This window comes from Pararge aegeria, chromosome 10, assembly GCF_905163445.1.
Source record: "Pararge aegeria chromosome 10, ilParAegt1.1, whole genome shotgun sequence".
NCBI classification, from domain to species: Eukaryota; Metazoa; Arthropoda; class Insecta; order Lepidoptera; family Nymphalidae; genus Pararge; species Pararge aegeria.
The window spans coordinates 6,269,026-7,422,458 of record NC_053189.1 but is presented as its reverse complement, the minus strand read 5'-3'; the positions used below and the strand labels follow the sequence as shown (position 1 = coordinate 7,422,458).

Genomic DNA, 1,153,433 nt, shown 5'->3' with positions numbered 1-1,153,433 from the left:
GCGACGGCGTATAATCTAGTTAGAATTAGTTGCAACAAATTTATAGGCTCGAAAACCTAATGTTATGATTATAATAATCCGAAACTCGTTTAGAAAATTCCACATTATTCCAAATATATTGAAGAACCTATTTCCACATTATAACTGCTAAATTTACAATTCATAAATACATTTACAATTCAAAAATATATAAATACATTTACAATTCAAAAATATATAAATACATTTACCTATTTCAAATAGGTTTAAAGTATATTGTGACGATACGATACGATATTACTTTATTAATATTGAGAAAAAATGTATGCATTTTAGTTATAAATACTGTATAAAGAATCTTGATTAGCCTATATTTATATTGTATCTCGTCATTTCTAAATGTGAAGTCAGTTTGATATGCTTTTCTATATTAATATGCGATTAATTGTGAAATATTGTACTGTAGTGTAGTAGTGTAGTGTTATCATGTGGAAATTACTTCATTCATGCAAAAGTAATTTTTACATGATAATGAAACGTCGGTCACATCCCAAAACTGTGCCATCTTCAACGGAAACAAGATTGGGTCTGAAATTCTAAAGCTAAGCGAAAATTCATTGCAATTTTTATGTATGTAGCAGGTTATGACTATGTACCTACTCTCAGCGTATGTTATTAGTGCGCTTGGCTAAACGAGAAAATACCTTGTGAAATTCGCTCAGCACTTGAAATCGCTTTTTTATGTAGTCATGCAAGTTTGCTACCTAAAGCTGCATATTCCACCACGCTTCATCAGCAAAATTGCAATTATTTTTGGAATAAATAAAGCGAGGTGTGAGGTTGATGTAGAGGTATTACTGGCGCTTATGAACTTCTACAATACCTACCATAGGAACTGAACAAACTTTTCAAAAAAAAAAATGCGCCCTTCGCACTGCTGAAGGCAAAGGTTTTCAGATCCAAAATAAAAATATCAAACAACGTGTTACCTACCTATGTAATTTATGAAATGACCTTCACATATACATACTCTTTTATAAGAGAACAAAATACTCTTACCGGGGAAGAGTAACTTGTATTTTAATAAAAAACAAAGCCCAGAAAAAACTGACTGAATTTGAGTTTTGCGATCTTTTATATAACATATTGTGTTGTCTAAGAAAGACTTTTTGACGTTGGTATATTGATAGAATTAATGTAATTACGAGTATAATAATAATAATTAATAAAAGTCATCAATTGGGTCTATAAATGCCGAAAAATATCAATCGCAAGATTACCTAAAATGAACTAAAACAATTTCGAATGTGCGAACAAACCTATTTTGTTTTTACTTCATAGTAACATTTGAAGTCGGTTTCTTATAAGAAATTTATAAAGAAATCTATTTTAATTTATTATGTGAGAAAATTATGTGCGTAAATAACAATTAAAATTAATATATTTTATTTATACAGATAATATTTAATGCAATGCAAAAGTAATTGACGATATTCGCTATAAAAAATATCGAGTACCATTTCACATTATTGAGTTATAAGAAGAGTTTTGTTTGTAATCCATTGATAAAAAGGGAAACAGCAGCAAAGTAAAAAGATGAGTGTGCACGGTTTAATCTCCTTTTGCCGTCTCACCGCTCAACTATCGAGCTAATGGACCGGCGAAGTAGACTAACGGCTTAAAAACTCTTTTGAAGTAGATTTTTATTATCAACCGGCCGCAGACAATGAGTGATGGAGTTTTCTATTTTTAATTTCAGACCTGAAGGGCCTTTCAAACTATGTAGCTAGATTCTACTTGTATAGACAGGGTGTTAGATTTTCTTGAAGTGAAAATTCTTCATCGAAGTATGGGAGAAATTTAATAGCAACGTAAAGTTTTTCTGCCATCTTGTAACATTTATGTGTGACGCGCTATCTTCATTTCTGAGTCACATTTTTCGATTACACGCCATATTTATTTGTAATATATTCAACACGTGGTATTTTTTTTTTAAGTTATTTCAGGTTAACCTTAATTTTTGATTGTATATATCAGTGAATGTTAATATTTGTTGTTACAGTTTTATCAACTGACTCCAAAATATGAGGCGGTTTTTAATTCGTTGGATTAATTATTTTTTATTTGCCACAACCGAATTCCTCTCGTTTTGTAAAAGAAAGCACTCATTTATAAACAAATTTATAATATTCTTTCTTTTTATTTAAAACAAATTCTAAGTCCATGAGAAATTTCATCACATTGTCTGTTTAACTGCTTGTTACAGCTTTCTCATTAAGAAATATTAACAACCCAAACATCAATAATGCATAATTAAAAACCCTTAGTTAACACAATACCGTTAAAGATAAAGTATGGCAAAACAAGTGTTTAAAAGCCTGGCATTAAAACAGCGGGCAAGAGCTTGGCATCTTCAAAAAGGTCTACACTCGTAGTACTTCACGTCGGAACAGCTTCACACCTTGTACCAAGCTCAGATTCGATCGTGCATAGAGTTGGTATGTACTCCTTGCATTTGTAATAAAGATCTGCTAAGATCTGTCTTTGACCATTGAACTGCGAGGCATCGTCATCGTGACCGCTAAGTCCTTTAATTTCTCAGTTCTAATACGCACAGCAAAGGTCTGGCTTTTTTTCGAATCGACTTAATGCTAAAACATTTCCTCGTGCGAGAAAAACGAGTACGGGTGTGGCCAAAAAAAATTTTTACAATTATGTATAGCGCATGCAACTAAATTCATGTATAACGTAATGGTACTTTAATCTCTCAAAAAAAATAAAAAAAACAGAACACATAATATAGTGGTAAGTGAGGGACAAGGAGACAAAAATACTTACTCCGCGGGGCATGTCACTCAAACTTTTTCACGCGATACTCCTTGACCAGTCTCTTAAACGACGGAATAGATAAAGCTCCTTTGCCCGACTCCGGTAACTCGTGCCGCATCCTAGGCTTTCGTTTTCCCCATCATCTATGAAATGAATGTCTTAAAATCAAACCCTGAGCCATTAATTTTGATAGCTCTTTGTTATTATAATGACGTTTTACGCCAAAATAAAATAAACAGAACACGTTCCAAAAAATTCAACTTCGAATTATTTAATAAAACAAAACGGACGTGACTATCGGATTTCATATTCAGTTCAACAAAAGTTTAACAAACTTTTACATACCCGACTTTCAGAAGCGGTCATATAAAATTCCTTTTTTTCTCGTTTTCCTTTGCTTGATGAAAGTACAGTTTAAATACATCAGCATATTGTATGCGGCTTCAACTTCGGTTATGAATATTTATTTGGCCGTATTAACGTTGCCATATAATGAGTCATTTTGCGCCAGTAGTAGAAGCAAATATGACGTAACAAAGTGAAAATTCGTTATTTAGAGCACTGTTTGATTTTGCAGTATCATTATACTACTAATAGCTGTTGCCCGCGTTCTTCACAAATCCAAAAAAAGAGATAAAAAGTAGCCTACGTTACACTCCGTCCTTTTTACTAACTCTATGCCAAATATCAAGTTTATTGGTTTCTAATTATTATATATATTTTCTTATTCTTATGCCCTAAGCATTAAGGAAGGGCAAACAAACGAACAAACAATCTAGCTTTTGCATTTGTTATATTAAGTAAGCATTTGAAGTGTGAATTTTGTGAAAAATCCAATAATTTCATATTACAATCGCAAACATTTAAATTGCTGCACCAACCCGTTCCTTCGTCTTTCCTAACGTCAAAAGTTGTTTGGAAGAGATCGCATTAGTGATAAGACCGCCAAAGTGTCTTCTGTATGTTGTACCTATGTGCTAACTTTGTATAAAATGTGTGTGTGCAATAAAGCTTTCAAGCAAAACAACATTGTGCGTGTATAATTCTTAAAAATATTTAAAAAATCACTCAGCGCGAGAAAATTTTCCCAAACATTTAGGAAATTCTGAATTCAGAGAAAATAAAAAGTTAGATGGGTACAGGTTGCAAGTGGCTTTAGTAAAGGCTTGGGCACCGTATTTTTCCCTATCTTTTATGGTCGCAATACCTATCTAGAACTTCAATTCATTTACTGCATAGTGAAGCACAGTTGCCGAGGGTAAAGGACCAAGTGGTTCGATCTGTCTACCGGAAATTAGGTAGTTTTTTAATATATTACCTCAAAAAAGGAACTCTTTTCTTAGAATCTCGAAGGCTTGAATACAGTTTGTTGTACTTAGATCGGGCACGATTGCAACCCTTATAGCAGTAGTTTTATATTGGCTAATGTAGATATATCACTATCATTTCACAACAATATTATATATTAACGCAAAAAAAATCTAACATCTTATTTAAATAGAGAGAGTTTTGATTTGATTTGAATACGTACTGTTGCAAGGCACGAACTTCATTGATCCAGAATATTGTTATATCAAAAATGAGAAAGTTCCTTTGTGCTCGAGACTTTTACCTAACTAACACGGGTTTTCCCCAGGGAAATTATAGAATTAAATAAAGACGAGCAATATACAAATGCTGTTATCATTAATTTAGTCATTCGGAGAAATTAAAATGTTAATAAAAAATATTTTTAATTTACTGGAGAATAACAAAGAGAGTATTTTTCTTTACCTTTTTTTAACCTTAAAATGAGGTCGTTTATTTGATACCAAATCGTTTTATATTTGTATTTTTTATCCAACTTATAAAACAGCAGCGCCTAAAATATCGATCATATCTCAGCCATATGATTCGTCATGACCTTATTTATTATCAAGTTGGGTATTACGTTTGAATAGATTGTTGTCATCATCATCATAATTTAATTCATTTAATATCTCCTCTTTATTTGTACACGACATCGAGTTCAGAAAAACAAAAAAAAACAGACACTTCAAATACGTAGTACGATACAAAAAGCGGAATTATCGCTAAGTAGCGATCTCTGCCAGGTAACTTTAAGACTAGGAAAACTAAAAATAAAAACGATAAAGTGGCTCATCCAAATGCTAAGCGCAAAACCGTCGCATATAAAGAGGACCAAAACAGAGCATGCAAGGATCGAATACTACAATGTGTCCATCAACCTGAGATGTAGGTGTTAAGCCTCGTATGCCTGTAAATACATCCACAGCCACCCCGTTCAGACTGAAACCAAGCATTGCAACAATACTGCTTTGAAGCAAAAACAAGCATAGCCGTAGTACTTCCCCGGATAGACCGGACGATCTTAACAATTGAAGTTCAGACTAATAAATACAGAAACAAAAATATACGGCAGCTGCATAGCCTTTCCTTTAAAAATAATAACACTGCTGCCACGTTGGTCTAGTGGTTAGCACGGATCCCAAGATCCTGGGTTACATTCCTAAGTAGGGCACAGAACACTTGGGTATTGGGTTTAAGCATTCTCAATACCAGCCCGAAGTCGTGCTTTGAAGAGCACGCTATGCCGGCGATCTCGGTTATTTATTAATAATAACAATAATAAAGTGTTTTATTAATGGCATATCAACCCAAATATCAACTTTTATATAGGGACAATACAAACAAATCTATAATTAAATGTACCCTACACATTAAAAGTTACATCTAACTGAAATAGTTTATAAACTTACTAGCCGTTTCCAGCCCGCTTCGCTGGGCGAATTGAAAAAGGAAATAAATTACATTTTATGTTTCATTTTTATTTATTTTTTTCATATTTTTATTATTCTCCTTTTTTTTATTTTTGTATGAACATAAATAGGCCCCGCGGATAGAACTGTAAGCATCGATATTGTTTAGACTTACTCAAATTCCAAATTCCATCGATTTAGCCTGTATCTTTCATCCAGGTGATTTTTCTCACTAATATTCATTGTAACTTTCAATGTGCAATCATTATAACATTTCCGTGCCTTTCTTCCAAAAATTAATAATAATTGACATGAAGAAAAAAATTTGAAATGAGCATTGAAAGTTTAAGTTAAAGTCATTGCAAGTCTCATATGTGAAGTTGAAATCTGTCTAGGTTCAAGTGCGACGAATTTTCTGTTAACTAAAATTTTCTCCGTAACATCAATTTTTTATAGAAAATTAATTGTGCATGTTTTTTATGAATTCTATTGGAATAAGTAACTAAATTTCTTTTCCACATCTCATGTGCTTGGAAAATGCATTCATTTTAATCTGTTACATTTCCGCGATCCCGCAATAAAAGAATTCGTCGGTTATGTAGTCTGCAAAAGTAAAATGAATGTAAAATTCTTAGTCCGTTGATTGGATAGCTACATGTAAAGTTAAGTTTTTGAAACCTCTCAATGACTTTTTCTCCGCTGCCAAAAAGACGATTGTTGTAAGGAAATACACGAATATCCCTACATACACGAAGATCCCCACCAAATTTGGAGTCTGTAGAAGTTACAGGTTATAAATAAAAATTTTAGATTTTAACACCCACCCCCGCAATTCCTGTCGGAAGTAGACTTTATTGAAATCCATTTTGAGATGTTTTTGTTTTATGTGAATAATAAAAGATTTAGAAAGAAGAAGATATTTAGAATTTTTAGAAGCTATATTTCGAAATTGAATTTTTTTATTGTTAACACCCACCCCCGCGAACCTAATTGGAGGTGATTCATTGTAAAATCCGCTCGAAGATCATTTTTATATTACATATAGAATACTCTCACTAAATTTGGAGTCTATAGGAGCTATCGCTTGGAAATTGAAAATTTTTATTGTTAACGCCCCCGCAATCTTCTTTGGGGTGGGATATCGTAAAATTTGTTCATAAATCATTTTTACATCACTTATAGAAAATTCCTACAAAATTTGGAGCTTGTAGGAGCTTTAGCTGGAAAATTAAAAATATTAATTATTAATACCCACCCCTGCAACCCCCTGTGGGGTGAGCTATCGTAAAATTCGTTCATAGCCTATTTTTACACCTCTTACAGAAGATTCCTACCAAATTTGAAGTCTATAGGAGCTATAGTTTAAAAACGGGAATTGTTCATTGTTAACGCCCCCGCAATCCCCTTTGGGGAATGAATTTCTTGAAATCTATTCATAGCTGACCTCTACATAGCAAAAGTAATATTCCTACCAAGTTTCACGTCTCTAAGTCTTATGGTTCCCGAGATTTCGTGGTGAGTGACTATATAGATGGGAATTCTTCGATTATCATCGAAATTTTTAACTTTTTATCGGGCTTTTTTAAAATTTTCTTACATACAAAACTTTCTCCTGACAATTCTCAAGATAAAAAAAAGCCCAATTGGTCCAGCCGTTCTCCACTACCGTGAGTAGATTCTTAGCTGAATGTAAAAAACCATAATCCGTTTAATACACTCTGTTGAAATCCATGAAAACAAAATAATCAAGAGAAAATGCTTATCTTTTGTTTTTATTAGCGGGATAAATGTTCATAAAAGTAAAACAGCAATAAAAAAATGAAGGAATGTTGGAATTCAAAAAATAGATAGCCATAAACCATCTAGGAAAAATTTCGCATCGAATGGTGGTAGTTTCATGTCGATACGATCAGTGGTTTAGGCGTGATTGAGCCTCAAACGAAGACCATTTTCATTATATATATATAGATTTCAGATGTCAAAGAATCTTAGTTTATTTTCTGTTCCAGTCTCTATGAACAGAAAATGAAATTGACATATAAAGTAACACATGATAAGTCATTGCAGCAACCCCCATTTGAGCAGTATGGTGGGTCTATGCTCTAACGCTCTGTAAACGAACTTGCGGGACATATTTATGCTTAACATGATATAACACCACATCCTGATATTAATATGATTTCACGGTTATTAGATCGCGTAAACTGTGCTGCCTCGATCATACCAAAATTACATTAGCTTCATCTATTATTATCGATTCTGTGCACTGTAGCCTTTAGAGACTTAACTAACGTGCTGGAGCGGTGACATTTAATATTCATAGTGTTTGTCTTCGCTATATGTTAATGTTACCTGCATAAACTTATGAATACCTAGTAGTATTATGTATATATATGAAGCGATGAGAGCCTAGTGGTTAGAGCTTTAGCTTTACTTTCGGGAGGCCGAGAAACCCCTAATTTTTCTGTTATGTGTTTTTATTAAATGCCTTAATGTTGAACAAAAATATCTTTAAGAAACCGTCATGCCTGAGATTTCTCCATAATGTTCTTTAAGGCATCTGAAGTCTATAGCATTCTCATGCTGGAAGAAGTCCCGCGTGCTGTAATGGGCCGGTATAATGGGTTTTTAATGATGATAATTATAAATAGCTAGCTGATGCCCGTTTTTCGGTTTTTTAATAAATCCCTACTGCAATCTTATGCTTAGTGATTATGTGTCTAAGATGGTAGCTGGCCAACTTATAAAAAAAAAAAAAAAAAGAACAGACCGCTGTTGCCGCACGCGGCAGTGAATCAATGACTTCTTGTTTAAGAAAAGGTTCTAGGCGACATCATACCGGAACTCTATGTCGCTTGAGGGCACGTCTTTATCAGTAGGGTACCTAGCCCCGGCTGACCAGACCAGAAAAATTCGAAAATTATAAATTCAAAATTGCCCCCGTTGGGTATCGAACCCGGAACTTCCATTCATAAGACCATAACGCTCACCACCGGAGAAATCGTGTCCGCGTTTTAGCGTTAAGTCTAAGGTGGTAAATAGCCACTTCTGAAGCCCACTAGACAATATTAGTTGACTTACTGGTAACAAATATTGTGTAAGTTGATTAGATTTCAACCACGTAAGGATGCCACCGCTCACGGACGCCCTTGGTAAGTAGGTACTGCAAACGTGATGGATAACATTTTGCTGCTCGCCTGCCAATTGCCGTCTTCCTGCAGTCTAGTCTAGTTACTATTATAGAAAAGCCAGTAGAAACTGTGTTCATTTCAATTCAATTGCGCATAACAAGAGAGTATAATCACTAACAGCAGTGCTTTAATTTTCTACTGCACGTCTGCACTAAACCTAGGAATGCTTAAGTCAGATTCCTAATGATTTGGGTGATGTTTCAGCCACTCTTAGAATATGTCTAACGACATTAGGTAGACTCAAAAGTTACGAGACCGATTCGGTGGTGCGTAATGTTGAGGGAACTCGTAAACTTAACATTTGAAAAAAAAAAAATTTTTAATAACCTGCTCACAAGAATCACAGAAAACTTAGGTTATATGAGTTGCTTAGTGAAAATCGATTAGTGTAAGGTAAATGTATCCCAGGAATCTTCTTTTATTAGGCGTTACTTACTAAGGCATTGCCTTATTCGTCGCTAGTGAAAACATAACATTGTCATAATTACCATACAGTAGTACCATTACATTTAAACGCTTATAACTCTATTATAAAAATTAGGCTTTATTTGCTATACTTGTTGCTTCACAATTATTCATTGTAAAGTCAACATCTCCTTCACGAGCGAAACGTTGGTAGATGGTATATTGCCCAAGATCTATTTGGTGTGGAGTATAAAGTTAGCCGCCATAATTTTTTGTCAAATTAAGTTTACATGACACTTTGTCAATGCTATGTGCACTTGTAATTGACGTGCATATCAGTCCATACTTTTGTGTGTGTGGTATGTTTAAAAAAGTGTAATATGCATGTTGTTAGTGCTCTTAATAAATAAATAAATAAAAAAGAATTGAAGGAATTATAAATTACACCATACAGATTCTCCTGCTTCTCGCGGAGTATAGCAAATTAAGGTTAATTTTTATAATATATGATATATTCCGCAAAGTAACGCCTGCTTCTATCCAATGCTTATAACTTTTACTTTTCAGAGTGATGTGATTTTTTAATTTAAGACATTAAATATAACTTGCTTTAACGGCGAAGGAAAACATCATGAGGAATCGTTCAAGCCTGAGAGTTTTTCATTATGTTCTTAAGGGCATGGTATGGCATGAAATGTTCTTCTCAAGTGCGGAGATCCGAGACCTGAATTAGGGTAATGCAATGGAAAAATAATGATAATATACCACAAAAATTATCCATTCCATAGAAATATATTTTTCCTAAGTTACAAAGATACAGACAAACGGACAGAATATACATATAAATAAGTGGTAAGTAAATATGCGACATATTATTTAAGAAATATATAGTAAATAATATACTACGACAATACACACATCGCAATCTAGCCCCAAAGTAAGCGTAGCTTATGTTATGAGTACTGTAGTGGACCAGTAAGATGGCTGATAAATATTTTTATGATATACACAAATACTTATAATATACTAGCTGTTGCCCGCGACTTCGTCTGCGTTTGATTTTGTTTTTAAAGTATTCAGTATCGCTAAGCTTTTAATGAGTATAGTAGTATATTTATATATCATGTGACTGCCAATAAATTATAGACTAATAATTTGAAATAAAATAAAATTGCGACTATAATTAAAGATCTAAGCTATCCTATCTCTTAAGTTGGACCAGACTGCTCACGGTGTACCAATTTAATTTTAAATCGGTTAAGTAGTTTAGGAGTCCATCGCGGACAAACATCGTGACAGGAGATTTATATATATTAAGATAGATAAACACCCACTGAAAAATATAAATGTACATCACACTAACATTGTTCCAGTTGTGGGAATCGAACTCACAGTCTTGGACTTAGAAAGCAGGGTCGCTGCCCACTACGCCAATTGGCCGTTAAAACGTGATAAAAGTACCATTAGTGTCATGTTATTATACCTACCATTGAGCTTTTATCTGTTGAAGTTGGTTCAAAGCGGCAGCGTTATTACTTTATTAGAAAGCAGGATACCTTACATAGAGAAATATTCGACTGTTGATCAAAGAGCTTTGATATTACCCATGTCGGTTTCATTACATTAAGAGTAACCTTGCGTTGTATTTACCATCTGCTCTCTCAGATCTCTTTGTGGTTTATTCAACACACATTGTTATTTATCTGCGAACTCAATAAAAAGTTTACATGATAAAGAGGTGATTTTTTTACAATTAAGTATTTTTTATTCACACTATTATTAACTGAAATATAATAATAAATGATAATTTATATTTATTGAAATTTTTAACACTATTCTTAATTTAAATTTATTAAAATTTATTTTAAGCGTGTTTTCTAGTTTTTTTAAACTATTATTTTTATACTATAAGATAAATTGCATGCCTTAGAGCTAGCTAAAATGATCTCAAAGGCGTATCAAGTCTACCAATCCACTGTCAGCCAGCTTAAGGACTTCTCATTCAAAAAGCCCAAGAGCCCTAGCCTGTAGTGGACCGGTAAAGGGTTAAAATTTTATATTATAAATCAATTTTGTGTTATATAAAATGGATTCAAAAATATAAAATGTTTCCATTTTATAGCTTACCACTGCCTTTATAAGTGAAACAGCATTGCATGCACAAATGACGTAATATGTAATCTCTGCGATCAAACGTTTCGCTTAGCAGTTAACACTGGTATTCATAGTGTTCGCCGTAAAGCATGAATCATTCTATATGCGTTGGTAATTCCGTTTTGCGCGGCTAACAACAAAATGGTGCCTAGAGATAAAAGCCCCGTGAAAATAGGGGCTTACGTTCACTGCGCTGCATTTTCCGCCGTTTTGCCAAATCTTTTATGCACTTCGCACATATACTGTAATGGTTCCAGGTATCTATGGGTAATTAGCTGAACTCCGTGAGAGCTTGTGGACATTTTAACTTGATATACCTACCTACCTTTTTTTTTCTTTGTGTCTTTATTCAACTACAAGTTAGCCTTTAAGTGCAATCTCACCTACTTGTTAGAATTACTATCACCAAAGGAGAGATCGCATAAGCGATAAAACCGCCTTGGCACACTTAAACCAGTTTTTATGTTTCTCTATTGTTTCTTCTAGTATTTTGTTTATGTGTGTGCAATAGAAGAATTTAAAAATAATAATAATTTCACTTGCTTTTACGATGAAAGAAAACAACTTTGTCTCCATCAACTTATTGGTGTGTGAAGTCCAATAATCAGCATTTTGCGAGCATGGTAGAATACAGTCTGAACCCGTGCCAGGCTGGTATTTGGTTAATAATTATGGACATACTCGAATGAAAAACTATTCAATTCTTTAGTGTTATAGCGAAAAAAAAAGTTCAATATAGGAATATGGAAAAGAGCAACTGCTGAGATTCTTGCCGGCTTCTTCTATCTGCCTTCTGAACCGATGGTAGAGTCACTACAACCTTGACTTGACGTTTCAAAAGTTTTTATATTAGGCCTACTTCAAATAAATGAATTTTGAATATTTTGAAGTTGTTGAAGAATTAACCTTCATGTTGGCTTGATATTTTAAGCATCAACAAAATGATATTAACTGATAGTATATATTAAACAAATCAAATAATTATGCAAGGAAGGAATTATTATACGTCAGTTTTTTTTTTTCTTATCCACATTTGCCGTGAACGTTGACCTAATGACTGTTCCGGGGACCCATTTATGAAGTTTTACTTATTATTATAAAAAAAATGATATTATAGTTATCCCGTGCCAAAATATCAAAAATATATTTCGTGTACAGAAATCGTCCAGTCACGAATTGAAATATACAATTGTGTTATGACATGAAGCTAATAAAGAATAAAGGGCATGCATATTATTATCTGAGAAGAAATTCAATCGGTAGGTACTACTTAATTTTGTAGTTTTCCAAACGAGAAAGCATTTTCATCATTTATTGATGCATTGGCAAAAAGAACGAGGTCCGGGATCAGCAATTTCTTACTTGATTTGGCCGCCTGATGGCTTTCCGAACAAAGGAGTAAAAGAAAATCGAGACACAAAACCGAGTTCCGATAATCCCTGTTTCCATTGAATACAGGCACGATATTCTCAAGTTAACAATCTATAAGCTTTAAAAAATTAAGCATTATTAAAAAAAACCATGAAAGGGTTAACGAGGCTACCGGTGATCCTAGAGCTGGCAATTTAAACGCTTTAAATTTTACTTAGTTTTATTTTGGTACATTAGCCAATTTTAGGTTATTTTTGTATATAAATTTAAGACATTTTTTTTTCAAATTCCATTTTAATATATTCATTTGGTTTTCTACACATGCATCGTCATTATTTGCTACGATGTTTAAAATGTCATAGACCTTTTTTAGTCACAAACTTAATATTTGTCGGGCATTGTATGAAGTTAAAAACTACGGAACAAAATATATTTCGCGATGGATACTGTTACATGATAGATTATCGGATCTTTTAGAAACGTGATTATTTAATATTATGATAAAATAAGCAAAAGTCTTTCATCAAATAAATGAATATACTACGACAATACACACATCGCCATCTAGCCCCAAAGTAAGCGCAGCTTGTGTTATGGGTACTAAGATGACTGATGTATATTTTTATGAATAATATACATAAAAACTTATAATGTACTGATAAATGCCCAGACACTGAAAAACATTGATGTTCATCACACAAACATTTTCCAGTTGTTGGAAACGAACCCACGGCATTGGACTCGGAAAACAAAGTTGCTGCCCACTGCGCCAGTCGGCCGTCATTAAATATTATGACTGTTTGTTGTGTTTTTGCCTTATAATGCGCAGGCCACGTTCTACCTGTGTCCTTAGTGACGTTCAAGTTTGAGTCCAACTTGTGTTCAATATGAATAGGGAGGTAAAATAGATGACCAAAATTTTAAAAGATTTTTAGATTTTAAGTTTGAGTCCAACTTGTGTTCAATATGAATAGGGAGATAAAATAGATGACCAAAATTTTGAAAGATTTTGAGTTTTAGTAGTAGCAATTACTAGTTACTTTTGTAGATCTTAGAACCAAACCCATAAGACCCTGCCATGAAAAAAATCGTATGGAATAACTCAAAAGGACATTGATAGTATTTACGATACCACCATGCTTTTCACTAATGTTGGACGATTTAATTTGAATGACTTCATGATATCAACCCACTACCGTCCTGCGACAATGAGAAGGGGTTAAGACCGTAGTCCACCACGCTGGCCCAGTGCGGATTGGTTGACTCCACACACCTTTGACAATTTGGAGAACTCTCAGGTATGCAGGTTTTACGATGTTTTCCTTCACCGTTGAAGCAAGTGATATTTTAATTGCTTAAAACGCACATAAATAAGAAAAGTTGGAGGTGGTAAATTCAAACTCGCCACCATACGAAAGTGAAGTCGAAGTCCTACCAACTGGGCTATCGCCGCTTTTTACCGCCATGTATTCACATGGCACTTTTACCACCATAATAAATGACGGGCCGTGACTTAATAACGGGAACACGCCACTATACAAAGTGTACGGTAGCGGCAATGGGCAGCACTTTCGAGCAGTCATATGGAAGTTTTAATTTAGATCCTCATTCTATTAACGGTGTTCGTTGATAGAAATAATTGATTTGAAATGAAAATAAACTATTTATAAAGTCTTCTGTTGATATTGGTTAGGTATATGATATTTCGCAGAAACAGCTAACATAAGGACAAGAGCAATTAAGCATTTATCGGTGAAAAAAAACCAAATTAAGAAACTACAACACTGCAGTATTAACCGGTGGGCAACTGTTGGAGTTGGATATAGGTATTGTGTAGGGATTCCCTTTTTTTAGGATTTACCCCAACGTCTATCTGCCCTGCGAGGGAAGCTGGGGTTGCGAGCCCTGGGAGCCACATATTGCGCGTAGCTACTTTAACTAAGCCGCTACATTTAAATCAGCCTACCTGTTTGAGCATTACACCGGCACACATACAGACAAACTAACTTATACGTGTCATTGACTTATGAATGAATTAATGAATGAATACACTTTTATTGTACTCCACATAAAAATACAGGAAAAATTATTAAAAAAACTAGTTTACACGATGTTTACAAGATTGCTACAGTGATCTCTTTCAGGCAACCGATGGTGTAAAACACTGCTCAAGACTAGTGTCAGTGTGGTGGTGCATATAAATATATTTATAAATTTGTACATAAATACTATATATATATATTTATAATAAACTTTTCTCAATATTATATATACATACTAATAATTAACATAAATCTATACGATGAATATCAATAAATAGGAACAATATCGTCAATTTCCGAAGATTCGCACAAAAAATGATTTTTAAGAAGTTTTTTGAAGACGCTAATCGACTGTGCCTCTCGGATTTCAAGAGGCAAGGCATTCCAAAGCTTAACAGCTTGGATAGTGAAAGACTGGTGGCAGATTGATGAATTATGTCGATGCACCCTTCAAATCAGTTTCCTTGCAGTGCGGAGAACTTCACGCGGGTAAGCCACAAATTCAAATTTTTCTTTTAAATAAGGTGGAGAAGAAGGAAAAAACAACACACAGGCTTATTATATTAATCACATTTCGATCTGACATCATTTAATGATAAGAATCTACTTTTTGTGTCGCGGGTTAAAACTATCTCTAATTAATCGTGTCGCAGAGTTAATTAAAGGAGCGGAGACAGCAGTATAATTATAATTGGTCGCTTTGCGCCACTCGAACTTTTGTGAAAGCAGAAAATTCCTACCTCTTAATTTTACGAAGACATTTTCAGTTCTGCAATTTTTTTCCTATTTTCACATTAATGTATACAAATGAATAAAGTTAATAGTTATTATTAAGTATTTGAACAATGAGCATCCTCTTTGCTACTGCTACCATTTACTGCGATTACCAACCCGTCTGCCAGTGGCGTGCATTGGGTTCCTTACCAGGGTATGCATACACCAGGAAAATTGCATAAAACGGCTCAAACTCTCCTCTTATTCGAGTTATAATATCAATGTTAGGGTATGCAGTGCTTATGTGCCTGTATGGAGTGCACGCCACTGCCGTCTGCCCAACGTGGTCATTATGGGAAAACCCTCCCATTGGAAGAAGCCTTTAGTCCAGCTGTTATAGGCTATAAATAATTATTTGATCAATGGCATAATGGAAAACATCGTTTTTAGTTCTGATATTACAATTAATTCGACTCACGGCATTGACACGGTTTGAGATAGGATAGTGGATCTTGAAGCCGGTGGGACCTAGGACCGTAAATGCAAAACCTTGGCTAGTACTGATAATTTCTTGACATGGAATCCTAGCTTTGACGAACCAGAAATTAAGCCACTTAACAACCAGCCACTTAAGTTTAAAGACTTTATTCTACAAAGAACAATCTGATCAAGAGAACTTATAACTAATCACATAATTTTTTTTTATTTAGATCGGTGGCTCGAATACAAATACGAAATATATAATTAATTAGCTAACTACAAATTTTGAAAATGATTTTTAATTTTCTAAGAAACCTCCTCTTATTTCTCCCAGTCTAGTTCTTGATCTTGTATATGATCTAGTTTTTAAATTGATTTGAGTGTTACTTTGATACTTTATATGATATTCTGTAGTTAAACGTACAGATCACTAGAACAAAGAGACAGTATTTCCCTTGCTTCTAATAAAAATAGAATAAACGAAGTAAATCAAATAGAATCGACAGATACCGCTGATTATTGCGAAAGTTCTGACAACTTGATAATAGAATATCCTTCGAGAACGAGCGGCGGTACATTCATCTTGTACCTATGTAGAGAACTGATGGAGGTGTCGGAGCATTTCAGACGGTATTGATGAGATATAAACTAACAGTATGGAGTTGAAAAGTTTGCGCCAAGCGGTCTACAGTTTTCCACCTACTACACAGAAAAAGTCATTGAAATTCGATTTTATCTGTTTCCAATATCTTATATAGTACAGTTTTTAATAAATTTAAAATGCATATACAAATTTTCGCAACCGACAGGATTCGACGACTCTCTGGATATCGCGGCCTGAGCTTTTTACCAACTAAGCTACGGTTCTCTAACAATTAATATATGGTTTTAATATGAAATTAAATTGACGGTAAATTTTAAAATGTTGGTAAATCCCCTGACTGGGTTTCTTTTCAGCTTCTTTACAGTAGAATCCACCTTGAAAATGTTGGTAGAGACACGATATAAACGAATTCTTATTTGCCGAAAATGGGTCTAAAATAAATGGACTTCAATAATAAAAATCTCAGCGTAACACAGCAAGCGATGAATGAAACCATGGCCCTATTCAGCGTATCTTTTAATGATCTAAATATGTATGAGAAAATATGACCGCAACTTAAAAAAATGCAAAATTAAGTGGTAAACGTTCTAAACAAAGCAATTACAAAATAATGTATTTTTTTTATATTTTCAGTTACTTAAATTCAAAATTCATTTATTTCAAGTAGGCCTAATATAAGCACTTTTGAAACGTCAAGTCTGTCTGTGTGTAGTGACTCTACCACCGGTTGGGAAGGCAGATTCTACCGAGAAGAAGCCGGCAAGAAACTCAGCAGGTGCTCTTTTCCAACATTAACAATTTACATTTTACATTTCAAAATTCATTTTTCTATCTTGTGAGAGATGAAAGCGGAGCCAGATGCTTCCAAGCAACCTTGTCATTAAGAAATTTATCAATTGTATAATAACCTTGCTGTAATAAATGTGTTTCAACACATTCTTTAAACTTATGCATTGGTAGGTCCAAAATTACCTTAGGAATCATATTATAAAAGCGTATACTCAGTCCCACAAATGACTTCTGCACCTTTCGCAGACGATATGCAGATGTCACTAATTTATGACCATTTCTTGTAAATCGACTGTTTATATCCACTTTTTGTTTATAAAGACTAATATGTTGTCTTACAAATACTATATTGTTATAAATATATCGTGAGGATACTTATTTCTGTAAATTTTTCACGGAGGGATTCACGTGATTTAAGTTTATATATTGACCGTACAGCTCTTTTCTGCAATATGAATATAGTTTCAATATCAGCAGCTTTGCCCCATAATAAGATCCCCTAAGACATCACACTATGAAAGTACGCAAAGTAAACAAGTCTTGCTGTTTCTACGTCAGTAATCTGTCTAATTTTCCTGATGGCGTAGGCAGCCGAGCTTAGTTTACCTGCTAGTGTATCTATATGGGTACCCCACTGAAGCTTACAATCTAAGGTCATGCCCAGAAAAACTGTGAAATCTTCCATTTTTAGTGATTCTCCATTTATTATTATATTTTTATTAACTTTCTTTACATTTGGTAAAATAAATTCCACACACTTAGTTTTTTTTTGCATTTAAAAGTAAATTATTGACAGTAAACCAGTGCGACACATGCGACATAGCACGGCTTACATCGTCAGAGTTATCTCTACCTCTATCAGTTTTAAAAATTAGAGATGTATCATCTGCAAACAGTACAATGTCACAGGTTTCACTGACATGGTGTGGTAGATCATTTATATACACCCAACTTCGTTCCGCTTTGCAGTTCCAATGCCTAAAAAGAACATGCTTGATATTTTTTATATTATTTATGTTTACTTTTATTTTATTTTATTTATAATTATTAATTTCGTGAAATATATGAATTTTGAATTTGAACCAACAAAATACCCCACAGTTAGTTTTCTCTATACCTAAGAAACGCTTACATCGGATGGCCAATAATTTGGGTGATGCGTAGAAAAAAAATTCATTCGAAAAATTAAAAATATGATAATTCAAACACAAAATATATATATATATTTATCCATACCTTGGATCTAGCATCATAAACGAGGTAGGTTAAATAATTAGCCTAAAAAAATCGATTCGTAAAAGGTAAATATATGAATGAATTAATGAATATACTTTTATTACACATCACAAAAAGTACATAAAAAAAGAAAAGTGTAACAAAACAACGTATATAATTTGACGGCCTTATCGCTTTATAGCGATATCTTTCAGGCAAACAAAGGCCAAGATAAATGTATGCCCAGTAATCTACTTTAATTTGCCGTTACTTATTTACGCATTGCCTTGGTTGTCGTTAGTGAATAAATGCATTACAGTTGAAGACACCAGCGTAGTCTAGTAAGCGTATACTTTAACGGTTCTCATATTAAACTTCGAGTACGTTTCTGAGTAGAGCATAATGCGTATCACGTATACAATAAAAGTCTTAGTTCGTGTTCGTTATGATCTTAAAGTTATGATCAACTAACTTTACTAACACAATTACTTTATATGGATTTTGTTCAGATAACACTTACTATAAAAATATAACTTACTTTATGTAGTTTATTAATAAATATACTGTATATTATCAAAATTTTCGGAGCGAAACGTGCGTAGAGGGTATATTGCCCAAGATCTGTTTGGTGTGGAGTATAAGGATTGAAGAAATTATAAATTACACCACACAGATTCTCCTGCTTTTCGCGGAGTATAGCAAATTAAGCTTAATTTTGATAATATATCATGGATTTCCGCAAAGTAACGCCTGCTTCTATCCAATAAATATACTGTATACCTACTACTAAAATACACACATCGCCAACTAGCACCAAACTAAGCGTAGCTTGTTATGGGTACTAAGATAACTGATGAATATTTTTTATGAATAAAATACATAAATAATTATAATCTACACATCTAACCAGACGCTGAAAACCATTCATGTTTGTCACACAATTATTCTCAAGTTGTTCGAACCCACAGCCTTGGACTCCCACTCCGCCAATCGGCTGTCAAAATAAAATTAGCCGGTGCCCGGTTTAATTTATTTTTTTTAATCTCGCGAAAACCGTTTCTTATTGGGGATAAAAATTATGCAAGCTATCGCCAAATTTCGACAAGATCCTAGCAAACGCATGTCAATTATTACTATCCGTTAAAATTGCTGAAATCCTTAATTCCGAAAGGGATATTCCGAAATAAACTTCTGTCGAAAAGAGGCTTAATGTCCATCGAATGGGTATAGGTTATTAAACTCTTAATAAATGCGGGGTGCACGTTTTTGCAAGTAGAATAAGTTGGTTGGTTGGTTGGTTGGTTGGTTGCTGGTTAGTGGTTGGTTAAGTAGCCCCTAAAAAGATCTAGAATGATAGTCCACATTCAGATCCTTCAGAAAGTTTACATTATATTTTTTACTAACTACCCAAACATAGATCATCATCATGGGTTGGTATACCTATTACTGGCCCACTACAGGGCACGGGTTACGATGAGAAAGGTTTAGGCCAGAGTACACCATGCTGGCCCAGTGCGGATTGGTGGCCAACATAGATATGTAAGGATAAAATTGTTATTAACGCGTACTAACAAAAAAACACTTGTATATGTCTGCATTAAATTAATACATATTAAATTTATTTATTTTTAGTAAAAAAAAAGGACGATAAGTAGTAGGTTTTTTTTTTTAACGTTTTGTAAAAAAAACTGCTAAGTTTCTTGCTGCATTCTTTAACCGTAACGTAATTAAAACATACAGACCAGACTTTTCAACAGTGCTTGAAATTAAGTAAAATTTTGATTTTTAGAACTTCCTATTTTGACCTCAACAAGGAATCGAGCCCAGGATTGCTTCGGTCTCGACACTCTTCGCCGCGCCATGAACAACGTCCCTTCTAATGTAACCTCGGATTGTAATGAAGTTTATTACGAGATAAAGTATGAAATACTCTCATAATAAAGAGCGATTGCCTGTCTATAATATCCGACGGAAGTAATTTAACGCCCATGGTTCAGCAAAGATCGCTCTTTTGTTCAGAGAACAGGATTTCCGGTCTCGAGATTACAGGAAAAGTAGCCGCGCACAGCTAGCGAGATTTAATACTACAAATTTTTTTTTTAACCTTATTATGATATAAACAGGTTCTCAAGAGAAGGTGTTATTGTATATAAGATTCCTGCGGGATTTTTAAAACCCAAAATACTCATGGACGTAGTCACGGTTTATTAATATAATATTTTATTTCATTACATAGCACCGATCAAATACATCAAAAGCTGTGTAAAACGATATGATAACAATTTTCATTCCAGCCACTCGCTTCTCGTCTCTATACCTCGAATACATTGTTGAACCGCGTAATTACATAAGTGGGCCTATTCTTTGTAATTTATGTAGGAGCAGAGATTTTTGCGACAGAGCTCGTCCGGGTAAGTACTACTACCATGCTTATTTCTGCCGCTAAGCTACATTGTTGCATTGCTGTGCTACAGTCTGATGGGCGTGGTTGCCATTGTTATTAAAGACACATGAGGTTCCTTGCATGCCCTGCGAAATGTTGCTCTGTTTATAAGCGATGTCTTTCCACTTACAATCAGCAGGGCCATCAGCTTGTTCCGTCATATATTATTATTACTATTTATAATTCCGTCAATTATTTTATTAGTTCCTGCGGGATTCTGTATTTGTGTGTGTGTGCTTGTGTGAGAGTGTGTATGTGTGTGAGTGGGGGTTTCTGTAAGTCTGTCTATCTGGCTGTGTGTCTGTCGGTCAGTCTGCGTGTCTGTATATGTGTATGTTTGGCTGTATATCTACCTGTCTGCATGCTGTCTGTCTGCATGTCTGTCTGTCCGTGTGTCTGTGTGTCTGTCTGTCTGTATATCTATATGTCTGCGTGTCTGTCTGTCTACATGTCTGTTCGTCCGTGTGTCTGTGTGTCTGTCTGCCTGCGTGTCTGTCTGTTTGTATATCTGTCTGTCAGGCTGTATGTATGTCTGTCTGTCTGTTTGTCTGTATATCTATCTGTCTGCATGTCTGTCTATCTGTCTGTGTCTCTGTCTGTCTACATGTCTGTCTGTGTGTCTGTCTCTCTGTCCGTCTGTCTGTGTGTCTATCTGTCTGCGTGTCTGTCTGTGTGTCTATCTCTCTGTCTGTCTGTCTGTGTGTTAGTCTGTCTGGGTGATTGGGTGTCAGTGTGTCTGTGTGAATATATGTATGTACGTATTAATAATGAAAACATACTAACTCTGTATACCACGTAAACGTTTGAACCACGTAGATACATAGCTAAGCACTAGGGACCTCTCCGTATAGCAGTCAATCAAATACGTAATGTTTCAACTCAAGTTTTACACTAGGTAAGTATTATTAGTTGTTAGTATGGGATAGTAATCGAGACCGTGCAAACCTCTTTTCTTCGAAGTCCCATCAATATACCGGCTTGGGTATATGTTGATTGCCTAGCGTTGTCGACTAATATTTTCGTGTCGTTAAAATTTGGTATTAGTGGTAATTTTAATAGGTATAGGAATTAATGAAAGGACTGTAATTTTTGTAGTTGTAACTCCATACTATTACTTCTAAATAAACAAACTTATATAAATAACTATGAAAAATAATATGGAAAAGTTAAAATAGTATATAAATGAATAATAATAATCATGAATAATAATAATTCTTCGCTTGATGGTGCCGAGGCCAATAGTTACAAAACTTTGTTTCGGGTTTTAAAGATAAGTATAAAACCCGAAACCAAATCTGCATAGGTAACCAATATTGTTTTTAAAATATCTAAATCTATGCGAATGAAGTCGCGGCTTCAGCTAGTTTAATAATATGACTAGGTATTTCTTCAACACATTTCATACATCGCTAGACATTTATGCGACACTTTTAGAAGGTTATCTCTTGAAACAGCTTTAGGTATAAGGGACACAGTTTGGGTAACCAATTTCCTACTTGATTGGGTCACTTGATGGCTTACGTACCATAGATGCGTAAAAAGGAAAATACAAATAATATTGCCATAGTTTCAAAGTAAAACTAATAAAAATAAAAAAAGTTTTAATACGTTTTATTATATTTGTATTTCACTGTATGACTATACTCGTATTATAGTTGATATATAACGCGTAACAAATTAAGTGGTTGTAGTAGTAGAATGTGAGCAACCTGACACTACAAGACTAGAGGAAGATTAGGCGTTTTCACGTTGCTTTAGCAAATTATAATTTCAAAAAAATGCTTGAAAAATAAGCACTTCGTGACGTTTTGGTAGAAAGTTATGTGCACCGAAGGCCATCTCAAGCCACTAACTTTGTGTCCATATTCAGATGCTTTCATCTTTACATTGCGTCCGAAACTCCTAAATTCCCGAAAAACATATTTTACGGATATGCTTAAAATGTTGAGAAGTCATTGTTCTTAAAGGGGGCTTGGAATACCAGTCACACTAGCCCAAGCAAATTTAATTACTCGTAAGTTACTACAAATAGTGTAATAATTATTAATATTCCAACACAAGGTTAATAAAGTAGGTCTCACTTTCTAAGATCTAGTAGATTCTCGCTTAAAATCGAATAGTAAAAAATTAAGCTGACGTATGCTGGCGACATAATATCGCGTCCCAAATTACAAACTGCAATGATACTTCGCCATTTTTTCCGTTATGACAGTAAAAAATGAAAAAAACAAAGCAATGGGAAAATAACAAATCATACCGATATCGATAACAATTTTTTTTAACTATAAGAGACTAGCGCTTGAGACCACAGTCTCACCTGATGGAAAGTGTAGATGTGGCCTAGAAGATGCCTATTCACTCTTCTTTTAAAGAAACCCAAGCTGTAAGAAGTAGGAAACACAGAACTCAATAAGGAAGGAAGGGTTCAATTCAATTCAATTCGTTTATTTGCTGATTGGATTTACATTGTTGGTCGATGAAATATAAGGACAAACAATCCGCCTTAGTTTGCATTAAAAAATATATATATTCTTACACTAATTCCTACTTACTATAATAATACTATCTTAAATCAGTCGACATTATTATTAAAATACAAATCAAATTTAAGACTTACACAAAAATTACAAATATCTAATCTATGTCTATTCATGTCAAATTTAAATATCACTGTATTGTCTGTTAAATATTATTAGTTTTTATAATAACATTTCCCAATAAGCAATTTTTTTATCTTGTCTTTAAAATCCAAACTCCAGCCATGCAAAGAAAAGAAGATGCAAATCGCTTCGTGCAAATTTTTGGGATATTAACAACATTGGGGTGAAAACCCACCCGGTACCTCACAGTGCGATGGTAGAACGTTGAGGAGGGGATGAGATCGAGTAGTTCCTAAGCACACTCTTTAAAGTATATCCTATAAAACACCGACAGACCGGCTTCCTTACGACGATGATCAAGACTGGAATAAGCCTACCTAATCGACCTATATATAATAAGTCTCTGACAACTGGGCACTTAATTTCCTTATTTCTTATCGTGATGTAACTCTCGTGCATATAGACTAGCGTCGATATTACACGCTAATCCAACTTAAACCAAATAACAAAAGAAAAAGATTCGATTACGTTGACAAAATTTTGATTATCCCTTTTCACGATGTAACTGGAAGTTTCGATTAACGCGAAGCCATACGAAGGCTATTGTTTCCAGCCACTTATCGAGATAAGAAGAGGCTTATCCCTCTATCTATGTCTCTATCTATACGCGGTAGGCATTATGAGGAATAATAGAGAGAGGGCTTTTGTAAGGGGCCGGGCACGGAACCTTCATTAGTCCGAAATTGTATTCATATCTTGATTTAAGGGTTATTATTATGGGTACGCTGTTATGTTCATCAACAGTGATGTATGTTATGATATTGTTATATATTAAAGTTACGTCCCTTTATTCTGTATTCATAAGCCACATACTCTGTTATACTCAGCGTTTTTATTATATCTTACGTCGCCTACCCACATTTTTAATAAAGCAGGGGGTTTACTACCGTCGACCGTAATTAAATTTTAATATAGTTGACGCTTTTGTTTCAGCCTTATCTATACTTATAATAAAACTGTAACTGGGAGATTTCTGTACATTTAATATATTTTGAAATTTTTACCGGGGGATGCTTTATAATTGATACAGAGAACAAAACATATTTTTATTTAATTTTTGTCTGTCTGTATGTCTATCTGTCTGTCTGTCTGTCTGTAAGTCTATCTGTCTGTCTGTCTGTCCGGGCATCACGTGAAAACTACTGTACGGATTTAAATAAAATTCGGTATAGTGGTAGCTGATATTCCGGGTCAACATATAGGACATATCCCGATAAACAATAAGTTTTCTCCGGGAAACAGAATGAAATTTTTTATCAATGTTACTTCATAGCTCCGTTAGATTTGAACCGTAAAAATGTAATTTTAAGAATGCTGCTTAATACTCCTTTCTTTTGTGAAAGAGCTCGTCCGGTGGAGTACTGCCGCCATGCTTATTTCTGCCGCAAAGAATTGTTGCAATGTGTTCCAGTCCGAAAGGCATGGTTGCCGATGTCATTATAGGCACATGGGGTATAACACGTACGCCTCAGGTTAAAGGACACAAGGCAGCACGTTTTCCTGCTCTACGAAGTGTTACTCTATTTATGACCGAAGATTTTTCACTTTCCATCAAAAAAAATAATTAAAAAGTACACTGTTCCCCCAGTACACTTTATCATAAAAGCGTACCTGTACGAATGTGTCACATCTGAGTGTGCGCATGCTTCTGTGTACATAATCCCTATCCCTATCCCTATCCCTATCCCTATCCCTATCCCTATCCCTATCCCTATCCCTATCCCTATCCCTATCCCTATCCCTATCCCTATCCCTACTAATATTATATATGTCAATGAAAGTTTGTTTGTTACGCTTCCTAAAACTACTTAACCGATCCTCATGAAACTTATACACATATTCTTGGAAGTGTTAGAAGTAGTATAGGATACTTTTTATCCCGACATTAAGCTCGGTTTCTTTGGGAGAGGGGATGAAAGTGTTTGAAGATGTTACACCATAACCCTGACTAATTATAACCGATTTAAATAATTATTTTTGTACTATAGAGGTTGTAATATGTGTTTAATTTTGCGTTAACTTTATGTAGATCTGATGAATGAATGTTGGAGATAGAGGACAGAACTCCTCAGCGGACTGCAGCAAACCCCTCATTTAAGGCTTGGCGATACTGAATACTTTAATTTTTTTTAGAACTACAACTAAATTGAACGCCACATCAAAAACAAAATCAAACGCAGACGAAGTCGCGGGCAATAGCTAGTAATGTTATAAATTAGTTTAACAGTAATTGATTTAATGTATCTTTTGAAGCTGGAAACAGCGATATAACACATAACCGCACAGCGCACAACCTCTCTAGGAAGCAAAGGGTTTATTAATTATCAAATAAAGTGTTTATTATTATTAATTATTTTCGCCATCAAGACTTGTTACTTAATAGTTCCACTGATTTTTATCGAAAAAGTCACTTTATATCACTGAATCTTAGTGCTCTGGAAAAAGTCTGAAAACGTCTAATCTATAATTTATAATGTCGAATCTGTTTAAATGCATAAAATGGTCTATTTCGTAAATTTCCAACGATTTCCACGCACCGCTCACGTAATCAGCATTTAAATTGAAATCAAACGCTGAAAGTTTGCTAACTTGCAACTCGAGCCCATCGGCTCCTGATGCCAATTAACGTTGTTGACCTGCACTTCGACGCTCCTTGATTGAGCGAGAATTTGTGTTGAATACTTGCATGTTGAATTACAGAGTAGGGCATGCTTACATGCGTCCGCGATTAAAGCAAAACAGTGTTTATGCAAATAGCGTAAGGTCTAAACTGCAGTCAGCGATTGTAACTTCACAGCAAATTAGCTCGTAGTAGCTAATTGCACGAAAAATCTTTATTTTTCAGTTTATTAGCCTTTTATTAAAACTTCGTTGCACCGTAGCTTGTAGGTATGTGGAAACGTAGCAGTATTTACATGGTAAGTAGACAGGTAGGTATTTAAAATAAGGCATAAAAACCCTTACTAATATTAAAAATGTGTGTTGTTTTTTTAGTTAGTTTATCCGTCATTTACGCCGTAGCAAACCAATCAACTGATTTTTGCCATAGAGTTAGTTAAAAAGATGGAGAGTAACATAGGCGACCCTTACTCCCCAAACGTTTGTACACATACTTAAAATGTATGTGTACAAACTGTGGTTTCATTAATATTATTGGTTTTGACCTAAGAAGAAAAAAAAATTAAAACCTACAACCCAGAAGAAATATAACACAAAGAGGCCTCGCAACAAAAGGGAATTTACGATTGGAAGAGTCGAAATAAATTTGTAGGACAAAAGGAAAAATTATATTAATGCGTAACCAGCCGTAACTCCCATTGCGACCTTCATTGCCAAAAGAACGCTAAGAGCCTTTTGTGACTGGCTGTAATGTTTTTTATTATTTCCCTTTGTGTCCGACCCCTCAGAAAGATCCGTCAGTTTAAATAAAATATTCGAGAGGTAAAATAATAACCCGCGTAATTTTTAATAGACCTTCATAGTTGGCGGCAGAAAGATTTAAATGGACAAAATTGTAAATAACATGTACCTACGTTTACACTCCAGCCAAAACTCACCATTACATCAGTGGCACGGGTATGAAGGCCCTGCTCTTTGATTAACTACCGTGCCATTGAAATCGTATGTACAAACTGAAGAAGAAGAAGAAACACTTTATTGCACTATAACATACAGGAAAAGAAACAGTAAAGAGTATACAGGAAACAATGTAGACATGCAAAAGCAGCCTTATTACTGCAAGCAATCTCTTACAGGCAACCTTTGTAGACAGGAATTACAGCAAGAGAACGGGATAGTGCCAAGAGTGTTGCTATATGTACATAAATACCAAAAATGTATTTCGTGACGTCAAATTTGACAGTTATTAACGTTTTTACGAGATTATTGGTTATTCGGTTTATTAATCCGTTTATAAATTTTCGTTCATCTAGTCTTTATTCGAGATTCTTAGTCAAAGTACTGATATTTATATCATATTTAGCGTAATTTTTAGCGCCATTCAAAATTCAAATTCACAATCCAAAATTAATTTATTTCAAGTAGGCCTAATATTGGCACTTTTGAAACGTCAAGTCAGTCTGTTTGTATTGTCTCTACCACCGGTTAGGAAGGCAGATTCCACCGAGAAGACGATCAAGCTTTCCAAATCAGTATTTTAACGAAAACGCTACGTATCTTTTATTATCTTTCAGTGAGCTGTTTTTCAAACCTCTTTATTGAAACCCTCATTAGGAAGGCCTTATTAATTATCGTTGAAGAAAAAAGTCATTAATTTAACGCATTCTTTGCCCTTGTTTTTAAGCTATAATTAATGGTTTCGTCTGCCTTCTTGTAATTTAGGGCCTAGAGGGCTTACCACCAACGCTTAAAACAATATAGTATTGATGTTATTTTTATAGTAATAAATACGGAGCAAGCAGATGGTAACTGACCAGGGCGTGCAAGGAACACGTCCTGCAAGATGTCACCTTGTATCCATCAACCTGAGGCTGTAAAACCTCATGAATCTGTAATCACACCCGCAACCACGCCCTTCAGACCGGAACACAGCATTGAAACAAAACATTTATAATAATAATAAAAATCATTTATTCACACGATTATTACATAATGACAGAAAATATCATAGCTTAATACTATTTTTGGTTGAATCACTGATACCTAAACTGAGTAAAAACTCGTACTACATTGTTTGGTTTTAGAATTAAAATCCTTATTTTAAGAACGTCAAAATATATCTACTAATTAAAAAACAATATATTACTATACGTTACAAGATAATTTTTGGATGTTTTTCTTACTAAGAAATGGCAGTGCCTAAGATTTGGCAACGTGTAATCAACCTTGTTCTGCGAACAGAGTACTCACTCAGAATACTAATGTAATGGTTAATAATTCGGCAGTTATCCTACAACTTTTTAAAAAGTACCCTAAAAAGTCCATTTCTAAGATGCAATCTCTGTGCCAAAAATTTATCAATATCGGTATATCATAGTTGAGTCGAATATGAGTAGCTAGAACTACAGACCCAATGAACCAAAATAATAATGTAAACACAGTTCAATAAAAGAACACCAATACAAAATCGGTCTTTTTTTTTAAATTGCTACTATATAAAATTCACCTCGCTACAAAAAGATTCCGGTTAACTCAATTAACGCTGGTTGCCTTTTATCACTAAACCGACAGCACGTGGAGGTTATTTCTTACTGAATTCAAGTTCCAAAGTTCACTGATGAAACACGGATTGATATCTATTTGTAATACTGAAATATGCAAACACATCCCGTGGGAGCAACTCGTGAAAACCATTTTATGGAAAACACTAATATTACAAATGCGACATCATATAACACAAATAATATTATATATATGAAATTGTTTATTTGTCCTTCCTTTGTGCCCTGAAATCAAAGAATCTAGTTGATTTCCGGCATAGAGTTAGTTGTAAAGACGGAGACGAACATAAACCGTAATAAACGGACGAAGAACGCGGGCAAAACCTAGTTACTTTAATAAATGCCCTCTTCATAAAATAACTTGAACTTCGTTAACAGTTACTAAGAAAACCACGAAGCGATCAGAGACATCTGTGAATATGTCCTGAAACATTCAAGCTAGTCTGCTAAATACTCTCGACATATTTACGAGTACTCCGCCTAGTCAAACAACTGAAGCGACATTCATGAACAGAACCTGAAACGTTCAAGGTACTTTCAATGCTCATCACTAGATGGCACTCGTCTCACTAGATTGCAAAACATGAGCTCTATGTAAAGGACTATACACTGGTGTGAACATCTGGAAACCTATGCAACTGTATTGCAGAGGGCGCTACATTTATTATTGTAAAGTATTTCACGATATTCCAGACAATTATACTAGTACTACATTACATATTTGAGAATTCTTTCATACCAAAACTATGTAGTTTTGTGATGAAATAATTTTCAATAAGATAGCTTTAATGTTGAGGGAAAAACTCGAAGGATCTCCACGTGATGAAATCAGAAATGAGGAAATCCATAGAAGAAACCAGAGTTACCGACTAAGCTCAACGAATGATAAAAAGGCAAGTAGCTCGTAAACTGACTGACGTTGAAGTACCGAGATGCTAAAATGGCGACTGACGACGACGACGAATCTGTCGCAGAGAGTTGCTGGAGGCAAGCAGCCTAAAACTCAGAATTTGGAGGTCACTATATAAGCCCTATTTTTCGCAGTGGGTTTCAAGCGATCTGTCTTGAACCTACAAACTTAATAAATTCAAATTAATTTATTGCATATTACAGGTCAGGTTAGATATAATTACATGTTATGGGCGTGCAAGAAATACCAACCATTATTTACTGACTAAACATATTTTTTTAAATTTATGTCGTATTTAAACCTAATTATAAAATTCATAAATATTTTTGTCTCTAAGATCTTTGGCAACTTATTGTATGTTTGTATAGCCATCACGCAGATACTTTAAGTTTTTTTTTTTATTCATTTATTTGCAAGAACTTTTGTACAATATAAAGATGTTGGTAAACAATATAGTTATTTTAGAGAGCATAACATTCTACTAAACTAATAGTGTGCAAATTTGGTTCATTGGATATTAAAAAGATCAACCTTAATTAAATGTCAAATTAAATTAAAATAAACACTACAAACACATGATAAAATTAAAAATGACAGTAAATCACTAAATAAATACCCAAATAATGATCCATAATTTATATTTAAAATTATTTAGTTTTTAATAAATATTCTTTTACATCATAATAACATTTTTCGAGAAGCATTATTATTCTCAAAGTCCTGCTAATTCCACCAATCCGCACTTTTCCAGCGTGGAGTACGGCTTCTCATTCTGGGATGAGACCCGTGCCCTGGAATGCGGTGCTAGGTTGATAGTGATGATGATAATAAAAAAATACATGAATTTTGAATTCAACTTAGAGTCATGGTAATGTAGGTACACTGTAAACACAGTATTGCGGTCTGTTAACAGTGCCAGCAACAACAACAATACAGCCAGTGCGTTGTTCACTCAGATTACACACTAATCCCTAAACAAATTATATCAGCAATTAGTATTCACGCAAGCGCTACGAGCCTTATAGCCGTAGCCATAGTAAAATATACGGTCGACTAGACATGATACCACCAAAATCATCAGTCTAATTTACTTCCCACTGCTGGACATAGTTTTAGTCTTTTAGTTTATGGAACTTTGATCCACCGCGCTTCTGCATTACGAATTGGCGTGCATAGGTCACTATAAATAATTGAATAAATGAATAAATACAATTAAATGATATGAAAAAATTATTGTATACCACAGAGAAAAAATATACAAATAGAATAGAGCGTTAAGGTAGAAGGTACCATTTGGCGGGGTTATGGCTATACAGCGAACTCTTTCAGCCAACCAAAGGAAGGTAAAAGGAAAATGCTTTGAATGTTTGGTAGGTGGTACTTCATATATATATGACATAATAAATATTTATGATAGAAATACATAAAGTAACTATCGCTGACTGGCAGGTGAAGATTATTGTTAATGCAGTTATTATCTTGCGCAATAAGACGACTGGTTTTTATTTTAATTTCATCTATTTATTAATATAGCTTATCATAATATATATGTATACATGATTTTATTTTTTTAAATAATTGCTTTATAAATATAAACTAAAATAAACTAAGTATTTAAAACTAAATAAAATCTAAAACGTCTTCGAAACCACCGCAGCAAGGCACAGTTCCTAAGATGCTGGCAGCATTGCCCCTTTGGATGGCCAAACTAATTCGTTGGCCAAGGTAACTGCCCGCTCTAGGATCACCGGTAGACTCGATAACCCTTTTCGATAGTTCTTTGAAAAGAGCTCGTGCCTCCGGACCCCACGGTCCCAAAGTCTCTACTCCAAAAGGCACAAAAATGAAGCTAATATATATATTAGTTTATTATTTTAATATTAAATTTTATTTCTGTATATTTTGTTTATGTATTCGTATGTAGTTATTTGAATGTAGGTTTATAATAATTTTACACCACCTATTTGTTCTCGCTCTTCTTGTCCTAATCCTAAGGTTGCCTGGCAGACATCGCTTTTAAGCGATAAGGCCGCCTTTTGTATTCTACTCCAGTTTTTGTGTTTCTCTCTATTCGTCCTTTATTTTCCTAACTGGGTAGTGGTGTACAAATAAAGAGTTTAAATAAGTAAATAAATGCGGTCATCAAGTCCAGATGTTTGGTAACCATTGCTTATGAAGATCGAAGCCCATCGAATCCTTTGAATCTCTTCTACGCTAGCTCTGAATGGAATAAATATAAATTATTATAAGAGTTACAGAGTTTTCACTATCTTTTCAACTGCAGAAAACTAATAAACTTTAATCAAACTGTAGAAGCATTATGTTTGCATTGCCGCAACTGTCGCCATTCTTGGTACGTCTCTTTGATAAATCAAGCGCTTTGTGAGCTAATCTTCTTATACCTTTTACTTGGGAGTAGTTTTATTGTAATGTTAAAATAGAAATTTGGTATCTCAAGCCAGTCTGCCTCGAATTCAAAAGATCTGAAATTGGAAGAAATCAAGTGAATATCATATTATATTATTATCTGTATATATTTAAACGAACAATTATTGTTGGTAAATTTGTTGTTTGTATCTAAGTAACGTTTAATCTATCTTATTTAAAGGGGATGGGTCACAAGATTTTGCATGAAATAAGCGTTTTATTTGTAGAGGTCTATGTGTGCTTACTGAGAAAAATAGATTTTACGTAAATAATGTATTTTCTAGCAAATCTCTTAAAACAAAGTGTTAAGAATCGCCGATCACTATTAGGATACGCCAATTCATATTGACGATACTTTGTAAATTATTTATTTTAAGTAGTTAAGGTACTATAATTATTAATTGTAATTTAGCAAATATCTATATTATTTACTTATTAATAGTAGGTATAGAATTCTTAATCGCTGATCTAACATTTATTTTATAAATAGTATAGTAGTTAAAAGAATTATATAGTAGTAAATTAAATAGAACCAAGAAGTAGTAGTACATTGTAATATAATATTTGATTGGTATTATTCGATACGGTAAATAATAAGCCACTACGTTTACAGTTCGTGATATCGCATAATGCCTTAGATTCTTTTAATTTAATATTAATTACTTTGATTGAGTTGCAGATTGGTTTGTGACCGTGTGAATTACTGCATAATAAATAGTGATGTTTTATAAGCAAACCCTAGTTTAAGTTTATTACTATAGAAATAATAATTATTGACACTTACTTACGATTTTAAATATGCTTATACATAAATCTTAACATACTTACATAGTTCTAAACTTCGGCTTAGCTACATAACTACCTGCCTTTCCTCTCATTTCACTGTACTTTGTATCCCCCAATATTATTATTATCTTTATCATATTGTTATTTTAATGTGTCTCTTTCAAAATGTTATTCGTTCTCTTTCTAACTGTGATTTTGCCTCTGTCTTATTTTGTTATCTTATACTATACATATTTCTTATTCATAAATAAAGACTGCGTTTTGCGCCCGCTTCAAAGGCAATAAAAACCGGCTTCCCCTGGTCAAAAGCACGTAGTGGATTTTTTTTTCCCAACGGTCCCACCCAGTGGGACCACGTCTGTAGTTGCAGACGGCGTTGCCACCACCGAAAAGGGAAATTGCCCTGAACGGTTACCCCAGGCCTCCAATTGGGACTCCGAGGAAGACTGTAGTAAAACGTACGCACTTCAACCACTGACTCAGAAGTGAACGTATCTCCAGTAAAACGACTACACCTTGTTGTTATATTTTCGCCACTGTGGACTGGACCCTCTACAATCCTCCCCACAAAATATTGAAAATATTATTCATAATATTATTTTATTTTATTTAAATAACATTATAAAAGCATCTTCCCTGAAAAACACGGTGTTCCAAAAAAAAGGCCGAACAAAACTCGAACAATATATAGATGAGTTTCAGTGCAATTTTAAGTTAAAACACACTAGCCTTATAGAATGTCTCCCTAAGTTTAATGACAACAAACAGAGGCGTAAACTCAACAAAACCTAGCCTTGAGTGTCTACGGAATGGGTTTGAAATTCAGATGCAACTTTGATTGAGTTGCAGATTGGTTTGTGACCGTGTGAATTTTATACGCTTCAATTATAGTACCGTTCAACTTTTCACACGTCAAAATTTGGCAATAGTTGAGGAGTGTGTGATCCAGAACCAATAATTTCATTTTCAAAATAAAAGTCTTTATTTTTATCTTTTGTTTTCGTTTATAAAAAAAAAAATTGTCACTTCAAAATTAGAATTCGGATAGCAATAGTAATTTTTTCTCGAATACTGTGCATAAGGAAGCACATTTCTTATTATAAATTTTTGCTTTTTCCTTCCAATTACTATTAATGGAATTATTGGTTTTTGCTCACAGCACGTCCTGTTTATTTCCATAGAGAAAAAGAGTGAATAAGTCGTTTAGTTGCATTATTGGGACGTGAAGGAAGAACGATATTTGGTGCTAAAATACGAATGTTCCTGTAAACCATCCTTGGGAATTTGATAATTTTCCAGGAAGAAAAGTAGCCTATATAACTCTCCGTCCTTTCAACTAAATCTAAAAAAAATTGTCGATTGTTTTTTTATTTAGGTTGTAAGATGAAGACAAACAAACCATATTCGCATTTACAAGCCGTTTATTAAGGTCTTTTACAAATTCCCTGGAAACCATTTGTATTCCTGGGTTAAAAAGAACCCTTACTCTCCTTCCTTTCAACTAATTGTATACCAAAAATCAAGTTGATTGTTTGTAGTTAGGGTGTGAAGCAAGGGCAAACAAACAAACACAGAAACACATTTTCGCATCTTTAATTATAAATAAGGATTGACGGATATCTATGGATAGAAAATCGGCGCTAAGTTAAGGCTCTCAAAAAAGGATTTAAACACTCAATTTTCATCTAGCACGTCCATATATTCAGGTCTTCGTGCAAACAAATTGCATAGACTGCAAGTAGCTGCCGGCGACCGACGATTTTCGTCAATCGCCCGGAACAAAGCGGAGGGTGAATACTAAAGGCACCGGTAACACTCGAGCAGGTTTTTCATCAGGCGACACACCGTATGCCTCTTTCATACCAACCTTTTGAGATCCCGCGGAAGATTAGGCACTAGTTCTTACGTTGTGACCTTAGTGATGTGCAACTGAGTGATCTAATTTTCAAGTTTTAATAGTGACTATAAAAAAATATCCATAAATATATCTATACTAACAATAAAGCAATAAAATTACATTCTGACACATATATCTCTCGAACGACACGTTATTCAGTATCTCAATAAAATCTGAATTTAACTTTTATAGAAATCTAGAACGGGCTTGATAAATGATAATTCTGTTCAGGTTAAAGTTTTATACCCTGATGACAAAAACCTTATGTTTAAGAAAAGGCGTAGTCTGTTGGTGGTGCAATGGAATTTTATTTAATATTTTTGGAATGTACCATTAAAATCTCTCATTTGATGAGTACTAAATCATATATTTTTTCTTGGCGTAATTTGGTCGTACTATCTTCCAATTCTGAAATATATTCCCTAATTTATAATTCGCACCGGGAATCCCCCCCACTTCAAACTCCAAAATATGCTAGAACAAAAGTATGTCGAAAAAAGTGTGTGCGTGTAACCTTTACGCGCGATTGAAGTAAAACTTTTATTGTTATTTATTGTTGAAAGAGTAAAATGTTCCTGGGACTCTTTAAAATTTATTAATAACACTTTCACATTGTAGAAATATTTTTATTTAGGATACTTGAGAGTAGGAACTTCAAGGTTAGATCAGCACATGTCAATATAACCTTGTCTTTCACAATTGATCCGTTTGAAAATATTGGAAATAAAGAATCCTAATTGATTATGATATTTGCAACTAGCTGGCGTATAAGTCAAGTAGCGTGGAGTATATAACGTATACTTACGACCAATCCAAATTATTATTTTTAAATAGCGGAAACCAGACAGACGCCTGACGTAAGCATTATTTCCGTCAAAAAAAATCTGAGTAACTCCCTTGTCGCGCCTAAAGAAGTTTTACTTCAAAAATAAATCGCAGAAAACACATTATTGAGTACGTTACATCACTAGCTCGTTATTGCACGTCATCAGTAGTGTAACTTGTGACGCCCCGGCACTCCAGTGCGATGATTCAGCATTCTTTAGTCCGAAAGCCTTTTACGATTCCACTCTTTCATACTTGGCTTCGACAATTCCACTCTTAGTGCTCACGTGGTTTAAGATAATGTGTGAAACTATCCCAGTTCGTGTCAATTCACCCTTCTTCAATTACTCATTTTTAGGTATCGGTTTCTAAGAGGCTACCTTTATGTGTATGTGTGATTTATTTATACGATTTATTTATTTTCAAAAAGTAAGAAGTCTTTCGGGATTCTACAAGATATATTTCGGAGGGTGTGCTGAGGAACTATTCAATGTCCTTCCATATGTACCATCGAACTTTTTATTTTTATCGTATAGTAATAATTGTTAACATAATAGTAATTTGTAATTGTGACGACCACCTTGGCGCAATGGTGAAGGCTGAGAATTTAAGTAGGAGGTCCCGAGTTCGATTCCCGGCAGAGGCAATTTGGGAATTTATAATTTCTTAATTTTCTCTGGTCTGATCTGGTGGTAGGCTTTTGCCGTGGCTAGTTACCAACCTACCGCGTAGAAACCTATTTGGGGTATGACTACTATACTCCCTAACAGGTTAGCCCGCTACCATCTGATACTGCATCATCGTTTACAACCAGGTGAGATTGCAGACAAGTGCTAACTTATATTCGAATAAAAAAAAAATTGAGACCACCTCAGAGCCAGTGGAAAACCATCGTCTATAAATAGATCATCATTTCGCATGGCATCCCGCGTAGATGTTAAGTCTCATATCCCTGTTATTAAATCTGCAACCTCAGACCGGAAGGCAATGCTGCTTAGCAGCAGAAATAAGCATGGCGTTAGTACTTCCCCGGACGAGATATGGCACAAAAAGCTCTATTAAAAATAAGCGTTTAATAGGTATGGCGAGCGCACGAACGTTTACCTAGTTCCTCGCCTTATTAATGAATTACCCACTGATGTACGAGACAATATTTATCCTCGTAATATTAAGAAAAAACTGAAGTCCTTCTTTTTAAGTAACTCATGATCATTTTTATACATAACATGGTAAACTGGCAATAATGTTCCGTAGTTAACGTACCTAGACTTAATTCTCTGTTAGCATATATTACAAACCTGGGTGGTTTTCTGAGGCTAGCTATAATTATTTTTTATTTTTTTGGAAACTTTATGTAAATAAATAAATAAATAAAATAAAGTTCATTGATAACTGCGAGGCATCGGTTTAGTACTTAACTTTATTTTTCACAGTCAAAATCAAAAACTTTCATGCATCATGAAAAGAAAATAAAGTTCATTGATAACTGCGAGGCATCGGTTTAATACTTAACTTTATTTTTCGCAGTCAAAATCAAAAACTTTCATGCATCATGAAAAGATAGAACAAGAAGAAATACTTTATTGCACACAAACATCGAAATATACATAAAAACCCTATCCCTACTAATATTATAAATGTGAATGTAAGTTTGTTTGTTACGCTTTCACGCAAAAACTACCTAACCAATCTTAATGAAACTCTTTATACATATTCTTGAAGGTATTAGAAATAATTAAGTTATCTTTTCATTGAAAAAAATATATTATGTAAAATAAAAAAATGTTTGTGAAAAAATCAAAAAATCTCATATATGACTATATGTGTATACTATGTAGCAGAACGCTGCCTCCCAAAATTACGCGGGCGAAGCCGCAGGGCACATCTAGTATAGAATAAACAAAAGAATAAAAATTGTAGGCATGCAAAGACGGCCTTAATGCTGCAACCAATCTCTTACTGGCAACCTCTGGCAGAAGGAAAGATGTGTGATATCCTGGGATCAATGGGTGCCACGGTTTCCAAGACCACCAGTTCTGTAGCCCCCTATTCGATTACTTCCCCTGCTTGACATAGCGTATTTGTAAAGCGATATTTACATTATAATTGCCAGTATACTTAATGTATCCGCAAATATCCCAAATGTACTTTTTTCACAAATCGTATTTAATTAATATAAATTGCCAAATAAACAGTCTTTTGATTTGTCGTTTCTATGCTACGAGTATAAGATTCTTGATTTATTCGTACAAATAAACTAAATATAGCTAATGTCTACACTTTACCATTTTTAGGCAAAACCATCGGTAGCGGTGATAGCCCAGTGGGTAAGCTTGACCTCACTTTCGGGAGGCCGAGTTCGAATCCCAGGCACCTTTAACTTTTCTAAGTTATGTGCGTTTTTAAGTAATTAAAATATCACTTGCTTCGACGGTGAAGGAAACCTGCATGCCTGACAATTCTTGATGATGTTCTCAAAGGCGTGTGGAGTCCTATTATGTCCACTACGGCGTTAACCCCTTCTCATTGTGGCGGAAAACCGTCTTCTGTAGTGGGCCAGTAATGAGTAGATATGATGATGATTACCATTTTTAGGCAAGTATAACGAAAATTTGATTCTCTTCTCTTCTTCGTCGTTTACTTCATTACTGAAGGTCGTGTCCGGATTCAAGTTCCTTCGTAGCGAATTTTACTACTTCCATCCTGTTCTATCCTCGGCCTTTTTGATAGCTTATGTGATAGGGAGGCCTGTAAGCGACTTTACCTGGTCAGACCAGCGACGAGGTGTTCGGCCACGTGGTCTTTTACCCTCCACCTCACCTACAAGTATTCTGGGATACAAAATTTCATTAATACCAATAAAAAAATCTCGAGGTTTATTTTCGTCTTCATCCGCGTTGATAATTTATTTTTGCTACTACGTTCCTCTCCGGCAATTCAACAAACTCCGTGCCAAAAATCAAATTGTTGCTTAGATAGGGCGTAATGAAATGACAAACAAACATACATACATCGCATTTATAATTTTAGTAAGGATATCACTATAAGTTAGCCCTTGACTTGTAACTCAGTAAATGATGATGCAATCTAAAATGATAAAGGGGTAACCTGCAAGGAGCATGGCATTTATACTGAACCGATACACCCCCATCATAAACCCTTCTGATAATAATAATAGCAAAATTGAGAAATATTTCCTTACACTGTCATTAAATAAACGCTGGCTTGTTAAAACTAATGTGTTAAAATTGGGTAGTGTTACAGGATTCAGTAACTTTGTTAAATTATGAAAGTTTCGCTGCGGACCTGTAGTTTAAGTTTTATTCAGACAGTTTATAACAGTTAAACATTATATCAACTTAAAATTGGATTTTTAAACAAAACAAACCGATTCGACAGAACGACCAATTCCGTGGTTATTCGGATTATCATCATCATCCGGCCTGTGAATATCCCACAGCTGGGCACAGACAAAGTTAATTAAACTAACTGGAGATATATGGAAAACAAAAATTGCTTTTATAATGAGCAATTTAGGATAAAATAAGTGCTATATATTTTTGGATGGATGCAATTTCGAAAAGTGATTTATTTAATTAAATGACTCTCTTGCGTTTATTCACAAATGTATTAACATTTGCGAATAAACGCAAGCTTTTGTTCATAAAGTATTATCAATGATCGTACAGAAGGACCCTGTTAGTGCTAGAAAGCACTTGTGTTAAAATTTCAACTTTCCGCACGATACAGCTACAGTTTTTTTCACTTTTAACACTCTTTGAGCAACTTTATTAAAAAAAGACATATATAGGTATTTCCCCCGAAAAATGAAAGCAAGTGGCTGACCTCATAACTCTCTATAAATTTCTTCGTAATACTTTGGATTCCCCTGACATGCTTTATCAGATAAGTATCAATGTCCCCGTCGTATTCCGAGATACCGTGCGATAAAAAGCTTCGTTTCCAAATGTTCCAATAGTAAACCTAGGCAATTTTCGTCAAGTAATAACATGATTAATGTTTATGACCTAAGAACAATGAAATAACAATCGATAAAACCCTGGCATTGAGATCTTTCATGACTATTTAGTTTTAGGACTAATTTAATTATAAAGAATACTATTTTTACAATTGTTTCTTAATTCTTATAATTATTTAATGTATTTTTATTTTTTGCTTTCGATTTTATTTTAATTAATTTTAATTTTATCTTTAATGCTGTGAATATCTGTTAGGATAACTGTACTCGGAATTCGAATATAACATAAGATTGATAATGACTTAATACAATGTATGTTATGAAATAAATAAATAAACATTAATGACGCGCTTTATGTTCGAAAACTAATTCAACATTAATACTAAGAAATATGAATATTTCCACGTATTCATTGAAAAATATATTTTAAAATATTACCTTGAAAGTTCTACACATACCTGGTTTCTTTTCTCTATCTTTATCTAGTCTCTTAGTTTTGTGTTCGCTATAATATATAGACCATAACTTAAGTCCGTAACTTATAACTTATATGTAACCTTAGGGCGCAAGTAAATCATTTCCAATAACGACGTTACACAGTTCTTCGCGAAGGTAGATGCTGAAAAATGTTTTATACAAACCTTCAGGGGTGTTTCTTTATGAAAGCCGAAACATAAAAATGCGTACAATATAAATATATGGCGACGGTGAATGAAAATGTAAAAAGGGCGTAAAAGATCTTATGATTATTTCCACTTTCAAAGTTTTACGTTTATTAAACATGCTGCGATCTCCTTTCATTTTTATGAAGAATCATAGTAACAAAATATATGTCAATCTTACCTCCCTAGTCTCTAGTTTCGATTTCATGTACACCTGAATGACAATAACTTCGTCGCGTCGTAGAACCAAGCGATGGAACCGGGACATAATAGAGTATATTGTGGGGATTCCCACATGGTGCTGCTTTTGTACAGTAGTTCTCTCGAACTCGTTTATTTTCATATGCTCGCCTTGTGGAGATCTAAGGTATGTACTATGTACCTAAATAATAATGTGTTGTGCGTTTTATAAGCCTTTTCTTTCATGCATAGAAGTTTCAGTAAAAGTATAATAATCGATCTATACTATTATAGATAAGTGTACGGGATCTATGGTGATACGGTCGACGTAACAATAGGAAGATTTTCCTCCGAGCGAGTTATGGTGCGCGGGACCGAAGTCAACCATTCATCTTTGGAAGTTGTATATATTGTAATTTTTGTGTGAACATTTCTTTAGCGCGATGCAGGATCATTTTGGCGCCATCTAGTTTAGTAATGTGGAGACCGTTACATAAGAATGCAGCTGTCACCACCCCTTCTCTTTCAGCGGGTGCCGTACGAAGGTCTAATGCGTTGACCCACCCTGACCAGTGAGGTGATTATGGGCTAACGCTTCCGTTAGAAGAGGCCTTTAGTCTAGCAGTGGAGTGTTATAAGCTGTTGATGATGATAAAAGATTCTACGGTTGATATATCTTCATCAGCATCAGACGAAGCTTTTTCAGATGAAATATGACATACATATTCATTTGACATAAAGGAAAAGCTTTTTTTTTCCTCCTGCTTATAGACGAGCGCTTGACTGCAATCACACCTGATGGTAAGCGATGACGCAGCCTAAGGTGGAGCGCGCTTGCCTAGAAGATGCCTATTCACTCTTGATTTTAAGGTTCTCATATTGTAGAATCTGGGAAAAATGGAAGCTGGAAGAGCATTCCAGATCCTAGCGGTGCGGATCAGAAACGAAGATGCGAAGCGCTTCGTACGCGTCCGCGGTATATCGACCACGTAGGGATGCAGATCCTTACTGTGCCTCGCGGTTCGATGGTAAAAAGGCGTCGGGGGGAACTAGATCAATTCAATTCAGTTCAATTCAATTCAATTTTATTTATTTGCTGATACAGGTAAATAGGTGTTACAGGAAAAAATATATATGCAGATCTTAACTGTACCACGCCAAATTGGCATGCAAATTGTTTTCAGGGTAGTGTTTAAAATTTTAATTTGTTACTACTAGGTACAATTAAAATATTGGCAATTACAAATAGTTCTTGTGTGCTTTTCCTTTAGCTATACATATTTCACGTGTGCCATGGAGACCCCGGAGCCACAGGGTCTTAAGGTGCTGAGTACTGATCAATTTATCTGTGTTTTTTTGCGAACTGGTTTTTTTATACGAATATTATTAATAGTTTATATAATACTAAATGTTTATATGTGGTTACACCTATCAATGTGATTTGAAAAATAAAAGGTAATTTAATCACACAATACTAAATAATAATTATTACTATGTTTATTTCGGCAACTAGGACCCAATTTCAGTTTCCGCTCTATTGCTGAATAAAATAAAATATTATATTCCAATAATCAAAAAACTTATACTAGATTTTAATAATGAATATAAAAAAACGTTATATATCAGCAAATTTTATAGTATTTCAGATATTTTATTACAAATTAACGCGATTAAAACTAATATCAGCTTTCATATAATATATTCAGATTGTTTCTAAGTTCGATTAAGGCAATTATTTTGTCAGAGTGAATAGCGAATAAAAAATCGGCCAAATGATTGATGTAAGCTAAGTGCTCTAATTACAGGCAGACGTCGCGTGCGATAGAATAATTGTGCGTTACTTTTAATGGTGTCGGCCATTTTTCATTTGTTGTGGCTGTGATTGATGTTGTAACTTATTGAGATTTTTTTGTGACGGTTTTAGTATAAGCTCCGCCCTTGTATCGAGGGCTCGAAATATAACGGAATATTTCTGTAACATCGTGTTATAAAAACGAGTTTTCACATTTATTGAATCAGAGTTTCGTTTCATTATTTCGGTTAGCTGTGTAAAAGTGTATATTTCGATTATTTTTGTAAATTAATTAAAAAGTTTCCTGGTTTCTATGCATTAAAACGTCTTAAGCGCTTAAAAAATGATATATTGCTAACGACATACGCACTAACACAAGTGCACTTTACTATGAATTTGTAATACATATAATAAATATAATACGCTAGTAATCGGAGCATCACATTCACTGGAATGCGATACTCTGATTGCGAGCGTATCAAATCAATCCTCTATCAAAAAGCTGGACTGTCCGACTAAAATGGAATCCATCCTTATTGTTTAGAAACCAAAATTAAACAATTCTAACTAGTGGCTTAGGCGGAACGTGTGTAAAATAAAAATCTGTAGTACAGAATAAGTGACTCTAAACCTAGTGGATTTAAGTCAATTTTGCTGTGATGGTGTAATGTTTCGATTTGCGAAAGCGGCAGCGGCTCCGTGTCCACCCATACATACAAGATTGCTACCTGGTGATGTAAAGCGTGCCGTATATACCTTAAACGTGGCTACACCACGTTTAAGGTATATACGGCACGCTATACGTTGAAGTAGCTACGCAGTGTTTTGTCACATTCTGACATTTGAAAGGTGCTGTCATTTGAAGTGTGGCAAACTACTGCGTAACTATTTCGAGGTTATGCACCGTTTATTAATAAGGTAAGACCTTATTAATAAACGCTGCGTGTTTACCAGAAAAACTTACATCATAGAAAGATTTTACTCTAGACTATTTTGTCCACTAAGTTGTGTGCGTCGGGACAGCGGTTGGTAAGTATTGGAATCAAATGAAACATGATCTGTTATTTAGTAGTATTTGATAAATATGCAAAAACATTTAAAAACGAGTTTAAAAATAGAGGGTACTGCCAAACTGACATTAGGTTGGCGTGTGGCGTCTAATCGACGTATTTCACTTGGTGTGTATACATCAGATATCAGTAGTCTTTTATCATCAGATACCTGACAAAAAAATGCATTCAATCAATTCCACCCCTTTCATTAAAAAGGGAAAAATGGTTAATTTGTTTAATCCGAAACGCCTACGGATATTATCATAGCAATGTTACTAATAAGTATAAATCCGATCCTCCGTAAGATTGCTGTGATAATATCCGTAGGCACAAGTAAAGCATTTTTCCGTGTTTATTACTAAAACAATACTAAATAATAGATCATGTTTTATTTGATTTCAATTCTTACCACACGCGATTCTTACGTACACGACTCAGTTTTACACCGAAATTAACGAGCGCTATAGGTAATGAAAATATTTATATAGCCTCTGTTTTTACAGTTTGAAGCATTTAAATATTATTTCTTAACGCATATAAACAAATTTTCTGCTTCGTGAGAAACTTATACTTCCTTTAATTTCTTTGAGTTTTTTCCAAGGCGTTTGCAGAATTTTAATTTATTTATTACATTAATGTTTAATAAGTACTTTATTTAACGAATATTACCAGCCCTCTACGGAGTACGGGTCTCCTCCCACAATGATGGTTGTTTAGGCCGTAGTCCACCACGCTGGCCCAGTGCAGATTGGTGGACTCCACACACCTTTGAAAACATTGTGTAGAACTCTCAGGCACAAATAGCTTTTCTCCTGGAATACTTTACACACTAGTTGATATTTTGCTTTACAATGATTCGTTTAGTTTGTTATCACATTTCGAATTATCAAACATTTTGATCCATTCCCTGCATAAGATTTGTTGAAACCTGTCCAACAATATATCAGTAAGTAACACAATAGCATAGACGGAAAGCACAGTTAACCTAACTGTCCGCAATTTGGACTCCCATGAAATAGGATAAATCAGCCCTGCACATTTCTAATTGTATGCATTACACAATATACTCTATAACAAGGCTGATACGTTTCAAAATAGTACTTTTTACAGATTTACTTTGTTCCATTATGGATCTAACTACGTAAGCTACTTAGAATTATACTCATTCGAATATATTCTTTATCCGAAAGTATTAAAGTCGTAATTTGCATGCGGTAATTGTAGCACATTACGTAGTTGTCTAAATGTCTATTGCGGGTACATGGTAGAGTTAATGGAGCAAGTGTTATTGAAGCCAGATATTACACAAATTCTGTACCGCGTACAGGTTACAAAAGCACAAACAGTGCGGTCGTGATAATATGAGTTAATGCGCACACTAAATACATTTATGCTGAACAATCCAGTTCGGGTCGACGCGATAACCCTTTAAATCGGATTATGAGTTCACTTGATTAAAATTTATTAATATACAAAGTACATTAGGCTTAAATGTTGAGACCAGTAGCATGTTATTACCGCTAGAGTCTGCGATGTTACCCAAATATTTAGAAGTGGTCAGAGAATCAATACGAATTATTGAACCGGTAGTACTTCCCCGAGCGAACTGTGTTACAAAACGATCTACTTAATACTCCATTCATAGTTTGAGACCTTAAAATTCACTTATTTATAACTATTATAAGATAAGTAGTTGTTACCCATAAAAACTTTTACCCGCTTTTCTATATTTTATAACCCGACCTACCGCGTCGCACCGTCCTCCGCCGTCCTTCTTTACCTCGTCATCTTATACTTTTAGGATATATTTTTTTTAGCAGGTAAATCTAGCATAAGAACAACAAAATTGTTCTTTGTTAATATTATGAACTCGCTTGAAGTTTATTTTTTGTAATAATTGCTATTTTATTTTACTGAAATAAAGTGTTAGGTAACTTTAGGTGAAAACAAAAGCCTGTTCTCATAAACTCCAGCTTACAGGGTCCTTTTGTATTCTCTCACGGCTAAGAAGGTAAGTGCTTTGTAACATTACACTTGACATTTTGGTCAAGTCGGTTCTTTTTCTCTAGAAACCGCGTTAGCCGTCACATTCATGCAAAATTTCTTTGAATGAGCTATGAAAAAAAGTTACTAATTGTAATTTTTACCCTTCCGAAAAACAAGTTCTAAGTATAATTTCTCTGGACGAGAATTATCGAGAGAGGGATTACAGGTAGTTATTTCTTTACATGAAAGAGAAGGAGGGAATCGGAGACAGCTGTATATTGTATAACTAAATAGTTACAACAATACGTCAACGTCAGATGCAGAAGTGAATGATTTTATTTTATCTATTAAAAAAACACTTCTGCCTGAACTTTTTGTGACAGAGCTTGTCTGGGGAGGTAGTACCCACAATGCATTGTTGCACTGCTGTGTTCCGGTCAAAACGTGTGGTTGGCGGGGAAATTACAGATACATGACCTACCTGGCATATCACCTAGGCCTCAGATGGAAATAGATTGATCAATGAGCATGCAATGTTTTTCGCCCACCATCAGGTGATCTGCCTGGTCCGTCAATTACTGTAAAAAAAGCAAACAGCGGCTCAGTTATTGCAATAACCCAAAATTATTGGCCCGACCCGGGATCGAACCCAGAACCACGTAATTTATACTAAGTAATAAAAGTAAAGTAGTAGTAAAGTAAATGTGATGAACATGAATGTTTTTCAATAACACAAGCTTTGGGGCTAGATGGCGATGTGTGTATTGTCGCAGTATATTTATTTATAAACTAGCTGACCTGCGCAACTTTGTCTGCATAAAATCAGTTATTATCTGATGTAATATCTTTAAAAAACGAAGAACCTAAGTGCAGCGCTACCTACGGGGTCCAGTTTTATTATACTCGTAGCTTATAACTATTTAATACGCGGCCGGGCGGCCCTCTGCATTTTTCTTGCTTTTAGCATTTCTATACCCGTTGTAACTTCTAAACATAGGTCTAATTTGAATAATTTAAAGAGGAATTTGCAATATAAAACTATTTATTTGGATAAGGATTAAATTCATGATAGCAATGCCACCATCATTGGATTTTATCAGTGTTTTGATTGACAAATTATAACAAAAAGTGGTTATTGTGACCTAACAGTTAGACATATAGCCTCCCAGACATTTTATAGGTAATAATTATGACTTTAAACATAAAGCACATTATTTTTATGGATTATCAATCATTTTCGAGGCGTACTCCAGTAAAGCTCCAAGTCAGTATGACATCTTTAACAAACATCGTTATATTTCAGCCAACAATTTACAGAAACCCATACTAAAATAAACTTAAACCTTCCGCATGAGTCACTCTGTACATTAGTAGTAGTATAGTACAAAAATCCGTTCGGTAGTTTTTCGCTAAGACACACAGACAGAAAAGTAGCCTTTGTCACTTTTCAGGTTCTCAACTAAGCCTATCCAAAAAACCACGATTATCTAAAACGCAACTTGCGCGGATTTTGAAAACAATTGCGGAAAAATTGTGATGCTATCCTGTTGAAGCTGTTTGCTTTTCCGGGATAAAAAGAAGCCTATGAGTTATTCCAGACTATATTGTATGTCTCTACCAAAATTTAGCGGATCATCCGATGTGGCGTTAAAGTGAAACAAACAAGCATCCATCCATCCATACATACACCCATCCATACATCTATTCTCACAAACTTTCGCATTTATAATATAAGTAGGGCGGTACGCATGCATTCGTTGTTTCATATGCCTTGCGACTTGCTGTTATCAGTGAAGAGTTATGCCCTTTATCTCTGAGAATATTTATCAGATCTTCATAAAAATCAGAGAATACATGCTTGATACACTTTCAAATAAAAAAGAATTATTAAAATCGGTTAAAATTGAACTTAGCTATGAAGTATAATTGATAAAAACTTCCATTCCATTTCCCGGAGGTAACTTATTGTTTATCGTGATAAAAAGTAGCCTATTGACCCGGAATATCAGCTACAACTATATTAAATTGTGTCTAAATCCGTTCAGTAGTTTTCACGTGATGCCCGGACAGACAGACAGACAAACAGACAGACAGACAGAAAAAATTAAATAAAAATCTGTTTTGGACTCAGTATCGATTATAAAGCAGCCCCCTGTAAAATTTTTCAAAATATATGAAATGTACAGAAATCTTCCAGTTACAGTTTTATTATAAGTATAAACAGATAAATATTTTGAAATAGAATAGAATAAAAAAAGTTTATTGCAACATAACACAAGGGGAAAACACAAGGAAAACATTAATAGCACTTTGCTTGATTGCAAAGGCGGCCTTATCCCTATATGCAACAGTTTTTTTTTACATATTTAAAAATCTATAGCCGCTTCCCCCACCGATGTAAAGGTATATATCATATAACATTTTTTTCTTCTTATCATCTAAGCTTTGCATCCCAATAGGTCTCTACGACGCTCGAGTAAATCCCCATTTAGCATCGTGGGCTCCCCTACTACTAAAAGTGATCTTTTTATTTATTTTCAAGGTGTGTATCATAACTCTGAAAGGCCACAAACTTAAAAGTGAGGGAGTGATGATCAAAGGTTACATCTTACTGTAAGATACCTAGGTTTAATATTTTAATTTCTTTACGATCATATCTTTTACGCTGTTATAGAATATTGACGCGAACCGCAAGCCTTTCAAGCCGAGCCCTTTCCCTTGATCACCAAGTGTAGTAGTAGCACTAAAGTACACTGCTGCCCACTCTCCGTTATACTCCCCTACTCTTAGTCGCCTCATACGACACTTGCGAGAAGACGAGGGGTAGGAACAGCAGTATTCTGATCTCCTACCACCACATGGGACCCACATAAGATAAGACTAATGTGGCATCTCGCATAAGGGGACTTACAGCGAATGTTGTTCGAAATTTCAAGACTTACAGCGTTAATTTTTTCATTACATCTCTTTCATCTTCAACAAAAATGCATCAAAATGAAATACGGGCGCACGTTCTAATTAATCTCCTTTTCATATTGCACCACAAATTGTATATTGTGGCGTTTAATTTAAGAGGGCCCTGTCTGTGAAATAATATTAAAAGAGGTTGCTTTGTGAGGCGCCAACAAATTGGCGGAAACACGGTGCGGCGGCCTTCGGTCTGTGCGATGTAAAATATGGTTTTGTTTATTTAACAGCAGTAGTAGCCCAGTGGATAGGACCTCGAATTCACTTTCGGGGGTCGAGTTTGAACACCAGCCTGTAACTTTTCTAAGTTAAGTTAAGTTATGTGCGTTTTAATCGATTTAAATAACACTTGCTTCAACGCCACAACAAACTTAGCTGGGTATTTTTTTTTGTTATCACCATCTCACAGTAAATTAATATTAAGCAATGAAGTTAGATGAATTCACACCCAAAATTTTTTTTTCGATCAAGTAATCCTTAACATTATAATAGAATTGTTCTGTAAGCTTACGTTTTATATAAACTTTGAACTAATTGGGAGAAATCTCGAAGATTTCATTTGTTAATTTGTAAAAAAATATTATACAATTGCCCTTGAATTTATTAGCAATTATATGTAGCCTAGTAAACTGCAAAACGAATTTATTTCTTTTTAATTTTTTTATATTTTTATGGACATAAATTAAATTTTCAATGATGTACTGACTATGCACCGTAATTATTTTAAATATGTTTTTGTTTTTGTTCGCAAAACTGACAATCAACTGCTTACTCTAATATAAACTATAGCACTATTTGGCATGTGTATACAATTGTGTAGCTTCTTTAAATTTATCCTTTAATGACTCTCTTCTATACAAAACAAACTTAACCAAGTTAATAGAGACCACAAGGTGTTAACAATTTTGGAAGCTAAACAGAATTGCGTATAAGAGTAAACGCTAGACAGCGCAGTCTCAAAGGAACACCTAACTTTGCTAGAGCGATGATTTCCGACGTCTTGTTATGATAAATAATACTAGTTTGTGCATGCTACTTCTTCCCAGAGGAAAAACTGGACTTTCTGGTGACTTTTCTGATGTTAAAGATGTTCAATAGTGGCATTAATGGCTTGACATTAGGTAACCTGCTTGCATGTTAAAGCATACGTATATCTACTGCAAGCTTATTGCAAACTCAATAGAACTTATTTTTCTTTGGGGTTAGGTCGGTCTCATACCGAATAAAACCCCACGGAGCAACCAGTCGCCTAATGGCTGAGCCACAGGAACGCTTTCAAACATTTCCGCAAACCTAATGTTATCCCTAATTTGACCCTACCATTGGTGTTTTCCACCCGTTTGATTTTGAAAAGCTCTTTACTATTCTTGTGTCTTCATAATTCTTTATTTCAAATGAAATTTAAATGGTTTATAGTAAACAAAAATGTTCCAACAAAAAAAAACGATTCTACTGTACAAATAAAAAACAAATAAATATATTTTACTTGACACCGACTTGATAATGTTGTACAACTTCAAGTCGGTGCCAAGTAAAATGTAGAAAAAAACTACTTACTTTGTATTCCCTTCTATATGGAGGCTAGGAAAGTACCTACCTATAATTTTCTACATAAAACTTTGAACCGACTTAAAAATGATGAAGAAAATATTTATATCCTGCTTTTTAATTGTATGAAAGTCGGTTTTTTTTATTAAAAAAAAAATCTTTTTTACGCTTTTTAGTGGCTAGATTTGCAATTATCTAAGTTATAATAGTCAAATAACCTTTAGAAAATATATTTTTCCCGAACCTGGGGCGTTAATAATACTACAGAATTATGTATAAGTTGGTTAAAAAAATGCTAACCTTTGTTTTATTTCTTTATTAATCGCTATACTTTGGATTACGTTGTCTAAATTATGTGTCTCTGTGTTAACAGATTTTGAGTGTACGTTGTCTGTTAGTAATTAACAGTATTGTTGTATAGTTTAAGACGAATGTGAAAGAAGAAAGGAGTAAAGAAAAACCAAATAAGAGATTTATAGATTAAAGGAGTAGATGAGACGGGTAATAAAAGTAAGTGGAACAAAAATACATATTTTAGGGTTTACCCCAGAGTATGAGAGCAAAATAAAACAAAACGAAACTTATCGGTGTCACTAGGTGATTATTTCCTGTATTCGATTATTTGATATGCAGTCTGTCAGTCAGTCAGTTGAATTTTGAATTTGAATTTGAAGAATCTATCAAAATAGTATTGTATAAATAATAAAAAAGCTAGTAAAAGTTAGTGGAACAAAAATACATATTGCTGTGCTGACCCCACAGTGTGATACTAAGAGCAAGGGAAGCTATGAGAAACATAAGTGTCGTTAATAATTTTCTTTATTTGATTGTTTCCTTGAACAGAAAATAATCAAATCTTGGTGTTTAAACTTGTTAGAAAAACCATAGCACGTGATATTAAATTTTAAATTTTCCTATACTAATATAAAATAATAAATAAATATTCTATAACAATACACGCATCGCCATCTAGCCCCAAAGTAAGCGTAGCTTGTGTTTTGGATACTAAAATGACTGATGAATATTTTTTATAAATAATTAACATAAATACTTATAATATAAGAATAAACACCGAGACAATAAAAAAAATCCATGTTCATCATACAAACATTGTCCAGTTGTTTCAATCGAACCCACGGCTTTGGACTCAGAAAGCAGTGTCGCTGCCCACTGCGCCAATCGGTCGTCGAATAATTAAATATCGTTGCATCCTGTGTTATATTTGATGGAAAAGTAGCAAAAGCCGTTTTGATACCGATACCATTGTTGAAGCATTCATATACAAAGATCCAAGATTGTATTATCTTAGAACCAAATACCACACTATCTAGATACAGAACAGTATGTCTCGAGTGCAAGTGAAATATTTGAAAGGAGAGCGAGTTGCCGTGAAGCTCTTTGTTTACAAATCGCGGGCCAACAACTTTGCTTTGTGCTTTAACAGATTGTGTCTGATTATATATTTACCAGTCTTGGCATCTATGGAGAGGTTCAGTTCCTTATTCTACAACTGAATTTATACAAAGTCACAACAAAGTGCATTCAGTTAATTTCAACCGTTATTCTGACCTCCGTTTGCACTGTTGCTTTTAATGGAAGATGTTGGGTTCGATTCCTGGCATGAGAGGCGTCTAGAGTTTAGTATTGGAACTGTTCATCGGTATGACTAGAAAAACTCTCTAAGCCGTTGATCATCAATGAGATTGTGGTCAAAAGCTAATTTGTAGAGGAATAAATAAAGTACAGCGTGTTATTTGAATGCACAGTTTAGACGATAACCAAAAACATGCACGTTAAATCTGCGAATGTCTCTTTATGAGCATAGTTTATGCGCAGCGCATAGTATAATGCTATGCATTATATCAACACAGTTAAAACCGCGAGGAATAGCTAGTGTTAGAGAATGTGGGGATAGGACCTAAATAATACTAGTTTTCACTTATTACATTTGGCATATAATCGAATATAGTTTTCCCCTACAATTGCTTGATACAGAATGAATGCATGAAAAAGTAATGCTTCTACTTTTATACGGCTCAGGTACCATTTACAATGTTGACAACAAGACAAACCAATAATAATATTATATGATATTAGTTTCCGGTAAGTTATTTCAGAAACTATTATAATTAATCTATTTGGAAAAATATTAAATATTTAGATTTTTAAGCAAAAGCAAATTTTAACTATTTAAGCTATTCCATATTAAAGAATCATCTAGTGATGTCAAATGCAATATGGCGTAGCGTTCATTCACGTAGCAAAAGAACAAGTTTATTATAAATTGGTTGGTATTGACCTACGAGTATGTCATTATGTTTTTGCTATGAGTTCTATAAACTGTGGCATTAGTCTCAGATCCCAAGTCGGATCGACTTTCCTAGTATAAAATAAAAATAAATAAAATAAAATCATTTTATTTCAGGTCGGGGACCCATATACAAAATTTAACACAAAAAATATACATATAAGACAGATTTTAAAAATAAACACAAAATAAATATAAGACCAATTTTAAAAATAAATAAATAAAGAGAAAAAAAAAACAATAATTAATTAAAATCTACAATTAAAAATTACAATAAATTAAATTGTAATATATTTCATTAAACCTACCTACCTAGTATTTCATTAAACCTACCTACCTAGTATTTCAATATACTAGGAAAAGGTCTGTTGGTTATTAGTTTTACAAAACCAGTACCAAAAGCTAAAAGCTAGACAGGACAACGACAGATTTTGATATAAATTTTTCAACGGTCGTGCTCCATTTTGGTCCAATACTGAAGCTTAAATAAATGAACATACAACCTGCTTGAAATTTTGTTGTGATCTTCCATAATGTAACATTTTAAGACACTATTCTGTATTTTTACCACAAACATTATTTACCTATGTACGGTCATAACGGTACCTATCACCGTACCACCGGAAAATAATACTAAAAAAAAAAACTAAGGTGGCTAACGGTTTTTTTTTTTACTAGAAGTTGACTGCCCTAGCCCTTGGCTGTAATCTTACCTGATGGTAAATAATGATGCAGTCTAAGATAATAGCGGCTAACCTGGCAGGGAGTAAGCCATGTTGTATTTAAACCAAAACATCTTATCGGTTTCTTCGCGACATCGTACCGGAACGCTAAATCGCTTAGCGCTCGTTTTCACGTCTTTCTCGGTAGGGTGGTAACTAGCCACTTAACCATCCATTGGACAACCATCGGGCGTTGAGTACTGTAATTGTTATGTATTAGCTTCTGCCTTTGACTGTGTTTGATTATTCCTGCGGAAACTTGAATGACTGAATGGATCGCTATTTTAATAAGCAATATGGCCGCCTTTTCGTGTCTACATTGTTTAATATATACTCCTTACTTTTTCCTGTATGCTATACGTGCAATAAAGTGTTTCTTCGTCTTCTTAATTTAGGGCATAGGCTATGCATTTTAAATTACTCTCATTTCTCGTTCTGGCGTAAAAGAGTAACGAACATACAAACTTTTACATTTATAATATTACGATATGATGACATTGCTACTTAGAATTAAAAGGCATAAAACAGTAGGTCGTAGTGCAAAGTAGGTACACAGCATAAATGGTCCGAGCAAATGGAGGGTACTTCACATTCGGGCTCGACAGACTATGGTCGATGGAGCGGTTTACACAACGATCTTGTTACTAGTATTCACGTTACCCGATATTAGATTACATTTGAGCCTTTAGGTGCTATTATTGCACAGTTCTTAGTTAAAATTTGCCTTCAGAATTCGTTATGTTTACCTATCTACTACGTCAAAGTTTTCAGTACGTTTTTTATATTTACAACTTCAGAACTCCATCATTTTCAAACCGATTAAGATGTTCTTAAATTTCTGGTTGGTTCCATAGAAATTTCATTTTAAATCTGTTTGGTTTTTAAATAAAATTAACTAACATAAAAATATCGTCTGTAAACACTGAATGACTATTCTGACGCTATTCAATGTTTAGTTGTATGCACAATTTAAACCCTGTCATGCCTCTGAATTGCAGCAAAATGATACTGAAATTTTTCGCAAATGTCTCAAACATTTAACTTTAATTTTTCATCGCCCTACATCAGTGTGCTAAGTGCGAGATTTTTTATCAATTAGATCCCGTAAAAGTTAACTATGATTTGTATGGCGTCGAAAGAGCGTCCATCTCTGGACCCTAGATGGCGTTCTTTCAACGCCATACAAATCATAGCTAACTTTTGAGCGATCGAATTGATAAAAAATCTCGCACTCAGCACACAGTACCATTGAATTATTGGCGTGCACTTCATACACGCACAATAGCACTGCTTACCCTAAAATTGATATATAACTTGTATATGAAGGAGATTTTGATGTTTTATGCAATTATCCTACTTCCACTGCATGGAATGTACTCCAGGAATGTACTATGCATTACAAACGAAACTATCCGTAATGTATAAATACGATGAATTATGGGTCTTGAAATGCTTTTAATTTAACATCCGAAATTATGTATCGTTGTTATTATAAAGCAGGTAGGTAGTTTTCCTATTCGATTATGCCACCAGGGAGGGCAATATAAAGCTACCGAGTAGATGACTATTCGAGTTTGTTCGGCAAACGTTGAATAAAGTTTTGATTATAAAGTCCACTAAAGCACTTTCAACAAATCACGGGACTCCTCGAACCAGTGCGAATTATAATTTGTCGTAATTATGCTGTGTTGTTTCATAACTTTAACCATGCATAGATAAACCTACTTAATAGTAACTTACGTATTTTTTTACAAACATAGCAAAAAAAAAACTATACTACTATTAAGATTATAAATTTTAATTTAATATTACTAATCAATCTGTTATAATAGCTTAATTCATATTTATATTATTATTTTTAATAATCTTTAGTTAAATACTTATTTAAGTTTTTAATTTTTTTTTTAATTGTGACCGGAGATAACAACGATAATGCTGTATACACATTTAATGGATTATTGTAATGGCACTAGACAGAATTTGTAATTCTAAAACATTTTTTTTTTTTTTATGAAACAGTAACAATTAATTGCTGGGGATGTCTTAAGAATAAATAAATAAATAAATATTGACGACCTCTGTTGCGCAGTAGTATCTGGTGGTCTTATATGTGGGAACTTCCAGGTTCGATCCCCAGCAGGGGTAACTTAGAATATAATTTTTAAATTTCCTCCGGTCTAGTCTGGTGGGAGGCTTCAACCGTACCACCCTACTGACAAAGACGTGCCGCTCAGCTTAATCGGGTGTTTTTTCATGTGTCATATGAATTACTGAAGAAACTCCGAATGTAAGGTATATATGTAATTCAATGTACCAGCCAAAGATCCGTGGCATATGGGCGAACTACAGACAGACCAGAGCAGAGCGACCGTGTTTGCTCATAAGGTTCGGAAACTAAAAAATCTAATATAAGAAATACTTATCATTCATGAACGAATGAATAAGTACAATTAATTGTACTCCAAATTGTACTTATTTTTTTTATTTAGGAAAATAGTTATACATAATTATAATAATAATAATAATAATAATAAATCCTTTATTGCCAAACTCTATTGTTAATACAAGATTTTTAACTAAATGTTTATCAATCAATATTAACAATATGGCAAATGGCCGCAAACTCAGCCTTATGCTGTGCATTAGCAACAATGCTCAGTGCTGATTTTCAGTCTGCTCCAGTATCAAACTGAGCAAACAACCGCGTCGTCCGGTGCGTTATTACTATAACAAGAGTTAATTTTAATAAAAAATTGAAAATTAAAATTAAATCAATTGTAAAAAAGAGCAAATGTAACTAACACAAACAGTACAGTATTTAACAGTATAAAGTAAACAAGTAAAAATAATGTGTAGTACATAGAGCATCTCGCATTGAACGACAGAAATTACCCATATCAACCCATTACCGGCCTTCTACCTGCTACTGTGGTTTAAGCCATAATTCCCCACCCTGGCCAAATGCAAATAAATATTGAGAAATCTTTGTCGTGCAGGCTTCCTCACGACGTTTACCTTACCTGAAACGCACATAACTTAGTAAGGTGAAGCTGAAGTCCATACCACTTAGGTCTAGGCTACCACTGCTTAGAAATTAACGTGCATGAGTGCAACATTTCAATACGTTAAAGAGAGTGTGGATGGTGGTGTTCTAAATTCAAAATAGGAAATACTATAATGTGGAGTAGCCGCTAAGCATGCTCAATATTAAACTACCAATTCTCATAAATTTTCCGAACAGATACCCCGTTTATGGTGCAGTATCCGATGAGAATCAATAAAATATCGCTGGTTTACGTCTTAGTTTATGAGTCTATATTTTATAAAAATAGGATACGTGGGAAAGTGCACTGAATAGCGACTGTACAATGGATCTGCCTTGTTTGTTTTACGTTTATAGCGGAGCGTTGCTCTCCTATAAATGGAAAATTCTCCTCATTGTATTATTGTTGTATCCAGCGGTTGTTACACTTTGCTGAAGACACAGCAGATTTCAGGTAATTATTATATAACCATGCTATGACCGTCTACAAAAAATAATTTGTTAGTAAGCGTATATTATTTTGTATATATTCAGTATGCAAAATCATCCCTTCAGTGCGGCACGATTGGTTTAGCTTGGAATTTAACTGCTTCCTTCAGTTTAACAGTAATGGGTTAAAATCGACGTAAACGAATTCATCTATAGAACGTTCGTAAACCACTAGTATATTAAAGACTATATACTATATAACACTATATATATAGTATAGATCAGACTAGAAATGAAAATAATTGCTTTTTTATTTGAGCACCACAAAAAAATCATTTTTTTAATGGAACAAAATATATCATTATATATTTTGTTCCATTAAAAAAATGATTTTTTAGTTACATTTGCTCTTTTTTACAATTGATTTAATTTTTATTTTCAATTTTTTATTAAAATTAACTCTTGTTATAGTAATAACGCACCGGACGACGCGGTTGTTTGCTCAGTTTGATACTGGAGTAGACTGAAAATCAGCACTGAGCATTATTGCTAATGCACAGCATAAGGCTGAGTTTGCGGCCATTTGCCATATTGTTAATATTGATTGATAAACATTTAGTTAAAAATCTTGTATTAACAATAGAGTTTGGCAATAAAGGATTTATTATTATTGTTATTATTATTATTATTATGTATAACTATTTTCCTTAATAAAAAAAATTAGTACAATTTGGAGTACAATTAATTGTACTTATTCATTCGTTCATGAATGATAAGTATTTCTTATATTAGATTTTTTAGTTTCCGAACCTTATGAGCAAACACGGTCGCTCTGCTCTGGTCTGTCTGTAGTTCGCCCATATGCCACGGATCTTTGGCTGGTACATTGAATTACATATATACCTTACATTCGGAGTTTCTTCAGTAATTCATATGACACATGAAAAAACACCCGATTAAGCTGAGCGGCACGTCTTTGTCAGTAGGGTGGTACGGTTGAAGCCTCCCACCAGACTAGACCGGAGGACATTTAAAAATTATATTCTAAGTTACCCCTGCTGGGGATCGAACCTGGAAGTTCCCACATATATGTGGGAACTTCCAGGTTCACTTATAAGACCACCAGATACTACTGCGCAACAGAGGTCGTCAATATTTATTTATTTATTTATTTATTCTTAAGACACCCCAGCAATTAATTGTTACTGTTTCAAAAAAAAACAAATGTTTTAGAATTACAAATTCTGTCTAGTGCCATGACAATAATCCATTAAATCAGGTGTATACAGCATTATCATTGTTATCTCCGGTCACAATTAAAAAAAAAATTAAAAACTTAAATAAGTATTTAACTAAAGATTATTAAAAATAATAATATAAATATGAATTAAGCTATTATAACAGATTGATTAGTAATATTAAATTAAAATTTATAATCTTAATAGTAGTATAGTTTTTTTTTTGCTATGTTTGTAAAAAAATACGTGAAAACATATGGCTGCCTAAATGTTCGTACCAACCGCCAACCTGTAGTTGTCAGAGTATGTTATTTATCCATACACTGTCTATTGCTCGCCCACGCATCAGTCCCATAATTTTTTTTAGTCCACTACAATTTAGCACATGACTGCAATCCAGTTGATGGCAGCAGGCTAACCAGTTAGGGTTATAGCAGATATTTGAAATATACACTTGCTCGGTTTCTACCGGTGTTACTGAAATCCTTAAATCGCTTGGCACGTCTTTCTCGTTAGAGCGGTAACTAGCCAGTAAGGTCATTATTTAGTAGTAGAAGTGGCATAGGGGTTTACCAGGGTAGGCAGGAAACAGGATCTTCCTGTATAAAATTGAAAAATTCTCCTTCTCAAAATTCAAAATTCATTTATTTCAAGTACGCCTAGTTTATAAGCACTGAGTCTGTTTGTAGTGACTCTACCACCGGTTCAGAAGGCAGAATCCACTGAGAAGGGTCGGCAAGAAACTCAACAGATTGCTCTTTTCCAACATCATTTTATAGTTAAACAATCTTTAGAATTTCGTCTGTTTTGTGAGAGATGAGAACGGAGTCCACTCCGCTCCAAAGAGAGAGTCCAGAGTTCTATGTAAGTTGTATGAAAATTTAGGGTGGCAGTGCATTTGTTAATATATGAAGTGCACGCCCACTGAGTAGTAGTAGACCTTTTTGTGTCAGACCTTGTCCCTGCAAGTACTACCACCATGCTTCTTTCTGAACCAAGCAGCATTGCCGTGTTCAGGTTAAATGGTTGCCCATGCCTCAGATTGAGGGACTGACGGTGGTATTTTTACGGCGTGTTCCTTGCATGCCCTTGCGGGGTTCCTCTAATTATAGATGATGGTACCCATTTACCATCTGCTTAGCTCTTCATTATACCCATAAAAAATATTACAAATGTTACCCAAGATTTATATTTTAACCTATAGCTACCTAGAATCTAAACTAAACCAACCTACGTAACCTTCTAAACTTACTGCACCTTATTAGGTTTTTAATCGTAGGTACCGTAAAAAATAATTCCAGATTGAATGCTTTAGCATTCGTTATAGAGAAGCGATATGAGAGGCTTAAAATAGCTTAGGTATGTACCTATCCATGAAGCATAATATCAGACAGCTTATCGAAAGCTCTCCGCGCTAATTGAACAGTGACGCAGTACACAAAACTGGATAGGAATTTATAATGCACTGAGTTGTAGCTCGTTAATCGAGTAGTTAGCGTGTTCGAATGCAGATCCTACCGGATAATGTCCTACGGGATCTTGTTTTGGGCAAAGCTGCGGATATAGAAACTGTAGTTATGCTACATAAAATAACTGTATGCATGAGCTGAGATGAAAACATCGCATGCGTTCTTGAAAAGTTCAATAGATGTGCAGAAGCTTCGCAAAATATCTGACTTCCACGCATTATATTATAATGCATATATTATACGTACATTATAAAAAAAATTATTCATTACAGATTAACATTAAAATATTTATAAACAAAGATAACCCAAAACAATTTTACTAAAATAAATGATATCTTTCGTTCGTGTGTCTCGTGAAATCTTGTTTAATTCGCCTCAATACAACAGATATTACAGAAAAAGATAATCAGTAAAACCCCAAAAAAATTGTTAAAAAAGCGATAAAATTATGTAATTTCGCATGTTAATTAAAACTTGGCATTGCTTTAAAAACCTCTTTGGTAACAGCAAGCTCAGTTTTGGGCTTCCGCCCTGCCCTGCACAATGAGACATAAAAAAAATCAGTTCATAAAAGTTCTGTTTTTTGTAGTGTTTATGGTAAAAAGACGTAAAATTTAGTGTTTATTACGCGCTGCGCACACTACGGATTTTATTCTTTTGCGCGGACCGACCGAAAAGAGAATTATTTATTTTCTAACGAAACAAACCCGCATAGAAAGCGAATGATTAAGTGATGCGCGTAAAAAAATCACGATCAAATTATGTATCGTGCTAATACAAATCATCATTACGATATGAACGTCGGTACTGAGATTTTGCCCAATACAAATTTATGCCCGGGAATCACACCCAAGACCGTCTGAACGTAACCACTATACACGCCACTAAATCTCGTTTTTTTACGGATTGAGAATACTTTTTAACGCAAGATTGGTAATTAGTTTCCTGTTTTACGTAGGTAGTACTTTTAGTTTACTCTAAACCTAAATACCTGTACAAAATACCGTTCAGTTAAGTTAATGTTATAAAATAAAACGATTGCTTATAAAACGATTTGTATTATCACTCGCTAACTTTTTCTTTAACCACCCGCAAATTTTTTTACCTCTAAATAATATGGTACTACTCTATTTAAAAATACTATTGTACTCTCGATGTAAGTGAACTTCAAACCGAAATATTCTACCAATATACATTAATGTATAACAATACACAAAATACTTGTTAAAATAAATAGGGACGATAGCAAAAAAATTGTACACCATCTGCGGTAAAGTTTTTGATATAAAGCCAATTTAGCAAACAATAGTGGGGTATGGCACGTCATATCTAAGCGCATTGTAGTGCACAGAGCAAGTTCTAAAGAGAAAGCCACACAACATAGTATGTAACACTTGCATACCAGATCCTCAGAAAACCTAAGAACTGTCTCAAAACAAAAAAAAATTTATTAGCTTCAATATTTTTTTTAGTTTTTTTAGAATACTTATTATGTTTGCAAAAATCACAGTGGTTAGTTATTAAGTATTCCAGAAGACCTGACTGATTCATTCAGTTGATGTCACAAAGTAATTGATCCCTTGTTGGACTTAAAAAAAAATCACTCTTCACACTTATCCCAGCTCAGCTCTCTGAATAATATTACATATATATAAATATTTGCACAAATTTTTAATTTTTTTTTTTTATGTGTAAAAATACTAAATCAAAAGAAGCTTATTTATTATTATTCATACAAACTAATGCAAATCCCTTTTACTTTTGTTTATGACAACCCTATTGAAGTTAAATGACCAACACGCGCATAATACCTACGAGTATGCGTACCTAATAAAGTGACAGGAGTCACTTGCTTTTAATTTTGCATGTGGAATTAGGGTTGTATCTATTTTCTTTCAGTAAAAATTATGGCAGTGGTTTACTCAAAAGACTATAAGCATTTCCGTTTCTCAGAGACTGTAAATTATGTAAAAAGAAAGCCTCCAAAGCCTCTAAAGCCTGTGAAGTAATATTTCAGTTATTATTTACACATTGTTTTCTAAGTAACATTGTGAAGAATTAAAAAAAAAACAAGTTGATAAATGATAGAGAATTAACCGAATATGATAAAATATATAACAATAATCTATATAAATATATAATAAAAAAAAAAAATAATAATCGTTTTTATTAGTAAATTTTTTACTTATATTACCCACAAACTAGGATCACACTTTTTGGGAAATAGTTAATTTATTACCCCTTATAAAGGCCAACAAACGATAATCGTAAACACAGGAAATAATTTAAAATCATTTTAATTTATGAATATTTGAAACATGTACTCTGAACGATGCTTTGAGAAACCGTTTACTGTAAGTATTGCAACGTTTGGCACGCTGTTAAGCGTGGTTAGTAGTAACATATTAAATCAATGGGCGTGATTATGAACTATAAGTTACTAATAATAAGGTTCTCTTTAACAGTAATCTGGCACAACCAAACTTTACCTGCATTTTTACCAGTCATGTTTTCGTTGGGATCAAAAGTTTACGCAACTCCGCCGCGAGCGCTGCAATGAAGCGTCGCGCTTTTGTCATTTTGCATGCTAATACAATTTGTATGGGAATATAGCCTATCTTTTTTGATGCGTATTCATACTGAAACTACGGCTTTAACTTTGCTGAATGCTTCATAGTCAGTTGAGTTGTTTTTGTATTACTTTTGTACTGTTTGAAAAATATGATTTATTTTGCTGAGTAACAGTGTAGGTTTATTAGCTTTGCCGACTAAAAGATTACTCTCGTCCAGGTTGATCTCCATGGCGCATTGGTGGGCGTTGTGGTCTTATAGGTAGGGAGGTCCCGGATTCGATCACATACAGCCGCAAATTTGACACTTAAAATTTTCTTTTTCTCTATTATAGGCACACTACATAGCACGGGTTGCCTCTCAGATTAAGAAAGGTATAGGCCGTAGTCTACCATGCTGGCCAAGGAATTTCGGCACCGGCATTTGAAAACATTCTGGAGAACTCTCAGGCATGCAGGTTTTCTTGCGATATTTTGAGAACGTGACATTTAAGAAACCTTAAACGTTGACACATACACGTAGTGAAAATATATTATCAAATCACTATTAGTAGGGGACTTTTATATTTTGACTATTATACGTAGTGTAATAGAGGTCAGTAGGTACCTAATTGGCAGTGGCGCGCACTGGGTTTCTTACCAGGGTATGCATATAGCAGGAAAATTGCATAAAATGGAAAAATCCTTCCCCTATACGAGCTATATTTCAATTTTAGGGTATGCAGTGCTTTTGTGCATGTATGAAATGCACGCCACTGCTAATTGGGGTTGGCTTTTAGTTATTACTTTTGTTCAAGGTTACTTTTTTATAATAACTAAAATATTTATTATTTCATTCATTTTCTATATAACATTAAGATCGTGACATGACCGGATTCGATTTTTTACTTTTTAAGTCCTAGGATCCATATAAATTAAATTATAAATCTATTTACGTACTGATTTATGTAGAGCGAAAAACCACCTAGTCAAAAAACGGCCAAAGTGGTTGTTCGCCGTACTTGATTGTTTAGGTGTATCTATCAACGAATGAATCGCTCAGTCAAACAATTTCACCCAATGAAGCATTAAGAGAAATTCATTTCCTTTTCTTTACTGACAATACAGATGATATTGCAAAGCGCCGCTAGAAGCACTGATTATTGCGACCAAGCATTTGTTATTTATTTATTTATTATTATTATTAGCGAATATGCCCTTCTAGATATTAACCAAATGAGTTTTTCGTACTTATCTGGTAACACGCTAGGGCTATAGCTAGTTCATAGTTAGATTAAAGATTCACAGTTGCGTTCTGCTCGTTAAAATATACAAACAACCCGCTTCACATATCATATTACTCCAAAGAAACATGCCGTTAAAAAATTACTATAGTGAAGAAAATACCGATACCAATATACCGATTACACGAGCACCGTCTCCCGCATATATTAATAGCTTAGTACCTACAGGTGCTAACATACATTCCAAAGGCAAATCGAGGAAAACCTTTGAATTATGCACTGCTACGTCAAAGGGAACCTCGCCTCTGACGTAACTAATAGAGCCAATCTATTTCCCTTTACTACGCATTTGTTACTAACTAGCAGTTAACCGCGAGTTTGTCGACGTGAAACTTTAGTAAGAATATATTGTTGTAGACAAAAGCACCTGCGTCTAACGATATACATCGCGAAAAGTTTTTCTGAAGGCAGATGATAATGTTAACCGATATCATGGCAATCGCTAAATAAGTTTTTTCTGACTTTATTAGCCTGTTTTACATTGACCCCTATTGAATAAGTAACACGTAAGTACCAACTTAATACATCATACTCAATTTAAAAAAGTCTAGCTTGATTTATTCAACTACAAATTAGGTTTAAACCAGCATTTGAGTAATATCGGGATATTTAAGGCCTAACATTTGCAAATCCCTAAATTTGGGCCTTAAAAAAATGCAGTGTATTTTAACTCTCTGACATTCAAAAGGTGCTGTCACTTAAGTGTGACAAAATACTGCATGGCTATTTCAACTTTATGCCTCATTTTCATAATGTCTTAAAACTATGTCAATGTCGTTTGATCCTTCTCATTTAACTACTTCGAATTATTATTCTTCTTAATCTTGTCTTCACCTTGTTAAAAATAAATATTTCAATTAAAAATTTCAAAAACCACCAACTATCTATAGTAAACATAACATTATTCTACTAGTCAAGCCCTTTCATTTGACACTCATATTGAGGGAGTTGTTTAAAAATATGAAATCCGCCATTTTGTGGTGGCGTCTATCTTGAACCAATTTTAAACAAACATCTAAGAACGCTGACGGCTAATTCACATTTCAAACAAAAAAAAGACAAAATCGAAATCGGATCATCCGTTCAGGAGGCACGATGCCACGAAGACAAACACTCAAACACACAGCAATTCAAATTTGTAACACCCCGTCGTTTTTGCGTCGGGGGATAAAAATAAAACAAACAGTATTGCTTCAAAGCAACCTTGTCATTTTGTCGATAGCGAATTCTCCCAGGTTTCCAAATTCAAATACTTCTAAATTCTAATGGCTCTAACAAATATTGCAGAGTCAATCTTCAAAACCAAAAGTAAGTAAACTCATGCACTCTGAATGCCGAAATACCAAACTCCGTTAAGCACTCCTCAAACTTGATCCTTACTTATTCAGTATTTGGTGAACGAGCGAGACACGTTCAACTTCATAATATCGCCGGGGACATGAAGATGGTTTACTTTTGATAAATTATGAATAACTGTTAGTGAAGTTATGAAACTACTGTCTTTTGTGCATAGCTTAGAAGTTTAGTGTTTGAAATGGTCTTTGAACTCCACTCCACGTAGAACGATATATGTAGGTTTAAAACATCTGGTAATCGGTAATATTTCATCAAAGTGAACTACACTATGTTATATTTGTTTGCTGAGTTTAAAATAAACATGTATTCCTTTCGGGCTATTTAAAAAAAAAACTGCGTAAAAGAATAACAAAGAAATATTTCTATTCATTACTCTAGTAATGATTTATTTAATAGCTGCAGCAAAATAATTATTAGTTTTGCTTATAAATAAAACTTTTAAGGTGGATTTTTGTAATGATTTTTATATCAATATGAAAAAACAATAACTCGAATAGTTATTATTAATATCCTAATGTGATATAGATAGATGTTGAACAGTTTTAATAAAAATCCTTGAAATTAAATATAATTAAAATTTAAATTGTGAAATATAAGTTTCATTAAAATTATTGTGATATTCAAAACAAATTAAATAGACTCGTAGTCCGGTGCTCTATTCCCAGGTCGGACCAAGAATTGTTAGGTATCCAATTTTCTGTTGTAAACTCTCCGCACCGGCCCAAACTTAAGAAATTAGTGTCTTCCCCGTGTCTTGGAAAGGACGTTATTACCACGTTATACCTGCATTGAAGCAGCGCAGGGGGTTTATACTTAGTAATCCTTACAGCCAACCCGGCAGTGGAGCGTGGAACTGGTAATCATATCCATTAATACAAAAACAGAACATACGGAATAAACAAAACTATCATAGATTAACTGATTTATCATCATCAACCCACTATCGGCCAACTACACTCAGACTCAGAAGAAGTAGGGTTTAGGCCGCAGTCTACCACGCAGGCCAAGTGCGGATGGGTAGACTTCACACGCCGTTGAGAACATTATGGAGAACTCTCAGGCATGCAGATTTCCTCATGATAAAACATCATCCCTCACAGCTTAAAGCAAGAGATATTTAAATTGCTTACATTTCAAAAAAAACCTGCTTTAACTGATTACCAGTTCATAAACAAACGTAGGGCGGTTAGGTATATAAATCAAAATGTTTATTAATAATAAACATTTTGATTTATATACCTAACCTAAAATTATTTCTCTCTGGAGGGAAATAAACTTTCGGGTACAAACATAACACACAAAAGTTCAAACGACATAATCCGTACAGCAGGAGCACTTCACATTCGGGATCGATTGAGCACGTTTACGTGACGGTCGCGTTATCCGTCTGTACGCAAATAAACCCGACGACTAGATTAGTTTTAATGGGGATCCAAATGTTTACTATTTATATTCGATCTCAGAAACCGATTTTAAAAGGTATCATCATCATCATATCATCCCATTACTGGCCCACTACAGGGCACGGGTCTCCTCCCACAATGAGATGGGGTTAAGGCCGTAGGTTAAGGGATATAATATATATATATATATATATATATATTTATATATATATATATACATATATATATATATATTTATATATATATATACATATATATATATATATATATATTATACATTATACATACATCCATAAAGGCGGATGGGTAGACGTTACATGTCTTTTAAACTCTCAGTCATACAGGTGTCGTCATTTTTCACAGTTAAAACAATTGATATTTTAATTGCTTAAATTATAACTTTATTTATACACATTTATACCATGAAAGAAATTTAAATATTACTTGCTTTAAACGGTGTAGGACAACATCGTGAGGAAACCTGCACGCCTGAGAGTTCTCCATAATGTTCTCAACGGCGTGTGAAGTCTTCCCATACACTTGGCCTGCGTGGTGAACTACGGTCTAAGCCATTTTCATTATAATGGCCGGTCATTGGTTGATGATGTTGATGAAAATGGCATGATGGTAAACAAAACAAGAGCCTTCAATATTACAGTACAATAGCGTCATCTCTGTTCAAGATAACATGCTCATAACAAGCACTAGAAGTTTAAGCATATCGATAACTTGAAAATGCTATTTGTATTATGTAAACTAGTTGCTAAGTAATGCAATAGTGTTGTGTGTTATGCACGTGATGCCACGTTGAATGGGCTAAGTTTAATTGAAGTCCGCCGCTGATTCTACCTTTGTTGATAAGGGTGCGTTCGTATTGTTCACATTACGATTTAAAATATAATCCTTACTAATACTATATATTTTTTTATTAAAAATAGCTCAAGAAAACGAGCAAGCGAGTCACTTGATGATATCTAATGCCAGAAAAACAAGAAGGTTTTTTTAAGATATTTGTTTGTCCGTCCTTTAAATAATCCCAAATTGTAATTAAGTTTTAATACCGCGGTTGCATCGTGAAATCCACATTTTGCATGTGTGTGGAAGATAAGAATGTTACGAATGCAAAAGTTTTTTTTTTATTTATCCTTTCTTCACGCCTAACCACCGAATCAACTTGATTTTAGCATAGAGTTAGTCAACAGTACGGAGAGTAACATACTCTTTTTCCCAGCAAAAGAGGAAAAGAGTCAAACTTTTAACACAGCATTTATAAAAAAACTGGACAAAAAACGTGGGCAACAGCTGGTGAAGTTCATATCTACTTTTTTTTTATTATTATACTACGGCAATACACACAGTTGTGGTAATCGAAACCACAGCCTTGTACTCAGAAGGCAGGGTCGCTACCCACTGCGCCAATAGGCGAAAAGTATTCTATATTACTTAACATCCTTTTAACTGACCTTTTATATTTTAAAAATCAGAATTTCAAATTTTTTTTTTTTTTGTATTTTGAATAATCATCGGCCAATTGGCACAGTGGGCAGCAACCCTGCTTTCTGAGTTCAAGGCTGTTGGTTCCATTTCCACAACTGGAAAACGTTTGTGTGATGAACATGGATGTCTGTTCCATTTGTATATTATAAGTATTTTTTTATATAATTCATTAAAATATTAATCAGTCATCTTAGTACCCTCCCATAACATAAGCTACGCTTACTTAGGGGCTAGATGGCGATGTGATTATTGCCGTATTATTTATTTATTAATTTGTTTAATAATATGTAAAAACACATTAAAATATAAATAAACTAATAATGTAAAGACTGTGTGAAAAGCCCAATGCCATTGGTTGGATACACTTGGAATTCTTGCACAATGTGAATGAAGGTTTACTACTTTGCAACTAACAAGTACGGTGAACCAATCCAGTGGCCCTTGTTTACTCTCGCGACTTCAAGTAGGAACGACTTATTTAACTGCATTGCACCCAATAAGCCAGCAGTTCATAAGTTACAACAATTTATCGCTGATATCCCTTCTAAGATTCTCACTGGAAATTACCTGATTCGCCCGTAACTTTTTCTGCTAGTTAATATTGACAAAGCGATTTAGGGTTCCGGTAGGATGCCGTGCAGAAACCATAGGGGCATGGCTTTAATATAATTGTTATACCTCTAACAGGTTAGCCCGCTACCTTCTTAGCCTATATAATCACTGGTTACAGGTGAGATTGTCAAGGGCTAACTTGTAGTAGTAATATATACATTAAAAATTTACAAAACCCCGCCTTTTATTATAGTTTACATTACTCTTTTATTTGATACCCATATTGAGGGATTTGTGGAAAAAATATGTAATGGGATATTTTGTGTCGGCGGCCATCTTGGATTGATTTTCATCAAACATAGCTAAGAACACTCCCGACACACACATACATAGACACGTCAAACTTATTACACCCCGTCGTTTACGTAGTGTCAAATAAGAGGTGAACCACAAACTAGCACTTTTATCCATTAGATGCAACCTATAGTACCTATATAGAAATAATATATAAGTATAATCTCCCCCAACTCTAATTCACAACCAGTAACACTAACATTGGCTTCGAATTTATTTTAGCGGATTTGATTTCGGCCGAAAATGCTGGAAACATGGATTAACATACTGCGGAATTTACATCCCAATCAACTGGGGATGAAGCTAGGTAAAACAGATCAAACATTGGTATTGCGTTATATGAAATACCAGCTAAATAAAGTTTGTTTGTCCAGTGAACGGTAAGCATGTTAATTTAATATAAATAATTGTGTAGGAGTAGCATCTCACAATGTATATACTCACGAGTAAACTAAGTTTGAAGTGCAAGTTGTCATAAGGGGCTGTATTTAAAAAAATGGAGTCAGTTCATTCATTGTGATTGCACTGCGGTACACTGACCATGTCTTCCTTCACCACTATCTTCCTGATGTGGTGTTCTCATTTCTAAATTTCAAATAGTTAGCATGTGTATAAGTAGTGAGAAAAGTTGTCCCTTGTTGGTTAGTCGGATAATGGAAGTTATATTAGTTATTCCAAAAAAAACTTTTCTCCGAGGTTGTTATGGTGTGGTATAATGGTTTTGTTTCGCGATTATGTATCATTGTGGATTGTGGATTGTGTTGCTAAAGAAATATGTACGTTTCAGTAGTACCGTTTCAATGTAGCTGAAACCTAACTCGGCTCAGATATCAAATACCATATAATGCGCCTTCATTAAAAGGAGAATTAAGAATCAGAGCCGATATCACATTTTATATACGAGATCTTTTAAAGATTGTAACTTTTTTATGGTTCTCTCCTTAATCTAGTGACATGGGTTCAAATTTCTATGGACGATCAAATGCCATGACAACCCAACAAGATATTTGGAAAAAAGGACTCTTCTAGTGCAAAGGTTGTACTGAAAATCTACTCTTAAGGGGATGAATGATTGAAGAAGGGTTGAGTGAAATTCCTAAACCAATCTTGCTACAATTTCAAGTAGATTTAGTTATGCCTACTGGAAATTAACTCTAGCCCGATTATTAAGATTTAAAAACAAGAAGTTTATCTAGGGACAATGTCCATTTTCGTTCCACGCCTAATAACAAAAAATCATAAAGACAAAGCTCGATGCAAAAGGATAATTGGATACTGACCAAAACTTATGAACTTAACCGTTTGTCAAATTATAATTATTAGTTCATCTAGTCACATAATAGTAAGTGACTAGATGAACGAAAATGATAAAATTATTTAGTTAAAAATAGCAGTTCACAGTTCCCATAAAGCGAACTGCAGAAGATGCGAAATACGTTCCTTTGTAGCCGATACAAAGGAGCTTATTGAGACGAGACAAACGTCTGTTATCGAATACTAAGACGACGTGGACTTTGAAAGAAAATTATTAACATTTAGATTACTTCTTTGCGCCTGAATAGCATGCCAATATCGTGTTTGGTTCGTAAATTTAAAACGGCATTAAGTGCGTTAGTTCGTAACACTAATTTTCGATTTAGTGAAATAATTATCACAGCATCGAAATAGCGCTGAGGGTCTACGTATGTTTTATCATTCATTTATAGCAGACCGAACATGAGCGCATTGGCGTCTTGAGGCGGTGTAAAAAGTAAATAAATTTTTGATTGTTTCAATCAAAACTAAAACTAAATAATTCATAACTAGGAATTAAATTGGCGGCCTCGAAAACCACGTTAAGCCATTATATAATATTCATTAAAATCTGCCAACCCGCGTAGGAACAGCATGGAGTCTTTAGTCTACATCTCAACCCAACAATTAAAAAAATCCAAAAAAATAAAAATTCATTTATTTCAAGTAGGTTTACTTTAAAAAGCACTTTTGAAGTTCGGTAGATTCTACTGAGAAGAAGCTGGTGAGGAACTCGTGTAAAACTTGGAAAAGAGCAACTGCAGACTCTTCTCCAACATCAACAATTGCAACAATTGCAATTGCAATCAAAAATTTTGGTTCTTAAATCCAAAGTAAGTTTGGATTTAAGAACCAAATTAAACAATATTTATTGGCCAAACAGGTGGAATTCCAAGAACATATGGCGGAGTCATCTTTTCTCTAGAGACAGTCTGTATACTTTACTATACTTTACTTTACCACTTAATAATTTTATCACTATTATATTACACTGTGTATCTTAATAAGTTTATGATATATGTACGTTTTTATTTCCAAGTTTATATAAATATATGTTACTTTAGTTTATTATTATTATTGTTGTGGATTTATTTAGTTAGTTTTTTTTTTATTAAACTAAGCTTAAAATGTGGTCAGTAGATGGCTACGTATTTCCGTGGTGTTACCTGGTACAAGGTGCCAACTGAAAATCAGCGCTGTATGCTCCCACTGGCGCATGCAGCACAATGCTGAGCTGGCACCTTTTTTCTAGGTTGTGCCACACATAACATATGTGGTGTTGTGAATATTGTAATGTGTGGCGCAATGTAAAAAATAAATGTTTCTTTCTTTCTTTCTTTCAACTTTAGACTGTAACATTCATTTTTCTATCTTGTGATAGATGAAAGCGGAGCAGGATGCTTCCAAGCAACCTTTTCATTAAGAAATTCATCAATTGTATAGTAGCTCTAGCAAGCTAACTGGCTAAAGGTGATGATATGGAAAGACGCTCCTATTTGACAAAAGCCATACAATTCCGAGGCAGCGCATAATGAGTTATTCACGCAAATCTGGCTTCCGATGAATGCGTAATGTAATCAGCACCATACAGTATTATGTGACCTGGCGTCACATTAAATGATAATTGCTTACATTCAGAAACTATTTAGGGTTGACAAGACGTTTACACATATTGGCATATTTTATTGGGAATAATGTTTAAAATGATAATATTGAGAGCGCGAGCTAGTTGCGACTGGGAAAATTAATAGACCGCTTTTTGGTGCAATTTTTTTTTTTATGACTATGACGGCCGAGTTGCCCTGCTTTCTCTGTACAAGGGTTCGATTCGCACAACTGGGATAAAATATGTTTGTCTGATGAACATGAATGTTTTTCAGTGTCTGGATGTTTATCTGTATATAACAATTTACAAGTATTTATGTATATTATTCATAAAAAATATTCATCAGTTATTCTGATACCCATACAACAAGCTACGCTTGCTACGCTGCTTGCTTTGGGGCTAGATGGTGAGATGTGTGTAATATATTTATATATTTACTACATAAAAGAGCGATGCAGCTTAGGATGGTTACAGGCTAAGCTGTTATTGGTATGGGAGTTATATTAAACCTATACGCCTAATTGGTTTTGTACCGGAACGCTAAATCACTTAACGGCATGTCTTTGTAGGGTGGTGACTAGCCGCGGCTAAAGCCTCCTACCTGATCGGACAAGAGAAAACTAAGAATTTATAAATTTTGCCCCTGCTAAAATGAAATCCGGGACCTCCCTCTTAAAACGCCAGCGCGTTAAGTGTACGAATTCAGGTATTTTAATTTGACACTAAGAGCACGTTGAGCCGTCATTTCCGGTCATTTTCACTAGCGAGTGATAAAAATTGTTGAGTTGTACGTTGTGGGAATCAAAGTTATAGCCTTGATTCAGAAAGCAGGGTCGCTGCCCACTGCGCCAATCGGCCGTCAAAGAAGAAGGAGAAGAGAAGCAAGATATATTACAGGCATATGAGGATTAATAAGATATTACTTATACCTGAGGTTAACTTAAGGCGTGAGTAATATACCTGAGGTTCACTTTAGACGTGTTCATTGCAAAAGTTCAAAAAGCGACGTCATCATTTTTAAACTTAAAACTAAAATAATTGAAATAACAGTCGTACCTACGTGTAAATGATTTGGTTAAGTTTAAGATAGTATTATGTACTATAAATACTATCGGCACTATACGGTAGATCAGAATACAGTTGTCTCTTCGTCTCGTGGGTGTCGTAAGACGCTACTAGGGGAATATAACAGAGAACGAGCAGCATTGTCTTCTGTTCTACTATCTTCAGCGATCACTAACCAGTCTACCCAGAGTGGTAATTATAAGCAAATCTACCCGATGATTGATGATAAACAATATAATAGCTCTATCTGAAAAACGTTTAAAAAATACAGTTCATCGCGAGATACGTTTTTGAATTGATTAATTAAAATGACTATAGAAAAGAGCTGTGCGATCGATATATAAACTTAGATCACGCGAATCACTTCGTATCAAATTTAAAGAAATAGGTATACTTGCAGTAGCCTCGCAATATATTTAAATTAATATTATCTTTATTAAACAAAACATAAGTAATTATAGACAAAAAGTTGATAGTCGACTAACTAGAAACGGACATAAATTAGTGATATCTGCATATCGTCTGAGAAAAGTACAGAAATACTTTGTGGGGATGGGTATATGTTTTTATAACATATACCCATCCGTATCGAAGGTAATATTAGATCTACCTTTAGGTACCTAAGTTTAAACAATATATTAAAACACATTTAACAAATCGTGGTTACTACACGATTGATGAATTCCTTAACGACAAGGCTACTTGGAAGCAGGCCACTCCGCTCTCAAATCTCACAAAACAGAAAAATTCTAAAGATTGTTAAATTTTAAAATGCTGTTGAAAAAGAGCAATCTGCTGAGTTTCTTGCCGGCTCTTCTCAGTGGAATCTGCCTTCCGAACCGGTGGTAGAGTCACTACAAACAGACTGACTTGACGTTTCAAAACTGCTTATTAATTAGGCCTACTTGAAATAAATGAATTTTGGCTTTAGAAATAAAAAATCTACCATAAACATGTATCAGGGTAGCTCCTGTTAATAATTTGAACACCGAACATAAATTTAAATTTATTGAAAAACGGAAAAATAATCATGCCGTGTACATGAAAATACTGGCTAGATAATATTTTAATTAAACATTAATTCGGTTTTAATAAAGCGAAGGATAAACATAATTAAAAATGCCAGCGGCAGCGCTCGCCATTTTTCCATAATATGATTAAACATAAGTAGGTATAATATTGGAGGGATTGGTTCTTAGGATCCCTTACGTACGTATTGATCCTAATTAGATACTAATAGAGACGCTCACGTCTCAAAGAAGTTTTCTTAAATAAATGTTTTTACCATGAAAAATACCTTTCATGGTAAAAACATTTATTTTCTTCTCTTTTTGCTTTCTTTCCTTTTCCTTTTGAAGAGTCTGGACCTTTGTTTGATTAATTATTAAAATATATTTTAATTCTAGATCCATTTCCAACGCCAGCCTGGGTGTAAGAAATTGGTTTTGTCACCCGTTTTGTCACAAGTTTTTTTTTCAGAAAAAGCTGAAATATTCTGTTCAACGTACAAAATATGTACCTAGGCATTTTCTCCTTCAATCAACTTCGACTAATTTTGTTTTATATTAAAAAGGATATTTCTTTGAATGATAAGATCTACAAAATTATGCAAAAGATATCCGCAGAAGGCGTTATCACCGGGTTCAAAGGAAATTCTCAATGCCAATAAATTCAAAATGAAACTCTATGACTTTTCCCAATGGCAACGGCGGGGAATATTATTAATGTAGACAGAACCGAGCGACATATTTTTTTTGTAAAGGTAAAATATTATCATTGTACAAAATACGTACGGCTCCGGTTACGTGTAAATAGAAAAACAACTCTACTGTTCTCACAATAATTGCATATGTCTTCGTAGGTTTAATATACAACATAGTATTATACCTACTAAGGCTTTTTTGTATGTGTTTGTGCACTGTGATCTTTTTTACAATATTTTTCTCTTTTTATTACGGTATCACTTTTTTGACAATGCCTGTTCATCTAGAAGATTGTAGTTGCTTATCTTACAATCAGGTTACAATTAACTTTTATGTGTCAATATTTCGCTGTTAGTTCCGCAATTATTGATAAATAAATAAAAAAATAATTTACGATCAGCTCTGATTAATATTGTAATATCAATAAGAAAGAGTATAACAAGTATGACATAAAAAACTGAAAACACAATGACTCCAAACGAATTGTCACAATTGAAAATGGTGTCTTATAGCCGCCATCTTGTTTTCTTCTACCATCTCTGCATCCGAGAAGCTAGATATTATTACTGTCGTAAGCGAACGCAATATTTTTTTTGTTTGCTGATTGCAATTGACAAGATTGGAAACAACATGTAAAAAGTTCAGCACTGAGGTTAAGGAAATTAATGAATCAAATAAAAACAAAAGAGAAAAAATAAAAGTTAATTCAAATTTGTGTAACAAAGACGGACTTTAATTAAATTTCATTCTACATCTACATATTATAATTACACTATTAATGATGCTGATTCTAAACGAAATGACAGTTGAATTCAGTGTGAAAAGGACGGCATTACTTTCACATCTGTCGCTTTAGTTTAGAGGTTTGAGCAAAACTTAATTGGCACTAATAGGAAGAAATTAATGAGAAATATCTAAAAATAGACATACAAATTCCATAAGATATGAAGAAATATGAACGCGTATTTTTTTTTTGCGTTTATCGGAAAGTGGGAAGCAGTAGAACATAAAGTCTGACCGGCTACGGACTGTTTTATAACAGTATCATTTTAATTGGTTCTGGTTTCGATGCAATTTCCGTACGGTCATTACAACCCCAAATTGAACTGTGGCTGATATAATTGGTACCTATCGCTACTTTATGGGTTATGAGAGAAATAAAACTCCAGAATTAGCCGGAATTATGTGATTTTTTTACGATCTATTTGTTGCAAATGCAATACATGAACGAAAAATATTTAAAAAGGTGAATTTAAGAAAGTTTCCGCTATATATAAGTTTCAGACCATTAGGTAGTTAAAATACCACTTTCTTCAACGGTGACGAAAAACATCGTGAGGAAACCTGCATGCCTGAGATTTCTCCATAATGTTCACAAAGGTGTGTGGAGTCCACCAATCCGCAATGGGCCAGCGTGTTCGACCTAAACCCTTCTCATTATGGTGGGGACCCGTACCCTGTAGTGATCGGATAATGGGTAGATATGATGATGATGATGAAAGATTAACGCGTCGTGTCGTTTATGAGCACTAACAGGTTAAAATTATCGTTAAAGCTCGCCAACCCGCATTGGAACAGCGTGGAGGGTTTGAGCTGAAATCCTTCTGTTCTATCAAACAAGACTATACCTAGCAAAAAACGTCAGTATGATTGAAAGAATGGTGATTATTACTATTTAATAATAATTAATAGAATTTATTCACTAAATATAGAAAAATTATATCAAGTCAAAAAGCCCAGCTGGGTAGCTACCATTCTGGACACAGATCCCGATTGGAAGTGTAAACTAAAAAGCTTATTATCGTCTCATCCGGAGTCATCACGTGTCCTTATTCCAATTCCTCAAAGCAAGTAAAGATAATTTATAAGTAAATTATGTCAGAAACGTGTCGGGTGCAGTGGAAACCGCGCGCACACCATTAGCGAATTACCTATTTATTAAATCCCCGCACTAATCCGCGAGGCCAACGCTTTGATACACCGACGTTACTAATGCGACGCCGAATGAATCTGCCTAATACCGCATATTTATTTTCATTCCATTTTATTTGCGAGCCGCAAAGGAAAAATAAAACACCGTTGCTGACTAATAACCGCAAGGATATAAATTACACATTTACTCGTAATTAGGTGTGTTGGTCTCCTCTCTGGCGCAGTGGTGAGTATTTTAGTATAGGTGAGAGGTTGACGTTTAACGCTTACTTCTTAACGATTACTTATGAACAATTACTTCTTAACACTTTCTCCTTAACGCTTACTTTTAAACACTTACTTCTTAATGATTACTCCTTAACGCTTACTTCTTGAAGATTACTTCTTGACGCTTACTTCTGAGACTTACTTCTTAATAAGAAAATAATTCTTGTTTGATCTGAAGGCTACAGCTGTGTGACTTACATCGTTACCGACAAAGATGTGTCAAGCTATTTAGCGTTTGTTTTTTAAACGTTGTTATAATCGACGTACCAAGCATATGGCCCCTAATAAATGTTATTTGAAAATCATCGCCCATAGACAGAGCAACACTCTCCAGACGTACAAAGAGCACGTAATACAAAGAAACACCCTACCATTATTAACATGAGGCGTAGGTGTTTCTCATATGCCTGTAATTTCACTGGTTAGGACGCTTTTAAGATCGAAACACAGCAATAATGCTGCAGCCAAAAGCTCCAAAGAAAAAAAAATCAAGAAAAGTGAATAAAGGTTTAAAACGTATGTTGTGGTAACGCAAGATACCTCAAGATTTCAAAAGCTTGTGATAATTAGTAGTTATTTCAAAATCATAAGCAAACATTTCCATTTTATTTATTTGTACAGATTTCGATATTATGCCACCCTCACAATACAAAATAAACTCTGCACTCGGAGATGCCACCTTTGCTTTTGATAGAACCTACACTGTTGGAAGGCAATATGAAAATTCATTTTAATATGTGACATAGTTGTCACGTATTGATACGAATCTACACAGTTGTCAGTGTGGGCTAAGTTCAGAGAGACCCAATTAGTTAGTTTATTTTTATAGGTGAAACATGAAAGAAACCGATCCCTTGCAGCTTTGTGTAGCGTACTGTGTAGCGAATTGCGGTGTACCAAATGGCAAGTACTCGTAGATGCCTGTAGCAACAGTTAGTTGTCTACGAAGCGCGCTACGCTTCGCTCGCCTTTCCGTTTTTCACTGACGAAATGAATCGCGAAGTTATGTTTTATCGCGGGAAATTTAAACTTTAACAAATGACAAATGAACATTGCATACAATAGTGGTTTGTTTAAGTAACTAAATGTGACTTTAGTGTTATAAATTAACTAAATTAATTATGATTCTACGCTGTAATGCGATACATATGAGCGCGAAAGTGAAATAGAACAAAAAATGTGGAGATTTATTATTTTTCTTTATTACATTCTTTTCGTGTTTCCGAAAGGTAATGTTTTGCGTTCTTACGTATTTAAAGCAATTATTTCTCGTGTATGCTTCAAGAATGTTAAACAAGAGAAGAAATCGTAGAGAGTTTTTAAACAAAATAATACCATACCGTACCATTTGAAATTCAAAAATGACCTCAAACGAATTCTAAAACATAAATTTATCTAATCAAATTGAAAGTATTACCTTTATAATACAGTTGGTTGCTTTTAGTTTATTGTTGTTTGTCTAGTTTACTATGTTCTTATATCATTAAACTCAGTATCAGGAAATTTATAAACGGATACTAGCTATTTTCCACGAGTTCGTCCAGTTCGTAGGTAGTCAAGGATGCGAGCTACATATGTGTCAAATTTTATCAAGATACTCGTAGGTGCATAAGCTGTGCCCAACATATATAAATCAACACACTTACCAGTTTTAGACTGTATAAAATAACTTTTCCTGTTAATCAGATATAAGACTTCTCAGGTTCATTATCATAACCAACATCTGAAACACAGGATGTCAACTGCTAAATCTTTTGAGTCATAGATATTTTGTAGAGATTTCCACTTGCTACAGTTTTGTGCCGCTTATATCCAGCGACTCATTTCGTCTCCTTGCGACTCGTTTTATGTCGTCTGTCCACCTCGTGGGTTCTACCAATACACTCCTGCATCTTGAGAACCCGACGTCCATGGATGCTTCGAGCCACTTGCCCCGCCTATTACCACTTCGACTCTATGCGGTACATCAGATTCTTCTGAGGATCGCCTCATTTCTGATTTGACTACCCATAGTTTTCTTCTTTTGTCCGCTGAATGACCCTAAGCCGATCCTGCGCGTCGCATTTCCCGCCTGTGCTATTAATTATTACTTTTCGCGATTACCTTGTCCTCTCAGGGTCCCAGGAGGTTTCAGCCGTAGTCCGGCATGCTGGCCCAGTGCGGATTGGTGGACTTCACACGCTTTTGAGAACATTATGGTGACATGCAGGTTTCCTGGTGATATCTTTGCAAATTTGTCAAATTTTTTTTATGCTTCATAAAAGAATGTTCATCAGTGATTTTAGTACCCATAACACAAGCTATGCTTACTTTGGGGCTAGATGGCGATATGTGTATTGTGGTAATATATTTATTTATTTATTATTTTATTGGTAAAAAGCACATAACTTAGAAAAGTCAGAGATGGGCTGGTATTCGAACTAGGCCTCCCAAAGTTGAAACCAAAGTCCTAACCATGGGCTTTCATCCTGCTTTCGTCCTAACCGCTTTTTTGATTTTTATGATTTTGGCATTGAGTGTTAATAGGATGTAGAGTAACATACGCCACTTTTGGTCCTGGAAATACATCTACAATTCCCAAGAGTGATTTACAGGAACATTTGTATTTTTCCAAACGTCGTCCTTCCTTCACGTCCTAACAAAGCAACCTAACTTGTTCACGGCGGGTAATACCGCGCAGCGCAGCCAGTGAAAACATAAAATGTTTGTTTTTTTTTCAGTGTCAATTAGTCTCCGCGTAGTCGGCATATCGGTACCAAGCCTCAAGCAACGAGGTGAATCGGTAACTCTAACATGCGATTACGATCTCGAAGGGGGTAAACTTTACTCAGTGAAATGGTACCGGGATAACGAAGAGTTCTACCGGTACATGCCTCGACTGAGACCGCCACAGCATGCGCACAAACTTGACGGTGTTAAAGTGGATGTAAGTATGTTTGAGTAACTCTTTATTTGTTTTTTTTCTTCACCGATGTGGACTGTATCCCCACTTATGCGACATTATCTCAAAAAGCATAACAAAACTTACTTACATATTAATAAAATTAGTAGCAATAGGTAAAGTCCTCCAACAGACAGGTTGGAGGTTTCGGCCGTGGCTAGTTACTATCCTAAAGACGTGTTATTGAATTTACCTAGTCATATCGCGTAAAGTTAATATAACTGCTATACAACTATAACAGGTTAGGTACGCATACTAGGTGAGATTTCGATTAAGGGCTAACTTTGTTTCACATTTCACCACACGATTAGCAGCCTAAAAAGCCTAGTAGTATACTCTTAATTGGTTTCTACCTGCCATCGTACCGGAACGCTAAATTGCTTCGCGGCAACTCCGGTACAATATCGGTAGGGCGGATAGACCTTCAGACCAGAACAAAAACATTTAGATATGATACATTTCCAAATTACCCCCGCCGGAAATTGAACACGGGACCTACCACTTAAAACATATTTAGAAGCATAACACTTATACGAGCTTCTCTATGATACTGAACGCTCTATTTTTACTTTTATTTGTATTTTCTTAACCCTACAAGTCTATTAATAGCAAATCTATATCTTTTTCTACGAACTATACACTGAGTAATAAATCATTGAATTTACGGTGTTGTCTGAGATTTGTGGGCGTTTTGTTTACAAATTGATAAGAGGATATGACTGAGGAGAACGCCGTTTTGCTTTCAATTCAACTTGCTTTGTTATTTAAATTTCCGTTATTATTACTTAATAACGGAAATTTAAGTTTGTGATTTGTGTGATTTTTTAAATGCATTTTAAAATTTATATAATTTATATTTCCTCCAGGTGAAGGTAAAAACACTTTAATAATAAATATTAAAGAACAATCTAGCAATCTAGGTACTTCAAAGTTTTAGTTGCATTCCTTAGTCTTTAGTTATACTTAGGGCGATTTACATTTACCCTAGCTACCGAAACATTGTTTTCTTAGAAATTATACCACCCCAGCGTCATGAAGAGAACGTTAAGCCGTTCGAAATAATCATTAAAGCTTGCCAACCCTAATTGGAGAAGCTCGAGTAGTCTAAGATCAAATTCCCTCTCTTATAGAAAGGACCCTGCCCGATAGTAAGATATTACTAAGCTATAACGTGTGGTGACGGCCGATCATCATTCTCCGGGTGTCGTACGAGGTAACTAAGGGCAGTAGAGTCCTATGTGCTACCACTATATGTTGCTGCGGTCACCAACTCGTCTGCCCAATGTGGTGATTAAGGGCAAACCCTTTTATTGGGAGCGGCCTTTAGTCCAGCAGTAAACTGTTACAAGCTATTGATGAAGCGTGAAGTGGTTTTAAAGTAGCCAAGTCCGCCAACGCATTATGCATGGTGGATTTTTCTAAACCTAATTTTGTAATTTGTAGTGTAAACTATTTAACGAGAACTATAATAAGCATTCAGCTTAGTCTTCTCATTATTATAAACTAGCTGTTTCCCGCAGTTTCCTCAACGTTAACTAAGAATGCGTCCAAAGACGTAATGTTAAATTGGCCACACGGATACCTTACTCACAGGCCCCTCCCGTACATCGCGTTTTATATAAAAATGTATTTTTCCAACCAAATAACATGCTGTAATGGGCAAGATACTCCTATATCTACACAATATTGTCTAGGCAACAAAACATTTTTGTTATGTTTAGTAATCTCTATGCCTAAAATTGATGAATCTAAATAACATTTTTTTTTAAATTTTTGCCCGTTTTCTCTAATCGCCTTAATCGGATGCAAGTATTCGCAAGTTTTGCGTGCAGTAATTTAGTTGATTACTAGTGAAAAAAACGGCCTCTTCTGATATCTAACGACGGTAAGGTATAAATTCGTTTTATTATTTAATAAACTCAAATCCATTCAAAAAATGAAAAATATGATAATACAAACTCAAAATACCACACCTTGTGGCAAGAACCATAGGCAAGTGAGATTATATGAGTTGCCTAGAGAAAATCGATTGGTGAAAGGTAAATGCATGCCTAGTGAAAACGGGAGTTAATGTCGCTTAGTTATAACATATAAGAGTTAAGCACATCGTTTTTTCGACTTTTTTACTAAAGGGACCAGTATATTTGTGGCACGTATACGATACCGACAGCTCGGTACCGTTTTTTCTCCTGGTTTGAATAATTAGCATTCTAACACTGAGAGATTTATTAAAATCTACTCAATACTAAACAAACAAACAAAGTAATCTTTCCGCATATTTCAAAAAAACATTGTTTAACATGGACTTTATGTAATTGCTTCTATTCAACATAAATATGAACTAGATTGTAACTTTTTGAGTTTCATTTCAAATATTGAAAATGAATTGCAGTTGGAAAAGTCAAGCGCTCGGCGCGTTCATCTTCGAGAATTGACCCTTAAGTCCAGAGGAATATATCGATGCGAGGTGTCCGAAGAAGCACCTTCCTTCCACTCGGCGCAGGCGGAAACTTTTATGGAAATTTACTGTAAGTGATTTTACGACGTTTTTATTTATATTGTTTAATCACGTTTTTAATAACATGCTTTGGTTTTCTCTATTCGTGTTGACTGATTTTAAACCACTTGCCTTGCGGCGACTAGATTAAATAGAGTTTTAACAAAGCAAAGAACGAAAATAATGATTAAAAAAGTGTGTGCGTACGTAACGTTTACGCGCGATTGAAGTAATACTTTTATCATTAATTATTGAAAAAAGAGTAAAATGTTCCTGGGACTCCACCATTTAATTTAATATTCACTATTTTATTTTATATTCTACTTAATTGATTAATATCACTTTCATATTTTATAAACATTTTCATTATTTGTTAAATAGAATAATTGAATCAGAAGATTTATTAATAATATAGTATATTTAGAGATTTTCAAAAAAATTTGCAATTTAAATTTTTTTTTTAAAAACCGTTGAATTTTTATTCACTTTGCTATTCACAATTGATCCGTTTCATAATATTGGAAATAAATAATCCTTATTGATTATGTAATTTGCCACTAGCTGGCGTATAAGTCAAAAAGCGTGGAGTATATAACATATACTTACGACCAATCCAAATTATTATTTTAAATAGCGGAAACTACAAAGTTGTCTGACGTAAGTGTTACTTCCGTCAGAAAGAAATCAGAGTTTCTCCCTAGCCGCGCCTAAAGAATTTTTACTTTAACAATGTTTTAATTTTTTTTCTTACTTAATATATACATTAAATACTTATCAGCAGTTGAACATCTATATCAAATATTAAAACTTTACACAGTAGGTATCTAATCGTAATTTAAAATTATAACTTCTATATTATTTTCTTTTATTCATTCATTGTGAGATGATTGTTTATAGAAGTACGCGTGTAATTCTATTTCTATTGGGTCATTGCCTGATGATTGCATTAGTATGATGATTGTAGTGCGGTATGTAGAATGCTATGTACAGTAATTTTACGTTTTGTGATATTTGCCTCACATAATAACGTTTAGCGAAGACCGGGTAACGTTGTAACATGGTTGATTGCCACAGAGTCAATAATTTTATACTGAACTAGTTAATAAGTTTATAAATCTAAGGACGACATCACCCTCTCTGTGTCGAATGACATATAATTGTATATATACTGAATTTTTACATAATACTTTGTCTCGTGGTGTATTTAAGATTAATTAAATTTAACAATGATACAAGTTTATTGTCTGCAGCAGATTGTCTCCGGTTGATGGGGGCGGGTTTCAGTTTTCACATAAAATTCCAGTTCCAGTAGCCATAAAAATGACTGCACAAGTTATCAGCATGAACATATAATGTACCTATATATTCTTATCGTTTCCAGAAGTTTAATTAGATACAAATAATCCGAATGCCATGACATTCTTATGATTTGAAATAGGCATGTTTTGTGTTTCTGCTATTGATTTTTACGAAGTGACTTACTTTACTAGATACTGTAACAACTATCCCGGATAAAGCGTTAATCACACATCATTTACAAATAATTTGTAATATTTTGTAAAGAGATAACGTTAGATAGAGCACTTTATTTCTATTGAAATTGCTAAACTAAGAACACGGATTTTAAAAATATGCTAAAGTGTCTTCTAACCACGGCCTTTCTGTACCTACATATTACGTATATGCTTATAAAATTTACTGCTGTAATTTTACTTGTGATTTAGGTATTTTTGTTTGCGTACAAACCTATGAACCTAATAAGTAGTCAGGGTCTAAAAGTTAATAAACTTTAATTACGGCTAACCGTCCCTAATTAGGAGTAACACACTAAATTTCTAACGATCAAAACTTGTGCCACTTTTGCAACTAAAGTTTAACTGCAGTCATTTGCGTTGGGAGGTGGAAGGTACGGTTTTAGGTACGCTTACAAATTTTGCTACAAAATAAAAAGAAGTTAATTTACGGTTACCATTAGGGATTTCGCCTCGCTACTCCGTCAGAACGTGGACAATTTTCACCTATTTCAGAGCTTATTTAAAACTTTTTCGTCAACATAAACATTCCCGCTTTATAATTTCGTTAGCGGATTATTTTATTTTTAGGCAGCTACCTAAATAACAAAAGATAAAAGATTTACGGAATATTTTCTGTATAGTACGTAGTTCTATCTTTCGAAGTAGTTACTAGCTCGGAGTTTTTAATCCCCGTGCCACAGACAGCACGTTAAGTCGTCGATCCCAAATATAATCACAAGTATGATATAATAATCGTAAATGCCCGCTTTTAAGCAGTACGGTTAAACGCCCCTCCCACACAGGGCACAGAGGATTCCCGAAATTGGCTATCTCTGTTATAGGAGGGAGAGAGGCAGTGGAAGGTTTATAGGCTTGGATGAGGATGGTGAATCAAAAAATCATTACCAACCATCACTTGTAGATCCCGCATAGTGAGCGTCTAGGCGTTGTGACATACGGCTGAACAAAGTCCTAGTATTCTCTATATATTACAGCCTTATGACTATAGACTGACCACGCTAAAGTAAGGCTTTACATACACCTTTGCCTGGTCCCACCTACTTCACAAATTCATCGTGTAGGCTAAAAAAGTATATCGAAATACATGTACATAAATTAGTAGTAGTAAAGCTTTATGTGCCAGAGCTCGTCCTAGTAAGTACAACCGCCTTAGTATTTTAGCCCGCTAAGCAGCATAGTTAGGTTCGGGCCTGAACGGCGTGGTTGCTGATGTAATTACAAGACTACAAGTAATGTGTTGATATGATGATATTGATGATGAGGCTTTACACCTACGCCTCAGGTTGCTGTACCCAGAGGTTGTTTGTACTTGCAAGCTTTGTGAAGTGTTACTCTGTAACTACGCGTTGATTTTCCATTTACGTCCGTCAATCATTACTAATAAAAATTATTATTTATGCTTTTTGCAGATTTCCCTCGAGAAAATCCTCGTATAGTCGGTCATGAGCGACCTTACTTCCCGCATGAACCACTCGACGTGAACTGCTCCTCTGCTAAAGCGTTCCCACCTCCGGAGCTGCAATGGCATATAAATGGACAAAAGGTGACAGAATGTCGGAGGTCGTAACCATTAATTCACTAATCTACAAGATATATTTTGGAATGGGTGCTCAATTTTTTGCTTTTGACACTATTAGTAGTTGATATCTGTTAAAGTAGGTAAGTAGGTTCTTTGTTTCTTCGCTTCGTACGCACCCCGCTCACATCCAGAACCACCTTTGGTCATTTTAAATTTTCCCACCACCATTTTATGATATGAGAACCCAAAACCACCCCTGGTTTTAGGTTGGTAGCAATCTTCTAGGTGAGTGTGCCATGATGCCTTCCTCAATTCAAGCTTGTGATATTTTATGGAATATGTGAGTGCGTTCTTAAACTTAGTCAACCTTAGAATCGGGTATAATCACAGCCGATAGGTAGATATGTATACTTGTGCAAAGAAATAAAATTAAAATAAATAATAGGTAGGTACACGTTTATTCTGTTTGTCAAAGTAGATCATTCAGATTACCTTTGAAGGTATTATTTGGTCAAGAATTAATTTGAGAATACGATATCAAAAATTGCTTTGTAGGTACCTATAAACTTATAAGTAATATTAGGTAGGTATATGAAGGTATTATTAGGTATTAGATTTTTTGTTAATAAGACTAAACTACACTTTTTTTTTATTTCACTGCAAGTTATCCCTTCACTGCAATTTCACTTGGGGATAGGTAATGATGCAGTCTAAGATGGTACCGGACTACACTGTTATACGGCTAATACCTCTCTAAGCGGCATCGTACCTTCACATGCCACGATCTAGCCATGTCCGAAACCAGACCATAGATCTCTCACTATCTCCGCCGTGGTTCAATCCCGGGACTTCTCAGTCATAGAGCTAGAACGCTTACCCTGCGCCATGGGGGTTGTCGAAAAGACTAAAGTCGTGCAACATGTCTTCTTAACTTAACGCTTTACTTAACACAGGTAACCGAAACGTCGTGGTTAACAAACTTCGAGGCTAAAACTGCGTCACAAGGTCTGATGGTCTCCACCCTGGGTCTGCGAGCACCAGCTAAACCTCTTATGAAGATTCGTTGCATTGCTACAATCGGGAACCACAGGCGTGAAAAAACTGTTTCAATAGGTAGGAAAAAAACCTTAAAGACCTTCAAGTAATTTGATCAAACACGCTTTTTCCAACGGTTTTATCAAATTGGCATTAATGTCTGTGGAAAAATTTGATCAAAGTAAGTGGTCTAAGGGCATGAAGAAATATGAATTTTTCGAATTTCTATTTGACCAGTTTAGAGAATACGATATCAAAAATTGCTTTGTAGGTACCTATAAACTTATAAGTAATATTAGGTAGGTATATGAAGGTATTATTAGGTATTAGATTTTTTGTTAATAAGACTTTAACTACACTTTTTTTTTATTTCACTACAAGTTATCCCTTCACTGCAATTTCACAGATTCGTTGCATTGTTCGTTCGTTGCAACGCGATGTTTCAAAAGAATAATTATGGTTATTTTTTTTATGATTGATAGACTGAGTGACGATAGAAGTTTAAATCCGTTTCCTCATGCGAAAATAATTATTATTTAAAAAAATTATAGGCGCATACTCTTTATTTTAGCCTCTTATTACGTTTTATACGTACGTTACGTTTTTTTATGTTATTACCTAAAAATGTTAGTTAAGTTTTCTGTTCCTTCATAACAGATACTAAACCGACTAAGGCTAAAACTTTGCCATTAGAAATAAATTAACACAACTACTCTTGCCCGCTTCTACGCAGAACTGACGCCACTTCAAGCCCACATTCACGTGTGTAGTCGTGCTTCAGATCATGTCAATTTTATAAAACTGTTCGAACAAATTACTTGAATCTTTATGGTCCGGAATTTTCCTAGTAAGAAAGAGGATTCCTTTTAAGACAATAGTATTCAGATAATTGCTTAGACAAATAGAAAGCAGGTATCTAGATGGATGATATAAAAAATGCACACTAAGTTCACAAATACACGTGCAATTTCAGGTCTCCACAATTTTATTAACCGTGAAAATTTCGGACGTGAATTTTATTCAAATAAATAAATACAGTACGACAATACACATCGCCATCCAGCCCCAAAGTAAGCGTAGCATGCTGCATGTGTTATGTGCAATAAGACAACTGAATATAGGTACATAAATATTTATAATATACTCTTACGATAAACACCCAACCAATGAAAAACATTCATGTTCATCACACAAACAATTTCCAGTTGTGGGAATTGAACCCAGAGCCTTGGACTCGTAAAGCAGAGTCGCTGCCAACTGCGCCAATCTACTGTCGATTAATAGATTAACATGACGTACATTTCAGTTTTCACGAGAATTTACTTTCAAATTTTGACTACCTTTAGAATTGTAATAATGATTAGAAAAAAATAATTAGAATTTATGAAATGAGTACACCTACTTAGCATTTTTTTTGTTTCAGTTACAAATTCTGCTGATCGAAGAAAAGCGTCAAATTTTAATCTTACCTTAGTAATAATTATCTGTATTTTTAAGGTGATAAATCTTGAAATGATATCGTGATATTCTTGACTGTTAATAAATTATTGTTTTCAATATGTGTTTCATTACCAAAATTATAAACTAGTGCATACTGTTAATTAGACTTTATTTTATCCACTTATGTAACAATACAAAATGAAAAATACATTTTACGTATATCTAGTTTGTAACACAATATACTATTCCTGCTCCGAGATACATTATAATAACATGGAAAAGGGTTAAAAATCAGAGAAACGATCATAAAAATGGTGTTTACCAAGAATAATTATATTCACGGTGACTTTTCTTCCACGTACAACAGTGATACAGTTGCTCCTTTCAATGTCTACTATCCATCAATAAAAAAAATGTAAGAAAATTTAATTAATTGTTTTGAGTATAAAAAGCATCCTATACCGAGATTCAGAGGCGTGTACTGGCAGTCGAATATATTCAATCAATCGCGGTGATTTCGTGCAACAGAAAAAAAAATAGAATAGGTACTTGATTTGATTAGCCTGCATTTTCTTTTTTTTTTTACCACTTGTGTAGTAGACTTGAATTATTTTCAGTATTGCTTCGTTACTGGAGATTAGATAGATTAAAGGATTTGTACGACGAAAAAAAAGATCACTGTGTATATACAATACATAATGTGAATATATAATATATTAATATAACTAAATACAAGGCTACTTGAAAAGGGGATACAGATTGAAGGTATGAATTATTTTTATTCTTATATTATCTAGAACCATAACCTTTTTCGTGTTGCATAGTTATGTGTGATCCCACCTGTAACCTTAATGTAAACTCATATTGTTCAAACGTTTTTTACGACAATGTTGTACAGCTACTTCTCTAGAAGTATTGATCTCAGATAAAGTTGTGAAACATAAGTTGTCCATTGTGCTGGATACAGGGATACCCAATGGCCTTTCAAAGTAGCCTTGTACATTAGTCCAGAAAATTCACATTTGAATTTTTTGAATTTACCAATTAATTTCACAAAGGCATTTTAATTTTACTCATATTTACATAACTAAAATGTTTATAACTTAATCAAACAATCAATTTTATAATATTTAAAATTAAATGTCAAAACCCTGTTGTTTTGAAGAAGATAATCTATAAAAAAATATAGTAATTAATATTAAAGTTAAATGAAGTTAAACAAGAATGATCCAACTCACATTGAGGTAGTTTTGGCACTGGACTCTTATGGCCTAACAAATAAATGTGGCATAAGCATAAATATAGTTAGTGTTTTGTCACTTTCTGATATTGGAAAGTAACATAATTCAGTGCTTTCTGTTGAAGTGTGACAAAATACTGCCTAGTTATATGTTATTCAACATTAATTTACAAGCCATTCAAGTGTTTCAAAAATATTTCAATGCAGGTTGGGTCCTTTTAAATTAATGAAAAGACAAATCCATACAATTTATCCAGACTATATTTTTGCATACAACACGGAATTGTGATGAAATATTATGTAAGATTTTATTTTATATTTGACATCACATAACATGTGTATATTTCTGTTACAAATAAAGTATTATAATTATAATATTTCCTTTATCAACAAACATTTAATTTTTTATTAATTCCCATAACTTTTCACTTAGCTAGTAGCATTTATAATCTAATATCAATGAAGTGCTCTGTATGGTAATTAATTATGTGAAAAGCAGGTAAAACATAATTACATTATATAACAGAATAATTACAATAAGCTCTCGCAAAAATATAGGCACTATACTTCTATGACATTTTCAAAAAGAGGTAAATGGGGCAGATAAATTTAACCTTCTTGGCCAAAATCTTCCATAAATTTCTTTAGTTTTACCATGTCATCATCATTGACTGTAGGTTTAGATGTGGCTAGAGATCTAAGCATATCAGACATTGTAACAGGAGGCTCTCCAAGTTTATCACTTGGTACGTCCATCCAAGTCATTTCCATTGCACCAGGTTCGCCAGGTGAACATGGAGTCAATAAATCATTAACAATGACATCTGGGTCTGTAGGACTAGGCCCGGTAACCTTTTTAAAGTGTGTTGCAGACTGCACTTTCCTCACAGGTTGCATCAATGCATCTCGTACTACAATACTTATGTCAGCTCCTGAATATCCATCCGTTTTTGCTGCCAACACTTTAATATCTGTCTCACTCAACTGGTGTCTTGTATTACCAAGATGCAATTTAAACATATCCAACCGAGCATGCTCTTCAGGCAAAGCTATGTAGATACGTTTCTCAAATCTTCTCCTTATGGCAGCATCAAGTACCCATGGTATATTTGTAGCTCCTAGCACAAGAATGCCATCCATATCATTTCCTACACCTTGCATCTGTACAAGGAACTCAGTTTTAATCCTCCTGGCAGACTCAGATTCGTTATCAGAACGCGATGAGCACAAAGAGTCAATTTCATCAATGAAAATTATACTTGGTTTGTGTTGACGAGCAAGTTCAAATAAATTTTTTACAAGCTTCTCAGACTCACCAAGCCATTTTGATACAAGATCAGAAGATGATACAGAAAAGAATGTTGAATTATTTGCTTCTGTAGCTACAGCTTTAGCTAAATAAGATTTACCAGTACCAGGGGGGCCAAAGAGTAAAATACCCTTCCAAGGAATTCTTTTACCAGTAAACAGATGTGGAAATTTTATAGGTAAGATTACAGCCTCTTTTAAGGCTTCCTTAGCTGCTTCAAGTCCAGCAACATCGCTCCATTTGACATGAGGTTTTTCTACCACTATTGCTCCTTCTAGCTTTCCTTGCAATTTTTTCTTCTCTGGATCATCAGAGTCACTGTCACTATCACTCTTCTTGTCTTCACTCTTTGAGTTGGAATCACCGTCTTTCACTGGTTTTTTCTTACGATCTTTCTTCAGATATTCCTTAAGTTTCTCAGCTCTGTCCAAGTACTGTAAACACTTTGCTCTTATACTCTCCTTGGCCCTTTCTCCCTGTGCCTCGTATTTCACTGCGTGCAAAAAATATTCAACACCATGCTCATAGAGTCGTAAGGCTTCTTCATAATTCTTGTTTTTATCTTCCTCAGTAGCTTTAGTAACGAGATCGATAGCTTTCTGTAGGGTGTTAGATGAAGCCATCCTGGATTATATCAACAGCTGAAACAATGCAAACACATCTATTCAAAATCTGTGCACCGTCAAAAGCATTAACAAAATACGTGACATGGAATTTTGATAGCCCAACTTAAAAACAATTAAGGAAACAACTATAATTAGTCACTGCTTGGTCAGTTCTCACTAGATGTCAAAGTTTTTAATACATACAATAACAATGTAACTTGTTCCACCATAGCATATGTCACTTTAAATAATGAGAAAACAACTATTAATAAGCCTAAAAAGATAATTTTAGCGATCGTAGGGATCTTTTTTTATATATTTCCATAAAACAGAAGTATGACAAATCGACTTTGCGTAAGTCTAATAAACGTCAACGAATAGTGTTTATTTCAAATTCATCCGGTTTTTGTCGTACGATTTGTAATTACCATTCAGAACACAAAATAACTTGCACACTAGAAATTCAAAGCCCAAGTTGACAATAAGACACTCAATGTTAAAGCAAAAATCGTTTTGGAAGTAGTTAGAAATACCTACTTTTAGTAGATAGGTTGTATAGGTAGGTACAAAGATGACAACATCTCCAATGTTGCCATATATTTTAAAAATTAAGGATGTTAGATGGGCACCCAGAAAATCACTACGGTAAACTGATATAGACTCCAAAAATAAAAAAAAATTACATAGACTCCTCGCTGAGCCTCCTCGCTACCCATTAGTAAGGGGTAAAGTCACAGGCACACTAAATTAGCGCTGTAGCCCCGGTAAGAACCTATGAATAGATCGTGCCAGTAAGATTAGATTTATTGAAGACGACCGATGTCATGCTTTTTCGTCCGCATGATTTATAAGCACGCCAGTAAATTGTGCGGCCTATTGTTTATTGTATGGTCCCAGTAGTAACCTGTAAGATATTGATTAATAAATAAAATAAATATATTCTACGTCAATACACACAGCGCCATCTATCCCCAAAGTAAGCGTAGCTTGTGGTATGGGTACTATGATAGCTGATGAATATTTTTATAAATATATTACACATAAATACTTATAATATACAGATAAACACCCAGACACTGTAAAACTTTCATGTTCATCACACAAACATTTTTCTAGTTGTGGGAATCGAACCCACGGCCTTGGACGCAGAAAGTACGGTCGCTTGTTATAGTAATTTGTAATTTAAACTCAAAATATGTATGAAAATTGTACGCCAGAATGTGGCAAACTGTTGGAACTATTCCCACATACAACACCAAAAAATTTACACGGTTGAAGCAATAAAATTTATTCTATTCTATTCTTTTGCTGCCCATTGCACGTCTAAACTTAATCGATGTATGGTTAGTCCAGCTTAACTTGACGCCCGAATGATTGGTAGGATAGGATATTATTTTATTTTTTAATTGGTTGATTAGTGATAACGTATATCGCGACAGGCTTGGGACAGGCGTAAATCTTGCGATCGCTGCTGTCAAACGTGACTTTTGTTTATTTATTGTATGGAAAAGGTAAGTTTCACAGCAGTGTTCGCAAGATTTACCCAAACCTGTTGCAATCACCCTGCCGATTGCTACTTCTGCGTTTTTTAAAGTACAGACTTATACGATACGATATTTTCAAGGTACCTACTAAAATACTTTAGTCTTCCTGTGAAGGTATGCTTTTTGAAAAAAAAAGGCTGAAAACAAGCTTAATTATTTTAACATTATCACAAACTAGCCCTTCCATGTTGTTTCAACCGCGATAACAGCTGACGATCGTAACAGATATTGATATTATATTGACAACGAGAAATGCGAATAGTAGGCCCTTCAAGGGATTTAGCGTTCCAATACGCACATAGAACAGATTATGAGTAGGTATGGGCTTGATGTTACTGCGATTCACTTAACCGGTTAGTCTACTACCATCTTACACTGCAGAATCACTTACCACTTACGTGAGATTGCAGTCAGAAGTAAAGAGAAATATGCCCAAAATCTGTATCCAAATTAATGTCCTACTATTTGGGTTCCTAGATTTCTGTCAGTGAATTCAAGCAATGAGCTATTATAATACATGCCTACCTTATTTAGCCTCCTAGAATGATTAAACATTATTGATCATCTCATAAAAAAATATAAAATTTTTAATCACTTATTATTATAAATATGTATAATGAAACCAAGTGCTGACAAGTTAATCTTTTGTAATAATTGTTTAGTCTTACAATTATTTATATATTCAAGGTATCTTTATATAATTTAAATTTTCCCACATACTTTTTCACTTCATCTTTAGAGTAAGGTTTCAGTGCTAGGCATGTTGGAATATTCTCTGGCTGTTCAATCCATAATTTGTGGTCAATTGAATTTTCTTTTAGTTTTTCTGCTACTTTCTTCAATGATTCTTCATTAGGAACCTGTCAATAAGGTTTTGCTTTAAATCTGTTTTAACTATAGATACTCCATTAGAACTAAACTAATTTAAGCAATTGTGTGTATTAAAAGTAACTAATTAAAAAGATTTATGGATTAATGAAATATCAATAGATTTTAGGTTGATCTATATTTTTTTATTTTACTAGGGAACTCCAGCATCTTTGAGAAGTAGCTATGCAGGGCAGGGCTTGACATTCCAGAATCACTGTGACAATGATTTCTCAGTTCTTGTTTAGATCTAAGATCTTATGATCTTACAGCTCATTGAACTAATTTCTCATTTTTATGTGTGAATATTACACATATCAAACACATCATATTAATTATTTATATGCGCTGGATATCATAATTAATATAGAAACAAATGTGCTATATGTGTTATATAGATCCAACTGGGGAATATTAACAACCCCCTGTTGCTCACAAAGCATTCCTGTTATGGCTATAATAAATATAATTTGAATCTAAATACCGACTAAATAACTATCGTCTGGTATTTGATATAAAAAAGGCCTTTTATTTACCTCTAAAACAACTTTATGCATATTTTCCAAATCACGTAAATACTTTATTGTGTTTTCATCTTCCTTGTATAAATGTAACACAGCTGTAGATGCATGACACGCTTGAGCCACCAAAGCACCTATGGACCAGCCTAATTCTTTCATTAAATCGCTTCGTAGAAGAACATATTGAACGATTACGTTGCTCATGGTTATTTTAGAATTTTGATGTAATCTTAATACTTTAATTATTTATGACAGCTTGCCTACCAACTCATGTTTGAATTATTAAATTGATTTGTAGGGCATCTACTTTTCAGCATTTATAACAAATTGTCTATTTTATTTTAGACGACTTAACTATCAAATTCAACAGAAATACTTTTTACTGACAGTTGACTCTGACACACACTTGACACCTGTGTCACAAACAGCCACAGAGTCATAGACATAATCTTCAATGATCAATCCCGCGTGACATTGACTATACTTGTTCACTGGTTGTAAGTTTTGTATGCTCATTGAACCGAAAGCTGTAATGTTTTTTTATCTGTGTACATATTATTATAGAGAAACATAGAATAAGCATTTTCAGGTTACATAAGGTTTCTAAAACTGAGATAAATTGCCAATGTACGATAATTTGCAGCTTGAGGCTTTAAATAATATTCTGTGGTTATCTGTCACTTATTTATCGCTCTATGGTCACCGACCAGTTGAAAATAAATGTTACCGCCGCCGAAACTGAAATAAAGTTAAATAAATCAATTTCATTAGGTACCTGACTAAGTAGTGATAAAGTTTGTACACTATGGCGTCTGGACTAGAAAGCTATATAAACCAAACAGTGTCAGTAATAACTTCAGATGGAAGAAATTTTATCGGCACCTTGAAGGGATTTGATCAAACTATAAACGTTATTTTAGATGAATCCCATGAACGAGTGTTTTCATCATCCACAGGAGTGGCGCAAGTAGTTCTAGGCCTTCACATAATACGAGGAGATAACATAGCTATTGTTGGACAAATCGACGAATCAATAGACAGCCGATTAGACCTGGGTAACATTAGAGCTGAACCATTAGGACCTATTGTACACTAGTAATAAATTTAATATTTTTTTAAATATTGTTGGTTTTCATTTAAACGTTATTCAGTCATCAGTTTCATCCAGCTACTTAAGAACAGATGTTGATTTGGTTTCCAGTTAGCTTAGCTAAGTTAAACGAGCTAACAACCTGGAACATGAAATTAAAAAAAATCCAAAGGTTTTTTAATCCAATAGGCACAACTGTAACCTATGAAGTATAAATAAATATGCTTTGCATTATTTTGATGTGGTAATAATAATTACATTTGTAAACTTAAAAATAAAACTGAGAGTTCCTCATGCATACACGCCTAAGAAGAAACCCATAACAATCTCAACTGGGTTCTTTTTAAATATGCATGATTTCAGAGATTTATTTATAGATTAGCTAGTTCCTTGTGATTACTACATTCAGACAAACTAGCTTGCTAATATAGTATATACAGAAGGGTTGTGTAGGACAATAATATTATAAGCTTAGGGTAGTTATATGTTCTTGACTGGTTTCTGTCTTGAAACACTGAAATGTGGTAGGTTTGAGGGCAAATATTAAAACAAATTGAGTTAATACAATATTTTCAATATATTTAACTAATACTAATAAACAATTAATGTATATTTACAAAAACCTTAATATATACAGACAGCCATGAACGAATCACTATTCTGATACTATTCAGAAACATCATTTGATAATGCATTTAACATTATAATTTTATAGACGTAAAGACTACAGTAAATTTGCATTAAGAAAATAGTTAATTGTCACACACACCATTACATAAGTGGAGTAAAGACCAGATGTATATTTAAAGAGATATTTAGTTGATAAAAATAAATTTCATCATAAAAAAAAAAACTTTATCAAAAACTAAACTAAAAACTAAACTAAAGGTTTGCCCATAAACAGCAGTGGATTGCAGCACAGAGTACTGCTATCTGTTCTCTGTTATAGTTAAAATGAAGTAATTGTTAATGCATCTTGCATGGTTAGGCAGATAACTTACTATTTTCTAAATGCAAATGAACTAAAGACATTAGTTGAAATAATAATTACCTGAGTAATACATGTTACATTATCACAACAATATTATATAATCAAGGCCTGCTATTCTATAAGAAACTTTTTGATATTATATTTTGTTGTTAGTCAAAATCGTACCAGATTGATTCTAAGGTAAGATCTGAATTGTTTGTTCCACTGCTTTGTATAGAATGCCTCACTCATAGAAAAGGCATTTTGAGCTGAGACTTTGCTGTTTTTTTGGTTGGCATCCGCAGGCTATTAACATCCCACTAGAAGGCACAGGCCAGTTTTAGAACACAGACCCACCATACTGCTCCTATGCGGTTTGGTAAGTTTACTAATATTTATCACATAAATAATACAAAACCAGGATTGATGGATTAACTTGCTTGTTGAGGATCGAAAACTGAGAATTCAGAAATTAAAATTCCAAAATTGAGCTAACAACTGACAGTAATGTTGGAAGAAACCGAGCCAGAAGAAAGACTGAAATCACAACACCATCAGATTGTCAAAAACTATTACTACTATATAATTTTGATGATGTATTCTAATGCAATTCAAGTGCAACTACGAGTTCTTACTGTTTTTATTATTTTTTAGTATAAACATACAAATTTACATAAAACAACCAAATATTAACCAAACTTCTATTTTATTAGTTTCTACAAGGATGTGTACTCCTGATTACTTGATGCCTGACCCACAAGAAGTATTTCTTGATGCCTGTAACAAAAAAAACTTTATTTTACAGTACAACTAGTTGATAACATTATTAATAATTGTGCATATGACACATAAATAAACATGGAACAGATGAGTGTGTGTAATACAGGATCTACTATAAAATGTAGATAAAATGATTGATTCCTACTATTCTAGTTTATTATTTTTCTTCAATATAATATTATAGTTTAATACTGTGGCTTAAATACTGTAAAACATTTTTTTCAAAAACATAATAGTATAATTAATATGAATTAATGTGAATGTATGAATTAACAGACATCATATTGTTATTAGTGCCAGCTATCATTAAAATAGGTTTTAGTCACACAGGCTGTTGCTTTGGAAAATAAATTTGCTGACAAGTATTCAAATCTTTTAAACTATATAAATTATGTGCATTGTTTATCTTATCTATTAACTTAACTTCTTGTACAGAATAAGAAAGAAATGTATTAGTCTCAATTAAATAAAACTTAACTATTAAAATAAAAAAGAAATTGTACCTAATAAGATCATGAAAACACTTTATAACAGTTAATCGCTTTTGATTATTTCAATATCAATACCACGGCTGAAATTAAAATAACAATTATAAAAATGCCCAAAATAATCATAATGTTATCAATATTTTACTATACAAGCGTTATTCTTGCGTTTTATTTCTTCTAGTAAAAAAAATAAAAACCGTTCATGAACACACTTTTAGGTACTAGGTCACATGCAAGCTCGCCATATTTTGATATTATGTGGTCTCTATTGATAAATTATAAAAAGAGAAATTAAAGGAAACAAATAAATTAAGCATTTCAATTCAAAATTTATATTTGTAAATTATACCTTTGCATTTTTTCCTTATATTTCTGAGTGTTGTATTTCCGGAAAAATTGTTTTCCGTATTCGAATGTTGCGATCATTATGGCACACGCTGGCGCCACTTTGAATATTCGTGGCAAGAAGCCGGTGAACAAGCCTCTTATGCCATGATTATTATAAATATTTCTAGCTATATCTTTCATATTTGACGCTCTCTGATGACCTCTGCCATCTATAAACAAAAAAAAAAAGGATTATCGAAATTAGGTCAGAATATTTTATGGTGAACAGAATATGTTTTGAAGAAGCGGTGAGAGCCTAGTGTTTGGACCTTTGGGGGACATGCTGGGGGACAGACAGTTCCGAACAACTTAGGTTGAGAATGGTTTTTGAAATTTTTTTCTTAAATTTTTCAGTCATCAATAATCCACGATGAAATTTCATCCATCTCGTTCTCCATGGGTAGTACTTTAATGATAAATAAAACATGTAAAACATGTAAGTAAATTCTTACCTGTGTAAATTTCTTTTTCGCCTAATTCTATTTGTTGATGTGTTTTAACGACGTCAAAGGGTAGAGTTACAAATGCAGCAATCTGAAAAAAAAGTATTTTTTTCAACAACAAATTTACTATATCAAATCCAAAATATTAAATAAAGTAAGCAAATAATAATATAATATATTATTTGCTTACTTTTATTCTTGTTGAATATCCTACTGCTGAACAAAGATTTTCCCACACATAGGAGAAAAGTCCGACAAACCCATACTGCCCAATTAAGCTAATAAAAAAAAAATATATTTTTAACTTATAAACTTACACTGCCTGCCACAGATCCACAGAAAAAATTAAATAGAAACGAATTCTTTTCAGAATCTGGTTTATTGAAGAAACTCTTAGTAGATTCAAATGTGGTCCAATATATTCCTGCAAAGTAAAAGCAAGTTTTAGCAATCAGTATAAAGAAATACATATCAGAAAAAACAAATATCATCATCACCTCACTTTAATGGAAACATAATGTGTAAACTATGAAAATCTTCATAAGAGCCTGTTATAGGCCTACATGAATGAAGAATTTCTAAATTTGAATATAATAGAATTAAAAATAAAAAACAGTATTGTTTTACTTTAAAATAAGCTTAATTATTTTAATATATAAGTTCAAATTCCAGCACGCACGTCTAACTTTTTTCAGTTACGTACTTTATTAGCTATAAAAATATCACTTGCTTCAACGGTGAAGGAAAGCATCGTGAGGAAAGCAGCATGCCTGAGAGCTCTCCATAGTGTTCTCAAAAGTGTGTGGAGTCCACCAATCCGCTCCCTTACCCCTTCTCATTGCGGGAGGAGCCCAGTGCCCTGTGGTTGGTTGGTAATGGGTTGGTAAGATGACGATGAAAGCCTGCTTCTTTTCAGTACTTTTATATAGTTAAAAATTGTTAGTTTTAATGCCTGAGATCTTTATTTATCATCATCCTCAGCTTATTAATGTAACAATGCTGGGTACAGGTGTTTTTACATGACTAGCATAGGTAGAAGACAAAAAAAATTATCCACCGATTATAACCACTATCGAGGGATTAAAATATACATGTCCACCTGCCAAAGCACAGTATGAGAGAAATTGAGAAGTAATAATAATGGCCAACTTTTAGTGGAACAAAAAAAATTACCCTAGGCAAGTTTGGTTTTCACCAGACAATAAACAAAAACTGGAAACTTTCGTAAAATTCTGTATGGGGTGAAATCTAGTGCATTATTGAATGAAGCAATAATTTACACTATGTTAGCTGGGCCATATCTTGTAAATATTGAAATGTACTTTACCTGAGAATGGCACATCTCTGAGCAATGTTGAACCTAATCCTCTGAATAAACCTCTATATCCCTCGTACTTTAAGACCCGTCGTAATGCAAAATCAATTTCTGTCAATGAAAAATTGATTAGTATTTTTTTACATTTCTGCTGGGATGATAGTCAAATGTGTTACATAGTGTAATAGTTTCTTTATGATTGGTGCTTGCTTTGCTCCAATCATAGTTTTCAAAAATTACACAGTAAACCAGTGTAATTTTTGAAAACTATGTATATAATTTTGTAAATCAACAGCGCAAAGCTGAAGTTTGAAATATACTTTTGTAATTTAAAAATGAACGAATGAGACTATTGCATAAAAGAAATATAAGATGTCGACTTCATGTACGCCGGGTAATATTTGAGAATGATAATTACTACCTGAATATGTCAGTTTCTTGGATTGCATTTTTGTTCTAATTAATTCTAAAGGGCTGACAATAGTCACTGCTATTGTTCTTGCTGTAGCACCAGCTGTTAAGGGTATCCACATTGGTTGTCCCGCTGGAAAAAGAATCTTATTAGTACCTACCTAATTTTTTTTTTTAATTTGGTGGTAAGTGATATGATGAAGTCTGAGACAGATAGGGGCTAGCTAACCAGTTTGGGACAGCAGTCAAAACCTTCGGTTCCATCTGCAACAATTCTACATGGAGGTATATATTTATGCTTCCATAATTGTTTCAACGGATGGTTGTCAGAAATAAAAAATATTAATAACTTCATAACAAAATGGGAGAATGGATATTTAAACATGGACTTAATAGATTCAGGAATTAAAATACCATTATTTCTCAAGGCAGCCAGTATTCATAATCTCATGAAATCATAAGCAAAAATCCATAAGAAAAACGGTATCTAGAGGAATTAACTTGTTTAAAACCCAACCCTGAATAATTTTTACTTAAAGCAAAACTATTCAAAATGGTATAAGCATTAGCACATGGATAACAACCTTGTACACAAGGTCAGCTCACTAATCATGGCATTGTTGTTATTCTAATACCATGTACATTAGCAAAAAACAAACATAACACATCTACCTACCGTGATTGTAAAGTACCTACTTCACTGATGTTATCCATCTATATATTTTATATTACACACTAAATAAGATCAACGTAACAAATTAATGTTAAACTTGCTGACTATATATATAAAAAAAATGTATCATAAATACATTTATCATAAATTGTTGGGATGTTTCTATTTTTACACTTTAGTATTATTTGGTTCAAGATTGACCAGTGGATAATGCAAGTATGTACAATTTTATTGACAAAAAAATATATACTATCTAAAGCATCTAGAGATAAGTAGAGAGAGCTCTCTCTAGAGGTAGGTAGAGATGTACTACCAGTGGCAGAATGCAAGGATTGTCTTTAAAACTGAATAAGCATCAGATCTTAGATAACCAAATGAATGGACCAATTTTTGGGATGGTTATGTTTAAAGGCATATTATACATGTGTGACACTACAAAGTCACCCAAATTCTCAAAAGCATAAATCCACAAATATTGACACATTTAAATCATATGAATAAGTGTGATATCTAACTTCAGTTGTAATTAAATCTGATTTTTAGTAAAAAATTTAAAACATTAGTAAAAAAACTGATAATATAGAACAAAACAATTAGAATACTTACATTTGCCAGTCATGTTGTTATAAGAAGTTTTCATTCTATACCTAAGTTGTTCGTAGGATACAAAGTATATAACAGTACATGGTAGAGCCAAAACAAGGGTGGGACTCAGTCCCGACCATAGAGCTGGGATCCCTTCTAACTTTGCTATCTTGTAGAATGCATCCTGTAATTGAAATGTTTACCATAAAGAGAATTTTAGATGACAATAAAACCTAAAGGTTCTTTAAGGTGTAACCTAACTGAGAAAAAAAATAGCAAATTGATTACGTTAGCAGTGTTCTGCACTCCTGCATTCCCTTTCCTAAGCCAGTATGTCATGTTATAATACCACTGTGTTTTTAAAATAAACTATTACATTTATTTTTGAACAGCTAGATTGAAGCAACTGATTCTGTGAAAATGTATCTCTACTTTAAGTTATCTTCATTACCCTTTAACAGTCTACTACAGGGCACAAGTCTCCACCCACAATGAAGCAAAATGAAGGTCTTAGGCTGTAGTCCATCATGCTGGCCCAGTGGGGATTTGTGGAATTTATGAACATAATGGAGAACGCTCAGGCATGCAGGCATTAATACAAGTGATATTTCAATTACTTAAATCTTATAAGAAGAAGAGCTCAGGTTTGTTTTGAGTAAGAAATTAGAGGTACCAGCAATCAAGTAGATATCTACTCAATTGGCACTTTTTCAGGGATTATTAAATCCAACCTACATGCTTTGAAGCAGTGCAGTAGGATTAAGCTTTTTCTCTCTTCTTTTAGATAGGAGGCCTGGGCTTGTGCCAGGCAGATAACCTTATATATAGAGCAGTGAGACATTATTAGGCTGAGAAAAAGGAAGTTAATTATATTTCAATGAACTTACCATTGTTCCATGAAAATGTACTCGTCTGGGTATCCAAGCAGATTCGCCACAAGGGCACAGGTGTTCCATCAAGCCATTACAATATAAATAACATTTGTTTGACATCAAAGCCTTTTGTTGTGCTTGAAGTCTGATTTTCACAACATCTAATGGCGTCACTGCAAAAAAATACATTAAATTAATTCCATCAGTTTTATGGAGTGAATGTTAAGAGTTGTTGTTTATCAGTCTAAACATTGATATCGGTTTTAGCTTTGCCATCATTAATATAATCAACACTAAATCAACGACGAGAGCATGATAAAGTCAACAAGTTACTATAAATGATTTGCTATCCATCATTCTTGTTTATAGTTCAAGTACGTATATACTTACGTACGTAAGTATCATACATCTTTATAGATACTTTTCTTCAAGTGTAAAAAGATCTGTTTCATTGGTCATAGATTTGGTGGTACAAATATAAATAAAATCAGCTTATTAAAACATTACGAGAACACCGGAAACTTACTGAATAAAGAGGTTATTAGGGCACCAGAACATGCTGATGCCATCTGTTGGAACGGAGTTATTCGAAACTGAGGATCGTCTTCTCGAATCATGGCATTTAAATTCTATGAATTAATTTGATAGTGGAAAACACTCGATGAGTAAATTATTATAGTACACGCGATCATCTGTTTTTCTGTTTTCACTTTTCACTGTCAGGTGTCAATGTCAAATGTTAACTATAGAAAAAATATAAATTTTTATTTTATCTGTTTTATTGTATCGAACGATAGTGGTGATTACGTCTCTATGTCTATGTATGCTTCAGTTCATCTTAACTTGGCTCGTAAACCTAGCTTTTATATTACCGGGTCATTCAGTGTTGCATGTTTCTAAAAATTTGTTTGTTTTTTTTATTGTAGAGTGAAAAAATGCATGTAATGAAAAATAACATCAGGTGCTAATGTAGGTACTATTTAATAAGTACCTACTTCCCTTTATAAATAAGCAGGTATGTATTTTAAAGTGGCTTTATACTACTGAAAACTTTTGTGGAATGGTAAATCAAATCGTAATTCAGTGTTGGCTTACCGTCTATGTTTGTACTTAATGGCAGCACATCTGGCGGTAAACAATTTGATAGTTTGGCAGAACTTCGTCAACTAGTTTTTTAGCTTTTGTTACTTAGGTACTACTAAGTTGTGTATGTATGAAGCCAAGGTGTGGTGGTCTATTTAGAGCAAAACCTAAAGAGGATAGCTAAGTTATTATTTAATGCAGGACCTCAAGGTGTACCGGTCCATTCAAAATTATATGATATTGGGGATGATATTAAACAACATGTCAGCAAAGTGTGAGTTTATAGGCATAATGATATGGATGATATGATATGGACTACGTATAGTACATATGGCGTAGCGAGGCGTCGCCACGGCATGTATCGCCACGCCAACCATCAGGTTTACCCTCGCCTATAAATATTTCACAACAAAATAGTGCTACTTTCTATTATTTTACAACGAGATAATAAATGAAATGTCTAAATGGTTTTCTTGAGGATAGCGTAATATTAACAATGTAATTGCGAAACTACTTTTCCAGTCCTACTACAATCGTTGTTTTAGAATATTTCATGGTATTTTTACAAGTGATGAAATTTACTGACATCACTAGCAACATTTTACGTTTCGTTATTATGTAACAACCTACATAATAACGAAAAAAAACATTTTACTATATAGAATTTTTTATAAAACGTATTTTTGCAATGGAAATCAGTTTGTATCCTCATTGTAATGAGTATTAAGAATTTTACTCTATACGCTGCGCGTCTTAACTGTCAGTCTTTTCAATTCCGATATTTCCGACAGCCGTCAATGGGCAGCCGTGCGTCAGCCAGTCAAATATAATCAGGCTGCGAAATTCACGTAAAGTGGCTCAATACACATGGAGTACGATAAAACATTATAAAAATAAGTTTTTGCCAGTGAATTGTTTATCTTTCGGCTCGTGATTACGTAGATGAAAAATATTTAAAATGTTTTCCAGTATTCCCAGGTCATTGATGTAAGTAACATTTCGTTTATTTTTGGAGTTTACATAACGTGTCACCTGTGTTTTATTCAATTTGAAAAGAAATTCTAGGCTGCCGCTCGCACAGAGTTGTAGTACGTCGATATTGAGGCATGTTTCCATATTTAATTAAACATTTAATATTTCTATCCCGTTATTATTTTCCCATAGGTAAAAAGAGATAGGTATAATTTTAGAAAAAAAACACTTTCCACGCTTTTCATGAATAACAATAAGTGAGATATTCCTCTGAACAGTATCCAGTATTATAACGCTAAGGTTTCTCGGAAGCGTAACATCTTTCTCAGGTGAACTCCAAACTTTCGGCGTATTCTATTGATCTCGTGCGTTCAGAAATTATATCAGGATTCTGCGAAAATTGACGCATTCATATTCGTAATTTATGTATTATAGGTAGCTTTAATTCATCGCTCACAATTTCCTGACGAAAGTATAAATTAAAGTTACCTCATCATTAGTTAGAAGTTAAAATTGAAATACTGAGTTTTAGTAAAACATTTGTTAGTTAATAAGTATAGTTTATAGTTTAAATAATAACACAGTCCTGTAAATATTAGCTTGGTTTATATATTGGTTATTAAATAATGTTACAGCAGGCATTGGCTGGCTTTTGTAAGTATGACCTACTTTTGAGATGACCTAATTTACTTTATTTTGGCAGCAAATCTGAAAATAACTACTTGTGTTAGTCAAATAACTTAATATAAGTAGTCATAATAAAGTTCATTAACTAAGGTGAGATTAATATGTGTGGAATTTATTTAGGTTAACTTTGTTTGTTTAATAGTTAAAGTAAAATTATAATATTATGTATAAATAACAATTCCAAATTACACTGTATTTGTTTGTGTTGTATACTGAAGTCTATTTAAGTATATAACAATATGTAATACTATAATGCTATAAATGTAATGAAAGTATGTATTTACAACTACATTGGTGTGACCAATGACCCAGTTTTGGATTGACCTGATACTTGTAGATGCTGTTTCTTGGCAAGGAGTTATTCAATGAATTATTAGGTATATAATGTATGAAGGCAATGTTGAGTAAATAATGTATTAAATATTAATCAATGTCAAATAACAAATTAATCAAGAAAGAATAGATAGATTCAAAATAGGAGATAGAACTTCTAGACTTTTATTAAAAATAATATCTTGTAAGGTAGCTAATGAATGTTTCTGTGCTTTAAACATCATGTACAGATTTCTTGACATGTCAGCTATTGATATAAGTTACCATTAACAATATTCTCTTGTCTATTAATTACCAACTTCAGGGGATCTAACAGGCATCCTCTAGCAAAGAAGAGAGGGTTTGCCACACTGCTCCAATGCAAGTTTGTGTGGGATGCAACCGGTCACTCATATACAAAATCAATAAAAATAATAATGTAAAAATGTTTAAATTTTAAGATTGTTTTCTGGCTTGTAACTAAGTATTTTAAAATAATATCCTAAATTACATTTAAATTACCTTAGCTAATAATTTAATTTATTTAAGAGTGGTCAATCCAATTTTTTTAATATGATGCAAGATCTATTTCTAGAACAGTATGCAAATAAAATTAACCATCTTTTGTGTGATAAATATAATTATCAAAGATATATTTAACAAACAGCTTGCAACTGTGGCTGCCAACCACCATCTTATGGGTGTAAGCATGGCAAGGTGCAGAAGTTGAGCTACAATAAATGAGTTGGTACTATTTGAGACACGTAATAAGATAAGAATAAGATTTTTCCGACTTTATTTTGCTTTACATAAAAACTCTGCATTAGCTGTGAATAATTAATAACTTTTCGTCTAAGACAAAACATCAGGCTTATTTGAATATTATTAATTTGCTGGGCGTTTTTCAATAAACATTGGAAGCCTGGAGACATTTTGATTCATAGGAATGCTGAAACTAATACCCCATATCTATTGGCATGAACCATAAAGAAGTAGGTACAGCTACTTCTATATGTACATAATTTCACAAGTATTTTAAATTCATATATTGACTATTACTGGACAACTGACTATAGAAGATAGAAAACACGTAAATTTATTTTATATTTATGCAAGAAGAAGACCCCTTAACTCTTTTTGGACGTCGCGAATAGTCAGTTAAACATAAACTCCATATAAAAAATAGTGCGTTTCCTATGACGCGAAACATTTTCATACTCTAGGTCATGATTTATGTAGCTCATGTATTCAATAGTCTGCTGATTATATCTAATTACATATGAATAGTATAACTATTTGCATATTTTCTGCATAGTGTAACATTATGCCTCATGCTTGCATAAAGTTGCTCTCTCGGACATTATTCTATATGGCTGAACAATCAATTTTGACACAAACAATAACTCACGTTTGACGTCACAAATTGCAGTCACAAGGCTCAATTCGTTCATCATCAATAGCCTACAAGTGTCTAATGCTGAACATAACGTGCGTTGCTACATTCTGCCTTTCTCACCCGGTCCGCGGCTCCACTCCAGAACGCGTCTGCCTAAATGTCCAGCGGTCGTGTGACAGACCCTTGTTCTCCTACGGACATTGCTTTTTTTATTTTATCAAATGGTTTGTTCAATAGTGAACATGTCAACCTCAATGTCTTTCTCCTACGGACTCTGACTAACGGTCCCCTAGAGATAATTCCAACATAGCGCTTCTATTTTGCGTTCAGTGAATTTGAATTTCTGATGAGACAAACTGTCTCATTCGTACATACGCGAATGTATTATTTTACAATTATCTCAATTAAAGAAGTAGAAACTTGTATCGATGTTGAGATAAGTATTTATTTAAGCTTAGGTGCGTGGATTGCTTCAAACATAAAGTAGGAACTATACTTACCCTCTAGTCTGGGGGATATTTTTAACTTTACTCTGTGCCTTCGAGTAGGAACTCTCAAGGTTAGATGGGCAATAACTTAAAACAGTTGATAATGTTGTATACATTTTAAGTAGATAGCAAATGTAAGCCGTATCTTTAGATCGAGCTACGAAAACGAAAATTAATGTAGTGAATATCGTCTTTGAGACCTACAAACCTACCTACTAATTCCAAGCATTGTTAAAAATAAAGAAAATATCCCGATTATGTTCCTTGCAATCGTTGAATTTTGATCCCACTTCTGAGTTCTATTGAAGGTGTGGTGCACTCCTCTATTTCGCAAATATAGTTATTCATTGCTTACGTACTTCATTATTTAATTGCAATTCCAAATAGCACTTCGTTTAAACGAATGTCGACACATTGAAATAAAACGGGTGCTCTAATTTAAATGAAAACAGTTACGGAAACGCCACTTTATCGTAGGTAATATCGCATTAGTTATGACGGCTATAGCTAACGTAGTTACGAAGGTCAATACTGCAAATATAGGTTTGAATACTTTGTCATTGAATGGGGTATTGATTTTCATTCTTGTACGTCGCGTGTTGGTATCATTTGATATCGATTCCGGCTTCCACATCATCCATCTTTGTGATTCCAATTCAGATCTGGTTGTTACGGTCCGTTATCAAATAAGATGGAAACTATAAAGTATCCAAAATATTAAAGTAACTTAAAACAACGGAAAGTTCCTGTAATCTGCGACCACATGACTAGCCTGTACCTTTCATTCTTCGAATTACAATAATACAGAGATCCTCCAATATAAGTTCCTTCCGCGTTTTAGCTTGAGTTTCTCAGGAGATTTAGAATTTGCAATGAACTATACTAAATGAGTCCGGTTATCTGCGTGGTTTTGCGTCTAAAATTGAAAAAAAAAAATATATTTTTCTGCTAAACGTTCATTGAACGTCATGAACCTAAGAAAAGTAACGCCGATTTGTAATGTAATCTAAACTAATATGCATACATTTTCATCTATAATACAATTCCCAGAAATTATAGCTTCGTCATGAAGGTCGCAAATTCAAGCAAGAATTGGGTCGAAAATTTTACCGCGCAGATTCAACCTGCGCGGGGTGGGATGGCCTGTGCTGAAAGTATGCGTTTATTCGCCGATTAGGTAGCTGATATCCTAAAATCGCCTTGCTACATAACATAGCTTTTCTTCTAAATGATTTAGTAAATTGGCTAGCTGCGATTTATCATAGATAGGATTAAAACTGCGAATGTCATCATAAAGTATAAATTAATTATTTTGTGCTTGCATTATTTTGGAATCGTGCTGACGTAAGAAACCACAGAATTAACGATTGCCCATCTTCAAAATACGTGTAGGGCCGTCATAGTAGTGTCCAAGGCTAGGGGTTACGTTATTTTATTATCAGCATTGCAAGAACACTCAATATTGTACACCCCGATTAGGTTTCAGTACCTTATATTGATGAAGAGCGTGATAACTGGTTCTAATCTAACAAATTTTTAGCTTGACGTATATTTTGAGTATATATTTGAATATATAGCACAGCGTATTTTGTTCTCAATCTCCTAACTCTCATTGTTAGTGACAACAGAACCGAGGTAGATAATCCTTAAATTAGTAGCCGAACACAATTTTTTCGTTGCTTCTTGTTGATTGTTTAATTATTTGTTTCTTATCAACTAAAAACTATGCATTGATCAATATTACGATTGATTGAGTCTATGAATTCTATGCATTCTATGCTATCGTTTGAGGAATTCCCCTACTTCAGCGTAGCAGAGATTTGTAATCACTTGTTCCCCTATTGAAACTTCTTCAGCCAATTTGGATTTCGCAAGTGAGTGAGATATAGGACAACCTTGGCTACGTTATAGCATCAGCTTGAGTCTTAAAAGCTTGTTGAATAAACTATAAAACGGAAGGGGTAAAATCAAAATAAGAACTTCTGCGTTTTTGGTGGACTAAGATAATTTATAGGAAATTAATTTTTTAACACTTTAGATTAACAGTCAGGTTATAGATGCACGAAACTCTTCATATTGTCTTCTCATATCGCTCGGTTAGAACCGGTCGTTGGTATTCTATGACAGGTTACTTGGGTATTTGCCAGTTTACTATGTAGCGCGCTAGACGTAATGACAGTTTGGAGGTTATTGCTCTTAATCTACATAATATTATACAGCTTAAAAGATTGTTGAATCGTATATTTGAAGTTAAAGACTGAAATCTGACCTGCAATCATTTTCTCAAAAGCTTCAAAAATATTAAAAAACATGATTCAAATTAAAAATAAAGCCCTTAATGAAATGATAAGTTTTTGCCTGCGCCAAGTCATTAGTAATCAAGGACTGCATAAACTTATTATTTCTAATAAACTTTTACCACACAACTTTTGTGGATGCCAAGAATTCTACATAAAACACTACTTTACTCATAAAATAAGCCAGGACTTATGCACTAGATAAATCTTCTGTAATCAACCGTGGTGTAATGATCTAGTCATTTTGCATTGAGCATTATACGATGTTACATTATAGTCACCTATTTAGAAATTTTATAAAACGTGTCAATAGGGAATACTTTACCTAAGCATTCAAGATTGGCACTAGACAACTTTGAGGTAGGTAATAGTCAAAGTCACGTGCGACTTGCTAATTGCGATTCCGGTTTAGACTGCTTTGCTGAACTAAAAAACTAATTTTAAAGTTAAATTACCTTGTTGGATTCCTACCGCGAGAGAAAGACTGAACAAATTAAATTGTAATGCCAAGTGGACACCACCATTATTAAGGCGATTGTTTACACGTTCTGTCTGTATCGATTACCGATCACGAGAAACTTATTGGCATTCGTATGAACGCTATAAAGATGTTATAGATGACAAGGTTAGTTGTAAGCAGTTCCGTTGTCATCTGACACGAGACAAAATAACTAAAAAAATGTTGGAAAGAGGACCTGCTTATTTCCTTGTTTGCTTCTTCTCGGTAGAATCTTTACCCTCCGCACACAGTAAAAGACAGAATTTATAATTCAAAAGAGCTTCTAAAGTAGCTCTTTTTATGGTAACAATTAATCAGGTGGCCCACCTGATGTTGAGTAGAAAACCATCGACTATTTACAAACCAACACTTCGCAGGGCATGCCCGGAATATGTCCTAGAAATTACCGCCCATTGTCGATCAACCTCTAGCCTCAAGGGCGTGTAAAAATCAGGAACAAAAATAAAATCGCGTTTGAGTCAGTTGTATCCTTTGTTACAGATGTTCCAACGCTTTACCCCCTAATCGGGCGCTAGCGTATGCATTAACGAAATGTCCCGCGCTCCTAGAGCCCTCATCGCAATGTCGAAACTACCACGAAGTCACCGGGAATATCATTTGCCCCAACATGGTGCGGGGTATCGACCATCTCAGGGACCCTCGCCTTAACAAGGTACGGCTTAATTATCAACATGATCAAATTAAAAGTAAATTTCTACAGCCAGGTACTTAAATAAAACGAACACAACACAAAGATATCTGAAATTAGATATCGCCGTTTTTCAGAAGCCTGTACCTACTGCAATTTTAGTGTGAGTTGTAATTTTATGGTGGAGTGTTCAAAGGAAAGTGGAATTTGTTTTGTTATGGTTGCCAATTATAAGTGTGATGGATTAATATAGTCCTGGAATAGATCGTAAATTCTAAAAATATACATGAACGCCAGTAATATTTTTCATTTTACGTCATAGTAAAATTGGGAATGATATTAAAGCAGCATTTTCGAAATTTTTCTCTAGTTATTTTCAGCTACATATACTATGTGCGACGTAAGTGCTAAGCTGAAATAAGTAAAATTCGCTTTTGGGAATTTTGATCTTTTGTATAAGTCTTCGAGAGCTCATTTCGGGTCGTGTGATCTTCAATTAATATTATTAATCAGCTTTAAATTTTTAGGGTCTCGCATTTACATTAGAAGAACGACAAGCGCTTGGCATTCACGGGCTTTTGGCGGCCAAGTTCAAATCACAAGAAGAGCAGCTCGATATATGCAGAATATCAATAGATAGATACGAGGACAATCTCAACAAATACCTTTACCTCGTCGAGTTACAGGTGACTAACCAGCCTAAAGGTACCATTTGATTTAATGAATTTAGTTTTTTTCTCTTCGGTACTCAAGTTTCGATAAGAGAACAGATGTGGGGTGCATGCGGTGATGCGGTTTTTTCCTTTATTTATTAAGCTTGGGAAATACTGATAAGTCTTGTCTTCCGTCTAAATCACTAAGTAAGTACCAGCTCTAAATTACAATTGCGACCCTCCATCCGGCTATATGCGACGTATACAGTGATATATTTAGTTAATCGATTGCATGAGTGTCTGTTGCATGCCTTTGCGGGGTATTTCTTCTTTGCATGGAACGGGACAAAGAAGGATAAAGGTTGCTCAGTTCTGATAGAAATAGCTTGAAATGATATCCCAGCATAGCGTCAAAAAAATAATGCTTTAACTAAATGATGCAGATAACTTCGTCATCAATAAATTAAAGAATGTTTTTATGTATAATATCGGTTCATTTCCCATATGCTTTGAGGTTTTATTACGCAAATTCTATCCTCCATTTAACGAGTCATTCTTAGTTTTGTTTTATCCTTCTTTCCCGTTCGAATTAATTTTATGTATATTATTCATAAAGGACTTATGTACAGAAAGATTAACCTAGTAGTACATTCATATGTGCGTTCGATGTCTGTATATATTTAAATACAGACACAGTTTCAGTTTGATATTTTAAATTAACTCACTAATCAGCAGCATAATTTGACATTAAGACCTAACTTTATAAAAAGGTTATATCGCACTTGTTAAGTGTATAGTACACGCTAAACACAAAACTATAGTTATTAAAAAAAACTTATAGAAGACTAGCGATCTTTACTAAGTTTTGTACTTTGCGTTAGGCGATGTAACAATAAATATTAAATTTAAAATTAAAGCTATGCTAAGTTCAAACTAAAGCTACCAGGGTTTCAGTCGCGCTATAAAAATATTTTTTTGCAGTATTACTACTTGAAAATGGTGCAAAAGTTGCCACATTTAAACATAATAATAATTCTTCTTTCTTTCTATAGCCATGACATAGATATTACTTATTGTCGACCGCTTGAATACGTGCACATGCCAATACATATACAGGGTGTCGCACATATGGTGGAATTAATTTACTGTTTTAATTTTGATTTTATTCTGATTTTGTTTAAAATTTTATTTTTATATTAAATTTTCAATTATGCAATACAGATACTTGATTTTATCTATAGCTGATTCGTTTATTTGCAGGACAGAAATGAGAAGCTGTTCTTCCGCCTGTTGTCCGAGAATGTGGAGAAGTATTTGCCCATTGTTTACACACCCACCGTAGGCCTGGCCTGCCAAAGATTCGGTCTCATCTACAGAAGGCCTAGAGGTCTCTTTATCACTATCAATGATAAAGGGCATATATTTAACATTCTCAAAAACTGGTGAGTTATCTTTTTAAAATTATTTATAATATTTTATCTTTTTAAAATATAATGATTTCATACATCTGAGGAATAAAAGTGACGTTTTGACAATTTTACTAGAAAAAAGGCAACTGTATTTGTCAGTTTGTATATCTTCTATGTGGCGTGGAATAGGGTTTTTGAACACAACGCAGAAATATGACAAAAAGTGGAAAAATCTTCCTATCGTAGGTCTTGAAACAGTTAGGGTAGGCATTGGTTCTGCGCACGTATGAAGTGCTTCTATCGATTGGAAAATTAACTGTACATGCCATATTATAATATTGTACATGCAAATGTGCTTATTATTCCAAAGACGTCACTCTTATATGCTTATTTAAATGTTATTTCTGTACTTGTAAACAACCTATATAATCCTTATAGTAAGTGAAACTTTTTAGGCCCGAACCAGACGTCCGTGCGATAGTATTCACAGACGGTGAACGTATTCTCGGTCTGGGTGACCTGGGTGCGTACGGTATGGGCATACCCGTAGGAAAGCTGTCTTTGTACACCGCACTGGCGGGTATAAAGCCACATCAATGTTTACCCATCACTTTGGACGTTGGGACTGAGAATCAGGTATTAGTTCTTATTTTTATATTGTTACAAGCGAATTTATAATATATTTCAGAGTATTAACATTGCCTTGACAGTCTATTCCGGCTACATGTTGCAAATTATAGCCCGTGCGCTAGGAAACTCATTATAAAATGGACATTGACTTTGTGCAAAACTAAACTATTGTTTGTTTCCTCTTTGGTCTAGCGGTTATGTTCAATTACGCATGAACTGATTCGAATACAGAGTCAGGTCAAAAAATTACTGTGTTTTTGGTTATAAAAATCTCAGTATCACAGCGGAGTTAGGAATTGGCGGTGTCTGACGGGCGATTGGCGCAGTGGGCCGCGACCCTGCTTTCTGAGCCAGGGCCGTGGGTTCGATTCCCACAACTGGACAATGTTTGTGTGATGAACATGAATGTTTTTCAGTGTCTAGGTGTTTATCTATATATAATAAGTATTTATGTATATTATTCGTATAATTATTCATCAGCCATCTTAGTATCCATAACACAAGCTATGCTTACTTTGGGGCTAGATGGCGATTTGTGTATTGTCGTAGTATATTTATTTATTTATTTATTATTTATTATCCCCGTGCCTTGAAGCGCACGTTTGGCCATCAGCCTCGGTTATGATCAATAACACTTGATTAAAATCGTCAAAAGAACGTACATAACTCGATGACCAAAAGTGGCAGGATGCGCGCCACGACAGAGTTATGTCTACAAATTATCTCGTCAATCCGTGTATCTCCACCAGGTGACATTGTCAGTAAGAAGAACTTCATTCTTCATGTCCTTCCTACTCTTATCTGTGACGAGTTCTGGAGGCGGTCATAGATATGAAGAAGGGCATTGTTGGATGGTGTGGCCGTAGGCTTTTCTTATTAGATAAAATAGAATTAATTAGCTTCAACGAGTTTTACAGTACTTGGCAGTCACATATAACTCTTAACCACATTAAAGTTGAAATATCTTTGATGCAAATTGGCATGAAAATGAATCTGGAGCGACCTTTTTATATGCTGACGTATCGTTTCGATGTCCCAAAGAATTTAGCTTACGGAAAATTTCGGTCATTTATTTTTATTCAATGACCATTCTAGTGCCGCCCGTGTATTGCATATCGATTTACTTTGGTGGTAAATGGTAGTAGGTATACATCAAAAATACAAATGTACAGTTTTGAATTGGCAGAAACGATGTTAATATTGCCAATCTAGTTAGATGGACTGAGACACGTGAAAAGTATTGATGAGTATACGAAGATAAAAACATTCTGTTAGAATTGATTGGCTCACTAAATAAAGTATGCGTAATGATATGCAAATTAGGTAATGGAATATGGCCAAAAACTATCCAAGAAATTGAAAGAATTTATTATTCTCTTTAGTTTTATTTCACAGGATTTGCTGGAAGATCCACTTTATATTGGTTTGCGCCAAAAACGAGTGAGAGGCAAGGAGTATGACGAGTTTATCGACGAATTTATGGAGGCATGTGTTCAGAGATACGGACAGAATACACTTTTGCAGGTTAGTTCTAATCACACTTTATTATTAATGATTCTTTCAGACTTCGAAGAACAAGAAGCCCAGTGTTCTAATTGCATTTTATTTGTATGAGGTATTTGAGATCGCAATGCATTCCTTTTTACTATGAATATTATCTCCTTTGAAATGGTACGTTCTATAGCTTAAGAACCATATACTAATTTTAACTAGACAACGTGTAAATGAAAACCGAAATAATACTTTACAGGCCTTAGAGGAACATTATGTACTGTCTCTGAGGATTATCTGTGATATTGAAAACCTAATTGTTTTTGAGTAATCCACTGCCATAGATGTTACTGAAAGAAATCAGATACAGCCCGTAACATTGCATGCAAAATAATAAATCATGTGACTCCTGTCACTTTATCAGGTACGCGTCGCGTAGCGTGGGTACTATGCGTGTGTCGGTCTTTTATTTTCAACCGGGTTTTTATACATGTCAACTTCTTTTTTTTTATCACTTTATTGCACAATGAAATAAAACGGTTTACAAAAGGCGGACTTAATGCTAAAGTATTTTCTACCAGCTAATCTTTGGACGTGCGAGAAAAACGAGTGAGGGTGTGGCCAAAAACATTAGGAAGTGAGCAAAAAAAAAATATATGTATAGTATGTATTTTAATATATACAATTTATAGACATACGTGCGAACGTGTATTTACAAATGAAAATATATAAATAAAGGCGTGCAAAGAAAACGTGGAGACAAGAGTGCTTACGCTGCGGAAAACTGTGTCACTCAAACCTTTTTAAGAGGTTTCCATGACCAGTCTCTTAAACGAGGGTCTAGAAGGGGCTCTTTTCGGTTGTCGTTGTCGTTGTTCTTCTTATCGACTACTGTAACTCGTTCCACAGCCGAACTGCTTCTAAAATAAAAGAGACTGACATAAAACCATTGTAAGCAGGCACAGACAGTAGCAAACTATTAAAGCAGCGCAGACTGGGATCACAGGCTACAGCCTTCCACATAAATTGGCTTTTAAGGTACACACATAGGTGTGAGAGGATCAGTCAGAACCGCAAACAGGGTGGATAAAGTCCTATTTTGCCTGCGGGCCCGTATAGGGAGCCACTTGAACTGAGAGCGATGCTGCCGATGAACCGTATACACGTGATCAGCAGTCGCTCAAGTTTATTGAGCAGCTCCTCATTCAGGTCCGGATAACAAGTGTCACCATAATCCAGCATAGGCAGAAATATCAAGTTCATTAAGTGAACTTTGGTATTGACTGGTAAAACAGTGTTTGAGCCGCATCATAGAATGGAGAGTTCCGTAAGACGTAATATTTCGTTGGCCTGATTGCACCAATTGAGAGAGCTGTCTATAGTTAGACCTAAATCCTTAACGCTAGGGGTAAAATGTATAACACTGTTATCGACACGCAAATTGGGGAGAGAGTTGACGTTGACTCTGCAAGACGCGAAAACTGCCAACAATAATCGCATGACATTTCGACGTATTTATTAAGATTCCGTGCTAGCTAGATCATAAAGCAATCCTAGTTAATTGATCATTAAGCGACCTAATGGCTAGATCTAAGTTGTCAACTTCCGTTTGCGTGTAAAGTCATCGGCGCAAAGGGGTAAACTTGGAATGTTTTTAATTCGTTTGTGTGGAAAAATAATTACGCTTTTTTTTATTTAATATTTTAACAGGGTGTGAACCTTATGAAATATACTCCAATGAAAATACCTTAACAATGATTTCTTTCGTTTTGGTTTTGTGCAAGAACTACCACTCTTTAGATATTTAATCCATACCCCACGCTAAAAATTGTCATTTTAACATTTATGTTGGCAATCGTAATATTTATTTGCTTCACAAATTGCTCCACAAAACTCTTCTTCTCTCTTTGCGGCCTTCAGCTGTATTAGGGTTCAAAGCCTTCTTATCACTGCTTTTCATCTGTCATAAATTGTGAGTGTAGATCGCGGGCCATTTTAAAGTATGACATCATTTAAACTTTATCACTGAGACCAATGTAACCGTTTGATAAGGTGCCATTTGATCGTAAGAAAGGTTTTTTCCGTATTGGATCGAGTAATGTCTATTGATTCGATGAAGGAAATGCCGCGCATACTTGAGTTTGCGTGCTGTTTTTATTGCCTTATTAAATCTTAACTTAGAAAACTGGCGCTAGTGTGCAATAGTATCTGCTATAATTTAATATAATATATATAACAATGCGCGGGGCACACAGCTCAATGAACCTGAAAATGGTTATATAGATAGAGTCCTAAGATGCTAAAGTGGTGGAAAATGCTGGTATAGACCCCACTCCAGTTATTTTACAGACACTGTAGGAAACTGACATCAAGCAACTAGAAGAACACCGCTGGCCACTAGTGACATATGACCTTGGAATTTTGAAATCCCTATCCAATCTATCGCCTGTTTGGAACTTTACTGGAATAATTGAAACATCTTTTTAGTTAAATTGCAGCGCTAAACTTCCAGCAGTAATTAATTCTGAAGCTAGGATTCGCATGATTAGCAGAATTATAAATATTTTTTTATTATACGTTCCAACACTCATTGTGCTTTTCACGCACATTTTTCCATATATACTTGGGTCAACGGGATCTGAGTATAAAATGTTATTGGTTATATAACAAGTTATTTTTGAAGTAAATAGAAGGTGACATTGGTATAGATATGAAAGACAAGATCCCCTTATCACCTGTAGTAGCATATCTTAGATTATGATATGTGATAATGGCAACATTATTCAATGCTATTTAGCGCTGTTGAATATGCGCTATTATTATCTGCACTATTATCTTTGGCACACTTCAAATTTTAAATACCTTTAAGCGTATCTAATCATCATATGCGTAATCATATGAAACTCGAATATCGTAATGGTATTTGCAACGGGTCGAGGATTAGTCCTAGCCAGACGTCTCTTAGCCGAGCGGGTTATCTATGAAACCTAATGCTTTATTATCATATAACTAATCCATTTTCAGTGCATGCATATAATACTAGAAGAAACTTTTATGTTGGCTCGAGAGGAATTTTTTGCTATACTAGATGAAAAAAATACTTAAAAAACGATCTACTTCAGTATACCTTAAAAACTAGGTAATTTATTAAAGTAAGGCTTCAAATAATTTCTAGTCTATTTCTGACACGCTACCTATTAGTTTAAAGTGACAATAGATTCGGTAAATGACAACAATTTTAACTGTCACTCTAAATTATCTTTAATGGACGCAAACGTGAGTTAATGGTAGATTACACCAGTTTTAATATGGTCCTCGACATAATTTGTCTCTCTGGGTTTTATCCCCGGTATTCCGGATTATTTTGTAGCTATGCATATTAAGAGATGATATCGCCGAGCGTTCATTATTTTCTATAACTTCATATTTATCAAATTTTTAACATTGTTTCAAATCCAACTTACGTTTCAACGTTATAAGTATAATTCTTTCTTTTCTTCAGTTCCCACATTACACTTTTATGTTATTTTCTATGTACGTCAACACTTTGTTCATTCTTTTTAACAAACAAAGAATGATTATATTAGCGTGTCATTCGTGTACCTATTATCGCTTCTTTAATAGATTCGTGACTTGGCATCTGTTGAAACAGTGGAGAATGTAGGTAGACACGTACCTATAGGTACAAGGAAAAGCTGCAACTACGTTAACAGCTCTCAACTATTACATCCAAACTAATATTATCACTAGTTTTCACTCTTAGGAGTTTCTTTTTTTTAATTTATATTTGAATCATTCACCTCGACGGTCTTAACTAAATTTGGCATAGAGAATGCATTCCGGAGACGTACTCTAAATGGTGTTTACTTCGGGAAAATAACCTACCTCAATTTGCCTCAGGTGAATGAGGCATAGTTAGATTGCGATTGAATGCGTAATTACAACCGAGCCCTTAAGACTGGTCTTACCACACCTTCGAATACATTATGGAGGGCACTCGGGCATGCAGGTTTCCTGCTCCGTTAAAGCAAGTGATATTTAATTGCTCAAAATGCAAATAACTTCGAAAATTCTAGGTGCGTTCCGGGGTATTGAACTCTACCTCCTCAAAGGTGAAGCTGAAGTCCTAACCAGTAGGCTATCATGGCTTTTTTTCGTCACGAGTGGTGGTGCAGATAAAAAGTTTTCATAATTCCAATCGCCCAACTTCAGCACTGCGACGGTTGTGCGGACTGCTATTAGTTAATTTTTTCCTTATTTCTACTTCTCTTCGACAGTTCGAGGACTTCGCGCTGTTAAATGCTGGTCGCCTCCTCGCGAAGTACCGCTACAAGTATTGCACGTTCAACGATGACATCCAGGGCACAGCCAGTGTGGCAGTTGCGGGTATGATGGCCGCCGTCAGGGTCACTAAGAGGAAGCTCAGTGAAAACATCTATTTCTTCCTTGGCGCTGGATCGGTAAGAGTGAAATTTAAATTAAAACTTCATTTATTTCAAGCTGACCTAATATGTACGTCAAGTGTGTCTGTTAGGAGTGACTCTACCACCGGTTCGGAAGGTGCCGGCAAGGAATTCAGCAGTTGCTATTATTACAAAATTATTTTACAATTTAACAATTACTAGTTAGTCAGTATCATCACAAATCATCAATATCCAAATGTACTCTCCGGGAGGTCTGGGAAGACAGACGGGTTGGTAATCGCAGTAAGTATATGGTGGTAGTAGCGCAGAGGACGCGTATGTCCGGAAAGGGGGGGGGGGGGGGGGGGGCAACTGTATTCTGATCTGCCGTCAACACTCGTCACAGTATAATGTCTCTGTTTAGTTGTCATCCTCAGCCTATTTATTTCCCACCGCTGGAACTCTCATATAAGAGACATTTAGGACTTACTTTATTCCGGGATAAAAAGCAGGACGGCTTAACGTGCTCTCCCAAAAATGGAGATAGGTAACGCCAATTTCCAATCTCCGGCACTCTAAATTACATCCTGTATGAACGTAAACAGTAAATAAAAATGTACACCAGTCGGACCAACTAGCTCGATATTCGAAATTAATGGAAGTGTGTGTCCCCAGTAAACCTATAAGAACCGCTTACAGCAATAGAAATAAATACTTCTTAAGAATAGGTTTAGTTTTAGGGTTTAAAACCTCATTCTGAAGATACGTAGCCCATTAAGCATCACTTTGCTGTATGTGCTTACTTGTGTCAATGCTCTTTAATTCAGTAACGCCGTTATTTTTATATTGCTTTTATCTATTTTAATCTCTAGCTTACGGAATATAACACGAGTTCAATGTAACTAAAATTAATTAAGGAGTTAATTTTGTTCATTTGCTATGATGGATAAGTTACAAGATTAGATAACGAATATTTTCAAGTAACACGCATTGACGCACATTACGGTGTTTTATTCATAAAAACTGCAAGGAAACTCACCTAATAGTATTTTATTTAAAAAACAAAACAAATGGTATTGGTACTGGTCAATTGTATAACCCTTTACGGATGGACTTTCAATAAATCCTTTATGATTCCTCGCCTCTCGAACTCTCATGTATTGCGCTCACCTAAAGTCAAGGTAGATAATCGTACTATGTAGTATAGCAGTTATTCATCATATTAAAAACTTTTGTCTTACCACTTGTTATTGATACTAATAATAATATTATCTCTATTTACAGACATAACATCAATTTCCAAAAAAATAATATAAAATTTAAATTAAAATAATTATAAATTGCATTACTTCAAAAATACCTTTAAGCCTTGATCAGTATGCTATATTTGGCAAACTTTCCATTTCCTTTACATTTACCTTCCTCTTTTACAAAAAATAAATACTTTTACAAAAAATAACTGTTCATATAATGCATATAACAAATAAAAGTTAAAAAGGAAATAATAAGTTAAAAAAAATACGCAGTGACAACCAAAATGTCAGCTGTGTTGAGTTGAGTCTAAGGTCAAATTAGTTCACAGTAACAAGTGAAAAAAAATCAAGTTCCCAGATAATATTATAACAATTTTAATAACTGGCACTCACAACAAATGCTATGATGTGAACTTATTACAATCAGTTAAGTTAGATTTTTTTTTTGTTTTATCACATAAAATGCTATAGGACCGTTTAACAAATTTATTAGGTATCCGACCTCTAAATTAAGTATAAGTGATAATTCATATAGGCCTTGTATAAGAATTATTTCTCCAAAATACCATGCCTAGGGTCTAGACGTATGAATTGCAAAAGGTGGGTCTATAGGGATGTAGGTCTGTTTGTCGGTGGTTGCTATTGCTAGACACACATCACTAGTAGAAGTAGAACATTAATATGCTGAAGATGATGAAGATGAAAATGATATTGAAATGAATAGGGAGCGTTAATGATTTCAACTCGTTCCACAGGCAGCCAACGGAATTGCAACTTTAACAGTTGCTGCAATGGTCGCCGAAGGTCTAACAGAAAAGCAAGCTCAGGAACGAGTATACATGTTCGATGTAGACGGTCTGCTATCTACTAGGAGAGAAGGCGGTGTTCCCGCCCATGCGAAGGCCTTCGGAAAGGATATCGAACCAGAGAAAGACTTTGAAACTTGCATTGCGAAGATTAAACCTAGTTGTCTTATTGGTAAGTAAAAATAATATCAGAATCTGAGAATTTTGTCACAGGCAACTATTTGCATATTCTTTTTTACATTTCAAAGACCTCACTGGTAATTTGGGAATTGAAAAAAAAACGAATTTTCTCTAGTCTAGTCTCGTTTTGGTCGTAGCTAGTTACCTTCCTACCGTCAAAGCAATTTAGCGTTCCGATACGATGTCGCGTAAAAGCCCGATTAAGGGTATGGGTTTAATATAACTGCCAAACGCCCTAACAGGCTGGTCCGTTACCATCTTAGACAGCATACTCGGGCATACTTGTAGCGGAATTAAAAACTTGTAACGGAATAAAAAGAGAATTTGGATAAATTATAATACGACTACGCTTAACTACCAGACAACTACGTGAGTGTAGAGTTCTTCATGTCTCGAACATCAAGGTCAAGGTCTTTTGTAAAGAATACATTGTAAAACATTTTAAATAAATGGCTTTTGTAAAACTTTATCGTTTAACTATGCGGTTTTCCGAACGTTTTCAACCCTCGATAATAAAATGTAAAAGTACATTCAAATTGAAGAACATTTCTCATATACTAACCGAGCAATAAATATAACATTGTCTATACAATAACTGTTAAAATGTCGCATTTATCTAAGTACATTCTTTGGTATTTGAATGTTCTGCGGTAAATTTATAAGTGTAGCAAATATTCAATTTTAAATATCATATCTAGGTTGCTCTACTGTCGGCGGTGCATTTACTCCCGCTGTGCTGAAGCAAATGGCAAAGAACATCGAGAGGCCAGTAATATTTGCCCTCTCTAACCCAACAAGCAAAGCCGAGTGCACCGCACAAGCCGCTTATGATCATACCGAGGTGAGTTTACTTAATTTGGCTTTAGGATTTCGTTATGATTCGGGATTAGTACCTATTTAACAAAAGCACATGTAGAATACTTACACAAAACACTCTTAAACAAATTCTTTCATATTCGACCGTCTATCTTTCGGAATCGCAACGGAACATATAATAGAAAAGTTTTAGATCCCTTTTACTGAAAATTAATCTCATCTTCTCGGATTACTTGACGTAGGAACGTTGAGGAAATAATGGTCCATTTACGACAAATTTCGCGGTTACAATGGAGTCAGCACCCATCTTTTAGTGAGCTTATTTTGTCGTACTATACATTTGTCTAGTTACGGAACTGATTTTTAAAAATAAATATTTCTTCTTTTTGAACGTTTGAACCAATCTATCATACAGAATATTGTTATCTTCAATCACCCGAGACTATTGGATAATCGTTTAATACTATACGGTTTAATGATAATCAAATCTACTCATCAATACTTTGAATCGTTTGAATTGCTTCTATTTAGATAAGATTAACATTGTTTTAACGGATTAACCGTGACTTAAACGCGGTTACATTAAACAAAGATATTTTTTTAATGCTTTCAAACAGTTTGTCCTTATCAATTATTTCGGTCGAGTTCATCTTGTGGTTGTATGTAACTCAAGGTCTAGGTTACCCGCGTGACTTGCGTAAGACACACGTAACATGCCCGTTAATATGATTGTAAGAAGCGACGTGGGACTCTATACTATAACGATTGTTGTAAATAAAAGTATCAATAAATTCACATGACATCTCATTAATGATTTTTTAATATTTAAAATGAAATATATCGACTTAAATAATAGTTATTCCAATTTTTTGTCTGTTGGATGTCTTGGTAAATTCCATGGTCTCGGAATTATTGTCATACCGTCAATTGAACAGAGTTTTTATGTGTAGGTACGTCCTCATATAGTACACTAGTTTGTAACAAATTTTATAACTTATCAACAGGGTCGTTGTATCTTCGCGTCCGGATCTCCATTCCCGCCAGTACAATACGACGGCAAGGAGTACCATCCGGGACAGGGGAACAATTCCTACATATTCCCCGGAGTGGCTCTGGGAGTTATAGCTACTGCCACCCATCATATACCTGAAACTATGTTCTTGACCGCTGCCAGGGTACGTTTTTTTATTCTCTAGTAAAAATTATTTAGCGGTTCTTATAAGTTTAGTCACGGACAACTATATCTTACTCACAACCGTATAATGGTAGATTTGGAGGAACCATTACTATTTTTTTTATTAATTTTTATTTATTCATACATTTTGTAGCACAAGTGTCTTTACATTTAATATCTCGCCAAACTAGATAGCCAGTTTGATAGCGAGTTGGCGCTCTTATCATTGAAATTAAACCTCATTAAACCTTATTTTTAAACATCTTGAACAATATAGAATAAGAAAAACAGAGAAAAATACATAAACATAAAAAAAATACTAAATACACACTGCCAGTCAGTGAACAAGTCCTGAAGAAATGCCTTGCATTAAAGTGAAGATAACAGCTTTCAACTTGAGTTCTTAATAAGAAATGGTGATCAAGCTTGTGTCCTACATGTACCCAATCACAAGACACTTTTAACCATAAGCGTGTTTTGTGATTGGTCGCTAGGTCGCTAGGCTTATACGTAGGCTGGGCACCTCGGTTCAGCCTTTAATTCTTAAATTTTTTTCTGTGTTATTATCCTATTTTTAATTCATTCCGCAGTTTCTGCGTGTTGGGGTAACTTTCCACACATTCAAATGTCCAAACTTCACATTTGTTATTGTAATATAAGTTGACGAGTAGCAAGCATCAACACATCGCAAATCAAAACAACTTCACTTCACTTCCCACACAAGTGATTGTGTTATTTATTGATTGCTTGTCGATAAGATTAAGAATAGTCTATATAACTATTTCACTAATATACGACATTTGATATGCATGTGGATTTAAATAATTCCCACATATAGCGACATTATATATAAAAGTAACTATGACTACAATGTAGTTACACCGGACGATATTCTGGGAGTGGAATAAAGATAATTTTTGGATGATGTGCAATATATTGATTTGAATAATAGCCTTTATTCCAAATAAAATAAGGCCTTCAATGCAATGGAGTTTTTCAGCGGAAGTTGATTGTTTATCTGGTCTATTTTTTTTTTAAATCTTTTGGCAATGACTATAGTGTTTTGCTGCCAACGGTTGACTACTATGTATTACATAGTTGTCATGTTTGTACACAAAACATTCTTCATGACTGATGAGTTGAAGGTTATCGCCATGCAGACATTGTAATCGTCTATTGCTTTTATGTGTGTTCGCGTTTTGAAATATATTTTTAATCCTTGACAATAAAATATACACTCTAAAGCTGATGGGAGAATTTTAGAAGTTTTACTCAAAAGTTTATTATGGTGGACAAAATTTCGTATGAAGTTATCAGTAAAGTGAAAAAATATCTAAAATTATATCTATTTTCCTTCGGTATCGTATCGTTCCGACATCCGAGGGTATGTTACTCTAAAGTTTTTTCGTCCGAAGGGTATATAAATACATGTGTGGATGTGTGTAAATATGTTGCATATAATTATTGGATTAATCGATTCTTTGCGAAAAACCCCTAGGATGATTGCAAAGATGCGTTAAATCGGGAAGATTTCGCATTACATTTTAAAGTTAGTTAGCAGAATCTAGAGTCATTGCGTATTGCGGAAAACTGTGTTTGTTTCCTATTATCCTTTGTAACTGTCCTAAGATTTTGTAAAAAAGATCCATGTTTCCATATTGCCCTGCTAATTATACATCCACATCCATAACTATTTATTTGTTTGACAATGAATTAGTATGAACTAAATTTTTTATTGCCTTGTGGAGTTGACACCTGATGATCATGATGATATCGAGTTTAGATTAAAAGACACGAAGACATAAAAAAAATTATTACACATATTTCTACTTAGGGACTATTCCTAAGTAGAAATATGTGTATCGTACATATAATCATACTTCAATATTACAATTGCCATACAAACCATTCTTTGTTATTTGTAGTTTGGGAAGAAGAAAAATGAAGATATTTTTTTAATTTGTTTTCAGACTCTCGCTAACTTCGTAAGCCAGGAAGATTTGAATATCGGCCGCATTTATCCACCACTATCTGACGTGAAGGAGGCATCGCTTGCCATAGCTATTGAAGTAGCTAAGATGGCTTATGATGAAGGTATGTTATCATTTTGTCATCATTTTTCTTTTAGTGTAGTCATTAAAGTCCATTATTACGACAACAAATGCACATTCGAGCGATTTGCTCAGTAAGTGTTATTCCGGCGCTCGGTTTTGTCTGGGTGAGAAAAGTTTTTTTTATTGACTTCCTAAATTCCTTGCAATCAGTGCGGTCACTTTGATTTTATAACAGACTTCAGAGATCAGTGCGGACACTTTGATATAATTTAGCAACATATTGCAAGCTAAAGAATTGAAATTAAAGAAAGCTAGAGTTATGAATGCCACGAACTACGAAGGTGACAGGTGTACAATTCAGTGGGTTCTTCCCATTATCCATCCTAGAATAGTTACCTAAGCTGTGGGGTGCACAGGGTTTCCTACCAGGGTATGCATACAGCAGGAAAATTGCATAAAACGACAAAAATCCTCCTCCCATACGAGTTATATATCAATTTTAGGGTAGGCAGTGCTTTTGTGCATGTATGAAGTGCACGCCACTGTACCTAAGAAATATACTCCGTAACTTGTGTTCATCCCCGGACGGGGTTGATTAACGAATTTTTTTTATTATTATTGTTCACATTCTCTTCTCTTTCCGACTTCTCCGTGAGCTAAGTAAAAATATAGACAAGATTGGCCTAAGGTACATTTCCGAGTAGGGTGGTTCTGTTTTAGGGTTCATAAACGAAATAACCTACTGAACTCGGCCAAGAAATCTTTTAGGTTTGCATGTTACGTGCTGGACGTTGAACACTTGACGAAAATTATATTCCTTTACATGTAGCGAAAGATTTGTTTGAATTTCTCTTACGTCATATTATCTGTTCCCTGCGGTTTCACTCGCCATGATTAAAGACACATGGATATTTTACTCAAAGAGACCTAATTACATGCTCTGAAGAACGAGGTTTACCGTAGCTACATAAGATTGTCTTAAAAATTACTCTTTTTTTTGTATTTATTCATATTTTATGAAAATAATGATTATGTAGGTATAAATACGCGGACTTAAAATGTAATTAATAAAAACCAGTATTTTTAGAGCATATTATTTCTGTGCGAACTGGCCTGAAGGACCTTCTTAGTTCTTTCTTCTGGCTTGGTTTACAAATACCATTATTTCAGGCTGAAATCCTATTATTACTGTGATGAAATATAGCCGATGCTACTTCTGAATAAAATAGCTTTATAATGATGAATTATTAAGTGTTTGAGTATTATCGAGTTTATCGATTAAAAATAAGCAAACTAACAAACAAATCTTTCTTATTTATTGCATTACTGTAGACGAGGCTAGTCAGATCACCTCAAAAGCGTTTTGTTGATATGAAATTCTAATATATTTCTCTTGATAGGTTGTGGTTCAGTGTATCCAAAGCCAAAAGATTTCAAAAAGCATATACAGATGTGTCAGTACAATTTTTGTTACGAATCCCAATTGCCGGACAGTTTTTGCTGGCCGCAATATCCACCAGTCAATTACAAAGAGTTAGAAGGAAGAACGCCACCAGTATTACTTTAATTTTGTTCACAACCTAGCGAAGAGGTTTTGTTTTAATTGAAGAGTCAAGTTTATTAGAACGGTATCTGTAAGTCGATGGTGTGAAGTCCGTATGTCGCTAGAAAGTAGGACAATAATGGAAAAATAAATTAGATCTAATTTGGCTGTAGGAATAAGTAGTCCCAAGTTGTTAGATTGACCATCATTTTCAAGTATTTGTAGCTTTGTCGTAGTATATTTATATAATACAAACTTTGCAAAATAATTATTGAGAACGAATCACTATATTATATATGACTTGGTCTTACATAGTCATTTTGCCAGTAACAAATTGATATGATAATTAATTATTATTCGTGTACAAAAAGCATTCACTAACATTGTTAATTATTCCTCCTATGGAAGTGAAGGCCCTCAGATCCTGCTATGTGCATTTTCACGTAAATATTTCCTTACAGACTTGTTTAAGAGTCAGTAACTATCTAGATTCAGGAAACGAAGTGAGAAATGACTTTCAAAGTTTCATAAAGTACCCTTTAATCCCAATATAATAACGTATATTTTACGGAATGATCTTTATTCTTACGCTTTTTGAAATTGATTCATGTTTCACTTGAAAGCGGGCCAAGGGCACTGAACGTACCGTACGCACTTAATGGTGCAAGTTAATCTGTCGTCCATCTATAAAACTCTTAAATCGGGATTTTAAGTACCCGTTTTCTATTGGAAACCTTCAGGAAATGCTCCGTTTTTTCTTTGTTTATTAATCTTTGGAAAAGATGCAGTTCATGTAAGCAAATTCAAGTATCTGTTCGTTTAAAAGCGCCAGTCCATCGCCAATAATATAAACTTTTGTTTTGCATTAAAAGGGTAGTCACGTAATTTTATATTTGAATTGTCGTATTGTATCTTTCATTTTATTAAATACACATCCCAATACACAATAATCCATTAAGTAGTTTAGAAGTATCATTCGCATATTATTTAGTAACATATATATATTAAATTACAGGTCTTGCGTCTGTGTACCCCGAGCCAAAGGATCTGGCTAAGCACATCGCGAATCAAATGTACAGCTACCACTACGATAGCTCCATGCCCGTTGTGTGGGATTGGAAGCCCGAAGAGAAGTTCAACGTTAGGCCCATCCAACCTGTACCGAAGAACATTTAAAGTATTATTTTTTCACTTTATTTATTTATTTATTAAACAGACGCCATAGCCCCATGCCTGCTATTGTAATTATGTCTCAGTGATCGATAGATGACTCAAATTGAGGGAGAAAACAAAGAAATAAATATTTAATATATAAGCAACATATAGTTTAAAAAGCTCGTTTGCAATCAGTAGTGCACGCTTTTCTCTTAGATCATTCCTTATGAATAAACTTACGGTAACCAAGCGAAAAGTAAACGAAATTTGAATAAGCATCCACGATACAGGCCACGATATTGTCTTGTTGGTGTAAAGTTGTTTAGTATTTATAAACGTATATTTGTAAGTATTTTTTTGTCGTACGACTACTGGGACAGAACTGTAATAACGGACTTGGGGTCCAGTTTCACAAGAGAGTATATTGCGGCGATAAATCAGTGATGCTATTTTAAATGGGTAAAGGTCAATCTTCATATGGCCATATGATTGCAGTCTTATGCCATTTCTTGCTCGGGATTTTAATTCAATTTCAATAAAAATCTAACTACAATGAGTAAATTTATTTTAAACCATCGACGCACAGATTGCGAATCAGATTAAATATCGTTCGAAGCGCCTTCACCAATTGGTCACCGTGACCTTGACTTATTTTTGGCTTTCTGATTGGCCGGGGGGCGCGGCTAGGCCGGTGGACAAAGATAACTGACAACTTTCTTGAACGATAATCGACTAAAGTGCGGACAAATTAGTTTAACTTTTCTTCTTTGTGCCAACTGACAAGTGGACAACAGGTTGCTTAATGTTATATGATATAAACCTCATTTTTCAATGCTTGATTTGAGTCGAGTTAGTGTTGAGTCGATAAGGTATGGGACGGCCATAAGTTATCGACTCAACGTAGTAAAGTTTACGATAGGCGGAATCGACGCGATAACTTCCTTCTGGAATGTCTACCGTTTAAGAAATAGACGTATAATAAATTGGCTCTTTCTTGTGACTTATATTTTATGAATAATATACATAAATACTTATAATATCTGTATATTATAAGTATTTATGTATATTATTCATAAAAATATCAGTCATCTTAGTACCCATAACACAAGCTACGCTTACGTTCGGACTAGATGGTGGTGTGTGTATTGTCGTAGTATATTTATTTATATATTAGGATTACTGTTATTGACATGATCAATTATGATTAATGCTCAGGTTTCGGCTAATTTTTTACGACCGACCGCATGCCTGACTTCAATCGTCCTTCATAATGTTTTTGTGGATTTAATAACGTTAAATGATTAATAATCTGGTAATTTTTATGGACAATATTTAGATAAAAAGAAGTTGAGTCCATAGGAAATACATAACATAATATATTTAGCTAATCTATTGTACGTTTATTAATAAACGGTATGTATAAGTTTGAAGTCATAAAATGGATTGCAGATATTTTATTATTTAATTTTTTTTTTTAATTAAACAAAGTATTATTACCTCCATATTATTTGTATTTGCACTAATATGTCGCAAGAAAACTGCAAAGTTCAAAACGTTTGAATAATAATAGGTAAATTTACGATAATAGAATTATCGGTTGTAGTTTAAAATATCTAGATCTGTTAAGTCTGTTGCTATGCACATAAGTTTAATTATATAAGTGATATATTTATTTAAAATAAAAGCATTTATAATGATATACACGCTGTTGTATTTTGCAATTAATATTATATTATTTTATTAAGGGAACTACTAACTTATTCTGTCTCCTCCTACCTTTATTTATGAGTTGATTTATGAATAACTTTCAAATCGGTTAGTCATTATTTTTGACCTCATTAAATTGTGTATTAATATGTATGCATAGAATAAAGGGTAAATCTTACTCAAGTAATAATCTACATAACTGGTGGAGGTGGTTCAAATACAAAAAAAGGAATAAGCAATATTCATTAATAACTTGCCGATTTACTTTTTAATCTTGATGTTTTTATAGAAAGGTTTCTGTTTAATAGTAGGTAATTTTGATTTGGCTTATGAAGCTATTATTTTAATGTTTTGATCTTGACTTCTTGCGATATAAAATATCGTAACTATATATGATTTTGACCAAGAAAAGGTTAACCTTATAAAATAATTGACCCAAGTGCAGTATGTCATCAATTTTTTGTCTCAAATATAAAAAAGTCAGTTAAAATGACTACGAGACTACGTAGTATTATATAGTAGTTGTTAATCGTAATACTATGATGTAATATTTATTATAATTGGCTTTCTATTAATTAAGTGAGGTGTTTAGAGGGTTGTCTCGCCAAATATAACGTAATTTATTAAGCAAAAAAACAGTGTTATATTAAACTTGTTTTACTACCAAAATATGGCTAGATCCTACAAAATACTATTTGATTTAACGACACAAAAGAGGGGTTGAAAAAACGCCCAAATAAACTCACGTAATTAATAAATGCGCCCTAATATATATGCGTCGGTAGATGTAGTAGCTAATGGTGTGAAATTGTAGAATTTGTAACGTGAAGCCCAAATTCGTGTGTTGATGTAATAAAACTAATGTAGTATTAGTTAAGTGTATTTTTGGCGAGGAATTAATTAAAAGTAGCACTTTTTACATACACTATTTACATACAATTTTTTGTTAAAAAATTGTATGTAAATAGTGTATAACAATGATAGCAAGACAAGATAAAGAATATAAACAAAAACAAGAACTATATTGTGTGTGAAAGTATAAGACAATTGTTATATCAGTCCTTTTCTTTGACAATAAGGGTGAAATTAAATATCACTGCCATTATCCCTCGGACGATAAATTTGAAGGACTGTATTTTACTCTCATGCTCTATAAATTCGTAGTTTGTTTCCATTCTTTAGAAAGTTGTGCGGATTTCGCTTTAGTGTACGAAGTTACATTTTTAAACTTTTGCAAAAACAGTATTTTATTTCGGTATGTTTATAACAGCTATACATATATATTTTAGTAAGAAAAAAATCCTTATCTCATCAATCAACAAGTATTATATCGCAGTTTTATGTATTTATATTTGTTTAATTCTAACGTCTAGTCACCGCAGCATTAATATGTAAACAGCAAATAATTATATTATGTTATACTTAAAATAACGAGTTAAAAAAAAAGTTCATAAAAGACATGTAGGAAACTATTTTTTAAGAGATAAGCCACAAATCGAAATTTTTTGCCCATCTATTGGCTATAATCAAATATGATGCATATTTATATCAATAATACTAAAGTGGTGAACAGACAGACTATCTTATTGATGTAAAACGCATCAAATGAACGTAGGTCAGATACGTAGGCAAATCCTGTTAAACTTACTGAATTTGTCTATTACTGTCTCTGCGGTCTATAGAGCTATCATATATTATACGAAAATTATAGTAACTATGACCAAAGTCATAACGGAAAAGATTGTCCTAATCGCTACTAATGTTATGCTTCTAGGTGTTTTATTAGAGTAGCGAAAAATAACAATAACGTTATTAATCTGAGATATAAAAAATCTCATAATAAATTAAATGCTTAATAGAATGTAACTATATACTTTAACTCGGTATTAAGTATACGTTTTGCGTTCAGTATTTTTTAAGATAGTGAGACATTATTTTCGCCGGGCGAAAAGTAATTACGTTTATAATGATGTCGTGTTTATGTTATACCTGTGAGTATCTATTGATACGATGTGATTATGTTGCTGTGACGTAAAGGGATTGTGGTTTTGAACTAACTGCCCTTACTACATTTTCGCGGGTTGCACTGTAAGTGCATTTTTGATTCGGTAATTGTGTGTGCGTGGGTGAAACTTGGGGCTTGGGACCGAATTATTGGTAAATAACTTGTTTTATTACTGTTCTACGGTTGACCGATTTTTGAGTAATCGGACGATGTTTAAGAAACCGAACTGAATCAAAGAACTTTATATCGATAACAGTTATACACAAACAAACTATTCGTTCAATAAACCGACTGTTCGGTTTAAGTAAGGAAAGTAAAAAATATTGCAGCGGTTAAGCAATAGCTAGACATAAACGGATGGGTATTGAAAGCTTATTCCCGCTTCTGCTGATCGTAGTAAGGACGATAAATATGATTATTGCTTCTAATTGAGTGATATAAGCAACGGTTTCTTTCTATCGGTAAGCAACTTAATTCTAACCGGTTAAACAACGAAACCGAAACATTCAACCGAAATGGTAACCGGTATTACAATTTTTTTGGTTTCCAAGCCATGGTTAAAATGTGTCTACAAACTCACGCGCACATCGCCACATACACAATCGAGTGGTACATTTCTATACTCGTTTTGGAATAATTTGTTTGTCCTATTTAGTTTTATCTGCTGCCTACTAATATATTTATTGAATTGCATTACTTGTACATGTCGAATCAACGCTTGCTTTAATAATGTGTGAGGAATGTTTTATTTGAATTTGTATAGCACACTGATGCTTATTTGCAATTCTTAAACTTTTATGTATCAAAAATTAACACGTGCTTAATTTTTTCCCTTCATTTTATATTGTCATTATTCTGGTACAAAATCGGAAGCCATAAAAGGGGAATTATAAAATCGTTGACGCGTAGTAGTCCCGACTTTACTACAGTTGCTTACTTTATACCTAACACTGTCCGGCAACGTACTTTAATCATCCATTATGTAGCATATAGACTTACAGACGACCTATTTTCAGAAGCGTGCATGGAGTTTTCATTGTCATTAAGTTTGATAACGCTATAAAAACAGACAAAAATCCTTATCCATTACTAGTTATACATTTTACGGTAGACGTTTTTATTGATGTATAAACTGTTCGCCACTCAATTTATACCAAAAAAGTACAGCAAAAGATACTTTCTTCTGTAATCCTGCCTAAAACCGGCTGGGTATAAAAGAAACACGCTATGATAGATATTTTCAGCAGTGGGATAGCCTTATCCTTATCCTTATGGTAAGCTAAGGTATGACCTTATTTATCCCAATCGGGATTATGCATCCATATTCCAGATTACCACATAAATACTACTAAATTTATGATAACTTTTTAATTATAAAAGCACTGCGGTAAGTTTTGTATAACTTTGAGAAGGATTTTTCTGTTTGAAATTTTCTAACCTGCTTATTATGCCAATCCTGATCTGAAATCTTACGCACGCCACTAGCCATTGTAATTGTATAAGGCGTCACAAAGCATTTAAAATATGGGCTAGGGAGTCAATTGCTTAGCCTAACAAACGTATCGCACACCCTTAATTTATCCTTGTATTTATTTATAAATAAATTTAAAACTATCGCCTTTGTTATTTACTGTCTAGTTCTGAGTACGTTGTCCCATCTTAATTTTCCTCGTTATTTAAGACCCGTATAATAAACTGGTTTTGAGTTAGTAACAGCTTCTAAAGTATATTATCATCTATGCTTAAGACCGAATTCGAAAACTTCTTGTTGGTTTATTACAAGAACGTGCCTAAGTTTTAAGGAATAAAGTATAAAAAATCTAGCACTGTTAAAAGTTCACTCTTATTTCGTAAATAGTTACTTTGGTCGTTCTTTTGTCACTTCATTGAAATTATTCACGGTTTTTTACTTTGATTTCTTACCAAACGCCTACTTAGGAAATTGTTCAGTTATTGTTCTATCATATAAAAATAACGTTATGGAATGCAAGATGTTGCGTTTGTTTCTTATACATTGTTCAATTATAATAATTATAATGAATGTATGTTATTAATTAAACTTGTTCAAAACCTAAGGATCTTTTGTTTTATTTTATAGAAATTAGTTATAATTATACCCCTTCCAATCTGTCTTTTTGTTATTAATTAATTATTCATGTTTGGCTTAACCAATGCACCGATCGTGATCAATGGATTGTAACATAACTCTGAATATGATGGATGATATCACAGATTATATCAATAATACCACATTTCTAAAATTTTATTTAAATATTATTTTTCATAAAAATGTAGTTTATTTACGTATTCCTACGTAAATAAAATTTTATTTTAGGAATACGCAATAAAATAAAATAAAAATATAGAAAAAATTGAGATTGATATCCGTAGGAGGTACCTTATCTTAAGCAGTGCGTGCATTGGGTTTCTTACCAGGGTATGCATACACCAGAAAAATTGCGTAAAACGGCACAAATTCTCCTCCTATTCGAGTTATATATCAATGTTAGGGTATGCAGTGCTTTTGTACATGTATGGAGTGCACGCCACTGATCTTAAGCCACCCTGCACTCGTACTACTCGTAACTTGCAGGATCAGAAATTCAAGATTTTCAAAGGATTCTTATTCATAAAAGTGATCTCATTTGAGATACTCCGGGCACTCTCCATCATCCGTTGAAACTTATTTTACAGGTTTCGGAAATGCTTTTCTGTTGGTTGATTTGTGTTTCTTAAACCGCATTTGAGCCACAGATAAAAGAGCATTTTTGCATTTGTTCTGAATTCTATGTTTTGCATTGAGCTTAAATTTTTCCAAAAGGATTATATAAACTGCTTTCTAAATACCTATGCTTAAAATTTTAAAGATCATATTTAGATGAGCGAAATTCGTAACGTCTTAATGACAGACAATTATATCCAGATATAGATATATTGTCAATTCCTTAGAAAATGTAAATAAATTTCTACAAATGTAGTTTCAGGTTAATGTCTAAATTTTGAAATGTTTTCTGTATTTCAAAAAGAAATTCTGTGAGTTTCCTTTAGTATAACTCCATGTTTTATATAATTTATGCAAACGTGATATTTTAACTAGGTACTCTTGACTCGCGTAGGTATTATTATTCCGCATCGGACTTTGAAGTCGTCGTTATTTCGTAAACTACCATCGTACTACGTAGGTATTTAATTTCTGAGAAAGACATTCCGTTAAGAAATTCGTTGGGGTATGATGCCACGTAGAAACTGATAACGGTATGGATAGGTAATTTTAAAGCCTAGGTACAGTAAAGATTTTAAGCCTTAGATTTCAGCGCCACGCTCCGGTTTTAGTCATTTTTACCAACAAGTTAACAACGAATTGTCTTCATACAAATACAACTTTAAACCAATTTTACATCGAAATGACTGGTTAGCAACCGTCCGCATCAGGAAAAAAGAGGGTTTGGAGGTTATCTACCCCGAACGCTAAATCGTTTAGCTGCATGTCTTTGCCAGTAGGGTGGAAACTAGTCACGGTAGGAGCCTCTCCGCAGATCAGACCAGAGAAAAATCGGAAATTATAAATTCCCAAATTACCCCTGCAAGGGATCAAACCCGGGACCTCCCACTTAAAGCTCTCACCGCTGCGCCAGGGAGGAATATGTAATGATTTAGGAGATGTCTATAGAAGGAAACGTTTCACCAAGTCTTAGGCGATAGTACTGGTGAATGGTTGATGTTTGCCTAGGACTCTTAGATTAGGTTAGTAGTTACTTATTTAGGCATTGCCTTGTTCGGCGTTCGTGAAAACGGGCATTAAAGAAATAAATAGATAGCTTTCCATGTATTTTTTTAACCTTGCATTATTTTACAGTTATAGAAATGTACTAGGGAAAACTCGCGTAGGTTGGTTTTCCTTAAAAAAATACCTAGTCCTTCTGAAAGTTCAATATGATCTAATACGTAGAATAACATCGGTCGACTTGAAGAGCCCGAACATGTTACGAGGCATAGACTACGTACGAGACCCCCGCCTGTGTAAGGTAAACTTAATTATATTCGTCTAATATTAATGCGTGTGGATCGACTTTTCGATTCACTAAATTTTCCAACAATAATTGCTAATGGGTGGCCACCAGTGCCCAAACAAAATATGCCAAGAGTTGTCAAATGACGCTATCAAATTGTGCGTTTTGTATGAAGACAAGTTTGCTACTTGTTGGAAAAGTTAGTGAATCGGGCAGCGTGTTATTTACTTAACAAAATAGCACCAATTAATTGTTGCTGAAACGTTAAAAAAGCACTCTGGCAAGAAGCTACCTTGTACTGCTGACATATCAGGATATCACTACATCATGCACCTGTCGGAAGTTATTTTCGTAAAACAGCTGTTCTTACAAGGTTATCTTGAGTAACTTCATTGACAAAAATACACCCTAGTTCTTTGTTTTAGTACGGTCATCAAGGCTTTGCCTCTAAATCGGGATCTTCATGAAATTTTGCACATTGTAGTTTGCAACCTGGAGTTGAACAAAGTACCTTTAGGTACCTACTTTATCCCGAAAACATTTCGCACGGGACTTAAATCTTGTTAAAACCCAATAAAAAATGGCGGGCAACAGCTAGCCTTAAATAAAGTCAAGACAAAGGTGTACCTAAAGATTATTGTTTGGGCCGCCGTACACGGACTGCTCGAGCAGTTAGCGGCTGAGTGAAATACACGGACCGCTCGAGCGGTCGGCGTCGACTGCTTGAGCTGTCGGTTGTTGACTGCTCGAGCTACGACTCAACTGCTCGAGCAGTTGATTTTCTACCACAGTCGAGTCATGGATTCTGACGAGGAAGCACTGCTTTTGCTGCTCCTGCTCAGGCGGAGACGACGGCGGCGACGTCAAAAGAGAAAATTTTGGGTTCATCCAATTTTGCAATTAAGAGAACAACGTGGACAATTCCATCATTTGTTTATGGAACTTAGAAGTGATGAAGAAAAATTTTTCAACTATTTTAGAATGTCAAAGTCTTCGTTTGATGAATTGTATAATATACTAAAGTCTCACATTAAACGGGAAGACACAATTATGAGGAGAAGTATCGAACCTGAAGAAAGACTAGCAGTAACATTGAGGTAAGAAAAATATATAGTAATTATTAAAATTTTTATTCATTAAAAATATTGGAAATTACATCATCGGACATTACAGAACATGATGAAAGGTCTTCAAATTGAGAATTTTGGTCATCAGCCATTGATGTAGAGGGGCCGGTTGCTGATCTAGAGGGACCAGGCACTGATGTAGAGGTAGAGGGGCCAGTATTATAACCCCATGGTCCACGATAATCATTAAACGATGAATATCCCCTGTCACCATAACTCGAAGGATATGTGTGATTTGTCATCCCTTTAAAGTATTTCACTACGTTAAGTATTTCGGTCTTAGCATCTAATTTATAATGCTCATTAATTTTTTTGAATTCGCCAACTAATGATAGTAAAAACAATTTATCTTCATCTTCATTATCAATGCGCGAATTCTGCGTTTTTTCATCTAAACGTTTGGATAATTTTTCAATTAAGACGTTCTCATCTGTGATTTTAGTAGTTAATTTTCTTTTGTTTCTTTCTCTGGGTATTTTATTTTGACCATTTTCGGTTTCTCCGGACGTAATTTCAGTGTGCTCACTCTCTTGTAAACTATTTGTTTTGTCGGGTCTATCTTCTATTATTGCCTTTAAAAAAGACATCTGCTGATAATATGCATATGGCCGAATGTTGAGGGCTGCTGAACCACTCTTTGGTTTAATTTTTTTAGCATATCTGGTGTATCCATCTCTTAATGTTTTCCATTTTTTCTGTATTAACATGGCTGTAACAACAAAAAAATATAAGTTAGTATAATTGATTGATTTATAAATATGTTTTACAGGTATTTGGCAACTGGATGTACATTTATGGATTTGCAATATAGTTTTAGAATAGCATCAACAACAATAGGTAAGATAGTGAGGGATGTTTGCAGAAATATATGGATACATATGAAGGATATGTGTATGGAACAACTAACTAAAGATAAATGGAAAGACATAATAAATGGTTTCAAAAAAAATGCTCAGTTTCCGAACTGCCTCGGTGCCGTTGATGGCAAACATATTAGAATAATACAACCCGCGCAAAGTGGATCGTCATATTATAACTATAAAAATTATTTTTCGATAATACTTCTAGCAGTATGTGATAGTAATCATATGTTCACTTTCGTGGATATAGGCTCATATGGAAGGCACGCTGACTCGACTATTTTCGAAGAGAGTTGTCTATATAAAATGTTACAAGAAAAAAAGTTAAATATACCTCCACCTTCTGCAATATCACAAAATGGACCGTTATTACCGAATGTGTTTATTGGGGATGAAGCGTTTAGCTTGCAGGAAAATTTAATGCGTCCATATGGTGGCAAGAATTTACCAGAGAAAAAAAAAATTTTTAACTATCGGTTATCACGTGCGAGGCGATATATTGAATGCACGTTTGGCATATTAGCTAATAAATGGCGGATCTTTCATAGACCACTCAACGTCAACGTTGATTTCGCAGTGGATATAGTAAAATCATCGTGTGTTCTTCACAACTACGTAAAACAACGAGATGGAAATAAATTTGAGGATACGTTTGAGGGTCTTCCTTATTCTATAATACATTCAACCCAGCAAGTTCGTCCAGGTGGACCTATGTTAACAACAATCCGTGAAGAATTTGCTAATTACTTTGTGAGCGAAGAAGGCAAACTAGATTGGCAATGGAATATGATATAAATCAAAAGGGCGCCGTCCGTATAACATAGCCTCTGTATTCTTTTAAATATTAAAAATATAATAAGAAGCAAAACAACTATTATATTGTTACCAGTCTGTTTTTTAATAATAAATAAAATAATAAATGTGTGTGTTAAATGACTGACTTTTTTACTTACCGATTTGATTTTTTTCTTCAACTGGTTTTTCATCAAAGTTCTCAATTACTTGGGCACAAATAATTGCCCATGCATTGTTCTTCTTTATTTTGTCGCTGTGTTCCTTAAGTTTATAGTTCCAAATAAGTTCTTGCGTTTTAATTGCGCTAATAAGGGCATCACTATCGCACACGCCCTCCATGTTCAAAAAACAGCCGGCAAATGAGAAAACAGACGCCGCGAGGCCGCAAAGGGCGGGGGGGAGAGGGAAGTCGGAGAGCTGTCGACTGCTCTAGCGCAGTCAACGGCTCGAGCAGTCGGTGTATGCCTCGCAACCGCTCGCGAGCGGTCGACGGCACGATGGAATTTCATCATGCAGTTGACGGCTTGAAGCGGTCGCGACTGCTCGAGCAGTCGTGTGTACGGCAGCGAATGAATGACTATAGTTCACTGCGCGGTCGCGGCTTTAAGCAGTCGGTCTCAACTGCTTGAAGCAGTCCGTGTACGGCGGCCCTTTAATTTCTTTTTATCAATATGTTATCATAAATTTTTAGGGTTTAGGATTTACATTGGAAGAGAGACAAGCACTAGGGATACAAGGTCTCATACCAGCGGGCTATAAAAGTCAAGAGGAGCAACTTAACATTTGCAGAATTTCCATAGAAAGATACAAGGATCCCTTGAATAAATACATCTATTTGGTCGAATTGCTGGTAGGTACTTGCCTTATTGTTTTATTCTTATTTTTTGAGGGAATTAACGCAGTAAAGTTGCGAATCCTTTAATGTTTGTCCAGCGATGCTAGGTTGGCATGCCAGCAAACTTTGTTAATTTAAGGATCATTGTTATGATATCTGACTGGACAAGTACATAGTTCTTTGCCGCCTGTTGAGAACTCAGGGTTTTATTTAATTCGTAACTATTAGTTTATTCTTCAGGAATTTAAAATTCGTTAAGAACTTCAGCCCCATTGCTTTGTCTAGACAGTTGTAGGATTATGAACTATCCATAGGTACTCTTTGGTAATTGTATTGATAATTTACCATTTCCGACTTTTACTTCATTAAATAAAATATTTGTTTAAGGAACGGAACGAAAGGCTGTTCTTTACTCTCCTATCAACGGATATCGAACGCTATTTGCCAATCGTGTACACTCCTACTGTGGGTCTGGCTTGTCAAAAGTTTGGTTTCATTTATAGAAGACCACGAGGTCTCTTTGTGACTATTGCCGATAAAGGGCATGTTTATGACATCCTCTGTAACTGGTACGTAATCATTTTAGTTCGAGATCTTAATAATCTGCATATTGAGTCAACGGCGGATCCAGGGGGGGGGGGGGCATGGGGGTCATGAGGGTTACTAGGTAACGTCTAACTAGACCTAACCTCAATCGAAATCGGAACGACTAAACTTCAACATATCATAACATAGTTCTAAGTTAAAAAACTTAAATCTCTTTCTACCTTAATGTGTTTATAAGTGTACCTTTATAAGTATTCTTAAACCTTATTGCTGCAAATTCTCTAATTACAAGAAATGGAAAGTATTCACTTTTTCATTATTCCAGTGCGTGTGTTTTAACTTAAATGTTATTTTTGTTAGTTCTCTGTATTATTTTATTTCTTATTGTTTGGCAATTGAACCTATACGAGTATACTAAACCTACTTTAAAATTATGTTGTTGTTTTGTTAATATTTTATGCTACGAGTATATACCGTTTATACTAAGTTATAAATTCTTAGTTTATGCACTACACACTTGTTGAACCCACCCCTTCACTCTAGCGGAGTTTTGCGTCATCTAGCTGTTATGGCAAATCATTCACCACGGTTATGGAATATAAATTGGCTGCCCCATTCCGTGAGTGATAATACTTCTCTGGATGTCCTCAAGATAAGATGGCATTATGTACGTGTATAATAAAGAATACATTTTTTTAAGTACAGTACTTAGTTACATTAATAAAATACCTACTTTTTACTTCTATCTATTGTCATCAAAATTAAATTAGAAGTTCTCGACTTGACCACGACTATGTAACCCCCCCCTGGCGCCAAAGCTGAATCCGCCCCTGTATTGAGTGGACTTGGGTGGCGACGGGTGGGTCCAGGGTCGTAGATGCTAAAGCTTTTATTTTTGGCAAGAACCACTTTATAGTGTCTTAAATATCACATTCATAAAAAGTACGTAAAGAGGTATATATATGAAATGCATGAAAACATTTTTTTGCGACATAAGTAGGTATGTTATTTGAATTTACGTAATGCTGTTTTAACGATATTGAGATGCAAAATTTGTGATCTAATGAAAACATACGATGTCTTCATGAGTGAAGTGAACTAAAAAAGTAAGTATGTATTATTAATTATTGCACTTGATAATGACGAGTTTTCTCGCTAGGTTTATTTTAATGCTTAGTATCCAATCGGACTTTGTCCGGAGTTCCCTAACATCCCAAACATTTTCAGAAGCTTCGCTTCAATAATCCAGTAATCCTTTATTTCAGGCCAGAACAAGACGTTAGAGCTATAGTGTTCACAGATGGCGAACGAATCCTCGGTTTAGGAGATTTAGGCGCTTACGGAATGGGTATACCAGTGGGCAAGCTGGCTTTGTACACGGCACTAGCACATATCCATCCGCATCAGTGTTTACCGATCACGTTGGATTGTGGCACTGATAACCAGGTTAGGCGTGATTTGTAGTGATAGTGGTATTGGAGCGATTTTAGTATCTAGTAAAAAGCTCTATAGGGCTTTTGTCATGCTTGTGACTTTCGGGCAAGTACTAACGCTATGCGTATTTCTGCCGCGAAGCAGCATTGTTGCAATATTGTGTTCCGGTCTGAAGGTCGAGTTTGCGAGCGTTATAACCGGCACATCAGGCTTAGCACCTATTATTTATTATTATTATTTATTATTTATGTACCATAAATTGTGATTGTGAACATAAGATACATTACGTGTACAAAGGAAAGCTTATCTCTATAAGAGATCTCTTCCAGCTACCCCAGGATGTGAGTAAGATGATTTTATTATGGTATAGGTCAAATAAAGGTACAATATACTTCATAATAACTACTAAGGATATTTAATATATCTAAATAATAACAAAATTCTACATACTAATACAATAAAATTTGAAAATACTATTTACATACGTCTCCTGTAAATGGGCATAGGGCGGCATTGCATGATGTGTTCCTTGCATGCCCTGCGAAGCGTTGCTCTGGTTATAGATGATGGTTTTCCAATAACCATCAAGTGAACCATCAGCTTTGTTAGTCAAAAATTATAACTAAGAAACCATCAACTGGGAGGTACAGTAAGGTTCTCCACCGTTACATACTTAGTTGATATCCCAATTCCCTTTACGACGTGTTTTCATCGATTTTAATAACTAAGTAACTGCTATGCAAAGTATGGATTGCCTTCCCGGCTTCCGGCTTTAGCCAATACCTATAATTTGTCTAATCATATCAACGTGTTGACGTGTCCGTCAACGGCGGACCAGACTTATGCCGGACTTGTGAGCAAATGTGACTGCCAAATCCAAATTTGGTTTTGAATATCCGGTTGCATGGGGCACAGGGGGCTGGCTACAATTGTCCCCATTCATAAATCTAGGGACACTTGTATGTGACGTGATGTGATGGAGAGCTTATCGAAAATGCTAAAAAAGCATGCCCTAATTTGTCAATTTTAGTTGCTAATTATGATTTTCAGACCCTTTTAGAAGATCCTCTGTATTTAGGCCTACGACAAAAAAGGGTTCGCGGCAAAGAGTATGATGATTTCGTTGATGAGTTCATGATTGCTTGTATTGAACGTTTCGGACCTAATACACTGTTGCAGGTAATTCGTTACAAACTTCTTCTTTCAGGAGGTACATTTATTGTAATTTTTATAAGTCATAGTGATAGTTAGATATTTCTGTTATTTGTTTTATAAATAAATAAATAAATAAATATACTACGACAATACACACATCGCCACCTAGCCCCAAAGTAAGCGTAGCTTGTGTTATGGGTACTAAGATGACTGATGAATTTTTTATGAATTATATATACATAAATACTTAGAAAATACATATAAACACCCAGACACTGAAAAACACTTAATGCTCATCACACAAACATTTTCCAGTTGTGGGAATCGAACCCACGGCCTTAGACTCAGAAAGCAGGGTCGCTGCCCACTGCGCCAGTCGGCCGTCAAAGTACTAGTTTTAAGTACTAGTAATAATCCAAACTAATATTATTAATGCAAAAGTGTGTTTGTTCGTTCTTACTTTACGTCCGAACTGAACAACCGGTCGACCTGATATTTGGCATATAGTTATTTGGAAGGACGGAGAATAAAGTAGGGTACTTTCTATCCCAGGAAAACAAACGATTTCCACAGTTTCTGTAAAAGAAACAGCTAGTTTCGTAAATAAATTTAATCTAGAATAGAGAATATGTCTGCCCAATATATTTATATTGCAGTTCGAAGACTTTGCCCTAGTAAACGCTACTCGGCTCCTCCAGAAATACATCAATGATTATTGCACTTTCAACGACGATATTCAGGGCACGGCCAGCGTGGCCGTGGCAGGACTTTTCGCCGCCACAAGAATAACTAAAAAGAAGGTCCAAGAAAATGTTTTTATGTTCCTCGGGGCTGGATCAGTAAGCGGAGTATTTTATTGATTTATGTAAATACGTTTTTATTCTTTAGTTCGATGGTGATCTTGATTCGACTTCCGTTTTCCTATGTGAGGGTAATTCCACGTATTCTGCATATAGGTTGTATCTGACTAACTTATTGTAATTGAATGATATTTTATTATGTCACGGAGTTGGGCAATTTAAAAACACTTGCTTTAACGTTCAAGGAAAGCATCGTGAGGTGCCAGGCCGTGTGAAGTCTACCAATCTGCACTTGGTAAAAAGCGGGGTAGATCTCTGTTTAAACCAATTATAAGACAAGACTCGTGCGTGTAGTGGGAAGGTCATACTATATCCATCCGGTCATGGTACGACACCCGCGGGGAGAAGAGGGATATTGACAACTGTATTATGCTCTGCCGTCACCACACCATGTTAATAAAATATTAAAAGTTTTTCTTTATCAGGCTGCAACAGGCATTGCCAATTTGATAGTAGCGCATATGGTAGACGAAGGCATGAAGAGAGAAGATGCCCAGAAGCTTATATACATGTTCGATGTAGATGGTCTTTTAACTATGAAGCGCCAAGGCGGCGTTCCAGATCATGCTAAGCATTTTGGAAAAGATTCAGAACCTGAGAAAAACTTTGAGAAGTGCGTGGCTACAATCAAACCTACTTGTCTTATAGGTTATTGTTTTGATGACTTCTTTATAGAACAAACTTGGCAAAATAATACCAAGAGTATACCTTCTATACTACAACGAGGAACTACTGGCGACGACTGCCTTCACCCGCGTTTATTTGGGTATTTGAGAAAGCCTGCGGGAACCTTTTGTTTTCCGGGCTAAAAAGTATCCTATGATCATCACCAAAATGTAAGGAATACCTATACATATATTTCGCCAAGGTCTATATGCTAGTAAAGCCTACGTAGTAGGCAGTGGCGTGCACTTACCAGGATATGCATGCAGCAGGAAAATGACATAAAACGGCAAAAATCCTCCTGCTCTACGAGATATATATCAATTTTAGGGTATGCAGTGCTTTTGTGCATGTATGAAGTGTACGCAACTGGTATTAAATTAACGCCTGCAAAAACGGTTTCGATGTTATTTTCCGTTATAAGGAGCATTCTATTTCCTTCTTTAGTATGTCAGCCAGCTCTGTATCAAATTTCATCAAGATTGGTGCAGCGGTTGAGCCAAATATAGAAAACAAACAAACACACACTTTCACAATCGCAATAGTAGTATGAACGAAAAATAATTCAGACTGTTCTGTTCTGTTTAGTTCCTGTGTTAAAAATGTGCTATTAATTGGTTGTAAAATACAGGTTTTCGTGTACTCAATATTTAGAAAGCGGTGGACCTTTCGACAGTATAGTTTCGGCAATAACTTAGAGCTGCACATCTGCACCTGGTTCAGAGATATTTTTCCGTTAGACAGTTAGATAAATGATCGTGCATTGCGAATAACAACAGTTAGCGTAATAAAAGGTATATATTGATTTGACCATAATCGATGTTTTCGATATATTTGAGTTTTGTGCAGCGTGATCGAGTAATAGATATACACACTATTAATATAATATAAGTAGGATTTTATTGTTTAAGGCTGTTCAACAGTCGGCGGGGCTTTCAATGAAAATATTCTAAAGCAAATGGCGCAGAATGCAGAAAGACCGATAATATTTGCTCTTTCCAACCCGACCAGCAAAGCGGAGTGTACAGCACAAGCTGCGTATGATCACACGGGGGTAATATTTATAATGCTTCTATTTTTTGGTCGCTTATCTTTCTCCCAATGTCATCGAGCCACTAGGCTACTGAAGAAGTTTTCAACTGATGGTTTGATGACTAGCTATCCCAATTAAGACTCCTTTGTTTTCCGCTGTTATGACGTGACCAGTCTGTGTCTGGCATTCGAGCATGTAAGACTTGTTTTTTGTCAGTCTAAATGCAGTGTTAGTGTTAAAAGCAGTTGCACTAAAACATTTTCTATTAATAAGCCGACTTTATTTTGCATAGTAAGAAAAGAGCATCTTCAATATTAAGAGGGACTTTCGTTTTAATTGACGTGGTTTTAACGTAAAGTCCATAAGAAACCTGGACACACAAGATTGTCCACATAAATGTTTTTGTAACAGAGCTCGTCCGGGGAAGTTTGGCCACCATGCTTATTTCTGCGACCAAACAGCATTGCTGTGTTCCAGCTGGCGCGGATGCCGGTGTGATTACAGGAACATAATTCTTCCTAGTAAGACACCTACGCCTCAGTTTAATGGACACAGGGCAGAACACTGCAAGACGTGGCCCTGCGAGCTGTCGCCAAGTTTAAAGGCGGAACGTAAATGGATTTGCCATTTGCCATCAGGTGGACCATCTTTGTCCTCCAATTTTTATCATCTAGTCCCAAAGAACGCTTTGCTTGTGTTGTAGGTACTAAGATGACTGATGAATATTATTATGAATATTATACATAAAAACTTATAATACACAGATAAATACCCAAAAACTGAAGAACTTTCATGTTCATCACACAATCATTTTTAAATTGTGGGGATTGAACCCGCGGCCTTGCACTCAGAAAGCAGGGTCAATTATAAATGCAAAATAAAAACTATTTTTGACTTTTCAGTCTTATAAACTGAAAAAGTAAATATTTCATTGAATCCAATGGAAAATTTAAATCGTAACAGGGTAAATGTGTCTTCGCATCCGGATCACCTTTCCCTCCGGTTAATTACAATGGCAAGGAGTATCGCACAGGGCAGGGTAACAATTCCTATATCTTCCCGGGACTAGCATTGGGAGTGATTGAATCCCGGTCGCGGCATATCACGGAAATGATGTTCTTGATTGCTGCTAGAGTAAGTAAAAAAATTTTGACTTCAGGGAGGTAGAAGTTGAACTGTAATTTGTGTTACGACTGGTGCGAGTTGCAATAAAGATCGTGAAGTGAATTTGAGCTAGACACAGGTCCAAAATAATAGGATCAGTTAAGGTGTAATAATACTTATGTTTTCTTTAGCACTTGCTTTTTAATAGTTTCAGATACATAATTAGATTATTTACACGAAGGAGAACTGAGTATTAAAGATGTCACCCATATAGACAATCTGTTTCCGCAAAAGCGTAAAGCCAAAAAGACAATGCAGCATTGCGGCTTCTATTTTGAACTAATGCAAGGAACTGTATGCAACATTGCGAGGTTGTGTAGTGAATGACCCACCATTAAGAGTTAAACTAACATTAGTTAAGTCCTTTAAAAAAAACACAACTGGAGTTTTGTGATCTCTTTCTCGAAAGTTCAGTAAAAGCAAGAAAGAAGCTAGCAAGATTCAATAAAATCCAGAATTTAGGTTATTTTAAATTATAACAGAGAAATAAAAGTTTGTACTTATTCATCAAAAAATGTATGCATGTGCACTTTTACATAACCAAGCCGTATTTCAGCATCGGTAATACATTTAAAAACAGTTTGTAAATTTCAGACTCTGGCAAACTTTGTAAGCGAATCGGACTTGAATATAGGCCGAATATATCCACCGCTCAATGATACGACGAAAGTATCCCTCAAAATCGCGGTAGAGGTCGCTAAATACGCTTATGATGAAGGTAAATTATCATTTTTGGAAATGGTTTTAATCAGATCGATCGATAGGCTCGTCGGCTTCAAGTGATAGGCTGCACGGATTTCCACCAATTGCAAAATGAGTGTACTTTCATAGATTTTTTTACACCCGCCTCAAAAATAATGTTGTTATAAGACGAAGTATGTGTGTGGTTAAAGACTGTCAACTCTGTTCAGCCATATATCTGATGTTTTTTTTTTATTTCAATTAATTTCTTATAACTTTTGTCGATTTCCGGGACGCGGTGAGGAGTTCCCGGTTTTGTTCACGGGCAGGGGCCGATTTAGAAATTAATAGTTACTGAATTTACTGCGGTTTCGTCTCGTGGAAGGATACGGAATTAGCGAGCTAGTTATGACAATAACTTGCCGCGATTTAAAGTTCCTGAATGATGATAAGCCCGCTGTCAGCATAAACTGAATTACCTAAACTAACTAAAAACCAGGTGGTCACTTACTACCAGGTGATATTGCAGACAAGGTGATATTATATTTTTGTAGAATAAGAAAGCATGAAATGTAGCACACTTCACCTTTGAACCGGAGAAGTCAGCTGACCGTCTAACTATTGGACTATCTACAGCAGTTATGTCTTATTAAGATTTATTTGGCCTCGATAAATATGTTTTAAGATTAAACGTCACCACGGGGATCTGTGGAAGTCTATTAAGGGCTTTTTAAATTATTAATGTTATTATTGAATTCACAGAATTGGCTACAATGTTTCCTAAGCCAAAGGATATGAAATGTTACATTCAATCCCGGTTATATAATCTAAAGTATCATTCATACTTGCCAAAATTTTACGAATATCCAAAACCACCGGATATCAAAATAAAATCAGTGGAGGAAGCTTACCAAGGCATCATGTTAGTATTTTGCATTTAATAATATTCAACTATATAGCACATCTCGGAGATCTGATGGACGTGGTTTTTCCAAGTAGCTGGAGTGGGAATCCCTCACCAGAAAATGCAGCATCGGTCGACCCTCAACGAATTGGGCAGACAACATCAAGCGACTCGCTGGGAGCCGCTGAAAACAAGCAACCCCAGGATCTTGTATTTTGGAACTTCCTACAAAAGACTAACAGTTCCTATACCCACCATTGGTTGGATGTTATGTTTGAGACAGATAACAATCTTAACTCAAATTATTTATTGCAAGTCCTACCTAGTGGTTGAGATGATTAAAGAAACGTTTCACGAACTCTTATGTGATGTCTAACGAAGTTAGGTGCCGACACCGATTCAGCGGATCGTTAAGTTTAGGGCATACGTAAACTGACATTTAACAGATTTTAAAAATATTTTTTTTAATAGCCATCCATACGAATAATAAAATATAGGATAATATAAACAAGATACCACACCTCGTGGCAAGAAACTAAGTGAAAACGGACATGAGTACCTATCCTAAAAATAAGCCATAAACTGAATTATTAACTCCGACTTCAATAACGACAAGGATATTTTCAAGGTCAAAGGATCCTGCTTTGTGTTGCAGTAATTTCTATCCGCAACTTACTGTATCCACACATTATTTTTTTCTTTTCCAGGAAACCATCAAGTACCTCGGGCTAATAGTTATACAGTTAAGTTGTGAATAAGTTGTGTTTTTAGATCCTGTTTCATATTATTGAAGTGAACATGTTTAGCAGATGTTTAACACAGAATTTTTTATTGTATTTGATCGTTTTTATTGTTAATAAATAGCATTAGAAACTGCTTTACCTATTTTGGGTTAGTAGCGCCAACTAGGTTCTAATCATCATCAGTCTAATAATCTCTAATAGCAGACATGGTTTTTAGTGCTTAGACTCACCACGCTGATCCGATTTGAATTTGGCGGTGGCACGAGGTTGGATCCCGGCGATTTCCTTACTTCGAGCTCGTACTGAAAATTAACGACTCGAACCGGGAGTTGAATCCGGGACCACGCTATCCGTAGTTGAAAATGTTAACAACTACTAAACTATCAAGACAAGCAACTCGGCTATTTATATCAATAACTTAGCATTTCACATGAAACGACGTTCCATGCGTTCATTTTTTTTCTAACTACCCTATCTTTGTACTACTGTTTCTACACCTTTGATTTAATATGTTACTGGATTTTACTACTCACAAGTGTTATTTTAGACTATCGAAATAAAAAAAACGTCAGAGTGAAATAGATCTAACTATATTTGTTTTAAAGCTCCAATTCGTTCATATAATGAACTATATATAATCGGAATAACAAGCGGAAACTTTTTGAAATCAAAATTGATAGTATGGCATGTACGACGGACGACGTGACGCCGTGACGTGAAGCCACTTCAAGTTAAGCAAAATAAATTATTGCGACTCGTACATCCGGATAACAAAACTTAGATCATCACTATAATCCTTACTTCCTTATTCATTCACTCAACATAAGTACAACGGATAGGTGCAATTTTGTCATAGAATCTGGTATCAGTTCAGTCCATGATTGATAACAGAATCGCGGGAAGATTGTATGCGCGTACACTGATAGTATGATGGCCCGAAGAAATGAAGGTAATTTAACTTTGTCAGTAGAGATTCACTGAACGTGTGTTTAATTGCCATCAGTTTGATGTCAGTTACCTCTTAGCCAGCGCTGGAGTCGTATGGCGTGAATTAAGTGAGAGAAATAGTTTATGGGAATAATAAAGGCTTTTGCGGAGAAAGCAATCGAGAAAATGCAATGTATTTTGGGATAGATGATCTATTTATTAAAACATCGATGATTAGTTAGTTGGTAAGACTTTGGCACACTGGGGGAGACCGAGTTCAATTCCCGGAGTGCACCACCAACTTTTCGGAGTTGTGTGCGTTTTGAGGAAGGAAACCTTCATCCATGAGAGTTCGCCATTATGTTTTAAAGGCACCAATCTGCACTTGGCCAGCATAGCAGCCTAGATCCTGCTCATTTTGAGAGGAGACCTGTGTACTGTAGTGAGCCCGTAATGGGTAAATGATAACGGTCTATATTGAATGGAATATACAATATTACATGAATGATGTATTCAAAACGTGATCCGGTCCATGCAATGCTGCTTTATGTCCACCAACAAAAGGCGAAGGGGTTAAGCCTCAAGTGCCTCTAATTACACGGGCTACCATGCCCTTCAGACCGGAACACAGCAATGCTACTTTGCGGATAAAACAAGCTTGGTGGTAATACTTCTCTAGACGAGCTCTGTCACAAAAAGCTCTTCTACTGCTACTCTCGAATTTATAACATAAGTAGGAAGTAAAACAAGGATCGTACGATGGCGAACGTCACGTGTGGTGATGGCAGATGAATACAGTTGTAAGTTGGCAACACTTCTCTTCTTTCCACGGTGTCGTACGAGGGATTATGGGAATATAGTTAGCGGAGAACGGGTAGCAGCGTCCCCTGTGCTACAACTACCATGTACTGCGATCACCAACTCTTCTAACCAGCGTTTTGATTTTGGGACCCTCCCGTTGGGACAAGCCTTAAGTCCAGCAGAAAACTGTTATTGGTTATTCATCATCATCATTCTGTTAACCAATGGACGACCAAATACCACAGTCTTGTAGGGTCCGGACCAACGGCTCCCTGCGACTCGCTTGATATCATCCGTCCACCTCTACGGGTGTCTGCCAACGCAGCCTTAATCGGTACGAGGTCGCCATTCCAGTACCTTAGGACCCCAATGTTCGGATCTTCGGCCTATGTGCTCACCCATTACCACTGTATATATTAGGCTATTGGTGAACTCGAAACCATCTGCGAGTCGCCCAATCTCACACTCAGAATTCTGTATGCGTGTGACATCATTGGAACCAGCTCCACACTCTAGTTAACTTGACCGCATAACGCTATCTAGTATAACACATTTACAAACTGGAACATTGCCACGGAAAATTGCAACCGAAAAACCGTTGCAGCGTTGTAGCACGCGTAATACAACTGTGACGACGCATGCAGGCTTCAATTCGAAAATTGGCTTGCATGTCGACGGCGTATGGGAACACAGATTAAAAAAGTTTCGATGAAAAGCGTACACAATTTCCCGAATGACTTGTATGATTGCCCTCTCGTATATTCTACGCGTAGTACCTTTTCCTGTACCTTTATCTTACGCTTCGAAAATTATAAATGTTTTTTTTTTTAAATCGAACCTTTAGTTGTTATCTTTGCAGTCCATGTTCTCTATACATGTAAAAACTAGTAAGGCGCCTTGGTGCGTTTTTTTAAATCGGTTTTATTTGGTAACAGTGGATTTAGGCTCTCAATAAGACTGTCAACATCCTTGGAGTGGTTGACATCAACTATGTCAACCGTGTAAGCCCTCTAATATTTATAGTGTTCTGTGTTTCTGTGTCTAAGTCAAAATGTGTATTCTGTCACATATGCTTAACTTACTTATGATATGTCAGGCTAACTACTTAGGCCGTATAAATAAACGTGGCATAGCGTCGGAATACCAATACACGTAGATACGACAGATGGTGCAGAGTACCAACCAAGTACGGAGACTGAAGAAGAAGAAGAACGTCGGAATAGTTATGCAGTGTTTTTTCTCACTTCAACCGTCAGCACCTCCGAAGTTACAGAACTCCGACGCTATGCCACGTTTGATAATAAAAGCCCTAGAGTATATAGATGTGTACTTTTCACCTCGACAATCAAGTAGTTATTAGTAGTAGTGGTTTGTCGCAATTTTCTCATTATTATATTAATAAGAAAGTATGGACACAAAAGGTATAGGTACCTACGGAAGGGAAGTTTTAGTTAAAGGTAAATATAGTATACAGTATTCAACTACTGCCTAGGTGTCTATAAATAGCCTTTTATGCGATGACAATATAAAAAATAAATAATAAAGTCATGTGTAGGAAAACAGTTAAACCTCCTCGTATAAAACGCCTCTGTAAAAGATTATTTACTGAGATAAATTCTACCGTTCTTACCTTATAGGAGAATGTCTATTTTTGTTTTCTATTACACAAAAGCAGGCTTCGGGACATAAGTAAAATTAAGATATACGGCACTGAGCTTCGAAACTTCTGCTCAGCACGGCTTAGGGCGGCTCATGTCAAAACTTCTTAATCATGTTTATAGCAGAATTTTCCTGCAAAGCGCTAAATCCTTTGTTTTGTTGTTTGATGTTATGATTCATTCAGAGCACTGCGTTAAGGCGCTATCAAGTTAATTATACTAAATGTATCACGCGAATTTCCCAAGGTTAAAGATCTCATAAGCTGCATGTAAATTTACGTGAGGCCCACAAAAATGGGCACGATTTCCTGTGTTTGATTTAAAAAGCTCTCACTATACTACTCCTTTCACGCTTTTCATCACTTGACATGTAGGTAGGCTAGTATGGACAGGAGACATTTTGCTCAACTAGGAAAGGACAAAATGTTTATTTTCTCCCACAGATTCAAAAGCCTAATGGTTAGAGCTTCGGCCTCCCTTTTGGGGTACGGTCGACGACTCCTCGCCCCGACCTCTAACTTTTCGGAGCTATGTGCGTTTTAATTCAAGCTAATAAATTATCACTTGCTTAAACAGTTAAGAGGAAATATCGTAAGGATACCTGCATGTTTCAGAGTTCTTTATAATGTTTTCTTCTTAACACACCTACAACTGAAGTCTACCAATCCACACTTGGCCAGCGTGGTGGGCGGAAACCTTTCTAATTCTTAGAGACGATGGTGATGATGAATATAAAAAAAATCTTTTGTCTTGATACTATCCCATGGCAGCTGGACTTATCCTTCGTCTGTGGATATTCTTAGGGTATAACATTTTCTCCTTATGAAAATTACGCAACTTAACAATTATTCATTGTAAAGTCAACATCTCCTGAGGATGCTCCGGTTTCGCAGCGAAACGTGCGTACAGGGTACATTGATGAGGATCTGTTTGGTGTGGAGTATACGCATTGAAGTAATTATAAATTACACCATACAGATTCTCCTGCTGTTCGAGGAGTATAGCAAATTAAGCTTAATTTTCATAATATATTATGGATTTCCGCAACGCCTGCTTCTATCAAATTTTTTCTCCTGACTTTTTTACTGAAACGATCAAAATTCTCTTATGTTGAAGTATTTTAAATACGATTCGATTTCATGAGCTAACGTTCTCTGCTGTATCTGTGCTTAGGCCAATCACGTTCAGACAGTGATAATAAATGTTAGTGACTGCTTAAAAGGCTCACCAACAACACTCAACAACTTAATGACAGAAACACAAAACCTAAAAATTTTCGGCGCGAACCAGGAATCGAACTCACGAATTGATGATGCAAATTGAAACATGCTTCCTGCTAGATTAACGAGGGATATCGACATGCCAAGCAAATAATAGAAACAGTTATGTTATACCCAGTGGCGTGCATAAGAGTTTTAGCGAGGGCAGACCTTAAAGTAGGAAGATAGCATAACATTGAAAAATTCCTCTATAAAAAATTGTTTAGGGCATTTGCGCATATATGAAGTGCATGCCACTGGCTGTGAAATGGTAGGCGTAGAAAAACATTTCAAGATCTCGTAAGTTTCCATGTATGGTATCAAAAAAATAAGATAACTTAAAGCATACTATATTAATGACACTTCGACGGCTATGGTTAGTCTGTTTAACTACTGATCACGAGAACTTGTGTTCGAACTCTGGGTCGGACCCAAATTTGTTAGGTATAAGGATTTTGGTACAAAGCTCTCAGTACCAGCGTTAGGGAATTACCTTACCTCCGTGCTGCGGAACGTGCACGTTAACCGTCTGCCATGGAGAGCCTGTAGAGCAATCTCGATTATTACCACGAACTTAATTAGTCAAAGTCCACCAACCCGCATTAGATCAGCGTGGTGGGCTTAAACCATAGAAACTTCCTTGCTATGAAATAGGAAGGACAGCTTATCGTAATACCTAGACAAACATTAAAAATACAAAAGCGTGAGTTCGTGAGAGGTGATGTTATAATGTTTGACACCATTGTTTTTTTCTCATTTGTTACGATTTGTAAGATAAGTACCTATTTTTTTCCTAAAACATACATTACTGCAAGAACTTGCAAAATAATGAGATTTTGTGCATATCAAATTACAATTATAATATTTCCACCACTTTAAACTGAGTGTGAACATAATTATGAATTTAAAAGCGAATTTCTATTTCCATAAATGCTTAGCCAATTAGCATTTGAATATTATGCAAATGCCCAATGGGAATAAAATTGCAACGGAGGCGGTTTCCTAATTGTTGTCCCGAGTTCCACCAACTCTAAATGAATTAATGGAACAACTTTCATTATTCGCAGTTGCAATTCGATTGTTAAATAACTCGCCAGTTTGCTTGTTAATATAACTTTTTAGAGGTCCGTACCTCAAACGGCAAAAATACCTCGATAGTTAATAGCAAATTCCTAAAGATGTGAATGAAGTCTGCGAAACATGAACGTGAAACGCAATCCTATATCAATCAAAAGGTTATATAAAGCAGGTATTTACTATTTATCGGCTATCGATTCGGCCTTTCTTACTGTATTTATTAAAACGGAGTAATATTTGAATAAAAGGCTGCTCCTAGCTCTTGTTTTGAGTTGAATGTTGCTATCACCATCACCTCAGAATAATTGAAACATATATGTATGAGGCAGTCATCATACGTCTAATATAAAAAATAATAAAATTAAATAAAAACTCCATATGTTCGTTCGAATTTTTGCTCTTAGATAATTGTAAACGTGGAGAAATGGTGCTTTATATTACTGAAGTTACGCGGCACCTTTTTGTTGGTAGGGTAGTAACTACCCAAAGCCCACAGACCAAACCAAAGAAAATTCAGAAATTATAAATTATCTAATCGCACACGCCGAGGACCGAATCCCGCTAATAAGATTACAGCACTCACCAGGTCGTCAACATTGTAAATTGTTGTAAACAATGTAAATATAATCATAGACGTTTACATTTACATTGTTTACAACGTTACTTATAAAAACTAAAGTAACTTAATACTGTGCTGTCATTTTAAAAACCTTTTATAAAGTAAGTACCTATTTACTCTCTCAGAATTTTCCACAGCACCCAGGCCAGTACTTCATTGGGACTAAATATCCCAGCGGTGCAATGCCAGTAATGTGTGATTCAAAGCCTTTCAGAAGGCTGTAATATTTGGGAGTGTAGGTACTCGCTGGAGGTGAGCTCGTGTCTTTATACCTATTCGGAAATCCAACGGACCTTTTCAAATGCAGATTTGCCTTAAAAGCTGTAAGCTTCGAACTTAGGAATCAAGCCACCGTACTAAATCAGAAAAGTTTCATCAAGGAAATTTAAGTGCGATTGCTTACTTTGCTTAAATATTTGCCAGGCGACATTTAAGCTTCGAGTTATGGTCAAGAAAGAGTATTCAATTAATAACATTGTTTTCTATAGTAACAAATCATGTTTACGCCATGACTTTCAAAGTCCCATTGCCGAAACGCTATTCAAAATAGTGCCAACATACCCGTTATGCAAACTCTTATGCATAAGTTATATTATGTGTATGCTGTGAATTTATGACGAAGCTACTATTTACAAAGACAGTAGTAGCATTTATAGCAGAGCTTTTCGTTAAGTTTTATCGCCATGCTTATTTCAGCTGCTAAGTAGCATTGTTGCATTATGGTTTTCCGGTGTGAAGGGCACACCGGAAAGCACACCTCACCTCACACCTCTTGTGCCAGGCTTAAAACCTACGCCTCAAAAAGATGGACACAGGGTGCAGGAAGTGCTCCTTGCATGCCCTGTGAATTGTTTTCTGTTTATAGGCGCAGGTTTTCACTTACCATTTTTATTTGTTTATTTTTACTGTTTATAGACGAGCGCTTGACTGCAACCACACCTGATGGTAAGCGATGATGCAGCCTAAGGTGGAGCGCACTTGCCTAGAAGATGCCTACCATCAGGTGAGGAAAATAAAAAAAAATCTCTTTTAATTCGACATCGCTAAAAGTAGTCCAGTTCCAAAGAAGATGTAATTTTATACAATCTTTAATTCAGTTTCTAATAAATATCAGTTTATATAGTTTGGTAGAAAGAACTAAATCCCATTAATTAAGTGTTAACTACTGGTTCATCTACTCAAAGTTACTTTTGAGTTTAAGACACATTAATTTTATTTGTTACTTTTGTGATTCACGTAGGTCAAAAATAACTACCTTTTATCTATCTTAACATAAACAGGTGCAGGGTTTCCTTAGTTTATTCTTGGATTTATTTTGCTAAATAAAAAGCTCTTCTAACTCATCCACTTTTAACTTATTTTTATTTTGTGGATTGAATTCTTTGATGACCATTTTAAGTTCAAAAATCAGTTTGATTGAGAGCATGTTGATTGGTTTTGTTTAAAGCGCGGCAATTGACTATTGTTGTACAAAATTCTAACCCTTTATTGTTCTAGTTTCGATTGTTCCGAAAACAAGGCCAGTTTATTTCTGTTGTGTTATAGAGAAAACTTTCGAGACAGCCTTCAGTTTTATTCCTCAAAGAAACTGTAACACTAACAAGTTTATACTCTACTGTAAATTATATATTTTAGAATGAGTACACGAAAACGGCATGAAATATGTTCATCTTTCTGTAGAGTATCGTTTTTTTGTCGCAAGCACATTATCGAATGTGTTTCCTTCGTTGGTCTTATGTTAGCTTGGTCTGTTACGGAGTATGAGGGCCTTCGATTTCCGGGACAGGCCATAGTTCAGGCGAATATGATAGGTATTGTCGATAGAGATTCGTGAAATAACACAACTAATGTACCTACCTATCATCATCACGCATACAAATAAATAAATCTGACTTGTTGGGAATTTTCTTTTCCCAGCCGGACACACCTGTTACCCGTTGCAAGTTTTTTTTTCATTTCGGTTCCCAACGAGCCAAAATTATATTTTTTTTTATTATTTTAAAGCTACTAAGTCACGGAACGTTAATAAACATAGGCCCATAATAGTTTGCCCTTACATATGTAGGTACTTTACTTTGCCCATAATAGCTTACTCATAGATACCAGTTTTCAAAGTTAGATACTTACTGTTGGTACCTACACTCTCAGCAAGTTCCAGAACGTTTCAAGCATCTAAGTAGTTTGTTACGTTTGTAAAGTAGGGGTAATACTGCACCGTTGAAAGTCAACCCGTTAACTTTGAGGTTTGTTATTCAACTGTTCAACTTAGTCAACATGAACATACCGACCGAATAAATAAGTATTTGTAAGTTTGAAATTATAAACAAGAAATGTGTCTAGTAGATTATTGTAGGCTATTGATGAATTGTTTACTGAAGACTTTATATAACCGATCTGTATTGGTTTTTACTATACATTTTAATAAAAACTTTCATATCTGCCGGGTGCCCTTTAACCGCCAATTTTTTATCATTTGTAAGTGTGTATGTCTTGATTAGTTCTAAATAAGCTTGTTCTTACCAAGCAAAAGCATCTTTTGAAATCCTTTAGGATTGAGGATGGAATGTTTTTTAATTAAAAACAATTCTTTTTCTTAAAAATAATCTCCATCCAAGAATAATTTAACAGAGTGACAGATTGAGATAACGGACAGTTTTGACCCTTCAAAAGAGGCTGTAAGCTACTTGAAATCCTTATTAATATTTATAAATGCCTAAGAGTTTCTTGGTTTATCCTTGACGAAATAATATAACAACGGTTTGACGTTTTTTTTTATAGAGATAGTTTATGGATCTGAGAGTGATTATTTAACTCTTTATAAGACACCGATATTGATGAAATTGGTACTCATTTCTTACAAGAATACTTTTTATACCTAAAACCTATTAACATTATTTATCCGACTGTTTGGTTTGTATGCCTTTTAGGCAGGACGCATTTACATTATAAGGTAAGTATAGAACGATAGTAAATGAGAGCAACGTCGTAGTATATTTTAGTTTAGTTTTTTACATTTTTATTTTCATTCCTTTCTTATTTTAGTCGTCTTTATGAATTCTTATAACAATATTTTCTATTTGGGGAACACGTTTAATAGAATAAAATATACTTTATCGGTGTGCTATTGCAGTACAGTTTCTATTGCTGTTTGCTGTAACGCCCAATAAGTGTCATGGGCGGCGACACATGTGCCTTTGCAGGCGATAGTTAATCTCCTTAATGAATTCCCATGGACAGTTCTCGGCCACACTCTGTAACTATGACACCATACTGAAATTGAAACGTGGATATTCTAATGGATATTGTTAATAGTGAACAAAGTGTATCCAAATCGTAACTTCTAATATAAACTAGCACGTTTTTAGGATATAAGCAATAAATCTTTACAAACAAACATAGGTAGCTATTGAAAACTATAGGAATATTTTATATGTTGTTTTGTGAAGCGGTTATTTCAATAGTATCGATAGACTTATCGGATTGCCAGTCCAATATAGCTTCTATTGCTGGTGTAGTTGCGCGCAATAAGTGTCACGCGCGGCGACACATGTGCCTGTACAGGCGATAGTTAATCTCCTTAATGAATTCCCATGGACAGTTCTGGGTCACACTGTATCTGTGATATCATATCGAAACTAAGAAATTGAAACGTAAATATTGTAACGGATATTATATATAGTGAAGAGAGAGTATGAACATCATGATTTCTTTAGTGGGTTCGTAAGATGGTGTTGCAGTCTTGCTAATGAACAGCTTTTTATGTTAAGTGCATGACTACTGGAACAGTTCTCTGTTATCTATTTCTTAAACTATAATATAATTAGAGTAGAAGGAGGGAAGACTTTCTTAATGACAAGATTACTTGCGGAATTATTGTTATACATTTTCATCATCATAATAACCTATTATCGGCCCATGACAGGGCATGGGTCTCCTACAACAATGAAAAGGAATCCTCGCACCTTTGGGACATTATGGAGAATTCTCAGGCATGCAGGTTTTCTGTTTGTTTTCCTCCACCGTTGAAGCAAGTGATATTTTAATTACTTAAAACGCACATATGAAAAGTTAGAGGTGCGTGCTGGGATTCGAACTCGGCCCCCGAAAGTCAAGTCGAGCTCCTACCAACTGGACTATCACCGCTTCATATTTATATAATAATAAAATAATAAATAAATATACTACGACCATGCACACATCGCCATCAAGCCCCAAAGTAAGCGTAGCTTGTGTTGTGGGTAATTAGATGAATGTTTATTATTTTTATGAATAATATACATAAAAACCTATGATATACACATAAACACACAGAAACTGAAAAAAAATCATGTTCATCACACAAACATTTCCCAGTTGTGGGAATCGAACCCACGGCCTTGGACTTAGAAAGCAGCCCACTGCGCCACTCGGACGTCACTAACAACATTATTTTAATTTGATAATATCACTATACAAACATTACATAACTTACATTTTATTTATAACATTATTTTAATTTTTATAATATGACTATACAAATGAAGACTTGTTTAATGACAAGATTGATAGTGGAATTATTGTTATTATAAATGAATAATTCTAAAATGGCTTTTTCTCAGCAAAGTCTACCTTCCGTACTTAAGAGTGTGTGTCTAAATACATTACAAAAGGCAGAATTGGCAACTCAAAAGTGTTTTTTTTAGGCCTACTTGAAATAAATGAATTTGGAGAGTACTCCACAATAAGTATATTGTAATGGATAGTGAACAAAGTTTATCAACATCAACTAGTTGAGAAGACTTAAGGTTGCGAAGATCCTTTATACTATGTTGTGACTGTACTTTATATGTTTGACAGCCGCAGTGGGCAGCGACCCTGCTTTCTGAGTGCATCGTGGGTTTAATTCCCACAACTGGAAAATGTTTGTGTGATGAACATGAGTATTTTAGTGTCTGGATGTTTATATATATATTTTAAGTATTTATGTATATATATTATTTATTAAAATATTCATATGTCAGCTTAGTACTAATAACACAAGCTACGCTTACTTTGGGGCTAGATGGCGATGTGTGTATTGTTGTAGTATATTTATTTATTGATTATTCTATTTATTATGTAATAACTTGTATGAATAAATAAACCATAACTTCTATAGTAAGTTACTTCTAAATCTGTAATAATGACAGTATGTCACATGTGCTTGTAGAGGCGATAGTTAATCTCTTTAATGAATTCATATGGACCGTTCTGAGTCACACTGTACCATCTGTGGTGCATTATCTGTGAAACATTGAAACTAGAACAAAAATACAGTAAGTTACTTTAAACTAGCTGTATTTTTGTTCTAATGGTTAGGTTTCACTACAGCGCACTAAGTCCAGAATTCGATTCCCAGTTTTAATTGGAATATCCTCATTCTCTTGGCTCAGTTGGTCCGGTAACAAATACCATACATATACTAAACTTGTGATAATAATCGTCAAACCTGCGAAACCTGCAAAAATATTTAAAAGTTTAAAAGGCACCTTTCAATCGTAGTTATTATTTCTAGCAAAAGTACTTTTATTACCAAGACATTATTTGTATTACTGTATTTTACTTGTATAATAAGCGGTGTTAGCGAAGAGTAGGCCGAGTTCGAATCCCAGTACGGACCTCTAACTTTTCTAAGTTAATCAATCATTCAATCAAAAAAACTTTTTTACAAAACAGAAATAAATAAAAGAGAACAAAGGTCATTTCGATTTGTGCAACAAAGGCGGCCTTATCACTTCTAGTGATTTCTTCCTGGCAACCATTATAAGGAATTCCAGGAATCCTGGTAACCCTCATATGAATCCTTATAGCGGTGCGCAAAGCTCTAAGAATATACAATAAGTGCGTTTTAAGCAATTAAAATTTTGTCACTTGCTTCAACGGTGAGGAAACCTGAATGCCTTAGAGTTCTCTATAATATTCTTAAAGGTTTATGAAGTCTACCGATCCGCACTGGGCCATCGTGGTGGACTACGGCCTAAGCCATTCTCATTGTGGTAGGAGACTTTTGCCCTGTAGTGCCCGGTAATCGGTTATTAATGAGATAATTATGAATCAAAATAAGTTCGTATTAAATCTGTAGCGCTCGATCGCGTAGTTTCCACTAGGCATCCCTGAGGTCTAAGTGGTAAGTTTACGTCTACGAGTACGCGGTTCTCATAGTATGATGTTAAAACCTTACGTTACGACCCTCAGTTGATGCGCGTGAAATCGCGGGAAACAACTCGTTTCAATAAATGTAATGGTTGTATATAACTTATGTAGTAATTTTACTTACGTACACAGGCCGAAATGAATTATTCGAATCCCCTGTGACGACAATTATGCGGTAACTAATCTAAAAGCCGCAATATTAATCGTCCACGGACAACCCAAAACCACTATTAACATGAAAATAATTCATTTTGTGAATTTAATTGCTTTGTTATTGCTTTGTAGCCACATATTTCATAGAGGCCAGGCGACTATGATTGCGACTAGATTAAATTTATTACCATAAAGGAAAAATTGTTTTATTATAATATACAATGCCTCACTGCAGAACTATTTAACGTTTTGGTACACTGCTTCATTTACGAAATGCTTCGGACACGTTTTCCGTTGAGACACGCTGATAGGCTAAGATTTCTGGTCTGGAGAGCGCGGCAGATACGACGTGCAGAATCAGAAAAATTTCGGTTTCAAGCGAGGAAGCAATTGTTTTGTGTTTTACGTTTACTTGGAGGAAGTATCAATATAGATAATTAAATCGGAATACTCAACGATGTTTACACATTATATTCCAAACCCGATTTGCTAAGGGTCAGCAGAAAAGTACCAACAACTCCGTTTTGAAATCCTTTGATACTCATATATTACAAATGATTTAAAACTAAAATGTTGATCTTTATTTGGTTGGGTCCACAAATTCAAATATTTTGAGATGTATGAAACCGTTACTTTACCATAGAAAAACTCGTTTACTTCTATAAATTGAACAAATATAAAGTTACTTAACTGTTATTTAACTTTTATTCTTCACGCATGAATCGGCATTACTTCGGAGAAAGGGGGAAAAAATGAAGATTTATTTATGAGGGCGAAGTTAAGGCTTTGTAACTTTTGCCCTGCTCTGGCTTGGTTTCAGATGGCCCATATCGGAACTTCTTAATCATGTTATGATTGAATATTCGTAGGATCTTTTCCTCCTTTCGATCATACATTGTTTTGGTTTTTGATTATTTTTCATTAAACGCAAAGTTTATTGCTTTTGCTATTATTATTTATTAATTTTATATTCTAAGTTAGCTCTTGACTGCAATCTCACCTGCTGGTAAGTGATAATGCAGTCTAAGATGGTAAGGGCTCACCTACCCATAATTGGATAAGAATAAAATTTGTTCGAATTAAAGCACTAGTGCATATTGTTTTATTCACCATTTCAAAGGAAATAAAAAATGTGTCACCATCGGTTTTCATCTGAAGAAGTTATGAAGTTACAGTTACATACAAATAAGTCGCACCCATTAGAATTATTTAGGTAAGCCTTATAAATAAATATACTACGACAATACACAACACACATCGCCATCTAGCCCCAAAGTAAGCGTAGCTTGTGTTATGCTACTAAGGTGACTGATGAATATTTTTATGAATAATATACATAAATACTTATAATATACATATAAGCACCCAGACACTGAAAAACATTCATGTTCATCACACAAACATTTTCCAGTTGTGGGAATCGAACCCACGGCCTTGGACTCAGAAAGCAGGGTCGCTGCCCACTGCGCCAATCGGCCGCCTTGGAAGGAAAGGTACTTAAATATTTTACATGTTGTTCGTAAAATGTATAAAATGGGCCCAAGTTAAGAGATAGTTTTGAAGAAGTTGTGATTATGACGGTGTATAATCAAAGTAGGTATATTGGGAAATTTAATTTTTGTACATAAAAATATAACTTTATTTAAAAACAAAGTGGACTAACAATTTATATATATATATATATATATTTTATTTATATTTATATATTTGTATAATTTTTAAATCTTATTTATTGCACCACCTACCTCTTTTCTACGTTTTTTCCTTTTACGCCATTGGTTGCCTGGAAGAAATCGCTATGTAGCGATAAGGCCACCAAATTGTACTCTCTTGATTGTATTTATATCTTTGTAACTACTTTTTGTTTCTTTGGTGTACAATAAAAGTGTATTCATTCATTCATTCATTAAGTATCAGAAGTTAAAATAAACTTGTAGTGCAGTTTACTAGGCTACATACAATTTAGGTGAGATTGCTGATAAGGGCTTACTTGTAGTAAAATAAAAAAAAAAAATATAACTCTAGTCTCTTTTTTCAGATAATTTTAAACAAATGCAAACAGAAATAAAAAGTTGTGAGAAGCAAACAGACATGCTAATGAAGACTGACGAAGTCACACCAAAAGGGTTAATTTTATACCATTTTGGTAAAGACCCTTTTCAAGCGAACCACACAAAAAATCGTCTTATATAACCTGCTTGTCGAAGTTGAAAGGGGAAAAGGAATTTTATTTTATTTATTTAGGTGGAATTTTTGTTAAACCCATTGTAAAATGTTGTTTAAGTAGGTAAGACATATTATGGCGGCAAGCCGTAGTGTAAAACATCAGAGAGATTTTCGCTTAGCTTGAGCTAACATTTTTCCATCGCATTTCCAATTTCCGGTTATCTTGGGCCTTATATAAACAATCCCTGATGTTTACTTATCCAGAGGACATTCGGTGACTTAATTCAACTTGTGGCATAAGTTGTATGCTTGTCTTTGTTATCTTCTATTAAATTATAGTAATGATCATCAAAAATGTTATAAAGGATTCCTATATAACATTTTTGATGATAATTTGCCTGACCGGGAACTTAACAAAAAAACGCTGAAATATTCATTCTGAAGTATTCTTGCTGTACAAACTCTATAGTGTTAGTTTATTTTCAACTGGAATATAAACTTTCCTTCTTTTAACGTCCAGAATTGTTAATAGGTGTATTCTTGTTTAAAAGTACTTCGTCTTATAGAGTGATGACAGTTCAAAGCGTGCAAGGATATGTGTAAGAATTGAAAATTTTCCAGTTGTGGGAATCGAACCCACGGCCTTGGACTCAGAAAGCAGGGTCGCTGCCCACTGCGCCAATCGGCCGCCTTGGAAGGAAAGGTACTTAAATATTTTACATGTTGTTCGTAAAATGTATAAAATGGGCCCAAGTTAAGAGATAGTTTTGAAGAAGTTGTGATTATGACGGTGTATAATCAAAGTAGGTATATTGGGAAATTTAATTTTTGTACATAAAAATATAACTTTATTTAAAAACAAAGTGGACTAACAATTTATATATATATATATATATATTTTATTTATATTTATATATTTGTATAATTTTTAAATCTTATTTATTGCACCACCTACCTCTTTTCTACGTTTTTTCCTTTTACGCCATTGGTTGCCTGGAAGAAATCGCTATGTAGCGATAAGGCCACCAAATTGTACTCTCTTGATTGTATTTATATCTTTGTAACTACTTTTTGTTTCTTTGGTGTACAATAAAAGTGTATTCATTCATTCATTCATTAAGTATCAGAAGTTAAAATAAACTTGTAGTGCAGTTTACTAGGCTACATACAATTTAGGTGAGATTGCTGATAAGGGCTTACTTGTAGTAAAATAAAAAAAAAAAATATAACTCTAGTCTCTTTTTTCAGATAATTTTAAACAAATGCAAACAGAAATAAAAAGTTGTGAGAAGCAAACAGACATGCTAATGAAGACTGACGAAGTCACACCAAAAGGGTTAATTTTATACCATTTTGGTAAAGACCCTTTTCAAGCGAACCACACAAAAAATCGTCTTATATAACCTGCTTGTCGAAGTTGAAAGGGGAAAAGGAATTTTATTTTATTTATTTAGGTGGAATTTTTGTTAAACCCATTGTAAAATGTTGTTTAAGTAGGTAAGACATATTATGGCGGCAAGCCGTAGTGTAAAACATCAGAGAGATTTTCGCTTAGCTTGAGCTAACATTTTTCCATCGCATTTCCAATTTCCGGTTATCTTGGGCCTTATATAAACAATCCCTGATGTTTACTTATCCAGAGGACATTCGGTGACTTAATTCAACTTGTGGCATAAGTTGTATGCTTGTCTTTGTTATCTTCTATTAAATTATAGTAATGATCATCAAAAATGTTATAAAGGATTCCTATATAACATTTTTGATGATAATTTGCCTGACCGGGAACTTAACAAAAAAACGCTGAAATATTCATTCTGAAGTATTCTTGCTGTACAAACTCTATAGTGTTAGTTTATTTTCAACTGGAATATAAACTTTCCTTCTTTTAACGTCCAGAATTGTTAATAGGTGTATTCTTGTTTAAAAGTACTTCGTCTTATAGAGTGATGACAGTTCAAAGCGTGCAAGGATATGTGTAAGAATTGAAAATTCCGGTAGGTAATTTAGGAAAGTGTCAAATTTATTTCTAAGGTCTGTAAAATTATTCTGCAAACTCTAATTAACTTCTTAATAATCTTCATTAGGTACTTAATTGTACTGTAGTTTTGTGCTGAAGGTAATGTTTTTAGTGTTTCGTAGACAAAAAGGGATCCTTATAGTTTTGAAATGTTCGTCTCTATGTCCGACCATCTATCTGCTCATCTACGACTTAGCTCAAAGTACTACGCTGTGACTTGGCGTGGCGTGGATTAAATTGTGTTAGGTTATCGTTACGTCTTTCTTATGCTAAAGTATTGCATGTGTCTGAATTTTGACAAAACACATTCGGTGCTAATTTCAAATCATTACCTATGCATGCAGGAGACATTGCGCTGAAAGACAGACGGACCAACGGTCTTATAGAGGGATCCTTCGGGTACCGAACCAAAAAAACAGAACCAAGTAGGGGGAAAGTCACAGTCAGCAGCTAATCTAAACTTAATATTATAAAGATGAATGATTTATTAATTTTTCATCGATTCCATTTAAAACAACAGGAGTGCTAGTAAAAAAATATTTTAACGTCAGATTTTTTCTATCCTGAAGTAAAATGGAGTAAAGACTAAGAAATTAAATAAAGTAATAATACGATTTTAGCCCGGTATAATGGTATTCGTAAACCAAGCCAGAAGAAAAACGTTAACCGAGCTGTACGCTTCCACTGACTTAATGGCCAAAAATTCAAAAAATCAAAAGAATACCAAACCATATGTAGTCATTCATACTTTATGAATAATCCACAACTAAAAATTTGATATTGACAATCCTTTTTGTGAGATTGTGATTTTCAACCGTCATTTTAACGCGGGAAAAACCGTTAGAAAAAGCACTAATAAAGTGTCTATTTCTGCTCTTAAAGATCCTTCTAATTTGCAAAGTAAAGAAGCCTATATCTACTCTTTCTGGGAGTACGATAAAACACATAATCGCATTCAAATTCACAGGTTGACTTTCATTCAAAGCTTTTCAATTAACGACCTTTCGTATAATTGGGAGTGTACGTACTCGCTGAAGACACGCTCGTGTCTTTATATTCGAAATTGAATGAGCTGATTCAATTTCTGAGTCAGGGAGTTACTTTGGAAAATACTTGAAAAACATAGAGGATTTATTTATTGCACCCAAAGAGAAATTATACACAAGCTTGCATTTGACGGCCGATTGGCGCAGTTTGCAGCGACCCTGCTTTCTGAGCCCGAGGCCGTGGGTTCGATTCCCACTACTGGAAAATGTTTGTGTGATGAGCATGAATGTTTTTCAGTGTCTGGGTGTTTATACGTATATTCTAAGTATTTATGTATATTATTCATAAAACTATTCATCAGTCATCTTAGTACCCATAACACAAGCTACGCTTACTTTGGGGCTAGAAGGCGATGTGTGTATTGTCGTAGTATATTTATTTATTTATTTATTTATTTATTAACAGATAACATTAATTGTTGAGATAGATGTTATCTATCAAGTTTTTATTATTACCCAGTAAGTAGCCGATTAGATTCAGTCAAAGAATATTTTCGTATAAAGGGCATGATGAGGCCATCAGAGATGGCAATCCAATCATAACAGAGAATCGCTAAGATAATAATAAATAAATATATTACGACAATACAGACATCGCCATCTAGCCCCAAAGTAATTGTGTTATGGGCACTAAAATGACTAATAATTTTTTTATAATGTTTATAATATACATACGGAAGGATTTCTAAGCCTAAATTTTTTTTTTAAATAATTTAATACGATATCCATCTCAAAATCTCTCTCTTTATCTTATGGATACACGTAATGTGCGACGATCCTTAATGTCTTTGATCATATGCGATGGCTTATGTTAAAAGACGAGCGGAGTGTGGGAGTGAGATCATCAATCATAGGACAATGTTAGGGATAATATGTGATAGAAAATAAGTATTCCAGGATCATGTATTTATATGGAAGAGCGGTATTTGTATGGTTGTTAACATTGATTGGTGAAGATCATATATTTGGTATAAGATAATGAGAAAATTGGTTCACAGTAAGTGTTACTTTGTACAGTGTTCTTATTATTGAATCCAAAAGAGAGCCAGACCTCAAGTTCAATTATTATTGCAACTGATAAGTAAATAAAAAGTTTTTATAAGGCAGATGACACAAATAAAATATCTGTTACTTTCACAATATAAAAAATTAAAAATAAATGTTTTAAATATGTGTAATAATAATATTTTTCGGGTTCAATTCGGGCCCTTAATTCTATAATACTATAACCGTACGTTATCCATATTGTATTGAAGCGGTGATAGCGCATTGGTAGGAGCTCAACTTCACTTCCAGGGGGCCGAGTTCGAATCTCTGCTGACACCTCTAACTTTTCTAAATTATGTGTGTTTTAAATAATTTAAATATCGAGAATTGCTTTAACGGCGAAGGAAAATATCGTGAGGAAACCTGCATGCCTGAGAGTTCTTCATAATGTTCTCAAAGGTGTGTGTATAGTCCACCGAATACAATAAATTAACTCTGAATATTATTAGCGAAATCAATATAATATTTAATGAAATATGACCATACTCCAATAAGTAGTGTGTCGTTAAGATATAACTTAGCTTCTAAACAAATAGAATATAAAATTGCAGATTTATGATAAGGGCTCAATTTGGACCGTGAAATAATAAGGCTCGTAATTAACCGTAATTTGCTAGCCTCTATATTTATAACACATACTAGCTGTTTCCCGCGTCCGCATTTATTACGGTTTTTTACAAATTCAGTGGAAATCGTTTCGTTTTTCCGGGATTAAAATGAGCTTATGATACTCTCCATCCTTTTAACTAACTCTGTACCAAAAACGAAGATGATTGGATGCTTAGTTAGGGCATGAAGGATGGACAAACAAACACACGTCTGCATTCATAATATAAGTTAGGATTAGGGACCAAATATATAAAACAAATAGACTAATATCTTTATTTGCTGGAATATGGTCAAACTAAGTTTTTAATTAACGTCATTAAAAGCATTTCGCAGGTAATTAAGATTTCAATGCAATACAGAACGTGCAAGCTGGTATGTTTAACCGCATCCAATATACAGAAATTAAAATAAGCCGGACCGAATATTACAGGGTGAGTTCGGAGCGTGCATAATATTTTGTGCCTTCACAAACAGGGTCCTGAATTCTAAAAGAGGGGCCTCCATGTCGCATATAAGCGTTATTAGCGCATTTGGCTCCTAACCAGGGAACGAACGATGCAACTGGGAAATTTGCTTTCTGTTGAAATCCAAAGCAAAGTATAAGAATTTCTTTGTAAAAAATCTGAATGATTAATTAAGTTTTATTTCCTAAACTTAAGTAAGTAGTCATAGAGCTTTTTGTGAGAGAGCTCGTCCGGGGTATTACTATTGCCAACTAATTATTTGTGTCACCAACCAGCTTTCCTGTTTTCCAGTCTGTTGTTTTTCTGGTCATGGTTGTCGGTGTAATTACAGGCACATACGGCACATAACATCAGGTTGATGGACACAGGGTAGCAATTTGTAGGACGTATTACTTGTATGCCCTGCGAAGTGTTGATCTGTAAATCAGTTATGGTTTTACGCTTCAACTCAGTCGGGCCTTCTGCTTAATGCGTCAACTACTATGAAATAAAATCATTTATCTTATTCTTCAGAGCGGAGTACTTTCCCAGACGAGCTCGGTCTCAAAATAAATCAAAAAAGTAATCTTTAAGATACTTATTATTTTAAGAAAAAAAAAGACTTCATTCGCGAGAATATCTTTGTATGTCTGATGTCTGTAATGAGTTTAATTCTTTTCCTACTTAAAAGAGGTTTTTAATGTCCAGACCCTTTTGGGATCACTCTTTAAACACGAGTCCTATTCACGTTTCTTAATTAATTAAATAAATGAATGCAGATTTTCGCATAAGAGCGTTATAATAAAGCCATGCAATAGACATTTCACACTACGTTTTATACTTGTGATATCTTAAGATATTGTAGGTACCTCTCCATTTACCATTGTGATAAATTGGCTTACATTATGATATCAGTGTTTAGAGGTAGGTTCACTGTTATCAATGTTGTGACATCATTTATATACCCCTAAACATTCTTAATATATTATTTAAAAGCAAAAAAGCACCGACTGGTTATATAAATCTCCTGAGGCGTTTATGTGAGGGTTCGAACAGTATACACATAATAAAGTCCTATGTTTTCGAAGCTAGAGATACAAAAAACCGGCATTAAACTATATAAATGTCTGTGCATATATTAGTATTTTTTTTTCAGAAATAATTAAAAAAATACATTTGAATTATTTAAAAAAAAATGAGACTTAACCATTCTTGTTCCTTTTACTATTCCGTCACAATAAACCAGGATTTTCTTCAATAGTTAGAACGGAACCAAGAATGGTCTAAAAAGTTTAATATAGAGTCTTCGCATTTAAATCCCCCATTTAACTTTGTCGCGGGATAAGTCCTTGGATTAATGGAGAGACACTAGCGGTAGTCGTGACACTTTTAATCTTTTTAATCAGCTTTAGTTTAAACGGAGCCGGAATGACGTAAGTGATAATAGGCTCCAGAACTGACGACTTTTTTATAGCTGGATGGAAGTTTTCCGACACTTTTCCACGTAAGTAAATTTTTTTCATACATCACAATGACACCGACCCACCGCGACGCGTCACCTGCGTTATTTCTTATCATCGCTTGGTCCCTAAGCATTGTAGAAGGCTGTGTTATAATGTTGAAAAGGTTTCTTTAAAAATTGCAAATGCCAAAAGCATTTTCAAATCGGACAGCAACTACTAGTCGGATTAGAAACTCTCTGGAGAGTTCAAACAAACGAAAAACAAGCTCTTCAGATTTTTTATTAGTGAAGTTAGGCTTGCACTTTACGGCAATCATGTTATGGAGTAGTTTTGAATGCAACAAATGAGTTACTTTTTTTAATGTCGCTTATTTAAAATTTTCTTTTTTATTGCAATGTCGAGTTATTTTTACTACTAGTTAGTGAGGTGGTAAGTGTTGATGCGGTCTAAGTTAGCGGGCTAACCTGCTAGGGGTATATTAAACTCATACCCCTAATCGTTTTCTATGCGACATCGTACCTTATTCTGACCAAGACCACCGACAACCGATTTAGTGTTTCCCGCGATTTAAGTTATCCAGATTAGTCTATGTATATAATTTATAGTTATATATAAGTCATCTTTCTGTCTCTGAAGGTCCCGTCAAAATCAGTTTAGCCGTCTCATTATAGGCTGACCCAACTATCAGAAAAATAGAGAAAATATGTTTTGTTCAAGTAACGCTTTTTTCATTGGAAGTTATTTGAAAATCAAAAAAGGAGACTTTATTTGCATGTCAGTATAAGAGTTTGAGTGGATATCTAAGAAACATTTTAATTTAAAAAAACCACCCTATTGTTCCAAGAAATACAGAAAAATATTTTTGCTTTCAATTGAACGGAACGGCGTTCAAGGAAATTAATATTTCTCGAGAGGTCAATTAAAAAAAAAAATAATGCAGTTTTTAATAATACAACTGGGTACTTGTAATGTTTTCTTTTCTTCTTGAAATAAGCAATTATGCCTGTACTCGGAGGCATTGAGAAAATGGTGGCATCTGGCATTGAACATTTTTTTTCGGATTAAATTACGTCAGTGGATGAAATATAATATTATATGAAGGTTGACACTCATCAAATTGTTGTCTTTTTACGTTAATTTCTGCAAATATTAGTTTAAGTTAATAAGATAATTTTTACTACTCTTAAAAAGTTAATAAGATAATATTTACAACTTAATTTTTTTTAACATTATTGCGCTTATCTAACTAATATTTTAATTGGTAAAGTAGTAAGAAGTTCAGACGTTATAAATTTCCAGAATTTGGACCTCCCAGTCCACTCTATAGTCCTTGTCACTGCGCAAGAGGGACGACAAGCTCTGTCTAGCTAGTTACATAGGAAAGAAAATTAAAATCCAACACTAAAGAATATTGGTCTAAATTATTATTATTTCACTACAAGTTAGCTCTGGTGGTAAGTGCAGATGCAGTATAAGATAGTAGCCTGGTAGATGATGGTAGATAGATGATGGTAGATGGTAATTAGCCATCTACCATCATCTATCTACTGATGCATCATCATCAGCTGGTAAATTTATGGCAGTTTTAAATCCATCCTCCTAATCGGTGTCTACGCGGCATCTTACCGCTGCACGGTGCGGCTTTGTTCGTAGGGTGATAACAAGCTATGGCGAAAACCCACCAGACCAGAACAGAGAAAATTCAGAAGCTATAAATTCCCAGAATTCGGACCTCCCACTCCACTCCACAGGTTAGCCGGCTACCACTTTATACTGCATCTGCACTTACCAACAGGGTTAACTTATAGTGGAATAAAAATAAAGGTATTTAATAAAAATCATATTAAAATAAGCATGATTTACCTGCGTTCTACACTGAACTAGTTAAGGCGAGATTTAATTACGCTTTTTTATTGTGTATATCGGTGGACTAAAGTAATAATATTAATAGGCTTCATTCGCTTCTACCACACGCGATTTTCCCACTAGCACAGAAATTTGTGGTCAAAAATTTGTAATACTTATCACCTATGAAATAAAGGCTAGTTTAGCCCAAAAAGTTGTATATTGTGGGTGTGGGACTATGTAGTGCGTGATTACTGCATAGAGTGGGCGCGGAAAGGTGAATTTTCACGTATCTTGGTATAATGAAACCTTGCACGCAACTATTCATCGTTATTGGTGTGCCCTACTTGTTCATAAATGCTCCATAATGATTGATGAATTATCATCAATTAGCCCCTGTCTCAATAGTGTAGTGGTTAGCGTGTTTGTTTTTGGATCCCGAGGTTTCGGGTTCAATTTCAATTTATTTATTCAGCACGATTCATACCGTTACCTACATTTATAAGGCAAGATTAAAAATGTATACTTATATTATAAATAAGTTAGATTTGTTTGTTTGTTTGTTGTGTTTTAGAAAGCTAAACTATCATATTTAAAAACATATACAAATGGAGATTCTTAAGAAATTTGCAATAATGTAACCGAAAGTAGCAACATTTTGTCGATAAAATGTATTACTTGGCGTGCGCTAAAAAACTATCGGTGATACATAAAAGTAAACAAACAAATAAATAAATACCCTACGACAATATACAAATCGCCATCTAACCCCAAAGTAAGCGTTGCTTGTGTTATGGGTACTAAGATAGCTGATGAATAATATACAGATAAACACCCAGACACAAATATAGATAAAGATAAAGAACAAAGAACAACATGATTAGAGTACTTATTATAACTTTTAAAAGTCCGGTAGAGAATATATCAAACTACCATAGTTAGTGGCACAGCAGCTTTTTTGTTCTAAAATTTGATTAGTTCGCAGGTAGGAACTAAAGTGGGTTACATAGTATCGCAGTATGGATTCTTATTAAAATAAATAGTTTTACCAAAAGGGGTATTTATATAGCAGTTTGATTAATTCCAATAGAATATTTGATTTAAAAGTTATCGCGAGTTCAAAAAATTTAAGGACCATACCTAAACAAAACAGTTGTTTTTAGAGATACACTTAATTGGAAAAGTTCTTTTTAAAAACTACACACGATAGTTTTTACAAGATTACATAACTTAAAATTTCTGTAGAACTACACCGGAATTGTCCGGACACACATCTCTCAAATAAACTGTTCCTACGGGATGCTTTGAAAACAAAAACAAACGCGGACGACGTCGCGGGCAATAGCTTGTTTTAAGTACAATTTTTAAAATAAATACATAAATTACCAAGAAATAGTATAGAGAAACCGATTCTATTGAGGATGGTCTATAATATCAATCTATTAGGTACTAAACAAAAATATGGCTCAATCAGGTATCTGTATATATATTTTTTAATTCATTTTTATTTTAGGTAAGACTCAAATATTATTAAGTATTGTTTTTCTGCCAAGATATTCTAAATACCAGTCACGAGTTAATTTGGCGTATTCCATCCTTGTATAATTGTCACAGATTCAAAGTGCTATTAATCGTTTAAGCCCGCCTATAGCATGCTGGACGGAGTAGCTTTAAATCCTGAATACCTACTTATGAGTGATAGTATCGTGCACCATAAGGCCCTGTGATATTTTCACCTGCTTTGCATTCAGAGTGATCGCGGGGTTTAGGGAGGAGACAGGTGTGTGCTGTTGTATGAAAACTGCACTCTCTTGGTTCCCTATTCGTGCGAAATCACTACTCAATTTCCCAGTCATCCAGAGCTGAATGAATTCGGAGTGAGCGAATGATTATGCAAGCAAAATTACAAATCCGCAATTCTATTCGGTACTGGTTTTAGGAACGTACTGACGTTACTAAAATCGGATTCTCGGCTACTAAATCAACGTTACTATTATTCTGTTGTAACATTACAGGCAAGCTAAAGCAAGCCAAACGCATTGAATTTCAAACAGAGTTAGTAGAATTGGCTAAACAAATGCAAATTAAATCATAAACACGCAGTTTAAGGTCGTTTAAGTATGAATAAACGCGTTGCATTTTTAAATCAGATTCAGACTGCAACAGATATCATATTAGCATAGAATAAAAAATCAATGATCAAAAATCCACATGCAGAATGTCATACACACAGTACCTAGCTGTAAATAGTTTTACCAGTGTTGTTTTTAGAGTGTGTAAACACACCGGCAACTTCGCCTTTTAGACCGGAACAGAGCAATGCTAATGAATTAGAATTGGCTAAACAAATACAAATTAAATCGCAAACACGCAATTTAAAGACAATTAAGTATGAAAAAATGTGTTGAATCTTTTAATCAATGAGTTTTAGACTGCAACTGCTACCATAACAGCATAGACTAAAATCAATGACCAAAAATCCACCTGCCTAAAATTACAAGAAACAAGGAGTAAATAGTTTTACGTGTGATAATATCGTGAACCACCCAGTGATATTTTCACCTGCTTTGTATTCAGAGAGATTGCGTGTGTGCTGAACCATGACTACAGCACGCTCTTTGTTCCCAAATCGTGCAAAATCACTACTCAATTTCCCAGTGATCCAGAGCGGGTGAATTCGGGATAAGCATATACAATCAAAATTACACCCGCAATTCTATTCGATACTAGTTTTAGGAACGTACTGACGTTACTGAAATCGGGTTCTGGGCTATTAAATCAACATTAATATTATGCTGATTTAACATAACTGGCTAATTTAAGCAAGCCAAACAAAGCTAAATTTAAACAGAGTTAGTAGAATTGGCTAATACAATGCAAATTAAATCATAAACACGCAGTTTAAGGCCGTTTAGGTATGAATAAACGCGTTGCATCTTTAAATCAGTTTCAGACTGCAACAGATATCATGTTAGCATCAACTAAAAATTAATGGTCAAAAATCCACATTCATAATGTCATACACACAGTACCTAGCTGTAAATAGTTTTACGAGTGTTGTTTTTAGCGTGTTTATACACACCGGCAACTACACATTTTAAAAGAACAGAGCAATGATGCTCGGCTACTTAAAGATTTGCCACGAAAAGGTCTACTACCACTAAAAAGCAACCTACGTGTGGTAATATTGTGTAGCATCCAGTGATATTTTCACTTGCTTTTGGAGTGATTGTGTGTTTGGGGGAGTAGACAGGTGTGTGCTGATGTATGACTACTGCACGCTCTTTGTTCCCAAATCGTGCAAAATCACTACTCAATTTCCCAACGATCCAGTGCGCGCTGTTCTGAATTCAGGATGAGCGTATGATTATGCAATCAAAAGTACATTCACGGTTGCGTTGGACTTCTAGATACATTTCTACAGTTAGATCCAATGTTTTACATGGCTTGGAACCTATAATAACTCCTTGAAGTGGTGATAGCCTAGTAGTTAGGACTTCGGATTCACTTTCGGGGGCAGATTTTTAACCCCGGCACTCGTCTCTAACTTTTCTGAGTTATGTGCGTTTTAAGGAATATCGCGTAGTGATACTCCTAACATAGTAACTCCTCTCTCTATTGCCCGCTGTGTCACTCTGAGCCTTCTTATGGGGCCCATAGTAAGCGACCACGTTTCAGTTCCGTAAGTCATCACTGGCAACACGCACATCTAGGATAGTAAGGTTTAATGCCCATTATCGTTTGTTAATTATAATTACTACATTGGAGAAACGCCTGGATTGTATGGAGTAGGATTTATTGTCAAAAAACATCTAAAACGATACATCATAAGCTTCACAGGACTATCAGAAAGAGTAGCGTTGTTAAGGATGAATATCAATAACTTAAAATTAAGTATCATTCAAGTCTACGCTCCAACAGAGGCGTCGAGCGACGAGGTGTTGGAATTTTTCTACAATACTGTCGACAAAGCTATACAACTCTCAGATAACAATATCATAGTCATGGGAGATTTTAACGCCAAAATAGGACAAACCAATCCTAATGAAACCGCTACTGGCAACCACGGCTACGGAGATAGAAACAGTAGAGGAATAGACTCATTGAGTTTGCGCACGAGAATAACCTATCTATCATGAACACCTTCTTCAAAAAAAATAGTAAACAAAGATGGACTTGGAGATCTCCAAATGGCAAAATAAAAAACGAAATAGACTATATCTTGACAACTTTACACAAAAACATATGCAATATACAGTCTTTAAACATCACTTACCCCTCGGATCACAGACCTGTGAGAGCGACACTTAACATTCTTCCCATAACAAAAAGCCGGTGTATGTTTGGCCAATGCTCCAGATCCCAATTAAAAAAAGAAGAAGAAATACAAGCCTACAAACAAACGCTGAAAAGTTGCACAACTAACTTACTTATGAACTGGAGAGACGAGGACTCCGTTCAACATCACTACGATAATATTATAAACGCAATAGACACCAGCCTAAAAAAAGCTTACGAGGTTACACCTAGAACAAATCCAGGAAAAAACCCGACACTATCAGCACGCACAAAGGCGTTAATTTGCAGAAGACAAGAATTACAAAAGACTAAACCAAAATCAAGAGCCATGAAAAATGAACTAAAAGCACTCTACAAACTCATTAGTAAATGTACCTACTTAGACTACAAGGCGCACCGCACAAGAACCTTCGAAAAACACCTTAATACCACAAACAGTGTCAAGAAGGCATACAAGGAACTGAGAACACATAAACTATGGATTGAAGAGTTGAAAGACAAAACAAATAATACCCAAAATAGATCCGAAATACTGAAAATAGCAACAAAATTCTATAAGCAACTATACAGCACACCGAGCCAATATGGATACGAACTACCGGACACAAATAGAGGAGAGACGAGAGCAAGCATAGATGATTCTGAAGTGATTAAAGGGATTAAAACACTAAAAACAGAGAAAAGCCCAGGCCCCGACGGTATCACCAATGAAATCATAACAACTGGTTGTGAGTTCCTAGCAAAACCACTAACTCTACTGTTTAATCAGATACTGAACAGCTCATATACACCACGTCAATGGTCAGAGTCAAACATTATATTGCTTTACAAAAAAGGAGACCCTAACAACATAAATAACTACAGACCGATAAGCCTACTACCTTCACTATATAAACTGTTTTCCTCAATAATCGAGAAAAAGATAAAAGAAAGCACAGAAAAATACCAACCTATTGAACAGGCCGGCTTCAGAAGAAATTTTTCAACAGTGGATCACATACACTCGCTAGAGATGCTGATAGAAAAATACCAAGAGTTCAAGAGACCACTCTATATTGCATTTATCGACTACCAAAAAGCATTTGACTCTCTGTTCCATTCATCAATTTGGGATACGCTACTCTCTCAAGAAGTACCACTAGACTACATAAAAACCATAAAAAATATCTATGATAACAGTACTAGTAGAGTGAAGCTAGAGACTACAGGACCACCCATACAAATGGGCAGAGGTGTACGGCAGGGAGACCCACTCTCTCCAACTATCTTCATAGCAGTGCTACAGGCCATTATTGGCAAACTAAATTGGGAAAAAGTTGGCATAAATATAAAAGGACGTTACTTGAGTCATTTGAGATTTGCTGACGACATAGTCTTGCTCTCAGAAAATACAAACCAACTACAAGAAATGATAAACGATCTATACCAAGAAAGTCGTAAAGTGGGCTTGGAAATCAACCTAACAAAAACAAATGTCATGACGAACCATACTGAAAGACCAATATACCTGGAAAAATCACCCCTAACATATGTAAAAGCCTACATTTACCTGGGAAAGCAAATTTCATTTAGCCAAGAAAATAACGAACAAGAAGTAGAGAGAAGAGTCAACATCACATGGAAAAAGTTCTGGAGCTTCAAAGAAATACTCAAAAGTAAAATGTCCATACGAATGAAGACGAGAGTCATGAACACCTGCCTACTGCCCTCATTAACATACGCCTGCCAAACTTGGAAATTTACCAGAAAAGTAAAAAACAAAATTATATCCAGCCAAAGGAGTATGGAGAGGAGCATTATGAAAATAAGGAAAATCCAAAAGATCCGCCACACTCATATAAGACAGAAAACTCAAGCCATTGACGCTCTCAATTATTCACAAAAGCTCAAATGGCGATGGGCTGGTCACGTAGCGAGGCTAAGCGACGACAGATGGACAAGAAAGACAACACAATGGACAGGCCCACTAGGACAGAGAAAGAGAGGAAGACCAAATGCACGCTGGGTAGACGATATCATAAAAGTAGCAGGTCCTCATTGGTTACGAGCGGCAGAGAATAGAGAGTACTGGTCTTCTCTGGAGGAGGCCTTTACCTTTCATGGAGAGGGTTCTTGCTAAAAAAACATTAAATTGATTACTGCGAAGATGATATGCAAATTATAACACTAACTTAAATCGACAACTAATGAATTTACTTATACATTTTTAAATGAAACTACAAAAATAAAATGGATTTTAATATATTATTATTATATTGTAATTATTTGCTAATCATAATCACATTAATTTTAATTTATTTATTTCTAATCTATTCTATATGCACACTGTAAATGAAATTGTACGGAATGCAAGAAATAAAAGGCTTTTTATTTTATTTTATTTATTTATTTAATTATAATTACTGAGACGGACGTTATAACTTAGTAATGACGTGGTCTAGTGGTCAGCATTAGCATATTCAAATAAGGATGCTGATGTCGACATCCGGTTCTGTTCGGAAATTGCTTGTCAAGTAAGGATATGAGACCGAAATTGTTGGCAAGCTGTTACTGAGAATCTGTTTATAGAACACAGACAATTTTATTTTTCTTCGAGAATTTATTTACCTAATAACATAATTTTCCGTGTTCTTTAAAGACATTTTCAGTATCAGTCTAAGTAGGATTTCTAAGCCGTATTTGTAGCACATTTGGGTGAAACCGTGGGCAGAGCTAGTTTTTTGCTAAGGCACCAGTTTGATTTTGCCATGGCAGTACCATCAACGGCTTGCCCATTACTTACACCTATTATAGTATAAAGGACTACGTAATCGATAAAAAAGCTTGGGTGTGAATTATTGCTCTAACCAGGTTGCTCTTCTAATAAGTTTAATGTGAGATAGTGATAACAATAAGAAACACCAGGCTAAGTTTGTTGTGAGCTTTTTCTTAGACCAGGACGCCTCCTAAAGCTACGACGATGGAATCCGCGTAACTGTAGTTTTAAGCTTAAGAATATGGTTATCGCCATCATCTCACTACCGTGTAATACTCATGTAATGTACGCATCAAAAGTGCCGACCATGGGCCTACTTGAATAAAGATATTTTTGACTTTGACTTTGACTCGTTTCACTACTAGCTTTTTGTGGCGAAGCTTCAAAATTCAAATGAATAAATTCAAAATTTAATTATTTCAAGTAGGCCTAGTTTAAAAGCACTTTTGAAATGTCTAGTCGTTCTGAAAATGACTCTACTACCGGTTCGGAAGGCAGATTCTACTGAGAAGGGCCGGTAAGAAACTCAGCAGTTGGCGCTTTTTCAACAACATTTTATGGTTTAACAATCTTAATTTTTTTTCTTTCTTGTATGAGGTGAGAGCGGAGCAGCCTTCTCGTTAAGGAATTCATCAACCGCGATTGATTAACTCGTTCGGTTAACATGTACCTACTGCCGTATTTGGTTTTGCAAAATGTTACTCGGTTTTAGGCGATTGTTTTCCACTGACGATCATTTGGGCCAGCTGATCAACCAGTTATAACTATAAAACAACGTAAGTTTTGTCTCAATAAAGTAAATAACGAGCTGCGCGGACGTGCTTTAGAAATCGTATACTTTTAAAAAATGGAACTGCGTTACGCAAGTTAGTATACGCAGCAATGGTTACAGCAAAATTTGCAAGCACTTTGTATTCAGACTTCAGGCTGATTGCGGAAGGGTAGCGGGAGGAGATGACAGGTGTGCGATGATGTATGACTTACACGCTCTTTGTTGAATCATGGAAATTCACTATTCAATTTCCTCTGCAGCAAAGTTTCACCCATATCCTGAGACTGTTACCTAGCTGCATAATATGAATTGAATAGTCACGATTTGCGGTGTAAGATATATTACGATTGTAAGACAATTCAAAATTGTACGTAGTTGGGGTTCCTAAATTGGTCTGATATATAAATTGCGGAAACAATTCGACATCTCTTTGGCTATAGCCGCCGAAATCGGTTGACTATTTCGGCAACGGTTCTATTAGAGAGTGATATGTAATCCGCCATTTTGTGGCGGTGTCCATAATATTTCGATTTTCATCAAACATAGCTAATAATACTCCCGACTAATTCATCTTACAAACAAAAAAAACTGAACACGATTACGATTCCACAGACAGACCTATACTCACACAGACACATCTAACTCCGCATCTCGTCGTTTTTGTAGTGGGGGTTAAAAAGTATATAAAAATAAGAAAAAAAAATGGCGTGGTCAGTCTATGCCCTAATACGGGGTCTTTGATGAAAAGGGTATATATCCGGTAGTGGGACGTTAACGATCTTATAGCGGTCTAATGTGCTCTATAGTAGACCTTCTTCTTTCAATGTTTTTACACGTGTAAATAAAACTCAAACTTACTATAGCTTCCGCTTATGAAATTCATTGCTCAACTGAAATCGTGATGTTCAACATAACATTACAGACTACAGTGATTGGATTATTTAACGTATTCATATTCGCAAAGTCGCTAAACTTCTAAAACGCACATACAGGGCTATGGACTACAAATGGGTTTCCCGTCGTAAATCTGAAGCGCTTTTCATAGAGTATAAATCAAGTCACCAACGCGAGTATTAATAACCGTGGCCCGTGGGCGCCCTCGTCGTGTTGACTTGCCTCCTACCACACGACAACAAACTGAGAGACCTTCATACAAATTTAGACTTTATTTCATTAACAATAAGGTCCTAATTCAGGTAAAATATCAAGCAATTTTAACTGAGATAAATCTAAGGAACTTCAGACCCTATTGCTAAAGTAATAAGAGTCAATGTAAATGCGTTACAAATGTATCTAGATTTAAATTCTCATGCAATTTTAAAGTGGGATTCGACTTTTTACTGCAAATATTATCCGATAAACAACTAGAATGAAAGGCGAACTTACATGTAGTATAAAATATATCCTTCGCGTAAGCACCTAAGCTCAATATAAGGTATGTGAAAGCACGTCAAAATTCTCTAATTTGTATCTATAGTAATGTTCTTATTAAGTAATATTATAAGTATAGTTATCATCCACTATTTGATTAATGGCAATTGATCTTCTAACACTGTGACATAACATTTAAAAGTTTTATTTTCTTTTTAATCATAATTATCTTTTGAATTCTTTGAATGAAGAAACAATTTATTTTTTTAGGAAGTAAGGACAGTAGGTAAGTAAGAAATATAAGATGCGCTAGCGATACCCGCATGTGTCGAATGAACCATACAAAAATATACCATCGATGATTCTGTGGAAAAACTAATATAAACAATAAAAAAACGCTGTGACATAAAGGGATTTGTGCACTCAAATTATATTTTTGAGTACAACAACCGGACTATGTGAAAATATATATTTTTTCTTATTTAATAATTTAAATTTAGGAATCGGTGATAGCTCAGTGCGCATGACTTTGACTTCTCTTTCGGGGGGCCGAGTTCGAATCCCAGCACGCACCTCTAACTTTTCTAAGTCATGTGCGTTTTAAGTAATTAAAATATCACTAGCCTCATTGTGGGAGGAGACCTGTGGCCGAGGGTCGGTAATGGGTTGATATAATGATGATGATTTAATAATTTTAAAACCTTATTTATTTCAATTTTTTTTACATTAAAATTAATGTAAATGCCTTTTATGCACCTCTTCATATAAAGATTATCTATTGCTACCTTCCAAAGAGTAAGAGTATGTTATGATTAGAATCTACCTAATCGGAAATTTGGCTACTGGTCAAACTCCTGTGCACTCCAATGATTACAGCATCTAAAAGGTATGTTTTTCGTAGAGATCGATCCTTTCGTCGATTGCAGGTATAAATTCTAAGCTCAAGTTCACTTTGATCTCTCGCAAATTCGGATCCTTTTATAAGACGAAGTGCTCTCAGGAATGGAGAGCATTTATTAGGTACCTGCCAGGATTTATTTCTAGAAGGAAATTTTTGAGTGCACTGCAGGAATTTTATAGTTTCTTTTTCAGTAAGTTTTTGTTTTTTATATAATTTTAATCGCATTTATTCGGAATTTAGTGTTTTGAGGGTTGTTATATTTTAAAGAAAGTCGACTGTATTGATAGGCGAAAAAGAAAGATGTATAGAGATTAGGAAAACACGTGAAGGACAAATCTGGATAAAAAGGAATCAATTCACGGTACCCCTTCGTGAATCCAGCGTGTCACTTATTTTCACTAACACACAATAAACTCACCACCACAATATTCAATAAGGCGTCATGCGAAACGAGTTTAATTTATATATTTTTTGTAACTTTATGCAATGCTTTATGTTCTTGCGAATAGTACGTGCGCGCGCGGCGGTATTTGGAGGTCAATTTTTTGTTCATAAATTTGCGAAACAATTTCCGTAGGACGGGTAGGAAGGAAATAAAGATAGGAGTTTTAATGAGAGGGAAAGAGAAAGTGTCTAATTAGTCATTTTTAATAGAAGCGATTTGTTTTGGTACATAGTTTTGTTGCCATATTAAAATTGAGGTTCAAATAATTACCAGCCTTTGTACGAAATCGTAATTTTAATCGTGTTAAAAACGATTTCCTGAAAAAGAGGAGGTTATCATTACGGTTGTTTTTTTTGTATGTATGTTCGGGCGTAACTCCGTCGATAATTGACGGATTACCGGTAAAATCTGCATTCCGAACCGGTGGTAGATTCACTACAAACAGAATTACTTAACGTTTCATAAGAGCTTATGAACTAGGCCTAGTTGAAATAAATAATTTTTTGGAGACGGGAGTCGAACCTCTGGTCAAATTGGTCAGTCGCGCACAGCAGCAGAGTGGGCTTAAAAAAATAATCTACATGCATCAAATATAAGCTAAGCAAGTACTAGAAAAAAGTACTATTAACTTCGAAAAAAAATTCACCGCAAGACTATAAATCACTTTTTAATTAGTGAATGCGACCATCATCGGGGTATATTTTAATTATGTAAAAACAAGGTTTGTTCCAATTGTTGTCTGAATGAGGTTGGAAAGTTGATAAAAAGGGACCCTCTCGAGTGGAACCTGACTGAGTGACACCAATCGCAATTATTTCTTTTTATACTAATGGAATTATTTTGAGGAAAGTGGATTTGAGTTGGAGAAAAAATGGTTTAAGAATTTACTTGCTATAGGTGTTAGGAATTTACTAATGTAAATAGTGAGTAAATGCATGTCTCTCGCACCAGTAGCTTGCACAAGTAACATGTGCAATATGATAACAAACGATATGTAAACAGTGGATCAAGAAACTCGTGCAAGACTACCGCGAGTGTACTTGCATGTTAAAACGCGCCCGATGCATGCGATCGCCAAAATAGGAAGGTGTATAAACATACGCGTGCAATCTGTCGCTTGCGATCCTGCTAACGAAGGATTGCCCCGTGTATCGACCTCTTAATCTAGCTAGTATCACGTTTATAAATATTTATTTAGTCGAGTGGGTACTGAGGGATATGAATAAATCTAGTTTATGTAAAGAGTAGTAGATTCAGTTTATACCTACCTTAGTTTCCAAACGCTATACTGTGGTAAGAATATTATTTTCACAAAAAAAACAAACGCTTCATGACTTTATCCGGATTAAATCCCATTAGAATATCCCTAGGTACAAACAAATATGAAATAGGATTTGTTTATATAACATGCGTTCTATTTCAACAAATTGGTAGGGCGGTCGAAAAATGTTGGCCATTTGTTGTGTTAAACTAACCGAGAAGCCTCGTTCCGTCTGAAGAGGAACAGGTTTGCGTTCGTATAATTTCTGTGTTACGTAGATTACTCCTGACTTAGGTTTGAAGCTAGATCTCCCCTCTCGACGATGTAGAGTGTAATCAATTTCGACTCGCCTCAGTTCCTCTACGATCCATAGCGGCATTTTATTATTTATTTTTGATAAACGATATTGCAATAAACGTGTGGTCTTCAACCGATTAAAAAACTTTCTCTTCGAACTTTTTTTGAGATTTTTTGGAGCTTTAGACGACCTAAGATTTCAATTATTACTTCACAAGCAAGAAAACACTTTACTCGGAATTAGTTGTCATATATAACCGTTAATACACAAGAGTGTCCTAAAATGTAAGGTAAGAGTCTTCTGTTTTCGGAATGGTTGGCCACCGACAACAAAATTTTTGTAATAAAAATGTCCTTAAAAATTAAATAAAATATAATAAAAAAATTGTTTAATTTTTATTATGATTTTAAACCCCACTTTAAGGTTCAATTTCATTACAAAATTTCATCATTTGTCTTTCTTTGGTTCTTAATGTTTTTCGGTAAATAATTTATTGTAATCGGGGTTTTAAAGGTGTTAGATACTGGTATTCGAATCGACATTCTTCTTCTTCTTTTATCTATATCTCTTGTTGGTATAAAAACAATTCCAACTAGTGAAGATTTTCTGTCATTTTTTTAAACTTCGCCTTGTCTCTCGCGAGGCTAAACAGCTGGGCGGCACACGCTATTCACTCACTAATATTGCGCAATCAAGACTTCCTTTTGCGACCGATGCGCCTCTTCCCAGCAACTTTGCCCATCATTATCAGTTGCAGTAACCCGTACCTATATGTCTAGCACATGCCCTAGATAAGCAACTTTTTTCTTTTTGACGGTCTTCCAAAGTTCGCTCTGACAACCAAATCGTCGCACTTCCTCATTGGTAACCTTTTGAGTCCAGCAGATTTTTAGCATGCGTCGATAGGCCCAAATTTTGAATACTTCTAGACGTTCCTGAGGTCCCCTTTGATGGTCTAGGATTTGCATCCGTAAAGAAGTATTGGCCATACGTAAAAATGTCGAAGGCGTTTAGGTAATACGATGTTTATGCGGCGGCAAATGGTTATTAGGGTTTAATCAATCGCAGACACGTTAATATATTTCCAGCGACCCGCCACAAGGGTGCTACGGCATCTGGGGCGGTTAGAAACATGTAACATCGGGGACTTTTTGGTCGATCTTTGTAAGATATTAAATTCCGAAGTACATTAATTTTAATCTCCACAGTTTAGCAAGTATTTGCAATGTAAGTGCACAAAAGTATGATTTTACTACACCAGTGTGGTTTTGAATTTTCTCTACCATTACATAACTGTATACTACATATTATTAAACATGTACTTATTTCATATTAAACCAGATTTCTGTTACAAAAAATTCACTCTGTAAAACAAAACTAATAAATAAATCACTGTATGTAGGTATGTATACATTTTATTCCATAAACTTTCCGATACGAAATACTGAAACTGCTCGCACAAAGTTTTTCACTTTGTCAAACACACTGGGAACGAGGAAAATGCATTTCTTTCGCACATTTAAAAATTTTTCTTCAGAACAATCCTCGTTGAAAACTGGAAATAATTTTCTTAACAACGATTGTTTCGTTAAAAATGCTAAGTTTCATAATGAGCGCTCGAAAAGTACTACACCTCGAAACTGTACTGGATTGCTCAAAGTTTTCTCTTAAGTTTACGTCACGCCAGCTTTGAACTTTTGAAATAAGAACCGGCTTGCCCGATAAAGTGCTGTGGGTTAAGGGAGATTATTATAGAAATGGTATTAAAAAAGTATGAAGCTCTTTTGATCTTCGATCTATTATCATGATAAAAAGCAGTTCGTACCAGTGTTCAGTTTGCAAGCCTTTTGCAAGTTTGGTGTAGTTATGTACGGAAACTGTGGTAAAGCGTTTTGCTGTAACACTAGGAACATCAGGGACCAAGGTCCAACGAAGTTACATATATGTTTCTCATTTGTTAAAACTTCGATAGCGTGATGTAGGATCTTGTGGCGCTATCTAGTTTGATAACATGGCGACCACCACATTTACAAAAGATTTTTTTATCTCATGAGAACAATTCCTTTTTCCATCTCAGTCAAAATGGATGGATGAAGCCTATATATTATATGCTTAGGCAAATGAGTATATATATATGTGTTTTTTGTTATCTATGTCCAGCTCGAACACAGAATCGATTTCGACAAAATTTGGCACAAAGATAGCTTGTATCCGAAACCTAAGAGGTGTGATGAATTATGTTTTAAGGAGCTGTTGCCCGCGGCTTCGTACGCGTTTTTTTGGGTTTTCATGAATCCTGCGGTAACTGTACAGTTCCCGGGATAAAAAGCAACCTTGTGTTAATGTGTTAATCCAGTGTATAATATATCTCCATTCCTAAATTCAGTCAAATTGGCTCAGTAGTTTTTACTTGAAAGACTAACAAACTTCCATCCATCCATACAAACAAACTTTATATTATGATAAAAAACAAAATACATTGTGTAACACCAGACATAAAGGCTGTGCAGCTCAGCATATGCCATGCATTTTAGATGCTGCTGATTTTCAGCTGAGAATGAACTTAAGATAGTTTAAACTTAGAATAGTTTCCGCTCCACTCTAAGCCAGCTAAGTTAGCAGTCTCACATATGTAGAAAATATATCTATTTGAGGGGCTGTGCCCTGTTATTAGTCCAACCACCTTCCGGAGTTCCTCTGTCAAGGCGAAGTCGTTTGTTTGTCGCCCACTGGAAATTGTAACCTTAGTCTGTCCACCTATTCAGTTGTATTCACCCATATGTGGTAATTTTGTACACCGAATTTAATATCACCGAAATATCAAATGATATCGAATTTAATTTAAATCAATCTAACTATTTTCGCATGAAAGAGACGATAATAACGTTTTTGAGCTGTCCCAAAAGGAACCATACATTTTTCTGTAATGTAAAGTAGCCCATAAACTATCTCCAGCCAAAAAATAACCCAATCCATTGCTTCGTTGCTGCATCAAAGTAGAGCAAACATAACCATTTATACCCGTTATATTAGTAGGGATTGAATACAACAAATCCATTCGTCTCCAAAATAAATTCCATTTGCCGCTCTCCTATAAATATCTACGAGTGTTTGTCTCAAAACTTGTAGCATTGGGGAATCCCGACGACAACAGTGCGAATTTAAATTGTACAGATAAGAGCACGGATCATTTCAGGCGCTGGCAAACTTTGTAAGCGACGGGACTTGGCACCCCGCCGAATATATCTGAATATAACCTCCGCTCACTGACGTGGCAAGGCTATCGCTCACTGAATTACGATAGCATATAAATGATATTGATTGGTAAGTGAATATCAAGTTTCATAGAACGAGGGGACTTTTACAAAGTCAAAGTCAAAAATATAAATATCAGTATGCATGTGCACAGATGTACATAATAGTGGGGTGATGATGATGATGGCGATAACTACATTTGTAAACTACCAAATGCGTCCCGGTCAAAAAAAAAGCCAACTAAAAACGTAGCCGAGTGTTCTTTTTGTTATCACCATTTCACATTGTTATTTAAAATGATAGATAGATAGATACATTCTTTATTACACACAACTAAGGGATAAAGATAATAAATATTGTACATTTAACTAATAATTTCATCAATTATGCAGCTCTGTTTCTGTTCAACTGTTCAAATGTAAGACTTGCGAAATAACTTTTATTATAGTTTGACTAACAGACAATGTAAGTTAGAGTTGCTTAGCGATTAAAATGTTTTAATTTTTATGTAATGTGCCATCTATGAGCCTACTTGTATAAAGATAATTTGACTTTGACTTACTACTAAGTATACGGTTAGCTTACCATCGTCGGTGTAACGTCGCGCGACGTCGCTTCATAATATACAATATATACCAAACACTCGACAAAGAGCGAGTAAAAGCCGCTAACCTAGTTAGCACAATACTGCCTCCATTATTTTAAAAGCCCATACTGGTGAGAGCATAATAGTGCCTATCAAAGAAACAACGGGTCGTTCGCTATGTAGTCGTAAAATCGTTTGCGGCCATTAGAAGCACTGAAGTACTGAACCTAGACCTCGCAGTATGTAGATGACTTTATTGTCTGTGTGATTTATTTCGTGGTCTTAATGAAGTTTTGGATTTTGGATAGAACGCACGCGATTCTTTGCGGAAGTCCATGATATTCATTCAACATTATAAGCCTATTAAGCCAGCCAACTAAAGGACCCGGGTCTCCTCTCAGAGCTTTGATAGTAGTATACTAAGCTGGCCAAGTGCGGATTGGAAGACTTTATACACTATTGGTTAAATTTAAATTTTTCCATAGGACTATTTCCAATATTTGCAAAAAACATATTAATCTGCCCTCAAATCAGATTAATCATATTTGTAATTTACATTATTATGTAAAATCATATACAATGTCACTTTGAATAATAAGACGACCTTTATTACTGCTATTATCAAAAATAATATAATATAATATATTATGTGCATTGTACAGATATACTTATAGTTTTATTGTTAAGTCATCTTTAATATTTTAAAATCATTGTATAATATATCTAAACACGACTAAGTCAACAACTTGAATTCCACTTAACTAAGACTGACGTCAAAATTTCTTGAACATGTTGGAGTATAATAGAATTTTCTTGGTGATGACATTAACCCTTATTTCGTAATTTTCATTTTCATTATGAATTAGGAGCTTATTTATCGGGCTTTGTTTTTGATAAACTCAGGACTCCTGGTCTATTTTAATTATATCGTTACATAGAATAAAACAAAAACACTTTCTCCAACACGCTTAGATTTTTTAAACCACAAAACGGATTCTAAAGCAGTTTTCAAGTGCTGCTAAGAATAACGGACACGTTCGATCGAGTGATAGAAAACGACGGCTACCGTTCCCATGTGGTCTACTGGTGCTACTGACGTCATTCGATTTTTCAGTACTGAAAAATGCATTGTAGACGAGTTTGGCCGCTCTTGGGGAAATGTGCGATCTACTTCTGCAGAAATAGGACACGCTATCTTGGAATTGAGCTAGTTACAGTCTAATATCTGAATTGATCAAAATAATATGTTAATCAAAAGAATTAAACTAACTTTATTTCATGTGTTATGTACAAGTATAATATATTTTTTTTTCAATTAAGTATTTATAGTAGCGTATTTGTATGTTTATATGTTTGTATATATGTATGGAATATATTTTATATTTTTGTACATATCTTTAATATGTTATGTTTAGTATATACTATGTTTTATGTTTTTTTTTTAATGTTAATTTAGTTTTAAATCCTAATATTTAATTTTGTTTGTTGCACCACCTACTTATTTCTTATAACATTTTCTTGTATGCCTTTGGTTGCCTGGATCGCTATTTAGCGATAAGGCCGCCAAATTGTACGTTCTACCTTATTGTGCTGTTGTACTTGTATCTCTGTAAATTTTCTCTGTGGTGTACAATAAAAGTGTATTCATTCATTCATTCATATTGTTAAAAAGTGTAAGTTATGGTGAAGTCTAAGATGGTAGCGGGCTAACCTATTAGGGAGTATGGTACTCATACCTCTGATAGGTTTCTACTCGACAACGCACCGGAACACTTAATCACTCAGATGCAAATCTTTTTCGGTAGGGTGGTAATTAGCCGCGGCCAAAGACCAGAGAAAATTCGGAAATTATGAATTCCCAAATTGCACCAGCCGGAAATCGAGCTCGGGGCCTTCTGCTTAAATTCACAGCGCTCACCGTTGCGACAGGGAAGCAGTCAAAAAAAAATTGTCAATATATACTGTTACCACTTCAAGATTGATTTGCTATACGTGAACTTCCAAAGATCTTCTTCGGGTAGTGTTGAGTTCTGAAGGAGACAGAGTTACATCTTCTTATAAGTAATATTTACGTTGTATTGAAAATCTACGACCATACCTACACCGAATCGACCCGAAAGTCGAAGAATAAGAGGCAATATAAAGTCAGTGCTGTCTATCTTAATTTCCTCTCCCTCCCCATATATTTGCGGCTTGACCGAGTAATGAAAACAGAAATAGCGTGGCCACTTTTATATTTCATGAACATAAGTTACCGAATTAGAGCGGTTTCACGTCAGTGAATACGTGACGGGGCTTCTTATAAAATAACCTAGGGATAATCTTTCTTAGAACATGTCGGGACGATATTTTCTTTACCCTTAGTATAACATCATCATCATCATATCAAACGATAGACATCCACTGCTGGACATAGGTCTTTTGTAGGGAGGGGTTCGACTAACGCTGCGGTTACCGAATGAAATCTTTGTGATGTCTGATCTGTGTGATGTGATGAGAAAGTTCCTATTATAATGTTAAGGACTCCTTAAAGTATAAACAGATGGGTGTGAATTGCTCTAACTTCATAGCTTAATATTAATTTACTGTGATATGGCGATAACAAAAAAAAATACCCAGCTAAGTTTTTTGAGGGCTCATCTTAGACCATGGCGCGTTTGGAACCTCCGAAGCTTTAGGTTTAAGTTGGCGAACCACCCCTTACTATTATGTAAACATATATATATGAACGTTTCATGAGTGCCTGTGATAAGCCTACATGAATTAAGTTTTTAAAAATACCATGGTTAAACCTCAGAGATAGACATAAAGTGGAAAGGGGAAATTAAGATATACGGCACTGAGCTCGGGAACATCTGCCCTGCTCGACTTTGGACGGCTCATGTCAAAACTTCTTAATCATGTTGATAATAGAATTTTCCTGTACTAAATCCCTTGTTTTCAAGTTCAATCTGTGCTTGTAATTAAATTTGTATAAGCCGGTACTAAATCCGTGGTGTAACTCTAACGAGAAGTTGTAATTCAATTAAGAGGGTTAATGATTATTTGTAATTAGAAATTTTTTAATAATGAAAGAACTTTAATTATTAAAAAAAAATATGTAGGTTAAAGAAAAGTCAAAGTCAAAACTATATTTATTCAAGTAGGCTCATAGGTGGCACTTTTGATGCGTACATTACATGAGAATTGTGTTGTGAGATGATGGCGATAACCATGTTTGTAAACTTAAAAAGAAGCTACGAGGGTTCCAAACGCGTCCTGGTCTAAGAAGAAGCCCACAACAAACTTAGCCGGGTGTTTTTTTTTGTTATCACCATCTCGCATTGTCATTTAAAATTATTAGAAGAGCAACCTGGTTAGAGCAATAACACCCAAGCTTTTTCATCGATTACGTAGTCCTTTATACTATAACTAGCGGACCCGCGCGACTTCGTCCGCGTATGAGTCGACATAAAAAAATAGTCTTATGTTGTCGCGGAGTGTTTTATAGAACTTTAAAGAAACAACAATTCGGACAATTCCGATATACTTACTAAGTACATACTTCCGTTTGGCGTAACGTTTACCGTTCACGCATCGCACGCATCAGAAGCTCTCAAAAAGGATATTTTTTGCAGTTTTTGCAACATTTCTCATTAATGATAGTAGCCATTAGTCGTAGCGTGATGTTATATAGCCATATCTGTTATTACCTATCCAAAAAATTATGTCTATCCAAAAAACCACGTCAATGTAGAACTCCGTTGCGCGGATTTGTATTTTTTTTTTGTTTTTTGAAAGACAAATGCGGAAAAAATAGCGATGCTATCCTGTAGAAGCCGTTTGCTATTCCGGAATAAAAAGAAGCCTATGAGCTATTCCAGACTATATTGTAGGTATCTCTGCCAAATTTTAGCCAAATCGGTTCATTCGTTGTTGGTTCATCTATCCATCCATACATACAACCATCTATCCATTCTCACAAACTTTCGAACTTATAATATAAGCACGATGGTACGCAAGCATTCGATCGCTGTCGCTGTTGACCATTTTTCAAGTTGCAAGGGTTATCCAATTTACACGATTCGTTATAATTTTCTTGATATAATAAAATATCTAACTTATCTCTACGAACGTAGCTAACGAAACATTAGATAAATATAAAATGTTATTTATAAAAGTATATTTTTTAAATAAATATATCTTGCAAGTTATTTGTCACGCATTCATTTCTGTTTATTTCTTTTACAATTCCTTATTTTAATTTCACTATGAGTTAGTCAATATGAAATAGATCATCACCAGCCCACGTCTCACTGCTAGCAAGTCTACTTGGAGGCTTTCTACTCGTAGCTTTAGCCAGTATTAGTAGTAGTATTAGGTACAAATCGGGAATAAACACGGCTGTGGGTTAGAAACCGGAACGTGTTGGCAAACCGACGAAGTCAACAGACTGTGCGTTTGATCACCGCTTGCAATGAATGCATATTAATGAGGTTTGGATACCTACACCACCCTTGCAATAATCTGTACAATATTTAAGAGGACAGAGGTATTTTGTCAATCTCTTTAAACTATTAAATTCAAAATTAATAAATTTTAAGGATATATATAACGTGTAAATGTTTCAACGTTTTGTTATCATGTCGCTTAGAAACAGATAAGAGTTATGGGTTTAACCCCTAACAGGTTAGCCCACTTTTAACTTAGACTGCCCAATCACTTAACACCCCGTGAGAGTTCAGTCAACTTGTAAAGGATGATAACAAATAATATTGAAAATAAATCCATATTGTATACATACTATTTGTTAAAGATCATTTTTTGTCTGAATCTTCGGAACTTTAACATGCCTATTTATTCCCTTCTGTTTTATTTGGGGTTTGACAATATTGTATATATTTATGTATTATTGGTATTAATTATATAGGTATATATTAATTATCAGTATCTATATATTATATTGTAAGTTTATTATATGTTTATATTATATATTTATTTATAGGTATATATGCAAATATATATGTTTATTTATATGCACCACCTACCTCTCTTCTTAAGCTGTGTTTAACGTCTTTGGTTGCCTGGAAGAGATCGCTATGTAGCGATAAGGCCGCCAAATTGTATACTTTTTGTTAAATTTTTATTTATAATTTTATTATATGTTTATGTGGTGTACAATAAAAGTGTATTCATTCATTCATTGATACTACCAATGCCCACGTCGTAGGTTATAAACCTGGCTTAATCGGAAATTGCGAGAGAGTTTCACTTATACGTGCTTCCCATTTAGTTGCATAAGCCTTTGAGTGAACTTAGGAGTAGATAGTGTGTTAACACCCTAATACCTTAATGCAACACTTCAAACTGTCTGTTGCACACTGAAGCAAATTAAATTACACTTGCCAACATCACCTCTCTCTGTCACCTCTACATATTAACAAGATAGGATAATATTATAATGCATCCACTATATGGCGAGAATATTATTTCAATATAATTTTTACAAAGATTTTTTTCTTCTTCTAGCTTTTCGTTTAAAGTTTAAGAAGTTTTAGTTATCTCCATCACCTCACAATATTCGGAACATAATGCTTCGAAAAGCTTCGTAAGTCCCTAAAGGCCAATATGAATAAAGAATTGTTGAATTCATCTTATACTATCATAGATTATATTATGTCGATAGAGGTCTAATGCTACACATAGATACGCGTGTTTTGTTAGGATGTCGTCCGTTTAAAAAGTCGAGATCAACGTCTATTGGTCTTTCGACCTGGTTCCTGCCCGTTTAGGCACTTTATCTTAACAATTTAGCTAAACCGACAGATCTGGTAGGTCTTGATGTACAGATATTTTCTTTTTTTTAATTTTATCACGTTAGAGGTACGCTCTCTCTATCTACGTGATAAAGAGATGGAGAGAGCGCAAGTTCGTTTTGAGGTATCATTATGAAAATGTTTTTAGGAGTATTCAAACATTTGATTATTAGATAAGAAAATGTTCTTTAAACAAATTTCGTTTAAATTTTTGTATCCCTCTGATTGAAAACTCTGCGGCAATTCTTGCATTTTCATTCATTTAAAAGTAGTCAAAAGTCCAGTTTCACATACATACATACATACATACATTAGGTTATAAAAACACCCAACATTTCCATTTCATTGTCTTTGCTTACTTCTCTCTATCTGATGTTATAGAGGAAACACTTTAAATTTGTTTAAGTTTTTTTTTTTGTATTAATAATTATCGAACCTAGTAGATGGCAAAACCTTCGCCAATAAACTGAGTAACACTTTGCAGGGCATGCAAAGTACGTGCAACGTGCCTCTACCTCAATCTTTTTCTAAGAATTATCTACTTGATATTCGTAAACAATTGTGATGTCAAACTTAATAGGATGTCCTCGAAAATTCCTTGTTCTAAATCTGATAAGAACATAAGTGAATAAAAAAAATTGCAGTGCTGCAGTGATTATACTGTTTAACATTATTTCAACAAATAGTGAACACCACAGTACGTGCAGTTCCGCATGTACATACAGGTTAGACATGGGTTTATTGTAGGGAGTTCGAAATTCAATGGCTTAGTGCCGATTGTGTCCAGCAGCTCCCTGCGACGTGCTTAATGTCATCTGTCCACCACGTTGGGGGTCGAAAAACGCTGCGCTTACTTAAAAGCGGGGTCGCTATTCCAGCATTCTATGTCTTTTATGATCTTTAGTAACGTGCATATTACCAGTTTACTCATATCGCAAACCACGTTAAGGATCCTCGTTTCCACCAAATACTCGTAGGATATGAGTACTTCCCAAAAGTAATTTAAATTACGATCCTTAAACTGTGTCTTTTAATCTCCTAAATTATTAAGAAAATTCATAAATTTTAGACGAAACAATGCGGATTTTACGTTATCAATTTGTAATCCTCTAAAAGAGAGCGGGCGACTCCTACAGAATTATAATAAAAGGGTTAGAAATTGCTTCCTATTTATTAAATTGTCATGACAAAGTGTATCCGTCGCTTTTGTTTATGAAATTCTTTTCGTAATTTATGAAACAGGAACTGTATAGAGAGAGATATTTCATCATTACCAATTACTTCATCTTGTATTTTTGTGCCTTACAATTTGAACAATTCCTTACCTACTATTAGTATTTTACTTGAATTATTTTCATTACCATTATGATACACGCTTGTAAATAAGCGTGTAATGTGAATATGGGCCACACCGTCGCCTAAGGTTCCCAACTAGCCGCTTCGGCGCTTCCAGCTACCTTTTTGCGGTGGTTTATCAAGCGACTTGTAGTCGACAACACTCTGCCTGCGGATACGCGATTTCCACTCTTGAAAACTCACACCAATTCCAATATGTGGACAAACTCCACTGTCCGTGTTAACGTTTCCGCTCTTTAAGTTGTGGATGTAGAATAAACTTGTTGAAAATTTTCGTTTTTAGGCATTGAGGTATTGAGGCCAATGTGAAGACCCGACTAAGTTTTCGAATACTACCCAGCTTAACTGTATAAGATGTTCTGTTGGCTTGTTCATAAAAAAAATGAAATATAGTGTCTCTATTATTTATTTGATACAAAACCCAAGCCCGTAGGACGCCAAGCGTGTTAAGTGAAATTCAATCTAAGTATTATGTATGCCCAAAAATACATTACCAACACATGATAACACGTAGCCGTGATACGGTTGTGCGAAATTTTTTCCTGGGTGACTTCAAAGGCTCCATACAATAACTGCTAAGTCTGAAATTGAGATGGGTATTTCGTATATTATATTAATTATCATCTATAAATTTTCTTGGTCCCACTGCTCACCGAGCGAAATTATTCAATGAACTTTTATAGCTTTCGTGGCAAATTTTAAGTCCCGGGAGAATGTTTGTAACGCTTTATTATTCCGCTGAATAAATGTTTTAAAATGAACTGAATGCTTTAATGGTGATAATATTACGTAAAATTGTTTTTAAATTCGTGGAAATAAATCAAGTTTTTAATGTGTGTAAGGAAAGAAAAATTATAGAGAACAATTTTGATATAATTCGCGATATACTCATTAAATTTAATGAACGAACGAATGAATGAATATTCTTTTTTTGTAAACGACAAAAAGTACATAAAACAAAAGAACGTACACGGTTTGGCAACCAATGGCGAATTAAAACAAATCCAGAAAATATACAGGTGGTGCATTTATACAAAAACAAATAATAGTAAATGAGAACATATATTATAGGTTAGCATGCGTGTATACGTACTTGTACCTAAGGGTGCGTGAGTGCATGGGTGCGCTTAATCGATTAAGAACTTTTGCAAAACTTTCGATACGAATGTGTTGGTAACGGGATCAAACCCCCTTTACACCAATATAATTAATGTAAATTGGCAAATGCGCTACGTTTGTAACCGCTATCCGTGGACTAGCATAAGCGTTCAACGCTTTGAGTTCACACCGCGCGTTTATTTCGTTCGTAGGATTGTTCAAATGCGTAGTCTTAGCTCTGCATGTATCTGAGATTTAACATTACCTATATATGAATTTCCCGTTACACTTATTAGATCAATGTTCATTAACAATTCGCATGAACACAAAGTTAAAGTTAAAGAAAGTAGGTATAATAAATATATTAAAATTGACATCATGCGAAGTTGGACGTCTTGTGACTTTAATTTTATTTACAGTACTCTCTCTCTACGCCATTTTTTCACGCATTTTTACGAGCACAGACCGAAGTAACATTTTATGAGGACGGCCATATATACCTAGTGACACGTGTGTTGCTCTCCTCATTAATAAATTGTGACCTACGCGAGTTTTTAGTACATGTTTTTATATACTCGACTCGGCTTTGCATGTACGTAATAAGCGAGAGTGGATCAAATCTAAAATATGAATGTGAGGTGAGGCCGATACAGACATAAGACGCGACAATTTTATGGTCATAAACTCGTGCGACATGATGACGACAAAAATCAGCCTATACTCAAACACACTCGTCAACGCGTACTCAGACACGCAACAAACTCACACTAATTATGCTTTACTCATTAGTAGATACAAATAAATATGAATAATTTGTTGGTTAATTAATTTTTTGTAAGTCTTTGTTTATTTAATAATGGTGGTAAGTGATAATTTTATTATTTTAAGTCATAATAGACTTATAACAACAATACTTTATTAACAGTGACTAGGTACATATTTTCAAGTAATACATAAAATGAACTCAAAATAACTGTATCACATGTTGGCTAGGTACATGAATGGGATATTTTTTTGTTATTATGGAAAAATATTGCTTTTAATATAGATTATTCTCATAGCAGCTAACGTGGTTAGTGTGTATTAAAAAAAAATACAAGACAATATTATCTGATGACTACTTCTAAGCTAATGTTTTCCTACTAAAATATAAAGATTTTAAAGGCACGTGTCATGGAGATTATTCCGTTAAAGCAACACCTTGTAACGTTACTTTTCTCATAATATGATTATGATTTTAGGTACCTATATTATCTGGATGGGAAAACATTTAGTAAAATAAAAATATGGAGATCGTCTTTAATTAAGGTTTTATTAAGTACTAGCTGTTGTAAACGTTTATTACGGTTTTTTACAAATCCCGTGAGCACTTTGAGGAATCCTTCCTACTAACTTTATGCCAAAAATCAAGTTGAACGGTTGTTTGGTTAGGGCGTGAAAGAAGTGTCCTTCTTTACGAACTAACTCACTTTCGAATTTATAAAATTAGTAAGGTTAGGTGAGAGTGTTGCCAGTAATGTGGCCATAAGGCATTTACTTAATACTACGAAATCAAAATATATTTATTTCTGTTGGGCCTCTTACTTTTGAAACGTCAAGTAAGTCTGTTTGTAGTGACTCTACCACCGTAACTTATAACTTATAATAAAATATATGCAAGCGTAAGTTTGTTTATGACGCTGCGAGCCTAACTCCTCATTCAATAATTTTGCATCCATCTTATCAGAAATATACCTAGGGAAACATTCTACAAGGAAAAAGTACTTTCTGTTCTAAGGGATTGAAAAATAACATTTAGAAAAGGAGAACCCGAATGGACTGAAAAATCTATATTGACGCTGGGGAATGCTAGTCAAATTATATATATGGCAGTTATATACGAGTATTATAAAACAAATAAACCATTTAGTAATAAAGAAGTATAATGACAACTGACAAAGAAGATCCAGTTCTGTTAAATTATTAAGTTTTCAAGAGAACAGAAAAATATTCCGTCAGGTTCTCAAACGACGGACATCGAGATGCAGGAGTTTTAATTAATGATAATTTTCGATGACTTTCGTCACTGATTGGTGTTCAGGTGTCTGTATGTGTGTGCGTGTGTGTATGTGAGTGCAACATTTATAACATCATAAACTAAACTGCCTCTCAATTTTCAGCTTTGTACCGAGGAGTGGGGAAATCCCTACAATAGATTTATATCAAGCAGTGGATGTGGGGTTGCAACGAGGACCGATTACAGGATCAGTACTAATGCTTTAAATCGTCCGAAATAAGCCCGATGCCTTAGCAAAGTAGTAGTCTAAGTTAATGACTATGTGTTTATTTGTTTAAACTATAGTAAGTAAAGTTAATTTTAACTGAATTCAAATAAATTTTCGTCGAAAAACATTAACAGCCCCGGATGGGTTAGAAACTAGTCGGGAAATCTCCGACTAAACTTCACGCAAGTTTATAACAATAACAAAGTTTAAAGGCCTATGTTCTCTTCATCATCATATCAATCCATTACCGGCCCACTATAGGGCACGGGTCTCCTCCCACAATGAGAAGGGGCAGTGTATAAGGCCGTAGTCCACCACGCCGGCCCCGGATTGGTGGCCTTCACACACCCTTGAGAGCATTATGGAGAACTCTCAGGTATGCAGGTTTCCTCACGATGTTTTCCTTCACCGTTGAGACATGCTATATTTTAATGACTTAAAACGCACATAACTTAAAAAAGTTAGAGGTGCGTGCTGGGATACGAACCCCCCTTCCCCCCACCCGCTGGGCTATCACCGCTTCCTTTCAGAGGTAACTTATGAAATCATAAAATCATCTAAGGATTTTTTTAAATAATAGATTTTGCTAAGCTCAAACGCAATTTAACTTTAAGTTAGTAAACAATCTTACAAGTTTAAACAAGGAAGTTGTTGAACAGCGTTAACGAACCTCGGCCAGTTGTTGTGACGTGTTAACTAACGTTAACATTTAATAAAATTAACTGGTACATTTTGAATTTTTCCACATGTACACTTTATTGTTCGTTCACGTGAAGCGTTACGAAGAGATAAGGTTTTCGCTGCAATTTTCACGCAGAAAATAGAATCAATATATTTGGAATACGATTTTAATTAATAATCAAAAAAATATAAACATTTCATAAAGCTTATAGTTTTGTTAGATATAGAGAACAAATATAAAAATTTGGTAACATTACTTGAAACAGCTGTAAAAGTGTGTTGAGTTTAATTTCCATACCATAGTTAGTATAAATAATTGATTGAATGCTTTTGTAATTAATTTATGTTACACATTATCACATTATGTTTATCTGTATTTTATTAGTATGTATGTATATTATTGATAAAAATATTCATCAGTTAATAGTTATGTTAGTACTCATAACACAAGCTGAGCATACTTTGGGGCTAGATGGCGATGTAGGTGTTTAGTCGTAGTTTATTTATTTATTGATTTATTTATTACTAGCTGTTTCCCGCGACTTCGTCTGCGTTTGATTTTGTTTTTTGATGTGGCATTAAATTTAGTTGTAGATCTAAAAAAAAATCAAGTATTCAGCATCGCCTTGAATGAGGGGTTTGCTGCTGTCCGCTGAGGAGTTCTGTCCTCCATCTCCAACCACAGTTTGGGCTAAATTATACACATATTATAACCTCTTTAGTTTGAACCAACCTTCCATAAAAAATTAAGAAAAAAATAAAATATTTAAATCGGTTATAATTTGTCGGAGTTATGGTGTAAAATCGTCAAACACTCATTCCCTCTCCCAAAGGAACTGAGCTTAATGTCGGGATAAAACAGCGTAACAAACAAACTTACATTGATATTTATAATATTAGTAGGGAAGTAGGGAATGTATACGTAAATTATGACATCCGTATCCCTAATACGGAAGTCATGATTTAGGTACACATTTTCATTAATTTGTTTTAAATGTTGGCCAAAAAGCAACTGCTGAGTATCTAGCCGGCTTCTTCTTAGTTGAATCTTACTATACTTTCAATAGATAGCGTTAATTTAGTTGTTCATAAAAAAACTTCCGAAAGATAGAACAGGTGTAATAATGTGACAATCCGATTTTCATGGCAATTGTGAGTGTAATAAATGCCAGTGAAAAGAGTTATCGCGGGTAAAAAGGTTTGTATGTAAATGTAAATCAGCTTTTTTAGCACCTAACTTTTTATTAATTAAAAATAAATGTTCACATGGGTCTGATAACAAAACTGTTTTTTTTTAAATATTTTGTTATGATATAAAATTGATGGTCAAGGCTAACGGACAGCAATGATTATGCCTTTTCTCTCTTACCTGAAAGGTACTCAAGTTATAGGAACGTATTATAACGCGTATAAAAACAATTCCTTTTTAATTAAATAAAACCCCTTATGAATGCCATCGCTCACAGCATCTCACTATTCTGTGTTAAGAAGCCAGTCCCTAAAAAGTACTGTATAAAATCAGGGTGTTAAATTAATGACTAAAGCTCAAATTCAGAAATTGTATTCATGAAAAGCTATAAATCACGAATCAAACGTACCAGTAGGTAGTAAATTCCCCCGAGTCATACCAACATGAATAAACAACGCTTGATCTGCACTTAGTTGTGCTTAGGAATTTAATCATGTAAAAGCAACGCCGTTAGTGCTTTATCTGGTCATCGTCTAGACGTCATAACGCTGAAAAATAGGTCAAACGAAGCGTCACAGCTTAGCAATTATACAGTTTGGCAAATAAATTTATCCTGCTCATTACATCCGGGTTCAGATTCCGTGTCATCCGTACTGATGCCATATTCCAGTTGTTCCTACCTCTATACTTATCCCAATATAAATAATTCTTCTAAAAAACGGAATATTTAAGGGTTTTTTTTTTTTTTTTTAAACGAAACTATTGCTTGAAATTATCGAAAAAAGAAAAACAATTTTTTTTTAGCTTTATAATATTCACATAGTATAGAGTAATACTACTGCTTGTGGGTCTAAACTCCAAAACCATCTCACCTATGAGAGAGGAGGCAAGCAGTGGGATGTTCATAGGCAGATGATAATATAACTCCATAAACTCTGTGACGTGTTCGTATAAACGACCTCCCTAGATTTGTTGTTGTCCTTCACTGACCAAAATAAGCCAGTCTTAGTAATCATCCAATTTCTAACTAATCAATTAAAAAGGCATAGAAAGAAAAAGAAGAATAACGTAACGGACAAGTGTCATTTAGACGCAATCGAGTCAGTGACGTCCCCTAGCCAGCTATTAGATTGGTAATCTGTGTGAGTGTACCCAGTCAGGTATTTCATACGCTCCAGTGACTTTTGTGCTTTAATTTTTTATTATTCAGACGAGGGCGTGTTCATAGTTAAAATAGTTTGCGGCCGCCTGGTAACACAGTTTTGGTGTTTGCGGCTGACCCGGTTTTTGTTCATATTATACGTACGTATTAATTGCATCTCTTAAAGTTGTGACCTGCATTAGCATCGGAATATTATAGATTTTGTGCGAATTAGAATTTGCTAAAACTTACCTTGAATCAATATCATTAGCCTTATGAAGGTACTGCTTTGTACTATATATTATGCTTCCTACCTCATAGTAAGAGAGATAGTAGGAAACAAGTACCATATGAATGTTCCATAGCTGCTCGAGCGCGAGTAGGAATAGGAGTCTTTTAATATTATTATGACATTAGTGATTTTAACGTGATTGACAACCGACTAGCTCACCTAGGTAAGGAGGTAGTCAATGTCAATTTCCTAACCCCGGTCCGATATTCAGAAGTTAAATTTGTGGCCCAATCCAGGATCGAACCCAGGACCTAGTAATCCGCAAACGACCGTTAACAGTGGTAAGGTGGCGTACCTTACCACTAGACCAACAAATGTTGTTAACCAACAGGGCTGAGTAGGACCACATTATATCAAAATGGGTTCGTGGGCTACCGATAAGATCCTTAAAATTTGTTACACAGTAGCACCGCTTCAATTTCCACGCATACCCTGTAGTAAAAGTATTATGATGAAAATAAAAAAAATGGAATGGGAAAATGGGAACTAAAAGGGCATTCAATTTTATTGCTATTTATTTTTGAACTGGATAAATTAAGTGAAAGTTTGGAAGCGGTGATAGCGCAGTGGGTAGGAGCTCGACTTCACTTTCGAGGGACCAAGTTCGAATCCCATCAAGCACCTCTAACTATATTAAGTTATGCGTTTCAAATGCGTTCTGAATGCGTTTTAAGTATGGCTTAAGATCTTAATATCTCAAAAGAATTACAAAAAAAAATCGCTTAGTAGAGAAAACATTAAACTTAAAACTAAAACATGTTGTGAGCGTACACTATACAAGGCATACACAAAGCATTATAATTTATAGATTTATATGTAATAAAGCATAACTTAATGCTGCCAAAAAGATAATGTTCGTACGTAGTTCCACAAATATTACTGAGCAAAAACATACGACTAAAACAAAGGTCTAAAAGTAAATGATCACTTGCTCCGACGGTGAGTTCTACATATTGTTCTCAAAGGTATGTGGAGTCCACCAAACTGCACTGGGCCAGCGTAGGGGACTACGGCCTTAACCCCTTCTCATTGTGGGAGGAGACACGTGCCTTGTAGTGGTCTGGTAATGGGTTGACATGATGAAATTAATTAAATAAATTGACCTGTACCTGTGGACTATAATTATTATAAAGTCAAAGTCAAAGTCAAAAATATCTTTATTCAAGTAGGCCCACAGGTGGCACTTTGATGCGTAAATAAGAACCACACGGTAGTGAGATGATGGCGATAACCACATTCGTAAACTTAAAACTAAAGCTACGAGGATTCCAAACGCGTCCTGGTCTAAGAAGAAGCCCACAACAAACTTAGCCGGGTGTTTTTTTTTGTTATCACCATCTCACAATGTCATTTTAAATTATTAGAAGAGCAACGTGGTTAGAGTAATAATTTACACCCAAGCTTTTTTATCGTTTACGTAGTCCTTTATAATATAATAGGACTTTTCTATAAGCTTACGTTTAATACAAACTTTGAACTTTTTAAGAGACATCTCCAAGATGGCAATTGGTAGTTTATTGTAGAATTGTATGCAATTTCCTTTAAACGAATTATGAATTTTATATAACCTAGTATATTGCACTGTAAGTTTATTCTTACTTCTAATGTTTAAATTATTGCAGTCACATTTTTTTTTAAATTATTAATGTTTTTATGAACGTACATTAAATTTTCAAATATATACTGACTATACACTGTCATTATTTTAAAATCTTTAAATATATCTCTCAATGACTCTCTCGGACCCATTTATTATATTTATCATATATACATCTATTTTCCTTACAAATTTGCAAAGGGTTTTTAAAGAAACGTTATTCCAAAAGTAAATAGATAGCCTTCATCGATGCAGGTGGATTCCATTCCAAATGTTTTTCACCAATAATACCTCACATGGTGGTAACCGATGATACAGTCTAAAATGGAATTGCACATTCCTAGAATGATGATGCAATCTAAAATGGAACTGCACTATCCTAGAACGCATCGCATTGGAACGATAAATCATTTGGCGATACGAATTTGCCAGTACATTGATAACTAGCCGGTAGTCGGGCAAAAAATCTCCCGGTAGACCAAACTGCAGCTAATTTGGAAAATACAAACATGCTATATATTTTGAGTAAGATTATTAATTTGATAATTAAATTTTTTGAACGTTCATTAATTGTTGTCGGTTTGAAATTTGGTTGAAGTTAAAACGTGTGTGTTATTTTGGTGTAATACGACTATATCTAGTTTCCGAAGAGCCCGAAGCTGTAACAAGCAAATATTGAATACCTTGGAGTCCGAATGTTATTTTGACAAGTGTTGACGCTGCCGTCGTATTGCATCGATAACTTTCTATTGCGCCAAATCAAATATTACTTTAGAATAATTAGTGTTATTTAATGTTCTTTGTTTTGGTAGATATTCACCATTTTGAATATTAGTAACGAATATCAGTTTCGATTTAATATTGAGTTTATGTTTTATTTGCACGAGTAATATGACAGTTTAGTTAAATACTAATATAACGATAAATTGAAATTGTGCAGTTAAAACGAAGTATGTGAAGTTGAATATTAAATATAATAATGTTTATAATATTCCCTTCAATAGGTAGTTGAAATAAAGATGAAATTGCGCCTTTGTGAAAATACAAGAAACAACATTTAAAGCCCTTACTTCGGGTCTTTAAAATCAAATAATTTCTTCTTAACCTCTTAAATATCTTTTTGAATGTCACTTATCACTGTAAAAAACATTAGTGACTTTAAGAAAAGGTTCGATATATGAACTCGAGAAAATAGTTCTTTACATATTCAATCATAATAATACTACTTGTTTCTGAAATTTGGTTTAATATTTGAGAGTGTGATAACTGTAAAAGTTTTGGAATTCAATGCACTCCAATCTAAATCTGCGAGCTTTAATAGACCAACCAATCCAAGTCGTTACTGCTAACAGGGTCAATCGTTAGCAACTTGGGTACGATTAATGCAATCTAACTCGCTTTAATGACTGCAGAGATGAATCTCTGCAGATCTCCATTAAAGGTTGCTAATTACTTTCCATACACAAATAAAAATGCTACATTCCAGACTATATTACTACGTTAAGATAAATACTTAGATATCTGATGTGAAATGAGGTAAAAGCGGTTCTTTAGAGAGTGGTATGGTATGAAGCGGTGCACGTATTTTTTATATATACTACATTCAAACTCCTGACTAGCTGATATACCTGGAGTTAGAAACTTACAATTTTAACACTAGGTTTATTTTATGACATTAACACGCACTAAGAAAGCATTTTTTGAAGTACCCAATACCAATGGGTTTAAATAGGCGTTGAAAGTTTGCATTAAAACGTCATTTTTCATGTTATATCCACGAAACCTGGTATTTTGGCTCTTAAATTAAAATAAACGTGTTTTCAAGTGGATAGCGCAGTGGTTAGGACTTCAACGTCAAATTCGAGGAGCGAGTTTGATTCCCGGCATGCACCTCTAACTTTTTTAAGTTATGTGCTAGGTTTTTAAGCAATTAAAATATCACTTGCTTTAACGGTGAAGGAAAACATCGTGAGGAAACCTGCATACCGACGTGCCGTGCCACCAATCCGTACTGGGCCAGCGTGGTGGATTAAAGCCTTAACCCCTTCTAATTGTAGGAGGGAACCCGTGCCCTGTAGTGGGCCGGTAATGGGTTGGTATGATGATAATGTGTTTTACACTTTATGGAAATTTTACCTCTTTAATTCTAATCACGGGAAATTAAATATCTATTAATTACACAATTAAGTGCGAAAGTTTTTTCGTGGTAATAAAAATGGTAGGGATGACAAAGGTAAACAAAACCTAATATTCATGATACATGCTTGCTTAGTGTGGGTACTACATGTAATACCTAATAAACGATTTTTTTAATTTTCAGTTTTTTATAAATCGTTTATTTTTCCAGTCATCGTTAATATTAGTTGCTCATTTAGGGCGTGAAGGAAGTACAAACAAAAAAACTCATTTTATATTAAACACTTAGATATTAGTAAGGATGAATACTTTTCCTCACTGATCGACTCAATCACAATTGTAATAGAATACTTGGGCACCAGAAATATGTTAGAGCGTTACTAAATCAAATCTTACTGAGCAAAATGGCCAAGACAATTGACAATGTTGCGCTCATTCGTATATTTTGTAGTAAGACAGTTTGGTGTGGTCTCGTTGATTGGTCTCTGGCGGCGATGATTGTACGCTGTACCTTATTGGCAAACATTTTGGAACAAAGCTTTGTTGACTGGATAAATTAGCATAACCAACTGGCTGTAATGTGCAAACTGACGTGAATAACTAAGGCGCAGCTTGGTTGTGTTCGCTACGTAGATAGTTTAGTAACTCGGCATTTGTTGAATAAGAGACTTGTGAGTACATTTACCTAAATACTCGTAAGTGCGTATAATCCTAATATTCAAAGGTGACTGACTGCCTGACTAACCTTACCACTTGACGGATAGGGCTAAAGTTTTGCACACAGATATTTGCCTGCCCATATGACTGCCCGCCTGCCTGCACGCCTGACTACCCGCCTGTCTGCCCACCTACCTGGCCACCTGTCTGCCCGCCTGTTCGCCCGCCTGCCTGTCCGCCTGTCTACCCACCTGACTCTAAACCTATCTGCCTGTCATACTACAGACACTACTCCTTGAAAATTTTTTTCTTACCTTCCTAAGCCTGCAGGACCTGGCCATAGTGTCAGCCTTTTAGTAGATCTATACCTAGATCATCGTAGCTACATGACTTAATTATTTATTTAGTTGTATGTAATTTTTTGGAAATAATCAATTTTTATAATATTGATTATAAATGTTTACAGGTTGAAGATAAGATTAAAATATTGTTTAGTAGTGTAGTGTAATTCTAATAATAGATTCGTCCCACGAGGATTAACAAAGTATTTCTGCCATAGAGGTCGGTCATTTGGGACGTAAGAAAAACTCCTTTATTTAATTTAAGTGTTTCTATTTTTTAATATAAAAAAAAAAAAAACTAGTAAACCCTAGAGTAATTCATGTATAGATTTGTCCCACATGGATCAAAGTATTTCTGCCCTAGAGGTCTGTTAATTTAAACGAAAAAGTACATAATACAAACTTTCGGTCATTTGGGACGTGAGAAAACACTCCATTAAGCTTCAAGCTGCGGCGTATATTTTACCCGCTCGTTCTCCACCGCGTTAGTTTTCAACAAACTTCTAAAATGTTTGGCCGGACTTCGGTTGAAACTCAACGCAGCTGCCGGTTGAAATTCCACTTTTATTTTGTTGTAAACAATATTTGGTTTGGTTTACTTTTAAAGAGAAATTTCTGTTGGCTATAAAAATTGGATACAATTTTATGATTTTAAATTTTATGTTTTTTTTAATATATAAGCCCGTAGGTGTAGCCAGCGTTCTTTGTTCCGCGTTTCAGATTGCCTGTTGGCAAAGGCCTCCTCTAGCTCCCGCCATTTCTTCCTGTCGTGCGCTACTCGGCGCCAGTTTGGTCCCATGGTCTGTTTAATGTCGTCTTTCCACCTCCTTAAACTAACTCTATGTCAAAAATAAAGATCATTGATTGATTAGTTAGGGCGTAAAGGAAGGACAACCATACTTTCCCATTTAGGTTATTGCTGCTATTTTCAGTTTTCCGAAATATATAGCTAGTACTCGCAGTTGTTGCCAGTGTTTTCCGTCTGCTTTTTGCGGTATTTAACAAATCCCATGGGAACCATTTGATTTTCTGGGATAAGAATAAATTAAAAATTTAAAGCACCCCCGACACACAATGTTGATATAAATTAAATTCTATAGTTTTAATTTCGTTAGTTCATATTCCTTTTCAATACAGTTTACATTATTCTAATAGTCAGCCTTTCATTTAATACCCATATTGATGTTACTCTCCGTTATTTCAACTAAAACTGAAAATCAAGTCGAATGGTTGCTTAGTTTAGGCATGAAGGAAGGATCAACAAACGATCAATCATACAAACACTTTTACATGTATAATATTAGGTGTTTGTAGGGCGAGGTTTTTACGCGTATAGACTGAACGAAGTGCGTACACAGCTCGAGCCAGATTTGTGAAATGGTGTAAAGTAAACAGTGCGACTGACATGTAACTTTAAACGCAAGTGAAAATGTCACCATGTGCAAATACTGCAGTTAATGGTTCCATAAATAAAGTTTTATAAAAGCGAAGAGTTTTCTACTCAAGAATCCAAAGGAAGTCAACTAAAACCTCGCTTTTCCGTTAATTTTCCAAGATAAAAGTTCTTAAGCCGAAGAGTAACTGAAACGACTTAACTAAGGACTAACTCCCTTACAGCGCATAATAACAACTAAGCCTTAACTGCGCCTATGCAACTTCTGATCTTACGCATAACAGTTATCTAGAAGAGATTGCTATCAGTGATAAGGCCACCTCCATTACACCATTACCCGTTGTTTTTGTTTGTTTTTTTTGTTTAGACTTCGATTTATCCGTCTACGAAATATATTTAAATTGGTTATATTTTCTTTTATTTTTGAAGTGAAACTTCTTTAGAATCGTTGTGATTTCAAACTCGATGAAACGTAAAAATAAGTGTAATTATTTAATATAAGATACACAAACACATAAATGTATAGGATTCAGCCGGTGGGAGATTGAGATAGAAAACTTTACACATTTTGTTTCCTATTTAAGTTACCAAGGAAACGAATAATATCTATATAAAGAAACAAACTTTAAATTGTATCAATAAAGAAACACAAGGGTATACAATAATAGATTTGTCAAATTATCTTTAATTTCCAGTAAAGTCATCTTTTTATAACAATACATTATATTATTATGTTGTCAATATTTAATGATTATATTTGAATATTCGATCTATACTATATAGTGAGATATAATACTATATAAGTTAGATACTTTTTTGTGATCTTCTTTTGTATTGGTTGTTTGTGATACAACATGATATGTGAAAGAAACACACGCGTTTCAGTCTCCTTGGTCACACAGATTTTTAGCATTTGCGATCACTCTGCATTCTATTTCGACGACTAGGTCGAAAATATGTGGTCATTCACTGTACTGAAATCGAGCGTTTTAGTGATTTGGGTCACTTGCTGTGAAATATTGAACGAGGTATGTTTGACGCCTTCCACTTCTAATATTCGCGAGTTTAAGCGACGCTGGCGATACTGCATCGTCTTATGGAGGGGTTAAGCAAGGGGAATGGAAGCACGTGCTATACAGTAATGGGATATTTTCCGTGAGCCACGGATACCAACATCTTAGTAACTCGCGATTGCATGTCTGAGAAGTGTTGCGTTTAGTCATCGAGCTTCCCAAAATAGTTTTGATCGCTGCGATTAGTGGCTATACATGTGCGGATTGAAGTTTTTTTGTCTTAGAGGTCTGGCATCCAACTTCTGAAAAACTACTTGATCGCTTCGACTGGAGGTTCTATATGTGCGCATAACAGTGATAAAACGTGGCATCGAGCTTCCGAAAAGCAAAAATCGTCAATCGCTGATTCTATCAGTATCGTGTAATCTAAAACTCTTATTTATTTATTGAAACAAGATATAACATATTTTGTAGGTTCTGAGCACTTTTAAGCCTTGCCTTTTAAATACTAAAATAAAAAGAAACAACAGTCATCATGCTCGCAATGTAGGTATGCGAGAAAACATATTGTTAGTAGGGCATTTTGCAACCTTAACAGTATCAAAACACATTGCGTAGTTGGAAGAAGTAAGCGAATGAAATGCCATATACAGGCTGTTCCGTATATGAACGTATCACGTTATAAATTTGTAATTTTCTTAGGTGTTTGTTATAGATTGTAAGCACAGTTAATAAAGGAAGTCTCTTAAAAAGGAGTAAAAGTGACTATTTCTAGTTTATATTCAAATAATTATGGTGTTTTGGAGTGTTTTTTTTGTAACTTACTTAGTTTCGAATTTGTGATAATGTAGTCACGAAGCCTATTGTTACGAAGTCCCATTGTTGCTGAATAAACTAGTCCGCGAAACTGATTTACGGATGAAGTTGGGTGTTGCTTGTTTCCACAACTTGAAGGAGCGATATAACATTGTCTTTTAAACACACCGCGTTGGAATTTGCTTTGACAATGTTGTCAGGACCAGATGCACTCGACGATATTTACGAGAGGTAAGATGTTTGGAAAACAAAGTATAGATAGCGTCTTTATTACATTCATTCGAAGGTTTACATTTATTGAAACAGTCCTTTGCGTAATTTAAAAGTCTGTAAATAACATATTTTATTTGGTAAGAATGTTCGTGTTTTTGATATTAACGTAGTTAGCTTTATAGGGGGGGCTATTAGATATATATATATATATATTTAAAAAAGAGTCTATAGCTAGAGATAGAGACTAGATCGAAAAGTCAAATGTTTTGACTTTTGTGCAGTTTTTCAAGTTATTTATTGATTTGTACTTTTATTTTGCATTCGAGCAGGCATAAAAATTCTGTAAAGTTTTTTGATGGATAGTGATGACGCGGCTTAAAATAGAGCAGGCTTACCAGGAAGATGCCTTCCGACGCCTCGGTTTGGTGGTGGAAAGGATATAGATGGAACGAAATTGAATAGTTCGTAAACATTTTCTCGAAATATATCTCGTAGAATAAAAAAATACGGGCAAGTTACGGCAGCAAAATACGGGCAGCTGTCGTAAGCTGGTCCAAAATTTGAAGTCAGATAGATGTTTAAAAATATTAATTTCAAGTTTTAATGTATATCTAAGTTATGCTCTGTTACCTTATGTCTTCAAATTCTTACATATTTATTTTTGACTTATTCGAGACCCAAAATGTGTTCTGGGTCAGGTCCCAGGAGCTCTGCAGCTACAAACATACGTACACAGAAATACGTGCTCATAACAAAGGTATGCTGAAATAAAAGCACGACAAGAAACTAGGTCAGAGTAGTTTATCAATGAAGTTGCTCGTGCATGCAGAATTCGTAACTCCAAACCGCTCAAGCTAACCACTTATTACAGGTGAGTATTCTCCGGAAACGTTTATAATTCCGTTTTGGAGTTGTTATTCTCTTGTTGCGTATTAATAATGTATGAAACATTGGCGCCAATTTTGTTATACATAAATCGCTCAATATAGCCCTGCGTTTAACGGCCAAGGAAGGACTTTTGAGCTAGTGTAGTGCAGCACAGTGCACTATATTTCACAAGCTCAAAAGGCAGTAATTTTAAAACTTCTTAATTCCCATATATTTACTATATTGGATTGATGCTTATTTCACGATGAAGCTTAGTTTATTTGCCCAAATTCTTAGATATTAATTAAATATTTGATTGTAATATTAATAAAGTATTGTAAGGTCATATATAAAAAAAATAAGTAGCTTAACACGACACAGATATATTTACCAATTTTTAATAAGACTAACTTAAAATTACTACTTTTCAAGTTAATATTATTATAGTAGAAATCGTATCTCGTCACTTACTGTGGGCCTCGTAAGTAGGCTTAGAGTCACTCAGCGGGCGATGAGAAAACTATGTTCGGAGTATCTCTACGTGATCAAATCTGAAGTGACGAGATCCCTAGAAGAACCAAAGTTACCGACATAGCTCAGCGAGTCGCGAAGCTGAACTGGAAATTGGCGTGGCACGTAGCTCGAAGAACCGATGGACTTTGGGGTTCCAAGGTGCTGGAATGGCAACTCCGCATAGGCAACGTTGGTAAGCCCCCGACGAGGTAGACAGACGAGATCAAACGAGTCGCTGGGAGCCACTGGAAACAAGCGGCCCAGGACAGTAGATTTTGGACTACCTACATAAGACCTATGTCCAGCAGTGGACTTCAATCGATTGAAGTGATGACGATAATGATGAATCTCATGAGGCGGATGTATCGAGTAGGCCCCTTATTCGAGAAAGTACCCGTCCAATCAAAAATATCAGCTGATAACAAATAAGTTATATAAGTAAATAAAGTTTTGTCAAGATCGGTTATAGAAAAATGACCTGAAGAGTTGTAGAGGAGTACCTACAAATAAACTGATAGAGTAAAGCGAATTTTGCACTTTGCTCGCTCGGTCAATTAATTTATTTTTCAATAAGTCTTTTATTTAATAGTATTCTTTTTTAAAGTATAAAACATGAATAAAAAACCTAAGCGTATAGTAAAGAACGCTATTACGTAGTTTTAATGAACCAAAATACTTGAAAGCGTAGTTTCTCTTGCCGTTGTAGTGTGTATAGTAATATAGCGTCAAAGTATACTAAACACTCAACAAAGAGCGAGTAAAAGCTGCTAACCTAGTTAGCACAATACTGCCACCATTACTTTAAAAGCCCATACTGGCGAGAGCATAATAGTGCCTATCAAAGAAATAAGGGGTCTCTATGAAGCAGTAAAATCGTTTGTGGCGATTAACAACATTGACTTTAGCGAAGCCAGAAGTCAGAAGTCGAGTTAGTTCTAATGACTTTATGCTATCTTTAATTGTTGGGCTTTCTGTTTGAGACTTTAATCTAACGAAGGCAAATTGTGCTTCTATACGTTTAGTACTGTTGCGTTTCTGCCTTCCCTACGAGCCTGGTAGATTGGATTTTTGACGAACTCCCTGGTGCAACGATTAGCGCTGTGAAATTAAGTACAATGTTCCGGGTTCGATTCCCGGCAGAGGTATTTTGGTATTTATAATTTCTGAATTTTCTCTGGTCTGGTGGGAGGCCTTGACCGGGGCTAGTTACCACCCTACCGATAAAGACGAGCCGCTAAGCGATTTAGTGATCCGATGCGAAACCTTTTAGGGGTATAACTACCGTACTCCCTAACAGGTTACCCCGCTACCATCTTAGACTGCATCATCACTTACCACCATGTAAGATTGCAGTCAAGGAGTAACTTTTAGTGGAATTAAAAAAAAACAATGTCCATAGACATCCAAGTTTCTCTTTATGATAGTAATATTTTATTACTATAATACAAGATGAGGAATGATGATTTAACGCGTTATTGTTTCCACTCTTGATTATTTTCCTTTGTTCTGCGGTTGCATATACAACGCATAACCGAATTACGAAATAATGTTGATGGATGCATAAGTTTATTTCATAAGGAATCACCCTGTAAAAATAATACATAAAAAGAAGCATATTAATTTTTTCATACAAACAAATTCATAACATTCTAAGTGTTTAGTTATGACAACCCTATTGAAGATAAAAGACCGACACGCACATAGCACTTACGCTTAGATTTTAATATTGCATGTGATGTTAGGGCTGTATCTGATTTCTTTCAGTAAAAACCATGGCAGTTGTTAAGCCAAAAACTATTAGGTTTTCGGTTTTACAGATAAGTCGCAGTACATAATGTACCTCTTAAGCCTGTGAAGTATTATTTCGGTTTTTATTTACACTTTGTATAATCAAAGTAAAAAAAATTAATAATTCACATAGGCATAAAGATGGCATTTTGATTGCCATGCCGTGACGGTAGATCAGAATACAGTCCTCACCCTTCCTCTTCTCGTTGGTGTCGTACATGGCGACTAAGGGAAAATAACTAAAATAAATAAATAAATAAATAAATATACTACGACGATACACACATCGCCATCTAGTCCCAAAGTAAGCGTAGCTTGTGTTATGGGTACTAAGATAGCTGATGAATATTTTTATGAATATAATACCCATGAATACTTATAATATAAACACCCAGACACGGAAAAACATTCATGTTCATCACACAAACATTTTTCACTTGTGGGAATGGAACCCACGGCCTTGGACTCAGAAAGCAAGGTCGTTGCCCGCTGCGAAAAAAGCAGGCAGCTTCCACTGTCCATCCACATCACCAAAGGTCTGTCCAGTATATTGATGCCAGGCAAACCCTCAAGTTGGAAGCCATCCAATGGCCAATCCAGTGAATACCACTGAATAGCGGTTCATACAAAACACTCCTTCCAAATTTCCATATATTTCTCATCATCATCATGTCAACCAATCGACGTCCACTGCTGGAGATAGGTCTTTTGTAGGGAGTTCCACAATACACGGGCCTGGGCCGCTTGCCTCCAGCGACTCGCCTGATGTCATCTGTCCACCTCGTTGGGGGCCGACCTACGCTGCGCTTACCGGTGCGGAACACATATTTCTATATGGTTCCAATGGACTCGTACGTGGTGACTAAGGAAATATACCGTAGGACGGGAAGTAGCGTCGTCTGTGCGACTACTACTGTCTGTTGCGTTCACCATACACACACACAGCCTCCCTTTGTGAGAGGCCTTTAATCCAGTAGTGGACTGTATAGGCTATGATGACTGTATCAGAAGTTACATTACAAAATGGATTTCGTATGCAGTTAGGGTTTTGATGCAAAAAGGAATCTGCGCTGATTTAAACAAGAAACTATTTGGTATAGCGATATTAACGGCGTAGAGTAATAAAAACGTAACCCTTCTGCAGCACGATAATAATGGGTATTTTAAACTCGATTCGGAACAGTAAACGAGTCGGGTTAAACATTGGTAGTTATGAAACCGTACATAAACCGCGTCCGGTGATTTACGACCGAATAAAACAAAATAAAATAACAATAGCCAACAACGAGATAAAAATATTTAATGTAGAGATGATTAATACACAAGATAAAGTTAATGTGATTCATTGAGTTTTTTAATTTTAAATTGTTTCAGAGGCTCTTGTACGGATCCAAGTAATTTATGAACTGTATATATAAGAAAAAGCTGTAGGGTGATTTTCTGTAAGTTTCTTCTTGCCTTATACCTTTTTAACAGTGTATTTTTAAAACGCCAGCTCAAGACTGACCAATTTTCTATACTAAGAAATCATAGGAATAAACTAGTTTTTTCTGGACCTACTATTAATTAATTGTATCTGTACCGTCTAGAAACTGATTGCATGGTTTTAGCATCTCTTGGCGGCATGGCTTTATCGGTGGAATGGTAACTAGCCAAGGCCGAAGCCTCCCACCAGACCATGTATTTCTGCTGCACAAGCTGTTAAGGTCTGCTCTCTCCTCTCGTAGTATCTCTCTTGTCCGCGTGATGCGAGAGTCCCTCGCGTGCCTTGACATTCCTGGATGTGCTCTAGAAAGTAATTTTCTTACTGGCATATCCAATTTTTTTAGTGCATGCCAACAGTTTTTAATCTGTGTCAGACAACAAACCAATTTTCCAATTGAAGTTTGCCCGAGTCGTACACGCTGTATCCTTTGAACATACACGGGAGCGTTGCAAACATATTCTGTGGCAATGTTCCAGATTGTAGATATGTGTTATAGTAGATACCCGAACATCTGGCGCCTAACGTGATAACATTGGGATATTGCGCTAATACCAAACTTAGGGCACACTTGTATTTGTTCGGTAGAATACAAGGTTATCTGATCCAGTCCTAAGTTGAAATTTTTTCCATGTCAAGCTTACCTTTAATAGCGATATTACCCCAATTTTCTATCCTCATATATATGTTGCGGTGATACTCGTAGCTCAGTGGGTAGGACTTCAACTTCAATTTCAAATCTCAGCACAAAATTCTAACTTTTCAAAGTTATGCACGTTTTAAGTAATTAAAATATCGCTTCAACGGTGAAGGAAAACTTCGTGAGGAAACTGCCTGAGAGTTCCACATAATGTTCTCAAAGGTGTGACCAATCTACACTGGGCCAGCGTGTTAGACTACGGCCTTAACTCCTTCTCATTGTGGGAGTATAAGGATTGAAGAAGTTGTCGTATAGTGTAGATATTAATGGCATTATATCCCAATTGAATTATATTTTGAAGAATTTCTGTGTAGTTGTAATTGGATTGGCGACGATACGAATAATTCAACTATAATGCGACCACGTACGTTGAAACATCATAGAGGGGAATTTGCTGGTACTTTGTATTCAGTGTGACGGAGGCGCAGGATGAGACAGGTGTGCGGAGATGAACGACTGTTACGTTCTTTGGTATATAGGTATAACTGCCTCGTTGGTATAGTGGTTATTGTATTCGATTGCGAATCACGAGGTCCTAGGTTTGACCCCCGGGTCGGTACAATGAATAGTATTAGGTTTTTCTATACAAAATTATGAGTACCATAACCGGAGTTTGGGAATTGGCGGTGATTCCTACGCCTGAACTTTTTCCGGTCATGTCGGATCTGCATAGAGTGAAGGAACCGAGAGTGCACTCGAGTTTGTGCATTATAATATCTCTCGCGTAGTAGGAAAATAACGGTAAAAATAGTTGGTAAATAATTCTTGGCCACTTATTAAGACATGATGAATTTCGTGAATATAATTGAAGGAAAAGTAGATGGACAGAGTGAACAAAGATGTCCGAAGCTGGCTTTTGTAGGAAAAATAACACGAAAGGTTGGGGTGGAGACTCATAAAGATGTAAAAGAGAGGGCCCTGGATAAAAGGTTGGAAAAGGCTATACCAACAAGAGCTTAGCTCTTAATTAAGTTATAGAAGAAAAAGAAGTTCGAAAATCCGAATGGAGAATGACCACCGTGGCCATGCATACAATACATAATAAATCCATTTATTGGTAAAGTAAACAGCAATTAATCACAAGCACAGGAGTAACACAGATAGAAATGTTAAACTATGGTAAAGAAGAAGTCGCGAATCACAGTTTCCAAGTAAGCGGGAATATCGTATGAGCAGAGCGGCAGTCCAGTGACTGAGGTGTTGCGTGAACATCCGAAGGTTATAGCTAAGTTTAAGCAGTACACGGTGCATGCACGTGTATTCATATTCAAAACAAGTTGTCGATGTGACCGAGCGTTTTGGTACGGAGGGTAAACCTGATTTTTGGCGTGGTGAAACTTTGCCATGCTATATGTATACAGTATTGTTTACTACGTTATACATGTGGGGATAGGCTGTGTTTTACTTAAAAAACTATTTTAAACAATAAAATATAATCCTACAGCGATAATTCTGGAAGTGAAAGTGTGCAGCTTACTACAAAGAAAGCAAATTCACATTATGATTGTAATTCTTTATCTTTTCAGTAGCCACGTCTGATTTCGGTCGTAATCTGTTAATTTACGCATATAACTTGTATAAAACAGTTTGAATGTTTCACATCGGCCAGGCGTCCCGTGACGGCTCACACATTTTATTACATTGCACGATTCGGATGACATGAAATAATTTTGCTTACCGACTGGTATAACGGATATTACACTTTAATTTTTAATTAATATTATATGTAGGTATGTGTAAGTAAGTAGGCTACAGGTGTTTTTGAAAATTTTAATTAAATTTTTTATAACGTAAAAGAGGTCACTTTTTAAAAGCAGGATGAGTTGCACCAGGAAGTTAACCTAGTTTTCTGTAATAATAAAAAATTCTAAAGTCAGCCAGGCATAACGCTGATGGAAGCTACGATCGCTCGAATTAAAAATATGTTTACAAATTAAACTTATTTTTTTTACTTTCGGCTTACAGACATTTATAACTCAAAAAGAACACAATAGTTCACTTACATCGAGAATACAATAATAGTTTAAAATTAGTACTAGATACAAAATCTCAAAGTGCTTTACAATTTGCTTTACCATATTATTTAAAACTAAAAATTTTTGTGGGTGGTTAAAGAAAAAGTTAGCGAGCGATAATACAAATCGTTTTATAGGAAAGAGGTCACATTAACTTAACTGAACGGTATTTTGTACATGTTCAATAACAAGCTTTTTAAACATTGGTAAACTTTTAGTGTTAATTATTATCTCAGGTAAATTATTGTACAGCAGCACTCCCTCACACAGTATGCTTTTCTTTCCATAATTGGTTCTAGTTTTAGATAGTAAAAATTTTACTATCTTTACATTTGTTTTATATCTTTACATTTGTTTTATATCTCCGAAAAGTTGGCAGTCGCGTAATGCCTGGAAAATTCCTGGTATATGTGAAACATCAACACACAAGTGAGCCAAAAATCATTGCATACAGCATCGTCATTTCTAACCCATTACCGGTACAATACAAACCATGGCATGGTGATTACGTATCTCGCGACAGGCTTGCGACAGGCGTGAATCCTGAAATTGCTGCTGTCAAACGTCACTTTTCCATACAATAAATAAACAAAAGTGACGTTTGGCAGAAGTGATTGCAAGATTTACGCCTGTCGCATTACTGTCGCGAGATACGTAATCACCCTGCGGGTCTCATCTCATAATAAAAAGGATTTAGGCCGCATTCCACCATACTGTTCTAGTGCTGATTGATAGACACGCCTTTGAGAAGTCTTAGTCTCAGGCATGCAGGTTTCCTCTCACTAGTGATATTTAATTGTTTAAATGAAAAAGAACATAACTCAGAAAAGTTAAAGGAATCGAACTCTACGGTCTACCCCATCAAAATTTTGGTCGAAACCCACTAGGCTATCGACTCTCTAATCTCCCGTTAAAATCTTAATTTATTTTGCTCTTTTATTTAACTATAAAATTTACTGATAAAAGGTTTTAACCAGCTATCTAATTATTTGAAAAAATATAGCATGGTTTCTGCAGCAATAGTTTGACATTTTGTATAAAAGCTTAACTGAGAACATGAACCCTTATCATAAGTTTGACGTTGTGTGCGACTGGCGATGTAGCAAAGAGAACCTTCTGAATTTATACCTAACCACTATGAAATAACCTTTATCAAATACAATCAAGTTCGGTTCTTCTGTCAATGTGTATAAGGTCTAAATGAAATTAGTAGGTGTGCCCACTCTGCAAGTTATCATAGCTGAATGTTTCAAGCGGTTTGTCGTGTTTGTAAGTGAAGGTTCTACACTACGGTTGTATGTCAATGCTTTAGGGGTGGTATATTTGTGCAGACGACTAGCCTCATACCAATTTGAATAAAAACAGGGATAATTGTTATTATAGCTAGGTATCAAATGGCGTGGCGTCATGGAATATGTATTCTTCAAACTTTGATACCCATTGCCTGCTGAGCTTTGTTTATTTGGTTTTAGCATAATTTTGTCGACCGCTCGAACAACTAATAGGTAAAAGGTTTTGAAAATAACTTAAAACTTGGCTGGACTGCGATGAGCGTCATCTTAACGTCCAAAAAAACTCAGTATACATTTTTTTTTCTCAGAGGGGTGTACTTTGACAAGGAAGCCCGAGCTAAAATATACGTATATTAAAAGTGTAAGGAAGTAAGTTTGTAAGGAGTAAAGCAAGCTTGTAAGGTAATAATTGTTAATTCGTATTGAAAATTCATTTAAATATTATATTACCGTTATTTTGTATCAAAACATTGATGAAATACGTGATGGAATTTATACATTTTCCCAATATTATTAGTATATACGATTAATCTAAACCTCTGTACTTTATGCCACTGTTCTCTTCATAACACTGCTTGTAACTAACTACTACGATTCAATATAAACCAGTAAATAGTCCGTATCTACATTATTTATTATCTCTACCTACTTCGACGTAGGTACGTAAAACTAACCAACAACAGTAAATACTAGCCAGAGACTCCAAACCGTGCTTGTAGGTAATATACTAGTCATGATGGCTTAGAACGAAAAGGAAGCTCAATAAAAAAACTCAAAGTTATCAAGCTGGCGATAAAGAAATCCATCGTCGGAGTATAGTTTCGTGATCAGAAAGAATATCTGCAGCACATTAAATATAAATTCATAGAGGATCGGAGTGATTATCAAAGAACAACCAGTTATGAAGCCAAAGTGACAATAATTGAGACTGGGATGGCTACTGCGAATTGGAAGCCAACCGAGTATATAGACCATGGCAATAGACGTGAAAATCCAAGAGAACTTCGTGGTCATCTTCCAGTTAAGAATACAAAGTCTTGTATCTAAAAAAAAGGTGATTAAAGTCAGGTTACATAGTATTTATTCCCGTTTTAATTTCTTCGATAATTTCTTACTATTTTATTCATTGCCCATTGCACTTTTTATGTAGGTATACATTTGTGTGTAGTATTAAGTTAGTATTTAATAACTGTACAGTGTTACACATTTTATAGCTGAGCAATTAATTATGAATTCGATGTGCACTTAAATACATGTCGTTTAATTTTGTCAATTTAATTATTGTTTGACAGCAATTTGTACAATTATTTCTGCGGAATTAGTGTTCGTTACAGAATTTAATTAACGTTGCAGCATTTTCAAAATTTTACATCTGCCAATGTGATGGAAAATTTATAACAAAGGGAAATGTTTGCAGTATTTGGTAAAAGCTGTGTGCTGATATTTGACGACCTTCTTATCATTGTGGTGAGCGCTGTGGTGTTATAAGTGGAAAGTCCCGGGTTCGAACTTGGGATGGGCAATTTAGAAATTCATCACTTCTGAGTTTTCTTTGGTCTAGTCCGGTTTGAGAATTCGGCTGTGGCTAGTTACCAGCCTACCGATCAAGACGTGCCAAACAATTTAGCGGTATGGACATAGATTAGGAGCGTAGGTTAATTGTAACTGACATAAACCTAAGAGCGCTACTACTTAACTGCATTTTCCCGACTAAATGAGATTGCATTCAAGAGATTGCTAACTTTGAGTGAAGTAAAAAAAAATATACCTATTGTTAAAATATTGCCCTTCTTGCCATAATAAGGCAATCTATCTCGCTGAGTAAAGACATCTTTGCTGGTACTAACAAATATAACGAATTCCTAGTTAAAACACCTGTGAACCTAAGTAAACTTCAAACGCAAGTTTTCACGCTGCAATACAAAGTGATGCAGTACACTAGCTGTCTGTCTGTCTACACATTTTAACTACGCCGCTCCACCGAAAATGCATTGTAGAGAAATTCAAAGAACAAAGAGAGAAGAATAATAGTTTCAAGCGGTCTCAAAGGATTTTCGGAATGAGTGTAAATACACTGCATTGTCTGTACTACACAAATTTACTCGCTACATTTAATTTCTTTTATACTAGATACCTATTTCATATTTAGAGCACGTGCTGATGTTATTGAAATGTTAAGACCAGTCCAATCAAACTCCATAGTCCAAGTTTACGTTTATCAATAAAAATGTTATAGACCTTCTTTTTACTTTAGTGGGTAAAAAAATTAAACAGTGATATTGTAAGTATTTTTGGATTCTTAAAAAAACAAGGCTTTGTTTGGTTTTGGCGTTTTTCACGGAAAATGTTGGTAGAATATCCAATTTTCTTTTTGGTTTTATAGAAGCATTAAACGCAGTTTTAGTATACCATAATATACTTAATAAACTTAGAGGAGCATTACTGATGCAAGATATTCTAGTCGTTAACTTGTAAACTGGCCCCGCAGGGATTCGCAACCAAGCCCTCTTACTAACAGAACCACAGTGCACGTCACTGAGAAAGAGCTTAGAACGACACGTAATTAACACGTGTGAAACCGCGGGGCACAGCTAACAACTTGCTATAGTCGATGACAGGTCGTTAGAACTAGGTGTTTTCCTTAGTATAACGTAGAAGTCCATTGTTACGAAGCGTTCAAGAAACGACGGTAGAAATTACATGCGCAGCACTGGATATCGACGGAGATGTAGCAAATCGTTCGGCGCAAATAGGCGGCGAGTCAACAACGTTAGGGCGGGATGCCGTGCGTGTCATATCGTGATGCAGAATAACTAGACAATCAGCTTAACCACGGGCTTGTTTTCCAGAATTGAATACTCCGTTTGTTTACGAAACGAATGTTTCACACTTTTGCCTACTATATACTTATATTGAGGGTCGTAGTAGGGTGCATAATAAAAGGATGTTGAGACTAATATAAATTTATTGTTCCAAGAATCACATTAATAATTATTATAATATTAAAACTAAACTTAACTAACTATGCTCGGCTGATTTGTGGCAAGAGCTCCGTAGCCTAGGTCTTACAATTAATTCCCATAGCGTGGTAGAAAAGCTATCGCATCACGATTACGTCACGTCATAACTTGAACATGATCAGTGGCGTGCACTAGGTTTCTTACCAGGGTATGCATACAGCAGGAAAATTGCATAAAATAGCAAAAATCATATCAAGCATCAATAGATAAGCTATATTTAAATTTTAGGGTAAGCAGCGCTTTTGTGCATGTATGAAGTGCATGCCACTGAACATGATGCCACGATACGATACGGCCGCTTCTTGGTTAGCAGGCAGGCTATCCCGTGGGCATGCCTAACAACAGGCAATTTTGTTTAGACACATTACATACCAAGGTGAACAGATGACATCAAACGAGTCGCTAGGTGCCGTTGGAAACACTCAAACAAATACAAATTTGGGATCTCCCTACCTACAAATGATCTACGTCCAGCAGTGGATACGACCAATCTGCAGGGTGATTACGTATCTCGCGACAGGCTTGCGACAACCGTAAATCTTGCAATCACTGCTGTCAAACGTCACTTTTGTTTATTTATTGCATGGAAAAGTGACGTTTGAGACGTGTGTTTTGTGACGTGCGAGATACATTTTGCGTGCTCAATTTGGATTTCCCTGAACACTCCTTGTTACGGTTTGCGAATCACACACCTCCACTACGTGTAACGGCTGCGATGACCTCGAGCTTGCGCGCTTCACTCAACTTGGTTTCGGCAGAATTTCAGCACTCCGGTTTTTATTGAATAAATCCGCAGCAATATGCTGAGTCAAAGGAAGGCTTAAATGTAAAAAAATAGCTTGTAATACGATGAACTTAGGTTTTGTGATTCACTTTAGCATTTAACTCCATAAATTAGTTGTAGATATTCTTTATCTTATTTAATTATTGTTATAGCTTCATCCGGTTTTATGTTGAGTTTTAAAAAAATCTCGCAGGGACCTTTATTTTACCGGTATAAAGTGAATTCTATGGCTTCTAAAGTTTTTGACTGAAGCTAACAGATAAATAATAAAACTATGAACGAATAAAATGTAGCGAGGTAATTTTATTCCTAGAAAACTGACGCGCAGTGAATAGGTCTATTAAATACGCAACATTTGAAGCATCGACTTCTAACGATGCGATGCACTCTAATGAGCACTATTTCATTTGAATCGTCATGTGAAATACTGCTATTCAGTTAATACTAGCTGTTGATCGCGTTTTTCGTTCGCGTTTAGTACGGTTTTTACGAAACCCTTATTTCCCAAGGGAAACGTTTGTTTTACCTGGAATAAAAAGTAGCCTATAATACTGGGGTGAAGGCACCGAAGCTGAAATACATGGTTTCTTAGTTTAGCTTCAGAAGCTTGTAGTAAAATAATTATTTATGGTGTCATTGATGCCCCACCCTATAAAATAAGAACACCTTTTGCTACATTGATTTGACATAAGATTTTTTGAAAATAAACATTATTATTATTATTATTATTCATCACATTAAACGCCCACTACAGAGCACAGGTCTCCTCCCACAGTGAGAAAGGGTTAAGGCCGTAGTCCACCACGTAGAACATCACCACCACCACCACCTTTTAGAACATTATGTAGTTCTCTCAGGCATGCAGGTTTCCTCACGATGTTTTCCTTCACCGTTGAAGCCAGTGATATTGTTTACACTCTTGAATTTCCCTGCCGCTATCCCGTCGATGGGTGCTTACCCTAAGAGCTACCCTACACAACATATAAACCTAAATCCGAACCTCTTGAGCACTAAGTAAATTTGATCAAAAGCCCGCCAGAGGTATCTTTTGAGTCTAGTGGCTTCGTATTTTTGTGATGTTTCTATACAATATCCATACAAATCTTACAATGGACAGCACGGAAACAAAATGTTCTTGATTTAAGGGTTTTTTTACTCACTCAAAACTTTTTTGTACTCACCAGTGAGTGAGACAAAAAACCCCTAAAATCAGAACATTTTATTGAGAGAGTGAGATTCCAAATAAAAGTATTCGATAAAACTATATCAAATACTAGTTTCGACTGCCTTAATTGTTCCTTCTTCCTTCAATATAATTATATAAATTTATTATATATTAATCCTTGTATACAAAAGCTCAAAAATGGCTGAAAAAAATTATATTCTTCGCTAGGAAAGGAGGACTTAAAGATTTCTTCTTTATATTACCAGCTAAGCTATTTTCGATGTAGCTGTTTTCAACCTTCTCCATCCATGGCCCTTTCTTAATTTTATTTATACGTCTATAATATGGAGTATATGCTTAAATAACGTCTAGATCCTAATGGTATAGTGGTAAGTATGTTTAACTAGGGATTATGAGATTCGATTCTCAAGGATTTGTATTCTGTAAAAGAAGTCTCACTACTCAGAAAAGGTCGAGGGTAGGTCAAATAAAAACAAGCGAGTAGTTCAGCCATACAAAATTTATGATACTTACCTTGCCCTTTTATTGTTAGAATCACGGGGCTAATTTTCACAGCGGGCAAACTTCTAGCAACGAAAATTGCCCATAAAATAAGAGAATTTTCTCCTCAGCTTGATTGGATTCTTGTTTGTTTGCAACGACAGCTATCTTTAGGGGTAATTTGTGGGAAGCAGGAACAATGAAATAGTTGTTTATAGTAAATTGTTAAGTCTAATATTATAAAGAGGTTCCATGAAATGATAAAATATAAACGAAATCGTACGCCTTAATAACGCATGCCTAGCGTATCTAGAAATAAAGCCGACTGCCACAGTATTGAATTAAATAAAAAGGTACCCTATTTAGATAGATTTCTTGAAGATTATTTATATATTTATTTCATTTATAAAATTTAAGTTTGGTATTTTTTTATTTGTTTCGTAATAAAGACTGAAAGTAGTTATATAAATTTCTTTATGTAAATAAAATTGACTAGGAATGATGTTCGGTATTCTAAAGAATTATCTTTAAATGACTGCTCATAAAAGGAGAAAGAAGAAAAGTAATAAGTACGAGTAAAAATCTTTCACCAAGGCAGACATACATTTAAATCTCACAGCTTTGACATTGTTTAAACTTTGTCGCTATTTCTTTCTTTACCTTTGTTGTAAGTTTATATTCAATAATAAAATATCCAGCCAAACGGAAGTAAGACTCGCGCACTGAAGATTACGTGCCTTGGAAGTATACTTAAATTTCTTATTTGCTAGCTTTACACCCGCGTCTTTTTGCGTGGGAAAAAATTCCCTTGGGATCCGTTAACTTTTCCGTTAGATACAAGTACCCAATGGGCTTGCCCAGGATGTACGCTCAATGCAAACTTTCCTCAAGATCTGAATTGTTGTAAAACTGTGCATAGGAAATTTAATATTACGGACATAAAATAGGTATAGCATATGTTACTCGCTGAAAATAAAGTGGTCATAAAATAAAATGTTTTCTTTTTATAATATTATCCTTATGATCCTCATGCGCCGCTGTGAACTTGTGGCAGTTTCCAGGTTCGATTCCCGGCTAGGAGTTCATAATTAACGAATATTGAAGTCTTGTTTTCTATTCTCTATAGTAAGTTCAAGTAGCCTATAAAGCAAAAGCAAGTAATATATTGTACAAATAATTAGCATGATATAATTGATATATATAAAATTGATAGATATAAAAAACGTGTAAAAAAGATGTTGCACTATAAAAGCAACAGTATCCGCGGGGTTTTAGTGGGAGTCTGGCATACCAGGAGTCCCACACACTCTTTCGTAAGCGGAGAAAGTTTTTCTTTATTTCAGAAATAGTACAGTGCGTCAACGCATTACGCATAACGCACAAACAAAAAAATAATAGCAGTAAAAATAGCGAATATTATCTGGTATCGGGCTCAACAAGATCAGATAATATTCATAATTTTTTTTATATTATATGCGATGCGATTGGGACCGCGGTGCGATTTAGCGCGGGGATTTGGCGTTCCGGTACGAACGTTTAATAAAACTGTCGGACCTTTAACTGGTAAGCCCGGTACTGTCTTATCTTGACTTACCATCAAGTGAGATTGAGAGAGTAGAGTACGTACATATCACAGTCTTACTTTTGATTTTCTTTCAAAGTATTAATCTAACATTTAATTAAAATCAGTGTACCTTCAAAATTCTGAGTAGACACACCGTAACGTAACTGTTTAACCGTGACGTGATGGAATAAAAGCCGCTTTGAATGGACCTTTTACCTAAAAGGGACTAAGTAAACTTTTTCTTTATAATAAACCTTGTTTTCTGGTTTAATTAATTTGCTTTTTAGGCTTGCTGGCTCCGATGAAAAATACTTTCTAGGTTCACGCAAAACTAGCTACCGTCTACGTCACTGCTTACATGGAAAAATTTACGGTTTAAAGCACATACCGTGTCTATTACTCAGTATATTTGCATGGTAGCGTACAATATAGAGCAATTAGGATGTATTTCCAGATAAAAAACCATATCCGAATAGTTGCAGAGTTTTTTGGATATCCAGCAATAAACATCGAATACTCTACTTTCTATTCCATTTAATGTTAAAAGGTTTTGTATGTTTAGTTCTTTATTGCAAATTTATACATTAATATATACATAGGCGAAACTTAATGCCTATAGGCATTTTCCACCAGTCTAACTTTTGGTAAAGTGGGCAGGGTTCTAATTATTGTGATGGGAAGAATTAAAAACTAAAAATGCCAAAAAAGGACGGAAGAGATAACAGATTTTAAAGTACGTAAATACAAAAAAAAAAAGAAATTTCTATTAGGAAACATCATATTTAACGCATAAAAACACATACAAAAAAATATTAAATAAAGCACTAATAAATAAAATAAAAATAAGCTCTTCTAAGTTATGTGTGTTTTAAGTAAAATAAAAAGTAAAAAAATCACTTGCTTCAACGGTGAAGGAAACCTGCATATGCCTGAGAGTTCTCCATAATGTTCTCAAAGGCGTGTGAAGTCCCCCAATCTGCCAGCGTGGTGGTTCTAAAGCCTTCTCATTTTGGGAGAAGACCCGAGCCCCGTAGTGGTTGATATGATGAACTGGCTTTATAGTTATGTTTGTCGAGACTTTACAACCGATTCGGAAGTCAGAGCCGACAAGAAACTCAACAAAATGTCCTTTTCCAACATAATAAATAGATAGATAGATAAAAGAGAACGCTATACAATGCTTAGAGGGAGTGGAGTCCAAATTGAATTAGATCGCCACTAATTGGGTGCTAAAGTAAATATTTAAAGACGAGAGTAAACGTGGGCTTTACATTTTTAATAAGCCACTCAGGAATGGTTTGTGAAAAATTCTCCCTTATATAAAAGTTCTTGTAATAAGTCAATTTATTCGGCGTTTGTGTAAAATTATGGGAATTGAGTGTTGGTAAATCTTTCAAATATCTACACAGTAGGAATTTTAACATTGAGGATTGGGAAGTGATTTCACTTTGACATTTCACTTACTTTACCTTAACTTTGTATCCACACATATTAGGTACTATTTGACAGAAGTTATCATTCTACATTGACACGTGGTTCGACCCCTGGTGGGGAAAGTCTGAGAATTTATCATTTCTCAATTACCTCTTATCATGTCTGGTGGGAGGCTTAGACCGTTTGCTAGTTACCACCCTACCGTTGCCAAGCTATTTAGCGTGTATGTACAATGCCGTTTAGAAATCGACTGGGATATGGGTTTAATATAACTGACACCTAACCGCGTACCCCACTGATATCATATACGGCATCAAAACTTACGAGCAGGTAAGATTGCAGTCAAAGGCTTACTTTGTTCGATGGTAGCTAGCTTCTAATTCCAACTGCAATTTCAAAAAATCTTTATCGTTTTGGAGATCGCTGGCATTTATGAAGCGATACCGATTTTATCATTATCAATTCAAATATCATAAGAATATGAATACTCAAATAAATCTGGCGGAAAATCAAATCTTGGACGCCTGGCCAGCCAAGCGATTGTGCATCTGTGTGCCACATCGGTGAAATAATGTAGTAATTTACTTTAATATTTTCGTACTAAAATTATTTTGTACTCGCTACATTGTAAGATTTATAACAAGTCTAGATATGATTAAATTTTGTAATACAATACTCTACTTTCCTCAAGGGATAGAACGCTGGAACATTAATCAAGATTTAAACAAGTTCACCCTTGGGCTAAAACTTAAAAATATGTGGAATTACAAAATGGTTTTGAATTTGTAGCACGTTATACGAAGAATTTAGGTTCTTGTAAGGATTCTTACTCTTTAGAAAATTAATGCTTTTGATTCGATTTATATTCAAATAAGGTCAGTTTTTTTTTAAGAAATTTCCGCTACTTACACAAACTTTTTCGTTTTGATTTTTTCCTGATTTATTTTAGATACGGTCCATCGTAACATTATTTTATTTATATATTATACTAGCGGATGCCAGCAACTTCATCTGCATGGATTTCTGATATCCCGTGAGATTAGAAATTCCCCGGTGTGCCTATGCCCGTCCCCAGAAAGCGGATGAATGATGAAAAATGTCTTAAAAATGATGAGGTTTCTAAACTTTCATCCTCCATTTCAACTGTTTTTTGGTAGTACCTTCTTCGTAAAACTGTGGAATTCCTTCATGTTTTTTAGTTTTTAACCAAAGGCCCAAATACTATATAATCGTTGTCTGTCTGTCAGTCAGTCAGCACCAAGCCTTCTACACTTATTGATGGTTTGTCATGCTTTCAGTCAGGCGATACAATAAAGGATTATTATTATACATAATATACTTATTAATACTGAAATATTTATTGAAAAACGTAGAATAAGCTGGTTTGTAAGGTAGTAGTTATATACCCACAAGAGCTACATAGTCACTTTAGTGACTCAGCTCTATAAAATAGATTTAAAAAATAATCTACTTATAAACCCTTCTCGTGGAAGGAGACCTGTGCTCTGTAGTTGGCCGGTAACGCGTTAATATGATGATATTTATATCCACAAAAATAGCTCTAAATCTACTCCTAAAAATTAGAAGAAAAATTAAAAAAAACCGCCGACTTTTTATATTGTGTACATGTACTGTCATTCGGAGTTGTGATAATAAAAATGTAATTTTCCATTTTGTGATGGCGCCCATCTTGGTTTTAAAATTTGTCATAGTGTATAGTATTCTATATACTAGTAAAGTCTTTTAAATTTATACTCATAATGTGGGAGTTGTTGACCTATTTTCATTAAAAAAAACAACAAGGAAATCATATGATCTATCCACTCGGGTAATATGACGCCACGTAAGACACACACACGCATAGACAGACACGTCCAACTTTTTATGCTCCGATGTTTTTGTGTCGGGGGTTTAAAATACACAAAAAACATACTTGTCCAAAGAAAGACCAATAACTATTTTCGAAAGCACTAGTAATATAAATCTATAAGTTATTCGTTTTGTTTGCCCTATCTTCATGCAACAACATTTATATCTATTAAAGTAGGTATATATTCTCACTTCCAAAAATAATTAAACACGTTTGGATAATAAAAAGTAACAATTATTAACTCCTTAAATCTTAATTAATAAATATCGTAAGTTATATTCAATTATAAGGAAAACTACATTAAAACTTTTGCTCGGTGTAGTTTCGCAACTAGTCTAGAGGATTCACCGACAACCGTCGCTTGCAATGCTCCTTTATTTTGCTGAGTTTTGGAGCTATTCGTTCTCCTACTTGTTCACTTCTTGCTTAAATTTGGAGGCTTTAATATATATGGACTTCGTTTTGTACGCATGTAAAAAACAATGTTTATTTAAAAAGCAAACAAGTAGCCCACCCGATGGCAAATGGAAAGTCTTGGATATAAGCAGGCGTTACTTTGCGGAAATCCATGATATAATATTATGAAAATTAAGCTTAATTTTCTATAGTGTTATTTATAATTTCTTCAATCCTTTATACTTCACACCAAACAAATCTTCGGCAATGTAGGGTACATTGCCGAAGATCTGTTTGGTGTGAAGTATACTACGCACGTTTCGCTCCGAAACCGGAGCACCCTCAGGAGACAACGCTCCGGTGAAGGGATTGAAGAAATTACAAATTACACCATACCGATTTTCCCGCTTTTCGCGGACTATAGCAAATTAAGCTCAATTTCATAATATAAGTGGAAAGTCATCACCCGACATTTCGCAGGGTAAGCAAGGAACTCACTTCCTACAGAGTACCGTTCTGCGTCCATTAAACTGAGGCGTAGGTTTTAATCCACATGTGCCTGTTATTACAGCGATGTTAATAATATGTATCAACATAAAAATATGTATTAGTAATGTATACTTGGGTATGGAGAGAGAGAGAGCTATGCTTGTAGTATCCCTTAGCGTAACTCAGGGTCATCATCACTTGAACCGATTGACGTTCACTGCTGGAGATAGGTATTTTGTAGGGAGTTCCAAAATCTGTGCCGCTTGTTTGAGGTCGTCCAATGCTACGTTTACCGGTGCGGGGTCGCTATTCCAGCACCTCGGAGTCCCAACTTCCTTCGGTTCTCCAAGCTTTGTTGATTTGGCTCGCTTATTGCCAATATTACTTGTATATACTCAACGAATTGTAGAGCTAAAGTGATTTGGCCGTGGCATTATTTTATTTATTGTTTATATATTTTGCTATTTTTTAGTGAACAATAAGTGTTATATCATTTCAATATTCAATGTGTTAAGTTGCCTATTATATAATATATATAAATCTCCTGTCACGATGTTTGTCCGCGATGGACTTCTAAACTACTGAACCGATTTTAAAATAAATTGCCACACCGTGAGCAGTCTGGTCCAACTTAAGAGATAGAATAGCTTAGATCTTTAATTATAGTCGCAATTTTATTTTATTGCAAATGATTTGTCTATAATTAATTGACAGTAACATGCTATATAAATATATATTCTACTATACTCATTTATGGCTTAGCGATACTGAATACTTTAAAAACAAAGTCAAACGCAGACGAAGTCGCGGGCAACAGCTAGTACTAATAAGAAAAATAAACCGTCGGTCAAGGTTATTGTCACTAGCGTATTGTGGTAATAATCGTTAAACCCACCAACTCGCATTGAAGCAGCGAGGTGGGATGTACTAAAACTATCTTTCCTATGAGACTGTGTCCAGTCGGCGGAGGGCCATCAATGGCCTCTGGCCTCCGTGAGCTGCAGGCCTGCGGGTGCTGAATTTAAGGGAAACTTTAAGCCTCACAGAGTTTTTAGTTCCAGTTTAGGGCTTCCCAATCCCACATAACTACTCCGTTTTCCCCAACAGAGTGGTATGAGTCAGACATTTTCTCTGTATACAAAAAAGGCCTGTGCCCAGTTGCGTGCACTTCATACATGCACAAAAGCACTGCCTACCCTAAAATTTACATGTAACTCGTATACGAGGAGGATTTTTGCCGTTTTATGCAATTTTTCTGCTGTATACTGGTAAGAAACTCAGTGCACGCCCCTGCCTTAGCCCAATAGTGAAATGTAAATAGACTAATAATGATAATGATGATTGATAATAATCCGTACCGATAGCTTAACGTGCTCTCCTAAGTACGGGTTGGAGACATCACCAACTACCTAATTTCATGCTGATAATGAGAATTTTCCTACAAATCACACAATTTATAACTCAGATCTGTTTCACGAATCGAACACCCGCTGGACCTAGAGATTAAAATCAAATCTGCTAACCACTACACTGGTGGGTCAGTTCGTATATGCAAGTAAGATTAAGTATTAGATACGTACATTAGGTATGTAGATATGCTCCAAAGCTCCATAAAAACAAGTCGTAGTTTTCCTTATTCCGGGAAATAAACTTTATCCAGTGGGAGAGTTGAATCGGGAAGCCTTTGGGTGGGTAATTAAAAAAAAACTTCTTTAATGTTACCTGTTATTTTTGCAAGATTTTTTTTAAATTTATAAATGGTTTACGTAAACTTTAAGGTAGTCTTATCTTTTATTTATTTAATTGTAGTGGTAACCCGATTGAATTAGTTTTTCAGCCGCGTTTGATAGCCGGTTGGAATCCCGGCCGTTTTGTTCCATATTTATTTAATTGAATAAGCAAGCTTAAGAGTTCGGTTTATATTTATGTATGCAGTTTTTTTGTTTTCAATCAATAGTCAAATTGAAAAAGGTTATATAGGCTATTTTACATCATGCTATAACTCTTATGTGTCTATCCTGGCGCAGCTAGGAGTTAGTGTTCGACTTTCCTCTATATGTTTGGTTTCGTATTTCGGGCACATAATGATTCGGGGGAATGATAGCCTTGAAAAAATATAATTACGGGCAATATTGAAGGTAAAGACCTAGAGGCCGGGAGAACAAGATGGGCAGACCAGCTGAAAAAATCAAAGTCGTGCAGCTTCTATAAAATCGCCAAAATGGCCTCCAACATTAGCCAATGGAGACAGTTTACCAGCACGAAGTTAAGATCTCACCAGGATCACAATCTTCAGTGATGAAGGAACGACTAGAGAGAGAGAGATAGTAAGATAACTCTTAGGAGCTCTTTGCTCTTTGCTATAATGACAGACCTACAAGTCTATTAAACCCCTTAGTTAGTGACCGTTGTTAAAAAAGTTTACGTAAGGTATAGTATAAGTACAAGATTTTAAACATAGATAGCGACCTCTATTTCGTATACTCTTTGTGTTCGCTTAAAAAGGTTTTTAAGCTACGGAACCCGACGGAGTATCTTTTAAATTACGTTCCGCGTTGTGACACGTTTTATACGACGGCTACAGTGTCCAGGTTAAAATAAAACGCGACATGCTCTTAAGAAAAATGCCCGCACTAAATTGCATTAAAGTATAATAGTGTCGTACCACTCTTTTGTTTTGTTTAAGAGTTGACTTAAAACGCTTCTCCGGGAAGTTAGTCAGTTTTCTATGAACAGAATGGAAATTAAAAAATTAACAAGATTTTGCCTTTTTCGGTTATGCTATGTTTTTTTTACAAACTCTAGCCACAAAAAGGTAGGGGTGTTATAAATTTGACGTTGAAATTGAACTGTTTTTTTTTTAATTGTGAGACTTTTCATGAAATAACATCGTCTGCTTTAGATCAGCAATTATGTAAAGGTTAGCCGATCCTTATATCTACCACTTAATACCATCACAGAGCTTAATGTGTTAAGAAAGTTTGGTACATCTTTAAGCCTGTGCCATGTATTTTTCTTATTTTTATTAAAAAAACTGTGGTACCCACTGCAACTACGTTTCTAGTTTTTATACTATATGTACTGCTTACTAAATTATTGCATTCAAATTATTGACGTATTACGGTGATGATTATGATTTATTTGCTTTGTTGCGTTAATAGACCTCCGTTTATTAGGAGTCCTTTAAAACTCCTTATCAAATTAAACTGTCGACGTGAATTACTTACGACAGCAAAGGACAAAGTTTACCTCTGTCAAATTCTAGATAAAAGTATTTAATTAAATGTAAAATGTAGCAAATAATAATAAAATACCTGGCAAATTGAAAACATTCTGCTATTTGCTTAGAGTCGGTGAGTGAAAAAATATCACAATATATTTCCTTTTTTAAATATGTCAAACGCATCAGGTGCAAAAAAACGTAAGGGACATTTTCATATGATAAAGATAAATTAGGGTAACCAAGGGACACCCCTGGTCCCTGTTTGGCCGTTTTCCGTAACAATGACCCGAATCTTAATTAACGCACAAAAACATAAAATTATACATAACTATCTGTAGGCCGCGACTTTACCTGCTTTTCGGTTTATTTCATACCGCCGAACTAGTTTGGACAAAAAATCATCCTATGTACATCTTACAGTATGCAAGCTATTTTTTTTTATCGATTGTAAAAGGTTGTAAAGGGTTTCTTTAGCCCGTACACAGCACATAGGTAGCTGAAGCTGAGCTGAAATTTTTCTCCGGGCTCCGGTTACCTTCCCGGGATAAAAGTTCTATGTCCATCTCCTGGGTACTACCTATTTCTTTTCATAATTTGGTCATGATCGGTGCCAGTGATTATGCCCATCATAGGTAACAAACAACCAAACAACAAACAGACACACGCATGTTGAAAAGTATGGATATTCAAAATAAATTGTAAATTCTATATAGCTGATGCCTTTTTCATATTATAAATTACCGGGCGGGCGGTCATATGATAGGAGGAAATGAAGAATAGGCTGATTTCATAATATCTACTTTTAGAATCATTTTATTATAATTATGAAGATTCCTTTTTTTGTTGCTTTTGGTATCGGTCTTTTTATTTTGTCTGGTGGGAGGCTGTGGCCGTGGCTAGTTAACTCCCTACTGACAAAGACCGCTAAGCGATTTAGTGTTCCGGTGCGATGTTGCGTAGAAACCGATTAGGGGAGTGACTACCATTGTCCCTAACAGTTTAGCCCGCTACCATCTTAGATTAAATCATCATTTACTACCAGGTGAGATGGCAGTCAAGGGCTAACTTGTAGTGGAATAAAAAACCATGAAAGTGACGGAAAATTATTGGCCGCATTCAAGACGCGAACTTGAACGCCGGTAAGACTATGGTACAGGTGGTACAAATTGGATGAATAGGTATTTGAAAAAACTATTGCAGCCGCGTTTAGCCTGTCTTCCCCCGTAGAGTGCGAAAGGGACAGCTATAGCTCTGTTTTTGACCCCCGACGCAAAAACGACGGTCATAAATTTGACGTGACTGTGGCGTCGTAGCTCCCGAACGGATGAATCGATTTTGATTTGTTTTTCTTTGTTTCAAAGGCTAATAAGTCGGGAGTGCTCTTAGCTATACTTGATGAAAATCAGTTCATGTCTGCCGCTACAAAATTTCGGATTCCATATATTTTCACAACTCCCTCAATATGGGTATCAAATGAAAAGGCTTGGCTAGTAGAATACTATGCACAGTGATACATTTTAAATCCAAGATGGCTGCCACAATAAAATGGCGAATCACATTTATTGACGGCCGACTGGCGCAGTGCGCAGCGACCCTGATTCTGAGTCCTAGGCCGTGGGTTCGATTCCCACAACTGGAAAATGTTTGTGTAATGAACATGATTGTTTTTCAGTGTCAAGATATTTATCTGTATATTATAAGTATTTATGTGTATTGTATTCATAAAAATTTTCAACAGCTATCTTAGTACACATAACAATATTGTCGTAGTATATTTATTTATTATTTTACTTTTTGCATGAGCATTTTAAGAAACATTACATCTAGGTCTCTGTTTCATTTTTTCATGATATTTTTTTTTTCAAATTTGTTTTCGAGTCCTCTGGTCCATTTTAATTATCTATCATTTAAATTATCTTAAGTACTTAGCTTTTCAATAAAAGTAAATTATAGTGCAGTGTTTACACTAGACTTGAATTTAACAAAAAAAAAACGATTGCTCCAGTGACCTGGGAGGTAATATGGGAATTCATTTGTATGGAGAATTCCGCCTATACTTTCATAAAGGCTTTAAACTCTGAAAGACGCAGTAATAAATGTATAAAAATTATAAAGGCTCCATGAAAATAATGGCAGATTGAAGAAGCATCACAGATTTGTAACTTACTCTAAGTTACAAATCTGGAAAATCTCTAGAGAGTAAAATGTTATACGGTGAGGTTGAGCGTTATTAATACCTGCGATGTTATCCTTAGATTTATGTTAAGCGAATTCCTTGTCTGATTTATAAAGGAAAATCCATTCGCTCCGTCATGAATAGTTAAAATTCTAAATTTAATAGTGTTCAATTAACTAAAATATGTAGAATTTTAGGCTTTAAGACGTGTTACATTATATCTACTAACATATACTAACATAATAATTGCGATAGTGATTTTGTTTGTTTGGCCTACCTTAACACGGTATCCTAGCAACCAATCAAAACGTTTTTTGTCATAGAGTTATGTGAAGGTACTGAGTACTGGAAAAACATCAAACTTCAAAAGGTGGTTTACAAGAACATCAGTATTTTTATATAACCATTGCCTACAGTACCGTGATAAATGTAATGTTTTTAACTTAACTTGATTTTGATGTTATACCTATTTATGTTTTTTGTTTTATTTTTTCTTTTTTAATATTGTTCTCTATTCAAATTGTATGATTTAATTTACTATGTATACAATTAATGTAATTGGTGTCAATCGCACCTTTTATTTTTAATTTTTTAATTCTGTTCTCTTTTCAATTTGTATGATTTAATTTACTATGTATTTAATAAGTGTAATTGGTGTCAATCATACCTACTGTTGAATTAAAAAAAAAAGAAAATATTGTCCTCCCTTCACGTCCTCATAAAGCCAGCAAACGATGTTTCGGGATACCTCGGGAAGCAGTTAGCAAATTAATAACTGTTGTGTTAAAATTGTGATTTTATGTTTGAACCAAATAAGCCGTATATTTACCTATTTTGTTTAATAAAGTCGGTAGTATTTTATCCCGTCAGCAATTAAGCAGGTATTTTGCGATGGTTTTCACTTACTTTTTATCACTAGGGACATACGCTTGGTCCATCAATTATTACTATGATATAAATAATAAATGAAATGAAATAAATAAGCTGATTATTAACATCGGGAAAATGTCTCTCTTATCGTAGGAACAATTTATTTGACTGAGCGCGATTGCTATTTCGACACTTATCAAAATAACAACCTTGAAACTAAATGTATCATAGTAATAGCTAGCCTAATATTTTCAGACGAATAATGAATTTTATACCATAGCTGTAATTTTCCGAATTCTTCGTCCGCATTTATTACGGTTATTTACAAATCCAGTTGAAACCGCTGGTTTTTCAGAGATAAAAAGTAGCATATGTTACTCTGCGTCTTTTCAACTAACTGTCAAAAATCAAGTCAATTAGTGGCGCAGTTAGGGCACAAGGTAATGACAAACAAACAAACAACCAAACAAACACACTTTCGCATTTATAATATTATGGATCACGCCAATAATTATACAATTTTATACTGATGTAGTGAAGTGGGTAATCAATAATAGCTAATATATAGTTGCCATGGTTCATTTGAAGGCTATAGGCTTTTGACCTTGCCACATAATATGTTCATTGTAACATAACAATCATGGCGATATAAAAGGCAAACGCAAGTATAATGGAAAGCTTTCATATTATTGTTTCCTTGAACTTGATTTCAAGGATCTCGGCAAATGTCTTTGCTAATGTTGGTATAGACACTTAAGAAATAATAAGTAACTGGTACTAAGTAATCTTAGATAGTAGGCTATTGGTAAGTTCTTTCATTTGGCAGCACCTTGGCGGGCATCTAAAGAACACGTTCTACAATATGGATGATGTTCACAGGGCGGCTCTTATCAACCTGAGACGTAGGTGTTAAGCATCTCCCTGTATTTACACAGGCAACAACGTTCTTCGGCACGTTACAGAGCCATGTGGCTTGACGGTAGAACTAAGGATGGCGGTAATACTTTCCCAAACGAGCTGTGTAAAAAAAACTCTATTACGACTAAATATACGACGGTTTGCAATGATAATTACGACACCTGTAGTTTTAGCTTGAGGGCCTCAATGGACATAATTATTGGCAACTCCGTTACCAGAACTTTGGGATGTGATCTTCTCAGGTCACCGTCTTCCAGGTCCCAGTCCAAATAACAACCCTGAAACATTAATAATTTTTAGGTTAGATAGGTCCAATTTCGAGAAGGAGGTGAACCGCTGAATCCAACTCGGTTGGGCAGCGTTCGGGACACCGAACCTGAAGTATCCTTCAAGACATCTTTTCGCCCAAAACCCTCGTTGGGACAAAACTTGGGACGTTGAGGTCCCAAGGTGCTGGAATTGTTGCAGAATGGCGTAGAGTTGGTTGACCCCCAACGTGGACAGACACAAGTGGCACAAAACCGTGGAATTTAGAACTCCCTTCAAAAGAACTATGTCCAGCAGTGGACATATCAGTTGATATGATGATGATGACTAAGTAAAGCCAAATTTAGCTTACTTAAGTACATATCGAATGCCTTTATATTTTCTTTTCATCCATCTAAAGCTAGAAAAAGAAGGGTAATGTATTGAACAGCCTTTTATATGTCGGGTATATTGTATACTGTTTTCGGAGAGCGTTGCCGCTATAGCGTCGATTCTGACAAAAACTATGCTATTAGTTTATTCAAACCTGCTGACGAATCGCTCATAATTTGGCGCGATGTGAATAAATGTATGGGTAGACGCATCGCGTGCCGCCGCTCGCCGCTACCCGTGGCACGCTTATTATATTTCCATTCATTTGTTTCAGTCATTAGACGCATCGTGGGTCGCGCCGCGCGCCAATTCACGTAGCACAAATGTCCCGTGGCCAGCACGGAATAATCCAAAATATGACGTCAAGAAAAAACACGAAATAAATAAAAGAATAAGTTGTGATAAATATATTCAATAAGTTCGCTATCAAATGAAAAGCCTCGTTTTGTTGAGATTATTTATTAATATTATTAGCATAGGGAGAAACATTACAATTGGCCCTGGTAATAAAGAAGTTGGGGTTTTACCTTTTTCTGGTTTTTAAATGGCTTTTAGGCCAAATAAGTCCATTAGTTAGTATACTAAGCATACCTATACCATAAATCTACGTTTTCTATTACGCAGTCAAGCAAGTCGAACTCCCATTTAGCCGGTGTATTTATAAATACTGGGAATGGAGTATTTATAAATTCAATGTTAAACTGATAGCAGTTTAAAGAAACCAATAATAAAATTTTTCCAATAAGTACTTATTGGAAAAATTGAGATCTAATTCTATAGCATAGTTCAATTACTTAAATTCAAGGAACAACTATAAAGTTTCAAACAAATCAAAAACTACTCCTCTATCGAAACATAATCTGCGATACATAAGCCCCGCAGTTTGACAAAGGCCAAATAAAATAAAAGCCAAAATAGAATGTCTCTTAAAATGTCCTTAATACTGGTTGCCTGGAATTCTATGCCGTAAGACCGCCGTTTTTTCTACTTATATATTTCTGTTATAATAATTACCTTTGTTTGTGTGTCTTGTTTATTTCCTTATTTTGTAGGGGTTAGGGGTTTAAGTGCCTCGTTGGTCTAGTGGTGAGCATGTTCGACTATAGATCACGAGGTCCTATGCTCGATCTGAGAGTCGGGCCAATGAAGTATTGGGGTTTTTTGTCAAAAAATTCTTGGTACCCTGAGATGAAATTGGCGATGATCCACCCCCGTGCTTCGGAGAACACGTTAAGGTGCTGCCCCTGATCGCTTTTCAGTTTTTTCGGAGCTACCATCCCAGTGGACTGTGAGAGTGAGAAAATAAAGTGCACATGGGTTTTCGCGCACACATTTGTGCACTACAATATCTCCCTCGAAACGCTGGCCGAAATCGTTCAGGAAACTGTTTTTTTTTCGGTGTACAAATTAAGAGTATCCTCATGAAACTTTGTACACATATTCTCGGAAGTGTTCCTTTGGGAGAGGGGATGAAAGTGTCTGACGATTTTACACCATAACTCCGACAAATTATAACCGACTTAAATAATTATTTTTTTACTATTGAGGTTATAATATGTGTTTAATTTTGCCCAAACTTTGTGTAGATCTAATCAATGTGGTTGGAGAGCAGCAGCAAACCCCTCATTTAGGCTTAGCGATACTGAATACTTTATATACTAAATTTAATGCCATATCAAAAAACAAAATCAAACGCGGACGAAGTCGCAGCCAACAGCTAGTAAATTTATAAAACACTATTTGGCAATACAATGCGATAATATTGCTATTGTTTTTGAGACGCTCCTTTTTTGGAAACGTCCATCTAAGTAATTCCTTGAACTGTTTTCCAACCAAATTCGATAAATGCAGTCTTTCGATAGCAGGAAAACATATTATATACTTTTCGCACTCTTATCAAATTAAGCTTAATGTATATTGTATATCATGTATTATATTTTTAATAACATTCTTTCATTCATGTCAGTAAGTACATAGAGAATATAACAGTTTAGAAAAGGGTTTTGCTGAGCATAAAGTAACAAGAGTACTGGAAAGAACATATGTACGAGTACATTAACAGTTACATACATAAATCTTCCGTAGTCGGATCATAAAGATCGCGCGACACCCGTTTAATTCCATTGCATTAACTGAACAGTAACCGCAACGTTCGGAGTTGATTAAAAAACCACTTTTCACTCCTGAATGTACATTCAGGAACGTGCTGGACCTGTACCTGTACCTGTACCTGCTGAACTGTACTATTGAGATCGGATTGCTGGAACTGAATGTTATCTCACTGATCTATTTCATAGTGAGGGAATTCATTCAGAGATAACAATCAAATTAATTTAATTACAGTGAGAGAAGTTTGTGAGTAAAATTTTAATATTGCTAAGTACCTAAACTATCACGATAATGAGATCTTCTTTGAAAATACTGACTTATTGCGAGTGGCACTCACTGAGTAATTCGTACCACCGTACAATATGCAGCGCTTCAGAGTATCATCATCGTATCAACTCATTACTGGCCTACATTGCACGGTTCTCCTCCCACAATGAAAAGGGATTAAGGCCGTAGTCCACCACGCTGGCCTAATGCGGATTGGTGGATTCCAAACACCTTTGAGAACATCATAGAAAACTCTCAGTCATGCAGGTTTCCTTACGATGTTTTTTCTTCACCGTTGAAGTAAGCGATATTTTAATTGCTAAAAACGCACTTAAAAGTTCGAGGTTTGCGCGGGGATTCGAACTCACCCCCCCGAAATTAATGTCAAAGTCCTATCCACAGGGCCATCACCGCTTCCTTCAGAGTATGGTCACCCCACGGAAAACACGTTTCTTGGATTTTTAGTTTCTAATTATATTTTTGATTTTTGTTGCAGAGGCAATATACAAGAAACGTAAGTACGTATGTTTTATTACATTAAAATATAATACAATAAAAATATAATGGTAAAACATATACATTCGGGACCCGCGGACACCCTGTGTGGAACCAGAAAAGGAATTTAGATTCTATACAAAATTATTTTCATCATGTTCTCAATGGTTCCGGATTATTAATAGGTAATATACTGGTATAATAATGTAAGTATTACTGTTTTTAGTAGTAGTATAGTAATAATTGCCCGGCCGAGAAGATGGCCAACCTAAACAGTAAGTCGATACAATGATATCTCTCTTTCTGTCTTTAGAAAATTGACATTCGAAGAAAGGAGACAAAACATTACTTGATGACGTAACTATAAAACAGGAAAGGGGAAAGATATAACTTAACTACATCGGTAAATAGTTCAACACCTATTGCTTAATTAAATTACTAGGTATATATTTATCGAAATACTACATAGATCTAAAAAATCAAAGAGAAATAATAAAGTAAATCAGACCAGAAATTATAAAGAAATTCTACTCCTTTTTGTTTTCAATAATTATAAAGCGTATGTAATTAGAGCAGGAAACAGTAAATTCAGCAACAAAGAGTTTTTATTACTTTTATATTTCCAACGAGACTTATTGCTTCATCATTTCTATGAATTCTCAAAATGTAATCTGTGGCGGAGATGAGGTGCATAATCGCTTGGAGACGGTGAGAGGAAATGAGTCCGGCTAAGCCAAACTGTATCGATGGTGTTGTGCTAAACGCTTCAGCTATTAGCTATATTCATTTCCTATTTGATTTTGTTTAAATCCGAAGATTAGCTAGATCGCACGGTCCTGACCCCTAGGGATAAAATTTAAAGTAGGTACCAGAATGGACTAACTCAATAAGTGTGCATCTTAAACACTAACTAAATATCATAGAAATATACTATGTGTAGAAAGTTACTTTGTTTAGATCAAATACTTTGTATTCTTATCTACATAGATAAGAATACAAAGTATTTGATTTTCCCGAAGCCGGGAAAAGCAATATTTTGTAAAATGTTGACGTTAATTCGTGAGGAGTTCGCCCGGCACTTCACAAAACAAAACAAAAAATTTCAAATCTATTTTTAAATGATCGAGTTATACTTGTAAGAAAAAAAAAAACCGAATTGGGAACCTCCTCCTTTTTTTAGGTCAGTTAAACTTAAAACTGTCGGTCGGGCTCGAAAGCGTATATATACCTGCGTGGTTGCGTGTAGATTGAACGGTTTACAAAATATTGTTGGTATCAGCACGAATGCTATGTTGAAACGAATAAACAAAATTACTATATGCTGGATTATTTAAGTGGTATGAACGCTAACGTATTTATTTGTTGCATTTTATAAGTTCCTAACTATTTTGCATTACAATAAAATGACACCAAAACTGAAGATCATCATCATATCAACCCATTCTGGGCTACTACAGGGCACGGGTCTTTTCCCATAATGAAACGGGTTAAAACCACAGTCCACCACGCTGGCCTAGTGCGAAGTGGTAGACTAATGAAGAATAGCTAGTTGTATCACTTACAATTTGGTTGGCATCTGAGTATTCTGGGTATCCAGTTTAATTATTTGTATGCATAGATCGGTTGTACCATTTCCGCGTGGAAGAGGGCGAACCAAATAAGTTGTCTCCACATCTCTCTTCACCCGGCTGGCGTACGAGGCGACTGAGAGAATACAGCGATAGACAGTTGAAGGATATCGATTTATTGATTGATTGACTTATAACAAGGTAACTAGCTATGTCCACGTTCTAATCTTGGATAGCACGATCATAGGCACGGTTATACTCAGCGTAGCAACGAGTAAACCATCCTTCCAATGTCGAGAAGTGGCCTGCGCTCAGCAGTGGGAATCTAGCTGACGCTGCTACTACGTATATTATGATGATAATAATAACTATTCAAGTCTATATTCGGCTATTAACAAAGTGCTAAAAATAATTGTACATAGATAAACTGAATGTTTATCGGGCATCCAAAACGAGCTCTGACAGTATATCATCTCGGAATCGTCCGTCTAGACAGTCGTTATGTTAGGAAATAGGTCGAGGATTCGTGCCGGGTCAAGATTGTACACCAAAACGACCTTTGCCCTTTAAATTTTTCAGTATTTCTAGTTCTCTGTATTCGACATATGTGTTAATCATTTATGATGTTTATATCGTGCTGTGGTGACGGCGGATCAGAATACAGTTGTCACCTCACTTCTCCCGCGGGTGTCGTACGAGCTGACTAAGGGAACTTAATGGACAGCGGGCAGCAGCGTCTTCTGTGATACTAATAGCATCTACAGCGATCACCAACCCCAACCCAGCGTGGTGATTACGGGCAAATCCTCCCGGGAGATGCCGTTGGTCAGCAGTGGACTGTAATGGGCTGGTGATGATGATCTCATCATCATCATCACAATTGACATCATCATTGATGTTTATACAAAGATCATCTAGGCACGGTCATCTAAGAATATGTGTTTATCCCTTATATTCTAGCATTCTACTAAAGCTTATGTGGCTCCCTATTTGCCGTCGCCGGGATCTGCACGTTTTGTCGCTTTTGTACTGTGTGTTATTTAATCCAAATGTTTTTGGGTGGCTTACCAAAAGGAGAAATTTAATTTTCTTGGAGTGCGTTTACGTTCTAGTCGTACGCCGACTTTGGGCATGCCGTTTCATAAAACTAAGTTTTATAAGCATTCGTTCATTGTATAAGCTACTGAACTGTGGAATGCACTACCAATAAGCATACGACAGTCAAGGTCACTAGACATATTCAAACATGCTGTCAAAGTCCATTATCTTGAGCAATAAAGACAGCGACAGTGTTTAACTCTTACTCATATTTAAGTATGTATCGTATGTTATTGTATATAATATTAGTTTATTATTTTTTATATTTATTATAATTAGTATTTTATGCGTGTAATCTGGATAAGTATTAGTGTGTAATTGTTCGTAAGTATGTCTATAATAATAATACACGCCACCAATCGGATTCCCTTGGTTTTCCTAATCCTAAGGTTGCCTGGAAGAGATCGCTACCGTCCTTTGTATCCTACTTTTGAAGTTTAGTTTCGTTGTGTCCATTGTTTTTAATTATATTTGTGGTGTACAAATGAAGTGTATAAATAAAAAAAATAATAATAAAAGCATTCGCGTCGAATTATTTAAAAAGTAGTCGTTTCATTTACTTGTTTTTTTGTTTTCTAGTAATAATAAACGCACCAAGTAGAAGGCCCACCTGATGGTAAGTAGAAACCATAGCCTTTAAAATGAGTAACACATCGTAGATTATGCAAGGAACACGTCCTGCAACGTGTCACTCAGTGTCCATCGAACTGATGCGTAGTTGTTAATCGTTAAGTGCATGTAACTACTCCGGCTACCACGCCCTTTATATCGGACCGAAGCTTCGCAACAATACTGCTTGGCGGCAGAAATAAACATGGCTGTAGTACTTCCCACCACGCTGGCCAAGATCGGATTGATGGACATAACACGCCCTTAAGATCATTGTGGAGAAATCTCAGGCATTCCACGTTTCCTCATGATGTTTTCCTTCACTGTTAAAGTGCGTGACATTTAATCGCTAAAATAAAAAACTTACACATTATATCTATTTAGTATTTTTGATGAAAAAAACATTTTAAAAATTTAGTAGTGTTCTTTTTTGCAACTTTATTTTTACGATAAATATCGGAACAAATATTTTTATCTCATAAAGTCCTTCGTACCGCAGTCATTTAAGATAATCCTCTAATATATTTTCCTTTGAAATGGCCGCCACTATTCTAGCGCCGCGTGAAATTATTTAATGATCTCCGTTTTATGGGGCGCTGCAGGCTTTCGCGGTGAATTTTTATCCCCTACAGAATATCTGCAACGCTCTTTTTGATTATGTTCCTGAAGAAATAAAAACACAATTTTAAATTACACAGCTACACGCGCTGGTACATTCGAGTATTTCCTGTGCGTATTTGTAGGTTTGTATGGGGCCTTTTTTACTATTTTTAGATAAGTGCAGAATAGCTAGCTTATTTACATATTTATTTTTTGTCACTTAACATAGGTATACCTAGTAACAAAGTGACAAAATTTACTTGTTGTCTTTCTGAAACAGTCCAACAATATATTAGTCATTATGTAAGGATGATAATAGAGGATAAAACGCCAAAGTTTACCAACTACATAATTACCACTTAAACCGATTGAAGTCCACCGCTGGACATAGGTCTTTTGTAGGGCATTCCAAACTCCACGATTCTTGGCCGCTGGTTTCCAGCGGCTCCCCGGTGCGGGGTTGCCAATCCAACACCTTAGGACCCCAACGTCCATCAGTTTCTGAGCTATGTGCCCCGCTCATTGCCACTTCAGCTTTGCGACTAGTTGAGCTATGCCGATAACTCTAGTTCTTCTACGGATCTCCTTGTTTCTGATATGATCACGCAGAGATACTCCTAACATACTCTTTCCATCGCTCATACAACTAAATACGAACTGGTAATATGACATTACTTCAAAGTTAAACTCTATTACTTGGTAATAGAGGCTAAGGCTTTGGTTTTTAAGAAATGTAATGATAAATTTTTTGATGTGATAAATTTAAGCCGCTTCTTCGAAATCATATACATGTCTCTATGATTTGAAGCCTCTTAATTATTAACTAGCTGACCCGTGCAGCTTCGTCTGCACCAAATCGATTATTAACTGGAATGGAATCGCGAGTGCAGCAGAATTATTTCGCTTCGCGAAAGATAGACAAGAGTTTACGAAGCTTACTGCCAACCTTCGCTAGTCGGAGAGGTGCCGTAAGAAGAAGACCGGAAAACACGAATAAAATTACTATTCTAAAAATAAATCCTAGCTAGATCGATTTATCGCCCACGAAATCCCCTGTATACTAAATTTCATGAAAATCGTTGGGGCCGATTCTGAGATTCCAATTATATAAATATAAGTATTGCTCATTTAAAGATATAACAGAGAATTGCTCATTTAAAGATATATAATTTTATAACTGTGTAAGGTTCTAATCTGGCTGACAGACATACCACCCTAGGGACTAAACGAAGATAGAACAATGGCAAAATCCTAGTTGACTATAATTTAAGCGTCTAGAAAACCCAGATATACCAACTTTACCTGTCTACCTATCCTGGAGTATTAATAAGATTTTTCTTTTCATTCAACCCCTAAGATGGTAAAACAGGGGAGGAAATTTGGTATGGAAGGTATTGTCAGCCATATTATTTGGTATTTCGACAAAATAAGAAACATATTCGTATGTATTCTTTTAAATTATGCACAATCTGCAGTCTACTATCCTCATGTTTTCCTAATTCTAAGGTTGCCTGGCAGAGATCGCTTCTAATTGATAAGGCCGCAACTTGTTTACTGCTTTTTTATATTCTTCTTTTGTTTTTTTTTTAACTTGTAGTGTGCAAATAAATAAAGTAAATAGGGCATGAAATTAATCATTTTTTCAAGTTTTATCCACAAAATTTTTATTTAGGCTTTTTTTGACTTTAGAGTGAATTCGAAAATATATTTTGGAATATATTATACTAAATACGGCAGTTGAATAAATGCCTGTGCTATTTTATAAATATGTACTACGAGTATATTCAAACTTTATTAACATTGTTCCGAAACAAATTAAGACAATTTGCCGAAAAGCAGTGAGATTCGCCACTGTTTTTGTCTAGTTTTGGAGCACTTTGTTGTTAGTTCTAATATAATTTATTTTCTGCTCTTATCTTATTGTGTTAACAATAATATTACAATGAAAATTTCCTTTCCTATGTCACGGAAAAGGAACAAAAGGTATTAAGTATCAACTTAACTTTGTTAACTTTGTTAACGCAACCAATAATTGCGTTAACAAAGGTATTAAGAAAACCTTTGTTAACGCAATTATTGGTTGTTATTGGAAATAATATAACGTTCGCTTGTCCACATTATTAACCAACTACCCTCCTATTCCTTATAAATTTTTGCCTTTATTCGCGATGCGATGTGACGGCCGCATAAAATTGGTACTCGACCGTTTCGCGAACTGACATAATATAACGATTGTGTGTGTCTACGCATAACCGCACCCTGGAATGTTGTGACGTGGTGAGTGCTGTTGTTAAACTCGGCAGATCCTGCGATGTACTGTATTGCCAGTGAATGTGTGGCATGCCGGTGCCCCTAACTGCTCGTCGCTTAAGTATAGGATGCGAACCTGTTCAGGTAAGTGCACGATCCTGAATTCCTCTACGTAAAGCCTAAATTAAATTATCTTCATCTGTAAAAGCTTGCCTTTTGAAAATGGATTGTGTGTCAGTTTCGTTTTCATTCGTTAATATGAAATTTAAATTGGCCAATCCTCATGGGGCAAGTATGGAGACTAAACTATAAAACCCTCTTTCCTTAGTTAGTTATGAGAAATGGCTCTGGTCCAGTAGTATTTTGAAATTAATTGGCTGAGGATGTTGACTATGGAACTAAGTTTTTCCGATCCGTAATCAATTTAGATTCGATAGAGCTATGGAAGTTAGTGATAGATATTCATTTAAAAGCAATGTTATGTGCGAATGTTTTGAAATTTAAAGAATGTTTGTGTGTATGTATGAATGTAAATAAAATGAGTGTGAATAAGGTTGCGCCAATTTAAATTTCATGATGATTTGATACAGTAATCTGAAACTTTAATCAATAATATACTTATACAATTCTGAGAGAGTAAAATGTCCATTCATATATAAATACTATGTAGGTACTACAATAATATGGTCTTTATTAGATCTAAAAAAGGTCGATCATTGTTTTATATCAGACCTTAATATTTTTCTGTTTTCTAAGTTAGTTTGATCTTAAATGTAAATATAGCTGTCAACGCGTATTTTTTATATAAACTGTTTTAATTAATTTCTCCAAAAGGGAAATAAGTGCAAAGAGAAAATATGATACGGAAAGATGTGAAATTAAGTTTTTTACTATAATACTGTAATACCCCATCAGTATAGTCATTATCATCATTACTCGTCCACTGCAAAGTACGGGTCTCCTTTCAGACTGAGAAGGCCAAGTGTGGACTGTTTGACATCACACGCCTTCGGAAACGTAATGACAGACATGTCGGTTGCCTCATGATGTGCCTCCTTTCTTAAGCATGTGATATTTAATTGTATAAATTTAAAATGTAGACAGAACTCCGAAAATTTAATGGTGCGTGCTAGGTATCTAACTCAGTCCCCACGAAAAGGAGGCCGAGACGGAAAAAAAACAAATTCAAATTCAAAAATTGAAAATTAATTTATTTCAAGTAGGCCTAATATAAGCACTTTTGAAACTTCAAGTATGTCTGTTTGTAGTGAGTCTACCACCGGTTCGGAAGGCAGATCCTACCGAGAAGAAGCTGGCAAGAAACTTAACAGCAAAACAAATATATATAAAAAATAAAAAATATATAAATAATTTAAGACATTTTTCAAAGTAGCTTTTTGAAAGCCAATGCGATCGTATATGTTAAAATATATAGTAGCAGTAGTATACTGTGTATGTATCTACAAATCTAATATAGGCCTGGGATTTGGTACTACATAATATAGAAGATTAGACTATAAGCAGTAACTATGAAGATATGGAACAATTAACTGGCGTTACATAATAGCCTGTCAATTAAGATCCCTACTCACTTGAGCTTAGTATTTGACTATTATATTAAACCTAACACTTCCATTATTATATATCACCATGTTACTCAACAGTCTATATTTGCAATAAGAGTATAGTAGGTAGGGCATTATAGTATTTTACGTATTTATGAGCTGTTGAAGTTTGTAATAAAATTTACTACAATAGGCCAATCGATGGGCATTTATGAGTACATACCAATTTGAAGGGGTAGAAATAATATAACTGTGATAGCTACAAGACTTTCAGCAATGTGATACTGACGTTAAGAGGGTTAAAGATGCACGTTGGTCAAGAAGAAGTGAACAATAAATTTAGCCGGTTTAATTGTGCTATACACTCTCCGATAATTATATGCCCTTAAATAATAACAAACTATTTATTAGAGAGACATTTGTAAACAAGAGCCTTAAGTTGTAACGAAACGGTGATATAGGAAAAAAACTACGCTCCATTATTATATATTATGATGCTATTTACGGTATATTATAGTTTTAGTGTCCACACAAGGTTTCCTTTTAATTTTTTTTATATTTTTTTTTGGTTTTTACCAACACTGGGAGGAACTATCAATTCTATAAATTTAAAACGCATATAAAATTTTCCGGAACCGACAGGATTTGAACCTGGGACTCTTTGGCAATCGCGGCCTGAGCGTTTTCCCCAATTAAGCTACGGCTCTCCTACCATCGATGCCGAATTTAGTATATACCTTTCACATCAGTAAAATAGTAAGTACGTCATCTAGTAGGAAACGATGCAGTTTCGATCTACTTTTTCAAAGGTCCATATTACAATGAGACTCGTTTGAAACAAGAGATGACACATTGCTTTTTTTTATAATTTTATAAATTTAAAAAATCCGAAAATTTTTATATGCATTTTAAATTTATAAAAAGGAGTCCTTAGTTGACTAGACCAAAGTATATCATGGTCGAAGTCCACGAAGTAACTAACACGTGACCTAAATATTCGTTGCCGTTAAATTGAGCGGGAGCTGAAATGTTTCGGTGTAGAACTAAACACAATGTGAGAGCCCACTTAAGCGAGTCGGAAAGAAAATCTTTCAGGGTAGTTAAACATAGTTTATTCGTTACCTTAAGTGATGTGTATATAATTAATGTATTGAAGAATTTGGTAAAATAAGGTATTAGTCTACTTTTATTGGATAACCTGCCAGGCGCAGTGCTAAGCGCTTGCAGAGGTTTATAAGTGGTAGGTGGTCTGTGGTCTTCGGTAGGTTTCGACCATGGCTAGTGCAATTGCAGTCAAGGACCAACTTGAACTGGTAAATAAAAACCTGCAAGCTGTAAGTATCTGCATATGCAAACCACAGTAAAATCGGGCTAGTATTTTTCAGGAAAATGGTAAAACAGCAAAGCCAATTTGGAAAGCATCATGCCCTACTGGTCTATATTTTCTAAAACTAACTAAGAATAATCCCACAAAATAATACGTATCTACTTTTAAAAATATTTTTGGTTAAACTGACTGCAGAAGCATCTTGTGAACCATCAAAAGATGTTCTCATGTAGTGCAAATACTGCATTTGAACAGATCCAACCTTTAGGTTATATTATGGCTTATGACTATGTCTGTTTTTTCATCACGGCACGGCTCTCCTCTCAGAATGAGGAGGGATTTAGGCCAAAGCACCATGGTAGCCAAGTGCGGATTGGTAGCTTCACACTCCTTTGAGAATGTTATGGAGAACTCTCAGTCAAGCACGTTTCCTCACGATGTTTTCACACTTAAATTAAAAACGCACATAACTGTGATAATTTAGAGGTATGTTTATATGCCATAAATAGATGTAGCAATCAAACTAATCCTATCCCCCTTACAGGGTGTTTTAGCTTGTTTGTCGTTTTCTTACGAGACATGCATAATGTTTCAAAATATAAATATAAATATAACAATACTTGAATTTAAGTAGGTTTAACCGGCTGACTATGCTGTGGAGTTTTCCTAGACCAGAGTACGTTTGGAATTGTCTAGTTATATTTTTAAGTTGACAACTGTTAGATAATGTGAATGCTTCGTCGTTCACTTTGATTAAGTTTGCATAAATGAAGAATTTCTGAATTTGAATTTAAATTTCTCGTTACTAGGCGCTCATAGAATGCGAATTCATATAAAATAGTGTTCAATTACGAGTTTGAAGTGTTTTCGAAAACGGAGTCAAGCGCGACTCATCTGACTACGAACCACAACTGCACTTACAAGAATTTAAATACATAAGCTCTGATGTTTACGACCCTTGCACAACACTTCGTATAGGATTGCCTTGTCATATAACCTAAATCCACATAAAACAGCATCGTAGTTTTATATTCCTTTTGTACTGTTCTTTATCAAAGAGGATTTTATCGAGAAAGTCAAGGAAATATCTTTTAAATTACCTCCTTGCTGTGGCACGTTTTATACGACAGGCGCTGTGTCCAGGTTAAAATACTAAGCTACAAGCTCTCGAGAAATTGCTACTACTAAATTACTTTGAAACCACATTAAAGGCCTTATAAAATACTTAAAACAATAATGTCATGCACCTTATTTAACACTGTTATTTATTGTATAACAAATTAAATATTATACTTATAATAATTATCTTTCGAACGTTATTTCTGAATGGGTATATTGCAAATCACTTCAACTTTTCTTAAATTTATTTTTGACAGTGTTTACAGTAGGGTTCAACAGCATCCTGAGCATATATTTTATTTCGTTATTTTTCTAAAGGATTTTGTACTCGTTTATTTAAATTGATGCGTATATTGGGTACTTTTCGCAAAACCCGAGAATTGGTCGATTGATGATTACAATTATTTATACAAAAATCCATCTACATCCATACTAATGGTATAAATGCGAAATGCTGGCTGTTTGCTTCTTTGTCTACCTCAACCATCGTTGCATCAATCTGGATTTAACACAGAAATAGCTGGCAACCTGGAGAAGGACGTAATAAATCTAGCGGTTCCCGAAACACTCGCAGGAAGATACGGGCTGCAGCTTACGTATAAAAATAAATGCTTCAAGTTCATAGATTTTATCCCTCCGTTTTCATGGGAACTGGAAATAATATAAAGACTGGAAATAAAATGAAGTTAATGAATTCAACTTAAATTCAGTTTCTGTCCATTATAAATGCATTAGAAGTAGGAGTTATTCGTGTATTAAATGTACAAGCGTAGTTACATTATTCAAAACTCTGTCAGCTGGTCTGCCAGGTGCGAGTTGGCTGCCAAAAGTTTAAGTACGCCAGACTGCCTGAGGTAAAACTTTTCTAGCAATTTTTATACAGTAATCAAAGTGAACATGTTCTTGTGATACAACGAGTAAGAATTTCAGATAAATTTTGCAAGAAACGAAGGTACAAAAGCAGAGGTCTAGAGGTTAGAGCTTTTACACCGGAGTAGGTACTTACTTTTCAAAGGTCGCGGATTCTAATTACGCGAAAGTGCGACGCTAAAGACAGACTTCGTAAAAATAAAACAGATGGCTTTTTGCCTCGTTTTTCAACGATAAAAACTTAGCGAGTGTTAACGAGTGTAAACCTTTAGTGTCAGCGAATATCGTGCTATAACGCGCCGTACCTCACAATTTTGGATTTCTGGAATTTGAACTCTCAAACTCTATAAAAATTCTTTAATAAGATATTATAATTTCATTTAATATTTTTGAAATTTTTATTTTCCTATGTAGCTAATTAATTATAGTTTGTTGTTGTATTTTTGCCAAGTTAGTTTTTCAAACGAGTGTAGTTTTCACTGTCACTTCACAATAAAAATTATATGCTAACGATTCGTGAACGTCTCATTGAAAACTCTAGTTTTCATTCTATATCTGCTCTGATGCTTTTGCCCAGCAGTGGGAATTTTTAGGCAATAACTTTTATTTAACGTTTTAACAATTACTCCAAACTAATGATCTTGTTGACGTCCAATTATACTATTTCCTTCAAAAGATTTAATTTCAGTCGACTTAAAACTAAAGTTGATTAAAAAGATTAAAAGAGTCGCGACTACCGACAGTGTCTCTCCATTAATCCAGGGATTTATGCCGAGACAAAGTTAATTGGGGGATCTAAATGCGACGGCTGTCTTCGTTTTACTTCCTAGAACATTCCTGCCTTCCGTTGTAACTGTAATAGAGTTGTTACTGACTTGACGTGAGACTATTTCGGAAAGTCGCTGTGAATCTTTTTCAAAAAAAAAAATTAACCAATGCTAAATCCAAAAAAAAATATTCCCTATTTAAATATCCTATGAAAAGAAAGGTCGCAAAAATTTTGTGCATATCGCGCATCATGTTGCCTTCCGCTAGTCGTACCCATTAGATGCCATCACATCAAACTATTACAGTGTTTATAAAAAAGCAGCAATTTTAAGCTGTCACATAAATGATTACCGCCGAAGAAGCGTCGAGTACTGGCGACCGACTCTCATGATCTGCAAAGCAGCAAAATAATACCTACCAGTACCAATCTGATGTAAATCACCACATGAGTAAAGCAGCGCGACGGTAACGTGCCATACTGCAGACGTGTTTTCCACAAACTCCCATTGTGATCCATACAACACTGATGATCATGCCAACACACGGCAATTCAACCGTAGTTTTCACTTCAAAGTAAAAAGATGCAAAGATTAAAACTTGTCACGTATTGCAACTATAGCGAAAATCTACCTGATTCAGCCTTTTATTTATTTTAATTAAATTTTAATAAATAAACAATGTTATTTGGAAAATTCTACCCATGTAATCAAATTTCAATAATGTCTACCGTGTATTAATTTCGCGTTATCTGATATTAATATTGTGTTTACCGCAAGCTTTGTCCGAGGTCCGAGCCACATGCCGCGCCGGACTTAACGAAGATTTACCGACTTAGACCTGGTTTACATTCTATTATAACTATGGTTAGGTATACGTTATCTAAGTTGTGTTGTTGTTTATTTTGCTTTATAGGAATATTCTATACACGTGAGAGCTTATTTAAAGTACCTAGTAACATAATATACAATTTAGGGGTAATTGTGACTGATGTAGTGAATTTTTAAACTACTCGTAGTTGGAATTTTTTTGATGCCAGCTAGTTGGTTGTTGTTGTGTGTGCGTATGAAAGTTCGTGTGAATTACTGTTTTAATATTTTCAAATACTATAACCATTTTCTGTTGCCATATCCGTAACCACATAAGGTCACTGTGTTTTTTATAATAATTTCGTAATTTATTTTAGAGATATAACTGGTACAGGTGTACTTGTTATTTCTCTAAAATAAATGATCCCAGGTAAATGTTGTGAAATAAAAGTATCCCCAGCAAAGTAGGCCAAAGTACTAAGTTCTAGGCGTTCACTGTTGTTCAATCATGCTTAGATTCCACTTAGAGAAGTAGAGATCGTTTCACTGAGGTTTAATTCCATTGCATTCACGGTAATACACAAATCGCTGCAGCTCCGAGTTGATTAAAAAACCACTTTTCTCGCCTTGGATAAGTATATTGAGATAGGATAGCTGTATTTAATCTTGGATCCGATGGCATTATCCTATATTTTATCGTGTGATTTCATTTAAGCGATTCTTTACCAAAAAATATCTTATACTGTTTTAGGTTGAGATATAAAGACTAGCATTAGATATTTTCTCGAGTATTATTGTAACGGTAATAGCTGATTTTCCCAGATTATAAAGAAAATTGTCAGGACTATTGAGAGAACAGTAACTATACGAGATTAATTCAACCAATACATATGTGAATTCTTTACGGCGTCTGTGCTTCCAAAACGCTATCTATATACCTAGAGGAAAAAGGTCGAATTTGATAATCTTTTGATTTTCTTTAAATTTAATGACATGATTTTTAATCTATACTTACTCGTATAATAAAACTGTAATTGGAAGATTTCTGTACATTTAATATATTTTGAAAATTTTGACCGGGGAATGCTTTATTATCGATACTGAGTCCAAAACAGATTATTAATTAATTTTTGTCTGTCTGTCTGTCTGTCCGGGTATCACGTGAAAACTACTGAACGGATTTAAATACAATTTGGTACAGTGGTAGCTAATATTCCTGGTATACAAAAAGTTTCCTCCGGGAAATGGGGTGAAAGTTTTACCAATTTTACTTCATATCTCCGTTAAATTTGCACCGATTTTAATCATTCTTTTGTTTATTTGACAGTGTGTACTACCAAAAATGTATCGTCTAATTTTAATAAATATCTGATGAATACTGTCGGAGATCAAGGACATAATTCTTTACAGATAACAGCAAGGTGCATATACCTTGCTGTTATCTGTAAGGACAACGATCGAATGCATGCGTACCATCCTATTTATATGATAAATGCTAAAGTTTGTGAGAATAGATGTGTGGATGGATGGATGTATGTATGGATAGATGTTTGTTACGCTTTAACGCCACATCGAATGAACCGATTTGGCTAAAATTTAACAGAGATACCAACAATATAGTCTGGCATAGCTCATAGGCTTCTTTTTATCCCGGAAAAGCAAACAGCTTCTACAGGATAGCATCGCTATTTTCTCCCCATTGGTCTTTCAAAATCCGCGTAACGGAGTTTTCGATTGATTGAGATTTTTTTTTGGATAGGCATAATTGACGTGGTTTTTTTTAAGTCGTCTTATTCGCGGGCGAAGTCGGGTCCGCTAGTATAGTAATAATTGACGGAACAAGAATATGGGCCACCAAACGGTAAGTGGAAAACTAACTTGATGAATTAACTTTTGAATATTGGATTGGAAGCAGGTGTTACGTTTTCTTATATTTATTCCATGATATAAAATGATTGCTATTAACCGCGACAACAGGAAAATCTGTATGGTAAATCGGTCAATCCAGCAAACAGAACATCAAAAAAGTAGACTAACAATGTAACTCTTAGAAGTAGGCACTAACCTAAACTTAAATATTCAAACCAGTTTTTTTGATTTTGGAAATTTTAGCTTAAGGTTCATTAAAATGTCTATTGAGTGATAACAATGTTTATGATATATAAAGTAAGTAGAATGTATATTGTCACGATTAATGTTTTCGCTCATCTTTTCTAACACATTCATATTTTTGGCTGGATACACTCTCGCTTATTACATCGGGAATATAAAAAGTCACCGTGAGCAACAAGCGCGTGTGATAATTTATTAATACCAACGGAAAAATACACCTGCGTCTGTACATGACCCACTTCATAAAAATGTTTTCCGACTGTGACTGTTTGAGGTAAAATTAATGTACTTCTATAAGTATTACGTGGGTACTAGAAATGTTGTTATCACAGGCTCTCATCTCGGATATTTCTAGAAAGAAAAATATAGTATCTCCTCCTGAGCCTATGTGATAAGTGTAAATGAGTTATTTATTACACACTGAGATAAGATATATTTTTCGCGGGGGCTGCTGTTGCCAAAGAAAATGTATCATCGTCAACCAAGACCTATAACAGTCTACTGCTGGACTAACGGCATCTTCCATCGGGAGGGTCTGTCCATCACCACGCTGAGCAGATGGGTTGGTGATCGAAGTGGTTGGTAGAAGTACCACAGAGGATGCTGCTGCCCATTCTCGGTTGTTTTCTCTTAGTCGCCTCGTACGATACCCGCGGGAAAAGGAGGGGTAGTGACAACAGTATTCTGATTTATCGTCACCACGCGGCAGAGATTATAAAGTACACGAATCATAATTTTATGTTACTAACTTAGCGCAGGCTACAGTAAAGTTACGGTACGGTAGTTACGGTAAGCAAATACAAGTCTATGGTTTATAAAGTCATGTCAAAACGTTTCTAACTTTGTTCACGGTAAGCGACCTTGTTATTTCTCGAATTATTAAACAGATGAATATTTAAACAGCATTTGACAAACAAAGAACATAAATAACCATAATTTGAGTGGTAGCCTCCTATTACCGCACGTGACTCCTCTCTCATAGGAGGGATGGTTTAAAAACATAGGCCCACCAAGCTGCTCCGATGCGGGTTCATTGGCATTATCGAATATTGTCCCATTTTAGAGAAAAAAAAACTACAAATTTAACGTGTTCCCCGAGGCTTAGTGGTGGACCACGCCAATCTTCAGATACCGGGCTAGTATTGGTAATTTTAAACAAAATATGCGGCTTACAGGTTTTACATACATTAGCTCTATAGCTTTTTAACAGCTATACCTTGCTTATTTTTCATCAGTAGGTCAAAAAGTGCAGAATTGTATAAATTGCGGAATTTATTTAGGCCCTAATATTCTTAATGTGTGGTTTCCCTATCTTGGAATAAAGATAGACGTAGACAGTTTCAGGCAGAGCAATAGTAAAAAATATGTAAAAGTATATTTATTATTAAAACATACCAAGTACCACACGAAGTAAATTAAAAGTACGGACAAAACGTGGATCAAAAATGTGAAGGGTAAAATATCAGTTTACATTGACGATCTAAAGATAGTTCTCCGAAGAAAGGAGCCGAGACAGGTTTCTAATTATTACATAATATTGCGCTGGAATTAAATTACTTGGCTTAATGGGACTTTTCTAGAACTGTAAATACAGTTTCGCCAATATCCTTACAATAGAAAATGTGCAATTGGCTCACGTTTCAACAAGACGATAGCAATATAAGGAATTACACGCGTCACTAGTCCAATACAAAATTTATTGAGTGCCCAATAACTTTGTAATTGAATTCAAAGAATATATACATTGAATATTCAACAACACATTTACAAAATCCATAGTTCCATACTTATATTATAAATGTGAAAGTGTATGTGTTTGTTTGTTACCTATTTTCGACTCACCCGTTGCAACGATCTTAATGAAAGCCACAGATATATCCCGCATCCCGGAGAGACGGACATAGCATACTTTATATTCCAGAAAAATAAAATGTTCCTACGGGTTTTATAGCAAATTTTTTTTTTTTGTTACCTATGTTTGGCTAAACCGCTGAACAAATGTTGACGTAATTTGGTACAGAGATAAATTGAATCCTAGAGTAGGTACAATGAATACTTTAAAATACGAGAACATTAAAAAAAATCTGATACATTCCTGTGATAGCGTCACTGAAATAACGGAAGGACGGACGGGCGGACACATAAACAAGCGCGATGAAGGCTTAGTAATAGGATTAAAAACACTGAAATTGGCTGAACTCACGTGGCAGTTTGTTTAAAACCACTTCGCGACGAACAAGCTCATGAATAGGAACCCCAAATGGGTTTAACTAGTCGGACCTAATTGAGCAAAATCCATGTGTGTTCAGCCGTATCAAATAATATTATGACATGTAACAATCGTGTAGCAAGTAACATCAAATAAACAAAGAAATGAATACAACGACCTCTGTTAAGTGATCGCCGTTTTTATTTCTTCAATACGGCCAAAATCTCATGTTCGACAACAAACATTAGCCATGAGCGGTTCATGTCCCAATTTTCGGGATTTTGTTCCGATCTCTTTGTTCCCAGTTTCGTATTAGTTTGCTCGTTTTACTAGTTTTGTACGCTTTAAGTGCTTTTAAAGAGTTTTTTTTACTTTGTTTTATCCAATCAATAACTATAAAAGGCTTTGTCCTGACTGCCAGTCACTTACAGCCCAAACAGCTGAACGTAGAAATTTTGAAATTCGGAAAGAATATTCTCTGAGAAAAGTTATTTTTTAATCCTGGGAACGTGAGTTTGTATGAATGTCTTTGGCTAGACATTCAGTTAAAAAATGGTTTCTAAGTTTTAAAACTACCCGCAAGAAGGTTACGTGTGAACAAGGGGGTCGATGGTTTATATGAAAGTTCGTTCTTTTCAAGATATTTCTTAAGTTATATAGCTTTGCTTGTAGTTTGCTTTCTGGAGTTCAACATATGCATCTTCACTATTATCTCACGGAATTTCAGAAATGTTATAATTTACATTTTGGCATCCACTAGTAGAATAAAATGAAATTAAAAAACCATAACACTGTGACTAATGGATACTTTAGTATTTGGTCATCATCATCATCATCTTTATCACCATTACCAGCACACTACAGGGCACGGGTCTTCTCCTACAATGAGACGGGGCAAAACCGTAGTCCACCTCATGGAGTGTGGATTGGTGGACTTCATACACCTTTGAGAACATTATGGAAAACTCTCAGACATGCAGGTTTCCTCACGATGTATTCCTTCACCGTTGAAGCAAGAGATACTTTAATTTCTTAAAACGCCCGTAACTTAAAAGTTAGAGGCTGGGATTCGAACTTGCCAGCCCCGAAATTGAAGTCGAAGTCCTACCCACTGGGCTCTCACAGCAGTATTTGATAGTTACTAGTAATGAAGAGTACCTATACCTATACCTACTACACATTATTAAACTGATTCATTTTCCAGAATCTACACAAGATTGGGTAACTTAAAAAGCTAGATAAACCGTCCAAATGATTAAATAATCAGAATCGTTTAACAGTTGACCGATAAATAGAGTTACATCACATCAAAATATATTATTAAATATTGGTCGGAAGTAAGAAAGAGATCCTTGCAATCGGTGCCTATAGTCACCACAATTCACATGAGTAGGTAATAGAGTCTAGTGATAACACTACATAACAAAGTTCGGGAAAGTAACATAAAGTAGTCAATTAGAAGTAAAACTCCACAACTTTTCGTTGAACTTCTCATATTTAAACTGTTCTTCTTTTCTTCTCTTCCTTGCTCTTGCACATTCGTATTCGAATTATAAGGAATTTAAAAGATGTTTACAATAAGAACATTTTATTTTGGTGAGGTGGGTCATCTATCCCTTTCTTACACGAGAAATATCATCCTTTTTCTTCATCAATGCAAGCAAAACATTAGCTTAGCAATACAATTATAAATCTAGATGATTGAATTAAGAAAATACAGAATCCTCATTCAGCCATTATTGTATGAAGCTAATGTGCATCTATTGCATTGTGTTCAAAAACCGTGAAAACGCTCTGCGCACGTCTCACTTTTCAGAATGATCTGATGATGAATGAATGATTCCACACAATAACTAATATCTAATCAGCTCACAATTTTTTTCCTTGTTCCCGAAAATGGTGAACGCTTAGAATAATAAAGGTAAAATTATACTGTCAACTGCTAAATGGAATGAAGTGACTAACTGTTAGTTCGAGAAACCATTCATTCTAAAATGGAGTAGTTTTTTTATGCTTCAATATTAGTCGGGTATCTAATGTTTCTGTGTCATCTAAATATATTTAAAGAATCCGACATGACACTTTAATTAGTAATTCGTAATTCAAAATATGAAAATGAAATGAAATATAATAAACTAAATCGAAGCTCAAAACATTAATATTCACTAAGAAAGTTCTCTAGAATAATTATTCAGATTTGTGTGGCGTAAGATTCTTATGTTTGCATTCGAATACTAGTAGTAAGCGAATTTCGCAGTGGCATTGTTTGTTCTCTGGTTAGCAGCCAAATGCTCCCATAACATTTACGTGACACTGCAGCTCCCTTTTAGAATTCAAAGCCCTTTTGGGTGTGGACTTTATACTTTATGTACACTGAACTATCGCTCGTAATTTGTCTCACTTTGTTTTGACCGCAGAAAATTTAAATTCACACTATTGTAATATTTTTTTATTTGTGTGTTCTCTCTTTACTTACTTTTGTTATTTATTTTCTAACCAAAATGTTCAAGTTGCCTTAAAACTATAATGTTGTAATTATAAAGTCTTACAAATTTTTCCCTACACAACAGTGCCGTCGACATTAGGCATTAGGTATATAGATTTTGTCGGTCCATTATCTACAGCTTTGCAATACTCAGATATATAACTTATCCCTTATTTTCTTTCTCCTTGTCATAAATTAACAGTAGTAAATAGCTGGTACAGCCTGAAGATGAAAGGTAGATAGCTATAAATAGCTTTATTTGGAGGGAGCGCTCGTACAATTAAAAGAGGTCAAAAATGGTTTACCTTATAAGCATACGCTTGTTAGTAATATTATATCAATTTAAAACATAATCTACTTCGTCATATTGACGGTTTGGGTAAAAGAGTCGCCTTTTTTGGAGATATCGTTTTGTATCTCAAAAGCGGCTCGACCATTTAATTATTTATCTAATCCCAAAACGAAAATCGAATATCTATGCGCCAGAAACCCTTTACCGATTTAGAATGGCGCATTTTCTAAATTAACAAATTGGCTAATTTTGAGAATTTAGTATTGATACTTCTGTAAGATTCATTAGTTACTCAAGTACATACCTATAACTATAATCAAAATCGAGGCAGATGAAGTCGTGAATCTATATATAGTAAACTAGCTGTACCCTGCCACGCTTCGCTGTGGCACATTGTGATTGAATGGTTGAAAAAAATAGATAAAAATAGTCATTGATGCGTATTATATATCATGCTAAAATATCATGCTAAAATTTCAGATCGATCGGTGCCGAACTTTTTGAATTTTTGAAGAGTACACAAACCAACATAACATTTTTATATATATAGACTACATGACTAGTAAAATCCTATTTTGTCCAATAAGCCTCGCTTAATGTGGTCAACTAAATAGTAAAAAGTCATGCCGCTCTTGTATAATTCCAGTTTGCTTTACTTTAGTAAAAATACAAATAATACTTAAAAAAACAAATTACTGTCCCACTCAATGCCCACCATTTGCTTGTAATGTTTGTACTTTTGTATTTGCCGTCTCTCTTATACCCCTGGGCAAACAAATTTCACGGCTACAAGTGTGCAAACGGAACGTGTAGAAACTTTGTTAAATTCTAGCTTTAGCCCGCGCGAAACTCATTTGCTAAGATTGTAATAGCGAAGTATTATTGAGGTTAACGTATGAAGCAGAATTAGCAACAATTTCGTGATAACTTAGCATTGTATTCGCTAACTTTCTAAGATCACTCGCTAAGCTGCGCCAAGATGTATAACAAAGAGCATTATAAACAGATGATCTTACGTCTTTGTAATCAAAACTGACACTTATGTCTGGTGTAGACGCATGACTGAGAATATATTTAACTAGCTGTGCGGTGTGCCGCGGCTGCGCTCGTATATTGCAGTATATAACCGTACTCTTAATTAAATATTTTTTTTTGTAATTGCTTGGATTTAAAATTGTATTTTTCTGTTTCCAAAATACGTACAGCGATAACTACGTACGCCAACTTAAACCTAAAGCTTAGCGGTTCCAACGCGACCAAGAAGATCCCACACAAACTTAGGTGGGTAATTTTTTTGGTATCACCATCTCACAGTCAATTAATATTTAACTATGAAGCTATAATAATGAAATAGTGATGCTTATCACTATCCTGAACTGAAGTAAAAAAAAAGAAAAAAAAAAATATATATATATATATATATATATATTTATATCTTTTTTCATTGCATGTTATTTAGACGCACATTATAGAATATAATCTTAACTTATATTATAATTGCGAAGAGAATAATTGAGACTCTTCTCAATTATTCTCTTCCTTGCCTTGTTTGCTTGTCCTTTTTTAGCAACCAATCAATTTGATTTTGACATATAGTTAGATGAAAGGACGGAGATTAGCATAGGCTACTTTTCCCAGGAGACCAAACGGTTCCAGCGGGATTTGTATAAACCATAATAAGCGCAGACGAAGAAAGAGACTAACGGCTAGTATTAGTATAAATTAGTTCAAATGTCGTATATTCGATACTAGCGGATACTCAATACTCGCGAACCAAATAAACAATTCCATCTGCTGCTGCGATACTCCGTAGGTATCCCGGGACACACACAAATACAGTTCCAGTGGATTTGAAACGCGCGGTACAACTGTGCATTGAAATTTGGCAACCAGACAACAGTTACTAACAGATTGCCTTATTGGCTTTCTGCTTCTGGAATATATTAATTCAAACTTTTTTAGGGTTCCCTAAAAGTAGGTACCAGAGTATGCGGAAAATCATCGTGAGATGGACGGATCAAAGAACTTCTTAGATTAGAGCCCCACAATAAATATACACTAGTGATGATCACTATTGTATTATATATATATATATATATATTTTAAAATTGAATTGCTACACCAACCCGTTTCTTTGTCTTTCCAAACGTCAAAGGTTGTCTGGAAGAGATCGCCTAAGCGATAAGACAGCCTTTGCACGTCCCATTTTCAATTCTGTTTCTTCTGAATTATATGTGTTTACTTTGTGCAAATTGTGTGTGTAATAAAGTTTTCAATCAATCTATCAGTATTGATTGAATGCACCGTAAAATATGGTTATTTAGGGAAATCGAAGGTAGAAAGGGTTTCCATCTTTGCTTATTAGAAAGGAGGAAGCCAAGCAGTTGGTACGTGTTGATGATATATCAACTATGTAATCATGTGGACTGCTTCGGTGCCTCGCTGTTCAATTGTAGAAAGGTCGAACCAGATCGAATATTTCCTGAGCACACTCGTAGAAATGTATCGTGTAGAATATCGTGACGTGTTCAAGAGTTTGAAGTACTGACTGTCGTCTCGCTGCCAGGGAGACTCTCCTTGTACGACGTATCCACATAATCCAAAGCATTAAGCTCGTCCTTTACAGAGCCTTCGCCCAGCTGTGCAGTCTGCCTTTTTAGCTACAAGAAAATAAGATGGCAGTTATAGCATTTTGGGTACCTATAATGAATTATTCTCCTAATCTAAACATAAGTTTTGTATTATGAAAATTAAGCTTAATTTGCTATACTCCGCGAACAGCAGGATAATCTGTATAGTGTAATTTATAATTTCTTCAATCCGTATACTTCACACATCGGCAATGTACCCTCTACGCACGTTTCGTTCCGAAACCGGAGCATCCTTAGGAGATGTTGACTTTACATTGAATTATTGTTAAGTGACCATCTTTTAACAATTATTCATAGTCAATTCAACATCTACGTGCGTAGAGGGAACATTACCGAAGATCTGTTGTGTGTGGAGTGTAAGGATTGAAGAAATAATAAATTACAACATACAGATTCTCCCTTACAGCGAGGTTACTATACATACATCCGGCTCCGCTTTCAGCTCTCACAAGATAGAAAAATGAATGTTAAAATGCAAAATGTAAATTGTTGATGTTGGAAAAGAGCAACTGCTGAGTTTCTTGCCGGCTTCTTCTCGGTAGAATCTGCCTTTCATACCGGTGGTAGAATCACTACAAACAGACAGACTTGACGTTTCAAAAGTGCTTATTATAGTAGACCCAATGGTCTACTTGAAATAAATGAATTTTGAATTTGAATTTAATATATCATGGAATTCTGCAAGGTAACACTTTTTAATTCTGCTTCTATCCTATAGAAACCTGCATGCCTAAGAGTTCTTCATCATGTTCTTAAAGTAAGCGTGTGAAGTGGGTACTTATAATGCAAGTGGCCAGCGTGGTAGATTGCAGTCTATGTCATTCCCATTCTGAGAGGAGACCCTGAAGTGGGTCGATGATTGAAGAAGAAGAAGAAGAAGAAATACTTTATTGCACACAAACATCAGAATATACATAAAATATAGAATAAACAACAACAAGAATTATAGGCATGCAAAGGCGGCCTTATTGATTGGTTGATAATGATGATGCTAATGAACCAGCTGACACCTAAATGTTGGTTATTTCAATTCTTTGACAAAAAAAACGTATAAAAGCGTGAAAGACTTTTTAAATATTCACTTTCGTTTATTTTGTAAGTTAGAAGTAAGCGGGCGTCGCCGGCCATATTTTAGTGTGCGGAAATTTAATTATGTCGAGGGACTCGTGAATGGCCCCTTGGAGACAACTAGCGTGCGAAAGTGCTAACATTATTTCCGAGAATAAACAATTTTTTAAGCCTTTACAGGCTTTCTTCTGACTATGTTTTCCCCGATTTAAACCTTCAATTATATTTATACACACATTAGAAATAATTGAAAATGAAAACATATTATAGGTACAGTAAGAATAAATCAGTATAGAGAAAAATATGTGTCACCGTTATTATTATTACTAGATGAATTTATCATGAACTAGCTATTACGATTTCGTTTTAGATCTGACAATATTTCTGTAGCATTACTTACAGTTTATTTAGTCAGCGCAGCAGGTTGGTACCTACAGTTATTTCAGATTTCTGAAATCTTACTTTTACTTAAATTAATCATAGCCTATATTATTTCTGTATTAAACATCTTGTATTTTTATGGATAAAAAAATATTTTAAATCGGTCCAGTAGTTAAGGAGCCTAGTAGGCACAACCAAAAATATATTTTTGTTTGAGGAAAGTAGGACGGAAAGAGGGGAAGAGCACAACCAATATTGGATTATTTTGCTCAAAAAATTTGGCTTACTGCTTACTGCTTAGCTGCTACAGTGGCACTGGGTTCTTGATGTAAGAAAAACAAATGCTAAAAAACTAGCAGGCTTCAGTCGCGGTTAGTCCATACTAAAAATACCGCCAGTATCTTGGTACTTAAAACCCATTACTTAATTGTGATTTAATTGTACTTAACTTAACAACGTCATTTATCATTGGGTGAGATCGCAGCCAAGCGTTTGTCACAGAAAAGAAAAAAAAAACATAAACAATCTTTGTTGAATAGCTGATACTAATCTTGTTTAGTTCACTCTACCATTCAACGTGATAAATAAATAATTGAAGATCGTACCCCGCAGTTCATAAGCCCGGCTTATATGGAAATTGACACGGGTTTCCACTTAAATGTAAGAGCTTGCTATTTAGTTGCATAACCCCTATTGAGTAAACTAAGATGGTGTGTTAATTACGTTAATATCTTATACAACACTTCAAAGTATTTGAGGAGCATGTCAACTAATTGGATATACAATATTATGGCTTTAATATAGTCAAATGCATTAGCGTCTCATTGGTTTAGTAGCAAGCATTTCCAATTCAGGAGCATGCGTTTCTGAGTTACGAGTGGAAATTCTATTTTTTTTTTGTAACCTTGCAGTCAAGGGCTAAATTGTAATATAATAAAAAATGAAATAAAAGAAAAATAGTTTTAGGATAAAAAAGTGTCGTGTCGTGCCTTCTTGAACACCGCCTTCAGCACATTGTTATATTGCAACATTAATGACTCGTATATTTTCTCTATTGAATTTAACAAATAAGTGGAATTTAGTTTGATAGATTTTCGCGTGAATAAACTGAATGTGTGTAGGTTAATTAGTTTCGTATGTGTAGACTATGGACGTAAAACATATCAGTGTTTTACGTGATCTTATAATATATGTTGATAACTGATCAAGGATTTATCAGAGTGTACACTTAGATTTAATTCGGCTTTCAACCTTAGTTTAGTCAATTATAGTTAGGTTAGGTTAGTGGTTAACTATATATAGGTAGGTACCTAATGTAATGTTCTTGTATTAATTAATGCGGTTTGCGGAACTAGGTGATCAAACCACTGCAATGACGCAAAATACGGACTGCTACCCTAATTTCAAATGACTGACTGTAAATTGACCATGTATATTGACACAATAATTACTGACTGAGTTTACTAGGATGAATTTGCATATTGTCTAGTCGTCTCTTAGAGCACTATAGATTCTTAAATTATAGGACAAGTTTATTTATATTTTATTTATTATCGTTTTTGTTATTTAGAAGCAACTAAATTTGCGTGGATATATCTAGGGGTAAAAAGGGATCACTAATTATATACATGTAAAAAACCCCCTCAAATATAATATATAAGTAAGCATGATATTATAAAATATTGTTTATAACTGATTGGTATAAATTTACAGCTCATAATAATTAATAAAAGATAAAAAATATAGTGTTTCTTACTCCTTTGATAGTTCTCGTTTTCGTTAAGTCCTTTTCCCTCTAAAATGGCCGTCCAAAAAGCGTTAAAATTTTATGAAATTATGTACTCATACATGACAATAATTTCAAAAAGACCGTTAAGATATAAGTTTTTCATTAGCACATGACGTATCATCATTCTTTTTCATGAATGAATGAATATACTTTTATTGCACACCATAAAAAGTACAAAGAAAAAAAATAAAGTATAAGTCTTTGTAAATGCTATGTTACTATAGGTTGATATATACTCGAATCTTAGTGTATTGAGCATAGATATTATTCGAGTAATTAATGCATGCTGTGGAATGGAATATGGGTATTTGCAATGTGCAAGATGTAGTGCTTAAGGCATTGAGATGTGTTAGACGCTTTGACATATTGAGTTAGCGTGAAGTTACAGGTTGCATTTAAATTAGATGCCATTTCATGACTAACCGATAGGACCGTAGCCGAAACTTCTACAGTTAAACACCCAATTAGTTTTAAGCAGTGTTGATATCAATAAAACAAAGCTTAGCTAAGTGTAGATAATAGTAACAAGTTGGGGTGAAAAAAAAAAATTACACAGATTTGTAGGCTTTTTAAAATATTTTATCTCTTCGTTAGGAGGTTTACGCTTATTTAGGTAGGAGGTCCAAATCGGCAGGTGAGAGTTATTTCCGCGTGGCGATGCACATCGTGTGTAAAACAGAACCTCCTTTTTATATGATTTTTAAAAAAAGAAATTTGGTTTTCCTTATACGTGATTTATATGTATATTTATTTCATATACAATTATCATATTTTTACCGGAGTGTTGTGGGAGTTTTATTATCATAAACTCTTATTTTTGCGTACATAACAATGCCATATAATATATGTTTAATGATTTTATTAGTACACGGCTGTTTACCTTTACGGCAACATGAAGGCTAGGAACGTCGGCATGGTAATAGTGTATTAATTAGTAATCGGTCGCATATCGCGGGTTAACTGTACGAGGTCACATGACATTTACCACACTTTTACTAAGTATTGGTACTAAGTACCAATACTTAGGGGCTAAGGTGTATATACTATAGCAATAATACTCAGCAGCAAGCGACAAGAGAGAACTGTTTCGACAATGTTTTATCGGTAGACTGTCATTACATGTATTAAGGCTATGTCTATGTGTAATGAATATTTTTGCCAGAATAAAAAAAAAACAATAAAATAGAAATCACTCTTTGATTTTCAATTTAACTTAAAGTAGTACCACTACTTAATCCTTTCGAGTTTATGTTCCTCTACGTTAGGATGTGAATTTATTGCATGGGAAAATTTCATTGATGTAAACGGAGTGGTGAGAGAATACAAGAAAGATGTTTGCAATAGGAAAGTACTCTATATATTTTTTTAGAAGTAATACGTAAAAAAAATGCGTCATCCACAAGAAATTCATGAAGCTGAAAACAAAAAATAAAATGTTATTACTAATGCCAAAAATCCCGGACTTGTTTAAAGAAAAACAACTGCCGAAACTGTACGATTTCTTACATTTCAAAATGGTTAAATTTATACCCACTCATTCATTCAGATTTTATAGAGGACTGAAAAAACTCGCATAATTTGAACCCTGACAAAATTACACTCCGTTTTTGGTTAGTCGCGTAATAAATATGCATCCTTTATCATAAAAATGGTCACAGCTCAATGTACTCTATAATATTATATTATTGTCCCTTCAAGTAAATATACGAGTATGGCGGGCTAAAACAATATTTATATCTACCGTTATTCACTCCCACATAATGTATTGTATGAATAATACGTTAGGTTTGAGGCTTGACAAGTGGGTAATCCAAGCGACCTTTTGGTTGCAAGCGTGGTAAGACCTGACCGTAGCCTTCAGTGCCACGCGCTCTACGAAACCGAGCGACCGTCTACGCCGTAGCTGTAGGACGCTGCGTTTCGCTATGGTATAACTTTGTTTCGTAGAACGAAAAAATAGAGTTTCGTTGTTTCAATAAATAATTCAAACGTGGACTGCTTCTGTGGGGCAATTGGTGGGGGTTAATTAAATATCATCGATCCAGTGAGTACGTTTAAACAGTGTCTAGTGATTACGGAAATTTATTGTTTGTTTAGATGTGTGTGTCGCTTTGAGGCTATTTCCAAAACTCATTAAAGGTGAGTAGAATCTAGTTTTGTTGTGATTTGTGATTTGTAATTTTTTTTTCTCAAGATAGCCCTTAACTGCAATCTCCTGGGGCTAAATGTCTTAGTTAGTTAGTCTTTGATGGTAGCGGGGTAACCTGTCAGGTATATGGGCAGTTATGTTAAACTCATACCTCTAATCGGTTTCTACGCAGTATGCATATTACCGGAACGCTAAATCGTTTCGTGTTACGTCTTTTCCTGTAGGCTGGTAATAAGCCACAGCCGAAGCCTTCCATCAGTTACTAAACTATTTAAGCTTAATTCACATAAGCTGAAATTAGTAATATCGTGTGGTTAGCTAGTTATTAAGTGACAATTTCTATGATAAACCTTATATTAATTAAATTAATGATCAGCGTAGACCGAGCGTCTGAGTCTGCTGGCATGCTGACATGAAATTCCCAATGATATTTATCTTCCTTTATATTGCATGACTTATCTTTTGGGCTAAATGAGCACCAGTTCCCGAGGGACTTGGGTCACTAGAAATTGTGACCCATGGGATTTTTTTTTTCGTACGAATAACTAAGCCCTTAAACCCTTTAGTAATACTTCTGTAGCATTTATACATCGTCGGTAAATATCTTCCTTGTTTATATTAAGTAGATTTAATAAAAAGTATAATATGTTTAATTATTTATACATTCTTCACTATCTTGTATACTATTTACATTTGTACTTACGAGTAAGTTGGATAAGAACAACATCAAATATAGATAAAAAAAATCCAGAGCATGCTCTCGTAATTTATCAATCAGTCTGCGCTGACTCTTGTGCGGTTAAAAATGCTGTTTTACACAAAATGCAAAAAGAAATTACTGACGTTACAACTTTGTCGTCCTAGCTCGTTCTAGTAATTAAATTGAGTGCTTTATGCAGATTTTTATAAGCTGCATTATGCAATCAGTTTCCTAAAAGTTTAGAAAGCACTTTAAGGCCTTACAATTTTTTGATCCCTTAGTGATTATAAATGTAATATATGTAATTATAACAATCCCCATTCAACCCCTATTGGGGAATCCCTCTTTTTTTTCCTTTTAACCTATTTTCACGGAAGAAATTTGAGTTTTTTTTAGTGGCTTTTACTTATAAATAAACTTAAAACCGTATGGCTATAATCCATATCCATGTAGAGTACAATATGTTATGATATGTAATTATCTAACCAACTTACCACATTAATTGTTCACAGTTAATTACTTTGCATCAGCACCAGCCATTAACATCCCACTGCTGAATAATTATCCACGTGCTCCAATGTAGGTTAGAAATTCAAATTAGAAATAAAATTTAAATTATAGTCAACGAGATTTTTACCACAAAGACTCCACTAAAGATTTTATTTAAATTCTAAGTAATTCTGTTTATTTAATTAAGTATATATTCAGTTTTTGAAAAGCAGCCCTTCGTTAGGTACAAAGGGACAAAACACTTAACGAGGTAGACCATCGCGAAATCACGACGTCGTGTCGTAAAAACTGTCGATATAATCTTCCATATTCGTAGCTGCTGCATTAACTAATGTCCAATAGACAAAGATGACAAACTATATTGATTTAAACCAATTAACTGCCACAGTGAAAAGGTCCTTTATACTGTGGGCCCAAACAGAAGGTGACCTAGACACAAAATATGATGAAATTACAAAGATATCATATTGGAAGCCCCAAAGATTAGATGTTAAATATCGAGACTCGATATATCAATTATCAACGTGCCACAAAACAACGCGGTGTAATTATTTTCTTCTTATTCATGTTATTACCACAATACTATATCGCTTCTTGGTACGCAGAAGTAATGTGCCGGGATGAGAAATCGTATCGTGTGTGTGTTTTGGAGCTACGCTGTAAATCACAACCCAAGCTAGAATTCAGTTGTAAGCAGTACGGTAAATATCCAGCACGTATCGCGTTACTGAGAGATAATATCTGACAAGTAAGCTATTACGAGACTGCATTTTAGTATGATCACTATAATATAACATTTTGCACAAGATATGATCGCTTAAGTGTAGGAACGGGGTCTGCTATGAAATAATAGTGAATTTATATAGTGTGAGTGTCTGTTATATTGAAAACTATCAGGCTGTTTGCACGTTGCGACGTTTTTGTTCTACGATACTAATCGTAGATTTTGACATACAATATAGCATCGTCAACCTCTCAACATGCCACGATGCGATGATCTGCAATGGTTTTCTGATTCATTTTCGACTATTCGATATTGCATCATGATACAAAGTCGCAACTTGTCGCTATGCTATGTGTGTTTTTCACCCTAAGTTAGATGGCTTATTTTGGCCATAACTGTTCTGGATTAACAGTGTACTTATTACAGTGTACTTGTGAGTGTGTATTATATTGAAAACTAGCAGGCTCTCTGCACGTTTCCACGTTGTGTTCTGATTTCTACGATGCTCGTCGTAGATTTCAACACAGCATGGCTACACGACCTGTTAACCTGTCAACATGCGAAGCACTCTAATTAGTTTTCTGATTCATGTTCCGATATCGCATCGTGATAAGAAGACGCAACTTGTCGCGATGCTACATCGTATAGCATGTGTGTTTTTCACCCTAGGTTAGATGACTTATTTTGACCGTAATTGCGGTATAAATCACTAACCAAATCGTTTACTTTAGTTGTATACAGTACGTATCGCGTTACTGACTGATAATATATAATATAAGCCAAGTAGGCTTTTACGTGACTGCATTTTAGTAACTAGGAGATACCCCGTGCACCCGTCATGATCGTTTAAACTTTTTTATATAGTGTAGTGAGCAGTGGCGTGCACTTCGTGCATGCACAAAAGCACTGCCTACCCAAATTATTTTATAAAACTCGCATTGGAAATGAATTTTTCCATTTTATGCCATGTACCTGCTTTATGCATACCCTGGTCGAAGACCCTGTGGGCGCCACTGAGTGTGAGTGTGCATTATGTTAAAAACTAGCGGGTTGCTCGCGACTTAGTGCGTTTATAATTTCTGAGGAGTAAAATTTTCCCAATCAAACATTTATTGTAAACACAGATTTCCTTAAAAAAATCTCATAGAGATATTACTTTAAAGGTATTAACTAATCTGAATGCAAAGCATTCCAAATCCACACCGAGTGTCCGCATATTGTGAAGTTGTAGGATGTTCGCCGTAGATTTCCATACTATATAGTATGAGGACACGACATCTCAACGCGCCTTGGAATAGTATGACAATGTTTTTATGATGCACGTCCTACGACACGATATCGCAATTACGTTGCAACGTAGACTTTGCTGTTTTAGCCCCAAGTTGGATATTTATTTTGACGGAACCAAGCTGTGGCACAATTCACTACCCATATCGTTTACTTCAGTTGTACGCAGCACAGTAAATATTCAGCACGTATCGTGTTACTGAGTGATAAGATCTAAGCCAAGTAAGCTATTACGTGACTGCATTTTAGTATTATGACCATAAAACTTATAATATAGTGTGGTGTAGTTGAGTTGATATGCTCTGTGCACAAGTTATGATCGTTTAAGTTTAGGAACGAGGACTGTTTTGAAATAATAGTGAATTTATATAGTGTGAGTGTGATATTTAAAAGTAATGGGTGGCCGGCGACTTTGTCCGCTTAAAATTATTTATGAGAAAAATTTTCCCAAACCGACTTTTATCCCCTATTAACACAGATTTCTTGAAAAAAAAAACTCATAAAAGTACTAACACTAAAACTCAGTAACATAACTTTAAAACAATTTGTCTCACAATGTTCCTTCTCCACTTAACGCAAAGGTTTGTTTTTAAATTTAGTTGGTACAACTCTTTCTCAGAAAATACAGAAACTTACATTTTAATGGCCCTTTCTTTGAGTAATACGAGTCACAGATTTTTATATCACTGTACTGTACCCTGTGTTCCAGTAACACGTCAATTCAGGCATTTTTAAGAACTAGCCCGAACAAACAGACAAACAAACGTTCACAACCGCCTAACACCTTTCGTTTAAATAATCATGTTTTGCTTAGCATGGATGAATCTCTTAATAGTTGTGGCTCTTGTACTTGACTGCCTCCCGGAAACAAGTAAGAAAAACGATTTTTAAACTGTATTTTTTTTTATATAAGTATAAGACAGTCTTATTGTTATTTGTGATGCAGCCTAAGATGAACATGCCAATTAACTGTAATTCATATATCAATTATTCAAAAAAGACAATGATGAATTTGATGCCGGCTTCTTTTCGGTAGAATCTAGAATCTGCCTTCCAATCCGGTAGAAGAGACATTAAACGGCCTTGACGTTTTTATTATTATTATTAAATCCTACTATCCTACTATCCCTTTCCCTATTAATATTATAAATATTATTGTAAGTTTGTTTGTTACGCTTTCACGAGAGAACTACTTAACCGATCATCATGAAACTTTGCACACATATACCAGGAGGTATCAGAAAAAATATAAAATACTTATTATTAAAAAAATTTTTTTTTACAAAAGATAAAAAAATGTTTGTCAAAAATCTCATGTAAGACTACGACGGTGTAGACTATGTAGACAGCTGCGTCCCGAAATTTACGCGGGCGAAGCCGCAGGGCATATCTAGTATCTAATAAATAATATCATAAATGTGAAAGTGTGGATCTTTGTTACTCAATCACGCAAAAACGGCTCAACGGATTTGAATTAAATTTGGCATGCATGTAGCATTTGACATGGAAAAGAACATAGGCTAGCTTTTATCGATTCCTCAAGAAGTTCCCTAGGGAAAATTGAAAATTGTTTACGAGCTCAGTCGCGGGCAGACAGCTTTGAAGTTTCGTACGCATATCACCTATGCTATGAAACAGGACATGTACTTTCTATACCTATCTCTTAAATAGTTTCCGTGGTATGATTAAAAATTGTTAACGAACGAAGCTTTAGAAACAATTCTGAAGTCCACGCAGACGAAGTCGCGAGCAGAAGTTAGTTTGTAATAACAATATGTTATTCGTAAATCATCAATTTAAGTTCATTATTTGTAGTGTTGATAACTCGTTTTTTTGCGATTGTTGGTTTTGGAGCAGAGTCCTTTGCTTTGTTATCTTATATAGCGGCACAACAAAAGCCTGATGGAGCCTGAAAGCCTGATGAATGCAACCTTGGGTATTAGCATAAAGTTATTTCAAGGATTATTGCAAGTTAATTATATTCCTAGCACGTCAGAGATTGCCACACTGTAATCCCTGCGTCTATCAACAGTAATGTAGCAGTTCTCAAAGACATCTTGCGTGAATCTGAATAGCAAAATCGATTCCTTCAAGCGACGGTCGCGTGTCGGGAGAGGTTATTAATGGATTTTAAATTGCCCTTTTATAATACTTCCGTTGACGCCCTGTGTCAACGTTTTTATATTCCTATACACTCCTTTAAGTTTGTGTTAACTTTAATATTTAACTTAAAGGTGCACCTATCTATCTTGATATTTCCACACGATAAGGTATTGTAACAAAAAAAAAAATCTTATATCGTTTTTACCATACTTTATAAGTATAGTAAATATCATTAGTATTTAAATATCTTTAAAACAGATTTTTCATGTTTTTGTATTTTATAATAATTTAAAAGAATAACGAGGCTAAGCTTCAAGAAGCCTTAATAATAATAAGTTTATTTTTAAACAAAGTTACATGGACTTACAAAATGATTCCCCTCCCTGTGCGCTAGGACTGTGTTGCAGAAGTTGGTTCCTAATAATAAGTGTTAGGAGCCCTTCCTACTAATAATACACTTTAATGATTTAAAATGACTCATCATCATATCAACCGACAGACGTCCACTGCTGGACATAGGGAGGACATGTAGGGGGTTCCAAATTCCACGGTTCTGTGCCGCTTGGATCCAGCGGCTAACTGCGACGCGCTTAATGTGGTCTGTCCACCTTGTTGGGGGTCGACCAACGCTGCGCTTACCTGTTCGGGGCTGAAATTCCAGTACCTTGGGACCCCAACGTCCATCCTTTCTCCGAACTATGTGCCTATTATGATAAAAAGAAAAAAATACAAAAGCGAAAAATATAGGTACGTAATAAACAAATAAATACACGTGTATTATGTGAGCCTAGTTAATGTATAAACCATTAATTTAATATTCATTCAATCGTACCACTCTCGCTATAACACGAATAATTCAATTATTTGAAATGCCTTTGTTCTAGATTTAATTAAATAGCTAATTGAAGTATAAATTCGCGTACAAAATATCATCTATCATGAAATCTATTTGTTGGGCCCGTTAATTCTAACAAATGGTTTCAAAATAACCATTTAGACTTAAGGGGGTTTAAGTCGGTATATATTAACTACATTTAAAACAAATTTCTTTCGTCGGTATTCGTAATAAAATCGGAAATAATGTTTTTAAGGTTACACTGGCATTGTTTTTATTTCATATCGGTGCAATAACTATTATATTATTGCTTTCTATTCATCCATAATAATATTATAAAAGTGAAAATGTGTCTGTTTGTCTGTCTTTTTGTTTGAGGCCTTGCCGGCTCAACGACTGCACTGATCCTGCGCTAATTAAATTTTGCACAGAGATAGATCGCATTACGGAAACGGATACAGGATACTTTTTATCCCGGGAAAATAGAACGTACTTAGATTTCTAAACGTCCAAAATAACTGACGGAATCACCGGCCACATTTTTCTTTGCTATAAAAAAAGAATAACGCTGAAATAGTTAGCCATACAATTTTCCGTCTACCCCGCAAACTTTTTATGTTCGAAACTTTTGGGAGCGATACAGACAGTTTCAAGTGATAGAATTTATACCGTAGCAGTGCGACGAGCGCCGTGAGTTGCAGGCAAATCTGTGAAATATGACAACATTTCGGCAGTCAGTGAGAACTGAGAATGTTATGCTATCTCAATTTGACAAACTTCAACGAACATTGCTCGGGTTAAATACCGGAAATGCAGGTCTGTATTGCGAGGCTCTAGAATATTATCTGTCAAATGGAGTTTTTTTTTGCCCAAATGATTCAAAATTTCATTATTTGACTTCATCAGCAGCAAACTTCATCAGCTGTTGCGTTTTACATCCGCGTTTATTACAGTTTTTTATATTTAGAAATCCCGTAGGAAGCGTTAGTTTTCATGAAATAAAAAGTAGCCTGTTCCATCCTTTTAACTAACTCTGTCAAAAATCAATTAGATTGGTTGCTAAGTTACGGCGTAAAGGAAGGATAAACAAACGGAGCAACTTTTGAAATTTTTAATATTAGTTAGGATTGATTAATTATTAAGTTCCACCAATAAAGTGTATGAATTAATTACATTGAATAAGTAGATTAGAAAAAAAAAACTTAAATTCCAGAACATGCCTTTGACTGCAATCTTGCCTGGTGGTGATGTGATGTGACGGGTAGAAATAGTATAGTAGTAGGAATAGTAATGGGGAAACCTGTTAGGGGTATGGCAGTTACTTTAAATACATAACCCTTATCGATTTTAACGCGACTCTTAATCTCTTGGTGGCACGTCGTTGTCGTTAAAGTGATAAATTGTCATTGCAAAGCTCAGAAATTAAAAATTCCCAAATTGCCCTTGCTGAAGATCGAACCCCAGACCTCGCATTTATGAGAACACAGCGTTAACCACTAAGCCAGGGAAGTCTTCATAACTAGTTTTTTCGCATAGCATATTGTATGTAGGATTTTCCATTGTAAAGCCACCGACTACATTAAACTAATTTCTTATTCCCGAATGAAAAATCTTAACATACTCAATATTGTTATTGAGATAGCACGTGGCGTAGTGGGAATAATGTCAAATCTGATAGGGGCATTTTCCATCGTGGGAAGCTGCCTAGTGTAAATAATTAAGTATTGGATAGAAGCAGGCGTTACTTTGCGGAAATACATGAAATATTATAAAAATTAAGCTTAATTTGTTATACTACGCGAAAACCAGGAGAATCTGTATGGTGTAATTTATAACTTCTTCAATCCTTATACTCCACACCAAACAGATCTTCGGCAAGGTACCCTCTACGCCGTTTGGCTCCGGAACCGGAGCATCCTCAGGAGATGTTGACTTTACAATAAATAATTGTTACTTGACAATAATATATGTCAAGCACCTGTTTGGTTATAACACGATTTCACAACATTGAAACTGGATTAAAAATTTAAAAACTTTTAACAAATGATTGCTTAGGTGTAAAGTTAAAACCTTAGTGTTTAACTGAAGAGATTTTATTTCAATTTTGGTTAACCAAATCTCCTTTCTGAATTGTCGTGTGCTATTAAAAACAAATTAGTTACGATTATTTAGATTTAGTGCTATTTAGATCTTTCATCGTTGTCTTGAACTTGATTAATTATTTTATAAGGGACACTGGCACAATTCATCATTTATTCCAACTAAGTTTGGATGGAATACCGCCGCAGCGTTAAATGACAAATTATTTCTAAATGCTTGCATTTAGTTTTTTTTTTATCATTTTATCAGCTCATAGCAAATTTTCGCATTTTGTTAACCCGAACGAATGCCCAAAACAGTGTCCTACGTCTCTTGTAAGTACTTATCTGGGTCTATAGTCCATCGACTCACATGACGATTTCTGCATCTAACGGAGGGTACAATGCTTCATCTTTGAGTGCAAGTATCTATACCACCAACTTTGAATGCCAAGGTTAGTTAATTTGATTATATACCTATCTTATATGCGATTTAGTTTTTAGTAACACTTTCCTGCCTCAACTTTTAAACAATCATCATGACATCTAGCATAGTCAAGGGTAGAGCAATAGCTTAAAGCTTTCATCCAGAAAAATAGGATTCTTGGATGGAAAAGTTACTTTTATAAAAAACTCTACAGGCCCGAGAAAAAAATGGTTTATTACATTTTCAAATAAAAAGTATATGAAATTAAAAGTAATATCAAATTCAAATTCAAAATTCAAATTTTCTTATTCATGTAGGCCTATCATACAGATTTGTTTACATAATTATAAGGGGATGGTGATAAATTCGTTCGCCAACTTAAATCTAAAGCTACGAGGGTTCCAAACGCGCCCTGGTCTAAGAAGAGCCCACAACAAACTTAGCCGGGTACATTTTTCATATATCATATGCGACATATTCTTTCTATTAAATTATTATAATAAAATCATATAAGCATTATCTTTTAATATATGTTTTACTTTATTACTATAAAGGATAAAATTCTCAGTTTTGCTTGCTTGAGGTTTAGTGGTTTAAGCATGATGCGCACTTAAACAAATAAACCCTCCAATATTTTATTATTTTACTTTGATATTTGTTTAGTAAAGTAGCTTAATGAAAAGGATAATAAAAGAGCCATTTATAAAGTAACTAGATGTTGCCCGCGACTTCGTCTGCCTTTGATTTTGTTGTTTGTTGTTGCTCTAAAAAAATTTAAAGTATTCAATATCGCTAAGCCTTAAATAAGGATAGTTGCTGCTGTCCGCTGAGGAGTTCTGTCCTCTATCTCCAACCACAGTTTGGTCAAAATTAAACACAAATTATAACCTCTATAGTACAAAGATAATTGTTTAAGTCGGTTATAATTTTTCGGAGTTATGGTGTAAAATCGTCAAACACTCATCCCCTCTCCCAAAGGAACCGAGCTTAATGTCGAGATAAAAAGTATCCTATATTACTTCTAACACTTCCAAAAATATGTGTACAAAGTTTCATGAGGATCGGTTAAATAGTTTTAACGCGAAAGCGTAACAAACAAACTTACATTGACATTTATAATATTAGTAGGGATAGGGATTTAAATAAGAGGTCTCGATCTATTATTTAGAAAGCTAGTCAGGATCTGTCGCAAAATAAGAAGTTTCTAGACAGTTTAATATTCAATTCGAAAAGTAGAAATCAATCTAATGTTAAACTAGAATTTCTAGACAGTTAAATATTCAATTTGTAAAGTGGATGTCGAGACCGACTATAAATTGATTTATAATATAGCATCGCGAGACCGGTGCAATCAAATTAGGGTATCTACGTGACTAAAAGTGACGACAAATTCAATTTTGTAATCAATACCTCTTGACTGCTAAGCTATCCGTGACTTTTTTTAGTAAAATGCTTGCATGGAAACCATATCAGTAACCTAAACATGTTATTACGATCTTAACGTAACTCTAAAACTTTACTAGTTTTTATTGGCAGCAGATGCTTTATCTTTACGCCTGCATATCTGATAGGTTATACCTTTAACATATCTTTGTTTATAAAGTTTGATTATTACTTTGCATTTAACGTCTTGTTATTGTGGGAGTTTTAAATCCTTAGAGTAGGTACTTAACAGGGTAGGAAATTGATTTTTTGATAAACGTATTAATTTCATCCACTAATAAACCAAAAATATAATTTGATTACAAAGTGTAATATCCCACAATATTATTGTGTTACAAAGTGGTCAATGTATTATTACAAGCAGATATTTCAAAATGTTGACTAACTCTGGTAATAAATATATCAATTAACTACACTAGTTTAATAATATAAAACGTATTGCTATTGATTATTTTTAAAGTTCAACCTCTATTTTAGTACACTTTTAAGAATAAGCTACTTGTTTCAAGTTTGGATTCCGTTGACCTCTCAACTTGAGATTCTTCTGTCTTCAAGTACATACTTCTAATGGTTTGAAGACCGCTTTATAGAATAGGCTAACTTTAAAAGGCACGTTTAGAGTGTTCGAAGTATGTAGTCTTTTTTGGACTTAGTGTAGGAAAACAGTTTTTGACAAACGCACTTGTTTTCCATACAAACTTTCATCCACTGATAAACCAAAAATATAATTTGATTACAAAGTGAAAACTCCCACAATATTATTTTATTACAAAGTGGTTAATGCATTATTACAGGCGGATATTTCAAAATGTTGACTAGTTCTGTTAATAAATATATCAATTAACTACACTAGTTTAATGATATAAAACGTATTCCTATTGATTATTTTCAAAGTTCAACCTCTATTTAAGTACGATTTTTAAAAATTAGACATTTGTTTCAATAGCGTGGATGATTTAAAGAATAAGCTACTTATTTCAAGTGTGGATTCCGTTGTCCTCTCAACTTGAGATTCTTATGTCTTCAAGTACCTACTTCTAGTAGTTTGAAGACCGCTTTACTGAATAGGTTAACTTTAAAAGGCAAGTTTAGAGTGTTTGTAGCATCTTTTTTTTGCCTTTGTCAGTGGAACATTTTCTCATCAGAATATGACTACCCGGTATCGGTAGGACACCGGTAATTTTGCTTAATATTTTTTAATAAATTTTTTCTAGTAACACTTTATATATATATGAGCGGTGAATAGGAAGAAAAGCCTTGAGAGCTCATTTACTTCATTAAAACAAGGTATTTAGGTAATAATGTATAATGTACTCGTACTTATAGAAAGAATAATTCTGTCGACGTGGGCCAAGGCCTCTGGGTTTTCTGTTAATAAAATCTCAGTACCAGCCCGGAGTTTCAAAATACGTGGTGCAATGTGCATTATATCGTGATTAATTTAATATTTGGTGAAATACTTTGTCAAGAGGCTAAATTAGCGTTGGGTTACTGCGTTAGCCTGAACTGAATTGAACTTTGCGATGGATAAACCAGTGAATAAAAATAACAAAAGTGAAAATTTCCAGCCAGCAGAAAAGCTCAGTTGACGTTCTAACAAAATAGCAAAAGGCTAGCACAGCACGATCGCCAATTACAAAACGTTTAATGGCATTGTATTGTAATCAAAGAAACGACCCATTGGATTGAATAGAATTTAAATCGAGAGTTTCAAATAAAAAAGTTCTGCGAATGTAAGGTTCACTAACGTTTTCCGTACGCTTTATGACAGATCGATAGATGAAAATATATATAAGCGATATAAGTTTTAGATCTAAATAACATTCTAGCAATAAAATTAATGATGATTTATGTTAACCAAATCAACATTTTTTGGAATTTAATTTAAATAGTTGAATTAAATGGGAAAATTATATTTATTAGCAAGTTGACTTGTTTATTTTTCATGACTGTACTTAAGTAGGGCATTTAAATTAACGTAATTTTTAATTGTTAAAATTATTTTAGAGTTACCTAAGGTTTCTTAGCTACTATTTAGCAATATAGAAAGTCGTATCATAATCAACATAATATATATCTATAAACAGATATAGATACGTGAAGCAATTACTGTGTACCGCTTTTTACGAAAATTGCGCGCACGGAGGAGTATGACATTTCCGATTTTTATAGTTTATATAGAGAAGGAGTGCATAATGCTCATTTTTAATTATTTAATTATTCATAAAACATTCATGAAATTTACACATTACACATACAACCATTTATTTGATGCATACACGCATATATACTCTTTTTTTAATATTTTTTTAGGATTAAAATTAATGTAGAAACTTATAATTTCAATTTATGGCAGGTGACCACTAGTATTAAATATTAATTGCTGTAATTTAATATTAATTAAGTTTTTAGTTATTTTTATTTGTGTCAAAATATTTTCCATACTTGAAATTAATGATCGTAGATGACTCGATAACGGACGTAACTATAGCGTAAATAACCGGAACTTTTTTGTATACAGTCTAAGATGGCTACCATCTTAACCTGTATACTAAACACTAGTTGAAATTGCAGACATGTTGATTTGTAAACTTTTCAAGTTGGCCGATAAGGCTGTCCTTTTTATTCTTCTTATGAAATGAAGCGTATAAAGATTACTTTGTAATGTATCAAACAAATAGGCACGTTTAATAGGATACCAATTATAAATTTAAAAAAAATTAAGAATAAATATTAGCTTACATAACTTTAACATCCGACGTTTCTTACTTTTAAGTTTATGCGCTCATCATCATCATAATTCTCATATCCATCCATTACCGGCCCACTTCAGGGCACGGCTTAAGGCTATAGTCCATACATCGGCCCAGTAGATTGGTAGACTCCACACGCCTTTGAGAATATTATGGAGAAATCTCAGGCATGCAGGTTTCCTCAAGATTTTTTTAAGCCATTATAAGCCATTACAGGGCACGGGTCTCCTCAAGGATGAGAAGGGTTTTTCCCGTAGCCCACACTACACTAACCAAGTTTTGATAAGCGGAACTATCGCGCCTTCGAGAACATTATAGAGAACTCCCAGGCATGCAGGTTTCCGTCGCCGTTAAAGCAAGTTATATTAAATTCTTTAAAACGCACGTAACTTAGAAAAGTTGGAGGTGGATATAACATGGTCCTCCCAAAATTGAAGCCGCAGTCCCTAGCTGTCATTCTAAGCTCTGCCGCTAAGCTATAATTACTTAATAGTTAAGTTTAGTTAAGTGGATTAGTTTTATAATACAGATGTTCAGAGTTAAACACATAAATCCCTTTTTTGACGCCGCTATCTAAAGAATGCGGTACTAATTAAATCTAAGGGTCCTTAACGCTTCTCTTAATAAACGTGAAGTTGCGGCTGAATTCTTACTCTCATTTGCATTTCCTTTAGCTCGAGCTTAATTAGTATGATTTAAGAATAAAGATTTCGTCTTTACTAACTTTATATTAAGAAAAACTTTCCATTAGAATCGTCTTACAAGGGGCCTGATTAATTAAAGTATGTTTAATAATGACTAAAAAGGTTGTAAATATTAGGCTTCTTTTATTTATTTAAAGACTGAAGGTTATTTCACTCTATCTAAAATATCTGCCTCTATAGACAATATAGAGACAGAGCAGTGACAAGTCTGATAGCCGTTCCTGCCCAATAGAAGTCCTTAGGACATTTTTTATCAGTTATAAAAAAAAATGCTTTTTGGATTTTGTCATTTCTGGAGTGAAAACTCTGTAAGCACACAGTTTTTTATATGTTTTTTTTTCCGTGAAGCACTAGATTGAGAGACATTGTGACGGCCGATTAACGATTCCCACAACTGGAAAATGTTTGTGTGAGTAGCATGAATGTTTTTCAGTGTTTGTGTGAAATATTCATCAGTCGTCTTAGTACCCATAACACAAGCTCCGCTTACTTTGGGGCTTGACGGCGATGTGTGCATTGTCGTAGTATATTTATTTTAATATTATTTATTAATAAATTTATTATTTATTGTTATAACATTTTACTAATTTTTGCTTACATAAGTTAGGAACCTCTATAGTTCGGTGGCCCCGTATCATTGACGTGGCTGATACTGCGGTAGCTACGCCCCGTATGTCACGTTTAATTTTGCACCTTATTTCTATTAAATACATCGCATGGAGGTATAATAATTTATAACAGTTATTGTTAAAAACTAATTCCGATATTATTTGGTTACAGCTTTATAATATTACCCTCCGCAAATGGGTTCGGAGGGTTAAATTATTCAACGAAATTACTTTGTTTTCCCGTTCACTAGACGCGATAGTCGTTCCAAGGAAACTCAATTTGTTTTGTTTGTTTCATTTAACACCACGGCGTTGCGTATTGACGTCGTGAGTGATCGAACTTCTCATATGAAATAATAGATTTTTCCTGTAAATCTCTTCAAATCATGAATTAAATTTTACTGTTCAATTATTTTTTCCTGTTATATTCTTTGCATGGGGCTTTAATGTTGCACGCCATGTATGGCAATACGCTGTTAATATTTTTTTCAAATATGTAACAGCTTTACAATTATATTTTGCAAATAAAGATATTATATTCTATTCTATTCTAATCATCTTTGTCAATGGTTTATTGCTGCAATATACCACTACAGTTTCCCTGACCGAATTCACGGTGCTCAATATATTTTTATTCCTCTACAAGTTATCCTTTGAGGGCAATCTCACCAGATGGTAAGTGATAATACAGTCTAAGATTATGCCAGTTATATTTAAACCATAACCCTAATAGTTTTCGCGACATCGTACCGGAACGGTAAATTGCTTAGCAGCACGTCTTTGTTGGTAGGTGGTATCTAGTCACGGCGGAAGCCTCCCACCAGACCAGACCAGAGAAATTCTGAAAGTATAAATTCCCAAATTGCCTGCCGGGAATCGAACCCGGAACCTCTAGCTTAAATCCACAGCGCTCGCCGCTGCGCCAGGGAGGTGATCAGAAATCTCCATTATCCCAATAAGTGCTAGATGCACTCTCCATTCTCTCACTTTTATAGTCCGATGAGACGGCAGCTCAAGTATTAGATTTTCTTCCCACGTTTACTAATTCGATCGCATTGATTACTATGATAATTTGATCGATTATGGTTTATATGGTATCGAAAGAGCACCATCTAGTGACAATATAGATTTCCAGTAAAGTTACTAGATGGCACTTTTTCGATACCATATAAACCATAATCGATCAAATTAGTAAACGTAGGTAGGAGATCTCAAACTAGACACTCAGACGCAGAACCGTTAGCTTAACGTGCTAAAAATACTGTTCATTGGCCTGACCAGAGGATCGAATCCTGGAACCCAGAAATATTCTGCTAATGAGACTCTGAGTACCTAAAAATACTTTACTTGGGTATCCTAATATCTGGCTTCGGCTCTATAACTGTAAAATAAGGATCTATTCCCTTTCACCCATATCCAAATCGGTTATTTACATGATATTCATCTAGAGAATATATAATACATACGATTAATCTATCCGAACAACATATGTTGTCAGTAATTCGATTTGCATACTGAGTACTGTTATGATAATGAGAATTATAGTACCACATTTAATTAATATAATCGTGGACGTTATATTGTCGTTATAAATGCGTAATCGTTCTATGTAAAAAGTTTTATTTTATCCGCACATGCTCATTACCAATAACTTATATTTACTTTTACAAATCAAACGCAAGAAAACCATCACCGCCATTTTTACGTGACGTGACTAATACGCTTTTCGTCTCGCAATAAATAGTATCCTGAATGCAGCGTTTCGCTTTTCTCATCAAAAGCGTCCGTGAAACATGCTTGTTCTTTATTTCTCGTGTGAGCTTGGGAATACTCCAAGCTTTTTTTGAAATTTGCTTTAATGTCAAGAAATTTCTTGATACTCTAAGAGTTTTTAAGAGGGAATTGGGGTTTGTACATGAAGCCTTCAAGGTTCAGTTGTCCATCTCGGTTAGCATTAAATATTTGGCGGGATTAACCGATTATTAGACGGGATTTGGCGGCCGATTGGCGCAGTTTGCAGCGACCCTGCTTTCTGAGTCCAAGGCCGTGGGTTCGATTCCCACAACTGGAAAATGTTTGTGTGATGAGCATGAATGTTTTTCAGTGTCTGGGTGTTTATATGCATATTCTAAGTATTTATGTATATTATTCATAAAAATATTCATCAGTCATCTTAGTACCCATAACACAAGCTACGCTTACTTTGGGGCTAGATGGCGATGTGTGCGTTATCGTAATATATTTATTTACCTTGTAAGTAAATAATTAATCAGACAAAATATACGATATACGATAACCTGTATCGTGTTCACGGCAGAAAATCCCAATACAAAACATTTTGTAGCCATGGACGTGACCCGTAGTCGAACTTGCTAAACACTATATCAATCAGGCATTAAAGGATTTAGACAATACCAGCATTATAGGCCCAGTAAATAGATTTCAGGAATTACATCCGCATTGGTTTCGGATATAAATATACTGAAAAATATACTATATAATTCAGAATCAGCAAAAGTTTTATCAAAATCTAATTTTTTTTACAGCATGTTAAAACGTCTACATTACGCAAGCTAGCGATCTTTGTACTGAACTTTATTAAAATCATTTTGGTTCGTTGAATACCCATTATTCATCCATATTTTTCCAGAAGAGTTAATTGATATAACTATTCTTTGGGTCGACTGTCTACATTATGGCGAAATCACTACAGTATCCACTTTAGAATATTATGCACTGCATAGTGCGAAGTTCATGCCACTGACTACAAAGTTTAACTCTGAGCCAATTTCCACGAATGCAAACCGAAACCTATTTTACAGTTTAACGATATTATAAACAGCCTTTCTAGAGCCGAAGAAGTTTCAACCAATAAAATGTAAATATCCACAAAAGTGTTACAGAAGCCTCGGTAAAAGTTCGACTCACAAACTTAGCACTCCGTAACAATTTTCAACTTTGAAAGAGTGTAAGAAACACTAATAATATTTGGGAAAGTTGCCGCTTACGTGGTGGGAGTAAGGAATGTTATAATGTACTGGAGGAGTGTATTTCGTGCAACATAATTTCGCGTGCCGCCACAACATGACTAATGGGGAACGGGATTTCTGTTACCTTTACGAGCTTTACACTTAGCTTGGAGTATTCCCAAGCTCTCACGAGAAATAAAGAACAAGCATGTTTCACGGACGCTTTTGATGAGAAAAGCGAAACGCTGCATTCAGGATACTGTTTATTGCGAGACGAAAAGCGTATTAGTCACGTCACGTAAAAATGGCGGTGATGGTTTTCTTGCGTTTGATTTGTAAAATTAAATGCTAATATGTGTTATTATTTATTGTTGTTTATTGTTTTATTTTAGACTCTGTATGCGTGAAATTTTATTTTGCCCGAGGGACTAAACTTACTCTTTATTATAATAAATAAGGTATGTAACAATAAATGGTTTAGTATAATTATTATACCACGTAAAAAAAATAAAATAAATTAAAATGAACCCCAATTTTTTAAATTAATTATTATATAATCATCGATTATTAAACTAGAGCAAATAAGCCAGTAAACATTTTTCTAAAAATAGTACCTAGTGGACAACTCACGAATGTTTATTGCACGAAATAAATGTAAATAAAGTAATAATATTTGAATCCCTTTCACATAACATGTAATTATGCACGAATGTAACGCTTAGGCATCTATAAGAACATAATATTATTTAAGCATCCTACTTAGATAACAGTCTTTATGTTAGGTCAAACCTTATACACACTTTATACTTTCAAAAAACACTGCTTTATAATGGAAAAAGTGAAACTTCTATCTTGATAACAATTTCAAGTTAACAGCAGCAAACACAGTTATATAATAATACTGTCAAGAGTTGTAGAACATGGCTTTGCAGAAGCGAACGTCTATTTTGAACAAATGCGAAAAAGAAATAAAGAAAAACGTGACTGTATCGGGGATTATCTATCGCTTGTCAATTTCTCGGTACGTGTCGAGATGAGGCTTGGGAGAATTAACAAGAATTTAACTGTCAATACAGAGGAGATTTGTCAAACACAAAGTCAAAAATATCTTTATTTAAGTAGGCTCATAGGTGGCACTTTTGATGCGTACATAAGAACTACACGGTAGTGAGATGATGGCGATAACCACATTCGTAAAATTAAAACTAAAGCTACGAGGGTTCCAAACGCGCACAACAAACTTAGCCGGTTGTTTTTTTTTGTTATCACCATCTCACAATATCATTTAAAATTTATTAAAACAGCAATCTGGTTAGAGCAATAATTCACACCCAACCTTTTTTATCGATTATGTAGTCCTTTATACTATAACTAGCTGTTGCCCGCGACTTCGTCTGCGTTTGTTTTTTGATGTGACATTATATTTAGTTGTATTTCTAAAAAAAAATTAAGTTTTCAGTATCGCTAAGCCTTAAATAAGTTGTTTGCTGCTGTCCGCTGAGGAGTTCTGTCCCGTATCTCCAATCACAATTTGGGCAAAATTAAACACATATTCCTCTATAGTACAAAAATAATTATTTAACTCGGTTATAATTTGTCGGAGTTATGGTATAAAATCATCAAACACTCATCCCCTCTCCCAAAGGAACATAGCTTAATTTTGGAATAAAAAAATATCGTGTATTACTTCTAACACTTCTAAGAGTATGTTTACAAAGTTTTATGAGGATCGGTTAAGTCGTTTTTACGTGAAAGCGTAACAAACAAACTTACATTGACATTTATAATATTAGTACGGATAGGACTTTTCTATAAGCTTACGTTTAGTAAGCTTCAAGGCTGTTTTTGTGATTGCCACTAGTCCTAGTGTTGTTGTGTTTGAGGAGGCTTTCATGCCATTTGATGATTAATTTGATATATTTGCCTGTTTTATTCCGGTTTTTTTTTAAATAATATTTACTGGAATCCATGCATTTAAGCGTACCATCGATGATTATTTTGCCATGCTTGATAGGTCTGCTTTTTAGTCCCCGAATGTTTCGTTCTAGTCACGATTAAGGTTTTAGTGGGGTTTGGTTAATCGCAATGCAAATGACCTAGTTTCTTAGAGTGGTGCATGCATGATGAAAAAAAATTAAACAACTTGAAAACTGGGAAAATTATAGAACTTGCTTAAAATATTAAAAGTAGTTTTGATGGGTCTACTAACAATCTATGGATGGAAACGTCTGAAATAATTGATAACACTTTTCTTTTTAAAAATACATAGTGTCAGCTCGGAGTTCAGTGTCCAAATTTAGGAAGTAAAATATTCACGAAATATTGTATATCGCGTATTTTTGAGTTTATGTGTGTTTGTGTCTGTGGGTCTGTGTGTGTTTGTTTCGGTGAGTACGTCTGTGGAATCGTATTTTCCTAAGGGATCAATCGATTTTTTTTTTGGATATTGGATAGAAGCAGGCGTTACTTTGCGAAAATCCATGATATATACCGCTCCGCTCCGCTTTTCGCGGAGTATAGCAAATTAAGCTTAATTTTGATAATAGATTTTTTTTTTGTTTCAAAGTTGAACTAGTCGAGAGTGTTCTTAGCAATGCTTGGTGAAAAAACGTTTATGTAAATTGTCAAAGATGGCCAAAATATGTAATCCGCCACAAAATCGCGGATTACATATTTTGGCTTGACTAGTACAAAATGTACACCATATTAAAACTGGGGAGTTATTAAAGTTTAAATTTATAATATATTATGGTACCTACTTGTTAGCTACATTTGCTCAGTTGCTAATGATCATTATTTTATAACATTCTGTGGCTCTTGCTCCTAATAAGGCTAATAATATATTTACTCTCCTAATAAACGTAATATTTTATTAATGGCACTGCAATATAAATGCAAACCTTAGTTCGAATTGAAAAAAATTGGTATTACAATGGGAAAATATTACTGTTTTAATGCATAGTCATTGGTTTCAGCGTTTGGGATTCAGGTTTACATTCACAAAATACTTTATTTGGACTTTATTTTTAAATAAATTGTTAGAGACTTGTACAAGCAATTTAATTAACGTCTACTTTATTTAATCACCGATCAAAACTCATTAGACAGTTTTATTTAATGGTGCTTTAATATAATTATGCGGTAAAATTATACCGAAGTTCTAGTAATTACTGAACATATTTTTACAGCAGAACTAGCCGTTGCCTACTTACTTCGTCTGCGTTTATTACGGCTTTTAATCATAAAATATGAAAAAATCTATGTTGACTTACATCAGGTTGGAACTCCTGAAGGACAGTTTGATATTTTGGTACCAAATAATAACATTATATCGAATATAGTATATAGAGTAGTTTTCAACAATAAAAATAAACATTACTTGATTCACTCATTTGAAATCCAGTTCATTTGGAAGTCAGGAAATAATCCATAGCACTCAGTACTAACTAACTAACCGGTCAGCTATAAAGTTTTTGCGTTAATCTCAGTAATTTCTGGTTCGAATTGGATAGTCTATTTATCGGCTTGAAGCTACAAAACATCACGCTACGCTATTATAATGTAATCAGACTCTGAACGTTCCTTGTGATTGCAGTTCATTAATGCAAGCTAACACAGCTAAATACCTTGGCGTAACAATTGACGACAACACGACTTGGGCTTCACATATATCTAACACCAGTATGCGTATTAGGAGACTCATATACATATTTAAAACCTTACGTACCGTTTGCAATACTGATATGCTAATTAAACTATATAAAACCCTCGGTGAATGTTTTCTTAGTTACTGTATCTGCGTATGGGGTTGTGCCTCTACAACTTGAATGCTGGAGGTTGACCGTCTCAACGCGCTTTACTTAATGTTATTATGTGCTATCCATTTACCTTTCCCACGACTCGCTTATATGAAAAATGTGATGTGCTGTCAGTAAGGAAATTGTATATTTTTCAAACATTGCGAAGATACTATAGCAAAACGGTTCCTTTTCTACCCACCTGTACAAAGAGAATTGATAGATGCCCAATTCCTATTATAAAAAGTAGTTTTGCATGTAAACACTATAACTTCCTTGCACCCTGCCTATACAACCTTTTAAAAAAAGGTACCTTAAAAGACATGACCAATAGAGAAATTAAGACATACATTAAATCTTGGCTAAAAGATTACGATTATGAGGGTACAGAGAAAATATTTCATAAGAATATCTAATTTAAATAAAACAAATTACAAATTAAACACAAACACACACACACTCGCATATAAACACGCGCACACATACAGATGTAAACACGCGCCAACCCACAAACAAATCAAATGTACCTACCTAAGCACCCGCCTCAAAGATTTATATAATTCTCTTTTTTTTTCATTTATTTATTTCTTTTTTTCCTTTATATAATTTTTCCTGTAAAATTGTCAAACGTTTGTTAATAAGACCATAGATATAGGGAAGACACTGTCTCCTGTAACACTGTTTTAACTAACGCAGGAGACAGGGCTTCACACTCATGAAATGTATACGCTTATTTTGATAAAATAAAGATATTATTATTATTATTATTATTATTATTATTATTATTATTGGTAGCTATCACGACCAAGCTATCTTTGATGAGAAATACTGCAAAAACTGGAAAAACTGAAATATCCTTTTTGAGAGATTCCAATGCGTGCTATGCGTAAACGGTAAACGTTATGCCGACGACAAAATTCAAAACGACGGAAGTGTGTAGTAATCATATCATGAAATTGTTTCTCTTTAAAAGTGCTAAAAACCGTTCCCCACATGTAGCCAACCTTTAACATGGAGTCAACCTCAAAACATAGCGTATTGCTATGTTTTGAGTGGCTTTTAAGGCGGATGAAGTCGCGAGGGACCGCTATTTAATTACAATATTGGTAAGTCAAAGTCAAAGTCAAATATTTCTTTATTCAAATAGGCACATAGGTGGCACTTTTGATGCGTACATTACATCTAAAATATGACATACAAGTGAGTTGATGGCGATAACTAGATTCGTCAACTTAAAACTAAAGCTACTAGGGTACTAGGTAGGGCAAACGCGCCCTGGTCTAAATAAGCCCACCACAAATTTCGCCGTTTGTTATTTTTTTTGTTATCACCATCTCACATTATCATTTAAAACTATTGAAGAAGCAACCTGGTTAGAGCAATAATTTACACCCAAGCATTTTTATCGTTGACGTAGTGCATAATATATGTAACTTATATAAGGATATGCTATTTCTACGAAATAGCTTTATAATGGTGAAAGATTTGTTAACTATTGTTCAGTAGTTTTAGAGGCAAATGATTACCTACAAATAAACAAACACATTAATCTTTCCTTTTTATAATTTTAGTATAGATAAACCAAACATAATTGTCATCTAAAAACCAATTTGTAAGATGATAAAGCAATTACAGTTTAAATACCGAAATAATTTAATGTCATTTACTTTAATCGCTTACAAATTGCATTTAATCGGGGCAATTAAATGAATTATAGCTGGTAATAAAGAGGATATGAAGACTGCGCAGCACATCTCTCATTTTTTCCGTTAAAATTGTAATTATTTTCCGTGGCTAAATGCGTTTAATTTTTAATTACACTGCTAAATGTGATATTTTCTTGAGTGCAGATGATGCGTATCACCAGATTCATATTGATTTTATTGTCACGACCATTGGATAAGTCGATATAGAAAGTAAATATCGATTTACGTATATACGATAAAAACAAAGTTTTTGGTTGTAAATGTAAACCCAATTAATTGCATTTTCATGTATTAAAAAGTAATATAAAACGAGCAGCTATTTGTCAGTCCTGTGGAACTGAATTATCGTTCTCATTAATACAATAAAGATCGTATATATTATGCACTCATTATTATGTGCAGTTTCCAGTGGCCTCCAGCGACTCACTCGACTTGGTCTGCCCACCGACTCACTTGATGTGGTCTGGGAGATGTCTCTTAAAAAGATCAAAGATTGAATTAAACGTAAGCTTATAGAAAAGTCCTATTATAGTATGTTATCGATAAAAAAGCTGAGTTGTGAATTACTGCTCTAACCAGGTTGATTTTTTAAATGACAATGTGAGATGGTGATAACAAAAAAAACACCCGGCTAAGTTTGTTGTGGGCTTCTTCTTACATCAGGACGCGTATTTTTAGTTTTAAGTTTACGAATATGGTTATCGCCATCATCTCACTATCGTGTAATTCTCATGTAATGTACGCATCAAAAGTGCCACCTATGGGCCTACTTGAATATAGATATTTTTAACTTTGACTTTGACTTTGACACCTCGTTGGGTGTCAACAAACGCTTCTTTTACCAGTGTGAGGTCGCCATTCCAGCACCTTGGGACCCCAACTAAAAATACTACCTTTTAAATAAATTTTATTACTACATTTTTACCTAAACATTAAAAATTTAGTTCGTGCCTCTGATGGTTTTTGTCCTACCAAAGCATTACATACATCATAGGCACATAATTTCCTAATATTATGCAAGTAGATGATACTAATTTCGTACACCTCTGAAACTTGGAATGCAGCCATATTTAATATTCTCCGTATGTGAGGAGTTGGCAACAGCAAGATTGGCACGATTCTGTTCATTGGCCAATGAATAGAATCTTGCATGTTGAACTTAAGTGCAATGTTGGTATCTTTACTTTCGTGACTATATTATATGTTATTGGTGTATATATGGGTCGCAGGGAAAAGAAAATACGTGTGCACTGTTCGACTGTCTGCTTTATATTGAATAAATTAAAAAAAACATTGTTCAAGAAACGAACAGAAAACAATGAGAAAGTGAATGACATAAACGGTTAGGAGTGAGTGTTGGAATGAATCATAGCCACGGACAACACAGACTATTGCACCAAAGACTTGTAATTTTGGTATTTTCCAACAAATGTTATAGAACTTCTTGTTATTCTTTTAAATGATCAAACCTCATGGTCAAGATAAAGTTATTATCTTGGCCATGAGGTTTGCTTATAAAAATTATTCATTGTTGAGCTCTAACCTCTTTTATTATAGGTATGAGAGATGAGTCTATAGCATATACCGATCACGCTATTCCAATTTATATTATCGTCTATAATGATTATATACTGTAAAAGGACCGAAGGCTATTTAATTGCTGCAGTGGTTTTGTTCTTTTTTTCTTTATTGTACTATCATAACTGACGTACAAAACGTAAACTTATGCTAAAATATCCTCTAACCATCAGATGTGCAAGAAACCACCGTCGAGGTTTTGGTCAAAAACCTTACAATACCTTACATATTTATATACTTATGGATACTTAATGTATTAACTTTTAATATGTCTATATCGGGTCTATTACCAAATGGCCAACCAGGGCTACGGATCTCCTCATTGCTCTTTTATTAATATAATTGTAAAACTTTCTACAATTACAAGAGAACTTACGTCTACTGCCTTGGCCTTGGAACCGGTTGCCTTCGGATTAACCTGTTAGTAAAGTTTTCGCAGTCCCGCATAATATTGTTGTCATATCCGGTGTTTTTCCCCAAACTGTCGCAGAGGTTGTGATTACAGAAGCTTTCAAAGTAATATTCCTTTACGATGTTGATGTTAGCGTCACAGTGAATAGCGTATTGTTCGACGTACATCAGGGCTCCTACTACAAGGTCTTCTTCTATGAGGACATCATGTCATCAAGCGGCGGAGCGGATGAGAGAGAAGGGCGTGAAATGTCATCCGGTCTGCCGCAGAAGAGTCAGACCCAGTTTGCTGGTGTACGACCGCCGTTGGCCTACTAGAAAAGGATCTCCCGGAACACCGTGGGGCTTTAGTTGGTAAAAGTCCAACATAACAACTGCGTGTTCTTACCGTGGCGCGGTGCCTTTACTACGTAGATCATTTTAATTTCAGCTGAACCTGTAGCCGGCTGGCTCCTCGCCTGATCTTATTGATAGCCATGCAGGTAGTAACAATACCTAACTGCTGTTCTTACATGAGCTTCTATGTATCTCAGTTGACGGCACTGTTTCATAATAAAAGCTCACTCTTATTAACAAAGTATGCAACATCTGGCAATCATTATGTAATATCAGTGGAACATTTTTTTTTGTTCTAGTTTTACGGCAGTTCGTGCGGTCAAGTGGTTTTTTTTTTGTATTGCATCCGATTTACCTAATTGAGGGATTAGGAATGCGATTTAAGTTTTACTGCACTCTGTGTTATTAAGATAAATATCAAACGCCTTGGGACATTACAACAATGTAGGAATTTATGAAATTATTGCACGCGATCGTTGTAAGTGCGTGTTAATTACGAAGTAAGTACAAAGTAGCAAATTAGGACTTTGATTAAAGGAGGTCAGGTAACGTTGTAACGTTATTTAATTAAAAACCATACCTATTTGTATGACTTATTGTAAGTATTTACTAGCTAGGTCACATCGTCAACGATTGAAATTTTACCTAACTAACTTAACGAGATTCAGCTTTGGGATATTTTACATGTGTTTAGAAAATATGACTGTGGTAATAAAGTCAAAGTTAAAAATATCTTTATTCAAGTAGGCCCATAGGTGGCACTTTTGATGCGTACATGAGAATTACACGGTAGTGAGATGATGGCGATAACCACATTCTTAAATTTAAAACTAAAGCTACGAGGGTTCCAAACGCATCCTGGTCTAAGAAGAAGCCCACAACAAACTTAGCCGGGTGTTTTTTTTTCTCTCACCATCCCACATTGTCATTTAAAATTATTAGAAGAGCAACCTGGTTAGAGCAATAATTCACAGTTAAGTTTTTTTAGCGATTACGTAGTCCTTTAATCTATAATAGGACTTTTCTATAAGCTTACGTTTAATACAAACTTTGAACTTTTTAAGAAACATCTCCAAGATGTCAATGGGTAGTTTATTGTAGAATTATATGCAATTTGCTTTAAACAAATTTTGAATTTTATGTTAGATAGTAAAAATAGATTCGATACATCCGCATTCGGCATCATTTTGTAACATTTGACAGTAAAGACGAGCAGTAGGTGTATGGAAAATTGGGTCAGACAACACATTGCAGCCAGTCAGCCGAGTTTCAAACCAACTCGCTCTTCAAAATATATTCTTAGGAAAGTGTATTTTGATCTTTTAAATGACATTTCTTAGAAGTGTCATTTTCCTGCAAGTTAATATTTTCATTGCGTTGAATCACTCTCATGAATATGAATAGTAGGTTTAGAGAGCACAAAACGGACTTGCAGTGTGCTGGTATACCTAATAACCACTAAGTTTTTATTTTTTTTATACTTGATAGACTTGCGCTTGACAACTATCATGCCTGATGTAAAGCAATGATGCGGTCTACTTGGTGTGGTTTAATTACAAATTCACGCGGATGGTTGGTGTAAAACAGATAACCATTTTGACTTCTTACCACCCGGTAATATTGCAGTCAAGATTGGGCTATCTAAAATGATAAAAAACACAGTTAAGTAACACACACACAGTATATTATAATAAAATTATAGTGTTTGTGTTTTTTTAAGGTGTGGGCAGAGGTTAAAAGGTTACTGTTTTAAAATTATTTTTCAATAATATTCTTTTGACCTCTACAGTATAAATGTAATATGAATTGTAATCGAAATCTTAACCTTTTTTAAAAGTTGCTAAAAATACTTCTTAAAAAGAAAAGATATTTTAACAATTCAGAAAAAAATTACAATATGTGTAATCGCCTTAGTTAGTGCATCAAGAATACATGATTTACTTATTAAGAATATATTATCTGCCGTAATGTCAGGGTAAAAGAGAACTTATTTTCTTAATTATAGAACGAAATTTTTCACTTTTAGAGCTTTACACTCTTGGTGGAAAAACAAACGAACTTACGACTCTAAAGAGTGTTCAATTAGGTCCATTTTACTCTTATCAAGATAAGATCTCGAAAACAACGTCACGAATGCGTGCCTTCAAATCTTTTATTAAAGGTACAATAAGAGCTGTAGACGCAGAAGCGTTACTGCTATGAGTTACTCATCGGCCTTGTATGAAATTATAATGTCATTCAACTACAGTGTTGCGACTGTTATGTTTCAGAAGTATATTGGCACCCAAAACGGCTTATCAAATTGTACTTCATCTTATAAAACCACAGCGCCCATTGTCCTTTAGGGTAGGTTATATTTTATTGAGTGGCCGCGATTCAAAATAACAATCTAAATACAAAAGTATTAAATAGTTGTTTTGGCTCCCTTTCTACGTACTACGCAAAATACATTTTTAATAGTAATAACACAAAGTCGGACTTATCGGATTATTTGACGGAATTTATGAGTTCGATTCCCACAATTGGTAAATGTTATACTATGTGTACACATTCACACACTCACAGACACATTCTTGATGCACTAAGGCATGCATGTTTTTCAGTGTCTGGGTGTTTATCTGTATACTAGCGTTCCCTCGCGACTTCTTCATGAACCTTAAAAGATAGACATATGCTGTATTGAACTTTTTTTTAGAACTTTTGAATGGGAACCACTTTGTAATACATGATTATATCGAAGTTGTAAAGGTATACACAGCGCACGTATGGGAGCTTTCCAAAGGAAAAAAAACCCCGATTTTGAAACATTCTGCATTGGTTCTTTGGTCCTATTGGTGGCGTGTTGATATATAACCTATAACCTTCTTAGATAATAGGGCTATTAACAATGAAATAAATTATCAAATTGGACCAGTAGTTCCTGAGATCATCGCGTTCAAGTAAACAAACAAACAAACTTTCGCTTTTTAGTACTATAAAATAACACCAAATAACCATAACAGTGTTAAGAATCTCTGGAAGAGATTCCGATGGAGACATGGTCGCTAACTATGGGTCTCATAAGAATGCTCAGAGTCACTCAGCGGGCGATGGAGGGAGCTATGTTAGGAATATCTCTCCGTGATCAAATCAGAAATGAGGCGACCCGTAGAAGAACTAGATTTACCGACATAGCTCGGAGAACCGATGGACGTTGGGGTCTTAAGGTGCTGGTAAAAGCAACGTTGGCCAGCCCCTAACAAGGTGGACAGATGACATCAGGCGAGTAGCTAGGAGCCGCTGGAGGCAAGCGGCCTAGGACCGTGTATTGTGGAACTCCCTACAAAAGACCTATCCAGCTGTGGAAGTCAATTGGTTGAGGTGATGATGCTGAACCATAACACAAGCTACGCTTACTTTGGGTCTAGAGGCCGACGTTGTCGTAGTATATTCATTTTTTTTATGTTAGCCTACCCTACATGTAAAAATATTCATGATATGAAATTTTGAGACTTACGAATAATAAAGCCGTGCTGCTTGCTGAATAGTCGCACATAACGAAAGTTGTAGCAAGAATGTCTAATAAAAATTATAATTGGTTATTTAAATTTTCTTCAGCATAAATATTGTAAAGTCTGCTTTTATTATCATTAGCATTTATAATGTTAACATAGCGGAACAACAAAAAAACCTTATCCCCTCTCAAGTTTAACCTTAATTGGTCAAAAAGGTTATTTTAACAAACCTCTGCCTTCCGCTCTTAATTGCAGTAATTTGGAACACAAAGCTCTACGTTTTCCTTGCCTTTTAAAATATTTACCTTTGCATCCAATTAGTGCGAAGCTAATATAATTTTATTCGCTGTACTCGTAAAATTATAACGCCATCTCTCCTTTACTGTGGTAGAATATTCTCATTATATTTTTTTAATAATGGAATTAAATTCTTCGATTTTCTGTCATGAATTTATGGAGTTAGGAAGTTGGTATAGTCCATCCCCATGCTTCGGCGAGAATGTTAAAAGTTGGTTGTAACAGGTGATAGTCGTTTAAGCCCACTATCCTGCATGGGAGCAGCGTTGTGGCTCTCAGCTAAAATTAGAGGGCTCTGCTTAAGCGTAGGGCATTAATAGCATATTATGGACGAAGATTGATGATTGTATTTATAGAACTAAGTGCTTGCGAGGTTAGCATTTTCGACTTTAAATCACGTGGTACTGAGTTTGGCTCCCGGATTGGTCCAAAGTTGTATATAAGTATTGGGTATTTGAAGCGGTGATAGCCCATCGGGTAGCATGTCGACTTCACTTTCGGTGGAGTTCGAAACTCAGCACGCATCTCTAACTTTTCTAAGTTATGCGCGTTTTTCTTCATGTTTTTATCAATTAAAATATCACTTGCTTCAACGGCGAAGGAAAACATCGTAAGGAAACCTGCATGCCTGCATGCATAATGCTCTCAAGAAGTGAGGAATCAACCATTTCGCACTGAGCCAGCGTGGTGGACTATGGCCTTAACCCTCCTCATAGTGGGAGGAGACCCGTGCTCTGTAGTGGGCCGGTAATGGATTGATGTGCCGGTAACGGCCCACTAAAGGGCACGGGTCTCCTCCCTTTAAGATTTGGTTTTTGTTAACTCTTACGAACTTTTGACTTTGGCCAAATTATCGTTAATATGGCTTTACGTTTGTCAACTGGTATACTTTATATATTTACGGTACTTACTATACCCGACCCCTTAATTAATTACCGCTGGTGTTGTTTGCGGTGGTGCTATTCGAGCGAATCCCGGACAGATGAGCTTTTTTATATATGATACAAAAATATCGTCGACGTAATCCACTTTATTATATTGCCATCCATAAAAAGGTACAACGATGAAATTGCTTTTTGTTGTTTTATTGACTGAATTATTGCTTTCATTATTACAATCAAGTTGGGATATTTAACCTTCGTGATTGCCGCGGCAATTGTTTATAAGTGTGACACGCCGTTAATGAGGTCGATAATTCATTGTCGCTTGTTAAGAGGGAAACCGACTCAATTAATGTGTTATTATAAACATTTCATGAATAATAAATAAATATACTACAACAATACACACATCGCCATCTAGCCCTAAAGTAAGCGTAGCTTGTGTTATGGATACTAAGATGACTGTTGAATATTTTTATGAAAATATACATAAATACTTATAATATACATTCATGTTATTCACGGAGTCGAACACACCGCCTTGGATTCAAAAAGCAGGGTCACTGCCCTCTGCGCAAATCGGCTGCCTATTTGAAGCCTGATGTGTCGCACTGTAAGCAAAGGACTCCCTCAAGTTCTTCCACTTATGACTTTAGCTGCATATTTGTCGCCAGTATTCGTTGCGTCGGCCACGCCTTGACCCCAGCGTCTTTTTTCATTTTGTGAGATCCATTGCGAATGTATTAAAATTATCAAAATAAGAAACAAACTTTACAGCCAAAACATTGCATGCAATGCGGGTTGGTAAACTGGCTTTTGAGAACCTTAGGATGAACTCTTATTTATAAACGCACCTATCATCGCAATGTTTTCCCTTCGATTTTGTCTTTGAAGTGTGATATCACGAATAGCAGTTTTTACATTTATTTAGCTTATAAAAGACATGGCTGCTACAGGTTATTTTCTCATTTTTCCTCTACAAGTTAGCCCTTGAATATAATCTCAGCTAGTAAGTGATGAAACGGTGATAGCCTAGTAGTAGTGGGTAAGACTTCGGCTTTCCTTCCGTGGAGACCGAGTTTGAGGCACGTTTTGCTCCAAAACCGGAATATGGGGGTATGTACAATGAATAATTGATAAGTAAAAATTCGCCAGATGTGTCACCTTTTATACTTTTCTTATCCCCGCCTTATTTATCTAAGCCCCTCCCACCTCATTAGTGCCTCTGAATATGTATACTTATAATAAAATTGAAACTAAAAGATTTCTGTACATTCAATATATGTTGAAAATTATGTTGCTTTATAATCGATACTGAAAACAGATTTTTCTGTAAATAAAATAAGTCCTCTTTAAATTATTAAAATTGGGCCTATCGTTTAGAAGTTACGACGGGTATAGAAATGCTAAAAGCAAGATAAATGCCAAGGGGCCGCCTGGCCGCGTATTATATAGTTTGGAAATAAAACTGGACCCGATAGGTGGCGCGAAGACCGCAATTCAAGAAATACGGTGGTTAATCTGCTAGTCAACGCTACATTTAAGTAGTTACGCCTGAAATATTTGATTTAATTGTCACTAGCCTTGTATTAAGTAGATGGCATCATTCACCATTAACGAGGTTTGAGATGTTAAACTCTCTTTATTTATGTATTTTTGGTTGGTTTTGGATTTAGTGCTGCCGTTGTTTTAGCGTATTATTATATATTTAAGAATAATGATTATTTATTGTTCGCAGCTTACGAACAATAAATAATCGTTATTCTTAAATAAAGGTTAGTAAGTACGTTTTGGCGACAAGTTGACACAAGAAACATTATACCTAGGCAATCAAGTTTGAGCTAGTAAAGGTCATTTTATCATAGATCTACTTATTTTATATCATTACAGAATAATTTCAAAAAGCAATTTTATCAACATACATTTGTAAAGTACGAAAGGCTTTATAATATTTATAGTCTATTTTTCCTGAATTAAATAATTAAAGTTAATCATATTATTAGGTCGTAAAAAGTTGCTTTGCCTTACTGCAAATAAACAAAGCAACATCTTACTTTAAGAAAAAACTAGAGTATTCACGTGCTCCAAAAGTACTGTATAATATATATTATGACGATAATAGTAAGTTGATATCAGAGTTAAATACATCTTGTAGCTAGATCAGTTGCTGTAACCTAAAAAGAGACATACAAGTTTTTATTTTATGTCACGTTGGTATTATAATTACCTTCACAAATCCATTAATTTGGGACAGCCCTGAATACAGAAAGGGGTTCACGAAATCTTTTCGTACCTACGCCTCGCTGACTCTTTGATCTTTCGCTCACCTGAACAGCAATCCCGCTTTCTTGTAGGTAAGCTCAGTATTTAATCAAATAGAGATTAAGTAGGGCGTTAACCCGCGGTCAAAGGTTTTACCAATATCACTTTAGTGGTAAGCGAATAAATAAGAAATATTACTCCATAATACGAGTAAAATTAGGAGAGTGGTCTTGTTGATCTTATAATAAAATGGCGCTACCAGCGACGAGCCTTTTAATGAAATAAAAGAAAAACACCTTTTACTTGTTAGTGGATAAACGAAATCTTCTGGTTTTATTACACGTACAAGCTTGCTCGACGTTTTTACGTTCATTTGAACAATTACAAACGTAGAAAAAGGCAGGTGTGTATAAGATCATTAAGTTCTCTCTTAATATTTCGGTATGTCGCGGCCTATGATATGCACAATTTGACTTTATTCCGTGCTTATGACTTAGAATAGACTGCTATATGACTTAGAATAGACTGGCCCATATTGTATCCTTTGCCAAAAGGACGATCACTGCTAAACCTACGTATGTGGTACCTTGTAGGATTTCCAAACTAGTGTTACAAATATAACAAAATTTAAAAAGAAAGTAGACTGTAAAAATATTAGAAGTTAAAATAAACTTATAGTGCAATTTTCTAAACTGCATAAAATTAGTTATTCATTTAAGGGTAATTGTATATCATTTTATAATAAATTACCCGATGAAATCCTTGAGATGTCTCTCAATAAGTTCAAAGTTTATATAATACGTAAGCTTTTAGAAAATTCCTATTATAATATTAAGGATTTAAGAAGCTTGGGTATGTTATTAGCTCTTACTTCATAGCTCAACATTTACTCGACTGTGAGATATTGATAACAAAAATAAAAACCTGACTAAATTTGTTGTGGGCTCTTCTTAGACCAGAGCGTGTTTGGAACCCTCCTAGCTTTAGTTTTACCCAAGCTTTTTAATCGTTTAAGTAATCCTTAACATTATAATAGGATTTTATTGTAAGCTTACATTTTATATAAACTTTGAACTTATGAGCGAACTCTCTAAGATTTCATTCGGTAATTTATTATAAAATGATATACCCTTAAATGAATTACAAATTTTATGCAGCCTAGTAAACTGCATTACAAGTTTATTTTAACTTCTTACATTTTTACAGTCCACTTTCTTTTTAAATTTTGTTATATTTGTAACTTTGTGGAAATCCTACAAGGTACCACATATGCAGTAATATAGCAATATAGCAATAATATAAAATTGCCGTTGAATGAATTAGCAATTTTATAAAGCCTAGTAAACTAAACTAACTACTAACTGTCAGTATATCTAGGGTAGGGTATACTGAACAGAAACCTAGATATACTGAACAGTTCCAAGACCTAAGTAGTCAGCCCAAGCCTATTAGTATCTATGTAAATGGAAAACTTGGTAACTAATTATGAGGAGCTTACAACTTCGTGCACACTGACCTATTCATTGTTTGGTGGAGTTGGAGATTCGTGTCGAGTGCATCAAATTACGGGAACTTGTGCCTCATCTCTAAGTTGTTCTGAACAATGGCGGGTGCACCGTAGAGACCGGAAAACAGTGCCTACTCTACTAATACCAGAAAGGTTTAAAAATAAATGTGTAGGTATGTTTTGTTTTGCCTTAAATGATTATTGCCTGGTCGAGAAGTGTTTCCGCAGTTTAGGACAAACCGTTGGCAAACCGATTATTATCCACGATAACGATTGTATTTTATTTTATTTGTAACAATAATGCTGTCCAGCACCTTGCTCACGAGATTACCGCCATGTGGAGTATTGAGTCAACAGTTATTGTTCCGATAGTTGTTTCAGTCTTCTCGCGAAAGCTTCGACCAACATCGTAAGAAGCTTTCGCTTGGTTGTTGGATAAAGGGAGAGTCGTATACAGAAGTTCTTGAAACGGCGCGAACTGTGAGAATGTTCCTAACTCTGGAGCCCTGCCAGTTGCTTGGGTACTCAAAAGCCCACAAGCGGATGACTGGACTTTTTTATTTATTTTTGAGAGTTTTTTTTATATATAATTTAATAACATTATTGAAATTTAAAAAAAAAAATGTTTGATCTCGTAGCCCCTAATAGGAGGAAAATGATCTAATCGAGTCAAAGAGAGTATTTCCAACCTAGGACTATAGAGATGTAACCTCGAAAATCCAAAATAGCTATCAATATTTATGCTCCGACATCCGATAGTCTATCATTTGTAGTACCTAATAGAACTGTTTATCACTGAGTTTGTCCTGGGAAGTTCTACCATCGGTTATTTTTGAAAATACACTTTATTGTACACCTAACAGAATGGAATTATAAAACACAGGCGTAATGGGCGGCCTCATCTCTAAAAAGGAATGGATGGAATGGAATAACCTGTATAAAAATTCTATTGTTTGTGGCTTATGGAATGAAAACACTAGTGTGGAAATCCCAAAAAGGCAGGTAGCACTGATCGTCATTTTGTTGAGAGTAAAGAAGTGATTTGAAACGAAAGAAAACATTTTTAAGGAAACCTAAACTACATAGGGAATTTTGTTTAACTCCTTGTGTCTTTTCCCAATTAACAAATATGGCCATAAGCATTAAAATTTTAATTGGGTGCTGCTTCAAGACGTAATAAAAAATGAAAATAAAAGTATAGTAATTATTTTTACGTTCTTTGTTACGATGATAGGCTGCGGGGCAGTTTTCACAAAATGGCATTCCCGTTAAATGTTTAAATGCAAATTGGAAACAGTTTAGGTTGAGCGAAATTGTAGACAGTTAATTTCTTAGTTTCAGTATTATTCAGGTTCAGCTCTGAAATGAAATTGGAAAACTATACAACGAAACTAAAATAAAATTGGGTTAATTATATGAAGTATTTTAAATTTAGTAAAAGTTTCTTTAACCTTTTTAATAAAAACATGTTATTAATTATAGGCGTGTTTTTTTATTCTACTACAAGTTAGCCCTTTATTGCTATTGAGTAATTTAAAATAATTGGCTTGATTTTATTTTTTAATGATGTAAGAGCAAAATGTGCATAAAATTTGTTGTTGTTAGAAAATAACTTGTCGTTTTTTTACTATTTAAAAAATGTATTCACGTTTTGGCTTATAAGATCGCCTATTCTTATTTTTATTTACATCATTAGCACTCGTAAACAACGTGTATAGTTGGGCATGCTATTAGGATTGTTTTACTGGAAAGCTAATGTACCTAATATAACCGGTTCCTTTCACTATATCTACTCACGTAAACTCTGTTTCAAGTGCGTGTTAATTATTCCTATTCTTAACAGAATTAATTCTTCGTTACAATGGTTATCTTTATTACGAGTTATATTTCTTTACAAAACTGGTCAATGTTTACTAGGTTTTTTTTTAAGTATCAAATAGTAGAAAGCGTTGTTAGCCTGGTGGCTTGGACTTTGGCTACACCTTCGGAGGCCGTCAAAAGCGGTTCAGCCATTTCGGAGGTTAACTAGAACAAACAGACGAGAAAAAAAAAGTACCATAAATACTTTCACAACAATTGGTTAATATGACCTTACAAACAGATTTTGCAATTTTAATTATTAATTAGAATCTGCCAGAGCCTAGCAGTGAATTGCAGATATAGCAAATATCCAATGTGTGAACAAAGAGTAACTCGAGTTTAAAATTTGCCTGACTGGGTACAACGTGTCGCCTGACCCATTTTTCCACATAATGCTCGCCGACGGTAGTCGAACACTAGAAAATAGCGTTCAAAGCAATCTCTATGATGTGACGTTTCTGTCTACTCAATGTAAATAAATCTCGGGAGAGTAAATTTAACTCACTGACTGACTTATTTCATTGGACCGTACCTTCACTGTCTTGTTCATCTTAGATTAAGCTTTCGACCTTGATTATTATCACTAACCTTTTAGATCCTTTAAAGGTAATTTTTTGTTAAAGGAGGTGTATTTTGCCAACTTAATACTTATAGTTGTTAAGATCCCGCGCGCCCGCACCCTCTTGACTCCGGCGCCGCCGCCGTGGCGCCGCTTACGTCATCGGGGTTGCCAACACACCATGCACCTGCACCGTGCATGTCCCCAGGCACGTAGTAAAGTCCAGTAGGTTCCCATCACTTATTTGTACTATGAAGAACGTATCTGCAATTAAACATTGAATATTACATAGCAGTATAACAATTACATTTTACACCTATTTATATTCCTTTAGTCTTAGGAATATTTGCTCTATTCTTTGCATCCTATAACAGCATCCTTTTCAAAGTTCTTTTATGCTTAAGTAACTTTATGAAATCCGCTGTTTTCTTATGCACTGAACTGCCTGACTCAGAAACATTGTCTTTATGCTTAGACAAGCTGTACAGATACTGTTCACTCCTTTAGTCCGAAGCAGTGCCTGTTCCAGTTTATCCCTTTATACTTAGGGAGTGACTGCTTCAGCTCACTACTCCTACCTTGGAAAATGAACTGAACCTGCATAAACATGCATTGAGACAGATCAGCACACTCTATGGTATAAGTATATAAAAACTATAAATAGCGACTCATTAGACTATTCAAGAGATCAAACTAGTTTGCAATGAATTTAATAAAATGCCTTACTCAATTTTGCCAACACGCATGTTCCTTGTTTAGGATCCATTTTAATCAATGCACCAATCATCAATTCTGATCCACGGTTTAATATTTTCCGCAGCGGCCACTCCATCATATTTCTTATTGCATCTCTCACTGCCTCTCAAGTCACTGATTTGATACCTATCTCGCCACAAACACTTTCCTATTTGGAACAGACCCTTGAATGCTGGTAGTATCCGCTTCGTAAAAACGTACACCCATGGAGCCGATCAATTAGGTCTTCAATTCGTGATATTGAGTACTTATCTTTAATCGTTAGTTTATTAAGTGCCCGATAATCAATGCAAAGTCTCTTTTCTCCATTTTTTTTATCTACAAGCAGAGCCGGACTCGCATATACCGATTTACATTATTGGATTATCTGAGCTTCTAAAGGTTCGTTAACCATTTGCCTAACAATTATTTTATGAGCATTACAAGATCTGTACGGTCTTAAATGTACTGGCTTATCACTGTTCAAATTGATAACCATCTCATGACCCTCGACTTTACCTAACTGTTCTATATATGAGGGTATACATTGTTTATGTTTATTAAGGAGAGATGTTAATTCGTCTCGATGCGAGTCAGTGTTGAAACATAAAGGCGCATCGTTCACCATATTGCAAAATTGATCAAAATTAGTAACGCTTTGAAAAGTCAACGTTACCTATTCGTGTGTACATCAAATCAGATCGTTCTGTTACGTTATGACCAATCAATATGTCGCATCCAGATAATTCGTTAAGGATAAAGACTTCAACGTCACTGACACAAGCAGTATCTAACTTGATGTTCACTCGAACTGTCTGATTCTCTATTGAACGGTCTGATTTTTCACCCTTTGAATTTTTCTTCTGAAAACATACGGATTCTGAGTGCCCTCTTTTCCCGCAAAATTCACATTTTACGTCGCACTGTACTCTTTTATGATTGCCACCGCAATTGTAGCATTCTAACGCCTTACGCATTGGGTTCGCGTTAGTTTTGTTAGATACATTCGGAGTTACCAAAGCGGAAATTACGGCGGGAGGTATTTGACTTTGAAGAGGTGTTATTACCTTGTTGTTCACCTCACGACTACCTACCCTGATTGACCGTCTGTCTACTCTGTTTTGGTTTATAAATGCGGCTATGCAAAAACCCAGCTAAACTATCACATGATTTTAATTCGCTAGCTTCGACAAACGCCGTTATATATTACTATCACCTATGTTACCAAATATGATACAGATAATGTTACTTTCTGAAAATTTTAAGCATAAATTATCAATTTTATCTTTTTGTTCAAACAAAAAATCATATAATGACTGATTTTCGATGGGTTTCCGATCAATAATATCGCGTAATAATTCAAACATATTTCTTTTGACTTTGAAAGTATTTAGAATTCTATTTTTCCAGTCTTTCCACAACCAAGCCGTCCACAGGTGATCATTCCGTAAAATAGACTCGTACCAGGTTTTAGCGGAACCCTTAAGCTTTTTAAGAGCTTGATAACGTACAATACTATCGGACCACCTAAACGTCGATGCATAAGATTCTATTATATTTAGCCAGGCAGTAACATTATCGGTTAACGGATCAATAAAGTATTCGTATTTGTACTTGCGGTTCCAGCATTGTGTAGTTTTACCCTTTTTCGCACTCGTGGTGTCATCGGCGGAGTCTTTGTGACCACTACTTGAGCTGCTCTCCGTCGAACTGCCACTACTTGACGAAGATTCGAAGATTTCTTGCCCATTTTGTAGGCTAACTGTTACACTAGGATGCGAGAAACGTATGCCACTTCTGATGTTAAGATATTATGTCGTAAGACTACAACACGCAAACTCAAATATAAATTAATTAGGCAGTTAAATGAGACAACGTGTGAAATACTTAATCACTCATTTAAATGAAACAAATACAGTTAAACAAATTCAATATGTAACAAAACTATCGACATTAAAAATAAAACACTGCGCTTGCGCCGGAATCTACCCCACAATAAACCTTTTTCTTCAACTTCAACTTTTGTTTATGGCAACCGGGTCACTTTTAAGATAGCGACCATTACTGCCAATGACTCCTGAAAATAGCACAGTATATTATGGTGAGATTGATCGGTTATAAAAATGAACCCGTACGGACTCTACAGAGTGGTTTTGATGTGCACGATGGGAAAAACAACACAAGACATATAAACATCACAAAACAGTACAAAACATACAGGTTACATCTATAAACACAGACTATAAAAAACAAAGGGAAAAAACAGAAGCGGAGCAAGCAATCGGCAGTTTAGAGTTTAATTTTTTGTGAATGAATAAATTTAATTAAGGAATTTAGAACTTTTTTGTTGATTGATGAAAGGAACAGAAGAGATTTAAGATCTATGGGTTTGGGCACACAGGAAGGCAGAATGTTGTACAGGGAAACTGATCTGTTTGGGCAATTGAAAAGAATGTGGTCTTCGGTGCCTTCCTCAAGGCCACATACACAGATGGGGGATTGGATAATACCCCATCTGTGCAGGCGTGAGGGTGTACATGTGTGACCAATACGAAGTCTGCAGATGACCGACGTCGTCTGTTTGTCGACAAGGCGGTAGCGGAAGAACCATGGCTTAGTTGGGATGGAGGGTTGGATGTCACTGTAATAGCGACCTTTAATTAATTTCGAACGGTCGTAATGGCGCTGCCAGCCCGAATCAAGTTCGGATTTGGCCAAGGAAAAAAGATCGTAAAAGAAGCAGTGGTAATGTTCCAGACTGCCTGTTTCTACGGCTTCTTTAGCATAAGAGTCGACAGTCTCATTGCCTTGGATCCCCGAGTGGCCGGGGATCCAAGCCAACGTGACCTTAATGTTGCGAAGATGGCAATCTAAAAGAGACTGCCTGATAAGCAGAACAAGGGGGTAAGTGTTTTTAGATGCAAACTGATTGGAGTTAATGGTCTGAAGGCCACTCAGTGAATCCGAGAAAATAATTGCTCTGTTTATCCCGTGAGAGACTACATACTTTATAGCTTCTAGAATAGCCACCAACTCTCCAGTGAATACCGATGTATGAGGGGGGCATTTGAAGTTCAGAATATTGGAGTCCTTAGGAATCCATACTGCCGAGCCTACAGCGCCACTTATCGTGAGCTTAGAAGAATCGGTGAATATCATCGTCCATTCACGCCAAAACCTGTCGATGATACTGTAGAAAAGTTCATTGGCCCCGGGTTGTTTTTTTGCAATTCCGAAATCAAGAACAATATTCGGTTGAAAAATTAAGGCGTCATAGGGAGTGCAATAAAGAGGACACATTGAGCCAGAGAAAGTTGGATCAGGTAGATTGTTGTATTTGCGGAAGCTATTTATTAGACACGGTACAGGCTTGTTTGACCAGAATCCATTACCAGGAATCAAAGAGGAGAGTTCACAAAGTTTGGGTATCAGAGGATGGCCAGAGAGTGAAGCTAATCTGTAAAAGAAACGATCAGCCAAGTATTGTCTACGAAGAAAAAGGGGAGAGTCCACTGCTTCTACTTGAAGAGAGTTAGTTGGAGATGATTTCATAGCTCCCAGGATAGTTCTAAGAGACTGATACTGAATTTTGTCCATTTTGCCTATTGCAACCTTGCTGCAGGGTTCCAAGATAAAGGCACCATAATCCAGTACACTGCGAACAATGGAATTATATAGCAGTTTCTGGGAGTATGGGTGGGCCCCCCACCACACCCCTGATAGGCATCTCAGGATATTAATGTTTGATTGACATTTATGAACTGTATAATTTATGTGATGGGTCCCGGAAAGACGCGAGTCCAAGATAACTCCCAAAAATGTAACTTTGTTGCTAGTGGGGATCAGTTCATTGTTAAAGGCTATTTCTATAGGGGGAATGACTCTCTTCCTAGTAAAAATTACCACAATGCTTTTGGGAATCGATAATGATAGCCCATGTGAAGATAGCCACTCTCCTAAATAAAAAAGAGCTTGGTTGAGACTGTTAGAAGCAACCTCGACCGAGAGGGAAGAGGAGTAGAGGGCTAAGTCATCAGCATATTGTAAGACATTGCAGAACGGGATGACGGACTCTTCAAGGTCGTGAGTATAAAGACTATATAGTAGAGGGCTTAACACAGAACCCTGAGGGAGTCCTTTCCAAATAAGTCTTGGGCGAGAATGAGAGTCACCGTGCCGTACCTCTATAGTTCTTTCCATCAAGAAGTTGCATATAAAATGAGTCAACTTCTCAGGCAAACTCAGCTTAGATAGTTTATCTCTGAGTAAGGAGAGTATCACATTGTCATACGCCGAAGATATGTCGAGAAACACCCCAACAAGAAACTCATTCTTAGACAGAGCGATCCTGATATCAGTGGTCAAAATAGACAAGCTATCCATAGTACCCATTCCTTTGCGGAATCCAAATTGGCTTCTGGCCAATAACTTTTTGGACTCTACAAACCATTCCAACCGTTTCTTTATCATGTGTTCCATTATTTTTAATAAACAGCAAGACAAAGCAATGGGACGATAGGAGGAAGGAGAAAGAGGATCTTTTCCAGGTTTTCGAATGGGGAGAACAATTTGTTTTTTCCATGAATCCGGAACAAATCCCCGATCAAAAAAGCTATTAACCATGTCTAAAAACATTTTTTTAGTGAGTGGCCCGGAGTTAGATAGAAGTGAGTAGGGGATATTATCTGGACCAGGGGAGGAATGTCTCAAGTGGTTCAGAGAAGCCAGGAGTTCCGACCATGAAAATGGTTCGTCGAATCTATTAGGACGGCTATTAGCATAAGAGGAGGGAAGAGAATTTAAGCAAGGGACGGAAGAAGGAGCCAGGTTATCAATAAATGTCTTAAGCCAAACAGACGTATCATTACTGGAATAGTCGCAGGGAAGGAAGGATCCTCGAAAGCGTTTAATAGCTTTCCATAATAAAGTCGCAGGAGTCCGGGGAGATAAGTTTTGGCAAAATCGAATCCATCCTTTCCTCTTTTTTTTTTTGAACATTCGCTTAGCTAAAGCCGAGATTCTTTTATATAGGAGGAAATTATCGATGGTCATACAGTTACAATAATCTTTTTCGGCTTCTTTTCTGCGGCGGATCATGTCCGAACATTCCGAATCCCACCAGGGGGGAGAGGGTTTAGACGATTTACCCCTTTGTCTAATAGGGATGTTTTTGTCAGCGGCAGCTTTGAGGGAGGTCACCAATTTCTCGTGACAATCTAGTGCATTATCCTGCGACAATACAGGGAATTTATTGACAAAAGCGTCACAATCTTTGGCAAATTGTTCCCAATCTGCCTTAGAAAGGAGGTAACTACGAGAACTTAATTGGGATTTGGGTTGAGTAAAAGAGGTGGGACAGGAAATTAGTATAGGGAGGTGATCACTACCGTAGGAGTCGTGCAAAACAGACCAAGAAAGAAGAGTACCTAAATTGGGGGAGCAAAGGGAAAGATCAACCGCACTGGCATTCTTTCCTGGGGCAGTCCTGCGAGTTGGGGAGCCATCATTGAGGAGACAGATATTTTTATCCTCCATAAGGTCCACTAAATCACAAGCAAGGATGTCATAATCTGCGCTTCCCCACATAAGGTGGTGGCAGTTGAAGTCGCCTAAGATAAGAAAAGAGCCGGAAAGAGAGGATAATATGGGTTCAAGATCAGATATATGAACAGCGTGAGAGTCCGAAATGTAGATAGAAAGAACAGATATATCCCTGATTTTGGCAGCAACAGCGTTGATGCTCGTCGGAAAGGGAGGAAGAGAAAGACGGGTAAATGTGACAGAAGATTTAATAAGAAGAGCTGCTCCAGCATATCCATCGCCTCTGTCATCCCGGAGACATGAGTACCCAGAAACCCGAAACCGTGATCCCGGGACTAACCAAGTCTCCGAAATAGCAAAGGCAACAGGATCATACGAGGCAATCATATGTAAAATTTCATGTTTTTTTGGGCGTAGACTGTGGCTATTCCATTGGATGAAGTGGAATTTTAATAATATTTAGGAATTCAGACAGTTTATTGGCGACGTTGGGCGGTAGAGGGAAGTCATTCATCTTGCTAAACATATTAATCAAAAGGGTCAGCAAAACATCCAACAGATTGTCACTAGATGAAGGAAGAGAGAAAGTAGGGAGAGCGGGACCCTGGGGCTGAAGAACGGTTCCATTACTCGAGGGAGGAGGGTCACGGTCGGCGATGATTGACTGGTGAGCCAAACGGTCGTAACCTTGTGGTGACGGGCGACGGGGAGATCTTGGAGTTGTTGTAGTTTTCCTATAGGAATGAGTGGAAGGGGGAGCTGGGGAAGAAACTGTTAGATTTTGAGATGGATTACTTCGGGCAGCATCTGAGTAGGTTCTTGAGACAGGGGGATATCTTTCACAGGCTTCCGAGTAGGAGATATTTTCTTGCGACATAGTACTTTTGATGGACTTCTGCCGGGTTTGCTCGGGGCAGGACTGACTCGTGGCAAAGTGCTTACCCGAGCAAAACAGGCACCGAGCTAACGACTCTGTGGTAGAGCAATTTTTGCCAACGTGTTCTTGGGCACATTTGTAACATTTCGGCTTAGAACGACACTGATCTGCGACATGTCCAAATCTGCAGCAACTATGGCATTGGATAGTAGGGAGCTGGTATATTTCCACAGACATGGCAGTGTAACAACAAAATATTCTATGCGGCAGAACTTGGCCACTAAAAGTTATCACCACCGTCCCCGTAGGGACCCATTCTACACGACCTTCTTTGGAAACCTTCCGGTTCAGTCGTCTAGCTTTGAGTATCTCCCCACAACCGGATGGAACCTCAGCATCCTTGACGAAGTCCGCCAGGGAGAGGTCAGAGGGAACTCCCCTCACAATACCCATACGCGTGATGTTGAAAGAGGGGATCACAGCCTCATACTGATTAGCGGCCAGAAGTGGGTTGTTCAAAAATGAATTAGCTGCTGCTGGTGAGTTAAATTCGACACATATCCGATTTCTACCCACTTTCTTGATTCCTCCGCGTAAAATATCTTGCACCCTGGAATTTACCATGACCTGGCCGAACTTAATTGGATTTAGGGTAGTGCCGGCAGAAGGGGCAGACTCGACGCGCGAAACGTGAACAAGAAACGGGCCCTCATCCTTGTTGGAGTATTTTCTGCCTTCTTTAAGGTTGGGATGGATGTACAACGAATTAATGGGATCAGATGGTGCCCTGTTTGATAATTTAGCCGGTGGCTGAGCGTCCACCTGCTCTGAGGATCTTTTGTTGGCTCTGCGGGAAGGGTCGGAGGTATCCATCGATTCCCCAGCCACCGCGTCTTGCGACCCAGAAGCCTGAGAGCCCATAGCAAAGCCCACATTGCTACTCAGGTCAGGGGGCTTAGGCGGGATAGGAGGCATTGCAGGATTGTTAGCGGCGTACAAGATAGGTTAAAACACTTACTGTCGACCGATGTACCGAGTTACACAACAAACCACAAAAACTTTGCAATCAAAATCGAAAATTCGTATTATATAGTTTGGAAATAAAACTGGACCCGATAGGTGGCGCGAAGACCGCAATTCAAGAAATACGGTGGTTAATCTGCTAGTCAACGCTACATTTAAGTAGTTACGCCTGAAATATTTGATTTAATTGTCTCTAGCCTTGTATTAAGTAGATGGCATCATTCACCATTAACGAGGTTTGAGATGTTAAACTCTCTTTATTTATGTATTTTTGGTTGGTTTTGGATTTAGTGCTGCCGTTGTTTTAGCGTATTATTATATATTTAAGAATAATGATTATTTATTGTTCGCAGCTTACGAACAATAAATAATCGTTATTCTTAAATAAAGGTTAGTAAGTACGTTTTGGCGACAAGTTGACACAAGAAACATTATACCTAGGCAATCAAGTTTGAGCTAGTAAAGGTCATTTTATCATAGATCTACTTATTTTATATCATTACAGAATAATTTCAAAAAGCAATTTTATCAACATACATTTGTAAAGTACGAAAGGCTTTATAATATTTATAGTCTATTTTTCCTGAATTAAATAATTAAAGTTAATCATATTATTAGGTCGTAAAAAGTTGCTTTGCCTTACTGCAAATAAACAAAGCAACATCTTACTTTAAGAAAAAACTAGAGTATTCACGTGCTCCAAAAGTACTGTATAATATATATTATGACGATAATAGTAAGTTGATATCAGAGTTAAATACATCTTGTAGCTAGATCAGTTGCTGTAACCTAAAAAGAGACATACAAGTTTTTATTTTATGTCACGTTGGTATTATAATTACCTTCACAAATCCATTAATTTGGGACAGCCCTGAATACCGAAAGGGGTTCACGAAATCTTTTCGTACCTACGCCTCGCTGACTCTTTGATCTTTCGCTCACCTGAACAGCAATCCCGCTTTCTTGTAGGTAAGCTCAGTATTTAATCAAATAGAGATTAAGTAGGGCGTTAACCCGCGGTCAAAGGTTTTACCAATATCACTTTAGTGGTAAGCGAATAAATAAGAAATATTACTCCATAATACGAGTAAAATTAGGAGAGTGGGCAGTCTTGTTGATCTTATAATAATATGGCGCTACCAGCGACGAGCCTTTTAATCAAATAGAAGAAAAACACCTTTTACTTGTTAGTGGATAAACGAAATCTTCTGGTTTTATTACACGTACAAGCTTGCTCGACGTTTTTACGTTCATTTGAACAATTACAAACGTAGAAAAAGGCAGGTGTGTATAAGATCATTAAGTTGTCTCTTAATATGTTGTATGTCGCGGCCTATGATATGCACAATTTGACTTTATTCCGTGCTCAGAATAACTCAACCTGCGATCAAGATAAGTACAAGCATGCACTAAAATAATATGACAGGCCTATAAATATCCATGACTTAGAATAGACTGGCCCATATTCTATCCTATGCCAAAATGACGATCACTGCTAAACCTACGTATGTGGTACCTTGTAGGATTTCCAAACTAGTGTTACAAATATAACAAAATTTAAAAAGAAAGTAGACTGTAAAAATATTAGAAGTTAAAATAAACTTATAGTGCAATTTTCTAAACTGCATAAAATTAGTTATTCATTTAAGGGTAATTGTATATCATTTTATAATAAATTACCAGATGAAATCCTTGAGATGTCTCTCAATAAGTTCAAAGTTTATATAATACGTAAGCTTTTAGAAAATTCCTATTATAATATTAAGGATTTAAGAAGCTTGGGTATGTTATTAGCTCTTACTTCATAGCTCAACATTTACTCGACTGTGAGATATTGATAACAAAAATAAAAACCTGACTAAATTTGTTGTGGGCTCTTCTTAGACCAGAGCGTGTTTGGAACCCTCCTAGCTTTAGTTTTACCCAAGCTTTTTAATCGTTTAAGTAATCCTTAACATTATAATAGGATTTTATTGTAAGCTTACATTTTATATAAACTTTGAACTTATGAGCGACCTCTCTAAGATTTCATTCGGTAATTTATTATAAAATGATATACCCTTAAATGAATTACAAATTTTATGCAGCCTAGTAAACTGCATTACAAGTTTATTTTAACTTCTTACATTTTTACAGTCCACTTTCTTTTTAAATTTTGTTATATTTGTAACTTTGTGGAAATCCTACAAGGTACCACATATGCAGTAATATAGCAATATAGCAATAATATAAAATTGCCGTTGAATGAATTAGCAATTTTATAAAGCCTAGTAAACTAAACTAACTACTAACTGTCAGTATATCTAGGGTAGGGTATACTGAACAGAAACCTAGATATACTGAACAGTTCCAAGACCTAAGTAGTCAGCCCAAGCCTATTAGTATCTATGTAAATGGAAAACTTGGTAACTAATTATGAGGAGCTTACAACTTCGTGCACACTGACCTATTCATTGTTTGGTGGAGTTGGAGATTCGTGTCGAGTGCATCAAATTACGGGAACTTGTGCCTCATCTCTAAGTTGTTCTGAACAATGGCGGGTGCACCGTAGAGACCGGAAAACAGTGCCTACTCTACTAATACCAGAAAGGTTTAAAAATAAATGTGTAGGTATGTTTTGTTTTGCCTTAAATGATTATTGCCTGGTCAAGAAGTGTTTCCGCAGTTTAGGACAAACCGTTGGCAAACCGATTATTATCCACGATAACGATTGTATTTTATTTTATTTGTAACAATAATGCTGTCCAGCACCTTGCTCACGAGATTACCGCCATGTGGAGTATTGAGTCAACAGTTATTGTTCCGATAGTTGTTTCAGTCTTCTCGCGAAAGCTTCGACCAACATCGTAAGAAGCTTTCGCTTGGTTGTTGGATAAAGGGAGAGTCGTATACAGAAGTTCTTGAAACGGCGCGAACTGTGAGAATGTTCCTAACTCTGGAGCCCTGCCAGTTGCTTGGGTACTCAAAAGCCCACAAGCGGATGACTGGACTTTTTTATTTATTTTTGAGAGTTTTTTTTATATATAATTTAATAACATTATTGAAATTTAAAAAAAAAAATGTTTGATCTCGTAGCCCCTAATAGGAGGAAAATGATCTAATCGAGTCAAAGAGAGTATTTCCAACCTAGGACTATAGAGATGTAACCTCGAAAATCCAAAATAGCTATCAATATTTATGCTCCGACATCCGATAGTCTATCATTTGTAGTACCTAATAGAACTGTTTATCACTGAGTTTGTCCTGGGAAGTTCTACCATCGGTTATTTTTGAAAATACACTTTATTGTACACCTAACAGAATGGAATTATAAACAAATAAAAACAATAAATATAAAACACAGGCGTAATGGGCGGCCTCATCTCTAAAAAGCGATCTCTGCCAGGCAGCTGAACAATGGAATCGCAATAACCTGTATAAAAATTCTATTGTTTGTGGCTTATGGAATGAAAACACTAGTGTGGAAATCCCAAAAAGGCAGGTAGCACTGATCGTCATTTTGTTGAGAGTAAAGAAGTGATTTGAAACGAAAGAAAACATTTTTAAGGAAACCTAAACTACATAGGGAATTTTGTTTAACTCCTTGTGTCTTTTCCCAATTAACAAATATGGCCATAAGCATTAAAACTTTAATTGGGTGCTGCTCCAAGACGTAATAAAAAATGAAAATAAAAGTATAGTAATTATTTTTACGTTCTTTGTTACGATGATAGGCTGCGGGGCAGTTTTCACAAAATGGCATTCCCGTTAAATGTTTAAATGCAAATTGGAAACAGTTTAGGTTGAGCGAAATTGTAGACAGTTAATTTCTTAGTTTCAGTATTATTCAGGTTCAGCTCTGAAATGAAATTGGAAAACTATACAACGAAACTAAAATAAAATTGGGTTAATTATATGAAGTATTTTAAATTTAGTAAAAGTTTCTTTAACCTTTTTAATAAAAACATGTTATTAATTATAGGCGTGTTTTTTTATTCTACTACAAGTTAGCCCTTTATTGCTATTGAGTAATTTAAAATAATTGGCTTGATTTTATTTTTTAATGATGTAAGAGCAAAATGTGCATGAAATTTGTTGTTGTTAGAAAATAACTTGTCGTTTTTTTACAATTTAAAAAATGTATTCACGTTTTGGCTTATAAGATCGCCTTTTCTTATTTTTATTTACATCATTAGCACTCGTAAACAACGTGTATAGTTGGGCATGCTATTAGGATTGTTTTACTGGAAAGCTAATGTACCTAATATAACCGGTTCCTTTCACTATATCTACTCACGCAAACTCTGTTTCAAGTGCGTGTTAATTATTCCTATTCTTAACAGAATTAATTCTTCGTTACAATGGTTATCTTTATTACGAGTTATATTTCTTTACAAAACTGGTCAATGTTTACTAGGTTTTTTTTTAAGTATCAAATAGTAGAAAGCGTTGTTAGCCTGGTGGCTTGGACTTTGGCTACACCTTCGGAGGCCGTCAAAAGCGGTTCAGCCATTTCGGAGGTTAACTAGAACAAACAGACGAGAAAAAAAAAGTACCATAAATACTTTCACAACAATTGGTTAATATGACCTTACAAACAGATTTTGCAATTTTAATTATTAATTAGAATCTGCCAGAGCCTAGCAGTGAATTGCAGATATAGCAAATATCCAATGTGTGAACAAAGAGTAACTCGAGTTTAAAATTTGCCTGACTGGGTACAACGTGTCGCCTGACCCATTTTTCCACATAATGCTCGCCGACGGTAGTCGAACACTAGAAAATAGCGTTCAAAGCAATCTCTATGATGTGACGTTTCTGTCTACTCAATGTAAATAAATCTCGGGAGAGTAAATTTAACTCACTGACTGACTTATTTCATTGGACCGTACCTTCACTGTCTTGTTCATCTTAGATTAAGCTTTCGACCTTGATTATTATCACTAACCTTTTAGATCCTTTAAAAGTAATTTTTTGTTAAAGGAGGTGTATTTTGCCAACTTAATACTTATAGTTGTTAAGATCCCGCGCGCCCGCACCCTCTTGACTCCGGCGCCGCCGCCGTGGCGCCGCTTACGTCATCGGGGTTGCCAACACACCATGCACCTGCACCGTGCATGTCCCCAGGCACGTAGTAAAGTCCAGTAGGTTCCCATCACTTATTTGTACTATGAAGAACGTATCTGCAATTAAACATTGAATATTACATAGCAGTATAACAATTACATTTTACACCTATTTATATTCCTTTAGTCTTAGGAATATTTGCTCTATTCTTTGCATCCTATAACAGCATCCTTTTCAAAGTTCTTTTATGCTTAAGTAACTTTATGAAATCCGCTGTTTTCTTATGCACTGAACTGCCTGACTCAGAAACATTGTCTTTATGCTTAGACAAGCTGTACAGATACTGTTCACTCCTTTAGTCCGAAGCAGTGCCTGTTCCAGTTTATCCCTTTATACTTAGGGAGTGACTGCTTCAGCTCACTACTCCTACCTTGGAAAATGAACTGAACCTGCATAAACATGCATTGAGACAGATCAGCACACTCTATGGTATAAGTATATAAAAACTATAAATAGCGACTCATTAGACTATTCAAGAGATCAAACTAGTTTGCAATGAATTTAATAAAATGCCTTACTCAATTTTGCCAACACGCATGTTCCTTGTTTAGGATCCATTTTAATCAATGCACCAATCATCAATTCTGATCCACGGTTTAATATTTTCCGCAGCGGCCACTCCATCATATTTCTTATTGCATCTCTCACTGCCTCTCAAGTCACTGATTTGATACCTATCTCGCCACAAACACTTTCCTATTTGGAACAGACCCTTGAATGCTGGTAGTATCCGCTTCGTAAAAACGTACACCCATGGAGCCGATCAATTAGGTCTTCAATTCGTGATATTGAGTACTTATCTTTAATCGTTAGTTTATTAAGTGCCCGATAATCAATGCAAAGTCTCTTTTCTCCATTTTTTTTATCTACAAGCAGAGCCGGACTCGCATATACCGATTTACATTATTGGATTATCTGAGCTTCTAAAGGTTCGTTAACCATTTGCCTAACAATTATTTTATGAGCATTACAAGATCTGTACGGTCTTAAATGTACTGGCTTATCACTGTTCAAATTGATAACCATCTCATGACCCTCGACTTTACCTAACTGTTCTATATATGAGGGTATACATTGTTTATGTTTATTAAGGAGAGATGTTAATTCGTCTCGATGCGAGTCAGTGTTGAAACATAAAGGCGCATCGTTCACCATATTGCAAAATTGATCAAAATTAGTAACGCTTTGAAAAGTCAACGTCACCTATTCGTGTGTACATCAAATCAGATCGTTCTGTTACGTTATGACCAATCAATATGTCGCATCCAGATAATTCGTTAAGGATAAAGACTTCAACGTCACTGACACAAGCAGTATCTAACTTGATGTTCACTCGAACTGTCTGATTCTCTATTGAACGGTCTGATTTTTCACCCTTTGAATTTTTCTTCTGAAAACATACGGATTCTGAGTGCCCTCTTTTCCCGCAAAATTCACATTTTACGTCGCACTGTACTCTTTTATGATTGCCACCGCAATTGTAGCATTCTAACGCCTTACGCATTGGGTTCGCGTTAGTTTTGTTAGATACATTCGGAGTTACCAAAGCGGAAATTACGGCGGGAGGTATTTGACTTTGAAGAGGTGTTATTACCTTGTTGTTCACCTCACGACTACCTACCCTGATTGACCGTCTGTCTACTCTGTTTTGGTTTATAAATGCGGCTATGCAAAAACCCAGCTAAACTATCACATGATTTTAATTCGCTAGCTTCGACAAACGCCGTTATATATTACTATCACCTATGTTACCAAATATGATACAGATAATGTTACTTTCTGAAAATTTTAAGCATAAATTATCAATTTTATCTTTTTGTTCAAACAAAAAATCATATAATGACTGATTTTCGATGGGTTTCCGATCAATAATATCGCGTAATAATTCAAACATATTTCTTTTGACTTTGAAAGTATTTAGAATTCTATTTTTCCAGTCTTTCCACAACCAAGCCGTCCACAGGTGATCATTCCGTAAAATAGACTCGTACCAGGTTTTAGCGGAACCCTTAAGCTTTTTAAGAGCTTGATAACGTACAATACTATCGGACCACCTAAACGTCGATGCATAAGATTCTATTATATTTAGCCAGGCAGTAACATTATCGGTTAACGGATCAATAAAGTATTCGTATTTGTACTTGCGGTTCCAGCATTGTGTAGTTTTACCCTTTTTCGCACTCGTGGTGTCATCGGCGGAGTCTTTGTGACCACTACTTGAGCTGCTCTCCGTCGAACTGCCACTACTTGACGAAGATTCGAAGATTTCTTGCCCATTTTGTAGGCTAACTGTTACACTAGGATGCGAGAAACGTATGCCACTTCTGATGTTAAGATATTATGTCGTAAGACTACAACACGCAAACTCAAATATAAATTAATTAGGCAGTTAAATGAGACAACGTGTGAAATACTTAATCACTCATTTAAATGAAACAAATACAGTTAAACAAATTCAATATGTAACAAAACTATCGACATTAAAAATAAAACACTGCGCTTGCGCCGGAATCTACCCCACAATAAACCTTTTTCTTCGCGCCCGCGCCCTCTTGACTCCGGCACCGCCGCCGTGGCGCCGCTTACGTCATCGGGGTTGCCAACATAGTTATGTTTTTTCTTGGAAAGTACCAAAGCAAAATGATGAAAACCTTTATAAACAACCCTTTTGCAGATAGTTTATTTGTGTATTCAATTAAGTAAATATATATACTGTACTACAAGTATAAATGTTTAAAAATGAATGTCACAAATATCATTTATAGGATTCTTAGAAAAACCTTATATACCTTCCTTTAAAGATAGGTTCAACTTTAATTAAACCATAGTACCTACGTGCGCCATAACTTAGTATGTTATAAGGATAAAGATACCTTATTTCAAATAACACTTTAGAGATAGCTACGTAGTTTTTTTGAAAAAAAAAGTTTGTGACAGACATACTGAGTTACGAACGTAAAATAGTAATGTAATATAGGTTTTAAATGACTTTTTTTAATAAGGCTTAAAAATTAAATAATATTCGTAATGTGAAATACCTTTACGTAAATATAGGTTTAATCAACCTGGGAAACAGTTGTATTAAAACAGTATGTATCCAGTAATTTGATTTGCATATTAAATACTGCCATGGTAATCGAAATTACACTCCACCATTACCGGGCTAATACAATCAGTTGTGTCGTTTAAACGTTATCTACTGCATTACCCGTTCACAAAATCAAATTTTTATCCAAAGCTGTATTATTTACTGAATGTAAGAGTGATATTACAATGGCAGCAGGATGGATGGTTAAATAAAATAACGGTGATTTTATACTAAATATATAATTAATTATTTAATTCTTAATTGCACACACAAAAACAAAATACAAAGAAACACATTTACAAATATAAAAATAATAAAAAACTAGTTTAGGTGTGCAAAGGCGGTATTATGGCTAAAGCGATCTCTCCCATACAACCTTTGGCGATAGTAGTTTATGTAAGGAACGGGTTCGTGCGGCAATTAATATTTCTACCTACATAAAAATATTGCAAACTAAACTACATACATGGTATAAATTCTAATACTACGCATATAATTATTATATGTAATATATATTATTCATACATATAATTATAATAAACTACATACTATAACGTACATACATAAAAAATAGTTTTTCAAACGACTTTTAAAAAGAGGCAAGGATTTTGCCTGATGTATGTCATCAGGTAGGGAATTCCAGAGTCTGACACAATTAACTGTAAGAGAATTACTATAATATTTCGTGCGACTGTACGGAACCTGTAGTTTGCTGTTTGTGCAGGAACGTAGCCTGTTATTATCGAAAAAGGTAAAACGTTCTTTTAAAAATGGCGGAGTCTGAGGAAGAAACAGGATACGATACAACAGAGACAAGGCATGCATCTCTCTCCGCTGACTGACCGACAACCATTTTAGTTCAACCATTTCATTAATAAACAACATTTCGTTCCGTTTGGTGACGGCAGATCAAAATAAAACTGTGAGCTTAGGTACTCTTTTCGCGAGTGTCGTACGAGGCAACTAAGAGAATATAAGCGGGCAGCAGCGTTCTCTGTGTTACTACTACCAACTACGGCGATCACCAACACGACTGCTCAGCGTGGTGTATATGGACAAACACTCTCATTGGGATTGCTCCCAATGAGAGTGTTGTAGGCATGCAATGAACACATTGTGTAACCTATCGCCCTTTGTCTATCAACCTGTGGTGTAGGTGTCCTCATGAGAAGCAGGTGATAACAGGATGGATTTTCAATCAAAATAGCGCGTTTCTTCCTATCATTGATTTAATGAATTAAATTAAAGTTTTTAAAATATTGGCTATCTTACTATCCTAAGCTAAGGAATATCTTATTCAATCTAGCCGGCAGTTGCATGCCTGCTTCACGGTTCCTTCAGATTACATGTCAGTCAATGTTTTCAGCGTTGTTTTTCCTTGGAACCGCGAAGGAGAATGAGAACGTGTGCACACTTGTCTATTGCGGGACTGGTAAAAATGATAACTGTCATTTTTGTTTTTTTAAAGTATTAATCATTAATTAGAATCATATTGCGCTTTCTTTTTGTTAAATCTTACTATAAAGACGCTATGTTATAATTTTTTTTTAGTTTTGAGTTGAGTAGAGTTTATCAGGTTTGAGGTTTATTTTACATGTTTAAATCCGGTGTTAAACTAATAGATGACTTTTATTTGTTTCAGATATTGTGAGATTATGGCGATTAAAATTCGCTATGGGACAAAGTGGTAGTGCAATGCAGGTGTGTATAAAATATATATTGTTATTAAATATCTTATAGATGTGTGTATTAAATAGATACACATATAAACCTAACTATATTTTGATGCTGACGTGATAAAAATCTTCTAACTATGGCCTTAAAGGTTCGGTTTATGAAAAAAAAAACACTTATGAGATATTCTTACTCACTCGGAGTTATATGAATTTTCTAAAATTATTTATTTCAATGCTGATTTACATGCCTTCACATACAAACTATTACATTTTATTACGCGTGGATTTCCACAATCAAAAGAATCTTATGTCACTCTATTTCAGGTGCTTTAAATGTCAAAAAAAAGTCATTATAAACCTTGCAAACCTCTACTATGTACTCAAAGGAGTGAAAACTCTGCCAATCCACACTTGGCCAGCGTGGTGGACGGCCTCAGTCCTTCTCATTCTGAGAGGAAATCTGCGCGCTGTAGAGGGCCGGTATTGGATCCTTAATCGTCATGGTACAGAAAAGTTAATAAATAACTCGATTTTTTTTATTCCATCCATTCCATATTATCACGGATTGGACCGTGATAATATTATAAATGCGATATTCTTTTTTTGTTTATTTGTTATCTATAGGCGATGAAATTTGGCTTACATTTAGCTTGCATCCTGGAGAGAATTAATACTTTTTATCTGATAAAGTACCGACGTAATTATCCGGGAGGATTGCAAAAAAATGTCTTTGTTACCTTTGCACTATCTTTGTTACATTTTAGTTATGTACAAAAAAAAAGTTAAGAAAACTAAAGTTCCCGCGTGGATTTAAAATTATTTGAACGGGCTAAGTAAGAGGATATATACACACAGAAATATTTTTTTTAGATATATAAATATAATACGACGATACACACATCGCCATCTAGCCCCGAAGTAAGCGTAGCTTGTGGTATGGGTTCTATATAGCTGATGAATATTTTTATGAATATAATATACAGATAAACACCCAAACAATGGAAAACCCACGTTCTTGCACTCAGAAGCAGGGTCGCTGCCCACAGGGCTAACTGGCTATCGATATAAGTATATTATCAATTTTAACTTTACCCACGATATTTTGAACTAATAACCTATATTACTGCTAAACGGTGTCAACTTTTACACTAAAAGTCACAAGTAAATGAATCTAAAGACTAGATTAAATAATAGTAAAAAAAATACATAACTAAAACACAAAGTTACAATCGCAAACCCCATGTTTCTCATTTAGGTTCCAATCCCGTCACGGTATTTAAGCTAATTACTAACTGGCACTTTTCCAGAATAAACAAAAGTGAGTTATTTATTTTTTTTGCTAACTCTAACCCATTACGTCGTCCGCTTATATGTTTTCCCGGTATAAAAATACAACGTGCAAAACATTGCTCACATTAAATTTGTACCTACTTATTACTAAACTGCCTTGAAGGTCTGTTGATAAGTTCTTTATCTTCACTTTCTGCCTCCGCGACACCGCAACGCACAGTAGTTGTCGTAGCGTGATGTTAAAAATTTTAATCACACTTGCTCGTATTATGGATCTTATCTCATCGTTATAAGGCTCATAATCCAAAATATTAAACTCGGACATTATAAAATTCAATTTACCATTCTTATTTCTTACTATTTCGTTGTCTACACAAATACTGTATAATATTGTAATATTAAATGCAAACGATTTTTCAAATCCAACAAGTAGTTTTAGAAATCTAATATTCAAACAAACCAGAACAGCAAACAAAAAACTAATTATATGTTAATCCGATTTAATGTACGCCAAGAATTGCAACATTCGTTTGCGGAATACAATTTTACATAATATAAAGTTGAACGCTCACTGTGGTTTCCATCGCACACAGCAAATATTGCCTAATTAAATACTAAGTTACTTACTAGCCTTTACCCTCATTGTGAGGGTTGTGTATCTCATAATCGGAACCCTTAAGCTGTGTTCACATTAGTCTTGCATTAGGCTCATTGTAAAACGAGGATTAGTATCTAGTACAGATTTAACCGACTTTCAAACAGTGAACAACGCGTGTGCTTGTGAATAAAAAATTTAACGTTGAAAATTCAGCATCCTGTTACGATGTGTTGAGTACACATCGTAACAGGATGGTGGTTTATTTTTTATTTTTACTTAAATATCTTAGGCCAGATATAAATAAGCCGTTAGTTTTTATTAAAAGGAGTGGAATTAAAGAAAATAATAAAACTTTATAACAGACAACTAGATGTGCCCAGCGGCTTCGCCCGCCTAAATTAAGGGACGCAGTGTACTGCTTCATGGTCTAACCTATCTCAATAAATCAGATACCGAACGTACCTTTTTCAGCAGTACTGGAAGTGCAAAATATACAAACCTATGATATTCAGTGAAGATAGTATTTTAATATATTTAAACGAACGAACGTGGGCAATTATAAGTTCTTGCTCTTGAAGGTTTAACTCACTTATTAAAATCTACAATTACGTGGACATTCCTAATCGCAAATGCCTGGCCGAAGACTTACTTTCGTTTTGTATATTTAAAATACTTTGAATATTATTAATAATTAGCATTAATAATGTATTTTGTTGCATTAAACCCAACCAATGGGTAAGCAACGTTGACCTAAATCAGTAAATGGATGCGTCCGTCTTTGGAAAGTTGAAACATAATTTGGTATCTATCAGGCTTTACTCGTATCAATAAGAAAGAAAAGTGTTAGTTGATTCGTATGCTAGTCAAGAAAATTTCTACCATTTTTATTTAGTCCTAACATGGAAGTTCTCATATATGTGGCAGTACTTCATGTATTCAGTATCATTATGCCTTAAATGAGAGGTTTGCTGCTGGCCACTGCGGAGGTCTGTCCTCTTCTTTTATATATCTTCAATTATATTAATCAGATCTACACGAAATTTGGGCTGATTTGGCATAACATATCCAATAGAAAATTATTTAAATCGGTAACATTTGACGGAGTTGTAGGGTAAAATCTCAAACACTTTCAACCCCCTCCCAAGGGAATTAAACTGAATTTTGGGATTAAAACTATCCTACCTAATAATACCTAATTAAGTAGGACTTTTCTATGTGCTCTTTAAAGGCATTTTAACGGCGTCAACCGGTAATATATTGTTTAATTGTATACCATTACCTTTAAACGAATAACTAATTCCATATAGCCATGTATATTGAACTACAATTTAATATCTTTTTTATTACCTGTTGCCCGCATTCCTGGGATAAAACGCCTTTGTTACTCTCCGTCCTTTCAACTAACTCTATGCCAAAAATCAAGTTCATTGCTGGAAGACCCAAGAGCTGGCGCAATTCAAAGGGGCAATAGCGCCAGCATTTTGGGTACCATGCCCATAAGTGAACAGTTAGACGGCTTATATTTATTGTTAATATTAATTATTTTAGTTTGTGATTACAAACTTATTTGAACCATATAAAAATATATTTTTATATGGTTCAAATAAAAATAAAAATAAATTTTGATAATGACATTATTATTTAAATTTAAAAAAGTTCATTGGTTGCTTAGTTAGGGTGTGAAGGAAGGACAAAAAACAAAAAAAACGTGCTAACACACTTTTGATATAATATTAGTAGTAATAGTAAGGATTACTCTATCCGACACGTCCGCAAAAAGACGCCCTGTGTGCTATGCCTCATGTTCCTGTAATTACACTGGCAACCATGCCTTTCAGACCGGAACACAGCAATGCATCTTGACCGCAGAAATAAATATGGCGTAGTACTCCCCCGGAGTATCTCTATGCGATCAAATCAGAAATGTGGGGATTCGTAGCAGAACCAGAGTTACCGACATAGCTCAACGAGTCGCAAAGCTAAGGTGGCAATGGGCCGAGTATATAGTTCGGTGAAAGGATGGACCTTGGGGTCCCACGGTGCTGGAATGGCAGCCCCGAACTGGTAAGCGCAGCGTTGGTCGACCCCAAACGAGGTGGACAGACGACGTTAAGCGCGTCGCAGGTAGCCGCTGAATCCAAGCGGCACAGAACCGTGGAATTTGGAACTCCCTACGAAGACCTATGTCCAGCAGTGGACGTCTATCGGTTGATGTGATGATGATGTTGATGAGTATTTCCCTGGACGAGATCTGTCACAACTCTACTACTTCTAATAAGCTTAGCAGTTTCTAAATCTGTCAGATGACGTATCTTTTTATCGTTAGATTCATGGACGATCATTGGCATTTTAGAAATAATTCTAAAAGCGTTCTAACCCACATCATATCTTGTCATGTCCGGATTGGACTGAGTCCCTTTGTCTTTATTTCTTTGTGTCACACTAACAATTCGCGAACTGACCTTTACATAGGGGTAAATGGGTTACTAAATAATTCGAACAAAGCACTTCGCATAATTAATATGATTTGACCCCCCCAGGGCTGCGTTGAGCGCTGTGGCTTTCGGTGGGAGGTCCCAAGTTTGTTCCCCATCAGCGACAATTTGGGAAATTATATTTTCTGAATTTGCCCTTGTCTGGTCTGGTGGGATTCCTCGGCCGTAGCTAGTTGCCATCCTACGAACAAAGACGTGCCGTCAAGCGATTTAGCGTTCCGGTATGATGTCGCGTAGAAATATCGGTTTAATACACCTATCATATCCATATGTAAAAGGTTATCCCATTACCATCTTGCTTTATTTAATAATTTATTTATAAAACATGCAGTCTAAGATGTTTGTGGGATAGCCTATTATCACATACCACCAGGTGATATCGATCGTGGAAAAAAAACAAACATTTCGTTTCGGTTTGTTCACAAACTATATTTCGTTGATATGTCGGAAAAAACCAGTGCGATGAGATTAATTTTTTTTTTTGAAAACTTCACCGGAAACGTGGCGTGTCAGTTGGTTTTGCAACAACAATTTTTTCGTGGCAACTGTATTTTAACAATGATTGGTTTTTTAACCCCCGATGCAAAAACGACGGGGTGTTATAAGTTTGACGAGTCTGTGTGTGATTGTGTGTCTGTCTGTGGCATCGTATTTCTCGATCGGATTAATCGAATTCGGTGTTGTATTTTTTTTGAAAGGTAAATAAATAAGTCGGTACTGTTAGCTCAGCTACGTTCAACGACACTCTGTCAAAGATGGCCGCCGTCACAAAATGGCGCATTACATATTTTTACACAACTCCCTCAATATGTAATTACAGGTGCATGAGACTTAACAACTACGCCTTCGGTTGAACACGCAGGGCGATACGTTGCAGGAAATCTCCCTTGCATGCCCTGTGGAGTTATGCTCTGTTTACAGGCAACTTATCGTCATCTGCTTGGTCCGTCCATTATTATTTTTAAAAAAAAAACAGCGATAAAATATGGTACAGACATAAATGTTGGTTAGAAGATGGACATGGGATACTTTCATCCCTTAAAATGACTTCCATGGGCTCGTGGCCCAGTGAAATCAAAACCTACACCAACCAACATATCAAAAGTTGTATTATCGTATTCGTATACTATTATCGAAATGGGAAATATTATAGAATGTAATAAAACTAAAATCACGCTTCTAGTAGGCATACGAGTTGTTATGTTACTAAGCTAATAAAAGCAGCAATTTCGCAAGCCCCAAAAGTACACATGTAAAATTTATAGAACACGTTAAGGATTCCTTTAACACATTTGGTTCTGCTTTTACGAGAAACATTTGCGAGACCAGTTTACTTGATCAAAGGATCAGTTGATGTAAACAACGAACACATTTTTACTTTTTAATGTATGCTTAAGTGCAAATCTGTATTATATATTTAATTGACTTTCTCTGCAGTAAATAATTTACCGCCTGATTTGATCAAATATGATCAAATATGATCAAATATGATCAAATATGTTCTTAAATATTAGGTCGGGAAAAAGGTTCTTCGCATTTTTTTACAAAAATCCTAACCTTTTTTTTTATAGTTTATTTACATTAGAGTAGGTATGTAGGTACCATTTTGTTAGATAACTTTTTGCCATCTTGTAAGTAAAGTCATAATCCCATTGCTATAGAAATTTTGGAGCTTCTGATCAAAAAACCGCAACAAGTAGTTTTGTCAGTCCTCTCGTGATGTTAACCTGATACTGCCTAAAGAATTCTGAAGAGACAGAAACACGTGGAAAGCTGAAGGTGCAAGGTCAGGATTATATGGCGGATGCATTAACACCTTCAGGCCAAACTCTCTTAATTTTTGCTGAGAGGCTAAAGATGTGTGAGGTCTAGAGTTATCATGATGAAAAATCACACCCCTGTTGTTTAATTCCGGCCGCTTTCTCTCAACTTCTTGTTTTAATCTCATCAGTTGTCGCAGAGTTCAGAAACGATGGTCCTGCCTGGTGGTAACAGCTCATAATTAATAATGCCCTTTCAATCCCACCACGCACACAGTATCACCTTGTTGCGACTTAACCCGGGTTTCGCCACAGTCTGTGAAGCCTGACCGGCCTTTGACCATGACCTTTTTCACACGTTCTTGCCGTACATGATTCACTTCTCATCACCAGTCATCAGCTTGTTCAAAAATGGTTCGGATTCATTATGTCTTAATAAAGATTCACAAATGAGTACACGGTTCTTTAGGTTTCTTTTAGTGAGCGCGTGAGGTCCCCAAATATCCAGCTTTTTTGTGTACCCAGTTTTTGTCAAATGCGCCAAAACTGTTTTGTGGTCGATTTCCAGTTATTCAGCTAAGTTGTAACTACTGATATGCCAATCTTGCTCCACTTTTTCAAAAATGGCATCCATTTTATCCGTAATAGGGCGACCAGAGCGAGGTGCATCTTGACATCAAAATTTCCGGATTGAAAACACTTAAACCAAATTTGTGCTACTCTCACAGACGCTGCACTAGGTCCATAACCATTGCGGCTTGCGTTGCATTTTACCTTTTTTGTACTAAAATTTTAAAATGTGTCGAATTTCTATAAAGAAATTAAATTATAGATTAATCTTCAAAGTATGAAAAACAAATAAAAATCACACATTTTCCTAATTTGAACTTGGAATTATTTTCTTTAAAATGTAAACTTTTTATGATACCAAAACCAGCCAGATACATATAGTATAAATAGTATAAAATTTCACTGTAATAAATTTCCGCATATTTGAGATATAGTTTTTTACTTAATAAGTTATATATTTTAGAATTGAATATTACGTAATAGTCTTAACTAAAACACATTGCTGTCAGCCGGTCCCAGCTATATCCATTAAAATGTAACGTAATGATAGACGTTAGCCCTTTTTGGAAAACTTATTTCCTATCTTTTAAATTTAAGTGGGGTAGGGTCAGTTTAATAGATCAAATTAAAAGAAAGATTAATGCTTGCCCGTAGGTGTTGAGAATGAGAAGGCTAGCAATGGAACATCGTATATGGAGACACAACAAGAGTAGAGTGCTTAAGTTTAATGAGTGGCTAATCTAAAAAGTGGCTGGATCTAACTATTGGGATCTCGTAACTATGCTGTAATCATCTACATCGTTACTCCTTAATTATTTGCCTAAGAGATTTATGATGAAAAGAAAAATAAGCCCTTGTTTTGTAAATAATAAATAATGCGCATTGATTTGTAAGTTTCACAAATGAGTACCCATTGGTTAATTAATCGCAACACTTCTCTCTTTCAATTATTGTTCATAAAATTATATGGTGAAAAAATACATTATTTTACAGTAATGAAAATAAATATAAATTAAAAATTTAATAAGCCTTGTAACATAGTGTACATTATGCTACTAGTCGTCTTGGATTTAAATTTGTCATAGTATCGTACTCTACTAGCCAAGCCTTTTCGTTTGACCCATAATGAGGAAGTTGTAAAAATGTGTAGTCCGCCAATTTTTCCGCTGATTTTCATCAAACATAGCTATATACACACTTACTATAACATAGCTAAGAACACTCCGGACTAATTCATTCTTTAGAACATTAAAATAAGACACACACTCAGACACACACAAACACACAAACACACACACACACACACACACACAAACACAACACGTTAACACAGCAGCTCAGCTTGAACGCAGCATTCATGTATTTAGGTTGAAGAGCGTGGTTGCTGGTTATAGACTGGTTTGGTTTAACACCTACATCTCAGGTTGATGGACAAAGGCGTGTTCCTGGCATGCCCTGTGAAGGTTTAACCTGTTTATAGGCGATGGTTTTCCACCTACCATCAGGTGTGCCATCGTCTTGGTCTGTCAATGGTCAATTTTAGCTACAAAAAAGCTTAGCAACATACGAGCCAGTTGCATCCATCATCACCATCATATCAACCCATTGCCGGCCCACCACAGGGCACGAGTCTGCTCCCTCTTGAGAAGTGTTTAGGCCGTGGACCCCACACACCTTTGAGAACTCTTAGGCATGCAGGTTCATCACGATGTTTTTCTTCACCGTTGCAGCAAGTGATATTTTAATTGCTTAAAACGCACATAACTTAATATAGTATGTTATGGTGCCTATATATAAGTTTAATACTTTTTTTAAATATTATTTTATGTGTGTAGTCAGGATAAGTATTATATGTAATTATTCGCGTGTATGTAATTATTATACGCCCTACCAATCCGTTTCTCTTGTTTTTTTGAATCCTAAGGTTGCCTGGAAGAGATCGCTACTAAGCGATAAGTTTTAGTTTCCTCTTGAACCGTCTTGAAATTTTTTTTCCTGGTGTACAAATAAAGTGTATAAATAACTTGGAAAAGTTAGAGGTGCGTGCTGGAATTCGAACTGGGGCTTTATTATCCTATCATAATGGATAATGTACGTCTAAGAGCGTAGTTACTTTTATTACAGTAACATATTAAATCAATGATTGTTTATAGATGTAAATCACAAATTAGTTTAACTTGGTGTCGAAGCTTGGCGATAAATCATATCATGGCATGAGTATCTAACTAAGTACCATTAAAATATCTCGGCCTAAACTTAAAGCGCACACTAGATTATGCATTTGGAGAGCAAATATGGAATTGGAATTTGGTGGAAAATTCTTTCCCTAAAACAAGATTTGTCTGTAATAGCACGTATAATGAGAACGACACTGTCCATACTTCGACTAATACATAATGTGTGTATAAGTCCGAATTAATAAACACTGTTTATAAAAAAAAATACAATTCAACTGGAATCACTGTTGCCATCGTTTTCATTTTTCTTCTAGATTATGACAAAGCATCACCTTCAAGTATCTTGTGATTTTCGTAATAAATAAAAAGCTCTACAGAAATGAAAATAATTATTATATTTGTGTTTTTGCACCAACATAATAATAAAGTTTCATTTCGTTCTTGGGCAACTTTAAAACTGAATTCTGTGAGCTCCATTATAATTATTATGGAAGATTAGAAGGATACAAGTATTTTAGTATTCTAGTATAGTATGCGGAAGAAGTCCACTTCCAGTTACTTTAGTTTCAAAGTTAAAAGCCTACAACGCCAAGAAGCGACGTTATCGCCTTGTAAACCGGAAATTTAACGACGACTCCGAAGGTATTGCCGAATATTGCAGCCATTAGGACGGTTTAGGGTTGTTTCAAGGCGACACTTCCATTTCTGGCTGTTATTCGTCTCTTTCCTTTTAACGTTAACCTTTTTTATCTGGATTACAATTTTATACCTGAAAAGACTACAGTGCTATAACCTAGAAAATACATATTTAAAACAAGATTGCAATACGTTAGCAAAAGTGTCTTTATCGTTGATAAGATTTTGGTATCATAATTTGGTTTTGACTACTTTGATTCACGCACGCACAATCCAGTACATTTTATTTCCTCCAGGGTGTAAGCTGTCTCAATATGAAATTTCGAAAAGATAAGTACACTGTGAGTCGTGTTTTTAAAATTTTGTATAACATTAGAGGATTGTGCAATGTCCATACAAACTCAATGGAGTTTCAGGACATCAAGTCACCTATGTATACTTATCTACTTATGATTGTAAGACACGACCACGGGTGCTTTTCCCAAACCAAAAGTAGCTATCTATTATCCTATTCCAGGATGCCAGCTATCTAATAAAATATGTTCTAAGTCTCCTCACAAACAATGTAGTGGTTGAGCGGATAAAAATTACGAATTAAAAACACAATTTATAAAATTAAGTATAGATTGATATGGATTAAACTCCAGTCTGTTACTTACGGTTCACCATGAGTTTTGCTATGAAACGAAAGAAAAGTTATTTGCATTTTTGTTACACTACGTAACTTTCACATAACTGTGGCCCGCGATGCAAAAACTCCCACAAATCTCGTGCAATGGAATAAAAACATTATTTTTAAAGCGCTGGGCGCACTGGTTGTCAACTGGCTTCTCTCTATTATTTTTAGGAACAACTATTTTGCGTGAGCCTTGTTTGTTTTTAATTGATGAATATGGAATTCCTAAATCAATAAATTCCTTTCTCATTTGTTCAGTCTAGCATAGTAATATTTATATTAAATAGTGTTCGAAAAAGTTTTTCATGTTCTTAGCAATGCTTATGTAACAAATGTTATTATTTAAATCCCGCGGGTTTATTTTTACCGCAGCTTTTCCGGGATAATTATTATCCTTTGTCCATCTCCAGGACGTAAGTTCCATAACTGTGTATAAAATTACATACAAACAGGCATACATTAGCATTTAGTAGCAGATGTTTTCCTAGGATGAAAATCAGCTGATGTATTGTTTCCTACATTTCAACTAACTCTATATATGGCAAATATCAAGTCGAATGATTTCTTATTTAGAGCGTAAAGTAAGGACAAACAAACAATCAATCCAACACACTTTCCCATTTATAATATTAAATATGGAATTAGTAATTGGTATGGGAATATGGGACCACAGGCTTACAGTGTTATCTTACGTAGCATCATCATTATGATTCGCTATTAACGTTCCAATGCTGGGACACCTACCTCACCTCTTATAGGAGAGACAGTGTTAGAGCATATATTATAGACGCTGTTCCAATGTGGATTAAATATTAAATAATAAATAAATAAATATACTACGACAATACACAAATCGCCATCCAGCCCAAAAGTAAGCGTAGCTTGTGTTATGGGTACTAAGATGACTGATGAATATTTTTGTATGAATAATATACATAAATACTTGTATATATATAAACAGCCAGACACTGAAAAACATTCATGTTCATCGCACAAACATTTTCCAGCTGTGGGAATCGAACCCACGGCCTAGGACTCAGAAAGCAGGGTCGCTGCCCACTGCGTCAATCGGGTGTCAAATTTGTGTATGCCGGATTGTAGGTGGGTATCTGAGGCATGTGATTGGATAACATCCGCGTTTGTACTACTACTACGTGGTACACATTTTGATACCCAAAATACACAATTTCTTTATTCATACAATAAACTACACAATACGCACTGTAGAAAGTATTTTGCTTAACCAAAGCTGGAAAGATAGTAGGAGAAATGTGCTACCTGCTTAATTAATTAATGTTCCTTACTATAGAGTAGTTAAAACGTTGAGACTGTAGATTTAGACATGCTACACTAATTGGCAATCCTCCAGTGCATGCACATAAGAGAAATGTATTCTATTACTTCTTATTTAAACTCAACAATGAGACAAACTACGCCAAAGTTATATGGTAATTCGATTAAACGCAAGTCAAGTGTAATTTCACATACTGCCTTTGGGAATGAATCTTTCTCGGGTGTTTTTTTGTATATTAGTTTAACATGTGTGTTTGTGTGTTTGTATGTGTGTCTGTTTGTGAGTCTGTGGCATTGTAGGACCCGAACAGATGAACCGATTTTGTTAATGCTTTATTGTTTGTACGGTGAATTAGTATGGAGTATTCTAAGCTATGTTTGATGAATGTCGGTCCAAGATGGCCACCGCTACAAAATGGCGGTTTGCATATTTTTTCAGAACTCCCTCACTATGGGTGGCAAAAATTTTAAGTACAAGATGGCTGTCATCACAAAATTGCGAATTAATTTTTTTCACACTTCCTTGGTGGATTCCGATGGATATCAAGTGACAGGGCCTATCTGGACAAGAAGAGTAACGTATCGTGTACATTATTCCACTAGTATATACAGAAAGTCGTGGGTTTTAAAATTTAAAATTTATATATTACCGATAGTAATAATATGTGTAGTAGTTGTATAAAGTGCGTAAATAATTCAACTTTTGTACTGTACAACTATAGGTAACTTAATATTACCCAGATATTTTATTCGATTGATCAGTATTTTAACAAATGTGCTAATAATTCGTATTTCATTATCATAAAAAATCATCTAATAAATTGAGAATATTATGGAAAACCCATGCTGGTGCTGTTTTAGTTCGTTTAATACAACATAATTTAGAAAAGTTAGAGGTATGTGCTCGGATTCGAACTCGGCCCCCCGAAATTACAAGCTGAAATAACTAACCACTAGGCTACCACTGCTTCGTTTAAATCACGAGAAATCATACAAAACACAACGATTATACTTAATCAGAATACGCCATATAATGTCGGGTGCGAAGACGTTGTTATTAGTGTGCTGGTATCTTTATAATTCACGCAATAATTCGCTAACTTTAGTTAGTCAAGAAATAACAGTCGTTATTTTCGTACTACGTGTATATACCGATCGTAAAGACGTTTATGTTGGCCGTAAAGGAACCGTTTATCTCATACCGTTCATATGAGAAACATTTGTTAGAACAATTTCCCAAGACACACAAGAGATATTATACATTTGCACGGGGTGAATTTAATACGTGGCAGTTGGTGTTAACTTCAGAAGTTAGATATTTCTCTTAGTGTATCTTATTTTGTACTCTCCATCTTATTGGGTGGATATTAATGGATATGTTTTTTTGAATAGGTATGTGTATACATTTTGAATATTTATTCTGGCAAATTACGCTGTAAGACACAGGTTTTCCAGGTTAATCAACATTTCTTAAATAAAGTTCAAAAATATTATCGTGGTATGTACCCATTGAACTATATTTATAAAACGCTGTAAGATATTTCATAAACTTGGTGGTAACAAAATACCAGTAAAAGCGCCACGTAAGACTACCAGACACACTGCCCCTATATCTAATGGCAGCCATACAAAGTAGGCACACGTATCGAAAAGTGATATACTTAATATTTCCCTTCCATACGTAGCGGCTTTCACGAAACACTTAACGAAATGAGGCGTATATTCCTACAAATCCTGTTATATGATCGTAGATGAACGTTAAGTAAAGTTGAATGGAAATGGAACCGGAAATGATGGACCGTGCTATATCTGAGTTAAGGACTACCTTGAAAACGCCGCATTTCGAGCTTAATGCTCAGTCGCTTAATTAAACCAAATTCCATTTACCTACATTAAATTAATTATATAAATAAAATAGGAAACTATTGGTTGCGTTCGAAATTTAATCAAGGCCTATTTAGTTTACTGTTAAGTGATCGATATCGGAATTTGTAAGAGGTCGCTTGAATCACTTGAAATGATTTAATTAATTAATCTATTGTTACCAATAACTCCTTTCGGGAGCCGAATGAATTTTCTCTCTATATATACCAGTATTAGAACATTGATTGCCGTATATAACTTAGTCACACAAAGCTTTAAAATGGTGATTTAAATCTATTATTTTAAAATATTAATAATAAAATAATTAAAAAAAAAACTTTAAATATAGTCAAAAATATTCTACTAGTCCAGCACTTTTATTTGATATTCATATTGAGCGAGTGGGGAGAAAATATGTAATCCGCCATTTTGTTACACAACTTTCACAGCTAAGAATACTCCCGAAGATGTTATTCCCCCTTTAAACAAAATCATTTGAAAAAATATATTTGCTTTTTGAGGAAGATATAATATACTTAAATATAATTTAATGTGTATAAAATTATTATCTTATATATTAAATTATATTTCACAACATCTCGATACCAACGCGGTTGAATTCAAATTCAAACAGTCTGTTTATAATTTTGTAAATAAAATTCCGTTAAAATATTCCTTTTTTTTTTCTTAGTCTAATAAATCTGTTAAAAAGTCTAATTTTGTTAAAAAAGTGATCAGTTATTTGTACGTAGAGTAATTTATTAACAATACACACAAAATAAACGCAACACATATTTTTTTTATTAATTGCTGGTGTGTCTTATGAATAAATAAATCAAAATTGGATCATCCGTTCGAGAGCCACGAATCCTCAGACAGACACACACAGGCACATCAAACCTATAACATCGCTACGTTTTTTCGTCGGGGGTTAAATACAGAAAATTAGGAAAACCTCAAAATAATAGCTAAAAGATCAAAACAATCGCTATTAATAATTTTGTACGGGAATTACAATTCTGATTATGTTCAATTTAAAGCATTCGATTAGGATTCATCATCACCATCATATACACCCATTACCGTAATCCACTACACTGGCCCAGTGAGGATAGATTGATTAGGATTTACAAATAATTATTGGCTTTTAAATAGTTTCAATTAAATTAATATTAGATGGTAGAAAATCAAATATAGGATTTAAATAAACTTGATTAGAACTTCATCCTACATAGACTACTTTTATGTTAGTCCATGTCATGTCAATTGATCCTACAATTTGGATGAATAAAAAAGTTAGCAAAAATTCAATAGTAATTCTTTTCAATCGGCATTTGAGCGGTTTTCACCTTTATATTATTTGTAGTATTAATTTTTCGATTGGAAGCCGCTTAATAAAGCCGTACTATGAAAGGATTACTGACATGGGCATGTGACAATTTAAAATTTTATTCCATATTTCATTTGCGAAAGTATAGTTGTAGGTTAACATCCGTATTCACTGAGGAGGTTGCATATATCAATTATATACCTACGCTATATTAACGTTATCAAGTAGTAACATTATTCAAAATTGTCCATTGCACTAAACCGTTTCCTAATGCCAACGTTTGTAAGGATGGATATTCCATACATCCATATTTTTTACTCTTTCACACAAAACCACTGAACGGATTTTGATAAAATTTTACAAAAATATAGGTTATAACATCGGACACGAAAAATTATACTAATATCGTGTCCAAAAACTGGTCTTGACGTCTGGTGACCCAAGAGTTGGCCGTTATTTAGCCAATAAATAAGCGCCAGGCCTAAACTGGGCAATAGCGCCAGCATTTTGGGTACTATGCCCATAAGTGAACAGTTAGACGGCTTATATTTATTGTAAATATAAATTGTAGTCTGTAATTACTGTTACTTATAACTTAAAGTCTGATCTGTGACTATATTTTGACTTGAATATTTATATGGTAAAAAAAAACTTATACATCCGAATAGCACATAATTTATACAGCTATTGCGTAACTTGGTCTATGTATAATAAGGTACAAGTAAGACGGTAAAAAAACTGCTATCTGAGAGCTATCTTGGCGGGCGCTGCATAAGCTGTTAGAGCTATCAACGAGCTATGAAGATGTCATTGACATAGCCCAAACTATCACCAAATTGATACAGCAATAGTAAGGCCATGTTAGTTGTAGGTGTGATGGCCGTTGGATCAGGAAACTTCTAGAGTAGAACTACTAACAAGCAAGCGTATTGTGGGACGCTTAGCATCAGCACGTTGGACCGAGGGCATAAAGAGAGTGACGGGGAGAGGGTGAATGAGGAAGACTGAGGAACGGGTATGGCGCAGCTTTTTTTGGCAAAGGCCTATGTTCAGCAGCATCCGCAGGGTGAAATAACGATGATGATTACCTTATTAACAAACGTTATAAAATCACGTTAAATGAGTGGTTAGTGCGGAAGATAGGTATTTTGCATAGATTTCCATCACGGTCTTGTGCGGCTTGATGGTAGAAGGCTAAAATTTTAAGGGTAAGGCAGTTATATAAAGCCCATACTTCTATTCAGTTTCTTCAAAGATATTAATCCCACTCTCCCACCCTGCAGTGGGATATACTTTTTGACGACCTTCCTAGCGCAGTGATTTATTTATGAGTCCTGGGGTTCGATTCGGAACATGAGGACCAATTTTCTCTGGTCAGGTCTAGTGGGAGGCTTCGGCCGTGGCTAGTTATTACCATATCGACAAAGATATGCCATCAAGCTCTCAGGTCCGGTACGACGTTGCGTAGAGACCAATTAGGATATGGCTCTCATATAACTACCATAAAACTAACAGGTTAGCCCTTTACCAACTTAGACTGCATGAACCCTTACCATCAGGTTGGGTTGTCAAGGGCTTACTTGTATACGAATAAAAAAAGGTACACTGATGCGCTATATAATGCTGATCTTAAATAAATATCACAAAAGCTTTATCAGACCCTTTCAAGTGTAAACAGTGAGAAGTCTCTTTGTGAGGCAATGCGTGATAATTGTTTACGCAGTCAGCCACTGTCGAGAGTTCGCGATTCCGCTCATTAACTCATACCCGATGGTATCTCATTTGTTTTGATGTCATGACATCGCCGCACTCCCGCCATATTAAAGTTGATGAGTTTATAGGAATATTGTATATTTAAGTAAGTACAACCTGAAATAATTGTTTCCTCTACCTTAGAGCATTTGTATTTGATAATTTTATATTTGATTTTGTTATTTTTTTCTGTGGTGTGTATTATTTTCTCTTTATTTATTTTGTTACTTAAACAATAATTCCATACTCCTGTTCTTCTTTCATTAAGGGTTGTCTGGAGGAGATCGCTTAAAGCGATAAGACCGCCTTTGCGCATTTTTTATTCTTCTTATATTTATGTTTTCAATTTATATTATAAATTGTGTGCAATAAAGAATTTATCTATCTATCTATCTATCTATCAATAATGGTCAAATTACATTTATTTAAGTAGGCCTTATTAATAAGCACTTTTGGAACGTCAAGTCAGTCTGTTTGTAGTGACTCTACCACCGGTTCGGAAGGCAGATTCCACTGAGAAGAGCCGGCATTTATATCTGTATATAATATAAGAGAACTTGTTTGTTTAAATATTATGCGTTGTGTCTTATATCTACACTTGAATGAACAGTATTTTTTGACCCACCCAATTTTAAGATGCTTTCGACCGTTAGGGGTGCAAGTGTTTATTCCAACAAATATTATATATACGAAAGTGAGGTTGTCAGATTGTACTTCATTTAGATTTAAACCAATATTTTCTACTAATAAAATATAATTTTACTAATATTATAAATGCGAAAGTGTGTTTGTTTGTTTGCCTTCCTTCACCCTAACTTACCAAATAAACAACTTGATTTTTGGTATAGAGTAAGTTGATAGGACGGAGAGTAACATCAGTATATGATACACTTCGTCCTTTAAACTTTTAATCTCAGGAAATAAGACGGTTCCCACGATATTTGTAAAAAAACTGTAATAACGCTGACGAAGAACGCGCACAACAGCTTCTACTTAATAAACTCTTAAACCAGCTAATAATATCGCTTTTAAATATCAGACGGTACACCTTTAAGATGTTCATCATACATAGATAAGAAATATGTACTTCATAGGCAGCTTCATAGCAAACTAAAAGCATTCAAATCGGTTCATATGTTTGAGTGATATCATAACACAGATAACATAATTTTTGAGCATCAGGATTAACCCAGAAACACTTTATATCTATTGGAAATTGAGAATTCATTATTTATTTATTCAATTAATAGCCTATAATAGCCCACTGCTGGACTAAAGGCCTCTCTCAATGAGTTTACCCATAATCACCACGCTGGGCCCATAATCACCACGCTGGCCAGACGTGTTTGTGATCGCAGTAGATGTCAGTTCTAGCATAGAGGACGCTGATGCCCGTTCTATATTCGTATTCCCGTATACTGTTATATTCCCAAACTCACCTCATACGACATCGGTGGGAGGAGAGAGGAGCGGTGATGACAACTGTTTTCTGATCTGTCGCCACCACACCACACTATTATATTTTAATCTTTAAGGCATTTCCAAGAGCGTGCGCACACGCTTCTCCGCCTTTCAAACCCAGCCGCTTCCAGGCACCTTTTTAAGGTCATCTGTCCAGCGGGCTTGAGTTCGTCCCACACTGCGCTTACCTATTTGCGGTCTCCACTACAGCACACGTCTGCCCCACGGCCCACGGTCCTACGACAGACATGTCCCGCCCACTGCCACTTCAACTTGCTTATCCTTTGAGCTATGTCGGTGACCTTAGTTCTTCTACTTTATTACTGTTATTATATTTTAATACTCGTCCATATTTATTAAAATTTCCTTGCATTTCATATACCTACTACGTGCCTTATTTATATTATTGCATTGTGATATTTGAGCCGAAGAGTGCTTATCCATCAACTATTTTATTACAAAGACAAGTAAAAATAATAGGTTTCTCAGACAAAAGCGACGAAGAAATGTCGAAGAGAACAACAGTGTCTTAGAACACCGTCATTCGGATTACAGAACAATAGATGCTCTTTACGCTTCTTTTATTTTTGTAAAACGATATAATGTTACACGCTGTCATTCAAGGGATTCAATCAACCTAGTGCGATAATTTCTACCTACGGTTACTTACTCGATCGCGTAAAAGTTAACTACGATTTGTATGGAATCGGAAGATCGCCATCTAGCAACTGATAATACTGGGAAACATTATTCTCATTAGATGACGCTCTTTAAATGTAGGTTGAGAATCTCACACTAGGCATCCTGGTGCCTCCATTTTAACGTCGCGCTACGTAAACTATTGAAAATTCATTTTCTATAGATGATATCTGATACAATATAAATTTATGTCTTAAATTGATGTTAGAAAATATCAAATCGGTCACTACGTCACAACTTAATTGTGTAGAAATGCTGAGGTATTTTTGTCGCACCATACTCTACCTACACGATATATACGAGTATATCCGTATTACTTTTCTGTGTCTATGAAAATCTTTGGTTATAGAATTTGCGCGTCAACACATTCATACAGACACATTATACTGTTTCAATCAATAGTGCTAAAATCCAATATTTTGTATGAAAGCATTTCAAATTACCCGCAGAAATTCATGTAACGTTTCATGTACTCTAAGACATCTTTGGGCTCTGAATGTGATCGTTGCATTGAGGCCATTGATTCGTGAGTTAGCTCATTCAATTGGTAGTGCTTTATGCATGAATATTGGTAGTGCTTTGAAGTACTTCAGTTGAATTCTTGCACCATTCTGATTCGTATAGCAATCAAATGTAGCTCATACTTGTGGTAATATCATTTATTCATTCATACTAAATATTTGGTGGAATTTATATGAAAACAAGCCAGTGGAATGCACTTTTTAGAACTCAAACAAACAATTCTAATAAACTATCAGTTCCAACGCGAATCATAACACGTATGAAGTAGTTTAAATTCGGTCGCTAGTCATCTGTGTGAACTTTACAAAATACTAGTATTGATAGTTACTATTAGGAGTTTTAGTAGCTTTTAAATTATGCAAAAGACGAAAGAAAAAGATATGAAAATCAATCCCACTTCTGATTTTCAGTGATCTCTCTATAGAACACTATGTAACGACAGTAGCATTATGTAAGTTAGCATGGGTAACCGGCATTACCCAGTCACTAAATCTTCGTTAAGCGCGGCTCGGCATATGGTTTCGACCCACGTTCTGCGGCCGCTCGCTAGATTCATAATACATGTGTGATGGGACCATATTGCATTAATAGCCATAGATCTGTTACACGATATGAAATTTTATCAGTTATTTGTTTTTGACGTAAATATAATTGTTATTAAAGTTTCCTTTGATTTATTTTGCGTATTACTCACGTTCGAATCGCAATTTCGTTTTTGTTAACTTTATTGCTTTTTATACAGTTGTAGCATTCAGGAAGTTTTAGTTTTTTTATCGTATTATTTTCTTAGGCATATTCGTAGTTAGTAATGAACGACATAACTTACCTCCACGTTGGTGTAGTTATTAACATGTTTGGCTGCAGATCACGAAGTCCTGGGCTCAATCCCCTGGGGATCAGGCCAGTATATAAACATTGCAGTTTTCTATCAAGAAATTCTTAATACCGGTCCGAAGTTCTAATTTGGGGGTGACTCACCAACGTGCCTTGGAGACTTTGCCCGGGTTTTTTGCACACATCATTCTGAAAATAGACCACAGTGGCCAAAATTGGTCAGGTAAAGTGTTTCTTAATGACTAAATGACTGTTTATAAATGCATTAATATACAATAAATGGTTATGCTGAATGCAGGCTTATATTTTTAAAATACGCTTGCTGTATTAGTAGGTATAACAATAACGACAGGCCTGCGAAGGCGGCGTCCGGTAAAGCAGGCGCCTCTCTGGAGGATTCGGCAGCGACCAGGGGACGATGGCACAATCCATGCATTAGGGGGTCAAAAAACTTTAAGGATGGATATAGCCATTTCATTTTTTAATAGACCATACTTATATATAAATACATTTTGCAAATTCAGTGTGATTAAAAAGAACCTTGGCTATTTTAAAGGATAACTGTCTCTGTTTAGCTTCATCAGTTAACGAATCGGTAAATGAAATCAAAGCAAAACTCGTCTTTTATTTAAATAAGTTCTGAAAAACTTGAACGACAAACTCTTTTACGTGATATCTATGTAAGTTACTAGGTACTATTCACTGGATTAGTATAGCCCTATTGTATGTAAGAATTTGGTGTTGTGTGAGTTTATGAAACAAATTTTATTTCTCTGCATATCCATGTAGTGTGAAATGCTATGAGGATTATAAATAATGGCGAAAACTTACTCTTATAATGCGTTTTTGAATGATTGTTTAAGAATTTATTTATAATTTTTAATAGTGTTTCTACCTACACTTGAAGACATATCAATTGTATAAATTTAAAATGCTTATAAAACTTTTCAGAACCGACAGGATGCAATCGTAGCCTGAGCGCTATTACCACTAAGTTACGGTTAAGACTGTTTAAGAAATTCACACCACTGTTTTATCAATCCTAACTAATAATCTGTCAAATATCCTCACTAATAATATGCCAAAATGTGTTTGTTTGTTTGAGATCTTTCACGCTCTAACTAAGCAACCAATCACTTGAGTTTTTTGCATATTATTATTTAAATGGACGGAGAATAACATATATTTTTAATCCCAGGAAAGCATCAAATTCCCAAGGCTGGTTTAAAGCAAAATTCGTATATTTACGGGCGTTTTTTCGGAGTTATGTGCGTTTTAAGCAATCGAATTTCCTAACAGAAGAACCTTCAAGAATAGAGAGTTCTTATTAATCTTCAAAATTTCAACAGATGTCTACACATGGCCAGTATGGTGGACTACGGTCTAAACTCTAGACATTCTGATGATGATGATTATATGACAAAGTCGTGCCGCCAAGTGATTTAACGTTCCGGTGTGACACATCATAAAAACTTTTAAAGTATCTTATCTTCAAGAAATGAGAGTTCTTTTTAATCTTCAAAATTACGACAGAAGTCTACACATAGCCAGTGTGGTGGACTACGATCTGAACTCTAGACATTCTGATGATGATGATTATATGACAAAGTCGTGCCGCCAAGTGATTTAGCGTTCCGGTGTGATACAACATAAAAACTTATAAAGTATCTTATCTTCAAGAAATGAGAGTTCTTTTTAATCTTCAAAATTACAACAGAATTCCACACATAGGCAGTGTGGTGGACTGCGGTCTAAACTCTAAACATTCTGATGATGATGAATATATGACAAAGTCGCAATCTGTGAGTATAAAAAAACTACATGGCGGGCTTAATGATTAGAGTTACGTTATTGAAAATAAGACGGCTTAGCATGCTCTTCGAGGCACGGGGATCGATATTGCCAATTTCCTTACGCCACAATGAAAAAGCCAATGCATCATTCGTGACCTACCCTAGAGTCGAACCAAGGAGCTCGGTATATAGTTCCAACCACCCAAAGTAGACTATTAATGCGTATTGGTAAAGAATCCCTAAAGATTACATTTGTAATCTATGTAGAATATAAACTAAAAGAATAAGAATAGTAAAACACAATAGGTCGTACAAATAAACCACTGGAGAATACACAAAAGATAAAGAAATACGAGGTAACGTATCGCATTAAGTAAGTACGAGTACTAAAAGGATACGTCTTATTCAATCGTTTTCATACACCCTCATTATTTGATCTACTTAAGAAAACATGCACTGAATTGCAATAAAAAAAGGTTTTGCCATAATAGAACTGAACTCAATATTTACTAAGCAAAAATTTTAATTAAGTTGAACATTATTATATTCTGAAAGGAAAATATTTTCTGAGTAATTTACGATCGTAGTTTTATGTCATACGTTAAATATTACAAAAATTACTTTTGTATTAAAGTGACCCTGTTTTAAAGTAATATATCATGTGTGCATATAAAATGGAGATTAAAAATTGTATACGCATCCAATGTCTCGTATTAAAACAAGTTAAGTAATTAAATTATAACAGATTGCAAAAGTTATTCTGTTTTGATATAACATTCGCATTTTGCATACACTTAAGTTAGTCCTTCATTAAATTAAGTTAGGAATTTCTAGTGGGACTGAAAAAGTTGTTTTGTCTGTGAGAAACAGCACGCCTGTGAGTTTTCCATAAAGTTCTCAATGGCTTGTGTAGTCTACCAATCTAGACTTAGTTATGGTGGAGAAGACCCTTGCCCTGTAATGGTCTGGTGATGATGATTATCTAAAAAGCATTCATAAAACTGTAGAAAAAAGAATATTTCGTCATTTTTTCATTAAATTTCAAAGTAAAATAGGAACTTTACCGTTTCGAGATTTTTGAAAAGCTCCTATTGAAGTTCACTTGGGCAAATAGAAGGCATTTCCACCGTGCTATCAATTTACGGAAATAGTGCGGTTGTTTGAACAAACAAGCCTAGATGCCCGCCCATTGCTGGATATCCGATCTCGTTACTGCGATTCAAGGAAATTCCGCTCCTTTTGAGACTGCGTCTTTACAGGGACATTTTATTTATTTATTTTTGTGTTGGTCTTTCGCAGATTTTCGTTTGCCTGAGATTGCGTTTGATGGTAAACGATAAGGTGGTTCTAACCTGTGGTTTATTTTTCTTTGACAAGATAAAAGATTAAAAAAATATTGCAGCAATGTCATGATACATTAGTCAGACATATGTCAGTACATATTTGAAAATTTAATGTACGTTCATAAAAACATTTCAAAATTTAAGAAAAAATGTGATTGCAATAATTTAAACATTAGAAGTAAGAATAAACTTACAGTGCAATATACTAGGTCACATAAAATTCATAATTCGTTTAAAGGAAATTGCATACAATTCTACAATAAACTACCAATTGACATCTTGGAGATGTCTCTTAAAAAGTTCAAAGTTTGTATTAAACGTAAGCTTATAGAAAAGTCCTATTATAGTATAAAGGACTACGTAAACCTACCTACGTAAAGGACTAACCTAACCTAACCAGGTTGCTCTTCTAATAATTTAAAATGACATTGTGAGATGGTGATAACAACAAAAAAAACACCCGGCTAAGTTTGTTGTGGGCTTCTTCCTAGACCAGGACGCTTTTGGAACCCTCGTAGCTTTAGTTTTAAGTTTACGAATGTGTTTATCGCCATCATCTCACTACCGTGTAATTCTTATGTACGCATCAAAAGTGCCACCTATGGGCCGGGCCTACTTGAATAAAGATATTTTTGACTTTGACTTTTTGACTTTGATATTCAAATTATGTAAGTGACACGTTGTCTACGACATTCTCCCCTCGTAAAAAAAAAACCGTAAAAGTAAAATTGAGCACAAAATTAGAAAGAAAAATTAAAGAAGTATTATGTAGATTATCTAAAATATACGCAATTAAAATATCACTTGCTTCAACGGTGAAGGGAAACATTGTGAGGAAACTTGCATGACTGAGAGTTTTTCACAAGATTTTCAAAGGTGTATGGAGTCTACCAATTTGCACTGGACCTTAATCCTTTCTCATTGTGGTAGGAGACCCTATAGTGGGTCGGTAATGGGTTGATATGATGATTTAGAGTATCTACAAAAGCCATCTTAAATTTGTGATTTATGGTGGGTAATCAGCAGTGATCGGAATGGAAAGTTAAACGAAAGAGCTATTGTAAATCAACCGCAAAAATTAGTAACATTTATTGAATATTAGATCGATATTATCATGTTTCTATTTTACATACTAAGCCGAGAAAAACCATATCATAAATAATCAAATACCACTATTAGTAAGAAAAAAAACAATAAATGGTCGTAGCGATATGTTGTAGTACTTAATATTTTTTTCAAATTAGATTGAAATAATTTGTTGATCAAATAATATTATAATTAAAAATAAACGTTTACTAAAAACCTTAGTGGCACGTCGTTGTCGGGACTAGCTAGAGCAAATGCCTCCCACCAGACCAGACCAGAGAAAATTTAGAGATTATAAATTCCCAATTTGTCCCTGTCGGGAATAGAACCCGGAACCTTCTACTTAAATTCATAGTGCTCACCGCTGCGCCAGGGAGGTCGTCAGAATTCATTATATTTAATGGTAACATACACTACATAAATGTCATTTTTAAATTAAATTTGAATGATGCCCATCAATTATATTTCGGGAGAAACAGTTTTAAAAATTTTAACTACTGTAGACCCAATGCAGTGTAAAAATAATTGACGTCAAGTTTCGACCGCTGATTGGGGCGCCTGAAACAAGCTCACGGTTTGTTCACTACAAAATAAAACTTCAAACCAAGCCTTGTTGAATTTGCTACCAGGTCATACATTTTGGTTGTTTGCCGGAAAGTAGAACCAGCGCGGGGAATTAAAAACAAGCAAGTAGCGATCAAAAACGTAATAGAATCTTCATTTAACAGGATCATTATGTATTTACGATTAATTACTAATTAATGTATATATTTCGGACGTGTCAGTGTGAGTAGACAGCACTTCATGGAGAGATTTTGTGCCGTATGGTGTCGGCAAGTCAGAATACAGTTTTCACCTCACCTTGTCTTCTCGCGGGTGTCGTTCGACGCGACTTAGGCAAGGCTAAGTATAACGGAGTACTGTCAACTGCGATCACCAACTCGTCTTCCCAGCCTAGTGAATATGGGCAAAACCTCCCTGGAACAGACCTTGACGCCAATGGTGGACTGTTGATGTAAATATTGGCTTAAATATCATGTTTATCTTTAATTAATTTTGTACTGCCAGTGTTGGTACGGTCGTACGGTGCCAGTATGTCAAAATTTTAATACTTTTGGACTTTATCTTCCTTGGACAGTTCTCTAACCAATTCGCACTGGGCTAGCGTAAAACCCGGACTAAGGCCTAAAACCTTCTTATATTGAGAGTTATCCCGTGTCCGGTGGGCCTGTAATGGGTTGATATGATGATGAAGATGACTAACATCGTTCAAAGAGCAGCGGCCCTGAAATGGAACTGGGCGGGTCACATATATCGAAGGGAGGACGGGCGGTGGAGCCAAGTGATTCTGGATTGGCAACCATGCACTGGACACAGAAGCATTGGCCGACCACCAGCTCGATGGAGAGATGATATTGTAAAGGCAGTAGGGAAGAACTAGATGCAGCTAACCAGCAATAGACCGAGATGGCGTGCAAATGAAGAGGCCTTAGTCAAAAAATGGAGATACTAAGACAGGTGGCAGTTTCTATAAAGCGATTATTTATTGAATCAAAGTATCAATAATGTAAACATTGCCAATCGCAAATGCCCTTCCCGAGGACCCATTCCAGTTTGTCTTATTTCAAATACTTCGAATTATTTATAAAAAATTACTGCATTAATAAGGTTTGGCTTAGCAGCAGTTTACATATAAGTTGATAGCAGTGGGTAAGCAACTGTGACCCAAATCAGTAAATGGATGGTGCCCGTCTTCAAAGGTTGAAAGATAATTTGGTCTCAGCTCCTATCACCTACAACGAATAGTAATCGTTAAGGAAGAATCAGAATCGTATTGTTAGTTGATTCAAATGCGAAAGGTTAACCAAGAAAATTTATAAAAAAAAATTATTAGTCCTAGTACTGAACTCCTCATAAATGTTGTAACACTATGTATTCAGTATCGTTAAGCGTTAATTAAAAGGTTTGCTGCCGTCCGCTGAGGAGTTCTGTCCTCTACCTCAAATCATACTCATCAGATCTACACAGAATTTGAGCAAAGCTAAAGTGATAGTATAACCTATCCAACACAAAAAGATTTTTTTAAACCAGTTTACATTCGACTAAGTTATAGTGATAAATCAAATACTTTCATCACCTCCTGAAGAAACTGAGCTGAATTTACAAATAAAAAGTATTCTATGTCCTACCTCGTCGTTTGAACTCTAATCGTGCAAAGTTTCCTTTGAATTTATTCAGTAGTTTTAGCGTGATGCGCGGCCCAGATAGGTATAGACAGACAGACACGAATGAAAAAAAATTACAGTTATGGGTTCAGTACCTATCGGTAATATAATGCACTCCTAAAATTATTTTTTAATTATCTTCGATATTATGTACTTTATCTGTTTTATTATAAGTATGGCAGGTTAAAAAAAGACATATTTACTACAAAAACTGTAATGAAGAAAACGTAGTTAGAAATAATAACGTACTTTATTGAGATAAGTAAAGAGATTTTCAGAAAAACTTCGCACTCAAATGCAATAACGAGATCGGATGTCCTACAAAGACTGGACATCAAGGCTTGTTTATCCAAACAGCCTTACCATTGCCGAAAATTTATATCGCGACGAAAAAACGCCGTTTATTTGTTTATCCGCCATCCGGGCTTCGACGGGAACCTTTTAAACACTTGAAAGGGAAAAGAAACTAATTTTCTTTTCATCATTGCACACTTTTGCGGCTTAGTATTTTATTAGTACTACTACCTGTAATTGAGTTTTTTGTAGGATTATCGTTTTGAGTCTTTCATTTTAATCTACTACATAATTACCAACTTACGCTATTAATTCGCACTATAACTGCTTCAGTAATCTATTATTTAATCTTATTATCTTAACAATAAAATAGTTAGTTTAAGTTAGCTAGGAAGTGCCTCATTGGTCTAGTGGTGAGCATGTTCGACTGCAGATCTAGGTTCGAGCTCCGGATCGGGCTAGTGGGTTTTTTTAATAAGAATATCTGTCCTGATCCTGTCAGTCCTGCGTCGAATCTTTTTCCGGTCGAGTCAGAGCTGCCGTCTCATCGGACTATAAAAGTGAGTGAATTGAGAGTGCACCTGTTTACGCCCACATTTGTGCACTTAGTATAATAGTCTCACGCGTACTTGGAAAATCTCTCTGGAGATTGACCACCACGGCTAACATTTCTTAAACATAGTTCAACGGGACATACCACGATAATATTTTGGATTAAAATCTTTCATCGAGATTTTTTTTATTTTCATCTAATTCTTTTGACACGTACAAATGTCACGTATGGCGTAATAAAATTTATTTTCTTAAATATCTTACAATACACATAATTTATATGTAGTTGTGTACTTAAGTGCAGCGATTTATTTAAAAATGTTTTGCATTTTCTAATGTAGCTGCCATAAAAATTGTGAAAATAAATTACTGGAAAGGGACGGTGTGAACTAAAGACCGCATTAAGTATCTAGAAACGGGATACAATTTATCTTGCTCGTTTTTCCTTCCTCTTAATTCTACTTCAAATAAATAAAATGTGCGGCGAAGATGCAGGTCAAATTAAACTTTAGAAAAATCAGTTTTGTTTATGTTACATAAATTATCGAGATGACTGGACCGATTCCATATGTTTGGGCTAGATTTGTATCAGAGAAGGCCCTTGTACTAAAAAGCTTAAAAATGAAGCAAGTAAAAAGTCGTGCTCGGAGTATCTCGACGTAATTTTAGAAACCAGATGTATACCATTCATAACACCCTCATTGTCATGGGTGGACAGACGGTGTCTGGATTGTTATAGGAGGCGGGAGATTAAATTAAAATATTAAAAAATTAAAAATATTTATTTCGTTTCGTACAGCAAAGTAATATATTGAAATTGGGGTCATCCTAGTAAGTTACTAGTATTACTACTAGCACTTGTGGCAGACGGCCCCGCTCTTCCATAACATAATATACAAATTGAAATAAATAAGTAGATCAAAGTTATATAAATCAAAATTAAGTATAATTTAAAGTTATAAGGTTAACCAAAGATAATTACTCGTACAACATGTGTGTCTACTTGAGGTGCGTTTGTGTGTGTGTGTGTGTGTGTGTGTGTGTGTGTGTGTGTGTGTGTGTGTGGGTGTGTGTGTGGTCGTGTGTGATCGTGTGCGTGTGTTTGTGTGCGTATGTGTGTAAGTGAGTGTATGTGTAAACGAATGGATATATAAGTGTGCTTTTGTGTCTTTTCGTGACAATGTATGGGATGCAAAATTCATACGTACATTTGTTGCATCAAATCCTCCGTTTCATAATAGTTTAATTTATGTAACCACTCAGTAAGCACTTTTTTGCAATTATGAAGTGCTAATGGATAAATATTTAACTTACTGTTAATTATGTTGTAGAGAAGTCGATTTTCTGGTAAATTGTTGGGAAGCAAATTCAGTCCTACTTGGAATTGAATGTAAAACCATATTTCTTCTCCTCGTTTTAAGTTTGCCAGTATTGTAAGGTAAATTTTTATGTACTCTGTAATGATGAAAGTAAATATAATTTTCTTACCGTTAGTAACTCACAATGGTTATATAGTTCTACAGTTGAAAATCTGTATGGTTTGAAAAACATAACTTTTAGTAAAGATCTTGGACCTCTTTCCACTTCTAGAAACTTTGAGATTGAACACTGCAAACACCTATAAGGATCATCAGGGGTGTGCGGACTAAACTATTCCCCTTCTGGTCCACAAGCTCACACCGAGCGTACGTCACCCTTAGCCAAGGTCCGTGCATCACCCCCTACTGTCGTCGAAACCTAAGACTTAGCGCCTGAAGAGCTATCACGCTCGCGCCATCAACTTTCGGTAACGCTGTTAAGTTGCTAACGGTTGCAAACGTTAAGGGCGTTATCAGCTTATCAGTCCATCCGAAAAATGATCAAAATACTTTTTTACTTAAAGAAATTTTGAGTCCGAATTATTGCAACAACACTTGCCTAATAAAAACAACTAGTTAGTGTACTTACAAAATGACCTAGTCCTATGAGTTACCATAAGCAATTTTTTTTATATACAAAATTTGTTCCAATAGGTACTATAATCTCACTGATATTACAAAAAATCATATCTACCAGTTACAAAATAATTCAATGAATCGTGAACTTTACACGCGCTCATTTATTTTATAGTTAAAAAATGATGGCAACCATTTTCAGCGTGTTTCTTTGTACGGATTTTACCAGTGAATAATTTTTGTGGATTCACGGTATTATGATTTCACGATGAATTCTGAAACTAGAGTATATTTAATACAAGCGGAAACCTATCATCGGTGATAAATATATATTCATTTTAATATAGATACCGGCGCAAAAATGTATGTATTTTTTAGTTTACTCCGTGTACGAAGTCCAGACGAAGACAGCTCATTAATGATATAGATCTATTCTTACCTGTGAACCCTCTGGATATACTGGAGTAACATGGAGGGTCTAAGTTTTATTATTCTCTACTATCAGACAGGTGACCTTCGCCCTGAGATGTTCTTATATGCTTCAGCATATTAATCTCACAGGTGGTGATAATCCCGTATAATGGGACAGTATATGTTTGAATGTCCAAGGACTGCAGAGAATATCTCAAATAATCTATTCATCCTTATGATCATGATCAAACCAATAGGACCTCTTCATTCTATCTAAAGGAGATGGGTTTATGAGGCCCTAGTCCACCACGCTGGCTAAGTGCATTTTGGAACACCTACCATGCCTTTGAGAAAATTATGAAGAACACTCAGGTTTGCTCACGCTTCACCATCGTACCAACATTGAAAAGTTAAAACTGCTTGCCGGGGATTGAATTTCGTCCCTCGGGAAATAAGACCGAAAACTGACCTATAAACTATCACCCCTTTAAAAAATCTAATATGAATTATCTACATATATATATATTTTTATTATATATTTTTTTTATATACCTACACACATCGTCACTTATCCACAAAGTAAGCGTAGCTTTTGTTATGGGTACTAAAATGACCGATGAATATTTTTATGAATAATATACATTTATACTTTTAATACACATATAAACACCCAGCGTCTAAAAAACATTAATGTTCATCACACAAACATTTTCCAGCTGTGGGAATCGAACCCACGGCCTCAGAAAGCAGGGTCGGCCGTCGAATACTTTATCCTTTTAAGCGATAAGTTCGTATGTTGAGTGTTAATCACAAGGGATATCTCTGACCACGAGTGCGACAAAACAAATGTAGTTTTAATTAGTTAGAGCGTTTATTGAACAAGTTTATAATCCTGAGAGTATATTCTTAAAATTTGTACTGGAATGGCAACTATTCGTACAGTCGAAATCACACGACTCCGGGTCACTGGACGCAAGCACAAGACCGTAGAATTTAGAACTACGTACAAAAGAGCTATGTCTAGTAGTGCACGTCCATTGATTGTCTTGATGATGATATACTTATAAGCTGCAATATTACTGGTCGATCAATTACTAAATTTGAGCAACTGTTAAGTTTAGAGCACTGATAGACTAATGGGTAAGGCTTCAACGGACGTTTCGAGAGGACCGAGTTGAAACCCGGCTCGAACTACGGTCTAAACTCTTCTCATTCTGCTGGAGCGGTAATAGTTTTATGTGACGATTATGATTAACTTTACAAAAATTAACCCCTTAGGGGTAAAATGGAGTTTGATAGTTTCGAATCAAGTAGGTACTGTTTATGACGTTGCAATTACAAAATTTGTGACACTTTCAAAACACTTTTGCGCCTTATTTATTTATGCCCCTATTACGAGTACAATGTGTTGTGAATTTAGCGGTCGCAAGGGGTCGACACCATATGTCGTTCCGCGCTTAAGGAAGATTTAGTGACTTAGTAATGACGCTAGACCACTACGTAAATACCCAATACCTATGTTGTAGCTTGTAAGACGACTGTTAGGTTTTACGTGGGAACTATTTTTATTTACAAGAGTGTATTTTAAATTATTAAAAGTGATGATAGCACAGTAGTTAAGGCTACAGCCTCATTTTTCGGGATCAAGTTTTTCCACGGCACGCACCTTTAATATTTGGAGTTATGTGCGTTTTTAATTTAAGCAATTTGAATATGCTTGCTTTAACTGTGAGCCAAATTATTGTATGCATGCCTGAATGTTCTTCATGATGTTCCCAAAGCAAAGATCAACCAAAAAGCAATCGAAAAATAATAAACACGACTGATGACCGCTGTACCAAGTTCTCATATAAAAATTGCTACAGCACTACCGTATTTATTGTTTTACCTAATAATTCTAGCTCGTATCACTCAAGACGATGTAAAGGTTGTAACGGTATTCCATACATGTAAATTTCGTCTAGTATTTAGAAGTTATGGTATTTGTATAATATAGAAAAATGTCAACAACTTTAACCACTCGTGTTGCACAATGTACCTTTTGATAGGTTACATTTTCTCGAAGCTGAGTTTCGAATGGTGATTAATCTTTAATCGTAGAATCCTATGTCGTCAATTCAAAACACAGCTACCAACTTGAATAACCAACGGTATTTTCGGTAATATGACATCTTGCCACTTCCATTAATGTGCCGCTGCTGATGCCGATAAAAAGTATGAGAATAGAATATAAATACTGTATCGAGCTAAGACTCTTGGATTGGAATAAGAACACGAATTTAAATGTAGATATCTCCTCGAGGCCGCCTATTTATAACTAGCGACGTCAAATCATTCGGAATTAAATAGCAGAAAAACTAAATAACTGTTCTAAATTTAATCTGTTACTGAACATTCTCTGAGGTTCTTAGAAAAATCTCAATGAACTCAGTTATAGACCCTCCGTCCGCTGTCAGAATAACACTAAGCATTTCTATTTAAATGAATATACATTGTTTTAAGGCTTTTTCTATAAAAATATTAACATCGACATTTCCTATCCGTTAGGCAATTACCGACATACTCGTAAGTTAAGTAATCTGTAATACTGTAGATGCGGTGTAGACGAAGGATATTTTTTGTCTGTCTTGGATATCTCTTTACTCTACAATCTGAAACATGCAGAACATGTCTATGAACAGCAATAACGTAGTAAAAATTCATTAACCACATAATAAAATGTACCGAGGTTCATTCAATAAAAAACAAAGAAATTCAAGTAGTTATTTACACCTATCAAAAGATAGATAATAAATAAAAACCCATTTGTATACGTTGGCAAACCAAAAACAACATTATTCGGACAGAAAAGATAAAATATTATTCTGACAATATAAAGTAGTTGGCTTTATACCATTTCCATGGAAACCATGATGGCTGGATAGTGAATGGATAGTTAGGTCACGGGTTTTAATCTGGATCAAGCACCTGAGTTCACTTGAAAAACATATACTCAGTCGTGATGATAATATAATAGCGGCTAAAACGGAAAATCGGGGCTGCCGATCTCTTTGCAACGAGAACTGATTACGCGTATTTTAGCAAATTATCACGCGGTATACGCTGGAGGAAAATTTATTGAAGATAGCAGCATGACTTGTTAGTGTAATTTGTCATTCACGTACCTAATTTGTATTTCACCTTACACTCGAAAAGTGTGGTTTGTTTAAATCCCTCATATTTTAACCCCCTTCCAAATAAAAGAATACTAACGTCAACATACTTATGAAGTGTTTGACACAATTTAACAAATAACACCTTTCATAAGCCAGAGCCTCTTATTAATAAAGTTTTTAAAACGTTGCGTAATTTCACGCTCTATGATTTGGTGCACGCATGTGAGAACATTATGGAGAACTCTCAGGATATGCAGGTTTGCTCACAATGTTTTACTTCACCGTTGAAGTGAGTGATATTTTGATTGCTTAAGACGCACATATTTTAGAATTACAAAACTTAGAACTTCGTGCTATGATTCGAACTCGCCCACCCCGAAGCCGAAGTCCTAACCACTGAGCTATCACTGCATTATTTGTTATTCAGACATTATGTCATGTTTATTAATATAGGCATAAGAGAAGAGAAATATATAATAATAATAATAATAATATTGATATTAACTTTGACGGCCGATTGGCGCAGTTTGCAGCGACCCTGCTTTCTGATCCCAAGGCCGTGGGTTCGATTCCCATTACTGGAAAATATTTGTGTGATGAGCATGACTGTTTTTCAGTGTCTGGGTGTTTATATATATTTTCTAAGTATTTATGTATAAAATTCATAAAAATATTCATCAGGCATCTTAGTACCCATATCACAAGCTACGCTTACTTTGGGGCTAGATGGCGATGTGTGTAGTATATTTATTTATTATTTATTAACTTTATTGGCCAAAAACGATCCACACATGCAGAGTAGTATCTGCATAATATGCAGGAGTAGATCTTAAAAGAACAAGCAATAATAGTTTGGATGGTCTTTGGTTACTAAAATAGATTATCTATATATATGCTGACAGTGCAGTAAGTACTGTCAGCATAAATAAGGTACTTATGTCTAAACCAGGACGCACATTGATTTTTATAATTTATATTTGGTTTCAGTTTGGACATTTATTTATATACAAAAATTATTGCTCATATTTCGATGAATATAAATATTTACGCAATCGAAAGATATAAATGGTTTATGTGGTGGCATAAAAGTACGGAGGAATGATTTTTTAAAAAAGCAAATAAAAATGAAGAAATCCATTGAGTTAAAAGGAAAGCTCCGTAAAGATAATGTACCTAAAGGGCTAAAAGTTAGCGAAAATACAAAAGCCCTTGCCATTGTTCTATAAATGTGACGACGCATTAAGACGTGATACTCTTCGGCGTCTTTATGCGCCTTTTGTGTCGGAGACATTTTGTCATAGGCCTTTGTTTAGTTAGTAATGTGTCTCGAGAATGCCGGATATTACTTGTCATGATGTTCGAACATAATACTTACATTAATCTGATACATTTTCACCATAATTAGCTATAGAAAGGTATGAAATACTCTTCTTATAAAGAAACTGAAAAAAAACTTTTATAGGTACGTACATTATTCATCTTTATGAATATACCTTACGTCGAGTTTCGTCTTCCATTTAACCTAACTTTTGCGGCTTCAAATAATTAATTAATTTTCCATTCATAAAGGCTAAGTCAAAACAATAATTGACCTTCAAGCGTCGATTCACAAACTCACTTAAAGCTCATAAATGCCATAGAAAATAGTTAGAGCATGAATTTACTTCGTCTAAAATTTTCATCAATGTGCAAAACAGAACTAAACTTTCCCCTAAACCAATTTTCCGGGCCAATCGCTTATTTAACAGAATTAATTAAATGCAATTGGGATTTGATAAGTCAAAACAGTTTTCCGATTTAAGTTCGGAATCAAGTAGTTTTGGATTTAGTGCTCGACCCAGAAATGAGGCGAGCCGTCGTTTTCATCTCCATTAAACTTTGCTAATGTCCATCGATGGCTGTAGATAAGCGGGTCCGGAGAGCAATACTGATAGTTTTGGTGAGTGCCGGGTAAAAGTCACTTCATCCCAAGGACTTAAATAATAGCTTTTGTTTTGCTTTCACTACAAGTTAGCCCTTGACTGCAATATCACCTTGGAGAAAGTGATAATACAGTCTAAGATGGTAGTTAGTTAACCAGTTAGGCGTATAGCAGTTATAATATACCTGTTTGTACGCGGCTTTGTACTTTAACTATTAAATCGCTTCACGGCACGACTTTGTCTGTAGGGTGGTAACTGGCCACGACCCAGGCCTCCAACCAGACCAGAAAATTCATAAATTTTCAATTCCCAAATTGCTTGAAACTGTTTGAACCCAGGACTGGTGAGCGTTGCGACCTTAAGCGTGGAGCTCACCATTGCGCAAGACAGGTCACCATAATCTCAATCAAAAGCACCATATTAGACTCGAAGTAAACATTTTATGTACTTATATTACTAATGCATTTTCTAATAAAGTCTGCCGTCATAAGTAATCTCATTTTAGCAAAATGACATTTTTAATTATGTAAAAGAGTTTGCAAGATTATTTTTTAGGACAGGAGAAGATCCATTTTGCAAGTTGCAAGTTACTCGGTAAGCGTTAAATTTACACTTGCCAACTAGACTTTTTCTGTGGAAGCGGAGTTACGTGTCCCATATAATGGTATGCATATACTCTAAGGTATAGAGCCATCATCCTAATAATTTTATTTTTTGTTCCAGTTATCGGCGACATTGCTGGTGTTGCTTCACTTATCAATGCACGTTGTGGATGAAGGACAGGCTGTAAATCCTAGTGAGTATCTAAAGCGATTATATAACACTTTTAGAAACCAAGAGCTCAGATACTAATAAAAATGCAGCTAGTTTGAATCAAAATTAAGCAGTTTCCCTGAAACAAAACGAGTTATAGTCAAACAATTAACTATTATAGAGTTGAGTTTTATAACTGCGGCTTTCCATAGTTTTTAAGTCTTTGGGGAGCTGCAATGAATTCTTTATAACGCTGCGCCAGCCGCATTTTAGATTTTTAGCCGTTTGCGTGCAACGAAAGTACCTACCTAAAACCTTTTAACGATCACCTCAGTGCACGAAGAACAAGGAAATGGCGTGGCCTATTAAGTATTTATTACTGGGGATTAATTACATTACATGAACCGTTACATTCGAATAGCAACAAATTAAAATTAATACCTCTACACAAACCAGTTAGGTTTCAATCGCAAACCGCATTGAAATACAGCTACGGCCTTGAGTATTCTTAAAACTTAATCTCAGTAAAATATTTACAGGGGAATATTTATAGCGTAAAATTGCAGTTAAACATAATGTTTCGCAAATCTAAAATCAAGTGGTATTTTCATCAGCTTTTCGCTTTATGGATTACAACCAGTTACGTGCATAGAGGGAATGCACAGGGTATGCAGATGATATAAAATAAAGAAAATCTCCAGTAAGTACGAGCTATAAATACTTGAGGGTAGGCTTTTTATAACTCTTACAATGCCTATCCTTAAGTTTTATACAACTCGTACCGGAGATTTTCTTCATTTTATATCATCTGCATACCCTGTGCATACCCTCTATGCACGCCACTGATTACAACTACAGGTTAGTGCAGATAGGGGCAGGGGTACATTAGGTGTGTGTGGACCATCGTGCACAATAGGGCAGTTGTTCCCTTCACGCTAACAGTCTAATGCGGCACCCATAGTTCTTCTTCTTCTTCTTCTTCTGGGCAGTTTCCGCACGTAAGCGCTTCGCTTGTTGTACGTGAAATTTCCCAATGTTGCTCGCTACTCCAGCCATCCAAGCTCGTTCCAGAATCCCAGCATGCCTACTTTATGCATGCACCCATAGTTATCATTGATGAAAATATATGTAGTACTTCTACCGTACACCACAAATAATAAACGTTCTAACAGCAGATGAAGTAGAAATCACAAAAGTTTAACTTGTGTATGTAACAATACTTGTAACAAGAGGTGTCAAAATTTACGTTATAAAATGATCGGTATACTCAGTTGAGATTTCAATGACAGTGAAGCAGTTTCCAACCGCTTTGTTAGCGACAGCTGCATGCTGTACTCACACAAACTTGCTATGGAGTACTATATGCTATGAAAAAATGGGGAAAATTGTATAAAATACCTACACAAATACTTGCAGTTATACGCCAGTAACGAATTAATACTTCTCTGTCATATAAGAAACACATTTTAGGCCCTGTAGACACCCGCGATAGGAGAAAATTAGCGAGTGATGAAAGTTTCAAACTAAATCAACTCGGCGGTACTAGCTCCAGAGTTTTTCCATTAAAAAGCTTCAACTTCAGTTCTTACCTAATTAACGCTTTATCACGTGTTCGGAAATGAAAGTAAATTTAGAAATTTTCTACTCGAAGTTAAAGATAATTTTAGGAGTTATTTATAATTAAATATGTTGTTTTTTGGAATTGTTCTTGTTTTGTTTTTATTGGAGATTTATATAGGAGTATTTCTTATTCTTGCTTGATGATGGTAATTCTAGTTTTCTATTTGTTATTTTATTTGTCCCACTTTATCTTTTGATGCCCCTACTAGCAAAGTTCAGCGATCATTAGAGCAACGTAAAGTTTTAACTGTTCTCTAATCAGACTACTTTTATTTAACTTAGATTGTAAGGTTAAATAAAAGAACTAGTCCTTCTACTTCTCATACTAGTTCACTGAATTTATTTTTGAAATTACTAGTAGCCTCTAATTTATTTGGGTAGATTAGATACCACCTAGCTACAGTAAGAAGGTATAGGAGTTATATTGATATCAGACTCTTAACGGCTAAGACCCACGAAGTTTCAACTCATTGCCTGACGACGGGGCCGCCAAATCGCTTTCGTATGTGACCACAGCAGTGCATATCTGTTAAGACAATCAACTTTTCCGGGACCACAAATCTCTGACTTCACCGTCTAAGTTGCGCTGAAAATACTGATTGCGTTTTCAAGCTAAAGGACTTTTCAATACGTGACAAAATACCTGGAACTAATTTCCAGAAATCCTTCTCCAAACAGCAGACACCGATAATTCACTAGTCTCTTCATCGCCATCTCTCATCTCTGCATGCTCCATCACATCCTATCGCCCATCTGGTGATCGGTTGCCCCGGATGAGCGCCCCTATCTTCGTTTTACCTAGACATCATCTCTGACATTGAATACGCAATCTTTAACTTTGTATAACTACTATAACTAGTATTCATTTAGAGACAGTCCCGTTCTAAGCTGCCCCGTAGTGCGGGTGTACGTTACGGTTAAAGTTCCGTAGTTTCCCCATTCAGCCCAATTCAACCGTCATTAAGGGCCGAGCTCAACAATAACATCACCTATACAAGAACAACACTATCCTACGAATTAATTGCAAACATGCTCAATTTAAGATTGTACTCGTATTACTTACTTAACCGAGCAGTGAGAGACGTCGCCTTAATTAAGTATAACCGTTACACAAGATATATGAGACGTGGCCATTAATAAATTTATCCAATTAAAATGTATGCGAAGTCCCTTTGGTGTATCTAATGATGTCAAAATGTTGGCACGGATGGATTAATTTCATTAGTGAGATTATTGTAATTTTTATTTTTCTTACATTGCTGATACTCTATCTCTTGTCTAGTACACAGTTGGTCACTCTGTATATTATAGTTTATTTTTTACGAGCTAAATAAATGATCGCATTAAGTCATTTTAAAATGTACCTATGTGCAAAATTGATATGATTTCTGTATGGAAGTAGTCGCAAAATCCTTTCAGATAATCACAATAACTTCAACTTCGTACGTACGAGTACAACAAAAACCACGCGTCTTTACACGGGCCACCATAGTTTGTCCGTTTTTCCGCCGGCGGACATATTGCGTTGTAGACTCCATCGAGCACCGCTTCATGGCTTTTACGTTTACATTACTTATCTATACATAACTGGACTCTTTACTTTAATCCGACATATATCTAGTCTAACTGCAGTTCCCCGCGAATTACACGCAGTTGTAATATTAGAACAAAATATAATATTAAATATAAAAATATTGAAATATTGAAATTGAGCTTGGCCTGTCCGAAAACTGATTTAGTAAAAATTACTTTTGACGAAAAATGTAATCTACTTTTTTAAAATTATATTTACCTGGTGGAAAGTGTTGATGCATTCTAAGATGGTAACATAATGGCGGGCAAACCAGTAAAGGGTCATCATTCCATCCCATTACCGGCCCACTACAGGGCACGGGTCACGCTGGCCAAGTGTAGATTAGTAGACTTCACAGGCCCTTGAGAATATTATGGAAAACGTGCAGCTAATGCCCTAACCCTCACAGGTTTCTTCACGACATTGCACCAGAATGCTCTGAATCACTTGACAGCACGTGTTTGTCGGTAGGGTGGTATCTAGCCACGGTCCGAGCCAGAACGGACCGTAGAAAATTCAGAAATTATAATTCTTAAACTGCCACGGGGCTCATCACTCCGGAAGGTCGTAAACTCCTTAGAATTACCTAGACAAATGTTACCTACATTGTAACCGATGCTTCTATTTTTCCTGCAACATACAGATAGGTAATTGCATTCAGAGTGTAACGACAAAGTTTTCCCATAATATAAAAACTAGGATCTACGATAAACTAAAAACTCAGCAGCTATTTTCCGTTGCTGTAAAAAATTTGCACGACAAATAATAATGTTTTTCAGATCTCCTTTCGAAGTAGCTTAAAAGTTTACGCAACTTTACGATGGAAATGCAAGAAGCAATCTTTTATGAGTAGGCACGTGGAATAACGTAGGTGTTTTTATTTTAGTAATGTGTGTTTGTAGTATATTATAAATAAAAATATAAATATACTACAACAATACACATATTCGCATCTAGCCCCAAAGTTGGGGTAGCTTGTGTTACGGGTAGTAAGATGACTGATGAATATTTTGATGAATAATATACAAAAATACTTATAATTTAATAAGAAACACCCAGATTAAAAAAATAGACATAAACATATACACATATATACAGTCAGAAAAAAAAATCATGTTCATCAAACAAAAATTTTCCCGCTGTAGGAATCGAATCTACAGTCTTGGACTCAGAAAGCAGGGTCGCTGCCCACTGCGTAAATCGGCCGTCAAATAATTTATGTCTTCAACAATTATTACTCGCAATCAGTGGATAGTTTGGTTAAATGTTATTATTTTTTTTCAAACTTCTTAGTAACTAGCTGTTGCATGCGCGTTTGCGTTTTTCTTTTTTTTTTAAACTGATTGAAACCGTTTACTTTTATGAGCAAGCACAAGATGTATATCGGTGTTAATCTATAGAAAAAAATATAATTCCTAAACGCGTGGGTACAGCCACCGCTTGCTTTGCCTTCTTAGAAAGAATCTGGCTCTACTATAACCTATAATGCTAAATTTTGGTAGCGTCGGTGCAGTACCAAAGGTTACTAACTAAGCAGACAAAGTTTTTGTGACGGCAAATCAGGGATCAGAATAAAGATAAATTTATAAAATATTTGAATTCATACTAAAACGTGAACCTATTACAAAAATGTGGGAAACGAATCATAAATATAAATCAGCTGAACCTTAAAAATGCTTTATAGGCTTACTCATTTTATTAGCATATTATTTAAGTCACGTTTCATCTTTAACCCATATCACCTTAGCATTCAAGTAAAGTGACGGCCTTAATTGTATGCTTACTCTAGATGTGAAAACATATTCGATTCTCGGCTCGTTTTGCCAGATAGCCATAAATGCGTATTTATATATCGAAACGATTATTTAGAAATCTACTATATATATATATATATATATGTAAGTAGTTATACATATATATCAAGTAATATATTTATATATATAATAATCTCAGGCTATTGCCAGTTATTTTTCGAATGACACATTCTCAAAAAATCTTCTGAAGTCTAAAGAAGGTATTGAGCATCTGTCAAGGAAATAATTAAAAATACCAACAGTTAATGTATTAACCGATATATTATATTAATGTATTAACTTAATAGTCAATCTTTTTGTCCGGGAAGTACTACAGCCATGCTTATTTTTGCCGCCAAGAATTATTGCTGTGTACCAGTTCTTTCCGGTTCCGGGCGGCACCCTTCGCCTCAGGTTGCTGGTCACGGGGCAGCACTTTGCAGGACATGTTCCTTGTAAGCCTTAATGCAAAGTGTTGTTATAGGAGATGGTTTTCCTCCTACCATTAATTTGGTCCGTAAATTATTACTATATAAAATAAAAACAACAAAACAAAAAGGAAGCGGCGATAGCGCAGTGGGTAGGAGCTCGACTTCACTTTCGCATGGCCGAGTTTGAATCCCAGCACGCTACTGACTTTTCTAAATAATGTGCGTTTTAGGTAATTAACAATATCACTTGCTTTGACGGTGAAAGAAAACATCGTGAGGAAACTACGTGGAGCATCAAAGCTACGTGGAGTCCACCAATCCACACTGGCTGGCCCAGTAATGTTGTGGACTACGGCCTTAATTTCTCACTGTGGGAGGAGAACCGTGTCCTGTAGTCGGCCGGTAATGGGCCAATATGATAATGATGACGATTATGAAAATATAAACAAACGAAAGAATACATTCGATTTTATCTGTTAGCGGTACGAGTGCAAAAATAAGTAATGCGAATATGGAGAAGAATGTGCAGAACAAAAAGGTATTACATTGAAATACTGTGGGAGTAGCGGAATCATAAAGAAGTCTATGTGCAAATAAATAAATATAAATAAATAAAAAATAAATATACTACGACAATACACACATCGCCATCTAGCCCCAAAGTAAGTGTAGCTTGTGTTATGGGTACTGAGATAGCTGATGAATATTTTTTTATGAATATAATACACATAAATACTTATAATATACAGACACTGAAAAATATTCATGTTCATTACACAAACATTTTTCAGTTGTGGGAGTCGAACCCACGACCTTGGACTCAGAAAGCAGGGTCGCTGCCCACTGCGCCACTCGGCCGTCAAATAGTTGTTGTCGAGATTAATTTTACCTTCGGTGGTAAGCCACCAGATCATTCCTGTTATTATCTCACTCCCCCACCATGAAACAATTTATTATTATGCTTTCATAAGTGACAGGCTGAATAATAACAAAGCTTCTCGGCTGATAAAAATGATTGTGAATGGAACGGAAATGAATTTTTCAGCTGCATTCTTATCTGATTGATTCGATTAAACCCATAACACATTCGATATTTTTTAGTTTAACGAAATATATTTAAAGTGGACACGCTGATATTTCATGAATTTAACGATTTTATTTCATTGAGATTGAACCAATTCGTATAAATAATCTATTTCGAGGTTTTTTAGTTTCCCTTTTTATTTCATGCTGTTAATTTAGCCGCCATAGAGAGATTTGAAATGTTCCATTTGACTTTTTAATTCTAGTTCCCGCAACTACGTTTGCGTCGAAATTTTAGCGTGTATATTCTCTGAGCTCTGATCTACCACTTTTCAAAAACGTGCACTATGAAATTCAAAAGCAAACCTACTCCACAGATAACGTATATTTTTTTCAGCATTATAAGCAGCCTAAGTGCTATTCTAGACTATAATCTATCTCTGTGCTCATTTTCGTCCAGATCATATAATATCGTTTTATCGCCCTAATCCAACATTTGTAACTAAACGCAATTGCAATGCAGCTAAGGCCACATAATTTTTCGGTAATAAAGTTACCAAGGCTTTAAACCCTCCATTTGGCAAGACCATTAGAATATAATAGAATAGAATAGAATTTGTTTATTTATCAGAACAACACAATCAGACTTACATACGGAGTAACTTAAACATTTAGGTAGTACTTATTTAATAATAGCTTAAGTCTAAGATTTGTGTCGTGCCAATAAAAAGGTTCTGACTCAGCTTAATGTTCCGGATACTAATGTACCCACAACGCTGGTATTCTGTCAGTACCTATTTAGTTGAGGGAAGTCCGGTTATGAAATCACATATAAAAAAAATAAAAAATAAATAAATAAATAAAAAATATATAAACTTGATAAAAGAAAGTAAACTTCATTATGGAAAGGAGATGAAAATTCATTTTTGTTTAAGTAGTAATGGAAAAGTATGTAAGTCAGATAATAATTTTTAGTTTTTTTAGTAGTTACTATTGTAAGATAGTGCCACATTAGATTTTTGAATGTTCAGTAGATAATAGCGATATAATTTCTTAAAGCAAAACTTTGATTTGGCATTTCTAAAAGGCGGTGGGATGTCGTTCCAGCATTTGGTGGCAAGATATTTAAAACTGCCACGAAATGCTGCAGACCTGTGGCGTGGCATCGATAGTGGTGGCGCTGTAGTTCTTTTACCGTAGCTAGGGTCGCGCCAAACTAATTTCCTATACAGGTATGGTGGTTCTTTTGTTTTAACAACACCAAAAAGAAGAGTGCCTACTAGCAGATTATATCTATTTTTCATGTTTAGTAGGTCATGATCATTTAAAAAATGACTGATGTGAGATCTGGGCGGAATAGTAAAGCAAAATCGGGCGCAAGCATTTTGTATGCGCTGAATTAATCGCCACGATTTACCTAAAAGACATGGACCATAAACAGTAAAACAATAATTTAGTTTCGAAAGTACCAGCGTGTCACAAAGTTTCATTCGAAGATTGATGTTAATGTAAGGTCTAATCCTGTACAGTACTTTTAGTCTATAAAAACAGTTTCGTACTAGATCCACTACATGTTTTTCGAAACGTAAGTTTTCATCCATTCGAAGTCCTAGATTACGAGCATCACTTACATGTTCAAGGCATATTCCATTGATATTCAACTTTGGCTGGTAAGTTAAAATTTTACTAACTTGCTTTTTAGATCCTATTACCATAAATTTAGACTTAATAGGGTTCAGAATAAGAGCATTATGTTGACACCACAGTGAAATTTTATCAAGGACTTTATTCAATTGTCCGATTCATTAGAATTAAACAATTTTATCTTAACATAGGAGATACGTATTAAAAATACTTGTCGCACCAAAAACGAAATATTACAGAATCACGAACGTTACAAAGCTACGTTGTCCTTAAATCGTGCCTAAAGCCTTTGCCCCAAATTCCACGAGAGATCAAAGTAGAGCCAGAGATCGTTCGGGAAATAGTTTCAATTAACCGCAATTTGTGCGTCGCAGAAGCGTAAGATTACAATCTCAACGCTTGCCCCGAGATTAGGTTTACAGATAAAACAAACTGGAATTCAGATAAACTCAACTTAATTCAAATCAAAGTTATTAAGTTTTGCCTTTATAAAGCCGTTTACCAAAGTAAGAAAGCCACTTCAGTTGAATTTAATGGGTCGTTTGAAAAGTTCACAAAGAAGCACTTTTATGACATATATTTTAACTGCGTGAGTCTGTTTTTATCATTAATTTATCAAGACACACGAATTAGTGACTAAAAATTGGAGCAGTACTTTAATTTTTTACCAAGTGACCATAAAATCGATAGAGGTAGGTATACCTGTGGTCCTACTAATGTTTAAAATTAGGCTAGGTTAGAACATTGCACTGAAGCTTTATTGGGTAAGCATAATGCCCGTTGTAAATTATTGTAGTCACATTCGCTAACTTAGCATTATAGTAAGTAAGTAATAGACATTCATATTCGCAATTTATCAATAGTCATAACTTAATACCCAGATTTATAAGTTAAAGAGAAAAAATATATATATATATATATATATATATATACTAGCGGACCCTCGCGACTTCGTCCGCGTATGTGTCAATCGAAAATTTAGAATAGATGTTATGCTAAAATCATAATCATCGTGGCTAGCTATGTACCTACTGTTATTTTACTATAAAAAAAAAAAAAAAAAAAACACCCGGCTAAGTTTGTTGTGGGCTTCTTCTTAGACCAGGACGCGTTTGGAACCCTCGTAGCTTTAGTTTTAAGTTTACGAATGTGGTTATCGCCATCATCTCACTACCGTGTGGTTCTTATGTACGCATCAAAAGTGCCACCTGTGGGCCTACTTGAATAAAGATATTTTTGACTTTGACTTTGACTATATACTGAGTTAGTAAGTTGCCATTATTTTAGTTTAGTAAACGATCGGATACATGCGTACCATACGCATGTATCCGATCGTTGCACCTACCATATGCCATGCTACTTGCTGTTATTTGTGAAGACTTATGTATTATATCTCCAACAATATTTACCAGATCTTCATTTAAATTATACATGTAGTGTCTAATTTTTAAACTTTAAAAAAAAATAAAAAAACCGGTTCAAATTCAACGGAGCTAAGAAGTAAAATTGATAAAAATTTTCATCCCGTTTTCAGGAAGAAACATATTGTTTATCGCGATAAAGGTATTTTACATGTTGACCCGGAATATCAGCTACCACTATACCAAATTTTATTTTATTCCTTTTAGTAGTTTTCGCGTGATATCCGGACAGACAGACAGAACGACAGACAGCCAGACAAACAGACGGACAAACAGACAGACAGACAGACAAAAATTAAATAAAAAACTGTTTTGGACTCAGTATCGATTATTAAGCATCCCCCTGTCAAAATTTTCAAAATATATTAAATGTACAGAAATCTTCCAGTTCCAGTTTTATTATAAGCATAGATATTGCTATTTATCTTTCTGTCATTTTTAAATATTATTTTAATGTATAATTATTTGTGTGCGCATTTTCGGCCTTTTCTATTTGATTTAAAGATTTAAATCAAATAGAAAATGCACAGAACATTAATTAAATTGCAAATCCTTACTAATATTACAAATGCAGAAGTATGTTTGTTTATCCATTTTACACCAATCGAATCAATCAATAAACTTCATTTTTGGTAAAGAGTTCGTTGAAAGGACATAAAATAACCTAGGCTACTTTCTATCCAAGGAAAGCCCAAGGTTCCCACGGGGTTTGTAAAAACCATAATAAACGTGGACAAAGAACAAGCACAAACAACGTATAAGCAACACCTACTACGTAATATATTAAAGGATAATTTAATAAAAAAGTAAACGACTTTAGATAAAATAAGAAAACATATTCATGCAGTTAAAATGTAGAAGTCATAAAAATGTTACTTTGTCACAGTCTCAACCGACCCATTTAATTCAATTGAAGTAGCTCTCTTTCTTTAGTGCTATTTTAATTTATACAATGAACTTTGTTGGCAGCTAACGTAAGAAAGCCCTTAGGATGCAATTCAGTGCCAAACGACTGCTTAAGAGTTCAAAGAAAATCTCGGAAAATATTCAATCAGTAAACCATAATGTATGGTGAATAGTTACACATTTCTGTTATTGAAGATAAAAAAACAAACTATCTCGTATTTTGTGATAATATAATATCGTAAGCACTTCACGTGTTTGCGAAAACGTTGGATGTGATTGCAGTTTATGAATATTTGAACATTCGTATGTACGGATACTGTAATCTAGTAATAACTCAGAACCGCTTTAATTAATTTTAATTAAATGTTCCATTATGTCACGGATTTTATTTTTCCAGTATAATATTTTAGCTTAGCCGGTAAACAAAAATTCCCCCTAGCCGGGGTCGTAGGTAAAATGGGCATTTTTATTAATATGCCTATGCTATTTTAGATATTTAGATAATAGGTACGATAAAGCATCGTGCCCAACATCATATATATTTACATATACAGAATATATTATATAATGTTATTGATAGAAGGTTCCTTTTTTAAAAACATATGCAGTTTAAAATTTGAATTATTTATGTTATGTTGTTGAAACCTTCACTGGAATTGAAGTAATAAGATTGATCGTATACCTATTGGGAATATACCATAATAAATTAAGCGGTGCAGCCATCTTAAATGTTGAGATGTTAGCTACGATTGTTGCTTAGGCAATGATGGAAATTTTGCATATTAAACGCGATACACTTTGTTTGTTTATTGTTAAGTAAATAGTAGCGAATACTGGATTACATTAGTTCAGTCGATTTCAGTGCGAAAAGGCTATAAAAAGGAAATAAAATATATGATAAAGTGTACTCAGATAAAACATAGTTTTATTACACAGATTACAACTTTTGCGTATTATGATTCTAATACGTTCCGACCTAAAATTCTAAATATAAAATTTAAGTTTTCTTTGAATGCTGTTTTGTCATTACAATTAGGTGTGTCAATGTATTTTAGTTTACTTTCATACGATAATTGAAATAAAGGCTGTTTTAAATTATAATCACATCTGTCAATTGAGTATAACTGATATTTTTATTGCTGATGTATTATTACCCCTCTTTTTAGTTTGCCTTATATAAGGTTCTACAAATTATGTTTTGGAAATCGCTTCGCTCTATGTTTATGAATTCATGATGATGTGGTTAGTTCTGGCGAATCTATAGATAATCTTGCCAAAGTTTTACCCTTGAAGCTACATTTATTATTCACAAAATGGAATACCCTGTTTTTCGTATATTGTAGCTGTAACCTGTGGTTTCGCTCTTGTTAATTGTCACTTGTTATTTTATTAATTTTTAATTTAACCCTGTCATATAGATGTTAGGTATGTCGTCGTAAGCTTTTTATTAACCTCTCGCTTACGTAGTTTCTACATTGTAAAATCTATCTTCACATGAATACGAGTATCGTTTAATTTATAGAGATAAGAGCCTATTCTACTCTGAAGATCCATTTAAAATATTGGTGATGTTTAATTTTTATACTTATTTTGAAATCGGTTTATATTACTTTCTCCTTAAGCTATTTAAATTATCACTTGCTATAGCAGTAGCAGAAAAGATCGTGTGCCACACTGTCTGAGGGTGTTCCTAAAGCCTACCAATCGTCACATGGCCAGCGTGGTAACTACGCCCAAAAACCCTTCCCATTCTAAAAGGAGATCCATGCTTACTACTAGATAGTAAACTGGATTGATCACTATGGTATATCAATATAATGATAGTTTTTCCTTCATTCCACTATACGTTAGCCCTTGGCTGCAAACTCACGTGCTGGTAAGTGATAATGCAGTCTAGAATGGTAACGGGCTTACCTGCTATGTATGGCAGATTTGTTATTAATTTATTTATCAAATAAAAACAAACGCATCAAAATGGTAAGTATTAAAGCACCGAAAAACCCGCAGAGGTTTGTCCTCGATGCCGATCTGCAACGATTACCTTAGGTGTTTAAATAGAAAGAATAAAACAAACAGCTGTGAGAAAAACATCCTGCTAAATTGTAGAACAATGGGTACTAAGTAAACTTGTAAATCCATACCCCTGATCGGTTTTTTTCGCGACAGCGTACAAGAACGCTAAATCACTTAGTAGCACGACTTTGAAGGTAGGGCGGTGACTAGCCATGGTTATTCTCCCACCATACCAACCCAGAGAAAAATTAAAATTACGCTCACCGCTGCGCTGCAAGTTCGCCAAAATCACGATGATACTACAGAAGTGATTCATATGCAAAGAACTAGTAATTCTAAGTAGACAAAATTTATAATGAACTATTAAATTATTATAATTACAGATTCATAATCATTGATTGAGATTCGTTCTCATTGTGGGACCACTGTCCACCACGCTGGCCCAGTGCTAATTGGTGGTATCTACACATCTTTGAGAACTCTCAGGCATGCAGGTTCTCTCACGATGTTTTCCTTCACCGTTGAAGCAAGTGATATTAAATTGGGTATAATGCACATAACTTACAAAAGATAGAAGTTCGTGCTGGGATTCGAACTCGGCCCTCCCGAATGTGAAGTAGAAGTCTTACCCACTGGACTATTACCGCTTTAGAACTACGCACAATTACAATAGGACTATTAAATAATAATTCAAAGTTCAAAATTCAACATTCATTTATTTCAAGTAGGCCTAATATAAGAACTTTTGAAACGTCAAGTCTGTCTGTTTGTAGTGATTCTACCACCAGTTCGGAAGGCAGATTCTACCGAGAAGAAGCCGGAAAGAAACTCAGCAGTTGCTCTTTTCCAACAATTATTCTGACAATGCCTAGAACTGCGGTTTATATCTAATTACTTAGGTGAATATTGTGCTTATTCACATATTCAAGTTGCAGCTGCTAGATCACGAATGCCGGAATTTGAGGTTGGGCATCAATTTGAGAGCAATTACCAAATTTCGAGCCCAATAAATACGGTGCTAAATTTAGACGGATGGCATAATAAATTCGCTTTAAATTTATTGCGGCTAAGCCCAGCGGTAGCGCAAAGTAACCGTAAAGTAAAGGCTGCATAGAGAACAAAATAAAACTTAAATAAAAATGAAGCTTTTAAGTTTTATTTTAAGAGATTCAGTTACGCGTATACAACGCTTAAATGAAAACCGAAATATTACGTCACAGGCTTTATAGGTAACCGAAGAAAATCGAAACGTTTATAGTTTCGAGTATTCCACTGCCATAGTTATTCTTCTTCTTGCTTGCAAATTATTGAACAATCTCCCATCTGGTGTGTTTCGTCGAAAATACAAACTAGGGTTATTCAAGGGGCGGATAAACAAATTCCTTAAAAGCCGGCAACGCATCGGTGGCTCCTCTGGTGCTGCAGATGGTTATGGGCGGCGGTGATCACTTACCATCAGGTGACCCACTTGCTCGTTTGCCCGCTACTAATATATAAAAAAAAAAAATAGTTTTTGCTGAAATAAATAATATACAGCCCTAACATCACATGGAAAATTAAAATCAAGTGACTCCTGTCACTTTATTATGTACGCGTTGCGTAGCGTAGGTACCATGCGCGTGTCGGTCTTTTATCTTCAATAGGGTTGCCAATTGTTTTGATTAAATATTTTTACAGGGTTATGCATTATTATACTTATTCCTTCAACAGTATTTCGTTATTCGATTACACGTATACATTTTAGTTATTCTTATTTGCAACTGCTTTTTATTATTTTTATCCCCTAGACGGAAATTATAGAGACCAAGAGTGCTGGACCTTTTGATTGACAGCGTTTCTTATTTAATTATTAAAACACCCACGAGCTTCACTGAGAAATATTGACATAGACTCTCAGGTTATGTCAGGCTACGACTCTCAGCTTTAAAGTCACAACGAAGAATAATAAGACTATGCAACTAGTGAGATATTTCGTGGATAACTCTCATATCCGATAAGAAGAAATTTTCCCACGGTAACATACTATGAAGCGGTGCTAACCAACCAAGGCTTGGCCTTCGACCTCCTTTTCGAGGGAACCGAGTTTGATCCCTGGGCGTACCTGTAACGTTTCGGAGTTATGTGCGTTTTCTATTTACAGCAATATGTCTTACTTTAATGGTCAAAAAAAATATCGTGAGGAAACTTACATGCGTTCTCGAAGGCGTGTGAATTCTACCGTACATGGCCAGCGTGGTGGCTAAACTATTGAGAAAGCACAAAACTGTGTGGAAGAGAGCCTGCCCATATTACACATCCACTATAAAGAATTATGAAAGTCTTCAAGACACTTTACGGAAAATAACCTTACTGAAAATTTGTCTTCCGTAAAGTTTTCCTATGCCATTTCAAATAATCACCTGTAAATAATTCAATCTTTTTCCGGCATCCATCTTCCTTGCCACTAATAACAAGAGGGAATAGGCAAAATACCGTACACCTTATAGGCGAAGTTATTAGGTATGAATGTACTCGTAAAATTTCTGATTTTCTATTAGAAGAAACTTTCCCACGGTAGCATAATATCATTATGAAACGGTGACAGCCCAGTGGGTAGAGTACACTTTCGGGGGCTGGGCTCGAATCCCACCACACACCTCTATCCTTTCAAAGTAATGTGCGTTTTAAGCAATAAAAATATCACTTGCTTCAACGGTGAAGGAAAACATAGTGAGAAAACCTACATGCCTGAGAGCTCTCTATGAAATTCTCACAGGAGCGTGGAGTCCACCAATTCCAACTAGGCCAGCGTGGTGAACTGCGGCCTTAACCCCTTCTTATTGTGGATTGCCCCTCAGTGAGCCGGAAATGGGTTGATATGATGATGATGATGATGATGATACACAGTGGCGTGCATAGAGATTATGCACACTTTATGCAGATGATATAAAATGAAGAACATCTCCAGTACGAGTTATAAAAAACTTAAGGATAGTCATTGTAAGAGTTATAAAAAGCCTATCCTTAAGTATTTATAACTAGTACTAGAGATTTGCTTCATTTTATATCATCTGCATACCCTGTGCATATCCTCTATGCACGCCACTGATGATACACATGGTGTGGGCATAATGTAAATTCATACATTTGTTATTTTCTTCCTGCGAGTTGCGAGTTTGATTTCTCGGAACCAAAAGTATATCCGCCAAGAAGCGAAGCCTTACATAGGTAACAAATAATCTCGTAATGTAAGTAAAACTAAGTTTATAATCCTATGCCAATCTACAAAATCCAAACTGTGTGGGCTAGTCGAGGAAAGTTAAAATAAATAATGAATTCATAAGGAACCAAAACCTACGTTAAAAAAGTTCACATTAGACTAATGGATTATTCTTTAAGCATTCAACTCAAAACTTATTTCATTAAATAAATACATTTACACGATGTTCACAATTAAGTAACATTATACTTCTATTTCTATAGACTAAGAATCAATAATAAAATACTACAAAGGCAAAAAAAAACAATATAAAAAATCAATTGTGGCTCGATTTAGTTACTTGCTTTTACAATTCTGGTCCGAAAGGCGTACTAGCGCAAGTTTATTTCTACGATTTCCACGTAATATTACTTGTGATATTATATTTAACCTCAATGCTATATCTGTTTGCTCGGCTCCGGATGGTGTGGTCAAGCCGACTCAATTTCCGGATTCTGCTCGCAGCGCCGATTATATTCCGAATAATCTCCCACAGCTTTGAGATTGTCTATCCACCACGAAGTGTAAGGTAGCTTAATGCTGGAAGAGCAATGCTAAGCCGTACAACGATGCGTAATTTGCACCAAACACATAATATGTGAGTGATTCCTTCGCTTAATGTATTAAGCGGATCACTCACATCGCTTGGTTATGTCCCTGAGGTATAAGTTTATACTCAGGACCTAGTTACTGATAATTCGTAAGCAGTAGCGTGCATACAGGGCATACACAGAGTATGCCCAGCTGGCAGATGATACAAAATTATCTCCAGTACGATTTATAAAAAAACCTTAAGAGTCGGCATTGTATGACATGTTATACAAAGCCTACAGTAAAGTTTTTATAACTCGTACTGGAGATTTCCCCATTTGCTCGTAAGTAATAATCGTAATAATACGAAACGTTGTGTACCGTGGGCCTAGTAAGAAAACTCAGAGTCACACAGCGGGCACTGCAGAGAGCTTCGCTCGTAGTATCTCTACGTGTTAAAATCATAAATTTAGGCATCGGTAGAAGAACCAGAGTTTGGTAGCCATGGTTCAACAAAGTTTAACGAGTTGTGAAGTTAAAGTGACCAATGGCGAAGCATGTAGCACGGAAGGCCCGTAGATGTTCGGGTACTTATTTTTTTCTTACCAAGTGGTGATCCGCCTACAAAGTAAAAAGGGTATTTTAATTATTATATGTGAGTTTTAAAGAAATCATAATATGATGATCTTAACAAGAGTTATTTCAATATTAATCACGTAGTATTTCGACATAATTTTTTTTGTGACGTAATTTTTATTTGTTTTACGTAACTTTTGATATTGGTGGATTTTGCGCAATCCTAGATAAGTACGCATCATCGCACATTTGGGATGGAAATGCATCATAATGCCGAACCGGGCGTCGGGCCCGGGGCGTTACTCAAATATTTAAGAGCAGGCTTAAATTCAGTTCCCCTTTGTTTTAACCTTTTAAAAACAGGAATGGCCTGTGAAAAGAAATAAAATTGTAGGCTCTCGAAAATTCGTAACCTCCTTTAATAATTAATGCCGTAGTAATTTCGTTTCGGGAAATAAATATAATTGGTGAGTTTAAATTCGTATTGAACAGATTTTAAAGTGTTTATAGTTATTTTATTTTTGGTTAATGATCAATACCTTCTGTGAATATTAAAAAGGAATATTGTGTTATACCTACGTTCTGATATCAATTTCAATAATATTTTTTTCATTTCAAAGCAAACTATAAATAAGACGTTTATGTTTAAACACATAGAGACTAAAATGGAAATTTCACTACAAAAATGTTTACAAAAAATCGTCATCCAAACGACATAATTACATTGGTCATGTGCAATTACTAAGTTTACGATTATTATCGTATGGGAGTGTCAGTTTCTTTTAAACGTGCCCTCCGAGGTACGGGAGTGGAAACGCCAATTTTCTTACTTCAAGCTGACGCTAAGGGCTAGACTTTGATTTGTCAAACAAAACCCAATACCTAAATGAAAAAATATAAACGTGTAGCTTGCGTTATGGGTCCTAAGATAACTGATGAATAATTGTATGAATAATATACATAAATCCTTAGAAACAATAGAATTAATTATTTTTCTTTCCTCTAGGTTGCTCCTGTATCCGTTTCACATCGACGCACGGCAAGGAGCGCGGTACATTCAGTAGCCCCGATTACCCGCTACCCTACCCGCGAGGTATCTGCCTTCTGTATACCTTCGTCGCCGCCCCCCACCAGATTGTGGAGCTGATGTTTACAGACTTCGACGTTTTTAAGGATGATCTTGAGTAAGTTGTTTTAATATAACTTGATTCTTATCATACAGAGTTTAATAATAGGTATAATCAAGATAAATCTTGATAATTATTTTCTCCACAATTAAATAATAAAATGTACCTCTTCTTTCTTCCCGATGTTCTTTCCAAGGTTTTCTTACACTGGATTTAATGCGTTATTACAAATCTTTTAAACTTCTTCCGGGACTTCTATATAGATTTCACTTGATTCTTATAAGAAAAAAATTAATAAAAATAAAACATTTATTTCAAGTAGGCCTAGTTTATAAGCACTTTTATGAGCATTTTTACAATCTGGTAGATATACCGATATACGTCACAATAATAATTAATTTTAGCCTTTCTTAACATATTTTTACTTTACTCATTTGCAAATAATAATTCGAATAGTTGAGATAATTTTTAAAAGTTATTTTAACGAATGCATAATTACTGGAAAAAAAATTGTAAGCTAAAGAAATCAATTTCATTACTCTTTTATAAACAGAAAGTAAACCAAAGCAACTAGAACTTGAATGAAATGAATGGAAATTGTAATAAAAATATAGTTTAGACTTCTAAAGCTTTCTTATTAGGCTTTCTCAGTCCCGAGAGCGTGGTGCAAAATTGCTTGTAGTCTATGAAGTTGTACCCATTCTTCTTGATTACAGGAGCTTCATCTAGGGCGTAGTCGGCTTCTTTTTCAGTAAAACGATCACCCCATGTCATTAAGTCGTGGCGAATTCTGTGAAGAGAGTCTAGTTAAATTCATCATCATCATCATTTTCACTTCAATTTTATAATTTAAAAATGCATATAAAAATTTTCGGAACTGACAGAATTTGAACCTGCGACTCTCTGGGAATCGCACCTCGAGCGCTTTAACCAATTAAGCTACGGCTCTCCTATCGTGGATGCCGAAATAAGTATATTATGCCTTTTACATCAGTCTTATAGTGACCGTAGCACCATCTAGTAGGAAACATTGCAGTTTCGATCTACTTTTTCAAAGATCCATACAATGAGACACGTTTGAAACAAGAGATAACACATTCCTTTTTTATAATTTTTATAGATTTTATTAGTGTTATTACCTACACTTGGAGGTATATAGTATACAGTCGCCATAAGACTGATGTAAACTCTCGATCTCTCGAGCTGCACGACTCGTTGAGCTATTTTGGTAACTCTAGCTCTTCTATACGACTCTCCTTATTTTTGATTTGATCACGGAGAGCTCCTAACATAGATCTCATCCCCATCGCCCACTGAATGACTCGGAGCCCTTTCATGAGGCCCAAGTTAGCGAATACTAGTCAAATTACTAAGCAATAATTTCTTGGTCAGGTTGTAATCTTTCCAGAGAGGGCTGCATTGACGGGTTTTTTATTCGACTACAAAATACCCCTCAACTGCAATCTAACCTGCTATTAAATGATGACGCAGTCTTAGATTGTAACGGGCTAACCTGTTAGCGGTATGGCAGTTATAGTAAACCTATTACCCCTAAGCAGTTCATACGCGACATCGAACCGGAACGCTAAGTCTTAAGGAACGTCTTCGTTGACTCACGTTTGGAGGGTATGGCGAGATTGTAATTTGTCACTATAGATATAAGCGAGTGAATGAATTAATGAATGAATGGAATACATGACACGATATAATACACATGCAACGATGCATAAGTTAGATCTTATGAAGATGCTTTAACTTAACATCAACAAAGGTGATTCTTAGAAGGTGGAATAGAATAATAAGTATTCAATAGAGTGAATGTTACCTACTAAGACTTTTCTTTTTCTCTACAAGCTAGCCCTTGACTGCAATCTCTGTCTAAATCTGTGTCTGTAATCTACTAATAAGTGATTATACAGTCTAAGATGGTAACGGGCTAGTTAGTTAAGATTAAAAAAATTATATTAAGCTTATACCTCTAATCGGTAACTAACGCAGAATTGTACCGGAACTCTAAGTCGCTTAGCGTCACTCTGACTTAGTCATCATCATCATCATATCAACCCATTACTGGCCCACTATAGGGCAGGGTCTCCTCTCTTAATAAAAAGGGGTTAAGGCCGTAGTCCACCACACACCCAGTCTGACTTAGTAACTTTTGAATGATGTATTTGAAAATGTGCTAAAATATTTGTAATCCTTTAAGTTACCTGATACCGATATTCACACAAGAAAAAATTCCAGACAAATTGACTACTATGAAAGAAATAAAACGGTCATAAATCATGAAAGCAAAAAAACCTGTAAGAAACTCAATGGCGAAGACAATAAATTTAATCCCATTTGTATCTACGTTTAAAATTCAGGGAAAACATCAAAATGATTTATAAAACATTTTTAAACCTTTGTTTATTACTGAACAATCATTTTTAAAGCTCAACGAATAAATTTATTGAAAATTCATGAAAATACGGTTGGAAGCCTCAATGGCAACCAAAAAATTATTTTATCCCCTTCAGAAATTATTTTCATTTAAGTACAAAATAAATTCATCAACAAGTTGTGGTGGTTTTCCAGATTGCGTAATAAGTTGGCGATTAAATCAATTAAAATTTTACAAAATCATCATCACAATCAAAAAGATATTATAAACGTTGGATGGACCTGAAAACTTTGTTAAATCCGGTTATTTATGCTCTGATACAAAAGATTTTTTTGTAAAAATACCCTTGTCGTGTACATCGTCCCAGTGGCTTTCACCAAAGCATATTTCATAGGATGAGCATGAAAAAGTTTTCTCTGAATATGTTATCCTATTTGTCCTCTTCATTTCTGACAAAACACTACTCCCCGAGGAATGATCACGCCAACATCGTCCCACGGGGCAAGCTTATCACGATGTGTACAGAAATGAGGAATGACGTATCTTGACATTTGATAAATTGCGTCTGCATTATATTGTATCATTTTGTATAGGCTACAACTCTGATTTATTGTGTTTAATACACAAAGTAATAAAGTAATGATAGAAGGCTTAGGGTTTTTTTGCTAGCAGATGAAGTTATAAGCGTAAGTTTAACTCGATTTTCTAACTTGATTCCTGGAAGAGCCCGATAGTCGAAAAAGCAAAGTTAGACGCCGTTAATAATTATTAATACGACGTCGCCGCGTAAGTAATAAGCAAGTTAGCGGGAACTATGCGCCAACCAGACGCTAAGTTATCCAATCTCTAGAGTATTGAGGCTTCCGAACTTTGGTCAGATGAAGATACATACATTTAATAGTATGACCTTTTTAGCGCACAGTTATGATAAGTGGATTTGATAGAAAAATAGGTCCCGTTGTTTTATAGCTTTAAAGTTTAGAATTTTTTGACATCTAAATCTTAATATATATAAATCTCCTGTCACGATGTTTGTCCGCGATGGACTCCTAAACTACTAAACCGATTTTGAATTAAATTGACACACCGTGAGCAGTCTGGTCCAACTTAAGAGATAGGATAGCTTAGATCTTAAATTAAAGTCGCAATTTTATTTTATTGCAAATTATTTGTCTATAATTAATTGACAGTCACATGTTATATATATATATACTACTATACTCATTTAAGGCTTAGCGATACTGAATACTTTACTTTAAAACAAAATCAAACGCAGACGAAGTCGCGGGCAACAGCTAGTTATATTATATAGACTAGTTTTAAAACATAAGCTTAGAAAATCTCCACGAGTAAAATGATTAAATACATTAGTGTAAATATAAGAAGGGTTTTGCTATGGGTTATTTCTGTTAAATCAAGCAACTCTAAGCAAACAAATACAATTATTTACATCGAATCGATAATCTTTTACTTTAGGTAGTCGGTTGAAACGGCAAACACAAATTTTACCGATTATGAATCTAATGAATTCTATTAAGAGTGTACTCTACCTTTCTTCAGAAATGTAGCCTGTGTTGTCCGTATCCCAGCGGGAGAGAGCTGCGATGAGAGTCTCTTCAGAGTCAAGTTCTAGAGTCTTATACCCGAGTAGATTGACAAACGCGTCGAAATCTAGAGGGTTTGAGGCCTGCAATAATTTTGATAGTTTATCATCATCATTATTCACCCATTGAAGGCCGATTGGCGCAGGTTGCAGCGACCCTGCTTTCTAAAGTCAAAGGTCATGGGTTCGAATCCCTCTACTGGAAACTGTTTGTGTGATGAGCATGATTGTTATCCAGTGTCTGGGTGCTTATATGTATATTCTAAGTATTTATGTATATTATTCATAAAATATTCATCAGGCATCTTAGTGTCTATAACACAAGCTACGCTTACTTTGGCGCTAGATGGCGATGTGTGTATTGTTGTAGTATATTTATTTATTCATTATCGGCCCACTACAGGGCACGGGTCTCCTCAGAACCACCACGCTGGCCAAGTGCGGTTTGGTAGTTGGTAAGCCGAATCCTTAATCACTAGGCTATCACCGCTTTTTTGATAATTGGAAGTAGGTTATTACTATTACAGTTATTAATAATAATAATAATAAAAATCTTTATTACACACCAAAACATAGATAAGACATAAATAACTTGTGAACTAAACTAGGGTGTAATGGCGGCCTTATCACTGATAGTGATCTCTTCCAGGCAATCATTTAGTAGATTTTAACTCGATCCCCTAAGTAGATCATCGACTACCAGAGCCAGCTCCATTCTGTTCCAGATGTTACGTCATTCAAACCCCTCCGTTCTTACTCATATCTTGTTTTAATAATTCAGAGTTTTTGACTTCGTTACTGATAAAGGTTATATACTGAACTATATTATTAATTGACGCTACGATCATTTACTAACGCGGGTGAAACCAAGGAGCGCGGTTAAAATTATATTAAGATAACCGAGATAGCCTTTGTGTTACGAAGTGTATTTTATTGAAGGGTTGAAATCCATGTAAAGAACCTTTTCGACCTTTTTAATATAGACGTGCCATAACGACTACATAGTTATGCAGTGTTTTTCACGCTCTAGTATTTGAAAGGTGGTGTCAGTAGTCTGTTAAAGTGCGAGAAAACACTGCTTATTTTCTGGCATGTTTGCCGAGGCGGGGTTGCCCGATATTAAGTAATTTTTATTTATTACCTAATGTTATATGGTTCATTATTTACTTTTGTGCTTTTTGGGTTTTTACGACATTAAACGTTATGACGACGCTATGTAACGACAGACGTTATGCCACGTCATGGTCCTTTAAGATCTAAATTAATGTTTATGATTTGTATATGAACTAAGCAAGATCGGACTTTACTAAAAATGAAAGCAGACGATTTGAAATGAAAACAGGTGATGCGTAGAGTTATACAATGTTGTCTGTCATCAGTTATTCGACCTTCTAAAATAGGAAACATTGCAAAACTATGCAACCACTTTACGTATTAATATACGGTAGGTAAATAAAAGTAAGGGGAGTATTGTATACAGTTTTTAGGTTATTTATTGAAGCGGGAAAAGAACACTTGCTCGTAAAGCTGGAAATCCACCGTGATTGAGATTAACGAAATTTTACTTTGCCTTATCATAATAAAATATATTGGTGCTAAGTAATGTTAAAATATAGTTTGTTATTAATCGACCCTTAACTATAAACCTTTTGTATAAAAAGGTTCTAATAAAAACAATTGGTAATCATAACAAACATTTACCTATACCCTTTGTGACGTCCGATTTATATTTTAAAATCAACAGGTCTAATTTAGTTTGATTATGGTATGGCCACAGTCGTTAACAAAATTATAATTCAAAAGTTCATTGTCAATGGAGAAATAAAAGGGCTGAAATATTGGCCAGCAGAAGCTGTTAGTGAAACTAACGAAATCCCTGGCGCAACGGTGAGCGCTATGAATTTAAGTAGGAGGTCCTGGGGCAATCAGCAGGGGCAATTTGGGAATTTATTATTTCTGAATTTTCTTTGGTCTAGTCTGGTATAAATAATAATAATAAATAATAATAAATATACTACGACAATACACACATCGCCATCTAGCCCCAAAGTAAGCGTAGCTTGTGTTATGGGTACTGAGATAGCTGATGAATATTTTTTTATGAATATAATACACATAAATACTTATAATATACAGATAAACACCCAGACACTGAAAAACATTCATGTTCATCACACCAACATTTTCCAGTTGTGGGAATCGAACCCACGGCCTTGGACTCAGAAAGCAGGGTCGCTGCCCACTGCGCCACTCGGCCGCCAAATTGTATTGGCAAGTTACTACCCTACCGACAAAGACGTACCGCGATGCGATTTAGTGTTCCGGAGCGATGTTGTGTAGAAACCGATTAAGGGGTATAACTGCCATACTCCTGGGCAGGTTAGCTCGATACCATCTTAGACTGCATCATCCCTTACGAAGGTGACCCAACCAAGAGCTGTTCCACTAGCCTTTAGTGGCATAAAAAAACAAATAAAAATAAAAAGCGGATACTATACACAATCGACTATGGACACAAATAAATGATAGCTGCATATCGTTCATGTGTTTGAGTATAATATTATATGCTTTTGTATAGGTAATTTTGGATTTACTAATACATAAGTTTAAACAATGTGTTAAAAACCATTTATTACATTAAGGTTATTATAAACATGGCTACTATCTTAATATATATAAATCTCCTGTCACGATGTTTGTCCGCGATGGACTCCTAAACTACTGAACCGATTTTAAATTAAATTGGCACACCGTGAGCAGTCTGGTCCAACTTAAGAGATAGGATAGCATAGATCTTTAATTATAGTCGCAATTTTATTTTATTGCAAATTATTTGTCTATAATTAATTGACAGTCACATTTTATATATATATATATATATATATATATATATATATATATATATATATGTATATATACTACTATACTCATTTAAGGCTTAGCGATACTGAATACGGTCACTCCGTACACATAAGCAATAAAGAAAACATATTGTTAAATTGCTAGCACAAAGCGTTTCAAAAGGTAAATTATTTATCCAAATAACTAACGTAATTGCATAATACATTTTACTTAAGGAGCTGTTTGATTTTACAATTATAGTAAGTACTGGTACCCGAAGTAAATAACTTGTGTTTCAAGGTTTTATTTTTTTTATTTTTTTATTTTTACGGCAATAGAGTTAAATTTCATAATTGCGTAGCACAAACATTTTCTGATGATAAACTTACCTCGGAAAGCATAGTTTTGATCATTTGTTCATCGATATTCTCTCCAAGACTAACTAGCGTTCCCCGCAGATCGGTTTGGTCGATACAACCATCTCCATCCAAGTCGAACAAAAGGAATGCCTGTTAATAACTATCAAAATTAAATCATCATCATAATCATATTAATTCATCACAAGCCCACTACAGGGCACTGGTCTCCTTCAACAATGAGAAGGGGTTAACGCCGTAGTCCACCACGCTGGCCCAGTGCGGATTGGTGGTCTCCACACACCTTTGCTAACATTATGCAGAACTCTCAGGCATACCGGGTTTTCTCACGATGTTTTCCTTCACCGTCAAAGCAAGTGCTATTGTTTATTACTTAAAACGCACATTACTTATAAAAGTTAGAGGTACATGCTGGGATTCAAACTCGGCCACCCGAAAGGCCACTTGCTTCCAAGTGATATTTTAATTACTTAAAAGATACAGGGCATTATTTTTGTGTTTAATTTGTGATAAGTCTTTGGTTTCCCTTTCGGGGATAACGATTTCGATCACGGTGCATACCTCTACCTTTACAATTAAATATCACTTGCTTCAACGGTAAATGGAAACATCCTGATCAAAACCTTTTTTCTGGGAGTTTAGCATATATAGGAAATTTTCTCAAGGCCGTATGACGTTTACCAACGCATTGGCAAGCGTGTTGCACTACCGCCTAAACGTTTCTCACTGGACCCTTGCCCTGTGATGGGCCGGTAATGACAAAGAATTCTCAAGGAGGTTGACTTGAGAACGTTGAAGTTTCTTGCGTTTAGATTTATCTAGTTGTCACGGATAGTAGCAAACGTAAGGCCTACATATTATCAAGCCAAAGTGATATTACAAATGCCGTAAGTGAACGTAACCTATTTTTGGTATTCTGGTATCCTGGAAATAGGTATGAGATATTTTTATACCGGAAAAGTTCCCTTGGAATTTAAATAAATTAATTTGTTACCTAAACAAAGTTAACCTAAACAGTTTTTTTTGTATTTTTATTTGTATTAGTTGCTAAAACACACAGTAATTTAGATATGAATTTGTTTCGGATAACATCAAATTGAGCTTGTTGTTCATTCTTATCCGTCCTTTAAATATACGCTTGTATTATAAAAATGCCTACTTGAAAAAGACATTGTGTGTTGTTCTTAGAATTACAATATAGAGGTAACGTTTGTGGCGCAATTTACACGGGAAAAAGCAATAGAATTCGTATAAAGAAACGGGTAAAATGTACGGCATCGAAGAACGTAAAAGTCAACATACCTCTTTCAACTCGAATATTTTATTTTCGTCGAGCTCCGCTAATACATTGGCGGGTACGGATAAAGATTCCCTGGCTTTGGAAAGGTTGTAAGACCTCGGCTCCTCGTAGATAATGTCGCTGTTTTCTGATAGTATTGATCTAAAAGTTACAATTTTGTTAATATATCTCTCATCTTGGCTGTCGTACGAGGCAACTAAGGAATTATATTATACAGACACGTATACTACACATGACTACTTTTCATACTACAACTTAGCCATCCTCATATGGTAGTGATGATAAGTAATGAAGCAGTATGAGATGGTATGGTAAATATACCCCATATTTACCCTAAAAGGTTTCTACGCGGCATCGTACTCTACATCGTTTAGCACTGATTTGTCCGTGGTAACTAGCCACGGCCGAAGCCTCTCATAAAAGATGAAATTTCCTTTCGCACTCACCATCGGTCCACTCCAATTTTTTAAATCTTGTTTGGCATACATAAAAACAAATAATAATGTTAGGCCCGACCTTGGAGTCAAACCCAAGGCCTCGTAATTTATAGTACTACTACTGTTCATGTAGTATACGATAAATTAAAACAATAAAATGTATTTCAGTTAATACTCACTCGCCAGCCGGAGCAGATTGCAAGAGATTTTCCTTAAACTTCTTTATTTCATCTTGGGCTGAATCCGAGTCTTTTCTTCGACTTTTCTCGCTCTTGTTTTTCTTTTAAAAGCAAAGAATTTGTTTATATCGTTTGCCTAAACTTAAGGGTTTCGTCTTGTTTATTAAATGAAGCAACTTAATATTATTGTTGCAAAAGAAGAGTGCCTAGATTTTTCGGCTAGTTTCATAACAAAAACATGGAAGTTGAATCACTTGAATGTACGTATTTAAACTTATTTTTTGTTTAAATAAGAATTTATCCACATAAACTATAAACAAGCAGATGCCTGTGGTTTTTTTAGTTTTTTTTTTTTAATTTTGTGGGGGCCGTTTTTGTTCCCGGGATACGCTTTGTGTTTTTGATGGACGAACATAAGAGAGAACCCGGGAAATGTTAATGCGGGATTAAGTAAAAAAACCTTTGTTACCAAAAACGACGAATGTAAACTGATCTTCACGATATTTGCATTGTTAACTCTTTAGTTTTTATACCCGATATAAACTCGGATAAACAGCTAGTAAATCATTTAAAAATAAAACTTACTTCGGAATTCAATTCATCCCAGAGATCTTGAGCCGGTTAAAACTTCACTCGTAACTATTTAATATCATACTTAAAGAGAACTTTCATTTTATATTAATAATTTTTTAAAGACTATATGTTATAAACAAATAGGTAATCATGAAAAATAATTAAAGCACTCAAATTTATTAAACCACTAATGAATTATCTCCTCTCTAATGATAACTATACAAAATCGATAAACAACTTACTTTAGACTTTGTCTTGACTTCTTCTGGTTCGTCTGCCATCTTATTTTTTACCCTCGGACGTGTGAACAGCTTTCAGCTGCTGTTCAAACTAAACTGTGCAAACAAATTCGTACAGATGAAATAGAAATTCATATTGCAATTCCAGAGGTTGAGATTATCATTTATTACGCTTGGCTTCACGCAGATTCGCGATAAGTGTTTACGTCCACTAATTAATCTTTGGGCGGAAACTGCTCTTAAATTTTTAGGTCGCTGGACGCCGCATTCTCACTTTATGATTTTGCTGGATTAACCAGGCAAATTCTTGCATGCTTCAAAGTTCTCACACGGTATTACGGCCGTAAAGGTAATTATTTCAATCATAAACTCTCAGTGCTTGAAAGCCTGAGAGCCTTCTGGTGGGGAGGTAAAGGGTTGATAATGAAAAAGACCTAACGTTGATAAAAACTTTGATGGTTCAAATTACTATGACAGTAAGACAGACAAATTGTGGCCCTGAACGCGGTGTATAACCATGGGTCTCGAAATAGAGCACGTCAGGATTCTTCGGACTGCGGAGAGAGAGAGAGCTTAGCTTGGAGTACCGTGGTGATAGATGAATCGTCAATAAAGAAATGGCACGAAAGTAACCAACAAAGTGCAAGGAGATTTGATGCTTGAGTAGAATAAATATTAGGGATAGGCGGAATATCACTCGATCTCTGTTGTTGTACAGTTGTTGCTTTATTATTGTTTCTAAATTATGTTTTAAAATCTACTTTTATATATTATGTATGTTATATATTTATATATATTATGTTTATTTTATATTTATATATTACGTTTATTTATTTAAATTATCTATGTATTTGTATACAATATACATTTTTGGTATTTATGTATACCTATATTAAACACTCTCGCACTATCCCGTTCTCTTGCTGTAAGTCCTTTCTACAAAGGTTGCCTGTAAGAGATTGCTTACAGCAATAAGGCCGCCTTTGCATGTCTACATTGTTTACTATATACTCCTTAATGTTTCTTTTCCTGTGTGTTTTTGTGCAATAATTGTTTCTTCTTCTTCAATTTGTCAGTAATGACATTAACGCCCAATATACATAACCACCGTATCTTTATCAGATTACTACTAGCTACTATACTAGACTGCATCATACTAGTTACCACCAGAAAATAATCACTGCTAGATATCTCTTAGCTTTAGACTACGACCTCCTTCCAGTATATTAAAGTCGATGGTCCGAAACAAAGTTTCGCCTGTCATCAATAATATCGTATAATGTATTCATATTTAATCGTTAATATGAAATTAATATAATTTATGTATTCGTTCGAAAATAGCCGAGCGATGTGTCATACCATACCGGATGCGTATCTGTTCCAGATGAGAGATCTTGTTTATTAATTATTACAACTGCGAAACATATTACATAACAAAAATTTACAACGTTGTCCACGTTAACTTTTCCTTCTACATTCTAATGTGAATCTGAGAATCGAAAAATCAACTAAAAATGTTTATTGTCTATAACACATAACTTCTGCTTGAGGGCATTGTTTCCTATACTATCAAAACCAAAGTGCGTAATCTCCAAGTTTCAGAAATAATTACATCCTGTAGTGTAAATCCTGTAACCTACAGAAAAAATAAAAATTGCTTAGTTTTCGTTGAGGAGTTTTGAGATAAATATAATAAACATGGAATAACCAGAGTTATCAATATACTCGTAGCCGAATGAATTACTGAAAGGTACATAGGGTACAAGAGAATGGAGCGTGGAAGTTCTCACATAAGACTGATGCCCAGCCGAAAAAAGGAAAGATCAGTTAGTGAAGTAAATATAGTTAAAAAGAATACATTTTCGATGGCTGAAGAACTCCTAGTTCTTTTATAATTCTGTAGCTCCATAATTAAGAGATTTTGTACAGTTAATGTAAAAAACTAAAAACGGCGTCAGTTCTCTTTACCTTGAAATTTCTGAAAGTTTGTAAATTCTCATTTCATTGAGACTTTTTCGGTTGTGAACGCATCCTGAAACAATTTGAAAGCTCCAGTGGCTCCATACTTTTCCAACTGTACTGTGTAGGATTAAGATACATCACGTGTTAGTTTTGTCAACCTACCTAGCACAGTGGTGGTGTGATCTTATAAGAGGAGTAGAAGGGTTCGATTCCCGGCAGGAGCTATCTGGAATATATCAATTCTGAATTTTCTCTGGGATTGTCTGATGGGAGGCTTGTGCTATGGCTAGTTATCACACTACCGACAAAGATGTGTCGTCAAGCGACTTAGCGTTTCGTTAACAAAGAAACCAACGATTACAGGTGTAACTGCTATACCAGACACGAAGTCAGAAAATGCTATTTAAAATTTTGATTTTTTTCTCCAGTGTAGTTACGAGTACATCATATGTATTTAAATGAAAATCCGTATTTCTGTATTTAAAATGTATACTGGAAGCTGCTCGAGAGTTGTGACTTAGTTGTTACAATTAAGCTCATTAGTTCTAATGTCTACGAGTGGCTTTCAAGACGACAGTGCAAGTAAATCTAGACTTTCTTGTAACAAGACACTAAGTACGTCTATGAGACAGGAACTACAATTTCCTTTAAAGAAATACGTTAAGAATGAAATAGAAATACAGTATTTTTTTCCAATATGCGGGTGTATATGAACTATGAAGTAAACCGTCAATAAAAACGCGATTTTTGAATATGTTTTTTTTAAATTATATGTTTAAGAAAAACTAATGGTTTATTAATCTAGTAACGCGAATTACATATTTTGATTCGCCTGTTTTTTCCTTCCCCTAAAGATTTTTTTTTTTGTTTTAGCTTTTCGCAATCGGGTCAAACAAGCATTATCTAAATCTGTTCTAAAATCAAAGTCTATAACTTAATACAAGTCAAGCAAACATAATATCCTATCCCTCTATACATACGGAGTTGTAGCAGACGGAACGAGGCGCAATATAAGCGTTCGTTAAAAAAAAGTAGTTCGTTTCGTAAAATGGAACTCCATTACTATTAAAAACTTAACGTGTATTATTTTATTATAAGCACAATAAAAGTAAGCTGTGCTCAGCACAGCTTACAAATTAGTAACATATTAAATCAATGGCACAACCTGTGCCCTTGTTATTATTATGACAATAAGCCTTATGACGCTGTTATAACCTTTAAAGTACCAAACAGCCACAGTACATCCAATAACTGAAACTGAATTTCAGCAGCGATACTTATGTAGATTCCATAATATTTATTTTGATAGGTACTGCAGACGAGCGCAAGTCACTTGAGAAGTGTTTTAAGTTTTATGTGCAAACAGAAATTCTGCGTAGACCAGTCATCAGCGAGCGTTGTCATAAAGATTACAAAAAAAGGACCGTTTAAAAAAAACGATAACGTAAAAATTCCAATTAATAGGTCAAAAATATAAAGCTCAGCTCGAATACAAAAAGTTCCTCACGTCAATTAAACGACTCGTGAAACGTTTTTAAATAAAAGAAATGTAAAGAATTTTAATCAAAAGAGGCATAAAAGCTGAGAGTACGCGCAGTTTTAACATTTCCAATTACCGTACAATTAAATATACGAATCAGGGATAATAACAATTGGAAGTAACAAGCTGGATATGCGATACGAGTACACGCCGAATTGTCCAATTTGATCAAACCATCCTTTTACTGAGTGTTAAATTGACAAAAAAAAGAACTGAGGATTTTTCTATATTTTCATTTTCATTTAATAGGTTTTATACAGGAGTTTTAAGAGCCTCGTCCTTTATTCTCTTCGGAGTTATTATTATTTTATGATGTATTGTTTCAACAACTATGCCAATATAAAACACATAAAATGCTATACAAAATAAGATTCAACATAATAACTATAAACAAAAACGACAATCTTTTAAATGCTATACATAATTAATTAATTGTCTCGCTTCCCTATAGCGACGTTACACTAAACCCTTAGGCCTAAAGTCCGAACTGAAGAACACGTCCTTGTACAGAGCTAGAGCTATAAGCACGTAGGAATTAAAGTAGGTTGTCCTCCGTGACAAACTCAGCTTCTCCCAGTTCAGCTGGACTTCGACCATGCTAGCGCCTTCGACGTATTTTGCGCGTGTCGTGGATGTATCAAATGATTCTCTCTGATCTGCGGTTTTTATTGAAGCAATTAAAATATAAATCGCTTTAACAATAAAATGATAAACATCGTGAGGAAACTTGCATGCCCGATGATTCTCCATGACTGCACTTGTCGCCAAAGTTCTGGACTATGGCCTTAACTCTTTTTATGCTGCGAGGAGATCCGTAGAGTAGTGCCTGTATGCACATACAGGGTGTGCAGATGATATAAAATGAAGAAAATCTCCTTTACGAACTATTAAAAACTTAAGGCTTAGTCTTAGGCAAAATAAAGGATAAGCTTTGTAAGAGTTATAAAAAGCCTACCCTTAAGTATTTAAGATTCACTTCATTTTATATCATCTGCACACCCTGTACATGCTCTCTATGCACGCCACTGCCGTACAGAGATGGTAATGGGTTGATAATGACAATGATGACGATGTAGAAGATTTTAATTCCTTTTGTTTTCAAAAATAGTACTTTTATGTTTTCCAAATAATACACTCAAGATTTAACCAACTAAATTGTGGTACAAAAAGACACTAGTTGGAATCAATAGACTTTTAAAAGTAATTTGTATGTTATATCTTCCCTCTTACTCGTGTTACGTCATCCTTAGATTAGTGTCATTTGATAACTATTAATACCTTGTCAAAACAGGTCTTATGATTACAGGCCTTCCTAACCCTTTTATCAGGACATTAGACTCTAGAGATAATAATGTCAAACTGAGCTTCAATCAATTAGAATTGTATTTGCTTTGGTCGTAGGTCGTATCAAATCAATATAGCAAAGCCATATATTGGTTCCAATTCAGTTGTAGACATATCTCCAAACTAAACTAAATAACTTCTTTTTGACTTGTTAAGTTTTTAAGTTGAGTTCATGGTTCATAGCTTTGAATGATAAGGTTGCTTGGAAGCATCCGGCTCCGCTTTCAGCTCTCACAAGATAGAAAAATGAATGTTAAAATACAAAATGTAAATTGTTGATGTTGGAAAAGAGCAACTGCTGAGTTTCTTGCCGGCTTCTTCTCGGTAGAATCTGCCTTCCGAACCGGTGGTAGAATCACTACAAACAGACAGACTTGACGTTTCAAAAGTGCTTATATTAGGCCTACTTGAAATAAATGAATTTTGAATTTTGAATTTTTTGAATTTTATACAACAGAATTGACATCAATACTGAGTGTATGAATCGATTTATATTAAACTTATCTTTTGCACTTTAGTGTAGTAGTAGTTATACTATTTTGTATATTATTGCATTAAAATTAAAATAAAGTTTTCACATGCCCCATTTATTTAGTTCTTTTTATATCAGAACACTTTCTCTCATACAGCACTCCTTTGAATTTACGTTCGAAAAAGAACATGGAAGCGTTCATAATTATGGAGATTGTAAAACAAAAGACCGGGACGCGTCGAATTGCCTTTACGAAATATCTAGCAATTCAAAATAAAAGCGACATAATTCCGAAAGAGTTATATACTTACCAACGCTTCAAAGGAAATGATACGAGAGTTGGTAAGAGTAACATATGAAAGTGTTGTTTCAAAATATTAAAGCCGGTAAAACCAGTGCGGAATATCAGTGTAACTTATCATATATTATGAGCATAAAACTGAAAGGCTTATAAAAACTACTTTAAATAGTGTTGCATGATAGGAGTTTCTCTATCACATGAGTGAGTTTAAATTATTTTATTATTATGAGTAGTGTTGCCCAAATGCAAGAACAAGACGAGACTTAGCCAGTCTTGGTCTTGGTCTTGCGCCAATACACCTGGTCTTGGTCTTGGTCTTGGTCTTGCGCTCCCAGTCTTGGTCTCTTGTTAAGAGACGCTTTAAGTAGTCGAATAAATTGAAATAATTGTATACCTACTAACCGAGGACTTGCCTGTGTTCAATTCAAGTTGGAAATCGGATCAAGATCTCTTTCCGTTATACTCGTACGTCACAAAGAACGACGTAAAACCTCGTTGGTTTATTATTTAACATTGTTTGCCATTATTGTTCATTATACTTTACGTCAGTCATATAATATTAAATCAATGCTTTGCGTTATAAAACGTTTTGATAGGCTTTCTGACCGTAGGCAAAAACTGTTAGTTTAGGTTTCGGTAATGGATTTATTGTGTAAGAATTTCTTAACCCAGCCCGGAGTCGTTCGTTGTCCACCTTTATTGCTTAGACAGCATGACGTTTGTCGATCCAAGTTAGTATCGTAAACTTGTGAGAACAATCGCTAAAAGTCGATCAACTCTGGTCTGTGGATGATGATGATGATGATAAATTAATATTTAAACTCTACCTTGATAAAACTTACTTAAAAAACTTACTATAAATTATATTAGATAGGTATAAAAATATATATTTAGTTTCCTTAAATAGTTGTCGAACTATGAAAGCGGCCACCACCTCACTCCGAAAGGCTGGCGTCGGCTACTGTAAAGATGCAGTATGTTATTTATGTACAGCCACAGTATGCATCACGATTTGGATGCTTGTAACTAATACTACTTTGATTTTCCGTTGTTTAATAATACCTATTGTAATAATTAAAATATTTATTAATATTCAAATTTCCAATTTAGAGCAGATCAATTCTGCCGGAAACAAAAATTTTTAGTTTGAGCAAAAAAAATATATTAGATTTTATATGTAAGAAGGTAAAATACAAGTGCTAGCTAATAATAGATTTTCGCCCCCGTTTATTACAGTTTTTTAATAACCCCGTGGGAACCGTTTGTTTTACTGGAATAAAATGTAGGCTATGTAACTCTCCGTCCTTTCAAGTAACTCTATGTCAAAAATTAAGATTGGTTGCTAAATCAGGGCGTAAAGTAAGGTTAAATAAACAAACATATTTTTTCTCTTATAATATTAGTATGGATTCTCTTTATTGTTTCACTTTTCGTGAAAATATCAATATGATATCAATTTCGAATTGAAAACTAAATTACGAATTCATTTCGTTTACATACAATTGGAATTTGATGTACGCCTATATAAGTATTAAGAGATAATGAAAGAACAATATGGAGGGAAAAGTTGGTATTGTGGTGAATATACGTTTTATGTCTCATTCAGTTATGAAATATTTGGGGCGCGATGGAAATATATTCAAAAGTCAAGTCACGTTTAATTTACAAATCGTTATTTTTTTATCATTTGTGCTATGCTTATGTTATAACCATCTACTGCGATCCACAACCCGTCTGTCCAGCGTGTTGATTATAAGCATACCTACCCTTTCGTAGACTGTTTTAGGCGAATTATGATGACGATGATTTTAGGTAACATTTGTTTAAAAAACTGAAATATGGTAATTAATACTTTTTATCACTGGTGTTCAAGTTCCCCTTTTTTAACCAAATACCAGCCAACTATAGGGCACGGATCTCCAGATAAAATTTAAAAAAGTTTTGCCAGATAAAATTTAAAAAGGGTAATCTTTACACTAGCTACTATTATGGTACTTGAAGTGGCGTGCATAGAGAGTATGCACATGATATAAAATGAAGAAAATTTCCAGTACGAGTTATAAGTACTTAAGGCTAGGCTTTTCATAACGTATCCCTAAGTTTTTTATAACCCATACTGGAGATTTTATATCATCTGCATACCCTGTGCATACCCTCTATGCATAGCACTGTACTTCCTAAACGCATGGCTCTTAACTTAACGGCTCGTCTCGTTGTTGTCGCTTCATAAGTACATTATACCACTCACCACTGGCTAAGTGCGGAGTGGGGGAATTATACGTATACTACGACAATACACACATCGCAACCTAGCCCCAAAGTAAGCGTAGCTTGTGTTATGGGTACTAAGATGACTGATGAATTTTTTTTTTTTTTTTTATATATATATATACATGAATACTTAGAAAATACATATAAGCACCCAGACACTGAAAAACACTTATTGCTCATCACACAAACATTTTTCCAGTTGTGGGAATCGAACCCACGGCCTTGGACTCAGAAAGCAGGGTTGCTGCCCACTGCGCCAGTCGGCCGTCAAATTCAGACGCCATTGAGAAAATTACGGTTAACTTTCCACCATGCATTTTACTTTACGATGTTTTCCATCACTGTTGAAGCAAGTTATTTTGCTTGAAAGCAAATAACACTAAAAAGTTCGAGGTGTGCGCCGGGGATCGAACTCACCCCGGACGAGAGGGTGAAGGCATGACCTCAAGGCTATCACCGGGTCCTGTATCAAGCGCATCACCATCATCATCATAAACCCATGACAGACCCACTAGAGGGCACGGGTCTCCTCCCACGAAGAACAAGGCCGTAGTCCACAACACTGGTCCAGTGCGGATGGTGAAATCCACACGCCTTTGAGAACATAATGGAGAACTCTCAGGCATGCAGGTTTCCTGGCGATGTTTTCCTTCACCGTTAAAGCAAGTGATATTTTAATTGTTGAAAACGCACATAACTTAGCAATGGGATTCGAACTTGGCCTACTGAAAGTGAAACCTAAGTCCTAATTACTGAGCTATCACCGCTACTATTGATAGTATATTCGTAGCTTAATGTTAATCAATGAAAGCATTAATGCAAAATTAGGATTTTATTGCATAAATATTTCGTTTAAATAAAATACCTAGTAGCATAGTATCGGGTTACTTGGAGTAAATCGATGTTCAGCGTTGACGTTATTCAAACGTCACGTATCCGCGCTGAGTTTATCCATCGCCGTGACGCGGAGATTGATATCTTACGTGGCAAACTAATACCTGGGGTTATTTTATTGCGGAGCGAATTTTTATCGATATTATTCAAGCTTACCAACAAACAAAAATCCTTTTAACAAGTTGTTAAGAGGATTTTTATGGATGGAAAGGCACCGTTTCTATTCCAATAGCGTAGTTTTAAATCAGGAGCCTTAGTTAAACTGAATATATGGATAGGAATTTCGTTATGTATATCGAGCGATTACTGTAGACTAGTGTAACCGATAAGAACTGTACTTATACAAAATTAAATCATTTTTTTTCTCATCTCAATTTTTAGTCAGTGAAAATGTAGTTCGTGTTGATAGCACCTAACAAACCGTTAAGAGGTATGGCACTTATATTAAAACCACTCAATTAATGTTTAAATGGGTGTTCATAATACATTAAAAAGGTATCAACGGGTACGCTAAATAGTTTTTAGGCGGCCGGTCTTTGTAAATGTGGTTGTAACTAGCCAATTTCTTGAAAGAAAAAAAGGCGGCTATGAGAAAGCAATCGAGTGATCGCAGCTATCGGTCGCATATTCCATTCCCCATCTTTCCTTTAGTAGACGAGGCATATGCTCAACATTGGGATATTAATATTAATAGACTTAGGATCGTCACTATATTAGTAACACTTTATCGGAATACTGCAGGGCACGGGTGTCAAAATGAGAACGTTCCAGGCCGTGGTCACTTTGGTAAACTATTGGTAAACTTCACTCATCTTTGAGAACATTGTAGAGAACTCTCGGATACGCAGGTGTCAAAACGATATTTACCCTCACCGTTTAAAGCAAGTGATATTTCATTGCTTGAAGTAAAAACGCACATAACTCTGAAATTTTACTGGTCAGTCGACGTAGCAACCCAAAGTGTTACCTCAGGCTCGGGATAGTGAAATCTAAATCAACTCGTGGTATCGTGAGTCACCAGAAAAGAATGCAGTTCCTTTTTACCTAAATAGTAATTTTAAGTTCTAGACGAGGTACAAAATTCGAGTATACAATTTTTATTACGATTTTTTTATCGATACAAATTAAAAACTAAAAGAAAAAATAATATAAAATGGGAATCCGCAAACTGTGTGGCTATAAATATAAATATAACTCCATGCAATTTCGTTACCGACGTTTTGTTCCGGCTAGGGTACGTACCCCTCAGCATTGTCGTAAGGAACTTCATTGCAAAAATTATATTATAATGAATATAATACGACAATACACACAGCACCATTTAGCCCCAAAGGCAGCGCAGTTTGTGTTATATGTACTAAAATGACCGATGAATATCTAAATGAATAATATACAGATAAACACCCAGACAGGAAAAACATTCATGTTCATCACACAATACATTTTCCAGTAGTGGGAATCTAACCCACAGCCTTGGACACAGAAGTCACGGTCACTGCACCATTTGGCCGTCAAAAGAATACTTATAACAGACAATACTATATGATATTTTAAGGTGCTTAATTGGTTAAACGAACTGCACCTAATAGCCCTACGCTGTAATTTTGTTTTGAATTAGTACATCGTTTTCTTTATGTTAAATTCATAAGTCATAGAATATTAAGAATTTTAAATTTCTCTTCCAAGCTAACGAAGTCTATTATGAGGAATTGCACTGCACGGTAATTCCTAACAAAACTTCGCAATTACCATATGAAAGAATAATTTCGTTTATGCTTTCAAATGTATTCAAAAGCGAGCGTAGAAAATATTGTTATCCTGTATGATAATTTCCATGAAAATTCATTTCTGTGGGTCATTATAAAGTGTACGTAGAATGTCAAAAAATATAATGACAAAAATTACTCATGATTATTTTGCTTGGTAAATTCTTCACGGCTAGCATGGGCAGGAGACAATTATATACCCGGGGAAAGGATATAAATTTATCTTATATATGTTTATAGTATATGTGTATTAAAAAACGTGGGTACACTTCTCCTATTCCATATTCCAGTGATATAAATAATATTATAATAAATATAAATAAATATACTACGACAATACACACATCGCCACCTAGCCCCAAAGTAAGCGTAGCTTGTGTTATGGGTACTAAGATGATTGATGAATATTTTTATGAATTATATATACATAAATACTTAGAATATACATATAAACACCCAGATACTGAAAAACACTTATATGCTCATCACACAAACATTTTCCAGTTGTGGGAATCGAACCCACGGCCTTGGACTCAGAAAGCAGGGTCGCTGCCCACTGCGCCAGTCGGCCGTCAATAGATATAGCAGGTGGGGACGTTAATTTTATCCCTTGTCAGGGGATATAGTCGGGGGATATAATTTTTATCTTCCGCCCGTGCTAGCCCTGCTAAAGTCCTTAGTCATGGTTCACGTGATGCGTTAAGCAAACCGGTGTTTTTGACGATCTTGCTCATAGTTTGGGCTATTTCATTGACTTTGATTCTCTGAGGAGCTCTTCATTTCTATCAGGGAAACACCCAACATAGCCCTCTCCATAGTTCGTTAGGCGACTATAAATTTGTGGATCAGTCCGTTTGTAAGCGTCCAAATTCAGCATCATAAGTGAGGATGGGAAGGATACATAGTTGAAATCTTTAGTTTACAAGAACTGGGGTTTCGAGAACATACAATGGGATAAAAAAGTGACCCATTCATTTTAAGTTAAAGATCTTCACTTATTTTAAGACATTCATTTTAAGACATAGGATCATTAGTCCAACTGAACATGGCATGCAACATAAAAATTTAGTAGGACAGAAAGTTTCTCACACTTAATTCCAGCAAAGCACAAGTTTACAAGTAGGTATGTTCACATTAATGTCTCTAAGGTGTTTCACGTCTGAGTTTTCGCCCATAAAACTTGATATCACGCACAATGTGCGACTTTAACTATCATATAAGTTGAAACTTGATTTATTACATGAGTTTAGACAAAAGGACGTGGGACCGAAGTTTATAAATAAAAAACTTATTGTCTTGGAAACTGAGAATTTTGTATACCTACTTTTTTATATGGTACTCTATATCTTTTTTTAATTCATCTCTCTTAAATTAATTCTAGCGTTGGTAGATTCTAATCGGGTTCTGCCCGCCATCTTACCGGAACGCTGAATCGCTAAGCGGCAGGTCTTTGTTAGTAGAACGGCAGCCACGACCGAAGCCATCCACTAGACCAGTGCAGATAAATTTCAGGAATTATAAATTCCTAAATTGCCCCCGCTAGGGTTCGAACGCGGGATCTGCCATTTAAAACCACAGCGCGCTAGGGAAATCGGCAGTTTTTAGTTTACGCTAAGTTCTTCAGGTTTTCTAACTCCGTATTCTTGTTATTTAATAGAAAGCTGGCTTTTAAAGAATTTGTTTACTCGCCTCTTGTATAACGCAATATCATAGTTTATGGAAACATTTTAGATGGGGACTGGTTCCTAAGTTTGCGTGTTTACGTCAGTATTGCTTCGCCCCCTTCTTTATTCGCTACAGTTGATATAAGATTGATGTCTTATTCAAATTGAATCTCGTGGCGCTGGGTTTGATTCTCGATTCAAGCCAAAACTTAACATTCTATTTTAAGAAACTCACAGCCTTTGACTGGTTCAATAAAATTGGCATCGTTCATCACAAATCCCTGGAAGCTATTTAAGCCCGCGGTTGTGGAAAGTGTTATGCGATTGAAATGTGATGGCTGCGGAGAGCACGTTTAGTTGTCGTAAATTTAAAATTACAGCTATACTTAACTAAGCTATGTACTAAAGAGTAGTTTACTACATAGTAAGGAGACTAATTTTGATAAAATAAACAATGATTTAGAAATAGAAGTAACTAAAATATAAAATAACAGAAAGTAGCGTATCAAACTCAGGATGACTGACTGATTCGGTTACTTATCATAACTTTATGAAAAGTGCTATGCGAATTTGCAGCGGAGAGCACGCTAAGGACGCCTCGAGAGCCTTCAGAGTTGCATCGGCAATGTTTCCATTCGCCAAAACATAAGACTTTTATGTATCATCATAATAATCATCAGACTATTTACGGCACACAACAGGGCGTGGCTCTCCTCCCACAATCACAAGGGGTTAAGGCCGTAGTCCACCACGCTGACCGAGTCTAGATGGGTGGACTGCACACACCTTTGTTTACTGGTATGTTCGAAGTCTTTATTGCACACACACATTTTATACATAAAATAGAGCGCGCTAAGGCGGTCTTATCACTAAAGCTTATCTTATCTTCTTTGTGAACATTATGGAGAATTTACAGGCAGGTTTCCTCATGATGTTTTCCTTCAACGTTGAAGCAAGTGATATTTTAATTGCTTAAAACGCACATAACTTCGAAAAGTTAGAGGTGCGTAATGGAACTCGACCTCGGCCCCCCGAATGTGAAGTCGAAGACCTACCCACTGGGCTTCCTCCGCTTTGGACTTCTATGCGGTCATGCGCAAAAGAATCGCTTCGCTGATGCGCAGGGTGAGGAAGAGCACAACACTATTCTGAGTTTCATTGGTTACACACACATGTATGTGTATCAAGTGCGACAGTATAAAAAGGCAAGTAGTTTGACGTTACCTACTCTGTCTACTTAAACCAACAATGCAAGGTTGACCTGGGTTTGAGCGAGTTTACCGGAATTCTATTATTTTAATTTTTATCACTAGCTTGAATAGCTTGTAAACTACGCGTATAATAAATAAATATACTACGACAATTCACACAACGCCATCTATTTAGATGAATGATGAATATTTTTATGAATAATATACATAAATACTTATAATATACATATTAACACCCAGACACTGAAAAATATTTATTTTCATCACACAAGCATTTTCCAGTTGTGGGAATCAAACCCACGGCCTTAGACTCAGTGCGCCAATCGGCCGTCAATATTGTAGAATGAAACCTTACTCTTCGTAAATTGTAAATCGTAATATTTATTAATATATTTTGGATTTGAAAGTATTCTTTGTTAAAACAGCAATTCTAATCCTAATTCATTCCCAAACCCCCAAACTAGTAACCCAACCAAAGATCTCCAATATAAAAGACATTGAGAAGGTGATACGACACTGTGCCAGGTAATGACGCAATAACCGGATTATCACCGGTGATGACGTAGGAAATGTGTGTAAATCAAAAGCTCAGTTCCGTTCCGAATTGCCGCATATTCAACACCGCTGAATAATCGCCGTTAGTCCTGGCGAGATTTCTGTATTTACATAATTTATAGAAGCAGGTGCGTCTTTGACACGTCCATGTTGTGCAAGAAGATACAATTTTAATTTATAGCCTATTTACGAGTCAAATTGAAATCTGCCACATTGGTCTAGTTGTTAGCACGCTCAACTACAAATAAAGAGGGCCTGGGTTAGTGGAGAGGTATTTAAAAAAAATATGACGGCCGATTGGCGTAGTGACCCTGCTTTTTCAGTTCAAGACCGTGGGCTCGACACCTCGGCACGCTCACCCAAGTGAAGTTTTTTTGTGGGATGAACATGAATGTTATCCGTGTCTGGGTGCTCATCTGTTTGTTAAAATGTTTTATTTATATTATTCATAAAAATATTTAACAGTCATCTTAGTATCCATAACACAATCTATGCTAATTTGGGGCTCGATGGCGATGTGTGTATTGTAAAAAAAATAGTCATCTTAGTACCCATAACTCACACTACGCTTACTTTGGGGCTAGATGGCCATGTAAGTATTGTAAAAAAATCTCAGCACCATCCACAATGTATAAAAAATTTATTATAATTTATTTATTTATAGTTTATTGTAGTAGCCCACTAATACGCATCCACCGTAGACAAATGGTAATGATGCGATAAGCCTTACAGAAAAAATGATTTTAATGAAGTTGATCGAAATTTTGGGTGGTTTACATGGAGCAAACAGTAATGAATTTTATTTTTTTAATTTTTATCATTATTATTTGTAATTTTTTCTTTATTTTTTTTATTTTTACTGTCAATATTCATCACATGCCATCTTAATAAATTTATATTGCATTTTAATTTTTACTTTTAATTTGAGATTGTATATTGCTAATAATTTATTTATTTTGTAATTTTTAAATGTACAAGTATGGGCTATGGCTGAAATAAAGAGATTATTAAGTACATATTGTGTTGTATTAAGATGTCATTGTAAACGTCTCCATCTAAAACAAGAATAAGAACATACCAACAAAGTAATGTTTAGAAAATAGAATTGACCCTACCCATTCACAATTAATTGTGGTTTATAAAAAAACCTTGGCATGTCGCTTAATGAACACTACACCTTGACAAAGCGGCCTTTCAACTTTGAGTACTACGCTTTAGTTTTTTTTTTTTTTTAATATATTATAAAAATCTAGAGCGTTAGATCTTACGTTATAAATTCTTAAAGCCCGATTTAAATTCAAACGGATTCCAGAACAGCAGAAACTTGTTAATCTATATGGAGTGCGGTCCCAACTTCAAAACTCGCTTTATATGCACAACTATTAATCCACTATTATTAAGCTAGAACCAAACAGAAATTCAACTAGTACAGAAGTTTCGAGTATCCCATATTAGCTCTGAAGTTCGCCTTTCGACTGCACATGACATGGCTGTTATTTTACTAGTCGGTATTATTATGGTTTTGTTGTAGTTAGAGTGCTGTGGCCCAATTGCGATCCCGCAAAGTACTCACTTGTGACTAAACTGTTAGTAAATTGAGCCCACGAACTCGCACGAATTGGAGCAGCGCGGTGGTCTATGCTGTAAAAACATTTCTGCTATGATAGAGGAGGCCTGTGTCCAGCTATGTAAGGTTCATAGATGATTGATGTCCTCCATGACGTATCCGTCAACGGCGACACCTTGGCTTTATCGTCTCGAGTGTGCACGGATATGACTAGCGTAGCCAAATTTAGTTTTGAAGGTTCATAGACGAAGGTGATGATAATGTGATGAAATTAAATTTATCACAAAGGCACGGATCTTCTCTCACAATGAGAATGGGGTTAAGGCCGTAGTCCACCACGCTGGCCCAGTTTGAGAACATTATAGAGAACTCTCCGGCATGCATGTTTCCTCACGATGTTTACCTTCACCGTTAAAGGATATATTAATTGCTTAAAACGCACGTAACTTAGAAAAGTTAGAGATTCGTGTTGGGATTCGAACTCGGCCCCCCGAAAGTGAAGTCGAAGTCCTACCCACTGAGCAATCATCGCTTTGTCGGAATGTCGGAAAAGTATCATTTAATTTTGTCGAGCTCGACAGGTTGGTAACGCAGTGATGAAAACTGTGTAATACCGACTAGTAAGTGGGAGGTTCCCGGTTCGATCTCCAGAAATGACCTTTCAATAATTTTCTGGTCTCATCTAGCTCAGGCCAGTTACTAGCGTTTCAGTACGATACCTCGTGAAAAATGATTAAATAAATAAATACACACACTTAACACAGACTTTAAGCACATCGCCATCTCTCCCCAAAAGTAAGTGGACAAAGGTTACTGATGAATATTGTTATGGATTCATACTTTTAATATACCCACAGATAAACACCCAGATACTGAAAAACATTCATATTTATCACACAAACATTTTGCAGTTGCGGCAATCGAACCAACAGCCTTGGACTCAGAAACTGCGCCAATGGCCGTTATACTTAGACTTCATCACTTACCAAATGAGATTGCATACCAAATGGGATAACTAGTAGAGTAAACAAAAGCCTTTAGCATCCATCTGTTATGTTATGATCACTAAGATATTGATTGACTAAAAATTTTGTTTGGAAAAAAAATCAGACTATGTTAAGCAACTTAAAAGCAAGAAATAAATATTTTCTACAACATTTTTAATTCGGTGTCGGTGCGCCTTTTTAGTGAGACGAACATACTGTTAAATTGTTTAGCAGCTATATACCATAATCGAAGCGCAACCCGTGTAATACGAAGTATTGTATCTAACCAATATTAGAGCACAGGTTGGTTACATTATATGAACGGGACAATTACAGGAACCGACCTGCTTAACGCTTTCCAATGCTTACCAAACTCCGGGCTTAACAATTTTGCACAGAAATCAAACGCAATACCTCGTGATATAACCAAAATACAAGACGCCTTATAGCCTTTTTTTTTTAAGTGGGGAAATCCTCATGGATACCACTGCGCCACGGGGAGGCCCGGTGATTATGTCGGACTCGTATCGGCTAAAACCCCACAGTGTCCTACCTACCAGCCGCCTGGTGGCTGGGCCACGGGAACGCTTTCCAACCGCGACAATTTATTACCAAACCTAACCTAACTAGGAAATGACGAACTCATACTCGCATTGCCTTTCATCGGTCATTTACATACTGGGTCGCTGAATTGATCAATGTTCATTTAGACTGGGAATTAAGCTTATTCTATTTAGATAAAGTCTGACACTTATACTCAGTTTACACACATACAACTATTTTAAATGTATAAAATGAGCACTAACATCCGATCGTAAATTAAAAGATTAGACCATTGACCTATTTTTATGACACATTTAGTTTAATTAGGTATGTAATTAAGACTGAGCTGAAAAGGGGATATGTGTGAGCCTTTATGGGACGCCTGGCACATGTGAAACATCGAAATTGTCTAATATAAGTTATATGAACAGATTACGACAGGAATCATATATTAATGAAAAGATAAAGCGTTTATAAAAAAATAAAACAAAACAACCGAATTGAGAACCTCTCCTTTTTTTAAGTCGGTTATTAATGACTGTTATTACAAAATTAATATATATTTTTTTTATTAAATACGAAATGCAAAAATTCAATCATACAGCATGGCGATGCTACGCCACGGCCGGCGGCCTGTGTCGCCACGCCAAAAATCAGGTTTACCCTCCGCCTATAGATGTTTCACATCAAACAAATCATTTGGACTCGAAACGTGGTCTTCTGGTTTTGTGACCATCCGATTGCTCACCTGAGCTACCTAACCTTGTAGATGATGACAAAGTTATGAAACTTAAATAGATCGATTTATTGTCCTCGAATCTCCCTGCATACTAAATTTCATGATAATCATTGGGGCAGTTTCCGAAATGCTACCTGCATTATAACCTATATACAATTATAAAATAATTGCTTATATTAAAGCATTTTATATATATTTATAAAATGATTTACTAAATCTTTTACAGATTAATTATACGATTCTACTTTATGATAAAATAAACAAAAAAATAAGCGTAGCTTGTGTTATGGGTACTAAGATGACTGATGAATAATTTTATGAATAACTAGCTGACCCGCGCAACTTCGTCTGCACGAAATCGTTTTATTATCTTAAAAAATCCTAGAAACTAATTGCAGCGCTACCTACCAGGTCCAGTTTTATTTCCAAACTATGTTATTCTCGGTCCTTCGTCGCCATACGTGTTATTATCTCCGACAATATTTATCAGATCCCCATTAAAATTAGACAATGCAAGCTTAATAGTATACATTTTCAAATAAAAAAAGTATTATTTAAATCGGTTAAAATTTAACGGAGCTATGAAGTAAAATTGGTAAAAATTTTCATCCCGTTTCCCGGAGGGAACTTATTGTTTATCGGGATAAAAAGTATCCTATATGTTGACCCGGAACACCAGCTACCACTATGCCAAATTTTATTTTATTCCGTTCCGCAGTTTTCACGTGATGCCCGGCCAGACAGACAGACAAAATTAAATAAAAATCCATAAATATTAAATGTACAGAAATCTTCCAGTTGCAGTTTTATTATAAGTATAGATATAGATAATAATATGTTATAAGCAAAGTTTTAAAAAATTTGGAAAATCCAAAAGTGCACGCCTCATAATCTCATTTTTTTCACAATAAAATTGAAATTTTTTTAACTGATCTTTCAATGCTCATTACAATTTTTTTTTTTTCATATTAATTATTATTCATCATTTCATATTAATGTAAACAAGACACGGGAATGTCATAATGATTGCACATTGAAAGTTACAATTAATATTAGCTAGAATAATTACATGGAAATTTAACGACAGTGAATTGAACGCTCATATTAACTAAGAAATTATGTCGTGTGTTACTTTAGATAATTAAAAAAAAATTATTCCGATACGATCATTTTTTCGACCAATTTTGATGCCACATACACCCGTCCATACACGGACGTCCAGAAAAGATTATGTTTAATGTTATTATTTACTATGTCAAACAAAAAAATTGTTATTGAAATGTATTTTATGTGCCTGACAAATTATTTGACTTGATATTAGTGTACTCAAATTAACCTGTAAGTGCAATATAAATAACAAAAAATCAATTTCAGTTTCGAGAAAACTGCTTTTTTGAAATGTCGAGAGTAGAGCACAACCTCAACGCTTCGCTTATGAGGCGTGCAAGATAACTTGTCATTATAGTTGTAAGCTATTCGCCAATTGCACACAATTTTGCCATTTTCTCAACCGCATATAATAAAATAATAATAAACTTTCTCATTTCCTAAAGCAATATCGTCAATATGTTAAGTCAAGTTTTAAGGATCTTTTATACGAAAAAGTTACGACACCGCATTAATGTTAAAATTGAATAAAAATCCACCTTGCTTCTCTTGCCTCGCTTCTATCAGACTCATAAAAGTCGCTTAATATTTCGCAATTTACGCTCTTTATAACGAAAGAGCACCATAACTTTAATACGTTTACCAGCGAATATTGTATGGAATTTTCATGAAAATATATAAACCGCTTAAAGGTGGTCTCACATATAGCAGCATTAGCTGTACGATGCTACTGTATATACTAATATATATAGCTGTATAATTGCATAACTAACGTATATTTTGGTAAGTACCTACCGAATATGCCATGACTTCGAGGGCGTCATAAGCTCCAAGGTATTTATCATTTCTTTGGCAAGTCTGTTTCAATTTTGTTCCTGCGCCTCTTTATTTATTCAATTAAAATATTATTTAAACTATTATATAAAGCTGAAAAGTTTGTATGTTTATTTGAACGCGATGATCTCCGGAACCACTTACCCGATTAAAAAAAATCTTTAAGTGTTGGATAGCCCATTTATTGAGGAAGGCCAAACGATATATAGCATCACGCTAAAATCAATTGGAGCACTTAGCATAGTACTAGTGAAGAATGTTTCAAAATCGGGTTTTTTTTCTCTTTGAGAGCTTCCTCTGAGTAAAAAGTTAAAGTTACGAAAAAAACATGTATGACAAAGTTGTTCCCCTTTAAAAGTTCTTAAAAAAGCATATGTTTATCTTTTAAGGTTGACTTATACGTGACCAAAGTCGCGAGGGACTACTAGTATATGATGAATTGCTCGTACTGCGAGGGTTACAATGACCATATTATATCAATAGCCGGTTCGTCTAATTTAGTGGTAACTAGCCGTGTCTTAAGACATTGATGAAACAGCCGAAGCCTATTAGTAAAATATAATTTTCCCACCATTAGCCCCCTCAGGAAAAGAAACCAAATCTCTCATTCTTATTCTATGTGTATCCGATAAACCGCTACTGATAAGTAAATAACGGAAAACAGAAAAATAGCCCTTTTAAGAAGATCTCCATCTCGAAGCTCGTACAACCTCATCAAGCAGACATTGATTTCAGATGAAATACCACTCTGTTGTGTATTAACTAAATTTCTACGAGAATCTAATTAATAACTAAAAACCCTAAACTTTTTCACCGCAAACGTCCAGTTAAAAGGAAAAAAAATCATAAAGTTGTACCCATAAATCGTAATTTGCCGCCTGCCTTAGGGAAGTAATCCGTATTTATTTTCCACTAAGTCTTTTAAAGTCTGATAGAGCGTCCCGAGGTTTAGACGTTATCCCTACTCACTGACAGGATTTACTTTGATTTACTAACGTGTGACAATTTATACTTAGTGCAGATCTTAAGGATTAGCGCCCGCAGCGTAATGCTTGCACTGAAAAATAATAAAAGCACGATAAAAGTTGTTTGAAGTGGGAAAGTACACTTATTTTGATGCCGATTAATAATTTGTGCGGTGTTGAAATTAAATAATAATGAAATTCAAAATTCATTTATTAGTTATTCATTATTATTAATAGTTAATTGTATTATTTGGCAAGTCCCACGTTATCTACTTTGAACACTTACACATTATTAACGAAAGTAAAATATATATGAATTAATACATTTTTATTGCATACAAATTCCGCTTGCAAATTACGACTTCTAGGACCTAATACAATGAGGTTGGCACATAAAAAGGATGCAACGATTGAGAGCAGATTTTAATTTAAGAGAAATAAAAATATGAAATCCTACGATAGACAGCAATTCGTCAATACCCACTCGGCTGCATTCAGTGCACCGACGTCAGTTGATTGAAATAAAATACAAAAATAATTAACGGTTTCCTTTCCTTAATTATAAATTCATACCTGTTAAACACAAACTAATAGGAGGAAATAATATAATCTTAGATAAAATATTATCTTAAATATTAAAAAAAACCAAACTAACTAACTAATACAGCGATTGTTTAATGGCTTTTTATGGTAAATGTCGAAATATATTGTAAACCTTTTTTTCAGTCTTTTAGTGTGTAGGTTTTGAATTATATCTAAGTTATAATAGCCAAATGTCAACTGCTCATAACCTTCTACAAAATATTGCTTTTCCCGAAGCTATAAATGGCTTGCCTACTATATGACATAAAGGTAGCGCATCTAACATCCGTGACCCTCATCATGAGTTTCATGACACCAAAAGATGCTTATCAAAATAAAATTCTCAAGTTAAATAAAAAAAATACTCAAAACGGTGTAGATTTGCCTATAAAATTTCAATTAGATTTTTCCTTCCTATTCATTCTTCACGAAATTAAAATGGGACTATCTCTGAGGTAGGCACATGCCAAACTAAAAAAGAATCATCAAAATCGGGGATCAATAATTGGCGGAGTAATCACGTAATAAATAAACAAAAAGAAAATACAGTTGAAAACCTCCTCCTTTTTTGAGTCAGTTAAAAAAATACTATAACTAGAAAGAATACTTTGTTATATTGATTGAAGTTCTAATAGCAAAGTAATTTAACCAAAAATCCTTATCAGGTCGATAAATTACGGTAGAAAGTTTGAGAAAATCACAAATCATGATCGTGATTCGATATCGATCGTCGCGCGAACGTCTCAATATTTTCACCCCAATCTCTCTAATCACGATGATTAATCGAAAAACGCTTCGCTTTCGCCCTTTTAATTGGTTGGTCGGGATAAGTATTACTTTTTTTTTTAGAAACTCCTATTATCCACTCAAATTAGTTCCCCGGGGAAGTCATTAATATCAATCAATGTTTGAAAGACTCGGGTCGATTAAGTAACAAATTGCAAATGAATTCGGTTGTTTTATTTTTTTTGTTTTAGAATTTGATGAATTATTTCAGAATTGTAAAACTCTTGGGATATACGAGTACATTACCATTTTGTTTTATTATACTCTGGTATCTTATTGAATTACCTCAATGTTAAATTATTGGTCTCATTTGGTAGGTAGTGCCTGAATGAGCATATTGCAATAGTTAAGTAACATGTACCGATGTCAGTGAATGGGTGACTGACTTATGCCATAACATTAATCTTGTCTTATAAAGCACGTTTAATATCGGTACCTGTATAATCACTAATAATGCTTACGTAACTTAATTAACGTATGTCTTTAAGACATACGTTAACTAAGTTAAGTCAGTGATAAAGGTTAAGTAAAACTTTCTAAGATTTTAGAAGAAGAAAGAAGAAGACCCGCAGAAGTTAACCGCAGACAAATTCGTTGGCAACCAGTAGTCTATATACTCATATGTAAAAGGCAAATGTGACTCACTCACTGACTGACTGATCTATCAACGCACAGCTCTATCCACTTGACGGATCGGGCTGAAATTTTGCACACAGATAGTTATTACAGCGTAGACATCTGATAAGAAAGGATTTTTATAAACTCCAACCCTAAGAGGGTTAAATGGTGGATGAAAGTTTGTATAAAATCAAGATTAGCAGACATTTTTTTAAACTTTTGTAGTTAAAATTTACGAAATCAAAAATTTAACTTAACGTGAACTAAACCGCGGGCCATAGCTAGTTTTGAACTACAACTTTAGAACTCAAGATCGATCTTAAAAATAATTAGATGACCATTCATTACGCGATTCCAATCCTTGATTTTCTACTCCATTAAAAGATCTGGCAAATCGCCTTAATTCAAAAACTGTCTACAAAGCATTTGAAGAATTCCCTTTGTTCCACAACTCGGCTATCCCATCCCATTTTCAATAAGTATCCTGAGGCACATTGTGAAAGTGATTGCCTCCCTTGAAAAATATCTCATTTCTTTTTAATATATTGTGATACGAATATCAAATTCTTTATTCGAAGGATAATTTACTGCGACATAAAGGTCCCAGTCGTAAAGTCACATATTGAATAACCAACCAATACTCCTATAAATTTAACTACCTCGTTAGTCTATTCGTTAGTGTTTCCCACTATAGGTAACACATCACGAAGTTCTGGTTTCGGTAGGAAATCTACTAGGGCCTAATAAAATAAAAGCTGTATCATCATCTTCCTATCAACCCATCATCGGCCCCCTACAGGGCACGGGTCTCCTCCCATAATTTGAAGATTTTAAGGCCGTGTTCCACCACGCTGGCCCAGTGCGGATCGGTGTACTCCACACACCTTTGAGAACATTATGCAGAACTCTCAGGCATGCAGTTTCCCTCACGATGTTTTTCTTTTCACTGTTGAAGCAAGTGACATTTAATTACTTAAAACACTTGGAAAACTTAGAGGTAAGTCGTGCCGCGAAATGTAAGTCGAGCTCCTACCCACTGGGCTATCACCGCTTCAAAAGCTGTATAGTTGGAATTAAATTTAAAAAAAAAAAAAATGTTTCCTAACAGACGTTGAAATGCGGTGATAGCCTAAAAGCTTCGATAGCCTAGTGGTTAGACCTTCGCCTTCCGTGACCGAGTTCCGGCACGCACCTCTAACTTGCCGAAATGCGCGTTTTAATTTAAAATATCACTTGCTTTAACGACATCGTGAGCATACCTGCATAACCAGAGTGGAACCTCAGAGTTCTCCATATGTTTTTCGAAGGTGTGTGAAGTCTTCCAATCCGCACTTGGCAATTGGTGGACTGCGGCCTAAACCCTCGTAATTCTGAAAAGAGACCTGTGTCCTATAGTGGCAGTGGGTTGATCAGGATAAATGACATAACCTCGTAAAGCAAGAAATAATTGGTTGCTTATAGAGCTAAGATTCGAAAATCATATAATATTTAATGGGTTGGTACTAATGTCAGTATTGAATATGCAACATTTGAACACTCGTACGAGATAATACGCTATGCAAAGCTCTTACTACAATATTCGAAAGCCTATATCTCGCCGCGGGAATGTAGGTACAGTCGCACAAAACATTCATTCTTCCGAATGTAATCATCTAAAAGCCGAAGAAAGAGGAAAGTAATTTTATTGAAAGTAAAAAAAATATGAATAGTAAATTCCACTTACAATAATATTTTCTAAAAATACATTCCTGTTACAAAAATGAAGCTTAAAATTTAATAAAGCTGTTTCTTTTTTATAATAATTTCAAAATTACCTGAGTTATAGCATCCCTTAGACGTTTTACTAAGATAGATGAAACGCAAGATGCGTTTGTGCGAAAGTTGAAGATTAAGGTAAGAAACGTAAAATTTTGAACATAGATGTTATCTTAAACCAATTGTTGATCAACAATTGTATAATGTGTATTTTTATAAAAGACATACGAAGGATGAGCCATGTTACGTAGGCATACCCACGGGATAGCCATACTATGCCTGCTAATCAAGAAGCGGCCGTATTGCATCATGTTCAAGTTACGTCAGCGCGACGAATTTCGACGGCTAGTATTGAATCTTGAGGCAATACCTTTTTTACATCGCTTCCTATAGGAATAATTGTACTAGGGAGCTCGTGCCTCAAATAGGCCGAGCAAAGTTAGTAAATTTAGTTTTAATATTATAATAATTAATGATGTAACTCTTAGACTAGGAAATTTATATTAGTCTTAACATCTTTTTATTCTGCACCCTGCTGCGACCCTAAATATAAGAGCATTGAACATAATAATAGTAAATTGTATAGTAAATATATTGATACGTCATATTCGTAATATCACAATAAATTTCATATAAAATGCAACTGAAGTTGTACTTAATATAGGAACTCTTTTCTGCATGGCTGTATGCCTGTCAAGATATGCGACTCGCGTCAATGGGTGCAACCAATCGGAATATTCGAAGCGTCTTGCGAATTTAGATACACCGACATTCCGGACGCTCTTCGCTACCTGAAGATACATGTACAGCATGAAATATGAGTGCTAAGATGTGCAGTAATGCACGTGCCGGCACTTTAGCGCAATCCGCATAACGTCAAGACTTTAGTTCTTAAGTGTTCTAGGAAGTGCTGAACAATTTACTTTAGTATATACAGCATAACACTTGCAGGTAGAACAATTTTGTCGTGGTTTTGTTACTGCGCGAGTATAAACTACTCTGACACTATGTTCTTATCAAATAATCGTGTTTTAGAGTCTCGAATGTCATATACCCTTTCGGTGCCTGTAAGTCGCTCTTACTGTCTTACTGTTTTTTGAATTTATTGTAAATAAAGATACTGAGGCCATGGAAGCAATGTTAAGTTTAGCTTTTCATTAAACATTACTATAACATTGTCATTTATTTCAAATGCACCTGCTTTTTAATACTAATTAGCGAGTTATTTAATATATGCAGTTAATAAATAAACTTTTATTCACTGTATAGCGAAACTACGTAACTTTCCAAAGTATGGACAACTTTACAAATTCTTAACGAGTATGTTTGCCGCACATACTTCTGGCATACACTTTGGCCAACGACAACACACACATTGCCAACGAGCCCCAATGTAAGCGTAGCTTGTACTATGGGTACTAAGATGTCTGATGAATATTTTTATGAATAATATACATAAATAATTATAATATACATATAAAAACCCAGACACTGAAAAGCATTCATGTTTATCACAAAAGTAATTGCTGAAGTGGCAATGGTCGGGGCACATAGCTCGGAGAAAGGATGGGCGTTGAGGTCCCAAGGTGCTGGAATGGCAGCCCCACAACCCAACGAGGTGGTTAATTAATGAAGCGGTCATAACCTATTGAATGTAGCCCAGTGGGTAAATAAATAAATATACTACGACAATACACACATCGCCATCTAGCCCCAAAGTAAGCGAAGCTTGTGTTATGGGTACTAAGATGACTGATGAATATTTTTTTTATGAATAACATACATAAATATTTAGAATATACATATAAACACCCAGACACTGAAAAACATTCATTCATTTCATTCTCATCACACAGACATTTTCCAGTAGTGGGAATCGAACCCACGGCCTTGGGCTCAGAAAGCAGGGTCGCTACAAACTGCGCCAATCGGCCGTAAAGCTTCGGCTTTCCTTTCGTGAAGACTGAGTTCGATCCGCGGCACGCACCACTGACTTTTCGGAGTTATGTGAGCTTTTAGTTTAAGCAATTTAAATATCACTTGCTTTAAACGGTGAATGAAAACATGTTAAGGAAACCATCATGTTCTCCATAATTTTCTCGACGGCCTGTGAAGTCTACCAATCCGCACTTGGCCAGCTTAGTAGACTACGGTCTAAAACCCTGCCCTGTAATTATTTCCTGGGTACCCTAAATGACAACTATTTTCTAGACTGTGCTCAAGATCATTCAGATTAATGAATAGGTACTAAAGTCCTAACCCTATTCCCTTGAAGCCAATATATGAACATAACTGCCCTAGGCGGCAAAAGGCACACCATAAATTGAGGAAAATATTCGATAGACCCTTGATAAAGTCACATTGTCATGGATGAATATTATGGCTATTCATACCATTGGTGGATATTTATTGAAAGTTGGCTCAATTGTGGGCCTGATTGGGTTCTTGATAGATGGTTTGGGTTGATAAGGAGTCCGGTGTAATTTTCCTCACTGTAAATGGGATGCTTGGGTATATTTATGATCTTTGCACGCACATTCCAGTATTATGGCACTGGCCGACCGCCTTTTATAATATGTGCGCGCAGGGGACAATGTTGGGGGAAATGAGGGGAAGCGAAACATGCCAGTTGTCACACAGTTCTTAAGTATGTTCGTATAAAATCTGTACACATTTTTTGTGCAAAAGTATGAGATAATGGACCAAGCACGTGGCCCGCCAGATGGTAAGAGAAACACTTAAACAGAGAAACACTTTGCAGGGAATGGAAGGTACACGTCCTACAAAGCCCTGTGTCCATCAATCTAAGGCGAAGGTGCCTGTAATAACCACCCATTTCAGACCGGAACACAGCATTGTTAACAAATAACTAGGTACAGTTAACCTTATAACCTTTTTTATTTGGCGTGGTGGAAGAGCTTGCATAGCTACCTCCGACCCTTGGGCAGGACGGAGCAGTGGCGTGCATAGAAGGTATGCACAAGGTAAGCAGATGATATAAAGTGAACTATATATGACTCTATGTATAACTCGTACTAGAGTTTTTTTTCATTTTATGTCATCTACCCGCTTAGTGCATACCCTGTATGCACGCTATTGGGACGGCATGTCCCAATAGCGTGCATACAGTTTGTTGGCTTTGTTAGACGCCCGGAGAAACCGTTGTGGTATACAACGGTTCCCGGACGTCTAACAGACCAGTCCGATTGTTGGGGCTCCCGCGCTAACGTGGAGGGATCAGGACATCTTGACCCCCCCCCCCCCCCCCCCCTCAGACCGTAGAGAGCGTTGTGTAAAATGTATTTACCTAAAAGTACCCATGCATTGATAATTCACGTTGCACGAATTTTAAGGGCTACGCGATTTGGCTTGTGGCCAGCATGCCTGCCACGATATAATTATGGCTGTTAACTGTTATGGAAGAGAGAGAGAATCATTTATTATGTCTTTCATAATCTCGACTTACCTTATACAAATAAGGGGAGAAACAGATAGACAAAATTATTATTATCTCGTGGCTTGTATATACTTTAGTGCTAGCACTACAGTTGCACATTATCTCCGTGCCAAGCGGTTAACTCGAATTATGTTAAAAGGTTTATTAAAAATAAATAAGTAAAGAAAGAAACCAACACGCTTTCATATTCAAAGTATTAATATGCATTTTTATTAGGGGCTAAAAGCCAAATCAAAATCGCAAATAACAATATAAGAGCAAAAGTAGGAAAATAAAAAGGTTTCATATAACGGGTCTAATAAAAATGGCCTAGCCAGCTGACGTGAGTTAGATCCATGCAATAAAAACAATGCCGAAAGCCGAAAGCGAAAGAAATTATTTAGCTCTATTGAAATTGGTCCAAACCACAATGGCATTTTGAGCCTTATTGCTTTAAAATACGCGTCACAATGAATGTATTTTTTGCACAGAATCACGGTTTGTAATCTTAAATGGATTCAGAAATTTGTTAGACTTCATATTGCTTTCGAATTTAATGCCTGAATGTAATGAATTGAACAAATAAACTACAAAGAGCGTTCCTTAATTTAAGTGCATAGAAAATGTCTTTATACACGTAGGCACGTAGATGGCACTGCCGTACATTACATAAAAAATGTATACATGGTTGTGAGGTTATGCCAATATATTTGTGAACTTAAAAATAACGCTACGGGTGTTCCAAACGCACCCGGTCTAAGAATAAGCTAACAAATAACTTAGCCGGGAGTGCTTTTTGTTATCACCATCCCATAATTTCATTTGATATTTATTTAATGACAATGTACAAACATACATAATAATTATGCGCTTTGTCTTTCATCTTGTGAACACTTTTTGTATCTATATAGTCTCAACTAACAAATTGATGCTAAGCAAGTAAGCACCAACAATATATTTATATATATATATATATTTTAATATACTATGACAATACATATCGCCATCTAGCCACAAAGTAGGCGTAGCCGGTTTTTGGCAATTAGCATGACTGATGTATTTTTTTATGAATAGTATACAAAAACACTTATAATTACAAATAAACACCTACACTCTGAAAAGCATTCATGTTCATCACACAAACATTTTGAAGTTATGAGAGTCAAACGGTGTGTTAATCGGTCGTCAAAATAAACTGCTTAACGGATAGCTAGCTGACTTGCATAATGCCCCCTGTGTTTAATTCTTTACGTAAAAATAGTATAAATAAAAATAAGCAAAATTGCTTTGATTAAATATCTTACAACAAAGCAATTTTGTACATAAGTTTGTTATTTTCGTTTCTTAGCCAAACGGGGTAGTAAATTTGACAGATATTTAACCACTGTCAAACGTCAAATCATTTTTAGATAATACGAGATAAACATTGATACTTCCAGATGTATTTGTTTTTATTAAGATTTCCGATGGATCGTTTGTTATTTTAGTTTGAGTTAGATAACCAAAAAATGTAAATTTGACAGATTTCCTGCAATTCATACCATTGTATAGGTACCCATTGCTAGTTAAGTTAATACATTTTTTTTAATGTATTAATCGACATACCAAGCAGATTGTACGACTGATGATAAGTGGAAAATCATCGCCTGTACACAGAGCAACACTTTGCAGGGCATGCAAGGAACATGTCCCGCAACATGCCGCCCTGTGTCGATCAATTTGAGGCAAAAGCATTTAGCCTTATGTGCCTGTAATTACACCGACAACCACGCCCTTCAGACCGGAACATAACATTGGAACAATGCTGCTTAGCGGCAAAAATAAGCATGGCGATAGTATCCCGATCAGCTTTGTCACAAAAAAACTTTACTACCAATATTACTAAACAAACTTTTTTTTATATTTTTCTACAAATGACTTAAGGTCTATTAAGTTTTTGATCGAAGATATCCTGCTCGCTTGCGTATATTCTGACTGTATGCTGTCAATCCTAGAACAAAAATTTTAGGGTATGCAGTGCTTTTGTGCATGTATGAAGTGCACGCCACTGCATCAATGTGTCAATAACATTATGGCTACTTAAATAAGAAACACGGTGTGTTTTTTAGATATGTAGTGTGTTGTTTTAATATATGTTTTTGTCATAATATAAGCGCAAAAACAAAAATTTCCATTGTAAATTTTAATTAAAATCTACAAATTCGAAATCTCTGAAATTCTTTAAACCCTCTTTAAAAGACTTTATTGAAAATTGTTGCGTTGTTGACGACGACTAATAATGCTTCCAAAAAACTTTATACTGTACATAAATTTACAAAGAATGCAAAAGGATGATAAAAAGAATGCAAAAGGAATAAAACCCACGGGTTTTATTATTGCTTATGGTATTAAATGAATTACGAAATCTTTATCTGTTCTCGTCTTATAGCATGTCATATTTTGGTAGAAAGTATCCTTTGTACTATATAAGACGTTAACGATCTTTATGCAAAAATTTGACAAATTTGTTTATTTAGGCTGCCTTCAGGCGGGCAATTTAGGCATTTATAATTTCTAAATTATCCCTGGTCTCGTCTGGTCTGGTTAGACCCTGCCGACAAAGACAGGTCGCCAAGTGATTAAGTATACAACGTTACGGGAGGGGAGTTAACAGCCATGAGTAAGATGGATACACGGCACGGCACATATCAAATGTATAAACTCTAAACTAATGCGAGTGTAACCGCATAGAACAGCTAGTTAAAAAAACAACAATGCTAGATAACATTAGAGAATATACGTGCAGGATGCGTTAAAATACAAACACAATATAGATACACAGTTTGCGCTAAATTTGGAATTCAGAGAGTATTGCGCGCTTGGTAACCTAAAGAACAAACAGACGTGAGGCAACATTTGTGTTGATTACGTGTTAAAGTACCCTATGTAGCGCTTGCTAAATAACACTTCCAGTTCGCGGCAATAAAAGAATTTCTCCATAATACGTGTGAGTGTGTATACTCACACATAAAGTCATCCTTGGACTGATTAACCTTCCTCTCATGGAAGAGAGTACAGTAGAAGTTACGGTTCTCCTATGAATGGTTTAAAGTTTTTTGTCTAACACAAAATGTGCGGCCAAATTAAATATTTGCATCAGAGTAATAAAATGACAACATTGTAAGACGTTTTAATTTGACAAACGTATGTGCGTGCGATCTATCGCAATAATATGAAATATTAAATATATTTCATATTTTTGAAATAGGATTTCAGTGTGGACAGTCTTTGTGCATCGTGGATCGTAATATTTAATGTCGTTTAACATTTACCTTAGTTCTTATGTGAATGTTTACAAAAAATCTATTGTGAATACGGCAAGGAGTATTATAACATCGTACGTGCGTACATGAGTAGCAACATACACGATTGTTTGCGGGTTTCAGATATTAGACATCTCATATTGGGATAATAACCGGCAGTTCAACGTATTATCTGAATGACTGGGGTAAATAACGTAAATTAAAAACGTTTAATTACTTTATCACGACTTGGAACTCGAACGCAGGACCTCGTGAATCATTAAAGGTAAATAACCAATGGATTAACGAACCAGGTCTAGAGCAAACATATGTTGAGTAATTAGATAAACAGAGACATACAATATTATATTTTACGTACAGTAGAATGCAAATGTTAGTTTGATGCTTAGTATCCTTGCTTGTTGATATTGATATATCCTTTATTGACTATGAAATATTTTGGAAGCATTGCTCTTTTCACACGAATCAGATATATGTATATAATGCGGCATTTCGAAAAATACGGACGTCACAGGACGACTTCTCTGTATTTATGCTTCCATACTAACGTGTGAAAATATTTATGTTTGTCTATTTGTTTGTGTTACAGTAGGTTCGGCGTGACAGGTACACCGAAATTTATTTTATTAATGTACAAGATCGATAAAAGATATATCTCACACACCTCAGTAGTTTGTTTAAATATTTTGAAATACTACCTGTATTTTATATCGTAGATTTGTATATTTGGCACTACCAGCACGATTGAAAAAACTACGTTACCTATCTGATTTACTGAGGTAGGTGTACCTATAACTATCAACGCAAGAATTAGCAGGGATTTTCGCCGTCTATCTTTAGTGAATTTAATAAAATGGATGTCAACAGATTCATTTCGGCGTCAACAAACTATTTCAGCTGTATAAACATAGTAATGTCCTCGCACATATTTCAAGATCAAACCCGTTTATTTAGGACGCACGCAACTATTACCATACTAATTATACGAGTCATATAAATCAAATGTGATCTCGATAATTCGCATTTCTTGCTATAATTTCTCTAGGAGTTAGTCATCAGTTTTTGTAATACAAAGTTGCCTTAAAATTGCCGCTGTTTTGAAATAGATCATGCTAATCATAAAGATTATTTTTAACTTGACTCAAGAAAGGTGTGTCTTAAATTTGACCATTTTTTTTTGGCTGTTTGCCTTCGTTAGTCTAGTGCTAGTTGGCCCCAAGTAAAGAATTAGGCATTCTACCTACTGTACTACTGAGTTGGTATTCTACCCACTTCAGATTCGTTTATGTTTACGGTATCATCGTCATGATTATCAACCTCTGCCACTTCCAGGCACAGGTTTCCTATATATATCATAGTGAGTAGAGTTAAGGTCAAACCAACCACACTGTTCAAGTGCGGGCGGGCAGGCTTCAAAAGCCTTTGATAATGTTATTTTTAGTGAATTTCCAGGCACGCAGGTTTCCTCAACCTTTTCACCTTTACCTTTAAACCATAGATATTTTAAAAGCACGTAAATCAATGTGCATCTGAAATATGGAGATCAACTCGGTTCTTCCGAAAGAGAGGCTACCACTTAAAAGCAATAAAATATATTATTATTGTCTTCGTTTTGAGAAGTTGTTCCTCAATTTTCATGGTTACTTCGAAGTTAAACCTTTCATTTACTTTTTTTAGAAACAAATATTATCTTTACCGTTTATATATTTAAATTTCAAATACTATCAATCATTTAACAAAATTATATAAACTAAACAAATAATTATAAATACACCAAAAAGATAAAAACAAAAAATTTTTTGGTTGCACACTTTTTTAGACTTTTTTTAAAGTCTGGCCTTAAGTTTCCGGTACATTTATACAGGAACTTATTTCCTCGAAAAGTTAATTTCACAGAGATAAGTTTCGAAATTGCAGCAGCTATTAAAAGCTCGTTCATACAATGTACCAGATTATTTCACAGTAAAGTATTAGGCAAAAGATAATGGCCATAGTTTCAAACTTATCTGGACTACAGCATGGCTAATGCATTATGTATTGTGTATAATTTACGATGTTTTTGGAACAAATCTTTACATTTTGTGCCACTGTATTTAGCAATGTCTTAAAATTAAATAATTATTATGTTTAAAGTTTACTGACGGGGCTTTTAAATGTTGAAAACATTCAATTTATTTTTATTTAATTTACTAACCCTTTAAATAATGCAAGCGGCACAAGACCGGGGATTTAGAACTTCCAACAAGAGACCTGTAACGAGCCGCGGACTTCCACTGGTTGAAATGATGATGATAAGATTGCTTTCAGTTTAAGCAGTCAGCTCCGATCAGCTTGATTGATTGATTAATGAGTTATTGCAAAATGAGAAGAAGCTGGCGAGAAATTCTGCAGTTGCTCTGCAGAATTTCTTGCCAGCTTCTTCTCGATTAAATCTGCTTTCCGAACCGGTGGTAAAGTCACTACAATCACTTCAAAAGTGCCCATGAATTTTGAATAATTAATTTTAAATTTTGATGATGATTAGTGGTTGATATAGTCCGCTAGATAGCTGTAAAAAATAGACTCTTTCTGCTAGCCCAGGACATGGTCAATACTTTGCTTAATTTCAGTAATTTGATTGACAGCCTGTTTTGGTCCCACTTCTGTGCATAGGTCTCTCCTATTATGGCAGAGGGGATAAACGCTTAGAATTAATGATTATAATCACATGTCACCGACGTCTTAACATGCTATCTAAGGTTAGGGATGGAACCACACCAACTCTGGGCTGTCACTGATACTTTCCTATCCGGAAAAATATAAAAACCTACAACAAAACCTTTCACTGTAAACACAAAAAAGTGTCAATAAAGCTTTCCTTGACCTTTGTACACACGCTCACGAAACTTCCTAACATTCGAGTTATTTACAATGTACCTATGTTTTATTTACTTATCTTAAAAACAAACATGACTGAATTTGTATCCCTGACACAAAAGTTTAACAATTTTGTCTTTTTTTTTTATCTTTTGAATTTTTTAAATGCGTCGTTTATACTATGTATATTTTGTAATAGGAGTTAGTACATTTAGATAATATTATGTTCTTGGTAATAATGAACGGGAACGAGGATGGCACGGAGGAAATCTAAAGGCCGAATTTGGACCTCCAAAGTCCATTCATTTGAGTAAACATTGTTTAACCAGGTTGATTTGTGCTAAGCAAATAGGCCAAACAAGCTAGGACTTCATTAACTTGAAACAAGAGAGAGTATGTATTAAAAGCATTCCCTTTTATAATTATTTGCATCTCTTCCTTACCTGAATATTGGATTACCAATAGATAAAATTAATACCTATGTATAATTTCGATATGATGATATTTTAAAAACACAAGTATTTAAAAAATATATTTAGTTCTTTAAACTTTAGCATAACCAATACATTAGTTTTTTTATTTTGGTCTGTTCTCCAGGTTTATATTTAAAACCGTTAAACTGATTTGGACGGCACTTCCAAATCTAACTAGAGAATTTAACAAGCAGTTACTGATTACGACGGGTAAAAAAATTAAAAAAAAGAGAATATTGCACTGAGTGTTCGAGGCTAAAACAGCAAACATAAAATCTGTGTAGATGTAGCACTAGTATAAAATGCGCAAATCAGGGCAGAAAATACTATTCCTTAAGGTTGTTAAAAGTAAGTTACGGGATACTAGAGTTGACAACACTCCAAACTCCGCATCACAACCCAAAGAAACTAACTTATGATAATACATTCGAGAACACCAAGATTGGTGTTCCAAATTCTCGTTACCAGCTAATTAGGTCAGTGGAGATCAACATGGAACGGTTAGCCCTGCAGCTTTTAGTAGTTATTAAAGACAAATATTTACTTGGAATTCGTTTATTATACATCTTAAGCTGAGTTTCCTTTCTCATGAGAGAGTGAGAGAGATTAAGAGCTTAGATGCAGTCACCACGCTGCTTTAATGTGGGTTGACGGACTTGATGCGCCTGTTTAGAATTCCAAAAGTTGTAGATCCACCCAATTTCATTTCTTTGTCCGAATAAAACATTCCATTATTTTTTTCGACGACCCCTGGCACATTGGTGAGGGCTGTGTTATTATAATAAGGAGGACCCAGGTTCGGGCAGGGGTAGGTAATTGGAAATGAATAATTTCGTAATTTCATCTGGTCTAGCCTGGTAAGATGCATCGACCGTTATTAGTTACGATAGCAATCCAACGTTCCGGTACGTTTTAGTGTAGATACAGATTAAGGATAAATAACTGCCATGCCTCTAACAAGTTAGCCCGCTCCTATTTGAAACTCAATCCAGCTTATGTCGCCCTCAAGGACTAATTTGTACAGTTAAATTTTAATCATTCATATTTTAAAGCCTAGTCGACTGGTTATTCGACGGCCGATTGGCGCAGTGGCCAGCGACCCTGCTTTCTGAGTCCCAGGCAGAGGGGTCGATTGCTTCAACTGGACAATATTTGTGTGATGAACATTAATGTTTTTCAGTGTCTGGGTGTTTATCTATATATTATAGGTATTTATGTATATTATTCATAAAAAATATTCATTAGTTATCTTAGTACCCATAACACAAGCTACGCTTACTTTGGGACTAGATGGCAATGTGTGTATTGTTATAGTATATTTATTTATTATTACTTGCTGTTGCCCGCGACTTCGTCTGCGTTTGATTTTGTTTTTAAAGTATTCAGTATCGCTAAGTCTGAAATGAGGGGTTTGCTGCTGTCGCTGATGAGTTCTGTCCTCTATCTCCAACCACATTCATCAGATCTACACAAAGTTTGGGCAAAATTAAACACATATTACAACCTCTATAGTAGAAAAGTAATTATTTAAATCGGTTATAATTTGTCGGAGTAATGGTGTAAAATCGGGAAACACTTTAATCCCCTCTCCCAAAGGAACCGAGCTTAATGTCGGGATAAAAAGTATCTTATTTACTTCTAACACTTCCAAGAATATGTGTACAACGTTTCATCAGGATCGGTTTAGTATTTTTTGCGTAAAAGCGTAACAAACAAACTTACATTGGCATTTATAATATTAGTAGGGATAGGGATAGGGATTTATTTATTGCACATCCCTAATAATCATTAATTTATTTTATTATAGTACAAACGTAACTACTAGTATAAAATAACCTTATTCTTGGCTGGATCTTGGCTGACACACTATCTTGTGTCTCGATACTCGCAACAATAATAATATGTATGCGTAGAAAGAAAATAAATTGGTGGTTGTATTTTTTCTCTTCAAAGAAATATCAGTATAATAAAGATGAAACGATATCAGTGGTCAGTACATGAAATCGCACATCGCACAGACATGTCATTTCTGTCCGATTGAGTTGGGTCGGTGCTTTTAATAATGGCCTGTCATCACCAACGCGAAAGATGGCTGGATGAGATTAAAGTGATGTAGGTTTTCCCTTTGCCTTAGTAATTAGCACAGATCATGAGCTTCTGAGAACGGTGATAGCGCATTGGGTAGGAGCTGGACTTCACCTTAGGGGGCCGAGTTCGAATACCAGCACGCACCTATAACTTATGTGTGTAAAAGTTATGTGCGTTTTGAGTCACTTTAAACTGACTTTTTTAAAGTGCTTATACACTGATCCTACTTAGAATAAATGTTTTTTTTTAATTAATTAAAATATCAATTGTTTCAACGGTGAAGGAAAACATCGTGAGGAAACCTGCATGCCTGTGAGTTCTGCATAAGGCACCCCAATGTGCGTGGAGTCCACCAATTCGCACTTGGCCAGCGTGGTGGACTACGGCCTTAACCCCGTTCTCATTGTGGGAGGAGTCACGTACTCTGTAGTGGGCCGCTAATCCGTTGATGTGATGATGATGATGATAAGTTTCTGGGTTTGGTTTGTAGACCAAAACAGTTTCGCAATAAGTCAAAAAATTGCGCGGATTAAAATTACATTACAAAGAAACGCATAGGAACTAACGGAACTCTGAAAACATTTGAATTATGGCAGTTTGCTGAGACGCGATCACAAGAGAAAAACCAGATGCGATGTTTAGGGAGAGTCGAATGCGAAGCAAATTTTTTGAATTGATTGCTTCCAGCTTCGTTTTTCTTCATGAAAACCGAAAATATATAAGTAGAAATCCTAATCCATAAATAGTCAACAGGCAGATTATACAGACTCTACCTAACCTAATTTGTCTGTTTTCCTAATTGTCATCATAAAATAAGACTTGTACCATAAAGGGAGCGTTAATATTATTATTAATTTACCAATTATTACAACCAACAAGTGATATTAAGTGCGATTAACCATATTTTAAAATTAACAGGCTCCGAATCAGTCCTACTTTGTTAAAAACTGTGTTGGTATATATATATACCCATATCAACTCTATTTGCATACACAGTTCTTTCGAAGTCACGGTTATAAGCTAGTACTTCTGCCCACGATTCTTTGGTTTTCTAATAATATCACAATAATCGTTTTCCCAAACGAAAAAGCACTATGTTTCGATAACTCTAGTAAGAAAACTATATAGTAAGTTTCGACAATATCAGTGAAGATTTACCAAATCGTCGGTTAGCTAACAATACCACAGATCACAAATCAAATAAGCAAAGTTTTAAAAGATACATTAAACCACACTCTCATGTGTCACAAAAATCCCTCGATACACTATGTTAAATTAAAAAAAAGGTTCTAAGCAATATAGCAAGTTTTTTATGTGTCCTGAAACCTTGATAATCTGAGTTGCGCAGTATAGTAAGCAATGGGATAAAATGATACTTTTTAAATTCCGCTGCAACAATTCTGAGGCAAAACACTCAGTAAAATCGAGGTAAAATATTCTATATATACATTTCCAAATCCTTGCTATCTCTGTGGCAAAATTTCATCAATTTCGGTGCAACGGTAACAAATGGAAGAAAAAAACGAAAACAAGGAGACTTTCAAATTAACATCTTAGTATGGATTAGCGTTTCAGAAACTGGGGGTAAAAGACAGTAATTCTTAAAATTATTATGGAATTTCCGTATCTCCTCCACTAATCTCTTTACAGAGTAATTAGGTCAGCAGAGGAGCACCGCAGTTCTAATAGGAATGCCATTCGTTACTTTTACAGCGGAATAAATTACACTGAGTCGGCCCGTAGCTTGCCGGAAATAGTCGTAAATCCACGGATTAGATACTTTTCATTTTTACTTTTCTTCTTATAAAATAGGATGTAAATAAGTGACTATATTATTAAAAAAAAATATAGTGCCCGCGACTTAGTCCCCGTTTGGTTCGGTTATTTCTTGGGCTAACAAGTATGTTTTTTTTGGCCACCTAACGAAAGCTATCTCTATGCAAAATTACGTCAAGATGGGTATCATATATATCATATAATAGCTTAGGCGAACCCCGGTAACAAGACTACATTAAAAATCGCTTGGGAACTTTTCCCATAGTTATATACTACTTTCCTTTCAAAAAGAGAGTCCTTTTGGGGATGAAATGTATACTATGTCTATTTTCGGGGTATAGGGTATGGTATATATTTGGGATGAATATTATCAAGATATTGGTGGGTTAACCGAAAAGACACACTTTTGCATTTAAATATTAAGAATAAATTTATAAAATATACTATGCAATGTAGACTTTAATTTTTTTTTGTAATTGTAATATTTTTAACCATTCCAAAAGCGTCAAATATGTCTTTGTTTACTGAAACATGTTACAAATAAAAAAAACTTCTTCAGCAGCGCCTTCTTGTCGCATGTAGTAAAAACATTCAACAACAATCGTCATGTCTGACCATAGCTTTATTACAATACGTCCAGAAATTCAAGGCAAATCGGTAACAATAATACATACATAAAGAACTTTTTACGTCAAACTCACACTCTGTTTCAGCTTCATCGTGGATTAAAAATGTCGCTAGAAAAGATGAAAACCCACAATTAAAGTGGTCTCGTTGATATTCAAGCAATGGTTGATCGGAGAAAAATATTTATTGTGAATATTTTCCACGTGTCTATGACATACGTGAAGCATAATTATTTGACCTGAAAAACTAAAGAGAATATAGCAGTGACCGAATGAACTAAAATCATGTGTTTTCTCCCCAAATAGGTAGTTTTGTTAGTATCCCCAAGTAGTAGTATTTAAAACATACAAACAACTAATCTTAAGTTTATTGTTTGTTAGGTTGTATGCCAATCTTTGAAGATGTAGGATTGAACTCTTTAATAGAAAATATTAAATCAACAACAATCACTATTACGCTTATATAAATCGTAAACGCAATCTTGATCATTTTTGGTTTCATTTTAATCATTTAAAATTAAAATTCTTTATCGTGTTTATCGTATTCGCGTTCATACATATGTTTTCATTATAGTGTTTTCATATGTTTTCATACGATAACTATATTATTAATTTAAAACAAAAGCTGGGGAGCTGCGATTGGAAAGATGCCTGGCTGTCCAATAGTCAAACATTGGATAGCATTGGCTACGGGACTCCATAGATAGAATAATGTGAGGTCAGGACCTCGTGTTCTATCTAAAGCATGGTATTTCAAGATTTTCCTAATAATACTAACACAGTACCATAGTAATAACGTAAGGAAAAAATTGTCACTAATACTAGTCCTATGTGGACTTAAAATGGTTTGAAATAAATTTAAAACAAAAGTTATTTTATTTTTATTAACACGTAAACCATCCTCATTTTCATTTGGTTAATTTTATAAATCTAAAACCAATTTCTAAACGTTCCGAACTTGTCAAATGTTTGTAAATGGAACATTCAGAAGCCCGCAGCTTTAATTCGGAACATCTCTACTCTAGTCTTTACCTATTTAAGGTAAGCCTCGTTTCACTATAGTTATAGAATCCCTGCTTAGTTTTACAGTAGAATAAACAACGGTGAGCCAGACCGAGTACCGTCGTAAATAGCCTGCTCCGAGAATAGAACCACCCTGAGCTGAGAGTCATACTGAAATAACTTTGTTTTTATAATACCTATCCTGGTGTAGCGTGTCATAAAATCAGTTTTAGGATTTTTACTCATCATTACCATTATAAAACCATTGATCACCGGCCTACAATTTGCCATTTATTATTTACTACAATAAGTAAATTCAAGCTTGCCTCACGTTGTTTCCTTACAAGATTTCTACTCTTACGTTATAATGGATAGAAGCAGGCGTTACTTTGCGGAATTCCGTGAAATATTACGAAAATTAAGCTTAAAATGATCTACACCGCAAAAAGCAGGAGAATCTGTTTGGTATAATATCTAAAGTTATGTTAATCATTATATTATATACATACACTCCTTTTATAGCGTCGCAATATATACTACAGAACATGGACCCCGTAACGAGAGGCCGAAATGTTAACCACTAGGCTATCAACGCTCTTTATTATTTACTACAGTTAGTAAATTAAAGCTTGGCTCACGTTGTTTCCATACAAGATTTCGACTCTTACGTCATAATGGATAGAAGCAGGCGTTACTTTGCGGAATTCCATGAAATATTACGAAAATTAAGCTTAATTTGCTATACACCCAGAAAAGCAGGAGAATTCGTAATATCTAAAGTCATGTTAATCATTATATTATATACATACACTTCTTTTATAGCTGTCGCAATATATACTACTTTATACATATGCTATAGAGCCCAGGGTTTCGGAGCAAATCGTGTTGAGGGTACATTGCCGAAGATCTTTTTGGTGTGGAGTGTAACGATTGAAAAAATTATAAATTATACCATACAGACTCTCCTGCTTTTTTGATAATGTGTAACGTCATGTTAATCATTATATTATATATATATACACTCCTTTAATAGCTGTCACAATATATACTACTTTATATATATGCTATAGAGCCCAGCTAAGTTGCAATGTTATTGATAAACCGTTTTCTTTTGTTACAGTTGCATACGCGGCGACTACATAAAGGTGTACTGGGAAGTCCAAGGCCCTGGACCTCCTGGGGCCATCAATGAACGCTCAGCATGGGCAAGAGCTCTATGTGGAAGCAGGGCTGATGTTCCGCCGGCTCTGTACTCCCCTGGACCATCCATGGTGTTGGAGTTTCATACCAGCTCAAAGATCAACAACGCTACGGGATTTCTTGGAACTTACAGCTTTATTGACAAACGTAAGTGTTTTGAATTGTATATTTATGGTAAGATATAATTTATTTACTACCGTCGTACAGTATCGTACCTACTAGTCGACTAGGAAATATACGGATACGTAAGGATATTAAGCCAACGGAAAAGCGAGTCCTGTGAGCCATCACCAACCCTTCTGCCCAGCTTGGTGATTATGGAAAAACCCTCCCGTCAGGACAACCTTTATCTATAGAAGACTACTTTTATGACTTCCACACACTATACATCGACCCGGCATGAATAAATGTTAATTCAGTTACTCATGCAGCTTTACCACCCAAAATTCAGAACTTTCTCTTTTCCAAGATCAAAATTTCACAATGTAACAATCAAACCTTGTAAGAAATGAGCCTGCCAATTTCTTGGAAGTTGTCAAATAACGCATTTGATTACCTATCAAAGTATCGTAGATAACAGCACGATTTTTATCACACCATCCTACATTGGAACAGTGAGGTGGATCTATTCTTTGAAGCCCCTTACTTCTATGAGAGATCACTTCTGGCTTCGAATCTAAATGCCAATGTATCAAAGATATTGTTTTACTAAAAATCAAGTGTTCTTAAAGGAGTAAGTCTGACTGAACCTTTGTTTACAACACAAAATAAAACCTAAATATAAAGTAAAACTTGATACAATAAAACTACTAGTCGTTCAAATAAAACATTTTTTTTATCAACAAATAAGACAACATCTATAGGTACGTATTTTGTCCAAATACAATAAAAATAATTTGTTATTGCCAGCATATTTCAATAAATATAATACAAACACACAGGCCTGCCTCTATAAAGTGAAATAATACACCCTATTCTAGAATTTCTTAGTCATTCAAAAGCTTTGGCTATAAAAGCGACGCATATTGGAGCCAAATGGGTTAACTCCAGATGCCTCGAGTCAATTTGACTTGGCATCTATCCTATTTTGCTTTGCAAGAAATGCATTGTTTCACCTGATTAGTGTATTTTTGTTGGTTCCTAGTGTGTGTTAAATATTGTAAAGGTAAGCGTCCACAGTTCCCGGTAGACTCCGCTTTGTGTTAGTACACGTTACATATTAAGCGAAACCGAAATGAATGTAACACCATTTTCTGACACCGTACAACGTCCAATGACGTCGTACGTTCACAGTAATTCACAGTAATTTTAATTGATAGTAAATGATTTTATAATGTCTATATATCTATCTATACTATCGATTCAACCTTGTATTTGATTTAAACCTCAAGAAACACTTTTACGAGGCTTGGACAAGAAATGGTTTGGTGTAAACGTGTTTTCTGCAATTTGATACTTTGTAAACTTAAAAAAAAAAAAAGAATGAATAGATCATCAACCTCGTCTTTCATCAATCTAGTCAAGTATTAAAAAAATGCAAGGAACACATCCTGCACAGTGTTGCCCTGTGTCCATCAATCTGAGACTTTAGGACCGGAACACGCGACGATGCGGCAATGTAGAAATAAGAATGGTTGTAATCGTATATAGACGATTTATGAATGAATGAATGAATGAATACACTTTTATTGTACACCACAGAGAAAATTCACAGACATAAATGTACAATAGCACAATAAGGTAGAAGGTACAATTTTGCGGCCTTTAAAGAAATCTCTTTCGAGCATACGAGAAAATGCTATAGGTACTTGGTAGGTGGTACTATATATATACATATATATTATATAAGTAATATATTATGATTTAACTAAATAAACATAAAATGAATATATAACGTAATAAAGTAACGAATGTTTACGATTCACTTGTGAGAGACCCTGCTGGCACCATTCAATGAATCGCGCAAGCTGTTACATAGTTGCTAGTTAGATATTTTGTTGTCAACCATACAAAAACCACTAACAAGAGAACACTTAAGATGAATGAACAAAGCACTACTTAAAAAGCAAAGCCAAAATGCAGTGTCTCACAAGCAACCTTAGTGGCGTTCTAGTTTGCATGAACCTTTGCGACAAGCTTGGGACAAATCATAAGTCTTTCAGGAGTATTCTGGCTAATCACGCACAAGACACAATCTCAAACGCCGCTAAGGATGCAGGTTTGACGCTGTTATGTGTTCCTTTCAGTATTCGAATCAAAAAAATTAAAAGGTATAGGTAAAGATTCTGTCTAAAGTATTAATGTATAGCAGGTTTAGTAGAACCTAAGTCTCTATAGTAAGAACTTTTACGAACGATAAATATAGGCGGGTTCATGTGTAAACTTGATCAATAAAATTTATGACGCAATAAGACGCAACGGTTCTGAGGCTAGATAGCTTACGAAGTATATAGTTAAGATTTATAAATCCGGGCAATATATTTTGTAGGTTTACCGAAAAACTTTAAAGAGCAGAGAAGTACTTGGGTGCTTTGATTAATTTTCCGCCTGTTACTCCAATTTGAACTACCTTAATTTGATTTAACTTTTTAAACTTGATGATAAGTTTTCGGTAAAAAAGCTTAGTAATTTAAATTATATATTTTCGATCCATATTAATATATGCCACTAAAGTGGTGATGGCCTATTGCGTAAGGCTTCGGCCTTCCTGTCAGGGACCAAGTTCGATGGTACCTCCTAAGCACTTCTAACTTTTTGAAATTGTATGCGTTTTCAATTAATCCAATCTTGCTTTTACCTTACATGCCTGAGTGTTCTCATTAAGGTTTTCAAAGAGTGATGTATCAATTGCTAAAAATAAAAACGCACATAGCTCTGAAAAATAAGAGCTACGTGCCCGTACGAAGCCCTGCACACTAGGCTATCCCTGTTGTTTAATAGATACTACCCCAACCTAATTTAGTGATAAATCCGCGGTGTCACCAGCGTAACTAAACGTAACGTAATTTTATATAGACCGCCTCTTAAAGCTGCTTTGGAGTAAAGAAACTCAACCTAACTATCCTAAGTAAGGTATATTTCTTCATAAATATTTGTAGGTACCTAATTATGAGTACTCTAGTTATGTTGTACATATTTATTATCTGTCATCAATAGCTTTCACACCGCATGCACAAGCCCCAGAAATAATAGATTCTATATACAAATTTTATCACTTTGGGTTATACTATGGCAATATTTATATTAGACGGCCGATTGGCGCAGTTTGCAGCCACCCTAATTTCTGAGCCCAAGGCCGTGGGTTCGATTCCCACAACTGGAAAATGTTTGTGTGATGAGCATGAATGTTTTTCAGTGTCTGGGTGTTTATATGTATATTCTAAGTATTTATTTATAAAAATATTCGTCAGTCATTTAAGTAACCATAACACAAGCTACGCGTACTTTGGGGCTAGATGGCGATGTGTGTATTGTCGTAGTATATTTATTATTTATTATTATTATTTTTGAGGATCTCTAACTTTTTTTTATAAATAAATCATATGTATTTCCTAATAATTTAATTTTGCTATTGGTAAAGAAATTGTTAATGTCGGTCCAATATATGTATCTTCTTATCTTTGTGTTAGCTTTCAGTAAGCGAAATGATATCATGCGGGTAGAATTAATCCTTACACGATCTTAGAGGAAAGGAAACACCCGTTGTTTCCTTTCATCTAAGATCTAAGAACTTCCTCTTAGTATAGATGCAGTGAGGAACCGCAGATAATTAATAACGTCATTATTCTCTTAGAACGGAATGTGCCCAGCGTGGGAACACTTTGCTATAGTACTAGAAATACTGACCACTATTTTTCAGAAGAGTGCCCAATTGCGTTAAGCCCCAAAAGGGGCGTGTTATTGTTTATCACTGAGATTAAATGTTTTTTTTAAAATGTTTATAGACGAGTGCTTTACTGCGATCACACCTGATGGTGATGATGCAGCCTCAGGCCGATGCTATGTTATGACAGCAAATGAACGAGTTATAGTTATAATATCCCTCAGGCTTCACCATCATCATCATCCGAAGCCTATTAACCTCCCCTTGCTGGGCACGGGCCTATAACATAGCAGTGACAGTTCAAGAACATAGACCCGCTGATTCAATCCGGGTAGGCTTTTAAAACTATTATTACAACATAGTGATAATCTCTCCAATTTACCCCGTTACTAAAAATTGTTTAACACAAAAAAAAAGATACCTAACAATTTTTTGTTCGAACCGGTATTCGAACCTAAGAGCTTGTGATTGAATTGTTTATTACTAGGACAACTAGGCAGATAGTACAAGGTTATTCTCTCCTTAAAGAACATTTATAGCTAAGCAAAATCCACACCCCTCTTATGCGGTTTAACGAGTTTTAACGATAATAACCGCAATCGACGGCTTCACTTGCTCCAAAGTTATTAGACAAGATATGTATCATACTCCGCCCTTGTGTTAAGATTTTGATGATGGAAAACCCGAAACCATAAAATTTTAGCAAATTCTAACCCCTCGACCAGTTACCTACGAGTAGTGCATTGTGTTGCAGAACTAAGCTCAGATTTTGATTGCCAACTGCGACCATTGATCGCTTTACCACGATTTTAATGATAACCCCTCTAATCGAATTTAACTCACACCAATATACACTTTATTCTCACGTTTTACGGTGTATTTCTACGTGCATAACACAAGCGCATTGTTATCTGGTTTTAGAATATACTCTAGACTTTGATGGTTTTTGATCCACGTTTTATCGGCTTTGGCGTTCGGAACAAAGGGTATAGGATAAAATCAAGCTTGCAAAGACACGTGAAATGTTGATCATAGCCTTCAAAGCGATTCCGCTCATCAATAGACCTTAAGTATATTTAGTTGCAAGCGGTGATAGCTCAGTGGGTAGGACTTCGACTTCACTTTCGGGGGGCGAGTTCGAATCCCAGCATGCACCTCTAACTTTTCTAAGTTATGTGCGTTTTAAGCAATTAAAATATCGCTTGCTGAAACGGTAAAGAAAAACATCGTGCGGAAACCTGCATACCTGAACATTCTCCACAATTTTATCAAACGTGATTGAAGTCCACCAATCCGCGTTGGGCCAGCGTGGTGGACTTCAGCCTTAACCCCTTCTCACTGTGGGAGGAGACCCGTGCCCTCTAGTGGGCCGGTAATGGGTTGATATGATGATGATGATGTTGATCTTTAGTTGAAACCAGCCCAAAAACGAGCAATTAAAATTAACTATTGTAACGTAGCGAAAGGTTATGGATACATTAGCACTACATTTTAATCCTCCACGGAAAAACGACGGGGTTTTATAAGCTTGACGTATATGTGTGTGTGACTGTCTCGGGCATCGTATATACGGATGAACCGATTTTGATTTTGCTTCTTTTGTTTGAAAAGTGAATGAGTCGAGATTGCCCGCCGCCACGAGATGGCAGATTAAGTATGTTTCACAGAATTAAGGATTTACAGAATCACCATTCAACCATAATTGTATGTAGTGCTTTGTGTACAAAAACAGGGAAAACGCCGGCGCACGTCTCACTAAACACACACGGAATGTTGATAACTCACAAACTTTCTCTCATTATTCCATTTTATGGTAAACGTTTAGAACATTAGAGGTTACCAATTACTTTAAATTGCGAAATGGTATGAAGTGACTTACCATTTGTTCGATTAACACTACTAAAGTGGAGTACTTTTTGATGCATTTATTTGATATTAGTCGTGTACACGGATTCTGTATGTTTTCAATTCTGTGATATATTTTCCACAATTCCCACAATATGGGTAGCAAATGAAAGGGCTTGACTTTTAGAATACATTATGACAAATTTCAAATCTAATATGGCCGCCACAACAAAATTGCGAATTACATTTTTTCTTCACAACTCCCTCAATATGGGTCAAAGACAGGGGTTTTTAAATTTTTAATTTATTTATTACCTTTAATAATAACTATCTGTTGCCGCCGTTGTTCGTCCACATGTATTACGGTTTTATAGTATTATTTACAAATACCGTGGGAACCTCTGTTTTCCAGGAATAAAAAGTATCGTATGTTACTAATACAAAACGACTCTTTGTTACTCTTCGTCCTTTCGACTAACTCTATGCCAAGAGTCATGTTTAGTGGTTGCTTAATTAGGACGTTAAGCAAGAACAAACAAACAAACACTTTCGCATTTATAATATATGTAAGGATTGAAGGACCAATCAGAGGGATCACCAGGTGGGAAATGGAAAAACCTTGCCTATAAACACAGTAACGCTTCCGCAGGGCAATGTGTCACTCTGACCATATAGCTCTGACCGGTAATATCCGAGTTAGTGCAGACGATGTTACGCGGGTCAGCGAGTAAGTATTAATAAATAAAAATATACATAAACTTGTCAGGATGCTTCTGCTGTGGCTTTACCACCCTACCTACAAACAAGTGCCGCTTAGCGATTTAGCTTTCCGGATCGATATCGCATGGAACCCGATTAGGGGGATGGGTTTTATAAAACCCTACCAGGTTAGCCCGTTACTTAAAATTTACCAACAGGTGAGATCGCAGTCAAGGGCTAACTTGTAGTGGAATAAAAAACAAGCTTTATTTAAATTATAATCATGGCTTACTCGGGCTCGTTTGAATCGTTTTCTCGCGTCATTTCATCAGAATTTTTTTTCGCATTATTCTGAGTATTAGAATCAGCATACAAACACTGCTTTTACCGCTGCGGTGTTGGGATTCCCGCACCTTGAGACTTCAACGTCCAGCGGCTCTTCTAGCTATGTGCTCTGCGCATTGATACTTCAGCTTCAGCTTCATTGATGCTTAAGCTTTTTACTGGTTGAGTTATGTGGCAAATCTAGTTCTTCTACGGATCCCCTTATTTATACATCATGTCATCATCTCCATCAACCTGAGCACCTTATGACGTCAACGTCCAGCGGTTCCTCTAGCTATGTGCTCTGCTCATTGCCACTTCAGCTTCTTGACTGATTGAGCTATGTCGGTAACTCTAGTTCTTCTACGGATCTCCTCATTTATAGATCATGTCATCATGTCCATCAACCTGAGCACCTTATGACGTCAACGTCCAGCGGTTCCTCTAGCTATGTGCTCTGCTCATTGCCACTTCAGTTTCTTGACTGATTGAGCTATGTCGGTAACTCTAGTTCTTCTACGGATCTCCTCATTTATACATCATGTCATCATGTACATCAACCTGAAATGTTAAAACTTACGTGCCTGTAATTACTCTAACAACCATGCCCTTTAGTCCGAAGCACAGCGATGCTGCTTGGCGCGAGAAATAAACATAACTATAACACTTCCCGAATAAGCTCTGCCACTAAAATCTCTTCAACTATTTGAATTAATAGCAGAAGAACTAGTAGTTTTGCTGACATTTTTGTTCACTGCATTACAGTAAGGCTTAATTTGTGTAATTGAATAACATATTATCTAGATAATACACAGTTGAACGTGTTGTATATCATTCATCCATTAATATGATCATCTGTCACTGTCCGTACGCCACACTCTGTGGAGTTGAAAATGCCGAAAATTACCACATTATGCAGTGATCAATCTCACAGAGACAAATTATTATACTAGCAGATAATATGACTTTGAAATTAAATATGACTGAAGACTGAAATCTTGCGTGACTTCGAATCATAAGATCTTTGATTGAATAGTTTTGCGTCGGTGTATCTATGACAATTAAGTGAATCAATCTGAGAAAGAAACGTCAATTTTTAGATCAAGCCTCCTTAAGGAAGTCTTAAGACTGATGTGATCGACGCGATATATGTATACCTATTGTGTAGATTAGCGAACGAAGTAACAGGGTTCAAATAGTCTATCTCATATAACATAAATAATAAATTTCAGAGGCATCATCCTTATTCTTACGCTCCGAAACATAATTCTTTTACCTAGATCATATATCAATCTAACAAACGCAACTGTTAAGGCAAAAAGCTTGACATTGTGATAACCAACGTTTACAAATAATATAATTTAAAGTAAGCCTTAATAGAAGAATTTTCGAAACAAAAAGTAAGTGTGCTTATAGTGACTCGACCACAAGTACGAAAGGCAGATTATGAAAAGAAGAAACTGGCAAGAAACTCATCCGTTACTGTTTTCCGTATTTCAGTTAACATTAATTGTTCTATTCTTGTGACTTGTGAGAGATGAAAGCGGAACCGGCTGCTTCCATGCTACTAAAAGTTTGTTAGATGCAGTACAAATACATCTTCGACAAAGGCAATACAAATACAAATTTTAAGCATTAATTAATCTAAGAGGAATACAATATCGTTCTTCATTTAATTTTAAAGCTATTGGACGTTTAAAATGAAATGTCCTCATATTTTATTAAACTATAAATAAAAGATATATAACTTAGCAATTTGTCTAGATAAATGGCAGCATCAAAGCTTCAGACGCAAATTCTGATATACCTACAAATAGTAACGATTAAACATTAATATCTTCCAAATTCATTAACATTTTAACGATTACTGTCTACAATTAAAGCGTTTGCGATGGATATATTTTAATTGAAATTTTTGTAATGATAATTTTTTTAGTATATTCTCCTTCAAATTAAAAGTAATTGGCTATTCCAGAGCGCACTTGCAAGTCTAGAACAATTTCTTGGATTCATTAATATTCTTTGTCATTATGCCGTTCCTTACTTTCAACTAAGATTCAATAAAGAGAACAAAATCTATTTCAGCGGAATAATTATTTTAAATTCCGTAATTTTTCTAGATAACGGTCCATTTAATATCTTATCTAGATACCTTAGAGAGTTACGCTAAATGCTTCGGGATACCAGGGTACGCTTTGGTTATATGTTCTTTTATTGGAGTGGTCATATCCAATGAAATGTCCCATTCGAAACCTGATTCTGATGCCTGTGAGTTCTCCAAGATGTGTGAAGTCTACCGATTCACACTTGCCCAGTGGTGCACTATAATGGCCTAAAGCCTAAATTCTGATTGATAGACTTAACATGCCTTTGAAAACATTTTGAAAAGCTTTCAGGCCTATGCATTTTCCTTCAAGGCAGTAATATTTAGTCGTTTAAATAAAAGTAATAATAAAAAGGATTATTATTAACTTTTAATATGGTAAACGAATTGAAATGAAATATTTTCTTCTGAAACTTCGAAGAGTTTGTGAATTATCAAAGAAGAAAAAGGTCTGATGGTAATGCAAAGTGCGCGAATGCAATTACTTGTCGAAGAATAATCTCTAAGATCTTAGGTAGCAGGCACTAAAGTAGAAGAAATTGCGCGCCTCTGCTACTTTATGAAAGTTTCAGTATTTTATCTTTCCAACTAATAGACAAATCCAAGAGAATCGTTCCTTTTCAATATTCCTTCATTTTGAATAGAGCAGACTGCTCATGAATAACAATCGCTAACTTAAAATTTGTAAATTTGTAACAAAAAGATAAAATTGTAAGGAGCCTAATGGAATTAAATTAATTATTTGAATAAGAATAATTATTCTCCCTCAGGTAAAACGTGATCAAATTTCATGGCCGCGACGTTGACGCTATTATTTTAAGATCAACTTTCTGCATTAGTAATGGGTAAGAGCTGACATTTCTCGAGTTACCTCTCTCAGTAAATGAGGAAAAATCTGGGAAAATATATGGTGACATACCCACTTCGATTATTGATGGCGGCGTGCAGTTTTCCCAAACACCTGAGAGCGTGACTTGACCGGATTTTATTTCAAAACGTAACATACTAAAACGTGACCTAAAATGCTTCTTGGCCATTCCATGCAGATTTCAATTTCTTTGCACAACTTTTAATTAACTAAATAAAATGACACATGACTACAAATGAATTATCTTTACATATTGTTTGGTATTTTGTTATTTTTTTATAAAAAAGCTTTTTTTGTTAGTCCAAAATTAAAAAATCTTTATTGCATTAAATAGACTAATTCTTGAAGAAGATGCAATAAGTCCCCTATGTTGTGGATACCGGAAGAAATTTTGTTTAGGAAATTAATCATAAATTTATGCGGACGAAGTCATAGAAGACAGAGATTATAATACTGTATCTGATGACAGAAAAAAAATTGTAACGCATTACATCGTATGCAAACGGCGTTTTTTTCCGACGACGCACGTTTTATGAACACACGCTAACGGCGCTGTAGACGATTAAATAGCAGATTATCGAAAATTGTTGCTGCGCGTTCAAAGCTCATCTGTATCTCCATGAGGTTTCTATACTACTGTAGAGGTTTCTGTTGAAATCGCAGGGATTTCTGTAAATCTATACTTATAATAAATCTGTAACTGGAAGATTTCTGTACATTAATACATTTTGAGTCAAAAACAGATTTTTATTTAATTTTTGTGCGCGTCTGTCTGTCGGGGCATCGCGTGAAAACTACTAAACGGATTTAAATAAAATTTGGTATAGTTGTAGCTGATATTCCGGGTCAACATACAGAATACTTTTTATCCCGATAAACAGTAAGTTGAATCTATTTTAATAATTCTTTTTTTATTTGAAAGTGCATACTATTAAGCATGTATAGTCTAATTTTAATGAGGATCTGATAAACTTTTTCGGAGATAAAGGACATAACTCTTCACAGATAACAGCACGTTGCAAGGCATATGGGACAACGATCGAATGCATGCGTACCATACTGGAATAGCTCATAGGCTTATTTTTATCCCGGAAAATAAAACAGCTCCTACAGGATAGCATCGCAATTTTTTCCGTATTTCTCTTTCAAAATCCGCGCAACGGAGTTTTAGATTGACATGATTTTTTTAGATAGGCATTGTTGAAATATTATCAAGCTTTTGAGTTTGTTTGGTTAAACGCGCTAATCTCAGAAAATGCTATTTCGATTTAGATTTTTTTTTGGATTTGTTAGTATCAATTAAGGCTATATAACATCACGCTACGACCAATGGCTACCATCATTAATGAGAAATGTTGCAAAAACTATTCTTATAAGAGATCAGTCTGCGCCTGAATTTCGTTTAAAGCGCGTTAAGGCGCAAAAGCTGCACGTCGTCGGTGCGTTAAAAATACACCGCGGGCATGCACAATTGTCTAAGGGAACACTTTATTTTAGCACAATATTTATTATAACCCTGATTAATTTACCAAAGGTTAGACTAGTAGAAACAAAACACTGGTTCGATTTAACAGTTTTCTTAGGACATTGCGATTCCAGAGGTCATCTCACTTACCGTAGCATTATCAAGCTACACAATTCCAATGACAATAAGGAAACGAGAAAATTGTACGAATCCCTATCAACCGAGGACGGTACGCAAATGCAGAATGTAAACTATATTTCCGGGGCAATTCGAATGCATTGCAGTGACGGTCTCCTGAAATTTTCATACAAATGGCTCAAAGTGATTGTTCGATTATCATATAGATAGATAGCTCCTTTGGCAAACGGCTCCGTTTGCTCTGTAAAAATAAAACGTGTTGAATAAAAGTGGCATGCTTCTGTTATGCATACCTAGAGTAGGTATTTTGACTTTATTTTGATTGTCGCACTATAACTATTCATTTGTACCCAACCAGTAGTAATTTTTTATATACTTAACCTTAGCAATCCTTCCTCCTTTCCCGTTCTACCACAGAACAGCGAGACACTGTGAGCGGGGGCGTACTTTTTTTTTTTTTTTTTAATAATATACCATGACAATAAGCCATAATAAATAAGGTAAGCGTAGCTTGTGTTATGGGTACTAAGAAACCTGATGAATATTTTGATGAATAACATACATAAATACTTAAAATATACATATATATACCCAGACACTGAAAAACATTCATGCTTATCACACAGACATTTTCCAGTAGTGGGAATCGAACCCACGACCTGGGGCTCAGAAAGGAGGATCACTGCAAACTGCGCCAATCGGCCGTCCTTATGTGGTTATTCCATCAACACGCACGAAATGTTTTTTATCCACAGTTTTGATACGCAACGCTAAGATGTGGAACACCTTCCCGGCAACGGTGTTTCCTGCCACGAATAATTTGGGTAAAGGCTAGAGTGAATAGGCTTCTAGGCAAGCGTGCTCCAACCTGGACCTCACCATTGCTTTCTAACGGGCATGATTATAATGGGTGGGTAATGATAAAGATGTTGGGATGAACCAAAGAAGCAAAACCATATATAGGTAAATACGATTACAATATGAGATAAATAGATTCTGGTGGAAGACATAAAACTATTGATCTATGCATGTTAAATTAAAGCTGTGCTTAAAGTTAAAACTTATTCAAAGAGTATCGGTAATTTCCATAATTGTTTCCTTGCGTAAGCTTTCTCAGACTAATAACTTATATTAGTCTGAGATAACGCATAAGTTTAACTTTACAAAGGGAATACGTACTAACTTCCCAAAGCAATTTCTGTTCACAGGAACTTATACGAAATAAGGAAAGGATAAAGCTCGTAAGTCATTAAAGTCGAAATTGAAGAGATCAAGTAACTTAGCAATAGGAACCATGAAAGTTTTGTTTTATACGGGCCAAGTACATTCGTCTAACACACGTTCGTAGTACGTGGGGAATCCTCAACGATACCACTGTGAAACGGAGAACCGTATTGGTTTTGCCGAAATCGTTCCGAATAAAATACACTTTTCATTGGTTCTGGACTGCTTTTACATAATATGAGTTGCCGCCGCCACAGACCGGTTACCAGCAGGTCCTCTTAAAAAAACATAATATGAAGAATATAAAAGCGTTGATAGCGTAGGGTTAGGACGTCCCTTTGGGGAAGCCCAGTTCAAATTCCAGCATGCACCTCGACAAAACTTTCACTTGCTTCAACGGATAAGAAAAACATCGTGCCTGAGAGTTCCCCATAATGTTCTTAAAGGTGTGTGGAGTCCACCAACCTGCACTGGGCCAGCGTGGTGGTCTACCTTCTCAATGTAGGAGGAGACCCGTGTCCTGTGGTGGGATGTTAATAGCTTCATGTGATGATGATGATGATGTTGACTCATCGTAAGAAATGTTACGGCAGAAAGAATTTGAAAGGGCTTTGTCCGTTTGTCAATCTGCTCGTCTGTCCATCTGTCGATAGCTCACATCAGTATACATATAGGTAGGTATAACCTACGAAGAATAACATTTCGTCGGAGTATGCCTCACAAGCTTGAAAGCCTTTCACCCACTTTATTCCCCAACCCAATTTATTTGACGGCCAAGTGGCGCAGTGGGCAGCGAACCTGCTTTCTAAGTCCAAGGCCGTGGTTTCGATTCCTACAACTGGAAAATGTTTGTGTGATGAACATGAATATTTTACAGTGTGTGGGTGTTTATCTGTATATTATAAGTATTTATGTGTATTATATGCATAAAAATATTCATCAGCTATCTCAGTACCCATAACACAAGCTACGCTTACTTTAAGGCTAAATGGCGATGGGTGTATTGTAGTAGTATATTTATTTATTTATTCATGAATACATTCGCAGTGAGCCGTCTAAACTACTGATGACTATCATTTTATTATAGTTATAATTTACGGAGAGCAGATGGAAGGAGTCCATTAACCTGACACATAGGTTTTAAGCCTCATGTGTCTGCGATTACACTAGAAATGCTGCTTTGCTGCTGAAATAAGCATGGCGGTATAAATGAATGAATTAATATACTTTTATTACCACACCACAAAAAGTACATGAAAAAAGAAAAGTATTACCAAACAACGTGTAAAATTTGGCGGTAGCGCTTCCCCGGACGAACACAAAAAGCTCAACTAGGTACAACTGATAACCGCAAGTGCTATAAAATTAAATTGATACCAATTTATGTTTCGTACCTAAACTTATTACGTGCACAATTTTCATGTATTCGAATATCCCACGCTATTTTATTATCTAATAAAATATTCTCGCCGGTCGCCAAAGTGGGCAGGTGGCTTTAATATGCAAGGAGGGTGCCGATAAGCCAGCCTTACAAAGCCAGGTTTGATCCCATTTGAGCTACTCAGTCCGTTTCTAGCTTTTCGCAGATTTACACTTTGCGCCACGCCTTTGTTCTCCACGTCCAAAACCGTTACAAGTGACGTCGTGGTGATTATTTTTTATCGCCTTGCTTTATTGAGTCAGATACATTTTGGCGTTGCCAAAAAATGAAAATATATAATAAAAAATGTTAAATTCTCTCTAAATTTATAGGTTTCTAGAAGACATTTCAAGAAGGCCCACTTTATAAGCACTTTTGAAACCTCAAGTCTCTTTGTAAGTGGGTGGTCCGTAGTGTGGTAGACTCCACAGAAAAGAAGCGGCCAAGAAACTCAGCTTTCTTTCAACATTTTACAATCAATTCCCATCATGCGAGAGATGAGAGCGGAGCCCGTTTTGCTAAGCGATTTCTCCGTGACATACGCACTGTGGTACGCTAAATAGCTTGGCAACAGTGCTGTGTCGATAAGGCGCGAACAAGCCACGGCTACAAGACCAAAACTGAGACACGTAGGTGGTAGGAATAAAACTCGTGGATAAAGCAAGGGTAGAGCTAGTTTTTTTATATTATTTTATAACAAATTACCGGATGAAATCGTTGAAAGTTTATATAAAACGTAAACTTATAGAAAAATAATAAATAAACGATCACAAAGTTTGCTATTAATTATTGCTCTAACTCCATATCTAAAGATGATTAATATTCTGTGAGATGGTGTTAGAAAAAGAATACCCGGCTAAAATAGTTTTGGTTTAGCTTACCCTTCAGCTTACTACCCAGCTTTACTTTTAATTTAACGCAAACTTAGTTATCACCTCACAATGACAGATTCATAATGGCCATTTTAATTTTGTATTTGAGTTATTAAATATTAATAAGAAAACATACGAATGTAATTAACGTTTATTTAATACTCTGTTTATTATACCATCCATAATTTATGTGTCATTAGGATAGTTAGATATAGCTTTAATCTTGTAATATAAACAGTATATGTCATCGTATTGAATTGCCCTTTACTCTGTGACCTAATCTCCTAACTTATCACTAATTTATGTTAATAAGCAAGTTCAAGCTAGTGTCACAAACAGTATAACTCCAAGTTATCCATATTTTATCAACTTATCGCATCTTATCGCATTTTAAGTTCAAGGTATTTGAGAAACTTGCCTATTTGTAAAGCAATGAGCGAGGTGAATTTTCTTTTTTAAATCTCCAACGCAAAAACGACCGACAGGGTGATTACGTATCAAGCGACAGCAATGCGACAGGCGTATTTCTTGCAATCACTGCTTTCAAACGTCACTTTTGTTTATTTATTGTATGGTAAAGTGACGTTTGACACCAGTGATTGCAAGATTTACGCCTGTCGCATTGCTGTCGAGAGATACGTAATCACCCTGCGAGTCTTATAAGTTTGACGTATGTGTGTGTTTTTGTCTGTGGCATCGTATTTCCTGAACGGATAAACCGATTTTGATATCGTTTTTTTTGTTTGAAAGGTGTATTCGTTGGTAATTATGTAAACATACATATATATGAATGCTTCTTTCGTACCAGTGATAGGCCTACATATACAACATTGGATCAAATGAATGGATTTGACTAGTAGAATAATGTAAATTCTATTGAAAACGGTGATTTCTTTTTATTTTGAATTTATATATTATCGTTATCTCAATTTATGTTAAAACAACTATCACAGTCTGTTGATTAGCGTTTTACGGTCTTGCGTTCACGAGGTCGTAGATTCGATAGCCGAGTCGCATAAAAGATTTAGTATTTTTTTTAATTCCACTAAGTTAGCCCTTGACTGCAGTCTCACCCGGTGGTACACTCAAAGTCAAATCCCCCTCACGTATGTAGGTTTTAGGTTTTTAGTCAGTTAATTCACTATACTAACCAGGATGGTACCCGGATAGTACCCGGATTCACCTCTCTGGATGCACATTGAAGCGATACCAACGTTGGTTTTACTTCTTCTTCTTTGTCGTAACACTCTTGTCAGAGTGGTCGTGGTCATCATGAAGCGTCTTTGAGGGCAGATGTCACACGCCCCACAAGCATCCGCCACTTCTTTCGGCTGGCCGAAAGCCTGTCGCACTCGTGCAAAGGGCCACCCACAGCAGACTTAATCTGATCGGTCCATCGCATGAGTGACCTTCCTCGACCTCTAGTGCCCTCCACCTTGCCCTGCACGACAAGACGCTCTATGGAGTCACTCTCAAGCCGGGAGACGTGCCCGAAGAATTTTAAGATGCGACTCTGTACTAACGCTGAAAGACGTTTTTCAATGTCGATTTCTTGGAGTATAGAGATGTTGGTACGAAATTCGGTCCATGTCACTTCTATTCGTCTCCACCACCCACATCTCCAGAGCATCAATTTGGTTTTACACAACCCGCCAAATTGGAGCAGCGTAGTGGGCTTAACCTCTATAACCTTCGCCACCTTTGAGAGCGAAAGTCTGTATGCAGTATTAAGCATTGATCAGGCTAAATACGATTACATGATTTAAGAACTATGAAAACTAAGTTAGAGTTTGAATTTTTTTTCTTAAATTAAAAATAAAACAAAATTTAAATAATTTTATAATTTATTAATCTCGATTTTATTGTAACCAATTCCGTATATATGGGTAGGAATTATACAGCTTTATTTATTTTGAAATTTATGCCTTAGGAGCATCTGGTTTTTGTTGTGCCTGAAAAAAAAAAAAAAAATCAGACCTCTCCAATTAAATGTAAAAAAAAGGAGAATGTTCCAAAGGGGCTTTGAATATTTAAACTTAGCTATTCAATTGACACTGTTATTTTCACCGGGGTTTTAGAGCAAAGGTATACCACCAGAGAATTGCCATGGAAATATATTATAGTTCTAATTCGTAAGCTTAATTAATTTTTAAGTAAGTAAGTTTTGTTTACTGAAGTCTACCGGTGAACGATACATAAATTATTACCTCTGAAACTTCACTTTAGAAGATTAATTATCATATAATACCTATTTGTATGGATGCCATACAAATAGGTATGATTAATATAAATCTGAAAATGGCGGATAGTATAGGAAAGCCAAGCTTTATACTAAAATATTTAAACCCCCTAAACCGGAGTAAATAAATAAGTAGATAACCCCTTTCAGTCATTTAGGGGTGGATTTTCTAAATAAAATGAGCCTGTATTAAAGTCTCTTCAAAATTGGTCTAGCATCATCAAAAAGACACATACAAACATTCACAAACTTTCAAGAGATATAATATTAGTGAGATTACGTGTAGTTACTACTTCATAAATATACAGAGAAATAAGATGATAAAAGCTATATGTGAACGATGGCTTAACTGCCTGAAGCGATCTCTCCCAGACAACCCCTCAGAAATATTTCATTAAAGGTAAATGGAAATTTGACAAAAACTTATTATTATTTTGTTGTCCAATGAAATACAACAAAATAGTCGCTAGGAAAAGGGAATAGTGAAAGCGGGTAAGATTTCAGTTTCCCTTTTGAGGGATCAAGTTAAATACCCAGCAAGCATCTCTAACTTCTCGGAGTTATATAATGCGTCTCAAACAATAAAATATCACTTGCTTTAACGTTGGAGAAAAACATCGTGAAGAAACCCGCATGCCTGAGAGGGAGAAAAGTGAAATCAAACAATCCTAACTTGACAAGCAAGGTGGACTAAGGCCTTAACTCTTCTCATTCTAAGAGTAGACTCATGCCCTATAATGGGCCTTTAATGGGTTGATAATGACGATGATATTGAAGAAAAATTTGTCTATAAAAAAATGACAAGTTCGCGATGTCATGAGAGTTATCGAATGCTCGAGACAATAGCACATCGAGATGCGATTTGTATTAGATACATAAAGTCTCCACTTTAACAAACTAGATGGCGTCACCAGACCCAACATCGCGATCTCGAAGTTTTTACAAATGAGGGCCATATAATATGTAACTTCCAAAGATGGCTCTTTCTCCTGCCCTTTAAGTTATATTTTCTTCCAGAAAATATCATCAATCGTAAAGGTTTAAAAGTTTTTATTCATAAAAACAAAAACTTACCATTCCACTTATCTGGTCAACCAATGCAGAAAAGTCCTTCTTTAACTTGTCAGGGTTGAAGGTCTTGTCGAATTCGGACTTAGATTTTTCAAAGAGATCAGCTAATTCCTTTCCAAAGTTGGCTAGCCCGTTGGTCTGTGTGGCCTCAGCGGTGTCACGTTTCACAAAAGCATGAACCTGTCCATAAAAATATGATTAATAAAGGTCACGTCACGAAAGTTGTAATTGTACCCTTACTTAAACGCTTTCAATCAAAAATACTCGCACCGTCAGTAAAATTTAAATGATCTCGTTTGTTTTTAAAGCAACAATTCGTTCAAACTTCTAACAGCCATTGAGATTTGAGAGAAGATTACAAAAACGTATCCACCTTAGGCTGCATTGTCACTTACAAAGCTGTGATTGCTGTCTAGCGTATATAATCCTAACTATTATTATGAATATACTACGACAATACACACATCACCATCTAGCCCCAAAGTAAGCGTAGCTTGTGTTATTGGTACTAAGATAGTTGTTGAATATTTTTATAAATATAATTTTAATACTTATACTATACACACAAACATTTTCCAGTTGTGGGAATCGAACCCACGGCCAAGGACTCAGAAAGCCACTCTAAATAACTGACACACTTTTGCATTAATAATACTGGTTAATTAGTGTCAGTGTGTCAGTTTTTTTTGTGCTTCCTGTGCGTCCTAACTAAGCGACATATCAACTTGGTTTTTGTCATAGTGTTAGTTTAAAAGATGGGGTAACATACTTTACTTTTTATCCCAGAAAAAAACGGTTCCCACGGGTTTAGTAAGAAACCATAGTAAACGAGGACTAACAATGCGCAGTAGATAGTTTTCAATAAAAAAATATCTATGGGAAATTTAAAATTCATAAAATAGCTTGTAGATAATTAATAGTAACAAAAATACTCACGCTGACAAGGCATACAGCCAGAAGTACTATCAGGAGCTTGTTCATCTTGTTGTTTATAATGATCGCGGCTGCACAGCACTGCTCAGGATCACACACAAAAGTGTTCTTAGCACCGCTGTCTCTGCGCTCTCTATATTATAATAAGGTCGTCGTATTTGCCCGCCTTATCACTGACCAGAGGTCACTTTTTAGCACAGACTACAGAAATAAAATAGACGGCAAACGGACGGCTAAATTAACCAGTTATTTTCCAGCCCGGTCCAGTTTATAACAATCTCCCTTGTGCAGTAGGAAGCCTTGTGACCGTATGATTCAAGCTCCCCAGCGGGAGTAGTTTGTGACTTTATAATTTCTTAATTCCTTTGACTTTTTGCTGGTTGGAGTGGTTTTGACAGTGGCTGGTTTCTACCCTACCAACAAAGACGTACAGGAAAACGATTTAATGTCCAGGTACGATGTTGCGTAGAAAACCATTACTTGTAAGGCTTTAATATACCATACCACTACCTTCCCCCTAACAGATAAGCCTGTTACCTTCTTAGTAGTTAAGGGCTAACTTGTAGAGGAATAAAAAGAAGTGCCAATTAGATCCTGAATTTCAAAAATTGGGTTTTGTGAGGAATTTTTATTTATAAATATTGTGGTGATTCAATATTTTTTTGGGAAGACAATAATTTATTAAGAATACGATGTTGTAGAATCCATCACGGGCACATTTCAAATGAGAGTCAATAAAGATTTAACGTTAAATCTAAACGTTAAATCGAAAAAAAATCGAAATTGCAGTAACATCAATTTCGTTTTTTTTCCAAATAGAGATTTGGAAAAAGAGTAATAGCAATTTCGTTTAGCTAGCTCAACAAAGACACTTCTCTACACATTTAGATTCTTTTTCGATTCTACAAAAAAAGCATAACAAGTGCAAATAATCGTATGAAGTCAAAAAGACTCCAGACTAGAGAAAGAGATAAACTTTAGATTCAGAAGTATATCTATATATAAATATATATATGCAAGATGAAGGGTATAAATTTAGAATCTTAGGAGTGCTTCATCTATCATTTTACTTTAGTCTATGCGTTTTAACCGTAAACACAAACAACAATTAATAAATGGTTTAGCAATTACCGCTAGTTGGAGTAGGTAACTACACTCTCATAATTATCTAGTCACCATTAATTCGGTCCCTATTGAACCAATATTGGTTAGGTATAAGGTACATGCGTACTCATTTCGAATAGTTATTTTGTTTACGAAAAATATGCTGGTGAGTGGTGTTGGCTAGCATATTTTGACTTAATTGGATCATGAAATCCCGGTTACCCTGTGTAGTTTAGAAATTGGCCTATTTACCCATTCTTCACAGAGTGGTCGACTACAATAGGCTTAAGAACGAATAGATCATAGCAAATGTACCCTGCAAGGGTCTGTTAATTTTTATTAATTACTAGCGTACCTAGCTCGCTTCGCCGGGCTAGATTTTGCTTTATTTTATTTAAACAATAAACTTACATCATTAAATTTTTTATTGAAGTCTCATAATATATTAAATCATTTATTTCTCTCCGTATTCATTCTCTTCTATTCTCTTCTCGAGCGGGTGAAGATCTTTATCTAAACCCATGTACACCCAACAATTGAATATTATCATAGTAAATAAATGCTGTATGACAGTTCAAAAATAGGAGTGCTCCGATCGTCACCAAACTTTACAGGATTACTCGCCAGGTCAATCCGGAGATTCCCTGAAAGTTTCATTGAAATTGGTCCAGCCGTTTCGGAGCCTATACGGAACATACCCAAAAGCTTTCTCTTTTATGTATATATATATATATATATATACTTATTATATATATATATATATATATATATATATATATATATAGATAGATAGATAGAGATACCGATACAAAGCAAATAAGCATTTCTAAATGCCAAAATAGATACATATTTTCAAAAATAAAGCTAAAGCACATCGCGATCTCATCGGATTTCTATCCGCATTAAAAACGGGCAATTCGTTTGGGAGTCAGATACACAAGTTGATAACATCCCTCATAAAATAACAACACCCCTATTTTTGAATCGGCAGTACGAAATAAAGTTACTAGCAGAATTTGCACCCAAAGTATTTACACACAAAAGAAGTTACGTTAAATTTACAAGTAAAACAGACTGATAAGACAACAATATATTTTATTGCTGGAGTATACGGTAAAGACTTTTTTTTTAATACAATTTTTTCCTTTGTTATGTTTTATAAAAATTTCATATTCTTGATAGCTGAGTCTGAGATGATGAAAATAGGCAAATATTATCTCATGAATATTATCTGGTGTCTATTTCCAGGATAGATGTGTGTGCTTAATTGCATTAGGATATGTTTTGCAGTTAAGACAAACATAAGTAACAAACAAACCAGTAAAGAAACTAGCAAACAGACATACATTACGGATAACAGTTGGTATTTTATTAATATCAATGTAGCTATGATACCTAATACGATGGCAACCCTTGGCAATAGAAGTTGCCCACTTTTACAATAAACATATAAATCTCCTTCGACCGTTTGGGCTTTCAATGGCAGAGAAACGTCCGTAAAATATGTTACCCTATATTATCTTGTCTGTTGATTTAGATTCGTCTTTCTAATGATAAAATATTATCTAGTATTCAAACCGTACCTCATTGGTCTTGTAGTTAATGTTGGACTAAGGATTACGAGATTCTGGGTTATAACTTCCGGGTCAGGCTATAAATATTATCATTAGTTGTGGGGTTTTTTTGTTAATAAAATCTCAATACAAGCTTTAAGGTTTTTGCAAAGGTGACACAAAGCGGCTGCCAACTTACGCTGAAGGACAGCATCGGCTACTTCAAATACTCGTCACGTTATGTACAGCCGCAGTGTCTTTTGGTGCAATCTAAACTCTTTAGAAACCACAAAGTAATACCGATGACTAATACTTATTATTTTTATTTTGCGTATGCTTGCGTGCGTATTTTCATATGAAACATCATTATTATAATAAAATTAAACATGTGAGGTTCTCGATGATAAAACTTTGTTAATAAATGATAACCTGTGGTTGTACCTACTTCTATTGAGCGAGCTGGGTTTTAGGCACAAAACATTTTGTCGATACCCCCTGACCGTACCAACATGCCTTTGTCACCACGCCCGCCAGTAACAGAACGTATATTTGTGATTAGATAGTAATACCAATCATTCCCAATTTAGTTGTCGAAGTTTCTTTGAGAACCCCAGAAAATATACTGAGCCACAAAATAAATCCATACTTGTATTTTTAATGTCAGATGTCTATATGTTCATTACTTTGTCTATATCGATATTTTAGCTTCCCTCATGAAAATTTTCAATATATATATAATGTACAGAAAACATCCAGTAAGTATAGTTTCAAAATAATTCAACCACTATGGGCCTTCCAATGTAATTGTAACCTAGGACTTGAAAAAAAAGTCGATTATAAAATATCTACACAGAACAATCCCATCTATTTAGACGGAAGAATACACACAGAGACCTATTGTCTCGACAAAAAGCGAGGCCAGATACTATACAACCATTCTTTTCTATTTACTACGGACCTATAAAAACTACCTTTACGTTTTTGTTATTGCGCTCGTTGTCACCTTCAAAGTAAAAGGTATCAAGTTCAGTTCTCCTATACGTCACTGTTTTGGTTATCTAATACCACAAAAAAGTGTATTATATTGCTGAGGTTATTTAAAATTTTTTTTTTCAGTTTTATGTTTATTAGTTGGCATGTTCCATTAATTCTGCATTTCACTATAACATATATAAAGAAACCTGTACCTTTATAGGTGAAACTTAATGCAAGCACTTCTACGAGTCTAACCTATGGGAAAGTTGACAGGGTTATAATTATTGCGCTCAGATAAAGAAGACGGCTGGCTGCCGTCACGGCGACGGCTGAAGACAAAGCTCACACAAGGAAGAAGGAAAATAACATAAATATCTGAAGAGATATAAGATTTTATTAGGTTTAGGTTATTAAAGTATTTAAAAAAAAAACAACTGTCACAATATGTGTACGAGCTTGGAGATAGGAAATTGACATCGTCCACTGCCTTTTCCGGGAATCACGTTAAATCACGTGCAGTTCTGGTTAGTTTTACCAATATGTGATAATTTTTTTAAACAAATTGACAAAGGTGTATTCGAGCATTAAACTGTAAAATATCACTGAATTAACCCAAAATCTTATCATTGTAAAGTCAACATCTCCTGTTGTTGTTGTCTGTTATTTCTAAAGCTCTAGGAACTTCTCCTGAGTTGGTTATAAAAAGTGCATAAGTAAAAGTAAGTAAGTCCAAACCAAGAAAAGGGTTAGAGAAAAAAGTAACAGTTACAGTTGAGATACGGTGAGTGTGCACGTTTCGAACCAGTATTAAATATTATACATGTTCTAAACATAGGCACTAAGTTCAATTATCTGTGTTTTTTGCAATCCAATACTCTTAGCAATAATTATTATTATTTAGCAAACCTTATATTACGTACCGTGATAGAGCACGGCCAATCTTTACCCTTTTATCCGCCGCAGTATTTGTTCAGGACAAATCCGTTCCTTTTTCTTTGCATACTAGAGGTTTGAATTATATTTGTGTTAATATAAATTCCTAAACAAATAGAGACGAGAGGGGAAAAGGATTTTGTTTGTGTGAGCCATTTTTGTTTTAGAAATTTGTCATGCACATTTGACAAACTTGCTGTTTGGATTTTAGCATATTTTTTACGACCGATAATACTATTACTTTTTTTACTACAACGGGTTCCTTGGGGTACACTTTGGATTGCGACACATTTTTCGTTCTATTTTTTGTGTATGTATTTATGTCAATATTTCAATTTACATCACAGATAATTTATAGAGTTCTCTTACAACATATTGTGTTAGCATATTATGGTTATGAAACTTTGGTCTTAGATTTAAAAACTTCAATTCTATAAACTTTTGAAACTGACAGCGTATAACAAATACTATATTTTTTACAGCAAAGTAGGTAATATGTTGCAAAATATGTTGCGAAAAAATGTATGTTTAAATCACTACCCTAACAGTTTAATTGGCAATAAGTAAAAGCAGTTTATATATGTTTTAATACTTTAAACAATATTAAAGTTATAATTACATAAGGCTAGGTTTAGATGATAGTGTGATATCGCGCGGCACACAAATTGTGTAACGTAAAACTCACGTAAAAGAATCGTAGAAAACCACCGCTGATTACGAATGGCTGCCGTAAATAATGTCAACCATATTTTTTGGTATTTATATAATACTATATATTAATCCACATATATACTTAAACGTTGTAAAAGGCTAGCCTAGGAGATACCTAAGGGGCGCTGAAAAGACATTCTATAACTTTACTGTTCGTGGTGGTCAATACAATAGGTACACGAGCTCAGTGGCGTGCAAATAGTGTATGCACGCTGCGGTCAAGATGTAATAAAATGGAAATAATCTCTGGTATGAGTTACAAAAAACTTTAAAGCTTTAGAGCTCGTCCGGAGAAGTACTATCGGCATGGTTATTTCTGCTGTTAAGCAGCATCATTGCAATGCTGTGTTATATGCTGTGTATGCCGGACTGAAGGGCGTGTAATTATTAGGCACATGACACCGTCGTCTCAAATTGATAGACACGGGCGGCATGTTGCAAAACGTTTTCCTTGCATGCCCTGTGAAGTGTTGCTCTGTTTATAGGCGATGGTTTTCCACTTACCACCAGGTGTGCCATCAGCTTGGTCCGTCCATTAATACTATAATAAAAAGGCATTGCGTGAGTTACAAAAATCATACCCCTAAGTTTTAATAACTCGTACTGGAGATTTTCTATCTTTTATTGCGTCAGGCGTCTTAGTGCATACAACTAACGCCACTGCACTACATTGCTCCACGTAACCACCTTAATACGTTCCATTTCATGCTTGTTTCACAACGTTGGTGCTGGTCTATCAGGAGACGCAGTAAGAGCTTCGAACTGAAAATAAAACATAACATTTCATCATGATTTCTATCACTCGCGGTTGCGGTTAATAGCCGCTGGAAACAGTCAGTACTGATTCGTTCTAGCGGACAATTTGACGATGTAAAACAAGCTTTAGCTTGCTTAGCTTTCAGAGTGGGGGAAATTTTTCAGAAAAGTAACCTTACTTTGCGATTTAAAAAAAAGTGGAATAAGCGGATGAAGCTGTGGGTTTCCTATAAAAAAAATGTGCCCTAAGCTTCATCATCATCATATCAACCCATTACCGGCCACTTGTGCCCTGGCACTGGTATCCTTCTGCAATGAGAAAGGTGCAGGGCGTAGTCCACCAAGCTGGTCAAGTGCGGTTTTGTGGTCTTCAAACGCCTTTGAGAACATTATGGAGCACTTACAAGCTTGCGGGTTTCCCCATGAAGTTTTCGTTCATTGTTAAAGAAAGTGCGCACATAATATTGAAAAATTAGAGGCGAGTTCCGGCGTTCGATATTGAAGGCGCAATCCTAACTACTAGGCTATCAAGACTTACAGCATTAAAACTTCCTACTTCCAGCTTTGTAAAATTTACATAGTTAAATTGATAAATAGTTGCAAAATCCAAAAGAGCACGCCTCATAATCTCATTCATTACAAAAAAATTGAGATTATTTGTAAATAATAATTAAACTACATCTAATTATACCGTGAAAAGTAATAGGTTTCTAATCCTCAAAATACTGAAGCCTATAAAAAAAACAACTCGATAAGTGAAGTATTTCGCTCGTTATCGTGACCACAAGATACGAGTACTGCACATACAGACCCACGGACGTCCAAGGCAGAACTTTTTTAAACAATTTTTTAATTAGTTTAATTATAAAAAGATATTTAATAATATCATGAGTGTTACAAATAGTGTTTTATCTCAACATTTGTCTATTTATATTCACTTATAAAAGCAATAAAGAATAACAAAAGTAACATTCTAAGTTGGAGAATCAATCTGTGTCAAAGAGTGTGCGAAAACTGACAGTAATACCCACCTGAACGCTTCGCTTATGAGGCGTGCAAAACGAAAAAAGAGATCAGCAATGAAGAATTATTTCTAAAATTTTGGCTCCCGCTTACCGCTTTGGAAAACCTATTAAGTTGGTCCCCGAGGGCATCGAAGGCGGGCTGTAGTTGTTTCACGTTGACCTGGTCCACTGCCAGAGCCAGTGACTGGTCGAGGCATTCTCGGAATTGATTTATGTTCCGTTTCACCGGTTCCAGTATATTGGGAGGCGATGCTTGAGTAACGTCTTGTGTGACAAATCCGTAAACCTAAAGAGACATAGATATAATTTTATTTATTAAAGTCTAGAACAAAATTACTTATTATCTACAGAAAAACACTGAAAAACGTTCGTGTTCACCATAAAAACATTTTTCCAGTTGTGGGAATCGAACGCACAGTCTTAGACTATGAAATCAGGGTCACTACCCACTACGCCACTCGATCGTCAAAGTATACATTAAATTTTAAGTGTTAATTATTAACTAATAATAATCTATCCCAAGATCGCACTCCGGAAGGAAAGGGCTATCGGCGGTTTAATACTCATATCCACAACATTAAAACTAAACATACTATAAAATAATAATCATAGTATAAAAACTAATTTTTCAAGTGACTTACATGGCCAAAGAGTAGAAGACTAAATAAAATTATATTTTTCCACTCCATGCTAGTGTCCTTTCAACATAAAGATTTAATGACAATGTAAGCGTTCTCTTGTGATTTTTTCCTTATGTACCTTGTAAGATTAATTTACTTTGTACTTTATACTGTGTAAATAACAAGAGACCACACATTAATGAAGATACATCCTGTTTTCATAATTCATCAAATCTAAACATGTACCAAGGATAGAATTGTACTTATATACTTTTGCTTTTGCCCTCGATTATAAGAGCTAACTCGAAATAACCTTGTTATGATTTCTGCTATGAATATAAATATTTTGCTTCTATTCTGTCCCTTTAGGGTACAATTTTTCTTTAATTCCCTCTTAGCGGAAACCTAAGTATTTTTATATTTATTTGATATAAATATTTTATTTTATGTTTTTATTTGTGTATATTTTGTTTATGTATTCGTATGTAGTTATTTGAATGCAGGTTTATAATAATTTTACACCACCTATTTGTTCTCGCTCTTGTTGTCTCCTAATCCTAAGGTTGCCTGGCAGAGATCGCTTTTAAGCGGTAAGGCCGCCTTTTGTATTCTACTCTAGTTTTTTGTTTTCCTCTCTATTCGTCCTTTATTTTCCTAACTGTGTAGTGATGTACAAGTAAAGAGTTTAAATAAATAAATAAATAAGTAATATTAGCTAACCTTATGCGCAAATTCAGCCCCAGTGGTTTCAGCTGTTGAAAGATCCGTCAGTCATTCAATTAATCAAACACTAGATTACGATAAAACGGAAAAGCTTTTAAGAATTACCAGATAAAATTTAACCGTATCAATATTTAAACCTATCCTTACACACGCACGCAAAACACACACATGCACAGACACACACAAACACACACTCACAAACACCCATACACATACACCCACACCTATACACACCCAATTCGCCACACTTATTAAATAACCTATATATTATATCTCAATAAACTTAACTCAAATAAAAAAAAAAAAAAAAAATTAATTGATTCAATAAATATAATAGTTTGCAATTTTTTTCAATTATATTATTTGAAATTGTAACACTTAGTTATAAATTATTATGTGCAATAACGGATACCTTCTATCAGGAAGAGATCCAAAAGCTATACCACAAAATTGCAAGATTTTAGCTTAGTTTTTGGTTCAACCATTTTAAATTAATTTATTATATTTTGCATCATTTGAAAAAGAAACTGTAACTTAGATAAATTATGTTAAATTGGTATTTGTAATGTTTTCACCACTATGAATAAATAAATTTATAAATTTAATTTAATTTATAAATAAATTTAAATTTAATCAGTCAGCGACCATTTCCTTTATTTTTATAAAGGTGCAGAAATGGCTATCTAATATTTATGTCATCCCTACATAAGGTGCGGTCCCTACCCATTTGTGTAGCATTGTTAAAGGTAGGACCTTTATATAAATAAATAAATCATACTACAACGCTACACACATCGCCATCTAGCCCCAAAGTAAGCGTAGCTTGTGTTATGGGTACTTAGATAGCTGATGAATATTTTTATGAATATAATACACAAAAATACTTATACATATACTACAATACACACATCGCAATATAGTCCTGAAGTAAGCGTTAGCTTGTGTTATTGGTACTAAGATGACTGATGAATAATATACATAAATACTAATAATATACATATAAACACCCAGACACTGAAAAACATTGATGTTTATCACACAAACATTTTTCCAGTTGTGGAAATTCAACCCACGGCCTTGGACTCAGAAATCAGAGTCGCTACCCAATGCTCCAATCGGCCAACAATTTCCTATAATTTAGATTAAAAAAAATTATCGCTAGCCGTGATAACCTCTATTCATCGTTATAACTATTTTTTTTAACTTTTTATTATTTTCATTTATAAGCTTATGTTTAATGAAACGGTATTTAACAATATCTTTTTTGTTCTACGTCATTTAATGACAACTAAGCGTTAAACTAGCGTTAAACTAAGTTGTGGGAATTGAACCCACGGCATTGGACGCAGAAAGCAGGGTCGCTGCCGATTGTGCCAACCGGCTGTCAAAATGGTAGCTACGTTATACGATTTTTGGTATCCACATCCCTACTAATATTATAAATGTGAAAGTAACTTTGTTTGTTACGCTTTCACGTGAAAACTACTAAACCGATCATCATGAAACTTTGTACACATATTTCTGAAGATATTAGAATTAATATAGAATGCTTTTCATCCCGAAATTAAGCTCAGTTATTTTGGGAGAGGGGTAGAAGGTGTTTGACGATTTTACACCATAACCCCGTCAAATGATAACCGATTTAAATAATGCTTTTGTACTTTAGAGGTTATAATGTCTGTTTAATTTTGCCCAAAATTGGTGTAGATCTGATGAATGCGATTGGAGATAGAGGACACAACTCCTCAGCGGACGGCAGCAAACCCGTCATTTAAGGCTTAGCTATCCTAAATATCGAATATATCGAATATATAAATCGAATGCCACATGTCTTTCGAAAAACAAAAACAGACGCAGACGAAGTCGCGGGCAACATCTAGTGATCTTATAAATACTCATTTGCTATGTCGAATTTTATAGGTTTATGCGCGTGGCATTTCGTGTGGCAAAGGCATATAAAAATACCGTTTGTCACCACCCCTCCTCTATCCGAGGGTGTCGTACGCTTCCTCTGTACTAATACTACCATCTACTGTGATCGCCAACCCGTCGTCCGCCCAGCATGGTGATTATGGGCGAACCCACTCGTTGGGAGAAGCCTTTAGTCCAGCTATGTTACAGGCTATTGATTGATGATGCGTGGCAAAAGTAAAAATGGCGGACAAGTACAATTTTATAAATTTAAAATTCATATAAAAATTTTCGGAACCGACAGGATTTGAACCTGGCAATCCCGGCCTGAGCGCTTTATACAATTAAGCCACGGGTCTCCTACCGTCGATGCTGAAATTAGTATATGGCTTTCACTTCAGTCTTATAGCGACTGTAGCGTCATCTAGTAGGAAACGTTGCAGTTTCGATCTACTTTTTCAAAGAGACACGTTTGAAACAAGAGATGACACATTGCTTTATAATTTTTATTAGTGTTTTCAAACACCTTTTTCAGATCATTATGACACGGATATTAATAAAATGTTTCTGAACTAAGGCAGGTTTGTAGAGATTAAAGTAATTATAGTTATATTTTAATATTGCATCTATGTAGTATTTTCTTTTTCTGATTAAAGACAATCCCGCATACCGGTAGTTCGGGTTCGTATAAATCGAAAATAAACGAAGATACGACTGGGTATTTGTTCGACTTCAGGGATAGTTGCTTTTCGAGTGTTTAGATTCTTGTAGAGCGCTTTGTGGAAATAGTTCAAATATCGGTCTTTGGTGAACTTTGTACAGGAATTGTGATTGGTCTTTCTCTTCTACGGTGTTCAAAATAATTACAAATTGTGATGTCCCCTCACAGGGAGGGGTGAATTTATTTTATAACAAGAAGTTATGGCTGCCGTGGATAGAGCTTTGGTGTTAAGTAGGAGCAATAACTAGCACATGAGCCTGTCATTTCTCCAGCAACCACGCCCTTTAAATTTCAAATTCAAATTTAAAATTTCTTTATTCATCAAACAAACCGGGGATAAATATTTATTTGAAAGTTTCTGATTTTCTAAGTAATTTATATTCCTTTTTTTTCTATTTGCAGTTTTTTTAAACCTTTGTAGTTTAAATTTACCAAATCAAAATTCAATTTAACGTGAGTGAAGCTTAGGGCAAAAGCTAGTTCTTTATAAAATGACTAACTGTATGATATAGATAGGATGGTAACTAGGATGAAAGCTATGCTGCTTCGCGGCAGAAATAAGCATAGGGTTGGTTCTTCCCGGACAAGCTCCGTCATAAAACTACTACTATTAATTTTGGACAATTATGTATTTAAAATAGCGAATTTATCATTTATCTTCCGAATAACTTGTGACTTTCAGAGGTCATTCACCACTCACTATTCCAACGCATTAACATAAATTTGATTACAACAATTTAATTTTTTTTTCATAAATAAATATAGGTACTACGACAATACACACATCGCAATCTAGCCCTAAAGTAAGCGTTAGCTTGTGTTATGAGTACTAAGATGACTGATGAATAATGTACCTAAATATATATATCTGGGTGATTATATGAATATTATATATATAACTATATATAATAACACAGAAAATCATTATCACACAAACATTTTCCAGTTGTAGGAATCGAACCCACGGCCTTGGACTCATAAAGCAGGGGTCTCTACCCACTGCGCCAATCGGCCGTCAAATACAACGGCCAACAATTTCTTATAATTTGGATTTAAAAAAAATTATCGCTAGTCGCGATAACCTCTATTCAAAGTAATAACTTTTTTTTAACTTATTATTATATTCATTTATGAGCTTATGCTTAATGAAACTGTATCTAATAATATATTCTTTGTTCTACGTCATTTAATGACAACTAAGCGAGAAATAAAAAGTTATTAAAAAAAAATGTATTTATGTTAATAGAGAATACTGAAACACTTTATTTTTGCTTAGTTTCATAATAAAACAAACTTTTCATAGTATTGGTATATTTTTTTTCATTTAATGAAGGAGAGGTTAAGCAATCTGAAAAAGTATAAATAAAATAAAAAGAGATATAATAATAGATAAAAACTATTTATGAATATATCTGCATTGTTTCTTAATTCAGGCAGCTGTTAAATAATAAATAAAAATTAAAGTAAAATCTTAGACATGCGTATCCGTAAATTGGGAAAGCGGACTGTCGAAATTGTGTACAGTATCAATTAAGAATTTGACTGAATCTTTTTGGCTGCTTTATCTGGGGTGGAATCGGCATCAGGTTTTGGTAGAGGCTTGTCATTGGCATTTTCCTTAGTATTAGCTGTGTCAGGATTTGTCGCAGACTTATCTTCAGATTTCTGATCTGATTTATTGTCTGTCGAAGTTGTTGAAGGTGATGCAGTTTCATCTGGGACCAGCTCAATCACCATGTCGTTAATACAGTCGTCCTCATCTGCGGATTTTGGTTGACCGAGTAACGAATCAAACTGCAACGATATGAAAAAAACTTTAACGTCGCCTATTGCTGGAGCTTGGAACCACCACTCTGCTCTGAAGCGCACTGGCACGCTAATAAATTGCTAGGTTATGAACTGGGACTTTAAGGTAACGATTATGACTGAGACTGGATCTATCTGTCGAAGAAAACATGGTCGGCGATGCTCAGGGAACCAAATGTAATAGATCTTCATTGAGATAACACAGTACATTTTACACACACACAAATATTCCACTGCATAGCCACGCGATCCCGTGCTATCTTTATTCGGTGCCCTAGAGTCACAAACTATTCAACAGCCCCAGTATAACTTCTCTTCAAAATTAGGGTATTAAGTACATTATTTTTCAGAGACTTGTGCGTTAAAAAAAGGAAAGGAAAAGGAAAACTCGGTTAGTCCAGGTCTCGGTTGTTGAGATCCGATATTATGTATAATGCTTTAAGTTGGTCTATCTTTTGATCCATTTTACCCATTTTACTAATTAACAATGTGATGGAAAACTTAGATCATTCAATAAATTGTTGATGATTCGATGAAGAAGTTGCGAATAGTTATTAAGTAAAAGGACTTACAAAGAAGTTAAGGTACGGTAGTATTGCTTTTAGTTGGTCGTCTATCTGCTGATCTATATTCTCCAGTTCACTCATCACCGGCGTGAGGTGATAATTTGTGGATTGTGTCGAGTTGTTCACAACCAAATGAAGTTGGCTGGTCGATGTTGACTCGCTGTGAGTAGCGTCGAGCGGTAAGCATTGTGCCTGAAGAAAGAACTAATAGATAAATAATATATAATACCACTATACACACATTACCATCTAGCCCCAAAGTAAGCGTATCTTATGTTATGGGTACTAAAATAGCCGATAAATATTTTAATAAATAAAATAAACATAAATACTTATAGTATACAGATAAACACCCATACACTGAAAAACACCCATGTTCATCAAACTAAAACTTTCCAGCTGTGGGAATCGAACCCACGGCTTTGGACTCAGAAAGAAAGTTCACTGCGCTAATCGGCTGTCAAATTGAAATTATATAACAGTCTTTGTTGGGAAACTATCGTCGTTGTTCCTTGTAGATAAGCAGTCGATGAGCTTTAATAAATTCCTCCTTTAACGAAACAACTTTCTGGGTTTTATTTTACTAGTGGTTGAAATTCTAATTAAATAAAACGATACTTGACGACAGCAATTCTGCTGAGCGACCGCATTGCTGCTGAAAGCAATGCTGCATCGCGGCAGAAATAGGCATAGCTTTGGTTCCTCCCCGGACGAGCTCTGTCGCAAAACTCTCTACTACTATTATGAACACAAAATTTACCAAAATTGGTCAATTATGTGTTGATAATAGTTAATTTATCATTAATCTGCCGAATAACTTATGTCTTTAAGAGCTCATTGAACACTTACTATTCTGACGCATTAACACAAATTTCTTATAAATTAGATAAAAAAATTACTCGCTAGTCTCGATAACCTCTACTCAAAATGATAGGTATTTTTTTAACTTATTATTATTTTCATTTATTATCTTATGTTTAATGAAACGGTATGTACTAATATCTTTTGTGCTTTATAAAAACTATTTTGCCTTTGCTTATATACACCCGGCTAAGATCGATGTGGGCTTCATCTTAGACCGGGGCGCGCTTGGCACCCTCGTAGCTGACGTCCTAAGTTTACGAATGTCGTTATCGCCATCACTAATCATTACTATCATTACTGCTATGAACACATTTTGTATGTAATCAACGCATCGAAAGTGCCATCTATGTGCCTATTTGAATAAATAATTATTTGACTTGACTTTATAGACTTTTGGCGATAGCGTTTCATTAATTTATTGATCTGATAGGAAAAAAATTACCCAAATTGGCAACTGAATGGGAATACCGAATTATTGCCATTCCCATACTTCGATGTGCGAAGTTTTTTGGTCCAACTCACGGATCTTCATTTTGGGTTTCTGATGACTATTACTAGCTTAATAGGGTAATTACTATTCTATTTTTTCAAAACATTACGGCTCGATCATGCTTAATCGGTTTAAGAGGTTAACTGGGAGTCTCTTCGTATAAAAACCTGTAGCCTGTCAATAGCAGGATAAATGTAGACCCTGATTAAAAGCCGGGAACCGGACGGAGAAATTAATCAATACTTGTTTACTCAAAGGCCGTACTACGAAATAAAATCTGAGCGTTAATTTATTTTGCGTGATATAATATAATAAATGTTAATTGGACGATTAACATCTTCTGTACAATTTTCAAAAGAATTTTTAATTTTTTAAACAAAATAGAATCTCATGTTATCAAGAGACAAAAGGTCGAAAGTAAATCCCAGAAAACAAAATATGTAATAACAATTAAAATGCTTACGCAACAGAAAATGGCGCCCAAAGCCAAAATGTAATGTTTGTACATTTCGTCTAAACAAATGTAACTTGCACAAATAACGAAATACTAAACCTGGTTGCCGGTGTACCTGTTTAAATACATGACTTTTTTATCTGTTTATTTAATACGAAAATTGTCACGTCCATAGAAGATTATCATTTCCAATGGACGCAAATGCGCTTATTCTAGTAAACCATTACAGTTTCGAGTGATAACATAATTGTGTGTGTCGTATGAAGGTCAAAACAAATGGTTTTCATTAGATATCAGCTTACTCAGAAATGTTTGGTTTATCTTTATAAATAAAATTGCGATGTGCGTGTGTCTGTTATTATTCTGGTCTTGCACGTTTTAAATGTTTTCTTCTGCACTCTTTTTATTAGAATCTTAGGTAGGTATAGTTGCAGCAGTTAGGTTGTCGGGATTCAGAATTTACGAATTTTTTGCTAGCGAGGTCTGTGGCAGGATCCGCTGTTGTACCTACATATAAAAAAAAATATTTTCAATCAATGTGTTTTACTATTGTTGATTTTATAATAAATAATAGCCATTGAACGCTATTGTTTATTTTTTTTTTTACCAAATTTTTTTTTGAGATAAAAAGTAGCTAAGCTAAGAGTTACACTCCGTCCTTCCAACCAACTCTATGCCAAGAATCAGGTCGATTGATTGCTTATTTAGGGCATAAAGTAACCAACAAACGAACAAAGAAACACACTTTTGCATTTATAATAATATTATGGACAGTTGCCCACATAACTATCGATTAATATCGAAATTAAATTAAATTAAAATTAAATATCGAAATGCTTAGATATTTTATAGCCTGATACTAAGCACTACATTGTTTCCTACTGAATCTAGGCCCCCTTCCACTCGAACCCCAATCGCTTTCCAAGCGACCATGTACAGAACACTACAACGGGTTATGGATTAGCTACCATATAAATTGCATACGCTACTACCATATAGACGGCTTCGTACAAAAACGCTCAACCGCTTGGCGTCTTTGTCGGTGGAATTGTAACTAGCAACGACCGAAGCTGCCTTCCAGACTAGAATAGAGAGAGAGACAGAGATTATAAATTCCCTAAAGATCCTTTCCAATAAAATAACTTAAGGTTAAATTACATAAGGTTGTAATATTTCTTGCAAAGCTCGTAGTGAAACGGAATCAGATTTGCCAAAAAATTCAGCACTATCTTAATTAGTAACTAACTAAGGACTCTCCTCATCTCGCGACTGCGGCATCAGTTTTAAATCTTTGCATCCCTTTGAGGGAAAAATCTGCGTACATTCTACGCTACTTTAGAAATTAAAAATAGCACGTTATGTACGTATGACAAATCAGACCAATCAGACTGGCACAAAATACAGAAACAGTGTTTTTCGTTAACTTATAAATGTGGCTTTATATTGGTGAAAGAGTTTTCAAAACCGGTTCAGAAGATCCAGAGATTACCTCCGTCAATCTCACAAACTCACAAACAGACAAACTCACAAATTTACCCCTCTATAACATTAGTATAGAATAAGTATAGATACAGATGTTATCCATATTAAAACCATGTTTTTTTAATGCGAAAGTACCACGTATGTCGGTTTTTCTATTTGAGGTTGATCTTGATGATATAAGTCCTGAATCCGGGAGACGTAGAAAAGATTTAATACCGAAAGTAACTTATGTCCACAAAAATCCAGCTTTAAAGATAGTTAGAGCTAGTCTCTATTGCCTATTCATGGCTTCAAAGTTTATTTATTTATTTATTAATTTATTAAGGACACTAACAATATACATATTCACCATATACAGTAAGAACTTGTACAATATTTAACACATTCCCTTATATGTACATCTATAACAAGTGACCATGACATAAAGTTAAACCGATATGTAATACTATAGTAACCCGATATATAAGCTTAGCCAATAAATTTTGCGTTGTGATAAATTGCATCCAGGGAATGGATATTGGATACTTTTTATCCTGGGAAAACTAACAGTTCTCGTGGTGTTAAATAATAACCGAAACTATTTATTTTCGGATTATTTGGCCCACTGGTGATAATAAATTCTAGTAAGAGATAGGTCGAAGCGTGCTTGCTTTGATGCCTATTCACTCTTGCTTTAAAAGAACTCAAGTTCTACGTGGCAGATACATATGCGGGTCTTAGCTTAACAGCTCGTACTACAGATACAATAATAATGTCAACAAAACATATAAACATAATAAAAATATAACTTTAATAACATAAGTGCCTTTTGGGCAGCTTTTTTCACGCTTTTTGAGGTTATTGCACAAAACGAAGAGCATATACGGCGACTTCCGACCCGGAAACTGGGGCGTATCAAGCACGGACGCTAATGTGAGTGCCGCTCCAACCTTTTTTTTTCAATTTCTATAGTCAAACAGTTCTATTCTATTTAGTCACCGTATATGTCGCTGAAGGAATAAAATCTAATACAATTCCAGGAGCCTTTAATTCCTTCCCTTCATTTAGTATTTATGTATAAGAAAAGAAACAATCTTTCATTTATTTTTTTTATATTCTTTTCTAAATATTTCTCACTACATTTCAATTTTTTACCGATCTTCAAAACAAAATCTATGTTGATTAAAATCGGCAGACCGGCAGCATCGTCTTTCAGACCAGAAAACAACATTGCGACAATGTTGCTTAGCGGCAGAAATAAGCATCATGGTAGCATTCCCCGGACGAGATCTGTAACAAAAAGTCTACTACTAAAGTATGTTGTTATCTTTGGGCTGATAAAAATATCAGAGTCACTAAACGGACGAGCCCTATGATTATCGTTCACGTGATCAAAACAGAAATGCGCTGATCCGAAGTAATCCATTTATCCACATTTTTTGAGTTGCGAAGTTGAACGAGCATGGGAGAGTTTTTATTTGGTCACAGGGCTCGCAGGACCTGTGGATTTTTGGAGTGGCTACTTTGTACCAAAAAACCCAAAGACGATATACAAAGAGTTATAAAGAGTCAGAAACCGTGGAATTTAAAAACCTCTACAAAAAACATAAACCCTTTCAAGATAATGTGGTGACCTATAACTGGTAGAAGCTGTGTCGGTAGACCATCCACAACATGTTAATACGAAGTTAAAAACAAAAGATCTTGGAGGGTTGAAATCGCTCCGAAAAACCTAACTGACTAAATTCAATAAATAAAAAATGATCACACAAACATTTTCCAGTAGTGGGAATCGAACACACGGCCTTGGGCTCAGAAAGCAGGGTCGCTGCAAACTGCGCCAATCGGCCGTCAAATTTAATTGTAAATATTTATTTGTGCAATAAAGAATAAAAACAAACAAACAAATAAACATCATTACTACCATTCGTTTATAAGTATAATTGATAAGTAACAGTCACACTATCTTAAATGTGACATGTCTGTACGTAATAGGTAGCCTATGTGATTAGTTTGGCTATCTGCTATGGATGATTGTACTCTATCTCCCATAATACTCTCCAGATCTTAACGAAATTTGGGTAAAGTTAAATTAATAATACTACATTTCCTATCAATAAAGACCTAAATCACTATACATGCCCAGCAGTGGACGTTGATAATGATTTAGTTATCACAATTCAACATAAAACGAAGTGTACGGAACGTGTACACGCTGACTTCCGAGCCGGAAACTAGGGCGTATCAAGTACTGGCGCTAATGTGAGTGCCGCTTCAACCTTTTCACCCTTTTTCTATTGTCGCGTATGCGCCTTAGGAGAGTAATGAGTGTCTGTGTTTTCAATTGTCGAGATTTACTGGCTTCTCTGGATTCTTTAAGTGTTAGCCGGCTACTAACCAAACAATCTATTGTAAACATTAGCCCTTACACTTTTATGACACAAATAATTATGGTACCTCATTCTAATCATAATCATAAAAATAAGAATATATTTACTACGTCAATACACACATCGCCATCTTGCTTGCAAGCTTAGCTTGTGTTATGTGTTGTTAAAGTCAGCAAATGCTCATAAATTTGGTTATTTATAGCTGGGGATTGAATACTTTGTGCAAAATATAAATAAATACAATAATCTAAAGAAGAAAAACATTCATGTTAATCACACAAAAATGTTCACGTTGTGGGAATCGAACCCACAGCCCGAACTTAGAAAGCAGAGTCGCTGCACACTGCGCCAATCGGCGGTCCAACAATTGGCCTTAACCGTGCATGTAATGCATCTCGTGTCCCATATTTTCACCTATGCCTAAGCGGTGATAGCCTAGTGGGTAGGACCTGGGCTTAACTTTCGGAGGACCGGGTTCAAAACACGTTTCCAATGTTATGTTAATATGACTTCTCTTAATCACTTAAAGATGACGGATAACATCGAGAGGAAACCTGTTTCACAATGCTTAAACAGATTTCCTCTCGATGTTACCTCAGAACTCCATTATTTATAAACTGATATATAATTTATTTATTTTTATTTCAAATAAATATTACCAAATTCAGTTCCAGTGGGCTCACTACCATCGGCTATAGCAATATTAAATCAAAATGACTAGTTTGAATGATAAAATGATTGTTTTATTTATTAGGCTTATAAAAAAGAAATAGGTAAGTAAAACTTTAAAATAACTTTAAAATAACATTATAATGATGATGATGAATCATCATCATTATATCAACCGTCCGTCGTACACTGCTCGACACATGTCTTTCATAGAAAGTTTCGAAGTCCCGGGTTTTTTGGCGTTTTTTTTAAGTGGCTCCCAGAATCTTATTTGATGTCATCTTGGGCGTCTACAACGCTGCGTTTACCGTTGCGGGTTTGCCATATAAGCACATTAGCACTCCAATGTCCCTCGGTTCTCCGAGCTATATCCGATTACCAATTTAGCTCCACGTCTCATATTGCTATAGTATTTAAATGATTTAGTTGTGCTAAATCATTTAAATACTATAGCAACATGAGACGCGGTAATCGTTAATCTCCGAAACTATCGGTTTGATTATTTTTAAGTTGGATAGCCCAATACCCGGTGAAGAAGGTTTAAGCCAGTAAAGACTTCGTTCATATAATACATATAACATTGTAAAACATGATTTGATTCGCAGTTAAGTTATTCGAGGCACTACTATACCAAAAATTATTTCCTTCACGTTTGTGCTCAGAGACTACCTACCTTCAATAATAAGATCTAGTGAGATCCAAAATAAACCGGTTTTCATTTCCGCTCTGAGGACCAATTCCGTGCCACTTTCGTTAGCCCACACTGGGCTTCCACTTGGAAGGTTCTTGTGGTACCGGAAGTACGACGTAAAGTGTGACCTATGAAAGTTCATTGTCTACATAAAATAAAATACATAATTTTAATATTAACTATCCGATATCTATATCTAGGTAACAGAGATAAAACAATGTATTTTATATAATCACAGTCACAACTTATCACTTATGTCGACCTCCCCGGTGCAGCAGTGAGACTTAAAAGTGGGAGGCGGTTCAGGGAGGTTGACCTGTGCCCATCTCTAGAAAATAAGCTAATATTGATTACGCTTAAAATGATCCGGAAATATAAGAACATATTCTTGTTGCAAGGTTGCAATCCACATCCATCATGCACAACAAATTAATGTTTTCCTAAATCCACCACGCTGCTCCAATGTAGCTTTGTGTAATAAGGTAACAGGTTATATTATATAAGACGTAAGGTGTTATAATCATAAAGATTGATATATCACGATCGCAGGAATAGTTTTAAGCGCTTGATGTCACGACTGTTCTGTCTCATATATAAACTTTATATATATTCCTGAAGAAATTATGTTACGCAAACTCGGTTAAAGTTAAGATGGGATAGGATATGAATTCCGCAAGTTTTCCTATAACAAAATTGAATATTCATTGTAAAGAATATTTTGTAGTTATATATATATCACTCATATGTATTAAATAGATTATATACTTAGTCGTAAGGTATTCTGTCTATCTAGTAGAAATAGTGTGGGTTCAATGAACTTACTAAAGTGAGTTTTTTCCTTTCATATAAATCATCTAACTAATAAATTGATTAATTGCAAAGAGTTAGTTTACTAGCCTAGTTTCGCAATAACTAAAGAGAAAGAATGGCAGCTTTGCCACGCATCGAACGTCAGAGCTCTTTGCTATAACTGATAAGGCCAACACACTGTAAAAGAGAGCGTGCAATTATTTATTAATTCAAACAAACCTCCACTGAATTTAGCTGCGTGGCCACCTATGCGTATTTTATACAGAGCGTTATTTTGAGAGCGTTCAGCGAGGCGAGAACTTAAACTATTGGTGCGGTTATGTTATCAGACGAATACTCGTATCGTGCTATCACATAAAAACTTCATGTTCGATATTCAGCGATGTATACTTGACCACCCTAACGATTCCAAACAAATTTATTCTTGCTTACGACGTTCGCACGAATTTTCTGGCAAATTGCGTATTCAATAAAATAAGTGATCGCATTGTCAAGGATTCATTAAAAATAATATTACTTACTTATTAATGCACACGGATAGGTATAAATTTGAAAATATATTTTTTAATAAAAAACTACGTTTTTGGACTTTATTAATACTAGCTGACCCCCTGATAATACACCAAATCGGTTATTACCGGAAAACACAAATAAAATGACATTTTCTAAAAATTAATCCTAGCCAGATCAATTTATCGCCCCCGATACTAAATTTCATGAAAATCGTTGGAGCCGATTGTGAGATTCCAATTATATATATACAAGAATTGCTCTTTTAAAGATATAAGATAAAAGTTAGACATATCCTGACGCTGGCATTAAGGCATTATCAAGCTTAACAACATTTCTCTAGAACTCAGTCATATACCTTTATCTCTTATAGTTTTTTTCCGACTCAATTTGCAAATCCGACTACCAGTATGACACTCGAAATAAAGTTTTCTATGTCCAGAATTATCCCCTTCAAAACTTTACTTTACCTGTTTATAATATTAATATAGATTTTGTAATATCCATACTAATATTGTAAAAGTGTGTCTGCTTGTCCATCACCTATGTCGCGACTCGGATATATATTGTGGAAGGTATTTATTTCTTGTTTTTCAGTTATATAACAAAGTTAAAAAAATATTTTTTTGAATTTTTATTTATTTATTTATTGGGTGTACCAACGATTTTACATAAATAAAAATAATATAATTTATCATATATACATTACACAGAGTATGCAAAACCATTTAAAGGTAAACACTACATGCTAATTTTTGAATGTCATCTTTCATTCATTTGTGTTATAGTTTTCCATGAATTATGTAGTTCCATCTAGTAAATAAAAGTGGCTCTGCCGTACTAACAAGATGTAAAATTAAATAAATAAAATAAAATAATAAATAAATGGTCGGCTCAACCTTTAAAAAAATATTGAAAAAAAAAGTCAATTCAAGTCAAGAAAATATGATGTTTCATGACGTTATGAATCCAGTGACACGTCTACATGTAAGGCGACATAACGAAATCTTTATCAAGGCTCTAGCACAGTTCAATCTGAATCCTGCTCTAACATTTTGTCAAATCTTAAGACACCTGATTTATAACCAAAAGTTAGCCACGAAATAAAACCTCGCTCTGCTGTAAAGCACAAACTATCAATGTTAGTATCCTCTAGGAAGAAAGTTTTACGAGAAACATATTATTTAGCATTTCCATTTGCAGTTAAACTAAAAGATAATTATTCAAAAGCACAGCTATGTCATCAACAGACTTTTAGACTCAGTCAAACTGTCATTAAAAAAGAAAACTAATTGAGAACATGTTCTTATGTCAATTGCCTTCGATTAAATTCCAGCATCATATTTGGTAACCTAACAACAAACTACACCACACAAAATTACTCATAAATCGAATCCTTACGACTTCTTAAATTATGCTTTTTTATCTTACCTAGTCTAAAACACATAAGGGGATCTAGATTTACGGTTCGTATGTGAAAATGTTCTTAAGTAAGGAAATAACGGAGTTATTTCCTTACTTAAGAACATTTAAGGAGGAAATTTTTTATGCGAAATCGAAATAAATGATAACCTTTGTAGTGTCTCATGACAATATCTCATACATTAAATTCAATACGTTAGGTATAAGAAATCCCAGGAGTCGCCATAAAGATAATATGATTTGAAATTGCGATTGTATGTATATCAGAGAGGTATATCATTCTCTGGGGAGATCATTTTGTTTGAAGCCGGCTTTAGTAAAAAACGGATTCCTTTGACGAATAAACTAGAAGCACGTAACATAAGAAGTATGCAATAAAAATGTTACAGCGTTTCCACATAGCCTGATTTTAAATTGGTATACGATCTGGATTCGATATCGGATCATGTAAACTAATGATTATTAAGTAAAGTTGGTAACCGTATATACCTATTCATTCACTCTATAGATTTCATTTGGTTTGGTGGTAGGATTCGGGCGTGGCTTGTTACCACCCTACCGACAAAGACCTGCAAAGCGATCAAGCATTCCGATACAATGTCGCATAGACTGATTAGGGGTATATTTTCGTTTAACCGCCATACCATAACTAAAGGGTTAGCCTGCTAACATCTTCAACTGCATCATCACTCACCCTTTATTTAGACTGCAGTCAAAGAGAAAGTGCGAAAAGTACCAATATTATAGGAGGCAAAAAAACGTATGCTGAAACGTATAGATGTCAGAGATCATCATTGAGATGTATTCCAATTTGAAGGTGAGGAAGTAACTAAATTGAACAGAGCTAAAACTAAAAAAAAATCTTAAACAGTTCTTTGATCTTATCAAAGTTGGCAGCAATGACATGTGATCTTATATTTTACCACCGTTGCAGTTTTTAACTCAATAAATCGAAAGTTATGTTCAAGTTGGTAGCTCTACGTTTTATTATGCTGCAATAATGCATAACATTAAGATGCTTCGCCATTATTCATGTTTGAACGCGCTTAAGCCATACAAGCCGTATCGGAAAAGCTTGGATGGTTTTAGCTCTATTTCTCTCTCCTTTAAGGAAGGAATCCCATCCCCAGCAGTGGGGCATTGGTATGCTGAGGATGCACGTGCCGATATCGAATCGGTGTATAAAAACGATCTTACGATAAATTTATTCCAATAATTTGTAAGCCAAGCTTCAGACACGCCGACATCGACAAATGTCTGCGTACCTTTTTGCGAGGAAAGTTTTATACGTTGTTAGACTGGGTTTAAGATTTAATAAGATTTTCTTAGGACATCGCTCGCACGTGCCTGAAGAATGTACACAAGGCACTAACAATGTTCTACGTAAGTTTGAAACTTTGGATTTGTCTCTTTCTTCTCTAATTGAACTAGCTTAAGCGTAGCTAGTAACGAAGAGTAGAGGTTAAGGGTTCGGCCTCCTTTTCAGGCGGACCGAGTTCAATCCCCAGCACGGCTTCCTAACTTTCAGGGTTAATTTGTTTATTTATTTATTTAACTTACATTAAATATTAATATGCAACATAAAAAAAAAAGTTACAAATTATAATTTCTGCGTCCAGGCAGCCCTACGTGGAGTTTAATATACAAGATTTACGCCTGTCGCATTGCTGTCGCGAGATACGTAATCACCCTGCCGGTCTCCTCCCACAATAAAAAGAGGTTAAGGCCGTAGCCACACACTTTTGAGAACATTATGGAGAACCTACACGCCTGAGCGAGGCGTGCAGGTTTCCTCACGATGTTTTCCTCCACCGATGAAGCAAGTGATAGTTTAATTGCTAACATAACTTTAAAAAAAAGTTTCAAGTGCGTGCCGGGATTCGAGCTCGCCCCCTCGAAAGCGAAGTCGAACCTACCCACCGGGCTATCACCGCTGCAACTCGCACGGAATAAAACAGTAACAAAAAGACAACTAAATATTACCCCTCTAGGAAGTAGGAATAGATAGGTTTCCCGTCTATATAGTTGGCGAATCGTTTATTTTTCGTGGGCTAACACCATCCCTAAAACAAAAGTACCTTCAAATCAACATCTACTAGTAAAGCAGGCTTCACCTTAAGCTCACCTAGAATATCATGCAAGAAATAATTTCACGAATCTCGTTTTATAATATTATAATTGTTTTTCTTTCACTACAAATTGACTGCAATCTCACCGGGTGATTAAAGTTATGATACAGTCTAAGATGGTAATGGGTTAGCAAGACCAGAACAGGGAAAATTCTAAAATTGGATACTCCAAATTGCCCCTACCGGGTATCGAACCCGGCACCTCCCAAATGTAACACCTGCGCTCACCGCTGCGCCACGGAGGTCAATGTATGTGTGCTGATGTAGTATGAATTGTTTAAGCTGTTAAAAGGTATATACATTTACAATGTTTGCCAAACAACTCACTATAGCGTTAAGTATGTTTAAGTAGGTATTATAAACATTGACCGTGTTAAATTCAATTACGTCACGACATGTCTTCATTCACTACTCGGTAATACAGTAAACATTGTAAGAGTCTACACTTTACGTGCTTTATCTAAAACACCTGCAACTGACACCCGACAGCAAGTTAAATTAAAAGTCGCTCAATTATTATGAGCTAGTGGATTTATTAATGGAGAGAAAATGTGATTTCAAAGTAATAAGTTTCACAGGGCGCAATACCAATTGAGATTGGTTTGTGCAGAGAGCTAAAATAAAACTAAGACGTAGTTCACCTTGAAGTACGACTACGTGAGACGTCTTACCGCACTACTTTAGTTAAGTATTTTTTTTTTAAAACGATTCGTACTCACACACAACAGATCTTCGGCAATGTACCCTCTACGCACGTTTCGCTCCGAAACCGCAGCATCTTCAGGAGATGTTGTTTTTACAATGAATAATTGTTAAGAAGATCTGTTTGGTGTGGAGTATAAGGATTGAAGAAATTATAAATTACACCATACAGATTCTCCTGTTGTTCGCGGAGTATAGCAAATAAAGCTAAATTTTCATAATATATTATAGATTTCCGCAAAGTAACGCCTGCTTCTATCCAATGTTGCCTGAGCTGACGGTTATTTTTAAAAAACGATACATACTGTTTGTTATATTTATATTTCAACATACGAAACCCCAATCGTCGAGGTTCGGCCTAACACGAGGTGCCTTCGGACCGACTACCCCTTCGTTTCTTTGAGCCACAAACTGGACAGCCTCATTCCGAGTCTCATCAACAAACCTGCGTTACGCTGTTAAAATCATGTACATCCGGGTTTATCATCTAAACATAATCAAAAAAAAAACCAGACCTAAAATTGTTTTTAGAAGGGAATCCTTAATCCTAACTTATATTTCAAATGCGAAAGTGTGTTTTTTGTCCTTCTTTCATGCCCTAAACAAGCAACCAATTTATTATTTTTAATTATTTTAATTTCTTGATTTTTCTCTAATCTCGCATTAACAGAAATATTTTTTCACAGTGGCTGTAAAAATATGTAATAAAACTGACAAAGCGGCTAAGGTTAATTTTTGTTCCGAAAAATGCACCATTTCTATCTCATAATACTAATTCAGAATTTTGTTATAATGATGTCCTAAATTCTTTTGGAATTCACAATCGTTACTCTTTTTAGACGTAAAGAGGGAATATATGCTTCAACATTTATCCCTTCCATGCCTCTCACGATCATGTGATCAGGACGCGCCTTAAGTAAAAAACTTGTAAGAAAATTTGCAATCTCCAAAAAAAAATTAAAAACATATTGTAGGTATACATTTTTCTGCAGGCTGAGATGAGATAGTTCTTCAGTAGCGAGTTTTGTAGAGTGGTCGAGTTTTTCATTACTTTTTCAATATGGCCGGCGGCTGTGGAAAATAAAACTGAGTTATTGCGGCCTGGATTGTATCAGAAACAAAGATCAACTTTGTTTCAAAGACTCGTCAAGATGTAATCGAGAGGAAAATATTTCGTGTAACATTCCTTTTTAAATTTCTCTTCTATCTTTGTCGGCAGCAATTTTTAATTTGAATGAATTAAAAATTTATTAATAATGTTTTATTATTTCGTCCCAATCGTCGAGGTTCGGCCTAATTAATTAATCGAAGTTTTTAAATTGCAAGGAATTGCAGAAAGCCGCAAAAATATAATTAATTCTTAATTTACACATTGCGAATCTATGCTGTCCAAGCATTAGACACTAATTCATATTATTAAAAATGCGAAAGTTTGATTTTCACTTACGTAAGCAGGGATTAGTCGCTGAAGCTAAAAAAAAACCGATCTAAAAAAAATTGGTACAGAAATAGCTGACAACCTGAAGACAGACTATTATAAAGCATCTTATCGTCTGCCACCGATGCAATTAAATTTATTAACAAATTGAAATAAACTTTACATGAAAAAGAAAAGAAAAAGTTGTATAAAATTTTAAAACAGGTAAGATAAGAAAGACTTTATACATATTATATTTTTATATTTATTCATTTCATCCATAAAACACTTCACCAAGCCGGTTGATATATTAAGTTACTTTGTTAATTTAGGATTTTAATTTGAACCACATGCTTTAGCTATTGTTCTGTGAATTAGTTTTCCCGGAATACATTAATTTAGCCTTTTTAACTCTCTCTGACTCCATAACTGTCTAAATGCAAAAATCACGTAACGATCTTTTGTACATTGCACGAATCAGTGACAAACCTACACACACAATTCGTATTTCTAATCTAATAAGTATGATATAAATTACTCATGTTACTACTCGTATTTGACAAGCAAATACGAGTAAAAATTAGCAAGCATCTTTTTTTTTTAATTATTATTAAACTCTTTATTTGTATACCACAACATTAACATATTTAAAATATAACAGAAACAGAAACATATCGAAAGAAGTAGTAATACAAAAGGCGGCCTTATCGCTTAATAGCGATCTCTGCCAGGCAACCTTTGAATTAGGAAAAAAAAGAAGAGGAGAATAGACTGCTGGTGGTACAAATATTAAAATACATACATGCGAATAACTACATGCTAATACATAAACTAGTGTACACATATAGATAAAAAGTAAATAATATAATTAATAAATAAATATAAAAATAAACTAATACATCTTGCATATGAACACTATATACTTTTACTAGCGGCCCCTCCCAGCTTATTCGGATTCAATGCTCATACTCTATGTATGCCATCTACAGAATGTCTTTACATACAACGTTCACAGCTTTTTTTTAAGTTACAAATCTTTAATAACTTCGAAAATATTCATTTAAATTACATGCTGGCACAGTTCGCTACTAAGCGATAAGGCCACCTTTTTTATACAACTACTCGTAAGTAGTAGTCGTAGTTCTGCTTTTCCTTTTGATGTTCTTATTTTTCGCGGCGTATTTATACACCACAATGAAAGAGCATAAATAAATTAATAAATAAATATGTTTCGATGATTATTACTTAGTGTGTTGTACAAATAACTAACCTAACCATACCGACCATATTTAGGTATAATTTTATTAGTGTTTTGCATTAAGCATAAACGGAGGACGCTTGATCAAAGATCATTTCTCTGATAATACGTAATTCCACTAATTTCAGAGAACCTTTGAGTTGAGTGTGATCGACTTTATCACCTCAAATCCTTAATCCTCGTATCCTTAATTTTCTTGTCACGACTTGGCCAAGTTATAAATTCACTGTTATTCTTACAATTCATAATACACTTTCCAAATTAAATTCGCATTCAAACAATAACTTATTCTTTTTATTCACAAAGCCTTCGCCACCTAAAAGAATTCAGGAGTTAATAATTTGGTAAATATTTTACGTGTTAATTTATTGCCGGTGTTTTAATGGGGGCTTTCTTGTGAAAATATACTAATCAAAAATGATTTAATATGTTTCTAACTTATATCTTTAATCGAGCAATTCTTGTATATATATAAATGGAATCTCGGAATCGGCTCCAACGATTTTCATGAAATTTAGTATACAGGGGGTTTCGGGGGCGATAAATCGATCTAGCTAGGATTCATTTTTAGAAAATGTCATTTTATTGGTGTTTTCCGGTAATAACAGATTTGGTGCAGACGTAGTTGCACGGGTCAGCTAGTTGTAACTTATACTATTATTGCAGTATATATACTCGTACTACTATTGTAGTATACATACCGATTTTTACAACAATTATTACAACAATTACAATTATTCAACAATATGTATTTGCTCGTTTCGGTTTTTTAGGAAACGTTCAATCAATCTAACAGTTTCGCGAAGAAAACTATTTTTAACCGGTTAAAATGATAACTTTTCATTCCATTTCGCCTCATTAACTTTATTCAACCGGTTGATTGAACTCAATATTCACTCAGCTCTTTTAATCATTTTCCGCCATTACTGCAATTTGCAGAAGAACAATGAAATTAGCGCCAAATATTGAACAATAGATTGAAGCAGTGGATCGCTCTCATGGTGTCTAGTTTAGCACGTCAATTATTATGAAATATAGCAGCATATAATATATCATAGTTTATTTAGGTTACATCATCGACATCATTACGGTTCGTTAGAAAACGTTCTATCAATTAGCCGGCTAAACAAAGAGCAATATATTACCGGTTACTGGTTAGTAAATAAAACTTCCCGGTAAATTAAAATCCTTTTTGAACTCTGGTAGGTAGTACTTTGCCAATTAGTTGGCTTTGTAGGTATTTGTGGTTTTTAATGTGGATAAGTTGTTATCGAGGAATTGGTTATCTTTATGTATACCTGTTCTAGTTTTCCTTACTGGGGTAAATCGATTGTTCGTTAGGAATATTTACATATCTTTTCAAATTCCCTCGTTAATAAGAATTAAATCTTACAAATATTTTTTTTCCACCTTTCGCTATCTACGAAAAACATCAAATTTGAATGTTCCAAAGAATTGTCTTTTATTGTATTCCTAATAATGATTTAAGTAAACTGATGCAATAGTCATTAGATAAATAATTGACCTAACTAAAGATTAATTCTGTAGCGTCTTTTTTCTAGAGGGATACATAAAATTAAAGGAGCAAGCATTAAAATAAAAATTATGCGGCAAATCGCGTTGGTCATAATCAGCAAAGAGTATCTACCTATTGCGGTCTTAAAATATGAAGTCAATAATGAGTCTTATTATTTTGTTCATATGACTGTAATTTGCTTGCCGCGGTGCCAATACGCAGGTGTGTTTATTTTTCATTAAGTAGCTAGTAGGTTATCTTTGTAGAGGTTTGACATATATAGGACATAGAATCATATAAATAGAAGCGCTATTGTAAAGAAAATGTTGTCGCATGGTCTGTGATTTACCAGTGGGTTGCACGCGGGTTTTAAATAAATAAAATAAACAAATATAATACGACAATACACACATCGCCATCTAGACCCAAAGTAAGCGTAGCTTGTGTTATGGGTACTAAGATGACTGATGAATTTTTATGATTAATATTCATAAATACTTATAATATACAAATAAACACTCAGACACTGAAAAACATTCGTGGTCATCACACAAACATTTTCCAGTTGTGGGAATCGAACCCACAACTGGAACATGTGGGAACATGTGGTCGGTAACGGTTATATATATTTCACGTACTATTAGTACAAATGCAACACACCACTGCACAATAAATGAGTCTGTACTACGTTCTGATCCATTTATTATACAATGGTGTAATAGTGGTGTACTCAGAAGTCACCTAAGTTTTCTCGTACACCGGTGGGATAAAACAATTTTTTTTATAACCTTTCCACGATTGTATGCTTTTGCATTTATAACATTAGTTAGGATCTAGGCATACAAGACAACACCGTGGCAGCTTATAGTAATAACACGATAGTATTTAATTGACCAAATATCAATTTATATTAAAGTTACGTAATTACGAAATACAGCTTACTAAAATACTAAGTGAGCGAATGTAATATGGCGACTAGAAGCAGCCACTTTTATCACCCGATAAAACTAACCTAACCACAGAAATATTTGCTTAACCTCACGCGGGTAACAGACTACACTTTTTTATATTTAAGTTGCCGTTTTTTTTATTTTCTCTTTATAATATCCCATATATAAATTGCACCTTTACCGGGTTATTCGCACAGGGCGCAGAACTTTTAAATACATCACTGGCTTATTGGAAATTAACAAAGCCCCCAGCGGACCAATTAAGAAGCTCTGCAGCCTTGTTTTATATTTCATGTTAACTAACGTAACTCCGACATTGCCATACTTAAACCTGACTCTTCATATTATTATCTACTAAACCTCAAGATGAAGCCACGATAGCTTAGTGTTAAAGCTTACAGCTTTACTTTCGGGGGTCTGAGTTCAATCCCTGGCCTTACACTTAATCAATGAAATTTTAAATTTTAAAATATGTTTTGTTAAGTTACCAATTTTTAACAAAGAAATACTCATATTATCTGAGATGTGGTATTTTTTGTTATACTTATATAGTAAAACCACAGAATTATGAATATACAGAAACCGTGCACACGACTAATATTGAATCATCAAAAACCAATCTACTTTAGCAGTGTCACTTCATTCCATCTAGCAGTTGACAGTAATTATTTTACATCGAATGTTCAAACGTTTACCACAAAATGGGGAAAATGGGAAAAGTTTGTGGGCTAGCAAAATTCGCGGGTGTGAATGAGACGTGTGCGGGGCGTTTACATTGTTTTCGAACACAATGCACTGCATTCAATAATGGCTGAATAAGGGTTCTGTGTGTTCTTAATTCTGTGACTAAACATTAAATTGCGAATAAATAATATTTTTTAATGAGCGACGAAATGTCAAATATATGCTTGAGTAATATTAACACAATTGGATTTTATTAAAATAGAAACTGCTTCTTGCAGTCTCGAGGCACATTACAATACGCGTCTTATTTATTTTAATATAAAAATCTGGCAAAAGGTTGTGGCTCAATTGTTGTTTCATGTTAAGTGAACCGTCCATGATCTTCTGCAGCACCATAGTAGCCGCCTTTGCCAGTTTTTAAGGACTTATTCGCCCATTGAATAGAACACCAAAACATAGTTATGTCTAACCCAGTTCCAATACATTTGAATGCTTCCAAATAACGCAAAATAACATCATTTTCACTTGCGTACATTATATACGCAGACGATAGGATTCCTTTTGTCGTGGAAACACGTTTACGGGCACTTTTTTAATTTTATGACTTTCGATAGGTAACTTCAAACGCGGTAAAATACGAAACACCTGTACAATAAATCAGTAGATACTGCAAATTTTGCCGACCAAACATAATTCAGATCTGCCTCAACAGGGTCTGTTTATCTGCCTTATCTACGGTACCGGCCAATTAACCTAGAAACCGTGGGATCCTCATAATTTAATACACTAAAGGGCATTTTATACACCGACAGCGTAATGGCAACAATGAAATGAACAGATATGCTCTCTTTCACCCTTGTTATTTTAATACTGGGAAGATAAATTATGACTTTTATAACGTAGCGGTGTGTTCGGAGCCGTATAAAATATGTAGTGTAGTGTTTTAGTAGCAGTGGTGCTTTTTGTGACTAGAGTTCGTCCAGACAAATATCTACTCTCTCTCTCTCCCTCTCTCTCTCTCTCTCTCTCTCTCGCGCTCTCTCTCTCTCTCTTTCTCTGTTTCTCTATGGTAGTTTCTTCTACTGTTACTAAAGATCGTTGGTCCTAGTGAGATCTCAGCTTCGAATCTGCAAACTATTGACTCCATCAGCCTCAGTTGGAGGCTATTCTGTCAACTGGTCAGTCTATCTCGTTAGTGAGCGGCCTCTGGGTCTTTTCTTTGGTGTTATCTGTGACTATATTTTTTTCTGTCGCTATTTTTTTCTGTCGATATTGTGTCGTGTCCAAAACACGACAGCAAGCGTTGGTAGCTTAGGAAGTATCTGGTACCACTGTACTTATTTCTGCCGCCAAGCAGAATTTCTGTGTTCCGGTCTGAAAGGCAACTCAGTTTGATGGACACAGGGCACTTTGTATGGACTGCGAAGTGTTACTGTTTATAGGCAAAGGTTTTTTAGTTAAAATCAAATGGGGTCATCTGCTCGGCCCGTCAATTATTATCAATAAAATTAAAAAAAACTTAAACTCCTGATATATATTCCCGGTTGGAGTTATTATTTATTTTGAAGAATAATATTATTTAGCAAATTTTCAGATTATCCTCCTGATAATGCTCCGGTATCGGAACGAATAATGCGTAGAGAATTTGATTCGAAGGATCGGTGCAGTGTTGCTAATAAAATTATAAAATATAATATAAATTTCACAGTACAGATTTGTCCGGTAAGCGTGACTTATAAAAAATTAACATTATTGATCATTATATATTCGGCATAGTTACGCATGTTTCTTTCTAATGAACATACCACGAGACGCTATGAACAGCGATCTATGGGTTTGACATTCAGTCACCACGTACGAAGCACTGTTTATCCACTTTTCTGATACGTACTGTTGATATTTGGAACGCTATTTCGGCGTCGCTTCCTGCAACATGCTCGTACAACCTTTTTCTAGGCAAGCTCTCCCCTACGTAGACCTCATTATTGCTTTCCATCAGGCATGATAGTCGTCAAGCGTTAGTAAAAAAAGGCGTGCCGCTAAGTGAATTAGCATTTCGGTATAATGCCGCGTAGCAAACCAATCATGCAAAAGTATGGGTTTAGTATAACTGCCTTATCCCTAACAGGTTAGCTCTGTCCAGCTTAGTAAGAGTTCAGTCTATTAACCCAAAGAAGAAGGAGAAGAGTTCAGTCTGACTCTTCGACATGATGATGATGATGATGATGAAGAGTGCAAAAGAAGATTAGTTTCTATTCTCACTTTGCTACAGCTTTAGCCTGCTGTCGTTCAGCTCCGTCTCACCTACCAATTAAAAATATATGCACTGCCAGGGATTATGTCATGATCTTTCGGGTTTTTTTTTGTTCCAATGTTTCTTAGTTTTTCAGAGATTTTTTCTAGGTTGGTAGGTAACTCATTCACTCATTTACATTAGGATTTATCAATTCACTGATTCACAGACAACAAAAATAACGAATTTGTATACTCAGAAACTTTCAGTAACAAATTCTCTTAAGCAGCTTAAATAGCTATAAATTGGATAGAAACAATCGGCACAATCAACAAGAAATCCCGAATCAAAATAAAAGAAAAAGGCCATTGTTAAATTGAGAAGAAAAACAGGATTTTCAGATTTATTTAATAATCGAATTCTTCATATAAAGTTAGTCAAGTCAAAGTCATGCCGTCGTATGATTTATTCTCCTAGTAATCATATTATGTCGAATGTTCAAGTGAATGAACTGAAATGAGTTAAGACTCATATAACTATTGAAGTGAAATATCAAATCAGGCTTTATTGTATGATCAGAGGTTGTTTTTTGCACTACCTGGCGTAATTGTGAGCGTTTTGGTGTTAAAAGTTGAAGATGTAGCTTCAGGAGCATTTGGGTATTAAAAATTTCTGTATTTTTGCCAGTCTGATATTTTGGGTGAGACGTGGGGTGAAGAAAACGACGGGGGAAAGAAATATTATTCTGGTGGCGGTTGCTAAACATATCCTTATCCTTATCTTGAACAGATTAAAAATAAAAATTCGATCTGCATTGTGGGTCTAAGATCTTGTATATATACAAGGATTTCGACGCCTTTCCTCTTAGAAAATTAAATTTGAAGGTCTAGAGGCCGGTGTAGTGGTTTATTAAGGAAGATAATTCATAAAATATTTTATTCGAATAACAAGTTACTTAACTCGTAATTCGAATACGGCAAAACATAAGTTTCAAAGAATTAAAAAAAACTAACCACTGACGCTGAAATAGTTTTTCAATAACGTGAGTTTTGAGAGTGGTCGAGTTTTTCATTACTTTTTCAATATGGCCGGCAGCTGCGGAAAATAAAACAGAGTTATTGTGCCTTGTATTGTATCAGATAAAGTACAAGTTTCTTTTAAAGACTACGTGTTGAGCTGCACTCAGTAAATTAAAAGAGTTTTCGGTTTCGGTTCTAACTACAATTGTTTGGGAATGGCTTGGCCCAGTTATGACAGCGGGAATAAGTCCTTTCGCCATCATTATCAAGCTACACCTTTAAAAATAAGCGCTACCCATCTGTTAATACCAATTCCACAGTGATTCTGTTCCACACATATTGTCTAAGCTGATCTCAATTAGCAGATATAATATAAATAATAAATAAATAAATATACTACGACACATACACACATAGCCATCTAGCCCCAAAGTAAGCGTAGCTTGTGTTATGGGTACTAAGATAGCTGATGAATATTTTTTATGAATATAATACACATAAATACTTATATACACCCAGACACTGAAAATCACTCATGTTCATCACACAAACATTTTCCAGTTGTGGGAATCGAATCTACGACCTTGGACTCAGAAAGCAGAGTCGCTGCCCACTGCGCCACTCACACAAGAAAGAAAAGAAAGAAAGAAAGAAACATTTATTTTTTACATTGCGCCACACATTACAATATTCACAACACCACATATGTTATGTGTGGCACAACCTAGAAAAAAGGTGCCAGCTCAGCATTATGCTGCATGCGCCAGTGGGAGCATACAGCGCTGATTTTCAGTTGGCACCTTGTACCAGGTAACACCACGGAAATACGTAGCCATCCACTGAACACATTTTAAGCTTAGTTTAAAAAAAAAAAAAAAAACTAACTAAATAAATCCACAACTATAATAATAATAAATTAAAGTAACATATATTTATAAAAACTTGAAAATAAAAACGTACATATACCATTAACTTATTAAGATACACAGTGTAATATAATAGTAATAAAATTAGCAAGCGGTAAAGTAAAGTATAGTAAATAGGTAATAAGGTAATAAAAAATAAAGGTAATAGTAAATAGGTATATCCCGTAAAACATAGAATAAGTTAAAAGTTATTGCACTACTTCCGATACCTGATAAGTGCTTACAGACTAGAACTACAGTAGTCGTATTTTTAGCAGTAGTGGAACTTTTTTTGACAGAGCTCTTCCGGGAAAGTACCGCCATGCTTATTTTTGCTATATTCCGGTCTCAAGGACGTGGTAGCCGGTGTACATGAGTCTTAACACCTACGCCTCCGGTTGACGGTACTTTGTAGAACTGTTACTCTATCTATGGGCTACGGTTTTCCACCATAAAGTCTGCTTCTGTTCGCCACAAAAAAAAAAAAACAACTGGCGCCATTGTCGGTCTTGTTTCCGTAACACTAAAAAAAAGTTGTCTGAATTCCAATGAGAAGTATTTATATACTTTTTCATATTTTTATGATAATAATTAGCCGATTACCATGCCATCAAATGTAAAAGGTTTCATATATATTTTGTTCTTAATTTTTATCATATGGGAGAAGATTAAAAAATTAGACCGCTTCAAAAATAATTATTTTTGGGTTTTGGCAAGTTAATATTCCAAAAGCACTAAAAAAATGTTCAAATATTATTTTGGAAGAGCCGCCGTAACACAAAAAATTAATAATTCAAATATAAACAAGTTTATTACGTCACTGCAGTCAGTAGTCAAGCAAAAATCCAATAAAATTGTTGTCATACTATATTATTAAGTTAATAAATATGAAATGTGATTACATTGTTTTCCTTTTGCATTATTTGCATTAAATTCAGGTGAGATACGAAAAGTGGGTCGCGAGTGCAATGTGTAAAATGAGTCAACAATAATGCTGGGAAAACACTTTTTGCGATCGGGATATACGAGTATTTACAGCGCCATTGTGATAGAGATGTCAAAATTTACAACTTGAAGGAATGCTTTTTCCGCAATGAAAAATTGCTCGAACAGCATCCTCAGAAGATGTTGATTTTACAATGACCTATTGTTAGGTCATCTTATTGATAGCAAAGCGAGCTAGAGTACTACTTATTTACTCTTAACTCCGGCTGGTACCAGCACAAATGGCCGGGGAATTGGAACCAGGACCTTGTTAAATGTCAACCTTTGAACCAAGGAGGTAGTTAAAAAAACATGTACATACGCTTTGAATTACAAAACGTCCTGTTTTACGTCGTTCGTTTACATTTTATCGGGTCCGGATCGACGGATAGGGACATCATGAATATTCAATACTTTTGAAGGAAACCTTTGTGAAATTTTATGTCTCAACCCATCTCAACTTTAGCTGAATACATCTAAAGTCCTTTGTTACTGAATATAGTATTAAGATCGAAGAAACCTTAACATTCATGATAAATTGTTATGTGCAAAACAATAATTAGTTTAACAGTCAAGTCATTTGACGGCCGACTGGCGCAGTGGGCAGTGACCCTGCTTTCTGAGTCCTAGGCCGTGGGTTCGATTCCCACAACTGGAAAATGTTTGTGTGATGAACATGATTGTTTTCAGTGTCTGTGTGTTTATCTGTATATTACAGTGTATTATAATCGTTAAAATATCTTAGCTATACAGCTATCTTAGTACCCATAACACAAGCTACGCTTACTTTGGGGCTAGATGTTGATGTGTGTATTGTCGTAGTATATTTATTTTATTTATTTATTATTTTGGTTTGTATTTTCTTTATTTTCACTTCTCAGTATTTTAATAGCCGTAAGGGTGTCACTATGGTTGAGGAAGGCAAAGGAAAGGAAGACATGGAGAGAGCTGGGGGAGGTCTACGCCAAAGAGGCGACTTCTACCGTAACCGTACCTAACGGAAAAACTTAAATCACAGATACCTAACTACAACTATATACATAATATTTCTAAGTAATTTAAAACTTCTTTTAAGGATTGTATTTGTGTATAATGTTTAGAAATAAGCTGTGAATTAAAATGTAGGAATAAATAAATTAATAAATAATGTTATATTACAATATGTAATACTGACATTAATATTAATCTTAACAAAAAATGATAATTATGGTAGTAGAATAAATGGCTTTTTTTATTTTATTTTAAGGGTGTCATACCATTGGAGCTCGTCTGACACTGATACTGACAGAGCTCGGCCGGGGAAGTACCATGCTTATTTATGCCGCTAAGCTTTATTGTTGCAATACTGCGTTCCAGTTCGAAGGGCATTGTTACTGGTGTAATTATAGGCACGTGAGGCTAAATACCTATGCCTCAGATTGATGCACACGGGGGCATGTAGGACGTGGTCCTAGCATGCTCTGCAAAGTTTTGCTCTGTTTATAGATAGTTAGATCGATAGTTTTTCACTTATACGATAAATTCATACAAGGGTTCCAAAGGGTTCGACGGCTGAGCGGCGCAGAGGCCAGTGAACCTGCTTTCTGAGTCCAAGGCCGTGGGTTCGATTCCCACAACTGGAAAATGTTTGTGTAATGAACATGAATGGTTTTCAGTGTCTGGGTGTTTATCTGTATATTATAAGTATTTATGTGTATTATATTCATAAAAAAATATTCATCAGCTATCTCAGTACCCATCACACAAGCTACGCGTACTTTGGGGCTAGATGGCGATGTGTGTATTGTCGTAGTATATTTATTTATTTATTTATTTAAACGCACTGGTCTAAGAAGATTGTCTGCAAAGAATTTTTAATATCTAAAGTAGTGTGAACAAAATGAAACGTCGCTTCGGTTTGACTTAATGTAGTAGAAACTATTCGATAATGCTTCAAGCGTTATGCTTTAAATCAGACTTTCAGACTATCAGTCTAGCTCTTTAGCTGAGCATTTGCGGTGCTAGGAAGCCGTTAAAGTATTTTTCACACCACTATCTCGACAATGCCTTATTAGGTGACATGTTATATAATCGTAAGGTATGCCTGATTTATATAATGAGATTACATTGTAATAAAGCCCAATAACAAGGTTCAAATTTGAAAACAATTTTTCAAAATTCAAAATTCAAATTCAAAATTTCTTTATTCATGTAGGCCTATCACAGGCACTTATGAAACGTTTATACATATATGTTTACATAATTGTAAGGGGATGGTGATAACTTCGTACGCCAACCTAAAGCTACGATACAATACGACATTATTCTGTTAAGTATATAACATCTAATTATTAAAGTGATGTATATAACATAAACAGTGACAGTCTAGTGGGTCATACTACAGTTTCCCTAAGGGGGAGTTCGGCACGCACTAGAGTAATTTGAGTTTTAAATTTACGCAATTAAATATGACTTGCTTTAACAGTGAAGGAAACATACCAAGGACACATGCATACTTGAGAGTTCTTTACAATGCTGTCAATAGGCGTGTGTAGCCTACTAATCCGCATTTGGCCAGCGTGGTAGACTACGGTCTAAACTCTTCTTATTTTGTGAGGACACTCGTGTTCTGCGGTAGTCCATAATGATGATGAAGATAAAACAACACAAACAATATCTATAGCCTATAACAGTCCACCTCCCTCCCAATGGAAGAGTTTGCCCATAATCATCAAGAAGACGGGTTGGTGATCGCCGTTCGAGTAGATGGTAGTAATATAACAAAGGTCGCTGCTGCCTGCTCTGCTTAATATTCCCTCATCAGTATCATGGCATAAAAACGTGCGTGTATAAGCGATCCAACCACGCACTTATAATTCAAAATTTCAAAATTCCAAATGCATTTATTTCAAGTAGGCATAATATAAGCACTTTTGAAACGTCAAGTATGTTTCTAGTGACTCTTTACATACACCACCACAACCACACAAGCGCACACACATACACATTCACACACACACATTATTGGACTTAATGGCATTCATTTGTTTTCAGGTTTGTTCGAAACCGAGGGCGTCCGGATACCTGGAACGGAGTGTGATTACCAGTTCAGCCGGTCCGGTAACCGACCGACACACGGTCGACTATACAGCCCGCAATACCCGTCCATATACCCTAACAACGTGCGATGCTCTTATCATTTTCATGCCAGGTATGTTATATTTATTTAAGTCCTACATTAATATTTGTGTGTGATAACCAGCAGTACAGCAAATCTGGTAACCGACCAACCCACGGCCGACCATATAGCTCACAATACTTGTTCAATTTTCCCAGCAACATGCGCTTTTCTTATCATTTATATGCAATTATGTAACTGACATTATCTAAAATTCCTAATTTGTAACTTCACCATAGAAATACTCTTATCTATGTATATAAAAGGCAAAGGTGACTGACTGACTGACTGACTGGCTGACTGATCTATTAACGCACAGCTCTAACCACTGTACGGATCGGGCTGAAATCTTACACAGATAGTTATAACAGGGTAGGCATCCGCTAAGAAAGGATTTTTGAAAATTCCAACCCCAAGAGGGTTAAATAGGGGATGAAATTTCGTATAAAATCCTTTATTTATCTATTTATTTTTTAAGTTATATCCATGAAACTTTGATTTTGTCTTTTTGATTAAAAATATCTTTCCTACAATACTTATCCATATTTTCCAAAAACGAGGCCGGTATCATTTTCATACAAGGTATATAAAATTTGAGTGTGTATATTCAAATACACATTTGATACAAACAGTTTTACCACCACAGTTACTGACCGACAAACGGTTGGCTATACAACCCGCAATACCAATTCTAACCGGAGGACAGTTTTTTAAGCATACAGCCTTCATTAGCTGAAGTAAATTATTGGGATAGCTCAGCCTAATGCACTGTCCCTTTGTCTTCTCCGCTCATCAGTCTTAACTTTGAGGATTATGTCTATAAAAGCTACCAAATTCTAAACATAGAAACTATATTGTATAGAATAAATATAAAATAAATAAATATACTACGACAATACACACATCGCCACCTAGCCCCAAAGTAAGCGTAGCTTGTGTTATGGGTACTAAGATGACTGATGAATATTTTTATGAATTACATATACATAAATACTTAGAAAATACACATAAACACCCAGACACTGACAAACACTTAATGCTCATCACACAAACATTTTCCAGTTGTGGGAATCAAACCCACGGCCTTGGACTCAGAAAGCAGGGTCGCTGCCCACTGCGCCAGTCGGCCGTCTATGACGTCATTGCATTCAGGTGCACAGTTAATTTGGCCGTGTTATACCTCACCAGATCAATGATGTAGTTGACTAAACTTAATTAGGTGCGGTGTTTGATACAAGTTGAAACTAGCTACACCAATACCTAGGTATGGTACCATGATATAGATGCTATTTATTACTTACAAGCTGTAAGCTTGTAGATTATATATGTATATCATTAAATATTATAGCTATTTCAGTTAGTTTTGAAAAATAATCGCTAATATATTATACTAGAATAATATAAGATTAGAAATAACACAACAAAGTTATAAATAATTTCCAATGTTAGGCGACCACTGGTTTTAATGTTTTACAAGGTACAACAACTTGTATCTTACATCTACGTTTTTACTTTTTATATCTTATGTTTTATCAATCGTAGTATAAAAAATAATTTTGTTAAACCACAAGAAGTTCAAATCAGCGACTTTTGTGCACAACACAACTAAACTTGACGGCCGACTGGCGCAGTTGGCAGCGAACCTGCTTTCTGAGTCCAAGGCCGTGGGTTCGATTCCCACAACTGGAAAATGTTTGTGTAATGAGCATTAAGTGTTTTTCAGTGTCTGGGTGTTTATATGTATTTTCTTAGTATTTATGTGTATTATATTCATAAAAAAATATTCATCAGCTATCTCAGTACCCATCACACAAGCTACGCTTACTTTGGAGCTAGATGGCGATGTGTGTATTGTCGTAGTATATTTATTTATTTATTTATTTATTCATTAAACTTGCATTGGTTTATAATTCGTATATGCACACGTATGGAAATAATTTTTCAATTTTATGTTAGCTTTGACACGCTACATCGTATTATTTCCTGGTTCTAAGTCAAAATAACGATCATTTTATATCGATACTCAATATACAAAAAGTATATAGCGTACAATATTATGGGCACAATAGAGTATTGTATAAGGATGCCAACCATGATTGCTTTTCCCGTGAGCGCCATTGATAAACGCCAACGCCAAAGTTTGGCAAATAAGAAATGCTAGTGATTAGTTATGATGCGAAAAACTGTGATACTACACGAAAGGTTAAAAGGTTTCTTTTGAAAAATTCGAGATGTGATGTAGTTTTGACCTCATAATTCCCTTGAGACCGCTCTCGAGTAGCAATTCATCATATGCTTTGAGGTAGAAGAAACGTCGCAGCGGAATTTATTCTCATAAATATCTAAAGCTACAGAAGAAATAAATGTAAGGAAAGAAATAAAAATGGTTTGTTCTATCTTATTTTCATTACAAATACAAATAAAACGACTAGAGAACACAGATCTAGTTCTTATGTCTACAAAAGTAAATGAAATTTTCAGGACTTAAGTTCCTACTTGTTTAATCATTCTCATACGCTTTATATTTATATTGATGACATAACATTCGTTAACTTTTACCTCGTAAATTTAGATTAGATATTAAAACATCTGTGTAACAAACATATTTAAAATTTAAAATATTTTATTTAAATTGGCCCAGTTCAAGAACTTTTGAAACGTCAAGTATGTATGTTTGTTGTGACTCTACCACACACCATACGTACGCTACAGTGGCGTGCACTTCATACATGCACAAAAGCACTGCCTACCCAAATTATTTTATATCGCTCGTATTGGAGGGGATTTTTTCCATTTTATGCCATGTGCTTTATGCATACCCTGGCCAAAGACCCTGGGCACACCACTGGTAGTTTTAACTCCAGGTTTTCCCCAGAACATTTTTTTCATCTTTAATACAAAATATTAAAGGCTACATAGATTTTATAGTTCTAAAATATCAGGAACTCAATATAAGCTCTCACGCTCCGGTTTAACCAACTTTGGAATGGATTTTTGGTTTTTGTTTTCCTTTGTTAATCATAGTGTACTAAAACAGCTTATGGAATCTATTTTATATTTGTCTACTCTTCGAATAATATTTCGAATTCATACATCCTCCACTAGGCTGTACGTTATCTTTCAGTCAGTCAGGAAGTCAGTCACGATTCTGACGTGGCGCATCGAGCAGTGGGTTCCATTCCCACAACTCGAAAAATGTTATTGTTATGAGAATTAATGTTTTTCAGTATCTGAGCATTTATCTGTATATTATTCACACTTATCCGTGTGACCATAACACAAGCCACGCTTGCTTTCGGGCTGGTATGTATTATATTGTCGTAACTTTTTTTTTTATATGTGTAGAATTAAAAAAAAAGATGGTTTCCACTGAAACTAGTGATAAATTTAAAATCTACCACTCTACCATCAAAGTGAAAGCTTAGGATGAGTATTTTTCGAGAAAAATAAACATTCAGTGTTTCGACAGAGTTAAATACACTATATATTTGTTGTTTAAAAATTATATCCATCAAATCTTCTACACCATCGCTGTTACCGGGCCGTTAGTAAAAAAAAACGAATGCATGAATGCATACACATTTATTGTAGGTACACCAAACATAAGTACAGAATAGAAGTAGAGACACTAGACAGCGTATACATTTTTGCGGACCGTATTATCTCTTCCAGGCAACCGATGGCAGCGTATTGAAATATCTGAGTGAAATAAACCTACCTTTTTTAAAGGAGTATAGTATTTCCGCTAAGGGCGCTGACTTTTATCTACAACTAGCTTTTGCCAGCGTTCTTTGTCCGCATTTATTCCGTTTTTTTTCCTGGGACAAAAAGCAGCCTATATTACTCCCATCATTTCAACTAACTCTATTCAAAAAGTCAAGTTGTTCGATTGCTTACTTTAGACGTGAAAGACAAATAAACAATCACACCTTGCCTTTACTATATTAGTAAAAACTAGCTGATGCCCGCGACTTCATTCGTGTTTATTTCCGCTTTTAAGAATCCCGCAGGAACTGTTTATTTTCCCAGACTATACAATAATATTTGTTTACTAGGATGCAAGCAAAGCATCGTCAATATCGTATGTTACAAACAAACAGACACGTTTATAATATTAGTAGTAGTAAGTGGCGATGCAGTCTATATGGAAGCGCTCTTAACAGGTGGTTCAACCTCCAACTGAAAGTGCTTTAGAATGAGAATGTTAAGCTGATGGGTTCAGGTTGGTCTGGTTCTTTCCCTTTTTCCCGCCACTACTGATATATTATATTCATCATCATCACATCATCCCATTACCAGACCACTACAGAGCATGGGTTTCCTGCCACAATGAGAAGGTTTTAGGGCCGTAGTCCACCACGCTGGCCCAGTGCGGATTGGTGGACTCCACACACGTTTGAGAACCTAATTTAGAACTCTCAGGTATACAGGTTTGCTCACTATGTTGTCCTTCACTGTTGAAGCAAGTGATATTTTAATTACTTAAAGCGCACATAACTTAGAAAAGTTACAGATGCGTGCTGGTATTCGCCCTGAAAGTGATGTCGAGCACCTACCGAATGCGCTATCACCGCTATACATTATTCTAAACCCATTTATTTCAAAAAATAACCTCTATATCCACATTATTACTAAACCGACTTTCGTCCCGTCAACTGTTTAAAGAACATCCATAAAAGACACGATGAAACAGCTTGATTTAACCCAATATACTCGTAATCTTTGCCCTTATATCGTAAAAATGAAATGTAATACAGGTGTCTTGTCATTTTCAGGCCAAAGGATCGAGTGAAGGTAGTCTTTGAAGAAGTCTCCCTACAGAAAGGGGATATAAGGTGCGTAGCAAAATTCTATTTGACGGCGTCGCTTCATTTATCCTACAATATGTATATTGAATTTGATATTGAGTACGACTTTTCTAGATGAAACTTTCTTTATAGTTACATATTAATATATCCATGCTCTTTCAGTTTACATAATAAACAAAACGGATATAATCTTGATAATGTGTTTTACGATAAGAAATAACAACTTCTAGTTAGTTTAGGTTACGGAAATTGTAGTAGTTCATCCGTTTAACACCAGCAGACGCTGTTCCAAAGCTCACCCAGGGGTTATGACAAATGGACGACCCATTTAAATAAATAAGATACGTAATATACGTTGATTAATCTTATCAATGTTGAAGAAAATTTATAAGACCCATTACTTTTGAAGTGAAACTTCTTTAGAATCGTTGTGATTTCAAACCGGATGCAACGGAAAAAACGACAGGTACAAAATACAAAAATGTGTAGGATGAAGCAGGCAAAGAATGAGACATAAATATAGATACTATTTTATCTGTTGTTTTTCCTATTTAAGTTACCAAGGAAACCGAATAATATATAGATAAAGTAAAAAATACATAAATGTATAGGACAGAGTGAGATAAAAAACATTATAAATTTTTTGCCTATTCTACTTACCATGGAAACTAAATAATAAACCTTACATTTATCCTAATAGTTCTGATACTCTACATCTACCTCAATCTCTCGTAGGCTACTTTTCAGATGTTACACTTCCGCCGTGTGTTGAATAAATTGCACTGGATTTTTTTTTCTTTTCTAAAAACGTAGTACCTATTGACAATAAAATTATTCAATCAAAATAACCGCAAATAGCACTAACCGCAACCACAACAATTCAGAATTAACCGCATCCATTGTAATATTTCATCTACGTAGCGTAATAAAACAAATTTGATTGTTGAAATTAACGCTTTTCTTATTATTATCAGCCCTCATCATCATCATAATATCATCTATAAAAATGAATATTAAAGTCATACACAAACAAAAGTTTAACATTATTATATAAATCAGTGCCATCTCTTTCAATACTTAAAAAATACCACGGACATATTTGTACAATTCAGGTGACCCGGCATGTCTGTCAACAAAACTACATATTTAAAATTAAACCCAAGAATACCTGCGTCAAAGTATCCTGGGGCAACTTATTCAGAGGTAGGCAGAATGCTATTCGATTTTAAGTTAAGATAAGAGAAAGGAAGTATAAATTTTTGTAAAGGGAACGATGGGGCTGACATTCTTATTGTTAAGAAAAGTCCCGAATAAATAAAGAATTAAAAAAAAAAACAAGAATTCCTGCCAAAATGCGAAAGAAACTGCGATAACCTTAGATGAGAAAACTAAATAAAAAGGCTTGTTATCGCAGTTAAATGCTCAGCTTACAAGTTGACAGTACAAGACGTCGGTCTTTCTCGTGCGTCCGCTTGGTGCTCTTTTAACGTTTAGCACAATTTTTTTTATAAACCTATCCATACGCAGTAATTCGAGTAAGTCTATGGAATAATAATATATATATAAACATGACAATCCTGATATCCCTTGAGGCTTACAAAGTTTTGCTCGTTTCTAAAAAGCAACCAGCAGACAGAGCATGTGACATGTAAAATCAAAATACCAAATTCATTTATATAATGAAAAATGAAATATCAAAAATCCCCTATTTGACCTTTGGTTGGTGGAATAGGTGAAATTTTAATCTTGAATATTGTAAGGAAAATTTAAACAATCACTGCCTTCGTCACCTCATTGCCACGTTTTTTTAAGGAAACAGATGAAATAAGTAATGGATTTTCACTGTCACAAACCCAAACTTTCTTCATAATAATATTCCGTTTTTGCACTAACTATATCTACAAAATTGGAAACAACGGCATTGCTAAAAGTTGTCTGGCAGTTTCAAAACAAAGTTTAACGCTGAGATAATAATTTCAATTATAAAAGCTTTCGTGTGTTTCCTATTAACCATAAAGCAAATGATTTTCGAAAATGTGTTCTTTAAATCATTATCTCGCCTTAAGAAGCTAAAGGGATTGAGATCTTGGAACCTCTAGGCTGCTCTAATGCGACCACTGCGATTTCACTGCTTGAGTATGATTATTATATTATAAGGCTGTATTGTTTAACCAAAGACGTCCCGCCAAGTGATTAAGTATTCCGCTACGATGTTGAAACCGATTAGAGGTATTATGAGTTAAATATTACTGCCCTACCGCTACAGGTTACACTTGCTAACAGGTTAGCCCGTTAGCGCCTTAGGCTGCAACAACTCTTACCACTAGGTGAGATTGAAACGTAAGTCAAGGGCTAACATGTACTGGAATAATAAAAAAAACATCGACGCCTACTTGCATTATTGCCATCTCTTTCTAAACACACGCAAGTGTGTTAATTCTGTTCTTCTCATATTTCACTTTTAAAGCGACTTATGATTAATCATGTATGATAAAGAAATATGATTCTTAACAGGAAGTAATTTGATTCGTAATTCATAATGATCAGCTACTTTGATAAACAATGCTTTCAGCACTCGCTATTGCACAATAATATTACGAATGCTCACTTGCATTAATGTGCTGAACTATTCTACATATTATAGTTGTTTAATTCAATGCATAACCCACGCATCACTCCGTAATTGAATTTACATCCCAATGTATTCTCATTTGAATCGTATTGTGACATTGTATGTTATTTGGAGCATTAATAATTTGGTGCGCAAGATGCTCATTACTGAGTCATAGGTACGAATGTGGTAGACGGGTGGAGTAATAATTAGTATTGGAACAAAGACGTTTTAGTTTGGCATTAGATTAATGTAAAGGTTGTTTACAATAATCTCTTAATATTCTTTCGTTCCATTATTTTCATTAAAATCAAACAAACATATTTCGCTGATGATAGAAACTATATCTGCCAATCTTTAATACTGCTCTCAGATGTTATAGGTGTATTATTAACCACAGTTCCGCCTGAACACAACACAATATAGTATAATATAGTGCTACGAAAACCGCAATTTTTTTATTGTTATAAACTGTTATGTTAAAATGAATCACAGCTTTAAAATCAGTTGCAGAATTGATCAAGCCCGTACAGCCTATTGAAAAATGGAAAAGATACTTTGCGACCGCAATCTCAGTCTCCCATTACGTATAAAAGTCCTTCGCTGCCACGTCTTCTGCGTTCTCCTATATGGGAGAAAATAAAAAACTTACGGAAGCCCTACGCAAGAAAATATAGCCTTTCAAAATGTGGGTATATAGAAGAATGCTGAGAATTTCATGGATATAGCGTGTATTACAGAGGTTAGGCAAGAATCTGGAAATAATTATAACTATTAAACAAAGAAAGTTAGAGTACTTTGGTCATATTATGAGAAACAATAAATATGACTTGCTTCAGCTCATTATTCGGGGGAAAATAGCTGGCAAAAGACCACCTGGCCGAAGAAGAACATTGTGGCTAAAAAAATGTACGACATTGTTTCGGAAAAAACACCCGATCGTTGTTCCGTGCAGGGGCGTCCAAAGCCTTATGCTTATGATAGCCTTAATGGTTGCCAACCTCCGATAGAAGTCGGCACGGAGAAGAGAAGTTTATTTTACATACCTTAACGTCCTAAAACTAGCATTATAATTCTGAAACAAAAAGTTGCCAATAAAAATAAAACTTCTTTGTGATAGGTTTCGTATTGAACCCCGTTTTTTGGCGTGTTTTGGCGTTTTTTTTTATAAAATCCAATTTTCCCGGAGGAAATACTTGTTCATTTAAACTTGAAAAGCAAGAGGCTAATCAAATGGTTCGTTCTTCAAACCAAAATTCAGATGACCGTCTGATTTTAAGTCATTAAATAAGTCTTTGAGAATATTATGGAGAACGGTATGCATACTGATTTTGCACGATGCTAAAGCGTGATATTTAATTGCTTATAACGCGTATAACTTCGCACATAACGTAGAGCTGCGTGCCGGGAATTGAACTTAGTTCCCCTGAAAGTGAGTCCGCAGAGCTAACCACTATATTAGATTAGCTTCTAGCTATAAACAATATACTATAGCTTCAAGCTAGAAACTATTTTAATTAAAGTTAATTATATTGTCTTTGTCGCAACGGATGGACATCCGCTGCTGTGTCTTTTATTGTTCTTTTCACACGGTCCACGGCATTGTGCAGCTTATGTCCAGCGTCGCGTTTGATATTATCTGTCAAATTAGCCCGGATATTGCATTTGCATTGCAATTGTAAAGCTAATCCCATTTGCCTATCTGTACACTTCCATATATCTGCTGTATACAGTAGGGTGGCGCAAAAAAAACGACTATTTTTTTTTTTGAGTCTCGGATGAAAAAATGTTAGTTTTGGATGTTTTAAGAGCCCTCTCCAAAGTACAGCTCAAAAAAAAATTTTTAAGAGGTCACTCCAAATTTTTTTTAATTTCGAAAAACGTCGAAAATTGAATTTTTTTTTTTTTTAATTTTTTTTCTCGTTACGGTATAATTTTATAGACCAAAAAAAAATAAGTTTCTGAAAGTTTCAGTTAAAAATTTTAATTTTGAAAGGTCGCTCATAATTTTTTTTAATTTATTAGTAAATGACTTTAGATTTTTTCGAGTGACCTTTTAATATTAAAATTAAAATTCCGGCCATTTTTTTTCCTTTATTTAGTACAATAATCTATAAAAATACACCACGAGATGAACTAAAAAATCAAGGATAACAAAAAAAACACAATTTTTTTCTAATTTTATCATTTTATTTAATCAACTACAACATTTTAACAGTATTTTAATGAACTTTGTTATTAATTCTGAAACTAAATTTTAAATTATAACCGATTTTAACTTTATTTAGATCGATATCATATATTATTTATTATTTATATATATATATATATTATATATATATATATATATATATATATATATATATATAAATATATATAAATAATTACAAACAAAGTTCATTAAAATACTGTTAAAATGTTGTAGTTGAGTAAATAAAATGATAAAATTAGAAAAAAATTGTGTTTTTTTTGTTATCCTTGATTTTTAGTTCATCTCGTGGTGTATTTTTATAGATTATTGTACTAAATAAAGGAAAAAAAATGGCCGGAATTTTTAATTTTAATATTAAAAGGTCACTCGAAAAAATCTAAAGTCATTTACTAATAAATTAAAAAAAATTATGAGCGACCTTTCAAAATTAAAATTTTTAACTGAAACTTTCAGAAACTTATTTTTTTTTGGTCTATAAAATTATACCGTAACGAGAAAAAAAATTCAATTTTCGACGTTTTTCGAAATTAAAAAAAATTTGGAGTGACCTCTTAAAAATTTTTTTTTGAGCTGTCCTTTGGAGAGGGCTCTTAAAACATCAAAAACTAACATTTTTTCATCCGAGACTCAAAAAAAAAAAAATAGTCGTTTTTTTGCGCCACCCTAGTATACAGTGACTAATTTAGTTCATGCAATTAAATATAACTTATTTAACAAGGTAAAGGGAAACATCGTGAGGAAACCTGCATAGCTAAGAGTTGTCAATACATTTTTCCAGGGCGTGTGAAGTATCTACGAACGAATCAGCACTTGCACCCAGCATGGTACGGTCTAAGCCCTACTCATCATTTTGTAGCCCACGCCCTGTAGTGGGCCATTGTGGCCCACTATAGGGTTCATAATGATGATAATGATAATATAGAGAAATGCACTTAATACGTGCACAAAAGCACTACCTACCCTAAAATGTATGTATCAGAAGAGGATTTTTCTACTTAATGCAATTTCCCTTCTGTATAGCTACCCCGTTCAGAAGCCATCTATACACCACTGACTCTAGGTATACTAATATTATTAATAGGACTTATTTCTTCGTCTGTTTATTTGTATTTTATAAACTCTAAAACTACTGAACCGGTTTTAATAAATCTATCACCAGTAGAAATTTATTTATGAAATCGTCAGAATTTACACGATCACGATCACGACCAAGTTCAATGTGAAGAAGACATGCGAACAAGCTTTTGACAAGTGGATCAAAATATTGAACTGGAAAATCATACGAACGTAACAAGTTTGAATAATCTTGCATATATAATAATTAATTATGCCTCTTGACATTAATTCTGTATTGGCTATTCAACTGTTTATCAATACTTCCATTATTAAGTATATTGAAATAATAATGTTGATCTGATTAAAAAGTTCAATCAACGTTGAGAATATACCACTTTGTTCTGATACTTAACATTAAAAGTAGAATCCACCTTTTAATTATCGATACCGAGTAAAAAGTTGCGCAGGCATTAATTGCATTGCTTTAATTATGCCGCAAAGTCTCTAAAGTACGTCTGACCGATTCAACACGACGTGAAATGAATGAATGAATGAAACTGAATTGTCTGTTTGTTATGTTAAAATAACAACTTTTACTAAATCCACATGAAAGAATGTATTGTACAAGCGGTGATTGTTAAGTACTTACCAATTATTCATTGTATAGTCAACATCTCCTGGGGATGCTCCGGTTTCGGAACGAAACGCACGTAGAGGGTACATTGCCGAAGATCTGTTTGGTGTGGAGTGTAAGGATCGACGAAATTATAAATTGCACCTTACAGATTCTCCTGCTTTTCGCGGAGTATAGCAAATTAAGCTTTATTTTCATAACCCACAGGACTAGGTTAGGACTTAAGATTTAATTTCGAGGGGCTGAGTTCGAGTCTCAGCACCTCTAATTTTTCCAAGTTATGTTTGGTTTAATTTATTAAATTATTACTTGCTTCAACGGGGAAGGAAATCATCGTTACTTTGTTCTCAAAGGCGTGTGAAGTGCACCAAGCCATACTGGGTCAGTGTGGTGGACTACGACCTTTCTCATTCTGGGTGTATACCCATGCCCTGTAGTGGGCCGGTAATGAGTTGATATGATGATATGATAGAATATACGACACTTATATCAAGAATCCGCTTTTTTTGTAGTTATTTACGAGCCTGTTTCCAGCGATGACTTAGTACTCTAAAAGATGGTCGCTTTCATTGGGCCTAATTAGAAAGCTCAGAGTGATTTAGCGGGATATGGGGAGATCTATGCTTAGAGTGTCTCTATGTAATTAAATCAGAAATAAGGAGAGATCTAGAGATACTGACATAGGTCACTGATTTGTGAAGATGAAGTGGCATAAGCGAGGCACATTTCTCGGAGAAGTGACGAATTTTCGGGTCCAAAGGTGCTCGAATGTCGACCCTGCACCACAAAACATGACAGTAGGACCAATGAGTCACTGGAAAATAGCGGCCCAAGACAATGGATGCGAAACTTGTTACGAAGACGTGTATCTGTGGGTGATATGATGATGATGTAGATAAAAATGATGATGATATATTTTTTATGTCATTGGTAGCCTAGGTTTATGTAGCGAAACAGACAGACAATAAGTTTTATTCTGCTGTTCATCGTCATCAGCCAATATGCATCCCCTGCTGGACATAGGCCTGCTTTAAGCAGCGCCAAATCTCTCTCTACTTACAGCATTTTGCGTCCAATGGATGCCTGCCACTTTTTGACATTCGTCGCAACGCATAGTCGGGGGTTCCCCCCCACTCCGTTTGCCGAGTCGTGGTCTCCACTCGAGGACCTTTCGGCTGCAACGCCCATCGATCCTCCAAATATAATCATAATCATCGATAGCTTAGCACAGTCCACTGACTTAAGGCCTCTGCCGACGCGAGGGTTTGCCCATAATCGCTTGGCAGACGACATCCTCACAGTTGCCTCGTACGGCACTCGCTGTAAGAGGAGGTGTGGTGACAACTGTATTCTGATCTGCCGTCACCACACGAAAAAAACACGAGGCATTTATTTCTAAATCAGAAGTCACAATACTTCAATTATATTTATTTCTATAGATATATAAAACGAAGTTAATCCAAAGTCAACCGTCAACTTATTAACGGTTCCTTGCATTGCGCGGTCAAAGCAGATCCTATTTATTTTGTTAATGAATTTTGGACGTATTTCCGATATCAAGCAACTTGGGTGAAATAAAAGTGGACTGGAATTGGAAAGCATTTTGCTTTGATTCATTAGCAAGTATCGAATTGGATCAAAAAAGAACTGACTGAACTTGATTTCATTAGCTGCAAATTCTGCAGTTTAGCGTACGCCATTACTTAATGTAGGGGTTTAACGAAGTTGTCTCGTTGCTTCAATAGCTAGCATTACTTTGAAAACACGAGGTTCTGAGTTGAAATCAAGGATCGGGTCAAAAATTTATTTGGTTTTCATTCATTTCATCAGCATCAGCTAACACTTAAGTCAAATTTTAGTATAATTTAATTAGAGTAGGTACATATAATTATAAGGTTAGCAGGATTTTCCCGTGACTTCGTTCGCATAATTTTGGGGAACGAAACATTATAGAAAACTAGCTTTGCCCACGTCTGTGCTCGCGCGTATCGTAGTAGGTAACCGTACCGTTAATAAAATAGACTTTCTTTTTTTTATTGGAATTTCTGGGATTTTACTTTTTGTATTGTATTTTTTTTACATCTCCCGGATGCAATCTATTTCTGTATTAAATTACTTAAAACCAAATTTTATCATGAATACCGTAGGAACCATTTATTTAAATTTAATTAAGTTATAAATTGGATAAATAGAATCCTAATTCAATCGCCGCGATGCAAGCTATCGTGAGGCAAATTTCATAAAGATCAATGTTGTGGTAGAAATTAACATAGGTAGTTGTAACACTAGTAGTTGCCCCCAACTTTTGACTTGATACCTATTTTATTCTTTGACCCCTGAAATACTACTATTATAAAAAATATGTCGAACTAAAAAGTATCTCACGAGAACCCTAAATTTTCTGGGATCTATTTCGAACTACATATATTAGTAATAATTTTATCCATTGTAGCCTTTTTATCCTGATTGAGTAACAACATCCATTAAAACTTTCAAACAAAACATTTTATAAATAACCATTAAAATTAATCTAAACTATTTTATACTAATCTTATTATTGCAAAAGTTTGGATGGATGTTTGTCATGAAAGTCGTACATTTGACCAACTGCCAAGTTAATTGCCAAGTTGTTTACAGTTGCCTGCGCCGTGCGGACATCATCAAAGTATTCGACGGCAGGGACACCGAGTCGCCGGCCATCGCGATGCTGTGTAACGAGTTTACAGGTAGGGTGCACAACATTTAATTATTGTTACATTACCAATGGTTCAGAAACTGTCCGTTAACTGTGGTTCTAATAAGAAGGTTCAGGTACTTTCAACAGGCGATGGAGAGAACTAAACTTGGAGTATCCCTACGTGATCAAATCGAACGAGGAGATCTGTCGAAGTAACACATAGAAAATTACATAAACCAATCGAGTAACCGCTAATAAACTTAAACCTGTAAATACACGTAAATAGACAGCAGTTGTATTAAAATCAATGTGTATACATACAAGCATGTATATCATATGTGTATCATAAATAAATAAATATACTACGACAATACACATATCGCCATTTAGCCCCAAAGTAAGCGTAGCTTGTGTTATGGGTACTAAGATGATGATACTAAGCCGACTGGCGCTGCCCACTGCGCCAGTCGGCCGTCAAAAATTATCTAGGTGTATCTAAATAAACTTCATTATTTTTCCCGGGAGGATATATTTTTTTGCTATAAAATTATTTTGAGGCAGGAGCTAGAGGAGGCCTTTGCCAACAGTCAATCCAAAACGCATGGCATAATAAGTAAATGATTTAAGTACACCATTTTAATTCAATATTATTATATTAAATATTGGATAGAAGCAGGCGTTACTTTGCTGAAATCCATAACATATTATGAAAATTGAGCTTAATTTGCTATACTCCGCGAACAGCAGGAGAAACTGTAAGGTGTAATTTATAATTTCTTAAAACCGTATACTCTACACCAAATAGATCATCGGCAATGTACCCTCTACGCACGTTTCGCTCCAAAACCGAATCATCCTCAGGAGATGTTGACTTTACAATGAATAATTGTTTTCTTAATCAATATTATTATACAACCTTCCCTTATCTAACCAATAAATATATTAATGTTTATTAAATTTATAAGTATAAATATGTTCAAAAACGCGTTCTGTAATTAAAGGCTATTTAATTTAATTTATTTTATTTTATCTAAATAAACAAATACAAGCAAGAAATACAACACACGCTAAAAAAACTAAATCGAAAATGGGTTTACATACTAAAACAGGCAATAACTAATGAACTATAAGTAATATTGCTCTAAGAGAATAACTAGGAAAGTCCATGTAATTCCAACGATATTTTCTCGCTAAGATTGAACGACGTTGTAATAAAGGGATTAAGTGAGCTAGAACTAATCTGGCAACAAATTGACATACACATTACGATAGATAATATTGTGGGTGCAGATACTCTCAAGGATATGTCAGTCATATCTCTTTGTTCATGCAGTACGCGTACAATGTATAAATACATCCGATTAATATTAGAACGAAAAAAACGGAAGCGGTGATAGCCCAGTGGGTAAGACTTTGATTTCACTTTCGGGGAGGCCGACATCGTATTCCAGCAACTTTTATAAGTTGTGTGCGTTTTAAGCAATTAAAATATCACTTGCTTCATAGATGAAGAAAAACATCGTGCGGAAACCAGCTTACCTGAGAGTTCTTCATAATATACTCAAAGATGTGTGGAGACAACCAGTCCGCTCTGTGTCAGCGTGGTGCAACGGCCTTAACATGTTTAATAAAAAAAACGAATTAATTTTTTTTCTTCTGTCAAGTGACAGTCCCCTAAATTTTACGATCCGTCGAATCGGTGTCGTAACTTTAAATGGCTGCTAACGTTGTTAGTCACTACATAAAGAATTCGTGGAGCTTTTTTTTTCTTTAGGGAATAATAAAATCACTAGGCATCCGATTAAGAATATTCCTAGGTTTAGTAGAAACGAGCATAGGAATTCTCCGTAATGTTTTTCAAAGAAGTGTGAAGACTACCAATCCGTACTGGACTGGTCTTGGTCGGCGGGCGGTCTAACCCCTTTTCACTCTGAAAGGACGTGGCTCTACCGATACTAGCTCTACCGGTGGTAGCGGACTGGGTGGTGAATATTATTCCAAATTATACCGTCTACATTAACGCTGTATAATATTTGTTTGAATTTTGACTAGAAAATTCACAAAAATTAAAAATGTATACATTCATTTCATTCATTCATTATAAATGAAAAAGTTTGCCTGTTTCTTACCTACGTTCGGCGTATAAATTAGCAAAAATACGAAAATGTATTTATTTTTTTCGTTTGAACAGGCGTTTATTTCATAAATAGGTTTTTTTTCTGGTATAAAGTTACTACCTTGTAATTTCTGAAAAACACCGGGCAATTGCCTAGCAAAAAATTTTGCCATGTATCCATAAATAAAGAACTAAACATAACAGCAGTCCGACTTTCAACTATAGATACTAGATAGATAATATGGTAAAGCAAATAACCTCACACATGCTCCATAATGGTTAGCTTCTATCAGGGAACTTGCAAAGTAAAAATAAATGTAGCATGAAGACACCGTAAGGTTTCTATACAGGAAGTCTTTGGAGCAACTCTGAAGCAATTTTTCACTGTGACATTTATTGAGTACCCGCTATGTATAATGTCCTATCCCTCCAACGTTTTCTATGTCACCCGGGGAACGCGAAGTTTAATATAAACTTCCGTGGGTTAAAAGCGGTATTTAACAATGCATCATATTTAACCACCTTTTTGTTTATAAGATGGGATAATGATTTGGTAAGAAAGTCGGCTTGATATTTTTCACGTGCTTAGATAGGCAGTTAAAAAGCCGGGTATAAAATGAACGCAGATAGACTCACGGTAAAATGTTAGTTACTGTCCTATTATAAATTCGAATGTGTCTGTTTCCTTGGATGTTACCTATGTTTTTTTTTAAATTCCACTACAAGTAAGCCCTCGACTGCAATTTCACCTGGTGGTGATAACGCAGCCTAGGTAGCGGGCTAACCTGTTAGGGAGTATATAATCTACCATAGTAGATTTATTGCAAACGTAGCTTGCATTGTTATACATGGGGCTTATGATACTTTTTATTCCACACGTATCCAGCACGTATGGCTTATATCCTGTAGCAAGTAAAAGTTTTTTTTTTTTAATGTAGAATATACTACGACACTAAACACACCGCCATCTAGTCACAAAGTAAGCGTAGCTTGTGTTATGGGTACTAGTATGACAAATGAATATTTTAATGAATAATATACATAAATACTTAGAATATTCATATAAACACCCAGACACTGAAAAACATTCATGCTCATCACACAAACATTTACCAGTAGTGGGAATCGAACCAACGTCCTTGGACTCAGAAAGCAGGGTCGCTGCCCGCTGCGCCAATCGGCCGTCAAATTTTTAATTTCGTGCCGCGTGCAAAAGCTTGTAGGTTTGTTGCATATACAGCTTGCATCCTGGAGAACATAGAGCAAAGGATACTCACTTGAATCCTGGAAAAACGTTACCGTTCTGTGCGTCAGTTTTTTAGGTCCATTGTACATAAGTTTGCATCCTGGAATAAATAGGGAATAGTATAATTTTCATCCAAGAAAACACAGTTTTAATGGATCCGCGACGTGTGCAACAGCTAGCAAATTGATTGCACAAATATATAACTGTTTATCCCGGAATTTCTGAGGCACGTACGACGGCTAGTAGGTTATATTTCTAAAGCAAACTGGAAAATAACGCGATCGTTTCGAAAATTAATTTGTGAATAACTAAACGACATCGAAAACTACAATAGACTTTGTTTCCAAAAGCTTTGTTGAAATTATAATGTTTTCCCGATTCCGCGCTATTGAATTTTATAGACTCACTATTTCCTTTCATACATATGAAATGAATTATTCCGTAGCAATATACTTACTTTGAAGCCGCGATTTCATTGTAGCTAGTCGATCGAAGCCTGAGGTATTATCAAAATTAAGCTTAATTTGCTATACTCCGCGAAAAGCAGGAGAATCTGTGTGGTGTAATTTATAATTTCTTCAATCCTTATACCCCACACCAAACAGATCTTCGGCAATATACCCTCTACGCACGTTTCGTTCCGAAACCGGAGCATCATCAGGAGATGTTGACTTTACAATGAATAATTGTTAAGTGAAAAATTCGCCAAATGTGTCGCCTTTTATACCTTTCTGACCCCCACCTAATCTATCTAAGCCCCTCCCACCTCATTAGTGCCTCTGAATATGTTCAATAGAGGTGAAGTTGATAAGTTTATTTGTTCGTTTAGTAATTCGAACCTCCCATTCCTATGTTTAATAATTTCTAATTGTTCCCTCAAATCAAGTCTCAACCCTTTGTCGCAAGCATGTAATATTTCGTATGAATGATTACTGGTTACGTTATGTCCACTGTCTAAAAGATGTTTTGCAAAATGAGATTTTTCAGGATGGTTATGATTGAAGGCTGCCATATGCTCTTTGTAACGTGTTTCAAATTTACGTCCGGTCTGACCCACATATGTGGCGTGGCATTCAGAACATTGGAGTTTATATACCCCTGATCTGTGCTTATTGTCCAATCTGTCCTTACCGTTACAAATAGCTCTCAGTTGGTTATTTGTTCTAAAGGCCACATGAACTCCATGTGATCTAAGTATCCTTGCTACACGCTCTGATATAGATCCGAAGTAAGTCAGACTGGTCTTATACCTATTCAGTTTGTCCATTGGTACGGCGTATAACTCCTTAGCAATCAGCCTCGGTTTTTCCTTTTTAATTATGCTATCAACCAAACCTGAATTGTAACCATTTGCATTTGCCATGTGATAAATGACATATAACTCTTTCCTATAATCCTCCTTAGTTAATGGAATAGATAATAATCTATGAACATAATTAAGAAATGCTGCATGTTTATGCTGCCAAGGATGACACGATGAAGCTGGTATGGTGTTATCTGTATATGTAGGCTTACGATAAATCTCAAATCGATGCTTATTGTTACTACGACTTATTACCAAATCCAAGAAATTTAATGAATTGTTTTGTTCCATCTCTGATTTGAATTTATTTTTGGATGAATTTTATTTAGCTTTTCCACAAAAACATCTAGCTGTCTATCTGTCCCCGTCCAGCATATAATTATATCATCTACGTATCTATAGTAATACAAAATATTATTATGAGTTACTATGTTCTTATTTTCAAAATAATCCATAAATATTTCAGCCATTAAGGGACTTAGAGGAGATCCCATAGCTAATCCCTCTCTTTGATGATAGAACATATCATTAAATCTAAAATAATTTTGCTGCATACATATTTGTGTTAATTCTATTAATTCTGATACTTCTCCTGGATGTAGACGTTTAATTTCTAATAATTCAGTCAAAATATGTAAAGTTTCATTAACTGGAACATTAGTAAACAGACTGTCCACATCCAATGACAGCAATTTGCAACGGATAGGTAGATTTATATCTTTGATTTTGTTTACTAATTCAATACTATTTTTGATTGCAAATTCTGGCTGAAAAGAAGTCTTCAATTTTAAAATATAATTTAAATATTTGGCTAAATTATATGCTGGGGCTCCAATGTATGAAACCACTGGACGTATAGGAATATTTCCTTTATGTATCTTTGGTAAGCCATACAATGCTGGGGCCCGAGGATTCATTTCAATGACTTTCTGCTTTAATGATGTTTTAGGGAATATGTATTCTGATTTATTTATAGCTAATCTAACTTTTGCTGCAAAATGTTCAAAATCACAACGGCATTCCCCTTATCTGCTTTTGAAATTATAAGATCATTATCTGCAATGGTGTTCTTTAAAGATCTTAATACTCCGATGTCTGGATTATATAATGGGGCTGAAGGCGTAGTTTTAATTTCATGCGCAACTATTTTCTTAACTATGTCATCTTTTTTGCTAAGAGACACTGCTAATTCTGCGTCAATTGCCAGTGTTTCCAATGATTTTTTAGAAATATTATTGGGAATATTATATTTTAAACCATTCTCCAGAAGCTTTGTCTCGTCTTCTGAAAGAATAGTATCCGTAAGATTCTTAACACGGGGATGAAAAACATGATTGGGCATATTTGTCATAGCGTCTATAGTTGCAGTATTCATCGTATCATATTGTATCGGAGAATATTGGGAGGATTTATTTACTAAGACTTGGAGTTTTTTCTTTTGGGAAAGAAATTTCTTGTGGACTTCGAAAGATGCCAAATCTCTAGCTTTACTGTCTAATAAATCAAATTCAATATTGTGTAATTTAAAGGTGAGTTCTGAGTAAAGTATTTTAAGATGGAGTTTCAAATTGTCTCTAACCGTAAACCAGTGACGCGATTCCTCATTTAACCAAATTCTTTGGGCTTTGGTTATTGCAATATTACATGCTCGACTTCGAGTGTTGGATCTGATATTAATATAATTTGGAATGACATTTAACTGCTTACATTGTTGATTGAACCAAATATTTTGAACTGCGACTCGATGTAATTTAGTTAATTTTATGTAAAGTCGAACCTGCACGGTCAAGCTCACCGTTTTTAAATATTGGATAGAAGCAGGCGTTACTTTGCGGAAATCCATGATATATTATTAAAATTAAGCTTAATTTGCTATACTCCGCGAAAATCTGTGTGGTGTAATTTATAATTTCTTCAATCCTTATACCCCACACCAAACAGATCTTCAGATTAAAGCAGAAAGTCATTGAAATGAATCCTCGGGCCCCAGCATTGTATGGCTTACCAAAGATACATAAAGGAAATATTCCTATACGTCCAGTGGTTTCATACATTGGAGCCCCAGCATATAATTTAGCCAAATATTTAAATTATATTTTAAAATTGAAGACTTCTTTTCAGCCAGAATTTGCAATCAAAAATAGTATTGAATTAGTAAACAAAATCAAAGATATAAATCTACCTATCCGTTGCAAATTGCTGTCATTGGATGTGGACAGTCTGTTTACTAATGTTCCAGTTAATGAAACTTTACATATTTTGACTGAATTATTAGAAATTAAACGTCTACATCCAGGAGAAGTATCAGAATTAATAGAATTAACACAGATATGTATGCAGCAAAATTATTTTAGATTTAATGATATGTTCTATCATCAAAGAGAGGGATTAGCTATGGGATCTCCTCTAAGTCCCTTAATGGCTGAAATATTTATGGATTATTTTGAAAATAAGAACATAGTAACTCATAATAATATTTTGTATTACTATAGATACGTAGATGATATAATTATATGCTGGACGGGGACAGATAGACAGCTAGATGTTTTTGTGGAAAAGCTAAATAAAATTCATCCAAAAATTAAATTCAAATCAGAGATGGAACAAAACAATTCATTAAATTTCTTGGATTTGGTAATAACTCGTAGTAACAATAAGCATCGATTTGAGATTTATCGTAAGCCTACATATACAGATAACACCATACCAGCTTCATCGTGTCATCCTTGGCAGCATAAACATGCAGCATTTCTTAATTATGTTCATAGATTATTATCTATTCCATTAACTAAGGAGAATTATAGGAAAGAGTTATATGTCATTTATCACATGGCAAATGCAAATGGTTACAATTCAGGTTTGGTTGATAGCATAATTAAAAAGAAAAAACAGAGGCTGACTGCTAAGGAGTTATACGCCGTACCAATGGACAAACTGAATAGGTATAAGACCAGTCTGACTTACTTCGGATCTATATCAGAGCGTGTAGCAAGGATACTTAGATCACATGGAGTTCATGTGGCCTTTAGAACAAATAACCAACTGAGAGCTATTTGTAACGGTAAGGACAGATTGGACAATAAGCACAGATCAGGGGTATATAAACTCCAATGTTCTGAATGCCACGCCACATATGTGGGTCAGACCGGACGTAAATTTGAAACACGTTACAAAGAGCATATGGCAGCCTTCAATCATAACCATCCTGAAAAATCTCATTTTGCAAAACATCTTTTAGACAGTGGACATAACGTAACCAGTAATCATTCATACGAAATATTACATGCTTGCGACAAAGGGTTGAGACTTGATTTGAGGGAACAATTAGAAATTATTAAACATAGGAATGGGAGGTTCGAATTACTAAACGAACAAATAAACTTATCAACTTCACCTCTATTGAACATATTCAGAGGCACTAATGAGGTGGGAGGGGCTTAGATAGATTAGGTGGGGGTCAGAAAGGTATAAAAGGCGACACATTTGGCGAATTTTTCACTTAACAATTATTCATTGTAAAGTCAACATCTCCTGATGATGCTCCGGTTTCGGAACGAAACGTGCGTAGAGGGTATATTGCCGAAGATCTGTTTGGTGTGGGGTATAAGGATTGAAGAAATTATAAATTACACCACACAGATTCTCCTGCTTTTCGCGGAGTATAGCAAATTAAGCTTAATTTTGATAATATATCATGGATTTCCGCAAAGTAACGCCTGCTTCTATCCAATACGAAGCCTGAGGGACGTGGGTGGTCTATTTGTAAAACCATCAGTCTGAAAGTTCGCTTCTGCAATTATAATATTTTTAGGTACCTAAAGCGGTTCTAGCTTATAGCTGTAAGAACTTTAGTTTCACTTTCGAGTGGACCGAGTTCAAACGCACCTCTAACTTTTTAAAGTTGTGTGCGTTTTAAGAAAATAATATAAATAATCAATTTAATACATCCTATTAATATTAAACGAAAAAAAGCGGAAGTGGCGATAGCCCAGTGGGTAGGATTTCGACTTCACTTTCGGGGGAGCCGAATTCAAATCCCAGCACGCACCTCTAACTATAATAAAATGTGTGCGTTTTAAACAATTAAAATATCATTTGTTCTAACGGTAAAAGAAAATGTTTGGAGGAAACCTGCGTGCCTGTGAGTTTCCGTAAATTTCTAAATAGGCGCGTGAAGTTCGCCAAACCGCACTCGGTCAGTGCGGTGGCCTCAACCTTTGTCATTCTGAGAGGAGAGCTGTACTCTGTAGGTAGGTATAGGTGCTCAAGGGTCGGAGGTAGCAATAAAGCTTTTCCACCACGCCAGAAAGTAAGATACATACTCTGTGAAAATCAAACAGATTCACCTGCTTTTCCCGGTGTATGGCAAATCAAGCTTAATTTTCACTGTATATCATGGAAATCCGCAAAGAAACGCCTCCTTCTATGCGATGGTAATGATAATGAAACAAAATTGATCAGTCCAAAAATAGTGATGTCCCATTCATTGTAACGATTCGTGGAAAAGGGTAGGGCTCTTTTTAGAATTTCAAATTTAGTTAAGTTAACTTATTAGGTAACAGAATCGCCACAAGTGTTTCCCTAATGCCCGTTTTCACTAAACCTAGGTAACGCTTAAATCGTATGCCTAGTGACTTGGGTGATGCGTAGAGAAAAAAACCTTTCCTCAACTACTAGATGATGACTAACGACGTCAGGCGCAATCTAAAGTTACTACATCGATTCGGCGGCGCTTAATTTTTAGGGAAGTAAACTGACACTTCTTCATGAGAAGAGGTGAAGGCCGTTGTCCACCACGCTGGACCAGTGCGGATTGGTGGACTCCACACACCTTTGAGAACATTATGAAAACTCTCAGCCATGCAGGTTTCCTCAAGATGTTTTCCTTCACCGTCGAAGCAAGTGATATCATATCATAACTGGTATCATAACTCGGCCCCCCGAAAGTGAGGTCGAGTTCCTACCCAATGCGCTATCACCGCTTGAACTGACAACAAGTACGTTAAGTAACAACAAACAAGTAAAGTTGCCTAGTGGAATCTTTTATGACTAGGGCGTTTCTGACTTAGGCATTCCCTTGTTCGTCGTTAGTGAAAACGGGCTTAAGCTCCGTTAAAACTAAAACATATTCCCAATTCACCGCCATTCAATTTCATAGATCCACTACTCGCTTTCATACATAATATGAAATGAATTACTCCGCAGCAATAATACTTTGAAGCCGCGATTTCATTGTAACTATTCGATCGATGACTGGGGAATGGAGTATTCTATTCGTATACCCGTCAGTACTCGGTCGTAGTCCGCTTTTGAATGAATAATGCCGGCTAAAGGTGAAATTGAGTTCTAACCAATATCGAAAAAGAAAAAGGCTTTTAATTCAATCCATTTGTACCTGGGTTTGTAGTTAAGAAAATAGAAAATTACTTGGATTCAGTGAAATTTGTTTTTTATTTTTATAGTTTGAGTACTAATTATTATATATATTATGTATAATATGTGTGTGTTAGTTATATATATTGAATATTATATATATATATATATATATATATATATATATATATATATATATAGAATAGAATAGAAAAACTTTATTGCAAAACAAAACAATAGGAAAAATACAAGGATATCTATATTTTAAACTTAAATAGCTGCACCAACCCGTTCCTCTGTCTTTCCTAACGTTAAAGGTTGTCTGGTAGAGATCGCTTTAGTGACAAGACCGCCCATGCACACCCCCATTCTCTATTCGAAGTTTCTTCTGTATTATATGTTTATTTTGTATAAATGTGTGTGTGCAATAAAGTTTTCAAACAAACAAACTAACCAGATGGCCTCCCTGATTGCAATTGGAAACCATCGCCTAATAGCAACATTACGCAGAGAATGCAAAGAAGACGCACACCACAGAGTATCGTACTGTATCCATCAACCTGAGACGGAAATCTTCAGAGCGGAATACCGTTATACTGCTTGGCGACAGTCACTTCTACTTTTCAGTAAACCGTGTACGTACAACCATTTGTGGGATATAACAAAATAAGGTCTTATTTTAAGTAATTAGAAAAAGACTTGACTGACGATAAAAAGAAATAGACGCGAGCAATTTCTTAATATCCGTTGAGAAGTCCAAGAATTCTCCATCTCTGAAGATATTCATAATTTAAATAAGACCGACTCTGAAGTATGACCAGCCAAAAAAAGAATCACCTATATCAGTTTAATGGCTGAATAATCGCGTAACAAATATATACAAAAAACCATACCGTTGATTTGAGAACCTCCTCCTTTTTTTAAAGCCGGTAAAAAGATGAGAGAAACATAAATAAAGGCATGCGAAGCCCCAGTATAGTAGTTGTGGGAATAACCCCTAGATTAGAACCTATCCTGATTGTTTGCGGTTAACTTCAGTAGACGTGATTGCTGACCGTACTTCGATGGGTACCTCCCTACTCGTTATTGTAGGGCTTTGTGTCATTGAACAATGTTTGAGTTACATAGCTACCTACTGCTACTGTTGCTTCTGCTAGGGGTGAAGTATTATGGTTTACCGACCTTGGTAGGTAAATAATCCCTACTAATATTATAAATGCCAATGTAAGTTTGTTTGCCAATGTAACGCAAAAACTGCTAAACCGATCCTCATGTAACTTTGTACACATATTCTTTGAAGTACTAGAAGTAATATAGAATACTTTATATCCCGACATTAAGCTTGGTTCCTTTGGGAGAGGGGATGAAAGTGTTTGACGATTTTACACCATAACTCCGACAAATTATACCGATTTAAATAATTATTTGTATTATTGCGGTTATAATATGCGTTTAATTTTGCCCAAACTTTGTGTAGATCTGACGAATGTGGTTGGAGATACAGAACAGAACTCCTCAGCCGTCAGCAGCAAACCTCTCATTTAAGGCTTAGCGATACTGAATACTTTAATTTATTTTAGAACTACAACTAAATTGTATGCCACAACAACTTTCGGTTTCCTTATTGTGCTCGCTTGCATCACGTTTATTGCAATATACCATACTTGGTACACAATATATTACAAACCCAAACTCTTTGAACGGTAGATGAATTATATATGTTCGAACAATCTACCTACACAGTATGCAATGGCCGTCGCCAAGATATCTCAGCCCAATTTCGTCAAGATCAGTACTGCGGTTTAGCCGAACATAGATAACAAAACAGACAAAATTTTGCATTTATAATATAAGCATGTATGAATTAGAATGTATCAGTTTTTTCTATATAGTTTATCTGGGGTGACATTTTGTCTCCGAACTATAAAGTAAGCGAGTTTGAAAAAAAATGAAAAAATGCTTTATTGTCATAAAGAATAACAAAACAGAATCAAAAGTACTTAAACATAACACATAACATATATACAAATTTTGTTTTATTTTGCACAGATAAAAAGTGTACCTGTTCTCAGAAGTAGTTGAGACTGTGTCTCGGAAAACAGGGCTAACCCGCTCGATGACATAGCTTAATACCAGAAATTAAGATCACTTGTATGCCCAAGTACTCGTGGTTGTGTTTGTACGTGTCCTAAATGTCCATGTCAGAATTATGTGTGTGTGAGTGTGTGTATTTGTGTGAGCTTGCGAGTGTATTTGTATGTGTATGTGTACGTGTGTGCGTGTGTGTGTGTGTGTGTGTGTGTGTGTAGTGTGTGCGTGCATAAATGTAACTATGATAAATTGGTAAAAACGATTTTCAATTCAAAACTTAACTTTAAGTCGTACTTGTTTAGTTTATTTTTTAACTCTAGTATTTTTCAGTTCTGAAGTAGTTTGCAAGGAGTTTTTGCTGTTACGAGTATATTCGAGTAAACGATATTTATTTACTTTCTCCTATGTTCCATTTATTCAATGTCGTAGCTGCAAATGTTCGTTGTACACTCGATCATACGATGTGACATTACATAATAACCATTGCAGCATTTTCATTTCCGTTCGAATGCTCATGTCTTACTTGCTATAATAATATTGGATAATTACGAGAGCCATTCTAAGGGTTCTGTTACTTGAAATGAAAAAGGAATCCTTTATAATCCATTTAAGAACGCGTGCAGGTAACAAGTTGAAATAAATATCAAATAATCAAAACTGTAATCCCTACGAGGCGTGATATTCTTCTACGTGATCGCAAACAAAAGCTACGGCCGCTTATGGCCCGTTATATACGCGCCATAAGCGCCATAAGCGCGCCATATATTACACTCGCAAGGCATTCAAAACCTATAAGGGTAACTACTTAGAAGGGAAGTAGACACCTAACATACCTTCTTCCCGTTCACATAGGGTCATGTAATTTAGCAAAGAATCGCAAAAGTCCGAAAGTGATAGCCTATTAGGTTCCTACCTACTCGGCTCGGGCCGAGATTGAATACCAGCACGCATCTCTCAAAAGTTATGTACGTTTCAAATAATTAAAAATATCACTTGCTTTAACGATAAAGGAAACCATCGTAAGGAAACCTGCATGCCTGAGAGCTCTCCATAAAGTTCTCAAATTTGTGTGGAGTCTACCAATCCAGGCCAGCGTGTTAGACTACGGCTAACCCCTTCTCGTTATGGGAGGGACCCGTGCCCTGCAACGAGCCGATTGTGGGTTGATATGATGATGATGATGATGATTTACTGTCTCACAGGATATGAGGTGCTGTCGACGGGACCATCTCTTCTGCTGCAGTTCACGGCCAACTCCGCGTCCCCGGGACAGGGTTTCGCTGCCACCTATCACTTTCAACCTCCACCTGATTCTACTGCAGCAGGTACAGTTTCAACGTTTAACACTCTGAAAGGTGCCGAACCCGCTAGCATGCGTGCCACGAGGACGGAGGTACTGGTAGAGATAATTACTCTACCAGTACCTCCGTCCCCGAGATAATAGTCAGACATAATTTTCTCTCTTTAATAGTGCGCATGCTAGCCGCAAGGGTCGACGACATACTGCTAGAGGTCCATGTCAGCGATAACAAAAGGTGCGTCTAGGTAGCGTCTGGAAACGACAGGCAAATGTGATCATAGAAATATAATGAATTAATGAAATATACAACGTGTAATGAAATTACGAAATAATGTTGATAGATGCATTAGTATATTTCATGAGGAATCACCCTGTAAACACAATATTAAATCAAAAGACAAATAAATTTAATACTTATGGCAACCCTATTGAAGATAAAAGACCGACACGCGCATAGTACTACATGACCTAATAAAGAGTCACATGAATTTAATTTTGCATGATTTTAGGGCTGTATCTGATTTCTTTTAGTAATAACCATGACTGCTCTGAGAGTTAATATAGCTGTGGGAGAAGATACATTTTTATCCTTTCCCCGGGGAGATAATTGTCTCCTACCCATGCTAGCCGTGCAAATGAACATACAGTGGGAATGGGGTCAATATTTTAAACCATGGTTTATTAATTTAGGTCAAGAGTGATCGCATATGAAAGGGCTCGATTTATTTATTACTATAAACCATATAAGACAGTAATTTTCTCCCTCATTTATTGTATCCGCTATTCTACAAAATGCACCCAGACCCACCGCGTCGCACTGCCCGCCCGCACTGTTACTTCCTTCACTCTGCTCCTAAGTGCCGTAGCGTAATAAATATGATATTTGGGCTTGATATGAAATCCTTACTGTAGGCAAATTCATTTCGAAACAGTCGTAATAATATGTGAGAACGTTTGCACGTTATATTGCAAATGCTCACAGGGTACCTATGAATAGCGTTGGCGAAGTTCCAGGCGGCTTAGAGAGTTCTCTAATAGCTTATAACTTACTATGTATCGTATTAAAACTGTAGCAATATATCTTAAAGAGGTATTTATTACATCCAATATCTAGCAGGTATCAGACGATCAATATACAACGAATTTATAATTTCTTCTCTGCTCTGCAGGACTAGAACAGGCAGGAGACGAAAATTACATCCCCCGATTATATCCCTGACAGGGGATATAATTAACGTGTCTGCTTACCCCTGTTTTTTAATACACATTTATTATTTGGATATTATTTCTACTGGTGCCACTGGCGCCAGTGCTCTGATAGTTGATACAGCTGTGGGAGAAGATATATTTATATCCTTTCCCCGTGGATATTATTGTCTCCTGCCCATGTTAGCCGTGCTGGGGATATAACTAACGTGTGTAACTGCTTACCCCCGTTCATTATTACACATAATATATTATTTGGATATTATTTAAACCAGTGCTCTGAAACTTGATAAAGTTGTGGGAGAAGATTTTTATCCTTTCCCCGGGGATATAATTGTCTGCAGCCCACACTAGCCGTGCTGGTCTGGTGGGAGGCTTCGGCTTTGGCTAGTTACAACCATACCGACAAAGATGTTACGCTAAGCGATTAAGCGTTCCGGTACGAAATCGCGTTGATACCGATTATTAGGATGTAACTGCCATACTCCTAACAGGTTATTGCGCTATCGTCTGCATCATCACTTTCCACCAGTTGAGATTGCAGTCAAGGGCTAACTTGTAGAGAAATTTAATAAAATACTGACATAGAAATAAGATCAGGTTTTCAAGTATCATTTACTATGCTTTAGAACGATTTTTAGAACCAGTTCTTAGCTCGATTTATTAATAAGGGCCTTATATTCAATTATTTCTTCAATTTTTTTTTATGAAAATTATATATTTTATTATATAATATCGATATTTAGTCTCTCCTAATTCGAAATAATAAATACGACTACGTTCAAAGATTAGACTCGTACAGGATCCTCCTTAATCATGAACACGTTCGCATGGTTTTTAAGGCCATGTGTAACAAGCTGTGGTGAAACATAGATGTACCACAGCGGATCACATACCCTTTATTATACATAATTAAGTAGCACAATGATAGGTAATCTACCTCTCTTAATAAAATGATATAAAATCTGAAACCTCTTGAGCCCCACCACTAACTTTGACCTTTATGCCTCGTTGCGGTGGTAAAGTTCGGGTGGTAAAGTTTCGGTTGTAAACAAGCCTCGACTCTACGTCAATGTGGATTGAACCGTAGGAAAGCTGCAAAATATTTTGCACAAAATGCTTTGCACAAAGTACATAACTTAGCCTGGGTTGCCGGAGATCTCTAAAATATTTGTTTATCCAAAAATAAGGGTGGGTTACCCTTAACCTCTATTTGGAATAAAGTTCTTTCTTCAAAACAGAATATCTTACAATGAAACCTCATTTATTGGTCTTCTGTAACAGCGCCATCTGTCTTTTCTAAGCAAAACTACTAAGCGAGAGAAGGAAGTCAGGTACTCGACGAAACGTTATAGAAACAACCAGTTAGATGGCGCTGTTTAAAATATAACTAACTAAATATTATTTGCTATAGATGGTGTTATGTACATAATTATGTTTTTTTACAGATTCTGATCGACTACTGAAACTAAGCTTTGGAAAGGCGTTTGAATCTCTGGGGCCTGAAGTTAGCGCAACAAGTAAGTAGTAAATTACTTTAGACTGGAATATAAATCATGATTTATGACTTTATATCAGAAAATAGACAACGAATGAAATAGGGGCTTCTTTTATAAATAAACCGGATTAACAGCACTTAGTACTTATCTTAGTAACCGCGATAAATGAAGAATGGAAAAATATCTACCTGTATCTACCAAATTAGGTGGAATCCAAGAGTTCATTATCTTGACTAAAAGCTTCAGCCGCTGCATATAACCAAACTACCGTTGATTGCGTACCGTCTAGTATGGTGTGGGGTTTAATAAACAATAATAATAATAATAAATAATAAAGGCTTTTAATTTTAAATAATAAATACTGTTAATATTATATAAGCAAATAAAGACTAAGATAATATAACTTAAATCAAATTGAAATTGCAATTAAAAACAAAAAAAAAAATATAAAAACCAAATGAATATCAAACTACAAATTACAAATAATAAAAAATTAAATAATTCTAATAAAGTTTATTATTGATTCACACTGCGATGTTGTTTCAACCAATGCCGTAACAAGGCGACATCCAAGTGCTCGTACATTGCTCGTAGAATCTCATTATTAGAGCGACGTAATCGTTCCCAAAACGAAGCGATTCTGGAACGTGTTAAGGAAAAGAAGTCGAGCAGTCTTGCAGAGGCAAAAAACTGTAAATTATTTATTTACAAACTTTCATTCCCCTTTCAAATTAGTGGGACTCCATATAAGGCACAACGTCCTTAGCGTTTTTACAAATTTAAAATGCATATAATAATTTTCGGAACCGACAGGATTTGAACCTGCGACTCTCTGGCAATCGCGGCCTGAGTGTCATCTAGTAGGAAACGTTGCAGTTTCAATCTACTTTTTCAAAGGTCCATATTACAATGAGACACGTTTGAAACAAGAGATGACACATTGGTTTTTTATATTTTTTTTTTGTGTTTTTACCTACACTTGGTGGAATTATCAATTTTATAAATTTAAAATGCATATAAAAGTTTTCGGAACCGACAGGATTTGAACCTGCGACTCTCTGGCAATCGCGGCCTGAGTGCTTTCACCAATTAAGCTACGGCTCTCCTACCGTCGACCTTAGCGTTGGTCATGTTTGGGTGCTTTTGAAGTGGAGTTCTTTAATATTATTTTGTATATTCTTATCTGTGTAGTTTTTCTATTAAAACGTACACTTTTCATCAATCATGTATCAGCTTAAGTTAGTATGAAAAATTATATATTTATATTTATACGAACGTCTATCATATCAACTGCACTTAGTTTTCATATTTGCTCCCTTTGTTCGTAGACACAAAATACATACCATACCCTAAAAAAAAGTAGTAGGTATATATTCCGCATTTTAAATGAATCATTGAAAAAGTTTTGATAATAATCTCACTAAACTAAATTGATCATATCTAAAAATGGTGCTCTCCTTTTAATCCCAATATAACTTACTTAGTTTAGAGATTTGTTTGGTGACAATAGAATTGGCACAACTAAACGCAAACAACAACAACACTACTAAGGAAGCAACAATATGGGCTTCTCTGTATAAAAATACTTCGAGGTCTTCGTAAATATTGATAGAAATCACCACCCAGGTCGCACGCAGAACACAATCTTGTACACCGATAAGGACGCGGGTTGAAGCCGCGGCCTTCGCTTTAGGTAACTGATCATCATCTTTTCTATGTTTTTTTCCTTTTACGCCATTGGTTGCCTGGAAGAAAAGCTATGTAGCGATAGGCCACCTCATTGTACTCTCTTGATATATATTTATATCTCTGTAACTACTTTTTTTCTTTGGTGTACAATAAAAGTGTATTCATTCATTCATTCATTCATCATATAAATGGCAAACAATACCCGGATATTACAGTTTCCCTGACCGACTACGACCACGGTGGTCAATTTCCAGAGAGATTTCTCAACTACGCGGCAGATATTATATTGCACAGGTATGCGCAAACATAGGTGCACTATTCCCATTTCGTTGGCCCGAGCCGGGATCAAACCGAGGTTCTCGTGATCTGCAGCTGATTGCGATAACCACTAGACCAACGATGCAGTTATTAACAAAGGTAACTTTACGACTTACGTTAATTATTTATTTAAAGCCTATTATTAATTATGTATTGGTGACACACGGCTTAATAAATCCAATTTCCCATATTTTAATGTAGTATCGAAACAAAGATTATATGATATTGCTGTTCTGGACGAATGGAGTTGCTTGATTATTATATAGCCATATAATGTATCGCTAATACTTGACTTACATGAATGGTTATCATTTCAAAAGCGTATATTTCAGATTTACTGCAGTTATATTTTTAAATTTATTTCTTTTGACAGACCTTATCATTCCTAAAAACAAGGATAATAATTTTCAAGCAAAACGTCAATAATTGGCGGGAGACTGTTACCTTAGAAATGTTACAAAACAAAATCAAAGTCAAAGTCAATAATATCTTAATTCAAGTAGGCCCATAGGTGGCACTTTTGATGTGTACATTACATGAGTATTACACGGTAGTCAGATGATGGCGATAACCATATTCGTAAACTTAAAACTAAAGCTACGAGGGTTCCAAACGCGTCCTGGTCTAAGAAGAAGCCAATAACAAACTTAGCCGGGTGTGGGCCTTTTTTGTTATCACCATCTCACACTGTCATTTAAAATTATTAGAAAAGCAATCACACCCAATCTCTTTATCGATTAAGTAGTCCTTTATACTATAATAGGACTTTTCTATAAGCTTACGTTTAGTACAAACCCTAAACTTTTTAAGAGATATCTCCAAGCTGTCAATTGGGTAGTTTATTGCAGAATTGTATGCAATTTCCTTTAAACGAATTATGAATTATGAAACTTTACAACCCTAACCAATTGTAGACTTAAAATCACACTTAAACGTGTGCGCGTGTGCGTGTGAGCGTGTCTTAATATTAGTATTTAAGTTAATAACCTTTTATCAACACAATTTTGCGTACTGTAGTTACCCATCACTTTAAAACCTCTCCAACTATGAAGTCTTGTAAAATATACCAGCTGATTATAGCATTTTCCTCTAGGATCTCCTTTTTTAAATTAATTATAGCCTATGCTACTTCATGATAGCTTTCTTTTGGTGAATGGTTTGGGAAATGGTTTAAATTTGTCCAGTACTTTCGAAGCTAATTAGATTAGAGCAAACGAAAAATCTTTCCTCTTAATAATGTTAGTATAGATAATGAATGCATTATAACATAATTATTGTTTTACTATTAAATTATAATATTTCAGCAAAAACATGAATTCAGAGAGTTCTGATTTCTCTACGTTACAATAAGTCCATAAATTTTACAGGTAGCGGTTGAGCTATCTGGTGAAACTTTTATGTTATTTTTAATGACTAATTTCTGTATTGATTACATAAAAATTTATAAAAAATATATATATTTTTTTCGACTCAACTGTTCTACGGTTTGGTCAATGTTAAAGCTAATAACATGTTCAATTTTATTTTATAAATATAAAATCCACAATTGGAATTAAAATTTGACAATGAAAGACGCGAATGATAAATAACATTTGCAATTGTCGTGGCAATTTCACATATGCATAAGCGAATAACAAATATTTTGTCACCTATTATATCCACTGACAAAATAAAGGTACTTGTGCACCTGCCAAAGTACGGCAACAGGGGAAGGAAGAAGTTTACCTCCGTTTCACATTAGATTATTTTTAAATTATTTTCTCCCGTTTACCCTTGGGATAAAACTGTGGGACAGGATTTGTATTTTTTCCCCTGGAGAAAATGTCTCCTCCCCATAGCTATGCAGAGACCTGGGAGCCTGGGTATCGGTTACCTGTTGGTATTTGCTTACCTATTTAAGCGAAGACTAACACTACTACCCGCCAACACGTATTGCAGCAGCTCGGTGGGTAAACGCTTTACAATCTTCGCAAAAGTGAACAGACATGTATTTAGAAAAGTAGCCAACGTAAAAATCAATATAAAAAGCCGATGAAAATAGAATTAAATGGAAATCCCTAAATGACAAATTCTTTATAAAATTGCATTTTTTGCTTATCTGAAACTGTCTCTGCTAATCCCTGTTGGTTTGGCGTTGGGGCTTAACCTTAATGTCAATTAAGTTATCAGAAGCGTCTATAAAAAAGTCGCGAAGTTAGAGTTTTACTCGCACCCGACCACCGAGAACTTTTTGTGTCAGAGCTCGTCAGAGCTCGTCCGAGAGCTCGTCCGAGTACTATCTCCATGATTATTTCTGCTGCAAAGAAGTTTGGCTATACGGCCTGAAGGGCTTGGTTGCCGGTGTAATTATAGTCACATTAGGCTTAACACCTGCGCCTAAGGTACACTCATTGAGAGATAAATTTAAAGATTTTAAAATAATGACAGTGTATAGTCAGTACATATTTGAAAATTTAATGTACGTTCATAAAAACATTTCTAAATTTAAGAAAAAATATGACTGCAATAATTTAAACATTAGAAGTAAGAATAAACTTACAGTGCAATATACTAGGTTACATAAAATTCATAATTCGTTTAAAGGAAATTGCATACAATTCTACAATTAACTACCAATTGTCATCTTGGGGATGTCTCTTAAAAAGTTCAAAGTTTGTATTAAACGTAAGCTTATAGAAAAGTCCTATTATAGTATAAAGGACTACGTAAACGATTAAAAAGCTTGGGTGTAAATTATTGCTCTAACCAGGTTGCTCTTCTAATAATTTAAAATGACATTGTGAGATGGCGATAACAAAAAAAAAAAAACACCCGGCTAAGTTTGTTGTGGGCTTCTTCTTAGACCAGGACGCGTTTGGAACCCTCGTAGATTTAGTTTTAAGTTTACGAATGTGGTTATCGCCATCATCTCACTACCGTGTGGTTCTTATGTACGCATCAAAAGTGCCACCTGTGGGCCTACTTGAATAAAGATATTTTTGACTTTGACTTTGACACTGAAGGTACCAACCAACATATACACTGGTGATACATACACTGGGTTCTGGGCAACACTTTATATGCACGGTGATGGTTTTCCAGACCATCTGCTACGTTTGTAAAGTATTATTTAAAAAAAAAAGAGTGTGTGTACTTATGTACACGAGTTAGAAGTTATACTTCTTTGGCGTATGGGAAAAAAATAACTAAAATGCAGTAGTGATTAACGATAAATATTAAAATTAATCAAAAAGATTTTATTTAAATAAAAAAGTTAATAATATTATATTATTCACACTGTTTGTACTGTGTAATGCACACGTGTTCTAAATATAAAATTACTAGAATATACAAATTGAACATAGTTTTCATGCCACCTAGTAGAATTCAGGTGTCGGTCTGCGCGCGCATCGCAAAAATTCACTCTCATCATTTTTCTCCATTGCGCCAAAAGAAGTATAACTTCAAAAATCAACTCTCTGCCTACGGTTCATGGGATACAGCCAGCTGACAGACAGACAGACGTTCAGCAGAGGCTTAGTAATAGAGTCCCGTTGCAACCTTCGCGTACGTAAGCCGAGAGAAAAGCAAAATGTTTAACTTCTCCTTATAAATCTAGCAAAATGTACCTTACCCTTGACCCCGTTTTGTATTTGCGTCCATTGAGTTTCATCTCCGCTCTAAACTATGGCAGCTTTTAACATTAAATATTAACTCTATGCATTTCAATGCTTTTATAATTTTTCAAGGATTTTTCGAAAGATCACCTTTCATGAACAATATAGCGCGAAAATAATATAGCGTGCTCTCAATGATTATTTGTTGGGACCTTTCCTTAGTTCAAATATTATAAAACTTTCCAAAAAACCAATTAATATAATACAATATAACGCTTTTATTATAATAGAACATAATGTGTAACGTAAAATAACAACTCATCCAATTAAACTATTTGTAAACCAGATATTACAGATAACAAAAAGCCTTTTTTTAAACAATGCTGTTTATGAAATAATGCGGTGATAGCCTCGTGGTCGGGATTTCAGTTCCCTTTCGAACGGGGCTGAATTCGATCCGCGTCCCATACCGTCTGTACCTCTTCTGTTGTGGAAATCCCATTCCAGCACATTAAGACCATAAAGTCCACCGCTCTGACATTCTTTCGCTGAGCTATCTTTAGCGTTCTTTTAAGCTCTAGTGGATGACCACTGAGCGATTCCGATCTTTCTTATAAACATCCAAACTAATGTCCTCACTGAGACATTGGCGAATGACCACGTAGTATTTTAACTCCGGGTTCGGTTGTGAGAATGTCACGTCATAAAAACCCAACAGCTAACAATATTTGACTCGAAACTGAATCCCGGATTCGTAATCGAGAAAGCTAACTAGTTATAATGTCAAAGAGTGTTATGTTGACATACGTACTGTTTAAAGACTGGTCTGGCACGGGACTGTGTACTTCAGAAACCAGATGAAATTCAAATTCCAATACACACATTTAATAGTTAATTATTGCTAGGTGGTAAATATAAAAGGTTTAAAAAATCTCTTCCAACACTTCCAATAAACAAGAAAGCTAATTTAGTTAATAAAACATCGGATAGACACAGGCGTTACTTTGCGGAAATCCATGATACGAGTATATTATGAAAATTAAGCTTAATTTGCTATACTCCGTGAAAAGCAGGAGAATCTGTCTGGTGTAATTTATAATTTCTTCAATCCTTATGTTCCACACCAAACAGATCTTCGGCAATGTACCCTATACGCACGTTTCGTTCCGAAACCGGAGCATCCTGAGGAGATTTTAACTTTACAATTATTCATTGTAATGTGTGATTGTAGAAATTATAAATTACCACACACCAATACCACAGAGATTCTCCTGCTTTTCGCGGAGTAAAGCAAATTAAACTTAAGTTTCATAATAAAATATCAACACAAATTTTTTAACTGTAAGTAATTTTAGCCACCAGAATGTATATAAGAAATATGCAAAATATCTTGCTAAATATATCGCTTGCTCTATATTTGTACTCTCAAGAAGTGCATTCTGGAAAATAGTGGCAGAATAAAACATCTGACTCGCTACTAAATAAATAAATAACCAGAAAACTTGCTGCAGCGCTGCATTAAACATGCCGGAGAAAGCTAAAGAAATAGGTTACGTAAAACTTTTACCTGTTCAAAGTTAAGAATGAGAAAGGCTAAGTCCACCAAACTGGCCACGTGCGGATTGGCAAACTTCACACAGCTTTGAAAACATTATGGACATCTCTCTGGCATGCGGGTTTCCTCACGTTTTCCTTTACTATTAAAGCAAAATATTTATTTAATTAAGAAAAACAAGAGTTAGTCCCAAAAGGGAGGGTGTAGTCCTAACCACTGGGCTATCATCGCTTACTTAAACTTTGAAAGGGTCAATACTCGACGTCTAATCAGACCTCAGACCTTATACGTATAAAATTAAAAATTATAAATAAATTCAGTCTGTTATTTTCATTTTCTAAAATCTAAATCGCCTTATAATGAATTAGATGGATTTTAGCTAAGTATAAATGAGTAATAAAAACCATTTTAAAAGATAAATCACAATCAGACAAAAGCATTTGGTATCAAGCTTCAAAAAATATAGGGTTTACAATCATTTATACATTCAATCTACTACTGTTGATAACTCCTATCATCTGGAATCACTCATTTCAAAACTGTCATTAACGCCAAGTTTAACAAAACTAACTATCACGATTCAGAAACTTCCATTAACTATAGCCAATTGATAAACGGGGACTTCATAACTTGGCAAAGATCCCATTACCCGTGGCGGCCGTCTGAACTTCTTTTGATTCGTCCCAGTTTTTAGACCATCGTTTGAATATTGGTTATGTTGGAATAATAAGTTATATATTCTATTTGAGGCAAAAATCTAAATCTAATTGCACTTCGCTGCAGTCTCACATGGTGATAAGTTGAGGCAGCCTAAGATGGTAAATGGCTAAACTTAAAATTGCATTTCACGTTCTATTATTATTATTATTATAACTCTTCATTTGTACACCACATGAAGAATTATACAAGAAAAATAGAAGTAGAATGCTCTCGTTTTTTAATAATATGATTGCTCAGCACCAACAAATTGATATATTTAATATAAGTTTAGCTAAGTTCCTAAATAATATTCACGCAAATGAACTAATATTTTTGTAATGTATGTACATGTAACTGACTTAGTATACGTTTTGGCTAGCTGTAAGTATACTAAGGATATTCATAAATAAATAAATAAAAGGCGCCCTATCGCTTAGTAGCGATCTCTGCCAGGCAACCTAAGAATTAGGAAAACAAGAGGAGAACTAACGCAGGTGGTACAAAGTATAAAATAAATACATTCGAATAACAAAATACTAATACATAAAGTACTATACATAAATGCATCTTACATATAATAAATATTTTAAAAAAATTGCTCTATTGCTTATTTCTAACGTCTAACTTCTCTCAGTTATCAACTTGCATATATTGCTTGCTATGTACCGTACAGACAAGATTATTCTACGATTTTATTATATGTTCAGATGACTACCCAAAATTTTCGGACCTGTCTATTTGTCTTAAAAGCATCATGCACGCACACACCGCGCATTAAATATGTAGAATAACTTATATCAATTTACTTAACTTGGGATTTTTAAATGGAAGTGAAATGAATTAATTGTGCCTTGTTAGAATAGGTCGCGTAGGTTATCACTGAGGGGTGAGGGTCGGTTTAATAGTCGGGAAAACCACTTGTAATACACGAGTGAATGTTGAAATAAGTCATTAGAAATAATATAATAACACTCAAACATTAAATGTTTTGTATAAAAAAATTTACATCTCTCTGGACACAACCCTAAGGCCACATTACAAAATCGCAGTTATATCAATATAAATATACTTTATGACGAAAACTATTGCTTGACTAACTACGGACCTTTTAAGGATTTTTTTGAGTGCACTTCTCTAGAATCCAAGTAATAAATTCAAAGACAAAATGATATTTATGTCCCTTTTCATTATTCTGTCTAAGTAATATCCAGACTAATTGTTCTTGTACAAACACGAAAGAGACTTGTTTTTATTCAATTCTGTATTGAATATCTACCAGAGAATCGGACTAGGTATCATTAACTATTATTAGTTTATCTCATTTGCTTATTGGGAACGACGCGACGTTCAGTCGGTAAAACCGCAATGAATGCAGTGTGTTTTACGTATCTAAACAGTCTATCAATGTTTATATACATTTTAAATGTACCACGGATGTTTTTCTGTTTTAAATTCTAATACTTATTCACTTAATTAAAGTAGATAATGTAAATGATGTTATAATGTAAATTATTAAAAATATTTGAACAAACAACCTCTGCTTATCAAATTGCCTCTTGGTTATTCAATATTATAAGTAAATAATAAATAAATATACTACGACGATACACACATCGCCATCTAGCCCCAAAGTAAGCGTAGCTTGTGTTATGGGTACTAAGATAGCTGATGAATATTTTTTTATGAATATAATACACATAAATACTTATAAATATAAAGATAAACACTCAGACACTGAAACAAATTCAGTTGTGGGAATCGACCTTGGACTCAGAAAGCAGGGTCGCTGCCCACAACAAACCTAGCCGAGTATTTTTTTTATTAACACCATCTCACAGTTAATGAAGCTATGAAGTTAGAGCAAATCATACCCAAGCTTTTTTATCGTATAAGTAATCCTTTAGGACTAGTACTTTAGCAGTTTTTTATCTCTTATCGGGACTGTTATTAGTTTAACCCAGTGAGCCGTTGGTAAGTGGAAACAAAGCTCGGCTGGTAAAACCTCTACGACTTTGCAATTTCACGAATGATTACGTCGCAGCGAGTGTTTGTCCCCGAATAGAGGTCGGGGATGTTTGCTTCCTATTGTGTTGTCTCGCAACGCCAGCCAGTGTTGGTTTAGTATTTATATGTAGATAGATACAAAAGTTAGTTTCGAAGGGTTTTCTCGTGTACAACCAATACTTTTTTTTAAACGCTAGTAGATTTCTTGTCGTTTTTACATTTTTATGCCGTTTGGCGATGGTAGATCAGAATACAATTGTCCCCGCCCGCGAGTGGCATATGGGACGGCTAACGCAATATTGGAGAACGGGCAGCAGCGTTTTCTGTGCTTCTACTACTATCAGCAGTCCGTCTGCCCAGCATGGTTATTATGGGCAAACTCTCCCGCTAACAGAGGCCTTTATTCCAGCAGGGGACTGTTATAGTCTTTTGGTGATTGTGATGTATATTTTTTACACTCAATCTCGACACTTATTATTATAAATCGTGAACCCATTAGCGAACTACTACAGAGCGCGGGTCTTCTCTCAGAATGAAAAGAGACTAGCTTGGCCAAGTGTGGTAAACTTCATAAACCTTTGAGAACATTATGGAAAACTCTTAGGCATCAAGGGTTTACAAGTGCGTGCCCGAGATCTTGGTCTCCCCGAAAGCCATAGTTTTAACCACTAGGCTATCACTGCTCGCTGTGAACGACGAAAACCTTATTGGAACAACCTGTTGGAAGTGTGACACTTAGGTATATTAAGCTATAACCCTGAGCGGTTTCTTCGCGGTATCATAACAGAACGCTGAATCACTTGACGGTTTTTGTTGGTAATACCCTTAAATCAAAATTTTCTCACTCTTGGCCTTTTCTTTCAGTTACTAGCCATAGAAGATGGAAGTAAGTACCTACCAATTCGAACAACAAAAAATGTAGTTACGCTGAAGTGAAGAGAAGACCAATTCAAGTTACCGAGTCGGAGCAAAGCTTGTCCTTTCTATTTGCGATTATGGTACTTTTCTTCTTCTTACGTTCCTAAGCCTGTCTCCGTACTTAATTGGCCGCTGATGCAGCACCCCGCTGGATCACTCCAGAAGCTTAGCAGGCTGTCCTGGTCGGTGCTTCATGAAGAATTGCTAAGGAGCAAGGTGTGCTGCGCGTTGTTCTACCACTCCATTGCATTGGAGCCTTACGTATATCGGTGTTTCATTTGTCTCCATGCATGCCCTGCACAGAAGACTGTCAGTTATACCTAGAATGGAAAGTTTTTTGTTTAATTACGGACAGTGCCCTGTTGTCATACCTGAGATTATGGTTCCAAAAAAGTTAAATTTTTCTAGACAACGGAGACAGAAATTCTTTTGGAATGACAAAAAGGTGTAGGGTTGTGGATGTGGATTGAAATTTATTCCAACATGTATCTATCTCAATTATTGGTTTATTTTCAGTTTGCTCAGTGGGCTGTTAGTAACAGGTTTGCAATTTCAGCAATAATCAATTTGCATTCAATGTTGCCTGCAGAAAGGAAATCGGCAACTGGGCTAGGACTGTTGGCTTTGTTTATGTTACGAACGGAAATCCAATATTTCCCTAAAGACGGGTGTAAATTGGCACACGATAATAATCCAATATTTATCTTATTGATTACGTGTACGTTGATTGTTGTTCACACATATTTCCATTACGACAACCTTCCTGGCGCTGTGGTAACCGCTGTGGTCTTATCAGTAGAGCTATCTGGTTCTATCCCGGGCGCTATCTGGGAATTAATAAATTAAAATAAATTTCTAATTGTTTTCTTATCTAGACTGTGGTGTGGCTTCAGCCGTGGCTAGCAACCTTTCTATCGACAAAGACATGCTACCAAGTGCAAATCACATGGCTTCTTTATCATCATCGCGGAGTTGACGCGTAGAAACCTTGTAGGAGCATGGGTTTTAAATAAGGGTATGACACCCTTCACAGTTTATCCCGCTATTATCTTATTCTGTACAATTCGGTGCAATTATGTAAATGAAGTCCACAGACATAACATATTGGCCAGATTGATAATAACATTTTTTAATCACAGACAAAGGTAGTTTTTTCCTCAGAGGATATTGTTGCCCATATAGGCTTTTCCCCGAGGACCAGGTCATATTTTTCCAGCTCTGAATAATACCCATGCGAAAAAGTAACTTTGAAGTTTTAATTGACTGCTGAAAGTTTCGTTATACCAGCACTGTTTTCAGATCAAGTATACGCTACGTGCATTGTTGCATTTATTTTTAGTTTGCTGAGCAAACTGGCAATACTCGTTATTTGCCCATGCACATTTCCACGTAGTTGGGATTCAATGAAGCTAAAATACAAAGGCTTTTAAAGCCTACCAGTTTTTGCTCGGGATTTCGTCTACAGTTAATTACAACAACTCGTTGAACTGTCGTTTTAAAAAAACTTGAATATAAATGTTTTTCAGTTGCGTGCACTTCGCACAAGCACGAAAGCGCTGCCTACCGTAACATTTTCATATTGCTGGCAACGGAGGAGGATTTTGTCATTTTATGCCATTTTAATGCTTTATGCCTACCCTGGTCTAAATTCCTGTGCACGCCACTGATGTTAATAGTAAAATTATCTGTTACTAACGTAGCCTATGTTACTCTCCGTCCTTTTTACTAACTCTATGGCAAAAATCACGTTGATTAGTTTCTCAGTTAAGGCGTAAAAGAAGGGCAAATAAACAAAAAAACACATTTATAATATTAGTAGATAAAGATTCAAATTCATATTCAAAAATTCTTTATTCGTTGATATGAAACATTCATACATATATGTTTACATAATTGTAAGGATTTGGTGATAACGTTTGCCAACTGAAACCGAAAGCTACGAGGGTTCCAAACGCGCCCTAGTCTAAGAGCCCACATCAAACTTAGACGGATATTTTTTTTTGGTTATCACCATCTGACGGTAATGTTCATTAGCTTCCAACTAGTATTGGTACAGAATTTAGAACTCCCAAACAAATGGAACTATTCCAATGCAGCTAACCTCATCAAGTTGGTCCTACGTTGAATTATAACATATCTGTACCAGTTTTTAAAGATCATCAGATAATTTCTAACTACTGGTACTTTGGTGGTATTTTAATGTTAACTTAAGCTTTTGCTTAACTTAGCCAGTAATAACCAAACTCTCTTGAGAAGTATTTTTCCTTCCAAGACTAATCTTCGAAGCAAGAATTGGCTTTTCTTTGTATGATTCCAAGGATACTTAATTTCTTTGGCATGATTATTCTTTCTTTATTTTCTGTACATCATACTTATCAACTGATCGCCGGCCTACTAGAGAGTACGGTTCTTTTCTGAGAATTTGAAAGACTGGGAAGTTAGACGGCGTGTCGTGGCTCGAACTCGGACCCTAATGGCTATGGCTTATGGCTATGGCTTATGGCTATAAGCAGTATTTTTTATTTTTATTTATACACTTTATTTGTACACCACAAATAGTAAAAAAAACAATGGACACAACAAAAATAAACTTAAAAAGTAGGATACAAAGGGCGGCGTAACCGCTTAGTAGCGATCTCTTCCAGGCAACCTTAGGATTAGGAAAACCAAGGGAAACCGATTAGTGGGGTGTATTATTATTATATACATACTTACGAACAATTACACACTAATACTAATCAAGATTCCACACATAAAATAAAATATATATAGTATATATAGTATGCGGTCTGAACCGTAGGTATTAATTTATTTTAATAAAATCTGTAGAGCAATGTGATTTCCCGTCATTGCATACGTGATCCAACAGTATTTTATTGAGCGTAAATTTTATGGTCACATATTTTTTTGTATCTAGCGGTTTTTAATCACCAATACAGTAACATGTTTTTATAATCTGTTTCAATTTAGCACAGCATTTTATTTATAGGTAATATCGTTAATATCGTGATAGTTAACAATGTCTTGTACTTTCGGAGCCTATTGAGTAATAAACATACAAATAAAAGTTATTTTCTCTTTATAACATTACTATAGATATAGATAATTTGGTATTCTGACTTTCCTTTGGCTTTTGGTTTTATATAAATCACAATACAAGGCTGAGATGGAATAAATAAATAAATATACTACGACGATACACACGTCGCCATCTTGCCCCAAAGTAAGCGTAGCTTGTGTTATGGGTACTGAGAAAGCTGATGAATATTTTTTTATGAATATAATACACATAAATACTTATAATATACAGATAAACACCCAGACACTGAAAAACATTCATGTTCATCACACAAACACTCTCCAGTTGTGGGAATCGAACCCACGGCCTTGGACTCAGAAAGCAGGGTCGCTGCCCACTGCGCCACTGGGCCGGAAAGGTGTTACTCTACTATGGATTTTACAGTATTCGTTATAATAGACTGCTCTAGTATCTCTTGTTTACAAGAATTTAACTTTGTATACGTGTTGGAAAAACTTTAGAATCGTAGTAAATATGGACTATATATTAAAGGGTTTTTAGTATTGTTAAACAAAATACTTAATTATAACTGACCCTTTCTTGCAAAACGAAAATTTGCCAGGCGCAATTTTAATTTGCTGAATACACTTTGTTCTGCTTACCAGTCGAAATAAATGAAACCACGCAATATAAGCGTATAGGTAGTGGCAATTATGTTTTACCTTAGTTCGATTAAACCCTTTTATATAATTCAATTATTGCGCAATTGCAGTAAAACAATACTCATTTCAAAGTTGACAACGCGTTGCCGACTCGTTGCTGACTCATCGACACCGCATTCACCGTGCGCTGCTGTGACAGGAGTGATGTCGAAATGTACACTGGTTGACGAAGCGTTTTTGACATGTTGAGAAATCGTGGACACCTTTTGTTAGCCCTACCTACCTACGTATCGTCACGTCTTTGTCGGTAGAGAGGTAGCTACCCACGGCCGAAGTCCCACCAGACCAGACCAGAAAAAATTCACTCACTGCTGCTGGGATATCATCAAGTTGAAGTGGAACCGACATTGAAATTGCGTTTGAAAGGTGTTGAGGCGATATATAAGTGAAGGCCTTTGAAACTTACGGTATAATTACGACCGGATTAATATGAATTTATATTGATTAATAAATTATGAATTATTACAGTGTATATTAACAATTGATATATGCTTTAACTATTTATCATTTAGGTCATACTGCTGACGCAAATCAAAGTAGAGAGGTAGTTACTGGATGGATAACCACGCCTACGTGATATATACTTACATATTAGGTACTAAGTAGACATTGAAACACTTTATTCAACGAGTTGCTAATCTGAAATGACAATTGGCGGAGCATGTAGTTTAGAGCTAAATTTATAAGCGTCAAATTTAAAAAAACCCCGTGTTAAAATAATGTAGTGCACATTATTATACAACTCAAGCATTTGATACCAAAAAATATGCTAGTTTTGTGGCGCCGACAATTTTGGACCGATTTTAATCAAACACAGCTAAGAACATTCTAGACTGATTCACCTTTCAAACGAAATAAAATCAAAATCGGTTCGCCCGTATCGGGAACTACGATGCCACAGACACACGCACAAACACACAGACACGTCAAACTTATAACACCCCGGTAATTCCGCGGGAACTGTATTTTTTTCTTATGTGTATTTCCTACGTGTCCAGAGCATAATCTATCTCCATTCCAAATTTCAGCTAAATTAGTTCAGTAGTTTTTGCGTGAAAGAGTAACAAACATCCATCCATCCATACTTTCGCTTTTATAACATTAGTAGAAAGTAGGACGTAGATTTGATGATTTGATGATTTGATTTGATTTTATGATTGGATGATGCCATACCATCTTACTACAAGGCACGGGTTTCCTCCCACAAAGAGAAGGGTTTACGCCCTAGTCCGCCACGCTCACCCAGTTGCGGATTGGTGGACTCCACACGTCTTTCAAAACATTATGGAGTACTCTCAGGCATGCAGGAAATGCCTGAGAGTACTCCATTCTCCATTCTCACGATGTTTTCTTTCACTATAGATCCAAGATATATTTTAATTGCTTAAAACGCACATAATTTAGAAAAGTTAGAGATTCGTACCTGGATTCAATCTCAGCACCCCGACAGTGAAACCGAAGCTCTTACCAGGCTATCACCGCTTGTATGGCTATGACGTTACAAAATAAGTATAGATATGACGCAATATAATATAACCTATAAAAGTGGTATTAGTGTACGTAGAACAGTCTAATTTGCAAAGTAAACTCTGTATTAGCAATCACGCCGCTCGTTAGGGTTCTCCAGTTGACGATCTGCTTAATTGCATCAAGCGACGAGATCGTGCACTTATTTGCGAATTTAAGACTACTATTGCGAGTTAAAGTTTGTTTTTCAGATTCCGTATCTCATAATGGAAATATAAATGTACAGTGGGGTATTACGGTGTTTTATAAGTATAACAATTCCATCCGCGTTAGTAGGCTACCTAAATCGACTTTAAAATCCCAAGAATAGAAAAAAAGTTGGCGGCCACGTGGCGCCTTTTATGCCACGTACTTTGAACTCGGTCTTCCCGAAATTAAGTGGATGTCCTAACAATTAGTGTGGAAGGCTATCACCTCTTATATTATGAAAATTAATTAATTGCTTAATTTGCTATAGTCCGCGAAAAGCAGAAGAATCTGAATGGTGTAATTTATAATTTCTTTCATCCATCTACTTTCATAGCGAGAAGTGCTTAGAGGGACTATATGTATGTATATAAATATATATATATATATATATATATATACATTTATTTATAGTTTAGTTACATTACCTTCTAGTTAAATATTACAGGGCTGTAGCTGTAGCTTGTTGTTTCTATCATTAAAACTAACAACTTTTGTTCTACTACTTTTCGAAACTAAGTCATAATTTATATCATACCAAAAATCGCGCGATGTTGCCGATGAAACATTACAGAGAAGTAACAAGTAGAGTATCTATATAAAATATTGAATATTGAATATTTCACAAACTATCTAGTTAAAAAAAAAAGTCATAGTTTTAATGTGAGCAACTACAGGCTTAGAGAGAGAGAGCTTAAAAATATATATACAGGATTTATATTTTTATCGACCCAACAAGCTGAACATATTATTTTATTTCAGTGAACATGTTTCACGTAAATTTGTGATACTATCTTGCTTTTATTCAATCTTTGCAATTTTAAATTGTTGGAATATTCGATTCGCGCTGAATAATGAAGTAGTGTTGGCTTAAAGGAAAAGATTTTACTCTTAAGAAAGCTGAGCTTTAAAACGTTTATTGAAAGCTATATTATTAAAAAGTATCTCATGCAATTATGGCACGATATGATTATCTCCATTAATTTAATTTTAAAAATAAAAAAGGGGGGTATATACTTATGTACACGCATTAGAAGTTATACTTATTTGGCGTAACAAGATAAAAACCTTTTTAACAATTTTATCTTTCGCCTTATTCTACGTTTGTAGATAAAAACGACACTAACAATAGAAAAAAGGTATTGTTTGAATTATTGAAAGTCCACTGTCAAACCTTTTTTAGAAAAAACCTTCATGGTGTCGGTTTTTTGTGACGGTGTCCGCACGCATCTTAAAAATTTACTCTCACCTGTTTCCCTAACGCGCCAAAAGAATTATAACTTCAATAATAATTTTATTATATTTTTTTTTCTTCACAAAAATATAAAGCCACGTGGGTGAACCATCATCAGCTAGTCGCTAATAAAGACCAACGCAACTTAAAAGAGACTGCATAAAGCATTAAACAAGAAGGAAATTTAAAAAAATACACATTTGAAAATGGTATTGGTTTTTTTTTTTCGAAAAAACTATAGCCTAGTTTAACTCAGGATGATGTAAGGATTCTTACAATACCGCAAAGGTATTCAGGATTCTAGATACATATATGTTAAATACGAGTACGGTATGAAAAAAAGTTGGCGGCCACGTGGCGCCTTTGAACTCGGTCTTCCCGAAAATGAAGTGGAAGTCCTAACAATTAGTGTGGAAGGCTATCACCTCTTATATTATGAAAATTAATTAATTGCTTAATTTGCGATAGTCCGCGAAAAGCAGAAGAATCTGAATGGTGTAATTTATAATTTCTTTCATCCATCTACTTTCATAGCGAGAAGTGCTTAGAGGGACTATATGTATGTATATAAATATATATATATATATATATACATTTATTTATAGTTTAGTTACATTACCGTCTAGTTAAATATTACAGGGCTGTAGCTGTAGCTTGTTGTTTCTATCATTAAAACTAACAACTTTTGTTCTACTACTTTTCGAAACTAAGTCATAATTTATATCATACCTAAAATCGCGCGATGTTGCCGATGAAACATTACAGAGCCTAGTCTAGAAAAAACTATAGCCTAGTTTCACTCAGGGTGATGTAAGGATTCTTACAATACCGCAAAGGTATTCAGGATTCTAGATACATACATGTTAAATACGAGTACGGTATGAACCCTGAAAATATTACACGTATTTTTTGGGCAGTCACGTAGAAACGTTACACATCGGTGGTCGCTGGCCCTTCTTCACGACCGCTTCCTTAAATTTTCCCAAACGAAAACGAGGTTGTGTCGCAGACATTGAAATTGGAAGTAGCTGTAACTTTTATTTGTCTTTTTCCATGCCTTTGTGAACTCTCACAAGTCAGCGTATAATACACATGTGAAGTGACTCCTTCGAAGTTATAATTGGCCGTTGAACGTTCAGCTACAGAATACAGTCGCATCTGTTCTCAGTTCAAAGGCATTGTTAGCGAGTTAAAATAAATATTGTTGGTTTGCCGGACCAACTACCAACTTACGCAAATAGCAAATGCTCGCACTATATTTGAATGAAGATTAATTCTACTGTAACGTGTGTTAACTCAAATTTAACAGGTCACTAGTTTCTCAGTCTCACGTAGAATGATTAATTAACAACACACTGGTTTTGAGTTTGAAACCTTGCCTAGTAACCAAAAATATTATTGTGATATAGTTTTTTGGGATCCTAATAAACGTGCTAATGACGTGGTTATCTTAAAACACGTTAGTTGGAGCGGGGAACAAAAATTTTACCTCTTTCAATATTCTTTTATAGTTTACTGATATCAAGTATTTCTTGTTAAATAGCAAGATATAGGTAACTGTAATTATATAAAGTTACAGCTAACCAAATACGATAAAAATAGAATACCTACGTTCATATATTTCAAATTGGAAAAGTGTAGAAAGACACTATTTAGCGTTTAGGTACGATGCCGCTTAGAACCTGTTATAGGCTATAGAATTAAACTACCGTACTCACAACAGGTTACTCATTTACCATCTAATACTGCATTACCCCTTTCCGCCCGGTGAGATTGCAGTTAAGTTAACAAGTTAGCCCTTTTACTGAAATAAAAAAATTACGAACAGAACAAATGTCTAATTTTTTCAAAATATTAAATCTAAATTGACAGTAGTCATTTTTGGTTTCATTACTCAGTTTGGTCTTAAGAAAATTATATTATATTCAAAGCATCTTTTGTTTATGGAAAAAACAAAATAAAAAACAGGACAAAACGCATAATGCACTGGAGGAAAATTGGAAAAATCTTAATTGATGGAATTCACTTTGGGTATTGTTAATTAAGTACGGTACGGGTCTAGATGGTATCATATTGTATGTATAGTAAAATGTCGTACGTTAGTAAGTACCAATCTAAATATATGTATATATGCGCGACAAGAGCAAACTAGTCTAAACGGTTGTTATTAATTACTTACATAGTTGCAGATGATCATCTGTTATTTAGATTAATTTGTGTTCTAACGTTTTAATAAAGAACTCTATTTACAAATGATTTATGTTACTATTATATGCATTAGAATATTATCCTACTTCCTAATATATATATATATTTATATATATATATATATATATATATATATATATATATATATATCTATGTTATAAATGTGAAAGAGCGGATGTTTGTTACTCAATCACGCAATACTGGCTGAACGGATTTTGAAGAAATTTGGCATGCATGTCGCCTTTGACATGGAAAAGAACATTAGCTACAGTTTATCCCGATTCCTTGAGAAGTTCCCGAGTGAAAATTGAAAATTGTTTACGAGCTAAGCCGCGGGAAGACAGACAGTTTTGAAATTAGGTATGCCTGTCGACTATGCTATGGAAAAGGACATGTACTTTGCATGCTACAAACATCGCTATCTTGTCAAAAGCTATTGTGTTATTGGTACTAAGATAACTATTAAATATTTTTATGAATAATATACATAAATACTTGTAATACGCAGATAAAGAGACAGACACTGAAAAATATTCATGTTCATCAAAACACTTTCTAGTTGTAGGAAAGAACCTACTACAGCCTTGAACCCAGAAATCAGGTCCACTGCCCACTCTAATCATCCGTCATTCTTACAATCTTTTCCCTTCTGATTTTATCACGTCACTGTTTAAAGGTGTCCCCCGACTTTTAAGAAGAAAATTTCCTCTGTTGGAATAGGATAAACTTAGCTTAGTTACTTGAAACTCTGAGAAATTCCTATTTCCCATCAGAATTAATATAACAAGTACTTCAGTTGTCTCCCAGAACTTAAACTTGGTTGAGTTAGAAAAAATAGAGTTAGTATTTAATGCTTGCATTACCGATTATGTCTTCGTATCTTTTTATGGGTATGTATAACCTCACGTTTTTTTTTATGTTTTGAATAATAATAACCTAAGTAGATTAAGCCCCGGCCATTATTATTCATTAGCCCCTCCATAAGAATCTTGTGAACGGAGTGGTTTAGTTGAGTCAGCGCATTCGTTGAGATTACGTTGCAGTACACAGACCTAATTTTACCGCTTAAAAGTTCAGTGGTACACGGCCAGAACACTGGCTATATGTAGAGTATTATTCTTAGAATCTAGCAAATGGATTGGTTAGTTATATTAAGGAAGGAAAAGCGGTGATAGCCCAGTGGGTATCACTTCAACTTTACTTTTGGCGTTCCGATTTCGAATCCCATCACGCACGTCTAACCTTTCTAGGCTATGTGCGTTTTCATTTATAAAATATAATTTGCTTAGACGGTGAAGGAAGACAGTGAGGAAACCTGCATGCCTGAGAGTTCTAAAATGTTTTCAAAGGCTTGTGAAGTCCACCTTATCCCCTTCTCATCGTGGGAGGAGACACGTTCCCTGTAGTGAGCCGGTAATGGGTTGATATGATGATGATGACGATGATGATAAAGTTGTTTTTGGTGGTTTATTCGCGTAGGTTTTAAAATTTTATCAGCTCGGTGCAGATGAAACGTTTTATGATACCTTTTACACAGCTCTGCCTCTAATAGACATACATTTTATGCATACGTGTAAGCGTGAAAAGCTAGTTTCAAATATTTAAACGAACCATTTCATTTTACTGTTAATACAAAGCGGTAGGCATCAGCGAGATTAGTCTAAATAAATAATCCCATATATAATTAGCAGCGTACGCTTATGAGCCAGTGTACAGTTTGTTTTGTATGTAAACATACGTTTACCATGTATTGTTCCGTCCAATTAATTTTATCTATTTGAAATCAACGTTGAATCGAAGTGAGTAAATAGGTTGTTATTTTTCAACGTCTCAACCTTTTGAGCATGTGAAGTAACATTTCCGTATTTATTTACAGACGGAAATATTACTTCACCTGTTTAAGAGGTACATTTTTTACTGTCTCTGAGACTTATCTGTGAAACCGAAACGCTAATATTTTCGAATAAACCACATAAAATCAGAAACAGCCCTTAAATCGCATGCAAAATTAAAATTAAGTGACTCCTTTCACTTTAAAAGATACGCATCCCGTGGCGTAGATACTATGCGCGTTTCGGTCTTATATCTTCAATAGGGTTGTCATAACTTAGAATGCTTTTAATTGGTTTGAATGGAAAGATAAAATTGCTCCTTTTGATTTAATATTTTTACATTGTGATTCCTTATGAAGTATACTTATGCACCCTTCAATATTATTTCGTAATTCAGTTACACGTTGTATAAGAAAAATGCTTAGTGGATCAACCTGCATAGTAAGAGTGAATGGAAAAAGCTGGTCTAGATAAATTTTTTTTGTATTTCCTACTTTTTATTATAGTTTCTAAATTTTTTAATTTCTTTGTAAGGCGCTTTATTATTATTATTGTCTTGATATTTAGATTTTTTATTCTGTGTTATCGACCCGTTTTTTGATTGTTCATTATCGTTTCGTCGCGAGTATGAAGTAGCGATAAAATAAAGAACTGGCTTTCAACCGGTGCTGCGCCTTTTAGTGTGCAGCTATATTGAGCCAGCTCCGTTGTAAATTTTTTTTTTTAAATTTAAAACAAACCATACAAATGTTACAATTTTACACGTGTATAAAGACGATTCTTCTTTTCTTTCTTTCTAAATAGCGATTCCTACCTATATCAGTGGAAGCAAACCGCTGATTTTATACATACCTACTCGTTATCATTGTTTAAATTCATTGCCATCATAATCCTCAGCCTATAGCTATGTACCATTGCTGGGCACGAATTCCCTCTCAATGTACAGAGTGTTTAAGAGAACATACCCACCATACTGTTTTATTGTGGTTGGCGGGCTACATTGGAACTCATACACAACATAACTCATAAAAGCACCTAATTAGGAATACCCATTCAAATTTACCAATATATAAAGATAGATAGAGATGAGAAGAAGATTTAAGAGTACAATGTAAGGTAAAAAAGATGAAACGAGGTTAACGAGCGCTTCAGTTAACTCTTTTAGATGCTTATTTGAATATTTTAATCGATACCCGTTTTGGTGAAACGTTAATATCTTTCCGCTTACAAAATGCAAATTCAGGGTTAACAATTCATAACGGAGAGTTAACTCAAGCTTAACGGCAGTATTATTTCAATAATGTGGACACTTGTATTAAATCATAATCCTAAATTAACATCAAACGCAAACTTAATTTTGGAACGTTAAGGTTTCATCACTACCATCATAACGTCATCCGTTTAACGTCCACAGCTAGACGTAGGTCTTTTGTAAAGAGTTCTAAAATCCAAGGTTCTTTGCCGCTGGTTTTCAGAGGTTCCCAGCGACTCGCTTATTTTCGTCCGTCTACCACGTTTAGTTAGGTTTCGAGAAACGCTGCGTTTTCCGTTGCCATTCGAGCACCTTGGGACCCCAATGTCCATCGGGTCTCAAAGCTACGTGCCCCGCCTATAGCCACGTTAGCTAAAAAATAAAAGTATGCCAGGTTATAATAGTTTGGAAGAATAGTTCATCCCTAGCTTTTGTTGTTCATTGAACGAGTGTCGAGGTATAATGGTCAAATAACCAAATATTTAATAGCATTTTTGTAATAACGCAGACTGATTGGATCCGGCCGTAGTGCAGAGCCAGCGGGTTTCCAATATCCCTTGCTGATAATACCTATAATTGAATTGCCTAACGATTACCTACTATAGGTGTGCGTTTTATATTTCTAGTGGTTGACCCCAAACTGAGGTTATTGTTAGAAAAAATTGGATAGTTGACTGATATGAGCACAGGTAGCACAGAAGTGAGGTTTTAAGATTTTTTACGATTACGCTGTTGCTAACGTCTTCGAATAGGTACGTTTATTAACCATTTTTCCATTACTTTTATTTTTGTTAGTACTTTTTAGTATTCTTATAATATAGCAGGCAAATAGGAAAGCAAGTTATTATAAAATCTATATTTGATAAAATCTATAAAAAATTTATTATGAAATTAGTGGCCTATTAAAACCTACTCTGAGGTACATTCTTAGTACATGAGAAGTGGTCAAGGCGCTTTTTCGTTCACATATAAAAAAATTAAATTTAAATGCCTTATACATTTTTGCGATAGAGTAAATAAACTATTGCCACATGAAAAACGGTACGCCGTTTTGGTAGCTTTACTTGACGTCAAAATGAAGTATTGCCTAAGCTTAGCTAACAGTTGAAGTGGGCTTACGTAAGAGCACGAAACCATGACATAAGAAAAATTATGGCTATAACTCCAAACTATTATAACTTGACAAACAGGCATGATGACTAATTTAGAAAAACTGCCCCATGATGTTAGGAATTAAAGGTTTTGTTTATACAAATTACTATCTTTTACCCGCGGCTTCGCTCGCGTGGTAATTTGAATAACTTTGCCAGGAGGAATAGGACACCGATCATGCATACAGAACAGTACACTATTTCAGGACGCAGTCCTTTCAACTATTTCTGTACCAAAAATAAATTCCTTTGGTTACTTTGTTAGGACGTAAATAAACGACGATTCTTCATGTTTTTTTTTTCATTTTTCTGTATACGTTATTGATGGAGAAACAAACATACTTTCGCATTTATAATATACTAATATTACACTATTATTATGGTTACTAATTTATACTATAACATTTTAAAAAAAATATTTCCTACGACAATGCTCATGAGTCCTTGTTCCTAAGCTAAAGATTATTGACTTGGTCTATAAAGATGCCTGCCTGCAGAAACTAGCTGTAGGTAGGAAGATCATTTCTACTGAAGAAGATAAAATGCTGCCATTATGTACGTTTCATTTGTCTACTTGTAAATTATTTCTTTGATATTAAAACGCTTGTAGTCGACTCGTCTGGCTGCCTTTGTCTTTACTTTGTAATAATTTCTCGAATGGCAGCGTTTTCGCATTTTCAACTAATTGCTTTAAAATCTCCCCCGCTTAGCGCATCATAATTTTTCTGCAATCTAAACTCAATTATTATCGTGGCCTTGTTGTTTATTATTTTCTTTTGCCGACAGCTCAATGATATATAAAGACTTTCTTTTTAGTGCCAATATGTAAAAGCAAAAAAAACCAGTGCGCATATTTTAATACGTCATACATAATCTAAATTGTAATTTTTACCACGTATTTTTTATTTTAAGGTTTAAGATAATAATACAAACGTAAACAATCACGAAAGATTTACCCTTCGATAAATATAGATAATTATGGTCCCCAAAAAAAGTTATCAATGTTATCCTGAGTTCATTGCCCCTGCAGAAGCGCGGCAACAGAACCAAAAATTTTATAAAAATAACGAAGGGATGGAACGATTACCACTGACATTGCAGCTAATAGACCTGATAATGATTTAAATTTCAAAGCATAAGGTAAAAAACTACGAATAGACCCAATAATACTTTGAAGTACGTAGTTACTTGTTATGTAGTAATTTAGTCTTAGATTATTTATCTGAGTTTAATAAGAAGTAATATTATCACGTGAACTTTGAAGTTTTGAACTCAAAAACATAATTATACGGGAAACTGTAATAAGCCACAAAGCACCTATAAACAAATAGGTCAAGAGATTTTGCACGCTCAAAAGCTATACGTTTTATGCACATTGTAGCTTATTATTTACAACATTACTTCAATTTACATACTTCTTTATAATAATAATATATCTGCCTGCCTTAGTGGTCCATCTGTTAGCATGTTTGACTAGCAAAATCCCATTATACTATTAAGGATTACATGTATCATAAAAAAGCTTGGGTATGAATTGCTCTTACTTCATAGCTCAACATTAACTAGACTGTGAGATTGTGATAACAAAATAAACCTGGCTATGTTTGTTGTGGACTCTTCTTAGACCAGGGCACGTTTAGAACCCTCCTAGCTTTAGTTTTAAGTTAACGAATGCAGTCACCACCATCACTAACACTAGTGTAACTTGTTAAATGTATGAACGCTTCATAAGTGCCTGTAATAAGGTCTACATGAATAAAACATTTTTGAATTTGAATTTGAATATCCAGATCACTAGGTCCTGCTTTCGATTACCGGATATTTGATTATTACAGTATTTATATGAAAGTATTCTGTTAAAAAAAACCAGTACGGAGTTTGTTAATTGGCGCTGACCCGGGCCTAGCAGAGTAAGTTAAGTTAACCCTCAGATCCGGTTATCATCACTAACATGGGAAGATAATCATTTAAAGCCCACGAACCCATATTTGAGCAGCTTGGTGGGGATATGCCGTGTTGAGGATATTAAAATACCATCTGTAATGTTAATCGGACACATAGCTATTTCTTAAGCTCAGTAAGTCGGAGAGTTTGCTTAGAAATATATAGGTAGTAGTATTCATTAATTGTATAAATAAATTGGCACTCTTAAATAAAACACAAATTTGTAAAGTTGGAGCTGTGGTCTCAATCAAAGGAGCATAAAACACGTTAAACTAACGATTTTTTATTTGAGAAAAATGTGTAACAATTAAGTGTTTACTTTGCATCAACTGTGTTTCTATATTTTTCTTGGATTAAGTAAGTTCAGTCATAACGGCAAATTTTTCTACCAGTCTAACCTTTGGTAAAGTGGTCAGGGGTCTTATTAAGAAGACTAAAAAAGTAAAAATGACAATGCCTGAATGTTCTGACTCTATCATATTTTTGTACATAAAAAATCAATTCTTATTTACAAGCTACACCTTTTGCCTTTGCTGACAAACTGTACTCTAAAGAATTCTGCAAACATTCGTTATTTATCAGCCCAAGTTCAGTGCGGAGGAGTGGGTTATTTTTTCTAGCATCGTATATTCAAAGTTGGGGGCCATACATAAATTTACCGGGCGAGAGACTCGACGGTAACAAGTAGCGTTAGAGTGGAATCAAAATCAAATTTCCAATGCCATTGCGGGAGATGGAGAAGTTTAGTGAAGTAATTTTGAGTAAATTGGACCTTCTCTCGGTAAATCGCACAATTTGAATTGATACTCGAAAAATTGCTGGCTCGAACCGAACCTAATTGTAGAAATAGGCCCAATTTCACAGTTAAAGCTAGCTGAGATCGAGCAAGCTCAGGTTTAACCTACACATTAAACTAGGTTCAGACTCCAGGACTGCAGTTTAAACGTTTGTGGTTGGTTTTATTAAACTTGGTTTCTGAATCGAACGGATTACTCAATTTTTATAATAGCCTATACCTGAATAACGGAAGCCGTAATAGCCCAGTGGTTGGGACTTTAACTTCACTTTCGGGAGGCCGAGTTAGAATCCCAGCACGCACCTCTAACTTGTCTAAGTAATCAAAATATCACTTGCTTCAACGGTAAGGGCAAAAAAACAATCGTGAGTAAAACCTGTATGCCTGAGTGTTCTCCATAATGTTCTCAAAGGTGTGTGAAGTCCACCAATCCGCCCTGGGCCAGCGTGGTGGACTACGGCCTTAACCCCCTCTCAAAGTGGGAGGAAACCCGTGACCTGTAGTGGGCCAGTAATTCCGATTCACGTCAATGTTATTGACAATATTCTGCATATCGACACTAATATTGCATTGAAGGATTGAAGTAATGGTAAAAAATATTGTCAATATTTATTTTCATTGAGAGAATTCAGAAATCATCCCAAATTGCCTCTGCGCCGTTGCGCCAGGGAAGACGTCAATATTTTATCTGGTTCTTCAATGGATCCATTTATTACCAAAAATATCACGTAGAGTAATACTTCGAGCACAACTCTCACCATTGCATAGTAAAACTCAGTGGTTCTCTGAGTGACCTTTATAAGAGAGCAATAGCCACGAAACAAGTGAAATAAGTACTTCAAGTCTCAAATGTCCTAAAATGTAAAAACCAATATCAGGATCAGGTCGACAAACAACGAAAACTTTGTTAAAAATCAAACAGGTTCAAACTTTCATACCACATCGTAACTTCTCTCATGCCTTCCATTATTAATCAGAGTCAAGAGTAGGTTCAGGTATTTTACATAGCTCGTAAACCACAAGTTCCAGCCATACGTAAATTCGCCAGGCGCCCCTCGAATGTTACGAGGACTGGCAGAGTGGAGTATTATATCAAATTTCCACAAACATTTCGGAGCATGAGCGAAAATTTCCACATTTTAAAAACAAATTCTAAATTCACATAGGCAAATGAATAAGCCATAAATTCTGAAAGCGATTCTAGTACGTACCTTTAAAATTCATACAATTTGTAGTCTTTTTTTTATGCTAACAACTAAACAAAACATTCGATAGAAATAAAAAAAAATCTATTATTAATAATTATAATTAATTTAGTACGTTAATGAACACACAATATTAATTGTAATTATAACGTAGGATAACGTATAGGGTTGTAATTTCCAGTGATGCTAATAATTAACGAAGCATTAAAACATTTGACAAAATCAAATTCAAACACAAATTTTATTTATTAATGTAGACCTTACTACAGACACTTATGAAGCGTTCCTACGTTTAACATGTTACACTAATGTTAGTGATAGTGATAACTGCATTTGATAACTTAAAACTAAAGCTTGGAGGGTTCCAAATGCGCCCTGGTCTAAGAAGAGTACAAAACAAAATTAGCCAGGTTTTTTTTGTTATAACCATCTCACAGACTAGTTAATGTTGAGCTATGAAACTAAACAACAAGTCTTTTTGTCTAGTCACATATTGTGTAAACCCCACATAACGCGGTTTAATGGACTGAAGAAGTAGAAGTTGGATAGAATTCCATTATACACTCAAAATAATTCTCCAAAAAAAGGATCGAAATCCGTAACTTAGAATGATTTTAAGGTCACAAAAACACAATTCGAATTGAAATTATAAATATTGCTGCTTAAAAATCTGTTTACATAACGGAGTACAGCTTGCATGTCAAATGCATTTAATTAAAATGCCAGCCGGCTCATTAATATCAACTGCGACATTAGGCTAAAAGTCATCCATGCAAACGAAGGCTAACTAGCTGCAAATACACATAAAAGCTTGTTAAAACAGCTACACGGACCACGGTACGGTCCAAGCTCAAGTCTGCACTGCGCCGGTACGATTTTCACCCGTTCGTAGAAACATTTCAGTCGGTGCTTGGGTGCCGAGAGCACTCGACCTTGCAAACCTTCCGACAACATTCTACTAAAGTGACTTCGCATTCCGAATTTACAATATTAAAAACCCGAATTAAAAAATAAACTTTAGTATGTGACCTGACTTACCACGCGAGCTTCAGCTATAAGCAATATCAAAAGAGCTTTTCTTTTAAATCAGTATTACGCAGTTACGATGTTTATTGCACTTGGACGCAAAGTTTAGACGAAAGTGTAGCGATGATCAGAGAAACCTATCAAGGATTATTCTTGAGTTTTGTTTCCCTTTCATTTTGTTGTCAACTGACGGAAACTATGGCGAAGAGCGCGAGCAGATATATAGGTAAGTGTTAAACTTTACATTAATCTACTATTAAGAAGTTAGAACTAGGCGCTAGAAACATTTTAAGTTTAGTGACTATTTCTTTACTTCAGTTAGCTATCAAAATGGCAAGTAGTTACTTCTATTATTATATTAACTTTAATTATGATAAAAGATTACACTCTATATTTATTATAGCATATTTAAAACTTGCGTTGTAACTTTAACTTATTATAGTCGTGAAAACTTGTAAAAAGATAAGTCTACGATTCACTTTATATTCAAAAGTTCAGATAACTTTCAAAGTTAACGCGAAAGAAGCACTTTACTAGAAGAAGGATTCATGAGTTCAATAAATTTTCCTTTAATGTAATTAAGAGTAGCAAAAAAATTACTGAAGCAAATCTTTTAAGTTAGGACATATTTTTTGCAGGTAAATTAATCTTTCTTCATTCAAAATTCAAAATTCATTTACTTCAAGTAGGCCTAATATAAGCACTTTTGAAACGTCAAGTCTGTTTGTTTGTAGTGATTCTACCACCGGTTCGGAAGGCAGATTCTACCGAGAAGAAGCCGGCAAGAAACTCAGCAGTTGCTCTTTTCCAACATCAACAATTTACATTTTGCATTTTAACATTCATTTTTCTATTTTGTGAGAGCTGAAAGCGGAGCCGGATGCTTCCAAGCAACCTTTTCATTAAAAAATTCATCAATTGTATAGTAACCTCGCTGTAATAAATGTGTTTTAACAAATTCTTTAAACTTGTGCATTGGCAGGTCCAAAATCACCTTAGGAATCGTATTATATTATTACATACATTTCTAAACTAAGCATTCATTTCTTCCGAACTTAGTATTGAAAGCTTTGGTAACGATTTGTTTCGATGAGGTTTCAATGCGAAATTAAAAAAAATGTAGTACCTATTGATAATTGATTGGAATACCTGCAAATATTTTACAGATTGTAAAAAATATTTATTCAATTATTCATGTAGGTTTATTCATTGATATTTCAAAACTGGAAGAGGATTTTTTTTAATGTAAAATATGCTATTACTACGCAAATTATGAATTGATTTTGATATTATATACTATGTCATACAGAATGTCGCATATCAATTATATCGATATAATAAAAGCGCTAAAGCTTATTGGCAAAAAAGCCATATAACAATCAAATAATATGATCATATCTGGGTACTTACAGATGAATTGATTGCATTATATTGAGTATTGACAAAGTTTAATTTTTTGTTTAAATTGTTTCATTTATTTTCAAGTTTTCTTGCGTTTAATATTGTTTCGCACACAATGACGTTATGAATTTACCGAGATAAAATGTAGCCAAACAATAGGTGTAGCTTTCCAATTTGGATATCGCCATTACTGTGGGAACATTTAAATTTTCGAGGATAAAATATAGCCCTCATAACAAATGGACTGGGAAATAAATACATATAAATAAGAATTGATTCAACGGTAGAAACTGATGATTACAGTATTATTGACACGATTATTTATTAATGTCTCACTTTTAACACACACAATCTAAACCTGCCGCGTTTTTACGCGGTAAGAGTGTCTATGTAAGAAATTTAAATACTGCGGTTGCGTTGTCGTCATTATTATAACCTTAGATGCTTTATGCATATGCTTTACAATATACACCGACCTACGGCGTCGCATTGCCCGCATTAATACTTCGTTTTCGTTTACCTTTCTGTCTGACTGTTTTTTTCTATTTGCTCGGCTCCTTAGGATCGTTACGTGTTGGTCAGAATATACAAATTAGAGATTGGTTACCCATCCAGTTAACTTATTTGTGTGAAGGATGCTCTACCAGCTCATTCAACTTATTTATATCTAACATAACTATATCATTTTTCCTCACCTATTAATGGCTCACTGCTAGACGCATAGGAGAGAGGGTTATAGAGTATAGATCCGCCACGCTGCTTCAATAAGGGTTGGCGGCGTTTAAAGATTATTGCAAGTGTCAGTGATAGTAGCCGGGAGCAATTGCTTTACGTACTCTCCAATGCCCTAACTCCGGAAAGGTACTGAATTTGTTTTAAAAGAAAAACCCATGTCCTGGGAATCGAACCCGAAACCTCGTAATCCACAGTCGAAGATGCTAAAACTAGATAAACGAAATACTCAAACAATATACTAGGTTTATAATCAAGTGTAACAATGATGAAAGAGTATTTTATCAAGGATTGTTCCCATGTTTTGTTTCCCCTTCATTGTTCTGTCAACTGACGTGTTACCTTGAAAAGCGCGCGTTACTTTAGGGCGGAAACATAATTTTGAAACGCCACGATTCGCGATCCTATGAGACACGTGTTGAATTTATAGTTAGGTAAATGGTTTTGTGTGGCTAGAATATGTTTCTAGCCACACAAAAGCTATAAACATCGGTTAGATGATGAGTTGCGATCTAAATGTCTGTTTAATACTTCTTGTTTTCTTGTACTTCTTCTCAATTAAACGTTTTTAAACTGCATTGTAGAGCTTTTTTGGTTTATGGCTAGTAGGCGATTTATGATAAATACCGGCAAAATGGGCATCGGACCCGCGCACGAATCTATAAAAATGTATGTTATTCTTTTTTTTTGTATTTGTTGTTATAGTGCCAACAGAAATACATCAACTGTGAAAATTTCAACTGTCTAACTGTCTAACGATGATGGTTGTTGGACAGACAGACTGACAGACAAACAGACAGAAAGAAAGACAGACAGACAGACAGACAGAAAGACAGACAGACAGCCACACAGACGGACAGCGGAATCTTAGTAATAGAGTTCCGTTTTTCTAGTAATTCGAAAATTTATGAGTGATTCGCCTATTCTTGTATAATATTATCTGAATTTCATATTTATTACACCTATAATTGTAAAAAGGTTAAAGTTAGAACCGATTTTATATTTCCTTCCCGATGCAGTTATATAATATACGTTTCATTGAATAGATCTGAAACATAATATAAATAGTAAGTTTACTTTAAATTAACCTCATGAATTTAAACCTAACATTGGTTAAAAAACAAGATGATAGAAATTAATTAAAAACATGTATCATAGATCGCGCGGCGTTTCTAAATTATGTTTCCGCCCTAAAACGAGACAGTTCTTGTAACAGTGCAGTTTGAGAACAGTTTATGTGCAGTTTTGAAACAGTTTTATCACCTCTGCATCTAAACTGCAATTTCGCAGGAGGTTTGTATTTCAAATGTAGTTCGTTTGTAAATACCCTTAGGTATTCTGTTGAACTTCATTGTTTATGGCTGAATAGTGAATACATGTGGAGTTTAAGGGCGGTGCGGCCTAGATGAGATCGTGAATATCAAATATCTGCGTTGTAACATTGACCCGATTTGATAATGGGCTAAGTTTTGATAGCCTTAGTGGGATATTTAAAATTTTAGTGGCCTAAAACTTGAGAGGTCACAAAAAAAAATTCAAAATAGCATTTGACTACAATGTTAGTTTTCATTATGGTTAAAGTTTTTAGAAACTTCTGAGATTTTATTTCATCCAGATTCAACTGGCCTCCTTTGATACATTCAGGTCAAGGTCGTAGATCCTAACGAAGTTAAGTACAAGGTCAAAAGGTGCTTTACCTTTGTAAGCTTTTATTTAACTACTATAGTGTGTTAATATTTTACAACCTCGTTGATCTAGTGGTTCGCGTGTTCAATTGGGACTCGAGGTCTTGGGTTTGATTCCGCGTCTAGCCACGAATTTTTGTCCTTTGGATTTTTCTGCTAAAAAATCTCGAGACGATAGAGCGTTAAGCCGCCGTTGTCGGCTTTTAAACAAACGTGGATGTAATGGTAAAAACCCACCAACCCGCTTTCATCATAGTGGGAAAACCTAAATGCTCTTAAATGCTCTCTCTATAAGGGAGGAAACCAGCAAAGGAACTTTAATAGGCTGATGAATGATCATTAAAATAAAAACAAATGCAAAATAGATATTTCTAGTCAGACTGGTAATTCCAGGGATTAGCGCGTTCAAACAAACAAAACAAGCAATATTTTTTATATTAATGCGCTGTCCAGAGTGAAAGTGTACATCGCTATTTTCCGAATTCGGGGCTGATACTGAAAATCTCTTGCCAATACCAATAGAAACCGAAAACCTATTAATCCTAAAACCAGTAAACTTGAACTTCGTGATCTGTTAAAATATATGCTAACAACTAACCTTAAATATTATTATAGAGTCCGTTGTATACATATCAAGCACGTGCTTAACTACATAAAGCGGTATAAAGCACATCTTTGAAATAATTAAAGAATAAATGAATGAATGAATGAATACACGTTTATTGTACACCAAAGAAAAAAGTAGTTACAGAGATATAAATACATATCAAGAGAGTACAATTTGGTGGCCTTATCGCTACATAGCGATTTCTTCCAGGCAATCAATGGCGTAAAAGGAAAAAACATAGAAAAGAGGTAGGTGGTGCAATAAATAAGATTTAAAATTATACAAATATATAAATAAAATACATATATATATAAATATATTACATATAAATACAAATAAAATATAAACATACATGAAATTACCCATAATTAATGTAAACTACTAACAATCTTATACAACATATATAAATATATAACATAAATACCTATATAAATATATAACATATAACACAGAACAGAATTACTATTTTATTTCATCTCATCATCACCATAATCATGTCAACCCATTAACAGCCCACTACAGGGCACGGGTCCTCTTTCATAATAAGTAAGTAAAGTCGTAGTCCACCATGCTGGCCCAGGGTGGATTGGTGGATCGCGACATCATTCGAATTTCAAGGTTGCCTGGCAATTATGTTTTGACTCGCAAGTATTTATTCTTTAAAATAATTGTTTTATAAATATAACCTAAAATGAACTATTTAAAACTAAATAAAATTTAAAACGTCCTCGAAACCACCGCAGCGATGCAAAGTTCCTAAGATGCTGGCAGCATTGCCCCTTTGGATGGCCAAACTAATTCGTTGGCCAAGGTAACTGCCCGCTCTAGACTCTGTCTCGCCCGGTAGACTAGATAACCCTCTTCGATAATTCTTTAAAAAGGGCTCTTGCCTCCGGACTCCACTGTCCCAAAGTCTCTACTCCAAAAGGCACAAAAATGAAGCTGCTATTCAGGTTTTCATATTTACGCCTCTTGGCCTGCTCGGCACTGGAAGCAGCCGCACCTACCATTGACGAAGTGGCCTGGCTGTGTGATGCAGCTAGGGTATCAACACAAGTTGCATCCCACAGAAGTGACCTTCCAAGCCTCCAAGATATGAGCGCCATACCATCAGGTCACTTGCGATTGCTCCGCGCCAAACCAATAGGTTCTCGCAAGTTATCTTAAACTTGACAAAACGGAATATAATGGTTGGAGGAATAAGGCTTACATGTTCATTGCAGAGTATTATACGCTGTCTGAAGTCTACATCAGGAGTTCGAAATTCCTGCGGTCGAATCGCAAATATAGCAGTTCCGCTTGACATATTTCGTCAGGATGTTAGTGAAAAAGTCGACCCATAAAATATACTCCTCATGTTTAACATATTTAAAAACGCAAACAATATGTATTAAAATATAATTTATTTTTAAATACAGTGAAACCTGGATAAGCGAGTGTTCAAGGGAGCACAATCTCATTCTCGCTTATAGAGGTTTCTCACTAACCCGAGTTTCTCGCTAATTCATGATTCAAATCGCAGGTACATGGGTAGCGTTTCTCTCTTATAGAGGTACGCAGCAATAACAAGACATATTCATGCACTATGTAATTTTATTTTATTTAGAACTTATTTACATTTAAAAAAATCCGTGAATTTTGTTTGGGTTTCTGTTTTTGTATTTTGAATGTTTTTCTCTAACTCATAAATTTTGTCGAATATTGCTTGCTCGACTGTCGCTTATAGAGGTATAGATAAGTAGCAGTCTCACTTATGGAGGTCCGTGAGGGAAAAACGACTCTCTCTTACAAAGGTTTCTGTTTCTCGCTAATAGAGGTTTTGGGAGCTTAAAATGACGGGTCCTGGCTATTACTCTCACATATAGAGTTTTCTCACTTATCCAGTTCTCACTTACCCAGGTTTGACTGTATATGGATAATCGTGTGTAGTTTCAATTTAATAAAGATAGCTCGAAAGGGGGTTGCCTAGAGGGTAAAAGTTTGCGCCTTCCTTTTCGGGGCACCGAGCGTTCGATCGCAACTCTAACGCACCCATAACTTTTCGGATTTATGTGAGGTTTAATTTAAGTAAGTAAATATCACTTGCTTTAAAGTTGCAGAAAAAATATCGTGGTGAAACTTTTGATGACTGCGAATTCTCCATAATATTCTCATGGATGTGTCATGTGATGTGATTTGACGGCCGATTGGCGCAATGGGCAGCGACCCTGCTTGCTGAGCCAAGGCCGTGGGTTCGATTCCCACAACTGGACAATGTTTTTGTGATGAACATAAATGTTTTTCAGTGTCTGGGTGTTTATCTATATATTATAGGTATTTATGTATATTATTCATATAATTATTCATCAGTCATCTTAGTACCCATAACACAAGCTATGCTTACTTTGGGGCTAGATGGCGATGTGTGTATTGTCGTAGTATATTTATTTATTTAAAAAAAAAAACAAAAAATACAAAAAAAAAAACAAAAATGTCTATCCATCCGCACTCCGTGGTGGACTACGGCCTGAACCCTTTTCATTCTTACAGGAGGCCGGTACCCTGTAGTGGACCGTTAACGCGTAGAAAGATCACTCCGATAGTATCCCTGTTCCCATATACATATGAAACTATTAATTGACGGCCGACTGGTGCAGTGGGCAGCGACCCTGCTTTCTGAGTCCAAGGCCGTGGGTTCGATTCCCACAACCGGAAAATGTTTGTGTGATGAACATAAGTGTTTTCCAGTATCTGGTAGTTTATCTGTACATAACAAGTATTTTTGTATATTATTCATAAAGATATTCATCAGACATCTTAGTTCCCATAACACAAGCTATGCTTACTTTGGGGCTAGATGGCGATGTGTGTATTGTCGTAGTATTAAAAAAAAATATATTTGCATTAGTTATATGAGACAAGAACAATAAAGAAGAGTAAGTAAGAACACTTCATCAGACGTGACTGCGGTTTTCAAATGCTTATATGGCTAGACCCTTACGTAACATCTATTCCGCATCTAACAAATAGACCGTCTAATAGAGGAATAGAATACTATAGTGTGACATTTCAGGAGTTAGGGGCAACATCAATAAATCATCTCAATCGACGTTGGCCAAGAGTAATTAGCAAAGTTCTGAAATTTAAATATACTTTGAATGCTTTTGCTTCAGTTATATTCAATATCAGTGAAAGGAGTTTGGTTATAAAAACTTTTGAATACCTTTGTAAGTTTAATGGTGATTTATGAATGGACAAGCTTTTACTCGTGTTTTCATTTTGATATAATTTGAGGTACAAAGAGGTTCGACTACCTTACTGGCGTAGCAGTGTGTTGTGGTCTGTTCCGGGTTCGACTCCAGACTTTAATTGGCGAATTTATAATATTTAAAGTTTCATTTGGCTTACCATGTGAAATAACTGCTCTAAGGGCGCTTTTAGTGTCACGCGGATTTGCTCACGCACGCGGGATTGGACCGCATGCGTAAAATTTCACGCTGCGGATCATACGCAGCATGAGTTTCAGTTTTCTACGGGCTGCGTAACGGTATAGACGTGTTCAAAAATGATCAATGTCAGAAGAATATGTGTCGCTTACATACTTTACAAACGACGAAACAAGAAGACAAGAGTACATGTTGATCCCTTTCTTGAAAATAGGCTTCTTGCTGGGGCGTTTGTTACACGCTTTGGAAAACTACAAAATAATGAACGTAAATTTAAAAATTACTTTCGAATGTCCATTCGTTCTTTTGATGAACTGTTGTGTAAAATTGAGAATAAGCTACAAAAAAGCAGTTTACGAAGGATTACAATACAACCGATTGAGAGGCTCGCTATTACATTAAGGTAAGTTTTAAATTTTAAATATTTAATTTCCTGCTATGATTTAGTGGAAAGGGATTTGAACAGGTAGGATAAACGTTTTTTGACTTCAAATTACTGTCATGTGTAAATTTACATGTGCAAAAAAAAAATTTTGTCATGTACTCTGAAATTTCATTGTTCATAATTTCATTCAATTTCATGTTGAAATTTCATTAAATAAGATTATTTCACTCATAAAATGTCGCCATTAAAGTGGAATCATTCCTACCTTTCATCACACGCTACTTATTATAATATAGATAAAAGTTATAGGTTTGCACATGACAGTAATTTAAAGTCAAAAAAAGTCCTTAATTGGTTTGGGATTGGTACGTTCAACCTACATACACAATCCTTTTTTTTATCTGATAAAGTACACATGGCCACAGATCAAGTTACCCAAAACCAGCATAAATGGAACTCGCGCCTTGCGTATTATCATACTTAGGTAACCCGTCGGAGTCCCGCTTATACTGGATTTGAGTAACTTGATCTGTGCCGTGTGTACAACCGCACTCATATGACTAAACAAACAATTAGAGAGAAACTGGAGAAAAAAAGTTAATCGTACTCATTTTAATAAAAAGAGTTTTATTCATAAATTAAAAAATCAAATTTTACATCATTCATTTCTTTGTAAATTTGTATCCTGAGCGTTGACATTACTTTCGCCTGTAGATGATGTTGTTGCTGGGGTATAAATTACGTCATAAGACGTGATATTAAACAGGCCGCTTTCAGTCGAAATAAGAGTTTCATTGTCATTCACTGCAGCAGAACTAATAGCATTGTCGTTAAGACTCGAAGTATCCTGGATTATACTATTGGTTTGGTAATCTTGATTTATCGGTGACAAACTGTCAAGCTCAGTAAAACCACTAGAACTTGTTGTAGGTATGGGACTGTAGTATGCAGGTTGTGTTTGACTTTCCATTTCCATAACTATATTTAACACTTTTGTTCTGAACATTAGTTTTTGATATCTAGTGAATCTTTTTAATGAAGGCTGCAGAGACTGAAAGAAAGCCAAATCCTCACTTTCTAGCTCCAGTTGATTAGACTTTAAGCATTCTAATAACTGTGCCTCAAATTCAGATGGTGCTTGCTTTTTAGATTTTACTTGTTTTTGTTTTGATGTTGGGTGAGAACTTTCTTGACGTGAAGTATCTGGTTGCGTGGACTCATTAGGTGTTTCTAAATTACTTTGTTCAGACATTTCTTCACAGAGTGACTCTTCTCCAGCAGTTTCCGTTGTACTGTCTAAGAAAGTCAAAATGTCATAGTAAGAATATTTCTTCTTCTTCTTCTTACTCCCAGAGCCGGATGGCTGATTTTTTTCAGATATCTTGTCTTTCTGGTAAGTGTCCCTTGCTGTTCGCCAGCGTTGTTGTATTTTCTTGTCTGAAATGACAAAATATAATAAGTAAGTGGCAAAAGTACACACAGTTTCAGATCAAGTTACCCAAAACCAGTACCAATAAAATCTAACGTAGCTATAGTACTGTAGTTAAAACGAATTAAAAACTTCTAGCGCTAGCTACTTCCGTGCCCTTTCACCTTAAGGGTATTTATTTTTCTTCTGAAGTAAAATTCGAGCGGTGCATGCTGTCTTATGTCTGATGTCAGCATTATTAATATATTATGTTATCATATTATTAATATATTGTTTTTGTTTTCAGATATTTGGCAACTGGTAATACATTCACTGATCTACACTATTCCTATGTGATTGGAATTGCAACAATTAGCGAAATAGTAAGACAAGTTTGTTACATAATATGGATTGAACTAAAGTCTGAATGTATTCCACAGCTTAATGGGATCAAATGGAAAGAAATCGCAGAGGGATTTCTCACATATACAAATTTTCCTAATTGCTTGGGTGCAATTGATGGAAAACATATAAGAGTGATTCGGCCGCCGCACAGTGGATCACTATATTTTAATTATAAGAAATATTATTCTGTAGTGCTCCTCGCAATGTGTGATGCTGATTATAATTTTACATATATTAATGTCGGTACCAGTGGAAGCAACGCCGATTCAACCATCTTTAGAAGGAGTCAATTGTATACGAAACTGGAAAGTAACACGTTGGGTATCCCTGACCCGCAAGAGTTGCCTATTATTTGCCCCGAAGTAGCTTATCCATCTAGTGTAAGAGCAAAGTTGCCGTTCGTGATAGTGGGAGACGAGGCATTTGGTTTATCATCACATGTGATGCGGCCTTATGCTCGTGATAATTTACCTTACAAAAAGAAAATATTTAATTACCGTCTGTCCAGAGCTAGAAGGTACATAGAATGCACTTTTGGAATTATGTCAAATAAATTTAGAATATTTCACAGATCCATGAATGTCAAGTTAGATCTAGCACAATTAATAGTCAAGACGGCATGTGTACTTCACAATTTCATAAGGAAACGGGATGGCTACAAGGTCAGCCATACATTTGTCACAAATGGTTTTACGGGACCACTACCCAGGCAGCAGACTGAAAGTAGTAATACGTCGGCAAGTAATATCAGAGATATATTTGCAGATTACTTTATCAATGAAGGAAAAGTCTCCTGGCAACACCGATATATAATTAATTAACTAAACTCAAAAGGTTTTAGAAGGTTTTTGATGTTATTTGTGAATTAAATAATTATGCTTATATTAATAAAGTAATGATGCTTGTATAAATAAAATAATGAACCAAACACATACCCGCCTCTTTTCTTTCCTCTTCGCTCAAATTTTCGTAGTTAGGTGCCAATTCCTTCAAAATATCTCTCCATGCAGCCTCCCTCGCGTCCCTGTTTTTGTATAATTCATTGCGTTTATCCCACAAAACGGGCCGCAGATGAACTTCAATGATTACTCGTTCTGTATCGATTTTCATTTCGGTAGTACAATACGGCGCGTGCGCCCCGCTCGACTCTAAAATGGGCACTGAAGTTGTAGGCAGCGCTTACGCATGCGGATACCCCGCACCGGGGTGACGCCCCGCACAGCGCCCCGCGTCCCGCGTGCGTTTATCACGCTTTACAATAGATACCTATATGAAATTGTTCTTTGCGGATGCTACGCATGCGGTCCAATCCCGCGTGCGTGAGCAAATCCGCGTGACACTAAAAGCGCCCTAACAGATGACTATATTTGACTATATTTTTGGAATTATATTTAGTTAAATAGTTTTGTGAACGTGTAGCGACCTGTACATCTATTCAGATGAAAAAATGTAAGGTTTCTCTGAGAAAGATATTCAGTTAACGTTACATTACCTGCTATAAAGAAACGGTTAGATAACATTTGGTAAGTACTTTTTGTAGTATACAGGATACTTCATTTGTAAAAAATCCATACTATAATATTATAAATGCGAAAATGTGTTTTTTTGTTTTTTTGTCCTTACTTTACGCCCAATCTGAGCCACCAGCCGATTGAATTTTTGACGTAGATTTTGTGGAAAGGTTAAATGGGGTTCTTTTTACTCCAAAAGAACAAACAGTTAAAACGGGATTTAAAAAAAAAAACATAAAAAACGCGGATTAAGAAGGTGGACAACAGCTCGTTATGTTATAAATATAAAAAAATACTTGGTTTGTTTGTCCTTCTTTCATTGGGCAGTATACGCTGCCTTATCGGATTACGATAGAGAAACGCGGGCGAAGCCTCGTGCAAAGCAAGTTAATCATAAACTAAGCCATTTTTTTTGGTATATAACATGATGTGTTTATTTATATGTACATAAACTAGTAAGTAATTACTATCTACAGATTCAATTAAAAAAAGTAAGTTGCCCTTTTTTATATTAATAGCGGGAAAACGAAAAAGTGGGTCACCTGATGATAAGTAATCACCGCCGCCCATAAACATCTGCAGCACCAGAGTTGTCAACGATGCGTTGCCGGCTGTTAGGGAATTTGTTTCTCCGCCCCTTGAATAACCATAGACTGTATTTTTGAGGAAACACATCAGATGGGAGATTGTTCTATAATATGCAAGTGCGCGGTAGAAATGATCTGGTATTTCGAACAGTAGAAGAATACCAGGCATCCAGATGATGAGGGTGGAATTTATTTCAGCGTGAGGTGCGGTCAGAGAACAGGAAAGGAGGTATCAACGCAAACAACTCTTCAGAACATTCTCCATTATAGAGTCGATAGAACACACAAAGGGAGCTAACATCTCTTCGGTGCCCCAGGGACTCCGAACTGCAAGTCAGTTTGGCCCTAAGTATCGATATGTATTTTGACGAGTTTTTATCTCTGCCGCTAAGCAGAACTGCAATGATGTGTTGCGGTCTGAAAGGCGTATCTGCCGGTTAAATTACGGGCACATGAGGTTACCTACGCCTCAAATTTATGGAAACAGAACGGCATGTTGCAGTGCGTGCTACTTGCATGCCCTGTGATTTTCTGCGATGGTTTACTACTTACAATCAGATGAGCCATCTGATTGGACCGTCAATTATTACTAATAAAAAAAGCGTTTATAGCCTAGTGGTCAGGGCTTCGGCCTTACTTTTTGGGGGACCGCAGGTCATACACCTCTTACTTTTAGAAGTTGTGCATGGGCTTCCTTAAGAATCAAATATCACTTGCTTGACAGTGAAGGAAAACATCGGGAGAAAACCTATAACAAATAGCGTTGATAGCCCAGAAGTCAGGGCTTCGACCATACTTTGGGGGGGGGGGGGCGCAGTACATACACCTCTTACTTTTAGAAGTTGTGCATGGGCTTCCTTAACAATGAAATATCACTTGCTTGACAGTGAAGGAAAACATCGTGAGCAAACCTATAATAAAAAGCGTTGATATCCCTGAAGTCAGATCTTCAGCCTTATATTTGGGGGGGCCGCAGTACTTACACCTCTTACTTTTAGAAGTTGTACATGGGCTTCTTTAACAATTAAATATCAATTGCTTAACGGTTATGGTAAACATCGTGAGCCAACCCGCATGCCTGAGAGTTCGCCATAAAGTTCTCAAAAGCGCGCGAAGCCCACCAATGCAATTGATAATGATCATTTATTTATAGGCCCCAACCCTAAACGGAGCACAATATGTGTTATAAAAAAAAAGTAAACGCCTGTATGAGTTAGCTGAAATGAAGTTCAATTCAAACGTCACTTCAAAGGCGTGGATCTAAGTAGTTAACAACGGTGTAAAACTTCGTAGAGGTCGTAAAGCTGGAAACGCGATCATAATTGGCGAAGGCCGGGGGTTTTAATAAAGCTCTAAAATGATATTATTTTGATACCCTCATTGCGGTTATGCCCTACGTATTTGGATCACGGCCAGTATTATAATTGAAAATTGTGTTATTCTTCATCGCAGAGTTACGAGTTCAACACACATTAAATAAAATTAAATGCTGTCAAAGTGGCTTTATTTAGAAGTTTTTTGGCGGCTTTCGTGATAGCGCGCATGCCTGGAAAACGACTGTTTATTCTTGCCTTCAAAATACTTAAATTATTCGTGGTAGAAAATACAGATTCGAGAAAGCCGAAGATCTTATCGAAATGCATACATTTAAAAAATGTGTAAAAACGCATCTAGTACAGCGAGGTTACTATACATTTGATGAATTCCTCAATGACAAGGTAGAATGGAAGCAGCCAGCCTCGCTCTCATCTCCCGCAAGATAGCAAAATGATTGTAAATGTTGATGTTGGAAACTACTGAGCAACTACTGAGTTTCTTGCCGGCTCTTCTCGGTAGAATCTGCTTTCCGAACCGGTGGTAGAGTCACACAAACATGCATACTTGACGTTTCAAAAGTGCTTATAAAGTAGGCCTACTTGAAATAAATGAATTTGAATTTGAATTTGAATTTGAATTTGAAAACGTGGAAAACGTTTCAAGCAAGATGATTGGATATCGGCTTAGAGATGCAAGAAATTTATTAACAACTAGCTATTTCTGCAGCTGCACCTGAATATGTCGTAATCTGTAGCCGTAATACCATTAATATATTTAAAAGTTTCTTAAAAGTAGATCGAAACTGCATTTTTTTCTTCTAGATGGCGCTGCAGTCGCTATAAGACTGATATAAAAGGCATATACTAATTTCAGCTTCGGCGGTAGGAGAGCCATATCTTAATTGGTTCAAGCTCTCGGGCCGCGATTGCCAAATATTCGCAGGTTGAAATCGAAAAAAACCTATCAGTTCCGAAAATTTTTATATGCATTTTAAATTTATAAAATTGATAAATCCAAATTAATTAGTAAAAACACTAATAAAGATTATAAATTATCGCATGAATCTATTTCATAAGATTGGTTTATTACTAGAGTCAAACGTAGGTCACATATGCTACAGTAAAATGATTTTCCGGATGAAAAGTCAAAGGCATTAAAATCTGCATTTTTTTAAACTAAATAACTTTAAAATGATTTTTTTACAACCCTTCCACTTAGCAGGTGGACTGTTTATACCCCATTTGACATTAGGTACATGTGGGTATATAACTTTTATTTACTACTGGGGCCACTGGAATATCGGAAAGAGATATTTGGTAAGAGTGGCTCGGTTGAATAAAACCATAATGAAGTTGCTCAGCGAAGTCAAACGTTAAACGTTTGAAATGGTTCAGTCATATAGAACGTTTTCGTCTGTTATATTATCCGTTGCCAACTTTAACTAAAGCTTTGATCACACTTATCCATAGAAATCTTAATAACATGTCTCGTTATTGTGATTTATATGTACTTATCCCTTATTTATGATATGATAAGATACCCGCATACATCGTTTTTGTTATCCCTTCTTTCTCATAGGAACAGAAACCGGACACCATAAAGTTAGCTGTAATGAACATTTTAGTTTTTCTAAAAAAGGTTTGACAGTAGACTTTCAATAATTTAAACAATACCTTATTTCTATTGTTAGTATAGTTTTTTCTAAAAACGTAGAATAAGGCGAAAGAAAATTTTTGAATAGATTTTTATCTTATTACGCCAAACACACTTTTTTTTTATTTTATTTATTTTATTTAGAATACTTTATTGCACAAACTTAGAAACAATACAAGGAAACAAAAAAAAAATAAGTAAGATTACAAACAATTAAAAAAAAAAAAATAATAGAAAAAAAAAAGTTAAATACAGTTGTGTGCAAAGGCGGCCTTATTGCAAAAGCAATCTCTTACAGACAACCCTTGGTGAAAGTAATAATAGAAAACAAGAGGGACAGTGCAAACAATGACAATTTTTTCTCTTGCCAAAACAATGAAACATTGTGTATGTTTCATTGTATTGGCAAGAGAAAAAAAAAAAAAAATTACATATAAGAATTAATAAAATAAATATATAATAAAATAAACATATATACATATATATATATATATATATACATATACATGTAATAAATGTAATAAACAAATGCATATACATGTAATAAACAAATGTATGTACCTCATAGTAATACAATCTTTTGTACTAATACTATTTACTCAAAAACACAATCTGCTAGGTAATACTTAGACAATCTGGTTTTGAAGATGGGTAGGGATTTGGAATTGCGAATTTCAGAGGGAAGGCTATTCCACAATTTGGCGGACTTACAGGTAAATGAATTACTATAGTATCGTGTGTGGCTAGCTGGGATATGTAAACGATTGTCAGAACACGATCTTAGATTTTGCTGTTCAATATTAGAGCCAAGAAAGGAAAAACGCTCCTTTAAATAAGATGGCGCATGGGGGTTATATAGAACATAATATAGAAATGAAAGTAAGTGTAAATTACGTATTTGTGTAGTTATGTATTTGTTATGGGTCGCTTACATGTAGATAGAGCTTTATGTTTAACGTGTAAAGGTATGTTAAGTTGTGAAGTAACTCCGTCAACCGCAGAAGGGTCACAAATCCCGCTCTTGTCTTACGCAGAGATCTCAACCAGCTAGAAGCGACATAAAATCGTTTTATATCCCGCTTGGATATAAATCCTTCTGTAGTGTGGCGGTATATTGGATATTTTATTTCGGATTTGTTTTTTTTTTTCATAAAGTTTAGATTTATGGAAGGTCGAAACGACCAACGTTTTCGACATAAATTTTTTGGTTACCAAAGTCGAAATTACGCATTACTTTATACAGAAAAAATAACAATTTAGCTCTAAAGTTTCTTGGCTGTTTTGCTTATTTTTTTAATCAATAAAGTAACTTAGTCTTATAGTCTACTAGCGTACCCAGCCCGCTTCGCCAGGCTAGATTTTGCTTTATTTTATTAAAACAATAAACTTACATAATTAAATTTTTAATTTAAGCCTCATAATATATTAAATCATTTATTTCTCTCCGTATTCATTCTCTTCTATTCTCTTCTCCAGCGGTTGAAGATCATTATCTATACCCATGTACACCCAACAATAGAATATCATCGTAGTAAATAAAAGCTGTATTTGACAGTTCAAAAATAGGAGTGCTCCGATCGTCACCACACTTTACAGGATTACTCGCCAGGTCAATCCGGAGATTCCCTGAAAGTTTTATTGAAATCGGTCCAGCCGTTTCGGAGCCTATACGGAACATACCCATACACTTTCTCTTTTATATATATAGATTAAAGTTATACTCTAAACATAATATTTGAAAACTTTTGGTACGCAATGGGTGGTCTTATTTATTACTCAGCAAAAATTAAAAGTGTAACGACGCAATATTGCTTCAAAATATACTTCTCTGCTCAACTATACAACGTGTAAATGAAAACCGAAATAATACTTCACAGGCTCTAGAGGTACATTGTGTACTGTCTCTGAAACTTATCTGTGAAACCGAAAATTTAATAGTTTTTGTGTAAACCACAGCCATAGTTTTTACTGAAAGAAATCAAATACAGCATTAACATCACATGCAAAATGAAAATCATGTGACTCCTGTCACTTTAATAGGTACGCGTCGCGTAGCGTAGATACTATGTACGTATCGGTCTTTGATCTTCAATAGGGTTGCCATAAGTAAACACTTAGAATGTTTTGAATTAGTTTGTATGGAAAAAATAAATATGCTTATTTTGATTTAATATTTTTACAGGGCGATTCCTTATGAAATATTCTTATGCACCCTTTAACAGTATTTCGTAATTCCGTTACACGTTGTATATTTAACAAGGGGCCCGCCCCGGCTTCGCATGGGGCAATGTGGATACTAATACGGGGCAGTTTGGAGTTATTCATAATACAATAGTACACGTAGTAAATTGATTTGATCTATGTCTGCATACAACAGGCAAGTATATTACATAGAAACCTTCATCTTGAATCATACCATATATTGCTGAAAACTGCATAAAAATCTAAAAGATGTAAGCATACAAACAGCAGGACGGGCTTAATTTTACATTATGTAAAGATAATTCATACTATGTAATTGAATTTATATTATTCATTTCATCGTTTCCCGCAAATCCCATACTCGAACGTAGTTAATATTAAATGTATTTAATTACTCTGTATTTGCCTTGTTGGTCTGGTCGTTAACATATTGGACTGCAGATAACCAGGTCCTGTGTTTTATCTCCCGGTGGGGCCAGTATTGAATTGAAGTTCAAATTCAAATGTTCTTTATCACAGGCACCTATGAAGCGTTTATACATATATGTTTATATATTTCTGTAATGGTAATAACTTCGTGTGACAACTTAAACCTAAAGCTACGAGGGTTAAATTCTTAGTACCAACCGGAAGTGGTAATTGTCTGTGATGCACCCTGGCGGTGAGATTGCACCTCGGAGAAGAAGGATAAGCTATCGGTTCTGCGTCTGATTTTTTTCCGGTCGCGTCGGACCTGCCATCCCATTGGACTAGGTGAGTGTGTAAAAAAAGCTAAGCTCGGTGTAGTTCTCCTAATAGCAATGAAAATAAGAACGTTCTGCTAAAATTTGGTTACATTAGATGGTACAGTTAAAAAATTTGGAAATTTCGAATGCCCATTCAACCAACAGTTTCTCGTGCAAATGAAATAAAGTTGTATTATAGAGAAGCGTTGGAGAAGCCTCGAGTGAAGGATTTAAGCGACATTTTAAAGCTAAGTCTGTGGATTTTAAAGTTGAATTCCTGAAAGGTTTATTTCGAAAATCCAAAACATTAGCGGAATTTTTAATTCATATAATTTCTTTCGCTGCATCTGCGACTTTAGGACGAATTCTTCATGTTTATTTTTCACGTATAACTCAGGCGTAGTAGCTAAGAATTTTGGTATTTTCAGATTAATTTTATATAGCGTTTCTTTAGATTACCAATGCAAAGGAAATTAAAATAAAAAATAGTGCTAAAAAGAGTGTTAAGCGTACGTTTTATCGGTAAGTATGATTTTTTTTTATTTTAGAAAATGCTTAATGCGTAAGATATGCTATTAACGTTACTAATGCTGCACAGGAGTCCTGTTACATAGGACAGAATGGTTTAAAGCGTAACCCCACCGCGGTTCTACAATGTGTCGCGCTCTGCAGAGTTTTATTTACAAAAAAAACCCCAAACATTTTTTGGCCTGACCTGGGAAGCTTAATCTTAATCTGTAACTGAAAATGCTAATAAAGAGGCCACGTCACCAGCACAATTTCTAAACATTATTTACAGATATCTAAGACGTAGATCTGGTAATTTAATAAAGCTATCCTAAGCCTTCACAGAACTCTAAACCAAGGATATATCAATAATTAATAAGAGTAAATATTTTGTGGACATTCGAAGTTGAAGTTTACGCGGGATCCACTTGGGGCTCGGTGTCCTTTATTATGCATGGACTAGTCCCTATCCTTTGATGTGAATGACGAGTTAAGTATACTTCTCCGGAATTCGGTATCATTATATTTATGCCATACAAAACCGTCTCGAGCGGTGAGTATAAAGATTATTACATCAAATTAGAGAGGTCGTTAGTATTTTAAAATTCGTTGGACTACTGACTAATCCCGGGGTTTAACTCGTCATCGAAATTTAATTGGTTATGTTCATGTTTTGTTTGTTCTTTATTTTTTTTAACTATATAATAATTGTTTTATAAATATAACCTAAAATAAACTATTTAAAACTAAATGAGATCTAAAACGTCCTCGAAACCACCGCAGCGAGGCACCGTTCCTAAGATGCTGGCAGCAGCCCTTTGGATGGCCAAACTAATTCGTTTGCCAAGGTAACTGCCCGCTCAAGGATCACCGGAAGACTCGATAACCCTTTTCGATAATTCTTTGAAAAGGGCTCTTGCCTCCGGACCCCACGGTCCCAAAGTCTCTACTCCAAAAGGCACAAAAATGAAGCTGCTTTTTTTTTCTTTTATGTTTTATTTATTTAATTATGGGTATTTTTTATGAATACATGTCCATCAAGATATATAGATAAAAACTTGTAAATAGTACTTGATTTCTGCACATTTGTAATAGTCGAACAAGAAAAGAGATTTAACTTGAGTGAAATTACACTTGGTACGTTGTGACTTTGAATGCACGGGTATTATGCAAATCTGTGACCTACTGCCGAACATGTACATGTAGTATTTGATAAACTTCTATCTAGGGTATCTTATCTACTAATCAGATTGTCCGTACTTGGCTAGCGTGGTGGACAGTGGCGTGCACTTCATACATGCACAAAAGCACTGCCTACCCAAATTATTTTATATATCTTGTATTGGAGGGTAATTTTTCCATTTAATTCCATTTATCTGCTTTATGTATACCCCGGCAAAGACCCTATGCACGCCACTGGTGGACTATATACTAAAATTATCTCATTTTGAGGGAGACATCGTGCTTTGTAATGTCCCGGAATCCGTTTTCGAATTATCGACTGCCTTCAGAGTTTTTACAAGCCTACGTAAGGAAACTGTTTAAAATAGATAGATAAATTTTGTCCAATGGCAGGCTTTGACCGTGGGTAATTACCACTTTTCCGTTGATGACATGCCGACACATAGCGTTACGGTACGATGCAGGGCAGAAAGCGATAAGAGGTGTGAGTATAACATAACTGGCATAAGCCTAACAGGTTAGCCCAGTACCATCTTATACTGCCACATTGTGTACTACCAGGTAAGATTGTAGTCAAGGGCTTCTTATTCGGTAGATAATAAAAAAGATAATATATATGAAGCAGATTTGTAGACGTTCATCAACCAATAGTTAAACTGGATCTCCTAGATAAATTTATAAATGGGATACTGTATATTTAAGTTCGGGGCAGAGAATAGTATTTTGTACATAAAATTTCACGACTTCGCTCAGAAAACAATTGTCTAGGGACGGTGTAATGGCCGCCATGAAAGCAGGAAATCCGGTATTCGATAACCTACGGATAGAGTCAACATATTCGGTATGTTTGCTAAGTCAGAGGCATATCTGTGTATTATCTATTCCCACGTTCGGTCCTTTATTCGGGATTTAAAATATATAATCACCTTGATCATTTTCTGTAGTTATATCTTTTACTTTTTTGTAGTTATATATTATACAATTTACATTTTCTGTAGTTATATATTATACAATTGATGAGTTTCTTAATGACAAGGTTGCTTGGAAGCATCCGGCTCCGCTTTCATCTCTCACAAGATAGAAAAATGAATGTTAAAATATAAAATGTAAATTTTTGATGTTGGAAAAGAGCAACTGCTGAGTTTCTTGCCGGCTTCTTCTCGGTAGAATCTGCCTTCCGAACCGGTGGTAGAGTCACTACACACGGACAGACTTGACGTTTCAAAAGTGCTTGTATTAGGCCTACTTGAAATAAATGAATTTTGAATTTTGAATTTTGAATTTTTTGAATTTTACACCATTGGTTAGGTAGGAGATCGCTCTGTAGCGATAAGGCTCCAAAATTTAAAACGCTGTGTTGTTTTGCTTTTCTTATTTATTTTCTTTTCACGGTATTTAATTAAAGTGTATTCATTTATTTATTTATTGATACTCTTTATCCAACCATATAAAGTTAAGACAAAACTATTAAAAAAAACTACAATTACTTAGTAGGATACCAGGCGGCCTTATAGCTTTAAGTAGCGACCTCTGCCAGGCAATCTAAGGGTTAGGAAAACTACACTGTGAAAAACATACATTCGAATAACTACTAACCAGACCACACACATAGAATAAAACAATTAATAAATATAAAAAATAAATAAACTAATATATTTACTAGTTTAGCATTATATAAATACTTAAATATTTGTTAGAGTAAATAAAAAATTGTCGTTTTCACTGAGCGAGATAATGAGCCCGCATTTTTAATATGTTCATCCATCCTCATCAGCAGCATAGTTAGGTTGCCGCTGCGGAATGCAGGTCTCCTCTTTAATGCAAGAGGAGACCTGCATTCCGCAGCGGCAACCAAAAGTGGAGAGATGGTGTTTTAGAGGATGAGTCTATCCTGGCTAGCTGATTCAATGCTGGTTTGGGCGTTAAGAATTATTATCCCAGTTAAAAAAGTATAACCAAAACCAACGACTTAGTACGTTTTCTGAGGCTCGAGTTTGAACACCGCCACCAAAAAATTAAAAAAGAAGCACCAATTACCTAGAATAAATCCAGGACTTCGTTATTCATTTGAACTCACTAACCACTAGACCAACCAGGTAGTAAGTATTCAATTAAATCTCATCAATTGTTGATTTATTCAAATGAGCATGTAGGTAAGAGGCAGTTTTGATACATTTTAGAGTAATGATAACCACATTCGCATTATTGAAACTTCAAGGGCTCCAAACGTGCTCTGATATAAGTTATAGAGTTTACTTAAACTAAGGGGCCCTAGACTATACTTAAGCTTCGACCTCAAATATATAAAATAAATAAATAAATATACTACGACAATATACACATCGCCATCTAGCCCCAAAGTAAGCTTAGCTTGTGTTATGGGTACTGTGATAGCTGATGAATACTTTTTTATGAATATAATACACATAAATACTTATAATATACAGATAAACACCCAGACACTGAAAAACATTCATGTTCATCACACAAACATTTTCCAGTTGTGGGAATCGAACCCACGACCTTGGACTCAGAAAGCAGGGTCGCTGCCCACTGCGCCACTCGGCCGTCAAATATATATATATAATAAATATATATATATGCAATCCTTTGGCAAAGTCGTACCGCGAGCGTTTGAGATTTCTGGTAGGTACATACTCTGGAAGGTCTGGAATCGTACCTGTACCTGAATCATAGATTTAGATAAGAAATAATCTATTATGTATTAAAGATAAATATTATTCACTCCCAGGAAAAAGTTGTGGAAAGTCTTAAAGTAGCTGTTTTTTCACAATGTTTCACAATTTAATTAAGACATATATACAACGCACGACATATATAACAGAATTAGCAAAACAAGCCCAGCTAATGTATAAGTATTATTACAAGAACATAGTTAAATACACGAACGATAAGTAGATCGTCGGCCAAACACCGACGGTAACACAAATGTGAATGTTGCGTTGCTTTCATCGCACGAATTATGTGGTTTACGCAAAGTCCGCTTGAGTCCTCCATTTTGCACGGGCGGCATCCGGGTCCTCGTTAATTATGATGTTCCACGTAATTTACTGGAAAATTTGATATTTCACGTTAAGCGCTGAGTTAGCGACGCGATACGAATTTCATGATATCAACTTAGTTGTAGTAATAACATTATATAAGTACTATTCAACTCATGAGTAAATAGAGCTTCTGTCGAAGGACATTCAGGCAAGACATAGGTTCGTAGATGTTTTGGTTATTTTGCAGTGAGCAGCGACCCTGCTTTCTGAGTCCTAGGCCGTGGGTTCGATTCCCACAACTGGAAAATGTTTGTGTGATGAACATTATTGTTTGAAGCTGCGCTTACTTTGGGGCTAGATGGCGATGTGTGTATTGTCGTAGTATATTTATTTCTTTATTTATCTGCACACTTTAAAAAATCAAAATTCGATGTGCAAAGTCAACATCACAGTACCTTGGTAAACATTTATTGACCCTAAGATATGTTATCCGCCCATTTCCACTTCAGTTTCGCAATTAGCTGAGCATTGGTTATTTTACGAACCTACACATTTGTGATTTGATCCGCGTCTTTCAGACTAAATTTTGACTGAATTCTGTTTAAAATACATATTTCTATGTTATATTATTAACAGTTATGTATTAAAAATAAACCGATACTTGACTAAGAAGTTAGAGTTTGTGTTTTCCGAAATGCATTTTAAATATCCTATCACAATTTTAAGGTTTTTCGAATCAATTAATTACCAGCTTGCATAAGATAGCTAGACGATCTACTGGTATTGGTTCTTTCAACGTTAATTCAAGACACGATTCACATCTATCGATTAAATTCTATTTTCAATGCCGTACTTAAATATACCAACTGCATAGGTTGCTGCTGAAATAGCCACATTCTTTTCAAGAGTTTTGTTTTGGTAGTAGTAGAGCTTCATAACTCGTCGGAAGTACTACTGCAGCATTGCTTTGTGCCAGTCTGAAGAGTATAATTGTCGGTGTAGTTACAGGCATGAGGCTAAACACCTACATTTTATGATGATGCAGACAGTGCGGCTTGCAAGGCTTGTCGCAAGCCTCTTTGCAAGGCTTGCGACATGGTGCTCGGTTCATAGGCGATGGTTTTAATCTTACCGTCAGGCTTGGTCCGTAAATTATCCCTACTAATATTATAAATGTGAATGTAAGTTTGTTTGTTACGCTTTCACGCGAAAACAACTGAACCGATCTGCATTAAACTTTTTATACATATTCTTGGAGGTATAAGAAATAGCATAGTATACTTTTCATTGAAAAAAAACACTTTTGAAAAATGAAGAAAAGCGTATTTTTGTTAGTTTCTGTTTTTTACTCCTTTACCCTACCCTTACAAATCTTTATTTGAGTGAAAGTATGTTAACAGATTATGCATAGCATTATGTCGGTGCCTTTCATCGCATGAATTCTGTCACTTATGCAAATTCTTTTTGAGTCCTTGGGGACGGAAGGCATCGTTAATTATGATATTCCGCTTAATTTAATGGAAAATTTTATGAATAGCTCAATTTGTGAAGCGCTGTTGTGAAACGATTTTTATATCATTTTCCTGGTAGCTTCTTGTTAGCACGATAAATAACTCTAAAAATAAAAATCATTGAACATAATTAAACATCCATAATCATATTGTAAATGCAAAACTGTGTGTCTGTTTGTCAGTTTACGTCGTTACCAAGCCATCAACCGACTCGATTTTTGGAAAGTAACATAGGCTTCTTTTGGAACTAAATTTAATTCCCAAGGATGGTATATAAGAACAGTGGTTTATAAAACAAGTACCCTCCTTCACGTCCTAACAAAGCAACCCAATGAATTATTTGCGGCGGGTAGCACCGTAGGGCGCAGCTAGTTACGAAATAAGGAATAATCAAAAATCAAAATACTTTATTTTCAAATTCATAGTTATGCTCAGCCTGTTAGTTGGCCACTGTTAGAGTTATTTCTGTATACGCTGCTCCAATACAGGTTGGAGAATTTTACCGATAATACATGCTAAATATCAACAAACTTTTTATGTTTCTTCGTCGTCTGTTGTAACATCTGATTTTCCTTTTTAATAAGCTCTAGTTTAGACTCCACTTAAGGAACAATATGAATTGATTCAAAAACTCTATTCATTTTTGTTGGAGGCTTTCTCATTACTTACTGCTATAACTGTTATGGGTTAATTTAGCTTTATTCATTGATCCTAAAACAAATGTTTAGTAGCATAAACTTATTTGTTTTCAAAAAAAATGATATAGAGTATTGTTTTAATTAATTAAGTATGAATAGTTGGAAGCGGTGATAGCCCAGTGGGTAGAAGCTCGACTTCACATTCGGGGGGCCGAGTTCGAATCCCAGCACGCACCTAAAAGTCTTTTCAGTTATGTGCGTTTTAAATAATTAAAATATCACTTGCGTCAACGGTGAAGGAAAACATCGTGAGGAAACATATTTGACGGCCGATTGGCGCAGTTTGCAGTGACCCTGCTTTCTGAGCCCAAGGCCGTGGGTTCGATTCCCACTACTGGAAAATGTTTGTGTGATGAGCATGAATATTTTTCAGTGTCTGGGTGTTTATATGTATGATCTACGTATTTATGTATATTATTCGTTAAAATATTCATCAGTTATCTTAGTCCCATAACACAAGTAACGCTTACTTTGGGGCTAGATGGCGGTGTGTGTATTGTCGTAGTATATTTATTATTGTATATTTTATATGCCTGAGAGTTCTACATAATGTTTTCAAAGGTATGTGGAGTCCACCAAACCGCACTGAGCCAGCATGGTGGACTATGGCCTTAAACCCTTCTTATAGTGGGAAGAGACCCGTGCCCTGTAGTGGATTGGTAAAGGATTGATATGATGATAATTATGATGTATAGTTAATTAGAATAAACAGGAAGCTTTATTTTTTTATAACGTGCAACAATCAGTCAAAAACAGCCCCTTCAAAATAAAGTACGTTTCAGTCCGATTCTCGAGCATTTTCAGGAGATATTAACTTACAATGCGCAATTGCAAGGTCCTTGAGTTAATCGATGTAAAGACAGGAATTAGCGAACTAAGCCTATTGCGGCCTTTCGCAAAATAACATCTGCTACTATTCCAAAGACAAATCGATTTACGTTTTTTTTTTGTATTAACTAAGGTTAAAGCTTCACGAATTAAATTCGACTATTGTTATTATATATTTTTTTTTTGTACGAAATAAAAATTTAAATACCTATAGGATTGAAAGTCTTGCGTTCTGGCGTAGAGCATAATTATTGACCGCCGATTGGTGCAGTGGGCAGCGACCTTGTTTTCTGCTTCCAGCTGTGGGTTCGATTCCCACAGCTGAAGAATGTTTGTGTGATGTTCATAAATACTAATCGGAGTCTCGGTGTTTATCTGTATATAATAAGTATTTATTTATATTATTCGATTTAATGATTTATGAGCAAGTAGTTTATTAGTATTTTTATACATATACATATATATATATATATATATATATAATATTTAATATTTCAAACATAAACTGCACCAACCCGTTTCTTCGTCTTTCCTAACGTGTAAGGTTGCCTGGAAGAGATCGTCTTAGCAATCAGACCGCCTTTGGACGCCACATTTTCTATTCTGGTTCTTCTTTATTTTTTTTTTGCTTTGTATAAAATATGTGTGTGTACGCAATAAAGTATTTAAACAAACAAAAAACGCTTACTTTGGGACTAGATGGCGATATGAGCATTGTCGTAGTATATTTACTTTTTTTAAATATAGTATGTCTTCGCGGGAAAATTTCATTTCACAAGATATATTTTATAAGTTGTCGCCGTAACAGGCTTTTGCTAGCAAGTTAAAAAAACCGGATTACCTTTAAATCCAATTAATCGATCCCTGATTTAAACCCTTTCACTCGATTTCACGAATTCTAATTACTGGGTAGTAATCGAGGATCTCATTAAACATAATTACAATTAACCAAAACAGCACACACATGTGTTCTAGTTACGTCCGCTTTAATAATAAATGATTAAAGCCTGTGTACTCATCACCGTGAATTACTAATTACTTGATAATTACTACGGTAAAGACTACATATACTACTCTAACTTAAACTTACGGGTTGTTTGGCTTAGTTTTAACGGTGTACCTATGTAATACGCTAGTTGGAGAAGTGGTAGGTAATATTTCCAATGGGGTATCACAGTGCTCTTAATAATGAAAACCTTTTATTCCATATGTTTTTCCAGAGGTTAATACTTTTATAGAAATAACTTAAAGACGATTACATTACAATTTACGAGGTGACAACCATGACATCGTCTATGCTAACATTCACTAGACGTAATACAATCAGTAAAACTAAGCGTAGACAAATCAGAAATATTTATTATCTACCTAAGTTAAAAAATATATATTTATTAAAGGCCAGCTAAGTTTGTTGTGGGCTTCTTGATAGACCAAGGTGCGTTTGGAACCCTCGTAGCTTATTAAGTTTTCGATTATAGTTATCGGCATCATCTCACTACTATGTAAAATTTTCTATAATCCTATTCGAACAAAGAAGTAAATACATTTCATAGTAACGCGACTTATGACAAGTGCTAGGCAGTTTAATCAAGAAGAAAAATAGATACACACTGCCAACTCTATTACGGATACTATTAAATATGAGTTTAAAAACCATTCTTACTTAATGATAGTAGAACTGTATAACTAAAACGGACAACTACTTTATCACTCCACGTGTAACACGACAGACAATCTATCTCGAAACTAATTTCTTCGAGATTGCTAAAGATCGCCACTCTATGTTGTGGGTTAAAAGATACGTGACTCCGCAAGTTTAGAGGCAATTTAGTAATAAAATGACTGTCAGCTTATGTTTCTTGTTGGTTCCGCTTCGGAGCAATTTTCATGCATTACATAATATTAGTAACCTAATTTTGAGAGCATGACAGAATGTTTATCTTGTGCCAACATTATTTCCTTGCAGCAGATTCCGATAGAATCACTGAAAGTTAAACAGACATTGAATATGGGGAATGCACAATGGGACAACTTGAGAAATATACCGTCTCAAACATCCAAAGCCATACTGATATTATAATTGCGAAGTGTGTTTGTTTGTTTTTCTGTTCATACTTTACACCGTAACTATGCTATGACGTTACAAGCTTTTTGTATTATGAAACTTAAGCTGAATTTGCTATACTCCGCGAAAAACAGCAGCAGCAGGCTCTCAATTCGGCAATTATTTTCACTTGCGAATTGCGATGTCTTTTATAACCTTTGTGACGAGCGAGATAGTCGCATTAGCTTTTGTATTCAAAAGCTTTATATATATCAAAATTAAGCTTAATTTGCTATACTCCGCGAAAAGCAGGAGAATCTGTGTGGTGTAATTTATAATTTCTTCAATCCTTATACCCCACACCAAACAGATCTTCGGCAATATACCCTCTACGCACGTTTCACAGGAAACAACATCAGGAGATGTTGACTTTACAATGAATAATTGTTAAGATCAAAAGCTTTGCCGGTAATGTTTTTGTTTTTTGTTTTTTTAAATCTTGTAATTCGATTTTGAAGTTGAATTATTATCTTTACGAACAGCATAGATGCATACATGTGCCGTTAATAAATAATATATTTTTTAATTTATCTGATTTACAGTATTCCTTATATAAGTCTCCAGGATGCAATCTAGCTTTGTAATAAAATTACTACGTTAAAATTGGTTCAGCGGTTGAGCCAAACATAAGTAACATATGCCCATGAAAAAGTTATATAAATATATAAAAAAATCTATATCATTCATCCATTTATACATTACTTTATTCATTCATTCATTCATTAACACCGCACTAGTTTTTAAATAAAATAAAAGTACCCATATCCATTCTACAAAGCATGAGTAAAGCCTTAGTAATCTTGTTTACATAATGTTCTGTGAAGTTAAGTTTAGTGGTGGACGTTTCGGGATAGGTACATTTTGTGTAAGCTTTTTGATCACCCAGTAATCTCTTTATACAAGCTAGTTTTATAGGCTGTTGGTGATTAGGCCTTGATTTTCACATGTACAGGCATATTCAAATGAGAGGCTATTAGATAAGTGGTTATAATAAATTTAAAAAAAAACCGACTTCAACAAGAATACTTGTTTTTACTGGCGATCTAATTAAATTTTAGAACACAAACGCTACTATTGTGACCTAACTGTGATAGTTAGATATTATTCCCTCTGGACTTTTTTTGAGGTAATAATGAGTACTTTAATCATGTTGTACATAATTTTATGTATCATCAATAATTTTCTCAGCGAACTAATGAACGCCAAATAATGAACTTTATAGGCAAAAATTTGCTACGCTGGATTACATTATGGTTGATTTTTTAATAACAGCTCGGCCTATTTCGATAAAATTTATATTAAACCACCTGGAAAGTATGCCCTTTAAAACAAAAAACGAATTTATCAAATCGGTTCGGGCGTCTTCGAATAACCGGGTAACATACATAAAAAAAAACCGACGAACTGAGAACTTTCTTCTTTTTGAAGCCGAAGTAAAAAGAGTATCATTAGTTTTGAAAATCCACTAAAATCTTGACTACAATCTCATCTGGTCATCATCATAATCATCATCATCATCACTTCAACCGATTGAAGTCCACTCCATAGGTCTTTTGTAGTGAGTTCCAAAATCCACGGTTATGGGCCGCTTGCTTGCAGCGGCTCCCAGCGACTCGTTTGATGTCGTCTGTCCACCTTGTTGGGGGCCGACCAACACTGCGTTTACCTGTGCGGGGTCATTCCAACACCTTGGAACCCCAACGTCCATCGGTTCTCCGAGCTATGTGCCCCGCCCATTTCCACTTCAGCTTAGCAACTCGCTGAGCTATGTCAGTAACTCTGGTTCTTCGACGTATCTCCTCATTTCTGATTTGATCACGTAGAGACACTCCCAACATTGCTCTTCCATCGCCCGCTGAGTGATTTTGAGCCTTCTTATGATGCCCATAGTAAGCGACCACGTTTCGGATCCGTAAGTCATCACTGGCTACACGCACTGTTCGAAAACTTTGGTCTTCAGGCACTGAGGGATTTTGGACGAAAAGATGTCTCGAAGTTTCCCGCTGCCCATCCGAGTTGAATTCGGCGGTTCACCTCTTTCTCAAAATTGGACCTACCTAACTGGATCGTGTGGGCTATGTACTCGTCTACAATTTCGAGTGCAGAGCTCCCAATTATTACTGGGTGGAGCGGAACATGAGCTTTAGACATAATTTTCGTTTTGCTCATGTTCATACGTAGGCCCACCTGGTGGGAAACTCAGCTGGGGTCATTGAGCATCGTATTAAGGTCTCCCAGAGTCTCTGCCATTATGACCAGATCGTCGTCATCTCATCTGGTGCTGGGTGTTAATGCATAAGTTTTTATTTGATTTAAGAAGTCACTCTTGCTTTGTTCTAATCATCATCATTGTCTACTCATAACCGGCCCGCTATACGGCACGGGTCTTTTAAGAATGGTTTCCGGTAAGTCCGTTGTCCGCTGTCTCCTCTCAAAATAAGAATAGTTTAGTCCGCAGTCCAACAAGCTGGCCCAGTCCAGAATTGTAACCTTTACATATTGTAATGTTTTGTCATGTTTTCCTTCACCGTTAACGGAAGTGATATTTTAATTGCGTGATATAAAACGCACATTACTCCGGAAAGTCAGAGGTGCGGAGATCGAACTCTCGGAGTCTATCACAGTTTCCGGTCATATTAGTATTCATTTCTTGCTATAGTAAAGTGTAACCTCATTTTATGCAACTGTAGGTTGTCATCGCTTACTTTTTAGGGTAATTTCGTCCTGTTATTTCTCTAAAAGTGTTGATCCTGCGCAAAATTTGGTGAAAAATAATTTTCCTCCGTCATGAATATTGTTATAAATATTGGCATCCCGCATTCTTATAAGCCTTGTAAATTTTAAGAAATTACTTTCTTTAATTTGTTTCTGAAAAAATAGGTAATACTGCGTTCCCACTATGTCGTGACGACGAGATAGTTTTGGATCCGTGTCTCGTCAGTCGTCTATATCTTGGATGTGGCACGCCTCCTTCTCACCACGGTCGAGCGTGAATTATCCTTTTAAATTCCCTACTATCTGTCGTCACGACAAAGTGGCAACGCGCCCTAAGGGTGTGTTATACTTAAATGAAAAATTTAAGAGCTTCACAAGAATGTAGGTCAAAGTTACCGGATCGCAGTTCACGCTGCAATCAACAGAGTTGCAGATGAATGTTTAAATAGAGACAGGCATGATAATGACCTGATTTCTCTAATTGGGCCTCATTATGTAAATACTGTTAATGTGAGAAACGATGCCAAATAGCTCGACAGTAAGTTATGCACTACTGTACTGAAGATTTCTATATACCTACTTAAAGTGGCGTGCACTTCATACATGCACAAAAGCACTGCATACCAAAATTATTTTATATAACCCGTATTGGAGGGGAATTTTTCCATTTTATGCCATTTGCTTGCTTAATGCATTCCCTGGTCATTCCCTGTGCAAGCCACTGCCTACTTACTTATGACGACCTCCCTAGCTCAGCGGAGAGCGCTGTGAATTTACTAAGTGGGAGGTCCGATTTCGTCTGGGCAGGGGCAATTTGGGAATATATATATTCTGAATTTCTCTGGTATGGCCTCGTTTGACAGTGGCTAGTTACCACCCTACCGATAAAGATTGCGGCGAAGCGATTTGTGTTCCGATGCGATGTCGCGTATAAACCTATTAGGGGTATGACTACCACACTCCCTTAAAGGTTAGCCCGCTACCATCTTAGACTGCATCATCACTTACCACCAGGTAAGAATGCAGTCAAGGGCTAACTTGTAGGGGAATTAAAACAGAACTTACTTAGATATTTGTAGATCTAAGCAAGTAAGTATACAAAGCATTTTTGAATGTGTATAAGCATATTGTGTGTATCCTTTGAAGAGCTTACAGACGATTACGAAATTTCATCCAAGTCCGTTCAGCCGTTTTTGTGTGATCGAGTAACAAAAATCCACACTTTCACATATATAATATTAGTAGGATTAAATCAACAGTATCAACTAAAAATATGCACAGTTTCAAAATTTGTAGAGAATGTATTTAATTTTCCCGCGCTCCAAGTAATCAGCATAGCAGTTTCGGATTGTGGTTAAAACGGTAAAAACAAATATAAAGGTAGAATAGAAAATATTGTATGTCGAATTAATGGATATATCGGAAACAGCAAACAATATTTAAGAATTTACATAAGTACTACTAATATTATGTTATTTCCTGTGATAAGCTGTATATAGGCGATGGATTCGACTTACCATTTGTTAATTCGTGTATTAATACCATAAAAATTAAAAAAAGTTTCAATACTATGAAAATAACGCTTAATTTTCATAACAAATCATGGAATTCCGCAAAGTAACGCCTGCTTCTATCAAATAGTTTTTTTTTCAAGTATGGCGGATGGATAGATGTTTGTTACTCTTTCGAGCAAAAACTACTGTCGCAATTTAAAAATTTACAATGGAGGTAGATTATACTTGACGGCCGATTGGCGCAGTGGGCAGCGACTCTGCTTTCTGAGTCCAAGGCTATGGGTTTGATTTCCACAACGAGACAATGTTTGTATGATGAACATGAATGTTTTTCAGTGTCTGGGTGTTTTTCTATATGTAGGTATATTATTCATAAAATTATTTATCAGTTATCTTAGTACCCATAAAACAAGTTACGCTTACTTTGGGACTTGATGGTGCTGTGTGTTTTGTCGTAGTATATTTATTTATTTTATTTTTATTCTAACTCAACAAATAGTACCCATAACACAAGCTACGCTTACTTTGGGACTAGATGGCGCTGTGTGTATTGTCGTAGTATATTTATTTTATTTTTATACTAACTCAACAAACCAACTCCTTTTTGTCCCACTAAAAATGCCACGGGCTACAGCTAGTATAGAATGAACATTAAATGTCGTTTGTTTATTTTCAAAGGTAGAAAAGTTGCTAAATAACTATAGTAGCTGGTTAGTTAAAAAGTACCGTAAAGTAAAGTAAAGTAATTAACAAACGAAAGAAAACTTTGTATTTACAGAGGAAAAACATACTACTATACTTGAAATACCTAGAAGGTAATATACTTGTACATAATCAGAATCCTAATATTATATATATATATGCGTAAGTGTGTTTGTTTGTTTGTCTTATGTATACGCCTCTTAACTAAGTAACCAATCACCGACATTTTTAGCATAGAGATCGCTAAAAGGACGGACAGAAACATAGGCTACTATATAACCCAGATAAATAAACAGTCACCCACGATATATAAAAACTTGCTAAAACGCGGACCAAGAACAAGGGTAATAGCTAGGTTGGATCATAGAGCCAGCATTAAAAAAATAAAAAAAATATACATATGTATACTACGATAATACACACATACCATACTAGCCCCAAAGTGTGCGTAGCTTGTGTTCTAAGTACTAAGATGACTGATGAATATTTTTATGAATATACATAAATACTTATAATATACAGATAAACACAGACATTTTCCAGTTTTGGGAATCGAATTCATAGCCTGGACTCAGAAAGCAAGGTGCAAGGTGCTCACTGTGCCAAATTGTTAGGCTTTAAAATTATTTGTCTTTATTAAATATTCGAATGTACTCGTATATCAATCGAAGAAGTCTAATAAAAAAAATGGGAAATGTTGATTGAGTCTATTACAATTTGATATTTATGTTTTTCTGCAATCAATATGAAAAAAGGCTGGAAAATTGACCACAAAAATTCAAGTATAAATACTCATTGATATATCGTCTTCAGATTTATTAAAGAATTTATTTCTCAATAAGTGTTTTGTAAATAGTTAGTACTTTTATAAGATGCTGATATTTCTTAGTTAATCATAACCCATGGACCGATTTCGACGAAAATTCTACAAAAACGTAGAGTACCTAGCATAAGCTACAAGTTTCGATGAAAATTTTTCAGTTCCTAAGGTAGATTATTTGAATGTGGTACGCTTATTTTACCTATCAAGGATAACGGCAAACAAGCAACCAAGCAAAAATTCACTGGTATCTGCTAGTATAATTATATTTTTTTTATCATACCTATTTTATGATATATATATGTATATATATATATATATATATATATATATATATATATATATATATATATATATATACAGCACTTTATAAAACTTCCCATCCTCTTCACAATTACTTAAAAGATTTAAGATTCCGACATTTTAAATTATTAGAAAAATCTCTCTTACTGACAAATCTCTTTATCCTCGCTTCGTCCGAAGGAATACAGTAAAAGTAATCTTACTTAATCTATATTATTTTTAACAAGAGGTTGCTCGCTACTTTTTTTTTCTAATACATATAATTTCCCATACAAACATTTGAGCCACAATTTAGGAATACTTATAGTGTTATTAGTTCAAAAGAACTATTAATCTAACAGCAAACCTTAACGCAAACCGGAACTTTCGCTGTGTTCTAACCTTCGTTTTTAGTTAAACCCTTCCTTAGGATGTTGTTACATGCTACTAAACCTATCTGCTGCTGAATTTTTGATATCTCCAGTAACTACAAATACAAGGGATTCTCATAAAATCTTCCAACCACCAGTTCATCTCCGTATGATGGATTTCCGAAATAAAATGCAGCCTATGTGCCACCGACCAATGGACGTCCATTGCTGCTGAACATAAGCCTATTTTAAGAGATTTTCCAGACAGTTATTGAAAAAAATGGCAGACACTTTAATTTAATTTTTTTCTTTAGATTAGTAAGTATGTTCTCCAATCGATTCTGTCCGAAAGTTAGGTCCCCCCAAATGTGTTCTTGGGACCGGCGTTACCGACATAGCTCAACGAACGAGTCGCGAAGCTGAAGTGGCAATGGGCGGGGACCATAGTTCGGAGGGGGGATGGACGTTGGGGTCCCAAGGTGCTGGAATGGCAGCCCTGCGCTCGTAAACGCAGCGTTGGTCGACCCCCGACGAGGTGAACGGACGACATTAGGCGCGTCGCAGGTAGCCGCTGGATTCCGCGCAAAACCGTGTAATTTGGAACTCCTTACAAAAGACCTATGTCCAGCAGTGGACGTCTATCGGTTGATGTGATGATGATGGTGATGAAATGTGTTCTTAAGTTTCAAAACGTATTTAGGTATTAATGTAACTTACGTTCAATTAAAAAAAAAAATCACCTCTTACTCTACGTAACCGTTATTAGAATAAGATAACGAATTTTGTGCATTTTAAATTGTGAATCTTCATGTTTCGCAATATAAACAAAATAAATGGGCATATCCGAGGGCCCACGTGGGAGTTAAAGAAACTGGTTTTCGGTAAAGTCTGGATCATTTCCAGGTTTCTTGATGTTATTTCCTTTAAAGCTTATAAGCCACTGCATTGCGTTGTGAAATTTCTAACATTATAGACCAGTCATATATATATATATATATATATAATATGATTAATTGATAACATCAGCGAGATATATTAACTTGCTGTTGTGATGACGTCAACATATTATATTGTACGTCTCCATTAGGGGATTATCTGTATATCATTAAGAGGAAAAATTTGTTTGTTTGAATATTTGTAATCGATAAACTCAGTACCTACAAAATAGATTTTAATAATTCTATCACCATTAGAAAGCTATTTCATCTAAAAATATTTGGTCACAGTATTGAAATAACATTTAAACCGTTTTAGATTTTACTTTCATATCATTATTGTTTCTACGCTACTTAAAGTTTCAATTATCATTATAACTTTTATAAGATTGATTGCAGGTGGGTTTCTAAGAGAAGTCTATTTATCTTTCGCATTTTTTTACGTCACTCGCTTCGTGTCACTCCCACAGCTGAGACAAGTCTAAGTACGCTTCATTTATCTAACTCTAAGGACCCGCTAAAACTGTAGGTTATGTCTAAGGCACCGTGGATTTTGGCGGCCATCTTTCTTTTGAGCCGTATCGTTTCACAAGACCCGGTGACACTTACAAAATTGAGACGTATATAAAGACATTTTATTTTAAAAAGTAGGTACGACTGCTGAGTTTGTTGCCAGCTTATTCGAAATAGAACCTGGCATTCAAAATCGATGATAGTCACTATAAAAAAGTCGGAATAAAATATATCTATCCAAACTAATTCATCTATTGTCTCTTTGTATGTGTCCTCTATTCGGCTCAACCGCTGTACCAATCATGATGGAATTTCTCACAGAGATAGCTCGCCTCCCGAAATGGGCATAGGATACTTTATATCACTGGAAAATAAAGGGTTTCTATGGACACCCAGCTAAGTTTGTTTTGGGCTTTATATACCAGGAAGCGTTTAGAACCCTCGTAACTTTAGTTCTAAGATAACGAATGTAGTTTTGGCTATCGTCTCACTATTATGTACACTTTTTTTAAATACATTACGCTTTAAAAGCGCTATTAATGAATAAAATAATATAATATTTAACATTGATTTTGTCTTTGGAATCCTCCACCAAAAAAATAATATGATTAACATATTATTTTTTTGGTAGTATATTATATGACCTATGTTTAACTGCTAAGCCAGTCTTAAAGTAAATCAGTACAGAGACAGTATATAGATGTATTTTATTGTGACAGTGTAGATTGCATCCTAACACGGAACTTTTAAATGTAAAAAAATAGAAATAATATAATCGGTACTACGATATACACTTGCCAGGCCGCGGGCATACCTTGTTTTTAAGTAATGTTTTTATTTGCATTTTGAATTAACGTTGATGGAGGTTGAACGATGCATGCTAAGGCTGTAGACTCACAATTACATAATTTAAAAAACCTTAGAAACATTTAACTCCTAGTATTGTCAGGTAAAAATAAATCCACACTTACATCTTTCAAGACACGTTTCCGATATAAACTACGAATGAAACAAGCTTCTTTATGCAGGCACATGGGTGCTAAAGAAATGTTTTGTTTGTTGGCAAAAGTTCAGCTCATTTGATTTCATACGTTATTCTTTCCAACTGCTATATCCCGTTAGTAGATCGTATCTCATATAAGTCTGCTGATAATAGTGTCTGGGGATCCAATAGAGATAAATAATGCCGTTTGATTTATCAAAGCTTTACTATTGTCAAATGTAGCTTTATGGAAAGGATCTATTTACGCATATCTCGTTAACCCTATGGTCCACAAGGTCCTAGGTTTGATTTCCGGGTCAAGCTTATAAATGGTATTAAAATTGTTAGTTCGGCTTGAGCAAGCAGCAAGCTTCTCCGAAGCAAGCTGAGCGTTGGGGTATGGTTCATTTTCTTTTAAAGAATTTTGCAATGGAATTGGTGGTTTCAACCCACCGTGCCTTCGAATGTACATTAAGCAGTCAGTCCCGATTATTATCACTTCAATCACCAGTTAATACTATATATTATACTACTAGCTGTTGCCCGCGACTTCGTCTGCGTTTGATTTTGTTTTTAAAGTATTCAGTATCGTTAAGCCTTTAATGAGTATAGTAGTATATATATGTATCACATGTGACTGTCAATTAATTAAAGACAAATAATTTGCAATAAAATAAAATTGCGACTATAATTAAAGATCTAAGCTATCCTATCTCTTAAGTTGGAGCAGACTGCTCACGGTGTGCCAATTTAATTTAAAATCGGTTAAGTAGTTTAGGAGTCCATCGCGGACAAACATCGTGACAGGAGATTTATATATATTACTAGCTGTTGCCCGCGACTTCGTCTGCGTTTGCTTTTGTTTTTAAAGTATTCAGTATCGCTAAGCCCTAAATGAGTATAGTAGTATATATATATAACATGTGACTGTCAATTAATTATAGACAAAAAATTCGCAATAAAATAAAATTGCGTCTATAATTAAAGATCTAATCTACCCTATCTCTTAAGTCGGACCAGACTGCTCACGGAGTGCCAATTTAATTTAAAATCGGTTAAGTAGTTTAAGAGTCCATCGCGGACAAACATCGTGACAGGAGATTTATATATATTAAGATACTATATAATACGACAATACACACATCGCCATCTAGCCCCAAAGTAGCGTAGCTTGTGTTATGGGTACTATTATGACTGTTGAATATTTTTATGAATAATATACATAAATACTTATAATATACAGATTAACACCCTGACACTGATAAACATTCATGTTCATCACACAAGCATCTTCCAGTTGTGGGAATCGAACCCACGGCCTTGGACTCAGAATGCGGGGCCGCTGCCTACTGCGCCAGTCGGCCGTCAAAAGTAAAGTTAATGTGATAACAATTGTTGAAACACAAGAATCGGCCTTAAAATAGCATGGTGGGTATATAATATATATGTATATATATATATATATATATATATATATATATATATAATACTATGCTCCAATTGCCTTTTCCTATAATAGAGGAGGCCTGTGCCTATGAGACTTTAATAGGCTTAGATTATATCCTCCATACATGGTAGGAAGAACAATACCATGCAGGTAATGTCTTATTTATTTATTTATATATTATTTATGTACTATAAATTGTGATTGTGAACATAAGATACATGAAGTGTACAAAGGAAAGCTTATCTCTATAAGAGATATCTTCTAGCTACCCCAGGATGTGAGTAAGATGATTTAATTGTGGTATAGGTCTAATAAAGGTACAATATACTTCATAATAACTACTAAGGATATTTAATATATCTAAATAATAACAAAATTCTACATACTAATACAATAAAATTTGAATATACTATATATACAAAATAATAAGTAAACAGTGATAAATATAGTATGACAACGATAGATAATGCTCCTTTACATTGTGTTTAAAAGAGTACACCGTTAGGCAGTGTCTAATATGTTCTGGTAGTAAGTTCCAAAGGTGTGTAGCGTGGACGGAGAAAGATTTCTGGAAGAAAATAGTATTATATGAAGGGACATCAAGAGGATTTTTTGACACGCAAGATCGCAAGGGTCTCGTAGGTGGAAGACATAGCTTTATACGCTCACACAAATAACCAGGAGAAGAAGAATTATAAAGGATATTGTAAAGGACAGTTAAAATATGCACATGTCGGCAAAAACGAAACACTTTAATTGACGACGAAAATACAAAAGCGAATTCACAAATTCTGAAGTCTTTCAAGTTTGTCAAGTATCTCTTGTATGTCTTATCAAATCATAACTCAAACTTAACAACTTAATTATCATCTTAATATCCATTTGGCATCAATTTTACGTGATCTAATAATAGAATACTGAAGGTAATTTTATAAAAGAAACAGTAATATTTCGTTTCAGTAGATTATAAGGAACTGCGAGAATAGTAATAGGAATGAATCGTTGTCCGTTGACTGTCTATCATGAAGTGCCAAGCTCGCCATCTTGCTTCCACGTCATTCCTATCCCTACTTACAAAACACAGACAAATAGTATTTTAAGCCTACTTTGTAGGTAATGAGTATACCAACATTTTCCTTGAATTAGTTCATAATTAATATCTTATTAGTTAATAATTAATCATGATATCTAACACTAATAATGATAAATATCTAATTCCCCATTAAACTTTCGACAGTCGACCATAGATTCCAGATATTTTCCGACAGTTCTTTGTGTATATCTCTGAAACGTCGAAATCACCAACTATACAAAACGCTAATAAATAAAATTCAAGTGTGAAGTTGGGATATTTTCTGTAAGGGTTTGTTGTACTTAAGAATATTAAGACATACAAAATTTTTCTCATATAGAAAACACGTAAAATATAAAACTAGGTCAACGAGATTAAAAATGCTCCGTTGCTGAAAGATTACGGTTGTTAAACCAGCTTGTTAATTTTAAAAACAAAAATGTGCGCTAGTTTTGAAGTTGCTTCATTTGTAATACATACCTACCTACCAGTGGTTTGGACTTTAGCTTCACCTCCGGGGGGCGAATCCCAATCTAAAAAAAGAAAATCCCATTTCTAACTTTTCTAAGTTATGTGCGTTTACGTAAATAATATATATAGAGTATTAGTTTAATTAATTAAGTATGGATAGTTGGAAGCGGTGATAGCCCAGTGGATAGGAGCTTAACTTCACTTTCGGGGGGCCGAGTTCGAATCCCAGCACGCACCTAAAAGTTTTCTAAGTTATGTGCGTTTTAAATAATTGAAATATCCCCTGCTTCAACGGTGAAGGAAAACGTCGTAAGGAAACCTGCATGCCTAAGAGTTCTCCATAATGTTCTCAAAGGTGTGTGAAGTCTACGGCCTTAACCCTTCTCATTGTGGGAGATCCGTGCCCTTTAGTGGGCTGGTGATGGGTTAGTGATGGTGACATACTTACCTGTTTTTTATGGTAATAATTGGCGGACATAGCTTGGAAAACCGATGGACGTTGGGGCCCCAAAGTGCTGAAATGGCAAAAGCACAGATAAACGCAGCGTTGGTGCGCCTAATGAGGTGGACATCAAAGGAGTTGCAGGGAGCCGCTGGACCCAAACGGTGTAAGACCGTGGTATTTGGAACTCCCTACAAAGCTGCTTAGCAACACGTCTTTTCGGGACAAACACAAGACAACCAAAACTTCAGATATTAAAAAAATCCTTAAATGCTCCTGTCAGCGATCGATTCCAGGCCCCCCCTCGTAAGACCACAACACTTATCACTGCAGTTGAGGTTTCAGTTAAAAAAAGTTCTCGGTAAAGTCCATGAGCTTAGATACGGTCGCCTTTGTGCCGTGCCGTCTCAGCCCGTGCCGCATTTTGTCAAAGACAGTACGTACATTTGCAAGAGTATTTGGCATTTTATATAAAAGTGCCTTATCATACTTGACGTATCTACGTCGAATAGATGTTATGCTAGGTATCGATATTTAAGTATGAATTCAAAACGTAATCACGATTGATCCTTGATTATAAATATGTACAGGTCAGAATGAACCCAAAACTTCACGTAATGAAAAGTAGTGTCTATCTTCCTTTAACTTATCTTTACTATTTGTATTCGTATTTATTATAATAACTAAATAGAAAACAATTTATTCAACAAACAAGTACCTAATCACATAAAAAGAAAAATAAAATAAAAACATCCATGAAAAATGAAAAATTCTCCTGCGGGTGTACCGACGCTATGAGACGAGACCAGCCCGGAGTTAGAAAATTGGTGTTTTCCAATTAATCGTTAATGCCCGCCAACCGGCATTGTTTGAAACTACTGTTTGAAATCCCTCTTTTCCTACGATACATTAGATTATGTGGGTTTCGCCACCTTTAAATATGTTCCTGAAATGCGATTCTGTAAGAAGATAAGGCAATACAGGCATATTATTTTAGGTCGAAAATTAAGCTTTTGTACGACATAAGTCCTTTACGCTACATAGGTGGAATAACACCTTCATTTCGCTGTCGCTCAAACTCCAGCAAGCTTATTAGATCTCATGTATATTAACAGAGGTTGGCATGCGACGTCTTTATGGCCTCTTAAGAAAATTGCATAAAATGTAGACAACTTTTGTGTAACGGATTAATATATTAAAGCATATGAACGCCTTAGATTTTTTTAAGATGTATTTTTAGGACATTTCGTGAAATAGTTTCGTGACCGAGAAATTTACTCGAGGGCTTACCATCCGTGCAGTGAGAGATATCTCGAATCAAAGAAAAAATTCGAAAAAAATTGTAGTAAAATCTTACATATATTTAGTAAGAAAATGTATATATTTATATACCTTAACTACCACTAGAAGGATAGGTTTAGGGGTAGGCTTTATAAGTAGTCGCATACCTCTTTTAATAAAAAAAGAAGTATCAAAAAATTTAAGGTTTTATTTAATGTTTTACGGTTTCGCTGCCCCCTATCAAGTACTAAGTATTCTTGTTGTGCGACTTTGTCCGTCTGTAACTAGCTTGTATACATCGGAAATCACTATGGATAAGATTCCTTACAAGGTTTAAATCTTTCATTCGAGAATCTGACAATCACATGGCATTTTTTAGTTGATTAAAAATAATTACACTCTAGGTATACTTCTACAAACAGTATCAATTCAAGATTCCGTTTCGATACAGTTTAACCAGTGGAAACTTCACAAAGTGAGTCTTATGGAATTCAGAACACAAATATTCCATTTCTATGATTCTGCGATAAAGCGAACGGGAAATAGCTCGCTTTGCGATAGGTGCTTCAGCCTGAACGAAATTGATTGACTTTCAGAGATATAAGAGCTATATCGGAGTAAGTTTAAACATGCCCACCTTTCCGTACTGGAATCAGATGCTTTCTTTTAAAAGATTTCAATAATTAGATATATCGACGAAAAACCCATAGCAATGTTGAGGCTTATCATCACGCCAAGTGTGGGCTTTTTATAACTCTTACAATGCCTATCCTTATGTTTTTTATAACTCGTACTGGAGATTTTCTCCATTTTAAATCATCTGCATACCCTGTGCATACCCTCTATGCACGCCACTGCTCTGCACAGTGGACTGTGTAGAGGTATATACGCTGGGCCAGCGTGGTGGACTACGGCCTTAACCTCTTCTCATTGCGAGAGGAGACTCGTTCTTTAGAACGGGCCGGATTTATAATGATGATGATGATGTATATTATGCATAAAACTTTATAACTCAATGGCTTTATACCAGTTAGCATTAAACGGTCTAATTCATTACCTTGCACTATGCAGTCATTAGTAACAACATTAATCTATATTTATGTGTTGTTGATATGTAAAATGTTTATGGTTTAGTGATGCGTATGTTTATTAGTTTTATTTTGTGTATTTTATGGTGTATTTATGATAATGATTAGTTTTGTCGCATTGATTTCATCTAATTAGATACAAGCTATGCCCTGCGGTTTAACCCGCGTTAACTCAGGGATACATAATCTATAACCTTCCTCAAAAATTAGCTACCTCTAACAATTTTTTTTTTAAATCGTACTGTTAGTACCAAATAAACAAACGTACGTACAAACGGTTCAGCTTTATCATATTAAGTACAGAAAGTTAATGATAGCGATGCAATTCACTTTGTTCTATATTTCAAACAAGTGAACTGTGCGTATTATATATCTGTATTATCTTATTATTGGAGACTTAAACACGGACTATTTGCAAGCTTCAATCACGCAAACATTGCCAATTGGAAAAGACCGTACTCTTGTTTCACCTTACCTATCACCGAGATAACGAGATACGATTTGACGCTTTAAATGTTGACAAAATTTAAGCAGTTATTTATGTTGGATGAAGAAAGCCAGTGTGTTTTCAGAAGTAGTCCGATTTAATTTTTAGTTCTTCATCTGGTGCTTCATAAAGCTGTTTCCTTTACAAAAACAATGTCATTTAAGAAAATACGTAAAATAACTCTTAGAATAAACGGCATCCGTTCCTCGCAATATGGTGTTGAAATTCCGACACCGTTGACTGTTTTCAAGTTGTGCGAAAGTTTTGACAAAGTTGTCAATTCAGCTAATTTTGCTTGCAATTGTTGGAAACATTGAGTTTTAGCGTGATTCGAAACATCCATCCGATAATCCATAGACTTATTGTAAAGACCTTGTCACAGTATATATACAGCAATAACAAATAAAAATACATCTCAATAAATACATACGTTTTAAAACGTGGAATAAAAAATAACGTCATTGCATTTGACAGGTAACGAACTGAATACACAGAAATAATAAAAACCGAAAAACCTTTACAAATCTATTTCAATAAAAATATGTTAACATAAAAAGAGAGCTATTTTACGTAGCTAACTAACCTAACAATACGGAATCAAACAATAAAAGAGTGTTTTACAGATAACGTTTTTCGAGTCCAATTATTGAATGCGAATGAAGACGATTTAAAAATAAAAATAAAACATTTAACTTACGTCCGTATGTTGTTAAGTTATTATATATAAGATTGCGTTACTATGGGTTCCTTTCCAGGATTGGGCCAAATTGTATTGGTTTTGATTAATTTTATTTTCTCAAACGAAAGTCGGAATTAAATGATGAAAGGCTTGCACTGGACTGCAATCATTTAACTTAAAGTGACTGCAATAATTTAAACATTAGAAGTAAGAATAAACTTACAGTGCAATATACTAGGTTACATAAAATTCATAATTCGTTTAAAGGAAATTGCATACAATTCTACAATAAACTACCAATTGACATCTTGGAGATGTCTCTTAAAAAGTTCAAAGTTTGTATTAAATGTAAGCTTATAGAAAAGTCCTATTATAGTATAAAGGACTACGTAAACGATAAAAAAAGCTTGGGTGTAAATTATTGCTCTAACTAGGTTGCTCTTCTAATAATTTAAAATGGCATTGTGAGATGGTAATAACAAAAAAAAAAAAACACCCGGCTAAGTTTGTTGTGGGCTTCTTCTTAGACCGGGACGCGTTTGGAACCCTCGTAGCTTTAGTTTTAAGTTTACGAATGTGGTTATCGCCATCATCTCACTACCGTGTAATTCTTATGTACGCATCAAAAGTGCCACCTGTGGGCCTACTTGAATAAAGATATTTTTGACTTTGACTTTGGACTTTGAATCTGACCAGACGTTACGCGACGAAGCAGTTTCTAATTCAAAAGCTTTATCTTCAAAAATGTTAAAGTCTTCGAGTAGATACTCCAAAGAGTTGTCAAAAACACTAGAGAGACGACAAACTAATGCTTACTGGGTGACAGTTGTATACTCTAGGGCCCCTTGATATTCTCTGCTGACAGTTCGACTGCTATACCTTAGCCTTGGAGTGTTCAATACGTCATGGTCGTGTTGAATAAGTTTAATTTATATTATGATGACTAGTGATGACGTCGCTATGAATTATGTACTCAATCTCAAAACAAAGGGTTACTGTCTTAATGAAGCAGTAGAGACGTTACTTGTATTCGTGTAGTAGGGATAACAGGGGGATCACCACTCCAACAGCTAGTCTATCACGATGCCTTGATGTTTCACATGAGACATGTTTCTTATCAAAAATCATAAGAAGATAGGAATTTCTTTTGTTTCAATATACTCTAATAAATCGATAACTACGTTCCAGCAAGCAAAACTTGAAGCTCTCAATCGCACCAATCAAATTACGTGCTTCCTCCGTCGGACTCTGTATAATGTAGCTTAAAATTCTATTCTGTTCAGGCGGAAATCCTTCTTTTATTACCGTAATACTGCAAAGTGAATAAGAGAATCGGTAATCACTTAGATTTATATTGCACTTACGAAGATTTCGAGTAGTTTCAGAAGAGCAAAGGTTAACACTAATTATTTCAATCTATACTTACTGTATTAGTAAGTATAGATATATACCAGATACCAGGAACTACATCTGAACGTAATTTCTTTTATCCCGTAAGATTATGATTGCCCTGCGGTGCCCATGCCCGAAAGTAATCTAAAAGGTGACAATAGTAGCTAAGATATAATTTCATAAATGAAATAGTTTCCTTTATACTTCTATCCCTTGTCTAACACAACGTCGGTGCAATTTTAAATAACAGTGTGCAGTGGCGAGTATGCACACACAGAGGGTATGCACAGGGTATGCAGATAATATAAAATAATGAAAATCTCCGGTATGAGTTGTAAAAAACCAAGGATAGGCATTGTAAGAGTTATAAGAAGACTACCCTCAGGTATTTATAACTCGTACTGGAGATTTTCTTCATTTTATATCATCAGCATACCCTGTGCATTCCCCTGTGTACACCACTGACTGTGTGATACCAATTTTCATAGATGTAACATCAAAATATCTTGAAAGATGAGGACTTTCATACAAACAATTCATTCCAAATTTCACCCGGATAGTATTTTCAAAAACTTTAAACACGTGTTGCTTATTTGTTGGTACTTGAAAGTCCACAACTACTATTAAAGCTTAAAACATTAGTTACATAATCACTTTTTTCATTTGTTCAAACCTCTCAAGGGTAGAATTAAAAAAAATCCTTAACCTGCCTCATCCTTATGTGCCTGGGATGCTTGAAGCATATTCTTCCAAAATTTATAATTTATACGTTCAGTTTGATTTAAAAGTTGTCATTCAGTCAGTCAGGAAGAAACATCTTAAGTTATATATTAAATGTGTATGTCTGTTCCAGTGGCGTGCAAAGAGGGTATGCACAGGGTATGCAGATGATTCAAAGTGAGGAGAATTAGCAGTACGAGTTATAAAATATAAAGGGTAGGCTTTTTATAACTCTCACAATGCCTATCCTTAAGTTGCTTATAACTCGTACTAGATTTTTTTTCAATTTATGTCATAGCGCATACCCTGTGCATACCCTGCATGTACGCCACTGGTCTGTTCCTTTATTTGTTCATCGTCCTTACGACAGAAGGCATCTGTTACTAGCTGTTGGATTCTAGGTAATGTAGATTTCATCCATGCGGTTTTACATTTTACTTTTTTTTCCACTACAAGTCAGCCCTTGACTGCAATCTCACCTGGTGGTAAGTGATGATGCAGTCTTAAATAGTAGCTGGCTAACGGTAGCTAGCCCTGGCCAAAATGTATCTGAATTCACTACAAAACTATTATATTTTCTAGATAAAAGCATCGATATGCTCTAGTTTTCATTATACCGTTTGGGTATTAAGCTAAAAGCATTGACGGGACCTATCACACAAAACTTTAACAAAACGGTCGATTTTGTGCATATATTCATGCACTTCAAAGTTCAAACCACCGTACCCACAAATCCGTGGTACGTAGTTTTAGATTATAATTTTAGTTTGTCAATAAACTATAAACCGCATTTTATATCTTTTGACATTCTTTTTTTATCCTCCGACGCAAAAATGACAGAGCATTATGACTTTCGGTAGTGCTGTGTGGGTGTGTGTGCGTGCTTGCGTGTTTGCGTGTGTGTGTGCCTGTGGCATCGTTGTCGTTGTCTTCCCAAAGGGATGAACCGATATTGATTTTGTTTTATTTTGATTGAAAGGTGAATTAGTCAGGAATGTTCTTAATTATGTTTAATGAAAATCTGTGCAAGATGGCCGCGACCATTAAATGACGATTTTTATTCTATCTCTTTCGATGATGCTGTTAATTTTATTTTTTTGCTGTTTGACGGCCGATTGGCGCAGTTTGCAGCGACCCTGCTTTCTATGTCCAAGGCCGTGGGTTCGATTCCCACAACTGGAAAATGTTTGTGTGATGAGCATGAATGTTTTTCAGTGTCTGGGTGTTTATATGTATATTATAAGTATTTATGTATATTATTAATAAAAAATATGCATCAGTCATCTTAGTACCCATAACACAAGCTACGCTTACTTTGGGGCTAGATGGCGATGTGTGTATTGTCGTAGTATATTTATTTATTTATTTATTTATTTATTTAGACAATTTTCCTATCTAGGTTTCAACTATATTAAATCATTAAAGATTTACGTACTCCGAATTCCTATAAACACGTCGCTAAAACAACTCCGAATCAAAGAGTAGTTTCTTTTATTACGATTTGTACAGCTGCATTTGTAGAATACGAATTTCCGCTTAAAAGCTCCAGGAATTTCAAGTGGGATACCCATAGGATAGCAAAAAAGCCGATAGAAAAAGCCTTGCGCTTTGGAAGCAAGGCGGGGTGTTAATAAAGATGAGTTATTCAGCCTGAAAGACTCTTGCGTGTAAAGGTGAGTGGTGTATGTAGAACAGACGCTCACGGTTTCGCGTCGAATTTTTCCTTTGAAAGCAGGAGAGCTGATTAGCACCTACCGTATTCCATTAAAAATTAAACATCCCTGTTCTATATTTTAAGAGGTCTACTCTTGACGGCCGGGTGGCGCAGTGAGCAGAAACGCTGCTTTCTGAGTCCAAGGTCGTGGGTTCGATTCCCACAACTGGAAAATGTTTGTGTAATGAACATGAATGTTTTTCAGTGTCTGGGTGTTTATCTCTATATAATAGGTATTTATGTGTATTATATTCATAAAAAAAATATTCATCAGCTATCTTAGTACCCACAACACAAGCTACACTTACTTTGGGGCTAGGTGGCGATGTGTGTATTGTCGTAGTATATTTATTTATTTATTATTTATTATGATATCTGAATTTTCTTTGGTCTGGTCTGTTTAGAGACTGCGATGCCAAGTTGAAGCCGATAAAAGCGGTTCAATATAACTACTTTTTGTCGACCTCTATGGCGTATTCAAATTCAAATTCAAAATTCATTTATTTCAAGCAGGAACTCTAATATAAGCACTTTTGAAACGTCTGTCTGTTTGTAGTGACTCTACCACCGGTTTGGAAGGCAGATTCTACCGAGAAGAAACCGGCAAGAAACTCAGCAGTTGCTCTTTTCCAACATCAACAATTTACATTTTACATTTTAACATTCATTTTTCTATCTTGTGAGAGAAGAGAGCGGAGCCGGATGCTTCCAAGCAACCTTGTCATTAAGAAATTAATCAATTGTGTAGTAACCTCGCTGTAATAAATGTGTTATAACATATTCTTTAAATTTATGCATTGGTAGGTCCAAAATTACCTTAGGAATCATATTATAAAAGTGTATACTCAATCCCACAAATGACCCCTGTACCTTTCGCAGACGATATGCAGATGTCACTAATTTATGACCATTTCTTGTAAGTCGACTGTTTATATCCACTTTTTGTTTATAAAGACTAATATGTTGTCTTACAAATACTATGATATTATAAATATAAAATGGCTTAACGGTTTTTGATGATATGTGGTCTAGAAATGATGAAAGGGATTATTTTATGCCAAGCTAGACAAACAGTACGGCAGGTGAAACTATGAGCGGATTCAGTAAATATCTTCATATCATAGAACTTTTGGCGTCCAATACCTATTTACGGTGAGGAAAAGGTTTTTCTTTTCATGTAGACTCCTAGATAACATTTTCTCTATAACGTACTAAGAAAATATTTACGGGATCCAATTCTATTCTAGTTCATACCAGCGAAATAATACCTATTACGGTGAGATGATATTTTGTACCCATTTGGCGTAGCGGTTTGGTCTACAAACACGAAGAATTGGTTTGGTATGCTACACTAAGTTAATATAACTCTAACAGAAAATACAATAGTAAATAATCTATAAGAAGAAATAGAATCTATGAGAAGAACAATAGTAAATAATCTAAAAATTAATAGGTAATAAGATATATTTCCCAGAATATTTGTCAGTGTTATTATATTCTTTCAAACGGACATCAATGACAGAGTAGAAATGTTGAATTAATTACTACTAACAATCATTGATTTTTTTAATTTAGTCTCATTCATAAAAAAGTTATTATCGTATGTATAATAATTAACAAACAATGTCAACTCGCTGAGTCAGTGATCTCATATGTAGGATTGTCCCAGGATGTCCCTAGTAGGAGCAATTTTGGAACTTCTGATGCTGAGCTGGTCCAGTGGCTTCGGCCAGGGTTAGTTACCACCCTACGGTCAAAGACGTGTGGCCAAGCGATTCAACAATCCGGTACGATGCCGCGAAAAAACTTATTAGCATTATGGGTTTATATTATCTAACTGCAATAAAAAAAAAAGCTGCAATACCCCTAACAATTTGGCCCGCTACCATCTTACCCGCTTACTGCATCATCACTTACCAACTTGAGATTGCATTCAATGTCTAACTTGATGGAAAAAAAAACAAAACTCAGGGCATCTGATTTTCATAGATCTTGCGATTTGGGACAATAAACATTTTACAACTCAATCTTGAGACACCAGACAGACTTATAAAGTTAGACCCTAAAACAAATTATTCATTCACCTACAGGCTTTGCTTAGTTTAGCACCCAATTTAGGTTTAACATTACATAAACTATACTGACTTTATGTAATGTGATTTTAAGCTTTCTTTAGAGGCTATTGCTGACGGTTGTTTTTTAAATATTAAGTTTACTGGTAAAACAAACTTTACGCACCACCACCTCTAATATTCGAATCCAAAAAAAAGGTTACTGAAAATGGTATCAAGTAAATCATACACAAACACGTAAGCCTCATAATGAAAAACAAAAACAGACAACTCTTTTAATTTTCAAAAAATACTCTGAGTGCTTATTCGCGAAACGGACTGGAAAACATTTTAATCTCGTGACCTATTTTTTTCTTATTAGCCGCCTTGAACGTTACATTTTCCGGAAGATAATCCTCCGTACAGAACACACAAATGCCAGCAGATGTAGCATAAATCATACAAGCGATATAAAAGAAAAATTTATACCGCGCGCTTGCATTCAAAACTAGCAAATTCACAATAAATCATTCGGTCCCAGTAAGAGAACAAATCAAATGACGTCCTTTATCCTTCCATCTTTTCATTCGTATTCTATAGCAGTATATTTGTGTAGAGTTGACCGTTTTACTCTGGAATGCATGTAGAAAAGTCTTATTTCAAATTCTGTAGGGTCGCTAGCATAACGGAAGCAACATCGCTGTCTCTCGGACTATAATGATATAGCGTCGAGACAAAGCTGTTTTAAAAAAAAAGAGTGTGTGTATGTGTGTGTGCAAGTCACACACGGCGGAAGTGAAACTTCTGAAGAGTCCCTGATTAAAAAACTCATTGAAAAAATGAACAGTCGCTTCATGTAAACTGTATATTTATAAGTGCATAAAATAAAGTAATGAGACTAACTTAGTATGTACTAACTTCAGCTTCTGGTACTTACGAGTACAATCACTGTTTATAATCTTATTTTCCGTTAGAACATCACTATGCCCTTGAAAATAATATAAAAAAACATAAATAATATGAGTAGTAAGAAATAATAATTAAATTTAATGATTAAACATTAAAATTTATTTAATTTGGCGATTGGCGCAGTTTGCAGCGACCCTGTTTTCTGAGTCCAAGGCCGTGGGTTCGATTCCCACAACTGGGAAATGTTTGTTTGATGTGCGTGATTATTTTTCAGTGTCTGGGTGTTTATATGTATATTCTAAGTATTTATGTATATTATTCATAAAAAAAATATTCATCAGTCGTCTTAGTACCCATAACACAAACTACGCTTACTTTGGGGCTAGATGACGATGTGTGTATTGTCATAATATATTTACTCATAGTATATTTATTTATTTAATTTTGTATTAAAAAGATTTGTAAATATTCAAGTACTTACTATTTTGTACACCGGGCACATTAACATTCCCGTTAGAATTATTATTTTAATTTTTTACATGTGATATTTTTGTTTTTATTTTATTATTATCATTAATTTTATTTATTTTTTCCGTTAGTATTCAAGTTTTTTTTCAACTTTAGTTTGTGGCATAATTTTAAAATTAATTTACCAAGGAGATGGAAATATTGACACAATTAAAAATTCATCAACAATCAACACACTTATACCAATACTTTCTAATACGCAGGCGCAAACACATGCATTAAACACATGGAGTCCGAGAACGTCTAATGTATTCTATCTCATTCTCTCGCTGGCTGAATCCTATACATTTATGCTGTCTCTATGGACTTTTTTTTTTCGTTTCATTGAGTTGGAAATTACAACGATTATAAAGAAGTTTCTTCTCCGTCTCTTGTCAGGGCGGTCGTGGTCGTCACTTAAGGGTTGTGGCACGCTTGACTATTCGCCACTCCTCTCTGGCAGCCGCCTTTCTAGCACACTCATGAAAGGGGACAGCCACTGCAGCCTTTATTTGGTCAGCCCATCTCATGGGCGATCTTCCGCGTGATCTGGGGCTCTCGATTCTTCCTTCCTTGTCTCGCTAACGTCCCATTGACTATTTTATTTAACCTTTAATCTAAGTGTCTTCCGACTATATTCAATCAGACACTAACTATACCTACCCAGTAAACCCAATAATAGTAAACTTCAACTGCCTAACCTAGTTTGTGTTCTGATGTTCAGTCATGTAGTAACTGAACATAATATAATCTATCTAATTATCGCTCTATGTGTGGCAATAGTTAATATTAAAGCAAAGTCTAAAGTATTAAAGTATTATGAGGATATTTAACAGGCTTCTTAAGAAGACTGAGGTTCCCAGTTCTGACAAATTAGCAATTTCATTATACGATAAATTGTTGGATATCAGTAGGTACAGACGACAAATCAAATAACTCTTGTTTCTAGTTCTAATCAAATAACAGTATACGGTATTTGTAGGGCAGTCACCGTTTTAAGCTAGAATGAGTGCAGGAAAGTTTTACTCAAACTTCACCGGAGCTATTTGCATACAAGCGCAATATCGCTATTTCACGGATTATATTGACTTTACATCGAGAAATAAGTATTTTTCCAACAAATTGGTTGCGGTAGGGCACAACTTCCAAAAGTAAATATTAATATGACGCTAAATCGACAAATAATGATGATATTAAACCGGATCAAATGAAGGCGGAGGTTCTCAGTTAGGCATCTGCATCCGATACATGCAAAGTCGGTATCATTAAGCAGGACAGATCGAATAAAATAGTTGACTGAAAAATTAAATTAAATTAAATTAAGAAAAAAGAAAAGGAAATATGGAGGTATATATTATATATATATATATTTGCCATATTTTCATGCGTATTTAGTACTAGCGGACCCGCGCGACTTCGTCCGCGAATGAGTCGACTTCAAAAAATAATCGTATTTTGTCGCGGACTGTTTTATAGAACTTTAAAGAAACAACAATTCCGACAATTCCGATATACTTATTACATACTTCCGTCGTTTGGCGTAACGTTTACCGTTCACGCATCGCACGGATCAGAATCTCTTAAAAAAGGATATTTTTTGCAGTTTTTGCAACATTTCTCATTTATGATAGTAGCGTGATGTTATATAGCCATAATTGTTACTACAAATCGATAAAAAGAAAACGAAATAGCAAACAAAATTTAAAAGATTTATAATATTACAACTATGCGTATCCAAAAAACCACGTCCATCTAACACTCCGTTGCACCGATTTTGAAAGACAAATGCGGAAAAAATAGTGATGCTATCCTGTAGAAGCTGTTTGCTTTTCCGGGATAAAAAGAAGCCTATGAGCTATTCCAGACTATATTGTAGGTATCTCTGCCAGATTTCAGCCAAATCCGTTCATTCGTTGTGGCGTTAAAGCGTAACAAATATCCAAACATACATCCAACCATCCATGCAGCTATCCTCACAAACTTTCGCATTTATAATATTAGTAGGATGGTACGCATGTATTTAAGTTACAAGTATTATAAGTATTTATGTATATTATTCATAAAAATATTCATCAGTCATCTTAGTACCCATAACACAAGTTACGCTTACCTTGGGACTAGATGGCGATGTGTGTATTGTCGTTCTATATAAAAAAAAACATTTAAAATAATGTATTAGCGCGGTCATTTCTGCAAAAATAATAACATGCCGATATATCTAACAATCTCAACGTCAAATATTATCATGGCAGATATTTTAGATCTACTGCTTTATACTGTTGTAAAATGAAAGTATGCGAGCTAAGCGGTTTCCTAAAAGGCAATAAAGAAAGAAGTCGCACGGCTGTGGGAGGCCGCTTGTAAATAAAGATGAGTTATTCGGGCTGCAAGAGGAGTGAGTACGACGTGAGTAAGGGTACAAATATAGGTCATGCACTAAAGGATTCCTGTAGCATTTGAATATAAAAGTGAGATACATTGACGTACACTGAATCTCTGGGTGATTTGAAATTTTGATGGTTTGATGCATCTCCATTTTTTCCGGCTACGATTCATTAATTCAAAACCAGTTCGACAGCGTTCAATATTCATTATAGTACTTTTGTAATGACTAGCGATGGTAGCCTAGTGGCTAAACCTTCCCTTGCGGGAGGACCTAGTTCAAACCCCGGCATGCAACTCTCACTTTTCATTTTATGCAATAAAATACACTTGCTTTAACGATGAAGGAAAACAACGTAAATAAATCTGCATGCCGAAGAGTTCTCTATATTGTTCTCAAAAGCGTAGGCAGTGCTTTTGTGCATGTATGAAGTGCACGTCACTGGTGTGAAGTATACTGGTCGGTATTTGGTCAGCGCCGGTGAACTACGGCCTTCTCATTCTGAGAGGAGACTCGTGCCGTGAGGAGATTATTGTAACAAGTCCTATATCCATAAATCCAGAATCGTCATTCTCAGCCTAATAATGGTAAAGTGTAGTGTAGTGGGTACATAAGCACCTTCATTCAAGAGTTTTGTAGTGGCCGTATAGTAAATCAATTTCATCTTAAACTGCGTTACTCAGCGCGTGTTTAAAACAGACTAATAGGATTGTGTAATGGAATGGCTTTGCTAAGTTCCTCCATTTTCCGTGGCTGTAATAAATCAGTCAAAGAATTTTTGCTGAAGTCTCACTAACGCATCTTCCTCCCAAATCTTTCCTTTTATTGACTCTCGTACAGAGTTATACCCGGTAGTCGAGACGTACCTAATGCTAGTTCCAAAAAAATATTTTCATAGCTTAGTTCGTCATCATAGCTTAATAGGATGGATGGAGCAATAACGACCGTTAACGCGTAGAACTGCGTTAACGGTCGTTATTGCTCCATTCACCAAAAATGTACAGATCCGTAGAATAGCCAGAGCTATCGATATAACTCAAGGAATTGTGAAAATAAACACACACTTGATAGCCCATAGCCCCTATTAATTACTGTCAATTAAGTCTGTGTCGCCAACGCAAATGTTTCGCCGTCCCGTCTTGCCGCACAGTGAGTGTCCCGCGTTTGATCTCCCATTCCTCGCAGTCTTTCGGCGCTAAATGCACTGCTGGAGTCACCTCACTGTGACATATTTGCGGATCCTTGGAACACCGTTTGTAACCGTTGCCTACAGTTCTGTGAGAAATGTAATAGCACCATGTTTTTGGTTTAACTATTTTTTGATTTTTTGAGAAGATAGTATAATTACTAGTAGGTAAAACTATTTTAAATTTAATTGAATTGTTATAATTCTGTTTTTATTTTCTTTTTTTTTTTTGTGCTCGTTTTAATCTGCTATGTATTTAATTAGTGTAATTGTTGTTAATACTCGTACTAATTGAATTAAAAATAAATAAATGATAGTAAACGTTTATTATGAACTTATCATAATAAACGTAGTTGATGAGACATATTATAATACCCACGTTACGTTTTTACAAATCCCGTAGGAAACGTTTGTTTTACAAACAAAAAGGAGCCTATGTTACTCTGAGTCGGTTGTTTAGTAGTCAAGTTGTACGGTTGTTTAGTTAGGGCGCAAAGGAAGGATAAATCAACTAACAATGCGATTTTGATTCTTCCTTTAACGATTAATATTATTGTATGCATGTATGTTTGTAACCGAATCCTTTGGACTTGATTTTGACCAACTTCAAACAGTCTGATTTCGTTCAAACTTTGTAGATATATCGAGGACCGATGACATTGTCTATAACGCAGGAATAATGCTAATTTTAAATTCTTTGTAAATAAAATTAACAGCTAGAAATTCGTTTTTTTGAACAATTTATTTATTTAGTGATAAGAGGAAATGAGACTGATGTATACCAATTTATCTTTCAAATTTCGATAGACGGGCACCCATCCATTTACTGATTTGGCTCAACTTTCCTTACCCACCGCTTTCGACTGATATGTAGTGTTGCTGTTAGGCCACACATTTTCAATATTTTGAATTAGGTAAAGGGAGTGGGTCCTTGGACGGGCATTTGAGATTGGCAATGATTACGTGATTGTTAAATATGTTGAAATACTATGCGTACTTAATATCATAGTTTTGTACATTTGGCACTTCCAGTACGATTGATAACACCTTACGTTTGATATCTGATTTATTGGGGTGTAGACTATTGAGTAGAACACCGTAATTTTCGCCGGCACATCTAGTATTATAATGAATTGCTCCATCTTTCGTTCAGACTCAGAAATCACCTTTTTATTTACCTCCTACCTACACCTCCAGTAAATAAATGAACAACATCCTAGCCTATTTTACAGGGTTTGTATCTATCGCAAGCAACTCCGCTCCATCGGCTACAATATTGGATGTCCAGGATTTTATTGCGCCAATACAGTTAACCGATTTATTCTTGCGGCTCTGTTTGGCGTTACGTAATTGCTTTAATGCAAGCGATGTGCTTGCTGTGGTTTAGCTTTAGACTTAAAAAGAGCATTGGCCGTGTTTTACCTTTTTATATTTATGCCTCTCCAAGCCGATGGCTGTACGGACTTTGTTATAAATTCTGTAGAGCATTAATTACGGAAGTAGAACGCTACGGATAGGTATCCGATTTATTGTGGTTGGTATATCTGATGTATTTTGAATTATGTATAACCGCTGTATTCGAACCACGTTCTCGTTTACTTTAATTAGCAAAATATTGCACATTCTGCATACTTTAGTACCCTAGACCGGCCCGTTGGTCTAGTGATTACTGCTATTCCCGTGTCAAGCAATGATGAATAGTTAGTATAAAATCTGAATATCTGAGTTATTGTTACTATAGCATGTGATAATAATCTTTTAACGCCACCAACCCGCATTAAAGTAGCGAGGTGGTCCCATGCTCTGAAATTTTACTATGAGATAGAGCCTGTGCTCAACAATAGAACGTTCAAGGCTAAAGATGAACATACCCAGACAAAACATGTTTAATCTGAGGACTACCTTAGGGTTGCCTAAGTCATGAATTGAAATCCAATGCTTATGGATTTGTTAACTGTATACAAACTCGATTATACTACTCATACAAAATTAAAATATTACCTCTTAGGCGTTGTTACATTTTATTTGTCGTCGAACCTAAAGAAATAAAGAGTCTACCAACACCTTGGTCTCATATTATTTTGGTTACTTACATAATGTAAATAGACTTGGCATGCTTGCATTTACAAAGCCTTGTCCTCTATAAACCTCTTTATGGTTTGGTGTACCCATTTCTTTCAGTTCCAATCAAAGCACAGTTTTAATCGCATTGAATTTAAATTCCGTGCCACATATTCGTGAATAAATAAAATTAGCATATTTGTTCGTTTGACATTTACAAATTACTTTAATTGAAGCGATATTTTTGTGTGCTTGGATTTCGATTGTAGTTTATTGCATTCATTGCAGTTTGCAGCTAACTTTTGCTGGTAGTATGCACCTACTACATTATTTTAACGTCTGCTTTGTACGGGAATCATTGACAAGAGGGATTGTGTTCAATTATCTTATTTGTTTCAGTCCCAGCGACTCGACGCGAAGTTCAGTTAAACTTGCATCAAGTTTTACATATACAAATCCATAGATTAGTTTGGGGAAAAGATTATCCCACTAAATTAGATTAAAGCCATTGTAATCTGCTCACAATACTATTCGCAAAGTTTTTCAAAGTTGGTTGGAAAAGAGTATCTACAGTACTTATGTACTGCGTGCAACTTCACCTCGCCTCGAGTGTATAAATAGATGCCTCTCGAAACAAACGTTCCGTCGGTTTTTTCATCGGTGAGAGACTGAGTTGTCCCTGAGATAAAGTATTTAACTACTTCTACTACTAGCAACTAACTTATTCAAACTTCTAAAACAGTTAATAGAATTATAAATATATTCAAACTTCTAAAACAGTTAATAACATTTTTAAACTACGTGCTCTGTATTAACCGGTACCGGTTAAAGTCGAAGAGCTCCATGATTAAAACTGCAATAATTATTTAATTTTTAAATAATAATGATCTAACTTAAATTTTTCTATGATTTCGTCTCTAATACCGGCAAAACTATGTACCTACCACAGACAATCACAATATAACAATATCTGTGGTTAACTAACATTAGGTAAGTTAATATGTATTTAACGGTATAGGTAGGTAGGCAGGTAAGATATACAGTTAAATACTTCGTTTAAGAAATAGGTATATGGGAAAATCTTACCAATAACTAAAATAAAAAAATGAAAAACTACCGCTACTTATTATAACGTTTCCGAAGTAGGAGTAAAAATCGACTGTAATGGAGTCCTTTGTTGGCGTGGCGTGAAAACTGAAATTGCAAAATTGCATTTTGAATCTCGCATGGCCGCCATGTTTGCTCGCGGCAAAGTTAACGTGACATGACGTTTGATTTTGCTGCCTTTGCGGTAACTGTCAAAAATATCGAGAGCAGGGAAACGCTTTTATTCGTTTTTAAATGTATCTGCAAAAATGACCATCGATATATTTCATCTTCTACAGAGCAGCAGGATAAGGTAAAATCGTGCCTCCCATGAAGAAATTGGTTTACATTTTAACTACGGATGAACAAAGACGAAGGAGGAGTTTAACTCTATCAGTCTATAAGTACGAAAAATTAATACAAATTTGGCTATGACCAATTTCATTTATTCACTTTGTAAAATAAACCTGATTTTCTGTAGTCAAAACTAAATCACATCACTCTTTTTATATAACCTGACACGTTTAATATAATACCATGCAAATTTTCCGGAAAGCCTTCTAAACAAACGGCCAAATGACGTAAGTACGAGAAAATCAGCCGAAATGTCAACTTTGAACTCGAAACTTTTGCCGTAGCGAGAACTGCAGTGCTATTCTAAATTTGGACGTAAACTGTGGTTTCTGTTCTCGTAACTTTGCTAACAACATTTTAGAGATATTTTATGAGCTTTCATAGTATTGTTGTAGTAGTAGTACGGGTGCATACAAATCAGCCTGGACAATGAATCAGTAGTAGCACAAACCTGTACCTAATAATACCACTGGACTGTATTTGTTGTTGTCTGTTGTTGCAGAGTACAAGCAACTAACATTAATTACAAGTTCTTTATTATAAATTACTACTACTAGTGGGACTTATTTATGTAACTAGGGAGATATTTTTTGAAGGTTGTCTATTCGCAATCGCAGAGCAAGGCCTCACAGCCCTCGTGAAACCATCTCGCATGATTTGTCATTATGCGACCCATTTTTGTAACGACTGTATGAGAATAGGATTTCCATCCGTTTTCTATACAACGGATTTTTAATAGATACATGTTTTTTTGGTTACATTAATAGCAACACAATCTTTACAACAACTTTTACGAACCACTTAAATTAATGATAGTTCTAACTTTCTAAACACATGTAGATTCATGTGAATTTGACTTCAAATGGTGTATACTTAAATCGACGGCTTTCATATTTAATCACATCACGCCATTTCAAAAACTGAAATATAACTGAAATTACATTTTGCAATTTCCTATGAAATCTCGTCAATTTTTGTCAGCGCATGATTACGCTAATGCTATATCTGGAATAATCACGACACACACCGATGTAAATATATTTTTAAATTCAAAAGACATAATAATTAACATTCTTATAACATAATAATAACATTCTTACATAGTAGAATGATTTATCTTCGATTCGTATAAATTTATTATTATACTCGTCATCGTTCATATCAATGCTACTGTTCCGAATTTCCCTACAAAGCTGATTTACATCAGACTTACGTGTCTTGTCGTGGCGTGTGGGTAGGTTGTCTGGCGTGACATCAGCGCGCAACAAGTATTGCCCGGTTTCACCCCTATATAAAATTTGCTGTATCTCACAAAACAATTCGCGATTTTTATTAATCCGCCATATGTCCGCCTTAAAAATTCATGCTATCTCTTCAAAAGTTTTATATATAGCTTTTCCGGGATAAAAATATGTCTCAGCAATTTAAAAACTTTCACATTCATAATATTAGTTTGAATATGGGTCTGATTGACTAGTGATTTATGTGTGTAATGAAGAAGGTGACTTTTTGTTATTTTGTTAAAACTAAGTTTCAGACCTGTCCTACATCCGAAAATCTGAAATTAATTTTAGCAAAATATCAACAAGAAGCCTTTATCAGTAACCCCAACAGCCTAAGCGTCACGACGCTACACGTAAGTCTAATGTGAATCCGGCTTAAAAGCGTTAACCGTCATAAATGGTACAGTAGCACACAATAACGTTAACGACATTACCGTTTTCTTTGGAGCCATTCATATTAACTACTTATGTTTTCACACTTATTTTCTTTCGTGACTGAAATCCGAATGGTCGTTACCGTTAAAATATTATGGACGGATACGAGTAGTAACACCAACTGTACCAGGTATTTTTAATAGAGTACAAAATTGCTGTTTGTACCTATGGTAGTGAATTGGCAGCACTGTCGCATTGACAGAAATGGAGAGATGTCATGTTACAGACGTTGTAGTTTTATAATTAAAGGAAGTTCTTATTTGAAAATTGTGCGAAAAGTCGCAATTAAAGTTCAGTAACCACGCGAGATTTTTCATCACAGGGATTAACATGTGTGTTGAAAGTTAGACCTATACTTTGCATGCTTGTAGTTGTTACACTAGGTATTTCTATTTAATTTTTACCCGACTGCCGCAAAAGGAAGGTTATGTAGTTACTTAAAAGTTGAAAGTAATACCTTTTATTTATCTCAATTTAGGTAAGTACAAGACTTGTTTCCTTCGTATGGATCCCTAACTGTAGCGGTTACCGATCATTTCGTCGTTCGTCCGGATGGGTGCATTTTTCCATACAAATTGGCATCCGCTATTCACCAAAATAAAAGTGCTGGCGCAGGCACGTCCAATGTAAATCGGTGATGGAATTTTGTAGTAGAAAAATAGTACGCACCGAAAAAGTGCAATGCATAAGTCCTACAAAAAGTAGGTCAAAAACAAGTCGGAAATATTACGGCAAAATTTATTTAGGGTCCGATTAATTATCGGACCTACGAAAAGTCTAACGTGGGTGGGCACACTTACAATAACTCGACCCACGGAGTAACGACTCTACCGCCCTCATTCAAACTTTCTTTTATTTTTCATCTAAATTAAATAGCCTTTCATTTCTGTAAGTAATACGAAGATCGAAGTAATCTCTCAAATGGCAAATTTTTAATAAAATTTTTATATACATATTTAAAGATATTGGTGGGTACAGTTCTGGCCCCCTAAATACTTTAAATATTATAGTATCTACATGTGCACACATAGTCGGACAACTTTCTAAACTAGGTATTAGATTACTTAGTTTCTGCATACGCTGAATGATTCGGCCCTTGGGAGTTGAACGTAACATGCGAAGTTTACACTGGAAAGTAGCGAAATTATATTAAAATATTTCATGGTTTTATCACTTGGTTTACTAGTATTGAAATTTTATGAACCAAATACAGCGCTTTATCGATATCTGATATACCTAGGAACCTATCGATATTCAAATTCAAATTCAAATTCAAAAATTCAAATTGTTTCGTTTCTGTTATCAATTCTGTGTGTGATATTTAAAATGCATAGTGACTCAAATTCAATTTCAGAACCTTCCTAGCACCTTGTCAACTGTATAACCAACCATAATAATTAATTGTCACATTGCTATGACACACAATAAATTGATGTCATAAATGAATTGTTTTAGTTTAACAAGTTTAATGCCCATTTTCACCAAACCTGAAAATCGCCTTAATATATATATATAGATTAAAAAAAGTTTTACGAAAAAAATATATAAAATCAGTTTTTTTAATAACCTTCAATCCAAACCAAAAATGTAAAATATGATAATACAAACACAAAATAACCATAGTTGAAAGAAAAATAGACAAGTTAGGTTATATGAGTTGCCTATAGAATATCGATTGGTGAAAGGTTAATTGAAAATTCGTTAGTGAAGACTGCCATAAGGCATTGTAAATTTAGGAATACCTTAGGCATTACCTATGCTATAGATTTACCAAATCATAAAATGGAGCCTCTTATATCGTCTGTCACTGCTTAATTTTATAATAGGTTTTTAAAAACAGACACAATTGAATAAAATTATTATGCGACCCGACGGAGCGTATATCAAACACTTGAATTTCAATTCAGGCTATAATCAAAGGCCGGATGTGTATTTACATAACGAACATAATCCCAATTTCAAGTTTCACAAAGTTGGTCACATAAACGAACCCATGCACGATGTTGGCTTGTGTGTACGTGTTAATAATTAATTTGTTTTTACACACACCAGCGGATTTAGGGTTGCCATTTTAATCATACAAGATATCCAAAGGATACCATGGCAGAATAAAAAGGAAGTAATAAAGCGTGTAACGGTGATAGCCCAGTGGGTAGGACCTGGACTTCACTTTCGGAGGTCCGATTTCGAATCAGCACGCACCTCTAACTTTTCTAATAATTTATGTGCGTTTCAAGCAATTAAAATATAACTTGGTTCAACGGTGAAGGAAAGCATCGTAAGGAAACATGCATGCCTAAGAGTTCTTCATAATGTTCTCAAAGGCTTGTGGAGTCCACCAATCCGCACTGGGCCAGCGTGGTTGCCTTAACCGCTTCTCATTGTGGGATAAGGCCCTTGCCTTGTAGTGGGCCAGTAATGGGTTGATATGATGATGATGATAAAAAAAGGAAAGTTTTCGCTGAATTGAAAATAATTTAATAAGCTACCTACATTTTCTACCAACATTTTTCACTTTGATTGACGGGTATTCTTGTGAGGACCAATATTAGCAATAGTCCGTTTTGCAGGAAACAATGCCCATGAAATAAATATAAAATCACTGTTTACTTATTATAGATATATATTTATATTATATAAATATTTATTATATTATTTTTATGTATTTTGTATATATAGTATATTCAAATGTTATTGTATTAGTATGTAGAATTTTGTTATTATTTAGATATATTAAATATACTTAGTAGTTATGAAGTATATTGCAGGTAGCTTTATTTGACCTATACCACAATTAAATCATCTTACTCACATCCTGGGGTAGCTGGAAGAGATCTCTTATAGAGATAAGCTTTCCTTTGTACACTTCATGTATCTTATGTTCACAATCACAATTTATAATAAAATTATAAACCCGACATTATGTATGTGTTGGTGGCGGTCCCCGCTAACAGCAAATAAAGTTTAATGAAGATAGCATTGATCATTGTACCTATGCCAGGAAATCGTCTATTTTATCGGGGCTCAACTGTTTTATAACTTCAGTCAATTCGTAATAACCTGGCAACCCTAAGTAAAACCTTGCAGAGTTTGAAAGCCGTTGAAAATTTAAAGCAGCCGTATACACTGCCTAAAGGTGTTTTCAGCGGTTTTACCGTATTTAGACTGTTTGTTCCTCCCCCGAGGACAAAATGTTACAGTTAAAGAAAGCTTTCTACAATATTACTTGTGTTTAACTTCCAAATGTTACTTCGAGTACCAAGTAGCTATATTGTTTCGCAAACATTGCAATTTATGAACTCAAACAGTAGATTGTACAACAAGTGCATAAAACAAGTAATTTTTTTTCAATTTTATTCGAGACATATGTGAGCTGAGCCCGATCCGAAGAGAAAGTTTAACGATAAAATTCACTCTAGCTTCTGACTTCGATTGTGACGAAATGAAACAATAATATTGATGCCAATTTCATATATAAATCTCTAAACCAAATTAGTATGCCTAACAATATTGGTATACTTTTCCAGAAGAGAAGTTCCAACCGCGCCCTGGTCTAAGAAGAAGCCCACAACAAACTTAGCCGGGTGTTCTTTTTGTTATCACCATCTCACATTGTCATTAGAAAATATTTAAGAAGCAACCTGGTTAGAGCAATTGTTTACACCCAAGCTTTTTTATCGTTTACGTAATCCTTTATACTATAATAGGACTTTTCTATAAGCTTTCGCTTAATACAAACTTTGAACTTCTTTAGTGACATCCCCAAGATATCAACCGGTAATTTATTGTAAAATTGTATACAATTTCCTTTAAATGAATTGCTTATTTTGTGTAGTCTAGTGTACTGCACTGCAAGTTTATTTTTGCTTCTAACGTTCAAATTATTGCAGTCACATTTTCTTTTAAATTTTGATATATTTTTGTGAACATACATTAAATTTTCAAATATGTATTGGCTATAGAGTGTCATTATTTTAACATCTTTAAATTTATCTTTCAATGACTCTCTCGGACCCATTTTATAGATCGCACGAACAGCCTTCTTCTGCAGCACGAAAATAGTGCCAATATCAGCAGCATTACCCCATAGTAAAATTCCATATGACATAATGCTGTGAAAGTAACTAAAATAGACTAGCCTAGCAGTTTCTATGTCTGTCAGGTGGCGTATCTTCTTTACTGCATAGGCAGCAGAACTAAGCCTGTTCGATAAATTATTTACATGAGGGCCCCATTGAAGTTTAGCATCTAACGTTATTCCTAGAAATACTGTTGTATCCACCGGATTCAATTCCTCATTATTAAGTAGTATAGTGGTTTTTACATGTTTAACATTTGGTAATGTGAATTTTATGCACTTAGTTTTATTTTCATTTAAAACCAAATTATTAGCTTCAAACCATTTATTTCATACACACCCACTAGCGCAGTGCAGTGATTGTTAGTCAGTTTAAAATTTAAAATACCGTATAGACTGCGCTGCCTGAAGGCATTTTCAGCGGTTTTATTACAACGTAGCTTTTTAGATTGTTTTACTTGGTTCCTACCGACGACGAATTGTTTCAGTTCGAGAGAACTTTCTGGAACTTTGCTATGTAAGTATTACTTAATCTTATTGCAGTTTCAGTGTTGCCAGTCGAACGACGACGAACTTTTTGTAAAGAAAAAGAATAAGCTACCTATTATCGGGTAAAACTCTTTTCTAAGGCCTTCATAGTACCCACTAAGTTTGTGAATATGATGTCTGTTGCATGTGTGAGTTTATACTCACTTAAACCTTGAGATAAGCAAAGGCATAGGCATTACATAGGCGAGATTTCCTTACTTCTTTGGTACCACAATATGCATTTTTACGTACCTACATTCTTCCTTATTTAAGTATCTGGATTTTGGAGTAGTTTTGTCGGATAATACTGCCAGGCTAATTTCGGAGTCGGTATTATGTGTGAATGAATCAGAAATGAGGAGATAGAATTAACCAGAGTTTCTGTCTACGGACTTATTTATACCTTTAAAATGAAACTTTTTGGTACAAATACTTGTTTTACTAAGAACAAATATGTTAGTAACCGTTTTAAGTACGTAATACCTATTAGCTTAGCGACAGATTTGTCAGTTTGACACGCGTACTTGTCCGGTCCATGTTCACCCCCATGCTTTGGAGATTTCGTAAAGCCATCGGTGGTACTCATCATATCAACCCATTATCATTTACCGGCTCAGTACGGGGCACGTGTCTCCTCCCACATTTAGAATGGTTAAAGCCGTTACGCTGGCCCAGTGCGGATTGGTGGACTTCACAAGTCGGTTTCCTCACGATGTTTTCCTTTATCACTGTCGGATTCGAACTCAGCTCCCCCCCGAAAATGAAGCCGAAGTCGCCACAACTGGGCTATCACTGCTTCTCCTTACCACTGGGCTATCACCGGTGCTACACACACGTGATATTAGCTATTAGCTAGATAATAATCGTTAAAGCCCACCAACCTGCATAAGAGCAACGTGACGTGCCCAGCGAAGTATCCTCTACAGACAACCCCGTGCTGGTCCATAACAAACAAGACGACGTACGGAACGTTAAAAATTTACCAACTAGTTGGTATCCTAACTATCCTAATCCTAACTAATATTATAAATGCGGAAATGTGTTTGTATGTTTGTTTATACTGTCTTACGCACTAACTAAGCCAATCAACTTTACTTTTGGCGTTAGGTTAGATGAAAGGACGGAGAGTAACATAGGTTACTTTTAAACCTGCAATAAAATCGGTTCCCACAGTATTTGCATAAAATCATAAACGCGGACGTATAACGCTAGTGTGTTAATATGCGGTAGCCTACAGCAACAATATCGACAAAAATAGTTTCAACAGAGGGTTCACTATCCATTATTAACTAGTCAGCGGCCGTTACCGATGGTGCGAATAATCCAATTTGAAAGTTGAGTTCGCCGCGCCGCGTCCACGTCATAATTAACCACGGTCGGGGACAAACGCCGTGAATAAATAACAATGCATGCCGCGGTGCTTGAAAACTTCATTATCAGACTGAAAATGTTGACGCGAAAACCTTGACTTGAACGATTATATAACCCAACTTGGGCTGTATTTAATAAAACCACTTTTTGCTTTAGGTACGTTCCAATGTTCAACCTGCAGATAATATAATATATAATAATATATTAATTATCTTCGAGTAAGTACCTAACTTAGGGCTGAAAAAACCACGTTTTGCTTTAAGTTCTAATGTTCAACTTGCGGATTATATGAGTTACCTAACTTAGGGCTGATTTCAAATCACGAAGAAGTATTCTTTACGTTGAAATGTCCGACCTGATGATTTTATGAGTGACCTAACTTAGAGCTGATTTTTATAAAACCACGTTAAGCTTTGAGCTCAAAATATTCAACCTGCAGATTATATGAGTTACCTACCTACCTAGCTTAGGCTTGAATTAAAACAACGTTTTGCTTTACGTTCAAATTACGTTGTCTTGCTTTCTCGCGTTATCAGGGTTAAGCAACAAACAGATATAATCGCAAAATCGGAAAACGGCTAAGTTTACCTCGGTAAGAATAGCCTAACATCGCTTTGTTGGTAAAGGAAGTCAAAGCGCAACTGAGAAAAACTGGGACAAACTGAGACAAAATAGGTACTAAATAATAACATGAAATAAAAAAGAAAAGCCTAAAACTTTAACTAAAAATTTTTACGAGAAAAACCTTGACTTAAACGGTTGTGTTTACAGTCTCTTTGACCTTCTTTATTTTTTTACAAGTTAACTGCAATCTCACTGTTGACTGTAAGTGATGATGCTGTCTCACTTTTAAGGGGTATCAGTTATATAAATCCACATCCCTAAGCGGTTTTAACGCGACATTAGCTTGGCGGCTTTGCCAGTAGGGTAACTAGCCTAGCACGGCCTAAGTTCCACCAGATGAAAAACATTGTCGTATCTGCCTGCTAGTGTATTTTGAGGATTTGATGGTAAAGAGAGACAAGCCACAACTTCATATAAGATAATTGTACTAAATACTGAGTAGCAAAAAACTTTTTACGGTGATAGGTCTAAAATAAGTAATACGTAAGAATAGAGCTGTCAAATTATTTATTTACAAAAATTAAGTTACTGTCGATGTAATTTGGAAGAAAAATGTTTTACGAGCCGCTCAATGAATTAAGAACAGAAACCTCATTCAGCCATTATTGTGTCCAAAAACAATGTTGCTAGCTCACATTTTTTTCCCATTTTCCTCATATTATGGTAACCGTTTAGAACATTAGAGGTAAAATAATTTACTGTCAACTGCTAAATAGAATGAAGTGACTAACCGCCTGTTCGAGAAACACTACTAAAGTGGAGTGGTTTTTTTTTGCTTCAATATTAGTCGTGTACACGGTTTCTGTATGTTAATTCTGTGGAGCTGCTATACAACGATGAAAAATAATTATTGAGGCTTATATACCAATTACCAATTAATTAAAAAACGTATTCAAAAAAAATGGGTTTGAATAAGATGAATAAGATTTTCACTACGTTAAAGCTTATAAATAAAATTACAAATTATTTTTGTTCGCTATATAAAACGAAAAAAAGAAAACAAATTTAATAAAACTACAATGATTTTTTACCAACACTTGTTTTATTATAAATAACAATAAAAACATTATTTTTACAATTAATCCAACGGAATTAATTAACATTAAAACATAATTATTACATAATATTATAATTTTAAAAAACAAATTTTTGAAGACATCACATAACACTGATCGTTTAATTTTAAAGTAAAATAATACTGCATGAATTAATAAATCCGCCCACATCTTGCAATATGCGTTTTTGTGTGATGGGTCAAACCAGTAAAATTAACTATTTTTTTACATAAAAGGTAATATACAATAAAAGTGTTTTTTTTAACAATTTTGATATAAGGGCGAAATGTACCCTCTAAATCAAGAGTGAAAAGGTATCTTCTAAAAAAAAAAATGTTTGATTTTTAGTTAAACGCTAATCGATACGTCGAAAAGAATAAATAAACATAGAAATCTATGAATTAACGTATACTCTATATAAAGTTATATTTAGTTACACAAGTAGTAACACAGTATGGCAATTTAGAAAACAGACTAGCTCTACAGAGCAAGATAATAATTTTTTTTACAGTAATTGGTAATTGAGGCGTGGAGGCTTACTATCATAGGTTTAACAATATATTAAAACACATTTAACAAATCGTGGTAACTACACGATTGTTGAATTCCTTAACGACAAGGCGGCTAGGAAGCAGGCCACTCCGCTCTCATCTCTCACAAAACAGAAAAATTGTAAAGATTGTTAAACTATAAAACGATGTTGGAAAAGAGCAATCTGCTGAGTTTCTTGCCGGCTCTTCTCAGTGGAATCTGCCTTGCGAACCGATGGTAGAGTCACTACAAACAGACTGACTTGACGTTTCAAAAGTTCGTAGAAATAAGGCATACTTGAAATAAATGAATTTTGAATTTGAATTTGAATTTAAAGCAGAATTATTTTAAAATATCAGGTTTACATGATCTATCTTTATTTCACTAATTTAAGGATTATTATTCCGAAACATGAAAGTGAACAATTTAAATACATTCACAGCGACGAAAAAAAGTCATAACCTTATTAAAGATTTTATAATTCATTAGCATGATAATATTATAATTAGCATTTTTTTTATATTTGAATAGGTCAATATGAAATAATACTTTCAAAACTATTCAACTTTTTATTTTATTTTTATCACAAGACGGTTTATTTTCTGGAAAAATTTAACGTATTTTAAAAGTAGATTAGTGATTTCTTGAACTTGGCAATGAACGACTGCTATTTCTATAAACAAAATGCAAACAACCTTCCTAAATAATTCATGGCGGTTCTACGAAAACAGCAAAATCTTTCGTATCACACAATTCAACACGATTTATACATTTTATCAACCAACCCTTAGTAACGTGCCGCACATATTCCGGTATTTTTTTCTTTAATTTTATCATCTTCTTAAACTCTATAACATCTTGGTTATGTACAACATAATCAACATCCATTGATTTCATTGATTTGACTACAACGCCTCCGTAAGCTATCCAGTGTCTCTCGAAATTATTTCTTAATTTTTCAGGTATGCTTATGAAATCTGGATAAAAACCTAGTCTTTTATCTTTGAATGCATCAGGCAAAGGATATTTCGGTTCTTCAAGGTTTTCATCGTCAGAAGAACCATCAGAATCACGCAGAGTTTCTGATGAATTACTTTCATCGATTTTCTTTATTTTACTTTTTACTTTTTCTGATGAACTGCTTGCATTTAAGTCTTTTATTTTCCGTTCTGCTAAATCTATTTCTTTTTTAGGAGATTTCATGTCTTCAACGCTTTCTTGTTTAAGAGGTTTTTCGTCTTTAACAATAAACTTATCTAAAAGTCCAATTTTATTGGGACTGGTAGCCATTTTGTTCTTCAGTTTATTTTGTTTAGGACTCTGCTTAGTTTTCTTTTCTGGCGGTTCATAGTTATCATCTGCGGTTGCTGCCAATTTGTTTAGAAGTGTGACGTCAGTTTTTTCTTTAGACGTTTTATAGAGATGTTTTAGTTCATCCAAGTTGGTAGCACTTTCCCAGTTTTTGTCATCCCGTATTCGTGTTACTCTTGGAAATCGTACAGATATGCCTTCTGCCGTGTGTATGTTAGCTTTTGTTAATTCAGTACCTGCAACACATTAAAACTCTGTCTTTACTTTACTCTGTTCTTACATTCAAATCGTAATCATCTCCGAAGCGAATTTAACGTATCGCTAAACTAAAAACTTGACCGTTTTTTTGCTATTTTCGATGTCAAATGACTACAAATGTGTATAATGCTTGTTTCCGAGTGATTTTTAATTGAATGCTGATTGTCGCAGTTAGGTGTGATGGCTAATTTCTAGTCCTAAATATTTAAAAACAAAACATTATTACACATACCAGTTATTTCCCACACAGGTTGTTTTTTGGGATCCTTAGCGACAAAATCCGGCACCATTCCTTTACTGCAATCCAACCAAGGCGGTATTTTTGTATAATCCTGCGATATTTTGACCATGAGTGGGCCCAACTCTTTCTGCAGCCTTTCCAATGTGCTGTCATCATGTCCTGTGTGGACTTTGGTTACTGTAACCCAATAATTCCGGTGAGTGTCCAGACAGCCCATTAGGAATACTGACATCATACCTCCTTTTTTACCAGTACCTGGAACATAGAGTATATAAATGTATTTTAACATCTAGTGGTGCACAACAACAACAAATATTTATTTTTAGGTACATATTCAATAATGTTTCATTCTTTCAACAATCAATCTCATTTGTGCCTTCTCTTTCTACAAGCCATACTACACATATTAGGTACGTACTCATTCGCCATTTTAATTTTTTCCAAAATAGCAACCACTCACGAAACCGTTAATCGATAGCTTGCAGTAATACAAATAATATTATATAAAATCAAACATTTTGTTAAGTGTCAGGTTTCTGAAATATAAGCTAGTGGCTAGGTGGCTGGTCATCACATATTGCCTCTAAAGTATTATTTTTAGTTTGACTGTAAAATTAATGTTTATATTAATACGTTTCTAAGCTTTTGCTTCTTAAAATTACAAAGTAGAAAATTATTGAAATTATGTAATTATGTATAGAAAGTTTTTGAAAAATATATATATTGTTACTTCCATGCATAACAGAAACTTGTATAAAATTAAATAGCATATATATACATACTATTTTGAATAAACAATATTTACCACTTCTTCTATAAGTAAAACAGTTTGTTTTACTTTGATAACGAATACATGTTGTGACTCTGAATTATGATTTTGATTGTTCTTTTAAATCAAAATGTATGGCACTCTCACACTATGTATTATAACAAATTATATACAAGCTTCTTATCAACATGCCATAGACACGTTGCTTGTTATATAATATTGCTGAATTGATCCTTTCAAGTCAGCAAGCAGGGCACATTTATTTTATTCATTATTGGCTACTTGCAACAAACAGAACGTAATATAACTAAATATATGACTGCACATATATAATTTTATATTTATCTTCCTTAGTTCTCAGCAAAAGATTCTTCATCGCCATATCGTCGTCTCCTCCCACAATGAGAAGGGGTTAGGGCGGTAGTCCACCATGCTGGCCTGGGGCATATTGCAGTCCACCAATACGCACTGGGCCAGCCATGTCTTTGAGTATGAAGATATACATAAACAGTATGTAGAACTCTCAGGAGTTTCAGGCATGCAAATTTCCACACGATGTTTTCCTTTACCATTGAAGCAAGTGATATTTTAGTTACTTAAAACGCACATAACTTAGAAATATTAGAGGTGAGTGCTGGAATTCGAACTCGAACCGAAAGTGAAGTCGAGCTCCTAACCACTGCGCTATCACCGCTTCAGCAAAAGATTACACTTCGATAATGAATTTTCAGATAAAATAGCAAAATAAGGATACATACCAAACCACGCTCCTAAAACCACAAGATCAGCAGTATCAGCCATGGCACCGTCAAATAGATAATCTTTTTTCACTTTCAACCAATGCCTCTTGCCTGGCTCGTAGGTTGATTCCAGATCTTTTAACACAAGCCCTTCTAAACCATGCTGTAACACCTATAATTTATAAAAGAACAATGTAACGACTATAAAGTAAATCCTATAATTGATTTCCTTTCGAATTTTTTATCAACATATTTTTTTAATAACATAGTACAACTAGTTCACTTGCAAAGAAATATTGACATCACTTTTTTACCATGTGGATTGGTGACCATTCTTACCTATGAGAATTATAAGTAATCAGCTAACCTTGAATTTTAAACCCTGAGAGAAAAGTATCTATACTAAAGTTGCAAAGTGGATATAAACAGTCGACTTACAAGAAATGGTCATAAATTAGTGACATCTGCATATCGTCTGCGAAAGGTGCAGAAGTCATTTGTGGGATTGAGTATACGCTTTTATAATATGATTCCTAAGGTAATTTTGGACCTACCAATCCATAAGTTTAAAGAATGTGTTAAAACACATTTATTACAGCGAGGTTATTATACAATTGATGAGTTTCTTAATGACAAGGTTGCTTGGAAGCATCCGGCTCCGCTTTCATCTCTCACAAGATAGAAAAATGAATGTTAAAATATAAAATGTAAATTTTTGATGTTGGAAAAGAGCAACTGCTGAGTTTCTTGCCTGCTTCTTCTCGGTAGAATCTGCCTTCCGAACCGGTGGTAGAGTCACTACACACGGACAGACTTGACGTTTCAAAAGTGCTTGTATTAGGCCTACTTGAAATAAATGAATTTTTGAATTTTTGAATTTTGAATTTGAATATTATTTAAAAAATAACCTACACTTATGGTACTACTAAACGTACCATGCACTCATTCATGCTCGGTGCTCGGTAACCAAATTGTCCTGCAAGGCTAAGCCATGGTTGGACAAAATAACCCCTATTTGTTGGGTAGCCATATTTTTATTTTATACCACTACTAGTTAGTTCTTGACAGCCACCTCAACTCTCTCAAATTGTTGCAGACATTTTTTTTGTGGTATGTCAGTTATACGTAATTCATACTCCTAATCAATTCCAATGCAGCTTCTTACCAGAACACTAAATTGATGGGCAGCAAATCTGTCAGTAAAGTGGTAACTAGCCGTGCCTGAAGCCTTATCTGGTGGAAACCAGATAAGACTAGACAAATTTGTAAATTATAAATTTTCTCAATTCCTCATGCCCAGGCTCAAACACAGGACTCGTAAGACCTAATGGCTTGAGTGGTTAAAAAAAACATTAACATAAATGTGTATCTTTTGATAAAATGTTTTGTGCCCAATGACAATGGTATAAATAGTGTAGAAGTCAAACATACAAACATGAAATTAATTTAATTACCTCTGCAATCATATTAGCTAAGTCACTTGGTTTGTAAATAAGCTGTTGCTCCGAAAACATAACACGATTTTTAACTTCAATCATATTATCATACAGTATTTGACGCCTCTTCCTTATAGGGATATCTATCAATATCTCCCCATTATAATACAAGCAATCAAAAATATACAAACAAACTTGGGCATCCTTAAACTCTGAATGCTTATGTTTTCCCAATGTACCAAAAGGTAAAGGTTTCCCTGTATTAACATCTACCATTAATACTTCAGCATCTAATATCAAATCATTACCTTTAGGAAATGCTTTAGGTAAGTAGTCTTTAAAATGGTTAACTTTGTGTGCCATAACAGGTTTTAATGCTCGTGAGAAATATTTAAACTCATTATCCTTTTTATGCACTTGTACTCTTTCTCCATCATATTTAATTTCGGAAAACATTCCATTAGGGCACTTTTTCATAGCCATTTCCACAGATTTGCATGCCTCAGCTAACATGGGTAATACTGGGGTCATAAGGCTCAGTTTTGCTTGCACATTATTTTGTATAGCATCCTTGTGCTTAACTGCACTGCTTTGAGGCAATACTCGACTTAACATCATGTCAAGGTCTCGAGAAGTTTGAAAGACACTATATGCATCAGGATGCACACCTTCTAGAATATGTTTAGGGCCAGCATTAATTCGCAAGTCCCCTTTTATTAACCTTATTAACATTTTTAAGTCATCTAATGTACATATTTTAACAATCTTTTTAAAGTGATATATTTGCTCTTCCTCTTTTGTTAACTTTGACAAATCCACTAAGAAATCTTCAACTTCATGTATAGTTAAAGTACTTTCAGATGAAGGTTTGTAAGTTTGGGATTTGGTAAAAAAATGCTGGATTGTATCAGCAACGTCACCTTGTTCTAAATGAGTTAACATGTCATCATGGTCGATACTAAAAATTCTTGAAAAAAGTTTTACCAACTGCTTACTTTTAAGATTGTACACTCTCTTGGAAACTTGAGGAAGAAGTAATTTACACCAAAGAGCAAGATCGCCTTTAAATGTTTTACCATCTGACCCTTTTGTAAAGAAATTGTTCACCACTGCAGTCTTGTCAGTATATGCATCAACCTTAGATATTTTTTTGCATAGAGAGAAAAATTTACTGAAATTATTATCATCAGTAATGATTTCAGCCTTTATATCATTTTTATCAATACAAGTTTTCTTATCACTAGTACCAGGAATGTTTGCAATGTTTTTTTCGGGCCGCACATTTTTTAACACCTTTGCAGTATATTTTCCATTGTTTTTCTGCTCATAAACCTTTTCCATTTCATTGATTTTCTTCAATATGAATTCCTGATCATCTTTATTTATATTATCCCAGTTGCCGATATCGTCGATTGATTCTATGCGTTTGGTTGTGGGACGTTGTTTTATAAGGGCATTCATAAGGCAATCTATGTGGTGCCACGATTTCATTTGCTGGTTTTCACCGTAAGGGCTGTACACTAGTTTCGCTAAACGCAATTCTCCACTAGGGCAGTTACCTTTACAACCTTTGCAAGACGCCCGGCCACCTTTGGCCCGGTCGACGAAAAATTGAGCACCGTCAGACATCACTGGTACAATTTATTTACACATGTGTTATAATAATACGCCAAAACGGATTGGAGAAATTACCTGAAAGCAATACGCAATAATAAAAATTAAACACTGAACACTTGTTGAAACATGTTGGTAAACAAAGTTTTAGGTTACCATCATATTATTACGCAATAAAAATAAAGTTCTTGTACCTGAACATGTCACGAATTGATAAGTAAGGACTTTTCAATTTTTTGTAAAACAAATTGTAAACATTCAAAATTTAAGAATTGAAAATAAATAACCTTGGAAGTTGGGACATTGAGTAGAGTACTGACTGACACTGACAAGTAACAATTTCAATTTTGAATATGAACTTTTGAATATGTCAAATAGTGATGCATCATACGTAAATACGAGAAATTGGCCATAGACAAAATATAGATGTATTAAAATAGTTAAGTTATTAATACCTTCTCTGTAGATTTAAATTACGTCGTGTGTTAGAAATAGAGATCGATCTAACATAATATTGCAGTAAAATACTAACGCATACTACAAACAAGTCGCGTACCTAACAGCGACATCGACTTTCTACGAGGCATGGCGCATGCGCTTTAGTTACGAGTCACATTTCGACCGCAGCCTTAAGGCTAGCTATTAAGTTATTGGAAACAATGCATTGTATGAAAGATATCCATAATATAATGATTACACTAATTTAATTAGTTAGGTATACTTACCAAGTGCGAGATAAAAATTCCTTATTGCGTGAATAACTTTTTCTAATTTTTCTTTCCAGCATCATCTTGTCATCAAGAATTCAACAGCGATGGCTTAAAGCACGGCACCCTCACGTCACCTCACTACCCTGCTGCATATCCCCCGAATACGCACTGCCATTATGAGTTTTTCGGAAGAGGAAAGGAGAGAATAAGATTAATATTTCAAGACTTCTTTTTGTACAAATCTACGGATGGGTCAGGGTAAGTTCGCAGTCGTAAAGAGTTTTAATAATATCAATTAATTATTCAATTTCAATTTGTGTGAAATTCTCAGCTTCACCCGTTTAATATTAGGGTCAAGCTAGTACTTATCATCTTATCTTAATTTTGAAGCTTTTGAAATTTTTTCTCATTCGGGTTAGTGATTCCTATCATATAATGTGTCAAATACTTTAGAGAAATTAATATTAGGAAGGTGATCGCTTATGCCGGAAGTAACATAAACAATATAATATTTAAACATTTAGGTGAATTATTAAAATTATGCTTGGATATAAAACGAAAAAGAAATAAAACTTCTAACGTGATTTATTTTTCGATTTCAGATGTACGAACGTAGACTCCCTTCAAGCCTTCGTTAACGTCGACGGACGGCTAGAAAATGTTGCAACGTTTTGCGGAGTGGACCTCCCTAAGCCAATTATGTCGAACGGGCCAAAGTTAATGCTTGAATTCCGAGGTACACATTCGTCGAGGCACTCAAGAGGATTTAAAATATCATATTCCTTCGTTGAAAGTAAGCATAACAATTTTGATTAAACACCCCCTTATAAACAAAAATAACTGTCCAACGCTAAATCAAAATAATTTACACTTTAACTTATATGAAGAAAAATATAATATGGTACACTTTTAGAATGTATGCAAACATTAACTACCTTTTATTAAAATAAAAGACTTGTTAAAATTTTAAAATACGCGATCAATAATGCGCAATCCTACGACCTGCTTGAAATAATTGAATTATGTATTTAATATCAAGGCAGCATAAAGGCAAGCGCAGGTATGGTCTAAGGTGTATTTACTGACTGACAAATCTGCACCAGAGGCTAACGCAGTCATTTATACCAGAGGTTAAAAGTGCAGATAGCCCTAATGGTTGCCAGCCTCTTTAGATAAGAACAAAATACACAAATGTCGAAAACACATTTAAAAATGACGTTAAAGAGCCAGTATATCGATTTTTTTTTCAAAATAACAGCAGCAACAACAAGCATTTTGAAATCATGGTGGAATTTTACACTTCTTTTTTTGGCAGTCGTGTAGAAAGCGAAGTTGTACTTAAACAACAGCAAATATGTATGTAATGAATACAAATCTGGACATCATTAACAAATAACAACACCTATCAGTATAAAATTATTATAAAATAACAAAGATAAATTTAATCACGCAGAACGGGCTACAGACAAACTTTTTGTAATTTGTAACCAAACAAAGTATAGCTACCTGTTCTCTACCTGTTTTGAACTTGAATTATAATGTTTTTAATTCAAAACGAAGATCTTTGTAGGTATTGAAAGCGCTGATCGTTATTCGGCGTATAAGATAAACACTGTCGGCATTGAATAAACACGTCAACTTCAACACAAACCGCCTTAATTATTCTAGGATTAGCTTTGAATATTAAAGCTAATGCGACACATCAGCGAATGTTAAATGTACATAATAAGCATCTTGCTAATGAACATCAAATAAACAGAATCATTTCCAGCTTGCCTGAAAGTCAGACGATTAAAATATTTACGGGTAAACGTAAAAAAATTTACGGGTAAACGTTTAAAATAATAGGATGATAATATGATCATACATATTATCATCCTATTATTTTGCATGAAATACTTATAATTTCTAAAATTACAGCGAATATTTAATATTTATTATATTAGTTATAATAACTGAAACCATGGTATCTGCGCTTTCAAATCATTATACGCCGTTATAGATTTTGCGCAAATCATTCTGAAAAACAACTACGTCAATAAATTAATTATTTTATTATGCAGCGTAAATTGAATGTGCTTAAGAGATGTTGAATTAAACTCTCGGCAAATCTTTAACACCTCATGTAACGGCATATCTAAAAGCCTCTTAGCCAGTTAACCTTTTATTCCCATGACACTTATTCGCTGGAAACATTTAGCCAGGACTAAACCACTCAAAAGTAGCCAAGTCTTTCAATAAGAAAGCCTTAGAAGCTCTGGCACTCAGCAGGATCAATCTATATATTTTGGTGCGGCCTCTGACAGGGCACTGTGGACTGAATAGATAAAAAAACCACCTAAAACTCCGGCATACAGATTTATGCAGACTCAGTCACTAGACGGTGAAAACATCAGTGCATATTGGGTGTGACTGATCTGTACTGGTATTAAGAACTATACATGATTTATTATGATCGTAATAAATCAGCCAAGGTTGAAACTGGGACTTTGAGCCCTGTCCTAAGAGAAAGAAGAAGAATGAATTTGTAGCAGTTCCCAGCAAGACAGGGTTTCGTAGTCATCTAACGATTTTTATACATCGTACAGTTAAGTAGTAATTGTAGCTTGATTGCGTTAATAATTCTATGCAATGGCTATGATATACAGTCAAACAAATAGACAAATGGAAAGATAAAAAGAAAGTCAAAAACTTAAGAGACAAACCTAATAGAATATTAAAGATGTTTTGTTAACTATGGAACCTTATAAATATATCAGGTCTAATTGATTGCCTTGATTGAATTCATTTACGCTATTCCATGTTTGTAACTGTACATACAGCTGTTGCTCCTGTATTTCTAAAGGTTTTCCTAATAGTTCGTAACTTCAAAAAAATAAAAAATTCCGCTTAGCATAATTTGACATTAATTATTCTCTTTTCTGTATTTATCAATAACCTTATAAGTATATAATCTTAACAATTTATTGTTATGTGTAACAAAATATTATTTCAGTAAATTTCTATTACAGATTTCGGTATATCAACAGGGCGACAGTTAAAGGAATTTCCATGTGCATTTGTGTATAATAGTAGTGAATCGCGCAACGGAACCTTCGCTTCGCCAAACTCACCTGGACCGTATCCAAGAGACACAGAGTGTTCTTACTTCTTCCACGGTGGACAGACTGAGAAGGTCCATTTATACTTTACGCACTTCGACGTGGAGGGTGTTTTACCGTAAGTTTGTTTCTACTTGTAAATGTTTCCTACTTTACAAAGATTTCGGGTGTGGTTTCTGACCTGTCGGGTTTCTTAAAAAAAATACACATTGCATCTAGTTTGCCATCCAAACGATATAGATGAATTTAAAAGCAAATTATTGTTCTGGTATGTTATAGCCAAACCATTATGGTTGTTTATGGTTTTAAAAACATCTGTATATTCAAGTCTGGTTTTCACACTTGTATTTTTAGCCAACTTTCCACAAAGATTTTTAATTCGAGAATTAAACAACCTGAAACGAAGCGGTATATAAGACTAGATTGCACACTTAAGGTGTGACTACAATTAAAGCCAATGATGGACTATTGGTTCGTAAAGCGTTCGTTAGTCTATGCTCATGCAACCAAGTTATGCTTGACCCATCAAATATTATTTCAGTTAAAGAATTAGCTTGTAAAATATATACATTAAAGTTTATAAAAAACGCATCTGTTACAGGTGTGAAGCAGTGTCGGCAAGTGATTATGTAGAATTTTCTAATTCTATGACTGAAGACAATAAATATGGCAGATATTGTGGACAGATGAAGGAGTTTCATGTAGAATCCGAAAGAAGCTTTTTCAAAGTTACCTTTCGATCTAATGATAGGCTGGACGGCACTGGCTTCAAAGCGATGTACCAGTTCCTAGAAGCTACAGATGAATATCAAGCACCAATTTACGATAAGGCTTCCAAAACTTTAAGTAAGTACACTAACTTTTAGTGAAATTTTTACATACCACAAATTACTTAAAGCTTAAAGACAGTATCTTAGACATACACAGTAGCATACTGTGTATATCATGTTCATTTAAAAAAAACCAAGTTAATTATTGTATAATGAGTTGCGCTGCAAGAAGTGGCGAATATATTAGAAGTTCAATAGACGTGAAGTCCTCAAGGATTTTAGAGCGGTAGAGACCGACGCAATTTGTATAGATGACATAAATTGAATCATATGGGGTCGCTGTATACACGTTCTACTAAAGCTAAGAAATATCTAAATCAAACAGTGGCCATCTATCGGTTGAGACAAAATTTGCCAATAAATATTGTAATGTTACGTAACTGCAACATTACATACTATATATTTATTTTGTTTCAGGTTTATTCGGAGAGCTATTGCTGATATCTCTGGCTGCGACACTCCTGTATCTATATCATTTATGAAGTGATATTAGAATTATAAATATTGATAGTTTAATCCTGTACATTTTGTACCATAGTCTGTGCCATACACTGTAATTAAAACGTAGGCGTGCAATATTTTCTATAAAATAACTATTTCTATTTAAGTTTTCATCTAATATTACCAACTAAAGCAATATAACACAATAAAGTTTTATTCACGCTGGCACGTTATTATAAATAAAATAAAAATATGTATAAATTGATATTTTAGTTTTTTTCCTTGATTCCTGAACAAGCGAAATGAAGTGAGAGAAATAGCATTTTGTCCATTCATCCATCAGATGGGTATCTGTCAAAGCAGTAAACGTAGTAACTAAAAATTCAAAAGGTTTGGTATTCTACGGTAGCTGGAAATATCATTTGGCATCCTTTTATACTTAATTGACTATTTTGGGGCTATTTACCTCGGTAAAGTCCCGGGGTCTTAAAGTGATTTAATCTTAAAGGCTTTTGCATGTTTGAAGTGATAACTTCTTATGGGAGGGTATACCACCTCGTAACTTACCGCTTTACGGCCAGTCTGTCTGGCTTCGTTTTCTCTCACCTATACGGCAACAGTAGGCAGGCTCCTTCTCTCGCACTCTAATCCACCGCGATCTTTTATTGGTTATAAAATGATTTCATAATCAATAAATGTTTTTATTTATAAATAATCTTTCTCTAATTATCATAGTAATATACTCGTATATAGAATTTAAGTAATAACCTAAGCTTTTTTTTACGTTAAACTTTTTAATACAAAATAGTTGAACTTAGATTAGTTATTACTTCTGTCAGGCATTCGAGATGCAAACTTTTTAAGTCTTATCATCTACAAAATTAAAATACTGAGATCAGTCAATTTAAAAAAGGAAATAAGAAATACGATTTAAAAAGAAAGGTGCTCAAAAAGAAAGAAGTTGTAACGATCCTGAAGGACGGTACATCTTTTTTACAAAATTTTAAAATTCATATAAAAATTACAAAAGCATGTTAAAACCCAATAAAAATGAAAAAATCGGCTGGTGCATCTTTAATTATTAAATTCCTGGTAAAATCATTTTCTCCGTGTTTTTTTACAATAAGATTTGATAATATTATGACGTTGTACTAACATGGTAATAGTCCATGTGAGATCTAAGTTTGAAGTGAACCACTAGTATTCAAAATTATATTAAACAATATAAAATATTCAGTATAGCTTACCTAGGACAATGCAATTTCCTAATATTAATGAACTGCCGGACAATACACCTTAAACATTCCGAATAGAAGGAATTGTGGATAGGATATCTGAACTATTTTCCCAATTTATAAGCTATAACGAAATTTTTTGGTAGGTTGATTACTTTTAACATCTAATATACAATCCTTCCAACTACAGGAATACCTTTTATTTTTAACCCTGGGGTCCAAAGAAAGCAGTGGCAATTAATAATAAGGAACTTGAAAGGTTTTCATGTTATAAAAATTATTGCGTTATTTATAGAAATTGTAATTTGATAATATATCACTCAAAAAATCTTAAAAGCTCTTAAAAGCATCGGAACATAAATTTTTTATTATAAAATCTATATTGTATCGATGCCATATTATACTTTCACATCACTACTCGCAAGTATGCAAGAACAAGCACCAGAGGCGGCAGCGCTGCAATCGCATCAGTCGTTCTCACTCGCACCCTGTTTCTGATGCTTTGAACGGCACGCTTTTATGACGTCAGTTCGTTTTCGGTCGCCGTTCTCTTCGTGTTTTGTTGTTGTCATTTGAATTTAGAACTTTCGTCACAAGGATCGCGAACTTTTATGAAACTCTTGTGTTTGTAATTGTTTTGTTATAGACACTTGGAAGGATTTTTCGGGATTACGTGTGTGTAAGGAGACAGGTTTTAGTTAGAAAAAGACGTGTGGGGTGTGTTGGCAAAGTGTTTTGTGGTCACAGGTGTCGCATTCCAGCGGGGACGCCGTCGCAGCCTCCGTAGTCTATAGAACCTAATCTGTCGAATACCTTAGCAGGTGGACGTAACATTACCTATTTTTAATAACAAGTAAGTTGGTTAGTTTGAAATTTTAGTGGACAAGTAGATTTAAGAGCTTGGTGTATCCATTAATTATTTTGCCATAATTTATGACAGTTAATATGCACCATGGCTGTAGTAAATTTATTTTTGCCGTGGCAATAATGTTATTTTAACGTTAACGTCTTTAATTCTTGTCTATTAGAGAGGTACTTAGGTATGTGCATTACTACCTCATTAGGTAGTGGTTTGCATGTGTAACTACGGATTCCAAGTCGGACCAGTATTTGTTAATAGGTTTTGCTGTTAAAAAATTATCAGTAGGTACCAGCCAGTTAGGAAGCTGGCAGTCCAGTAGCAACCTCCGTGCCCGGAGAGCACGTTTAGCCGTTGGTCCAGATTAGGTATTTTCATTAACCTGTGATAAGTTATTATAGTGATTGTGATTGACTAGAGCCTAGCCCACAAATTCCGCCTTGGAATGTCTGGGCTAGACTCTAGAACTTCCTTGAGAGATAAGGGCTGAGCCTAAGAATAGACTGACGGAGGATGTATCTAGGGACCTTCCAACTACCTTTCTTTTGTAAGAAGTACGTGATTACCTATAGACTAGGTAGGTATATTCCCTTCATAATTTTCAGTAGTATCTCGTAGCAGAGAGAGAATTAGAGTATTGTACCACCGTGCTGCTCCAGTGCAGGTTGGCGGGCATTTAGTTTTCCAAGGCTGGTCAAAATAATAATAAGATAAAAGAGAGAGTTATAATAGAGTGAGTAGAGTTGAAAATGTGTCCGATCTCGATATAATTAAAAAGAAAAATAAAAAAAGAAAAGTTACAGGCCTTATCGCTTAAAAGCTATCTCTACCAGGCAACCTACCAAATCGAGTAAATGTAGTTAAGAAGAAGGGTTAGGGTGTACACACAATAATACTTAAATAATAACTAAGCTATTAAAATATCACTTGCCTTAACGGTAAAGGAAACCGTCGTGGGGAAACCTACAAGGCTAAGAGTTAACTTAACGTTCTCAAAGGGGTGTGAAGTCTGCCATTCCGCACGTCGCCAACGTGGTGGACCACGACCAAAAGCCTTCTCATTCTCAGAGAATACCCGTGCCTGTTAAGCTTAAAGATTTTGACAGAGAGATTACCTAAATTAGCTTAGGTAACCCCGAAAATGTACTGAGCATCGTGTAAAAAAATACTGTGTATACTGTATAGGCATACCTAAGAACCCACACTTGTTACAAAAAGCTTAGCATAATAAATAGACACATCAAATAATGTAGGTCGTATTTCCATGTCAAGACAATCAACTCGTATTAAATTAATATCACAATTGTATTATGTACGCCCTTGCTCTACATTATTGAATACATTTGCAACTACAAACAATTGGCTGTTAATAATAGTGATATTTATTAATAATTCGATATTCTACGAGTCGATCATGGATCTAACACTTACGAATTCGTTATGGATCGTTTGGTGTAAATGTAATGACTATACCTCGCGTCGAATAACATTTTTTTTTTGTAACAGATAAATTCCTTAGACAATAGCGCATGGGTTACCTACCTTAGATTTTTCGCTTATTGTAATATGTTATTAACACCTACTTGTATGTTTTTTGCCGTCGAAACTTGTTATTGTAATTTGCTTTATATGCCTATTGTTCGTATTGAAGCACCGCGGCGAATATGGGAGGATAAAAGGTTTTAAAACCATGCCGCTCCAATATGGCTTTAGCTATTATTATTCGCCTTTTATATCATTTCACCACCCCTCCTCTACAGTTGAAATTTTTCTCCATAGGGAAAGAAAAAAATGTTAATGTTCTCCCTTCTAAGTTTTATCCACTCTCCGATCAATAGCTCGTCCTCGTCGTTCGTTCGTCATTCACTCTTGGCAGAGTAGTCGTGGTTGGCGATGATACATTTTCTTTGGCTACAGCAGCCCCCGCGATGCGCCTCCACTTGTTACGTTCTTCACCAAAAATGTGACTGTATAATAATTTTAACATTATGATAAACGACTAAGACCACCGAGACGTATCTTTGTATCGTTCGAGTCCATGTAGGACTGTCGTGCATCGATAATGTAGTCCTATTTATATCACAACATCCACCAACTCAATGTCATGAACATAAATATCTGGCAAATATGAATTTATAGTTATCAAAAGTTTAATTATTTACCAACTTTATAAATTTACTGTAACAATTAGAAGTAAGAATAAACTTACATTGCAATATACTAAGGTTACATAAAAATTAACATTACCGGCCGGTGATGACGATATCCTTTGAAAAACAACATTATAAATATAATATAATATAAATATACTACGACACTACAAACATCGCCAATTAGCCCCCAAGTAAGCGTAGCTTGTGTTATGGGTACTAAGGTGGTTGATGAATATTTTTTTATGAATAATATACATAAATACTTATAACATACAAATAAACACCCAGACACTGAAAAACATTAGTGTTCATCACAAACACATTTTTCAGTTGTGGGAATCGAACCCACAGCCTTGACTCAGAAAGCAGGGTCGCTGCCCACTGCGCCAATCGGCCGTCAAAACATTACGTCGGTACTTCAAACTAAGTTTTGCTTGTGGTAACATTTTTGTTGTCAATAACCCATTAGGTTGCCGACGACCTCCCTGGTACAGTTGTGAGCGCTGTAGACACTTAGGTTGTAGTTTGAGAATTTAGATTTTCTGAATTTACTCTGGTCCGGTCTGGTGTGATGCTTCGGCCGTGTTTAGTTACCGGCAAAGACGTGCCGCGTGTGATTCAGCGTTCCAGTGCGATGCCGCGTTTAAACCGACTAGGGATATGCTGCCATACCCCTCACAGGTTAGCCCGCTACATACTAAACTGCAGCATAACTTAGCGCCAGGTGAGATTGCAGACCAGTAATAACTTGACAATATTGTTACAGTTAATTTATAAAGTGGGTAAATAATTAAAGTTTTGATAACTATAAATTCATATTTGCCAGATATTTATGTTCATGACTGTGGGTATTTTGATATTAATACGACTGCATTATCGATGCACCGCGGTCCTACAAGGACTCGAACGATGCATAGATAGCTCCTGGTGTCTTAGTCGTTTATCACAATTTATCTTCCGACCCGAGAATCGAACACTGAAACACTAGACATGTCGAGGCAGTTCGCTAGCTGCACCATAGGTCATTTAAATTATTAATTCTATATTTGTGATTCGCCCGTCGATTTATTAGTTAAATTGCATTAGAACATTATAAATCATTTCTATCATTGGACATGGTGCAAGATATCTCTAGACCTGCAGGCGTTGTCATTTGGACAGATTTAGTGCTACGCGATATCTGCTTACCCCGCAGCTTCCTGTATTTAAATCCTTGGCGAATTGCGTGCTGCTCAGATATATTTCTAACTACAGTGTAAAATTATATTTTGACACAGATCGGGCTCAAAGTTAGAAAATGACAAATTATCAAAAAGTTCTCAGTAGATACTCTCCTGGCATAAGCGAAATTATTTTTAACATAAAACCTTAGTTATCTTTGGTATACACATTACACACTACAATGTACACATTTACGTAATGTACGCATCAAAAGCGCTATGTATGTTCCTATTGGAAAGGGCGATTGGCACAGTAGGCAGCGAACCTGTTTTCTGAGTCCAAGGCTGTGGGTTTGACTGGAAAATATTTGTGTGATATACATGAATGTTTTCTGCGTCTGGATGTTTATCTGTATATTATAAGTATTTATGTATATTACTTATAAAACATATTCATTGGTCATCTTAGGACTTATAACACAAGCCACGCTTACTTTGGGGCTAGATGGCGATGTGTGAATTGTCGTAATATATTTATTATTTATTTTATTATTTGTAGAACCTACCTGGCGCAACGATGAGCGCTGTAAATTTATCTAGGAGGTCCCGGGTTCGATTCCCGGCTGGGGCAAATTGGGAATTTATAATTTCTGAAATTTCTGTGGTGTGGTCCAGTTGGAGGCTTTGGCCGTGGCTAGTTACCACCCTACCGACAAAGACGTGCCGCTAAGTGATTAGTGTTCCGATGCGATGTCGCCTAGTAGCCGATTAGGGATATTACTACCATACTCCCTAACAGGTTACCACCAGGTTTATATTTATATTTGCGGAAACGCGCTCAGCTCTTCTTCATTAAAGTTTAATTGAAAATTCGTGCGTGAAATCTTTTAATCAATATGCACCGAAACCCGACAAAGCTATGTCGAAAGACCATGACATTAAAATGATATGACAATGCAAATATTTGGTCATTAAAATCTATTTACGACATTATATTTTAGCTGCGTAAGGTATTCAAAGGCCGTGCCCAAACAGCCAGAAATCTAAAATATGTGGTTTTAAGAAGCGGTGGGCATAAACGTTGAAATTAAATCCCGCCTGTCCCACTTAGCACATAGATTTGTTTGCGTACTACGTACAGAAGTTGCACTCCTTGGATCTGTAAGAAAGCCAACGTTTAATTGAACGATTCAAATTCAAATGTAAATTCATTTATTTCAAGTAGGCCTACTTTATAAGCACTTTTGAAACTTCAAGTATGTATGTTTGTAGTGACTCTACCACCGGTTCGGAAAGCAGATTCTACCGTGAAGAGCCGGCAAGAAACACAGTAGTTGCTCTTTTCCAACATCAACATTTACAATAATTTTTCTGTCTTGCGGGAGATGAGAGCGAGGCTGGCTGCTTCCAATCTACCTTGTCATTGAGGAATTAATCAAATGGATAGTAACCTCGCTGTACTAGATGCATTTTTACACATTTTTTAAATGTATGCATTCAATGTTGTAGGTCAAGAATTTCCTTAGGAATCATGTTGTAAAAGCGTATACTCAACCCCACAAAGGAGTTCTGCACCTTTCGCAGACTAAATGAAGATATCACTAATTTATGTCAGTTTCTGGTAAGTCGATTCTTCGGCGTCGGTGTTTCCTGCCGCAAACAAACTGAATAACTTCAAGGCAAAGGCAAAAGTGGATAGGCATTTCTAGATCTAGGCAAGCGCGCCCCAACTCAGACCTCATCATGGCTTTCCATCAGGCATGATTGTCGTCAAGGTCAAGCCTATCTTATTGGATAGAAGCAGGCTTGCGGAAATCCATAATATATTATGAAAATTTTGCTTAATTTGCTATACTCCGCGAACAACAAGCTGTAAGTTAAATATGAACAGTTGTTAACTTAACCATTATTCATTGTAAAGTCAACATCTCCCGAGGATGCTCAGGTTACGGAGCGAAACGTTCGTAGAGGGTACATTGCTGAAGATCTGTTTGGTGTGGAATATAAAAGAAATTATAGATTACACCACACAGATTCTCCAGCTTTTCGCGGAGAAAATTTAATTTTGCATAATATACAAACCTATCTTCTATAAAATAAAAAAAACCTTTACATACTCCTAAGTTTTATTACACTGTAACTAACACCAATCAATGGGATATGCAGATAATGTAAAATGAAGAAAATCTCCCGAACGAGTTATAAAAACTTAAGGGTAGGCTTTTTATTACTCCTATTATGCCTATCCTCAAGTTTTTATAAGTCGTTCTGGAGATTTCTTTTCTTCTTCATTGGCTCGCTTAGTGCATACCCTGTGCATACCTTCTATGCACGCCAATGGTCTTACAGTCTAGACCGCTATATCATCACTTACCAATATAGCACCAGGTAAGTTTCCTTAATAAAATAAGTAGGACCCAAATACAACTTAAATTATGGGAAACAGAAAAAAATGCATTCTCAATACAATGACCATCAAGTCATCCACGATTCCGAGTCCATTAGGCAACATTCTCGCTTCATTGAATGCAGAAAAAGAAAAATATTCCAAATATCTAAATACCGAGAACAATAATAACTGAGGTTAGATAAAGCCTTAGCAGAGAACGGACCGCCGCGCCGGCAATCAAAAATGACCTTTACCGTGTCGCAATAGGGGTGCAATAGTAGCATGCCGGTACAATTGTCGTGATTTTATACTAATTACCTAATTTGTCATCCCGTCCATTCGTGCGCCGCAAACGAAACTGTTGCATTCATGCCCAACTTACATGCTTCAAGTGGTCCCAGGCCCTTTCCGTTCTCAGAGCTGTCACGTCATACAAATTAGGCATTTAGAATCTGATTCTAGTGGGTGTATGAATAATCGTAATTATTACCAAAAGGGTTGAACAGAAAATACGTTTACGCTGTGTTGTAAACAAAATTTAACCAATAGTAGTAGTTTATGTAAAACACACCCGGCTAAGTTTGTTGTGGGCTTCTTCTTAGACCAGGACGCGTTTGGAACCCTCATAGCTTCAGTTTTAAGTTTACGAATATGGTTACCGCCATCATCTCACTACCGTGTAATTCGTGTAATGTACGCATCAAAAGTGCCACCTATGGGCTACTTGAATAAAGATATTTTTGACTTTTGACTTTGAACTGAAACAAAGAAATACTGCACTAAAATTAAGCTAAATTTAATAACTGGATAGTACTATCATAATATTATCTTGTTATTAGCTATTAGAATTATTGCACTATTTTTATAGCAAATCTTTAAAATTACTTAGATTTTTTTCTATCGTTATTTCATGATCATAACCATCGTATTGGATAGAAGCAGGCATTACTTTGCGGAAACCCATAATATATTATGAAAATTAAGCTTAATTTTCAATTTAAGGGTAGACTTTTTAAAATGCTAACAATGTCTATCCTAAGATTTTATGACTCGAACTGGAGATTTTCTACATTTTATATTATCTGCATACCCTGTATGTACCCTCTATGCACTCCTGCGCCACTGCGACTAAGAGGAGACCTTTGCCCTGTGGTAAATAAAAGGTTGATAATGATAATAATGATGGTCTAGGTATATTCTGTGTTTTGTGTTCCAAACCAAATTTACTTCAGGATCCTTTGACTTTCGACTAATTCTGACTAATGCTTTAAATCTTAGTATCCTCTGGTGATATCTCATCAGGTTTTTTGTAGGTAGGTTATATAATATCTATAAAAATTAAACTTCCGTCAGGGTTCAAATTAATAAATAAATAAATATACTACGACAATACACACATCGCCATCTAGCCCCAAAGTAAGCGTAGATTGTGTTATGGGTACTAAGATAGCTGATGAATATTTTTTATGAATATAATACACATAAATACTTATAATATACAGATAAACACCCAGACACTGAAAAACATTCATGTTCATCACACAAACATTTTCCAGTTGTGGGAATCGAACCCACGACCTTGGACTCAGCAAGCAGGGTCGCTGCCCACTGCGCCACTCGGCCGTGCAAATAAAGCAAGTTAAGGCTTAAATTTGGATCCTCCCCAAATGAGCTACGTCCTATGCTAAAGAGGTATATGTACTATTATTTGTCATGATGGTCTTTAGATATTAATACATTTTTGTGCTCTTTGGCCATAAGGACAACGTGTAGATTGTATTGTAGGAACACCCTAAAATGTAGATAAACATTTTTGAGCTTTCCGTTCATATCAACAAAGTTTAAATTGTATCGTAGATCCGAAATATAGATAATCATTCTGACGTTTCAATTAATGTGGTTCTACTTTTACCTGTCAAGGTTAATGCAGTTGTCAGATTGTCACCTGTTATACAAAGGTAGTTATTTTTAAAAGCCGGGAGTGTTACATTTTTAAGGATTCTTGTATTGGTGACAAAGTGCTTGTATGGTTTCAATGTGAATTGATTCTCTTAGTCTCTTTTTAAAACGGTTTTACGTAAAATATGATGACGTATGTTGGAACATATTTATGTATGTATAAGTAAGCATTTTATTTTTAGTCTGGTATTTTTTACCATTGTCCTTTCGAAATTTTAATGTCCGATGTCTCAGACTAGCGTACCCAGCCCGCTTCGGCGGGCTAGATTTTGCTTTATTTTATTTAAAAAATAAACTTACATCATTAAATTTTTAATTTAAGTCTCATAATATATTAAATCATTTATTTCTCTCCTATTCATTCTCTTCTATTCTCATCTCGAGCGGGTGAAGATCATGATCTACACCCATGTACACCTAACAATAGAATATCATCATAGTAAATAAAAGCTGTATTTGACAGTTTGACAGTTCAAAAATAGGAGTGCTCCGATCGTCACCAAACTTTAGAGGATTACTCGCCAGGTCAATCCGGAGACTCCCTGAAAGTTTCATTGAAATCGGTTCAGCCGTTTCGGAGCCTATACAGAACATACCTACACACTTTCTCTTTTATATATATAGAAAGATAGATATACATACATTCATACTTATAATGTGCATTTAACACTCAGACACTGGAGATAGACTAGACGGCCGATTGGCGCAGTTTGCAGCGACCCTGCTTTTTGAGTCCAAGGCCGTGGGTTCGATTCCCACTACTGGAAAATGTTTGTGTGATGAGCGTGAATATTTTTCAGTGTCTGGGTGTTTATATGTATATACTAAGTATTTATGTATATTACTCACAAAAATATTCATCAGTCATCTTAGTACCCATAACACAAGCTACGCTTACTTTGGGGCTAGGTGGCGATGTGTGTATTGTCGTAGTATATTTATTATTTATTATTTTTATCTATCTATATATATATATATATATATATATATAGAATTTATCTATCGCCGCACCTAGTCCAAATTTGTTTACGAGTCCGCTATCGGGGTGTGCTTCCTGGCCTACTTCATCATATCAAACCATTACCGGCCTACTACATGGCACGGGTCTCCTCCTACAATGAGAAGGGGTTAAGGCCGTAGTCCACCACGCTGTTCCAGTGCGGATTGGTGGAATCCACACACCATTGAGGACATTATGTAGAACTCTTAGGCATGCAGGTTCCCTAAAGATGCGTTTTCCGTTCCGTACCGTTCAAGCTAGTAAATTTTAATTACTTAAAACGCACGTAACTTAGAAAAGTCAGAGGTGCTGGGTGCTGGATTCGAACTCAGCCCCCCGAAAGTGAGTCGAGCTCGTACCCACTGGGCTATCACCGCTCCTGGCCTACTTTAAACGTACTAATGATGATGGTTCGTACCCAAGACCTCCCTTCAGGCCATAGTGCTCACCGCTGCGACATAGGGATCGTAACTAATTATTTTTGCAGGAACTGAGCAAGCCTAGTCGCAATCCCGGCTAACGAACTCAGCAATGAATCGCAATTGCATAGTGTTTGCAACTTTGTACGCTTTCGTGACTCGAAAATTTAGTATCTGGTACGACTGACGTAAGAATCAAATTATCTAGGTATATCGTTTATAGTTATCCGTCCAATCGATAATTTTACTTGTACTGTTTTGGTATTTCACGTGGGCGTGTTAAACGTTATAATGATATGAAATGTTAAGGCTTTAGTTTTGGGTGGTCGGTGTATCGGAGTTTTGTATTGCTATTATGGGCACAAGCTTTTAATGGCGTATTTTTAATGGTGGCGGGACAGTGTTGCCAAACTAGTTTAATAATAATAATATTGAATTGATGGCGGAGATATTATTTCCAGTCATTAAAAGCGTGTTTGGCTTTATTGCATGAGCTTAAATTAAATGATTATGAAATTGAGAACCGTTTTCAATTTAAAACGCAGTGGATTACTCAATCTAGTGTCCAAAAACATGGGGTTACCGAAAACGATTTAACTTTTTCGACGACGATACTTTATATTATGTACGTAAAATTTGTACGTAAAATTTGATCTGCTTTCTTAGTTTTCTAGTTAGCTGGTTCGACTACCGATCACGAGGTATTTATTGCTTTCAGTACCCAGAAATTATTGGTATAAAGTTTACTATAAAGTAATTTTAAAAAACCAGCCACGTGTTTCCAACCCATGTATGTGCCTCTATGAGCACGTTTATCCGTTGCTTCCGGATTCTATCACTAAAATGTGATAATCACTCAAGCCCCCTTTCCCTTCTTTGGAGACCTTTGCGCTTACGCGCCCAAACTAACTGACGCGCGTGTTAAAAAAATATAGGAATGGTTGATCAGATATTCAGATATTCACTTCAATACCAACAATGTTCATAATGGCACTTAGATCTTTCATTAATTAACAGTATTTTTGAAGCCAAATACCTAGTTTCTTAGCAGTAATTATTTATTCACATGACTATTATTCTTCCTTACCATTAAGGTATGAATTTTATAAAAGATATTATTAAAGCCCACCAACCTGCATTAGAGCAGTGTTGTGGGTCTGTACTTTATAACCCTGTCTTCCCGAGGAGTAAAATAAAACAACTGAACCGACTCTAATACTGTATATTAAGCTTCTCTATAATTCATATTACTTGTTACCTTTAAATGACTCTACTACCAGTTCGGGATGCTGACTTCGGCAGAGAAGACCACTGGCAAGAAACTCTACCGTTGCTCTTTTATTCAATCAATTAAAACAAGACTTATAAACACAATTACAACATTGTCATATGTTATAACGCTAGGCCCTTTTATACAAGACATATAAGACAGGTCAAACATAACTACTATGATCACTTATAACATCAGGACTTTTGGAACAAGTTGTTTGTATAGAGCAACCTCTGCTACATAAACTGTGTGTGTAAAATAATGCTAGGGCTCCATATATGATACCAATAAATAACCCAAAGGATGAGATATACTTATCTGGTGCAACATCAGGTACAACCTCCATCACCAGTGTATACGACTCTTGTTCCGCCACAACAATATTTCGTTACGTTTATCGTTTCCATTATAGATCATATTATATTCCCAATCATCTATCCACAATACTTTACTTAATCTCCTTTTCTCAATTCATTACTTTAAATCCGTCCTAACTTTTCTTTCCCGCCAATCTAACTTGTCAAACTCGCGTCTCCCGCCATAGATCCTATACTTTTCTTTGACATTCTACTAAACTCCATTATTCTATTTTAAATACATTATCAATGAGTATACAAACTATGATTTGTTTGATATATTTAATATAATCATCTGGTTTATCATAGATAAAGTGCTGTAATTCCCTATTTCCTAACACGCGCAACTTCGTCTGCACCAAATTGTTTTAATAACTTAAAAAACCTAGAAACTAATTGCAGCGCTACCTACCAGGAACACCTGGTAGATAGGTTTTATTTCCAAACTATGTTTTTCGCGGTTGTACGTGTTATTCTATACCCGTCGCAACTTCTAAGCGATGGGTTCAATATTCAATTTCAATATTTTAAAAATGAATTTGCAGGTATATAATCAAACTTTATATTTATATTATTTTATTTCTTTTGCATTTATAATATTAGTATTTAGTAGGAAGATACGCATGCATTCGATCGTTGTCCCTTATGCCTCGCGACTTGCTGTTATCTGTGAAGAGTTATATCCTTTATCTCCAACAATAGTTATCAGATCTTCATTAAAATTGGACAGTAAATGCTTGATAGTATACACTTTCAAATAAAAAAAAGAATTATAAAAATCGGTCGAAATTTAACGGAGCTATGAAGTATAATTGATAAAAAAATTCATCCCATTTCCCGGAGGAAATTTATTTTAAATTTATTAAAAAAAGTATCGTATGTGTTGACCCGGTATATCAGCTACCACTATATCAAATTTTATTTAAATCCGTTCAGTAGTTTTCACGTGATGCCCGGACAGACAGACAGAATTAAATAAAAATCTGTTTTGGACTTAGTGTCGATTATAAGGCATCCCCCGGTCAAAATTTTCAAAATATATTAAATGTTCAGAAATCTTCCAGTTACAGTTTTATTATAAGTATACAATACCGGGGCATTGCTTAAAGTATTATTATTTTAATATTGTCGACGTTTTATTTTAGAATTATAATCCTTATTTTAAGGACGTTAAGGCATCAAATAGGGGATTAAAATGTATATGATAGTTTCTGATTTTTTAAGTAATTTGTGTTCAAATTCTTTAGCAGCACGACATTTTTTTAAACCTTTGTAGTTTAAATTTACCACATCAAAAATTGAACTTAACGTGAGCGAAGCCCCGGGCAAAAGCTAGTGTCATATATAAATGTATTTTAAAAAGTATACTGCTTTAGTAAGCTTACTGTAAAGTGTATACAGCAGCTCTGTTATACTATTCTATATTTTAGTACACTTAATTTTTAAGCCGAAAATACAATGCTTTAACAGCTGATGTGGAATGTGAACTGTGATAGTTGTTGGCCTTAACATCGAGTAAGGGCAGGTGGCATGATGACGGGCTTTTACCGACTTCTTTACAGTTGCAGCGTGCGCCACTTAATGTTTTATCTTCCATTAGGAGATAAGAATAGATATGAATTAAGCATTGTATTAATTCCATTTGGCACTTAATTTTTGTATCTATATTATACTAATTTTATAGAGAGGATTTTTTTTTTTGATATGTATAGTGGATAGAAACTCTTTACAGTGCAGCATGCACCACTTGTTGTTTTATCTGCCATTGAATTAATTAAATATTAATAAGGGTTTAATTTATATCTTTATATACCTACTAATATATTATTTTGATACAAAGAAAAGATTTGATTTTTTTCTATTTGTATACGTAATACATAAACTAGAAACTTATTTGATTTTCTGTATATTTAATTAAGAATATGTAGATATGAAATAAGCATTTTATTAATTTAATTTGGAGGTTTAATTTGTATCTTCGTATACCTACTAATGTTATAGATAGAAAATATTTGATTTTTTATATTTGTATTCGTGATGGTTAAACTACCACTACCACCTATATAAAGTTTTATTCTCAGCATATATTATATTTTAATTGGTTATTGGATAGAAGCAAGCGTTACTTTGCAAAATCCCAGGACATAAAATAGACTTATAAGCTTAATGTTCATTGTATTTATATTTTTTCAGTAATAATCAGATTTGAGTCTTAAATCAAGTTCTATAAAAATGTTTATGTTTAGTGAATCTAAAAAATATTCTTCGGAGCTAAAAACCTATTTATCATTATAGATAAGTCACATTACGCAATTTATTTCTAAAATTATTTAAAAATAAATAGTGCTTTACTATCGTCATTAAAAGGCATTTCTTTAAAAAACAAGTCACCTTTACCGACAAGGCAATCTTAACTGTCCTTTACAACATCCTTTGTAATTCTTCTTCTGGTTATTTGTGTGAGCGTATAAAGCTATGTCTTCCGCCTACGAGACCCTTGCGGTCTTGCGTGTCAAAAAATCCTCTTGATGTCCCTTCATATAATACTATTTTCTTCCAGAAATCTTTCTCCGTCCACGCTACACACCTTTGGAACTTACTACCGGAACATATTAGACACTGCCGATCGATGCACTCTTTTAAACACAATGTAAAGGAGCATTATCCATCGTTGTCATAGTATATTTATCACTGTTTACTTATTATAGATATATATTTATATTATATAAATTTTAATATATTATTTTTATGTATTTTGTATATATATATAGTATGTATATTCAAATTTTATTGTATTAGTATGTAGAATTTTGTTATTATTTAGATATATTAAATATCCTTAGTAGTTATTATGAAGTATATTGTACCTTTATTTGACCTATACCACAATTAAATCATCTTACTCACATCCTGGGGTAGCTGGAAGAGATCTCTTATAGAGATAAGCTTTCCTTTGTACACTTCATGTATCTTTTGTTCACAATCACAATTTATAGTACATAAATAATAAATTAATTAATTAATTAATCTTACGTAGAACTTACAATTTACAGTTTGGTACCTATTGGATTCTTAGTTACGGAGATATCAATGGATATTCAATATTATAATAAAGAGAGAAAGCATTATGATCATCATCCGCAGCCTATCAACATCCCACTGTTGCGCATAGGCCTATCCTATCATAGGAGATACGGTTTTAGAGCATAAACCCACCATTATGGTCCAATGCGAGTTGGAGGGCTTTGACAACTGTTGTCACAAGTAAGTTATAATACCCGGGGCCGAGGGCTTACATGCTCTCCGAGGCACGGGGGCACATCCTCATTGCCTATCAAATTTTGGCCCGAACCGGAATTCCAACACAGAAACTCTTGATCTTTTAACATGACAAACGCCTGGATCGACGAGGCAGGTAGGCACATGCTAAATTTGTAAAATTCTTCATTAAAAAAAAACGGTAATATTATCTACCGACAAGTAAAGCCAGAGGAACTAATAAAATTTAACTCCGTTCCTACATCAAAATAACAGGTAGGTAAATGTCGCAAGCGTTCACTATTTTACCTATTAATATAATCAAATAAACATTTATTAGTTCCAGTATATCAGATGTAATTTGAAATTTTATAGATTTACTTAATAAGTGTTAAGTAAAATAACTATTTTATTATAGGTTAAATTAGTAAGGAACCTTATAATTCAAGTTAAGAGGCACTAAGTTGTGTACTCGTGATTGTCGTGTCCTTGTCTAGTCGCTTTAAATCAGACACAGTGAGTTATCTAACTTTGACAAACAGACTGATTGGACTTTGTTTAGAGAGAGCCGCTACACATACTTGCCATGTAATATAAGAATTTCGAACATTCTAATGTAAGAATTGACAAATGATTGATAAGGGAGGCAAATGAAGACGTGGAAGACCAAAGGCAACATGGAAGGGGTCTTTGGAAGCGGAATTGAAGGCATCAAATTTATCTTGGAACGCGATTAAGTCTTCAGCTCGGGATAGGTCTGGATGAAAACAAGTAAATTTTGGGTGATGACAGTTGAAAATCTTCAGCTCTGAAAAATATAAAATAAATGAAATCTGAATGTTAAGCAATCCCGGTGTAGGTCTAAACTAGTGAAATATAATCTGAGGAAATAGCAAAAAACAATTGTTTCTTTTATTTATAACTCTTGTTTTGTACATAGGTGTGTTCCTTGACGATTCAATAAGGTATTGCTCGTAGCGATCTTTGCCAGAAAATCTTTGGATTTAGCAACAACAGGAAAACCGTATAAAGATGGAGGTTTTACTGCTTAAATAAAACAAGACATTTACCTGTACACGAAATGAATGAAATCAGATATCTGCTATTATTCACCAATATCCTGATTTAAATATTATCAACTTTCAAAACGAGTTGGACTCTCAAGAAAATCTTGCGTAGTTAAACCTTTACAAAATTTAAATCCTTTATAAAAATCGTCGTCTGTCTCCAACGACCGTCTGAAAGCTTCATTGTCCAATCATTCTATCTTCTTATCTCTTTCCGCCGTTCATTTCAACCGTTGATTTGTATTTCCTGTCCCTTTCGTCGCCGAAGTGCACGTCCCTTTGATTGGTACGTCAACCTGTCTTTTCCAATCGAAGCACGATTCACTGGAATGCCAATTTTAAATTCGTGTGTTACTTGGCCTTAGTCATCTTGAAAACGGTTCTTAACATTTACTTCGCTTTTAATTGTAATAAAAACTTAAAAACACACATAAAACTAATTTTTATCGTAGTTTTGCTTGTTGTATCGAGGTGTTAAATACAATAAAAAAGCCATTTAATCTACCATTATTATAATTTTCTGTTTAGATAATTATTATTGTTAGTATTTTATATTGTTATAATATATAACAACATGATTTATTAACTAATTTTTTCGTTATTTTTAATTCACAGCTTATTTATAAACATTATACACAATTACTATACTTAAAAGAATGCACTAACTTATAGCATCTACACTAACAAATTTAAATTACTTAGAAATAATATGTATATAGTTGTGGTTAGGTATCTGTGATTTAAGTTTTTCCGTTAGGTACGGTTACGTTAGAAGTCGCCTCTTTGGCGTAGGCTTCCCCCAGCTCTCTCCATGTCTTCCTTTCCTTTGCCTTCCTCAACCATAGTGGGCCATTGACCTGCACGAGTATGTCCGCCCAGCGTCTCCTTGGTATTCCTCTTTTTCTTTTACCATTAAGTGGCACCCATTCTGTCACTATCTTTGCCCACTTATTATTATTTCTGCAGATGTGACCAGCCCATTTGAATTTTTGCAGTCTTATTTGCTGAATAACGTCGTTAACTCTCGTTTTTTTACGAATATCGATGTTTCTCTCCTTGTTAGACAGTTTAATATTGTGACAGTTCGATATTAAATAATTATTGTCAGACAGTAATAATTTAAAATCGAGGTGTTATTACTTCAAAATATCAAGGACTCAATTACCTGTTTTTAATGTAAAGCTGTAGTCTCTTCTTGTTTTATTGCTAAAATATTCCACTTAGTACCATAACATTATACTAAGTACGTAATAATTATTTAATACGTTACAACACTCATTCCTGACATACTTGAGCCTTATAAGTGCAAAGTGAAATCTGTCATGGCTGTTTTTAATCCCACTAAGGGACACAGTCTAATGAACCTATGAGTAATTGATTCACACAAGCCTGGTTTATAATTCAACTTAATAGCTCTAGTTTGAAAATAGTTCTAGTTCGCGATTCAGTTTCAGGTGAATCTACATGTGTTTAGACAGAAGACCTTTATATACCTGCATAAATAAAAACTGTAATCTTAATATCCAACGAAGGCATTTGAGAAAACACCCGGCTTTTAAACGTATATGCCTGCTGTTTTGAATACAAGTGTGTGGGGAGCAAAGAAAATTTGACCATTGAAATAAGTCTAAAGTTTTTTTATTAATTCCACTACAACTTAGCCCTTGACCGCTATCTTATTTGATGGTAAGTGATGATGCAGTCTGAGATGGTAGCCGGCTCACTTGTGTTGCCGGGGCGCTAAATCGCTTAGCGTCACTTCTTTGTCGGTAGGGTAAAAGACCACAGAAAATTTTGAAATCATAAAAATCTGAATTACACCGCCCGCGCCGGGAATCGAACCCAGGACCTCCCACTTATACGATCATAGGGCTTACCAAAGCGCCAGGGAGGTAGACAAGATCTAAGCCCATTGTACAATTTATTTTGCAAAACCTTTTTAGTGTAGCAACAGAAGGGTGGTCTAAGTCAGATTACCAGCTGTAACATCTAGATCGTATCAATGTTTTGTTCCTATTGGTATGTCCATTCTTTTCAATGCGATGTCCTCATTAATGCTTCTTATCTATGTATCTAATTGATTGCAACCGTCTCGGAAACTTGATGCATTGCTGTTTAATTTCCAGCTGACTGTTATATTATAGTAATAATATATAAAAAATAACTAAAAAACGACTTACCTGACACACACACACACACACACACACATGAATGTTTCACACAAACATCCCTTCGTTTTTGCGTCGGGGGTTAAAAATAACCTCAATTATTTTCAACATATGCTAGGAATAAACCTTAGGACGGAAACCCATTTCTTTAATTCATTTAAGCACATTCAGATAGTTATAGTGTTCACCTCTCAATTAGAGCAATTTATTGACATTGCATTCCATCATCCATCCAGTTTATTTCCATTTTGCAATTTATGTCACAAAGTTTACTACAACCCTCGGTATGAGTTGAAATTTTCGAAAACGAAATTCTATGTCGAGTACCTTTATGAATATAAACTTCCATTTTATGAAAACTTTATCGGTAAATCGGTTGAAAGTCTTTAATATTGTGGTGAAGGGTAATAACAAGCCTGACTTAATCTAATGTAACTTATACTCAGTGGCGTGCACTTCATTGATGCACAAAGGCACTGCCTAACCCAAATTTGATATATAAGTCGTATCGGAGGATGATTTCTGCCATTTTATGCAATCTTCCTGCTGTCTGCATACCCTAGTAAATAACCTAGCGCACGGAACTGTTTATACTGATACTGTGAAATATATATGTAGAGGATCGAATAAATGGAAAACAACTTGAGCATAGCAAACATTAAAAATAAAAGAATACGAACAAATCCTTTTCCAAAAACCAGCTAAGGGTTAGTTGGACTTCTACACTAAAAGTTCCGTAGATACCAAGGTATCAAACAGTACATAGTTTTACCATTCTTAAGATCGAGTAAAGAACCAAATATTTCACGTTTTTTGCATTTGTTTATTTTTACTTTTTTATTTTCATTTTTATTATCTGCTGTTATACTCGTTAGTAGCGGCAATAGGGTTACGGTTAATGAGATACTTCCCGCTGTCTGACTGACTAACGGGCAAACGGATAGCGGACGCTTAGAATGGGCCATTGGCACCCTTCCAGTACGGATCCCTAAAAAAATATCAGATTGTATCTTTCTGTACATGCGGCAGATGTTTGGCAGACCTTTAAGTCGCATAATCAAGTTTTAGAGGTCATACGTTTGTTCGAATGCTGCTACTACATTAATGATATCGTCTTCGATACCATTAAGGCGATCTCTTTTGCCTACAGTGGCGTGCACATCATACATGCACAAAAGAACTGCCTACCCAAATGATTTTGTAAAGCTTGTATTGGAGGGGAATTTTCTATTTTATGCTATATATCTGCTTTATGCATACCCTGACCGAAGAACCTGTGCACGCCACTGCTTGCCTAGTTACGAGCCATTTGTATATGTGGAAAGTCTCTGGTTCAAGTAGTTCAAGTTATTATGTCTTAGGGGTATAACAGTTTAGGCTGCTACCCTTTAGACTACATTATCCAAGTGCGATTGCATTGAACAGCTAACTTGCGATGGAATAAGAAAAACTATTCCATTAATTAAAAAAATCGAACATGACTACTTGCTAATAAACAATATATAATATAACGTGTGTTGTGACGGCTGATCAGAAACAGCTGTCACTACCCCTTCACTTTCTGCGGGTGTCGTACGAGACGACTAAGGGAATATAACCTCTGTGCTAATACGTACTGTGTACATACTGTGATCACGAACCCGTCTGACAAGCGTGGTGATTATAGTAAAACCCTCCCCAACGTTTGGGGAGGCCTTTAGTTTTGCCCAGCAGTGGACTGTTATAGGCTACAGACGATTTTGATTCTTGTAACCTTTCTCAGAGTTTCTGGAAGTTGTATATAATACGGTTCTCACTTGTAAAAACTTTTAAAGCGCTATGTAAGATCTTGTGGCGCCATCTAGTCAGGTAATGTGGAATCCGTAACATTAATGAAACAAAACAATTTCGCAATATCAAATTAACTGGGAATACAGATCATCTGAAAACTGCGTGCACTGATACTGATTCTATTGAAAAATATGAGATTCAAGCCTACGCACGATTAACTAGATATCACTAAGGATTAGCGATTTACTTGGTCTTTGACATGGCTAAGGATGGGGCTGTCTTAGACATTGAAACGTAAATCAAAGAATATGAAGATATTGCTACTGAGTTTAATGATATAGCTGTATCAATTACCATTAATGATGGTGCGATCGAGTGGCCAAACTTGATATACGATATGTTTCATGTAGCTCCCTAACATGTTGGGTGAGTCTATATTCACTGGGTGTCGTCTATTGACATTATGCGGTATGTTAGACATCAACGAGCTTTGAAATATTATGACTGCTTTTATTTGAGTCAAGTTGAAGATTTTCATTAATATTACTTAGCTTGTCCACTTTTCACTTTTTTATCGGCTTCGTACGCTCAGGTTGCCTTTAAAAGATATCTTTTAAAGAAGAGAATTGGATTGTTTTACAATTACACATAGGTATTTTGCGATGTAAATGTACCTAATTAATAACTCAAGAACCTACCTAATTAATAACTCAAGAACGGCTGGAACAATTTTTATGATATTTGATTTTTTGAATTTCTTCTAGACCGGAATAGGATAATAAGTATTAAATATAACATTCATCAAAAAAAAATGATCCGCTGTACGAAGTTCGCCGGGACAGCTAGTTTCTCATAAAAAAGAAGGAACCAATATAAACAGTGAATTTAAAAAAAAAATTGTGAATTCAATCAAGACGGATTTTAACTATAACCTATAAAATATTATACTTTTATTGATAAGGCCGCCTTTGCACCCTAGCACTAAGTACTGTTAATGTTTTAACCTTGTATTTTTCCTATTGTGTTGTGTTGTAATAAAGTTTTTCTATTCTGTTCATGTTGATTGTTACTTCAACTTTTATTTTAAATACCTTTTTCACAACACTCAATACCTTATTTAACCTTTAACTGTGGACTTGGGTTCTTACAGACCCTTGTTTATTTCCGATTTCTTAATAACTTATTGCCTACAATCCCCCGTGGACTTGTCTCAGTAGCCTAGTAGCCAAGTTTAACGACCAAACGTTAAGTTAAGGAAGATTTCATAAACAAACAACGCACAGCATGGGCCTGTACAATGTACATTGTTGTGTTACAAAAAATTTGCGTCCACGTTTAAAGGTTAAATCATAAGCTTAGGGTTTTTAGGTGTAATTGAAATTGATTATTATTTTATGGTATTTAAAGTAGTGTATTCAACGCAGGAGTAAAGCGGTCTTATTCTATGGCACCCCTAGACCTCTCAGTACATTCAGGATTCTAAATGCAATACCCTCACTAACTCGCCTTGTACATAAGGAATAATATAGAGCTTAAACCATTTTTGTTTTGTTGCCGACCTTATAGTTAACGAACAAATGTGACTAAGGTTATTATTAGTATCGTAATAATAATAAATGCTTTTGTGGCACTTAAGGAAGGTAAATATCATATCATTAGCATTTCGTTCCTAAAATATTGGATAGAAGTAGGCGATATTCTGCGGAATTCCATGATATATTAAGAAAATTAAGAATTCTTTTCACAGAGTATAGCAAATTAAACTTAATTTTTATAATCTCGTTCCTCTTAAAATTATAACCACCAGTATCTCCTCACATCGCACTACTACTCTTATTAAAGTACTTACTATAATACGTTTTTTTCTGTTCATGCTTTTTAAGTACGCTTCTTTTATAAATCCTATTTCTATTAATAGATTACTCATAATAGCCGGACATGCTTAAGATAATACTCATAAAAACTAAAATTCGTAAGTCACGGATACATGACTCATGATACAATCTAGCCAATTCCACGGTAAATCTATAATGATCCATGTTGTTTGACATAGAAATGTTCAAGACATTTTAAAGCTATTATTTAACCCTCTATGCTCGAGCTAGGTAGGATATTTTGTTCCTTCTAAGTTACAAAGGAGGTGGAGTTTCAATTAACCTAAAATGTACTGCCTTTAAATAGAAGTAAGAGGAAACCGATTAACGCGATGAGAAAATAATGTTTAATAGATCAATGATCAAAATCCATTACACATGAGATTCACATTAGCTTTAATTTATAGAGCCTTATCAACTTCATGAGTGATTTATTATAGCATCATTTGGTGTATCAAAAACAATAATGCCAGTGAATTGGTCCGCCTTCTTTGCGCTTTTTCAAAAATTCCGCAGGGATTTATTATTGAATGGTTTGGTGTATCAAATACAATAACGCCAGTGAAAGAGTCCGCGTTCTCTGCGGTTTTTCAAAAATTCCGCAGGGATCGTTTGATTTTCTGGACTGAAAGAGCTAGTTGGAAAGTTAGTCACTTTCATGTGAGCTATATTGATGCGAAGTTACGTCAAAATAGTGCATAGATAACTGAAGTTATTTTTTTAATCCGCAAGAACGGTTCCCTTGTGATTTACCAGAGTAATAACTAATATTGAATTCAGGATGGCAGCCATCTCATTGCCAAATTCCATCAAGATCAGTGTAACAGTTGAGCCCAAACACATATAAACAAATAAAAAACAAACTGACATACTTTTCCATTTATTATAAATTACAATATTACAAAATCTAAGCTAAGAAAAGTATCTGTTAAGCAATACAAACCCCGCTGTGGTTAAAGTTAAACCAGTGAAATAACTAGCTGATTCTTTGTTTGAATAAACATCAAAAGTAACTGGTATTTCTTAACCACCGCCATTTCACTACAATTTACACGAACAAACAAACATAATTCCGTAAACATTAGCGCCGCAAGATATTTCCAAAGTAGAAGTAAGTTTGTAAGCAATTTCCTTATCCCCAACACGTAATGCGGAAATTATTCCGTGATTTCGACGAACCACTATCTTTATTGTTATACAAGAAGCATTATTTCTCGATATTCTCCCAGCTATCTGCATAAAGCTCGTGTTGAATGCAGTTCGAAGGCAAACGCGTTACTGAAAGGGTAAACACGCAACGGTCATTATAACACGTATGGATATATCAATACTTCATCTTTTGCAACTGTACCATAACAGTGATTCAATTAATAAATACTAAAACTTATTAGTTTAGTAATTTCCTAAAAGGTAATTTAATTCGTAGTCTACACCAATTGAAAGAATATTGCATCTTTTAAAATCCTTATCCTTACTATTATTATAGATGCGAAAGTGGGTTTGTTTATTCCTTTGTCCTTCCTTTACGCCCTAACTAAGCAAACAATCAACTTGGCACAGAGTTAGTGTAAAGACCGGAGAGTATCATTCTATTTTTTTTCTTCGGAAAAAACGGTTATTTTTATTATTATTTAGTGAATAACATTTGTAAATAAACATAATACCAAAATACTACTTATATTACGGTGTAACAAAAACCCAATCGGCTTATCCGTACACCGGTATCCATCGTTCAGCGCTCGGAATTATGAGTAGGTACGAGTAAGTATTTTTTTAAAGCTACATACAAAATATGATGGGTGAGTGAGGGTAGGTAGCTCTAAAAAATAATGATAGTTGATAAATATTGACAGTTTAATTTTCCCACGAGGGACGCAGGCAATAGCTACTTAAGCTATTGCTATTTTTATTTTCAAATTATGTAATTCTTGAACTACTCGCGATTTGCTCAAGTGATTAATTAAAAATAACAAAAAGACATTTCGATTAACTTAAAGAACTAAAAAAATAAAGACAAGGTACATTTACAGGCACTGCTGAAATCAATATTAGCTTTGAAATGATATCTAGCAGTTTCAAACCATGCCTGGCAACAAATTCCTAACTCGTTGAAAACAAATATTGGTTATACGGAACTTGTACCTGCGGGAGAAATAGGTAAAGTGTACCCAGCTGACGCCGTCCAATGTTCGTGTTGGGCAAATAATATAACACAGTAAACTTTAGTCAAAACAACGGATAGTAGTTTATTTTTCAAACTTATGACATGCTTACAAATTACTCGTACCAATTAAGAAGAACAAATGAATGAAGTGAAGTACAAAAACATTATTAAAGTGAGTTAGAAGAAGACTTCTCGGTGTTGTTTTCAATTTATATGAAATTGAAAGTGGGAGGTCTTGGAACCGATTTCCGGCTGATGCCAGTATAGCAGTTGTAAATGTGCGAATATTTCTCAGTTAGTTAGCATTCTCTTCTGACTATACTTAGCTATATATTTTATTAGTAGAACTCCTGATCGCTAATGTGTGATCTTTATTGATTATGATGATCTCATAAATCGTATCTAAAACACTTAAATTGATTTGTGTCAAATCTGAATCCATTATAATAATTTTGTCCAAATGATCTTTAAATAATTAATAAATTTTTTAGTTAGCATTCATAAAACTACTGTCTCAAGTTTTTCTAAATTGCTTATTCCCAAAAACTAGAAACACTAGTTTTATGAATGCTAACTAAAAAAGATCAATAAAATAAGCAAAATTATGTACATCTAAATTTTCACCATTAAGATTAAGCACCGTTCTTGAAACAAGTATTTAAAAGCAAAACAAACCAATTAAAACCGGCACTGTAACTTTACTATGTCTCCTTTCTTCACAATAAAAATGTTTAGGCTATCAAAGATAAGTTCCGTTGTCGCTTCCTGTCCACAAAAGGCTTGGTGTGCGGCGCTTTTGAATGCGTGCGCGCACCGTGTCGTATTCCCTTTTCCCCTTGAATCTCCGAACCTCGGGCAATCGCCTTTTGTTTGTTAAAGGCACTACAAAACCGACACGTACACGGAATCGGGCACGGTCATGCTTTTGTTTTTACTTTTTTCTGTTTGATTATTGCCTTCGTAGTAGTGTCTGGATAGAAATGTGGGCGTAAACTTCGTGTTTGGTTACCTTTTGGAAATTCCATATGTTTGTTTCTTACAGTTTGATTTTGATACAATTATAGTTTTCTACTTGCACTTACTTAAGTACTTGCTAAATACAAGAAACAATACAACTGGTGAACTTTTAGTTCTGATCACGGGTGGCAAATAGCAAACTTTTTAAATACCTCTAAGTGACCCCTTGCCAATCGACCATCTAGCCTAGACTATTGGAAAGATATTGAATTTTTTTTTTAGTTATGGTAACTTTTAAGTTGCCATAAACATAGTTCCAATCTGCCAATATCATAATCTCGATAATTTTGAGTCATATTTGTTTATGACGTTAAAGTATTTTCGTTTATTTTAAGATGTATAGAGGCATCAAAAATAATTCTTACTTATTGCTAGACATTTATCAGATCTATTAAAAAAGTAGGTGAATTAATTTCTTGGAAATCATTGTCTTCTATTTGAATAGAGCCGCTATGGCCTCAAAATCGAGCCTCATCAAGGGAGGTGTCAGAGCGAGTAATCGATCTGTCCGATAAAACAACTTAATTCCATTACAGTTCAATACTTCAAACGAATAAAGTTCTTTTTAAAGATGCCGTAGTTTTTTTGTTACTATTTTACTATTTAAGTCGATATTTTTGAACCATACCTTAATGACTTCTAAGAGATAGAAAAATTTCGATTATTTTGACAACCATTATAACATTTTGATAGCACTTTTTCACTTTACTGATCAATCTGTGAAATGTCTCAATTCTATGTGATATTATCAAAGGTGGTCATTTTAATACAAAACTTATTATAGAATGAAACTGTAGTTTCAAACAAATTTTTTTTTTGAATTTTTTTTTATTGTATTATTAAACCGGTAACATTCAATGACGTTCATGAGAATAACATAAATAAAAGAGAAATGACCACAGCATGCTTAATTAAGATAAACTAAAAGCTAATCAAGTAACAAAGCAAAATTTAAAACTTAATTTAATACCTGCAATACTATACAAAGAATAGTGATGATATAAAATTAAAACGGAAAATAAATTAATTTAAGTTATGTAAGTAAATGTTTCACATGTTTTTTGAATGAGGTCAAAGAACTACTAATAATGTCACAGTTGTTTCTGTAAGTATTTAAAAGTGAGCAAATTCGAAAGACTGGCGCATGTTGAACTGCCTTAGTCCGACAAAAAGGTAAATGAAACGGTTTCTGATTTATAATAGAATATACAATATAATATACTTAAAACCTTGATTGTGTGATGTACGGGTACAACAGCAGCTAAGTGCCAATTTAGTTACTTTGAATATTTTACGTAGGACATAGACTTTACGCCATTAGGTAATATTTATCTGTGACTGTAGACTTTAGATTATACTCCAAGCAGCGATAATTTATTCAGGAAGAATCGTGTCAATCGTTACAAGACTTTCGCTTTTGCTAACGAAGAACCAAATTGGACTGTCCGTTTCATTTGAATAAATCAATTAAGGTTTTAGTTCCTGCTTATAAGATTTCAAATATTATTTTGCATATGAATACGCATGGTTGCTAAAAGCTTACTGATAAAATTTCTCAGTTGGTTAAGTTTAAGTAAGGTTAAACTACGTTTATGTTTTTATGTATTGTTTTAATATGAATGTGTTTATCTTTATTTCGTTTTGTATTATTGTATGTGTAAAATAATATGAACATATTTTCTTAAATTAATAAAATTATAATTACACTTTAACAAAGGTTGGACTGGTAGAATATCCCTCAATGCATTGTATTTTGCGTATTTGCAGAATTAAAACAAATGAATGCCATTCAGCGGGCGTTACGGAAGTGTAGGCTCGGAGTATCTCTACGTGAATATATCAGAAATGAGCAGTTTCGTAGAAGAACTAGGGTTACCGACATAGCTCAACGAGTTTCGAATCTAAAGTATGTAGTAGTTGGTGGTTTACTTTATTCATAAAAAATTAAGAAAACGTTACCTTACCAAGACCCCAGTCACAGGGAGTAATGGATGCAAGCGGTTCAAGACGGAGTAATGTAGAATTATCTGAAAAAATCAGAAAAACACATCCATCACCGTACCTTGTAACTACGACGTCAAGCACGATTGGTTTTTTTTAAGATAATGCAAGAAATATTAACAATAATTTTAAATTCTATAAGGCGATTTTAGCTTATCCATTTAACCGATATGCTCAATTTAAATATAATTGTCTTTTTCCCATTGGACGAAGTAGCTGCCGGCTATGGACACTTGTTTCGTTAAATTTATCCACAAAAAATCTGTGGTGTCTTTAGGTAGGCGTGGGAAATTTAAAAGTCCGCTCCGATTATGAGCTAAAATGTCTCTATCGAAGAATAATTTATTAGGGTAACTGTGGCGTCTGAATTCTATTGATAGAGATAACATTAAATTAAATATCTAATCTCTCATTATTTTTGTCTACTTCGACAAGTAAAAAATATGAACGATTAATTACTACTAAAATACATTTTTAGTAACAGTTCAGTCAACATTTTGCTTTTACTATTCAGTTAACTTTTTCAAGAGGTTTGTTTTTACAGTGCTCAATGAGAAGTTTCTAAAATGTGTGTTTATTGAAAAAAAAAATTGTGTTTTGGCTAATGTAGTACTTTTTGTTTTTATTGTTAGGATTTTAATAGGTACACTCAGCTAAAGCACTGAAGTGCAGCTGTCATGCGATACGCATGCGTCACTGACTCCCGGATGTGGGCTGGCATCTCCGTAACATCATACGTCTGACTCTATAACCAGTTTTGAAAGTTTTTGTTCCCGATTTACCTCGTCCTATTTGTTCGCGATATAGTTAGCTACCATCAATTAGGAGGGCTTATTATATTTTACCCAATCCAATCAGTCTTCTACCTAAACCACACCTTTTGTTATTTGTTTATTAATATGATGTTGCTTATTTCTTCTTTTACATTTTTGGTAAGGACAGTAAAGTTTTATTTATTCTTTGCGCTACTTAAAAGGAGTTACAGTCACATTTTGTATTCTTTACCCAGAACAGGCTGTTATTAAGATGGTCAGTTTCTTACTTAAATGCGGTAAGAGTTGATAAAACATTTCAAAAGATACACAGCTTTAGTAGTACCTTTAACGTTTTCTTGCTTACCTTCTTAGACCCTGATGTTCATTCCTCGTCAAACAATCAAAATTAGTTCGTCGTAAACGCTCTTAACCAGCTCTTTATATTTGATTGTGGACATGGTTCACATGTTCCACATTCTTATTTCTCCCACGTCTCTGGCACGCTATCCCTCACTCAATCAATCTAGCCAGCGCCAAACAATGGATTTCTTGATGCGTTCCGTTTATGTTGCGTTGCGAATTTCTTAAATTAAGTGGGTGTGTCTATGGCTAAGAAGTTTCTGAATTTAGTTACGTAACGGTCCATACTACAATAATAGCTAAAGTTTCGTATCGTTGACCAAAACAATAGCTTTTTTTTAAAAATCAAAAACGACTTGAGAGTTGAGTGTATATTTTTTACAACTGTTTGTGAGGTTTCCGCGTTCTCCATATGGAAAGTGTCGATGCAATTTGAGATGGACTTCCTGGATGGAATATGGCAAGTGCATAAATATAACAAACTGGGCTTCTTGTCAGGATTCGAAAGGATATATGGCTTGGTTTAATAACCTGTCTCCTATTATAAAGGCCTGCTTACCCTGATTTGAGCAGCGTGAGACTAAGCTCTACAGATCTAAGCCTTAATCTATGAGCGATCAGTGAGACATTGGTTGTGATGGTGGTGTTTTTTAAGCTTATCATTACTAAGTCATGTCAAATGTTTACGCTCACATATACCTTATGTCCTATTGCGGGGTACAGTTATGGGTATTGCAGTGACAGGCTCTCAGGGAGTAGTGTGATTAAGCTTACCATCACGCCACCAGGAAACCACTAGTTTTGGGACAAGGGCAAGGTGGAATGCGCTAAATGTTTTTCAAAGGTCTATTTACCTTAATAGATTAAATGTTAATGTTTGAATAAGGTATTATTGTTTGTTGGGAGTAATAGCGTATTTTAAGAGCTTGATGAACATACATTTTTTCACCTCGCCGTTTTACCCAAAAAGAAAATTAAAATGATAAAACAGAGTAGGTAATGCATGATTGAATTAATTTGTTATTGTTACTATTTGAAATATTTATTATTATTATTTTGAGTATTTATACAACTCTTTGTAATTTGCTGATTTTTTTATAGGCCTGGAAAAATTAATAGGGCAACTGTGAAGTTTCCCTATTCATATGCTTTCCTAAATAAATAAATGAACTCAGTTTCAGAATGCAAACTTAATTTTAAAATAAATTTCATTTAGTTTCTCCTTTAATTTCTTTTAATGGAAGTTATTTTATTTCTAACTTGTCTTTAATTATAAGGACTAAATCAGGTGCGCCATAATAAGGACATTTCCATACACGCATATGTTAACTGTACGTTTGTTTGTACATTTGAATAATAGATGGCTTTGTTGGAATCTCCCACGCCATCGTCTAACGGGCCACCGAGTTAATAAGAACCTTTGACGTGCGAAAACGCGTCGACGGGACATATTTGCAAGTGAGACGTGAGAAACTAGACAAGACTTACGACGACTGTATGAAACCTCAATCATTTTAATGCGTGATAGTAAAAGTATGACAGAATTGTCGCGTTAGGCGGTGCATCCACGTTGGTCTTTTGGTTGGCATGCTCGAGTACGGTTCGCGTTCTGGAGTCGATTAAAATGTCATCATTGTCATCATCATTATAAGCCCTTTTAACGCCCCACTAATGGACACATGGCTCCTCATATAGGAGCGAAGGAATCGGCATTGACCTACCACGCTACTTCTTTAAGGGTGGGCGGGCTTTTACGATTATTATCACATGTTGGGGATAATAACCAGGACAGACAACGTGCTCTCCACGGGGTTGGACACCGATAATTTCCTAAGATTAGCTGGTACTGAAAATTAATTGACAGAAAACTTCATGTAATTCACTATCCCACTTCGGACGGTTAAATTGTTGGGTGAAAATAAAGTAGTCAACTTCTATGCTTCGAAGAGCAAGTTAATAATAATGTTTAAATCCTGCCAACCCGCATGGGATCAGCGACTGATGTCGACTTTAAATCCCTCACTCATACCTTATATAAGACTAGGATTTAAAGCCGACAACCGAAGTAGGATGTCTTTGCTCAGCAATGGCACATTAATGGAATATAATAAATAATCAGCTTCATGTCTGTTCATGGAAATTAACTGCAAACGCAGGTATTTTTATAAGGAGTTCCAAATACCACGGTATTATAACGCTTCCTACGATTTGTTTGATGCCATCTGTCCACCTCGTCCGGGTTCTACCGATGTTGCGTTTACCAGTGCGAGATCGCCATTTCAGCACCTTGTGACCCGTACGTCCATCGGTCTTCCGAGCTATGTGCCCGCTCATTGCCACTTCAGGTTTGCGACTCGTTGCTATGCTGGAGCTATGTAGGTAACTCTGATCCTTCTACGGACCTGCTTGATCACATATAGATATTAAATTGCCCGCTGAATGTCTCTAAATCTTCTTATAGGACCCATAGTTAGCGACCACGTTTCGGAGCCATAAGGCAATACGCAATGTTCTAAGCCTTTGGTCTGAAGGCACTGTGGTATTATGGTCGAAAAGATGTCATGGAGTTTCTCGAAAGCTGTCCACCCGAGTAGGATACGGAAGCTCACCTCTTTCTCGAAATTGGACCTAACTAACTGTATCGTGTCTCCTAGGTATATGAATTTGTCGAAGAGGCTTAGCTGAAAAAAAAAATTGGATTCTAGCTAATTTGTGGTTTGAAGTTAATAATTACCAACTAGGTAGTTAATAACACAGAATTAAATGTTAATAGTAAAATCATTTATTATCTAACCGAAGATACATAGATAACAATCATTCAATCTTCACGAGACTTGTATCTTAGATTGCAAAGTCGACTAAAATTAGGCAATACCCAGAGGTGAAACTGCGGAGAAAGTAAATAACTATTGCGATTATGATTGATTATATTTAAACATCTGGCTGTAAAGTAGAATAAGTAGATAACATGTGGCCTCTTCTATCTCTAACCATTCGGTAGTACCTATTTTAAAATCTTACTAGTATGCAATATATATCTATTTGATTTCAACTGACATACTAGCATTCAATGTGAAAGTTTCCTATTCCCATAGTGTGAATAATAATTGATAGTCGACACGTTGAAGAATTCGGTCGGATTAAGTGAAATCAAGTCATATAAATCTATCTTTGATTAATAATATATGTTAGAAAATTCCTTCGGATTTTAGGATAACGTATTGAATTCAAATAAAATTTTATTCTTTAAACTTAGATGCGATGCTGTCATCGCTAGAATCCAAGAAGATTTAGATGGTTATATAATCTAAGCTCCTGTGAATTATTTGACCAGGATTATGTAACGCAGTTTCAACCTTTTAACTATTTAAAATACATCACGTAGATGATGCACATCTGCAGGTCGTGACTTACACGCCAAAGTTTCTCAGATAGGAATTACAAACGACGCACAGGCATGCGATAGTGTACGCTATAAAATGATTTTCAATTTTAGATCAATGAAATAGCACGTACGTTTTTAAGATTTCTGTATTTATAATTATACGTGTTATATCGAAAACACCAATATGGACTATGTCGATGAAACCAGTAAATTAACGTTTTCCAGTACGAACAGAGAACTTAGTCTTGTCATCAGGCTGTTTATGGCTTCCACCTTTCTCATGAAGCCGCGTCCTATATCTGGTCTCTGTTGGGCTAAATGGCGTCACACTGTGCGCTTAGTTTCGGTCTAGAGTCTAGACTCTAGAATACGTCTGTGTCAATGACCATCGATCCTGTGACAGTCACGACCTGTAACTATCACTTTACGATTTTTTTTGTGGATACAGCATATAGTTAGTGATGCAATCAAAGCAATCTTTTTTTTTTCCCTTGATGCCGCTGCGACGCCGTTCTGTGTTATCATTGTTGTCATTCACTATTGGTTAAAATGTCGTGTCAAATCAGCCTTCCCATCGGATTGTGTGAGTGAGGGAAAATATAGTGGACCTGTGTTTGCGAACAAACTTTTGTACTATAATATCCCAACCGCAGTTGAAAAAATCACTCTGTAGGGCTAGCACAGGAAGAAGACAAAAAATATATCCCACGACAAGGGATATATATAAGGTGTCCACCTTCTAAAGCAGGGGAACAAGGAATAGGAGAAGTTTACCCTCGTTTATTATTACACACATATTATTGGGATATTAATTCCACTTTTGCGCCAATGCTCTGAGAGTTGTTAAAGCTGTGGGAGAAGATAAAATGTTATCCTTTCTCCGGTGAGATAATTGCCTCCTGCCCATGTTAGCCGTGCTGGAGATTGTCCTCCGTGGCCGAAATCGGTCAGGGAAACTGATCGGCTAAAATTCTATGTTTGAGCAAGCCATGCTAAATTCAGGTTATATGATAAACATGCAATGATTTCGCGACAATCGTTACACAATGCGCAATCCATCACTGTTTTCGAAATATACGTTGGTCGTTGACTGACTGTTTGATTTGATTATCCAAAGTCAATAGTCAGTATGTAAATGTACGATTATGAATTCCTTGTAGAGAATAATATAAGATACAGATGATTTTCCTGTGCCATGGTAAGAGGTGTTTCATATTAGTAACTAAAATATATTTCTTGAAAATAATATTAAAACATAAGTATGAATTATTTAAGTATAACTCTGCTCTAAGACTGGTTCCATAATCAGGAGAGCCAATCAAAATCTAACCTAGTTAATCTTCGCCATAAAAGGAGAAGGTTCGTTGTGGTCTAAATGGGCTTTGTAAAATAGGTACGATATAATTATACTTACTGAGAACATAACAACATTCTTCAGGAGAAACGGATATAGTTAAGAATCAATGCTTGAATGCAGGTAGGCGGGTTATCTGGGATTTAAGCTGTGACATATATTTCAATAAATTACCATATCTCATCAGTTTCAACTTAGCGCGTTTACTATTTGGAATATAATCAATTAAAATCAGTTTTGAACCGAGATTGCAATCAAGCGCTTATTTTTCATTGGATCATCTTAAGCCTATTTATGCGCAATGCTGGGAAAAACCTCGCCCAGGAGAGAGAAAAGTAAAACTTAGATGCTCCACGCCACTTATTATAAAATGTTATTCATACCTACGGTTACAGATTGGTTAACTTGCTCATGGAGGCATAAGGTTGATAAAGCCAACAAATTTGTGAAAACAAAACGCTTAGAACGACCTAGAATTCGAATCCAGGATCGTGATCCGTAGTAGAACGTAGTCGGCAGCAATGGAGTGAAAAAAGCTCTACCTGCAGGTTGTGTAAGACACGTGTTCAATGACGAATATATTTTATGAGACCGTATATAACTTTCTCTGTAAACTAATTTACGATTATAACTAAGGTCTCAGGATATTCATGGGTTCAGATTATATTAGCCCATACAATCTACTGATTCAAGATTATGCTTTTCCGTATTGCTATGGCTCTCGGTACTATAGCACGGTTTATGTTGACGCCAATAAACATTAATGCCGTTTATGATTACTTAATGATTGCGGTTTTCGAAACGGTACTGCTGCTATTCAAGAAGGTTTCTGTTTCTATTTATATAAGCACTTATTATTTTAATTTATTTCAAACTCCCTTTTGACTAGGTCCCATTTTAATTTAAAACTTTAAAACATTCTAGATGATAATAATACATGAAACGCAAACAATTGATTCATAAGTTTAAAATACTAAAGAACTCAAAACAGGTGATCTGTGTTGCTGCTTAAAAAAAGAAACTCGTATGTGAGTTTATGTACGCAAGTAATAAGTTACGCTTCGTTTTTTATTTTATACGCATCAAAGAATTGTTATGATGTCGTTTACTGTTTCACTAAATTCAGTGTATCGACGTATACTACGGATATAAACTTAAAATAATTCTCGACGTAGAGTAACTTCATCATCATCCCATATATCTGTGCGTGTTTTGTTATGAATATTTTTATCTTATCCTTATTAGCATGACGCGTCCAGAGAAATTCTTCTATGTAGAAATATATGTATAGCATGGTACAGTTTTATGGTTCAAGAGTTTCAATCTGGAATATCACAGATAGACGCAAAGTAGCACCTATGCTTCTATGTCTTTTTTTACTGGAAGCACATACAGGCGCAGCTAGTATAAAAAGACAATGTAGTTTTAAAGTAAGCTCTATAAGTACAGTAAACTGTTGTAAATCACAATCCTACGGATCGTAAGATTATGCCACATTGCTATTTTAGCCTCATTCCGCTGGCGTGGTTGAGGTTGACGCCAATAATCAGATCCCCTTCGGGCTGCCAACTTGCTTCCGCGTCCATGGCGTCGTTTATATGTAAGTAGGACCGGGTTTAGACCTACACGAGCTAAATCTATAAAGGCGCTTGTTCAATCTTTATCCTTTATTGTTGTTTATTCTTATTTAATATCCTTAGAGAATGTTTTATGTTTAAAGCAAGTTATAGAACTGAATTTTGTTGTCAATATATATAGATATATATTTTACTTCTATTTCGTAGCTAATACAACAGTTTTTTTTTTGTATGTACTAATAAAACAATTTTAACATCATGAAACAAAAAAGAAGTAATAATTACTGCTTGGATGCCAGAGTTTTTCTTCAATCGTACTCGTGTATTTGAGCTTGGTGACACATCATGAAACACCGTCTTTTAGTTATCATGGTAATAAAAATTGTGCAGTCATATCAGACTTTTAATAAATTTAAATAAATAATTATATTCTACGACATTACACACAGCCCCAAAGTAAGCGTAGTTCGTGTAATGGGTACTAAGATGACTGATGGATATTTTTATGAATAATAGACATAAATACTTATAATATAGAAATGAACACCCAGACATTAAATCAATTCGAGTTCATCACACAAACATTTTCCAGTTGTGTGAATTGAACCCGCAGCCTTGACTCAGAAAGCACGGTCGCTGCCCACTGCGCCAATCAGCCGTCGAACACATTATACGGCAACAAAAATTTCAAATAAGTTTTTAGTTATGATCTTACCAATCAACGAACCAATAGATTTCATTGAACTAAGGATTATAGAGGCTAACCGTTACTGTAGGGGATATTAACTGCAAATAAGCTTTTCAGGCTACGCAGTTCTAGGGAGCGCGAATGCCTTTATTTCTCACCATTGGCAGTTGTATCTTCTTATTAGTATGTTTTAAGACATCCGCTTCGAAAGGTGCAAGCTTAACAAATATGTATAGCCTCATCCAACTGTCTATAACTCCGATGGTCTGAGACTTCATGAATACCTTTTATGCAAAACTTTCGATTCTTGTTGCGATTGTTATTTTTTATTATATTCATACCATTATTTTAATTATTATTTTTATTTTCAGGTAAGTGACTGCTTCAATTTTAAATACGTGGATGATGTTTTGCGTTAGCAGGTACGTATTATTAAGGACTAATAGTAATATGACTAATAGAAGCGATGATGGCCTAGGCTTCACTTTCGGGGGGACCGAATTCGAATCCCACGCACGAACCTCTATGTTTTGTGCGTTTTAAATGTAAGTAAGTAATTTATTTATTCACAAGAATGTAGGTACATACTGTTTTTAAAATGTAAAGTAGTTATTATAATATTTATACAAACAAATGCGTGCCTCACAAATTATATTGGTGTGTATGTAATAAATGTATGTAATAGTGCCATTTAAAATCTACTGTCCCTGATTTAGGTAAAAACCTTTATTACAGGCGACAGTGCTCTCCTTAAATTGTTGTTTCGATGATTGAGTGTATGATTGTGCGTATGTGAGTTTGCGTCGCATAGGTAATTGTGGTCGCGTATATGTTTGCTTATACAAGTAATTAATATATCAGTTGATTTAACGGTGAAAGGAAACATCGTGAGGAAACCTGCATGCTTGAGAGTTCTCCACAATTTTCTCAAAAGGCGTGTGGAGTCCACCAATCCCCACTTGTCTAGCGTGGACAGCGGCCTAAACCCTTATCATCAAATTCAAATTCAAAAATGTTTTATTCTTGTAGACCTTATCACAGGTAATTATGGTTACCACTTATTTTCGGTGATGGTGACAACTGCATTCGATAACTTAAAACTAAAACTAGGAGGGTTCTTAACGCACCCTAGTCACAACAAACTTAGCCAGGATTTTTTTTGTTATCACCATCTCACAGTCGAGTTAATGTTTAGTTAGTTCATTGTGAGAGGAGAGCCGTGCCCTGTAGTGGGCCGGTAATAGGTAGACAAGATGATGATGATGACTAGTATCATGCAGGTAGCTGTGTAGTAAGGTTTTATAGTAACGCAACAAGTTCTATTGTTCAACTTAAATCGCATTTAAGGAAATCTTTAAAGTTACTTGTACTTTCAAAAATCGCGTGTGCTTTTGTTTTTATTGTGCAATGTTGGCTTTAATTCGCAAACAGGCAGAGTTCAAAAGATCTTTTACCTATTACCTGCTGCTGAATTTGGTTGTGATTTATGAATAATGTATGGATTATATTCAGATAAATTACAACAATTACAAAATTATTGTACATATTTTATGATTTAATTCTATTCTTGCATACAATAATATTTTGATTTGTCAAATATGAAATGCGTTTTCTATATGTACTATCAATAATGCAGAAACGAGTGATTTTTGTAACTCAAAGCACAGTTGTTATGTAACAAGTGTTGTTTTCTGAATTTATAGGTTTTCGTGACTTGCCAATGGATTATCGGTACCTCCTGTGCTTGGGTGACTTCATTTAAATGTTTGTTGTTATAGATAGCAAAAACTTACAGCTATATTTGAGACTAAGGTTTTAGGTTACGAATGGCATCGCATCGACACTACACATTTTTTTGTGTATTATTATATATACAATATAATTATATTTTATTTGTTTCTTTGGAAATTATTGTAATAATAAATGCTGATATCTTCAAATATAAATCATCTATCTTGTAATGAGGCCCGCTTTAGCGGATGCACTTCGACCCTCCAGGATCTTTTGTGCTCTAAAAAAAATATAATAAATCATAGATCAATGATAACTATCTTGTTACAGTCTGTTTAGTCCAATTTATACTAACCCGTTCTTATAATCTCTAAAATATTTCTAAAATCTGCACCTCTATTTGTTTACAGATTACTAAAATCTGAAATTACGCTTGGATTTCACATTGTTTCATCATTAGCAATTAGTTATGATATCTTTCAGTTAATTTAAAGCACTGTGGCCAGATTCAGATCACTTATCGAATTATTTAGCGAACAATGGTAGTAACGAGCAAAATCACGCGTTTCATAATATTTGCGGCTAATATTGGTCAATTCAGATAACAATCTTCATAATAAAATGGTAATTGCATCACGATTACCCCTTTACCGTGATATGGTAAATAACGATCTAAAGAACAGTAAGTGACTTAATACAGATCAAAATGACTACCTAATAAAATAATGAGACTAGCATTTAAAATATCAGTTGCAGTTTGATTTAGGTTTAGAGCCACATAATTGGCACTTTTCCCTAGGACTTTGTCAGTTTAACTATTAGCAGTCTGTATCAAGCTCGAAACTTGTAACACTTTTCCGTGAAGATATCTCACAGTTAAATATTGCACAAGCTACAAATCTTTCCCGATAATTCTCCAGTAACATTTACTTGGGTTCACTCTGCGTATTGTCGACTTATGCATTGCACATGTTAAAGTTTACTTTCTTGATTTTTATTTCTATCACGATTCTATTGTTTGTTTGTTAGAATAGCGCGTTACGCGTTTCGCAAGCTGGACAATCATTCATTTACTTGTATCTTTATTCTTAAATTTGTGTCCTGTATCAACAACTTATTTACTGTGATACATTTTCTTCTAATTAACTAGTTTTATTTAAAAAAAATTAAGCTGCTTGCATCTAACTAGTATCTAGTTCGACTCCCTATTTATTTTGCAAACCTTTCATCTTACTTCACTACACCTACACCGTAATGATCAAGGTAGAAGGACATTAATAAGGGATTTAAAATTAAACCTTAGTTATAAAGGTGTATTTCATACCATCTTGTCTTCCCCAACTTCTGGGGAAGCCAAAATGATATATGATTTTTATAGAAGTAGTTATTTATAAGTTGTACAATAATAGAAAAAGGTACGATAGGGCTGACATATTTTTGTAAAATAAAAGCCCTTACCCTAATCAATAAATAATAATAAAAAAAAAAGATTGGTACTGATCGAACGATCATGGAAATTATATAAATAGTATGCGCCTTTTGAATTTGCATCCTTGTTCTTAAATTTTTGTCTAGTATCAACGACTTCTGTACTGAGATAAATTTCTTCTTATTAACTATGCAGTTTTGTCTTATATTTTAAGCTCCTAGTATCTAATTCTTTTGCATTATTGCAACTATTGGCTACTCTTTTTTTAGATGTAGCGTGAATATTCGATTAAGCATCTAACGTTTGTCTAGTGTAACATAATCTATCTATTAGAATGCCATTCGTGTGCTTCCGACATTTACATGCATGCCATGCTTGCCCCTGATAACATCGCTATGACACTTGTTGTAGCTCTTTTCCCTTTATTGACGTTTTTATTAGATTTTTTTCGTTACGTGTAAATAGCTCTTTCGTTTTCTTATTAATACCCACTTGCTTCGTTTTATGGCTTTTTTATTGCGACTATTCTATTTTCCTAAAATTTGTAAAACTGGTAGCTACATCGTCTGCCATTTATCGGTCAACGTCTCGGAGGTAAATAAACCTTTGATAGTAAAATATAGAAGTGAGTAGAATTTAAGCAGACAAAAGCTGTCTGCGTGATCATTATCGCTTTTAAAATTTAAAAATGTCTGGGCAGCTGAATACCTAAGCCTGCCTAGTAACTTGTGATGTTTATCGTTTCAAAACTACACTTTGATAATGTTTTTCATATATTTTCAAAACCACATATTGTTAAAACATATAAACAAACCAACTATCATGATTTTTTTCAGAGTATGACCCCACTAAAATGGAACTCATTCACGAGAATGTAAACATGTTTGATTCGGGATACTCAGACTACTAAGATTTTCTACATTTGACTTCCACAAAAATCCAAGTCAGTTTAGGCGTTGGTATGTTTCAATATATGATGAATATTATATTCTATAACATAAATTATTAAAAACCTAACTACAAATAGTATGATTGTTATTACACTAAATTATTGAGCAGCAGCAGGGGTACTGCTGCAAATCTATAATAGAAAGTACTAATTGGTATCCTTTTGGTCTTTATAGTGATATGGTTCAGAAGCAAGTCGTACCATTCGCAACTCGTTCAATTTATAGTACGTCCAATTCGCAGCTCGTACCGTAAGCATATACCTACCTCTCATATTTTTGCTTATGAATGTCCAAGGTGACACAAAGTATGAAGTTCGTATAATAAACCGATAATTTTTTACGAGTTATTTCAAATTATGATTATCGATACTAAAATTTCTGCTCTATCAATTTTCTTGAAGCCTACTAACAACGTGTAACTTAATACCTTTTATAATAGCAATTTTAATAGCAATAGCTGTTAAAATTGTTGTAAAAGTGAAACAAAGTTGCTTAGGAAATGTGTTCGGTCGAACCAAAACAAATAGAATCGAAAATTATAAACACTCAGTTTACCTACAAACTTATTTAGAAGTAAAATGTGAGAAATTGCTTGGAATTATATCAAAATCAGATAATAGGGGGTATGCAAAACATATATCAATATCAACTGTCGACCAGTCTGGTATAACTGTCAGGGGAGAGAATGATAAGTTGGCTGCATAGTATGGTCAGAACCAGAACGGATGTAGTAAGGTCTAGGCACATACAGCATTTTATAGAATTGTCACAAAAATATGACTTTTTTGTGTATTAATGATTTTATCAGGGTTACTTTCCATTTTGCTCAACATTGAAAGCAATGATATATCAATAACCAATTTGAAGATGAAATATAAGTTTAACGTTACGATGAATTTAGTTAAGACGAAAAAAATATTATCCAATTGGCTACTTTAGCTTTTTGGAAAAGTCTTAAGGTTTTTCATTCTTCAGGTCTAAAGGCAAGTGGATTTGGCTTTGTAACAGTATTGTATACCATTTTAATATGGAACAAATATTTCACTTACTATAAATAATAAAGCACATCTTTATTACCTACTGGGAATTAGCAATAAGCTTTCACGAGTTTTATATTAAACCACTAAAGGTTCTCTCAATATTACAAGATTCCTATCTGGCGTAAACATTTTGATCTTTTTATCCCACGTCCATAATTCCATAATTAACACGGTCATCAGCATTGTGTGATATTGAAGTTGCGTTACGCTCTAACATTTTGCCGGGTCACCGCCCGTGAACTCCATTTCCCTTATACAGTGCATTGCTGGTCCAGTGTGGTATGTCGGTATATTTGGGGCGTGACAATACATTATGTGCTTTATTAAATTCCTGACAATCTTGTATCAAATATGCTTAACGATTGCAGGTTTTTTCGGTCTGTAGTGTTTACTTTCTTCTTACCATCCGTGAGGATAGGTGTAGTTTGCTCATTTTCATTCCGTGCTGTAGTAATTGTTTGACAAACTGGAACCTAAACTCACGGGCTCACGAGTTAGTTTATAAGTTTATCTCAACAGATTATTATAATTTCAAGGTAAAAGTTAATAAACTTTACAAATAGTCTGGTTTTCGAATTGTTGAGTGGAATTAGCAGGTGCGTTTTGACTCAAATACCTATTTGTATAAATAGTGAAAACTTAGTTTTTAAGTTTAAAAAAGAAGATGAAAATGCAAGAATGTAATAACACGGTTTCATGTATTATATTTCAAGTGAAGTTTAGTGAGCCTGATGATGTTGCACTATAAAAAATACATCTGATACAATAAGTAAAGGTTTCAGCGGTTATCACAGACATTGTCATATAAGAGCTATTAGTAGAAAGCGAGTACTACTTCCCGTTCGTCCGGAACATAACACAACAAGAGTTAATCTTGAATGTCTTGTAAATATAGACACGCCTTATTGCTTATAAAGTGCGCAACAAGATAAAGTAATGTTTTATTGTTACGGAGCTACGATTGCCGAGATAGAACTATATTACTTATTTATTAAAAGATAGATAACACGCACGCATCAAAGAGATTGGATAATGCTAAATGATACTTAGAATGGATTTTGTCTTTTTAGGTTGCACTTTCGCTTAGTACTAATTAGCTACACAAAGTTATGCTATATAAATTACACTAGGTCTTACAAATAAACTTTGTATAGCTGGTGATAAGTTTTACTATGTTATCTCTCTATCTGTTATCAGTAATTAGCCATTCGAAAGAAGAAGACAAAACCATACGTAGCCATGTTAACGCTTTGCAACGTTTCTTAGTAGCGAGTATGAGATGTATGAGATATAATTGAAAGAAATTGAAAAATAAAATTATTTTATGACAAGAATTATTATTTGACAGTGAAACCATAACCTAAATTATTAAGGGCCCGTACTGTATTGTTTTCTTAGATATTACTTATAAGTAGGTGCAAGTTCATCGGCGTATCCTAATCCTAATTTTAGGATACGCCGATGACTTGGACATTGTAAGCAGATCTCGACAAGCCCTGAACAATGCGTACCTAGCACTAGAGAGTGCAACCCAAGCAGCGGGAATGTGTGTCAACCAAGATAAGACTAAGTACATGCCGGTTTTAAGCGTCCAAAAGACCCCACTCGAAGAAAGTATTAAAATTGGCACGAACACCTTCGCCACAGTTAGGGATTTCGTATATCTTGGTTCTCTTGTCACGGCGGACAACGAAATATCATCTGAAATTAACAGGAGAATCACATCGGCAAATAAATGTTACTTCGGACTTTTACCTTATCTTCGATCAAAGATTCTGTCGAGAAGTCTGAAAATACTCGTCTATAAGACCTTGCTCCGGCCAATACTTACATATGGCGCAGAATGTTGGGTCTTAAGCAAGAAAGACGAAAACAGTCTGCTCATTTTCGAACGAAAGGTCTTGCGACGAGTGTTTGGTGCTATGCAGGATAATGGTTTTTGGCGCATTCGGTATAATCACGAGCTATACGAACTATTTAAAGAACCGAATGTCGTCAGAACTATCAAACTGTTAAGAATGCAATGGGCAGGGCATGTGCAACGCATGGAAGGCACGAGAGCGCCAAAGAGGTTGATGGAGGGCACTTTGGAGGGGCGTAGAAGCCGAGGACGACCTAGGGGTCGGTGGAGTGATGGAGTTGAGAGGGATATGAGGGTTCTGGGAGTTCGGAGCTGGAAAGAAGCAGCTTCTGACCGCCTCAAATGGAAAAATATGCTTGACCAAGCCAAGGTCCACCCAGGGCTGTAGAGCTTTGATGATGATGAGGTGCAAGTTCAAGTCAATTAACATGAAGATATATATTCATAAAAAGGTGATAAAACTTATGTACTGTATAAAATTTATCAATATAGGTATCTAGATTTTTAGCGATTCATAAACGACGCTGAGATCTAGGCCATGCTAATTTAGCTCAAAGTGATCTGCATACTATTAAGCTTTCCATTAGTAAAGGTTAACCGTTGTAGCTGCGTACTTAGCTAATATTTATTAATATTTACAATGGCACAAAGTTCATCGCTTACATGCCGAGATGCAACCCGCAGTGCTTGCAATATTTCCGCGTGTTTACGCAACAGTACATTACGGTGTAATTTCCACACATTGTCCGCTAAAGATCGAAAGTGATTGTTGATTTGTTCCGCTACTTAAAGTTTATGATCTAAAATAACACGCTTCATCGCCATTTAAGGGCCCGCCTAAGCTTAATAATGCGACTCTGGTGATCTCATAGGTAGAAAACTAATACCACAATTGGCTTTTATTTAATCCATCGGTAAACATTTTGCCTTATACATGTACATGGATCTGCTGGGTCTTAGAGGTATGCAAATATATAATTATGTTTTCAAGTGTGTCGTCGTGATACGCTGTGTAGAAACCGTGATTAGAAACAAATTCTTCGCAATCGCAGTTCTTTATTTATTATTATTATCATTATGATATCTTGAAATAGATAGAAAGTCTAATCTAAAATCAATAGTTTGGATATCTTTCATCGATGCCAACTGGAATTATTACTATCTTATTCTCTATTGAAAATTGTAAAAATATACCCTCAAAATTCTTCAAAGGTAGGTTCTTAAGTTGCCCACCGTTCTCATTGTCGTTAACATATTAGCAAGTCTGGCATCGACTATATCTTACTAACAGCTAACGGAAATATAACAAGTTAGCTAGATGGCGGTCGGAAATAGTGGAATCGATTTCAATCTTTTTATAACATCCGTTAGTTTATAAAAAAAATAAGCTTAAACTTTAATAAGAGGTTACACTGTTCTTACTTTTCTTCTTTTCTTTGTAACGAAGATTGAGTGATTGATTCCTCGGAATCTTGCACTCACTCTTTATTCTCTTTAATTTCCTGTTCTGTCTTTATTTTTTTATCTTATCTGAGCAGATTTATCACATTCAATTCTAATACCCGGCGCGAGCGTAAATGCTCAGATTACTTAACATATGAAAACTGTTTATTTACCTAATATGTTACTACTTTTGCAATTATTGGTACACTTTCCGGTAAACACTAGGTTATCCTGTATTGTGGGTGCCTATCCAGCATTAAACAATAGATTTAACAAAAGTAAGCTAAGACCTGTTGCTTGGTTGAAACTTATAAATATAACTTAAGAGTTTATTAAATACTCTGGTCTGGTCTGGTATGGACCATAATAGTAAATTTTGAACATCGCAAACTATACCTACAAATCTTATTCTAATACATAAAGCTGAAGAGTAAGTTTGTTTGTTAGTTTACTGAACCCGATAATCGGTAACTACTGGTCCGATTTGAAAAATTATTTTAGTGTTGGATAGCCCATTTATCAAGTAAAGCTTTGGGCTGTATATCATCACGCAAAAACCAATAGCAAAACAGCACCAATGAATAATGTTTTAAAATCGGGGTTTTTTCCTTTTGAGAGCTTTTGCTGCGTGCGCTGAGTATACGGTTCAATTTTCGATAGAATCATGCATGACAAAGGTGTTCCCTTTTAAAAGTTCTAAAGAGAAGACCGCGACAGCATATGTGTATCTTTTAAGGTTGACTTATACGCGGACGAAGTCACGAGAGACCGCTAGTACTTAATAAAGTTGATTCTTGATTTCAAAGAAAAAACGAATGAGTAACAAATGATACAAAATGGTACACGACGTCAGCATTCAAATATCGAATACATCGTTGTCTATGTGTTGATTTGATCTCGGAAAGGTCAAACTACCTGGCAAGTAGTTAACTACAAAAGAAGTAATCTTTATAAAAGGCACTGATTATATCTTCGCAACCAAGTACAATACATACAAATGAGATTCAGTGTACAAATCGTTAGATAAAGAAAGTGAGGCCATGCTAACGTTACATAAAGTACAGCATCTGGTAACTTTGAGTTCACGACTGCGATTGTAGATATATAAAGATTTAGTAATAGACTTTCTTTCCTTCTAGCTTTTACCTGATTGGTTAACTTGCGTGAAATTTTAGTCAAACTATTGCAAAAAATATATTTATCCTTTTTTTTATCTTATTAAAGGTTTTTGTCACAACGTGACCATGTCACCCCTATGGAAGCTAAACATAACAAAAAAGAAACTGTTACTAGTTTTCTCTCCGCTTTAACGCTAATAGAACAAGTTTATAAAGCATTCTTGCCTTCTCGGATGCCGGGAAGGCAAGAATGCTGTTCATAGTCCTATATTAATTACATTAACATTTTGGCCACAGATAATGATATGACCCTACACAAATAAGAAAGATGAGAATATTTATCCTTAAACAGTAGAAATTCAGGAAGTCTCTATTATGGAGAGGTATTAAGATGAGCTTCGTAGCGCAGTGGTAAGCGCAGCGTTTTATAAGCAGGGGTCCCGGCAAGAAATATGGCTGAAGAAATTAGAAATTCGCAAAGAGCAATTTTGGGAATTTATAATTTCTTCAGCCATACCTAGTTAACTCCCTACCCTAGATCGGTGGTATGGTTACCATACCCTATGGTTTATTTTCTTGGCTCTGGAATGCCCTTCCAACTTCCATTTTCCCCTAATGCCTACAATATGAGTACCTTCAAATCAAGAGTGAATAGGCATCTTCTAGGTAAGCGTGCTCCACCTTAGGCTGCATCATCGCTTACTATCAGGTGTGATTGCAGCCAAGCGCACGTCTATAAACATAAAAAAAACACCTATACCATTAACAGTTTAGCCTTTTACCATCTTAGATTGATGCAGTTTAAGATGTTAAAAGTCAACAAACTTGTAGTAGATTGACATGAACGGCATGGTGACGATCAGCAAACTTGTGGTAGAATGACATAAACGGCATGGTAACGATCAACAAACTTGTAGTAGAATGACATGAGAAAACAAAAAAAATGTTGAGTATCAATTTAATTTCCTTGAACTAGTTCTAAAGCTTAGAACATTTACATATAATAAGGACAAAAAGCCAGTTATACTCATAGCTAGTATTGAGTGTTCAATTTCCCAAGACCTTCATATCTGTCGCATTCACCTGTAAGCTTTGCAACACAATGGCTTCTTAGAAACTATTGATCTTGATTCTTGAATTATTACAAAACACAAGTTAAATGGAATACGCAAGTAGTATTGACAAATGTAAGCATAGGTTTCTTTCAACTGTCTTTAAGGAACGTAAATTCCCTCAACTGATTGCCTTTTTTGGTTTATAGAATGGTAAACATTTCGAAAATAAACAACAAATCCATCATAAAGGAGATTTAGTACATATTTCGAAGTTACTAACGGATAATACTGTAGGTAAGGTTTGCTTCTATGTTATATTATAGGCAGCCTTTATTTTTTTTAATTATTTTTTATTTACGATAGGCCAGCGCTTGACGACAATCATGCCTGTTAGAGAGCAACGGTGAGGTCTAGGTTGGAACACGCTTGCCTAGCAAAAGCCTATTCAGTCTTGCCTTGAAGGTACTCAAGTTATACGTGGTAGGTGGTACTTAGCATGTCTCGTAGATTTTTTCTTATAATATTAATTTCACTAAAAATTTCTCGAGCACTACCTCGTCGTTTTGCTTTACTGTTTAATTCCGACTCTTGCTATCCTGACCCCTTGGTCGTAGATACTAAGTCGAGCTCTTAGTAGCTCCAAGAAGCTCGACTTAGTATCCATATATTTTTTTTGTATAATATAATATGTTTGTTACGCTACGCTCTCATGCTGTCAAGTCTTATTACAAAAGTTGCCTGTAAGAGTTTTCTTGAAGCAATAAGATCGTGGTTCCATGCAAGAAAATTGTATTATCTTCATTTTAAGTATTGTCGACATTCTGTGCGTTTTGCGTGCAATTCTTCTTTGAGTAAAAGCTTGAGAGTTTGCATGATTTGAACTATTTAATAGTAGTTTCTAGAAAGAGTCAACAAACTAAATATAGCTATACAAACTTAATTCATCGAAGCTAAAGATAAGTCGTATCTAACTTAATAAAACTTTATATAGTTTTAATAACATTAATCTTCGCGTTACAGTGAAATAGTCTGTCACATTCTTATAGCATTAGTAGGCCTAATTCGATTTAAAGTGTGATTTTACAAAACGACACGCCGCCCAAAGCGACTGTTTCGCCGAAGATCGTCGAGATTAGCCTCTTGCATTAGCCATTAAACTTGCCTAATCCTATTTACTTGCCTAATAAGTATAACATGAGAACTTATTTTGTAACCATTGTTTATGTGCGCATTTACCTATTATTTGCCATGTATTTGTAATTGACGTTTACAGTCAATTTGGCGAGATGATTTGAATACATTTTAGTCATGCTTTACGACTACGGTTAACCGCATACAAGAATACATTTTAATTTTACGTAACAATACCTACTATATAATCTGTTAGCGGGATAAAAGTTTAAACCTATCTGCGAATGGAGACAACGACTGTTTTAAATACAATTTACTAAAAATTTCTTTCAGACTAAGGTACGTCATTACGATGAAAGTTCGTTTCGCGATCTTTCCTTTCTTATACAATTGATTGTAGACTTCAATTTCCGTTAAACACCTTCATGAAGATAATTTATTAGGAAAGCCAATGTCGTTTACAGAACCATGATAGGTGGTCTGTTTTTTTTTACCATTTCTCTGAAAAGTGATGTGAATGCAAAAAAACAAAAGAAAGTAGATAATAAATAAGTATCGTTGTTACAACTGACATTCTGACAGATAATGGGTTAAATATGACTGTGTTAAATTAAAATTTTCAAAATAGAAGCTATAATTCGTAGGTATATCCATTCGTGAAATATGACACGTATTTGAAGAATAATGAAGATAATGAATTAAACGTGAATTTATTTACTTGAAGATGCTGGAAATATTAAATGTAAAGAAGAATGCGGTATAAAAGACGATTCTCACGTTTTAAGCTCCGGAATCTGTCATAAAAACTAAACTTGTCATTTATCACAGTATCGTGCAAAACCATGGAGAAGGCGGGAGATGAATAGATACATGTAATTTGACGGTGATGTGACGGCGAGGATCATCGGTGCAATGAGAAAATCACAGTGCTCAATCATAGTCAAACCTACGTAGGTATTTTAAACTTATATTATGTGACGGTGCACATCCGGAGAGCATTATAGTTCAGTTTTTCAACGTTAAAGAACACATGTAAGTTTTGAGTGGCGAGGAAGACGTTATCAGAAAAGCATTTATAAAATTGAAGCTCAAATATTACAATATTGCACTGCACTTTTTCTTGAAATAGTATAAAAAAGTAGCTGCAGCTGTTTGTATGCTTAGATCTTTCAAAGTACCTACCATACGGAATTTGGTGCAGTTTCAGCAATAGATAGATTGGTTCAAAAGAAAGGTTCATGTGCAGTAAACATGCATATTATAGCAGAGAAAATCAAAGAAATACAAAGATTTCTAATGTGATATCTATTTTTGTGCGCTGGCATTAACAAACGCTGGCTAATACTTACGAGATAGATCAAATCTACGTACCACGGAACTGTATAAAGGCCGATCATAACCATAACATTATTCATCATCATCATCATCATCATCATCATATCAACCCATTACAGGGCACGGGTCTCTTCCAACGATGAAAAGGAGTTAAGGCCGCAGTCCACCACGCTGACTCAATGCAGATTGGTGGACAACATAACATTATTAATCACTCCAAAATACCCAGCATTAGTATCGACATTGCGACCGTGCGAAGTCGTGGCGTTGCATTACTAATTACTAAAATAGTATACAATTTTAGTAATTACTAACCTGAAGATACAATATGTATTTATAGGGAATAGGGTATTGTAAAGGTTACAGTTATTGTAAAGTTATGGCACATAAATACCAAGGTACTGCAATGGGATGCACCTCAAATGTATCTTAGGAAGAGGCTCGATTCTGAAGTTATAATACAATTAAATCTTACCGTTCTTTACCACTAGGCTGACTTTTTTGACTTAGATTAACATGTGTTGTTTCGTCTAACATTAATTAATTTTGTTATTGACGGATTGTTTATTTATAAGCAAGCTCCGTGTATGAAACGGTTTTATAAATGTACGTTTGTAGACACAATTTTTTTTTTCATAATCGATCATATAGTTTAATAGTGTAGTAAGTTACGCTTACATTCCAAATCATATTGTTTAAATGTTTTTGTAGCTTCTGACATTTCCAACATAGTTTCACTTTCGCAAGGTTCAACGATCTTTTGTTGGGTTCAGACTGAGTTTTTGCACGGAAATTTCAAAAGTCATCTTCTGTAATCAATGTTATTAACTAAGTTTGTTTATAGCTATTTAAGTACATGCATGTTCCTTATAATAATTTATGATAATACGCAATATTCAATTGTTTTTTAATAAAAGGTATTGATTAGGAATCCGTTTGGAAAAAGTACAAACAGTGGCGCGGTGTCCGTAAAGATGAACTTAATTTAGTTATCCCTATCACTGTAGAGAATTTAACCGTATAAGCGATTTTTATGTGGGTTTTCACACCTTTCGCCAAGCTTGATTTAAACTAAACAAGCCACTAGTTTTCTGAGAAAATTTATTATTATAATTAAATCACACTTTCCACTATATTGGAGACTTGTAAAATCATATGCTAGATTGAATACATATTAACTGATATGATATGCGATACCAGGATACGTCGAAGCGAAGAAAGATTGACATTGAATAGGCTCTACATTATTGTCTACAATATATTAGGTATTCTACCCGGATGCTGTCTCATCTTAGATGATGGAGAAGGTTGTTTTGGCATATGCATGGGGGGCATATGTGATTGTTTTAAGATAATGAAGGTATTTATCATGCGATATTCTGCTAAGACGAACAACGTCGCCGATATAGTATAGTAGTTAAAATTTAGTATATTCAGGCATCGACTCGGCAAATTAAGCTTAAAACGTCAGAAGTGGGATCAAATTACCTATGCGACGCAAACTCACATACGCACAATCATACACTCAATCATCGAAACAACAATTTAAGGAGAGCACTGTCGCCTGTAATACAGGTTTTTACCTAAATCAGGGACAGTAGATTTTAAATGGCATCATTACATACATTTATTACATACACACCAATATAATTTGTGAGGCACGCATTTGTTTGTATAAATATTATAATAACTACTTTACATTTTTTAAATTTTGGTGAGATCTAGGGCAGATTTTGTTAGTCGTTCCTCCAAAGTAGTCCTAGTTATTTTCAGATTGGTCCAAAGCCCGGAAATTTCTTAAGAAGAAAATACGAGTATATTGTGCGATTGCTAAGCGCCAAGCTATAAAATTATATAGCTATAGTAATATTACAAATGCAAAAGTTTGGTTGAATATTTGCTACTCAAATACGCCAGAACTGGTAAATAAATGGATCGGAATAAAACTTTGATATAGATAGATAATGTTTTGGAATAGCATATAGGCTACTTTTAATCCCGGAAAATGGTACAGTTCCCGGGGGATTAGTTATAATAAAAATATAAAACACGTTATCAATAACACTGCAGAATATATAGCAAACGTTAAATGGCAAATGCCAACTTACTTGCTGACCACCTTTGTCTCTGTGAAATTCCTTGAATTTAGATATACCACGCCTGTAGACAGCATAAGAAGTTATGATCACATCAGTAGACTATTTGTGTTGGACGGACGATCGGACACATTTGATTTTCTGTGGCAAATTCTAATCGTGCTTTGTATAGTCGCTAAGTCACGTCATGCGATACACGATTGTGTACAATTATCATGTAGTTCAGCAAGAAATAGAATGTCTAACGCTTATAATAGGAAGTAAATGTCGTGTAAGGAACTGCCGTTGACATAAAAATGCCAAAATGTGTATTTATTTACTGGTATATAGACAGCTAGCTATACAGTCTATATACTAAAGTTGACTTACTTATTAAAACATGAGTAGATTAAACATTTCCGCTATTTAGGCCTTTCTCGATCTGCACAATCTATTTTGCTTCAATTTTATTAACTTACTTTGTTGTTCCCACGCAAATATAAACTGTGTCGTGTTAAAAATATTGATGTTTTCCCTTTCAATGAATAGTTGTTTTTATCTTCTAAGATATTTCTACCAGTAATATTTATCACGCTTCAAGCGTTATTGTTTTGGTATCTATTTTTCAACATAAAAAAAATCATAATGTATGAGAGTCGCATGTTTTTCTGAAATATTCATCATTAATAGCCTATTATGGCCTCTAGTTTTTCCTCCCCCGAATGGGAGAGTTTGCTCATAATCACTATGCTGGACGGATTGGTGATCGCAGTAAATGGTAGTAGTAGCACAGAAGACGCTGCTGCCCGCTCTCCGGAATTATTACTATGGAAGCTAAATTAGATATTTTGAATTCTTCTCATCAAACGATGCCTTGAGAAGTTCAGTTCACCTAAGTTTCACTATTCAGTTCTATAGCGATATCAGTACTGCTATTTAGACTTCAAGTACTATAGCTTAGCGTATACGTACAAATTGCCTACCCTTAGAAACATGTTGTATTCGTGTTAGTACACGCCTTATCGTTGTCAAGAGCTATTGTGAATATGGCAGCGCAATACTAGCTACATTGCTGTATTCTCAAAATGCACAACCTTGATAGCATCGTTGGCGCAGCGTTTAAATTAACATCCATTTCAATATGAATTTATATCCTCAACATTCTTCATCATCATCGCCCCGATGGACGTCCACTGCTGAATGTTTGTCCGTTGGTTTGTATCGAGTTCCACACATCACGCTCTGTTTAATTCTGCTCGTATACTGTAACTCTCTGCGCATACTTAATGTCATCTATCTATCTACCTTATCTTGGAGCTCTATCAAAGCTTCGTTTTCCGATGCTACTCCAGCACCTTGGGACCTCAATGTCCTTGGGTCCCATGAGCTTTGTCGCCACCCAGCCCCACCTCAGCTTCGTTAGTCACTAACCTGTATATATATATATATATGTGTATATATATGTATATATATATATACAGGTTAGTGACTGAAGCTATATATATATATATGTATATATATATACTTTGGTTTTCTAAGGATTTACCGTTTCTAATTTGAAACTCTTCGCGCTTAAGTATCTCTGACGACGCACTGTGTGACAGAGCTTGCTTAATCCATATTTAGCTACTATTTCATTGTCATAATTAACATTGCGTATGAATGATGACATTCATGGTTCTTCCTAGCTATTGTAAAAGAGACTAAGCTAGGATGAGATCTTTAAATTTCCAAAAGAGTTTAATTGAATAAATTGTTGTGATTAGAGACCGAAAATCTTAGTATATGGTTTCAAATCCGACTTCAACGTCGAATACAGCGTTGAGAATAACACGCAGTAGTGAGTGCAGTACTTGTTCACGCATAGCTATAGGAGTCAGTCTAAGTACGGTTGCTTTGTTTGACTTCGACTCAAGATAATAATGAGACGGCAAAGCTGTGAAAGGTGCCTTATCCTTTGTTGCCAATACACAGAGTACGCCGCGAATGTATGAACGAATGTATGGGTGGTTTCGCGCCTGATTTCTGTTGTTTCAAAGATGTCACAAGGATCTATGAGCAACGTACGTTGCTTTGTTTTGAAAGGTGCTTTTTTGTTTACATTTGGGGGCATACTACAGCAGTATTAATGTTACTATTACAGGTTTTTAAGATATACCTGGACGTCCCTTCAATAAAGATTATATTTCTGTAACAAAAACGTTGTCAGAATTAAAATCATACTATTTCACTTAGCCCCGTGTAGAAACTATTAAGTAGAATTATTATTATGGCAGTAGGTTTAGACACCTAAGCCTTATTCCCATTGGTACTACTCTACATAAGCGTGCCCTCAATAGAGGCATTACCTACCTCATTACCTCATTATGTTAAATAACTATTGGGTCACCAGATATTTTTTTTTTTCATATATGCAGATATAGCTATTTATTTGTTTCTTAGTTAAAAAGTTTTTAATTCTAAAATATTAACAACAAAAAAATATTCATTTTCATTTTAATCACGATACAGGGAAGGGCTAAAGTCTAACTCCGTTATAACTTCCAACTAAGCTACATCACCCTCTAATTTGCAACCCCCACAAAAAGCCATAAGAACCTGTTATACCAACTACTTTATATTTGGAAATGCTCTCATGTTCTGTAGAAAATGGTCTGTGCTTAAAATTCGCGTCGCTCAGTTAGAAATATGGGTTTCGTTTCAAAACCGCCAATTCGTGACATGAGCTCGATGTAGAGTTGTTAAACCGTGTAATGACTTGACACGAAGTAGTAAAAAACTATAAACTACAAGGTAACAATACTTTTTAAACCAACCGACATAGACTTAGAAAAAGTTTTATGTTTAAAAACCGAACAAAGAAATAATATAAGTCGTTAATATTTCATATTCTCATTTTTTGATGCAGTTCAATTTTGTCGTTAAGTAATAAATTAACAAAATACTTCAAAGATTTTCATGTTATCTTGCGTATATAACAAACCAAATTGAAACGCAATCTACCCAAAATAAATAAGAGACATTTGAAAATTCAAAATTAATTTATTTCAATTAGGCCTTTTTGAGAACTTTTGAAACGTCGAGTTTATTTGTGGTGACTAAAAGCAGTTTCTACTGAGAAGAAGCTGGGAAGATAAATAGCAGCTTGGTCTTTTCAAAATTATGTTCTAATTACAATCATGAAGATTTGAGCGCACAAGTTGGCATTCCTCTAGATATGGTTAATGTTAGGAAACCTTTCTTAAATAATTCCTAATAATACTATAATATGTCAGGTTCAATGTTTTAATATTAGAGAAGCCTTACCAAAATACTTAATAAAATTACAGACTTATCAAGATATTGATTACATAATTTTAAGAAGCAACCTACGCAGATGACAAAAAGTCGTTATGTATTAAGTATGATTTAAACCTATGTTAGGTTTAAATCATGAAGAAAAAGCAAGAAAATTAATCCTGTATTCTAAAGATGTACAGAAGATCCAAAATACGTATACGTATATAATATTCCGTTGGGTTCAAGTAAATTTCAAGGTTGATGACACTATTTAGTTTTATATATTAAATGTCTGCAGTGTACTACGTAAGTTTAAATACTTGCAACATGGCCGATGATTTTATCACTGTTTTTGATAAAATATCTAATATTCAATCAAGATGAAGAAGAAAGAGTAGTCTCATAAAGCATTGCTATTGGTTGAATTTTGGCATTTCCAGCCTTTCATCACAAATAATTTTTGTCATACCCAGCAGAACAATTCGTACTTGTCAAAAATGTCACGCATTTAACGATAGGCTTTGAAGTTGATAAAAACATAACAAGTATAACTTTCAAATTAGTTCCGCTTATATTACTTACTTCAAATTCACTTTCAAGATCGCTAATTTTGCTTTCAGATTTATTCCCATTGTTATCTTCATGTTATAAACGATATAAAAAGAAAACTTTATGTTTGCTTCTATTGTTGATGAGGCTATTGTATATTTTTTGTGATATACATATATATTACTCCAAGAAAGTAAATGTATGATTCAGAGAATTAATACCGCGCCCCAGAATTTGATCTATAAATGTGACAAAATTTTAATACTGGTTTTCTTAATTTCCATTTTAACCTTTGAAATTTAAGTTTTTGTTACAATATTTAAAATTATTTATTAGATCTTGTTAATACAATCTTGCTAAAAAGAAAATAATTTTCCCTCCCGCTATTTTTCATTAATTTCAACATACGTCACTCATTTTTTAACGCAATTAATATAAATAGGTTTCGACAGGTCAATCTTAGAAACAGCGGCCCGCTGTCCCTTATGTTTGCAAAGTTACTTTTCGAATATATATTAGTATAGAATAAATTGCGTGACATTACCCAAAAATGGATTTTAAGTGGCTGCCGATAGAATTGAATTTGAAACGTATTGGCAATAAGATGCGTCATCGATATGCGGTCCCGTTAGTCGCTCACCTGCGCCCGCGCTTCTCTAGTTATGCTAATAGCTGAGCCGGGCTAACTTTGTAAGTTGGTAACGAAAACATAGACTTGCCCACACTAGAAGGGATTAGGTTTAATAAAGGCTTCTTATTTACACAACACAAAAAGTATAATCTACAAAATATTTATAAAAATCAAATTTCCATGACCATAATGCTTTGTTTGCTGTTTGGCTAAATAAGAAATGCTTTTAAAACATCAGAACAATGGTTAAATGATTGAGACAAGATATTTATAAAGTTTTTAGTGTCTGATGACCATGGGCCGAAAGTCTTTTGGTTTGAATGAAGCAATACTGAACAAATTGTCGTTACTAGATTTAGTGTCTCAAAAATATATTAAATACTACACTAATTACTACTTTTGAAAGTAGGTACTTGACCTACTTTCTCGAACTAACTTTTTGACAACTACACTTACAAAAAAATACAATTAATAAATTATATGTAGCTATGTTGTTTTCAAGCTAATTAATTATATCTTACGAGTTCCACTTGCGTAGGACGTCGCAGACATCAATGAAAGAGTGGTCAGTTACGTTAGTGGGCGTATTTTCTCCAATAACTTGATTTATTTTACATCTGTGGCCAGATGCATGGTAAAACTCTGTAATACTCCAGACGCTGCGAGCGGGACCGTGGGTGGATGCAAGACTTTCAGGGAAATCGATTCGAGCTGCATATTCGTATTCTTGACACTGGGGTTAAATGTGTATTGAATAAGATGTTTCGGTATTTTAGTACCAATAGGAACGAGACTCATAAATCCACAGCTATATGCTAATTCATCTGTTGCAGTCTTATTTCTTTCATTCGTATTAATTCAACATATACCTTATATTTTCTTTATTTGTTAGTTCATTAATGTTAAGACATGTGGGAATCTAATATGAATACGTAAACTAAGTTAGCATAACGTCATCTCTGCCAGTTGTAGAATGTATATACAGATAAAAAAGCGTTAATGAACTGTATGCAATCGAAATAAATTAAAGTCCTTGGTTTTGAAAAAGATAAATTGATGTACAGACTAAGTAGTGCCTAATAACTTCAACAATAAATTATTATAAGCGGCTGAATTTTCTATGATATAAAGTCAGATGACTGATGAATAAATCTTTGAAATACAAATTACAACGTTGATTGAGGTCTTTGAATTTAGGCAGCAAAATCCATTAAGCTATACAAAGAGCGCTTTCATAAGATTAAGATTAACGTTGCTACTGATATTAGCATTTAGATCTTGATAGGTCATCTGTATCTGGAATTATTTTATGTAGTGTTTTTACGTCGCATTGTATATATATGTATATACATAAAACAACACAGTAGACTGTAGAGTTTTATGTTACATTACAAGCGATTGTTTTAGTCCCGTTACCCGTACTTAATTATATATTTTCTTCTTTCAAAGTGATACCTTTTTTATTATTATTGCAGTTATACTTATAATAATTTGTATTAAAAACGAACCTATTTTGAAACGTGCATTGTGTAAAATAAAAAACTCGAAAGCAGTAACCAGAAACATTGACGGCTTTGGATGACTCTCCGATGTGTATTTAATCACTTATGGGAAACTTCTTAACCGCCCAAATGTTTTTCGCAAAATGTAACCATTAGACTCTACCTATAATTATTAGAAGTTGGCATCACATTGTTCTCTGATATTTTGATTACAAAGGTATTTTCAAAAAGCATTATCGATGTTTTACCAAATAGATCACAACCGTATAATAATCGTTATCGATTTGTGTCGTAACTTTTTGCGCCTTACGTATGGTTACAGATTTGTAACGTTGGTTCGATATCTTTTATGATTTACGAATGGTAGGTGCAGTCGCAATCGTCTTATTAAGATGTTCTTAAAGTGAACTCGTTCTTCTTTTGTGGTTCGTAATTTATTTTATCTATTATTTCGTAACCTTAAATGTTGAGTGATTGAGCTTTTGTGTAACAGTTTTACGGTTATTATTAGCCTTTATTATCAAAGCTTCTGATTGTTAAGTTGCATCATGTTTCTCTTGGATATTTTTTTTTGTAGTTTCAAAAACGTCGCACAGCTAATTCTTTTTCACTTTAATTGCTATCGTCTTCATTTAATCACCTTTGCCTTTGTTAGCATGTAACGGTGCTTAAAGTTGACAGGCCTGTTAATTTTATCCACTATAAAAAAAGTTGGACTTAATTTTGTAAATATTTGTAAAATTTTAACTAATGAAATATCACTAGCATTACCAATCTAAGTTATATAATGTTCCGTTTTATTATTAGGCGTTAGTGATAGTGCCTGTAGCTGTACTCTACACTGCTATTTATTTGTGGTAAAAAGGAAATAGCAAAGGTTAGTTTTTACACATATTAATTACAAAGGCTATGAGACGGGCGTGGTTGCTTTTTACTATCATACTGTTTGATTCAGCTTAGCTGTAATAACCACTGAGTCTCTTTTTAATTCCAGATGTGCGATGATAGGAATGGATTTGAAATTCAAGGTCTATTCAGCGGTAATTTTCTTACAGTAATTGGCCATTGAAGGCATTGTGACGACTGAAAAAAAAAAATCAAGATACTGTTTATCATTATTGAAAGCAGGTGCTGTTGCAACTGACTATTTTTGCGGTCAGATGAAATCACATCATCACAGCTTTAATCGCTTATTATTGCCCGTTTTTCTTAGGATGGCTTTTTATTTCTATACTAATAGTATAGAAACTGTACCTGTTTGTACTTTTATTTGTTCCATGTTGAGGACCACTTTTGTACCGCTGTAGAAAATTGGTATTCGTGGCTTAAACACTATATGGATCTCGACGAAACGTTTGCTTCAAAGCATATATTCAATAATACTTCGTAAATAATGCTAAGCTTAAAGTTTTCTCTTTTTCAAACTTTTTTTGTCACGACACTGAACGGCATAGATCTGTTTAACGAATTTATGCGAACAAGGTTTTGACCCATTTTCGTTACCTTTTAGTTATTTACGCTTTAGTTTGAAGATGTTATCTTCAATTCTTGAATCTACAAATCTCTTCTTTCTTTTACAAATACTCGATATGCATGGCTTGAAAACTATGCAGATATCTACGAAATGTTATTTAAGTTGGTGGCAGGCTAACCTGTTAGGTTATGGCAGTTATAAGCCATAGTATAATCAGTTTCTACGCGGCATTATACTGGAACGCTAAATTTTCAGGGGCAAGTTTTTGTCGTTGGGGTAGTAACTTGCCACGGCCTCAGAGCCTCAGCCAGACCATAAAAGATTCAGCAATTACAGATTCCAAAAGTATCCGTGTTAGGGTTCAAACCCTTGACCTCCAGTCACCGCTGCGCTCACCACTGGTTGTCACAAAAAAATATTTAACATGTGAGCATTACTATGGATAAATAAATAATTGAATTCTTTTTCTTCATCATCATCATTACATCACCACGCTAGCCCAGTGCGGATTGGTGGACTCCACACACCTTTGAGAACATTATGTAGATCTCTCAGGTATGCTGGTATCCTTGTTGGTAACCACGATGTTTTCCTTCACCGTTGAAGCAAATTATATTTTAATTACTTAAAACGCACATAACTTAGAAAAGTTAGAGGTGCGTGCTGGGATTCGAACTAGAAAGTGAAATCGAGTTCCTACCCAATGCGATATCACCGCTTCTTTTCTTTTTCTTATATTCTTTAAATAAAGATTTTATTACGGAAACTGTCGCATCCGTCAGACGGTCGTCCATTTTTCGTGACTCGTTGCTCGGTGTAGATGTCGTGAGTGCGGCCCACCCAGCTGGCTATCGCCTAACAGTAATATTGAATTCCATCCCTCAGACTTGCGCCGTTATTATCCGAGTGCCAATTAAGTTGAATGTAATCTTTATAGTTTATCAATAATTAATTATTCTTTTATTTACGATTCAGTCATGGCGATTGTCGACCTCATGCCTTTTCGCTGGATTAGTTACTTAAACACTTCTAACTTTTGGTTTCCTCATCCCTTTGACTTGAATCGTATTCATGCGTGATTGCCAATTGAATATAATCCTTATTTAAATTACTATTATATGTGCGAAAGTTTGTTTTTTCATTTGTCCTTCCCTTACTTTCTAACAAAGCAACCCATTGGCTTGATTTTGGCATAAAGTTAGTTGGAAAGACGGAGAGTAAAATTTTTTTATTACAAGAAAACAAACGATTCCCAAAGGAACTGTAAAAATCTGTAATAAACGCGGACGAAAAACGCGCACAATCTTTATAATTATCATTTTTGACGACATCTATGGCGCAGTGGTGAGTACGTAGTATAAGTGTCAGTACGTAGAAGTAGAAGCTGCCAGGTTCGATCTCCGGCGATTCAATCTGAGAAATTATATTTTCTTATTTTTCTTTGATCTGGTCTGAGAGACTTTGGCCGTGGCTTTATATTTTATACCCTGCCGACAAATCATATGAGCCGCCAAACGATTTAGCGTTACAGTACGATGCAAAGTAGAAACCGATTAAGGGGGTTTAATATCAGTAGATAAATCTTCGTAAATAACTAAAATTTAACGAAAATGGGTCAATGACCACGAAAAACCACGTTCGATCGCTCAGTGTCATGTCTGCAAAGTAATTTGAAGAAAACTTTACTATTAACGATATATACAAACTATGATTAAAAATTTCATGAAATTTGTGAAGCAAACATTTAGAAAGACAGCTAGAAAATTTGCGCAAACACGTCATCAACAAAGACGGACCTGCGTCTTTCCTGTCCCGTTTATTCGTTACACTATAGACGTCGACGTAAGACGCTTCCGAAGCGATATAGCTTTTAAGCTAAGCGGCTAAAAGTACAGATCAGATAAACAATTCTTCGTAATACTCTGTTGACGTAGTAACCGGTTTCCTCGGTCCCTTTCCACGAAACACGTGAGCAACGGAGAATATGACGGATTTGCTGCAAGTAAATGCGTTATTAATGTCAAAAGTTATAAGCTTTCTAGTTTTAGGGTCAAGTTGGCAACCGGTGAGCTGTCGAGTGGTAATAACGCCATTACTCTATCCATGTGCGATGATCCTAGTTTTTATTACACCTACTTAATGGTAATCGCCCTCCTTAAGTTCAGAATTAATTTATTGACTTGCTATTTGTTGAACATCAACTTATACTGTGGTCTATCTCATCTATAAAGTATGTTTCACAACCTATTATTTCTTTATGTTGCTTTATGAGAAACACTAAAAATAAAAAGATGATTTTATCATTAGTTTGCTACAAACTCTTTTCTCACGTAAATCAAGGCTCATTCTTGAAGTAATCTAAAACAGGTGCCACTATATAAGTATGTAAATGCTGTTTATTGTACAGAGTTCATTTGCCTCTAATTTAAATACTATTTGTATTAGAATTGGCAAACAGTTGGATCATCCGCTTTAGGTATTCCACACCGGTACCAAATGGCTTAGCGTTTACTGCTTTTTATGTACGGCTTCTTGAAACGCAGTCCTTTTGAGTTATGTAGTTTTATTTAGATTGTTACATAGCATGAATTTCTGCTGATAAAAGTCTATCTCGGCACTTTGCATTCTTTAAATTTTCTTATGTATTAGATATTCTTTATTTTTCAGATTCTCTCAAATATGTTTTTCACTATTAATTCAAACTATTACACTAAATGTTTATAAAAACCATACAAAAGAATTTAATATTTCAGCTGAACTGTTATCAATTGTTGTTTTTATACCACTATAGTCGTCGTTACAGGTAAGTGGTTTAAGCGATAGTTATTTGGTACTATCCCATTTTCCCTTTTAACGTAACTAGTATTGTGGAATTAATAAAACTCCATTTCATACCAGTCATTGAAGCTACGCGATTGATTCGAACCGTTTCGAATTCAATTAAAAAAAGTTAACGCGCGCTTTATGCGAATGCGGGAGAGGAGTATCTCGCTGTGCCATTGACCCACAACAGCTTTTTGTGCGTATAACGGGACGGCACACTCGATTTCTTATTGACATTTAGGTTTAATAGCTTCGCAGTATAGACCTAGTCGACATGCATCGTAACCGCCGTTGCCGGAAGCATGCTGAAGTCATAAATCATATAATATCATTGCGTTGCTGCCAAATTACTTATCATAACAATTAATAAGACAAGTCTGAGTTGCTGAGTTTCTTGCCGGCTTCTTCTCGGTAGAATCTGCCTTCCGAACCGGTGGTAGAGTCACTACACACAGACAGACTTGACGTTTCAAAAGTGCTTATATTAGGCCTACTTGAAATAAATGAATTTTGAATTTTGAAACTTATGTCATAACTTAAAACAGGTTGTAAACACAGTAGGTCTTGCTTGAAACCAAGCAAGAACTATTGTGTGGTTTGTCAACCATCCTTGCTCAGTAGTCTTATAAATCCCAGATTCGACATCGAAATTTTTCCAAATTTTCTCGATTGATTACAATTTTTTTTATTTCTCGAATGTTTCTCGTTCCTCGATTAATAGGTAATTTACCAACTCTGTTGAAGGATTGCCCGCATATGAGACTTCACACCTTTACATCTCAGGTTGTTGGACACAGCACTTTGTAGGACGTGCTACTAGCACGCTCTGCGAATTGTTACTCTTTTTATAAGCAATGGTTCTACACATATAAACGATCATGCGGGCCTCTGCTTCGTTTATCAATTATAGAAGTGCTCCATATACATAGACCTACAAGGAGATAATTTTAATTTGTATTAAAGTCTATAAAAAACTCTTACGCTCACTAAGATTAAAATAAGTGTCATAATTTTTTGTATAGAACTTTAATAGTTTTCATCTCCGCTATTTCGTCTTCACATTGGTGTTTCCACATCATCGATTGCTTATAGGATACCAGTTTCCACTTTTAAAGTGGTCAGCTGTCAATTTGGATATTAATTATAGACCGTTAGAGTCATCAATATGATTTTTTATAATTTGTGTGCTTCGAAATTTCTTTGAAGCCATAATTACTGTGTTTACTATTTTTAAAGTTCCGTTGTTTTGAATTAGCGTAACAAAATTTAATTTGAATATGGAAACAATAGTTTACTATCTTTAGCGTGAATTCGCATAATTTTCAAGTATTTTTTTTATCTATTTAGGAAATTTAAAATTTTACACTAGATTTTAAACTAAGTTTTCGTTTTTAACTGTTCTTTATTTTTTTATACGAATAATTGACGGGCAACGCTGATGACCCTTCTATTGGTTAGTGGAAAACCTGGCGTATTAACGGAGTAGGTACCACTTCGCATTTTTACTAAATGCCGTGTCCTCTAACCAGAGGTCTGGATGTTTTAGCCTCATGTGCCTGTAATAACAACTCTATATTACAAAAATATACGGTCAGAAACGTTACGAATTCATAATCATTAAAATCGTTTAAAATAGACAATGATTTAGGTTTGCTTTGAAATTTCCAAAATCCACTACCTACTATTATAAGATCTGATGTACCATTATGTAAATTTCTAATCTCTAAATGCTCCACTTAAGATAACAAAATAGAATAAATCTTATACATGGAAGCTTGATCATAGATACAAATAATTAGCTTCCCGCAGTTTGCAATTGTTCTAACAATTACTGAGGTGCCAATATATCGGTGCAAATTTACTTAAAAACTAATACCAACTCTAGCTGTATAAGCACTTCTATTTGATTTTTCGGTGGATGAAAATATTTTGAGGAAAAAGTTTACCAAGCTGATATAATGGTTTAGACGTTGCAGTAGGATATAAACGCACTGAAAACCTGAACCGCAGAAGTATCGCAGGAAAAACAGAGCTAACCCAATTTAGTTATTAGAAAATCCTACAAATACAATTTAATCGATATGTAGATAGATAATAGATATATTATTAGTTCCTTGACTTATATCTTCCATAACATACATTGAAAACTTTGTTTGGTCATTATTTTAGATTATACTATACTAACTTCACTTCACAGTTCCCATGTACGTGTAGTAAAGTTGAAAAGCTTAGCTCTAATTTAGGCAACAGGTACACTCCATTCTCCTGACACTATCTTCGTACTCAAGGCCTTTTATCTCTAATCGTTTACACGGCGATAGCGTACCGGTAATGCACGAACTACATAACCATGCGTGAATTTCTACTCGAAATAGCTTTACAGTTGGTTTATTTTAAATATTTCTGATATTAGTGCCAAATCAACGCTTTATTTAACGGGACTTGCGTGATGCAAAGAATAGTTCATCTGTTTTACATAATATGATTCTAAGCATGATTTAAAAATAAAAAGCTATTGATCTTAGTTTTGTGGAACTAAAATTTTAAAAGAATAGTTTTTTATTTTAATTTCTTAACTTTATTTTGTCTAATGTTTGTAATAGAATTCTACCACTACACACAGTAGAAACACTAAGAATAATAAAATTCCGACCAATTTTTCATGTTTTTGTTATTTGTTTTTTACAGTCTAGTTTGAAGTCGCCTTTGTTATTGTCATAGCCACTTAGTTATTTGTAATTTATGTTTATTGTAAAGATTTAATGCAAGATTGCTTTTGTTTATTGACAAGATTTCAATTGTATAAATTGCGTGCCAAAGTCCACTGAAGTATGCGTGCGTTGTGACTATTTAGCGGGCAGATTAATTAATAGATTAATCCAATAGGTTTTTATAGCGTATGTTGCATTTAGGAGTAGTAATGTTTCCATAGTTTGTAGAACTTCAACTTGGTCCTATCGGTGTCCAATAATGGGATTTGGGTTAACTAAAAATACCTAATGTGCTTAAGTTGCTGCTGTATATTCATAGTTTTATATCACTATTAGCCTTTCTGAAAGGGCGCTACCACATACTATGTTTTATCTTTCGGCTTCCAGCCACCTCCTGTCCAGCGGGTTGTCCTCAGCTTGCCGGTCCACGCTCTGCCCTCCAAAATACTTTGGTCAGAATGAGCATCTGTATATATAGCCACGTCTTACCTAGACCAATAATAATGTTTTTAAATTTTTAATATGAATTTCGTCACGAACAAGTGCGTGTATTAGAAAAACAATTATTATTTAAATGATCCAATCATTAAAGAAATTCCACCGTCTTGCGCGTGTCATGACAATTAATCATGCATGGAGCATTAACATATCATCGTCCACCATAATGGCATGCCATTACAATTTACTTTTACGTAAGCGATATTTCGCTGACTCGAAGATGCTTAAGCCAACTTAGCTTTATCTGCAGGAAAAACTATTTGTAATTCTTATGTTTAACAACTTAAAGTCGATTTTACGTTCAAAAGTGTATTCCTAACGCTTTTAATTTTGTTCGGAGGTCACTGGTTCTATATAGACTTACGAACAAAATATTTACTGTTACAATGATTATTGCAACGGTCGATTATTACCATAGCGACATTAGCGATAAGTTACTTTTTGCGTTCAGGTTTAACGTAGTTACGACGAGTGACATACTCGTACATAAATGTCAGCCAATTTTGCGTTCACCGGAAGCTCTGTTTGCAAATTACTTCGGTGATCTTATATTACTTATTTTGATGAGTATATTTCGTTCTCGGTAATCAAAATAAAATTCCAATTTTTTTTGTTAAAATCTTGTTTTTTTTGTAAAGTTAATTTCACTTATATATTGTTCTAGTTTCTGTAAATAACCAATACAACGTTTTTGTGAATATCCTAGGAACTCTATCGGGATAAAAACACCCTTGTCCTTTTCCAGGATGCTATCTCTGTATCAATTTAAGGATCGTTGCGGTGGTTGAGTCAAACATAAAACATAGGTAACAAATTAAAGAAAACAAACAGACACTTTTTGGCATTTTTAATATTAGTATAAGGGCCTATTGATAAAATCTTTATACCAGAAACTGGCTCTACTGTACAATTCAGATACGCAAACTCCGGTATGCTATAGCATCCTTATAATTTTAATGATAAAATCACGATCGTGGGAGAACGTTTAAGCATTTAGAGCTCATAACTTTAGCGGTCACGTTATACATTCGTCAAGCCCCAAGCCTCATTTTCTTCCTGCTTGTTATGAGACTGTTTGTTGAGGAAGTTGTTCAAACGTTTTGAATATCTCACTTCACGCATGAATGTGAACGTGTTGGGACCAAAAACTTAACGACGCTTAAATGTATAGACAGCTTTTTTAGCATTAATTTTATGTTATAGGTTTAATATTGCAAATGGTAGTAGCACGCACGTCTAACTTTAATAAAGGATAACGTTATTATTATTATATATTTTTTTTAAAACTTACAGTAAGTAAGTTCCTGCTTGGCCTGTCTGTTTATTTATCTGTATTTTTTTTATCGTTGAGGTCAATGAGCGAAACTGTGTGGACTGTGGTTTTCTTTCTATCAAGTGTTTAATGGGAGGAAGGGTGGTTTTCAGCTATACTTTCGTTAAAGATTCAGTTTTTGTTTGCGTATTGTTATGTATTGCAAATTTCAAATTTTGATTTGTGAATTTATCATCGCTACTTCGGCTATTAAATCATTTTTTTATTATTTTCTAGGTGAAAGTAATAAAAAACTCTCTCGTCTACTCGACATTAAATTTAGAATTTTTGTTTTTAATATAATGTGTCGGCATCATTTACTAACTAACATTCTGACTTTATTTTTTGACAACATTGCTATAAATCAGATAATAAGTAAATTAATATCAAAAATGCATGTAAATTATACTTACGACACCACTCCAAGAATACGATAACCTAAAAGTGCCTGTAACACGTATGAAACATAATTTGCCTGTTTACAATACAAATAAATTTTGTCTTAATCAGAATTCTAGTCTCACGGTTGCACCTTTTTATTATTGTTGAGCAAATTATGAAATGGCATCTAAAATTATAATAACAGAAATTTCATAAATAACTACTAAATTGTATTAGTTAAAATGTTTCAATTAACAATCTGTCTTTGCTAGTTTTGCCTATTATGTTAGGTTCATTAAATTTAACAGTTGACATCGCATTGCCTAGTCTACTGAATACTGATAGGAATTTGGATTTGAATAATTGAAACAGTTTTATACAGTTTATCAATTTAGTTAGTACAAATTCCTCAGTTAAATCTAACATTTTAGTTGACATACCTAACCTAATCTATCATGTGTCTGCGATCTTGTAATCTTATCTGAATATAACTGACCTAAATATCATTGCATATAATATTTAAATTTTCACTCTGAGGAGCTTTTATTTAGTTATTTACGTTACATAACTTATTGTTTAATTCAACCCCATTCCTTATGTGTAAAGACGCAAATGAAGTAAGCTGTGTTATGAACAACTAAGAATACTGCTTTTTTTAAAATTCGCTCTTATTACTTTGCCTTAAGTTCTTTTGACTGTTTACCATATTGAAATTGATGAGAATAGTCTGCTTTTCGTGGCAAATTCATAACTCAGACAATTCGATGCCGAAGTAGAAAATGGGGTTCATTAACATATACCATATCTATTCGCTGCGACAGCTTGCAAAGACGATTGCATTAATAGGCCTCCTATGTAGGTATAACCCTCAGATTATAACCTAACCTGGTTTTCAAAATGTGTGTCTGATGGCCATATACCAATATATACATATGGGTATATACGAATACTTATAGTCTGAATCGATAACACAGGATTTGGCAGGCAGGCAAAAAAACTTTGAATGGCTTAGAAAGAAAACTTTTACTTGTTAAGGGTGTTTCTGTAATGTGTTACCTTATTACAAAGTCCGAGATTCCGGAAAGATCAGATGTAATTACAACGAAGAACATATTGTCCGGCGCACCTAGTCGTTTTCATTTTACGATATTACACTATAACGTTGTTTAACATATTTCGTTTTAGTCGTTCTGCATACGATTGTTTACATTTGCTTGCGTTAGTCACGTAGTTGCGATCACGAAACCGCGATCAAGATTCTCGTATAATTTTGCAACTAGGTGTGTCCGAGTTTAGCCTTTTTAGTCATTTAATGACATTAAATTTTACTCTTGTACACTTTTATTCGTATAATGCTATCGTTATTAGATTGTTCTTGGGCTTCGTATTAAGCATTTTTTAATTTTGTTAAACCACTATATTGTTGAACTTTTAACAAAAAAGTTTTTCAATATAGAATAAATTTATAGTGCATACAAAATTGAACGACTCAAGTCCATTATTCTTCTATAAAAGGGTTTTTGATAAAAAGACATACTTGTCCATGAATCGCATGAACAAGTATGTCTTTATAAATGAAGACGACTTTATCAAATTAATATTACTGGTGACATATTTTTAACGCAATGCCATTTAATCAACAGTACCTGTACATTAGGCTAGATGACTCAAGTCGTCAAAAAGGGGTTTTAATTTATGGTATATTTCTAGAGACGTGATCAACGTCAACAAAAAGTTCCACCGTACTTATAGGTACAAGCATGTCTTTGAGAAGACTTTTTGTGATGCGAACGTCATGCAATTTATGAAGGTGGAGTTACAAGACCAGAGTTACACCGACAAAAGTGTTTTCCGTCGCTGCAGATCGTATCTGTCATTATGCATTCAGTATTAAATTATTTTGAACCACCGTGAAAGGAAATGGTATGGAGCAAAAAGTGATTCGCCTTCGACGTGATCCAATGCGTCTTGAAGAGCAAACGCTGTTTGATTTATTTTACTTACTTCAATCGTATATTCTTAACTTTGCACGACCCGTTTCTGTTTCCATTTCCTTAAATATCCTGAAAAACTGAAATTCATTAAAATACCAACCAATGCGACTGCACGTTTACTAGTAAATTCTTCGATTTTTGAATTTGTTTCTTTTTCAAAATCACTGACAGACACTTCAATTTCATTTACTTGTATCTATAGATTACGTGCATGTACGCAATTGCAGAATTTATCGATGCAACTGCAATGAATTTGAAGTGTGTGGGATAACGCATTTTACTCGCATGTTGGAAGTTGGGACTTGAAGGCTAATAATTTACGTGAGGGAATTCGACAGATAAGATGCAGTGATAGCTTTTATAAAGTGCTTAGACAGTTTACGTACTCTAACCCTGGGATCAGAGTCATGTAGGTGCGAGTATGTATTTAAAGCTAGTCGCACATTTGGAAGCATCTGGGCGTGTGATGTTTTAAGAAAACGGCCTTCCTTTGCTAAAGTCCATGACATACATTAAATATTATGCTTAATTTGCTCCAATCGGTGGCAACCAGACATATCTAAGTGCTGTATTATATTTTTATAAAGCTATGGTATCGGGACATGCATAGAGCGTATTTTGGACCATCAGTGTTGTATTGCATATAAAAAAAAACATTAATATTATTATTAAATCTTCATGCTAAATTATGCGTTCCTTACCGCGAGTTGGGTGCGGTCGTCCGTTCTGTTTGCACAAACCTACTGATTTGAATTTCGAATATGTGTACGAGACCCAGTAGATAATTCACAGGATCTACTTATTTAAAAAGAATATAAGAGGTTTTAAAGTTTCCAAACTTGTGTTGACCTGGCAAGGCTGTATCTTTAATAGCCTAAAAACGATGATAGTCTAGTGGGTAAGACTTCGACACACACTAAACTTAAGTACTTTTCGTATTAATGTCCTTTTTAATTTAAGCAAGAAAATTTCAAAGAGCTCTCAAAAAAGGCGTGCGTAGTCTACTAATCCGCAATTGGCCAGTGTGCTGGACTAAGACCTAAACCCTTCTCATTATTAGGGGAGAACCATGCTCTGTAGGGGGGAAGTTATGAATTCATAATGACGATGAGGATGATGTTTTTGTAACAGAGCTACAAACTTACACACGATAGCATTCATTTCGGAATTTTCTGCTGCTGACGTGCTGCCATCTCTGGAAACATCGCAAGACTATATCGATGTCGATAGCATATGAACAATCAGCTTTAAAGTATTGCTAGCGATAAACGAGTTTCCTTATTAAGTATTGGATGTCAGGAGTGCTAGTCTACCGCAACACGACATTCGTTTGATTTTGATCCGGATTAAACTGAAATACCTAAGTGTCGTGGTGTAAATTCGTAGAGGTGTCTGGATTAAAATGTTTTTATCTCTTTTGCATTAATAATTATTTTATTTTTATTGCTCTCTATAAGCTACTTTCCTTTTAAATTCATGATCTTTTAGATTACGAAAGTTTTAAATTTATAATTTTGAACAATCTAATTTGGATTTAATAGAAATACATACCTTTAAGAGACGTGGTGGTAAGCCATAGATTTGTATGAATTAAATGTTTTTATCCCTCTCCACTGATTAATATTATTTTACTTATCTATCTATATTGCATTATTACAAGCGGCACAGGACTGTACATTTTAGAACTTCCTAAAATAGACCCATTTCCAGCTGTGGATGTCAATCGGTTGAAGATTGCATTTTTATCTGTTGTCCAAAAGTTATTTTCTTTAGCGTAGGCATAGGTCTTTTCTAGTGAGATCCAAATTCCATGTCGTCCACCCACCTTGTCAGAGGTCTACCAACACTGTGTTACCATGTTTACCAGTGTGAGGTCGCGTTTACCGCTTCTGGGGATTAATCTATGTAGGTAACTCTCACTAAAGTGACTTTCAGTCTTCTTATGGGACCCATAATTCGAGACATTAGACCTTTTTGGACTCAATATAAAAATGTTTCCCTTTCTTTGATTTCAGATTAAGAATGGCGGCGCTGCTATGAACAATAAATCACGTTCAGGTAAGCTAACAAACTGGAGCTATTACACAATGTTATGACGACATAATGGCTTAATTTTGAAGTTAATCGTTGATGTATTATGGATGAATTCTCTGACGGGTGCGGCCCAAGAATACGTCCACAGCCTACGCGTGTTTTGTTTGGAGTTGAACTATTAAGTTAAACTGACACGTTAATTGATTTACTGCTGGTAGGTGCGAGTAGATACTGTTTCTGTTACAGAGTTTTACTTTTGAACCCCTGATGTAATAAAAGGAGTGCTACGTATATTAACGTAAGACTGTGAGTCTGTCTGTGGCAACGTACCTCCAAAAACGAATGAACCGATTTAGATTATTTTGTAGCCTGTAGCTGATGCGATCAAGATGGTTATCAGCAATACATTCTACGAATTAATAGCTCAGTAGAAATTTATGAAAATATGTCCAGGCGTTGGATGATGATGTACCACATTTACGGTCTTATAAATTTTCACAAGTCTGGTTGATTTTAATACGGCGTACTGATACCTCGACGATACTTCCAAGACTTGGTATCCTCAAAGTTACCATGTCTCTGAGCTAAGCTGCTGCAGCGTCAAAAAAAATTGGGGACCAAAACCTCAGTAATAAGCAGCAGATGGAGTATATTTGGCTCTTCTCTATGAGTCGGTGTTAGCTGTTTTAGGCTCTTATTACTAGATTTACACGTTCCATAAATTAAACATAAGATAGTAAATTTTTTTTCTGTCTCTATTGCACATCAAATAACAAAGAAACAATCATGTAACATTATCATTGACACTACAACGATTTGTGAGCCGTTCGTTATATTTGTCATTTTATACTCATGATGTATGGGAACGGAAAAAACTTTAGATGTGATCACAGATATCACATCTAAAGTTATGATTTTTCCAAACGTTATTAGATATAGTAGTTCGGACTAGATAGATACTTTAAAATAATTTCGGCCATTATTTTCTATACCGTTCAATAAGATTCATGTGACATTTATGTTGTAAAGTTACGGTGCGCATGCTGTTTGAATACTGAGCTCGGGTAATGTTGCAAATCCGCCCAGTTTCGACACACTTGCTCCAAATCACAATGTAGACGCACTTAATCGTGTACATCGGGAACAAAACCTTAACAGTTATCATTCATAAATCAGTTAATTTAATGTACCTGTACTTACACTTAGAGCAGTGTTATAAAAACAACTTTTTTTTGTTGAAATACATAATAATAATTGGAAGTATAATATGATCATCGTTATTAATTACCGGCCCACTACATGGTACAGGTCTCCTATCGGAATTAAAAGGGTTTAGGCCGTAGTCCACCACTAAGTGCGGATTGGTAGACTTAACACGTTTCTAAAAACATTATAGGGAATTCTCAGGCATGCTCATTTCTCAGGCAGGTTTCCTCACGTTGTTCTACTTCACCGTTAAACCAAGTGTCATCACGTCGGCCGAATTCGATTCACTTGGTGAATCGAATTCAGCCTTCAAGGAGGCTGAAGTTGGATTGAAGCAGATGTTAGTTTTTACAATTCCATGATACATTATGAAAATTAAGCTTAATTTGCTCTGCGAAAATCAGGAGTATCTGTTTGGTGTAATTTATAATTTCTCCAATCTCCACTACTCCACACCACACAGATCTTCGGCAATGAACGCACATTTCGTTCATAATTGTTATTCAAATTGTTTCGTGAGAATTGTTAACAATTATTGATATTATGTTGACATTTCAATAAATAATTGTTAACAATTATTATTAAGTAATACCACTTTGTAGATCTTTCACTTTGATCTCCGCTCTGGTGTGGTGATAATTGTTATCATAGAAGTTGACACATAAATTTGTATCTTGTTTTTAAGTATGTAATGTACATCTAAAATTTTAACAGAAAAATGCAGCATTCATAATTTTCACTTACAAATGAAACTTCATACACCGATCGGAAAGTACCAGCTGCGATGTTTTCATAGGTCAAAGCAAGATTCGTGCCAGACAATATGTTTAAAGTGCAATGTAAAATACAAATTGCTGTTGGCAGTAGGACGGTATCTAACAGGCTATTTTGTGGGTGGTGTTACAAATACTGCCTGTAGGCTATATGCTAACAACACACATTTTACAATCTATGATACACGAGTAGCTTGTGACAAACTCTGCTCTCGGTTGCATCAGTTGCTGTTGACTAAAAAGTGTCAATATATGTAGCGATTTAAAACATATTCTAAACATGACCAGAAGGCTGCAATGGTATTCGAGCCTTATTAATAAATGTGGCATAACATTGGAATCTTGTGCTGTGTAGTGACGGTAGAAGTCACCACTCGTCCTCACCCGCGATACAGTTGTCACCACCCCTCCCATTTTTCGTCCTCTTTGCTTTGCTAACCAGTCTGCCCAGCGTGGCAAAACAATTTGAGAGATGCTGTCAGTTAACTGTGGCCAACACTGCTCAACTATTTCATATCCGACGTTATGTCGCGTTTATCTACCAAGTAGGTTATCTACCAAGTCTCCAGTCTCTCCCATGTGACCTGAGACTAAGGTTTTCGCAGTATTGGGATAACAAATCTATAATTTCATCAGCGTACTTTACAGGACAATAAAGTAGTACGTAATTTTACTGACATTCTCTTAAGGAGTGTTTATTGTTGTTATAGTATATAATAGGACTCGCAATTAATAAAATTGCCGCTATCCAGAATTGGACCAGCATTGTAGGAGCAGAATTTTGCCAAGGAGTGACATTTACAGGCTGCAGGTGATGACGAAAATATTATATAAGCCTAGACTTACATACATTGCAGTTGATACCTATATATCGCATACAAATTAATTGTTCCGCCATCTTTGGAATTCCAATATATTTAGAATTGATTTATTGAATTTAGAATGATGTCAATTAACTAACGTGCCTTATAATCTACACCAAACAAGCATACAAAATTTCAGCTCAATCGGTTGATGTTTGGTTTGAAATTAAGTTGCCAGATTTTATCCACACATACTGACATGGCAAGTTAAATAAATCCTTGTAAAAATGGAACGTCAAACATATCCAAGATTCTCTTAACCTTAACCTTCTTGGTGGTGATCTGTGGACCATGCGCATGCTTGCTTCAGAGTTTACGTGCGCCATTGTTATCTTTATGACATACCTTAACTACCTTAGGTAGCTAATTAGTAATTATGTATTTGTTATGGGAAATATGCACTTACTCGTATATACATTTTCTTACATTGCACCTAAATCAGCGTTAGTAAAATACAGCGTTTTTTGCCATTTTGTTTAATTAGCGGCGCTTAACAGTTTCTAAACTAATTAAATTTTTCTGACGATCTTCATCGTGAAGCTAGTTTATGCATTGTATAATTTCATGAAAATTTCAATATTTCTTGAAATTTAAATATCTATTAGACATTTTCAGTTAAATTGCCTTATTGAATACCAAATCACTATAGAACACACGTACTTCTGCACGCTATTCTGAAATCGCAATAAGTAAATCTTTTGTTGAACACGAGCTCTTTAGCTAATAGTTACGAAGTTTTACAGTTAGGATACGGGGGATAAAGAATGTCATTGGTTTAATTATGTTTCTATGTATTTATTTAAAACATCCTGATAGTTTGCTTTTATCTTTCTACCGTGCTTAAGTTTTCATGTTGACCGTTTTAAAATTAATCAATTTAATCCTTACTAAAAATCCAGTGGCAAACATTATGCTAATTTACTTCTAATTCCCTCCCCATTGTTGCTTATCTTTAAACTTAACTTTCAAGATATTGCCGTTCTTCGTCAACAGCGTAGGTGCTGTTAGGAAAGGATGCCATTACATTTGTGAAGCTTAATTTGTCTTTAAAAAATTTCCTCGACATGTGCAACTAAATGTGTTGAAAATTTGTAGTAATAAGATACGAAATAATATTATCGTTATGATGCGCCAAAGAACCTGTCGTGTCACAATCGATAAACACAGCATTTAGTAAACGTTGTTTTAAATAAACACTACTTTTAAGCAGCGCGAGCGGTTATCTTGCGAGTATGTTTGAAGTGTTTGCCCGTATGTTTCGTATTTCAGGTTTGAGTAACGGTAAATTCTTGGCCTCGTTTAGAAGTGATAATGCTTCTCTAACCTATTCTTGGTTAGCGCAAGGAGCTAAGGGACTTTATAATAGGTTCTAAATATGTATTGCTTTTGCTATATTTTTTTGGTTTTTGATTTAAACCTCTCTTAAACTAAAACTAAATTTAATCTCGAATAAAACTTATCTTAATTCCCCAAGTATCTCAGTATTGCTAGTAGATTGTTAAGTCATGCAGGTGATCAACGCCACGTTCCTTTAGAGATTCCTCTGTAATTATACCAACTAGAAAGTATGCAGTCAAAATTATCCTGACATTATCATACTTCATTATTTAACGAATCTCTCGGAGGAGTTATGTAAACTTAACATACGGGTACCGGTAACCTTTTTTAGTAATGTACAAATTATTTAGGATCTAATTTTAGATACGTGTCACAGCTTTCCAGATAACTGAAATAGTGAGACTCTAATGATGCAGATACATATGATGTATCGCAGTTCGATGGCAGAAAGGTGTCGTAACAAATTGTATGCAAATCATTTTTCTCAGACCCTGATGGACAATAATCGGAGGCCCTTAACCTATTGTCCAGATAGACTTTACTGTCATCAACTTCATAGAATATTAACTATTTTGTACCCGCACCATGTAATTAAGAGTTACTATGCGAGTAAATTCATTGTTTGTCATTGTCTAAGTCATGTAGGTTGTTATTCACTATACAATACTTATCACTCTCTCTCAATTCTCTCAGTTGTCACTTTACTTCTATAAATTAATATCTATAATATAACAACCTGTTTAAATTATTATAATCGGTATGTCTCGATGAATTCAGCGTTCCGACCCTAACAAGATATTTATGGGTTTCATATTTGATTTAATTATACATAATTAATGGTTTATCAATCCTGAAGAAAAGTAAAAAGTCTTAGAATTCTGAATATTTTCTTTATAATGATGTTGAAAAAGAGCGACTGCAGAGTTTCTTGTCAGCCAAGACTCGGTTAAACCTACCTTCCGAAATGGGTGTTAGCGACACTACAAACTGGTATGTTTCTTTATAACCGAATTACAAAAAAGAAGGAGGTTTATAATTCGGTTGTATTTTTGTTGTAAGCTTAAAACTCTATAATTTATAAAACGTTTTGAAAAAAATCTTCGCATGGGACCGACCATTTTCATCAGGTTAAGATCAACTAAACAACTAAAAAGCAAGAAATAAATATTTTGTACATTTTTAAATCGGTTCCAAGTAAAATGTAGAAAAATTCTGGTACTTTCCTAGTTTTAATATAAAAGGAATACGAAATATTATATGATATACACATAGTAATTATCTAAATTTTAGTTGTAGGTATTACAAAGTCGATTTTTTTTTCTGACAAGCGAAATAATTAACGTGTCCACCTGCTAAAGCCCGGGAACATGGAATAGGAGAAGTTTACTCCCGTTTATTATTAGACATATATTATTTGAATATTATTTCCGATTGTGCGCCAGTGCTCTGAGAGTTGATAGAGCTGTGGGAAAAGATAATAAATTTTTATCCTTTCCCCGGTGGTACATTTGTCTCCTGCCCATGCTAGCCGTACAGGAAAAATAGAGGATGATACTTTGAATAATCGGATACACAAGATTATTTGGAAAGGTGGTACTTAGGATACCACCCTTAAGAATACTCGCTTTAGAGAAATGATTATACTTACTTCAAATATAGTTTATTTCAGTTTATCAAGCCAGTTTAGTTTCATGTATTCTCCCTTTATTACGGCAAGTTATATGAAACATGTATGAAGAGTAAATAATAGGGATTCAAATTCGTATTAGAGCTAAAGCATTTTTTGTATCTATTTAAATAGCGGGCAAATGAGAAAGTAGGTCAATGATCTGCAGCACCTAGGCACTGGAGGTTTTACGGGATTTATGTATCCGCCCCTCGAAAACCCTAAATCGTAGGTTTTAGGGATGGGTCGGCAAAATTTACAAGTACGCGTTAAAACTTCGGTGCTCTAGGGACTTCAAGCTGCAAGTTTATTTGAGATTGTCAACTACTCGAACGGGATTTTGCTTAGCCGATACAATGGAAAGAGTTGCCGCCCTAAAGATGTGAGCAGAACTTCATGTGAGGTCTAACTATTTCTTTATAGAGTTGGAGTCTATGTTTTTGTGTTTGCAACACTTCACCCTTGCTTGCCGCTATAACATGCAACAAGCTTTTTTCGCAAATTTGATCACGCTTCGAATCAACCTTTAATAAACACATTACAGCTTATAGTCAGAACTTTTTATCTATGCCTTTAATTTGCAACCGCCTGAATTATAAAAACGCGGCTTGCGACAACAGCATCTTAGACTTTTTGTGTCTTGGGTAAGAAGTTTTCGTTACGAGATATTATTTTACTTGCAATCAATCCATAAGAGGCTGGGCGGAGCGCTTGTCAGCTATCCCTTTTTGTTAGCTTAGATGATTGAACCGTTATGTTTGCATAGGTGAGACTATAATTTCCATTCAAGTTTTTTAATCACCACCAACTTGTTTAATGGCTTTGTTAAACAAAGTGTGAGAATATGATCGTTATCAAACTATATGAGTTTCAGTGCAGTAGCGTTAGTTATTTTTTAATCATTAGCCTTCCATTCGATTTTGAATAGCGATTCATCATGTTTTAAGATTCAGGGTGCTATCTCTGCTTTGAATATTTTGTTAGATAGTTCATGCTTCCTAGTATTATATGGTGCAGCGCACCAAAATCTGTGTTTGAGATTTTTTGTCAATTCATCAAAATATGGCAATTCATTAAAAATCATTTTAGAATTAATTTGAATCCTCCTATTAACACCTCAGTATATATAATACGAGTATTTATAAACATGTTGCCGTGTGTACTCAAAACTCTTGAGTTTTGTATTGTGAATATAAACACCGTTTTGGAAACTAGCTACATCATGGACACATTACTATTTCCATCCGTTGTTCAAAATAAGGAAGGATCTCTTGATTGGAAGCCTTCACTGCATCATCAGTTTCTATCAAGTCGGCGATTGTCTAGTTATTACAGCAAAAAATATCTTATTACACTTGTTTATTATAGATTATCTCTTGATACCGGTTCTTGTTATAGGCGTGGTGTTAGGAAAGCGGTTATTTGAACGTCTATCAACGTGCACGAGAGGTAGTGAGGCTGTGTAATTAATTTACCTTCCAGAGTAGAGGTCTGCCGAGCCGTCAATGCTACCATCAACTATAACCATCTGAAGTAATTCAATTAACCGACATAGAGGCTATATTTAGCTAACCAATAAAGGATGATCATTGGTAAAAACGATTTTTCCAATCGTAGCTTGATATAAGTTTTACAATTTGCAAGAATGGTACCATAGTTATGTCTTTCAATTAGTTTAAAGAAAATTCACAGGTCACAGAAAAGTAAGTGTGTAGATTCCTTGGAACAATACGGAATTCCTGTTTATAGCCTGTGCTGGATTGTAACCTACATCTCCTCAATGAAAAAATGTTGTGAAGTGGTGAAAATTCTCACAGTAAACACGATCTTGAAAAAGTTTTCCGGCAGGTTCATAAACCTCACGATACCTTTGTCTAATTAATTGTTTCATTTATACGAGGCCGCCTAGTTTGGTGTTCGAGTTTTATTTATTAATATGTTGTTTTGGAAAGAATTATACAATTTTAATACATAATGTCAATCATAAAAATTGGCATTTTACTCGATTAGGTTTATTGAAATTGCGCATCACTGAAAATATTGTAGTCGATATGTCCGTTGATTTGTGGTATTGTGGCCACAAATACGGTGAATGTGAAACGCTCGTATCTTAAGTTTTAAGATAGCAAACGTAGTTCTCAGCGTTACCTCACATTAATTTACAAATGATGTATGACCGCTTTATAACTGGCCTATTTGCATAAAGATTTCTTGATTTGATTTGATATATGTCTACTGTCTACCACCAGTTCGGAATGCAGATTCTAGTGATAACAAGGCGGCGAGAAACTTAGTAGTTTGACCTCATAGTTCCTATAGTCATACTAGGGCATGCAACAACACAACGATAGCAACAGTAGCACTGCTCTGCTTATTTGTGGAACTGAACATAACTTTCCATTTTCGAAAATTTACTAAAGTGCCCATAATAAGCCAATCAACAAAATGCCAGCAACTTAGAAAAGTTAGGGGTGCGTGGTTGGATTCGGACTCGGCCCCCCGAAAGTGAAGTCGAAGTCCTACACACTGGGCTATCACCGCTTCGCACCGAATCCCTACTAATGTGTACGGGAGCTATGGATGGATTTTTGTGGCGCCATCCAGTTCTGTAATGTGGAGACCGCTACAAATATAATATCGTAAATGCAGAAGTGTATTTGTTGGTTTGTCTCTCGTTCGCGCTCTATCTAAGCAACGAAATTGACTTGATTTTGGCATAGAGTTAGTTGAAAGGACTGAGAGTAACATGCTATTTTTTATCAAAGGTGAACAAACGGTTCCCACGGGATTCCATGGGAGAACGCGGTAAACAGCTAGTTGTTAGATAAACTGGAGGTAATACGATATCAGATTTTGATACTTGTTGATAAGATAATTAACTTAATAGAGAAGTGGAAGTTGAAGCTAATGAATTACCTTTTTCTGCCAAGTCACCATTATCAATCAATACCAAATGAAAAGATGTTCGATCGATGTAGTACAGACAAATACATGTAAATGTTCCAAATGATAATATTGGAATACTCTATTCTATTAAACCGTCGATCTGTTATTTATATGAGAATATAGGTAGAGACTCTTTATTATGAGAGTCAAAGGTAATTTATGCGTAGTATGCTTCATTACAGCCGCTGCCGAACCTAATTTCGTCAAAGAAATATGGATGTCGTTATTAGAAAACTCCAATACCGAAAAAGGGTTGTTGTGAAGTTTAATTTTGAAGCTGTTGGCAAAGCACGACTCATAGGGTACATTACTTTATATTTAATTATCATAAAAAAATTCAATACAGCTTGGAATTAATTTAATAAATTCCTATAGCTCATGTGAGCCTGGTCCAATGATAAGTTGCCGACACCTTACTTCCTTTAGCAAATAAAGCATGCTATTAAAAAATCGCAAAAGAATACCTCTATTAATGAGTTGAATAACTAAGATAGCTCGCTTCGGTATCCTAACTTTAAATACCGATCGTGTTGATTCTAGATAAAGAATTGCTATACCGATCTTTCTTCTAGTACCGTTGCAGTATCGCTAAATTATCGCTCACGTTTCGCTACCGCTGGCGCCCTCTTACTTATGCTTACTGAAATAATATTCTTAAAGTTGTTAACATAAATTTGGATACAAAGCAGTTTTAACTAAGTAAATATTATTTGTAAAATTCAGTCGGCTTTCATTTTGTGTTTTTAAAAATCCCGCAGAAAGCTTTTATTTTCCCATATGTATGACAGATTTCATCAAGATCGGTTTGACTGTACTATCTGTTGCCCGCGTTCTTCGTCCGTTTTTATTATGGTTTATGGTTGGGACAAGAGACAATAATCTCCCCGGGGAAAGGATAAAAATGTATCTTCTCCCACAGCTCTATTAACTCTCAGAGCATTGGCGCAAAAGTGTAAATAACATCAAAATAATATATGTGTATTAATAAACGGGGGCAAACTTATCCTATTACATGTTCCCGTGTTTTAGCAGGGGGTCACGTTAATTATATATATATAGATATAAATTGTGTCTCCTGCCGTTGCTAGCCCTGCTGGAATAAAAAGTAGTCTTTGCATCTCGCCGTCCTTTCAACTAACTAACTCTATGCTAAAAGTCAAGGTTATTGGTTGCTTAGTTAGGGCGTAAAGTAAGGACTAAAAAACAAACAGACACACTTTCGCATTTATAATATTAGTTTATGGATTAAAAAAACTATGCATTGTTAAAATCGCTGCCTATTAGGATTTTGAAATAAAGTATTCCATATTCCAAGAAAAGGTAAGTTTATAACTTGGTTAGTTAGATATAAATGTGCTTTAACGGTTATCTTCATATTGCTCCTGCTTTGAAATTTAAACATAGTAACGTTCTATTTCTCTGCTTTATTTTTATTGGTTTTAGATAGAAAGGTAAAGTCTTTATTGCACAAATTTAAAGAGAAAACAAGAAGTAACAAAAATAAAAAATAATATAAAATGCGCAAAGGCGGTTTTATCGCTTTCAGCGGTCTCAATCTGGTTTTAGTAGATTTGGTTAAGAGATCTACTTGACACTTTGAAGTTAACTGTCCTTAGGTTCAGGTTAACTTCAATCTTCTAAGTTATCCAGTTTCATTTGCACCTGCTGTCACATTATTCTATTTTCTAGTTTACAATCTTGATACATTTCCCGACATTACAGACATAGCCAATTATCTGTTAGTCTTCCTTCCTGCTATTATTGCGGTTGCATTGCGGCCACTTGATAGGTTTTCAGTGCTCGTTAAAATTGGTCTATGCCAACACCGTTATAGGAACGGTGAAATCCGCTCCGTATTGTTTATCGATAAAAGTAATAAATCTAAAGTAATAACGCCATTATTCTATTGTTGCGCCGAGTAACGTTGACGTTAATTTTGTTCAGTGGATATCGTGTAAAACACGCTGTATCTGATCGTTTGTTACTGGGACTGACTTTCAGGAGATAGTAATAACAGTTCTGTTTACTTTGACGTTTGTATGGCTTTTAAATAAATATAAATTCTGAGTGTTATGATTTTCTACATCCATTTATTGCTGCAAAGATATTGAATACTTCGTCCGTATTATGCGGTACTCGAAGCTGTATTTAGGAGCGGTTGTTTTTTAAAGGATATACTTAACCGATTTTCCTAATCGCCTTAAAGGGTTTCAAGATTTGTGACTAACATGCAACCCAAAATAATAAATGCAAAAAAATTTAGTGTATTATATTCGAACACTTAGATTAAATGTTCAGGAATTTTATCGTTATAAGTTTAATTATGATATTAACTTAACTCAAGTTGCTGAGATATTAATTATGTAATTTAGTTATTTGCTTACAACACCTTGTGGACAGATTGTGGCTCCGTTGTGTTTAGAAACAAAATCCTAGACCAAACTGTAATAGGCGAGTTGCGTCATACAATAAAAACTTTCGCCCGCTCAATGCACAAAGGTTTGACACAAATAAATTACTGCATAAAATAAAAGTAACAGGGGATTAAAAATACTACATCATTATCATGGGTTACTTGGTACCTCTATAATGGATAAGTGAGATCCGTTTTTATGACGAACAAGTTCAATAGTGACTGCTCTAATAAGCAGTAACTTTTTCTTAGCTGTTTTGTATTATGATATCGCTTTGAATATAAAAAGTAACCCTATTAGCATCTTCGGTTTAGATGTCGTGAAATAAACAATTTTCGGTAATGTCGTCGTGGATTAAGTAGCACCTAAAGTTGAAAGTATAAAAGTGGGTTTATCTAAAATAGATATAAAAACAAGATTCTATAGCTATAATATGCAAATCTAGTTTACAAAGAGCGGTCGACGTCTTAATAAAATTGTGCGGAATTTGTCTATGAAATTCTATGTCGATAACAATTAGACTGATTTTTTTTATCTAAAATATAACTCTTCTCTAAATATTCGACGACCGATTGGCGCAGTGGGCAGCGAAGCTGTTTTCCGATTCTAAAGCGGTTTGATTCCCACAACTGGAAAATGTTTGTGTAATGAACATGAATGTTTTTCAGTGTATATTATTCATTAAAGTATTCATCAGCCATCTTTCAATCCGTAACACATTAAGCTACGCTTACTTTCGGGCAAGATAGCGATGTGTGTGTGTTGTCGTAGTGTATTTATTTATATATTCGCCGATGCAATACAATAATAACAATTTGTAAAATTTGTACCACAAGTAAAAAGAAAATGGAAAAGATATGCGTTTTAGCATCAAAATGGTGCTGATTCTGTTGAACCACTTGACTAAATCTCTCAACTTGACTAAATCGCAGGTCTTACAGTAAAGCCATCCTTTTAACTTTTTTTGTTCTTTGTGGAAAAGGACATCACTATTAATTATAGAAACTTCTTAAATTTAGAGATTTGTGTACGAGATAATTTGAGTCATACCAATCAATTTAAATCTTTCCATTACCGGCTCACTGCAAGACACGGATTCCTCCTAAGAATGAGAGAGGTCCTACGCGTCAACCGGCCTGGTCTAGTGCATCTAATAAGGCATTACAAATTCGTCAATTATTAGGTTCCGGAAAAAATCAAGTTTGCCCACTATTTTTACCAGTTCATGAAATTAGCACGATGGCATTGTTTCATAACAAAATAGTCTGATTCAATTGTCTGGGAATCGGACAAATTAGTGGCTACGCACCGTGAAATTTGCATAATAAAAAGCCTTTAATAATATCGAATGGAAAGTCGATTACAAAACTTGTACCAGCAACATTAACTGATCCATTAAAACAAATGTTTGCATTAATTCTAAATTCAATATACAGGATTTAGTTTAATTGCTTATCTTTAGTTTTATCATTTCTACCAGCATTATAGGTATGGATTATGTAGAATGGTTTACAACACCTTTCTTTCATTGTTCTAACACCTACAACGATTAGAAATATTTCAAAATAATTTTTGCTTGTGATTTTGAATACGGAATAATAATATAATAGCAGATTAGCTAGGCCATGAAGTCTAACGGAAGAATGTTAACATAATCAGCGCAGCTAATATAGTTTTATTATCTCATGCGACAATAACAGCGTGTTTCATAACGTATTAACTGTCAGAATCACGTTTAAACGATGGAACGTGTCTCAACGGGGCATCACGTTCGTTTCACACATTTGTTATTTAGATTCGTGTTCCACAAGATGCGTCTCAGCTATTTACACTATTACTATTGTCACGCTTATGTTTGAATACGTTTGTAAAGGACTACTGTCTGCGGGGGTCGTACACGTCCTACTTTTTAGGCAGTTTTAATACAACCTACTCAACTGGGTCATCGTCATGCTTTCTATATTATCTGTCTTTAGTGTGATGAATATCAAAAGATGCAGGAAAGACGCATTGATGAAAATGGGCAGATATTATCATGTTACCAAATTGTCATTTAGTCAGATTTGTCAATATTTAAAGTTTGAGCAGTTATATTCGTAAATACATATGTGTTTAGAAATTGCGGCTGATCTATATCTTGTATTACATATGTTGTATTAAATTCAAATACAAGGAAGGCATAGTGGGGTATCTCTGTTTTGGAAATGGTGTGATGGACCGTGACAGTCATAGAATAATGTTTAATCGAAATTAAGATTCACGTGAATCTACATGTGTTTAAATAGTTACACCTATCTAAATCTTGTTTACTCCGATCGGAATTTCGTCGGCATGATTGTTGCCGCACCTGTTTGCAAGAGCACCTCATCATTTCAGTGAGTACTTAGAAGATGTTGCGTGACTACAGCCAGGTGAAATGATACACAAAATGGTCTTAAAGGAATTCTGTAATTTACAAGCCATCACAATGAGGATATTAAGTTATTTCGAAACATGTTATAATTTTCCTTCAAGGAAGGCGAGTGCGAAGCTATTATTATAGGAGCCAGTAATTGTATGCTCCAAAGTTTTGTTTATAAATATTTCTTTTGCAACACGAAATGAATGTACAGATTAATATCTAATCTAATTTCAGGATTAACTACATGAGACATGCAAAATCTTCTTTTTTGAATATTGTCATTCAGTTTAAATTATACCGTTACAAAGCGTACTTTCTTGTACGCCCTAGACATTAATACTATGATCTCCTTTTTTCTGTACAAAATATTTAATTGAAGTACCTAATGTGATTCTACATGTGCACGTTCTGAATTTCTTGGCTTCCTGTCTGTTTATCCGAAATGTATATTTACTAGTAAGCTACTAAAAATCGCTGGAAAGTCTGAAAAAAAAAAAAACATTTTCAGTTAAGTAGATATGGTGAAAACCACACGAACTGTTCTCGGCTAGCAGATACTTTTTATCCATACCTAATTATCGTTTAAGCCATACGATCGTAGGTTTACAATAAACGTCAAACAGGTGGTTAAATTACAAGAGGCTCCTATCACAATACCTCTTACATATTACTACGGTGATAGCATAATACTAACTTAAGTAACTTACTGGTTAGTGGTTACTGATGCGTGAGTGTCGCGCCGTGAATTGCTGGCCGACTTACGGTAGTGTGACGTCATGTGGGTTACATTTGAGTGTGGTGCTGATGCGAATTTCATCACCGTATAACATACTTGAAGATGCTCTATGAATTATATGGTTCTTAAACGACGATTATAGAAAACGATTTATTTTGGTTTGATGGCTATAGCTATATTAATTATATTCTTAAACTTAAGAATATAATTAACACGATATATCCTATGAGCACCGTTGGAATTCTTTTCAAAAAGCTTTAAAATTTTGTTTTATCCATACAAACTCATTGGAGTTTCAAGACATCAAGTCATATATATACCTACTGAGTCTTATGTATACCTACTGATTGTAAGAAATAAAATAAATAAACTGTAGCTTTAAGTGTTAATCGGATTTTCGTATTAAACACCTGATCAAGACATGTGGAGTATTTCACAGCTGCATATAACTTTCCTCGCACGGCACTGCAATGGCCATTATGATTGTGCGTTATCTTACGACTTTGCATATCGAGCGCGCATATCAGCAGGATTAATCAAATATCTAATGAATCAATTCGGAATGTTCCCGGTGGCCTCTTGCGTCGAGATAACTTGCATTATATCTGAGACAATCGAATTAATTATGGTATGCTTAGCTTGTTTTGGTTTGGCTCAGCTTGTTTGCAGGTTGTTATCGGGGAACAAGCGGGAATATTGACCGATAAATAGGTGCAGGTTGTATAAACGAGTGGATACATATAGGTTATCTTACGGTGTTGCTATTAAATGTTAGGAATATGTATTTCAGTTTGATACAGTTATTTTATATGAGTGACCATGACGATCCATTCAACTGGGTCGAAATATCGACAAATCCAAAAATGTTATCGTGGTACTCATATGTACCGGTTGAACTATATTTAAGACATGTTGATTAACCACGAAAATCTTAGTTTAAAATCTTTAATTAATTTAATAAAGGTAAATAATTAAACTTTGGATATTTATAATTTAATTTATGCTAGATGTTTTATGTTTCACAAATGTGCTGATAATTCTTTTTGAATTAATAAATCGTGTTCAATAAAGTAATAATTTAAATTATGTTTGATTCAAAGCCAATGTTCATGACAATATGCCGGCAATATTTTCGATACACAGTCTTGTATGGACTCGTATGATGCAAAGATACCTCCTGGTATCTTAGTCGTTATGAAGTTGTTTGCTTTGCCAAGTTTTAACCGGTAATGGACTGAACCGGTCTGGAGACGGATTAAGGGTACTCTTTATCCCAGAAAACTGAGGCTCCTGGGGTTAAACGCGGACGAAGTTGAGGGCGACTGCTTTTTGAATATATTCAGCAAATGCTAGATAAATCTGCAGATTGTTCAATATGCACTGTTGAATATTTGCAAGACAATCAAATCTGAACTAGTCTGCTCCGGTGGGAGCCTTCGGCCGGGGCTAGTTACCACTCTAGCAACAAAGACGTGCCGCTTAGCGATTTAGCTATCCGGTCGCGTAGAAACCGATTAGGGGTATGCATCTTCGAATGCATCATGTCTTACCAGCAGGTGTGATTGCACCGATTGGCGCAGTGGGCTGCATCCCTGCTTTCTAAGTCCAAGGCCACGGCCTTTTCGTTCGACTCCCACATCTGGAAAATGGTTGTTTGATGAACATGAATGTTTTTCAGTGTCTGGGTGTTTATTTGTATTTTATAAGTATTTATGTATATTTTTCATACAAATATTCATCAGTCATCTAAGCACCCGTAATACAAGCTACGCTTACTTTAGGGCTAGATGGATGTGTATATTGTCGTAGTATATTTATTTTTATTTCATTTGTTATTCGGTCTAACGAGTAGTGGAAACAAAAAAAACATTAAAAATACACCTCAGTCTGCGTAGATTTTATCTCTATAAATGCGAACGCGTTGAAGTTTATTGTATGCACCATCGCTGTTGGCCGTCGAAACTTTTACGTAAACTTACGCACATTTCTATTCTGTGTCCGGAATATTTATTACGTGTTTTTACTTTCATCGTCATCATCACCAGAGGCTCATACAGATTTGCAGGAGCGCTGAACGATTCAACATTCTGTGAGCATGCTGTGTGGTGATAGCGTATAGAATAAAAAAAACACTTGTCTCAACTTCATTCCTTTCGGAAGAAATCGCGGGTGTCATAAACTGGTTATAAATCAAAATGCTCGACAGGTACTATAAATACAACTTGGAATCCTAACAACGGAATGAAAAAGGAGCTAACTGAGAACCGTATCCGAAGCTTTAGTGAACTGTCAAATGAATCATGCACTAAATGCGCAATCAACCGCAATCCTCGCCTTCTAGCTTGCTTCAAAGTAACTAGTACAATACTCGACATTTCTAGAGAGGTGATATAGTGGACACTTTGCCCGCTATTACGGTGTAAGTAGACACCGATAGATGTTTCATTTGTATGAGCTAATGGTTATTAATCATTCCTACCACCTTTTATTAGGGGCCAGTGGATTATACGCAGGAACATGTGCTAAAGTGAAGCGTATACGTCATCATCATCATATCAACCAATTACAGGCCCACTAGGCACAGGTTTCGTCCCACAATGAGAAGGGGTAAAAGCCGTAGTCCACCTCGCTGGCCCAGTGCAAATTGCTCGCACACCTTCGAGAACATTATCGAGAACTATCAGGCATTCAGGTTTCCTCGCGATACACTCTAAAAAAAATTGGTTTTTCCTAACAAGATAGTGATTGTTGTGATCAAGCATCTTGATTCCATACGAGCCTAACAAGAACATAGATACATCAAATAAGATGATAATGATTGTTTATCATAATTCAATGGACTAGGCAACTGTATTGCTCCTATTATTGTTACTTAACTAAGGCATATTCTTAACTGATTCAATTTACGTACTTGTTTAAGCTAAATAATTAAAAATGATCTAATCATACAAAGAAGTAAATAATAATAGAAACAACGTATTTATTTGTTAGAATCAATGAACATACCTACATTGTTAGCTCAATCTATAATTAACTTGCTGCTATAACTAATCAGCTTTTGTTGTTATGTTTATTATCATAATTGTTATAATTTATATAACGACAACTAAGAGAAAATCTCTCTTAGTTGGCTTTCTTTTTTTAGAGTGTATATTATAAAAATTAAGCTTAATTTGCTATCCTCTGCGAAAAGCAGGAGAATCTATATGGTGTAATTAGTAATTTCTTCAATCCTTACACTCCATACCAAACAGATCTTCGGCAATCTACTCTACGCACGTTTCTCTCCGAAACCGGAGCATCCTCAGCAGATGTTGACTTCAGAATGAATAATTCTTAATATGGATGGATTTCCGCAAAGTAACGCTTGCTGCTATCCAATATTTCTGTTGAAGCAAGTGATATTTTAATTGCTGTAACAACTTTGCCGTACAACACTTAGAAAAGTTAGTGGTGCTTGTTGGGATTCGAACTCGGCCCCGCGAAACTGAAGTCGAGCTCCTACCCACTGGGCTTTAACCGCTTCCTAGCGTATACGTAATCCTTACTAATATTATAAATGCAAAAGTATGTTTGTTTGCCATAAACACAAACCAAGCTAAATGTCCTCTGCAGCTTGGTTCTTCTTCTGTATCTTATTTCCGGCAGAGATCTCTAATTAGCGATAAGACGGCCAATTGTACAACTTATATTCAATGTGTGTTTTTATGTCTTTATTGTATCTGTTTCTCGGTGTGCAATAAAGTAAACTTTCCTTCTTTTAGAGTAGGAGAGAAAGTTGAAGGACCGATAGTAACATAGGCTATCTTACCCCTGGAAGGAAGAGGTTCCCACGGGTTTTGCGTAAATAAACGCGGACTAAGAACGTAGGCAACAGCCAGTAAGTAAATAAATAATTAGGTATACAATCTGAAACCATCCCTGAATAGGAGGGATGAAGGATTTAAGTGATACTAACTCTCTGAACTCTTTACTGAGTCTCTGAACTCCCAAGTTATTGTATGGTCATTGAGTCTAAATCTAATAGGTACGTTAGCCTGAAAGCGGGTTGAAAATTTAAATAAAAGTTTCCATTACATCATACATATCGGTTGTTAATATATGTGCGAATGTGGCAGTACAATATTTAAAAAAATGCATTTCGATGATCGAATCAAATCGATCGATGTGATGGTAATTTAAAAAAAATTGATTGATGTTAATTTACAGAATTGCCAAGTACTCATCATGTGTAGTGTATTTTTTCTTACTTGTCTCACACTTACGTACAAACATCTTGTCGATACTTTTTATTGTCAAGTCTGTTTTAAAAATATTTAGAAAATGTAAAAATTGTTGTATTATTTCTATTCTTATATTTTTTTCTTCTATTCTTAAAATAAACTTTTCACTACAAAGTAATGTCAAGGTTATTTGAATGATGCGACAGTTAAGAAAAAATAAAGAAGATTGATTTATTTGTAACTATATCATTCGCTTTCAAGGTTCCCAGGCATCTCAACGGTTCCACTTTTAAATCAAGATAAAAATTATTTACTTGTACTACAATATCTTTGGCTGTCCATGTTATAGAGCCACCTGCCGTTTATGTCGCCGTTCTGCATAACGAATCGCGGTTTATACAACCTCTACGTAGGCGGACTGTGTAGCTAAACATAACTTGCGACGGGTATTAAGACTAGTGTGCGCAAGTTTACGGTTTTGCTGGAGACGTCCTGGCTTTCAAGGAAACATACGCTTTAAAGCGAACCTACACTGCCGCGTCTATCCTGCGTTGACGAATCACAAGACTGTTGCTTGAATGCGCGCTTGCTGTGATTGGTCGCACTTACCCGTTCTTACATTCTCATTGGTATGTCTCGTTAGATTTCGTTGGATCTCTGTACGACTAGCCTACTACTTAGATCCTCTTTGAAATAAAACACTTCATGTCAACCGCTACCAACCGCTAAACCTCAACCGCTACCGCTTTGGTTTTCAGATGCTTCTACTTTTCTATAATAATCCATCTAAGGATATATATTCACGTAATTTTGTTTTATCCCGCAATTTACATGTTCAGTATTTAAACCATAGTTATCCAATTTTTGCAACTGGTAATATTGAGTGCACTCCTGCTTACTATGGTTCCGTACCGGCGATCGCTGATTGGCCGAATGCCCGGTGGCACAAGGCACCACCAGCGCTCCTAGCGGTCTGAAACGCCATTAATTGTTCGAAATAACGCTCGTTCGTAACGATATTAAAAATCAAAACCTATTACAAAAGAATTGCCCCAGGCGTAGTTCAAGTCCTTTTCTTCATTAGTTTTATGTTGTGCCGTGCTCAATCAGCTGGAATACTTACGTTCCTTATATACTATTTAGATACGTTAGTAAGCGGGGTCTGAAAGGATATACAAATTGTAAAGTTAAAAAAGTCCATGCTTGTATCCACTTAACTGCTTGTGTTGTGGTGTCCAGTTCAGCGTCAGCGATTGTGTTAACGCGCTACAGCAGACTGTGATAGCCGTTTCCGGCTATAAATAAAAGTAAGTGTCTTCGTTTACGCGGCGCTTTGGGTCTCATTTTTAAATTTACTATTTTAAATATACATTTTTTCACCCGGATTTAAGCAACGTGCAGAGTTAAAGCGTTAGTTGCCTCTTCCTTGGAGCAGAGGCCTGTGCTCAGTATTACATTAAAAGGCTGAGAATGACAATGGTGATGAAACTACGTTTTGTTTCATTATTAATCCTATTTTTAATTCAAATGTCCGCGCTTGTCTATTGCAACTGGAAACCCTAACATAAAAGTTACAGTCTATCCCAACACCGTTTTAATAGCAGTGAAAATTAAAATGAAATGTAAGAGATAGCAGAAAATATGCTCTAATAAGTGATGATTATCCTGAGTCCTTTATAACAGATATGAAATGAGTAAAATGTTAGCTTTCATTCATACCTTCCGAGTTCCAAGTAGTTAAGTATACAGTTACATCGAGCCTCATTAAGCTGGATCCAAAGTTAATTATTTCCTCTTAGTCAACTCATGTAGAGTATGTTTCTTAAAATTTTCTCGCATCTCTATCTAACGAGTTTATGTTATGTCAATGGAGTAGAGTTTTTAATGGGTTTATAATTAATTGAAACTACTCATTTTTATTAATTTTTTATTGATAAGTTACGATTGATGTTTTATTTCATTAGTCGTGCCATCACGGTGGCCATATAAATAGATCTTAAATGAAGAAATGAAATTGTTTGGGATCGAATTTAAAATCACTCGATCTAATAAATTAAAAAGTAGCACTATTAGATACATTTATCTATATGGGTTGTCAGATGGGTCAGCAGAGCGATTTTGGCGATTGACATCCAAAGTTGGCGAGATCAGGAACGTTGGAATTATATACGTTTGATAATTAATAACAGTCGATGGTTTTATTAGTAACACGCTTTTATTAGCCTGGTATGTATGTATCTACGAATCTTTAACCGTTATTTGTACTACCTTCAAAACGACTGATTTATTTGAAACTTTGCACACTTACTTAGGACCGATGACAATGCAATAGTTTGTCCCATTATCGTAATAAAAACCTTCAGGATAAGCGATTTTCGTATGAGTGATCATGTACATTTTTTGCACCCGGACCAAATTTTTCATAAAATTCAAAAAAAAAAATCAATATTCAAAAATGTTTTATTCATGTAGAACTTATCACACTCACTTATGAGGCGTTCATACATTTAACATGTTACACTAATGTTAATGATGGTGATAACTGCATTCGTTAACTTAAAACTAAAGCTAGGAGGGTTCCAAACGCGCCCTGGTCTAAGAAGAGCCCACAAAAAACTTAGCCAGGTAATATATATATATATTACCTGGTTATATAACATAGATATAATGACAAGGTTGCTTGGAAGCATCCGGCTCCGCTTTCATCTCTCACAAGATAGAAAAATGAATTTTAAAATGTTAAATCGAAATTGTTGATATTGGAATAGAGCAACTGCTGAGTTTCTTCGGGCTTCTTCTCGGTAGAATCTGCCTTCCGAACCGGTGGTAGTCACTACACACAGACAGACTTGACGTTTCAAAAGTGCTTATATTAGGCCTACTTGAAATAAATGAATTTTGAATTTTTTTGAGTTTAGATATAGTCATAGCATATTTTTATGCTAGAGCAAATACATTTTTCCTCCGGGACGCTTTATAACTAAATAAACGCGAACGAAATCGCAGGCATTAGCTAGAAAGGTATAAAAAGAACATTATAAACGCAGTGTTTCGCATTAAATCACATTTGAAATGAAATGCTGTCTACATAATATAATAGGTTGTACAGACGCCGTAATAAAAATCTATTAGGTACTACAAACAAGACTACATCATGGAAAGAACACATGACTGTAAGTAACAACTGACACTTCAATACACGATGCTCTGGCCATAAGCTTTCAACTGGCTTTCAACAAAAACCAGTCCATACTGTTTGTTGTCAACTTGTCAGCCGACCTCATAGTGCTCCATATTAGAGCATTTTACATCACCCGGCACGATATTGACATCGTATCCTCCATCACTGTCCATCGTAATTTGCTTGTTAGTGATAAGGCTGCCAATTGTTCATAGGTAAAGCTAATCTTTACCTATTATTATTTTAAAATAACAGGTTTGTACGAAATTCTTTGATGCCCCTGAAATACCAATTACTACCATCGCTAGTGACTTTGAATTGACGAGTTGCGACTATGACGCTCTGTTAAAGACTTTACTTACTGTAACATTATAAAATCAATTGAATTTTAAATAATTTGGATGACAATATGTCTTTTAAAATTACACTTTTTTTTCAGCAGGTGTACACTCTTTGATTGTCTAGAATTAAATCCGTTTTAATCTGTTCAGCGATTAAGCAGGCATTTGTAAAAAAAAAACAGTTACACTTCTGAATTTATAATCTCAGTATAGATCGTAGGGATTCTTTGATAAGAGATCGTATCGTTTAATATAAAGGCTCTCTTATTGATGTTTCCAAAGCGACCGATATAAATTTATTGGATAGTTTGTCTTCGGCCAATGGAAACAGGTTCAGATCTGAGCTCAACGTACAACTAAATAATCTAGTTTATTTATTGGTTATTTATTCGAATATTGGAGGAACGTGGGCGGGGCTCATTGCTGAAGTACAGAAAAGGTACCATTTTGTAAGTAATGCCGAAGCCTGCCAATAGCCAGTTTACAGCCTCCTACTCGTTGTGGCAATATCTTTTAGCTGTACCCACTTTATCTCAATTCAGTAACCGAAGTCATTAAGAATTTATACTAACTAACACTATTCATTCGATAGAATTTGAGCGCGACTTCGGCTGCGTTTTTTTTTTTATAAATCCTCAAATAACTCGGAAGCTAGTGTTTGTGACAGAGCTTATTCAGGGAAGTACTACAACCATGCTTATTTCTGCCGCTAAGCAGCATTGTTGCAATGCTGTGTACCGGTCTGGAGGGTGTGGGTGCCGGTGTTGTTACAGCACCCATTTCTCAGGTTGATGGACACAGCGACACGTTGCTGGACGTATTCCTTGCATGCCCTGCGAAGCTGTTTATTTATTTTACTACAAGTTAGCCCTAGACTGCAGTCTCACATGGTGGTAAGTGATCATGCAGTTTAAGATGGTAGCGGGCGGATGTTGGGGAGTATGGTAGTCATAGTTCTAATAATTTAAAATGACATTGTGAGATGGTGATAACAAAAAAAAAACACTTGGCTAAGTTTGTTGCGGGCCTCTTCTTAGACCAGGACGCGTTTGGAACCCTCGTAGCTTTAGTTTTAAGTTTACGAATGCGGTTATCGCCATCATCTCACTACCGTGTGGTTCTTATGTACGCATCAAAAGTGCCACCTGTGGGCCTACTTGAATAAAGATATTTTTGACTTTGACTTTGACATACCCCTAGTCGGTTTATACGCGACGTCGCACCGGAACACTAAATCGTTAGCGGCACGTCTTTGTCGGTAGGGTGGTAACTAGCCACGGCCAAAGCCAGACCAGAGAAAATTCAGAATTTTTAATTCTCAAATTGCCCCTGTCGGGAATCTAACCCGGTACCTCCTACTTAAATTCACAGTGCTCACCGTTGCGCCAGGAAGGTAGTAAGTGTTGCTTTATTTATACGGTAACCGGCGTCCGGTTTCGATGCGAAGAGGAATCGAAGAAATTATAGATACCAAACACCATTCAGATTCTCCTGCTTTTCGCGGAGTATAGCAAATTAAGCTTTATTTAATAATAAAATGTTTAGAATGAATAAGGAAAATGAAAGCTACATTTCAATAGAATTTTTGTTGCTAATATGATTTACATTGTGTTACTTGTTTTGTATCGTTCCGGATTCACATGTTGACTTAATGCTATTGTTTGTTTCTAACTATTAACATAAACTCTTAAACAATGCGAAACTCTACCGGTATTGTTAATAAATATTGTAATTGATGCACTATTGAAACCGTTTTAAAATAATGATGCTCAGAAATCTCCTCTGTTTACACGACCTGAGGACCTTTAGTCATTAAGAAATAGTTTACTGTGAGAAGGTTGCTACTTAATGCTAAAGTTTAGTGCAAACTTTATGAAAATTTCTCGATAGCATAAATCTTCATTTAGTACTGAAGATTTACTACTCTTTTATAACGGTTCTTTTTATAGAATCTTATTATTTTTGTCTTTGTTTAAACTAGCTGAGCCAGCCACTCGTAGCTGTTGTCTGGTGAAATGTTACCGCATTCGATTTCAGAACGATGGAAATCCTAGTTTTTTTTTAAATTCTACTATAGGTTAGCTCTTGACTGCAACTGCCATCTCTGCTAGTGGTGAGTGATGATGCAGTCTAAGATGTTAGCGGGCTACCCTAATCGGTTGCTATACGACATCGCACCGGAACACTAAATCACTTAAAGGGACGCCTTTGTCGATAGGGTGGTAACCAGCCAAAGCCTCCAACCAGACCAGACCAGAGAAAATTCTGAATTTATGGGCGAACGGCCCCACGGCTTCTCCTATTTTATGTGACCGTGCTTTAACAAGCGGACAAGTTAATTTTAGTGATCAGTGGACATAATCGGGCATGCAATTTTTGTACCCTGCCTATGTCGTGCTGAGCCTCGCCAGTTAGACAGCAGGGTACACCACGAGCCGGTGTAGCAAGCAATTTAGGAGGTCGACTGGTACTACCCATAAACCCTTCTATATAGGTACCGATAGTGTTAATTACTTTATTCTAAAATTTTAATAAATATTAAATAAATATTAACCTTACCAATTTGTACAGTTAACAAGTCTTTCTATGGAAAAAAGTTACTTAATCGTGTACAGCGGATAACTTAAATTTAGCCATAAATATAACTTTTTGTACTTTTGAACTTAATAATTACGTGAACATGGACTAGTTTTTTTCAAGCTTCAAGGATATTTTGAACATATCATACTTTTTACTCTACCATTTATTGATTTTCATTTGTTTTTTTCAAATGCTTAAAAAAATAAAAAATTATAAGAAAAAAAGTTCCACCCTCCGCTTGCGGGGCTTTTAAATGCCCGAGCAACCGGCGGTCACGGCTCCAGAGTGAGGAACCTCCTCACAGTACGCCCCGTTTCAAGGTTTATTGCCTTCTGTATCCGACCCTTGATCTAACAACCAAGCGAAAGCTTCTTAAGATGTTGGTCGAAGATTTTCGCGAGAAGACCACTGACTGAAACGACGATCGGAACAATTACGGTCGACTCAACATTCCGTTAATATATCACTTATTATTATATAATTTTAGTTAAACAATGTTTTTTCGGCTCGTATCTACTTTGTTATGCCGTGTGGTGACTGCAGAATAGAATACAGTTGTAATTATACTACAAAGCAGATATACTACAAAGTATCAAATATTGCAGTGCACATCTCTACGCAGACGATACACAATTATACTATCATTTTAATCCCAAATCCACAAAAGACGCGGTGGAATTTGTCAAGCGGGACCTAGAGTCCGTTGCTAAATGGTCCGAGGACAATATGCTAGTTCTTAATGCGAAAAAGACTAAGTATATGATTCTGGGTAACAAACATCAAAGGGCAATGATACAGGGGAGGAACCCGTTGATTTCGTTGAATGGTGAAGTTTTAGAACGCGTCGCTGTTGCAAAAAACCTAGGTCTCTACCTAGACGAAGACCTGAGATTTAGTGAACACCTTAATATTAAAATACGTAACGCGTTCTATAAGTTAAAAGTACTCTACGGTGTACGACGTTTTCTGACGGAGAAAGTTCGCCAGATTCTGGTGGAGTCTCATATCTTGTCATCGTTTAATTACTGTGACGCAATATATGGACCTAGACTGTTAAGTTAAACTGAAAATGCTATACAACGTGTGCAAAATGCTTGTACAAGGTTCTGTTACGATTTGTCCCGTAGAAGTCATATCACACCCGTAATTAACAGTCACAAAATTCTAAATATGAAATCACGTAGGAACCTGCACCTGACAATGACGATATACAGAATACTGCATGGTAAGTGTCCACCGTACCTGTACGAGAAACTGCACTGGCAAAGAGATAATGATACAAGGCGGGTTATTAATAAATGGAAACTAGCCACCCCTAAACACAAAAAGGCAGGGTTCACGGGCTGCTTTCGATTCGCTGCGGCCAAGATCTGGAATGATCTTCCTCCTCCGTTCCGTACATGTGATAATATTCTTGGCGAAATAGTATTTAAACACAAGCTATATAATTTATACCTAAGCTTACAAATTGAAGCAGCGAGATTTGTCTATGCAAAATGAGTACTGTTTGGAATAATTATGTATTTATTTTTTGTTTTTTCTACAATTTAATTTTATTTTCTTTAACTACTTTTATTTACCTACTTGTTTAATTTAAGTTTGTGTTAGTTTTTAGTTTTATTGGCTCTCTTTTACAGTTTATTTGGATTTTTTTTTAATAATTTAAATTTCTTTCTTAAATTTAGTCGGGCGTCGCGGTTGTTTGCCCAGTCTGATACTGGTGCAGACTGAAAATCAGCACTGAGCATTGTTGCTAATGCACAGCATAAGGCTGAGTTTGCGGCCATTTGCCATATTGTTAATATTTATTGATGATTCTTTTAGTTATTAATCTTGTATTAACAATATATATTAGTGTATGGCAATAAAGGATTTTTATCATTTATTATTATTATTATTATTATTAATTACCTTACCTCTTCCAGCGGGTGTCGTACGAGGCGACTAAGGGAATATAACGGAGAACGGGCAGCGTCCTCAGTTCCGCCCGACCGTTTGTTTGCCCAGCGTTGTGCTAAAGAGCAAACTCTTCCGTTGGGAGAGGCCTTTAGTCCAGCAGTGGACTGTTATAGGCTATTGTTGAATTCAGTCGCGTGCAAAGGGTTTTTGACCAGGGTATGCATAAAGCAGGTACATGGCATACAATGGAAAAATTCCCCTCCAATACGAGTAATATAAAATAATTTGGGTATGCAGTGCTTTTGTGCATGTATGAAGTGCAGGCCACTGGTTGAATTATTTTGTTGCTTAATTTTCATACTTTTTCTTGAGAGGTCGCCTTTGAATAAACGTTTGATATTTAGAGATAACGCTCGTGCTACATGTAGGAATACATAGCTCGAGGTTTATTGCAACAAATATCTTCAGGTTAAGCAATGATATATCTCATATGCATAATCGCATAATTTCTATTCTTTGCCGTTTAAAATATTAGAGCACTTGTCATATTGTAACTGCGGAGGCACTAATCCTTGTTACGGAATATTAGTAACAAACGAGACTTTGTAACGTCTGAATGCTTAACTGTAAATTATTACGCCAGGCTACTCTACAGTGACAATGGTATTCTGAGAACTCACAGCTTTATTTGCAACGCTGACGCAGCGATGTAGTTAACATGTGGTGGTCATAATCATCAGCCTATATTCAACTGCTGAAAAACATGTTGTAAGTTGGCATGCTTAACGAACTCCGACTCTCAGATAACGATGAGTATGAGAAATTAGTAATAGTGCTTCGACGGCGAGGTTCAGAGGTAATGAATATATCAAATAAGTATCTCGAATGCGGCTATCTACCCATTAAACTATATAGTTCAACGTTGTTCCAAAAGCGAAATCGCAACAAGGTCATACCAAGTTGTTTAGCAGTCACTTAGAATAAATAACATAGAATAATAATAATTGACCATATCGATTCAGGGCGAAACATCTAAGACTAAGATTGCAAAAGAGTGGATAAATGGAAACTACGAGAAAGATTTCGCATTCCTTTCTTAAGTTTATTACCATGTTAATGGTTAATGGTTTTTTGGAATCCAAAATGAATCAGATTTTTGGCCTTCGTCCCATTTATTTCGACGGCGAGCGGATCGGCGAACTTTTCGTTTTAGAGAATAACGCAGTATACTGAATGGGACGCCTAAATACATATATTTATTTGTCAGTTACTTCAGCGAACAAGCCTTTTGCCTAATCACTTCTAAGATTTACTCCAACTTTGTTTTTGTATTGAAATCTTAGCGTACCCATTTCAAAATCAGTTCCGACGACGATTGATTGTGAAGTTGGCTTCGAAATTAATGAAAAGGTTTTATCATTTGCTTATATTACTGAAGCGATGTTACCCAACGCACTTCGGACCTTCGAACATACTTCAAATGAAGCTAATGAGGTAGAAATAAAAGCTAGATAAAAGATGACCGTCAGACTTGAAACATAAAATTTCATAGAAGGTATATAATTTCACTTATGTTTAATAAAAGAAAAATCTAATAAAAGAATTTCGTTAGCAAAAATTAAGTAATATATTATCTCTGTCATTACTTTAATAATAATGATTACAAAATATAAATGCAAAAGAAGTAATGATGATTTGAACGTCATGCCGCGGCCGTGACGGCATGCGAATTAGTTTTAGGTACTTTCAAAATGTGCCAATGGATATTTCACATCAATAATAAAAACAATTGAGTTAGTGAGCTTATACATGAGATATGGGTCCTACGCCACCCAACTTTTTTTTAAACATGTATACCTAATATGAATTCGTTTAAATTTACCATAAACTTCCAAAAAGTAAACAAAATAACGCTTTGCTCTATCCAATATTTAAGGGAACTGTTAATTAACCAGCCGAGCCTAAAAAAGGTCTAAGAAATTCTAAGTAAGCGTGTATTTCCCCAAGCAAAATTGTCAGTCTGCAAGGATTGTTTATGAGGCCTTTGTTTTACGATTTTATGCATGCACTCGCATTATGAAGACGTATTGTAAACACGCGAACAATAACAGAACGTGCCGGGTTTCTTAAGCGGGTAGATGCTAAGTAACGGCTTTATCTGCCGTATTCATAAGTGAAATAATAAGTACTTTGGTACCATGGTACTTTCCTAAGGGATTCTTACAATGGGAAGTTAGATCGACTAATCGAATAAGGTCCTGTTTTAATCAAGCACGGTTTTATGCTATTGACTTTAAATACAGTGAAAGTGTTATGGTTACGATTTATTTTTTAAGTTTTCGTACCAAACACAAAATGGGATTCAAATATCTGAAATAATCTTATTCCGTTCATAAACAAATAAACCGGCAATAAATTTGAATTCAGTGTTATTTTTATACTAACTAATTAATATGTAGCATTTTGCAATACAAAGGTGGTATATTTCAAGGTTTGCAGATATTAGTTGTACCTTAATATGGTCAGTCAATTAACGTCGCATTACAGGGCATGAAGCCTTCTTTCACATAGCTGAGATGATACAATAGTATAGCCCTACCACTCTGCTTTAATGCGGGTTGCTGGGCTTATACGATTAATTTTAAAGTCATTAAACTATTGTTAAATAGTTCGTTCTTAATTTAAAATGTTGAAAGAACAACTACTAAGTTTCTTTCACGCTTTTTCTCGTTGTAATCTGCGTCCAGATTCAGTGTTAAAAACATTCTATGTATTAAAGTATACTATTATTTTTAGTACGGAAGAATCAAATTTTCTACCAGGTGAAAAGTAATTAACACCTAGACGAGACGTGTTGCAGCGGTACATTATAAATCACCAAAACAATACCTCAAAATAAAAACTGTAGTTCACAGCTCGCCGGAGTAATTGGAACAAATTACTCGGCTTAAAGTTTCTATATTTTTTATTCGCAAATCTGATTTTGAACAAGGCGCGTGACTTTTGTAACCGCGACATTATCGTGCCGGGCCAAATGTGCCGACCTCGCCTTTGAACTAAAGAAACACGGCTATTTTGTATTGGAAATGAAATCGAAACTACAAAATAATACAGCTTACTTAGCTGCAATGCCAACAAATGATTATACAATTTAATTACATTTAGTCACAAAGGTTTGCAAAAAAAGAATCCGTCAATCATATTAATGATAAATTAGACAATTTTCTATTGAGAATGAAATCAAAATTTATAAATGGGTACTTATTTTAAGTGACGATCATTACTGTGTCATTATTGTGTCTGTTCGTTTGTTTGTTACGTATATGCTCGTCTCAACTACTGCAACCAATCAATTCATAATAAGGCACAGATAATATGTCTTGCATCCTGAAGGCGGGCATAAGATATGTTTTCTCTGTATTTGTGAGGACCGTTGTTCAAATATTCAAAAAATAACTTTGTTTATAACAAACGGATTTGGACAAAACTTGGCACGAGAAAAACACCGTTCCCGCGAGATTGAAAAAAAAAAACGATACAAACGCGGTCGTTATTGGGCTAGAGTAAAATATAATCATGACGTTGCCCTAAAAAAGACGCTTTCACTGCAGACAAATCTGCACTCAATAGCAATCAAGCCGGTACCACGGATATGCACATTCTTAGTAAATAATTCAATTGAAGTATTGCTTAATCGGTAATTAGTTATATTACTAATGCAATTACAAAAGTGATACCTTTCACTTTTAACTTAAATCAGAACACGAAAAACTTATTTTATTTATTTTATTTATACACTTTATTTGTAAACTACAAATAGTAAAAAAAAAACAATGGACACAACAAAAATAAACTTAAAAAGTAGGATACAAAGGGCGGCCTTATCGCTTAGTAGCGATCTCTTCCAGGCAACCTTAGGATTAGGAAAACCAAGGGAAACCGATTGGTGGGGTGTATTATTATTATATACATACTTACGAACAATTACACACTAATACTTATCAAGATTACACACATAAAATATTAATAATAATATAAACTTGCGCTTAATATCGATACTAATGAATGCATTCAGGCTCGAAATAATTTTTAAATCATCTGTTTGGATTCCTCAAGTTGTCCAAATATTAGGCCTGCTGTTAATCGTGTTGTCGTAATCAAGAATACTGAACTTTCCAAATTAATTAACTTATTAAAGCAAAATAAAATAAATTGATTGTAAAAGAGACGCTTCCTTGGTTCTAGGTACAGATTTAACAGTAAGCTAAATACCAAACAAACCTTTGTTGAATAACGGTATCGCAAAAGGTTCAATTTAAATTATATACATTTCCGATCACATTTACATTAATAACAATTTCGTGGTCCATACAATAATAAACGTAGGAAATTAAATTAAATTGAAGTAAATAATAAAATTACTACTCCAATAACTTTAACAGTATACCATTAAATTGTACATGGATAGTAAAATTAGAAATTCTGTAAAATAGCTCCGAGCTATTTCCTACCGAGCTTTTAACATGAGAAGCCAATTAATTGCCTTAGCTTACCGATGCCTTTAATATTAATGCACATGTTATTAGCATTATTTATTGGACATGGATATGTCGCGAGTTAATGTAATCCACTTGATCATGTTTTTAAATCGAGCCTCCATAAAATAGTTTTTGATTTAGTAAATGTTTTTACCTACACTTCTTTCCATCGAATTATCAATTTTTATACATTTTAAAATTAATTATTTCGTTTAATAAAATAACATCATTCGTGCAACAAAAAATACTAGTCAATGAATATAACCTAAAATAAACTATTTAAAACTAAATAAAATCTAAAACGTCCTCGAAACCACCGCAGCGAGGCACAGTTCCTAAGATGCTGGCAGCATTGCCCTTTTGGATGGCCAAACTAATTCGTTGGCCATGGTAACTGCCCGCTCTAGCATCACCGGTAGACTCGATAACCCTTTTCGATAATTCTTTGAAAAGAGCTCTTGCCTTCGGACCCCACGGTCCCAAAGTCTCTACTCCAAATACTACTCTCTATCCTTTAGTAAATTATTTTATTGTTCGAATTTTAGAAATTATTGGAATTCAATATGATCACGTATCCAATATCTTAAGATTTTATCTCATCTTACAGATAGGTATATATTTGGTTCATCACGTTGCACCAGCACGTATTAAATATTTCTTGAGATTTGATTAGACCTCTATCTATCTATTTAATTTAAAATCTTGCGATGATTCCTGAATATTAAGTGGGTGACCTGAATTCTCCCTGAAACTGTCTTTAACCTCAATAGTCTATGCCATTTTGGTACCAGAAGTCATAAATAAAGTGATTGATCAAAAACAGCACGAAGATGACCCAAAGAACAATGTCTGGAAATAAACATAGCGAAGGGTTCACGTTTCAAAGGGTTCGTGACGGTGTTGTCCCGATAACGGGTCTCCGGGTCCTTGGTAGATTGAACTTGCCCGTGGGTACATCGAAAGTAGGCATTTGCTGAATCAGTCAGATCTGATATAAATACATAAAAATAGTTATCAATTTTACTTCACAATGCTACAGGTTTTTCTGATTTTGGTTGTAGATTTGCGTCTGGGTTTGTGGATACTTTAAATTTTCCAACTTTTAGATCATCATCATTCTAAAGCACGGGTCTCCTCCTACGATGAGAAGTGCGGATTGGTGGACTCCACACACCTTTCAGAAAATTATGTAGAACTCTCTGACATTTCAGACTTCCTCACGTTTCCTCACGTTTTCCTTCACCGATGAAGCAATTGATATTTTAATTACTTAAAACGCACATAACTTAGAAAAGTTACAGATGCGGCCCCCCGAAAGTAAAGTCGAGCTCCTACCCAATGCGCTATTACCGCTTCCTTACACTTTTTAAATTTTAGATACTTCACTTGAACTTTAAATTCCATGCCGGCTTTTGATCTTAAAATATTATTGACTAGCTGTTGCCCGCGACTTCGTCCTTTTTTTTTGTTTTTCGAAAGACATGTGCCTCTTATAGGTGGCAGCACTTTATGTATTTAGGATAGCTAAGCCTGGTGTAAAATCGTCAAACACTTTCGTCTTTCGAACTGAGCTTAATTTCGGGATTAAAAGCATCCTATATTACTTATAATAACTTCAGGAATATGTGTACGAAGTTTCGTGATGATCGGTTTAGTAGTTTTTGCATGAAAGCGTAACAAACAAACTTACATTCTCATTTATAATATTAGTAGGGATAGGGATAGGGATAGGGATTTAATAGCAATCGTTCAGTTTTATTGCCATTAGTGAATATATTGAAATTACATCAGCTAAGGCATTTATTGTACTGTAAATAAAATTGATTACGAGTAAAGAGGTGGAATTTGAACTATGAATAGATATAAGCTAGAGTTATTGAACTTGAATTGTCGTGGTTTTCCTACACGGATGGCTCTAATACTCCGCTGAATTTCTATACATTTTAAATGTCATTGGGACCCGGTCGTCGTCTTAACCTGTAAGCGATGAGAAAGGTCTCCCTTTATCAGTGGTGGCTTTCTTATGTGTATTATTGCTATGGATATAAAAGTTTAGTACATATTAAACTACATAACTCCCTCGTAGGACGATGAAGGTTAGGATGTTCAGCTACGGATCGAGAGGTTCTGGGTTCGAATCCCAGGTCGGTACCAAAAAATATTGGTATTGTTTATTTTCTATTAAAATAATTTTCATTACCAGCCCGGAGTTAAGAAGTAGGAGGTGTCAACTGTCAACCCCCAAATTTCGGGGAGCACGTTAAGCCATCAGTCCTGGTTGTTATTAACAGTTACGTGTGGTAATAGTCGTTAAAGCCCACCAACCCGCATTGGAGCAGCGTGGTCTTAAACAATCTCTCCTATGACAGACCTGTCTAACCTGTCCAGATGCCTGTGCCCAGAAGTGGGAAGTTAAGAGGCTACGGGTGATGCATAATTAACAATATTATTTATTATTAGAACAATGTTCACCTATAATAAAAGTTGAACTGGCCAAATTAGAAAATAAAACAGAAGTGCGAAAGGTCTCGTTTAACTCATTTATAATAATTAACTTGTATATTAATAACTTGTTCAAACTCTAGGGGCCTGAAATACACGTGGAATAATAAGGTTATCAAAAGTTATTTTATCACGCTCTGGAAATAATTGAGAGGTGCTCTCAATTGAAGTGTGCCAAAGGCTGTTTAACTTTTTTGACGTTATAGCACGTTTATTTCTAAGGCCCTAGATAATTAAAGTTTTTTTTACTGACGACAAGTTTCCGTTAACAAGGGAACCTACTTGTTAGTTGTCGCTGTATGATATTAAACGAAAAAAATATATAATATATCAGTGCAGTTGTATCAGTTTATCCTGTAATTGTATCCAGTTTATAAAATTGCTGTTTATGGAAAAGCACTGCAACCCGGCGGAACTTACGCCATCAATTTAACACGTTTCTATTTAGTTTTCTAGTTGTATAGTTCACCATCATAAGATCGCAGTTAAGGTGCTGAGTGCTGCTTAATTAGGTTGAAATAACTGAAACTATTATTAATCTATGTAATTCTTTGCAAAAAAATTATATATATATATATATATATATATATATATATATATATATATATATATATATGTTGTTCATAAGCATATATCTGACTCAGTTTTACGTGGCTCAGTTAAATGTTCACGTCTTTAAGTTAGCTCTACCAAAAATTATATATTTTTTATTTTATTAAATTCAAATCTCTTCTTTACGAAGGTATAATAAACAGAGCACGGCCGGAGCCAAGTGCAAAATCGGGGGAGTCATGTCAAAAACTTTCGCAACAGGCGACATGTGTTTATTAATATAACGGCTTTTTGTAGGAGTGTATATGCAAACTTATGTATATTTAGTGTTTTAACCCTGCGTGGAGAGTGTGAGGTATTACTCCTGTGGATGAAATAATTATAGGGATAGTCCCTATAGGTAGGTCCCTAGAGGTATTATTATTATTATTATCTTAGTTTTTCAATTATTGTTATATTTATTTCGTCACCACTTAGACGAGAGTTCATAACAGGTTCAAGAGTTAATAAAATAAATGTGTGATTTCGCATAGTAAAATTTTTATATTGAGAAGTACTGCAGAAAGCTTTGATTGATACAAACATATGGTATTATACTGTTTTTTGCATCGACGTTTGCCTGTAGCTTGTTTTCTGATGACGGGGCATAGGTACCGCAAGAAAAATGTTTAATCTCACGTGAAGACGCAGTTGCTAGCATCTGTTGGTCATAAATAATTAAAAATTGACAGACCTGAACCAAACATAAAATTAATAGGTTCAACGGACGTAATAAGTCGTAACTAAATATAAGATTTATTTTAGTAGCCAGTAAACTAATCTTTACATGGATACCAATAAATAAGATTGGATCTGGCTGCCTGATCTGCCACTGTCTTGTTTGTGTAGTGGTTACAATGTTCAACCAGGGATGACAAGATCCTGGGTTTGATTCCCGAGTCTGGTCTCCTATTGTTAGATGTTAGGGTTTTCTGTTAAAGTTATCAGTACCAGCCCAGGTAACACGTTAAAGCTTTCAGTTTATTATCATAATTATCTAAGATATGATTATAGACATTAAAACCTGCGCATCGAAGCAGCGTGGATGGTTGATGATCTAGAAAACTCTTTACGAGAAAGAGAATTTTTCTCTCTGTTTATACAGGCTAATCTTTGTGTTAAATGGACCCATTTTCCAGTAACCTTCACAGGCTATTTATAGGATTTGTCCATAATGTATAAGCCCATAAATGGCGTTGGAAGATTGTGAAAAGATCCTGGTATAGTGTGTTAAAGTGGTATAGTGTAGTAAGTGGTATATTCAGCGTTTAAAAAAAATTACCTCTATTACAAATACTGAGGATGGATTTTGACAATATTTGAAATAAGGTTATAAGTAAAATATAAATAGTTTTCTGGGAGATCAGCTTAAATGGTTTTTTCACGGGATTTGTTAGAAATCATGACGATAAAACAACTTGGACAGGACATCTGTCAGGCCTTCTAGTTAGCAATAAATACACCGAAGTAGGTACAATTAAATGTTCAATTTTAAAGTATAAACGAGCGACTTAATTGTTACTCAATCAAAACCGTCAATTACTTTAAGTTAATTACGTCAGGTAATTTTTCAATCAATTCACGTTCGTTGTCTTACGTCTAACTGTCACAGATAGTCAGTGTAAGGGCAGTGCTTGTGCAAGCAACACGTGTTGCAAAAAGTGAGTGGCCAAGTTGATCGGACTTCGCACCGATATGATATGAACTCTTTTTTTTTTCTCAAGCTTAACGTAGTTTATGCAATAAGGCAATAACTGGACTAGATTACGAACGGCTTTTAGTGATTGAATGTACGGTTTCGCGAAACTTAATTGCTGTTATTGGTACTGAAAAGTCGGTTAATGTGTTATGGATATTTTAAAGTGTTTTAGTGCGGTTTGAAGGTGGAATTGTTTTAAGTGAAGTGTGATTTGTCTGGATTTTTATAACGCTTATGTAAGTATTTATATAAGACCTTAGGATCTGATTAGTTCGATCTAAGTTTTGTTAGGTAGGTTATTAACCTTATTTTATAAAAATTAGATGGTTTGGTTAATATGCCCCTTATAATATCAAAATAAACTAATCTGTAAATTGATTAGATTTTCTTAATTATAATACTGTTTCATAATTCTATTACGAACTGTTTATCAGATTAAAATCCTTAATACTGGATAGTTTACATGTAATGTTATATGATTAGAGGCTTAAAAGGTAATAGGTGCTAATTAAAATCTGACGTCAATATAGGTAACTACAAACTTTTAATAATTTTAATTAAATTGGTCCACCAGTCCGCACTAGGCCAGCGTGGTGGACTACGGCCTTTACCCCGTCTCATTGTTGGAGGAGACCTGTAGTGGGCCTGTAATGGGATGATATGATGATGGTACATTTAACTAACCTTCTGTAGAAATGATGTTTTGTTTAGAAATGTTTTTTTTTATCGAATCTATTTTAGATTGCCTTATTGATTAGATTATTACCCTGTTCCTTTGAATCACGAAGGCCTGGAATCAATTCCCGCGTTAGACGAATATTTTAAGTTATTGGTTATTTCCATAAATAATCTTTTAACAGTTTGATAAACTTAAACGTATGTTCGCTCTTCTTTCCGCGGATGTCGTACGAGGCGTCTAAGGGATTATAACGGAGAGCGGCAGCATCGTCCTCTGTGCTACTACTACCATATAATGTGATGAACAACCCGCCTGCCCAGCGTGGTGAGCGTGGTGAGAGGCCTGTAGTCCAGCAGTGGCTGTTGATGACGATGAAACGTATATTATGTTGCTTTGTCACTTACTCAAAAACTAAAAAAAACCACAGCAAAGACATAACGGACGTCATGAGATATATAACCACAGATCTCATATAACCAACAAGAACTTTCGAACTTATAAGGCAGAATTCTAACTTGAAGCAAATTATACTAGCTAGCTGTTTGGGCGTATCACAAAAATATATCCTTCCAAGAAGATAATTCTATTACAACAGTACACGGACGTTTGAATCAGGGGTATAAGTATACAATTAGACTAATTGTTTGGGAAATGGAATCTTAATTATACTAAGGAACGTTGCGTGGCAGCAATGGGCCTACCGGTTTCCTATTATCACATTATTGCAAATAATGATAATACAGGACTGGTGTTTAGCTGGCTTCCCTCCAATGTAATTTAAATAGTTCGTTGGCATTGGAATGCGTATTTTCTTGACTAACAACACAGAATTAAGAAGATACAGAACCCTCTTTCAGCCGTTATTGTATTTAGTGCATTTTGTCAAAAAAACATTGAAACGCCCCGCAGACGTCTCACTTTTAGTTGCTAGCTCACAAAATTCCATTTCCTTCATTTTATGGTACAGGTTAAGAACATTCATCATCATCATTTCAACGGACGGAATGGACGTCCACCCTACAAAAGTCCTATTCCCAGCAGGACATGGGTCTTTTTTAGGGATTTCCACAATCCACGGTCCAGGGCCGCCTGCCTACAGCGGCTCCCAGCGACCTGCCTGATCGCATCCGTACACCGCGCTGGGGCCCGACCCACGCTGCGTTTACCGGTGCGGAGTCGCCTTTCCAGCACCTTAAGACCCCAACGTCTATCGGTTTTCCGAGCTATGTACCCTGCCCATTGCCGCTTTAGCTTCGCGACTCGCTGAGCTATGTCGGTTACTCTAGTTCTCCTACGGATCTCCTCATGTCTGATTTGATCACGTAGAGATACTCCTAGCATAGCTCTCTCCATCGCCCGCTGAGTGACTCTGAGCCTTCTTATGAGGCCTATAGAACTTTAGAGGTAAAAAAATACTGGCAACTGCTAAATGGAATGAAGTGACTAACTGCCCGTTTAGTGGAGTGGTTTTTGATGCTTCAATGTACATGGTTTCTGTGTGTTCTTGATTCTGTGGCTAACAAGTAGCGATATGGTGAATTGCACATTTAATGATGACAATAACTTGAAATCGCACTGTCATTATTTTGTTTACTATCGATAATTTTAGTTTGCAATCGTCTTCCGCTGTATTTTGCATAAATGCATTATTTAATAGTGGTCGCGTGTCGTTTAAAAATAGTGTAGTAGGTACTTATAACATAGTAAACATCTTTCCGGCTTCTTAATGCTCTGTAGACTATCCATTCATACTGGTGGTAGTCACTACTGACAGAGTTATTTAACGATTAAAGAGAGTGTATAAAAAGTGAAAATAGATATAAATATAAAAATATAGATAAATAGATACAAAGAGAGGGTGTGTCTGGTTCATTATTACGATTTGTATTCGATGACAGTATGAGTAGTCCTGTACGGTGACTGAAAATGTAGACAAAGATAGTCATCCTTAATAACTTTATAAACCCTGTACGGGCTCAATACAGGGCAATTTTTGCAGTTCATTATGCGATTGGGCGAATTTTATCATATGTAAATAAGGCATAACGTGCGGATATTTGTTTAGATAGGTAGAATAGAATGTCTTTATTTGCTGGAATGTGATTTTTTTTAGAATCATAGTATGTCTGCTATATTCCAAACCTTTTAAAGATGTCGTGTTAATATTTTTTTCATATTAAATTTCTATGATTTATTTATATTCATTGATATTATAAAAACATTTATCTATAAGCCATTATTTTATTTTTACTTTAAAATAATAGCTCTTAGATAAATGTTTTTATGATATCAGCATAACAGTTTGGAGAAAGGATATATCTGTGTAGTTTCGCACAATATTTTACATAATTTCTTAACGAAATTGGCAGGGCTGTGTAGACAAATAGTCCTATCATTGCACTGCTTGCTTAATTTACAGTAATTTTCTAAAGTGAGAACTAATTTAACTTTTGATAACTATAACTTGATGAGTGCCAGATATTTTAAATAGATTAGCATTTTAACAAATTCCCAAATGTATTAATAAATAGTTTTCAAGATATAATCAAAATTATATTTGATATAACTACAGCTAAAGATCATGATATTGTGTCGGTGGTTATTTTGATAAAAATACAAGTGCATTTTCGAGATAGCCTTGTATGAGACTCTAGACGATGCAAAGATACCTTATAGCGTTTTACTCGTTGTCACTTGTCAATTTAGCTTTGTTTAGAGATGTATGTACAAGAGAATGGAAAACATTAGTATGTCTGTCTGTCTTTATTATTTATGCTATCCACAACATACCTATAACAGATCATTTTGTAATAGAGAAGATTTATCGATTCGTAGATAGCAGTCAGATTCAGTAACTTTTTCACTAAGTTGGCAATTGGTTATCTTAAAACAAAACTGTGTTTTACACGATGACATCGGCAATCGAATAGCGCTCTGAATGATACATAATTGTATTTCGTATAATATTATAATTTACACACAAATACAGTAATGCTTCTGAAGACAGTGATTTTCTATTGTCCAATACACAATTTGTCATCCTGTCCCATTGTGCAGATTAACAGGATTTCAAGTGTCCAAACACACTTCTATGTTGCTTGCCGATTATGCAAGTGCTATTTTAGATTTGTATATAAGTAGTAAGAGCACACGATGGACTGGAATGTCTGATTTAAAACTTTTTGTCTTAAACACAGTTGACCGAACCCAACGATATTAGAAGATATTTCTGTTAATAAATGAATATGTAGGTACAGGAGCTATGGGGATACGCTCGACTTCAACAATAGAAAGATCTTCGAGCGGGTGATCGTTCTACGGGACCGAGGTCCAACCAACTTCCAAAGACGAATGTCTTTGGAAGTTGTAAATGTTTATGGTCAATTTTTGTGAACAATTTGTTAGCGCGATGATCTTATGTGTGGCGGATCTTTGTGGCGCCATCTAGTTTGGTAATGTGGAGACCGCTACAAAGATTAATATGCAAAGAAAATACACAAATCGCCATCTAGCCTCAAAGTAAGCGTAGCGTTGTGTTAGCTATGGGCACTAGCATAACTGATATTTTTTAATGAATAATATACATAAAAACTTATAATGTACAGATAAACGCTTTTATATACCTGGTGACGAGACGATGGTGATAACTACATTCGTAAATGTATAGCTAAAGCTATGAGCCCTGCTTTAAAAAGAAACTCTCAGAAAACAACAGGGCTAAGATAGAATTGTATGCGTGACAGCAAATACATTTCAAATACAAAGAGATCTCTTTAAATGTTGATTCGTATGGATATTTTGTGTGAGGAGAAGATTGTTTTTGTCTGCTACTGTATATAATTGCCATGGCGACACGTCATAGAAGCATTTTTTTAAATGTATCAGGGCATACCTGGGACCCCGTTTTCTTTTCAACTTTTAATTATTTCCGGGATAAATCCCGACTTGTAATAACTAAATATATGGGTATTAGTTACAAGGATCTCCACGGCCTACCTCTCTCTTAAAAGGTAAGTAAGTGAATTTTGACTAATACACGCCTCGGATTGTAGTTTTTAGCGTTGTGGCTTATGAACATGACGCCACCTTGGTTTTCAAAGCTTCTCACAAAACGAAATAGGTTCTTACAACAGCTTTTTGTCGCACGAGAAGTCGCTAATGTGATTTGTCGATTAGATTGTCGAGTACTTACAATGATTTCGATGTAGTTTATCTAACAACCTGTTCATATTTATTCAACTGATTTCGTTTCTTGTCACTCCCATCCGCCCACTTAGATACAAGTTTTGAGAAGTGCATTGCTATGTTTTTTGGTTTCCCTGTTATGTATTGTCAATATCAAGTATGTTAGTAACAAAACAGCACAATTACCGATTGGAATTTTTCCGTTTGAAAGCGTAGATTTTTAATGTTACGTGTTACCTGTATCCCAATACCCAGTATTAATATTAGTACTGAGTTTTTTTTTAATTCCACTACAAGTTAGCCTTGACTAGCAAGTCCTTGACTGCAATCTTACCTGCTTGATGATGCAGTCCAAGATGGTAATGGACTAAAGATACGAGGGTTCCAAACGTGCCCTGGTCTAAAAAGAGCCCACAACATAGCCGGGTATTTTTCTTTATCACCAGTACACAGTAAATTAATATCAAGCTATGAAGATAGAGCAATTCACACCCAATCTTTTTTATCGTTTACTGGGTCAGCGTGGTAGACTACGGCCTAAATACTTCTCTTTTTGTGAGAGATACCTGTGCTCTGTAGTAGGCGAGTAATGAATTGATATCTTGATGATGGTGAAGACTCGCTTAGAGATATAAGTACCTAGAAATTTATAGCTCTCCCGGGAATCATTACCAGGACATCATCACTAACAACTGATAACAATCCTTACCTAAGACCGCGTTTGAGTAGAGTGGCTGATCTTAAGTGACTTTAAATTACGCAGATATATTCATCAACAGTCTACAGGCGTCCACTGCTGAACAAAGGCCTTTCCAAGAGCGCGCCACTACACACGGTCTTCCGCCTAGCTCTTCCAGCCGCTTCCAGAAACCTAGAGCCGATATATTATAATAATATATGCCATTTCACTTAAATTAAATATTGCTTACTTGCATTCCAGCAATTATGTGCCTTGTGCAGCTTTCCGAAAATTGTCAGCGTTGTGTTATTTGTCACCTGAATCACAAACTATATTATACCCTATTTCACAATCGGTAGCGATAAAAGGCAGGATTGCCGAAAATTACACACCAAGCATTAAATGACTCATGTAAAACCAGTTCCCACACCCACTTCTGAGATTTGCATACACTGAGAGTAAGAAAGACTCTCTTGATATTCGACCTATAAGTCATTTGTGCTGTGGGACATTTTTGTTTATTAAGCTACAAAGCTTTTCAAAGTACGTACCTGAATATCTAGCTCACATTTAAGAATTGTTGAACGACTCCCTTCTTGAATTGGACAAACTCGGCGAATTTATGCAATTTAGTTCCGGATATCTCTCATAAAATAGTTTGTACGGGAGCTATCGTGATACGCTCGACCGTAACAGTAGGAAGATCTTCCTCCGAGCGGGTGATCGTGCTCGGGGACCGAGGTCCGAACATTCATTTTTGGAAGTTATATATATAGGCATTCTTCATGAACACTTCGCTAGCGCGATGTAGGATTTTAGTAGCGCCATCTAGTTATGTAATGTGGAGACCGCCACAAGTTTCAGATAAGGTTTGTTTCTTGATGCTAACCTGTGCGCAATACAGGCAAAACATAAGTTTGTACTTTATGTATTCATTATCATCATCATCATCGTTCTCAGGCTATGGCATCATCGTTCTCAGGCTATGGCAACAGCGTGGCCCAGACTGAGGAGCTCTCATAACATGATATCATGTCAAATCCCAATAACTTGATAAATTTTGTTTTCCGGAATCTTACCCGATGAAAATGCTGCCGTGGCTTGATATTCTAATACCAACCTTTAGTAATTAGACGTAATATATCTTCAAGGAGAACATGTTCCTTAACCTATAACTTCAGTTATCACTAATTTATCTCAGTGACAACATAGCTGAATAATTTAAATCAGAGATAATAGCCGAAGTATAAAAATAAATGACCCCCTTCTTTTGTATACAGTCACCCATGTTTGTTTATTCAGCAAATAAATAAGATGCGTATAACAATGCAGTTGCTGTTGTGTTTAAATAAATATTTAATTGGTTGCTAATTACTAAACTGGCTATTGTCTTGGCGATTCTTCTCACAATTGGCTATTGTGGGCAGACAATCTTGGGAGCTGACCTCAGCTTGCAGCAGTGCCTTTTCATCCAGCTACTAAGAAAGCGATTTGATCTTTAGTGCAATGCTGTGTTTTTGATATCAAGGTGGCTTTGTAATACATTGGCTAAGGTCTTCTGTTTATTGTGGTATAGTGTCTAAACTTCTGAAGTTTCAAAATCTTAAGTGTTCATTTAAATGTGTGTCGAATTGACCAACACTTTTTAGTGCGATCTTTCTTGTAAGGTACGAAGTTTTAATGAATTTATATTAAATAAGGCCGGTTGATTGCATAAAGGATTAAGGTTATGTTTCTATTGTCGTTAGAGAAATACTCTCTTTTTGATATCAAGGTCATATTGAAATACATTAGTTAAGGTCTTCTGTTTATTATTTTGTGTTTAAACTTCTGAAGTTTCAAAATCTTCAGTGTGAACTCTAATGTATGTTGCATTGATAAAAAAATTTAACGGAAATTTTGGGAACGGAAAAGTAAACGATCCAATTTATACATAATATATCGGCGAAACATTGAAATTTGTTTTAGATATTCAGAGACACAGACAGCGGTGTCTCTTAAAATCAACTGATAAGTTTCTCAGTATGATTGAATTTGTACAATAGTAAAATAGTAAGAAAACTATTGTTGTATTTTATCTGGCAAGGATCTTCGCAATAAAACAAATATTCAAAAAGATTCCGTATCCAAGATATTGCAAACTCCCACTTTTTCGGCAAAAAGAATCGCAAACTCCCGCTTTTTCGGCTAAAGGAATTCCCTATGTACCTAAACACGATTTATTTTTACTTTCAGATGGCGCACTGGAACGGATGATTTAGGGAATGCAAGCACCTCGGAGTAATTATTGCGTAAGTGCCTTTTACCTACATATAAATTACAAAATATTAAGAAATGGGAGAATCTTAGTGAAACAGAGACATTTTCAAAGGGTGAAGAGTAGTTATATCAAGACTTCATTTCTTCAATCATGGATAGTCTGTCTATATTATATTAAAGATCATTATTTATTAAGAACTCAACAATAATACTTTACTAGATATCTTAGTTATGCGGTTCCTTGTTTTTGAAGCGATATAATAAAAGCATTTTAGAATATATCTACGTAAGGTACTAGGGTAGGTACTAAGAAGTCGGTACAATGTAGTCTTGAAGTTTAGCTAAATATTAATAATAAATAAATAATAATAAATACACTACGATAATACACACATCCCCAAAGTAAGCGTAGATTGTGTTATGGGTACTAAGATGTCTGATGAATATTTTTTTGAATAATATACACAAATACTTAGAATATACACATAAACACCCAGACACTGAAAAACATTCATGCTCATCAAACAAACATTTTCCAGTAGTGGGAATGGAACCAACGGCCTTGGACTCAGAAAGCAGGGTCGCTGCCCACCGGCTAGTCGGTGGTCATGATCGGAAAAGGTTGAAATATATTCTACCTTTTCCGATCATGAGAAATTCATGAGAATTGAGAAGCAAGAGTCATTTCATTTCATTTGCATTTTTGGCGAATCACGCAATTCAGTCAAATAATTTTGTTGTGTTCAATTAACTCAGTATGAAATATTATAATACCTTTATACTCTATCCTTTGGCTCTCATTTAATATTTGCTTGAAATCGCATAAAATTGTCTGTAGTATGCGCTCGCTATTGCTATGAATGTAGGACCCATGTTGTAACTAACGAGACGACCAGTTAGGCCTATAGAATGCGGATTTAATTTGTCATAAATTACGCCTATTTTAGCGACTTTTTACAACTGCCTGCAAGCGAGATTATACTTGCGACAGGCTTAAAATGTGGGGACAGCTAAAATAAACGAGAATTATGCTAAGACTGGTTGAATGTATGTTTGGGCTGCGTAGATGACATTCTTTCTAAATTACATGATGACTTTACTTTGCGCGTTTTGTGGACTATAATAAACTTTCTTAATATGGAATATGCAATCATTATAAAGAAGTCAAGAATTGTGGTATTTTTCCCGCGTAAGAAAAGCAACCTATATCAATCACTTTTCGACGCTGCCTCTATGATGAAAGTTATTTTTATAGATTGCTCTGTCGCTGTGTGAAGTGGATGGAGGATGGAGTAGTAAACACACTCACGTTTTCAATGAGTATGTTTATTGATTATGCATGATGTTCTATCACGTACGATAATAGCTCAATGATATCATCGTCCTGCATTATGTAAAAATGCGACTGCACCTGTATCCTATACCGTAAAATCGCGAGCAAAAACTAGTAAGTATCCGATGTTTTTGTAGCATTTCTTAAACGCGTATCAGATTCTACATTCTACGTTAAGTATTTTACCACTAAATTGCTTGGTTGCAAAACTCACGGCATTCAAACAGAGTCAAATTGAATTTAGTGTTAAAATAAAACAAATAATTTGTACCGCATACAGATTATTCTTTTCCAATAAAAAAAAAAACTTGTAAAAGTACAACCTGTTCCGAAATAGTCTGATATGATGGGAGATACTATGCAAGTTTTTTTATGAAGAAAGATGTTATATCATATTAAATTAGGCGTCTAGACCAGACTTATCTTGGCGTGATCGGCTCATGCAAATTGTTTTCGCTGTCTACCATCTAAGTATATATTCGGTGTCTGGTAAATCATGGATATTCTTACTACCACTAAATGAAGCGATGAATATCTTTTCGTTTGTAAAATACTTAATTATCAAATGTTCATACCAAATATCTCAGAGACCAATATGTAACGGACGTCAAAATTTTTCGTTCGGAGTTTTAGCATAGTTTTTTTTTAAATTGGAGTCTGCACATTCTTTAACATGTAGTTTATTTATTATTTATACAATAAACAATATTACAAAAAACTGGTGGGAACGTAAGTATACGAAGTAAACAAAGGAAAGCTAATATCTATAAGAGATCTATTCCAGCCACCCCAGGATGGGGTGTGTTCAGAGATGAAGGAATTTTAACATAATTTTTTGGCATGATAATACTATTCCTGAATTGTTTTTTCTGGCAGACGTGCATGGTTTTTTTTTAATAAAAAAATTATATGAAACTTTAAAAAAAATCATGGTAATCTTGAACTAATTCTGAAATCGGGACAATCATATCCGTTGTGCTTAAGTTAATGTATAGGCAAATTTAGTACTGCCAGATTTGCCTACAGATCGAAAATGTAAACAAACCACATTTCGACGTGGGATGTTTACATTTTTTTAGTGTTTATTTCATACACTCGACACTGGACTTGCGATTAAGAGTTAACCAAAACAAAAATAACATGTTACCTGAGTATGTGGTATTCGGGCAGACATTTAAAACCCAAGCTTATGGTTTACTTTCACTTCCTCGTGAAAATATTCTTGTAACTTGTGGTCAAATCATAATATTACAAATTACGTATAACATTACTGCTCGTGTAAAAGTTTACCTGCTTGGATAAAGTTCTTACCAACTTTCTAAAAAAAAAGTCCTTATAATTTATATGAAGTGAAAGAGAGTTCACGCTTTTTTTTGTTGGTAACTTCCGAAAAAATTTTGTTGATTCGATTTTGTAAAAACAGGTGTAATTGTAATCTAATTTTGTCAAATTGTTATAATAGTGTCATTATAGGCGTAAATAACAAGGGGCTTTTTGTTTTATTATTTTTGATGTTTTTGTTTCACAATTATAATCTTTATTTTTGGAACCTTAGGATATTTCATGTTTCTCTTTGATTTGTAAATAATACTGTTTTAAGTTATGGAAGTAGGGCCTAGGTCAAAAAGGTGCATCAAAAGTCCAATTCGTTTCTGGTTTTTTTGAAAATAATTTTTAATAAAGCAGCAAATTTTATATTCTTATCTTAGCTTATCTTCTCATTTTAGCTGCGTTAACCACGAATGGGCAGAAGCCGTAATGTAATATCTTTCGAGAACTCCCTATTTGGTAGCTTGTGCTTATCTTTTGGCCAGTTATAAAAATGTATGTTCATCATGTTCATTAAGTCGTTTACAATTTGTTTTGCCAATTCCAATCAAAGTAGTATACTATTTTGATTTCTGGTATTGTCTGCCATGCGGCGAACATGTCCTACTCAATCCAATTTAAAGTAAGCGGCTTGTAGACCAACGTCGATTTTACAAATTGAATTGAAAATGGGTCTTTAGCTCGGGATTTTGCCAGGACGTTTGTAAGACAACCTCTGGACGACCTCGCTAGCGCAGTGGTGAGCGCTGTGGTTTTAAGTTTGAGGTCCCGGGTTCGATTCACGGCAGCAGTTTGGGAATTTATAACTTCAGAATTTTCTCTGGTCTGGGCTGGTGGCAGCAGAAAATGAAATAAATCCTCAAAATTCTTAACAAGCCTCTCACCAGGGAGGCTTCGGCCGTAGATAGTTACCGCCCTATTGAAAAAGACGTGCTGCTTAGCGATGAAGCGTTCCGTTAAGTAGTCGCGTAGAAACCGATTAGGGGTATAGGTTAATATAATTGCCGTATCGTACAGGTTAGCCTGCTAATATCTTAGATTGCATTACTTGCCACCAGGTGAGATTGCAGTAAAGGTCTAACGTAAGTACAGGATTTCTAAAGCAAGTTACTATAGGTCTTTTTTACTTTGATAGTACAGAGTTCAATATTAAAGAACGACTCCTCGATCGAGCAAATCTTGTAAGTACTAAGGCTATTGTTATTTTTTTAAAGCCAAGTAGATATGTCGCGTGCTATATCGTAGGTATTCAGCATATGCTTTTGTGAGCTGGTCGATGACGAAAGCTAAGCACCATATTTTATGTGTATTCTATTCAAACGGTTGACAGTTCATTCTGTTATTTTATTTATCTTTCATAAAAGCGGTTTCGGGCGAAAATGCATATCACCTGTCTCGTAAATGGACGTCAGCACAACGGGTGGTAAAATGTTTCTCCTTTTTGAATGAATAAATATTATTTAAAGTTTGTGTTATATGACGTGGGAGTTTTAATAAATAAATAAATAGGTTTTGAGAATCATAAAATAAGCATTAGCATACACAAATACAGTGATTCTCTACCTTCTGTACTAATATTTAATTGAAGCGACGATAGCGCAGTGGGTGAGGTCGACTTCACTTTCGGGGGGCCGAGTTCGAATGCGTGCGTTTTAAGTAATTAAACTATCATTTGATTCGACGGTGGAGGAAAACATCGTGAGGAAACCTGTATGCCTGAGAGAGAGCTATTTATGAGCCGTAGTTATACTTCCATTGTTATTTTCATTAATATAGCTTTTCATTATACATATAACTTAGTTTATATATATTTTGTTTATGTATTCGTATGTAGTTGAATGTAGGTTTATAATAATTTTACACCATCTATTTGTTCTCGCTCTTGTTGCCTCCTAATCCTAAGGTTGCCTGGCAGAGATCGCTTTTAAGCGATAAGGCTGCCTTTTGTATTCTTCTCCAGTTTTTTGTGTTTCTCTCTATTCGTCCTTTATTTTCCTTACTGTGTAGTGGTGTACAAATAAAGAGTTTATATAAATATTTTTTCGTTCGCTGCTTTATAGTAAGAATACACCTTGTTATATCGAATAAACTTCACATATTATAATGTTTCAAAGATATGCTGTGAAAACAGCTTGTTTCGAGTTTTGTATGCTCAATAACTCGATGAATTTCAAGTTTAGCTGTTTTGATATTTTTAAGAATAAAGATATCGTCTTAAGACTGAAGGCTTTTCCACGCTTTAAGTAACTCTTAGCAAAGCGAACCTAATCAGTTAGTGTTTCACACGGACAAGTTTTTAAAATGAGTGTTTTGATATGGGTCATCATAACTTATGATAAAGTTTGAAAAGAAACGCGTCACTGCGTAAGATAGGTGCGGGGATCGTGAGAAGTGTACGAGAGACTGATTAAAATTGATCGCACATTAAGAGATGAACCGCACATGTCGATCGATACGAAGTTTGAAAAGTCGAATGACGCACTTACTGGTCTCACGTTTATCTGTCATTATATATATAATATCACATCTGGTAGTTAACACAATGTGACGGCTGTCAAATTACTTAACTTTACTGTACTCTTGTTTCATATAAAAAATACGAATTATTTGCATACGAGTACCTATCGTATGACGCATATTTTTCGAATTCTATTTCAAAATTCAAAATTCAAAATTCATAATTTATTTATTTCAAGTAGGCCTAATATAAGCACTTTTGAAACGTCAAGTCTGTCTGTTTGTAGTGATTCTACCACCGGTTCGGAAGGCAGATTCTACCGAGAAGAAGCCGGCAAGAAACTCAGCAGTTGCTCTTTTCCAACATCAACAATTTACATTTTGCATTTTAACATTCATTTTTCTATCTTGTGTGAGCTGAAAGCGGAGCCGGAAGCTTCCAAGCAACCTTGTCATTAAAACTTCAACGTGTCTAATAAGAAAAGGAATATGGATTTCTCGAGGCGCGAAATCTTTGTGTTTCTAGTGACTATACAAACATTAAATTCAACTTAGCCGACAAGACATTCAGGATTCATTCATCAGAGGATTTATGGATCCATAAAGACTCTGCATGTCTTTAACTCAGGAAATCCTTTATTATACGAACCTTATCATACAAGGGAATACCCTTATGTCAGGTTGCAAGTGGTGCATATGAGTGGCCAGTCTTTCTGTACCTTTCATTGTCTTGTGGTTGTACTGATCGCTCGGTCTTATTTAGCTGACTTGAGGATGGCTCTCGCACAAATTCGTTTATTGTATCATGTACGAGCATATTGTTACCATTAATAACCCTCCCTTCTTCAATTATTACAGTCCGGCTGACTTAAATCACGCGTAGGTAGGTACTATAAAATGCGAAACGTGCGGTTCGCAGCTCTACGTCTCACTGTTCTTGCTGCAATATGCAATCAACTTTGTACAGAGATGCAAGCAAAAGATAACGCATAGCGGTAGAACGGTAACTTTTACAGCCTAAAAATCACACACCTGCCTCATAAACTGCCTCACGCGACGGGTGGCTAACTGCACTGCAATTATAATGTACGTTTATTTAATATCAATGTTATTGGTTGCATATAAATCGTGCGCGAGCTCAAATGGCTCATTCATTAACTATAGTTATAGCTTTCATTAGTTAAAACTTGAACGGTGCGGTAATGGTTGCGATAATGACTGCGTATTTCATAATCATGCGATGACCTGATGGAATAATAACATGGAATTACTTGTATATCGTTTACTTATTGAACACTAGCTGTTGCCCGCGACATCGTCTGCGTTTGATTTTGTTTTTTGATGTGGCATTAAATTTAGGTGTAGATCTAAAAATTTAAAAGCATTCAGTATTGCTAAGCCTTAAATGAAGGGTTTGCTGCTGTCTACTGAGTTCTATTCTCTATCTCCAACCACAGTTTGGGCAAAATAAAACACATATTATAACCTCTATAGTACAAAAATAATTATTTAAATAGGTTGTAATTTGTCGGAGTTATGGTGTAAAATCGTGAAACACTATCCCCCTCTCCCAAAGGAACCGAGCTTAATGTCGGGATTTTTTTATTATTTTACTAAAAGTTTTCAATCTCACCTGGTGGTGATGATGCAGTCTAAGATGTTAGCGGGCTAACCTGTTAGGGAGTATGGTAGTCATATCCCTTATGTATTTTAACGCAACATTGCAGCGGAACACTAAATCGCTTAGCAACATGTCTTTGTCGGTAGAGTGGCCAAAGCCTCCTACTATACAAAAGTAAGTAAGTAGGAGTTTAGGATGGAGAAGGACGCTATTTCCAGATTATGCATGTTGCACTGGATGTTCCACTGCTGCGCTCAGACTCCTGTCTCATAGGAAACAATTACCTAATAGGAAGTTCACCTTTCAAGATGCTCCAACTTGTGTTGGTGGAATTTAACGATTATTATCATTGCATGGTACTGATAATAACCTAGACCGACGGTTTAACGGCGAGTGGAAAGGCTACACCATGTTTCTAACTCCGGGGTAGTATACTGCAAACCATGATCCCGACCCAACTTCGTAAAGTCAGTATAGGATCAACGTGGGCTCTGAGTTAAGGAAAGTGAAATTCGGTTATGCAAAGTACGACACCCATCTTGGGTCTAGATTGCTGATCGAGTCGCAACCAGACTATAGCTTATTTATATACCAAAATGTGACTTTCCGCTATAGGTACTCGAAATTTAGTCAATGAATTGACTTTTACCTTCAATTTTGCTTTTCTGTAATTTATTAAAGTTTCGAGAGGGTGAAATATAAATTAAATTAAATAGGTTTATATATAAGACTGAGCCGCAGACAAGCGTTGCTGAGTTAAGCTTGTTATTTATAATAATAACCCAGTTCAATAACAATAATTGAAATAAATAATTCCATTTTAATAACATAATCGACTAACGTCAAACCTAGATAATGTACGTGCTAGGACATACCAATCGTGGCCTTGTGTTTCGACACAGCTTTACATTCCTGCGCCTGCGCCGAATTTAGCGACTTGTTGAACTCCTTAACCGACTGTTCAAAACTAAGTGAAACTAAGAACAGTTAATAATATTTAAGGAAAACACACGATAATAACAAACTTTCCTGGGGCCCTTTAACCTTAAAACGGGACTAAGAACTTTCTTTATGTTCATACTAACCTACTTTAATTAAGTCCTATTGAAATTTCTTCTGTCTTCAACTAAGGTAATTTTTAGATCTTAAAAGTACCATTAGTACGCTACTCATGAACCAAAAACTTCCACAATTTTACTTCAAATGTGCTGAACGCGGGTGAAGCCGGGGCACCGTTGGTGATATATTTTTTTTTATATTTTCATGGAGCATTAAATCAAATTACGAATAGTATAACTGCCTACATTTTACCAACACTTCTTGTACAGCTTACGCTTCTATAAATATAATACGTTAGGAGAATGCTTCATCAAAAGCTCCTGCCATTTCTCTAACATACGCCGCGAGCCGTTGGCATCCGTTTGTTTGTACGATCATAACTCTGCAAACGCGCAGCAGGCTATACAAACCGGGCCCATTCTTAAATCGATCGTTTATCTTTAATATCTGCACGATATTGTCGAGTTTGTATATTTTGCGTTTCGTTTACTCTGAATAAAAAGTACCTTTAGTCACACCCCGGATCTACTTAGTATCTTTAAACAAAATCCGTTGCTGCGTGTAAAACAAATTTAGTTTTTCTTGATTTTATGTTTATGAGGTAATATATGTCTGTATTTGATTCATAATCATGTTCTTTTAGATATATAATTAAGTTGAAATGATATCATGTATTCGTATATCGAGCCTGGCTTAAAGTAGTATTGACTCATTTGACGTCCTTAAAATAAGGATTATTTTCTGAAACAAGACCATTATCAATATTCATATTAATAATGCTTTAAGCGATGTTATTAAACCCAATAATAAGCTAAATATTTCTGTATTTATTTCGATAAACCTAGTAGCCGTCAGTTAATACCTACTGCTTTAAGCGATGTTAGAAGACCCCCTGATATTTGTGTATTTTATTTGTTGAACAGATTAGCCGTCAATAATATTAAAACAAATACTGCTTTAAGCGGTTTTATTAAACCGCTGAAATGCAAAATATTTGTATATTTTATTCGTTAAGCCCATTAGATATATCTAAGAAACGATTTTATTTATCTCCATCATTACTACCACAACTTCGTCTTGTTATGCACTGCGATACGCTGTAGAGGCGTTTAATCAAAGGCAATCATTTCTCTAACTTACGATACGATACAAGTTTTAATGCAGCTGGTTTGTTGGTCGTAATTTAAAAGCTTTAAACGTCTGCTACGTTTCTGCACTAAGGGTTGCCAATCGCTTAAAATACCGTCCCTAAATTTTCTACTTGAGAGATTTCAATCTAAACTCACACAAGAATAGAATGCTAGTCATACTGCTCTCATGCTGCAATCACAATAAAGAACTCCATCCAAATTATGGATTCTAGATTTATCATCATCATCAATATTAACACCAGAGGTAGGTTTGTAGTGCAACACGCTGGTCAAATGCGGATTGGTAGACGCGGATTTCTCAGGAATGTTTTACTTAATAATGCAAGTGATATTTTATTGCTTAAAACGAACATTGCGTTGAAAAGTTAGATGTTCGTGTCGGGAAGCGAACTCCGTAGCTAACGGATTTTAGATTGATAGATTGTAATTTGTGTTCACTATATCAGTTGTTGCAATAGACTTTTATTGTCACCACGATGATTTATTATTAAAATTAAAAACAATGCTTTATAAGCATTTCTATTACCGCACATTTTATAGGTAGGCACTTTATAATAAGAGCAACTATTTATTTCAAATCTGTTGCTGCTGTTTTATATATTGTCGTGCTCAAAAACGGCTTAAAAACTTAAATTTGCATATCAATTTTTTCTTCAAAATTTTTTTGTACCCAATTTGGCTATAAATACATGAATTTTATTTTCGTCATGAGGGTGGACGACAAAAGCACCTTTGAAGAATAATATATGTTCCTGTAACTGGGATTGGTTTTCTTACGCTAAAAAGGTCAATTATTTATTTGCTTTATAGCAAAGTCTATCTAAGGGGCAAACCACTAGTAGGTTATATTAAGCGTTCCAATTATACCCCTTCTTTTTTCATTTTCGCATTGTGATTCACTTTCGAATCCTATACATCGGGACTGAACAAATACCTAATTTATTTTAACAATGTATTTAAACACTATTTATTGATCCAATTTTCGATGGCTGATATATTTAATGCGGTTCCCATTGAATTTCAATCCAAACTAAAACGACAATCGATTCCATCTGATTACAACTTGATTGAAAAAAAAACTGGTCTAAGTAGTCTAATGTATTTCGGTACAGTTTTATAAAAAGCGAAATTAATTCACTATCGAACACGTTTGACCTCCTAACCACTTTACAAAGTTGTCTAAGCGGGATTACGAACAAAGTATACGTACCATAGGTACAACAACCGTGTAAATAACCTGCAGTTTTTGTTGGCTTTACTATTTTCTGAAGTTTCTATAGTAAACGTTACGAGTCTTCTAATTGATATAGTCTGTTTTTACAATATTTTCATTATTACTTTTTTGTCGAAACTATGTTTAAAAAAGTTCTGTTTTAGCGTCCTTCCGTCCTTATTGGTAGCCCTATGCAATTCGTTCGAAATATTGCAGATATTGTTTTTAACCACGCAATAAATAAAAAATGTTTATTTTAGCATTTTATCTTCCTAGAGGCGTGGTTATATAAAACTACCATCATAATAGCAAATGAATACTTCGTTAAACACGCGCTAAATTATAACTGCGACTTCCTAAAATTACCGTAACTGTTAGTTTAAATAATCATCTTTATTATTTTCTTTTATTATGTTATATTTTTACAAATAAAGTCCCGAAAACAGCCAAAGCAAACATCTTAACTTAAAAAGTAAAATTCACTATTAATATTATTATTAATCGTGTTTTTAACCTTTTCGACCTCCAATGTCTTTTGATAAAAATAACCAATCTCATGAACTACCGGAGAATAAATATTTACAACCCTTTTATGTATATTTATTATTTCATGCTCTATATCTTGTTCTCGCTCCTGCCCGTCCAACTCTTACTCGCCTCGTCTAATTTGCTACTACTCCACAGTATAGAATACAGATATTTTTTCCGATATTACAGAATACAAATATATTCAATTCTAGGATCCACATATATTTAAGACTGGTTATAGGTAAATCTCATTAATTTAGTTAAAGCTCATCTTTCAAAGCTGTACAGGCCAGGGTGTACCTCAGCTAGGTCAAGTTGACTTCTGGATCAGAGACGGTCAAACCAAGCTTCCATCTCCAAATCCCGAAACCCCTTAATGTTTCATTTAATTTAACCCCCCATTTCTTTTAATTTAACTCATGACTAAGGTTCACATGCTAGATAAAGTAGCAATGTATTCATAACCAGTTACCGCAAAGGAATAAATATTAAAGTTAGTTCCTCCTCATTAAGTTTAATTCAAATATCCTGAGCGTTTGAGACGTCATCACGTACCTCGTTAGTGTTCGCGTGTTCAGAGGCCGCTTGTCTTTCTCACGGGCTAAGAAACTCTTTAGCTTCCAGTCCTTACTCTGCCTGGGGCTACTGATAAAACCTTTAGTTTTACTGCCCATTGAACGAATGGTTTTACTATTAAGCTGTCTTCAGCTTAACTTATACAACAGTTTTCAATAAATGTATTGAATATAACTCAAATATTGGTTGGTGATCCGTTACTTGCTAACCACTATAGCATGCTAACCAATATAGATAGTGGCATATGCAATCGAACCTCTTCTATATGATTATTTTCTTGTTAACGCTTGAGTATATTATTATTTATTGCCTCATTCAGTTAATTTCTAAAACACACCGCGCTCTATAGTTCTTCGAAAGATTCTTATGGTAAAAGTCGATATAAGAATTTCCCATGCACAGGAACCTGATATTAATTAGAAACACTGAAATTATAAAATGCTCAAGCTGGAATTAAATCAAAGACTGCACTGACTTCCCGTCAGATACTATCGGTTTTATCGTCTTGTTGTATTTTAATGACGACACCTCCCCGCTGTTATTAATAAGTTATCATAAAGTTTTTAATTGTGCTTTAATTTATAATTTTCCTTAATTATTTAAAACGTCATGCACGTCATGAAATATTTTAATTGTTAACGTGCATTACGATTCTTAACTCTTATCCGATTAAAAGGGAAATATTTCTATTGTTATTGACGTCTGACTTTAACTATCCGAAAAAAGCTTAATTTATCAGTCTAAATTTAGGTATTGCAAGGAGTAGTTTCGGGTAAAGGATGGTTTTTTGTGTTTGCATGTAACGCCCTTTAAACAAAAGCAAGAGTTTAATAAGTTTGCTCGCACTGTATGTGTGTTAGTTGCACTATGAAAATTATCTTCTTATTCTTACCGGTTCTTAGATATGTTGGCAGCTACCAAATAAGCTGTAATTATGTTTTAATTGTTTTTTAAAAGGTATCTATCTTTCCAAAAACATGAGATGTCATTGCGGTTTTCCTGTCATGTCTGATTAAAATAATAGGTGAATTCAAGACTTAGCGCAGTTGCTAAGAAAATGCCGATTCTCTTGTGTTACAGTACCTCAAGCTATACCTAATTTCAAAGTTACGGATATTATAAAGGCTTGAAGCTTTTTAGCGCCAAGTGTGCTTCGTCGAGTGTATCTAAATTTGTTGAATTTTATCTAGCCTAATAATTTTCAATACCATAAATCATATTCATAAAATACGTGCGTATAAAAGAGCACCAAAAGGTTTTTACCCAGCCTATCTGGGTCAACGTTATTAGCACTATTACCACGACACACCTTTCTTGTGAAAGCTAAGACAAATATGTTTTGAGCAAACAGTACGCATCGTGCTAATGGAGTCATCTACGTATATCGAAAACGTTTTGTAACATCAAACTTTTCCTAGGAATTAGTGAAAACAACAAAACTGTTGTTTTTGAATTTTCATCCTACCCAAAAGGATCCTTCCTATTTCAGTGCTGAATTACGTTTTTAATCAGTTATATATTTAGATTTAAAGCTAGAAAGTTAATTTTTTTTAAATTCTTGTAAGAATACTATCAAAGTCATAGTCAAATATTTCTTTACTGCATACTATAACTTTTAATTCAGAGATTGAGTATAACTTTAAATCTTGTATTCAAGTGGTTTTATAAGATTAATTATTTTTATTTACTAACTAGCTGTTACCCGTTCTTCATCCTTATTTCTCACTGTTTTTTTTATAAATCCCGTGGAAACCGTTTGTTTTCCTGGAATAAAAAGTATCCTTTATTACTCTCCGTGTTTTCAAGTAACTCTATGCTCAATGCTTAAGGAAGTCCTTTAAGGAAGAATAAACAAACACACTTTCGCATTTATAATCTAAGTAAGGATTCAAATAGTTTGCCTTTTAGAAAATAATAGATCATGGTGATAACTACATTTGTTAAAATTAAAGCTAAGAGGGTTCCAAATGCGCCCTGTTCTAAGAAAAATCCCACAAAAAACTTACCGCAATGTTCTTTATGTTCATTAGCCACATTGTCACTAAAAAGCAATTAAGATTGACCAATAAATCGTACCAAAAAATTCCTATAATTTACGTTATCTCTAAAAAGTTCAAAGTAGTAGTATAGTATATAAACTATACTACTTTGAACTGTTTAGAGATATTACCTAGATGTCATCCGGTAGTTTATTCTAAAATTGAATACAATTTTTATACAAGTTTGTCGATAAAACTTGATTTATTTTTTAATCAAGTCACTTAATTTAAAAAGCGTTTTGGTAACCATCTAGTAAACAATATCTTAATTGGTAACTACTGGCACTACTCACTTGCTGCGACAGCCACAGTTCGTTTGTGCAATTAAATTCTACGCTATAACGTCGTATTTTGTTGTATCATCATGTTATATTGTAACGGACATTTATGACTTACTTGAAGAAACTGGTGCCGTTACATTTATTTTCATCGTGTACAGAATTGTCTTCTGAAACACAAATTATTATATTCAACAAACAAATAAAAAAGAACGAAGCCTTTCACTGTAGAAATATCTCGTTTTCTACAATCTTCTTTACAATGTTTGGAATTTCTAGCAGCGTATTATTTGCAATCGTTTCTAAAATTTTGTTTACAAAATAACTTCAATATCAAACCATTAATTTTTTTTTCTTTTATTTCATATAGAAAAAAGCGAGGCTGAGGTCTTCGTATAACTTATAAAAAAATGTAATTATTTTGTATTGATTTAAATAATTGAAACTTTCATACCAAATGTCTAAAGATAATTATAAGATAGTTTTGACATCGTGTTGGACAGTTCAATACACTTAGATAAGGCATTCAATATGGTAAGGCTTGACAAATTAAATGTCTTATAATGATTAGACTTGCGTAATAGGAAATGATTGCGATGTTATTGTCTCGTTGTGTACCATGGTTATTATTTCTTTATGCTTTTTAACGAGATACTCAACTGTACGAATAAAGGTCTTATTAATTGCTTGAATCCTATTTACTTGTAGGCATGCCGAATGATTTGATTTAAGATAACTCGTTGTTAACAATATTTATTTACTTTTGTTTTAATCACACCTATGTTATTTGGTGCATTGATGAAATCATTATCAGATTTAATTTAGATATAATAAGAAATACTTGTTATTTACCAAGAGTGGTTGTAATGTGCTAAATGGTTTCATGGATGATGCTGAATTGAATATTATATTATGTGGCACAGTAATAGCAACCGGAAACATCTTTATATATTTCAGTACACGCAACAACATTCAATTTCAATAATTATAAATCAAACGAGCTGTTCATAACTTCTTATGTTCGCAATGGGGTTTATACTGTATTGCTTTATATTTCCGCCTCTAAAGGTAATGCGTACAAAGATCAAACGCTCTTTGCGGATAATACATCGACCATGTCCTTTCGAGGATGCTTAATCGATAGCACAGTTGGGTTTCAAATAGTCGGCGTAGGTGCATCGCTAAAACAATAAATTGTACTGTCGGCCTAAGATTGTCGATAATTTTGACATACAACAGTGCATAAATTCCAAATGGTTGATGAACGTGCTTGTTTTGGAATCGTCTTTAATGTATTGCTGCTTCAGAAGATAACATCTGTACATTTTGTCGTAGTGGTTGTAGTTTATTCGTTTCAAGAAATATTTATATGTTCTTGTTTGATGGAAGTTATGTCGTGTTTTTGCTTTCATATTTTTATTGATTGGCCCACCCGAAGATTTTTCGGTTTAAAATTATATTGAGTATGTCTTTTTGAGATTCCGACGCATCTCTTAAGATTATTTATAAATACTTATAAAATACTCTACAACGCTGCTCTTTAGTATAGCCTGCTGTCTAGAAAGCTCCTTACAAAATCCCTACCTAACCAGAATCCTTTGTGTTATTTTAGCTGTTCCTAAGATTATTGCGAAAATTCAGACAGACTCAAAATTTATCAACTAAACTTTTATCGTTTTCTTTAGCTAAGGTAATAAAGTTATAATCTTTCGGTGGTCTTTACAATGGGCAATTGTCAAATATATATAAATTTAATTACAAAGCAGAAAGTTTCAATAGCCATTGGATGATTTAATGAAAAATTGTGCCTCCATTCCTGACTACATATACTCAATATAATATCGTCAATACAAATATCTACTCAATATCAAACGACATATTTTCAATGTATTACATCAGTTGCTGTTAAGTCTATAAAATTTCTAATTGATTAACAAAATGTTAAGTGAAACATCACAACTCTCAACATGTGCTTACAACATTTTTTATTCATCAGAAAACACTTATGACATTAAATTATATGCTTCATGCTTAAAAATTATATTCTGACAAAATCAATAAATCTCAAATATGTTGTGAATATGATCGTAGAATATATTTTACGGTGGTCGCAAAGTTATGGGTGCATTACAATTTATTATGCCGATCTCGCCAACCATCTGGCTTTAAGATGCGTTTTACAACGGGATAGCATCAATCAAGTCTCAATACCGGTATCCTTGTATGTAAATGGGGATTCTATGTTTGCTCATTCCAATGTTTAAAACATTCAGACTTCCCACATCGGTATTCCAGTGTCAGTCACCTGATGTATTTAAAACATCTTTGGTATTGTACATATTTCATTTTTGCATCTTATTATTTCAAAGTTCCTTCGATATAATACCAATGGGTGAGTTTTAACGAATTGTTGTGTTCAAGGGAGTGGTTTTCGAGAATTAAAGTTCTATAAGGTATAAATTTGTTTCTGTGATGACGGCCTTCTCAGAAACAAATTTATACCTTTGACAGCTTCTCTTTCCGCGGGTGTCGTACGAGGTGACTAAGGAACAGAGAAAGGGCGGCAACATTCTCTGTGCTGCTACTACTGTCTACTGTGAACACCGACTTGAGGGCCCAGCGTAATGAATATGGGCAAACCCTCATGTTGGGACAGTCCAGCAGCCTTTAGTCCAGCTGCAGACTGTTATGTTACTTTGATGTTGATGACTGTTATTTTGATGAAGCTAATTAGTCTCTATCTAAGTAACATTTAAATAAGAAACCATATTTCTAAGTGAGCATAGATTGAACTATTCTTCCAAGAGGTGTAAATATTTCAAATCTATTGAGTATTATTGTATGTACCTTGTATAACGAAAAAAAAACCGCAGTTTTTTACTAAAATAATACCATACTCCGTTTAAGGTAACATGTTCCATTTTAAACAACATCATTACCTACCTAGACAGCACTTTTAGTCAATTGCAAACCCGTCATCGATAAAACAACAAGAAATCCTTGTAGATGTGATATCAGTTTATATTGCGCGGTGTCAAATTCTTTAGGTGTCGGGTATAGTATTTCTAGGTTGTGCCTATTCAACTTACTCAATGTCAATTGAATGGTCAAGCGTAAAACTATTGGCAAGATTTTTATTTAGCTTACAGTCTTAGTTGTTAATAGAAGGTATTACTTATATATTTTGAGACAATAGATACAGATTATTTTACATACACAGCACACATGTAGGTATACATAATAATATAGGCTATAATGGGGTGATGATAACTGGTGTTCCTAGATCCCGGGGAGCAAAGTGGTCAGGGCTTCGGCTTCCATTCGCAAGGAAACGCCGAAGGAAAACATCGTGAGAAAATCTGTATGTCTAAGAGTTCTCCGTTAACCAATCTACTACTTAACTCCACTAAGAAACTACGGCCTAAACTCTTATCAATGCAAAAAGAGAAATGCGGCTGGAATGTTTCTGGGCTTTTAATTATTAATATGCAAACATCGACCTGATAGATAATATTGAAATTGAATTTCGAGAAAACCTATTTCCATCCCTGGGATCGAATTCAAGACTTCGTGATGTGTAGTCAATCGAGAATATTATTAACAGGTAGCTTGCTGTTCTTAAAATATTAAATATTTTGTTTTATAAGATATTTTAATTTGTAGAGGAAATCACAAATCAACCGTCGTTTTGTCGAGCTATCTCCCCTTTCACATCTCTCCTTTACCTTCAACACCTGTTTCATACAGCTGCCATAGCTGCATAATATAACTTTACATAAGCAATAAGAATAGCACCATTCACAATTATTGTTTCCTTCTTACATATTGTGTCTAGTATATATATATATATATACCATATGATTCAGAAAGTGGGACAAAGTGTACCACAAACAGGTTCTTGTGAATTAAACTTACGCTTTGTTCGAAACCTGTGTTTCTTCTTCTAATAAATCGTTTGCTGCTTTCTAATAACGAGCAGTGCTTATTGGTGCACCACCTTATATGGATTCTAATCGTTGGTCATATAATCTTATTAGATTTATGCGTGTAAATGGTATGTTAATAAGGTAATAAAATTTGTCTCACGGTATTGGAAATAGGATGCCACTATTTATAATTGATTGCTGGCAGATGTTCCAGTGGTGATCAATTGCATAGTGCCAGCAAAATATCATAGCGATAATGATGTAAGACGATGCTAGCTCGTATTTTTAGGAAAATCAGTAGTTTAAGTTGTTAAATAGTTGAACGCACATTTGCACGCCACGTAGATGAGAGCTGCACTTTTTATTCGACCTTTGGATATGCTTTTTTAACATTAGGAATTGTATGAACATAAATACCAAACCACAAAATAGAATTAAATGCCAAGCCTTTTCATCCGACTTTAAAAAACGAATTGAAGAAGTAGGTTCTCAATTCTACTTCATGTTTTTTTGTATATATTTTACACCTTACATTATAAACTGACTGACGATTCTAATGATTATTTTTTTCTTTTGTATTACATACCCATCTGAATGTGCTGAAGATCTATTTGAAATGCTTCAAAATTCGAGGGAACTCTCCAAATATAATAGACACATCTGCTAATCGCTAATTGAGTATTTTTTAATAACTGGAGAATTTCTCCCGAAAACCAGTATTTGGTCAACTGAAACTAGTTGAGTAGGTACAACGGAAGGCCACCGGAACTACTCAATTAAAAGTATGGTGAAGTTGCGGCAGAACTCCTCAACCATTAACGCCCTGACTTCCGGAAAAGCAATATTTTGTAAAATGTTATGAGCAGTTGACATTTGGCTATTATTACTTAAATATCAAAGCAAACTAAACCCATTAAAATTCGTGAAAAAGTTTTAAACAAAAAAACTACCTATTTAAAGTATTGATGGAAACGTCTGAAATAAATAAAAATAATAATTAAAATTATTATTATAAAACAACGTAAAAGCAAGAAATATATTTTCTTAAAAAATATTAAGTCGGTGCGAAGTAAAATTTAGAAAATTACTAGACACTTTCCTTGCTACTAGGTATATAAAAGACAACCGTTTACATAGTCCTGTGTCTATAATTAGTATTTTTTACATGTTACATGGAACTGATTTAAAAATATCTATCATTCAACCTTATAATTAAATATAATATAAGAAATAAAACTCATGATTGCACAAAAAAGCATCAAAAAACCACTTATTAGAAAGATCTTAAATGAAATTCATTGAACTCAATTTAACCTGCGGTATATTTCTTCTTGAACTAATAGAAAGTCTTCATTTAATAGTTAAAAGATATAAATAACAAAATTTAATTTGCATGTGTTTCTAGTCGTTTTGTAATCCATTGTTGACAGACTCGGAGATTTAAATACTGTGTTTTCAATCTAACCTTTATTGTCCAGCTATTAAGGTCTCTCAGTATACTTCCTGTAGGCTGTACCGGTGAATGGTCCTACCTAGTTACCAGTTTCTAGCTATAATGAGCGTGCTAACTGGAGCTTTGTGCTTAGGAATGCATTAAATACTTCCCCTGTGAAGACAATCTATTGGCAATTTAATAGAATAGTGTGAACAGCTTATCCGTCTTCACATCTCTACGGTGGCGATGCTGTGGAGAGAATAATAAACGGTAGGGCCTATTTGTTGGGTATATAATATGTTTTCACACATCCCAGATTATATCTTCGTATACATGAATATAATCTGTACAAATGATACTGAAAAAAAGGGTACAATATAGGAAAAAACTTATCGGTATCGTAAAGATCGAAGAAGAATGAGAAGTCAACGTTTTAAGATTTACTGGTGGATTATGAAGACTTTCTCTTTTCTCGATCCGACACAGGCGAAGCTATAGCTTCAACCGTAATAGGGAACCATATAATTTGTCCCTTAAAACAATCGTTTTAAAATATTCTGGCTGACTTGGGTTTACTCTTTAGCAAAAATGTAGCAATGTTATTCGAGATTATTTATTTAAACGCAGCGTTGTTCAACCCAAAGTGGTCAAATTACATCAAACCTGTATTAAGTAGTAAGTACCTGGTAGGAGACAATTATCTCCCCGGGGAAAGGATACAAATGTATCATCTCCCACAGCTTTATCAACTCTCAGAGCACTGGCGCACAAGTGGGAAAAATATCCAAACAATGTATGTGCAATAAAATAAACGGGGATCAACTTCTCCTATTTCATGTGTTTACATAACAACCGTACTTTAGCAGGTGGACACGTTAATTATATTCTGTCAGGGGATTTAATCGGGCGATCTCATTTTTATGTGCTGCCTGTGCTAGCCCTACTGGACCGTGGATTTTGGAACTCCCTACAAAAGAGCACAATGTACAACAGTGGTCGTCAATCGGTTGATGATTATGATGATAAAAGCTTCACACAGTAGCTCGCAATCGTGTAGTTTCAAAGTCTGCTGTTCTTTTAAAAGAATTGCATTGTTTTTGTGTTAGAATAGTGTGTAAAAATTTTTCATTCGTTCTTTTTTTTCCTGACCACGGGAATTCTTGTGTACCTATAGGAAATAAACCTTAGGTTTTAATCGTTGTAAATCTTGCATTGTCTGATTATACGTTGAGTGTGTAGTTACCGGTAAAATGTTAATGGATTACTTCCTTATGTGGCGTTTCTTGCTTATACAGTGCCAAGCAATATTAGCAATCGTATACACTTGGCAGGACAATTGCAGTTGCTTAATATTCATAGGATCTTTCAATTCCATCCATCCATCATAATCTTGGAAGAATATATATATAATCGAGGATCTTGCTACTATAGTTTTGACAGTTTTACTTTTTATTTTGACCTCCAAGTATATTCATCACTTCAACCGATTGACTTCGTAGGGGGTTCCAAAATCCACGGTCCTAGGCTGCTTATTTCCAGCTACTCCCAGTGACTGATTCCATGTTCTCTTCGACCCCCGAGGAGGCATGTCGGGGGTCGACTAACGCTGCGTTGCCGGTGCGGGCTCGGCATTCCAACAAAATTTGGCATCCCAACGTTCAAAAGTTCTGTGAGCTATTTTATCCGTCCATTGCCACTTCAGCTTCGCGACTCGTTGAGCTATGTCGGTAAATCTAATTACTCTGCGGATCTCCTCATTTCAGATTTGACCACGGAGAGATAACCCTAACATCTCCATCACCCGCCTTCAGGTACTGAGGGATTTCGAACGAAAAGATGTCACGCAGTTTCCCGAACGCTGCAGAGTATTTCAATTTATACTAATTATAATATAAGCAAAGCTAATATAAGAATAAGGTTGGTTGTATATTAAAACCAGCCTGATTAAAGAAAGAAAAAAAAAATGATATACAGACTGTAAGATCACAAGTGGAACAGCTACTTGTATGAATATATGTAAAAGTTAAATTTAAAGATTTCATCATTGCTAGTATGCAAAGCAATTATGAAAATAACATGGCAAAAGTAATGTTTTTTAATAAGGATAACTAAAGCAGCAGTTTAAAATGCTATTTAAATTGTGCAAGTATCAAATATAATCAAGTTGATACCAAAGGCCGGTGATTATACAGTTATCACCATAAAAATATTAGTACATGTACCTTTAGCACCTACGCCAGTTAGCAATTTATTTTATAAAGAAAAGTTTATTACGACATACGACGAAGTAACACGATAATAGGTTCACTAAGATTTATTAAAAGTTTTTCTTGAAGTATGTGAATGATGACAGAATTTATCGTTCTTAGATATAGAGAATATTATAGCCCAAATATTGTGAATTTGTTGTTCTGCAGATGTAAATTGTAAGTAAAACAAATTGCAATCTTAGGTAATAAATATAAAACGTTTATGTTATATGAAAACTGGAACTTTAAACATATTAAATCTAATCGACGTTTGTTCTTCTTATATGTTCCTGAATTATATCCTCATTTGAAACGTGTTTTATCAGGCTATCAATATTATACATGTATCTCATGCGGTAATATTTATTAAAAACATCAACAGGAAATAAACTCTCTGTATTGCAATAAAATAAATCAAAGTAGATACAATATATTCCTTCGTTAAAACGTCACTTAACAATGTAATAGAAACGGGAGCTGCGGATGAAAAAAGGCTAAACAAAATAAATCTAGAGCTAAACTAAAATGAAGAAAAGATGGTGACAGGAATCGGGTGCGAAGCCTCAGTGGCGACTTGCGATGGTTGATAGCATCTAGATCGCATCTTTCTCGCGTGCCGATCCCATCTTCCAACTACGAGTATAATGAGGTGCTGTGTTGCCAAGTGATTCACTATCGGGATATGTTTGTTAGAAGATACATATATTTTCCACTAACAGATGCAGAAAGTAATAGCTTTTAGAGCTGAAGTTAACCACGCTTGTAGATAAAGATATTCTATAACTCCAGAGGAAATTATATTGCTGAACTATTGAGATGTAGTTTGATTTCATAGGTTTATGATTTAAATTATGATTAATAGATCTATATTATTTTATAAAAAGACAAATGGAACATATAGTTTTAAAGTGTTTATAAACTTCAAGATAGTAATTATTATACTTCATATTATTTTCATACGTCTTTCTGCAATATTCTCTAGACTCTGTACCAATGTTTTAATTGCTTGAATATTTCGAATAAATCGGGAAATGCCAAAAAATACCTATCATTTCAAATCCCCATTTTCTGCAATTTATAATAAAAATCTTTGAATTATGTTAATTAATTCTATTTTTTTATGCTAATAACATAAAACCAGTAAAATAAAACAGTTCTCCTACTCGAAATTCTAAGCTCAATAGTCTTTAATTTGAAGGCTTACAACTTAAACACCTATTCGCCTCACGATCGCATCATCTAAAGCGTTGACCTGTTGATCTTTACCAGATGGAGTTGTTATGCAAGAACGCAAATATCGAGGATTCACAGCCGTCTTTGCATAAACACTTTCACGTCACTCATGTACAACATTATTAATTGGATTTAATGATTGTTTGAATAGTCAATGTAATGGACTCCGACGACTTGTTATTAACAAGTCTTAACTCTTGATGCATTTATTAAGACTGTACCATTCAAGTTGCTTTTTTATGTTTTGTTAGACTACACTACTATCGGGTGTGCTATTTAAATGTTAAACGATTTGTATAGTCTGGGTGGTTATGTTAATGTGCGAACTACAAATATCTTGTTTTATGTGTTTCATAATCGTTTCAATAAACTGATAAATATCAGTATCCTATTTCGATTTGTTCCTATTTCAAGTAAATTCCCAAGTGCTTCTTTAAAAGCTTAGCTAGAAAGGTTAGCAAATGCATCGTAAGAACATTAAAGCACGCTCAGTATATCTTTCAGTACATCAGCTATTAGGAAGATCCATTCGTGCTGTGTGGCCCTTTCTATCTTGAAACATTATCACTGCAAATAGTTTCCATGTAAATTGTTTCCACTTTTTGTCAGTAATTTTACATCGTGTCGAGAACACAGTAAACATCTGTGACGAAACCGACCAACATTTGCTAATAAGGGACCCGTAATTACCTTGCATTAAGTATAATTTGAAACCACCTTTACCCTAAGTTATTAAAGCGCAAATTGCATTGCAGTAACGCCATAATTCTATACACCTGTCTCAGGCGGGATCAAGAAACTTTAATCTCGTTCATGATTTCACACTTGATGCCAAAAGGGCTCAAGTTCCCATAGAAGTCGGCTAGTTTAAGGCGTTGTGCAGATAATTTAATGAGATTGTCGAGATAAACATAAATGCCGCGTTATTTGGAACAGATCGACATTTCTACCGATATCACGACTTTACTTAATCTCAAATCAGACTTTTGAATACTTTTAAATTAACTGCTTTATTTTATAATGTGTCACTTAGAAACAAGAAGTGTTTGTAGTAAATAAAACATGCGCATTTTTGCAGACAAGAATATGGATTAAATTTATTCCTTATGCTTACTCGTAACAGTAGGAGGGTGGGAAAGTAGTGTATTGTTCAGTATTTAATTGCCATGCGAATGCTGTTACCTTTACATTTAATTCCTTAACAAAGAAACCATTCTTTAAGAACTAGCAGTTAGCCTTTGAGTTTACTTTACCAATTGCGATTTTGCAAAGGTCATTTCTTGAACTCCCGAGCCTTTGTCAATCCGCGTCGTAAATATGGACGCCCGTTTATATCTACTAATTTACATATAGAATATAGAATATCTGCGTCGTCTATACCGCTATTGGTTGTAGCTATGAAATGGAAGATTTACATCAGTTAGAGCAAAGAAGTGAATGAAAGAAGAAATTTTGAAGGAAGTTTTGATTTTGTTTTAAATTGCTGCCACAGCAAGAATCGAGCGATTTGCAAATCAAAGGGAGGAAGTGGAAGAAGCAAGCAAGCAGAAGAAAAAGGGCGGACGAATTGAAGTACGGCATAGAAATATTAATATTCCATAGAAATATTATTTGTTGCAGTCTTAATTTAAATATGGTACTGAGCTTGTTAATACAAAAATGAAGGAATAAAAAAAGCTGTCAAATTGCATCACATTGCATTGCTACTTGCATCCATTTTCAAAACTGGTTTATGTCGGAGGGATTAAAAAGAAGGGTGCGGAAGTGGATATGCAACGCGATTCACAGTCATTTAAGAAAGCAACACGGTTCATGCTTCTGGTTTAGAGAAATACTTTGTTGTGCTGATACAGATATCACATACTTTTGTCATCATTGACTTTGAAAATCGTTATCAAGAACTTAATGATTCTCGGAGTCTAATGCAATAAAATTGTACTCGTGACTTTTTTCTGAATTCTTTAACCCATAAACTATTACGTATTTATCTATCTACTACCATTAAATATTTGCAAGATTCATCTAGAAATTTTTAAGCCAGTATTCATCTAGTAATCCTTATAAAAGTTGTTAAAATGATGTAAATAGCCTAAGTGAAGAGCATTATTTGCTCGTTTTAAATCACGCTTTTATTTTTGTCGAACGAAATAGCGATTCAAAATCATTCAATGCCTCTCATTTATTTATCTGTCAACCGTTTCATATCTACGTAGTTGTCTTTTGTATATTGAAGGAATTAACTCTTGCGGGACCAGGCACTTAGATCTAATGGAACATGAGATCCAAATAGTTTGTTACATGCGAAAAAATCCATTGGGAGGCACTTTGTGACAGTCGCAAAGTTTTTTTAATAAAACCAAAAATATTTATCGTATTTTAATTTGTGTTCTTCTTTGCTTCAAGTTTTTTTTTAAGTAGCCGTTATATCCAGGAACAACTTCGCATATTAATTGACATTAAAATATTAAGCGTCGCGGCTACATCTGTTATTATGTATCGGAGGAGGACCTAATCGGTATGGACGGTGCGATCTTACCATTAACTATACTTTGTAATAGGCTCGCCTGGTACTTGCTCATTCGTTAAATCAGCTTTTGAAAAAAATATTACAGGCCGATATTAGTAGGTACTTAGGTACACCATTCGTTTACCAATATAGAAGTAACGCACTTAAACCGTTTAATTTGGGACTCGAAACGTCTCAAAGGTCCCGAGCATGCGTTAAAATGCTTCGCTCTAATCAACTTTCTTGCTCGAAGTTTAACAAAGTAGGGTTTTTGATAACAATGTGTACTATTAAAGTTCTACTGCAGCATTTACTTATGTTTTACCTGGATATAGGCGCCGCTATTGCAAACAACCGCATTCAAACATGGTATATGATATTAGTACTTTATTTTTAATAACGTCCTTGTTGGTTATGTTTTTAGTACTTGATATGTTTATACTCGTAGATTCTTTGTCCGTTTTTGTGAGTATTATGGTTACTGATTATATTGTACATATTTGTTATTTTTAAAAACCTAAGAGGGTCCCACAATAAAGTCAGTACAGTACTTTTTTGGCTATTATCATCCTTTAATTATCATCATTATTACTTAAAACCACATTTTTACCTAGTTCAAAATTAAATACTATTTTTCAGAATGAACAAATCTTCTGGTGCTAACATTCGAAAACGAATTCTTACATCCTTGTTTCCCACATAAGCTTTCTAAATTTGTCTCTACCTACCTAGTTTAGGAAATCCTGTACAACTCATGCTATTCTCCACCTCACGAAATTTGGCAAAAACACCTCAATGCACCAGCTTTATGAAGTACAAGATGGTTAAAATAATTTCTAAAGCAATTATTTATTTTATTCGAGACTTTATTCGAGGACGTTTTAGATTTTATTTAGTTTTTAAATAGTTTATTTTAGGTTATAGTTATGTATTAATAAAAATTATATTTTAGAGTTAAAAGAAATACAAAAAAATAATAAACAGTATTGACCGGGTAAAAAAAAAAATAAAGCAATTTAGATGAAAAATGGATAAAAAGGAGTTTTCAAGGCGCAAGAACTATAAGCACTAAAGGAAAAGTTACCACCTAACATATTACTTACCTATGAAGTGCGATCATACTATTCTTTATTACCAACTCCGCCCATTTTTATTCGCGAGATATCGAACCGGCGTTTATATCGAGCTTTTCTTACAGTTTAGGGCCCTAGCACACTTGCTCGTAATTTAGCATCAGCGATGGCACGTACAATTTAAATTTAACGTAGCATACCATATCAGCGACAGACTCGTAGCTCAACAAGTGGCGAAACAGAAATATCTTGTATTTGGTATCCCAAAATGCTGCAATTGATACAAAAATATATTAAGTACAAATGGCACAAAACCGGTGATTGTCGAAATCTGTGGACACAAGGTATCTCTAGCGTAATTAGCTAAAAACACGACGGCAAAATTCAACTGTTACATGCTGGTACGAGATTTGATTTGCTTTGTTTACACACACATTAGTAATACATAAAAGAAAACAAAATAATAGTTTAAAAAAAAGTTTTTTTTTTTACTTATTTTGCGTGCAAAGGATGCAGCGTACATTATTAAAACGACATTTGCAACGAATGTTGGTTATGAATGTTATCTGTAGACTTAATAAGATTTTGATTCTTTAATGACCTAGTTGTGAGTTTAAAAAATTGCCTGTGACTATCTGTTGTTGATAGTGAGCGTATCGAGTGTGTTATGGCCCTTACCGGCATTTAATTTGAGCGTTTTCTTATGATTTACCGAACGAGATAATGTTTATAGTAAAACGAGAGCTACTTTTTGCGACCGGTAACTTGCTGCTTCTAACCGGTCGGAAGAGCTCGATTAACGACTTAGACAAGAAATGGACGTAATTCCATTAATTCAGTATCTTCCTAACCATAGTCATTTAGTCTTATTGCAGTTGGATGTTGTGCAGAAGTTTGTGTTAACAGATATTGCTGTAGGTATCCGCGGTAAAGTCCGGTACTAGTGTTAGTCGCCTTATACTTTAACAGATAACTAAACTAAGATAACTAAGAAATCTAAACTAAATATTCAATTTTAAATTTTCAACCGTTAGATAATTTCAATAAGGGATTAATTAAACATATTATTTCGCTATAAAACCTGCGAAACTAATTTTACAGTTAATAAAGATTACCTACTTTACGATTGAATAACCTGCCATATATTTTACAAGCTTGGATTAGAAATTTCTTCAAATTCCCTAAATTATAGTAAAGATCGTCATTAAATAATTTACCAATAGTTATAAAACAAAAAATATTCGAGACATGAATAAAAATTAAACTTAACCTTCAGAGAGTATGATTATGTAGACCACATAAATCGTTATATTAAATAAATAAATATTAAAACCTTTTATTATTCCTTGGTTGACAATTGTATATATATATAAAGGATAAGACCTCCTTATTATATATTTATATTCTATTTTATGAGACAAAGCTATGTTTTATACTCTTTCAAGCTAGTTTTCACCAGCCACTCTCAAAATTTCATTTCACTTTAAATCAGTCATTTAGAACCCATTAATTTTTCCGGCATACGTAAAGATAGCCCATTTCGCTCTACGGGTTAAAAAACTTATCGAAAAATTAAAATTTGTTCTATTTTTTAATTTTATTCATTTAACACATAAAACAGATCATGATCATGATAAACATAAGAACAACAACCAATAAAATAAAACTAGACACATGCGTGTATAAATAAAGCCATTATATATGACGGACATATATATTATATATACATATACATTATATATTATATATGTTCATGGATATTTTCCTAAAAAATATTAAAAGAATTACAAACATACTACCACACTTTCGCATTTATAATATTAGTAAGGATATCTTAAATTGCATTGTGTATTACGGTTTCATTTTATGTACTCATATTCCGCCAACACTGCGGAATGCATCGCCGGGTGTTATCCAGACAGTTTCTCGTGTGAATTTGCAAAGTAACAACTGTGTTCAAATTCTAAGTTTTATTTAAAAGCGTGGAATATTTGTGTTGAAGAAAGGTATTGGATAGAGGACATCCTCATCACTCACAGGTGATGTCTCTGTAGGAATACCCATCACGGAATATACGGTTAGAAATAATATAGGATAGGCATGGAATGTGTAAAGAGTTATAGAACATCCGGAGAGTGTTGGGTGTTCTTTCAACTTAGTCAACTTAGTTAAGCCAAATATTTGTTAATTCGAACAGACTTATGAGATACTCTTTGATGCGTAAATATAATTTTTTTAAGGTGGTAGTGAGATCATGATTGTAACTATATTCGTTAACTTTAAATTACAGCTACAAGGGTTTCAAGCTCGCTTTTCAGTGTAACACTCTTCACAAAAATTGTAATTCATCGACATTTATGTATAGCGTGTGCATGCAACGTTATAACAACGTTGCATGCACACATAACAGAGCCAATGCAGTTCCACTACAGATTGCGGGTATAAGGATGAGTCCTTCTCTCAGACCAAGAAGAGTTTGGGCCCTAGTCCACGCTGGTCAAGACTTCACACGCCTTCGAGAACGTTATGGGGAAATCTCAGGCATGTTACCTGACGATGTTTTCCTTCACCACTTAAGTAGATGATATTGCATTGCTTATGATATTGCAACTTACATGTGTCCGCCCTAGGTCGAAGTCAGCTCCCCCGAATGTGAGGCCTCAGTTCTAACCACTAGGCAATCACCACTTGATTATTGCACAATTTTTTACAATATATTTAAATGTACTTTGGTTTTGTACAGTGAGATGGCACGGTTTTTACAATATATTTAAATGTAGTTTGTTTTTGTACAGTGAGATGGCGCGGTTTTTACAATATATTTAAATGTAGTTTGTTTTTGTACAGTGAGATGGCGCGGTTTTTACAATATATTTAAATGTAGTTTGTTTTGTTACAGTGAGATGGCGCGGTGGGGCGCGCTTATCCAGCACACAACGATTTGGCTTCTCGTCTCTTTATTGCCGATAGCATGGGCGACTCCAGGTTAGTACAAAACTATATGCTAACAATATTTATATAAACAGGTTATGAATACGTTACTAGTTAGGCAAAATGGAAATTATAGTTAAGCCTGAGACCAATACAGAATTAAGAACATACAGAACCCTCATTCAGTAATTATTGCATGCAGTGCATTGTGTCCAAAAACAGTGAAAACGCCTCGCGCACGTCTTACTTCACCCGCGGAATGTTGCTAACTCAAAAACTTTCCCATTTTCCCCATCTTATAGTAAACGTTAGGATAGTCACAGGTAAAATAATTACTGTCAACCGCTAAATGGAATAAAGTGACTAACTGCCTACTCGAGAAAAACTTTACTAAAGTGGAGTGTTATGAAAATTAATATTCTCCTACTTTTCGCGGAGTATAGCAAATTAAGCTTAATTTTCATAATTCCGCAAAGTAACACCTGCTTCTACTCAATATTTAAAGTGGAGTGGTTTGAGCTGCTTTAAATCAGTCATGTACACGTTTTCTGTATGTTCTTCATTCTGTGGAGACCAATAATTACAAGCGCATTTTTGAGCAAGAGCTTTGTGATTGGTCGCACGTAAACTTAAACGCGGAACGCCGCTAAAGAAACAGTTTGTTCGCCGTGGTTTTGTCTTCGCTTTAATGTTTTTCATTTTAGTTGTTTTAGGCGGGTTGATTCTTTAAATTCTTGTTTACGATTATGCTAAAAACGTTTTAGGAAATGTGAATCTCTAAAATATTTATATTATATAAGTCTCATACTTATATTTTTCATCCCATTGCTAGCCCAGTACTGGGAACGGCAGGGTGATAACGTATCTACAATCGCCTTGCGGCAGGCGTAAATCTTGCGATCTTTACTGTCAAACGTCACTTATGCACATAAAAAAATACAAAAGTTGCAAGCCTGTCGTCAGGTAATTTGCGGTAGGGTTGCCAGACGGTCGGGAATTGGCGGGATTCTCCCGAATTTTTGTATGTCCTCCCGACTCCCGACAAAGCAAATAATCTCCCGAAAAACAAGTTCGATAATTTTAAATTCACACTTTCGTCAAACGAAACTTGCAAACAGCACACAAAAAATGACAAATACTTATGGCAAGAACAAAAACAATAAACATGCTCATTTGGTTCTTATCTTATGTGTCACAAATACCTACTATGTTTTTTTTTCTTATATCTACAGTGCAATGCAAAAATATGTTTGTTTAATTAATATATTATGTATAATTAATATTATTAACATACTTTTTTATTTCTCCCGACTAAAGCCCTAAAATCCCGAAAAATCGGTTATTGATCAGGAAGAATCGATCTGGCAACCCTGCCCTGCGGGTCTCCTTCCAGAATGGGTTTAGGACATAGTCTACCACGCTGGCCAAGTGCAAGTATGCAGTGTTTCCCACAAAACTTTCCTTCACCGTTAAAAAAAAGTGATATTTAATTGCTTAAACCGCGCTTAGAAAAGTTTCAGGTGCATGCCGCGGTACAAACTCTGCTCTCTCGAAAGTAAATCCGAAGTCCCAAACACGATCGAATGAGTTATAGACTTTTAACGGTTCTTAAGAAACCATTGATTGGAAAATACGATTGAAATTGCGTGTTCACACAGCTTGACACAAGTTTATGTACTTACCAATCTACGTCAATCCACTATTTAGCTACCATACTTACTTACTGGATCTTGTTTAAAGAAGCCATAGAAAGCTCAGTACCTCGCTTACCTTTATCTAAAAGCTGATCCTAACATTCCTGTTACCAGCTATCTGACTAATTAATTGTCGAATGGCTTGGCTAATGATCGCGGACACGCAATTTGCTATCGTGGTCGATACAGCCGCCAAAACCAGTGGGTATACCTCTTAATTGGAACCGATTGGCTTTTGGTTATGTGTAATCATGCCTTAATGGGAGGAATTGCAGTTATTCTCATAGTTACGGTAATGGAAAAAATAATGATCATATTTTTTTGTGCGTTACATTTTTTTTTTTTAATTGTGTGACCAAGTAGATAACCCAGCTAAGTAAGGTAGGTAAGTAAGGTGTAAGTTGTAAACCATCGCCTAGGTATAAACAGAACAATACTTTCCAGGTCATGCATGGAACACATCCTGCAAAGTGATGCCCTGTGGCGTAGGTGTTAAGACTCATGTGCCTGTAATTACGGCTCTCAGACCGGAACCCAGCATTGCGACAATGCTTCTTAGCGGCAGAAATAAGCATGGTGGTATTACTTCCCCGGACAAGCTCTGACTTCGATTTTCGATTTACCCTCACTCATAATCAATATAACTTTTAATCGGAACAGAAATCTTTAGGTTATGTGTTATCAACTGCGTCGTTGAGCCTTAGCTTAGCCTTAGCTAAGGTTTTGTGATACGTTAGTGATATCAAGGCAACGGGCGGGCTACGTGTCGGATTAAAAGAAAAGAGAATGCTTAATTTATTATTTTTGATACGCTCAGATATTTATTTATCTTTCATTCGTTATTTTATTATGATAATATAATAAAGTGATGGCCTAACTGAATTACTACTTGTTTCGCGCGACTTCGTCCGCGTGGATATTCTCATTCATGAGTAAAATAACAACTTGTAATGTTGTGTGTTGGTATATTAAACCCTAATATCACTAATGGGTTTCTACGATGCAACGTAACGGAACGCTAAATCTCTTAGCGGCACTAGGCAAGATAGACAATATGTAGGTACACTTTGAGCCAACGTTACCAACCGATTATCTAGATAGCGATAGATAATGTCCTGCGAATCCAAGATCACTTGCAAACAAGGCCCAAGTCCCGACATGTCGTCTACGTGCCCAGAATCTTGGCAGCTCGATCCCTTTCAACATACTTTGCTAGGGGGACATCGATGGACGATTGACGTCGGGGTTCCAAGTGGCGACCTCACATCGGTAAACGCAGAGTTTGTAGACCCCCGAAGAGGTGAACGGAATGATGTCAAACGAGTAGCAGGGAGCCGCTGGATTTAAGCGTCACAATACCGTGGACTTTGTAATTCCCTACAAAGTCCTATTTCTAGCAGTGGACGTACATTGGTTGATGTTGGGTGATATTTCTTTATCTCATACCTGGTATGAACGTATAGTAAGCTGGTGATTAGTAATACAATGTATTTTTCAGAAGGTAATATAAGAAAACATTGCTTGAAGTAGAAGTAGTAAATACCTACCTAGCAAATTTTTGACACGTTTTTTCTTAAAATTATCTTGCAAAAAGTTTTCTGGTATCGCGTTAAGATAATTTTAATTAATAGTTTCCCAGGCGCGCCTATACCACATTGCATTCTACATTTGTTTGTAGGTAAACCGTACCAGTGGATTTATGTTGTCACTTATGTAACGAATTTAACACAGTAGTTGCTATAAACAAACGGTTAAACGAGCGCAAGTTAGGTGCTGGAGAGTTAATATATGACCATTATGTATTCTTTAAATTAGCTAATTTGTGCAACACCTTCTGCAATTCAATGTAAGTTGTTCAGATAAATCTAAGGTTACAAAGTAAAAACCTTTATAGAGAATAAAATAAAGGAATACAAATCTTTACATTAAACTCTTCCTACCTCACCGAAGTCATCTTCATTCATACATCTTGGTCCTTTTTATAATCTTTTAAGACTGTTTAACGCACTTCCTATATATTGATTGATTTTATCACTCTGCATTCCATAAGCACTTCTTGAAAGCCCTTTATTTATGAGCTGTATAAATCCTTTGATTAGTTAATGTCCTTTAAACTAGTACGATAAAATATACATTAGGATTATTCAAAGTAAACAATTTATTATTCTGGTTTTAGTTTAGTTCGATATTACATTGTTTATGGGCTAAAATATAAGGGTATGTGTATGCGATTGGTTTTGGTTTCTTTGTATCTAAATATTTATATAGTAACAAGACCGGTAATAGAAACAAAGACTGGCAGTCTGTTGGTTTGCTGAGCGGGAAATGTAATAATCTATAGCTTAATTTTTTACTGCTGGACACTAGTCTCTCTTTTCAAAGGAGAGAGGCATATGTGCAACAAACTTAAACTCCATTAAGATTTATGTCGGGTGCCAGTGGTCACCAAGGAAAGAAAAGTAAATCCACATAAACAGACTCCGGTCCGGGGATTCAGCTAGCGATTTGGGTCAATACTGTTTATTTAAGTTTTGATTTAACAAGCTCAATCGTCTAGTCAGCACTCTTCACAAAATTGCTTATGAGCTATCAAATAAATATACTATATATATCATATTATATATATATACCACGTAAAATGAACACAAATTTAGATATATCGGTCTGGGTCGAAATATCGATAAATTTCAAAATTTTATCGTACAACGGGTAGGTACATAACCTACTCGTTTGACTATTTCTGAGTAAAGTGATTTTTGTTATTTCACAATACCAAGAGTAGCGTTTTAAGTAGCGATGGTGTGTAAAACGGTTCGACGCATTGTGTGAAATACTTTCAGGGCCGAACATTTTTAAACCTCTTAAACACGGCCCTTATACGAAAACTATGAGTAAGAAAGTTACGAAAACGTCGCACTTACAATTGCTATATTCACCTGCATTCGTAAAGCACCATTTGACAGAGCCCCTTATTTGGTAATCCTTAAAAGATCACATAAAAACGCGGAAATGTAATTAACTTCGGTATTTATGGAATAAAATCCGATTGCGACTTGCGGTTCTGTGTAATTAAAATAAATTGTCCCGATAAAAGCAAAGTAAAGCTTCAATTAGCAGGTACTAACGAAGGAGCAGGCTCTTAGGGGAAATATCATAGTATTCAAATGCGTATTTTCCAGTTATAAGGTTGCTATTAACAAAATCATTGTAGAATATCACTTTATTGTGTAGTTAGTGCATTTAAAGTGATAATTTAAGTTTATTAAATTGTTACAGGACCGTGCGAAGTGGAGACTGGACAGTCCAGCATCATAGTTGACATTGAGGAGAGCAGAGGAGATCGTAAGTATTATTTCTAACCGCTCGAAACACTACATTAGTAGTAGAATATGTAATGATTTATGTATTTATATAAACATATATATATATGATTTATCTGTATATTATGTAGTATTAGTATGTAAAGTATATTTCAATTATTTATTTTTAAATTGAATGTTGCACTATCCCGTTTTCCGTACTAAACATGCTTCATCAACCAAAGGTTGTCTGGAGGAGATCGCTTCAAGCGATAAGGACGCCTTTGCGCATATATATTTATTTACCTTTTTTTATACTCTTTATTTGTACACCACTCAAACAAAGAAACAAGACAAAAAAAGAACAAACACATGAAGAATGAAGCAGGATACAAAAGGCGGCCTTATCGCTAAGTAGCGATCTCTGCCAGGCAACCTTAGGATTAGGAAAACTAAAAAGAAAACAAATAGGTGGGGTACACTATTTAGTACATACATACAAATATCTACATACTAATACACAAACCAGACTACACAAATAAAAAAAAATTAAAAATACTATTGATAAATATAAAAAAATAAATACATATACTAATACATATCTTAATATACCATAAATACTTAAATATGAGTTTGAGTAGATAAATAAATAATAATAATAGTCGTCTTTACTCAGCGAGATAATGAGCCTTAACAGCATTTTTAAATATGCCAAATGACTTCGACTGCCTTATGATCAATGGGAGTGCATTCCACAATTCAGTAGCTTTGACAGTGAACGAATGCTTATAAAACTTCGTTTTGTGGAACGGCATGCTCAAAGTCAGCGCACGACTCGATCTAAGTTCAGACTGCACTCCAAGAAATTTAAACTTCTCCTTAAGATAAGAAGAAGTCTTAGGATTAAATAACACACAGTACAGAAGTGAAAGTACATGAAGATCCCGGCGACGGCGGATAGGGAGCCACTTAAGCTTCTGACGAAATTCAGATACATGGATGGTTATATTTGCGTAATCCAAATATGAACCGAATAGCTAGATTTTGAAGACGCTCAAGTTTGTTAAGATAGTCCTCGGTCAAATTAAGATAGCTTGCGTCCGCATAGTCGAGAATAGAGAGAAAAAGAGAATGTGCTAACATAACTTTAGTCGGGATTGGAAGAATGGATCGCAAACGGCCTTTTGTTTTGTTCAATTAGTTTTTTTTTTCTGTATGTGCAATAAAGACTTTCTATCTATCTATTTACATTACAGCTGCGTTTTTTTTTAAATATTAAATCGCTCTTAGTGCTTAGTGTTTTTAGTATAAGCTTATATCCTAATCAAAATCGACTAAGCATAGAAATATTAAAGCGTTAAAATGCCTTGAATAATGTAAGCGTGACACTTGGATTTTTTCTATGTCATATTAAATACCAAAAAAAACCGAACCCTGCCGGTCCCCCCCTATGGACAGAAATAATCCCCTGATGTACACACTTATTTCATTTATTTTGTAAAGCGAAAGTGAAGTTCTACTTTAAGTATTCCCTAATCCTTAATCGTTTTTATAATCTCAGGAGGAAATTCCACTTTTTCAGAAGTCAACCAAACAACTGTGCCAGAAGTGTTACCGATCGTTGGTGAACCCGATGTGGACGTGGTGCTGTCAACTGTATTCCCAAAAGGCCCAACTCTATTCCAACTAGATGGAAAACGCTTGCAATTACTCCAGCCTCTGGATAGGGACGCTGACAACTTATCGCATATGGTATTCCAGGTAAGTGAATAATTCTAGCAGTTTAAGAAAGAGATATAGGGATTTCAAATTTGAATTAAAATGCATTAGCTATTTTTTAAGTACGCACACATGAAGCGTTCATAAATACATTTGTTTCCATTTTTTGTGAAGATTTAGTGATAATTTCATTTGTAACATAAAACTATAGACCGGATGCGCACCCTGGTCTATAGAGACCATGACTCTCTTATTCGGGTTTTTTTTTGTTCGTACTATCTCACAGGCAATTAATATTTTGCTATGAATTTAGAGCAATTCAAACCCAAGACTTTTATCATATTATTGTAATATTCTATCATAGTACTTACTCTAAAGAAACACATTTGATATCATCATTATATCATTTTATTTCAAGAATTTTTTTTAAACTTACTTAAAGTACTTAATTAAAATATTATGGTTTAAATAATAATTTTCAAACTAGGGTTTTCTGCCGTTTCTTTGTTAATACGTTACTCATAGTTATGTATCCGAAATGTTTACCAAATTTTAAAAGTTATTATTTATTTCACTAGTTTTCTGAATTCATATTACCTGTGTTATATTTTCAAAAATTAAATGCTTGTATTCAACAATTAGAATTCACTTCTACGAAACAACCTCGCTAACTGTTTATAATTTATGTAATAGTACCTACACGTTAACATTTTAAAAGTGTAATTAGTCTTACTACACCCCATTATCTATAACGTACCGCAAAGTAGCTCGATTGCCAATCAAAATTTGTGAGGGTATCACGTCATATTAATACAAAAACCGCCTGAAGCTATGGTCCATAATAATAGTATTAATATAAATGAGTTATTTTGCCCGCAGCTGGTCTGTCAAGTGAAAGCGACGAAAAAGCGACGGACGATACCTGTGATTGTGAGAGTATCAGACATCAATGATAATGCACCCGTGTTTCAAGGCACGCCCTATGAAACTGGTATATCTGAGGTAAGTCTTATATTTTGTCTTGTAGACAGTAGAAGAGTAGGCTTTGACCGTGGCTCAGTGGAATGTATGAAGTGCACGCCACTGCCGTGGCTAGTTATCACCCTACCGACAAAGACGTGTTGCCAAGAGGTTTAGCGTCCCCGAACGGTTTTAATATAGCTGCCACACCCCGTTATCTTCTTAAACTGCATCATTGCTTAACACCAGGTGAGATTGCAGTCATGGGCTAATTTTTAGTGGAATAAAAATCAAAACTTTAAAACAGAGCAAAAAATTACATTATATTCGTCTTATAGAATGAAGATGATTATAGGCGTCTGATCGCCTAAATTGGTTGAATACGACCTATATAAAATAATGCGGAATTAAAGAAAACTCGCTAAATAATTTGATGGAGTAGAGCTTTACGAAACTCTTTTAAAGCTGATTAAAAAATTTTTTTTGTTAACGCTTTTGAATGGAATACAAATACCTTTTTATGTTCATTGTACATTCTCACCTCATGTGCAGAATGTATCCTATTTCAAGATATATCGCAGAATATTGTGCAACATCTCATAAAAAATATCGTGCAGCCTATAGTCTAAATATCTCAGTGATAAAATTGGGATGTATATGATAAATTGACTATTTACCTATCTTCTTTTAGCTTGTCCCAATCGGCACTACAATTTTCGATGGTGTACGAGCAGTGGATAGCGACGCAGGCGTCAACGGACTCGCGGAGTATTTCATAATACCAGGAGATAATAACACGTTGGATGCAGCGAACGCAGTTGACGGCAACGGCTACTTTGCAATACCTCTACCTCATCAGGGACATGTGACAGTCAACAGGAGTTTGGATTACGAGCGCACGAAGAAATATCTAGTCACTATTGTTGCTTCTGTTAGTATGCCTTTTATGATTTATCGTCATCATAAACAAATTACCGGCCCACTAAAGGGAACGGATCTCCTTTCTGAAGAATCTAAGGTTTTAGGTCCTAGTCTATCTCGTTGGTCCAGCCCGGATTGCTATTGAAAACATTGTGTCGAATTGTCAGGCGTGCACGTTCCCCCAGTGTTTTCCTTTACCGTAAAATCATGTGATGTTTAATTGCTTGAACTAAAAACGCGCATAACTCTGAAAAATTTGAGGTCGAACTCGGTCATCGGCTCGGTCTCGGCCGACATTGAGCGAGCGAACCCGAAGCGTTAGCCAGTGGGCTATTACCGCTAATAACATCGCCTTGTATGATTGCCTGCTACTAAAAAATGCTCACTTTCGTTTTAAACTTGGTACTTTAAGTATACCGCGTGCACGCGTCTCCGCTTCATCCGTAATGTATAGCAAGCAACGCTATCCATGAACTAGAAACAGTGTTACCGTCCTGATTGTTATTAGCAGTTCGTTTTAGTTTCTAGTTGAGCATAGAACTCTTACCAATATTAAATTCATATTTTTTTTTATTGCATCAACTGTGTACATATGTCTTATGAACTAAAAAAAAACTAACAGTTTGCCATTTCCGGCGTGCAATATTATACAAACAGTGGGCTTACAAATAGATTAAAAAAAATCGTATTAAAGCATAACGCACATGTCATATTCTAACTAAAACAAAAAAATAAATATATAATTTAAATAATGAAAATGAATGAATGATGTAAATTATTATAAGTAATGTTGTTCAATAGAAAGCTTACAGAATTATCGATAAAACCGTGATATTTATGTCACCTTCTTCCACTTGCCTAATCGAACATAAATTTCATAACTAAGTAGTCCTAATAACACCGCACCAAATCTGTAAACTTCACCAATGCTTTAAACAGAATATTCTGCAGGATGGCCAACTCCTCGACAACTAAATGCAGATATATCGTGGGTAGATTTTTTAAGTTATTATGAAAATTAAGCTTAATTTGCTACACTCCGCGGAGGAGAATCTGGGTAGCGAAATTTATAATCTCTTCAATCAGTTATACTCCACACCAAACAGATCGTCGGCGATGTACTCTCTACGCACGTTTCGCTCCGAAATCGGAGCATCCTCAGGAGATGTTTACTTTACATTGACTAGTTGTCATTGATCTATTTTTTGTGGAGTAAGATTGAAGATATAATAAATTACGCCATACAGATCCTCCTGCTTTTAGTATAGCAAATTAAACTTTATTTATCGTGGAATTCAGCAAAGTAACGCCTGCTTCTATCCGATATTCTATTTTTAAATTTTTCATTGTTGTATGCAGGATCGTGCTCGTGATACCAAACAGCGTCTGTCAAGTACTACAACGCTTATCGTCAACGTACAGGATGACGACGACCAGGATCCTTCCTTCATTTATAAAGGATGCACTATGCATGATGGTGCTTGTATCAATCCAGAATATAATAGCTATGTAAGTATCTCCTGATTATCTCCTTATTGATTTAGTGGTTAGGATGTTCAAGTATCTATTACAAGGTCCTGGTTTCATTTCCGTGTAAGGATAACCCTGCGCCTTGGTCGCTTGTAATATTATCCTGTCTATAAAAATTATATACTTGATTTGACTTGACACATTGCATTGACCATAAAAACGTCTGACGGTTATTTCTTATTGGGGGTAAAAAAGAAGAGAAAGAAAAGTCGACTGGGGCTATGGCCACCGACACTGAATAGTCTCCTATATAAATATACTCAGTATTTATCTAGGAGTCCAAAAATCCTCAGAAATCAGAATTTATCCAGTCCAAAAATGTAAAGAATCTTTAACTCTTAACAGATATACAATAACATTTATTCTGGTACTGTTAAATTCTAATCTTAGAAAAATATACTTATCAATGTTAACCTTTCCTTTTCAGGTAAACGGCGGCGTTCTCGCAGGAATCTTAACAATAGAGCCCGACAAAATTCAAGCTGTGGACATGGACACACTTGATGCCCGCATCAAATACAGCATAGAGAGTGGGGAGCCAGAGTCCTGGAGCACTTACTTCGATATTGATGCAAATACTGGAGCTGTCAGGCAGTTGGTGCCTGTGGATACCAGTATAGCTAAGAAGTTCCAACTGATAGTCAAGGTTAGATATTAATTGTACGCGTAACTTTCTTAAGGTGCAAAAGCATTACTTGACCTTGGAAACTGCTGAGAAAAAATATAGTGTTACTGATGTTATGAGGTTACATGAAGAATTCCCAAGGAAAGAGCACGTCAAATTGGTTGCCCTTTTTCTCCTCTCACGGCCTCGGAATCCAAACCACAGCAACTTGTTCACACCCCTGACATATTATATACAAAGGCTCTTATCTTATCTGTATATCGCAAACGGAAATCTAACGTTGTTTATAACTTAATCTTAAAAATTACCTTGTATTATATTATTTTAATAAAAGAATTTCGTCTTTCATCATTATCAACCCATTACAGGCCCGCTACAAGCACGGGTCTCGTCTCAGAATCAGAAGGGTTTAGGTCGTTGTCCACCACCCTGGGCACGTACAAGTTTGTAGACACTTCACACACCTTTGAGAAAGTTGTGGACGCATGCAGGTTTCCTTACTATGTTTTCCTTCACCGTTAAAGCAAGTTGAATATTTTAACCTTAAACTGCGGTTACTGTAATCGTCAATAAAGAACGTGCATTTCAAGTACATGTAATTTTAAAGTAATCAAAATAACCCTGAATTACAGGCGGAAGAGGTGTCTGAAGCGAAACGCTTTACAACCGCCAAGCTAACGATCACAGTGCGTCCAGTGGACGCCAGTCCACCTGTAGTAGCCGCATCATTAGACGAAGGCCAGGTCGAGGAGAATTCACCAAAAGGAACTAAAGTGCTGGATCTTCAAGGACAACCTATAAAATTGAGCGTTTCGGACCCTGATTTGGTAAGAACATTGTTGTTTTTTCCGTGCATAGAATAGTGGGGTAAAAGCATTAGGGAGAAAACTACAGTTAGAGGAAAGCCAAATTAGGCCCTATCGCGTTATCGACTTGGATCAATTTTGATCAGGATGAAAAGTGTTTGATATCAAGGTCAACCTATAAAATTTCGCATATCTTGTCTTTTATTCCGTACTGAGGGTATCCAATATTTGGAAATACTCATATTAATTTATCATGCTTGATGGAGGATATAAAAGTAATCTAAAACTATGTTTTCCTCAAACTGTATCTTTTGAAGCTGGTGCGCTACTCGTACCTGCCGAAAATTATCGTCAAAGGCTCCTATTTTCAGTATCATGCAGTTGCTAAGATTTTTGCAGCATTATGTTATTAGTGGCAGAATGAGAAAAAATACTTGAAAATAAAGTTATTTAATAAAAAGATTGATGATCGAGAAACCAATCCTGGCAGTAGGTATTGCGACTATGCGCAAATTCACCTTGTATTTTTATATTTGTTGGAACTCGAAATTTATGCTCTCAGGGGCCAGGTGATCCCATACCGAAATACAAATTTGAGTTGACAACGAACTTCTTTGATATCGACAAAGATGGCTATCTCATAGTGGCAGACGATACATTGGATCGCGATGCTCCGAACACTGGCAAATTCAGATTCCAAGTAAGTATTCCATAAATATGTTTTTATTAAGACAACAGACAAAACAACAAAAAGGGTGCTTCGTCCGTAAACTTGATATTATGGACCAGTTATTCAAATGGTATGATTTCGACAATTGTCGTATGTTTGTATGCGACTATTTCCTAGATAGCGTCGATAGAGTCCCAAATATTTAATTTTAAATTACATATACTATCTATCTATATATATATATATATAAAAGAAAGTCGTGTTAGTTACACTATTTATAACTCAATTAGAGCCAGGAGACGGACATAGGATAGTGTTTATCCCGTTCGACAGCGTTCCCGTGTGAGTTGTCATAAAAAGTCAGTTACACCATTTATAACTCAAGATGGGCTGAACAAATTTTTATGATATTTGATTTTTTGGATTCCTCTTAGACCGGAATAGGATAATAAGTATTAAACTAATAACATTCATAAAAAAAAAAAAAATTATGCGCGGTACGAAGTTCGGCGGGACAGCTAGTATTTTATAAATATTGATAGCTTTTTATATTCGCCGAAAGTGTTAAAAGTGTTTTTGGGACGTCACGTTTACTTTTGACACACGATATCCACGGTATGGATTAACTGAACAGAATATTTGATAATTTCCTACTTTCTGGTGTCCAGATGGCATTTGTATCATAACCATTTATACTTCCAATCTTCGCTAACAGTCCAACAAAGCATTTCCATTGAGTTACGTATTAGTGATGTCAATTTGGCGTCTGCAAAAAACTACTTCAACTAAAACAATATTCTATTGTTTTAATAAACTAACTTAAATTTCAGGTGGTCGCCCGTGAAGTAAACGGTGGTGCGGCCTCTGCGCCATATTCATTGGCAGTAAAGCTTCTGGACCAAAACGACAACGCTCCGGTTATACCAAAGACACAACCTATCACTGTACCTGCTAGTTTAGAACCTACTGCTGTTTATAAGGTAATTATTGACCATATTAAAATATATATTTTACACATGCAGAGAGTTGTTCTGAAGGAAGCAAAGCACATTGTCTAACTTACAGTTTATAGACTCCTGACAGAGATATTCCTGCTCAATAGATTTACATGGCTAGATAATCTGAGCTACACATTGTACCTTTGTGTCCACCTTAGTCATCGCCTCTGGGCACTTCTTTTACAACCTCGCCTTGAGTTACGTATTGGTAAAAGTAAGTTGACGAAAATATGACGACCTTGAAAGTTGCAACCTCAAATATAAAAAGTATAGCGTGTTTTTAAAGGAAGTTAAGCTAAAAAGATGAACTCTCATTGGATCTTGGACTATCCATTTTACCTACTATTAAACTTTGACTTTGACTTTTGCTTCTTTCTTTGCATCTTTTAGACAAGCGCGCCCCATTTTAAGCTGCATCGTCACTTACTATCAGGTGTGATTGCAGTTAAGCGCTAGTCTATATATACTTAAAAAAAAATTGTAATTACATTTATCCATCGTAATCTCCACCAAAAGTACTAAGGTATCATTATAATCAGTGTTTAATACACTCCATATAATTTAGTAACATTTTTATTCCAGGTGGAAGCGACAGATATCGACGAGGGTGAGAACGCGCGTATTTCGTACAGCATTTACCACGTATCTAACAACGGTGGCAATAAGTTCACTATTGACCCCACCACTGGTGTTATATGTGAGTTGCACCAAGCACCGTTTTTTTGCACTTACCATGGAATAGTACGCGCCACATAGGCTGATTCTGGGCAGAACATCTTAGGCAGAGTGAAAAGCATTATATACTTTATTACTGCTTTGTTTTTGACTCATATACAATGAAACGCTGCGCAGTTTTAGCTTACGTGGCGAGAACTATAACATGGCACTAAAACATAAATATAAATTCGATTTTTTTTCCAAATTTACTATAAAGTCGTACTATTTGACACGTGTATTTCTAGAAGATATAGACTGCGGAATAGTTGCTTAAGATAGTCCTGACCAAACGCATCTAAATAAATAAATATATTACGACAATACACACATCGCCATCTAGCCCCAAAGTTATCGTGGCTTGTACTAAGATAACTCATGAATATATTTATGAATATACAATGAGTAATATTATTGTATTATTTTATAGTATATTTATGAGTAAATTATTGTACTCCGTACTGGAGACCAGGCTTGGAACGCGGAAAATTTGACCGCTAGTCCTGGGTAATACTAGCGATTTAATTCCCTTTAACCTAACTTTTAAATATCTTTAAAATATCTGTGTGAATTCTGGAAGATATAATCTAATATCCGGTTAGTGAGAGATTTTTTTCTGTTAGTGTTTACTGAGTTGATTGACCGCTTCTGCTTACACTTAGCAACGCAGAGGGGACAGGGTTAAGCGCGCGGTAAAGTAACTCATTAAAAATAAGCATCATCATAGGAACCCATTACCGGCTGTCTACAGGGCACGGGTCTTCTGACACAATCAGAAGGGGTCAAGGCCGTAGTCCACCAGACTCCACACACCTTTGAAAACTTTATATAGGACATTGTTGTTGAAGGAAGTGATGTTTTAATTAATTAAAACGCACAAATCTTAGAAAGGTATGAGGTGCGTGCTGGGATTCGAACTTGGCCCCACGAAAGTGAAGTCGAGCTCTTACCCACTGGGCTATCACCCCGTCAAAAATAAGCATGCGAGCGTTATTGCACAAATAGAAACACATAAATGGTACTTTAGAGATTTTCTCGCATGATCTTGCATGGTTTGTCACTTTTTTTGGGTGTTTTTTTAGGGGTTCAGCGCACGGCAATCGTAGCTGGACTTGTAAACATGTTTGTGCATTGCATGTAGATTTCCGAAGAAACTCAAACTCTAAAACAACTAACTAAAAGTCAGTTTACTCTGAAGCTGGATGTATCTTGACCAACACAAAGCAACAATTTTTGATTATGTGTGCAAATTAATGAAATATTTAGACGGTGTTTGCGTTTTTAGCTGAACACCAAAACTGTTTCTGTGTGCAAGGGCTCTAGCAATTTTTGAATTTTTGGAATTTCGTTTACATATATTGTCTGTACTACACTTCGTTTTCCCTTAAATGTTCAATATTGAAAGGACATGAAAGCTAAAATATTATGCAATATTATTTAATTTAGTACCCACCATTTCTTATATATAATATACATACATACATATTTTAAGGACAAGTTTTTAAAGTAACCCAAGATTGGTACAGAATGCTTAGCATTGAGTTCGTACTTTGTACAGTGTATTTTTACTTATGCAATAAAGTATACAAAAAAAAAAAGAGTGTCTAGAGTATTGATACTGATTACGATGTTATGTCGATATCCATCCCGCACGGAAATTCGCATTAATTGTATTATTTATTAACAAGTTTTTGTCCTACAGCCAGCACGGGTCGCCTACAAGCGGGTGAACAATACAGTGTGACAATAAGAGCAACAGACGCTAAGGGCTTGAGTTCTCAAGGAATAGTTGAGCTGATGGTAGCGCCGGGGCCAAACACGCGACCCCCGCAGTTCTCTTCGAGAGATTACTACGCGCCGGTGTCAGAGGGGGCTGCTATTAACTCCACTGTCACCACTGTTACTGTAAGTTTGACCAAATATCTTCGTCACGTGCTAAATTCTTATAGTTGCATGTTTCTACAGCGGCGTTACTCCGCCAATTTTATTTAAGTTATACTTCTTTTAAAAGATCACTTTTAGTGATAAGGCTGCCTTTCCACCCCAGCTCTAAGTACTATTACTGTTCTTCTTGTGTTTTTCTTGTGTGTAGCAATAAAGTTTTTCTATTCCATTCTAGTCTATTATTTCTGCGTGTTAGGGAATAATGATGAGAGTAGACTTTTACGATGCGCATGCGAACCGTCACAAAAAACCGACACCCTGAAGTTAGCTACATTTTAGTTCTACAAAAAAGGCTTGACTGTGTACACCTTTGATTGTCAGTCTGCGGGCTTATTCCAGTGATGTAATTGATCCAATTGTACAAAAATCTCAAATTTTAATGTTAAGTGAAACTTGGTTTTCAGGTAATGAGTTAACTAGATAATGCGTTATTATAAAACTTTAATTGTATTGAAAACTTTTTTTTTATTGTTTGTCTTTTTTTTCCACAAACTTAGAATAAGGCGAAAGATAACATTTTTGATTTTGATCTTGTTACGCCTAAGAAGTATAACTTCTAACGCGTGTGACAAGCTGATGCCCGCGGTTCTTCGTCCGCGTTTTTTACGTTTATTTTACAAATCGTCATCGAACCGTTAATTTCCTAAGACAAAAAGTATCCTAGTAGAAGACTTGGAGCTCAGTACAGTATATAGAGACTTGCCCAGTACAGTATAGAGGTATATTCTTTACAGCAAAGCCGCGACCAAAAAGCGGTTTAATTTACATATATTTTTTTAAATTACAGGCCAAAGATCCAGAGAACGAACCGGTTACATATTCCATCGCATCTGGGAACGACCTCCGGCAATTCGCCATTGGTTCCAACACTGGCATTATTACGGTCATAAGACGGCTCGATAGGGAAGTTCTTACGAGATACCAGTTGGTAAGTTTTCTCGTATGCATCGTAAACTCAATCCATTTACAGAAGGACACAAAATAGGAGTTCAATGCGAGTTGGGCACACACATGTTTCTGTACCTACCTTGGTACACTATGAAATTTCCATCTACAGGATGCAAGCATATATGTGTGTGCAAAATGTCATGAAAATCGTTGTGCGGTGGTGGAGCCGATCGTAGATAGCAAACAACCGATAGAAAGAATGTAATAAAACTTTTTGGGTTTTTAATTTACTTTAATTTTACAGATGGTAAGAGCCGAGGATCCTGGCAAGCTGTCGACGACAGCCACCGTGAATATTAAAGTTACCGATATCAACGATAATAATCCAAAGTTCGATGAAGATTCCTATTCATTCCAAGTTAAAGAAGGTAATATTTTAGTCTCTACTTAACTCTACTTTTTGGCTTGGTGGCTTTGGGGAGGCTTCGGCCGTGGCTAGTTACCACCCTACCAACAAAAACGTGCTGCTAAGCGATATAGCGTTCCGGTACGATGTCGCGTAGAAACCGATGAGAAGAAGAAGAAGAAACACTTTATTGCACGTATAATATACAGCAAAAGAAACAATAAGAAGTTTACAGTAAAATACAATATTGCACGTATAATATACAGCAAAAGAAACAGTAAGATGTTTACAGTAAAATACAATGTATTATTGCTGCAAGCAATCTCTTACAGGTAATCTCTGTAGACAAAACTTCTGTACAGCAAAAGAACGGACAGTGCCAAGAGCGTTGTAATATATACATAAATACCAAAATGTATAGATACAAATTCATTCATAATTTAAATAAATATACGTAATATGTTTATAAATATAAAATATGCACAAGTAGATTTGAAACCGATTAGATGTATGGGTAAAACTGCCAAACTCTTCAACAGGTTAGCCTGCTACCATTAGGTGAGACTGTAGTCAACGGCTAACTTGTAGTGGAATTTAAAAAAGCATTACACATGATTAATAAACAAATATACATCTTTGTAATATTATCACCATCATTATCAAATCATTACCTTCTCAATAGAGGGCATGGGTCTCTTCTCAGAATGAGAAGGGGTAAGGCTACCACTAGAGCTAGTACAGTACTAGCGTAGACCACCACGCTGGCGCAGCGGAATTAGTATCAAATGTTACTTCCTGTTATTTTAGTTTCAAATTATTAGCTATTTTTATACATTAGGTATATTATAAATACCTATTTCTGAGCTTCTATTTTGAACACTTTATATCTCGTCTTATTACGATTATTATAAGGTAACTAAAAAAATTATAAATTATTAATAAACTTAAAGCAATTAAATATGTAAATTTCAATAATAATAATTATAATAATGCAGAATAAACTTACGTCAAAAATCGGGAACCATGTTTTCCTTCACCGTTAAAGTAAATAATATTTTTAATTTCTTAATGTACGTCTCAATAAACATAAATTATTGGTGTATTGTAGGTAAATCAGGTGAATACGTAGGCTACGTCCACGCAACCGATATAGATGACGGAGTGAACGCAATGATCACTTACAGTATACCCTCCCACCTACCTTTCAACATAGATAACGCTACCGGAATGATAAACACAAACACCGAGCTGGATTATGAAGATACTAAGGTAAGTTTTAACTAAACATCAAAATTTTAATAGCTATTTATGCAACTGTTACGTGATGAGGGATTTTTAATTTGAGTACTAAATCGATAACGCCCGCTTCAAAAGCATGAAGCATGAGTTATGAATACATTTTATTTGTACACGCATTTCGAAGTTGGGTTAGGTTAGTATATTCAATGCATTTCTGGATATATCCGACAGATTCTATGCCCCTATCAGTTTTTCGAATTTAAACATACAGTCTCAATTAACTACAACCATAATTTACGTGTTCATTACATAATCAGAATGACATTACATGTTTTAGGAATCTAGGTATTCCTAGGAATATGAGAATATTATATCCTAGTTAGGAAGATGCTGTTAAAGCAACAAGGTGACAACTTTAGTGAAAGAGTGAGCTGAAATTGTAAGGCTAAATTCAGGGAATTTAGCCTTACAATTTCAGCCATTACTCAGAAACCACAAAACGTCGCCTCCGGCAACTAACACTAACGCTATTAATAATGATCTATAAACTCAAGTTAGCTGGTATTATTGAATGGTTTGTCGTTGAAATTTTTATATACTTAGATGTCCTTATTTAGTAAAAAAATAATTAGAAATATTACATAATATTCGTACTTGTAATCGTTGTTCACGTGTTTCTTTTAAAACAATGCTATTTTAAAAATAACATATAAGCGAGTGGAAATTTTGATTTATATGCCATGCCTATGCTTCGGAGAAGGGATGGACGTTAGGCTCCCAAGGTGCTGGAATGGCAGCCCCGAACTGGTAAGCGCAGCGTTGGTCGAACCCCGACGAGGTGGACGGACGACATTAGGCGCGTCGCAGGTAGCCGATGGATTCAAGCGGCACAAAACCGTGGAATTTTTATGTCCAGCAGTGGACGTCTATTGGTTGATATGATGATGATGATGACGCTTTTCTCTTTCCCCTCAACTACTGTGCAAAAAAATCGTGTCGATATCATGCTCTGTGAAAAATAAAAACAAATCTATCCTGTTCATTTTTCCGGGATAAAAAGCAGCTTTTCTGCTATTTCAGAATATAATCTATATCATTTCTTAAGCATAGATAAACGGGTACATACCACGATACTCTGAATTTGAGTCCCGTCGTGACCACGATCCATGCAGCTGGGTCGAAATATCGACAAATTCTAAATATTATCGTGGTATGTACCCGTTTATCTATGCTTAAGAAATGTTGATTAACCACGAAAATCTAAGTTTAAAATCTTTAATAATATATATCAGTGCTATTTCATCCAGATCTGTTCTGTCGTGAATGAGTATAAAGAGTCGTGAATGTCCATCCAAACTTTCGCATTTATAGATTCGGTGTAGATTGAGAACGTCCGCGTAAGAACACATTTAATTTTCAGGACTACGCATTCGTAGTGACTGCAACCGACGGGGCAATAGATAAACGCCTCGGCACCGCATCTGTCACTGTAAGAGTAGAAGACGTTCCGGATGAACAACCTATATTCGCACAGGCTTTATACTCTGTACACGTGCCTGAGAATGCACCCAATTACCCTGTTGTTAAAGTCCACGTAAGTTTTTTCTGTCTTCTTCATAATAAAAACTAAAACATTTACAAAAAAAGAGAGAGTAGTTATAGGATAGAAATTTAAAATAATATATGCCGTCCAATTGTTCAATATCCACAACTAATATAAAAAATTAGTATACTACGACAATACACACATCGCGATCTAGCCCCAAAGTAAGCGTAGCTAGAGTTATTGGTACTAATGACTGATGTACATTTTTATGAATAATATACATAAATACTTCACACCAATATTTTCCAAAACGATTTTATATAATGAATTTAACAAGAAGTATTTTCTCTCGAAGTTTGGGCTTAAGGCGTGATTTGATAAATGTTAAGTTAATGTTATTTTTTAAGCTTTGTTTTTTTTTAATTATATAACAACTTTCCACAGGCTGAAGACCCAGATACAATGCCAGAAGTAACTTACACAATAATCAAGGGAGACACCGATCTGTTCTCTATAGATCGCAAGTCTGGTTTAATAAGAACACTACAACCTCTGGATAGAGAGATAAGTGCAAGACATGAGTTGGTTGTTGGCACCGAGGAAAATAACGAGCCGGGAAGTGGAGCTACTACTACTGTGGAAGTACTGGTAGATGTAAGTATTTCTAAATTTTGGGCTATTGTTGTCTAGGACCTAAGTCATTAAAAGGTGATGACCTAGACATGTTAAGTATTGCCTTTTGTCATTTATGAGTTGATTTCTAATTAACTTAAACGTTTCAAGGACAAAAACGACAACGCACCTATTTTCACCTCGGCCGTGCGTCCCGTAACAATAGAAGACACATCATCGATTGGGAGTTTGGTCGAAACCGTCGTAGCGGCAGACGCCGATGCCACCGCCCCTAATAATAGGATCAGATACGCGCTGGCCGGTAGGGGCAAAGCATCTAAATACTTTCACGTGGAACCAGATACTGGTGCTGTTAAAGTACGGGACGATTTGAGGAAGGAAACCGATAGTGAATATACCGTAAGTGCTTTCACTTTTAACATTTCTGACCTTAGTACAATAGGTTTTTCATCATGTACCTATTTAAGAATCAAATCGAAGAAAAGAAAACTGTTAAGTACCAACAGCGTAACAATACTGAGGCCTAAAATGTCATAACATTATTTTTAGATCTCCAAAATGCCATTCGGTATTTTATTATAAAGAAGTTTATGACTATCACTACTTACATTATTTTGATATTTTAGAAGAACGTACTTATACGGAAACCATTTAATTGTTCAAACACATTTCTTTTATCGTTCTTATAACTATATGTTACTATAGGGCTTTCATAAAAGCCTTCATTACAACGTTGAAGTTATGGAGAGATAAAGTGTAATTTGGTAATTTATTATAATTTATTGAAATCGCAGAAATAAGTATTTTTTTTGCCGTACAAAAGTTTCTTAGAATTCATTTCTGAGCTGCTATACCCAGAGTAACTCTTCGCACACCATTAAAGTCGCACTTCCCAAAGTGCCTCTATGCGCCTATCAAACTGAGGCGTACGTGTCAATCCTAATGTGCCTGTGTAATGACACACCAGCAACCACGCCCTTCACAACCGAACACCGAAACAGCATTGCAACAATGCTGCTTTGTGGCAGGAATAAGCGTGGCGATAGTATTTCCAAGGTCAAGCTCTGTCACAAACAGCTCCTTATCCACTTAAACTGCCTGTAACAAAAATAGAGACGCGAATGTAGGTTTACTGATTTTATTTTACTTTCAGGTTGACATACAAGCTTACGATCAGGGCGATCCTGTGATGTCTTCAGTGATGAGCCTCACAGTTTACGTCAGCCATTCAGCTATAGTGCCACCCGATGTAAGTGTAACGTGTACTATGGGCTTCTTATTCAAGCTTTGTTGCTCGGAATGTTTGAATTAGATTTCCTTAGTTAGTTTACCGATCTACACTGGGCAACCGTGGTGGACTACGGCCTAAACCGTTCTCATTGTGGGAGGAGACCCGTGCCCTGTAGTGGGCCGGTAATTGGTTGATATGATGATGATGAGAACCTTGACATAAGCCCGGTTTCGTTTTAGGATATGTGTGTAACCGACCAATAAGATTGCCTTATTCAGTTTAACCATGAGCTAAGCTAATTTTTTGCACGTTAGTGGAGCACACAATTTCACGTATCTACACTACAACGTCACAGTGAAATTAACCTAATATATCTTAAGTTAGACTTAAGAATTCTTTATACTGACCGATTGTGTTTTTTATTTTTATAAACGTTTTGCCAGGACTGTTGGCTGAAGACGAATTTATGCTTAAACATGCTAATGGTATTTCCATTAATTTGTTGTAGTCATATTTACAGTACTTACTCGTAAATGTTCGAGAACTACTACGATAATAAGCATAGAAAACTTATACTAATGGCACTGACCTTTTTCTAATGAGAAGAACCCTTCGAGTATCGAACGCTGGAACATCAAAGTAAAACAGAACTGTAAAACAATGGTTTAAAGATCAAATTGGTTTAAAATTAAACAGTTATTGCTTTTGGCTTGTTTGTGAAATACAAATCTGTAGCACAGAATTTTCAACTCTAAATCGAGTGTCATTAAATAAATCTTGCCTCGTCGATATCGTATTTCGATGTGCGAAAGCGACTCCACTTTTGCGAGCATATAATTAATATATAATCTTGTATTGAGGACAAAAGTGAAGTGCAATTTCAATCTTCCAATTCTACTTATACGCAATTGTAATAAAAATCCTGTTTGCAAGCAAGTAAGGTTGTAGAGAGAAATGAATAAGTTAACTCTACGTCATTTATATATTGTTTTACAGGTGAGACTTGGATTCCCTGACACAGTTTACACAGAGCACGTTGCCGAAAACTCCCCGAACGGCACGCTTGTAAGGACATTACCTATTTGGAACAAGAAAAAGCATTCGCGAGACACTCCATTGAAGTGTCTCCTCACTGATGCTACCCAGAAAGGTAATTATTATGTCAACTTTCAGCAACATTGACGGATTGTAAGATCTTAACCATTATTCAATGTAAAGTCAACATCTCCTGAGGGTGTTCCGGTTTCGGAGCGCAACGAGCATATGGAGCATATGGAGTATAAAGATTGAAGAAATTATGAATTGCACCATACACATTTTCCTGCTTTTCGCGGACAAAAGAGCAAATTAGTCTTAATTTTCACAATATATCATGGAATTCTGCAAAGAAACGCCTGCTTCTATCCAACATTGACGGACATTTAATTCCAAGATACAAACAGGAGTTTAATAGCATTTAGAAACCACGTTTCATGAAACTATTAAGTGATAGCTTTAAGTACTTATAAAAGGTTCGCACTCACAGTTAATAACTGCGGTTCGTAAGGCATTCGTTTCTACAACTGTGAAATCCTTTACCAAATCATCACCAAATTTAATGAGACCAAATCGATTTAGTTGGTAGTCGTAATTTGGAGTAACATTGCTAAAAACTTTGGATTACGATAAAATATGGAATTTCATTAATTTCCAAAGGTATTCACCAGATCATCAATTCTGCATGAAACTAGCAATAACATCTCTTACACCAGTTAAAAAGTTAAGTAAGCTTGCTTTTCAACGATAATCGGCAACTAATTCTGTAATTGCTAAATTTCTGTGTATAATGTACCTATACTTAAATACCGTACCTATACGTAAATATATACAAATTATTGTAGTCTGTTAAAGTGATCTGTGGCTCAATAGGATATAAATATTAATTTTTAAATACTATTATTTTATTTAAGAAGATATTTATTTATTAAACAATTTTATTTTAGTTTTAGGTTAGATTAGGTTAGAATACTTATACTTACCGGTATTAACAATCTCTTGTAATTTTTAGGCATTTTCTACGTTAAACTTACTGAAGAACGAGACTGCGCAATCTACCTAAACAGTTCATTGGACTACGAATCTCTAACGGAATATTCGCTAGAGATTCAACTGGAGTCTATACAAGGTCTTATAAACCCTGAAGCAAATAAAGCAGTGATAAGGGTGCATGTAACTGACGTTAATGATAATGCGCCAATGTTCATATTCCCTGAACAATCTACAATTATTGGGGCCAAAGGGAAATATTTCGCAATCGCTACTAAAGAAATGCCTTTAGGTGCTAACGTGTTGCAAGTGAAGGTAAGATTTTAAACTAATTTAAAATACTCTCTAAAGGTTAAACTAGAGTCCATACAGTGTCTTATAAACCCTAAAGCAACTGGAGCAGTCAATGATAATGCGTAGTGTTTATATTGCTTGATATATGATAAATATTTCGAAATAAATAAATATACTACGACAATACACACATCGCCATCTAGCCCCAAAGTAAGCGTGACTTGTGTTATGGGTACTAAGATGACTGAAGATTTTTTTTTTTTTTTATAATATACATAAATACAATATACAGATAAACACCCAGACCCCAGTTCATCACACAAACATCTTCCAGTTGTGGGAATCGAACACACGGCTTTAAGAATCAGAAAAGAGGATCGCTGCCCATTGCGCCAATCGGCCGTCAAAATCTTCACTTAACAAAGTGTATGTCACACGACATAGTTTAAATTGTGATACACTAGTATTTAAATACTGCTTGGGTATACGGTATAAAATTTTGGGTCGAAAGAAAACAGTTTTATGAAGACCAGGAATGTTAATGAAAAGTGGCAACTTCTTGTGTAAGCCATATTAAATTTTTTCCAAATTATAATATCTTTGAGTCAATGTTTTAGGGATCTTAATCCCTCGAACGAATGACAGAAAAGGCCTATGCGCAGTTGTCGGGCGTAGTAAGAGAAGCCGAAAAACAAACTTCTGCTCAGCCTTCAACCAAAACCTGGTGATTTTACGTATCTCTCTCCTTTCTAGGCGAAGGATAAGGACAGCGGCGATTTCGGTAAAATAGAGTACCGTAAAAACGCGTGGACTAAAGCTGCCGATGAGTACTTCACACTCGATGCGGATACTGGAGTCATTAGTAATATTAAAACATTCGAGAATGTTCCCAAAGAAGTTCTGCCCTTCAAGTTCAATGTCATGGCCAGAGATAATCCTAAAGCCGAAGATTATAAGACTGCTAGAGCGTCTGTTGTGGTAAGTTTTAATTAAAACTCACACTAGAATTTTGTACTGATGAACCCACAGACGAAAGAATGCGGGGTATATTCTATCTTTAATTTTAAATATGTATACCAAAACAAGCTAAGAAAAGAAAAGGTGAAACTTAAAGTATGGTATAAAAATTAAGGAAACTAATTCCCGTTTTCACTAAACCTAGGAATGGGCTTATTCAGATGCCTAGTGATTTCGGTGATTCCTAGAACAAAAAAACCATGCACGAACTCTTATGTTAGGTCTAAAGTGTTAGGCGCCGTCTAAAGTTGCGCCGTCAAAAAATTAAAACATTGATAATACAAACACAATATGCCACACCTTGTGGCAAGAACCATAGACAAGTTAGGTAAGTTAAGTTAGGATGAAAGATAAATGTATGCCTAGGAATGTTCTTTGATTAGGCATTACTTATGCATTGCCTTGTTCATCGTTATTGAAAAAGGGCATTAGTTTTTGTAAATAATATAAAAACCAGATTTCAATTGTTCCACAAATGGATTTAGATGTGCATTTTTTAATGGCTAATCTAAAATACCTAATGTCAACCTGCAAATGGATTACCTAATGGCAATCATTAGATTGTTAGCAGTAGAATATACAATAAAATTGAACATAGTACCGGTGATAGAGTCACTACTAACAGACAGACTAGACGTTTGAGAAGTGCTTGTAAAGTATTTAAAATAAATTAATATGGAGTTTGAAGTAGTCATTATAGTAAGCATGGTGTATGCTTAATATATAATAATCGCAGTACCTACGATGTGAGTTTTTATATTTATTAAATTTTATGTAGGTGCTATCACTTAAGTCATTTATTATTTGTCTTCCACTGCTTAGTAATATTGATAAAGTAGTTAAGATTGCCACTAAAAAAAGTAGGTGCGAAATGTGTTTGGTTACGATAATTAACCGGTTCGCTACAAATTTTAATAATTACGTCATTTTGATTGCTTAAATGTTTAACTAATTAAATGTGTGTATTGTTTGATTTAAGATCACACGTGTCCTACCATTATATACTTGACTAGTGGTTGCCCTCGACTACATCCTCATCATTTTTATGTGGTTTCACGCACAGGATCCATTGATTTTCCGCACCTATCCCGCAGGATCCATTAACTTTCCAGGGATAAAAACTATTGATATTCCATGTTCCTACATGATGCAAGCTATCTCTGTCAAACATTTTATCTCATCAAAGCTAAATAACAAAACACACACACTTTTGTAATATTGGTACGGATTGTATTGGGGTTTTCTGTTAAGGCATTCTAAGTATTAGTTCGGAGTAAATTAAGGACTGAATACAACAATTTCCTTAAAGTTTCGGTTATCTAACTAACACTTACTGGTAAATCGAACCGGTTCTGATCCGGGCGTATCGTATAGCCGTTCTTACAATGTTTTGCCGTATAGCATAATGACAAAAACACGAAGTAGTTCAGTCGAAATCCTTGGTACTTCATGAGCATTTCAAAATATGGAGCTGATTTATCGGTGGAGAATTACATTCTCGAAATAGTTTGTTCTCTGGACCATATCTATTAATTTCTCGACCCCAATGATACTTTTCATTAACATATTTTGTTCTTTTGCACAGATAAATCTGCTACAAAAAGACAACCAACTGATAGTCGAAGTGGCAGACCTAAACATAAACGCAATGTCTCCATTACAAGCACGTAACTTACTCTCAGGTATAGAAGAAAAGAGTGGTTTAGTCGCTGGCTTGGAGAAGTTAACTCCCAGGTTATACTTGGGAGAGAATGGGACATTGGAAAGTGATACGAGGAGTACTAATGTGTGGTTGTACTTGCTCGATCCGAATACTGGAGAAATATTGACGCGAGAATCGCAGCCGGTGAAGAAGTAAGTTGACTATTTTCTATGTTTTGGACATTTATATTGTTTTGTAATCAGGCTAGAAACCCATGGGATCCAGCTGTCCCATTCCCCTCATCTGCAGCGAGATAGCTCCGGCACTCGGCTCAGGTGGTAGCTAGAACTCCGGGAAATATACATACAACGGGTCCTCCGGGCGTTTAGTAAAGCCAACGAGAGGGACATGCCGTGGTGGTTCTAAGTTCTTGTATACGAGTCCCACAAAACCTCTGTCCTGCCCAAAAGTACGTTATAAAAAAAAGGCTAGAAGCCCATCTAAACAGTCTTGCAATATCATGACTTACATAATAATGCTAAAAATAACCGTTATAGAACAACTGTCTTTTGGACTTAAAGCGGGAAACAATTATTGTAAATTGGAATAAATATTTGGAATAATTCAAAACGTCTGGTTGATTGTCTCATATCTTGTCCCTCAAGCTCAATAACATTGAATACAATGAGTATGTTATTTGTTTATCATTTACCTTATTCAATTCTATGTCGTTAAAGTCGCGAAAACTTACGCAAAGCCATAGGCATGGGTAGTGTTGGGAACGCTTTTCGGAGCCCTGTTTCCTGATTCTTACAACCTGGTTTCCTTTTAAACAAGATTTATTAAGCATTTTTTTTAGATAAGGCTACACTAATTCTCTAAGAGAAACGCTGAACCGATTTGGATTTCTAATTTAGGTCTTGAAATATTTGTTATGGTCTTGAGAAGGCATAAACGGTGAGAAAAATTACTATAAATGACATATATAGTACGAGTGTTTGTTTCCTAGCTCCACCTTAACAGCTGGACCGATTTTGGTCTAATATGTATATTTCAATGGGTTTCTAGTCGGCTTGGAATAGTATTAGACCCGGTAGGTGGCGCCGCTTTACTGGACATGACGACATCTGCTGGGTCTTCTAGTCAAATGATACAAAAAACCATAACTACGTTTATCTACGGAGTACGGTGTGATACGACTTAGAAGTAGAAGCGTTTTTCGTGACAGAGCTCGTCCGGGGATGTACTATCCCCATGTTTATTACTGCTGCTATGAAGCATTGCAGCAATGCTGTGTTTTGGTTTGAGGAGCGTGGTTGCCAGTGTTACACATGAAGCTTAACACCTACGCTTCAAATTGATGGACACATGGCGGCATGTTGCAGGACGTGCAATTAAAAAAAAAACTGGGAGCTGTTTATTATAATTTTGCATACTATTATATGTATGTTTTCTTTCCTACAGAGCAATAGACAACGGTGTAGCAATCCAAGCCCCTCTTATACCTGCCGAACAGCCCCGAAGGCCTCAATTAGCGGCTGCCCCGCTAACTACAGCTTTACCTGCGGCTTTGCTCGCGTTAGCCGCATTAGTTCTTGTAGCTGCGACTGCCGCAACTATCTACATATGCGCCTCTTGGAACCGGTACGTACATATTTTTTAGGTCCATTAGAAATTGCAGTCTAAGATAGTAGCAGGCTAACTTGTTAAGAATATTTTACTTGACTTTGTCGGGCTGGAACTAGCCACGGCCGAAGCCTTTCACGTGATCTAGACCAGTAAAAATTCAGAAATTATAAATATCCGAGTGACTCCCGCTAGGGGACAGCACTTACTACTGTGCCAGGGATGATTTAAAACCAAATTAAGTTTATGAATGAACTGAGACAAATCAAGAATGAGCTAAACAAGGTGTAAATGAAAACCGAATTAATACTTCAGAGGCTTTAGAGGTACATTATTTACTGTCTTAGAGCCTTATCTGTGACAGAAATAGAAATGCTAATACTTTTTGAGAAAACCATTGCCATAGTTTTAACGGAAAGAAATCAGATACAGCCCTAACATCACATGCAAAAGTAAAATCAAGAGACTCCTGCCACTTTAGGTACAAGTCGCGTAGCGTAGGTACTATGCACGCGTCGGTCTTTTATCTTCAATAGGGTTGTCATAAGTAAACACTACAAATGTTTTAATGATAAGATATAGTATGGAAAAATAAATATGATTCTTTTGATTTGGACATTTTTACATGGTTATGAAATATACTTATGCACTCTTAATAGAGTGATGGCTAGGTTTGGTTCTGGTATACAAATTGCTATATCCGATTACACTATATAATAGAACCGTGAACAATTTTTTTTAAACCTATTCAAGAGAATCACACTACACTATAACTTTGAGCCTCATTAAAAAAAACGTGACATAACACCGAAAGTTACGCAGATACGATTAGTTACGCAGATTTTTCACGCTCTGACATAAAAAAAAAACTGTTTGTTAAAGTGCGACCAAAACTACTACTCCGACGTTATGCCACGGTAATTTGTGTATGTTTTCGAATATCTATATAATACCATTTTCTTCGTACTACGAGCTAGATATCGGTACCTAACCTTTAAAGATTTATGTACTTTTTTGTCTAAACGATAATTTATCATTGTACAGGTACAAAAAGCACAAAGAACAGGCATTACAGCAGTATGGAACACTTAGTATGAGCATGGCGCCTCCAAGACCGCCCTCGGGCTACGAGTCAAGTGAAGATGAACCAGCACCTAGATACGAGACACAAGTAAGTTATATAAAAATGTTCACAATGGTCGCGTACCATTATCGAAACTAAGTTGTTAATTATTATTCAAAAGCCATACTAACTTGAAAAAATTTAAAAATGTTTTCCGTTCGTAAAAGCGTTTACTGGGTTGAATGACCGCTATTGTTCGACTATGTAGACTATGCAAAATTTTATTAAGATCGGTGCGCAGCAGAATTTTGATACAAACAGGCACACTTTTGCATCTACTATCACTATTAAACTTATAGTTTTAAATTTATCATTTCGAGGTTTGTGGAGACGATGTATTTATTTTTCTGTTAAATCATATTTCCCTGTCTCAGGTTTTGAATATGGCTGTGGACGATGCAGATTTGCAGCTCGACTTCAGCTCTAATAACCATGCATTCAATTTTCATAATGTGCAATATTTATCCAAAGACAATGGTAAGTTAATTTCATCGTCATCAAATCACCCCTTCACCGGCCCAATGCAGGGCACGGGTCTCCTCCCACAATGAGAAGGGGCTAAGGCCGTGGTCTACCACGCTGGCCCAATGTGGATTGGTGGACTACAAACCTTTGAGAACATTATGGAGATTTCTCAGGCGTGCAGGTTTCCTCACGATGTTTTCCTTCACCGTTGCAGCAAGTGATATTTAATTAGTTAAAACGGACATAACTTAGAAAAGTTAGAGTCACGTGCTGCGATTCGAACTCGACCTCTTCTGATTGTGGGAAGACCCGTGCCCTTTAGTTGGCCAGTAATGGGTTGATGTTATGATAACTGTTATACCCCTAATTGCAGTTTAGCCCTCTTCCACCGTAGACTGCATCATCAATATCTTATTATACTAAAAGAATAGCAAAAAAACCTAATTAAACAACACCAGAACTACATAAATTCACCAATGTGTATTTAAGATTTAAAATCAATCAAAAATAAATTAAAATAAATGTGTGTTTTAGAATTTTGATGGTATACAACACCCTAAATAATAACTGATATAATATAAGATGCATTGTTTCAGGTGAAAGAAGTCCAACGCTCTCCGAAACCGCAACAACGGCTCGCGCCTCCAGCGTCAACGAAAACGGTGGAACATTAAATAAAGTTCACAACCACAATTTCGACAGTCTCGCGAACAACACATCCAACGCTCGCAATACACAGACGTTGAACCGACGAGTGCCAAACAATCACGCATTGAACAACGCGCTCGGAACTTTACCGCGAGTCAATAATAATAACTTAGGCGGAGGTCTATTGGCTGCAACCTTGGGTAGGAAGATAAACAGCGGGAACCATAAGAAAAAAGCAACGCAGCCTATAATGGCGTATGATGAGATTCCTGGATTGCAAAGGTGAGTTTTGGGTTAACTTGTTTCAGTACACCATCTATATCCCAACCATCACGTTATCATCATCGTCATTCAAACCCAGGTCTCCTCTCAGAATGACCATAACTAGGCTTGCCAAGTGCGTACTGTTGGATTTAACGCGCCTTTGAGGATAGTAACGTGAGCTCTCAGATATGCAGGCTTTTCCTTCACCGTTAAATCAACTGTAACTTTACGGCCGATTGGCGCAGTAACCCTGCTTTCTGAGTCCAAAGCTGTGGGTTCGAATAAAAAAATGGCATGAAACGCACATTGCTCAAAGTTTTATTTTGCGAAAATTTAAATATGCCTGCCGTAGATCGAACTTAATCCTCCTGAAAGCCGAAGTCCTAAGGAATACGACAACGCGAATGCTTGTTTCAACAGACACTATGCTTTCTGGCGTAGACGCTGCTGATACCATTTAACTAAACGTGATAGCCGTTGTTCGAATCTCGGGTAGCAGAGATAAACTTATTATTTTGTAAACGAAAGATATTATACTAACATAACGAATACGAAAATGTAAGACACGCTAGCCTATATGAGTAATCGGCACTTAACTAAATTAGAATTTTTGGCCTCCGCCTCCTTGGTCTCTCTTTTACAAGGGTTTTAGAGCATAGACCTATTACGCTACTACAGTGCGGGTTAGCGAGCTTAAAGATTAGTATTATAACAATATGTAAGTGGTAATAACCGGGAACGACTCAAAGGCTTAACGTGCTTTCCGAGGCACAGCGATGGACCCTTACGTAACCTAACCTAACCAAACCTAACCTTACCTAACCATTCATGACCCGACCAGTGCATCGAATCCACGACCTCGTAGTCTGTAGTTGAACATGATAACCAACGAAGCAGTTTGTTTATTACCATTTTATTTTCATTATGAAACAATTCTAGGTCCACGGATAACGACAACGTGATATTCGGGAAGCGAAACTTCAGTGGATTCTCTTACGAACAATCACCAGTCGAAACCACCACAGAGCTTTAAGTTCATCTCCAAATATAATAAAACAATGAGACATTGTGAAAAGTGAATAGATGTGAAAACAAAACTGAATCTCAGCCTTAAAATACTAGACAATAAAGTGTTTGTGTTCAACGAAATGTATTTTAATATATTAAATAATATACGACTGAATAAATGCTTCAAATGATAGGTATTACTTGTATAATGTAATATTAGACTGTATACGTGTTTATATAGATTTTTACATAACTTGAAATTGTGGCGATGTTTACATCACAAATTTCTAAATAATGTAAGCCATGTACAATGCGATCAGGTTAATTTCAGGAGACCGTGAAATACAGGAATATCGTCATCCAATTCTTTTCCATTATATTTTGTACCAATTTTTTCGTAATGCTATGAAACTTCAGTCTCTAAAAATAAAATACAGGTTCGATTTACCTACCTTTCATCTGTTTTTTAAAGGATATTCTCCTTTATCTCACGTAGCTGGGTTCCACGTACATTTTTGCAAAGGGGAATCCCGGCGTATTGAGTGTTCAGTCGCTCATTAAGCTAAACTAAACAACCATTTTCCATTTTTTTTCTTCCATCTATCTTTCTAGACACGTATATAGTCTGAGAATGTTAATGACGAATTTTTATTGTAACTTTATACGTTTGTAATTACTTAGCGCGGGCTAGTCTTTTTAACTGAACAAATTGTGCATAATAATATAAAACCTTGTAAATAATAGAGGCATTACGTAAAATGTATATTTTTGTAGGTTACCTACCTGAACTGTAAATACAGGTACGAAATATTTTGTATAGACCTATTATAATATCTAATAATTACAACAATTTATTATTTAAAGCCTTTACACACAACGACGTTTTGCGCTAACTTGCGACACAACCGCTTTGAATTCGGACCACATTCAAAGAATTTTATTTAATAGATACTTTTATTACTTTCGGAATTATGTTGGACATATTATAACTATCATTTTAGGAAGGAGACAAAACTTTATGATTTGACAATGTTTCATGCAAATGGTTTAAATTTCCGCAAAACATCTTAGCATTCGTTAATTCCAAAATTAGTAACTAAATTTCTCATTAGCTCTTGATTTAAAGATAATAGGTTGCCTCTGTATTGCGTTTACATTTCAAGAAGCATCTTATGAGATGATTTTACTGCGCGTGAAAATGTCGCAGTGTGCAAAGGGCTTTAGGCATGGTTTATACATAAATAGTGAGTTGCGTGAATACATAATTTCTGCATTTCTGTATGAACCACGCATTATTGTGGATATTGTGGCGCCATGTGCCATTGAATTAATCTAGGCTTACATTACGCTATTATAAAATAGACATGTGTAAACTGAGGTAATTCGAATACTCTTGAGATACGGAAGTGATTCTGGTACTGTTTAAAGTTACGTCTGAATAGCCCATGTACTCATAAGTGAATAGCTGTTATTCTTCAAAACTTTAATGAAGCATAAACAATTAATAAAATAAACGTATCGTGTGTAGTTTCTGAGAATAAATTAATTTGTTGGTTTATAACAATTATTTAAAGTTAAGCGTATTGGTAAGCTTAGCTTAATATTTTTATCGCGGAGTCAATAATTGAATACTTAACCATATATAATATATAAGATATAAGCCTGGATGATAATTTACCATTTAATTAAATAATGAAAAAAAATATTGCAATTTACGTTTCGACATCAAATCGAACGTAAAATAAAAACATGGTACTTTATTTTTTGAAGTTATAAGTACTTGCCAAAATATGTGTAAGAACTGTATAGTTTTGTGAATAATTCAATTTATTATATTTATATTTTTTGAGGTACGTAAACGGTGAATGTCATCGATACAATTTATATACCTTAATTTGAGTAATGAAAAAACATAACAATTTATTTATCGAAATACAAGAAATAAATTCATTTTCCTTTTTTTTCAAATGGTAGAGACCTTAATAATAAAATGTATATTTCCTCTAACTTATATGAAATTTTGATTATCTTTATCAAATTATATTACGCCAACAACGAATTTTATTTTTATTTAAAACTGTTTACACTTTATTCCACCTCTATTGTGTAACATATTTATATATTATGGCTAAAAACTAAAACACTAAAATAATTATGAGGTCTCAATCTATGAATCTGAGTTTGTACGAATTTTGTGCCAGTTACTATAATTCCTTAGTTCTAGAAAGCCTGTTATTAGAAAAAAAAAATCCTAGCATAATAAAACAAATGCTCACTTTTTATAAACAACGTTACGTAACGTTTTAGTTTATGACTTATGAGTTTAATAATCAGAATCAAGTGATTTGTGCCAAACGATTTCTTAATTAAAAAGAAAAAATCTTTAACTATTTTATATTTATTAATTGGTTCTAATGTTACCTCTCTTTTTGTATGATATTGTGTAAATTTTTATATAAATTCTTTTCCCTTAACTGTAAAGAAAACTATTTGTAGTTTTTTTTTTTTTTAAGATTGTTTGATTAATATTTGGAGTAAATTAATTCTTATTAATAAGGTATTTTTTAATTTTCCTGCTCTTTGTGTGATTCTGCGATTGTATCATTTATAGCTGGCGATATTAACGTAAAATAATCTGGCAAAGTTCCTAATGAGATGTATACATTAAATCGGTATAATATAACATTTCTGGCTAACCAATAAATCAAATTTTAAAATTCTGTCCTAAGCAAAAAGTCCTGCAACACATGCATGGCGACCCACGCGCTGCTTAGAATTAATTGTTAATCTTAGATGAAAGATTGAAATTAGTGACACGACGCTATCGTTAGTTAAGGATATAACTGCTTATTTCAGTCTGTAATATAAATATTTCAGATAATATTGATTACTTATAAGCTTTTTTTTAAGTAATCATTGACGGACCAATCTCTTCAAAAGTAGCCGAATCCACCAAAATCAACTTCAAAAATTCAATTACGAGAATAGACTTCCAGCTTAACAATAAGCGTAACAACATGCGCAGGAAATGTTGTGACTGAAATTTCAGAACCAATCTATGTTTTTTTTAAATGTCCCAAAACGCGTGCGGGCAGCAATTTCGTTCACGTACATTTTTAAATTTAATATCTCTTTGTACCGCGGTCTTGCGAGCGATACAGTCGGTCACAAATTTTTCTGTAATCTGCCAATGATTCTTAGAGCCGTTCCGCTTATTCTAAACTGAGAGATAAAGAAACCTTCGACCTCAGTTGCTTGTAGATAGATAAAATCTTTATTGCACACCGTGCAAGGAAAACAAAAGATTTAATAAATATCTTATCCATTGTCCGTTTAACTGGTAGTTCTTAAGCTTAGGTTGCCTTTAAAAATTCACTTAAAGTGATAAAGCCGCACTATGCACTATGTTCTTATGAATTGTTTCCTTTTGTTTTTTTGTAATAAAGTTTATCAATCTATCTTAACAAGAAAGGACATAAACAAATTATACGTTCCTCTAACGAATAGATGTCTGCTTCAAGGTAATAAATAAATCTCATACCCGTCACATGGAAATAAAAAAAATAATTACATAAATTTCAATTTTAAATAACAGCATGTTGCTACGAGCTATAGTTCGGGGATTGTAATAACGACACGGATGTTTTAAGCTAGTAACTTTATTACCACGTTTACGACACAAACGAGGACGTCGGACGCATAAGTTGGTAGTAGACCTTTTTGTGACAGAGCTTGCCAGGAGAAATACCACGTCATGCTTATATGCAAGCCGTCGCCATGCAGAATTGCGGCGTTACAGTCTGAAAGGCCTGTTAGTTCACGTGTAAGTGAATATTTTGTTTTGAAAACAATAAATTTCTTAAACGACAGCGTCGAACCCTCCAAAGAAAATAGCAATATGTCATCCAAAATTGAATTTTATTAATCTGTGGTTTCTCGAAAACCTGACAGATTTTCTTATTCTCTTTGACTTTTAATGATCTCTTGATTGCAATATGCATAATTCTTATTTTTGTATTAAAGTACTGTGTATTCATGAAAAAAATACATTTAACTACATAATTTAGGTAGGTACTAGATGGAGCGTTGCATGAATTAAAAGGTACCTATCGGATTTTCTTGACACCCCATGGCACATTTTTTCCGAGACCGAATGTACATCATATGAAATTACAGAAATGTCGGATAAAAAATTCTCTGTAACTTTTACTAGGCTTTCAGGCTGGTGTACAATTCTATGCTATATTCCTGGTTTAATAACCGCAATTTGTATTCCTAAGAAGAAAAATTTCCTACTCTTCACTCATATCTCTTTTAGATGTACCGTGTACATAGTTGCGTATATCCCTTTCAGATTTCAATAAAAACGCTGGTGTTAATTTTATTTTTGACGACCTACCTGGACCAGCGGTAAGCGCTGTGGCTTTTAAATTGGAGGTCGCGGGTTCAATACCCGGCAGCGGCGGTTGTGGATTTGATAATACTGATTTTTCTCTGGTCTGGTCCGGTGGAAGGCTTCGGCCGGGACTTGTTACCAACAAAGACGTGCCGCTAAGCGATCGAGCATGCCGGTATAACGATGCTGTCGCTGCCCGATGCACCAATCGGCCGTCGATATTAATAGACTGAGAAAAGATTAAAATTACCCTAATATATAGGGTTACCTACGAAGTTACCGATAACAATCCGTCCTGAAGCCTTGGACATTATTTGCACGCTCGCATCCGAGGAGTTTGCGAGTGTAGAAATACTTCCATATAGCACTAAAATGGATCTTGTCAGCATTATATTATAGCTCAAACTTGCCTACAATACTATGTATACTACATATAGTATGTTCTTTAACTCGTGGTTTTGACAAATTTTTTATAAAACCAAACCAAAGTACAGGATTTGCAATTGTAAAACGAGTGTATACGACTATTATTGAAGCATCAAAAACCACTCCACTTTAGTAGTGTTTCTCGAACAGGCGGTTAGTCACTTCATTCTATTTAGCAGTTGACCGTAATTTATTTTACCTCTTATGTCCTAAACATTAACAATAATTTTGGAAAATGAAAAAAGTTTGTGACCAAAGTTTGGGAAGTGAGATGTGCACGGAGCGTTTTTGTGTTTTTGGACAGAACGCTCTGCATGCAATAATGGTTGAATAAGGGTTCTGTATGTTCTTACTTCTGTGGCGAAAACGACTCTTCGATTGCGTATACCCAGTTGAATGATGCCCCAATGAATATTTTTCATAGCTTTTGCGCCACAGTTTGCAAACTTTTAAATAGATTGCTATATTTAGGGCTGCTTTTTTCAAAAAGGGGTATCCCGTATCCGCTGTAAAATTTTCAGCGCTCACCCAACTTTTACTCATTACGTATTCCCGTTTAAATATTTAAAGAGCTACATAGCTGTACCTGAAACATTAATTACACCGTAGGGTCAGTTGCACCCAACCTCTAAGCGTTGATATACACCGGAGACTTTATATTACATTTCACCGGCCCACTACTGGCCTAGTGCGGATTGGTAGAACTCGCACACCTTTGGAAATATTATTGAGAAATCTCAGGCATACAGGTAACGTGACGTTCTCTTCATTTCGCACATCACATGCACTTATGAAGCGTTCATACATATAGTAGGTATGTTACCATTAATGTTTGATAATGTTGTTAACTACATTAGTTAGCCTAAAACTAAAGCTATGAGGATTCCAAACGCGCCCTGGTCTAAAAAGAGCCCACAATTAACTTAGCCGGGCTTTTTTTGTTATCACCATCTCACAATCAAATTAATATTTACCTATGAAGTTAGAGCGATTCATACCCAAGCTTTTTTATCATTCGTTGTAATCCTTAATATTATAATAGGATTTTATAAAAACGTACATAGCTCCGAACTCGGCTCCCCTGAAGGGAAGCCGAAGCTCTAACCACAAGGCTATCACCGCTATTACCCCTATCCCTATCCCTATCCCTACTAATATTATAAATGTATCATATAAATGTATTATTTGTGGCCAAGGATATTAAAAACGCAAATCTAATTGACGTGACAACCCAAGACAGAGAGTCCTGGCGCAGAAAGACGAGGAGAGCCGACCCCAAATGATGGGATAAGGCTAGGGCAAAGAAGAAGAGAAGAATGTAAGTTTGTTTGTTACGCTTTCAAGCTAAAACTACTTGACGGATCATCACGAAACTTTGTACACATATTCCTGAAGGTATTAGAAGTAATATAGTATGCTTTTTATCCCGAAATTTAGCTCAGTTCTTTTGGGAGAGGGGACGAATGTTTTTGACGATTTTACTCCATAACGCCGTCAAATAATAACCGATTTAAATAATTACTTTTGTACTTTAGAGGCTATAAAATATATTTAATTTTGCCCAAATTTCGTGTTGATTTGATAAATGTGATTGAAGATAGAGGTCAGAACTCCTCTGCGGACGGCAGCAAACCCGTCATTTAAGGCGATACTGAATACTTTAATTTTTTTTAAAACTACAACTAAATTAAATGCCACATCAAAAAACAAAATCAAACGCAGACGAAGTCGCGGGCGACAGCTAGTATATATATATTACTACAACGTATCATCTAGCCAGAAAGTTTTCATACAGCAGGAGCTAAGCTAAGTAAGTAAAGCAACATTATGTCAAGCGACATATCGCCAGTGTCATCTCGCGATAAAACGGGGTCCACTTAAAAGCTCTTTAAGGTTGAGACATGTACTCGTGATACTAAGAGAAAAGGGCGGCCCACTACCCACGTCAATAAATAATGCCCTCACTACGAAGCGGCGTGGATTAACGCGCCTTGCTCGAAATTGTTTTAGAGATTCGCTGTTACAAAAAATATACACGTTGAGCACGTTAAACCGACTGTCCCGGCTAATTTCATTCATCATCATCATTCGTTGGCGTGCATACAGGGCATGCAAAGGGAATGCACTAAGCGGGCAGATAATATAAGCTGAAAATAAAACCTCCAGTACAAGTTATACAAAAATTAAAGATAGGCTTTGTTAGAGTTATAGAAGTTATAAAATTCAAAAAATTCAAAATTAATTTATTTTAAGTAGGCCTAATTAATAAGCACTTACGAAACGTCAAATCTGTTTGTAGTGACTCTACCAACGGTTCGGAAGGCAGATTCCAGTGAGAAGAGCCGGCCAAGAAACTCAGCAGATTGCTCTTTTCCAACATCATTTTAAAGTTTAACAATCTTTAGAATTTTTCTGTTTTGTGAGATATGAGAGCGGAGTGGCCTGCTTCCAAGCAGCCTTGTCGTTTAGGAATTCATAAATCGTGTAGTAACCACGATTGATTAAATGTGTTTAATATATTATTTAAACTTAGGTAAAGGTAGATCTAATATTACCTTATGTTATAAAAGCATATACCCATACCCACAAAGGATTTCTGTACTATTCTCAGACGATATGCAGATATCACTAATTTATGTCCGTTTCTTGTTAGTCGACTGTGACTTTTTGTTTATAATTACTTTTTGTTTTGTTTAATAAAGATAATATTATTATAAATATATTGCGAGTACTGTAGATACTGTAAGTATACCTATTTCTTTAAATTTGGTACGAAGGGATTCACGTGATCTAAGTTTATATATCTATAGAAACCAATATAGCCAACCCTTAAGTTTTTATAACTCGTACTGGAGATTTTCTTCATTTTATATCATCTGCATACCCTGGGCATACCCTCCATGCATGCCACTGTCATCATTGCAGTGAACAAGATGTAAAATAAATAACGACGGTTCTCTCAGGATTGACGGCCGATTGGCGCAATTTGTAACGATCCTGTTTTCTGAGTCCAAGGCCGTAGGTTAGATTCCCACAACTGGAAAATGTTTGTGAAATGAGCATGAAAGTTTCAGAGTCTGGTTGTTTATTTATATATTATAAGTAGGTATTTATGTATACTATTCATAAAAAAAATATTCGTCAGTCGTCAAGCTACGCTTACTTTGGGGCTAGATGGCGATGTGTGTATTGTAGTAATATATTTATTATTTATTTATTTGCAAAAAATATTTATTAACGCGGACGAAGTGGCGGGTAACAGCTTGTAGTAATATGTAGCAATACCTCCGTATGTTCGCTTATGTACCAATAGATCCATTGTTGACGCGGGTGAAACGGAGCGGGGTATAGCTATTATGCCATAAAACCACTCAAGAATGTATTTCCAATTTCTATCATTGTATTAAATAAAATAGATACTTCTGAAGCATCAGGAAGTTCATTTTGAAACCACAACTCTTAAAATAGTTTTCGAACCCATTGGAGAAACCGTAGTCAATATATTTGTATCCTTTATAGGTAGGCTATGTGCACGAAATCCTCTTAGTACATCTGTAAAATCTAGACGATGAAGATTTTGCAGCCATAAGTTGGTTTTCTACGAAATACTTCCAAAAAGAGTTAGTTAGCGCTATTTTTTCATATACCTAGAAGAAATGAATTAGATACTCTAGAATAGATTAAAATTTGCATAATTAGTTTGCTTCGTAATTGTATACAAATTGCTTTAATTGTAGTTAGTATAGTCATAACGTGTAAGATAATAAAAAAAACATAAATAAAAAAATAAATGTTTTTGAATTTATACCTACTTCTTTTGGCGCGTTAAGTAAAAATGATGAGAGTACATTTTACGATGCGCGTGCGTCACAAAAAATCGACACCCTGAGGTTAGCTATAGTCAACATTTCAGTTATATCTTATAGATAAGCACGCTCCATGTTAAGCTGCATATTAATCTTAGTGATTGTCGCTACGAGAATAGTAGATTTATAATAAAAAAAACTAGATTTTGAAAGCGCCGTTGCAAACTTTATTTCAAACTCTAGCAGGTCCAATACTCGTCTGAAGTAAATTTCCTTTTATCTCTCGGCTGTCGTTAAATGGTTTTGACGCCGAATTATCTCGTTTGTAAGAGAATTCCTCGGAACCTACGTAGAACTGAAAAGTGGAAGTAAATCCGCGCCTTTTGGATGGAAAAGCGGGGGCTTAGCGGAAATCCTGGCAAACAGATTCGCTATTGCAAAACAAGTCATCTGGAAAACAAATGTATACAACACGGGAGGCACGGAGATTGCTCAACTCAAGCAATTTATTTGCTTCAAAACGTTTTAAATTTATTATGGTTTTGGTGAAACATGGTTAGTATTTTCTGTGTGGAAGATTTCGTGCAATTTCCATTTAAGGCGCCGCAACGTGTAATTTGCATGCTTACATATCTTTGCTTATAACAAGCGGTTGCTCCCAACCTCAGCGTACAATATCTAATAAATAAAATTTACTACACCAATTCATTCTCTATCTTTATCTATACAATATCAAAACATAGTTGGTTGAAACGGGAAGGTTGGAAGATGTTAAACACCTACGTTTATAGTTTTAGGGTTTACTCAAAACAAATCCTGATAGGTACCTGTAATCCTGAAAACTTTGGAAATGGAATCCAGGTCCTTATGATCCGTAGACCACTATTATTATTCACTCTTCAAGTTTCTTTGTAACTATTGTAGGTACATTTCAGTTCGCAAGATCGTCATGTATTTTATTTGTTTTAATAATACAATAACAGATAATTTTTTAGCTGGCTTATTTTAACAGCTGCAGTTTGTTTTTCAGCTGCATTTCCTTCGAACTTTTATAAAAGAAACAATTTTACAATACATTTTTATTTACAAAAGTGTTTTTGTTTCATTGTGTGGACATTATTATTTATTATCCTTACTGTGTTAACTACGTAAGCAATAGAGAAAGGTGGAAACTATTTACATAAAGAGAATAATAACTTATTCCACTGTTACACATAATATTTGATACTTTTCAGTTTTTCGTCCACGTCATTCTCTGCCTGTGTCCCACAAATCTTTCCCATATGAGATAGCGATTCAGAGCTAAGAATTTTCATGGTATTCCAATGCAAGTTAGTGGCTTTAACTATCCACAGCTTGACTAAAAGCCTCCCAAGGGGAGGGTTTGCCCGTTATCTCCTAAACGATACTTATACAAAATTAGATATCATGTGAATGTGCATGAGTTTAAAAAGTTAGATCTATACACATAGTAGTAGACCCACAGTCAACGTTCGTATATTAGTTCGCACTATTCAACTTAATAGAAGTAGAATCATCATTCATCTTCGACATCATCATATCCCACTACAGGGTACGAATCTCCTGCCACAGTGAGAAGGTGTTTGGTATCCACCAGGCTGGCCCAGTGCGGATTGGTGGAATCCACACACCTTTGAGACCATTATGGAGAACTCTAAGGCATGCAGGTTTCCTCACGATGTTTTCCTTCACCGTTGAAGCAAGTGACATTTTAATTGCTCAAAACGCACATAACTTAAAAAAGTTAGAATTGCGTGCTGGGATTGGAACTCCAAAAAAAGTGAAATTGAAGTCCTACCCACTGTGCTATCACCGCTTAGAGTAAGTGGTAAATAAAATATAACAATTATTCATATTATACGAGTACCTAAACTAAAGGCGTGATATTTTTTTATTTTTACTAGCCACGATAAACCGAATACGTTATATTAATTTCGCGTTATGCCTCATTTACATTTAGCTCACTTACGCGGCAGTGAGCAGGAAAGTGGGCACCGCGAGATTTAAACACTCGTGCTCTTACCGCTACTTTTGCTCCCGGCGCTCACCAAATAAGCGTTTTTCGAGTAATCAAGTCAAAGAACATACACTTCGAGTGGTGGCGCTTGCTAAGTTGCTAAAAATTCAAAAAGTAATATGGTAGTCAAGTGGCGAAAACACATAAAATTAAGCTTATAAACAAATTTATGGATAGTACCTACTACTATGTAGGTCTGCTAATTTTTGTGCCGTAGTTGTAGGTGAGTTAGTGAAGGAGCAGTATATGAACACTGTACTACCCCTAATCTTGAAAAGGCAGCCGACAGCCTGCTAGCTGCACGAAAAGCAGTGACAGAAGCTAAATGTAAATGAGGCATTATTAAGCATACACAACCGTTGGCCGTAGTGGTTACGACTTTAGCTCCACTTTCGGGGGATCCAAGTTCGAAAGCACATCTAACTTTCGGTAGTTATATGCCTTTTTAAGCAATGAATATCACTTGCTTTAACGTTGAAGGAAAACATCGCTGTATGCCTAAGAGTTCTTCATTGGGGAATAAGGTAGAATAGTCCTTACAAAGGACTGATCACCCGTCTGGCAATGGCAGGCGTCCCCACATGGAATATAAGAGTTCTTCAAAATGTTCCAAAAAGTGTGTAAAGTCCACCAAACCGCCTTTGGTCAGCATGGTGAACTGGAACGGCTTGGACCGTTCTCATTCGGAAGCGTTATGTGTTAATAATGAAGATGATGACGATGATGAACCGTGCTTTTTTACAAACGAACCTTTACTCTGCAAAATTGATTAGGGTTTTTTGCATCAATTAAGAATCAGTATAAGACAAGTATTTATGTATACTGTATTTATTATTGCTGGATACATTATAATAGATGAGATGACTTTAGTTTATTGTCAGTCTCAGAACAGGTATTGAAGATATGTTTAAAGGGTAAATACCACTAGGGAGCGTTGCGGAAGTTTGTTTTTATTTTGTTTGGTTATTTTTTTCTAGTTTAATAGTGAGGCTTTTGTTGATAACATAAAATCCTTAAGCTACTTGCACCCGATTATATTATTTTGAGATTTCTTCGAATAAGCGTTTTCGTCCACGTCTAGTTGGGGTTCTTCGAAATACCAAAGAAACCTTTAATTGTGATCAATAAAGCTATTTATTTACATTTTTTATTAATTCTTAATAATGTACATAAAAAGCAGTAGGTACTAAAATTTATTCAAAAAATAACATTTATTTCATTTGTAAATATTATATGATACATGTTATTGAGACCTCCTAGGTAAGCATTAAAATACCTGTGAGTCAGAAGCATAAGGCCTCTTGAGCCTTTATCTTCTGACTCTTCCATCTCAAAAAAAGACAATATAAAAAAAAAGATTGAGTAGTGTGTCTTGGTGCGTGTGTGCACGCATTTGTGTGTTTGTGTGTGAGTGTTATTTATGCGGCGAAATAAATTGAAGAAGCACCTCAAGTTCTTTATTGATCAGTGTCTTCAGTCAGGCTGTCAAAGATTTGTTACATTCAAAATACGTTTTTTTTTTAAATAGCATATTTTTTTGTTGATTTTGTTATAAAGACGTCGATTACCAAAAGCAGTCCTTGATCAGACTCAGGGACGACGAACAAACACTGCTTGAGTAAAACATTGCATATTCTTAGCTTCCCACTTTCCCACGTCTAAAATCAAGCTTTATTGTTTTATGCATGTTCAAAACAGAGTTTTAGTTTAAATTATTAAATAGGTACTTAATAATGGTTCTTAACAAAAAGATGTTTGAATTCAGCCTAATACTAGAGTACCTACGCTTTACTATAGTCAAAACAAAAGAAAATATCTTTATAGTTAAATAAATTATTGTTTTTCACATAACAATACAATTAAGCGGCAAGTATGTGTTGGATATTGATAGTGCAGGTCAAATTGAACAGAAAACACGGTATTAGAGGTATTAGTAGATAGAGGTGCGGCATTCACGATGTTTGTGTTTTTTGTTGTAATACTAACTTTTGCGTCGGATAGTTTTTGCGATGATACCTCAGGTATGTACAGCTATTGTTTGTATACTGAATTTTAACTCTAGGATCAAAAACTAAAAGGAGATGATCCCATTTAGTCTAGATCCTTAGCCTTAATGTTCAAAATCATGCATGAATGTTCGTAACCTATTAACGCAAAAATCGTATTGCAAACATATTTAAATATAACATAACATAACAGAAAATGTCTATCTTTCAATGCAGCCTCACTTTAAAAAATTTATGTTTGTAAAATTTGTTATTTAGTTATAGACTGACTCGTTCAAGTTAACTTGTAATTCACACAATTTTTAAACTCCTGTTTAAAAATAAATATTATTTTATTGCACATTTTCATATTATTAAAACATTTAATATCTTATGTATTTTATTTACATTTTTCGTGAAACGGTTCGGTTCGGTTTGGGTTAGTACGTGAAACTTTGTGACCCTTTTCCAAAAACGGATACTTTTTGGATTATATTTTGTTTGGAAAAAAACATGCAAATTACCAGGTAGCCTTGGCGAAATTTGTGATTAAAGAAGTAAAGTAGTCTTTGACAATAAAACCTTTATAATGTTCAAACTGTAATTTCGGCCAGTGGGCGAACACTAGTTCTAAGAATTATTCATCGGAATCCTTTGAGTTGCGCCCAATCTACTACTTCAAAGAATAGGAATGTACTACAGGGCGTTCCTATTCTTTGAAGTAGCCGACGTCCGCCGTTCGTTATTTGAGCCAGCGCGACGATTACGTAGTATTACTAGTAGGTACTTCGTAGTATATTTATTTTCTGTTTATATTTATATATTATTATTAAAGAAAAGACGGACAAATTGGGGCATCACGTCTCTCAGTCAGAGTCAGTCAGTTAAATAAAAATAAATTTAATTATAATAAAAATAGGTTAAGTTTTTTTTTATGTGTTATTGGCGGCTATACTCAAGTGAATTATAGTCGGAGAATGGCCGAAAAGTACAAGCGACTGTGTGTAGTGCCGCGTCCCGCGAACAATCTTGTGACTCAAGAGCCCGAATTGACTAAAATTCACGGGAGTTCAGGCGTAAATAACACATTTACTCACGATTATACCTGAGGTTCTAAAATAGTTTCAGAGTCGTTCGCTTCTGCTAGTGGTGGTGCGATGGAAGGACAAGATGAATCTGTGATGGAATCAATTGCACAAGCTTCTGGTATGGGCACCCAAGTATCTAAAATTGAAGCCGACAAAAGTAAAACCTATATTATATGCCTATTCAATATACATACTCATACATGTTCGAAGACCCCGCTGGCGCAGTGGAGAGACCTGCGGTTTTAAGTAGGTGGTCTTTGGTATGATCCCGGCAGTTGCATTTAGAGAATTTATAATTTCTGAATTATCTCTGGTCTGGTCTAGTCGCAGGCTTCGGACGTGGCTAGTTACCGCCCTACTAATAAAGACGTTTCGAGATTTAGCGATCCGGTACGAAAGTAGAAACTGATTTGGGATATGGGTTTAATATAACTGACATATCCCTAACAGATTAGCCCGTTACCATCTTAGACTGCATCATCTGTTACCAGCAGGTAACAAAGGCCTCAGTGTGTCGCCAATCTAGTATACCGCGCAATACGTCACATTCAGTGGCGTGCATAGAGGGTATGCCCAGGGTATGCAGATGATATAAAATGATGAAAATCTCCAGTACGAGTTATAAAAAACTTAAAGATAGGCACCGTAAGAGTTATAAAATGCCTATCCTTAAGTATTTATAACTCGTACTGGAGATTTTCTTCATTTTATATCATCTGTATACCATATGCATACCCTCTATGCACGTCACTGCCCACTACAAGGCACGGGTCTCCACCCACATGATAAGGGGTTAAGGCCTTAGTTCACCACGCTGGCCCAGTGCGGATTGGTGGACTTCATACATACATGTTTATTATAGCTGAATGAATTCATGAAGAATGTTAACAACAAACTCACTGGTCTCTCTCCCTTAGTCATTGTTTATATTTGAAATGTAATATTTTTTTTTAGCCTACTCGTCGGTCGTTTCATGCAAACCAAGTAAGTACTCTGCAACATGATATTTTTTTTTTGTTAAAGTAAATAAATAAATAAATATACTTCAACAATACACACATCGCCATGTAGCCCCAAAGTAAGTGTAGCTCGTGTTATGGGCACTAAGATGACTGATAAATATTTTAATGAATAATATGCATAAATACTTATCATATACATATAGGCACCCAGACGCTGAAAAAAATTCATATTCATAACACAAACATTTTCCAGTTGAGGGAATCTCCAAATCTCAATTTTGCAACTACGTTGAAGATTTTTGCTCATTCTCATTGTCCAACGAAACAAGAACTCCGACACCATCAGAAAGACAGCATGTGCAGGACCGAAAGCTTTCTGTGCTCTCCGAGGCTCCGTGCCTCTTAATTTCCAAAATCCGGGCTGGTAATAAGAATGTTTTGATGGAAAACTATACATTCGCCCGACCCGAGAGTATAATTCGGGACCCCGTGATCTTCAGTCGAATATGCTAACCACTATACCAACAAGTAATCTGAACAGTAAAGGAATAAATATAGTGAAGTAATCCAAATACAATGAGGGAAACATACAGACCAAGATATGGAAGCTTCTGATTATAATAACAAAATTGGGATTACATTCTAAGTAGAAAAATTTTGACGGCCGATTGGCGCAGTGGGCAGCGACCATACTTTCCGAGACCAACGTTCGATTCCCACAGCTGGAAAATGTTTGTGTGATGTGCTATGTTTTTACAATGTCTGGGTGCTTATCCGTATATTATAAGTATTTATGTATATTATTCATAAAAATATTGATCAGTCATCTAAGCACCCATCACACAAGCTACGCTGGATGAAGATGTGTGTACGTAGTATATTTATTTATTATTTATTTACAGTTAAAATCTATAAAAAAACGCATAACAATTATTCAGAGGAAGGCATTTACTTTTGGCTGTGAATTTCTTTTTGTTTTAATTAATTTTGTTAAATAAATATATAAAGTTATCGTAAAAAACTACATGCTGATCTATTTGTAGCATTATGTGTTATTACTTATTAACACCTAACTAAGACAATCTATTTTTCTTTTACAAATAATTCTCAAAAATACATGTAATACTGTTGGTACTTAGTGCTAGTTAAAATATAATATATATGTCCAAAATCTAAAATATTCGTACATATATTAGGTAGTTGGGAACTAAGGTATTTCTATTATTCCAGAGCCCACCCTCCGCTGTAAAAAGAATGAAATACTCAAGAAATGCAGAACAATATGTCCCCCGCAATTGTGCAACATTTCCTTCACGGACTTCGCATGTGACCCTATCAAGAAGTGCGAGCAGGGCTGTGATTGTATCAAGAACTATCTTCGGGATGACAATGGAATCTGCATTCCAAACAATAAATGTCTATCGGGTAAGATGCCAGTTATTTATTTATTTATTTTATTTATTTATTTGGTATCTTTGACCCATCACTACGCACTACACTACACCATAAATAGAATAATTAAAAACTAAACTAAATCAAAAAAAAAAACTCACATTAAATATTAATATGCAATATAAAAAAGTAACAAATTAAAATTTCTGCGTCCAGGCAGCCTTACGTGGAGTTTAATATACAACTTGTAAATTGGAGAGTCGTATCGATTTATTAGTGCTTTCAGAATGCCGTTACTGCTTACAATAACGGGGTAAGCCCAACAGCATTCTGAAACCATCATTATACTGAACTCGTAGGGCGTTTAGCGATGCCAGTGTATAGTTGGTCCACAGGGATCCCGTGTAAAAGGGTTGACAAAAGGCTTTGAACAAACTAACTTTTGCGTCATGTCTACACCAAGACAAACCTGCGGACCAACATATTACAGCGCACCGCCAAAGCCCTACGCTCTCGTTCTATGTCTAACAACAACATGTCCTAGATATTTAAAATGCTTAAAATATTTAAGCGGGCGACCATTCAGTGTGATACAGTTCACTTCACACTCTTTCGTCGGCATACCTTTGGCCCTAAAGATCATGTATTCACTCTTTTTCTCATTATATATGAGCCCATGACTGTCTCCGTACACCTCACAAATATAATAATAAAGTTATAATAAATAAAAAATTATAATAAGGCCAATAAAAAATTATAATAAGGCCAATAAAAAGTTATAATAAGGCCAAGTGATAATGCCGCACTTACTTCCCCGTCTCGGTAAGTACTTCCACCATGCTTATTTCTGCCGATAAGCAGCATTGCAAGCAAGCATAAAGCGGTGGATGTCGACGTAATTACAGGCACAATGAGGCTTAACAGGCAAGTTGATGGATACAGGGCAACACTTTGCAGGATGCGTTCCTTTCATGCCCTGCGAAGTGGCTATTTATAGGCGATTGCTTTTCACATATCAGGTGAGCTATCTGCTTAGTTCATCAATGATTTAATTAAAAAAAAAAAAAAAAAATAGTAAACTGTGATAGTGATATGTTGACAGCCTGGTGGTTGGGCGTTACGCCTGAGTGAACCTTGAAGGATTATATATTATGTGTATTTATATAATATACCAGCTGACTCGCGCAACTTCGTCTGCACCAAATCAGTTATTAGAGGGTTTAATATCTTAAAAAACCTAGAAACGAATTGGAGCGTTACCTACCGGCCCTTTGCATTTTTCTCGCTTTCTGCGTTTCGATACCCGTCGCAACTTCTAAGCGATAGATTCAATTTAAATAATTTAAAAAGGAATTTACAGGTATTTAATCAAAATTGATATTTATAAAACTATTTATTTGGCTAAGGATTAATATCATAATAGAAATGTCAACATCTTACGAATACCCGTGTTTTGAGCGAAAAAGTATAGAAAAAGCTGTTATTGTGACTTATCCACAATAGTAAAACTCATAGCCTCGCGGATTCTTTTGTAGATAATCATGATTAATTTAATTAAAATTAATTAACACATATAGTAATTTAATTTAATTTAATTTAATTATTATAAATTAATTAAAACACATAGTACATTATTTTAAATAATCATCAATCATTTACGCGGCGTTCGCCAGTAAAACTGTAAGGCGGTATGACATCTTTAGAAAACATCGTTATATTTCAGCCAATTTACAGAAAACCATACTAAAATATACACTGAAACCATCCATCTATACATACATCCATCCATCTATACCTCCATCCTCACAAACTTTCGCATTTATAATATTAGTAAGATGGTGTTCATGCATTCGATCGTTGTACCATATGCCTTGCGACTTGCTGGTATCTGCGAAGAGTTATGTCCTTTATCTCCGACAATATTTATCAGGTCTTCATTAAAATTAGACAATACATGCTTCATAGTATACACTTTCAAATAAAAAAGAATTATTAAAATCGGTTCAAATTCAACGGAGCTATGAAGTAAAATTGATAAAAATTTTCATTCCGTTTCCCGCAGGAAACTTATTGTTTATCGGAATAAAAAGTATCCTATATGTTGACTCGGAATACCAGCTACCACTATACCAAATTTTATTTAAATCCGTTCGGTAATTTTCACGTGATGCCCGGACAGACAGACAAAAATTAAATAAAAATCTGTTTTGGACTCAGTATCGATTATAAAGCATCCCCCGATCGAAATTTTCAAAATATATTAAATGTAGGTACAGAAATTCAGTTACAGTTTTATTATAAGTATAGATAGAGCGTTTTTAGACCTGCGTGTATGAAGATACAACTATGGGTATAAAACTATACAGATAGTTTTGGAAACGTTGATTTTGCACTGTTATCTTATTATTATTGAGTTGTTAAGTGACTCGTGAAGAGAATGCTTTCAGTTTGAATTTATATTATTATTGAATCCTACTTTCTGACATCGGCCCACTATTGGGTATGGGTCTTCTCTCAGCATGAGAAGGGTTTGGAGCGTCCATCACGCTGGCCAGTTGCAGATTGGTAGACATCAAACGCCTTGGAGAACTTCATGAACTTCATACAGGTTTCCGATAAAGCAAATGATATTTAATTGCCAAACAATCATTCATTAGCATTTATTTGAAAAAAATAATAACATAACAAGCAAAACAAAAGCAATTTTTGTTTTATTCCATGCAACTATCGAAAAACAAATTTCGTTGTGTTTTAACAGCTTGTGTTTTTTTCTATAAAATAAAAATGTATTTAGGTAGTGTCATCTTCATTGACAAATGTGTTTAATTGTATGGAACATATTTTTGTTTGCGCTCTAATACGTAAGCAATATCGGTACCAGCAATAATATAAACACAATTAAGTAATTTGATACTTACAGTTAATTATTTTGTCAAACATTAATTTCACTTGCTTATATGTTTAGTAGTATTCGATATTTTGCGACAGAGCTCGTCCGAGGAAGTATAACCTAGCTTATTTTTGCTGTAAGAATCGCGCGGGTGTGTGTGGTATTAGAGGCACATGAGGCTTAACACTTTTTTTTTTGTTACCGGGGGTAAATCTTCAAAGATACCCGACCACAGGGAAGATCGGGTTATGTGGGATTTTTACCCACTAAAACCCCCCTCGGTGGCCATCCTCGGCAAATAATTGGGAGGCTCCGGGATCTCCTGAGAACGCACAGGTGCCTCCCTCGTAGAGCTCGTCCCGGGAGAAAATATTCCCCCGACCTCATTTGCCTCGCTATGGCTACGGCAAGCTGCTGTTCTACCCGGGTCGTGTAAATTGATGTTAAACGCCGAGAGCCCCATCCCGATCGACACGACTCGATGTCCCTTCATCTGGGACTATTGATGAGGCTTAACACCTTCCATCAAGTTGATGGAGACAGGGGTGGCAATTTGTAGGACTCTGTCTTGCGCTGCTAGTGTTAATATCGTTTGCTTTCTCGAGACGGTCAAAAACTAACACGCCCATAACTGCAATCACCTGTTGTTAAGTGAAGATGTAGTCTAAAATGGAAGCGGACTAACCTAATCTGTGTATGGCAGTCTTAGAAAACCCATTTCCCTAAGCGGTTTCTATCCGACATCATATCAGAACGCATAGTCACTTGGCAGCACGTCTCTGTTGATAGGGTGGTAACTAGCCACAGCCGAAGCCACCGCTACGCCAAACATTAGATCAATTTTAGACGGATTCTGGATTCTAGCGGTTGGTCGCAACTTCGTCCGCGGACAATTTGTAATATGAAAAATTTTCCCATACAAACAATTATCCCCAATTCTAAACACTTAATTAAAGCTTTAATACAAACCGAATTAGGTAATTTTTACACTGACGTTGCAGTGTTACTATAGTCGATAGTCACACTTCGATTGCGGGACTTCAGACGTCACTAAGAATACATTTGTGTTTGATATACTTGTGTGTAAATCATCTGTATTTACCCAGTCTCGTTACATATATAAAAGGAAAAGAAATATTTACCAGTCAAACAAGGTTGGGAGGTGAAAATGCTTGTGTTTTTTGTTATATTAGCCTTCACGGCGGAGACTTTATGTCAAGACATTTCAAGTATGTACAAGTGAACACAGACGGTTATTTTATATTAACTGACTTTTAAATTAGTTAATTATCCCGACTCTTTTTTAACTATTAAAGCAAACATTTATTAACTATTAAGGACTTTGAAAATACACAGCTTTAGTTTGTCTACGATTTATTATTTGGTTAACAATTCCTTAGCCATTGTTTAAAATTCTAATATTACGGCAAATAGTTGTGTATTGTGTTGATCTTTTAAAATAACAAACAAAGAAGCTTCTTGCTTCTTTGTTTGTTATTTTAAAAGATCGCATTAATTGAAAGCATTACCTTTGGCCAATTGATTATTCTATGCTGATATACTTATATTTCTATTATAGAAAATTATTGAAGATTGACGACACCTATTTTAAAGCGTTACCTAACTGGTTTATCTATCATTTTTATCAAAATATTCATCATCATCGTCATCATCATTTTATTCAGATCAGTGCACCGATTGAGCAACAAATAAACAAACAAAAAACATACTTTCACATTTATAATATTAGTATGCATATTTAAAAAAAGTAATGATAAGTTAGACAATTATCCGTACCCAATTGATTATTTACGCTACGGCTGGATAACTGCTAACACGCACTTGATATAAGATTTATAAATTTGAACATGTTCCCGCATAAGAAGTCGCTGAATAAGAGCGGCCCAAAATCTTAGGAAATGAAATAATGATGGCGATAATTTAAAATGCTTCGACTTCCAGACTTAGAGGCCAACGCAAGGGTTTTATTTATCTACGGAGCTTGAAAAATATAACCATTATCAATCATGTTTGCTAGCGAGCACAACAACAAGCTCAGCTTAGTGTTTTCGCTAGCGATTATTTCGGTAGTGTCTAATAACAAAACCTACTAATAATTACATACTTAATGTATGTAACATACAAGTAGTACTGTTGGTGTTTAATAAACTTTTTCATTTTCTTTTTTCATTTTAATTTTCCATTTTTCATGTTCATCTTCATTATTCATTTTAATTTTCCATTTTTCGATATTCCATTTTCATTTTTCGATTTTATTTTTCATTTTTCATTTTAATTAGTTATTTTCATTTTTCATTTTGTTATGTTTTATTTCAAATGAAGGGCCGAGACCCAATCTGTGCCCTGAGAATGAGGTATGGAAGGAATGTCGGACTATCTGTCAACCGCAGTGGTGCAACATATCGTTCATTTCATTTGCTCCCTGCGGTGAAAACCCCAAGTGCGAGCCAGGATGTGACTGTGTGCCGAATTATCTCCGGGATCTCAAAGGAATTTGCATTCCAACTGAGAAATGCCTTTCCTGTAAGTTACTTTAGATTTTTTTTAGGTAAATGCTGTTTGTTACATGCCTAAAATTCTAACGACTGATGGCGCAGTGTTAAGCGTAGTGGTTTTAAACGGAGGGTCCCGGATTCGATCCCCAGGGGAATTTGGGAATTTAGGACTTCTGAATTTTCTCTTGTTTGGTCTGGTGGGAGGATTCGGCCGTGGCTAGTTCCCACTCACAATATAACTGCCATATCCCTTACAGGTTTGCCATCTTAGATTGTATCGTTGCTTAGCAGCAGTTGAGATTGCATTCAAGGGCTAAGTTGTAGTGGAATGAAGAAATATACATATTGCTTACATAATTTTCTTGATTTGCATAATAATTAAGTTAAGTCAGCAATTTGTTTCTGTATAAGGCGGTCTATTTTTGATAACCAGTTAGTCGTTCTGGTAATATCCGAATTGTTTTCTGGCTTGTTTCGGCTTTTCCCTGCCGGTATGGCTCAGTAAAATTCTTCGGTGAGAGTGGGCCGCCTTATCTAACGCCTCTTCATATATAATTCCTGATCCTTTTTAGTCCGCATTAACTCAACTTATGCTTTTATTAAATTCAATCGATTTAAGAGCGGTGTATCATTTTTCTGAAATAGAATTTTATGTGACATAGAGTCGAATGCCTTTATGGCTATGGACAATTTCTAATGTATTATAATAAGTGCCTTGAAGGGGAAGTGCATGAAATGTAGCGTTCGCTAGAATTAAGCTTTCGGTCACTCTTTTCAGACTGCCTCAATTGGTTACCTGGTTTTTCATAGGTTTAAGTCTAGGCTGTGTTAATGATTGTTACAAAAATATTTATTCTTACATTTATTTCCTGTTTAGGTATTCAATTTTTCCCGTTTTTATCATATTTTGATGATCATTGTATTATTTTTGTTTGGTTTTCGTTTCGTTCTGCGATATTCCGTCTATCGTCTATGCACATTTATGAGAGCTATTTTTATGGCAGGGTAGTAAAATGTTTTTTAAGGTTTTTTAAGAATCGTGAGTAATTTGTAGTACGCAATAAAGCCAACACATTAACTTCCATTTACAATTTATTAGCTGAATCTGAATGTGGAAAATACCAAGAGCAATCGGACTGTGCTGACTACTATTCGGCTCAGCCGCAAATAACACTCTGCAGGCCAGGATGCAGATGTATAAAGGGCTATAGTAGAAACCCTCAGAACGAATGTGTACCAAGTAAGTATTTTGATAATAATAGGGGTTTATTTTTCTTCTTATTTGTGTTTTTTAACTACACTTACTACAAATAGCATCGGCATATATGACAGAGCTTAGGTGGCTAAACACACGGCTGCTATAGCCAGTGAGATGTGGGTTCAAATCCCACCAGTTTTGATTTTTTTATAGGCTAAACATTCCACAGAATTACGGAATATACAAATTTCTTATATTACTAAGCCACAATTAAGCATTATATTTCGAAGAAGATCTTGAAACTAAAAGGTGACTTTCAACCGTAATTTTAGGTCACAGAATAATAATTAGGTACTTACTTACAAATAAGAATCATTTTATTATGTTTGGATTAAATTCACTCTTTGCAGCGTTAATTTAATATGTTACTCTGCTTTACAGCATATTATTTGGACATGGAAATATATCGTCTTTGAGGTTTCTGCGTGGCCAATATCATGCGTAATAGCACCCTTTGTTAACGCAGGTAAAACCGTGGGAACAGCTAGCTAGTAATAAATCTAAAACTTACATTTACTCTTTATTAGCTCAACCACAATGTGGAAAATACCAGGAAAAATCAGACTGTGCTGACAATTATTCCGCCGAGCCGCAAATCACAGTTTGCAGGCCAGGATGCAGATGTATCACGGGTTATACTAGAAACAAGCTCAATGAATGTGAAATAAGTAAGTATAGTCTATCCTAAGTCCACGCTTTTTTTAAAATAAAATATATTTTTTATTCACACTATTATTAATTTAAATTTTTAGAAATTTTTAAAACTATTCTTAATTTAAATTTATTAAATAAATAATTAATTAAAATTTATTTTCTATTTTTTAGTTCGGTTTTCTATAAAAAGCGTGTTTTTTTAGTTTTTTTTAAACTATTATTTATTTTCTACTTTTTAGTTTGGTTTATTTTAAACTGTTATTTGATCTAATCTACTATCAATTCCGTGATAACTTATTTAAAACAGCCCATTAAAAAGTAACAGCTAACGCCCTCTACCATCTAGTAGCTTAATGTTTTCTGTGGTATTTGTTAGGTACGCGAACGCCATCTGTTGGAAACGCCATAGGTTTTTTACATTTGGGTCTAGGGTTTTTTACATTTGGGTCTAGATGGCGCTGTAGTAATTGTAATTAATAGTCCGAAAAAACTAAAAAATCTTATTTTTTATTTTGAAAATTGGAATAATCTTCTCAGATTAGTGTATTGTCATCGATCTTCGATATGTCTACAAAGTTTGAATCAAATCTGAACGTTCAAAGTGGGTCAAAATCGCGCCCAAAGATGTCGGTTACAAATAAACATACAAACATACAGGTGAAGCTAATAAAAAGCGTGTAAAAAGGGCAAATCCAACGTGAATATGTGTCTTACTATGATGAACGCATCACACGGTTATATGAATAAACATATTTTTGACTTTGATTTGATACGTGAAACATTTTTTTTCGTAATGTGTGTAGTTGATTAACCTTATGAGTAGCAACAGCGCAACGGTTTGGGCTTGTGAGCTTTCGAAGAAGCATAGGGTTCTTCGGCCAAAGGGTATCTCATGTGATGCTGAACCGTGGCTTAGACGACGGCTGGTGAGGAAACCAGCATGCCTCAAAGTTCCCCAAACGCGTAGAAAGTCTACCAATCAGCACTTGGCCAGCCTGGTGGACTATGGCCTAAACTCTTCTCATTTTGGGAGGAGACCCGTTCTCTGAAGTGGACCGGTAAAGGATTAATGATGATGATGCATTTTTCGTTACAGAATGTGGTAAAAACGAGGAAGCCTCCGAATGCAAGCAAGTTTGTCCTCCACTAGACTGTCGTTGGGACCCTACCAAGATGGCCTGCAAACCTGGACCCTGTCAAGCTGGATGCAATTGTATTAAAGGGTACTTAACGAATAGCCAAGGCGTTTGTATACCCAAAGAACAGTGTCCAAAAAGTTAGTGAACCTTAACTTTTTACTCAGAATATTTCAGTTATGTAGCTTGACTCGTAGAATAATGTCCACTATATTGGAAGACGAAGGTTTTTAAATTTCAAAGTTATTATTAATATTTGAAAATTTCTAATTGTGATTAGTTCCTCAAGAATGTCCGGAAAACGAAGAACCAACGGATTGTGCTAAAAATATGGACCCAAATCAATCCACTCTGACGATTAAATGCCGACCTTGCCAATGTATCGAGAACTTTGTGAGAAACAGTGACGGTGTATGCGTGTCAAGTAAGTTTCATTATAGCTAAAAAATACTATAACGTCACAGCTTCTCGTGACGGCAAGAAAAATAACCTAACACAAAAATGTATCCGTTGAATAGCTCTAAACCTCCTTCTTCTTAAACTTCTTTGTAAATTTCAGAAATATCGTAATTAGATAATGTCGGCAGAGAATCTTATTGTACTTTAATTGCATATAGATTATTTTTACTGCGCACGTATGTTGTGTTGTTTTGTTTAAATTTTTTGTACTTTTGTTAGGGTATTTTTTTATTTCACTAGAAGATTTTTTTGACTGCAACCAAAGCGACGCTACTTTATCGCTACCCCAAAAATTTTTTATCTTTTAGCCCGTTCCTTGCATCGATCAAATTCAAAGAGGTCGGCAAATGCTAGATCGTAGTACCCATTTATTATAATATATCAGTGTAAACAAGAAATAAAATCTACTTAAGCCTCTAGAGTCGAAAACGTTCCTTGAAAACAAATGTCTAATTTACAGAGCTAAATCTCTCCAAATAGGAAATTACCTTTCCAGGTGAGACCCTGAGTATTTACGACCAATGCAAGCCAACTTGCTCTATCCCAAACCCCCGAACTGGCCGCAAATCTCAGACACAGCGACCAATCGGTGTAATTGCGCCCTCGCGAGGGTTATATATTATCCGAGAAAGGAGGCCAATGTGTTAAATTAGTTGCGCTACAGTAGCAAATGTTTGTGAAAACGACTTGACTTCAATTCGTAGCTTAGAACTTCAGGGGCTTAGTATCACTGCGTTGACGTTTTTGTTTTAGAATTATGATCCTTATTTTAAGTACGTTGTATGACACAAACTTCGATAATCTTTGCGTATATGAAGTATTTTTTGATTTCAAACTATCAGTTGCAAAATTTTTTGTTATCAGTACCAAAATCCATAATTTTAAGCTACGGTACAAGGTCACCACGAGTGCGGCCATGGCACCCGGCGAGCGTTATTGCGGGCAATCATTTTTTTAAATATAATTTGTAGTGTATCAACAAAACCTTTAATTTCTGCAAAACTAAGATCATCATCACCATCAACGACCCATTACCGGCCCGCTACAGGGCACGGGTTCATCTCAGAAGGAGCAATGAGTAGGATTTAGGCCGTAGTCTAGCACGCTGGCCTAGTGCGGATTGGTAGACTTCACATGCCGTTGAGAATTTTATGTATGCATGCAGTTTTATGTATTTAGTATTTTATGTTTCCTCACGATGTTACTTCATCGTTTAAAGCAAGTGATATTACAATTAAATTAAAACGCACATAACTCCGAAAAGTCAGTGGTGCGTGCCGGGGCTCAAAGTCGGTCTCAACGAAAGGCAAGCCGAAGCCTTACCCACAAGGCTATCACCGCTAAATAAGATACTTTTGGGATATAGTAGATACATCCAAAGTAGTTCTAGTAGAGCAGTTTTTTTTTTAATTAGTTAGTTCGTTCCTATCTAAACATTGTTTTCAGAGGATAAACTGTGCGACGGTGATCGAAACACGACTTACACTCAATGCCCAAACCGATGCACGTCAACATGCAAAAACCCTAATGGCATTTGCACTAAGTTATGTCGAGAAGGCTATGGCTGTGGATGCAAACCTGGTTATCTTTATTCGGATGACAGAAAATGTATTCTACCACAAGACTGTCCAGGTAGTATAGTTGCTTAAACATAAAATAACATTCTCAGACCTTATGGTCTATGGTCTATGGTCTATGGTCTATGGTCTATGGTCTATGGTCTATGGTCTATGGTCTATGGTCTATGGTCTATGGTCTATGGTCTATGGTCTATGGTCTATGGTCTACGGTCTATGGTCTATGGTCTATGGTCTATAAAATAACAAAGTTTTAATGATGTTATGATCATTAAAACTTTGTTATTCGATATTTAGCTTATGAGGGGTATTGGGGATGCCAGCCTCCAAAACTAGTAACCTAATTGGTTCTGTCTACAAGTGGCGGTATAAGCGTATTTTCAATTTAGACGGTTGTTATTGGTCCAAAGAGTAGAGTACTATAAGTTCTGCTATTTGTAACCTACCTAGAACTTTCAGTAATTTTAGTATAGCTTTTTATGGCAGAGCTCGTCCGAGGAGTACTTCAACCAAGCATATTTCTGCCGCCAAGCAGTATTGTTGCCATGCTGTGTTGCGGTTTGAATGTCGTTGTTGCCGGTGTTATAACAGACAAGAGGCTATACACCTACGCTTCAGGTTTATGGATACAGGACGGCATGTTACAGGACGTGTTATTTGCATATCCTACGTAGTATGAGTGTCTATAAATAAAATGTATAACATGCATTTTATATATCAGGTCAACGTCGTTAGTTTTTGAATGATGCATGTTTAGCTTTTTCTTTATTTTTAATGTTTCTGTTTGTTTCCTTATCAATAATGGGGTTTTATTTATTTATGTAACAGTTGTGCGTGCTTGTAATTTTATTTCAGGTGGAAATCCATGCAAGGATAATCAGACTTTCGTCTACTGCAACGCCGGGTGCCCAACCGCTAATTGTCCAGAGGATGACAACCAAGGTGAAATAGCTTGCGATCAACCGTATCCCTGTGCATCTGGATGCGCTTGCAAGAGGAATTACAAATGGCTGAACAACGAACGTGAAAAATGCGTCCTAGCTTCGGAATGTCGTAAGATTCACCTTTAAAATAATGTTTTGTATTCTACTCATTCATTGCAGTTATCGGCTATTTCACTGCAATCTTACCTGTGTTAAGTGATGACGCAATGTAGTTTATGTTATGACATATTTTTAAAATTGCACTATCCCGTTTCCATAATCATTTTCTTCTTTCATTAAGGGTTGTCAGGAGATCGCTTAAAGCGATAAGACCGCCTTGGCGCATTTTTATTCTTCTTGTATTATGTTTTCAATTTATATTATCTTTATCCCTTAGTTGTGTGCAATAAAGAATTTATCTATCTATCTATCTATGGTAGTGACATCGGGACGCTTAATCGCTTGCCGTCAAATCTTTTTTGACATCGTGGTAAGCAGCAACGGCTGTACCCTCCCACAAGACTCGATCAGAAAAAATTTAGATAAAATTGCCCTGCCGGGGCTAAACCCGGGACCCCGCTTATAAGACACAGAGCTTAACACTGCGCCAAGGTGATCGTCCACCCCTCACTAGGTGGACAGCCGATGCAAGTGACCCGCTTAGAGTCGCCTGGTCACATGAGTGGACCGTGTTCTTACAAAAGACTTATTTTTAGTTAATTATGATTTATATGGTATCGAAAATCCATATTGCAATCTAGTTACAATATTGGTAAACGGGCTTGTCACTAGGTGGCGTTTTTTCGATACCATCTAAATCTTAGTTAATTTCACGCTATCGAATAAGTAAGAAAATCACACACGTTAAACTCCCATCCTCTGGAACAGTCTCTTGGGTTACGGTGATAAGAATGCTTGGAACGGAAAGTAAATCTCAAAACTTAGATTACTGTGTTTTTTTTAAATTAACAAATATAACTTTATTTAGGTTATATATAATTCCAAGTATAATAATTACATAATAATAATTACAAAGTAACATTCATATTTCACTTATGGGCATACCCAAAATGCTGGCAATGTTGCCACTTTGAAATGCTAGGTCATATCAACCTCTTACCGGCCCACTACAAAGCATGGGTCTGCCACAAAAAGTCTAAGCCCGTAGTCCACTACGCTGGCCCAGTGCGGATTGGTGGACTCTCAGGTATGCAGGATTCCTCACGATGTTTTCTTTCACCGTTGAAGCAAGTGATATAATAATGTCTTAAAATAAACTATACCTACTAATATTATAAATGTCAATGTAAGTTTGTTTGTTACGCTTTCACGCAAAAACTACTTTACCGATCCTCATGAAACTTTGTACACATATTCTTGGAAGTGTCAGAAGTAATATAGGATACTTTTTATCCCGACATTTCCTTTGGGAGACGGGATGAAAGTGTTTGAAGATTTTACACCATAACTCCGTCCAATTATAACCAATTAAAATAATTATTTTTGTATTATAGAGGTTATAATATGTATTTAATTTTGCCCAAACTTTGTGTAGACCTGATGAATGTGGTTGGAGATAGAGGACAGAACTCCTCATCGGAACAAACTCCTCATTTAAGGCTTAGCGATACTGAATACTTTAATTTTTTTTAGAACTACAACTAAATTGAATGCCACATCAAAATACAAAATCAAAAGCAGACGAAGTCGCGGGCAACAGCTAGTATAACTTGAATTGCTAGACTTAGCCGTAACTAACTATGTAAAATCGAAGTTAATGCGTAAAAATAATTTGTCTGCAGCTCCAGTCAAATGCACGAGGAAAAACGAAATCTGGGCTCCATGTTCTTCAAGATGCTCTTCAGACAAGTGCAGGGACAGAGGTACATCGATATGCACAATATCAATTGGAGGCCAGGAATGTCAACCACAATGCGTTTGCAAAAAAGGATACCTCAGGAATGAGTCAGGCATCTGCGTACCTATTGCTGAATGCCGTAAGTTTTATGGAATAATTCAATTAAATTCATAAGAATTATTTATGAACAATAAGTATAATTTTGATGGCGCAGTGCAGTGACCCTGCTTTCTAAGCCCAAGGCTTTGGGTTCGATTCCCACAATTTAATATTATATATTATTCATCAGTCATCTCAGTACCCAGAACAAAAGCTACGCTTACTTCGGGGCTGAAGGCGAAGTGTGTGGTTTCGTAATATATTTAGTTATATTTATTTACAAACAACAATCTGCCTTGTTTGTAAAATTAGTTATTAAAGTAGGTAAGTATACCACTACTGGGTACTGCCTTTTTTTCTCGTAGCAAAGGGGGAATCAGAGCAACACGATGCTTCAATGCGGGTTGGCGGGCATTATCTATTGTAATCACATGGTAGTGATAGTGATAATAACCGGAATCGACCGATTTAAAACACTTCGAGGTCGACCACGCTAAATAACCAATGCCAGGCTGGTACTGAAAATTTCTCTAAAAATAATTTGGTATACTGTAAGTAATTTCATTGAAAATTAAGACTGAAAAGTGCTTTATTATGAACAAAACTAAAAGTGCTTTTTATTTCTATCATTTATTATTTTTCTTTTTTTTTTTTAAATTATTAACAATCCTTAAGAATACATTAAAAAACACTATTAAAAATTTATAAAAAAAAAAAAAAACTTCCACCCTCCGCTTGCGGGTCTTTTGAATGCCCAAGCAACCGGTGGTCAGGGCTCCAGAGTGAGAAACCTCCTCACAATACGCGCCGTTTCAAGGACTACTGCCTTCTGTATCCGACCCTTGATCCAACAACCAAGCGAAAGCTTCTTGAGATGTTGGTCGAAGCTTTTCGCGAGAAGACCATTGACTGAAACGACAATCGGAACAACAACGGTCGACTCAACACTCCACATGGCGGTAATCTCGTGAGCAAGGTCCATGTATTTAGATACTTTTTCCTTTTCAGCTTTCACCAGATTATCGTCATGTGGAATAGTTATGTCAACAATTATTGCACGGCGCACTGATCGATCGACTAGCACTATATCAGGTCTATTAGCTGTAATATACCTGTCAGTGATAATCGTTCGATCCCAGTAGAGCAATGCACTGCTAGTGCTTTATTATTAACAAAACCAACCATCCAACTTTAGTATTTTTTTACGTTCTTTATGTGGCTATTTAATATACAAGTACGCCGAACTTTGTAGTAGTCTGTGGGTAGTACCTATTTGTAGGGTAAGGTTAATGGTGATATGATTTTTGCAATGGCCCCAGCACCGCAATGTGGTAAGAACGAAGTACCAACGGAATGTGCTGTCGATTACCCACAAACTCTTTCCAAGGATGACGCTATCGCCGAAAGGATAAGATGCTTGCCTGGATGCAAATGTATTGACGGTTACACGAAAGTTAACGGTGTATGTACTCGAAGTAAGTTTTTATATTAGTTATATTAGTTATTAATGCCTAGTATAAAATATTATATGTATACTAGCTGATGCCTGCGACTTAGTCCGCGCTTGTTAAGTTGTTTTAAAAATATTTTGGGATGCTAATTGAAAACAAAAATTAAATTCATCCATCGTAGTCGCTTAGGGGGAAAAATAGATGACGAACGATTCTCAGACCGTTTATGAAAAAAAAAAATTATAAGAATCTGTCAAGCCGTTTTAGAGGAGTCCCCGACACTATGACACGGGAATTTTATATATCTTATACTAATATATAAAGCGGAAGAGTTTGTTTGTTTGTTTACTTGAACGCGATTATCTCAGGAACTACTGGTCTGATTAAAAAAAAATGTCTTTGTTGGATAGCCCATTTATCCAGGAAGGCTTTATCATCATATTTTTTTTCCTTTTCGCTACGTGTGCTGCGTAAAAGGTTAAAGTCGTTCCCCTTTAAAAGTTCAAAAAAAAGTTAGCGACAGCATTTGTCTTTTAAGATAGACTTATACGCGGACAAAGTCGCGAGGGAGCGCTATTTGGATATAAAATTCTCTATCACTGAGTCCAATCCCCGGCACGCACCTCTAACTCCTAAATTCTTAAAGGCTGGGACTACCAGGCATGCCTACCAATCTGCACTCAGGACGATTGGTGCACTATTGATGTTTATTACTTAGTTTTTTATATTATATTGGTTTTTAGTTTCTCTGTGTGGAAAAAATGAAGAACCAAATGATTGCCCTATCATATTTTATCCACAACCAGAGCCTGACATTTTAGTTGTCCAATCAAACGAGAAGATCAGATGTAGGCAATGCAGATGTATTAAAGGGTTTGAGTATAGCAGTAGCGGTGTATGCATTCCTAGTAAGTAAAATTGTATTCACTACCTAATTTTTTTTTAATCAATTTCAAAAAATTCAATATTCATTTATTTCAAGTAGGCCTAATTAATAAGCACTTTTGAAACGTCAAGTCAGTCTGTTTGTAGTGACTCTACCACCGGTTCGGAAGGCAGATTCCACTGAGAAGAGCCGGCAAGAAACTCAGCAGATTGCTCTTATCCAACATCATTTTAAAGTTTAACAATCTTTAGAATTTTTCTGTTTTGTGAGAGATGAGAGCGGAGCGGCCTGCTTCCAAGCAGCCTTGTCGTTAAGGAATTCATCAATCGTGTAGTAACCACGATTTGTTAAATGTGTTTTAATATATTGCTTAAACTTTGGTTAAGATAGATCTAATATTACCTTTGGTATCATGTTATAAAAGCATATAACCATCCCCACAAAGGATTTCTGCACTTTTCTCAGACGATATTCAGATATCACTAATTTATGTCCGTTTCTAGTTAGTCGACTGTTTATATCGACTTTTTGTTTATAATTATTTATGTTTTGTTTAATAAAGATTATATTATTATAAATATATTGCAAGGCTACTGTAAGTATACCTATTTCTTTAAATTTGGTACGAAGGGATTTGTGTGATCTAAGTTTATATATCAAAGCAAGTACGTTTTGGGGCGTCTTTTTCTCAATTCTCAATTCTGTACGTTATTTAAATATTATACGGATTTATTTGTAATATTTAGTGTTAAAATTTATATACGTTATGTTAAATTTTTCATTTGTTATTAGTTTCTCGGTGTGGAAAAAACGAAGAAGCAAATATTTGCCCTGTTATATTGAATCCACGAGCAGAGCCTGACATTTTAGTTGTGGAATCAACCGAGAAGATCAGATGTAGGCCATGCAGATGTATCAAAGGGTATGAGTATAGCAGTAGCGGTGTATGCATTCCTAGTAAGTAATATTGTATACAATCTATTTTTTTTAAACAAATATAAACTTCAAGTCGTCGAAAAAAAATTTTTTCTCGCGAATCCCTTCGAGCCAAATTTGAAAAAAAAGGTAAACTTACAGTAGCTTCGCAATATATTTATAATAATATAAAATACCATGGAACAAACATTAATAATTATAAACAAAATGTCGATACAAACAATCGAGTTAATAGAAATGGACATAAACTAGTGATGTCTGCATACCGTCTGAAAAAATTACAGAAATCCTTTGTGGGTATGGGTAACCTAAGTGTTAAGAATGTATTAAAATACATTTAATCAATCGTGGTTACTACACGATTAATTAATGTCTTAAAATGATGTTGAAAAAGAGTAATCTGCTGAGTTTTTTTTGCCGGCTCTTTCGATAAAATCTGTCTTTTGAACACGTGGTAGAGTCACTACAAACAGACTGACTTGACGTTTCAAAAATGCTTATAAACTACTAGGCCTACTTGAATTCAATCAATTTAGTTATTTTTTTCAACTTTGAATAACTTCAGTTGAGTAGCTTTTGAACCATATTTTTTGCAATAAGTTTATACCTTTATTTTTTTTAAGGCCAATGTGGAGAGTTTGAAGAAATATTTCCAAATGATGGATGCCCGCGCTGTAGATGTATACTCAACTATGTAAGAGATGAAAGCGGTAAATGTGTTCCAGGTAAGTGATATTTCTGAAAAAAATAGAATAAGCTCTAACTATAATACTTACTTTTGTTATGTGTTTATATTATGTTATAACACTTAGATAGGGGAGCTGTGATAGACCAGTGGTTAGGACTTCGACTTCACTCTCGGGGGCCGAGTTTGAAACCCAGCACGCACATGTAGCTTTTCTAAATGATGTGCGTTTTAAGTAATGCATGCCTGAGAATTCTCCGTAATGTCCACAAAGGCATGTAATCTACCAATCCGCACTGGGCCAGCGTGGTGGACTACGGCTTTAACCCTTCTCATTCTGCCTCACCAGGCTCCGGTTAAACGACAACAAACTTGTATTGGCGGTATATCACTTCCAGAAAGGTAATGAGTTTATTCACTATGTAAGCCATTGATTTATTATGTTACTATGTAAGATAAAAAGGAGGTATCATTTAAATTTAAATTAGGAACAAACACTCCATGAAACGACTTGTCGTCCAGGGGAAAGTGGAAGGCTAACGGGTCACGCGGTCGATTACTCACGCGTTGGACAGACATAATAAAAGCTGCAACACAAACCTCCATAGTCCAATGTTCCAGAAACGCTGAAGATCGTAACACGTGGAGGCGCATCGCGGGGGCTGCTGTAGCCAAAGAAAATGTATCAAGAGTGAACGACTAAGGAGAGATCATTTAAATACGTTATCCTAAAGTATCAAATCGTTTATGACAACGACAGCAAAAAAATATATTATCAGTGTACAAAGAACATCATTCTAATATAGGCCGAGTGGTTATCCGTATAATGGGAATACATTTTCAATAAATAAACAGACGATTGCAGGTCTCTATCTTAGCTAAAACACGTAAACGAAACCTGCCTCGAAGCTATACGTATGCAATTCCAAACTCCCCCATTCAAGTCGGTCAAACCGTTTGCGTTCTAAGCAGTTTTCTTCGTATCTTCTTCCACATAACTTAAACTGAGCTCAAGTTATTCGCCACACACAATTTAATGTAACATGCATTAGCTAATACAGAATACTTGGTCTGATGAGCGCTGTGTAGTCGCAGTAGCACGCAGTAGTCGTATTGCTTAAACACCATTGTTATGTTTCCAGAAAATACACTGTGCAAGGGTGATCAAAACAAAACCTACACAGAATGTCCCAATCGGTGCCAGTCAACCTGCAAAAACCCAGAGGCAATTTGCACAGAAAAATGTGAACCAAAAGGTTGCGAGTGCAAATTTGGTTACATTAAGAATGATGACGGCATATGTGTTTTACCACAAGACTGTCCAGGTAATTTTTAAGAGCAATAATACTACAGCAATATAAATCTATCGAAGTTCTTTTTTAGCTAGTTTTTCGTGGTAAATGATAAAATATAGTAATTAAACATTTTTTTAATAATATAAGCTTATTAAACAATGAAACTTCCGCTTCACCCCGGCAAGCACCTCTGTCTTTTCGGAGATGCGATTTTTAAGTAATATTACTCGCTTCAACGGTGAAGGAACACATTTTTTACGAAACCTGCACGCCTGAGAGTTCTCCATAATGTTGTTAAGGATGTGTACAGATTCCTTATGTAGCAAGCGTGGTGGACCCGACCTCTAAAGTGTACTTGTAATGGATGATGATGAAATAAAATAGTAATAGGCAATTTTTTTATAGAGGATTAAATAAAAAATACCGAAAAGCTCTCGGCCTACATTTGTTTATATTAAAACTAAAAACTTTTGTGCTACGACTTTTTACTCTATAGTTTGTGAAATATTAAATAAATAAATCAATATTTTACATGGATTCTCTACTTGTAACTACTCTGTAAAGTAACATCGGCAACAGCGCGCGAATCACGACTCAATCCACGAACCACGATCGACAACTCGGATCACATGTATTTGGTGTAATATCATTTTACAGAAATGAAACGATATTTATTTTTTGTATGAATAAAATTTTAAAAAGTCGTGGAACGAAAGTTGTTAGTTTTAATGACCTCGGGGTCACCACTTTTACGTACCTGCTCGGAAGTAGGTAAAGATAATAAATAATGTAGACACGGACTATTCACTGGTAAATATTGAATCGTAGTAGTTACTTACAAATAGTGTTATAAAATGACAATAGTGGCATGAAGTACAGAGGTTTAGATTGATCTTATATACTAACAATATTGGAATTGTGTGTCCATAACGAATGTTTTGTTACAAGATCACGTCAATATAATAATTATCTAAATGAATATGCACAATACGTGCTAACAAATATTTTCTTACAAGCTAAGCACTTTTAACATACATACATATTAGCTCGGGCTTTCTTGCCAAAGGAACTACAAGGCCGAGTGCTTTCTGGTATTTTTTATTTAACCCTGTATATAAGAAAAATGCTAATGAATTGGACTTCTATTAAGTGAAGAATTTATAGAATTTGACTATTTTTACTTTTGCTGTAAACTATTTAAAACTAAATAAAATCTAAAACATCCTCTAAACCACCGAAGCGAGGCACAGTTCCTAAGATGCTGGCAGCATTGCCCCTTTGGATGGCCAAACTAATTCGTTGGCCAAGGTAACTGCCCGCTCTAGGATCACCGGAAGACCCGATAACCCTTTTCGATAATTCTTTGAAAAGAGTTCTTGCCTCTGGACCCCACGGTCCCAAAGTCGACTCCAAAAGGCACAAAAAAGAAGCTGCTATCCAGGTTTCATATTTACGCCTCTTGGCCTGCTCGGCACCGGTAGCAGCCGCACCCACCATTGACGAGGTGGCCTGGATGTGTGATGCAGCAATTTTCTTTAGCTGTAACATTGTATTTTCAGGTGGAAATCCTTGCGGGTATAATCAAACATATACGGCATGTAAATTCGGTTGCCCCACCAACTATTGTCCAAAGGATGACAGCTTGGCTCAAGTGGCTTGTTTGCCAGCATTCCCCTGCTCTGGAGGTTGCGCTTGTAAAAGGAATTATCTGCTGGCCAGTGAGAAAGACAAGAGATGTATCCTAGGTTCCGAATGTGGTAATTATTTTGTACCGTTGAATTATTGCACGCCTCATAAGCGAAGCGTTGTGGTGGGTATTACTGTCAGCTTACGCACACCGAGTGATTCTCCAACTTAAAATGTCACTTATTTATTCTTGATTGCTTTTATAAGTAAATATAAATAGCAAAATGTTGCGAAGAAACACTATTTTTAACACTCATGATATTTTTAAATCTCTTTTTGGAGTTTACTCCTTAAGAATCGATTTTCATATATAAGGCGCCCGGTATCAGAAAAATGTGAGGAGTAAAATCTACTGATGAATGACCTCGTTACGTTTTCGCTTTGCGACGTTGCATGCCCGGCAACTGTGATGCGCAAACATGCAACGTCGCTTTCGTTAAATTAACTTATTTTTCCTAATCTTGTTACCATGGAAACTAAATACATAATAAACTTTACATTTTCTCCTAATATTTCTGATACTCTACATCCACCTCAATCTCCCGTAGGCTACTTTTAAGAAATTACACATCCGCCGTGTGTGAATAAATTGCACAGGATTTTTAATTTACCCTTTCATAATATGGTATTAATCTTTATTCAGCTAAATAAACTTTTTGTGTATGTTTCGACAATCGTACTTAAGGAGTAAACTCCAGTCGTGCGTCGGAGCTGACACACACTTTTTTTATTATTGAAACTAATTAAAACATTGTTTAAAGATGTCTGTCTTGGACGTCCGTGTGTCTGTTTGTGTGGATCCCGTATCTTGTGGTCACGGTAACGAGCGAAATACTTCACTTATCGAGTTGCTTTTTTTTGTGGGCTTCAGTATTTTGAGAAATAGAAGCCTATTACTTTTCACTTTAATTAATTAGATGTAATTTAATTATTTTTTACAAATAATCTCAATTTTATTGTAATGAATGAGATTATGAGGCGTGCACGTTTGGATTTTCCAACTATTTTATTTTACTTTATGGAGCGCGTTCCGATTGCTAATTTGAGTTATAGGTAATTTTAGAAACTATCACTATTTTGTATATTTACTTGTAAAATTGCACGATAAAACTCTTTAATTGGATATCAAATTCAGTACTATATTTTTTTCTACTTAGTTTTTTTTGCGTGCTCTATATCTCCTATTTTGAGCTTTTTTAAAAAAAAAAATTTAAAATGGCACTTGTAGTAGGTGTATTTTATATGGTAATCAATGATGACAATGATTTTATATATAAAATCAAAAACTGCCCCGTTCCTTGCGACTTGAAACAAGTCACATATGAAACCTTTACTTTGAGTAAGCGTGCTGTGGTTTTATAGGGCAAAAGTCCTGGATCCGATCTCTGGTGGTCGTAGTTTAAAAATTGTTTCTGAATTTTATCTGGTATGGTGGGTTTTAACCGTTGCTAACTACCATCCTACTGATAAACGCAAAGGGGTGAAATCGCTAAGGGGTGTGGGTTTAACATAACTGCCTTACCCGTAACAGGTTAACCCGCTATAACCTTAGATTACATCATGACAAAAGGGCTAACTTGTGGTGAAACATAATATTAAAAATACATGCGGGCAAGGCATTCCGTGTAAATATGCAGCAACCTTTACGTTTATTGCATAGGGTGTTTCTGCTAAAGTTTTTGGTGGTTTGTTTTAAGCTCCTTTCAAATGCACGAGGATAAACGAAATGTATGACTCCTGCCCTGGGCCATGCCTCTCGGAGAATTGCGGTGACGTTAAAGTGGTTACATGCAACACCCTCCTTCCACACGAATGTAGGCCACGGTGCGTGTGTCAAGATGGATATCAAAGGAGTCTTTCCACAGGCGAATGTATCCCTATCCGAGCTTGCGGTAGGTTCATTTTTTTTAATCTTAACTAAGGATCATTATTTCCAGAAGACATACTAACTACTAAGTGGAAGAGCTTTTTGTGACAGAAAAGTACTGCTGCCTAGGTTGATGGACACAGATCATGCCTTGCGAAGTGTTTAATAATTTATTTATTCGTTATCAACAGCGTTAAAACAAAAATATATTTATAAATAGTTTCCAATCAACGAAGTCAAATCTCACATGAACACAACATTCTGTAACTCAATTAATTATGTAATAGACGCTGACAAAACTAAAGCTTCAACGGGCGATGGAGAGAGCTATGTCAGAAGCATCTTTACTCTCTACGTGATCAAATAAGAAATGAAGAGATCTGTAGAGGAATTAGACTTAGACTTAAAGCTCAAAAAAAACATGTACTTTAATTAGGCCTGGCCTTTGAAAGCCGCGTGAAGGCAAGGAATACGCACTTGGCCAAGCGGCGTGGTGGACTACTTCGTAGAGGTCCAAATTAAGTTAGGAAATCATTTATTTTAATCGTAGTCTTAACTCTTAGCGTAGTGTTTATATGCTCTTTATCTGTCATTAATGTTATGTTTGTTTTTTTACAGATAACAATCCCTCTATTGACGTTTATCGTCTATAATAGAGTGCAGCAGCATCGGCAGTATGAAAACAATGAGGAAAACAGAGAAAAACAAACTTGCTAACTAGTTCAGTCAGTATAGATGTCATAATAATTGGGAGTAGAAAAAAAAAATGACTCCCAGTCTTTAAACGGTGGACAAATATATTTAATACAAAGGACCTATGTCTATCAGTACACAAAGTTCGTCCATCGGTTTTGCCAAACTGCATGATCCTGACTGCACTAAAAAGCGAATATATAATAAGGGTTTGCATAAAAGACATTAAGTCGCAGGGGTCGGCTATGTCAATGGGTGTCCCACAGGGTTCAATTTTGGGTCCCTTCCTATTTTTGGTGTATATAAATGATCTTCCACACCATGTCAGTGAAACCTGTGACATTGTACTGTTTGCAGATGATACATCTCTAATTTTTAAAACTGATAGAGGTAGAGATAACTCTGTCGATGTAAGCCGTGCTATGTCGCATATGTCGCACTGGTTTACTGTCAATAATTTACTTTTAAATGCAAAAAAAACTAAGTGTGTGGAATTTATTTTACCAAATGTAAAGAAAGTTAATAAAAATATAATAATAAATGGAGAATCACTAAAAATGGAAGATTCCACAGTTTTTCTGGGCATGACCTTGGATTGTAAGCTTCAGTGGGGTACCCATATAGATACACTAGCAGGTAAACTAAGCTCGGCTGCCTACGCCGTCAGGAAAATTAGACAGATTACTGACGTAGAAACAGCAAGGCTTGTTTACTTTGCGTACTTTCATAGTGTGATGTCTTACGGGATCTTATTATGGGGCAAAGCTGCTGATATGAGCTGCTGCAGAAAAGAGCTGTACGGTCAATATATAAACTTAAATCACTTGAATCCCTCCGTGAATAATTTAAAGAAATAAGTATCCATACGGTAGCCTCACAATATATTTATAACAATATAGTATTTGTAAGACAACATATTAGTCTTTATAAACAAAAAGTGGATATAAACAGTCGACTTACAAGAAATGGTCATAAATTAGTGACATCTGCATTTCGTTTGCGAAAGGTGCAGAACTCATTTGTGGGACTGAGTATACGCTTTTATAATATGATTCCTAAGGTAATTTTGGACCTACCAATGCATAAGTTTAAAGAATGTGTTAAAACACATTTATTACAGCGAGGTTATTACACAATTGATGAATTTCTTAATGACAAGGTCGCTTGAAAGCATCCGGCTCCGCTTTCATCTCTCACAAGATAGAAAAATGAATTTTTGAAATGTAAAATGTAAATTGTTAATGTTGGAAAAGAGCAACTGCTGAGTTTCTTGCCGGCTTCTTCTCGGTAGAATCTGCCTTCCGAACCGGTGGTAGAGTCACTACACACAGACAGACTTGACGTTTCAAATGTGCTTATATATGGCCTACTTGAAATAAATGAATTTTTTGAATTTTGAATTTTTTTTTATAAAATTATTTATTCTAGACAAAATTTTTTTAACATACTTGATAACTTACGAGTAGTAACTTGAAAAGCATAGAAGGTAAATATTACGAAGACTATTCGTCTATAAAATTTAATGAATACATTGTTATGTATTTATTGTAACAAATAAATCTGAATAGTTTTTGTAAGCTAGAACGACTGTGGTGACATTTTTGGATTTAAATAAAATATTGCACTTATTATTATTTTTTCTTTAAACCTGCAATCCTGCAATAATACCGTTCGAAATATATTCGAATAAAGTAATTTAATCACCACTGAACACAACCCTGCAATAGTACCGTTCGAAATAGTGAACTGAACACCAAATCTGACTTTAAATAGAGTGAACAATCATATCGGCTATTAGAAATTAAAGTCATCCGCTAACTCTTGTTCAGGGGAGCGCTTATTGGGCGAATTTCGTCGCAGTTACGATATCAATGAAAAGAACGTTGCCGAAAGTGGTTTTTTTTTTGTATAAAGTCTGGTTTACCTACTGGCCGTCATTTTAATATTTTTGATATTTCGGCCATTCATTAAACCTCTATCACTAAATAGTTGGCAATTGGCTTAAATATAAATAAGTAATCGTCGTAAAGGTTACTTAAAGATTTCCGAAACATAAGACAACTTGCGGCTCACCATTCGGAAACCTGAAATTAGGTAACATTATATGAAAAATAAGTTGATTATTATCGTATACAATTTCTATTGATGCAGTATAGGTTTATAGATCAATATAAACGAAAAGAATGACCGCTATTTTAGATAAAAATAAAAATGCTCAGCTAAAACATCCAGACCCCTTTCAGCATTCTATTTCAATATGATTCATTCTATTCCGGACGATGGTTGTGTATCGATCATTGTCACGGCTTTATTGATGCTCCGATTATTAAAGCTATGTTCCACTGCTGCAAAGGATGTTCCATACGCGAGGTAAGTTAGCTACGAGGACTTGTTTATCAGGGGCTAACTACTATTGCTCAAAGTAATATAATTTTAAAATATTACATATTGACTCCCCTTAAATAAGGATTATAATTCTTATTTTTATATGCGATTGATTAATTGTTGTACCCGGGCTACATCATATCTGTCTTAATTTATACAAGAATTTGGTCACACTGCTTATGAAGCTTTGGGTTCACAAGACTCAAAAATCTTCCTTTTATGTGATGCGCTTAACAGAGTCTAAGTGTTTGTAAATTGAACATATCTTTATGAACAGATCAAAACATAAATATTTATTTTAATAACTATCTTACGCATAAATGAAATAGAGCGAACAAAACATTTTTTATCCGGAAACTTTAAGCAGGTAAAGCTTTTATTCAATTTTAAAGTTGAAGTTCCAATTTAAATTCAAATTACTCTCTGCAATTTCTACCAGTGAGCAAGGTTACCCAAATGTATTAATTATGCATGAAAAGGTATGGTTGGTATCAGAATTTTGACTTGGATGAAACGACAACTCACGGAACAGTGGAACAGTACCTTTATAGTTGTCAGAACTTATTTTGATTGATCCTTTGGTTAGTTATGAATCCGTATAATATTCCAATTTAAATCATTATCGAATTAGAATGCAATACATGGTAATGAATACCTATTGTCCCCTACTTCGTTTCTTCGTTACATTCGTTTCATGCGTTATCTATTAGTTTTCCCTTGGGACTGTAGAATATTTTCTGTAAAACGTCATCTCCTTATATGTAACAAGTAATATGACGTTATAGGTATCAATTATAGATTGTGTTAGCCACCCTTGAAAAGTTGAAAATATATTCATTCACTATTCAATACCTTGTCTTGTCTTCTTCATTGTAATAATATTATTTAGTTATTAAAAGTTATGTATTTTGTTCACCAATAAAACTTACATAACACATGGTAAATCTATTAAACAAGTACGTTATTAAAGAAAACTCTAAGAATTCGCACATTTGAAAATGGCACCGTACACCGACTACATTGTTTTTTTTTCTTTTAATTTATATCCAAATTTCAGAAATCGTTGGAGAACACCAATAACTCCAGGATGGTATTAAAAATTTCGTCAGAAAATCCAATATCTAGAAACTTCTAGCCCGACCCGGGAATCGACCCTAGAACCTAAAGTAGTACTCGAATCTGCCACACACTTGACCAAAGAGGCAAGTATTAGTCTTATATGGATAATGGTAGTTAGTTGGTAAGGGAAAAATTAACCGATCCATTCAAGAGCTGTTCAAGAAAAGGAAAAAATACAAACAAAATCCGAACAGCGCTCCGGGGCTTAGACTACTCGTGCCATGCAGACAAGAAAATAGGATAAGAGGCTTTCAAAGAAAATCCGGTGGAGGTTGAAAGAATACTGAGACAAACTAAAAGAAAATTGAAGAAAATCTGCGCCAGTCAAAGACACTCTACCGTCCGAACTTGGAGGGATGAGGGATTTACTTCCGACTGGTAAAGGAAAAATCTAGCAGAAGTAGTTATTTTAAACAGAATTTATTGCTTGCCGCAATCTGGGAATTAGATTTTAGGGTGGTTCTTTAAAGGAAACTGCGCCGGATTAAATCACGTCAAGCAGAATACAGGCACCTAAGGTGGTTTTTATACTTGAGTCACATGTTTCATATAAATCTAACAATTCTGAATTCCTGAACGACTAGTCTCATCATTTGATTGCTAGAAAATCGTATAAATAGATATATTGGTTTTAAACGGTCATTACTAGATAAAGGATATATAATCCTTATAAAAAGTTGTTTTTTTATTAAGACCCTTACCCATTAAAGCAACGGTAATTTTACGCATAGTTAGGAGATAATAAAGAAGCCTTTTTGTAAGGTGCTCATATTATGCTCAAATAACATTAAGTTACGATGCCCAGTTAATACGCTAACACTACTATTATTGACTATTATGCCCGTTTTCACTAACAACGGACTGGGCAATGCCTAAGTAAGTAACGGGTAACCAAAGAAGATTCCTAGAAGTGGCGTGCGCTTCATACATGCGCAAAAGCACTGCCTACCCTCATATTTTTGTATAACTCATAAAGGTGAAGGATTTTTTCAATTGTTTGCCTTCTTTCTTCTTTATGCGTATCCTGGTCAAGAACCCTGTACAAGCCACTGATTGTTAGACATACTACATATATTTGCTACATTGCCGGAGATCTGTTTATTGTTGAGTTATAAAGTTTGAAGAATTTATAAATTACACCATACAGATTCTCCTGTTTTATGCAGAGTATAGCAAATTAAGCTTAATTTGACGAAGTTCTGTCTATTAATACGCCTAGAGGATGACATAATTCCTCTTGCAAAGTTTGGTTTGCAATGAAGTCATAACTAAACGATCAATCAGTTAATACTTAATCATTGTTCAGCGATACTCAGCTTGTTTGATATCGCAGTGATTTAACACAAATATTGATGTTGTCTCAACGTACTGTATCAATAGTGAAGGTAAACTATCTTAATGTTGGTAATGTTGAAGCAACTAATGTTTGCTGTGATACTAGTTTTACTAAAGCTGTGAGTTTACTCTTGATTTTACTGCTTTATCGTCATCATTTCAATAGACAGACGGACACTGCTTTTTTTTTTATTTGACTCCCGCAGGGTGATTACGTATCTCGCGACAGGTTTGCGACAGGCGTAAATATTGCAATCATTGCTGTCAAACGTCACTTTTCCATACAATAAATAAACAAAAGTGACGTTTGACAGCAGTGATTGCAAAATTTACGCCTATCGCAAGATACGATCACCCTGCAGGTTAGCCCTTAACTGCAATCTCACCTGGTGGTAAGTAATGATCGCAGAATTAAGAAAATACATAAACTGTGTACGCAACTTATATTTAACGCATGTCGAGTGACTCCCAGTGACTCGCTTGGTGTAGATTGTTTGGATTTTTGTTTATACCACTACAGGTTAGCCCTTGGTTGCAATCTCACCCGGCACGGGTAGCGAGCTAACATGTAAGGCAGTATGATTATCATACCCTCCAAATCCACACGACATCGCACTGGTATACTAAATCACAACATCCATCCGAGGAGGCTTAATAACAGCTATATCAGTAGCAAAGCAGAAGCAATCATCATCATTATCTCAACTGATTAACGTTCACTGCTGGTCTTTTGTAGCATGTTCCTAAATCCACGGTCCTGGGCCGCTTGTTTTCAGTGGCTCACAGCAACTCGTTTGATAACATCTGGTTTGGTGCCATTCCAGCACCTTGGGTCGCCATTCCAGCACCTTGGGACCATGACGGCCGATTGGCGCAGTGGGCAGCGACCCTGATTTCTGAATCCAAGGCCGTGGGTTCGATTCCCACTGCTGGAAAATGTTTGTGTGATTAACATGAATGTTTTTCAGTGTCTGGGTGTTTATATGTATATTATAAGTATTTATGTATATTATTCATAAAAAAAATATTCATCAGTTATCTTAGTAACCATAACACAGGCTACGCTTACTTTGGGACTAGATGGCGGTGTGTGTATTGTCATAGTATATTTATTTATTTATTTATTATTATTATTATTTATAACGTCCTCCGGTTCTTCAAGCTATGTGTCCCACTCATTGCCACTTCAACTTTCTAACTCATTAAGCTATGTCGGTAACTCTAGTTCTTCTACGGATCTCCTCATTACTGATTTGATCACATAGAGAGTCTCCTAGCATAGCGAGAGCTATGCTAGGAGTCACTCAGCGGGCGATGGCGAGAGCCATCGCCCGCTTAGTGTTTATATGTATATTATAAGTATTTATGTATATTATTCATAAAAAAAATATTCATCAGTTATCTTAGTAACCATAACACAGGCTACGCTTACTTTGGGACTAGATGGCGGTGTGTGTATTGTCATAGTATATTTATTTATTTATTTATTATTATTATTATTTATAACGTCCTCCGGTTCTTCAAGCTATGTGTCCCACTCATTGCCACTTCAACTTTCTAACTCATTAAGCTATGTCGGTAACTCTAGTTCTTCTACGGATCTCCTCATTACTGATTTGATCACATAGAGAGTCTCCTAGCATAGCGAGAGCTATGCTAGGAGTCACTCAGCGGGCGATGGCGAGAGCCATCGCCCGCTTAGTGACTCTGATGAGGCCCATATTAAGCGACCATGTTTAAGATCCGATGTGGCATTAGGTTGACTGAGTCATAAGGGTAACTGGCGATGTCAAATGAAACGCATAAAGTCGCAACACAAGTCCGTGAATGAATAGAAGAAATATCTAAGAATTAAATTAAGATATCCTCCTGCTTGATATGATGATAATTGGAATGTTTGACTTTGAAGAAGAAGGTTTAAAGTAACAGACCAGTATAATTTAATTGATTAAAACAGTATAAAACTAGGTAGTTTAGAAAAGAAATCCAACGTTATAACAGTTCAACTTGGTATTTATTTTACTTGAAACAACCATTAGAGAAATTCATTTCAGTCCTATGACCACAACACGAAGTTCCAACGCCATTCCGAATTTCTAGCTATTAAGGACTATGAACAAACAATTTGCGAAGAAAACCAAACACTCATATCCGCTAGTACTCGGCAACGGCCTATTTTAACTCGACAAGAAGGCCGTCAACAACTTTCAAGTAACTAAACAAAGGAAGGTCAAACAAGGGAGAATACTTAGGAACTAATGAATAAAAGGCAAGGGGGAACCCCCGACGTGAAGTAGCCGATTCAATTACTATAAGAATTAAGTTCTCCGAACAATTATTTGGTTATCAAACTATTTACGGATCGCAAATTAATAGAGTCCGAAAGTTCGGCGAAATTAATTGCATAACTATATTTATTAAGTTGGCTTCGCTTATTCATTGCTCAAGTCAGACTTCGTATGGTCAAGTTTGGCGTGTTTTCTGTTAACCGCCTGCAAAAAGAAGATTATCAATTCGGATGTTTCTTTATATATCTGTCTATCTTCTTTATGTACCATATTATTTTATATAGATCTAATGATGAGTTTAGGAGGCAAGCAACGGAACTCTTTAAAATATTACGGAAAATCAACCGGGATTGCAGCTATCGCTTAAGTACACCCGAAAGGGTTACGCAGATGTATTCAGTATATCGGGGTGCACTCACATTTCTGTGAAATTTTCACTCAAAGAGAATATTTACAGCTTATTTTTATGAAGGTATCTAATATTAAAACTACAAACAACGGCACGTACAAAACAATCAGAAATTATAAAAAAAACTTGAGGGTAAATTTGTAAATACTTCGTACTGTCATACATAGCCAGGACCGCACTCATATTTTGTCATAACAAAGGTTTTAAGTTTTTGGAAATTTTGTTCTATTTTAAAGACGTTAGGTAATTTATTAAACATTAAAAAATAAAAACGCTTATGTTTTTTTACCGTTATTTGTTCGTGGTTTGTTTAAGCAAATTTTATTAGCACTATAAAGTTGTGAATCAAAATTTTTGGTATAGGTACACGAAAATATTATAGTATACTGCCGCGAAGACTTAAATCGTTAATTTTAATTGTTCAATTTCAGGGAAAAGTTGTAGCATTTACAAAATTTTACGATTATTATTGTACGTGAGTTCTTTGTAATTGTTAACTCTTGCAATATGCTGACCTTTTGCGAAATTGCCTAACTTTCGTTTTTGTTCAAGGCCTGTTATTCTCATCAACTGATTTCCAAAAAGGTGGAATTACTTCATATGTTGCGTTTTATAATTTTTTTAATTTACATACATACAGTTGGTGGACTTAGCACACCTTTGAGAACATTATAGAGAACTCTTTGGTATGCAGGTTTCCTCACGATGTTTTCCTTCATCATTGAAGAAAGTGTTATTAAATTACTTAAGCGCACATAACTTAGAAAAGTTAGAAGTGCGTGCTGGGATTCGAACTCGGCCCCCCGAAAGTGAAGTTGAGCTCCTACTGGGCTATCACCGATTACTTGCTTTTAATTTAACAACCGAAGCCCGAAGCTACAACCTTTAAAATAAATAAATTTTTTGTAGTTTACTCAATATATTATTTGTATGGTGTACAGTCTTTATAGACTGTAGGTACTCCTTAGAAATAATAATACTCGAAAAGACCGGTGCATTCTCCAAAACTACCTAGTTCGTCAAAACTTCGATATTAGAATTTCTAAACGAAGAGAGCAGCAGATTCGACATAGTTTCACGCTAACGAAGTTTGAGGGTTCTACTAATTAAATAAACATTAGAGATTCTCAGACTGAAGCTACATCTATGTTATATAGCCTGATTAATTTTAAGCTCTGTACACACATATAAACTTTTTGTCACTTGTCACAGTAACCGGTAACGAACTATTTTTTTTCAAACTATCGGTTGCCCGTGTCTTCGCAAGCGTCCAATAATTTTATGCGAAAGAGTTTTTTTTTATTATATATACAATTATCCTTTATTGGGATCCTTTAGTATTGTATAGAAAAACCGCCTTTTTAATAAATGCAAACACCTAGGAGTGCTATGATATTAAGTCTCAATAGTGCCGCAGTCGGCTGTTCCGGTGCTTTGCACTTTGTAACCTATTTATTTATTAGTTTTCGGAATGTTTGTATCAGAAGCATCACCGAGCACAAAAGCTGGCAAGGATTTGAGCCCCAAGGGCTTTACTCACCGGAGGGAGTCATATTTTGTGATACTCCATGTACTTGTTCTTTTAGTCAAAGACAAACGATAACGCGAGGTGATAAACTAGCGGCGCCATCTACTATCATACATTAATCACGTTTGTGTTAGAATTTCGGTCAAACGTAGAAAATCTGCGTGTAACATAGCCAATGTTACACAGATGTTACATGTTATGCAGATTTTAATGTCAAACTCATGGGACTCTTGTTTAGTCTTTCTACGCGCATTTCATCCGTTTAATGGTAGATTTTCGAAATAAAAGGTAGCCTTCGTTACCTTCCTCTGGTTATCCGTAACAAAAGTTGCTATGTGTGCGCAACATCTAAAGCCATTTACGAAAATGAAATCAGTTGTTCAATTGTAACGTACTAACATCATTTCCAAATACTCTATTGTTAATATGAGGATGGGAAAATACACGTTCAATTTACACAGTACAGTAGTGTATTTAATCAAATTTCATTTACGTTTATCTTTACACCTTTTATGAATCAGTAAGGTTCTACAGAATATTTTTACATAATATATGTACCATCAACAACATCATCACCATCACCAATTCAGAGGCCTGCCCGGCTTTTCTATAGTCTTCTCTCAGAATTAATAATATCGAGTTCAAATACAAAGATTATAGTTAAGATCGGAATGTCAATTACCACATGACCAGATTCATCATCATCAAGCTATACACCCATAAAAGGGCACGAATCTCCTCTCAAAGTGAGAAGGGTTCAGGCCTTCCACCACGCTGGCTAAGAACGGATTTGTGGACTTCACAAACGCAGGTTTGTTAACGATGTTTTCCTTCACCGTTAAAGCAAGTAATTCTTAAAATTCTTAAAACACACATAAATTAGAAAAGTTAGAGATTCGTGCCGGTATTTGAACTCTGGCCTTCCAATGTAAAGCCGAAGTCCTACCCATTATTTATAACATATCACCGTTTCGATATATGTATCATCATCATCATCATATCAACCGATAGATGTCCACTGCTGGACTATATAGGTCTATAGGTATATAGGTCTCTTGCGACCAGCGGCTCCCCGCGACAGCTGCCTACTTTGTTGGCGGACGACCAACGCTGCGCTGACCAAGCTGCTAGAATGGCCACTCCACACCGATAAACGCAGCGGCTCTCAATAAGGTAGACAGACACCAAATGGCTGACTGAGAGCCACTGGAAACAAGCAGCCCACAACCGTACGTGGATTTTACAACTCTCTACAAAAGACGACGTCAATCGATAGAAGATACTTGATTTTGCGCAGTTCGATGGTAGAAAGCTGAAGGTGGAACCAAATGAATCGTTTTTTAGCACGACCACTGAAATGCATCTTTTAGAATCCGGATGGATAGTCGATAGACTCGATGCCTTGCGATATTGTTCCAGACTTTGTAGCCATGATGATCGCCTCGTCGTCGATTAGTCTTTTAGTATCTACTAGTAGGCTGCAGTATGCACGACCTAACTTAAGCTTAATACAGTGTAACAAAGTGTGAAGTACCCTTTGACCTTGTCAAGAATGCAAAGTTTTTTTTCCAGCAGTTTCAGCTTTTTATTCGATGCACTGTGTAATGTTGAGATTATCAAAATATCTATACCTAGATGCTTAATTCTGCTTTTAATCAGTAAAGGTTAGTCTAAGAAATCTCATTATAGCAAACAGAAACGTGAAACATTTTCTTCTGCTATACAACACGAATCTACATTGCCATACATATTCTACATTGCCAAGCTGGCATAATATATGAAAGCTTAGGTTATCTAATATTATAAGCATTTTTAAACCCTCATATTGTATGTTATTCAGAATTAGGCCAAAAAAATTTAAGGTCTTAGGGTTTATCTGCCATGAATTCTCAGCACCAGCCTGCAATCCCATAGTTGGCGTTATCATATCCCCTGCCTCGAAGAGCATGTAAAAATTGTAAAATGTGTTCAATTGATTAAACACGTCAAAACGAGCTTAAGATTTTAACGCCTCTCTACTACGAGAAGGGTTTATGCTGAGCAGTGCATCAAAAGGCAGATTATGTTTTTTTTACAGGGGAAATTGCTAATAACTTGTAGATTTGTTAGTAGGCGCCCATCTTAGGTACTGTAAAGAAATTTTAACATGGAAGTTAAAGTGTCACACTAATAATAATAACAGGTGTTTGTCAACAGAATATACTCGTACTTGTAAAGTACAGCGAATTTATACAAAAGGTACTGGTTTAATGTCTATTCTCCCACACTGAGATTCCTATCTCTGACTTCAAACTCGGAACTAGGACAGCCTTTGTTTTGATTAAGAGCTGAATCTAAACAAACGAAGGACGCGTGGTTCGCGTTAATGCAAGATAAGCCAAATGTATTGCTGTCGGGAACTTATAAGGAAGGTTGTCCTTAGAAACACAAGTTGCTGTATTGATTTACAATCGAACAATCAAAGCAAGACGCGTATAATCTCAAATAAAACTGAACTTTATTGTAAAGGTAATAGAAATGATTTTTAGTTGTTTGTTGCTTGTTTCGTGGTATTTACATTTCAAATCTTTCGTTTAAGTTTTTGAATAAACTAAAGTAGCTGGCTGGAGATAGTGTGAACTATAAATTTCTTGCAAAACAAAAGATAAGAGCTTTTAGAGTCATCATTGCGTTTAATTTATTGACTAAATCTATCTGTTTTAGATAGACCTAGTTAATAAATAAAACGTAAGAAACTTCATAACTGTTCCGACGTTATGCCACGTTCTGACTTAACCTCGCATATAAATTTATAACATTTACGCGTATACGAGCTGGAAGCGCCTGCTTGGCCTTGACTTTACATCCAGCAGATAACGCAGTACAGACTTAATAGTCCTAAAACAAAAAAAAAGTTTCAATTAAAAAAATTCAAAAGTTTCAGGAAACTGTGGAAGTTTCAAAGAGAATTGTTTTGTTTTGATTAAGAGAAACTGAACAAGTGGCGGGTCGATGCGGTTTGGCGTTGATGCAAGATAAGCCGAATCTATTGCTGTCGGGATTCTGCGAATGGGTAGCGAGAATTATCCTAAGTTGCTTACTTGACTTACGATCGAATAATCAAACTAAGATGTCGTAAATATCAAGTGAAAATGAACTTTGTTCGTATACACAGATAGTTCACATTTAACTGGCGATGTACAGTCCACCTCTGCTGTTAATAGTGTAGGGGAGGCTTTGGAAATTTAGATGTTTCAGCGAACAGGTTTAAAATGTTTAACCTGTTTAACGTTTAACTTTGCAGTACAAAGATTGAAATCTCATCCCAATTACATCATCATAATCTTTATTTTAATAAGCATCAGACTAACTAAGTATTCCTTGCTAGTACAGGTATTCCCCTTTTTCGAAGGGAGATATTAGAGCTTGGATAACCACGCTGAGTTTAAAATGGGCTGGTGGGCTAATGCATCCAACAAAGACGTTGGGTACTCTTCGGCAGGGTGATTACGCATCTCGCGACAGGCTTGCGACAGGCGTAAATCTTGCAATCACTGCTGTCAAACGTCACGTCACACATTTCCATACAATAAATAAACAAAAGTGACGTTTGACAGCAGTGATTGCAAGATTTACGCCTGTCGCAAGCCTGTCGCGGGATACGTAAGCATCCTGCGTGGCAAAGAAAGTTCAAATTACAACCTTAAAAACCTTAGGAACAATTTCGGTATCATAAATAATTATTCTCGATACTTCTTTATTGAATCTTTGAATGACGTTCTTATATCGTGTCAGATACGAGATACCTATGCCGGATAAATAATATCGTGTTCCAATTATCTTCGTACTTACTCAGAATGCCAATCAATACCACTTGGTCAGATAAATGATCATCGATCTCGAATTAAAACATTAGAAGTAAGAATAAACTTACAGTGCAATAATATGTGATACTAGGTTACATAAAATTCATAATTCGTTTAAAGGAAATTGCATACAATTCTACAATAAACTACCAATTGTCATCTTGGGGATGTCTCTTAAAAAGTTCAAAGTTTGTATTAAACGTAAGCTTATAGAAAAGTCCTATTATAGTATAAAGGACTACGTAAACGATAAAAAAGCTTGGGTGTAAATTATTGCTCTAACCAGGTTGCTCTTCTAACAATTTAAAATGACATTGTGAGATGGTGATAACAAAAAAAAAAAAACACCCGGCTAAGTTTGTTGTGGGCTTCTTCTTAGACCAGGACGCGTTTGGAACCCTCGTAGCTTTAGTTTTAAGTTTACGAATGTGATTATCGCCATCATCTCACTACCGTGTGGTTCTTATGTACGCATCAAAAGTGCCACCTGTGGGCCTACTTGAATAAAGATATTTTTGACTTTGACTTTGACTTTGATCCCACTACAGGGCACGTATCGCCTCTCAGAGACAGAAGGGTTAAGGTCAAGTCAACCATGCTGGCCCAGTGCGGTTTGGAAGACTTCACATGCCATTGAGAACCTCATGGCCAACTCTCGGGCAAAGCTTGTGTGTGAATTGCTCTAATTCATAGCTCAATATTAGTTTACTGTGAGAGTGATAACAAAAAAAATTACCCGGCTAATAATTTAAATTAGGATTATTTTTTTAAAAAGCTACACTATCGCATTAGGTGAAGGTATTATGTGATTAAAAGTGTTAAAATAAGAATATAAATAAAAAAAATGTTTGGTTTCATTGATTGAATCTTTTTAGAGATCGAGTGAGATAGAAGTTGGTCTCTTCTATCTTCTTCTTAGTTAACACTAAAAGTATAACAATATATTGTAACCAATATATTAAAAATGAGTATTATCTTAATAACTTTTAAGTCTCGAAGAACAATAAACGGAATATTTTACGCGGTAATTACGGTTATAATAATAATTAAAGATAAACTCCAGCTTATTACCGTATCAAACTTTTACCTAAAACAAACATTTATATAGTAACTAGGCACTCGAAGACGGAACTTTATATATTCTTGGACTTTTATAATTAATCTCACCAGAACACATAATTCTATGAAAAAACCAAAATGAACTTTATTAACATAGGTGTTAGTTCAAAAATAGGTTGAAGCTGGGTTCTTGCAGATAAGTTATTACACCTAGTATTAAAACGGTTCTTTCGATAGAGTTCGCCTGCATAAAATTTTATGCAAATACTTTTAGGAGTCGATTTCATTTAACTGAGGTGTGATATGAATAATTAATATACCATTTTTATAGAACGTGTATAATCGTGTAAGTAAGAAGTGCACGTAGGGCTTATTCTTATCACGTTAAGGGTCATTATTGACAATCAGCGTTGCAGTATTTCTGCATACCTACTACGACACAGAGCTGAGAAGGTGACCCTTCGATCACGATGACGCAACTTCCAATATCAACAATAATTAGTATTATTATTTATTATTTAAATAAATGATAAGCTAAATATTCTTTTTATTCGTTAGCTGAATACAAATATAAAAGTCGCACATTTCTCAAGTTTTATCTATCCATGCCAGTTAGTATTTCGGTTAAATAAGGAATAAAAAACAATTTTCACATATTTTCGAAACACTTCCTCCAAAAGGATGAATTTATGCATAAATAAGAATCATATACACGATAATTTCGGCTATCGTATAGTTAAATTCGAAATAAAATAAATAAGGGTATAAATATTTTTAGAAAAGTATTTATTTTTCAGGTTATATCCTTTCTTTAATTTTTTGTTTTAGCTTTGCTTGTAATTTTTTAAGATAAAGTTGCTTGCATCGACTACTTTCTAGAATCCGTGACAAACGAACTTTTACTACCGAACACCAAAGCTACGCAGAACAGTTGTCCATAGGTATCCCTTGTATAATTACTGCTATCAAAAATGCAGATGATATAACTGACTAGAATCCTAACATGATCTTCCGGAATAAAGAACGTCAGAAACAATAAAGTTATTATCTCTTTATTTCAGGCATAGCCCATAGATAAGAAAAGTAATAATTAACAATATACAATATCAAATTAAAACCAAAAATGCAATATAAATTTATTAAAATGCCATGTCATAAATATTAACAATGAAAATAAAAAATATAATAATAATTAAAACGATAAATTAAATAAATAATGACAATAATTTAATAAAAAATTAAAATGTTTGCTCCGTGTGTGTGTGTATATAAACCCACCCAGTGCTTCCAGAACGGGTTATTTAGCATTCCAGTAAGGGTTTGCAAAATGCTGTACAAAGAAGAAAAGTCGTAAAGTCCTCAGTACGCCAATCCGTAATTCAGCATCTTGGTGGGTACTAAGCACTCCGTTTCTCTACAGTAAAAGAGAAGAGGCAATCCATGATAAAAATGATGATTTATTTAGGTAGGTAACAACTCAGGTTTAAAACATCACGTCCTATTAAGACACAATAATATATTATTAAAATAAAATAGCATGTTGTTTTGTTATTCCAAATTACTTGAGGAAAACCTAATCGTTTCTAGTAATAAGATAACAATAATTAATGTTCAGGGTTCCGTATTCTTAAAATCTTCAATTAAAAGTTGAATTATTAATGGAAAACTACTGACATGATTTGATTCATAAATCGAAATGAAATGAGAACATCCAAACCTAGTAAAGTTGAGAAATACGAATTCGATGCCGGTGAAGGACTGCAAAGCATTTAAAATTAATAAGAAAGCCTCAAAGTGCACCAAATCACCAAATCACAATCAAAATTAGAACGAGGAAATCAGTGGTTACAGCACAAAATATCTTTGACATTAAAATAATTATTAAGGTCAGGTGATTAGTTATTATTGATTTTAATTATAGTTGGGCTTTACCCAAACAAACGTATTTAAGTTTTAATCTCTTCGCCTGTTTGTAAGTTTGCATGGGCTTAATCTTTGAAACGGCTGAATCGATTTCGATGGGATATACAGGGAGCAGGGATATTTTATATTTCGGAAATCCACGCTTAAAAAGCTGGAAGGCCGTATTTTACTGAGGGATGCATAATAATTATTTTTATAAACTCAGATTTTTACTGCATCAGTGCTGTGCAACATTATCAACTTACTGTTTGTTTTTAAATTTTTTATGTCAGCTGTCGAAAAAGTCATAATTTTCTACCTTTTTCTTCTATTTTTCTTATTCACGTCACTTTTAAGGAAAATGCGTAGGATTAAAAACCACCCACCAATTAACCACCATTACCAACCACCACAAATTACGGTTCTGTAAAAGGCAAGATATAGCGAAGCTCAAGTGCACAATCAATTGGAAAAAAAATTAAAAGAATGCGACAACAATTAATTAAAAACCTTAACTTAGGTAAATCGAGATTTCCTTAAAATATACCTATTAGATAAAAAAAAGGTAAAAAATAAAGGAAGTAATATATGACAGAACCATATTGATCTTAACGTAAGTAACTTAAACTTTAACGTAACGCAGATAATAATACCTACGATGAATATTTGTTTATAAATAAACTTGAAGCAGTCTTAATATAACTGTTATTGGGTGAACACCCGTCGTATCAATATGATTGCCAAGGTCTTTTTTGTGCTCGTGTTTGGGTATATAGCGTCTGTTGTCTATACGACACCGCTAGATGAGCAAAAACTATTTAGTAAGTGAATTTTTAGTATACATTATCCCACTCCAAATAGGGTACCACATATTTCTAGTTCTAATTTCAAAACGTATTAAAACGTTTAAAAAAACTTCGTGTTGAATTTAGAATTCGAGAAAGATTTTTCAACGACGCGACTTTTAAAAATTTCGTTCTGAATTAAGAACTACAAAAAGAAGATTCCTAATTCAAATTTATAATTTACGATATCTTAGATTACTTTGCCAAATATTTTTATCCTCCCGCGATTATTATTTACACCCTATATATATAAGTTAATATAATATAATAGGACCCATTCAATGAATGAGATGAAAATCCTTAAAAAAATGATAGTTGGTGTATTATATTAAAATAGATATTCAATTAAATATTTTTTTAAGTCAGAGCCCGATTTTCGTATATTCACATCGTACCCGTACATACCTATAAGACGTTAAAGTATATATTTTTTTATTAGGACGTTTTAGAAACTTAACCAAATAAAATCCAAATCCCAGTTATTTGGAATTTATTTAAACAAAAATACGAATGATGATTCTAAAGTTGAAGGCAATTCTTCGGTAAACCATAAAGGCACAAATATCTTGTACGTGCTGTAGTCATTAGGTATAAGGTCATGGCAAAAGCGCATGGAATGGAATTTTCCTACACTTTAGAATACAAACTAGTACTACATATTTGCTTTGTTCTGAAGTCCATATGCATTATTCTGAAGCGTAAAATATATTGCTCCAAAGTAAGCTTCGTTATATTTACTCTCACTCAAAACCAACGTTTTCTTGCTCAAATAAGCTTCCGAACGCAACCCGCATGCCTAGCACAGACAGGAAACAAAAACTTCCCGATGATATCCCCCAGCAAGCGATAATATACAGTTGTCCACTTACTAAAGCACGGCAACAGAGAATAGGATAAATTAGGCCCCGTTTATTATTTGGATGTTATTTCCACACGTGCGCTAATACATTGAGAATAATTGATAAAACTGTAAAAATAAAAAAAAACAAAAGATATTCCCTGCCCATCGCTCAGGCTACCCGTGCTGGTCTCAGAAAAGTCCACAACACCAGTGTTTTTGTTACCAGTGTAAGTAAGTGTCACTTAAAAATAGTTATAACAATAATAATTCATACCCAAGCGTTTTTATCCTTATCCTATCCATCCTTCCTTAATATTATAAATGTGAATGTAAGTTTGTTTGTTACGCTTTCGCGCAGGAAATACTTAACCGATCATCATGAAACTTTTTACACGTACTCTCGGAGGATTCTGAAGTAATGTAGGAAACTTTTATTAAAAAAAATATATTTCTTTTGCGAAAGATAAAAAAAATGTTTGTCAAAAATCTCATGTATTACTATAGGTGTAGACTATGTAGCAGTACGCTGCGTCCTGAAATTTACGCGGACGAAGCCGCAGGGTATATCTAGTATAATAATATGTTAAGAATCATAAGGTCCTGGTTTTGAATCCCAGTTGATAACGTTGATAACGTTCCAGACCAGCAGGGCTAGCAAAGGCAAGAGATAAAAACTGTATCCCCCAATTATATCCCCTGGGATATAATTGGGGGATACATTGTATATATATATATACAAGGGACATAATTAACGTTTATTGTTACACATATATTATTTGGTTATTAGTTCCACTTCTGCGCCAGTGCTCTGAGAGTTGATAAAGGTGTGGGAGAAGAAACATTTTTATTCTTTCCCCGGAGAGATAATTGTCCCCTGCTTATGCTGATTTTCTGTTAGGAATTTTCAGTATCAGCCCAGGGTTAAGAAATTACAGGGTTACCGTACCTTGGTGAGCACGTTACGCTGTCGCTCTCGGTTATTATCACTAATATGTGATAAATTTTTTGAGGTCCACGAGACGCGTCGTGGCTCAAACTATCTCCAATGACAGAGGAGGCCTCTGGGAAATCGATAAGCCGAGGATGATTAATGGACTCATGTGTTTCTATATATGTATTATTATGTTCTCAGATCGAGTCAAGAATGCAATTTTCTAGGAGAGCCGTGCGAATATTTTGCTCCACTTTGATTTTTATAGTAAAAAAATTGATTCTATGTAATAATAAAATAATAATAATAATAATCATTTATTGCCATACTCTATTGTTAATAGAAGATCTTGAACTAAATTTTTACCAATTTATTATTATCAATATGGCAAATGGCCGCAAACTCAGCCTTATGCTGTGCATTGGCAACAATGCTCAGCGCTGATTTTGAGTCTGCTCCAGTATTAAACTCAGCCAATAACCGCGCCGCCCGTTGCGTTATTATTATAACTGAGACTTGGAAAATTAAAATTAAATATAAAAATTGAAATAAATTAGTAAAAAGAAAAAAAAACAACGAACACAATCAGTACATATTTAACAGTAAAAAGTAAAAAAAGGCGTAACAAAGTTAAAATAAAAAAATTGGAAAAATAATTGTAGAAAAAAATCTTAATAAAAAAGTTCAAAACTAAGCAAAACAACCAATATTATTATATATAATAAATATTTATTTCAAACAAAACTCATTTGGCATAGATAAAATGTCTCGTCAATCGTCATTCAAAAGCCCCTTCGAAATGGCGTATAAAAATAAAATTTTGATAAAGTAATAAGGGATATATTTAACATCTCTGGAAAAATATACAAATATTATAATAAAGCGTTCTTGTTTTTAACATGCCCATTATATTTCAGAGTGTCCCCCGAATGAAAAATATTACAAATGCAGCCTGGAGGTCTGTTATAAGAAATGTGATAACATTGCGAATCCACCACCGTGCCCTCAGATTGCAGCAAACTGCTTCAAGCCATCCTGTGAATGTATTGATCATTATTTACGAGATAAAGAAGGCGGCCAATGCATACCTGAAGAAAATTGCCGTAAGTCACAACCGAATTTCATACAATAAACTTTATCTCATCGTCCGATTCTTTTTCTTTTAGTGTTCCAAACCATAGAGTTAAGGAAATACAGAACCCCCATTCAGCCATTATTTATCGCATGCAGTGCCCTGTGCGCAAAAATAGTTAAAACAACACGTACACGCTTCACTTCACACCCGCATTAGCTCAAAAAACTTTCCCATTTTATGGTAATAATTAAGTTTATCCATTGTAACAATTTATTTATAGCTGTTTGTTTTCCAAATAAAAAAAAAGGCAACATCTCCTGAGGATGCTCCGGTTCCGGAGCGGAATGTGCGTAGTGGGTACATTGCCGAAGATCTGTTTAGTCTGGAGTATAAGGATTGAAAACATTATAAATTACACTATAAAGATTCTCCTTCTTATCGCGGAGTAGGTATAGGAAATTAAGCATAGTATAACAAGTAGACAACATAATTTTTTCATACATAACTATTTAATACTTGGCCAGCGTAGTGGACTACGACCTTAAGCCTTATAAGTCCTAATACAAGGTCACATGGATATAACTTGAAAAGTATTAAATTTTATTCCCCTATGGGAAGAATTAAAAAATTATACGTTCAAACGATTACGCTGTAGGTAGACTGTCAGTCACTCAGGACAAATTCTTTTATTTATTTAGAAGAAGATAGATTTCTAATGATTAATTACTCATGTATGTTTCCTTTCAGCTCAATTTGAAAAATTGAAATTGGTTCCATGATCGCATAAGTAGACTATCGATTCGTTATTTTATTATATACAATAAAATAAATACACTATATACTAAATTACTGTTTTATTTTTATAGTCATCTTATCAGCTTATCACTATCATACTACTCACCAGGGTTTTAATCAGATTATCAACGTGCTCTTCACGTGCTCCCTGAGGCACGGGGTGGACAACGCAAATTTCCTTACTTCGTGCGTATACTGCGTGCAGAGGTTTATGCCTTAGAGTTCTCTACAATGTTCCCAAAGGCGTGTGAAGTCTACCAATCCGCATTTGACCAGCGTGGTAGATTACGCCCAAAGCTTTTCTCATTCAGAGAGGACACCAATACTATTGCATATGTAACGGGAATATAGTGTGTCGAGTACTGTACTCATTAGGAGTACCGGCGCGCAAGTATAGCCGAGCCGGCCTACCAGACAGGCGTCGCGGACAGGAGAGGTTGGACCCCGCACTCATCCACAGCTATTTGTTGTCCTGTCAGGCGGCGGTATTGGCACACTAAATACTCGTTACACATATTTCCGTGTCTTGTAGTCATAATGAGTTTATAGCGGTGAACCTGGACCCTGTTAATATGTCACTTTTGAATGCCACATTAATCAATCTCATAACCTCCAGAGTACAAATTCGGCGGCTACAAAAGATCCATTATCAAAATTATAATATTTCATCTTTATCTTGCATTTCGTGGAATCTCGCCCTTTATTAGAGTAAATGTTTTGTGATTTTGAGTAATGTTTTTGTCTTTCTTGGTTCAATAAAATTTATGTACCTTATTACAATGGTTTAAGATTTCAAATGTCTCGCCTTTCATGTAAGTTGTCATCGTATTTGAATTATTACGATATGAATCATGGTTTTAATAGTTTCAAAGTAATATTTCAGTAACCACGCAAAATTCGGTGGGACTATTAATAATAAAGTGGGGAAATTGCCTCGTTATTCTAGTGGCTAGCATGTTCGACTATCAGGGGTTCATGGGTTCTATTCCAGGCTTGGGTTTTAACCTTTTTAAGGGTTTATCTAACTTTGAAATAATGGTAAATATTAGATTAACCATCATAAAGAATGTATAAAAGTACATTGAATACATCGATTATACTATAATATTCATGAACTTCTTAATGACAAGGTTGCCTGGAAGCAAGCCGCTCCGCTTTCATCTCACACAAGATAAAACAATGATTGTTAAATTGTAAAATTATGTGGGAAAGGAGCAACTGCTGAGTTACTTGTAGGCTTCGTCACGGTAGAATCTGCCTTCCGAACCGGTGGTGAAGTCACTACGAACAGACATACTTGTCTTTTCAAAAGTGCTTATATTAGGCCTACTTGAAATAAATGAATTTTGAATTTTATGGAAAGCTAGCGTGGTCTTTTACGTGAAGCCATCTATTCGGGCTTCGATGGAAGCGGTGACAGCCTAGAGGTGAGGAACTTCTTATCGTAGGGACCGATTTCAATCCCCGGCCCTCACCTCTAACTTTACAGAGTTACAAGTATATACGATTTAATGGTGAACGCATAAAGCAGGCAGGCATAAAGCAGGGAGAGCAGTGTTAAACCATCGCTTATAAACGGATAAACTTTCTTAAGGCGCACGTCTTTAAAAGTGCCGCCCTGTGTTCATCGTCCTAAGGCATAGGTGCTAAGCCCCATTTGCCTGCAATTGTAACACCGTCAAATTCACTTTAGAGGCGTGTTTGAATCCCAGCACGTACCTCTGACTTTTCTAAGTTATGTTCGTTTCAAGCAATTAAAATATCACTTGCTTCCACGGTGAAGGAAAACATCGTGAGGAAACCAGCATACCTGAGAGTTCTCCATAATGTTCTGAAAGGTGTGTGAAGTCCACCAATCCGCACTGAGCCAGCGTGGTGGACTACAGCCTTAATCCCTTCTAACTGTGGGCGGTGTGCTCCTTGCTCTGTAGTGGCCCTGCTTTCTGAGTTAAAGGTCGTGGGCTCGATTGCCACAACTGGAATTTTTTGTGTGATGAACATTAATGTTTTTTAGTGTCTGGGTGTTTATCTGTATATCATAAGTATTTATGTATATGTAAATCAGTTATCTTATCATAACACAAGGTACGCTTACCTTGGGACTAGATGGCGATGTGTGTACTGTCGTAGTATATTTATTTATTATTTGTTCTGGGAGGAGACATGAATACCTTCTATCAGGAAGAGATCCAAAAGCTATACCACAAAATCGCAAGATTTTAGCTTAGTTTTTGGTTCAACCATTTTAAATTAATTTATTACATTTTTCATCATTTGAAAAAGAAAACTGTATCTTAGATACATTATGTTAAATTGGTATTTGTAATGTTTTCACCACTATGAATAAATAAATTTATTATTATAAAAATTTATTATTATGTGCCCTGAAATGACTCGGCACTGGGTTAATAATGATGACGATGCTGATATAAAATATTAGATTTACGAAAGAAATAAAAAACCTGAATCTCCGAGAACAATATAATAGTAGATCCTATTCTGCATCTCATTTAAACCGCACAATTTTCACGTCGCAAATAATATTTATGCGTCCATTTATCGCCGTCGCCACCTCTGTGCGACAACAAAGGGCCGCCCTGGGTTACGGCGGACATTTTTTCGCTTTTTGCAGCCCGTAGGTACAGTCACATATATAAATGGTCCATTAGCGAAATGATATTCCTTTTAATGTGACCGCCATGTGCATAGAATGTGTGCTAACATTACTAGAATAGGCACTTTTTTCCTGTCAGCACTTACGTTAGTGCAACTGCGATTACTTTTTCTTTGGTTCTTGGCTTTGCTTGTGTCAATTTCGTGTACCTAAAACTGTTGAATCACTTTTTTTCACTATAAGTTAGCTCTTAATATAGTAGTACTCGAGCTTTCGGAACCAAGCTCGTCCAGGTATTTCTTCTGCAGCAGCATTGAATGAATGAATGAATGAATACACTTTTATTGTACACCAATGAAAAATAAGTAGTTACAGAGATATAAACATAAAGCAAGAGAGAACAATTTGGTGGCCTTATCGCTACATAGCGATTTCTTACAGGCAACGAAAGGTTCGTAAAATAAAAAAATATAGAAAAGAGGTAGGTGGTGCAATCATTAAGATTTAAACATTATACAAATATATATATATCAAATATATAACTATATATAGCATTGCTATATAGCATTGTTCCGATCTTAAAGGTATGGTTGCGGGTGTAATTATAGGCACATGAGGCACCTATGCCTAAGATTGATAGACAAATGGTGACACTTTGCAGGTCGTGATCCTCGCATACCATGCAAAGTGTTGCTCTGCATTTAGTTGATGGGTTTGCAATCAGATCGGCCATCCTCTGGGTCCAATATCCATCAAATCATCATACATGGGTGCAATTCATCAACATCATTATCATGTCAGACTATGGATGTCCACGGCTGGGCATAGTTCTTTTGTAGGGTGTCTAAATGTCTGAAAAAAGTTTTATGCCACTATTTTTGAGCGGCTCCCTGGAACTTGCTTGATTTCATCCGTCCACCGCGTGCGGGGTCTACCAACGCTGCGTTTACCGATACTAGTTCGTCGTTCCACCTTGGGACCTTATTAACGTTGCCACTTTAGCTCCGCGACTCTTTGAGCTTAGTCGGTTGCTCTGGTTCTTTTACGGATTTCCTCATCCGTGATTTGATTACGTAGCGATACTCAAAACCTCCATCAATCGTCCGCTGAGTGACCCTGAGTCTTCTTATGAGATCCTACAATTACCTGGGCTTATGATATATTCACAGATGGATGAGCTAAACTTGTAGGCGTATGGCAGTTGAATTATCGGGACCGCTGGTGTAACGTGCTCTTTAAGACACGTAAGTTGACGACACCAATTATGTCGTTCCATTTCAATACTACAATTTTTAGACGCACCACCAGTCGAATTCTAAATACCGTGCCCCTTCCTAGGTAAAACATCTTAATAGTTATACCAACAAATCATTGTTGACTAGATGAAAATTATAACGAAGCATTTATTTCTAACGAAATCTATGCGAATGTAAATAGGCAGGTGGGTTACAACAATATCAAAGAATGATCTGGTGTCTCATACAATGGTTAGGCAATTGGTATTTTGAATTAAATATTTATTTATTTATTCCCATCTTACATTTTTGTCATTACAGGAAAAAGTTATCCTAATACGACAATGCAGCATGTTATGAAAATTTTAATAATATATATATAACTATAGTGTATATGATAAAATCCAAATCGCTATATTTGTGAGTTCACTCAGAGTGCAACAAAATAAATCCGTCTTCTCGGCTATCACATTGAGGGTACGGAGTGCGCGCGTCAGTGGCGCCTTCTTCAGTAGCTTGGTGCGCCCGTTCGGCACCGCCAGCAGCGATGGCCGGTGCCTCCGCCAAACATACCGGTCCGGCGCACGCAGGCTTACCAGGCGAACACATCAGCATTACATATTTGTCCCCTCAGTACTCTAAAAACATACGTTACGAGTGTAAGCTCTCTCCTTGCCCTAAGCTCGTTGTATCCTACCATGCCTAGAACAAATAATGTTGGGTACATCAATGGGTAGTAGGGTAATATATGGTAATATATGTCTACTTAGAGAGACTCATATACTCGATTAAATAAATAAAGAAACTATTCAAATTTCAGAATAATAGGCATGTAATACTTCTTAATGTCACACGTCTCCTTAAAATAATTACGCTAATGTGTTTAGCTTGGCCCTCAGACTTTCCCCACATATTTCTTTCGCATCCAATAAACTCAAGACGCTTCATTACTTACACGAATACTTTTTTAATGTGATGAAAACCTTAAAAACATGTTACTTTTTGCCGACTTTTTTAGGGTTCTATTTTTAGTTTCAGACTATTTCTAACATCATTATATTAGGATCTTGGGCCTGTTTTACTAACTCATGATTTTGATAGCTGACAACAACTAACCGGTCGATATCTTGGGGATGTATCTAAATGAGTTCAAAGTTTTTATTAAACGGAAGCTTATAGTCCTAGTATAGTATAAAGGATTACGTAAACGATAAAAAAGCTTGGGTGTAAACTATTTCAGCTCTAACCAGGTTGTTTCTTAAATATTTTCAAATTACAATGTTAGATGGTGATAACAAAAAGAAAACCCGGCTAAGTTTGTTGTGGACTTCTTCTTAGAGCGGGGCGCGTATGGAACCCTCGTAGCTAAAGTTTTCAGTTTACGAATGTAGTTATCGCCATCACTGCTTACTACTACGTACACATTTTGTATATAATCAACGCATCAAAAGTGCCATGTGTCTATTTGAAAAAAGAAATATTTGACTTTGACTTTATCAATAATTGAGGAGTCAATTTTTACGTTAGCTTGATAGTATGTAAATTTTACCAGTATTCTCTTTTATAGCTTAAAGTCCAAACAAAAATATCAATATGAGGCTGTGAGCTATAAGTATCCACTCTTGCTTTGTTCAAAGTTATATATCGGATTATCTTTCGTCGTCTTTATATTTATATTTATTGGGAGTTGTGCAACTACAATTATACGATGCTAGAGTGAGTGAAGAGTTTTAGCGTTGACCTTTTCTACATTCTTTCGTTAGTAATGAAAGCGCATAGGCTAGGCCTTATGGCTTTATTATATGGGGTTCCATACTTTCTTCTTCTTGCCCTTTTTCCATGCTATGTGGGTTCGCCACAGAATGTGTTTTGCGGTAACGCCCTTCAATCATCACTTTTAACATTTATCTCCTCTTACAACCGATCCATCTGTTTGCCTCAAAACGTTTGTCTCTCCACATGTATATCCCTTAAAATCGATATTTGACCTTGAAGGCTTTAATTGGTTAAAAGGTTTTAATAAAAAATAGTAGCAGTCTCTTCCATTACAACTTAATCACACGACTCGTCATAATAGTAATGGATTTGTATCAAAAATTGCCAAGTAATACCTTACGATTCGGACATTATTGTGCCGTTATCCCAAGTCTGCTTTAGTACTATGACGTTATTTTATTATCGCCACATAAAGTAAAGGAGATAAAACCAGAACATCTTGCTATCCTAATCTCTTATACTATATCCCGAAGACTGAATTCATGATATTAAACGTCAAATGGTTCTTTTACGGCTTGCCTACCTGCTGTTTGAGACCAAAGAAACTACTTTAATATTTTTTATTGCTAAGTTTTATCGTTATAATAATATGATATTTTATGTTGTGCGGTCTAGGTTTTACTTTTGGGGATGAGAGCATCGGAATTTCAGAGCAAAAATGGAACTAACAGTGCAAATGTACGAGAAATAACTTTTGAAATGGTTTTTACAGCTGTCAAGAAGAAAATAACATAAGTGTTTTCTACGACTGAGAGTATAGTGCCCCTAAATCCCACCATCTCTTCGTAAATTCATTGTAGAACCTAATTTGACAGTATTTTTGTTGCCAAAATTGCAAAGCATTCTAGAGGTATACCACGAAATGCGTTAACGAATCCCACGACAACGACAGACTTACACCTAAAGAATCATGCTTCAACACTAAACCACATCTTACTTGGTGAAACATCATGATATTATATTCATCGTGCCATAATAACCAATCACAATGTTCCAAAATTAATTTTAACTTAATTTGAGAAAACTGTATTTCAAACGACGGAAATGATATTATTTTCCATAGAGAATCTTTGTATTCCGTAGAGCATAGAAATAAACACTAAATCAGCGAGCGACGACTGTGCTTGGTGGAAACGCGGCCTGAAGAAACATGCTTCAACACTAAACCACATCTTACTTGGTGAAACATCATGATATTATTTTCATCGTGCCATATTAACCAATCACAATGTTCCCAAATTAATTTTAACTTAATTTGAGAAAACTGTATTTCAAACGACGGAAATTATATCATTTTCCATAGAGAATCTTTGTATTCCGTAGAGCATAGAAATAAACACTAAATCAGCGAGCGACGACTGTGCTTGGTGGAAACGCGGCCTGAAGAAACATGCTTCAACACTAAACCACATCTTACTTGGTGAAACATCATGATATTATATTCATCGTGCCATAATAACCAATCACAATGTTCCCAAATTAATTTTAACTTAATTTAAGAAAACTGTATTTCAAACGACGGAAATGATATTATTTTCCATAGAGAATCTTTGTATTCCGTAGAGTATAGAAATAAACACCAAATCAGTGAGCGTTAATTTTGTGGATTTAATATCCCTATAACATCCCTATAGTAAGGTTGGTGGGTGACAGTTGGCTACGCCTGTGTAAATGCGGTGCGCAATGTTAAGCCAAATCAGTACCAAGTATAAAGGTACTCGGCTTGGTGCTACTTTGGATTGCCCAATTAATTAATGATAATTATAATTAAAGTTCCACACCATGTCTATCTGTCTGCCCAAACACGATTTACTCCAAAACTACCTCATGGATTTTGCCTATCGACGTAGTGCGTCACGAGAAACTTGCACTTCACTATGTCAGCCTTCCGACCAACATTAAAAAAAAAATATATATATATTACGACAATGCACACATCGCTATCTAGCCCCAAAGTAAGCGTAGCTTGTGTTATGGGTACTAAGATGACTGTTGAATATTTTTTATAAATAATATACATAAATACTTAGAATATACATATAAACACCCAGACACTGAAAAACATTCATGCTCATCACACGAACATTTTCCAATTGTGGGAATCGAACCCACGGCCTTGGACTCCGAAAGCAGGATCGCTGCAAACTGCGCCAATCGGCCGTCGTACATTGTAGCAGCATGGTGGGTCTACGCTCTCTAGACATCTGCTACTTGAGAAGTCCATTGTACCATCAAAATATAATAATAATAATAATAATAAATAAATATACTACGACAATACACACATCGCCACCTAGCCCCAAAGTAAGCGTAGCTTGTGTTATGGGTACTAAGATGACTGATGAATATTTTTATGAATTACATATACATAAATACTTAGAAAATACATATAAACACCCAGACACTGAAAAACACTTAATGCTCATCACACAAACATTTTCCAGTTGCGGGAATCGAACCCACGGCCTTGGACTCAGAAAGCAGGGTCGCTGCCCACTGCGCCAGTCGGCCGTCAAAAATGTATCGTTGCTGCAGAAATCTCATGATGATGATGTTAAACATATACGAGTATATACAGATAATTATCCACAACATCATAATCTCAATTTAATGTCTTCTCAACACTGGTATTTTGTAGTGATTTCCAAGGTTTGTTAAGCTTTTATGCCACTTATATATTCAGTTACTCTCTGCAACTGGTATGTAACACCTAATAGGGGGTCTACTAAAAATTTCCTTTCCAGTGTGGGGACGCCGTTGCAGCCCTTCAGCTTCGCATCTCGCCGCGCTTTCAGTACTCTGGTTCTATTTCTTTATGTCCGATATTCAGAGTATAGTTCTCTGCATCGCCCGCTGAGTGCCTGAGCTAACTTGATATATAATCTTAATATATATAAATCTCCTGTCACGATGTTTGTCCGCGATGGACTCCTAAACTACTTAACCGATTTTAAATTAAATTGGCACACCGTGAGCAGTCTGGTCCAACTTAAGAGATAGGATAGCTTAGATATTTCATTATAGTCGCAATTTTATTTTATTGCAAATTATTTGTCTATAATTAATTGACAGTCACATGTACTCATTTAAGGCTTAGCCATACTGAATACGATAAAAACAAAATCAGACGCAGACGAAGTCGCGGGCAACAGCTCGTAATATTATAAAACTTAATTAAAAACAAACCCGATAAGGCCATTGTTTTGGCTAAAATCCCCCTCTTGCATAATGAAAGGTTTGCAGTCATCAATTGAAGGATTCCCTATCCTCCATTGAGGGATCCTATCCCCATGGAATTAAAATGAACATGCAGGTAAACTCCCTCAAATGAAAAATAGATTAGTGAAATTGGTGTGTCTATATTTAGCGGAAATTTGGAAAAGTAAATACCCATATTCCATCTAAAATCGGCTTCATCGGTCATTGGGTATCCAGTTTATTTGCAGAACATACAAATCACTTTTTCCTTTTAAATATAAACAATAATAAAATGTCACCACATCGTTTGTCATTTTTTTAAGCTATTGTGCTTTTAAAACGTAATAAATTAACTCTTTTGTTTTGGAAACTGTTCATCCGCTTAAATCATTCATCATTGTAGGGTCATAACTTATCGCGCAAAGCCAAACTGCATGAAAAATAGACTGGAATTTAAAAATGAATCAAAAATTCGTATAGCGGAACGTTAAAATTGGTATTTGATTTTTAAATTAACAATAGGTTTTTAACAATAAGGGAGATATAACATCGAAACAGGTAATAGGTGATTGTTCAATCTTCGACTGAGAGCACCGTCCAATTTTTTTTTGTAAGGCCTTAAGTGGTCGGTTATTAAAGGCACTGAGTTTTAAGAAATCTGAGGTTATCATCATCTCACCGTGTCCCAACTTAACACTAAGTAATTAGTAAGTGACAGTTTTAAGTTACACCTATATTGCCAATCTTATTTATCGTTAACATAACCTGTTATTTATTGCATAAACGAAATAGTCTTAAATACTAAAAACGCCATTTCACAAATAGTAACAAATAAAAAAATCGTATTAAATTACAGGTAACTGAACAGTAAAAAAATAAATAGTGATGCCAATGTATACATGAAAAAAAAACATATATTTTTAAGGAAATGTAAAAGACATTTTTTAGCTAATAATTCAAAAAAAATGCCACTAATCGATTAAGATTGTCTAAAACATTAAGATTAACATTTAGATTAAGTAGTTGAATATTTTTAAAGATATATACTTGCGAACCCGCTATCCTCACCATAAACTCATAGTTTCTAAGGGGATGGTTAATTATGTTGGAAAATATATGTTACATTTATTTTGAACAATAAATTAAAAAAAAAAAAAATAATCGCATTGTTAAGTTTTTTTTTTTATATTATTTACCGAATAATAACACATATCGATAACTACAGCCAGACACCTAAAAGGTTGAAGTGGTTAGTCACGCAAACCTGAAGGCAGTTTTTACGCACAAGGCGTCATTACTTATGAGGTAGAAAACCAGTCTTATTGAGGACTAAACTGTTAAAAAAACGGTTATTGTTGCTGAATGATAGTAATAAACAAACTTTGTAAGCTACAAACTAGTAGATGAAGGCTGTATTACACGTATAAGATAATTATAAAATTTTATACGCTCATATTTTGCAGCATTTACTTGTTTATTCATGTTAGGAAGACGATGTTTTATTAATATTGTATGCAATAGCGTACCGACGATGTTATGCCAGTGAAATATTAACACAGTAATTGTCTCGCTTGTACTCTGCATATATACGATGTTTCACGCTTGTAAATAGACTATTCGAGAGAATAGGTTATTATCTTCTTACAGAAGTATGTGGGTTATATATTTAAACATTGGCTCTTCTAATAGTATTTATTATCTCCACCCCATTACCGGTCCACTACGGGGAACGGGTCTACTCTCAGAATGAGAAGGGTTAGGGCTGTGGTCTACCAAGCTCGCCAAGTGCGGATTGGTAGACTTCACACGCCCTTGTGATCGTTATGGAGAACTCTCAGGCATGCAGGTTTCCTCAAAAACAAGTGATAAATAAATTGCTTAAATTAAAAACGCACATAGCTCCGAAAAGTTTTTGGTGCGTGCCGGGGCTCGAACTCGGTCTCTTTTTTTAATGATATTTATCATGTAACTAGCTGTTGCCCGCGACTTCGTCCGCTGTTGTTTTTGTTTTTCGATAGACATGTGCCTCAATGTGGCAGCACTTTATGTAGCTAGGATAGCTAAGCCTGGTGTAAAATCGTCAAACACTTTCGTCCCCTCTCCCGAGAGAACTGAGCTTAATTTCGGGATAAAAAGCATCCTTTACTACTTCTAATACCTTCAGGAATATTTGTACAAAGTTTCGTGATGATCGGTCTAGTAGTTTTTTCGTGAAAGCGTAACAAACAAACTTAAATTTACTTTTATAATATTATTATTATATTATTATTATCATCATCTAATATTATTGTTCGATAATTAAACAGATGCTTAAATTTCGTGTCCCTATCATGTAACACGAAGCTGGATGCGTGCCGTGCTGACGGTAGATCTGATTCAGTTGCGTGCACAGGGTCTTCGGTCAGGGTATGCATAAAGCGGATACATGGCATAAAATAGAAAAAATCCCCTCCAATACAAGCTATATAAAATATGGGTAGGCTGTGCTTTCGTGCATGTACGAAGTGCACGCCACTGATCTGAATACAGTTCTCGCGAACCCCTCCACGAAGCGACTACGGGAATATAACCAAAACGGGTAGCAGCACTATGTACTAAGCAAATCGAAAAAAATCTCCAGTAGGAGTTATAAAAACTTTAAGGCATTTTTAGAGTTATTAAAAACCTACCGTTAAGTTTTTAAAACCCGTATAGCAGATTTTCTCCTTTTTATACAATCTTCATACTTAGTGCATACCCTGTTTGCAAACCAATGTGCCATCCCTATGCTAGGCCATTAAATAATAATAAGAATAATAATTAAATAAATGATAGTTAAAATAATAATAATTCTTTTTTTTGGTAACTATGATCCTATTTAAATTTCTACACTATTATAGAACAAAATAAATAAGAATACAGCAAACTAAATAAAAAAATTACATTAGTTATTGACGGCCGATTGGCGCAGTTAGTAGCGACCCTGCTTTCTGAGTCCATGGCCGTGTGTTCTATTCCCACAACTGGAAAATGTGTGTGTGATGAACATGTTTATCCGTATAATGTACATTATTCATAAAAATACTCATCAATCAATTAAGTACCCATAACACAAGCTACGCTTACTTTGGGGTTAGATGGCGATGTGTGTATTGTCATAATATATTTATTTATTAATATTAATGTTAAATAAATTGTATAGATTTCAGTCTGGAATTGCTCATGGGCTTCTTTTTATCCCGGAAAAGCAAACAGCTTCTACAGGATAGCAACGCTTTTTTTTCAGCATTTGTCTTTCAAAATCCGCGCAACGGAGTTTTAGTTTGACGATGTTTTTTGGATAGGCATAGTTGAAAAATATTATAAAGCTTTTAAATTTTGTTTTATTGAACGCGCTAATCTCAGAAAATGCTGTTTTGTTTTTTTTTTTTCATTGTTAGTAATACTTATGGCTATATAACATAACGCTACGACCGATGGCTACTATCTTTAGTGAGAAATGTTGCAAAAACTGCAAAAAAATATCCTTTTTGAGAGATCTGATGCGTGCGATGCATGAACGGTAACCTTTACGCCAAACGACGGAAGTATGTATATCGGAATTGTTGTTTCTTTAAAGTTGTATGAAACAGTCCGCGACAACATACGACTATTTTTTGAAGTCGACTCATTCGCGGACGAAGACGCGCGGGTCCGTTCGTATACAATATAGTTACAAATTAAAATTTCTGGCTCCAGGCATGTAGTTTTATATAGAGCTTGTAGGTTTAGGATTAGATAGGACCCCGTGCGGATTGGTACGACCTTAATCCCTTCTCATTGTGGGAGGAGACCCGTGCTCTGTAGTGAGCCGGTATTGGGTTCATGTGATGACATAATAGTAACAAACCTAGATCAAAATAGGCATAGATTATAAGAACAGCACATATTATACTATTAAAGAGCCTTCGTAAGTTTATTGTTAACTAAGCGATTAAAAAGTTAAAACACATTATTGAATTAGTTAATGCTTACGTACGTCCCAGCTGTCATTGGCCTTGGCTGCGTCCGAAGGTAAACCAATTACGACACGTATAAAAGAAGATTAAAATATATCTACCGTTCATGTAATCCATAATAGTATTACAATACTTTTACTTCAATTTAACATATTGGTTAATAGGGCAATCTAATTTTCTTAAGTGGATTGTAATGGTGATTATTTATTTGTCTAATTTAAAGACTTTGTATTCTTACTTAGTAAGTTATGTCTGGTGGGAGGCTTCTGCCGTGGCTAGTTAACACACTACCGACAAAGACGTGCCGCTAAGTGATTTAGCGTTCCAACAAGATGTGGCGTATAACCCGATTAGGGATATGGATTTATTATAACACCGTAACAACAGGTTAGCCCGCTACGATTTTAGACTGCATCATCACCTGGGGTGTAACAGGTGCCAACAACCTAAAATAAAATAGGCTTTAATACGTATTTGAATTTTTACCTTTATAATTTTTACATTTATCGACCCATAACTGGCCCACCACCGGCACTCCTACTACAATGAGAAGGGGTTGAGGCCGTAGTCTACCACACTGACTGGCCCAGTGCGAATTGGTGGACTTCACACACCTTTAAGGACATTAGAACTCTTAGGTCTTTATGACCAAAGTCATGAATATTTCCTGCTTAAAAAACGCATATAACTTAGAAAAATTTGAAATCGTTCCGGTATACCCTTGAGCAGTGGCGTGCATAGAGGGTATGCACAGGGTATGCAGACGAGATCATCACATCATCACATCAAATGATAAACGTCCACCGCTGGACATAGGTCTTTTGTAAGGAGTTCCAAATTCCACGGTTCTGTGCCGCTTGGACCCAGCGGCTACCTACGACGCGCTTAATGTCGTCTGTCCACCTCGTTGGGGTTCGACCAACGCTGCGCTTACCAGTTCGGGGCTGCCATTCCAGCACCTTGGGACCCCAACGTCCATCCTTTCTCCGAAAAATCCTTTCGCTGAAAATCTCCAGTACGTTTGAGTTATAAAAACTTAATGATAGGCATTGTACTCAAGTATTTATAACTCGTACTGGGGATTTTCTACATTTTAAATCATCTGCATACCCTGTGCATACCCTCTATGCACACCACTGCCCTTAAACTCCCATGCCTGTAATAGCACCCGACCCACCGGAAAACAGCATTGCAACAATGTTGCTCAGCGGCAGAAATATGCATGGCGGTAGTTCTTACCAGGACGAGCTGATGAATAGGGCAATAAAAAGACAAACAAGTTATAAAGACTAGGTTAATTATCAACTTGAATTGCTTGATCACAGAAAGGGAAGAGAGCGAGAGGACCTAGACATAATATCCTCATAGGAAGCATGATGTACCACAGATTAACAATATTTTTATAAGTATGTTGGACAGCCGGTTGGCGCAGTTGGCAGCGACCCTGCTTTCTGCGTCCAAGGCCGTGGGTTCGATTCCCACAACTGGAAAAAAATTTTAGTGTGATGAACATGAAAGTTTTTCAGTGTCTGAGTGTTTATCTGTATATAACAAGTTTTTATGTGTAGTATATTCTTAAAAAAATATTCATCAGCTATCTCAGTACCCATAACACAAGCTACGCTTACTTTGGGGCTAGATGGCGATGTGTTTATTATCGTAGTGGTATATGCAGTTTACACAGTGCTACACGCGAGCTCTGTTTAAAATACATCTAATTTTTATACAACCTTTACACCTTATTTCGTTCCCAATGCTAAACTGTAAGCTAATACTGTCCCAAGGGAAACTTACTGTTAAACTTACTTAAAAAAAGCGTATAACGAAAGTTATTTAAAAGTCTTGGATAAAAGGTTATTTACATTTCGTACTCGTACAATCCGACTACAAATTCGTAGTATCCGCGTAGTGCGTAAGTCGTTTTAGCCTCTCTCGTAATCATCGTGTGGTTACGAGCGGGCTATTTAAATTGCTTCATGAATGGGGAAGGGAGGTTTGCAGTGACCTGTTTGCCTTTATTTCGTATGCATATTTCGTCCCGCGAAACGCTACGCGAAGTCTTTCAAAAAAGGAATTTTCAATTCTTCTGATGCCTTCGCTGTGATGTTTACCGCATGACTTCGATATAACTTAATGTTAAGTGACGATTATAATACCATCGGGGCAACTTTGCCTTTATAATATTTCGCAGTTTAATCAATGCAATCTCATCTGGTGATAAGTTTTGATGATAAATGTAAGGGGATATGGCAGTTTATTAAACCCATGTTTTTTATGTTACTACGAGTTAGCCTTTGACTGCTATCTCAGCAGGTGGTAGGTTAACCTGTTAGGGGTTAAACCCCACCCAAAAGGTCTGTGCCGAGAAACGATCCCGTGACTTTCCGCTTTCATTTCTTTTCTCCATCGCGCCAAAAGAAGTATAACTTCAAAAATCTTTTGCCTGGCTAAATAAACATAGAAAAGTTTATCTTTCCATTGATGAAGCTGTGAAAAGCAGCTAGGTTTTATTACAAAGGCTGCAAGCACGAGTTTAAATATTCCTATCTAGGGAACAAAAGGCCAATGGCTGCAGACAAATACTATCAAATAGTAGAATAGTGGAACGAGGTACCTAGGCCTTTTGTTGTACTATCGGTTCGACACAATTTGCATAGCAAAGGTTTATAGGAATATACCCTAGCCACCACCATTGTTTAGAGATTTGGTTACTTAGGGGACCACCCTTATCTATATATATATCTAATCTAACTAACACTTACCTATATATATAATTATTATAAGTTCTCAGTTATTGACATAATCAATTTATATATATATATATATATATATATATATATACAGTGGCGTGCACTGGGTTTCTTACCAGGGTATGCATACAGAAGGAAAATTGCATAAAATGGAAAAAAATCCGCCTCTTATACGGGCTATATTTAAATTTTAGGGTATGCAGTGCATGTATGAAGTGCACGCCACTGTGTATATATATATATATTAAGCGCACACACAAAACACTTACTCTCACACTCCCACACACACACCCACACCCACACACACACACACACACACACACACACACACACACACACGTTTGACGTCGTATTTCGAACTCGTTGGGACCTGACCAACGCTACATTTATCGCCTCTAAATAAATTCAAATTCAAATTCTTTTATTTGCATAAAACATTGTAGGTATACATGTTTAGTCATAATATATGATATGCATTCTCTTATCTTAATTTAAACAAATTCATTTATGTAATTACTAAAAAAAACCATCAAAATAAACAAAATCAAAATAAATTAGATCTTCGAGCTATATTTTCCGCCTATTGTTACGGCTTGCTCTCGGTAACTCTAGTACTTGTACTGGTGTCCTTATTTCTTATTTGATCTCGTAGAGTTTCGATTGCTTCGACTCTGAGCCTTCTTAGACTTTCATAGGCTCTGTCAGCCATTATTTAGCAGTAAAAGCCAATAATATACTGCAGTTAAAAAATAAATGGAATAAGACAACTTAGGTTTTCTTTGGTCTGGTCTGGTGGGAGGGCATACGTGGATAGTAGTCACACACCTACCGAAAAAATCGTGTCTTCAGAACAGACTAGAGGTACGAGTTTATTACATATAACAGCCATTAGGCCAGGTTAGCCAGTTACCATTTTTGTCTGCATTATATAGTTTGGTATAGTTTAATTTAAAAAAAATAAAGTGAAGCATCAACTTATATGCACAATTACCTACTCGTATCACCAGGTGGTTGCAGTTAAGGCTTAACTTGTGGTGGTAAATACACGCTAACTAAAAATCCGTCAACCTGCAATAACTATCCAAAGGTTGCCTGGCAGAGATCGCTACTAAGCGATAAGGCCGCCTTTTGTATTCTACTTCTGTCTTTGTATTTCTATTGTTTTTTTATTTTCCTAACTTCATTTTGGTGTACAAATAAAGAGTTAAATAATAATAATAATAATAATAATAACTCATAACTCGATTCAATAATAATATTAATGAAGCTGCTCGTATAATGTGGTATAATATAGGTATCATAAAGTCGGGTCCTAAACATAAAGGGGCATTGTTTTCACAAAAGCTTTGGTAAGTAAAGGAAAATACAAATGTCTACATTGTTTGTTCATACTTACGAAAGCCCGATATTTGCTTTAGCAAATCGCTATACAAATAAATAGTTCGCCATTGTTTTGAATTACATAAACAATTTATAGAAGAAATTGAAAATAAAAACCTGAAGCAAATAAAAAACAAGTTAAATCATTATAATATTCAGGGTACGTACAAAAACAGAAAGGCAGACGTTTATCCAGACCATTAATACAAGTTCTATTAACAATATAGCAATTTATATTTTCTTTCCTTACTTTAAATGTTATTTCACCAGCTAGTGCAACCCTCTCGAGCCCAAAAACTTTCATAATTAAGATGAGCGTAATTTTATCGAGATTGAAACTTTACTGTATTTTTTATCTATAATAAACAGAAGAAGAAGAATAAACACTTTATTGCACGTATAACATACAAGTAGGAAAAGAAACATTACTGAAACAGTAAACAATGTAGACATGCAAAGGCGGCCTTATTGCTACAAACAATCTCTTACAGGCAACCTTTGTAGAAAGGGCGAAAGCAAGAGAACGGGATAGTGCCAAGAGTGTTGTAATATATACATAAATACCAAAATGTATAGATACTAATACATAGATAATTTAAATAAATATAGATAATATATAAGTATAAAATATACATAATATATAATATACATAATAAATATAAGTAGATTTTAATACATAATTTACAGACAGTAATAAAGCAACATCTATAACTGCCAACACCCAAAGATAGTAGTAAGGTAGTAGTCCTTCAGACGACTCTTAAATATAGGAAGGGAATTACTTCCACCGATTACAGGTTTAAATTTAATATATATTTTTTTTAATTTTTATCTTTTAGCACTAGTAGAGCTTTCTGTGACTGTGCTTGTCCGGGGAAGTACTACCTCCATGGTTATTTCTGACGCCAAAAAGCATTGCTATGTTCCGTTCTGGTAATCAGCACATAAAGCTCAAAACCAAGTTTTTGGGTTTACGGAGAAATGGCCGCACTTTGTGGGACGAGTGCCTTGCATGGTCTGTATGTAGGCGATGGTCCATTAACCACCAGGACGGTGATAAGATTTTTCCGTTACTTATTACATTAAAAAAAATCCTACAATTTATGTCCCACTACTGAGAACATGCCCCGTTTCACAGAGGACGGAAATATAGAGCGTGGAATCAGAATGCTGTAGCCAAATAGGTTGGCGGACTGAGGTAACGAATCAACTACGATTCTAAGGTAACGATTATAATAACGATTATATATAACATTATATAACATAACACCTGATAATATTCAAAACAAACAACTGCTTGCAGAGCAGAACTAAAAAAAGGAAATTTTGACGTACAAAGTAGGATATCCACACATGTTACAATCTTAAGTCAACTTTCCATACAATTACTTTTGTTTAATCATTATTTTCAGAATTATAAAGTCTCATCTCCCCTCTCATAGATAACATAGAAGACTCTTCTTCTTTTTGCCATCATCCCAGGTTAGGTGGGGTCAGCACAAAATGTATTTTTTTAACTTCAAGACAGACTTGTTGTTTTGGTTGGGGCATATTTTTTTACGGACCACCTGTCAGATGTTAACCCTTTTTGGGAAACCGTCTCTTTTTTGTTGGTAGAATATTCATTTTCAACTTAACTGGGGCTAATTTTTATAGCAAAGAAAATTATAACATTAAATATTAGTTTGTGCCTTTTGTCTTTATTATTTGCAAACCACTAACACAAACATTGTTCGTACATAATAAAATTATACTCCACGTAACGTCCTCATTTGCAAACCCAACATGCTTATTACAGCGGACGAAGTAATATTATTACGCAAAATGTGCGAAAAAAATGTAAATTTAGTTGATGGCTTACGATGTTCATAAACAATGGGAATACTGGCGAAGACGGTCCAATAAAAAAACTCATTACATTGTTTCTAAGGTTCTTATCACAATATTTAAAGTGAGAAAATTGGTATTGCGCCCCGGAGCGGTACCTACCTTCTATTACTTACTTGATTGGTCGGAACCGTCCGTTGTACTTAGAGCTGCTTACGCGGCTCCACTGTAGGTCTCTTCGTCCAGCCAACCTCACTCCAGAAGCTTAGAAGCCGTCCAGATCTCGGTTGCTTCAGGGAGTGATCCTGAACAGCAAAATAATCTTTTGCACGTATCGATACGATAACTGAAGATATCTGAATAGATATTATACTCCATGTTGGCACCACCCTTTTCTCTTCGCGCGGATGTCATACGAGGTGCCAGTACCAGCTTGAAGCTTTAGATTCGGTGGATCGTCGCGCCAGGAGAATTATAGGTGACAAATCGATAAAACAGACGAAACTACGTAGTCTCCAGCACCGACGCAATGTTGCCTGTTTATCGGTTTTTACGGAACTTCACAATCTCGTTCCTCCTTCCGTGTTCTACCACAGCGAGATACCGTGAGCGGTGGCATCCTTATGTGCTTGATATTCCATCAACACACAGGAAACGTTTTTTATCCACGTTTCCGATACGTACCGCTAAGATGTGAAACGCCCTCCCGGTAACTGTGTTTCCTGCCACGTATAATTTGACTACTTTCAAGGCTAGAGTGAATTATCTTTTTCTAGGCAAGCGTGCTCCAACCTAGACCTCATCATTTCTTTCTAACGGGTATGATTGTCGTCAAGCGCTGGCCTATCTTTAATAAAAAAAGGGAATATAAAGGAGAACGGACAGCAGCGTCCTCTGTTTGGCTGCTACCGTCTATTGCAATCACCAAACGGTCGGCCCAGCTCGGTGGACTTTTGAAGGCTATTGATAAACAAACATTTTACATTTATTCAATTTGTAAATAAATAAGCGCCATTCCTATGAATACTCATGAAATACTTATAAACTACGTGGAATCTTTTTTATTAAGTAAATACAGCGTACCACTGACCCCTAATCTTTAGTTTAATAGAGGTCAGTGCGGCGTACCCTTGTTAACAGTCAAGAGTGAGCTTGTTATTTTCAAGTCGGCAATACCTCGCCTTTTTTAACAAAAAAAAAAATAGAAATAGCAGCAAATCTAAGATGAATCTAGCATCTAAAACGTGTTATAAATGAGTAGCATCGACAAAAGATTTTTCGTTTTTTCTTGCCTTTTTGATGACGGTGTAACACCGTAGCTCCAGGGCTAATTGTGACCAAGCCGCATAACTCTGAACCTTCATTTTATCCATTATTATTATTTCAAACTGACTTTTAGAAGAATGGATTACCTCCCAAAAAAGGGTTTTTTCACATTGTCCTTAACGGCGCAGTTGAGAAATTGCAAATGTCTCCTTCTTCGGGTTCAGCACATAAATCTAAGTATGAGGTATGTACCTGCTTAAATTTATGTGCTGGAAGGAAGGGTTAACAAAAGGGCTTTATTAAAAAAGTTTTCGCACCCTTCGCATACGTGTACGAAAGCGAATTGCTATCGTGGCTCTTGTAAGGTTTTTAATTTTGTATTTATAAAGTATGGGTGTCTAACAAGTACTAATTGGAATTTTTGAGGATTTTAGCAGACTTTAAACTTCTATGAAATATTCACTTCGAGTTTCAAGATATTGTACCCACAATGAGTTAGTCTGTCTCGCGTATAATCCACCATACTCAAGGAAGACTAAGTCACAGGACTGAGCGAGCAAGAGCTCTCTCAAATAATCAAAGTAATCAAATTGAAATGAGAAAATCCATAGAAGCAACTTTACCGACATAGTTAAATGGGTTGTAGAACTATAGTGGTCACGAGCAGGGCACATAGCTCGGAGACCCGATGTAGAACCGACGAGAACTCGATAATTCATAATCGTCTTGATAAAAAAAAACTTGAAACTATCGACAGAACTTGTTGTAAATATTCATGTTGACTCAAATATCAGTTGCTTCTTATAATTGATTCATATGTTGCTTCTTATTAGCTAAACTTATACAATTACTTAAATAAAAATTACTCCCTGTTTTGTACAGCATTTTTTTTATCATCTGACTTTGGATTTATAGCCTGGTGTAACTATAAAAGCACAAGTCTGTTTTCGAACGTACTTACCTATTGTTACGGAGAAAATAATGTATGCATTCAGAAACATTGGCAAGAAATGCAGCGAAGTTTGCTATTTGATTCTGTAGTTCTCGCCGGCAGAGAAACCTATTCTTACTACTTAGCGGTATAAAATGTAGTTTGATACAAAACTTCACCACTGCATTAACGGGCAAGTGAGTTTTACAAAAATGTCTAGAATGCACTATCTGATGCGAGAAGAAACTGTCAGCTCTAGAAAAACTTTTTTAATAACAACGCTTTGGTGTAATGAAGTGATGACCTGATGAGTGAGAGATGAGTCATGAGAGATGAGAAATCCTTACAAAAATTAATAATTATCGTTGTCGAGTAGTGGATTTCCGTCGATTAGTATAAACTATGATCATATAAACTATTCAATTAATTAAATAAGACTTCAATGACATTTTTATTATTATACATATACATATTTATAAAAATAATGCACATAATTGATTTTAAATCATCATTATCAATAGCCTATCGTTACCAACAGTCCACCGATGCACTATAAGCCTCTCCAAATGGGTAACCCATGTATAATCACTACGTTGCATTGGTCAGACAGGTTGCTGATTCCAGTAGATTCCATAGATTTTAGTAGAATCACAGAGGTCGCTACGGAGTGTTTTCCGTTATTTGATTAAAAAATCTCATCAAAATTGCGAACACCGTGCCGTCTTGGACATGAAAAAGGTGCCAGCCAAAAGAAAATCGTTCGTAAACCAATCATTGTTATCGAGGGCATAGACAACAGAAACAGAATAAACGACTTTCGTTCAAAAACCAAGACGTGATATGTAGCTGTACAACAAAAACAAAATAGCTAGTTTTTCTTGATGTTTGTATACTCATATTATCATGGAAATACAAAATTGATGAAATAATAAAGGCAATTTAAGGCTTGTGATCACGTCAATAACCTTGAGCGCTCACCCCGCACTGATTTTATGGGACCGTGGGGTTTTAATAGACATATTCAGAATCGGGCATATTTATTATACACTAGTTGCGCCCCGCGGTTATATCCTTTTTATATCCATTGCGGTGTAAAAATATAAATAATTAATATGAGTATAGATTAAAAACATTTCAAGCACCAAATTAATTTTGTTGCAAGTTAAAAGTAAAAAAAATATTTTAAGCCTAAAGACGAATAATGGCTTGACTTTAACAAGTTGAGAGTGTTACTTTCAGCTTGTAACCATAAGCACTAACCTTAAACGTTTCGCATAATAAGGCGTGCAATGTTAGACAAATAACGTCATAATATTTAGGTATTATCTAGGCTTTTCGTTGTAGATAATTACTCAGTGATGTTTACTTAATTTGCATTACAAAGTAATGAAGGAAATTTCCCATTGTCTATTGTTCTAAGATTTTGCGAGGGACGTTCGTGTAGTTTATAGTTAGATTAACGTGGTTAATACCAAGTTTTAATTAAGTTGTGATAGTACCAAAATGTTTGTATAAGTTTTAAAGTTTCAACAAGGTAGATATCGAAAATTTATGAAGTTTAAAATGTACTTTTCAAGTAGAACTTTTGTGAATAGAGAAGGTCTACTTGAATGATTTATGAATTTTGATTTTTTATGGATCGCTACGATCTCCGTGCAATCGATCGCTTAGCTTTGCGACGGATAGCCAAATAAAACACATATAATATAGAATAATACATAAGTTTTATCGTACATATATAAGCAAATATGCGTTAGCTTATGTAAGTTATCCTTCTTTCAAGCAGCAACGGAGCCAAAACGCAATTTTTTTCAATGAGATTGTCAAAGAGAGAGTGCATAGGCTTGTTAACTTTATTTACTGGAAAACAAAGCCAAGCGGTGTATCTTTAGATTAATTTAAACATGTATTTTCTTCTTAGGCAGCAATCTTGGGCACTATCTATTCTATAATATATGAAGTCGAGGACGTTTTAGACTTTATTTCGTTACAAAGGTTTAGCATATGTTAAAAAAGAGCTGCAACTGCTGAGTTTCTTCTTCTCGGTAAAATCTGCCTTCCGAACCTGTTTTAGAGTCAATCCAAACAGACAGAATTGACATTTCAATAGTGCTTATATTATGACTAGGTATGTATTAGAAATATTTATATATATATATTATATAATATTTATATTTATATTTAATAATTTTGGAAGATGGGGTCAAATCTAGTTACTCATAAAATTTTCTGTTACGAGAACCACAGAACGAATTCCCGAACGCTATATGTATTGCGATAATAGATATAGAAAACACGCAATATCTATAGAGTAAGGGGTGTTTTAAATTCTTTTCCTCCCTCGTTTACTTAATTGAAAACAAAACGATTTCTTGGGACGCAAATATATTTTCTTTAGATGTATTAAGTTCATTTGCCTACTGAAACACTCCAATTACTTTTGAAATCCTCCAATTATTATTTTTCTATTACATTTGTTTGTAGGGACTTTTTTTGTTTGCAAATAATTACAAATATTATAGTAGATTGAAATGAGCATTTAGGTCGTACAAACGTGTTGCTGTGTTATTATTATTATTATTTAACTCTTTATTTGTACACCACAATAAAGTTAGGAAAATAAAAAAAACAAAAGAAATACAAAGACAGAAGTAGAATACAAAAGGCGGCCTTATCGCTAAGTAGCGATCTCTGCCAGGCAACCTTTGGATTATTATCATGAGGAGTTAATACTTATAATTTATGAATACAAAAACTTACGAGTATTATTTATGAATACAAAATTACACGTGTTTTAACGGTGAAAGATAACATCGTGAGGAAACCTGCATGTCTGAGAGCTCTTCATACCGTTCTCAAAGGTGTGTAAAGCGCGGTGGACTACGGCCTACAGCCCTCCTCATTCTGACAGGACACCTGTGTTCTGTAGTGGACCAGTAATTATATTCATTCATTTATAACTCAACCGTAACAACAGGAAGATCTTCCTCCGAGCGGTTGTTTGTGCTCGGCGACCGAGGTCCGTACATCTTTGAAAGTTGTATACATGGTTATTATTTGTGAACACATCGTATTAACTTGTTTAATTAATAATAATGAATTTTGAGTTGATATTGTTTATTTGGCATGGACTAAGACTTTTCCCTCAAAATAGAGAACACTCTGTGTCTGTCTCTCCTATATAGGGTTAGACCCTACACGTTGTTTGAGATATTTTTGTAGAGTTTTTTGTGACAGCTCGTCCGGGGAACTACTACAGCCATGCCTGTTTCTGCCGCTAAGCAGCATTGTTGCAATGCTGTGTTCCGGTGTGAAGGCCTTTGTTGCCGGTGTAATTACGGGCCCATGAGGCTTAGCACCTACGATTTATGGATTTATGAACACGGGGCGGTGCGTTGCATGATGACTTGCATGCCCTGCGAGGAGCTGCTCTGACATAAAAAATACTGCGTTATAATAATAATAATAATCCTACATTCGGTTAATCGACAGTCGATTCGGGTATTCGACAATCGGTTGGCGCAGTGGGCAGCAACCTTGTTTTCTGAGTCCAAGGCCGTGGGTTCGATTCCCACAACTGAAAAATGTTTGTGTGATGAACATACAATGTTTTTCAGTGTCTGGGTGTAAAAGTTTTTGTGTGTATTTTATTCATAAAATATTCTTCATCTATCTTAGTACCCAGAACCCGAGCTATGATTACTTTGGGGCTTAGATGGCGATGTGTGTGTTGTCGTAGTATATTTATTATTTATTATTATTTTAATTACTATCACAAATCAGTGATGGAACTCCAAATGACAGCTCAGCGGGCTCTCCAAGGTACGTGGGTAGACAATGTCAATTTCCAAGCTCCAGACTGGTTTTCATAAGAGAATGGTTTTCTAACCTAACCATAAAGCCATTTTAGCTCTACGCTGAAATCAAACCCATTAACTCTTGATCTGTAATTGATGCTTGTAACAGTATCTAGACCAACAAGGCAATTATGGAAAAAATACATAGTTATTAGAATACACAGTTAATTTAATTTATAAATTAAAGCAACAGTGATGTCTGCTCATGATAATAGGCTTAAACCTTTAACAAGATTCCTTTAGTTACGTTATTAATAATATCTTAGTGTTTGTAAGTATAACGTAGAGACTGTTTATAAATTAAAATTACTATTTTTTTTATAGTATAATTGGTGGACCAATCAGATATCCCAAATTGTAAGTTAAAAATGATGGCTTTTAAACAGAGCAACGCTTTGCAGGGCAAGCAAATTGTAAGACGTAGGTGTTAAGTCTCATATAACTGTAATAGCACCGAAAAAACTGGAGAATGGAGCACAGCATTTCAACAATGCTGAGAAACGACAGAAAATATAAGTATGGTGGCAGTACGTCTACGGACACTATATAACAAAAACTCTACTTTTAAATAGAATTTTATTTAGTCGTAGTTCAAAGCAATGTTCATAGCATGATTGGATGGCCGATTGGCGCAGTTTCCAGCGACCCTGCTTTCTGAGTCCAAGGCCGTGGGTTCGATTCCCACAACTGAAAAATGTTTGTGTGATGAGCATTGATGCTTTTCAGTGTTAATATGTATATTATAAGTTTTTTAATCATTCATAAAAATATTCAACAGTCATCTCAGTACCCATAACACAAGCTACGCTTTCTTTGGGGCTAGATGGCGATGTGTGCGTCGTCGTAGTATATAAATTAATTAAATTAAAGACACCTATAGAAAACGGTTATTTAACACTACTCTTTTGTCGACTTCCCTTGCTCAGTAGTATCCTGCGGTCCTATATGTGGCAGGTCTCAGGTTCGAAGCTGAGCAGTGGAAAGTTGAAGATTATTTTCTGGTCTGGTTTGGTGGTATGCACAGCTAAGAAAGAGAACCCGTATACTCTTGTATATCTTCATAAAGGTATTATTTTTAAAAATTATATTTATTCTAAAATTAAGCAAGATTTTTTTTTGTTTCTTTATTTGTACCCAATAGGCTCCGAGAGACCATAAGTACGTCCTGTCCCATCAGACACTTGGTCCCTGCTGACTGAACTTTTCTTAATTAAAAAAAAGTAAGGGTCCACGGCACTGCCTTCCAAAATTAAGTTTTGTAATATACTATAATAGCACATAATAGACCCTAGCAGCCTGCATGCAAGTTAAATAATAGAGTTTAAGTTTTAAACGAAGTACTAAAATAATAAAATTGCCTTAGCGGGAAGGCGATAAAAGTTTTTAAGCTTTCGCCTAGTCCAGGCGAGAATTAAAATTTTCATGTAGATTCATTTTTCATACGGAATCATGGTTATAAAATATTATAAAGAATTTAACTAATGTAAAATCAGTTTATGAGTATTCAGTTTCTTGGACCTGCGTCCGCGTACAGCATTTCGTAAGTTTCCTTACGGATTTTAATCCGCTATTATACACCCAACCGCTCGTGCAATTCGTTTTTAGTAGGCGTTTTTTCTGAATTGTTTTCTTGTTTTTCGACTGCTAAGGTATCCCATGTGGTGATGGTAGATCAGTTGTCAGCACCCCTCCTCGGCCCGCGGGGGTCGTACGAGGCGATGTAGGGAATATACCAGAGAGCGGGCAGCAGCGTAATCTGTGCTACTTCCATGTACTGTGATCATCTACCCGTCTGTCCAGCGTAGTGATTATGGGCATACCGTGCCGTTGAAATAGGCTTTTAGTCCAGCAGTGAACTGTTAAAGGGTCGTAACCGTGATGTTAAAATGTAGCTAGAAGAACCTACACTTTTATCAAATATTTCAAAGGCGATTGGAATATTATTGGTATGAATATAAAAGAAAAATGTCTCACTGGTCTATTAATTAGCATTTTGGAAAAAAATTTGGGTAACAAAGTTTTCTACCAGGCCAGGACAGTAATTAAAGAATCCCACCCTTATGCCTCAGAAAACACGATATGTCCTCGATCCCGGTTACAAAGCGTATTGCTTACTATTGGCGCAGCGCTATACGACGATTCTGTAAACTACGCTTTGAGAAAAGATGCAGGCAACAGTGGAATGCTAATAACTCAAGGAATATGATAATGAAAATACACAGGAAGCTTTTACTTATTTTACATTTGAATTTGGAATATTCAGAGCTCAATTTTACACTATCAGCGGCTTGCCTATTTTACATCGTGGCGAACTCAGCGGACTTAGCTGGTGAGACGGAATGTTTGCTTTCGCATAGTAATTGAAAACCGCTCCAATCCGGTGGCTTTGCCTAGCAGGCTTTAGTGGCTTTGGTGTGTAGAATGTTCGAATCTAAAAAATAGCCTGAGAAAACAAACGACCGTTATGACTAGCGGCTACAACGCTTCAGTGCATAGATAATGCATGAAAGCGCCTCTGACGCGATATCGTTTTTAAAAATAATGACTTTCTTCATAATTACCATCACTCTCCATATTGGCAGTAATTAAAACCTGTTTCTCCAAATAATTATTTTATTACACTTTATTAGAGTATCACAACAAAATGAGAGCTCTGCTCTATTTAAATTTTAATAAATTTAAAAAGGTAAAACGTAAATTGTTGATATTGGAAAAGAGCAACTGCTGAGTTTCTTGCCGGCTTCTTCTCGGTAAAATCTGCCTTCCGAATCGGTGGTAGAGTCACTACACACAAACAGACTTGATGTTTCAAAAGTGCTTATATTACTATCCTACTAAGTACTTGAAATAAATGAATTTTAAATTTTGAATTTTGAATTTTTTGAATTTATTCAGCTTATCGTGGCGGAATTAATTGAAAGACACTGAACACTTGGTATTTATAAAGAAACCCCAGGTGATTCAGATAACAAATCTATTGTTTACTGTTTGATGTTCAATTATAAGCAAACAACTTATAAGCTAACTTTTGAGATAAGTAATTTAGCAACTTAACAAAACGCCGATATGTGCAATAGCTACATTCAAGTCAGTTCTTCAAGACGTAGCCTTAAGTTGGAACAAAGCTTATGCATGCACTAACTTTTTTCTTTTTATTCCTCTACAAGTATGTGTTCATGCAGTTTGATCCCAATCGGTTTTTACACGTCATCACGCTAAATATATTGGTAGCACGTCTTTGTCAGAAGAGTGTTAACCAACCGAGACCAAAGCCTCCCACCAAACCCGATCAAATTTCATAAATTATTAATTCCCATATAGACCCCTGCCGGGGATAGAATCTGGGACTTTACTCGACGCTCACCGCTGTGCCCGGAAGGACGTCAAAAATGTCACTCCACAATAGATCGTTTACGAAAATATATGGCCCCCGTCAAATTATGACTTAAGTCAGCAACTTCCTGCGTAGGCTTCTGAAAACAGTATTTTTTTTACAATAAGTGAACTCTTTTCCTCATTTCTCTATTGAATGCAGATTTCGTGTAGAAAAGTTACTCTTAGCATAGAAAAATATTTTATAACCTCCAAATATTTTGTAACCTACCAAAAAGTGATAGGTTTAGCCCGTAGTCTACCACGCCGGCCATGTGCAGATTGGTAGACTACACACGGCCTTGAAAATATCCTGGAGAATTCACTGGCATGCAGGTAACCTCACAGTATTTTCTCCACTAAAACAAGGGATATTTAATTACCTAGAAACGCATAAAGCTTTATGCGTTTCGATTCCCGGAGTTTACCAAACTTTTCAGTGCTAAAGTAAGAGGTGCGTGAGTGTACCGCTAAAGTGATACTTACGTAATGTAAAAAACATTATGATTATCGGCTGAGTAGTTTTCATGAATATTTTATGAAATGCACGAATAGATAAATGCAAGCTTTAACGTAAAATACCTATTTCGGGCAAAAACCGAGACAATAAGGACGGTATAATAATATCACAAAATAACGATATTAAAAATTCTATTACTTAGGGAATGTTGTAAAATGTCATCCCATAATCTTGGGGCGGCCTGCCTTTGGATTTAGTAATTTATCGGACCCTTGGCGCTGAAAAAATGGAGGCTCTTATTTAAGGTTTCTGTTAATTATATTTTGTTTTGCTTTTCATTTATATTATAATTTTTTAGCTATAAAAATTCATCAACGGTTTTTAATAAAGATTCGGCATTTTCATTTCGCAGTGAACATCTTTTAATATGTTCTTATTTCAAAGTCTTCTACTTATTAAGTTTTCAATTAGTTGCCTGCTACTACGTCCGCGTAAACTTTTTCAAAGATTTGTTATTCCATAAAAAAAAATCCGATTCTTAAACCTTTTTTTAATAAAAGAAAACCATTTAAATTTGTATTAAAAAGTGATAAGATCAATTACATTTTAATTTTTCTTATCACAAAATCATTGGACATTAATACAATTTTATCTAATAAATTAAAAGCAACTTATGTCATTTTTCGTTGAATCTTTTAACTATCTACGAAAATTTAAACATCACGGCGCAATTTACGTGTAGTTCAAAATATTATTTTACCACTTTATAAGCCGCGAATAGCCTGACGGATATGGTGAAACTATGACGGTACCATAATAACTACAGAACTCTTTAAATGAGGATGTCCGAAAAAGTCTTTGGTTTTTGCTCACTGTGATTGCTTTATCATCTTCGATACAAATATCGAATCAACAAAAATCGAAAGCGAATAAATCTTTCCCTTTCATATTTTATTATCTCTTTAGCCCCATAACGCCCCTATTACCTATAATGTATGACGCTGTATTTCTTTGTTGGCACTTTACACATGACAACTCCGACTGTTTTTTTATTACTGGAAAATCTGCTCACTAGCCAAAGAAAGTCTTCTAACAAGGAGTTCAAACTGCGTACGAAAATACGTCAATTTTTACCTTTTTTAACTTTGACGTCACAAATTGTGAGTAAGGGTACGAAGAATGTAAAAAAGAAACGAGGACAAAATGGCTTAACGCATGCATTAATTATATGCATATTATAAACCAATAGACTAACAGAATGCTGGACTAAAGGCCTCTGCCAAGGGCTCTCCCCTTAGGAGAGGCCTTTAATATGCGCATAATCACCACTCTGGGCAGACGTGTTGGTGATCAAAGTACTTTTATACGTTCTCCGTAATAATCCCTTAACAATCGCATGCAATATTAAAAAATAAAAATTACCCTTATTTTCGTAAAGTATGGTAAATATATAAAAAAAAATGACATGCAGTTTTTTTTAAACCTAAGTACCTACTGATTCTTATTTAATTCATTGAATAATCACTACAGTGGTGGACTTCACACACCTTTGAGGACATTATGTAGAACTCTTAGGCATGAAGGTTTCCTCACGATGTTTTCCTTCACCGTTGAAGCAAATGGTATTTTAATTACTGAAAGCGCAAATATCTTAGAAAAGTTAGTGTGTGCTGGGATTCGAACTCGGCCTCCCTAAAGTAAAGTCGAGCTCCTACCCACTACTACCACTGTATCATAAAAACATGTATAAATTAGTGATACACTTTAGTATTGTTAATACACTCAATAGGCGAGAATATATATTCAGATCTAATAACTTATATCAATTTTTCTTTCGAAAATATTCTTCTTTAGGAGCGAAAACATTGGACAAATGCTGTAAGCATTAATACATTATTTTATCGTGATATATAAAATATTTCATTCTGTCTGTTTAACTAATAGGCTTTTCCGTAAAGTCACATTAAATTAATATCAAAGCTTTTATATTGTAAAATGGGGGTTAAATTGATAATTTTTATCGCGGTCTTTTAGATGGCAAAAGTTTCATTAAAATCATAAAAGGTCAGCAATTGTCATACTTACCAAATTTTTCAAACAAATCGGAGTTTCAGACGCAAACTTAAAAAGATTTTTCCAAGACGCAGGGTCGCTAAACTTGTATAATTGAGGTAATTTGTTTTATGGCCTTATGCCAAGGACGCGAAAACTTTTTTAATAAAAATCTCTCTTTCAACAACGCTTTCTCGCTGGACATAAATTTGAGACGAGAAATAAAGTGCTAGAAAATTGATCATCAGTGCGATAAAAATAGCTTTATGGCTGCACCGTTAGTAAATTTTGCCACGTTTATAGACTACTAGCAAACCGTCCCATCTATTCATCATAATCTTCAAATATAATATAAATGTCAGTTATATTAAAATAACTTCTCTTTTTCAGTTAGTTTTATGATCCCGAACGACTATAAATTTAATTACCAAATATTTAAAGTACACACTTGCTAACTGATAGTTAATTTCAAAAATTACACGCGTAGATAGTACGCTTTTGATCCATCAATAAATTATGCATCATCATCATATCAACCAATTACCTGTCAATTACAGAGTACGGGTCTGCTCTCACAATGAAAAAGGAATACGGATTGGTGGACTCCACACACCTTTGAGAACATTATGGAGAACTCTCAGGCATGCAGGTTTCCTCACGATGTTTTCCTTCACCTTTGAGGCAAGTTATATATTATTGCTTAAAACGCACATTTCTTAGAAAAATTAGAGGTGCGTGCTTGGATTCGAACGACCCACTGGGCGAACACCGCTTCAATAAATTATACAAAAGCGTGCAAAATTAATCGCCAAAGTGAATACAATAGTGGACCGAATCCCTAAAACTTCGATATTCTAAAACAAAGTGCGCAATTACTGATACAAACATAAATGGATTTATCTGAACGAAATAACACAAAGCAGAGAACCAACAGAAAATCTGTTCATTTGTGGAAGTTTAAATTAATTGTTGATTAACTCTGCCCATTACATAAGAGGCGTGCTTCAGGCAAAAAGAGCAACTTTGTTGTTTAATTTTCAACTCATGTCCTCTGGGATACCATTTAATTTATTATTTCTTGTGAGTACACTAAACAGTATCTACTGTTACCGTACCATTTACAAACATAAGCTAGATAGCTCACATTTTTGCTTAAAGCTGCAGAAAGCTATCAATTTGGAAAATACTTTCGGTGGGATTATGTTGGATTATTGCCAATCAAACACTTCATACGCTCTTGTTATACGAGTACACACAAGCTAAGTGGTTAGGAATTAAGCCTCAGTATCGGGGACCGCGTTCGATCCCCGGCACGCACCTCTAACTTTTCGATGCTATGTGCGTTTTATGCAATCATTTTAATGGTGTGCACTATTTTATATTAAATTTACTTACTTTAATGGCTAAGTATACCATCACAAGGAAACCTGCATGTCTGAGAGTTTATTTATTTATTTATTAGCTTTTCAAGGGAAACAAACAGTACATTACACATAAAAGTAATGTCGTATTTTTGTATCACATAAACCAATGAAGTTTCCACAACTTGGTTGTACATATAATACGATAACATTAACCACAATTGCTTAGGAATAAGTACCTATTGCTAGTAGCAATTATTTAATTAAAACAAAACTGAAAAACAAAAACTTTAAAGCTTATAATACTTATTTTGCCATAATAAATTTCCTAAAAGTGCCAATTTTGACGTGGAAAATGTCTGTCTCACAATATTTGTTGTTAAAAGCATTGCACGCACGAGATAAAAAGTTATTTGCCGAACACCTTGTCTTCCATTTAGCCCACGCAAAGGGAGTTCTACATAATTTCAAAGATATGTGAGTTTCCAAAACCAGGCGTTTGGCCAGTGAGGTAGAGTACGCTCTAAACCTATTCTGACGAGAGATCCGTATATCGTAGTGGGCTGGTGATGGGTTGATAGAGATTCATTTATTCCGAGAAGTATTTTAGCTTATTATCATTACAGACTCTCGCAAGCTCTTACCATCATCATCTCAATCAATGTACGTCATAAGACTCTGCTTTGGAACTCGACATAGGGTAGTATATACTTTATGGTCCAGTGCAACTTGAATTCATTGGCTATTCGTAACATATTCGATTTCATCTGTCCACCTAGTCTGTGGTCTAGTGGGCGCGGGCGGCTGTATCGCCACTGCACTTTATAACTTCTGTGTGGTCACTATTTCAGCACTCAAATGTCCATAGGTACTCGAAGCATTGTTCCTTTGCCAGTGTCAATTTTAATTTTTGCAACTTGGGTACTTGGTTCATCTAAGGATTTTCACAATTCTTATTTATTTATTTATACTCTTTATTTGCACACAAATAAAAATACAAAAAAAGAATTAAAAAAAAAACACAGACAGAAGAAGTATACAAAAGGCGGCCTTATCGCTTTGTAGCGATCTCTTCCAGACAACCTTAGGATAAGGAAAACAAAAGGATAACATACTGCAGGTCATTTTAAAATACTCCAACCATGGGTTCTAAAAATCCTCTTCCGCTTTTTCTATTTTGTGTTAACAAGCCAAACAAAATAGAGAATGAGTTAATTAATCATACACAAACCAACTTAAAATTAATATGATTAAAATTTTTTTAATCATATTTTTCAATTCCTAGGTATTTCAATACATAATTGAAACTTCAAAATAATTTCTAGAATGAATGAATGTTATTTTTATTGCATAAGCGCTTTTACTATTAAATATAGGACAACTGTGGGATAAACGAAATAGCATCGAGGAAGTCGAATTATTTCCAGTCCAGACTTCGTAAATACACGTCCATTGTTCAACCGAGTATCGATATAAAACCAAAAATACAAGTTCAAATACAGCTTTCTACTGAACAAAGAGCAAACTCGATCAAATACTAGAAACAGGAAAGCGGAGATCTTTTGTTGAATGTGCGGTGTGACCTCATTTACATAGCAGAGGTGTAAGGAGAATATATTACATGCTCTTATTTAGTCCTTATTGCTTAAATACTTAGCAGTTAACGTTGGTTCTAATCAAGCTGTAAAAGTATTCTCTTGAACTAATTTCCTCATGTAGAGTCAATATTTGTTATGGTATTTGTAATAAATAAGTAACATAACAATGATACAAAATTACGAATAGCTACCTCTTACGTTATTCATGAAAAAGGTTTTATTTAATTTACAATTTCTCAAACATGATTTGATTATAGACAGTAGACAGACACCGGACAGGTGCAACAAAATGAACTCGCGATTTCGCTCTTGGATGTTTCTAGCAACCAATACCATATAAAACTATGCAGTAATACCAAATAAATCTAATAATACTTGGCTATAACATATATTATATAAAACTATTCTACATAATTAATATTTTTTGCATATAATTTTAAGTAATTGGACTGTAAAATTGAAATTTAACGTAATATGTTTATGTATTAAATATTTAAATTAAAGTTTTCTGTGGTGGAGTACGGCTTAAACCAATCTTAATCTGAGAAGAGGAACGTGCCCAATAGTGGGCCGGTAGTTGGTTTGTGATGACGATGAAACTCCTATTGTTATATTTGCGTTTCTTCGGCTGCGCTAAGTTGGCGATAAGAGTTGGGTGGATATTACAAAAATATAATGGATAAGATGTCTGATAAATAAACATAAAATATTATGAAGCAAGTGGGTAAAGCTGATCGTAAATAAACACGACAACATAATCCCAATGAATAGCTTGAGCTTGGTTCTTTCAGGCTCTCAGATAAGAAATTACATTAAAATATACAAATTGGAATTTCGATAAGCATCTTTGTGAATTGAGTATTTTACTTTTTTGGTAAAGGCAACCTGTGAAGACTCTTCTGATAGATTTGGCAACTTCGATCAGCTAGGTGACTCGAGCAAGATAAATGATCCCAACTGCCCTGTAGCATGGGGGATGATCCCATCTGCCCCGTTGGGTTACCAACGATGTGGTTGTCACACCACAATGTCGGTCACGAGGTCATGGCGATTGCCGGGTAGAATGAAAATTTGGTAACTATTGGATCTGTACAAAATTCACAGTACCATCTACAAGTTAGGAAATTGGTTGTGGCTACTCCAGTGCTTCGGAAAGTAAGTTAAACTATGTATGCTGAGTATTGTAACTGGCGCATGATTATAAAGAGCAGTATGGTCGGTTTTTGCTCTCACAAGGTTCTTAGGAGGCATGTGCCCACCATTGAGTCCTTCATAGACTGATGATAAGTATGAGTAGCTGTTTATAATTATGTTATTGGAGCAGCATGATGCCTACCCATACATTAATCAGAAGACGCGATCCATTTAGCTCCGTGAAAAGGTAACCAAGTTTATTTTTGAGATCCCATTGGATCCCAGATAATAAGCATCCCATATCGATCTCTTGGATGTTAGTATGGGTGAGAAAATATTATTTAAATACCGGCTTGACAAAGGCAATTTTTTTTAAATTTCCTGGAAATATTCCTTGGCCTAATTTCTTTAAAATCAGTTAAGTAGTTAAGTCGAACATAGGTTGCAACAACAAAAAATGCAGATTGACAGATTGTTATATTCATAAGGATATAAAGGTTCGTGGGTAGGAATTTATTAAAAACTTAAGTTTAATTACTCGTATAATAACTGTAGCCGTATTCAAGATGTAGGGTAGTACTTGTACAATTCTCTCAGCATATAAATAATCTTTTACGCCGATGGCACAATTTGTACTGAAGAAAAGGAAGGTCCGCCATGAAGTCGTTTTTCTTCATGACTCGTAATCTGAGTTTCTATTGTGTATAATAATGCTTACGATCCGAAGGAAAATTTTCATTTTTGCGCGTCATTTATTTAATAAGCATTTTGTACGGTACCGTATCATAATATTGTATATAATTTTAGTTTACAAATTATCATGTTAAGTACTTATATCGAGCGTTGATTAAATAACCTGTAATTAGTCTCCTATTTTATAAATATAGAGCCTCTGATGTAGCTTAATAAATTTTCGACTTCAAGCCTATTTGTTTGTGGTACTTCTACAGAAAATCATTCTTATTTTGATAGCAGTTCTTTCGAGTTGCCTTTCTTAGCGGCAGTTTCATCTTCCAATCTTTTATTTTGACCAAGGTGGTCAAAATGCTTGGCGGCATATGACCTTCGCCTTCTTAACCAATGGATTCGACCACTGCTGGACCAAGGTCTCCTGGAGGATTTTTACAATCAGAAAGACTGTGTGACGAGTGCCCAGCGGCTCCTATAACTCGCTTGCTGTTGCCAGTTATTTTGTGAGTTCTATTAACGCAGCGTTTGCCAGGTTGAATTACCACGAAAGTTTGCTAGTGGCACAATGACCATCATCAAAAATGAATGAATGAAGTACGTATTTCTGGACGGAAACATAACAAAATAGATATCAATCAAGAATAAGAATCAACAAATATTATGCAGGTACAATAGGCGGATAGTATTTTTTGGAATATACCAGCTGCACTTGTCACACCAAATAGCTAGAGATTATGCGGTGTATGTTGGAGCATGCTTGTCTGGAAGATGTCTCTTAACTTAAAGAAACTAAAATTATAGGAATTGGGGACACAATATCCGGAAGGGTATTCCTGATCTTTCTAGGTTTTTGTAACTGTTGGTATTTCAATTAAGTATCAGTGTAGACTTTTTCGGTGCCACGCTATTTGATGGTAGAAAGTTTAAGGTCAAACAAAATGGAATAGTTCCTGAGGATACTCTCCGAAATGTCACGTAGAATACCAAATTCAACTCTAAAAAAGTCTTAAAGCTAAAACAAATTAGCTATAATCATTCGTTTAATCTACTTCAATGTAATGCGTAGATAGAGAAGCAAGATATCTTTGAACACGCATTTTCCAAATGATCTTGCGAATTGCGAATCGAGGTGCGTGTAATTGCTATCCGCCTGATCGTTAATGTTCTCGAATAATCCTTAAGATCCTTATCGGAGCCTCTGTTAACCGGTTTCTTACCCATTATCATTGGATATAAAGCTGAGATTATCTAAACTTGGAATAGTAGCATACTTCGTACAAAATTTTTAAAGTTATATTTCTTTCGGCCAATTATGAAATGTAACACAGGATGAAGTGTGTTTCCAATATTAATTATTATTTTTATTATGTTATTAATAAAGTCTTATTTTTTTTAAGTCAGTCATTTTTGGTTTTTGGTATTTGTTCGTCGTCAAATTTAAATTCAAAAATTGGTTATGTATTCACACATAAAACATAATAATTGTGAGGTGGTGCTGATAACTACGTTCGCTAACTTAAACCTAAAGGTGCGTGGTCCAAACGCGCCTCGCTATAAGAAGAACTCACAACTAACTTAGCCTGTTAAAACGTTAAGCCGTAAAGCCGTTTTTTTTAAAACAGGTGTACTCGGTGGCCGCCGTAGTGGTGTTGATATCAGTGTTGCTTTTCAACACTATCTACAACGTCGTTTGAGTTGAGTAGAATAATAAGTTCAGGTAATCTGGAAAAAAATACCTTCTAAACATACAGACATACACAGACTGTTATTACACATTACCCTCCCGAATTTCGGTAAAAAATCATAATAATTCATTGCTGTGATGCTGCGTGGTCAATGCACAAACGAACAAACGCATTCAATGCTATTATTATTTATTAAGGATAATAATATTAATAATGATCAACGAACTCAGTAAGTTGGTAAGGATAGGAACATGAATAGATTCTGTACCGTATTTGGGCCTATCAATTTAATTATTTGCCTTCATTGTTCTCTGGTAGAGTATAAATAATCTTTTTTCGGAAAGCATGGTTCAATTCTTTAAAAAAAAGTCCTAAGTGCGAGTAGGATTCATAAGCTGAGGGTTCCGTACGTTATTGTTTATTTTTTTAACACAGTAATCTAGCATTTTTATACTTTTAGAGCTGTTCTTATATGTAGATAATAGTAAAAAACTATACGAACTTTAAGTTTGCTTAAAGTCGGTTTCGTCTTTTTACGAATTATACCGAATTAAGCTAAAGGCTCATTGTTTTTAATTATTATAAGATAGTTTATGGAAACAGATATTAAGATGTAGTTCAATAACTTCACGTAAAGTTATTAAATTAAAGCTTTCGCATTGCGATGCAGCTTGTAACCTTGTGCTCTAATCTTAACAGATATAATGGCCAAAAAACACACAGAAGTTTATACGTATAAGTTATAAAATTGATCATATTATGTAACAGCTCAGCTGTTATGCATTCACTCAAATTAATTAACACGCCCATATGAATCCTATTTAATAATTAAAAAAAAGAATATCTCATTCATCAAAACTCAACACGTTGTTTCGGTGGTTCACTATAATTATTTTTTTAACAAAAAGGTTGAGTTTGACTTGTTTATTTAGGTACTAACAGAAGCTGTGGCAATCAAAGTGAAAGAGTATAAACAGAGGGATTTTTTAATAAATTGGCTCCGTTTTTGCCTATCAACGCACGGACTCCTGAAAGAAACACGTAGAAAATGAGGCCAACCATTCAATTCAAAAAGATTTCAATTCTCGTCGAACAAAACCTACGTTCATTAAAACTTACCGCGTCGTTTGTTGACGAGAGATCAAACAGGGCTGGCGGTGGTAGCTACGGGTTGGATCACTTCTATTATTATTATAATGAAGAAAACGGTTTGAAAAATTGGTATGACATTGCGTTTTAGGACAATATATGAACATTTCTGCTTGTGTCAAGGGAAATAATAAAGTAATTAAGATTCCTTTAAAAATGAATTTAATAAATCGATGAATTAATAAAAATACCAAGCTAGTGCGAGCGACGCGACGTGATGCGGCGAAGGTACCATATAGAAAACCTTTACATTTCAGTTCGAGACTCTTATTTGAGACTCGTATTTACGTTCCTCGATTTTTTCTTCTAAATTTCTATTTCTTTCATTAACTCTAGTAATCATTTTAATCGTTAACTTAAGGTAAGGCAAGCTGTTTCAAAACAAAATAATAATGAGTGTTGTGTACTGTAGTCAAATAAACTAGTCTTTCATGGCATAGATGAAAATGACTGATGATGTAAAACGATAAGAAGACACAGTGTAAATGAACACGTGCATACTTTAATGTAGTGATGCGATTTTCTGTTCTAACCAGTGGAGATATGGTCGAGCAAAGGTCAATCTCTCCAGTGATTGATCTTCCGCATTAGAGCCCCTATCATTGCACTGACGTATCTCGTCACAATACTCCGAATATCTAGTATGAACGCTTTCTGGCTCATACGTATGGCTAAGATAGCATCCTGACGCATCATGAACACATATAGTTTCGACTCTTTCTGACTTTGAAAATTATTTTGACTATTTTATTCATACATTTCTTCATAAATAAAAAACAAAATCTAAATGCCACTATTTCATATTTCGGCGTAAGCTCTCGAGAAATTTTAATGATTGCTTAGAAGTTAATTGAACTTTATATACATTAAAAGTCAATTTTCTTTAGTGGTCTTATATCAACCACTTTTTATAATTATTTAGCATTGTTAATTAGAATCGCTCGTTAAGCTCGTCTATATTCATATTTCGCAAAGTGACGAATTACAGTTCCAGTAAAAATCAGTTGACCCTGCAGTGACAGTCGGACATGTTTTCTGAGTCCCAGGCCGTGGGTTGGATTCCCAAACTCGAAAATGTTTATTTGTTTGAAAGCTTTATTGCACAGACACATTTTATACAAAGTAAACACATATACAGAAGAAACTTAGAATAGAAAATAGAGCGGTTTTTGTGTCATGAACATGAATGTTTTTCAGTGTCTGGGTTGGTTTATCTGTACACGATACACGAGTATTATAAGTATTTATGTAGGGGAGACAGGGGCTTGTTGTAACGGGGGTAAGTAGTAACAGCAAAATACCTCAGTCGGTTTAAAAAAAATTGTTTTGATTTTTAACTAAACGTGCTTATTAAGATAGCGCCTACGACGTAAGCGCAGCCAGCACAGGGTGGAAGGCCGCCGTGACCGAATTTCAATTTTAGCCCAAGCGGCTAAATGTAAAAATGTGTGATTTTGTGAGAATATTTTTATTTTCAAGGTGTAAAAAGGTTTTAGAATTCTTCTTAATTGTGTTATACAGGAATAGAATTTCATTTTTTGAGTTAGAGCCACGTATAATAAGTATCTTGGCTTCCGGTTTAAAATAAACCGAGTAAGTGTTACGCATATTTACATATTCTACCCCTAATGGATTAAATAGGGGATAAAAGTTCGTAGAAAAGTATTAATTCTGGTATTTTTACTTTTATTTGGTTAAAGCTTTAACTGTAGCTTGTTTTCTGGAGCCGGGTATTTAGACACCACGGGTTGTTTTTAATCTTACGGGACATCAGAAAATCTACGCAAGCGAAGTTGCTAGCACCTTACTTAACATATCAATAATCGCCTTTGTCAACTTCGTTTTGCATAATACAACATCAGCGCTTGAAACAATAATACCGTTGAAAGGCATTTTAATTGTTGTCGAACAACGAGATTCGTTAAAATTTGCCGCTTGTTGGCTTTTAAATATTAGATAGTGCTGCTTCTTGGGGGCTTTAATATTTAATTGAGTTACCCTTGTATTTTGTAACTGTAGTGTTTTGATTGTATTACATTGCCTTCGTGAACAAATTTTTATTAAATGAAGCCCAGGACGGCGTCTGCGTTTTTAATGCATCCCGCGGGAAACTGTAAATTTTTGGCTGATTGGCGCTGTGGGCAGTGACCTTGCAGCGTCCAAGACTGTAGATTCGATTCTCACACCTGGAAAAAGTTTGAGTGATGATCATGAATGTACTTCTGTGATGTTTATTTATCTGTATATTATAAGTATTTATGTATATTATTCATTAAAATACTCATCAGTCATCTGAGTACCCATAACACAAGCTACGCTTAATATGGGGCTACACGTTGAACCAAAACATCGTGAGGAAACCTGCATGCTTGAGAGATCATGTTCTCAAGTGAGGAGTCCACCAATCCGCACTGGGCCAGCGTGGTGGACTAGGGCCTTAACCCTTTCTCATTGTGAGAGGAGACCTGTGCTCTGTGGTGGGCCGGTAATAGGTTGATGTGGTGAAGTGAAGTCAACAGTGCTAATATAACTCAAAATTATTTCAAAAGGTTTTTATATAAAAATCTTCCCCCGTTCAATCCCACGCCCATCTGCTATAATACGAGTATTTGTGTTCATTGCGAACCGAGTTGCGTGTAATTACTTTCTTCGCTTGATAACGCTGAACGTCTTTCCTAACTCAGCGATGCACTGCACTGTGGTCATAGGTCGGAGGCCCCAGGTTTTATTCTTGGCAGGGCCAACTGGTAATTTTTAATTTATGAATTTTCTCTGGTCTGGTTTGGTGTGAGGCTTTTGCCGGGGCTCGTTACCACGTTACCAGACAGAGTCGTGCCGCGATGCGATTTAGCGTTCCGGTGCCATGTTGCAAAGAAACTGACTAGGGGTTGTTGTTTTCAATATAACTGCCATACTCCCTTACAGGTTAGCCTGTTACCATCCTATACTGCATCATTACTTACCACCAGGCTAAATTGCAGCCAAGGCAAGGGCAGTCAGATTAGTGTTGCGGTTTTTGATGTGATACATATTTTGAAGCCAACCTAGGAAAACAAATTCTTACGCCGTCACGGTAAACGACATGACGCTCATGCCGTTATGACCTCGCTTTATCCCCGCATATTAACTACCATTGTATTCTTATTCTGTAATACCATCGCCATTAAAAACCCACCCACTACATGGCATGGCCTCTATGACTATTTATAATAGTTAAAAATTGTAAAACAAACATTAGTCTTTAAAAAAAATGGATTTACAAGAAACGGACATAAATTAGTGATATCAGTATATCATCTTAGAAAAGTGCACAAAACATTTCTGGGGCGTAATATATGCTTTTATAACATAGATTTACCGTTAAATAAGTTTAAGAATTTATAATACACATTGATGACATTGAATACTTTGAGGTTACTACACTATTGATGAATTTCTTAATGACAAGGTTTCTTGGAAGCAAGCAGCCGCTTTGATCTCACACAACATAGAACAATTATTGTTAAATTGTAAAACGATATTGGAAAAGAGCAATTGCTGAGTTTCTTGCCAATTTCTTCTCGGTAGAATCTGCCGTCCGAACCAGTAGTAGAGTCACTACAAACAGTCATACTTGACGTTTATTAGGCCTACTTGAAATAAATGAATTTTGAATTTGGAAAGTATGGACTTCACGTGCCTTTGAACGTTATGGAGAATTCTCACACGTGAAGTGTTTAGAAAAGTTAGACGTGCGAGCCGGGAATTGAACTCGGTCCAACATGAAAGCGAGGCATATACTAGACCAGCTTTGCTTTCTATATTTTTATAATTATCATTATTATAAAAATATTTAGAAAAATAAACAAACTCCAGATTTTTATTTATTTGCACTCTATATTTCTATTAATTTTATGTTCTACTATATACTCTGACGTTTCACATCAATTATTTCATCTGTTTCAAATCTAGCGGGCGTACTGTTATGGCTAAATAGTTTTTTATATTTATTATGACAAATTCCACGTTGTTAACAATTTTGGTTACAAAAAATCCATTAACTAAAACATAGTTTTTAAAGTATGATTTAGTTATGCCCGAGCAAAAATGCAAAAGGTGCACTAATCTGTATTTATTAATATACTTAAGGCTATTTATTATCGTAGCTCTGAGTGGAATGAGCTCAAGTCGTTTGTTAAGGGATTAAATTGTCTTGATTATTTATGAGCACTGTTGACTGTCGCTTTTACTTTGTCATTTAAACATTTCACGCTCAATAGATTGAATGTAAATATTTTTGCGCGATAATCTTATTTACTTTTCGGTTGAAGTGGCTTTCAGTGCAAATTCAAACTAAGTATGAGGCAATTTTAGATTTTGTGAGTTAATCAATACCTCTACTTATTTAATCACAACACAAAAGTACTGAAGTCAGGCAGACCTGTGCAACCAGTGCAATAAGTGCTGCTGTTAAGGTTTATTATAAATGAGATAAACTTTTATATAATTAACGTACTTATTGGAGACTGATTAAAGAAGAGCAACAAAATTATTGTCCACCAATCCAAACTGGGCCAGCGTGGTGGACTACGGCCCCTTCTCATCGTGGGAGGAGAACCCTGTTCAGTAGTGGGCCGGTAATGGATGTTATAAAAATAAAATAATTATTTGTTCAGAGTGTAAAAATAAATGAAATAATATTTTAAATTTTATTTTAGTGGTGAAAAAAATTAATATAATAAAGCTAAAATACATTATTTTTATTATTTTTATTACACTTTCTTTGCGTTGGGCATCTATTTAAAGGTATATTAGAATAAAGATATTTATGACTTAGTCTTTTGACTAGGCACAAAGCTGTTTCGTTCTATTTACCAGCAAAGTATGTGCAAAGTCAGCACTGCAGACTTACGTAGCTTCTGAGCAGAATTCTCAAATAATAACAGAATAGCTTAAGTTTGCCCCTGCGGACTTCCCAGTAACATAAACATCGAGAAATTTCTCGGTCGAACTGTCTTATTCATATTTGCTTCACAACGTTACACAAATTAGTAACCACCAACTTTTCCTTTACATTATGTAAGTGAGACCTTATTTTCTTCAAACTTTCTCGTCCGTGGACCAGTTTCGGCCTCCAGGGAAGTTTCCGATGTCGACCGTTGTATGGAAATCTACAGTTTTGTGATTACTCTTCGTTACAAACATTAATTCGGTGTGGGCTCTGCATCGTAATGTTTTGTGATAAGTTGAATTTAACAGTACATTTTTCTTTAGCGCCCACTTAGCTAACTAGCTTTCGAAGTGCAAGCTGAGGGTATTTTATATCGTAGCTTAAATAACCTATTACAAATTAAATAATAATAATCTTTAATTCAAGCATAGCTCATAGTTGCACATTTAAAAACTACAAAATTTTAAGAAAAAAATAATAAAAAATTAACTATAATAATTTAAAACATAAACAAACTCATCAATGCTTGTTAAGGGAAATTGTTGAATCTAAAATACTAATAGGTTCCCCATCCAGCTTGACAGCTGACTTTGATCAGCGTTGGTTGACAAATTTGCGCTTGACAACAGAACTTTTCTCTTACTTTTCATAAGTCATAAATAGCTTGTTTAGCTTATAACAGTCCACTGAGTGAAGGCCTCCTCCGACGCAAGGGTTCTGCTTATAATCCTCACGCTGGACAGCCGGGTCGGTTATCTTACAACATTTTATAAGTATCTCCTGAGAAATAAAGCTAAAAGATCTCGTATGTTTTAGCGATTCTCTTAAAGTTACACAAAATAACAGCAAAACGTTTAATTAGCAATTAATTAAAAGTTTTAACAAATGAATAGCATGCGGGCGCATTGTTTTGCGTTATTTGTACAGACCGGATGGGAAATTTCTGTTTTGAATGCGTTTATTTCTTTTTCTTTAGTTTGATTTATTATAGGGGGATGTGATTTAGTTATGACTAAGTTAAGGATTCATTCTCTTTACGACATTTCTTCTACTTATTGAAACTGTAAGAGTGACTGACTCATACTTGTTTTCATCAATAATTTGATGATTAATTGTTTGAAGTCTTTATTATACCATAAAATAAAACAGTGGAGTCTGAAAATCAAGATATTAAGGCGTGCAAAGGCCTATCGTGATCTCTCCCAGATATCATCTGGTGAGAGGACATATATAATAATCGGTAATAGTCGATGAAAGGCAGTATTTCACTACTCAACTTCAGAAAAAGTAAAATACGGAAAAAAATATTAAAAATTAAAAATAAAATATATATCTTATTTTAAGAAGGATCATACAAATTATTGTAAGTTATAGCCAATATTTGTATGTAAATAGACCTGTACCCATATACCTAAGATCTTGTTAGTAAATTTATTTGTTATTTTTAAATAGCTTTATGTTTTTACTGATAACCATCAGTAAAAATATTTTTACTGATGGTTATCAGTAAATTTATAAGATCAAAGCGGTTTCCTGGATACCAGCTACCTCCATATCTAGTAGCTCTATAGACCGACAGACTTTCTAATTTATGATATGAATTTTCGTCATCTTCATCAACAATTTATTAACAGCCCACGACGGGCACTGTTCTGCTCTCAGAATAAGATGGGTTAAGGCCGTAGTCCACCACGCTGACCAAATGCTTTTTGGTGGACTTCCCACGCCCTTGAGAACATTATGCAGAACTCTCAGTCATGCAGGTTTCCACATGATGTTTTCTTTCACCATTACAGCATTTGATATTTAATGAAATATACTACTACGACAATACACAAATCGCCATCTACCCCCAAGGTAAGCGTAGCTTGTGTTATGGGTACTAAGATGATTGATGAATTTTTTTATGAATAATATACATCAATAGAATATAGTACATATAAACACCCAGACACTGAAAAACATTCATGCTCATCACACAAACATTTTCCAGTAGTGGGAATCGAACCCACGGCCTTAGACTCAGAACGCACGGTCGCTGCAAACTGCGCCAATCGGCCGTCAATCAATCTATGTCAATTGCTTATATATCACTCGAAATAATAATTAACAGATTTTACGCAACTAAAATAATATGACACTGAAATAAATTTTAGTCGAAGGAGACGGATAGTAATTTCGAGAATTTTAATGGTATTTTTTGCGCATAGCCTCTAAGCATTTAAGCGAAAAATTTTCTCTGACAGATATTGATGAGTTTGCTATCGATGCCATCGTTAAACGTTTTTTATTGAAACCCGAAAATGTAAGAAGTTTCATGACCCAACTAGGTCATGGAACCTTTTACATTTTAAGGGCGAATACCAAAGGATTTGTTGTTGTCATGTACTTAGTAGTTTGCCCCATAGTAAGACCTCATATCCTAAGGTGCTACCAGCATAAGGTATATATATTTATTTATTTACTTTATTTTCACTACAAGTTGAAGAAACAAAAGATGAGTTTATTTGCTTAAAAGTCCTATTATAGTATTAAGGACAACGTCAACGATAAAAATGCTTAGGTGTAAATTATTGCTCTAACCTAACCTCTATTGCTTCTTAAAAAGTGTTAAAGAACAATGTGAGATGGTGATAACGAAAAATCTTATTGGACCAGGGCGAGTTTGGAACCCTCGTAGCTTTAGTTTTAAGTAGACGAATTTAGTTATCGCCATCATCTCACTACTATGTTATATTCCACATGTCATGTACGCATCAAAAGTGCCATCTATGTGCCTATTTGAATAAAGAAATATTTGACTTTGAATATAAAAACAAAGACAGAATATAGAAGGTGGCCTTATAGCTTGTTAGTGATCTCTTCTGGCAAACTTTACTTTTTTAAACTGTATACACATACTCACCTTGTTTAAATGGAATATACATATCTCACCTGGTGGTGAAAGATGAATCAGTCTTAGATAGAAGCATGCTAACCTATAACGGGACTGGTGGTGTTTATCCATATCAAATCGGTTTTTATGCCGCATCCTTCCGGAACGCTGTCTCTTGGCAGCTCGTCATAGCCGGTAGGTGGGTAACTAGCAACGGCCAAAGCCATTCCAAATGAGAGTTAATTCAGAAATTATAAATTCCCAAATTGGCCTAGCTTGCGATCAAACGCGGGGTTTCCTATTTTTAAGACAACAGCACTTTAAACAATTCGCATTGTCAAATGCTGTAGCTATACTAAATGAATAATTAAAGTAATTAATTTTAAAACGGTGTTAGCCCAGTGGTTGTCCTAACACTTCACTTTCAGTGGGCCGAGTTTGAATCCCAGCAGCCCTTCTCATTGTAGTTGAAGACCCGTGCCCTGTAATGGGTTGATGTGAATGAATGAATGAATAAATGAATGAATGCATATACTACTATTACACCAAAATTTACAGACATACACATACAATAAGGTAGAAGGTGCACTTTTTATGGGATGATGATGATGATGATACTAAATAAGTCATTATTAACGTGTATCATGAGTTTTAGTTTTAAGTAAAAAAAATTCTTATGAACATTTTACGTATGATATAAGTCGGCATATATCTTGAATCAAAGTAAAAGCTTTTTTAATAATTAACGAAGGTACTTTGAAGGTTACTTCTGACCGGGTCGCTTGCGTTTTGGTATGTGAATATATAACTACTACCAGTTGACGGCGAGAGCTCTGAGCGGTGAACGGTCGGTTAATATATTATGCAGATGTAGGTTATGGGTCAGCGCATACCATGTGGAAGTCTGTCATCATCTTGAATCGTCTAACCGTTCCCTAGATATAATAGCCTTATTTCTCTCACTAATGCTCGGAGAACCAAAGTTGGTTTAAACTCACATTAAAACTGTGTAAACTTGTTACTTTTTCCCAGTGCTCTGTAAATGGAAGGTATGCCAAATAACATACCGACATAGATTAGGTCGATTTTAAGTAATGCAATTTTTTATTATTTTAATTTTTTTTTTTTTTTTTATAAATGGGTCTGATGTTTGTAAATAAACATTATTATTATTAATTAAACTACTACAATTAATCTTTTACTATTAAAGTAGTGTTACTTACGAACTCTCTGCCGTGGGAAATCCGTCATACTGAGTGTATCCATATTTTTAAACACCGTATTTAAAATTATGTCTAATTTTGTTAAATGTAAATATAAATGTCTAAGTATGTTTATTCCAAATATGTATTTTAATATTTATAGGTATTAAAAAATTCACTGTCACATTTGTTTTATAAATATAACCTAAAATAAACTATTTAAAAATAAATAAAATCTAAAACGTCCTTGAAACCAGGTATTAAATATTTCTGATTTTTTAAAATTTAAATTTTATATATACTAGCGGACCCGCGGCATTTCGTCCGCGAATAAGTCGACTTAAAAAAAACACGTCAATTACGCCTATCCAAAAAACCACGTCAATCTAAAACTCCGTTGCGCGGATTTTGAAACACAGATGGGGAAAAAATAGCGATGCTATCCTGTAGAAGCTGTTTGCTTTTCCGGGATAAAAAGAAGCCTATAAGCTATGCCAGACTATATTGTAGGTATCTTTGCAAAATTTTAGCCAAATCGGTTCGTTCGTTGTGGCGTTGAAGCGTAACAAACATCCATCCATGCAAACATCTATTCTCACAAACTTTCGCAATTATAATATTAGTAGGATGGTACGCATGCATTCGATCGTTTTCCCATATGCCTAGTGACTTGCTGTTATCTGTGAAGAATTATGTCCTTGATCTCCAACAATATTCATCAGATCTTCATTAAAATTGGACAATACATGCTTAGTAGTACACACTGTCAAATAAAAAAAGAATGATTAAAATCTCAAATTTAATAGAAATATGAAGTAAAATTGATAAAAAATTTCATCCCATATCTTGAAGAAAACTTATTGTTTATCGGGATAAAAAGTATCCTATATGTTGACCGGGGATATCAGCTACCACTATACCAAATTTTATTTAAATACGTTCAGTAGTTTTCACGTGATGCCCGGACAGACAAAAATTAAATAAAAATTTGTTTTGGACTCAGTATCGATTATAAAGTATCCCCCAGTAAACATTTTCAAAGTACAGATATCTTCTAGTTACAGTTTTATTATAAGTATAGATATTTATTTATATAACTTTATTTTATATCTTTACTTTGTGTACCATCTACTGACCGTTTTACTGATAGCTTCTTACGCTTAGGTTGCCTGTAAAATACCCTAACACTATTTATTTTGGTCTTTGTTTTTCTTTGTTTTGTTTCTTTGTGTTTTGTTGCAATGAAGCTTTTCTGTCTATCTATCTACAACAGGCCCACTACTGGGCACGGGTCTCCTCTCAGAATGATAAGGATTTAGGCTGTAACCTACTACGCTCTGGCTATGTACGGATTGGTAGACTTCACGAGCCTTAGAGAAAATTATTGAGATCTCTCAAGCAGGCTATTTAAGTGTGCGAGTGATATTTAAATACGCACGTAATTCTGAAAAGTTATGGGACCGCACTAGAGCCATACAAGAGTGAGGCTGGAGTCTAACTCACTAAGCTATCACAATGGAGTATATCCGCAAGGTGGTTATAATTTACTCATAATTTATGGATCTAATTAAACCGCTAAACCAGAGTAAGTAGTACCGAAAATATTTAAAAAACAAGTTGGCCTAGACCTACAGCTAAAAAAAAACTTTATTATCATCCTCATCGTCACTTTAACCAATTGACGTCCACTGCTGGAGATAGGACTCTTGTAGGGAGCTTCATAATCCACGGTCTCGGGCGGCTTGTTTCCAGCGGCTCCCAGCGACTCGTCAGTTAATGTCGTCTATCCACCTGGTTGGGGTCGCCATTTCAGTACTTTGGTACACGAACGGCCATTAGTTCTCCGAGCTATGTGCCCATTGCAACTTCAGCTTTGCAACTCGCTGAGCTATGTCGGTAGCTCTATTTCTTCTGCGGATCTCCGAACTTCTGATTTGATCAGGTAGAGATACCTACTTCAAACATAGCTCTCTCAATTGCCCGCTGAGTGACTCTGAGCTATTTATGAGACCCATAGGCCTTAGGTTAAGTTTATAAAAAGTTAAATCTGCTTATTTATATAACGTACTTTGTAGGCTCTTTTATCTGCGCCGGCCCTTATTGGTGCTTTAATCTTTTATGCGGTACATGGGGTCATGACGTTTATCTCCAGTGCGAGAGGAACTTCCGACGTGCTTCTGGCATTAGTTGATAGGTATCAAATACGAGACATCAGCAAAACTCTGAGGCCAAATTTGGAGCTTTGGAAATTCGTATAGGCACAGAATTAATATCGTTTACCTGTACCATTATAATTTTTTTTTGAATGTATGGCACAACGGAAAGTATCTTAAAAGTATTCCAAATTCAAATTCAAATTCTTCATAACGAGCTTTGGAGGTTAGGATACAGATTTATATTTTGCTTCAAATTTAATCTATTATATTATTTTTATAAATTATATATATAATTGATGTTATTTATTTATTTATTTGTCTTTAGTTACAAATATTGTTTTTTTATATATAATATGTATACATTTAAGTAATGAAATATCTATTTTATGAGTATATTTATATATGCACCACCTAACTTTTTTCTGTAACTGTTTATCTTCGCCTGGAAGAAATCGCTATGTAGCGATAAGGTCGCCAAATTGTATACGTTGTTTTGTTATACTTTTCTTTTTGTTCTATGTACTTTTTGTGGTGTGCAATAAAAGTATATCCATTCATTCATTAATTTTTTTAGTAGACAGAACAATGTTACATCGCCCAATTACTACTTACAGCATGTAATGTTTACATAAGCATTTTTTTTTTTACATGCAACAATATAGGTTACTATTTTTAATCCCGCAAGTCAGGTTTCCGGCTTCCTAAAGTATTGTTTGTCCGGCTTCAGATTATTTACAAATAGACAAACTTTTGCATTTATAAAAGTATGAATATAAAATCGATCGTTTCTGAAAGTTCTGTTTAGTCGCTAATATTATGACAGCAGATTGGCGCAGTGGGTATTAGACCAAATTTCTGAGTCCTAGGCTGTGGTTTCGATTCCCTCTACTGGAAAATGTTTGTGTGACGAACATTAGTATTTTTCAGTGTCTCGTGTGCTGGGTGTTTATTAATTATGTAATTTAAGTATGTATGTATATTAATTATACAATTTTTATCAGTTATCTTAGTACCCATAACACAAGCTACACTTACTTTGGGGCTAGATGGCGATATGTGTATCTTAATACTTTTATTTAATTATTAAAGAAAAATAATATTATTATTATAATAGTAAGTGTATCAGGATCAAAGACCGTGGCTACCAAAACGTTTTATAGAAAAGTAGCTCGGAAAAATGTATTAGTATTAGTCTCGTATTTATAAAATTTTCATACAAACGGACTTTACTATAACTTTATTAAACTTTTATTTTAACAATGAGATAAACTTATTAAATGGCAAAGTAAGAATGCGTACTAAGAATTTTCTTTATATTGAAATTCAACTTTATGCTATACACAAAATTACAAAGCTGTAAGAAACATTTCATGAGACCTTTGATATTTTATAATATGGAATTCCGAAGTCAGAAATCTATTATATTGAAATCTCTTTTATTCAAAATTCGCCGTCGGTAGGTACTCATTAAGTAAAAGGGCCTATTGAAAAACTTTCATTACTTAAGACTGATGTGTTTTACAAGGAAAAATAAAAATCTCTCGGGTTACGCCTCTGGTTCTAATTCGGTTTATTTTGTTTTGTCTGTAAGTACCCAAATTTTATCATCATCACAATCATCTAATAAGTATCTATATTGACTGGGCAGAATACCACTCATCAGTTTTTGATCCCCAAGCTGCTCCAATTTATGTAAGCGGTATCTATCGATTATTATCAAAAATGTTGGTTATAATAATCAGAATCGACCGCTTAACGTGACCTTAGAGGCAGGGGAGTTACACCGCTAAATGCTGAGAGCTGAACGCACTGAGAGTTTCCGGACAGTAACCTTATGAACAAAATGTTTTGTCGAGAACGGTAGTCATCATGCCAAAATACCACGGCTCAAAATGTCGCGAAAAGTTTTTTTTTGTACAATTAAGATTTTTTTTTTAAGAAGTGACGGCTGATTGGCGCAGTTTACATTATCCCTGCTTTCTGAGTACAAGGCCGTGGGTTCGATTCCCACAATCGAAAAATATTGGTGTGATGAAAATGAATGTTTCTCAATGTCTGGGTGTTTATCTTTATTTTATAAGTATTTTAGTATATTATTCATAAAAATATACATCAGTCATCCTAGTACCCGTAACACAAGCTACGCTTACTTTGGGGCTAAATGGCTATGTGTGTATTGTCGTAGTATATTTATTTATTTAATCCCGTACAGAGTCAGGGTCCAGATGCGATCTCCTTAGTTAGCTAATACACACGTAATTAATTGCAACGCCAAATGGTTTTATGTACGTATTATGAGGAGTAAACAACTCATATTCTACGTTAAAGGGTTTAGTAGAGAGGCTGATGACATTAAACGAGTTTCGGAGAACTGCTGGACACAGGAGGACCAGAAGCGCGGATTTAAAGGACGTCCATCGGATGATGGGCTGCAATATATTATAAAGGCACATACCTACTATATTGCAGGCAAGCTACACGTGAACGTAATAACGTGAATACCTAACAAGAGAGTTACTACGTCCTATTGTTCGATAGTTACCTTCCCAGAGTTATTATTTGCATGCAGATTCCTTGCAGTATCTACCGCATAATAGCTAGCCTAAACCTGAGGCCTAGTGTGATCAGGGACATAATTTGTCAAATTAACTCTTACAGTAATGACCCATTAGTAATAGAGACGTAATATATATATTTCCCGGCTAAGTTTGTTGTGGGCTTCTTCTTAGACCAGGGCGCGATTGGAACCCTCGTAGCTTTAGTTTTAAGTTTACGATTGTAGTTATCGCCATCACTACTCACTGCTATGTACACATTTTGTATATAATAACGCATCAAAAGTGCCATCTATGTGCCTATTTGAATAAAGAAATATTTGACTTGACTTGACTTCAATATTAATAATTTATCATTAACTACCCATTAGTGGCTCACTAAAGGACACGGGTCTTCTCCCAGAATGAGAAGGAATAAGGGCCGTAGTTCACCACGGTGGCCAAGTGCGGATTGATGGACTTCATACGCCTTTCAGAAATGGAGAACTCTCAGGCATGCAGGTTTCCTCATGACGCTTTCCGATACCGTAAAAGCAAGTGATGTTATGTGTGTATGTGTGTATTTGACAGCCGATTGGCGCAGTGGGCAGCGACCCTGCTTTCTGAGTCGATTTCCACAACTGGAAAATGTTTGTGTGATGAACATGAATGTCATTCAGTTTCTGGGTGTTTATATGTATATTTTAAGTATTTTTGTATCCTATTCATAAAAATATTCATCAGCCATCTTAGTACTCATAGCACAAGCTACGCTTACTTTGGGGCTAGATGGCGATGTGTGTATTGTCGTAGTATATTTTATTTTATTTATTTGTTATAATATCACTTGCTTCAACGGTGGAGGAAAACATCGTGGGGAAACCTGAAAGCCTGAGAGTTCTGCATAATGTTCTCAAAGGTGTGTCCACCAATCCGCACCCGGCCAGCGTGGTGGACTACGGCCTTAACCCTTTAACTTTCTGGAGTTATGTGCCTTTTAATCAAATAAATATCACTTGCGTAAACTTGGAGTTACGTTAAGGGGTCTCTTTTTTTGGTACTTAATTACTTACTTTTATTTTAGGTTATATTTATAAAACAATTATTTTAAAGAATCAATAAATAGTAATACTTATTACTTACTGTATTACTTATTTTGGTGCGTTACGAAAATGTTTTTTTATTCGTATGAATTGCGTGCTCAGATGTGTTTCGTTATAAAGTTACTTTAACTAACATAACTTTTATTATGATTATTTTATTGAATTTAAAATTTAAGTTACTTTGATTTGGTTCGAGTGCGTAAGTACACACGCCCTCTGTGCAGAGTACTAACGGAAGCAGACCAAACGCCAACGCACGTGATGTTGCACTGGTTAGGCGAATTCGCAAGGGCGTATACGTGACAGAGGGATATCAACTTTCTAAAGGTGCAGACTCTTACGATGCGTCTTAGATTGATGGTAGAAAGATGACAGTGGAACTAAATAGTTCCCGAGCACACTCTCCTTAATATAACTTTTACAATATTGATAAACAATCAGCCTTCTGCCAATGTTCAAAACTTAAAAGTCTTAAATTGAATAATGTTTCTTCGTTTCATCGCAAATAAGTCATCTAGTATGAATTTGTAAATTGTAAGGCATTACAAGCATTTTGCATAAACACCTCTTAGAGGCAATATCTCACTGCTTTACTATAAATAATGTACTTTTGTATTAAACTTTGATAAAATACTTTCTGGTAGTACGTTAAGTCAAAAGATGCAAAATAAGTGCAATTTATTGCGGAACGAGCCAAAAAAATAACATTTTCATCATAGCGTAAACACTAAATAAAATTTTAAGTTTTTAAAATTTCCGTCCGGAACATCTCATCATATGAAAATTTAAAGGTTCAACCCAACTAAATCTTAAAAAGTTGTAAAACAAAACTTAACTATTCGGAAACTTTCTAAATGGTGACTTGCCAAGTATTTTGTAAGAGACGTTGAAAAATGGAAGCCCGAAGTTTTTGAAGAAAAATCAACGGAGCCTGTTGAGTACTTTTATAAATCGAGGCTCAGGGTAGCGCGTCAGGCCAAGTTCCAGCCTAAATCACGACATCCACGTACTAGTAGGTATCGTCTAAGTACAGGTGTAGAAGACGCTAGCATAGTAGAAGTCTATCTGACCCGGGCAAAACTGAAATCGTTGAGGACTACAAGAAATGGAGACAAACAGGATTGGCGCAGTTCCCACAACTGGAAAATGTTTGTGTGATGTGCATAAGTGTTTTTCAGTGTCTGGGTGTTTATCTGAATATTATAAGTATTTATGTATATTACTCATAAAAATATTCATCAGTCATCTTAGTACACAAGCTACGCTTACTTTGGGGCTGGATGGCGATGTGTGTATTGTCGTAATATATTTATTTATTTATTAAAACAATCCCGTCTTAGATTGAGTTCTTTTAATTTTTATATTAATATTTAATTATAAGTTTAAATGTTTTATGTAAACCTTGTTTTTGTTTTACCTTTTTTTAAAGATCTAGTTCGTATTTCTTTATCATTTTTAAACATCGAGTCGCCTGAAATAAACTGTTTAATGAAAGTGAAACTAGTCTTTAAAAAATAACGTCACGCATCGTATTTGTTGTGAGACATTACCACCGGTATTAAACCTGGAAGTTTTAAATTTCTTAGTTTCTAAGAAAATTTTATTTTATATGAACTACTTCTTGTAAAATGGGAAAACCACAAATATTGCAGCCCGCATCGCTAGTTTCACAGCATTCAAAATCTGCATACAATCATTTATACCATAGTAGCATTAGCCGACAGCGTCTTATCGAATGTAGAAGGTCTTTATTTGGCCGTCCAAAGAAAGACTTTAAGTTAGCTAAACTAGCGTAAGGGCAGATTGGTAGAGGGTGAGATCATCACTATCATACCCAGGCTAGAAATGCTCCACTGCTAAGCTAGAACTCCACTTTCATAGGTGAGAGGTATCAGGGTTGGCAAAATTTGACACATTTTGGTAACCAGGACCAAACATTTAACGTGCTTTTATTGAATGAATGAATATACTTTTATTGCATTGCCGAAGTATAAGGATTGGAGAAAAAATAAATAACACCATACAGATTCTCCTGCTTATTATAGCAAATTCAGCTTAATTTTCATAATTTATCATGGAATTCCGCATAGTAACGCCTGCTTCTATCTATTTTCGAACTACACCTCGTGATTCGTAATTTTACATGTTTAACAATCAACAAGGCCAACGAAGCACGGAAGTTTAAGAGGGAATTAAGAAGCCTCAAATCCTTGTTCATTGAAATGTTCTCATACATACTCCAAGTTTTACGTTTTGTTGGGAGATAAGAGAACTAATACCGAGTATTAGGAGGGCTTATATGTTTTTAAAAGTACACAAATCATTATCTTACATAGTCAGTCCAATATATTAAGTATGGCGTCTCAAAGCAAAAAGTCCTTAAGCAACGTAACATCTCGCTTAATTGCCTCTTCAAGTGATAAGAGGGCTGGCTCATGTTTTTCACAAAGAATTTCAAATGCAGCTCGCAATCTTGGTAGCTTTTTATGTGGTTTTATTTGTAAAATGATTAGCTAAGAATTCAGTCTAAATCTATACTAATATTAAAGCCAGCTATTTTTTTAGTTCGCTTGCTTGTTTCTTTGTATTGCAATCCAACCGGATTTGGGCAAAAAATTTTTTTATTTTTCATTGATATTAGAGTTAAATCCCTTTTCGTTTCGAAAAGTCTCTGTAGGAAAAAACTCTGAGATTGTATTAAAACTGATTCAACTACACTTTCCTATGGTTCTTAATAATATTAATAGCAGACTATTAATATTATTCCTGTAAAAACTTACAGATAAATGAAAATCTTGGTTTTCTCGGGGTAGTAACTCCAAACCCGTGGGACCGCGGGGAAATCATTTTAAAGAATTTTCCGAATGGTAAACGAGTTTACCAGGCATCCTAGAGCTTGGCCAAAGAATTAGTTTGACCATTCTAAGGGTCAATGGTGCTGGTCTCTTAGGCACCATGTTTTACTGTGATGGGTTCGAAGACGATTATGATAGATTTCATTCGGTTTTCTATTTAGTAATTGTAATTTTTAGTTTTAAATATTTTAAATTTAGAGACATTTGTATTTTAAAACCTTAATTAAATAAAGCTAGTTAATTAGTTAAACTAGCGAAATTATTACGCATAAGCACACATTTATTAAGTCAACCCTAAAAGCATTGTGATACTTTCCGTCATAATTGAACCTTCAAAAATTATCATAAGACCTAATTTCCACAAATTATGGTAATTAAATAAACGGGAACCTGAGACGTCGGTATAATTCTAAAATGAAATTATAACCTTTTAAGTCTTTCGGATCTTTTATTTTATTGCTGGCACCACCATAATTTTACACAAAAAGACGTTAAGTTTATCTCTTTCCTCAAATTATATAATATAGACTTTATACTGCTTACAGTTTGAACTATTGTCTAAAGAAGTATTTAATCTATTAAGTATTTAAATGAGACGGGGCCAGTGCCTGCTTGCATCTTCAAAGTAGTTGCACAGCTTGATACAGGCCTTTTATCTCAGAGGAGGTTATTAGTGCATAAACCCACCACATTACTTCAACGCAAGCTAGCGAACTGTAACAATTAACACATGTCATAATAACCATTATCACAAATTTCCGAACTCCGGTTTGGTTCTTTCTTTTCTGTTTCTTGAGAAATTTATTTCAAGAAAACTTAACACCCAATTTAGTATGAATAAAAGATAACGCTTCACAAAAAATGAATATTGTTTTTTCTAATTGAACAGAGCATTTGTGCATTACTAATTTAGTTTCGCAACTCTTTGAGCTAATATCGCTAAGTGTTATTCTTCTACGATTGTCTTTATTTCTGATTTGATTATGCTAAGACCTTTTTCTGTTCAGTCGTTTTAGTTTTTACTGGTCGTGGTTGACACCTACGTTGTGTGCATTGAGGCCTTCACTTGATCCATCCACCTCATCGGTGATATACCGCGTGCTGTGGTACCTCCATTTTCCAACCAAAAGACGCTCAATGGGCATGTCATTACGCTTGGACACGTGACCGAAGAAACTGAGAATTTTACTTACTGCAGAATATATGCGCAGTTTGATGCTAAGGTCGCTATATCTCAAGAGCATCTATTAATTCCTTCTCACTCTCTCTCAGGGTCCACGTCTCCGAAGATACAGATTTCCGAAGAAAAATATGGGTAATATCAGTGCTTTAACTAGCCGGATCTTAGTGGCTTTCGATACTGTGAGCTTAATTTCCAAGCTCAGCTCAGCATCAACGATGTTGGTGTAAATAATTAGAGTGTAAAATCAATTTGAACAGCAAAGTTATCCTAACAAACATTAAACCGGTCGAAATGAGAAATTTCCTTCTATTTGAAGTCAACAAATTATGTCATCGCTCCTCCTAAGTTATATTTGCAAAGTTAATGGCTTTCGGAAGTTATTAGCTGCCTCTGTTTGGAAGCTTTTATCTACTTTTTGATTTTGCCTAATTGGATTATGTGATAGCTCTAATGCAAAATTTGTGTTATGTAAACGAGACCGTCAAATTGTATTGTTCGTTTTAAAAATTCTGAAAGAAAGAAAGGAAACTTGTTCATCGACAAAAGCGAGTGGAAAATATTGTTTGTATTTGAAAGATTATATTAGGTATTTTAGCTCTGGACGCAACTTGCGCTCGAATTTTTTTCTAAAATCAATCTAATTATCTCTATAATCTTCTCAAATAAACAGCGTACTTCATGTTATACATTGGAATATAAGGATAGAGGTATGAGTACCCGTACATAAAAATTATGCCCTATTGCTTTTACAAAAGCTTTGGCATCCTTGTACTCAGGATTATACTAAATCTGGTCTTACTATAACATAAAAGTAAATATCCAGTGCACAAGCCAGCAAGCGATGAGCAGTAGTAGATCCAATTTAAAAGACCTGGACTCACGTCGGAAATTCTTGTAAAATTGCATAAAAATAATTCTACGTCTCAATATTTTCCAGTTTGAAATCGTGCTCCGGTAATAGATTCATACTTTATTGACATTTATGGGTCCTATCCATAATTGGAAAAATTTCTCCAAATGTCGCTGTATATTTAACGTGGGGGTTACTTCGATTGATATTTACAATTCATCTTCGCTCTTCAGCGAAGGAAAACATTATCAGCAAACGTTTATATAACTTAACAAGCGTTGCGCCCTGGCTTTGGATGGGTTGCACAATTAAACCATGAAATCACATTTTTTTTTTACTTATTAAATACTAGTAAGCTCTACTACAAATTTTTATAGTAGTAGTAGTATAGTAGTAATAATCTATTTATAGTCTACATAAATGACCTATGCTCCCTCAACGTCAGGCAGGCAAAATTTTTCACCTTCGCGGATGACACGGCCGTAGTCTTTTATGGAAATAGCTGGGGCTCAGCGGAGCGGTTATGTCAACAGGGTTTGCAAGAGGTTTTTGCGTGGCTCAGAAAAAACTTGCTTACCGTTAACACAAGAAAAACAAAAATTATCTGTCTTAAAATATCGAGTAGAACTGATCCCATAGATACAAGTTCAGTCACTCTACATATATAAAATCCGTTATACTTCGATTTCATAAGTCCGCAGCCTTAACAGTTATAACGCGCTCACGCCTTCAACGGTGGAAATTTCCTTTTTTGAGAACGAAGTTTGGAAGTAGATTTTACCTGTTTGCTGGACCATTCCTCTATACGAAGGTTAACAGAATACAAAAAATTGTAAAAATGTCACGATATAAATGTAAAAAGACACTTGATAAATGGTTAATTGAATCAAGCTACGGAGAAACAGAAAAAATGCTCACAATATTAGAATAAATATAACATACAATAAACACACAGAGAGACACACGCATGCACACGCATGCACACACAAACACAGTCATACACACACATCAACACAATCAGATACACGCACACATTAAAGAACAATTTTTTTGTCATTATTGCTCCAATTGCTTTTTTTGTATGTTTTTGATTTTATTTTATTTTATTATTAAGTTACCTTTATTGTATTCAACCGGGATGGAAGTGATTTCCACGACACAGGGAATCCTAGTGTGGAAATCACAGACTTTATCTGTATTCTTTGGATTACATTTTATGTGTTTGTTTGTTTGAAATAAATTGAAATTTAAATTAATAAAGATTATTGTGGCAGCTCATCCGGAGAAGTAATATTACCATGCATATTTCTGCCGCTAAGCAAAATTGTTTAATGAATGAACGACTAAATTAATACACTTTTATTGTACACCACATAAACATATAGTAAAATGATAAATAAAAAATTAACAAAAAGTATACAATTTGGCGGCCTTATCGCTACATAGCGATGTCTTCCAGGCAACCAAAGCGTTGTTGAATGGTGTTCTGGTGAGCGGACAGCATAGTGGCTTCGGTTTCACTTTCGGGGGGCCGAGTTCGATTCCCAGCCTCAGCCTCAGCCTTATTATTATTATTATTATTATTATTATAACTTTTCTTAGTTATGTGCATTTTCAGAATTTAAAATATCACTTGCTTCAACGTAGAAGGAAAACATCGTGAGGAAACCCACAAGCCTGAGAGATCTCCATAATTTTCTCAAAGGCGTTTGGAGACTACCAATACACACTGGGCCAGAAACGTGGTGTACCAAGGCTTCTCATTGTGGGAGGAGGCTCGTGTCCTGTATTGGGCCGGTATGATGATGATGATGATGATATTGTGTTCGGGTCTGAAGGGCGTGGTTGCCGGTGTAATTACAGGTACATGAGACCTTCGTCCCACGTTGATGGAAACAGTGGCGCCAAGCGGAGACGTGCATAGAGGGTATGCAGATGGTATGCAGATGATATAAAATGAGTTATAAAAACTTAAGGGTAGGCTTTTTATAACTTTTATAATACATATCCTTAATTTAATGACTCGTACTGAGATTTTTATAATTTTGTATAATCTGCATACCACTGAATCATGCACGCCACTGGCGCCAAGTTACAGGACGTGTTCTTTGCAAGTCTTGCAAATTTTTGCTTTTAAAGGCGATGGTTTTCTACCTACCGTCGGGTGGACACTCGACTTTGTCCATAAACTATTACTACAAAAAAACTATTTCAATTTGATTTGTACTACTTACTTGAAAAAGTTAAGTATATTATATTACTATTTAGGTGGTCCAAAGTTCTGTACTTAATGTTAGCTATCAGGTCTTCACGATGGGTAGAAGATAAATGATTAATTTATGAAAGGGAGCTTTTTTCTTTCATGATATAATGAAAAAGTTTATATCACTGGTACTTAGTGATCTTATTTCTGCTGGCAGAGTATTATAGACCAACCACGCTGTAAAGGATATTAAGTGATCATTATTAAAGCAAACATGTTCACCATCACTAAGAAAATATAAAGGTCCTCTAAAGTTATAATAAATGAACTGTAACAATGACGCCGCGTCACCATCTCTTAAATGAAATAGGAGTCTCAATTTCCTATAATGTAATAAAGATAAATTCAAATCGAAAGTAAAATTTCATCTCCTAATTCGGATTTCATTTGGAATTGGCCGTAGTTACCCTTGACTTTGTTGTGCATATTTTCTGGAAATTATTGTTAGAAATTGGGTTATGGATGATCAAAAACAACTCGATGGATAGAACTGAATTTAATATTATCCAAAATTATTATTAATATTTTAATATATTAGCAAGGTAAGTAATAAGTCTGTCACCTAGCAAACTGTGAACAAGAATGAATGAGATGGCGCTGGTACATTACTTTTATAACGTGTAACATTCAAAGTACCTTCTCTAATATAATTATAAATGAAGATTAGTTTTTGTATTTATTTGTAACATAAACCAACAATTATCAGGTAGGAAGAGGATTTAGCTTTTATTTGGGGGGTCGTGGTCAAACTACGCTGTACTTTACCTAACTAACTAGCAAAGTTCTCTAAAAATTGGCTACGCCTTCCTCATGGTATAAAGCCTATGTTATTTATTGCAATGTTATTTATTATTGTTATTTATTTAAATCTATTTTTATGTTAAAGATTTACAGGTTTGGATTGTATTATTAAAGAAGCGTTGTTTCAAATAAAATTGGCACCGGGCGGTGAGCGCGAGTTAGATACTATAATTCTATCAATCAATTAGTCAAATGACATTGACCTATGTTATTTATTTAGTGGTCAGTAGATGGCTACGTATTTCCGTGGTGTTACCTGGTACAAGGTGCCAACTGAAAATCAGCGCTGTATGCTCCCACTGGCGCATGCAGCACAATGCTGAGCTGGCACCTTTTTTCTAGGTTGTGCCACACATAACATATGTGGTGTTGTGAATATTGTAATGTGTCGCGCAATGTAAAAAATAAATGTTTCTTTCTTTCTTTCTTTCAATGATTTTAAGTCTGCTATCAAAATTGGTATAACCGTTTCAAGGAACCCATTAAATATACAGTCATTAATTTTAAAGACATTTCGGTTTATGCTTATATTATGCGTATGCGATAAAAAGATGCAGCTATTTTTATGTTAAAGATTTACAGGTTAGGATTGTATTATTAAAGAAGCGTTGTTTCAAATAAAATTGGCACCGGGCGGTGAGCGCGAGTTTAATACTATCATTCTATCAATCAATTAGTCAAATGACATAGACCGACCTTAAAACCGTGAGATGAATCTATCTAATCCGAAGTTTTACAATCACAGGAAAAAAAAGTACAAAAGATTTCTATCGCCGCAAATTTCCAATTTTCTACCAGTGGCTTCTGTGTTTGGAATCCGTAATCAGCTCTTTATGCATCTAACCTTCGAAGTACCCAGAAATTCCTATAGGGTTTGAGATATTTCGTGGCCTGCGTATTAATAAGTTGAATTATAAAAATCTTTACCTAACATTACTCCTTAATGAGGGATACCAAGGGATAAATATTTTAGAACTTTTTCATAGACATTCTTCATTGTCCTTCCGGGATTGATATTGAAATTACCACTGGTTTAAAAAGTTAAACACTCTAATTTTTTTTTTTTAAATAAACTTACCTTATTAAATTATAAGGGCCAAGACAGACGTTTTATTCTATGTCGTTTACTTTCTAAAAGTCTTGTAACACTGTATCAGTACTATTGAAACCCTTGAACATAAAATAATCATAATCGCGATAATTGAAGGGTAATCATGATCATTTTATTTAAGTAAGTAAGTAAGTTAATAAAATGTTGAATTCATAGAAAGATATTATAAATTATATTAGTATTTGAGAAAAAATATTGTGCCCAGATTAACGAAAAATATGTTGTCAATGGTCCAGTTTTCCATCCATCTGTTCGTTTATTGTGGTTTACCTGAACAGAACCGGTTCGGATTTATACAGTTTTCATACGAGATTTATGATTGTCATTCATTATTCAGTATTCACGGCACAGCCAGATTTACAATGCACTTTTGTATCTAGGTATGTTCCGTAAACAATTTTACAATTTATGTACATTGTACATGCAAAATCACCGTTAGTTTTAATCATTCGATTCTTAAGCATCAATAGACAATTGCACAATTTACAACACAAGTCTGACGGCCGATTAGCGCAGTGGGCAGTGTCCCTGCTTTCTGAGTCCAAGGCTGTGGGTTCGATTCCAACAACTTAAAAATGTTTCTGTGATGAACATGAATGTTTTAAATACTGCCGTAAGAGGTTAAGTGTCTGCGTGTTTATCTGTATATTTATAATATATTATTTAGATAAGTATTTATGTATATTATTCATAAAATATTCATCAGTCATCTTTGTACCCATAACACAAGCTTTGCTTACTTTGGGGCGATGTATGTATTGTCGTAGTACATTTATTTATTTATTTTGTCTATTAATAGTAACTCTTTCTGATTTACTTATTAGAGCAAGTGTCATTGTTAAGATAAATTTGTATTACCTCAACCCTGTTTCCATCTTCCATACTCGAATGGTATGTATTAACTCATAATAATCCGTAGGATTTTTTTTTTAGTATTCGCTTGGTCTGCGCTTACCCTTAAGACTCAAAACAGTTAGCCCAGCAGAACTAATACAATCTCAATATTTTAATTTTTTACTTGATAAACAAGAGAAAATAAATATCTACTAAATAATGAAAATTTCAACTCCTTTAGTTGGCAGCGGTTGAATTTTCTATCCGTCCGTCCATTTGTGGTTAACCTGAACAGAACCGGTTTGGATTTATGGTGTTTTCATACGAGATTTATGAGTGCCGTTTATTATTCAGTATCCACGGCACAATCAGATTTACGACGCACTTTTGGATTTAGTTATATTCCATAAACTATTTTCAATTTATATTGGTACGTGTCTTTTCATTGTGATAGTTTTAGTTTTTAGATAAAAGCGTGTAACTTCATAATAATATTTATATCTAGTGAGAGATTTTGGTTGTGGCTGGTTACCTGCCTAGCCACAAAGACGTGCTGATAAGAGATTTGGCGTTCCGGTACGACGCAGCGAGTACGAAAACGATTAGGGGTTTAGGGTATTATGGTTTTAAAATAACTGCCATATCCCTAACCGGTTAGCCGGCTATCATGCTAGACTACATTAAAATTAACAACCAGGTGAGATTGCAGTCAATGGGCTAACCAGTAGGGGGATATAAAAGAATAAGTAATGGGATCGTAAATAAAACTCCTTACTGGGGTACTTATGCACACTAAACTTGATGTGTATAATAGGTATAGTAGAAACGTTCATGGTTTTCGATTTAATGTCAACAGCAATGTTCTCTGTATGCACGTTTCGCCCCGACACCGGAGCATCCTCAGGATATGTGATGATGTAAAGTCTGAACAATTTTAAGCGTCTCCTAAGAACCTGAGATCTTCCGAAATATACTTTCTAGGCACGGTATCGGAAGGAGTACAAAATACATTCCGAAAGATCTGTTTGGTTTGGAGTATGAAGATTAAAGAAATTCACTACACACAGACAGACTTGACGTTTCAAAAGTGCTTATATTAGGCCTACTTGAAATAAATGAATTTTGAATTTTTTTTGAATTATAAATTACATTGTACAGATTCTCCTCCTTTCCGCGATGTATCTAAAGCGAATAAGCTATAATGTATATTGTAGGTATATCATGGAATTCTGTAAAGTAAGTCTGCTTCAATCCAATGTTTAACCCAACGTGGTAATTGAAGCGAGGTCTTCATTTATAAGAATTCAGCACCCACTTAGCCAAAGTAGTCACCATTTTTTATTAAAGGAGGAAGGAAGAGACGCTTTTTGTACTTCGCAGTCTTAAGCATTTTTTTACATGGGTCACAAATTTATAATTTTTGGTAAGAAATATTTTGGTTATTATCTTCATATTTCAAAAACTGCATAAGCTTAGGTTATATTTCAAAAAGATAGAAAAGTTCCACACAAAACGCGGATGATACGCAAGTTTCGAGAATCCTTGGAGAAACTCTACGGATCTCAAATCACAAAGGCCATGATTGGACGTAAAGGAATTACAATCTGGCGTTTAGAAAACTTATTCCGTGATTACTTTTAGTTCGTGAGAGGCTCCCCGCATGAGGGTATTTGTATTCCCATGGAGGGAATTGCATGTTCTGGTGTATTAGAGGGAATTAGATTGTTCGTCGTATATTGTTAGGGTATAAAGTATATGGCTAGTCATCTCTAAGTGTTATTAACATGTGGTTTACCACGCTCGCGTAAAGTAAACTGAGAAATACTCTGCAGAGAATGCCAGGAAAAGATCCTGCAACGTGATGCCTTGTGTATAACAACCTGAGGTGCTAAGCCATGTGCCTGAAATTACATCGGCAACCACGCCCTTCAGACCGAAACACAGCATTGCGACAATACTGCTTTCCGGCAGAAATAGGCATGACCGTAGTAATTCCCCGGACGAGCTCTGCCACGAAAAATTCTACTACTACTATACTCCGAGGTTAGTCCTCTCCGTCACCAGCTGTGTGACTTTGAGCTTCCTTTTATACGGCTTATAGTTAGAGGTCATGTTTTGAAGACATAAATCAACACGTTCACTGTTCCAATCTACTGGAAAACGTGGTACGTACTGATGAATAATTTTAATTTTTTATCCAGTTCAATAAAAGGTGGAGATTCTGAGTTCCCCTTTCATCAGTGCATTTTATAAATAATAAATAAAAAAATATAGGTACTACGACAATACACACATCGCCATCGTAGTAAGCGTAGCTTGTGTTATGGGTACTAAGATAACTGATGAATATTTTTTATGAATAGTATAAATAAATACTTATAATATATAGATAAACACCCAGACACTGAAAAACATTCATGTTCATCACACAAATATTGTCCAGTTGTGGGAATCTGAAAGTTTATCTATGGTAAAATGAAAAAAACCATCCTAGTGTGAATGAGACATTTATTTAAGTAAAAGGTCCCGGGTTCGATTCCGGCAGGGGCAATTCGGGAATTTATAATTTCTGAATTTCTCTAGTCTGTTCTGGTGGGAGGTTTGGCCGTGGTTAGTTACTACCCTACCGATAAAGACGTGCCGCTAAGCGATTTAGTGTTCCGGTGCGATGTCTCGTAGAAACCGATTACGGGTATGACTACCATTCTCCCTAACAGGTTAGCCCGCTACCATCGTAGACTGCATCATCACGTATCACAAGGTGAGAGTGCAGTCAAACTCGGCTAACTTGTAGTGCAATAAAAAAAATAAGACTCGCGCACTGAGGGTCCATATCTTGCAAGCAATTGTAGGTTTAAATTATATTAAGTAATTGATTCCTGAAATTAAAATAAAATTCCATCATCGCTTTTTTTGTTGTGGTTTACAAATAAATGGTTTTTGGATCTTCCTCTTTACTGGTCTTATGATACATAACTTCTCGCCAAATTATTCAAGGGTTTCAAAAATTAAAAGTGTATAAATTGTGGCATAAGACTAATGTATATTTTGATTACGTTGATTTCGAAGTTATATTTTTATTCTTTTTAACTCGAGACCCGTAATCTCAGGAACGCGTTTCCTGAGATAAAAGGTCTTGACATGCGGACAGACACACGGTGAAGTGATTCCATAAGAGTCCTTTTTTCCTTTTGAGGTACGGAACCTTAAAAAGTAACAGCTATCGACTGTTCAGTAAGTTACCTTACCTTAACCTTTCCATTAAAGCTAAAAGCGTCGAATAATTTAATTTTCATACATTTTGCACCAATGGCTTATATTAAAGCACTTAAACATTAACCTATGTTCATTTTTCAGTTCCAATTTTATTTAATAGCCTCTATATTTTGCGAAATATCTCGGCTCTAAAACGTCGGTTTCGTAAAAGCCAAGTATATGCGCTCTCTCTAAGCTCTCTCTAGATTAAATTTTGCTGGATACTGGTAAGTAAATAAAACTCTAACCATGCGGATAAAGTGCAAGCCAGTTTATTTCTACTCTATTATTTTATAATTCTTAGGGTTGGTCTTTTTTTAATTATTTATTTATCCATAAGGTAAAACAGCAATGTGTTGAAACAACATTTATAAGTATTACATGTTCATATAATTAGCGCATATAAATATTTAAAGGATAAAGTTGTTATACTAAGTATATACTAAGGGATGATTCCGCTGCCACGCCGCGCCGCTTACCCTTGTTACAGGATGCTTCTTATACACCTAACTAATTATTAAATTCTTAATATATTATTATGGTTTTTTGTTTATTATTTTTTACCACTTATCATACAATTGGACAGGTTTAGTTGGTCACTGTTGAGACAAAAAAAGTCCGTGTATATTCTATCTGACATTTGGTCGAGCTGTGCCATAAATTAAATAAGAAGTGGTGATAGCCCAGTGGGTAGGACTTCGACTTCACTTTCGTAGGGGCGAGTTCGAATCCTAGCATGCACCTCTAACTTTTGTAAGTTCACTTGCTTCAACGGTGAAGGAAAACATCGTGAGGAAACCTGTATGTCTGAGATTTCTCCATAATGTTCTCAGAGGTGTGGGGAGTCCACCAATCAGCATTGGGCCAGCGTGGTGGACTATTGCTTTAACCCCTTCTCATTTTATGGAGGCGACACATGCCCTGTAGTGGGCCGGTATTGGGTCGATATGATGATGATGATTCAATAATGGTTGCAGTACTGACTTGCACAACAAGACCGCGCTTAGGTACGAACTTGTTGCTAACATCATGACTGGTGCGAGGTTTTATGTGCAGCTAATTACTCTGTAGTGGGCCGGTACTGGGATGTTATGATTATGATGACGATCCAATAAATGGTTGCAGTACTGACTTGCACAATAACACCGCGCTTTATAGGTACGAACATGTTGCTCACGTCATGTCTGGTGAGAGGTTTTATGTGCAGCTGTAGTGGGCCAGTACTGGGATGTTATGATCATGATGATCCCATAAATGGTTGCAGTACTGACTTGCACAAAAAGACCGCGCTTAGGTACGACCATGTTGCTAACATCATGACTGGTGAGAGGTTTTAGGTGCAGCTAATAACACTACCAGCAAAAATAAAAGTTAGGAAAACAATGGCAACTACGCCCTTCAGCACATAACATAGCAAAGATACTTCCCCCGTCGAGCTCTGTCACATAAAACTCTACTATTCCTAAGATCTTTTGTGTGCTTTGAAGCCGCGTAGGGATATGGTTTTAATAACTAGCACCCCCTAACAGATAGGCCCCCACACTTGTTAGGATTAAGGCCGCCTTTTGTATACTGCTTCTGTCTGTGTTTTTTTATTCTTCTTCTGTATTTTTTTTGTGTGCAAATAAAGAGTATAAATAAATAAATAAGATTGTAGCTAAGGATTTATTAGAAGTAGAATAAAAACAAAATACAAGTACACATTGGTACTCTCACTACATCGAAAACGGTCAACATTATCAGTAATCTATACCAGTACACTGCTGGACTAAAGGCGGGCTCTTCCAGCGGGAGGGTTTGCCCATAATCACCACGCTGGGTAGACGGGTTGGTAATCCTTAATGGTAGTAGTCGCACAGAGTACCAGTAGCGCTGCTACTCATTGATCATTTAAACGGTGATAATGAGATTTTTAATTAATTTTTTTATTAAGAGCACTAACAGGATGCATATTACACGTGTTTAAATATAGCACACACACAAAAACACGGACTGATATGGACGTCAATTACAAGCGTAAACATTGACAGAACGTCATGTAAACTTAATTTGACAAAAAAATTCAACTCACTGATAAGTGTTTAGTGAGTTTTTTCCTGAAGTACATATGTGCAAACAAAGTTAACAATTGATTTGAATTGCATTAATTGACATCAGTGACATCAAGCTCGCAAAACAGAAAACGTTGGCAAAATGTTTACTCAATTAATGTAAAATTAATACTACACCATACAAAATTTAAACCCTGTAAATAAATTGCTGTAACAACATAAAATAATATCAATTACCTCATGCGAAATCTCATTATTTTAATGTGACAACACAAGAGTATATAATATTTTTCGAGATTAAAAGTGAATCTCGTTGCGTTTATTTAAGAATAACGAATCCATTCGTACTTTTGCAATAGACACCCTAGAGACATTTAATATGCATCTCGCGGCTTTAATGTTTTCCTGAAAAATATTAATATTTCATACAGAAATCTAGCTTTTGCCTACAATTTTATCCGCGTTTGCTTCGATTTTTTTTAACTCGCGCAAACGTAAAAAGGTTACCTCGTTTTCTAGTAGGTACGAAACTGTTATTAAATCTAGCAGAATTTTTTTGGTTTAAAAAGACGACAGCTCTGGCGCAGTCTTATGAGTGGAAGTTCCCGGGAACGATACCTGGTAGGTGTATTTTGGGAATTCCTTTTTTCTGAATATACTCTGGTCTGGCATATGTTGGAGGCTTGAACGCTTCGGCCGTAACTAGGAACAAAAACATGCCAATGTACACGACTTAGACACCATGCAGCGTAGAAACAGATTCATCATCGCTGGACATGTCTTTTGTAGGGAGTTCCACAATCCACGGTCCTGGGCCGGTTTCCTTCAATGGCTTCCAGTCTCAGTGACTCGCCTGATGTCGTCTGTCCACCTCCTTAAACCTGACTGGCATAGCTGCTGCCCAACACCAGGCTTTACCATTTATTTAGTCTCGCCAATTCGAAGAGGTTATAGCCCCACTTGTCGGTCGCCAGAGCCTCGTCGGTTAGACGGCAGGATGCACCACGGGCAGGGCAGGTTGGCAATTTGGGAGGCTGAGTGGTACTAGCCTCCCACTTAAGTCCAAGAAACAGATTAGTTTGGGTTAATACCTGCCTTATGATTTAAAGGTGTCCACCAATCCACACTGGACCAGCGAGGTGGACTACCGCCTTAACCCCTTCTCACATTTGACGGCCGACTGGCGCAGTGGGCAGCGACCCTGCTTTCTGAGTCCAAGGCCGTGGGTTCGATTCCCACAACTGGAAAATGTTTGTGTGATGAGCATTAAGTGTTTTTCAGTGTCTGGGTGTTTATATGTATTTTCTAAGTATTTAAAAATATATAATCCATAAAAATATTCATCAGTCATCTTAGTACCCATAACACAAGCTACGCTTACTTTGGGGCTAGGTGGCGATGTGTGTATTGTCGTAATATATTTATTTATTATTTATTTATTTACTGTGGGAGGAGACCCGTGCACTGATGATGATGATTTATAGGCTAGCCCGTTACAATCTAAGACTGCATCATCTCTGAGATTGCAGTCCTGTTTTAGATAATTAAACAAAAAAGATAAACCATCTTATATCTATCTCCAAGGTGCAGACCAGCATTTTGCCAAATAAAAGGTACTAATAAAATACAAACAAACTAAAAAATAAATTTACAATCAAACGTTCTCACTTTTCCAATTAATATTAGTATGTATTATAAATGCTATATACAGGTTCCGGCTTCAGTTATAATCTATCTATGAAAGAGGAATTCCCGAGTGAATAACTCTTCATCGCAGTGTGATCAAACCAAGGGGGATGGCCTCATTGGTTCATTAGGTTTAGCTAATACACCTTCCCGGCAAGTGAATTTTAATCTTACGATAGAATATTGTCGCATAAACAATTATATATATCGTTTTTTTTTACTCTTAATGTACATTTTTTTTTTATTAATAGCGGGCAAATGAGCAATAGGGTCACCTGATGATAAGTGATCACCGCCGCCCATAAACATCTGCAGCACCAGGGAGCCACCGTTGCGTTGCCGGCTTTTAAGGAATTTGTTAATCCGCCTACTGTGGTAGTTTATTTATGGTACTATTTAAAAGCAAGAGTTATAAGACCCAATACCTAACACTTTGCTTGTGTGAAATCGAACGTGTTAGCTAAGTATGGCTTGGTCTATATAAAACTATTATAACTAACTACATACCATTTATCATAATCATTACTAACCCATCACCGGCTTACTACTACAAGCACGGATCTCAAGTCGGGTTGGTAGACTTTACACGCCTTTGAAAATAATATGGAGAGCACTCAGCTATACAGGTTTTCTTACGATGATTTTCTAAAGCAAGCGCGTTAATTGCTTAAATTTAAAAACGCACATTATTCTGTTAAGTTAGAAGTGCGTTTCGGAGATCAAACTCGGTCCAATCGAAGTCCTAAACACTAGGCTATCATCACTCCGCTCTGAGCCTTCTCATGGAATTGAATTTCCGATTACATGAGAAACAATAGATATTTCAAGTTATAAACATGCGAAGAAGCCTCTCAAGTTCAAACCCGTGTTTCCGAATCACAGATTCCGGATGCGACAGGCAAATGAAAATGTATCGCCCTGTTGGGAATCGTTCGTATGCCAACTCCCTCAATTGATTTCTTCACGCTCCCCGAAGAATTTATATGAGCGAATAATATTTTGGTTAAGCCCTAATCAAAAGAAATGGAGGCGTAGGGTTGGAAAAAATATAACGCGAATATGCTCACCCTTTTGTATTATAATATTAAATATTATGTATGTCAGTGTGTTTATTTATTTATTTATATATATGCACCTGTTCTATTATTTTGTTCTTTTACGCATTTGGTTGCAAATTTTGGTTTGAAGAGATAATTTTAAAGTTTGTATGATTGAGAAGGATTGATGTAGGAGTGTTGTTTGAAGTTGGAACATTGTCGGTCAAGAAATTGTCTAACTGGACAACGTGAATTGTCTAACTCCTGCCTATTACTAGCACTAGCTAGGAGTGTGGTTATATTATTATATATAATATACATTATCTAAGAGTTAGTTATTATTGGAAGTAGTAAAGGCTAAGCCATCAGTCCCAGATAGTATCATTTACGTATAATTATAATTGTTGAAACCCATCAACTGAGCTCTATATCTTTCTCTCTCTCTTCTGTGAGAGAAAAGGCCTCAGTCCAATTATGGAGACAAACTAATAATTATGAGGTTCATCAAACTCATATGGTCTGTATATACATGAATAAGTGAAAATATTAATTAACAGCTTATTACCTGCGTTCTTCGTCCGCGTTTATTAAAGTTTTTAAAATTCCGTAGTAACATTTTTTTAATTTTTTTATTTCATTACAAATTTGTAGCGGTGATAGTGCATTGGGTAGGAGCTCAACTTCACTTTCCGGGGGCCGAGTTCGAATCCTAGCACGGACCTCTAACTTTTCCAAATTATGTGCGTTTTAAGTAATTAAAATATCACTTGCTTAAACGGTGAAGGAAAACTTCGTGAGGAAACCTGCATGAGTGTGAGCTCTACATGAGTCCACGCTGACATACTCCATACTCCTTTGAGAACATTACGTTCTCAAAGGAGAATGGAGTCCACTCATCCGCACTGGGCTAGCGTGGTGGACTACGGCCTTAACCCTTTCTCAATGTGGGAGGAGACCCGTGTTCTGTAGTGGGCCGGTAATGGGTTGATGTGATCATGACACTATAACTTTAATATATACAGACATATAATATTTGTCCAAATGAACTTTACAAAGGTGTTTAAAGTAAAAACTGCTTTCCAAAACAGTAATAATGTCACTGCCGGTTTACTCACGATGTTTTTACAGAGACAGTACAGAGAAAAGTACTATACATTTGGGTAAAAAATTAAAAAGTTAAAAAGCTGACTCACGAACAAATAAATGTAATGTAAACATTTATATCGTCTCGTTCCACGTTGGGCTAATATACAGTATTTTGTTTCAATAAAACAACGAATCCATAAAAACTGAGACAAATTAGGCTCGGGAGTGTCTGAATAACACAAGAAAACAAAAGCCAATACGCATAATGGCATGTCAAATATTCTCACCTCACAATCTTCACGGCAGAATTCCGTTCGTACAGCCCCCCTTCAAATGTATTCATTTATAAATCATGACAAATTAGACTTTCTGCCTTAAACAATAAGGGTTGTAACATTTAGCCCTTGTGGTTTTCTGTATTAAGAGATGGAGCATGCTAACTCATCGTATCAGTATACGGCATGGACGTGGTCGCGAACGGACGTCTACGCCATAGCGACTCGTATCTCTCACCTCGTAGCACGTAGCTCTACGTAATCCGTATTAACCTTATTTGTAGACAAATTGAATTTAAAAACCACTCTGCTCCTTTGAAGTATTGGGAATTGACGTTTTTGTGTTCTCCTTTAAAAGTAAAGTTTGTTAAAAGTTCACTTACTCAACTCCAGTGTTATTGAATTTGTTTTGTTTAAAGCAGAGACTTCGAAAGTTTGTCTCGGACTAAGTTTTTGCTTGTTAATTATTTATTTAACTAAAGATAGTCTTAACGACGTAGTGTTTTGCGGCAAATGGTAAGTTGTGGAATTCGTTTTATAAATAGTCACTATTTTTATTTATTAAAATAATAATAAGCATAAAAATGCTTGATTATAAAGAGGATCTCTTTTGATTTACTAACTTATTATGTTATGAGAAATTCTGTATAAAGTCTGTCGTTGGCTTCTTGGTTTTACTGAGTGGTGGTTAATTAAAGAGAAAGTAGATTATTAAACCATATTATACAGAGTGGTAGGGCTAATTGGGCGATGTACTAAGTTAATGAATACTGAGTAGGGAGTACTGAGTGAAGATCCAAAGTAGGCCTTTTACGTTTCTCTGTACCTCTGAGAGCACGTCATTTTATCACCGTCTGTCTCACATAAGATAACTAGCAGGTAATAAAACCTAAGAGTCAATGTTCGGTAGTACTTTTATACAATCTTTAATAAATCATCAGTGCCTAGTTGATGAGTGCCTAGTTTAACATTTTATTTAAAAGTAACTCTCACATCAACGAAATTATAAGATTTATATGCTGTAATTTTCTTATTGTAAAGGTATCAGAAATATAAACATAATGTTAGCAAAAGAGCGGCTTTTCTATCAACGTCTTCCAAGCATGGAGTCTTTCTCTTTTTATAGGCGATAGTCCGTATTGGTCCGTAAATTATTATAATTAAAAAGATAAATAAATATAACGACTACTAATATGAATAAAACTACACTCATTTCAAGTGGTAATAAACATCTACATTCGAAAGCTACTGCTAATGTTGCCGGATAAAGACATTCTTTATCATAACCTATAAACGTCCCAATGCTCCACACAGGATTTCTGTCTCAAAGGAGAGATGGGAGAGATGTTTTTCGAGCATAGACCTTGGAGCATGGAGAATGGTGCGCAGCCCCAATGTGGGTTGATGGACTTTAACGAGTGTCATCATAAGTTATTAATGATAACAGGGACCGACGGCTTCACGTGCTCTGTGAAACACGGGGTTAACACCACCCATTCCTTAACTCTGGGCAGGTATTGAGAATTCTTTAAAAGAAAAACCCATTACCTAACTATTTGACGTATTAAGTAGGACGTGTTATGCTAAGACACTTTTATAATAATACCACTTTATTATACTACAGTCTGTTTATAAATATACCACTTTAATTTTATAAATGAATTACATAAAAATTAAAAAAAGTCAATTATCTAACAAGTTTTGGAGACATTTCTCTATACTAGTGGTCGCCTCGTCATCGAAATTCAACCATAATTAATTTAACTTATAAGTTCGGTTGTCAAAAATTATACTTTTATACAGATTCCGCCAAAGGCTACATTGTTAATTTTTTTACGCCAAGATTGAAAAACAGTATATTATTGAGTTATTTGGTTTTTATTCATTTAATTTATTTTTATGCCTCATAAAAAAATAGCATTCTGTACTCTTTTTCTATAAAAACTATAAGTGTGAACAATTTACTACTCCTCCGTGGACCCGGTTTTCGTAAAACGGGTACGAAGTTATTGCTTCACGTATTAATATAAAAGTTATGATCGTTACATGATTATTATTTGAAACTTAGTAGAGACACCGCAGATGGAAGCTGCTGCCACAATTTGCGTGTGCATGGGAAAAATAATCTGGAATAACGGACCGGTGGTTAATACCTGCCATCCATGTAGTGGGGATGAAATTTATTTGTGTGTCGCTTGGTACGACCGTTGGTACGTCAGTTTAAACAACTTATCTGGACACTTCGGAATATAGAGATGATAGAAAGCATGATAGGAAACAAGGCGCTTATTACTATCATCATTGTCAGCCCATTACACGCCTAAGGTACCAGGGGAAGAGTCTCCTTTCTGAATGCGAAGAGTTTATGACGTAGTCCGTAGTCCATGCTGTCCAAATGCAGTTAACACACCTTCATATTATGTTTTTCACTCACGATGAATTTCTTCATCGTTAAATCAAGTGACATTATTGCGTAAAAAATTACAGAACTCTGAAAAGTTAGAAGAGGCCAAGGATCGCCGGGGATCGCCAGGTATCGACTCGGTCCCCTCGAAAGAAAGGCCGAAACTCGAACCACTAGTTCACGAATACAAAATTTGGAATATTAGTATTAACTACCAAAAATTTCTAAAATTAGTATTTAAAACAAAGATCGTCAAAAATATTTCGGCTTCAAAAAGACCGTTCACGTTTCTACGTGTAACAGCCTAGAATGTTTTATACTGTGTTCATACCAATGTGGTATGAGCACAAATCACTCAAACTTGTATAAAACAGAGCAATAACGATACTGTTTCTGTTAATGAAAACATTTATTACGTTACATTCCAAACTGTTAGTGTTACATTCAGTTTTATATAAGAGCTCATTTTCATCCTCATGAGTTTCAAGAATGGTCGGATAGCCGTTAATTTAATGTTTACTAACGCAACATTAAATTCCATCGTAGTTTTGTGTAACGTTCAAAGTATAATAATGAACTTATTCCCTCGATGAATATAGTTCCGTACCAGCTTTAATAAACAGATTGGTCGTCGTCTTATTTCCGGGAAAATAGTTTTATAGCACCAACCGGTACTATTATTCTTCTGCATAGTGTCTAGTGAAAATAATAAATTTTTAAGTGCTTGGGAAAAATATTATTCATTTAATAATAGGAGCTTGGATTAAAACACGTATATTATGTAGTTTATGGGGTGTGTTTAGTAAAGTTGTTGTAAATATTAAACAGTAGCATTGAATTCATCAATGCAAATAATTAGCGAAATAAAAATGTAATATATTTGTTATTTTAATACGTGATTTTTATTCATCGTCAAGTCCTGAAAAATTTTCATATAAAGATAATCTAAATAAAAATCGGTAAGTGATTCGGAAACACGAGTTTGATCTTGGGAGGTAATATATTCTTAACTTGTTTTATTTATAACTTGAAATATATGTTGTTACCCATCAAATCTGATATTCTGTTCTATGAGAAGGCTCAGAGTTACTTTGCGGGCAATAGAGAGAACTATGCTCGGAGTATCTCTGCGTGAAATTAGAAATGTCCGTAAAATCCGTAGAAAAACCAGAGGTACTAACATAACTCAGCTAGATGCGAAGCTGAAGTGGCAGTGGGTGGGGAACATCACTTGGATAACTGATGTATTTGGGTTCCGAGGTTCTGGAGGAACTGAGCATCGTCACAAAAACTGTGATGAGCGGAAAATTCTACAAAACTCCTAAGCCTACCTGTGTTGCATCGGTTGAGATGATGCATGAAAAACACGTATTAAAAATAATATTTTCTAAAAATATATAATAATATTGCTATTTTCTTTGCATTTATACGAGTGTAAAAAAAACATACATTAAATGCACGCCGAGTTAGAAGATAATGGAGCGCATAGAAATGCGACACGAGCATGTCCTCGTTTCGATACAATGCATATAGAACGCCGTGGGGATAGAAATGCTATTTTAATTTATATGGGAATTAAGTTTTTTAATTAAACATCTAGCGTGAACCAAGTTCATATGAGCAACAGATTAGTTGATGCTGGAATTATTTTATTGAGATATTTAAAACTACTTTACAAACTGGAATAAACTCGAACGAAGAAAGCGGGCAACATAATAGTTATGATGGCACTTTTTTACTCAATCAATATGTTTTGTTATACGAGTAAAGAACTTTTCTCCACGGCGTTGGTTTTACAATTAAAATGAAGACGATAACAGATAATTAATATTTCACTGCCGGGGAAAATTATGCTTTATAAAGGCGGTCATTCACAGGCGGCTGGCACGGGATTTTGTTTTTTTTTATCATAGCTTTAGTAGTAAGTCGTTATCACTAACAACGCCTCAAAGGCCGTTATCACTTATAAGTATATAAGATCCTGCGATAGGTATTTTTAAATAAGGAATTAGTGTTCGAGGTTTGAGTTTGAGCCAGAGTTCGGTTTTAACTTTGAGAATTAAATTAGGTTTTATTTACTTCATTACACCGTTTCGCAAGTGCCAAAGGTCACACTGTTTCATGGACAACAACTTAGCGTCTTTAACTCCACAAGCTTATAGTGTTCATATTGTAGTGTATTTAACGCGAAATTGGGGCCCAGTATTCTACAATAATCACTAAAAGCAGTACTGTTTTAACATTGTTATTTTATTAATACGCCCCACGTGCTGACTATCATCGCTTAAACCAGCATTACTTTAATATTGTTGACGTGGCGTTTTATACTTCAAATCCATATTTTAAGGACGTCAAGGTCTGCCAAGTCAACTGTCATATAAGTAATTCTAGCTAAAGTGATTTTAGTAGATAGTCGCTTGGAGACAGTTTTGTATAACAAAACTTACTGACCCTTTAATAAGAATTATAATTCCTTAATAAGAATTAAATGGTCTAGTGAAACCATTCCTAATAACTGCAAGGTTGTGGACCGTACTCGTAACATTTTTCTACCGTGTTCCTTTATATTAAAAGCTAATATAAATGTTAGAATTATTTTTCTACCAACCGTTCTTTCGTGTTGTTCATACCTTGAGCTTCTTTTGTTCATTTACAGTTGATTAATTTACTCAGTGCTTTTTACAAAGCGTAAAAATAAAGTAACCGATTTTTTAGGTGTTTATAATAACTAGAAATTAGGTTGCTTTCCCGGGACTGGCTGCAAGCGTTGTGCAAGTGAGGCACTGGTGCGTTCCAAGGAGATCCCCGAGCCTCCCAATATGTACAGAAGCTGGCTATCGAGGGAGGTTTAGTGAGTGGAAATGCCACATAACCCAAAGAAGAACCCTTCTTAAAACATACCGGATTCTCACGCAGAGAATCGGTATGTTTCAAGAAGATTTCCCCCCTGTCAACAAAAACAAAAGGGTTACTTTCCCATAAAAAGGAAAATATTTACCTAGTTTTACGAAATTTCTTTTACATTTGCCGGTTACTGATTTATTCTTCTGTATGACTATAAATAATTAGTTGATGTTATTTATTTATTTCATTATAATACAACTAATACAATACAAAAATACTTGAAACTAAATTACCCTATTATTAGTTTTCTGCGTCTAATTTAGCATAAATAAAGGTTGTGAAAATAATAATCTACGAATTTTTTACAGAAAGGAGAAAAATATGTTATTCTTGGCGCGTTTACTGGTTAATTGGTCGTTTACCGGCTTTCGGACGCCTATTGAGTTCAGGCCAACGACCCAGTGTAAATGAGCTATGCCAGTACGCCAATCTTTAAAAAAGTTCGTTGGGCTACTTTGTTTCGGGTTACGGTTATGACTGTCAGGGTGTAGCCATTTCTTTGCCAGAACACTAGCTAACTACATAGTTAAATAACATTAGGTCGCTACCCAGTATTCCAACGTTATTCCAACGTTGTTACAACGTTAATTTTGACCAAAATAGCGTAAATAAGCAAAATTCAAGTAATAATACATAGCACGAAGAACCAACAGACGGTACTAAGGATCTGGAGTAGCCCCGTATTTAAAAGCGCAGTGTTTGTATACAGCTATAAAGAAGCGAAGGAGTTACTGGATATATTATGCGGCGCATAACTATGGTATGTCAAAGTCCTTACAAAAGACCTATGTCCAGTAGTGGAAGTCTAGCTGTTGAAATGATGATGAAAATAGTTAAGTTCCAAAATATTAATATCCCATTTAATGTATTACCTAAAAGCTTTGACTTAGCATTATTTATTGGGTAAGAACTTATTTAAAAGCCGGCAAAGGATTGGTGGCTCCTCTGGTGCTGAAGATATTTAAATCTGGCGGCGGCATCAGGTACCCTATATGTACCCTTTTTTTATTAACATAACAATTCACATGAAGATCTAGTCATAAGGGGTAGCGAAAACTATGTATGCCGCCATTTTGTGGCGGCGGCCATCTTGTACCAATTTCTATCAAACCTAGCTAAGAACACTCCCGATTTGTTCACATTTCAAACTAAAAAAAGAGAGAAAATCTAAATCTGATGCTATAGACAGACACATAATCACACACAAACACAGACACGTTAAAATTATAACACCCCGTTGTTTTGCGGCGGGAATTAATAAATTCGATAAAAGTCTAAGTTCATCTCAGCAAGCGTAAAGAGCTAACTAGAGATTTACTTAACTTAAACTGCCAACTCATTTCTTTTTTTAATCTCTGAGCGTTCCGGTGTTGCTAATCTTAAAACCCAAATCAGCATTTTAGGTAGGTTTGATAAACTGCTATGATATAGTATTATATAGATATTCCCTGTTTCTCTGCTTACCAGTTTATCCGGTGAGAATATGGTCAGTAATTTAATAACAGTCTTTTGTCATCGCATTTACAAAGAACTTTACTATTTCTGTTTGCGATATACATACGAATATGTAGATATAAAGCATTCATAAAGTATTTTTTGGAATTTTTGTTGAATTCAATACAAAGCTGGTATTTGAATGGACCTTTGCAAGCCTTTAATCAAAATTGCAATCTATTTACACGTTTATCAGAGACATTTAAATGTTATATCTGCAGTAGATAGGACACCAGAATTTTTTTATAAGTCAAAGAAAAGAGGCCATTTAGCATCTTCTATCTTTCATGTCTTTCATGTCATGAATTGCACCTTGGGACCCCGACGTGAATCGGGTCTTTTAGTTATGCCTCGACAATTGCCACATTAATGTCTCTACTCGATGAGCTATGTTTTTAACCCCCAACACCAAAATGACGGCGTGTCATAAGTCTGTCGTGAACGAATGATTTTGTTCTCTCGGGGGTTTTACTAAAAATTGCTTTATATATTATATTACCTCGGCTTATTCTACGGACCATTCATTTTTCTTCAGGTAGAGATACTATAAGCAAAGAAGTCCCGAAACACATCGAGTGTCTCTGAGATATCTGTTGGGATCCGTAGTTAGAACTATATTTTAGATCATAAACATGGCTATCTAGTTTGTGCTGATGCAATCAGGAACGCAATTGTCGCATAAAATGAAAACTTTGATATGAAAATGTCTTAGCTCTACGAGTAAGTAGTTAATCTCTTTGACCTACCTATAGGCCGGATGTGAGAGCTATTTATGCAGCACCAGCACTTTGCTAAGTGGCTATAGATCATAGTATCTTGGTTCCAATGAGCCAATTTAGTTCGGAAATTCTATTTCGTTAATGTAGGTAATAAATATAGGTTATAAATATTAGCTGCCTAGTTGGTTTAGTGGTGAGCATGTTCGAATGAAGATCTCTAGGTTCTGGGTTCCATCCCCAGGCTGGGCTATTTATTAATACAGAATGTTTCTAGTCGTGGGCTGATTATAATCATATTATGAGTAAAAGAAGGGGAGTTTTCCCTTTTCAGTCAATTCGGGCAGCACTATTCCAAATTGCCTAGGGTCTGATCAGGCGCGTACGCACTACTTGAAAAAAAAATCAACTGTCGGTTAGATCGATTTTACTGCAGGATATGTCAGTTAGTTTGAGATATCCCGTTTCCATTCCCGTTACTTATTTAAGAATACAGGTACGTAGTATAATAATATCGTATCCCTACTTCCTTATCCCTACTAATCGCTACTTATACTATAAATGTCAATGTAAGTTTGTTTGTTACGCTTTCCCGCAAAAACTACTTAACTGATCCTCATGAAACACACATATTCTTGGAAGTGTTAGAAGTAATATAGAATACTTTTTATCCCGACATTAAGCTCGGTTCCTTTGGGAGAGGAGATTAAAGTGTTTGACGATTTTAGACCATAACTCCGACAAATTATAACCGATTTAAATAATTATTTTTGTACTATAGAGGTTATAATAAGTATTTAATTTTGCCCCAACTTTGTGTAGATCTGATGAATATGGTTGGAGATAGAGGCTTAGCGATACTGAATACTTTATTTTTTTTAGAACTACAACAAAATTGAATGCCACATCAAAAAACAAAATCAAACGCAGACGAAGTCGCGGGCAACAGCTAGTATCGTATAAAAAAGAATGTTACAGTTTAAACTACGCCTGCTACCGGCCTGTTATTGATATAGTATTAACCAACGTGACCGCACGGGTTTTGACGACCTCCCTGGCTCAGCGGTGAGGTTTTAGTTGGAGGTCTAGGGTTCGATTCCTGGCAGTCACAATTTGGGAATTTGTAATTTCGGGATTTTCAACGATCAGGGTTAGCTCGGCTGTGGCTCGGCGCGTCCCGTTAACCGATTTAGGTATGGGTTTAATGTTACTGCCATACTGCTTGTAAGGTTAGCCCGCTACCATTTTAGACTGCATTACCATCAGGTGATAATGCAGTCAAGGGCTAACTTGTAGTGGAACCAAAAAAAACTCTGTGTGGTAAACGCTTAAAGAAGTTTATTAAAATTTTTGTAGTGCTGGTATAAACAGATCTCTAATGAAAACATTTTTATAAATAAAACGAATCGGTATGCCGATACAAAATATCCGCTCGTCACGATGAAATTAGAGCAAGCTGTAACGTTATTAATGAATTTCCGATATTGCTGGCCTGACCGTCGAATATAATATTCTCTACGCCTATTCCTTATCCCAGATTTAACGAAAAATATAGACTGAGCACTTAATTATAATAATGGAGCAATTACCATTAGTGCCAAACTTGGATAAAAATGCATATCCTGGAGTTATACCCTAAACGTGTGCAGTACTTGCGTCAAACAGAGAAACAAGTTAATCGAGCCTTTTCGGTTCTTTGTTTTTCCAATGCCCGCCATTGTGTGTAAGTACATATCATACACATGCAGTATAATTGTGCAAGCTCTTACATCCGAAACTAATAATCCATCTAATCCAACATCTTCACAGGACGGATTGAACAGCGTACTGACTCAGTTCAATCGACATAAGGATACTAAGCAGTCTTAGTATCGTTTTCCTATAAATAAGGATAGCACTATTCTCTATACTGTTAAAATCGCATAGAATTCAAATCGGCATAGTCAGGTTTACACACCTCTCAATACAAAAACTCTTCCAACTAGCAAATTGCAGTTAAATTATTAATAAATTCAATGTCACGTAGGTTCTTTATAAGTTTAAACGAAAGACAATTTTTATAATATTTATGTATTATTTCAATATTTATTTAAATTATGTTCCGTCTATCATTTTTATATAATCTGTGTACCTTATTAAGTAGATTGCGCACCAAACTCCTTTGTTTCTGCATAATGAAACAATAGGAACGTATTGCTTTTGTATGCTACATAGTTTACTAATGTAACCTATTAATGCATTTAGTTAAGTAAACCTAAAAATATATCCATACTAGCTAAGGCCTACGTCATTGTAACTATATTTACAAAGATAATAGTGGATTGTTCAACAAAGGGATAGCCTATGTTCCTCTCAGTACTTTCAACTAACTTGGTGCCAAAAATCAAGTAGATTGGTTGCTTAGTTGGGGCGTGATCCTCCAGGCCAAACAAACAAACATTTTCGCATTTGTAACATGAGTACAATATATATCGTAAGACTTTGTTTATTATTACTTGCTTTTAAATTGCAAGTCTTTAAAATCAAGTAAAGCTATCTAAAGTAATTTTCATCAGCCTGATAACAAATCCGCCACTAGATGGAAAAAAAAATAATATAATTTTAATACTCGTTGCCTCCCCACAGCACCGCAAATATTCAGAATATGAAAGTTTCAAGTCATTTTATTACATCAGCTATCCAAAGCATTTCCAGCCGCAGAATATTCTTCACTAACAAAAAGCTGTCCGCACATCCGCATCGCTAAACGCGCTATGAGTTCAGAATAATGATGGTTTCAGAATGCTGTTGGGCTTACCCCGTTATTGTAGTCCTTCAGATATGTTCGCGATGGCTCATACTGATGACTTTTTGCCATCAGAAGAAATCGAATAGCATCCTTGATGAAAAGAACGCGGGCTAGCAGTAACGGCATTCTGAAAGCACTAATAGACCGACACGACTCTCCAATTTACAAGTTGTATATTAAACTCCACGTAACTCCACTCCAGAAATTTTAAACTGTTTTTTTATATTGCATATTAATATTTAATGTAAGTTTTTTATTTTTTTATTTAGTATAGTTTTTAATTATTCTATTTATGTTGTAGTGTAGTGCGTAGTGATGGGACATAGATACCAAATAAATAAATAAATAAATTTTATGAGCGCTACACGGCACATGCATGGCACATGCATAATTTAATCTTCCCATATCTTCAATACTTTTTTTTTGTGTGTGTGTGCTATATTTAAAAACGTGTAATATCCATGTTGTTAGTGCTCTTAATAAATAAGTGATTAAACAAATACTTGATTTAAGAATAAAATATTATTGTTTTAAAATTTTTCGAGCGTGTAAGGAAACCAATTCGCAATCAAGCAGCGTTGTCTCAGCTATTTGTCTACTCAAAGAGGAGGAAGTTTCCCAGTAGTTGAGTTTTTAATAGCTCAACTCATGATGATTTTCTAATGTACAAGGTTGCATATAATTTTACTCGGCAATCCAACACACGTGCGTCTCAGTCTGTGCGACTAGCTAATGTGTGATCAGTTTTATTATCATAATATTTTTGTAATATAATGCATATTTCATCGAGAATCTGCAGTAGCTTAATAAAATTTCCTGCGAGTGAAAATTCTTAAGTTCTACGTCATATTGTAACTTCGAAGCTATTTTATCTTCATATAGAAAATATCTTTGGAAGATTGTTACCAAACTTGGAGACCCTTAGGAAAAATATTCGTTTATTAAGAAGGCTTCGAATCAAAATTTCATAATACCATTATCTCGGCAACGTAATGAGCTAAATAATTAACGAATTGAATTTGAATAGTTGTTAAATTCGATATGAGGAAAAACATGATTACGTTTTTAAATTTAACTGACATTTTGATAATACGGTGGCTGGATATTGATTGTATATTATTTGCGCAATTACATATAGTGTTAGTTATGGCGTCCCTAATATTGACAAGAAGAATTGATAAGTAGACTTTTCCCATTTTCTTGCCACAACCAATTTTGTATGTGGGGGAAGATAAAGACGATTTTATCGTGGGCACAAGTTCTTAAATGTGGAAAAGCGTCCCGTATTATATCTCTCAATGTTGCCTAAGTAGCCAATCCCTATCAGTCAACCTAATGGCCCTTCTTAATGTTGATATTATATCTGTGATAGTGGCTCCTTTGTCTGTTGCTCTGTAACAAACGGAAAAATTTTGCTGATGACGCTATTATGAAACCGAGGAAAATTGCGCGGAGTCGAGAATATATTTAAATGAGTCTACTGATTGCTATATAAAAATAATAAGAATTCAAACAAAAGATAGAATATGATCTTTCTTTTCCGTTTTTGTTGCAAACTTTTCTACTTATTTGCTGTAAATAGATTTAAGAAACAAGAGGTTGTTGATTTTTCAAGTGGAAATTTATGCAAAATAATTTTTTGGAATTCAAATAATTCTTTGTTTATGTAGACATACTTATGAAGCGGTTATACATATATGTCAGGTACGATTATTGTGAGGTTATTGTGGTAACTTATTACCTCACCTCCTCCTTCTTTCCTCACACTTGGTTATTTTATCGATATAAGGCTCATATCCCGAGTAATTTATCTTAATTGAATTTAATATCAATACAATTTAGTAAAATAAAAAAAACCACAATAACTGAAAACTATTAAATTATGATTTATTTTACTTACAGGTCTGTAATGCAGTCCGGAGGATTTAAAAATATGCAGGTAATTACTTTTATTGCGAGGATATTTATTACTTTTATCGCGTGAAAGAGAAAATTATCGTTTCTGTGTTTTACATAGTAAGTTTAAAGATTTTAAACTAAGATTTTCGTGGTTAATCAACATTTCTTAAATATAGTTAAACGGGTCCATAACACGATAATATTTTTGGATTTGTCGATATTTCGACCCAGTTGCATGGATCGTGGTCACGACGGGACCATTCAAAATATTATCGTGGTATGTACCCGTTGATCTATGCTTAAGAAACATAGTAAGTTTGTTTTAATTATTATGTTTGCAAACAGTTTATTAATTTTTAATTACTGGGACTGTGTAAAATGAACATTTTTTTTTAGTTCACTAAAGTTCGCCCTCAACTGCGATCTCACCTGGTGGTAACTGATGATGCACTCTAAGATGCTAGCGGGCTATATAGGTTTCTACGCGACATCGCACCGGAACACTAAATCGCTTAGTGGCACGTATTTGTCGGTAGGGTGGTAACTAGCCTCGGCCGAAGCCTCCCACCAGACCAGATCAGAGAAGAATTAGAAATTATAAACTCCCAAATTGCCCTGCCTGCCTGTAATACTTATTGTATTGTATTCATGCTACAATAAGTATAACAAATAAAATAAATAAATAAATATACTACGACAATACACACAGCGCCATCTAGCCCCAAAGTAAGCGTAGCTTGTGTTATGGGTACTAAGATAGCTGATGAATATTTTTATGATTATAATACACATAAACACATATACATATAAAAACCTAAACACTGAAAAACAATCATGTTCATCACACAAACATTTTCCAGTTGTGGGAATCGAACCCACGGCCTAGGACTCAGAAAGCAGATCACTGGACACTGCGCCAGTCGGCCGTCAAATTCAATAACAATAATAATAATGAAGATGGCTTACGCTTCGTCAAAGGCCCTCTCCCTGGTTACACCCGGACCAAAAGTGCCCATCAGCATTCCCGCGCTATATAGCGATGGACAACCTTTGGGCCAGGTAATCCCCAGAGAGCTGCGGATGACACTGCGCAGCACACCCTCGAGGAGTGTCGCAAGTGGGATACTCAGCGTCGCGCTCTGGTAGCGGAAATAGGCGGGGACCTCTCGCTGTCCAGCGTTGTATTTGCCATGCTGAGCAGCGAGAGGTCTTGGGAAGCTGTGGTTGACTTTTGCGAAGAAGTTATCTCGCAGAAGGAGGCCGCGGAGCGGATGCGTGAAGAAGCTGTAAACGCACATCCGCTCCGGCGTAGACGGGGGGGAAGGAGACGGCGGGAATATGCCGCACGTCTGGTTGCCCTGGGAGGCGGCGGGTAGTTATTGGGCTAGCTACCCGTCCCTATACGAGTCTCCCTGCTGTCTGAGGGGGGGTCAAGCTGTCCTGATCACCTCCTCCTTTGCTTAGTAGCCCTGGCAATCAGCTGGGGTTGTTGGTAGACGTCTGGGAAGTGTACAACGGGTTCCCCGGACGTCCAATAAATCCAACGAGAGGGACATGCCGTGGTGGTTTTTAGTTCGGGTAAACGAGTCCCACATAACCTCTGTCCTGCCCAAAAGGACAGAGGTAGCCATAAAGCTTTTCCACCACGACAAAAAAAAAAAAAAAAAAAAAAAAAAAAGGTAATCCCCAGAGCGTGGATCATAGTTCCTTTTCCGCAAACGTCTCTCAGTTGCCCCAACCAGCAACCAGTTGTCTCCGCCGCCAAAGTAACGAAAAGGTAGCGTTCCAAAAGATGGTCATACTTTTGATTTGTGAAATATAAATTATAATATTTATTTCGTTAACACACTTAATTCACCAGCAGACTGATTAAGATATGTCCCAAGCAATAATAGCCAATAAACTCGGTAAAAATAAAGGTAAGGTTTCCTTGTAGCCTAAATGTTGACATTCATTCTTCCCTACTATGTGGTATTGACATGTTAACGGGTGGATATCCGTAGATAAGGCAGAAATAAACGTTTTACTTAACAAGATATCGCGTTCTGGCGGGCTGTATTTTAAAATGGATCGGGATAGGAAGCTGTGGAAATGTATTTCGTATCGATATTATATGTGACATTTCCAATATGTATGTGACACAATTTATTGTTATAAGTTTGCATTTTGCAATGTAGGTTTGTAAAATACGAGTATGTTAAATAATGTGATTCCGAACTTTCGCTCTAGTTTAAAACTACGAGGACTAAGAATATTTTCTAAACTTACGTAATATTTGAATTTGGTTTACTATTTATTTTATTTACTTATTTATTTGGAATAGAATATAACGGGTGTGTTTGAATTTTATGTTATACCTCAACACCGTTTTAGGTATATTATTTTTGATGGCCGATTGGCGCTATGGGCAGCGACCCTGATTTCTGAGTCCAAGGCTGTGGGTTCGATTCTTACTACTGCAAAATGTATGTATGATAAAAATGAATGTTTTTTAGTGTCTGGGTATTTATCTGTACATTTTAAATAGGTATTTATGTATATTATCTATAACACAACTTACCTGGTACTTACGCGGGGCTAGATGGTGATGTCTATATTGCTGTAGTATATTTATAAAATAAAACTACAATAGAAATTATATTATTAACTATATACATAGCACAAGATATTATTACTTTTAATTATTATAAATTGAATTATAATTTTTAAAGGAACTGTCGTTAAATTTTTTATTGAGTAAAAAAACTAAATCGTTTTCTGGTAAACGTCCGTTATTTTGATAGCTTAAGATGTCTCTCAATAAGTCAAAGTTATTATTTAACGTAAGCTTATAGAAAAATCCTATTATAATATTAAGGATTACATGTATGATAAAAAAGCTTGGGTATTCATTGCTTTTACTTCATAGTTAATATTAACTCGACGGTAATAAAAAAAACCTGGTTAAGGTTGCGGGCAAATGGCGAGAAACATCTGATGCCATGCTTTTTTCTGTCGCCAAGCAGCGTTGCTGTGCAGCATTTTTCGGTCTGAAGGGCGTGGTTGCTACTATAATTACTGGTACATGAGGCTTAATAACTACGCCATAGGTAGATGTAGTAGCACTCGTGGCGACAGTAAGTATGTCGTATTCCTTGCATGCTCGAAGCGTTGCTCTATTTATAGTCGATGGTTTTCCAGTAACCACAGGTGGGACGTCTCCTTGGTCTGAAAAAAACCTTCTTATAACAATGAGTCTGATGCGAAGCGGAACTTCTTCGAAAGGGCCCGGAATGATATAATGCGGATGCTCAGAAAAACTGACCTTATCGCTACTAAGCGATAAGGCCGCCTTTTGTATTCTGTCTTTGTATTTCTATTGTTTTTTTTCCTAACTTCATAGTGGTGTACAAAAAAAGAGTTAAAAATAATAATAAACTGACTTTGTTAAAGTGGATTTCAACCTAAACCCGTTTAAACCGACAGATGGCAGCAATTTCTACAAAAAAACAGAATAAATATAAATATAAATATATGCTTAAATCAAAACACTTATAAAGCGGGATACAGACAAGTAGAATAATAAAATATAGAATAATACTTACAAGTATAAAAATATACCCACTCGTAAATCGGTAGACGGTGTTACGCTTAAAAGTTAAAGTTGTTAACCTACCTTACCTAAAGTCTTAGTTCGGGCCAACTTATTTATTTAAGTTGCTAATGTAAAACAAGTGTTGTTATGTTAAAATGTGAAATAACATCTGTCCCTCTCCGTCTCTTTGTTGAAATGACAAAGTTACAAGTTTTCAAACTAATGCCGCGTTTATACTGTGAATATTGTTGAACTGAACCTATAAAGTGCTACAAACATTTTAAGACATTATATATCAACTTTTCCTTTTTATAATACTTTTCCATTGATATCCTAACTAGGGTATATCGACCAATTATTAATAAGGGTATATAGACTAAAAATTTTGTTCTTCAAATCGTTACGTTCTTCAAATCTAAACATTTTGTTTATGTGATATGAAGGCCTTTTTATTTCAGCTAAATTAAGAAATTATCTGGATTTAGACTTGGATTAAACAATTAACTTTTTTATAGATTTTGATAGCCCAATTTTTCGGAAGTCTATAGGCAACAGGTAGGCGATGCAATGCCATGGGTCAAAGAAGGTAGGTTTCTATGTATATGAGACTTTGCATACGAAGCAAAACGACAACATACGAAGTTGTACATATTAAGGTACATAAACTATAAAAATGTACGATAAAAGTGTAAATTGTTGCTCTAACTAGGTTGCTTCTTTAATAGTTTTGAATGACAATGTGAGATGGTAATAACAAAAAAAACAACCGGCTAAGTTTGTTGTGGGCTTCTTCTAAGACCAGCGGGCGTTTGGAACCCTCGTAGCTTAGGTTTATATCACACACATCACACATGTAACGTACGCATCAAAAGGGCCATCTATGTGCCTATTTGAATATATGAAAAAAATTGACTTTTACTTTGACTATGACATTGTCGAGGAGAACCGCTGATTAATAAGTAAATTAATAAAGTACTAAAACTTATAAATTGTTGCGCTTAGAGTTACACAAATACACAGTTTGGAAACGCCCTCAGTAAAATAGCAAGCCTATTTTCGAAATTGTTCGCGTTGAATTTTGCTCAAATGTAGGTACGAGTAGGTACTTGCGCCTTGTTTTGAAAGTGTTTGTTTAGGCACCTACTTACCGCTTGTTTGGTTGGTTAAATGTAACCGGCGAAATGTTTAAGTGCTGAAAACTAATTTCGCCTAAAAGGTTTTCGCGGTCACTTTCTAAGTACCTAGTATATTTTATATTAAACCGGCTAGTTTTGTATGTTAAGCTACGTACTAATATTATGTACCTACTTAATGATATTTTATTTTACGTTGTCATCTTCACCACCATCAGCTTATTTCGCGTTCATATTTTAGGTCTACTTGAATAAAGTTTTTTTCTTTACCCATTACCCGCCCGTTACTATAATTTCAATTTAACTAAAGACAAAAAGACCAGTTACACTTATCATTCCCTTTCCAAATATAGTGTGCATTATTCGATTAGTTAAACTCTTTCGTTTTATACTTTATTGAGGGAGACGTGTAAAAATATGTAATTTGCCATATTGTGGTGGCGGCCACCTTGGATTTGAAACTGCTCAAATTCAATATCAAAATTCAAGATTCAAATTCAAAAGTCATTTATTTCAAGTAGGCCTAATTAATAAGCACTTTTGAAACGTCAAGTCAGTCTGTTTGTAGTGACTCTACCACCGGTTCGGAAGGCAGATTCCACTGAGAAAAGCCGGCAAGAAAGTCAGCAGATTACTCTTTTCCAACATCATTTTAAATTTTAACAATCTTTAGAATTTTTCTGTTTTGTGAGAGATGAGAGCGGAGTGGCCTGCTTCCAAGCAGCCTTGTCGTTAAGGAATTCATCAATCGCGTAGTAAAACGGTTGAATGTGTTTTAATATATGTCATCTTATATATATATAGAATTCTACTAGTCAAGGTCTTTCATGTGATACCCATATTGAGAGAGAAGTGTCAAAATTTAAAGTAATGCGCTGTAAAACATAAACAAGACTACACTATCGACTAATCCACCATTCAAACTAAAAAAACAGATACATAAAACTTAACCCGTTGTTTTTACGTCGGTGGTTAAAAATAACCTGCGATATATTATTTTCTTTCAATAAGTTTTCAATGCAAGCCAAATTCCAAAGTGTATTTACAATTCTCGTGCCTGGAGCACTGTTGGCACACCTGATAGCCAAATTGAACATACAAAAGAGTCAGTTGAATCATAGATGCTCCAACGAACTTTTATGATTTCTTATTGAAGTGAAACTTCTTTAGAATCGTTGTGATCTTAAACCGGATGCAACGGAAAAAACGACAGGTAAGAGACACAAATACAAAAATGTGTAGGATGAAGCTAGCAAAGAATGAGACAGAAATATACATACCATTTTATCTGTTTTATTCCTATTTAAGTTACCAAGTAAACCGAATAATATCTAGATAAAGAAACAAACACATAAATGTATAGGAGAGAGTGAGATAGAAAACATTATACATTTTTTACCTATTCTAGTTACCATGGAAACTAAATAATAAACCTTGCATTTATCCTAATAGTTACTTTTCAGAAGTTACACTTCCGCCGTGTGTGAACGAATTGCACAGGATTTTTTTTTTATTTATTCTATGTTGAACGTATTCAAAGTAAATTTAATGCAAATAAAGTAATTTCCAGCTAAAGAATTTATATCTCATAAGGAATAAACCTCAAGAAGATATCTTCAATCACAATCTTTCAATTTAGATCGACAGGACCGATTCCTCTCCATTTATTTGTCAATCTCAATGAAGTGAGTTGAAAAGTATGATCAAAGTGATTCGTACTTAATATTTTATGTTATTTTTATTGCTTCTTTTTAATAATCTACACGTCTTGAATTGTAAATTTAAACGTTACGAAGTTTTAATGAAAATTAATCTTTATACACTTAAAAGTAGTGGAACGAAATATAAAAAAAGTATATGCACATAAAACACACATTTTCAAGTCAATCTTGTATATTTTAAATAAATATTGCCCGTTAAAGAATGTTATTTGTGCGCATAGTTTAGGATATAACGAAGCATTGAAATAAGTTCGTATTAAATCTGTGGTGCTCCAACGGTTTGCACTAGGCGTCACGGAGGTCGAGTCTATGAGTTTGCGGATCTTAAACAAACTTTTTATATATTTAAAACTTTTTAATATATTGTTTAAACTTAGGTAAAGGTAGATCTAATATTACCTTCGGTATCATGTTATAAAAGCATATACCCAGCCCTACAAAGGATTTCTGTACTTTTCTTAGACGATATGCAGATCACTAATTTATGTCCGACTTCGAGTCGACTGTTTATATCGACTTATATATTATATCTTATATCGATTTGTTTATAATTACTTATGTTTTGTTTAATAACGATTATATTATTATAAATATATTGCGAAGCTACTGTAAGTATACCTAATCGGTTCTAATATTTTAAATTCGAAAGGATGGATGAAATTCAACATAGAGATAGACTATAATCTGGAATAGCACATAGGCTACTATATATCAAACAAAAATATACGGCTCCCGTGGGATAGATTTGTTTTTTTTTAGTTTACAGAGACATTTGACATTTTTTTGTTGGATAGTAATAGGTCTTGGGTCAGAGTATAACATAGGTATACATATCAAAGTCTCCCCACGAACGAGTCGTGGGTAACAACTAGTAATATGAAAATTTTTAGCAATTTTACACCCCTCAGTTACCGCGGGAAAACAGTTAGTCCTTACAGTATACCAACCATTTTACTTATATTATAAGGACATATACAAGTCACAAGTAGGTTTGTATAAGAAAACGATAACAGTAGACAAAACAAAGCACTTCAAAGGCGAATTGCCACTTCAGGTTTGAACAATTTCTGCTGTGGGTAGGTTTAACACTTTCACCTTAATTTCATGACATGACCATGACCCAATGCTGCAGTGATGAAGGCCAGAATACTGTGGAACTTTTGTTTATATTGGGTGAAAGCTTGTTTAGAAAAGATGCTGTGTGCTTAATTTCAAATTCAGTTTTAAACTCAACTATGATCACATAACAAACCGGTGATAGCCTAGCGGGTAATATTTTAGCCTCATTTCAGGCATGCAGGTTTCGTCACGAGAGTTTGCCCTCGCCGCTGAAGCAAATAATATTTAATACATAGATATTCAATATTGAATAGTAATATGGAATATTGAATATCTGACTTTAAATCGGATTGATATCGATCACTAAATATTACAATGTTAGGGGAAATATGTGGAAGAAGCCCCACTAGCTCAAATCAAGCCATTCGAAGTGAACGCAACGCGACACCACTCCTAATCCTCTTATCCTAATACAAGATACGGCCTTTTTACGCATAGAGCTTATATTTTATGCTCAATATTTTCAACCTTGTTATCATTGAGTTAAGGTTGAAGATGCTAGAGATTATTTAGCGATATTCCCGTCGAAAGTTTTATAAGGGATCTGTTTCGACAGATATGCCTCTTATGTGCCTGCCGTTCAATGTTCACGGATCATTGGGTCTCTTCATAAACAGAGCCAAGATACTGCTTATCATATCACAAATCGTATTCATTCGATATAATCGTCATATTATATTTTTATTTTATTTTATTTATTAGGTTTACTTACAAACATTTACACTAGTACAACCGTTTTTAAAATTTTAACTATTCTATTTAAGTGTAATGTTTTCTTAAAAGTAAAAAAAGCATTTGAAAATATACAACAACACCACATCATGAAAATAAAAGGTATATGTTGACATAATGATTATTTTATATATAAAAATATAGGTAACGCATTATCTGCAGGTTTCAGTAACGTACTTTACGAACCTGTACTGCAAAGATGCGTATGCAAAGCTAGCTAAGATAAAAAGGATATGTAGCGTTCTTTTAGACGGCCGTTCCGAGCTTAGACCACGACTTAAAACGTTAATTGTTAAAATTATCACTGTATTTCTATTTTATAGAGAGGTTCTAGGTGGATACTTCATTGCAGTTTAGCTAAGGTGTCCTGCACCACTTATATATCTGTAATGGTAAGATAGTCTTATGAGTTTCTGCAATGGCCGCAGTTCAAATTGCAATTGCAAGGTGCAAGCAGGTTGGAGTGTACATACGTTAGTCATTGCCACGCAATTTCGAATGTAATTGCCAGTATGCAATGACGTACTTAATTTAAATAAATAAATAAGTTAACTACTAACAACTGAGTTTTAGTTACTTTAAAATAAAAGTTTATTTTATTCATTTGACGGCCGATTGGCGCAGTAGGCAGCAATCCTGCTTTCTGAGTCCAAGACCGTGGGTTCGATTCCCACAACTGGAAAATGTTTGAGTCTGGGTGTTTATATGTGTATTATAAGTAATTATGTATATTATTCATAAAAATATTCATCAGTCATCTTAGTACCCATAACATAAGCTACGCTAACTTTGGGGCTAGATAGCGAAGTGTTGTCGTCGTATATTTATTTATTTATTATAAATACAAGAACTACATATGCTGTTGCAACTGTTGACGCCCGATCTGAGTACGCCATCTTTACAAAACGTCTTGCAAAATTTAAATTTAAATTATTTTGTATTAGTCGGCTTGTCATATTTAGTGCTTGGAGACTTACTAAAAGTTGTTGCTAAAATTTCTAAACATACATATATTAACCTAAAAAAGTGTACATAATAAGAATAATTCAATACTTACGTGAACATCAAAAATAACGTTGAATGAATTCAATGTTTGATAGCGTATTGTTCCCACCATACCCTACTCTCTGAAAATATACAATAATTCCATTTTTTTTATTTAATAACGAATAACAAGCTTTAACGATCATGAAATTTATTAAGGCATTTACGTTATGTTTCTGGGGGTAATAGGAGTACGATTTTAGCTTATTGTTTTATAATGACAGTTCTATATGCAAAACATTGTCAGTTTATCATTTGAATTAAAGTTTACATGATAATCTTATATTTAACTAGTTATACCCTGCAAAGCTTCGCTGTGGCACATTGTGATTGAATGATTGAGAAAAATAGATGAAAACAATCCTTGATGCGTATTATATATCATGCTAATATTTCAGCCCGATCATTGCAGAACTTTTGAGTTTTTGAAGTGAACACAAACCAACATAACATTTTTATATATATTGATATGTGTTTTAGCTCTAAGGATGTCCCTCCTACTTCCAGAGGCAAGCAGTATTATTTGGAAATTATAGATAGTTGCAATCATTGACTGCAAATCTTACATAGACTCTTCCGCACTTAAAGTTTTAGTAGTAGTACTTATTAAAGCATTTTGTGGCCAAGCTTGTCCAGGGAAGTCCATACTACCCCCATGCCTATAAAAAAGTTAGCCTATCCATTAAGTCAATGTATCCTCTACATGGATGCAAAATTTCAGTTAAATCGGATGTATAGTTTAATAGTTTTAACGGAACAACCGTAAAAAACTCTATAGATTTATATATTAGTATAGATATAGATTCTAATTTTGTTTCTTTTTTTCTTGTATAATTCTTTTACTTCATGTGGTGTACAAAGAGTGATAATAATAATAATAATAATAAAAAAGTCAAAAGCCAAAACTATCTATATTCAATACCTATGCCTACTTGAATAAAGATAGTTTTGGCTTTTTACACGGCTTAAATTAGACATTACACTTTGGCTTACATTACACAGTAGTGAGATGATGGCGATAACCATATTCGTAAGGTTAAAACTAAAGCTACGAGGGTTCCAAACCCGTTGGTCTAACAAGAAGCCTACGACAAACTTAGCCAGGTGTTTTTTTTTTGTCATCAAAATCTCACATTGACATTTAAAATTATTAGAAGAACAACCTGGTTAGAGCAATAATTCACGATATTGTAATCGATTACGTAGTTCTTTATGCTTTAATAGGTTTTTTTTATATATATAAATATTCCGGAGAAGCGACTAGGAAATTTAAAAAAAAAAACATATAGAAATAGTTTATGTCTAGAGTATATTTTCATTTATTTTCTACAGTAAATTTTTCTTTATTATTTTCTACAGTATATTTTTATCCCGGGAAAGCGAACGGTTCCCGCGGGATATTTAATACGCAGACGACGTCGCGGACTAGTAATGACTAAAATTACCTATTCTGACCTAAGAGTAGCAACAATACGAAATTACTATCTACTTGCACTAAGCGATCGCACAAGCCACTTTGTATGACTTTAATATATACATTGCGTTTAGCGCTGTGCGAAAAATACCGCCAAGTTTAGTATCATGATATACAAACATAAATACTTGACGTTTCAAAAGTGCTTAATATAAATACTTTAACTTGAAATAAATGAATTTTGAAGTTTGAATAATATACAGAACAGTCACTGGCGTGTACCGGGTTCTTTACCAGGGTATGCAGCAGGTCAATTGCATGAAAAGGGCAAAAATTCTCCTTCTATACGAGTTATATATGAATTTTAGGGTAGCCAGTGCTTTTGTGCATGTATGAAGTGCACGCCAATGAGAAAAGTAGAACTAAGTCCAAAATTACAATCCAAACAACTATTTAGCTCTACAAAACCGGAATTACGTGATATTTCAACGCGGTTTTTTGGTTTTTCTGTTGACAAGGGCTGGCTCATTTTTGAGAATCAAAGAACAATCAGCCTAGTTTTCAGCGCGAAAAGCAGCTAGCATTCTTGGCACCATTCCACAAGGCAATGACTTGTGCTGTGATTAGTTATGAGTAAATTTTAAACTAACTGCCACGATGTCTTGATCCAGTGGTTAGGATGTGTAACTACGGGATCAAAATGCCCTGAATTTTCGGTTTTGGCATTGGTCTGTTAAAATTCTGAGTACGAGCTCTGAGATTGTTGTTAACTCTCGTGGTACAGATACCACGTTAAGCTAAGGTCAGTCATCATCCATGCTCCTTCTAGTTCCATCACCTATCAGAGGTTGCCCTAACTGTACTTTTTTTTATTCCACTACAAGTTAGCCCTTGACTGCAATCTCATATGGTAGTAAGTGATGATGCAGTCTAAGATGGTAGCGGGCTAATCTGTTAGGGAGTAAGGTAGTGATACCCCTAATCGGTTTCCACGCGGCATCGCACCGGAACACTAAATCGCGTAGCGGTACGTCTTTTTCGGTAGGGTAGTAACTAGCCACGCCCACCTGACCAGACCAGAGAAAATTCAGAAATTATAAATTCCCTCCTATTTAAATTTACAGTGCTCACAGTTGAACCACGGAAGTCGTCAAATGAGAGATTTAGGTTCTATTATGGAAAAAAGATATTTCTAATCGAGCTTTTAGTTTTGGAGATGAGCGAATTCAAACAAACAAACAATAAAAACAAAACTGTACCTTTATTATTAGCATAGATTTGTCACACATTGTTGATTCCCATTTGGTGAGACGAAAATCGACTGCTTTACTGTCAACGATCAACGTTAACATTGAATGTCGTATGTATTTAACTTAGATTTAACTTGTTAGCAAAACAATTACGAAACATTTCGTCCGGAATTTTTGGAAACTCAGTTCTGAAACAAAACTTATTCAATTTGTTCTGTTCTACTGAAGAATAGGTACGAGACAAGAGTATCGGACAGATAAAGTTTATTTGCTTTTAGATGAAAAACTTTAAGTTTCACAATCAATTAGAAGCTTGTTAATAAATAAGGAGTAAGATTTATTAAATTGTATTATTAAAAAGGAATAGCTGGGCAATTAATAAAATAATAATTATCTTTTTATTTCATGCAAAGCCCATGGTGATACATTTAAAATTGCAAAATTAGAGAAAAGAAAAAGTAATAATTAACAATATACAATATCGAATTAAAATTAAAAATACAATATAAATTTATTAAAATGGCATGTCATGAATTAAACTATAAAAATTAAAAAATAAATTAAAAAGACAAAATAAAAAAACACAATGAATAACGATAATTATTAAATAAAAAATTAAAATTTATTACTTTTTGCTCCGTGTGTGGGTATGTAAACCCACCTAGTGTTACCAGAACAGGTTATTTAGCTTTCCAGCAAGTGTTTGCAAAATGCTGTTGATGCAGATCTCTTGCTCATTATACCATAAAAGTCATCAACGTGAGGATCTGCAAACATCTGTGATGCGCTGCACCAGCGCAGCGATCCCAACAGGTCACACAGGTGTACACACAGGTGCAAGCCCTACCCAACACCCACTCGGCTTTACTTTAAAAAGCGTAATATTTATTTTTCCGCATTACATCGTGCAAACCTACGAGCCAGCATATTGCATTTGACGTTCCCTTTCGATGTCTTTAATATCAAATAAGAAATTAACAATTTTTGAATAAAAAGTTCTTAACACTATGAAATACCGTAATTACAAAAAAACATCCCCGAATTTGAACTGAGTATAACTTAGTATTTTTATATTAAAGCAAAACAACGATCGTCTTTGAATAGATATTTTAAGTTTTTATCCATGAGTATACAAATAGTGCGTTAGAGTATTTTTTCCTGCATGAGCGTTTCTTTTCCACTCATATGAATTCCAACCATGCTACTTTATTTGTTTGCCTGTTTTCTCTTATTCGCTTTAAATTTTCCGTTAACAGTAAAATAAATTTAAGGATTTTGAGAATTTATTACTTCTGAATTTTCTCTTGGATGCTCTGGTGGAAAGCTTTGGCCGTGGCTAGTTATGACCCTACCGACCCTTTTAAAGTCAGTTTTTGAAGTGAAACTTCTTTAGAATCGTTGTGATTTCAAACTCGAAAAAAAGGAAATAATAAGTACATAGAGACACAAACACATAAATGTATGGGATTCACCCGGCGGGAGAATGAGATAGAACACATTACACATTTTGTTTCGGAAACCGAATAATATCTAGATAAAAAAACAAACACATAAATGTATAGGACAGAGTGAGATAGAAAACATTATACATTTTTCTACCTATTCTAGATACCATGGAAACAATATAATAAACCTTATATTTAATAGTTGTGACACCCTACATCCACCTCAATCTCTCGTAGGCTTCTTTTCAGAAGTTACACTTCTGCCGTGTGTGAATAATTTGCACAGGATTTTATTATTTTCATGCTCTACGTGGAATAATTGTGTACCACATTCGATCATAAAACATACTGGTGACCTAAATACAATTCACAGTAGTATTTAGATTGCTTTATGATTACAATCGGGTTATAAAACGTCCTATCCTAGAACTTGCGAAATTGTCTCCTTACACATTTATGTCAAGAGTACAAAATATCATTATACAGTAAACGCCCTTGCGGTCATACCTGCATATCATTTTATTTTGTAACTATACAAAGAAGTATATTACTAATGAAACATACTACTTTCCTAACGTTCCGTTACTTTACTAACGTTGCGTTAATTTACTAAAGTTGCGTTTTCAGTTCCATTTACGTGTTTAATTATAATTGCCACATTACACTTTTTGTATAGAACACATTTAAACTTGATCTTGCATGTAGTAGATTTGAAGTAGATTCATTTATTTATTTAAGAAAATTAACAGCGTTTCAAAAGTATTTTGCACTTACTACGATACACTATAAGTGTAAGACAATGTTGTTCTTTCAGATTTTCTTTATGCTATATACTATTTTTTACGTACGTACTACAACGTGACCTTGAAACACTTCTCGCCCAAGGAGTGCTACAAAAACAAGGCATTTACGAGAAATATCGAAAGTTTTAAAAGAAAAAATTAAATTACGATTAACATATAAGTGCCCTATATTCTAGACAGCCAGAAACAATATTCAGCTTAAAATTCGGTTGATGTAATTTAAACTTTGATGAATACCAGATAAAAAAATCTACGGAGAACTAAGTCAACTAAATTAGCTAACTAACTTAAGTAAGTTAAGTAAAGGTTAAGTTATCTTTTCGTTACTAGTAAATAATATATGGAAGTTGGTTGAATCAATCCAATTCTTTGGTTTAAGAAGGTGAGTAGAAACTTATTCTTAGTAATAAGTTTAATCATGTTTAATGCCTTTGAGGTAACAAATTATTTCTTGTTAAAAGGGCAAGTTGTATGACAATGTTGTGTCCTTGTGATAATGATATTATCACCACCCGCCTAAATGTACCATGTTCCAAATGACTGATGAATATTTTCACGAATAATGTACATAATCTATATCAATACTTATAAAAAACTGTAAATGGAAGATTTCTGTACAATTAATATATTTTGAAAATTTTGACCGTGGGATGGTTTATAATCGATACCGAATCCAAAACAGATTTTATTTAATTTTTATGTTTGTCGTTCTGTCTATCAATCCGTCCGGGCAATGGATTAAAATTAAATTTGGTATAGTGGTAGCTGATATGCCGGGTCAACATATAGGATACTTTTTATACCGATAAACAATAAGTTTCTTCCCGGAAAAGGGATGACAATTTTCATCAATGTTACTCCGTTAAATTTGAACCGATTTTAATAATTCTTTTTTTTTTTAAGTGTGTACAAACATATATTGCCTAATTTTAACGAAGATCTGATAAATATTGTCGAAGGTAAAGAATATAACTCTTCACAAATAACAGCACGTCGCAAGGCATATGGGACAACGATCGAATGCATGCCATCCAACTAATATTACAAATGCGAAAGTTTGTGAGGATGAATGTATGAATGTATCAAATAAAATAATGACAACTTACTAACTCAGTATAACATGGCAAATAATAATAGGTACATAGTTAGATACGATGATTATGATGTTAGCATCAGATCTATCCTAGCTTTGCGATTGACTCATACGCGCACGAAGTCGCGAGGGTCCTCTAGTTACTTATAAAATACTTATACTTATACTACACTCGGACACTGAAATACATTCACTTACATAGCACAAACATTTTCCAGTTAATAGAACCCACGGCCTTGGACTTAGAAAGCAGGGTTGCCCATTGCGCTCAACATAAAACAACTTTCAGACAACATAAAACATACAGAAAATAGCGGATTGGTGGACTATGCTTAAATATAGCAACGGGTTTTTTTATTATAAACGATGTCGTTAAAAATCAAGAAATGAAATGTATTTCCGGGACAAATAAGACATTATAGAATATATTTGCAGTATGAATGGCTCTCACCAGCGTCAACAGCAGTACAGCGGTACTGGCGCGCGGCCAAATGTAGAACACTCTTTAGTCCAACATAAATAATCGCAATTGTCAACATTACAACACTGTACTCAGTAATGTGCTTGAGAATGATATATTACGGGCGAAAATCTGTATAAAACGCTAACTCGTTTTAAAATGGACGATTTTAATCGTCATTTATCATAGTATGTGAGGTTTTTTTGTGAATGCTGAAACAATTTAAACTTAGGACCATCAATGTATATGATAGACGTAGAAATAAAATAATATATTAACTTAAGTAATGTTGAACATGAACTTCTACGTGTATATTTGTTACTACGTAATTACATAATCTTGCTTAAAAACTTCAGGTCTGCGACCTCTTGCTTTATTTAGTTACGAGTATATCGCACTGTCAAGTCAGCAATACAACGCTATCACGTGTGCTTGGTGCTCTTTTACCGTCAAAAACTAATGTTTCGGAGCCATTCTGTTTTTTCAATAACTTATTTCATTTTCAAGTAACCTAATAGGTATATTCTTGTAACATACTTGTAAATAAAGAATTCAAACTTACCAGGATATAATCATTAGGTATCGTATCAACCCATTAGGGGCTACATGGCGCGTTTCTCCTCCCATAGTGAGAAGGGTTAAGGCCGTAGTCCACCACGCTGGCTCAGTGCTTATTAGTGGACTGGTAAGAAACTCAGCATATCATCTCATTTTCTAAGTTGGCAGCGACCCTGCTTTCTGAGTCCAAGCTGCTGGGGTTTGATTCCCACAGCTGAAAAAAGGTTTGTGTGATGAACATGAATGTTTTTCAGTGTCTGGGTGTTTATATGTATATTTTTAAAGTATTTATGTACTTATTCATCAGTCATCATAAAATATTCATCAGTCATCTTAGTACCCATAACACAAGCTACGCTTACTTTGGGGCTGGATGGCGATGTGTGTATTGTCGTAGTATATTTATTTATTTTAACTCTGATTGGTGTCTCAATCTGTGAGCTAAACTAAATTGACAGTTCTCAAAATAGTAATATCTTTTTCCGCCACTGAGCACTGATCTCTATTATAATAGTATCTATTATAATAGTATAATAGATACTATTAAAAATTATAATAGTATAATAGATACTATTATAATAGAGATCAGTGTTTACCGCAAATACCACAGTAAAAAGTATGGGTCTTTAAGATCTGTTAACTTAGTGAAGTTCATAGATAACAGAATTGGCACCTTTGTATAACGCGACCATCTTAAAATAATGTCACCCTTCAAAATTACGCAAAATATCGGCGATGGATGGCTTTTAGTGCAGGTGTGCCTACATTAATCACGTTAGGGCACAGGAGTGAAACACTTTAAACATTGCAACAGGTATGCAGTGGCTTTCGACTATTACTATTATTGTAATAGCTTTTGCCCGCAAGTTTGTTCGCGTGTACTCACGGCGTTTGTTTCACTGGAACGATACTCTTTTCCGGAATGAAAGTAATGTATATGCCAGACAAATAAACAAACAGACTCATTTCTACATCATCATCATCATCATCATCATGTCAACCAATCGACGTCCACTGCTGGACATAGGTCTTTTAAAGGGAGTTCCACAATACACGGTCCTGGGCCGCTTGCCTCCAGCAGCTCCCAGCGATTCGCTTGATATCATCTGTCCACCTCGTTAGGGGCTGACCTACGCTGCGTTTACCGTTGGGGTCGCCATTCCAGCACCTTAAGACCCCAACGTCCATCGGTTCTCCGGGTTCTCCGAGCTATGTGCCCTGCCCATAGCCACTTCAGCTTCGCGACTCGCTGATCTATATCGGTTACTCTAGTTCTTCTACGGATCTCCTCATTTCATATCATCACGTAGAGATACTCCTAGCATAACTCTCTCCATCGCCCGCTGAGTGACTCTGAGCCTTCTTATGAGGCCCATAGTTAGCGACCATGTCTGCACATGGAACACATTTCCACATTTGGTTATAATTGTCAGACCAAGCAGATGATTGGTCTAATGGTAAGTAGAAAACGATCGCCTTTATACAGAACAAAAATTCGCAGGGCATGCAAAGAACACGTTGGGAAATGTGTCCCGTCAACCTGTGGTGTAGGTTTTATTGCTCCTGTGTTTGTAATTACACCGGCAACCACGCCCTTGAAATAAGCATGACGGACGAGTTCTGTCACTAAAAGCTCTACTGCTGCTAAAATTCTCTAAACTATACAAGTATAGAGAATTTCTCACTTTGTTCATTGTGACCAATTTCAGGTCTCGGCAGGGGGCAATTAGGAAATTTATAATTGCTGAATTTACTCTCGTCTGGTCTGGATTTAGTGTGTGGTGAGATTGCAGTCTAGGGCTAACTAGTAGTGAAATAATAAAAAAAATAGTTTAGTTAAGAGAATTCTGTTATACACAAATTTTTAAACAAAACTAAATTGATAAGTCCATAAGTAATTTTATCCTTTACCATAGGAAACAGTGTATTTACCATATAAAACTTGCCCAGCTTAGGCTACAATAAAAATTTGTTTATAGCAGAATTGGCAACAATTTCATCTTAAAAAATGTTCGCTACGAATTTAAGGCAGCTTAGTTTAAATCATAAGTAAGTCGTACCATATATATTATGTAGTGGAAGAGCATATAAGAAAAGCTTATGCTAGGGATTTTCATTTTTATTTTAGGGCAGTCTGGTATACGGATTATTTGTTACGGATTTCCTTTTCTTTCACAGTAAAAAAGGGTTTATATTTTTTCGTCCGCTCGGAAATTCAGTTAGCACAGGGGGATAAAATATTTTGCTGAAATGAAAAATAATATGAAAAATATTATTACGTGTGTTAGTTCAGTTCTTGCGGTCTATCTTTTTTCCAATTTTCATACAAATCTAGTCAGCCTACTATTTTAAAGTGTCTTTGTTTATTTATTACCAATTTTTAGCTCAAATACTGACTGATCTTAAAGAGATTATCCACAGATATTGTTTATAGGATACTTTTTAACTCTGGTAGTCAAAAGATTAAACTAGTATTTGATCATATAAAACCGTTACCGGCCCGCTAAAGGGCACGAGTCTCTCCCACAATGGGAAGGGTTTAGGCCGTAGCTCACCACGCTGGCCCAGTGCGGCTTGGTGGACTTCACACACCTTTGAAAACATTATGGAGATCTCTCAGGCAATAAAGGTCTCACGATGTTTTCTTCTAAAACAAATGATATTTTAATTGCTTAAAACGCACATTACTTAAAAAAGTTAGAGGTTAACATATTAACCCATTACTGGCGTACTACAAGGCCGTAGTCCACCACGCTGGCCAAGTGCCGCTTGGTGGACTTCACACACCTTTGAAAACATTATGGAGAACACTCAGGCATGCAGGTTTCCTCACGATGTTTTCCTTCACCGTTGAAGCAAGTGATATTTTTATTGTTTAAAACTATGTTATGTGTAATAACTTAGTTATGTGATAGTTAGGTTAGATGTTAGGCGGTGCGTGCTGAGAAATTAACTTCCTGAAAAAGAAGCCGAAGTCCTACCACTGGGCTATCGCCGCTTCAAGCTACAACATACATAAGCATATTATGTGCTTTTTACATACTTTTATTATATAGTTATATCTAGAAGGGCAAGGGTATCTCTTTCTCTTTTTTTTTTTTTTGCATAGAGATGCATCTTGGTTACAATCGCAATACTTATAGCCCAGGAAAACTAACAGCTCCTGCGGGAATTTTGTTTCCTTTTTTTTATTCCACTACAAGTAAGCCTGTTTGGGTGTATGGTGGTAATACCCCTAAAATATTTCTACGCGACATCGCACCAGAACTCTAAATCGCTTAGAGGAAACGTCTTTGTCTGTAGGTTTGAAACTAGGCACAGCCAAAGCCTCCCAGCAGACAATCGTAGTCGTAATCGTGGGCTACTGATAGTTTTAATATATTGTAAGTGTTTTCGGTGCTAAGCGACAACGCGATTATTTTGTATTTTGCCCCTACCTTTGTTAAGTATTCATGAATTAGAATCCATAGCTTAATTAAAGAAGCTTTGTTACGCAGTGTTTGCGTTTGAAGTTAGATTACTGTTTATTTTTGCATACGTTCAGAAACCATATTGTATCACCATATTGTTTGCATTGGAGTGGATTTCGTGCATATTTTTTACAGTTTCACAATACTATTTCTTTATTACGATTTTTGAAAGCAAAAACGTTTAAAGTTTATTGTTGAATCTTCACGGTCGTGTGAGTTAGAAACAGAGTAAGTGGTTAATGGATTCATGCAAATGGAAGCGACGAAATCGTTTGAAACAGATCGACGGACAAATGACAATGGAAATGCATTAAATTTTTTCACATTTTCACTTTTTTGTTCATACGCAGTGAACAATGCATATCTATTCAGTTTTTGGAACTGTAAAAAGCTTTTGTACCGGCGTTTATTTATTATGACGTTATGAATACATACGAACGGTTAACTTTAATTTTGTAAACCAGCGGTCCCCCGCGATTTCGTCCGCGTATGAGTCAAATTTAAAGTATAGACGTATGCTGTCGCGGATTTTCTTAGGACTTTAAAAACCATTTCGTGATACATCATTTTGGCGATATTTTAATCGTATCGCACGCTGGAGAAGCTCAAAAGGAATATTTTTTCCCAGTTTTTTGCAACATTGATGAACCGCTTCGAATGGTCGAGAGATGAGATTAGCACATTCAACCAAACAAACAAACACTCTTTCTGCTTTACAATATTAGTTTAGATGCGAAAGTGCCTTAACATGTTTGTCTATTTATTTGCCCGTTTGTTACTAATGTTTCACTCAAACAATGCACAGGTGTGATACAGTATAAAATAGCTTCCTACTGGTTTTTCATTTTGAAATTATACTATAATAAATATCTACGTAGAGTGGAAATAAATGGTAATATCATCAATCATTATTTGTCACTGCAAACAGAGAAATTAATTTTATTAATAATACGAAAAATTTTATCATAAGAATGTAATAACAATTACAGGTGTAAATTGTAAAATTACAGTTCTGAAACGGATGAACCGTGCGATAGAAGTCTAAAACCAATATTTGTTATCTGTCTCACTACGCAAAGGCCTCCCTCCTTCTAGAAGAGAGAGAACCTAAAGTCTAAGGTCTAAGGTCTTATAGATACTGGTGGTATAACATCGGAACAGTAACGTATTATTTTTTTACGCTTCAACTAAGAACAAATTTCAAATGTCTGTTGTTTTACGCTAGTGAAATGGCATACTTATTATCGGTATGACGATAGTATTTTCATAAGAAAGCCGGTAGGAGTTCGCTCACTTATTTTATTTATTCATTTAATTTATATATTAGCTTAATTTTGCTTTCATCTACACTTAGATCAGTCTCTATGATTCAGGCCCTAATTGCCGGAGAGATGTGAATTTGTATCCTCCTAAATTTTTATAGTGCATTTAAAAATATCAAATTTTCAAAGTTTATTTATTAAATTAGTAAGGTAATTATGTGGTATTGTCAAGGAAACGGTGAATGCCATAAGTTAGCGATAAAACGTTTAAAACTAAATATTTCCAACGAAACGAAGAATGGTTAAAGATAAAAGCATATGGAAGGACGGTCCACAACACATAATTTCATCCGAAATCGCACTCCGAACTAGCTGTGCTTCAAAACCGTTTGAAAACGTGTAACAAACGTCGGTTACGGCTAACAAATGGACTCTCTACGCAGGTAAATGACGAGGAATTTCACGATCAATTCAGGTCTCTTGTCATGCTAATGTGTGGGAAGAGGATCCGAATTCTCGCAGAAAAAGTTTAATTGAGTTTGGTGAAATACAAAAAAGTTAACTAAGTTGTAAATTATTTATCATAGTCATCATTAATCCATTAAAACATGAGTCATCTCTCTTGAGACATGAGTCTCCTATAAGAATGACCTACAAAAGAGTAGTCCCACACTGGCCAAGTGCGGATTGGTACACTTTACACGCCCTCGAATAGATTATGGAGAAGGAGCCATGCAGGTTTATCGTTGAAGCAAGTGATATTTGATGGCTTAAAATGCACATAACTCCCAAAGAGGTACGTGACGGGGATCGAGCTCGGTTAACAAAGGGATGCCGAAGCCTTGCCCACTATTATCTAGGCTATCACTGCTGCTGGAAATTATTCAAAATTAATCATTAATTTATTTAATTTTGACGGCCGACTGGCGCAGTGGACAGTGACCCTGCTTTCCGAGTCCAAGGCCGTTGGTTCGATTCCCTCAACTGGAAAATGCTTGTGTGATAAACATAAATGTGTTTCAGTGTCTGGGTCTTTATCCGTGTATTCTAAGTATTTATGTATATTATTCATAAAAATATTCATCAGTCATCTTAGTACCCATAACACTAGCTACTCTTACTTTGAGGCTAGATTGCATTGTGTGTATTGTCGATTGAATTTAAATAGTAACCTATACATTAAAATAAGACCAAAGATCAAATCGATTAGCCTAGAGCTACATCTATAACATTATAAAACGCTTTGTCCTGTTTGACAGACATGAAATCTACAGCCCACGCTGCAAGAAATTTAAAATTTTAAGTACCCTATAAGTTTACTAAATAAAGAAATTTTTTATATATTGAAATAGTAACACATATTCAATCAATGATGAAGAATGTTTTTATGAATGTCTAATATTTTTAATGGTTTCCCTCTTACCATCAGGACTATTTGTTTTGTGCTACAATCCTTTCTGATGAGAAAGATTTTATAATGAGAAAGTGTGTTTGTTTGTCACGCCCTTACTAAGCAACCAACCAAAATGTTAGTGTGTACAGTTAGTTGAAAGGACGGAGAGCAACATATGCTATTATTTGTCCCAGGAAAACTAACAGTTCCATCGGAATTTGTAAAAAAACGTAATAAACGAGGTTTTATTACTATAAAAATAAAGGTGAATCGTATTAGGTTACGAGACCCGATTGTAACTCATATTTGGCATTTTTTTTTTATTTTAGACGTCTTTTCGCTGCCATGTCGCGGCGTTTCCGAACGTCTCCGCATGTATTAGCATAACAAGACTTGAATTTACCATGAGTTTCTCCGTCATTTAACTGCGTAGAACGCTCATTTGTTACCAACTCGCTCTCAACTACCTTTGTTACACGCTTTGAACGACTTTAGTGGTGCAAAGTTAGTTTTAGAGTTCGGAGAGTTGACTACGGATGGAAAGTCGTCTTTGTTACCTACTACTTTTTTTTTTCTTTTTGAGTTACATTTATGTTACCGGTTCTCAACTTTCAACGTTTAACTTTCGTTCTTTAAAATTTGTTGTTATGCTTTTCTTTTTGCTCTCCACGAAAAATCATATAAAAGGTTTTTTTAATTCTACTATAAATTAGCCCTTGACTGCAATCTCACCTGGTGGTAAGTGATGCAATCTAGATGTTAGCAGGCTTACCTGTCAGGGAGTATGGGAGTCATACCCCCTAATCGGTTTCTACGCGGCATCGCACCGGAACACGAAATCGCGTAGCGGCACGTCTTTGTCGGTAGGATGGTAACTAGCCACGGCCAAATCCTCCCACAGATCAATTTTTTACCCGTCTTCTATTGCAGTATAGGATATGATGAATAAAGCTGTTCACCCTCTAGTTACTCAAAGTGAAAGCCGAATTTGGGATTGAGAAAAGAACTGATAATCTTCAAGTCAATTAACATATAAAAATCAATAAATAAATAAAGCTGCTGAGGACTTTATATCTTTTTATAACAAATTATTAATTGCTCTTACTTCATAGCTCAACATTAACTAGACTGTGTGATGGTGATGACAAAAAAAAACCCGGCAAAGTTTGTTGTGGGCTCTTCTTAGACCAGGGTGCGTTTTGAACCCTCCTAGCTGTAGTTTTAAGTTAACGAATGCAGTTATCACCATCACTAACATTAATGTAACATATTAAATATATGAACGCTTCATAAGTGCCTGTAATAAGGTCTATATGAATAAAACATTTTTGAATTTTGAATTTTGTTCCACACACTGCTGGGCAAGCGCAGGCCTCCGCAAGACATGGTTTCAGAGCATAGACCCACCACGCTGCTCCAATACGAGTTGGTGGGCTTTAACGACTATTGTTACAACGGATAGATAATAACCGAGACAGGCAGTTTAACGTGCTCTCCAAGGGATTAGACACCGCCTATTTCTTAGCTCCGAGCTGGTAATGAAATTTTTTTAACAGTAAAAACACAAAAGAGACCCAATACTTCGTACTTAAATATAATAACAACTAAACCAAAGAGGCAGTGATCGCTAACCACTACGTAATATTTCCCACACACGTAATTGTCACAAGCTTACTTATGAAATTAAGAAAATAATCAATTAAAATATGCAATCGTTAGATATGTATAGAGTTCCAAAAAGTTTGTGCTTTGCACCCTTAAAACTAATTGAATACATAATTATTAGTTATATAAACTTATGTATAAAACTCGTATATGGAATTAAATTAACCCGTGTTACTATTGTTGTGGACTATTCAAATATTTACCGACGATATTACGAAATCTATAATTAATAACGGATTGGATTATGATTGACGCCAATTAGCAAATGAATTGTTTATTCAGTTTAATTCAATGACCTATCTGGTTCTGGTTCGGCGCAGTGTGCTGATGACTTATAAATGGATCATGGGTCATGGATCATGGATTCGTACCTCGTCTGACATAAATTTTGGAACTTATATAGTTTCTAAAGCGTTTTTGGTCATGTGTGATTGTGAGGTGTATGATTTCGAGTCATGCCTAAAACGTTGGGTTTTGGATGTGTAGAAATTCTAAGTAAAAGTTATGTGATAGGAAATTGGGTTGTCAATAAAACAGGCAGTCACGGTTCATCATCATATCAACCATTTATCTGCCCACTGCAGGGCTCGGGTGTTCCCATAAATAAATAAATATAAATGTACTACGACAGTACTCATATCGCACTCTAGCCCCAAAGTAAGCGTAGCTTGTGATATGGGTACTACGATCACTGATGAATATTTTAATGAATATAATACTCATAATACCCAGACACTGAAAAATATTCATATTCATCACACGAACTTTTTTCCAATTGTGCGAATCGAACCCACGGCCTTGTAAGCAGAAAGCAGGGCCGCTGCCCACTGCGCCAACCTTTCTTGAGAAGGGCTGTCTTCTTGAGAAGGGTTTAGGCCGTTGTCCACCACGCTGGCCCAGTACGTATTAGTGGACTTCACACGCCTTTGAAAACATTACAGAAAATCTCAGGTATGCAGATTTCCTCACTATGTTTTCCTTCACGGTTAAAACACATGATATTTAATTGATAAAACGAACGTTACTTAGAAAAGTTAGTGGTGCGTGTTGAGATTCGAACTCGGCCCCCCGAAAGTGCGACTGAAGTCCTAAATACAAGGCTATCGCCGCTGTTAACTGTCACTGTTAGCTATCACATAAATCTTTGAGTTATCCTTTCCCAAAAAAAAAAAAAAAAAAAACACCATAAAAACCAAAAAAACACCAACAGGATACAAAAAGAGACATAGACATGTCTCTTTTTGTATCCTTGATAACGACAGAAAAATTACATAATTCGTGAAAGTCTAGTAAACAAATTATAACAATCACCCACTTATCTACACAGCAGGGCTAGCACAGGCAGGAGACAAAAAATATATCCCCTAGTTATATCCCCCGATAGGGGATATAATTAGCGTATCCACCTGCTTAACATTGGATACGGAGATGGATGGATGGATGGATGATGGATTGGTTAATAGGAGAAGTTTAACCCCATTATTATATTCTATAATTTATTTTAATTCTTAACAATGCTTACAAAAATTAAAAAAACACCCTCCGCTTGCGGGACTTTTGAATGCCCAAGCAACCGGCGGTCAGGGCTCCAGAGTGAGAAACCTCCTCACAATACGCGCCGTTTCAAGGACTACTGCCTTCTGTATGCGACCCTTGATCCAACAACCAAGCGAAAGCTTCTTAAGATGTTGGTCGAAGCTTTTCGCTAGAAGACCATTGACTGAAACGACGATCGGTCGACTCAACCCCATTAATTTTTACACATATTATTTTCACTTGTTCGCCAATACTCTGAAAGTTAAGCTGCGGAAGAAGATAAATATTTATCCTTTCCCCGGGGAGATCATTGTCTCCTGCCCGGAGCTGTGCTGGAGCGAATTGGTACCCACTCACCCCGCTGCACTTTCTATGTAAGATTACTAGAACTATTTTCTTCTATGTAAGATTTGTATGCTAGCAATTGTAGTGTCGCTATCAATCATCAAAACCTTGTAATGTCAGAGTAATTTGAACTCAATTTACATTGTCTGAAACCCTAAGTTCGTTCATTCTTCATCACCCAGCGTCCGAGTGGAACTTTTGAGTTTCGGGTATATAGAGTTGATAGGAAAAAATACACATGGGAATCGGACTGGAACCCACAGGGGAAGTGGAAAAGGGGAAGGCCAAAACAAACCTGACAGAGCACTACCATAGTTGAGGCGCAGAGGATTGACCTTATTTGGAGTGAGGTTAAGCGTATAGCCACAGACAGGTTGCCATGCCTTTGCCCCAAACAAGGGACGTAGGACGCAAAGAAAATTTTTAGAAAAGATATAATAAAGATCTTGGCATAGAATAAAGAACATACAGAACCCTTCTTTTTAGATTGCATGCAGTGCATTGTTTCCAACAACAGTGAAAACACCCTGCCCCTCTTCACAACCGCGGAATGTTGCTAGCTCACAAAATTTTCCCACTTTCCCCATTTTATGACAAACGTTTAGAACATTTGAGGTAAAATAATTACTGTAAACTGCTAAATAGAATGAAGTGACTAACCGCTTGTTAAAAAAATACTACTAAAGTGTGGTTTCTGATGCTTCAATATTAGTAGTGTACACGGTTTCTGTATATTCTTAATTCTGCGATTCCCAGTTAAAAAAAAATCGCATTGAAAAGTTAATTAAAACAGGTAACCTTGATTAGTTAATTTGGATTCGTAACAAAAAATTACAGGCGGCTTTCTAAATGAAAAAGTGCGAGAGGGACTTCGATTAAAATAAACTTGCCCACGTTACTTTGATGTCTTGTTTTACTGGCTACTAATTAAGAATTAAGTCGATAGAAATTTCCCATTGACCGGCGTCAAACACAAAAAAACGCCTTTGATAAAGACGACAAAGGTAACTTGGGATCAAGTGGAACCAGCAGAGATCGGTTCCAATGTTTGCTTTTAATCTTTTTAGGGTTTCTTTTAAAAATAAAATAAAAGCTTTGGGGTAAAATCAATTCAGTGCCTTTATTTGCAGAGTGAGTATTGTAGGTTGATAAGTAAAATGTTTTAAAAGTCCAAGCTACTCCACATGCCGTGGAGTAGCTTGGACTTCTAGTAAGTTTAAATTTGTTTTTTTTTTACTACAAGTTAGCCCTTGAATGCTACGTGGTCAAAATTTGTATAATTAAAATACTATTACTCGGAGGTGGGCGGTGGTACATGCAGCACAGTTTTTACTATTGCCCTTGTTATACAGTTGGATTCCGAGCGATATCGTACCAGAACGCTTAATCGCTAAGCGGCGCGTCTTTGTCAGCAGGCTACGGTCGGTTCCTCCAACCAGGCAAATTGGAATTGAAAATATTTTTATTTATTTTATTTATACTCTTTATTTGTACACCACATCATTCAGAAAAACAAAAAAACAAACACTCAAAGAATGTTGTAGGATACAAAAGGCGGCCTTATCGCTAAGTAGCGTTCTCTGCCAGGCAACCTTAGGATTAGGAAAACTGAAAAGAGAAACGAAGAGGTGGGGTAAAAATATACACTGAGAAAGGAATTCTAAAACATTCTAATTCATTTAACACCATCTCCCAGCTGAATCCCTACCCTGGTAGACCGTGTAAGCCAGGTACGCTAAGTTTTAAAATAAACCATATTATTACACTCGCTGACGTTTCCACTTCCTTCTATTATAATAAGGAATTAAGGATTACGCTGAACGTAATCCAATAAGAACATTCATGACGTCCTAATTGAGTTACGAGTGGGGGTCTGATGCGGCGTATATGCTAATCTGTTTACGCGACATCATGACAGACACTTTTATGGCCATTAAGCAGACGTTTAAACCGTTATTCTCTTGAAAATGTGATGAAATGGGTTGAGAGGAAATTAAATAGAGACTTCAATGTGCTTAGACGAAAGACTACAGTACATTTTGAGGCGAATTCCTTTTCTATATGTCCGTCTGTATGTCAGCATGCGGTATCTCATGTCACAGATAGAGTTTAAATTTTTACAGAATGTGTATTTAATAAATTTTATTTCCGTTATGTAGTGCTTTAATATTATCAATGCGAACGTGTTTCTAATAGTTTAACCTTACTTGACACCGTAACTTTGATACTAATCGACGTAGTTTTTGGCATAGAGTTATTAATTGTACAAGTTGAAAAGACGGAGAGCTACTTTTGGTCCGGGAAAACATCAAATTTTCAAAGGAAAGTTTCCAGAAATATTCACATTTTTAACAGAATTTAAAAAGAAGAGGTTTTGATTCGGATCTTTTTTTTTATATTTTTTCTTACCTGTCTTTTCATACTATTCTATTCTATAAATGACATATTTAGTACAGATCTTTGTCATTTATTGAACGATTTGGAAAAAACTTATTTTGTTTGAAATGGTTTACTTCCAATGTGGTCCCATTTTTCCACTGTGGTCAAGATCTATTGGAAGGATAGGGTTGGAGAAATCGAGGACACTCTTCAAATATTACAGGCACCCCTATAGCGATAAGAGTATTTTTTAAATAGCCTGTCCATTTTCTTTCGAAAAGAAATTTGGTCGACTGAAACTGATGATGGAGACCACGATGGTGCACCATCAGTGGCGTGCACTTCATACATCACAAAAGCACTGCTTACCCTAAAATGGATTTATAACTCGTATAGTATGAGGATTTTTGCCATTTATGCAATTTTCCTGCTGCATGCATACCCTGGTAAGAAACCCAGTGCACGCCACTGTGCGCCATATATGGTTGGGAAGCAATTTATGCTTGTCACAATAAAAGAGCCGATGGAGAAGTGTCGGGAGAAGAACTCCTCAACCATTAACGCCCCGAGATATGGGATACGGGATAATGGCTTCTAGAATATATATATTTTTTTTATGGTTATGAGCAGTTGATAATTGGCTATTATAACTTAGATAATTGCAAACCTACGAAGTAAAAGTGAGATTTTTATTATTACACCAATTATCGTCCTTTTTCTCGTCCTAAAAAAGCAACCCAACGGCTTTTTCATGGCTTGTAACAACGCGGGGCGCAGCTAGTAATAAAAATACGATAAAGTTAAAAATTAAATTTTTCTACACAAGGAACGCCTTTTTTTTCTCCATCTTTTTAATCTTTATACTACCTAGTATTCTATTCCACCTTGGTACGAAATTAACGTGTGTAAGTCGAAATCACACACTAAAGGGGTCTTATCCCCCCCCTCCCCTCCCCCCACCTTATCCGTCCCCTATGATGGTTAGATAATATATTGTTATTTTGATGGTCAGGACATTCAAATATGCATTGTTTGAAATATAAAGAATCTAACAAAGTTATAAATAGAAAATTAAACAAATTTGAGACGAATAATTACATAAAAAAATTAAAAAACCATCAACGCGGTAAATTATGTGGTGGCGGGCAACTTGGATGTGAAATTTGGCATGGTGTACATGATACCCATATTGTGTAGAAATAATGTAATGCGCCATTTTCTGGCGGCGGCCATCTTGAACCGATTTTCATCAATAACAATCACGTCAAATCTATAACACCTCTAAAGGTACATCTGTATGTTGAAATATTTAGATAGTCCTTTGTTTCTTTAGGCTCTATTCGGACGATTTTGATGAATGGGATGTCAATCGATTTATCTTTAGCACATGAGTGTCACAGCCTATATAAATAACGTTAAAAAAATTCAACATGGTGATTCAAAAATAAAAGCACGGCAAAACAATACGTATTAAACTTAGTTATGATAGGCTACTAAATTCAATACCTATTCTTCGAACACTTTTTTTTTTATTCCACTGGAGGACTAACTAGGAGCTACTTAGTCCTTCAGTTAACTGCAACATGGTAGGTGATAATGAAGTCTAAGTTGGTAAAGGGCTAATTTAAAGCCTCCCAGACTAGACCAGACCAGAGTTAATTCAGGAATTATAAATTCCCGATTTGGGGCAATTTGCCGGGGATCGAACCCGGGATCAAATAACTCGTATTCACATCAGTAACTAATATCATTAAATACTGCAAAATTATTGAGACCAATAAAATATATACTCCTTAAGTAATGAAATATTAAATAAAATAGAGTAGGTATGTAGGTGCTCTAGAATTTGCATCTGGCCCAGAACTTTTTTTGCCGCCATCAATAAAACTGTAATTCCATGTGTTATTTATATATTAATATTGTATTCCTTTCTAGGTGCACAACATAACAGGTTTTTTTGTTATTTATATATTAATATTGTATTCCTTTCTAGGTGCACAACATAACAGGTTTTTTTCAAAAAACGTAGTAAAACCTATGTAATTTTTTTTTATTCTGTAGTAAAAGTAAGATACCTCCATCAAAATGTTGAATAACCAAATAAATTTTCGTCCTTTTCAGACGTCAACGGCTCTGATCCTTCTCGTTCACTTATCTCTCCACACGGTTGATGAGGGCTATGCCATAAATCCGAGTAAGTATCTATAAACACATATAATATACTTATATCATAAGACAGGCATGTTTGTTCTATCTATCGCATATCGTACTATATAAAATTCGTATCACATTATTTACTTACCTATTTGCTATATAATATGGGACTTTTGTTAAAAATAGGAACGTTATGGATCCCAGATTTAAAAATATAATATTAAGGAAAGAAATATAGTAGTATTTAGTTATAATTATAATATTAAAACTATCTGAAGCCGAGTGTTTATTATAACAAGAGAAATTTTTAACACAAAGAAAAACAACTTCGATATTAAATTTTATAACTTATAAAAAGTAAATACATTCGTATAAATAAACCACAAATACTATGTGGTACAATTATCTTTCAGTCGATAAAAACCCCAACTGCTGCGGGGTGTTAACTTTAAAAAAAAATCTTTAATGGTCTTGCTGGCGTCCAACGTTTCCCTGCAACACGACGATACCTAACGTACATTATATTATTGTAGTAACTCCACCATTCCGCACTGGGCCAGCGTGGTGGACTAATCCCTTCTCATTGCGAGAGGACATCCGTGCCCAGTAGTGGGCCGGTGATGGGTTGATGCGATCATCCAATTTTTTAAATATTTTGTTAACATACGTTTCGAGATTGATTGTTGTACCTATAATCTTATGAATAACAACAATGGCGTACGTGGTTGAATGCCACACTCCATTTAAATGCTCTCCGTTATTTTTCTCTCGTTTCTATTTCAAAAAATGGTGAGCTATTTTAATTTATCTATCTAAAAAACTATTTACCTAACAGTTGCTTAGGTGAATTTCATTAAATTGCCTTTAACGAAATATATTGTATTTTTTTTCCATAAGGCGTAGCCTGTATTCAGGCTCATCGGCCCAAATTGGAGTGGTAGGGTGGGTGTCAGCTCTAAATTACTCTCTCTCTCTCTCTCTCCTAAAAGGGGAAGGCATTTATCCAGCAGTGGGTCGTTATCAATAAGCTAAGGATGGAGAATATCTAGACAAACAGACCTAAGAACACGATGTACGGATAGGGACATTAAACAGCGTTTTAAATATACCATTGTAACATAGAATTAAGAACACACAGAAGTCGTGTACACCAAAATATTAAAGCATCAAAAACCACTCCTCTTTAGAATGGTTTCTTGAACAAACCGGTAGTCAATTCATACCAATTAGCAGTTAACAGTAAATATTTTACCTCAGTTGTTCTGATGCGGTGATAGCCCAGTGTGTAAGACTTCGACTTCACTTTCGGGGGTCGAGTTTGAATCCCAGCACCTCTTACTTTTTTAAGTAATGTGTGTTTCAAGCAATTAAATTATCACTTGCTTCAACGGTGAAGGCAAACATCGTGAGGAAACCTGCATGTAGGAGAGTTTTTCATACTGTTCTCAAAGGTTTGTGGAGTAATGGGTTAATATGATGATGATGATGTTCTAAGCGTTCACCATAAAGTGGGAAAACAGGAAAAAAATATCTGTGAGCTAGCAACATTCCGCGGGTGTAAAGTGAGACGTGCGCGGGGCCATACAATAATAGCTGAATGAGGATTCTGTACGTTCTTAATTCAATACTTTTTAATTAGCACGTTTACATTTATTAGAAAATGGTTAGCAAACCTTTGAATCTATTTAGTTACTTGATGAACTTCCTTTCATCTGAATTTTAGGTAAAGTATTGTTTTATTTTGTATTCATTCCATTGTTTCATTTTACACAAAGAACAGTTTTTGCTTTTGTCTGTATAGTCTAAGTTCAGCTTCAGGCTTATTTAGTTCAAAAGCATTTAATTGGATGTATTAAAATAAGCAGATTTTCTATTCTTAAATAAAAAAATATAATACAATTAAGCCGACGACGAAATAAATAATGCCACGTTTCTTTTGTCAAAGCATAAAAATTCCAACACTAATAATATAAAGGCAATATGTCATCTCTTGTTTCAAAGTGTCTCATTGTAATATGGACCTTTGAAAAAGTCGATCGAAACTGCAACGTTTCCTACTAGATGACGAGTCGCTATAAGACTGATAAAGGCATATACTAATTTCGGCATCGACGGTAGGAGAGCGGTAGCTTGATTGGAGAAAGCGCTCAGACCGCGATTGCCAGAGAGTCGCAGGTTCAAATCCTGTCGGTTCCGAATTTTTTTATATGCATTTTAAATTTATAAAAACATATAAAGCCTTATTTTAGTTTATAAGTTTAGTTACCTGTAATTTAATTCTTTAGCGAAATAGAGAGTTTAATTTTTATAATTATTATGAAATAGCCAAATAAGTTTGCCTGGGAGATAAAACTGCCTTTTCAATAGCCAGTTAAAGTTCTTCAGTCGCTATAAGACTGATATAAAAAGGCATTTACTAATTTGGACATCGGCGGTAGGAGAGCCGTAGCTTAATGGTTGAAGCTCTCAGGCTGCGATTGCCAGACACTTATAGGCTAAAATCCTGTCAGTCCCGAAAATTTTCACGTGCATTTAATATTTATAAAATTGATAATTCCTTCAAGTGTAGGTTAAAACACTATTTAAAAATTAAAAAGTTCTTCAGTTTAGTTTTTTGTTTCTTAGATTTTATGTGTGCAATAAAAACTTAAATCAATCAATGTTACGTGGTTGATATTCAATGAACATGCGTGAAACATATTTATTGAAGTTTCTGAGCCCTACAGCATAGGTGTGGAACGCCTTCTGGGCATCTGAGTTTCCTGTCACGTATAACTTATAGACTCTCAAGACAAGAGTGAATAGGCATTTTCTAGGCAAACGCGCTCGATTGTCATCTGGCGCTAGTCTATGTAATCCCTACTAATATTATAAATGTCAATGTAAGTTTGTTTGTTACGCTTTCACGCAAAAACTACTGAACCGATCCTCATGAAACTTTGTACACATATTCTTGGAAGTGTTAGAAGTAATATAGGATACTTTTTATCCCGACATTAAGCTCGGTTTCTTTGGGAGAGGGGATGAGTGTTTCACGATTTTACACCATAACTCAGACAAATTATAACCGATTTAAATAATTGTTTTTGTACTATAGAGGTTATAATATGTGATTAATCTTGCCCGAACTGTGGTTGGAGATGGAGGACAGAAGTCCTCAGCGGTCAGCAGCAGACCCCTCATTTAAGGCTTAGCGATACTGAATACTTAAATTTTTTTTAGAACTAAAACTAAATTGAATGCCACATCAAAAAACAAAATCAAACGCAGACGAAGTCGCGGGCAACAGCTAGTAATAAAATAAATAAGTCTACCCAAATAGAAGGATCATTGAACGTCGTTTAAAAATATGAAAAATGATAAAACCCTGGTTATTACTGTTAGTCTTACATTCAATAAAGAGCTGTAGAGCGATTTGTTAGAACCAATCTCCGTTGGAGCGGCCATATCTGCGAAATATTTCAGCTTTTATCTCCCACCATTTCCTCTCATTGTTTCAAATAAATTAATAATGGAAGGGCGCGTGATGAGCAGGAATAGGCAGCGATTTGATTATTATTAATGGTGTTTAATGTAGCTACTCTTCCGTAACAGATCTATTTCGGTATAATAAAGTGAAAAGTTGTATACATTGGGAAATGTTAAATTTTTTGATGATTGATATATACTCGTACGTTATAAGAACTTGTCGAGGGGAAATTAATGTGTAAATCATTGAGTTAGATTAATATGCAATTAGGATGCAGCGCCAACGCTTATCCAACTTGTATTACAAACTTGATAATCTTGTCTTAGTCGACGTAGATGCTCTGCTAAATTCGCCATTGTATTAACTTAAGCTTACTTGGGGTGAATACTTGTCAATCTTTATGCCTCAACTGGAAACTGAAACCCTGACACCTTCCATTTTGTTAGAGCGATCTACTATCTACTATACCAAAACAGGCTATATCCCAACATAAGTAAGCCAGTACAAACCTACAATAAAGCACAGGTCTCCCCTAAGAACGAGAAGGACTTTGGCCGTTGTCTCCAACGCTGACCAAGTGTGGATTAGTATCTACTGCTATACATCACAAGCCTTTGAGTACTTAAGTTATGGAGTGAATATTTTCTCACCCTATACCCTTCACCGCTAAAGCAAGTTATATTTTAATCAGTTAAATTAAAAACGCATAAACCTCCAAAAAGTCCATGTCAGGAATCGAACTCGGAGGGACGCCTTAGCTCTAAACACTAGGCTATCACCGCTATATATATGAGTAGATATTTCATAAAAAATACATTCAACAATTGTCATGCATAAACGAAATGAAAATGCCAATAAATAGTTGATATAAAATAACGTCCGAGTTATGGGCGTATAAAATAAAATAAAAAAGGTATCCAAAATGTGCCCATTCACATTCAAGGGACCAATATAATACTTTGACACGAGGAAAAGCTTTTATCCAATATCAAACGGCATCGCATCCCAGAATGTTATCATCCAATTTCGCTTTAAAAATTCCGTGTTAAAATTTTCATTTCGCACGACGCGAGATTACCCGAAGAACTGACGCAGTCGCAAAAGATTTTTATATAAAATATTCATCGGTGTAATCCGTGTCGCGCTTGGGCTATCCCTATCTTTTTTGTGATGTTTTATTTGTGCAAAGAGTGTTAAAGTTATGATTATGAGTGCCATTACACTTTGGATTTGCTCCAGTTGTGTTTTATCGTCGCGTTTTCAATTAGAGCAATTCTGCATACTGATTACGCTTTTATTGCATGTTTGAAATCAAGGAAACTGACACGGTCGCAAAAGATTTTCATATATTTATATTATTCATCGGTCTAATCGGTTTCGCGCTGGGTTAAACCATTTTTGTTGTGTTTTATTTGTGTAAAGAGTGTTAACGTTTTTATTATGAGTGTCGTTACGCTTTGGATTTGCTCAAGTTGTATTTTGTCGCGTTTTGAATTACAGCAATTCTGAATATTATTACGCTTTTATGGTATGTTCATAATGAAGAAGAACTGACACAGTGGCAAAATTTGATAAAATATATATCGGTTTAATTCGTGTCACGTTGTCTATTTTTTTGATGTTTTATTTGTCCTAAGAGTGGCAACGTTATTAATAAAATTATGAAAGTAATTACGCTTTGGACTTTCTCCAGTTGTGTTTTATTATCGCGTTTTCAATTACAGTAATTCGGATTACTGATTACGCTTGGTTTAAAATGGTGTGTGCTGATAAATGTTAATATTAAATTAACATGGTTGATCAGGTATGCAAACTCTCTTATTTTACCGTTATACACGTCATCCATTGAACTGATTTCTTTGCCTAAATACCATTAACCTTTATTATTACCACAGATAATTTGTTGTCTGTCAGTCAGACCCAAGTCAGTGAACTATACTTATATAATAATGATTGGATGATTTAATACTTGAAGATTTTGTTTGTTTTATTGTATGAACGCACTTGTCCCACCAATATTATTTGAAAAACTCTTTTTTACATTTGATAGCTTAATCAGTGATCTTTAAGTTACTTAACATCACGCGACCCTGAAGAGCCAAGCATAAAGAAAAATACTTAAAAATAACTTTAAACAAACATAGAAAACGCGAGCGGGCTAAGCGACGCTGTGGGATGAAGTAGTCAGGGGCCGAATAAATAATCCTGCTTGTTTAAATTAAATGGCTTGCACAACCGCGCGGCACAGTGAGTATCTGGATAAAAGTGCTTCTGACTCGCATTAAAATTTCACCAAAATGTTTTAAAGTTATGCCATACTGTAGACTAAATATAAATAAGGCTGGAACTCACGGGAATTTTCATGCAGGCGGTCCATATAAGCGTTCACTTGACGTAGCACAAAATTAATGTGAGAACTAGGCACTGTCACGTAGAAGGCGCCGTACGGTTTGAGGTAGCTAATTTTTTTTATCTCATTACTAGTTAGACCTTGATTGCAGTCTCACCTGGTGATGGTGCAGTCTAAGGTGGTAGCGGGCTAACCTGTTAGCGGTATGGAAGTTATATTAAACGCCTATTCTATTACTACGTAACTTTGTACCTAAACGATAAATCACTTGTTAGTAGTTTGCTAAACAGCCACGGGTGAAGCGTCCTAACCGACCAGAGTAATTTCAGAATTTAAAAATTCCAAATTTTCCCTGCTGAGGATCGTTCCAGGGTCCGTTCGTCAGTTTTAAAACCACAGTGCTCACCATTGCGCCACGAAGGTAGTCATAAAGTGGTACAAAATTTAAAAACGTTATTCTTGCAGGCTGCTCATGCATCCGCTTCACATCCACACACGGCAAGGAGCGCGGTACCTTCAGCAGTCCGGATTACCCGCGCCCGTACCCCCGCGGCATCTGTCTGCTGTACACCTTCCTTGCTGAACCGCACCAGATCGTGGAACTTGTGTTCACGGACTTCGATATTTACAAGGAGCATTTGGAGTAAGTATCATTAATAATTGGTAAGTGCTAGGGTTCGTAATTTGGAATTAAAACACCTGGTGACTCTTGTTAGACTTTAATCTTTTAAGCACACAAACAAAATTCAACGTCAACAGTCCGGAGTCCGGAATGGTAGCCGACGTTAATATGTTTCATATTTACCACTTGTGTGACTAAAGTATCGCTTCGATGTTATTTCACTTCGCTCTCAATGTAGACTACTTTACGTTCCTTGTGTTAAAGTTCTTTGTAATATTATCATCCGCTTCATCACCATGTTAATTTGGTTATTTATTTATTTAACATCATTACAAAGAAACAAGGATAAACAACATATTTTACACTTATTACTTGAAATCTTTATCCCAGAAGGGATGAAACTAAAAGTATGTATTGAGGTACTAATAGTTGTGAAATTTAAATACCATTTTTATCTCTACGATAAGCTTATGGAGTGGTATCGGGTTTCTCCATTAGGTTGAACTGTGGTTTAGGACGATTTTCGTTCTTTACAGTTTATCGTCTTCTATATTCTGTTTTTTTAATATAGTCTTGAATATTTAGAGAAGGATAGTCGGGTATGTTTTTGATGTTGTCGTAATCTATGTTGTCGTATCGTACCTATAGAATACGACAACATAAAAAATTACGACTTTAATAAGAAAATCATAGGAAACGTTTGTATACTAACGTTATAAAGAGGAAGGTTTAAGGACTACACGTAAACAGTTAGGAATTTTAGAGCTCAATTGAAAAAGTTATTTATAGATACACCCGATTTTAGTACTAGAACATTCAACTTAAAAATATCTGTAGAACTACAACTAAGTTGAAAGTTTATTACAGAATACGTATTTTAGTATCTTCTCCCTTAATATAACGGTTACTATTCTTTGTTAGAGAAATAAGCTGAAACCGATGTACACTGGGTGGGTTGTATCCATTTACTGACTCAAGTTAACATTACTTACCCAATACAAGTGACTATTGTTGCTGGTGCTATTGCCAGACATCACTTGAATAAACTGTTCCTACGGGATAGTTTAAAAACAAAAACAAACGCAACCAAAGTCGCGAGCAACAGCTAGGGAATTATAAAATAATTATCTTTATAAAATTTAGATATCGTTAAATAGCCTGCGGAGACGACAGTATACTAAGTTTTAGTCTAGGAAAATATCTTAGTTCTACGTAAAACCATAAATTCCCCGCAGACAAAGTCGCAGTGAGTGGCTAGTAAGTAAATAAATAAAGGAGCATTAGAATGGTGGACCAAGTTTACTTTAGATGCGATAATGTCACAGATATAACGTTTATTGCCGTAGGGCGGCGTAAGCAGTAAAATCTCATGGGGTGTCGTAAAATCGGACTTCTCTATTCTAACTACAGCGATCGGGTATTTGTACGCAATTATATGGCCATCACTTTTTCAGTCCCGTCAGTAAAAATGGCATGTCAATAACATTCGTTGTATAAACTCATATGAAAAGATATGGTGCTCCGAATGTTTCCAAAAAACCAGCACTATCCCACTTCTGTAACTATAGGTAGGAAAAGTGCTTACATTTTTTTTTTGGTATATAATATATTTAAGCCGAATGCTAACATGTGAAAGCTTGCCATATTACTAATGAGCATTAAAAGCACGAGTTTTAGCAACACTCTGTTTCATCATCATCAAGTTCTCTATCCCATTGCTGGGTACAGGGCTCCTGTCACACAGAGCCACACAAAACCCAACATGCCGCTCCCAATACGTACGCGTCTAGCCACGGGATAAACGAATAGGATAGCTAACTAGTAACACTTTATAATTGACCTAAATGCATTTTTGTTTATCATGCTATTAAAAAATATTAATTTAAAAAAAACATAAAAAAACGGACGAAAAGCACAGACGAAAAATTTAAAAAATTCCAATTCCACTTCGGATTACCATTTAATAGATGGCGGTCTTTCAGTGGTACTAAGTTTACTAAATAATCTAGTTCATGAATTAAAATTAATTTCAATTAACAAACGAGACAACAAACGTAATATTGTATTATTTGTACTGCGTTACGTCAAAATAACTAGCTGAGTGGCACTAAAATCTGCATTACGCTCCGTTCACAATTTTGTCACATTTGTACCCATAAAGCAGTCGATGTAAATGGCCGGAGGCAGCTATTGTGAGCGCAATAAACTTCATTCGACTATAAAAGCCTTTTACGTGCTTTACGTTTGGGGGCTGTTTCACATTTACAGTTACTGGACGTAGCAGTTTTTCATCAGACATCATACTGAACAGAGAACATAGACAAAAATTCATTCATAGTAAACATACCTTGGATGCCACAGTTTTGATGTTTTGTATCATAAAAGAAAAGTTCATCGTCATCCATTTAATCTGATGCTGATGTTAATGGATTAGCATCCTATTAACATCCCATTGCTGTGTACTGGATCCTCACTCATAGGAGAAAAAGTATTTAAGAGAAAGCAATACCGATTATTATTTGCATTTGCACATGTTAGTAATAATAACCAAGTCCGACGTGACGTTAACGTACTTCTGAAAAAAGACTTCGTTTTTGTTGTGAAACATCTATAGGCGGAACAGGCTGTAGCGACGCATCGCCACGCTTTATGATTGAATTTTTGAATTTCGTATGTAACAATAAAAATGAATTTTGTAATAAAACAGTCACTATTGGCCGACTTTAAAAAATGAGTGGTTATCAATTTGGTTGTATATTTTTTTTTTTTTTTTGGAATTTATCTTTTCAGTATGCAATATCTGCAATAACTTACAGAAAACAATTTCGATGTTTTTTGTTTGTATATTTGTGTCGCGAAGCACAGTCTTTTAAAGTTTTAAGAGGTTCTATTTGTATGTGCTATATTTAAAAACGTGTAATATGCATGTTGTTAGTGCTCTTTATAAATAAATAAATAAATTTGTTGTAATGGTCTTCTATTAATATTATTTTTTTCTTTTAGCTTATGTAGATTTTCTACTTTAACTGACTTGACGTTGCAATTAACTGCAATACGTAAAGTTTTGTCTAATCCACGATTCATTCATTTGAAAAAATAACATATTTACTCTTAAGGAGGTATTAAAGATAAAATAATATAATACCAAAAGTAAGTTAATTTAATAAAACATAACATCAACATCCTCATAAATGTAAAGAATGTGCTCTGATGTGATGAATGTGAGAATTTAGATAGATACATAGACTAAAACTTCTTGATCTTTGTAGGTACATTAACTTACGTACCCAAACTGGTATCTAGGTGTACCTAGATACCAGTTTGAATGAATTTTATTTAATCTACGCTAATTTTCGCTATTGTAAATTGATTCAATCTACGTTCTATAACCGTCACGTCGTCTCCAATGTGATAACACTTTTAGGCCGAGAATAGACAAGCGAAACGAACGCGGGTGAAAATCGCAGGAAGGGCACTTTGTACATGCCCGCTTTAGATGCCCCGATCAACAGAGCATAGCAAACGATTACATGGGATACGGGTACGGACGAAACTGTGATCACAGAAGAATGCCGTTGATTGCAATTGGGAATGTCTTTGTGAAGCTCTCTATCCAACTTACAAAAAAAAAAACATCTAGCCAAATAAAACTCAGTCACCTGCACTGATAGCTCCAAAGGAGCGTATAAATAATTATTTGATAAAACCACACATCACCAATTATTATTATTTTTACACGTAGGATAGCCTGCGATCTGTAGAGATATTTCTTTAATACAAATGCATTGCTGCGTACACTTTTTCTCGGACATTTTATGTTTCGTTTGCGCTAACTCCATCGAAGGGACTGATCCTGTAGTAGGATCTTAGGAACTAATCTCGTAGTAGCAACAATCCCTTAACCACCCATTCCCAACGTTACCAAGTTATAGTAGACGATCCCGACAATCCATAAAAAATATATTCTAAGGCGATTTTCCACCCAATGTAACTTTTCTAAGTTATGTGCGTTGTAAGCAAATATAATCCTCCATTGTGTTTCCAAAGGTGTGTGGAGTCCACCTATTCGCACTGGGTCAGCGGGTGGACTATAATTTAAAACCGGTTTAGATATGACAGAGTTATATATATATATATATATATGACCTTTGCAAAAACCCTAATCGGCGCTATATTTACAAAATTGTATCCTACAAATAGTTTTGGTATGATGGGTGAATAGACATGTAGACAGATAAAAATTAAAAAAAAAACAGTTTTGGATTCTCGTGTGATATGAAAGCTTCCCCCGATGAAAACTTTCAAAGTATATTTCAAGCACAGAGATCATCCAGAGTTGTGCAACCGAAGAAATTTTAAATCTTACCCCACGTGTCTAAGAAGTAGGTTTTAACAGTAGTAGACAGAGACAGAGCTTGTTTTGGGAAGTACTATCGCGGTGCTTATGTATGCCATCAAGCAGAATATCTGTATTCCAATCTGAAGAGTGTGGTTGCAGGTGTTATTACAGGCAAATGAAGCTTAGCACCTACGCCTCGGGTTACTACGACGTACTCCTTGCATACCCTGCGAAGTGTTGCTCTGTTATAGGCAATGATTTTGCATTTATCATCAGGTTAGCCATTTTCTCGTTTCACCAATAAGCACTATAAAAAGAAACCCCTAAAACCCATATTTCACGATTTTACACTCCTAATCATTTTCATACGTCTGCATACGCTACGCTTTCAATTTGTTTTATATTCTTACGCACTCGTGTGACCTCTATCGCTCCTTCAGTCCTCTCGCGGGATGCTGCGCGAACAGGTTTCTCATGAATATCATAACGCATGAAATATTTAAACATAACCGAAACACTCTATGTGTGTGAAGCGTATAAGAGTATATGCTATTTTATTTCTTGAGAGTGCCCATTGGGAATTGCAAATTAAGTAATAACTCTACGCTTTATGTTTAGGATTATACTTAAGGACATGCTTGTACGCACTTTAAGTTTATGTTTTTTTTTTAAAGAAAACAAAACCCAGTCTTTGGACCAGTAATTGGAAAGTTGAAATTTGACTCAAAAAAAGAATAAGGCCAAATCATCCGAAATTTTCCACGAGGGTTTAGAGGAGTATATTTTATATGTAAGTTTTGTAATATCCGTCCATCATCATCCTCATCATATCTACCCATTACCGGACAGCTACAGGGCACGGGTTCCCTCCCACAATGAGACGGGGTTAAGGCCGTAGTCTGACACGCTGGCCCAGTGCGGATTGGTGGACTTCACACACCTCTGAGATCATTATGGAGAACTCTGAGGTGAGGAAACCTGCATACCTGAGGTTTCCTCACGATGTTTTTCTTCACCGTTGGAGAAAGTGATATTTTAATAGCTAAAAACGCACATAAGTTAGAGGTGCTTGCTGGGATTCGAACTCGCCCCTCCGAAAGTTAAGTCGAAGTCCTATTCACTAGGATATAACCACTTCTTATTTCATTTATGGGATATTTCGACCAAATATCAGATAGAATATACACGGTGAATTTTTGTCTCAACATTAACCCAGTTAATCTGTCTAATTAAATGATAATTGGTTAAAAGTAATAAACAAAAAAACCATAATAATATATTCAAGAATCATAATTCATCATAATTAATTAGTTCACTGTTGAAGCAAATGATATTTTTATTGCTTAAAACGCACATAACTTAGAAAGGTTAGAAGTGCGTCCTGGGCTTCGAACTCGCTGCCCCCGAAAGTGAAGTCGAAGTCCTACTTGCCTATGACGAGTTTTTAGTCCTACCCACTGGCCTATCACGGTTTTTTCCGTTCGTAATATCCGTTAGTTAATTATACCTATTAATATGAATAGCTTCTCTAATAATAACAATTGCTAATGTTCTAATATTACACATATTACAATATTATGTGCGAGTTGTCCGATTGCAATTTTATTTCGTTTCATTAGTGGTACTTTGAAGAGAATCTTGTTTGGTATGGGACTTGTCACTTCCAATTTGTACTAAAGTTAAACACTACAGTTTGCAGGATTTTTCGGCATTCCCCCGGAATATAATGAAAAGTGCTGCTTCAAAAGCGTTGCATTCTGGAGATGGGTATACTAGTGTGTTATTGCGATACAATTTCTTAATATAACTCAGAGAAATTTATATGCAAAAGATTTCGTGGACTACCGCATTATCATATTTTTAATAATTTCAGAAAATTTGAATTTCAGAACTTTTTTTATTTATCAAGTCTGTAAATTTTTTATTTAACTCTACCAATACATTGCACAATAAGAGTTTAAAATAAATATAATCTTATACCTACGTGTCACAACGATTTTCTTCGAATAATATTCAAGCATAAATGTTTAGTTTGCACTTTGAACCAAAAAAAAGCTAGCATGACATATTTTTCGCAGAGGGATTTTTATGTCATGATATTTAAATAATTGTTATATTTTCGCTTATTGTCGAATCTTGTGAACATGAAACATGGACTCCAATTAACTTTTTTATATACGCTCATGGAAAAATTAATCATACAAGTAAAAATAACCTGCTAGATTTATTCCGGTCCATAAAAAAATAAATATTGGAAATATTTCAACCGAGCTTTATAAATAAAAGCCTCAAAGAGAAAAATGAACAGGTATAAAGGTCCTCCTACATCCGGGGGTACATAAGTTATTTGGGAAATATAATAAGACGATAACATAAAAGATGTGTAATCATTATTCATTCAGTTAATTGTTTGATGTGTCTGAATACACCCACGTTAGTACCCACGTGGCTTTACATTTTTTTATAGGTATAATAATTGGTGTAGCGCGCTTTAAAAGAAAGCCGTTTCGGTAAACGGCATGGCGTTCTCTAATGCCGTCATGCCCATTTTGCGCCTGCGCATAATTACTTGTTTTGTATTTATATTCTATAATTTTTAAAAATTTGAATAAGGAATCTCAATGTTTGTGTTAATTGTTACTCGTTATTTATTTTATTAACACACCTATCTTCTAGCTCTGAACTCACCGTAGTTTGTTTTATGGTTACTAAGATGACAGATTATTTTTTTTATGAATCATATACATAAATACTTATAATATACAAATAAACACCCAGGCATGGACAACCATTCATGTTCAGCACACAAACATTTTCCAGTTGTGGAAATTGACCTCACAGCCTTGGACTCAGAAACCAGGGTCGCTGCCCCATTACGCCAACCGGCCGTCAGCTACTATCGAGTTTGATGTTTTACTATGCCAGTTTTTTAAAGTGATGGTGAATGAAAACCCACCGTCTAAAAACAGAGCAGCGCTTTGCATATTCTGATACTGTAAATTTCCAAAGTGGCCTGGCCGGGACTCGATCTTAAAACCAGAAAACTAGTGATATTTTAATTGCTAAAAACGCACATAACTCATAAAAGCTAGAGATGCAAACCCCCCCCTCCCCTCCGAAAGTGAAGTCGAAGTCCTACCCACTGGCCTATCACCAACCTAGACTTGGCCTTCTAGTAATAGTAAAGTAATATAACAAGGTAGGTAATATAGGGACCTGAGATTAGATCTAAAGCTTGATTTACGCATTCATTAGACAGGTAAGTTTAAGCGTCAATATTTCAACGGTTTAAGGACGAACTGAAGTTTAAATGGTGGCAGGTCCGAATCTAGTTCGGCTCACAAGTCTACATTATCATCAATCACAGCGGACACTTTTTAATTCTAAAAAAAGGTAACTTATGATGCAGTGTACCTCTTACTTTTCTAAGTTATGTGCATTTTAAGTAATCAAAACATCACTTGCTTTAACGGTGAAGGAAAACATCGTGAGGAAACCTGCATGCCTGAGAGTTCTACATAATTTTCTCAAAGGTGTGTGGAGTCCACTAATCCGCTATGGACTAGCCTAGTGGCTTACGGCCTTTACCCCTTCTCATTGTAGGAGGAAACCCTTGCTCTGTAGTGGGCCGGTAATGCGTTCATGTGATGAATGTGGTTTGTAGTTTCAATCATTTTTAAGAGTGAGGAGCAATCCAACGTATACTTGTCATCAAAAAATAATCAAACAGGACCTAGCATTATCGAACAGAAAGTAGCACCGATATATCTGATGGCCGATATGCGCAGTGAGCAGTGACCCTGCTTTCTGAGTCTACGACTGTAAAATTTTTGTGTGATATTACTAGCGGGGCTGATTTGTGAATCTAAACCATCCAGGGTGGGTGCCACCCAAAACAAAACATACCAAAAATTCAAATCAAATCAAATCGGTCCAGCCGTTCAGGAGGAGTTTCGTGACAAACATACACAAGCACAAAAAAAAAATATAAAGATAATTATTTATGTATATTATTCATAAAAATATTCATCAGTCATATTAGTACCTATAACACAAGCTACGCTTACTTTCGGGCTAGATAGCGACGTGTGTATTGTCTTAGTACCTATATTAATTTATTATTTATTTATTAAGAAATTTTTAATGAAACAATTATCGGGTAAAAATTAACAAAAAAAATGAATTTCGTTATAAAAATAACTTTATTATTTTTCCTATTACTTAAGTTTTAATAATTATAGAATATAAATCCAAAGGAAGTTATTATGCGTAGGCGCAAAGTGGGCATAACGGCATTAGTGGGAAAAACGCCATGCCGTTTTTCGAGGCGGCTTTCTTTCAAGGCGCGCAACACCAACAGATGTTTCACATGAATAAATATGATTTTTATACCTTGGTGCTAGATGGCGATGTGTGTATTGTTGCAGGTATATTTATTTGTCATATGTGGCTGGACCCTTAGACGTTCCTGTTTATAAAGCGTTCCTTTACAATACATTATATCGCGCGTTGCGCTGACGTCCTGGAACTAATCGCATGGAACTAACAAACGATAGCATAGGTGTGCCTTTTCTATTTACAAGTATTTTATAAAATCGTAAAGTAAAAGTTCAAGATAATAATTTCAAACTTCCTTATCCTCGGAGTGACTGGTTTGCCTTGTTGGAGTTTTCTGGGCCTTGAAAAGCGTGCTAAGCTAGTTCGACAACCTCTCTGACGCAGTGGTGAGCACTGTGGACTTATGAGTGGAGGTCCAGGGTTCCATCCCCCATTTTGAGAATTTATTATTTCTGATTTCTCTTTAGTCTGGCCTGATGAAAGGCTTCGGCCGTGGTGCCAAGCGATTCCCAAGCGACAAGGCGTTCCTGTATGATGTCGCGTGAAACCGATAAAGAGGTATAGCTCTATTATAACAGCTTACGACAGGGTAATCCTTTACATTTTTAGACTACGTCACCACATTTTATCGGGTGGAATCGCAGTCAATTATAATTAACTCTACCTGTAACTCGTGTTTTTTCTATAGAGATTGACGACGAGATGCTGGGATTGCAGTTTATTTAAATTATCTCTACCTGTTACTAGTATTCTATAGAGATCGACGAGATAATGGGTAGACATAATTTTCTCCTGCGGCGCATCCTAGCCCTACAGGCCGCATTTGAGTAGCGTGGTCGGCCTATTTTGTTACAACCATCTCTCCAATGAGAAGAGGACTGTGTCCGTCAGTGGGACGTTAATAGGCTGCAGATAATGATGATGATCTATTTAGCCAGTGTATATGCGGATAAAGCAGCTCTAATGAGCGTTTTTCCACAGAATTAAGAACATTCAGAATCCTCATTTAGCCATTATTGCAAACAGTGCACTGTGTCAAAAAATAAGAGCCCCGAGCACGTCTCACTTCACACCCGCGGAATGTGGCTAGCTCACAAACTTCTCTTATTTTCCCCCATTTGATGGTGTACGTTTTAGAACATAAGAGGTACATTAATTAAAGGCAACTGCGCCGTTATTGCATGCAGTGCATTGTTTCCAAAAACCGAGAAGACGAACCAAGCGCGTATCGCTTCGCAGCCGCGGAATGTTGCTAGCTCACAAACTTTTCCCACTTTCCCCATTTCATGGTAAACGTGTAGAACATTAGAGGTAAAATAATTTATTGCTAAATTAATGAAGTGACTAACCGCCTGTTCGAGAGACACTGCTAAAGTGGATTGGTTCATGATGCTTCCATATTAGTCTTGTACAAGATTTCTGTACGTTCTTAATTCTGTGGTTTTCTCCTGGATTGTTTTGGGAATACCATTATTTCAGGCTGAAATTTCATTCTATAATACAAACGAAACAAAATTTGTATCACAAGAGAACAAACTATATATACCCTACATAGTAATTTATCTAATTAGTTCAAAAAACCGCGCTTTGACCGTTTCAACTGCAACGTTAGAGCCTGTTATTTTTGCGGTTTTTCATTCGCTTCGTTGTAAAAATGGTGACGACTTTGAAACAACGTAAAATAAAACGTAATAAAACATCCCCCAGACAGTTTAAGTCCACTAACGCCGCCGTAAATTCGGCCGCAGTAAAACACAGAAGGTAGTTTTGTGTTCTAAAAGCCGACCACTACGTAGCTTAAAATATAAACGCTAAATTTAAAAAGTATTTGGCATGTAAAAACTTTAATATTATTTTTTATCAAATATCACATGGCAAAATTGAAATAGAATTGAATTTTAATAAATACATACTATACTAAAAATTTTCACCATTTCTGCCGCTAAGCAGCATTGTTGCAATGCTGTGTTGCGGTCTGACGGGTGCGGTTGCCGATCGAATTACAGGCTTAACACCTACGCCTCGGGTTAAGGGACACAAGGCGGCAGTTTCAGGTTCTGTTCCGTAATTGCTCTGCGAAATTAGGCGCTATGTCAAATTTTCATAATATAAACTAACTGTCACAGTCTAAATAACCAAAACTCGTTTAGTGTTTTCGGACAAAGTGTTTTTTTCCAAGCTTGCAACGGGAACGAGAGCAATAAATTCTAGCCGTGACAGATATAGATGACAGCGTAATTACACGACTCACCAGGCATTCTAATTGAAACCAAAAAACTGCGCCACAGAGGAACGGAATAGGCACGGTTGTCAGTATGACTATAGATGTAGATTTTTGTAATGTTAACTAATATTATATGATAAATGTTGAAGTGTGTTTGTCTATTTGTCCGTTTATCTTTGCTTTACGTCATGACAAAGCTATCAATAATTGAAATCTTAATAATAACATAACACACTTAAAATGTTGTATACGCGTCATCATGTCGCCGCGAACGAGACTCAGAGCACTTGATTTTTAAAAAAGTAATTTGTAACATTCCGCGATCGCTTTGTAATTTTTAAACTACATTGCCTTTTACGTTCTAAATCCACTTGTGTACGCCGTTGTGAAAAACAGAAATGTATTACTCACAGCGCGTGCGCGTGTGCGTACGATCGCTGGGAGCCGTCGTTCGGCTAAAAGTGTTTTCTATACTTAGTGTGCTAAAGGTAATTTATATTGTCTTGATTTTAAGACTATGCTAATAAATCAACTTGATTTTGGCATAGAGTTAGTTGGAAGGACGGAGAGATCATAGGCTACTTTTTTCATCTCAAGAAAGCGGTTCCCACGGGATTTGTAAAAAAACATAATTAACGTAGAAAACGAACGCGGGTAACAGCTACTTAATGTATAAAAGCTAATACCATATATTTTTTGTCCCAGCGACTTCGCTTACAACTTCTGATAAATTTTGTTTCATGCAAACTTTGGTTCTAAGAACCCTCTGTGGTAGGTTGCTCGCCTCCTAAGGATTGCAGTGGGATATTAAATATTTTACCAAATTACTCAATCGAGTTATCAAATGCAAAAATATATTTTTTTAAATCCGATAGATAGCTCGAGCAATATAAATTTACATAATGGAGTCAAAGATTATGAGAAATTATCTTTTAAATCGTTGAGGAGCGTAAGTTGATTAATATTAGGATATTATTATTAGATAACTTTTACCTACACTTTCATAAAATTCCACAAATTACATAAATACTAATTAATTAATTAATTATATAAATTCGAGCTTTGTATACTCTCCATATATGGTCTGATACAGAGATAATATACATATTATGTATGACAACGAACTCAGTATACTTATTTTCAATTTCATTGATACATCAGTTTTTGAAAATACCTAAAACTCAATATAGATAATAATAAACTTATAACAATTTAAAAAAATGTGTTAATTAAATTTCTTCCTTTAACTATATTTATTTTTCTTAGTTAAAGTATTAAGGTAAAGAATTAAACCTTTTGTGCCTGACCGTAGTCATTGTAACCTCTTTATCGTTATATGCAACCATATTTGTTGAATTTCCCATTTAACTTTACTTCTAATAGTTCAAGGCATCTTCATAAGACTATCTATGTTCAGTCACCTTCACTACACTCTCTAATACACTCCCAATATTTCTACTTCAATAATTACAGCCTGGAAATACAAAACTTTTATTGTTATACAAAACATTGAATTTTCAGGTGCCGTGCGAAATTAATTTCGAAATGAAATTGTATTCATTTTAAAATTAAATTCGAACGTTTCGCTGCAGTTTTCTTTTAATAAAATTGTTCGAATCTTTTACGAAGTTTTTTAAGTAAATAGATTAATGTATTATTTTTACTATCTCCAGCAATGTGTGTTGCGTGGCTATTTTTTTTTTTTTTAATAAATAAATATACTACGATAAGCTGTGGGAATCGAACCCACGGCCTTGGAGTCCGAAACTCCGCGAAACTACGGTCGCCGCCCACTGCGCCAATCGGCCGTCAATTAAAAGTAAAATTGTAGTTACGCTAAAGGGCCACTAGTTAGCCAACATCAAACCGAGTTATTTAGTAGTATAGGTGACCAACTTTTTTATATTAATAGCGGATGTAAGACCAAGCGGACCACATGATGTACCGGTGCCCATGGACACATGCATCACCAGAGGAGCATATCAGCTTTTAAAGAATGTCTCTCCCTCTCTTGAATAACCTCAAATCGTAAAGAATTCTAATAGTAAGAAACAACCGTGGTATTTGGAACTCCCTACAGAATACCTTTGCCAGCAGTGGATGACATAATTCTACAGCGAAAAAAAAAACATCTTAGTAAGAAATATTACGTGGGCGAACTTGCAGGAACTGCAATACGTACAAGCGTAAACTCAGTAATACATACATCTGAAAATAAAAGCGCGAATTTCTATCGTGAAACTAGGCAAACAGTTTGATTAGAACCCCACTGTGCCATCTAATCAAACACAACACGTGTGCGATACAGAATTCTGCAATCAAAAATTCCAGTCTCGTAAAAAATTCTGAAACGAGCCCCGTTTCGTTTGCGGGTTATACACCACTGAAATTGGTATAACTTTGAAATTGACCGCTCTAACAAAATTTGATTCGAGTTCCGCTGAATAACAGGTTTAACTAAAATACGTTAGTTCTGTCAGATTCATGGAATAAGTTTCCGAGTAGCGATAGTAGCATAAAAATACCTGAATAAAAATATATTCAATAATTTATGCATATTAGAACAAACTGGAATAAATAAGACTAGCTGAACCTCACGATTTTACTCGCGTAAGTTTCGATTTCGAAAGTGACTGCTATTAAGTTTCATCCCAAATGTATAATTAAAAAAACATACTTTGAATAAGAGATACTACCGCAATACGAATATATCCAACATTTATGTCAAATGTTTACATTGAAAACACAATTATTTTAAAGAAATGTGAATATGAAATTGTCGTTTTGTCGTAGGTTCTGGTCACATTGATCTCTGACATCTCGTCTTTGCTTTCGAATTCCAATTTCAAATTTTTACAGCTATTTACTGTTGCTTTTGGGATTTTTAAACCTTAATTCATTTGTTTTTTACTATTTTGGATTTTTCTTTGCGTCACTCAGTTTGGAAAACTTGAAATATTAGTACGAGTTTTATCGTGGCACCAGAACGGCTCGAAGGATAAATTATGTGTATGGCGGCGGTGTCGCAAAAGAAAACATAGTGCGGTTTTGGTTCCAAAGTTTTTGTTCTTCATTTTATGTTCCTCCCTCACATAAGGCCAATTTCATAAGTTAGGACCTAATATTAAAAGGTAAATGTTTTACAAAAATATTAATTGATTCTTCTTACTTTCATTGCTTTCGCTTTCTCACTAGGAAAGTAACTGAATTGGGATACCAATTCGTGGATGAGATTTGATGTCTGATTAGCATATTGCGTATGTTATTGATCGAACGAGTACAAAAATAATTTACTTACTTACCGAAAGACAATTTGATTAGGTTCGGATACCTAAAAGGATATGAGACCTTTGAACAATCCATTGAAAAAATTTATAATAGTAGCAGAGCATTTTGCAACAAAGTTTTTCCACGCTTATTCCTGCCACAAATAAGCATTGTTGCAATCATGCGTTCGGCAGGGTGATTACGTATCTCGCCACAGGCGTAAATCTTGCAATAACTGCTGTGATTGCAAGATTTACGCCTGTCGCAAGCCTGTCGCGAGATACGTAATCACCCTGCCGTTCTAAAGGGCGTGGTTGCTGGTGTTATTACAGACACATGAGGCTTAACACCTATGCATCAGATTGGCGGACTCAGGGCAGCACTGGTAGGACATGTTCCTTGCAAGCTCGCAACAGTAAAGGTTTTCCTCTAACCATGAGGTAGATAGGTGAGGTAGGTATCTTAGTAAATTATTTTTGTATTCCTTCGATCAATACGCATTATGCTAGTCAAATATCAAAATTTAGTTCTCATCCTCGAATTGATAACCTATTTCCGCTATTTTCCTAGGAAGAATGCGAATGCCCGACAATTATTATTATATAAACAAATTAGCTGTTGCCCGCGACTTCGTCTGCGTTTGATTTTCTTTTTTGATTTCATGCATTCAATTTATTTGTGAGTCTAAAAAAATTTAAAGTATTCAGTATCGCTAAGCCTTAAATGAGGGGTTTTTTGCAGTCCGCTGTAGAGTTCTGTCCTCTATCTGCAACCACATTCAGATTCACACAAAGTATGGGCAAAATTAAACACATATTATAACCTCTATATTACAAAAATAATTATTTAAATCAGTTAAAATTTGTCGGAGTAATGGTGTAAAATCGTCAAACACTTTCATCCCCTTTCCCAAAGGAACCGAGCTTAATGTTGGGATGAAAAGTATATTACCTCTAACACTTCCAAAAATATGTGTACAAAGTTTCATGAGGATCGCTTAAGTAGTTTTTGCGTGAAAGCGTAACAAATAAACTTACATTAACATTCATAATATTAGTAGGGATAGGGATAGTACTGAACACCATTTCATACCATAAACTATACGCCTAGTTCTAATTATCTGCACGTCAAATTTGTGCTGTAGTCTAAAACCAAGGGGGTTAAGTGGGCAGAAATCCCACATAATTAAGATTTTCTCCCCAAGAAGTCGGGTATCTTCCTTTCAGGATTAAACAAAAAAAAAGTCACGACGAGCTATCATAGCCCCCCTACAAATTATAATTTGGCAAACTACTGTAATTAACAGCTAGATAGATAGGTCTGGAACGAAAACAACAAAAACATTTATTTTATCTTTCCAGACTCGCTATCGAATAAAATTAATAGATTGTATACGTATTTGTATTGGTTTCTAGAAAATTCTATATATTCTGCAGCCTCTTTGTCTACACATTTTCACGCTCGATTTCTGTGAGTCTCCGAGACTTTTAGTGTTGTTTTATTACTCTTTAAGGCCATCAGTTACGCTCGTTTTCTGATACGTTGTTTTCGACAAAGGCCTAAGAGTATTAAGTAAATGTAGTTTGCAAGAGTATCGAACTTTGGAGCATTGCGGTTATATCGTGGAATTGTTTGGCGTAATTTATTCTCTTACAATTTTTTTTATTGATTCTGAGGAAAATAATTACAAGTGGTTCGCTCTTTTTCATAATTTTAAGTTTTTACATGAATAATAAAAGTATGAGTGTGATACTGCAATTAAAATATTTAACTAACTTCTTCGGTGTAAAGGAAAGGCGCGGGGGAAAAAAAATTACTACGATAATGTGGCCAACATCATTTTAAAATTATGAACACCTCCACATTCAAGGTAATTTTATTGCTAAAAACAACTTACAAAAAAGGAGGAGGTTCCCAATTCGATTCTTTTTTTAAGTTTGTTAGCTCAGAGCTCTGTCATTTAAAAACCGATATGAATTTGAGAGAGACGATATACTTCATGTGGTTTCATTCGGCTATTACATACAACTTAGGTACGATTGCAAACCTATCCACCTTTGTTATAAAACTACTTTAATAATAATTCAACAAAAGTGTTCAATGTACAGTTATGTCAAAATTTTAAAATGCAAGTATAAAATTACCATCATATAGAATAGAATTATAATAGAAATCCGAACTGCACTTTTGGATTGTAATTTTTAGTTTTAATTTTTTATTTTTTAGTTTTTCTTATTGTAAGATGACTATTGTTTAACTCTTTGTATTTTTATTATAGTTTGTAGTATTAATATTATTTTGTAGTAAATGCTGTGCACACATATAAGTGGCAAGTCACACTGATTACAAACAAAATATATGTTGGTGTTCCTTTAATAAAAAAATAAATAGAATTATCATTCATTCATTCATACTGTTATATTTGATAGTGTAAAAGATAGAGGGATAACTCGATTATTTTATTTTAAAGTACACGTATTGTATAGCTTTTAACGAAACAATTTTTAAAATAGATCCCGGCACAAATTGAACCTAAATTAAAGTAACTTCAATAGCTTACCAAAAAATCTAACTTATTTTTATATGACATGGTAAAATACATTGCAATAAATATACCTAAAGATTGCTACACTCCAAAGATAAGCTATGTTTAAAAGATGAAAACTTACTCCCAGAAAGTGTATGACGGCAAGAGACTTTATTACCGTCGTCACTTTTGACCCCACACTTTATAAATCCTTAAGGGCTTTCGGTGCTCTAAGATTCACTTTGAAAGGATTAAATAAAAGTAGTGTAGGAAATGTTCTTCGTAGTATTCTTCGGAGTAAGTTGTTTTCATTTAAAGCCTGAATAAAATCTCAAATATTCATTGTTCATTTAATTTTCCCAGCGACCCTGCTCTCTGAGCCCAAAGCTGAGAGTTCGATAGCCACTACTGGAAAATGATTGTGTGATGAACATGAATGTTTTTCAGTGTATATATTAAAGCATTTATGTATATTATTCATAAAAATATTCATCAGTAATTTTAGTACCCATAACACAAGCTGTATGTTACCACACATATGATTAAATTGTACGCAACGGTAATCGAAAGTAGTTTACGTTCGCCTTTACAAAAATTATTATAAAGTGTTTGCTTTAAATATCAAACAAATGGACACAGGCATTCCCGCTAACCGGCAATATTTCAGTAATCTGATTGGTTAAACTAAACTTTGCGAACGGAAGCACTGTGTGGCTTTAATGTTTATTACAGGGGATAGTTAAAACGGTGTCTTATACGGGCTGGACCTAAGTTTATACGGTTACATACCAGAAAACGAACGAAGACCAATAATTATTTTAATCTAATCGCAAAAGTTCACGATAGCTAATACTTCAACCTTTTTTACAAAATCTTTTAATATAATAAATGTGAAGGTGTCTTTGTTTTTTTGTTTGTCAGTCCGTCCTTTACGCCATAACTAAGCAACCAACCAACTTGATTTTTGGCATCGAGTTAGTTGAAAGGCCGGAAAGTAACATTGGCTTCTTTTTTCCCAGGAAACTACCCGTTCTCATGGGATTTTCCAAAAACCGTGTTAAACGCGGAAAATAATGAGGTCAATAGCTGGTCTCCAATATGTCCAACACCAACATCTGAAGTAATTAAATTCTGTAAAGTTCAAAGTTAAAGGATTACTGTACAAGGTCTCATCTACCATCACCAACCACCCTTTAAGGTGTGGATATAATGAAATATATACTTAAGAACCAACTTGCATTATATACTCGTATATAGACTTCCGTTTTATCCTCTTTATCCTTTGGGCTTTAGTAAATCCTTAACGAATGCCTGTACCCAAAACTTACCTTCGACTTTTATATAATTTTCCAATCCCATTTCACCTACTTTGGTAATATGTTCGTAATAAAAAGTGCTATATCTCTCTCCTTGTTTAAGCCTTTGCCTACTTGTACAAGTCATTTTTGCCTTCCTATAAGCTAACCGATAAAAAAAGATAATCATCATAAGAGTTTAATAAGAGAGAGCTACTTAGAAACCATAGACACACACATTTGATGCTAGCCCGACGACCCGCATTGGTACAGTTCGGTGAACTTAAGCTCTAAATCCCGCTCTCCTATGGGAACGTAAACCTGTTCCCAACAGTGGGACGTTTATGGGTTAAGGATCATCAACACCAACCCATAACCGTCCAGCAATGGGAATGGTTTAGGTCGTCCACAACGCTGGCCTAGTGAGAATTCGTGGTAAGGAATTAACATTATTCCACTACAAAGCATAAACGTTCACATTTAAAATGGGCTAACAAAAATTCACTTACAAATTCCGTACACCATTAAATTAAGTCCAGACAAAGAACACTTTATTAAACTACCCCGAATACAGATACCGCTGTTTCTGAGCAATAAAAGTCGCAAAAACTCGCAACACAAAGCTAGGCCCTCGCTTCTTGTGTGACTATAATTTGCTATAAAGTGCTGGCACACTCCATACACCTATTTTGGATTTTAAAAAGGACTAGCTGGCACGTTTTCGGTATTTGTCTACCATTTCTCTTTTGCGAAACGTTGGACATGGTTAATTTCATGCATTTAAATTTTTATTGATATGCCTTGAAACTGAAAAAACTCATCTAAGTTTTAAATTTGATATTTCCTTAAAGTTTAACTATAAATAACATATATATAATATATAACAACTATACTATATATGTTTACATGACGCTTTGTCAATGCTGTGTGTACTTGTAATTGACATGCATATCAGTCCATGTTTTTGTGTGTGTGCTATATTTTAAAACGTGTAGTTATTTTAAAACGTTAGTAATATGCATGTTGCTAGTGATCTTAATAAATAAAAATATACAACTATAGTATAAGTATTTAGTTATTCGTATGTATTTCTTTTAATTATGCACAAGCAACAGTCTGTTATTTATTTATTTTATCCTAAGGCAAAATTTATCCTAATGCGACAATGCAGCATATTATTTATTTATTTTTTTATTCCCAATCTTACATTTTTGTCATTGCAGCCATAATGAGACAATGCAGCATGTTATGTAAATTGTATTAATGTACATAACTATAATGTATTTAAAATAAATAAAATAATAAGATAAAATCCTAATCCTATATTTGTGAGTGACTGAGAGTGCAACAAAATAAATCCGTCTTCTCGGTTATCACATCGATTGTTAAACGATAAGGCCGCCTTTTGTATACTGCTTCTCTCTGTGTTGTTTCTTTTCTAACTTTTAGTGTGCAAATAAAGAGACCAAATAATAAATTCCTCCAAACATGGAGGAAAAATCAAATTACTTTTACTGTGCATATATGCAATTATTCATATCCCAAAGGAACTGGGCATCCAAGTATCCTCTCTCTTATAGATGGTGAATGAGGAAATAGTGAAATTATGACGTTCGGCTGTACATACTCGTATAAAATGACAGGTTGTCGCTAACGCTAATTTGACGTAGGTCTACTTGATAAATTATCACAGCGGCGTCAATAACCAGATTTAATGTTTTCTCTTTTTTTTTCATTAGTTATTCAGTCTCTTAACAAGAAGAAAAAGAGTTCTACTGCAATGACTTTCAGAGCGTATGTGTACGGCCGCTGGAAGCTGTCGTTCGTAGACAAGTACACTCTAAAATTAAAGTGTTAAAAGGCATTCCAGTCATGGATTTTAAACGAATCACTCAGTTTGTTTAGTTTGACAGCCGATTGGCGTAGTGGTCAGTGACCCTGCTTTCTGAGTCCAAGGCCGTGGGTTCGATTCCCACAACTGGAAAATATTTGTGTGATGAACATGAATGTTTTTTTTAGTGTCTGGGTATTTATCTGTATATTATAAGTATTTATGTATATTATTTTTAATATTCATCAGTCATCTTAGCACCAATAACAAAAGCTACACTTACTTTGGGGCTAGATGGCGACGTGTGTTTCGTCGTAGTATATTTATTTATTTACAGTTGCACACGGGGTGACTATCTCAAAGTCTACTACGAAGATGGTGTCCACGGTCCAGGACCGCCCGGCATCAACGAATACTCCTCCTGGTCGAAGATACTATGTGGGAACAGGGCTGATGCGCCTCCAGCACTGTACTCTCACGGGCCTGTGATGGTGCTGGAGTTGAAAAGTGGCGAGAAGCCGTCCAACGCGTCTGGTTTTATCGGGACATACAGGTTTATAGATAGGCGTAAGTACTTTTAATATAACTTTGTGTTATACACTAATGAATGTAGAAACTTTGTTTTGAAAGCGCAAGTAAGGCTAAAACAACACTGACTTTACTTTTAATTCATATCTTCAATCGTTTGTACATTAACATATATCATTATATTGTAAATTTAATGTTATAGATAATTTTGGTGATTGTGCACGCAAAACTCGGAAAATAATGAACTTAATTTGTTTTTTTTAGCTTAACTTGATTTTTTTTTTAAATTTTATATTATTCTTTATCAATATTTTTACGTACACAAAGTACGTAAAAACATTGATAAATTACCATTACCAAATTCTACCGGAACGGGGAGTTATATAATATCCATATCAAAGCGCGTAAAGCTGTGATAGCTTAGTAGTTAGGACTTCCTTGCCAAGAATCGACTTTGATTTCCGGCACGCACCTCTAACTTGTTCCTAGGGTGAAGGCAACATCGTGAGGATACGGCCGATTGGCGCTGTGGGCAGCGATCCTGCTTTTTGAGTCCAAGCCTGTGGGTTCGAGTACCACAACTGGAAAATGTTGATGTGACGAACATGAATGTCTTTAGTATCTGGGTTTTTATCTGTATAATATTATTAGTTTTTATGTTTATTATTCATAATTTTTTTTATTTTAGTATATAACACAAGCTACGCTTACTTTGGGACTAAATGGTGATGTGTGTATTCTTAGAATAATTATTAATTATACCTGTATGTCTGAGAGTTCTCCATTACTTTCACCAAGGCATGTGAAGTCTACCAATCCGCACTTGGCCAGCGTGGACGACTGCATGTACCATTCTCATTCTGGCATGAAACCCTGTAACGGCCGGTAATGGGATGATATTGATTTTACGTAACTAAAGATAATGATTTTACGTAATTTCCAAGGTAACTTCGAAACTGACGGCGTGAAGGCCACTGACGCACAGTGTGACTACGTGTTCTCCTCACAGACGGACAGGCCCACTCATGGTAGACTCTACAGCCCTCGATACCCTTCAAGCTACCCTAACAAAGTACGGTGCAATTATCTTTTTAACGCAAGGTAAGTATTTTTATTTTCGACTTACGACTATTAGAGTATTACAAGACTTTTCCTAGCACTAGCGTAGATTGTTTACACAGATGAATTGATCTTGAAGAAAATTTGTCTGAAATTGGCTGCGATCTGTTTTATAGAGGTTAAGCATTCCTAATTAGCGGGAAAATTTCCAAATCTAATAGAAAATATAAAAAAAAAATCGCAGTCACTGGCAACCACTAACTTTGCGCTCTATTAACATATCTCCATCAGTAATAGACTGGTTTCGGAGTTACCTCAATGGCCGTCGACAGCGCATTCAGATTGACGAGTCCTTTTCGTCTTGGTGTGATGTTGCGGCTGGGGTACCTCAGGGTGGCGTGTTATCTCCTTTACTTTTTTCTATTTTTATTAACTCTATTACTCAAAACATCTCTTCTCTCTATCACATGTATGCAGATGATATCCAAATATATCGCTCATCTACCCTTCAAAATCTTGGTTCTGCTGTTGCAGCTATAAATAATTATATGGCTGCAATTTCTGAGTGGAGCAGGCAATATGGGCTAAAGGTCAATCCTGCAAAATCAAAAGCTATCGTTATTGGTAGCTCAGGAATGATCGCGAGGGTTGATTGGCTGAGCATTCCTTCTGTTATTTATAATGGCATCGCTATTCCTTTTTGTGACTCTGTTAAAGATCTTGGTGTATACCTCGACCGGGAATTGTCATGGACAGTGCATGTCAAAGAGCTGAGTCAGAAAGTGTTTGTGGCGATGAGCTCGTTGCGAAGGCTGCAATCATTTCTTCCAATTCCGACCAAAGTTATGCTAGCACATTCTCTCTTTCTATCTATTCTCGATTATGCGGATGCAAGCTTTCTTAATCCGACCGAGGATCAGCTTAATAAACTTGAGCGTCTTCAAAATCTTGCTATTCGGTTCATATTTGGCCTTCGCAAATATGACCATGTTTCCGAATTTCGACAAAAACTCAAGTGGCTTCCTATTCGTCGTCGCCGGGATATGCATGTACTTTCTCTTCTGTACTGTGTGTTATTTCATCTAAATACTCCCTCGTATTTAAAAGAGAAGTTCACTTTTCTTGGTGAGCAATCTGGTGTAAGATCGTGCCGTGCGCTGACGCTGTGTATGCCTTATCATAGGACAAAATTTTATAAGCGTTCGTTTAGCGTACGAGCTGTGGAATTGTGGAATGCGCTTCCATTGAGCATACGACGATCCAAATCACTGGCGATATTTAAAAGAGCAGTTAAGGCCCATTATATTGTTAACGACTTTTAATAGTATGTATATATGTACTTACTCATTTATTGTATGTTAAAGTATTTAATTATGTAAGTGTTGTTATTATATATATTAGTTTATTTTTATATTTATTTATTTATTTATTATATTATTTACTTTTTATCTATTTGTGCACACTAGTTTATGTATTAGCATGTAGTTATTTGCATGTATGTATTTTAATATTTGTACCACCAGCAGTCTATTCTCCTCTTCTTTTTTTTCCTAATTCTAAGGTTGCCTGGCAGAGATCGCTATTAAGCGATAAGGCCGCCTTTTGTATTACTACTTCTTCCGATGTTTCTGTTTTTGTTATATTTTAAATGTTGTGGTATACAAATAAAGAGTTTAATAATAACCACTACCTCCGTTTTTTAATGATTCCTTAACTGTATTTAAATTGAACTGGCCTAAAAAACTATAGAAATAAAATAGCACGGCTACATTCAACCGTGCAAATATCCCTTATATTCGCTCGGTTAAAGCATGAAATTGTCTTTGATATAGTAATTGACATAAAACCTTCATCATTGTGGGATTCATGGTGGGATATTTTTGAGTGCAACTTTTGTTACATACTTAAGACGTTCTTCTTTTAAAAAATGCGCGCCATTCAATTTTCGACTTTTAATGATTGTATTTTTATTCATCTAAAATGTGCAAGATGGACACTTCTTTAATTATATACCTGCAAACAAATTTAATATTTTGTTTACAAAGAATAACACTTTAATGTTTAAATTAAATTTTTCCAATTAATATTTCAAAGAACATGCGAATTTCTGTAGCTTCCATAGGTGTGTATTTAAAATAAACGCAGCGAGGCGCACATTAATTTACACATTCATAACATTTGGTTAGAATTATGCCCCGTAGCTAAATTGGATGCATCAGGCGTGCTTAATTATTATAAACCGCGTATAACAGACGCTAAATTTAGTATTCTGGTTTTATGTCTACGTTAATTTCAGCCAATCTCTGGACTAGAGTAATCCTGGAATATAAGCACTTCACCTATGTTTGTTTTTTCATATAAAATTCTTGCTTTGAGAAGGAACGTCAGTATTTTTCCGACATGGATTTGGTTGAATATCTTAGGCTCGTCAGCAATTCTTTTATTATTGATACTAAAATATATAATGACTCGTTGGTAATTTGTATTTGTAAATAGAATGTGAATTTGTTTTTATAAAAAAATGAAATGGTTTATTATTTATTTAGTATTATTTGATTTTGTATACTGGAGTTGGGGTTAACCGATTATTAAATACTTTAACGTCCCATTGCTTGGTATTGGCATTGCTCCTCTTTAGGTGGGAGAGGTAAAGTGTTTGGCAGCAACACCTATAATATTAGTATCTTTATCACCTTATTGGCATCATCGGGTGTGCTAAGAAATAGTCTCTGTTTAACAAAAATAAGCCAATTTCTTCTGGCTGCTGCGGAAATTAAGATACGCTTACTCATCTATTTTTAAGCGACTGTCAATGTAGTATTTGGTAATAATCAGCAACTCGCTTAGGCACTGGGGTGGATTACACCAGTTTCCAACAATGGGCTCGTAATGAGAATTAATTGGTAGAAATACTTTGATATCTATAATCGAACGCTCTAACTACTACACTTACTGAGACAATTACAATGATAAAGTCAATAATCGGCGTGATTTGAGTTAAATTAAAATCACTCCATTAAACGTAACAAAATACGTCGCAATAGTAATTTCATTCCATTTGCAATAGCACATTTTGACACATTGCGCAATAAACCTCGAGTACGGCAGTTATGTAACTTGAATGAAGTTTTAAGTGCGTGGATATTTTATCTCCTTCTTCCTACAGTAAAATATTTAAGGATAGCTAAGGAAGTAATATTAATGTCATGCAAATTGTAAAGCATATTTTTACCCCGGGGTGTCGGAGCTTTTTATTTATAATTATTTTTAATCAGTTCATTAGCTCCCGTAACTCCATACAAACGAAAAAAAAAAATACTTGTTAATTTTATTAGTGAGTTAAAATTGTTTGTGTTTTTAACATTTTTGCAATTAAAATTTCCAATGATAATTATCCATACATTCAACGGATTTCAGCTTATTTATGTAAATAGACACAGCGAAACTCTCATTTACTATTTCATAACATTTGGGCAGAATTATACGCCGTTGCTAAATTGGATTCATCAGGCAATACAAATTGTAAACTAAATTTTGTTTCTGAACTTACCATTTGAAATTTAGACTAACTTCATTAGTTTATTCTACATTTAGCAACTGATATTTTTATGCTATAATAATTTGCTCAGCAAATGTTACTTTTCCATGTGTGTTTAGCGTGCGGAAAGTTATTCTGTTCCACACTAGTGCTTTTTGGCTTGCATAAAACATTCAAATACATGAAAGTTATCTGCACATTTTTTTGTACGAAATTACTATTCTTAATCAAATATAAATATAATACAAGAATTAAATTAATAAATATACATTGTTGTCCAAGGATTACTATGTTTTCAATGATTTCCATTCGTTGTTTTCCTTTTCGCAAATATATTTAAAAATATCGTCAAATGCACGTGAAAATTGACATTTTTACTCGTCAGTATTGTTGATCCGCGCCGGAACCGGAACCAGAACTCGTGAAGAAATGATATACTTTCCACACTTGTGTTGGAATGTACTATTTTTGTTGCGCGAAATATGTAATTATTAGCATTTGCAACTGTGACAAGGTGGTTCATAAAACAATAAGCACCTGACTTCGTTGTCGACCAATTTCTGATTCCATACAAACATTCTTCTGCTGCTTTTAAAATAATACCTTCTTAGTCAAGCGCTTTCTGCCAAATAAACTGTCATCACCTATTCAACGTATTTGTCGTAGAATAAAAGGTAGTACTTGCTCTTTTCAAGTATTTCAGTAAAACTAGGTCCATTTTTCCGGTATATCAACATGTTCAAATTCAAGCTAGCTGACATACTAAGCACTTTGGTAGAGTATTATAAATAGAAGAGGAATGAAATGATTATTCTAATAACCCTGTTTAATCTAGATAGGCCATAGTAATTGGCTTACCAAGGCTTCTGAAACTAAGCAAAATTATCTAAATTAATGTTTGATAGACATTTAGAACGTTATTTCTATTATTATTAAAGCGAAACCTTTTCAATTGCCTATTGACAAGATTTTAGATAAAATGGCTTAGATTTTAGGAATCCATTTTATATAAATCATATTCTTTTGTTACAGAAAACACGAAAGGATCAAATTAGTGTTTGAAGAAGCCTACTTGCAGAAGGGTGATGAAAGGTAATATTTTCGTAATAATATAACGTTACTTTCTTTTATGATTAAACGGTACGGCTTTGGCAACCTCGTTGGCGCAGTGGCGCACTGTTGTCTTATCGTAGTATCGTAGATGGACACGGGTTTGATCTCCGGTAGGTAAACTTTTTGCATTTATAATTTCTAAATTGTCTCTGGTCTGATTTTTTAAAATTTTCTGCCGTGGTTAGTTATCCTATCAACAAAGACTTTTCCGACATTATCTTGTTTTTTTTATTCCATCACAGGTAAGCTCCTGACTGCAATAACCTAACCAGGCAGAGTGTAGTCTAATATGGTAACTGGCTAACCTGTTGGGGTATAGCATTTATATTAAACCCATACAACTAATTGGGTTCTACGCGATATCGTGTCGGAACGCAAATCGCTACGGGGCACGTTTTTGTCAGTAGGGTGGGAACTACCCAAAGCCAAAGACAGAGTAGGAGTATAAATGCAGACATAATAAATTCCCAAAAATGACCCTGCTGGGGATGGTACCCCGGGACCTACCACCTAAAACCACATCGCTTACCGCTACGCCAGAGAGGTCGTCGTTCTCCTTTATCGTTACTATCTATATTGTTTCTTTAGACAGTGAAAATACTGTTTATTTTGCACTCTTGCGTGATCATATTCAACACTCCCCGCATTACCATATTTACATTTCACTGAAAATCCTTACGCTTACATTTTCTTTGTCGATCGGAAGATCGGAGGACAAAATGTAACATTATTTTCTTATACACAAGACGATGTGAATCAAAGATTGCTTTGTTTTATTTAAATCGACGATGTAAGCCCTTTACTAGGGCTTGGCTGCAGTGATTGTAAGATGATGGTAAGAAAGGTTTTCGAGCAGAAATTATCATCCAAGCAACCTCACGTCATATCGCTCAATTTCCAAACCAGTGCTACGAAATTTGTTTAAAAGAGAATTTAGATGTAGAGGTGGACTGATCAGTTTCATACGTTTTTACAGTGTATTATTAAAGTGAGTACTTTTAATGCAAGAGTGTCCTTTTCACAAGCGCTACCGAAAATATTAAACGTGAACGATGATATAGTCTATTAATAGTGTCATTCTGGCTGACTAAACAAATTACTTGCGGTAATCTTTGACGACCTACCTGGCGCAACGGTGAGAACAACGGCGGAATTGCGCGAGAGCGTTGAATTTAAGTTTTTAGGTCCCGGGTTCGATTCCCCGTACAATTGGGCAAAAGGTGGCCAATTTGGGAATTTATAATTTCTGAATTTTCACTAGCCTGGTACTAGTGGGAAGCTTTGGCCGTGGCTTGTTATCACCCTATCCATAAAGTCGTGCCGTGAAGCTATTTAGTGTCCCGGTGCGATGTCGCGTGGACACTACCATACTCCCTAAAAGGTTAGCCCGCTACCATATTAGATTGCATCATCACTTACCACCAGGTGAGATTTCAGACAAGGGCTAACTTGTAGTGGAATAAAAAAAAAGAAAAGAATTAAAACCAAAAAATAGTTTTTTACCGACGATTGCCTCCATATACTTACCTGGTGAAAGGTACAAAAGTCGGCTTTATCGTTAGTGCATATTATCATAAGGAGGTTCTTAGATAATGTTTTACGGCCACAAGAATACGTGATAATCATGTTGACTTTGTTTTGTTAAGTTTAAGGTTATAGGTGCCTAGGGGACGTTGCAGAAGTTTTTTATTGACATGATTTTTTTCTTGTTACAGTTGCCTTAACAGGCTGGATATAATAAAGGTTTTCGATGGACGAATCTCCACGGCTCCTGTTATTGCAATGCTCTGCAATGAAATTGTAGGTGAGAAAATCGGAATATCTACAGAAAAGTCTATATATTTTTTTTTTTTTTTTTTTATTATCTTTTAGTATTTTCCTATTTTTTTTTGCATTAGGTATGTACAAATGTATGTATTATTTTTGGGGACATTCCTCGATAATTATTTTAACAACTACAATACAATTTAATTTATATATTTGAATATATCGGTATTTAAACTAACACTTTTAAAAAGCAAAGTTTAATTGAATTAATCCGACCTAATGCGGCAATATTCAATATTCCTTTAGTTTACTGCAACAATTATAAAAAATAATAATAAAAAACACATTTAATGCAGTTTTAAACAAGCCGTTCATATTATGTAATTTTTTTTCGCTACAGTAAAAAATAAAACTCAAAAGTCACGGAATGTAATAATTGATTTGGAGTGTGCAATTAACTGAAAAACGTGTATTCTTATATAAGAATATAATTTCATCTATAACCGTCACTGATGGACTAAAGACGTCTCCCAAACGTGAGTTTGCCTATCTGCCTATCATCTAAAGTATGGTAATACTCGAATAATGACCCTAAGTAAAGTAATACAATGCCAAGTCAATACGATTCTACGGTATATTTTGAATTAGTTTTTCACATTTTCAATAGCGATAGCATTTTCGAGTAAACGTTTGCGCATTCTATAGCAAACATTTGTAAAGGTTTGCAACCCTTTTTGTATCCCCGTACTGTAGTCCCAGAAACACCTATACAGAGGTTGTTCTGTTTATTGTTTGTAATTGGATTTCGTACACGCTAAAGGCTGCTTAAGCGTGGTCCTCTTAAGACGTCTGTCATTCCTCTAACTTGTATATTACGGAACATAATGATTTGAATGTCGAAAGCTATGCTTAGATCATCTCTACGTGATCAAATAATGATAATGGGAGCGACATGGGTCAGCGAGTCGCAAAGGACGATGGTTAAGTCATATCTCGGAAAACTCACGGTTCCTTTGGGTTCAACACACCGAGCGAGTTTTACGGAGCTGATAGACGTAAGGGCCTAAGGCCGGGTTACTTAGAACTCCTTGATTAAATATACATGTTCAGCAGTAGACGTGCGTCGATTGATATGATGACGATGTAAATTTAATAACCGATTGTTAAAAATATATGAAGAAAAGTATCGTATTGATATGTCCTCCTTGATAGGGACGCAAATATCGTGGCATTTTTATTTACTGCTTGACCCTCACAAAATACAAAGGATTGTATAATATAACGAAACGGAAAGGTACATGGTAATATTTAAGAAATAGATTAAAATTACTTGTACGTATTGGGGCGATATTTGTCAAAAGGGCAAAAGGAGGTTTCAGAATGGATCTTTTTATTAAAGGTATAAAATGAGAATATTTTTTTCAGGTTACGAAATTCTTTCGACGGGACCAGACCTATTGGTTCAATTCACGGCGAAGTCTGATACACCGGGACAAGGGTTCAAAGCAAGTTACCAATTTATAATGGACGATAACTCTAGCACAGGTTTAGTAAGCATTTTCCGTAAACTACTCGATTTTTATACATTAAAAATCTATAACTTGTTGTTTGACAAAAGTGAGGAAGTTGCGGACAGCTAGCTAATATTTGAATAATGACATTTTATTCGCTTTACGTTGAATTTTAAACTTGAGAAAATTGGAGAGAAAATGTTAACTTTGTATCCTTGGGCAATAAAACTTATTGAAACCTTTTATCTGCCGTGGGGACATGAGTCCAAGACGTAGAGGATCCATAAAACGGATTCGTAGTCGTTTGTAGTGAACCTTCGATAAATAATTTAAAATGTCCATGTGCGTAAAATATCTATAGCTTTACTACAAGATTTGCTCGCTACTACCGAGGAATCGTTTTCGAGTATCGAAATACTTGAACTGCGTAGTAAAATAGTTCTTAGGTAAGTTGAAACAAGGCTCAAATCAAAATCTACACCAAGCGATATACTAAGAAAATAAAGCTTAATTTAAAAGCAGAAAAATCTGTATGGTTTCATTTATAATTTCTTCAATCTTTATATTCTACACCAAACAGATCTTCGGCAATATATTCACTAGGAATGTTTCGCTCTGACACCGGAGTATCCTCAGGAGATTTTGACTTTACAATGACTAATTGTTGACAATTATTCACTGTAAAATCCTCCTGCTTTTCGCAGAGCAAATTAAGCTTAATTTTCATAACATATCATGGAATTCCGCAAAGTCGCAACGCCTGCCTCTATCCGAAATCAGGTATATTATACTTCGATGCCACAGAGTTTGATATGCGAAAACTACTCCTCGATTGCGAGGCTGCCAATTTCGTACTAAGGCTGACTGAAGACTGGTTTAGCTGGACTATTATATTTCCATTTTTGTGAAATTTCTTTGTGGTGTGCAATAAGTGTATTAAAATTAAGAAGAATTTATGAAGAAGAAGATTAGTATGAATTTTTTTTTCTTTTGTTTTCCTTATCCTAAGGTTGACTGGAAGAGATCGCTATAAAGCGATAAGGCCGCCTTTTGTATACTTCTTCTGTCTGTGTTATTTTTTTTCTTCTTCTGTATTTTTATTTGTGTGCAAATAAAGAGTATAAATAAATAAATAAGAATAATATTGATAATAATTTGAAAACATGTCGTTGTTGTATTAAGTTTTAATATTTATTTCAGATCTCGATAGTAGCAAAAAATCCAGTGCAGGAGATTCTTCAATTGCTGTGGGACCAGCAGTCAGTGCTGCGAGTAAGTTTTTTTACGTCTTACTTTTGTACTCTTAATAAAGTAGGTACTACAACTAAAATATGTCGGTTTTAAAATTCCTAGAATTTCACAAACTTCAAGCCTATCCAGAGAGATACAGTATAATTTTTGTTATTCGTCTTAGGTAACAAACAAATGAAGTATTCATTAGAAATTGGACCTTCTTCGGTCACTACAATTACTGGGCAATCCAAGCTTTGGTGGATGTACTTCCATACTTAAATTCGGCTCACCAAGTTGAAATTGTAGAGTAATGGAGCATTTTGCACCTTAAGTATTCAGTAAAGCTTGGTTGATTTGTTATGTACGGAAAATTTTAAAGCACAAATACTTCATAACCTTAAATATTATTTTTTTCCTTTTTCGACACCACATTCTCATAAACTGCAATAAAGAAACTTCAAATTCTAAAAACACACGATTTTTTCTATAAACATACACAATACTTTGCCAGCCAGCATTTTCAAAAAGTTGATTGGTTGGTTCTAAAAAGTTTGCACCTCATTCTCACTACTTATTGGACGCCCCTCGTATGGAGATGCATTATTTTTTATGTACACTTTTACCTCAACTATCCCACTTTACCATCAATGTGCGTCGATAATACTGCTAAGGATACGATCATAAAACATTATCCGCCATCTTTAACCGTCCATCCATTTCACCATCATCCTGCGATTAAGTATTCAGGCCCGATAAGAGGCGTAGTGGGAAAATGATCTTCCCTTAAACCCTTCCAAAAGGCGGTATCATTAACACAGACTGACTGACTTGTATAAAGTATTTGATATCCTTCTACCGCTTAGCGAGTGGGGCCATAGGCTTCGACCAGGTATATACCTACTAGGTAATACACACATCGCCATCTCGCCCAAATCAGTCAAAGTAGCGTAGTTTGTGTTATGGGTTCTAAGATGACTGATGAATATTTTAATATGAATACATATCAATCATACAATATCACACAAAAATTATCAGTTATGGGAATCGAACCCACGGCCTTGGACTCAAAACGCAGGGTCGCTGCCCACTGTTCGTTCGTGTCGCTGTACATTGGTGTTTCTTTTTAAAATAAATCATCATTAGCCATTACTATAAGAAAGTCTTCGAACGTAGTCTTAGTGCGTATTGTTGGACTTCACACACCTATTAAATCAGGAATAAGAACACATGTTTCTTTACGATATTTTTCTTGAACAATAATTCCATTAAGATCTTGAAAACCCCCGAAAGAATAACATGCGTGCCCGTGATCGAACTTACTCATTTGAGTATCTGGTAGAGATCGCCTTTAAGCGATAAGGCCGCCTATTGTACCCGTCATCATCAATGAAAAGGGATAAGGCCACCACGTTGGCCCAGTTTGGTGGACTCAACACGCCTTTCAGAACATTATGGAGAACTCTCAGGTGTGCAGTTTTCCTCACGATGTTTTGAACTGTTGAAGCAAGTGTTACTTTAATTGCTTAAAACACACATAAGTAAAGTTGGAGGTGCGTGCTGGGATTCGAACTCGGCCCCCCGAAAAATAAGTTGAAGTCCTTCCCACAGAGCTATCATCGCTTCGTTGGCTTTATTTTTTGTGCTTTGTGTATGGTGAACAATAAAGTATATTTGATTAAAAAGTGTACATTTTTTTTCCACTCCAATGATGATGCGGTTTAAGACAGTAGCGGGCTAACCTGTGAGGGATTATGGTTGTCATACCCCTAATTCGTACGCGACCTCGCACCGGAATACTAAATCGCTTAGCGGCCGTATTTGTCTGTGGGGTTGTAATTAGCAATGGCCAAGGCACCACACCACAGAGAAAATTCAGAGAAAATTAAATTCTACCGGGAATCAAACCCGGGACCTTTTACTTAGATGCTTAGCGCTCACCGTTGCGTCAAAGAGGTCGTTAAAAATATGAAAGTCGTGATAATTTTTTTTTAAATCTATCTAAAAATCTGCCTTTAGAGCCAGTCACCGCACCATTTCGCACCGCTCTCCTCTAATTTATGCACCCTTATACATCACTAAAAATACGTTCATATAGCTTAATCCTCTTCCAGCGTCTACCTGCGATCAAGTATTCAGGTCCGATAAGAGCCGTAGTGGGAAATTGATCTCTCCGTTGTACCCGTCGCCTTACCCTCCCAAAACGCAATGTCATTACGACTTCCTGGCCCGAGGGAGGCAGCGGGTGAGATTAGTGTTCGAGGACTTCAGCCTTCAGCGAGTCACGGGCAGCATTATCGAGTGAGTTGTCAACACTTTGTTTTTTGTTGTACGCATGACTTAAATATTAATTTTGCTTGTGAAAATGGTTGGGACTACTTTACTCCCTTGCATTTATAATAATAATACAGTACAATAAAATATAAGTACAATGTTTTTTATAAAATTACCCTGGACCCCCAAACTAGGATATCCCGTGTCTTGGGGGTCAGTGTCTTCCCATATGTGCTGTGCCCGTATTTATTACGTATGTAAGTGTGTGTGTTTATGTGTGTGTGCGAGCATGCGTGTGTGTGTGTGTGCGTGCATGTGTGTGGGTGATTATTTATTATTTATTCAAATTAATATTCAATAAAAATATTATACATATTTAGTAAATTTACCTTAACGAACGAATTATATTTTCGGTATCTTATTAACTTATATTTGTCATATTTTTTTAGTCTAAGATGGTATCGGGTTTATCTGTTAGGGAGTATGCCAGTTGTATTAGACCTATACACCCTAATCGGTGTCTACGCGACATCGTACCGGAGCGCTTAATCGCTTAGCAGCACGTCTTTGTTGTTTGGCTGGTAACTAGCCACGGCAGAAGCATCCGATCAGACCAGACAAAATTCAATGATAATTCCCAAAATGCCACTTACGGGAAACCAACCCGGTATTTCCTATTTAAAATCACAGCGCTCGCCGCCGCGCTTTGGAGGTCGTCATCAGCGTATTAACGTTCTACTACTAGACACAGTCCTTCTCTCTCATAGAAGACATGGTTCTAGAGTATAGAACCACCGCGCTGCTTCAATTCGGTTTGGTGGACTTTTACGACTATTATAAAAACATGTTTGTGAAAATAACCGGGACTAAGTACTAAACGTGCTCTTGGAGCACGGGTGTGCATACTTCGAAGTTTTTTTTACTATAACTTCGCCTCCACTACAATCTCATAAAATGATTATGCAGTCTGAGGTAGTAGGTATCCGAGACCGAGGTGAATGGAAATTTATTGTACCATCGCAGATTGAAAACAGCCATAGTACAAGAAATATCAAAATGATTTTTTTAGATTAGCTTATTTTAGTATTTTTTTTAGTGTTTTTTTTTAGCAACATCACATAGATCATTGCTAGTTTATTTTATTTATTTTATATAGATATGTACTGTTTTTGTAATTATTAATATGTATGTATATTCTTAGAGGATAACACCGCTATAAGGATTTACATGTGAGCCAATTCCTCAAAATGGTTGCCTGGAAGAAATCACTATAACTGATAAGGTCACCTTTCTTGCACAAATTTAAATGACTTGTACATTTGTTCTCGTTTATTTTTTCTTGTGTTCAATAAAGCAGTTTCGATTTGATTTGATTGATCCTTCACAATGCTCCGATCAGACCGACAGATGTAATTTTCTACGCGCGTGACCTTAATTTTGAGTTAAGATTGTTTGCAATGATTGTTTATTCCATAAAGAATCATTGCAAACGTAGTAGTTAAACAGTTACCTTTTTAATTTGCTTTGTCAGTCAAAACTATTTTCAGTGAAAAAATGTACGTCGTTTTTAATACAACATTGTTTAATCAAGTTTATCCGCCGTTATCTGTAATGAGGTGAAATAAACTTAGGAAGGTTTGTAAGAAATCCTTCATCTAATCCCACGCACGTCGTTGGTCTGGCCACGAAGTCATAATGACGTAGCAGTATCGAAAAAAGCTCAATAAAAGTAAGCCTTACTTCTTTGTGGTGGATACAAAAATAGAATACATTAGAGCAAAGTTGATCGAAAACAAAAAGCATTCCAAAAGTAAAAAAATAAAAATCGGTAGTTATTACCTATTAAAATATTATATGCTACTAATATCTGTGTCAAAGAAGTTTGTAGCATGTTTCCGATTAGCGGTGCACGCCGTTTTTCTGCTTTTTCTTTTTTTAATAGTATAATACAAAAAAAACGCTATTTTGTACGCTTAAACAACGTTTTACGTACTTTTAAAATACGCAACCGATTTTAATAATAAGCAATAGATAGAATGATTCAAGAGGAAGGTTTATAAAAATATGTCGCAACAAATATATTTTTTTAAACTTACTTTGCAGACGCTGGCTAGACCTCCTGAGATAAACTTAACACTCAACAAATATTTTCGGCAAATATTGACGGCCCAGTGGCGCAGTGGGCAGCGACCCTGCTTTCTGAGTCCAAGGCCGTGGGTTCGATTCCCACAACTGGAGAGTGTTTGTGTGATGAACATGAATGTTTTTCAGTGTCTGGGTGTTTATCTGTATATTATAAGTATTTATGTGTATTATATTCATAAAAAAATATTCATCAGCTATCTCAGTACCCATAACACAAGCTACGCTTACTTTGGGGCTAGATGGCGATGTGTGGATCGTCGTAGTATATTTATTTATATTTATATTTATTTATACTTTGTATGTAACTATAGAAATGTTACTTAAGTTACAACAAATTCTATAAATTTAACTTTCAAAACTAACTAGTCGTACTCAAATACAATCATTATCGGTTCAGCAAAAACGTTTTAGCCGTTCCTGTTAGAATTCGATGAATCGGTTTAGTAATGGATCCATGCATTCGCTGAAGAAAAGAAATAAACTGTTAGTATGGATTATTATGACTGGATTTTGCCAAGGCTAATATTGGTCGTTGTGAATATAATATGACCATAGCTACAGATGAGAGAGCACGGAGTCCCCGAAGCAGAAAATCTATGCATGGGCAATGGGTATTATGGATTGTATATATCATACCGTGATCGATATCAACAGAATTGCGTATTCCTGAGGGAAATTTTACGGGTAATCGGGTGTTTAAATTTTGGATTTAGTAAAGCGTTAGCAAACTCAGACGCTATTTCTACAAAACTTCATAACGGAGGAATCTTGATTACGCAAAATTAAGCAAAGCTGGGCAAAATCTGAAGAAAAGTCTGATTGTAACAAATGCCACAGAAATGTTTGTAAAATTTGTAGTACGGATTGTATGACTTATATACGAAGAAATAAGATTCATACTATGATGTTAACGTGTTTCCATACTCGAAATCGTCTCTACATTTTCTCACAAAGCCTTTTCTAGTTGGAACCATGTGTTTGAATTTCTTTTTTAAGCTTTAAGTTTTGAATTTAGTAAAGCGTTAGCAAACTCAAATGCTATTTCTACAATACTTTATATCGGAGGAACCTTGATTACGCAAAATTAAGCACTACTGGGCAAAATCTGAAGAAAAGTCTGTTTGAAACAAATGCCAGAGAAATGTTTGCAAAATTTGTAGTACCAAGTGTATGACTTATATACAAATAAATAAGATACATACTATGATGTTATCTTGTTTCGATAATTGAAATTGTCTCTATATTTTCTCACAAATCCATGTGTTGGAATTTAGGTCTTTATTAGCTTTTCTTTTAAATAATAACGAGTATGTTTGAACCTAATATAAAACAGGTTCCGACGGCTATTGTGGTGTAACAATTAACACCAGCTGCGAATGGGATTTATCACTACAACAGATAACCATACAACCACAAAACCGCGTAACCCACAACGCTAACTTGTGTCCATATCCCGCATGGTCGTGGAACCGCAAAATGAGTTTTACAACAAGTTTAATTTTGGCTCGCAGTTGCAGCTTAGTGGTGTAACGGAAGTCGTTAAAATGCGTTTAGCTGTTTTTTGTGTTATGCGAAATTGTTTATGGACGAACAAACTTTTGTTTTGCTGCTGTTTTAAAACTATATTTTGCCACTGTATTTTAAAATATCATTACCATTTTAAAATTACAAAATTGAAATATTCCATTTCACCCATTCCTATTTCATCTATTTATATAAAAATGTTATGTTGGTTTGTATACGCTTCAAAAACTCAAAAAGTTCGGCACCGATCGAGCTGAAATTTCAGCATGATATATAATACGCATCAAGGATTGTTTTTATCTATTTTTCTCAACCATTCAATCACAATGTGCCACAGCGAAGCGTGGCAGGGTACAGCTAGTATAAAATAAAACCCAGTAAGATCTCTTCACCATCATCTTAATAGACATCCACTGGTGAACATTTAATTATATCACGATCTTTTGTCGGTAGCATCTCTACTTCTCGTGCCATCCATCAATCTACCAATGGTAGCGCAATCATTTTTCGTTCAGCAAGTGTCGACAAAAAAAAAAAACTAGAGACCTTTTGAACACCGAAACGTCATCCATAGTAGAAGTACGCCTATACTACTACTACGGATTACTACCCAACATCATAGTCTGTAATTTCCACACAAATATAAAAGATAATATCACTTATATGTAATAAATCATTAAAGCCCACTTTTAGACATAGGCGTTCATCATTATCCTTTCCTTCAGGTAAATCCGCTATTCGTAAATCGTAATGATGAACGTAAATGCACTATTTTGAACATATACTTGCGACTATGAAGCTTATATGGTTGAACTTGCAATTAAACCGTTCGTCTGTTTCTTTAAAAACACCTTATACCTTCCTACCACCCTACCTCGTAGTTAGAGAGATAGTTCAGAGCGAATCACTAGGGCCACGTGTAAATGACAAAAGGCAACTTTCATAAATAATTTACTTACTGGCTACTGAAATCAACCTACTATAGCCAACTGAGTACCTTGGTTTACACGTGGTCTACCCGAAGAGCTACCGGGCCAAAAGTTTGATCAACAAAATTACAGTGACAGTTTTACTTACTCTGAACTCGTGCCTCAATAGAATTCAAACCAATCATAAATGCCTCCTCTAGTTAAAAACACTGTGTACGCCACTGCTGTCACTAAATCTACATAAGTCAACGAAGTGCATTGATTTGTACGTGTACTACCCGATGAACATTCAGGCCTCGCAGAATTGTAAATGATGTTTGACTGACCGCGTGAACAAGTTTAACAATGAATTGTGTTCGGACACGGGAGGTAAGTACATCGCTCGTGATAAATGGATTCACCGCAATGCATTCGACAGGCGGCGTCAGTGAATTTATTGTTTGGTTAATATGAAATTGTAAGTTATATATCACTCATAGGACTTAATTACAAGAAATTAATTGTTTTCTGTACGTTATATAATGTTAAATAATTTATGAGGAATTAAAAGTTGTAGTTTAAGAACATAATGTTCTCAAACTACAACTTTTTTGCACAAGAATACAATAACTAAATATTTATCATAATAATAACTATTGGGTGTTACAAGATTATCTGTAACAAAGCTCATGCAATCCGCAAAATGTATATTGCTGCACGCTTTTCTTGATTTTGCTACTAAACGAGTGTAAGAACAGGTCTAGTTGAATTTTCTTAAGGTATCAAAAATTATTTTCACTACCCCCGCTGCATGTCGACAGTAAAACTTTAGATGCAGTTCTAACCAATTTAGCTCAATGGGTACTATAATTAAATCACTAGGCACGTAACTTTTATCACTAACTCTACATTCTATACTCAACCGAGTGCAATGCTGGTACGTGTTCCATCCGATGAACATTCAGGCCTCGCAGAATTGTAAATGATGTTTGACTGACCGCGTGAACAAGTTTAACAATGAATTGTGTTCGGACACGGCGAGGTTAGCACATTGCTCGAAATAAATGGATTCACCACAATGCATTCGACAGGCCGTGTCAGTGAATTTATTGTTTGGTTAATATGAAATTTTAAGTCTTACATAATTCATAGGGATAAATTGATAGAAATAAATTGGTTTTTGTTATTTTTTAATGGTATTGTGCAAAACAATAAAAAATATTTGTTACAAATAATATGTTAATGTTATATTTAAATATGTTATTGTTATGCACAACGCACAGAAATACCTTATCACTACTTAACAGTGGGCTTGTTACGATAGTAACATATTGAAACATATTGATGTTATTTAACAATGTATATCCCTATAATAATTGATAGTTGTCATGATAATAGACGTACGTATTTATTTATTCGTTCATGTAAAAACGTACGAATAAATAAATATACTACGACAATACACACATCGCCATTGGTACCCAAAGTAAGCGTAGCTTGTGTTATGGCTGCTAAGATGACTGATGAATATTTTTTTATGAATACATAAATACTTATAAAATTCGTATAAACACCCAGACACTGAAAAACAATCCTGTTCATCACACAAACATTTTCCAGTTGTGGGAATCGAACCCACGGCCTTGGACTCAGAAAGCAGGGTCGCTGCCCACTGCGCCAATCGGCCGTCATAACGAAAGTTTATTATAGCTAATACAAATTAACGTAGGCATACCTATTAATAATTATATATATATCTAATATTTACTTAAAGTAACATATAATTAACTTGGCTAAACACTTCTAACCTCAAAGCCTAGTAAGGATACTCAACTCTTCCCCGGAAATCTTTACCAGAAGTATGAAATAACCACTAAAGAGCACTCCGTAGTTTTGTGTTCAGAAGCAGTTCGCGGCCCGCTATAAAAGTTGTTTTGTGTGCAAAGTACTTAAAAGGTTTTAGGTCAAACCATTTTTCGTGTGGCCCAAATTACCCTAATGACTTCCAACATAATGCCTTCATACCTGCCCTTTTCCGACAATTATTTCATATTTTCGATTCATCAACTCGTTTTGTGTAAAAAAAACAACATGGTTATCTCCCGAGCTAAACAGGCGCAGTTTAGCTCGGGAGATAACTTAGGGTACGATATTTTCTTGCTACTTGGAGTAAATTTAACACACCGTTTACTAAAAGTAATGCAAGCTATAACTGACTATAATGCCCGTTTTCACTAACGGCGGCCAAGGCGATGTCTAAGTAAGTAACGCAAGGGGAGCGCAGGGGGAGAGACCGCACTTTTTATTCCTATTTGTCCCCCTGAGGGGACAGAGCAGGGGAAATAAACCAGATAATCCTAAATTAAATATAAGTACAAAAACTATGCTGGTTGCATAATTATTTATACTTCTGGGTTCTAGCAAAAAGTCAGGGTCTGAGTGGATCCCTCATTTTATGACTATACAGTGAGTTTTTTTAAAATTAATTTAATTAATGATTCAGGTGCTCGAATCTGAAAGCAAAAGGAATTGAAGCCAGTTGAATTTATGTTTGAAAAGTTCGTATCTTATTTTTTAAGTAGGTATCTAACATTGGAGGCTTTACGTGAAAAGCACTTAAATATTGGCCAATAAACTTAACGTGTGGCCGAAATTTGGCCTAATGACTGCCAATAAAACGCCATTAGCTGCCCCTTTTACCCCTTTTCAACACACGCCATTTTTATTAATGATATAATGTTATATCGTATTAAATTAAGGACAATGTTAATGCTAACGTTTCTGAGTAAAATATTATTTCATTAGTTACACAGTCACGCAAAAGTACGATAATCGTATTGCTCATACGAATATCAAAATATTATGTGCTACGCTTGTTCACACGGTTTATTTTCTATACGCAGATGACGTGAGTTTTCGTTGCAGTACACGATGTAAAAATAGTTGTTGCATTTGTATCGATACAAACAAGTTAAGTACAGATAAAGCTATTAAAATATCACTTGTTTTAACAGTGAAAGAAAAGTTTGCATGCTTTTGAGTTTTAAATAGATTTCTCAAAAGTGTGTGTAGGTACTCGAATACGGCCAAAATCCTGCTCCTTCTGAGAAGAGACATAGCCTAACTGCGGCCCAATATTGCCCTACAACTGGGTAAAGGCCTGCTCTTTCATATAGGAGAGATGGTTTAAGAGCTTACCCACCACGCTGCTCTAATGCGGGTTTGCGGTCCCTAACAGTCCAACATTACCACGTGTTATTAATACTAACTGATTATAACGCCAATTTCTTAACACCGGGCTGGTTCGGCGAGTTGTTTAGCAAGAGTTCCCAAACCTAACAATTATAGGTCTGACCTGGGAATTTAGCCCAGACACTATTGATCCGTACAAAATTTTATTTTAATAAAAGAAGAGTGGTTAAATCGACATCTTTAAAAACATGTGCTCTCAACTCGTGTTGATTGACGAATATTCGCCTCCCCGCACTCACTATAAATCTGAAAGTTTTTTTTTTATTACATAACAACGTTCGTGATAATGCAGTGTAAGATGGTAGCTGGCTGGGGAGTAAGCAGTTATATATAATGCTTAGGTACCTTAATCTGTTTCTACGCGATATGCTAAATTGATATTCGGTACGGTAATTACTAGCCACAAGACCAGACCAGAGAAAATTCAGAAAATATACATTCCCAAGCTGTCCCGGACCTCCCAGTTAAAACTACACTCACCGCTGCGCTACGGAGGTCGTCAAGTGTGTTTCTTTGTCCTTCTTTCATGCCCTACCATACTTGATACCAAACTTGATTTTGGCATAGAGTTAGTTAAAAGGACGGACAAAGGCTTCCTTTTATCTTTAATAAATACCCATTTGGCCCCCATTTGTTAAAAATACCGAAAAAAACGCGGGCAACAACCAGTATTTACATAAGCGCTCTGAATTATTATTGCGGTCACATAAGCTCATTATATGCTGCTTAATTAATGTTGTTGTAAATCAGCTGAGCGTAAAAAATATGTTATGTGAATAGGCTCTAAGCGAGTCGATATTATTCCAATAGTATTCCAGTGCAGCTTTCCGATCGGGCTTGCTACTGGAATAAATGTAAACGGCGTTTAGATTCCAGTATAGTTAACTGAATTCGTTTACTTATTCAGTCCATTTAATTTAGGTAAACTTCACAGTTATACTCGTTACGGTTAGAATTTTTGAAACAATTTGTGAGTTTGAATAAAATTCGGTGTCCGTTGGAATGGACAGTGGGCATTGGACTAAATTGGAAATTTTCTCCATCTCCTTAATTAGCTCTCGTAGGAATACCTACGGTATTATTTGTTTTATTTATTTAAATAACTTTATTGCATCAAAAAGGATAATAAGTACAAGAAAAAATAAAAATAATTTTCCAGAAAAGGTGAACTTATTGGACGGAGATCTCCTCCTGGCTATCTTTGCGAACGCAGCCAAAACTTGGAGGCTTGAGTTAGCAATAATATAAGAATATCATCATCATCATATCGACCCATTACCAGCCCACTACAGGGCAAGGGTCTCCGCCCACAACGAGAAGGGGTTAAGGCCGTAGTCTACCGTGCTGGCCCACCGCGGATTGGGGGCTTCATACGCCTTTGAGAACATTATGGAGAATTCTTAGTATATATACGCTATTTTCTTCACGATGGTTTCCTTCACCGCTAAAGCAAGTGATATTTTAATTTCTTAAAACGCACGTAACTTAAGTTGGAGGTGCTTGCTGGGATTCGAACTCGTCCCCCCGAAAGTGAAGTCGAACTACTCTTCCGACACCGATATATAAAGTGTCGGTGTCCAGGCAAGGCGTATAAATGCCATGACTTGAAAATGCCAATGATTTTAGACCCATACTCTTAATAAATCATAAGTGAATAAAATTATAAAGATAAAAACATAATACACATCCGTACAACAAACTGAGGTAAATGAAGAACTAAAAAACGCTGATTAATTTCCATATTTATATGTGCTATTCCAATCCACTGGGAGGTTGGTACCGTAGATTAAAGCAGTAGTATATTTTAAAGAAAAGTTTTCTATGGCATAAATTGATATCGCTAAAGTAAAGATTAGGTACAACACTTTGAAATAAGGTCAAGATGCTTTAAGCGATAAATAGTATATTAATTTGGATGAGACCTTTACCAGATATAGTTGAGTCTATTTTTTTAAGAAACTAAAATTGACAAAACTTCTTAGTTAGTTATGCAGACTGCACGGTCAAACGAAGTCGTGGCTTGTATTGAGATATCACATAGTTTGATTCTCCACACTTAGTATACCTGAAAATAAGATGGATTTATCTATTATATTTCAACAAAAAGGTCGCGTTAAGGAGGCGATTATAAATGACCCCTAATGCTTTCAAGAGATGCGAACAATGATCTATATAAATTCAGATATACCCAAATTATTTTAACGTTATAGGTACGTATATTATTTAATATGTAGTCATATTCATAGCCAATATATTTAATACTAACTGTTGCCCGCGACTTCGTCTGCGTTTGTTTTTGTTTTATGAGACACATGGACATTAAATTTAGGTGTAGTTGTACTGAATTTTAAGTTGGGTATTCTTATAAAAAAAAATCTTTTCGCATAAACAATATCTGAAAAGAACTGTCTAACCAGTCTCAGCTCCTCCTATCACTTACAAAAAATAGTAATCGTTATAAGACGAATCAAAAGCGCATTGTTAGTTGATTTATATGCTAAAGGTTAACGAAGAACATTTCTAACATTTTTTATATAGTCCTTGTGTAAAATCGTCAAACTTTTTCATCACCTCTCCTAAAGGAACCGAGCTTAATTTCGGGATAAAAAGTATTCTATAGTACTTCTATTACCTCCAAGAATATGTTTCCAAAGTTTCATGATGATCGGTTCAGTAGTTTTGCGTGAAAGCGTAACAAACAAACTTACATTCACATTTATAATATTAGTAGGGATAGAGATATTGCGCCGCTATCCTTTACTATCTTAAAATTTTTCCCCGAGGGTTGTCTGCTAAGCAATCGCTTGATTGCTTTAGCAATAAGACCGCCTTTGCATACCAATATTTGTTTAACTTTATTAAGTTATCAATTGTGTTGTTTATTTTTGGGTGCAATAAAGTGTTTTATATATCTATTTGGCTACAGTTCTTCAAAAATAATATTAGGTGCAATATGAGAAAATATAATTGTTATAAAGATGATCAAGGTATGTCACTGTATTGATTTATCATCACTATCATTTCAGAATTTGGAAATTAGCTTGTTCCGGTTATAACTAACTAATTCAAAATTTCTTTATTCATGTTGGCCTATAACAGGCACTTATGAAGCGTTCTAACATATATGTTTACATAACTGTAAGAGGATGGTGATAACTTCGTTATTTCCAACATAAACCTAAAGCTACGAGGATACCAAACGCGCCCTGGTCTAAGAAGAGCCCACAACAAACTTAGCTGGGTAAATTTTATTTTTTTGTAATCACCATCTCACAGTAAATTTATTAACCTATGAAGTTAGAGCAATTCACACCCAACTTTTTTACGTAATGCTTAACATTATAATAGGATTTTTATTACGTTTCATAACAATCGTTAAGTCCGTCAACCCATAATCCAATACGTGGTAGCTCTATACTCTAAACCCTCTCTCTTATTAGATATTGTGGATAAAGATTAATTAGTATTGCTGCTAAGTATGGCTTCAACCAGGACGCATTTAGAAACCTTGTAAATATTTATCGAATAACTGAGTAATCAGTCAGCTAAAACCTAACTATATTATATATATCTTAAATCGTGGATAGTCCCGTAGCCCGGGACTTTGAAAATGTCAAGACTACTGAAACCATAACTGTGACCCTAATTGACCTTAAATGTAAAGTACAGCTGGTTTTATGGTTGTCATTGCGTCACTAAGAACACAGTACGAAATTAAATCACTATTATTATTATTTTTTTTGAATTATAAATACTGTTATACCCTGCCGTCATAGTTTCCACTTTTTCTTCTAGATAAGTATATCAATGGTAGCGAAATAAAAAGTTTTTGTTACAGCTGCGAGAGTATGGACTCTCTGGACGTGTTTTTGTACGTCGACGGCCGCTTGGAGAAAATGGGGTCGTATTGTGGCAATGACATACCTAAGCCTATAATGTCGAACGGGCCAAAACTATCGATCGAGTTTAGGGGCATATACTCGTCGAGGTACAGCAGAGGGTTCAAAATATCCTATTATTTCGTTGAAGGTAAGATTTGCTGAAGAAATTTTATACCTAGGTAGGATACATGGTCGAGTAAGTGGATAAACGCCTGGCGAAGCTGAAGTCTTTTTTTAAATATTAATAGCGGGCAAAGGAGAAGTTTTAAGGAGTTTGTTTATCTGCCTCTTGAATAATCATAAATTGTATTTTGGAAAAAATACATCAGATGGGAGATTGTTCCACAATTCTCAAGTGCGCGGTAGAAACGATCCGGTATTTCGAAGTTCCGGATGTTATATGGTGGTTGCAACAATCAATGCAGCGTTTTTCAAACGAGTCACTGGGAGTCACTGGAAACAAAGTTGACTTTTGAACTCCCAAAAATATAACCCGCATTGGACGTTAATCCTATTTTGAAGGCTGCTTTCTGGGTCCCAGGACCTGGGTTCGAGTCTCACAACTGGAGAGTTTTTGTGTGGTGAGCATGAGTGTTTTTCAGTATCTGGGTGTTCATCTGTATAATATAAGTATTTATGTATTTTATTCATAAAAATATTCATCAGTCATCTTAGTACCAATAACATAAGCTACGCTTACTTTGGGGCTAGATGGCGATGTGTGTATTGTCGTAGTATATTTATTTACTTATTATTTATTATTTATCAGATTATGCTATCGGAACTGGAAAGCAGCTACCAGAGTTTCCATGTGCCTTCGTATACAACAGTACAGAGCGTCGTAAGGGAGTGATGGTGTCACCAAATCACCCCGGCCTCTATCCAAGGGACACCGAGTGCAATTATTTCTTTTACGCACGCAAGAATGAACGGGTGCACGTGCATTTCACCCATTTTGACGTGGAGGGTGTTGTACCGTAAGTACTGGAAATTATAGCTCATACAATAATATTGTATAAGATAACTTAAAGTAATAGTTTGAGAAATAAGGTATCATTAGATTAAGTAGATTTTGTTAAAAAACAGGTTCCCGAGACAGCTTATGCAATCGTGTCTCAATGCTCGGCCAGTGACATAAAATACAAATAAAAATATATTTTATGATAAATTTAAAGGAACATGGATCACAACTTTGTAGTGCTAATAACATTTGCTTAAACAAACCACGAACAAATTACGGTCAGAAAAACATAAGCTTTGAAGGAGCAATTATCCATTATAAAATACTAACGTCATTAAAATAGAACAAAATTTTTTTATTTAAAAAAAAAAATCTTATTACCTTTGTAATTGACAAAATCTGAGTGCGGTCCTGGCTATATGACAGTGTGGAGTATTTATAAATTTACCCTCAAGTTTTTATATAATATCTGCTTGTTTTGTACGTGCCGTTGTTTGTAGTTTTAAAATTACCTACATATAAATAAGTTGTAAATATTCTCATTGAGTGAAACGTAATTTCTTATGAGAAAAAAAACGTCTTTAACCACAATTTTTAATAATAATATGTAAGTACTTGAAATAGTCAAAGAAAGTTAGTTTGCAGAAAAAAAAATGTGCAATAGATAACAACAAAACAAAACAAATATCTTCACATTTATTTCTATCATGTCTTAAACCATCTTGATTGTACTAAAAACAATTATCATTATTTTTTATGACGAGGGTTTTGTTTATTTTGTGGCGCCCGTAACCTGAAAATACTTGTGACCCGGGGTAGCCCTTCTACTAATATTATTTTAATCCCATCTGTTTACTTATACGTTCATAATCAGGAATTACGTGATTGAAATTTTTAATTAAATTTCGCTGGGCCATCATGGCAGGTGGGAGGAAAACAAATTATTCTTTGTTAATAACTCCAGATTAATCTTTTGTTATTGTTTCGGGGTACCGCTTTGCATTAATTAATTACTGACAATATCTCACATTTTTTAACGACCTTAGCGAACTCTTGCCTTATTTGTGATTGAAAAATTTAATAATTTGAAATTTCTAAATCGGATATTCAATAAATTTTGATTCAACTGAATTTTAGAAAATGTCAAATCACTTCCAAACTTCACCGTCACTAGCCGTCAGTAATTTTAGTTTTAAGTTGTCTCCAAAATCCGTCTCAGGAATCCAGTACAGTAGGGAAATTAATAATTTTGAATTCTTTTATATTCGGAAAATCTGTGGTTTCTATTTCGTATAAAACAATGTTTATACTCGTACGTACTAGTCTGAAATGATTGATACATTAAGTATTTTTTGCTATTGGTTATGTATACAAAGTATTTGTAGATGTATCAGGTAAACCTTAAAAAACCTTTTAGGCTCAGGATGTAGCAGTTATTGAAGTCTACCAACAAGGGTATTCGTGCACCCAAGTAGCGTTAGCAAAAAAATATCAAACGAATTGTAATTAATCAGTTTTAAACTGTTGCCTTCAAATAAATAAATAAATGTTACTGAGTGGCTGAAATTGGACCGTAATTTGCTCATCCAGCAAACCTGTCAGTAATTATTATTTGGCTATATTTTTAACATTGACCAAAATAAATTGAATTATTAATTAAATATTTTAACAGTAAACTCAATGTTTACTGTTAAAATATTTGTAAGAAAATTTTATATGCATACAAATCCTTCATATTCAACGCTTTCGCTCGTAATCACTATGCGTATTGACAGGATACAGTAAAAAAAAACATAAAACTACTAAATTTAATCTTCTATCTCAAGATAGAAGATAAGCTTGATTATTCTTTATTTCTGGCGTTAGTAAGTTTTTGTCGATCTCTCTGGCACAAAGGTGAGTACTGTGAGTGAGGTGAGTGTTTTATTAGTGAGAGATCTTGGTTTCGATTACCGGCGGGGGATTCATCTTATGAGGCTCTCAGACCATGGCTAGTTAACACCCCACCAGGGTATAAACTTTTAACTGCCATACAGTAACAAGTTAGCATCGTAACATGTTAGAATGCATTTTTGCTTATCTGGTGAGATCGCAGTCAAGGGATAAGTTGTATACGAATAAAAATATCAAAATTGTAGTGCTGGCGGTACTTAGCGTAAAGATCTAACGTGAAAACAATAGATCTCGAGCTTACGCACACTATACCAGTTTTCTGACCATGTACTACAACTACTTTAGCGCAACGGTCCCCACGACATAGATTTACTGTAACAAACCAATATGAAGGTGTTTCTGTTTACAATTTGGAAAATCACACCACAAAATAGCGAAGTTTCCAATTCAACTCAATACATGTTCGTGTCACGAATATTTTCACAAGAAGTATCTTTTATTTGGATGAGGGATTCCGCGCCTGAATATTGTTGATAGAAATCGAGCACAATCTATGGGCTGAATTCTAAGAAACCTCTGCATCAGTAGTATATCTATATATGAACATCACTCGAAATAAAAAACAAATAACATATTTTTGTATAACGTTTAATTTCTACATAATAGAAATAATAAAATATACAAGTTATAATAGTATTTCAAGTAAGGCCCTTTAGAAAAATTAAATCTATCGGTTTTATGTATCTCTACCAATCGAATACAGATTTTATACTACTTAAGCCTTAAGCTAAGTTTATTATTCCATGTGGCTTGGATAGCATTAAAATGTGACCTTCATCATCAGCCATCAGTTTCCCACAGCTGGGCACAGACATCATCTCGCTCAGAAGCGAGGGTTTTAGACCATACACTAACCACAGAGCTCCAAAGCGTTAAATGAACATCAAAGCAGTGTGGAGGGTGTAAGGACGTAAAATCTCTCGCTCTTTTAAGCCCTCTTAAGGCCTGTGTTCAGCAGTTGGACTTTAATGGGCTGAGTATGGCGATGATATTCCTATGATTTTCTCTCAGATGCGAAGCTGTATCAGCGAGTGACTACGTTCAATTCTCAAGTAAGATGATTGATAAACAAAGCAGGAGGTATTGCGGCCAACTGCGTGAACTTCAGATCGCTTCGGAAGGCAATTTCCTGCGGGTCACGTTCCGGTCCAACGACAGACTAGATGGCACTGGTTTCAGAGCGGAATACATATTCCTGAAAGACAGTGAAATGCAGAGGGCTCGGACCGATTCAAGCGGTAAGATATAATCATCAGCGACTGATTCTGTTTTTTTTTGTTTTAGTTAATTTACATATAAGGGCTTCGCTCATGCGCCCTAATGATAGTTATATACACTATTATAGCACTTAATATGCATGCACAGTGAGAACATGTAAGGGTACCGTCAACGTAGTTGTAGGTAATATCGGAGGGTGACCTTGCTTTAAGATGATTAAGATAAGTGTCAAGATATAATCACAGAGTTAAGAACATACAGAATCCACACAGTTAACATACAGGTATTATTGTGAGGCACTAAAAATTGCTTAACAGAAAAAATATAAAACCTAACAATTTTTGCCTTGACCTTAAACAGTAGACCAACGAGGTTTCTACGCTATGTAAAAACAATAAAGACTTTAAACAATAACACCGTTACAAATAAACATTGAAACACATTGATAGTTACGCAATGTTTGACTTTTTTCGTAAGTCATAATATTACTGATAGAGAAAAAGCATTGTTACCATTACTTTTTAAAGGCGCAAAAGAAATGCATTAGAGCAATATTGAAACTTAATTATACTGACAGTTGCAAACCATATTTTAAGTAATATAATATAACACATTGCCTGTATCTGTATTGCCTCATTTATGAGACTATAATTTTTTTGACAACAGTCGCAGTAAAAGACGTATGCATAAACTACGCAACTCATACAGCAAAACAGCTTTTTTTCTCAAAGAGATTTTTCTGCACCAGTCCACTTTTATATAATCAGTACACACAATTGAGGCGCGCGAATGTCCTTCGTTTAAGCGGAAATTGAAGGAATTCTTAATGAATAAGAGTTACTATGCAATTAATGACCGTCTCATAGATAAGGTGTGACATTAATTTGACATGATTTTTACTATTACATGATTTACATGCTGCTAAGCGGTATTCGGTTAAGTTAACCATAATATTTAAGACCTAAAGAATACCCCAAATTCGCGAATAATAAAAAAAAATGAATAAAAAAAAGACGTGTGACTTATGTACACGCGTTAGAAGTAATACTTCATTGGCGTAACAAGATAAAAATCTTTCCAAAATTTTTTTTTCGCCTAGTAGCGTAGTTTTTTCTATAAAAGTAGAATTACTTTTATAGAAAAAACTACGGAGACAATAGAAAAAAGGTATTTAATACATTGAAAGTTTTATTATTAGTTAAATATCACAAAAAAAATATTTCTACATTATTAGTTAAATATCACAAAAAAATATATTCCTACATTTAGTATGAAACTTATACATATTATCTTTTTCTGAAAAACTATAATGTTTACTGTAGCTAACTTCAGCGTGTCGGTTTTTTGTGACGCTGTACGCGCGCAACGTAAAAATTTAATCTCATCATTTTTCCCTTACGCGCCAAAAGAAGTATAACTTCAATACTAGCTTCAAAATGTTTATGAGTAAGTGTTTAGTTCTTCATCAATCTGCTTTCATATTTACGTACTTTAAAGACCCCTTTACGGCCAAACTCCGGACGGGTGCGATATCAGTCAGCAAACAACAAACAAAACACGTGTACAGCCGAAATTTCTTTGATAATTAGTACGTATACGGGAATACGTTTCTAAAATAGCAATTTTATTTGGCGATAACGAAAATTTAACTGTAGGTATTCATCGGGTGGGAAAATTATTCGTTGAACCCTGTTCAACGTCATGGAAGAAAAATTGGAATGTTGCCAAAGGAAATATTTCATTTTGTACTTACCTTTAACATTTTGGCTTTTACTAAAATATACTCGAACATCCATTTAGTGTTTTTGCGCATGACGCTATTGTCTGTCTGAAACGAAGGTGAAAACCATTCCATGGCACCCAATATCTTTACAACACAGTTCGAGGGTGTATTAAGGATTATTAAAACGATAAACGCCTAATTTGAAGCAGCTTTTTGACGACCTAACGGTGAGGGCTGTTCATTTAGGCAAGGGGTCCCGTGTTCGATTCTCGGCAGGAGAATTTATAATTTCTAAATTTTCTTTGGTCTGGCCTGGTTGGAATCTTTGGCCGTGGCTAGTTACCACTCTACCGACAAAGACGTGTCGTTACGCGATTTAGTGTTCCGGTACGATGTCGCGTAGAAACGGATTGAGGGTATGACTACCATACTCCCTTACAGGTTAGTCCGCTACCATCTTAGACTCACTGCATCATCACTTACCACCACGTGAGATTGCAGTCAAGAGCTAACTTGTAGAGGAATAAAAAAAAGCGAGAGTAAGTGCAAAAACGTATGTGCAAAAGGAGACATTTCGACGAATTTTTAAAAATTACATTAGTGTTTGTGTCTTAAGTGCCATAAATACTTTCATATGAATTAAGTAATATAACCGCCTACGTCTATCTACAGTAGAACCACAAAATTAGTTCCATATATAATACGTTTCATGTCACTATCAGATAGAAATACATACTCTCAAGTTTATACTATTATCTACATCTGATATTTAAAAGCGAAGTTTTAAGAAACTTTGTTAAAATGCTTCTAAAAAAAGGATATGAGTAGTGTACGCCGAAAATTCCTGTAAAGATCGTAAGAGTTATTTTAAATATACTCTTAAATTTTATTTATTTTTGGTTAACATAGTTTTTTCCTTTCAGGTACTCCTACGCACCAACCGACAAGGTTCTGGCGATTTATTAGCTTAGCATTAATACTAACACTGTTGTAAAAACCCCTATGAATAATTAGTTTTTAAGAGAAAATAAATGCTATTGTTTGTATGGTGTTGTTTTATTTCGATGCATCATCAACTAACTTGCGCTGGAATTAAAAATAAGTTCTTAACAACTAGTGCAGTAGTATGAAAAAATATGCTGTATTGATTTGGACGTCCTATGCCGCAGTAGTGAGCGCTGCGGTCTTATAAGAATAGGGTAACGGGTTCGAACATAACTATCATTTTTTTCGGTTCCAAGCCGGGGCAATTTGGGAAATTATATCATCATCGTCACTTCAAACGATTGACATCGACTGCTGGACATAGGTCTTTTGTAGGGAGCTCCAAAATCCTCGATCCTGGAGCGCTCCAGTTCAGATCAGTTTCCAGCGGCTCCCAGCGACTCGCCTGATGTCATCTGTCCACCTCGTTGTGGGCCGTCCTACGCTGCGTTTACCGGCGCGAGGTCGCCACTCCAGCATCTTAGTACCCCAACAGCCTTCGGTTCTCCGAACTATAAAAAGAAAGAAAAAAATAAAGGAAAATCGTCTGTGACAATAAGTCACACATTTGTGTAAAATGTTACATATGAATCATGAATTTGTTAAAGTATAAAAAAAAATGTGTGACCAAGGAGCTGGCTCAGTATAGCTGCATACTAAAAAGCGCAGCACTGGTTTTCAGCCAGCCCCCTATCTTCGTCGTCACTGATTTCTCGCGACTAAACAATAACAAAATAATCATAAAAAAGGACGATAACATATAATACAATATATGAACAAACAAAAGATATTTACACAAGCTTATTAGCTTTTACATTAACACAATTAACACATTAACTCCTGAAGGACATCATAAAATACAAAATCATCAAAATCTAAGTAAGAGGTAAATAATAAAAATAAAACCACAATCAAAATCATTTAAAAAAAATGCCTACAATTATATAAACAAAATCAAAACTATGTGGCCCGCTAACTGTCTTTTAAGCTCCGCGATTCGCTGAGCTATACAAGTAACACTAGTTCTTCCACGGATCTCTTCATTTCCGATTTGATCCCGTAGCAATACTCCTAGCTCTCTCCATCGCCCGCTGAGTGACTACTACTGACTAGGCCCATAATTTATTTTTTTATTTATTTAGCAAAGCACCCCGTGAATACATTACAGTTGCCCATTTTCTCTCCGGGGCTATTAAAAGAATTTAACAACAAGTAATAATTACATAAAATAAAATTAATTAAAAACAATAATAATAACAATAACCAAAAATTCAATAATAAAAACAAAACATTCAAACATATCTTAGATCACCTACTCTCTAATAACATTTTAATTTGTTTTAAGCGACCACGTTTTAGAAGGCTTACGGATCTGAAAAGTGGTCGCTTACTATCTCTTCTTCTTCCTCTTTTTCTGAGTTTTCTGATCTCTTGAAAGGCTTTGACTATGGCTGGTTGGACTTCGCACGCCTCTGATAGCATTATAGAGAACTCTCAGGCACGCTGGTTTCCTCACGATGTTTCCTTCACCGTTGAAGCAAGTTATATTTTGATTGCTTAAAAAGCACATAACTTAGAAAAGTTAGATTACAACAAGCCCCCCCGAAAGTCAAGTCTAACTTTTCCCCACTGGGCTATCACCACTTCTCTATCTAATAGTAATCATATTTTTTATGGTATAAAAATGCACATAACTTAAAAAAAACATGTGTGTACTTATGTACACGCGTTAGAAGTTATATTTCTTTGGCGTAACAAGATAAAAATCTTTTCAAAAATGTCATCTTTCGCCTTATTCTAAGTTTGTAGAAAAAACGACACTAACAATATAAAAAATATATATTGTAAGTTTTATTATAATGCATTATCTAGTCGAAAAAGTGTATTTAAATATCAAAAAAAAATATTTCTTTATAATTTAAGAAATGGATATAATAAACATAATTAAATTGGGAATACTCATAGACTCATTATCGGATAACCAAGTTTCACTCAACATTAAAATTGGAGATTTTTGTACAATTGAATTAATTAAATCACCGGAATGAGCCCGCAGACTTTGACAATTGAAAGTGTACATTGTCAAACCTTATAGCTAACGTCATGGTGTCGGTTTTTTGTGACACTGTGCGCGCGCATTGTAAAAATTTACTCTCTTAATTTTTCCACAACGCGCCAAAAGAAGTATAACTTCAAAAAGTTAGAGGTGAGTAGGATTCGATCTCTGCCCCCCGAAAGTTACCGCTTCTCACATAGAGTTGGAGTCTAGGATACTGTTTAGTCTACCGTAATAACAAAAATATAGAATGGTATTTTAATCATTAAGCCAGTGAAAACTTTTGCAAAAGCCTTAATAACCCCGCTAGTTTACAAATGAGGAACTCTTGGTACTTTTATAGGGGTAGAAAGGTTAATTTGGGTAAGTTCGATGCGGGCTGAAGGCTTGCGGTTTAAAAGGATTTGGAGTGAAGATAAATTTAACACGAGTGATATTAATTATGTCTTACTAACTGCGCGCCGCCGTTTTAATCGTAGTGAATAAGTCGTTTGGTGGCTTTGTTAGGAGAAGAAGTAAGGACAATATTTGTATTAAAAATATACATAATTATAATCCCTTTCCCTCAGTCCCATAGTCCGATGGGATGGCAACTCCGAAACCGACCGGAAAGACCGACAGCTAAACGTGCTCTCCGATACACCGGGGTGAGTCACCTCCAGTCACTAAACTCCAGGCTTGTACTAAGCATTTCCTGATAAAAATAAATCCCAATACCACAGAATCAAGAACATTCAGAAACCGTGTACACGACTTATAAGTATTAAAAACCACTCCACTTTAGAATTGTTTCTCGAACAAACGCTTAGTCACATCATACATTAAGCAGATGGCAGTAATTATTTTACCTACACGTATAATGTTCTAAGCGTTCACTATTTTTGGACACAATTTTGTATATTCTTAATTCAGTGCCCGATACTGTTCATCGAACATGCTCAAAACTACACCAGCGAGGCAGATAATGCTTAAGGAGTTCTTATCAGCAATGGGAAATTCATCTATATATTAATACGTGAGGCAAAAATTTCGTAACCATTTTATGAAAATTGCGCGATCAAAGGGGTATGAAATTCCCCAGACTCTTGTTTTATAAAGAGAAGGAGTGCATAATACTAATATTTTTTTTTTAATTTACATGCATTAAATGATTAAAAAAAATATTACACACACTACCACGAATTATGCACACACACTTACCTATATACTCTTTTTAATAACTCTTTGATTTAACAAATTTTTGAAAAAAGAATCTTAGTAATGTTCAAACATTATTTAACTGAATGATGGTCGAATTTTGACCTGGGCGACCACCAGCTATGATAATGATATAACTATATAGAGTCCCAACTACTTAGATTGACCGTCTTTTAACGTGGGGTGACCTATATTAGAAACTATTTGCTACTGGAAAACTCATATGGAAGTTTAATTTCCTGAATAGTTCGATTGGATTTCTTCTTTGTTTACTCACTCTCTCCTACAAGAGAGGAGGTGCGGTCCAGCGGCCCTATCTCGGTGGATAGAAAATGAGGCTAGTGTAAATGCTCAGATAAATGACCAATAGTTGATTCTTCTTTGTTTACTCACTCTCTTATAACAGAGGAGTTGCGATCCAGCGGCCCTATTCAGTATCTCGGTGGATAGAAAATGATGCTAGTGTAAATGCCCAGATAAATGACCAATAGTAGATTCTTCTTTGTTTACTCACTCTCTCATAACAGAGGAGTTGCGGTCCAGCGGCCCTATTCAGTATCTCGGTGGATAGAAAATGATGCTAGTGTAAATGCCCAGAGAAATGACCCATAGTAGATTTTTCTTTGTTTACTCACTCTCTCATAACAGAGGAGTTGCGGTCCAGCGGCCCTATTCAGTATCTCGGTGGATAGAAAATGATGCTAGTGTAAATGAACAGAGAAATGACCAATAGTAGATTTTTCAAGGGTTTAACCTATAAGGTGTGTTCAGTCCACCAATCCGCGCTGGGCCAGCGTGGTGGACTACGGCCATAACCCATTCTCATTGTGGGAGGAGACCCGTGCTCTGTAGTGGGCCTAGGGTTGCCAGACGGTCGGGAATCCCGACCCCGCGGGAGTGGGCCCTCCCGACTCCCGACAAAGCAAATAATCTCCCGAAAAACAAGTTCGATAAAGTTCACATTTTCGTCAAACGAAACTTGCAAACAACACACAAAATAAAATGACAAATACTTATGGCAAGAACAAAAACAATAAACATGCTCATTCGATTCTTATCTTATGTGTCACAAATACCTACTATGCTTTTTTTTCTTATATCTGCAGTGCAATGTAAAAATATGTTCGTTTTCTTAATATATTTAACTTAATTAATATTATTAACTTATTTTTTATTTCTCCCGAACAAAGCCCTAAAATCCCGAAAAATCGGTTATTGATCCCGATAACAGGAAGAATCGATCTAGCAACCATGAGTAGGCCGGTAATAAGTTTATATAATGAAACGTTCTTTCATAATTACGTTATTATTAATTTCATTGATCGATCACAGATAAACATTTGCAATAGCAGTCTTGAGGCTTTGGTAACTACAACACTTGATGATAAACCATAATACCATCGTTCAAGCAGGGTGGTGGGTATAAGTTCTATATATGGTTGTCATTAATTAGGATCATAAAACCTTCATGCCAACCTTGTTTTTACATAATAGACCTTTACTAGAAACTGTATTTGCTACGAGTGCACTCACGTGCAAGTTTAATTTCCTGACTAGTTCGATTCAAGTGCTTCTGTGTTTAATCTCTACTTGAAAATGTCTAAGTCTTTTGGTTAAACTCCCTGGCGCTGTGGATATCGGGGTTGTTTATATGTAAGTACTTTGATTCGATCTCCGGCAGAGGCAATTTTTAAATATTTAATTTCTGAATTGTCTTCGGTATGATCTGGTCCCTTAACAGATTAGCCCACTAACCATCTTAGTCTGTATTGCCAAGTTACCAGGTGAGATTGCGTGCAAAGGCTAAACTAGTAGAATAACAAAAAACATTTTATGCTAAATTACTTGTTGTATAAGCACTACATACTTGCTTTCATAGGAATTGTACACGTAGTTTTCCACGGGAAAATTACGTGTAAAATTCTACGCAGACAAAGTCACGGGTAACTGCTAGTTGCACAATAATTTTACACTAGCAACAGAGCGTGTATGTAGACGAAACTAGATTATGCTTTTATCTTCCTTACTTTGACACCATTTTGTAATAAACCCACTGTTACACAGTCAGAGTTGTATAAATCTCAATTTCTTTATGTTATCTTGCTTCAAACTTTTTTCTTTTATGAATGTACTCGTACGTATGTGCGAAGTTAACCGAATCTTTTGATTTGAATTCTTAACCGTTTCCACATGCGAAATGTGTTAAAATTTTAATGTAACTGTATGTTATTATTGGTTCCGTGAAGTAGGTACCATTTTGCAAAAAAACATGTGTACCTATCTTTTCCTCTGTGAAAACCGAAAACAAATCTATAGTATGACTATTATAGATTTGTTTCATCATCATCATTGTAACAACCCATTACCAGCCCACTACAAAGCACGGGTGTCCTCCCACAATGAGAAGAGATTAAGGCCGTAGTCCACCACGCTGGCCCAGTGCGGATTGGTGGACATTAACACCTTTGTGAATATTATGGAGAACTCTCAGGTTCAGGCTCCCTTATGATGTTTTCCTTCACCATTGAAGCAAGTTATATTTTGCTTAAAACGCACATAACTTAGAAAAGTTAGATTAGAACAAGCCCCCCGAAAGTCAAGTCGAAGTTCTCCCCACTGGGCTATCTAATAGTAGCCATATTTTTTACGGTATAAAAAGTAGCCTATGTACTATTCAAAACTGTAATCTATATGCGGCATGATTAAGTAACATACATCAAACAAAACTTACACATTCATAATGATTGTTGGTGTAAATGATCTTCCTGTATTGTAATGGATCACTTTGGTCTTCTAAGTAAGGCGCCCCGGATTCCCTACAGCGGCTTTTTGAGAATGTATTATTTTTGGATTTTTTTCTGGGCTTGTCTGAATGAGGTTACCCGACCAACAAATCATGCGCCTACTAACCGATTTGGGGTATGCGTTTAATGTAACTGCCATATGCCTATCAGTCGCATGCCACCATCTTAGACTGTATCACGATTGCCAGTAAATAAAAACATTTTATCTTGTATATCCTTGTGTAATAAGCCTTACTTTTGGAGTATACTATGTTCTTGCTAGTATCACTTTAAAACGGCTCCATTACGCGATGCTAATTGTCTTCACAATAGTTTTGAGTCACTCTCTAACGAGATTCATATTCTACTAAAATACATTTATTCTATATTTATTTTATGATATTAACGTCACACTGCTGATCAAACGCCCACATCTCTCATGGGGTAGACGGTTTCTGAGCTTAGATCCAACACGCTGCCCCAATGCGGGATGGTGGGCTATAGCGACTCTTAACTATCCCATGTTAGTGATAACAACGGGTACGATGGCTTAACGTGTACCAGGCACCAGGGTTGACACCGCCAATTTCCTAGCTTCGGGCTGGTACTGAAATTACTTAAACAGATAAAACAGTCCCTAACAACTCTTAATATACTCAACTTTAAATCGGTAAACGGTATGTTATGAATCAATAAATTAATCGGTAAAACAAAGAAGATTCGTATAATCGGCTACCAACCGATTAACTCAATCCGAGTTCCGAGCCCTGGCTAGTAGAATATTGCAAATATTAATAAATAATAAATAAATAAATATACTACGACAATACACACATCGCCATCTAGCCTCAAAGTAAGCGTAGCTTGTGTTATGAATAAATACACATAAATACTTATAATACCTAACATATAAACACCCAGACACTGAAAATCAATCATGTTCATCACACAAACCTTTTCCAGTTATGGGAATCGAATCCACGGCCTAGGACTCAGAAATTAGGGTCGTATTCTTCATTGCTATTTTTGTGTTTATATATATTATATATGTTGTTTTATTTATAATATAAAATTATGCATAAAGCTTGCAATAGCAAGCATGGAGTACTGTAGTCAACAGTGGGATGGCTCTGCCAAGAACCAGCTCGAAGGTTTAGGTTCGGTGGAACGTCGGTGGTGGAGAATTGTGAGCGAAAGATCGATGACACAGGCGAAACTACATAGTTTAAAGCACCGACGATAGTTTTTTTACCAGATATACTTCGGTGAGTGTGCTCGGGAACTGCACAATCTTGTTCCGCCGTCCCAGTTCTACCACAGAACAGCGAGACGCCGTGAGCGGTGGCATCCTTATGTGGTTGATTTTCAATCAACACTTATTTTAATGCACATTTCTGATATTTACCGCTAGGATGGTGAGCGCTCTCCCGGCAACTGTGTTTCCTGCAACGTATAACTTGAGTACCTTCAAGGCCAGAGTTAATAGTTTTTTCTAGTCAAGCGTGCTCCAACCTAGACCTCACCTAGACGTCAAGCGTCGACCTATCGTAAATTAAAAAAAATATATATTAATTTAGTTTTGTAGTGGTCTTTTCGCACCTCTTACATTGCATCTATAGCTATGTTCTTTTTTCCTTTGGTCACCTGGAAGAGATCGCAGCTATAAGAGTTTGATACTCTTTTTATTCTATCATGCCGTCTATCTTACTTGTTCCTATGCATTCTGCTATTTTTTTCTCTGGTGTATAATTAAAGTATTAATTTTTTCATTTATAGTTTAATTTTCTTTACATCAAAGTGCTTCTCATTATAAAAATAAATTCTTTTTTGAAACACGGTCACATAATAATATATTTTATTCCATATAGAAAAATATGTACAGCAGGAATCTCCTTATGGACTAGACACAGTAATACTATTGATTTGTACACCGATTACAACAACATAATGCTAACCTTTTTTTTTTAACCCTGGCAACGTGTATGCAAAATGAAATGATTTTCTGTAGCGTGAAAGCGTATTAAACAACCCACCCAACTCACACTCGCCTTTATTTCGCGCCGGGTTAACTGTTATTTTAATCAGTCTTTCTTATACTGAAAGGGTCAGATTCCATTTTTCTTCGAAAATTAATAACTTCATTTACAAATCCAAAAATAAATGTTTGAAAGAAATTCCGAGGTTTCTTCATTAGTCATAAGATAGCGGTTTGGGGCTTAATTGTAGCGGAAAATGGGAATCGGTTACCTTCCGGTGCTGCATTTTAATTAGGCGTTTTTCCACCCTTCAATTTTTCTAATGAACCGTACTAAAAATATTCGTTTTCTTCTTTTGTTTGCTATTTTTTCCTTTGTTTTGTGTGAATATATTAATTTTAATTATATTGATTATGTGCCGGTGCCTCAGGATACAGTGTTACCTCCTACCTGTTCTTACGGGTGTCGTACGAGGCAACTACGGAAATAAAACTGAAAACGGGCAGCAGTGTCCCATGTGCTCTTACTACCATCTACTGCAACCACAAGCTCGCCATTGGCGCAGTGGTCTTATAAGCTGAAGATCCCGGGTTGAATTCTCGGTGGGGATAATTTAGAAAATTATAATTTCTGAATTCTCTCTGGTCTGGTCTTGCCTAACGAATACGATGTTGCGTAGAAACCGATAAATGCCGATTATGCAATCCTCTGATTGGGAAATGCCGGCAAGGGACTGTTATAGGCTAATATTGATGATTGCTTAAATTGGATTAAAAAGATACAAAACCTGGGCCCCAAGTCTTCTATTACAAGTGTGCTTCCATTTTCGCAATACGACAAAAAGTAATGAAATGAGGCTTTAGGGTTAGGTGGTACACAAGAAGAAGTTACCAAATAAAATATATATACGGACGGCCGATTGGCGCAGTTTGCAGCGATCCTGCTTTCTGAGTCCAAGGCCATGGGTTCGATTCCCACAACTGGAAAATGTTCGTGTGATGAGCATGAATTTTTTTCAGTGTCTGGGTGTTTATATGTATATTCTAAGTATTTATGTATTTTATTTATAAAAATATTCAACAGTCATCTTAGTACCCATAACACAAGCTACGCTTACTTTGGGGCTAGATGGCGATGTGTGTATTGTCGTAATATATTTATTATTATTATTATTATATATGCATGCGAGAAAACTAATTGTTGGTACGGTATTCCGCAACTTAAACAGTATCAAAACACATTGCGTAGTTCGAAGAAGTAAGCAAATGAAATGCCATTATATACAGGCTGTATGGGTTTTTTTTCATTTTTGGTGTATTGTATGTATTCATACAAACATCCTCACAAACTTTCAAGTGTATAGGTAATATTAAGCTGTATTATTTTGATCCAAGAAAAAAAGAACTTATCCTTAGAAACCAAAACAAAACTTACAAAGTCGTGGATGATTTCTAATTAATTATATATGTAAGTAAATAGTGGTATGTTACATAGGATTTGAGTTTTCGAAGGATTGCTCGGATAGGTTTCAGATTAGCAAAACCGCAGTCGGGCAGTGTGGCTAGGTAACTGAGATTACATAGCCACACTGGGTGACTGCTGATTGGTCAAAGGTCAGAGCTTTGTATATATCCCTTCCACCAGTCACATCTAGATACAGTTCGATCTAGCTATTTAGAAGCTCAGGAAAATAATAATATTTGCCGCCCTGAACACTAACAAACAACATATAAGTGAAGAAATTGCTGTTTCAAAGATGGGAGAGAAACAAGGTGTGTTGGAAAGGTGGTCAATTAACGTATATTTCAGTTTTCATAAAATAAATTATTTAATCGGGTAATTTTGCAGCACGTGGAATTTCGGCTTAAAAATTGGCTTTAGTTTCAGTTTTTGTTAGCATGTCCTTTCCTTTAATTTCGATACGTTTCTTTAGTCACTATTCGTTTCGCCGGTTGCGCCGCGTGATTTGTCGCACGATTGTGTGATTACAGGGACAAAAGGCTAAAAATCAGGTTGCTGGCGAAGGCGAGGTGGTTGCAAGTTTGATAGCTTCAGCGAATATTAATTATAACATCGAAATAACCGAAGCGTCTTACAAGCGTCAAAATTTGCGTCATGCGTTCGTCCAATTACAAGACTTGCTCATGCTATGATTGGTCGCAAGCTAGACGCAAAGTTTAACGCCACGTAGGATGCCGACGGCTGATTGTTGTCCCCGGAGCATAGGGGTGGACAACTGGACAATTCATTACCCAACATTATTTGTTACAGCCTGGTAATTAAACCAAGAATCTCGTGACCCGTAGCAAAACGTGCTAACCACTTGAACATCGAGGTAGTAGAGTAGACCAAAGTACGGTGTCATACATTATTCCTTGCCATACTTACGGGAATATAAGAGCTGAGTGCGACAGACAGTGGCCGTGTGATGAATATTTTAGCTGACCCGAGCAATGCTTGCTGAAATTTTCTTAGAATAATGTAAGTATAACTCAGTGGTGTGCACTGTGTGTCCCTGGTTAGAAAAGAAGGGCACGATTTTTTTTTTTTTAGTCAAATATTTCTTCTTTAGTTCAAATAGGCACATAGATGGCACTTTTGATGCGTTATTATATACAAAATGTGTACATAGCAGTGAGTAGTGATGGCGATAACTACAATCGTAAACTTAAAACTAAAGCTACGAGGGTTCCAATCGCGCCCTGGTCTAAGAAGAAGCCCACAACAAACTTAGCCGGGTGTTCTTTTTGTTATCACCATCTCATATTGTCATTAGAAAATATTAAAGAAGCAACCTGGTTAGAGCAATTGTTTACACCCAAGCTTTTTTATCGTTTACGTAATCCTTTATACTATAATAGGACTTTTCTATAAGCTTTCGCTTAATACAAACTGTGAACTTCTTTAGTGACATCCCCAAGATATCAACCGGTAATTTATTGTAAAATTGTAAACAATTTCCTTTAGTTAGATTATTAGATTATTAGTAGATTTTAAATAACACTCTCCTTAACTACAACTATGCGTTGTGGTAACGGTAGATCAGAGCATAGGTAGTTGTGTGGTGTCTTAGGAGAAGTGGCGTGCACAGGGTTTTTGACCAGGGTATGCATAAAGAAGGCAGATGCCATAAAATGGAACAATCCTTCGCATTAATGAGTTATACAAACATTTTAGGTTATGCAGAGCTTTTTTGCATGTATGAAGTGCACGCCACTGTGTACGAGGCGACCTAGGGCCGCCTAATTATGATTTTTTTCCCCTTGACTTTTTGTCGCTGTCATTTAAGGTCGCTCACGATGCGCCCACAATTAAATGTCACTGGGCGACAAAACTCGCTCATTCAAATAATTTCCTGGGATTTATATTTGCGGGACCCGCATAGAGGTCGTTTGCGTGCGCTATATGTCGCGAAATTGCCACGTATCTACCATATATCTTCATAGCACTCCACTTGGCGATCATAAGTCACGGCGACTAAAAAACCACAATGAACGGCGGTCCCAAGGAAATATAACGGAAAACGGGCAGCAGCGATCTTTGTGCTTCTACTTCCATCGACTGCGGTTACCAAACCATCTGCCCAGCGTGGTGATTATAGGCAATTTTCCCGTCGGGATAAGCTTTTAGTCCAGCAGTTTATTGATTGATTTTATACTTACATCGAATCCGACTATGTTATGGTGAAGGAAGACATCGCGTGGATATCTGCACGGATTTAAAACTGCACTATTTTGAACTATAAGGGGGAAAAGAGAAACTCCCTGCGGTGTTTTTGAAGTTATACTTCTTTTGGCGCGTTATAGAAAAATTAGGAGAGTTAATTTTTACGATGTGCACACCGTCGCGAAAAACCGACACCCTGAAGTTAGCTAGTCAACATTCTAGTTTTAACAAAAAGTTATGACAGGTACACTTTCAATTGTCAAAGTCTGCGGGCTCATAACAAAATCTCAGATTTGAATGTGAGTTAAACTTGGTTGTACGATAATGAGATAACTAGATAACGCGTTATAATAAAATTTTCAATGTATTAGATACTTTTTTTTCTATTGTTAGTGTGGTTTTTTCAAAAAACTTAAAATAAGGCGAATGATAAAATTTTTACCTTGTTACCAAAGAAGTATAACTTTTAAAGCGTGTAAGTACATAATTACGCACACATTTTTCTCTATGTGAAAACCGATTTGTGCTTAAGGCTGTATATAATAACGGCTATCTACTAGTTGTTGCCTGCGACATTCGCGTAGAAAATTTTATTTTGAAAATTCTGATTCTGACCCCTTATACACTATATTAAGAACCATATCGATCTCTTTCTCTGTAAAAAACGAAACAAATTTAACCCACGGAATCGTACGTTTTTCCGTCATAAAAAATAGACTATTTGCTAAAATCTATCTTTGTGGTAATTATTATTCAGATCCGTTCCGCCGTTCTGACGTGAGTAACAAACATTCATCCAAACTATCGCTTTTATAATATTGGTATACATTATAAGCATTTCATTTTACGTTATAGCAATTAATAATGTTTATGTAAATTGTATCATTAGAAATTCAAAATTCATTAATTTTAAGTTGGCCTAGTTTATAAGCACTTTTGAAACTTCAAGTCTTTTTGAAATGACTCTACCACCGCTTCGGAAGGTAGATTCCACTGAGAACATCGGGAAAGAAAATTAGCAGATTGCTCTTTTCCAACATTATTTTATAGTATTTTAATTTAATACAAAATTTAAATTTGTAAATTGTTGCATTTTATTTTGTAAATAATATGATGGTATTCACTTGCTCCATCTAGCGGCAGGAATACAAACTACTACGGTAAAGTCGCGAAGGGAGTTCTTCATATTGTTTCTAGGTAGCGTTAAAAATTGCGACAAGTTACATCTTGTTTGGGACTTTTAATCTCCTTACAAATAAAATAGGACAATAGGTACTCTTTTTATAATTATATTTTATTTATATACAAACAATATTTAATTAATTATTCGAACGAAATCGCTTAACGGAAGTGCTTAAACATGCGAGCGCAGATTTCTACTCATGTATTGCATGCGTTCTTTCTTCTACGCGTTAGTTTTTATCCAATCATGGGTGCGGACTCGACGTAGTTCATAAAAGTATTTTTAGATGGCGTTGTTTTACAAAACGTAACGTTTTTAGTATAATACTAATACTGTATAACCCCGGTATACGATCTTGTACGGGTAAAATAGTAAAATTCTATAGCATACTTATTTTTAACAATTATTAATACATAAAAAATAAACAAAATAACGGTAACAAGCAGAGGTTGCATATTTTAATTTTTCATATTTATACCTTTAAATAGCTTATGAGACTCGTCTTATTTTATGTGTTATTACCAGTGGTTACTTCAATTAATTTGTGGTTTATAATTGATGATCAACGCTTCACCCTTAGCGAAACGGTTTTGACCCGTTTTCCCCTACTTGTAAAAGCATAATTCAAGAAGTTCAAAATAAATTTTAACTGGTTCGGATTCAGCAGCGCCAGCTTTTGCTTCTCCAATAAAAAAATCAGTGACAGGTAGTCTTTTGTTTGAACTATCTTGGAGCATTATGTCGCTGCATACCCAAGAGTTAGTTGTGATGCCCTGTTGAAAAGGAAAGGAGTTTATTATCTTCAACATCTTTGACGGCCGATTGGCGCAGTTTGCAGTGACCCTGCTTTCTGAGTCCAAGGCCTTGGGTTCGATTCCTACAACTGGAAAATGTTTGTGTGTTGAGAATGAATGTTTTTCAGTGTCTGGGTGTTTATATGTATATTCCAAGTATTTATATATATTATTCATATAAATATTCATCAGTCATCTTAGTACGCATAACACAAGCTACGCTTACTTTGGGGCTAGATGGCGAAAGGTGTATTGTCGTAGTATATTAAAAAAAAAACAGTTAGTAGTACTTGAATATGTAGGGAAGTATCGCCAAGCTTCATTGCTCTGTTCTGGTCTAAATAGAGTGGTTGCCAAAGTAATAACTGGCATATGACTAAAAATACTAATACCTCTTTTCACTTAACCTAGGCATAGCCTTAATCGAATGTCTAATAATTTAGGCGATGACTTTACAAAAAAACGTGTGCTCTTAGGTATGTTTTGTGGACGGTTTTGTGACTTGTTCGTCGTAAGTGAAAGCGGGCATGCCTTATATCTACTTTATCCGTTTACTTGTTACGGTATAAAATAGTCTCGGTGACTATGCCTGTTTTCACTAAACGTAGGCATCGTTTAAATCGGATGCCTTATGATTTAGCGATGTCTATAGAAAAAAAAAGTTTAACCAACCCTTAGGTGATAACTATTGTTAAACGGTTGATGTATGCCAAGGAATCTCGTTGGATTAGGCGGTACTTATTAAGGCCTTGTTGGTCGATAGTGCAAACAATACAAAATAGTCTTGAAAACTAAGCAGCTGTTCTTACATATCAAATCGTTATCATAACATTTTAATGTCCCATGGCTGGGTACGGACCGACTTCTGTGGCGCAGTTCTGAGCCCCAGGGCAATAAGAGTCTCGGGCTGAAAATGTCATAACTGATTTTTTTCAAGCTTAGTCTAGTGGTGGGGGGCTTTGGCCGTAGCTAGTTACCACCCTACCCAACAAAGGCATGCCTCCAATTAATTTAGAGGTCGGGACCTTCCTCTTAAGAGACTACAGAAATCGTCGAAATAGTAAGTAACAGAAAGAAACCTTCGTACAAAATTTGCTCGCTTGCATCAAGAAGTCGTTTTCGAGTATGGAAATACTTATACAACTTAAAATGGATCTAATTTTGCTCTCTAATCTAATTTATGCTCAATTTTTCCGACATTTCTTTTAACGAAACGTTTGCAGGACAAAAATCAGAAGTTCAGGATTTGCGACTCTAAAACGATTAAAAATTAGGTCCGTTATACTTTGACGACATAGAGTTTATTATGAAAACGACTCATCTATGGCAAACGAGCAAATCTTGTGTTAAGGCTATAGGTATAGTTCTTGTTGCGCTTACCCAACACAAATCAGTTTTCTCAACGGTATATTTCAAAGGCATTTGTTTTGTAATATCTGAGCCAACTGAATGGTCATTCCACAGCAAAGCCTGTAAATATAATATTTAAATGACAAATTTAAAAAAAAAACACCGACTTTGAATATCGTTTACATTATAAAAGTCAAGCCCTTTAATTCAATATTTATATTTAGGGAGTTGTGAAAAAAAATGTTATTCGCCATTTTGGATTTGAAATATGAGATAGTATATAGAATTCTATTTGTCAAGCCCTATAAAAACAACTTTAGTTCAATGACTTTTCAAAATTTAGTATTAATTTATTTCAAAGAAAAAAAAATTATAAATTATTTTAATTGACGTAAAGTGGCATTACACTGTCAAAACCAAAACATGTGATTCGACAAGGTGTCGTTTTCGGGTTAGTGACCGCACGATGTGTCGTGGATCGCATGCTGTTGGCGATGTTACATTACAGAGTAGTTACAAGTAGAGGTGTCTATTTAAAATATTGAATATTTCACAAACTATCAATCTAAAAGAAAGTCGTAGAACAAAAGATGTTAGATATAATGTAAACAACTACAGGCCGAGAGCCTTCTGGCATTTTTTATTTTACCCTGTATAAAGCTAGCATAGGATGGTGCTAGTATTTTACTTAAGTACCTGAAGGTGTACATTTGGCGTAGTTGTAACGTCTTTAGTGCTATAGTAGTACCTTATTTTTTGAATTACTTTTGTTGATATTGATTGGAGATACGATATTTGTGACGGTGCAACCTGAAATGACAAATTTTTAATAATGTAACTACGCTGTCAATTTTTATAACAGAATAGCAGCAGCTGCAGTAGTGGGACACAATTTCATACATCAAGGTGCACAGTAAATAATAAATAGTACGTACGATACGTACAGACGTATCACTCATTCGATCTTTTTTAATGCCGCCTTGTTAATAACATACAAAAATTTTGTAATTTTTATTAGTGTTTTACACTTGGAGGATCTATCAATTTTATAAATTCAAAATGCATATAAAAATTTTCGGAACCGACAGGATTTGAACCTGCGACTTTGCGAATTTCTCCAATTAAGCTACGGCTCTCCTACCGTCGATGCCGGAATTAGTATATGCCTTTCACATTAGTCTTATAGCGACTGTAGCATCATCCTGTCGGTTCTGAAAATTTGTATATGCATTTAAAATTTATAAAACATACAAAAGAGTTGTGAGTTCATCCTAAATTTCACCTTATCGCTACGATCCCTTGAACGCAATTCCTCTGTATTCTGAATTTACATTAGCGACCTATCAGGGTTGTCAATCAAAGTAAAATTAAATTCCAAGGAAATTATTGTGCTTATCTTGGTAGGTATCAGCGAGTTATGGTAGCCAGCTCAGTGCCCAAAGCTCGGATCAGTTATACCTCCTGGGGACAGCTGAAACCTTCACGCTTTTTCAATCCAGCATTCCACGGGTTTAGCGGTTATCTAGAGTATCTATACATACGCTATCGCGAGTTTAAAGAATTAAGTACTACAGCTAAACAACAAAGTTCTTTTTAAAAACTGCACCCGATATTCTAGAAGAATATACAACTAAAAAATATCTGTGGAATTACTTTAACCAAGATTACGTTGTTTTATCCTAATTTAACGGTATACCATTCGTTACCAGCCCACTGCCATTTCTGGCGGATCACTGCGTTACAGACCTTATTTTTCCAACAAATACCCAGCATAGCTCTTTCTAAAGCACGCTGAGTGATTTGATTTGACGTGTCCATGTTTCGACAACGAAAGTCGTGACTGGCACGAATTTTTAACTTACTTTGTTGAAAAGTGATGAAATGGTATAATTTGTTTGACTCAGCCAAAGTTCATCACCTAACGTTATTGCCGAGCTCTTTACTTCGCTTTCACCGAGATTTTCCTTTGGATTAAGACACGTAGCTTCATTGTCCCGGTCACAAAAAACTTCAAACGCATTTGCAGGATTAATGTGATAATGACCTGATGACAAAAAATATTTTATGCAAAACTACTACTAAAAACGTTTTTTTTTGTAAGTTATCCAAATTGGCAACTCCGTTGGCTGTTCCTCAGGATTTTTCTTACTATTCTTTCTCATAGATATCTTTTTTTTGAAAATGATGATGATACACGTCAAAAAACGTTTCCGGCTTACTAATAACGGAGACAGGCCCAGGAACTATGCCCATTTACAGTTTTAAAATAAGATTATTGTGGACAATATAGCAAAAACAAGAGACAGTCATAAAGAACGCCAACAGAAGTGAAAATTCTTAAAAAAAACAATGGAATAACAAAAATACAATCAGTTGGTGATGAGAAAACATTACCCATTAAACAAGTAAAACACAAAGTATTGGTTTTTATATACTTATACATGAACACAGGCTGTTATACTAAGCGTCACTAGTCTCACGCAATATGTTACTACAATTTCGTCGTGAAGAAGTGAAGAGAACCCGTAAGTTTTTCCCAAACCAAAACATCCTCAACACAGCTAGTAGTTTCACTTTGAAAGGGAGCTATGGGGTTGCGCTGGAACGTAGCGATGGAAAGATCTTCCTCCAAGAGCCCGATTTCTCCGAATCTTTGGAAGTTGTATATATGGGCCTCATTTGTGATAATTTAAATAGCGCAATCTAGGATCTTGTGACGCCACCTAGTTAGGTAACGTGAAAACGTAACAACTTCGAAATCGAAAAAATTACTAACCTTTAGTAGTATACGCACTACAAGTGTTAGCTGGATTACTTTTTGAACCTAAATCTTCGATATTTTCATCTTGATCCTCATCTGCTCCACCACGACGATCTAGAAAAAAAAATATACATTATCAGAAAGTAAAATAATTAAATCGTCACCAATTCTCCAGACTACAGACAGTCTAAGATAAATGCAGGCTAATCTGTTAAAGTTACCGACTTGTAACATTTCAACTTAACTGACCTGACCAGAAAAAAAAATCGTAAATCTTACCAGGGGGAGGTTTTTTATTGCTTCCTGTTGGTTTAATTGTGTTATTTTCCATACATTCAGTTTTTTCCTGAAAGAAAAGGTAAAACTATAATGAAAAATAAGAAATACTTACTTATTGTGTAATATTTAATATATCAATTGACATGTTAAGATTAAGATATATCATCATCTATTAAGATTATCAATGCGATTGTTTTTTTTTTGTATGTTTGGGTCGAGAAAGAAGTCATCTTCAAAAATAGGCGTATTTGCCAAATTCATGTTTTGATTATTCCGAAGTGGTTCCATTTAAATTGCATATAGATCTGATGAAGAGTTTCTGAGACAGACAACATAAGTATTAAAATGACAGCAATACAACCGCGAATGCTGTTACCGCTTAAATATGCATTGTTTACGCAATCACTCAAAATAACTTCACGCTTGTAACCTCGAAAAGGTGACGCATATGTATTCAGTATGTCAGGGTACTGGCACATTTTCCACAAAGTCAGTTACATATTTTTCCGCAACTGGAAACTAGTTGTAGCACATAGTATTCAAGCTTGATTTATTTACTTTTTAGTTTTTATAACATTTGTTTTAGAAATCGGTTTTATAGATTGCCTGATTTCTGACGCGTATCATCATCGCGTATATGACTACGCAACGCGAGAAAGTTATATAATAGTATCGATAGTACTAGTTACAATACTATAAATAGTAGAAAATCTATAGCAAATCCCTGAGGTCCTTCTCGGGGGAGCAAAGGTCGGGCGTGCGCCAACAGTCTGCGGCGGACTGGATAAGAAGAGCCTACGGCATCTTCTCTCGACCATTCCTAAATAAGACCTTTCACTTCCTACCGTAGCCGCTAGCATAACTTTTAGTTATGAAAATACGCCAATTTTTGATGAGAAGTCAAATTATGACGTTTGGTCTGTGGCAAGCATTAGGTTACTGAGTCCGGCTTCATGAGAGAGATTTAACTGATATTATATTATTCTAAGATAGATATGGAAGCAGTGATAGTCCAGGGTCTAGGACGTCGGCTACACTTTCGATGGGCCGCACCTCTAACTTTTCAAAGTTATGTGCGATTTAAGTAATTAAAATAAACTCTCGGCTCAACGGTGAAGGAAAAACATCGTGAGGAAACCTGATCTGAGATTTCGCCATAATGTTCTCAAAGGTGTATGAAGTGTCAACCAACTGGGTCAGTTTGGTGGACTAAGGCCTACAACCTTCTCATTGTAGGAGACCCTTGTTTTGTAGTGGGCCAGTAATGGGTTGATACCATGAATATAGAAATAGTTAATTGTGATTACTTACTATACTTATTTTGAAGGACACTGAAAGAAGAAAAAAAAACATGTTAGGTCGTTAATTTTAACTAGAGAGAACTGTGAGTTGTCTGGGGAGGATTTCATCACTTTCATCCTCAGCAGCTCACTATCCACTGATGGGTGCCTCTGAGCAGCGGCGTGCACTTCATACATGCACAAAAGCACTGCATACCCAAATTATTGTATATAACTCGTATTGGAGGTGATTTTTTCCATTGTATGTCATGTACCTGCTTTATGTTTACCCTGGTCAGAAACCCTGTGCACGCCACAGCCTCTGAGTGGAAGCTAACCTTCTGATAGGAAAGCGGGCTTAACACACAATGTGGACTCTGTTACACTACTCGAATAACAGCTGGCGGTCATTTTAATTACTACCACGATGTTTTATATATTCCACTACAAGTTAGCCCTTGTCATGGGCATCATAACTCGTTCTACCGACCTTGGCATTTAAATCTCATATAACCAGTGTGACCTCTCTCTGGGGAATACTCTCCAAAGTCTGAACCAGTGAGATGTAAAATTGTTCGATGTCTTCTTCAGAAGACTGTGCAGTTGGAGCGTATACCTGTACAATGTTAATATGGCATGGGGATGCCTTTAGCTTGAGAGTAACCCATTATCCCATTATACCGCAATATTACCCATTATAAAGCTTTATCTTAGTTAAATAAAGTTAATTTTTCATTGTTCATTTTGACGGCCGAGTGGCGCAGTGGGCAGCAATTCTGCTTTCTGAGTCCAAGGTTTCGATTCCCACAACTGGAAAATGTTTGTGTGATGAACATGAATATTTTTCAGTGTCTGGGTGTTCATCTGTATATTATAAGTATTTATGTGTATTATATTCATAAAAAAATATTCATCAGCTATCTCAGTACCCATAACACATGCTACGCTTACTTTGGGGCTAGATGTCGATGTGTGTATTGTCGTAGTATATTTATTTATTTATTTATTTATTATTTAAATATCACAAAAAAATTATCTTGCTTGGTAGTAAGTGATAATTGAAGATGATGAGGGCTAGTCTGGTAGATATATGACAGTTCTTTTATAGCCATACCCCATCGGGTTCCACGCGGCACCGCACTGGAACTCACATCGCTTGTCGCTTGGCGGCACGTCGTTGTTGATGGTAACTAGCCACGGCCTTAGCCTTCCAATAGAGAAGACTTCCGAAGTATACCTAGCCACAGTCTTCCACTAGAGAAGACCTCATAATTATAAGAACATTCCGCCACAGAGGTCATCAAAACTGTTAGTTATACAAACTATGACAGACGGCTTGTTGTGCTCTTCGAGGCAAGAGGGCAGCGCATATTTCCTTACTCCGATCTGGTACTGGTAGTGCCTTGACAAAGAAAAAGCCAGTACCTTTACTTATTGGAACCCAGGATAAAGTTACTTACCACTAGACACCGCAAGGTAGGATTCCGTTTGTGAAATAAGGTCCCCCTATCTTGAATAGCACCTTATAGGGGACAAGTTAAAGTGAATGGACTTATTATGTGTACGTATTAAATGGCAGCAGTGGCGTTCCTAGGGTCTTGAATTTAAGCAACCCCAGTTTTTATATTATACTAGCAGACCCTCGCGACTTCGTCTGCGTATGAGTCAATCGAGAAGCTAGAATAGATCTGATGCTAACTTCATAATTATCATGTACCTACTATTATTTTACATGTTATACTGAGGTTGTCATTATTTTAGTTGATACATACATACATACACCCAGTGGCGTGCATAGAGGGTATGCACAGGGTATGCAGATGATATAAAATGAAGAAAATCGCCAGTACGAGTTATAAAAAACTTAAGGTTAGGCATTGTAAGAGTTATAAAAATCCTACCCTTAAGTAATTATAACTCGTACTGGAGATTTTCTTCATTTTATATCATCTGCATACCCTGTGCATACCCTCTATGCACGCCACTGCATATACCCATCCATACATCCATACTCACAAACTTTCGCATTTATAATATTAAGTGGTATGGTACGCATGCATTCGATCGTTGTCCCATATGCCTTGCTACTTGCTGTTATTTGTGAAGAGTTATGTCCTTTATCTCCGACAATATTTATCAGGTCTTTATTATCAGGTCTGATTTGTAAAGAATATACTTTAATATTCTTCAAAACATAAAAAAATATACTTACAAGATCCACTATTATGGGTCAAATTCACATGCTGAAATTAAAAAAAAACATCGTTAGAAGTATCCTATACTCAAATCAAATATTATAATACATTTGCATAAAATGGAATTTAACCAAATACGTACCTCAGTTGTCGTAGGAATTTCCGTATCTGAAAAATTAGATTTAGCCATCATTATCAGTCTTATGTCGATCCCACGGTTGGGCTAGTGTCAATTGATTGTAACGAGAAATATGATATAACAATAGGTATAGTTCATCATCATTAAAAACCCATTAGCGGCTCACTTCAAGCCAGTGGCGTGCACAGGGTTTTAGACCATAAAGCAGGAAGATTCCATTAAGTGTAAAAATCCTACTCCCATACGAGCTATTTCAAAATTTTAGGTTAGCATTGCTTTTATGCATGTATGAAGTGCACGCCACTGCTAGGCATGGTTCACCCTCTCAGAAAGGAAAGAAGGGTTTAGGCAGTTGGCCGCTTAGTGTGGATTAGTAGGCTACACACGGTTGAGAACATTATAGGCCAGCAGGTTTCCTCACGTTCTCTTTCACCTATTTAATTGCTTAAATAAAAAATGCACATAACTACGAAAAGTTAGAGGTGCATGCGAGGATGCTATCATCGCTTTCAGGTATAGTTATCTTACTTTTATATGTGAGGAAACTGTCAAATAATTATTTTTCTGCAAAACGCTATCCATTTTTATCTTCTTCTTCAAGTTATGTTAACAATATATCTACCTACTTAGATACTAAAGCATATGTCCATGTCATAAAAATGTCCAACGATTTATATTATTGTCGTATTAGACATCACTTACCTTGTTATATAATTTGTCGCTACGAACCGAATAAAAGCGATTGAGTTTTGTTTTGTCTTTAATAAATCACTTTCTAGGAAATTTAGAGCAAATCCTGATATTGGATTTAAGTCTCATATTAATTGAATGGATTTTGATAGCAACTTACCAAGTGGCAAAGAAATATGGTGATATTAACTTATATAAATACTATATTCACTTAATTATCTTCTAGCTATAAATTGTACATATTATATGTGAATTAGATCGATAAATATAAATTGATATAATTATAATATTTTGATGCTATGGAAAAAAATCTTACCGCTTTCTGATTTTGTTTTTTGGAAGGAAAATAAAAACAAAGCAAAAACTAAAACATTCCCGAATGGCGACATGTTTTGTAACACAATAAAGTAACTGGACTGTATTAAACTAAATTATTAATCCCATTTACACGGTAAATTATAAGGAAAACCTCAAACATGTAAAAATAAACAGGTTAATGCATTCATATGCTTAATGTAATAATAAAATATTGAATTGGACTTTGGTTTGCATAAAGTAAAGTACGCGTAATATTTTTTAGGTTTCCATATCGAAAGAGGAAACGAGACTCTATTACTAAGATACCGCTGTCCGTCCGTCTGTTTATCTATCAATACGTCTACCACAAGGCTGTATCTCATAAACTGTGATTGTTAGTCAGTTAAAATTATCACTGATGATAAATTAAGAAATAAAGAAACATATTACGACAATACACACAACACCATCTAAAAGTAAGCTAAGCTTAATATACAGATAAACGCCAAGACTTCGAAATACATTCATTTTCATCATACAAACAATTTTCAGTCTTGGTAATGGAACCCATGGCCTTGGACTCAGAAAGCAGGGTCACTACGCCAATCGAACGTCCAAAGATGTATTTCTGTTGCCGCTGAGACAACGAATACAAATAAACATTATTAAATAAATATTTAAGGGGGATCCATTTAAACAAACGTGATTTCTTTGCTCATTTTCGCTCGGCTCGGCTTGAAATATACACCGAATATTTAGTTATATATTATATTCGCTTTCCAAATAATTCACAATCATCATTATTCATTACTGGCCCACAACAGAGCACGGGTCTCCTCCGCCAATGAGAAGTTGTTAAGGCCGTAGTCCACCACGATGGCCCAACGCGCATTGGTGGACTCCACACACCTGTGAGAACATTTTCGAGGAACTGAGAGTTCTCAACCTGCATGAGGTTTCCTCGAGTTAAAGCAAGTGATTTTTTAATTACTTAAAACGCAAATAACTTGGAACTGCACCTCCAAGGTGCGTGCTGGGATTCGAACTTCGCCCCCCTGAAATTGAAGTTGAGCTCCGACCCAATGAGCTATGACCGCTTCAAAAAAATTTATGAAATTGAAATAAAACAATCATTTAACTCGTACAAAAAACTTGACTTTCTCGGGGTTTTTATAGATAACGGTACGGAACTCTAAGTGCGTGAGAGTAACTCCCAGTTGGCTAGATTTTTTTATAATTCTACAAGTTACCCGTTAACGGTATGACAGTCATAACAATACCTACCCTATCGGCTACTATGTGGCGAAGATATTCTTTCGTACTTAGTTTGGATAAAAATGTAGCCAACCGGTGGAGTTAAGCCATTATTTTTAAATTCAGTACCTAGGAAAATAATTTCTAAGGAACTTGTAGTAATGTATTTGCACCTATGTTTTATTTATTAAGTTTTATTAGGAACAACAGGTATGCAAAATAATGAATTATTTACACTGGAGGTATATTCAACAAAAAGGAGTCAGCTTCTAACGTTATTAATACTATTTTGTATTAAATTAAGACTATTCACTAATAATATGCTACACATATTTGTGTGCTGCGGTTTTTGCAGCTATAGTGCACACACTACAACCTAAAATAAAATGGCGGACAAAAGGTAAGCCAGCTCCACACTAAAATATCCAAATTCCTTTATTTATTGAGATGACAGGCAGGTAGCTTACTGAGGTTAGTAAATTTCAGCAAAAGCATTGTGTTCTGGGGCAGATGCATCAGCCAACTGTTTTTTGGAAGAAGAGAGATCTTGCAAAGTGGAAGAAGCTATTTCCGCTGCTATGCAGTCAAGTGTAGATTGAAATTAAAAAAAAATCAAAATTCACTTATTTCAAGTAGGCCTAATAGCATTTTTTAAACGTCAAGTATGTCTGTTTGTGGTGACTTTACTACTGGTTCGGGCTGCAGATTGTACCGAGAAGAATTTGGCAAGAAACTCAGCAGTAGCACTTTTCCTGCATCGTTTTACAATTTAACAATCTTGGTTCTATTCTCTTCTCTATGAGTGGTGGAATTTTAAGTAGATTCTTTATATTCTTGCTATTAAATTGTGTGTCAAAATCTACCTACTTATATATATTATGTTTGTTATATATTTATATATATTATGTATATTTTATATTTATATATTACGTACATTTATTTAAATTATATATGTATTTGTATCTTTACATTTTGGTATTTATGTATCAACACTCTTGGCACTGTCCCGTTCTTTTGCTGTAATTTCTATCTACAAAGGTTGCCTGTAAGACATTGCTTGCAGCAATAAGGCCGCCTTTGCATGTCTACATTGTGTACTGTATACTACTTACTGTTTCTTTTCCTGTATGTTATACATGCAATAAAGTATTTCTTCTTCTTCTTCTATTTTGTGTGAGATGAAAGCGGAGCGGCTTGCTTCCAGGCAACCTTGCCATTAAGAAATTCATCAATAGTATAGTAACATCGATAAATGTGTTTTATACATTCTTTAAACTTATATAATGGTAAAACTAATATTACTTTCGGAGTCATGTTATAAAAGCATATACTCAGCCCCACAAAGGTTTTATTTACTTTGCTAAGACGAAATGCTGATATCACTAATTTATATCAGTTTCTAGTAAGTCAATTGTTTATATCCACCTTTTTCTTTATAGATTTATGTTTTACAAAGATTGAATTATATATAATATATAATTCTTTCAATTTTTCACGGCGAGCTCTTTTTTGTAATATAAATATAGTATCTGTGTCCAATCTAGCTTTCGATATCTAGCTTAAATATCTATCTTAGATTCTATTATCTTAATTTTTTCACAAGGATTTTTTTTTATTAAGAAAGCCATTGACGTTTGCAGAACCGTGATAGGCTGTGTAGATATCTTTTTATAGGCATTTAACTTTAAATTGACGTAAATTTACGTAGGCGCGTGGTGTCGGTTTGCGAACTGTGAACACATAACGGTTTTTCAGGACTGCATAATAGGTTAAGCAGGCAAACTAATCGGGAACGTGTAAAAACGTTCCGATGATCGCCGCATTACTGACTGATATTAATAGAAAAAATATTATTAAATATTATAGACTGCATCATCACTTACCACCAGGTGAGATTGCAGTCAAACGCTGATAATCAAACAACACTGTTTCATTCTGTTACCAGGCGAGCAGACATCGTGCGTAGTTTGCATGTGCGAGTTCGAGGCGAGGCAGACTTTGCGCGTGTAGCCGTGCGCGCACGAGTTCCACGCCAAGTGCGTCGACAAATGGCTCAGGGTACGCACCTAATAATAATAGTAATTTATTTAGTCGTAGGCCATTTTCTACGAATAAGCGGTTTCATCATTAACATCATCATTTCAACCAATCGACGTCCACTGCTGGACATAGGTCTTTTGTAGGGAGTTCCACAATACACGGTGCTGGGCCCCTTGCTTCCAGCGGCTCCCAGCGACTCGCCTCACCTCGAATAAGCGGTGTCAATTATTGATGCTTAAGCCCAATAACCAATTAGTCCACGCGCCACGAGTCGACTTGATGGATTAGTACAGTCTTGTCTCTACGAAGTTTCTACGATCCATCAACATGGCATGATACTCACCGTGTGGTACGATTTTTTCTTTGGTACTTAAGTGATGATGAAGTAAAAAAGCTGTGATAGCCTACAATGGCGTGCACAGGGTTTCTAACCAGGGTATGCATACAGCAGAAAAATTGCATTAGTTGCGAAAATTCTCCTCCTATACGTTATATATCAATTTTAGGGTAGGCAGCACGCCACTGATAGCCTAGTGGCGCTGCGACCTCCTTTCGGGTGATCTCATTCTATCCCCAGCCCACACCTCTGACTTTTCGGACATATCACCTATCTTTAACGGTGAAGGAAAACATCGTTAGAATCCAGCATGCCTGAGAGTTCTCAATTAAGTTCTCAAAGGTGTGTGAAGTCTACCAATCCGCAGTCGGCCTAAAACCGTCATCATTCTAAAAGGAGACCATTTAGTTTAGAGGGTGATGATACAGTCTAAGATGGTGGAAGGATAGCCTGTGAGGGGTATGGCAGTTATACTAAATCCAGAACACCCTAATCGTATTAGTTGGTATCACACTGAAACGCAAAATCGCTTGGCGGTACGTCTTTGTCATAAAAGTGGAACCAAAGCCTTCCACTAGAACAGACTAGAGAAAATTTACAGATTATGAATTGCCAAATTCGAATCGGTCGAGTACAGCACCTCCCACTTATAATACCGACAAGAAGTTGTAATGTGTAGGACAAAGTAAACCAAAATATATTTAAAGTTACGATATCAATATTTAAGTAGAGTTAATAAGACCAACCAATATTCAAGTTTTGTTGACGGCCGATTGGCGCAGTGGGCAGCAACCCTGCTTTCTGAGTCCGAGGCCGTGGATTCGATTCCCACAACTGGCAAATGTTTGTGTGATGAACATGAATGTTTTTCAGTGTCTGGGTGTTTATATGTATAGGTATAATAAGTATATATATATAAAATTATTCATAAAAATTATTCATCAGTCATCTTAGTTACCATAACACAAGCTACGCTTACTTTTGGGCTAGGTGGCGATGTGTGTATTGTCGTAGTATATTTATTTATTTATTTATTATTTATTTAAGTTACGTAATGAGTTTCATGCTTTACCTTACTTTAATAAAGAATTTGTTCGCGCCTTAGCCAGGCTACTTAGAATTAGTTCCATTTTTAAGATAATTAATTTTTCTCTTGAATGATAGAGTAGATAGATAAAAAGGCTTCTTTCAGCATTTCAACAGACAACCAATTAAGGAAGCTGAAAATTATAACTTAAGACGGCAGCGCGCAAGACGTGAGTTAAGCTTAAATGGTTGTTTTTATGAAGCGGCCGTTAGCTCAGTTAAATGGCTTGCAGCTGGTATTTAGTTAAAAGTTATATTATGATGTTTCATCGTTTTTTACGCAGCAAATAGTAACTAAATATCAACATTTTTGCTTCGGGATATAATATGCGTAGTCATCATCATCATATCAACCCATTACTGGCCCACTGCAGGGCACGGATCTCAACCCACAATGAGAAGGGGTTAAGACCGTAGTCCACCACGCTGGCCAAGTGCGAATTGGTGGACTGATAATAGAGTCAATATTATATTTGGAAGGCCGATTGGCGCAGTGGGCAGCGACTCTGCTTTCTGAGTCCAAGGCCGTGGGCTTCTCACAACTGGACAATATTTGTGTGATGAACATGAATGTTTTTCAGTGTCTGGGTGTTTATCTATATATTATAAGTATTTATGAATATTATTCATCAGTTATCTAAGTACCCATAACACAAGCTACGCTTACTTTGGGACTAGATGGCGATGTGTGTATTGTCGTAGTATATTTATTTATTTATTTTATTTAGGTATATTAAACGTAAGCTTCTAGAAAAGTTCTATTTACAACGCATGCTTGCTCACATGGCTCCCAATGAAGTACCAATCTGAGATTTGGGAAGAGATTTTCTGGCGGGAGGCTTGGGTCGTAGCTAGTTACCACCCTACCGACAAAGACGAGCCGGTAAGCATTCCAGTATGTCACGTAGAAGCTGCTTATCGGTTTTCGGTTTCTATACTATCGGTATGAGTTTAGCATAACTAAACAAAGTCAAGTCTATGGTAACATGACCTTGACTTAGTTAAGTAAATCGCCTACTGTATTGACTCGGAAAAAAAGAAGATATCGAATTGTTCAGTATCCTTATCACTTTTCTAAAATCGTTCGATTCGGATGTGGAGGAATCCTGAGACGCCTAAATATTTCAATTTATGGAAGGCGGACCGCTACCTCTATGATTCGACGATGTGGAATGGTCGGTGCGCTCTTTATAAGTGGCTTTAGCCATAAGCAGGTTTCTTTGCGAGGTTTACTAAAAATGTGTGGAAAAAGCCTTTATAGAATTTAAATGAATAAACATTCATTTTCAGCCCATTGGTAGAGACAGGCCTTCTCCTCCTACGGGAATTGTGCATAGTCCCACAACACTGTCCCAATGTGGATTGGCGGTCTTAAACGATTGTTAAAACATATTGTTGGTAAAAAATACCGAAAACGACGCGGGTTATGAAACGGTAATTTCCAATCTCCAAGCTAATACTAAAAATTAACAAAGCGATCCGGCAGTTGAGATCCTAACTGCAGTACTTGTAAGAAAACATTTTCTCAATTTCAAATATTCAAAGATTGGACACAATCAACCGCTCGTAACTTGTCAATATGTCAATACACTTTAATATAAGCCCTTTGTAGGCCAAAAGGCTTCCTTTGTCGTCTCGGTAACTTCTACAGCCTTAGGGAATAACACTGAGGTTGTAGAGACCCTTACATAGTCGGAAATATCACCGGAAAAAGATAACCTTTGGTGTAGTAAAACCGAAAGATAAAGGAAAGGTTAGCTATCAGGTATCTTTAGCATAACGTATAAAGGTAAAACACAGTTTTTTCAATAATATTATAAGCGACTTTAAAAAATATATCCAAATCAATATGGCTCTTAACTACTTACTAATTTTTATATTATATTCCGTTTAAATTATGTTTCTACCTTTTACACTGTGTGTCTTAATTAGTTATTGATATATGTACGTTTTTATTTTCAAGTTTATATAAATATGTGTTAGTTTTAATTTATTATTATTATAGTTGTGGATTTATTTAGTTAGTTTAGTAATATTCGTTTTATTGTTGTATTTTTTTTAATTTTTGTTACTTTTTTTCTCGATTGATTTTTGTTACTTATATAACTTTTGCTTAGTTTATTATTAAATTTAAATATTAAAATGTGGTCTGTGTATGGCTACGTATTTCCGTGGTGTTACCTGGTACAAGGTAACAACTGAAAATCAGCGCTGTGTGCACCCACTGGCGCATGCAGCACAATGCTGAGCTGGCACCTTTTTTCTAGGTTGTGCCACACATAACATAATATTCACGACACCACGTGTCGTGAATATTGTAATGTGTGGCGCAATGTAAAATATTTTTTTTCTTTCTTTCTTACTTCTTTCTTAAGTACAATTTCTTTGGTCACTTTATTGATTTTTTTAGTCTTAGTAAACTCATAACTACCCAGTTAGACAGCTCAGAGTTAAGTTATATAATAGTGACAATAACCGGGATAGCCTAGTGGATAAAACTCCAACTCCCTGTCGGGGAGAACGAGTCAGATCCCTGGCATGCGTCTTTAACTTTCGCATTTATATGTGTTTCAAGTAATCACTTGCTTTAACTGTGAAGAAAAACATTACAGGAAACCTGCATGCCTGAGAGTTGCCCATAATGTTCCCAAAGCCGTCAGATGTGGTAAAACTAAACACATGCGCAGTGGTGGACTAACCACGTGGGCCAATCTCGTTCAGAGAGGAAACCCGTACCCTGTAGTGGGTCGATACTTTGTTGATACAGATGATGAGGAACAGCATGTCAATACTCTAATATCTCTGCTATGATAAATCGACTAAAAAAGAAAAGTATTTTTTTCTTAAATTTAAAATATTAAAAGTCAATTTTCAAACTATTTGGCTGACAATTTTCTTTAACCGAAAACCTTAACGAGTTGCCAGTCAAGAAAATTGCCAACTTTTGGTCTTACCCGGGAATAGAACTCAGGGTCTCATTTTCCGTAGTCATAGTAGTAAGCACGCTAACTACTATTGTTATTATTATATAATAGACTAAGCAGCTTTCGCTGATGCATCTATATCATTTCTTGCGCTCTTTGTCTTTTTGATGTTTATCCAGTCTATTCTTAAACTGATTCAGTGGTACTACAAAACCAAGACAAACAAATGTGGATAAAGTTGCAAAAATTTACGAACCGAGTTGAGCTGTTTTCATTCCTAAAACACTTGGAATTGCAATTTCACGATGAGCAACAATTTCGTAAAACGGCGAACGTGGTGACTTTGACGTAAAATATATAACAATTTGTGTCAACTTTAAGAGAAAAATATATGCTTTCAAATAATAATAATACTGTATTGTCATGTCTCGAACAAAGCTGGTACATATCTACTTATAGAGGCAAAATAAATACGCGTTTCGAGACAAAGGCGCACAGAAAAGCAGCTATGTACAAAGTTCAAATAAATAAAATCTCGAGCTTAAACATGAAGACACACGATCAAATTTTGATATGTATCAAAAAACTGAAAGTGGGACGTACAAACACAGCACTTGGAAAGAAACGTAAATTATTCATTTTGTATACACTATACATGCTCAATCACCTCTTTGGTAAAAAATTTAATCACGAGTCTTACTCGCGTACCATATTATACCTTAGAAGAAAACGTTTAATTATTACAAAAAAATACTTTGTTAAATATTTCGAGGGTCTCATAAAAAAACTATTCATTTGGCTAGCACAACTAGGGTTATTTGTAAACTGTTAAAAGATTATTATAAAAAAGGATATTATTAGACACATTGTTTTATTTCGACTGTAATATTTACATAAATTCATTGACCTCAGAATACTAATGAAACTCTATTAATTGAAAGAATTTTGAAGCTCTACTTGTAAATATGCCGACGGTGTTCAAAAATTCAAAATTCATTAATATTACAAATATGCCTTATTTAGGCAGTTTTGAAAAATCTCATGTCTGTTTATTTGTAGTGATTACAAATGTGTGGGTTTTCATTGTAGTTCGATACCTACTAATGATAAAAATATTGATAACTTCTAAAGCCAATAATTATAACATACATTTAACTGATTAATATACAGTATATGTGCGATTATTTTTATTTATAATTATTTTCATATATTATAGTATTTTATAAAATGTTTCAATACGAACCTAGTAGGGTTAAAAAAAATTATGGGGTCTTAGTTTAAGTCATTCCACTAGGATGATACATTAAAAAAAATTACGGCTGTGTGAACCAAGCCTTAGAATGTATTCGAGTTAACTTATACAGTAAGTATCTAACATCAAATGTTTTGTCGCTTGACAAACACGAGTACAGTTCGTACCATATTATGTTTGATGTTATCGTCATCATCATATAAACCCATTATTGGTCCACTACAGGGCACAAGTCTCTTCCCACATTGAAAAGGGCTTAGGCCGTAGCCCACCACGCTGGCCCATTGTGGGTTGGTGGACTTGCCACGCCATTGAAAATATTAAGGTGAACTCTCAGGGATGCAGCGTTACACACTATGTTTGTCCTTCACCATTAAATCAAGTGATATTTAAATTACTGAAAACGCACATCATTTAGTAAAATTAGAGGTGAAGCTGAAGTTCTTACTAGGCTAGGCAAAGCTATTACAACTTTTTCTGTTTTTCGCACAGGCTATTATGTTATGAGGGCATGCGTTACCCGCTAATTTTTAATATTAGGATATTGGTGATACTTTTCAGATTGCTATCCGGCCTAATCCGGATATTATGAATATTTTGGAAATATCACTAACTGTCAAAATAATATAAGTATTCAACCAAAATGATTCATTACAAAACACTATAACACTGTTATAAACCATAAATATAAAATTAACAAAAAGGATAAGAATTTTAATGGTACTACACACTTACATTATATAAGTGTGAAAAGATCGTAAACAATTTTGGGAAAACTTGCATTTTTCGGAAAGCAATAAATGTGAATATAACTATCATTTCCTTGAAACCAATTGAACTATTTTGATTTTTTTTTTTTTTATTTATTTATCAAATAAAGCAATTACAATAAAATGGTTAGTATAAAAACACCGAAAAAACCGCAGAGGTTTGTCCTCGGTGCCTATCTGCAACGGTGTTGAAACATTACATGATTTATTTTAGTATTATTGAAATAATCAATTTAAAAAAAATATACTTAGATATAATATGCTGAGTCGAGACCAATTTGGATCCACACACTTTTTTTTTGTTCTGTTTACTGTGGTTCCCAAGTAAACACTTTCTTTTCTATCTTTCGCTATCCAAAGTTATGTGGATAATTTTAATATCCGGACGAGTTAATTTGGATATCCAGACGAGATACGTTTTAAAAATAAATAAATAAATATACTACGCCAAATTGTACTCTCTTGATATGTATTTATATCTTTGTAACTGCTTTTTATTTCTTTGGTGTACAATAAAAGTGTATTCATTTATTCATTCATACACCAACACACACATCGCCATCTAGGCCAAAAGTAAGCGTAGCTTGTGTTATGGGTACTAAGATGACTGATGAATATTTTTATGAATAATATACATAAATACTTAGATTACACATTTAAACACCCAGACACTAAAAAACATTCGTGCTCACAAAACATTTTCCAGTAATGGGAATCGACCTTCAAAAAAAAACTGCGCCAATCGGCCGTAATCAAAAATACACGAACTATAAATAAACATTATTATGTTACTAATTATCCTGCATTCTCAGAAACTCGCTCAAACACGGAAGTGCGGTAATCTGACATAGTTTTAAACAAATAAATAAAGCTAATAGTAACGGCTATGAACATACAAAATACCCTAGAGTCCAACTGGACTCACTAGCATCTCAATGGAGCACGTACAGTCCCCACAAACAGATTTGCTTTAACCACTAGGTAATATATTCAACGCATGATGGGGTATAAACGTGTGTAGGGTGGCCACACTTATCTTATTTGCAGGATGTTTCCATATTTAGACGGCCGATTGGCGCAGTGGGCAGCGACCCTGCTTTCTGAGTCCTAGGCCGTGGGTTCGATTCCGACTGCTGGAAAATGTTTGTGTGATGAACATGAATGTTTTTCAGTGTCTGGGTGTTTATATGTATATTATAAGTATTTATGTATATTATTCATAAAAAAAAAATTCATCAGTTATCTCTTAGTACCCATAACACAGGCTACGCTTACTTTGGGACGAGATGGCGGTGTGTGTATTGTCATAGTATATTTATTTATTTATATTTATTTATTATATATTTGTAAAAAGGTATCATCGAAACAGGAATACCTAATGGTATTACCACCTGATCGAATCATGTGTTTCATCGAACAATGTTGTATTTGTTAATAACCATATTTTTTTTTTCATATAAGTAAGTAGCATTTGTGAAAAACCGAAGAGTTTTTTTAATTCAACCAGAATATGAAAAATATGCATTCAGAGGGAATAAGTCACAAATGTATAATCATCCTATTCATACTTGGTGACATGTTCATCGTATGGCGTATGTCATAAACGTGTGTAGGGTTGCCACATCTTTCTTATTTGCAAGATATTTCCTGTTCTACTTACGTAGTATTAACATAATATGAAGTAGTTAACTCACTAATAAAAAGTATGTACCTAAGAAATAGGTACATATTCCTTTACAAGTTACTCCAATGTCACCTGGTGGTATGTGATGATGGTATCTAAGATGGTTGCGGGTTAAACAGTAACGGTTATATTTAACCAATACCCCTATGGGGTGATACCTTGCCACGTCCAAAGCCTTTTACCAGACGAGGCCAGTGCAAATCCTTAAATTATAATTTGCCAAATTATAATTTAAGGAGATCGAATCCGGGGCTACCACTATAGGACAGAAATAGAATTCACTACCGTGCCGGGAAAGTGAACGAAAAAGGTACTAATAGCCACAAATTCCCGGGTAATATAAACTCATATTATTGAGCTGAAGTATATATGTATGATTGTTGGTTTGATCATGTACAGTCTCCACAAACATATTTGTTCTAAGCACCAGCTAAACATGCAACGCATGACGTGGATAAACTTATGTGGGGTGGCCTCGTTTAGCTTATTTGCAGGATATGAAATTTTATACCTAGTATTTGCTTAATCATCCATGACCATTCATGTGCCTATGAAGTTACCCATTCAGGCCTCATGTTGAATAGGAGAGAGGGTCTTAGAGTTTCGTCTACGATACAATTTATTTTTAACGCGTATGCAAATGCGGGGCAGACCAGAATGGTCGTTGATATTGCGTAGAGTACTTATGTTTTGAATATAGTTCATTCAAATCCCGTTGCAAGAAAACCACTTCAATAACTTATTCAACAGTCGTCCTGTACCTAGGCTGAAATGCAAAAGCGTTTACTAAATTGCTGAAAGATGACAGAGCAAACCGGAAGCTTGAATCCATATCTGTAAGCCGAATACAAAACCGAGGCAGGAAGTTAATTTTCGGTAACGGAGTAACTGACGTTCGTAGTCGGTTGTAACTTGTGAGCTACTGAGTTTTTAACCGACTTCCAAAAAGGATTTGGCAAGGTAGTTGGACTCTTTTTTAATTTATATTTAAAAAGGCTAATATGACATTTAAAGGTGGCTCCGCACAGTACCGGTTGACTATTTAAGATTAATCCAAGATTCTCCAATTCTGGCGTAACACCAAAGACTAGATCATCGCCGTAAGGTAGCCACACTGTCTCTGTTTTATAGGACATTTCTGAAGATCGTGCCCAGGAACTGTTTGCTGCTGCTCCCCTTTCACAGTTTTACCAAAACACCGCAAGGCATTTGCGATATATAATTTTATTAACACTGTCATAGTTTAAGAGCAGTTAAGGCCCATTATATTGTTGACGACTTTTAATAGTATGTATATATGTACTTACTCATTTATTGTATGTTAAAGTATTTAATTATGTAAGTGTTGTTATTATATATATTAGTTTATTTTTATATTTATTTATTTATTATATTATTTACTTTTTATCTATTTGTGCACACTAGTTTATGTATTAGCATGTAGTTATTTGCATGTATGTATTTTAATATTTGTACCACCAGCAGTCTATTCTCCTCTTCTTTTTTTTCCTAATTCTAAGGTTGCCTGGCAGAGATCGCTATTAAGCGATAAGGCCGCCTTTTGTATTACTACTTCTTTCGATGTTTCTGTTTTTGTTATATTTTAAATGTTGTGGTATACAAATAAAGAGTTTAATAATAGTTTAATGGGAGAACGATATATACGATTTGAATTCCGTTCCAATAGAGCTTCAATTCCCAAAACTAGTAATTTTGCATTATGTTTACATCACACTGGCAATTAGCTTGATCAGGTGCCAGCTAATAATATTAGTTTTGATGCTTCACGAGGAAATGAGATTTGTGATTTGTTAGTGAAATGACTAATCCACAGACTAGAGAAAAACGATTATCAAAACTGTAATAACTAGATCCTTTTTATCCACCTCGACCTTTTAAAGTCCGTGTTAAGGCACATCACATTTCTTTTACAGGAGACAGAGTTTTTAAGCCTTATCAATAAATGTGGCATAACGTTGGAATAGTTGTTTTTGCCTTTTCAAGCTGCGGCATTTGAAATGTGCCGTAATTTTAAGTATGAAAAAAACCCCGTATAAACTTTACGACGTTATGCCACGGTCATACATAGGCCCTTATAGATAAAGACCTTATCGCTTCTTTTTGCGGGTTGGCTGATTTAAACAATAGTAATCACAAGTTTCTGGCATCTACTGGCTTAGCACTCTCAAAGTAACATAACTGGGCACTGCCAACTGCCACTTTCCGGAAATGTACAGAGAATATGAAATGTATATACGTAAACAATATACGAAATATTTTTTACCCAGACTGGTAATCGATCTCAATGCCTCGATTTACCTCGCACAACCTAAAAAACTACGCCTACGCCAAGTGCAAATGCCCTCGTTAATTTACAGGGAAGAACATACAAAACACTTGCGGGATGAAAATTGCAAATATGCTACTAACTGGCTTTACTTTTAAGTTTTCTAAATCAGTACTACGTCTAACTATTCTCTTTAGTCTGTGGAGGAATCGTTAGTTCTGTCAATGAAATCATGAACTATTTGTGCAAATAGGTAATGAACAAATATATTGCGATATTCCATTACCTAAAACAAAATGTTTTGTTGTTTTGACTTCTACTGATTTCGGTAAAAAATTATGGTATTGTGTTTTTATATGATCATTATTTATTAGGTCACAAACTTAGCAGTAAGTGACCAAAATAACCGACCGAGAAGATGATTAGAAGATTATTATTAATAATAATAAATAATAAATGCTTTTAATTCAGGCCAAATACCCATATGACAAAAATGACATAAATTAAAACAAAAATACAAAAAATACTGTGAAAATAATACAAAAAATTAAAAACAATAGTAAAATTTAAAATTTAAATAAACATCCAACTACAATTACAAATTTCAAAAACTACAAAAAAAATAATAATTAAAACTATAAAAAAAAAGTTTATTTCCGATTCGCACTGCGATGTTGTTTCAACCAATGCCGGAAGAAGGCCGCCAAAAGAAGGATTTTAATCCCTTATTTAAAATCAGTATAAATTTTCGTACAAAATGATTATTAATAAACATCAAGCTAGAAAAGGTCCTTAAATATTCGTTAATTTATGCTTCAGAAACTGTTTGTAGCTTGATGTTGATTTATTATTACCCTGCCTAAATTGTTTGTCGGTTAGGCTTTATGCCGTTAACGCCGTATGGTAACTAGCTGCAGTTAAAGCCTCCCAGACCTGAGGCAATTTAGAAATTACTTCAGTATCAATGCCCTCTTACATTTAAAATGCCGGCTTTGTGTAGTCCATTCGATTATTCAATGATTTTTGTTTTAAATAGAAAGAATTGTTGTAGCAAAATATTGTTCAAGTTTATTTCATGACTTCTTTCCCATATCATATTCGTTGGGATCAGCACAACATAATTATTATATGCTTCCAACTAGAAAACAGTCCTGTTTTATGTTATGTATGTTCTTATAATATAAATTTCAGTATTATCTACAGAACTTGGCACTGATTTTAGATCTCAATACTTGTGTCGGCAAAGTCAACAACCACGCATAATAATAATATTGAATTTGGCTCCCATTTTCACATTTATAGAAAATTACTTTTATTTCATTCATTAATTTCAAGTAGGTTAACAATATAAGCATTTTTGCCGCCATTAAAGAAGGCAGATTTTGCCGAGAAGAAGCTGGCAAGAAACTCAGTAGTTGCATTTGTAACATCGATACTTTTCAACTAAGCGCTAAGAAATAAAAATAAAAAATTGACAAAAAAAAACGACTTCTTGCCAGTGGTTTAATAGTCTACCATCGCTAAAAGCAGTATTATTTTAATATTGCTGTCGCTCGTGTTTCAAAATTAAACAAATATTATATTACAAAAAGCAAGGGTTACCATAAATAAAATACTGCTGAAAATGATGGTAGTAAACCTCTCTCTTAGGTGTACCAGTTCCAGCGTAAATAGATAGTTTTTAGCACCCACTGTAGAAGTTTTATGAATTCGTTAGCTTGTTTATCGGTTTAATATATGGAAAAAATGTCCTAATTTTGCTATACAAATTTGCTCTTTTGAAATTCTTACGTAGCCACAATAAAGTTTTAAAAGCACTGTAGTTGAAGTACGTGCAGTATAAATTTTAAATACATTTGAATTTTTTATCCAACGCCGCGGTGCTTAGACGAGAATTGCGATGTTATAGTGAATGCCTCGTAAAAAAAGCGCTAACAGACGTTTATCGGTAAAGTCAAATACGAATACTGCTTCATTGGTCTAGTGAGAACACAAGGTCTTCTTGTCTCTTCTTATCCTTTTCTCGTGTCATTTTCTTGAAGTAGAACAAACCACTTGAAGACAGACTAATTGTTGTTTTGGCTATGGCATAATTTTTAGGACTTTCCGAATGTCTGACGGCAACTATTCTTAGGAATATTTTTGTTGCGCCATTTCTTTCCATTACCTCTGAAGAAGAAGGTACTAAAAGTATAACAAAGAATAATGTATTTATGTGAAACGATAGGAGTCGTTTTAACACGACACATTTTAACATCGTCAGTGCTCGTTTAATATCATACCAATAACCTAGCATTTTTAGGAAAAATCGTAGTAAAAAAGAACAGTTTTCATTTTAAATTTTCTAGTGCTTGTTCACAGAGCTGCAATGACCGAGATGGATGTCATAGCGGTGTTATCAATGTAATCAATAATAATAATAATAATAATAAATATACTACGACAATACACACACATCGCCATCTAGCCCCAAAGTAAGCGTAGCTTGTGTTATGGGTACTGAGATAGCTGATGAATATTTTTTTATGAATATAATACACATAAATACTTATAATATACAGATAAACACCCAGACACTGAAAAACATTCATGTTCATCACACCAATATTTTCCAGTTGTGGGAATCGAACCCACGGCCTTGGACTCAGAAAGCAGGGTTGCTGCCCACTGCGCCACTCGGCCGTCAAATTCAATCAATTTTATGCTTGTCAACGATACAAATATCTATTCTAAGGATGCTTTAAAGGAGAGCTTTAATTCCCTCCTTTTGTATGTCAACCACCAGTGTCATCTTGTATTAATCATGAAATTCTGAGTTTGTGACTTATTGGAGACATTTACAAAGTCAGAAATTATAAACTCCTCAATTGCCCCGGACAGGGATCGAACCCTTAGTTATAATACGCTCATCTCTACGGCAGGGAGTTTAGTCTGGATGAGTCTTTACTATTTCAAGATGCGTGCTGTGGAATATCATCATCAATATCCTATAACAGTACTCGACTAAAGGCCTCTCCCAGTGGGTAGGTTTGCCCATAATCACCAAGCTGAGCAGACGGGTTGGTGATCGCAGTAGACGGCAGTGGTGAGCACCAAGGACGTTGTAGTCCGTTCTCCGTTACACTCCCTTAGTCGCCTCGTACGACATCCGAGGAGGAGGATAAGAGGAGGGAGTAGGACAAGTGTATTCACGGGACTATGGCTGTGGTAAATGCTGGACACGCAGATATTACGAAATAATCGGAGTAGGAAACTTCATCTGGCCAAGACATCGAAGCAACTCAATTTCTAATAGTTTTCGTGTACGGTATAATTAGTGTTTATAATTATATCGTCGCGTTTTGTTCAAGACCTCACGGACCGAAATTCTACGCTAAGCTCTTTACAAGATCCGAATATAAACTACAGTATTTACAATGGTTTTCTAAAAACTGTATTTAGTACATTAAGTTTTAATCACTGTGTAAAAGATTAATATAATAAAGACAGTTTATCGAAGGCGACAAGGCGGTTTTCTTTTATTTTGTCGCTCGCCAAATTCCAGTTGATTGTACTGCACTCAGTCGCAAATAGGTTAAGTTTTTCGAAAATGAAAAGTACAGACGAGCTTTTATCTCTGCTGGCAATGCAATTGCGGAAAGTAATTAAGGCAGCGCTGTTTTATAAAACGCATTTTGCTGGACTAGTTTCACACGTGGCAATATTATTCTTCTTCTCATCCTCATCCCACGTTATGTGTATTGTTCACGACCGATCGACTGCATCAAGTTATTTATTTATTTATTCAAAGCACCCCAACAGAATCACATGCTATACATTGTCATACGATAATAGCCTACGGTACTAGATACACATATGATTCAACTTATTGGTAGCTTCAACATGTACCATAACTATTCAAGTAGACGCTAAATAAAGATGGAAACTATAACACAAAAAGGAAAAAATAAAATAATTTTAAAAAATTAATTAATTTTAAAGAGAAAAAGAGAACAATAAAAACCTTCTTCTTCTACTTCTTGCGGCACAGGTTCGCCTTGTCACTGATGTCACGTGATTGGTTGCGATCTATTGTGACGCCTCGGTCTAGAACTCCCAGCAAGTATTGGTTAACAGTAGCGCACGTAAAAATTAGAATATTAAACCTTAAAATTTTTAAATATTCTTGATGCTGTTCTGCTGCTTCAATTTGTATTGCGAATAGGGGATATATATTGTCTTGATAATTATAATTACACAGAATAGGTACTTAGTTTTTTTTTTACTTATAAGTACATAGTATTCTTTACTTTAGGTTTTACAAGGTTTACCAAGCGAAGCTATAACGCGCTAAGTATACAATATAATAACGCTTTTCACATCCTAATGAAGCTGCCTCGTTTCTGTAGTGCCAATGTTTGCTGCAGCGCGGGTTCCCGATTTCTTTGCCTGACATGTCACTGACTGACATAAGCGGAATCGCCGTTTTGATACGAGAATCCTAAAAATCACCGCTGCAAATATTTTGCCGTCCGATTCTTTTAACAAGTTGGGCTTGTTAAAAACAAATTGGATACTGCCTTGTTCGATCTAAACATGCCCGGGACGAGATTACATTACGAACGTGACTATTACACGCCCGTCGAAAATTGCTCTTGCAAATAACCCGGGGACTAAATTGGACTGGAGTAAAACTGAAAAAATTTCAAGTCAGTTACAGTTATTATTATTTTAATTTTAATGTTATACTATTTTTTAGAACTTGATGTTATGCATGTCAAAGCAGATTGTTACTATTTATCATTCATCCAGCATCTTGGTGGCTGACTGCAAATTAAGGCTCGTCTCTCATAAAAGATAATTATTTAGAGCATTGATCCACCATGCTACTCCATTGAGGGTTGGTGGGCTTTAACGATTTAATATCACTAGAATTTTAAGTTGTTGAAACAGAAAAAAACCGGTGATTTATGGGGTATGTCTGTAATGGTAATATCTAACATTATAGACGTTATTGCCCCTTACTTAGCCATACTTTTTTAAGGATGTGTTGATAGAGGTACTTTTCCAAATTTAATGAAACATAGTAAACTTATACCTCTATTTAAATCTGGCAATAAAAACGACATTAACAATTACAGACCCATTTCAATCTTACCAGCTCTTAGTAAGGTCTTTGAAAAAATTATATTAAATCAACTTTTGAATCACTTCAATGTAAATAACTTACTACATCCGGAGCAGTACGGTTTTACTAAAGGTCGTAGCAGTGGTGCTACGACCTTTAGTAAAACCGTAGTGGTGCATCCGTGGGGATGCAGGCGCTAAACTTTTAAAACATGTGTACGATGCCTGGGAACGTTCGCAGAATGCCATTGGTGTTTTTTGTGATCTATCGAAAGCATTCGATTGTGTTGATCATAAAACCTTGCTTCTTAAACTAGCCCATTATGGTATCAAAAACGTTGCACTAAATTTGGTTGCCTCTTATCTCAGTGACAGAACCCAAAGGGTTTGCATAAAAGACATTAAGTCGCAGGGGTCGGCTACGTCAATGGGTGTCCCACAGGGTTCAATCTTGGGTCCCTTTCTATTTTTGGTGTATATAAATGATCTACCACACCATGTCAGTGAAACCTGTGACATTGTACTGTTTGCAGATGATACATCTCTAATTTTTAAAACTGATAGAGGTAGAGACAACTCTGACGATGTAAGCCGTGCTATGTCGCATGTGTCGCACTGGTTTACTGTCAACAATTTACAATTAAATGCAAAAAAACTAAGTGTGTGGAATTTATTTTACCAAATGTAAAGAAAGTTAATAAAAATATAATAATAAATGGAGAATCACTAAAAATTGAAGATTCCACAGTTTTTCTGGGCATGACCTTGGATTGTAAGCTTCAGTGGGGTACCCATATAGATACACTAGCAGGTAAACTAAGCTCGGCTGCCTACGCCGTCAGGAAAATTAGACAGATTACTGACGTAGAAACAGCAAGACTTGTTTACTTTGCGTACTTTCATAGTGTGATGTCTTACGGGATCTTATTATGGGGCAAAGCTGCTGATATTGAAACTATATTCATATTGCAGAAAAGAGCTGTACGGTCAATATATAAACTTAAATCACGTGAATCCCTCCGTGAAAAATTTAAAGAAATTGGTATACTTACGGTAGCCTCACAATATATTTATAACAATATAGTATTTGTAAGACAACACATTAGTCTTTATAAACAAAAAGTGGATATAAACAGTCGACTTACAAGAAATGGTCATAAATTAGTGACATCTGCATATCGTCTGCGAAAGGTGCAGAAGTCATTTGTGGGATTGAGTATACGCTTTTATAATATGATTCCTAAGGTAATTTTGGACCTACCAATGCATAAGTTTAAAGAATGTGTTAAAACACATTTATTACAGCGAGGTTATTATACAATTGATGAGTTTCTTAATGACAAGGTTGCTTGGAAGCATCCGCCTCCGCTTTCATCTCTCACAAGATAGAAAAATGAATGTTAAAATGTAAAATGTAAAATTTTGATGTTGGAAAAGAGCAACTGCTGAGTTTCTTGCCGGCTTCTTCTCGGTAGAATCTGCCTTCCGAACCGGTGGTAGAGTCACTACACACGGACATACTTGACGTTTCAAAAGTGCTTGTATTAGGCCTACTTGAAATAAATGAATTTTGAATTTGAATTTGAATTTGAATTTAACTATATATTAGTGATCATAACTAGGAACGACGGAGGTGGAGAGAGCACATTTCCTAGCTTTGAGTTGGTCCTGAAAAACGGCCCAACCCAGATATTAAACTCAGGACTACCTCAAGCTACCTACTAGATCAAAAAATATATATATTTCATTACAAAATTCCAAGCAACAATATAGATTATAATTTATCTTCAACTAGCTGCTCGCATGTATTTGGCAATATCAGTATGCTCGAATTTCCATGCATTATTTTACCCTTAGATCTAAAATTTCAATCATATAATAAACGCTTGAATAAAACTTCTATTTTAAGTTCTGTATTCAAGCGTTTACGTTCCGGATTTATCAGCTAAACCTCAGCCTAGCTTCTGAAGCCTTTAAGCGTTCAATACTTGACACATGAAGGCTTGGATTGCTCAACAAAGTTTGAAGTACTCTATTGGTTATATGAATATAGGAATTCATCTATCGACTACCATTTATGCTACTCCTGTCTACTAGATAGTTGCAGTCTTAAGATCGAAAAGTTATTGGTTCCGTTCTTGCCACTTAGAGCAAGCTTTGAAACTCGATGAACTGTATCGAACACTTTGATTCTCTACGGACCCTCTATTTTGCAAATTTATTTATATATATTATAATATTATACTTGCTATGCTACTCTTATTTATTCTGACAATATTTTAAGGCCCACTGAAGTTAGCACTGCTCTTCCTACGCTTTTTGACTTTTTCAAGCAGTCATTATCATCATCATATTATCAACCCATTTCTGGCCTACTACAGAACAAGGATCGCCTCCCACAATGAGAAGCGCTTAGGCCGTGGTCCACCACGCTGTTCCAGTGCGGATTGGTGGACTTCACATGCCTGTTAGAACTTTATGGAGAACTCTCAGGCATGCTGGTTTACTCACGATGTTTTTTTTCTACGTTGAAGCAAGTGATATTTTAATAACTAAAACTCACATAACTTAGAAAAGTTAGAAGTGGGATTACCTCGCACTAAGCAGTGCTGATATTTAATATCTCTGTGGATATTTCCGTATATAATGACGTGCGTATTATAGAAGCTCTTCAATTAAAGAAAAAATAATATAAGTTCATTTAGTGTGAAAGCATATTTGCACGCATGGCCCAAAAAGCTGCACTATGTATTTTTTCAGTAAAAGCACAGCGTAGTACATATGAATAATAAAATATTGAAAATAATTAAATATAATTTTTCATCTATTCGATCGCGTAGAAGTTAACTATGATTTGTATGGCGTTGAAAAAGTGACATCTCTAGTCCCTAGATGGCGATCGAATAGATAAAAATCTAGCACTCAGCACACTGACGATTTATGGGCAAATACCTGCTCGCAATGGGTCTCACAAAATAGAAAAAGACGACGAGGCCGATCAACTCGACGCGCATTCAAAAAACTGGCCACAAAGCTACAGACCATGTTAAGTGGAAGAAAGAACGGAAGGTCTTTGCCCAGCACTGGGACATATCAGGCTGCAAATATAATCATCATCATCATCATCACATCAACCGATAGACGTCCACTGCTGGACATAGGTCTTTTGTAGGGAGTTCCAAGTTCCACGATTCTGAGCCGCTTGGATCCAACGGCTACCTGCGACGCGCTTAATGTCGTCTGTCCACCTCGTTGGGGGTCGACCAACGCTGCGCTTACCAGTACGGGGCTGCCATTCCAGCACCTTGGGACCCCAACGTCCATCCTTTCTCCGAACTATGTGCCCGGCCCATTGCCACTTAAGCTTCGCGACTCGTTGAGCTATGTCGGTAACTTTGGTTCTTCTACGAATCTCCACATTTCTGATTCGATCGCGTAGAGATACTCCGAGCATAGCTCTCTCCATCGCCCGCTGAGTGACTCTAAGCCTTCTTATGAGGCCCATAGTTAACGACCATGTTTCAGAGCCATAGGTCATCACTGGCAACACGCACTGTTCCAAGACTTTCGTCTTCAGGCACTGAGGGATTTCTGACGAAAAGATGGCACGGAGTTTCCCGAACGCTGCCCATCCGAGTTGGATTCGGCGGTTCACCTCCTTCTCGAAATTGGACCTACCTAACTGGATCGTGTGTCCTAGGTATAGGTATTCGTCAACAATTTCGAGTGCAGTGTTCTCAACGATTACTGGTTGAAGCGGAACATGAGCATTAGACATAATCTTCGTCTTGCTCATGTTCATTCGTAGGCCAACCTGTTGAGAAGCTCTGCTGAGGCCATCGAGCATCGTATTTAGGTCTCCCAGAGTCTCTGCCATTATGACTACATCGTCGGCAAACCGAAGTTGAGTGATGTACTCGCCGTTAATGTTGATGCCAAGTCCGTTCCATTCCAGAAGCTTAAAGACGTCCTCCAACGCAGCGGTAAATAGTTTCGGGGAGATAACATCTCCCTGTCGCACGCCTCGCTGCAATTGGATTGGTCTCGTAGTCTGATCCTGTATACGAACTGACATAGTGGCGTTTTTGTACAAACACTGCAACACTTGGATATACCGGTAGTCAATTCGGCATCTCTGCAGTGACCTAAACACAGCCCAAGTTTCCACCGAATCAAAGGCTTTTTCATAGTCCACAAACGCTAAGCAAAGTGGCCGGTTATACTCTTCAGTCTTCTGTATAACCTGCCGCAGCGTATGAATGTGGTCTATGGTACTAAAGCCCTTACGGAAACCGGCTTGTTCGGGAGGCTGGAAGTCATCAAACCTACGAGCGAGACGATTCGTAATGACTCTCGAAAACAGCTTGTAGATATGACTCAGCAGCGAGATGGGTCTGTAATTCTTCAACAAGGTATTATCACCTTTTTTGAAGAACAGAACCACCACACTCCTGTGCCATGCCTCTGGCGTTGTGCCTTGGTGAATAACGGAATCAAACAATCGCTGAAGGACTTTCAGTATCGGTTTTCCACCTGCCTTCAGGAGTTCTGCCGTTATTCCGTCATCACCCGGCGCCTTGCCATTTTTAAGCTGCTTGAGAGCCACACTAATCTCGTATAGGCTGACGTCTGGGATATCTTCGGTATAGTGTCGAGTTAATTTGGCTCTAGGATCCTTAGCCAAATCTTCAACAGGCGTCTGTACTGTGGTGTACAACTGTCCATAAAAGTTCTCAACCTCACCCAAGATCTCAGGTTTGGAAGAGACAAGACTACCATTATTGGTCTTCAGTCGCATCAACTGGCTCTGACCGATAGACAGATCTCTAGCGAACACTTTAGAGCCTCTGTTTTGCTCGATGGCATTTTTAATACGCTCTGTATTGAAGTGCCGCATATCACGAGTCTGTGATTTAGAGATCTGCCTATTAATCCGCCGGTAAGCGGACGCGTCTGCTATAGACTGTAGTCTCATCTCTTGCCTCTCCGTCATAAGCTTGAGTGTATTGGTTGAGAACCTATTGGCCTTGTTTCTACGGTGGGCCTTGTAGAATTTGGACCCGACTGTTTGGACAGTTTCCACCAGCCTGTTGTTCAAATCGTCCACAGTGTCGCAATTTGCTAGGCAACCGAACCGGTTCTGTAGTTCTAGTTGAAAGCTCTCGGGGTTTTGAATATGGGCACGAGTAGGCCGGAGTGTAGACTTCACCAGTCTGACTCTTTCAAGTTGAACGTTTATACTCAATGTGCCTCTTACCATACGGTGATCACTTCCGGTTTTTACCCTGTTGATCACAGAGACATCATTGAATACATGCCGTTTGGTCGACATGATGAAGTCGATCTCGTTTCTCGTGGAACCATCGGGGCTTATCCAGGTCCATTTCCTGTGTAGCCGCTTCTTGAAGAAGGAGTTCATCATATAAAGGCCCTCCTTCTCCATGAAGTCAGCCAACATTTGACCCCTGTGGTTCCGTTGCCCATACCCAAATATAATAAATAAGTGAAATTCAGAATACCAAGATTGTAGTTAGAATAAATAACCAATATTTTTTTTTTAAATAAACAACCGACTTTATGCCTTTTATAGTATAATTTAATGCCTTTTATATAGAAACAAAGAAAGTAAGAAAGTATCAATTCTATTATAATATAATATACTATAAATTATTCTTGCATTTTAGTTGTTTTGAAAGTCAGTTCATTTTGTACAAAAAATATTAGCAGATTTCCCTTGATTTTTTTCAGTATTTTTATAGATCTTAACCAAAATTAAAAGAGACCACCTCTGAGGTATGACAAAACAAAAACCGAATAACCAAGATCAATGTATAAAAAAAAAAGTCGAATTGCAAACCTCCTCCTTTTGGTAAGACTTTTGAAAACGATGTCAAATTACCTGTTATAAAAAATATAATATCCCATTCTGAGTATTATTACAGTCACACAGTAACACTAAAGAAGAATAATTGCATTTTCTTTCTTTCTCTTTCTCGATATTACAGTGTTGAAAGTATGACAAACTCTCACAATAAAATCGCTAAATCAAATAACGCGAGCAAACAAGACAAAGTCAATATCGTCGCCGGAAGACGAATGTCCCGAGTAAACACTCCTTGGCTTTGTCGTTTTTCCTGACTGTAAGTATTTGTCACCTGGAAATGAAATACGAAGGTCATCAGTTTTATTTCAGCATTTTATACCGCTTTCCTTGAATAGTTCTAGTTTGTCCGATCTTAAAACTGCAGTCGATCCACTAATCTTCTAAGCATAAAAAGAAATAGGTTGTTATCAGAAAATGCAAATGCATACTTTCGTGCTTTAATTATTGTTAAATTATAGTAAACTTCTAAATTATACTAAACTTAGTACTTAACTGTACGAAACTGAGTACAATTACACAGTACACTTTTAAAAATATTTGATTTTATTAAAAAAATCAAACTGTTATCAAACTGTTAACAAATAATAATGAAATCAACATTCAAAAATGTTATGTTTTGTAAATGTCTTAGCAATATAGGTTGAGTTCACCATCTAAATCCATCTTGTTGTTCATTAACATGTGCAATATTTTATACACTATGTAAATTCCTTTTTACTTAGTAAATAAATAATTTATCAACTGGACAGTTTGTTCAGAACTGTTTGATGTATGCCGAATGCATTTATACAGATGACGCATGAATAAGCGACGTAAAAACTTTACAAGTTAAATATTTATCAAATAAATACAAAGCAGTTTATGGAAAAATTAAATAAATATTTGTGAATATTATAAAGTGCATTTTATTTTAAAATGTCTCGTCAATTTTCTCAGATTGGCGTGCCTAGTTTAGTGTCAAATTTGTCGATTATGTCAGTTAGGTAAGTAACAATCCAATCAGAGGTGGCAAAGCGTTGAGTTGCTAACCTGGTTGATTGGCGTTGCACATGGCATGTTAAACCATCGGCCTGGTCAATCATATAATAACTAACAACTCATGAGAGTCAGGGTTTATACCTTAGCACACAGACCTACACTGGAACAGCGTGGTAGGTTGTAGTTGTATGTAATGGTGGCACTGAAATGAGTCATCAAATGTATACTAACGATCTACATTGATTGTTATTTTTCTTAATATGAAATATATTTTATCTTAATCGAGCTATCTACATATATCCTTAGCTTTATTAAAAACGTGACTGTCTTTGAAGAAATATTTTATGCATCTAGCGGCATTAGCCTCGTCAGGCAGAAGAGGTTATTACTTCAAGATTTTTCTTAGGGGAATACGCTTTCTCAGCAGACTTGAGAGTTAGACTAGGACCTTCATAATAATTTAAGAACGATATATTAACTGGTAGTTACCCGTGTTCTTTGTTACTACAACATGTACTTATGTTGCAATGCAAAGTAGAAAGTACCAGAGCACGCAAAAGATCAACGATGTAATGGACGCAAACAGTAAAGGCTTTTCAATTTCAGCTGCTCTTCATGAATGCACAAGAAAGGCATCTGTCAGGGCGGAGTGGATACAGGTTATCTAACAAGACACAATACTCTAATGACTATGACAACCATGACCAGAAACTTGAATGCGTAGTCTCTGTTTCTTTGGTCGAGAAGCAAACTCGTGCCTATCGAACGTCTTGTGGTTCAAAGGAAAAGTAAATGGTACGGGAGCACGCGGAAGACATCAATGCGATGGATAGACCACATAAAGGCTGTAATTGAGGCATAAATTATCAAGAAAGACATCTTTGATGACAAGCAGGCCACATTACCTAAATGACGATCACGCCTCTATTTGCAAGACTGAAGCAACTAAGACGAAGAATGAGAGGAACATACCTGATGACCTTCCTGATCTATCTGTTAGAAAGTCCCGGGCGAAGAAACCTTGAGGTCGCGGCTGCCAAAATAAGTATTAAGTCGAATAAGTTTATATTTAAGTATATAAAATAAGAATTGGCAATGAAATATGCCAATCGAATCAGTCACACAGGTAATATATCTTATTATTTATGGTTAAATAACCGTTAATTAAGCCGTAGTAACTCGTACCGGTATGATGCAACGTGAAAACTAGTTTGGGGTATTGGTTTAATATAACTGCCATCAATTACCAACAGGTGAGATTGCAGTCAAAGGTTAAAAAAATTATCGTGGATTAGAAAAAACTCGGCTGTAATGCACTAATTTAACACTTCTTCAAAGTTCAAAACACGTACTACGTTAAGCCGAACTTGAAAAGTTGCAATTTATCAGCCTATAGCGTGCAAAATCGATCTCAAATGACGCTTCAGTGTTTGCTAGATAAATGCTTGAAAAAAGGAGCTCTTCAATCATTCAGCTTTGAGAGCTCGGACACCACTGACTTAAAAAACTAGTAAAGATTTTTTCAACGCTTTCAACCTTTCAGCTTGTATGTTTCTCATATTTACTTTGCTACATGTATTACAGAGAAGAGATAAATCATTCGCTACTTAATTAACTGTTAGGCGGGACTGTCACAGCCCCTTTTCAATCAACCAGCAGTTCACAATGAAAAATATTTGCCGTTTCAGCCTGCGTTTTATAATTAAACCCTCATTTAAACATCGAGGCTTTTGAAGTTTGCATACACAATTTTTGGTGGCTATTTATGAATTTGGCAACCGCTTCGACGCAGCGGCTTTTATTGTGGGCTAAAAGGGAGCCCACATTTTTGACACTGCATCGGACGTCGGACGTTTTGTATCTATTATAGGCATTGGATAGAAGCAGGCGTTACTTTGCGGAAATTCATGATATATTATGAAAATTAAGCTTAATTTGCTATAATCTTATTCTACTTCCCAAAGATCTGTTTGGTAATTTAAAAATACACCATACAGATTATCCTGTTTTCGCGGAGTATAGCAAATTATACTTAATTTTTATAATAATCTATTATAGGCGTTTATACAACGTCTTTGGTAGGCGTAGCGGAGATCAAAACATTTTTGAAGTTAAGTAAGGGAAAATATATGAGTATTTTTTTACGCACACCGTCGCAAAAAACCAACACCCTGAAGTTAGCTATAAGATTTAACAGTGTTTACTTTCAATCGTCAAAGTCTGCGGGCTCATTACGGTGATTTCTGAAACTTGGTTGTCTGATAATGAGTCTATTAGTATTGCAAATATAATTATTTTTATTATGTCTATTTCTTTGTTTATATCGATTATTTTTTCAATGTATGAAATACCTTTTTTCTATTCGTCGTAGTTTTTTCGAATTTATTGAAAATGCCATACAATAAAAACTTCGTCGTTTTTAAGAATAAGGTCCGATTTACTGGGCTAATAAATATCCTACGAAAGTGATGCGAGCTATTAATATGCAAGAGTTCGACATGATTAGATTATTGGGTTTATAGAGAAAAGCCGTGCAAGTGTTACAGAGTTTAAAATCGCGGAAACCACTCTCTAGTGGGTGGGTGGCCGTGGGTTCGATTCCCACAACTGGAAAATGTTTGTGTGATGAGCATTAAGTGTTTTTCAGTGTCTGGGTGTTTATATGTATTTTCTAAGTATTTATGTATATATAATTCATAAAAATATTCATCAGTCGCTTACTTTGGGGCTAGGTGGCGATGTGTGTATTGTCGTAGTATATTTATTATTATTATTATTTTATTCTAGAATTACTCAGAGAATATAATTCGAATCAAATCTATAAACTTCGTCAAGTTCCATGTAGCGTATTGAATTAATAAAAACACATTAACAACAGAAAAACATAAGCATAACCAATACTTATATAAAATATTCAAAGCTACTAAACGAATGCTATATGCGCATGATATAATATTTTTATAACTGACAGTTAAAATACCTATCTAATATTTAACTGCTCAAGTAAATTAAAGATAACTTACGTCGATATAACTTGCTTGTATATTATTATTTTTATCCCATATGGGTTTCATGTTTAAGATCAGTTTTACGCCCAACTTTTTAATGTTAAACTTAGGGTTGAGCATAAAGTTAGAGCTCAACAAATTTTAATATCAAAGTTTAAAAGCTCTTACCTTGATATAGTAGGCACTTTTAATGGTTAGTAAAATCGTCCAGCTATAGTTTATGATGTCTATTATCGTTGGGGAATTGTTTCTTTATGCTCAAAGTTATACTTAAAAGAATTAATATTTATTCATATTTTATAGAAGGGGTAACAACATAGTATAATCGCATACAGCGAACAAAAACACGTTAGCTGCTTGTACCCCCTTTGCAGCGGCCTGACAGGCCAAAAGATGTTCTGTTGAAAAAGAATGGCAGAGCGTACATGGGTGCTGAAGCCAAGTTGCACGTTTTATATATTGCTTTAGTGGATTGTGATCCTTACAATGAGGATATTAATTAAAAGCGGGTATTCTTGAAAAAAAGTCACTTATAAATCTTTCTTCACCTACTAAGACTGCATTACTAACTACCGCAAGGTATGATAGCAGCCAAATGCAACTCTTAAATATATCAAAAACAAAAAGATGATGGATAATATTTCGCAATGTCCAGTTTATGTTTTAGTTGCGTGTAATTATATCACTTTTATAATTTACAAGCTGTTCCCCGCGTCTTTGCCCGCGTATAAAGTCGTATGAGTTTTCCTTACAAAATTTCATCTGCTATTCTACGTCCGCCGGTTCATGCTATTTAGTTTTACTAGGCGTTTTTTCCTACTTTTTTTCTTGTAGCTAGATTTCTTAGGGTCGAAGCGTGATTTTAAGAAGAGTTATTGAATGCAAAGAGATTTTTCTAATTGTACTGGGAGTTTCAGAATTCAGCGCGTTCATACAAAGAACAATGACACTCTTCAGTTTGTTATTAGTGCTTGTGCCTAAACTGGAAGACTGAAGTAGTAAGCACATATAGTATTACAAACTTTAATATGATATGAAGTTGTGTCTTTGTACGGTACCACACCTGGAACGTGCCCTGTCTCCTGTCTAGTTTCGTTGATTAGTCTAAGCGTAAGCCTTAGTGCACCTGATGTAGGTACTAACTATTAAGCCTGTTTGTGAGTTTGTTTAAGAGAATTACACATTCACAGAGGGTGTTTGCGTTAGACTTGGTTGGATCATTTATAAATTCTATTGTTAGTGAACTTCGGTTATTGTGTGGCGACTGCGTCGAATGAAACGTCGTCACTTAATGAACGTCAAACTTGAAAAAAAACGTGTGTGTACTTTAGCGTAACAAGATAAAAATGTTTTAAAAAATTACTATATATATATAAATTAATATACTAATCCTACGCCTTATTTTACGTTTGTAGAATACACTAACGATAGAAAAAAGGTATTGTTTGAATTATTGAAAGTCAACTGTCAAACTTTTTTTAGAAAATCTAAAATGTTGACTATAGCTAACTTCATGGTGTCGGTTTTTTGTGACGATGTGGGCTCGCATCGTAAAAATTTACTCTCACTATTTTTCCCTGACGCGCCAAAAGAAGTATAACTTCAAAGATCATTTAAGTATCTACAAGCTATAGATAAATCTACTTTTCATACACATGTCAACTCAGATATACTGAATCTGGAACGCCGAATACATTTTTACGCTGAATCAAGCAAACTCATGCCATATCGTGCCAATTCCAAAAGCGCCAATATCAACTTGGGAATAACAAATAGCTACGGTGACTAAAAATGACATTTTGAAGTTCGATTAGTAGCAACCAACTAATGGAATTTGCTGCCAACTAAATTTCATTAGCTGCCGTTCCTATAAATCATGACACTTCGATGTCAGATGAAATCATACGCCAGACCAAAACAGTCGGATCTGGTAGTAACAAGTAGGGCTGGCTTTTTTTATTCCACTGCAAGTAATTCCTTGTCTGCAATCTCACCCGGTGGTAAGTGATGATGCAGAGTAAGATGGTAGCGGGCTAACCTGTTAGGGAGTATGGTAGTCATACCTCTAATCAGTTTCTACGCGACATCGCACCGGAAAACTAAATCGCTTAGCGGTACGTCTTTGGCGGTAACTAGCCACGACAAAAACCTCCTACCAGACCAGAGCATAGAAAATTCAGAAATTATAAATTGCTAAATGGCCCCTGCCGGGAATCGAGCCCCAGGCCTCCTGTAAAATTCACAGCGCTCACCATTGCGCCAGGGAGGTCGTCGAAAAAATATCCATATTTCTCTTAACAAACAACAACTTTACTTACCTTATCAATAGATTACAGAAAGATTTAATATGGAAAGCGGACGTTAATGAAACAAAGTAACTTTTAACTCAAACACATTGTTGCACGAATGCATTTTTAGGTCCAGAATTACCTTGAAACTTTATGCATACGAATTATGTTCTTCAAGCATATAATTGACTGCACAAAGTATATTGGATATTGGATAGAAGCAGGCGTTACTTTGCGGAAATCCATGATATATTATCAAAATTAAGCTTAATTTGCTATGCTCCGCGAAAAGCAGGAGAATCTGTGTGGTGTAATTTATAGTTTCTTCAATCCTTATACCCCACACCAAACAGATCTTCGGCTATATACCCTCTACGCTCGTTTCGCTCCGAAACCGGAGCATCATCAGGACTTTACAATGAATAATTGTTAACTTAACAATGTTAAGTTGTTAAGTTAACAATTATTCAAGTATTAAGTCAACATCTCCTGATGATGCTCCGGTTTCGGAGCGAAACGTGCGTAGAGGGTATATTGCCGAAGATCTGTTTGGTGTGGGGTATAAGGATTGAAGAAATTATAAATTACACCACACAGATTCTCCTGCTTTTCGCGGAGTATAGCAAATTAAGCTTAATTTTGATAATATGCACAAAGTATTTTCACACCATTTGCCGAGGATATGCAGATATCATAAATTTTTCCCGTTTATGGGAAAATGTTTTCCGTCCATTAAATTCACAAGACGCTTCAAACTTTGTTTATAGAAAATTACTTAGCTGTTTTTCGCCTTCTTTGCTCGCATTTATACGGTTTAATACAATACCCATGGGAAACGTTTGGGAGCTAATCTTACTCTACATCCTTTCAACTAACTCTAGGCCAAGAATCAAGGTTGATTAGTTAGGTGTGTTAGCTTTAAGGAAGGACAAATAAACAAAAAAGCAAACACACTTTCGCATTTTTAATGTAAGGTAGGTTATTTATTGAGTCAACGCTGCGATGTCTAAGAAAATTGTAAAACATGGACATGTGCGACATGGACACGTTTTACGATTATCAGAGGTATGAAACAAAAAATACTTAATAATAATTGGACAGACGGTTGGCGCAATGAGCAGCGACCCTGCTTTCTACGACCAAGGCCATGGGTTCGATTCCCACAACGAGAAAATTTTTTTGTGTGATGAACAATGATGAATGTTTTCCAGTGTCTGGGTGTTTATCTGTATAAGTATTTACGTGTCTTATATTCATAAAAATATTTATCAGCTATCTTAGTACCCATAACACAAGCTACGCTTACTTTGGGGCTAGATGACGATGTGTGTATTGTTTTAGTATATTTATTTATTTATTTATAATATTATGGCTGTTTATTCACACCTCTGACTGTTTAATAAATTACTAACCCAATTACCCTCAATAGAAGAAGCACATTAATGAACTTTTTGTATTAGACCAAGAATATTAAGAAAACCGACCAAGTGCGCGTCGGAATTTCGCACGAAGTGGTCGGTATCATTCTATGTGTAGTATCATGTCTGTTGTATGGGAGCCCCTTAAATATTTATTGTATTCTGTTGTTTTAGCGGCCAAGGAAATATAACGTGTGTTAAAATTCCAACTATCTAACTATATACGGTTCATGAGGTACAGCCTGGCCACTGATTCTTAGTAATAGGGTCCCATATTACCCTTTGGATACGGAATCTTAAACAAGCGCTGAACTTTTTCGTTACCGCCAAATTTTTTATGTAAATCTATTTAAATGAAAAAAAGTAGGTCCAGATATTTTATTGAAAGACAAAACTGGAAGAAGTGATAAGATTCGAATTTACATGCCTTTGTCATTTAAATCTTTTGAAGGTTAACGAATTTCTACATTTTTTGCCGTAATGACGTTTATATTATATAACGGTCTGCTAAAATACGAGGGAGTTTTTGCGATTCAACGGTTCACAGGTCCTTTATGGTCACTGATACCATACGCGTGAAATTAATATTGTTAAATCATTATCAATTAACAACCCATTAATGGCCCCCTATAGGGCATGGGTATCAAAATAAGAAGAGTTTTGGCCAGTTGGTAGACTTCACACGCCTTTGAGAACATTATGGAGAACCCTTAGGCATGCAGGTTTCCTCACGACGTTGTTCTTCACCGTTGAATCAAGTGATATTTTTATGGCTTCAAATGAATCACTTGATTTAACGAGGTGTGTGTCGGGGATCGATAGAAGCCGTTGGAAACAATATCTAGCTCCATAATACGAGGATCGTGGTTTACTTGGCAAATAACTTAGGCTGTAATTGCTGGAGAGATGAGAGTTCAAATCTCAAAGTACTGAAAATTTGAAAAGCGTTGTAAAGTTATTTATCTTGTGAATGATTATTTGTAAAACAACTGGCCAAAAATACTTAAAGGAGAACAAAATGGTCCTTTACACCGCTTTTTTTAAAAACATAGTTTTCTGAATTGCCTTAAAAATTAGCGAAATAACGTAAGTATGGGACTAGCAAAATTATGTATGCACCTAATGTACAACAAAAAAATCTAGTTATACATACTCAAGGTTGAATTTTCCTTTATTTAAATAGTAGAAGTATCTTGTTAAAGGCTCTTTTGAACAGATTTTCATCGCAGTTAGATATGAAAATTATATTCGTTAATTTAAAACTAAGTAAATCAGCGTAAATCTTTTTATTGGATCAATCATTTCAGCTGTATTAGAACCTATTGGTTTGGCGCGGAGCGATGGCAAGAGACCTGATGGTATGACGCTCATACCTTGGAGGCTTGGAAGGTCACTTCTGTGGGATGCAACTTGTGTTGATATCCTAGCTGCATCACACATCCAGGCCACCTCGTCAATGGCAGGTGCGGCTGCTTCCAGTGCCAAAGGGGCAATGCTACCAGCATCTTAGGAACTGTGCCTCGCTGCGGTGGTTTCGAGGACGTTTTTGAAATATTTAAAATTAAATTTAATCTTTATAAATATTTATAAAACAATTATATTAAAATATATTAAATGTACAGAAATCTTCCAGTTACAGTTTTATTATAAGTATAGATTAAAAACTAAAAGTGAATGATAAATTCACATTTTAAGTGAAATCTGTCTTATTTCGTATGTTAAATGAAATGATCTCTTTTTTGACTTTGAGTTTTTGCTAATGAATTTTTTTTATTTTTTTTTTTGAAATGAAATGAAAATTTATTTGTTCACATAAAACAATAGAAGATAAGGCGGAGAACTTCTGTTAAGTTTAAAACCTGTGCCAGAAGATCTCGCTCTTCCATTACAAAACACATTTTTATCTCAATTTATTTATATAATACTATTACTACTACTATGTGTGTGTGTGCGTGTACGTGTGTGCGCGCGTGCGTGTATATGCGTGAGGCTGATTATTACTTAAGTAATAAACCTTATTGTTTAATAAATTTAATGACTTATTTTAGCAGTTGCAAAAGGAGTTCAGTTTTTTCATATGTTAGTGATTTTAACCATTGAGTAATTTTTGTTTTACAATCGTAAGACTTTAATTGGTATATATTAAGTGCTTTATTAATTCTGTTATATATAAGACTGGATTGTTTATTATGTACATTTATATAACGTAATCATAGGTGAATTTTATCAATCCATAATTAATAATTATTTATTTATTGTTTTGACGGACCAATCTAATGGTCCACCTGATTGTACTCAGTGGAAAATCATCACCTACAAACAGAGCAAAACTTCGCGAATATGCAAGCAATACATTCTAAAACTGTCGCACTGTGTCCATCATGCTGAAGCGTAGGTGTTGAACCTCATGTGCCTGTAATTACACCAGCTTCCACCCCCTTCAGACTGAAAGGCTGCAAAGCTCTTTGGTCGCAGAAATAAGCTTCGGTCGTACTTCCCCGGACGCGCTCTGTCACAAAGCGCTCCATGTTACTACTACTTAATAAGTTGGGTAATAGGAGGAAATAAAACTTTAAACATACTCTCCAACCATTTGTGTATTTAAGGGTGCAAAATAATTGCTTACTTCTTATAACTTCACATTAGTTACAGTATACATTTAGGATATCTATAATGTATCCCACGATCAGCTCGTACTCAACCACAATACATAAATTAGCATAATCCGAAACACTAACATTCCAGATAACATCTAAGGATCAACTCACACTACCGATATATGTTATATGTATTGCTAGTGTTTTTTTTAATTTATCTCTTGTGCAACAAAATACTTTAGCATATGAGATGCCTATAATTAACTGTATGTAATATTGTAAATTATAACTCATGGTGGACGGTTGTAATAACTAAGGACACGTCAGTGGTCCTTGGTGGGCGGAATGTTCAACATAAAGTACCATGTCTGGCCCGGAACTCCTGCTTCGAGTCCTATAAAGTGTCTTAGATGATACCATACAATCACACAATCAAACATTTTACACGAAAACAGTCAATAGTCTTTGTCTAATAGTAAAGATGCAGCTAAGGTATTGAAGCGTCGGTCTAATTTCATTTATTTTAAGTAGACTTACTTTTTAACCACTTTAGAAACGATTCGCACGCCAAGCGTTCGTTGCAACGGTAGTTTTTTAAGAATGGTTTGACAGCTGGTCTCAGTTTTGATTGCCACAGCTTCAACTTGCGACGACGACGTGCATAATAGCCGTTTGAAACTGTGTTGCTATAACATAGAACAACTGTTTAACATCGATAATTCCGTGGTGCGAGATATTTAAATTGTAATTAGGTTTATGGTAACGAAACACAAAGGATAGATACGTTCGAGATGTGGAGCTAAAAGCGCATGTTGATAATACCCTGGATAACCAAGAGCAAGAGCTCAAATGTGTGTATCCTGCCGCAGCTAACAGTTAGTGCTCGTCTTTCCTTGCTATTTACCTAACGCATGCTCACGCATTTTGGGCACATGCGGCGAAGGAATGATAGCCTAAAACTAATAGAGTTAATGGCAACACCGATCGTAAAAGACCAAGAAGCTGTTCCCCAACGAGATGCGCTGACCATTTGAAACAGTCAAACTCATGCCGGTTTTATCAAATTGCAAAAATGGCAACAGAAGCCGATGGAGACGATTTACTCACTCGAAGCAATAAATGTAATGAAGTGACGAGAGAAATAGACCACTCCGTTTCGTATAGTATGTTTATTGATTCCGACCATAAAAATACAATAGCTTGAAGTGCCCCAACCTCGATCTATTGCATTGAATGAAGATTGTTTGGTCACGACAAGATATCTTCCTGCCGTGATGTCTGTCGCTAGTCTGTATCTTCCTTATGCCTGGCGAGTTGAAATAAATGTCCCGAGACTGAACCGGTACTCTTCGACTTTCCCTGAGATTATACCTTATAACTTTTAACAGGATGAGTGTAACTTTTTAGCTCGAGCTCCAAAATAAGGATAGATTTTGTCGAATCGAATGTTGTCGCAGTTACAGGCTGAAACATTCTTTCGACTCGCACCATTCTATAAAAACTACTTACCACCTCACCTTGGGTAACGCATTAGGTAATTTCACTTAAACACAATTCGTTGAATGATTAATGTTGCAAGGTCCATAGAGTATAAGTTCCATTACAAGTTAGCCCTTAACTGCAATCTCAATCTCACCTGGTGGTGATGAAAATGATACACATATCTAATCGGGTTCCTTACCGCATCGTTACCGTTTGTCGATAGGGTGGTAGCTATTCTCGGCCAAAGTCTCCCACAAGAACAGACGGGAGCAAATTAAGAAATTACAAATTAATAAACTAACCCCACAGGGGATCACCTCTGCGCCATGGAGGTTAACATGTTACCGCCTTGAGAATTTATAACCTAAAAGTATTTAATGAGACCCAGATATGTTAACGACACAAATCATAATGATGCCTCTATATAATGCAGTTGGCTGTGTATCCTCGCAGTCATTAGTAAACATGGTCGATTAAAACCGCTTTTGCGTCGCTTAATTTCGGCAGATGTGCTAAAAGCGCCTTGATGGAGATGAAGTCTCGAAGCCATGCCGAAATAATGCATGCGCGTTCCATCGTTCCCGGCTATTCATTAACAACTGATTAAAATAGTTGCCTTCGGGTGAAATCTAAATTCGTTTTTGCACACGTTACACTTAGCTTAGCACGATTATCATCATCATAATCATCATCACCCATTACCATCCCACTACAGCAGGGCTAGCACGGGCAGGGGATAAAAATTATATCCCCCGATTTTATCCCCTGACAAGGGATATAATAAACGTGTCCACCTGCTAAATCACGGGAACATAAAATAAGAAAGTTGTCCCCCGTTTATTACGACTTGTGCGCCAGTGCTTTGAGATTTGAGAAGGTAAATTTATATATTTAATTATCTCCTGCCCATGCTAGCCGTGCAGGGCACGGGTCTCCTGTGTCATTAAGCAGGGCTTTATTCTTCCTACCATGCTGACCAAATCTGGTAGACTTCATACGCCCTTCAAAATGTTATGGAGAACTCTCAGGCATGCGTTTCCTCGCGATATTTTGGTTCACCATTAAAGCAAGTAATAGTTAATTGCTTGACTTAAGCAATTTTAATTTGTAGTTAACAGATGAATGTTGAGATTATTCTGAGTATGGTTTCGGTTTCTTTGCAGTTGTAACAATCTAGCTTCTTAAACACGGTAATTAAGTCATAGTAAATTAATAATCAAGAAAAACTAACATTTGTGAATGGAGTGAATGGTCGATCGTCAACTATTTTGAAGTAACGAAAGTGATTTTCGATATTTCAAGTTTTTTAAAGATGAAAAAAATAGTAGTTAACTTGTAACACTCCTTCTCTTCTTAACCGTACCCATATTATTTTCGAAGATTGCAGATGTCATTATCGGCTATTTAAGGAATAAGTATGACCTTAAAAATATAAACAAGAAGGTCACTGTGGGTAGGAACGTTAATAAACTACACTATCAACATTCAAAATATAAAGATCTGTTGTTTCGAAGCTTATGACTTTGAATCTGGCTAAGATCTGGTCCAGTGGCATAGTTTTTATTTTACTTACAAAGTTGTAACGTAAATATAAGCGTTTGATCTCAAATCCAGTTTTCAGCTAAGACCGAAAATTGAGATCGAAAATCTTAAGACATAAAAAGGGTATAACGACTTAAAACTGGCAAATTTCAGTACGTATTAGATCTGTTCAAATTAGGCTAACAGCGTTAAAAGTTTGCCTTTCGTTGGTATAATTGATTAAGTCAAAAAACTTTTCCCCACAAAACAAATAACTCGGTTACTTTCGTCGGATAACAGGGCCAGAACAATGACACAGTTTCCGCGAGTCATGAAATGGAATAAAGTTGAACAAATAAGATAAACTTTTACAACGAATATAAGACTCAGCAGGTAATATTATCTTTTAGGTTTTATACTTTCAAAATAAAATAACCAGGAGTGTTAGTTTTTAATAAAATAAAACATTTTGATGAACTTTTTGCATTGCCATTTGAGTTCCTTTGTTACCCCTTAAAAGGAATTATGTTTCTGTAATACACTGTAGAGTTTTTTCTTAGTAATAATTGACGGATCAAGCAAATTTCCCACCTGATTGTAAGTGGAAAGCGTACTTATAAACCTTTGCAGACATTATTGGCTAACTATAGGGCACGGGGTTCCTCCTACAATGAGAAGGGGTGAAGGCCGTAGTCCACCACGCTGGCCCAGTGCGGATTGGTGGACTTTACTTTATAACGTAATAATTTCCACTTGGGCCTGCTTAACAAACACATGACGATGTTTTAATTTCACACATTAGCAAATCTCAAATCACGGAATAAAATACACTGTCCTGGGCTTTTAAATGGCTTGACTTCCAAAATAAAACCTTCTCGATCCTGCGGATAAGCAAACGAAGCAAGTTTTTCGGCGCAAAGTGCCAGCTTAGGAATTCAATGTGAAAATGCAGGAAGGATTAGTCGACTGTACCTACTCTTAATGTTTTCATATCTCTTAACTTACGCTAGGACGTTTCCCGTGATAAAATTGTTTTATTTTCTTGCTTTATGTATAAGAAACCTACTGGGAAATTATTGTTTTATATTTAAGAAACCGTCTGGGGAATTATTGTATGACTTGCTGTTATAACATACGAATAAAGTCTCTGCTTTTGTATTTTTTACGTAGTAAACTAATGAAACTTTTAATGCACCTATTCTTTAAATTATTTCTGCTCTCCCGGAGCACTAAGATATTCTTCCACGATAAAATGTAACTTATGCTACGTAAACTTTATGCCGAATTTAATAAAAACAATATTTTCTTAGCATAGAAACGGTTTCGGTATCTATAAGTATTCATAACACATAAAGATAGTGCGTTTTTAGACAAAGCGTTAGAATTTGATAGGTGAAATAATTCCACAGGTGAGAAGCGGTAATAGCTCATTGGGTAGGAGCTCGACTTCACTTTCGGGGGGCCGAGTTCGAATCCCAGCACGCACCTAAAACTTTTCTAAGTTACGTACGTTTTAAGTTATTAAAATATCATTTGCTTCAACGGTAAAGGAATACATCGTGACAAAACCTGATGCCTGAGAGTTCTACATACTGTTCTGAAAGGTGTGTGGAGTTCACCAATCCGCACTGGGCCAGCATGGTGGACTATGGCCTCAACCCCTTCTAATTGTGGGAGAAGACCCTTGCCTTTTAGTGGGCCGGGGATGGGTTTATATGATCACGATGATTACAAAGTTACCTCCAGGGTAAATCTGTTAACTAGATAATTTTCCTACATTAACGGCTCTAACAGCAAATATATTTTCTTTATATCATTAATATGGATTTATATTACTTTAAAATTAAAGCTTAAACACAATACTTACATTTGTTAACTTTGTTAGCCCGTAAATCTCAACTCAAATATATCTAGGGATTGCAATCAGACAGTCGAACAAGGGTTAACTCCCAATAAGGCTTTTACTTTTACCTTTTTGCCAGTAAGTTTGTTTTTATCTCCTGCTTTATTTATGCTTACATATTTTCACCCTTTCTACTTACGCTAAACTTAGAACTCAACATAACAATGGTCAATAAAATAATCTAAGGCGTCGCGCAAACTTTTCGGTATTTTTTTTGGACGAAGATTGAGATTGAAATTTAGAAACCATACGTTACAAAAGAAGGAAGGAAGATATCATGAAGAAGAAGGATATGTGTGTATGATGATATTATGTGTATATGACTTATGTGATTCACGGAGTCTTTAAGTATAAAGGTTTGCCTGCGTGCTTGTTTTTTTTATTTATCGAGCGATGAAGTATTAAATCAAACGCACATTAAGATTGCGCATGTGTGAAATATAAACATACAACTCTGACACCACGGGAGTGAAACATACGCTCAACGCGAATAGGTTCGCTCATGATCGCGTTATTAGTGTCAGATTCTTTATATGAAAGCTGAAGTGCCAGGCGTTTTTGATAGCAGAAAACAAAGAATGAACGTTTGAAAAGTAACTTTAAATAGATAATATATTCGAATGAGAAAAATAATTGCATTGATTTGAATTGTTACCCACAGCGAAAAAAGCAATCATATAAAAATTAATATTCAGCTTCATTTTAATAAAACAATTAATATAATAAATTTGCCACTTTGCTTTCAGTCGTAGCAATCAGTCCGTCCTTTGATCGTCAACGAGAACGTGACCGGTAAAACTTAATAAAACTATATAACAATCAATAGACACACGACACGTACAACATAGTCGTTATTTATTTTCCTTATAAGTAGAGCTAAAAAGTCTAGAAGAGTTAGTTTTCGGTGTTTATTTTTATGTACCGCCTACCTCTCTTCTTGAGCTGTGTTTAACTAACGCCTTTGATTGCCTGGAAGAGATCACTATGTAGCGATAAGGCCGCCAAATTGTATACTTCTTGTTAAATTTTTATTTATAATGTGGAGTACAATAAAAGTGTTCATTCATTCTTTTGGCGCGTTTGGGAAAATTGATGAGAGTAAATTTTTAGAATGCGCGCGCACATCGTCACAGAAAACCGACACACTGAAGTTAGCTACAAAAAATGTTGACTACATTTTAGTTTTTCAAAAAAAGGTTTGAAGTGAGGAAGTGTATGTACACTTTGAATTGTCAAAGACTGCAGGCTCAGCCCGGTGGTTTAATTGTACAAAAATCTTAAATTTTAATGTTGAGTGACACTTGGTTGTCCGATACTGAAATAACTAGATAATGCGTTATAATAAAACTTTGTATGTAAATAAATACCTTTTTTCTATTGTCTTTTTTTCTACACACGTAGAATAAGGTGAAAGATACAATTTTTAAAAAGATTTTTATCTTGTTACGCCAAAGAAACCTATAACTTCTAACGCGTGTTCATAATTACACACACAGTTTTTTATGTTTTATTACATGTATAGATGAAACCTTTTTTTCGGTGACGGTAATAGTTCGAATTCAATTCAATTATTCTTCTTACTGTTTTTTTTTTTTTTTGACTTAAAAGAAATACTTTATTCATTTTATTTTATTAAACTATGGAAATAATAATTACAAACTAAAATTATTTCAATTATTTTATTATTTTTCTTCTCATTAGAATATATCTACTTGTTAAAAGTTATTTTTAACTCTGTGTTATAGAGTTAAACCTCAAGTTCATGTAAAAACATTTCCTAACTACGGGCAGGAATTTCTTAGAAAACACTTTTGCCTTAACAATTTTTAATCCAATCCGGAAATCAAACCTCGGATTTCACGATATATAGCTAAACCGTCTTACTGCTAGACCAACGAGGCAAATGGTGTCCCTTATACCCAAATAAAAAGTATCAACGTTTGTGTAACGCCTTATAGTTATATAGTAGTAACATTTGTATGTTGGTCCGGACGTTTATTGTTGGAACTACGAGACTGTTTTATTATATTTCTTATGTTAATATGTATGCTTAAATGTATATGAAATTTTATTTGCATGTTTATTTGCTAACTTTGATATAAGTTGTTTATTTTTATTTCTCCTTTCCATAAGCATCATATGTCAGTAAAACTCCCAAAGATTGTCTCGGTAGACTTACTAATAATACAATCTTAACTTAAAGAAAAAAACCATCGAACTATAGTTTTCTAAGTGTCAAAAAATTTAAATAAGTAAGTGCTAACTCTCGGATTGGGCGCCAATTTAGACATTTTGCTTGTCAAAATGATAAGTAAAGAAAAACATATTATAATTTTCAATCAATATACAGATATGCAACCGAAAGAAACAACAATCTAACGGGTTTTTTATTACATTCTGTGTAAGACTGCATGGTTAGTATCTGCATTGTTATAAAAGAAAAAACTTTATTTTGGTTCCCGCACACTCTTGAAGCCTCATATTTAAGTATGTTTTAGTATATATTAGTTTATTTTTTTTTATATTTATTATTATTAGTATTATTTATGTGTGTAATCTTGATAAGTATTAGTGTGTAATTGTTCGTAAGTATGTATATAATAATAATACACCCCCACCAATCGGATACCCTTGGTTTTCCTAATCATAAGGTTGCCTGGAAGAGATCGCTACTAAGCGATAAGGCCGCCCTTTGTATCCTACTTTTAAGTATTTTTGTTGTGTCCATTGTGTTTTTTTTTTCCTACTTGTGGTGTACAAATAAAGTGTATAAATATATAAATATTTATTATATTATGTATTATTTTATTTGTGTAATCTAGTTCGTGTAGTCTAGTAGTATGTAGTATTAGAATGTAGCTGTTATCCCTTTGTGTTTTCCTTATCCTAAAGTCGCATGGCAGAGATCGCTACTAAGCGATAAGGCCGCCTTTTGTGCTTCTTTCTGTGTCTTTTTTATTCTTCTTCTGTATATTTTGTGTGCAAATAAAGAGTAAAAATAAATAAATGGTCATGAACGTAATAATAATAAAAAGTACACTGTTCTAAAATCGCCTTACAAAATTACGAAAAAAACATCGAAACCAGTCTGAAAAATAACGCCGCACATTAAGTAAAAAAGAGGAGATAAATCATAAGGACCAACAGAAATAAGACAAGTGGCCAAATAAATCTTCGTTAAGCTTTGATAAGTGAGCTCCACGCCTCTGCCCTGACGCGATGGGCACGATAACTCACCTAGCGTCTTGACAAATTCCACTCGTTTTGACCACACTTAAGCGAAGGCCACACCAATGCATCCAATTTGTGTCTAAAATTCAAAAATTTCAATGTTCCAAAATTCTTTATTTATGATAGGCTACTATCGCAGGTCCTTATGAAGCGTTCATATTTAAGCGAAGGCCTCCACGACGCATGCATCCTATTAGTGTTCAAGATGAAAAAAACATATTAAAAAAAATATTTTTTCATTTAGCCTATCTATGATAGGCTACATACTTATGAAGCTTTCATACTTATATTTATCCATTATTGATGATGATAAAAAAAAATTAATACTTTAAAATAAAGCTAGGTAGGTGTCAAATGCACCTTGTCTAAGAAGAGCCCACAACAAACTTGGCTCGGTATTTTTTTTGTTATCACCATCACACAGTCAATTATTAATAATAAGAAATGTCGTTGGAGCAATTCAAATCCGAGCTTTTTTATTTTTATTATAATTTTTCTTTAAGCTTACGTTTTATATAACGTTTGAACTTATTGAGAGACATCATCATGTTTTATATATGGATAAGAAAAGATAGTGTAATTTTCTGAGTGCTATGATTTTGCACCCGCGAGTTCACTGATGTTGCATCGGATTACATTTCCTGATCATATTTCCGCATCACAGGATGAGGTAATGTCGCGGGATTTGTACGAGTAATTCATTTAAAAACATGCTCAATAGTTTTCTGCGTTACTATATCTCACTGGCGAAAATAGTTAAAGCTTAATTGCTTTAGTTCTCAAAATTAAACGGTTGACGGCCGATTAGTGCAGTGGGTAGTGACCCTGCTTTCCGAGTAAAAGGCTGTGGGTTCGATTCCCACAACTGATAGATATTTGTGTGATGAATATTAATATTTTTTAGAGACTCGGTGTTAATCTGTGTATTATAAGTATACACGTATATTATTCATACAAATATTCATCAGCCATCTTAGTATCCATAACACAAGCTACGATTACTTTGGGGCTAGATGGCTCTGTGTGTATTGTCGATATATATACTCGTAATATTATTTAAAGTGTATTGTTGATATACGCGTAGATATTACATTTATATTCATTGATTGAACTATATAATAAAAAAATACAAGCTGTAATTTGTTGTATCTGACCGTTATGGTCCAGTAGATTTTACCTAAAAAAAATAAAAAAATATAATAATAATAATATATGTATAGGTCGCAGAAAATCTGAGTATTTTTTCTTCAAAAAGATTGAGAAATTGAATAAAGATGTTAAATAATTATAGCACATTAAATCTACGGAAAAAGCATCAACTGTTCTGAACAACTTTTCTTAATTTTCGTATTAATAAATTATTTACTATAAATTTGCATTTCCAACAGATGGAAAAGTAAATGCTACTTTGCATTGAGAAAAGACTTTCTAATTTTTTTCCGATTTACTTGAAACATACAATACAGGCCAATTTACGCAGTATCTTCATAAATTACTGTAAAGTTTTACCAAAATCCGTGCAGTAGATTTTGCCTGAAAGAGTAATAAACATTGATCCCCACCAGCTTTCCTATTAATAACGATAGTCATAGAATTAAAAATATACAGAACCCTTATTCAGTCATTATTGCATGACGTGCATTGTGTCCAAGAACAGTGAAAAAGCCCCTGATACAGACTTCACATCCGCGGATTGATGCTAGCTCTCATTTTTTTCTCATTTCATGGTAAACGTTTAGAACATTAGAAGTAAAATAATTACTGTCAACTGCTAAATGGAATAACGTGACTAACCGCTTGTTCGAGAAATAATACTAAAGTGGAGTAGTTTTTGAAGAATTGTTTTTTATAGTATTCATTGACAGACCAAGCAGATGGTGCACCTGGTGGTAAGTGGAAGTATCGCCTATGAACAGAGCAACATTTCGCAGGGCATGAGCACGTCCTGCAACATGCCTCCCAGTGTGTGTGTCACGCTCTGAAAACTGAAATTCAGCATAGTAGAAATGGCAGAAATAAACACGGCGATAGTACTTCTCCGGACGAGCTCTGTCACAAAAAGCTACTACTACTTATATTCTTAATAGCTTTTGCCCGCGACTTCGTCTGTTTTTGTTTTTTGATGTGGCGTTTGATTTAGTTGTAGTTCTAAAAAAATTTAAAGTATTCACTATCGCTGTATCGCCTTAAATGAGGGGTTTGCTGCTGTCCGCTGAGGAGTTCTGTCCTGCATCTCAAAACACATTCAGATCTACACAAATTTTGGGCAAAATTAAACACATATTATATCCTCTATAGTACAAAAAATATATATTAAAATCGATTATAATTTGTCGGAGTTATGGTGTAAAATCGTCAAACACTTTCATCCCCTCTCCCAAAGTAACCGAGCTTAATGTCGGGATAAAAAGTATTACTCCTAACACTTCCGAAAATATGTGTACAAAGTTTAATGAGGATCGGTTAAGTAGTTTTTGCGTGAAACAAACAAACTTACATTGATATTAGTAGGGATAGGGATAGGGATAGGGATGTAAGCTTCTATCTTAGTCGTGTACAAGGTTTCTGTTTGTTCATAATTCTGCGATTTTAGTATGATATGATGTAATAACCCGGTCAAGTTTATACCGAAAATGACAGTGGTTGAAATAGCCGTAATTGATATAACATAAAATAGGCTTTGCTTCTATTCTCTGAACGGTTAGTGATTTGCGAATGCATGCATTTCCAATGATAATAATTTTATGCAGTCCACTAATTACTGAATTATTCTAAGCCCAAAATATTAAATAGGTACTCAATTTGAAACATTAGATATCTGAGAGTGGCCTATATATTATTCTGCTGGCTTAATATATTAGAGCAGAATAGGTTCAATTTTGGGTTCATTTCCACGATTGTTTGAAAACGTTTTGCACTGGACCCATTATTATATCGGGTTTTCTGCACTTCTCTAAGACGATATGCTGATATCACCAATTTATGTCAGTTTCTAGTAAGTCGATAATTGATACCCACTTTTTTTTTTATACAGACCAATCTTTTGTTTTACAAACATTAAATTTGACGGCCGACTGGCGCAGTTGGCAGCGACCCTGCTTTCTGAGTCCAAGGCCGTGGGTTCGATTCCCACAGCTGGAAAATGTTTGTGTGATGAGCATAAGTGTTTTTCAGTGTCTGGGTGTTTATATGTATTTTCTAAGTATTTATGTATATATAATTCATAAAAATATTCATCAGTTATCTTAGTACCCATAACACAAGCTACGCTTACTTTGGGGCTAGGTGGCGATGTGTGTATTGTTGAAGTATATTTATTTATTATTATTATTTATTATTAAATTACTATAAATATATTGCGAAGCTACTGTAAGTATACATTAAAATTATTCAGTTTGCATATTGATCGGACAGCTCTTTTTTGTAATATAGATATAGTATCTATGCTTTGCCCCATAGCAAGATCTAGCGAAGATAACACTGTAAAGTACGCGAAAGAGACAAGCCTAGAGGTTTCAACGTCTGTAAACCGTCTAACTTTTCTGACTGCAAAGACAACTGAGCTGAGTTTACTCGCTAATTTCTCTATATGGGTACAATCTAAGGTAGAAAAACTATGGATTTCTCAATTTTTATTGATTCTCCGTCATTCTCATCATTCACTTTTGGTAAAATAAATTCCACGCATTTACTTATTTAGCATTTAATTTAAAGTAAGTTAATGACAGTACATCAGTGAGACACATGCGAAATAGCACGGTTCACAACGTCAGAATTGTCTTCACTTCTATCTGTCTTGCATACATATATTCATACACTGATTCAGTTAGTCATTAATACATGTATACATTCATTTATCATGTCATTCATTCATTCAATAATACCTGTTCAGAGTTAGGAATTTGTCGTTAGATATTCACACGCCTTGGATATTGCGCTAAACCATAAGTCACTCTTACTACAAATAGCATGTGATAGTAATCGTTAAAACCCGCCAAGCCGCATTAGAGCAGCGTGACGGGTTAATTACTTAACTCCCTTCGAGGCCTCCCAAGACCTGTGCTATTAGTGAGTCATTAACAGGTTAAAAAAAATTATAATGATAGTTGGTTAGCATGAATGAATTAATTAAACACACTTTATTGAACACCAAATTAAAAAAAACAAGCATCATATACTTACAACTATGCTTTAAACATTACACTCTTCATGAGTCAAATGAACATTATAATCGGTTTTTGCACTTCCGTAAAAGCTTTTCATTATATTGTAAATACCAGCAGACTATCTATTTTGGACCTTGGTGCTCATAGTTAAAGCTGCTTTTTGTTTAGAATTATGACGAGATTGCCACAGTATAGTTTGCTTTATATTCGTGTTTAGGCTACGTTGCATAGAGGCTTTTGGAAATGTAACGTTTAATTTTCCGAAACTTCCCTACGTCCTAACGTTTCATTACGTTGTCAATTATGAATAATAAATAAATAAGTAAATATACTACGACAATACACAAATCGCCATCTAGCCCCAAAGTAAACGTAGCTTGTGTTATGGGTACTAAGATGACTGAAGAATAATTTAAGATTGCGATGTGTTTATCGTCGTAGTATATTTATTTATTTATAAAAGTTAGTTATCTCAGCGCACGCCAAATAATGATGAAAAAAAAAACTACCATAGTTTATGACACTTCTTAAAATCTTCAATTTTTTGTAAATAAATAATAGCATAAGTTACTTTGTGATAGTTAAGCTTTTTTTTGGTAAAGAAATGGTTTAAATGGGTACTTTTAGAGATTGTACAAAAAGCAAACGAAAAAACCATACCTCTTTATAATATGTTATATAGTAACTATAGAGGTATAGCTTGAATTTACAGCTCATTTCAGCATAAAGATTTTTTATTATATAAGTTACTAGCCGTTGCCCGCGACTTCGTCTGCGTTTGATTTTGTTTTTAAAGTATTCAGTATCGCTAAGCCTTAAATGAATAAAGTTGTATATACATATAACATGTGACTGTCAATTAATTATAGACAAATAATTTGCAATAAAATAAAATTGTGACTTTACTTAAAGATCTAAGGTATCCTATCTCTTAAGTTGGACCAGACTGCTCACGGTGTGCCAATTTAATTTAAAATCGGTTTAGTAGTTTAGGAGTCCATCGCGGACAAACATCGTGACAGGAGATTTATATATATTAAGATATGAGATTCCAATCATAGAGGGAACAGATAATCTTGGTATGTATAGAGATATAAGGTGTCACAAGAAATAACCGGGACAAAGGATATAATATAGCTGTTTTGTTGGGTCATAAAAACTGAAGAAACACAAAAGCTAACGGGAAACGCTGTAAATTATACTTTTACGATGCTTGAAATCGAGTTGTGCTATAAGATCAAGAGCAGTATTCCAAGTGATGAGAAAATTTATGTTCGCTTAAAAATATTTCACTAAGGTATTCAGAAATTTTTATAGTTTTTGTTGCAATGAACATTAAGCTTAATTTGCTATAATCCGCGAAAATCTGATATATACAAGCTATGCTTACTTTGGGGCTAGACGGAAATGTGTGTATTGTCGTAGTATATTTATTTATTTATTTAATTTAATTTAATTATATTATGTTTTATTTTATATAATTTTTTATTTATTTCTATTTTATTTTATACACCTTGATATGAAAAACTGATATACTTCTTTGAAATTATGGCCGTTACTCTAAATCTAGCTTTAGCGATACTTTTTATTTTGACTACTTATTAATGGAACACATAATTAAGTTTACGACAAGTATCGTTAATGATAAATGTGTGAACCAATGTCATGTTTGGGAACAAACAGATTCTAATCCTTGTGAATATTCAATGAAGCAAACTACTATTTCATATGATAAATCATTTAGTGAACCCGAACTATATGCTATCGAGTCTTATCTTACGCATTCTACTCTAAATTATTTTTGTGTTATCAACATTCGTATGATAGCCACACAAACGTATCGTCAGTTATTCATCACCATCGTGTTATCAGCTAAAAAAACTTTAAAAAAAATTGACAACTCTGAATTATAATGACTTGAAATCACTTTTACACGTATCACACATATATGCGTGTAAGCAAGATTGTTTTAATAAAAAAAATTATACGGTAGTGGTAACTACTTCGGGTTTCCACGTTAGGGGACCGATCGATCCCCATCTTGTTCCCTCTAACTTTTCAAAGCTATATAAAGCATTTAAATACGCCTCGCTTTAACTCCTTCTCGTCTAAAATGTTTAAAAAAGGCGTGTAAACTCTATCAATCCGTATTTGCCCAGCTTGGTGGTCTACAGCCAAAACTTTGCTCATTTTGACATGTAACCTGTAATTCTGTCGGTTGGTTATTTAAGTTCAAATAAAGTTATCCGTAATGCCATTTAACTTTAAATTTTAATAGCTGATGTTATGGTCGTCACAGCGTAACTTTTAATGACAACTTTGTACAGTTATTTCTCTATAAATATTAATCTTAGGAAAAAGTTGTGAAAGAAAAGTCTTTATAATACCTTCCCCTTTTTACCCCTTTTCTAAAGAGGTAGGTATATAATTTTTGAAATGAACTTGGATTGGAACGGATAGAATCGGAAAACTAATGCCTTTCAGCTTTTATTTTGTATCTAATGTTACATTTATGCTGACTGAAAATTCAGCTATCACAAACGCAAGGAAATTATAGTGATTTTTCTCACGTGTGATTGATGCGCCCTATTTGCGTGAAGCCTGTCTGTGCGGAAAATGGAAAAGTATTACAAATTGCGAAACAGGACTTTGCCCTTATGACAAGATATTCTTCCAACGTTGATAGACGAGAGGGTATTAATGTTTAAAGGGAAATATTTCGAATGTTAGCTTGCAAATATATCGTTTGCGTTGTTTCATCATTGTAGGCGATGCTAATTTGCGATAATAAAATTAAGGAGCGGAGATGACGCGCCTATGTTGCACGCCTATGCACCGTGTAGGTACCTTTACTTTATTTTTAAGACCCTTAAGGTGCGACAAACGGACAACGTCAGTAGCCTAACAGACCCAGTCACGGTGGCAGCCTATGCGCTCTTTTCGCCCAGTTCTCCCTAACCTCTCGTTACTTGTCGTTTGTATCCCTTACAATCATCATCATCATCAGCCCATAGGCTTCTACTGACAACAGGCCTTATAAAAAAGCGCTTCTAATACACACGGTTTATTTGGTTATTAGATTTTTGTAAGTGAACGGGATGCATGTAGCCTCTGCAAATTATTTTGGTATTGGTGTAATCAGTGGCGTGCATAGAGAGTATGCACAGGGTATGCAGATGATATAAAACGAAGAAAATTTCCAGTACGAGTTATAAATACTTAAGGGTAGGCTTTTTATAACTCATACTGGAGATGTTCTTCATTTTATATCAACTGCATACTCTGTGCATACCCTCTATGCACGCCACTTGGTGTAATCCCTGCGCCATAAATAGGTAAAAGAGGTTAGTTTTTTTTAATCTTTCGTGAGCGGCTCTAGATTTATTTAGTACCTAACGTCTGTCTTTAAAGGGCAATCTTTATCTGTGCCAAACCGCCTCGTAAGATACCCACGGGAAGACGAGAGGTATGTAGGATGCAGCAAATATTCTCGGCGAAATAGTCTTAAAAAGCAATTAATTAATGTATGTCCACCAATACGCACTGGGATAGCGTGGTGGCCTTAACCCTTTCTCATTGTAGGTGGAGACTCGTGCTCTGGAGTGGGCCCGTAATTGGTTGATGTGTTCATGATGATACTTACAGAATACGAAATACTAACGCCTGTACCTACATTTTGTATACAGACATCAAGCTAAGAACAATAACTCAAATATTAGTAGACCTATACCTACCACGGCTAGCATGGGCAGGAGACATTTATATACCCGGGGAAAGGATAAAAAATTATATTCTTCCACAGTTTTATCAACTCTCAGAGCACTGGTGCACAAATTGAAATAATATCCAAATAATATATATGTGTAATAATAAACGAAGTTAAACTTCTCAAAGTCAAAGTCAAAGTCAAAGTCAAAAATATCTTTATCAAGTCCCACAGGTGGCACTTTTGATGCGTACATAAGAGTTACACGGTAGTGAGATGATGTCGATAACCACATTCGTAAACTTAAAACTAAAGCTACGAGGGTTCCAAACGCGTCCCGGTCTAAGAAGAAGCCCACAACAAACTAAGCCGGGTGTTTTTTTTTTTTTTGTTATCACCATCTCACAATGTCATTTTAAATTATTAGAAGAGCAACCTGGTTAGAGCAATAATTTACACCCAAGCTTTTTATCGTTTACGTAGTCTTTTATACTATAATAGGACTTTTCTATAAGCTTACGTTTAATACAAACTTTGAACTTTTTAAGAGACATCTGCAAGATGTCAATTGGTAGTTTATTGTAGAATTGTATGCAATTTCCTTTAAACGAATTATGAATTTTATGTAACCTAGTATATTGCACTGTAAGTTTATTCTCACTTCTAATGTTTAAATTATTGCAGTCACATTTTTTCTTAAATTTAGAAATGTTTTTATGAACGTACATTAAATTTTCAAATATGTACTGACTATACACTGTCATTATTTTAAAATCTTTAATTTTATTTTCTCCTATTCCCTGTTCCCGTGTTTTTGCAGGTGGACATGCTAATTATACCCCCTGTCAGGGGATACAATTTTTGTCTCCTACCCGTGCTAGCCCTGCTGAGGCGTAACTTGAGAGCTTTTTAATACGGGCGTAAGTTATTAAAAGTAAGTAGTAATTAAGTCTTGCTGTCCAGTTTACTAAACAAATTCAACTAGCGTAACAAGTCCAAAGAACCACCGCACTTGAATTTATCGGTTTTGCAGTTAACTTGGTAATATAAGTGATTTATGTCCGCTGCGGCTATCCTGAAGCATTTATATTAGATCTTATAGAACTTACATACCTTTAGTTCGGTATTTCATATGCATTTGCAATCAAAATTCATTTATTTCAAGTATGCCTGCTTTAACGTCAAGTGTGTCAGTTTCTAGTGACTCTACTATCAATTTTGAAAATAGATCTTATCGGGGAGAACCCGGTAGGACACCGAGAAGTTGCTGTTTTCCAAAAACATTTTAAAATTTAACAATAATTTTTTTATCGTGTTGAACTTTTGTGGATGAATTTCATTTTGGTTTCATGGTTTAAATTTGCCTCATTCATTCATAGTGTTTTTACCTACACATGGAGGAATAATAAATTTTATAAATTTAAAATGCATATAAAAATTTTTGGAACCGACAGGATTTAAACCTGCGACTCTCGGGCAATCGCGGCCTGAGCGCTTTCACCAATTAAGCTACGGCTCTCCCACCGTTGCTGCCGAAAATTAGTATATGTCTTGCCCGTGTCATCTAGTAGGAAACGTTGCAGTTTCGATCTACTTTTTTCAAAGGTCCATATTACAATGTGACACGTTTGAAACAAGAGATGACACGTTGCTTTTTTATAATTTTTTATTAGTGTTTTTACCTACACATGGAGGAATAATCAACTCTCTTGGTGAAAGCGCTCAGGCCGCGATTGCCCAAGAGTCGCAAGTTCAAATCCTGTCGGTTCCGAAATTTTTTATATGCATTTTAAATTTATAAAATTCAATATTTATTTATTACGATAAAAAAATAACAAAAAAGTATTATTTAACTACCATATACGAGTTGATCCAAATTATTTTATAATTCAGCTCGACCAATCTCCCAGACAAAATAGTATCTACCAAAGAAGCAACATATATTAAAAATTTCGTCTCTATCTGTGTATGTCTGTCTATATGACATATGTCTATCTGTCTGTATAGTCCTATGCTGTAGAACTATACAGTTCCTTCCATTCATCATTTTTAGGTCACACAAAGGAGTTTGTAAGCTAACTCCACAGTTTAAAAGTTCGTTGTACCAACGATCGACGGTATCTGTAGGATACTCAATACTTTTGGCCGAAACTTGAAATAGGAACGCTTTTGAAATTTTATCACAAACTTTTCGGTTTGAATACTCAGTTAGTGCTACGCTCGCATGGCATTGAGTAGGTATTTTAGTTCGCTGGAAACTTTTCAACTCTGATGTTAGTTCTGATTCGGAACCTGCCATTTACTCTCGGAAACTGGATGTAACGCTTTCATGCCAAATGGACTTAAGTCACATTTTGGAGAGATGAGAGGTAAAAAGTAACTTGTTTTATACGTAATTAAATACAAGTAGTTCAACTACCTCTTGGGTGTTGTGATTAGTACAGCCTACTATTGGTTATCGATTAGAATTACTGTATTCGATTCTCAGCTAAAGTTAAATTAATCTAAGATAACCCAGCAACCATAGACAATTATATATGTTGTCAATTATTCTATGTTCGTAATCGTGGTAATTTTTTTATATCATGTGTCTAAACTATACTATTTCGACACCAAAGCTTTATCGCCATTTGCTCGCCTGGCTCTCCGCTCTACGGAACACATTTTCACTAAGACCGTAACTATGATATAAAATAACTACGTTACTAAAATATTTTTGCTTACATTTTTGCTTATTTGTTACCTGTTTTTGGCTGAACCCCTCGATCTCGATCAAATTTGTTACCAGCACCTGTCAATAATTCTTATTTAAAGAATATAATTATTTACGAGATTGGTGGTTGGAACATGACAGTCTGCTGGGTCCTCTAGATAAATATATTATTTTAACACAAAACAAAATACCAATTCGACAATTACCATAATTCAATGGGCAGCGAAAATAAAATTATTATGCCATTATCGTGGACTGTAGTCGCCCGTGCGGTAAATAATAAATTATTATGTTTACGTGATGATGTCGTTAAATAGCTACTTAGTTGCCTCAAATACAGATTTAATTTAGATATAACTCTCGGTTTATGCGTGCGAAGATACCTTAGTCCTGCTATGGACGTTTAGTTAACAAATCTTTTAACGGTATTGTGGTATTTTTGCGTCGGTATGCTTTTACTCCAAATATTAAATAATGTAAAATCGTTGAATTTCAATTGTAATTTATTAATTCTAATTTTAATTTAATATTTTAATTAATTATTGTTTTTTTTTTATTTATTACATTATTTTTTAAATCTGAGTGTCTTTTATATTTATATTATGTTAATCTCTCAATTTTGTTTATGGGTCCCCCTGGAATAAATGATGATTATTTTTTTATTCCACTACAAGTTAGCCCTTGACTGCAATCTAACCCGGCAGTAAGTGATGTTGAAGTCTAAGATGGTAGCGGGCTAACTTGTTACGGAGTATGGTAGACATAATCTTAACAATAACAGTAGTGTTAGTGGATGGCAATAGAGATGTAAGTTTTACCTTTTCTCGGTGCCTAGAAGCACATACCTTATTTCTAATAGGAGCGAGAAATATATCTTCTACTTATGCCAAATGAAGTATGTTCTATGGGACATTTTTTTTAAATATTTATAATTGACAGAACAAAAAAGATGATCTACTTGATATTCAGTGGAAACTCATCGACTTCGCAGACCACACAGCAATGCAATGAGCATTAATAGGCTTAGCGGTAGTACTTTCTCGAACGAACTCTGTCACAAAAAGCTCTATTAGTAAATGATTGAGGATGATGACAAGTTTTAGGTAAAGGAAAATAATTACCTGGAGAAGAAATAAAAAAGGTACATCGCATGACAAATAAGTGAAAACGAGGCTCATGGAAACATTGAGAAATAAAAATCCATAAGAAGGTTCCATAAGTCATTCTGTCACCTATTGTCGTGAAATCAGCATCTGTTTTAGGCTTCAGTGGTCCGAGGATTCATCAAAATCTAATTCAGTTGTAGCATAAATCAGCCAGATCCGATTTGCTAACCTGTCCTGCTCACTACCCTTATTAAATCACAAATATTCTTTACTAGCTGTTGCATGCGTCCTTCGTCCGCGTTTATTACGTTTTTTTTACAATTCCAAATTCGTGGAAATCCATTTGGGATTCAAGGGATCCAAGTGGTTTCTGGGATAAAAGGGAGCATGACCAACACAAAAACATATAACATATATACCATGAATATACCTCCTTCACGTTGTTATATGGACACCGTCTAAAATTATATATCTGAAACCAAATGCTATGTTCTAACAAATGGAAACATGAACACTGCAATCCAAGTTGGCCATTTAAGCGCTTTACTGCGCCCATAATTTTATGAGTAAACATTTCTTCTTATTTTAAAGAAGAACAATGTGCGGTGGAGTGGTGGAGTAATCAAATTGGGTCACCGGTGTCCTTTTAATCCCATTTTGTATTTATTTTCCGTTCCGAAAGGCGCTTTTAACAGGAAACATTGCTGCGGTTTCTTAATTGATTTTCATTGTGGAGGGAGCGGTTTTGTTATGTTAACATTTATATTTTAACTGGAACGAAATAAAACAGCATAAACAATTTACTTACGCGGGATAGGTTTATTGATGAGGTAGGACGAGATAGCTAAGCTTTCTTTTGAAGATGAAAAGATATGTTTCCAAATGAAATTAAATCTGCATTAAACTATCGAAGGGAAAATAATAAATTAAGGTTATGACTTGAGACGATTTCCAAATTCACATTGCACTAAAATGACAATGACACAAACGTTAAGTTTTTTTTATTATTTATTGATCATTGTTCACCGTATGTTTAGAATAATACGTTGCACGGAACATATTCGATCTCAGTCTTTTGAAAATCCCGCTGAATACATATAATTTCCTTGGATAAAAGTAACCAGGCTGCAAACTATCTCTATGCAAAACTTCATCAAGATCATTTCAAAACTGAATCCATACATACTTTCATAGATAACAAAGGCTATTTCGCAAGTCTCGCGAAAACGTTTCAGAGTTAGTTTTTCAAAATCAAAAGTACCGCATGACCATTTTGAATCTCCCGAATTCAAGCTATAGATACGTGTAGAGCTTGGACATTGTAAATGGAGGTAGGTGCACGCTAAATTTCATCAAATTGGTGCTGTTAGTTGAGCCGAACAGACAACAGACAACAGACAAACAAGTTGCGGTTTTACGTGGTAATTTAAAAAACTTCCCCAAGAAGAATAGGACACCGATCATGAATACAGAACAGTGCACTATTTCAGTACGCTTGTGTCTCATTTATTGTTTGTCCTTTCAACCATTTATATGCCAAAAATAAAGTCGTTACTAAAGGTTACTATTTTAAGGCGTACCTGAAAGACGATTTTTCATATTTTTTTAATGTTCCTGTAAACCACCCTTATGGGAATTGTTTGATGTTTTCCAGGATTAAAAGTAGCTCATGTTACTCTGCGTCCTCTTAACTACTCAACTGTCCATTTTTTGTCCTTCAATAACGCAGCAACAGAGCAACGGATTGATGTGATTTTTTGCATAAAGATAGTTTTTTTGATCGGAAATGCACAGTTCTTCTGGGAAGAAAAGCTTACGGTTACGCGCACGCTCGTGCTCGCTTGCTTTTTCTGTGTTAAAAAGTAATACCATGTAGGCCATAAACAATCTCGCGTAACAAACGGACAAAACGAAAGCGTAACCGTATCTTCTATAAAAAACCGAATAAAAAGTAGCCCATGCCACTCTACGGCCCATAAACTATATTTATGCAAAAATTCACGTCAATCCGTTGCTATGTTGCTGCGTTATTGAAGGTCAAACAAACTAACAGTTGAGTAGTTGAGAGGACGGAGAGTAACATGAACTACTTTTGGTCCTGCAAAAACATCTAATTTTCTTTGCCAAAAATCACATCAATCTGATGCTGCGTTATGGCTGGACAAACAAACACACTTTCACATTATTAGTATGGATAGTGTGGATAGCTAAGATTAAATAAAACGAATTAGTATGGATGGAATAACAACGTGTACTCTCTGATCGATATTCAATTTATTATTCTCAATAGTATAAAATAAAAAATTACAATAATGCATAAGTCATTATTTTTGCTGTTCATCCAATTTTATCATTGTCTATGTTCGAGATCCGTAGATTAGAAATTGTATCGCGTTTGTATAATTTTAAATATTATTTAAAAACTACCAAAAAAAATGTCTCCATTGAAACATATCCGCCAAACCAAAAAGAGCGCCAGCTTGATGTAATTTAGCCCCCAAGCGTGTTTCCATTGGACTTAAGAGGATTTCTTAGCAGCGTATCCGTGTGGAAAACAGAATTTCCCATCCTGTTGAGCTCAGTTCGTTTATTATTCAGGTGCGGAGTGAATGCCGACTGCGCCTACCTTGTATCTGTATTATGAACTCAATTTAGTGGCCGGAATGGCCAGAACAACGAGCTGTTAATCTCTTAAATTCAAAATTCAAAATGCATTAATTTCAAGTAGGCTTACTCCATAAGCACTTTTGAAACGTGAAGTCTATATGTTTTTTGTGACTCTACTGAGAAGATGCCGGCAATAAACTCAGTAATTACTCTTTGCCAACATCAACAATTCAACTTTTAAAATACATTATTACATATTTGTGCGGTCTGGTTTATGTATTAGTATGTTTTAGTACGTAGTACAGTGTACCCCATATTTTATTTTATGTAAAAATGTATGTTAAAATACTGAGTTTATTGCCGGCTTCCTCTCAGTAGTTACTCTTTGCCACCATCAACAATTTGACTTATAACATATATTTTCATATATTGGATATTATGTGGTCTGGTTTATGTATTAGTATGTAGGTATGTTTTAGTACATAGTAACAGTGTCCCCTACTTTTTCGTTTATCTTTTTAGTTTTCCTAAAAACGAAAGTGTTTTGTTTGTCCTTGATTTACACCCCAACTAAGAAACGAATCAACTTGATTTCTGTCATTGAGTTAGTTGTCTTGTGGTTAGCTTACTTTTTATATACCAAGGAAACAAACGGGTCCCACGGGATGTTAAAGACCGTAATAACCGCGGACGATGAACGCGGGCAAAAGCTAGTACAATAAAAGCGTATAGTCAATCCAACAAATGACTTTCGCAGACGATATGCAGATGCCACTAAATTTATTTTTTATTATCCAGCTTGAGTAAATGCCTTGTTGGTATACGGGTAAGCAAGTTCTACTCGAAATCATCATATCATCCTATTACCGGCCCACCACTGGGCACGGGTCTCCTCCCGCAGTGAGGAGGGTCTAAGACCGAAGTCCACCACGCTGGCCCAATGCGATTTGGTGGATACACACACCTTTGAGTTTTGGAGAATTCTCAGGCATGCATGTTTCTTCGCAATGTTTTCCTTCACCGTTGAAGCGATATATCGGAGAAAACTTAGAAATGTTAGAGGTGCGTGCTACGATTCCAACTTGGCCCCCCGAAATTGTACGCACTGGGGAAACACTCTGTGGGAATCCAAAATTTGCTAGTTATTTAGTTGTAAGGTTAAAAATCTCAGTACCAGCACGTTGGAAATTGGCGTTGTACACCCACGTACCTCGGAGATTATGCTAAACCGGCAGTCTTGGTTTTTATATCACTAACATGTGATAAAAGTGTCAAAGCTTGCCATTCCGAATTGAGTTATTTATTTTGAGAGGCGCTAGTAGCGAGCATGGGTACATTGTTCCTGTAGTCAACAGGAACACTTCTCGCTGAAGTATCAAAAGTGCATTTAAATTTTAAGTTAGACTAGTTTCAATAAATTGAATTTGCTTTTCATTAATAATGTACAATGGATAATACCTTTTGCTTCAAGCTATATGACAGCGTGACGGCCAGCATTTTGACTCCCATTGTGAGCTACTCATGCTGTTTGAATAAACTTTATATTATAGCCTGTGATTTACTAATGAAATGTAATGTGATGTATATAAAATACATGCAAATTAAAAAAAATACTAAGATTTTAATTACTTAAAATTTCGAGATCTCACTGCATTACGTTATCTATTTTAAAAATATGCAAGTTAGTAAATAATTACTTCTTAAACAGTTAACTTATACATCGTTCAACGCTAATATCAAGCATGTTTTAAGTAAAAGCTTTGACGTAGCGAATGCTCTGTTGCAAAGCGCACAGCTCACGTTAAAGTCAACAGCGGTCATTAAACCCCACGAATAGCTCTTAACCTGTTACGTGCAGAGGAAAGTTCAATTTTAACCATGTTTGTTTGAAGAGTAACAGGGACCTTTTTCATAATGATCGGTACAGTGGCAACTTTAACTCATTTCGTAATTATATTTTGTGCAACTTCTCTTAACTTGAGTATTAAAATAAGGTATAGCAACCGTATTGTTTTGGATGTAGAGTCATTTTAACTTTCAGGCGTTCTAGTTTCATTTCTGTTTCCTTTCCTGTTCTGTGTTTTTTTTTTATTTGGCTACTGATTATCTGTTTGTTAGTGTTTTACTACTAGAAACAGAATAATATATATGAAGGATATATTTAGAGCCTAAAACCACCACGCTTCTTCAATGTCACCCGGCGGACTTTTCACGATTATTAGCACATGTTACTTTTAATAATGGGGAGCCGCTCCGAGGCACAATCAATAGCAGAGGCATTTAAATAATAAACTACTCCGATTTAAAATTCAACATTAATTTCTTTGGAACGTCATTTTGTCTGTTTGTAGTGACTCTGGTAGAGTCTTATATAAGATTTAAATAAATACATGAGAAAGCCTTTTATTTCTTCATACATTTACATTTTTATCCTTATTTTAAATATATAAAGTAAAAAAAAATAATAGTAACAATAAGTTGATAGAAAACTCCGATATAAAGAGCCCTTTTTCAAGGTCAAGGCCTCCTCCGGAGACAGCCGGCTGTCTGCCTGTTTTATGTTTTCAGCATCCAGTTTGGTCCCAGCCAGGTTTTTTATATCGTTCATCCCACCGATAGTGCGGTCAACACTAGCATGGATACATACATGGTGGGCCTGGCCATTTCCTTAACCATCTTGGATAAAAGTATGTTACCTATAATAGCGCGTTAGTTATTACAAATTTTGCAATGACGAATCTATATAAATATACAAATAGATTCTGCTCTAGGATCATTATAATGTCACACTGTAATACGTACAGTTTAACTCTCAAAAGAGATTGCAAAGTCAAAGCCTCTAGAATCTAGGGAACTAGGTAAGGTCAAATGAAGTGTGTTCAACGGGTCACCGAAATATAAACGTACCTCCACAATTTTGAATGTAGCTTCTTTATTATACACGACGAAACGGACACAGTAAACTTGTGCGCCCCCTTTTCTTTACGTCTGAGGTTGTTGTCATTTTTAATGACAAAATACCTACTGGATAAGTTTTTTTATATAATTTATTGATGTAGTACAAATACCTCTTGTTTATATTCTTAAGCCTTGTCCAACCGTTTTCTCAGTCAAACGTAAATATTTCATTTTTATTACATTTATGTAATTTAAGCTTAATTTGCTATACTCCGCGAAAACCAGGAAAATCTGTATGGTATAATTTGTAATTTCTTCAATCTTTACACTCCAAACCAAACAGGACTTCGGCTATGCATCCTTTACGCACGTTTCGCTCCGAAACCGGAGCATCCTCAGGAGATGTTGACTTTATTTTATTTTCTCAGCTGTCTCAAAATATCTAACAGATTGAAACAAATTAAATGAAAGTACTTGAAACTGGACACGACCTTACTGAAGGTCGTGTCCAGTACTTTGTACCAGTGAAGGAAGTTACAAAGAAGGGAAGTTTTTTTTTTACTACACTACCAGTTAATCCTTGACTGCAATCTCACCAGTTGGTAAGGTATGATGCAGTCTAAGATGTAAGCGGTCTAACCTGTTAGGGAGTATAAGTTCGCTCTGAAGCATGGGTTGGTAGGACCTGAACAGAAGAAAAATCAGAAATTATTTATTTCCAAATTCCCCCGTCGGAGATAGATCCCGGGACCTCAAACTTGACACACAGCGCTCACCGCTGCACCAGGGAGGTCGTCAAAAAACACAAAATCTCTTTGAATGACTTTGTCGGTAGGTGCTGACGATATTTTAAAAACACGTTCTTCATCATCATCACATAAAACCATTACCTGCCTACTACACAGCACGGGTCTCTACCATAATGCGTAGGAGTTAAGATCGTAGTCCACCACGCTGGCCCAGTGCGGATTGGTGGACTCCTTTGAAAACATTGTGTAGAACTCTCAGGCATGCAGGTTTCCTCACGATGTTTTCCTTCACCGTTGAAGCAAGTTTTAATTACTTAAAACATACATGACTAAGAAAAGTTAGAGGTTCTGGTTCCCCCAAAGTGAAATCGAGCCCCTACCCAATGCGCTATCACCGCTTCAAATTACACGTTATCAATACGAATATAGTTTGACCTATCCCAAAGAAATGAAATTGTACGAATAATTATTTTAAATAAATATAGCACTCGCGTGAAATGTACATAATAACTCAACAACATCAAATAATGTTAATGTTACCGTACTGATTGCTATTAGCTAGTTTTGTTAGATTTCAAATTAATGTATTAATTCAGACAATAGTTAACGCGTGTTCATTGAAATGGAATATTGTATTTCGATTTCATGTTGTGGCATTAAATTTTGATAGTTGTAATTCGTTGTTCACTTTTGCAACATGATATTTTTATGCACATAAACAACAGGGTGTTATAACTTTGACGTGTATGTGTTTGTGTATGTGTGTGTGCGTGTGTCTGGCATTGTATTTGTCGAACGGATTAACCAATTTTGAATTTGTTTTTTTTTGTTTGATAGTTTAATTAGTCGGAGGCCGGAGCTATGTTAATCGTATGAAATAGTATGAAAATCGGTCCAAGAAGGCTGCCACTACAAAATGGCGTATAATATATTTGTATTTACAATTCCCTAATATATCAAATGACTTGACTAGCATAATCATGTACATTAAAAGACCAGGGTTTTTAATATATAATATTTATTTTAAATGAAATATTATATTCTATTAAGCGTTATAAGTTTTTAATGTTTTATTACATTTTTATTTATTTACATATTAAAGGAAAATTATGTTACATTATATTTACTTTTTGTCGACGCAGCGGTGAGCACTGTGGTTTTAAGTTGGAGATCCCAGGTTCGATTCTCGGCAGGGGAGATTCGGTAATTTATTATTTCCGAATTTTCTCTGGTCCAGTCTGGTGGGAGGCTTCGGCCGTGGCTAGTTAGCACTCTACCGGCAAAGACGTGCCGCTAAGCGATTTAGCGTTCCGGTACGATATCGCTTAGAAACCGATTAGGGGTATGGGTTAAATATAACTGCCATTCCCTTTACAGGTAAGCTCGCTACCATCTTAGACATCATCATTCACCAGCGGGTGAGATTGTAGTCAAGGGCTGACCTGTAGTGGAATGAAAAAAAAACCCGGTAAATCTGACCAGGCTTGAATTACTTATAACTCTTTGATCGTAACTTATATGTTGTTATATACTTTATATTGAACCGTTGTATAACTTAGGCCATTGACTTAAGCAACGCATTGAAACAAATAAAATTAAATCTTATATCTCTTCTACGAAGTTTTAATTTGTTTTTATCGGTAATAGACTAGTGCTTGACAAAAATCTCACCATGAAAAGTGTAGATGTGGCCAAGATGGGACGCGCTTGCCTTGAAGGCATATTCACTCTTGTTCGAGGTCGTAAGAATTAGGAACCATAAAACTCGGGAGGGCGTTCCAAACCCTAGCCATGTGTATGAACAAGCCATTATATTGGCGACGACTATTAATAGCATGTATATAGTTACATATTTATTGTATGTTAAAAAAAATATTTATTTGTACACCATTCAGAAAAACGACAAAAAAATAAAAACAAACGCATCAAGAATGAAGCAGGATACAAAAGGCGGCCTAATCGCTAAGTAGCAATCTCTACCAGGCAACCTTAGGATTAGGAAAACTAAAAATAAAAACGAATAGGTGGGGTACACTATTTAGTACATACATACGAATATCTACATACTAATACATAAACCAGACTACACAAATACAACATGTTTTCTACTTCTTTATTTTTGTTTCTGTTTTTATTATATTTTTGAATATGTTAATTTTGTGGTATACAATACCAAAAATAGAAGACGAAAATCGCATCGTACAAGTTTTTGGGATATTAAAAGTTAAGTAAGCTTTCTTACTTTTAAATATTTTGGATCGACCTTCCCCTGCTCCCTGTACTACACTCGAAAGATGCTACATTGCAGCTAAAATATATTGCGTTGGTTTTGAAATTTCGCATCTATTAATCTTAAATAACCGACATGATAAATTATGTTTTAAAATTCTCTTAAAGCTTTCTCAACGTTTTTAAAAACCTCCTAAGCTGTAGAAAACACCGTATAATTTTAGAATGCATTAAATTTTTTTGTCTCGCGTCGCTTAGTCAGAATGTTTTCACAATGCAAGAACATTTTAGATAAAATCCTTGCAAAATAATTTCCATTTCAAGTTTTCTAGAGCGTGTTCATGAAAGTTTACCTGATATACCTACCGGAAATGGAATATAACTATTGTTCACATTTTAAAAGAAGGTATTTTCCATGCGCGGCCATTTTGAATTGAAATGTTTGGCGTTGTAGTCGTGGCAGATTGCCGCGAGAGACGTAAGGATTCCAAATATGCTATTACAATTATTGTGTTTCGGTGGTCGATGACATCACAGTATTAATGGAAATCACTGAAATTATTCTTTTAATGTTTTTCTTCTTTAATAATACATCTTAAAAAAATTATGGCAATCGAGCTAAAAGTTAAGACTGCTAGAATCTTCTTGTTGGCATCTAAGTATGGGTATCAATAAAATTGTATTCGTTGTATAATTTATTTATTTAAAGTTAACAATAATAAACGAATTTTCATATTTTTTTGTATCCTAGGTTTTGTGATTGATCGACCAATGAGAGATAATTGTAATAACAGACTTCAAGCTCTGAAAACGCAAAAATCATCATTATCAACCTTTCTTATTCTTTAGGTCAAAATTTCCACAAAATTTATGGACATTTTGAATTGTAATATTTGAAATTTGAAGGAGTCACGTAATACATTTACCTTCATTTACCGTTTTCAAATTAATAATGTTTAAAAATGATTACAATACACAAAATCCTTCTTACGCGAAACCGTTTTCCGTCACAGGTTAAAACACAGCTATCAACACGAGATTATCGTATTCGCTTCAGTCATGTAATGTTACGCGTTTTATACTATTAGACATATTCATGCACGTAACGCTGAAAATATGACTTACGTGCTACTTTTCCGGTAGTGTGCGTATACTGTTACTACATTTTATTAGACTTTCATTCACTTTGTTGTCCTATTGTAAATAAAGAACTTTAAGGTTCTTTATGAGAATTTGAGAGATATAAGCCGAATAGGAAGTTCTACAGAAAATAGCGTATAAAATGCCGATACAGAAAATATGTCTAAGTAATCCTTATAAGGCAAAAATTATGTTGGGACTATCTGTTTTGTAGAGCAATCATAACATTTAACAAACTGCAAGATAGTCTTTGATTTTTTTTAATAAAAAATCTATTTTATTCTTATAACACAAACTATGAAGGTATATCTGTGACAAATTTTGTCCAGATTGAGCAGAACTGAATAAAAAAACAAAGGAACTTGTCTTTGTTTATCCTTCAAAATGCTTTCATTTACCTCTGAAATACTTTATGTGTCCTATTGATAATCGTGGCGTATTGTCGGAATTATATTGTTTTGTGTCACACTCCAACTGACAGCTATATTTAAATGTTACATCCCGAAAGTACAGATTGGAGGCATTTAGTCCAGCAGAGACCAGCAATTTCGAAGACAAAAGGAGGAATAAACATGATGTTTATCATGACCATCTTAAAGCAAGGCTACCCTCCAATATTACCTACAACTACGTTGTCCCTTACATGTCCTCACTGTCCACGCATATTTAGTGCTAAAATCCCTATCCCTACTAATATTATAACAGTCAATGTAAGTTTATTTGTTACGCTTTCACGCAAAAACTACTTAACCGATCCTCATGAAACTTTGTACACATATTCTTGAAAGTGTTAGAAGTAATATAGGATACTTTTTATCCCGACATTAAGCTCGATTCCTTTCGGAGAGGGGATGAGTGTTTGACGATTTTACACCATAACTCCGACAAATTATAACCGATTTAAATAATTATTTTTGTACTATAGAGGTCATAATATCTATTTAATTTTGCCCAAACTGTGGTGGAGGCTCCAGGTTCGATTCATGGCGGGAGGCTTCGGCCGTGGCTAGTTACCACCGACAAAGACGTGCCACTAAGCGATTTAGCATTCCGGTATTATTTCGCGTGGAAACCGATTAAGGGTATGGGTTTAATGTAACTGCCATACTCTCTAACAGGTTAGCCTTTTACCACCTTAGACTGCATCATCACTTACCATCAGGTGAGATTGCAGTTAAGGGCTTACTTGTAGTGGAATAAAAAAAAACCATTTATAATATTAGTTACTAAGCATATATATTACAAGTTTGGATTGTGGTTAAAATACTATAATAGTAAAGAATGATTTATATGTGAAGGAATTTTTCAACTACATTTCAAAAGGAGACCGATATTATTGTGGTTGCAATGGAAGGTAAACATACGCTAGCAAAGCCATCAAAATAGACAGCTTTATAGACGAACAACATCGCAATGCTAAACGAGAAACAAACATTCGAAATTCTTGACCAAGCCATTCTAAACTATGCTACGAGTAGGCTACGTTTTTTAAGGGTTGCACTATGAAAATTTATTACTTTTTATTAGCATATTGTGGCAGCTTTTGTACAAGCTATATGTAAAAAACATTGGACTGGGATCGAAACGAAACATTTTTTTTAAATTTAACTTACTTGTAAGTGTTTTCTAGATGATCTGAAACTTAAAGTAAGAGACGCACCCTAATGTTTTCCAAGACATGATATTTTTGATATGACTGAATGGATAGATATGCCTTTCTGCCAAATTTTCACATGATTCTCAGAAGTGGGATTATAATAGACCTTGCAAATAAAGTGCTTCATTTTCTATTTTGTTATTCTTCTTCTTATTGCGGTGCCTCTTTAACTAGCGAAGGTTGGCAGTCAGCTTTGTAAATTCTGGTCTATTTTTCGCGAGTTGAAAGAATTCTGCTGCACTCACGATTCCAGTCCTCTCTCTGATGTTACGTAGCCAGGACTTTTTTCTACGACCAACACCTCTTCTTCCTGCAACTTTTTCCATAATAATAAGTTGAAGGAGCTCATACATGCAACGTTTGTTGCACGTCGCAGAACTTCCTCATTGGATACTTAGCGAATCTATCTAATGGCCAACATGCGTCTGAATGCCTGCATCTCAAATGCTTCTATGCGTTTCCGTTGTGAGGTCATCTTTAATAAGACTTTTTTAATGTCTACGCCTCGCATCGGTATAGCAGTATGGACCAGACGTAACAATGCTGGATTCGAATGCGCAAAGAGATTTTAAGTCTGCGGTTGCAGAGTACTTTTCTCAACCACTTCTAGCTACTTCAATTTGAGTCTTAAATTCCTAATCACTGCTCCAGCCCAGTTGCGGTACTACCATAGAAGCCGAAATGCTCGGCTTGCGTTACAATAAATATATCTTTATAATTTTGCTCAACAATTCCAAAATGCAATTCATAAAATAATTCATACTTAATAGCAATGAAGAAATAAACACAATGTTTTAACTTTTGCGCAATAATGTGTGGGCATTGAGTCGTACAAGCACTACGTTACTCTGGCATTTACACCGTTTGTTTTAGGTCGAGGATTATTATGACTGAAACGTTCTATAATATTGGGTAATATAATCCGCGTTTGGTACAGACATTTTAATTACTTTTACGTTTGTTATTTTTTCTTTTACTTATATTTTGTTTATGTGTGTCCGTAGAATATTTTTGATTGATCGATTGACTAATATTTTCTTGAAGTATCATCGACAGTCATGTAAAATGAAGTAAAGCTATTTTTCGTCTACCGACAAATCACCAGTGCGTTTTCTCAAAAATCAACGTAACAGACTCTACCACGTGGACAGCATTTCTCTCTGGAACGATGCCAGTAATACGATACACAGACTTCAAGTTTTATTGCGTTTCGTTGCCGTAATATGAGGTTTTCTTGTGTACTATTAAGTTCTCTGCAGACTAAATGCAATGCTATTTTTACGTACTCGAAATGCAATTTACGTCAGCTACATCCAGGTGGTAAAAGTCGTTCTAAATTGAACAGGTCAAAATGTAGTAGGTCAGCGCAATATTTCAATAAACGTAATAATTAAGTAAGAAAAATAGTGACGGCCGATTGGCGCAGTGGGCAACGACCCTGCTCTCTGAGCAAAGGCCGTGGGTTCGATTCCCACAACTGGACAATGTTTGTGTGATGAACATGAATGTTTTTCAGTGTCTGGGTGTTTATCTATGTATTATAAGTATTTATGTATATTATTCATATAATTATTCATTAGTCATCTTAGTACCCATAACACAAGCTATGCTTACTTTGGGGCTAGATGGCGATGTGTGTATTGTCGTAGTATAAAAAGAAAAAAGAAAGAAAGAAAAAAGTTAACAACAGGTTAAAAGACATTTATTCCCAAAAAAAACAGTTAAACTTAATGAGAAATATATCATCGTCATTACAGCCGATTGCAGGTTTTCTCACAATGTTTTCCTTCACCGTTGAATAAGTAAGCAAGTGATATTTTGATTACTTAAATCGCACATAACTTAGAAAAGTTAGAGGTGCGGATTGGAACTCGGCCCCGAATGTGATGTCCATCGGTAATGCAAAATTAAAATAACATAATATAACTGATATTTTTTTTATATTACGCTATCGCTATTGAACACGGGAGCCCAGCCCGAGTGTATAACTCCAGATAATTACATCGCAAGAAAAAGTAACAGTTTACGAGATAAATTGTATGCAATTTAAAATCCGGAAAACTTGAAGATACTGTGCAGTTCCTAGAGCAACGGGATAAAACTTTTAGTGCGCTCATATTTTTAAATCCGTTACTAATGATGTTCTTAAGCTTTAAAACAAATAAATAAGCACTAACCTTGTTAGAGCAGAGTTTCTATAAATGTCCAACTCTACCATAATGAAATAGAAATGGATAAACAACGAGTCTGGCTGTCAAACTGCTCACCAAATTAGGGAACCAAGCCGTATTAGTCAAAAACATTTTTGTATATGATATGCCAGTACTAAGTGTCATAGTCAATTGGGAAGAGGCATTAAACCCTATTTCCCGATCAATATCATAATATTTTGACAGCTTAGGTCTGCTCTTTCTTATTTCTCTTATGTAAACGACCTTGCAATACGTTTTACTGTAAATTACGTTTCAATAATATTTTCTTAGTTTTAAAAGTAATGTAAGAATTGAAAATGCGATGGTGTTTTCATCTTTAGGGTGCCAACATACGATGTCAATCCCTATTAAGAACGCTGTAAAAAAAAATAGAAAATTATTGCAAAGGTACCTAAAAATTAAAAGAGACCGGAGAAGTTGGTTTTTTCTATGGGAATTGCCGTTTCGGATTATTTTCAGTGTATGATGTTCCTACACTACAGAATTTCAATGTCAGAGCAAGGAGTTAGTTTATCGGATCATTTATTTAAATAACTACTAGCTGACCCGTGTAACTTCGTTGCACCAAATCAGTTATTACCGGAAAACACAAATAAAATGACATTTTCTAAACATGAGTCCTAGCTAGACCGATTTATCGCCCCCGAAACCCCCCCCTGTATACTAATGAAAATCGTTGGAGCCGATTCCGAGATTCCAATTATATATACAAGAATTGCTCGTTTAAAGATATAAGGGATAACCTGTAGGGAGATTATTACAAACTTAGAACTCTATAGTACTTTATCTAGCAAAAACATTAATTACTAAGTTCTCAACTTAAGTGGGTAATATTTGATAAAAGCTGGTATGCTAAGTCAGTCTAATTGCTTGATATATAATGATCAGCCTTGGAGAGCCGATAAAGCCCTCGTGGATATACCACTTAAATTATAAATATATAGTCGCTCAAACCCACTAATCCGTATAAGAGCAGCGTTGAAGGTATATGCTCTAAATCTCTCTCTTCCATGAGAGAGAAGATCTCTCTCTTCCATGAGAGAGAAGGTCTGAGCCCAACGGCGGCATGATCCAATTGCACGCCAATAAACAAACATTTCTGAAAGCTATTTTACCTAGTAAAATATTACGAGAACATTTTTCATGGCAAAGGTTATATTTCACGAAAAAATCACGTTGTAATCTTGACATTTCAATTTCAAGTGGCAAATTTTCGCCGCTAGGTAAAACGTTAAAGCCAAGGAGTGTTTACTCTGAACATTCATCCGACGACCGTGGTATTTGCTTTATCTCGCTATCACTTACATTATTACGTATTGTAATATCGTGAAAAATTTTGGAAAGCGTACTTGTCATCCCAAAAGCGTAACAAACAAACTTACATTGACATTTATAATATTAGTAGGGATTGTTGTACGGAAATTTAAGGCATTATTTTTTTGAGCGAACTCATTTCATCGCAAAGTTTAGGAAAGGGAGGTATCAAACCCGTAAGGGCACTCGCAACACACGAAATGCTGTAGCCACAAAATTAAGAACATACAGAAACCGTGTACACGACTAATATTTAATCCTCAACAACCACTTCACTTTAGTAGTGTTTCTCGAACAGGTGGTTAGTCACTTTTTTTTATTTATATAATACGTGAAATCTTTTTAAAAAACGTGTTATATAAAATTTAATTTATCAGTCCTGGATTTTTACACATTCTGTCTTATCGAATCCATAAGCACACATTTCCACACACAATTACACACCATTTCACACACACACGAACAACACACGCGCGCGCGTACAGACTCAAAAACACACAAACACACACACGCACATACACACACATACACGCGCTAACTTTGTGTATTAAATAGGTTGTCATTTTTGTAAACAACTAATCAACTACATCTTGTTTTGTTTAAATACCTATCTTCCTTTTATTGTTATTTAATAAGTTTTTTTAAATTTTAATCGAAAAGCAGAGTCTTCTGACACAGGGGTCATCATAATACGCTTAAAAGAAGACTTCAGCGATTCATTGATACCACATTGGTTCTTACCGAAATAAAATACTATTAGTTATTATTTAAAAAAAAAACCATTTAGCAGTTGAAACTATTTATTTTACCTCTAACGTTCTAAACGTTTACCATAAAATGGGGAAAATTGGAGAAATTTTTGAGCTACCAAAATTCCGTGGGTGTGAGTAAGTGAGTGTTTCACGGTTTTTGTTTGTTTCGACAAAAAGCACTGCATGCACTAAGGGCAAATGAGGATTCTGTATGACCTTAATTCTGTTCCGTTTATAATCACTAATTTTTAATAATTATTATTTAAGGCAAATAACTGGGTAACTGCAGTAGTAGCGCGATGGTCTAAGTGTGTAAGTCAGGTTCTCTTTCTTTGCATAATTGTCAATTAACCTAATAATAAATAAATAAATAAATATACTACGACAATACACACATCGCCACCTAGCCCCAAAGTAAGCGTAGCTTGTGTTATGGGTACTAAGATGACTGATGAATATTTTTAGGAATTATATATAAATAAATACTTAGAAAATACATATAAACCACCCAGACACTGAAAAACACTTATGCTCATCACACAAACATTTTCCAGTTGTGGGAATCGAACCCACGGCCTTGGACTCAGAAAGCAGGGTCGCTGCCCACTGTGCCAGTCGGCCGTCAATAATAATAATATACGTGTATAAAAAAAAGCAATCTCGTAAAACAATCGAAATTGAAAAAAAGAACAGCAATCAGCTAAATGGGACAGCTCCAGGAAATTACCGGTAAATTGAATGACATACCAAAAGATACCGAAATCTCTTAACCCGTATGTTTAAGCATTTTAGCGCGGTGACAGAGAACGGAACAAAACCCATGGGAGAAGATGAGGGTTAAATGGGAACACGGAAATTCAATTCAGACTTTAAGCGAGCCGAATTCACTTATGTAGCGAAAAATAGTAAGAATTTACTTAGCTTAACGCTAGATACTAACGGCCCCGGAAGTAATAAGCTATGGATAGGAATTGGGTTTTATACTTAGAAATAGTAGGTATTTCTCTTACAGAAATACTTTCAAGTGTAAACATTCACACTATTACAATTGTTTAGTGGTGTAAGTAAAAATAGGTCTTTTGTAGGGAGTTCGACAATACACGGTCAAACGGTTCAAACTTTTGATTCACTTTTTTTTTTGATAATATTAGTTGCATAGGATATATATTGCAATAGTAAACACACCTTTGACGATTGACATAATTCACGGGACTCTTCGTCGGACTTCTTTGTTTAATATCCTATTTATAATATTATAATAGGCTTTTATTCCAATAGTTTAGATAATGCATTCCAAACCCACTTATTACAGTTGCATTTTATATTGACTTTATACTTTTTATCAGCTTTAATATATATCTGGCCTGACTCCTGTTAACATTGCGCATAAAACGTTATTTATACGGACCATGTCGCGGACAACAGCTAGTACGTAATTAGCGTGACGTAATTTTAGAATACTATACGCAGTTTTGTCACACTTAGGTAACACTTCTCTTCTTCTTTGGTACTCCAATATGCGCCATCTTGCTCAACCTCATAAATAAATAAATAAAAAAATAAAAATAAAAAAAATGTTTGTTTCGGTAAGAAACTAAATTAACCCAGTGTTCCCAAAAGCAACTGAAAAAATTTAGTATTCCTATTATTCGAACGCAAGTCGTCATCACAGAGACAGCCAATGGTAATAGAATATACACTTTTTTATCATCCAGTTTAGATTATTAGGCAAATGAAATTAAAAATAGACTTAAGAAGACTAAGAGTTACGTTTGTACTAACCGTTATTTTTCACTCCACGAAGTGAATAGACTCGGCACATCTTCTTCATTAAAGTCAAAGTCAAAGTCAAAGTCAAATATTTCTTTATTCAAATAGGCACATAGATGGCACTTTTGATGCGTTATTATATACAAAATGTGTACATAGCAGTGAGTAGTGATGGCGATAACTACAATCGTAAACTTAAAACTAAAGCTACGAGGGTTCCAATCGCGCCCTGGTCTAAGAAGAAGCCCACAACAAACTTAGCCGGGTGTTCTTTTTGTTATCACCATCTCACATTGTCATTAGAAAATATTTAAGAAGCAACCTGGTTAGAGCAATTGTTTACACCCAAGCTTTTTTATCGTTTACGTAATCCTTTATACTATAATAGGACTTTTCTATAAGCTTTCGCTTAATACAAACTTTGAACTTCTTTAGTGACATCCCCAAGATATCAACCGGTAATTTATTGTAAAATTGTATACAATTTCCTTTAAATGAATTGCTTATTTTGTGTAGTCTAGTGTACTGCACTGCAAGTTTATTTTTGCTTCTAACGTTCAAATTATTGCAGTCACATTTTCTTTTAAATTTTGATATATTTTTGTGAACATACATTAAATTTTCAAATATGTATTGGCTATAGAGTGTCATTATTTTAACATCTTTAAATTTATCTTTCAATGACTCTCTTGGACCCATTTTATAGATCGCACGAACAGCCTTCTTCTGCAGCACGAAAATAGTGCTAATATCAGCAGCATTACCCCATAGTAAAATTCCATATGACATAATGCTGTGAAAGTAACTAAAATAGACTAGCCTAGCAGTTTCTATGTCTGTCAGGTGGCGTATCTTCTTTACTGCATAGGAAGCAGAACTAAGCCTGTTCGATAAATTATTTACATGAGGGCCCCATTGAAGTTTAGCATCTAACGTTATTCCTAGAAAATACTGTTGTATCCACCGGATTCAATTCCTCATTATTAAGTAGTATAGTGGTTTTTACATGTTTAACATTTGGTAATGTGAATTTTATGCACTTAGTTTTATTTTCATTTAAAACCAAATTATTAGCTTCAAACCATTGTACTACTTTAGCGAGATAGTTGTTTACATCGTCTAAAGCTAATTCACGTCTCTTAATTTTGAACATAAGTGATGTATCATCAGCAAACAATACTATCCCGTGATTGTCCTTAACAAGGTAAGGTAAGTCATTAATGTAAATAAGGAATAGAAAAGGTCCTAATATAGAACCCTGTGGAACACCAATTTTCACAAATGACCCATTAGACCGCTTTCCATTAACGTCTACCATTTGCACCCTATCACGCAAGTAGTAACTAATCAAGTCGAGAGCTACACCCTGAATTCCATAGTGGTGTAGTTTTCTGACTAACGTTTCATGTACAACACAATCAAACGCCTTAGACAAATCACAGAACACACCAAGTGCATCATGTGACTCCTCCCAAGCTTCAAATATATTATGTATTAGCTCAACACCAGCGTCGATAGTTGAGCGACCCCGTGTAAAACCAAATTGTTTAACGTGGAGTAAATCATACTTATGAAAATAGGAAAGTAACTGATTTAAAATAAGTTTTTCAAAAATTTTACTGAAAGTGGGCAGTACTGATATTGGTAAATTATAACAACATTGTAAAGCTAAAATGGTGCGTTATAAAAGAAGATAAAAAAGGCATATAATTTCTGAGGAAGTGATACACCAATCAACTTTATGTACCTAATGAAAATGTTCGCAGCCTCAGGGTCGTTAAATTATACGCAACATTTAGTTCAGGAAAACCTTAGCGTAAAAATATTCGGCAAGGTTTATTTACCCTTAAAATATCAACAGTTTTCTCGATGGAATTTTGATGAAACCTGGTGTGTGAACCGGCTAAATAAGGAAGCTAACGTAGTATATACGTATATACGTATATACGTATATACGTAGATATTATACCAATAAATATGGGTGGTTGTAGCATTGTGGAGAACCGTACCTAAAAATATTGCTCCTTAAACTATAACACACTATCATTGGTCCGTAGAGTATTTTTTCCCTAAATTCAAAGCTTTGTAGCATACTCTGATATAAACATAACTTATGGTTTATCCGAAAAGAAAAGGGTTCTGTACCTCGGAAATATTTACCAAAAAAATTAAATAAAAATTCAAAAATCATTTATTTCAAGAAGGCTTAATATAAGCACTTATCAAAGGTCAAGTCTGTATGTGTGTGGTGACTCTACCACCGGTTCGGAAGGCAGATTCTACCGAGAAGAAGCCGGGAAGAAACTCAGCAGTTGTTGCTCTTTTCCCATATCAACAATTTACATTTTCCTATCTTGTGAGAGATGAAAGCGGAGCCGGATGCTTCCAAGCATGCATTAAGAAATTCATCAAAACGCATGTAATACCAAAATTTTGGAGGTGGATCGAATTCCGTCTACTTGAAAGTCGAAGTGAGTCGTCGTTAAAACTCTCAATATTCAAACCCAGGCCAATAGAGATAAGAGTTATTTAAGTAGTTTTTACAACCAAAATCTAACACTCGTACATCCTGAGATACCGGTCTAAGATCCCCGTTTTGGATTCACAAATGACAAAGAACCTTTCGAAGGCTCTATTCAAGAAAAGCAAAGGTAAATTGATAAATGGTGCCTTTACCCATTGTGCTAACATTTTTCTTTCACATTCGCTTGTCTGTAGCTAACGAAACGTGAAACGATTGAGCCCTTTCGTCAATTTTGGGTTAAGGTCCACTTACTTATAGGACAATAAATTTCTTTAAAAGGAATATATATAAAATAAATATATAATATGCAATGCGTTTTGCTTTAAAAGCCTCCACGAGTGTCAAGAGGCTCTTCACATTAACAGGGGCAAAGGCTTATGTAAGGTAAGAACCTCGAGGCATTCCGTATTTACCAGGGACTTAGATCGCGCGGAAGCAATACATATCAGATGTTGTTTTTTAATCCCTTTGTCAGGGTAAGGCCTGCCGTCAAGCTTTTGGTTTTTTCTTGTGTTTTTTAAATCCGAGACCCCTTCGCTGTCAGTGACGTTTTCGCCATTGCTTTTATATACGGTGTCGTTCTGAGCGTTGTTCAAAGCAACAATAACTATGAGTCCAAACGATTGCAGCAATGTTGCACTCCGGCGCTGGAAATATAACCGTCGAGTAGTGACAAGGTGGTCGACGCGATGCAACGTCGCGCTGCTCTCATTTGTTTGAGGCGTTTGCTATTCCAGCGTAAAGGTAAAGTTGCGGTGCCGTAGTGCACGTGTTTTGACGGCGGATCAGAATAAAGTTGTCACCTATTCTTTCCGCGGGTGTCGTACGAGGCGACTAAGGGAATATAACGGAGAGCAGGCAGCAGCGTCCTCTGTCCTATTACTACCATCAACTGCGATCACCAACCCGTCTGACCAGCGTGGTGATTATAGGCAAATCCTCCAGTCGCGAGGCCTTTAGTTCAGCAGTGGACTGTAATAGGCTGTTGACGAAAGCACTTGGGGCCACCGACGATGCAATATTAACGGTGCATCACACCAAGTTATCGTTTGAACCAGTTGTGATTGAAGCTGTTTTGTTGTGCAGTTGGCTACTGTCCACACGAGTGAACACTTGAAGTACAAGAGTGTGGACTACACCTACTGTCGATATGTAACGTTGTTACCTACCTTCGGGCTCCTATTATAGGTGCGGGCACTAGTTCACTAGCCTTTGACCTCGACCAATCGTGAGTACGGGCCTCGAAGCTGCGTCTCCTTGCCCGAGCTTTTTCTCACAGGCAGACATCGCTACCTCGACTTTGTATTCAGTCTTTTTAAAATCAGTCCTTTTTGAACCTGCCCCCGGTGTTTCTGGCTAGTCAAAGCAGATGCAGATGTTATTAAATACTGTATGTTAGGAAAATGGCGTGATGTGATTTAATTACGCAAGAATCGCATTAAATACGCAAGTTGAAAATTTTAGACCTATATATAATGTGTAAAATAACCGTAATCGTAACTCATTAGTCATGTTTTAGCTTTTAAGAGTAAAATATTTTAAGAATAAACTTTTTAAGTGGCGATCACGTGGCAATGGATAAATATAAACTCGGCCTTAAGAGCTTGGACGATTATGATCAACATTACAAAGTTTAATAATAATATAGTATTCTTTTATAGCCTATAAAGAGAAAAAACGTGATTATTTTGATACTTAACCATAAACGACTAAAAGTTCCGAAGGGTGTATTTCTTGACAGCGGTAAATTGTGTTAATGCACAACATAATAGCTGGTAAGGGATTAAACTGTTGTTTATAATAATAAAGATATTAAACTACGGACGTTCAGAATCGTAAACTTGTTACTCTAACCTCCACGATCTGTTTTGTTTCTTAATATGCTAAAAGTTTCTTATTATACTTAAATACTTCACTTATAATATTCAAAGTCAAAGACGACTACCGATCGGCGCAGTGGGCAGCGACCCTGCATTCTTAGTCCAAGGCTGTGGGTTCGATTCCACCAACAGGAAAATGTTTGTGTGATTAATGTTTTCCAGTGTCTAGTTGTTTATCTGTATGTTATAAGTATTTATGTGTATAATATTCCTAAAGTAATCACCAGCTATCTTCACCAGCTTATCAGCTAGTACCCATAACACAAGCTACGTTTACTTTGGGACTAGATGGCAATCGACAAAAAAACTTCCCTTATTCAAAAACACATATTATCATTTGATCTGGATTTCGGAATGACTTCCTGGTAGGGGCATTATAGGTATTTCAAATTTCAGAATTTTAATCTGGTCTAGATTAGTGAGTGGTTTCGGCCGTGGATAGTTACCACTCCAACGACAGATACGTGCGGCCAAGCGATATAGCGTTCTAGTATGTTGCCGCATAGAAATCAATCAGGGTTCCGGGGTTGATACAACAGCCATACATTCTAATTATTTATAAATAAATAAATAAATTTACTACGACAATACACACATCGCCACCTAGCCCCAAAGTAAGCGTAGCTTGTGTTATGGGTACTAAGATGACTGATGAATATTTTTATGAATAATATACATAAATAGAATATATATATAAACACCCAGACACTGAAAAACATTCATGCTCATCACACAAACATTTTTCAGTTGTGGGAATCGAACCCACGGCCTTGGACTCAGAAAGCAGGGTCACTGCAAACTGCGCCAATCTATTTACTCTCTGCTCCCATCTAGTAACCAGGTGAGATTGCAATCAAGGGCTATAAAAAAAAGATATTAGCACTTAAATCAAACTTGCCAAGTTTTTGGACACACCAAAAACCCGCCCTAGTTTCGCACGGTTACCTACAATTAAATGCAAAAGTGGGGCAGTTTAAGGTGATTAATAATATTATGATAATGATTTCTACAGGATATCTATCACATTACATAACATATCTTTGAGTTTCTTGGCTTTGCTCTACTGCATACTAAATACAAACTATCGTCTTGAAGCAATTTATCTAGTGTAGAAAACTGCATTAAAACCCGCTGAATTCTACCTAATGTTATAAATATTAAATTGCGGTTAATTATGTTTGTTAATCGATCACCCAAAAACGGCTTAACGGATTTGAATGCAATTTGGCATGCATATAGCCTTTGACATGGAAAAGAACATTGGCTACCTTTTATCCCGGGAAATAAGAGAGTTCCCGCGGTAATAAAAAATCTTAATACACGCGAACGAAGTCGCGGGTATCAGCCAGTAGTTCGATATATCCAAGCGTACAAACGGCTGGAGCGATTTTGAATTATGTTGGTCTAGAAACAAACAAATAGTTCCCGCGGGGTTTTAGAAAACCCGACACCATTGCGAAAGAAATCGCGGCATACGAGTAATATATTCGAAATCATAACCAGATTCTGCATTAGAAAAGATTCGGTCACGTTAGCAGTTGAGTACACTTACCCCAAAAAGGATTTATGAGCATTTGACAAAGGGTCAAGTGAAAACGTTTTTGTGAAGTAGGGAATATTACTCTGCGTGGGGATATTCGAGTTCTTCTAAGAGTCTTACGTCTTTATATAGCTTATCAGTTATATATTATTATGTATATTTCGATCTAATCCGGTTTTGTACTGATAGCGCAAAGCACCTACACCCTTCACTGACTCCCCGTTAAGCGGTGTCCTATAAGTGGGAGGTCTCTGGTTCTATCCCTGGTTCAAATTCCCCAATGTGATTTTTTTAAATTTTTTTTTTCTTAATTTTTTTATGGAGGGTTTGCTCAATTCTGAACATGCCACCCTCAATGGACTACTGCCTACTCATTACTGCCTACCCTTAATGGACACTTTATATATGTCATAAAGTTTTCTGGCCTCTTTAGATAATGGAAGCGACAAAACAGTGTTACATACCCCCGGTTCCTGGAAATCAAGATTAAAGTGAGCTCTGAACGAGAGTCTTTCGAATTCGCTTCGGACACGTTCCACCAAAATGTGGTAAATATCCTCGATAACATTGCACTCTGAGCGCTTAGGCGACGAGGATTTTCCCAGTAGGTGTGCAAATCCATTTAGGGGGATGTGCCCGGAGCGAAGTCTTAAGACTAATACAGTATCACTTCTACTCAATTTCGCGCCGGCAAACAACTGCGACCTAGGAAGAGATGGTTGGGTGGTTTTGTACCAAAAGCCCTTACTGAGATTCTGGTGGGAGGTTTTCGGAAAGCTAGTTATGACCCTACCGTCAAAGCTGTGCCACATAGCGATTTAACGTTCCGGTGCGAAGTCGCGCAGAAACCGATTAAGGTAGTAAATTCAAATTCAAAATTTCTTTATTTATGTAGGCCTATCACAGGCACTTATGAAGCGTTCATACATATTTGTTTACATAATTGTAAGGGGATGGTGATAACTTCGTTCGCCAACTTAAATCTAAAGCTACGAGGGTTCCAAACGCGCCCTGGTCTAAAAAGAGCCCACAACAAACTTAGCCGGGTAATTTTTTTTTTTGTTATCACCATCTTAAAACTAGTATAACTCCCACACCCCTAACAAGGTAGTCTGTTTCATTGCATGTCAAACGGCACCATCACTTACCACCAGCTGAAAAAGCAGTAAGCACCAGCAGAAAAGGCTTACTTAATAAAATTAAAAAAATATATATTTTGGTTGGAAAATAATGTAGAGAATTTAGCCTGTGACTTACAGACCACGACAGAGCGAGGAGATTATAACAGTGAAAGAAAGTTTGTATGGATGTATGTCTGTTTTAAATTTTCACCCGTGACTTTTGGTATTTGTGCTTATGGTAAAAAATGAACCACGTGTTTCACTGTTTTGGGAAATATTGGGCAATATTTTCTCAAACTATGAAACACGTGTTCCTCAGTTTTTCACCTTCCTAACGGCTGAAATATGAAATGCATATAGCGTTACTTTTCAGTATGTTATTCCAGTTATTTCCCTTGTTATTTTGACTTTCATTTACTATTAGCTTCTTCATCAGCATTTATTACGAGTTTTTTACAAATATTACAAATAATTCTGGGTTATAAAGTAGCCTATATTACTCTCTGTTCTTTCAACTAACACTACTAGCTTCTTCGACTGCATTTATTACGGTTTTTTTACAAAATTGTTGGGTGATAAAGTAGTCTCTATATTATTACTCTCCGTCCTTTCAACTAACTCTATGAGCTTCTTCGACCGCATTTATTACGGTTTTTTTTATTAAAAATTCTGGGTGCTAAGTAGCCTATTTTACTCTCCGTCCGTGCAACTAACTCTTTGCCAAAAATTAAGTTGTGCGGTTGCTTAGTTAAGGCATTAAGGAAGGATGAATAAACAAATATACACACTCTCATTTTTAATATTAGTAAGGAAAGAAAATTACGTTATCATGCAAAAATAACAAATCATTTCGAATATCACATCAGAACTCATCACGGTATTATCGAATTAGCAATAATAACGATATTGTTACATCTCATGGCGGATAAAAGATTCAGACACATAAATCCCAGTTTATCTTACTTATATTTATACACCGGGTATACGATTCTCACAAATTGTGAACTGTTCATCGTTGAGCTCGCCGTCGAAACGACGTAGGGTGTTTAAACTACTTGGAAAGGGTAAACTGTTTGCAACCAATAGTGTTTTACACACTACTAAATTTTGCGATTAAAACTTTTAGAGAGTTTCACTACAATTTTTTAATAAAAACTACGCGGTGACAACCGTAAATTAAAATATTATATCGTGTAAGACACGACATCATATTTGACAAGGGGTTGAGGCCGTGCTCCACCACGTCGGACCAGTGCGGCTTGGTGGACTACACACGCCTTTGAGAACATTATCAAATAGTCTAAGGCAAGCTAGTTTCCACACGATGTTTTTCTTCACCGTTGAAGCAAGCGATATTTTAATTACTTAAAACGCACATAACTTAGAAAAGTTAGAGTTGGGTTCTGGAATTCGAACTCGGCCCCCCGAAAGTTAAGTCGAGCTCCTACCTACTGGGCTATCTATTACCTTTATTACCTTTATAATCCGTGGGATCAGGTTATGATGTTATCCGACATAATAAGGTCATATTACTATTATTCGAGATTTACTCTCACGCCCGTGTACATAATAAATACATAAAATAAGCCAAAACAACATTAATATACTAACTTAGATACATAGAGATAAATACACTTAAATATACATTACATAAAAACATACTTGCACCGGGCGGAGGATTACACCAGGGCGAGACCAGACGGCCGGGGGTCAGGGCGACAGGCTTAGGAATCGGCAGAATATCCTAGCCGAGTCCAGCAACACCACTTTCTGCTTCTTGGATGCCAGTGAAATACCACGGAACCCCAGTCGCCTTAGATGGTGTGCTAGGCTAACTAGGATTAAACCATTTGCAGATATAACTATAGGGATGGTTTTAGCGGACTCCACGTGTCACATGGCGGTAACCTCGTGAGCTAGATCAATCAGATCAGTTTTTTCTCGGTCTCAGCTCTCACGAGGTTCTCGTCATACGGAATCGTGATGTCCACCAAAAACACCCTAGACTGCGCCCGGTCCAGTATTACATTATCTTATTATTATTTTTATTAAACTCTTTATTTGTATACCACAACATTAACATATATAAAATATAATAAAAACAGAAAAATATCGAAAGAAGTAGAATACAAAAGGCGGCCTTATCGTTTAAAAGCGATCTCTGCCAGGCGACTTTTGAATTACAAAAAAAAAGAAGAGGAGAATAGACTGCTGGTGGTAAAAATTTTAAAATACATACATGCGAATAACTACATACTAATAAATAAACAAGTGTACACAAATAGATCGGACATAATATAATTAATAAATAAATATAAAAATAAACTAATATATATAATAACAACACTTACATATTTAAATACTTTAACATACAATAAATGAGTAGGTATATACATGCTATTAATAGTCGTTGACAATATAATGGGCCTTAACTGTTTTTTTAAATATCGCCAGTGATTTGGACAAAGCAATTAAAAATTAAAATCTAGTTTAATCTTTCCTAATTTTCTTTAACCCATTAAGTAGCTCCGATGAGGGTGGCATGTTAAGAATTGAACAAACCCTCCATAAAATAATTATTAAAAAAAAATAATCTAGATAATTCTTTCTAGATTTTAGTTGCTTAAAAATGCCCCGAGGACAGCATGTAAGATGAACGCCCTTCTAGCATCAGTGTTTCCTGGCCCGTATTACTTTAGTTAGAGTATAGCCAAAGCAAGGGTAAATATGGATTTTCTAGGCAAACGCGCTCTTGTTTAAACCTTATGATTGCTTTGCGTAATGCATGATAAGTATTTGTTAAACGCACTGCGATCACCAACGCATCTGCCTAGAATGGTGATTATGGGCAAACCATCCCCTTGGGAGTTGGAGCGGCTGGTTGGGGTATATTTTATAGGACAGTCGATGAAGATTTTCATGGGAAATTTACCAGCTGTACATAACTGCATCAGTCAAAACAAAAAAGTTAAAAAATACTCCGTTAGAAGCTGTTACTACGCGTCGAACTAAGGACCTTTAGCATATCGAAAGTTGGTTTAAAAACACGTAATAGGTGAAACTGCTTAATACGGTTTCTATACCTTCGGATTTCTTTGCGCTTAGTTAGCTTTTAGTTGCTTTGTTTGCGTTCGCTATTAGAAGAATAAACAATGATAAGCGAAAAAGTTGTTTCGGGTAAACAACCATACTTGGAATCGTGGAAAAATAGCTTATATAGTAACCAACTAATGGCAGTAATGTATAACGCTTAGCCTTTTTCCGATACCTGCTAACTTATTATGAGTAAAGTTCCTTTATAATCTGACGACCTCCCTGGCACAAGGGTGAGCGCTGTGAATATAAGTAAAAGGTCCCGGGTTTCCCGCCAGAGGCAATTTGGAAATTTGTAATTTCTGAAATTTCTCTAGTCTGCTCTGGTGGAAGGTTTCGGCGTGGCTAGTTACCACCATAGCGACAAAGACGTGCCGCTAAGTGATTTAGGTGCGATGTCGCGTAGACACCTATTACGGGTATGACTACCACACTCCTTAACAGGTTAACCCGCTATCATCTTAGACTGCATCATCACTCTCCGCCAGATGAGATTGCAGTCAAGGGCTAACTTGTAAAGGAATAAAAAAAAGTTTTTTTTTTTTAATTTAGTTTTTAAGATAATTAATCTTTATTGCGTGGGTATGCATATACCTACCCTTGTCTGCTCGAAACAATTTGTGTCGAAAAAAAAATACTAATAGAAGCTAGGCGGTTCGTGCCCAGAAAAGTGTCGCTCTGTGCTTTTAAAATAACTGCCTCTTATTAAACTCAAATCCAAAAGTAATGTTATAAATGCTAAAGAGCATCTGTTTGTTTGTTTGCTACACTTAAATAATAATAAATAAATATACTACGACAATACACAAGCAAAGCTGTGTATTGTCGTAGTATAATTATTTAGTACTAAGCGTAGCTTGTGTTATGGGTACTGAGATAGCTGATGAATATTTTTTTATGAATATAATACACATAAATACTTATAATATACAGATAAACACCCAGACACAGAAAAACATTCATGTTCATCACACAAACACTCTCCAGTTGTGGGAATCGAACCCACGGCCTTGTATTTAGAAAGCAGGGTCGCTGCCCACTGCGCCACTCGGCCGTCAAACACTTGGCACTTAACTAATCTTGGCACTGATATGCTCGAATCCTGGAGAGAATCGAAGATCTTCAGGGTTTAAAACGTATCTGTGTCACAACCTTGTGGCCTTTCTACGGCTTAACAGTAAAGCTAAAATTATTTCCGCTTGTCTGTTTATGCTGCCTGTTTGATTATGACTTAACCGATTTTGTCTGGACTTAGCTTTTCCACCACGAAAAAAAGGACAGGGAGAGAAGCAACTACTGAATATAATTTCTCAGTGCTTTTCGGTAAATTTTGAATGCCTCAAACTCTTCTAGAGTTATTTTTAACAAACAGACATTTCACAGAGCCTGAAAAGTGACCTACTCATAACAAACTATTTTGTAATACAAGAATTAACGACTAAGTAAGTAATACAGAGTTTATTAAAGCTTAACTAAAGGTTTTGAGATTATAAGACAAATAACTTTGACAATTAAGTTTCCAGGAGCTTCATGAAAGTACGTGACTGCTATGAACAAGCGGGGAGCGTCATAAAATAAACCCAAAGTTAAAAGAAAGGTCCTAATGATCACAGCAATTATAGGAAAACATTAAGCATTTTTAGAATAGGTTAGACTTTGTTTTTATGAGTCATTAATCCTAACCTTGGCTTTTTTATTAATATTGACAAAGTGTAAAGACGTCTTAGAATTACTTTGGAGAATTTACTTTCCATCGTAGCCCTATGAAGTTTTCCTCTTTTTTTTGTGTTTATCATGCAATCATTTGGTGGTCTAGGAGCAGATTTTATGGCGATAAGATAAGATTGCTTCCCTATAGGGAAGATCCCCCATGTGTCACATTTGGCTATTTAATATATGCCGTATTTTTAATCTGCGAACCACTTCAGTCATAATAAGTTGCACCGCTAGGTGATTCGGGTGGTTAGCAAGTCTAATTTTGTACTTAAAACTGTTATATTTTATTTCCTCCTTAACAGTATTGATATTTAGATGTTCGTGGATCTCACTTATTTTAAGATAACATGGAGCGTTGGAAAGTTGCTTTAGGATGTAATTTTGTGCACTTTGTTTATATTTGTGTTTGTGTCCTCCGAGCCCCATAATTGGAGGCCGTATGTGCACATGTCCTATGAAGTTATGGGACTAAATTATGTTAATACAGTCAATATGACCTAAAAAGTATTTGTTTGCATGTTTATAAGAACTGTAGATAACAATACATGCTGCGGCGGCTGATTGGTACCTTTTGTGGGTTCGGGCTTTCTCAACAGTTTTTTTTCCACTAATCGCGAACTTCTGAGAAATTACTTCTACATCCACATATCCTTTTGTTCTTTTAGATACCAACATTTATATTGAGGGAGTTTGTTCATGAGGGAATTCAAAACTAATTGATTATTAGGTTTGCTATGTTGTGGCCGACAAAACAAATTTTACATCACCACAGGACGCCCCAACTTTATTAAACACAATATTAAATTACTTTCAAATAAAAATATTAGAAAAATTTTACGACTATTTTAGCCATCCGTTTAAAATAACCACATTCAATTTCAGTATGCGACGATGTTTTTTTTTCTGTTTTTTTTTCTATTTTATAATCAAAATACCCTGTGTTTTTTATTTAATCCTAAAGATCAGCCCACAGCATCTTAACACCTATGGCTGTTTTGTAGTTTCAATCATATGCTGTTTTAAGAGGCTTTAAATTATTCTTAAATCAAGTCAAAACTATTTCAAAATAACTCAACTAGTGAGTTTCCTAACGATTGTTTCTATGCCATCACTACAAACAGACGTTTGGAAATAGCGTTTTGCTTTTTGCATAGGTAAACGTTATTTGAAGAATAAGCGAAGCAAGCCAAAATTGTTTATATAATCGTTCGACTCATACAACCAGGTAGACGTTGTATGAGTCAAACGATTATATATATTTAAATAACAATCAATAATTCAAAAATTAATCTGTCATGCAAAAACCAAAAAAATGTTTAACATACAACGTGATAAGAATTACTTTCGGAGTGATTTACACTCTGCTGGACGATAAAAACCACACAGTTTAAAAGATAACCATCCTATTTCTGAATTCCTTGACATTTTAACCCCGACCCGAATACACAAAAGCTTTTTATTTTCATAATTCACTATTTCATACACCCCGTTTGCGCGCGCTTCATTGGCCGCTCGGAATTACATGACATAAAACATGGCAATAGGTAAGACTGGGTCTAAATAAAACATAAGGCCATACATTCTCGTTGCTGTATGAAAAACAGACAGAAAAATCATGATATAAAGACCTGCAAGTATTATACATTATAAACAGTGTCTTATTAATTTGGTTATAAGACTACTGTTTGTCATATCGTAAATTGAAGTTTTCGATTTTGGACGAGATTTTCGTTACAAAAACACCTAACACATTATAAACTAAAAAAACACAATTTTCATATGAAATCAAATAAAAGCTTTAATGTTTATTATTGTGTTGTGATAGTTATACCTACATTTAAACTAAAGCAAAAAGAGTGGCTGATATAAGTACAAGCACACAACAAAGTTAGCCAAGGAAGCCCAAGACAAACTAGGCCGGCGGACTTATCCCATCAATGTCTAACTTCTGGGCACAGGTGTCCTCTGACAGAGTAGGGATATAAATATATATATATATACACGTATATATGCATACATAGTATTTATGCACATTTAGACTCTCTTACTATTATAATAAACGATGTAATACACTAATGTCAAATAACTGATCACAAATAGAGTTATTTAAGTCATAATTGTTTAGATTACCTAACTGATACGTTTATTACTATTGCCAAACATAATATATGCTAGTCATATGTAGGGTCGCAGCAGGGTGAAGATTAAAAAGATGTAAAGACTAATATAATTTTATGCTCGGCTGATTTGCGGCACGAGTTCACGGCCTAGGTCTTACAATTAATTTCCATAGGAAGCGTGGTGAAAAAGGTATCTCATCACGATTCAAAGCTAGCCTCCGGAATTTGCTGCACTGACGTAACTTAAACGTGATGCGATACGGCCGCTTCTTGGTTAGCAGGCATACTATAACTATCCCGTGGGTATGTCTACGTAGCAAGCTTATAAATTAATATTAAAAATATTATCTATAAAAATTCAGTGCTGTAGTAAAGGCCTCTAAACGGGAGGAATTGCCCATATTAACCTCGCTGGGCAGACGAGTTCGTGATCAAAGTAGATGGTAATAGTAGCACAAAGAACGCTGGTGCCCGCCACCCACTATATTCCCTAAATCGCCTCGTACGACGCAGGAAAAGCAGGGGTGGTGACAACTGTATTTTCATCTGCCATCATCATCATCATGTCAACCCATTACCGATATAATTTTCCATACAAAAACAAAAGTGACGTTTGACAGCAGTGATTGCAAGATTTACGCCTGTCGCATTGCTGTCGCGAGATACGTAATCACCCTGCCGGAGTGTAAACTAACTAAATGAAACCTGACGATAATGAACATAATGTCAGGGTGTTAGACGTTTAGTCCCAATACTTCCATCTGCGATGTTTCCACTTAAATTCAATACGTGGTTAAGGGACGGATAAAAATCCCAAATACCGGTGGTTTTGATTGTAGTGTTCACTTAACATTAGGTGACCCACTTGCTGTTATATAATTTATGTCTATGAAAAAGACAACAAATCAAAGCAGATAAAGTTCCGTGGGACTATCATCATGCTTGTGTTATCATACAGCTATACTTCCAGATAATAACCATAAGTTTTAGAAAATAAACAACAATACAGAATCATTATATAAAGGTAGTCCCATCCCGTACAATGGATCAAATTGCTGAATACGTAAATGACAAAGAACCTTTCAGTCGGGAATATTATATTCTATTTTTTCAAGATGTTTCACTACCTATTCAGAAAGCATAGGTAAATTGGTAAAATATGCTTCACCCGCCATTATTCTAAAATACTCTCGCATTTTGTACAAATAAGAATCATGAATTTTGCGTACTCGATATAATGCTTTTTGACGGCCGATTGGCGAAGTGGGCCGTGCTCTTTGATTCCAAGGCCGTAGGTTCGATTCCCACAACCGATGAAAATAAATGTTTTTCGGTGTCTTGGTGTTATTCTGTGTATTTAAGTATTTATGTTTTTTATTAATAAATTGTTCATCAGTTATCTTAGTATATCCATAACACAAGCTACGTTTAGGGCTACATAGCGAATTGTGTATTGTCGTAAAATATTTATATCTTACTAGCTGTATCCTGCCACGCTTCGCTGTGGCACATTGTGATTGAATGGTTGAGAAAAATAGATAAAAACATTATTTGATGCCTATTATATATCATGCTAAAATTTCAGCTCGATCGGTGCAGAACTTTTTGAGTTTTTGAAGAGTACACAAACCAACATAACATTTTGAATTATATAGATATATATATTCCTTTTGTATGGCACTGAACTCCTCCTAAACGGCTGGACCGATTTAATTGAATTTTGTGGTATGTATGGTATACATCATCGTACCCAAAAGTTTTCGGCTAGATGGCGATGTGTGTAATGTCGTAGTATATTTATCTTATATCTTTAAACGAGCAATTCTTGTATATATATATATATATAATCTGAATCTCGGAATTGGCTCCAACGATTTTCATGAAATTTAGTATACAGAGGGCTTCGGGGGCGATAATTCGATCTAGCTAAGATTAATTTTTGAAAAAAGGCATTTTATTTGTGTTCTCCGGTTATAACCGATTTGGTGCAACGAAGTTGGGTGGGCTAAAACGATTATTGTCACTAGTTAGATTATAACCGGGACCGGCGGCTTAACGTACTCTCCAAGGCCCGGGAGTAGACACCGCCATTTACTAACTACTAAAAATTCTCGGATAGAACTAAAAATTCTTTATCAGTAAAAGAGAATTGTTATACATAGTCATATGTATAACAATTCTTGGCTAGACCCGGGTTTCGAACCCAGTACCTCATGATACATAATTAAACATGTTAACATCTAGACCAACGACCATAATATAAATATCTTCAAATAAAGAGGAAATAGGTATCCAGGCAAGTGTGCATCTTAAGTTGTATTACCGCTTGGTGGTGGTGTACCTAATTGGAGGTCTGTATTTTTAAAAAACGGTCGTGTGTTTTCCGTGATTGAATTTTGAGAAAACAAAATTGTGAAAACAACAATTTTGTTGAACTGTTTTCTCTTTAAAAACACAAACTTACAAGAATGGAAAGAGGCAGTCTACATAAATATCATGGCCAGTTATTCTAAAAAGGCCTGCCGAGTTCGGAATTCTTATTCATAAAACTTTTCCACCTCTTACCTTTGTTGAAACCCAATTACTAATTGGTGCACGTACTTCTCATTGAGACAAACCTAGCCAACTGGTGTTGTTTTTTCTGTTTTCTGGTAGCATAACAAAAACAATTTTTTTCTTTTTTTTAAATTCGCCGGCCCCTATCCGGACTGGCTTAGTGATAAATGCCGTATTGCATTATGCCTATCTTTAAGGCGTAACAAATAAACAAAAGTGATGAAAATTATTACTCCACACTTACTCTCTATTGCTCGCAAATTCGAATTCGAGAACAGTTTTTTCCCAGGATAAAAAGTATAAAATAACCGTCTCCAAATTTCGCAACGATCTGTTCTAATAAAGCGATATCTCAAACATATTTAAGTGCTAAATTTCTTCAAAATTAGTGAATTGATTTAGCCACACGTAGGTAACAAACAAACAGACATACTGTTGCATTTATAATATTAAATAATAGGATTAATCGCAATTATTTTCTAACCTAGTTTAGCGTAAATTCTCATAGTATGACTTAAGTATAAGAAGTATATCAAATTGTACCTAATAGTAAAGCAATTTAAATCAACCTCTTAGATAATTAGATGTTTAGTCGACACGAAGTCTACATACCCAAAACCTTACCTATACCTACCGTTATTTTATTTGAAGTTATCGGGATTCTGTGTACAGAGATTTCTTGTTTTTTATTTTTATTTAACACAAGTTAGCCCTTGACCTGATCTTACCTGGTGGTAACTGATAATGCAGTCTTAGATGGCAGCAGGGTCAATCAATAAATTTTTGATTTTGCTTGAATATGGTACATGCAACATGTTTACATAGGTGTTAATAAAATTTTATAAGTATCACATATCCTGCCAAATTGGCGTGCAAAAATTATTCTTTAATGATTATATCAATTTTCTACATTTAATAACAAGTCACATGTTAGTCATACCCCTAGATCCCCCAATCGGATTCTACGCGACATCGTACCGGAACACGAATCGTTAAGCGGCACGTCTTTGTCAAAAGGTTGTTACATCAATGAACACTTTTTATCGGCTACAGATTTTTAGTTTGTGACTTCAACAACCCAAAGTCAACGTGTAACGTGTAATACAAATACTATCAATATCGAACTTGGTTTTGTAGAAGCATCGCTGCATGAAACGCTCCGGAAAAACGATTTCCTTTGTCAACCGAAAAACCAAGCGTCAGATTTTGCAAAAGAGTTAAATTTTAAAAACGAATACCTCCACAAACCGTTCAATATCGAAAACTCTTTTCAAAGGGACACAAATTCTCTTTCTGATATCACGTCGATATTGGAAAGCGAGCTGTACCTATATAAAAGATCGCTCAGTGTCACGAGTGCCTGTATTTGAATTAAAGCTAACAGAGCTGCTGAATAGACATGCCTGGAATCGAATGCTGCGTGTGGTGGGAACATTTTTTGAATAAACAATGGAGGATGTGGAAGTGATTCGTCAATCAAGATTAGGCTCGACTTAGCTATCAATTGCACTGGATACGTAATACCAAAGACAATGGAAGCATTTGTTGCACAATTTGATTCTTTTCTAAATTAAGGTCACACTGATCCATAAGTGTATATTTATTTAGAGTTTATATTTATTTATATTTAGCTATTTCCGTTCTCTTGCTGCAAGTCCGGTCTGCAACGATTGCCCTTAACAGATTGCTTGCAGCAATAAGGCTGCCTTTACATGTCTACATTGTTAACTGTATTCTCCTTACTGTTTCTTTTCCTGTATGTTATACATGCAATAAAGTGTTCTTCTTAGTTAGTTTATTATGAAATTTTTCTACTATCCATAATATTTGTGTGTTGTCTTTGGAATCGTTGTCATGAAGAAATAAAAGTAACCGTTAAATGCTAATAGAGCTGTATAATGGCTGCGGTAACGTAGCATTTTAGTCATTTTTATTTAAAGTTATGGGGACAAAAGAGCAACCGTTTACTAGATACACGTACCAGACAGATAAAGGAGCTTTGTCTAGTTGTCCTGTTAAGACAGCTACTCATCAAGAGCATATCGTAATCTAATGGTATATTAGTTATTTTTAGAATTTTACGTGTGTAATCTGGATATGTATTAGTGTGTAATTCTTCGTAAGTTTGTATATAATAATAATAATAATACACCCCATAAATCGGTTTCCCTTGGTTTTCCTTGTCCTAAGGTTGCCAGAAAGAGATCGCTACTAAGCGATAAGGCCCTTTGTCCTACTTTTTAAGTTTATTTTTGTTGTGTCCATTGTTTTTCTATTTTTGGTGTAAAAATAAAGTTTATAAACAAAAAAAAATACTTTCCATTCCACTGCTGGATTAAAATCTTTTCCCAGCTAGTGGGTTTGCTCATATTAACCACGACAAAGGTTTGGTGACCGCATTAGATGGTAAAAGTAGCACAGAGAACGCTGCTACGTGAAGCTGAACGCTATCCCCTAGATAGAGGCCAGCAGCGGCCTCTCCGGAGCGGTCGCTCTCCATTCGATTCCCTTAGTCTCGTCGCAAGAAACCTGCGGGAGAGGAGGGGTGGTACCAACTTTGTTCTGATCTGACGTCACCACGCGGGACCATATGTAAACCATATAGTTACTCAACACTATGCTTGATCTATTAGCGCTAGGCATACTTCGTCTCTTTCATAGGAGTAAGTGATTTAAAAGACCCCCAAGTTCGGTGCTCGACTACAGGGTGGTTAAACTATAGACTAGTACTAAGAATTTCCTGTCAGAATAACCCAAAGCCATCGAAAAATTACCTAATAATACGTAGTCAAATATGCTGACTAAAATACCAACGTAGCAGTTTTATATCCACTATGCAGTTATAATAGCACTTTAGATAATAATATAAATACGAAGGGAAATAAAAAGAGTCTAAGGTCGTACCAGGTAAGTATAAGAAGTAAGTAACAAAGGCTATAAAGTATATTTTTTGCACTAAGTGTTATGCCAAGGTTAAATGTAGCGTATAATTGAACGGCCCTGGGGCAAATGAAACGTTTCGCTGAGGATTGAGCCCTACATAAAACATTTCCTTTGAAATAAGATGCCTCGACTGATACAATCTTGCTTCACAAGCTTTGGTTGGTTTTATGGGCTACAAAATATACAAAAGTGTAACTCAAAATTATTAGCATCGCTAGTTTTTTTTTCACAGATTACGGTGGGTTGGTTGTGGGTAGTAGACACAAGTTCAATCCCCTTTTTTATCCTTTAACAAGAAAGCCCTTGACTACAATCTCACATGATGGTAAGTCAGGTAGCGGGATGACCTGTTAGGGATAAAGCAGCTGTATTGAACTCATAACCCTAACCGGTTTTAAAGCAACTGAAACGCCGAATCGCTTGGTGGCAAGTCTTTACCGGTAAAGTGGTAACTAGCCATACCTGAAGCCTCCCACCAGACCCAACCAGACTAAATTGTAAATTCGCAGTAAATCAAACATAATTTCTATTCATCATTTCAAGCCAATTTTTTGATGTTTTCCTAAAAACAATTCAATAAAAATGCTAAATAATGTAATAAAATAGCTGACGCATTGATATATGCCATTTAATTACAATTTAACTAATTTTGGTTATTAAAATTAATAACCAAAGTAATTATTTACCCACTTTACTAAATTACTGTAACACTAAATACATATACTACGACAATACACACATCGCCATCTAGCCTCAAAGTAAGCGTAGCTTGTGTTATGGGCACTAAGAAGACTGATTAATATTTTAATTAATAATATACGTAAATACTTGTAATATACAGATAAACAATCAGACACTGAAAAACATTAATGTTCATAAAAACATTTTCCAGGTGTGGGAATCGTTCCCAAGCCTTGCACTCCAGACAGCAGGGTCACTACCCACTGCGCCAATCGGCCGTTAGTAAGATGAGTTAGAAAAAATAAACTTTTGTTTAGTCAGTTTTAGTTAACGAACATGCCTCATGGAAAGCAATGATGTTAAAGTAAAGCCTCTGCATATTATTTTAAGCGGAAAACTTAATGTTACAGTGCTTTAAAATCCACCTAAATTATACCCAAAGTTTGGTAGTGATCTCTATTTTAACCAAGAACCGAAACTAAGTTAGTAAGTAGGTACAAGCGTGAAAACTAAATGGATTTAAGCTTATTATCAAACTAATAAGGTATGCACAGAATACTAATTTGGTACATCATGAATAGTGTTTCACGCAATCTCGTTCGCATAAATTTTCAATTAAAATCCTTTGCACGCTGTATTGTGCTTTAAAATATATTGATGTAAAAAATTACAATCATTCTTTGCTCTGTGTGCGCAACAACAAATAAACGGTATGGCGACGGTGAGCGCTGAGAAATTAAGTAGCAGGTCCCGGGTTTGATTCCCGACAAGGGGAATGTTTAAATTTATAATTTCAGATTTTTAGTTCTAGTCATCACCCTACCGACAAGGACTTGTTGCTAAGCGATTCAATGTTCCGGCGCGATGTCGCGTAGAAACTGATTAGGGGTATGACAACCATACTCCCAAATAAGTTAGCCTGCTGCAATCTTTACAATCTTAGACCGCATCATTTATTACCACCACATGAGATTGCAGTCAAGGGCTAACTTGTAGTGGAAAGTAAAAAAACCATAGGTGTCAAATGTTGGCCATCTTCATGTAGAAGGAGGGCCTCTATATGATGAACTCCTTCTTCGAGAAGCTGCAACAAAGGAAAATGGACCTGATAAGCCCCGATGGTTCCACAAAAAACATGATTGACTTCATCATGTCAACCAAACGGCATAATAGTCAGTGATGTGTATATGAAAAATAGGATTAAAACCAGGAGCTATCACCGTATGGATAAAGACACATTGAGTATAAATGTTCAGCTAGAAAGGGCCAGACTGGTGAGGTCTAAACTCGTGCCCATGTTAAAAATCCCGAAAAGTTTCAACTGGAACTACAAAATCTAGCCTACTTACTTGCCTTGTGGTCGACTGACTGTGGGTCTCATAAGAAGGCTCATAGTTACACAGCGTGCGATGGAGAGAGCTACGCTCCAAGCGTAGCTCTCTCCCTAGTGATCGCCTAGTGATCAAATCAGGTAAGAGGAGATCCGTGGAAGAACCAGAGTTACATTGCTCAACAAGTCGCGAAGCTCAAGCGGCAATGGGGGGGGCACCGGGGGGCCAGGGGCACCTAGCTCGGAAAGCCTATGGATATTGAGGTCCCAAGACACTGGAATGGCGACCACGCACCGGTAAACGCAGCATTAGACCCCCGACGAAGTGGGCAGATGACATCAAACGAGTCGCAGCTGCTGGACACAAGACTGTGGTATTTGGAACTCCCTACAAGGGACCTTTGTCCAGCATTGGACTACAATCGGTTGATATGATGACAATGATGATTATCTAATCCGCAAAAACGTCTTACGAAACGAATTCAAATGTTTTAAGGATTTTAACTAGTACGTGATATAAAACTTCCTGATGAACGATCAGCTTAATGTTGTAGTGAAAATATGGGACATCTTTAAAGGCTTATATCTTTCACCAAAAAGTGAGACGCTGCCTCGAGCAATCCATCCCATCTCGAGCGTCCTTGTATGGTTGACATCCAATCAACTCGCAAGAAATGTTTTCATCCACAGTTCTGATAGGTGTTGAATGCCTTGCCTTAAATGTTTCCTGTGAAACTTGAGTACCTTGTAGGCAATCGTAGCCCTAAACTAGAACTTACCTTTACTTTTTCTTATTTACTTGTGAATAATACGTAAAAAGATAAATAATATAGAAACGGACAATTTGCTGGTAACACAATACTAAAATGTAGTGTATGAAGTGGCATAATAATGGAGATTTAAGGAAGTCTGATAAACAGACAAGGTTGGAATTTTGTATCCTTGCTAGATTAAGACTTTTGACATATATTTTTCCGGCCATGGCTATTTGTGTGCCAAACTTTGCAGCAGATATCATAATAAATAAAGTATATTTCATGAATTACCCATTTATCTTCATCATTTGAGATCAAATTATGTATGTAGACATTATTTTGATTAATTCTAACGAGCACGTTAGCCCCGTATCCAACTCACCTATAACGTAGTCGCCCTTGTCATGTCACACCCTTGTAACCGAAACTGTATTACGTCGCGTGACTTGCCAAGAAAGGTTAATGTATAAAAACAAAGGTGCGGGCGGAGACATACTTATTTGACGCTATGTACCTTGCATCGAATCGCTTATTGAGTCAAATAAAATTTTTAAAGTTTTATTTCCCATACTACCAACGACACAAAATAAAATTTTCTGAGGTAAACAGTTTAAATTCAATTTAAAAAAAATCTTTATTTATGTAGGTATGTCACATGCACTATAAGTTTACACTATTGTGACGTGGCGTTGATAACTACATATTTCTTAGCCCTTGTCTAAGATGAGCCCACAACAAACTTAGCCGAGTGTTTCAATCTATTAAGTTAGAGCAAACCATACCTATGAAAACTAGCTTTTCATCGTTGGTATAAACATATGTAGTCAGATTAAACACGTGTACTTATGGTCACCCATAGATAATACATGCTTCAAACCGAACTTGAGAACCTGTTCTTAGCTCGATGTCTATTAATATAATTCTAGATTCTATAATAAATACTTTTTAAGGCGAATTTAGTTGCTAAATTCATGCTATACGACATTGATTATGTATGTGTTATAACAAGCTCACTGATATACATAATTACGATAAAGTTTTAGACTTATTGATTTTATTAGATCTACACATTTCTAACTTACTTTTTACTTTTTAGGAACAAAAATAAAAAGTTTTATTATAAAAATTAAGCAAAATTTGCTCTTTTTCTAAATATATAGCAAATAAAGCTTAATTTTCATAATTTATCATGGAATTCCGCATAGTAACGCCTGCTTCTATCCAAAAAAAAAAGTTCTGGATAACGCGTCGGGATTCCTTGACCAATTGGACGACGGGAAAAGCATGATAAGTGTATCATCTATGGACGCGGATTTTGTGCCGAATGAAATTATATTTTGGATAAAGATTTGGTAAAGATAAAATAAGTAATTATGTGAAATGAAAAATTTAGGAAAATATGCGTCCTTAATACAATGTTTATTATAACTATATTAACTGACTAGCGGACCCGCGTGACTTCGTCCGTGAATGAGTCAACTGTAAAAAGTTGTCCCGGACTGTTTTATAGATCTTTAAAGAAACAATTTCAATATACTTATTTATTACTTATCTATGTAATTGAGTAGTATGTAAGTTTATAATAGCATAAATATATATCACATATATCTATCATAGTATATATAAATTTATGTTGGTATTTGTGTAGTTAATATGTAAATGTAGTATGTATGTTCATGTAAGTTTATATTACATTTCTTTTTTGTGTTTTTTTTTTTTTTGTAACTTACTTTATGCACCATCCATTTTCTACTCTTTTATCGGCTTCGTACGCTCAGGTTGCCTTTAAAAGATCACTTTTAGTGATAAGGCCGCCTTTGCACCCTAGCACTAAGTACTATTACTGTTGTCCTTGTATTTTCCTTTTTTTTGTTGTGTTGCAATAAAGTTTTTCTATTTCTATTTTCTATACTTACTACATATTTCCGTCGTTTGCCATTCACGAATCGCATACATCCGAATCTTTCAAAATGGATAGTTTTTGTCGTAGAGTGATGTTATACACCCTTAATTGATACTGCCAATCCAAAACAAATCGAAATCGAAACAGCATTTTCTGAGATTAGCGCGTTCAACCAAACAAACTCAAAAGCTGGATATTTCAACTATGCCTATCTAAACTTTGTTCTTTCCATCAACTTCATTGTGCGGATTTTGAAAGAGAAATGCGGAAAAAATAGCGATGTTATCCTGTAGGAGCTGTTTGCGTTTTCGGGATAAATAGAAGCCTATGAGCTATTCCATGATGGTACGCATGCATTCGATTGTTGTCCCATATGCCTTGCGACGTTCTGTTATCTGTAAAGAGTTATTTCCTTTATCTCCGATAATATTTATCAGATCTCCATTAAAATTAGACAATACATGCTTAATAGTATACACTTTCAAATAATTATTACAATCGATTTAAATTTAACGGAGGTATGAAGTAAATATTACTTTAATAATTTTTTTTTTTTAATTCGATAAAAAATTTCATCCCATTTCCCGGAGGAAACTTACTCACGTTTATCGGGATAAAAAGTATCCTATATGTTGACCCGGAATATCAGCTACCACTTTGCCAAATTTTATTTGAATCCGTTCAATAGTTTTCACGTGATGCCCGGACAGACAGATAGACAGACAGACAAAAATTAATAAAATCATAAAAAATATTAAATTTACAGAAATCTTCCAGTTACAGATTTATTGTAAGTATAAATAATACACTTATCATTTAGGATACCAGAATATTACATCAATCTCACAGTTATATGTTCTTATTTTAATATTAAACAGACTTAGAAGGGGCAGGTTCTAACAAACGGGAAATACCCTCGTCTGTCATAATGATGATAGAAGGTATTGGTAAAGACAAGCAACGTTCGGAAACATGATATCATATTTTCGGAATAGACATCAGTTACACTGATCGAACAAAGCCCGTACATACTTACTTGGTAACTCATAAACTTATATAAATAATGTATATCTCATTAATATTTGTTTTAGAGGAGTTACAAAGGCCACAGCGAGAGGGTTTTTCCACCTCAGTGCGGATTGGTGGACTCCACATACCATTATAGAGAACTCTCAGGCATGATAATCGAGTACAATACTTATCTCGATGAGTAACTAAACTTTAGTTTCCAAATACGTGATTTGGCGTTTTATGAAGCTATTTCGTAACAGCACTTCCATAAGGAATTAAAAATTAAAGTTTTAGGAAGAACAGAATTAAAAACATACAGAAACTCTCAAAAACAACTCCACTATAGAAGTGTTTCTTGAACAAGCGGTTAGTCACTTAATTCTATTTAGCAGTTGACAGTAATTATTTAACCTCTTATGGGAAAAGTTTATTATGAGCTGGCAACATTCCGCGGGTGTGAAGTAAGACATGCGCGCGGTGTTTTTATTGTTTTTGGACACAACGCACTGCATACAATAATGGCTGCATCTAAATAATGATGTAATATTCTGGTATCCTAAATGATAAGTGTATTATTTATACTTACAATAAATCTGTAACTGGAAGATTTCTGTAAATTTAATATTTTTAATGATTTTATTAATTTTTGTCTGTCTGTCTGTCTGTCTGTCCGGGCATCACGTGAAAACTATTGAACGGATTCAAATAAAATTTGGTAAAGTGGTAGCTGATATTCCGGGTCAACATATAGGATAATTAGCTTCGATAATTCTATAGTAAATCATAGTTATTTCATTGAGTATTTTGAACAAATAATCTCAATAATATTTGAATTATCGCGAGTGTTTATCAAGATGTCTGTGGTGGGTTTAGCGATTTGATAGAAACTTGAGTTTCTCTCTGAGAGACTCAGCAACCAGTTAATGAATAACCTCTGGTATTCAGGTTGTTAATTCGATAAGCAGCTCGATAGCAATTGCGCCCGATTCAAGAAATATAATTCTTAGAATATCTCTAAGGTTAATTAATATTCCTTATAATGGCGGATTCCCGCTATCTTGAATTGTGGTATCGAATAGCAATTCGATCTGATATGAAGTATCTGTTGATTAACTGATTAGTTTACCTTTTTAATTGCGCGAATAATATTTGGTTTAGTTAAATGAAATGGTATTAAGATCATTCGGATTATGCGTTATTATATACACAACAATTGATATTTAAGATATTACTTTGAGAGTAGGTGATTCAATTGATTGTTATCGGAATACCTTCAGTTTTAAGATATTGTTTAGTAATTATTGATCAATAAAAGATGGTACAGGTATTATACACCGAATATCTGCTGTATCTGATTGACAGTGTAGTGTTAACAACATGTTGTTGATTCGGTGTAAGGAACATTATATCTAGTTCATGGCATCTCGCCAATTTTAGGAAAATCAAAAGACCTACAGGTAAGTTCTGTTATATACAGTAGTATTGTTTCTGTTGTTTGTATACCAATATGATGAATAATTTTAGCCTTAAAAAGCAGTGATACTGAAAACATAATATTGTTATGAAACAAAATTCACAATCAATACCTTTAAAATTTTCCCCCGAGTTACAATTCAGTTCCCTTAGAGCTCCCAGTAAACTCTTATCAGATTACACTGTTAATACAATAACATGCTCCCTCCAAATCACGGAATCAAATAATCTGTTAAACAAATAACAAACAAAGCAAATAAAGCAGTTGGAAGATGAATGCCCCGTGTAAACACTTGTTTGGTTTTGCTTTAGTATTTGTCACCTGTACCCATGACTTAAAACTTGGTTAAGCTAACCAAGCTGACCTCAGCTAAGTCTTGCTTGTTGGTTTTATGCACCCTTAGTTTTGATAAATTATATAAGGTATTAATACATTTTTATTCGCTGATTCATGCAACTAATAAATTGATTTGCCTGTTTGAAATGTCAAAGTTATTTTTTTTCAAAAAGCATCTCAAGGTCAGTTCTTTTAACAATAAACTGTTTGTCAAATATTTGTCTGCCAGTTCGGTATAATCACCAAATTGGCTGAACCGATTTTAATGGGCTTTCACTGACAGATCTTGTATGAAGTAAAACGTGATTTATTTAATAAACGGATGGTCATGATTAATGTGTAGGAGAACAAATTAAAGTGTTATGCATTGAGTTTATTTAGAAAATAATGAAGTTTTAGTCGGATGTAGACGCGGGGAACCGCTTGTAAAGAAAAAAAATATGTATTCATCTCCATCAGCGGAAATTAAAAAAAATAACTAGGTAAAAGGTAAATTGACTTTAAGACACTGCGCTCATTCAGTCCATTTTATACTGGCGCTGATGAATTTTGTTATTTGGAAACGGTCATCGATTTCTACGCGGCATTTAATCTAAATCTAAATCGCTTGCTGAGAGCTCCCAAAGTTAGTCAGCAAAAGTTACAAACAGAATCGGATATTAATTTCAGAATATTACTACACTCCACTTAACTTCACGCTATACTATATCCAATTGTGCTAATTCAGTTAACAAATACCCATCTTATTTGGATTGTCAGTACATCCCTTTATAAACCCCAAAAAAATCTGGGCCGCTCTTTCAAATCAGCGACCCTAAGTTGCGTGAAGAACGCACGGTTTGAAATTGAAATGTTTGTAGCTTTTATCCCGAAAAAATATCTGTTCTACAATTCGTCGGAACGAATTCCGTCGCAAAACAAGAGAATTCAACAGTAAAATCTCGGGAAATGCTCCTAAATTGTTTAGGCACTAAGGTCCACTCAGCGAAGTGAATTGCTTCTATACTATTTTCTAAAAGAAATGGCAAAGAGGATGTGGACAATATCATGCTTTATTTGCCGTGGAACGCTTAGCTGAATTGAGTTCAATTGTATTCCTATTTCATGGAATAGGAGTTTAGTTTTTTGTTGCCTGTCATTTATTTCTTTAAGGGCAGATTTTTCAGTCATCAAATAGTCTATAACTAAAACACAAATTTGACGTTTTGACAGTTATTGCATATAAATATTTTATCTGTCAAATGAGAAGTTGGCGCTTAGCTGAATGTTTTAACCGCACATGGTCGTAGAATTTTGAATTATCTACAAAAGACCCCATATATCTAGTAGTGGACGTAATGATAAGATGATAACGATGAATTATTGAATGAAATATTCCATTGTATTA

The 1,153,433-nt window shown here is 35.2% G+C and overlaps 22 protein-coding genes across 29 annotated transcripts; 11 read left to right on the top strand and 11 right to left on the bottom strand.

Annotated features, from left to right (window-relative positions):
* Positions 1–77,093: 77,093 nt before the first annotated feature.
* Positions 77,094–86,967, top strand: LOC120627033. The gene is made up of 6 exons (XM_039894873.1): positions 77,094–77,145; positions 78,637–78,842; positions 81,250–81,385; positions 84,299–84,432; positions 85,362–85,521; positions 86,867–86,967. The coding sequence occupies exons 1-6, from the start codon at positions 77,094–77,096 to the stop codon at positions 86,965–86,967; spliced, it is 789 nt and encodes a 262-aa protein (XP_039750807.1).
* Positions 86,968–87,035: 68 nt separating this feature from the next.
* LOC120626843 (vacuolar protein sorting-associated protein 4) lies at positions 87,036–90,614 on the bottom strand. 3 transcript variants are annotated; one of them, XM_039894617.1, is made up of 2 exons: positions 90,575–90,614; positions 87,036–90,073 (listed from the first exon to the last, which is right to left on the bottom strand). In XM_039894617.1, exon 2 carries the CDS (start codon positions 90,053–90,055, stop codon positions 88,733–88,735), a length of 1,323 nt encoding a protein of 440 aa, XP_039750551.1. In that variant the 5' UTR covers positions 90,056–90,073; positions 90,575–90,614; the 3' UTR covers positions 87,036–88,732. The 3 variants fall into 3 exon arrangements, with proteins under 3 accessions (XP_039750551.1, XP_039750549.1, XP_039750550.1); XM_039894615.1 differs by having other exon boundaries at positions 90,466–90,580; XM_039894616.1 differs by lacking the exon at positions 90,575–90,614 and adding an exon at positions 90,242–90,445.
* A 1,597-nt stretch (positions 90,615–92,211) lies between these two features.
* Positions 92,212–93,213, bottom strand: LOC120626881 (putative peptidyl-tRNA hydrolase PTRHD1). The gene is made up of 2 exons (XM_039894665.1): positions 92,985–93,213; positions 92,212–92,441 (listed from the first exon to the last, which is right to left on the bottom strand). The coding sequence occupies exons 1-2, from the start codon at positions 93,171–93,173 to the stop codon at positions 92,256–92,258; spliced, it is 375 nt and encodes a 124-aa protein (XP_039750599.1). The 5' UTR covers positions 93,174–93,213; the 3' UTR covers positions 92,212–92,255.
* A 394-nt stretch (positions 93,214–93,607) lies between these two features.
* LOC120626897 (U6 snRNA-associated Sm-like protein LSm8) lies at positions 93,608–94,091 on the top strand. The gene has a single exon (XM_039894682.1). The coding sequence runs from the start codon at positions 93,775–93,777 to the stop codon at positions 94,063–94,065; it is 291 nt and encodes a 96-aa protein (XP_039750616.1). The 5' UTR covers positions 93,608–93,774; the 3' UTR covers positions 94,066–94,091.
* Positions 94,092–95,716: 1,625 nt separating this feature from the next.
* Positions 95,717–101,699, bottom strand: LOC120626977 (solute carrier family 25 member 40-like). 4 transcript variants are annotated; one of them, XM_039894800.1, is made up of 10 exons: positions 101,510–101,699; positions 100,999–101,156; positions 100,133–100,295; positions 98,861–98,986; positions 98,455–98,553; positions 97,445–97,551; positions 97,137–97,218; positions 96,647–96,854; positions 96,313–96,380; positions 95,736–95,806 (listed from the first exon to the last, which is right to left on the bottom strand). In XM_039894800.1, exons 1-9 carry the CDS (start codon positions 101,598–101,600, stop codon positions 96,344–96,346), a joined length of 1,071 nt encoding a protein of 356 aa, XP_039750734.1. In that variant the 5' UTR covers positions 101,601–101,699; the 3' UTR covers positions 95,736–95,806; positions 96,313–96,343. The 4 variants fall into 4 exon arrangements, with proteins under 4 accessions (XP_039750732.1, XP_039750733.1, XP_039750734.1 ...); XM_039894801.1 differs by having other exon boundaries at positions 98,864–98,986; XM_039894798.1 differs by lacking the exon at positions 96,313–96,380 and having other exon boundaries at positions 95,717–95,806.
* A 1,169-nt stretch (positions 101,700–102,868) lies between these two features.
* Positions 102,869–127,932, top strand: LOC120626694 (NADP-dependent malic enzyme). Its single transcript, XM_039894321.1, has 12 exons — positions 102,869–103,053; positions 109,219–109,390; positions 109,894–110,052; positions 111,280–111,461; positions 111,884–112,064; positions 113,454–113,582; positions 117,827–118,009; positions 119,961–120,183; positions 120,890–121,032; positions 122,012–122,182; positions 124,152–124,275; positions 126,794–127,932. Exons 1-12 carry the CDS (start codon positions 103,025–103,027, stop codon positions 126,952–126,954), a joined length of 1,857 nt encoding a protein of 618 aa, XP_039750255.1. The 5' UTR covers positions 102,869–103,024; the 3' UTR covers positions 126,955–127,932.
* Positions 127,933–133,618: 5,686 nt separating this feature from the next.
* LOC120626795 (NADP-dependent malic enzyme-like) lies at positions 133,619–147,481 on the top strand. Its single transcript, XM_039894543.1, has 13 exons — positions 133,619–133,678; positions 134,502–134,670; positions 138,129–138,287; positions 138,660–138,841; positions 140,084–140,264; positions 141,303–141,431; positions 142,064–142,246; positions 142,693–142,915; positions 143,842–143,984; positions 144,927–145,097; positions 145,722–145,845; positions 146,571–146,730; positions 147,420–147,481. Exons 1-13 carry the CDS (start codon positions 133,650–133,652, stop codon positions 147,442–147,444), a joined length of 1,878 nt encoding a protein of 625 aa, XP_039750477.1. The 5' UTR covers positions 133,619–133,649; the 3' UTR covers positions 147,445–147,481.
* LOC120626796 (protein ALP1-like) lies at positions 135,311–137,540 on the top strand. The gene is made up of 2 exons (XM_039894544.1): positions 135,311–135,752; positions 136,552–137,540. The coding sequence occupies exons 1-2, from the start codon at positions 135,454–135,456 to the stop codon at positions 137,435–137,437; spliced, it is 1,185 nt and encodes a 394-aa protein (XP_039750478.1). The 5' UTR covers positions 135,311–135,453; the 3' UTR covers positions 137,438–137,540.
* LOC120626797 lies at positions 135,767–137,790 on the bottom strand. The gene is made up of 2 exons (XM_039894545.1): positions 137,596–137,790; positions 135,767–136,491 (listed from the first exon to the last, which is right to left on the bottom strand). The coding sequence occupies exons 1-2, from the start codon at positions 137,774–137,776 to the stop codon at positions 135,785–135,787; spliced, it is 888 nt and encodes a 295-aa protein (XP_039750479.1). The 5' UTR covers positions 137,777–137,790; the 3' UTR covers positions 135,767–135,784.
* A 97,856-nt stretch (positions 147,482–245,337) lies between the features above and the next one.
* Positions 245,338–623,143, top strand: LOC120626678 (suppressor of lurcher protein 1-like). The gene is made up of 15 exons (XM_039894293.1): positions 245,338–245,528; positions 320,817–320,875; positions 356,245–356,317; positions 374,050–374,227; positions 425,244–425,470; positions 484,344–484,500; positions 489,243–489,302; positions 498,426–498,514; positions 511,797–511,919; positions 514,549–514,620; positions 618,581–618,764; positions 619,109–619,299; positions 621,518–621,725; positions 622,209–622,453; positions 622,855–623,143. The coding sequence occupies exons 1-15, from the start codon at positions 245,513–245,515 to the stop codon at positions 622,917–622,919; spliced, it is 1,947 nt and encodes a 648-aa protein (XP_039750227.1). The 5' UTR covers positions 245,338–245,512; the 3' UTR covers positions 622,920–623,143.
* On the bottom strand, positions 374,501–384,196 carry LOC120626681 (myosin regulatory light chain, smooth muscle). Its single transcript, XM_039894297.1, has 6 exons — positions 384,106–384,196; positions 383,291–383,391; positions 382,677–382,815; positions 381,387–381,506; positions 378,104–378,240; positions 374,501–374,960 (listed from the first exon to the last, which is right to left on the bottom strand). Exons 1-6 carry the CDS (start codon positions 384,142–384,144, stop codon positions 374,786–374,788), a joined length of 711 nt encoding a protein of 236 aa, XP_039750231.1. The 5' UTR covers positions 384,145–384,196; the 3' UTR covers positions 374,501–374,785.
* LOC120626684 lies at positions 441,932–444,482 on the bottom strand. Its single transcript, XM_039894301.1, has 3 exons — positions 444,352–444,482; positions 443,419–443,595; positions 441,932–442,057 (listed from the first exon to the last, which is right to left on the bottom strand). Exons 1-3 carry the CDS (start codon positions 444,394–444,396, stop codon positions 442,025–442,027), a joined length of 255 nt encoding a protein of 84 aa, XP_039750235.1. The 5' UTR covers positions 444,397–444,482; the 3' UTR covers positions 441,932–442,024.
* On the bottom strand, positions 449,628–452,153 carry LOC120626683. The gene is made up of 3 exons (XM_039894299.1): positions 452,047–452,153; positions 451,497–451,691; positions 449,628–450,386 (listed from the first exon to the last, which is right to left on the bottom strand). The coding sequence occupies exons 1-3, from the start codon at positions 452,092–452,094 to the stop codon at positions 450,339–450,341; spliced, it is 291 nt and encodes a 96-aa protein (XP_039750233.1). The 5' UTR covers positions 452,095–452,153; the 3' UTR covers positions 449,628–450,338.
* LOC120626682 lies at positions 456,761–459,672 on the bottom strand. The gene is made up of 3 exons (XM_039894298.1): positions 459,570–459,672; positions 457,759–457,944; positions 456,761–457,174 (listed from the first exon to the last, which is right to left on the bottom strand). Exons 1-3 carry the CDS (start codon positions 459,612–459,614, stop codon positions 456,911–456,913), a joined length of 495 nt encoding a protein of 164 aa, XP_039750232.1. The 5' UTR covers positions 459,615–459,672; the 3' UTR covers positions 456,761–456,910.
* On the top strand, positions 551,326–554,469 carry LOC120626679 (protein ANTAGONIST OF LIKE HETEROCHROMATIN PROTEIN 1-like). Its single transcript, XM_039894294.1, has 2 exons — positions 551,326–551,733; positions 553,431–554,469. The coding sequence occupies exons 1-2, from the start codon at positions 551,450–551,452 to the stop codon at positions 554,347–554,349; spliced, it is 1,203 nt and encodes a 400-aa protein (XP_039750228.1). The 5' UTR covers positions 551,326–551,449; the 3' UTR covers positions 554,350–554,469.
* On the bottom strand, positions 552,361–554,663 carry LOC120626680. The gene is made up of 2 exons (XM_039894295.1): positions 554,464–554,663; positions 552,361–553,152 (listed from the first exon to the last, which is right to left on the bottom strand). The coding sequence occupies exons 1-2, from the start codon at positions 554,636–554,638 to the stop codon at positions 552,374–552,376; spliced, it is 954 nt and encodes a 317-aa protein (XP_039750229.1). The 5' UTR covers positions 554,639–554,663; the 3' UTR covers positions 552,361–552,373.
* LOC120626676 (DNA ligase 3) lies at positions 611,996–618,109 on the bottom strand. Of its 2 annotated transcripts, none has more exons than XM_039894292.1 (5): positions 618,084–618,109; positions 616,201–617,874; positions 614,765–614,918; positions 613,229–613,492; positions 611,996–612,974 (listed from the first exon to the last, which is right to left on the bottom strand). In XM_039894292.1, exons 2-5 carry the CDS (start codon positions 617,809–617,811, stop codon positions 612,136–612,138), a joined length of 2,868 nt encoding a protein of 955 aa, XP_039750226.1. In that variant the 5' UTR covers positions 617,812–617,874; positions 618,084–618,109; the 3' UTR covers positions 611,996–612,135. The 2 variants fall into 2 exon arrangements, with proteins under 2 accessions (XP_039750226.1, XP_039750225.1); XM_039894291.1 differs by having other exon boundaries at positions 617,991–618,108.
* Positions 623,144–624,637: 1,494 nt separating the features above from the next.
* On the top strand, positions 624,638–800,552 carry LOC120626665 (cadherin-99C). Of its 2 annotated transcripts, XM_039894276.1 has the most exons (31): positions 624,638–624,966; positions 693,454–693,496; positions 737,148–737,203; positions 766,077–766,162; positions 771,079–771,144; positions 772,684–772,862; positions 773,700–773,822; positions 774,472–774,711; positions 776,061–776,210; positions 776,659–776,877; positions 777,489–777,683; positions 778,225–778,362; positions 779,163–779,312; positions 779,913–780,027; positions 781,747–781,949; positions 782,776–782,916; positions 783,181–783,304; positions 784,391–784,551; positions 785,942–786,115; positions 786,512–786,721; positions 786,851–787,099; positions 787,854–787,949; positions 788,928–789,081; positions 789,979–790,271; positions 791,004–791,228; positions 792,853–793,121; positions 794,374–794,553; positions 795,580–795,706; positions 796,033–796,135; positions 796,720–797,053; positions 797,975–800,552. In XM_039894276.1, exons 4-31 carry the CDS (start codon positions 766,081–766,083, stop codon positions 798,066–798,068), a joined length of 4,794 nt encoding a protein of 1,597 aa, XP_039750210.1. In that variant the 5' UTR covers positions 624,638–624,966; positions 693,454–693,496; positions 737,148–737,203; positions 766,077–766,080; the 3' UTR covers positions 798,069–800,552. The 2 variants fall into 2 exon arrangements, with proteins under 2 accessions (XP_039750210.1, XP_039750209.1); XM_039894275.1 differs by lacking the exons at positions 624,638–624,966; positions 693,454–693,496 and adding an exon at positions 729,303–729,605.
* A 12,698-nt stretch (positions 800,553–813,250) lies between these two features.
* LOC120627032 (zonadhesin-like) lies at positions 813,251–837,233 on the top strand. Its single transcript, XM_039894871.1, has 17 exons — positions 813,251–813,272; positions 813,975–814,169; positions 819,370–819,570; positions 820,642–820,782; positions 821,328–821,468; positions 822,551–822,730; positions 822,871–823,014; positions 824,496–824,681; positions 825,482–825,679; positions 827,352–827,546; positions 828,826–828,981; positions 829,701–829,865; positions 830,636–830,800; positions 832,607–832,789; positions 834,319–834,516; positions 836,143–836,337; positions 836,931–837,233. The coding sequence occupies exons 1-17, from the start codon at positions 813,251–813,253 to the stop codon at positions 836,963–836,965; spliced, it is 2,700 nt and encodes an 899-aa protein (XP_039750805.1). The 3' UTR covers positions 836,966–837,233.
* Positions 837,234–853,573: 16,340 nt separating this feature from the next.
* On the top strand, positions 853,574–857,413 carry LOC120626880 (chymotrypsin inhibitor Ani s 6-like). The gene is made up of 3 exons (XM_039894664.1): positions 853,574–853,696; positions 856,410–856,595; positions 857,315–857,413. The coding sequence occupies exons 1-3, from the start codon at positions 853,609–853,611 to the stop codon at positions 857,344–857,346; spliced, it is 306 nt and encodes a 101-aa protein (XP_039750598.1). The 5' UTR covers positions 853,574–853,608; the 3' UTR covers positions 857,347–857,413.
* A 72,549-nt stretch (positions 857,414–929,962) lies between these two features.
* LOC120627140 (suppressor of lurcher protein 1-like) lies at positions 929,963–1,030,403 on the top strand. The gene is made up of 15 exons (XM_039895007.1): positions 929,963–930,277; positions 941,970–942,006; positions 972,484–972,556; positions 978,801–978,978; positions 999,116–999,345; positions 1,000,251–1,000,407; positions 1,004,936–1,004,995; positions 1,006,732–1,006,820; positions 1,008,209–1,008,328; positions 1,009,495–1,009,566; positions 1,011,639–1,011,825; positions 1,023,466–1,023,656; positions 1,024,278–1,024,485; positions 1,027,434–1,027,660; positions 1,030,287–1,030,403. The coding sequence occupies exons 2-15, from the start codon at positions 941,977–941,979 to the stop codon at positions 1,030,355–1,030,357; spliced, it is 1,893 nt and encodes a 630-aa protein (XP_039750941.1). The 5' UTR covers positions 929,963–930,277; positions 941,970–941,976; the 3' UTR covers positions 1,030,358–1,030,403.
* A 12,910-nt stretch (positions 1,030,404–1,043,313) lies between these two features.
* On the bottom strand, positions 1,043,314–1,053,102 carry LOC120627145. Its single transcript, XM_039895014.1, has 10 exons — positions 1,053,013–1,053,102; positions 1,052,010–1,052,035; positions 1,051,885–1,051,915; positions 1,049,704–1,049,723; positions 1,048,393–1,048,459; positions 1,048,129–1,048,227; positions 1,047,215–1,047,396; positions 1,046,049–1,046,162; positions 1,045,383–1,045,472; positions 1,043,314–1,043,981 (listed from the first exon to the last, which is right to left on the bottom strand). Exons 1-10 carry the CDS (start codon positions 1,053,083–1,053,085, stop codon positions 1,043,814–1,043,816), a joined length of 870 nt encoding a protein of 289 aa, XP_039750948.1. The 5' UTR covers positions 1,053,086–1,053,102; the 3' UTR covers positions 1,043,314–1,043,813.
* Between the last annotated feature and the right edge of the window lie 100,331 nt (positions 1,053,103–1,153,433).

Excerpts from the sequence above, each read along its gene's own strand:
- LOC120627033 (XM_039894873.1), top strand. The coding sequence starts at position 77,094 with ATGTGGAGATTTATTATTTTTCTTTATTACATTCTTTTCGTGTTTCCG. Across the intron at positions 78,843-81,249 it reads TTGACGGTGTTAAAGTGGAT|TTGGAAAAGTCAAGCGCTCG; the intron begins GTAAGTATGTTT and ends AATGAATTGCAG. Across the intron at positions 81,386-84,298 it reads AACTTTTATGGAAATTTACT|ATTTCCCTCGAGAAAATCCT; the intron begins GTAAGTGATTTT and ends TGCTTTTTGCAG.
- LOC120626843 (XM_039894617.1), bottom strand. The coding sequence starts at position 90,055 with ATGGCTTCATCTAACACCCTACAGAAAGCTATCGATCTCGTTACTAAA.
- LOC120626881 (XM_039894665.1), bottom strand. The coding sequence starts at position 93,173 with ATGAGCAACGTAATCGTTCAATATGTTCTTCTACGAAGCGATTTAATG. Across the intron at positions 92,442-92,984 it reads TGCATAAAGTTGTTTTAGAG|GTTCCTAATGAAGAATCATT; the intron begins GTAAATAAAAGG and ends CCTTATTGACAG.
- LOC120626897 (XM_039894682.1), top strand. The coding sequence starts at position 93,775 with ATGGCGTCTGGACTAGAAAGCTATATAAACCAAACAGTGTCAGTAATA.
- LOC120626977 (XM_039894798.1), bottom strand. The coding sequence starts at position 101,600 with ATGATTCGAGAAGACGATCCTCAGTTTCGAATAACTCCGTTCCAACAG. Across the intron at positions 100,296-100,998 it reads TACATTTTCATGGAACAATG|GATGCATTCTACAAGATAGC; the intron begins GTAAGTTCATTG and ends TTTCAATTACAG. Across the intron at positions 96,855-97,136 it reads CGAAAAAGAAATTTACACAG|ATGGCAGAGGTCATCAGAGA; the intron begins GTAAGAATTTAC and ends TTTTGTTTATAG.
- LOC120626694 (XM_039894321.1), top strand. The coding sequence starts at position 103,025 with ATGTTTTCCAGTATTCCCAGGTCATTGAT. Across the intron at positions 111,462-111,883 it reads TTTAACATTCTCAAAAACTG|GCCCGAACCAGACGTCCGTG; the intron begins GTGAGTTATCTT and ends GAAACTTTTTAG. Across the intron at positions 120,184-120,889 it reads TAAACCTAGTTGTCTTATTG|GTTGCTCTACTGTCGGCGGT; the intron begins GTAAGTAAAAAT and ends TATCATATCTAG.
- LOC120626795 (XM_039894543.1), top strand. The coding sequence starts at position 133,650 with ATGTTTTCTGTATTTCAAAAAGAAATTCT. Across the intron at positions 134,671-138,128 it reads GAGACCCCCGCCTGTGTAAG|GGTTTAGGATTTACATTGGA; the intron begins GTAAACTTAATT and ends ATAAATTTTTAG. Across the intron at positions 138,842-140,083 it reads TATGACATCCTCTGTAACTG|GCCAGAACAAGACGTTAGAG; the intron begins GTACGTAATCAT and ends CCTTTATTTCAG.
- LOC120626796 (XM_039894544.1), top strand. The coding sequence starts at position 135,454 with ATGGATTCTGACGAGGAAGCACTGCTTTTGCTGCTCCTGCTCAGGCGG. Across the intron at positions 135,753-136,551 it reads AGACTAGCAGTAACATTGAG|GTATTTGGCAACTGGATGTA; the intron begins GTAAGAAAAATA and ends TATGTTTTACAG.
- LOC120626797 (XM_039894545.1), bottom strand. The coding sequence starts at position 137,776 with ATGGAGGGCGTGTGCGATAGTGATGCCCTTATTAGCGCAATTAAAACG. Across the intron at positions 136,492-137,595 it reads TGAAGAAAAAAATCAAATCG|CCATGTTAATACAGAAAAAA; the intron begins GTAAGTAAAAAA and ends TTGTTGTTACAG.
- LOC120626678 (XM_039894293.1), top strand. Across the intron at positions 511,920-514,548 it reads ACCTGATTCTACTGCAGCAG|ATTCTGATCGACTACTGAAA; the intron begins GTACAGTTTCAA and ends GTTTTTTTACAG. Across the intron at positions 619,300-621,517 it reads ATCATATTCCTTCGTTGAAA|ATTTCGGTATATCAACAGGG; the intron begins GTAAGCATAACA and ends TTTCTATTACAG.
- LOC120626681 (XM_039894297.1), bottom strand. The coding sequence starts at position 384,144 with ATGGCAGACGAACCAGAAGAAGTCAAGACAAAGTCTAAA. Across the intron at positions 381,507-382,676 it reads AAATATTCGAGTTGAAAGAG|GCATTCCTTTTGTTCGACTT; the intron begins GTATGTTGACTT and ends AGTTATTAACAG. Across the intron at positions 378,241-381,386 it reads TCAAAACTATGCTTTCCGAG|GCCTCAAACCCTCTAGATTT; the intron begins GTAAGTTTATCA and ends AAATTATTGCAG.
- LOC120626684 (XM_039894301.1), bottom strand. The coding sequence starts at position 444,396 with ATGAACAAGCTCCTGATAGTACTTCTGGCTGTATGCCTTGTCAGC. Across the intron at positions 443,596-444,351 it reads TGGCTGTATGCCTTGTCAGC|GTTCATGCTTTTGTGAAACG; the intron begins GTGAGTATTTTT and ends TTTTATGGACAG. Across the intron at positions 442,058-443,418 it reads TTGACCAGATAAGTGGAATG|GCACAACAAAAACCAGATGC; the intron begins GTAAGTTTTTGT and ends TTTTTTTTTCAG.
- LOC120626683 (XM_039894299.1), bottom strand. The coding sequence starts at position 452,094 with ATGGAGTGGAAAAATATAATTTTATTTAGTCTTCTACTCTTTGGCCAT. Across the intron at positions 451,692-452,046 it reads GTCTTCTACTCTTTGGCCAT|GTTTACGGATTTGTCACACA; the intron begins GTAAGTCACTTG and ends ATGTCTCTTTAG. Across the intron at positions 450,387-451,496 it reads TTAATAGGTTTTCCAAAGCG|TTCGAAGCTCTTACTGCGTC; the intron begins GTAAGCGGGAGC and ends TTTTATTTTCAG.
- LOC120626682 (XM_039894298.1), bottom strand. The coding sequence starts at position 459,614 with ATGTACAAACATTACATTTTGGCTTTGGGCGCCATTTTCTGTTGC. Across the intron at positions 457,945-459,569 it reads TGGGCGCCATTTTCTGTTGC|GCACAATGCTTACCGCTCGA; the intron begins GTAAGCATTTTA and ends TTCTTTCTTCAG. Across the intron at positions 457,175-457,758 it reads TACCGTACCTTAACTTCTTT|TTTGATTCGTTACTCGGTCA; the intron begins GTAAGTCCTTTT and ends ATATCGTTGCAG.
- LOC120626679 (XM_039894294.1), top strand. The coding sequence starts at position 551,450 with ATGATCAATGTCAGAAGAATATGTGTCGCTTACATACTTTACAAACGA. Across the intron at positions 551,734-553,430 it reads AGGCTCGCTATTACATTAAG|ATATTTGGCAACTGGTAATA; the intron begins GTAAGTTTTAAA and ends TTTTGTTTTCAG.
- LOC120626680 (XM_039894295.1), bottom strand. The coding sequence starts at position 554,638 with ATGAAAATCGATACAGAACGAGTAATCATTGAAGTTCATCTGCGGCCC. Across the intron at positions 553,153-554,463 it reads AGAGGAAAGAAAAGAGGCGG|ACAAGAAAATACAACAACGC; the intron begins GTATGTGTTTGG and ends TTGTCATTTCAG.
- LOC120626676 (XM_039894292.1), bottom strand. The coding sequence starts at position 617,811 with ATGTCTGACGGTGCTCAATTTTTCGTCGACCGGGCCAAAGGTGGCCGG. Across the intron at positions 614,919-616,200 it reads TAGCTAATATGATTGCAGAG|GTGTTACAGCATGGTTTAGA; the intron begins GTAATTAAATTA and ends TATAAATTATAG. Across the intron at positions 612,975-613,228 it reads ACCTGTGTGGGAAATAACTG|GTACTGAATTAACAAAAGCT; the intron begins GTATGTGTAATA and ends AATGTGTTGCAG.
- LOC120626665 (XM_039894276.1), top strand. The coding sequence starts at position 766,081 with ATGGCGCGGTGGGGCGCGCTTATCCAGCACACAACGATTTGGCTTCTC. Across the intron at positions 784,552-785,941 it reads TGGATTATGAAGATACTAAG|GACTACGCATTCGTAGTGAC; the intron begins GTAAGTTTTAAC and ends TTTAATTTTCAG. Across the intron at positions 790,272-791,003 it reads CTAACGTGTTGCAAGTGAAG|GCGAAGGATAAGGACAGCGG; the intron begins GTAAGATTTTAA and ends TCTCCTTTCTAG.
- LOC120627032 (XM_039894871.1), top strand. The coding sequence starts at position 813,251 with ATGCTAACCACTATACCAACAA. Across the intron at positions 814,170-819,369 it reads AAACAATAAATGTCTATCGG|GGCCGAGACCCAATCTGTGC; the intron begins GTAAGATGCCAG and ends TTTCAAATGAAG. Across the intron at positions 819,571-820,641 it reads AACTGAGAAATGCCTTTCCT|CTGAATCTGAATGTGGAAAA; the intron begins GTAAGTTACTTT and ends ACAATTTATTAG.
- LOC120626880 (XM_039894664.1), top strand. The coding sequence starts at position 853,609 with ATGATTGCCAAGGTCTTTTTTGTGCTCGTGTTTGGGTATATAGCGTCT. Across the intron at positions 853,697-856,409 it reads AGATGAGCAAAAACTATTTA|AGTGTCCCCCGAATGAAAAA; the intron begins GTAAGTGAATTT and ends ATTATATTTCAG. Across the intron at positions 856,596-857,314 it reads CATACCTGAAGAAAATTGCC|CTCAATTTGAAAAATTGAAA; the intron begins GTAAGTCACAAC and ends GTTTCCTTTCAG.
- LOC120627140 (XM_039895007.1), top strand. The coding sequence starts at position 941,977 with ATGCAGTCCGGAGGATTTAAAAATATGCAG. Across the intron at positions 1,004,996-1,006,731 it reads TTGCAGAAGGGTGATGAAAG|TTGCCTTAACAGGCTGGATA; the intron begins GTAATATTTTCG and ends TTCTTGTTACAG. Across the intron at positions 1,027,661-1,030,286 it reads GGCTCGGACCGATTCAAGCG|GTACTCCTACGCACCAACCG; the intron begins GTAAGATATAAT and ends TTTTCCTTTCAG.
- LOC120627145 (XM_039895014.1), bottom strand. The coding sequence starts at position 1,053,085 with ATGTCGCCATTCGGGAATGTTTTAGTTTTTGCTTTGTTTTTATTTTCC. Across the intron at positions 1,048,228-1,048,392 it reads CAATAAAAAACCTCCCCCTG|ATCGTCGTGGTGGAGCAGAT; the intron begins GTAAGATTTACG and ends TTTTTTTTCTAG. Across the intron at positions 1,043,982-1,045,382 it reads AGAAAACTGATTTGTGTTGG|GGCATCACAACTAACTCTTG; the intron begins GTAAGCGCAACA and ends CCTTTTCAACAG.